We start from the raw sequence: 1153433 nt of genomic DNA, 5'->3' as shown, positions 1-1153433 counted from the left end.
CGGACTTCAAGGTTATGCAGCCAGGGAGTGGAAAATACCAGAAAGGAATATGCCTTCTTGGACTACAATACTCCACCCCAATTTCCAAGTATGCTACAACTTTTTCCTCAGTCTAGACTGGAGATATTTACAGCGAGTGGTTGAAACTTTAATGAAATGCCCTGTTAAAGACAGACTTCATCACGCTTGGCTTGCATGTTCAGCAACAAGCATGCTGTCCTCATGGTGTATGTGGATGATTGCCGAAGCCAGGTTTCTGGCTCAGAGAGAACCTAAACTCTGAGTTTATATATGCTGTTCATAACTGAACATTTTCACTTAACTGGCATTTTCACTTAACGCGAAAGAAGCACAAACTGTCCCCTTTTAGAGAGTTCCGCAATAATTTTTGGCTAACAGTAACCCTCAGTAACAGAATAGCAATGGCTTAAATATTTTGTTTATGGAAAGCAACGTTATAAAATGCCCTTAAAAGTCTGGGTTTCTTTAGTGAGCTCGGAACTACTCAGAAATTCTGCTATCTGGGGACCGAAAAAAAAAAAACAAAACCAAAAATGTATTTTTTCTTACTATGCATCTTCCTGGCTGTCATGCTTCCTGGGGAATTCTTTTCATTGCTTGGTTATGGTTTCTACGGGATTAGTGGGAAAACTCGTCGGCATTGTATAGAAACTCAAAGCTGCCCGCACAGTCTGGTTCTGGTTCAGACTGGCCACCAGAGGGCAGTGTTGTCATTCACTAGACGCGCCCCGCTCCTCCCAAGCGCCGTGGGGATGTCTAACCACTTCGAGTCTCCAGTGCTTAGGGTACGCTCCGTTATTATTTTTTGATTTATAAAGCGCCATTCCTCCGCAGATTCCCCATCCCCCAGCAGCTTCAGAGCAAAGCTCTCAGAAACATTACAGGCAAGGAGAGCAACTCCTGCGGAGTATAAGGTGGTCATAAGGAAGCACGCAGGTGGACATATGGAAAGAAATCTACTGACAGGCTTCGGTGGCAAAGGCCCTGGCCAGGGTGAGGAGGGGTCAGGAGCAGGGCGGCACGTGTCCGCAGAAAGCAGGGAAAGCGGCTCTATCCAGTGGGGAGCATGCATGAATTTGTTCCCATAAAAGATAGAGGGAAGACCAACTTTGGATGTTAGCAATCAAAACATTCCCAGCCAAGACCTGCTGGGCCGAGTCAGCCCTTGTTCTCAGTCCAGCGCTGTGACTGGCTCCGGAAGGGCCAGCGTGGTCTGCGGGGAGCAGAACGTGCTCCTCATAGTTTAGGAAACCAATGCAAATGACCTCCCCAGAGCAGGGCCTGGAGATGTGGGGACAGGCACTGGGAACCGCTGAGTCCTGAGACAGCAGTGCTTGGAGCAGTGCAGAGGTTACAGATGGAGTCTTTTTAAGGACAGTTGAAAGAAATTATAAATGCGGTGTACTGGGACATTGGAAAGAAGGTAAGTCAAGGCGTCTGTTGATGAGATAATAACAAAAATAAAGAAGCTTGGTAAGAATGCCCAACTTTCGGAGTGCAAAGGAAACAAGCAGTGAGCGTGGCAGGTTCCTATTTTGCAGGGGAGCCTTAGGCCCCTCTCCAGTATAGAGAGGGGCTCATTAAGCCTGCAGCCACAGTACCCACTTTATTTTAGGCAATTCTCCCAACAAGCTATCAAAGTAGATACTGTCTTCATCACTTTACACCTGAAGAAACTGAAGGACAGAATGTTTCGGGTTACATGGCCAATGAGACAAGTATAAAAGCTGGACTGAAGCCCCACAGCTCTCAGACACCAGGCCCTTTGCTATACTTCGATGGTTTCCTAAGAAAAAGTGAGTGAATAGGTACCCAGACATTTGAGCATGCGGGTCCACACAGAGCCTCAAGGAGATGTCGGCCTTTACCCCACAGATGTTCTTGCCAGTTCAGAGGAGGAGACGAGTCCAGCGCTTGGAGGCCAGTCTGTGCTTCCCCTCCAAGCTCAGAGTGGATCAGGAGTGTGGGCTGCTGCGGAGAAACAACCCAGAGGGTCTCCCCAGCTCATGCCCCACCTGTTTTGCTCCCTGCCCTCGGGAACAGGGGCATGTCTGAGAAGCTACAGCCCAGAGGGCAGGGAGGAGGCCCTGCGCCAGCACGCGTGCAGAAGCCTGTTGGAACAAGCCTGGGAGGAAGGCCACAGCAGTGTGCACATTTGGTTACAGAAAGGGGGCAAATTCTGGGTAGGAAAAACTCTTCCCTCAACTTGAATGCCATAGGCCAACTTCCTTTAGAGGAACTTAACTCTTTCAGTTTATTGTCATTTTTAAAAACAAGACATCATTCTGCTTTAGAGAGAATATCCCTCTCTGCTACAAAGTTGCAAGCCCACGGAAAAGACTCCAAGAATGTCACCTAAAACAACCGTTCATTGTGGTGGTGAAACGGTAAGCAAAGGATGAAAACAAGGAGAGGGAGACTGAGGCCCTGGGAGGAGGGAAAGGGCAGGATGCAGGGTCTGGAGCCCCCAGGGCAGCCAGGCCAGCGTCTTGGCTCGTCTCACGGAGCAGAGGTGGATCTGGGAGGATTTGCTGATGAAGTTATTGATGAGCCGAGAGCAGATTACTGGCCCTCCTGAGAAATCTAACCTAAAGATGGAAAATGCAGGGAAGCCAGCTGGGGGATTGTCTCCAGTGAATCTGCCAACTTTGAGAGAAAGACAGATAGCCGCGAATGGGAAGTAGGGGAGAAGAAGGAGGAAATGCAGATGAGAGAACGCCTGCCCACCGCCCATCCTGGGAAGGAGGCCGTGGTGCTGCTGGCCCAGGTTCAGGCGGCCCTCAGTAACCTCCACGACCACAGGCAGAGAAGGCACACTGGCCTGTTTTGGTCTTACATGCTTGTGCAATCCATTCAAAAGCTCCGGGACACCAAGTCAAAGTGGAGATGGTTTGAGTCAAGTTGCTTCTGGCCTGGGGCTTCCGTGCCGGGATGTGGTTACACTGGGGGGTCGGTACAGTAGCCGTGGAATCTCAGTTCGGCTGTGACAGCTGAAATCTGAACGGGTGGATGTGACATGAACCTCTGGTTCCAACGGCTGCACCTTCCAGTGTCCCCTCCTCGCCCTCAGCCCTCCCCACAACCAGTGTCTCGGAGGCCGTGGTGGTGAGAGGGGGCACTCTGCACCTGTGCTTTCCCTGGCGCCGACTGTGTTCAGGGAGATGGTCCATCTCCAATAAGTCATAACTTCCGTGAAAGCAACCAACAAGTTGCTTTGGAGTGTTACATGTGTTTATGTGTGTGTGTGCATTTGTTTAACTCATTAAAAACCTTTCATTTTTCTCAGAATCAAACCCCAAGAACACATTAGAAATGCAGGTGCGTGTCCATCTTGTCTGGTGTCTTACCAAGCATAACCTCTGCGGGTGCAGCAGCTGAGAGGAGATCCTCAGTGTGTCAGAACAGAGGGCAGAGGTTCCTACACCTCCCTTGTAAATTAATAAATTAGCTTCCCATTAAGTTATTCCCAGGGCCCTCCCAAACATTTTGTATTTGCAAGTCACACCTTGGTTCCTTAAAACTCTGTGGCAGGATAGCACCCAGCCCCTGACTTTTCACCCCAGACTTGAGGAATCAGAGGGAGAAACTAGCCTTCCCCAGGACAACAGGTTTCATGAAGTCAGGCCTATGTGGCTCAAAGGTTGCCCAGTGGGCATTTGCTGAACGAATGGCACTTGCGTCACTGCAGGTCCACTCAGAGAATAAGAAGAGAGACTTTCACTAGGTTCAAGTTCCTCAGCAACATAAATCAATGTTTTCCTGTGTCAAAATAAACACTTTTTTTTCTGGCTAGAATACACATGTGACTATATACATACATATACCTTTAGTCATGTTACCTGAAGCTCAAGCACACAAGATAACTTGAGGCTACTCCCTGACAGGGGCTGTTTTACCATCACTGAGGTGTGGTCATTTCCTGATTAAACAAGAAAGAGTCCACTGAGAGGAGAAGTTGAAGGATGGTGGGTGGGAAGGGAAGGCCAGAAGGCTTTTAAAAAAAGAAAAGAAAAGATGGATTTCTTTGGAAGAACATGTTGCCTTAAGGTGACACTGAAAAACTGCCCTGTGTAAGAGTCATCTTTCTCAAAATATACAATGGATGTACCCAATTGTGTTTCCTTCTTAAATTTCATTTGACATAGTAATCCTGAGTGCACACATGGAGTAATGCCGTATTTATATGCTACTGATAAATACTCAGCAAAGCATATCCTAATAATTATTTTTACACAATTATTTATTCCCAAACCCATGATATAGCCTCATATTAAAGAACAGTTTAAGAATGAAACATCTATGGCCACATTTCCCCAAACTCTAGAATAAATATATTTAAGAAACATATTTAAGGAGGAGCTCAGGAAATGATATTAGTTCTGATTTTCCTAGTTTTATAATTTATTAAAATATATCCTCATCTACCTTGGATGTGAGCTAGGCACACCCAAATTAGGGGTGATCAAAAACCTTTCCAATGTCTCATTTGATTATAAAAGTGCTAGACTCTAATAAATAGGCCATAAAGAAGATAAAGAAGACAGTGTTACCAAACTTCTAAAAAAGATATCTACTTCTTTTTTCAAACAGAATTTAATGTTGGTGAATTTTAGCGCCATAAGATTATGGCTGGTTTTCTCCAAGATTCACATAAGCATACTTTCCCAGCTTAATCCGATCTCGATATTCTGAGGGCCATGTCACACTACTTTATTTGCATAAACCTAACTTTAATCACTGTAGAACATGTATTTTAAAATAGTAGAGAAGTAGAATGAAATTATACATTTCCTGCAATGTTTTGAGGAAAGGATGAGACACATCCAAAGCAGCTTTCCCTCCTGCTTTTCTCCTTAGTAGAATCTTCTGCCGTCAACCACGTGAAGAAAGTTCCCAGACTACGAACAATTTTTATTGATAATTTAGTTCATCTGATATTTATCTGCAAGTCTCCCTCGAGCTGACTCCCTGACATGGAGGTATGAGCACCACCCACTGCATCCTCAAGCCCCATCGTGGATTTTCCTGAAGCGCACAGTAAATGGCCTTCAAGTTGCAACCTGTGTCTCCTTTCGTTAACACAGGTTCAGGTGTTTGTGCTAATATCTGCCTTCCTAAATTCAATAGTTTTCTTATAACTCAGCCCAGTCTTGTGTACATTTCAAAATGTATATACAAAGTACAAAAGTATCCTATTTCATGCAATTTTAAAGTAGCTAGAGCTTGCTCAGTTATCTTTCAACATGAGAAAACTGGGGCATAAATTCTAAAATGTTTTTGGAAGGGTGGTTGCCTAAAACTGGTCTCCAATGGCTGGCATTAAGTTTGTTCAACCATACTGTTTAAATATTGGTCCCTGCTTGACAGAGGCACAAAACTGGAAGAGCACCCAGACAAGATGCAGGAGAGAAGCACTGTGTACACAGTGACTAGCCCGGTCCTCGTCTGGCCCTATATTTTACTGCAATTGCTCATATGTCAAAATCACTTTGACAGATGGAGTTTTATATATATTTTTAAGGAGACTGAGAGGTATGAATTTCCAGTCATAAAACAAATAAGTCATGGGGATGAAAAGTACACACAAAAAAACTTTACTGTTTTTGAGCCCTCTTCTAGATGATTTGCATATCATGACTTGCCTACTTTAAGCTTCAGATAATCCTAGGAGGCTGCCACCATCACTCCCATTCTGCAGATGTGGAAACTGAGGCCCTCAGCAATTATGTGATTCACTCAAGATCACAGCTGGTGGGGGTAAAGTTGGGATTTGGAGTCAGGTCTCTGACTCAGAACATTGGATACTTCCTTCTTATTTCTATTGTTTTTCTTCCTGAAAATGGTTTTATTGCTTTTGTAAAATAAAGTATGACAAATCACCTGAAATACCATCATCCAAGGATAACGAAGATTATTTTAATGAATGTCCTTCAAGACATTTCTCCTCTGCATTAATTTTAAGACAAGCTTGTCAATAGCCAGGTTATTCCTACTTGAAAATTGGTCACATTTAATTGAGTTGAAGCAGGTGGTTTTTTTGGTCTACGGGTTTGCCTAACTTGGTCGGCCTTGGGTTTCTGTGAGGAAGGTGCCTTCCTGGCTGTAGGGTTCCCGCACCCCCACTCACTGGTGTCTGCTTCTCTGCTTCATTAATGCTTGGTTATAATTTCTGTGCCTATGAGAAGGGCCTCACTGACTCTGCCTAACATGGAATTCCCTGGGCGACAATTTACGGAGCTTTCCCTGCGGGGAATATTACACTTTCTGCCTCTAGGGGGAGGGGTTCCATGGACGCGTCCTTCCTCCATCTGTGAGGCAAGAAAGCTTTGAGAATTTCCTTCTGGTTGGTGGGGAGTTTCCTTCTGATCCTTGGGACTACAACAGAACTACCGCTCAGCCCGGACTCAGGACCAACCAGATTCTCTTCTAAGGACTTTTCATATGCATGACAAATACCACAAGATCATACCATTAGTCCATGTTCTACACAAGGAAATTAAGAAGTTCAGCGAGCTGGTCAAGGACACACAGCTGGTAAGTGTCAGAATTTGAAGCCAGGTCTCTCGGGCTTCAAAGCCTGTATTCTGCATTACTACATTTCATGGCTTCCTTAAATCATATCCCCATCACGTGTGACATGTCTTCTGTGGGAGAAGTCTATAGAAAAGTGCTGATTTGGGATAGGAAGAATTAAGACTGAGCAAGGCTTAATTGATAGCAAGCACATGCACACATGCACACCTTGATTCACCACTCAGTCTACCCCCTGTTTGTGAAATGTGTGTAGATACACAAAGCTGGCTGGTCAGAACTTAAAGTTGAGTGGCTTAACCATATTTGGTATCCAGAACAATCCATTGACGCTGCTTTGTTTTTATTGTGCAAAGTGTTCTAATTACACTATGCTTTTCTGAGTCAGATGAGAGAGGTAATTTCATCTGGCTATGAAATAGTATTTGTGAAATCCCAGTGGAAGAGACTGTAAATTGATTTTAATGCATGTTTACTAATGTCTTTAATAATCCTAAGGAGAACTGACTGAGCCATAGAAATAACAGAATTTTGGTGGCAGGATCTGTAAATGCTGATGCTCAAGGAGGGCAAAAGATTAAATAATGAGACCAATACTTCTGGGGCTTATATTTGTTAGGAATGGGTCATGCTGCAGAAACAAAGAACCCCCAAGGTCTCAGTAACAAGAGAATCTTAGTTCTTGCTTATCAAAGTCCAGGGCAGGCAGCTCTCAGGGTAGCTGTCTTCCAGAGTCAGGCAGGACCCCGGCCTCCATCTTGTAGCTATGCCATCTGGAGTGCATGGCTTCTGAGACTGCCACTTGGGGAAGAGCGGGGCAGAGGGTTGGTGGGGGGCTTTTAAGATCATATTCTGATGGCAAAATTAGAGGTCTTACACCACCCCAAGAAGGACAAGAACTAGTTAGGTGCCACTGTGCAAATCAGATCTAATTTTCACCTTTTTACATGATTTCATTCTTTCTCAAATATATCAACACATTTTTGGATAATAGTTCCAGAATTTTGGGAGAATTGAAATCTCTGGTGGCAAGGACTTGCCTCAGGATTTAGGGCCCACGCTAACCCCGGATGACCTCCTCCTAAGATCCTTACCTCGGTTACACCTGCAAAGACTCTCTTTCCAAATGACGTCACATTCACAGGCCCTGGGTGGATGTATTTCCGGGGACTGCAGTTCAACTCCCTCAACCACTAGCTGGAAAGAACAATGTTAACATCTTGTCACATATGCCTCAGATATTTTTTATGAAAAACAGCACTACAAATAGAGCTGAAGTCTTTGTGCTTTTGTTCCCGTTGCTTCTCTGCTTGTACTGCTTCTCTCATCCTCCCCCTCCTCAGAGACTGCAATGCTGCTTAATTTGATGTGTAGCCATCTAGTCCATGATTCTCTATTTCATTACACATATATTTTCCATAATAAAAGCATAGTATTATTTCATATTTTTTAAATTTGCATAAGTGGCATTCTATTGTATACATTGTTTAGCGTTATTTTGTATATTCAACATTTTGCTTTCAAGAGCTGTTTAAGAGAAAAGGCATAAACTTAATTATTCATTGTAACAAATATCTTGTATATTCCATTATATGAATATGGTGCTTTTTATGTATTGGCTCCAGTAATACTGGGAATTTAAATTGTCTTCAAATATTTTTCTTACAAACTAGTTAATGTTGGCCAGGGTTCTTCAGAGAAACAGAATCAATAGGATGTGTGTGTGTGTGTGTGTGTGTGTGTGTGTGATATGTGTGTATGTAAAGTAATTCTCTCTATATCCACCTATCTCATATACCTATAACTATAGATATAGATATATCTATAGACATAGAGAAATCTCTCTCTTTGTATAATTTATGTATAAAATCAATATATAATACATACAATTGCATACTAATAATAAATTCATAATATGTATTTATTATATATACATATATTGACAGAATTATTTTAAGGAATTGACTCACATGATTATGGAGGCTGGCAGGACCAAAATTTTTCAGGTAGACTGGTAGGCTGGAGACTCAAGGAAGCATTGCAGCTCACTCCCAAGGGCTGGCAGGATTCCCTCTTTCTTGAGGGAGCTCAGTCTCTTTTCTTAAGACCTTCAGCTGATTGGCTGAGGCCTACTTGCATTACAGAGAATAATCAGCTTTACTCAAAATCTACTGATTTAAATGCTAATGCCATTCAAAAAAACCTTCACAGAGACATCTAGTAGAGTGTTTGACCAACATCTGAGCACCGTAGCCTGGCAAAGTTGACACATAGTATTAGCAACCACACAAACCACCCTGTAAATCACATCCTCATACATGTTTCCTGTGGAACTTCCTCCAGGGGACTGTTTTTCAGACCAAGGGTGGTAAACATGAATGGATCTCAAAATAAACGTAGTGGGTACTGACCAACATTTTATATTTGTGAAAAGGATTTGATTCTTTAAATAAAAATTATTATTGTTTTGGGACACAGATGATACATGAGTACAAACTCTTTGTAAAATATTCTAAACAATATAGAAGTTCAAAGAGCAAAAGTCGATATTGCCTCACTTTTAAAATGCAGTGATTCAGAGGGTGTGCAGGGGCACTTTGCTGTCTGGACGTGTACTTCTCCGAGTATGAGAAGCTTGAGCATTTCTTCAATTATTATGGACTAAGTGGATTTCTTCCGGGGATCGCATAGATTAAGCTGGAGTCAGACCCTCCGCCCAGAGCTGAGGCGACTCCTGTCCCCTCCCCTTAGGAGCAGACACACTCAGACACACTCATGACAGCCCTCAGGGCGCTCAGCGGGCTCATTCTTGCAGCCTCAACTTCTGAACGGGGTCATTTCCATTTGGTGCAATCAAACTCAAGTATGAGTCCTCTAGCTTCAAAAGTGCATTTTTAAGAACTCTTTGCACCCACAAATATCTCATAAAACATGCAGCATTTATGTGATCTACTTATAGCTTCCTCTCTGACACTTCTCTGTGGCATCCTTCTGTTCCCTCCATTATCCTCTGACCAATTACCTAAGGTTTTCTCAACCTCAGCACTACTGACATTGATTAATTCTATGTGATGTGGGCTGTCCTGTGCACTGCAGGGCAGTTGGCTGCCTCCTGGGCCTCTGCCCACTAGGTCCTAGAACCTCTCCCTCCCCAGATGCAACAACCAAACTTCTGCGGACTTGCCGAACATTCCCCGGGGGCAAAATTGCCTCCAGTTGAGAACCACTGACTTAGTTAAAACGCTAAAATGAAGTACTGGTAGCAGATACTTTCAGAGAAAATACTCATCCATCCAGGAGGTACTGAAGCAGAAAGGAGAGAGGTATTGGACATCCCCACCCCCACCCCCACCCCCAGTTTATCTGTTCCAGCTTTGTCTGCTTTCTGGCTGCTTTTAAAGTTTAGGTTCCATCCAGGATTTATTTCTCTGCCTGCTATATTTAGGGAAATAATTTCATGAGTAAAAATATTATGATCGAGACAAATTGAGAGCAAATATGGAAAGAATCTGTCTTTTATTTCTATGGCAGGAAATGATAGTAACCTAAAAGGGAGTTTGCTTAAATTTTTTTGTCTCCTTAATTGAATTTTCTCTTTTGCTTTCACAGTGGGGACTAGGCTTCCAGATGTTATTATTACATTTTGCCTTTTGATGTTTAGGGGAGCTTCAGGCAACCAAGATTCACAAGAGGAAGAGTCTTTCCTTATTTACAGGTCAGGTGTATGTCAATCACAGCAATCTAGGACAAAGAACCTGAAAGAAGGAAAAATGTTTTCCAAATCAGGAAAATGCACATCATGAGGTCCATTCACAGGATATTTTTGATCCTTACAGGAAATCTTTCTCAGCCCCTGGAGTTGTAGTTTAGCACATTTTAACAAATTTGATTATTGGCTCTTCTTGCAGTAGATTATGAAAGAGTGGATGTCACAAGCAAGTATACTGAAAGCAGAGAAAAATGATTGCTCACAGCCTGATGGGAGCAAAGAACAACCAAAACAAGAGCAATACGAAATGCTATTTCAAGACCTCAAAACCTTAACACTAGAGGCTGTCTAACATATGGGATAAATAGCCATAAACACTTCATTTGTCCCTGGGAATAATATTACACCACAACATAATGCTGGATGTTTATATGGATGACACTGAGCCAGCAAAGGAAGGTTCATTTGTGTTAAAAAGAATCAGTTCTTATGCATGGTGGTTGCACAATATGAATATATTTAATGCCATTTATATACTGTACATTTACAAATGAACCATACAATTAAAATGATTAGAACAGTAAGTTTTATGTCATGCATATTTTACTACAATAAAAAGATTAGTTGATACGAGGGCTGGGAGGTTTGTAATGTATTTTGGGGAAAAAATTTAACCAAAATGGTTAAGATTGAAAATTAAAATGTGCTACTTAAAAGGATAAACAGAAACTTTTTGATGATTCACTCATGATAGTCTCTCCTTTATCACAAAAAAAAGCTTGATAAGTAAGATGTCAATGGTACTAGTTCAAAAATAGCAAGCAATCACATTGTAGTAGAAAGAAACAGCTGTCATGATAGTTGGGGACTGACTTTTATTTTTAACTCTGACAATGAAATATGACTACAAATTTTGTGGTGTGATAATGGAACTTAAAAAAGAACCTTCTGCATTCTGAAACTGGGCTCATTCTATGGCTTGAGCTCAGTCTTACTTCCCTGATGAGTGTTGGTTTAGGGCTTCCACATGAGCAGCCGGGTTGATGGATGAAGGCATTTACTCTCTGCATTGATAACAGCAAATAGATTCTGGTGGCAGGCACTGAACACATGCAACCTGCAAGGGCCCCTGGGAGTCTCAGCTTTTATTCAGAGATAAGACCATTTAGTGCTAACTGTAGCACTAATAGCAGTGGCATTCAGAGCTCACTTACACATACCCACACTGTTCGTCACGTTCCCAAGACCATGACAAGTCCATGCTAAGGAGCTTGGCCATGTCAAATGAGAAGGCCAGACACTGTCTGCTTCCTGCTGCCTGGTCCTTAAAATATATTTTACTTGACATTTCTGCTTTTCCACATTCAAATGGGAAGAATCCTGAAAGGAGAGGCATAGATGATTGGCCAAGAGGCTGCACTGTCTTTGCACACATAGATGATTTGCACTAATAGCTGATCCTCCCTGTAATGTTTTTAAGGCAGGAGGCTTCACAAATGTGGGAGAAATATATGTTGGGGAGTTTGCATTGCATTTCTGGTGGTTTTTTTTTTGGTTGTTGTTGCATGGTGAGAAGCCTTACATCCTATAAATAAGTCTTACATAGATAATTATTTGATGAGGGCAAGTAGATTTACTCAAAACTCTTCATTTCTTTCACATTCATATTGCAAAGCTCACTTCTCAGTTAGGACAAGAGGAATTACAAGAATAGCTGGAGGCTTTCTCCACCCAATGAATAAACAGAATTAGGACAAGAGTTTGAAAATATCAGCCATCAGTCTCCTTGGGAGCTGTGGGAGGCCAACAGGGATGGAATTCTCTGAGGAAAGAAAGGACTTTTCTGAATCATTTCCTTAGGAGGGAAATAGCCATACCAATTTTAGTTGAAACTTTCTAAGTTATTTCTCAAAATCTTTGGACACTTTTCAAACCAGTTCCAAAAGTTCTTATGAAGTTGAAATGGCTCTGAAATCCCCTGTCCCAGTGCAGAGACTCTGACTGAATGGATAGGGTGTGATGCAGTTTTCTGAGGGCTTGTTTAGATTTCAGGAAGTGAACAAGATAAGCTGAATGGCCTCTTCCTGCTCTGACTCTTAAAAAAAAAAGTCTTGCCCAAAGATCCTTGAAAGAAACCACCGACATTTCCTAACTTCAAAAGAACAGAAAATCTAACAGGGAGAAAAGAAAATCATAATTAGAGTCTCAGGATGTAGCAAAGACATATCAAACATTTCAACTGCAAATTGTGACAAATTTAGCAAAAACACATAGCTCTTGAGGTTGTGTTTTTATTTGCATTTGGTTTTGTTTGTTGAATGAACTGCCCTGTTTAAAAGGATGAAATAGAAACACACCTGTTCAGTCTGAAATGTTTCCCCTTTCCTTCTCCATTTTGCTTCTTTCCTTTGCAATTCACAACCAGGAACAGAAATAGCCTTGGTGGTGAGAGGTGAGCTGGTTTGGAGATTGTTTCAGAGAAGTTCTATGTTGATGAAAATGGAAGGTTCAGAGCTGAAAATTGTTTTCGCCATTTTTTTATTACCCAAAAAGGCAGCACGGCGCCGCCTGCACTGCACTGAGCACTTGAACGTGGGCAGAGTGGCCAGGGGGAAAGACCACCGCGGTTGTCTCCTGGGCAGCTCCAGGTGTGAGTCTTCACCTTGAGAAAACACGAATACCTCATAGTCGCCTTGTCGGAGGGGTCTAATTCTACAGCCCCCTAGAATCTCCACCCTATAGACCTAAGCCTTCTGGTAAGATTAGGGGAGCACACTCCGCCTTTCTGTGCAGAGCAGGAAAGAAGAGGAGGCCTTCACCAGGCTGTGGGGAGGCCCCGGGGACCCCAGGCTCCTCATTAATCAAGCCCCCTTGTGGCCCCTTGAGAGGACAGGTGACACATTCTCACTGTGCCATTCCCTGCCAGGGAAACCTGCTGTTGGGGCACTTGTCACAGGGCTCGAGTACCTCTAGTGGGGGGCATCTACTAAGCTATGAGTGTCATCAAGATGCAGTGCCCCCCATTCACTGCTCCCGCCCAACCCCCCATGGCTGAGAGCACAGAGGGAGTGGGGGAGCAGGAGGAGCGTCTCCACCTGCTGGACTGGGTCACATGGAGCCACCTCGTGCTCCACAAGGTGGCACTAGCCACCATGAGTCCCTGAAGCCTTCACTCTCTTCCAAGAAAGGGCCAGTTTTATTTGGATCCTGAGAATCCCAGAATGAGCATTTCTGGGGAAATAACAATAAAGCCCAATTTCACTGTTACCTTTATCCCACCAAGCTAGCCAACGCACAACATAAAATACACCGTTTATGAAAGGGAAGGCTTAGACTGCTGGAGACGGAGGCAGAGTCGGCCTTGACATCAGTCACAGAGCACTGGGTCCCTTTAACTGCGCACCGCACACGCCACCCTCCGTTCTGACAGTCCGGCTCCCTGGGCACAGGGAGAGGCAGTGCTTGGCTCTGAGCGAGTCCCACCTCCTCTCCTCACCGATGACTGGCCCCCTCTCGCAGCAGGAGGGACGCAGATGTGGGGATCCTCTGGGCCAGTGCTGAGGGCGGGGATCTGGCCCTCTGGACACGCCACCTTTCCCTTTGCCACAGAGAAGCTGCCCCCGACCAACGGCGGAAAGTAGCCGGCGACCCTTGTGAGGGGCATGGATGACGTCCCATGTGGAATCGTAAAAGTCGCAAAGAGACGCAAGGTTTTCAGACATTAGTTTTATTTATTTTTTCCCTTCTGTGGAACTCTATTTAAAAAATTTTTTAATTGAAGTACAGTTGATATACAATATTGTATTAGTGCAGGTGTTCCACATAGTGACTGTACAGTTATGTACATTACCAAATGTGCCTTTGAAATTAAAGTGGCTAAGTGCTATTTCCAGGAGATTAATGAAAAGTCTCTGAGAATTTACAAAGACTCTCAGTCTCTATATGCATAATAGAGGAGAATAAACATAAGAAAGTAGCAAGTGCTTCTTTCCTGTGGGCCCCCGGGTTTTCCTGGGTCTATTCAGGAGCATGCTCCTCCCTCCTGGAAGCAGGACAGGGTGCCTTTCTCTGTCTTGAGGAGGAAAGTAGGCAGGTCCTTTCCCTGGTTCTGCCCTGCCCATCCCCTAAGTTTCTCCTCCACCTCCGCTGCAATTGTCAGACCTGGTATACATTCCCTCCTTCACCACAGGTCTCACACCCTCAGAAATCAACAGTGCCAAGTCACTGCCTGGCATCCGAGAAGTCTAGAGACCATCTTCCATGAAAGGAACATCAGAAAATGGCACCTTCTGGAATTCTCCCTGGACCAGGCTTTAAAGGAACTTGGTCTTTTCTTCCGATTTTCTTCACTGCAGTGAGCTCTCTGATTCAGTCAAGCCTCATTGCCCAGTGAGTCACACAGCCCTCAGCCGTTCAGCCGTGCCAAGCTCCCTGGCCGCCTCCCTGGTGGGGAGTGCACCCAGAGCCCCTCAGCAGAGGAGGGCCAGCAAGTCCTCTAAGTGCTTCTGGTGTGGAGAAGGCTGGAGAGAGGAATGAGCCTGTGAAGGGACAGGGCTTTGTCTTGCCCCAATCTCAAAGTAATTCTCTCACTGCTGAAAACACTGAATTTCTGCTGAAATTCAGAAAGAAATTATTTTGAAGTCACGCCAGTAAAAGCTCTGGAAACGGAGATGGGAGCTTGTGCTGGAAGCCGGGGACATATGCTTCATGCGGATTCTCCATGCCTGTTATTTATTTGCATGATCTGAACTAATTTCTCAGCTGTTATCTACACCACCTACCATCTATGAACTTCCCAGAAATGTCCAGCAGGGGAGGGGGTGGGACGAGCAGGAATGCTCAGACTCTTGGCAGGGACTTTGCAGCCACCAGACTCCTTCCAGCCTGCCATGGCCGACTTAATAATTCACTTAGATGATCTCAAAATACGCAAAAGTTCTGGCAGCAAATGGTCAAAGGAAAATGTCCCAATGTTATTAGAGGACAGAGTTTGTTACATGATCAAATTACAGAGTGAGTTGAATTCTGAAGATGGTTGGAGTGGCTGCTAACACTGATATGGTCTTTAAATTTTGGTATTTTGTTCATCCTGGATTTGTTTTTTTGCATTAATTTTGATATTTAAAAAGTATTGCATTAGGAAACTTAAATGCACTTATTATTATTAATTAATATTTATATTAATTAATATTAATAATTAATATTATTTCACTTAATAATATTATTAAGTGAAAGAAGCCAGTCTGAAATGACTATATACTGCAGGATTCCAACTATGTGACATCCTAGAAAAAGCAATAGTATTCAGTGTTTGCTAGGGGTTAAAGAGAGGGAGGGAGGAATAGATGCAGCACAGAATATATTTAGGGTAGTGAAAGTACTCTGTATGACAGTGTAATGATGGGGCGTGTCATGATACATTTGTTCAAACCCATAGGATTTACAACACTAAGAAATGGATTTTGGGTTATAATAATGTGTCAACGTAGGTTCATCAATTATAACACATGCACCATTCTGGTGCAGATGTTGATAATGGGGAGGTTGTGCAAAATGGGGGAGACAGAGGGTATCTATGTATCTTCCCTCAATTTTATTGTGAACCTAAAACTGTTCTAAAAATAAAGTCTATAAATATATTGTATTAAAGTGTTATTTATCTGGGAAGTTATTGTGTAACAGGTTCTAAGTTACAGTTTTGAAAGATAAAAAGTATTCTGGAGATGGAGGGTGGTGATCATTAACACAACACAGTGAGTTAATGCCATTGAGTTATATATTTAGAAACAGCTAAAAGGTAAAATTTATATTATGTATGTTTCACCACAATCAAAAATTTATTTATGTTAATGACTGGGTTTTTTGGCACCCCCTTAAATTTTTCACCTGTGATGAGTCCCTCCTTCCCCTTCCCCTTGTGCTGCATCTGCTTTCCCAAGCCTGAGACTCTGAGGGCTGCTGGCTGCCCTGGTGGACCGCTAGCTACATCACTGGGAATGACCTGTCTCCATTTTATGTAGTCTCAAACTGTTTTGTTTTTCTTAAGACACAAAACCTCAAATGCCATAATCTTATCATAGAAATATTACTTCCCCTTTAAACATATAAAGGACCCTCCTCTTTTAGACCTGCATAGATAACATTTTCTCACTTGTCTGGCTTGCCTTTTATTTTATGTGCATCAGAGATAGAGAATGAAAGTAAGTGACACAGAAGCAGAAAGACAAACAGATATAAAGTTGGCCATGTGTTTTCTATTGCAGAGCAACAAATTAGCACTCCCTGAATGATTTAAAGCAACAGACATTATCTCACCGTTTCTGTAAATCAGAAGCCCAACATGGTCTGGCTGGGTTCTCTGCTTGGGTAAAAGCTTAAGTCAAGGGTTCTTGTCTAGAGTTTCTGTAGAACAAAATTTGTTTCAAGGCTCATTCTCACAGTTGGCAGAATTTAGTTCTTTGTGGTTGCAAGACTGAGGTCCTCATTTCCTTGCTAGCTGTCAGCTGTGGCTGCTTTCAATTCTTAGAGGTCACCTGCTTTCCTTGCCATGGGGCCCCATCATCCTCAAGTCAGCAATGGTGCATGGGATCCTTCTCATGCTTCAAATACTTGACCCCTTCATTTAGATTTTAAAAAGGTCATGTAATTAGGTAAAGCTCACTGGTTAATCTCACCATTTTAGGGTCATCTGATATGGGGACCTTAATTACATCTGTAAAACCCCTTCACAGCAGTATCCACATTAGTCTTTAATTTGAATGACTGGGAGGAGGCATCTGCATACCCATCAGGGATGGAATCCTAGGGTTCATTTTAGGATTCTGCCTTGAACAATGGCCTTTTAAATGCATTGGGCTTGTAGGAGAATGGCTTCTGGGTCTTCAAGTCCTATGCTCATTCTACACACCTGGATAGCATGTCTTTCACATTTGGCTAACTATGGATGGCTTGGAGTTACAACAGCCATGCCTCCAGGAACTAGGATGAGAAGCCATGCCTCCAGGAACTAGGATGAGAGAAGTGGATTCTTTCTCTGTTCCTGATCATTTAGAACCTGGGCCAAGACCCCAGCATAGATGATGAATGTGATGATTTTTTTGAAGATAATATTACTGGCTGACCTCATTCCCTCCTGTCATACTCAGCCCCCAAACCTTCCTCAGATGGAAATCATTTTGAGAACTTGAATAACCATGCTCTAGAGACAAAACCCTTACTAACTAGTTCTGTACACTACCTCAACTCCCTCATATCCTCAGAAAATATGGTATCTAAGTGACATTTGTGATTATTTTTCTGTGATACAGGTCATAGGTACATATCTTTCTAATAGAAATATCTTCCAAAGAGAAAGAAAAGCATGCAGACTACCAAATTTATGATTTGGGTTGGGATCACTAACTAAAGTTGATTTTTGTTTGCTCCAAGGAAAAAGGCTATATTAATAGTATAGCTATGGTACAACATTGTGCCTATGTCCAGCCATAAAATACTCTAGACAATTGAAAATCATTTGTAGATCATTTGTGTATAAAGTTTACAGTAAATATAAACTTTTTCTTAATTAAATAAAGTTCTTATAGCTCCCTCACTGCTCAGGTATGGAAAAGGGACTCATCCATCTTGGATAAGTAGTTTGTTTTGGATTTAATTGGCTGGTCAAAAAATTGAAAAAGGAAAAGGACAAGTTTCCTTTCCAAAACAGGGTGTGGTCTTGGGCTTCCTCTCCTTTCCACAGTGAGTCTTGCTGTATTGAGTCCACTGGAAAAAAGGCAAGGAGCCACCAGGATGCCAATCTGTGCCAGTCTCACTGGGGGACGAGTGGCTCTGGCTTTGCTGAGTTGCTCCTGGTGTCATGCTGCTCAGTCAGTGTGGCTGGGCCCACTTAGCCACTCACCTTCAAGCCCTTTCCTCATGGTTCTCCGTGTACTCCTGGCCCCTAGAACCCGGAAAAAGTAGGCTTTTTCTGGACTGGGCCTTACTTCAAACTGCCTATCTTATGTCAAAATGCTTGCCAGAATAACTACCAAAGGAGAGATGAAAGATGGCAGCATGAGAGGTGAGACAGAGGCTTCCTCCTAAAACCGCATATAATATGAAAATATAACTAATACAACTAATCCTGAAAGAGAACAGGAAAGAGGACTGTGCCAGACTGCATACACATGGAGAAAAGAATAAACCTCATGGAACAGGGTAACTACCAAAGCTGTGGCCTGGTGGGACCCGAGCCCCTCCCCGACACAAGCTCACCAGTGGGAGGAAGAGAAACAGAACAGGGAGGGAGTGGAGGCCTGGGACTGCTGAACACCTAGTTCTGGAGATCTGCTCTGGGAGCACAAACCTACATTGCATGGTGCTCTTGTGATTACAGGGGTTGGAAAGCTAAGACAGGAAGAATACCTGGAGAGACTGAGATTCCAGCCACTTGTGGAAAGCAGGGATCCATATCTGGCTGCTCTGGGACAAAAGAAATGTGGGCAGTATGAGAGACTTCCTAACAGCAAGAGGGCTGCTAAAGGGGCAAAGACTGCACAGAGCTTTCTGCTCAGGAGAAAGGACAGGTAGACAAAATTGTCCAAATGCACTCTGCCCAGCAGCTTGGGAACTTTCACAATCTTCAGGCACTCCAGCCCCCTGGCTGACTACACAGCACCAAGGCCCACCTCTGTGATAAGCAGCCTGCTGTGCCTTCCTCCTGGCCAGCCCCACCTGGTGCCCAAACCAACAAACCCTACCATGGCATTAGGCCAGCCACCTACTACAAACACAAAGCATAGAGTCTTATACCTGTGTGCTTGGCCCACGGGTTCTGGCAGTGGAGACAGGCATAACAGCCAGAAAGCAGAAAACAGCTCTCTCCTCCCCACAGGTACCAACACCACTCCCCTGTGACCCCTAACATTACTCCAGGGGCTGAGCAGCTCCAAAGAGTAGAACTTCTAGGCACTAGAGGGAGCCACATACAAATATGAAATATCAAAGGAAACTGGTTCAAAGCAAAATTGACCAGAGAAGAGTCAAATGAAATCAACCTCATGAATCTTCCTAAAAGAGATTTCAAAATAAAAATCATTAACATGTTCATGGAGGTACAGAAAAATATTCAAGAACTCAGGAGTTAATTCTGCCCAGAGATCCAATGATTATGGAACATATTATCAGAAATGAAACATACAAAGGAAGGTTTTAAAAGCTGATTAGAAATGGTAGAGGAGATGATAAGTGAAATACAAATTAAAGAAGAGGAATACAAAGAAGCTGAGGCACAGAGAGAAAAAAGGATCTCTAAGAATGAAAGAATATTGAGAGAACTGTGTGACCAATCCAAATGGAACAATATTCACATTATAGGGGTACCAGATGAAGGAGAGAGAAAAAAAAGGATAGAAAGTGTCTTTGAGGAGGTAATTGCTGAAAACTTCCCCAATATGGGGAAGGAGATAGTCTCTCAGGCCATGGAGATGCACAGGTCTCTCAACACAAGGTACCCAAGGAAGACAACATCAAGACATATAATAATTAAAATGGCAAAGATCAAGGATAAGACAGACTATTAAAAGCAGCCAGAGAGAGAAATAAGATCACATACAAAAGAAAGCCCATCAGGCTATCATCAGACTTCTCAGCAGAAACCGTACAGGCCAGAAGGGAGTGGCATGATGTATTTAATGCCATGAAGCAGAAGGGCCTTGAACCAAGAATACTTTATTGGGCAAGATTATCATTTAAATTTGAAGGCGAGATTAAACAATTTCCAGATAAGCAAAAGCTGAGAGAATTTGCCTCCCACAAACCATCTCTACAGTGTGTTTTGGAGGCACTGCTGTAGATGGAAGTGTTCCTAAGGTTTAATAGCTGGCACCAGAGGTAATAAAACCACAGTAAAGAAAGAAGAACAGTTAATTACTAAGCAGATGCAAAATTAAATCAACTACCCCCAAGGCAGTCAAGGGATAGAAAAAGAGTACAGAATATGATACCTAATATGTGAAGAATGGAGAAGGAAGAAAAAAGAGGAGAAAAAAAGAACCTTTAGATTGTGTTTGTTATAGCATACTAAGTGATTTAAGTTAGCCTCTTAGATAGTAAAGAAGTTAACCTTGAACCTTTGGTAACCATGAATCTAAAGCCTGCAATGGCAATATGTACATACCTATTGATAATCACCCTAAATGTAAATGGACTGAATGTACCAGTCAGAAGACATGGAGACACTGAATAGATAAAAAACAAGACCCATCTGTATGCTTCCTACAAGAGACTAATTTCAAACTCAAAGACATACACAGACTGAAAGTGAAGGAATGGAAAAAGATATTTCATGCAACTAATAGAGAGAAAAAATCAAGAGTTGCAGTACTCATATCAGAACAAACAAAGTCACAAGAGACAAAAAGGGACATTACATAATGATAAAGGGGTCAATCCAACAAGAAGATATAACCATTTAAAATATCTATGCACCCAACACAGGAGCACTTACGTATGTGAAACAAATACTTCAGAATTAAAAGAGGGAATATAATGCAATGCATTCATTCTAGGAGGCTTCAACACTCCACTCACTCCAAAGGACATATCAACCAGACTGAAAATAAAGTAAAGAGACAGAGGCACTGAACAACACATTAGAACAGGTGGACTTAATGGACATCTACAGAATTCTACACCCAAACGAGCAGAATACACATTCTTCTCAAGTGCACATGGAACATTTTCAAGAATAGATCATATTCTAGGCCACAAAAATAGCCTTGGTAAATTCAAAAAGATTAAAATTGTACCTACCAGTTTCTCAGATCACAAAGGTATAAAACTAGAAATAAATGAAGCATAAAAAAACCCCCACAAACACAAGGAGGCTTCAGAACATGCTCCTAAATAACCAATGGATCAATGACCAAATAAAAACAGAGGTCAAGAAATATATGGAGACAAATGACAACAATAATTCAACACTGCAAAATCTGTGAGATGCAGCAAAGGAAAGTATATTGCAATACAGGCCTACCTCAGGAAAGAAGAACAATCCTATATGAGCAGTCTAAATTAACAATTAAGAAAACTAGAAAAAGAAGAACAAATGAAGCCCAAAGTCAGTAGAAGGAGTGACATAATATTGATTAGAGCATAAATAAATAAAATCGAGAAGAATAAAACAATAGAAAGAATCAATGAAAGCAGGAGCTGGTTCTTCAAGAAAAAAATCAAAAAGATAAACCCCTAGCCAGACTTATCAAGAAAAAAACAGTCTACACACATAAACAGAATCACAAATGAGAAAGGAAAAATCACTATGGACACCACAAAAATACAAAAAATTATTAGAGAATACCATGAAAAATTATATGCCAACAAACTGGATAACCTAGAAGAAATGGACAACTTTCTAGAAAAATACAACCTTCCAAGGCTGACCCAGAAAGAAACATAAAATCTGAACAGACCAGTTACCAGCAATGAAATTGAATTGGTAATAAAAAAATTACCTGAGAACAGAACTCCTGGACCAGGTGGCTTCACTGCTGAATTTTATCAAACATCTAGAAAAGACATAATACCCATCCTCCTTAAAGTTTTCCAAAAAGTAGAAGAGGAGGGAGTACTTCCAAATTCATTCTATGAGGCCAGCATTACTCTAATACCAAAACCAGGCAAAGGCACCACAAAAAAAGAAAATGACAGATCAATATCCATGATGAATACTGATGAAAAATACTCAAACAAATATTAGCAAACCAAATTTAAAAATATGTTAGAAGTCATCCACCATGATCTAGTATGCAAGGATGGTACAATATTAGAAAATCCATCAACATCATCCACCATACCAACAAAAAGAAGGACAAAAACCACATGATTATCTCCATAGATGCTGAAAAAGCATTCAACAAAATTCAACATCCATTCATGATAAAACCTCTCAATAAAATGGGTATAAAGGGCAAGTACCTCAACATAATAAAGGCCATACACGACAAACCCACAGCCGACATCATACTTGACAGTGAGAAGCTGAAAGCTTTTCCTTTAAGATCAGGAACAAGACAAGGATGCCCACTCTCTCGACTTTTATTCAACATAGTTCTGGAGGTTCTAGCCATGGCAATCAGACAACACAAAGAAATAAAGGGCATCCAGATTGGTAAGGAAGAAGTTAAACTGTCCCTGTTTGCAGATGACATGATGTTGTACATACAAAACCCTAAAGAATACATCCAAAACTACTAGATCTGATATCTGAATTCAGCAAAGTTGCAGGATACAAAGTTAATACACAGAAATCTGTTGTATTCCTATACACTAATGATGAACTAGCAGAGGGAGAAATCAGAAAAACAATTCCATTCACAATTACATCAAAAAGAATAAAATACCTAGGAATAAACCTAACCAAGGAGGTGAAAGACCTATACTCTGAAAACTACAATACACTCATGAGAGAAATTAAAGAAGATACCAATAAATGGATATACATCCCATGCTCATGGATAGGAAGAATTAATATTGTCAAAATGGCCATCCTGCCTAAAGCAATTTACAGATTCAATGCAATTCCTGTCCAAATACCAACAGCGTTCTTCAATGAACTAGAGCAAATCATTCTAAAATTCATATGGAACCACAAAAGACCCCGAATAGCCAAAGCAATCCTGAGAAGGAAGAATAAAGCTGGGGGGATTATGCTCCCCAACTTCAAGCTCTATTACAAAGCCACAGTAATCAAGACAATTTGGTACTGGCACAAGAACAGACCCATAGACCAATGGAACAGACTAGGGAGCCCAGATATAAACCCAACCATATATGGATTAATATATGATAAAATCAAGGTCAATACTGATAGTGATAGGTCATGCTGATAGTGTGTATCCTTGGTATAATGTAATGAGAATGGCACTTCACCTCTGTGGTCCTCCTCCTTCAAACCAAAATCCCAGGCTAATCATGAGAAAAACATCAAACACCTACTGAGTAACATTCCACAAAATGCCTGACCTAAACTCCTCAGAACTGTCAAGGTCATCAAAACAAGGATAGTCTGAGAAACTGTCATAGCCAAGAAGAGCCTAAGGAGACATGGGGACAGAATGTGCTATGGTGTCCTGGATGGGATCCTGGCACAGAAAAAGGACATTAGATAAAAACTAAGAAAATCTGAATAAAGTATGGTTATATATATATAGTCAACAACATTGAATCAATATTGGTTCACTAATCATAACAGATGTATCAGGCTAACGTAAAGTTAGTAATAGGGGAAACTGGTTGTAGGCTATAAAGAAACACTGTTATCTTCATAATTTTTCTAAAACTGTCCTATTAAAAAGGTCTCTTTTTTAAAAAAATTGGGCTGAGCCTCTATGTCAAAATCTAGTTATGAGTTTATTGAGTTGATCAGACATTTTGGTGTCTTGGTTGCATGTAGTTACAAAAACTTTTTCCGTCTCAGAGCTAATACCATATGCACAAATATAACCCAGTCCCAGTCTGCAAGAAAAGGCACAGGTTTGCTCTATAAGCAGAGGAGGAACCTGGTGAATCAATGAAGTCAACATTTTTGCAGCATTTGCAGAGCAAATCTGTGGTTAATTTACTCTCTAAGACCAATGTGCGAACAGACAGTGACCAAAAGCCCTCAAGAAAAGGGTCTTTCAATGGCCCTAGTCATTTCTGTGGGCTCAGGCAGCTTTTCTTGCTATCAAATGACTTCACCTTTTTTTCTTGAATAAAAAAATGGTAGGAAAGCAAGATGAGGAAAGGACAACTTCACCCATGGCCAGCTCTCAGCTTCCAGCTGCCAGGGTGGGTGTTCAGGAATAGAGACAGAGAGAGTCAGCACCCAAGATCCCTGGATTTTTCTTTGTTTCTTTCATTTTTAACTATTAGCCTAAGTATGGTTGACTACTGAAACAAATTCCCTATATTTCCATGTGGTTTTGGAAAGTTAATCAGAGTCATGGTATAATAAGACCTACTTAATTTTTTCATGCTTATGCCCAAATAATATTCAATCTATGTATTTATTTTTTGAATAAGTATTACATTCACATGGTTCAAAGTTCAAAAATTACAAAATGGTGTGCATTAGTTTTCTAGGGTTGCAGTAACAAAGTTCCATAAACTAGGTGGCTTAAAACAGCAGAAATTTATTGTCTTGCAGTTCTGAAGGCTGGTAGTCAAGATCAAGGTGAAGGCGGGGCTGGCGTTGTGAGGGAGAATTTGTTCCAGGCCTTACCCCTAGCTTCTGTGGTTTGTTGGCCGACTTTAGCATTCCTTGGTTTGTAGATGCGTTTTGCTAACTCTGCTGCAGTCTTTACACGGGCCATCTCCCGTGTGTGTGTGTGTGTGTGTGTGTGTGTGTGTGTCTTTTTCTCTTCTAAAATGGACACCAATTATATTGAATTGGGCCACGTGAATCCAGTATGACTTCATCTTAACTTGGTTACAGCTGCAAAGATCATATTTCCAAATAAGGTCACATTCATAGGTACTGGGAATTGACTTCAAAATATCTTTTTGGAGGATACAATTCAACCTCTAATAGGGGGTATGGTGAAAATTCTCCTTTCAACTTAGTTCCTCAGCACACCCAATTCTGGTACAGGCACCTACATTGCTTATATATTCTTCCAGAGATTATTTTATATTATTACAAACAAACAAAATCACAGTGAGTGCTGACACTGGCTATCTCTGCCTTTATTCTTTATCACGATCATGATTGTCGTCATTGTCTATCTCCTATTATTAACAAATGATAATGTATTATAGACACTAGATTTTTTCCACTTGATAATATGTAATGGAGATTGTTTAATATTAATATATATATTCCTCATTTTTTCTAGCTGTAAAATATTCCATTGTAGGGTTATAGTGTAAATTATTTATCCAGTCCCCTATTGATGGAAGTTAAGTTGTTTCTAATCTTTTGCTATTTCAGCCAATGCTACAATGAATAATATTATAGAAATGTTATTTCTCCCCTAGGTTAATATATTTATAGAATGAATTCTTAGAAAAATAATGTAGGATCAAAGAGCATACACATTTATAATTTTAGTACATATTGCCAAATTCCCTATAGAAGTTGAAAAGAGTATATACTTCCATCAGCTTTTTATAAATTAATTTTTCCCTTACTCTCTTGCAACCACAGTGTGTTATCATTTTTCTTCCATCTTTATGTGAATGAAGTACAAATATTTTTCCCATTCATTATCTTATGAAGGCTACTTTACATGGAATTTGGATTTGTTGTCAATTGCCTCTGTTTTGGATCCACTTATGTACTTTATTTTTTAATTAGAATTAACTAGTAATTTGCACTGCTTTGTCTCCGGGAATGGACTTGGGGGACAATGGTGTATTGAGATATGGATGTAAAATATTATTTTGATTTTTTTGGAAATGGATAAGTAGGGTCTTTTTTTCCATTTTATAGAAGCTTTATGAAAGTCCTGTAATCCTATCAATTATAAGTATGGAATGACTACGATAAATTTATTTGCCCTCTATTTTTATTACTCTGACAAGATCTAAAGTTTGTTCACTATATAGGCCTTGGTAAAAACAACAGATTGTTTCTACTTCATGAATATAGTTTTCACAGAGTCTTTTGTTCCAAAAATTAGAAGAGGATCCTGTATTAGGATTTAATAACATTTTAATAAAAAGCATATACTGCCTGGGATTAAGCATGCACCTAGCTGCTGGCTTTTCATTTCATGGGACATTTCTTGGGGTGTCACTGTCATCTGGGTTCTCTAAGTTAATACGTGTCTGGCTGAGCCTTAACGTGTATCAATGGCAAGGGCCCAGTGCTGTCTCGGCCAGGCTGAAGGGATCCCGCTGAACACCAGATTCCCAGCAGGGAGGGAAAGTTAGGCCGGGGATATTTGGTTACATCATGACGCCTCACTTGCCCTTCCTCTCTCTACCTGGAATTCAGGGGCTTCAGAGAGGCCCACACGACTTTGATCTGGGAGCCTTCGTGAGTGGGCAGTCCCCATCCCCTGGGGAAGAGGTTGCAGAGTTTCGGCTGCTAAAAACCTGTGGTTTATCACAACCCTAAGAAATGTCAAATGATTGGGATTATCCCCTCTCTTCTTTCCTGTGTGCCTTCAATTAGCTGAATGAAATCAAACCCGTGGCTTTAGAACCAAAAATAGCTGGAGAAAAGTGACGCAGATTTCACTGAGATGAAAGAGCGGAACCCAGAAGCCTAATTAAAAGCAACTGAGAAACCAGTATTCGATACAGAGTTTACTCACCTGAAAAAATAAACCAAGCCTACAGCAAGGCCTTCGTGGGGGGGTGTGGGAAAGGGGGCTGCGCGGTCCCAGGCGGGTCGCAGGACGGCCTGGCCTGGGAGGACACAGAGCCTCACTATCCTCCCCTCCTGGAGTCAGGGGAAGGTCAGCCAGCAAGCGAAGGCCGAACCACAGAGGACTGCCTAAAAGTGGTCAGTGAACAAGGCGAAGTGCCTCGGGCCCGGTGGCACAGGCCCCACTTACCATCCTGAACATTTGGCTTTTTCTTCTATCCTAAAATATGTGCCATTAGCTAAACATCATTCTCTCCAGATTTTCCCAGCTTCTGTTCCTTCTGCCATCTCCCTCACCCCTCACTACTCCCCACATCACCTTTCTCAAATTCAGAGCATTTCTGTGCATTCAGCATGTGGATTGTTTTTGATGGCAGAGGAATTTAAGGAGTTATTGAAAGAATTAGCCCACCTTTACCAAGAGGAAAGTTCTCTTGGTTTTGAGATAAATCAAGGCCCAAGGTCAGTCAAGAAATAAATGATTCCTTTTTTTGTACATTGCATATTTTAAACCTACAAATCAGCTCCCCTAACAGAATGCTGGCAAATAAAAACGTCTTTGGTGATCCCTCTCAGTGTGATCGCCATCTTGTCCAAGATTTTATCTGGAACTAAGAGAAAGACTTAACCTAATTTCCTTGGCCCCTGACTGTGGGGGGAGATGTACTTCATGCTTTTCCTTTCCAAATTTGATATTCATTACCCTGGGTAGAGTGGGAGGTGGGGAGATTTTGAAAGATGTATGTGGTGTCTCCAAACAAATGCAGTGGTTTTATTACTGCAAATAACCAAAATGACAGCATTGTTTTGGGAACAGCTTGTTCAAGAGGCAGAGGCCAGAGGCTTTTACCTCTGCGGGGTCACAGCCAGCTGTTCTTTACTTCACAGTTTGTCAGATAGGACCTATAACCCTAGTGAGGCTATCAGCACAGTGCAGCACCTACTGTTGCACAGTGCCTAAGAGACCTCACGAAGGGTATCTGGGTAAGGGGTTCTACATGGATGTGGTGGCTGTCATCCCTCAAACACCTCAGGAGCCCCCAATACCTCATTCTTTGCTGGCTATCGCAGAGCGGTTTATGTGAAGTACTGAAGACATGGCTCTTCTCTGTAAAGGGTTTTCTTTTTTTTCACCCTTCTGACAGAGAGAACCCTCTTCTATGCCTCTGTCCTGACCCGATTTCCCATCATGGAACCTCTCTGCCTGAAGCTAAGGGTCGGTATTTAAACATCATCACCCTCTGTCCAGCTCAACATTGAGGCTACTTCATCAAATGATTTTTTGCTTTTGTTGTTTATTCTGGAGACCTCTTGGGCAGAGATTTAATCAATCATATTTCTGAGTACAGCCTGTAAAAGGCTCCTCTCTCGCTGTATTTTTCCCCATTGTCCCTGATTTCTCAGCTGTTCCCCCCTCTTACACCCAGGCCCAATATGTGGTGTTCTATGCAGGTCCCTAAGTAATCACGTATTTCTTTTTATAAAACGCATTGGGTTGTTTTGTACATGAGAGCTATGATGTAAATTGCATTATTTTCATTACTTTCCCCACACCCTGCATGGTATGCTTGCAAGGCTTCTGCTAGCTGCTGTATGTTGATCTCACTGCTTCTGCCTGCTTCACAGAGTGCCGCACAGGCCGCACTGGTCTCTCCCATGACTCATCTGTGCACAGACAGAGAAGATGGAGAAATCAGAACTTTCTGTCCCAATAGAGCAGTTACATAAAATAGCAAATAATATAAGGGCAATCTTTGTCCTTGAATAAACTTAGAACCCTGATGAGAGGTAAGCTAATGCACTTAAGGCCCTCTGCCGCATACCTGCATAGCCCCCTGGGCTTTCCTTTGCGGGCCATGCTGCCCTTATGATGGCTTGGTTATGGGTAATTATGGATGAGCATCTGAGAACTCCCGTGGAAAGGACCATCGCTGCTTGTCACTGCTGTATTCCCAGTGCTGGGAAATAGAAAAAGCTCAGAAAGTATGCAGTGGATGAGTGTAGGAATAAATGTGTAAATTAATAATAATGGTTGTATAACAACTAAAGACATGGGGCTGGGAGTCAGACAAACAGGCTTGCATCCTAGCTGTACTGCTGGACAATGGAGTAAACCTCTCTGAGTCCATTATCTCTTCCAGCAAATATGATATCAGAGCAGTCAGAAGGATTATGTGATGTGATAAAGATATTCTGCACTTAATAGGATCTCAATAAAAGGAGCTATTAGTCAATCTGATTCTGTACAGATCAAGTGTCATGCCAGGGTCACAGGAGCAGGTAGGAGCAGCAGGGTTATAGGCCTACAGGGAATTGCAGGGATTAGAATGACATCCCCCTTACACCCGGTGCAAGGGTACTTAATGCAAATAGCTAAAAGCAGTGAAGGTAAATGCTCTTAATAATTGGCCGCAAAGAGAACTGAGAATTCAACTTAGGATTCTAGGGCTGGCAAATTTAGTGCCATGGGAGGCTAGGCCTCATCTCAGCAACAGCAGTCATTTCCTACCAGACTGAGAAATGCAAAATAGGTGTATAAAGAAACATAAATACCCACCTTGGAAACAGGAGCCTAGAAAAAGAGGCATATTCAGATTCACCAGGTGCTAAATTGTTCAAATCCCCACTTCTTCATTTCTGGTTGTCAGTGGGCTGGTTAGGTTATAAAAGTTACATGAAACTTAGAAGAAGCATGAATAAGAGGGGGAATAAGGGAAAAAACAGAACATGGGGTACATGAGTTTTTACTAGAACAGGAGTCAGCAAGCTATGGCCTGTGGGCCAAATCCAGCCCCCAGCTTGTTTTTGTGAATAAAGTTTTATTGGAATATAGCCAAGCCCATTTATTTGATGCTTGTCTGTGGCTACTTTCAAATGGCAAAGCTGAATAGTTGTGACAGAGACCATCTGGCCCCACAGAGCTTAAAATATTTACTATCCACTCTTTTCAGAAAGCATTTGCATGCCACCTGACCCAGAAGGAGAGGCACAGAATATATGTTCGCTGCAGCTTTGCAATGAATCACCATGTATCTTAGCAGGCCAGGTGGAATAGGGAGGAAATGAAGGGCTAGGGAAGAAAATATAACAGCCAATTTTGTGATCTTTACAAGTCTATACGAGAAGTTCTTTTTTTTTTTCAAACTTTCAATAACTCAGTACATGGGCTCAGATCAGGTAACCCAATCCTGACAAATATTGGCTCCCGAAGTCTCCGTGGAGGCACTCAAGGTTCTCAAAGGCTGACTTTCCATCTCCTGGTAAAAACAAACAAACAAAAGAAACCGATCTTTAAAGAATCTGGGAGCCTCTGTGCACCTCTAAATCACCTATTACTAGCCTCCATTCACAACTTAGTGGCAGGACCTGTAATTTATTAAGGGAAATCCAGAGTATGCACGCGGCTGCAGCACGGTCACGTGAAATCCGACCTTGAGCGCACAGAGCTCCCCTTTCAAACTCTCCAGACCTCTCGGGTACTTTCTGGAAACAGTTAGAGGACACAGTCCAGAGGCCCATGAAACTGAGAAACGAATCCATAAGAAAGTCTGCCCTTACCCAACATGCGGAGCTCACATCAAAAAGGCCTTCTTGTACAGCTGCCCTGTGAGAAAAAGGAAGCAGAAACATTTGTTAAGATGCCAAGAAAGCATACAGACCAACAGAGCAAAGAACTGGAACACAGGATCTGGGCTCCATCCATTTTCTCCATCTCGAGAATGAAAATTTGGGTAACTAAATCTTTCTCAGCTTTATTCTCCTGAATTTTAAAAAAGGGTGATGTGAACACTAACTGGGGTCATCAAAGTATTTAAAGGATTATTTTCAGTCTTTCATGTCACTCTCATTGAGTGTTGTAATTTTTTATTGGGCACCCGAAGTGGGGGTCTTTAGATTTGGACACCCCTCCTGGTAGGGCACCCCCTGTATTTAATGCACTATTTTGGTTCTCTAGAAGCCCCTTTCTGTAGGAACTAGTCATTGATACAGTATGGGCCCTTACACATCCCTCCCACTGACTACCCTCCAGGCCCCTGGACTTACATAAAGCCCCTTCACTCTCTTCTAAGTCAGGTAGTTTTCCTGGCCAACAGACTCCTTGGGCACTTGAAAAGGGGAAGTACGATGATAACCATTTCTAGGCTTATTTCCTGAGGATGAATTTCAGGAAGTGGATTTTGTAGCCAAAGAATTTGTCTTTTACATATGGACTTGCAAGAGTTCTTTATATATAAAAGATACTGGTCATTTATCTGGAATATATATGGCAAATATTTTTCTGCTTTGTTATCTGACATTTAATTTTGCTTATGGGGTATATGGAATTTATTATATATAGTCAGATCTACTGATGATTTATTTTACAAACTCTGCATTTGGTGTTATTTTTAGAAAGGATTTTTCGAACACCAAAATTATAAAATCATCTAAATTTCTTCCAATATTTGTAAAGTTTCATTTTTAACCTTTCATCTCTTTAATCCATGTGGAATTTATTTTAATATTTAGAGTAAGGTAAAAAGCTTGCTTAATTTTTTCTGGATAAGTAAGTAGTTTTCCCAATATGACTACGCACATGAAACACTGCATTTGTCATATTCTCTACAGTCATATACACTTATGCTTGTTTTCAAAATGTGAAAATGTACATCAGCATCTGTGTTCTTAAAGGACATAGTGGATTTGACAGAAGCAAGAACAAGAGATGAAGGTCCTGCCAAAATGGGGGGCATAAGTACTGATGAAAGTCTGGTGTCTCCACACAAAAACTTTTTCTACATGATAGTGGGGGTTGGTAGACACAGAATTCACAATAGTTGTTTGTGGCTGGGTGTGGGTACCCTAACCTTAGATTGCCTTGTCTTTAGGTAAGTATGGTATTTATTTGTGTTTCTAGAAGAACTAGCTCAAAGTATCCTAAAAGAATCATTCTAATAACACTCATGAAATCGAAAATGACAGACCAACTGGTTTTTCATTATTTAGACAAGGAACAGAAAACCAAAGTGACTTTCTCAGAATCAGAAAGCACTGGGAATAGAACTGAGGTCTCCTTACTATTAGCATAGAATTAAATCAGTTTCTGAACCTGACATATAGCTGGCCCTATTGTGGACTTTTTGATTCCCTCTAATTCCCTAATGTGTTGCTCAGAATATTTTGGTTTCGAGTTTATTTTCTTAAACCAGTGAAGGACCTCCTTATGTTTCCATTCACTTTATTTTAACAACATTTTTTTATTTTAATGATTTTATTTTGCTGGAGTCATTTCTGTGCAAAGGAAGTGTGGTGTGGCATTTGGAGGAAGCTATATGCTTGTGACCGATTTTCTTTGACTGGAAGAATGGTCTTAAATAAGAACCTGCTGCTGGCTAATTGTCAGGTGATCAATTCATAGTGCGATGAGGAATCAGAGTGAGGACTGTGGTTCTCACAGGCCCCTAATCCCTGTGTCCCCCGAAACCGCCCACTCAGAAGGTCTGATTGTCTTATTACAGGTTGCATGGGAGCCTGCACTTCTCTGACATAAGTCTTCTCACAATTGCAATAAAACAATTAATTATGTAATTAATGGTTGAATACTTGTCTCCCTGGCTAGAAGATGGTCTCATGAGAACATGACCTATGCGTGAACAATCCGTGCTCCACAAAAATTCCAAGCTGAGGAGGGCCCACTCTTGGTTTGATGCTCTGCTGTTACTGTCTTAAATTGTTAACAAGTTTTAAACAAGTGACCCTGCAAACTATGTAGCCAGTCTGGACCTAAATCTTGTCCGATGATTAATTCCAAGTCCAGGACCTTGCCAATGAGAACCACGCTGCAGCTGTTGTTGACTGTTGCCATTGAGTAAACTCATGAAGATGAACCAGGCATTGCTGATGTTTTCATCGAGAAAGTAGTACAGCAAAGAAAACTGCATGATTCAGTAGTTTAACTAAGGTGGATTGTGGGGAAGCTGAAGTTGACTGCTCCTTCAGGCTGCCTGACGCTTGAGGGGGAGAATTGTGTGCAGGACGGTCAGGGAGTCCTTCTGGGATTGGCACTGTTGGAGACGGAAGGAAGCCAGCCTAGCGGGGGCAGAGGGGAGGCTGGGAAGTGCAGCAGTCACTGAGAAAGGTGCCCCAGCCAACCCCAGGTGTCCCGAGGCTGGAAGACCCTTCAGGATTGTCCCAAGTGGGGGCCTGGCTGCAGGCTCCTTACTTGATGCAGACTGCCCCAGGGAGGAGGCATGGTCCCAACATGGTGCTTCTTTCCTGGTACAGTGGTTCTCAACGGGGGGCAGGTGACCCCCAGAGGACATTTGGCAGCGTTGGGATGGTTTGGGTTTTCATGGCATCAGGGAGGTCATCCAGTGGGTAGAGGCCAGGGATGCTGTTTAAACATCGTATGATGCCCTGAATGGCCCCACAACAAAGGATGCAGCCCCGAATGTCAACGGTGCAAGGTTGAGAAACTCTGGCCCCATGCAAGTCATACAGAGGCTGCCAGCTGGGTGTCTGCAGGCAGCCCTCTCAGCCATGGAAAATGCTCCCTGGGCAGCAGCCTTGCCCGGCTGGGCCTCACTTCTCAGGTTCCAAGAGCAGCCCTTCTATGAGCTGGGAGCCCTTGTGTGCAGGGAACACGCATAAGAGGAAGGTAGCAGGACAAACTGCAGCCCTGGAGGCAGCAGGAGTTGCCCTCCATTCTACACCCCTCACCCTGCATGGCTTCTGCTCGCCTCGGCAGGGCACCCAGGGGCACTGGCTGTCGGTGCCAGCCTCGAGAGGGGCTGTAGGGCTGAAGTCCGTTTCTGGTTCACATCTACACACCATGAACAAATCTCAGCATTGTTGTTCCTTCCTCAGCTGGCCACGAGGGACTCCCTCCCCGAGGAAGGTAGCAGTGTGTTTGAGGGAGAGGCATTGCTGTAACCCGTGGGTGACATGGGGTCTGAGTCACCTCTCATGCAGTTCACCTGTGCCCTCTAGTCTTGCTCAGGACTAATCCCTAACATGCCACTTTCATCTTAGGACATCACCTTGGCTGGGCCCAGCTGACCTTCCGACTTGGTGGGTCTCATAAAGCTCGGCTCATGAAGGGCGGTTCTCACACTGGGGTCACTTGGTGACACTGTTGCGGAACTCTGCCTCCAGCAGAGCTTAGCACCTCGCCAGGAGCTATTTCCCACAGCAAACCTTCCACTTCAGCTGCTTGGCCCTGATCTGAGCCCCCAGGGACTGTCATAACTCTCCTGTTGGGGCTTGCCACCCACTCCACACACCACCCATCCCACAGAGTCAGTCAGGCCAAATGGCAGGGCCACTCCTTGGACTCCCCGTAGAGCTGAATGCCTTTTGTGTCATCTGGGGTAGTGGGTTGAATTGTGTCCTCCCCGAAAGCTGTGTCCAAGTCCTAAGCCCAGGCAACTGTGAATGTGAATGTAGAAAATGGGTCTTTGCTGCTGTAATGAGACCAAGAATCTCCAGATAAGACCATTCTGGATTTAGGGTGAGCCCTACATCCAATGCCTGGTGTCCTCGTGACAGAAAGGGTGACACTGATCTCTGCCATCCCTCCAGGATAGAATACTGTTCCGTATTTACTCACTTCACTAGGGAAAGATCTGTTTCAGAGCCTTCAACTTGACTTTCCACACTCTGGTAGCTCTTACTCCACAGACTGACAAGTCAATGAGAGAGCTGTGCCAATTATCTTTTTTTTAATTTTAATTTTTTAAAATCAAGTTATCATTGATATACACTGTTATGAAGGTTTCACATGAAAAACACTGTGGTTACTACATTTACCCATATTATCAAGTTCCCCCAGTACCTCACTGAAGTCACTGTCCATCAGTGTAGTAAGATGCCACAGAGTCACTACTTGTCTTCTCTGTGCTGTAGCACAGAATAAATAATTATGAATAACAAATAATAATAATAATAATAAAGATGTACCACATTTTTTTATCCCATTCATAATAAATTCATTATGTGTAGAAGTGCAGGCTCCCATAAGAGAATCAGACCTTCTGAGTGGGGGGTTTCGGGGGACACAGGCATTAGGGGCCTGTGAGAACCACAGTCCTCACTCTGATTCCTCATCGCACTATGAATTGCTCACCTGACAATTGCCAGCAGCAGGTTCTTACTTAAGACCATTCTTCCAGTCAAAGAAAATTGGTCACAAGCATATAGCTTCCTCCAAATGCCACACCACACTTCCATTGTATAGAAATGACTCCAGCAAAATAAAATCATGTATTTTTTAATTTCTTTGGTGTACTGTCTTCCCTGTAACACCCCCCCAACATGATGTGTAACAATCCTAATACCCCTCAATCCCCTTCTTCTTCCCTCCTTACCCATCATCCCAGCCTCTCTCCTTTGTTAACCGTTAATCCATTCTTGGAGTCTGTGAATCTGCTGCTGTTTTGTTGCTTTAGTTTTCTTTGCTGTAATATTCCACAAATGAGTGAAATCATTTGGTACTTGTCTTTCTCTGCCTGGTTTATTTCACTGAGCATAATACCCTCTAGCTCCATCCATGTTGTTCCAAATAGTAGGATTTGTTTTCTTCTCATGGTGGAATAGTATTTGATTGTGTGTATGTACTGCCTCTACTTTATCCATTCAGCTACTGATGTACACTTAGGTTGCTACCATATCTTGGCTATTGTAAACAGGGCTGCAATAACCAGGGGTGCATATGTCTTTTTGAATCTGAGATTTTGCTTTCTTTGAGTAAATTCCTATGAGTGGAATTCCTGAGTCTAATGGTATTTCTATATCCAGTTTTTTCAGGAACCTCTATATTGCTCTCCACAATGGTTGGACTAATTTTCATACCCATCAGTGGTGTAGGAGGGTTCCCCTTTCTCTGCATCTTCACCAGCATTTGTTGTTTCTTGTCTTTGCGATGTTGCCCATCCTATCTGGTGTGAAGTGATAACTCATTGTGGTTTTAATTTGCATTTCCCTGATAACTAGCAATGTGGAGCATCTTTTCATGTGTCTGTTGGCCATCTGAATTTCTTTTTTGGAGAAGTGTTTGTTCAGATCTTCTGCCCACTTCTTAATATGGTTATTTGCTTTTTGGCTGTTGAGACATGTGATTTCTTTTTACATTTTGGATGTTAAGCCCTTGTCAGATATGTGATTTAAAAATATGTTCTGCCATACTGTAGGATGCCTTTTTGTTCTACTGATGGTGTCCTTTGCTGTACAGAAGTTTTATGCTTGATGTAGTCCTATTTGTTCATTTTTGCTTTTCTTTCCCTTGCCTGAGGAGATGCATTCAGGAAAAAGTTGCTCATATTTATATTCAAGAGATTTTTAAGTATGTTTTCTTCTAAGAGTTTTATGGTTTCATGACTTACATTCAGGTCTTTGATCCATTTCAAGTTTTCTTTTGTGTATGGAGTGAGACAATAATCCAGTTTCACTCTCTTACATGTAGCTGTCCAGTTTTTCCAACAACAGTTGTTGAAGAGGTTGTCATTTCCCCATTGCATATCCATGGCTCCTTTATCATATATTAATTGAACATGTATGCTTGGGCTTATATCTGAGCTCTCTATTCTGTTCCATTGATCTGTGGGTATATTCTTGTGCCAGACCCAAATTATCTTGATTACTATGGCATTTTTGTAGAGCTTGAAGATGGGGAGCATAACCCCCCTGGCTTTATTCTTCCATTTCAGGATTGCTTTTGATATTCAAGGTCTTTTGTGGTTCCATTTGAATTTTAGAACAGTTTTCTCTAGTTCCTTGAAGAATGCCATTGGTATATTGATAGGTATTGCACTGAATCTGTAGATTGCTTTAGGCATTATGGCCATTGTGACAATATTAGTTCTTCCTACCAAGAGCATGGGATGAGTTTCCATTTATTGGTGTCTTCTTTAATTTCTCTCATGAGTGTCTTGTAGTTTTCAGATTATAGGTCTTTCACTTCCTTGGTTAGGTTTATTCCTAGGTATTTTATGCAATTGTGAATGGAATTGTTTTCCTGATTTCCTCCTCTGCTACTTCATCATTAGTGTATAGGAACACAACAGATTTCTTTGTATTAATTTTGTATCATACAACTTTTCTGAATTCAGATATTAAATATAGGAATTTTTGAGTGGATTCTTTAGGGTTTTTTATGTACAATATCATGTCATCTGCAACCAGAGACAGTTTAATTTCTTCCTTGCCAATCTGAATGTCTTTTATTTCTTTGTGTTGTCTGACTGCTGTGGCTAGGACCTCCAGAACTATGTTGAATAAAAGTGGGGACACTGGGCATCCTTGTCTTGTTCCTGGTCTTAAAGGAAAAGCTTTCAGCTTCTCACTGTTAGGTATGATGTTGGCTGTGGGTTTGTCATGTATGGCCTTTATTATGTTGAGGTACTTGCCCTCTATACCTATTTTTTTTTTTGAGAGGCCATCTCTCATATTTATTGATCAAATGGTTGTTAACAGTTAACAACAATAAAATTCTGTACAGGGGACTCAATGCACAATCATTAATCCACCCCAAGCCTAATTCTCATCAGTCTCTGATCTTCTGAAGCATAACGAACAAGTTCTTACATGGTGAACAAATTCTTACATAGTGATTAAGTTCTTACATGGTGAACGGTACAAGGGCAGTCATCACAGAAACTTTCAGTTTTGATCACACATTATGAACTATAAACAATCAGGTCAGATATGAATATTTGTTTGATTTTTATACTTGATTTATATGTGAATCCCACATTTCTCCCTTATTATTATTAGTATTATGATTATTTTTAATAAAATGCTGAAGTGGTAGGTAGATGCAAGATAAAGGTAGAAAACATAGTTTAGTGCTGTAAGAAAGCAAATGTAGATGATCAGGTGTGTGCCTATAGGCTAAGTATTAATCCAAGCTAGACAAGGGCAACAAAACATCCACAGATGCAGAAGATTTCTCTCAAAACGGGGGTGGGGGGTGAGGTTCTAAGCCTCACCTCTGTTGATCCCCAATTTCTCACCTGATGGCCCCCCTGCAACTGTGCCTGTCTTAGGTTGTTCCTCCCTTGAGGAATCTTACCCGTCTCTGGCTAACCAGTCATCTTCCGGGACCATACAGGGGAATGAAAAGTTGGTAAGTGAGAGAGAAGCCATATTGTTTGAAAAGGTTAGCTTTTTACTTCTTTGCAGATTTATGCCCTGTGGGTTTTATGCCCAGCATTTGTCTTGAGGTGTCTTTACCACTTGGAAGAATTATGATACTCAGTAAATTTGATATGAGGCATGAATTCTATTTAAGGGTTGTAATTAGGGAGGAAGAAGAAAAGCTACAGAAGTAGCAGATGGAAGAAAACATGGGGAGATTGGTTATTTCTTTGACATACCTTCTTGTAGAGTAACTTAAGCATGTATAGGTTTTAAACTACTAATTAACTTGCACACACACATTAACATAATAGGAATACAGTTACATAACCAAAGCAGACCTACAATTACCAGCCTTCTCCAGTGAAACCAAGAAAACCAGTTAGGCACCCTAAGCATTTGTGAAAACTTATCTATGATATGATGGATATTGTCTAACTGAATTTGAATAGTTTGAGAAAAATCAGACAACTTAAAACAACACATTCCTGGGAACTGTTCACATCCCGTATGTTCTTTTAACAGTAGATAGTCTGTAGTCTCAAGATTTTGGAGCACTGCAACTTGCACTTCTCCTAATTCTTGGTTGAGTTCCAACAGTATAGATCCAGTCAAATTTGTTATTTTACTCTATGTACAAGCCAGCTTAGATATCTCCCCCTTCATTCCAATGACAATTCCAGGAACCAGTGGGATGAATGCAGCTACAACCGCAACAGCGCCAGGATCTTTGTTGACGTTTTTTGATGATCATCTTCTGGAATGACTCTTCCAGAGGATGTTGATGTTGGAACATCTTCTTCATATTATATCTTAGTTCATTTTCTGGATAGCCAAATTAGGCTTTGATCCTCTGTATAAACACAAACAGACCCTTTGCCCACACTTTGATATGCCGTTTATACCATTGTGAAGAACTTATTGGAGGTCACCACACAGGAACTGCTTTTTTTTTTTTTTAAGAGAAAGGAATATTATCAGAAAAATGTACTTCCATAGCTGATCATCTGACACCCTTTAAAAGATCAAAATTAAGGATATTTAAAGCATGCATTAATCATTGATTTACAGTTAGTTTTATCCTATCAGGGAGTAATCCCCCTTTCTTTTTTTTTGTTATCATTAATCTACAATTACATGAAGAATATTGTGTTTACTAGGCTCTCCCCTATACCAGGTCCCACTATAAACCCCTTTACAGTCACTGTCCATCAGCATAGCAAAATGCTGCAGAATCACTACTTGTCTTCTCTGTGTTGTACAGCCCTCCCCTTTCTCCCACCTCCACCATTATGCATGCTAATCATAATACCCCCTTCGTCTTCCCACCCCCTTATCCCACCCTACCCACCCATCCTCCCCAGTCCCTTTCCCTTTGGTACCTGTTAGTCCATTCTTGGGGTCTGTGATTCTGCTGCTGTTTTGTTCCTTCAGTTTTTCCTTTGTTCTTATACTCCACAGATGAGTGAAATCATTTGGTATTTCTCTTTCTCAGCTTGGCTTATTTCACTGAGCATGATACCCTCTAGCTCCATCCATGTTATTGCAAATGGTAGGATTTGTTTTCTTCTTATGGTTGAGTAATATTCCATTGTGTATATGTACCACACCTTCTTTATCCATTCATCTACTGATGGACACTTAGGTTGCTTCCAATTCTTGGCTATTGTAAATAGTGCTGCGATAAACATTGGGGTGCATCTGTCTTTTTCAAACTTGAGTGCTGTGTTCTTAGGGTAAATTCCTAGGAGTGGAATTCCTGGGTCAAATGGTAAGTTTATTTTGAGCATTTTGAGGAACCTCTATACTGCTTTCCACAATGGTTGAACTAATTTACATTCCCACCAGCAGTGTAGGAGGGTTCCCCTTTCTCCACAGCCTCGCCAACATTTGTTGTTGTTTGTCTTTTGGATGGCAGCCATCCTTACTGGTGTGGGGTGATACCTCATTGTAGTTTTAATTTGCATTTCTCTGATAATTAGCGATGTGGAACATCTTTTCATGTGTCTGTTGGCCATCTGTATTTCTTTTTTGGAGAACTGTCTGTTCAGTTCCTCTGCCCATTTTTTAAGTGGATTGTTTGTTTTTTGTTTGTTGGGGTGGGTGAGCTCTTTATATATTTTGGACGTCAAGCCTTTGTCGGATCTGTCATTTTCAAATATATTCTCCCCTACTGTAGGGATCCTTTTTGTTCTGTTGATGGTGTCTTTTGATGTACAGAAGCTTTTCAGCTTAATATAGTCCCACTTGTTCATTTTTGCTGTTGTTTTCCTTGCCCGGGAAGATATGTTCAAGAAGAGGTCACTCATGTTTATGTCTAAGAGGTTTTTGCCTGTGTTTTCTTCCAAGAGTTTAATGGTTTCATGGCTTACATTCAGGTCTTTGATCCATTTGGAGTTTACTTTTGTATATGGGGTTAGACTATGGTCCAGTTTCATTCTCCTACATGTAGCTGTCCAGTTTTGCCAGCACCACCTGTTGAAGAGACTGTCATTTCACCACTGTATGGCAATGGATCCTTTATCAAATATTAATTGACCATATATGTTTGGGTTAATGTCTGGAGTCTCTAGTCTGTTCCACTGGTCTGTGGCTCTGTTCTTGTGCCAGTACCAAATTGTCTTGATTACTATGGCTTTGTAGTCCCTCTATACCTATTTTATTGAGATTTTTTATCATGAATGGATGTTGAATTTTGTTGAATGTGTTTTCAGCATCTATGGAGATGATCATGTGGTTTTTATTGTTCTTTTTGTTGATGTGGTATACAATGTTGATGGATTTTTGAATATTGTACCATCCTTGCATCCCTAGAATAAAACCTACTTGATCTTGATAGATGATCTTTTTCATGTGTTTTTGAATTCAATTTGCTAATATTTTATTGCATATTTTTGCATCTATGTTCATCAGGGTTATTGGTCAGTAATTTTCTTTTTCTGAGGTGTTTTTGGGTGGTTTTGATATTAGAATGATGCTGGCCTCATAGAATGAGTTTGGAGGTATTCCCTCCTCTTCTACTTTTTGGAAAACTTAAAGAAGGATGGATATTAGGTCTTTACTAAATGTTTGATAAGATTCAGCAGTGAAGCCATCTGGTCTGGGATTTTTGTTCATAGGTAGTTTTTTGATTACCAGTTCAATTTCATTGCTGGCAATTGGTCTATTCAGATTAACTGTTTCTTCCTGGGTCAGTCTTTGATGATTGTACTTTTCTAGAAAGTTGTCCATTTCTTCTAGGTTATCTGGTTTGCTAGCATATAATTTTTCATAGTATTGTCTAATAATTCTTTGTATTTCTTTGGTATCCATAGTGATTTTCCCTTTCTCATTTTTTATTCTGTTTATGTGTATGGAGTTTCTTTTTTTCTTGATATGTCTTGCTAGGGGTTTATCGATTTTGTTTATTTTTTTGAAGAACGAGCTCCTGCTTCCATTGATTCTTTCTATTGTTTTATTCTTTTCAATTTTATTTATTTATGGTCTTATCTTTATTATGTCCCTCCTTCTACTGACTTTGGGCCTTATTTGTCCTTTTTCTAGTTACTTAATTGTGAGTTTAAACTGTTCGTATGGGATTGTCCTTCTTTCCTGAGGTAGGCCTGTATTGCAATATATTTCCCTTTTATCACGGCCTTTACTGCATCCCACAGATTTTGCGGTGTTGAGTTATTTTTGTCATTTGTCTCCATATATTGCTTGATCACTATTTTAATTTGGTTACTGATCCATTGATTATTTAGGAGCATGTTGTTAAGCCTCCATATGTTTGTGAGCCTTTTTGTTTTCTTTGTACAATTTATTTCTAGTTTTATACCTTTGTGGTCAGAGAAGTTGGTTGGTACAATTTCAATCTTTTCAAATTTACTGAGGTTCTTTTGGTGGCCTAGTATATGATCTATTCTTGAAAATGTTCCATATTCACTTGAGAAGAATATGTATCCTGTTGCTTTTGGGTGTAGAGTTCTGTAGATGTCTGTTAGGTCCATCTATTTAGTGTCTTGTTCAGTGCCTCTGTCTCCTTACTTGTTTTCTGTCTGGTTGATCTGTCCTTTGGAGTGAGTGGTGTGTTGAAGTCTCCTAAAATGAATGCATTGTATTTTATTTGTCCCTTTAATTTTGTTAGTATTTTTTTCACATATGTACATTGTCCTATGTTGGGAGCATAGATATTTATAATGGTTATATCCTCTTGTTGGACTGAGCCCTTTATCATTATGTAATGTTCTTTGTCTCTTGTTCCTTTCTTTGTTTTGAAGTCTATTTTGTCTGATACAAGTACTGTAACTACTGCTTTTTTCTCCCTATTAGTGCATGAAATATAATTTTCCATCCCTTCACTTTAAGTCTGTGTATGTCTTTGGGTTTGAAGTGAGTCTCTCATAGGCAACATATAGACAGGTTTTGTTGATTTTTCCATTCAATGACTTTATGTTTTTTGATTTGTGTGTTTAGACCATTTACATTTAGGGTGATTATTGATAGTATGTATTTATTGCCATTGCAGGCTTTAGATTCATGGTTACCAAAGGTTCAAGGGTAACTTCCTTACTACCTAACAGTCTAACTTAACTCTCTTGGTATGCTATTATAAACATAATCTAAAGGCTCTTTCTTTTTTCCTCCTTTTTCTTCCTATTCCATTCTTTATATATTAGGTATCATATTCTCTACTCTTTGTCTATCCCTTGACTGAGTTTGGGGATAGTTAGTATGAGTTTGCATCTTCTTGGTAATTAATTGGTCTACTTTCATTACTGTGGTTTAATCTCTGCTGGTGACAGCTGTTTAGCCTTATGAACACTTCCATGGATAGCAGTCCCTCCAAAATACACTGTAGAGATGGTTTGTGGGAAGTAAATTCTCTCAGCTTTTGCTTTTCTGGAAATTGTTTAATCCCTCCTTCAAGTTTAAATGATAATTTTTCCAGATAGAGTATTCTTGGTTTGAGGCCCTTCTGCTTCATTGCATTAAATATGTCATGCCACTCCCTCCTGGCCTGTAAGGTTTTATTGAGAAGTCTGATGATAGCCTGATAGGTTTTCCTTTGTATGTGATCTTTTCTCTCTCTCTGGCTGCTTTTAATGATCTGTCCTTATCCTTGATCTTTGCCATTTTAATTATTACATGTCTTCATGTTGTCTTCCTTGGGTCCCTTTTGGTGGTAGATCTGTGCACTTCCATTTCCTGAGAGACTATCTCCTTCCCCAGATTGGTGAAGTTTTCAGCAATTACCTCCTCAAAGGCACTTTCTATCCCTTTTCCTCTCTCCTCTTCTTCTGGTACCCCTATAATGTGGATATTGTTCTGTTTGTATTGATCACAGAGTTCTCTGAACATTCTTTCATTCCTAGAGATCCTTTTCTCTCTGAGCCTCAGCTTCTTTGTATTCCTGTTCTCTAATTTCTATTTCATTTAGGGTCTCCTCTACTTCATTGAATCTGCTTTTAAATCCCTTTATTGTATGTTTCATTTCAGATAATGTATTCTTCAGCATTTGAATCTCATTCTTGAATTCAGCCTTGAGTTCTTGAATATTTTTCTGTAGCTCTCTGAGCATGTTTATGATTTTTATTTTGAAATCTTTTTCAAGAAGATTGGTGAGTTCAGTTTCACTTGGCCCTCTTTCTGGTGTTTGTGCGATTTGGTGTTGAACCAGGTTATTTTGATGTTTCATATTTGTAGGTGGTGCCCTCTAGTGCCCAGAAGCTCTGCTCTCTGGAGCTGCTCAGCCCCTGAAGAGATGGGGGGAGTCTCAGGCTAGAGGCACTTGTCCCTGTCTGGAGGGAAGAGCTCTTTTCTGCTTCCCAGCTGCAGTGTCTGTCTCTACTGCCAGGGCCAGTGGGTCAAGTGTGCAGGGAGAAGCCTGTATGCTTTGCACTTGTAGCTGCCATAGGTGGGGCTGCTCTCTGGCTGGCATGACACAATGGCAGGGGCAGCTGGTTTGTGAGCTGGTGCCGGTCAGGAGGAAGGCACAGCAGGGTGTGTATCATGGTGGGGAGCTTCGTAGCTTCATAGCCAGCCAGGGTATGGAGCATCTGAATCTCCTGAAAGTTACCAACCTGCTGGGCAGAGCGCACCTGGACAGTTTTGTCCACCTGTCCTTTCTCCTGAGCAGTAAGCTCTGAGCAGTCCTTGCCTCTTCAGCAGCCCTCTTGCTGTTAGGAAGTCTCTCAGACTGCCTGCCTTTCTTCTGTCACAGAGCAGCCAGTTGTGGATATGTGTTTTCCCCAAGCAGCTGAATCTTAGTATCTCTAAGTATTCTGCCTGTCTAGCTTTTCAACACCCCTAATCTCCAGAGCACCATGTAATGTAGGTTTGTGCTTTCAAAGCAGATCTCCAGGGCTGCATGTTCATCAATTGTAGGCCTCCACCCCCTCCCTGCTCTGTTTCTCTTCCTCCTGCTGGTGAGCTGGGGTGGGGGAAGGTCTTGGGTCCCTCTGGATCACAGGTTTGGTACTTTACCCTTTTCTTTGAGGTCTGCTGTTTTCCCCAGTTGCAGGCAATCTGCCTCAGCCTTCTTTCCTGTTGCTCTTTCAGGATTAGATGTATTTGCTATATTTTCATATTATATGTGGTTTTGGGAGGAGGTTTTTGTCTCACCTCTCATGGTGCCATCTTTAAGCCTCTGTCCCAATTATCATTTATGTTCATTCTAGTTATACGTTCAGGAATGGAGGAAATTGGGTGGGTCTGTGGACCCAGTGTTCTCTTGTGAGCAGGACCTGGGCCATAACTCCATTTATTATCTGTCTACCATTTATTTTATTCTGATGGGGTGGGGGACAGGTGGCAAATGACATTTCAGATCCCTTGGCATTAATGCAACTTGGATCTTATGTCCAACCATCCTCAAGATATTTGGGTATTCCCATTTCCTCAGCACTTAGTTATCTGAGTAAATGGCCATAGGTCCCTTTAGAGAAGGGTAGGGAATCATTATTATATATTTTTGTCATGTGCTAATAGGCCTTCATCCTGGTGACCTGGCTCTTCTTTGGTTAATGGGCTATGAGTAGGCTCACGCCAGGGAAACTGGGAAAAATGATTTTGACATTTGATTGAGATGTCTGCCCTTAGTTTCCTGCTCATCCATCCATGATGTCTTATGGTTGTATGTGTGAGCAATCCTCTTGATTGCTGCCCTTAATTCTTGCCTTAAGGGTGTCCTATTCTATTACCATCTCCATAGCTCTCTGCAGGACATGCTTCTGGTTGCCTTTCTAATTTTACCACTCATATGACAGTCATCATAACTAAAGGTGAAACACTATTATCTGGCTCCTGTTTTTCTAGGGACTTCACCCTCGTGGTCGTCAGGGAGCCTGTTCTGTGACCACCTTCCCTGGGGTCAGCCCTGGCCTGCAAGGAGAGCTGCCACCAAGTTTCTCAGGGATGATGCATAGTCCTCAGTGCCATAATTCAGAGATTCTTGAAATCCATCCTTAGAACATGATCAGCTGGTGTGCCCTTTGGCCTTGCCTAACATAGCTGCTCAAGCAGGCCCATTTCCTGAGCCTTTAATCCTCTCTTTCACCATGCGAGGTGGCAATTCAGGCTTTTCTACTTCACGTGACATGTACCAATTTTTTTTCAAGCTTCTAACAGCATATTAGCATCATCTCCAAGGCCCTTGGCAAGGTGTTAAACCTTAGGTTCTGGGAAAGTTCCCCCATATCCATAAAGGCTTTGTTATATAACTTTATATTCAGCTCCCTAGCATCCAGCCCCATGTATACTCTCCCAATTTCTGCCAGCTCCCATTGGCTGAGTCTTCAGGTGTAGTCCCTGACCTCCTTTCCCAGGCCAAGCACACCTTCACCAAAGTTATGTTGAGAATCAACCCTACTCAGTGGTCTGGGGTGGGCAGAGGGGGAGTGGGGGCAGATTCAGAGAGGGGCATGTGTTGTCTTATGAGGAACTGGCCTCTACATTTTTTCCAAGGGGCAGGCTCACTAGCTTCTAATGGGGAGACCTGGCTCACTTCTGGTAGCCCAGAGGGTTCAAAGGAATCGGGGGACTCAAGATTTCCAACTGCATCCCCCCACATCCTGCACCTACAACTTAGAGTGCTATTCTTTCCCAAGCAGGTCCTTGGTCCTGTCTTAGCACAGCTGCTTAGGCCGAGGATTCAACTTTCTCTGGTTATTCTTATGTTTTATCCTGAACCTGGTGCTCATCTCTTCTGTTCTTCAGCTTCAGGACATGAGAGTCTCTTTGCCAAGGGGCCCTCTAGCTCTTATCTCCAAACATTAACTGCTGAGCAATCCCTTTCAGTCTTTCCAAAGAATCTACTGCATCTAGCAATAACCTTCAATTGCATTGTCATTATAATTTCCATTTCTTCCATGTTCATCGGACACTTGATACCTTGAACCCTCTAGCACACTTGTGTCTACTACTATGTCATTCCAGTCACATCCTGTGGAAGTCTTGCCTCTGCCACCCTGTTTCAGAGCCATCAGTAGTCTTCCTATGACTGGTGACAGGGCTGTCACTGCCCGTGTCTGAGGGGACATAGCGCTGGAAGCCCACTGGGCATCACTTCTTTTGGGACAAACAGCTGCAGTTAGCTTCCCTGGAATCAGGCTCTAAGATGAAGGTCAGCATACCAGAAGCTGCTTAGGAAATGCTCAGCAGGAGGAACAGCTGTGAGGAGACAGGAGGGAGCAGGACTGGGCAGAGGGGGAAGCTTCAGCCTAGCCCGCAGTGTTGCCCCCGGTACAGTCAGGGGACCAAGCCTGACGCCACCACATCAACCAGTCACTTGAAGGCTGGTCGTTCCCAGGAAGAGCACAGGAAACGGGTGAGATGGCGGCTGGCTTCAGCGAAGACAGTTCCCGGAGGGTGCTTGCAGCTGAGCTTTGTCACCCAGAACCAAAATCTGGATGGTTCCACACAGAATTTACTACTGCTACTTGTGCCAATTTTCCCAAATGTGGTGGAACAGAATAAGATTTATATAATATTCTAGTATTATATAACATTGTCCTTACTTTAATATATGATTAATATAAGTATAATACTAATTAATAGTATATGCTAGATATAATTAATATTAATCTAATATTCTTACATTATTGTGATACATATATCATGACATGTTATATCGCATTAGCTTTTATTAGTATGTATTTAATTATTAAGAACTAGACCACTCCAAGATCTCAAGATCAAGGATGTATTTGAGTTGGAGGTAGAATGACCACAGCTGCGTTTAACCTTGGCAGAGTCAAAAGGCGCATCAGAAATTATTCCCCTAGTTTCCATTAACTTGACGACTGGATTCTGGCAGGAAAACATCTAGTTCTCCTACATTAGGCATAGCTTGTGCCAGGCAATCAATGTGAACACACTTTTGCACATTTTCAGACACCTTTGTTGGCTCCAACATTGGCAGCGCATGGCTGGATTGCAGCAATAAATGTTTGGCAAGCTACCAAGCACATGTTTTCCTCAGACCCAGGAAAGGCAGCGCTTTATGGTCACCAGCCATAATCTGGAGACTGTAATGTTGACACAGTATATAGTCAATTCCCCACATATGCTGGAGTGAAGCAGGTCATCTCAAAGGCATGGCTATTTGACTCCACAAGGCACTGTGTATGTGGAGGGGGACAGATTCTTACTTGAGTTGTTTTAATTTTTGTTTTTTTGCAAGTTAGCCATCTCAATTAGAGTTTGCTTGGATGAATTGTAAATTTAGGCTTTGGTCCCTGGTGCCCTGGCTGAAAGATGGAAAGAGTGGCCCAAAGCTAGTCCCAAACTGATGTTAGATAAAGAGTAGAAACTAGTCCTTCTGACAACCAAGACTTGGCTATTTAATTTCCAGGCTGAGTTCTCCAAGACAAGGGAAAGAGTTTTATTTTAAGCCCACACATGTGCCTAGGTGTCAAGCCTATCTAAGTTTTACAGGCTTGCTGAATGGTAGAACTTTTGAAATGTTTAACATTGGGATACAGGTGAGGATCGTTTAGAGTCGGCAATAGCACCACGTTTCCCCAGGACAGGCTATAGTGCGTTTCTCCCTGATTCGTCCCACAGTGGGACGAAGCAGTGGTCCCTGCCTGTGACTGAGCTCTCACTACTGTGGCAGGAAACATGATTTTTGGAAACTGACATCTTTAAAAGTAAGCATGACCCAGCAGCCGACCTTGGGACAATCATTTTTTTCTTATTTCTTTTGGCTCAATTTCTAATTGGCTCAGTATGACTGGAAATGTGCATAAATAGCACAGACTAGGTTGCAAACACACCCACTTCCCTGTCCCACCAAGTCCCATCTATTCAATACCAAACCAAAACAGAATCTAGCTAAAAAACAAATTCTATGATATTCAGTAACCAATTACTCTACCATTCTTAATTTTGTTTGTTTTGTTATTGTTTGAGCTTTAGTGAAGAACCTCTTCCTTGAATGGCAGATCCTTTTCCTTGGCTTCTCTGGGGGGGGGGTCCAAAATCATTCATCTTTAACTAGTTGTTTTTTCACCCACTGTGGTGCTAATGCAGGGACTATAGTGGAAGGGGCTGTAGGTGTTGATCAACCACGAGGTCTTTGGTTTGTTCACTGTCCTTGGGTTGGAGCGAGAGAGGGCACTCTGTGATAGTGACTAGTGCAGACATTGTGGAAAATTGTGGGGTGACCTTTGTAGTCACGCCCAGATTCTTTACAATGGTGCATTTTGGAGGTAGGAAAACAAATAAGGAAGAAATGACTATATCTGAAGAGATAATATCAGTGTCCTGGGGCTTGATGAAAACAACATTGGGGCAAGCAGGAGCTCTGACTCTCTGAGCAAGTCCCTGTGAGCACCTGTGAGAGGTGAGAGATCTGAGCTCTCCTTCTCATTCTCTTTTAAGGCATCCCATGCTAAAAAAGTCTTTCAGTACCTTGGTATGTTTTTCCCGTTTTTCATTCCCTTTTATTGTTTTCTCCTTCAACTTTACCTTCAGTTCAGTTCTATTTGGTGAGAAACTGTTTGGAATTATGACCCCGAAATGGAGGAGCTCCCTATGTACTTTGTTCTTGGATCAAAGAAAAACATCATGTGGCCACCACCGGGAGCGCTGGTTTGGGGTCCTCCTGCCGGACTCCTTCCTTCTGGTTTCTTCTACTTGCTTCTCACATTTGTCTGAAATCCTGAAACAAGGAGCTTGCATTTCCCTATCAATTGTTCTTCTTCTGCCTATTTTGTAAATTTCCCACAGTCAAACCACATTATGCTATCCTTGCTTGAGGTAGTATCTGATTAAATAACTGTGCCCCTGGAAGAGCGTCTTCCTAACCTCTCTGGGTTGGCAGCCCCTGCCCTTTCACTCAGGGCCCACATCTTTTTCCTCATTAGAGATAATGGGGAGGTCCTCCTTTCTCCCCATGCACAGATGAGTCAGAAGTCTGTCACTGTTTTCACTCAGCTCCCAGTATTTGTCCAGCAGTATCCATCATGTGTGTGTGTGTGGTTGTGGAGGGGTGCCAGCAAGAACAGACATCATAGAAAGATATCATTGTCTTCGCCTTTCAAGAGCTTATGATTTAATGGGGGCAGACAAGGTGGCTACATGAAAACTGACAGGGAAAAGCTGAAATGGAAGAATAAGAAAAAGAAAAAGCACCGTAATGACAACAATGATTTGTTGAATGATTATTTATTGCCAGACACTGTTCTAAGCACCTTGCGTGCAATATCCCATTTAATTCTCTGTGTGACCTTTTAAGTTATATATAATTATTAGTCCCATTTTACAAATATGACAACAACAAAGCCTCTGAAATGTTAAGTAACATGGTCCAAATTGCACAGCTAGCACTTACAGGTGCCTGGGGAGCTGGGCCCTGAGCTAGTGACCACTCTCGTGGCCTTGCTCTGCGGGTGCAGTGGACTCTCAGGGCAGTTACAAGTCAAACAGCACACAAGGCAGAGATTGCAGAGCTGAGCTGTTCTTTGAAAGACACCCAGTCTTCCAAGGGCAAATAAAGGGCATTTTGTGAGGCAGACAGGGGGGATGAGCGAGTGTATTATGAACAGGAATAGCAGGTGCCAAGGAGGGTACGATCGGGAGTCTGGCACAGAAGGTAGGTCAAGATGTGAGCCTCGTGTGGTAAAGGCTCCAAGCCAAAGAGACAGGGGCTCAGGAGGCCCTGGAAGCCACGCGGGCATCATCTTGTCCTGGGCTCGTGCCCTCAGGATGAGGCATTGGGAAAATCCCTGGTGTATTTCAATTTTTCTGTCTAGTTGTCTAGTTTTCTTTTTTGAAATACCTTTTCTTATACAATAATCTTGTTCAGTTTTGTGAGCTATGACTTTGAAATCATGACTCAGAATGGTCAGAAAAAGAGCCATCTGGAGGGGGACGTCTGCCGGCAGAACCAGGGACAGAGCTGACACAGAGAAGGGGAGAATCAAAGGCTTCCCAGGGGCCATGCTCTGGGTGTCTGGAAGTGTGGTTCTACCGACAGAAGTAGGAAGAGGAGCCAGTTTGGGGGAGGATGACCTCAGTTTTGGATCATTTGAATCTGAGGTGACATCAGAAAAGCCAAGTGGAGCTGTCCAGTCAGCAGCCGGGGTAAAGGAAGAGGTCAAGCCTGGGGATGCAGACTTGTTCTTTTCTTTCTTTTCATTTCCAAGAAGTCCCATATTTCCACCCCCACACCTTGTTTTGTTTTTCTGTTGGATATGGCTACCACATTTTTCCAGAGACATTCAGGCCCCGAGAGACTCCCAGCACGCTTGTAGCCCTGCCTGCTCAGCCCTGTTTCCTCCACAAGTTTAAAACTGTCCTGCTAGGAAAATGCTGCTGATCCCTTGCCAGAATGTCTCTCCGTGGCAGCTGCTGGCGGCCTTCATGGTTTGGAAACATGTCTCGGCTGGATGGTCCGTCCGAACACCGCTCTCTGCAGTGGGACCCTGCCTGCTGCTATGTCTGCAGGGATGCACCCTTCCGCCAGCCACGGCTGCCAAAACCTGAGCAGAAATAGACGGTGACCATTACCACTCACAGATGATCTTGCTGACTGGAAATGTGGGTTCTGTCAGGCCCACTGAACTCACTCTAAAAACACGGCCACAATGTCTTGCTGCCCAGTTCTGGCCAGAGGCCGGGCCTCAGTCCCTGAGGTGACGGGAGCAGTGAACACACTGACCAGAATGGAGGCCTTGTCACAAACACATAATCCTTCAACAAACCCGCCAAGGCCTGGAAGGCTCTGAAAGGCTACAGTCCTGCTCTACATTTGCCCTGGGCTCAGAACCGGAGAGCCCATAAATAAGTATGTCCTGTGTTCAGGGCTGCCCACTGTCCTCTGTGGCTGGGTGAAAACCGGGGGTCTTCTTCCAAGAATGGGTTAGGAAAGCATGGAGGGTTTTATGGGGTGAACTGGAGTTGGAGTTTTGGGTAAGCGAGGCCTCTGTGGGTGACACCTGAAGACCTGGACAGGGTGAGGCTGCCTGCAGAACCCTGGTGGCCGTCCTGGTCGCTGGGTTCTCCTCACCACTGTGACACAGTGGAGCAATGAAGCTAGAAGCAGCCCCAGAGGCTGTCTTACATGGTCCTCTCATTTTAAAGGTAGAACTTAGAAGCCCAGAAAGGTTTTAAACTTGTCCAACAAGGAGTAGAACTGAGAACTTTTGCCCCAAGTCTATAGAATCCTTTCACTATTCCCAAATACCTTCAAAATTCTTGTCAAAAGTGTCAGTAAGTAAGGCTGATGATTTGTCAGATGTTTTACTTCCTTTATGGAAACAGAACTTCTGATTTCTTGGTGGCACAGAGGCAATTTCATATTCCCCTTCTCACTGTGCTGAGCCTCCTCCTTGCTGCGTATTTACAAACACTAAGTAGATGCTGTCTTTCTAACCTGGTGTGAAGCAAGACTTCAGGCAGTGTTCCAAAGATTGTCAGCATCCATGTCTATTCAAGGCAGCAGCTGTGGCTCCAGACTGGAAGCAACTCTTCCTTTACACGCACCTCTGGATATTTTCTTCTTCTCTATAAAATGAAAATTTTACATTGGGTGTAATGTTCTCCCCAACTCTCACACCAAATCATTCCCAAAAAATGAAGTGGGCCTTCAGTCTCTATGGCAAGTAATTATTCAGAGCACATTTACATGTAACAACACTCAAAGCTGGCCATGGTGAGGCCCTCAAGCCCTGGTGGACTCTACATGCATTTCCCCTTTCTAGAAATATCTTTTTACCTTCTAAGAATCTATCCCAGGAAGATAATAGAAAGTGCTAATGAGGTATATTTATTTTAATGTTATTTAGTTATAAATGTTAATTAATAACATTAGCAATATTTATTTTATTTATTATAAAATGATCTAGGAAATGCAGAGAATTAGAAACAAATGTCTAAAATGAGCAGTGGTTTAATCTAGCTACAGTGATAACATTATGCAATTAGTAAAAGCTATGTCCTCAGAGAAATTTTTGTAAGAAAAATACTCAGAATATGTTGTATATTAAATATAAGATGTAATAATGAATTTCAGTTGTCTATTTTTAGTAAAAGGATCTATAATTTATATGTGAACTTTATAAAACTGGAAATAAAAGAAAATGCTAACAGTAGACATCAGGCATCACAGACAAAATTTTAAATTTCCCCAATTTCTGAATTTTCTCCAGTGAACATGTATATATTTTATATTCAGAAAAAAATAATAAGATAAAAATGATTCAATAGGTCTCCTGCTTCTGGAAAGATGGAGTAACATATTTTTCCCTATTCTTCTCTCTAAGCACAACCAAAAACCCTGGACATTATAAGACTCCAAAGATGAAGAGAGGGCAAACCAGTTGGGGTCATTAAAAGCAAAGGAATAATGTGGCAGTGACTTCCTTAAGTGCTCTTTTTGGCCCATATTGAAGCTGAAAGAAGACAGCAATCCAGAAACATCAACAGGCACAGAAATTTTTAAAAATCCCAACATAAGATCCTTTCTCTCACCAAAGGATCAGGGAAAGTGTGCCCAGCAAGACAGAAACCATTTAAACAATAACCATCCACTACAGCTAAACACCATAGAAAAACTTTGGCCCTACCCACATTAGCAAAGGCCACATGGAGAGCCCAATCTTCCACCCTGTAATGAGCCCCAGTCTCCCACCAGTGTGGTGACAGATAAGGCTGAATGTGGACGAGGATGTTCATCCATGCCGGAGGTATTGAGTCTCTTCGCCCTTCGCTTGATCTCACAATGTGGACATCATGTGGGGAAACTGGACTCTACTTACACCACCCAGCAATGAGATAGTGTCCTTTTCCCTGTCAGAGAAGTGTCACACACACACACACACACAAATAAATAAATAAAATAGAGGGTTTAAATAAGATCCAGAGTTTCATAACCTAATGCCCAACATGTCCAAGCCTCAATGAAAAATCACTCATCGTATCAAGAAGCAGGAAAACCATAATTCGAATAAAAAAGAAGACAATCAATAGATGCCATCACTGAGCCAACAAAGATATTAGAATGACCTGACAAAGATTTTAAAGTAGCTAGGGTAAAAATGCTTCAACAGCTATTACAAACACATTTGAAACAAATGAAAAAATAAAATCTTAAGAAAGAATAGAAAGTCTAAGAAAAAATACCTAAAAATGTAGCAACTGGAAATTTTAGAACTCCAAATTACAGTAATAAAAAGTTTACAACTCAACGGCAGACTAAAAGCGACAAAGGAAAAATCAGTGAAGTTGAAGATAGAACAGTAGAAATTTCCCAATCTGAAAAACAAAAAGAATATAAACTAAAAAATAGACTAAAAAAAATTAACAGATGCTTATACATCTGGGGGCTAAAATAAAAGATCTAAGAGAAGATAAAGAGAGCAGGGATCAATAACTACTTGAAAAAATAATGGCTAAAAATTCCCCAAATTTGAAAAAATACATAAACTGAGATTCAAGATTCTCTGCAAATGTCTCACTGGGTAAACCCAAAGAAATCAAGACATATATCATGGCCAACTTTTGAAAATTTAAGGCAAAGAAAAAAATCTTGAAAGCAGGAAGAGAAATGACACCTTGTCTATGGAGAAATAATAATAATAATAATAATAAATAACAATAAACCATTCAAATGTCAGCAGATTTTTCATCAGAATCCACAAAGACCAGAAGGAAGTGGCACATTTTTTAAGTGATTAAATAAAAAAGCTCATCAGCCCAGAATTATATGTCAAGCAAAAATGCCCTGCAGGTATGAAGAAGAAATTAAGGTATTCTCAGATGAAGGAAAATGAAAAAAATTTGCCACTGCCAGATCTTCCCTAAGAGAATAGCTAAAGGAACTTCTTTAATAAGTAAGGAACAGGAAAGGAATCTTGAAACATCATGAAGGAAGGAAGAACAAGAGAAAGAGTAAAATATGGGTACATATAAAACACTTTCTTTCTCTTGAGTTTTCTAAACTATGTTTGATGATTAATGTAGTTCTAAATGTATTTAGAAAAAATGTTTAAGACAGTTATAAGTGGGGGAAGGTAAGGGGACATAAAAGGAAGAAAAGTCTCCATAGCTCACTTAAACTGGGGCAAAATATTGATACCCACAAGGAGATACACTCAAAACATAGATAAATTGAAATGGAATTCTAAAAAATGTTCAAGTAACCCTACAAGAAAGCAGGAAAAAAAATGTAAATAGAAAAAACAGAAAAGAAAACGTAAAAACAACAACAAAAATAAATAAGATGGTAGACTTAAGCCCTAACATATCACAAATTACAGTAAATGTAAATGTTCTAAATTTGTCCATTAAAAGATAAAGATTGGAGGATTGAATTTTTTAAATTATTATGCATGTTTTCTAAAAGAAGCTAACTTCAAATATAACAATGGAGGCAGATTGAGAATAAAATGGGAAAATATTTCATGTAAACATTAATCAAAGGAACTTAGGAGTGGTTATATTAATATCAGATAAAGTAGATTTCCAAGAAAATAAAATTACTAGACACAGAGAGGGACATTACATAATGATAAAAAGGTCAATTCACCAAGGAGATATTGCAATTTTAATGTATGCACCAAAAAACAGAGCTGCTAAATATGTGAAGGATAGAAAAAATAGAATGGAATATAAATAGAAAAAATCCACAATTATAGTTGGAGACTTCAACAATACTTCTTTCTACAGTTGATACAACTAGGCAGAAAATCATCAAGGATACAGAAACCTTGCTAACACCATAAACCAAGATCTAATTGACATTTATAGAACACTCTTCCCAACCAAAGCAAAATACACATTTTTCTCAAGCATCCAAAGAAACATACCAAAATATTGTAGATCATAAAACAAAACTCAAAAACAAATTTTAAATTCAGAGCATATTTCTGACCATAATGGAAGCAAACTAGAAATCAATAGCAGAAAGATAACAGAAAAATCTCTAAATATTGGAAACTAAACAATAAGCTTCTAAATAATCCATAGGTAATGGAGGATGTCTCAAGGGAAATTAAAAAATATATTGAGCTCAATGAAAATGAAAGTAAAACATAGCAAAATTTGTGGGACACAGCTAAAGCAGTGCTAATGGAAATTTATATCACTAAATGCTTAAGTTAGAAAAAGTCTCAAATCAATAATATAAGCTCACACCTCAAGAATCTAGGAAAAAAGTACAAAATAAGCAGGTGGGAGAAATAATAAAAAGAATATCAATCAAGAAAATTTTTAAAAGATAGAATGAAACAAAAAGCTGGTTCTTTGAAAAGATTAATGAAGCCCCTACAAAGACCAACAAAGAAAAAAGAAAGAAAACATAAATTATACCAACATTAAAAATGACATGAATTATCACTAGAGATCCTACAGATGTCCAGAGGAAAATGAGATGATACTAAAATACATACAGTTGACAACTTAGATGGAATAGACAAATTGTTGAAAAGCACAAGCTACCACAACTCACCCAGATAGATAATGTCAATAGTCCTACAACTACAAGGAAATTTAATTAAAAATTCTCCAAAGTGAAATCTCTCACCCCACGTGGTCTCATTGGAGAATTTTGTCAAATGTCTATAGAACTAATGCTAATTCTATGTAATCTCTTCCAAAAGGTAGAATAAGAGGGAATACTTCCCCAGTCATTTTGTGCAGCTAGTATTATCCTGATAACAAATTTAGAAAAAGAGTAAATAAAATAAAAATACTGATCAATATCTTTCATGAATATACATGAAAAAAACCCTAACAAAACATTAACAAATAGAATTCATCAAATAAAAACAATTTTATATTATGATCAATAGGGTTTATTCTAGTGATACAAAGTTGATTAAATATTTAAAAATCAATCAATGTAATACACTATGTTAACATGTTGAAGAAATAAAATTATATGATTAAGTCAATCAGTGACAAAAAAGCATTTGACAAAATCCAAAACTCATTCATGATAAAAACTCTCAGAAAAGTAGAAGAAGAACTTCTTCAACTTCATAAAGAGAATGTACAAAAACCATACAGCTAACATTATACCTAGTGGTGAAAGACGGAATGTTTTCCTTCTAAGAGCAACAAGGCAAGAATGTCTTCTCTCTTAGCTCTTAGTCAACACAGCACTGGAAGTCCAAATCAGTGTAATAAGGCCAGAAAATAAAATAAAAGGCATACAGATCATTGGAGAATACACAAGGTTAATAAAATTCCTATCAAAATTCCAGCCAGATTTCTTTCAGATATAGATAGGCTTATTATAAATTTATATGAAAAGGCAAAGCAATTAGAGTAACTCAAAATTATTTCTAAAATAAAAATAAAGTGAAAGGAATAAGTCTTCTTATTTCAAGATTCCTTCTATAGCTATTGTAATCAAGACTTTGTGGTGTTGGGGGGAATAAACACCTAAATCAATGGAATAGAATAGAGACACAGAAATGATACTCATAAATGTCCCAACTTATTTTTGACAAAGGTGTAAAAACAATTAATGGAAGATAGCCTTTTAAAAAATAGTGCTCGAGCAAGTGGCCATAGGCAAAAAGACGAACCTTAACCTAAATCTCACATTTTATACAAAAAAATTAACTCAAAGTAGATGCGTCCAACTTCATCTGATGCAAAGGAACTGTTGTGCTTTGCCCACAGGCAGGTCTCCCTCTGGAAAATAGCATTACCATGTTGGGTGGCTCTCTGCTTCTCCTCTTTATCGCTCTGCTGGCGACTCCAGGGCTGCTGGCAGTTGGGATCTAGTTAAAGTGGAGGCATGAAAGGATGAAGGCGTCCTCTGCTACCGCCACATCACTGCCCACCATTAAAGTTCTTGCGCTTTACCCATCTGAAATATGTTTCCATCACACGGTTTGTTATTTCACCAAATGTCTTCAAAACCACTGCGGAAATGAGGCTATCCTTGCAGAGTGGCAGAAAAAAAAATAGCAAATATGGGCCCAGTGCAGTGGCTTGTCACTCAGAAGGAAGCAGTGGATAAACTCATTTCCTTCTTTCCAATGACGTCAACACTGTGTGATGGTACCTGTGGCCAACTGCAAGAGTGGCCCCCATGAGGACTCCCAAGACCTGTTCTCCCTTGCCTTTAACCTCTTCTGCAGTGATCTGAGAAACCAGATTCATCCACACAAATACATGATAGTCTATTTTAGAGGAGCTGATACCAAAGGTGATTACAAAGCACTCAATTAATGTCTGCCCCAACTACGTCCTCATGAAGAATGCTACCACTTTCTGCACAGAATTTCTCCATGTTAGGCAGCATGTGTTGGTGGGAAAAAATATCCGAGCTTGCCACAACAGCTGCTCATCCTTGTAGCCCACCCATAAGAAGTGAGAGACTTTGAAGCCTCCCTACACCTCCAATTGGGTAAAAAGCATCTGTGATGATTATTGGATGGCCTACTTGTAGGTAGGATTCTTTAATATGCATATACACAGCTGCTTTAGCAATAGGAATAGGGAGGATTCATAAGTGAATACATATGCCATAGACTACTAATTTTTATGCCAATAAAATTACTACAAATATTACTAATGACTGTGGCACTACCAGAAAATGGAAACTAAATTTAATTATAAAGCTAAATTAATTTCATACCTAAAACACAAGAATAGTTATAATGCAAAACTAACTATTCTGATAATGCAATGATAAATCATCATCCAGCCAAACATCCAGTCTTGAATAGTCCATGCAATGCATATAGGCAGAACTGTTTAGCTCTGTAACATTCTAAGTTTAATGAACACCAAATTTAAAAAGCCCTTGCTAATTTACTCAATAACTTCATAGGTTGAAAACTCTTTATTACACACACATCCTTATTTTTATGAAAACAAAAATAGGAAATAACAAGCTGAAACCATCTTTGTTGACCAGATGACCTAGAAAAAAAATGGGCTTAATGTAAAATTATTAAACATTTAGGAAAAAGCATAGGAGAAATTCTTGAAGAAATAGGGCTAGACAAAGTTCTTATACTTGACACTAAAAGCATGATTAATAAAAGAAAAAAATGTTAAACTGGACTTTATCAAAATGAAAACCTTTTTGTATGTGAAAAGGCAAGTTTTAGCCTGGGAGGAAATATCTGAAAACCACATATTTGTCAAAGGACAAGTATCTATAAAGAACTCTCAAACCACAACAGTAACAAAAATAAATAATCCAGTTATAAAGTGGACAAAAGTTATGAACATTTCACTGAAGAGGATATAGATGGCAAATAAGCTCATGAAAAGATGTTCAACATCACGAGCCATTAGAGAAATGCAAATTAAAATCATAATGAAACATTACCATAGGTCTATCAGAATAGCTAAAATAAAACAAATCACTCATACATTGCTGGTGGTAATATAAAAGGTAACATAAATGATACAGACATTTTGGAAGACAGTTTGGCAATTTCTTTAAAAAACTAAACATGCAATTGCCATACAATCCTGCAATTGCACTCCTGGGCATTTATCCCAAAGAAATGAAAACTTGTATTCACACAAAAAACCATTGATGAAATGTTCATACAGCTTTATTTATAATAACCCCCAAACTGGAAACCACCTGAATGTCCTTAAATGGGTGAATGATTAAATAAATTGTGGTGCATCCATACCATGAAAATACTATTCACCAATTTAAAAAAATCAATACATACAATAACCTGAATGAATCTCCAGAGAATTACAATGAGTAACAATTTCAAAATGTTACATACCACATGATTTCATTTACATAAAATTCTTGCAAAGACAAAGATAGAAATTGAGAAGCAGAATAGTGATTGCCAGAGGTCAAGAAGGTGGGGGGAAAGAATTGAATGTGGCTATCCTGGTGGTAATATTACACTATGTAGTTTTGCAAGATGTTACCATTGGGAGAAACTGGGAAAAGGTACATGGGATGTATGTATTATTTTTTACAACTACATGGGAATCTATAGTTATTCCAAAATAAAAAGTTTGATTAACAAACAAAAACAAGTAGGATTTCCAGTTTCAGCTCTGAGATGTAAAGACCTTGGAAGTCATCACTCCCATCAAGAAAAAGCTGAACAAACTGAAAATCAGCTACTTTCTGGTACCCATCAGAGAACTGAGGTTTCAGGGTAAACCACCACCCAAAATTCTGAAGAGATAGAAACATCTTGGGAGAACAAGCCAAGATCTGCTTATTAGAGCAAGAGCTGCTAGAGCTATGAACTAGTAAAAATGCTTATCTAAGTAATTTTGATGAATTACTTGAGGCTGAGTGTTAACCAGCATAAGAGTTGACAACTGCCTGGAGGTCACAGTCTCACATTGGCCACCACACTTTTATGGGCTTTTTTCCAATGATCCCACCAGTTTTTCAGTAAGGATCCAAGAAATATCCCTTCATGGCTCTGGCATGGGGAGAAGAGCAATCACACTGAAATATACCTAGAGCCTTCTCCATAATGCTGGCCTAATCTCTAGAGGAAACGAATATGCCAGAGCCTTAACCCAGGTGGGGAAGGAAATTTCTCCCACTCAAATCTCTTTCAGCTTTCCTCTCCTTAAAGGGGGAGAAACATAGTCAACTGGGGTACAAAGAACAAATGTAATGAATACAGTACAAACAAAGCAAGATAGATATTGATGCAACTATACCAATAATCATTTTAAATGTAAACGGTGTAAATACAGCTATTAAAAGACAGAGATTATATGTTTTGTGACCCAAAATAGAGCAATTTGGCAGTATAGAAACCTGACAAACACAACATTAGTCAGGTGATCAAGGTCAACATCACAGTGATAAACCAGGTTGACAACATGTACCCTGGATATGGTGTGAGGAGAATGACCCTTTGTTCTGTGGTTTTCCTTCCCAAAACACTGGACTCATGCAGTCTAATCAGGAGAAAAATGTCAGTCAGAGCCCAATCAAAAGGACTGCCTTGAAATAATATATAAAATACCTGACCGATATTCTTCAGAACAGTCAAGGTCTTCCAAAAGATGGAAAGTTGAAACACTGTCACCATCAAGAAGAGACTTGGGAGACATTATGACTGAAAGTAATATGGTATCTGTATGGGATCCTGGAACAGAGAAGGGATGTTAGGTAAAAACTAAGGAAATTGGAGTAATCTATGGCTATCAATGAATAATAATATATCAATGATGATTCATTAATTATAATAAATGTACCATACTAATCTGAGCTGTTAATATAGGGGAAACTTGATGTGGGTTATATGGGAACTCTGTCCCATCTTCAGAACTTTTCTGTACATCTACTAATCCATAATAAAAATTTTATTTAAAATAAGGGTTAATAAGCTAGCTTAATACTTGTATATATTAAAGTTCAACAATAAGATAGCTTTTAATGAATAGATGATTGCAAAGTTAATCATAAAGACATATCCTCTTATTCAAGTCAACAAATTATTACCTAGTATCTGTCTTTTTAAAATTTCTACCTTGAACTTGACCCTGAGCTCAGGCACTACTAATACAAGAGTGAATAAGAAATTATGCCTGCCTGCAAGAAATGCAGGTTTCCTTGGCTTTGCACCTATGTTTCTAGAACTTTTGTTGTGCAGGGTTAAAAATGAGGCATGCCTCTCTTCTTTGCAAGGCCATAGGCAGCACTTTGAGCCTAGAGTTTTGTGGGTGTTGTTTTGTTTTGCTTTGTCTTGTTTGTTTTTAATATATTGGTTGGGATTCCAAAAATTTTTAACTGCTGAGGCAGACAGCAGAAACCTAATAATGTCAGGGTATCACATTGGTCTTGGCGGTCAGCTCCCTGATGGACATCAGGCATCACAGAAGGCTGTAGAAATGTTTCCATGGTTTATAAAGAGAATTTTATTAACCTAATGGGATTTTTATGTTTTTATCACTGTTCTGTCTTTTTCCCATGTCTTTGGGACCTCAAGATTCAGTGCAGCAAGCCTGCTTATGCCTACCAAATTTTCACATTGTGTAGTAGAAGAGTTTTAAAACCCTCTCTCGTGTCAGAACTCCTTGGAGTTCAGGGAAGAGGCTTGCATTTATTTCATTCGAATAAGAGTTTGAACAGCCCCTTCAGTTTTTAAGGAAGGGAAGGGACATGCACAACTCTTAGAGTCCATCATGGCATTTCTTCTCAACTCTGCATTTAAAAGGCATGCAAAGGAGTTGGGAATGTGTAGAAACCAAATTTCTGCCTTCTTTACAATTTGTGCCTGTAACATGGCAGGAACAGCCTGAGTAGTTCAAGGTGTCACCAAATGACCATTGTATCTGGACCCTCAAACATATATTTTCATTTTTGGTAAGTCTAAACTCCTATTTGAGGCTTATTTTGTAATATTTGATCCACTGCAATATAATTCGTGTAGAAAAGCATGTCGTTTTAGAAATGCAAGCTGGTACTGAAGCACATCATGCTTCATACAGAAGGAGTGTGTGAGCAGGAGTTCCCACTGGTTACAACTGTACTCTCACCACCACTAGAAGCTTGGAGCAACATGTCCACACCCGCTATAGCCCAGGAAAAGACTCTGGGAAATGTAATTCCATGTACATTTTCAGATTCCTGGCAACAATAATTAATTGGTGTCAAAATGGGAGCAGCAAACACCCTTTGTTTGAAGCTTGTTTCTTCATTCATTTTTCATGTCCCCAAATTAGGCATCACTTATGGGTGGGAAGCACTTTTGCTTTAAAGGATTAGTTAAAAATAAAAAGATCATTTTGCATACTGCAAGGACAAGCAGCCCCCCACCTCCAGCAATCAGTTCATACATTCCATTGCTGTTTGCTGGAATCTCAAGAGATCATGCCAACTGGCAACCACGGCTGAGCATTTTTAACTCACTGGGGAGTGAAGCAAGGAAAACATTTTTGTAAGGCTGCTTAAAAATTATTTGCAAGGGAAACAATTAAAAAAATGTGTGGCCATTTTTCCGATGTTGAAGAAATGCTATATCCAACATCCAGTTCCAGGGAGCCAATTTTCTCCTGCAAGATTTATGAAGCAAATGCTGCCAAGAAGACAGAAATCTAAATAGTAACATGTTTCACTTTAATAGAAGTTTAACTTAATAAGAATAATACCCCAAAATACCCTGACAGTTTCATAGCACTCTAGTCATAGTATCCCACTTTCTCTAGTCATAGTATCCCAACCCTCAGGATGATAAACACGTTCTTGCACATCACCACCAGAAGCTGCCTGCTAACCAGCTGTCAGGATGGCCCTGATTGGGCCTTCAATCTTCCAAAATTATTTCGTAATTCCATTTCTCAACAAGCACACATATGCCCCATCTCTAGGTGGATACTATGGTTTCTGCTTGAAATCCCCACTTCTTGTTTGATAAATCTAAAGTTCACGAATAATCCCCTGTCTATACAGTCTGACAAGCCACAGCTCATTTTCAAAGTCTTAGAGCAATGTGTGGGAAATCTTTATTTTTGTTTATTATTGTTCCTTGGAATAGAGTATCTAAACACAGCAGAGGCCCTGTGTAAAATCACATCATGGGGGGTCTACAAGGACATCAATATTCTGATGTGTTACTGTCTCTGATTTTTCCTCTGTGCTTTTTTTATATATATATTTCTAGCACCAGCATCTGACTCACAGTGTGCACAGATCAGAGTAAAAAGAATGTTGTCACAAAGAGATTCGGCTGCACTTCACAGTTGGGGCTGAGAAAATGTACATATTGAGCTCTGCTTTAAGACTGCATTGATTCATACAAGGACCATATCTACTTCAGGGATGGCCTCTCTGAGGCATGCATGCTGTTCCTCCCTCTACACAAGGTATCAGGGACAACCAATCAATCACAGTATCACTTCCTGTTGAGACCAGATATAACTTCAGCATCCTTCCCAACACAGTGCTCCAGAGAGCGACCACCAATCCATTTAACACTCCCTGTTCTATACATGTTCTAAACAAAACAAAGCAAACTATCCCCCAAACAACTGGCATTTGGGAGAAAGAACTTTGTGTGGTCCATTATTTTAAAAATAAATAACTATTAAGTTCTATGCATCTCTACCATGTCTGTGTGTTCACACTGTCTTTGAGCTGCTAGTGTTTTGTGTATCATCACACAAAAGCATGCTGCCTTTTCTTCTAGGCTGAGTCCCTCGAATTGAGGAATTTCTAGCTCCAAATGGATGATAGGAATATTATGGATGTTGACTGGATGCTCATTGACTAGATTGAAAGCATTTAGATGAGTTCCCCAACCATAATGCGGTGTTTCTGGAAGGGAAGCTAAATGCTTTCAAGAGTCCAGGAAGCACTAATGTCATGGGACAAAACCGGGATGATGGCAAAATGCAAGAATAGGGAGGAGGGCTTCCCAATTCTTACAATTGGAACCAAGAACCAGGGTCTCAAAGTGCAGCTGCTAATTCAAGGTTTACCCAAACTAGGGGAGTGCTTTGGTCAGCAAAACTGGGCAGGAAAATCTCCTGAGAACAAGCTGTCTCACAAGATTTCCGTTACCTGCTGCTTCCAGTCAGGACTGAAAATACCTCCAGGGCAGCCTTTCCAGTGGTGGTTTTGGCACTTCTTCCCCCAGATGGGGCCTGCAAGTGCAGGAGTGCACAGAAATCAAATGTCCTGGGAGGAGAGTTGATTAAATGTTTTCAAACCTCAAAAAAGAAGAAAAAAAACATCAGTTCAGGTAGAGTTCAAGTTTTGGGGTCAAGCTTCAGGGACCCCTGGGACTCTTTTGTAGTGAGGCCATTAATGTGTTCCTTGAAATCGTACCCCGGAGAGCTTATCAAGAGCAACAGTCAGTTCACAGCTCTGCCCTTCTTTGTTTTGTGTGGTCGGTTTGTCACAGAGTGAACCCAGAATCATGCTGTATTCTGTCTGCAAAAGGAAAATGTGAGCCAAGTCACATAAGAATTTTGCATTCATCCAGTCAGATGTCTTCTTTATTTTCCACACTTCCTTCTACTTTCTTCTTGAAATTAGAACTTCAAATGGCTGACCCTTGCACAGCTCTGCTTTTCCTGTGGAGATAGTATCATTTCAAGCTGCTTTTTCACATGAAAACCTTTAAAGACCCTTGAAGACACTACCGCCATCCTCCCAAGATGCTGACAGGCAACGCTGGAAAAAACTGTCCACAGTGTCTTTGAAAACTAAGAAATTCCAAGATTTTTACCTAGTTTTGAGCACTTTCCAGATGTTAACACGGGTGGTTGACTGTAGGGATGGATCGCTATTTTTCTGAGGAGATCAGTCTTCATTTTCACTTGAGTGCAAGAGTAATTCATGAAAGAATCGCTGAGGAGGCTCTAACTGCCCTGTGGGCGCTGCTTCTCCCCCAGGTCCCGCCCCTCCTGTGGTAGTGTGTCTGGGAAGGAGCCACAGGTTCTGATCACTCCTCACAAAAGAAGGCTCACAACTTTCCTGCCTTACATGGTCCATGACAGCAGCTGAGGAAGACCGGCGGGCCCAGGAGGAAGCTGCCCAAGACCGTGGCTGCGTGCTGGCAGGAAGGCCCACACCCATCGGAGCTCCGGCACAAAGCCTGTTCCGTGATGGGGGTCAGGGGGCCCTGAACAAAGACCCTCCCGGGCTTCCTCAAACACTGGAGTATCGCTCACTCACTAACTCATTCGCCAAGCTTATGGAGGGCTCAGTAAGTGTACTTTGTGAAGACAACGGAGAGGGACGTGGACCTCTCCTCCATCATGTAGGGCCCCGGCGTCCAAGTAAGGAAAGTAATGATATAGAGGTTAGGTCCATGTCACAAAATGTGTCTTCATCTTGCCTCACAGGGACTAACTTAACCAAAATGGAAAGCAGATATCAATTCTTCCAAACAGAGTTCCTATCTCCTTTGTCCTGGGAGCTCGGTGAGCCCAAAAACAGACAGAGGGCTCTGTCCGTAGGCCAGAGCTACACAGACTCATAGACTAGGAGGCATGTCTATTTCGTTCTTACAATTTTGAATATATATGTGTATGCACAAACATATATAAATCTTACATATAAAACACCCCCCCATATATATATATTTATATATAAAATCACATATACATGTGTAGATGTATATATACATTTTTACCTGAAGACCAAAAAATATGATTCTAGGAAGAAGGGGAAAGTACTGTATAAAGAATGGGTTTTTAAAATGTTTTGTTTGAGCAAAGTCGTTGCCAGTAAACCATGTGGTGAAGCAGTTAAAGGATGGAACTCGGGTGTTCCTTAACTCCCAGCTCCCTGACCTTCCAACCACAAGGGAGTTCTGCTTTCTGTATTAGAATAATTGACACTGTGTGGTTGCAACCAATTCCTCATTTTAAAAAGAGAGGGACAGTGCAGTGGGCAGAGAGAAGAAATTAGAATTGTAGAAATACTGACATTTATCTTGCCATATATGGCACCACACCAGACCACAATAAGAAAACACCCAAGTCTGTTTCCTTGTGGCTGGTCTATGCAATGTAGCTGCATGTACCATGTGGATCAGCCATGTTATAACATGAGAGGAGATGGGATTATACTCAGAAGAGCCCAGAATCTGTGGAGTAAGGAGACCCATAATGAGAAGCTGAGAAAATTAAGCTCAGGAACAGCCAAGGAGTTGTCAACAAGATTTTCCGTGATATGAGGGCTGTTGTATTTTCAACATCCTCGTGCACATAGGAATCTGAGGCTTGAAAGGAGGGCATATTTTTACAGAGAGGAAACAAGTGAGAGCATAGGTATAACCCCAGAGTCTCCATCAAGTTCCTTAAGTGGCGGCACCATTACCACTTTCTCAGGGCATTCTATTAGAGGGGTCTTTTATGCCCCGTGTCAGTTTGGAAAACTTTACCCTTAATTACTTCAACTGAGGGAACAGAATCACAATTTCACTACAGGGTTGGCACGCATTTTCTGTAAATATTTTCAGCTTTGCAGTCTCTGTCACAACTACTCAACTTTGCCCTTGAGAAAGCAGCTGGAGATAATTTGTAAACAAATGGTTTGTGTGTGTGTGTGTGTGTGTGTGTGTGTGTGTGTGTGCTTCTTGCAATAAAACTTTATAGGTAAAAACAGGCTGTGGCCTGGATTTGGCCATAGTTTGTCCATCCCTACTTTGGATGATTCAACTTCTGCTTACTCATTTGATTTGTAATTTTTAATAAGAAAAGCAACTGTGATGACAAGTTGCAATCACCAAGGAAGCCCATGCCATCCAGATAAAAGAATAGCCATATACAGGAGTATTCTAAGTAGGTCACCATCTGTCCTGCTGAGACTCCAACACATTGCTTCCTCACCCAGCCTGATGACATGAGTGCTATTTTCAAGACTTGACCTCTGAATCAAGGGGCAAAAGTCTAAATGTTTTTCGTCTGAAGCTCTGCTGCCTGATCCAGCAGCCTCAAGGGAAATTTTAATTTTAATGGCTCAGACTCAGATGCCCCCCACCCAGCCTGCAATTGGATACAAAACTTCTTCCTCCCTTAAAGCTATTCAGGTGGGATATAGGACCCTGTATCATACTGAGAACTACCAATCTGAGACTCCTCCAAAGACCCATACCTGCCCTACCGGGACCCAAAATCACTGTCCCCACAAGAAAAGAAGTGACAGGAGGTCAACGAGAGGTCACCCACCCCCATTCTCCCTACATTAGTTCATATGCAGAAACGACCTGATGGCCTCAGTCGCTGTCATTAGGTTAACACGTGCTCATTTAGCCCAACAGGTGAAATTGATTTATGCCAGGGTTCAAGGGCCGGGGCTGCGCGAGCAGAACTCACTTTGTGTGAGAAGACCAGGATTCTTCAGCTTCGAAATTTGTGAGAAATTCAATTTGAGCACGCACCCTTTTCACCTCTGAGGCAAGCCTGAGGCCACCTGAATCAAAACCAGATGGATTCTCAGGCCTAAAGACAACAAATAGCGGTCCGAGGACCACCGGAGCAACGCTGCGAGGCAGCTGCCCCTTCCGCCAGCTCTGCCGCTCAGTGTGAGCGGGGCCTCGGCCCTTTTCCCACCCCAACGCCCAAGAAAGTCGCAGCGTCACTCCGGGTTGTTTGAGCCCCTTCCAGTGCAGCATGGAGCCCCTGCCCCGCTGCCCACCCTCACAGTGCCTCTAGCAGAGGCTGGTTTTTTTGGCGAGGCGTGCAGGTGGCCCCCCCAGTGCTGAGATCTGAGCTCCGTCGGGAGTGTCGGCGGTGACCCGAAGTCTTGGGTGGCCGCCTTCACACCCTCACTTCCCCTGTCAGCTGATACACCTGCCACCCACACACTGGAAGGTTCCGGCCAGCTCCGAGATCCCGGGAGGAGGGCGCGCTGACCTCCTCTGCCCCTCGCCACCCCCAGCGGGGCGCTCTGGAAGGGCCAGGGCACGCCTGGGAATGTCGGGCTCCGCTTTTTCATAAACAGTGACGGAGGTGAGCATTTAAACATGTGGTCTGTGAAACATTAGCTTCCAACTGATAATGGAAATAGGACCTGGTAAACAAATGAAGGCTTGGATGTCTAGAAGTCCCTTCCAAAACTGCCTTTGAAAGGAGAAAAGGGATCAGGGAGTTACTTTTCAGAGACTGGCTTTGTTTGTGGACCCCAGTCACATGGGTGCCCCCAGCGTGGACTTCGTTCTCCATACTCTGTCATAAATTCCTACGCACCCCGCGGAGGCCAGGAGACCCCTAGCTGACACCGCACTTGCCAAGCCTATCTCCACGCCAGGAAAACCAAGCCTGAGAAGTCCCAGGGCTGTGGTGGGTTTGGGGTGTACTCTCTCCTCATCTATTCCCATGGCACTTCCCAGCCTTGACTGGGGTCCCACCTGGACTCCAGGAAGTCATCACGGAATTCCTGCCAACTACAGAGGGCACCTGGGGTGGGTGCAGGCGCTGAGCCGGGTGCAGCCCAAGCCTCCCATGCCGGGTCTGGCCATCTGTGTCTACTTCTTCCAGGAGGAAGGAGGCAAGCGGAAGTGGGGCTCCGTCCTGCTCACATGGCAAGAAGCCAGGTACGGGTGCTGGGGGACATCAAGAACAGGAGAGCGAGGCCTGCACTTGCCCCAGGCAGGGTTCCAGGTGGGTGGTGTCTGATGCCGGGGGCTTCATACAGCTGTAGCTGGAAGGAACTAGAGCCATTTTTCCTCGGAGTCTTGCTGAATCCCCCTCACACAGACCATTTAATCAGTGCAGGCATCAGGCCTGCAACAACTCCAGTGCCCGCGGGATGACTGGGGAGGGAAGCAGGCGGAGCACAAGGGTTCGCCTTCTGGCATGCAGATGGGGATTCTTATTAATCAGCATGCTGGTCTCTCTGTGGCTCACAGTTATTTAGTGCTCACTACATGCCAGGCCCACAGCTAAGCACAGAGTACACTATTTTACCTGCTTTTCTCAGCCACGCACACAGGAATAACTGAGGCTTAAAGAAAGTGACTTGTCTCCAGTGGGGGAGCTGGTCAGTGTGGAGGGTGGCATGGACCCTAGAGACCCTGCTTCCCACAGCTGCCTAGGTGGTGGCAGCAATGCTGTAGGCACCAGTTTGCTGATGGACTTTAGTCTGCAAGGGGTTAATGATCCAGGAGGCTGAGATAGGGGTGGGGGGGCCCAAAGATGCTTATCTAGGAGGGACACAGGTATAGTGACTAAGGAGGACAATAGACTCCCAGAAGTGAGAGCATGAGTGTCAGGGTTCATACATGCACACACCCCTCCCCCCAACCTCCCACCCCCAACCCCCTCACACAGTGCACACCCACACACACATCAACCCTCCCACATCACACACACACACACCACACCCCACGCACTACAAACACCACACACACACCCCCCACTCCCACAAACACACCTTCATGCAGACCCACTGACCACTTTAACAGCTGGAGGGGTGAGTAATGAAGGAGGGGGCACCTGCTGAAACAATGTCTTCTGGCTATTTTCTTCCTCCTTTGACACATCCCACCTTGAGCCAGAGCCTGGGGATGGAGCTGTGGGTCATGTGAGGGTGGAGCAAATGCCCTAAAATGCTTTCTCACAGGACTGGTGGATTTAAAATCAAAAGTAGGATCTTGCTAGTGCTTGCAGGCCCAGGCCCAGGCCCAGGAGGGATGTGTTGTGTGCAGCTTCCAGGGGCTCCCTGCCCTCTGTGGGTCTGCAGGGGTACAAAAGGCATGAGGGGTAGGTGGCGCACATGGTGGGTGCAGGGCTCAGGGTGACCCTGGCTCAGGGTGACCTGCGTCAGCACATGGCTGCCCCAGGGACACCTTTGGGCTCCCGTAACAACGGCCAGTGTGTGAAACCCAGAGTCAGTGTGAGAATCGCACCTCTAGGGGGATGCATTCAAGCTCAGAGCTGGAAGCTTCTCTGTAACTTGGGCTCTTAGGCGGTGGGGTCATGAGGAGCTAAAATGTAGGTGAGAAGAGAAATGAAGGTGAGAAATTGCCAGCTGCTCCTCATGATGGTGCAGAAGAGGCTGAGGCCCAGGCCCAAATCCTGCACATCAGAACCTCCCAGGGGGCCGCAGCTGAGAGCCTCCACCCACGACATGCCATTGTGCCACGGGAGAGCGTGGGATTGATCACCTGGGTCCTATAGTGCCTGGCGGCAGCAAGAGCCACAGGCCAGCCTTAGGGTGAGGGGCCCGTGGAGGAAAATCTGATGCAGGAATCAGAGCAGACCTGTTCAGTATGTGTTTGTGAAATATCCCCCAAACTATATGTATGTATACACACACACACATGTAAATATGTATACACATACATATACCTATAGATTGCTTGGGGGATATTTAATTCTTTGTATTGTAAATATACACATTATAGTGTATAGTATAATTTTATTGCATATATACATGTTACAGTGTATAGTGTGTGTGTGGATATAACATATATGTATAGTTTATTTGTGGGGTTATTTAGTTCCCTTTATTGACCAAAATTAAAATTGGTTTCCCTGTTTATTAGTGGGGGGCATTAGCAGAATTAGGTAAGCACCCCGCCTCAGTTACAGAAGGCACTAGTGATCCTATAGCAAAATGCAAAGACAAAAGGATCACTTAGAGATCAACTATGTTTTACTTTAAAAGAAAGAAAAGGAAGGGAGGGCGGGAGGGAGAAAGAATCCCCTTCCAGAAATTTAAACCGAGACACATCTGGAAAACCACCAACTTCGTGAACATGCGAGCTCCGGCGCTGGCCACATGCCTTCTTTCCCCTAGAAAGCCTCTGAGAAAACTGCCTGGAGTCATGCTTCCAGCGCAGAAGATTCAGACTGTCAGGAACTTGCAGAGAAGCTGGTCCCTGTCTGTCCTGTGAGCTTGCAGTGATCAGGGGGAGGCCAGTCTGTTTCTGACTTGATGGCTAAGAAGCCAAATTTGTCATGACATTATTTGAGACTTGTGTATCAGGTGTTGCTTGGAGAGGTTACATCTGTAGAAAGGGCTCTATATTAACTTTTAAAAAATATCTGTACTTTGCAGCTTTACAGTTGCCAGACTCTGTGGTGGTTGAGTCAGAGATAGAACTGGCAATTTGTAGACATCATCTGTGTTGTCATCACCCATCATGAAGCATTTACATTGCACTTTATATTTGCAGTGGGTTTCATGCTGTATTAATTTTCTCCAAGATACACTATTTAAAAGGATTTTGCTGGGTAAGATTGCAGAAGTAATTTAACAACATGGTCTCATATAAACTATCCACATTCTGAATAACAGCCCATAAAATATGCTTGCTTCTTTGTTACAGATAACAAAATTGAAGTCCAGGAAAATTAAACTTTTCACTGTGTCTGCACATATTATTTTGTGATGTGGACTTTGGGAACTTTGGTACCTGAGTTTGTACTTCTTTATATTCTCATCTGCGGTGACTTCCTCCTCCTTCCCATGCCTGGCAAGCCAGTGTCATTTTTCTTTTCTGCCTTATTATTTCACATTTTTATCAATGTGTAGCATCTTGGTATTCTCTTACGCTACTTTGATCTTTGAAGTGTCATTGATGACAAGAAAATTTTTAATTCTGATGTTATCTCAGAGTTTGAACATGCAGTGTGTAATAAAGAAATAGTAGAGATTCTATCATTTTAATTTTCAAATCTTCTTTTGCTTTTTTCAGTGAAACAATTGTTGCCCAAAATGTGGGTATCGACCGCCTCTAATCCTTTCTGTAAATAGGAGGTACACATGTTTGTGTGTGTGTCTATGTGTTTGTCTACTCAGTTTTTGGACTATTTTTTTATTAAGGTATCATGGATATACAATCGTATGCTCAGGTTTCACATGAGCAACACTGTAGTTACTACATTCCTCCTGTTATCAATTCCCCACCACACATCCCATTACAGTCACTGTCCATCAGTGTAATAAGATGCTATAGAGTCACTACTTTTCTTCTCTGTGCTATACTTCCTTCCCTGTGCCCCCCCCTACATTGTGTGTGCTAATCATAATGCCCCTTTCTCCCCCTTATCCCTCCCTTCCCACCCGTCCTCCCCAGTCCCTTTCCCTTTGGTACCTGTTAGTCCACTCTTGGGTTCTGTGAGTCTGCTGCTGTTTTGTTCCTTCAATTTTTTCTTTGTTCTTACACTCACAGATGAGTGAAATCATTTGGTAAGTGTCTTTCTCCACCTTGCTTATTTCACTGAGGATAATACGCTCTAGCTCCATCCATGTCGTTGCAAATGGTAGAATTTGTTTTCTCCTTATGGCTGAATAATATTCCATTGTGTATATGTACCACCTCTTCTTTATCCATTCATTTACTGATGGACACTTAAGTTACATCCATACCTTGGCTATTGTAAATAGTGCTGCTATAAACATAGGGGTGCATATGTCTTTTTGAATCTGTGATCCTGTTTTCTTAGGGTAAATTCCTAGGAGTGGAATTCCTGGGTCAAATGGCATTTATATTTTGAGTTTTTTGAGGAACCTCCATACTGCTTTCCACAATGGTTGAACTAATTTACATTCCCACCAGCAGTGTAGGAGGCTTCGCCTTTCTCTGCATCCTCGCCAGCATTTCTTGTTGTTTGTCTTTTGGATGTTGGCCATCCTTACTGGTGTGAGGTGATATCTCATTGTGGTTTTAATTTGCATTTCTCTGATGATTAGCAATGTGGAGCATCTTTACATGTCCCTGTTGTCCATCTGAATTTCTTCTTTGGAGAACTGTGTGTTCAGATCCTCTGCCCATTTTTTAATTGGGTTAATTTGCTTTTTGGTTGTTGAGGCACATGAGTTCTTAATATATTTTGTATGTCAACCCCTTATCAAATATGTTATTTATGAATATATTCTCCCATACTGTAGGATGCCTTTTTGTTCTACTGATGGTGTCCTTTGCTGTACAGAAGGTTTTTAGTTTGATATAGTCCAACTTGTTCATTTTTGCTTTTGTTTCCCTTGTGCAGGAGGTATGTTCCTGAAAAAGTTGCTCATGTTTATATTCAAGAGAGTTTTACCTATGTTTTCTTCTAACATGGTTTCATGACTTACATTCAGATCTTTGATCCACTTCGAGTTTACTTTTGTGTATGGAGTTAGACAGCAATTCAGTTTCACTCTCTTGCATGTAGCTGTCCAGTTTTGCCAACACCAGCTGTTGAAGAGGCTGTCATTTCCCCATTGTATGTCCATGACTCCTTTATCATATATTAATAGGCCATATATGTGTGGGTTTATATCTGGACACTCTATTCTGTTCCATTGATCTATGGGTCTGTTCTTGTGCCAGTGCCAAATTGTCTTGATTACTGTGCCTTTGAAGTAGAGCCTTGATGTTGGGGAGCATAATCCCCCCAGCTTTATTCTTCCTTCTCAGTATTGCTTTGGCTATTCATGGTCTTTTATGGTTCCATATGAATTTTAGAGCTATTCCTTCCAGGTTGTTGAAGCATGCGGTTGGTATTTTGATATGGATTGCATTGAATCTGTAGATTGCTTTAGGTAGGGTAGTCATTTTGACAATATTAATTCTTCCTACCTAAAAGCATGGGATGAATTTCCATTTGTTATTGTCCTCTTTAATTTCTCTCAAGTGTCTTGTAGTTTTCAGGGAATAGGTCTTTCACTTCCTTGGTTAGGTTTCTTCCTAGGTATTTTATTCTTTTTGATGCAATTGTGAATGGAATTATTTTTCTGCTTTCTCTTTCTGCTAGTTCATAGTTAGTCTATATGAATGCAACAGATTTCTGTGTATTAATTTTGTATCCTGCAACTTTGCTGAATTCAGTTATTAGTTCTAGTAGTTTTAGGGTGGATTCTTTAGGGTTTTTTATGTACAATATCATGTCATCTGCAAACAGGGACATTTTAAGTTATTCCTTATGAATCTGCCTTTTATTTCTTTGTGTTGTCTGATTGCCATGTCTAGGACCTCTAGTACTGTGCTGTATAAAAGTGGGGAGAGTGGGAATCCTTGTCTTGTTCCCGATCTTAGAGGGAAAACTTTCAGCTTCTCACTGTTAAGTATGATGTTGGCTGTGGGTTTGTCATATATGGCCTTTATTATGTTGAGTTACTTGCCCCCTATACCCATTTGGTTGAGTTTTTATCATGGATGAGTGTTGAATTTTGTCAAGTGATTTTTCAGCATCTGTGGAGATGATCATGTCATTTTTGTCCTTTTTATTGATATTGGGATAATGTTGATGGATTTTTTAATGTTTTTCCACCCTTACATTCCTGGAATAAATCCTACTTGATCATGATGTATGATACTCTTGATGTATTTTTGAATTAAGTTTGCTAATATTTTGTTGAGTATTTTTGCATCTGTGTTCATCAGGGATATTGGTCTGTAGTTTTCTTTTTCTTTGGTGTCTTTGCCTGGTTTTGGTATTAAAGTGATGCCAGCTTCATTTAGAAGTATTCCTTCCTCTTCTATTTTTTGAAAAACTTTAAGGATAATGGGTATTATGTCTTCTCTAAATGCCTAAAAAAATTCAGCAGTGAATCTATCTGGTCCAGGGATTTTGTTCTTGGGTAGTGTTTTGATTACAAATTCAATTTTATTGCTGGTTATTGGTCTGTTCAGATTTTCTGTTTCTTCCTGGGTCAGTCTTGAAAGGTTGTATTTTTCTAGAAAGTTGTCCATTTCTTCTAGGTTATCCAGTTTGTTAGCATATGATTTTTCACAGTATTCTCTTATAATTCTTTGTATTTCCATGGTGTCTGTAGTGATTTTTCCTTTCTCAGTTCTGATTCTGCTTATGTGTGTAGATTCTTTTTTTTCTTGATAAGTCCGGCTAGGGTTTTATGTATTTTGTTTATTTTTTCAAAGACACAGCTCTTGGTTTCATTAGTTTTTTTCTATTGTTTTAGTCTTCTCAATTTTATTTATTTCTTCTCTGATCTTTATTATGTCCCTCCTTCTATTGACTTTGGGTCTCATTTGTTCTTCTTTTTCCAGTTTCAATAATAGTAAATTTAGACTGTTCATTTTGGATTGTTCTTCCTTCTTTAAATATGCCTGAATTGCTATATACTTTCTTCTTAGAACTGCCTTCGCTGTGTCCCACAGAGGTTGGGGTGTTGAGCTGTTGTTTTCATGTGTCTCCATATATTACTTGATCTCTGTTTTAATTTGGTCACTGATCCATTGATTATTTAGGAGCATGTTGTTAAGTGTTCATGTGTTTGTGAGCCTTTCTGTTTTCTTTGTATGATTTATTTCTAGTTTTATACCCATGTGATCTGAGAAGTTGGTTAGTACAATTTCAATCTTTTTGAATTTGCAGAGGCTCTTTTTGTGGCCTAGTATGTGATCTGTTCTGGGAATTATTCCATGTACACTTGAGAAGAATGTGTATTCTGCTGATTTTGGGTGTAGAGTTCTGCTAATGTCTGTTAGGTCCACCTATTCTAATGTGTTGTTCAGTGCCTCTGTCTCCTTACTTATTTTCTGTCAGGTTGATCTGTCCTTTGGAGTGAGTTGGGGTGTTGAAGTCTCCTAGAATGAATGTACTGCATTTAATTTCCCCCTTTAATCCTGTTATAATTTGTTTCACATATGTAGGTGCTCCTTTGTTGTGTACATAGGTATTTATAATGGTTATATCCTTTTGTTTGACTGACCCCTTTATCATTATGTAATGTTCTTCTTTGTCTCTTATTACTTTCTTTGTTTTGAAGTCTATTTTGTTTGATACAAGTACTGCAACTCCTGCCCTTTTCTTCCTATTGTTTGCAGGAAATACCTTTTTCAATCTCGTCATTTTTAGTCTGTATATGTCTTTGGGTTTGAATTGAGTCTCTTGTAACAGCATATAGATGGCACTTAATTTCTTATACATTCTGTAACTCTGTGTCTTTAGTGTGGTGCATTCAGTCCATTTACATTTAGGGTGATTATCTATAGATATGTACTTATTACCATTGCAGGCTTTGGATTCATGGTTACCAAAGGTTCAAGGGCAGCTTCTTTACTATCTAGCAGTCTACTATAATTCACTTATTATGTTATTATAAACACAATCTTTATATATTAGGTATCATATTCTGTACTCTTTTTCTATCCCTTGATTGACTTTGAGGTAGTTGATTTAATTTTGTATTTGCTTAGTAATTAACTGTTCTACTTTCTTTACTGTGGTTTTATTACCTCTGGTGCCAGCTATTAAACCTTAGGAACACTTCCATCTATAGCAGTGCCTCCAAAACACACTGTAGAGATGGTTTGTGGGAGGTAAATTCTCTCAGCTTTTGCTTATCTGGAAATTGTTTAATCTCTCCTTCAAATTTAAATGACAATCTTGCCCAATAAAGTAATCTTGGTTCCAGGCCCTTCTGCTTCATGGCATTTAATACATCATGCCACTCCCTTCTGTCCTGTAAGGTTTCTGCTGAGAAGTCTGATGATAGCCTGATGGGCTTTCTTTTATATGTGATCTTATTTCTCTCTCTGGCTGCTTTTAATACTCTGTCCTTATCCTTGATCTTTGCATTTTAATTATTATATGTCTTGGTGTTGTCTTCCTTGGGTCCCTTGTGTTGGAGATCTGTGCATCTCCATGGCCTGAGAGACTATCTCCTTCCCCAGATTGGTTAAGTTTTCAGAAATTACCTCCTCAAAGACACTTTCTATCCCTTTTCCTCTGTTCTTCTTCTTCTGGTATCCCTATAATATGAATATTGTTCCATTGGTTTGGTCACACATTTCTCAATATTCATTCATTCCTAGAGATCCTTTTTTCTCTCTCTGCCTCAGCTTCTTTGTATTCCTCTTCTCTAATTTCTATTCCATTTACTGTCTCATCTACCTTATCTAATCTCCTTTTAAATCCCTCCATTGTTTGTTTTATTTCAGTAACTGTATTTTTTAAATTGTCTCTCTCCCTCCTGAATCATCCCCTAGCTCTTGAATATTTTTCTGTAGCTCCATTAGCATGCTTATGACTTTTATTTTGAATTCTTTTTCAGGAAGATTGGTGGTTTCAGTCTCACTGAGCCCTCTTTCTGGTGTTTGAGGGATTTTGGATTGAACAAGTTTCTTCTGCCTTTTCATAGTCCTGGATTGATGGGAGTGGTCGCAGGTGAGTGGTGTGGGTGTCAGCTGGGAGGACCTTCCTGCTTCCCAGTCACAGTGCCTGTCTCCGCTGTCTGGACCGGTTAACCCCACGCAGAGCACAGCCTCTGGATTGATCCCTTAAACCGATGTGGGTGGAGCTGCCCTCCTGCTGGCCTAGGCAATGGTGGGGGTTGCTGGTGAGTGGCGTGGGTATTTGCAGAGAGGGCAAAGCCCTTTCATGCTTTCTGGTTGCCATGCCTGTCTCCACTATCTGTGCTGGTTAACCACGCACAGGAAGCAGCCTCTGGATTAATCCCCTAAACTGGCGTGGGTGGGACAGCCCTTGGGATGGTCTAGGGTGATGGTGGGGGTCATTGACAAGTGGCGCTGCTGTTTGTGGGGAGGGCAAAGCCCTTTCGTTCTTCCCCATCACCATGCCTGTCTCCACTCTCTGGGCCCATTATCCACATGCAGGGAGAACCCTCTGCATTAAGCTGTGTAGTTGCTGTAGGCGGGGCTGCCCTTTGACTGGTCTGCAGCAATGGTGGGAACAGCAGGTTTGCATGCATATGCCCGTGGGGAGGAAGGAGCTGCAAGCTGCTTATTGTAGTGAGGGACCTCGGGGCTGCATTGCCAACCAGGGGAATAGGGCACCTGAAGCTCCTGGAAGTTCTCAACCTGCTGGGCTAAATGTGCCCATACGATTTTGTCCACCTGTTCCTTCTCCGAAAACCCTTGCCCCTTTAACAGCCTTCTGACTATTGAGTAGTCTTTTAAAGTGCCTGCTTTTCTTTTGTCGCAAGGCAGCTGGTTGTGGGAACCTGTTCGCAGTCTTGGTCTCTGACTTTTGTTTTCAGCCCCTCTAATCTCCACAGCACCATGCAATGTGGGTCTGTGCTCCTAGGGGTAGATTTCTAGGACTGGCTATTTAGCAATGTTGTGCTTCCACTCCCTCCCCACTCTGATTCTCTTTATGCTGCCATGAGCTGGGGTGGGGGGAGTTCTCAGGTCCTGCCAGGTCATGGCTTTTTACTTTCCCCTTTTCTGTGAAATGTTCACTTCTCCCAGATATAGACTGGCCAGTGTACTCTTATTTCTGGTCACTCTTTTAGGAATAGTTGTATTTGCTGTATTTTCAAAATATATGTGGTTTTGGGGGGAGATTTCTGCCACACTTCTCATGCCACCATCTTTTCTCCTCAGGTTTTGGACTAATTTATTTGTCTTCATCATATCTCTACAAGGAGTGGAGAAAGAGTCATCTCTGTGTTCTGCTAGATGAAACTGAAACCATGACTGATTAATCAGTTACCAGGTTCATGAAGGGTTTTAGGGGAGCTGTGTAGCATCAAGAAGGTGGTGGGGAAGGGAGGTGGGGAGGTGGGAATTATGGGGGCTGTCTAGTAATCAGTGGGCCAGGCAGGTGACCTTGGACAATTTACTGAACATCAAGCCTCTTATATTTACCGGCAAACTGAAATAATAAGTACCATGGTCAAGGTACTATTTTTAAGTTATGCCTATTAAAAGAGATCATGTTGGGAAAATGTTAACTGTCAATTACCATGTACTTGTGAGTATAATTATACATTATTACATATGTACATTTGTATATGTATTATGTCATATACATACAAACATAAGCAATACATTATTATTAAAATTGGGACTGAAGTAATTTCATTTCAGAAAGGGCAGATACATTTGCTAAATTTGATAAAAGCAAACTCTTGCTCTAGACCCCTTGATACACTATAACTGATTTTTAAAATAATTTTGAAACAAGATTATTATTTAAATAAGAACTATTTATAATTTATAACAAACCTCAAATACCTCCAACAAAAGTTGTAAAGAAAAAGCACATTGTATGAACTTGAATAGACTTCAGATTAACACTAGTCCTTCAGAGATGTGTGGGATGAGATCACATGGCTGGAAAATATACTACCTTCTCTTTCAAGGAATAATATACTTTCTTCTCCTTTTTACTTAGCTGCTGGAGTAAATATTGGAAAGATTCCCTCAGCTTTGGAAGTCAGGAACTTTAAGAGCCTCTCAAAAGTAAGCTCAAGAATTCGATGGTCCTGAGCCAAGGCCTCTGGGTCCCTAGGAAGCCCAAGTCATGGTGGAATTATGTCATTCAAAGGCACACTGAAATGATGCCCAGCCACCGATTTTCTCCAGCTTCACCTGAAGTTAAGAGGGTGCTGCTTTCTTTTGAAAACCTTTTCTACTTTCTAGGAAACTACCCCAAGAAAATAATCAGAAATATGAACAAGATTTGCATACAATGATAGATCTGAGTGTTATTTAGAGTACCTAAATAACTAAAAGAATGTTTAAATGTATTTTGAGTTTGTATTTGTGCAGTGCTCGATAAGGTATTTTCTAAGAATGATTATTAATATTGGAAAATACTACCAAGTTAGATAAAAAGGATAAAGTATCCAATCATAAATGCAGTGATTCCAATTTTATAAATGTATATGTGCATTGAAAAAGAAGATTGAAAGAAAACATATCCTAATAATGACGATAGCTATCTCCCAGTGACAAGTATGAGGAAATTCAATTTTCTCTTATATTTTGTTATATTTTATACATTTTCTATAATTACATAATCAGAAAAAAAGTTTATTTTTATCAAGAAAATATTTTCTAAGGATGTGACCTCTTCTGACCCAGCAATAAGTCTTGTAGAATAAGAACTTATTTTTTCAACTTCTGGTTACCTTCAATAAAGTGGCCCTTCCTTTGAGAAAATGATCCAGATACTAGTTGTAACTTCTTCCAGACTATGCCTTGTGTCTATAACTAGCCCAGCAGGGTGATATCATGCCAGATCAAGAGGATGTAACTTCACAAGGGAGGCAAGTAAAGGATTTGAAAGGATAAATTCACTTGTTTGCTGGCTTAAAAAATACTTACATGTTTTCTGCTCTGCCATGAACATTTTTAGGCATTTTACATGCAGGAAGTCAGTATGATAGGCCTGGAAGTTGAGATCTAGGGCCATGAAATGAGGTTTCTTTCCCTTTGGAAATTATGTACAGTTATACATTTCTCAAATATGTCAGCTCTTCTCTAGACAGATTAGCAAAACACTGAGTTATTAAATTTAAAAAGTTTGTAATGAGCATGTTCTCTGTGTCAGATACTGTGCTAAGAACCTAGATGTGGCAAGGAAGTGCTGAATGATCCCCACCTTTTGAGGGAAGGCAGCAATACTTTCCTATCGCTTTGACCACCTGACGTGACCATCACGAGCCCTTGCTTGCTCATGGTGTAGATGTGCTGTGGCAACATGATTTGGCTCTTCCACTGGATGCTTCAAACTTTGCTACTATGATTTTCCACTGTCAGTTATACTTGATATTCAAGTACCTCCCCTTCCTAACTTTGGGTAAACTTTAAATGCACCCTGAAAAATAAAAGCAGCAGCTTTCCCCTTCTTCATTAATCCTGTAGAGCCTATGTGAACAACAGACCATCAGAACCTAGTCTTCTGGCTGTTATAAATAATTACATTTATATTATTCACTTAGTTCATATTATTATTCTGACTATATTACATTAGATTAATCAAGATCACCCAGGAATTATAGTATTTGTCTGAAATGATATGCAAAAATAGTTCACAATTTTGTCTAATACTCCCTCTTACTGACACTCCCTGAGACCCAGTCACTGATTTGGGGGCTTCAGAATTAACTCTTTACAATATTAGAGGTGAGTGACAGTCAATAACAAAAAATCTCTCCCCAACTTACTGCATCTAGAATATTTGTTAGCATTTAGTATGTTAACAAAGCTAACAAACAACATCTCTGGTATGCATTCTTACGACAAACACTACATTTACCAACAAAATCTAAAACATAATTTCTGTGTATGCTAAATGGTTTTTGTGTATGTAGAATCATCATAACAGAGATTGTAACCTTTAATGAGCTCACAGATCCTCTGGGACCACGCTTAGATGCGGGTCCTGCATCTGCAGGGGTCAGGTGGGGCCTGAGAGTCTACATTTCAACGAGACCTCAAGCGATCCTGATGGTGCAGGTCCGTGGACCACACTTGAGCAGCAAGGATCTTTAGATATATTTCATGGAGAGAAGGTGAGCATTGGAGGAAAATTCTGAGCTATCAGAAATAAATCAGAGCAAGCTAATACACTTCAGGAAATTCTTTGAGGTGTGTGTCTTCGGGACATTTCCTTTGGAAGGCCTTATGTGGTGGAGTCACTGTTATGGCCGGAGTCTTGCAGGTGGGAGTTGCAGGGAGGGAGGGAGGACTTGGCAGCCCACAGCCTGCAGGTGAGCTCTGGGAGCAGTGTGTCTTCAGACACATAGGGCTGACTGAGATATGAAGTGTGGAAGTGCTTTGAAAAGTACTAAATAAATGTCAGATGATATTATCATCATTATTTTGCACAATGTGCAGGGTCCTGAGGCACAGTCACTGCACAGGACTGAAAATCTTGCCTGCAGGTCTCCTGAGGTGAAGGCTGGGACCCTGGCATGGGTAGGTAGCTCTTGCTGACTCTCCCTCTTCCTTACTTGTGGAGAAGCTCATTTCTCCATTCACTCCAACCGCTGTCTGTGCTGCTCTTCTCGCTCAGGACCCCGGAGCTCAGCGAGTTGGCCAAAGGAGCCGGAATGAGCTGTTTGACCTCTCTGCATACTCAGATTCTCTCTGCAGCTTGCAACCAACCTTGCCCAAATGTTCTCACTCCCAGTTCATCACGGAACACAGGTACAGAGCAAATTTGCTTATCTCGTCATCAGGCTTAAAAAAAAACCCCAACAATCTGTCTTCCTCTAATTTGTTTTCTATCTGTCTGTCTATCCACCCATGGACATGTGTGTAGATAAATATATATTCTCTATTTATATGAGGTTCAAATTTCTCAGTCCTTGTTGCTACATGTAGTTCATGATGTTTTTTCTTTTATTTTTTCTTTTATTTGTATTGTGGGTTGATCTTGAACAGTCCGCAGTAACTTGGCACTGTGCTTGTTGGCTGACTTTTATGCTGACCTGTCTCTCTGCTTGTGGACCTACTATCCATACAAACAGTGTCTGCTCATGAGTGGGAACTGTTTGATTTTTATTTGTTTGTGTGTTTGGGTCTTTGGTGGATGGAACTAACTTGCTCTTGACAGCAACCTGGTCATAGGCATTCCATGATGATCTGATTTGGTGTTCTGGGGAGAACTGGGCTTCAAAGCTGAAGTTGTGATCAGTGGAGTCTCAGCTAGAACCAAAACGAATGCAGACTCCTTGATCAAGTACTTAATAGCAATTGGCCATAAGAGGTTTATACTTCTGGGTCCTCATTCCTCATTACTATCTCACTCACTCTCCTGTTTAAAATCTTTCCATCATTCTTCACTACCTACTCTTTTGCTGCATAACAAACTATCCCAAAGTTAGTAACTTAAAACAACAATTTTTAATTTTTCTCATGGTTCTGAATTAACTGGATTTTCTTACCTGGTTCTCTCTTGGACTTTTTCATGCAGTCATATGAATTGGACCTCAGAGTGATCACACACATGGGTGGTAACTGATGCTCACTATTGGCTGAGAGCTCAGGTGAAGCCATTAACTAAAGTGTCAACACAGGGCCTTTCTATTCTCTGGGGTCTGGACCTCTGTAGCATGGAGGTGTCAGGATACTAGGCATCTTTCATTGTTGGTCAGGGCTTCCACTGCTATTGATTGACCACCTTCTCTGAGTTATAGTGGAAAACTAGACACAGTATTGGCCCTAATGGTGCTCATAGCCTGTGTGTATGCATGTGCTGGCATGTGTGTCTGAATAGGCAGTTTTGTCCCAGTGTACATGTGTGTTTGGGTGAAATAGTCTAAGTGTGTGTGTGTGTGTGTGTGTGTGTGTGTGTGAACAGGGAGAGTAGTTACCAGGCAGACAGATAAACAGACTTCTTCAAATGATATGTCAGAGAAAAGTAGAGGTGAGCCTAGAGCACCATGGGGACTCATTCCAGGAGGGTCTCTTGACCACATCATGGAGGTTAAAGGAAGACTGCCCCATAGAGGGACACCTCAGCTGAGACTTGGTGGATGAGTAGGATTAGCCAGGCAAAGTGTAGAAGGAGCAAAGGTATTTCAGTAAGAGGAAAAGGTGCATCAAAGGCCCAGAGTGAGACTATTTTGGCCTGTTGGTGTGGGACAGGAGGGCCCAAGAGAGTCGAGGTAGGGGAGGTAAGCAGAGACCAAACCGCACCTCCCACATACAAGCATGAGATAGAAACCCTACCCCATATCTCTACCACCCATCATCTGCTAGAAGAACAATCCCTGCAATATTTCTCTATGGATTTCTCACTGGTAAAACTCGAGAATCCCTAAACTGCCTCCACCCTAGTTCTTCCTGCTCCATGTAACCCTTGAGCAATACACAGAAAGACCTAATTGTGGTGGATGTGGGAGAGAAAAGGAGAAGGCATGGCTTCTCTCTCCACTGAAGCTATAGCTCTTTGTGAACAAGGAGTGCTTCTCCCTCCCACTTAAAAAACATTCATGCACAAACTTCCCCACAAGCATTTTAATAAATGCCACACTCTACTCTCCTGTGTCAATGCAGGAACACTAAGGCCTATTTCCTGCAGCCAGTGGTTTAGATTCCAGATTTAGGCAAGTTGATGTAAAAGGCCTGATGGGCCTTCCCGGATTGTTATCCAAATAAGCAATTTCTCATGGACCTGGAACACAGTGGTGGGGAGACCCAGTGTGATGAGAGAAGTCCAAGATAGCATCAGAAATGACCTAATGGAGGAGAAACTGGGGCAGAGGTGATCAGCATCCCAGCTTTGGCTAAATTTAACATGACAAGCCAAGTAAAAGAAGTTATTATTGAGAAAATGTGGAAGTCCAGCCAAGAGTTTGGGTGATGGAAAATTAACTATAGTTGAGATATAAAAGTTTACAATGTAGGGACTGTAGAATGATTGGACGTCTTTCATATTTTAAGAATGCAGTTCAATTGACCATCTCTTAGCATTATCCTGAAAGCTTATATTTTGATTAAAACCATAAAATGTATCTTAGAGATCCAGGAAAGAGTATGCATACCTTAAACCCAAACATTCTACCAGCTGGATGACTAGATTTCCCATTTTCCTTCTATCTTTAATTTAATTAAAGGGGTTGTGGCCAAACTAAAGTTCTTTTATGTGAACTTTGTGTAAAAAATTCAAAGAAATTAGAGATTTTAAAAGATTGTTTAAGAGTTTACACATGGCATCTTTTTCAAGGAACAAAACTTAGCCATGGGTTTGGGAAAATGACCAATGAGGAGGCTTTGATGTGACCTACCTGGACGGGCTGGGGGTTGACTGGGGACAGGCTCCAGCACAGCCCATGTGCATAGGCCATGTGCTGATCTGGAGGGGAGTGATGGTCAAGGAGGGAGGAGGTCAGCTGAAGACAGGCTCTATTTGAGTCTTGGCTGTGGTCCTCTCCAGTGTCAGTCTGTTCATTTCTACCTTGTCTGCTTCACTTACATTCACTTTCCTGACTCAGCCAGAATCTCAAGTACTCATGTAATTGCACTGGGCTAGATGATGAGAGAGAGTGCTGAAGTTAGGAATTACTAAACGCTAAGATCTGTCACACTGGAGAGCATTGTGTACTGTGAATAAGAAACCCAGAGGAATAAAAAAGTAAGAAAATAATAACTGTGGTTATGAGGTATTTAGCAAATCAAGATTTCCATGATATGCAAATAAAAGTGCTTCTCAAGGAGCATCCTAATAGGAAGGAATCACATGGCCTTAAATCAGTTGAGTTCAGTTCAATGAGCCATTGAGATTCTCTTATAATGGGAATAAAAAGATGAATCACATATGGGCACATTAGTGACAATTCTATCCTATCCTATCTCCAACATAAATGGAATGGGAACATACCTAAAGAAAGAGAAAACGTCCCTGATTACCAGCTCCGGGCCAGGCCCTGTGCTAGACAGAAGCTATAAAGTTTATTCAGACCAACTTCTTATCATTAGCAACTCATAGACTACACGGCTATTGCCTTTTTTTCCTGTTGTTTCATCAAGAACAGAAACTTTCAGGATCAAAGGAGTCATCATTCGGTACAGGAATAAAACTATGAAAGATGCTCAAACTTGGTCTAGCTATTTGGGAAAGCAGATCAGAAGGAGAAGATGAGGCTTCCAGCAAAGGGAAAGGGACAGACAAGAAAGAGGAAAATCTCTGTCATTTCCTTAGCATTGAACTCTACGTTATGACATATATATTCTGTTATAGCATGCGCTCACCTTTTGCAGCTCCTTTATTCCCGTGTATTTGAAATAGAGCTACAAGGTTGAACAAGTAAAACTGCAGGAAATGCAGTTAATTTTCAAGTTAAGATTGAGTTTCAAAAAAGTTATTCATTCTTTATCTGAAATTCAAATTTATCCCAAATTTTATGTGGTGAGCTAGTTAGAAGTTAGCTTTGTATTTATAGAGATTATGTACCGGGTTCTGCTGAGGAGTACTTATTTTTAAGCCCAAGCAAGCTCTGTGCTTGAAGTCGTCTCTGGATATCTGAATTAACTTAATCTTGTGGTTTAAAGCTTGTTTTGTGTCTATCAATATTTGATTTAAGCCAAAAATCTTTGTTTCTTTGAAGGATTTTATTAGTTCTTTTGAGCTTTTACCTAGCTAGCTGTCTCACATTGTTTTTAGATTTTCATTTTGTCTCTGCCAGATTAATAATTCCATTCTTGGTTTTATTTTCTAACAACTACTGGTACACACCATCCATACCAAAGTGCCACACAGGAAATTGGTGAATCTAACCAGATGATGCACTGCAGAGATGACCTATTATTGGCCCAAATTTTTCTGCAAGAAGGGGAAAAGGTGGCAGGAAGAACAATAGCAGAATTTGTCCTGCTGAGTATGTGAACCCAATGAGAGCAGCATTCCTTACACAAGACATTTTGTTCGAAATACATAATATCCTTGGTCAAATTCAGATTAAATTCATTTACTCATTCACAGATATTGAATTGGAAGGCACAATGCCAGACATGGTGGTTAGAGAAAGACTGGCACCAGCCCTTGGGAAGCCAGCAGTCCCAGATGTGCACCCAACACAGCGGTGGCCAGCATTTGTGGCTACCTGAATTTAAATTTAAATTAAGAAAAATCGCATGAGGCATTAGCTATATTTCAAGTGCTCAATAGCCACATGTGGCTAGTGATGACTGTGTTAGCACAATTATAGACCATTTCCAACAGTGCTAAAAGTTCTGTTAGACAGTAAGGGTCTATGGGGAAAACAGATATTGAATGATTAATTTCACAATTTATTATTTATAGTAGTTACAGTTACATAATGTGACATGAAATAGACATTCAAAGAGTTACATGATCACATAATGGGAATCCTCTCTGAGGAAGGGATGTATTGAGGTGAAATGGAAAGAATGGGTAAAAACGAATACACACATAACTAAGAGGTGAAGAGAGATATCCAGGTGAAAGGGCCAGTGCGTGCAAAGTCCTGAGGTGGCAGGAACAAGCAGCATTTAAAGAATAAATAGAAAGCACCAAGGAAGAAGAGGAGAGAGGCACAAGAGGGACTTGGAGAAGCAGGGAGAAACCTGGAGGATCTCAGTGAGGATCTGGGTCTTCATCTGGAAAATCACTAAAGGATCACAAGGTGAAGAATGGTATATTGAGACGCACACTTTAAATCATTGCTCTGGTTGCTGGGCAGCAAAGTAACTACTGAGAAACCAGGTGTGTGCTATTGTAATAATCCAGAGAAGACAGAGTATGGTGTCTGGATAAGTGTATTAGTTTGCTAGAGCTGCATAACAAATACCACAGACTGGGTGACTTAAACAACAGGAATGTGTTGGCTCATTCTGTTCTTGAAGCGGGAAGTCCAAGATCAAGGTGTCAGCAGGGTTGGTTCCTTTGGAGGCCTCTCTCCCTGGTCATTTAATGTCGATGGGTGCAGAAAGGAGCCGACCCTGCATTGCTCAGAAAACTGGGTTATATCCCTTCTAGAAAGCATTTGTCATAAAAAGAACAAAACCACAATTTGCCTTCTAAGAATCAATGCCAAAAAGTAGTCAGAAACTCAGAGAAAGCATTGCTTAAAACACAGAATTAGCTGACAAAGGTGTAATAGTAATTAATTCTTATATAATGTTATGTTATTCAGACTAAAAATTGTCTATATACAGCAATACCCTGATTTTGTGAAGCATGTATACATAGGCCAAGAAAAAAATGATTGGAAAAAGCCCATGAAATGCTAATAATGGCTCCTCTGAGTGCTGTCTTTACTAGTGATTTGCATTTTTTCTTTAAAATATTCTGTTTTCCACATTTTCTGTAATGAGCATGTGTGATTTTTATATTAAAACATTAATTTTTAAAAGGTCACATAATGAATTTATGCTATGTTACAGAAATAATTCCTTTACTTTTTAATCATTAAAAGAAATAATAAAGGAAAAGAGAAAAGTAATAAGGAAGCTATGAAAAAAGAAAATATTTGAAGAATATGTAACAGAGTTCATTAATTGATGATGAATCGTAGAATTTGTAATAGTGAAAAAATGGAAATAGTTTGTATGTCCAGTGAGAGAGTAATCATTATATTAATCATATGAATCCATACATGTTTTTAAATAACTCACAATCTAAGACACAGAATGTGTCCTCAAAAGCCCAAAATATTTGCTATCTGGCCCTTCACCGAAAAAGCTGGCTGACTCTTGCTATAAAATATTATGTACACAGTAAATTAATAAAGAAAAGTTCCTTAGGAATCTCAAAATGTATACATAAAATCATATTCTATGAAATATCACAAAATGAGTGGGCACATAAAAATTAGAAGAGAGCAAAATCTGTTTTGATCACTATGTTCTTATCATTCATCCATTGTCGTATATTTTTGGAACACTATGTGCTAGACCCTGGTTCAGCACATAAAAAACATCCACACACAAAACACACAAAAATCTGTGCCCCGTGGTGCTTACATTCCTTACGTAGAGGGAGGAAGGCAGACTGTAAACAGGAGCTGGTATGCCTGCAGGCGAGCACTTCCTCACCTGAAGATGGCATATGGAGTGGGCAGAGCACAGCTTCTTGAGAAGGTGACGGTCGATTAAAACCTGGAGGGAGGCAGAGGCGTCGGCGGTAGGGACTGTGGGTACAGGAGCATTCCAGGCACAGACCCTGAGGACGGAGTGTGCCTGGAATGCGGAGGGGAGGCAAGAAGTCCATCTCGCTGGACCTGCTGAGTTCAGCCGAATCAGGAGGAGAGAAGTGGGAGAGGTAGTGGGGCGGGGTCAGAGCAGAGAGGGTTTCAAAGACGTGGGCAAGGACTGGGAACAAAGTTCTGAGCAGAGGAGTGGTGTGATGTGAGTTACATCTTGAAAGAGTGGCTATGGCTGCTGTAATGGTCATTGTCTCTCGGAGCAAGGGTGACAGCAGGGACAGCAGGTAGGAAGCTACATGTAGAAGTCCGGAGAAGAGGGCATTGGTGCTGGTTCAGAGAGTGAACAGTGGTCAGATTCTGGACATATACTGAAAGGAACTTAGTAGCAAAATGATTTCTTACAAGAGTGTGTGGGTCAGGAGAGTCAAGAATGACACCCAAGTTTTTGAGGGTTGCCAGTTAACTAGATGGGGCAGCTTCGCTGTGGGGCTCAGCTTCCGATGTACCAAATTCGGCCTATCTACTAGAAATTCAGGCAGCGGGATTAGACACAGGAGTCTGGAGTTAAGGGAGAGAGCTGGGCTGGAGATCCACACCTGGGATTTCCCAGCACGTAGACAGGACCCAGGTCATGGGATGAGACCAAAGGCCAAGCCCCAGATGCTAAAGTGCTGAGAGTCCCAAAGGGTGGGGTGGCCCTGCAAAGGAGACTGAGAAAGCAGCCAGCTAATTCAGCAGGAAGCCAGGAGCACCCTGGAAGTTCAGGACAAGAAGGACATCAGAGGAGTCATCAGCAGGGTCAGAGGAGGAGTCAGGTGTTTGCCGCCCGACTCAGCGTCGCAAACATTGTGCTCCTCATGGGAGCAGGTCCGGCTGAGGGGCGGCAACGCAAGCTCAACAGGAGGAGCTGAAGAGAGAATGACGGGGAAGCGGAAACAAGTGCGGACGGCATTTCTGAAAAGTGTTCTTACAAAAGAGAAAAGAAATATACAACCATAGCTGGCAGAAGTGGAGTCCCGAGAGCCCTTTTACTGTTGTCAGAAGAAATAAGGGCATCTTTGTGAGCTGATCTGTGTGGTCCTTAGAGGAAGAGCATCTGATGCTACAGAAAAAGGGGGCAGGGAGCCGGGGTGCTTCCCTCAAGGAAGGCAGAGGAGATGAACCGGTGCCCAGGGCAGGGCCAGCTAGCTCATCTGCACGCACACTGAGTTTGCCTGCTTGTATTTCTCACTTAATCCTTGCAACAACCTTATGGAGGAGGAACTATTATACTATTTTACAGATGAGGAAATGGTCTTGAAAAGTGTAAGTAATCTAATAAATGGCACAGTCCTCGGGCCCAGGTCTGACTCAATGCCCTTACTTCTTTTTGTTTGAAAGAAAGAATTGTGGTAAACTACATGTAACAATAAATTTACCATTTTAGCTATTTTTATATACAATCCCTTGCACTGAGTACATTCACATTGCTGTGCAACCATCACTACCATCCTTCTCTAGAAATTCTCCGTCTTCCCAAACTGAAACTCTGTACCCATTAGACACTAACTCAGCAATGTAATTCTCTTAAACATACAAGTAACATTTATAAAAATGAACTAGGCTGCCTTTACTAACTCTAGTTACTACATTAAAAAGAAGAGATTAACAATTTTAACATTGTTAAATAAAAGATATTCATTTTAAAAACTTAACAAAAAACTATACTCAAGGAGAACTGCCCTTACATCTTAGTTGCTGAGATAAGGTGAGGGAAATCGCTGCTAGGAAAACTAGTTGTGTCCCATCCAGACATCTGAGGCACCCATGTTCCTTTGTGGGTGTCCCAGGGATCCAAAACGCAAGACTCAGGAGTCCAGACAACCGCCCCCATTTTCAGGACAGTGAGACTCAAGCTGCACCTGCTCCACACAGGCGGTCACCACAGCTTAGGGCCAGGGGGTCAGTCCCACTCTCCCAGCCACAGCTCATCCGTTTAGAGCTTAGAGGGAATACTGGTTCCAGAAGGGCTTCAGCTTTGCCCTAGCCCTGAGCTCATCTCTGTTCCACCTGAAGAAGGCTGAGTCACCTTCCCAAGAGACCAACCAGCCTTCTCTCCTTAGAGCCCAGCAGAACACGTGACTGAGTCTTTGGGGGGGTTCCTGTAAGGGGCTGGGGAAATGAGGAATCCCCCCAGATAACCCTGGGTTAGCAACAGAATACCAGGAGTATGGAAAGCAACAAGATCTGGATGCGTTCTAGCCTAATTACTCTGACCGCAAGGGTACTTAGAACACCACCCGCAACCCTCCAATATTGGTATTACAAAGCTTTGGACTGTGGTTACCATATTTGAAAAGAAAAAAAAAAGCATAAAACAGGAAGAGTACAAATATAACACACAGCTTCCTTCTGATATATAGAACACATTTGGGGACCCAAGGTTTTGAAGTGAAATATAAGAAAACAATAACTGGAGGTGTTTTCCTACATTTCAGAAGAACGTGGTGAGTATGAGAGCTGCCTGTTGACATGCTGCCCTGAACCAGACACTACATAATGGAACTTGGGATCCATACTGGAAGAAACAGGAAAAAAATCTCACTTTGCTTCAAATATCTTGGTAATCACTACTTTCTCTTTGGAAATGCTCACATTTTAAAAACTATTTGATGGTTTTTCAGTAAGGCCAGCATATAAGACATTTAATGTTGTTTATCTCCTGAAATATTTCTACACCAAATGAAGCAGCCAGTAATAGGTTTAATCTGGTAAACACTAACTCTATCAGGCATTATTCTAAGATTTTTACATGTGTTAACTCATTTATCTTAATAACAATTCTATAGAATAAATATTACTATTATCCATTATGCCAGTTATTAAGCTATTAGAAACATGAACTATGAAAAAAATTAAGAACCTTGAAAATATTATGCTAAGTGAAAAAAATCCAGCCACAAAGAGCACATATTGTTTTATTTCATTTATATGAAATATGAAATTTTATAATAGGCAAATCGATAGAGACAGAAAGAAGGTTCCTGATTGCCAGAAATGGGGTGGGTGCTGTGGGATGGGGAGTGTCTGTAGCAGGTACAGCATTTCTTTTTGGGGTGACAAAAATAATTGGGTGGTGGTTGTAAAACTGAATAGACTGAACACTATGAATGTAGACTTTATATGAGTGAATTTAGGATATGTGAATTATATATCAATGACGATGCTTGAAATACATCAGCTATGGTCTATTGTCAGTTACAGGAGAGATGGTAACAGCTATACATATCTTCTCGTACATTTAGATGATGTGTGTATACTGATTTTTCTTCCTCTTGTCCCTCCTGCTGCTTATTATTTTACACAACTTTTCATGTGAAAATCCAGTCTTTGAATGACCCAACCTTAGATGGGATTGTTTCTCAATTTGAGGACTAAGGAGCACATCCTAGAGACGGATAGTGTGTCTGCCTCCCTGACATAGATGCAATGGCTGTTGCTTTTCCTCATTTTTCAGAGACAGTAGGACCATCTTTGTCCCAAGGGTGGTTGCACCTTTCAGAGCTGTTTTGATATTGAAACACAGAGTTGTATGGAAATTCAATTAGCAGGATGTGTGGGTGGTGAGAGAGCAAAGGGTGGACTGTACTTTCGGATCCCGCCGGGGAGCCCCCTCTGTTGTCGGCTCTGTGGTGCTGACTGCAGCTCTGCCAACCACTTCTTGCCTTTCCTGCTCACTCCCAGCCAGCCTGGAAGGAAAGGGCAGGCTAGGGCTTTGCTCCCTGCCACTGGCTTCCTGCTTGCGTGCTGTTCTTTTGAGTGGCAACCCAAACCACATCTTCAATCCAGGAGCTGCGTTTCTTCCTGAAGCAGTGGCCGAAACAAGGCTGAGGTCTATTCAACACTTGCAGAGTCAGCATGATTGCATCCCCTCTGAGCCGCCAGCCCCAGCCAGCTGGGGCCCCAGTGGGGGTGTGGATTCCAGGCCGAGGGACATTCCTCTGAGCTCAGATGTACCAGCACCAGCCAGGCAGCACATCCTCCTCGGAGGTCTGTTTTTGACTGAACAGGGCTTGTTGTGGGTTGAATTGTGTCTCCCCAAACATTCACATGTTGAAGTCTAACCCTCCAGTAACTCAGAATGTGATTTTATGTAGAAATAGGGTCACAGCAGATATAATTAGGTAAGATGAGGTCACAGTAAGGCAGGTTAAACCAATATAACTAATGTCCTTATAAGAAGGGGAAATTTGGACACAGAAATGAACATGTGAGAGCAGAGAACACCAGGAAGGATGGAGCCAGAGATCAGGGTGATGCTTCTACAAGCCATGGGGCCCCAAAGATGGCCAGCCACCCAAGAGGCCAGGGGGGAGCCTGGAGCAGATTCTCTCTCCCAGCCTCAGAAGGAACCAGTCCTGCTGACACCTTGATCTAGGACTTCCATCCTCCAAAGCTGTGAGACCATGTTTCTTTTGCTTAAGTTACACAGTGTGTGATAGTAGTTATGGTGGCCCTAGCTGACTAATACAGGGTGCTTCCTCCAAACTCCTAAATTTCATAATTGCAATCCTTGCCCTTTATTCCCCCAATCCTGGGGATGATAAATGCTTCCTGAAATTATGACTTCCAGGAAACCTTATTGTTCTCGTTTTGTCTTTTGAGTTACATAGTTAACCTTATACCAAGATAAAGATTCTTTATTTGAAATTCTACCTGTTGAAATACTTTGTATACTTCCTACCTCCTGACTGCACTTTGGCTGAATGCCTGCTTTTCCTACACAGAAACCAGAAAAGAGACATTAACCAATTCATCCAAAGTTAAAGACACACCAGTTTGGGAAGTTTTGTTCTTACCTGCAACACAGGACTGCATCTCCACAAACTGAAAATCTGACTCAGTTGGTGACTGTACATGAATAAAACAAGATAATACCCTTTCTTTTCAAAGCTGAAGACTGACTTAATTAATCAACTAAATTCTTGTCTGAAGATGTCTGTAACCTGTCTCAGCTCCTTTAAGAAGCAAAGAAATTCTGTCAGGCTGGTGAGTCTTTGAGTAAGTTTCCCATTGGAAGGATCCCATGTCTGGCAGATCAGGCCAGCTTTAACACTGCCATCATGCTCAGTCCCTGGCTGGGGGTAATCTGGGGGAAATGGGCCTTGACGTGACATGACATGACATGACATGACAGCCATGGTGGGTCCAAAGGGACTGTGGCTGAAGGTTGTTAGTCAGCTATGCCTCCTGCAGCAGAATCTCTTGAAGGAGATCTAACGAATACACCACCATGGCTGCCACACAGATCCTCTTCTGCATGCTTATCTAGGGAGCCATTGCCCCATGGTTCCTGTTGGGCTATTTCTGAAAGGAAATTCAGAAGAGAGAAGCCATTTGGGTGAACTACAAACCCACCACATTAGTCGGTTGCTGGACCCAGACTGATACTCAGCATCCCTTCTCCTGTACCCATCCCAGATTCCTCTCTCTTGGCTATTACACTGGTCATGGGGGCCCTGGGGGCCTTGTTGGCTTGGTGGTGTGGCTCAAATCTTCATTTCTAAGGAGACAGAGTCCTTGGTAACCAGACCCTTTCAGGTCAGGGTTGCTGCACATTTCCATTCCGTTAGCAGTTGGATACCCCGGTGGACCCCCTGAGCACCATATGTGTTCTTCCTGCCCCCATTGTGCAACAGTAGCCCTACCTCCTCTGGCTGGGGACAGCACAATATAAGGGTTGCTGATTTAATAAGTACACTGTGTCCTGAAGCATGGCACCTCATCTATTAGTGTTTTCTCCAAGGCGGTGCTTCTGTTCAGCCTTCCGAGGCTATTCCAGTGCTCTATGAGACCAGCTACTTCTTCAGGGCAAGTCAAGACACAGCCAGTGGATCCCATGGTCATCGGCCTACACCCACACTGCCTTTGCTCTGAGGTGGGTCACCTGGTTAAATATGTACTATATGGGGTCCCATCCTGGTGGATCAGGCATTCTGCAAACACCAGGCTTGTGGTGCTGGCTGAGGCACTGAAGGCAGGAAAGGCAGCCTATGTCTGGAAAAGGCGTCTCTCTGTATCAGACAGACTGCCGGCTCTTCTAGGATGGAGCGGGTCCAATGCAGTAGACTCTGCCACCAAGCAGCTCCTTCATCTCTGTGTCATACTGAAGGCTCAGCATAGGTCTCTATTGCTGACAGGTTGGGGGTTCAGAGGCAGCAGTAGTTAGACCGGCCTTGTTAAGTAAGAATTTAAGTACCTGAGCCAACTGTGGCCATTGTACTGGCTTTAAGGAGGCCAGTGAAGAATGCTGGTCAATCTGAACTGGCTGAGCCATTTGTCTACTTCTGTGTGTATGAATCCTGGTAGTTGTCAGCATGTGCCCTGACGTCCCAGTTCTTCATGCATGCTCCCCAGCAGCGTGCCCCTGCTCCAGACCTGCTTATCTTTGATCTTGCCTTTCTTCTCTGCCCCTGACCAGTCAGGGAAACCACCTGTTACTGCCCAGAAAACTACATGTTGCCACTTCAGGCCACTTTTCCTCCCATCTAAAGAGGATGGACAGGTGCACCACTCACAACTCTGTCCCCTGAGAAGCTTTCCAAGCTTTTCACAGCTTGTCAGGGCCACCCCTGATGTGACTGCAATGCAGCCAGTGTCCATTTTCAGCTTGTTCCTGCAAACCAAGAGGAGCATTCAGAAGGATGCGCAGACTCCTTCTTCCTCCCTCAGCTGGTCACCGGGAATCCCTATCAGCCATATGCATGAGCTGAGGGAGAGATATAGACAGCTGTAGTTGATGACATGAGAGTATGGACTACCTGGTCGTGCGGCTTGCTGGACTCTCTGGTCCTGCTCGGGTTCCATCCCAGATGTACCATCTCCATTTGATGATTGACTTCTTCTGGGCCCATCAAACATTATGACTTGGTGGGTCTGATAAACTCAGCTCGTTATGTGCAGTTGCCCCATGCTCAAATGTTCCATCTCCATCAGAGTCCAATAACTCTCCAGAAACTATTTCTCAAAAGGTATGCAACTTTGCATGGCAGATGAAATTGGCATGGCCCCATTCCAGAACTCCAGAGACAACTTCCTAATTCCTCCCCTGTGGTTTAACACAAATCCACACAGTACCCAGCCCCACAAACACCTCATGTTGTAGGGCCTGCCATATTGTATGGCAGTACTGAAGGGAGCATGACTCACTGCAGAGCTCTTTCCTGCTCCAGGCTTCACTCAAAGTTGGCAGCCTCCCGTGCCATCTGATACATGGGCCAGCACATATCCTAGGTATGCAATGTGGCCTGCAGAACCCAAAGGGGCTCACTACACAAACTACTTCCTTCTTTGTGGTAGGAAAGCAAGATACAGCAGTTTAGCCATTACTTTGGAAGGGATGTCTGAACACCCACTGACCACTGGACCCCTAAAAACTTTACTTAAAAAGCAGCCTCCTGAATTTTTGTATGTTTATCCCCCACCTTTGGAAGCATATGTTTCTTACCAAGGTCTCCAACATACTATCCACCACTTGTTTGTCCTGTACAATCAGTATGATGTCACAAATTTAATGAATCAATGTGACATTTTGTAGGATGTCCACTCATCTGTATTTCTCTGGACTGGTACAGAGGACAAGAAAGCTAACATAATTCTGGGGCAAAATTATAAATGAAGCTGTCTCTCCCACATGAACACACACAAACTGTTTCTTATCATTTTTTCTAACGGAAATAGAAAAGAGCACATTCACCAAATCAACAGAATCTGCCTCCAGCATTTGCAAATGGAACTGATACTTGTTTGAGCTTGGGCAGTCTGCACAGACGCAGAGAAGACAGGAAATGTAACACAAGTTCGCGTAGAAACTGCAGAACCAGGAATGGACATAGAATCTTACTCTAAAACACCGTTCTTTCCAATATGGGAAAATGTGCAAGATTAGCAATTATTTGGTAAGAAAAGCATGCATAGATGCTTGTAGATGATAATGTCCTAACCCCATTCCTCTTTTCACCCTTGGTTTGGGGCCTTTCTTTATATCCTATTGAGGAGATTTCTCCATCAAGACTTCCTGCTCTGACAATTGCCGATCAGTTTTCCCTTTGCCTTTTTAAAAGGAACACCTGCCATGTGTATGTCCACTCACATGTTGCCTTGATAAAAATCATATGAAAATACCGTGAAGTCAAAGGGCAATATGGTTACTTAGAACATGCTTTATTTAAAACTCTGTTTTTTAACATTTTTGAAAATATCTGTTCCTGAAGCTTACTCTCTCAACACAGACAATTTGATCCAATTCCATTCTTTGACTGTTGTTTGATTTTCAATCACAACATAAAAAAGGAGAAAGGTGACAAACTTAGATCAGGTGACTTCTGGGGTCAGATTAGCACCAACCCAGAGGGAGTCTGGCGTCAGGAAGCCTCCACGTTTGCAGGAAGGGTACATAGCCTTTATGTACCTATAGCTTTGATTAAACAGAGGCCATGAGAGATGTTAGAGCTGCCTTAAATTTTCATCCTCCCATTTTTCTATCACAATTTATGGGTAACTTCCTGCCACCCAACTGCCTACTTATTTCCTTCTGCCAAGGAGAAAATTATTAGGTGCTGGCATAGTCAATAGATGGTTATTCGGTTGCACTTGAAAATATTCATTTACTGTAATAGGCTCATTATTTTAGGAATGTAATTGGAACTCAGACTGTTATGACCGCAGGAAATAGAATGTAACAAAGCTATGCAGAAATATTAACTTTGCCCCAAAGCAGGGCAGCCTTTTCCTTGGGGAAAGTAGAGGAATCTATCACTTCACCTTCGTATTCTCTCACAAAATCAGATGGTTGTGTCTTTGGGAATTTTAGAGGACTCTAATAAAAAATCCTTAACTGACCCAAAGGGAAAACTGAAGCCTATCCACTGAAAAAAACAGAATTTACTATCCTAGATAATTTTTGCTGGTGACTACTAAAATTTGAAGTAGCCGGGAACTAAGAAAGACTCTGTATATGTTTAGGTTTGTGTAACAACATGCAACAAGGAAGCTGGTGGACCTATCTGATGACGATATTGCGATAAACATTGAAGGCATTTTAAAGGGTGAAGAAAAATAAAGAGGGAGGGTTGAACATAAAAGCCCAAATTAATGGCTCATGTCAAACGAGGGGATCAGACAAGATGAATCAAGTTCTAGCATTCTATTTCATGATGTCTGTCATGCTTTAAAAAATTGTTAATAAAATGTAGTTTAATATAAATGCACTGTAAACCATCCAAATAGCCAGTGCAGGAATCTGGTTTGATATTAATGGTTTGGACTGGAAACTGTTCAACAAATGAGCTTAACATAATTAGAAATGTTATCCCCTTCAGTGTGAGCAATACTTAGACTAATCTGAGACCTTATTTTTAAGCCTCAGAGTCACTTTATTCCAGAAACCTCATTTGAGTTTCGTTCCCATTTTTGGAGTGAAATTTTATGGCCTCATGTGTGTTAGTAAGAAGGGCATCATTATGTGCACACATACATACATATGAGCCGTGTTTGAAATTTCTAATTTCAGCATCTGAACAAAGAAACTATTTTGTAGTATAATAAGACGTATTTATTAGCATTAAAATGGTGGGCTTATTGTAAATTTTACAACATTAAAAATGCAAGGGATTTTTTAGACCCAAGCTAATTATAGAGCTTAACATTTCTCGGTTGGGTTAAAAACACAGAGCCAAGACCAACAATCCCATAGAAAAAGGGCGAAGGTTAGGAACAGACAACCCACAGTGAAGGAAAAACAATTGTTTTTTAAGTGTATGAGAAGATGTTCACTGTACTTAATATAAGGGAAATGCAAATTAAAACTATACTGAGATGTCATATTTTAATCAATCACATTGGTAGAAATCCAAATGTTGTTGATAATTTCTATTGGTGAGGTGGCAGGACAGTAGACTCTCTCACAGGTTACCAATGGAGTGTAAATTGCTACAGCCCAGTGATGGTTTATTTGGCAATAGCTATCAAAATTATAAATATATATTATTCTTTAACTTTTTAATTCCCTTCTGTAACTTTATCCTAACAGATATACTTAGACGAGTAAAAAATGACATTTATACAAGGCTTTCCATTGCAGCATTGTTTATAAAAACAAAAGACTGGAAACTTCCCAAATTTTCACTGGTAGGAACTATTTAAATGAAGTATGGAAAAGGCAGTTATTGGAGAAAAAAATGAGAAGCTGTCAATATACTGATATAGAAAAATCCCCACATCAGTGAAAGAAGGTGAAAAAGATGAATGTATAGTATGTTCCTTTTGTGTAACAATAAAAGGAAAGATAAGAATATATACTTGTCTCTGCTAGTATTTACATTTAAAAAGTCTGGAAAGATGTACAAGAAACACAAGTTGTATGAGAATGGGACAGATAGCAGACAGAGGTAGGAGGAAGATTTTTACTATTTTGTATCTTCTCATTTCTTTTTTTTTCTTCCAGCTTTATTGAGATATAATTGAGATACAACACTGTGTAAGTTTAAGGGGTAAAATGAAATTATTTGAAATATGCATATATTGTAAAATGATTACCGCTATAATATGGTCAGTAAGCACAACTATGGGGGTCACATAGTTACTTTTTTTTGTTGTGTGTGTGTGATGAGAACTTTTAAAATCTACTCTTAGTATTGTTAAATATGGTCACTGTGCTGTACATTACATCCCCAGAATTTATTCATCTTACAACTGGAAGTCTGTACTTTTCAGAGCCTTCACCCATTTCCTCCACTCCCCACCCTCCACCTCTGGCAACCACCAGTCTGTTTGCGTTTCTATGAGCTTGGATTTTTCAGATGCCACATATAAGTGAGATCATATAGTATCTGTCTTTGTTTGGCTCGGAATAACACATACTGTCCTCGAGATTCATCCATGTGGTCACAAATGGCAAGATTTCCTTCTTTCTTATGGCTGAATAATATTTCACTGTGTATATATACCACATTTCTTTATCATTCATCCATCAATGAACACACGTTGTTTTCATGTTGTGACTATTGTAAATAATGCTCAGTGAACATGGGGGTGCAGATAATCTCTTCAAGATAGTGATTTTGTTTCCTTGGATCATATGGTAATTGTATTTTTTAATTTTTTAAGGAACCTCCATACTGTTTTCCATAGTGGCTGTACCAATTTACACTCCCACCCACAGTGCACAAGGGTTCTCTTTTCTCAATATCCTCACCAGCACTTGCTACCTTTTGTCTTTTTGATAATAGCCATTCTAACAAGTGTGATATGGTATCTCATTGTGGTTTAGATTTGCATTTTCTGATGATTAACAATTTTGAGCATCTTTTCATGTGTCTGATAGTTACTGTAAGTCTTTTTCAGAAAAATGTGCATTTAGGTTCTTTGCTATTTTTAAATTTGATTATTTGTTTTATTGCTATTGAGTTGTATGAGTTCCTTATAAATTTTGGTTATTAACCCCTTATATATTGATCTGCCAGTATTTTCTTCCATTCCATAAGTTGCTTTTCATTTTGTTGATTATTTCTTTAGTTGTGCAGAAACTTTTTAGTTTAATGTAGTCCCACATTTATATTTAATTTTTTCCCCATCTTTTCATTTCTTTGTCTTACTTTTGAAAACTGCATAAATTTGTTATTGACCAAATGGCTACATAATTTTAAAGATAGAGACATTAAGGAATTACCTTGTCAAAAAAATTAAACTCTGCATTTCATTCAGTTTGAGCATATATTACAATGTAATTATAATCACCTATTGGAAAAATCAGCTTGTATTTCATGGTGATTGATTTAAATTTTCTTTTAAAAAATATTCTTTATTCCTTATTTAGACCTAGAGTTAGCAGAAATAGACTTAGCTGTCATAATAGTCACAATAAGAATGACTTCATTATATAATATTTAAGCAACAATCTACACCCTTATTGCAATAGTATTGCAATAGCCTCCTAATGGACTTTACCTTGCCTTCCTTCAGTCCATTCCCCATCCAGCAGCCAGAATTATCCTGCTAAAAGCATGTAAGATCATGTCATTCTTCTGCTCAAAACTCCCCATTAGACTTAATGCTTAGGTTGTTGAAATGTCTGCATTTTCCAAAGTAATCTACGGATTCAATTCAGTCCCTATCAAAATGCCAATGGTGTGTCATTCAAATAGAAAAAAAGTCACCCTAAAATTGATAGAGAATCTCAAGGGATTCCAAATATCCAAATCAATCTTGAAAAAGAACAAATTTGAAGGCATCATAGATCCTAGCTTAGAAACATATTATAAAACTACAGTGATCAAAACAGTGTGGTATTGGCATAAAGACAGTCCCCAAGACCACATAATGGGATATGGATAATCTCTTCAACAAACAGAATTAGGAAAATTGGATATCTGCATAAAAAAGAATGCAGTTAGACCCTTATCTTACACCATATGAAAAATTAACTCAAAATAGATCAAATACCTAGTCATAAGAGCTAAAACTATAAAACTCTTAAAAAAAAAGGGGTTGAGGAAAACTTCAGACATCAAATTTGGCAATGATTTCTTGGATGTGATACCAAAGACACAGGCAGCAAAAGCAAAACAGACAAACAGGACTATATCAAAATTGAAAACTTCCACATGTCAATGGAAACAATAGAGTGGAAAGGAAATCTGTGGAATGGGAGAAATAATTACATATCATATATCTGATAAGAGGCTAATGTTTAAACTGTATAATGAACTCCTGCAACTCAACAACAAAAAAGTAAACAACTCAATTAAAAAATGGGTAAAGGTCTTGAATAGACATTTCTCCAAAGAAGACAGACAAGTGACCAACAAGCATGTAAAAAAAGTGCTCAACATCACTAACCATTAGGGAAATGCAAATCAAAACCCAAAGGAGATAATACTTCACACCCATTAGGATAGTCACTGCTAAAAAACAACAGAAAACAAGTGTTGGTGAGAATGTGGAGAAACTGGAACCCTTGTGTACTCTTTGTAAGAATATAAAATGGTGCAGCTGCTTTAGAAAACAATATGGAGTTTCCTCAAAAAATTAAAAATAGAACTACCATATGATCCAGCGATTCCACTTCTGATTATATATTCATGAACACTGAACACAGGATCTCCAAGAGATATTTGTACATTCTTGTGCACAGCAACATTATTCACAATAGCCAAGAGGTGGAAGCAACCCAAATGTCCATCAACAGATAAATAGATAAACAAAACATGGTATGTACATACAGTGGAATCTTATTCAGCCTCAAAAAAGAGAGAAATTCACACAATATGGACTGATCTTGAGGACATTATGTTAACTAAAATAAGCCAGTCACAAAAAGAAATAAACTGTATGATTCCTCTTATTTAAACTAGTCAAAGTCATAGAGACAGAAATTAAAATATGGTTGCTAGGGACTAGGGGGCGGACAGTAATGGGAAGTTGCTCAATGAGTATTGAGTCAGTTTTGCAAGATGAAAAAGTTCTAGAGATCTGTTGCACAACAATGTGTATATATTTAACACTATTGAACTGTACAGTTATAAATGGTTAAGATGGTAAAAAAAAAGAAAGGATATGATGTCAACATATGATTAGGATATTTGATTTGGGGGGAGAGGAAATGAGATTCTAAACAAACATGACAAAATATCTCAATCATGAAGATATGGCAACATTAAAAAAAAACTATAGTTATTGCCCCTGACAGAAAATTGACTAACCCTCATCTCACCTACTATTTGCCCTGTCATTTATTCTACTGACCTCCTTTCTGCTCCTCAAATTAGCAGACACATTCCCACCTCAGGATGTTTACACTTGCTTCCCTTGCCTGAAATGCTCCCCCCCATAGCTCCTTCTGGTCTTTGCTGAACTCTCACTTTCCCAGTGGGGTCTTTCCTTGATACTCTATTTAATATAAAAACCCTGTTCCCCATAACTATCTTCTTTCCCAGCTTCATTCTTAGTCTAGTGCCAATTACTATCTGATGTCCTATATATTTTTTTGTATTTATTTTGTTTATTGCCCATGAAATAAGCTTCATGATATGTTTCAAGAGAACAGGAATTCATTCATTCACTTATAGTATTCTGTTTACTGCTGACCCTCCCAAACCTACATACATACCTAGTACAAATTAAGAACTCAATAAATATTTGTTGAAATGGTTAATTAACTTGTGAATGAAATAATAACCTTTCAAGGCCACAGCAGAGTACGAGTGGCTCCGAATCCAGTTCAACTGATTCCAGAACCTGCACTTTTATTTTTTTTGTTTTTCTTCTTTCCAATTGCAGTAGACACTTAGGTAGTGGGTTAGGCTCTCTCTTCTAGTTGACAAGTGGCATTACCAGTATTACTTAGGCAAAAATATTTAACAAGTTTTGGAATCATCTATCTTTCTCATTCTGGTTAGGCATTGACAGTTATCAGCAGGAAGAGTTGCAATGTTTTGAGGCAATTCTGACATGAGGAGCTCCTGCTTTGTTCCCATCTACAAATTCTTTGCTGCAACCCCAACAGAAAAAGAACTGATGGGGTTTGCTCTTCCCATGGGTGACCTCTATTGGAACATATTAATTCACTGACCTGTTTTAGAATGTTGCTGGGGATTGATTTTAAGCTTACAGGTTCATAATTTCCAAAGTTCAGCCATTACACTAAAACAAGTAAACAAACAGACCTCTGTTCTCCCTCTTCCTCTGGCACCACTGCCATGACTCTCCACAGTTACAAGAAAATGAATCAAATCACATTTCCAAGTCTTTTCAAAAATATTCCAGATGTTCACCATTCTTAATTTAACAGCTTGCTAAAATTTCTGAAACAAAAATTCCATATGTAATGTCCTATAATAAAATACTAAAACATCTGTAATCCTCAATTACTTGTGTGTGTGTGTGTATGTGTGTTTAAAGGTTATTTTCCTTATAAGTGCATTTGTAACCAAGTAATTGTAAACTCCAAGATACTGATTTTGCTCAAAATCCATGGTGACCCAGCCTGATCTGGGGCAATCCCAAGCTATTCTGGGCTCTTGCTCTAGTATTTACATGATTTGATGAATCCATCTCCATCAAACGGGAAGGCAAAAATAAGACTAATACCAGCCAGTGGCACCTGGCCTTTCCTGGTCACTTTACGCACCGTGTAGGTAAGTGTTCTGAGGCTCTGTTTTGATACATGTTCATCATACAAGAAAATTCAACCGCTGGGTACCAAGCCAAAGATGTGTTAATCTAAGTTATAGGAAAAGTGATAACATATCATTTTTCTTTATTTCCAAATTCCCCCATTTATGCTTTCAAAGAGTGGCCTTGTGCCTCTGTATAACATGTCAGGGCCTAGAAGTTGCTGTGAGCTCAACTGACCTGAAGAGGTCAAGTGACTTGTCAGACTTGGATTTTGTTGCTTTTGCAAAATGCATGTCTAGGAATGAGTGGCACGAAAAGAAAATTATTTTAATAAGTGAAAGACTCGGAAGGGTGAAAAGTTGAACATTTGAAGAGGCGGTGCTTAAAGAGCTCGTGTCTAACACTTGGCTCTTTTCCGCTACTGGTGCTCACACCAAAGATCAGTGGATTCAGTGGCTTTAGTCCAACAGGGGTCCCAGGTTCCAAACAGCTATTAGCGGCAAGAGAGCAGGGGCCAGAGGACATCTTCCTCCGAAAGAACATATTCCTTCAAGGCGTATATGTCGGGAACAGAGAGGCAAAAGGTAGAACGGGTGAGGTTTGAGAGGAAAAGGGCAGAGGCTGAAAGAAGGAAGGAAGGAAATGAGGTTCTGGCTGCAGCTTGACGATCAGCTATGAGTGACACACTTTTTAAATCCTTTTGCTTTATTTTGTTCTGTTTTGTTTTATTGAAGAGGTTCAAGCATTCAGATATAAATTTTTTTCTAAAAGATAATGATACACAGACTGAAGTAGTTTTCTGAGACCTGGTGAAGCACACTTTTTTATAACAGGATTTTAGTCCTATCATCATAAATTCAAAAGAATCAAGGTGTGGTCTCTACTTGGCCTTAGGGGGCCTGTGATTGCAGAACAGATGTGACTAAAAATACGCACTCAAACATATGTGCTTTAAGTGGTAGAATCATAGAGTTCACAAAAAAACACACTTTCAGTGATTGAGTCTGTGATCCCCAATAGCTATGAATGTGCACTACTTGGTACAGTGCTAATGGCCATAGCATAAAACCCACAGGAAATGCAAGAAGAAATATGTAGAAATTTAGTGATAATAGAAGACTCAGTTTATGTTAGATCAAAAAGACACACACACACACTAAAATAGAAGACATAAAGGAGACAATGAGGTAATTGCTATATATAAAACTTTATACCCTAAAATCAGAGAATAACTCTTCAAATGACCTAGTAATAGTCTCAAAAACTAACTCTAGTCAACCAGAAAGAAGACCTCAATATGTGTTTTTAAACTAAAAAGTAAAAATAAAATTTCCTGGTTATAATGCAGTAAAAAACAAATTAGTAATAAAAGTAGAAACTAGAAAACAAACCTACCATCTAGAAATATTTTTAAAACTTTTCTTAATTCTTCAGTCACTGAGAAATCAAAATCAAAATGGCAGAATATTTAGAAAATATGTACTAAAACCTATAGGCACAATTAAAGCAGTCCTCAGAGGAAAAGAGTAGCTTTAGACACTTACAATATTAAAAAGAAAATATGGAAGATGAGAAAATTAGGCATACAGTGTAAGAACTCAGGAGAAAAACAACCAAATGAATTTAAGGGAAGTAGAAAGAATTAAAAGAATTACTACAAAGAAAACTAGAAAAGAATAAATTTAAAAATAGTAATGTCAACAAATCTCAAGTGTTGAGTTTAGTAATACTCATATCAAAAAATATTGGCATGGTGAGGGGAGAACTACAAATAAGACAAATTAGAAATGATAGTGCAAATACAGAGTACATTTTTTCAATTATAAGAGGCCAATTTTAAAACTTCATACAAATAAATGTACATTAATGATCAAAATTGACCTCCAAATCAAATAATCCATTCAAATTGATTGACATAATAGAAATAAATTATTAAAGATCTGCTCCTTAAAATGCACCATGCCTTGACAGTGTGACATTGTAACTCTACTTAATCTGTTTTAGAGCTTTCATATTCTTTTTATTCAAGTAGCACAATATTGATAACAAAGCTTCCCAAATATTATCATACAAAAGAAAACTATAGGCCTATATCATTCCTGAATACAAATGGAGAAAACACATACAAAGTTGGGCAAACAGGGAAAATGGCTATACTGGGCCTGGGTACATTGGGGATCACTGAGAGAGGCAGCATCTGTGGGAATGGGTGGTCCCTTGTCCATCATACTCTGAAGCACCACTGGCACTCTGACAGAGCAAGATGTCACTCCAGAGGAGGGATCCTGCCTCCTGGGATGAAGGGCTTTTATGCCACAATGCTACACAGGCATCAGCCCCTTGCCTGCTGTAAGAGACAAAGATATAATACCAGCATGGTGTGATGGAACCTTGGCTTCATTCCTATCCTACCAACCCAAGGTTCAGGACTAGGGAGGGAAAGCATCAGACACTCTCTGGTGAGAAAAGAATTGGAGGTCAGACCTTGCAGCTAGAGCTATAAGAAGGAGCAAAGTAACAGTAATATTTGTCATATCAGCATCTAGGTTGAGGAAATTCCAGTCCCTATCCTAGTATGATCAGGAGCTGGGATCCCAGCCTTACAGTTTACCAAAATTGATGTTTTATACACTGGACTGTAGCCACTTTCTATGTAGCTTCAAAGAACAGTTCCTTATCTGGAGGCCAAGTTTCCAGATATCTTGAATAGATCAACCCTTATTTCTCAATTAATAACAGAATCCAGAAAAACATTGAAAGAATAATGTGTCACAACTAAGTAGGTTAATCTCAAGAATTCAAGGGTGGTTCAATATTAGAACATCTATTAATATTACTCATAATGTAATTTTTTTTCTTTTGACATTTTTGTCAAAAAAAATACACTCTTGGTTTTGAAAATAATCAAGTATGAGGTGGCAAATTCTTTGCTAAGAAGATTCCTTTTAAATTTAGAAACAAATAATAGATGCCCTTGATCATCATTATTATCTAGAATTGTTCTACAGACACTAGAATTCAATTAGACAACAAGAAGATACAAAGGCATAAAAACTGGAAAATGAAAAATAAAGTCATAATTTGCAGATGATATTGTTATTTTAATAGGAAACCTAACAAAATCAATCTAAAACTATTACAAACAATAATAAAATTCAACAAAATAGCTAAGTAGGAAATTTCTATAATAATTCTATAATTTCTAAATTTCTAAAAGAATTTTTAAAAATGGTGAAAGACTTCATTTGTGAAAGTAATAAGATATACCAAGAACATAATAAGACCAAGTTCTAAATGCTACTGATGGGCGGAAAAAAGACTTAAACAAACAAAAAGACATTTTTCCCAAATTAATCTATAAATTTAACATGATCTCAATAAAAATACCAACAAGATACCTTGATATAAATAAATAAATTTTAAACTTGATGTGAAAAACATAGTCAAGAATTTTATAAGAAGTAGACTATTTGACACTGAAACACATTAATTACAATATGACCCACAGACACACAGATTAGTGAAACAGAACAGAGTATCCAAATATAGAGAAATATAAAGACATATAGTTTAAAAACTGTAGCATTTTTAATCGGAAAAGATGAATCATTCATTAACAGTACAAGTTGACAATCATTTGTTAAATTAATAAAGTTAGACAACTATCTTATACATTAGGCCAAAAGAATTTTCAGATAAGTTAAAGATTTAAACATGAAAAATAGAAACCAAAAATACTAGAAAAAAGCACAGGATAAAAAAAATTTTTTTAATAATCTCAGAGTAAGGATGCTCTTTTTAAGAATCACACAAACTCAGAAACCAAGAAAAAAGATTGATAAGTTTTACAAAGTACAAAATCTTAAATTATGCCCAGGAAGCAAACTTCCATAAACAAAATGAAAATGTTGAAGAACAATTTGGTGGTAAATATTTGCAACTCATAACACAAAGGACTAATCTTCCTAATATATGAAGAGTTCCCATGAAGCAATAAAAAAAAACAGTCAACAGACTAATGTAAAAGTGGACAAAGACTATTAATACAGAAATCACCAAAAATTGAAATATAAATGGCTCTTGAACACACAAAAAGATGCCCACCCAATCTTGCTTTTCAAGGTAAGATAAATGAAAATTAAAACTGCATCAAGATTCAAAATTTCACTTATGAAGATGGCAAAGATAAAAAGTATAGATAACAGGGGGAAAGAGGGATTCTCATATATTGCTGCTGTTAATATCAGTTCATAAAGACAAATCTGGAGGGAAATATGGCTTATCTACCTCATTATCTATAGCTGCCACACAGGCCTGTGAGTTCATTAATCAATGATATATTCAATGCGATGAAACAGAAGGGCCTTGAACCAAGAATACTCTACTCAGAAAAATTATCATTTAAATTTGAAGGAGAGATTAAACAATTCCCAGATAAGCAAAAACTGAGGATATTTACCTCCACAAACCATCTCTACAGAGTATTTTAAAAGGATTGCTCTAGATGGAAGTTTGCCTAAGACGAAAGAGTTGTAACCAGAGAAAATAAAACTACAGCAAAGGAAGTAGACCAACTAAATACTAACCAAATGCAAAATTAAATCAGCTACCCACAAAATCAGTCAAGGGATACACAATGAGTACAGAATATGACACCTAATATAAAGAGTGGAGGAGGAAGAAAAAGAAGGGAGAGAAAAAAGAATCATCAGACTGTGCTTATAGTAGCATAATAAGTGATTGAAGGTAGACTGCTGATGCTACCCTTGAACCTTTGGTAACCAGAAATCCAAAGCCTGCAATGGCAATAAGTACATATCTACCGATAATCACCCTAAATATAAATAGACTGAATGCACCAATAAAAAGACATAGAGTTACAGAATAGATAGAAATTAAGAGCCATCTATATGCTGCCTGTAAGAGACCAACATCAAACCCAAAGATATACACAGACTAAAAGTGAAGGGATTGAAAAATATATTTCATGCAAACAAAGGGGAGAAAAAAGCAGGAGTTATAGTACTTGTATCAGACAAAATAGAGATCAAATCAAACAAAGTAACAAGAGACAAAGAAGGACATTACATAATGATAAAAGTGGCAGTCCAACAAGAGGATATAACCATTATAAATATCTGTGCACCCAACACAGCACCTACATATGTGAAACAAATACTAACAAAATTAAAGGAGGAAATAAAATGCAGTACATTCATTTTAGAAGACTTCACAACACCACTCACTCCAATGGACAGATCAACCTGACAGAAAATAAGTAAGGAGATAAAGGCATTGAACAACACATTAGAATTGATGGACCTAACAGACATATATAGAACACTCCACCCAAAAGCACCAGGATACACATTACTCACAACTACACATGGAACATTTTCCAGAATAGACCACAAACTAGGCCACAAAAAGAGCTGCAGCAAATTAAAAAAGACTGAAATTCTACCAACCAACTTCTCAGATCACAAAGGTATGAACCTAGAAATAAATTGTACAAAGAAAACAGAAAGGGTCACACACATGGAGGCTTAACAACATGCTCCTAAATAATCAATGGATCAGTGACCAAATTAAAACAGAGATCAAGCAATATATGGAGACAAATGACAACAACAGCTCAATGCCCCAAATTATGTGGAACGCAGTGAAGGCAGTTCTAAGAGGAAAGTATATAGCAATCCACACCTATTTAAAGAAGGAAGAACAATCCCAAATGAATAGTTTAAATTCACAATTATTGAAATTGGAAAAAGAGGAACAAATGAGGCCCAAAGTCGGTAGAAGGAGGGATAAAATAAAGATCAGAGAAGAAATAAATAAAATTGAGAAGACTAAAACAATAGAAAAAAAATTAATGAAACCAAGAGCTGGTTCTTTGAAAAAATGAATAAAATGCATAAACCCCTAGCCAGACTTATCAAGAAGAAAAGAATCTACACACATAAACAGAATTAGAAATGAGAAAGGAAAATTCACTATGGACACCACAGAAGTACATAGAATTATAAGAGAATACTGTGAAAAATCAAATGCTAACAAACTGGATAACCTAGAAGAAATGGACAATTTTCTAGAAAAACATAACCTTCCAAGACTGACCCAGGAAAAAGCAGAAAATCTGAACAGACCAAGAACCAACAATAAAATTGAACCAGTAATCAAAAAACTACCCAAGAAAAAAAACCCTCGACCAGATGGATTCACTGCTGAATTTTATCAGACATTTAGAGAGGACATAATACCCATTCTCCTTAAAGTTTTCCAAAAAATAGAAGAAGAAGGACTACTTCCAAACTCATTCTATGAAGCCAGCATCACTCTAATACCAAAACCAGGCAAAGACACCCACAAAAAAAAGAAAACTACAGACCAATATCCCTGATGAACATAGATGCAAAAATACTCAACAAAATATTAGCACACTGAATTCAATAATACATCAAGAGTATCATATATCATGATCAAGTGTGATTCATCCCAGGGATGCAAGGATGGAAAAACTTTTGAAAATTCATCAACATCATCCACTGTATCAATAAAAAGAAGGATAAAAACTGCATGATCATCTCCACAGATGCTGAAAAAGCATTTGACAAAATTCAGCAGCCATTCATGATAAAAACTGTCAACAAAATGGTTATGCAGGGCAAGTACCTCCACATAATAAAGGCCATATATGACAAACCCACAGCCAACATCATACTTAATAGTGAAAAGCTGAAAGCTTTTCCTCTAAGATCAGGAACAAGACAAGGATTCCCACTCTCCCCACTTTTATACAGCACAGTACTAGAGGTCCTAGACACAGCAATCAGACCAAACAAAGAACTAAAAGGCATTCAGATTGGTAAGCAATAACTTAAACTGTCACTGTCTGCAGATGACATGATATTGTACATAAAAAACCCTAAAGAATCCACTCCAAAACTACCAGAACTAATATCTGAATTCAGCAAAGTTGCAGGATACAAAATTAATACACAGAAATCTGTTGCTTTCCTATACACTAACAATGAAGTAGCAGAAAGAGAAATCAGGAAAACAATTCCATTCACAATTGCATCAAAAAGAATAAAATTCCTAGGTATAAACCTAACCAAGGAAGTGAAAGACCTATACCCTGAAAAATACAAGATACTCTTAAGAGAAATTAAAGAGGACACTAGCAAATGGAAACTCATCCCATGCTCTTGGCTAGGAAGAATTAATATTGTCAAAATGGCCATCCTGCCTAAAGCAATCTACAGATTCAGTGCAATCCCTATCAAATTACCAACAGCATTCTTCAATGAACTGGAACAAATAGTTTTAAAATTCATATGGAACCACAAAAGACCCCGAATAGCCAAAGCAATCCTGAAAATGAAGAATAAAGCAGAGGGGATTATACTCCCCAACTTCAAGCTCTACTACAAAGCCACAGTAATCAAGACAATTTGTTGCTAGCACAAGAACAGACCTATAGAGCAATGGAACAGAATAGAGAGCCCAGATATAAACCCACACACATATGGCCTATTAATATATGATAAAGGAGTCATGGACATACAATGGGGAAATGACAGCCTCTTCAATGGATGGTGTTGGCAAAACTGGACAGCTACATGTAAGAGAATGAAACTGGACTAACTCCATACACAAAAATAAACAAAAAATGGATCAAAGACCTGAATGTAAATCATGAAACCATAAAACCCTTAGAAGAAAACATAGGCAAAACTCTCTTGAATATAAACATGAGCAACTTTTTCAGGAACATATCTCCTTGCACAAGGGAAACAAAAGCAAAAATGAACAAGTGAGACTATATCAAGCTGAAAAGCTTCTGTACAGCAAAGGACACCATCAGCAGAACAAAAAGTCATCCTACAGTATGGGAGAATATATTCATAAATGACATATTTGATAAGGGGTTGACATATAAAATATATAAAGAGCTCATGTGCCTCAACAACCAAAAAGCAAATAACCCAATTAAAAAATGGGCAGAGGATCTGAACAGACACTTCTCCAAAGAAGAAATCCAGATGGCCAACAGCATATGAAAAGATGCTCTACATCGCTAATCATTAGAGAAATGCAAATTAAAACCACAATGAGATATCACCTCACACCAGTTAGGATGGACAACATCCAAAAGACAAACAGCAAGAAATGTTTGTGAGGATGGGGAGAAAGGGGAACCCTCCTACAGTGCTGGTGGGAATGTAAATTAGTTCAACCATTGTGGAAAGCAGTATGGAGGTTCCTCAAAATGCTCAAAATAGAAATACCATTTGACCCAGGAATTCCACTACCAGAAATTCACCCTAGAAAAACAGGATCACAGATTCAAAAAGACATATGCACCCCTATGTTTATCGCAGCACTATTTACAATAGCCTAGGTATGGATGCAACCTAAGTGTCCATCAGTAGATGAATAGATAAAGAAGAGGTGATACATATACACAATGGAATATTATTCAGCCATAAGAAGTAAACAAATCCCACCATTTGCAACAACATGGGTGGAGCTAGAGGGTTTTATGCTCAGTGAAATAAGCCAGGTGGAGAAAGACAAGTATCAAATGATTTCACTCATCTGTGGAGTATAAGAACAAAGCAAAAACAGAAGGAACAAAACAGCAGCAGAATCACAGAACCCAAGAATGGACTAACAGTTACCAAAGGGAAAGGGACTGGGGAGGATGGGTGGGAATTGGGGGATAAGTGGTTTAAGGGGCATTATGATTAGCACACATAATGTAGGGGAGGGGGCATGGGAAAGGAAGTGTGTATAGCACCAAAAGACAAATAGTGACTGTATAGCATTTTATCACGCTGATGTGCAGTGACTGTAATGGGGTGTGGGGGGGGACTTGATAAGAGGAGGAGGTAGTAACTACAATGTTGTTCATGTTATCATATATCAATGATTCCATACAAAAAGCTAATTATTCCAAAAAAAGTACTATATTAATATAAGTTTATATTGTTATATTTATATAATGATTTTTTAGTAAGTCATATAATATATATATATTAGTAAACATGTACTATATTTATATTGTAGATTCAGAAGAAATTCTTTAGTTTACCCATTTGTTAAACAAATATTTACTAAGTAACTGCCATAGGCCAAGGCTCTAGTATACATAAATATGAAAGGTTCCAGCCGTCAAAGGGTTAATCCTGTAGTAAGCCCAGAAGTCAGCAAATTGTGGTCCACAGGCCCAGTGCAGCCCACTCTGCCTGTTTATTTATAACCTGTGAGCTAAGAGCCATTTTTACAGTTTTAAATGTTTTTTTAATCAAAAGAAGAATAATATTTCATGTAAAAATTACATGAAATGTAAATTTTAATGTCCATAAATAAAGTTTTATTGGACCACAGCCCCACCATTTGTTTACATATTGACCATGGGAGCTTTGTGCTATAACTGCGGAGTAGAGGAGTTGAGATAGACACTATGTAGCCCCCAGGGTCTAAAGTAGTTATTATCTGGCCCTTTACAGAAAAATGCTGCTCATCCCATCTAGCAGAAGACACATCCATAAACAACTGCAGCAAGTTCCAATCAACTATGTAAATGTGAGGTCAGGGCAAAAAGTTGGAAACAATTACATCTCTCTGTAGACGGAGTGGGGCGGAGCAAGAGGAGCCAGGGAGGCTTCCTGAGGAAGCGTGGCTGACCATTCAGGAGCAACTTGGTACTGTCCACACAATACTATACACACAATAAACAATAAGAAATTGTTTTTCCATTGTTGATGGATTTATACCAAATGTTTGTCCTCCCCGGGGGAACAACACCAAGCACCGGCTAGATCGCTAGATGGATAGATGGCTGGGCATTTCAGAGATACTATATCTGACCATAGTATAATCAGCTCACTTTAGAAATTGAAGCTGCACCAACCTAGAGCCTTATTGCCACTGAAATGGGAAATTTGTGGTTGGAAATGATTCAAAAGTGAAAAATAATAAAGAGAATTGGGTTGAACGCCAGGGCCTGTAAGTGGAAGGGTAACTGAGAAGCCACAGCACCAACTGAGGGACAGAGACAAGAAGCTAAAATAAACAGGGCAGTCAAGAACAATAGGTCACAAAACCAGCATGCCCGCCAGAGAGCAAGATACAAGGGAGCATTTTAGAAAACACATCAGAGAGAGCTTCATGTATGGCAGGCCCATCCTAAAAATCCATTTGCTCTTCCCATATCCCAATGTGAAATGACATGTTGCTCCCTAACAGGAGCAAGAGGGCCGGACCACTGACTTAGTTGAGATGGACTAATTGTTTTGACAAACAAGTTCTTTTATGAGAGTGCTTGACACCGTTTGGGGTGTCCTTCCACATATTAGCCCTGGTGTCTGGCTCTCCTGCACACAGTGACTGATACTGGATCGAAGGGAGCATCCCGAGCTGGAGTCTGGGGACAAGTCCCAAGAAGAACCGAAGGAAAACAAAGCCTCCATGTGCAGGGAGGATTTGCTGTGACCTGGAGGGAGTGTGGGTGGCAGCCCTACACATCTTGCAAGTCCAATAAAACTTGAGCGTTTGGAAGACTCTAGTCATCTCCCAAGCTCCGTGTGGCCAACTGCTCACAACCAGCCTTTCTGCTGTCTGCTTGCCTGTCAGTGAATGAAGTTCCCAACACTGCAGCTGGCCAGCATTGACATGGCCCAGCCACTGGCCCCACACCAATGACCCTGTTTCTGCTAGCCCATCTTTCCAACTCCCACAATAGCAAAGAGCTAAAGGAATAATCTCAGCTTCATTTCTGTTTTCTGGAAGACATGACCACTCTCATCCTCATGATAAAAGTTTATGCATTTCAGGACTTGTGGCACTTTGCTAGGGATTATAAAGAAGTATTGCTCAGACACAGTCCTTATGGAACGGAGATGGCTATCTGGTAGCAGGGAGAACTCTTCTATGGAATTTTACATATTTAAAATGCTTACATCTTATACAGCCTCACAATAAAGCTGTGGGCAGATCATTTTATTCCCACTTTACAGAAGAGACAACTGAGACCTAGAACGGCAAAGTAATTTGTCCAAGGTGCTTTAGTGAATAAGCACCAGAGCCAGTGCAGGACCCAGATCTTAAGGGACTAGGTCCTGAGTATTACATTAGCTGAGGCTGCCTGGAGGTACTCTGTGGTTAAAATCATTGACTGAACCCAAAGCCTACCAAAAGAATTATTATTAGGAGTATTTGCTTATGCCTATCCCAAGAGAGCAAGATTCTTTATTTAAGAGTAAGAACTAGATGGAAAGTGAAAAAATTAAACATAGTGCTCATTTGGGAAGTGCGTATCTGTGTGTGTTTGCATACAGGAGTTGGATTCTCTTTGGGTATGCGTGTGGATTCTCTTCTTGAGTGCGTGTGTGTGTGTGTGTGTGTGTGTCTGTGTGTGTGTGTGTGTGTGTGTGTGTGTGTGTCTGTGTGTGTGTGTGTGTGTGTGTGTGTGTGTGTGTGTGTAAATGCACAGTGCATAAAGCAACCTGACCAAGAAAAATGGGGAAAGGGGAAATGTAAGTTACACTAACCACAGAACTCAGTGCTGCCTTAGGAATTTGGAGCAGGTAGATCAGAGATAACTTTTCAGGGAAGAAGAATCTTGAGGTGCAAAGGAGGGAACCCTCGGAGTGGCACATGGTTCTGCCTCCCACCCATGACAGGAAGACCATCCCTCATCTCATGGCCAGTTTCCATGAGTGTTCACTTCAATCATGATGACTTTTTAGAAGAAGCTGAAGAAATGGTTATTTATAAATGTAGATCTGAAATGAGGGCCCTGTAGGTTATGACCTGAGTTTTATTTACAATTTTCCTGGGACAGTTTTAACCTTACTGGCATTCTTTACATTATTCTACAGAGAATTGTTAATCGTAAAAAACAGCAAATTGTTCATCTCTGAAACACTAGATAGTTTTGTGACTCTGAGAGCATTATGAAATTATAAATGATAAGGAAACTCTTAGCCAAATTTTTTATGACTGTCCAAGAATTATATAGGATGGGAATCTGACCCTTTGAGAGTTAAAAATGTTTCAAAAGACAGAGAAGACTTGATGCAGTAGAGCTGAAGTGCATTAAATCATATTGGTAGTGCAATTATCTCTCAGCAAAGATCCTTGAAGTTCAAGCTGGGGGTCAGCAGGATGGTTGGGGGAAACACGGTCCCCCTTGTTAAAATAAAGCAATTAGTTTAATATATACTGTAGGGAAAGGAGAGAAGGTAAGGGAAATTCCCCTTGTCAAATGTTGAACATTTAGAATACTGCTTAGAGCAAAAGTAATAAGGCGCTCTTCATGAAAAATTTGGCCATATACCATGTCTAAATGCAAACATGTGTGTTCTTTATTTTTTTGATTCATTTAAACTTCTGTTAACTGGGAATATTTTTATGTGCATTCTCAGTTGATCCCTTTCTTACTTGAGCAAAAATGTGTCAGGGGACAGGAATGGTGCCCATGCAAGTATACCATAAAGTACTTAACAGCTCTTCCTAGTATGGTTAAGACCCCACCAAATGGCTAAACAAACTTTAATTTACAATTCACAGGCCGATGCATTCAAAGGGTGTAATATTTTGCTGCTGCTAATTTATATCTCTTAGAGAGACATTAAATTTAAAATGAACCATTTAGAAGTTCCAAAACCCACATTCCTTTTTGTGAAATAAAGATTTTATTTCTAGGAGTTTATATTCTTTGCCATGGAGAGGGAGCAGCATTGATTTGATGATTTTAAAGGTCTTTCCTCCCTGTGAAGGTTTTTTCCAATTTTGCATTGAAAACAGGAGGTTTTTGACCCAACTGGGATCCAGAGCTTGCTTGGTTCTTATTTAAAAACTGAAATAAATAAGCTTCTGCAAAGATGCATATGACGACAACCTGGGTGAGTCTCAAAATATCCCAAGTTTTCCCTTAACCAAAGCCTTACCAAGAGAGTATCTGTTGTATGATGCCAATTACCTAAAGTCCTAAAACAGGAGAAATAATCTATATTTTAAAAAAAAGAACAGTGGTTGTCTCTGTAGAGGGAGGGGGATTGATTGGGAGGGGGCATATGGAAACTTCCTGGGGTGATAGTAATGTTTTATATCTTGATAGGGGTTTGGATTACACATTTATTTGTCAAAATTCAGCAAATTAACAATTAGGAAGTTTTATGTTAAATAATTTTATGTTAATTTTACCCCCAAAGAAAAAACACATTGTAAACAAATATAGAACTGTGGTTAATGATGTAGTTGAGGAGAACTGTACTGATGTCTGCAATTTACTTCAAAATGCATGCAAAAGAATAAAAAAGATTGGTGGATGGAGAGAGAGGTGATAAGCCAAGTGTTAGAAATTGTGAATGGTAGGATCTAGGTAATAGATACACAGTTATTCTCACAAATCCATTTGACTTTTTCATAAAAACATGATATTTTTCATAATAACAAGTTGGCAGAAAGGTAAAAGGAGTTACTAGGAGCAATTAGGCTAGAAACACAGGCATAAATCAAAACCGTCTCAGACAAGCTTGGACATATGATCACCCCATGCACAGGTAATCCTGATGCTTAATTTAAATCCTCCTTGGGTTCACTTTCATGGAACCAAAGCATGTATTTCCTCTAGATTATTTTAGACAGTGTTGAAGTCCTCACAAAGCTCCTTAGAAGTCAAGCAATCACTCTTCCACTGATAAAGAAGCTATAGAATTTGTACAGCAAAGGGTGGATAGGAGAGTCCATTCTAGGACAGAATGGCACATAAGGCTTCTTAAAGAGGAAAGACTCAATGGGTCTGCTCCTTTCAGCCCTTTTTCATTCACTCACCTTTCTTCCTGCCTGGAATACAGTGCCAGAGATATAGCAGCCATTTTGCAACCACAAGGATGAAAAAACCCAAATGCTAAGGATGGCAGAGCAGGAATACAAATAGAGCCTGGGTATTAGCTCTGTTTCAGCTACATTAGGGTTTCTTGTTAGCTGACACAAATAAATTCCTTATTTTTTTAAACATATACAAGTTTTCTGTTATATTCAAAGACATGCTTGACTGATATTCAGAGTATCTTAGATCAGCTCTCAGAAAGCTTTTATTATGATTTACATTAGCTTGAGCAATGAACACATTGTGTTGAGAACTTTGAAGAGGAAGGAAGAAAGGTGAAATGGCACACAACTGAAGTGTCTGGAGAGGGTTGTACAGGCCAGGTGCAGGGGTGGGGCTGGGGGGCTGGAGGGAGGTGGTGGTAAAAGCAAATCAGTATGTCTTCCTTCTAGCCTCAACATTTTTGCACTTAATCTGGTTAAAAAACACAAGACACAGGCTTGAAATGAAGAAAAGCTATCCAAGAGAGGTTGATAGAGCAGCCTGGGAAGGGTTGTAGAAAGAACAGGGGAAATGGTTGCTAAACAGCCTGCCCTAGGTTACATCAGTTATGTGTTTCAGTATGTATGTAAGGACCCCGGGTGATTCTTCTCCCAGCTCTGACTACCTCTCTCCATTTCCAGCAGATGGCTCCACCTTGCAGCCAAAGCCTTATGGGCCTCCAAGTGCAGGGTCTGGAGGTTGCCACCATGAAGTCCTGAGACCATTAACAACAGTGATAGTGGTGGGCAGTGGGTCCCATTCAGACTGCGCCTGGGGATCACCTGCTACTTGCCCACCCCAGGTTCTCAGATCAGGTTTAAATAGTTTAAGAATTTGAGCAGTGAAATCACACTACATAAAAACAGAGGAGATACAGATCTGCACCTTTCTTACATTTTCAGACACAGCTGGCCTCCTGCTCATGGCATAGGCAAAACTTTAAACTGCTAACTTTTTAGAAAGGATGATTTCACTTAGCATTGGTATGCAGGTCACTTTAGATAAGGTCTTCCAACGTCTGACAGTTCAGCATCTCCATGCCATTTTGATCTTGTTAAAATGGAGATCTTCCAGCAAGGCAGCAACACAGATGCAGGCAGCTAAGAATGGGAACACAAGCAGAAAGCTGTCAGGCAGCGGCGCTCCTGCTGTCCACATGGTGAATTTCATGGACACTTGCTTATTACAAAACTTGAAAAATATTGTAAACATCTTAGAAGCCAAAACTTGCCCTCCTTCAACAACTAACACTATGTGAGTGGCCTATGAGTTTATAAATCTGGAAGTCACATTCAATCACCAGAGAGAAGGGAAGTTTACTTTCATGGCCAAACCTGTTTTCTGCTTAAGGCAGGTTTTTGGTTTTTTTTTAATTGCTAGTGAAAATTGCTATGGCACAGATGGAAAATCACCAGGCAAACACTGACTGTTTGACTTTGTGGTGATTATTTTGTTCTCTTTTGTTTTTGAACATAGTGGCATTTTTGAAAAGTAGAAAATTGTATTTTTTAGTATTTTAAGTCCTTATTCTCTCTTGACTACACACAAGGTTTAAAATGGGCTATTTTATTTCAGGGAGTGTAGCTATTTGTAATGGGCACAAGTGAATATGATCACATTTATATCTTTGATTTAACTGGAGCTGTGTTAGCGCCTTGACTCTGTTGTTTGGAGAGGACTGCACTGGGACACTGAGGTGTCTGCACGAGGGACACGTCAAACTCACATGTGAGAGGCTTGGTGCAGTGTGGTACAAATGTCTGGGCATTTGGGATTTTGACATAATCTCCCCCTTAGCACTAGTCCTCAGCACCCAGCGGACAGGTGGTCAGTTGCATACGTCACCCACATAAACTGGGACACTTTGCCCCCATTCCGCACAAGGAATTAAATGCAAAGAGACACTGTCTGACATCCAAGATTTCAATTAGAAAAGCAAATAAAATATATTTCACTGGGGTCTCTTTAAAAAGCAGAAGGGGATTCTATTAATTAAAAACAAACACAACATCCATTCATGGTAAAAACTCTCAACAAAATGGGTATACAAGGCAGGTACCTCCACATAATAAAGGCCATATATGAAAAATCCAAAGCCAACATCATACTGAACAGCGAGAAGCTGAAAGCTTTTCCTCTGAGGTCGGGAAGAAGACAGGGATGCCCACTCTCCCCACTGTTATTCAACATAGTACTGGAGGTCCTAGCCACAGCAATCAGACCAAACAAAGAACTAAAAGGCATTCAGATTGGTAAGCAATAACTTAAACTGTCACTGTCTGCAGATGACATGATATTGTACATAAAAAACCATAAAGAATCCACTCCAAAACTACCAGAACTAATATCTGAATTCAGCAAAGTTGCAGGATACAAAATTAATACACAGAAATCTGTGGCTTTCCTATACACTAACAATGAAGTAGCAGAAAGAGAAATCAGGAAAACAATTCCATTCACAATTGCATCAAAAAGAATAAAATTCCTAGGAATAAACCTAACCAAGGAAGTGAAAGACCTATACCCTGAAAAATACAAGACACTCTTAAGAGAAATTAAAGAGGACACTAGCAAATGGAAACTCATCCCATGCTCTTGGCTGGGAAGAATTAATATTGTTAAAATGGTCATCCTGCCTAAAGCAATCTACAGATTCAGTGCAATCCCTATCAAATTACCAACAGCATTCTTCAATGAACTGGAACAAATAGTTTTAAAATTCATATGGAACCACAAAAGACCCCGAATAGCCAAAGCAACGCTGAGAAGGAAAAATAAAGCAGGAAAGCAGGGGGATCTCACTACCCAACTTCAAGTTCTACTACAAAGCCACAGTAATCAAGACAATTTGGTACTGGCACAAGAACAGACTCATAGACCAGTGGAACAGAATAGAGAGTCCAGATATTAACCCAAACATATACGGTCAAGTAATATATAATAAAGGAGCCATGGACATACAATGGGGAAATGACAGCCTCTTCAACAGATGGTGTTGGCAAAACTGGACAGCTACATGTAAGAGAATGAAACTGGATCATTGTCTAACACCATACACAAAAGTAAACTCAAAATGAATCAAAGACCTAAATGTAAGTCATGAAACCATAAAACTTATAGAAAAAAACATAGGCAAAAATCTCTTGGACATAAACATGAGTGACTTCTTCATGCCCATATCTCTCTGGGCAAGGGAAACAAAAGCAAAAATGAACAAGTCGGACTACATCAAACTAGAAAGCTTCTGTACAGCAAAGGACACCACCAAAAGAACAAAAAGGCATCCTACAGTATGGGAGAATATATTCATAAATGACATATCTGATAAGGGGTTGACATCCAAATTCTATAAAGAGCTCATGAACCTCAACAAACAAAAAGCAAATAATCCAATCAAAAAATGGTCAGCAGAGCTAAACAGACAGTTCTCCAAAGAAGAAATTCAGATGGCCAACAGACACATCAAAGATACTCCATATAGCTAGTCATCAGAGAAATGCAAATTAAAACCACAATGAGATATCACCTCACACCAGTAAGGATCACCACCATCCTAAAGACAAATAACAACAAACATTGGCGAGGATGTGGAGAAAGGGGAACCCTCCTACACTGCTGGTGGGAATGTAAATTAGTTCAACCATTGTGGAAAGCAGTATGGAGGTTCCTCAAAAAACTCAAAATAGAAATACCATTTGACCCAGGAATTCCACTCCTAGGAATTTATCCTAAGAATGCAGCAGCCCAGTTTAAAAAAGACAGGTGCACCCCTATGTTTATTGCAGCACTATTTACCTAGCCAAGAAATGGAAGCAACCTAAGTGTCCATCAGTAGATGAATGGATAAAGAAGAGGTGGTACATATACACAATAGAATATTATTCAGCCATAAGAAGTAAACAAATCCTACCATTTGCAACAACATGGATGGAGCTAGAGGGTATTATACTCAGTGAAATAAGCCAGGTGGAGAAAGACAAGTACCAAATGATTTCACTCATATGTGGAGTAAAGAACAAAGCAAAAACTGAAGGAACAGAACAGCAGCAAAATCACAGAACCCAAGAACGGACTAACTGTTACCAAAGGGAAAGGGACTGGGGAGGATGGGTTGGAAAGGAGGGATAAGGGGGGGTAGAAAGGGGGAATTATGGTTAGCACACATAAAATGGGGGTGGGGGGCACAGGGAAGGAAGTATAGCACAGAGAAGAAAAGTAGTGACGCTATAGCATCTTACTACACTGATGCACAGTGACTGTAATGGGGTGTGTGGGGGGAACTTGGTGATGGGGGAGTCTAGTAAACATAATGTTCCTCATGTAATTGTACATTAATGATACCAAAAAAAAATACAAAATACAAACTCATAAATGCAGAAGACAAACTGATGGTTACTATAGGGGAGGAGCCAGGGGATGGGCAAAATAGGTAAAGGATAAAGAGGGACAGACTTCCAGTTATGAAACAAGTAAGTCATGGGGATAGAAGCACAGCATAAGGAACATAGTCAATAATATTGTAATTTCTTTGTGTGGTGACAGATGGTAACTACACTTCTCATTTGAGCATTTTTTAATGTATATAACTGTTGAATCACTACGTTGTACACTAAAACCAGTATAATATTGTATATCAACTATACTTCAATAAAAAGCAAACATAAAAACACATAAGGCACTCTGCAAGTCTTCTTTCCCAATTGTTCTTTTTCTTTTCCTGTCTCAGTCACTTACCAATTTCTCCTAAGACCACTTTCCTACTTCTCTCCAAGCTCAGAAAGACTCCTTCAAGCCTAAGCTGACACTTGCTTTGCTCCCCACCCATCTCTCCCTTTCTCTTCCCCTGTAACTTTCTGGAAGGTAATCAACCCTTCCTGGATTCTCTACCTTTGCCACTCCCTCATCACTTTAATGCTGCAGGTTAAGACTAAGACAGCAGCCCCTCAGTGGGTGGGAGTTGGGGGGTGTATTGGTGGAGATGACGAGTCCACAGTCACAACGATTCTTTAGCCAAATTTCAACCTCTTTTTCAGGTAACCAGAATAGTGGATCCCAAGATTGGTAGTTCTGAACCCAGTTCCCTCCTCCGGCTCACTCTTCTGAGTCAGTACTACAGAAGACGGCTGTGGGAACGTGAGTGGGAAAACATCTACCACAACTGTCTTCAGCAGTCAAGAACAGAGCATGATGCGATCCCCAAGGCCTGGGCAGAATTGTCTCAGCTCTATTCACAGATGTCTTAACTCTGCTTTTTCTTAAACTTCCCATCAGCTGGATGAAAATAGCCTACTTATAGCCCTATGTGTCACTCAGAAAAGCAAGGGCTTTTCTTGGAAATAACCCACAGCCTGTAGAAAGTCCACAATGGGTTGTATAGGGTCTCCTGTGTGTGTGTGTGTGTGTGTGTGTGTGTGTGTGTTTGCCACTGGAATATATAGGATCCACCCAGTCGGGTTCACTCAGCAAATAACTTGGGTAGTCATTTATTCCTTTTACTGCCTGCCCCATTTTCTCTTGGGCTTGGAACAGTGTAGATGCACAATGCAGATGAAAGAAACAAAACTGAGTCAGACATACCCTTAGAATATCATATTTTCAGTTTCTTCTGACAAGAGACAAATCACTGCTGCATGTGTGGAAGCACCACTGCGATGTGATGAGCATCTGATACAGAGGTTCCCCCCTTTGGGCATTGGCCACAGATCAAGTGCCCTCAGGTGACTCCTTCAGAGTTGGTCTCATCACATGCTGTTGTGCAGCCAGCAGATCTCTGCTCTCCTAATCTCTCTCTCATTAATGATTGGCATTCATTCTGGCAGCTTTTGGCTTGAAACCAAGCACTTTTGACAAGTTCTACAAAGATGAGAATTTAGCCAAGGGCCTCTTTTGTCAATTAAAACATTTCATCCACAATTGCCACAAAGGGCTTTCTAGGGCTCACGAGGTTCCCATTGCTGTCTGGATTTCAAGAATGAAGAGGGAAAATGTTAAACCTTCTGAAGTCATTCCTTCAATCACAGGAAAGGCAAATTCTTACATCTCCCATTTAAACACTTGACCAGAAAGCAGACATACATGCAAGAAAGGCATTTCCCCATTTTCTCCATGAGCAATTATCTAAGGACTTGGAGTTATCTAGACAGCCAAAGCAAATATATCAAACTTACGGCACCACTTTGGGGTACAGATAGTTTAAACTGGCCGTCTAACCAAGCTGCTAATTCAGAATGATTCAAATTCACAGGAAAATTGTTGAAGTTTCTGCTTCAGCTGTTGAAAGCTGGCTTCAAATTTCTTACTATTGTGTTGTACGGAAAAGGCACAGATATGTTTCTGATGCATAATATACTTATTATTATACAGCAATAAGTATGTGACTTCAAGTCAACAGAAGCCTCAATATCCTCTGTGGTTCTGCAGCCTAATTCACAATTAATTGTTTAGCTTAAGACATCAGACTTTGTTCTGATGGTCATTTAAAAAAAAATAATAACTTGTTTTACTCAGGCCATATTTCTCTTCAATGATTTAAGAACTTCAATAAACTATAATCCAAAAACTCTCAGGATGTTCTTCCTGCTCTTCTGGGAAGCAGACACATAGATGAACCCAGGGCTGAGACTGAATTATGTTCTGAAAATCCAAAGGTCAAGAGGTCTGGTCAATCCTCAGAGCCAGAGCAGCTGATTTACAGTATCGCTGAAATCCCTACGGATATGTGACTGCTGCTTGTTTCCACTGCCTTTGTAAATTTTGTGTAATTTAAGAATGTTAGTGCAGATAGGGTATGAAGTGCCAGCAAATACTCACAAATCAAGTAGCTTTACCCAAAACTCAAACTTCTGCTTTCTACACGCCTCTGGATGGAGATTAACTTTCATCTCTAGCAAGTTGGGAAATCTGTAGGCTTCCTAACCTATTGATTTAACTTACTACATTTCTTCACAAAGTTCCAGGTGTGTGATGTGAAACCCTTTAGTGAAAACTACCAGAAATCTTGAAGAAGCTAAGCAATTGAAATGGACATGGTACACTTAGCTGAATTACTTCGGGTTTCAAGATAGTTCAAAGTTCTCCTTAGACTTGATGTTGCCCAAACTTGCAAGAATTTTTCATCTCAGAGAGTTCCCAAGTAAGGCCTAATTGTGCAGAGACAGCCACAAAAATGGGATAAAAGAAAAAGGAATAAAGGGGAAATATCACCTTACTTTCTAAAAAGGAAGAAATTAAGAATATCATATGTAGCATTCACTTCTGTCTGTCCTTTCCTTAAAATGATGAAAAAGGGGAAACTAAGAAGTCTGGTTGAATGTTTTAATTAATTTCTGCAGAATCACATTTTATTAATAATATTACAGTACCTTATGCCAGAGTGACTATTTAGCATCATCGTTTTGGTTTGCACCTCCAAAGATATTCTTAGCACAACCATTTCCCTATTTCTGACCATGTTTAAATAAGAGCGAACAGAAATAATAACAATAGCAACTTAGTTATGCTCAGGGACTGAGCAATCAGGTTTCTTATAGGCATATTGGCCACAAAAAAGCCATTAGCCACGTCCTGCTCAGTTATTTATTTTTTCCACCCAAAAATATAAAAAGCAAAACCAGATACTCTCCCTGACCCCACATGACTATGTGTTAAATTACAGTTGTAAAAAGAGCTTGAAAGGAGAGGTTTGAGGAGCTCTGAGGTCTTCCAACAGGGAGCTTGATGCAGTGGGGATGCAGGAAAGGGCTCCTGGAGGAAGCAGGGTCCATGGGGAAGGAGGAAGGGCGGGAGTTGACCAGGCAAATCTACAAGGGAAAACTGTCCAGGTGGAGAGACCAGACTATGGAGAAGCCTGTCAGCGGGTCAGAGGCTGATTGGGCCTGTCTTGTGGAGCATAAGGACCTGTGGTAGGCTTGACACAGAACCCAAGGGGACCAAGCAGGGGATGAGGCAGCTCTGCAGGGGCAGTGGCCAGGCCATGCCACGTCTCCTTGGGGGCATGGAAAAGCCAGTGATGTGGCTGACATTTCATTGTTCACAAAATCCCTCTGGCTGCAGGGTGCTAACTCAACCCAAATGGGCACAGAGAGAAAAAAAAAAAAGAGCACTGCAGCGGTCCAAAGGAGAGACTCCAGCGGCCAGGCTGGGAGGTGGGGACTGGCATGGGGACGCAGTGGATGTGGGTGAGGAGCAGAAAGAGCCAGGGATGACTCCGGGCTGCTCACTTGCATAAGCGGGATAAGCAGCTGGGCAACCACTAAGCTTCCAAGGCAAAACTCCACTTTGGTTTTGAATGCATCAAAATTGAGCTGCTCTGTGATATTTCGGAGGAGATGTCCAGTGGGCAGTGAAAGACCCAGGCCTGGGTCTCAGAGGGAGGTCCAGGCCAGCGGTGAATAGGATGAGTTACCTAACGTATGAATGATTAAGCATAAGCATGACTGGCATCACTCACCTACCTGTCGATGCAATGCTGGGAGCAAAATTTAAGGTAACAAAAACATCTGGATTCTTCTAACTGCTATCAATCACTCTTAACCCTGTTCTCTCTCCTTCCCTCCCCTCCAGGCTTGACACATCATTATAACTCCTCCAGGCCTTCATCTTGCAGTTGAGATTCTTCTGGGAAATCTATGTGACTGTGGGTTTCACATATTAGAATTATGGTGTTGGTTCCTGGTTGGGACAATCAGCGTTCTTCAGTTCAGCAAAAGTTCCTGTATAGTGATCCTTTCACAGCCTACTGCTAAATGCCCCCAAGAACTTGAGCTACACTCCACTCAGAGACTTTCTCTTCCCTCTTAAGTATCAGCACAGGTCGAACAAGAGAAAAGAATTCAGCAGAATACAGTATGTATTGGAGAACACAAAACCTAGCAATTTTCTTTTTCCAATAAAATGAGTTTTCTAGGCTGTTACCTTACTTTTCCAACTTTTTAAACCATTCTCTGTCTCCCTGGTGGTCAAAAAACTTAAACCTGTGTTAATGTTACATATTTGATGTTGCAAAAATTATTTAGAGTATCTGAGACTCACAGTTTATGTGGAAAGACTTTGGCTTTTTGAAATCTAAGTTTACCAAGCAATGATCTTGATTTTTAAAAATGGTTTTTAAACAAATGAACAAAACTAATTTAACTACTGAGGTTATCTTTTTGACCAATCTGAATTTAAAATACATTATCCTGACCTGCTCAAAAACAATGGTTGTTGCCAAAAGAACTTAAACATCAGAAGATCTGGTTCTAGGGCTTGCTCTCCTCATCCTTCACTTATGACCTCATGTAAATCATTGAGTCTCTTTAGACCTCAGTGCCTTCAGCTGTAAAATGGGAATATTAGTAACCTGACTTCAAAGGATGATTTTTTAATACTACATATCTATATAACTCTCTTAGATCTATCATTTTTTACTATATTAAGGTAAAATATTATTGTTACTAAAACTTCCAAAATAAAGAAAACTTTCCTGTCACTTTCTTAATATCTATTTCCTTGAAATGATCTTTCTAAAATCCTTCCAGAATTAGCAGTTTGTGATTTATCTGTCAACCTGATTGGGCCACTGAGTGCCTAGTAATTTGGTCAGACATTATTTTGGGTGTGTCTGTTCAGGTGTTTCTAGATGAGATTAAATTTGAGTCAGTAGAATAAGGGGAACAGATGGCCTGACCCAGTGTGGGTGGGCCTCATCCAACCCACTGAAGGCCCGAAAAGAACAAAAAATCTGATTAAGAGATGATTCACTCTGGGCCTGACTGTCTTCAAGCTGGGGCATTGGCCTTTTCCTACCTTCAGACTTGGACTTGGACTGGAATTTACACCATCAGTTCTCCTGTCTCTACAGCTTGCTGACGGCAGATCTTGGCTTGTCAGCCTCCATAATGATCTCTCTCATAGACATAGGTAGATAGAATGGAACAGATATATATATATATATAGGTAATAGGTAGATAATGGATGAATGGGTGGATGGATGGATGAATAGATGGATGTCACAGATAGATGATGGAGAGAAAGAGAGACCCGGCTGATTCTGTTTCTCTGGAGAACCCTGACTAAGACACACTCCTTCTGGAAGGAAGTAGTCACAGGGCCTGAACTGCCTTTGCAACACCAGGTGATGAAAGAATGGTCTACGGAATCAAGGAGATGGACTCTTAGACACACTTGTAAGCTGTGCGTCTGTAAGCTTGTTATGTAACTTCCTGGAACCACACTTAACCTTATAAGACCCTGATTTCTTAAGACCGGAGCAGCAGAGCAAGGTGGTTGGCATGTACAGGTCTTCTATTGATGACAGTGCCTCTTTCCTTTCTCCTTTACTTCTCCATGTCTCTTCTCCCCCACAGGAGTGTTCACTCCATAGAAAGAGCTATTTCACAATGCTGGTGGCCCTGGGAGGGCAGCAGCCCAGGGTGGGCACTGCTGATGTGTAAGCATTCTGACTGAACCACAATTTCTACACGCTGTGCTGCTAAACACCCCTGGGGAGTTCAGCAACCCTGAAAGTCTCCTAAGGCAACTCTAGATCATAAAAACATGAAACATTAGTATTAGGTTTCAGAAACTAATTTTTAAATGTCTTTAACTCCCCAGAAACCATCCACCCTTGCCGCACACCGTCCTCCTCCCCAGCAGTGCCAGCAGACCCACAGCAGCTGGAAGCTGCCATCAGGAACCACCCTGCACCCAGGCCCACAGCAGGGCGCAGTGACTGAGTCAAAGTCATGGGCATGGCCTCCGTTCTCCTCTCTGGAAGGCTCTCTCCTTCCTCTTGGAGGTCTTTTTCAGACAGCAGAACAAGGCGCTGCATCCACGAAGTGCCCTCCCCACAAAATTGCTGGCTTACATCCTGGCTTTCTATGGCTCTGACGGAACCTAAATGCATATGACCCAGTTGGTAGATTGGTTATTTTTGGAAGGGCACTGCTCTTTACTTTGGACAAAACTCACCATGGGAGGAGTGAAAATACTTTTCCCTTTGCTCAAAGATAATTTCTTTGGGGCAATTTGGCAATAGCCAGGTTTTTAGATGATTTTTTTAAAGTGCCAGCATTGAACCATAAATGAGAACTGTGTTTGTGTATTCCTGCACTCCCAAGAGGGATTGAGAGTGGGTCAGCTTGGAAGTTGCCAGCCTCACTAGGGATGTTGAACTGTCCTTCTTCACATTGTCACTGTAACAAATACAGAGCTAAAGAGGGCATAGACAGTGCATGCCCTCCTGATAGGGGGTCACTAGTCTGAGCCTGGCTCCTATCTAGCTCGCTTTGATGACTGGCCCTTCCTGGGAGACATGACCCTGAATGACATTCTCCCAGAGGATTGCCCATGAATTTCAGTGTGTCACAATGATCTGCCATCTCAATGTGCCACCTGGTTTTCAATAAAATGAGAGCTGTTGAATGCCTACAGAGTTTCAGTTTGGAAAAATGAAACAGTTCTAGAAATGGTTGCACAACAACTTTAATGTACTTAATGCTACTGAACTGTGCACTTAAAAATGGTTAAAACAATAAATTTTATGTAAAGTGTATTTTACCATATTAACAAAGAAGAAAGCTGCATGATCAGAATTGTCAGATTATGGTTTGTCCTTATGACACTGGTGTGGAGCGTGAAATATTTTAGTATCAGGTAAAATTTCAAATAACCTCCTTTCAGATCCTCATGTCATATCTCTGCCACATTTCACTGCACAGCATTCTGCCTTGAGGTGAAGGTCTTTTCACTGCCGTACATGCACCTGTGAAAATCAGTCTCTCCATGGATTAGTTTCTATCTTGTTCCTACATATAGAAACACTCACACAACTTAAGTGAACACTGAAATAACAAGAATTATCAATGGAGATGAGAGAAATAAGAGGTCAAGGTACAAGTTACCTTGTATTCCTTTGTACATACATGAAGGAATGGAGTTCGTGTCTTCCCGATAAATGTAAGCAGCTCAGCTAAATAATGAATGCTTTGCTCTTGGAGATGGTAGGCATATTGCTCTCAGGTGCTTTAGCACTTGTACGTCATTCAGACTTCTCAGGAGGCTGTTTAAACTTCTTATTTGCTGCTCAAAATCCTCCAGAAACCATTAGCTTATAGTAAATGTAAAGCCACTAAATTCTTTCCTAATGACAGAGGCATTCAAAGTGGCTAGTTTGAAAGACATACAGCTAACTTGACACCAGGGACATTTTATGGAGAAACTAGACCTGGGCACTGCCTTCTCTAAGTGCCCCTCTCAGTCGCCTCAACAGGCGTTGTCTTGGGGCTGCTGGGGAAGAAAGTCACACCAGTGAAAGGTAATGCTTTTCATTTTCCCTTGGCTCCAGAACTTTACTGCATGTCCAGGACTGGCTGTCTTGCTTTTGAATTGTGGCAGCAGAAGACTGTCAATCACTATAGACAACGGCAGTATTATATAACATTTATAAACCACCTTTCATTCCTGACCACTGCACCATTACAGAGAAATTATGTCAGCCACGTTTCCTTTATGTGGCTGGAGAACTTCTTGAAGAAATGGTGGCTTCCTAACAGAACTGCAGGTATCATGAGCACTTATGGAGTGGGTCACACTTTCCAGACAATTTTGTTCATACATTCCCATCTGAATTGCAGAGCAAATAATACTTACTCAAGAGATGAAAACATCAAGGCCCTAGAGGATGAGGATTGCAACCCAAATCTCCATCTCTTAACTCAGTCCTGGCTCAGATACATGCATCTGGGGGCTTTACTAACCTGAAGTCTCTCAGGGACATTTTGAGTTTTCCTGGGTAACCCTTGATTCGTTCTTTTACACAAGAAATCACCTATCAGTTAGGTATTTATGTACAGTGACAGAGAGACACAGAGGAATTCTCTATGATCCAGAAAGAGACACCCACTGCCACCAACTCCCCTAAAGGAGATGTTTCAACAAAGTTCCTTGGTGGTAAAATAATAAGTTACTGCTCTTCAGTGGACACTACATAGGTACTGAGCACTGTCCTAAAGTGCTTCCCTATGTCAACTCATTTCATCCCCATAACCATCCTATGGGATGGCTATTATCAGATGGGTACTACTAGGAAGAGAAAAGAGGGTCACAGGCAGGCAAGGAACTTGGCAGAGCCAGACTGCAAACAGACAACTGGGCTTCAGAGCGTATGTTCTGCCTCAGCACTACTGTACCCATGCTGTATGCAAACAGCTGCTCATAAGCAGTTAAAATTCCCACTCACGTAATTATCAGCTTGTCTTCTATTCATCATCTGCCCCACCTTATCCCCTTCTCCTCATTCTTTTACAGCAAGGAAGCTAGTTGAGTGTCACACACACACACCAGAGCTTCCTGACCCTGGGAGGATGAGGAAAGAACGCTCTGGGTATTTGTATGTGTGCATACCTGTGTGCATATGGGTCTCTACAAGGGGGTAAAAATACAAAGACCTGGTATCCACGTCACTGTGCAGGTTCTTTACTTTATGGCCTAGCTCCATGCTGAGAGGTAAGTGGAGCTGACAGAGCTTTTGGAATGCTTGTTCCTCATCAAAACCGTATCCACTTCTCTCCTTCCTTGGCCTAGCAACATCAACTTATCCGTTCGGTCTCAACTCAAACGTCCTTCTTCTAGATAAGCTTCCAGGCTCCCAAGGCCAGAGTGACAGAATAGCAGACTGCTTATAACACATAAACAGGGGCAAATGCCTGAGAAAGGTAGAGGTATGCAGGGCAGACGGTCCAATGTGAGAAATCAGAGGAGACTAAAACTGGTGCAGCTGCCTCCTGGTGCCCAGCAGGCTCCAGCATGACAAGTGCTATGGTGGGGTGGGTACACGGGTACATATGGACAGAGCGGCCAGCTGCCTAGTACATACATCACCGGTGCGTATGCATCTACAGTGGCAGTAAATGTTAGTGCCTCGGGACCCTGGGTTTCTGTATCCCTTGTGTCAACTTTTGGCCAGAAGAGTGAAGGGTGGGGATTGTGTAATTTAGGAGTCCGCTGGGCTCCCCAGGTCCTCCAGCTCAAATAGAATTGGCTAAGACTCCTTCCCACATCCTGTGGGACACCCAGGGCCCTACCCACGACCCTGCAGACTCCACGGGGTAACATTCCCATGGTCACCTCTCGTTCCAGCTTCTGTCCTGCCAATTCCTTGAGTCACCCACAGTTCAACTTCCATCACTGTCCCTTCCCTTGACCTTATGTCAACCCCCAACCCAGCCTCGGGCCTTTCCTTGACTGCACCAAACTCTACTTACACAAATCAGTGTGTGTGTGTGTGTCGGGGGCAACCAAAATTAAAGAAGATGGGGAGGGGGACGTACAGCTCAGCAAAGCACATAATGTCAGACGAGGAGAGGGGCTTCCCTCCTCTGTTCCTGCTCCGGCCAACTTCTTGTTGGCTGTCCTCCCCCTCCTGTCCCTGGTCTCCCACCTTGGTAGGAGGATACTTTCCCCACTTCTTCATCTCACCCTGTTTGTTGAGGTTGCTCCTGTCCACCCACAGGACCCCTGATCTTGTCTAGTACCAGGAAGTTCTCCAGCTTTTCATTGTTTCCCAGACCTTATTGGCCATGTCCTCCTCTTCTCCATAGACAAGCATACCCCGTTTGGGTATGTTCCTAAGCAAGGGCAGTTCTCTCCAAGAGGGGGATTCTGCAGTCAGTTCCTAAAGGAACAATTTTACCCCAAGCTTTCCCAATAGGAGCTACAATGATCCTCATATCAAGAGGAAGATAAGCAGGGAGAAGGGGTGAAAGTGGGCTGAGATGGGGCTGACAAGTAGCCCACTTGGTAGATGGTGAGACCAGACAGACAAACTGCCTTGCAGCTGCTTCATAAAGTATCATCAACCACTTAATATGTGATGATCATGGCTAAGTGCTGGGCCTAAAACACAAGAAATTACTGGTGGGGAATTATGGGTCACCCCCTTGAGGTGCTCGGCCCAAGGAAAGGCATTCAGGAAGCACCGCCTGACGCCACAAGATCCGTGAGATGCCACCAAGACTCAGAATCTTCATCCAGTCGCTGGGGAGGAGGGGCTGGGAAAGCGTCAGTGCCCTGGGAGCTAACCAAGGCTTCTTCCCGTTGCCCTGGCCTCTTCTGTAGTCACCACAGGGCATGAACACAAAAATGTGCAGAGTTCTCAGGATTCTACCTCTACACTGGCATTTACCCACACTTTCCATCCTTGCCCCATGAGCAATCAGTCCATTTTCTGCCATTCTATTTAACATACTGCACTCTGTGGATTGCCTAACCTACACCCCAAAGCTCCAACTTCTCCTTTGTCGTTTTATTCAGGCATCTGCCCCTCGCACAGGAACTTCATCTCCTGACAGGGTAGATGCTGATTTATCTTACCAATTGTGGTTGCTGCACTTATCCCGGGAGGGATTGGTCAATGAGGGAAGTCTGCATTCTCCTGCACCTGGCCATAGGAAGGAGGGGCAGGCGGGAGGGAGGATCTGGCTTTCCTGTGACATAGTTGAGTTGCTGTTCTGTGAAATAATCAACTTTTGCATTGTTCAAGCCAGTTTGAGTCAAGGCTTTAAGTTATTTATGACTGAAAGTAACTTAGCTAATACACCCAGAACATAAGGACTGTTTCTGCAAAATGTGTATTAGATGACATCAGTGCTCTTAGCAGGAGCAGTGGGTGCATTTGGGGATTGTCACCATTATTGCAGGGAGCATTACAAGTATTGATTGGGAAGGAAGAGGATGTTAGATGTCCTGCCACGTATAGAAAACTGTTTCACAAAACCATTATCTCAGATTCCACAAGATTGGAGAATGTCCTGTTGTATATCTGTAATAACATTATGTATGCCTAGAATCTCACTCCATTCTATATATAAACACAAAATATTTTTACACAGGCTTAATACACAGCTATCATGTAAATCTGGGGAGCTTTTCTTCTTTTATTGTTTGGATCTATAGAGAGATGGGCACACTGTTTTGGAAAATCATCTCACAGGTAGTAGAATTGATCATTGGGTTTGACCCTCGCATTTGTTTGCATTCACACCGTGGCGTTCCTTATGATTCTCTATATAAACCCACCTGTATGACTTCCTCACTGTGTTGCCTGATGCAGAACTACCTGTGCATTTAGTAATGGGTCATTATATTGATTTTTAAAATATGTTTGTAGATGGATTACTTTATCCATGAATTTCTTCCACAGGGCGTTACAGAATGATTTACTTTTAAAGGGAGATGATGGTGGTGATAGTTTCACAGGTATACATAAACAAAACATGAAATTTCATACCCGAAATACGTACCATTTAGTGTATTTCCATTATACTTCCATAAAGTTGGGGAAAAGAGGAGTCTTAGGTCTCAGAGAGTTGAAAGCAACTAGATTAGATAACCTATGAAATCTTTTCCAAATTCTAAAATTTCACAACTGTACTTTACTATTGTGTGAAGACTTTGGGTCACAAATCCTAAACAAGAAACCCACTTCCAGAGACTTACACTACGTGGAGGGCACAGGCTGGCCCCTTTCAGTCTCTCTCTGACTGAAGTATGCCACACAAGATGCTCGGTGCAATTGCCTCATGGGGAGACACATCATGCTGGTGTGTATCTGATGCTATCACACCATTCTCCAATTTTGCCGAAGATAATTTCAGGGAAATCTGAACACGAAAAATCACTTTCAGAGCCTCTGCACTCCACCCTGAAATCTGATCCTAATTACTCATAAACCCTGTTACTCTTTTGTCTAGGTGACTGGTCCCTAGAGTCATGGTAGGCTCAGAGACACTGGGTTTTGAGAGAGAATTGTGAGTTTTTCCTCACAGCTCTGTGTTAAATACTCTTGTGTTGGTAGCTTGCAATTGGCCAAGGAGGGAGTGATTACATGACATAAACAGGGCTTTTCACTCCTGGAAAACAGGCTATCAAACATTCACCAGCACACAAGGGCCCCAAGCATGAGCAGATACCCTCTTCATTTAGATGTGCCCAGACTTTGTATATTGAGGGATACAGGGTAGCCAATTGTTATTCTTAAAATTTCACATAATTGTAGCTTTGTTTTGAACAGTGTTGCCAGGCAGCTGCATCTGGGAAGTCTCTCCCTGCATGCCAGGTGAAACCTCAACCTGGAAGGGGAGGATTCTTGACTCTGAACGAGAAAGAATTCTCCTGCAGCTCAGGTGAGTGTAGGTGAGGAAGGAATTCATTACAGCAAGAGGCAGCGGGGAATGGCAGCTGTCTTACACGTAGCAGAGAGCAGGAAAGCACAGAGGGAAAGAGGAAAAGTTGTCAGCCTAGGGCAGATTCCCTTGCCGACTCTTAAAGCTAGGATCACCTGGCGTCCTGTGTCTGCTTGGATCTGCATGGCGTGGGGACCAGCCCCAACCACCCCAGGATTGAGGGGAGCCACAGAGCGCAGGTTGGAGTGAGGCTGTGTTCTGAGAACTTCCCGAAGAAAGGAGATTTTGAGGCAGCTCCTGTGGCTGCAGTCCGCCCAGGCCACGGGAACTCGCAGGCCCAAATCTGAGCTCTCCGCAGCCCCTCCCTACTTAGCAGGAGCAAAGCAGAGATAGAGTGAAGTCTTGGAAATAGAATTAAATAGAAAAAAGACAAAACACAGTAAGTTGAACAGTGAGAAAAATTTATTTCAAAGTAGACACTTAGAGAAAAAGTGCTGGTGTCCTCAGAGAGGAGGTGCACTGAAAGACTGGGGATTCTGGCTTTTTAAGCCTTTCAAGAAGGGGGAAAGGACAGAAGGGGTGGTTGTTGGACATAGGCTTGACTTGTGGTCTCATATGTCTCTGTCTGGTGAAGGACACTATACCCTCATCCACAGTCAGTCCTCTAGATAATTCTGTAAGATAATCTTAACATACTGGATTTATTGATCTCATCTTCTCCGAGATAGTGGTTACTCCTCAAGCAGTGGAGACATATCAGTTAAGATTGCTTGCCCTGCCTTAAAATTGGTTGGGTTATTGTCTGATTACTAAAGAGTATGTTAGGAATCTTACTTCTCAGCTGTCTGCTTTTTAAAATGGAATCTTAGCCTTAAGATGGGGTCCCTCCTGTTCTTACTATACTGTTTATATCTCAGCATTTTTCATCATAGGCAGGAAAAATTAATCATGATGCTTGTCCCATGTCCCTGCCCTACCCCAATATTACTTACAATCTGCTTCTCTCATATCAGAAAACTGAGGATATGTACTAGAACCTTGACTTTTTCTAGGAGTAGGTAGAGGATCTCTAGATGGTTGGGGAAAAAGTGTGTTGCCGAATGGGTGGGTGGCAAGGAAGTGAAGATAATGCCCAATATGTGTGTGCAAGTGTATGCACATGCCAGTGTGTATGTGTGTGTGTGTGTGAAAACTAGCTAGAAATCAAAGCTAACAAATTTGGCTCCAACTAACAGATCTGACATAAATGGCACGATCGCTGGAGTTCATTAGTGTCTCTTACTGAATGGGGTTTGGCACTGGCTTGTTTTCCATTGGCATGAGGGAGTTAAGAAAGAAACTGCCAACAATTTTTTCAGCCAACCAGATTATAATCAGTAAGCTCCACCTGAATTTAGTGCCTACCCAGCCACTTCAGTTAACACCTGGAATCCTCATCTGAATGGGAAGCAGATGAGAAGATTCAGAGTTGGGGAGAACGAGTTAAGGGGCTGGTACTTGAAATCACAGAGATTCAGATCACAGCCTTGGGAGATGAGGCAAATGCGCATGTCATGAGATTCAGATGCCTGTGCCCTGGGGCAGATCTCAAACTACAAAGACAGACACTATATATCCTACATATTCTCCTAATCCAAGAAGACCTGAGAACTTTCCAGACATCTGGGCCAAGACCTGGGTCCCAGGAGAGTTTTCCCCTGTGGCCACCCTCAGGATCCCGTCTGCCTGTCCCCTTACCTCCATCAGGCACACATTCATTCAACACAAGTATTTCCCGCCGAGCCCAAGATGCCCTCTTGCTCTCTCCCAGCTCCACATTAAAGCCCACCCCCAGAAAAGGAGCGCGTGTCAGCCAGGTCATGTCCTCTCGGGAAGCATGTTCTGGCTCACCGCTGTGCCTTAGGGCCTGTAACGCTGGTGAAGTCCGTCTCCTGGAAGGGGTGGGGTTACGTGCCTGGCTGAGTTCTGCCTCCTCTGCCTAGCTGTGGAGTTGACATTCTGTGAGGAATTTTCTGGTTACTTTGTGGATACAATTGATCGCTCCAGACAAAACCAAGCACTCCTCTGAGTCTGCTTTCTGTGAATTATGAGTTTATTATCTTTTTTCTGAGTGGTTAGGGTTGGAAGCAAGGGCGGGGGAAGAGAATGGCTACTGAGGAGCATGTTTCACTCAAAAGATATTGGATATGTGAAACGGGAAAATCAGGTAGAATTTGGACTATTTATGTTCACAAAAATTTCTTGATAATAGAAAATCAGGAAGAGCCATCTTCAGACATCATGCTTATAGGGTCATTTGATAGTGAGTGAGTCAGGGAAACAGTGGGCGGATCTGCTGTTCAATGCTAAAAAGTCACTTGTGCTTGCAATTAGCCCAAAACAGTGATAGGAGGTAACAACTGGAGGTTCTGAGCAGAAGGATCTGTTTGCCAAATTAAAAGGCTAGGGCTTCTCCATGTATCTCCACTGCCATAAGTACACACCTGTTCAGGTGCCTTTTATAAACTTATATTTTCATCCATACAGTCCTCGAGATTGAAGTTGTTTAATCAAAATTTTAAGGAAAAGTAATTGAGGTAGTACACAATGTTATTTGCCCTGGACCTGAGAGGGAAAGACCATGTTATAATGGAAAAATTATAACCCTCAAACTGGCCATTTATTAGGCAAAAGTGAAATATCAGTAAATTCCAAAAGTAGAAATCATACAACTAAGGTTTTCTGTCACAACATAAACATATAACAAAATTTTTAAGAGGTAAAATCAACAAAATTCTCATGCAAATATAAGATGAACACATCATTAACCACTGAGGGAACCAGTATGATGTTAATTACAATGAGTTCACAATATAACTCAAAACACACATGCAATTAGAAATGTTGAAACAAATTTACAAATAAGTGCAAAACTGGTCAGTTTCCACAGGACAATAATTAATTCATCTCCACTAGGAATGATATATTTGCATTTGAATTGTCAAAAATCATGTGCATTACCAGGCAGCTTCCTCAACTTACAGAGTTCTGAAACAGCTCAGAGACAGTGAAAGTCAGAGATAACTTGGAAAGAAATGCTACAAAAGTCACCCAGTAATCTCTGCCCATTTCAAACTTCTCAAATATTTTTGTGTGTGTGCATATGTAATTCTTAACTGGATTTCTGTATCTGATAGAATCTAGACCTGAGTACCACCTTTCAAATAAGCCCAACCACCATCTCAGAGAGACTTAGGTGTCATCTTACGTAGGCCACAAGCATTATCCAGAGGACATGTCAGCAGGCCACAAACCCACCTTTCCCGACCCCTCCCCTCAAAAAGCTCACCAAAAACCCTGGCCATAAAAAAGCCTCTTGACCTGTTAGAGACCCTTTCCTTTGTTCTGCTGACCAGGACAGAGGGCTCCCTCTCAGGTGGTTCAGCAATAAACCTGCTTGGACTGTTGAGTTCGCACCCCCTCTTTTTTCTTTCATTTGGTGCTGAAATCCGGGAGCAGGAGCCGAGAGCAGGGGTTCTTTTGCAGCCTAGGAAGCAGTGGGCAGTGACAGCTCGTCCTGGGCTAACCCTAGATCCTGAGAGCCTCCTGTGTCTCACCCCACTTCCCTTCCCTCCCTCACCCAACACCCCCTCGTGAACTCCAGTCCAGGGCCCATCTTGCCAGACCTCCATCTACACATCCACCACTGGCCGCAATTCCCAGGAGGGTAAGATTTTGGCCTCTCATCGGCTTTGTCTTGGCACCTAGAGAAAATTGGTCCAGGTCCCCTTTTTTCTCTGTTCTCCAGTTGAGAACACCCTTAGGGGACCTCCTGCACTCTAACTGGGGGGACACTTCCTTTCGGTGTGCAGGAAAATCTGGCTACAGGAGCCTCTGGTTGGGAAACCAATAGCAGGGAGACGTCCTGGCAGCGTGCTTCCCAAACCCTGGCCACCCTTTCTCACCCTCCCACAATGGGCAATTCTCCTTCAAGGACATCGGGAGACACCTCCTCAGCTGTCTCCTACATAATCTTTCCCAATTGGGATTAAGAGGAGATATTAAACCAAAAAAATTGGTCCTTACTTTACTTCCACGTGACCTCAATATAAACTTAATAATGGGTCACACTGGCCAGCTGAGGGCAATTTCTATTCCCAAATGCTCCGAGACCTTAGTGACTTCCTGCAGAGGACTGGCAAACGGTCAGAGGTTCCCTAGGGCCCAGCCTTCGCCGTCCCTACGCAACCTCCCTTTTGTTCTCCACTTGACTCTGACCTCCCACTGAGAAGCCCCCTTTCCGGCCTAGCCTGCAGCCTGCAGGAGAAACATAGCTTAGGGCCAAAACCTCTTTCTCAGCACAGCAGGGTTTTTTTCTCTTCTTTTTTTTTTCTCACAACTGCCTGCCTCAGCCCAGGCAACTTTCCTAACTGGTTTGGTAATCCTCCCAGGTACCTTAACTCCTATTGTCCCTGGACAAGGCTCCCAGATCTCTGGGAGGCTTGCCTTGCCAAAATACTGCCTTTATGCCTTTTGTATACTCTATGCCTTTTGCTGACTCTAAGAACTCAGGTGAGAGCTGAATAAAAACCTTCTAAAGTTCTCCTTGCAGAACAAAAATCCCCTACCCCTACCCCTGACAGCACTGCGCCTTTGCCGCCCTCCTCTCCTGTTGCCCCCACCGTAGTGTCTTCCTCCCCGACGGCCTCAGCAAAATCCAAATCCCTCCCCACGGTTGGCTTCACCTGAACACCCTCCCCCTTTTCCGCCTGTGCATCTGCCTCTTTTCCTCTGAACACCCCTCCTCCTCCTCCTCTCTGATACCCGCCAGCACGTGTGCCTCTTCTAGCCCACCGCCCCTCCAAGTCCCCCGACTCCAGCCTCAAACATGCTCTCGCACTCTCGCTTGCCACCCAGTACCTCCCAAGACTGCTTCTCACCCTATCCTACCCTCTGTGAGGCAGCAGGCATTGAAAGGCCCATTCATGTCCGTGTGTCCTTCTCAATTAATGACCTGAGTGTATTGAACAAAAGATGGGTCCTTCTCAGAAAATCCTGATAAATTCAACTCTGAGCACCTCAGGGAAATTACCCAGGGGGCAGATGAAAACCCAGCCCTCTTTCTGGACCGCCTTTCAGAGGCCGTGATCAAATACACGAACACCAGCCCTAACTCCCCTGAGGGACTTATTCTCCTACACCTCCACTTCATTTCCCAGTCTTACCCAGATATTTGTAAGAAGCTCCAAAAAATTAGAAAATGCACCCCAAACACCCCAGAAAAAGCTTATAGACCTTGCCTTTAAAGTTTTCAACAACTGGGATAAGGAACAAAAAACTCAGAAAGAAAAACAGGCTAAAGCCAAATATCAGATTCTGGCCTCCCTACTTTGCCGTCCCACTGACAAGCCTGCGAAAGGCTCCACTCCCCACCTGTCTATCAACTGCTTTCACTGTGGCAATCAGGGCCACTAGGCAGGAGCTTGCCCTGATCCCAGGCCTCCTACGAAGCCCTGTCCAAACTGCACACAGTGGGGCCAGTGGAGAGGGAATTGCCCTCTAGGGAAGTCAGCCCCTCCCTTGAGTTCCCTCCCCTCTAGGCGACCAGACACATCTACAGAGGACCCGGTGGCCCTGATGGCCTTGTCTTCAGCGACCTCTTGACACGGCCCAGATCCCAAGGCCCCCTCCACAATGACACGAGTGGATCCACAGGTAACAATGGTGGTGGCAGTAAGTCGGGTTTCTTTCCTGGTCAACACAGGAACCAGCCTCTCTGTGCTTCCTGAATACTTGGGACCTTGGCTCCCTTCCTCTATCTTGGCTGTTGGATGAAAGGCTTAATAGAAACACCAGCCCAAACCCCTCCTTTATACTGTTCCTTAGGCTATATTACTTTCCCTCACTCCTTTCTGGTAATCCAATACCCCACTGCCCCACCCTCCTTCTGGGAAGAGATATCCTCCACCTCATCTGGGCAGGGCAGGCGGTCTTGATTGATATGCTCCCAGAGGGCAGCTGTAATCCTGGGAGGGAACCAGAGCAGTAAATTTCTTACGGTGATTTTTTAGAATTATCCAGAGGACTGATAAGATACTTTTCTACCTCCAGACGGTACTGCTAAAAATTAATAGATTTAAAGACAAGTGCTTGTAAAAATCAGGCGTTCCAAAACTTCCAGAAATTCTGATAAAAGTTACTCAGCATTAATGCTGATTTACATTTAACTAAAACAGACTTGTCCTTATGGTTATCAGCTGCCTAAGTTTACCTAAAGTCATTTAAGTTGATGTTATCTGTTAAATATTTCAAAAATAGAGATATGACTTTGTCTAATGTTTGGTGAAGGTTTCGTGAGTAAATCTAGCATGGTTGTTTAGGAACAAGTGAACTAAATAAGTGTAGTAAGTAAACTTCTTAATAATAATTGTGGGTTTTAGTATGTATACCTAAAAACAGCTTAAGAATCTTTGTAGTAACCTGAAACCTTCAAGTTTTACTAAGTAATAAGTCAAATTAATGAATTAAGTCACTCCCAAGTAAGATAAAATAATGAAACATTAATTACTGAATTGACTTTTGGCTTCCATGTTGTGGAAAGGCTAAAAACAGATTTGGGTTTATTAGTAAACAAATTTAGTGCTTATTCAGGGATTGTGCTTGAAAGCATGTTTCTAGAAATTATGAAATATGTTCATAAATTTGCCAATCTAAAGAATGCTAGTGTAACAGTTTACAATAGCTTACTTCTCGGTGTTCACAAAAAATTAAAGTTCCTAGTGGTTTTAAGTTCTAATTAAAACTACTTGAAATAAAAAACATTTCTGCATGATAGAAAAGATGTGTGTTTTGATGAGAAGATGTAAGGAACGGAAATTCATTTCAATGAGGGTAAAAGAAGGTAACTATTCTAAAGTACAGCGTTTATTTAAAAAAGGAGAACTCTGAATGTGAAAAGAAAGTTGTAGGAAGTTTGTGGAATAATTTAATATGGTCACGCTATATGAGATTAACACAAATGAGTCTTGATATGAAATACACAGCAAAATTAGAATTTTGTTTTCTGTCTGTTAAAAGGACAGTTTTCTTGAACTATTAGTCTGCTCTTAATATTGAAAAATTGTGAAGGGTTTTTCTAATTTTTTTATCAAAATGATTTCTCATGCTTAAGGTCTCAGTGAGTTGTCTAAGTACTTAAGAAAATGAGATCTTAATATTAAAAGAGCTAAAAGCTAAGTTTATATGTTACAGAAATACCCAAACATCCTTATGTCAACTGTCTTATAAGCTCTCAACAGATCTTTAACCATTCCCATTTCTAAGTTTTTTGTCATTTATAGTTACTGTTTCACTTCTGAATGAGTAAAGAACTATATTCAAGCAGAGCAAAAGTTAGTTTCATAAAATTAAGTAAATTGAGAAAGATGATTTTAATTTTTATGCAAATGTTACTAATCTCTTAAACAGAAAAACAAGTGTCTGTTTTAACCTTTTTCTCTTAAGCTAGTTTACAAGTTTAGTCAGAATTGAAACATTTATCTTTCTCTCTACCTAATCCCTCTAAAATTTAGAAACTCTCAGTGACTATTTTCATATTTTATGGCAATATTTTTATTTGCATAAGTTCAATAAGAATTTGCTGTCCTTGTGACAAGACCAATTGAAAACAGTGACTATATTACCAAGGCTTTGCCTGGAATGTCATATTTGAGACATGTGCATAGACTCACATATGAAAATACAGCTTTAAAAAACTGAGATTGACTTTATAGAGCCAAGAAAGCCCCTGGGAAGAACTGGCCTGGTACCTTGCTTACAGGGTTCCCAGCAGGCATACTAGGTGAGTAAGGAAGGTCACTTCCTGGCAGGTGCAGGAACCTCAAAATATCTTGGGGACCTCAAAAACAGAGGAATTCACCCAAATCTACAGGTACTGCGGCAAAACCTGATGGCAAGTCTGACTGGGCTTTCTGGCCTCGAGAGGCCTTTAAAAGCTCAATCTGAAATTCCTTATAAAAGTTGCAGCAAAGCACATCTGAAAGAGCCTGTACCATCAATGGCTGTTCTTGCTGCACTTATGTAAATAATCAAGCCAACTGTTTTAAAGCTAAACTTATTTCATATTAATAAAAATTAGGGTAATTTTAGAGAGAAAGAAGAATAGTGTTTCAATAGTATAGCCTTAGCACTATTAGATTCTAATACTGTTCATTGTAAAATAGACTAGATCCTGGATTCTAGTTTCCTCAAATCATCTGGTTGTGACTCCAAATGTTTGCTTTTTCTAGTCATTTCAATGAGAGTTTTACTATTTCTAGTCCTCATACTCAACCATTCATTCTTAATCTCCTTGTCAAGTTTGTTTCCTCCAGAACAAAAAATTCAACTCCAAATGTTGCTCAGAAGAGGATTTCAATCCTCTCTAACGCTGATGAAGATTCACATCAGCAACCCGGCAACTTAGCTGCACCCCCCTTTCATGTGCCCTTGTCCATGGCTGCCTCTGCTCCCACGGCTCCATGGCCCCTCCTCTCCCTGACAGACAGCAAGAAGATGCTAGACCCACAGGAAGGGACAATGGCCCTGCTCAGCAGGAAGCAGTTACAGAAGAGTGACTGACACCCACTTTTCCTTGAAAGATTTCAAGGGTCCACATTCCTTGAGGGGTGAATGAAGTGGGGTGAGAGACATGGGACAAGCATCATGATTAACTTTTCCTGCCTATGATGAAAAATGCTGAGATATAAGCAGTATAGTAAGAACAGGAGAGACTCCATCTTAAGGCTAAGATTCCATTTTAAAAAGCAGAGAGTTGAGAAGCAAGATGCTTAGCATATTTTCTGGTAGTCAGACAATAGCCAACAGCCTCTCTTAAGGCAGGGCAGGCAGTCTGAACTGATACGTCCCCACTGCTTTGGCCAGGCTCTACAAAGGTACCTCCAGTCTCTCAAACTTGCCCCTAGCTGCCTGCTCCAGTATGTCAACGACCTCTTGCTTTGCAGCCCCTCAACAAATGATTCTATATCCCACACTATCTCCCCCCTTAAATTCCTGGAAAAAATGGATACCATGTCTCAGAACACAAAGCTCAACTGGTACAGCAAAAGGTCACTTTCCTTGGTCTTGACCACACCCCTACCACTTGCTTTATACCCACCTTCTGAAAACAAGCTATCAATCTCCCTTTCCCCACTACAAAGCAACATCTTCTTTCCTAGAAAGGCTCCTTAGCTATCTTAGACTCTGGATCCAAAATTTCTCACTCATTGTAAAACCCCTTTATGAGGCCTCCCATGGGGATCCCCAGTAAAGGGTGCCAGAGACAAACTTAATTCCTGCTTCTTTCTAGGCCGTCAAGCAAGCACTCCTCCAGGCACCTGCTTTGACCCTACCTAACCCTAACAAACCTTTCTTTTCTTAACCAGCAAAAAGGGACAAGCATTAAGGCTACTCGCACAATCAGCTGGGGACTCCCTCCAGCCTGTTGCCTATTTGTCCAAACAACTCAACCTTGTGATAATAGGCTGGCCTCTCTGCTTACAGGTCCTGGCAAGGGCTGCACTCCTTATCCCTGAAGCCCAAATATTGCCCTCCACCAGCCCCTATAAGTGCACTCCTCACAAAACCTCTCTGACCTTCTCAGCCACTGGGCATCACCCTTCTCAATCCGGCCCAAGTCCAAGTCATACACTCTTAGCTCTTTAACCCCCAGTTACCTTCTACCTCTTCTGGCCCCATTCACCTCTATCACCCTCTTCTTTTCCTCCCCTGCTTAAGTAACCTATTGCAAAGATTTTTATAGGATTAATTGGCAGCTATCTCCTGGGCACCTACTCGAGAACACCTCCAAATGGCCTTCCTGCTTCAAAATATCAGAAAACCCCCTTCATCACCCCCTCTCAGCAGGAAATAGCCAAGAAAAGAACGGCAACCCATCTTCGTATACCCTTTAGAGCCAGGAATGGTAGAATCCGGACCTGAGTACTGCCTTTTGAATAAGCCCACCCACCACCTCAGAGACACCTAGGTGTCATCCTACCTAGGGCACAAGCATCCTCCAGAGGGCACCTCAGCAAGCAACAAGCCCACCCTGACGCCTCCCCTCAAAGAGCCTGCCAAAGCCCTGGCCTGTTAGAGACCCTTTCCTTTGTCCTGATGGCCAGGACAGAGGGGTGCCTCTCAGGTTCAGCAGGAAACCTGCTTGGACTGTTGAGTTTACATCACCTCTTTTTCTTTCATCGATCCCCTCTTTTTTCTTTCAGTTTCCACAGATGAAAACTACTTATTATTAGAATAAGAAATAACTCAGCAATAAATCTGTCACTAATTTTGGTTTTATTCATGTAAATATAAAGAAATCCTGTCCACATAAATAAGTGGATGGTAAGTGAAGGGTTTGTTGAGGCAATATTACTCAAATCTTTGAATTTCTGAGCCATGTGCCAAAAGCCACATAATGATCAATAATATAATGATCTATCATCTGAAAACTTAATTAGGTTTTCTTTTAAGCTTAGTAAAAGCAAAGAATTAGAAATAATCGGATTTGTTACCATCATTAGAGTCATTTATTTTCTCAGCACAAATATTTTGAAGTGTTCCTCTGTTGTCCCCTAGAGCAATGCCTATTACAAAATAAGAGGTATGCCTTTTATAAAGTGGACCAGGGCAACTGAGAAGGCAGGGGAGGGAAAAGAGAATCCTGTGTCACTCACTCACAATGTTCTATTTCTCTTGACACTTCCTGATGACTGGCACTGAGTAAAATTTTTTAAAGTTAACAACAAAAAATGAATGAATAAATAGATGTCAAATGAAGAATTACCATAAAACTACCAAAGCCTAAACTTCAAGGCCTTTCACTGTATAGGCACTGCCCAAGGGCCTAGGTGGACACCTCGGGAAAGTGTCCACAAAACATGTTTCTGGTGGGCCCTAACAATGTGCTCATATGGTCAGGTGTAATACAATTTGTAAAAGTGAAATATTTTAACAGCAATGAATTAATGTCTTTCTCCATTCTTATTTCCTGTTAGTCACACTTTCCTCTCTGTAGTGTTGGAAGGGCCACTACTCCAGTTAAGGAATTGTTGAATTGAGGATAGAATTAGTTTGGATTATTGGAGATAAATTTAAGTGATTTCCAGGCACTCTTCTGTACTGTTAAGTTACTGTTGATTATTCTGATGTAGGATGGCTTCCAGGAATATCTCCGTTGCAATCTGTGGCTTGAAGAAGCTTGAAGATGCAGGACCAGAGATAAGACTATGTCCTAAAGCACCCTACAGCTGTGAGAGGCTGAGGGAAACAAATTTCAGTATATGTAGATCTAGATCCTAGTTGGTGGAAAATTCCTCAAATTATCATGTAAAATTGTATGTACAGGATCATCAATACCTGTCAAAACAAGGTTCACTATGCTTTCTTTTTTAATGAAAGTGGAATATTTAATAAAATGTGAATGTATTTCTACTCATTTAGAAAGATAAATTATATTAATAAAACAATGAGAAATTATAGAGCCTTAATAGGGATGTATATGAAAGGTACCTTCTATTGAATTAAGAGAAAAATTCACATTACATTAAATAGAATATGAACAAAAGTAAAAAAGATATTCAATGGAATTAGTAAGAATTGCTCCAATATAGAGAAATTAATTTTAACCAAAAAAAATTCGGATCATTCCAAAAAAAACAATCTATCAAAAATGAGAGATAAATTCTGAACGAAGTTCATTAATAGGATTGGATTATATGAATATCTAATCAGCAAAGATGAAAAAATTATCTGAATATGTTGGGAAAACATTTAAATGTCTTCCTGATTTGAGACAATTGTTTTATCAATCATACAACTCACAAGTTGCTATCACTAGCCATTGATGAAACCATGAATTAATGCATACCATCAGTTTCAGTTAATGCATGCCAATTAATTGTGATTAATCACTGTAAAAGAAAACGTGAAATGCCCTGAAATCTTACAGCTCATATATGACAAGAGTTTTCCCAAATTTTGACAAAAATCCTAACCTTTACTGAATATGACCAATAATGAGTCGAAAAGTAAATGAGATTTTTCTAAGTCCTCAATAATAAAAATTAAAATTTAATCAAACATGCTAGAAGAAAGTGTGAATTTTCTTTCTCTTTTCTCTATAGAAAATGTCATCACAAAACTGTTGTCTTTTGAAAAAGTAACCAAAGATGAAGTAACCAAAACAGGTAGGGGAAAACTGTTTCAGAGCTGTGTCAGGCAGTTTATAGGGAATAAATATTATTTTTCTAGATTTTGTGAAGTTTAAGATAAGTTTCAGGTTCTTTAACATCCATAATTTGTTTAGTAAAATTCCCAATCATATCATTTCAAAATTTCTTTTCATATTTTCTCTCCTCTTCTGCTAGTGTTAAATCCTATTTCATATCCTCTGTGTCTTACCAACTCTTTTGTAATTCTCCATTCTTTATCTTACCACACTTTATTCTGAATTTTTTCTGCTGATCTAACTTCCAGTTTATGAAATCTCTCCTCAGTTGTCACTAATCTGCTCTTAAATCCATCCATGTGTTCTTCATTTTGGTTATTGAGTTTTTCAGTTTTGGAATTTGCTTTTGATTTTTGTGGCATAGTCAGTTTTCTGCCAAAATTCTTAAGATTGTCCATTATCTCTTTGCACACAGGCAGGACAATTATATTAAAATAGATTTCTATTAACTTTTCTATCTAATTTCTGTTTTTCTATTTCTATTTTAAATTTTTTCCATTTCTATTGAAACATATAATTCTGCTCGCTGGAGTTTCTGTGGGTCTGCTGCTATTGTCAGGGGTGCAGCTGTTGTTTGTACATGCTGTCTTGTCTCCTAAGAAGCCCGGTTACTTTTTATTTTATACTAGAAACTGTAATCCAAAGTTGTATAAATAATCTGTGGCTCAGATGCTAACAGGATCATGAAGAATCTCTGGGCCAGGACCATAGAGGACTGAGCCCGGCACTTGAGGATCCTTCTTGGAGGCACTTACCTGTGCCCAAAGGAGGAGCTGGGAGGCTGAGTGATGGTATGGACCGCCCCATGGGGCCTGGGCCTGCCAAGGGCTGTGCATGAGTGTGTGTCTACGACAAAGCCTTGGGGCCTCATATCAAAGTGAGTGGAAGATAGCAGTGCACTGAGTTTGTGTTTAGTGGGTTGTATTTACCAAGTTCACCGTCACTTACCTCCAGGGACAGTTAGGTTGTCCTGTCATCCTAATGCAGACATGCCTTCCAGGATCTCACAAAGCCCACCCATCCTGCTGACCCACTGGGCCTGGTGACCCAAATGGACAGGGTCAGAGGTCATCTCACAGTCTAAACATGGTGTCCTACCAAGCCTGACAATGGAAGTACATCAGGAGGGGAGAAAAACAAGGTTTGAAAAATATGGAGTCAGAAGGCAGTCTATGCACAGGCTCACTGACCTTACAGTTCCCATATGAAAGAAAGTTGATACAAGTTTTCCAACGTGGACAACACCACTAAAATTTACATGACAATATCAATAGTGAGTTGCAAAACTGAAAGAAATTTCTCTAAACCATCCATAAGAAACAAATTTTGATTGACTGTGCTGGAGGAAAGAATGAATTATTTCACTAGTCTCTCTATGGAAATAATACTACAAAATTGGTCTCATAAAAAAGGTAGATCAAAGATTGTGCAGCCAAAAATATAATGAAATAAGAATTATAGAGGTGGGTTAGACAGTTAAGTAATAAAGATATTATTTTCCTGGAGTATAGGCTGTTTGCGGTATTTTGTAAGCTTTCAAAATGTCTAAGTTCTTTAATTTGGTTTATTTGATCTTTCTAAAGGATAAAAATTTTATGTTTAATTTTGTATTTATTCCTTTGGAAAGATGGCTCACAAATTATACAAGCTTCAGGCCACTTTTGCTGTGGGTCCACCCAAGTGTATGTGTTATGAAGTCTTCTTCCTGTAGGCGTTTGAAGAGCAATCCTTGGCTCTCACTGTGCTGCTTAAACTCTGTGGATTTTTGCCATCTATAAGAGGAGGAAATAGACTAAAACTTCTAGGATTAATCATAATTAAGTGCAGTGGCCCCGTGATGCTGGGGATTGTAGAGGGAAAAGCTTTAGTGACCCTGTACTCACTGTGTGACCCTGTAAAACTTCATGTCCTCGTTTGACGGATGAAGAAAACATGATGCGGGAGGGGGACAGAAAGCACACATATAACCACGAAGCTCCTGAAAGGAGCAGCGGAGAAAAGCAGGAGGGGCGAGAGCAAAACCACAGCGGCCAGTGTGTCCGCATCCCCAGGCAAGGTCCTGGACGGGAGCCGCAGGGAGAGCGGCCGAGGCCGGCTTGGGCACCTTCAGCCACAGCACCACCAAGGGTGCACAATGGCTCTGAAGGAAACAGAATCGAGAATTTATTTGGACAGAGCTTTTCTTTCCTCAATTCCAGAAGTTTGAAGTTATTTTTACATTGAACTAGATCTGTTAATTATTAAAATTAAACCATCTAGAAGTGACCAGAAGAAAGTTTTTTTAAGTAATGTGATTAGAAAAAATCACAATATTTATCCCAGGTTTTATCCAGGGTAAAGGAGAGGCCAACATAGCTGGTTTGCAGGGACAGTCATGAAAAAGAATAAAATTGTTAAGTGGTTGCCATTAAGTTCCACTCTTTCAACTAATGCTTTAAAGATATTAGATACATAAATGTAAACTATACAGTGCTTTATAAATTTTCATTTGGAGTATGTTTGGGGATTGATATAAAGGTCATCAGATCAATGGTCTCCTTAGATTTCACAGAGGAGCAAAATTTAGAAACATTCTGAGAGATTGATATTGGATTGCCAAATCTTTATTTTGACAAGTAAAAGAAATTTTTTTATCCCACCATCTAAAATCCAAATGTTTCATAAGAGAAAGAAAAGCTTTATACCAAGAAAGTATGATATATTATCAGAATGAAGGATAGTACTTGAAATGTAATAAATTTAACTTTAAGAATATTTATCTCATAATTATATTCCTCAAAGATCAGTAAAGGCTTTGTACAGACCTGGATATAGGAGTTGTGAATTAAATGCTTCCATAGGCATTGTTCTGACTGTGGCATTTCAGAAACCAGGAAAAAACCATCAGTACCTCAATCTTATTTAAACTGACATGAACCACAAACTGAAACATAGATCCTGTCAAATCTCTTTGATTTTCTCATATGATTAATCAAAACATGAAATGATAACATTGCTCTCTTAAGAAGTCCATTCCCAGGATTGCCCATAAATTGGTCCCAAATTTACTGGGTCCAGTGCAGAGGCAGGATCTGAGTCTTCTTGCAAGGGCAGCAGGAGAGCTGTCATCAGCCACCAGTGGAGTTGCCTGGACTGCTGCATGGGGGTGCTGTGGAAGTTTGGTCCTGCACAACCTGGGGCAGGGTGGTGGCTATGAGGGGCCTGCCCTGGCCACCAGGCGGCTTCCAGGGAGGACAGGACCCTTCCCAAGAATTGCTTCCACCAAAAGCAGTCTAGCTTTGAGCCCCAAAGTTGCAGCTCTTAAATATACACTCTTGATTCACAAATAGAGGCCCTTTTGGGAACAGCAGTCAGCCCAGACCCCAACCTGACATAGCCACCCACCGATCCAGACCTGGCACCCCTCTCCTCTGCACTGGCCTCTCAGACAGGTGGGGCAGATTTCTCTTCCACACCCTCTGAGCACAAAGACACTCAGAGTATTCCCTCCCTGACGTTCAGATCTGCTTGTTGAAGAACCTCTGAGCCCCCTCACCTCCTATCATGGAGGACACACATAGGAGGATGGTGGTGAGGTGGTTCCCACTGAGGCCTCTAGCAAAGGCTGGCATAAAGAGAACACAGATTTGATCTCTGACCAGGCTGCCCTCTGCCAAACACCCACTCCCCCATTGCCAGAGAACCGCAGTGGTGACCGTCAGAACTATGAGTGGGCCACGTGGCCCTGAGCCAGTACAGAGCATACGGGGGGGTACAGTTTTCACCGACGGCCAGGGACAAGTAGGCAAAGGGACACAGGCATGAGGACCAGCTTCATCTCTGCTGAGGATACCCTGGAAGAGCCTGAGTCACTGGAGGCACGCAGAAGCCTCTGGATTCTGCAAGAGCCCACCTCCCTCTACCGCATCCCGTACCCCACTCTCCTGCAGAGGACTTACTCCCGAGAGGACACCTGGTAAACTCCTGGCACACTGATCTCAGGGCCCCCTTCCTGGGATGCCAAACTCCAACCCTGGGCCTTTCTCCAGAAGTTCTAGTCCTGCTAGTTAGATTCCCTGAGATCACAAAGACCAACATGAGTAACAAACTGATGACAGTGAGCAGGTATTGCAAAGGAACGTGCAGATATGCAGACGGGGTGAATGGCCTCAGCAGCCGTGAGCCGATGCAGTGCCCTGCTCAAACCTGATACACTGGCAGGGCAACAGTGTGGCACTGCAGACAGCAAGCACATAGCAGACTCGCCATCCCATTGTTCTCCTGGGACTTACGCTCACTCAAGAGAGGGATCTGATGGCACCATCTGCCCTCACTGAGAGCAGTGCGGCTCTGCCCTGCACCACCGAGTGCAGCCCCTTAGTGGTTACATGGAATGTGAGCAGTTGTTGGCTCTGAGGACAGGTTTGGTTCCCATCTCTCACAAGCCTGTCCCCAGAGCCCCAACTCAACCAGCAAAGGCCAGTGGGGGGCACGTTCTCAAAAGGTGGCCATATCCCAGGCACCACTAAGGGCTTCCACACTTCTTTCTCCTCCCATCCAGCAGCCCTGATGGCAGTGGTTTAGGGCAGCGGCTCCCAGTGTGGCCCTTGGACCAGCAGCATTGGCACCCCTGGCAAAGCTCCCCAAGAAATGCGAGTCCCCAGCCCTGCCCAGACCTGCTGAATCAGAAACTTGGGCGGGGCCCAGCAATCAGGCTTCCACAGGCCCCCTGGGGGTCTGCCGCACACTGACGTGGCAGAGACGCTGGTTTACAGCAGAGTAGGTAAGCGTTTCCTGTAAAGGGCCAGATAGTAAATACTTAGGGCTTCGTGGGCCAAGCGGTCCCTCATGGCTCCTTAGCTCTCTGGTGGTTGTGTGAGTGCAGCTGTGGGCAAGCGTGGACGAACGAGCGTGGTGGAGTTCAGGGAAACTGTACTTGTGGACACTGAAAATTGAATTTCATATAATTGTCATGTGCCATTAAATATTCATCTATTGGTTTTGTCAACTACATAAACATTTAGAAATCATCCATAGCCCATTGGTAAAGAGCTTGGCCTGGAATTGGAATCCCGGGTCTCCCCTAACCAGATGGGCAACCTTGGGCAAATCACTTTATCTGGGAGCCTCGGTGTCCTCAAGCGTGAAATGGGGCAACAATGGTATATGTCTCCTCGGCCTGCTGTCACCACTTGATGGCTGACAGGTGTCAAGCACTTAGCACAGCCGTGGGCAGTTGGCAGCATCCGTTTTGTGAGAGGTTAAACCTCGGCACAGTCTTTCCCCCAAGAATGACAGCAGCAGGGCCCCGAGGAGGCCTGCCCTGCAGCTCTTGCTCATAAGGAGAAGAATCCGGAGTCTGGCGGTGGGGGAGCCCAAGCTACGAAAGCAGCCACCTTCAGGCCCCACCTGTTTCCAGGCCGTCACTGCTCTGGTTCTTCCATGGTGTTCTCAGCGTTACAGGATGGCTCCAATTGCACAGCTTAACTAGTCAGCCAGCCCTTTATTTATAGCTTGGCCTGCCATATGCCAAAAACATTTAAAATAATATCAGGGTGGTGCCTATGTCATGCCATGCGAGAGCAGTGCCAGTGGGATAGTGGTAAGAGCAGGAAACGGGCAATTCACTAAAGCCAGCGCACCATCCTTACATGTCCCCACTGAGAGACAGCGAAGCTGCCCAGCCTGAGCAGTGCGAGGGTGGCCTCGCTGGCTGCCCACACAGCCCACACAGACATGGGACCAGGCCGAAGTCCTGGGCAGGTGAGGAGGCCGGGACGCTCTGGGGCTGGGACTCTGGGCCCCGGCGATGCTCTCACTCTGTTCATTGTGTTCCGGGTTGTCCTCCGTCATGGCTTCCACCCAAAGCCTGAGAAGCATCTTTCCTGTGCTCCCGATCTTTCCTGTCCTCTTGTGTCACCAGGGAAGCTGTCCTCTGCTCCAGGCTCAGGCTCAGAAACTGTACTCAGTTATTCAGGTTAATGTTTCTGACTGTCCATGATGTAAGATATCAAAAGACGCTGCTAGGAAAGATGGGAGGCATTTGCATATGAACATTAAGAGACAGAGGAATGGAAGGGTCCTTCCAACTCAGCACTTTCCTGTTTCCCTGGATAGAAAGTCAGAGACTGACAAAAAATGCAAAATCTAAATGCATATATTTTACCTAGCTATCATCTCAGTTATCATAAGAACTCCAACAGGTAATCAATATTCTTCTCATTCATAGATGACCAACTGAGGCTCAGTGAAGCTAAATAACTTTCCCTAGACCCCACGAAAGGGCAGGGCAGGAGCAAAGCTTAGAGACTATTTTGCACATGACTGAGCCAGGGAGAACCAGCCACATGTGATCTGATGAGGGAGAAAGGAGGAAGGTGTTCCCTGCAGAGGACATCCCTGAAATAAGGGAAGCCCCGAAACTCCGCCAGAAACTGACCATATGGGGGGGCGGGGCAGTGTCGCATGCAACTGACACTTTCGTGTGTCTTTTATTTTTTTAACAAAATTAATTTTTCAACCTTTCCATAATAGCACTTTCCTTATCTTTCAGATTTCACCTGTAAAGCTCCGTCACGGCATTTCCTTCCACGTAGACAACTGCTTGGGTTGAAATCGAACCATCTCCGTGTGAGCGCCTTTCGAAGGCCCCCCGCTCCCGGGCTTCAGAGAGAAGCGCTCCAAGCTGACGCAGGCCACCGTGGCGTTTCTACTCCTCTCCTCCTCCAGCCCAGGGCTTTCTCTGCGGTCACTCTGGACTCACTCCGACTCCTACTTGGGCCAAGGTCAAGTTGAGCACTTCCCACTGCCATCTAGACACAGCAGAGAGGAGGCATTTCCAAGGAATATCACCTTGGTTGGGGGCTTCCAAAGGCTAATTCTTACCCTGGAGGATTCTTAAATGAACATTTTAAAAACTGAAGAAGAAACTGAACTGGAAGCAAATGGCAAATGTTTCTTAAAGTCTGGATCCTGAAACAGGCCAGGAGCCACAGAAACATGGCAATCTTACCATTCTGCTTCCCTCAACAGAAGCCAGCAGTGGGGGAGTCCTCTCCGATATTTAACTCAATTAACCTGTTACCCAAATTCTCAGCCATTTTTCTACACTGTATATTCTTTCAAACTGCACACTCTTTGTACTCCCTTGTATCCCTAATTCAGGGGAAACTTCCCTCCCATCTCAGGGAAATTCAGTACTTCTCCTAGCCCAGTCTTCTTCCAGTGGGCCGGATAATATTAATTAATTTTGGTAAGCCTCAAGATCTGAAATTATGAAGAAAGATTTGCTGGGCTCATGCTCTCAACCGCATGAGTGAGGACAAGTGGTGAGCACACCATGTCCCCCATGGTCCTTTCCTGTTTATGAATAGTGTAGGAAGTCCTTCCTCCTAGAGGGAATGAATGACCAGCCTGGCAGGTAGCAGTCCTCTCCTCCACTGACCCCACCATTCACTGTTGACTTAACCCCACCAATTCTCCTCACACAGTTTGCTTCAGTTTGTCCAAAAGGTTGGAAGTAAAATCTTTGCTTCAGTGTTTTCCTCACAGCTCAAGAGGGAGAGAGACAGATGGAAGACACTTGCCCTCTGCACTGCCCCAGGGCCTCAGCTAGGCGTCCCACTGGCTGGCAAAAGGGTGATAGATGGCGCCCCTTCCCACGTGCAGAAGGGAGGCTGCCTTTGCCTGGTTCCATCCGGTTAGCAAAACAGAGGGAGCTGCCAAGACAAACAGCCGAGGTATGAAACTTAACAGCTAGTGATCACCACGGTGTGAAATGGACCCGTGAAATGAGCCATCAAGGATGCTGCTTGGAATAGCTTGAATGTCAAACATTCTTTCCCAGAGGAGAGATGGACAGCGGCACACAGCAGTGTGGGGACAGAGAGCCGGCAGACACACGTATCCCAGGGACTGGGAGGGCGCCTGTTTCAGAAGCCGTGACCTCAGGCATCATGCTCTGAGGTCAGGGGATGATGCCCTTGTCTTACCCATCCCATGCCAACACGCCACCACCGTCCCACCCCCATCAAAAACATAGTGCAGCTACTAATAGGTCATCTCAAAGAGCCCTCCTAGTCCATGATCAGTTTCGTATGGCTTAGGGAAAAGTAACCATAAAATGTTGGTCAGGTGACCGCCCGACTTGCGAGGCAAGTTTGCATTAGTTAGCATCCAGAATGCGGCAGCGACTGACAGACAGACAGAGGATGGTTTATGGTCTTTAATGCCTGTGTTGACACAGAGGATTGGGACAAGATTTATTCTAGGCTCTGGCCATCACCAAACACTGAAAACCAGTCATTACAAGCCAGATGACAACTGGAATGCAGTAATCACTTGAAGGAATATTTATTTGGTTTTTAAGTTTTTGGATGAATTTGGTTTTCAGAAAGTGACGGCCCACTAGGAAGTCAGACTATGCCACTATTACATCCAAACCATTAGGCATTTGCTGGCCAATTATGTAATCCTATATGGAAAACATAACCAGAGAGTCGGATAAGCCAAAGACATGAAGCCTCATTATTACAGGCCTCAGCACCATAATTTCATTTGTGGTTACCCTACACCCTAAATATTATTAATGGGCCAAAAGAATCCAGTACATGTAAAGTCTGGTCAGTATCATTATGTCCCTGGCCCTCCATGACAGTGAATTGATGGAGTGGCAATACACATTAGCATAATTTTCTTCTGACTCATTCTACTGAATTTATAAAGTAGCAAAAATAGGGCAGGATATTTTTATTAAGCCCATTGTCAGCCTAAAGAATTCAATTAAGTTTCTATGAACACATTTTCTTTTTAAACTAAAATCATCCCGAATGTTACCATTTCTGCTTTCCAACAAGATACGCCTTGGAATTAATGATGTTCACCTGTGACATTTTTAACGGTTCTCACATTTTAGGAATAAGTAAAGCAAGTTGGACACAAATGACTGATATGCCACTATTTTGGCATAACACTTCCTGAATAATCTTCAATTCATTCCATCCCACTTAACGATCTTGTTTTCTTTCCTTCCCAGAACTCTAAGCAAGAGTTTTTCACTGATAATTTTTCTCCTCAGGAAAATCCATAATTCTCCAAGGACACCCAAAACAAGAAGCCTGGTCTGAGCCTCATGGTAGCTGTCACATACCACCTCCCACGTCACTCAGCCTGGCCTGTCGGCCGAGGGGACACAGGCCTGATGTCTGTGTGGGCAGTGTCTGTGGTGTGAGTATTCATCGGGCTATTGCTTACGTGGGCACGTTTCTGTCAGACTCCAACAAAACAATTCAGGTTTTAAATGTACCTCATCCATGACCAGTGAAGTGTTAGCTGTCTCTACATTACTAAGTCTAAGATACGCGAAAACAAAGCAGAAGAAGGGCTCTCCACTGTGCACCGCCTTCTGGAGCTCTGGGGCAGCCAAGTTATTTTGGAGTGAAAGCAGCATGTAGGTTTCAGGGAGGAAACAGACCCTGGAATGTCAGTCTCCTGCTGCTTAATTGGCTGTTTCCAGAAAGAGTCTCTCCTGGATTTCCGGAGTCGTGTCTTCACCCACCCTCAGCTAGCTCAACAACTTGTAACTGCAGATTTTAGATTTTGTTACATTTGTGTTTAACAAACTTTAAGACAAGAGGTTTCAAAAAAAAGAGAAAAAAAGTCATATCTTCTTCCAGGGTAATCTTGTGCAAGGGATTCATTCTATATATTAACTTACTGAAGCATCCTTTTTTTGACTACGTCAGTAATCAAAACGTTTTCTAAGATGGTATTCAAAGCTATGTACTAGGCAAACACAAATCCATCCTGTTCTCCAGTCAAAGCCATGGGCTTCCGATGCTGGAAGGCCTGGCTCAGAGCTGCTCTCCGCCCACAGCCTCCACCCCAGTGGCTTGGGGCCTGCCTCAGTGGCTGGCTGGGAGTCCCTGCAGACCCACCCTATATCCCTCCCCATCCTGCTCTCAGCTTCGAGACTGGCCTGTGCAGACCTCCCTGATGGGCCCAGTCCTCTGACCTCCACGTGGGTTTGGTAGTGGAGAGTGAGAGCATTTTACCCTGCAAGCTTCCTGAGGGGTGGCTTCTGACAGACTGTTGTCCCTTGAACTAAGGCTACTGCTCCTCTCAAGGCAGAGCTCTCCTGGGACTCTATGACCCCCAGCCGCCCGGGCCCTTCACGCTGAGGAGAGGAGGTGGTGCTGCTGTTACGTAGTGCACAGTACACGATGGCACAACTGTCTTCCTGAAATGGATGGAGAGGGAAATCTTGAGGAGTCTGCATCCAAAATGGAGTGACACGTGGAAAACAGTCACAAAGTTCCCATGACTACTCACTTAAGGTGCATTAAATGCTACTGACAATCTCACTGTTACTGCTACTTGACATTCCCTGCACCCTCATTTTAGCTTTGTAAATAGTGCCCCCTCATTTAGTCTTTCTCACATTTTTATAATTTGAAGATATTGTATATTTGCTGGGAGACCCTGACTTGATAGGGACCAAAGGGAAGCTGTGGCCAAGCAGAGAATGAAGGCCCCACTGCAGCAGGTGGGAGGGCTGGCGTGACCACAGGAAAGAAAGGGCCGGTGTGCCCTCCAGCACGCTCCCCCGGGGTCCCTGCCCCGGCACCACCCTCCTGGAAAGCGCCTGTCAGACTCTGGCGGTCTGTCTCCTTGCTACATGGCTTTCCGTTTAAGAACACATCATAATGTTTTTATCCATTCTATTCTAGAAGAACATTTCAATTGTTTCTACTTTGGAGGCTATCAAAAGTAGTGCTGCTATAAACAGACCTACAGATGTCTCTTGTTGAACATACTGTGTGCATTTGCGCTTACGGTCTGGGTGCTATGATTTGTATTAGTTTCTCACCACTGTGTCTAACCCGTGTCCCTTCCTAGTTAGCACTGTTCAGGACAGACAGGAAAAAAAGGAAGCTGTGGTTTGGGAAGAGAGAGGGAGATAGACAGAGAGAGACGCTTTGGTGTAGATTTCCACGGACTGAATTTGAGATGCAGGGGCAGAGTCAATACCGACCTTAATCCATCTTGCTCCTCACGTGCACGGATCTGTGTGCCAAAGTCAGGGGTCGGGGTGGGGGGAGGTCCTCCATATCACGTAGACGCAGAAGAAAACTCCTCTTCCTCTGCATTCTCTGTGACAGAAAGGAAAATAAAAGCACAGGCATCTTGTTGAAATGGATGTGAGGGAAGTCCTGAAAAATCTCCATCCAACAAGGAGTACTAAATGGAAAATAATCATAAAGTTCTCATGACTACCAACTGAAGGTGCATTAAATGCTACCAGTAATCTTTCTAACTGGTGTTTTATCTCCATGTTTTTTTATTTTATAGTAGATAACTAAATAAGAGCTATTAATGATGTACCACAGTTTCAACTCTCTGCTTTAGTTTCCCAGGGCTGCCATAACAATGCCCTCAAACCAAGTGGCTTCAAATAACACTACTTTATTCTCTCACGGTTCTGGAGGCTGGAAGCTTGAACTGGTTCCTTCTGGAGGCTCTGAGGGAGAACTGTTCTGTGCCTCCCTCTGGCCTATAGTGTTGCCAGCATTATTGGACCCCTTAGTTCAGAGGTGCTCCACACCAACCACCGCCCCCATCTTCACGTGGCCTTCTGCCTTGTGTGTCTGTTTCCAAGTTTCTCATTTTTATAAGGACACCACTCTATCGGGCCCACTTTCTTCCAGTTTGACTTCATCTTAACCCAATTACTTCCTCAAAGACCCTATTTACAAATAAAGTCACATCCACAGGTTCCAAGTGGACATGAATTTGGGAGGAACCTTTCAACCCAGTAAACCCCCTACATGATTTTCCCCATAATCTTAAGGTGAAGTATGAACTTTCCTCCTACATAGATGTTCAGGAACATAATTCTTTTAATTGTGGAGGGGACCCAGCTGTCTATAATGAGTTTGAGTTGGAACAAGAATGTGAGTTGGGAGTAGAAAAGAGACTCTTGACCCTCCTATGACACACATAGCTCTTTTGTCATAACTTAGGAGACAGGAGGACTGGGAGAGAAGGCTCAGAGGACAGCTTTGGGCAAGGTGGCCAAGGTTTTATGGTATGGTGACTAGCTTATAAACCTGGAGGTGGGGAGTGTCCATCAAAGGGGAAAATACAGCTTACTCCTAAGGAGGCAGAAACAGGTATTCCCTGTATTTTAGGAGCAAATCAGTGCTTGCCAATGGCCTAGGTCCAGACAGCCCAGAGCACCCACTTTCGGGAGAGCAGAGCTGCCGTGAAGAAACACAGACGCATATAGATACAAGTTTCATGAGACTTTTGGCTTTAATCTGTGATGCAAAGTTTATGTCTGTCATGCCGTTCCTCTATAAATTTCTCCTTTTTTGTCAGATTGTGAACAGCACGGCCTCACATGGCAACTGCAAAGCAGCCTATGGATGGGAAGTGGGGAAAGGCCATTCCAGAGGGCGGCAGTCCTGCTGAATAGGACGGCACCAGACCAAAGCAACAGCTGGAAAACCTCTGTGGGGCTGCGGAGGGGCTGGCTAACTGGAGGACTCTGCCCCCACCCACCTCTGACCTCCCCGTCAGCACGACCTAGTGCTCCAGAACGGGCAGAGCCTTGTGATGTTAGAGTAATTCTTCTGCTTGGCCATGATGCAGATGGACTTTAGATTTCAGGGCACTGTTGACTAATAACCAAAAAAGAGAAAATCAGAGAGTCACAATCTATCATGTATATTTTTAGTCCATAGAAATGCAACTCAGGTTGTTCATCCCAAGAGGTATGCATTATCACGTGTGCTCAGAAAGGCCTAAATTCATTCTATAACTTTAGATGTTTTATTTTTAACATTTTGTACATGACTAAAGAAGCTGAAGAAATTCTGAAGTTTTACAGCATAACAGCTATGGCTGATGATAAAATTCACAGCTCAATTCAAGGCAGGGTCTAGAATAAAATGGATCTTTCAAAAGCAGAAGCTAAAAAGTAGTGGTGACATTAGGCATAACATAGGAGTAGAATATGGCTCCACCTTAGAAACTCTTTTTCTGGGGACATTGAGGCAGAGGTAGCCAAACTGCACATGTAGCCGGACTGGATTATGTTGTTTCAAAAACAGCTTTTGCTAAAGGGCTACCCCAAACCATATGAAAAATGATAAGCTCTGCTGGCTTTTGTTCTAACTTTCTAACACACTAATGTCTTCACTTTGGGACTTCTCAGCTGGTGGTGGGCACATGCTGAGCACAGGCTGAAGTTCAGAAAAGAGTCACAGAAACATCTCGGAAGTAGACGTGAGAAAGAAACTAACCAGGAAATTCAAATTGTGCTGAAAACACCAACCATCTGTCACTGATTTTGTAGCGGAGTTGCATTTCCCCCACAGTTAGCTGCTAATGCCAGCACATAAGAGAGAAATGGGGTACCACCTTGAATGATTCCCAGCAAGCCCCGCTCTGAGCATATCTTTGGACATTCCCTTCTTTGCAGGAAGCATTGGCTGTTTCTCTCAATGAATGCCAAATGATGCTGTTGACATAGATGTAGAGGCCATTTCTCTTTCAGCCCTAGCATCACACGCAGCTCACGGGTGTTTACATTGTGAGAGACACATGTGGTCTCCCACGACTGGGGACATCCAGAATCTCACAGTGGCTCGTTCTGGGGTGCACACTCAGGAATGGGTGTAACTGACCAGTGTTTAATACTTTTTCCTTTTTGCTGAACTCATAAAGTTCAATTCATAGATGTGAACTCTAATTTTGATACAACTACTCTGTTTCAGACAGACACTCACTTCTGAGTGGTAATGCAGTAAGGCATACATGGTACCTGCACTCACGTATTTTGGATCTGTGGGTTTCATCAAAAACAAACAGAACCATTTAGGTTATCAGTTTAATAAGCTTCTTAGTGGCAGAAGCATGTCTAGAATTAAAACTAATGAACTTAAATAAATCATTGCTTTGCTGAGACTCTAAATGTATAGGCTATAAACTATAAACTTTTAAAGATATGTTTTATGAAAGATTATGTTAATGCAAGTTGGACACAAGCAAGAACTAAATAAATAAGTGTCATCACTCTAAAATAATGGGACTAATCAGTGTTAGAAAAAGAGGGAGGTAGATATGGATTTTTGTTACTGGATATTGAGCTATAAAATTAACCCAAATGTAATTTATTTTTAACAAATTGTTTTCATACACCAAACAAACAATAATAAATTATGATCAATGGGGAAAGTCTAGCAAAGTTTTCTGGCAAAATAAAATTTAAAAAATCAAAGGCACAGTGATAATTACAGAGTAGTTTATTTTAAAATATTGACATCTTAAAGCCTGATCATTCTGCTTCCAGTACAGCCAGAACAGGAGAGAGGTCTGGGCACTTGGGCTGGGGCTGGCTAGATGCCTGAAGGTTGGTGTTCACTGTACCATTTATCTGAAGAAAAGGAAACGAAATGCATTTCCCCAGGAATAGAACATTTGGGAGTAAATCTGATTTGGCATAGAAAGATTGGTGCAAGGATTCGTCCCTTGTCAGATATACATGGCCAGCTCTTTGTGAGAGCTGTGACCTCATGAGGTCCCTCTAAGATCACCATATCCCACCACGTGTGCACACACACACTTACACCTTCACCCACACACATTCACACACTGTCACTCCCAGGCACATACAAGGCTCTGCCTCCCTCCAGCGTGCAGATGTGGCACTACTGTAATGCAGCTCACACATCCCAAGCATTTATTCCTGCCCATGTATGTGGCGTGTGTGGTTGAGCCATGGGGCAAAGGGAGCTGAAACAAAGGGTGGATTTCTGGCTAACTGCAAAAGCTATGAGAGAGTGGGGACCCGGAGGCAGAGTAACCAAACTGCACACACAGCGCCATGCAGCTCTCTTCCACTTCCGCACTGGGACTTGCTAGAATGTCCCCCAGCTCAAAAGGGTGGGGCGTTTGTGTGTGGGGGTGGAGGGCGGGGAGGGGTGTTAATATGGACAGATGCCTACAAGGGTCTAGGGCAAGACCACCAGCTGTTTTTCCCTTCTGAATCAAGCCAGAATTTGAATTTAGGTCCCCAGAGGGGACAGCTTGCCAAGCCACCCACTGTAATAATAAGGGCCACATCCACTTCAGGCAGGAGTTCTGGGAACAGGAAAAAAAGCTCAGAGAAGACAACTAGCCTTCAGCATTCCCCGAAATCCAAACCAACATGCCCCCAGAACTCCAAAATGTCTCCCCTGAGGGACACTTGTTCACTCGTTTGTTTGCATCCTTTGGTTTCCTACTTTTACCCTAAGCCAGAGAACAGGACAAAAGATACTAAAAGCAAGGGTACATTCTTACCATAGTTCTCATCCATTCAGAACTAAGAAGCAGCAGAAATCTTGTGGGAAAGCCACCTCTCAGGAGATTGCTAACCTGATTTCTCAACTACAGTGGTCTGGAGTTTTTGCCTAAACTTTAGATAAGGTCCTAATTCCTGGTTGCTTGGCCACTCAGATTTCAAATTCTTCTCAGGTTCACATCAATCATTCCAAGAGACAAGCAAAATATTTCACATAACAAAATGTGTTGGTTTGTAACATATCTTTGGTCTGAATTTATAAGACTTCTATGTCTTTGAGGAAAAACATGTATCTCCTGACAAAGGCCTCCCCCTTGCTCTGCCTCTGGGAATCTGAAGCCAGCTCTCGCCAGCAGTGTAGATTCCAACACTGAGCTACTAAGCCAAGTGGGCTCTAAACAAAATGTACGAGGCAACCACAGAAATGAAGACCACTAGGGCAAATAAGATCCAGTGATCAAACAGAGCTAATTTGTATCCATAATATTTGGAAGTCATAGAGTCAGCTTCAATTTGAAAGATACCTTCCAGACCACATTGTTTTTTTTTTCTTACCAAGGGGAATGCCCTTTTCTTTTAATTACTGAGCTTTAAGATTTTTTGCTATAATTTGGGGTTAGCTTGTAATTCTTCAAGAAGAGAAAAAAAATCCAGCCCATAAATCTTCTGTATTCCATCACTTCCAATAACAGGCTTCTGTGGCCCAATTGCATCAATTAACTGTGTTTTTCAGGAGTGGGAAGGCAGGAGAGAAATTGAAGAAACCAAGCTTGGTGTGAGCATGACCTCAAATAGAAGTAGGGTGAATGGACACTCTTTGGCAAAGGGACTTAGCTAAATAAAATGTCCAGGGAAAGTCTCAAAAATAGAACATGTAGTGAGGAAAAAGTAAACTCTTAAGTAGCAAGACTTCACCCTCCAGTTTTAAAAGAGGTTTTGAGCATTCCAATGGTAAATGATAATTAGGACTTCGATAACATTGCTCACATTTTAGAAAATGTATTCTGAGGCTCTGTCTTATTATCAGTGGTGATCCCTGTGATAGGAGGTAGACATGCCTTTGCGCACACCTACATGTGCAGCAGCGCCCGAGGCATCCCTCCAAGTAGTCATTCATCCTCCAACCTGGGCCTGCCATGGTGATACCCTCCAGCCTTGCTCTCCCTGTGCAGTGAAGGAGGGGGTTACAGCCTAAGCCATCCCACTTGACTCTTAGATTGCTTTACACATGCATGCAGTTTCTCAGCACACACCACATGTGAGCCAGTGACATTGTATTAACAATGCCTTCTATTTTAGGTATTCAGATACTTTGACATCATCTGATCTGTTGGACTCACCATACTTGAATGGGTCTTTGTTCCCCCTGGAGGGACTGCCTCTCTCAAGGTTAGCCAGTTCCTCAAGCGAGTAAAGGACTCCCCTGAAAGTGAGCCTTGCATATGCAAAACATCAAATCCAGAGCCCATGCCTGACCACCTCCTCCATGGGACCTCACACTCTGCCTGCTGGCCACCTGCCTGTGACCCGGGCCAGGTACCACACAACTAAGGGCAGCCCCCGCACCCTAGAGCCCACTAAAACTTTTCAACCCAGTCAATCTTGAGCCTGCTTACCCTGCCTTCACTCATTCCTCCTCTCAGAAACCACAATAAAGGATCCTACCCATCCCCTTCTGCCTCCTGAGTGACCCTGGTGCTTCCCTGTGTGGCTCTACGTGGCTTGGTGTGACCCCTCCTCTTGGGAACTGTGAGCAACTATCTTTTCAATGGCCATCATCTCCTGGTCTGTTGGGCTCACCGTGCTTGAACAATAAAAAAACCTATGTTTTAAAACAGGCGTTTCCAGCCAGAGATATCAAAGAACTAGCAATCCTTTCTTAGAAAGAGCAGGTTCATGTTTTAGCAAGCCATTGTGGAAAAAAGTAACAAGGGAAAATAACATTCCTAATTTTCAAAATTAAAGTATTTTTTAGCAGATTGGCAATTTAAAACATATATATTTATTTGCAGGAGCATGTTATGGGAAAATGGGAACTCTCATAGATTGCTGTGGGACTGTTAGTAAGAACAACTTTTCCATAAGACTATTTGGCAAAAGTATTTAAAGCCTTAGTAATGTGCATACCCTTTGACCCAGAAGTTCTATTTTGAGGAATATATCTTAGGGAAGAAAACTAATGATTTAGTAAAATGATTTTCCTAGAAGCATTATCTGTAATTGCAAAAAGTGGCGCAGGGAAAGGGGGAAGGAACCAACTACAAAATATCCAGAAACAGATGACTGGGTAAATAAGTAATGGTACATGCAGAACATGGAGTTGCATTCTGCCATTTAAAATGATGGCAGAGGTTATTATGTGTTAACAGAGAAAAATGTTCACAACATGATTTTAAGTGAAAAAAATTATGGAGTAGCATGTGTACACTGATAAAAAATTTTAGTAATTGTATCTAAATACAGAGTACCCCAATTAAAGATAATGAAGAATTTATCACCATATGTTCTGACAAGTAGAAAAACAGATATGGACAATATTTGCTCTCAATTCCTTAAAATCACAAATTACCTACTGCCAGCACCAATGTGTTATGGAGAAAAATGTCAGGGCACCAGGATCTGCTGAAAGGTCATCGGGGCACTACGGGCAAACATGTCAGAGGGCTGGAAGGGATACTCAAGGCGTAAATAATGGCTGTCTCTGGGTGATAAAATTGTGGGTGCTTTTAAATTCTCTCCATTTTGAGTATTCATGTGTCTAATGTTTCTGCAATGAACGTATCTCTTCTGTGTTAAGACAAAATATGTCTTTAAAACATTTTAAAAATAACTTTTCTTATGGGATGGACAGAAGGGTCAACTCAAAAAATGTATTGACATATCTCACTCAACAGAATAAACTGTCCCATCTTTAGGACTATCAGGATCTTTCAGGTCAGTTTGGTATAATTCAGACCACAAGGACTAACAACCTGATTTTATGAGTGACTGTTATTTTCTAGGCTAAAGAACAGGCATATAGTTGGGCCCATGCACCTGCATTTTAGAAGTAGAGCACCCCAGAGCATGGCAATCATGTAGTTGCTAAACAGTCTAGCCTTTGAAAGCAGCAGAGACCCACAAGCTCAAGGTTTAAAGGAAAACCAAGCCAAAGAAAAAAACAAACAAGCAAACATTATTTCTAAACACAGAAGAGATTATCCTGCATTAAACTGCCATGCAATTCACTTCAACTCAGCAACCTTACAGAGGACCTCGTCTGTGCCAGGCAGGGGCTGGGTGCTGAGGGCTGAGAACTGACTGGGACACACACAGCCTATCTGCCCAATGCAGGGCAATTCAGCATCTTCTCACCTGCTGAGCTGCTCTTTCCAAAGCCACCTGGCAAACTTCCAGATACCAGGTTAGAGGGAGTGATGACAGAGACTCTCTGGAAGTGTGAAGGCAGGGAGGTCCTGACAGCCATGGAGTCAAATTCCAAAGTGGCTGTGTAACGACTCTGAGCTTCAGTTCCATCTCTGCAAAAGGGGGACAATAATAAACGCTTCAGAGAAAGGCTGTGAAAATCACAGCTATAGGGTGGTCAGGTAAGTTCCCCTCTCCCATTTCCTTGAACCATTCCACACCCCACTGATCAAGTGGACAGTGCCTGTTGGAAATCCAATCCTGCTCCTCAGGGGACTCAGCATTTTCCCCATATAACTGAGGATTGTCATTCCAATGAACAATAGTTCCAAGAGCACCTAGTTGAAACCTCAATTGTCTTCATCTGCTCTCCTGAATTTCCTGAGAATGACCCCTGCGATGATTTCATAAAGTAGGATTGCTTGAGCTAGCTGAAAAAAAATTTTGTGACATGATTTTCATATGTCTTCACCTATTTTCTATCACAATTTTCTCATGTACATTTAAGAAATATTTAATTGCTTTGCAAACCTGATTCATGTTGTAGCTCTAAAGAAACAGGCCATTTGTTTAAGTGTCTGTCCAGGAGAAGGAAAGTTGACTTGTTATAGAGTTCAAATTTTCAAACTCCTAAGGTTGCCCATTGAGGTTTCTTCACTAGGTTTGCTGACACTAACCCTGAATGCCAGGTCACTTGTTAGTCCAGGTGGCAGCAGGTGCCAAGATGGGATGAAACATGCAAGGATTTTATAGGGGAAACATCTGTACAAATGGGAAGAGCCAGGTAAGGCTGGGGGCACCATCATACTGTGGTGCAAGGCACGCCCTGAGGAAAGAGGGAGCAGAGGTTGCTGGCAGCATCCTGGACCTCACCACTGTCCGAGGACCACAAGGCCATCAAGGAGTCCTCCAGCCAGTGCTGCCCACTGGCAGAGTCCCAGGTCTCCTGGGAACAGGCATGCCATGGTATCCCTGCTGCTCGCTCCTTGGCTGGGAGCAGCCTGTGGAAGCATGGGCTCAGAGGAAAGGTGGGAGCGTGGATTTCAGAGCCTGCAGCTGGACTCTGGCCCATTGCAGCCCTGGGGATGAATGCCTGTGAGGCACATTCTCGTGGCTACCATATCGACACTAAGGGAAACCCACCATTCTGCAAGTGTTCACATGCCACCCAAGTATCCAGACACCACAAGACTTTAACATTACATGGCACTTCGTACTTTTCAATACATGCTTTTGGCCTCTCCTCCAGTGCTTTCAGCAAATACCACCTGGAACTGACATTATTTGGGCAAGAGTAATCAAGAGAAGAGAAGGCATAGGTCCCCCTGAATTTTCCTGTTCTGCACAGAGAGATGTGCCAGAACCAGGGCAGAGCCGGGCCCGCACTGTGGGTGCAGTGGAGCAACCCCTCCACAGCATGGGTCTCCCTTTCCATGGGTCCATCACAGCAAAGCACTCCTGTCAATGGGAGAAGAAACAGGCTGCTCAGTGCTGGACAGTCTGAGTTTAGGGTGTCAGCTCTTTGTTGTGGGATATCAGACACCTGAAGACTTTGGGGGTCTGTGGGAAATGCAGTCTCCCCTGCAAGGGGTGGCACCCCCAGTCCTGAGGGAAGCAATGTTCGGGGCAGCTCCTCCTTCTGGAAAAGTAGGGATCTCCTAGTACAAGGGATTTTATCAATCAGGCAACACAAAGTCAGCCCCCATGAGCCCTTTCAGAAAAATCTGCTCATTGCACCACAGAGCTTTAGCCAAAGTAACTCTGTTACACAAGTGACAGGTGGCCCTAAAAATAAGTGCAGGGCTAATGTGATGGTTGTTCACAAGTTGGAAATAAGAGTTTCAGCATGTGAGATTACAGGGCAGACTTCCCTAAAAGAGAATTCAGTCAGGGCATGAAGGGGTAGGTATGGTTTGGGCAGGTAGGGTGGTGAACAAGGGCAACTAAGATGTAGATAGGGGCTGAGTCACAGAGGACAGAGAAGAGACTTGGAATGTACATCTCGTCAGAACATAGGTGGCCATCAACACCTAAAATGTCCCATGCTTGGATGGAAGCTAACTGAAATACGGGCAACGATTTCCTCTTAAAAATTTATTGCAAAACAGAAAGTACAATAGTGGTTACTGGGAGATGGGGCAGGAGATAAGATTGAGGCGTTTACAAAGTTTTAGTGAGTAGTAAATAAGCCATAGAGATCCAATGCACAGTATAAGGAATATAGACAATAAAATTGTGCTATAATTCTGTGACATGATAAATATTGCTACATCATCAACTATATCACAGTATACAGATATATCAAAGTAACAACTGTACACCTTAAACTTACACAATGTTATGTGTCAAATGTATTCAATGAAACAATTGCAGAATGGAAATCAGAAATACGTTCCCATCGGGTGGATCATAACCTTGGTGATTTAGACTTTAGATGAGTGCTTGTTGGTGTTTGCTTTGCTTTGCTCATAGATTAGTCTTTTGTCCCATTAGAATTCAACATAATATTTTGGCTTTTTATTATTCTAGCTCTCAAATTTTGCTACTTAGGATAGAAATCCTCACAATGGCATTCTTCCTTCTTCCCAAATGTGTTGTTCTTTGCAGCTCAATTCCAATGTAGGAATTCTGAATGTTTCTCCACATTCGGGGTCCAGGTACTTAGTTTGGAGATACTGCAAGATAAAGAACTTCTGAAGCAAAACATCCTGACAGGGTTCTAAATCCTGACAAGGAATGTCTTCCAAGAGTACTTCTTTGCACTAGGGGAAGAGTCCCTGGAGTCTGAGCTGAGGACGCCTGGCACCCAGCTTCCTCTCCTTGCTCTATTGCTCTGTGGCCACCTTTGTCGTTTGAGCTGTGACGTACTTCCAAATGACCCCGAAATGTTTTTCTCTCCTTTATATTGTTTGTCTTGAGGTAGAGTGGGTGTTAAAGATAAGCCAGCTTTGGAACCAGGTTGGAACCAAGTGTGACTAATCACCAGTCACTCGTGCAGAGAATATTCACACCCCTCCCATGTCCCAGAGCACGTCCCTTCCTCTCATTCTCCACACCTTGAGTCAGGCTCTGCTCACCCCATTCACCACCAAGAAAGTGCCTCCAGTGTATAGTAAATTCAACTTGAGCCAAAACACCTCTTCAAACCCATGATGTGCCACTCCACAGCCAGGGCTAATTGGTATGTGTATCCACACTGGCTGCTGGTTCCCTGCCTGGCTCCTGTTCCCAGGTGAAAACACAGTTCTACTCCAAGCTCTGCAACTATTTCACACTGGAACTTTTTGTAAGTCAGTGGATTCTGGGCATGTATTTCCTTATCCATAACAAAAGGAGGTTGGCAAATATGAGGCATTGCCACCCCTCCCATTTCCATGTCCCTGGAAGACATCATTAATCAATCATGACACTGAGTTCCAATATGAACTCAGAATCCTTGTCAACCCAGGGCTCCAGGCAGCTGCCACCAACCAACTGGTGTTGGGTTTTGGAGTAGAAATTATTTGCCACCCTGGGACTGAGCTTTCTTCCAGATTTAACAGTCTATTACTGCATTAAATGAAGGTAACAGCCATACGGCATTAGGAAAAGTGGGTAAACCAACTGATTCTGATGCAAATCCATCTTTTTTGCAGTTAACATTAAATGAAGGCTGATCTATTTTTTAAACCAGCATATACCTTCATTTGAAATAAAATACCACTGAATTCAATGATGAAACTTGATGCTCTTGGGATAGGACAATACAATTTCCTTGGTATACTTAGAACCCTTTCCCAAATATGAACTGGCTTTCTTAAAAATCATTTCATAGTTCAGATTACTGATATTCACTTATATCATTTAAATCATTTTCTTCTTCCCAACTGTACATTTGATAAAACTTAGAGCTATCAGATAAGGACAAATGACCAATGATAAATCTTTCCTCAGCAAAATGATTTAAGTAGATCTAGTAGCCCATGCACATATAAGAAAGGAGAATGAAATCCTAGATGTCAGAAACTATCAGACCTAATGATAGGAGCTTCAGGTTGAGGATCTCAGAACCTTAGGAAGAAAATGTCCTAATAGTGCTTCTGGTATGCCACAGTCTTTGTCAGTTTACAAAGCCCTCTATAAGCCTGTGAGCTCCTGGAGCACAAAGAGCCTTTTTTATTCATCTCTAAATCCCCAAAGCCTGGAACATCAACCAGACAATTTTGGATAAACAGTTTTTGAGAAAATATTCCCAGTGCTCCCCCTTCAAAAGGCAGACTTGAAACATATGGGGGTTTTAGGAGGCAACCTGTGCTCCGTCTGCACACATACCCATTGCTATTGGTGGTAGAAAGGTCCCAAGAACCCTTTCTTTTTGGAACACTGTTCCTGGAAAAGTGAGCAAGAATATTGCTTCCAGGTTTGACTACAGTTTCTATCAGGCTGATCCGGTTTGCAGCCGGTCCAGCAGGCACTCAATGCCCACAGGTGACAAGGGATCTTTTTTGAAGAATCACTAGCAGATGCTAGGACCATCCCAACCTTTGGCCTTCAGGCAAAACACGTAATCTTGAAATGACAGAACCCCCAAGAACGTTCATTAGGACATCTGGGCTCCTTATCAGGGATTTATCAAGCTTCCAGAGCTGATCCAAGCCCTGTTTTAATAAAAATTGCCTTCCCACGAACAATTTATGCCAAGGATTTTTCCTTTTCTTCTCTTCCTTCTCCTCTTTCTCTTTCTCTCCCTCCTTCTCTGGCTTTTATCACTGCAACAGTTAACTCTGAGACAGTGAACAAGCCTCATGTTTCCAGGCCTGCTATAGCCGCTGTTATTATCAGACATCTGAACTTGGGTCAACCACTCTATATCAAAGTGAAACAAGTGCAGTGGACGCCCATCATCGCAGCCTGAACTGGGGAATCACATGAGGTTGAATTACCTGCTGCTTTTGCAACTGGGTCCTTGGCCAAGACAACATAACCTTTCAGTCCTAATTTGTATAAATAAGAAAGATATTCATATGGATTACTGATTTTTAAACTGGTAATATCATACCCGTCATGTATTTCAATTAACTAATAATTATTCCTCCACACTTGTGCCTTGAGATGACCTAATCTAAGAAGTTATGATCACAAAATTAAAATAAATAATGATATTCCTAAGGAGTACTGCCCATCGGTACAAAACAACACCTTTGTTCATAGCCTTGGGGAAAAATAATCTTCTTTGAACAATCAAAATGATATTACCATAACATTACCATAAACTACTTCTTTATTTCTCTGCTATGCCCTGATTTAGTTGGTATGTTTTCTTTGTGATTCCTTCATTTACGTGAGTAAATTAACTGACAGTGGCAGCCAATGAGACAAAAACAGGGTGTGTGGTTGCAGGCTAAGTAGGGACCACAGGACCTCAGGACTGGAAATCTCTAGGGTTTGAATATGGAAACTCAAGAGCCCCAGTAGTCTGGAAGACACCAAAGATGCCAGGGTTGGAAAGAGATGTCTTGCCAATAGGTTTCAGCCCCGGGCAAACTCGCTATGGATTCAGTGTGACCAAAGAAAATGACAGCAAAATGTTCTTGGGGGTGAAAGGATCATACCCAACTTTATTTCCATAGTGGCAGGTCAGTCACTAAAATCCCATATACTCAGAGAGAGTCTGCATACAGCAAGCCGGTCTCTGCCTCTGGGCCCCTCTGCCTGTACGGCTGTCCTCTGGGCCTCTCTGTCTGCACAGCCATCCTCTGAACCTCTCTGTCTGCACGGCCATCCTCTGAACCTCTCTGTCTGCACGGCCATCCTCTGAACCTCTCTGTCTACATAGCTGTCCTCTGGGCCTCTCTGCCTGCACAGTCGTCCTGCACAGCCATTCTCTGAGCCTCTGTCCTTGGCGCTGCCACCACTCCAGCCTCTGCTCTGCTCTCCTGCAGCCTTGCAGCCATGCCACCATGTCATGCCCAGAGCACTGGGTGGAGCTTTTATACAGTCAGTAGCAATGTATTGCCCACATGTGTATAGTGAGCTAACTAGCCAGGGCCAGGTGAGAATCCTGGGCCCAGGAACTTCCTTCATTTTATCCACACTCCACCCCTCCAGGATTCTCTCCTCTCAACCTATGTGCCATCAGTCCTCTGCAATGGTCCCTGTGCAAGGAAGCTGGAACAGTGTACTCAAACTCCAGAACAATATGATACAATATAAAAATAACAGAAATTATAAATTATAATAACCCTCAAGCCTGAGGAGATCCATTGCCACTAAGTGGTCATCCTGGCTGTATTCAAACCAGTTCTATTCAAATGAGTTAACCAAAAGAACCATGGGTGGGCTTTACAATACCCTTTTTCTCCAGTCTCTCCAGCAGAAAGTTTTGCAGACACACAGGCCGGACCTGTGGCTCTGTCTCTGACCTCTGCCTCTTTGGTCTTAATGGCTGGAACTGCCGCTCTGGTTTCAGCTGTTGCCATAGCTCTAGTAAGATCATATTTGACTCCCATCTAATTTCCTTCCATCTGCTCCTGCCTGTATTAAGTCAACCACCATCTGGGTCCTCGTAACCTTCATGAGGCCCTTTAAATTCTTCTTGTGAGTAGCAGACCTTATTTCTTTCCATGTTCTCATTGCTTCATCATCTCCTAAGTCTGCTACTGTACTTGTCACCTCACTTATGGGCTGCCCTAAGTGAGGGAAAAGAGTGGTCACTAGAGATACAAAGAGGGATGTGGGAGCTGTTTGAAGCACAATATTTCTTATCCCAGTGGTGAAAGTCTCTTCATCTGGGCCATTATTCTCTGGGCTACAGATGGCATTTCTTATGCCTAGCTCTCGTAGCACCTGTTGGAGCTCAGCATATGTCTGCCATCTAACAGGAGAGGATGGCAGATCACCCGGATTGGGGCACACAGCATGAAGTGCAGCCATAAGCCAGTCAAGGAGGGAGTGATTCCCTGGGGTCTGATGTGCACTTTGTAACCGCTGCCACCTCAGACCACATACCCACTGGGGGACCATCCACTGTCTCCCCATTCACAGGGGCAGCCCGCTGAAGTAGGCCTCCCATAAGGGCAGCCTGTCTTTTTCCTTGGTCAACAATGAATCATGCCAACTATGTCAGTTGTCTTGCCAATGAGTTTCAGCTCCCGGAAAGTTCACTATGGATTCAATGTGACCAAAGAAAATGACAGCAAAACATTCTTGTGGTGAAATGGTTATACCCAACTTTATTTCCATGATGGCAGGTCAGTCACTAAAATCCCATTCACTCAGAGCGAGTCTGCATGCAGCAAGCTGGTCTCTGCCTCTGGGCTCCTCTGCCCACATGGTCATCCTCTGGGCCTCTTTGTCTACATAGCCACCCTCTGGGCCCCTCTGTCTGCACAGCCATCCTCTGGGCCTCTGTCCTCATTGCTGCCACCACTCCAGCCTTTGCTCTCCTCTCCTGCAGCTTTGCAGCTGTGCCGCTGTGTTGCCCAGAGCACTGAGCAGAGCTCTTTATATAAAGTCAATAGTAATGTATTGCCCACCCATGTATAGTGAGCTAGCCACCCAGGGCCAGGTGAGAATCCTGGGTATAGGAACTTTCATTTTATCCACAGAGAAGTTAAAACCCAAGTTTTGAAAATCCTACTGATCCAGTAAATAAAAATGCCCACTGAGTTTAAAAGATAGGAAGAAGAGGGGTACTCCCTGGACAACAGATCTTATAAAGGCTCCCATGTGATAAAGACAAATGGTGATGTAATCCACTCCAAGCCTGTAATAGATTCAGGAGCCATGTAATTGACATGGGGATGCATGGGAATGGATTAGCAGATAGACATAGGTATATTTTAGTTTTGTTTTACATTGTATTTGAAATATTATGAAGTATAGTTTTAATACCTTGAAGAAATGTTAAAAATCATAGGGTTTGGAATCTTTTTCATTTCTAATTTCTGAGTGAGTGCCAATCATCCTTGATTTAAAGAAGGATTTGGTATGCTCCTCAGCTACAACCATGTGACCAGACCGGATTTCCCTCATTTAAAAATTGAGCATCTGTTGTCCTCATGAGATGACATACTCTGTCAGCAGGTCCTCTGGGTGCCCAAAGTTCTCAGACTTGGCAGCCATCAACCCCCACACCCTACAGCAGGCAGAGAAGCTACACCTTGGGTGTCTACAGACTAGAGTGTGCAATGGAATCTGTGTTTACACAGCTGCAAATTTAGCATCTCATTGTCCACATGCAGCAGAACAGTACTGGGCCCTCCGTTTGAAGATGACTTGCTTTAGAAATAAGACACTTGAATTGCATCAGTACATGTAAGTTTGTGGCTCTCTACGAGCTTCCTGTTACTTTCTTCGGTGCATCATTATCGATGCACGCACGAGCTGTCATATACATTTAGTCAGCCACCTTGAAGTCTTTGCTATTTCCCCCACCAGTCCCCAATACTCTAAGGGCAAGGTCTGAACAGGCACAAGCCATACACTTCTCAGTCAGCCTGCTGTAACCACATGGTAGCATGGTGAGACATTTAAAGGACTTTGTTTCTGGTTTATTTAAATCCAGGGCAGCTATACCTCAGGGTATGAACTTCCAGACATCTTTATGAAAAGCATTGGCTGATTCGTCTACCTATTTAACAGAGAAATCAGTTAATCATTGTGATGCAGCTAACAAAACTCTATAGGACAAACAACGCAGTTTCTTTGACAAATACATGCCTAGAGGAAAGAGTGGGGTGGGAAAAATCTACAGATTAAAAGAAATATGTTGACCAAATATAATGTGCAAACTTTCTTTAGACCTATGAATCTCACAAACCAATAGAAGAAAAATTAAAAGGCATTAATGAGACAATTAGAAATGTGGGCAATGGCTGGACAACATTGGATGATAAGGAATCACTGTTAATAGTGTTAACATGTGATAATTGATTTATATATTCATGAATATGAGTTCTTATCTTTTAGAGATATAATCTGGAACCTGTATGAATGCAATTATATAAGGCCTGGTATTTGCTTCAAAATGGTTTGGGCAGAGGGGAGTGGGTGGGAGCAAAACTGAAATAAGACTAGCCATGCTTTGATAATTATTGAAGCTGGGTGATGGGTACCAAGAGGTTTTCTTTTGCATGTGCTTAGAATTTTCCATAATAAAAGTTTTAAAAAGGAAAAACTTTGGCCAAGATTCCCTGGCACAGTGCTGGGGGAATGAATATTTTCTTGCCATCCTCTGGACTGATCTAGCTGGGTGCGGCTGATGAAGAGGGCTGGTGGCAGGTGTGGGCACAAACCAGGCTGAGAAAAAGGGCTCAGGGAGTTGGAGTGGCCCTGACCCTGCTAATGAAATTTGACTACTCCCTGCAGAACGCCAAGTTCAGTCTTAGACTCAGATGGAAAACATGAACGGCCTCCTTTGCAATGACCCCAGCTTTGAGGTTCCTGTCGTTTTATTGCAAGACTAGGTTCCCACACCCTGACTTAATTCAAAACACATCTCTTCCCCATTATGAACAAGGGGAGAGATGAAGGATTGAAAAGCAGCATTTCTTGGTGATCACATGGGTGGTGTTTTTGCCCTGGAATGTGGGCAGCCCGACACATGTGATGCTGAAAGCAGATGCGACTAAGCAGGCTTCGGACTTTGCCCAGGAGTGAGGGGATGACTGGAATATTTACTTTGAAAAGCAGCCTCCGTAAATGGGAAGTGATTAATTCACCATGAGGTATTTTATATTCTGCAGGGTGATACCCGCAGGAGAGAAAGGGCCTCTTTGAGCAAACCAGAGAGAGAACATCTCCTGTGGCTCCTTCCCCTTCCACACTCTCTTGACTGTGTACTTTCGGGGAGCAAAGAAGCAGCCCAGGAACAGAGGAAGACAGAAGGAAGAAAATCCCTTTGCCTGCTTGAAAAGGCTCTAATCATCAAAGGACATTATCAAAAAAGTGAAAAGACAACCTACAGAATGGGAGAAAATACTTGGAAGTCACACCTTGATAAGGGTTTAATATCCAGAATATATAAAGAACACCTACAACTTAACAAAAAAAAAGACAAATAATTCAACTTAAAAATGGGTGAGGGACCTGCCTGGACACTTCCCCAAAGAAATATACAAATGGCCAGAAGGCACATGAAAGGAGCTGGACATCATAAGTCATCAGGCAAACACAAATCAAACCACAATGCGACACCATTTCACATCCACTGGGATGGCTTTAATAATAATTTTTTTAATGGAAAAAAAGTACTGTCAAGGATGTGGAGAAATTAGAACTCTTTAGTATTGCTGGTGGGAATGTGAAACAGTTTCAGAAAAGAAAAAGCTAAACATAAGTTATGATATGGCCCAGCAATTCCGTTCCTAGGAATATACCCAAAGGAATTGAAAGCAGGGACTCAAATGGATTTGCACACCCATGTTCATAACACCGTTATTCACAACAGCCAAAAGGTGGAAAGAATTCAAGTGTCCATCAACAGATGAAGGATAAGCACAATGCAGTGTATACATGCAATGGGATATGATTCAGCCGTAAAAGGGACTGACACAGGCTACAACATGGATGAACCCCTAGGACTTGTGCTAAATGAAGTAAGCCAAACATAAAATGGCGAACATCGTATGATGCCACTTATGTGAAAAATCTCACATAGGCAAATGCATAGGTACAGAAAGCAACTGGGAGGTTGCCAGTGGCCAGGGGAAGGGGGAATGTGAGTTATTGCTTAGCAACCAGCTGAGTTTCTGTCTTTAAGCAGAGTTTTTGTTTGGGGTCATGAGAAAGGTTTGGAAACAGATTTGGGGATGGCCACACAGCATTGTGAAGGTCTTTAACACTACTGTATTGTACACTTAAAAATTATTAAGAAGACAAATTTTATGTTATATATATTTGACCACAATTTTTAAAAATTAATGTCCTGTGCCAAAAACCATGGAATTGTATGCTTCAAATGGGTGAATTGTATGTTATGCAAATTATACCTCAATAAAATTGCAAAACAATAAACACATACACACACCAAAAATAAGTTGCAACTACTCCCCGTGCTTGATGTCCACCAAAGATATGGTTGCTCAAGGAGACAAAGCCATCAGTGCCCAGTGTGAAGTGACATGGCCTCAGGGGTGCTGTCTCCCCCCAGAGCTGTGCAGACACCTCCGCCTCTGCTCCCCTCCAACCAGTGCTGCAGCCATGCCCCCCTTGGCCCCCTTGAGCTGGCCTTGTGCTCCTACCCTCAGGATGGTTGGGAGCTTTTCAGCCAGTCAGCCTGTGCCCCATCCTGCTGGTGCTGACAGAGCCTGACGACAGGTGTCACCTGGTGTCTTCACACCTTCCAGCATCTACAGGGAAAGGGCTCTTCCAGCTTCCTCTCTGTCCTTCTGCTAAGGACAGAGACCAGCATGTACAAAACCCAGTTTGTGACCCTCTCAGTGAACCTGGACAGCTAAGCCAGTCACCTGTCCTTAAAGGAGTTTCAGCAGATACACCACCAAAAAGTGATTTTGGAGAAGGGCAAGGCCCTGACCCTCCTTGGGCAGTGCAGCTTAGTGGGGGGACAGCCAGAAGTCCTCCCGTGAGAGACTGCCTCCTTGCCCTGAGCCAAAGCAAGGTCCCGCCACAGCCTAGACTCCAGTGCCACCTCCCGCCTCTGCTCCCCTCCAACCAGTGCTGCAGCCATGCCCCCCTTGGCCCCCTTGAGCTGGCCTTGTGCTCCTACCCTCAGGACGGTTGGGAGCTTTTCAGCCTGAAATTGCTCTCTGCCTCCTTCTCCCCTGGCTAGCTCCTACTTTGGGTCCAGGCCTCAGTCCACCGTTGCCTCATGTTTGAACCCCGTCAAGACTCTCCAAGTCTGAGTCAGTCAGCCTTCCTCTGTGCTCCCAACCTGTGACACAGAAATGGGATTGCCCTTGTTTGTCTCTCTGAACTAGGAAATACTTTAGGACAGGGGCGGCGTGTTCACCTGTGCATCTCTATTGCTGGGCGCAGGAGCTGAAACATAATAAAATCTCATGTGTTTGTTGAATGAATGAATGAATGGCATGGCCACAGCACTGGACAACCCAGGGGACACCACCCACATTGAGGAAGGGGAGGGTGTAGTTGTATTTCCATTGACTATGTTAGTGGGTCCTGGAGCCGGGCAGTCAGGAAGGTTTGAGTGGCCACCATTCCACACACCTGTGGATTTAACATTTCCCCAGAATCACAGCTCTCTCAAGACAGTACAAAAATGTGTTTTCCTCCAATTTTCAGCAAGGAAAGTCACTTGTCCAGACCCCCGAAAATGATTGTTCCTAAGTACCTGCTGGGCAGCGCTGGTTGTGCCTGCTCCCGCACCCTACACTGGTGGTTCCTCCCGGGAGTCTAGGGAGGGATCCCCCCTTCACCCTGGGTGTGCTGGGGGTCAGCGGAGTGGGCCGCAGTGGGAGGGAGAGACTTGTGATTCTTTTTTCCTCTGTTGTCACACAAGACTCTTCAAAAATCACCTACTTTGTGCTTTCAGTCAAAAACCACAAGAATAAACTGTATTTTCTAATTTTCTGTTTTCTGAATATTACATTTTGATGTGGAAAGCTCTATTGGTTGCTGTGTTCCTATTTTCCTCTGAAATATCTAGATGCCATCTCAATAGTCTATGAAGTATGTGCTAAAGATTCCCCCAAATCAAGAAAGCCCAACAATAATGGATTGTCAACACTAATTCCTACTGCATATTTCTATTCAAACTGTTTGGCCCTAAAAATTTCCGAGTGCATCTCAGGGTCTTAGGCTAACTCCAGTTTGTGCCCCTTCGTGCTAATATGGAAACTACAACCAACTGAACATTTATTGTTTTCTTTTTAGTAAATGAGTATGTGTCGGAGATTTTTTTACTGCATAATAAAAGCAGCATAAAATGAACTTGCTCCAGTGCTTCCTCACTCTTTAAAACCACCCTGCCTCCCCCTGCTCGCACTGGTCTTTCGTTGGCATCCTGCCCAGACCTTAACTAGGTTATCAGCCCGGGGATGGCAGGCGGCCTCAAGCCTCGGAGCTTTCGCCAAGCCTGGGTGTCCTGCTGTCTGCCCACTCGGGGGTCACCACAGGACAGGCGAGACTGTGATCCGTTTGCACCCCCAAGGGGGCTTGGCCTCTGTGGATATTGCTTTTATAGACTCTGGTTGTTTCTGACCTTATGTTTTTTATTACATTCCTTTGCAATTCCAGCAGCTGTTTTTGTCAAGAGTCTTAATAAAGTTTGAACTGCTAAATGAACTTTATGGAAATTGGTCACAGAAGAAGTTTATGCGGCACCTTTTAGAAAACCAGAGGCTAAAGGGCCCCACAGCTCCCGTTCTCAGTAACAGTAGTGACAAAATAAACCCAACAGTGTGGATGAAGAAGGATGATACATTTGACCCTGGAACAACAGAGGTTTGAACTGTGTGGGTCCACTTATACACAGATTTTTTTTTTTCAACAAATATATTGGAAAAATTTTTGGAGATTTGTGACAGTTTGGAAAAACATTTTCTTTTGTCTGGCTTACTTTATTGTAAGAATATGGTATGTAATATGTATAAAATACAAATTAAGTGTTAACCAACTGTTTACATTATATCGGTAAGGCTTCAGGTCAACAGTAGGCTATTCATAGTTAAGTTTTTGGGGGAGTCAAAAGTTATATGTGGATTTTTGACTGTGTGGAGGCCAGCATGCCTAACCCCCAACTTGTTCAAGGGTCAACTATAATTTCTAACTAAATTTCCAGGCTAGATTTCTGAGACACTGCCCTCTACACACAATTAGTTTCTTTAGCTCTAACATAATTTATTAAAAACATTTGGCTACATAGCCCAAATTATGAAGATGCTTTAAGGACCGTTACCTTTTAAGAGAGTCAACTCAAGTTTGCTTTTTGTTTTTTTGGATTTTTTTTTTTCATGTTCTTCAATTTCACAAACCTAAGACTCAAAGAATTAAACTTAGAGACATAGTAGTGTTCTTTGGTCTTTGAAAGAACAATAAAATACTGAAACATCGTTCTATTTTGTGAAGCAAATTAATTTTGCCATGAAGTTACCTTGATTCAGGAAGTATTTGAGCCAGAAAAGAACTCTAAATGTGTTCTAGACTTACCCTGAGTATAATGGTTTACCCTCCATTTTACATACCAGTGTTATGGAAGAATAATTCACCAAGAGACCAGAACTAATCATTCATCTGTTTGGGGTATGACTTCATACATTTCCATGAAAAAAGCCACAACCAAGTGTCTCCGTTGCCTTGGCCAGGTACCTGAGTACTAACCTCCAGATTTTTCTACAACAATCAGTCCTTCACTTAAGATCTCTGAAAATTACTTTTGCCACCAAAATCGAGAATTTCAGAAAAAGAATAAGCTATTAGCAATGCTACAGCAAACTGAAATAAAATGTTTGTATGTAGATAAAGCAGTGACTTTAGACAAGAGTCACAAAGTCTAAGACACAGATTGAAGTAGATGATATTGAAAGGGCCTCCCCCTCTAAGCCTGGGACTTTTTGGGTGAGATGAGATTTCTAGGCTGAGATGAGAGATGGGCCATGTGGTGCTCACATTGACTGAGGGCCTGCTAACAGGACACTTTCCCTATAAAATAAACACACTCCCACTGTGCCCAGTGGACGGTGACAAGGGGCACTTGACACCAAGGTGCTGGATTCATCCCTCAGCTCCAAATCAAGCTGACATTCACAAATTCTGTGGATACAGGGGCAGCACACAATCCAGCTCTTCCGCAGTCTTTTGAGAACTGCATCTTATTTTAATTTTCTTTTGCCTGTCAAAATCTATTACAATGCAAAGGAGAAGGAAATATCACAGTAAAGGGCCATACATGCTTTGCAACAATACCATAGTGCAATACTCACTTTAGATGATACAGAGTTAGGTTCTTACTTACCACGTAGAGTCAGCACACTTCTTTATATCTTGCTGTTTAAAAAAAAAGGTCCAATTCCAATCACTTACTTGCGTTCTGCTACCCTAATGCCTGTGCTTCAAACAGCAGCAGAACCAGCCTGTAACTAGGATGACCTTTAACTGGCCTGGTCGTCCACAAAAGCACACATTTCCCCTTAATGAACAGTGGAGGGCGCTGTTGTATTTGATGTGTTTTCACATACTGAGGAAATTTTTCCTTTCCAAGGGAGAAGGGCTCTTTCCCATAGTAATATGAAAATGATGTACGATAATGAAAACAATAACTACATCAACGTATTTTCCCCAGAAGCTGGAGATTTTTTTTCAGAGTGTGAATGTGGGGCTCTTCATTATAAGATACTAAGATAAATGAATGGACTTTAGAAAAAAACAGATACTGAAAAGTATTTTCAAGATGAACTTGGGCTTCCCACATCTTGTAATTCGATGATTTTGACTACCGTATATTAGGAGTTTCACTACATGTCATTGTTCAGCAGTATAAAGATAATATAACAGCAATAAAATATAGTGAACAGCAAGATTAACATCTGGCCACAATCGGACTGGTGTCATAGAATAGACCCCCTGACAGAGTTTTTCACTGGGCACGAGCCTGGCAAGAATGATAGAAAGGCCCACGTTTAAAGTGAGTTGTGACAGCTGAATATTATTTTCCACCACTGACCTTAAGATCTGTGCTAGGCCCTTCTCCGTTTCCCTCCCTGAAGCCTGAACTCCAAAGACCCAATTACATACTTGCCTTCTTCTTTCCCACAGTAAACTTCTGCTTATACATGACAATATTTTTTGTATAGCTTCTCACTAAGCAGATACTGCTCCGTGTCACATATGTAACTCAATAAGTCCATTTAAGAGGCAGAAGCATGCTCACAACATGCTCTAAAGACTCTAGGAACCCTGGCTTTTAGTTCAAGCACATTTTCATGACTCCCTAGGAAGGTTGTCAGATAAAATATAGACACTCAATTAAGTGTGAATTTCATATAAACAGCAAATCATTTTTTTAGTTTAAGTATGGTACATGCAATATTTGGGGATATGAAAACACTAAAAATATTATTTGTTGTTTATCTGAAATTCAAATATAACTGTGCTTCCCTGTGATTTTATTTGCTGAATCTGGCAACCCTTACCCTTTAACAACCAGGGGCACCTAAATTGAGAATGACTACAATAGCGTCTCGGTGGAACTTCAAATTTAAAATTCGATTTGTCTATGTTGCATGAAAATATAAAGAAAAGTCTATGAATTTACAAACGTTTGAAAACATGCCAGCTCTACAGCTTTTGGAGAAGACAGGAGGCAGGTTTCCTTTCCTAACCTAGTCTGCTGCCAAAAGCCAGATGGAGATAATTTGGTTGATTTAATATTCTGTTTGATGGAAAACTCAGCATAGGGAATAGTGCTTTTGTGAAGCCAGACTGACAGCTAACAACAGGATTCAGCCTAAGACACACTAAAAGAGAATTAAAGACTTAACTGCTCTTCTGCCAAACCCAGGTAAAACCTAAGCATCAGAACGACTGTCCCACTCCAGGGTAACCCTTGGCCTGGCGTCTGTGATTCATTGACTTTTCTCCTATCTTGGTCATCTGAGCAGATATCTAGTTGTAGCTGCTTCCTGGTTTTCTTCCAGGAACAAAACTAAGCAGGTGTGTGGCATACTGAGCAAATAGGGGTGCCTACATTAGAAAAGGGTAATGAGCAAGGCTGTCCCCAGCAGCCAACTAGTCAGCTTCTAGGGACGCTCCACAAGGCTTTCAGATAATGGAAGCAAACAAAAGCCGGTCTAAAAACGTGTTACACTCCCTAGGCTGCTGGTTATCCCTACTCCTTAGAAACCCCAACTTACCGCCAAGAGGAAGCAGCCCTGGGACTGAGCTGGGAAAAGCCGAGGGAGGCTGCGATCCCTCAGTAGTGCCTGGGGAAGAGTAAACTGAAGAGATCCAAAGCCACTATGCAACGAGGATTGTGGAGTTCCCTGAAATATCACCAGTCAGTAACCCTGTTAATTAAGCAAAATTAAGTGTATCTGTGCTCACTGCAGTAAAACTGCACCGCCTTGACAGATCTTAGCAGCGTCTCAGATGGGGAAGGCAGAGAGGAGATTTTGCAGGGCTCTGGGTCCTGGACGCAAACTCTTTAAGGGCAGTCTTCAAGGAGAGGAACTCAATTGCCAGGCACTGGGCACACTGAGGACGTACTGGCTTAAGACGGGTGGGCACGGCGACATGAGAGCCTTGCAGTGGGTTTGGTGAGTAACGCACCCTAACAGGCAGGCTGTTTGCCAGGTGAGCAGACTGTTTTCTCCAATCATTCTATGGGAGTAATTTCTTAAAGTAAACAGTGAAATTAGTTTTTGATTTGCAGACTTATCTTTCCTGGGTAAGATTCCCTGGAACAAACAAGTGAATCACATTGACAGGGGCAGTCTCAATCCCACCTTCCCATGGCAACCTTCCATTTCAGTGGAGCCTGATACACAATTACTACATGATGAGCACCTACTGTATGCAAGTACATTTTTGTATATGAAGGTAGGTGTTGGTATCATTACTGACAAGGTTGCAAGTCCAAAAGGCATTAAGTAATTTGCAAAATCCCTTTGGATCAATTATCTGAAAGAAAAAGAAAAGCAATACTTATGTGACATAAACAGAAACTGAGGCACGTTTAAAGATTTTGGCCAAAGTAGGCAGCCCTCTGGACTGACTCTTGGATTCTCTTGAAAAATATGTCATTTGATTCCTGCGACCTCTTGGCTTTATCTTTTCCTCCTTTCTGATGCTCCTTCAGATTAAGGAAATCACAGTCCCTGCCTGAAAGAACCTCACAGTCCGATTTATTTTAACAAGCTGACTCAGCGCCCCCCTGTAAAGCGAGCGCCCTGGCTCCGTCAAACCCAGCTTTGCCTCGGGGCGCTGGCGCTCCCCAGGCGGGCTTCCTGCGAGGCCCGAGAAAGGAGCCCGCGGCTCTCCTAGGGCGTTACATGCGCTGAGCGCCGTGGCACCTTTTCTTTCCCAGTATAATTATAAAAAGTATTGGCCTCAATGAGGATAACATCAAGTTCCACATTTTCAAAGTGGGACATGAAATTGTATCTCAGTGACTTCCTTGACCCAAAAGAAAAATGCAAAGCTGCCCGTACTTGGTTTATCTTCCTGTTAATCATGACGGAGGAGCGGACTTAAAACATTGAGAAGAATAATGCCATTTTTCAACCTTTTCTTCAGAATGTTAGATGTCTCTTAGAGTATTTGTTTAAATCATCAACTCCACTGACCTTGCTCTCTATGTTTATTATGCTTTGAGCGAAATAACATTGTAGGAGTTCCTATTTTTGAAATTCCATGCTACTATAAAATATACACTGTATCACTATTTTACAAATCCGTTTATGACTTTGAAATCATAAATAGGTTAGCTTTCAAACCTCTTTCTGAGAAAAATAAGAAAATTCTTTTTCATTTACCTTGGAAAAAGCTAGTTTCTTTGTTTTAAATATACAGCTCAAATTCATGTTTTCTTTTTAATAGAATTCTCTGTTTTCCTTATGCCTCGCCTGGACAATTTCTCTTTCAAAAACAGAACTGCTTTTGGACAAATGCTGATACCACAGATTAAAAGGGGATATAATAATCTAAACATGAAAGGGAAGATTTTCCTTAGCCCTTAACCACAATAGCATTAATAAAACCAAGAAGCTTTAATAATAGATTTTACCATGATATTTTTATAATAATAAAGATGACAACCTCATTTTTAACTGATCACAAATTATATATCTATTATGGTGCTAGGCCAGATAGTGCTGAAAATAAAAGGGCAAGGTTTTGCCAATCTTTTTTTTAAAAGGTCATATTGATTTCATTCATTTTAGTGGGAGTAAACTTAATTTACTTAGCGAATATACCAGTGTAAACATAGGTGCAGTTACATATGTAAACTATTAGCAATGGCAAAGCTAGTTCACATAAAAAGTCGTATTTTGCCCATTAACATTGGCAAATAATTAGGATAGCTGATCTACCTATTATTTCCACCCTGTCTGGCCACAGGAACGCTTTACGACTAAATGGAGTCATAGAGTTCGAAATTATGATTAATGTTACAAATAGCAAGTTATCCAAAAAGCAACCACTTTCTGTTTTCTTTCTTTTTCTTGAACTTTTTTTCATTATCACCCTCTAAAGAGCCTTCTTAGACATTTTTTCCTAATCAGTCCTCCATGCAATTTTTAATCCAATGGACATAGTGTATATGGACGGTGCAGATATATTTGTGAATTACACATAAAACAGGGAGATTTTTCAGCCCCCACCTCCACAAGAACCAACTGTCATTCCTTTGGAGGCAATATGACCCCTGCTGGTTTTAAGAATTTTAAAGTGTAGAGAAAGAGAAGCTACTCCCAAATTCCCAGCTGGAAAAAGGTGTGTTCTACTTTTCTTGAAGCAGAGCCCCAAAAATGGGCCTAAATTAGAGTAAGTCCAAAATCATTTTCTGGGCTTGGGTAATGAAAGAGAAGTCTTCAGTGCAAAACTGACTTTTTTTTCCCCTGAAGAAAGTACTTTTTTATCTAATAACAGTGAGTCTATATTTTCCTGGCTGATACTCAGTCCTATACATGACTGTAAACACCAGTTCACCCATTTGTTCATTTTCATTCATTAATTTGCCTGCTGACTTCTTTGCCCAACAAGCTCTACCTTAGGAGTCAGATATTCAAAGACACATAATACTCGACTCAAATTAATTCATCCCACTGATGAGATCACAAATTTTAGAAGTACTAAAAAATAAATTGACATATTCTGAAATACCTAGAATGTCTAAAGAAAAAAGTATATTACTACTGTAGAAAAGAGACAATATTAAGAGATAATGATTATGAATCACAGCCCAATAGACAATTCCATTATTTTGACTAAGTATGCAGAAAGCCAACCAAAAACCTAATTTTGGCAGTCCACAGTGTGTGAATAAATCTGCCTTAAGACCAATTTGCCAAAGTTTAAATTATAATTTTAAAGTGCTCATAAAAAGAATGGAGAAATGGTGCCTTGTGGTGGTCAGCTTCTGCTTTGAATTTAGTTATTTCATCCATTTTATGTTTACATATTGGTTTCCAAACAGGCATAGGCACATTTTTAATTTTTCAAACCAGTCACCAACTCTATCCATTTCTCTCTCCAGCCAGCCTTAAACCTGAGACACGACTTGCTTTAAGAGTTCTCTTTAATATCCATGATGTAGTGGGAGTCCTGGCAGCTTTGGCAAGCATACAGTTCACTGAAAAGCAACTTTGCACTAGCACACCATTTATTTCTGAAATGCTGGCAAAATTGAAAGAGGCTCTAACTCCACAAGGGGCAACATTTTTCTTCAGGAAAATTGTCAACACAGGTAAAACAGCTGTGTGCAAATGAAGAGAAATTATCTATTGAGTCAAACGCCTGTAGTTCAGGGTTGATATTCATTGACATAAACATATACTAAAGTAATAAAAAAAGTAGTATTTCCCCACTGAGGTCCAGGGACACTGATGATAGCATATCTGTGACCTATTGTTCATCTGAGAATGAAAGGAGAAAATCACTATTTGGCTTTTCTCAGTCCTGTTAACCAGCGTGTGGGACTCCAGGAATTAAACAGTGGGAGGAAGGTCAACACAGATGCAGATTTGAGGCCACCACAAAGGGAACTGCTGTCTAACATTATCCCAGAGGTCTGCCTTACCAAGCTTACAAGATTCTCCATTTTCCCATGATTTAATAGCTGCAATGAGTATGGATATTGTGAGAGATAGTTTTGAGAGTGTAAGTGTACATATTGTTAAGTCTGGGAAAAAGCAATGGGAGAAGGGAGAAGCCTGTTTTAGCTAAATAAGAAAGAAAGTATGGCAATCCAAAATGTTTACTAGTAAGTCCAGATTTTAAACTTGGCTACTGTCTGTGAAAAAAGAAAATAACAAGGGTTTGCTTTGTGCCAAGAGATGAGTTACAGAGGAGGGGTTACAGAAAGAAAACAAAGAAAAGGTTAAAGGCCTAGAATTTGAGGGCATGTAAAAGTATAAGTGGCAATATAGCAGGGGAGAGATTAAACTGTAGTCAGAAGAGTAAGAACAACTTGGGATAAATTGTTTGTTTAGATCAACATTTCCCAAAGTACATTCCCTGGGCCGCAAGTTAACTATGTTTACAAATGCATGTTAATCTCTCACTTGGTGTTTTACAATGCCTATTTCTATATTTAATTCTCTAAGAAGTCCTACAATCTGTAGTATTTTACTGTTCATTGAAATAGACTGTTCATGAGATGTCAGTTGCATCATCAGCTGGCTTGTACCAGCTCATGAGAGCTGATTGGCAAATTTTCAGGAACTTGCAAATGGGTTTTTAAAAAGAGCCATTGTTTTTTTTAAAATGATATATACTCATAACTAAATTATCTTAAAAACAAAGATAATAAGCCCATACAGTGGGTTTTTTATTTCAGTTATTCTATTTCTCAGTTCTGTCTTTCCATTTGCTTCAAGTGTGTTCATAATTGCTTTTTGGAACATACATTTTAATAATAGTTTTTCTAGTATCTTTGTCATATAATTCCAACATCTGTATCATCTCATTAAATCTGTTGACTGCCTTTTGCCATGGACGTTGAGATTTTTCTTTCCATGCCAAGTAATTTTGGGTTGTATCCTAGACATTTTGCCATTATGTTATGAGTCTCTGGGTCTTGTTTAAGTACATGGAAAATGTTGACGTTTTTATTTTAGTAGACAATCAACTTGGGTAGGTTCAGGCTGCAAGTTCCAACCCATAATCTTTGATCTGTGGTTTCAAGGTCCATTCGATTTTCAAAGCCTTTGCAGTATTATTTGGGTCTGTCCTATACATGGGCTACACAGTGACTAAAATGGGACCTAGAGGGTCTGTTAATTCAGTTCTCAAAATCTTTTATATGCTGATTAGTATCAGATTCATTTGTGTGCAACCAGAGCATGATCCCAGGATTTTATAAACAACTTAATGAGATTGCTTTCCCACACTCCTCTCTCTCTGTACTCTTGACAGTACTTCCCAGTTTCCTGGGGCCACCCGTTTGTTCCCCATGTAGAAAGCTGGGACATTAGTAATCTACTCTGCAGAGACTTCCTGGCAGCTACACCCACATACTGACCAAGGCATGTGAGAGCTGCAGGGAAAAGGCGATAATCTGCTGCCAGGTCAGTGGTGACGGAAGTCTGGTCTCCCTCTCCAGTCCACCTTCCACGGCCTGCTCTTCAGGAGCAGGTGCTCGAAGCATTCCATCCGGGGTCTGTAGCTATATTTGGTGGGAGAGACAGGGAAGAGTGAACATCCTATATCTGATCAGCGACCTCTGGTAGCTTCTTCCAACCCACTTGCATTCTGGCCTCTGAGAGAAGCTTCCATCTAGTCCCTTGGGGAGAGATAGTCCTGTTTTCTCCTATGATTTCATTTAATGCATGATTTCTAGACTAATTTTCATCTCATTCACTTGCTTCTGGATTTTCCCAAATTTGTTAATAGGTTTCTTAGTGTGGTACCTATAACATGGTACCTATATCACCTCCCTCACTCTGGGAACTGTAAATGTATTCATGCAGTTTAAAGTGTTGGCTTTTTAAATAACTGCATTTCATTATTGACTCACACTACATTTTCTGGAATCCCAGGCCCTTTGCATATCCATAATGTCAGATCTTTTCTTACCCTGAAAAGACATTGTTCCTTTTCACCCAAATGCAGGAAGTTAGAACTGTAAATATTGTGTTTTACCTTACTGAATCTCGTTTGTCATTCTTGCCCACTAAAGCAATTTGGAATTCTGATACTATTATATCTACCTATTGTTTTATCAGTCATCCATCCTAGCTTTATACAGAGAGGATAAAAGTGAGTTTCATTATGCTCTGAGGAGCCTGGTAAAGTAGATGGACTTTCAGAAGTTAAAGTCCATCCATCTCTGCATTCTGACTTCAGTTGGCAATACCCTCTCCCTAACACATCCCCCGTTAGCTTTTTCTGAATATATCTAGTCCCCAACTGTGGGCAGAGTTCAAATTCTTTCCCTGGATTTCCTCTGTCCCATGTCAAATAGGAGCTATATCTACACACCTGTTCCAATGTGCTAAGTGTTTAAGTAGCTTCCTTAGAATGGAACGGATGGTTCCGTCCAGTGGCTGAGAGCTCTGGCCTGCCTCCTCTAGAGGATCTGAATTTGAGGGTAGCTAGTTCTCAAATTCATGTGATGTCGGGAAGTTGAACTGGTACTGAGGAAAGGAAGAAAAGAGAAGTGATGAGAAGAATAGTGAAGGGGAAGGGAGAGGAGAGCAGGAGGCGACCCTGCACCGGAGGGAGGAATCTTCCAGTCGAACAGTCCAGCCATGTCTGTGCCGGCCTGTGCTCTTGGTGGGGCCCACCTCTCTTCCAAATGCACTGACAGAAGTTAGGATGAGAATGCACAACCCACAGTGAGATAAACATTATTTTATCAGGTTGAGACATCTTCAGAAAGAGCTCCCATCATCAGAGAGAGTGAACCGAGCAAAATGCTGTCCTTTCCAGAATAAACATTTGGGGTCTAGAGGAGAGAAACATGAACCAACAAACTGAAGCCCAGTAAAAGAAAAAAGTGAATCCAGAAGAGAATTGAGGATAATAGTTTTTGATGGAGAATTTCAAGCATATTCTAAAACAGATAGTGTAATAAACCTTCATGTGCCCGCATTCAGCTTCAATGGTGATAAGCACAGCACCAGGTGGGTTTCACCAATGGTCCCTTCATCTCCTCACCCCACTGGACTGTTTTACAGAAAACTGCAAACCTCATACAATTTCCTTCATAATACTTCAATATGTGGAGAGAAGATATTAAGCTGGGATAAATTCTGCACAAGAGAAGGTGCCTGTAAACTCCAAGGGAAAGTAAAATTTAAAAAAACAAACAGAAGTAAAGCCACTAAAGAAAAATTTGAAAAGCCAAGTAGGAAAGAGAAAAAGGAATTCATTCCTAGGAATTACCTTAGATTTTGATACTGTTTTACTCTTTAAATAAGACATAAGATTCCATTACTGCTCCTTTTTTCTAATCAAACACTACAGTAGAAATCAGACAGTTAATAGAGAAAAAAGATTGATATGGAAGAAAAGAATCTATCCACCCCATACAGTCAGACATGAAAGAAACATATTTGAGCTGCATTGGTCCATGGTGACAACACTTTTTAAAATACATGGGCCATGACCATATTTTTAAAGTTTATATTTATTTTGCTTCGTTCCACGAGATGTAAACTGGGATATTCAGTTATAAAGCAGCATTTTATTGCTTCTGGGTAATTCCCCAAGAGAGGAAAATAAAGTTTCTTTCCCCTAAAAAAGTGATAAATGTTGAATGAAACATCTAGACCTTTCCCCTTAATGATTAGGCATGAGTTTTTAGAATACTTTTATAAGCATCTGTTTTTTTCCTCCTGACTTTAGCTGATGAATCGAGTCTAGGTACCAGTGTGGAAAAAGGAGAATACTTGTGGTTCTAAAAACAAGATTTACTCTTCAGTACAGGGAATTGTCCTCTCAAATAGACTTGTCATTAGGAAGGATCATGGATTTCTGGGGAAAAAAAATGTCCACTTGGTAACTACAGATAATGCTTCAGAATGTCACGTTTAGCTCAGGTTGTTAGTTACACAAAAAGAAAGGTATGACTATTTTATATTTCACACGTGCAGAGACACATCTACATGCACACTCTGTGAAGGATTTTTCAGACATCAAGTAGTTTTTAACCCAACTGGTTCCAGAGAAGTATGGAACAAACCAGAAACAAATGTATGAAATGCTTCTTAGAATAAACAAAGCTTTCCAAGCAAGAGAGGAAAAAACGTGACAAGGCTCATTAAAGATTTCACCAAAGGTTAAACCCTTCTTAATGAGTTCTAGACCCAGTGGCCCCTGAGTAGGCGGTTCCGCACCCCCGATCACACTCATCTGCTGTCCTGCCACCTTCACAGAGTACAGGTGCTGGAAACGATCATTGGGCGGCCCTCCATTGCAAGTGTGCGCTCCATGCAGAGCTCACCCTTTTCTCCTCCTTTCCCCCCTTTTATTTCCTGTTGTGGTGTTATTTGCTGCCTTGTTTTTATACCTCTGGTTTCCATTAAGTGAAAGTCAGGAGTAGAAGACTGTAAATCTCTTCACGTCGGGCCTGTCCTCATCCCCTACCTAAGGACCCCTCCTGCCAAAGCCACTATTTGGGCCTGGGGGATGGCTGACCAGGAAGAGGAGGGGAAGGAGACTTTTGAGCCTTTTGCCCTGGGCCCGTTAACCCGAATATACTTTCTCTTTCTCGGATTTGTTTTCTCAGCTGGTGGCACATGCTCTGCTCCAGCACCACCAGGTCTAGTGGAAAACAGCTTCCTCCAAAATCTAACGGTCCGTTTTAAAGAAGTGGTCTGGAGCTGAGAAGAAGGGAGCTCAGTTATAGCTCTGTGCCCAGCTTGCTCTGTTTTTCTTAGTACATGGAAATATGAGCTGTGTAAACAGTTCATATTTCACATTCCACCTGTAGCAAAACCAGCCAAAGCAGACAAGGGAGGCTGTTTGGACCTTTCTCCGCCTCAATTATTAGAGTCTTCCCACTGCTGTCTTTATCCCCCATCACCCTGTTTTTCACCAAACACACTCACACATACTCACCACTGTCCAGATCTCAAGGAAAAATATGTCTTTTTCCCAAAATATTTCATCCTTACAATGTGTTACTCACTGGGGCCTCCACCCACAGGCCCTAGCTCTATGTAACAATTGGAATGCTTGTTTCCCATCAGCATTTCAAGAGAGAGTTTTATTCATCCTTTTTCTCTCTAAACAAATGTCAGTGAAAGTTGGATTCAGGAACCTCGCTAGCAGCGTTCAGCTGGGCACCAGAGAGGTGAGCCTCCTGAGAAGGAACCGCCTCTACTCCCTGCGTGTCCACAGCTGGCTGTTTTCCTTTAATCTCAGCATGAAAATGGCCCAAGGGCTTTGGTTGGCAGAGAACCCCCTGCCTGTCACACTCACCCAGGTCTCCTTCATTGACAGGAGGGAGATGAGTAGGGAAGAGGAAGAAATAAGTGACTAGAGACAACACACACCAGTTGCAAAGCCCCTCATCGTGAAAGGGGCAGATGAGCCAGGTGCACCCTGGCCTCAAGGCCTCCATGCTGCAGCCGGTACCTACTCGGCCTGCAGGGATGTCTAGTGGCGAGGTCCAGCCTGCCCCAGGAGCCCACAGCCCTGGCTCAGTTTACGCCCAGAGGAAAGGCAGTGGGCATCAGCAAAGCTAATTCTAAGCCATGTGGCCTCTTTCTGGTTGGAACTGAGGAGGAGGGAGAACCTTCTTTGTGCCTTATTGTGAAACATCACAAGGAAATAAAGAAGAAGAGAAGAGAGGAAGGAGGCAGACAGGGAGAGATGAGGGAGAAAGGACAGGAAGTCTTCCGTGGGAACAGTGAGGCTGGCATCACATGTGGCCGGAACACCAGCTTCTAATTTCAAGTTGTCAAGATTCATCTCCCAGAAAAGTTAGAGCCGAAAAGAATGTGTAATCTTCTTGAAAGAGACCCCACAGTATCTCCAGATGTTTTGGTTTATTGTGTGGGGAGGGGACAAGGCCTAGGTTGAGAGAAGCAAATCTGTTCATTCCCTGAAAGGAGGAAGGTCACCAAGTGGGAACAGTTTATTCGCCTTTGGAAGTATTACATTTCAGCAGAAGGAGCCAGGAATAAGATATCATTTGTTAACTTTGCTAATCCATTAAGTATACGTTGGACAACTAAGCTATTATTTGGAGCTTTGCTATGTGTCCTCTAACAAGGAAACAATGTCCTGCTGAGTTTAGGTGTGGTGTACGCTAAGACTACAGAAAACTTTCAGCAGCATTATATGAAGTTGATTTTTATTTTAGGGAACAGCACATATTGAGTCAGTAGAAGAGAGAGAAACCATGGCCTTCCCTCCCCTTGTTAGGAAATGCATTACTAGTAAATTACTGGATAGTTTCAATGGTTTATGGTGATTTATCAAATCAACTCCAGAATATAGGACTTGTATTTTTGTGTGTGTTTGGTGGGTTTTTTCCTAAATTAAGTACCCCACAATAGTAGAAACATTTCAAGTTAAAAGCAGTGTTTGTGTCACAGTTCTCAATCTACTGACGGAAAGTGGGGGCCTGGGGGGTGGTCAGCGGACACCCAAGGACACAAGTTAATTTGGTGACAGAGCTAGAACTGGACATATGGACAATATTCAATAAACAATATTTGATAAGACCAGGCACCAACCGGTGAGGACATGGAGGAGCATGGAGCCCGTGTTCCGTCCTGGTGCATGCAGACCTGGCCACCAGGCCACTCCAGCACTTTGTCCACTCTGCGACTCATCTTGGCTTCAGATTTTCTCCAAATCCCTTGAATCTATTGTCTGAGCAACGTTTGAGAGGTAAGGGGCCAGGCGTGGGAGCCAGGGTCCTGTGCCAGGTTGTGTGGAACAAGAAAGATGCATGAGATACAGTTCCTGGAAACCTGACCCCTCAATAGCATCGTTCTGCATGACTTACAGGTGATTCAGAGACTGGCTACAGCTGGCTGGTTGCATCATCCTTCCTCATTCCCATGACATAGGGCAGGGCACAGCAGGTGAAGACAGAGGGTGAATTGAAAATACAGGTTAAAGGCTCCCTTTCTTTGGTTCCTGTTCCCCTGACAATGACCTATCCTAGGAAGTGTGTGGCTGACAGGAGAGACAAGCTGACAGATGGAGTGAATCAGACACGAAACCACAATCAAGAAAGGAGGGCTGGTGCAGAGGATCACAGACCTGCTGCCAACTTAAAGCCCTGCCCCAAGCCTGTGGTGTCACTATCTCCCCCTTGCTTACAATGGACAAGTATTATTTTTGTCTCTTCTGGTAAAACAGAAAAGCCTCTGTTTCCCTGTAGTGTGGTCAGGGGAGGAGGAACCCTACCCCATGCTCAACCTTTTGATGAGTGGCTCAACTCCCAACCCCAGAAGGTGGACCGCAGGAGCATTCCAGCTCCGTGGCCTCAGTGATTGGCTCAGGAGAGAGTTCATGCACCATGTCAAGCCAAAGAGACTCTACCTGGGAAGTTGGCTGGAGGGATATGGGAAGAAACATTCTTTCCTGCTAGAATTGCCAAGCATAGCGGTAATGGAATGCCGGAGCTTTCAGCCGCCCACCTGAGAGCAAAACTACCAGGTATGGAAGCAGGTCCGAGAGCCAACTCCAGATGACACCATGGAGCCACCTGGACTCAGTTATGCCCAAGACCAAATCCAATGCTTTTGCTTAAGTCAGTAGATATGGTTTCGTCCCTTAGGACTCACAACACCGTATTCACAACACAGAATTCACACAAGGCAACAGGAAGGACAGGACACTGTGAAGCAACTGCAAGCCCTGTCAAAAAAGTAAAGAATATTAGGTCTAATTGTGTTCCCCTACCCATTAGCCCAGGGCTTCTCGGAAGTAAAACCCACAATAGTGGTGACCACCCTTCTGTTCACTGCCTTGAACTGAGAGTGAGCCCGGACATGCAAAGTACCACGGAGACGCAGAGCCATCTAACTGAGCCTGGGGAAGACAAGACTGCTCTCAGACCACTGCCTGTGTGAGGGAAAATGAAAGGAGAGGAGAGAGAGAATGAAAAGCCCTGTCTCAGGAATGTTACTTCTTGAGCTGTCTGCAGTCCTTCTGAGTGGTCGTGTCATATACCATTCTTAAGGTAAGGATGGAAATGAAGGTTGGAGATACCAAAGTGGGAGTCAACAACTTGGATAGTGAAAACCATGTGCACGGATGAATGAGGTGGCCAGAGATGAGGACGGAAAGAGAAAGATGTCCATGCACAGACCTTGCAGTGTGACATTTAAAAGGCAAGTTGGGGGAGAGGACAAGGAAGGACAAGAAACAGAAAGGCCAAGAGGGAGAAGGGAAATCAGTAGGAAATGTCACCAAAGCTAAGTGCAAGAATGTTCCCCAGATAAAGGCAATTGGCAAACCAAACGCCCCATAGAAGAGCTGTGAAGTGTTACCTGGATCTGGTGATCTGGGGAGCAGTGTCACGGCGTGACAGTGACATAACCCACACCAGACATCCTTGAGTGGTCCCTCTCCTGAAATGCCCCTCAGCCTCTTTCCAAGAGAACTGGTGGGTCTCTATCTTCTCTTCCTTCTGGTGCCTCCACATGTGTCTTTTTGCCAATTCTCTCCTTTTTGTACCTCAGAGGCAGCACTTAGCACAATGCATGGAAATGACTCCTTTTTATGTTTTTCTCTCTTCCTAGACTATTAGCTCCTGAGGCTACACACTCTGTACTGTTCCTCTTTTTCTCTTCAGCTGTTTAATTGGGTCATGATTTCCATGTAACAAAACGCACACATCCTAGGTATACAGCTCAACCAGTTCTACAAATGCATCCTCCTGTGTAGCCAGATCAAGATACACTTTTCTAGAATCGCAGACACTTATATCTCTGCTATAACCTCTGTCACCATAGATTAGTTTTGCCTGTTTCGAACTTAATACAAGTGGAATCATACAGTACATACTCTCTGGGAATGTCTGCCTTCACTCACCCAGCTTGTCCCATGTCACCATAATCTGTCCCTTTACATCGCTGTATATTGATGAATGTACTGCAATGTGTGTGCCTACTCTTCTGTCACTGGACACTTGAATTGTTTCCGGATTGCTGTTAAGAACAATGCGCCTATGGACACTCTTACACATACCTTTTGTTGGACACAGTACTCATTTTTGAAGATATATGCCCAGGAGAGGAAGTCCTGGGTCTGTCCTTGATCTTTTACTGTCGCATTTAGCCCCTCTTTCTGTATATCAGGCCAGGCCAATGGAGTAGATACCTAATAAGTACAAACTGCTCTTGAAATCATAAAAAATTTTTCAATGAGTCTCTTGTGAGAAGTTAAATTTAATGCCATTCGCAGTGGTCTTTGTAGTATAATCTAGCAACCGATATTTTTAGGTCAATTTGCCAAGTACTGTATCAAAATCTAAAGAGCTGGACAAAAGGTCAGTTAGCAGATGACATAGGTCCCTCTCTTTAAAGAACTCACCATAAAAATGCAAATTAAGAAAAAACTATACTATTTCAATAAATAAGCAGCCTTTGAAATGAATAAGACAGAATATGAAGAATTGGTTTCAAGGAGGACACCTGAAGATGATCTGCAATTTTGCCCAGTGACGGGATGAGACCCACTCTACTCTAAGCTAGAAGGAAGACCAGGTCAATGCAACTGTTTTTGCAAAAGAAATATGTTCAGGCAGGAACGGGCCCTCAGCAGGGACCTCAGCAAACACCCCAGGAATCATGACAAGAAAGGAAACCCACCAGTCAAGGTACCAAATCCGTGGGGGTTTTGTGAGTGCCTGCTTCAGTTTTTACCGGTTAGAAGTAAATACTATGCGGAAGCCAAGGAGGTATGAGAAATGGGCTTCCATCCCAGGAAGAACAATGCCTGGGCCATGACAGGGTTGGGGATTGCCTGCCACCTCTCTTTCTGCCTAGTTGCCTTGCTGAGCAGAATCTGACCACAAGTTTGGCCAGAGTTTTCGTGAAAAGAAGTGAAGTCTTACCTTAAAGAAAGGGTGAAGGAACTGCAAGCTAATGTGGCTTCTGGTTTGGACCCAGGCTGTCATGTTCATTCCATCTCACTGCACCCTCCCGGGCCTGCCTAACCCACTGCCCTAAGGCAGGACTCAAGCGCCAGCATGAAGTCAATAGAATTTATTGGCTTTTTTCTAGGTTGCCTCCCTTCCCCTTGGAAGTCGTTGCAAGGAGAAATGACCTCCTGCCCATCCAGCTTAAACGAGCAATAGAAAATGATTAAATAAATAATTTAGGAGAGGGGGATGACGAGGGTGAATTCAAGGCCACTAATCCTCTGTGGCCACCATGCACTGATAAGTGATACAGCACAAGCTGAAGAGGAATGGACACAAAGAGGCTTATTCAGGCCTCTCTGACTGGTTCTGCCCCAAAAAGGCCAATGTGTCTCTCTCCACATCCTATTCCCCTCATTCAATTGTCAGGGTAAACATAATGATACATTAATGTGCTCTGTGGTCTCATATACTAATAGAAAACAGCTTGAAAAAATAGTTTATGGGACACAATGATATTGTTTTCACCTGTGGCATGGGAATTTCTGGAGCTGGCAATATTGGGTCAGAGAAGGGGGTGGGGGTCTGCTCACCCATGTTGGAGATGTCAACTTCTGTGATCCCTGCCCTTGGAAAGCTCAGAAGTTCTAGGGTTTATTTCCAAAGGGCACAGGGCCATTGTGTTCAGAACTCCAGGGACACAGTTTATATTAGGTATCACCAGAGAAGAGAATGGGGATAAACATTGTCACTGTGATTGTATTTCCATATTGAACACTGGCCACATGTCCTGAAATATCCAGGATACCAGTGAATTTTAAATGAGATATTTCATTGTCTTAATTTGTTCAGAAGTGTAAGGGTCACAGGTTTTATGTATGGGGGCTTGAATGCGCGCACACACACACACACACACACACAATATAAGCAGAGGGGAGAGAAGTACCTCCATGCTCAAGAAACATCACCTATAGAAAAGTCACCATGAACACATCTCTTTTGCTAGTGCCACCCTCCCTTCTCTATGTACTGGGGGTTCTAATGGTCAATACACTGTGGTTTAGCTCTTGGATGGCAATTCTTAGAAAATGGTATAGATCTAACTAAATAGAAGTTCCCCGAAGGCAAGCACACAATAATTATAAAGTGGATGATTAATAAGTAACTTATTTGACTTGACAGTGCCCCCTTTTCTTTTTATTATCCTCAGTTGGATCTGCTGAAGGTCTATTTTCTGCAGAATTAGCCTATTCTTAAAGAAAACACAGTTCTAAAAGGTATGAAAACTTTCATCTCTGACCACCATTGTCTCGTTCTGCTCAACCTTCCTCTCCAAGTGCAATACCCTTCCCTCTCACTCGTGCACCCGATCCGCTCGCTAGCCTCTTCCCAGCCCATGTTCAGGTGAGGCCCTCCACACTTACTCAGTTTAAATTCAGTAGTGATTACTTCTCTGCATATGTCCTCAACTCCTTTGCTTCTTTCTGGTTTGGCCATACTTCCTTCACAAAAACACAATCACACTTAAGTCCAACTCTCAAGAAACAGTCCTATTTTACTGACTTCATATTCTTACTATCCCATCCAGCAATCATGCTCCTTGGCATTTATCCAAGAGAGCTTTATTCATAAATGCCAAAACCTGAAAGCAACCAAGATGTTCTTCAGCAGGTAAATGGATAAACTGTGGTGAATCCAAAGAATAGAATATTATTCAGTACTAAAACAAAACGAGGTATGAAATCACAAAAGGACATGGAGGAAACTGAAGTACATATTACTAAGTGAAAGAAGCCAATCTGGAAAGGCTGCATGCTCTATTTTCCATCTATATAACATTCTGGAAAAGGTGAAACTATAGAGATTGTAAAAAGATCAGTGTTGCCAGGGGTTAGACAAAAGAGGGGTGAAGAGGCAGAGCACAGAGGATTTTTAAGGCCCCCAAACTACTCTGTATGATACTACAATGCTGGATACATGCCATTACACATGTGTCCAAACCTACAGAATGTACAACACGAAGGGTGAACAGGAATGTGAACTCTGAACTCCAGGTGGTCATGATGTGACAAGATAGGATTACCAGCTAACAGATGTGCCACTGTCAGGTGGATGTGGATAATGGTGGAGGCCATGCATGTTTTGGGGTAAGGGGTGTATGGGAACTCTCTGTACCTTCCTCTCAATTTTGCCATGAATCAAAAACTGCTCTTAAAAAATGTAAGGTCTTTGAAAGTTTCTGTGATGACTGCCCTTGTACTGTTCACCATGTAAGAACTTATTTACTATGTAAGAATTTGTTCACCATGTAAGAACTTGTTCATTATGCTTCAGAAGACCGGAGACTGACGAGAATTAGGCTTGGGGTGGATTAATGATTGTGCATTCAGTCCCCTATACAGAATTTTATTGTTGTTAACAACCACTTGATCAATAAATATGAGAGATGCCCTCTCAAAAAAAAAAAAAAAAAGAGTCTAACTTAAATCTGCAAAAAATTAAAAAAAAAAAAATCTAAGGTCTTTAAATATAATTATAGGTTGCTGAGGACAGCCAGAACCAAGGAGTCAGATACTTGGGAGCAAGGATGAGGCATCTGCCTTTGAGGAAACTCTCCACGTAATTTACATCCATGCCACAAATCCATGAGGACTATGTGCTAAAGCTCCTAGACTTTAAAATAGTAATTTTCAAATTTTTTAGTTTTTGAACCCTTTCTTCAAATATCAGCCTGCAAGTTCCTGATAGATCAACCAAGTAAACCCAAAAACCTGATTTAAGAAGCAAAGTAAGGTCCTTGGAAATGTGTCTCCTTGCAGTGGCCTGTGAAGGGGCAGGGATGGCCTCCCCAAGGCTTCAAAAGAAAGAGAAGGCCTCTGGTATAAGGTGTAACTCAAGGCCTATTTCTTTCAGAGAATTTTTATTAACATTCACCTTTTCTAACTCAACCTATCACTTCTCCTCATTAAACCAGATTCCATGAACGTTCAAGATGATTCTACCTGGAAGACGCTGAGGTATAAAACTCCCCTCTGTAAACACCCTTCCTCCCTTCACAGCCCCCACTCTCACTTCCATTCAGCCTGAGCAGGACTTCAGCACCCCCTGACCTCCTTCCTGGGGCCACTACCTTCCAACCATTCTGGCTATACTGTCAGCAGCCTCCTCCACTTCTGATCACATCGCCCTGCTTCAGTGGCTAATTCCAGCCCCAACTCATCCTGATTATCTCCTGTATTCATCCTTCTTCTTCAGTCTTCCAGGCACTGCTAAGGAAAATGGCACATCTATGACTGCTCCATTGCGAATTCCTGTTTTTCAGTCTTGACGGAGCCATGGGGTACACAGTAGTCCACTCCCTCATACTTGGTTGGTCCCCTTCCATTCCTCTCTCCCATGAAAGCCATGCCCAACTCCACCAACTTCCCTCCAAGTGACAGCTCCTTTGCACTTCTTCATAGACAGCATTCCTTTCTGAGCTGATAGGGGAACAGATGTGATCTGTCATGTCCCCTCCAGTCCCTCCACCCTTGTACCAACTTTGTTAGTCTTTACAGTTGCTGTTTCAGAAGAGATATCTTCTCCTCTGACTGAGATCATCCCTTCCCATGCCCCTCATTCTATCTCCTCCCTTCTCCTCTGGAATGGCCCTCTGTTGTACCTTCTAACTCTTTCTTTCTGCTATTCCTACCCTTCAGCCTGAAACAGGTACAAAAAGAAAATGCATACATAAAATGCCCTTTTGACTCTGTGCTCCCTCAAGTCACTTATTGTCTCATCTCTCTCCCAGATGCCTCCAAACTTTATGAAAATATGCTAAATGGCTATCACTACATCCTCACCTCTTGTTTATTCCTTCAGCAAATGTAAACTAACTTTGGCCCCTTCCCCTTTCAGGAAAATGTTTTCTCAAAAGTGAGAAATCTTACTTCCTCACTTAATCCTGACCTAAGCCCAGTGCCTCTCACATAGTGAATTCAATGAACATTTGTTGGGAAAGCCATCTCCAGTGATTTCCTAATTTCCAAATAAGGCTGACTTTTGTCACTAAGCCCTGTAGACAATCAACTATTCTCTCCCTGCCACTAGCATTTATTCTCCATGAATCAGCTCAAGAGGTCTTTGAAGGTGTGTATCAGACTTGGTGGACAGTCTTTAAGGTGACCTCCATAACCTCCCAATATTCATGTCCACGTTCAGCCCCCCTGAGTGTGGGTGGAATCTGTGACTTGCTTCCAACCAGTAGAAAATGGCAAAGATGCTGCGATAATATGATGACATTTGTCATGTAATGCTGTCTTGCCAATGGACTCATTCTATAGAGAACAATAGACCAATGGAACAAAATAGAAAGCCCAGAAATAAACCCACATATTTATGGCCAATTAATATACAATAAAGGAACCATGGATATACAATGGGAAATGACAGCTTCTTCAACAACTGTTGTTGGCAAAACTGGACAGCTACATGCAAGAGAATGAAACTGGATTGTTGCCTAACTCCATACACAAAAGCAAACTTGAAATGAATCGAAGACCTGAATGTAAGCCATGAAACCGCAAAACTCATAGAAGAAAACATAAGAAAAAGTCTCTTGAACATAAACATGAGCAACATTTTTCTGAACACATCTCCTCAGGCAAGGAAAACAAAAGTGAAAATGAACAAATAAGACTACTAAAGCTAAAAAGTTTCTGTACAGCAAAGGACACAATCAGTAGAACAAAAAGGCATCCTACAGTATGGGAGAATATATTCATAAATGACATATCCAATAAGGGGTTAACATCCAAAATAAATAAAGAGCTCACATGCCTCAACACCCAGAAAGCAAATAACCCAATTAAAAAATGGGCAGAGGATCTGAACAGACACTTCAAAAAAGAAATTCAGATGGCCAACAGGGACATGAAAAGATGCTCCACATCACTAATTATCAGGGAAATGCAAACTAAAACCACAGTGAGATATCACCTCACACCAGTTAAGATAGCCAACATCCAAAAGACAAGCAACAACAAATGCTGGAAAGGATGTGGAGAAACGGGAACCCTCCTACACTGCTGGTGGGAATGTAAATTAGTTCAACCATTGTGGAAAGCAGTATGGAGGTTCCTCAAAAAACTAAAAATAGAAATACCATTTGACCCAGGAATTCCGCTCCTAGGAATTTACCCTAATAATACAGGTCCCAGATTCAAAAAGACATATGCACCCCTATGTTTATCGCAGCACCATTTACAATAGCCAAGAAATGGAAGCAACCTAAGTGTCCATCAGTAGATGAATGAAGAAGATGTGGTACATATACATGATAGAATATTATTCAACCATAAGAAGAAAACAAATCCTATTATTTCCAACAACATGGATGGAGCTAGAGGGTATTATGCTCAGTGAAATAGGCCAGGTGGAGAAAGATGAGTACCAAATGATTTCACTCATATGTGGAGTATAACAATAAAGCAAAAGTGAAGGAACAAAATAGTAGCAGATTCATAGACTCCAAGAAGGGACTAGTGGTTACCAAAGGGAAAGGGGTCAGGGAGGGTCAGCAGGGAAGTGGAGAGAAGGGGATTAAGGGCCATTATGATTAGCACACAATGTAGGTGGGTCACGGGGAAGGCAGTGTAGCATGGAGAAGACAAGTAGTGACTCTATAGCATCTTACAACACTGATGGACAGTGACTGCAATGGGGCATGGGTGGGAACTTGATAATATGGGTGAATATTGTAACTATAATGTTGCTTATGTGAAACCTTCATAAGATTGTATATCAATGATATCTTAAAGAAAAAAACAGGCAAAGGGCTTGAATAGACATTTCTTGAAAGAAGATATACAAGAGGTCAATAAGCACATGAAAAGGTGCTATATACCACTAGTCATTAGAGAAATGCAAATCATCTCACACTCATTAGGATGGCTACCCTGACAGTTTATTCTGTGTCCACTTGACTAGGCCCTGGGCGTGCCCTCAAACATTCTGGGTTGTGTCTGCCAAGGTGTTTCTGGTTAAGATTAAATCTGAATCATAGATTGAGTCAAACAGATTGCCCTCCCAATGTGAGTGGGCCTCCTCCAATTGATTGAAGGCATGAGTGAATTAAAAGCCTCACCCTCCTGGAAATAAGAAGGAATTACTCCTGCCTGAGTGCCATCAAGATGGGATATCGATGTTTTTCCTGCCTTTAGACTCAGTCTGAATCATCAGCTCTGCCTGGGTCCCAAGCCTTGCTCACATTTGGACTAGAATATACCATTCGCTCTCCTGAATCTCCAGCTTGCCAACTGCAGATCTTGGGACTTGACAGCCTTCATACTGCATGAGACAATTACTTATAAATAAATATAAATATATATAAACACAAACATAAGCATAAATAATGTGTGTGCTTATACTCATACACACATCCTATTGGTTCTACTTCTTTGGAGAAAGGAGAACACCGACTAACACAGCTACGATCAAAAACAGAACAAAAAGTAACAAGAGTTGATGAGGATGTGGAGAAATTGGAACCCTGTACACTCTTAGTAAGACGTTAAAATGGTATAGCTGCTATGGAAAACACTCCCTCAAAAAATAAAAAATTGAATTACTACACAATCCAGCAATTCTGCTTTTGGTTATATAACCAAAAGAATGAAAGCAGGATCTCAAAAAGATACTTGTCCACTCATGTTCATTAGCAGCATTATTCACAATAACTAAAAGGTGCAAGCATCCCAAGCAAGCATCCATAGAAAGATGAATGGATAAACAAAATGTGGTATGTACACACAATGGGCTATCATTCAGCTCTAAATAGGAAGGAGTTTTGACACAGGCTACAATATGGATGAACCTTGAGGACATTATGCTCAGTCACAAAAAGGCAAATATTGTATGATTCTACTTACATGAGGTACCTAGTCAAAAACATAGAAATAGACAGTAGAATGGAGGCTTCCGAGGGCTGGGTGGAGGGGGAATGGGGTGTTAGTATTTAATGAGAACAGAGTTTCAGTCATGCAAGATGAGAAGAGTTCTGGAGATGGATGGTGATGATGGTTGTACAATATGAATATTCTTAACAGAACTGAACTGTACACTTGAAGTGGTTAAGATGGTAAGTTTTATGTTGTGAATAGTTTACCACAATTTAAAATAGATAAATAAATAAAAGTATGCATGGGTAGAAGATCCATTCAAAGTACAAAATATACCAATGGATTTTAATATATATATATTATGGTATTAAATATACATAATATTGTATTAAAAGTTCAGTGATATAGTTTCAAATTCTACATTACAAGTAACTCTAAAAAATTATCATTTAACTGTTATGAAAACTCAAAGAAAAATATTTATAATTATCCAAAAGGCTATTAAAAGAATTCTTCTTTTGCAACTACATATCCATGTAATAAGTGTAATGTGATTTTCTTCATATGTTTCATCAAAACAACAGATTGCAACAGGTTGAATGCAAAGCAATAAGGGCCCAACTGTCATCTTTTAAGCCAGAAAGGAGATAGACTTGCAAAAATGTAAAACAATGCCACTCTATTCACTAATTTTTCAGTTTGGGAAAATATAGCCATTTTCATAAAATTATGTTTTTTCCATGAACATAGAATAGGTTTCCCATTTTATTTTTATGTAATTCAATAAATGAATTTAATTTCTCAGTTAATTTCTAATGTGGCAAATATCTGTAGACATACTGCCCATAAACATAAGCTCTCTGGGGTCCTTCATAACTTTTTTGAGTGAAAAGACCAAAAACTTTGAGAACTACTGATCTAGACTAATGAAATACAGAGGCTACGGGTATTTAACCTTTCTGTTCTCATTCCTCTGCGCTGGAAAGATGACAGCTTTGATTAGCAGCTAGGATTTAGACAATCACATTCTGGGGGTCAGAAGCTGCAGTCAGTGTCAACGTGCTGAGAACAACACGTGAGTGGGGGGTGCTCCCCCAGCGGCTCTCCGGGACCCTCGGAGCCTCTGGTGCCTGCCAGCACCCCTTTGCTGTGGCCGCACCACTCCAGCCTCTGCGTCCCTCTTCACACGGTTGTCACCTCTTCTGTGTCCTCTTGCGTCTGTTTGAAATCCCCCATGCCTCTCCGTTAGAGGGACACATGGGATTAGACAGCGTTTTTTAACTTTATTTAGGTAGTGATCCCATCATAACCATATTTGTTTACTCTTTTAGGAAGTCCAAACAAATAAAGTTAAAAAAAAAAAAACATTTGCTTTGTTCACAGTGTGCTTTGTGGTTGCTTGCCTAGTCTTTCCTTAGTCCACAATAAAGGGGTACGAGTGAGGATATAGGTTCTGGAGCCCAGCTGCCAAGGTGGCAATCTCGGCTCCGTCGTTTCTAAGTGCCCCGCTTTCAGGAAAGCTAGTAGTTGTTTTGTGCTTCTGCTCAGTTCTGGGAAAAAGGGGGTGATGATAACAATGCCTGCCACTGGGAAGATTAAATGATCCGTACTTGTGAAGCACTTACAATAGTTCCCAGAACATAGGAAGCATTATATTATCATCATCATCATCATCATCATCATTATTATTATTATTATTATTATTATTATATGGAGGAGGCTAACAGGAAGTAATTGGGTATGGCTTAGGAATTAGATCATTGGTCTTGGGACCACAACCTCTGACATGATTGATACTGAAGAAGTATCTTGTCTGGTTGAACAGGCCACCAGACACCGGGACCTGGATACCCAACAAGGCACCACTTTGCATTTCCACACTATGTTCTTTCCAGAGGTTTCCCAGAGATGCAGCCGCCCCCCTGCACTCCGGAGGTCGCACACAGCAGAGGGAGCCTCTCTCAGTGCTCTCCGAAGTCAGCAGTCGTCGTGAGCTGTTTTTCTCCAGCTTTAAGCTTAGCCTCTTTCTGAAAATGAACAGTATATATTTGCGGAGGAAAAATAGACAGCATGTTTTCTGTGAATAGCTACATCATTTTTAATCCACTTCCTGTTTCCATCGTTTGGAGTATTCTTAAAGTTTTCCATTTGATCCTTTTTTGGGACGGACTGCTTGTTTGGAAAAAATGGAGGGCCACAGCTAAATAAAATGGAGTGGCGGGGACCTGAGGCTATAAACAGCACCATGGCCACTGCCTGTGCCCGGGTCAGGCCCCTGGCGCCGAGGCCTCGGGCGCATCCAGAGCCGCGCATGCAGCCGACGGGGGCAGGCCCGCGGGGCTGGCAGCACTCAGCCTGCGCGATTTCTGCCTGGCCTGGAACTCATTTTCAGGCTTTCCTTGTGCGCGAAGAGCAAAGGCAGTTGCCCAGAAAACGAGGTGGAAAATGAGGGTTCTGGCAGACCACTCCACAGCTCCGTGGTTTCTGCCCCGCAGGAATCCGGAAAGGGAAAGCCGTGCAAACGCTGTCTCCAGGTCTAAAGAGAACCCACCCGCAGAAATCAGGCCCTAAATAACAGGGGTGGGGAAACGATAGGCCAAAGGGTGACATTCTGGACGACGGGGGCGGGGGCTGAGTTCGGACAGCAAACAGCAGGGCGCGTGTCACAGGGACTTGCTGATGGCACCGTGACTTTCTGTGCCTGGAATAAATGATTCAGTGCATTTCCCAGAATGATTTTTTTCAAGCTGGCTCCTCTGCTGGATGGAGGACCCAACCAGTCTGTTTATGACAGGCTAATTTCAGGGTCGAGGGAAGCCACCGCTCCAGAGCCAGCCCAGTGCCAAGATAGGGCGTAGGGCACCCTCCTCCTCCAAGCCCTTCGCCCTCGACTCTCACTGCGGCTGGACTCCGCGAAGGAAAGCCCCTGCTTTTATGGAAAGCCCTGTGTGACATCATGGGGCACTACATGGTTCCTTCCTCTATTGCTTACTTTTAATCTGTCTGACCTTTAAGGATAAAAAAATACGTCTAGACTTGGCTAACAACCCTGTCACTGCAGAACAAGGGCTGGAGGGCCCGAGCTAAATTAGGCACTGCACTTGCTCATCGCCCTGGGTTTTCCTTTTACAAAACATCCCCGTGGTCGCACTGACCGCACAGCAACTGGGTGAGTTCCCCTTAGATTCACGGGGTTGGAGCCAGAATGGAACCAGAGGGATACAGGAGCATTCGTTCTGGCCAGCTCTCCGGGAAGACCCCAGTTCCCAAAAACCTCCCTCAGGGTGAAGAATTAGCAAGAGGGCTTTAGAGAGAACCTTCAAGCGAGATAAGAAACAGACATTTGGCACGTGGGCAGGTACTGGACAAGCGAGTACAGTAAATGCACACAAAAACTCTTCATTTTAAGATTTTATTCAAATGAATATTATAAAAAATCATAGCAAAGTATTTAGCCCCATTAAGTAACTGGACCATTTATCATAGTAAAGGAAAATGAATTGGGGGTTAACATACTTCTAAGCATTTCATTCAAGGGAGAAAGATGAGGGAAAACACATAATATATCTTAGGAACAGTAATGTCCTGTTATTGTTAAAAACTGCTGGGACCTCATTAGAGCCTATGAAAACATCATCTGTAAGTACTGAAAGGCAATAAATCTTTAATAGCCAAAAAGGAAAGTGGATAAAGAGAGGGAAAGGCAAGAGAGAAGAAAAGGAGGGAGAAGAGAAAGAGGAAAACAAAACACAGAAGAAAATTACCATCTATCTGTCGGTTTTCTCACCAAGTGATGAGCCAGCAATTTCCATGCTTGCCTGCCAATTGGCTCCCCAGAATGACTGTGTGAAGTCTTAATACAACTTGTTAAGGCAAGAGACTATATTAAGTATTTTAAAATAATTATCAACAATTAATAAAATCTATTTAGGATAGATTTTTTTTTCCCTTTTAGTTTTCATATTGTAAAGTCTCAGTGATCTTGGTTCCTTCCTTTGTCATGGAAATTCCTTTTCATAAACATCCTGAGCCTAAAGTTGAGCCAATTCTAAATAATTAAGCAGAAATTACATAGTAAAGTTTCAAGTTACTTGTTGACTATCTAAATGTTGTCCTTATAGCCAGTTATTGGCAGACAACCAAGGAGCCAAAGAAGATTCCATGCCAAATGCCTTTTTGATATTACAGACACTGTACAGTTCATTTATTCTTTTATGGAATTGAAAAATGGTCACAGATAATAAGAAATAATTCCCTTTTTGCAAAAAGAAAAGAATTACAGCTTTGGTTGTGAGCTGTGTGAAAAGTATAAACAGGCAGACCCTGTAATCTTATCGACAAAATATTATCAACAGAGAAAAGAATCTATAAATAGCATACTATACTCTGTAGTCAGTAAATAATAGTCATTTCTCTATAAAAGAGATTAGTTGGCTCTTCAACTGGCCTGTTTGTTTGATGCTGAAAATTCTTCAACATCTGATCAATATTTACATGTGAAGAGGAAAATATTTTCAACATTGTACTTTTCTACTGTCCACTGATTATTATTAAACACATAACACTCCTGTTTTACATGTTCTCATAAACTTAACTGTTAAATAAAAGGTTTAAATTATTAAATAACTACTAAACATAAAGTTATAAATTTAACAAAATTGGCTTCTCTGAATATTTAAACAAATGACTTATGTCAAAAATTAATCAGACTCTTAAGCAGATAAAAAGGGACACATGATTACAATGGATACAAAATGGATCTGTGCACTTCACACCCAAATCAGTGTACTAAAGATTTAATTCCATGTATTTAAATTTGCTTCCTTATTTTTATTCTTATTTGTATTCTAATTTCTTTATAGAGTAGAAATTTCACTCATTTAGCCAAGGTTAGGTTTCTTTCTTAAACTAGCTGTGATTAGAGACATAAGCTTTGAGATCAAAGACAAGATTTAGGCAGCTTCCAAGGAACGGTAGCCAAGTCACTTACCCAGGTCTCTTGTCACAGTTTGTGCTTGATACATTACAGAGATATTCTCACAATTGTTGTCTTTGGAAATTTTGGTGTGTTTTGATTTTTTGTGACCTGAGTCATTTTATTATTAATATCAAAATGATGCTTATTTGACATGCCTTATCTTTATTGTACATCTTATACAAGTTCATTTTTTAACTCTTATTCTAAGTAAGACCTAGCCTGGTTTACTTGAGTCTGTTTGGGTCATTGAGACTTTGTACATTTCTTCCTCATCAAGGATTAAAATCCATGATATTGACATAGAGATACCAGCAAAAGCCCATTATCTGCTCTTCATCTACCTTTGTGTATAGGAGGCTGGGAAGGCACAGTTCCAATAGCATCCTTCCCACCTATAAGGCTCCAGACCCCCTTGTTTCCTCCATATTCCTTTTACTTGTAGATTTGATTAAATAAGTGTAACATGGAAATAAGTAAGCAGAACATTTCTCAAAAAATTGAGGAACCCAGAAAAATGAACTTTTTTAAACAGAGTTCCTTTTAAACTTGACTTTGAGTGAATTTGTTTAAATGAAAGATGAGTACATATGATTATTATTGTGAGGCTTTGTTATTACCATCTTATTATTTCAGCACAGTGGTTCTCTAAGAATGGTCCCAAGACTAACAGCACCACCTGGGAACTTGGGAGAAATTAAAATTCTCTGGCTCAAATTCAAAGTCCCAGACCAACTGAATAACAGACTGTATGATCAGTGTCCAGCAAACTGTTCCCACCTGTGCCCTATGTGATTCTGATGAATGCAAAAATTTGCTATAGCAGCGCCATAGGGCACTTTCTTTAGCTTTTTGCATTTCATCTGTAGTCAACATATAGAAGGTTATAGTGACATGTTTACTGAATTTTAAGATTACTAATCTTTGAGGGTGAAATCATCAGGAATGATTACTTATTGGAACAGTTTTGTCATGCTTGGAAATAACTCATTTTAAGAAGTGTTATGTGTATGTATTAGAGATGAAGACTGAAAAACATGCTGAATCAAGTCACAGGACTGAGATGTAATTGAGAAAAACAAATGCCTGATGAATTAAAACTTAAATCAAGAAAAATGAGTCTCAAAATAGGGAAATTGTGTAGGGAGAGAGAAAAAGGGGGAATGCGAAATAATAGAAAAGATTAAGCATTCTGGACACTAGAAAGGTTCAGTCTGTCCTGCACGGGGACCATTCAGGTGTCCCCTTCTTGCCCTACTCCAGGCTGGTTATGGTGATGGAAGAAATCATGCAACAATGAGGACAAGCTCCACTATAAATTCTTGATGTCCAGCCTTGGTTGGGCCAAGAGCGGGTTCTACTGTCCTCCTACTTGTCCTCAACCAGACGACTAAAACAAGCCATCATCCCATCACCTGGCCCTTCCTTCTCAAATACAACCCTGCTCCGATTTAAGGAGAAAATAAGTCAGCAGATCATAAATGACTCAAATTTCTCCAATAAAGATACAGATTTAACCTATAAGCACACCATCCTTTTTTTCTTCCTTCCTTTTAAAATTAAAAGATGACCCTCTTCTTTGTCTAAGTTTAACGCCTCACCTGCACTTTAAATCTCACCCCTGCTGTGTCCTCAGGCGTATCCCTCATGATTATCCCTCTCTCCATTTCCTCAATACCTCCTTCTCTATAGGTTCATTCTCAGCAACATGTAAATGCACTCAAATCCCTCTTACCTAAGGAAAAAAAGAACATTAACCTCATATTTCCCCCAGCTGCTTATATCACTCCAACTACTTGGCATTCTAGTGTGACTCTCTATGTTAAAAGAGCAGATTCACCAGGTTCTACAAGGAAACACCTTTATTCTCTCCCTGTTCATGCCAACCTATTCTGTGGAGTTTGTTCTTATCCTCACCAGGATGGAAATATTGGGCAAATGCCATAGCTCATCTGCTCACATTGAACAGAATAAAAAGAATAGCAACTGGGTTTCATTTGTTCTGACGTAATGAACAAAATGATGAATTTGGTTAAAGCTCCTCCCCTCTCCCAGCTTTGTCCAAGAGGACTTGGAGTGAGGGATCTCTTTTCTCTGTTTCTAAGCTCAATGCTCCTGCTTCTGCTCCCTCCTCATCAATCTTCTCTGGCTCCTCCAGGAGTGAGATGAGGGGAAAGAAGAAAGGCAGGACCAGAGAAGGTCTTATTTGAGGGCAGTGCCTTCATCTTCTCATAATCCTCTGGTCTTTGGTGACATGCAGAACTATTTTCTCAGTGTGCATTTGTGAACTCTTCAGAGACCTTCCTCGTAACTGTGGATCCCTCATAAACAGCGCCCTCCTTCTTAGATTTGACCACTTACCGCCTCGCCTTGTTTCTGATGATCCAGTCAACACATGCTCTCTCTGTTGGGGTCCCACTGGCCCTACTGGCAGCCCTTTTATATCAGTCCACTGAAGCATGACTCCAGACATTTATTCCCATCAGCATGGCAGGCCACAAAACCCTAAATGACTCAGCACCCCACTTCAGAAAAGGTCTGGGTAAATATGCAACAAGAAAAAACAATTTAATGAGTCAGCTTGCTGGCAATAAAGTAAGGAGTCTATCTTACTTTGAAATTTGGAACCGTGAGTTTCCAGTTTCAAAGTGAAACACCGAGCCTGGAACCATGGAAAGTAAGCAAGATCTAAACCAGCCTTCACCCTCAAACTGTGTACCAGACTCTATTGACCTTCCATTTCCATTGGAGAGCTACATAGAGGCATGAGAAACAGGAACTTAAGCCTTCAGCCCACCCAAGCTGGGGAAATACTGCATAAAGGTGGGGCCTATACTGGCTACAGCTGGAGTATAAGGGTAAATGGGAAACAAACCCAGCACAGAAAGGGAAAATAAGAAACATGCCTATTTTGAGAACTCCTATCTACAAACCCCACTCACACAGATAAGCAGGTAATACATAGTATATTTCTGTTTTTGTTTTTGTTTTAATAGATTAACTTAAACTGGCCCCAAATTGGTCATGACCCCCAGACAACTGATAGAAGAAATCTCATACATTCTCAGGAGGAACCCAACTTGAACACAATTACCAAAGAATGCCAACGGATAGTTTCAAGAAATATAAGCATAGAAGGAAACAAAGTACTGTGAGTAAGGAGCAGTGGAACACACACATGTACACTGTAGACTAAGTTTGGTAAATGCAGCCGCCAGACCAGAACTTGGGATACAAAATGTTTATTACGATCAGCAGCTATGAAAGGGAGGGAGAGAAATCAATATTAAGCAGAAGGAGAAGTTGAAATCATCAGAAACAAGCTCTGACAAAACTTGTCCTTCAGAGTTGTCCTACCCTAGACCAAAATGGCCAGGCTTTGATACCTTTACTCAGTCTCCAGATACAGACTACTTTAAGTAGGGAGGGCATGGCCACAGGTAAAGTAGATCTCTGCAGATGGAGGCTGCCTGCTGACCTCATTTCTCCCCATAGCTGGGCACCAACTCTTTTCTCAAAGAAGAATCTAGATGGCATATATCATGTTAGATAAATAAATGATTGATAGATATACAGATAGAGGAAAGATAGATAGATGAAAGATGTCAAAAGAGGTCAGGTAAAGATTTTAAATATGGAAATTATCAAACAGAATATGATAGGTATTTTAATGTTTTATAAACATTTTATGAACTTAGCATTTTTAAATGACCAAACACATTTGTAAAGACAATCAAATTTGTAAAGCAACACTTCTAGAAATAAAAATTACTAAGTTTAAACTTTTAAGTTTCAAAACTTATTAGACATATTGTCTTGCCAGTGGGTTTCAACCACCGGAAAGTTTGCTATGGATTCAGTGTGACCAAAGAAATGACAGTAGAACATTTCTTTGGGGTGACAGGGTTTATTACCCAGCTGTTCTCCCGGCGGTAGGCCAAGCACTAGTGTCTCTGCCTGCACCCAGAGTACTGGGCCAGCTCTCTATATAGCACAGTAATAGCTTATTGCCTAAAGGTGTGGAAGTGGTAGCCTAGCAACAGGCCAGTTATATCATCAAGTGGTTTAAGTTCAGTGAGGATCCTGGCCACAGGAACCCCAACTTCCCCACACTCCACCCCTCCAGGATTCTCACCTTACAATCTACACACTCTCAATCTTCCACAATGGTCCCTGTGTGAGAAAACTGGAGCCCTGTAACCAGATTTCACAACAGCAACAGAGGCTAATGACAGCTTAGAGATAATAAAAATTAAGATACAACAAGATTTTAATGCAGGTAACAAAAATTATAATAATCCTCAAGCCAGAGGAGATTCCTAATAACAAAATTTATAACAATCCTCAAGCCAGAGGAAGTTCCCAATCCACAAAGACTTCAGGGGTGATAAGACACATGTTTTAATGACATCAACATAGGCAAATCTTGTCCTTCAGGTAGGATGCATGCAAGAGAGTGGTCCTGTGATAGGACTGTAACAGGAAGGGGGTCCCATCCAGGTCTAGGATACCATACTTTTACTCCTTTCCCTGTGGGGGTTCCAGAAGAGTCTATATATAGTGCCACTGGAGCTGCATGCACTGGCCACAGTGCTAAAACAAAACTCCCTGGTAAGATGCTCCTACCTTCTGGCCATTCAGAATATACTACTGTGACCTTTGGGGGCTACTCTGCTGTTATTCCAGGAATATACAGGAGGCCAGATTCCAGACCTTGTCCCCAGGGTGCCAGGAGAGCCAGCCATCGTTGGTTCATGTGTCGAAAGGTCCAAGGCCACATCCACTCAATGGAGTCTCTGGGGTTCAGTGCAGTTGGTGTTGGCAGCAAGATGTTATTCTGGTGGCTGAACCTCGGCTTCAGTGATTCTTTCTTGGTTTGTACTTGCAGTTGTATAGGGGAGACAGCCATATGTGTTAACATGTCTACGGGGCTCAGGGCTCCCGTTCAGGGTCTCTCATTCAAATGCCGTAGCACGGTCTGTAGGCGGACTGACCATCCCTGCAGACTACTGGTATCTGACTTTAGTCCAGATTTTAACAAGCCATTGTGCCTCTCTATCATGCCTGCCATGGAAGGATTGTATGGCACAGGAAACTTCCATTTGATTCCCAGCTGTTGCACCCATTCTTGCAGTGTATGTCCAGTAAAATGGATGCCATGATCACTCTCAATTACCTATGGTCGGCCATAGGCAGCAAAGAGACACTCCAGGCCTCTTTTGGAAATCTGCTGGTCTGCACAACATGTAGGAGAAGATGCCAGAAGACCAGTAGCTGTGTTTGCACAAGTCATGGCATACCGATATCCTTCTGACACAGGTAGAGGCCCAATATAGTCTATCTGCCACCTGACGAGGGATATTGGCCCCTTAGCTATTATCCCATGTTGCTGTGGAACTGGGTGTAAGTCCCTTTTAGAGCATACGACACACTCCTGCCAGGCTCTACTAACTTCTTGAAAGGTCAAAGGCAAGCCCTGCTACAGCCCACATTGTGTTTTGCCCCACATGCACCAAATGCTGATGCAACCATTGGGCTACATCAGAGGCAGGCTTTCCTTCTAACGAATGCATGTGGGCCAATTTCTCTGCTTCATCATTTCCTGGAGATGCCAGTTGCAAATGAGCTGTCACATGGTATACTGTAATTATTTTAGTCTGACCACAGGCCCATAAGTGTTGCCACAATTCTTGCCTGCAAAGGGATCAGTGGCCAACCAGCCAGTTGGCATGGTACCAGGTTGGTAGTCACAGGGTCAAGCCCCAATAGACAGCCCAGCTGTCAGTGCAGACAACTATAGGGGAGGGCTCCTCGCTGACCACAAGCCACACGGCCCACAGCTCTGCCCACTGGCTGCTCTTCCCCTCACCATCTACCATCCATATTGTCTCAGTCTTAAGATGGAAAGCTATGGCCCTCCATTTTGGGGGCTGCCCACAGCTGGAGCTGTCTGTGTACCATGCATCTTTGGGTATAGGGGCTCTTCCCTCCCAATAGAGGCTCTCTGCTACTGATGGTTCAAAAGCAAGTTCTTCCTACTTTTCACTAGGATATGTCACTGGCCCCAACAAGCATTGGAGTTCTTCACTCAAGGGGCTACTTGGAAAGGCACTACACTGCTGTAGGTAAGCACCCCACTTGGCCAATGTGGGTGTTTGTGCCACACCAACTCCTTGGCTTTTGGGTCCAGTCTCGTACCCACCCCAAGATGGGATAGGTGGTTATTACCTTTACTGGGGCCATACCAGTGATGGGTTCTGTAGCCAGCAAGGCGTGATACATGGCAGCCAGTTGTTTTTCTATCGAAGTGTATCATACCTCAGCCCCTTTCCAGAGTTGTAACCAAAATCCAATAGGTTGGCGAGTTCATTCAAGATGCTGCCAGAGACCCCAGCCATAACCATCTTCAGTCACATGACCATCCAACTCACAGGGCCTTGATGGGCCTACAGCCCATTTTGCTGTAGTAAAGGTAGATGCACATGTCTCATCCCAGTCCCACCTGAGGCCCTTTTGTACAAACCAGTAGAAGGGCTTCAAAATTTGTGTCAAGTGCAGGATAAACACTCTCCAGTAGCCTAGAAGACCCCAAAACTCCTGTAGCAATGCTACAGTTGCAGGGGTAGGAAAGGCCTGGACTTTATCTATAACTGCTTCTGGTATAATGACCAGACGACCCCCAAGAATTTAACAGACAAACCAGGTCCCTGAACCTTGGTGCTGTTCACAGCCCATCCTTTCTCCTGTAAATGTTGCAGCAGTCTAGGTGCTGCACCTTCTAGATCTGAAAGAGAATCAGATGTGAGCATGACATCATCAATATAATGGTACAGCCGCACCGTTGGTGGTTTCTCCCATGTAGCCAAGTCCTGGGCTACAAGTCCATGACAGATGGTGGGGCTGTGTAGGTATCCCTGTGGGAGGTTGGTGAGAGTCCATTGCCATCCTTCCCACATGAAGGAAAACTGTTCCTGACTTTCCTGCTCAATGTCAATAGAAAAGAAGGCATTAGCAAGATCTGCCACATAATGGTATGTTCCTACTTCCTGGCTGAGGGTATCCATCAGGCCTGCAATAGAGGGGACAGCAACATGCATAGGTTCTCTGTAATCCACAGTCATATGTCAGGAGTCATCTGCCTTTTTTTACTGGCCATACCAGGGAATTGAAAGGACTGTGGGTGGGTTTTATAATATCTGCCTTTTCCAGCTCCTGGGGAGGTTTTCCCATCTCTTTATGCCCTCCAGGCAGTTTGTATTGTTTGATATTAGTCGCCTGCCGAGGCACACGCAAAGCTATGAGCGTGTGCTTAGCATGTCCCCGCAGAACTGCCTTTACCACATGTACTCTCAGTCTGAACTCGCCTGCAGTGGTCTGCAACCACAGACCCTGCAGGATATCAATCCCCAAAATATACTCAAGAATAGGAGATATATACACAGTACTCTTTTGTAGCTAGATGCCCTATTCCCAAAGGGATTTGCACCTGTTTCACCCTGATAGCCTTCCCCACATATCCATCTATGATAGTGGGGGTCCCGGGGAACCGCTCAGGGTTACCATGAATCAGTAAAAATTCAGCCCCTGTGTCCACCAGGGCCAGGACACGTTGTATGTTCACTGGGGACCAATGGATATTTATTTCAACATGTGGCCTCTAGTCACCCCCTGGTCCCTCAGGGCAGATACCTTGTCCTTCCCCTCAGTCAAACCATGTTCCCCAATCATCTTCCTCTGTGGGCTCAAGTGAGGTTGGCTCACTCTCCAGCAGGAAGTCTTGCAAACACACAGGCGGGACTCGTGGCTCTGTCTCTGACCTCTGCCTCTTTGGTCTTAATGGCTGGAACTGCTGCTCTGATTTCAGCCATTGCCATAGCTCCAGTAAGATCCTGTTTGACTTCCCATCTAATTTCCTTCCATCTGCTCCTGCCCGTATTAAATCAACCCACATCTGGGTCCTTGTAACCTTCATGGGGCCCTTTAAATTCTTCTTGTGAGTAGCAGACCTTATTTCTTTCCATGTTCTCATTGCTTCAGCATCTTCTAAGTCTGCTACTGTACATGTCACCTCGCTTACGGGCTGCCCTAAGTGAGGGGAAAGAGTGGTCACTAGAGATACAAAGAGGGATGTGGGAGCCGTTTGAAGCACAATATTTCTCATTCCAGTAGTGAAAGTCTCTTCATCTGGGCCATTATTCTCTGGGCTACAGATGGCATTTCTTATGCCTAGCTCTCGTAGCACCTGTTGGAGCTCAGCATATGTCTGCCATATAACAGGAGAGGATGGCAGATCACCCTGACTGGGCCACACAGCACCAAGTGCAGCCATAAGCCAATCATGGAGGGAGTGCTTCCCTGGGGTCTGATGTGCATTTTGCAATCGCTGCCTCAAGGCAGGCTGCACTGTCAGGGAAGCCACCTTTTCCATCTCTGATCCCGACAGAACAATTCCATCCACCCTTAAGTCCCACAGGTGCAGGAGCCAAGCTGATATTGACTCCGAGGGTTTCTGCCTAAACTGAGAGCCCAAATCCACCAGCTCAGCCTGAGTACAGGGGCGGGCCATAGAGTGCTCCACGACCTGGGGAGGGGCTGCTCCTCTCCTTGGGCAACTCTTGGCTGCTGGGTCTTTATTGTCTTTACAACCACTGGATGGGATTTCTATAGAGGAAGGATCAGTGCCTCCGGCATCACCCCTTCATCCTTCCCCAGCTCCTCCATTTCTGGGGCTGATGGCGCCTTTCTCTCCCCTCCCTGAGTGCCGCCTCTGCTACAACCTTTACCTTTTCTACTGTGCATCGCAGCAATGCTAGCTGAGTCTTCAGCAGCTCTCTTACCTGCACCTCAATGCTTCGCAGCGGCATTCTCGTGCCACCTCCACCTGTGCTTCCCTCAGGAGTTTGTCTTTTTCCTTATGGCCTTTTCTTCCTTCAGAGCACCTGGCCGTGCTGCCATCTAGTTCTGTAAGGAATCTTTTACCTCTTCAATGACACCTTGCTGCTGGCATTCTCGTGCTGCTTCCTCTTGCATCAATGCCATTTCCTTCTTCAGGGAATCCACAGAAGTTTGCAGCTCATGTTCTTATGCCACCATTTCTTGGGGCTTTTTCAGGAGCATGTCCTTCCCTTCTGCAGACTTTTTTAATACTGTGAGAAGCAGCCAACCCACAGTCCCCACTGCCTCAGGGGCACTCTGTCTCTCAAAAAACCTACTTACTATACCAAGGACCACCCCTACTGCCTCAGGTATCACCTCCACTTGCCTCCAGTCCTGGAGTGGGGCCTGGAAGAGAATAAGATTGAGTTTGGGGCAGAGAAGGATTATAGTTCAGTTTTGTGTATGTTAATTTTGAGATACTCATTTTGCCTCCAAGTAGACACATGAAGGTGCATTTGATATGTAGATTTGGATGCAGGATCCCCGGAGCCAGCTCATATATGCTCTGTATCTCTTCCCAACTCAGAATTCAAAGATATGCAAGAGCTTGATATTGGTCATGGTGAGAATATTTATATCATGGAAATGGGCAAATGCTACAATTCAGGATGTTTTATCCCCCTGTGGAGAACTAGTTGTTAAACATTACTAGCACAGCACTCTTTGAAGCACAGAGAAGTCTGGTATAGAGATATAAAGTTTGGGAGTCCTTAGAAGGTAGCTAAAGGTTCTCAGCTGTGCTTCATTAAGCAGCAGCTCATTACTTGCACAGAGCTGAAAGTCTTAGCAGGTGATATGCTCATGCCAACACCATAAAACTGTCTGTTGTTGACACATGAATGGCCACCAGACTCTTCATACAGGTTGGGGATAATTTTATAAGAAAAGGAGTAAAAAAGAAATGTTTGTCAAAGAAACTCAATTCTCCTGTTTCTGGCCTTTGGAAGTATAGCAAGGAATGTGAAAATAGTGTTACAGGTTTGTATGCATGTTCCATTTACTGCCTTTGGAGCTATTGGTACTTGCTTCCTTAGGAGCCTTTGGGGCCAGGTGCCAGCCCTGTGTACACAACAACACCAGGTGGCAGGCCTTGTGCACACCTAGCCCAACCTGACCTTATATCCAGGCATAAGCAAGCAGACATGAGTAAAGAGCCCTGCCAACAGCCATGTTTCCATCCACAGGACCATGCAATTCCAGGGAGCATATGGAAGCAGAGCTTAAGAAAACACAGCGGCTAAGGTGTCTGACAACTAGAGCAAGACATGTGGCTACTGCTTCTCAAAGACGGTCTCCCAGGGGCTGCAAAGCAGCAGTCGTGCATGGTTCTGGGAGCGTCAGCCCTGCCCCATAAGAGTTCTTGGTACACTTCCAGAGATAACAGCTAAAATGATGGTGACGGTAGCACCTTCCTCTGGTCTAGGACTTTGTGGTTTTCTAAGCATTTTCACATACAATTTCTCTTTTTTTTTAATAATAACTCTATGGAGTTGAAAGCACAATCTCACTATATTAAGTAACTAAGATTCAGAAAGTGTGACTTTCCAGCCCCTTTGAATTAACATGGACCACCCAACAAGACTGTGCTAGGACTGGGGAAAATTCACTCCAAGTATTCCCCTTTTATCTGCTATCCAGTCTCTTGTCGTTGGCATCCCTAGTTTCTCGACCTTCTTTCCTTCCCCTACTTGTGTCTGATTTGAATTCCAGGTAATGGTATATATATATATATATTTGTACATTCAGTGGAATATAAAATTCTCTATATAATTGTGTCTATTAGTAACAGTACATATTTTGTCTTCTGAAACATTTAAACAGACTGCTTTTCCAAGTTGTATCTACCATATATGTGTTAACACGGACACATAAAAAGTGTTTTTAAAAATAGCTTTCTTCTGATTATAAAAGTAATATAGGTGTTCATATTATAAAATTCAGGAAATCAGGAATAAATAATCTCCACAATTGATTTTCAAAACATAAATATTTAGTGTAATGGAAACTTCATTAGGATAAGATACAGCCTACCAAGATGATGATTATCTTGAAAGTACATTCATTCACATATATAGTGGTATTTACATATATAATGAATATTCATGTGTGTATGTGCTCATATGTGTACATTTTCAATATCTTGTCCTAGAGATTCCCCTCAAATGAGCACTTTAGATGGAGTCCTAAAGTCAGCTGTGGAATTGTGAAACACATACTACAGTAGCCAACCCCTAGCAGGCCCCTGGTATTTGTCCTCTGTGTGTTCCCCTGCTATACTGAGCAGGGCTGACCTGTAAAACGAATAGGATATTCAAGAAATGGCAATTTGTGATTCCTGAGGCTAGACAAGGAAAGACATTGTGGCTTCTTCCTTGCTCTCTTTTGGATCACACACTCTGAGGGCACTTAAGCAGTGTTACAGATAAGACCATGCGGAGGGGTCCCAGGCCTCCTGCCAATGGCTAGGCAGCCACAAGATCCTCCAGCTCCAAGCAGACCTTCAGATCACATAGCCCAGCTGACATCTGGGCCATCACTTCATGAGAGACCCTGAGCCGGAACCAGCCAGCTAAGATACCCCTGAACTCCTGGTTCACAGAAACTATGAATTAATAACCCTTTATTGATGGTCTAAGCCAGCACATTTTGGGGTAACTTATTATGCAGCAGCAGATAAGTACTACAATGACCTTAAACCAGGCAACCTAAATTAAATCTAGGCTCTACCACTTACTAGGTAAGTGGCCTTGGGAAACTCCATCTCTTATTTACAAATTTTTTTTTTTTTTAATTATTATTTTTTATTGAAGGGTAGTTGACACACAGTATTACATTACATGAGTTTCAAGTGTACAACACAGTGGTAGAACATTTATATACATAATTCTAGGTTCCAGCTATCACCCTACCAGGCTGTTACAATATCTTGACTATATTCCTTATGCTATACCTTACATCCCGGTTACTAATTTATTTTACCATTGGAAGTCTGTCCTTTTTTTTTTTTTTTTTTGTGAGGGCATCTCTCATATTTATTGATCAAATGGTTGTTAACGACAATAAAATTCTGTATAGGGGAGTCAATGCTCAATGCACAATCATTATTCCACCCCAAGCCTAATTTTTGTCAGTCTCCAATCTTCTGAGGCATAACAAACAAGTTTTTACATGTAGAACAAATTCTTACATAATGAATAAGTTACATAGTGAACAGTACAAGGGCAGTCATCACAGAAACTTTCGGTTTTGCTCATGCATTATGAACTATAAACAGTCAGTTCAAATATGAATACTCATTTGGTTTTTATACTTGATTTATATGTGGATACCACATTTCTCTCTTTATTATTATTATTTTTAATAAAATGCTGAAGTGGTAGGTAGATACAAGATAAAGGTAGAAAACATAGTTTAGTGTTGTAAGAGAGCACATGTAGATGATCAGGTGTGTGCCTGTAGACTATGTGTTAATCCAAGCTAGACCAGGGCAATAAAACATCCACGTATGCAGAAGATTTCTCTCAGAACGGGGGGGTGAGGTTCTAAGCCTCACCTCTGTTGATCCCCAATTTCTCACCTGATGGCCCCCCTGCGACTGTGCCTGTCTTAGGTTGTTCCTCCCTTGAGGAATCTTACCCGTCTCTGGCTAACCAGTCATCTTCCGGGGCCATACAGGGAAATGTGAAGTTGGTAAGTGAGAGAGAAGCCTTATTGTTTGAAAAAGTTAGCTTTTTACTTCTTTGCATGTTTATGCCCTGTGGCTTCTATGCCCAGCATTTGTCTTGAGGTATCTTTACCACTTGGAAGAATTATGATACTCGGTAAATTTGATATGAGGCACGAATTCTATTTAAGGGTTGTAATTAGGAAGGAAGAAGAAAAGCTATAGAAGTAGCAGGCGGAAGAAAACTTGGGAAGATTGATTATTTCTTTGATATATCTTCTTGTAGAGTAACTTCAGCATGTATAGGTTTTAAGCTACTACTTAAATTGCACACACACATTAACATAATAGGAGTATAGTTACATAACCAAAGCATATCTGTAATTACCAGCCATCTGCAGTGAAACCAAGAAAACCAGTTAGGCACCTTAGGCATTTGTGAAAACTTATCTATGATATGGTGGATATTGTCCAACTGAACTTGAACAGTCTGAGAGAAATCAGACAAATTAAAACAACCCATTCCTGGGGACTGTTCACATGCCATATGTTCTTTTAACAATAAATAGTTTGTAGTTGTAAGACTTTGGAGCGCTACAATTTGCACTTCTCCAAATTCTTGGTTGAGTTCCAACAGTATAGATCCAGTCCAATTTTGTTGTTTTACTATATGCACAGGCCAGCTTAGATATCTCCTTCCTCATTCCCATGGCAGGTCCAGGAACTGGTGGGATGAGTGCATCTACAGCTGTAGCAGTGCGTGGATCTTTGTTGGGGTTTTTTGATGATCATCTTCTGGCATGAGTCTTCCAGAGGGTGCAGATGTTGGAAGTTCTTTTTCATATCGTATCTTAGTTCATTTTCGGGGTAGCCCAATTAGGCTTTGATCCTCTGTATAAACACAAACAGACCCTTTGCCTACACTTTTATATGCCCTTTATACCCTTGTGTAGAACTCGTTGGAGGTTACCACACAGGAACTGCCCTTTTTTTTTTTTTTTTTTTTTGCTATCACTAATCTACACTTACATGACGAATATTATGTTTACTAGGCTCTCCCCTATACCAGGTCTCCCCTATAAACCCCTTTACAGTCACTGTCCATCAGCATAGCTAAATGTTGTAGAATCACTACTTGCCTTCTCTGTGTTGTACAGCCCTCCCTTTTCTCCTACCCCCCCATGAATGTTAATCTTAATACCCCCCTACTTCTCCCCCCCTTATCCCTCCCTACCCACCCATCCTCCCCAGTCCCTTTCCCTTTGGTACCTGTTAGTCCATTCTTGAGTTCTGTGATTCTGCTGCTGTTTTGTTCCTTCAGTTTTTCCTTTGTTCTTATATTCCACAGATAAGTGAAATCATTTGGTATTTCTCTTTCTCCGCTTGGCTTGTTTCACTGAGCATAATACCCTCCAGCTCCATCCATGTTGCTGCAAATGATTGGATTTGCCCTTTTCTTATAGCTGAGTAGTATTCCATTGTGTATATGTACCACACCTTCTTTATCCATTCATCTATTGATGGACATTTAGGTTGCTTCCAATTCTTGGCTATTGTAAATAGTGCTGCAATAAACATAGGGGTGCATCTGTCTTTCTCAAACTTGATTGCTGCATTCTTAGGGTAAATTCCTAGGAGTGGAATTCCTGGGTCAAATGGTAAGTCTGTTTTGAGCATTTTGATGTACCTCCATACTGCTTTCCACAATGGTTGAACTAACTTACATTCCCACCAGCAGTGTAGGAGGGTTCCCCTTTCTCCACAGCCTCGCCAACATTTGTTGTTGTTTGTCTTTTGGATGGCAGCCATCCTTACTGGTGTGAGGTGATACCTCATTGTAGTTTTAATTTGCATTTCTCTGATAATTAGCGATGTGGAGCATCTTTTCATGTGTCTGTTGGCCATCTGTATTTCTTTTTTGGAGAACTGTCTGTTCAGTTCCTCTGCCCATTTTTTAATTGGGTTATTTGTTTTTTGTTTGTTGAGGCGTGAGAGCTCCTTATATATTCTGGACGTCAAGCCTTTATCGGATGTGTCATTTTCAAATATATTCTCCCATACTGTAGGGATCCTTCTTGTTCTATTGATGGTGTCTTTTGCTGTACAGAAGCTTTTCAGCTTAATATAGTCCCACTTACTCATTTTTGCTGTTGTTTTCCTTGCCCGGGGAGATATGTTCAAGAAGAGGTCACTCATGTTTATGTCTAAGAGGTTTTCGCCTATGTTTTCTTCCAAGAGTTTAATGGTTTCATGGCTTACATTCAGGTCTTTGATCCATTTTGAGTTTACTTTTGTATATGGGGTTAGACAATGGTCCAGTTTCATTCTCCTACATGTAGCTGTCCAGTTTTGCCAGCACCACCTGTTGAAGAGACTGTCATTTCGCCATTGTATGTCCATGGCTCCTTTATCAAATATTAATTGACCATATATGTCTGGGTTAATGTCTGGATTCTCTAGTCTGTTCCATTGGTCTGTGGCTCTGCTCTTGTGCCAGTACCAAATTGTCTTGATTACTATGGCTTTATAGTAGAGCTTGAAATTGGGGAGTGAGATCCCCCCTACTTTATTCTTCTTTCTCAGGATTGCTTTGGCTATTCGGGGTCTTTGGTGTTTCCATATGAATTTTTGAATTATTTGTTCCAGTTCATTGAAGAATGTTGCTGGTAGTTTCATAGGGATTGCATCAAATCTGTATATTGCTTTGGGCAGGATGGCCATTTTAACGATATTAATTCTTCCTAGCCACGAGCATGGGATGAGTTTCCATCTGTTAGTGTCCCCTTTAATTTCTCTTAAGAGTGACTTGTAGTTTTCAGAGTATAAGTCTTTCACTTCTTTGGTTAGGTTTATTCCTAGGTATTTTATTTTTTTTGATGCAATTGTGAATGGAGTTGTTTTCCTGATTTCTCTTTCTGTTGGTTCATTGTTAGTATATAGGAAAGCCACAGATTTCTGTGTGTTGATTTTGTATCCTGCAACTTTGCTGTATTCCGATATCAGTTCTAGTAGTTTTGGGGTGGAGTCTTTAGGGTTTTTTATGTACAGTATCATGTCATCTGCAAATAGTGACAGTTTAACTTCTTCTTTACCAATCTGGATTCCTTGTATTTCTTTATTTTGTCTGATTGCCGTGGCTAGGACCTCCAGTACTATGTTAAATAACAGTGGAGAGAGTGGGCATCCCTGTCTAGTTCCCGATCTCAGAGGAAATGCTTTCAGCTTCTCGCTGTTCAATATAATGTTGGCTGTGGGTTTATCATAGATGGCCTTTATTATGTTGAGGTACTTGCCCTCTATTCCCATTTTGCTGAGAGTTTTTAACATGAATGGATGTTGAACTTTGTCAAATGCTTTTTCAGCATCTATGGAGATGATCATGTGGTTTTTGTCTTTCTTTTTGTTGATGTGGTGGATGATGTTGATGGACTTTCGAATGTTGTACCATCCTTGCATCCCTGGAATGAATCCCACTTGGTCATGGTGTATGATCCTTTTGATGTATTTTTGAATTCGGTTTGCTAATATTTTGTTGAGTATTTTTGCATCTACGTTCATCAGGGATATTGGTCTGTAGTTTTCTTTTTTGGTGGGGTCTTTGCCTGGTTTTGGTATTAGGGTGATGTTAGCTTCATAGAATGAGTTTGGGAGTATCCCCTCCTCCTCTATTTTTTGGAAAACTTTAAGGAGAATGGGTATTATGTCTTCCCTATATGTCTGATAAAATTCCGAGGTAAATCCATCTGGCCCGTGGGTTTTGTTCTTTGGTAGTTTTTTGATTACCTCTTCAATTTCGTTGCTGGTAATTGGTCTGTTTAGATTTTCTGTTTCTTCCTGGGTCAATCTTGGAAGGTTATATTTTTCTAGGAAGTTGTCCATTTCTCCTAGGTTTCCCAGCTTGTTAGCATATAGGTTTTCATAGTATTCTCCAATAATTCTTTGCATTTCCGTGGGGTCCGTCGTGATTTTTCCTTTCTCGTTTCTGATACTGTTGATTTGTGTTGACTCTCTTTTCTTCTTAATAAGTCTGGCTAGAGGCTTATCTATTTTGTTTATTTTCTCGAAGAACCAGCTCTTGGTTTCATTGATTTTTGCTATTGTTTTATTCTTCTCAATTTTATTTATTTCTTCTCTGATCTTTATTATGTCCCTCCTTCTGCTGACCTTAGGCCTCATCTGTTCTTCTTTTTCCAATTTCGATAATTGTGACATTAGACCATTCATTTGGGATTGCTCTTCCTTTTTTAAATATGCTTGGATTGCTATATACTTTCCTCTTAAGACTGCTTTTGCTGTGTCCCACAGAAGTTGGGGCTTAGTGTTGTTGTTGTCATTTGTTTCCATATATTGCTGGATCTCCATTTTGATTTGGTCATTGATCCATTGATTATTTAGGAGCGTGTTGTTAAGCCTCCATGTGTTCGTGAGCCTCTTTGCTTTCTTTGTACAGTTTATTTCTAGTTTTATGCCTTTGTGGTCTGAAAAGTTGGTTGGTAGGATTTCAATCTTTTGGAATTTTCTGAGGCTCTTTTTGTGGCCTAGTATGTGGTCTATTCTGGAGAATGTTCCATGTGCACTTGAGAAGAATGTATATCCCGCTGCTTTTGGATGTAGAGTTCTATAGATGTCTATTAGGTCCATCTGCTCTACTGTGTTGTTCAGTGCTTCCGTGTCCTTACTTATTTTCTGCCCAGTGGATCTATCCTTTGGGGTGAGTGGTGTGTTGAAGTCTCCTAGAATGAATGCATTGCAGTCTATATCCCCCTTTAGTTCTGTTAGTATTTGTTTCACATATGCTGGTGCTCCTGTGTTGGGTGCATATATATTTAGAATGGTTATATCCTCTTGTTTGACTGAGCCCTTTATCATTATGTAGTGTCCTTCTTTATCTCTTGTTACTTTCTTTGTTTTGAAGTCTATTTTGTCTGATATTAGTACTGCAACCCCTGCTTTCTTCTCACTGTTGTTTGCTTGAAATATGTTTTTCCATCCCTTGACTTTTAGTCTGTACATGTCTTTGGGTTTGAGGTGAGTTTCTTGTAAGCAGCATATAGATGGGTCTTGCTTTTTTATCCATTCTGTTACTCTGTGTCTTTTGATTGGTGCATTCAACCCATTAACATTTAGGGTGACTATTGAAAGATATGTACTTATTGCCATTGCAGGCTTTAAATTCGTGGTTACCAAAGGTTCAAGGTTAGCCTCTTTAGTATCTTACTGCCTAACTTGGCTCGCTTATTGAGCTGTTATATACACTGTCTGGAGATTCTTTTCTTCTCTCCCTTCTTGTTCCTCCTCCTCGATTCTTCATATGTTGGGTGTTTTGTGCTGTGCTCTTTCTAGGAGTGCTCCCATCTAGAGCAGTCCCTGTAAGATGTTCTGTAGAGGTGGTTTGTGGAAAGCAAATTCCCTCAGCTTTTGTTTGTCTGGGAATTGTTTAATCCCACCGTCATATTTGAATGATAGTCGTGCTGGATACAGTATCCTTGGTTCAAGGCCCTTCTGTTTCATTGTATTAAATATATCATGCCATTCTCTTCTGGCCTGTAGGGTTTCTGTTGAGAAATCTGACGTTAGCCTGATGGGTTTCCCTTTATAGGTGACCTTTTTCTCTCTAGCTGCCTTTAACACTCTTTCCTTGTCCTTGATCTTTGCCATTTTAATTATTATGTGTCTTGGTGTTGCCCTTCTTGGATCCTTTCTGTTGGGGGTTCTGTGTATTTCCGTGGTCTGTTTGATTACTTCCTCCCCCAGTGTGGGGAAGTTTTCAGCAATTATTTCTTCTAAGATACTTTCCATCTCTTTGCCTCTCTCTTCTTCTTCTGGGACCCCTATAATACGGATATTGCTCCTTTTAGATTGGTCACACAGTTCTCTTAATATTGTTTCATTCCTGGAGATCCTTTTGTCTCTCTCTATGTCAGCTTCTATGCGTTCCTGTTCTCTGATTTCAATTCCATCAATGGCCTCTTGCATTCTATCCATTCTGCTTATAAACCCTTCCAGAGTTTGTTTCATTTCTGCGATCTCCTTTCTGGCATCTGTGATCTCTTTCCGGACTTCATCCCATTTTTCTTGCGTGTTTCTCTGCATCTCTGTCAGCATGTTTATGATTCTTATTTTGAATTCTTTGTCAGGAAGACTGGTTAGGTCTGTCTCCTTCTCTGGTGTTGTCTCTGTGATCTTTGTCTGCCTGTAGCTTTGCCTTTTCATGGTGATAGGAATAGTCTGCAGAACTGGGACGAGTGACGGCTGGAAGGACTTCCCTTCTTGTTGGTTTGTGGCCCTCCTCTCCTGGGAGAACAGCGGCCTCTAGTGGCTTGTGCTGCGCAGCTGCGCGCAGACAGGGCTTCTGCTTCCTGCCCGGCTGCTATGGAGTTAATCTCCGCTGTTGCTGTGGGCGTGGCCTGGCTCGGGCAGCTGCTCCAAAATGGTGGAGTCGCGTTGGAGCAGGAGCTGCTGGGAGGCTATTTATCTCCGTAAGGGGCCTCCCTGCTCCCTGCAGCCCAGGGGTTAGGGTGCCCAGAGATCCCGGATTCCCTACCTCTGGATTAAGTGGCCCGCCCTGCCCCTTTAAGACTTTCAAAAAGCACCCGCCAAAACAAAACAACGACCACAAAAAAAAACAAGAAAAAAAAAAATTTTTTTTAATAAAAAAAAAAAAATTTTTAATTAAAAAAAAAAAGGTGGTCGTTCGTTTTTCTTTATTCTCCGGTGCCAGCCTCAGGCCTCTGCTCACCGGTCTTTCTGCCCTGTTTCCCTAATATTGGGGTCCCTGTCCCTTTAAGACTTCCAAAAAGCGCTCGCCAAAACAAAGCAGCAAAAAAGCAAAAAAAAAAATGGTCGTGCGCTTTTCTTATGTCCTCTGTCGCCCAGCCTCCAGTGCCTTCTCACTGTTCTTGCTGCCCTGTTTTCCCAGTATCGAGGGCCCTGCACTCTGTCCCGGATGGCGGGGGCTGGGTGCTCGGCAGCCCTGTGCTCCGTCTCCCTCCTGCTCTGCCTGCTCTTCTCCCGCCGGGAGCTGGGGGGAGGGGCGCTCGGCTCCCGCGGGGCCGGGGCTTGTATCTCACCCCCTTCGCATGGCGCTGGGTTCTCTCAGGTGCGGATGTGGTCTGGATATTGTCCTGTGTCCTCTGGTCTTTATTCTAGGAAGGGTTGTCTTTGTTATATTTTCATAGATATATGTTGTTTTGGGAGGAGATTTCCGCTGCTCTACTCACGCCGCCATCTTCCGCCCCACCCACAAATTTTTTAAAATCGAAATAATAGTAGCAACCTCAGAGCATTGCTTTGAAGAGTAAATGTGATCACACAACACTGAAGCACTTGGAATCAAGTCAGCATTCTTGGGTGACTGATTCATTCCAGTTTTCCCAGAACTTTCTCAGTTTTTGCACTGAAAGATAGCTGGCCACACCATTCACTGAAAATTGGTTAAGGGTGAAAGGTGTCAGTGGTGTACAGTTAAGAAAGTATAGAAGCATCAGGAGACTAGGCCACCCCTTCCTTCTTCACAAGGAAAGAGAGACCCGGGCTATAAGACTGCATCACCATGTCTGAGACCTGGCTTCCCAGACCGTGGTGACAAAATCGGGCTGCATTTCTTAGAGGGTCTGCCACTGAGCCTGGAACTGACTCATCTGCAGGGAGCTCTGCTGTCTCCATCACTCTGGCCTTACCAGGGAGACCAGGGTGCTCCCTACCACCCTTCCCAAAGGATGGGAAAGGGCCTGATCCACACCATCAGCATGACTCATCAACATGCTCCAGACATGGCTGAAGTTGGGGTCCTGAAAGGGAAACAGCTCCACTGATGCTAGATGGGGACCAGGAGGCCCAGGGCTCATACCTGACCTCAGAGGTCCTCACCAGGCAGGGCCCCTGGCTAGCCCCAGTTGGCCTCCACAGGAGCCCCAAGCAGCTCCCAGGCTCCTCAGGGTCCACCACCCTGGAGGGCTCACCTTCCTGTGCTCTGCCTGGAGTTCGTGCCTGGAGCCCTCCTTGCACTGCTCCCTTTTCACCCACCTGACCCATAAACGACCAGCTCCCTCTCATGCACAGGTCCATGCCGAGGCTCTGCTCCTTCTTGGAAAGTTCCTCCAATTCCCTGGGAGCTTCGTGTGGCCCTCCGAACTTAACCCTGATGTACTGCATTCCACATGATACCTTGGTTTGTGTATTCCTGTCTTTCCCTGCACCCCCCCCCACTCCTGCCCCATCGCAATCTGCTTGAGCCCAAGGACTGTATCTTGCTCACCCTTCACTCCTCCATGCCCACCACAATGCCTGGCACATAATAGATGCTCAATAAATAATTGTGATTAAATATATGAATAAGTGCCTCTTATTCCACTTGGCTTAATATTCTGAAGACTAGCATCTGAAAAGCAAGAGTAAAATGCTCTTCTAGCTCCATAGGAGCCACAGTTTGCTCTAGCTAATAGCCCAGTGAAGGGGCAGGAAGCAAAGGCTAGAGGGCTGAGTGCTTGTACAGGATGCCCAGAGGCCAACACGATTGACAGGCTTTACAACCAGGGATGCCTGTCCTCAGGCGAGGCCAGGTCCAGTGATAACTCTTCAAGAATGTCCTGTTCTCTGTCTACACTGATCATAAGAATTCAAAAATAAAAGTTAAGAGTCTTTAATGAGTTTTCTTTCTTTTCAAAACAAAATGACACAGACCTGGACTGGACCATTTGACAAACTGCAGCACTTTGTGGATTCCCTGCAATTGGGAGCCTCTGCCCTCAGCTACTGAATTACCCAGCCCTCCACATGCAGACACAACCAAGGGAAGCCAGGTGGTCTGGGTGACACGCAGAAGAAGGGTTAGCAGGCAGATCCTGAAGTAGCTGGCCTTCTGGACAAAGTCGGACAGTGTGAGGTCGGTGACGTGAGTGAGCACGTATGCTGCCATAGGGCCTGTGGCTTCCTGCCAGAGGCTCCTACTTCATGCACTGGAGAAAGAAGAATGCCTTCCAGAAATCCCGGTCACCTCAACATCTGGTTTAGTGCTCTCTCCAGCAGCCTGACTAGAGTGGCTTGCTGCTTTCAAAATCCAGTGAAAGTAAATAGAGAAGAAGGATGTTTTGACAAACAGACTTTATTCCATCTGGTAAATGAAAGAAAAAGAAAGAAAAGTCCAGGCAAAGCCTTGTAAAGAGAATCAGTAGTGGACAGCCTGTAGTACATTTGAGGTTAGCAAAAAAACATTGAAATTCAGGCCGTAAGACAGCTTGTCTGCTAGGATGCTAAGCATGGAAGGGAGTGGCTGCATCTCATGAGCTTGTTTTATTAGGAACTGGCTATTAACGTGGCTGCGATTTGGAAGCCAAGCCTTATGCTGCATGTGGTTCTCCAGGAACAAGGAGTTATCAAAGCATATCAAGTGTCAGGTGGTGCGGCTGCCGCCACCCAGGTAGTGAGGAAGGGCAGTTGAAAGGACAGCGCTATCATGCCTGCTTTACAAATTAGATTAAGCAATTTAATCAAGTTCACACAACTAAATAAATTTCAGAGCCTTGGTCTGAACCCGCAGCCCCAAGTTCACGCTGTTCCCATTAATCTAGAGTGTACGTACCGCCTCCAGGCTGGGACCACTGCACTGCCACCTTCGGACCACTTTCAATGCATGGGCACCCAGTTACTTTGTTCTCTAGTTCAGTGGAGATTTCAGTGGATCCATAGCCAATCATAGCAGTTATTGATCAGAGCATTCCTGGCAAGCATGAGTCTCTAGGCTAAGCACCTAGATTCACTTTTGCAACCCTGCCTTCTATATTGGGACTTAGTATATTTTCCACAAGATGGAGTATCAAGGTAACTGCATAAAACTCACACTCACTTATGCTTTCTTCTTTTTTTTTTTCAAATTTGAAAATCCAAATTCCCCATCTGCTCCTAGCCTTGTCTGGAATTAACCAGACAGATTGATATCCTTACATTACAGAGTGGGTGCCGAGTTAAGGAAGTGAATTGAATTTACAGCAGTTACCATTTTTTGCCAAGAAACTCATCCAACTGGGGTTGGAAAACCAGTCCTCAAATGTCAGGTATTAATTGGACCCTTGGCCAAAGCAATCATTCTATCAGCCAATTAAGGTCCTTGGAGCAAAAGCCTACTGTCATCCAGAGCCAACACAGATGGCTTACGCCCTAGTCGCACACCATTTCTTTCCCTCTGCAGCCAAACCTGTGGCTTTGCCCCTTTGTCTCCAGTGACTTAGGCTTCCCTTCCTTAGTCTGCTGGCAAAATCAGGGGGCTTTTAAAGCTCTCCAGGACCTAGCTATCCATGAGTATTAAAAAAAAAAAGCCACAGCTAGTTATTGAAACTTATGGAAAGTTTGTGAATTTTCAGTGAGGGCCCTGGAGCAGTTTGTGTTCTTCTGGAAGAGACAAAGTGACATGGGGTAACCAGAGTAGCAGAAATTCTGGGGTCCAACGCAGATGGGTTGAAATAGCGTAGCAGGCATGCCAGCTTCCAATCCAGAAAGGAATACATGTTCAGGACCTGTGCTCATATTGTTGTTACTGTTCATAACATCGATATTTACTAGTAATAAACATGTTGCTGGTGGTGCTCAGCCCACACATAAGAGGCAGAAGTCTATTTTTATAAATGACCAGAGAAAAATGTTAAACCAAGGCAACTGCAACACAATTTTGGCCAAAGAGAGCATGTTCGTTTGCAAAGTTCCAATCACTGGGGAAAAAGTGAAGGCTTTTTATTGATTGAATTATCTGGAAAATTACTTCAGGCTCCCAGAGCCTCAGTTAAGGCTGCCTATAGCATGCAATCCATATGGCAGCCCACAAATTCAATAATAACCAGTCTATAATAGACTGAACTGGTCAGAAGGTAGGGGAGCATTTCCCAGCTGGCAGTCACCATCTCACAGGGGTTGCTGGAGTAAGAAGTTGCCATTTGGCAGAGTGATGGTTTCGGGGGGCTGTGTTAGTGTGGTCTCACTGACTGGAACAAGGTCAGCCGTGATACTCAAAGATATAGGAAGATTTCAGTTCAAACTTTCTGATGTTGTTTCTGATAGTTTTCCAAGATTAAAGATAGTTGGCCTTGTCCAAGAAAAATGTAGTGGCTTCTATAATAACAACCCATGGAGTAGCCTTAGAATCCTTTATTTCCAAGCCAAACATGAAGACTGTTATGAAAAAAGTCAATCCTGTCCCTTCACCTATGCTCCGACGTCCTGTCCCTTCATTGAATATCCTTGTCATATTCATGTTTCTGGATATTGTTGTCTTCCCCACATCTGCCCTGACCACTAAACCAATAATGATGATACAAGCGTCATCTAACATGGTTTTATTGAGTTTCCTCAATAGAAGTGAAATTAGTAGGCACAAGGGGACTGGGTTAGAAGGGCAAATTGGGAAAATACACCTCTACCGATAAGGGCTTAGTGCAAAGCAATTCGTTTGCCATTAGGAAAAAATCATGTGCCAAAGACTTTGAAAATCTTAACAGAAAAGATGAAAAATTCTCTTCAAGGCAAAGAAACCCATTGAAACAGACCCCAACTATAAAATGAATGTAGATTGTGGATAAGCAAAGCAGGTAGCTGGGCTGAGGTGCTCCAGCTCCTCCTGGCCATGTGCCATCCTCTTCATGGGTGCCCAGTTCTGCTGCCAGACCAGGATCTTTCCAACACCTGCTTTGCCCCAGTGGCACTCTCCGTTGAACTCTGCAGCCCTGCCGTGTCTGCTGCACCCCACTGCTACAGTAGTCTTTGTGGCATTTGTGGTCTAACACCCCAATACCCAGGGCAGGATGGACAGGCTTTTGCTCCAGAGGATGCCAATTCAGAGGGCCTAAAACTCACAGCAACCTGAAAAGACTGCACTTTTAAAATGTATTGCATTTGCAAGTTGAAATCTCATGAATTCCTTCAATAGCATAGAAATAAGCATTAATAAAAATACGTAATGAAATAATAAAAGCAGGATGTTGCTCAGTTGTACCCATTGCTATCAACATCCATGAGTGAGGTGTTGGAAATACAATATCAATCAGAGGACCTGCTTAGTGCTACCTGTCCTGAGCACCAAAAGGTCAAGTTAGATCTCTTAAATCCCTCTTGTTAAAAGCACTGGTCTGGGTCCCAGGTGCCAGGATGGTGAAGGAGGCAAAGCAGGGTGATTATCATCCCCATAGCTACCATAAGAGCTTTGTATGAGTTCACTCATTTTATCCCATCAACAACCCTATAGAATAAATATTCTTCTGTGCATCTTTTACAGCTGAGTATTCCAAGGCTCAAAGAGACCTAGGGTAACTCGCCCCTTTACAGAGTTACTATGTTGCAGGATTTGGGATCAAAGCCAGAGCCAGAGCTGTTTGGCATATAGTCCTTGGCACATATTACAAAGACCCATCTTAACCTCTATATCAGTGTACCTTAAATTTGAATGTGCCTTCCAGTCACCTGGGGAATCTTGTCAAAGTGCAGATTCTGATTCTATAGGCCTGGGTGAGCCTAGGATTCTGCATTGCTAATAAGCTCCCCGGGGATTCAGATGCGGTGGGACTTGGACACCACTGTGAGGAGTGAATCTCATATAACACTCCCTCCGCTGCGGCTATAGGAGGCACCCACAGTGAAGGGGGGAGGTGCAGGAGACGGAGGAGCAGGAAGGGGACTGGAAAGAAGCTTTCTTTCTGCAAAGTGTTGCCCTGCCCCCTAATCTATATACGTCAGGAAATCCACAAATGCAGTAATTTGCTTCCATGAAATCTCTTAACTAGGAACTAAATTCAGTCTCCATGTAACTATCTCATATACCTTTTCCAGAACACGTGGGCACCCAACAGATTGACCCCTCTTTGCATTTTAAGAAATCAGGCTTCAGGAAAGAACTGGTCAAATTCCTTCCCCTCAGTCACAGCTGAGTAAGCCTGAGCATTTGCAAGCCTCCTGCCATATGCACTGTGGGAAAGTGAAGGCTGTTTGCCTTCATCCCAAAGTCAGCCAAGGTCATGTAAGACTGGCCTCCCACCTGGAAGTGATGCCCACTGCTCAGTGGCACTGCCTTCCTAGGGAGCTCTTTGGGAACCTTCGTGGGAGATGAGTTTTATTTTCAGAGGCTGATTCTACAGAGTGAGGTTGGGATGTGGAGGGACACTTCCGAGACATCTGCTGGCATCTGGAACCAGCCCCACACACGAGACTCAGATGCAGGGCAATGTCCCTGGGCCTGCCCAGAGCAGCATCGGCCCTCCCAACTCCCTCCGTGGTGTGTGGCTCCCTCTCTCCCTTGTAGGTGTCTTCTCTCTTCCCCAGTCCAGAGAGCAACATCAGGAAGTGCCTGGTGCAGACCTGTGCCCTCATTCTCGGTATGAGCTCATCCTTCCTAGAGAAAACATGCAGGGCTGCGGCCGCTCCTAAAGGTGTGGTGAGAACAAGAAACATGATGTGTTTTCATCCCAACTTCCTTAAGCCTGTGGCTGGAAATTTCAGCGAGTGATTCTTTCATGAATTTATCATCCAATGAATGTGATCCATTCTTCTGACTAACATTCACTGAGCACCTACTATGGACCAGGCTTGGTGCTAGACTCCAAGTTGAGTGCAACACAGTCCCTGGGCTTGAAGAACTTAGAGTCTAAAGGGGAAACAGACATGCAAATCAATAATGCTGATACATAGCATGCTCCTGAATTATTTCCAGTCCTGTGTGCAGGGCTGGGGTTCCAGATGTAGAGAGAGCAAGAGGGGAGAGACTTCCATTTATTGAGCACTTACTATGTGCCAGCTCCTTTACAACATTCCTTTGGTGCTTCCCAATCTTTTTTCACATCTGAAAAATGAGAACAGCCCTGTGACACATTCAGGGAAACAGGCAGCTGCTCTTAGGTGGTGGCTGCAGGCTGGGCTCCAGCCCCCTGTAGGCTGCAGGGACCTCCATCTCTGTACCACCTAACCCATCCTCAGGTGTGCCACTCTGCCCTATGCATTCCGTTGCACCATGGAAACCCACAACTTACAAATGGGATAATCAGGCTGTGTGAGTGTCACAGCTCATAAGAGGTGAGAGAGTGATTCGGATCCAGGCCTGTCGTGTTCTAAAGCCTTGGGATTTTCCCTTTGGTATCACACTGCCTCTGCTATGCCTAGGGGAAACACTTCACTGGGGAGTGGGCCCAGGAAAGACGAATGAACAGTTCTTTGGGAGAAAAGGGTAGGGGGGAGATTTCCAAAAATAGGAACCAGCAGTGCAAACACACAGGGACATGAAATAAGTCTGTCCACCTCCCAAGTTAAGAACCATGTAATAGTACCATTGATATGGGACAAGAGTAAATGGAAACTATTCTAACACAGTTCTTTAATAATCATTTGCCTCCTCATCTTTTAAATAGAAAAGACCGTTTGCTCAGGCAGGTCTGTTGTCTCACTGATTGGGGCAGGAGGTGGAGGGAAGAATGTCAGAAGCAGAAAGCAGGCAGATTCTGGCAACCAGGAAAGGTGAGGTGGGGAGGAGAGCTGAGCTAGCCTTGGGGGCAGGGGACAGGGAGCACAGGCACAGTCGGAGTCGGGAGGGACAGACTGGGTGCCATGCCTGAGAAACAGGGTGAAGCATCCAGGAGACATGAGAGCAAAGAGGGAAAGGAGACCCTGTGACGTCTTGCAGAGCGTTGGACGATGGAGAGACCCTCAGCTGAGGCCCAGCATATCCAGCGATCTTAGAATACACATGTGTTTCCCTGAGCTATGTCAACACGTCAAGAACAGCCTCAGAGCCAACTCTGTACGTTTGGATTGTACGTTTGATCCACAAAGATGCTCCAGAGACCCTACTCTGTCTAACCGCTGTGCTGAGCAGTGAGCTCACAGGGACTCAGAGCAGACAGACCAGTGGCCAGAGATCTCAGACAGGGTCTAGGCCTTCAGATGGAAGGACCAGCACATGGAATCATTCACGACTTCTTCCTTTACTTACAACCCCCACCCAGTCCATCAAAGGTTTGTTGGGTTGTTTCTGCCTGTTGGCTATTACGAATAATGCTGCTAAAAATACTCAGCACATATTTTTTTTTCAGCCGCATGTTTTCATTTCTATTGGGTGTATACCCAAAAGTGGGTCACACAGTACCCCAGTGATTAAGTTCTGCACAATCTATATCTTATTTACTAATCTTAATTATACTCTCTCTTCTTCCTTTGCCTCTCCTAGAATATATGTTGCATGAAGGCAGCAATTTTTGTCTGTTTTGTTCATGGCTATATCTTCAGTGCTTAAAAATAGGTGCTCAGTAAATATTTCTGGAATAAATGTGCAGAGGCCCTAGGGTAGAGCATCCTTTTGCATTCAAGAAACCACAAAGATGTGAGTATGACATGACTGTAGATAAAAGAGGCTGAAAGGCTGATGCTGAGGTTTGAGAAGAAACAGATGTGAACAACTGGCAGGACTTGCCAGGGAACAGGGACTTCATTCTGAGAACAAAAGGAAAGGTGTTAATTGGGCAATGACTAGGTTGCTGTGGACAATTTTTATTGCAAATTACAGAATTCTAGCTCAAATTAGCCTAAGCAAAATAGGGATTGTGATGGTCCTCATGACTTTAAGTCCAAGGTGAGGAGCTGGCCTCACTGGGGGATGCAGGGACGAAGACCGGCACGCCCCCACCCAACCCATCTCTTGGATTCTTTTCCTGAAGTAGCTATTCTTGGTCCAGCTCTCCACTGGTCCTGGGAAATTGGCAGTGGAAGTCCCAGGCCTTTATCAGCCTTTCAGACAGTGTGCCAGAGGCTTGAGGCCTTTTTGAGACAAGCTGCAGGGAAACTACCAGCCTGCAGGGGTGAGTCCAAGTAACTGAGGGGCCCCAGAATTGCATGAAATGGGTGTGTGCACATGTGTGTGCTCATATGTGGGTGTGTGTTTTTGCATACAAATGTGTGTGCATATGTGTGCTCACATAAGGGGTATTTGTGCACATGTGTGCATGTGTATGTGTGCATGTGTGTGTTGGTGGAGGAAAGAATGGAAAAGTCAGGGAGGAATTGGGAGGGTGATTTAGAGTAACTGGCCAACCAGCCCCGAAGCAACACAATGCAGTAAAGGTGGAGGGTCGGCTCGGTGAGGGGGACACCATGCAGTAAAGGTGAAGGGTCGGGTCAATGAGGGGTGGTGTCAACGGGAGTGGGAAGCACCTGGGGTTGATGAGATGGGACACTCCTGGGTTGCTTGCTGGGGGAACTTTCTGTCCCCATGTCATCAACTGAAATAATGGACAATGGGATGGCAGCAGATTTAGTAGGATGGCTATGGTTTCTTAGTTTTGTTACTCTCTTAACACACATTCATTCAGACTTATTTCTGTGTGTGTGTGTGGTGACCAATGCATTCTTCTTCTCCTTTTTTTTATTTTTTTTAATTTTGATATCATTAATGTACAATTACTTGAACATTATAGTTACTAGACCTCCCCCATTATCAAGCCCCCCCCAAAATACCCCATTACAGTCACTGTCCATCAGTGTAGTAAGATGCTATAGAACCATTACTTGTCTTCTCTGTATATACTGCCTTCCCTGTGCCCCCCCCTACATTGTGTGTGCTAATCATAATGCCCCATTTTCCCCCTTATCCCTCCCTTCCCACCCATCCTCCCCAGTCTCTCTCCCTTTGGTAACTGTTAGTCCATTCTTGGGTTCTATGATTGTGCTGCTGTTTTGTTCCTTCAGTTTTTGCTTTGTTCTTATACTCCACATATGAGTGAAATCATTTGGTACTTGTCTTTCTCTGCCTGGCTTATTTCACTGAGCATAATACCCTCTAGTTCCATCCATGTTGTTGCAAATGGTAGAATCAGTTTTCTTCCTATGGCTGAATAATATTCCATTGTGTATATGTACCACCTCTTCTTCATCCATTCATCTACTGATGGACACTTAGGTTGCTTCCATTTCTTGGCTATTGTAAATAGTGCAGCGATAAACATAGGGGTGCATCTGTCTTTTTCAAACTGGAGTGCTGCATTCTTAGGGTAAATTCCTAGGACTGGAATTCCTGGGTCAAATGGTATTTCTATTTTGAGTTTTTTGAGGAACCTCCATACTGCTTTCCACAATGGTTGAACTAGTTTACATTCCCAACAGCTGTGTAGGAGGGTTCCCCTTTCTCCACATCCTCGCCAACATTTGTTGTTGTTTGTCTTTTGGATGGTGCCCATCCTAACTGGAGTGAGGTGATATCTCACTGTGGTTTTAATTTGCATTTCTCTGATGACTAGCGATGCGGAGGATCTTTTCATGTGCCTGTTGGCCATCTGAATTTCTTCTTTGGAGAAATGTCTGTTCAGCTCCTCTGCCCATTTTTTAACTGGCTTATTTGCTTTTTGTTTGTTGAGGTGCGTGAGCTCTTTGTATAATTTAGATGTCAACCCCTTATCAGATCTGTCATTTATGAATATATTCTCCCATATGGTAGAATGTCCTTTTGTTCTACTGATGGTGTCCTTTGCTGTACAGAAGCTTTTTAGTTTGATATAGTCCAACTTGTTCATTTTTGCTTTTGTTTCCCTTGCCCAGGGAGATATGTTTATAAATAAGTTGCTCATGTTTATGTCCAAGAGATTTTTGCCTATATTTTTTTCTAAGAGTTTTATGGTTTCATGACTTACATTCAGGTCTTTGATCCATTTTGAATTTACTTTTGTGTATGGGGTTAGACAGTGATCCAGTTTCATTCTCTTACATGTAGCTGTCCAGTTTTGCCAGCACCATCTGTTGAAGAGACTGTCATTTCCCCATTGTATGTCCATGGCTCCTTTATCATATATTAATTGACCATATATGTTTGGGTTAATGTCTGGAGTCTCTAATCTGTTCCACTGGTCTGTGGCTCTGTTCTTGTGCCAGTACCAAATTGTCTTCATCACTGTGGCTTTGTAGTAGAGCTTGAACTTGGGGAGTGAGATCCCCCCCCCCCCACTTTATTCTTCTTTCTCAGGATTGCTTTGGCTATTCGGGGTCTTTGGTGTTTCCATATGAATTTTTGAACTAATTGTTCCAGTTCATTGAAGAATGTTGCTGGTAATTTGATAGGGATTGCATCAAATCTGTATACTGCCTTGGGCAGGATGGCCATTTTGACTATATTAATTCTTCCTAGCCAACAGCATGGGATGAGTTTCCATTTGCTAGTGTCCTCTTTAATTTCTCTTAAGAGTGTCTTATAGTTTTCAGGGTATAGATCTTTCACTTCCTTGGTTAGGTTTATTCCTAAGTATTTTATTCTTTTTGATGCAATTGTGAATGGAATTGTTTTCCTGATTTCTCTTTCTCCTAGTTCATCATTAGTGTATAGGAATGCAACAGATTTCTGTGTTAATTTTTTAATCATTCAGGCTTATTTTTAATTTAAGTCAAAAGGATATTTCTGAAAACTGTGATCAATAAAAGGCACTGCCAATGGAACTGTTTTAAGGAATCAAAGATTTATAGTTTTCCTTTTCTTCAAGTCTTAAGAGCTAACACAGACAACATTATAGAACACCCTGAGATGCATAGAATGAAGTTTATTTTTAACATACATGTGTGTACGTTAACATATATGCATATATGTGTAATAAAATGGAGTACAGGAATCAAATATTGCCTCAAATTAAGAGTTGTTAGAATTTAGGTTTTTTTCACTTGATAGGTAAAGTATTTTTAGAGTTCATGAGATAATTAAATTTATATAATTAAGGAAATAAGAATGGATTGGCAAAAAACAAGAATATGGTGAGAGGCTAAGTACTGAGGATATTAAGACATGGTTGATGAGAGATGAGAGATAGATGACTGATGACAGCTAAGTAGATAGAGGATGGATAGATAGTTTCCTGTAGCTACCATAACAAGTCATCATAACCTGGGTGGCTTAAAATAACAGACATACATTCTCTCATTGTTCTAGAGGCCAAAAGTCCAAAATCTAAGTTCCAACAGGGTCCTGCTCCCCACAGAGGCTGTGGGAGTGAACCTTCCTTCTCTGTGGTTCCTGGGATTCCTTGGACTGTGGCTGCATCACTCCCAGCTCTGCCTCCATGCCCAAATGGCCTCCTCCTCTTCCGTCTGTCTCTCCTCTGCATGTCTCTTGTAAGAACACTTTTCACTGGATTTAGGACTTATCCAGAGAATTCAGGAGGATCTTCACATCTCAAGATCCTTAACTTAATTGCATCTGCAAAGACTCTTTATTCAAATAATATCACATTCACAGGTTCTGGGGATTAAGATTAGGACATATCTTTTTGAGGGGTCACCATTTTAGCACACTACAGGTAACTAGACAATAGATAGGGCTTCCATTTATATATTACATTGTATTACATTCCACCCAGAATGCAATCTTATTTGGTCTTTTCTCTTCATTGCATAACTATTGCAATTTAAGTGACTGTGAGTCACCAGCATTAGTTTTACCATATCATTTTGGGTCACAAGCTCACAAAAAAACTGCATTTTTAAAAAGATGATTATCAAACCAGATGCTAGAAGTTCTCATGAGACACTCTATAATTCAAACCACAGGCTCCTGGGGCTATGTTTTAAGAAGGTCAGTCCTATAATAAAAACACTGTGTGCACTTCCCTTTGGCCTTCCACAGCCTTAGTGGCACAAAAGCCCATCACCTGAGACAGGCAAGGTTCTAGAACCTGATGGTGGATGTAGAGCAAGAACTTGGTTGAAATCTTTCCGTATGATGTCCACAGCCCAAGACCGTGGATTTCCAGGCATACAGCCTGTCATATAAGGCATGTCTATGGAAAAGAGATTTTTTTAAAAAGAGTATCTCATTTCTTTAATCTTCCATTCCTCCTTGCTGTTAGAACTCAAAAAAAAAAATGTAATTTCTTTAGGCCAGTGGAAGAGAATGACTGGGGTTTATTTCTGTTTCTTTTCCAAAATGCAAACAAGCACAAGAAAACTTTTGATTTTCTTTGAATCCCAGATTGAACCCCAGGTCAGGTGGAAGTTTGTTGCACGGCCGTCAACGAAAGCATATTCAATAGTGACCCGACTGGCAGGAGGCAGCGTGAGTAGCAGGGGGACATGGAAAAGGCACTGGGAAGATTCAGGGAAAGGAAAGAAGTTTTTAACAGGAAAATATTTAAATACACAGGAGTTAGGCATAATACATTTTTTTTTCATTGTAACTGATCAAATGTTTCTCTTCATTTCAATGAAATGAAATTTCTGGGACTCAGCTTGTAAGATAGCTAATAGTATTTTTATTGCCATAATCTAGCCATCTTTCCATCAATAAAAACCAATAAATTATCATTATTATTTCTTTAAGTATTACTCTAAGCCCTTGTGTAGCATCCCTTTAGCACCCTTAGGGTAACACTTACAGTTACAAATGCAAACCCTCGGTGGCTGTTCTCATTCCGGAGCCCGCCTAACATCTGGTTTACTTCACCTTTGGTAGGAAGATCTTCTGTTCCATTTTACTTTTTCACTTTATGCAAATAATTTTTGGTTTTCAAATGTATTCCTGGCTACGTACATATATACATCTGTGTATATACCCTGTTATTAAATTTTCAGCTCCTATTATTAAAATGGCATTTATAGCCTATTCAATGACCTAGATACAAAAGAAAAATCAGCTCTTAAGAAGCACGATGCCCAAATGCAGAATAAACTCTAAAGCTTAGAATTAATTGCTTTTATTACTCAACAAAAATAAAAAGTATAATGTAAATGGTAAACTTTGCAGAGAACAGATGGAAAATAATTGCCCTCTTGATAGAAGTTACCTTAATTGTGAAATAATTCCCGAGCCAGGATGTCATCATTTAAATTTGCTTTTCTGCCCCTTGGGCAATATTTTACTATTCTGTGTCTAACTAATAAAGTTTACCTCAGTTGTTTATTTAGTTATTGCTGTCAGTTGCCAAGATGATAAAGTACATAAACTCTATTATTTAATCACAAGTAATGTGTGTGTTTTATAGGTATTTATGGTACATTTCTTGTGCATTTTATAGGTTCTTTAACCAATAGTAAGTCTCAAAACATCTAAGACAGCTTCTGGCCTGAGGGCACCATTTCCCAGATGTTATATTAAACATTAGTCACCACTTAGTTTTTAAGATTTTTAAATTAATGCATGTTATGACTCTACATTTAATTAGTACCCCATCATCCAGTCCGGCACCTACTGGGTGCCAGGTGCTATGTCAGGTCTGGGGGATAAATAAAATCTCACCAGTGAAGGAGGGCTCGGTGTTTCCTGATCCTGTACATGGTGTAGCTTATCAGACACTGAAACCTTGCAAAGGAGGCCATGAGGATATAGCTGCCAGCTTTTACTTTCATAATAATTTTAAACAGAACCTCTTTATTGGGGAGTTCACAAGTCAATTGCCAAAATGGAACTAAACTAAACTGAAAAAAATAATATTTGAAGAACCTCATTGATGACAGTGCAATCGAGGGATCAGAATCAGATGATGTCTGCAACAGACCAGTAGTAAGAGGTGGAGACACCAGCAGCCTAACTTGCATGACACGCACACACAGCCAGGCGTCTTGGTCTGGCTCTCAGAGTTTCTATGCAGAACGACATAAACTTCCTTAGTGCCAGTAAGATGCAGATGAGATCTAGTTACATGAAGTACAGTTGGTTCTCCTTATGTGTCGTATACTGAATCAGCCAATCCTGAACCCACGCTTCCAGGGGAAATGCAGGGAAGGGATCCTTCAAACCTCTGGTCACAATGTTTCTGTCAACCAATCAACACATAACCTTGTTTTACGGTGTTTCTATTTAAAGACACCTTTTTAAATATATACTGTTGATAGGCTAACATTGAGCTCATGGCCAATAGCACTATGACTCATGCCTGAATGAAGTTCATCTAACAAACATTATTTTCTCTTTGTGAACCATCACAGCCTTCTTGCTCATTGGAGCACTAGACAGCACTTCAGAACTCTGCTTGGGGGCCCTTTTAAGTAACAAAATCACCAGCAAAAAGCACAAAAATGCAAAAATTGGAGCACTAATTAGGCTGTAAGAAGGACTCTTATTTACAGTGTGAGTTTTACCAAGGATGCAGAGACCTATCTTGCTCAACCTCTCCTGAGATCATGTGTATTAGGCAACTCAAACTTTTTGCTGTTCTTTGCATGCCCATGTATGTCCACAAAAACCCTGTAAGTGTCCATTTGGGGTTATGAATTAGTTTTAGAAAGTGGGTGAATTCACAAATACAGAATAGCAAATAACAAGGATCGAGTGCACATGAGACTGTCAATACATTTTTAAACCTTTCATCCTGAAAGGGTTCAAACATTCACTAGAGAGAAAGTAATTTTTTTCTTTCAGAATATCTTTTTTCAAAATTGCCTCTATGACCTACATATTTCAGAAGATGAAATTGGTGCTTGCGCTTTTTGGAAAATAGGAACATTAGCACATAGCCTACATGGCTGATCAGCCAAAGACCTGGTATTTGCACGGTTGAGTTCTTTGAGAATCAGTCATGAACAGAAACCATACTGTATATATCATAAGGAACAAACAAGAGTGATAATGAAGGAGAACTGGTTGTTTTATAAATACAGGTAAAAAGTATGCCTTTGATTTGTTAAAAAAAAAAAGGATTAGTGGACGCAAAGAGAATTTACTCATCAAGGATATGTAAATTGTATTTCATGTCAACTAGAGCCCTTCACGAGCATCAAGGTGAGAGTGCCCAGCAGCTGACAATGAAGCAGCAACTCTCCGTGTGTGAAAAGCATTTTGGTGGACTGCAGGCAGCCTGATGTACTGGGAAAACTGATCCAACAAAGTCTGCCCAAGAAAGTGTCCTGGTTGGAAATACCAGATCAGAACCCAAGTACGCACTAGATGGGTGTGAAACTGCTCTGAGAAATTGTATAATTTTAAACAGAAACCTCTTTACCCAGGAGTTCACAATGCCAACTGCCAAAACTAGAAGAAAATTATAATGATGATGATAAAAAACCAAACTGGTAAGAAAGAAAGAAAAATATCCCTTTGAGTAAAGAAGTTAGGATTCTTTTAAGCACCACATTCATCTATTTTTTTTTATTTCTTCTCGTAAAATGTCACAGCATAGTAAGCACTCCTACCATAAAATCTCAAAGATAATTCTTCAGGACTTTTGTTATTGATGTGAGACCTATCTGCCACATCCATGTGAATTTCAGACCCTGAGCACAAACCTCAGCAGACTTTCAGAGACTAACATATTCTTAACCAAAGACGGTTTGGGCTACTGTTCCCTCTTCTGTTCATGCCATTCTCCATAGCAGGAAAATGTATCATGTATCATATCATTCACCCCAAACCAATTTTTCCAAGTTTCATGGTCATAATCTCCCTATTCAGGAAACAGAACAGTCTTGCAAAGTTTGGTGACTCTAATTCAGACTTGGGCAGCTGGTCACTTCCTAGGCAAAGCTGTCTTGACAACCACTTCTTGGTTTCCCAACATTTCAATCTATGTAATGAGATGTTGCTGCTCTGTCTTATGAGTAGATGTTTGAGTGGGATGCAAAAGAGAAAAGTTTATAAATATCTTCAATTATCTACCCTTGACTAGTCAGGAAACACAGATATAATTTATGGGGGGAGGGAAACAAAATTTAGAAAGCCAGTAACCAAATAAGAAACTAGTCACATGTGAAAATACATCTCTCTTTTAGAGCACCAGGTGGGGGAGGGGTGGAGAGAATGCTAGGAGGAACTAGGCCAGGATCAAATTAGGGTGGCTGCTTTGTCCGTCAGCCCAGTGAGGCTCACTTCCTGGACCATTCAATCTATCTTCATTTTTCTGGCAGTTGACATTTGCCTGCAACAAGGCATCTCAAAACAACATGACCCAAGAATGTCTTTTACTTACATTATGATATTCAACACAGCCCTTATTTCTTAATTTGTGTAAGTAAAGACATCTTAAACCTCTCATTTTAGCATAAAGCAATAGTCTGTGCTCAGATCAAAGAAAGTGACTCTTAGGTTTTTTATGCCTGGTTAATTTCAATAAAATGTACTCCTTCAGAGAATTAGTACTTTTATTTCTACAAGAAAGAGCAATAGAGAAGAGCAGGCAGTGAGCCTATGACTTCAGGAGGGAGTCGGCTGTCAAATTTAAGATAACCCCTTCTGAAAGCATCCATGATAACTAGGTAGTGACTACTTTACTCATCCAATTGGTTAATCCCTTATTGACTTTTTTATCCTGGTTTTGGAAATGGCAGTGTCCAAAGAATGCATTCCTTATTCAGAAAATGTTAATACCAACTTCTGCTTTAATCTGGAGACATTTTTTTTCTACCAAAATTAAACATACATATCTATTTGTGTATAATTACTCTATAGTGTCAATGCTGAAAATATTCAGTGAAATTTGGAGTTCTTTAACCCAAAGAGAAATATTGCCATGATATTCCCAACCCCAAGCCAACTCTTTTGCATTCCACATTCATTTCCTAATTCAAAGACAATACGTACATCACACATTAATCATACATCTGAGAGGTCCAGTCACCACGTTTAGACTGTGTATGTATGTGTGTGTGTGTTACAACCCTAGTTACTCCAGCAGCTGTGTTCTTATTGATTCCTTAACACAACTCAACCATTAACATATGTAGACATATATGCTTGTGTAGGATATGTATATCTCCATGTGTTTTTGCATGTAAACAAAATCTGGGCTTTATCTATTTGATTTGCTTGTTCTGAAGGTTCACTGGTCACAAGCTGAGTTCCATTGCTCAGTCTTTCCACTGACTAAAGCTATTGGGAAAGCCATCCATTCTGTCTCTGTGTTTGGAGAAGGGAACAAAATACTATAATTTGCGTTCAACAGAGCGTGGCCAGAACATATGTACACTACCCAGAGTGCAGGGAGGGCACTCGGCCAGGAGAAGCACATGCACAGAGCCAGGGGGCTCTTCCTACTTGTGGAGCACTTCCCCCCCACTCCCTTGGACAACAGTTATCTTTTCCTTGATGGAGCCTGCCTGTTTACGCCCACACAGATAATTAAGAAGCAGGGGAAGGCAGATTCACTCGGTCCCTCCTTCATTTGTTCCTTTATTTGAGTAGCATTCTTGAGGGCCCACTATGGGCCAGACACAGTAGGCTCTAGTGACACCAGAGTGAACAAAATAGACATGGACCCTGCCTTCAGGACTCCCACAGGTCAATAGGGGAGATAGACATTAAATTTAATTACAACCTTTAATTAGCAAACTACTCCTGTAATAAGCACAGCACACTAGGAGAACAGCATAGTAGGCATCCTGTGGCTCATTCCTGTGCTGAATCCCAATGCCCTCCTGGCACTTGAGGTGTAAAATATTCTATGGTAAGTTGCTGCAATACTGGAGTAATCACTGAGAAACTCAGCAGGGCTGGGGACTGCTTTTAACTGTAGTGTTTTCTCCAGTATCTAAGAGGTAGGTATAAACTCCAGTGTTGTTTAGGATTCTGCCCTTGGACTAATGCGGTCAGTAATCGTGTTTTACGTATCTACCATGAGTTAGACTTTCAGAGCACTTCCATGCCCTGAGTCAGAGACTTCACATTCTTTTTACTTTTTGGAACACAGCAGGACATTAAATAACTAATTAATTTTCCATTTGATCTTCACAACCATCCTGTGAGATGGATAGGACTTCTTTTTTTTATAGATTATCTTATTTATATTTATTTATTTATATTATTTAATTACTTTTAGATTATTGTATAGATAAGGAAATGGAAGTTTCTCATCTAGGAAGTTAAGACACGGGGTCTTCCTACATTAGTAGTCACCTCACTACTTGACTTGTATGTGAACAAAATAGACACAGACCCTGCCTTTGGGACTCCCACAGGTCAATAGGATTTTAGTAGATTGACTACGTGTCTGCATAACTTGACCACAGGGTAACAATCATTTATTCTTCTTCCCTTGTTTTTAATGAGGTTGAGCAAGCAAAAAAGTTAGAATAAACAAGGTACATAGGAAACATTTAAATCCAAATTTATTTATTTATTTATTTATTTAATTGAAGTACTTAATTGTATTTAATTGAAGTGGAGTTGATATACAATAATATATTGGTTTCAAGTATACAACACAGTGGTTCAACAGTTACCGCATTACTTAATCCTCACCCCAACTAGTGCAGTTAACTGTCTGTCAACACAGGAAGATGTTGTAGAATCATTGGCTATATTCTCCATGCTTCACTTCTACTTCCAGATTTCACATAATTCTTAAGGGTCTTAAGATTTTTTTTTTTTGAGAGGGCACCTCTCATATTTATTGATCAAATGGTTGTTAGCAACAATAAAATTCTGTATAGGGGAGTCAATGCTCAATGCACAATCATTAATCCACCCCAAGCCTAATTCTTGTCAGTCTCCAATCTTCTGAAGCATAACGAACAAGTTCTTACATGGAGAACAAGTTCTTACATAGTGGATAAGTTCTTACATGGTGAACAGTGCAAGGGCAGTCATCACAGAAGCTTTTGGTTTTGATCACGCATTATGAACTATAAACAATCAGGTCAAATATGAATATTCGTTTGATTTTTATACTTGATTTATATGTGGAGCCCACATTTCTCCCTTTATTATTATTATTATTATTATTTTTTTTAATAAAATGCTGAAGTGGTAGGTCGATGCAAGATAAAGGTAGAAAACATAGTTTAGTGTTGTAAGAGAGCACATGTAGATGATCAGGTGTGTGCCTGTAGACTATGTGTTAATCCAAGCTAGACAAGGGCAATAAAACATCCATGTATGCAGAAGATTTCTCTCAGAACAGGGGGGGTGAGGTTCTAAGCCTCACCTCTGTTGATCCCCAATTTCTCACCTGATGGCCCCCCTGCGACTGTGCCTGTCTTAGGTTGTTCCTCCCTTGAGGAATCTTACCCGTCTCTGGCTAACCAGTCATCTTCCGGGGCCATACAGGGAAATGTAAAGTTGGTAAGTGAGAGAGAAGCCTTATTGTTTGAAAAGGTTAGCTTTTTACTTCTTTGCATATTTATGCCCTGTGGCTTCTATGCCTAGCATTTGTCTTGAGGTATCTTTACCACTTGGAAGAATTATGATACTCGGTAAATTTGATATGAGGCACGAATTCTATTTAAGGGTTGTAATTAGGAAGGAAGAAGAAAAGCTATAGAAGTAGCAGGCGGCAGAAAACATGGGAAGATTGATTATTTCTTTGACATATCTTCTTGTAGAGTAACTTCAGCATGGATAGGTTTTAAACTACTAATTAAATTGCACACACACATTAACATAATAGGAATACAGTTACATAACCAAAGCAGATCTATAATTACCAGCCATCTCCAGTGAAACCAAGAAAACCATTAAGGCACCTTAGGCATTTGTGAAAACTTATCTATGATATGATGGATACTGTCCGACTGTACTTGAACAGTCTGAGAGAATTCAGACAAATTAAAACAACCCATTCCTGGGAACCATTCATATCCCATATGTTCTTTTAACATTAGATAGTCTGTAGTTGTAAGATTTTGGAGCGCTACAACTTGCACTTCTCCTAATTCTTGGTTGAGTTCCGACAGTATAGATCCAGTCAAATTTGTTGTTTTACTGTATGCACAGGCCAGCTTAGATATCTCCTTCCTCATTCCCATGGCAAGTCCAGGAACCGGTGGGATGAATGCAGCTACACCTGTAGCAGCACCTGGATCTTTGTTGAGGTTTTATGATCATCTTCTGGCATGAGTCTTCCAGAGAGTGCTGATGTTGGAAGTTCTTCATATCGTATCTTAGTTCATTTTCTGGATAGCCAAGTTAGGCTTTGATCCTCTGTATAAACACAAACAGACCCTTTGCCTACACTTTGATATGCCCTTTATACCATTGTGTAGAACTCATTGGAGGTCACCACACAGGAACTGCTTTTTTTTTTTTTAAGAGAAAGGAATATTATCAGAAAAAAGTACCTCCATAGCCAATCATCTGACACCCTTTAAGTGATCAAAATTAAGGATATTTAAAGCATGCATTAATCATTGATTTACAGTTAGTTTTATCCTATCAGGGAGTAATCCCCCTTTTCTTTCTTTCTTTTTTTTTTTTTTGTTATCATTAATCTACACTTACATCAAGAATATTATGTTTACTAGGCTCTCCCCTATACCAGGTCCCTCCCACAAACCCCTTTACAGTCACTGTCCATCAGCATAGCAAAATGTTGTAGAATCACTACTTGCCTTCTCTGTGTTGTACAGCCCTCCCCTTTCTCCCACCCCCACCATTATGCATGCTAATCTTAATACCCCCCTTCTTCTTCTCCCCCCTTATCCTATACAAATTTATTTTTTACATCACCTGACAGGGTGGGTATGGGGATTCATATTTTGCTCCCTCCATGGATATACCTTCTTTGTATCTATAACATAAGTGAGGTCACATTAATCCATTTTTCCCCACAATTCATAACAATTTCGTTAGGAGCTAGTTGCACGAAGCAGCTTTCTGTTTCACTACAGGAAGTGCTGTGCGGTTGGGAATAGAGACCCCATGAACGTTTCCTGCCTTGCTTCCTAAATTCCATCCCAAATGTGTGTCCTGAGGCAGAAAGTTAGATTGAGATGAAATGCAGTTACGTCAAATAACTCAGCCAAATCAAGGTGAATACAGTGATGTATGTCAATACACACGGAGTAAAATGGGCCTGGATGCTTTGTACCCATTAGGCTGTATTTATGCATACATGGTACATCAAAAGGCAACGTTTGGCATTTACAAAATGTAGTAGAAAAAGCTGTAAGTTGCCTACACACAAATTGTGTGATTTTCCAGTGCTTCTTTAACATACATGGGTACTTTCCAAATGGTTCTCATTGCAAATAACTTCATGATAAGCCACTTGTCAAATGAATTCACCACCTGGCCTACTTCAGAGAGTGGCTGGGGAAGTGAAACTATATATTTATATTTACCATTTGTTTTTAGTTATCATCATCATCATCATCATCATCATCATCATCATCAATTTGTTATAACAGGAAATGATACTTTTAGCATTGATCATTTACAATGTTTTATGTGAAACTTTGTATGTCTTACTGATACCAACCCTTTTTGGGTTGACAAAGATTCATAGCTTATTAAATTGCTGGTTAGTTTGCACATGTTTACAAAAATCCCCTAAGATCCAGAAATGCCCTTATATATAAAGATTTCATTAGTTTGCCCACTTTTGAGCCCCTCCACGCAGTCAGTAACTTTATTAAAGCATGTCTTCCCCGGATCTCCGAGCATATGACTGGCTGATAAACATTGCGAGAAGGGATGGACAATCTCACAGGACTGTCTGGTGTGCCTACCACTGTGAAGGAAAACACGGGAGACACTAGTTGCCTCAAAGACATTAAGAGCCCCCAGGATTATATGCATGTAAAAGGTCTTTCCATGAGGGCACTGTCTAAAATGAACCCTCAGGGACAACTTCAATACAGGATTAACAAGGCCAGCTATGTCAACAATGTATCTGAGGTGGAGTCTGGGAAGCCCTGGGCATGCTGACCTCCTCTGAGAACCAGTAAAAGCTCAGAGAAGTCCCACAGTAAGAAGATGATGAACAGCCCTGAGGCCTGGCCCCCCTTGACTGTGGGGCCTTCCCTTTCCTCCTGTCTCTCCCTTTTCTTCCCCTCCCTCTTTTGTCTTCCCCTCCCTCCCTCCTTTTCTCCCTCCTGGTTCTTTTCCTCCTACCCACCCTCTTTCCCCTTTCCTTGTTTTCATTCATTCTGTTTCAGAGCCCCTCACGAGACTAGTTGAGGAACACCCTTTATAGAAGAATCCTAGTCTCACAGAATGACTTGCTACACAAAGAGTATAGGGCCTTCCATCAAATGCACAAAGGCCTAGCATTTCTCAGCAAGAACACCATGCAGGTGACTGCTTTCTCCTCTGCAGAACAGGGGAGTACTTACCTCACAGGGGTGTCAGGAGTCACTGAGTTGGTACGTGCACGATGCTTAGAGCAGTAGTGACGCTACCATTCCTGTGGCAAATAGTCAGTAAAAATGAGCTATTGTTACTGTGTTATTATTAATTATTAGTTCCTGAGGTTAACCATAATTCTAGGCCTCAGTGAGCCTTCTTTGAAACATCACAGCTATATGTTCAGGACATTCTTCTTGTTGGCAAACATTTTGAGTTGACAAATGACCTGGCTGCTCCCAGGGCTTGCTATTTTTAAGTTTTTCAGAGGACCTCTCTTACAGTGACAAGGTGGGTGGGCAGCTGTTTGCAATTACAGCCATATATGTGGTCCACAGGTGAGCGGGGCTGGGGAATCTGGCTTTTTGTAAAATGTTCTCCAGTAACTTGCTACCACGTTGCTCTTGGCAGTCAAACGCACCCAATGGAAATGTGCTGCAAAAATGGGCAGAGCCAGGGCTCCCTGAAAAACAGAAAAGTGACTCATGCTCATAAACTGCGGTTACTGTGGTAACTCCTCAAACACACTGCCCTGCCTGGGCTGCGGGGGAGGAGCCACCAGAGGGCAGGTCAATGACCTATTCACTGGCCTGTTGTTGAGAACGCTTATTTTCTCACTTGGGCTTCCTCAGTCTTTATTGGTGTAGCCAGAAGACAAGCTGATGCTGAAAAGAAAGGCCTTCTCAGCTGGGTGGAGAAGAAAATCTCCTTTCTGGACTGCTGCAAACCTTGAAACATAAGCCTGTGTCCAGCTGCACAACAGCAGCCCCCAGAGTGTGTATGGACTAGGGCACAGGGTGCACTGTTTGCTTGGTTTTAAAATGCTGTGTATTGAAACCAAGCACATAAAAAAAAATTCCTGGCACATATGCCCCTTTTCATCCTTGTAAAAACTCTCAAGCTTTAGAATATAGAAGAAGCAGTTTGGGAAAACTCTTTATTTGCAAAGAGCCTCCTACTCATTAACCCATGTCCATTCTTGCTGCCTCACGGCCCACCGCTCTGCAGCTTCTCACCCGACTCTTACGGTGTCTCTCTGGATTCTCCCCATGCAGCTGTGGGTATACTCAGTGTGTGTACACGGACGTACTGCATGTGTGCATGCACGCATGTGTACATGTGATGTGTGCATGTGTTAGGTCTGTTGTGCATGTGCATGGTGTGTGTGTGCATGAGGTGTGGACAGGATGTTTGTGGTGTGTGTGCATGTGTGTGAATGTGTTTCCGTGTGTGTGTGGTATATATGTTGGGTGTGTTCATTGTGTGTGAGGTATGTATGTGTGTTGGGTGGGCAGGTAAGTCTCCTGTGTGGATGTGTGTGTGTGTGTGTGCGTGTGTGTGTAACACGGGACAGGAAGGATTTCTATCCAAACTCAAAACAACAGTAACGCATATTTTGCCATCCCTGTGGTCTATCAGGGCAAACAGTTTATACTCATACATAACATGGGAGCAAGACACCCACATGCCCTGTGGGCTCAAACAGGAGAAGAATAAAGCACACAGGTTAACTAAAAGTTGCCATCTGGCTTCTGTGCATGCTCTGTGATGCTGCTGTGTAGGTGACTGTCAGACAGTAAAACAGTCCGTCTCTGGTTTTCTACTTTGTTCTACTTTGTCCATGTTTATTGACTTAGAACAAAGGTGGAAGAAACAAAGGGAGAAGTGAGGAAAAGTGGGAAAGGAAGGGAGACCAAATGAAATGGTGAAAAAGAGATTTTAGACAGAAAACTGGGAGTATGCTAAGGAGACGCTTGTTGGTGGACACTGCCCACCAGAGCCGAGGAGGTGGGAAGTGAGAACACCATCTGCGTATGCCTGCAGATGAGCCAGGTAGAGGCTCCAGCACTGCCGGGACCCTCACTGCACACTCTCTACTTGACTGGCCCTAGTTTGCATGTTCAGAGCTGGCTTTGTATATCCACTGCCTTGAGAAATGCGTCAAAGTTTCTCCACATGCACACGTTTACATGATCATTGCATGCTCTTGTGCTTAATAAGAATAGCATGCACCTCATGTGAGGAAGCCCCAGGTGTTCTGGAACAGTTTTATCTCTTTCAGGTAGAGCTCTGGGAACAGGCACACAACTGGAGGATGTCATCCATTGGACATTGCACCCAAATTCACAACCATCTCTCAATCCCAATCTTCCTTGAAATGAAACCAAATCACATTATTATTGCTATTACAAAACAGTTGACTGGCATAACTGAGAGTAGCAGCAGTGCGAGGGCTTTTGCAATTCTGCGAGTTTCCCCCACCAAATGCTGTACTAAATAACCTTCCAAACTCCACTTCCATCTGTCCAGGGACTTTAAGCATGTTGGGTAGATTCATTCACAGGATGTTATGGCTAGAAGGGACTTTAGTGATCTGGTGCAAACACCTCATTTTCAGATGAAAGGTTGAGGCCCACATGTATAAAATGACTTGCCTGGGAGTCTTAGCAGGTTTGCAGAGAACTGGACTGGGTACTGAAAGCATGCTCTCTGCACCCTGCTTCTGCATGTACCCATCAAGAACCTGCAGGCACCCGTGACAGAGAGCAAGCTGGCTCAGGGCAGTTTTACAGAGGGGTAAGAGGGCCTTCACCACAGACTTCATTTAAAGAGGTGCCTTTAAGTGAACCTGTTTGCAAATACCCAGCACCTTCTGCTGCCAGCTACAGGAAAGAAGTTACGCGGGGTTTGTCATCATGAGTAAGGATGCACACAGATGTTACATAGGGCCTGCCCAACAGATCTCACGCATTACACATTTCCTCTAAAATAAACTCTGCAGAATAAGATACCTTTTTCACTTCCATATGAGAGTGTCTGTATTTAATTGACCGGAATGAGGAAAGGGGAGAAAGTATCATTAAGAATCATTCTTGAACTTAAAATTAGGCATTTTTAAACTTCTATGAAATATGTGTGTACACATTTGTCTTGCTCCTAGGAAGAAATATGAGAATAAAGTTTCCTTCTTTGGGGGAAGGAGAAATAAGCAAATATATTACAAGCTCAGAGCATAAGAGATTTTGGCAAATACTGATCTCTCTGCTTTATTACTTTTGAGATTATGTGGAAACTAGGTGGGTGGGCTTATCACTTCCTCCTGTGCTGGCTGAAAACAAATGGTGTAGAATTGAATGTCAATCCACCTCAAGCAATGAGCTATCACAGAGACGATGGCCAGATACTTTAACACGGACCTTAGGCCAAAAAGGCAGAGTTTACAGATATCTCAGTGATATGTGATCAACACATCTGTAGATAGCTTCATTTCTTCATTCCTCAAAAGTTTCCAATAACGTGCCTGGGCACAGGCTTTATATTCCGCCTGCAATTGTCCTCTTGTCTTCTTGGCTTATCTAACTCCTACATGTATGTCAGGTCCCAACTCAAATTCAATTTCTTTCAAGATGCTTTTCCTGCCCCTGATTGAACCTATGCTCCACCCCACCCCCATTGCAGAATCCCATGGGGCTTGGCTGCATCTCCCCACACCTGCAGAACTCTCTGCCCTGCTAGGCCAGAAGTTACCTGAGGGTAGGAAGCGTGTCTGCTCTGTTCACAACTGTCTCCCAGTGCCCAGCACAATGCTTAAAACAGAGAAAACTCTCATGGAAATATACCCTCTGTAATTTCAGAGGCTGTATTCAAAATAACACTTTTCAAGAAGGAAAGCACCTTCTTTTTCTCAAGTACTGCTTTCTTGACCACTTTCCTCCACTGAACTAGTTTTAAATAGAAACTCAGGAGCATGGAAGATATGGCAAATTAGCTGTCATTTGCATAGGTCAAGAATTTAATTTAAAATTTCCACAAAATAGTTGATTCTTGGGAGTTTAGGAACACCTTGAATTCCAACTCTGGCAATAAATAAACTCTTAAATTCTAGCTCCACACAACTTTGAGTCAAGAAGTGCATCTGATTCATTTTAGGGTTCCTAGTAGGTTTGCAATGAAATTTTGTTATTAATGTCCATTTTTCTTACAGACCGAGAAAACACCTTTACAGAATATTAATGTACAAATTAAGTAAATTGCAAATGAGTTTGCCTTAGCTGATGAATTGTTCCCTCTAATTTTATATCAGTGCTGAACACCTAGCATCTGGTGGTGTGATATGGTCTAAGTTATTCTAGAAACAATAATCTGTAAACACATACTGAATTATTTGAATGCCTGCCCTCCATAACTGAGTACCGCCTCTTGATATAACACCCACTTCTCCATTGGGCTTCATGAGGGCATTAGTGTCAAAAATATTACCTTAATTTCAATGAGCTAATAAAATAAGGCATACTTTTTCTGTAAAGGGCCAGATAGAAAATATTTCAGGCTTTGTAGGCCATTCCATTTTTGTTGCATTTACTCAGCTTGGTCAATGTAGTGTGAAAGCAGCCATGGACCTTAGATAAATACGTCAAAGTGGCTGGGTTCCAATAAAATGCTATTTACAAAAACAGGTTGCAGGCTGGGTTTGGCCCATGGGCCATAGTTTGCACACCCCTCGTCTTAATGATACGAGGATGCAAGGGAGGTCCAGGCAACAGCGGAGTGTTCTAGGAAAACTTCCTAGTGGTTTGAATAGAGAAAAGTGATGGGAGAAGGGAATCATTTTGCAGAAGATGAATAAATGGTCAGACCAAATTAAAAACAGAAAAAAACTAAAGCTTCCTCCTCAATCACATATTCTTATCAAAAGCAGTGATTTGGCATAGAATCCCTTGTAGCATTGATTAATGTATAAATCATTAAAATATAAATAATGTTTATAAAATTCTACAATGTACTTATAGAATTATAAGGAATTTATAGATAGTTTTATGACTGTACATACTTAAGTATTAAAACAAAGATAATTTATTTAAACACTGGGGGACTCTCTGAGAGGTTTTTATTTTTTCTTTAAAAGAGGTTTTTTTCTGGACATTTCTCAACGCTGAGAACCACTGGCCTAGATGAAGTTTATACTCTACTGACCCTCTGCAACATTCAAGAAAGCTCACGAACCAAACGCCCCGTGAAGTCAAAGACCAGACTTGAAATAGAGAGCTCATTCAGATATGCCATTTGTGTGGCCCCAACAGCTTCACAGAAGGAAAGGTGTCTTGATCAGATACCTGACTTTTTTGGGCCGGGTTGGATTGGTTTCATTAGGTCTCAGCATTTCAGTGTTTCAATCAACGGGGAAGTAAGAAAACATTCGGGCCTTGGGGGCTTTTTGGAGAGAAAGTGTTACAAAGTTTACAGTACATCTGTGCGTGCACACACACACACTCACGCACATGCACCCGTGCCACGAGCAAACATGAGTTTGTGGGGATGCTGGCACATGCCTGAAGTCTGCCTGTTCAAGGCCTCTGCTTTCCCCAGTTCTCAGTGTTTCATTGTTGAGTATGATGCTTGCTGCTGTGGGGCTTTTGTAAAATATTCTCTATCAGATGAGGGAAGTTTCTTTCTATTCCTAGTTTGCCGAGGGTTTTCATCACAAAGGAGTGTTGAACTTTGTCTGGCTTTTTTCCTTCATCTATCAAGGTGGCCATCTGATGTGCACTTTTTCCTAGTAATCTGATGACTCACATTGATTGAATCTCAAATGTTAAACCACTCTGAATTCCTGGCATAAGCCACACTCAAACATGATGTATTATCCTTACTATACATCACTGATTCAGCTTGCTAATATTTTGTTAGGGAATTTAGCATCTTGTAATTTTCCTCTTGTAATGCCTCTTTCAGGTTTTGATGTTCAAGGTAGACTGACCCTACAAAAAGATAAAGTGTTAGCTTTTTCCTATGTTCTAGAAATTTTGTATAACATCATTATTGTTTCATCCTTAACTTTTTGTAAGAATTGGCCAGTGAAACCACCTGGGTCTAATTTTATAAAGGATCCTAGAAGTCCTTACCTCACTTTTTCATAATAGGACAAAAGTCTATATAGATATGAGATTATAAACTGGAGCCGGCCTACCCCTCCTGCCCACCTCCCTCACTGCACCTCCCAACACCCACTACTCATCCCTCACTCTCATCCTGTCCCTGGGATGCGCAGGATTGCAGGACCCCATCCTACACACTGCTGCTGTTCATCCTCAGCATATCTTAGCTGCATGGTAAGTACCAATGTAGACTGTTGACACACTTCCATCTCAGCCTCGTACTCCAGGGATCCTAATCTTGTAAGACTAAGAGTTCCCAGGCCCTGAGTCAGCAAGTAACAAACAACCCCAGGATCTCACTCCGTCAGAGCATTTCCCTTGCTCACAGTATATGACCATTTCAGGGCACCCGGCTGTGCTCTCAAGGCCCTGGGGACCCAGGCTGATGGAGCAGCTGCCACCTGGAGCATGGCTACCATGGCACAATGGGGAAGGGGCATGGAGAACTGTGCTGGCCGCTAAAGTTTCTACCCCAAAGTGGCAGGTGTCACTTCCACTTGCATTCTGGTAAACGAGACAGGACACACTCAAACAGCCCGACACGGCAGGGCTATATTGTGAACAACAGCACCCCAATCAGATTTAGAGCAACAACTCCCGCTTTCTTTCCTGCCTCTGCACCATCCCCCGAGCCCCTTACTAGCCCCAGACACGTTGCCTGGTCTCCCTAGGCCTCAGTTGCTTCTCACCTCCTAAGGGAATAAATAAGCCCCCCATAGAGGGCTCATATAAGGTGTACCACACCTGCCACATAGCAAGCACTCAGCAATGTTAAGTTATTAATGTTATTTCTCATTGCGTGAAATAATTCCTCATGGGTTTGGGGAAGGTAGAAAAGGAAAGTACGAAGAAGCTGATTACAAACCACAATTTGTTCTAAAGGTTTGGGGGTTTAGGTGAAATAAGAACACTACCCACCACCGGCCCACACGTGGACATGTGTACACAGGCAGACACACACGGTACAGAGCCGGGTCCCACCACGTGCTCCTTCAGGTGGCACTGGCCTCCGAATCCTCAGTCCAGCTGCAACAACTGGGCGGGCCCAGCACTGTCACAAGCTGCTCATCACGTGGCACGGGGGCATCTGAGTGGTGTGAGGCAATCCTACCCTGGTGGGAAAGCACAGCTTGCTTTTCCTTTAGCTGTATGTCACTGACCATGCACAGAAAATACCCACAATGCACTTCACTGAGCCCCTCATTCTACGCCCTGCTCCTAATCAGTAGAGTCGTGGAGAGGGTATCACACACACACACACACACACACACACACACACACACACACACACACACGGCAGCAGCCCTGCCTGAGTTAACCCCGCCATGCCCTGCTGGGCCGTGGCTGCGGAGGCTGTGGAGGTGGGAAACAAGAATATTCTCTGCCTCAGACAGGTGACTGCAGTTGGGTTTCCTTCTCCCTGTGAAGGATGTGCTGTGAGGACGCAAGGCCAGCAGCTGCTCTGTCTTTTACATCAGGGACTCTTGCCACAACTCTCTTGACATTTTGACCATTTTGACTAGATAACTCTTTGTGGAGGGGCCTGTCCTGAGCACTGAAGGGTGTTGAGCCGCATCTCTAGCTAGACACGCCCTCCACCTGCTAGACATGCCCTCAGTTGTGCTAACCCAGACACCGCTTCCAGTAGAGTTTTCTGTCGTTGCAGCAGACAGAAACCTGTCACAGCATGTGTGAATGATATCCTTTGATCATCTCTTAGAATAGTTTAAAGTGGAATAGTATAAATTCAAACCCCATCAGTGAACCTCAGGTTTGCTTATTTTTCAAGCATTTATTTTAAATAAATCTAAAGCTCTCATTTATTAGGTTCCAAAGGTAGGAAAATGTTCTAGTTTGAAAGACCACCTTTAAAATACTTACCTAGCTTAAATATCAAGTATGGTTAGAAAAAGAGACACCAAGTTAGAAAGATTATTCTAAAAGCATGTTTCTAATTGGGTCACAGATTTCAAGGAATTAGTCAATCCATACAGAAGGAAGAGCATGATTGAGACATGAGCAAAGTCACTATGTTCTCTGCTTTCTTAGCAAAGGAATTAGGTCATTTGCAGAAAAAGACCAAGGAATAAGCACCATTCCCAGCTACCAGGGGGAATACTGTTTCTTTTCTTTCTACTCATCATGGACCATTGGTGATCAGATGCAGGTGCCTCCCAAGGAGGGATGGGAACTGGGACAAAAGCCATCCCTTTCTGCCAAAGGCAGTACCCAAAGAAGAGCCCAGCTGAGGGCCATCAAGAAGAGCTCGCTGCTCTGGGTCCGAGGGGAGAATCCAAGCGGCGTGGATCCACAGATCTGAGTGGCTGGTCCATAAAGGACAGCGTCCTCTCTAAGGCTCAAATGAATGTTTAACACTGACTGTCAATCTTCCATCACTAGAGTACTGGCTTCAGAAGAGCATGGACCTTGTCTTTCTTATTTATCTTCGCATCCCTGGTACCCAGAACAGAGCTCTGAACCTGGTAAGGGCTCAATAAATGTGTGTTGGTCAATTAGCACTGAGCTCAATAAATGTGCGTCGGTCAATTAGGCAGGTATCACTTCATCAAAACTGGTCTGTTCAGTACAGGAAGTCAGTTTCAGTGCCATTCCGGGGCTATCAGTTGGTAATCTGTATGAAAATTTCCACTACTAACTGGTGCAGATTCATTATTTCTTATGAGTGTTATGAAATTTTACAAATTTAGGTATGAAGTCCATTTCAAATGGCATCAAGCCAGCCACCCACTTGCAGAGGCATCTCAGCACTGGTGCCAGCTACTTCTGAGAGTAAGCCTGGACGGGACACGGACCGCCATCCCGGGTGATGGAATCAAACTGCAAAGAACTCCAGGTCCCCTCTCCGCCAAGGACAAGGGGCCTCTTGGCACCTCTCACACGCGTCCCAGCCGGCCAGCTCAGGGAAGCACCAACTGAGATGGCGGGGTTCCTTTTGGAGAGGGAGTGGGGAGAATTTTGGACAGCTCTTTGGAAAGCTGTAAAATAAAGTGCAGTTCAGACCACATGGAGTTTGATCAAATGAGCCTCATCTCAAATGTCAAGATTCAGCTGAGGACCTAAAACTTCATGTTAGGGGCCAGCATTTGCTTTCATATGCATCCATGTGTTATTTTTGTACTTGGAAAGAGAACCCAGTTGCCAAGATAAGAGTGTGGTGTGTGTGTGTGCACTGGCACACAGAACATTCCACAGCACATTTATTCCTCAGAAACACTAGTCAATTCCTTTTCACTTTTATTGTTTTTCATAGTTCAAGTATATTTCCTCCACAGAATTATGGTCCTTAACAATTAGAAACCAAGATTTAGGAGTGGTCACTGCTTAATTTCATTGCAATTTGAAAGATTATTATTTTTAAATGAGCCACTTTTTTTAATTTCCAAAGAGGAAAAGTCATCAACAGCTTGTTCACTGGCTGACAGGAGACAAGCAATGTTCTTCGTTTAAACGTATACTGTGGTGGTTGCCAGATTTTTTTACTTTTTAACTTAATTCAAAGAGTGTACAGAGGAAAACTGAATTTCTCTCCCTCCGTCCTCATTTTAGAGGTTTCCTTTTAGAGATGCCCTTGTGCATTCACTGCTACCAGCTTTTTTACTTTCCCTCTTTTTATATGGAAAGTTTACACTGTTCTGCACCTTGCATTTCATTTCCCAACGTACCAGGAATGTCACTCCATATCAGCACAATTTCTTCTTTTTTTATAGCTATAAAGTATTAGCATTTACATCATTTCCAGTTGTTGACTAATGAATAACTTTGTAATATGTTGTTTAACATGTGTAAGTAGAGCTGCATAAAAAGTCCTTGAAAGAGAATTGCTGGGTGAAAGTGTTTACAGTTTTGACAGATAAGAACAGATTCCCAGGCATAGATATAAATGACTTACATTCCTTCCAGCAACATATGCAACTTCCTGGGCTTTTTTACTTTTCTCCAACAAAGTATATCAATTTTTAAAAATCTTTGTCCTTCTGCTAGGTGGAAAATGGTATTTCTGGGGCAAGTAGATGGAAGGGTAGGATGAAATAAAACTACTTGTAAGTTGATAAATTTTGAAGCTGGGGGATGGGTACAGGCAGCAAAAGTTCATTCACTGTTCTGGCTACTATGTATAGTTTTGAACCTTAAGCTCCATAATAAAGAGCTTGGTAAAAGAGACGTTGATTTGTATTTACCTTTCTAAGACATGTCTGTTTATGTCCTTTTCTACTAAACTGTTGAAACTCTTTCTATTGATTTATAAGTATTCCAAATATTAGCAAATTTAGCCCTTTACTTGTGAAATAGTTCCTAAATGCTGTTCTTGCTTTCACCTTTAACTTTGGAACTTTCAGAATTTTTAATATATTTGAATTTAACAATCTATGCTTTATGACTTCTATTCATAACTAGAAAGACTTTTCCCATTCCAAGATTATTTATAAAATATTTCCATGTTCTCTTACAGTGTTTTCATTGCTTTATTTGTGTTACATGTAAAGCTTTAGTAAGCCTAGAATTTGTACAGAGCTAATATACAAGACAAGGATCCAGTTTTACTCAGATGTTCATCCCATTGTCCTAACAATATTCATTATGTGATCCATTCATTCTTAGTGGATTTCATCATGGGTCAAAGTTCATTTTTCCACCATTTGTTTGGTATAGCTAAAACCCATGATTTTTATCTCTTATCTAATTGCATTGGCTACTACCACCAGAACAATACAAAATAATAATAAAAACAATAATAAATAATAAAGCATGCTTTTAGTTTGAAATAGGCATCTTTTAAGGAAGTAGACAAGTCTTGCTTACTTCAGACTGAAGTATTCAGCTATTGCCAATTTCATCTCCAAAAACTCAAGAGGCTTAACCACATAAAGATGACTTTGTTTCAGTCACTCAGATCACAGCCCACCATGGATCATGGGACAGTGCGAGGCTTCTGCTCTTTCCAGTCATTCAGGGACCCAGGCTCCTTCCTTCTCCAGGTGCTACCGTCTCCCAGAGACTCAAAGGCCTCACTGGATTCTCTGCAACTGGATGGCATAAAAGTGGAGAGGACATGCAGGGAATTACATGGGATATGTTCTATGGGCCAGGCCTCAGAACAGCTGATTTGACTTCTGTCCACATTTCATCATAAAGAATTCCTACCTACAAGAGAAGCTGAACAACAGTGTCTTTGTGCCCAACTCTACACGGAAGGAAAGGAAACAGTTTGGTAAATGCTGTGTCTATTATTACTATTAGTTACTGTCTATCTATATGCATCATTACCCATATATGTATTACTTGTATAAATATAGTTTACTCTATCAGTCAGGAATGGCTAGATTATGCTGCAGTAACAGACAACCTAAATGTTTCAGTTTAGTTCTTAATAAAGAGCCATGTACCTCTTGCAGGTCAGAAGACTGGCTCTGCTCATCTCCATTGCTCAGGAGCCCAGACTGATGGAGAAACCAGGTGAAACATGTTTCCATGAGAGCTGGGAAAGGTGTAAAAGGAGCTAGAAAATCAAGCACCACATTCTGTTGATCAAAGCAAGTCATGTGACTGTGACTAACTGCCAGGACAATGAAATGCAGTTAATTCTCCCATGTGCTTGGATGTAGAGGCAAACCAGGTATAAGTGAATCGTGAAGTACGTGCCCCGTCAGTGTGCATGAAACTGTAAGTAAGGGCTCCAAAGCCTACCTCACATCTAGTCAAAATTGTTTTCTGCTACAGATATGTACTAATATAGTTGGAAAACACTGAGGAAACACTGAAATGCAAGGAAACAATGAAGTACTTAAGACATTGCTAAAAGCTCGGCTGGCTTGGCCTGTACATACCATTAGCCACTAAACAGAGCCTGTCTAGAAAGAATGTACTTGCATTCGTTTTTTGTAAAATAGATTAATCAATGGATTTGACTAAACTATTCCACAAGTTTCCATTCTCCTACTGTGGCTTAAGATTTTAGTTCAATTGGAATCTACTGAATATCATAGAGATGCCCAAACTAAACTCTGTTATCAAAGGTCAAGATTTGTGGAAATCAAATACAAAAAAATCTCTTAAGCAGTGACATTTTCAATAGTCTTTTCTTTTAAATTTTAGAAACAAATTACCCCTCTTTTCCTTATGGACTATCAAGTATAAAGAATTACAAGAAAGAATTTACTTTCCAGGGAAATAAATCAGTCAGGAAACGGGAAGTAAATTCCTGCTAAGTGCAACAGCTCTTTGAATATAGGCAATTAGCTCTTCCATTTCCAAACATTATTCAGGTTTCCAACAAGAACTTTATCGGTTATTGGATGGATCAAAATAGGTCAGCTTGAAACCTGAACTAAAAATGTAATTTGGGGTGGATGATTTTCCAAGGTTTGTCAAAAAGTAAGCATAGTGGGCATATTATAGACTAATTATTACTTGTCCACTAATATCCTTCCCCCATGTTTTGTTTCTTCTGGAGGGACATTTGGAATGACAATGTTTGATGAAAGATTTGGGGTAAGCTATAAAAAAGGGGGTGGGGAGAGCTATAGGGGATTCCCCTTAATGTCTAGGACCATGTTTGCTCCCCTCTGGCTCTTTCTGGCCTCCACAAGGTACACCTGTGCCTGCAGTCTGCATTGTCTCCTTATTTGCCCCTTCTGCTAACATTTACTGAGAACCACTATGTCCCAGATTTGTGCCAAGTTGTGGAGATACAATGCAGGGTAAAAGTTGGGCTCGACTTTTGAGAAAGTCATAATCCAGTAAAATGCTTGGAATACTGTAAGCACTGCATTTACCTACTTTTCCAGATTCAATCAGAACTACCTCAAGCCTCCACCTACAGATGCCAGGATCATAAACATGCACTTTCTTGTCCTCTCCTGAATCATCTAGGGATCCTGATGGATCCACCAGTCTTCTTCCAAGTAAGGGAAAGCCCTGATATCATCCAGCCCACTGCTTCCACAGCTCATCTGTTCCTCACTGACTCCCACACCTGCACCTCTTGAGTGAGGGTCCCTCCTTTGGCGGCCTTGCTGTCCCATGCTGCAGCCAGTGGCACCCTCCGAGAGAGATGCTCTGCAGCTCTCTACATGCCCTCTGTGCCAAACCTGTGCAGGTTCCCACCACCCACGCTCCCAGGGCTGTGGCTATAGGTACTCAGTCCTTGCAGGCTCCCTTCATGCATTCTTATGCAAGATCTCACTTCCCAGAGGACCACAGCTCCAGACCCTTTGTGGAGTTCCTAATGACTGGAGGATTTCCCCAAGGGCAACGACTGCTTTCCTTTTCAGTCCTGAAACAACATTGTCTTGCTTTTTTCTCCTTTTCAGGCACTGTTGTTGTGACAAACCTCTATCTTTGGAATACCTGGCAAGCAAGAGGACCTCTTTCCAGAGATTCCGGCAGTTCATTCTGTGGTCTTGAATCAGGGCCATGGTTTGCAATTGTGAAAGCAGCACATGGCACAACCTCAAAAGTGGCATTCCTGGGTCAGAGGACAGATGCACATTTAATTTCACAAAGAAACTGATGGTTTTCCAGAATGACTGAACCAGTTTGCATTCCCATTAGCAACGCCCTGTCTCCCCACATCCTTGTCAGCACTTGAGTCATCCGTCCCTCTAATTCTTGCCAATCTGATGTGTCTGAAGAGGTTTCTTTCCACTACTCTTATTTCTGGAGTTGGACTATTGTGACACTGGGCTCCTGTCATGTATAGCCTGTCTTGGTCATGAACCTATGCCTTAGTGAGTAATTTGGAAATGTGCTTAATCCATATGTTTTATTTCTATTTTTAAAGATAACAAAGAGTAGATAGCCAATCCCCACTCCCCACCCCAATATTAGTTCTTCCAAAGCACTCGACATGTACCAATCTCATCTCCTTCATCCCCCCAGTGCTTTCCCACCCACACTCCCTACTTCTGGCTAATGTACATCGCCATGACTGGGGTCATGGGTGATGTAAGTATCAGTTACTGAAGTTCTAGAAATGGATGGTGGTGACAGTTGCACAATAATGTGAATGTACTTAATGCTACTGAACTGTACAAACTTAAAAATTATTAAAATCATGATATCTTATGTTACATATATTTTACCACAATTTTTAAAACTCAGTCTGGTTGCTCTGTGGAAGAGGCTAGGAAGGCAGGGAAACAGAAAGACCAGTGAGGAGGCGACTGTAATAGCCTAGGCAAGAGACTATGGAATGGTGATGGTGCAGACAGGGATGGGCCGATTTGGGATATCCCAGCACTTCCCATTTGACATCATTTGTTTGTTCCCCCAAATCAGATGTTCTGTGCAAAAACATTAAGAACCTATTTTCCACTCTTTGTAATTGGAAAAAAGTTACAATGCACTGCATGGCAGCCCATAGCTCCAACCAATACCCTAAAACATAACCACAGTGTGTGAAGGGTCTCCATATAAGTGATACATACTGTGAGGGTATAAAACACTTAAGCTTCATTTTCTGACTTCCAAATAACTCATGTGACTGTTACATGTCACATGTTAATTTTGTTTGTAGGTAGTAGCATGTACAGCTTGTATTCCATAACATAAACATTTGGTTTACACTGGGCCAAGGCAAATAACACACAGCAATGAATTAATTTGCTTCAAAAAATGCAGACAAAAATTTACAATAAAAAAATGCTATTTCCTGTAATGAGCTGTTAGTCACCATGTTCACGGGATCCCGGGCATAGGGTGTAGACATCTTTGGCAGGTGCCATTTTCTGCCTATAGTGCTGCCCATGCCACGAAGAACAGAAAGAACTCATGTTCTTCTTGATGACACTGAGCTATTGGACCTGAGCTCACTCAGCTCTGGGTTTCCTACTATAAGAATTAATAAATCTCCAAGTTGTTTAAGTAAAAAAAAAAACTTTTTTTAGCACTTATATTAGTTTACTTTGTGATTTCCTAGCTGATATTAGCAACATCCTCATGCTGTATGATTTTATCCCTCTGATACTTCTCAACTAAATTCAGCCTTGGGAACACCAAAGTAGCAGACTAAAAATTCAGGTGAGTTACAGCAAAGATCCCACAAAAATAAGTGAAAAAACTCTTGTCTATGAATAATCTACCAAATTATGATCACTATTTGCAGCATTTAAAATTGGTCTTTATTATTACAGCATATTTTTTGAGAAAGAAGGAATATTTGTACATATTTAAAAAGTTGAGGGAAAAATGCAGCCAGTCATACACAGGCTAATCCATATTAATTTAATACAAAAATAGAATGTGCCAGCTTTTTCTAAATTTGCTTTTTCTAAATATGCATCTAGACTCGATGTCTCAGGAGTCCTTATTAATAAAACATTATGTTGCTTCTGAACAGAAAAGAGCCCTGGGGAATGGTACTGAAAAGAAGAAAAAGGCAAGGAAACTGCAGTCTGGCCTGCTTAAAGGGGATTAAAAATACCCACAAGAAAAATGAGAATTAGCAAAAAAGTACAACAGCACCTTTTTAAAATCTCTCCTCTTTTCTCTTTCCACATACTGTTTAACACAGCTGTTGCCATAATAGGCTTTCAATAAACACAGCAGGGACAGGATGAATGAATGAATGAGTGAACGAACGTCTAGGAGGCTCTTCATTTAGGACAATTTCTATGGAGGTAGAAAGGAGAAGAGGTGGTATTACTCAAAAACATAATAGTTTTCAGTAACATACCTCCTCTTCCGCAGTCAGCAGCCGCCACCATGTTCCCTACCCTCAACAGCCCTCATTGTTGCAAGGAGCGCTGAAGCCGATTTGTGAACTGGGCGTTTAATGTAAGAGTCTACTTTTGAAATAACATGGACTCTTTTGTGTCTGTATGTTGTATACTTTATGTATCAACACACAATATTAAGTAAAAATATTTATAGACTCAAAAGATCATTTTAAAATATGGTGGAAGCAAATGGTAGGATCTGTTTTTTTCTTATGGCTGAGTAATATTCCACTGTGTATATGTACCACATCTTCTTTATCCACTCATCTGCTGATGGACATTTAGGTTGCTTTCATATCTTGGCTATTGTAAATAGTGCTGTGATAAACATAGGGGTGCATCTGTCTTTTTCAAACTGGAGTGCTGCATTCTTAGGGTAAATTCCTGGAAGTGGAATTCCTGGGTCAAATGGGTGGGAAGGGAGGGACAAGGGTGAGGAAAAAGAAAGGGGGCATTACGATAGTGGGGGGGGGCACGGGGAGGGCTGTGCAACACAGAGCAGACAAGTAGTGATTTTACAGCATCTTACTATGCTGATGGACAGTGACTGTGAAGGGGTATGTGGGGGGGACTTGGTGAAGGGGGGAGCCTAGTAAACATAATGTTCTTCATGTAATTGTAGATTAATGATACCAAAATAAAAAAATTAAAAATATATATATATATATGGTGGAAGCAAACTAGACTGATTAATATGTGTGAACAACAATCCAAACAAGAAAGTTTGGTTAGTGCTACATAAGTTCACTCATTCAGTCAGGAAGTGAAGTCCAAAACACCCATTGTTTCTTCAAACTTACATCCTAGTCCCGACTCAGAAACACACTGATACTTCAGACAACTTGACTTGGCCATTTTAAGACCTCTGTGTCCCTGACAAAAGAGGGCTGGACCAGGTGGTTTTTACGGTATCTCTCAGTTCAAAAACTTGACACTAACATTTTAGTGAGTAGTAGTTTGAACTAATGTGTAAAGAAGTACAAGTGCCAAGCACTCCAACTAGACTTTAACCACTAAGTAAGAAACCCTGGGCTAGTCTCCAAGAATCTTAAAACTTAAAGAGTCCAAGGAGACAGAATTGCTGAAAATAAGTTGTGTTGCCTTACGGATACAAACTAAAATGTTTTGAGCCAAAATATTTTGTATGCTCATTCACACATACTTTTGGTTATCTACATCCTACTTCCAATATTACAAAAGTTATTTTAAAGTCAAACCTATGATTAATAGATTTTGGGCTTGGGGGTTTTGTTTTTGTTTTGTTTTGTTTTGCTTTTTAACTTACAATTATAAAACCCTGCCTGGGAATAAAGACTTGCCTGTCTTTGGGCCTTTATACTCTCTTCAAGTTACAAACGTTGAAAAATTTAGTGTGGTGTTATTATAGCTGATACATGTTTTCATGGAAATTTCCCTAAATCAACCATCCCCTTCCCATTTTTAAGGCATTTGGTCCATTATAGCTGCACAAATGTTACTTACACCTATATCTTATATCTCTTCCATGCAGCTCCTATTGTTTGCCAGTACCATATTCAAAAACTAATACAAAGATAATGCCAAATGCAGCCATATTACAGAGATAGTAGCAAAAACATTTAGTTAGATTAATTTCCAAAATCAAGTGTGTGGCTTCCAATACATTTGTTTATTGGGAAGTAAATTTTTGCAGTAAAAGGGTAATACAGATATAAACATCAGTACTATTGTGATTAAATGAATGTAACTCCATTAAAATTACAGTGTTCTGGATCAACGAAGAGTATGCAAATTAGGAACCAAAGACCCTCACTTTAACAAGTCATTTTAAACTTCCCATCCACGCAACGTTTCGTGAATACAACATGAGAAACGAAAAGTTGATACATATTTCATCCCTTTTTCCTTAATCTGTCTCCACTATGGATTTATTTTGTAGAGGAAAAGACAAAAAATCTGAAGTCAGAGGTATTTACAAAACGAATTAATGGCACCACAAAGATTTGTAACTCCCCTAACTTTCAGAAGTATATTGGAAATGCTCTCTCGCTATATGTGACCCCAATACATACCCACTCATAAAAAAAAGCACTGTCACACAAAACATCACATTTCCATGGAAGCCACTGGCAAAGAGAAGGAAAGACACTGAATTTTGAAATAATGGAGCTTGACACCATGATTTATTTTTATCGCAGTTTCTGCAGTGTTAACACAGATAGCTTCCTCAACTAGGACAGCAGGTGGCAGCATTGACTGTATACCAGAACAGCCTGAACCTGGCTGGAACTTGCCATTGTTTCAAAAGAGTAATTCCCAAGATATACAAATGAGTTCATCTTATCTGTGTTTTGAAACTTTCAAAGATATTATTCCAACCTATCAGAGACTACTATGAACTCCCTTTGTAAAGCCTGATGAGCCATCTGTTTCTCTTGGCTTGGTGTACAGCATTCAAGTGATGGGGACGTCCTTCATTTCCAAGTCAAGCTAACCAGTGGACAGACATTATCTGCTTTACAGTCAGAAAAGCACCCTGTTTACCTTGCCCGGGAGAGAGCTTGGAACTACATGGGAATTTTCCTATTAACACACAAAGCAACCTATGCACGAGAGAAAAACAAGTTTATTTTTGGAGTTAGAAACATTAAAATTGTCTGGTCTGTTCTCAAATTAATTACTATGCCCAAAAGTTTCCCAGCTTTAATCACTGAAGTCAGGATGTTGTGACAAACTTCTCTTAGTAGTATTTTTTGTTGTATTTTTATTTGATATCACGTAATCTGTGGTTTATTCTTATTTGCTTACTAAGTAGAACAATCAGGACTTTGAATCACATGAACAAGGTAAAAGGAAATTGGTCAGATGTCAAAGACACATTTATAAACATAGGTACTTGTGCATCAGCTGAATAAAGTCCTTTGATTCTTTTTGATCAGCACAGGTCTGGGGTTGACTCTACGCAATCCTTTCCGTGGGTATTGCTGAAATGTGAGACGAGCTGCTTATCCATTTCAAGTTGAACAAAGTTTGACAAACTTCTTTAAGGGCCAGAAAGTAAATATTTTAAGCTTTCAGGGCCAAAAGGCAAAATTGATGATATTATTCAGATACTTATACAACCATTTTAAAATGTAAAATCCTTTTATAACTCAAGAACGGAACAATACCCAGAGGCAGTCCCAATTTGCCTGCAGGCTGTAGTTCTCCAGCTAGTTTCTAGATAATAAAGTCTATCATGGGCTGAATGTATATTCTTCCAGCAAAGTCCATAAAGACTCAAAGTTAAGACTCTAGCCCTGCATATTATGTTAAATTTTTTCTATTTAAAATTTTTTCCTGCTTTAAGTTCTAAAGTTGAACTTGATACTAATCTGTAATATTTTTAAAGTACATTATTACCATTAGGAAATAAACATCCTGGTCCTGAGATCAGAAAATTTTTTTGTCCGAAAGACACTGGTGAATATGCTGCCCAACTGGCTGAGAAAGGTGAGGAAAGCAAGCTAGGACCAGGGGCGCTAGAGAGGAAAGAGCCAGAACCACCACAAATAAATGACCATAGTAATGCTGTGCTCACATACAAACCACAGCATATGCTTCTCAGCAACAGCTTTAGTCGGAATGTCTTCCAAAACTCGAAATTAATAAATTTTAATTTAAATTGTTTAAAATGTTTCAGTTCAAAATTTATAATTTTTAAAAATTGTTAGTGCTGTAGGCTTTTAAAGAAAAAAAGTTCCTTCTTGGTGACATTGATGGTACAGTGAGCTTTCCAAAGCCAGGAGAGAGGAGCGTTAGGAGGTATGTCTCCATGGACATTTGAGGGACTAGTGAACTCATCTGTAGAACTAACCTAGAATGAAATGTGAGTTTAGGGTTCACAATTTCTTTTTCTTCCCTCTCACCAGGATGATAGGTGATCTACTTTTGCAAAGTAGATTAGCTGGTAGGAGAGGAATTATATAAAATAACACACTCACACAATAGTTGTTTTATCCTTTGCAAAGTAGATTAGCTGGTAGGAGAGGAATTATATAAAATAACACTCACACAATAGTTATTTTATCTTGACTTTACAGTGCGGTCAGAAATATGCTCATAGGCCTGCTTTTTAGAAACAAAGAACAGTAACTGGAATCACTGCGCCTGTGTGCGGGACCCTGACTTAGAGCTAGGAGGGACCTTCCATGTTATCCAATCCAACCCTTCTTTATACAGTGAGGCCAGAGAACTGGTGTGGCTTATCCCAAGTCACACAGCAAGGAACTGGCTGGGCTTATGTATAGTCTGCTCAAGACAAACGTGATAGCTCTAAGGGTAGAGCTAAGAACAAGTGCCATGGCAGAGAGAGACTGCGAGCTCTCTGGTGTCTTTTCTTAGAAGTATACTAATATACTGAATATATTCCACCCTTATGATCTCATTTACCCTTCATGGCCTCCAGAAAGGCCTTGTCTCTAACTACAGTCACCCTAGGGGTTGGGCCTTCAAAACACAAACTTGGAGGGACATAAACAGTCAGTCCTGTGACAGACAGTTCCCCTGTGAGGGAAGGACTCCTGTGGGAGGATGAAGGCCAGAATTGGGCAGCCGTGGTCAGGCACAGATCAGAGCAACCATGTTGAGAAAGGCGGTTCAACAAACATGCATCAACTCTTTGCTATACAACAGGACCATGCCAGCACCAGGAATCAAAGATGGATAAGCTACATGCTCTGCCCTCAAGAAGATTTCTGCTAAGGGAGTAATCAGACAGCAAACAGATATGTTCTATGTAGTACAATAGATCATCAGACTAATACAAGCCCAGGGTGCAGTGGGAGCCCAAGAGAGGGCCCTTTACACTTCAGGGCTCACAGGTGAACCCTCAAAGATGAGACGGGCAAAGAGGGAGAAATGGCCTTTCAGGGAGAGAGGAGACATGCTGTGTGGAGGTCCTCGCTTGCACATGGAAATGGGAGTTAGGAAAAGGAGGCTGCCCGAAGGCAGGTGGGTAGGAAGGTAGGGGCCCTGGTGAGCTCGCTGCAGGTGGCATTCCACAGGCTCTCTGGGGGCATGGGTGAGTTACCTCCTGCGGCAGCTGCGTGGAGGGTAAGCTTGTAGAGGCAGGAGCAGAGGTGGGAAGACCCGTGTAGGGGGCAGCCGCAACTGGTCAAAGGACGAGGTCCTCTTTTGAACTAAAACAGTGGTCTGAGGGGTAAGGGAACAGATTTGAAAATATTTAGGCTACAAAAAGGGTAAGACTTGGTGACTGATGGATCAGGGGGAACCTGGAGGAGACTTGGAGGATGGCGTGATCTTCCCGCAGAGCAGGAGTAGCAGAAGTGGGGTGTGGGGGGCGTAGGGGGTGCTGTGGACTACAGGCTGCCCTTCCAGGAGAGAGGACGACTGGAGAGCACAGCACCAGCACTGAGAGAAGAAATGAAGTTTCTCTATCCACGCTGACTTATATGCTATGAGCAATGAGAGCAAATGGTACCCTCATTGCAACAGGGATGGAGGAGGCAAGAGCCCTGGGAAGATGTCCATGGTTCCAAAAGGTTTAAACTGGAGCCCCACAGCACCAGGAACCTAACACCCTGAGGCCACTACCACCTGCCCATATTTTGTTTGGCCTGCACAGTATTGGTTTGTTGTTTCAATGAATCAGTTGCCAACATTTACAAATCAACCTTTCTTAAGTAACACCTGGATCCCTGTCTTTTGGTGACGATGGAAGGAGGCACAGCACTGGACCTGCCTTCTCTGCTGGCAATGAAGAGCTGGGGTGGGGAATCAGTACCAGGCCCCCAGACCAGGCAGGTGCACTGCCTTACCTGAGGGTCCCCAGTAAGTGTTAGAGTGGCCATCCTGTCCCATAGCATCACGAAGACTGAAGAGAAACCAACCTTGCTGTCATCAACCCTGGTGAGATTGTTCCCCTAATTATCATAATGGAAATATAATTCTTTCTCTCAAAATGCAAGGTTAGGGCATTTTCTCAACTCACTACTGGGCTCCCCAAGTAGCCCAAGCCTATATAGCCTGTGAATCTTATCTGGAATGTGCATAAAATATAACAGAAGGGGCAAAGTTATAGTCAGAGCAGACACAACTGCTCCTCCAGGACCTCAAGAAATAGTCCCTCTATAAATGGTATGCATTTAATATCACATTTCCATTTGCAGAGTAAATTTCTCTATTAAATTTGCAGGAGTGGTGTCATGGGGCAGAAAGGACCATTTTTGGTCAAGGGACAGAGGGTTATAGTTATGGTCTGGGAGATGGGGAAAACTGGTCTCTTTATTGGGAGGAAGAGGTTGACAAAAGGTGGGGCAGGGTTTAATGTACAAAGAGTATCTACCAGCAACTGATGAGGATGACCATCCATAGCTTCGGATAATTCATCTTGAGTGTTTAAGGGTATGACAGCTTACTGGGCCCTTTTTCCTTCCTTGGACCACACACACTGACATGAACTGAGCAATTTTCTGTGTGTGTGTGTGTGTGTGATGGAACAATCTTTTTCCAGTCTAGGAGGTCTACAAGCATCCTGGTCAGTAGATGGTTGGTTGGGGAACTGGACCAACCAATTGTTTGATATGCTGGGCTGCAACTTAGCCATGGATTCTGCCTCATTTTTGTTCTAAACCCCCTTTCAATATGTTCTCCTAGATGTTGTAGTCCAGGTCCAGGGGCTAGTGCCCAATCCAAGTTCTGTTTTCAAAATGCATCTCCAGTTTCAGGCTCCATTCCACTGACAAAGTGAGTTGAAAACATTGCTGTTCCATCAGTATCTTCCTTATCTCCTGAATGTTGTCCAAAGGTATTTCTAATCTACTCTGAATGTCCTGTAGTTTCATCCTTTTTGCTTTTTGTTGTTTTTTTTAATGGAGTATAGCTGACATAAACATTATATTTGTTTTAGGTGTCCAACATAATGATTTGACATTTGTATACATTGCAAAATGATCACTTTAATAAGTCTAGTTAATATCCACCATCATATATAGTTACAAAGAATTTTTCTCTTGTGATAACAACTTTTAAGACCTACTCTATCAGCAACTTTCAACTATGCAACACAGTCTTAGTAAATAAAGTTGTCATGCGGCACATGATATCCCCATGAGTTAATTATTTATAACTACAAGTTTGTACATTGAATCCACAGCATCAAACCTCTGACACCTCCACTTCTGGCAACCACCAAACTGTTCTCTGTGTCTATGATCCTCTTTGTTTTTCCTCTGTTTTTTGTAGTTTTTTTTGGATTCCACATATAAGTGATATCATACAGTATTGTCTTTCTCTATCTGACTTATTTCATTTAGCATAATGCCCTCAAGGCCTATCTACGATGTTGCAAATAGAAAATTTTCATTCCTTTTTATGGCTAAGTAGTATTCCTGTGTGTGTGTGTGTGTGTGTGTGTGTGTGTGTGTGTGTGTGTGTGTGACATCTTCTCTATCCATTCATCTGTTGACACTTAGACTGTTTCCATAACTTGGCTATCATAATTAATGTTGCAATGAAAGTGGGGGTGCATAAAACTTCTCAGGTTTGTGTTTTTGTTTCTTGGGATATATCCCAAAGTGGAATTGCTGCATCATCTGGCAATTCTAGTTTTAATTTTTTAAGTAATCTTCAAGTGTTTTCCATAATGGTTGCACCAATTTATATTCCCACCAACAGCGTCCAAGTGTCGCCTTTTCTCCATATGCTCAACAACAGTTGTTTCTTCTTTTTTTGGTATTAGCCATTCTAACAGGTGTAAGTAGTATCTCGTTGTTTCTATTTTCATTTCCCTGATGATTAATTATGCTTATGTTGAGCATTTGTTTATGTTTATTGACCATCTCTATGTCTTCTTTGGACAAATGTCTAGTCATATTTTCTGTCCATTTTGTTTAATTGGATCATTTGGAGTTTTTGTTTTGTTTTGTTGCTATTTCGTTGTATGAGTTCTTTATATTTTGGGTACTAACCCATTAACAGATACATGATTACAAGTATTTTCTTCCATTCAGTAAGTAGCCTTTTCATTTTGTTGATGGTCTCCTTTCCTCTGAAGAAGATTTTAGTCTGACATCCTTTGTGTGTGTCATCAAGGAGCTTACCAGCTATGTTTTCTGCTGGCAGTTTAATGGTTTCGGGTCTCATATTCAAGTCTTTACTCCATTTTGATTTAATTTTTGTTTGGAGTGAGATAGTTGTCCAGCTTCATTCTTTTGCATGTAGCTACCCAGTTTTCCCACCACTGTTCATTAAAGAGACTTTCCTTTCCCCATTGAATAGTCTTGGCTCTTCTGTTGTAAATTAATTGACCAGATATGCATGGGTTTATTTCTGGGTTTTCTATTTTGTTCCATTGATCTATGTGTCTGTTTCTATGCCAGTATCATAGTAGTTTGTTTACTATAGCTTTTAAATATAGTTTGAAATCAGGCAGTGCAATGCTGCCTGCTTTGTTATTCTTTCTCAAGACTGATTTGGCTATTTGCAGTTCCATACAAATAATAGGATTGTTTGTTCTAGCTCTGTGAAAAATGACATTGGAATTTTGATAGGGACTGCATTGGATCTGCAGATTGTTTTGGATAGGGTGGAATTTTAACAATATTAATCCCTCCAGCCCATGAGCATGGAATATTTTCCCATTTATTTGTGTCTTCTTCAATTTCTTTCATAAGTATCTTGTAGTTTTCAATATGTAGGTCTTTCACTTTCTTGGTTAAATTTATTCCTAGGTATTTTATTCTTTTTAATGCAATTATAAATAAGATTGTTTTCTTAATTTATCTTTCTGATAGGTCATTATTAGTTTACAGTAATGCAATAACAGATTTCTACATATTGATTTTGTATCCTGCAACTTTACTGAATTCATTTAGTTCTCACATTTTTTTGGTGGAGTCCTTAGGGTTTTCTATACATAGTATCATGTCATCTGCAAATTGTGACAATTTTACTTCTTCCAATTGAAATGCCTCCTATTTCTTTTTCTAGCCCAATTGCTCTGGCTAGGACTACTAATACTGTGTTGAATAGAAATGGTTAGAGTGGGCATCCTTGTCTTGTCCTAATCATAGAGGAAAACCTTTTAACTTTCCACCTTTGAGTATGTTAGTTGTGGGTTTGTCATATATGTCCTTTATTGCATTGAGTATGTCCCTAAACACCCACTTTTTGAGCATTTTTATCATAATGAATGTTGAATTTTGTCAAATGCTTTTTCTGCATCAATTGAGACAGTCATATGGTTGCTATCTCTCATTTTGTGGATGTGGTGTGTCACTGATTGATTCGTGGATGCTGAACCATTCTTTCATTCCTGGAATAAATCCCACTTGATCACATATATGATCCTTTTAATATGTTGTTGAATTCCATTTACTAATATTTTGATAAGAATTTTTACATTTATTTTCATCAATGATATTGGCCTATAATTTTCTTTTCTTATAGTGTCTTTATCTGGTTTTGTTACCAGGATAATGCATACCTCATAAAATGAGTTTGGAGGCATTCCCTCTTCTGTTTTGGAAGAGTGTGAGAAGAGTGTGAGTATTAGTGCTTTATCATATATTTGGTAGAATTTACCAGTGAAGCCATCTAGTCCTGGACTTTTATTTGTTGGAAGATTTTTGATAATTGATTCAATCTCCTTACTTGTGATAGATCTCTTCATATATTCTGTTTCTTCATGATTCAGTCTTGATAGATTGTATGTTTCTTGGAATTTATTCATTTATTCTAGGTTGCCCAATTTGTTGGTATATAATTGCTCATAGTAGCCTCTTATGATCCTTTGTATTTCTGTGATGTCAATTATAACATCTCTCATTTCTAATGTTATTCATTTGCATCTTCTCTCTTTTTTTCTTGGTGAGTCTATCTAAAGGTTCATCAATTTTGTTTATCTTTTCAAAGAACCACTTTACCTTCATTTGATCTTTTCTACTTTTCACTTTTTATTTCATTTTCCTCCACTCTGATCTTTGTATTTCCTTCCATCTACTAACTTTGGGCTTTGAATATTTTTCTTTTTATAGATCCTTGAGGTGTAAAGCTAGGTTATTTGAGATTTTTCTTGTTTCATGATTTAGGTATTTATCACTAAGAATTTCTCTCTTGGAATTGCTTTTGCTGCATTCCATAAATTTTTTTTTTTTTTTAATAATTATTTTTTATTGAAGGGTAGTTGACACACAGTATTACATTAAATGAGTTTCAAGTGTACAACACAGTGGTAGAACATTTATATACATAATTCTAGGTTCCAGCTATCACCCTACCAGGCTGTTACAATATCTTGACTATATTCCTTATGCTATACCTTACATCCCGGTTACTAATTTATTTTACCATTGGAAGTCTGTCTATTTTTTTTTTTTTTTTTTTTTTTTTTTTGTGAGGGCATCTCTCATATTTATTGATCAAATGGTTGTTAACGACAATAAAATTCTGTATAGGGGAGTCAATGCTCAATGCACAATCATTATTCCACCCCAAGCCTAATTTTTGTCAGTCTCCAATCTTCTGAGGCATAACAAACAAGTTTTTACATGTAGAACAAATTCTTACATAATGAATAAGTTACATAGTGAACAGTACAAGGGCAGTCATCACAGAAACTTTCGGTTTTGCTCATGCATTATGAACTATAAACAGTCAGTTCAAATATGAATACTCATTTGGTTTTTATACTTGATTTATATGTGGATACCACATTTCTCTCTTTATTATTATTATTTTTAATAAAATGCTGAAGTGGTAGGTAGATACAAGATAAAGGTAGAAAACATAGTTTAGTGTTGTAAGAGAGCACATGTAGATGATCAGGTGTGTGCCTGTAGACTATGTGTTAATCCAAGCTAGACCAGGGCAATAAAACATCCACGTATGCAGAAGATTTCTCTCATAACGGGGGGGTGAGGTTCTAAGCCTCACCTCTGTTGATCCCCAATTTCTCACCTGATGGCCCCCCTGCGACTGTGCCTGTCTTAGGTTGTTCCTCCCTTGAGGAATCTTACCCGTCTCTGGCTAACCAGTCATCTTCCGGGGCCATACAGGGAAATGTGAAGTTGGTAAGTGAGAGAGAAGCCTTATTGTTTGAAAAAGTTAGCTTTTTACTTCTTTGCATATTTATGCCCTGTGGCTTCTATGCCCAGCATTTGTCTTGAGGTATCTTTACCACTTGGAAGAATTATGATACTCGGTAAATTTGATATGAGGCACGAATTCTATTTAAGGGTTGTAATTAGGAAGGAAGAAGAAAAGCTATAGAAGTAGCAGGCGGAAGAAAACATGGGAAGATTGATTATTTCTTTGATATATCTTCTTGTAGAGTAACTTCAGCATGTATAGGTTTTAAGCTACTACTTAAATTGCACACACACATTAACATAATAGGAGTATAGTTACATAACCAAAGCATATCTGTAATTACCAGCCATCTGCAGTGAAACCAAGAAAACCAGTTAGGCACCTTAGGCATTTGTGAAAACTTATCTATGATATGGTGGATATTGTCCAAATGAACTTGAACAGTCTGAGAGAAATCAGACAAATTAAAACAACCCATTCCTGGGGACTGTTCACATGCCATATGTTCTTTTAACAATAAATAGTTTGTAGTTGTAAGACTTTGGAGTGCTACAATTTGCACTTCTCCAAATTCTTGGTTGAGTTCCAACAGTATAGATCCAGTCCAATTTTGTTGTTTTACTGTATGCACAGGCCAGCTTAGATATCTCCTTCCTCATTCCCATGGCAGGTCCAGGAACTGGTGGGATGAGTGCATCTACAGCTGTAGCAGTGCGTGGATCTTTGTTGGGGTTTTTTGATGATCATCTTCTGGCATGAGTCTTCCAGAGGGTGCAGATGTTGGAAGTTCTTTTTCATATCGTATCTTAGTTCATTTTCGGGGTAGCCCAATTAGGCTTTGATCCTCTGTATAAACACAAACAGACCCTTTGCCTACACTTTTATATGCCCTTTATACCCTTGTGTAGAACTTGGAGGTTACCACACAGGAACTGCCCTTTTTTTTTTTGCTATCACTAATCTACACTTACATGACGAATATTATGTTTACTAGGCTCTCCCCTATACCAGGTCTCCCCTATAAACCCCTTTACAGTCACTGTCCATCAGCATAGCAAAATGTTGTAGAATCACTACTTGCCTTCTCTGTGTTGTACAGCCCTCCCTTTTCTCCTACCCCCCCATGCATGTTAATCTTAATACCCCCCTACTTCTCCCCCCCTTATCCCTCCCTACCCACCCATCCTCCCCAGTCCCTTTCCCTTTGGTACCTGTTAGTCCATTCTTGAGTTCTGTGATTCTGCTGCTGTTTTGTTCCTTCAGTTTTTCCTTTGTTCTTATATTCCACAGATAAGTGAAATCATTTGGTATTTCTCTTTCTCCGCTTGGCTTGTTTCACTGAGCATAATACCCTCCAGCTCCATCCATGTTGCTGCAAATGATTGGATTTGCCCTTTTCTTATAGCTGAGTAGTATTCCATTGTGTATATGTACCACATCTTCTTTATCCATTCATCTATTGATGGACATTTAGGTTGCTTCCAATTCTTGGCTATTGTAAATAGTGCTGCAATAAACATAGGGGTGTATCTGTCTTTCTCAAACTTGATTGCTGCATTCTTAGGGTAAATTCCTAGGAGTGGAATTCCTGGGTCAAATGGTAAGTCTGTTTTGAGCATTTTGATGTACCTCCATACTGCTTTCCACAATGGTTGAACTAACTTACATTCCCACCAGCAGTGTAGGAGGGTTCCCCTTTCTCCACAGCCTCGCCAACATTTGTTGTTGTTTGTCTTTTGGATGGCAGCCATCCTTACTGGTGTGAGGTGATACCTCATTGTAGTTTTAATTTGCATTTCTCTGATAATTAGCGATGTGGAGCATCTTTTCATGTGTCTGTTGGCCATCTGTATTTCTTTTTTGGAGAACTGTCTGTTCAGTTCCTCTGCCCATTTTTTAATTGGGTTATTTGTTTTTTGTTTGTTGAGGCGTGAGAGCTCCTTATATATTCTGGACGTCAAGCCTTTATCGGATGTGTCATTTTCAAATATATTCTCCGATACTGTAGGGATCCTTCTTGTTCTATTGATGGTGTCTTTTGCTGTACAGAAGCTTTTCAGCTTAATATAGTCCCACTTACTCATTTTTGCTGTTGTTTTCCTTGCCCGGGGAGATATGTTCAAGAAGAGGTCACTCATGTTTATGTCTAAGAGGTTTTCGCCTATGTTTTCTTCCAAGAGTTTAATGGTTTCATGGCTTACATTCAGGTCTTTGATCCATTTTGAGTTTACTTTTGTATATGGGGTTAGACAATAGTCCAGTTTCATTCTCCTACATGTAGCTGTCCAGTTTTGCCAGCACCACCTGTTGAAGAGACTGTCATTTCGCCATTGTATGTCCATGACTCCTTTATCAAATATTAATTGACCATATATGTCTGGGTTAATGTCTGGATTCTCTAGTCTGTTCCATTGGTCTGTGGCTCTGCTCTTGTGCCAGTACCAAATTGTCTTGATTACTATGGCTTTATAGTAGAGCTTGAAGTTGGGGAGTGAGATCCCCCCTACGTTATTCTTCTTTCTCAGGATTGCTTTGGCTATTCGGGGTCTTTGGTGTTTCCATATGAATTTTTGAATTATTTGTTCCAGTTCATTGAAGAATGTTACTGGTAGTTTCATAGGGATTGCATCAAATCTGTCTATTGCTTTGGGCAGGATGGCCATTTTGACGATATTAATTCTTCCTAGCCACGAGCATGGGATGAGTTTCCATCTGTTAGTGTCCCCTTTAATTTCTCTTAAGAGTGACTTGTAGTTTTCAGAGTATAAGTCTTTCACTTCTTTGGTTAGGTTTATTCCTAGGTATTTTATTTTTTTTGATGCAATTGTGAATGGAGTTGTTTTCCTGATTTCTCTCTCTGTTGGTTCATTGTTAGTATATAGGAAAGCCACAGATTTCTGTGTGTTGATTTTGTATCCTGCAACTTTGCTGTATTCCGATATCAGTTCTAGTAGTTTTGGGGTGGAGTCTTTAGGGTTTTTTATGTACAGTATCATGTCATCTGCAAATAGTGACAGTTTAACTTCTTCTTTACCAATCTGGATTCCTTGTATTTCTTTATTTTGTCTGATTGCCGTGGCTAGGACCTCCAGTACTATGTTAAATAACAGTGGAGAGAGTGGGCATCCCTGTCTAGTTCCCGATCTCAGAGGAAATGCTTTCAGCTTCTCGCTGTTCAATATAATGTTGGCTGTGGGTTTATCATAGATGGCCTTTATTATGTTGAGGTACTTGCCCTCTATTCCCATTTTGCTGAGAGTTTTTAACATGAATGGATGTTGAACTTTGTCAAATGCTTTTTCAGCATCTATGGAGATGATCATGTGGTTTTTGTCTTTCTTTTTGTTGATGTGGTGGATGATGTTGATGGACTTTCGAATGTTGTACCATCCTTGCATCCCTGGGATGAATCCCACTTGGTCATGGTGTATGATCCTTTTGATGTATTTTTGAATTCGGTTTGCTAATATTTTGTTGAGTATTTTTGCATCTACGTTCATCAGGGATATTGGTCTGTAGTTTTCTTTTTTGGTGGGGTCTTTGCCTGGTTTTGGTATTAGGGTGATGTTAGCTTCATAGAATGAGTTTGGGAGTATCCCCTCCTCCTCTATTTTTTGGAAAACTTTAAGGAGAATGGGTATTATGTCTTCCCTGTATGTCTGATAAAATTCCGAGGTAAATCCATCTGGCCCGGGGGTTTTGTTCTTTGGTAGTTTTTTGATTACCTCTTCAATTTCGTTGCTGGTAATTGGTCTGTTTAGATTTTCTGTTTCTTCCTGGGTCAATCTTGGAAGGTTATATTTTTCTAGGAAGTTGTCCATTTCTCCTAGGTTTCCCAGCTTGTTAGCATATAGGTTTTCATAGTATTCTCCAATAATTCTTTGCATTTCCGTGGGGTCCGTCGTGATTTTTCCTTTCTCGTTTCTGATACTGTTGATTTGTGTTGACTCTCTTTTCTTCTTAATAAGTCTGGCTAGAGGCTTATCTATTTTGTTTATTTTCTTGAAGAACCAGCTCTTGGTTTCATTGATTTTTGCTATTGTTTTATTCTTCTCAATTTTATTTATTTCTTCTCTGATCTTTATTATGTCCCTCCTTCTGCTGACCTTAGGCCTCATCTGTTCTTCTTTTTCCAATTTCGATAATTGTGACATTAGACCATTCATTTGGGATTGCTCTTCCTTTTTTAAATATGCTTGGATTGCTATATACTTTCCTCTTAAGACTGCTTTTGCTGTGTCCCACAGAAGTTGGGGCTTAGTGTTGTTGTTGTCATTTGTTTCCATATATTGCTGGATCTCCATTTTGATTTGGTCATTGATCCATTGATTATTTAGGAGCGTGTTGTTAAGCCTCCATGTGTTCGTGAGCCTCTTTGCTTTCTTTGTACAGTTTATTTCTAGTTTTATGCCTTTGTGGTCTGAAAAGTTGGTTGGTAGGATTTCAATCTTTTGGAATTTTCTGAGGCTCTTTTTGTGGCCTAGTATGTGGTCTATTCTGGAGAATGTTCCATGTGCACTTGAGAAGAATGTATATCCCGCTGCTTTTGGATGTAGAGTTCTATAGATGTCTATTAGGTCCATCTGCTCTACTGTGTTGTTCAGTGCTTCCGTGTCCTTACTTATTTTCTGCCCAGTGGATCTATCCTTTGGGGTGAGTGGTGTGTTGAAGTCTCCTAGAATGAATGCATTGCAGTCTATATCCCCCTTTAGTTCTGTTAGTATTTGTTTCACATATGCTGGTGCTCCTGTGTTGGGTGCATATATATTTAGAATGGTTATATCCTCTTGTTTGACTGAGCCCTTTATCATTATGTAGTGTCCTTCTTTATCTCTTGTTACTTTCTTTGTTTTGAAGTCTATTTTGTCTGATATTAGTACTGCAACCCCTGCTTTCTTCTCACTGTTGTTTGCTTGAAATATGTTTTTCCATCCCTTGACTTTTAGTCTGTACATGTCTTTGGGTTTGAGGTGAGTTTCTTGTAAGCAGCATATAGATGGGTCTTGCTTTTTTATCCATTCTGTTACTCTGTGTCTTTTGATTGGTGCATTCAACCCATTAACATTTAGGGTGACTATTGAAAGATATGTACTTATTGCCATTGCAGGCTTTAAATTCGTGGTTACCAAAGGTTCAAGGTTAGCCTCTTTAGTATCTTACTGCCTAACTTAGCTCGCTTATTGAGCTGTTATATACACTGTCTGGAGATTCTTTTCTTCTCTCCCTCTTGTTCCTCCTCCTCGATTCTTCATATGTTGGGTGTTTTGTGCTGTGCTCTTTCTAGGAGTGCTCCCATCTAGAGCAGTCCCTGTAAGATGTTCTGTAGAGGTGGTTTGTGGAAAGCAAATTCCCTCAGCTTTTGTTTGTCTGGGAATTGTTTAATCCCACCGTCATATTTGAATGATAGTCGTGCTGGATACAGTATCCTTGGTTCAAGGCCCTTCTGTTTCATTGTATTAAATATATCATGCCATTCTCTTCTGGCCTGTAGGGTTTCTGTTGAGAAATCTGACGTTAGCCTGATGGGTTTCCCTTTATAGGTGACCTTTTTCTCTCTAGCTGCCTTTAACACTCTTTCCTTGTCCTTGATCTTTGCCATTTTAATTATTATGTGTCTTGGTGTTGTCCTTCTTGGATCCTTTCTGTTGGGGGTTCTGTGTATTTCCGTGGTCTGTTCGATTACTTCCTCCCCCAGTGTGGGGAAGTTTTCAGCAATTATTTCTTCTAAGATACTTTCCATCTCTTTGCCTCTCTCTTCTTCTTCTGGGACCCCTATAATACGGATATTGCTCCTTTTAGATTGGTCACACAGTTCTCTTAATATTGTTTCATTCCTGGAGATCCTTTTGTCTCTCTCTATGTCAGCTTCTATGCGTTCCTGTTCTCTGATTTCAATTCCATCAATGGCCTCTTGCATTCTATCCATTCTGCTTATAAACCCTTCCAGAGTTTGTTTCATTTCTGCGATCTCCTTTCTGGCATCTGTGATCTCTTTCCGGACTTCATCCCATTTTTCTTGCGTATTTCTCTGCATCTCTGTCAGCATGTTTATGATTCTTATTTTGAATTCTTTTTCAGGGAGACTGGTTAGGTCTGTCTCCTTCTCTGGTGTTGTCTCTGTGATCTTTGTCTGCCTGTAGCTTTGCCTTTTCATGGTGATAGGAATAGTCTGCAGAACTGGGACGAGTGACGGCTGGAAGGACTTCCTTTCTTGTTGGTTTGTGGCCCTCCTCTCCTGGGAGAACAGCGGCCTCTAGTGGCTTGTGCTGCGCAGCTGCGCGCAGACAGGGCTTCTGCTTCCTGCCCGGCTGCTATGGAGTTAATCTCCGCTGTTGCTGTGGGCGTGGCCTGGCTCGGGCAGCTGCTCCAAAATGGTGGAGTCGCGTTGGAGCAGGAGCTGCTGGGAGGCTATTTATCTCCGTAAGGGGCCTCCCTGCTCCCTGCGGCCCAGGGGTTAGGGTGCCCAGAGATCCCGGATTCCCTACCTCTGGATTAAGTGGCCCGCCCTGCCCCTTTAAGACTTCCAAAAAGCACCCGCCAAAACAAAACAACGACCACAAAAAAAAAACAAGAAAAAAAATTTTTTTAATTAAAAAAAAAAAAATTTTTTTAATTAAAAAAAAAAGGTGGTCGTTTGTTTTTCTTTATTCTCCGGTGCCAGCCTCAGGCCTCTGCTCACCGGTCTTTCTGCCCTGTTTCCCTAATATTGGGGTCCCTGTCCCTTTAAGACTTCCAAAAAGCGCTCGCCAAAACAAAGCAGCAAAAAAGCAAAAAAAAAAAAAAATGGTCGCACGCTTTTCTTATGTCCTCTGTCGCCCAGCCTCCAGTGCCTGCTCACTGTTCTTGCTGCCCTGTTTTCCCAGTATCGAGGGCCCTGCACTCTGGCCCGGATGGCTGGGGCTGGGTGTTCGGCAGTCCTGGGCTCCGTCTCCCTCCCGCTCTGCCTGCTCTTCTCCCGCCGGGAGCTGGGGGGAGGGGCGCTCGGCTCCCGCACGGCCGGGGCTTGTATCTTACCCCCTTCGCGAGGCGCTGGGTTCTCTCAGGTGTGGATGTGGTCTGGATATTGTCCTGTGTCCTCTGGTCTTTATTCTAGGAAGGGTTGTCTTTGTTATATTTTCATAGATATATGTTGTTTTGGGAGGAGATTTCCGCTGCTCTACTCACGCCGCCATCTTCCGCCCCACCCATTCCATAAATTTTAATATGTAATATTGTCATGTTTGTTTGTCTCAAGCTATTTTTTTAAAATTTCTCTTTACATTTCTTCTTTGACCCACTGGTTGTTCAGTAGCATGTTTCTTAATCTCCACATATGTGTAAGTTCATCTTTTTTGTTTGTTTTTATTAAATTGTGGCCCAATAGATATCTACTAAAAATATTCTGGGTATAACTTTTTGGACTTAACTTCATCTTTGGTCTTTTCTTAATCCCATTTTATGAGGAAAGAGGGATCCTGTAGGTCCTTTTCCAGGTACATCCAATCAGCTCTTCTCCAGAATTAAATATCTGAGATTCTGAACAATATGTGTAAAAGTTGATATAGCTCAGGTAATCCTAGGTCACATGCCCCCAAAAGATCTCTAAATTCTTATGTTAATATTTGCTTGTCTTGTTTGAATTTAGGGAAATCACTCATTATAGTTCTTAATTCTTAGTAGCTCAGGTACAAGGTTTTCTCCAGTTGTCTGCATACCTGATTCATGGGAAGGATTGATATAAAGAGGCAACTGCATTCTTGGGACTTCGGAGGGTTGTTTGTAAAAGGTAGGAAGTCTGAACAAGAGGAAGATGAGAGAGGAGTTGATAAAGGCACAGAAGAAATTGAATTAGAAGGATAATGTGGGAGATGGGTTGCTGGATATCAAAGTGGTTCTAGTTTGCTTTTGCTTAACTTTACTGAACTGCTAATTAGCTCTGGTCAAAGAACCTTTTAATGAAACCGTTTTTGATTTGGAATTTTGTTTGGAGACCTCTGCACACCGATCAAAAAATGCTGCCAATTAAGCTTGAGAAATATTCCCTTTCTTTTTCTCAAATGAACAATTATTGCAAATCAAATGTTCCCAGAATGGTCACTGAAGGTCCAAATCATCCTTGGTGAAGGTATGCCATTTAGAAATACAGGTACAAGAATTAGAGTTGTAAAGATAGTACATGTAAGAAGCAGGAGTTTTTCCATGTATAGGAGAGGATTTTAACTTACATGACCCATGAGAGCTGGCAACAGTTGGTATGAGTGTAATACTTCTGCATCCTGTATCTCAAGCCTCCTGCCAGAAAGTTAGCCACCTCCAAGTGAAGACCCCACAATCTATGCCCGTGGAAGGCAGGAAAACCACACCACAGAACACTCTCTGGATCAAAGCTAGTTCTTAGAACACAAAATCAAGACAGAGGAAAACCTCATACAGTTTTATTATTAACCTATAGCAAAATTTGTCTAAGTGGATGCTGGTCTGATAAAAACTAAATGCTCTGGTCTGTGAAGTCAGCTAAAACCACAGTTTTATAGTGTCTGTGCCTGTGTTCTACACCATAACTCTCCTTATGACAACACTACAGCACAAAACTGTAACACAAAAGACAGGAAAAAGAGATGAAAAAGAGTGGCCTGACACCACCAAAAATACCAATAAAATGGGAACCAATAACACAACTTGGGTACCAAAATGAGAATAAACAGCCAAGGAACTAAACTCCAAGGGAGTGAAGTTTAGACCCAGTGTTGCCTTACCACAACTGCACCTCTGGCGATTCCACATATGGCCAAAGACTGGGATCCATGGCAACAGGCAGTGCAGACCATATCTCAGTGGGATCTCCACTACAACTGTGGAAATAAAAAAGACCAACAAAATGAGAAAAGAAAAGCCTATTTATTCAGTTTCCTATAGCAAGTGATCAGCCACTATCACTTATGTTTAGTAGACTCAAGGCAGGCAGAGGAATGGATAAGGTTTATAGTGGAATAAAGGGAAGCTTCAGGTGTGCCCTGATTGGAGGTTGTTGGCATGCAGAAGCTGCAGGTGGGCTAACTAGAAGCAGGGCATCCCAGTTGGTTAGGGATGCATATTTGTGTCCTAAGTTGGAATCACGGGCAAAATGTAGGGAAGCTATCTGTTATTAATTAAGTCCTGGCCATGTTCAGCCAATTGTTACAGAGGGTATTGTTTGACTTTTTAGACTGGCTGCTGGAGATCATGGTTTGACTTCCTGGACTGGTTATTGCAGATATGAGCTGTCTTCTTGGACTAGTTACTGCAGGTTATGGGTCAGAGCTCTGTGTTTATATAGACAATGGTCTGGCCATTATTCATTGGTATGTTCAGTATCTGAACGCAAAACCTTCAACCCAACAAATTCATGCCTAGAAATTTGTTTTACATGAATAAAATGAGCTACGTACAAGGTTATGCATGGCAACACTGTTTTGATAGAAAAAAGAAAAGATTAAAAACAACCAAACTGTCTATCATCACAGCACAAAATAAATAAGTGAGGGTGCACCCGTATCATGGAATGCTCAGAAAGTATCCCCTTATTTGTGTTCCCAAAGCCTATTATACATGCTTTGATTATAACACTCATATGGTATCTATTTATATGTCAGACTTCTCTATTATATTCTTAAGAAATCAAAGAAAAATTTCATTTTATTAATATTTGTGTCTTCTCAATAAATATTTGTCAGTTGAGAGTGAAATACAAGGTATCTATTCCTTTTCAACCAGAAGATAGGCAGTCAAAACAAGCAGTTTAGAGTTTTAATTTCACTAATAAAAAAACACAGTTCTGTAAACTAAAGCATTGTTTTTGAAAAACAAGTTTATTCTACCATGAATTTGGATGTTAGGACACATTTACAGAAAGAAACATGGCTGTTTAATTCAAATTAATTAAAGTTCTTGGGACATTACCTAAAAAAAGTTTCATCAGACTTTCTCTGAAAAGCCAGATAGCAAATATTTTAAGCTTTGAGGGCCATATTGTACCTGTTACCTATTTGTTGTTTGGTTTCATTTGCTTTTAACAACCTTTGAAAAATAAAACCTTCCTTATTTCTAAGGCAGTATAAAAACAAGTCACAAGCTAGATATGGAGTTCACAGATCCCCTATCTAAAAGCCAAAGTTTACTGACTTTTTTTCTATTCTTAAGAGAGGACTTTGGAGAAGTATCTAAGTACAGGTATCTAACTATCATTGGAAGGGTATAAGACGCACTTCTTAAAGCAAAGAAACAATACAATAAAAGATACTGAAGTGAATCCTGAAATTTTAGAATCAGAGTCACCTGGAAGACTTGCTAAAACCCAGACTGCTGTGAGGCCCGCCCCCCCAGCGATGCTAATGTTTCCTGTCCAGGACAACATTTTGAGAACCACTGCTATAGAGATGGAAATACTAAATGAAAGCTTCCAAGACCTCAATTTTGTGCAATATTTCCTTTGCTGTGTCACTAAGATTATTCTCATGACTTCAAACAATGCTCCTAGGCATTAATTCCCCTCTTAACTACATATCAGGCACAATTTCCCAATCTCACCCAACTCTGAGCATAAAAGGAAGAGAATTTTGACAAACAGGTAGCATCCCTTGAGGAGCAGCTCTGGAACAAGAGCACAGCAACAATCTGGAACATAATCCCCTCTGCACTGAGAACTTTCTGTACCCCTCTCTGAGGTAGGCCCTGTTATTGAAGGCTGCTGACCTGCCATGAACCAGAATGGAATATAGGGACAGCCTGTGTAACCTGTGTGACTAGTTCAGCCAATCTTTAAGTATCCTAGGCACCTAGGTCGTTTGAGTTTTTATCTTTTTTTTTCTATTCATGCATTTATTTTATTCTGTTCAGACTGTACAACTGTTAAAAATTTTACAAAAAGTATAAAAGCCATTATCTAATGCAAGTTCAGAGCTAAATTACAGAAAAGGAAAACAGTATAGTAAGTTACAAGAGAGTTGGGTGTCCTGTACAAGTCACATAGCCTGTCATGTGATGTGTGTGAAACTGTAAATATTGCCACAGGAGAATCTGTTGCCTTTGCAGTGACCACACAGTACCTGTCGATGAGGCCTCCTTAGTTCAGTATGTCTTTTCTTTTGAGGAAATGAGCAATGATTCTACTCGACAAGGGTTAAAACTTACTTGCAACAGAGTGGCCAGAAATAAACCTTATTTGTTCCAGAACGTAGCACAGGTAAACACTCTTCCATCTGGTCTGACCGTTTTTACAGTAAAGATAGTCACGTCTGGAAGCTGGCCTTCATGAGTGGGTGGATGGCACGACTCTGGGCCTGCTTGCTCTTCTTGCCCGAGGACTCAGGACATCCTGCACTTGATACGTCATGCTGCTGACTTCCTCCTGCCTTTGTCTTCTGATTTGGTGTTGGTGGCAGCCGCTGCTGGTTGGCCTCCTCAGAGTCTGACGGTGCCTTCCTCTCCTTGTCTTCTCCATCCTTTTTCAGCCTGATCAAGCCCCTCCGGCTGACAACTGGTGATAGACTTCCCAGGCCAGCAGGGGTGCCCTGTGGCTTGTGCTGCCCCAGGGGGAGCAGCTATGCAAGAGCCCAGCAAGCACTGTACAGGTCTGTCCACCATGGGCTCAGCTGCACGTCCACCGCCTTAGTGCTGGCCTTGCACTCTCGGACTGGGGTTCACCTAGGAGAGAGTGGCTTGCCCTTTTGTAAGGGTCAGTGCAATACTGGAGGCATTCACAGGTACCAGCAGCCCTGGTCTGGCAAGAAAAGTGAGAGGGCCAGTGTTTTGCCTCTAGTCGGGTTGTTTGTACTCAGAGTCCAGGCTGGGCCAAAGGAAAGATATTCTCATAGCCCTGGTCCAAGCCACAGGGAATATGGACAAAGTGCTCTATCGCTCACCCACTGCCCAGGCACAGTTGGTAAAGTTTGTTGTGTCTTTGTTTTGCCTTCCACCTTCATCTGTCCCTCCCTCCTTCTGATCAAGTTCGTTCTCCGTGCATTTTTTGGTGGATTTTGATGTTGGTGTCAACATTGATGATGATGTTAGCTTACCTGAAAGCTGTGCAAATGCATGTATGTATTTCCCCTCGGGTCAAAAGTGAGATTATTTGTTGAGTTAATATATATCAGACACTTTGAAGAATATGTGACACATAAGTTGTGCTATACATGCCCCCAAGTTCCAGAATTTGCTACTATTATTCACAGCACCCAGCATAGGGTTGGGCTTTTAGCAAGAGCTCAATAAATGTATTTTAAATGAATGAATAAACAGACTGTATGGCTCTTGGTTATGAGAATCCCTCCCCCCAAAGATTTTGTAGTTTACCCATTGTCACTGAAAACACTAATAACTTGGGAAAATTAGATCTCACATGGATGACTTTGGAAGAATCTTCCCCACTCCCTCAAGGCCTGAACCCTATCTGTTGATCCTAAAATACTCACCCAAGGAGGTTTATCAGAGCAACAGTCTTCTGAAAAGAAAGGCAGGAAAACAGCTTTTAAAGGAAAGGATATTCTTTTAGGGTTTCCCTAAAGGCATAGATATGGGAAGCCAGTGGAGTTCTGTGTTACTGTTCTTACTTCCCTAGACTTTGGGTAGTAGTTGCAGTTTAAATAGCTTGGAGGAGAGAAGGGTGGGAGTTGGTGGAAAAAAGAAGCAAGTAATTTTTTAAAAAGCATATTGACTAATACCCAAACTAGGCAAAGACCCCACCAAAAAAGAAAATTATAGACCAATATCCCTGATGAACACAGTCACAAAAATACTCAACAAAATATTAGCAAACCCAATTTAAAAATACATCAATAGGATCATACACCATGACCAAGTGGGATTCATCCCAGGGATGCAAGGATGGTACAACATTCAAAAATCAACATCATCCACCACATAAACAAAAAGAAGGACAAAAACCACATATTCATCACCATAGATGCTGAAAAAGCATTCAACAAAATTCAACATCCATTCATGATAAAAACTCTCAGCAAAATGGGTATAGAGGGCAAGTACCTCAACATAATAAAGGCCATCTATGATAAACCCACAGCCAACATCATACTGAACAGCGAGAAGCTGAAAGCATTTCCTCTAAGATCGGGAAGAAGACAGAGATGCCCACTGTCCCCACTGTTATTCAACATAGTATTGGAGGTCCGAGCCACAGCAATTAGACAAAACAAAGAAATACAAGGAATCCAGATTGGTAATGAAGAAGTCAAACTGTCACTGTTTGCAGATGACATGATATTGTACATAAAAAACCCTAAACACTCCACTCCAAAACTACTAGAACTGATATCAGAATACAGCAAAGTTGCAGGATACAAAATTAATACATAGAAATCTGAGGCTTTCCTATACACTAACAATGAACTAATAGAAAGAGAAACCAGGAAAACAATTCCATTCACAATTGCATCAAAAAGAATAAAATACCTAGGAACAAACCTAACCAAGGAAGTGAAAGACCTATACCCTGAAAACTACAAGACATTCTTAAAAGAAATTAAAGAGGGCACTAACAAATGGAAACTCATTCCATGCTCTTGGCTAAGAATAATTAATATTGTCAAAATGACCATTCTGCCCAAAGCAATCTACAGATTTAATGCAATCCCATCAAATTACCAACAGCATTCTTCAACGAACTGGAACAAATAGTTCTAAAGTTCATATGGAACCACAAAAGACCCCAAATAGCCAAAGCAATCCTGAGAAGGAAGAATACAGTGGGAAGGATCTTGCTCCCCAACTTCAAGCTCTACTACAAAGCCACAGTAATCAAGACAATTTGGTACTGGCACAAGAACAGAGCCACAGACCAGTGGAACAGAATAGTCTCCAAATATTAACCCAAACATATATGGTCAATTAATATATGATAAAGGAGCCATGGACATACAATGGGGAAATGACAGTCTCTTCAATAGCTGGTGTTGGCAAAACTGGACAGTTACATGTAAGAGAATGAAACTGGATCACTGTCTAACCCCATACACAAAAGTAAATTCAAAATGGATCAAAGACCTGAACATAAGCCATGAAACCATAAAACTCTTAGAAAAAAATATAAGCAAAAATCTCTTGGACATAAACATGAGTGACTCATGAACATATCTCCCTGGGCAAGGGAAACAAAAGCAAAAATGAACAAGTGGGACTATATCAAGCAGAAAAGCTTCCGTACAGCAAAGGACACCACCAATAGAACAAAAAGACATCCTACAGTATGGGAGAATATATTCATAAATGACAGATCTGATAAAGGGTTGACATCCAAATTATATAAAGAGCTCATGAACCATAACAAACAAAAAGTGAACAATGCAATTAAAAAATGGGCAGAGGAGTTGAACAGAGAGTTCTCCAAAGAAGTAATTCAGATGGCCAACAGACACATGAAAACATGCTCCACATCGCTAGTCATCAGAGAAATGCAAATTAAAACCACAATGAGATATCACCTCACACCAATAAGGATCACCACCATCCAAAAGACGAACAGCAACAAATGTTGGCGAGGTTGTGGAGAAAGGGGAACCCTCCTACACTGTTGGTGGGAATGAAAATTAGTTCAACCATTGTGGAAAGCAGTATGGAGGTTCCTCAAAAAGCTCAAAATAGAAATACCATTTGACCCAGAATCCCACTTCTAGGAATTTACCCTAAGAATGCAGCAGCCCAGCTTGAAAAAGACAGATGCATCCCTATGTTTATCACAGCACTATTTACAATAGCCAAGAAATGGAAGCAACCTAAGTGTCCATCAGTAGATGAATGGATAAAGAAGATGTGGTTCATATACACAATGGAATATTATTCAGCCCATAAGAAGAAAACAAATCCTACCATTTGCAAAAACATGGATGGAGCTACAGGGTATTATGCTCAGTGAAATAAGCCAGGCAGAGAAAGACAAGTACCAAATGATTTCACTCATTTGTGGAGCATAAGAAGCAAAAACTGAAGGAACAAAACAGCAGCAGACTCACAGAACCCAAGAATGGACTAATAGTTACCAAAGGGAAAGGGACTGGGGAGGATGGGGGGAAAGGGAAGGATAAGGGGAATAAGGGGCATTACGATTAGCACACATGACATGGAGGGGTGGGCATGGGGAAGGAAGACAAGTAGTGACTCTATAGAATCTTACTATGCTGATGGACAATGACTGTAATGGGGTGTGTGGTGGGGACTTAATAATGGGGGGAATCTAGTAACTGCAATGTTGCTCCTGTGATTTTATATTAATGATACCAAAATTTTTTTTTAATGGAGGAGCCACCATCACTTAAAGGGAGGAGAAAAGAAGATTAGGAAATGGGTATACCACTATATATGATGAGACATACCACCAGAGAATGCCACTCATCAGCCATGTGAAAATTCTTACAGTTGCAAATAGGAAAGTCTTTCTTGTTTCCTAATACCTACACCCAAAATGAATGAAAGGAATGAGGCTGACCAACAGAAAAAGAAACTTTGAAAACACTGGGAACCAATATTAAAATAAGCAAAGGCTCATTTTAAGTGATTTAAAATAAAAAATAATTTTAAAGTATAATTTTTTTAAGTATATGGTAATTAAAAAATATGTGTTCAAGAGCCCTGGAAGAATGACAAAAGTAAGCATAGATATAATTCTTACTCTCAAAAAGCTGAGGCATATTTTGCTTCTTCAGGTATCCAAATACACCAGTGAGTGTGTCTGTGGTGGGCACATTGAATCAGAAATAGGCTCTTTTTCACACCAGCACTGTAAGAGAGCATTGTAGCCTGTGTTCCCTCTCCAGATACCTGGGCAATGATCCAATCCAAAGGTTGGCTCCACCTAGAATAGGTACCATTCTTTAAAGGATTGATTAAGACAAATTGAAACTAAATATGTTAGTGAACTATAAATTCAAACAAATAATATATTTGGAGAATATACAAACAATATGCAATATACTAGTAGTTTTTTAGGAACTCATTTTTTTTGTAAAGTATTAGTAAAACTCTGCCTGCAAGAATAGCCAAGCAATAGATTTAATAGATTCATTTCTTCTGATATGATAAATTCCATAGTACTTACTGATCTATTCATTGATTCATCAAACTTGACGAATTTAGCTTCATTTTCCTTCTCTCTTCCTTTTGGGATTCCACTTACATAGCATCTTAGTTTTGTACCAGAAATCCTTGAGATTATTCATTATTTTTTCATTTCCTTTTTCTCTATGTTATTCAGGTTGGAAATTTCTTGTGATCTGTCTTTAAGATGGAATTTCTATTTGTTTCTTATTTATAGTTTCTATTTCCCTTCTGAGATTTCCTACCTTCATTTATTATGACCATATTTCCTTCACATAATTGAGTGCAGTTAATATAGGCTTTAAAATATTTGCCTATTGATTCTAATAATTTGGTCATCTTGGCTGTCAGTCTCCAGTAACTGTCTATAGCTTGAAAGTAGGTAGCATTTTACTGTTTCTCAACCTGCTTGGTAATTTTGGATTGTACCTTAAATGTTGTGCATGTTGTGGAGATTCTGGGTTTTATTATATTCTTCCTGAAGTTTGTTTATTTATTTGTTTGTTTTAGTGGGCAATTAATATCACTGCATTCAAATTGAGAACCCAGTCTTTTGGAAAGAAGCTTGGGTGACCAAGTATCTCAATTTGTCTGGAACCAAACAGGGTTCCTCGGACATGGTACTTACCATTCAAAACCAGGAAAGTCCTGGACAAACTGGGAAAAATTCATCACTTTTATAGCAACTCAAATCTCGGCTCATTTCTTAGTTTAGAGTTGCAGTATACAAGATACAGAAAACAGTTACATTTCTAATCACTAATAATTAAGCATATGAAAAAGAAAAATACTTAAATTCACAATAACATCAAAAACAATAAAATCCCTAAGGAATAAATTTAACCAAGGAAGTGAAGATCTGTACAGTGAAAACTGGAAGACTTTGTTGAAAGAAATCAAAGAAGACACAGACAAATGGAAAGACATCTTGTGTTCACAGATCACAAAAATTAATATTGTTAAAATATCCAGACTTACTCAAACACATCTATAGGTTCAATGCAATTATTGTCAAAATTCCAATGGCATGCTTCACAAAATTAGAAAAAAATCTTAAAATTTATATTGAACCACACCAGACCCTAAATAGCCAAGGCAATCTTACAAAGAACAAAGCCAGAGGTATCACACTTCCTGATTCTAAACAATGCTACAGAACTAAAAGGAAAAGAAGAAAAGAGAAAGAAAGGAAGGAAGGAAGGAAGGAAGGAAGGAAGGAAGGAAGGAAGGAAGGAAGGAAGGAAGGAAGGAAGGAAAGAAGGACAGACAGAAAGAAAGATGAAAGAAAGAAAGAAAGAAAGAGAAAGAAAGAAAAAGGAAAGAAGGAAAGAAAGAAGAAAGAAGAAAAAAAGAAAGAAAAAAGGAAAGAAAGAAAGAAAGAAGAAAGAAGAAAGAAAAAGAAGCAGTATGATATTGACACATAAGGACAGACCAAGGAACAGAATAGAGAGCTACAGAATGGGAGAAATTTTTGCAAACTCCCAGATAAGGGGTTAATATCCAAAACATATAAAGAATTCATAAAACTCAATAAGAAAAATTAAACAATCCATTTAAAAACTGGGCAGAGGAACTGAATAAACATTTTTCCAAAGACAACATACAAATGGCTGAAAGGCACATGAAAAGTTGTTCTACATCACTATTCACCAGGGAAATGCAAATCGAAACCACAATTAGATATTATGTCACACCTCTTAGAGTGGATATCATTAAGAAGATAAGAGATAACAAGTATTAGTGAGGATGTAGAGGAAAGGGTACCCTTGTACACTGTTGGTAGAAATGTAAATTGATGCAGCCACTGTGGAAAACAATATGGAGGTTCCTCAAAACACTTAAAATAGGTCTATCACCAATTGAACAATTCTACTTCCAGGTACATACCCAAGGGAAATTAAAACAAGATATTGGAGAGCTATATGGACTCCCATGTTTATTAAATCATGATTCACAATAGTGAATAAAGACATGTAAGTGCCCATTGATGGATGAATAGATAAAGATGTGGTGTATATATACATACACACAAAATGGAATATTATTCAGCTGTGAGAAATAAGGACTTCCTGCCATTTTCAACAACATGGACTGAGCTTGAGGACATTATGCTAAGATAAGTCAGAAAGAGAAAATCAAATACTGCATGATATCACTTATTTGTGGACTCTAAGAAAGTCAAACGAATAAAAACAGAATAAAACAGTCATAGCAGGGGATGGGGATTGGAGAATAGGACAGACGTCATTTAAGAGTACAAACTTGCAATAAGTAGTAAATAAGCCCTAAAGTTCTAATGCACAGTATAGTAAATATAGATGAGAATATTGTATTATAATCATCAAACTCACTAAGAGACTAGAACTTAATTATTCCAACAACTAAAAAGAAATAATTATGTAACATGATAGAGGTACTAATTATCACTACACTGGCAATCATATTTAATATGTACATGTATCACATTAACACATACACCTTAAATTTAGTCATAGGTCAAATATACTTCACCTAAAAAATTAGATATACAATATTAAAATAGTAATAAGTAGCAATAAAAAATGTCCATTACAGATGAATGTATAAACAAAGTGTGTATATACCCACAGAATACTATTTGGACTTAAACAGGTGTAAGTCCGGGGAGAGGAAATCTCAGGGCAAAATACTCTAAAACAAAAATCAATCAAAGGGAGTAATAAAGTTTAAAACCCATTTATTGCTTACAAACTGCAGTCCGTGGCCATCTCTTTCTTCCTCCAGCTGAAGTAAATCAGCACTCCCCCTCATCTCTCAGGTTCAGATAAGCCTTCCATTGTCCAGGTAATTATTTACTGATATAGAGATGAACTTCTCTCCACCCCTGAGGAATACCTATTGATATGCAGGTGCATTAAAGCCATACAACTCTCCACCCCTGAGGAACACCTATTGATATGCAGGTGCACTAAAGCCATACTTCTCTCAACCCCTGAGGATGCACTAAAGCCAGGCGAGATATTCTGGGAATATTACAATTTACCCACAACTGGAAAGACACATGCTGCACTATGGATGAACCTGGAAAATAGTAAGTGAAATAAATCAGGTGAAAAGAACAAATATTGTGTGATTCCACTTACAGGATATACCTAGAAATAGGCAGATTCAATAGAGCAACATCTAGTCAATGTTTCTTCTCTCTCTTGTCTTTTTTGGGAAAATTTTTTATCATTCCATTTCCTTTCTTCATAATTTACATGTATTATTGTCCATATTAATTCTATCTTGTTTTTTCAATCCCACTAGATGCCATTATTTGTTTATTGCTTATTTAGACTTATCAGATATTTACTACTGTCTTTAATCTTTAGTCTTTCTTGCATATCAGATCTTCCATTAGGATTACAGTTGGCATTTGAACATGAGGGTTAGGGGTACTGACCTTCAACTGAGTCAAAAATCTGCATACAACTTTTAACTCCCCAAAACCTAACTACTAATAGCCGACTGTGATTAGAATCCTTACTGATAATATAAGTAGTTAATTAACACATATTTTGAATATATTATATGCTGTATTCTTATAATAAAGTAAGCTAGATAAGAGAAAATCATTTTTCAAATTGCCACAATTCTCCAAAAAATTTTCCAATATATTTACTGTAAAAAAATCCACGTTATAGGTGGACCCACACAATGCAAACCCATCTTGTTTGAGGATCAATTGTATTTCCTTTTGCTTGAAATATATAATCATTAAGATTTCCTTTAGTGAGCCTACTGAGAGTGAATTCTGTTTTCACTTAGAAAATGCCTTTCTTCAAGCTCATTATTGGAAAGGTAATTTTTGTTGTTTACGGAATACAAGATTGGCAATATTTTCTTTCAGCACATTGTCTTCTGATTTACATTGTGGCTGTTTAGAAGTCTCCTTTCAGACTTCAGTTAGCATTTTCTAGGTAGTTGCTTTTAAGATTTTCTCTTTGTCTTTCATTTTTATTAGGATTTGTTGTTTTATTGTGATATTTATTTGAAGCTAGATGAGGATTTCTCTTTACTTAGTGGGCTTTGCCAATTTGTAAGTTAGTGGTCTTCCATTAGTTCTAGAAAATTCTCAGCCATCATCTCAAATATTAAGTCTCTCATTCTCTCTTTGCTTCTTTGGAACTGCAATTAGACACCTTAGAGCTCATTTTCTAACCTTTCTTTTATATTTTGCACTTTTTTGTTTCTTTATGCTGGATAATTTATTCTGACCTATCTTTCAGTTTTCTCTGGCATAGAACTGAATCTGCTGTTAAACATACCTGTTTTTATACACAGCAAGTACAACTCCTTTCAGGTTCCTGGACCCAATTCCAATGTGTGTGTAGTAGGGGGAGGGAGTGGGGATAGGGTCTTCCTACACACAACACCAAGCAATTTCGAACACTAGCAGGGTGCCCAAGAACTCAACTCAGTTCTGATGCTATCTGCCCAGAGACAGCATCAAATTCCCCAGGTTAAGGGCTCCATCCTACAAAACTGCCCTTCACCTCCCAACTCCAGACACTAGTCACAAGCCCCAGGCAGTTACCTTTGGTTCTGACCAACCAGCTACAGATTGGAAGTTCCAATGACCTCTGCCTTAGGTTTGACCAGTTTGCTAGAGCAGCTCACAGAACTCAGGAAAACACTTACTGTTTACCGGTTTACCATAAAGGATACAAGTTAACAGCCAGATGAAGAGATACATAGGGCAAGGTTCCAAATAAAGGAGCTTCTATCATCTTGGAACTTGGGGCTTGGCTTGGTGGGAAACTTTCTGGTTCCCCAAGTGTGGAAGCTTGGTCTGACAGAGAAGCAGGATCCAAGAGAGAGAGAGATGCTCTTTTAATGGGTTTTTGTGAGGTCTTCATTGCATCGTTGTAATTGCCTAAATTACTGGCCATTAGCTGATTCAACCTCCAGCCCCCACCCTTGGGTGGGGTCCAAAAGTCTCTCATTAACATGACAAGACACCCATTTCACTTTTAAATCTCTAAAGTGTTTTCACAACTCTGGATCAAGACCACATATACCTGGCGAATATATATTTGGTCATCTGAATGACCAAATATGTATTTCTTTTAACTCATTATATCACAATATCCAACACATTTTTAAAGTTCAGTTTTTATGCTTTCCTTTTCTTATTCTATTTGGTGTTTTTTTAGATTCACCAGGTCAGTTTTTATAGGGTTCTATTCCCAGCATATATATTATTCTTTATACATAGTGAACATGATTGTTTCATAACCTATGATCATTTCACCACTTAAAGTCTTTGCAAATTTGTTTCTGCAAACTTATGTTTCTGCCCATGAGACAATATACCATTGCCAAGTTGCTTATGTATGTGTGTGTGTGGTAGTTACTGTCCATGAAAAATTACTTGTAGACATTTTTTTTTTTGAGGTCTAAGGTAAAGATATCTCTACCCAGTGCCAAGTACCCAGTGGCTCTAGCCCACATTTCTTTCTTTCTTTTTTTTTCACTTTTTAAACAATGTTATTGAAATATTGATATAAAATAACAACTGAATACTTTATGTATACAGTGATGTAATACCAGGGGAAAAAATTTTCCCAGCCCAGGGAAAATTACCTTTGAAACCGAAATCAGTCAAAGGGAGAAATAAAGTCAGAGAAACCCATTTATTGCTTACAAACAGCCATCCACTGCTGCTTACCCCTTGTTTCTCATGACCCAGCCGCAAAAAAAAAAGACCCCACCCAACCTCTCTGGTCCAGACATGCCCTCACTCCCCCATATAATCAACCTATTGATATGGAGGTGCACTACTTCTCTCCACCCCTTGGAAACACCTGTTGATATGGAGATGCACTAAGGCCAGGCAAGAGATTCTGGAGATAATGCCATTTACCCACAAGTGACTTTTGACAAACATTTACAACTGTCACCACCAACTAATATCAAGATACATAACACTTTTTCTCGCAGAAATTTCCCTGTGTCCCTTTGTAGTACATCTTTCCCACTATCATCCCCACAGAACTAGCAATCTCCTCATTGTATGCTAGTTTAGCCTGTTCTAGAATTCATAAATAGAATATAAATAATCCAGAGTATGTACTTTCCTGTGTCTGCCTACCCAGAGCATGATGCTGTGGAAATCCATCCATGTTGTATCAGTAATTTGTTCTTTTCATTTCTGCGTATTAATTCATGATATAAATACATCACAATTTATTTAACCATCCCCCAGCTCATGAAAATTTGAAATATTTTCAGGTTTTGATCACTGTGAATAAGGCTGTTATGAACAATTACATACAAATATTTTTGTAGACATTTTTCCCACCTTGGGGGTAGAATGGCTGGGTGAAGTAGTAAATATAGGAGTAACTTTATAAAAAAAACTACCAAGTGTCTTTCAAAATGATTGTATCAAGATAACCTTTAAATAAACTCAGGGCTTATAAAATGTTGGCCATGCAGGAGACATAAATGTTGCAAATCTGTGAGAGGTGTTAAGCATTACTCTTTCTGGAATATGTTTCCCTACCTGGTAAACAACCTCTGTTCCAGCTTCTGGACAACTTTTCTTGTAGGTGCCTGATAAGAGTTCATTCCTGATGTACTTTACCCTATGGTCTAGCCTTTTATATCCCATCTTACTGTGGGATTGATCTCCCTTTCTTAGGCTGACCCTGGGGCCCTTAGGTGATCTGTCACCTGAAAGCAGAAAAAATCAAAGATGGGGTTTACCAACATCAGCAGATGCCCCCAGGACCCAAGCAGCTGCTGCGCTTGCTTGCCTTCCTGGGCTCCCACTTCCCCTTAGATCTTAGATCTTAGATAGCCAATGTGAGAAACACACTCACTGGTCCAAAGTCAGTAAGTGGACACAGAGACAAAGAGGACAGCGGAGCGAGGCTTTAATGACAGTCTTGCAAGATCCGGTGTCTGGTGGGCAGGCACACCTGGGGAGTTTGGGGCCAATAATTTATCTCCTAGTACGTGAGTCCCACCCCTGGTTCCTCATTGGCTGAGTACTACAGGGTTTACAGTCTTCCCCGGACGTCGCCTAAGCCAGTTATATCTTTCTTTTACATTTGTCTTAATCTTATTGGTAGGTTTAAAAAACTCAAACAGGTATCGCCAGGCCCTTATCAATTCCCCACCCCCACTCTCAGCCCGGGCAGCTTCCCCCACGTGGCCCTTTGTTCATACCTCACTGTTAAAATGTTTAAACATCCTGGTGGGAATAAACCACATTTAGGTTTTATACTCTTTCCTAACAGCCAAGTCCTACATATTGGCAGCTTTTTGATGATTTTAAGAAAAATGTCTTTTGTATTTTATCCAAAATTTTAAGTGATTTTCAGAAGGAGGGTTGGTTCCAATAACTTCATCCACACCAACAACTTGCTCTTTCGTTTTATCTCCTCTCTTATATCAGAAGACAGATCTGTTTTACAGTCTGCTGATGTTTCTAAATTGTTTGAATTTTTATAGTGGGCAAGTGTTCCACTTATAATCATCAAAATAATAAATATATTTTCAGTGTGAAAACAACCTCATAGTAGTCATCAAACTTTTCTGAAAATGGGCTTTCCCTTTTCCTGTGGCTCATCCTAGAAAACTATGAGAAGTACTTTCCCACTTTCCTTTAAAAGAGTAAGCTAATTTCTGTATCCCAAAACTGGAGGTGGGGTAAGTGCAGGGGTGGGCTACTCAGGGTAGCATGCATAAAAACAGACTAGTTGTAATGGGCTACATTGTGGCCCCCAAAAGATATGTTAAAGTCCTAATTCTTCATAACTCAGAATGTGACCTTATTTGAAAATAGCATACTTGCAGATATAATTAACTAAGATGAGGTCACACTGGGGTAGGGTGGGCCCTTAATGCAGTATTACTTGTGTCCTTATAAGAATAAAAAACAGAAAGCTTTACAGGAGAGCACCATGTGAAGAGGGAGGTAGAGACCGGAGAGGCCACCTATGAGCCAAGTGACACCAGGGACTGCTGGCACCTGCCAGAAGGTGGGGCAAAGGCCCAGACCAGACTGCCCCTCAGAGCCCTCAGGAGGAACCAGGTCAACTGACGTTTCGATCTTGGACTTCTAACATCCAGAGCTGTAAGAGAATAAATCTCTGCTGTTTTTCCTCTACCCTCTTAAATTCAGAGCCTAGGGTCTGTGAGTCAAACTGACAAAAACAGATGAATAGGAGAAAAAGGTTTATGCTATATGCGTATGGGGGCCTCACCAAAATGAAGTGAAAATCCCAAAGAAGAGGTAGACTCAGAGGCTTACGTACTATTTTAACAAAGGGTGATACATCTGTGCAGAAGTTAGAAGACAAAAGAAAAGGATTTGAGGCTTTTAGGGGCCGTAAATTTGGGGAGGTACATATATGGGAGAAACTAATGGAAGACAGAGGTTATTAGGTGAGGTTTGTCAATGCAGAAGTGTCCTGATGCGGTGTCCACCTCCTGTGATGAACATTGTTCTTCACTAGTTGGTATGAGGTGGGGGTATCCCTTCACAAGGGAAATGTGTCCCCTTCTTTTAGGCAGACACGGAGAAGGCAGAGAACTTTTCTTGTCTCTGTTTTTTCTCAATTGTTTTTGGCTCAAAATAATTCTTATGCCAAAATGGCATATTATGGGGTGGCATATTCGGATCCCCTTCAGTGTCTTCCCCAAGATAATAGCCACCTGGGTTAAAAAAAACTAGAAGTTTCTTTCTCCCTCAAACAGTCCTGGGCTGGGCTAACAGCTCCATCACCATCAGGGAACCAGGCTCCTTTCCACCTTCCTGCTTTGCCGTCCTCAGTATGTGGCTGTCACCTCATCATTCACACTTGCTACTCCAGACATGTCTACATCCTGGCCAGCAGGGAGTAGGAACGGCTGAAGAATGGCACGCCCCCTCCTTGTTATTACAGTAACTAGCTAAATGATTTTCTGCACTAGGTACAAAGTTCTAAGAATTCATCATTTATTTCCATAGAGTCTAGAGGCCTATCTTGAGGAGGACAAATTTTCCTGTACCCTTCAAGTTCAAATTGACATGAGACAGATTCATAAGAGAAAATCAAATACAATTTTATATATACAGGAACCCCACATACATGAACAGTTCCAAGACAGAAGGGTCACATGAGGAGGTCTATGTGCCACCCTGAGCTGAGGAATGGGATGGGGGCCAGGGGCTGCAAAGGGCGGAGGGCAACTCACAGAGGATAGGAGAGCAGATGTTTGGTGATGAGGTGCTTGCCTGCCATGCAGATGGATCACTCAGATAAAATTTATCTCTGGTAATACCCTTTTTTGGGAAAGAGTCCAATTTAGACTTTTCTAGGCAGGTAAGGGAGGGGCAAAGGTTGAGAATCACAGGATCTCAACTACCTTCAGTTCAGACTAGTCCACAACCCAAAGTGGCACACTTTGGGGAGCCCTGTTCTAAACCCCTGCACCTGATACACTGTTCCCTCTTGCAAAGTGGGAGGTCTGTCACATTTCCACCTCATGGCTAATATTTTCTGGTACTAATAAAAGAATTTCAAATTTTTTTCCAATCAGCATTGCCAGTATGCAAGCAGAAACACACCCTGGTATTCAAATAAAGAGATTTCTGGTATGGAAAATGGCAAGCCCTTCGCATAAAACTTCAAAACCAATCTAAAATTGGTCATAAGAACTCCTAAAAAGCACTTAGATTATTAAAAATGGAGTGTAAATATTAACACTGAATTTTCAAAGACAAAAGCTATATATTTTTGCATAGTGTCAGTAATCTGTTTCAATGGTACCATCTTGAGACTGAAATAATACAGGGCTGATGCTTGTATGTATACTCATGTGCGCTTTTTTCCTCGATTCCCATCATCTTTAATTTTCTTGTTCCTGGAAAAGGCATACTCAGCCCTGAGGTGGCTTTTTTTTTTTTTTTGGTAAAAGATCTTTCCAAAGGTCTCTGGTTCAATGGCACTCAATAAATCTTTTAAAATAGTAAAACTGAAAGCAACATATTTTAAATGCCCCAGGACAATATCTTATCTCACAAACATTAGGATTAAAACTCAGGGAAGAGAACTTTTTGTAAAGCATTGACAGTGCTCAAGGCAGCATATTTCCCAACAGTTTGGAGGAGATCTCTTAGAGATCACTCCCTGGTGAGTAAAGCCAAAACCTTCTAGACAGGCTGACGATTAAATTATTGTAGATCACCTGGTCCCTGGTCCCATAGTGCTTCTCCTCCATCACCTACTCGATGATGGGAAGGCTACAAGGAATCATAAAGAAAGAAACAAAAGACATTCCAGTGCCTTCTGGTGATGCATACCTTATAACTCCCAGCAAAAAATGAGATAGCCAGCTATTAAAAGTTCTTACCTGAATATCATGAGTATAATAAATGTATGTTTATAAAGAATGGAATATTGTACCTACTTGTGGAGAATATATCCTGTTTTACTTTTTAGAGAGACATTAAATAAAATCATCTTCCTTCCTCAATATCTTAAATGTATAGGTTCTAAGGTATGACTAAATCATACTTACTTTACTATGGTGGGTACCAATTGGTATAAAGATTATTTTAACGTGAAAGCATTTGAGATACAGAATATGCAGAAAGAAGTCTTACCTGAACTTCCCATATCTGGCTAAAGAAGAAAGCTCCAGAAAAATACAGATGCCATTAATTCTCCTTTGAGGGACTTTCCTGTAAATCACTCCCATGGCGACAGCCTGACCATTTCCACAATCATCAAAAAGCCCAATAGAAGCTTCCCTACTTTCCCATGGAAGCCCTAAACTCACCCTTATTAAGTTGGTGTATAAACCTTTATTCTGACTAGTTAGTAAGTTACTCATTACTGAGCAACTCCCAAATGCACATGTACATAAAACTTTGTCTTTTCTCTTATTAATCCTCTTATTGTCTGTTAATTCAAGGGCCCCAACCATTCTAATCTAAGATGGTAGAAGACAAGATTTTCTCCCAACACTATGCAAATCTTTAAGATTACTCTGCTTACAAAGATATAGATGAGAATGGGAACAAAAAAAAAATGTAGACTTGAAAGTATAAAATCAATTTGTTCATATTAAAACAGAATAAGTTACATATCTAGCTAATAGCTTGGTTCTGATGTAGAAAATCTTTTTCCATTTTCTCCTGTGCTCAAACTCCCGTACCACCCTAGTCCTGAGGTTTGCTCTAGGGTGATCATAAAGTGGGATCAGTGTTTGGGTAAATTCATTGAATATGTTTATTTATTCAGCATATAATGAGCACCTGCTTTGTACTAGGTCTTAAGATATGCAACTGGAAATCCAGAGGGGAAAACATAGTTTCTGTCTTTAAGGATTGCATGAGGGGGAAAGAGCTAGGGGATATTAGCAATGAAAGAGCATCAGAATTCAGAAGTGTTAACCTTACAGTACATGTGAGCCCATAAGAGGCACATAACTTGGAGCTTCTTAGAGGAAGTGATAAACTAGCAGGAGGAGAGTAAGGAGGATAAGCAACATAAAATAATATCAACAAAAGTAAGAAAATGGAGAAAGATAATTTTAGGAAATGGCAAGTATTTCACAGGGCTAGAGTTTAGGGAATTAAAACCAGACACAAAGACTTCATATCTCAGTGAGCATCAGCTTACAAAGGGTTCACCTCTTGATGAGCAGTAGCTTTCAGGTAGCATCAGCCCTCAGCGAGCATCTGCCCTCTGGTAGGCTCCCTGTGAAGACCAGGTATCAGGGAGCATCTGCTTTCTGTGACGTTAGCTGTCTTGAGACTTAGCAGCTCTTTTGACTGTCAGCAGCTCATAAGACTCAATAGAGGCAGATTACAAGAAAGGAAAGTTTATTATTTGCAGCAAGTAAAGAGAACACAGGGGATAGCTCCCAAATCAGTGTCTCCCTGAGCAAAGCACAGGGCAGCTCTTTCACAGGCACAAAGAACTCAATACAATTCTGGTTGGTCCATAAATTATGCCAATGAGTTGAAAACCCCGTACAATTCTGATTGGTGTTCAGAAGAGAGGTAGCAATTGCCAAAACTCTCACTCCTTGGCAACAAGAAGGCACCTCCAGGTGCAGTCAGGGGAGCTCTTGCAGTTGCAAATAGCAACAGTTAATGCCATCTGAGGTCTGCTTCTCCTAGAACATCCTGTTCTGCAAAACAACTCGGCAGAGAATGTTAACTTTCCCTCCAAGTTCCCTATTAGCCCTATTTCTGCCTAGGTATCTGGCCACAGACTGAGAAGCGGAGGAAAGGAGGTGCACTGGTTCTGTCCACTAGGGTGAGCCCCAGCCTTTTCATGCTCTGCTAAGAAGCTGGAGTTTTACCTTAAAGGCAAAAGGGAGCTGTGAACGGCTTTTAAGCAAAAGAATAAAAACGGTTCTGCAATGTTATGAAGGACTGAAGGGAGGTGAGACCAAAAGAGAGACCATATAGGAAGCCTGACATTAAATACTTCAGGAGAAATTGCATGAGCAAAAGAGTAAAAAGTCTCATTAATATATTAACTGACCTGATTAGTTATAGTGTAAGAAATACCCACAAAGGCCATTCACCTATACCCCACACATTGCACAGAGCTCAACCATCACCATCTACAGCTTTTCTACACAGGTGGTGTTGCCACACAGCCGCGTCTGGGGAGGTCTCAACCAGATGGGGGAGGGCTCTTGACTCTGACCCATCAGGTGGAACAAGTGCCCCCAGAAAGGAATTCATTAAAGCGAGAGTAGAAGTGAATGTCAGCAACCACGCAGGCAGTAGAGAGCAAAGAAGAACAGAGGGAGAAAAGGAAAGTTCATTGAACTCCTTCTTGGCATAGGGCTAATCCCTCACCGACTCCTAAAGCCAGAGTCACCTAGTGTCCAGTGTCCACTTGATCTGCACAGCATGGGAATTACCTCCCTACCACTCCCAAATCTTGGGGAGCCATGGAGCACTGGATGGAGTGAGGTTATGTTCTGAGAACTTCCACTTCTCTACTGGTCTGAAATAAAACAGGGAGAGAGAAAAAGGATTGCATTCAAGACTAGAAAGCTGCATGAAAAAGAAAAGTGACAATGGCACTTTTCACCAGAGGTGGAGATTGGCGAGTTCTTTTTATCATGGCAGAGTTCAGAGACAGCACAATAGGCTTGTGCAGCAAGAAAGTTTGGTGCAGGCAACCTCGGAGAGGAGGCATGCTTAAGCGGTAAGGGTTTGGTGTTTTATAGGGCCTTTTGGGTAGGGGTCAGCATAAGGCACTGTAAGTCCGGGCAGAGGAAATCCCGGGGCAAAATAGATCTAAAAACCAAAATCAGTCAAAGGGAGAAATAAAGTTTAAAACCCATTTATTGTTTACAAACTGCAGTCCAGTGCCTTTTCTCTCCCCTGCTCCAGAAGAAGCAAGCAAGCAAGCCCCTCACCTTAACCTCTCAGGTTCAGACGCACCCTCGGTTGCCCAGGTAATTGCCCATTGACATGGAGATGAACTTTTCTCCACCCCTGAGGATATGCAAATGCACCAAAGCCAGGAGAGATATTCTGGAATTGTTACAATTTTAGCCACAGGCATGATGTATACAGGTGATTAGTAATTCCTTTGAAGTTTTGCCTGGAGAATAGGGTTATTTAAGTGACTGTATTGATCTGGATCTCAGCATTCTTTACCCATGTAGGTTCATTTACACTCTGGAGATCTGTCTCTCATCCTGGCTACAATTTGTTTAATTGGTAAGGGTGACTGGAGGAAGAGGAAGAACATCATGTAGATTAAGTTAAAGAATAAACTGGGCCTTTTTGTTGACCTAAGTAGATTTTACAATGGCGTGATTCTTGTCCCATATCTCTGCTTTTATCTCAGTGGGACACACAGAGAAAGGTGTGGAAGGAAGTTTACAATCAGGGTCACAGACTTTGGTGCCCGGATGTGGACTTTTGCTAGTATTCTGGCATCTCCACAGAATTGCTCCCCCTGCAGGGATGTGATGGGCTGGTAAGAAAGGCAGCTTCTATAGAACAGTCATTAAGATAAACAAAAGGAGAGATCCTAGGTGCAAGAAGGGGACAGGGAGCATGCTTCATAAGTGGGCATATTGGGGGAGGAAAGGAGCCATCACTGGTGTGGAGCAGCCATACTAGCAAGGCTGACCTTAGTCCTGGTGGGTGGCTCCCCTTCACAGGGTCACCTCCACAGGACTCAGGCAGTGGTGCCTGCATCATTCAGCCTTCTGACCAGCACTTCCCTGCTGAACTCTCCCGTCCCTCACCCCTCTGCTCTTCCCACACAAGGCGAAATGCATTACCATAGGAGTGGAAACTCACATTAGGGGAGGGCAACCAAGAGAGCTTGAGTTTGGCAGTATGAGCTTCCTGGAGAAAAGTTAAGGAAGTAGAAAAGGCTGAATTGGGTGTAAGAACTGGGTTGGGAAAATAAAGGAGGAGGTGACCCATATTAATAGATTCAGCTGGGATTTTAAATAATTATTTTTAAGCTAGCCCCTAAATTCCTCTCTAGAGGCCTCTCCTTTGTTTTGGGGAAACACTTCAATGGAGTTTGATGACAGATCAGTCCCAAGGCATGATGGGAAAGGCAGGGGGTTAAGACACACAGATTGCTAAACTATGAGAGTTGAGGAATTAGGAACAAAGAAGTCTAATAATTAGTACTCATTTGTAATCATCTTCCTTAACTCTACCCCTTCCCCCAGGAAAAACCTGGGGTAAAAGTCTGCTCTACACACCACTAATAATCTGCGGACAGTTCAAAAAATGCCCAAAACAGCTGTATTCCATGTTAGTTGGGAAGAAGGATGGAAACAGAAAGATAAGGTAAATGGAGAGTTTGCCAGAGGATCAGAAGACAAAGGGCAAGGACCAAGAGAATTCCCAGAAGTATGGGAATCCCAGCAATCCCATTCCCACATACCACATGATAGGCATCCCGTCCAGGTCTAGTACACCACACCTTTACTCCTCTCCCCATGGGGGACACTCAGGGGTATATATACAGCACTACTGGAGCTGCATGCACTGGCCACAGTGCTAAAACACAACTCCCCTGTAAGATGCTCCTACCTTCTGGCCACTCAGGATATACTACTGTGACCTTTGGCGACCACTCTGCTGTTACTCTAGGAACACACAGGAGGCTAGTTTCCAGGCCTTGTCCCCAAGGTGCCAGGAAAGCCAGCCATCATTGGTCCATGTGTCAAAACATCCAAGTCCACGTCCCCTCAATGGAGTCTCCAGGGTTTAGTGCTGTTGGTGCTGGCAGCAAGATATTATTCTGGTGGCCAAACCTTGCTGTCAATGATTCTTCCTTGATTTGTACTTGCAGTTGTATAGGGGAGGCAGCAATATGAGTTAGCATGTCTACAGGGCTCCCTTTTGGAGTTTCTTGTTCAAATGCCATGGCACTGTCCATAAGTGGACTGACCATCCCCACAGACTATTGGTGTCTGACTTCAGTTCAGATTTTAACAAATGACTGTACCTCTCTATCATGCCTGCTATGGTAGGATTGTATGGCACATGAAACTTCCGATCGATTCCCAACTGTTGCACCCATTCTTGTAGTGTATATCCAGTAAAGTGGGTGCCTTGATCATTCTCAATTATCTGTGGTCGGCCATAGGCTGCAAAGAGATGCTCCAGGCCTCTTTTGGTCATCTGTTGGTCTGTACAATGTGTAGAAAAAGCAACCAAAAGTCCAATAGCTGTTTCCACACAAGTCATGGCATATTTGAACCCTTATGACATGGCAGAGGCCCAGTATAGTCTATCTGCCACCTGATGAAGGCTATTGGCACTAAGCTATTGTCCCACGTTGCTGTGTAACTCGGTGTAAGTCCCTTTTAGAGCATACGACACACTCCTGCCAGGCTCTATTAACTTCTTCAAAGGTCAAAGGCAAGCCCCACCAACAGGCTACAGCCCATATTGTTTTTTGCTCTGCATGCAGCAAACACTGATGTAGCTATTGGGCCACATCAGAGGCTGGCTTTCCTTCTAGTCAATGCACCTGGGCCAGTGTGTCTGCTTCATCATTTCCTGGGGATGCCAGTGGCAAATGACCTGTCACATGATATACTGTAACTGTTTTAGTCTGACCACAGGCCCATAAGTATTACCACAGTTCTTGCCCCCAAAGAGGTCAGTGAACAATCAGCCAGTTTGCATGGTACAAGGTTGGTAGCCACAGGGTCAAACCCCGATATGGCCAAGATGTCAGTGCAGACAACTATCAACGAGGGCTCCTGGATGATCATAAGCCACACTGCCTGCAACTCTGCCCATTGACTGCTCTTCCCATCTCCATCTTCCATCTATATTGTCTCAGTCTTATGATGGAAAGCTGCAGCCCTCCACTTGGGGGCTGCCCACAGCTGGAGCCGTCTGTGTACCATGCACCTTCAGGTATAGGGGCTCTATCCTCCCAATAAGGACTCTCTGCTACTAATGGTTCAAAAGCAAGTTCTTCCTGCTTTTCACTAGTATATGTTACTGGCCCCAACAAGCACTGGACTTCTTCACTCAAGGGGCTACTAGAGAGAGCACTATGCTGCTGTAGGTAAGCACCCCACTTGGCCAATGTGGGCATTTGTGCCACACCAACTCTTTGGCTTTTGGGTCCAGTCACGTACCCACCCCAAGATGGGATAGGTGGTTATTACCTTTATCGGGGCCATTCCAGTGATGGATTCTGTAGCCAGCAAGGTGTGATAGATGGCAGCCAGTTGTTTTTCTATCAAAGTGTATCGTACCTCAGCCCCTTTCCAGAGTTGTAACCGAAATTCAATAGGTTGGTGAGTTCATTCAAGCTGCTGCCAGAGACTCCAGCCATAACCATCTTCAGTGACATGAACATCCAGCTCACAGGGCCTTGATGGGTCTATCACACTCTAGGCCTGCACGGCCTTGACTGCCCATTTTGCCTTAGTAAAGGCAGATGTACATGTCTCATCCCAGCCCCACCTGACACCCTTTCATACCAACCAGTATAAGGGCTTCAGAATTTGTGCCAAGTGTGGGATAAACAATCTCCAGTATCCAAGAAGACCCAAAAACTCCTGTAACAATGCTACAATTGTAGGGGTAGAAAAGGGCTGGACATTATCTATGACTGTTTCTGGTATAACTTTAGTCTTACCCAACCAGACAACCCCCAAGAATTTGACTGACAAACCAGGTCCCTGAACCTTGCTACTGTTCACAGCCCATCCTTTCTCCTATAGATGCTGCAACAGTCTAGGGGCTGCACCTTCTAGAGCTGAAGTAGAATCAGACATGAGCATGGTATCATCAATATAATGGTACAGCACCACCATCAGCAGTTTCTCCCATGTTGCCAAGGCCTGGCCTACAAGTCCATGACAGATGATGGGGCTGTGGAGGTATCCCTGTGGAAGGACAGTGAAAATCCACTGCCATCCTTCCCATGTGAAGGCAAACTGTTCCTGACTTTCCTGCTCAATGTCAGTGGAAAAGAAGGCATTAGCAAGATCTATCACATAATGGTATGCTCCTAGTTCATGACTGAGGCTATCCATCAGGCCTGCAATAGAGGGGACAGCAGCATGCATAGGGGGATGACTTTTTCCAATTCTCTGTAACCCACGGTCATATGCCAGGAGCCATCTGGCTTTATTACTAGCCACACTGGGGAATTAAAAGGAATATGGGTGGGATTTATAACACCCAGCTTTTCCAGTTACTGGAGGGTTTCTCCAATTTCTTTATGCCCTCCAGGAAGTTTATATTGTTTAGTATTAGTCATTCACCAAGGCACAGGCAAAGCTATGGGTGGGTGTTAACATGTCCCCTCAGAACTGCCTTCACTACATGTATTCTCAGTCTGACCTCATGAACTCACTTGCAGTAGTCTGCAACCAGAGGCCCTACAGGATATCTATCCCCAAAATATATTTGGGGATGGAAGAGATATACACAGCATACTCCTTTGGGGGTAAATGCCCTATTCCTAAAGGGATTTGGATTTGTATCACTCTGATAGCCTTATCCCTGTATCCATCTATAATAGTGGGGGTCCCAGGAAACTACTCAGGGTTGCCATAAATCAGTGAACATTCAGCCCCTGTATCCACCAGAGTCAGGACACATTGTATGTTCATTGGGGATCAATGGATAGCTATTTCAACATTTGGCCTCCTGTCCCCCTCAGTCCCTCAGGGCAAGTACCTCGACCTTCCCCTCAATCAAACCATGTTCCTCAATCATCTTCCTTTGTGGGTTCAAGTGAGGTTGGCTCACTTTTCAGTAGGAAGTCTTGCAAACACACAGGCCAGACTTGTGGCTCTGTCTCAGGCCTCTGCCCGTTTGGCCTTAATGGCTGGAACTGCTGCTCTGGTTTCAGTTGTTTCAACAGTTCCAGTAAGATTCTATTTGACTTCCCATCTAATTTCCTTCTGTCTGCTCCTGCCCATATTAAATCAACCCACATCTGGTTCCTCATAACCTTCATTCATGGGGCCCTTTAAATTCTTCCTTTGCGTAGCAGACCTTATTTCTTTCCATGCTCTTGTTGCTTCAGCCTCTCCTAAGTCTGCTACTGTACAGGTAACCTCACTTACGGGCTGCCCTAAGTAAGGGGCAAGAATGGCCACTAGAGGCCCAAAGAGGAATGTGAGAGCCATTTGAAGAAAAACATTTCTCATCCCTGCAATAAAAGGCTTCTCATCTGGACCATAATTCTCTGGACTATAAATGGCATTTTTCATGCCTAGTTCCCATAACACCTGTTGGAGCTCAGCATATGTCTGCCATCTAGCAGGGAAGGATGGTAAATCACAGAACAAACTACAGCCATAAGCCAATTGAGGAGGGAGTGATTTCCTTGGTCTGATGTGCATTTCGTAATCACTGCCTCAAGGCAGGATGAACTGTCAGAGAAGCCAGCTTTCCCATCTCTGATCCTGACAGAACAATTCCATTTACCCCTAAATCCCATGGACACAGGAGCCAAGCTGATATTGACTCCAGGGGCTTCTGCCTAAACCGGGAGCCCAAATCCACCAGCTCAGCCTGAGTATAGGGGCGGACCATAGAGTGCTCCACGACCTGGGGAGGGGGCTGCTCCTCTCCTTGGGGAACACTCAGTTGCTGTGTCTTTATTTTCTTTACAACCACTTGGTGTGCTTTCAATAAAGGAGGGTGGGGGGTGCTGGGGTCCCTCCCCAGTTCCTCCTTTTCTGGAGCTGATGGCACCTTTCTCTCCACTCTCCCAAGTGCCTCCTCTGCTACATCCTTTAGCTTTTCTGCAGTGCCTTGCAGCAATGCTAGCTCAGTCTTCAATAGCTTTCTCACCTTCACCTCAATACCTCTCAGCTGACATTCTTGTGCTGCCTCTCATGTGCTTCCCTCAGGAGTATGTCTTTCCCTTCCATGGCCTTTGCCTCCTTCAGAGCACATGGCAGTGCTGCTGTCTCATTCTGTAAGGAATCGTCTACCTCCTTCAGTGGATCTTGCAGCTCATATTCTCATACTGCCTCTTCTTGTGCTTTTTGCAGGTGTCTGTCCTTTTCCTTTATGGCATTTACCTCTCCCACAGTAAATGTGATACCATTTCAGTCACCAACATGTTTTTTACGTCCTCAACAGCACCTCACAGCCAGTGTTCTCATGTGACCTCGTCTAGTATAAATGCCATTTCATTCTTCAATGAATCCACAGCAGTTTACAGCTTGCATTCTCATGCTGCCATTTCATGTGTCTCTTTCAGGAACATGTTCTCATCTGTAGACTTTTTTAATACTGTAGACGCAGCCAACCCACAGTTCCTGCTGCCTCACAGGCACTCTGTTTCTCAAAGGACCTACTTACTATACAAAGGGCCACCCCTACTGCCTCAGGTGTCACCTCCCCCTGCCTCCAGTCCTGGGCTGGGGCCCAGCCCTCTAGGAGGCAAGCCACCTCAGACCACATACCACTTGGAGGACAATCAACTGTCTCCCTGTTCATAGGGGCAGCCCACCAAAGCACCCCTCCCATAAGGGCAGCCTGTTCTTTTCCCTGGTCAACAATGAATCCTGCCGATGTTGCCAATGGGTTTTAGCCCCAGGCAAGTTCACTATGGATTCAGTGAGACCGAGCAATGCCAACAGAATGTTCTTGGGGTAAAACGGTTTATTACCTAGCTTGTTCTCCTGGCCATAGGTCGAGCACTAGAATTATGTCTGCATACAGCAGTCTGCAGGTCTGGAATCCTCCTTTATTTCTGCCTCTGCCCACACCACTGGGCAGAGCTCTTTATACGTGACTCAGTCAATAATAGCTATTGCCTACAGGTGTGGAACCAGTAGCCTAGCAGCAGGCGAGTTACATGATCAAGTAGTTTAGGTTCAGGTCAGGATCCTGGCCATAGGCACCATCACTTTATCCACATTAGGTAATACAAACTTTACTTAACACTTCATGAAGCAAATGGTCTACTTTCTGAGAACTTCAAAATGGAGCAGAAGGCAATTGCTTTTATAGGATAAAGCATCAGACACAAAGAAGAGACAAACAGGAACTGCAATGGCTGGGGCTTCATAGTCAACAAAGTCCAGAGTTGGCATGACATTTGGGTTTAGATGCCTGGATAAACTGTGTTTCTGGTTGTCTTGCCTATGGGTTTCAGCCCCAGACAAGTTCACTATGGATTCAATAACACTGGGGAAAAAAATGACTGTGGAACATTCTTGGGGTGAAAGGGTTTTTTCCCAACTTTATTCCTATGGTGGCAGGTCAATCACTAGAATCCAGTCCACTCAGAGCGAGTCTGCATGCAGCAAGCTGGTCTCTGCCTCTGGGCCTCTCTACCCCAAAAGCTGTCTCAGTCTCTGTCCTTGGCGCTGCCACCACTCCAGCCTCTGCTCTGCTTTCCTGCAGCCTTTCAGCTGTGCCACTGTGTCACCATGTCACCCAGAGCACTGGGCGGAGCTCTTTATATAGAGTCAATAACAACATATTGCCCACACCTGTGTAGTGAGCGGGCCACAGGAACCTTCACTTTATCCACAACAGGTGAAACCATTCTGTCTGGTGGGTTTTTTGTGGGCTATTTAAATTATAGATTAAGTTTTTAGAATATATATATGAGTTTTTCTTTCTCTTTGTGTTCATTTTGATAAGTTAGGTTTTCTTGGGCTTTCTGAATTTCACCAAAATTTTAAATAGCATATAATTATTCATTATATCCTTATTATCTTTTCAATATCTGTAGAATTTATGGGATGTCCCATTTTTCCCCCCTTATCTTGGCAATTTGTGTCATTACCTTCTATTAATGATGGCATGCTATAGGCTCTATCGATTTTATTATTCTTTTCAAATAATACATTTTTTGTTTTGTTTCTCTATTGACCATTTGTTTTTGTTTTTATATTTATTTATTTCAATCCTTTTAATTCTGTATATATTTTAATCCTCATAAGACATTTAAATTGTTGCTTTAGATGGCCAATGTTTATTTATAGTTACCCTTGTATTATCCTTTTTCATTTTCTTTAATTACTGTGCTGTGTTTCCATGCTTCTATATATAGGACCATTTTTCTTCTTTCTGCAGAATTCCCTTTATTATTTATTTTCATGCATGTCTGCTAGTGATGAATATTTTAACTTTTATTGTTTGGAAATGTCTTTACTCTGCATTCATTTCGAAGAATATTTTTGTTTGACATGGAGTTGTAGACTGGCAAATATTTTCTTTCAGCACTTTCAAAATGCTATTCCACAAGTCTTCCAAGCTTTCACCATTTCAGTTAAGAAGTTAGTTTTGTCTTTGCTGCTCTTACAGTATAGTTGTCTTTTTAATTTAGTTGCTATATAGATTTTCATTTGATCTTTGGCAGTTTAACTATAATGTAGTTAGGTGTTGAACTTTAAAATTCATCCTTCTTTGGGTTTGTAGGCTTTTATCTGAGGTTTCTTTGCTGTCCTTCACTAGTTTCAGGTAATTTTCAGACATTATATATTAAAACATTGTTTCTGACCCATCCTTGTACTTTTTTTTTTTTGGATAATTCAATTTCAAGAACACATATTACATTCTGTTCTGTTTTTCTCTTCTGTGCCTTCCCTTCTTACTCACTATGCTTCTGTCTGCATATTTTATATTGATCTTTCTTCTAGTTCACTAATCTTTTGGTATTATATAGGAATTTTCTGTTAAACCCATTTATTGAGTTCTTAATTGCAGTTATTGTATTTTTCAGTTCTAATATTTGTATATTTGCTTCTTTTTTATTAATTCAAATTCCTTGGTCAAATTCTCAATTTTTTTCTAGTATCTTGACATATTAATCTTAACTCCCTATTACAATAATTCCAATATGTGGATTTTCTTGAAAGTGTTTTAATTGTCCTATTTTTCTCTTATTTTTCAATTATAAGGTATGCTGTGTCCAGTAATTTTGTATTGAATGTTGGGCATTGTGTATGAACATTTTTAGACATTATAGATGTTATCTTCATTTAAAGAAGATTTACTCTTTACTTTGCTGGCAGATGAAGTGGGCAATGACTACTCTGTTCCAATTAGAAGTTGAGGGGATGATAGCCTCAGCCTACAGCCAGTTGAACCCTCACTGTTTAATCAGAGCCTATAGGTGTCCAATTGAGGACCTGTGGGGGCTGAACTCTAATACTTCTCTTCTCAGAACTGAGTGATTACCAATACATTTGTTCTATTTTCAGATATTTTTATTTGGCCTCTAGTCTCTTTCCCAGTGCAACCTGAGAATATAGCAAATGTCTTGAGAGAAATCTAACAGTGTGTGGGTATCAGTTGCTTGCCTCTCTTTTCTCACAAAAATCTGGCCTCTAAGTCTCTAAATTTATCTTTCTAGTATGAAACCATTGAAAAGCTCTGCTGGCATTTCTTCTCATAATAGTAATCATCCCTTCAGTCCTTTTGCCTGAATTCTTGGACTCTTGCTCTACACTCAAACTCAGCAAATGTCCCAAGGGACAAAGTGGCTGCATACCATCAGCTCAGTTCTCTGCATGGCTCTTCCTGCTCCAGGATTTTGTACTCTCAATTTCTATTTGCCTTAGCATCACTTTGATGCTTTCAAACATATTTCTAAACATGTATTTATCTGGCTTTCCTAGCTGTTCTTAGAGGGAAGCTATTCCTGTTCTGTCATACCTGGAAGCTGGTTATCTTTCTAAAACATGAGTTTTATTATATTTGCCTCAGTTTGAGTTCCTTATTGCCTGCAGAATAAATTCCAACTCTCTACTAGGTCAGACAGGTTCCTTTTCAGCATCTGTGCTTGTGTGTCTTTCTAGACTCATCTCCTCTCTTCCCTATAAATCAGTCAAATTAACTTGCTTATTAATGTTCAAGTTCATCATGCTATTCCACCTTTTTAAGTCTTTTCACATGCTATATCTCTTGCTAGAAAATTCCTTTCCCTTTTTAACTCCTCCCATATTACTACTGAGCATTAAGGCTTGTCTTAAATGCCACTTCCTCTATGAAGACTGTCAGTACTCCAAGACAAAGTTAAATGTTCCTTCCATTATATACTTAAGTTAATGCTTCCATTTTAACACTTTGTTATAACATCTGTTAATATAGCTTTGTTTTCCAATAGGCTGAGATACTTGAAGACAAGAGTGTGACATTATGATTGCTTATACCATCTATGCCCAGCATAGAGCTTGGCATATAGTAAGCTCAGGTTTAGGAGACCTTGTTTTATATTTTTTCACTAAGAGCCCTTGTCTTTTTAATACTTGCCATCCTAACCACTTCATTTTTCCTCCTGTCTTTTACAACCAAACTTTTGCCTCAAATGGTCTACAATTCTTTATTAATTACTTCTATTTCCTCACCATCCACTATTTCCTATTCTACTGAAATTTACCACTCATCCTCACCATTTTACAGAAACAGTTCTTGAAACCCCCAATAATTTTCTTCTCAATGCATACTTTGTTTTAAAATAATTTGTATACAAAACACACAAGTGGCCAACAGAAAATGCATGGAAAGATGCTCAACATGACTAATCATCAGGGAAATGCAAATCAAAACCAACATAAGATATCATCTCACATCTGTTAGAAAGGCTATTTTCAAAAAGACAAGAAACAAATGTTGCCAAGGATGTGGAGAAAAAGGAACCCTTGTACACTATTGGTAGAAATGTAAACTGGTGCAGCCACCATGGAAAATAATATGGAGTTTGCTCAGAAGTTTAAAAAAGCACTACCATATGACCCAGTAGTTCCACTGATGGGTATTTATCTGAAGGAAATGAAGTCACTAACTTGAAAAGATATCTGCACACCCATGTTAATTACAGCATTATTGACAATAGCCAAGACATGGAAAAACCTAAGTGTCCATTGATGGATGACTGGATAAATAAAATATGATATATGTACATATCACAATGAAATATTATTTATCCATAAAAGATAAGTAAATCCTGCCATTTGTGACAATGTGGATGGAATTTGAGGGCATTATGCTAAATGAAATAAGTCAGACAGAGAAAGACAAATATTGTATAATCTCAATAGGTAGACTCTAAAAAAGTCAAACTCAGATATAGAGTACAAACTGATGATTGGTAGAGGCAGGGGTTGGGGGGTGGGCAAAATGGGTGAAGGGGGCCAAAAGATATAAACTTCTATCTCTAAGTAAGTCATGGGGATTTAACATATAGCATGATGACTATAATTAGCAGTACTGTACTGTATATTTGAAAGTTGCTAAGAGAATAAATCTCAAAAGTTCTCACACAAGAAAAAACATCTGTATCACTTAGTGATGGATCTTAACTAAACTTATTGTGATAACCATCTCACAATATTTACATATATCAAATCATATATTATAGACCTAAAACAAATACAATGTAATGTTTCCATTATATCTCAATTAAAATTATTGATTAATTTGAAAAATCATTTGTATATAATTTATTTCTCTGATAGACTGTTAAAAATTGATAGCAGAAATTTTGTGGCTATTTATATCAGTAGGTCTTATACTTAGTAAGTCAAACAACAAATGAAAGCCATCTTCAAAGGTTTTACTTCTATGTCTCCTCTGTATCAGCAGAGAATGCTGATCATCACGTTCTTTAAATCTCTTCCCTCAGCTTACAACAATATAGCATTCCAGCACTATTTTACCTCCATTTCTTCTATACAATAGATTGTGTGGGAATGAAATAGAATTTAAAGGGTAAATGATCAAAATATGATTGGATGTGACCAGCTACATAATGAATAATGCCACTACAGTTTTTGTCATGTGATAGCAAAAGGATTGCACCATTGCCTAATCACAAAGGTTGGCAGCTAGCCTGTATGGTCACAGGAAGTTTCACCCTTTCTGATGTCCACAGTCTTGAGCAGGGGCTGAGGACACAAGTACTTCAAGTTACCAAGTGAAGATCCCTGGTGTCCATTTGGGAGTCATAACAGATGGAGCCGAAATTATTGGGAAATGTGGTTAGAGAAGAAAAAATAAACAGCAACAAGGAAAAGAATGAGGGGAAGCCACACTACTTAATACATTTTAAAAAGGAACCCTTTTATTAATTTATTAAAAGGTTGACCAGGCACAAATCTGAACTGTACACTGGTCACAATGATCAGATGTAAGTCAGGGAGGAGCAGGAAGAACAGCTGAATCTCATGGTAGGTGGGCATGAAGTTTCCCACCAGGGCTCCTAGCCGTGCCCGCACCAGATTGGACTCTAGCACAGGCACCCGCACCATGTAAATTTCTCTAGCTCCTCTTTTTCCTCCCAGTCCAGCAGTGAGTGGGCACTCCCCAAAGTTCTCAATTTTTCTCTCACCTTTCATTCACATCTCCTGAGTTTCACTTGACTACCTGCTTTCAGTTATCTCTCTGCAGGTGTCTCTGTTGAGCTGGCTTCTAAGTGTCTTGGAGTCTATAAAGTGACCAAATCTGTATTTCTAGCATTATCCTTTGTACCAAGTGCCACCAATTTCTAACTTCTTTTTCTGTTTCTAAAAGTTTCTATTACCAACTTAAATATTCTTCTTTCATCTCAGATAAACATGTAGTAAAGTTGAACGAATCTTGTAGCAAACAACCACATACCCACCACTAGGTTCTACCCTGAACCTGTTACTACATTTGTTTTATTATGTATCTTCCCACTCATCAATCCATTTTACTCTTTGATACATTTCAAAGCAGATTACAGAGATCAGTATAATTTTCTCTAAATACTTCAGTATGCATGTATCTATTTGTTGACAGTTTTTCTTCTGGAAAAAAAGTTTACATATGATGTAATGTACAAATCTTACTCATATATTCACTGATTTTTACAAACAAATATACCCTTTTAACCCTAACCCCTATCAAAATACAGAATATTACTGTTGCCCCAAAAAGTTTCCTCATGCCTCTTAACAATCATTCTCCACTTTTCCTCCCAAAACCAAGTATTTTGATTTTCTTTTACCATAAATGAGTTTTGTCCAGCCTTATTCAAATATACCAACATACATTAATAAGAAGTCTTCTAATTAGTTTCCCTGCCTCAACTAGAATTACCATTCACCACTCATCCAGAAACTAAAATAATCTCCTAAGCCATCACCTTGTCACATCTCCACACCACCCACCTATTTCATGAACTAACCCCCATTGCCTGTGAAGCGCAAGCGGCCAACATAAAGCCTTCTCCAATGTGGCTCCAGCTTATTTTGAGTTTCCTTTCCACCATTCCTGATAGAAAGCTTTTGAACCTCTCTCAAGGCATTATACAGTGCCGGGGGTGTATGTAGCTCGTTGTGGAAAGTTAGACCCAAAGCATCTCAGAGACCACGACAACATCCCAAGTATCTTTATATCTCACAATATGTAAGAACACTTCCTTGCACATAATTGGCAGTCAATAGATATTCATGGAATAACCGGATGGCAAATTTGAAAAAGGTAATGAATGAATTGAAAGAAAAGAATGTCTTTAACTGTCTGACACTCTCCCGGCATTAACTTTGATTAGTTATATTCACTGGGTCCATCGCATAAGAATGTGGTGAGGGAGGCAGGCAAAAATTCCCCAAGGAACCCTGTAAGATTTAAAGATGAGAGAAAAAGAGGCAGTCAGTGGGCAAGAAGGGGAATCCTTTGAAAATATTTGATTAGGATTCTAAAGTGTAATCTCATGCCACTAATGTGGAGATTGAAATTTTTACTTTTCTAAGTTACTTCTTGTGTTGTCAACTCAAGACTGATTTTCTAGTTTCAATTGTAGAGCTTAGAGCAGTGGATCTCAATGTTGGCTGCCTATTAGATGCACCAGGGGAGCTTTTAAAGTCTCTCGATGCCCAGACTCCACCCTCAGGCATCCTGATTCCATTTGTCTGGGGTTCAGCCCAGGCACTGGGATGTTTTTAAAGCTCCCCAGGTGATTCTAATGTGTAGTCATCACTGCTAGAAAAATGGTTCCTTATACAGAAACAGCCTCACAGCCCATGATAAACACACAAGCAAATTGACTCCACCTCCCCTCCTTCCAGAGACCTAGTGGGAAAAAAAAGGGGGAAATTCCTTACCAAAGAGGAGAACTCGGGTATTAGTTTTTACCACTCCTGGCAGAGTAGAGCATATGTGTGCTCTGAGGAAGAGGCTTGGGTTTTTCTAACAATTACAGGCTCTCCGAAAGCTGGGATCTTACTCTTTTTAAGACTGAGAAAGAAGAGCAAGTCAGCAGCTGCACAGCAGGAATCACATCAACAGTAAGATTCATGAAACCCCTATTACTTCATACTGTCTCAGGAAGAGGCTGTGAGGTTAGGTAGCTCAGTCACATCCAAAGTGACTAGATGGGCAGGGGTTGGGGATTTGCAGGCAAAAATAACCATCAAACATTTGAAAAATACATAACCGGAAGACACCCGCATATTGCATTTCCAACAATATGCAGAGCTAGGACGTTCCTTATGGAAGGATTGGGAGCAGAATGCGTCAGTCAAGTTTCTGTCTGACAACCAAGAACATCAGTGCTCCTCAACCCTTTCACTTCATGGCAGTAATGGGAAGGAGTGGTGGTGTCCATTTACTGGGTAAGCTGAAGAGGATGAGGAGAAGGCATCTGTGTTGGACTTAGTGAAAATATCATTGTATTTTCTTTGTATTATATGATTAAAAGAAAAATAAATTTCCAAATAAAATCTGATTAAAATTTTTAATGAAAAAATTGAATGTTTCTTTAGTGTAATTCATTTTTCCTTTGAATGACAGTGGGCTTTTTATACCCTCCATTTGTGTCATTGGTTCCTGCAAGGCTTATCCCCCTCATTTCTCTCAGCCCTATCTCCCATTGGCAACCACTCTATTATGCTTAATGTGTACTTTTTTGTGGGTATGTGTTCTTATAAAAAGTGCTTTGTGGCTTTGTATGATGAATTTATGTAAATGATGTCATATTGTATATCACATTTTATTCCTTTAGTTTTCAGCGAGCACTGTTTTTTTAAACCCTATCCATATTGTGCTGTGTATTTTTAATCCATTGCTTCTAATTGCTGTGCAGTGCTCCACGGAGCACATGTAACCGTTCACCTACCCACTCTCCCAGTGATGGATGCACAGGTTGCTTTCAACACTGTGTGACCACAGAGGAGTATTACTTCTGCGTTTGAGGGAAATCCCTTTCTGTCTTCAAATCTAACATCTCTTCTTCTTCAGTCTATAGTCAAATCAATTGTTAAAATACAAATGTTAAATCATAATGTAGTGAGTTTCCAATAGAGTTAAACTTTTTTATATCAAGTATTCCAAAATAGTAATGAATCTTTTCCTCAAGCCTACTCTCTGTTATACTTGTCCCTCTATTATTTTCAATGATTCCATTTGAGGATTCAAATTGTAACACCACCAAGCATCTCCTGCGAACCTCATTTTACCTCATTTTTTGCAGGTTGAAAGTTTCTTTGATTCTTTAAATTTTATCAGTACATGATAATATATATTGTCACACAGCCCTTACAGTTTTCCTTTAATCTTCTTTTGCATTTAATGCCTGATACCTATTCTTCTATTCTCACCTGTGAGAGGTCAGACATCTTGCAACTGGGAGTCTGCCATTAGGAAGGTAAGAGATAGTTGGTTTCTTCTCTCCCTTTGCAGGTTGGCTTCTCCCCTCCTCCCCCTTCTTGCTAAGTGTAGTTTCTGACCCTACTCTGAGATGAGGAGAGAAGAAAGGAAAGGAAGGGCAGGAAAATTTTGCCTCAAAGTTGTATTGCTCTCTGGTAAATGTTAAGAGGTAGAGTTTACTCATCTGCAGTTCCCTTGTGGTGCATGATCCTCCTTCTGAAAATTAAGATCTTGCTTCAGCTTCTTAAGCGTCTGGTGGTTCACTTCCAGACTCCTTGTTGAGGGCCTTTTGTCCCTCCAAGGCAGCCTTTGGGTGACCTGCATCAGCTGGCCTGCTTCCCTCTTGCACAAGACCTACACCTGCTGTGTGGCACGAGCTTTGCCCTTGAACTCCTGACCAAGTCTGGGAGTGCAGGCCCATCCCAATGCAACAGAAATCTCTCTGTAACTTCCTTCCCCAAGGAGCAGCTGACCAGCTGAGCTCCCATCTCTCACATCGTGCAGACAAGGGCAGAGGCCAGTCCTCTATGTCTCCCACATCACAAAGGAACACACATCCCTGGTTCCAGTGAAAACCTTTTCTGGGCTTTAGGATAGTTTAGACAATCTCATCACCTTGGAAGTAAGATTTCTACTTGGAGAGAGGGTAACACTCACAAAATATCAGCAATCCCCTCCAAAAATACCCCTCAAATTCTCCCTTCTGCCTCCACTCTTAGTCCCTTTGTGCTCTTGATACGGGTGAGGGACTGAGAAGTTATTTAATAGCTTCTTCCCCTCCTTTCTGCCTGTCTTACATGGCTGACTGCCTCATTGTCCTTTCTGGCACTTAGTGTCCAGAGTCTTAGCTGAAAGTGCTCCAGGGACATTGTTTCACATATATTATGCCAACTCTGCTGAAGCAAGCTGGCAACTTTTGAGGAAAATGACAGAGGCAACAGGAACACAAAAACATAGGTAACATTTAAGACTTGTGGTCCAGCTTGTCAGTGACCTGCTGTTACACAGCCCTCACCTGAGATCCAGCTCACAATGGTATACCTACTCTCCTTGATGTTGACATTAAAAATTAGGTAAACCCCAGCTTCTCAGTAGCCATGTGTAGCTCTTCTATTGTAAACTTAATCCTTTTGGATGCAAATGATATATTTTTGCCAGTTTGCAAGAAGAAAAGAAGGGCCAAGGCAGGAGTTCACTGGTGCACCAGCTCAGGGGCTCCAGTGGAACTGAAGTGTACAAAGCAGACATCTGGCACCACAGGAAATGCCAAAGCAGAACAGCGGGCAAAGGCAAAATCCAAACAGCAGCCAGGAGGTCCTAAACCTTGGGAAGAACACTGCCAGATTATTGGGAAATAATTAATTGCTAGATTTGGGAGACACTGAAGTTGGCATATGAAGCAAAGCAGAAAATTTGCAAAATAACATTTTTATTTGCGTGAATTATCTGGACATTAAAAATAATATAAGCAAGTTATCTTGGTATATTTTCACATGTTTTGATCAGTTTCTCACCTGAGTCTCACATAGTTTCATTTTCTGTACCATTCTCTAATACTGGTCAATGGTATTTCTGTAAAGAATTTCATTTATTATTATCATTATTGCTATTATTATTATTGTTCTTTCACAAAATTGCTTGCAGTCTTCTTCAAATTGGTGTTTATGGCTAATACCTTTGAGAGTTTTTGACTCTTTCAATGGACTTTCTGTGTAGATCACCTTATTTCAAATTGAGAAAGTGCCTCTCCTCAGGGTGTAAGTTACCTGGTAGGCGCCACAGCAGCAGCTAGCTTGGTAACGCCCTTTATTGGTTGCCTTCCACTCTTTGTCTCACTCCCCTACTGGTGTTCCCTGCACCTCCCCAATAAACTGCTTGCATTCAAATACTGCCTCAGTATCTGCCTAAGCGAGCCTTCTAATCAAAACAGAGTATTGGCACTGTCACAATAATTGGGGAACAGTGGGTAGCTATGCTAAATGTCTTGTGATGCTTGAGACAGCACAACCTAACAATGAATGGTCTCTTCCAAAATATCAGCAACACAGCCTGGGTCCTTACAGGAAAATAAGACCCGTCACTGTCTATTTTCACCTTTCCTCTCCAGTCTCATTTCCAACTTGTCTTATTAGGTTCAAGCCTTTGTTTTATTTTTGGATGTCATTTTTGTTTGTTTTTAGATCCTAATTTCGTCATTCCAGATTACACTCAGAATGGCAAATGGGATAAAGAAAGAATCATTTATATCTATCTGGTATAATTCCTAGAATTGCTCCTGAGAATGGTCCTGCAGCACTGTTGTGCCCAAAGTTGCGAATCCCAGAAGATCATCAAGGAGCCAATACCGATGCAAAAGCAAAGACCTTTTATTCGAGCTAGCTCGAGTTCAGTCTCTCATCTGCACCAACGCAGTGGCAAGATGCCAGAGAAAGAGAGCAAGTTTCAAAAGTACAAAGGTTTTATTGGGGATCTAGAGGTGGTTGGTGGGGTGAGAGGTGTGGCCTTGGCCAATTGGCTGGGTCTAGGGGTAGTTGGTGGGGTGAGAGGTCGTGGCTCTGGTCAATTGGCAGGGTCTAAGGGTGATTGGTGGGCTTCTTGCTGACTGGTGAGGAGAGAGCTCAAGTTCTGATTGGCTAAGGTAGGATCTGGGTCCCGATTGTCTGGAGTAGGATCTGGGTCCTGATTGGCTGAGGTAGGATCTTTGAAATGGCAGCATTTATGCTAAGGGGAGGTCTAAAAATAAAATTAACTCCTGGGGGAAAAAACTAAGCCCCCTTCAGCATCACCTTGGTGATCTACATGGGACCTCTGAAAGAATCTGAACAACTAGAGATCCTTAATGAGGCTATTGGGTCTGGCAATGTCTCTCAGCCAGACTTCCATAGTTGCTGTACAGTGGAACACAGTTAATCTACATCACGGATCTTCAAGTGGCAGCATAGTAGGTCCATTATGATTGTGGAGTTACAGCTAATTGCTGGTTCACTAAATGATTTCTTTTTGTTAAAGTCCAAGAAAAACAAAAGGGACCTAAATTTAAACTTTTAACAACTTACTTATTCAACTTCACTCAGAAAATATTTATAAGCACCTACTGCACAGGCATTGTGTTAAAGCTGTGTTAGCTGCTGAAGTGAGCAACCAGAGGAAGTGTACAAAAGGAATCACTAAACTAAATTATGTTATTCTTCACTAATGCTTAGTTTCATTTCACTTAATTTCATTATTGGAAGGTTAGGTAACAATGGTTCCCTTGGCTTTGTTTCATCCTATCAAATTTTATGATCTTTGAATATCTCGTACATCAGAATGCCAGGAATTTTCCCTTCTTGGTTTATGATAAGCATGGAGTGAGAATTAGAGAGATAGAGGGCACCTGAGTCTCACCTAGTTCCATTTTCTGTTTCCTGTTAACCCACCAGGACAGAGTTGTCCCACCTCTCATCAAAGATCCATAATGGTTTATATTCTATTTCCTTTAGTAAGTCACTCCAGCAGCTAACCCAGCATTAACAACTAGTTATCACATTGCCCGGTGTGCAGTAGGCACTTAACAAATATTTTCTGAGTAAAGGTTGAATAAATAAGATGTTCAAAGTTTAAATTTAGGTCCTTTGGTCTTTCTTGGATTTCAGCAAAAAGAAAACTGCTCACCATTTTTCTCACAGCCCTTTATTGGACTTGAACACTAAAGAAGTCCTTTCTTTTGACAAAATGACTTTTTAGAACTTTAAATAGAAGCACTTTTTGTTTCTAAGTTTTTATGGTAAGTCTAGTTAGTACTCTTTGTATTGTATGTAGAGGAATTCTGAATTCAATATGGTGAGCAGGCTTCCACAAATAGTGTGAGGCAGAAGGAAGGAGAACATTCCTGACCTTGAATGTCATAATCTAAATGGATTAATTTTTAAGCTGCCCCCATAAAGTAGAGCTAATAGTTAGAAGAAAAGCATTGTCTGTTTCTCATCAAGATTTAATTCAGCAAGCATTTATTGAATATCTTTCCAATGTGTTCTGGGTGTGTTCAAAGAAGTAAAATGCATAGTCTGCTTTTGAGGAGCTGGTAAATTTGGAGGAACTCTACTTTCTCCGTAGTTTCTTAATTCATTAAGAACTCTATTTTGATTTAGTATGATCCAAAGAGGTCTTTGCAGGAAACACTATTTCTAGTGCTTATAAGCCTTAGAGCTTTGAATCAAGAGGCAGAGGAAGGGAGGTGTGAAATTTTTTAACTGAGCAAGAGTTTCCATTCACTTTAAATTCTCTCTTACCATTTTATTATTTAATTTTCCCCCTTTTTTCTAAATACTAGCAAAGGTTTATGCTGGATGCCAACAAAGTTCCTATAAACTTTGCATATAAATGGAATTCCTAGCATAGCAAAGAGGAATGTATGCTATTGTGAGTAAACGCTTTATAATGTTTTCCTTTTACTTATTCTCATTGCCCTTTATGCTCCATGAATTAGCCCTTTATGTGAATTTTTTTCAGAGATTGTAAAAAAGACAGGCAACAGCTTTTTACAAGTTGCAATAACCATTCTTAGCGCGTTGAAAGGTTCTAGGACCCAATTCCGATGTGTGTGTCGGGCAGGGGGTTGCCACACACACCGCTAAGCTGCTTTTGGGCACCGACAGGGTGTCCTACAAGTCAACTGAATTTTGACATTGTCTACCTGGAGATAGTATCAGATCCCCCACTTTAAGGACTCGGTCCCACAATGTGTTCCCTGCCCCACACCTCCGCTTCAGATGTGGAGTCTGGATCGTCACCCATGCTTCTGCCTCACCTGCTATAGATTGGAGATGCCGGTGATCCATACCTTGGGTTCAATCAACTTGCTGGAGAACTCAGAAACACATGCTGTTTACTAGATTGCCTATTTATTATAAAAGGATTTTGTTAGAAAAGCATAAAACCTAAATATGATTTATTCCCACCAGGGGATTTAAACAGTTAAACAATAAGGTATTGACAAAAAGCCCACATGGCAAAGTACATGCCAGGGAGTTGCTCAGGCTGGGAAGGGGAAAGAAATTGAGAAGGAATGGGCTGCGCATATTTGGGGCAAAAGAAGTTTAGAACCAGCCAATAAAATTAAGACAAAGGTAAAGAAAGCCTAATATGGCTATAACTTGCTTAGGCAATATCCAGGAAAGAATGTGAACCTGTAGTGCTTAACCAAAGAGGAACCAGGGGAGGGACTCGTGTGCTAGGGAATAAATTGCTTGCTCCAACTGCTCTGGGTGTGCCTGCTTGTAAGACACTCGATCTTGCAAGACTGCCATTGAAGCCTTGCTCCACTAATCTCTTTATCTCCATGTCCGCTTATTGAGATGGGACCAGTGAGAGTGTTCTCACAGATTTAGCTCGGGAGCAGCCTCATGGAAGAAATGCACAGGGCAAAGTATAAGGAAGTACATGGAGCTCCCACGTTCTCTCCAGATGCCACTCTTACCAAATTTCCATATGCCCACCAACCTGGAAGCTCTCCAAACTACCCTTTTGGATTTTATGAAGGTTTCATTCCATAGGCATGGTAGACTAAATTATTGGCCATTGGCAACTGATTCAATCTCCAGACCCTCTCCCCTCCCTGAAGTCAGGGTGTGGAACTGAAAGTTCCAGTCCTTTAACTGCCAGGTCGCTTCTCCCAGCAACTATCCTTTGGTGCTTTCCTAGAGTCCACACACGAACATAAATCCAGTTATGGTGCAAAGAGATTTGTTAGGAATAACAAGACACCCATTTCACCTTTATGGCTCTGAAGCAATTTCAGGAACTGAGGACAAGAAACCAAATATTATGACAAAGATGCTCCCATTGCTCTTATTCCTCAGGAAATTTCAAGGATTTGGGGATCTGTGAGCCAGAAACCATGAATAAAGACCAAATAATATGAGAAATATATTTTGGTCATCTGAATGCCCAAATATGTATCATAAATCACAATATTGCACACATTTAACCAGAAACACAAAATTAAAACATTCTAAACTGTCCATTTTTCATATTTTAGATCAGATTTATCATTAGCTAATGTATGCACCCAACAATATTGTTTATTTTATTTATTTATCTATTTATTTATTTTTACCATTTTTTATTAAGGTATCATTGATATACACTTTTATGAAGGTTTCACATGAAAAACATTGTGGTTACTACATTCACCCACATTATCAAGTCCCCCACATGCCCCATTGAAATCGCTGTCCATCAGTGTAACAGGATGCCACAGAGTCACTACTTGTCTTCCCTGTGCTCTACTGTCTTCCCTGTGACTCCCAACACACACCATGTGTGTCAATCATAATACCCCTCAATCCGCTTCTCGCTCCCTCCCCACCCACACTCCCCCATCCCTCCCCTTTGGTAACCGCTAGTCCCTTCTTGGGGTCTGTGAGTCTGCTGCTATTTTGTTCCTTCAGTTTTGCTTCATTGCTATACTCCACAAATGAGGGAAATCATTTGGTACTAGTCTTTCTTAGCCTGGCTTATTTCACTGAGCAAATACTCTCTAGCTCCATCCATACTGTTGCAATGATAGGATTTATTTTTTTCTCATGGCTGAATAGTACTCCCTTGTGTATATGTACCATATCTTCTTTATCCATTCATCTACTGATGGACATTTAGGTTGCTTCCATTTCTTGACTATTGTAAAAGTGCTGCAATAAATGTAGGGGTGCATGTAATTTTTTGAATATGAGATCTTCCTTTCTTTGGGTAAATTCCTAGGAGTGGAATTACTGGGTCAAATGGTATTTCTATTTTTAGTGTTTTGAGGAACCTTCATAATGCTTTCCACAATGGTTGAACAAATTTACATTCCCACCAGCAGTGTAGGAGGGTTCCCCTTTCTCCACATCCTCACCAGCATTTGCTGTTTGTAGTCTTTACAATGTTGGTCATCCTAACTGGTGTGAGGCAATATCTCACTGTGGTTTTAATCTGCATTTCCCTGATAATTATCAAAGTGGAGCATCTTTTCACATGCCTGTTGGCCATGTGAATTTCTTCTTTGGAGAAGTACCTGTTCATATCCTCTGTCCATTTTTTATTCATGTTATTTGCATTTTGGGCATTGAGGTGTTTGAATTATTTATATATTTTGGATGCTAACCCCTTGTCTGATATGTCATTTACAAACATATTATCCCATACTATAGGATGCCTTTTTGTTGTACTGATGATGTCCTTTGCTGTACAGAAGCTTTTTAGTTTGATGTAGTTCCCTTTATTCATTTTTTCTTTTGTTTCCCTTGCCCGGTCAGGAAAAAGTTATTCATGTTTCTATTCAAGAGATTTTTGCCTATGTTTTCTTCTAAGAGTTTTATGGTTTCATGACATATTCAGGTATTTGATCCATTTTGAGTTTACTATTTGTATGGAGTTAGACAATAATCCAGGTTCATTCTCTCCCATGTAGCTGTCTAGTTTTTCCAATGCCAGCTGTTGAAGAGGCTGTCATTTCCCCATTGTATATCCATGGCTCTTTTATCATATATTAATTGACCATATATGCTTGGGTTACAATCTGGACTCTCTATTCTGTTCTGCTGGTCTATTGGTCTGTTCTTGTGCCAGTACCTTGTGCCAAATTGTCCTGATTACTGTGGCTTTGTAGTAGAGCTTGAATTTGGGGAGCATAATCTGCTGTGCTTTATTTTTCCTTCTCAGGATTGCTTTGGCTATTCAGGGTCTTTTATGGTTCCATATGAATTTTAGAATGATTTTCTCTAGTTCATTGAAGAATGCCATTGGTATATTGATAGGGATTGCCCTGAATCTGTAGTTGGCTTTAACAGGATGGACTGTGTGACAATATTAATTCTTCCTATTCATGAGCACAGGATGTGTTTCCATTTATTGGTATCTCCTTTAATTTCTCTGATGAGTGTCTTTATTTTTTTTTGATGCAATCGTGAATGGAATAGTTTTCCTGATTTTTCTTTCTGCTAGTTCATTGTTAGTATATAGAAATGCAACATATTTCTGTGTATTGATTTTATATCCTTCAACTTTGCTGAATTCAGTTATTAGTTCTTGTAGTTTTCAGGTGTATTCTTTAGGGTTTTTCATATACAATATCATGTCATCTGCAAACAATGACAGTTTAACTTCTTCCCTGCCAGTCTGGATGCCTTTTATTTCTTTGTGTTGTCTGATTGCCATGACTAGGACCTCCAGTACTACGTTGAATAAAAGTGGAGACAGTAGGCATCCTTGACCTGATCTTAAAGGAAGACTTTGAGCTTCTCACAGTTAAGTATGATGTTGGCTATCGATTTGTCATATATGGCCTTTATTATGTTGAGGTACTTGCTCTCTATATCCATTATTTTGAGAGTTTTTATCATGAATGGTTGTTGAATTTTGTTGAATGCTTTTTTGGCATCTATGGAGATGATCGTGTGGTTTTTGTCCTTCTTTTTATTGATGTAGTGGATGATGTTGATGGATTTCCAAATATTGTACCATCCTTGCATTCCTGGAACAAATCCTACTTGATCATGATGGATGATCTTTCTTATGTATTTTTTATTTGGTTTGCTAATATTTTGTTGAGTATTTTTGCATCTATGTTCATTAGGGATATTGGTCTGTAATTTTCTTTTTTTTATGGTGTCTTTGCCTGGTTTTGATATTCAAGTGATGCTGGCCTCATAGGATGAGTTTGGAATTATTCCCTCTTTTTCTACTCTTTGGAAAACTTTAAGGAGGATGGGTATTAGGTCTTCACTAAATGTTTGATAAAATTCAGCAGTGAAGCCATCTTGTCCAGGAATTTTGTTCTAGGTAGTATTTTTACTACCAGTTCAATTTTCTTGCTGGTAATTGGTCTGTTCAGATGTTCTGTTTCTTCCTGAATGAGACTTAGAAGGTTGTATTTTTCTAGAAAATTGTCCATTTCTTCTAGGTTATCCATTTTGTTAGCATATAATTTTTCATAGTGTTCTCTAATAATTCTTTGTATTTCTATGGCATCCATAGTGATTTTTTCTTTCTCATTTCTGATTTTGTTTATGTGTATAAACTCTCCTTTTTTGTTGATAACTCTGGCTAGGGGTTTATCTATTTTGTTTGTTTTCTCAATGAATCAGCTCCTGTTTTCATTGATTCTATTGTTTTATTCTTTTCAATTTTATTTATTTATGTTCTAATCTTTATTATGTCCTTCCTTCTACTTACTTTGTGCCTCATTTGTTTTTCTTTTCCTAGTTTTGTTAATTGTGAGTTTAGACTGTTCATATGGGATTGTTCTTCTTTCCTGAGGTAACCCTATACTGTAATATACTTCCCTCTTAGCACAGCCTTTACTACAGCCCACAGATTTTGCAGTGTTGAGTTATTGTTGTCATTTGTCTCCATATATTGCTGGATCTATTTTTATTTGGTCATTGATCTATTGATTATTTAGGAGAATATTGTGAAGCCTCCATGTATTTGTGGGCTTTTTTGTTTTCTTTGTGTAACTTATTTCTAGTTTCATACCTTTCTGGTCTGAGAAGATGGTTGCTACATCCTCAATCATTTTTAATTTACTGAGACTCTTTTAGTGGCCTAGTATATGATCTATTCTTGAAAATGTTCCATGTGCACTTGAGAAGAATGTGTATCCTGTTGCTTTTGGGTGTAGTGTTCTGTAAATGCCTGGTAGGTCCATCTGTTTTAATGTGTTGTTCAGTACCTCTGTCTCTTTACTTATTTTTCTGTCTGGTTGATCTGTCCTTTGGAGTGAGTGGTATGTTGAAGTCTCCTAGATTAAATGCATTGCATTCTATTTCCCCCTTTACTTTTGTTAGTATTTGTTTCACATATATAAGTGCTCCTGTATTGGGTACATAGATATTTATAATGGTTGTACTCTTGTCGGACTGACCCCTTTATCATTATGTAATGTTCTTCTTTGTCTCTTGTTACTTTCTTTGTTTTGAAGTCTATTTTGTCTGATACAAGTACTGCAACTACTGCTTTTCTCTTCCAACTATTTGCATGATATGTCTTTTTCCACCCCCTCACTTTTAGTCTGTGTATATCTTATGGTTTGAGGTGAGTCTTTTGCAGGAAGCATATAGATGGGTCTTGTTTTTTTATCTATTCAGTGATTCTATGTCTTTTGATTGGTACATTCAGACCACTTACATTTAGGGTGATTATTGATAGGTATGTATGTATTGCCATTGCAGGCTTTAGATTCGTGGTTACCAAAGGTTCAAGGGGAACTTCCTTACTATCTAACAATCTAAGTTAACTCACTTTGTATGCTATTATGTACACAATCTGAAGGTTCTATTTTTCCTGTTTTTCTTACTCCTCCATTTTTCATATATTAGGTATCATATTCTGTACTCTTTGACTATCTCTCGACTGACTTTGGGGGTAATTGATTTGATTTTGCATCTGTTTAGTAATTAATCGGTCTACTTTCTTTACTGTGGTTTTATTGCCTCTGGTGACAGCTATTAAACCTTAGGAACACTTCTGTCTATAGCAGTCCCTCCAAAATACACTGTAGAGACTGTTTGTGGGAGGTAAATTTTCTCAGCTTTTGCTTTTCTGGAAATTGTTTAATCCTTCCTTCAAATTTAAATGATAATCTTACCGGATAGAGTATTCCTGGTTTGAGGCCCTTCTGCTTCATTGCATTAAATATATCATGCCACTCCCTTCTGACCTGTAAGGTTTCTGTTGAGAAGTCTGATGATAGCCTGATGGGTTTTCGTTTGTATGTGATCTTTTTCTTCTCTCTGGCTGCTTTTAATAGTCTGTCCTTATCCTTGATCTTTGCCATTTTATTTTATATATATCTTGGTGTTGTCTTCTTTGGGTCCATTGTGTTGGGAGATCTGTGCACCTCCATGGCCTGAGAGACTATCTCCTTTCCCATATTGGTGAAGTTTCAGCAATTACCTCCTCAGAGACACTTCCTATCCCTTTTTCTCTCTTTTTCTTCTTCTGGTACCCCATCATGTAAATATTGTTCCATTTTGTTTGGTCACACATTTCTGTCAATATTATTTCATTCCTAGAGATCCTTTTTTCTCTTTGTGCCTCAGCTTCTTTGTATTGCCTTTCTCTTATTTCTTTTTCATTTACCATCTTCTTTGCTTCATCGAATCTGCTTTTAAATCCCTCCATTGTATGTTTCATTTCAGATACTGTATTCTCAGCATTTGTGTCTCATTCTTAAATTCCTCCCTGAGTTCTTGAATATTTTTCTGTAGCTCCATGAGCATGTTTATTATTTTTTAATTTGAAATTTCTTTCAGGAAAATTGATGAGTTGAGTTTCACTTGGCCTCTTTCTGGTGTTTGTGGGTTTTTGGTTTGAACCAGCTTCCTCTGACATTTCATATTTGTATGTGACATCCTCTATTGCATGGAAGGTCTAGTCTCTGGAGCTGCTCAGCCCCTTGAGCAATGGTCAGGGTAGCAGACAAGCAACATTCATGCCTGTTGGGAGGAGAGAGCTCCTTATTGCTTCTCGGCTGCAGGGCCTGCTTCCACTACTAGGGCCAGTGGGCTGAAGGGTTAGAGAAGCCTCTATGCTTTGCACTTGTAGCTGCTATAGGTGGGGCTGCTCTCTGGCTGGCCTGGTGCAATGGTGGGTCAGACTGTTTGCAAGCTGATTCTAGCCAGTAGGAAGGAGCAGCAGGCTGTGTATCGCGTTTTGGAGCCTTGTAGCTGCATAGCCAGCCAGGGGGATGGAGCACCTGAAGCTCCTGAAAATTCCCAGCCTGCTGGGCAGAGTGAGCCAGGACAATTTTGTCCACCTGTCCTTTCTCCTGAGCAGCATGTTCTGTACAATCCTTGCCCCTTTAGCAGCCTTCTCACTTTTAGGAAGTTTCTCAAACTGCCCACCTTTTTTTTGTCCCAAAGAAGCTGATTGTGGATATGTGTTTTCCAGAAGCACCTGGAATCTCAGTCTTTCCAAGTATTCTCCCTGTTTTCACTTTCCAACCAAGCTAGTCTCCAGAACACCATGTAATGTAGGTTCGTGCTCCCAGAGCAGATCTCCAGGGCTGGTATTCAGGAGTCCCAGGCCTCCATCCCCTCCCCGCTCTGTTTCTCTTCCTCTCTCTGGTGAGCTGGGGTGGGAGAAGGCTTGGGTCCCTCTGGATCATGGCTTTGGTAGTTTACCCTTTTCCCTGAGGTCTGCTGTTTTCCCCAGTTGTAGGCAGTCTGCTGCACTCTTCTTTCCTGTTGCTCTTTCAGGATTAGATGTATTTGCTATATTTTCATATTATATGTGGTTTTGGGAGGAGGTTTCTGTCTCACCTCTCATGCTGCCATCTTTTCAATATTGTTTATTTTAAGTACTGTTGCTTAAATAAGTGGGCTTTCCCCCATAGATAAATTTTATGGATTTTCTTGGGATTTATTTATAAGATCTATAATAAATACTAAAGGAAACTTTCACATTTGTGGGTTAGGATATCAACAAACAGTAGTAATGTTTGGTGCAGGTTATGCCTTGTTTGATTTAAATTCACAGTAATTATAACTGAAAGAGAAACTAGGCTTAATCAGGAGGTAGACTATACCTTTTAATAATGGTAGATTTCAGATTTTAGAAAGAACCAAAAGCAGTAATTTTCTTGAGCTCCGTAAGACCTTAGCTCCTTGAGGGTGAGTTTGTCTCCATGTGCTCAGAAAATAGAAAGTGAGGAGTGAAGGGAGAGAGGGAGAATTTCCTCTTCATATAATTGTGAAGCAATTGAGGACAAGGAACTTCCCTGAGACAACAGAACCAGCCACGGACATGACCTCAAATATTCTACATTTTCATGGAATGCATTTGGTTTCCAAAGTTGCTTCCTACTAGACTATGTTATTTTCTGATAGTATTTCTTCTTAGGTAATTTTATTGTCTCACATTTCTGCCTTTGTCCAAGGGATGGACAGAACTTTGGTCTGAGTCTCACTCTTCTTCCTTCTTCCTTTGGAAACTGTTTGAAGGAAACTTCTGACTTGTACCTCTACCTCTTTCTTCGCTCCATGCCAAGGGAGTGATTAATCTGATTGTATTTGGTGATGAGTCACCAGGTTACTGTGCTTGAAAGCAGGAACCAGGCTCCCTCCTCACTCTGTGTTCAAGCTCTGCAGGATCTCATCTGCTTCCAGCTCTATTGTGATAAACACACTGGCAAGCAAAGCCCCCCACTTGATGAAGGCAGTAGGGGCACCCACCTTCATTTCCTGGTTCTAGCTTTGCCTCTGGGTGGATAAGTCAGACAAGCATCCATTCTAGGGTAGGCGTCTCCAAATAAAGAAGGAGGAAGTAGGAAACCCCTTAAGCTTCAGATCTGAGCCAAATTCTCTAACAGTTTCCTAGAAGGGAGTTTCACTGTGCCCCAAGCCAAACGTGTGCCCCTGTTTTAGCTGTTACCTGTGATTGAGTGTTTGGTCAGCAGCAAATGCTATAAGAAATGGACATGACTAAAAGGAGGCTATTCCAACAAGGAGAGTTTTCACTATGGCAGAAGAGTTGTTTATTGTTGTTTTTAACTTTGTAGTATGGAGAATTTCATCATCCACAAAAGCAGAAAAAAATTTTAACAAATTTCCAGGTACTCATCCACAAGCCCCAACACCATTAATTTATAGCCAACACTTCTCCAGCTGTACCTCTAAGAATATTTTTAAGCTGTTAAATATCTTCCTTCTCCTAAATAATGAGTATTTCCTGTATAGCTCTTGCTTTCTTAGGCCACATAGTCAGGTGGTTGGCGGTTAAAGCTTTGAGTTAACAATAACAACAACAAAACAATAAAAGAGTGAGTGTGATTCTTCTTCCCTTGGCTCTCATCCAACAACACAAAGGGATTGATGTCTTCCCACCCCTTTGCTTTCTCTGGGAGTATTTTGGTTCATCCACACATTATTTTTGGCATCCCCCATATTTTTCTTACCATTGGTCAGAGATGTTCTTCTGCCATTTAGAAACCTTAAGAGACAATAGCCATCTATGCTGCTGCTGCAATCAGCATAGACCTTTTATTTAAAGACTTAATTTTTTAGACTCACAACAAAATTGAAAGGAAATTGTAGAGATTTCCCATCAACCTCCTGCCCCAACACTTACACAGTTTACCTCATTATCAACACCCCCCAGCAGACTGGGACACTTGTTCTAATTGATGAACCTACATGATACATCACAATTGCTCCAAGTTTATAGTTTACATTAGGGTTCACTCTTGGGATTGTACTTTCTATGGGTTTGGACAAATTCACAGTGATGTGTTTCCACCATTATAGTATCATACCAACTAGTTTCCCTTCCCTAAAAATCCTCTGTGCTCTCTGCCTATTCATCCCCCTCCCCTTAACAAATCCTGGCAACCACTGATCTTTTTACTGCCACTACAGTTTTACCTTTACCAGAATGTTATATAGTTGGCATCATACAGGGTGCAGTAGTTTCAGATTGGTTAGTAATATTTAGTAATATTTATTACTCCATGTCTTTAACAAGGTTCAACCATGCTTTTTCATGGCTTAATAGCTCATTATTTCTTTTTAACAGTGAATAATATTCCATTGTCTGGATATATCAGTTTATTTGTCCATTCACCTACTAAAAGATATATTGGTTGCTTCCAAGTTTTGGCAATTATGAGTAAAGCTGCTATGTACAGGTCTTTGTGTGGACCTCATTTAGATAAAAAACAAACAGTATGACTGTTGGATTGTATGGTAAGAATATATATTGTTTTGTAAGATAGAACCAAACTGTCTTCCAAAGTGACTGTATTATTTTGCATTCCCATCAGCAATTAACGAGAGTTCCAGTTGCTGCACATCCTCATCAGCATTTGGTGTTCTCAAGGTTCTGAATATGGGCCATTCTAACAGGTGTGTAGTGATAGCTCATTGTTTTAATTTGCATTTCTCTAACATGGTTTTCAGCATGCATTTTCATATGCTTATTTGCCATTTGTATATCCTCTTTGGTGAGGCACCTGCTAAGGTCATTGCCTGTTTTTTAATTGATTTGTTTTGCTTTCTTAATGTTGAAGTTTAAGAATTATTTGTATATTTTGAATAACAGTACTTAATCAGATATAGCTTTTGAAAATATTTTCTTCCAGTCTGTGGCTTATCTTCTCATTTTCTTAACACTTTCCAAGAAGTTTTCAATATTAGTGAGTGAAGAAATAGAAATTATTAAGAAATGATATTTTATAATAAATGTTGCTTATAATATATATTATAGACTTAATTATTTCATTTATGGATATGCCTTTATTGTTGTATGTAAAACATCATCTTCACACCCAAGATCATCTAGGTTTCTCCGATGTTACCTTCAAAGTTTTACATTTTACATTTAGGTCCATGATTCAGTTTGAGTTAATTTGGGGGATTTTTTTTTTGCAAGATGAAAAGTTATGGATAAACCTTGTTAAACACATGGAGTAATAAATATTACCAAGTTAAAAAACCCAATCTGAAATGGTTGCATCCTGTATGATCACAATTATGTAATATTCTGGAAAGACAAAACTGTGTGACAGTAAAATGATCAGTGGTTGCCACAGTTTGTTGGAGGGAGAGGGATGAATAGGCAGAGCACAGAGGATTTTTAGGGCTGGGAAACTAGTTGGAATGATACTACAATGGTGGATGCATGGGGACATCCAGCTGTTATTTGATGAAAAGACAGTCTTTTCTCCATCGAATTGTCTTTGCTTCTTTGTCAATGATCAGTTGACTCTATTTAGGTTAGTCTATTTCTGGACTCTATTCTGCTGCTTTGATCTATTTGTCTGTTTTTTTTTTGGCTAATACAACACTGTCTTTATTATGGTAGCTTTATAGTAAGTCTTGAAGTGGATGGTTTTAGTGTTTTTCTCCTTCAATATTGTGCTGGCTATTTTAGATATATTGCCTCTCTGTATAAGCTCTAGAATTGATTTGTTAATATCAATAAAATAAATTGCTGAAATTTTGATTGGGATTGCATTCCATCTATAGTTCATGATGGGAAGAAGTGACATCTTGACAATGTAGAGTCTTCCTAGCCATGATCATAGAATATCTCTCCATTTATTTAGTTCTTGTTTCACTTCTTTCATCAATTTTGTACTTTTTCTTACATAGTTCTTTTACACATTCGGTTAGACTTATGCCTAATATACATGGTAGAGAGTTTTTAATTCCACATTTCACTTGTTCATTGCTGGTATATAGGAAAGTGATTGATTTCTGTATATTAACCTTATATCCTGCAACCTTGCTATAATCACTTACTAGTGCCAGGAAATTCTTTGTGTATCAATTCTTTTGAGTTTTCTGCATAATCATTCATGTCATCTGTGAACAAGGACAGTTCCTTTTTCTTCTTTCCCAATCTGTATGTCTTTTATTTCTTTTTCTTGTCTTATTACATTAGCTCAGCTTATTGCAAATGATTTTTCTGCATCTATTTATATGATCATGTGATTTTTTTCCCAGTCTGCTTAGGTAATGGATTCCTTTAAATTATTTTTGAGTGTTGAACCAACCTTGCATACCTGAGATAAGTCCCATTTGGTCATAATATATAATTCTTTTTATACACTGTTGAATTTTGTTTCCAAGTATTTTGTTGAAGACTGTATGTATGTTCATGAGAGATATTGGTTTGTTGTTCTTTTTTTCTTGTAATGTCTTTGTCTAGTTTTGGTATAAGCATAACACTGGCCTCATAGAATGAGTTAGGAAGTAGTCCCTCTGCTTTTTTCCTCTGAAACACGTTGTAGAAAATTAGTATAATTTCTTTTTTAAATATTTGGTAGAATTCACAAGTGAACCCATCTGAGATTGCTGCTATCTGTTTTGGAAGGTTATTAGTTATTGATTAAATTTATTTAGTAACTATAGGGCTATTCAGATATCTTCGTGTGTGAATTTTGGCAGATTTTGACTTTGAAGGAAGTAATTCATTTCATCTAGGTTATCATATTTGTGGGCATAGAGTTTTTCATAGTATTCCTTTATTATCCTTTTAATACCCATGGGATCTGTAGTGATGTCCCCACTTTCATTTCTGATATTAGTAATTAGTGTCCTTTCTCTTTTTTTCTTAGTTAGCCTGGGGACAAATTTATCAATTTTATTGATCTTTTCAGAGAACCGGCTTTTGGTTCTTTGTTTTTTCCCTGTTGATTTCCTATTTTCAATTTTATTCATTTCTGCTCTAATTCTTATTATTTGCTTTCTTCTGCTTACTTTGGATTTAAGTTCTTATTTTATCTCTTCTTTTCTAGTATATGGATTCAATGCTATCAACTACCCTGTAAGCACTGCTTTCACTGCTTTCCACAAATTTTAGTAAGTTGTGCTTTCATCTTCATTTTGTTGAAAATATTTTAAAAATATTCTCTTGAGATTTCTTCTTTGACCCATGTATTATTTAGAAGTGTATTGTTTAATCGCTACATATTTTGGAATTTTCCAGTTATCTTTTTGTTATTGATTCCTTGTTTAATCCTATTGTGAACTGAGAGTAGACATTCTATCATTTCTATCCTCTTATACTCCTTAAAGTACCTTTTATGGCCCAGAATACAGTCTATCTTTGTGAATGCTCCATGTGAGCTTGAAAAGAAAGTGTATTCCATTATTGTTGAATGAAGTAGTCTATAGACATCAAAAATATTGAGTTGATTGATAGTGTTGTTGAGTTCAGCTATGTCCTTATGGATTTTCTGCCTGCTGAATCTGTCCATTTCTGATAGAGGGCACTAGCCTACTTTTTGTCATTATTATTGCTGCAATTGATGTTGCTGTTGCCAATCTCACTGTGGCCACCATTGTTCTTATGAATGTGCTTCATGTGTTATTCTGACCTCAGTATGAGGTATATTTTTTTGGCTGCCCTAGATTGGTATTGTGCTTCAAATGTCTACTATAAGCTTCATCTTTGAACTTTGGAGACAGCTGCTAAGGAGATGCTTAAGTGGGTTGACAGATGTCACACTTAGAAGTGTTCCTCCCACAAATGATGAACCACTGCCAGAAGAAGTAGGGTATATCTCTACTTTTTCCTTTTTCACACTTCATTCACCTGGGCACTCCCTCAGAGGTAAGAGTATTGATTACCTTTGTCTCTCCTAAGTGTCTTATTTCTGGTGTCCTAGATCAGCTGAGACCTATGATTCTAAAGCAAATAAGTGGTATTTTATTCTTGAGGCAGATATTGGATCCTTCTTATGCAGCCCCTGATGTTCAGCCTCCTTATCAAAATTATAGGAGTGAATGAGGTCCTCCAAATAAGTACCCCATGCCTCCTAAGACTTGGAAGGGTAGATCCCAAATGGTGACTGTATGTGAGGCTGAAATTACCTCCAAAAACAGAGGTGCAATATCCCTATCTGAGATGGATTTCTTTCTTTCAATTTTGGGGATCTGACTCTTGTACCACTCTTTTCCCACCTCCACCTTGGCCTATCACTGCTCTCCTTCCACCTTCACCCTCCTCCCATATTCCACCCATCCTCATCCCACCTTCACTTTCCTTCCACCTCCATCTTCCTCCTACCTTTACCCTCCTCCCTTAACCATCTTGAGATTCTTTACCCCCTGCTCATTGGGCCTAGGTAAAGTTACATCTGACAATATGAGTGATATTTAAAAGGAGGAAGGACAGGACTTTGTCATTTTTCTGTAGGCTCCATTCCTGTCCTGCCTTAGGGAAAAGAAGTTGGCTTGCAGAATGAAGAGCTAGGTAAGTATGTGACTATTTCCTACCACCAGGGTTTTCACCAAGCCTTCTCTCATGTGTGGTTTTGTTCACCATTAGGTTGGTATATAGTGAGTGTTCAATAACTATCTTGACTGATTGATGGGTCCCATAAATTCTAGTTTCCATTCAGTTTTCAGCAAGACAGGTTATTTCCTGGACACTCCTAGGATGGTTTTATCTAGGTTCTACCCACATACCTACAGGTGTGAGAGCCAGGCCCTAGTGGCAGATAAGGACTCTGTGCTTTGTATTATCTAATGTACTGATCTCATGCATGAGTGGGGGCTCTGACTTTTCATCTATGTAAGGATTTATAGAATCCCAAGCCCACCCATTTGAAGAACATCATGTTTTTCTACCACCTTGTGACTCCTCAAGAAACAAGGTGCCTAATCATTAGTGAGTAGTCTGCTTTTTCCTTTGTTCTGCTGGAATATAGCCAGCTTCTTATAAAAGTGATAAAATGGCAGATATATGTATCCTATGGGCTTCTTTACATGACTGGCATGCTTCCATTACTGAAGCTCTTAATCATAAACCTGCCTTAATACAGTAAATATTTGTCTACACTAGCATCCAAGACCTAATGGAGCTATTAGGGCCCAATTCAGATAATGTAGACTCCCTCTTTCATATCCCTTGACATTTACTCCTCCTATGTTTATACACACACACACACTCACACACACATATATACATGAAATATATACTTTCAAATACAGATGATTATGTAAAGAAGAACAGATTATAGTGAAATCCTACAGTGTGAAGAAAAAACCAAGATAAATATAGAAATCAATGGTTTCTTGGTTTCCTATTTTCTAGCAATCACCAATTAGGAATTATGGGTAAAAACTCTTACACACAGAAATATAAATTATAAAACCTTGGAATGAATCTAATGAAGAAAGTATTTAAACTATGTGACAATAACTATAAAACTTTAAAGTCCAAAATGAAAGGCTGGGAAACAATTCTAGAAAGATACAAATATTTTATATTAATCTTTAAATTTAATGTTATTCCCCCCCAAAAAAGTTGGTGGAAATGATATGACAAGATGATTCTGATATTTTTCAGGAAGATAAAATATATAGGAATAGAAAATAATTTTTGAAAATGAAGAGTAATATAGAAGAAAGTATAAAAAATATAAAGTATTCACTAAAATGAATATATTAAAAGAGTTTGGCTTTAAAAAAGGAATAATTAAATCAATAAAACAAATGAGATTCTCATATAGGATTCATGTATTCATTGCAATTTAAGATACAACAAAGGAAAAATAGATTCATTGCTAGATGGCTTTGAGATAATTGGCTGTTCAAGAAAAATGTATTTGTTACATTTTTTTGGTATCATTAATCTACAATTACATGAAGAACATTATGTTTACTAGACTCCTCCCTTCACCAAGTTCCCCTCACATACCTCATTGCAGTTACTGTCCATAAACATAATAAGATGTTGTAGGATCACTACTTGCCTTCTCTGTGTTGTACAGCCTTCCCCATGCAACCCCCCACATTATGCATGCTAATCATAGGGACCCCTTTCTCTTTTTTCCCCCTTATCCCTCCCTTCCCTCCCATCTTCCCCAGTCCCTTTCCCTTTGGTAACAGTTACTCCATTCTTGGGTTCTGTGAGTCTTCTGGTGTTTTGCTCTTTCAGTTTTTTATTTGTTCTTATACTCCACAGATGAGTGAAATCATTTGATACTTGTCTTTCTCCTCCTGGCTTATTTCACTGAGCATAATACCCTCTAGCTCCATCCATGTTGTTGCAAATTGTAGGATTTGTTTTCCTCTTATGGCTGAATAATATTCCATTGTGTATATGTACCACATCTTCTTTATTCATTCATCTACTGATGGACACTTAGGTTGCTTCCATTTCTTGACTACTGTGGATAGTGCTGCAATAAACATAGGGGTACATATGTCTTTTTCAAACTGGACTGCTGCATTCTTATGGCACATTCCTAGGAGTGGAATTCCTGGGTCAAATGGTATTTCTGTTTTAAGTCCTTTGAGGAACCTCCATGCTGCTTTCCACAATGGTTTAACTAGTTTACATTCCCACCAGCAGTGTAGGAGGGTTCCCATTTCTCCACAACCTCACCAACATTTGTTGTTGTTTGTCTTTTGGATGGTGGCGATCCTTACTGGTGTGAGGTGGTATCTCATTGTGGTTTTAATTTGCATTTCTCTGATGACTAGCGATGTGAAGCATCTTTTCATGTGTCTATTGGCCATCTGAATTTCTTTTTTGAAGTGTCTATTCAGCTCCTCTGCCAATTTTTTAATTGGATTATTTGCTTTTTGTTGAGGTGCGTGAGCTCTTTATATATTTTGGATGTCAATCCTTTATCAGATCTGTCATTTTTGAATATATTCTCCCATACTGTAGGATGCCTTTTTGTTCTACTGGTGGTGTCCTTTGCTGTACAGAAGCTTTTCAGTTTGATGTAGTCCCACTTGTTCATTTGTGCTTTTGTTTCCCTTGCCCAGGGAGATATGTTCATGTAGAAGTCGCTCATGTTTATGTCCAAGATATTTTTGCCTATGTTTTTTTCTAAGAGTTTTATGGTTTCATGACTTACATTCAGGTCTTTGATCCATTTAGAATATACTATTGTGCATGGGGTTTGACAATGATCCAGTTTCATTCTCCTACATGTAGCTGTCCAGTTTTGCCAGCACCATCTGTTGAAGAGACTGTCATTTCCCCATTGTATGTCCATGGCTTCTTTATCAAATATTAATTAGCCATGTATGTTTGGATTAATGTCTGGAGTCTCTATTCTGTTCCACTGGTCTGTGGCTATGTTCTTGTGCCAGTACCAGATTGTGTTGATTACTGTGGCTTTGTAGTAGAGCTTGAAGATGGGAAGCGAGATCCCCCCTGCTTTATTCTTCCTTCTCAGGATTGCTATGACTATTTGGGGACTTTTGTGGTTCCATATGAATTTTAAAACTATTTGTTCCAGTTCATTGAAGAATGCTGTTGGTATTTTGATAGGCATTGCATTGAATCTGTAGATTGCTTTAGGCAGGATGGCCATTTTGACAATATTAATTCTTCCTAACCAAGAGCAGAGGACAAGTTTCCATTTGTTAGTGTCCTCTTTAATTTCTCTTATTAGTGCCTTGTTGTTTTCAAGCTATAAGTCTTTCACTTTCTCATTTAGGTTTATTCCTAGGTATTTTATTCTTTTTTGATGGAATTGTGAATGGAATTGTTTTCCTGATTTCTCTTTCTGCTAGTTCATAGTTAATGTATAGGAAAGCCACAGATTTCTGTGTCCTAATTTTGTATCCCGCAACTCTGCTGAATTCTGATATTACTTCTAGTAGTTTCGGAGTGGAATCTTTAAAGTTTTTTATGTACAATATCATGTCATCTGCCAATAGTGACAGTTTGACTTCCTCTTTACCAATCTGGATGCCTTGTCTTTCTTTGTTTTGTCTGATTGGCATGGCTAGGACCTCCAGTACTATGTTGAATAACAGTGGGGAGAGTGTGCATCCCTGTCTTGTTCCCAATCTTAGAGGAAACCTTTCAGCTTCTCACTGTTAATTATGATATTGGCTGTGGGTTTGTCATATATGGCCTTATTATGTTGAGGTACTTGCCTTCTATACCCATTTTGTTGAGATTTTTTATCATGAATAGATGTTGAATTTTGTCGAATGCTTTTTCAGCATCTATGGAGATGATCATGTGGTTTTCGTCCTTCTTTTTGTTGATGTGGTGGATGATTTTGATGGATTTTTGAATGTTGTACCATCCTTGCATCTCTGAGATAAATCCCTCTTGATCATGGTGTATGCTCCTCTTGATGTATTTTTGAATTTGGTTTGGTAATGTTTTGTTGAGTATTGAGTATTTTTGCATCTGTGTTCATCAGGGATATTGGTCTGTAATTTTTTTTGTGTGTGTGGTGTCTTTGCTTGGTTTTGGTATTAGAATGATGCTGGCTTCATAGAATGAGTTTGGAAGTAGTCCTTCTTTTATTTTCTGGAAAACTTTTAGGAGAATAAGTATTCTCTCTTCTCTGTATGTCCGATAAAATTCAGTGGTGAGTCCATGTGGACCGGGGGTTTTGTTGTTGCGTGGATTTTTGACTACCGATTCAATTTCGTTGTTGGTAATTGGTCTGTTTAGATTTTCTGTTTCTTCCTTAGCCAGTATTGGAAGGTTGTATTTTTCTAGGAAGTTGTCCATTTCTTCTAGTTTTTCCAGCTTGTTAGCATACAGATTCTCATAGTATTCTCTAATAATTCTTTGTATTTCTGTGGTGTTCATTGTGATTTTTCCTTTCTCATTTCTGATTCTGTTGATGTGTGTAGATTCTATTTTTCTCTTTATAAGCCTGGCTAGAGGCTTATCTATTTTGTTTATTTTCTCAAAGGACCAGCTCTTGGTTTCATTGATTTTTTTCTATTGTTTTATTTTTCTCAATTTTATTTATTTCTTCTCTGATGTTTACTATGTCCCTCCTTCTGCTGAGTTTGGGCCTCATTTTTTCTTCTTTTTCCAGTTTCAGTAATTGTGACTTTAGACTATTAATTTGGGATTGTTCTTCCTTTTTTAAATAGGCCTGGATTATTATATACTTTCCTCTTAGAACTGCCTTTGCTGCATCCCACAGAAGTTTGGGCTTTGTGCTGTTGTTTTCATTTATCTCCATATATTGCTTGATCTCTGTTTCAATTTGGTCATTGATCCATTGATTATTTAGGAGCATGTTGTTAAGCTTCCATGTGTTTGTGAGCCTTTTTGTTTTCTTTGTAAAATTTATTTCTAGTTTTATACCTTTCTGGTCTGAGATGTTGACTGGTGAAATTTTAATCTTTTTGAATTTACTGAGGCTCTTTTTGTGGCCTAGTATGTGGTCTATTCTGGAAAATGTTCCATGTATACTCAAGAAGAATGTGTATCCTGCTGCTTTTGGGTGTAGAGTTCTGTAGATGTCTATTAGGTCCATCTGTTCTAATGTGTTGTTCAGTGCCTCTGTGTCCTTATTTTCTGTCTGGTTGATCTGTCCTTTGGAGTGAGTGGTGTGTTGAAGTCTCCTAAAATGAATGCATTGCATTGTATTTTCTCCTTTAATTCTGTTACTATTTGTTTCACATATGTTGGTGCTCCTGTATTGGGTGCATATATATTTGTAATGGTTATATCTTCTTGTTGGACTGACATTATGTAATGTCCTTCTTTATCTCTTTTTACTTTCTTTGTTTTGAAGTCTATTTTGTCTGTTACAAGTACTGCAACACCTGCTTTTTTCTCCCTATTGTTTGCGTGAAATATCTTTTTCCATCCCTTCACTTTTAGTCTGTGTATGTCTTTGGGTTTGAGGTGAGTCTCTTGTAATCACCACATGGATGGATCTTGCTTTTTATTCATTCTATTACTCTGTGTCTTTTGACTAATGCATTCAGTCCATTTACATTTATGGTGTTTATTGAAAGATGTGTGCTTATTGCCTTTGCAGGCTTTAGATTCATGGTTACCAAAGGTTCAAGGGTAGCTTCTTTACTGTCTTACTGTCTAACTTATCTTGCTTATTAAGCTATTATAAACACAGTCTGATGATTATTAATTTCTCTCCCTTCTTATTCCTCCTCCTCCATTCTTTATATGTTAGGTGTTTTGTACTGCCCTCTTTTGTATTTCCTTTGACTGCTTTCATGAGTATTTGATTTTATTTTTTGTCTTTAGTTAATATTTGGTTGGTCTGCTTTCTTTGTTGTGATTTTTTCTCTGTTGACATCTATTTAGCCTTAGGAATGCTTCCATCTAGAGCAGTCCCTTTAAAATATCGTGTTGCAGTGGTTTGTGGGAAGCAAATTCCCTTAACTTTTGCTTGTCTGGGAATTATTTAATCCCTCCTTCATATTTAAATGATAATCGTGCTCGATACAGTATTCTTGGTTTAAGGCCCTTCTCTTTTATTACATTAAATATATCATTCCATTCTCTTCTGGTCTGTAAGGTTTCTGTTGAGAAGTCTGATGATAGCCTGATGGGTTTTCCTTTGTAGGTGACCTTTTTTCTCTCTTTGGCTGCCTTTAATACTCTTTCATTGTCCTTGATCTTTGCCACTTTAATTATTATATATCTTGGTGTTGTCCTCCTTGGGTCCCTTGTGTTGGGAGTTCTGTGGGATTCCATGGTCTAAGAGACTATTTCCTCCCCCAGTTTGGGGATATTTTCACCAATTATTTCTTCAAATACACTTTCTATCCCTTTTTCTCTCTCTTCTACTGGTACCCCTATAATGCGAATATCGTTCTGTTTGGATTGGTCACACAGTTCTCTTAGTTTTCTTTCAATCCTGGAGATCCTTTTATCTCTCTCTGCCTCAGCTTCTCCCTATTGCTGTTCTCTGATTTCTATTACATTATTGACCTCTTGTACCTCATCCAGTCTGCTCTTAAGTCCTTCCAGAGATTATTTTATTTCTGTAATCTCCCTCTGAACTTGATCCTTTAGCTCTTGCAAATTTCTCCGCATGTCCATCAGCATGGTTACGATCTTTATTTTGAATTCTTTTTCAGGTAGATTGGTTAAATCTATCTCCCCAGGCCCTGTCTCGGGGATTGTCTGGTAATTTTGGACTGGACCAAATTCTTGTGCCTTTTCATGGCGAGAGAGGTAGTTGTACGCAGGTAGTGCATGTGTCAACTGGGATATCAAAGTCCTTTCCTGCTTGCTGGTTGCCTTGCCCTTCTCCGCTGCCTGTGTCAGTTACCCGCACACCTGGAGCAGCCTCCAGAATAATCCCTTAAGCTGCCATGTGCAGGTCGCTGTCAGGGTTACACAGAGCCCCGCGGGGAGTGGCTGGTGCACCAGGTGTGGTCTCCTGCAAGAACGGCGCCCCTTTGCACCTTGTCCCGATTTCCGCTGCCTGTGCCCAGTAGCTGCATGCTGGTGGTGGCCTCTGGCTCTGAGTGGTTGCTGTGGGCGTGGCTGCTCCCCGGCTGCTCTGTCGGGGCCACCCTGGCTGGGGGAACAACTGGCAGGCTACTTATCACCATGAGCACCTTCAGGGCTGCGTTGCTACCCAGAGGGTTGGGGTGCCTGAAGTTCTTCAGGGTTCCCAGCCTGCTGGGCTGAGTGTGCTGAGACAATTCCATCCAGCTTTGAGGCCCCTGTCCCTTTAAGACTTTCAAGAAGAACTAGCTTTTCTTTTGTCCCAGGGTAGCCACCTGTGGGGTCCCAGTAGCAGATTTTACTTTTCCGTTTCTCTAATTCAGCACACCGTGCAATGTGAGTCTGCTCTCCCAGTGAGGAATACTAGGGCTGGTTATTTAGCAGTCCTGCGCTTCCACTCCTTCCCCATTCCCACTCCTCTCCTCCTGCTGGGAAGTTGAGGTAGGGGGAGCACTCGGATCCTGCCAGGCTTGTATCTCACCCCCTTTGTGAGGTGCTGACATCTCACAGATGGATGTAGCCTGGCTGTTGTACTGTATCCACTGGTCTCTCTTTTAGGAATAGTTGTATTTGTTGTACTTTCAGAAATACATATGGTTTTGGGAGGAGATTTTCACTGCCCTACTCCCGCTGCCATCTTGGTTCCTCTATTTTATTACATTTTACATAAAAATACAAATACATATAAAAACTGGGGAAGAGAACAGTTGTATAATCTTGCTGTGGGGAATATCTTTCTAAGTTACTAGAAACAAAGGGAAATGAAAAGCAACTTAATGGGAGTAAATACTTACAGCAGGTAGAATAACAGTGTTAAATCCATCATTAATAAAAAGCTATAAGAAATATGTAAAGGTAAAGAACCGAACAGAAAATGGTCAAAATGTATGACAAGGTGACTTAGTGAAAAATAAATAAAAATGGTAAAATAACCACTTGAAGAGATGCTCAACTTCACTAATAATATAAAATATGCCAATTAAAAAAAGATACAATTTATACTATCAGGTTTTGAAAAATTTGAGGTTAAATATTCAGTTTGGGGGACAGGTGGACAATTAGGTGCTTTTATGTACTCTGAGTGGAAATGCCAACTATGATTACCTTTGTTGAAGGCAATCTGACAGCCTCTATTGAAACATACCCTCTGGCCCAGTATCTGGCATATGGTAGGCATGTGATAATTATTTGTTGACTTAATGCAGGATTACTTTTATGATTGGAAAGACTTTGTCGTCAGACAAACTTAAATTTTATTCCTGATCCTGCCATTTATTTACTAAGTAAATTTGAAGCAATTTATTTAACTTCCTTATGCTTGAATTTTCTTTTCTAGAAAGTGGAGATACTTCTTAGCTTTTAGAGTTGTAAGAAATGAATGAAACAATAAATGCAGTGTTTCATCTAATGAGTTCTGGAAGACTATTTTCTCCCACATGATTTCTCCAGCCACCCAAGAGAATTCTGCTTCTTCAGAAAACTTTTACCTCATCATCCAATTGCCTCTGTATTTAAATCCAGCTTTCCCAAATCTATCACTAGTTTCTTTTTTTCTGTGCTGCCAACAGTTCATTAGAATCTTCCATTTAAGAATATCTACTATTACATCAGTCCTTTAATGGATTCACCATCATTGTCTTTTGTGGGTTGAAGTGTATCCTCCAAAAGATGCATTCAAGTCCTAACCCTAGGTCCCTGTGAATGTTACCTTACTTGAAATAGGGTCTTTGTAGATATGATCATGTTAAGATGAGGTCAAACTGGAAAAGGGTGGGCTCTTAATCCAATATTACTTGTGTCCTTATATAACGAAGGAAATTTGGACACAGAGATGTACAGGATGACACCAGGTGATAGTGGAGGCAGAACACACCTCCAAGCCAAGGAACCTCAAAGAATATGGCAACAACAAGGAGCTGGATGGAGGCAAAGAAAGACAAGGTAAAATCCTCCCCTGGAGCCTTCAGAGGAGGTGTGACCCTGGTGACTCCTGAATTTCAGCCTTCTGGCCACCAGAACTGTGAGAGAATAAATTGTTTTAAGCCAATGAATTTGTGGTACTTTATTAAGGCAGCCCTAACAAATACACTGCCCTACAAAAGTTTATTTATTTTAATTCTGGGCTTCATAATAATCAGAGGAACAGATGGAGGAAATACCAGGTTTTTGATAATTATGGATAAGTTTTAATCTTGGTTTTTTAGGCTTAAAAAGGGGGAGAACATTTGAAGGTTAGATATTTTAAAAAGTTTCTGAGGGAGCAAAACAACAAACTTGTTTTTTCAGGCCACCTGGCCTTAGGAAGGATAATTAAAGGGATAGAAAACTAAACATGCAATTACCATACAGCCCAGCAATTGTACTCTTGGGCAAAATAAAAACTATATTCACACAAAACCCTATACACATATGTTCATAGCCGCTTTATTTGTAGCAGCTCCAAACTGGAAAGAGCTTAGATATTTTCAGTGGGTGAATGCTAAACAACCTGTGGTCCATCTATACCAGGGAATACTACTCAATAATAAAAAGGAACCAACTGTGGATAGACAAAACTGGGATGGATCACCAGGAAATGTAAGCTGAGTGAAAACAGCCACTGCCCAAAGATTGCAAGCTGTATGATTCTATTTATAATATTTTTTGAAGTGACAAAACCTAGAAGTGGAGGACAGACTAATATTTCCAGGGGTTAGGGTTGAGGATGTGAAAGGGCAACATGAGGATCCTTGCGTTGTCAGAACCTTTGTTGGTACTTTGCCTGTGGTGGTAGATGAACAAACCTACATGTGTGATAAAATAGCATAGAACTAAACACACATACATCTTACTCAGCAGAAATCTGAGTAAGACAGGTAAGCTGTATCAATGTCAGTATCTGCTTGTGATATTGTACTATAGTTTTTGAGGATGTGACTGTGGGAGAAATTGTGTAAAGGGTACATGGGATGTCATTGTATTATTTCTTACAAGAACATTTGACTCTAAAATGAAGTCCTAACTCCCTAAACCTCAGAACGTGAGTATATTTGGAGATGGGGTCTTTGAAGAGGTAATTACATTAACATGGGGTCACTTGGGGTGAGCCCTAATCCAATATGACTGGTGTGCTTATAACAAGAGGAAATTTGGACACAGACATATATAGAGGGAGAATGCCATATGGATATCAAAAATGGCCTCTATAAACCAAAAAGTGAGGCCACAGAAAAAACCACTCCTGCCGACAACTTGATCTTGGCCTTCCAAACTATGAGGAAAGAAATTCCTATTGTTTAAGCCAGTCAGTCTGTGGTACTTTATTTGATTGAGGCAGCGCCAGCAAATCAATACAATGCCCTACCACACTTTTCACCAAAACTGTCTAAAAAAACATCCTTCACTTCTCAACCTTCCACTGTGTCTCTGAACTACCCTGTTTCCCTAATACTGTATTTATTTTATTAACAGATCCTAAAACTAAATATTATCAGTTTTATTTCTATGGGTCTCCTACTGCCATATTTCTCAGGACAGGCAAATGTGTTCAGTTGTGTGACAGGTGGTCTCACAACTGCAGGATAAACTTGGCATGTCCTGATTATCCGTTTTTTTCAGTCATTTTGGGGAAAATGTTAATTTATCCACAAATTAATTCAAAGCATGTTTGTATTAAAACAAAGATGTTTTAAAGATAATCTAATACATTTCAAAGACATTTCTTGCTTATAGTGAATTCCCCTAAATGAAAGTGTTTACTTTCCTGTGAGTTAGGGCCCCTTCCTGGATTCCAACCAATTGCTTATGTACACACACCTGCTAACCTTCCAGTATCTGAGTCGCCTCTGCTCCTTCCTGGCCACTGTGCAGCTGCCATACAGAGGCCAAATCCAATAGACATCCAGCTAGGACCCCACCTTGCATTTGAATCACTTTCTGAAATTGGCCACGTCCAGGTTTATTGACCCGTGTAGTGTTTTCAACATTTCCTTATGTTGCACGTAGGTGGGGGCCAGCTTTGAGTCAAGTTCCTTGGAATCGCGTGCTTGGTTCCACGCTTCAAGGAAATTCAAGGAGACAGCAGGCTTAGAGGTGAGTTCAGTCATTCCCCATTTCTGTAACCCCATTCGGGACCTTGTAACGCTGGGACTGTTAAATATAAAGAATATAAAACCAGACTCCTCAAAATGCATTGCTCCAGGTTTCCAGTAATTATTTATCACAGCCGATGACTCAGGCCCCAAAACGCCTAGATTTGGAATTCAGGGCTTTCTCTTAACGGAAAGATCAGCCCATAGTTGCTCCCAGCATCGTTGGGTACTTAGGATTCCGGGGAGGTTCGGCGGGGCGGAGGAGTGGACATCGGGGCTCCGTGGGAGCAGCACGGTGAAGTCCGGCCGCCGCCGGCCCGTCCCCTCCACTCCGCCTGGCCGAAGGAAGAGCCGGGCGCCAAACCCCGCTGCCGCTCTCCGGCCTGAAGCTCTGCTTCAGCCTCGTCGGGAGGCGGCCGGCCCCGCCCCCGACGCCCAGTCCGCTCGCCCGCCCGCGCGGGCTTCGGCGGAGGGGCGGGGCCTGCCGCCGGCGGCGCGGGAGCGTCGCGAGCTTGACGCGGCTGACGCGGCGCCAGTCAGGCCGCAGCCCAGCGGATGGCCGCGGGCCCGCCTGGGCCCGCCCCCTGCCCTCCCCTCCGGGTCTCCGAACGCCCTGTCAGATCGTGGCTGCCAGCCGCGCGGTTCGCTCCTTCCTGCAGCGGGGCAAGGCGGCTCGCGCGCGGCACACCCCCACGTCCTCCGGCGCCGCTGCCTAGGCTCTTTCGCCTCCGCTCTAACCGCGGGGACATGGCACACGCACCGCTTCTTTGCCCCAGCGCCCGGGGCTCCGGGGACGGCAGGACGGGCAAGCCCAGGAAAGTGGCGCTCATCACTGGCATCACGGGCCAGGTGAGTGCGGAGGCGGGGGCCCGGCCGGGCCTGCCGCCGCCGGGGCACATGTGCGTCTCACCCTGTGCTCCGGGCTGCCTGCGTTTCCAGGAACTGCTTCTGGGCGTCCCGGAAGGTGTCGTCTCTTCTGGAGGTCGGACAGCAGCTGTGGCTTGGGAGCTGGGCTGGGGGCGAGATTTTGGTCTTCTCCTGGGGCGCGTGCTCTGACCAGGGGTGAGCCTTACACCTGAGCGAGACTCTTCTGACCTCACCTGTCCGACAGGCGCCCGGGGCGCTGGTTTCGCCAAGCCTTCTCGGGTGCACTTGCAGTGGAGTTTTGTGCAGATACTGTGCCGGGAGGGAAAAGCACCGGTTGTCTGTGAATATGAGTGAGGAGTCATCTGACTTATCTCGACCCTTCTTACCTGCTAATGCTTGGGAAGACGGGGAGCGAGTTCCTTGCTGTTTTGGTTCCCCTTCACCAGATTTCCAGATAGAGAAATACAAGAAGGTGCTGTGGAGTCCCAGACGAGGAAATGTTTTTTATTTTTTGTTTAAAAAGCACATCTCACAAAAACTTTCTTTTTAATCTCACGAACTTCTGAGATTCATGATCACACATTCTGAAGTGTATCTGAGACTGGTTCAAAAGTGAGGCGAGGGTTCTATTTCCAAAGAAATGAGTTCCTTGAGTGAGGTAATCAGGAGGAGCTGTTCTGAGCATTGGCGTCCCATGTGCAGGCTGAGCATGGCTAGTTCGTGATAGTCATCTCAAAGAGGTCTTGAACAGGTGGGATCTAACCATTGTGACTTACTCAGGACTGCTGTTGTAGATTCAGCAGTGATGAAATAATTTTGCCTCTGTATTTTTGTAGAAAAAATGTTATATGTGTGTACCCCCTTGAGATCTGGTAGTAATGGGTAATAGTACTCTGAAATAAAGATAATAATAGATAATACATACTGTACTGACTTTCAGTTATTTGACTAATATTAACTCATTTAGTTTTCACAACTACTCTTTGAGTGGGTGCTTACATTATCCCCACTTTACAGGTGTGGAAACAGGCATGGGTGTTTGATTTGCCTGAAGTCAGACAACCAGGAAATGTCCAGTTGGGATTCAAACTCTACCCTTGACGTTCTCTAGCATTAGAAACGAAGTTGAAATTGTCTAGACATAGAGTCAAAGAGTATTAGACAGTTTTAACTACTGGGTACCTGATTAATTTCTGGTTATTCATGCATCTTACCTAACTGAAAGTAAATACAATAACAGTTTGAAAACTGGTAGGAGGGGCTGATAGGACAAGGATCTGAAGTTGAGAAAGAGAACCCTTAAATTCAGGCAGGGGCCTACATATTGTCTTTCCTCTATGTTGAGGACTCTTCTGCAGACTGTTCCCCTCTTTCCAATTTCTTAGATTGGATCTGAAGCTCAAATGTTTAATAAGCTTGCATGAACTCTCAAAGGTAGAATTTTGTGTGTGTGTGTGATCAACAAGTTAGTCAAGAGGTTACGGTAATTCTACTGGTATGGCGTATACTAATTTAAGTGACCAGCAGCATGAATCAATGCAGTTAGAATTGGAACCTTATTTAGGTCTTTGAGTACAGTTACCTGATTGGTACTTTAAGCACAGTTATCTGAGTGGCGAGGAAGGTACAGAAGTAGCCCCCACTCCAATTTATCCCATAGGCTGCCAAAGGGGAGTCTTCCTTAAGTACATGTTCATCATGCTACTCCCTGACCAGAGGTTTTTGGCTCCCCACTTAATTTCCAGCTTTGAACACCTGCTTGAGTTTCAGGCTCCTTTTAAACTCTGTATCCATATTTCCAACTTCCTCCAAACCTCTGCACTGTCCCATTACTTGTTGGGTGGTGTTTTGGCTTCAGGAGCCCCTGGCACAGTGCTGAGCTCTGTAACTGTCACATAAATTCTTGCTGATGGAATTTACTGCTCTGCTATACTTTGCATATATCTTCTGTGACAGTGACTCCCAACCAGGGTATCAAGGATCTTTGGAGGATTGTGAAATTAATACAAGGGTTCTGAAAAGCCACACATACCTTATTGTCCATTTTCTTAATAATATTGGGTAAAAGCTTACTGAGATACTCTCTCTGCTAAACATTTTCTATATCCCTACCGAAGAGGCAGGTACAGTTTTTATCCCCAGTTTACACCTGACTAAGGTTAAATATATATCCAAAAGCATATACCTAATGAGTGTCAGAGGTGAGACATGAACCCAGGAGTTGCATAACCATTTTATTATGCTGCCTGTTTGGTAAGCCATACACATTAAATTACAGCTCTGTGTGGTATATATATGTGTGTGTGTGTGAAAGAGAGAGGGACAGAGACAGAGACAGAATGATAGGGAGAGGGAGATTGTTTTATTCTCAGATTCGAGAGGTGAGGTAGAGACTACTGTTCTGGCCCTTAAGGCTATCATGGCAGTTGCACCAAAATGGGCTCTTAAATGAATTGTTCCAAATTCCTCTTTGAGAATGAATGTATGTGCAGGGTTTATTGGCAGGCTTTACATTTCAGTTTTTTCGCTTCTATCCTTGACATAGTAGTTGTGATCCTTTTCCATGGTTTTTACCTTATTACTTCACCTTAACAGAAATCAGGCTCTGGTTTTGCATTGCTCTCTAGGTCCCCTGCCAACTCTCCCCAAAACTCACCTTCATTGTCTAATGATGCTTGCTGTTTTTCCCTAACCCATGGAAATGTTCTTGCTGTTCATTGAGTACTATCAGCTTGTACCTCATTGGAGTCATTATTTTGTGACTCAATGCCCTCACAAATCTCATTCCTTTTAACTCAACTAAAAGCTTCCGGTGCTCTTACTAATCCTGCCAAATATAGCCATTCCAAGAACTTCCCTTATGGTTACATATGTGCAATCCTTGTTAACTATATAGGTAAGTTACTAATTTTAGTTTTTTGGTTTGTACACTGCTTTAATATGGAGACCTCATTTTCAGCCTGTGCTTTAAATAATGTTGACTTTTCCTATAAACAGAACACATCTTTACAGTGTGTCTGTCATGTACAAGGCTTGTTTTGATGCTACTGGGAATATAAAAATATGTAAGGTGCACTTTTTCCGCTAAGATCTCATATTAAGTTCTTTAAGGTACAATGTACATGAAAAAATAGTGCACATGATAAAAGCTAGTATTGTACAAGTGTGTTAGGGGTCAAATGTGTGGTTCATCCAAACAGGACTCTAGGAGAAGACACTGAATGCTAGAAACAGTGGGTACTGTGATGGGGTAAACAGGAATAGAGAGAGGGGAGACTTTGGAGGGATAGGACAAAAAAAGAGTGATAACGGATGAATGTTGATTTATTAAATTATTTACACCCCTTGTTCTTTTCCAAAAAGATTCTGAGGTGGCTTCAAAAAAATGTATCATGGGACCATGATAAGAACAATGAAAAAATACAGGAGTCTGCAGTGAAGACAATAGAAAGATGGAGGTAGTGGACCAAACCTAGAGCTGAGGATAGCTGCTGTCAAGCAGGCATAAGATTCAGAGCCTGGAGCTTGCTGACAGTCAAGACAAAGTGGATAGTGAGTGAAGCTTTTATTAAGCTACTAAACTCTTAGAGGAATAACTTGTAAACAACAGACTGAGAACAACATGATGCATGATAAGCTCAATAGTTTTTGAAAGAAGATAGAGTCACCTTCCTAGGACACCCTTTTTTATTAGTCCTTAGTAATGGGGAAAAAACACTTTTTGGTAGGTAGAGACTTTACAGAATTCAATGTTGTTTGTGGATTTTTTTTCCCTTTTGAATATCTGTTATTTCAAGCTGGTCTCTGCCGGGAGAGCAGGCAAACTGAACTGTAGATTACTTTGTTAGGTGTGTTTGATAGTAAGGTGGATATTGGTATTTTAACTATGGAAGAATTTGACATGGTGAGGTCCTTCCCATCTGCAAGTAGGCCTGTATTTTCCTTAGAAGATGGCTTATTTAGAGCTCATCAAAACAGTTAAGCAAGTAGGAGTTCAAGGTTCCAGAGTTCTGCACCATGACACATGGAAGACAAAGCATTTATCTTTGGACAGTTGAATAAGTTAGTCATGGTCAAGAGGAGTTCACTTGTCTATGGTTGGAAGACAGTATACTTTTCGTTAAATCTTGCATAGATGAAAGAGGTGGACCCTTTGAGTTATCAAGGTCAGATTATTTAAGCCATATTATTTGTTTTAGAATCTTATTTTTAGGGCCTTAGTTTTTATTTTCATTAATTTTATTAGTTTATTTTAGCATATTCTAGTGCCATAAAACAGCCCTGGCCTTTAAAGAGAACAGATATAAAATGAATAACCTGATTCCCTAGACTCAGGTGACTCTACAGGCTACATCCTTTTCATTTAAGAATTACTTTAGAATGTTAGAAAATGGTAATTGACAATTGGCAGGAAGTACCATTCTTTCCACAGTTTTCTTTAACCCCTTTAAATAATACTTGAGTTGAATTGTAATAGATGACAGGGACCTCATCATTTGGTTTTACTTTCTAATCCACATTCACTTTCCCACGGATTTCTGCATTTCAGTGTAAGTATCAGAATCATTACTTATGTAGATGAAAATTTAGTGAAATGTGATGAGGTCTATTAAAACAAGCCCATTTGATTGGTAATGATTACATGGAATCCTAGAGCGAAGGCTCTAGCCAGTTGAAGGGAGAGGCCCATGATTGATGAGTGATGTCTGCCTGGGAGAGGGATGGGAGTGATGGCATGTGTCCTATGTCTTTATGGGAACTGTGACTCCTGGAGGATAGGACAAAAGTGTCTTAATCACTTATCCCTATATCTAACATAACTGGTACATGCTAGGTACTCAAAATATATGGTAATTAAATTAATCTTTAGTTACTGGTGTTTATTGTCTTGCAGAAAACTTGTCTGGAAATTGTAGAAGTCTGTAGAAATGGGAGAGTAAAATCTTAGGATGCATTCCTTGTTGGCTGGGTAGAAGCAAGATATTTTCAGGGTGTTGGGTACAATTAGATACTATATACCTGATAGACAAGTTGTAGTTTAGGAGGTGAAATGATTTATTATAATATCAGATTTTAAAGGACAGGGAAAAAATACTAGTGAGAATATTTGGTATCTTGATCTAGGTAATGGTTGCATGAATGTATACACATGTCAAAATTCACTGAGCTGCAAACTAAGACTTGTACATTTATTATATGTATTTAGTAAAAGAAAAAAAAGACATGACATATACACATTTTTGGGGAAGAAATAACATGTATAGTGTTGTGTGATGGATTTCCTACCATTTTTATACTCATCTTACCTCCTAAATTCAAAAAATATTCCCTTGGCATACATGTTGGGATTTTAGAGCTGGAGTTAAATTACCACCATTACGTAGAAGAGGAAAGAAGACTGAGATAGTGTAATTTCCCTGGGTTACACAGCAAGGTAGTGCTAGAGTTAGGATTCGAGCCTCAGACTCTTATCTTTCCATTGTCTTAGGACTGATCAATACCGTCATCCACTAACAGCAAGAAATAGAGACTGCTTTGAGCCAGAAAAATTGTAATATAAGATTATATGTAGTGTAAAATGTATATTATAGTGTCTGTAAAGTTGCATAATAATAAATGTACATCTGAGTAATCAAGTCTATTTCAATATTTAAGCTAAAGATAACTTTATGTTAATTTTATATAATGTTTAACATTTTATTATAACAATATTTTTGGTTTCAAAAATTGAGAGGCTTAGGGTAACTAAATAGGAGTCTTCAGTATTTGATCTATGAGGGAAGATTACATGATTATATATACTAAAGATAGGGGTCAATTTTAGACAGCACATTCTTTAGAGAACTTAGACATTCATTTTTCATTCAAGGCTCTATGTTGTCCTGAGCTAGTAGTTTGCCTTCAGCACCTCCACATTTATTGAGCCCTATGTTCCCTACTCATGATATAGGAAAACCCAGAACTGCACATCTTTATATTTGGCTTGACGACTCCAAGGCCAAAATTGAGGGTGAGTTGTATTATTGACTTGATTTCTCAAATGAACTAAAAGTACTCTTAATTGCCCTTGTGATCCTGAATGACTTTCTTTGAAGTTTGGTGTTCTCAACTTGCCTCTTCTCTGAAGTGGCCTTTCCTGAATTTTGTTACTAAACCAGAATTATTTGGCTGTGTGTCCATGTAAAGAATAGGGCTTAAGGAATGAGACAAAATGTTTGCCTTTAATCAGGATTCTGGATACTTGGTAGATAATTACTTGGGGGTAGGGTACAGAAAAGCTTTACTGACATGGATAGAATGACTACTGAGTGCCAGGCAATGTGCCAAGCACTTTACATAAGTTATCTTAGTTAACCCCTGGTGGTATGTATTTTTACTGTTCACTTAAATCAGATGAGGAAAGTCAGCTTTGGAAAACTTGATACTTACCTGAGAACCCTTACTGCACTAGTTTGCTTTCACAGGACCTTTGCTCTTGTGTCAAGTCAAACTAGTTTTGTTGGCCAGTTTGTTGACAAACTGTAGAAGTTCATTACTCTCAAGAAAAAAGTTGTTTTTAAAGGCTACTGTATATTTTGATTAGTGCTCTATTAGTTTGTGGTCCTAGTAGAAGTCTAGAATAAGGGTGGGGAAAGGAGGTGGAGAGCTTGTGCTCTCTGAGGGCTATTGAAGATTCCTGGTGGCTCCTTTCCCCAGTGCTCTTATCTGTTCTTTGAGGGTTTTTACGGTGAGATTTTAAGAGCAAAGGGTCCTTCCTTTCCCATAAACCTCTGCTTCTTGTGGTGGAGGGTCAAGAGCCAGTAGCCACTTCATGGGATCCTCAAAAGCATGTAGGGTGCAGCTTGGCTGATGGGTTGTCTGGATGAAAATTGACTGGAGAGCTAGCCCATGAGCCCTGATGGGCACATAGCAGTCCAAGTTTTCAGTGTGGTGGAGAGAGACAGGTGAGAAGCTGAGGTGCTTGATTGAGTGGCTGCTACAAATTATTCTCAAGGACCCTTCTACCAGCACTTGGGTGTGAGAGTTACAGCACCCAGTTAGCTTGCTGTGTCCTGAGATACATCGCTTCCTTTCTCTAATCCCACTTTCCTCTCTGTGGAGCGGAGTTTGTCCTTACTGTCAAGGTCCAAATCAGGTTTTTCCTAGGAAACTCAGAAGTCCTATATTCTAGATTCTTGTACCCATTTAAGAACAAAGAAGCCTGCTCTAAGCCTGAAAATCTCTTGGCCTGCAAAATGCTTTTAACGAATACTTTTGACTTGATTTTTCTTCTGATGGGGCTGGTTTAATCTGAAGAGATGCTCTCTTGGCTTGAGAATAGCCTCCCCTCTTCCCTCTTCCAATACACTTTGCATTTGGTCAGCTAGCAATTCTTTATTTCATACCTGTCTTAAATTTCCAGGTGGCACTTGTTTTTTTTTTCACACTTAATTAATTTTCTCTCCAAAAGGCTATTACATTTTAGTGCGAATTATCCTCTACTTAGTAACAGAGGTACTAGCAATCATAATTAATTCATTTAGTAAAAGTTTGAGTGCCAAATATGTGTCAAGCACTGGGGATACAACAGTGAACAAAACAGACAAAAATAACTATCCTTATGACATTGGTGTTCCAGTAACATCATGTTCTGGTCACATCATATTTCCAGATAATAATGATGGTGGTGATGATAATTACAGTAGATGACAATAATTATCATGTATTAGAAATTTACTTTGTGCCAGGCCTTGTCCAAGGGGCTTTACATTTAACCTATTGAAGCAACAGAGCACTCCTATGAGGCAGTTTTTTTATTATCCCCAAGGAACACAAAGGTTAAGTATACTGCCCAAAGGTCACTTGAGTTTTTGCAAAGTCAGATTTGAAATGTAAACCTCAATTTTATTTTCTATTAAGTTTGTAATTAGGACCAACAAATAAATTCTAAGGGGACATAAAAAAATTGTACATCAAATTTGAAAACCAAAGCTTAGTCAAGAGTTTTTTGAAGTTGTGAAAAGGTGGATTTTAGTAGTAAAATAAGCCCATATGAATCACTACTTTAGATGCCCCTCACTTTATTTGCTGTGTCCTTTGGGTCATATCTTAAGTTAATTCTTTGGAGGTTGATAACTGATCTTGTAAATGAATTTATCATTAAGTGTGTAAACTAAGAAGAAACTCACACATGATTTGTATTTTACTAGAATTTGTAAGGGTAAAGTGAAAAAACTAAGCTGTTTGCCCTTATAGGTTATGGCAAATGAAGAGCTTTTTGGTGAGGAAGGATTTTTAAATTCTTGTTGTTTACATTTTAGATAGAAGTATTAGTATTTAGATAGAAACATAAGTATTTTGAGCTGAGTGTTTAATAGTTGAAGTTTTATTCATTCAGTAAATATTGACTGAGATTTATTTTATGCAGAGCAAGGTGCTGGAGATATAGCCACCAGCAAGATGGGCATGGTTTTCTCTTCAGAGAGCTGATAGTCTAGTGGGGGACAAGCAGTTTGACAGGTAATTTTACAGCCTGTTAAGTGCTATGAAACAAATTTCTGGTTTCTGGTTGTAAATACTCTTGTATTAAAATGGTTAATTGTGAGGCCTTTTTGTAGGAGCTGCGTAAAGTCCACCTATACGCCACTTGTTCTTCTTTTTGGCATAGTACTCTTTTGCATAGTCTTGTATTCAACAAAGGAAGATGTTACTATTTGCATCCTCATTTTTTAATCTTAAAAGGTGTTATTTCCAGCCTTTAATATTTATTCCAGTTGGAGACCTTGCCAATTATTTGATCAGATATATGTATGTAATCACAATGGAATCATAGTCTAAGTGAAGAAGCATTTGATCAACATAATTTGTGAGGCAGGTGAAATTTTTCCTTTTGGCTGATCAAATTTGAATTTAAAAGCATACTCCCAATGTAGTTGCTAATGAAGTGAGTGCCAACCAGGGAAATGATTTTTGTTGTAGGGTTTGATAACTAATTTTTGAGCCAGTATTATAGCCAGTGACAGAGAGTATAAAATCCAATAACTTTGTTTTGTATTAGAATATTGGATATAAGACTATTTGAACCAGTTTATATTTTTAAATGTTTTGTTACAGTAGTCTCCCCAGCATTTAAAATATAGAGCATAAGACATGACACCTAGACTTGGAAACTTAAAGAAGATAAGGTAGGAAGCGAATGTGCATGAACCCAGAAATAATGATGTGCATGTGGCTTTTTTTTTTCAGGGTCCCTTTTTATAAAATTAAAGTATCACTGATATACAATCTTAGGAAGGTTTCACATGAACATTATAGTTTCAATATTCACCCATATTATCAAGTCCTCACCACCCCATTGCAGTCACTGTCTATCAGCGTAGTAAGATGCTATAGAGTCCTTACTTGTCTTCTCTGTGCTACACTGCCTTCCCTGTGCCTGTGGCTTTTAATGGTAAGAGGTCAGTGGAAAAGAAATGGCTGTGTAGATTGTAACAAGAAAAAAATGAGGTCAGTGGTGATTAGTATATTTGGGAAAGCACATGGGCTTGGCCTCAAAAGATGGTCAGATTTAGAGAGGGGAAGTGAAATATATGAGAAAAAGCATGTAGTGTATTTGAGGTGGGGGAAGGTGACTGACCTCACTGGAGAGGGTGGTGTATGGATGGAGTCCTGGGAAATAATATATTGAAAGCCCAGAAGTCCAGATCAGAGAAGGCCTGGAAAAGCAGATAGAGGTGCTTGGATTTAGTGAAATAAGCAATGGTTCGGTAGAGACCCTGTGGTATGACAAAAAGAACTCAGCCTTGGGTGTGAAACCTGGGCTCAAATCCTACTTTAAAACAAAGTACATTCAAGGTGGAGCCAAGATGGTGGCGTGAGGAGAGCAGCAGATCTCCTCCCAAAACCACATATATTATTGAAAATACAACAAATACAACTCTCCCTAAAAGAGAGACCAGAAGACACAGGACAACAGCCAGACTACATCCACACCTGCGAGAATCCAGTGCCTAGTGAAGGGGGTAAGATACAAGCCGCCCGGCGGGACCTGAGCGCTCCTCACTCCAGCTCCCAGCGGGAGGAGAGGAGTCAGAGCAGGAGGGAGACGGAGCCCAGGACTGCTGAACACCCAGCCCCAGCCATCCGGACCAGAGCGCAGACACAGTGCATGCGCGGGGCCCTGGATACTAGGGAAACAGGGCAGTAAGACCTGTGAGCGGGTCCCCGCAGCCAGCGCCCCTGGGACAAAGAAAAGCGAGTGCTTTTTGAAAGTCTTAAAGGAACAGGGACCCCACAGCTGGACGGAAGTGCCCTGGGACACTTAGTCTAGCAGCTGGGAATCCTGGGGAACTCTGGGTACCCTAACCCCCTGTGCAGCAGGGAAGCTCGGAGGCCCCTCATGGAGATAAACAGCCTCCCGGCTGTTTCCCCTCCGATGTGGCTCTGTCATATTGGAGCAGCAGCCTGAGGCAGGCCACGCCCACAGCAACTGCAGAGTTAAACTCCATAGCGGCCGGGCAGGCCCCGTCTGTGCGCTGCTGCCCAGCAGAAGGCACTAGAGGTTGCTGTTCCCTCCGGAGAGGAGGGCCACAAACCAACAAGAAGGAATGTTCTCCCAGTCATCACTCGTCCCAGCTCTGCAAACTATCTCTATCGCCATGAAAAGGCAGAATCTGAGACAGACAAAAATCACAGAGTCAACACCTGAGAAGGAGACAGACCTAACGAGTCTTCCTGAAAAAGAATTCAAAATAAAAATCATAAACATGCTGAGATAGAGATGCAGAGAAATACACAAGAGCTAAGAGATGACGTCCAGAGGGAGATTATAGATGCCAGGAAGGAGATTACAGAAGTGAAACAATCTCTAGAAGCATTTATAAGCAGAATGGATAGGATGCAAGAGGCCATTGATGGAATAGAAACCAGAGAACAGGAACGCATAGAAGCTGACATAGAGAGATAAAAGGATCTACAGGAATGAAACAATATTAAGAGAACTGTGTGACCAATCCAAAAGGAACAATATCTGCATTATAGGGGTACCAGAAGAAGAAGAGAGAGAAAAAGGGATAGAAAGTGTCTTTGAAGAAATAATTGCTGAAAACTTCCCCAAACTGGCGGAGGAAATAGTTGCTTAGACTACGGAAGTACACAGAACTCCCAGCAGAAAGGACCCAAAGAGGACAACACCAAGACACATAATAATTAAAATGGCAAAGATCAAGGACAAGGACAGAGTTTTAAAGGCAGCGAGAGAGAGAAAACAGGTCACCTACAAAGGAAAACCCATCAAGCTATCATCAGACTTCTCAACAGAAACCTTACAGGCCAGAAGAGAATGGCATGATATATTTAATGCAATGAAACAGAAGGGCCTTGAACCAAGGATACAGTGTCCAGCACGATTATCATTTAAATATGAAGGAGGGATTAAACAATCCCAGACAAGCAAAAGCTGAGGGAATTTGCTTCCCACAAACCACCTCTACAGGTCATCTTACAGGGACTGCTCTAGATGGAAGCACTCCTAAAAAGAGCACAGAACAAAACACCCAACATATGAAGAATAGAGGAGGAGGAATAAAAAGGGGGAGAAATAATCATCAGGCTGCATTTATAATAGCTCAATAAGTGAGTTAAGTTAGACAGTAAGGTAGTAAAGAAGCTAACCGTGAATCTTTGGTAACCATGAATCTAAAGCCTGCAATGGCAATAAGTACATATCTTTCAATAGTTACCCTAAATGTAAATGGACTGAATGCACCAATCAAAAGACACAGAGTAATAGAATGGATAAAAATGCAAGACCCATCTATATGCTGCTTACAAGAGACTCACCTCAAACCCAAAGACATGCACAGATTAAAAGTCAAGGGATGGAAAAAGATATTTCATGCAAACAATAGGGAGAAAAAAGCAGGTGTTGCAATACTAGTATCAGATAAAATAGACTTCAAAACAAAGGAAGTAACAAGAGATAAAGAAGGACACTACATAATGATAAAGGGCTCAGTCCAACAAGAGGATATAGCCATTATAAACTTATATGCACCCAATACAGGAGCACCTATATATGTGAAACAAATACAGAATTAAAGGAGAAAAAAGAATGCAATACATTCATTTTGGGAGACTTTAACACACCACTCACTCCAAAGGACAGATCCACCAGACAGAAAATAAGTAAGGACACAGAGGCACTGAACAACATACTAGAACAGATGGACATAACAGATATCTACAGAACTCTACACCCAAAAGCAGCAGGATACACATTCTTCTCCAGTGCACAAGGAATATTCTCCAGAATATACCACATACTAGGCCACAAAAAGAGCCTCAGTAAATTCAAAAAGACTGAAATTCTACCAACCAACTTTGAAATGGATCAAAGACCTGAATGTAAGTCATGAAACCATAAAACTCTCAGAAGAAAACATAGGCAACAATCTCATGGACATAAACATGAGTGACTTCTTCATGAACATATCTCCCTGGGCAAAGGAAACAAAAGCAAAAATGAACAAGTGGGACTATAGCAACCTGAAAAGCTTCTGTACAGCAAAGGACACCATCAATAGAACAAAAAGTTATCCTACAGTATGGTAGAATATATTCATAAATGACAGATCCGATAAAGGGCTGACATCCAAAATATATAGAGCTCACACACCTCAACAAACGAAAAGCAACTAATCCAATTAAAAAATGGGCAGAGGAGCTGCAAAGATAGTTCTCTAAAGAAGAAATTTAGATGGCTAACAGACACATAAAAAGATGCTTCACATTGCTTGTCATCAGAGAAATGCAAATTAAAACCACAATGAGATATCACCTCACACCAGTAAGGATCGGCATCATCGAAGAGACATTCAACAACAAACATTGGCGAGGTTGTGGAGAAAGGGGAACCCTTCTGTGCTGCTGGTGGGAATGTAAATTAGTTCAACCATTGTGGAAAGCAGTATGGAGGTTCCTCAAAATGCTCAAAATAGAAATACCATTTGACCCAGGAATTCCACTTCTAGGAATTTACTCTAAGAATACAGCACTCCAGTTTGAAAAAGGCAGATGCACCCTTATGTTTATCGCTGCACTATTTACAATAGCCAAGATATGGAAGCAACCTAAATGTCCATCAGTAGATGAATGGATAAAGAAGATGTGGTACATATACACAATGGAATATTACTCAGCCATAAGAAAAAAACAGATCCTACCATTTGCAACAACATGGATGGAGCTACAGGGTATTATGCTCAGTGAAATAAGCTAGGTGGAGAAAGACAAGTACAAAATGATTTCACTCATATGTGGAGTATAAGAACAAAGGAAAAACTGAAGGAACAAAACAGCAGCAGAATCACAGAACCCAAGAATGGACTAATAGTTACCAAAGGGAAAGGAACTGGGGAGGATGTGTGGGAAGGGAGGGACAAGGGTGGGGAAAAAGAAAGGGGGCATTACGATTAGCATATAGTCTGTGGGGGGCACAGGGAGGGGTGTACAACACAGAGAAGACAAGTAGTGATTTTATAGCATCTTACTACGCTGATGAACAGTGACTGTGAAGGGGTATGTGGGGGGGACTTGGTGAAGAGGGGAGCCTAGTAAACATAATGTTCTTCATGTAATTGTAGATTAATGATACCAAAATAAAAAAAAAAAACAAAAAAACAAAGTACATTCAAAAATGTCTGCCACTCAACTATCTGAGTGTCCCTAAATTACTTAATAAACTTGAATCTCAATTTCCTCATCTTTAAATTGCAGTTAATTAGACCCACATCACAAACTGATGTGGCAATTAGATGATCATAATAATGCCTAGCATAGTACCTAACACATACTGTTTATGAAATGATAGTGCTTAATATTTATAATGTGTAATAAATTCTCAAGATGGGGAGTAATGAGAGGATAGAGAAGTGTTTTGAGAATGCCATTTGGTGTAGATACACAGAATAAGTTTGAGTAGTAAAACAATGCAGGCAAGAGGAGCTGCCAGGAGCCTCTTGTATTTATAAGAATATAGAAGCAAACAATGTTGGTTGTGAAGGAAAGGGAATCAGAGACAACAGGTCTGTAATCAGTTAGGTATAGGGAATATAGGGAATGTAAGAAAGGGAAGAGTTGAAGATCTTAAGGTGATTTTAATTTTGGAGACTGGCTAGATGGAATTACCATGGCCAGAAATGCAATCACTGGAAGACCAGTTGTTTGGGGAAGATAGTAAATTCAGTTTGTTCCTCTTGAGTCTGAGATGAGAGCATGACATTCAAGTTCAAATAACCTGTTAGCCTCCTATAGCACTACCTAAGCTGTGGAGTGGGCAAGCCTGCTCTGTGGTACCCTTCACCAAGCCTCTTGCCCCTCACCAGAATTTTCTGTGGATCCCACTTATCTGGCATCAAAACTAACATTTTTCCCTTTAGTTCCATGATTAAAGTTAATGAGGTTATCCCAGTATAATTCTCCCTCCCTCTCGCTTGATTTTTATTTACTAATTATTTAAATTTTCCTAATGCCACGCCCTTGTTTAAGAACCCTCCAATTTTCAGCTTGTCCCTTCTTTCTTCTTTGAGGAATTTTGAGAATCCAACATTACCAGACACACTGGAAGCACAGTGGTCAGTTCCAGTAACCATTTTCATAGGTACTCTGTACATTGGAAATGACTGTTTGAAGCGTACTTGGGAGGGAACCCTGTGGGACAGCAAGCCCAGTATTGGTAATGTTCTTGGCAGTGGGGCACCTGTGTGCCATACCTAGTTAAGCAGTTAAGCAGTTTTCCTGTAAAACTTTGTGACTTGCCATAAGTAGTGATTCAATTGTTTATATAAATGCACTTATTGAAACAACTGCTTTTCAGGTTGTTTTTTGGTTCTGAGTTACATAGAACTAAATTACACAGAATTGAGGGTAGATGATTTTATGTGCAGTGACTTTGCTGAAGGGTGTTTGCCTTACCTTTTTCAGACTGTTAATCCTGTACCTTTAAAGAATTTTACTACATGTGAATTTTAAGGGATCTTTCTCTGAGTTTAACATTAAATTTCTTTTAATGTCAAAAGTGAAAAATAATAAAGATATTTACTAAGTATTTATAGAAAGTAGTTATATTCAGTAATTACATTTCAAATTGTACTGTCAGAGTTTGGTCATAAATGCTTGAACAATAGGTTTGATTATAATGTTGAAATGAATTGCTTAGTCACAAAAAACAAACAGGTTCCCTAATGTAGAGTGAAAATGCCTCTAATATGCATCTCTACCAGTCTTTAAAAAAAATTTGTAACAAGATTTCCTGTGTCTATTTTTATAGTTTTTCACAAAAGTAGTTGTTTTTTTAGTATTCCTTTTTTCAAACTAAATTTTTACATTTGTTCTTTAAAAATGATAAATTGGAATTTAAAAAAGTTTTTTATTAAGGTATGATTGATATAGACTCTTATGAAGGTTTCACATGAAAAAACAATGTGGTTACTACATTTACCCATATTAACAAGTCCCCACCCATACCCCAATGCAGTCACTGTCCATCAGTGCAGCAAGATGCCACAGATCCACTATGTGCCTTCTCTGTGATACACTGTTCTCGCTGTGATCCCCCACACCATGTGTACTAAACATAATACCCCTCAGTCCCCTTCTCCCTCCCTCTCTCCCCACCAGCCCTCCCACACCCCTCCCCTTTGGTAACCACTAGTCCCTTCTTGGAGTCTTGGAGTCTGCTGCTATTTTGTTCCTTCAGTTTTGCTTCATTGTTCTACTCCACAAATAAGGGAAATCATTTGGCATTTGTCTTTCTCCGCCTGGCTTATTTCACTGAGCATGTCCTCCAACTCCATCCACGTTGTTGCAAATGGTAGGATTTGTTTCTTTCTTATGGCCGAATAGTCTTCCATTGTGTATATGTACCACATCTTCTTCATCCATTCATCTACTGATGGACACTTAGGTTGCTTCCATATCTTGGCTATTGTAAAAAGTGCTGCGATAAATATAGGGGTGCATCTGTCCTTTTGAATCGGAGAACTTGTATTCTTTTGGTAAATTCCAAGGAGTGGGATTCCTGGGTCAAATGGTATTTCTATTTTTAGGTTTTTGAGGAACCTCCATATTGCTTTTCACAACAGTTGAACTAGCTTACGTTCCCACCAGCAGTGTAAGAGAGTTCCCCTTTCTCTGCATCCTCACCAGCATTTGTTGTTCTTAGTCTTTTTGATGCTGGCCATTCTTACTGGTGTGAGGTGATATCTCATTGTGGTTTTAATTTGCATTTCCCAGATGATTAGTGATGTGGATCATCTTTTCATGTGTCTATTGGTCATCTGAATTTCTTCTTTGGAGAAATGTCTCTTCATATCCTCTGCCCATTTGTTAATTGGGTTATTTGCTTTTTGGGTGTTGAGGCATGTAAGTTCTTTATATGTTTTGGATGTTAACCCCTTGTCAGATATGTCATTTACAAATGTATTCTCCCATAATGTAGGATGCCTTTTTGTTCTGTTGATGGTGTCCTTTGCCATACAGAAACTTTTTAGTTTGATGTAGTCCCATGAGTTCATTTTTGCTTTTGTTTTCCTTGCTCGAGGAGATGGGTTCAGGAAGAAGTTGCTCATGCTTATATTCAGGAGATGTTTGCCTATGTTTTCATCTAAGAGTTTTATGGTTTCATGACTTACAATCAGATCTTTGTTCCGTTTTGAGTTTACTTTGGTGTATGGGTTTAGACAATAATCCAGTTTCATTCTCTTACATGTAGCTGTCCAGTTTTGCCAACACAAGCTGTTGAAGAGGCTGTCATTTCCCCATTGTATGTCCATGGCTCCTTTATCATATATTAACTGACCATATGTGCTTAGGTTTATACTGGGCTCTCTAGTTTGTTCTATTGGTCTGTGGGTCTGCTCTTATGCCAGTACCAAATTGTCTTGATTACTGTGGCTTTGTAGTAGAGCTTGAAGACAGGGAGCATAATTCCCTGCACTTTAATTCTTCCTTCTCAGAATGGCTTTGGCTATTCGAGGTCTTTTGTGGTTCCATATGAATTTTAGAATGATTTTCTCTAGTTTGTTGAAGAATGCTGTTGTTATTTTGATAGGAATTGCATTGAATCTATACATTGCTTTAGGCAAGATGGCCATTTTGACAATATTAATTCTTTGTATCCATGAGCACAGGATGTGTTTCCATTTATTGCTATCTTCTTTAACCTCTCTTAAGAGTCTTGTAGTTTTCAGGGTATAGGTCTTTCACTTCCTTGGTTAGGTTTATTCCTAGGTATTGTATTCTTTTTGATGCATTTGTGAATGGAATTGTTTTCCTGATTTCTCTCTCTGCTAGTTCATTGTTAGTGTATAGGAATGCCACAGATTTCTGTGTATTAATTTTGTATCCCGCAACTTTGCTGAATTCAGGTATTAGATGTAGTAGTTTTGAAGTGGAATTTTTATGGTTTTTTATGTACAATATCACATCATCTGCAAACAGGGACAGCTTTACTTCTACCTTGCCAATATGGATGCCTTTTATTTCTTTGTGTTGTCTGATTGCTGTGGCTAGGACCTCCAGTACTATGTTGAATAGAAGTGGGGAGAGTGGGCATCCTTGTCTTGTTCCCGATCTTAAAATAAAAGCTTTCAGCTTTTCACTATTAAGTATGATGTTGGCTATGGGTTTGTCATATATGACCTTTATTATGTCGAGGTACTTGCCCTCTATACCCATTTTGTTGAGAGTTTTTATCATGAATGGATGTTGAATTTTGTTGAATGGTTTTTCAGCATCTATGGAGATGATCATGTGGTTTTTGTCTTTCTTTTTTTTGATGTGGTGGATGATGTTGATGGATTTTCAAATGTTGTACCATCCTTGCATACCTGAAATAAATCCTACTAGATTGTGATGGTTCATCTTTTTGATATATTTTTGAATTCGGTTCGCTAATATTTTGTTGAGTATTTTTGCATCTATGTTCATCAGGGATATTGGTCTGTAATTTTCTTTTTTTGTGGTATCTTTGCCTGATTTTGGTATTAGAGTGATACTGGCCTTATAGAATGAGTTGAGAAGTATTCACTCTTCTTCTACTCTTTGGAAAACTTTAAGGAGGATGGGTATTAGGTCTTCACTAAATGTTTGATAAAATTCAGCAGTGAAGCCATCTGGTCCAGGAGTTTTGTTCTTAGGTAGTTTTTTTTTTTAGATAATTATTTTTTATTGAAGGGTAGTTGACGCACAGTATTACATTACATTAGTTTCAGGTGTACAACACAGTGATAAAACAGTTATATACATAATTCTAGGTTCCAGCTATCACCCTACCAAGCTGTTACAATATCTTGACTATATTCCTTATGCTATACATTACATCCTGGTTACTTATTTATTTTACCATTGGAAGTCTGTCCTTTTTTTTTTTTTTTTTTTTGTGAGGGCATCTCTCATATTTATTGATCAAATGGTTGTTAACAACAATAAAATTCTGTATAGGGGAGTCAGTGCTCAATGCACAATCATTAATCCACCCCAAGCCTAATTTTCGTCAGTCTCCAATCTTCTGAGGCATAACAAACAAGTTCTTACATGGAGAACAAATTCTTACATAATGAATAAGTTACATAGTGAACATTACAAGGGCAGTCATCACAGAAACTTTCGGTTTTACTCATGCATTATGAACTATAAACAGTCAGTTCAAACATGAATACTCATTTGGTTTTTGTACTTGATTTATATGTGGATACTACATTTCTCTATTTATTATTATTATTTTTAATAAAATGCTGAAGTGGTAGGTAGATACAAGATAAAGGTAGAAAACATAGTTTAGTGTTGTAAGAGAGCAAATGTAGATGATCAGGTGTGTGCCTGTAGACTATGTGTTAATCCAAGCTAGACAAGGGCAATAAAACATCCACGTATGCAGAAGATTTCTCTCATAACGGGGGGGTGAGGTTCTAAGCCTCACCTCTGTTGATCCCCAATTTCTCACCTAATGACCCCCCTGCGACTGTGCCTGTCTTAGGTTGTTCCTCCCTTGAGGAATCTTACCCGTCTCTGGCTAACCAGTCATCTTCCGGGGCCATACAGGGAAATGTAAAGTTGGTAAGTAAGAGAGAAGCCTTATTGTTTGAAATGGTTAGCTTTTTATTTCTTTGCATATCTATGCCCTGTAGCTTCTATGCCCAGCATTTGTCTTGAGGTATCTTTACCACTTGGAAGAATTATGATACTCGGTAAATTTGATATGAGGCACGAATTCTATTTAAGGGTTGTAATTAGGAAGGAAGAAGAAAAGCTATAGAAGTAGCAGGCGGAAGAAAACATGAGAAGATTGATTATTTCTTTGACATATCTTCTTGTAGAGTAACTTCAGCATGTATAGGTTTTAAGCTACTACTTAAATTGCGCACACACATTAACATAATAGGAGTATAGTTACATAACCAAAGCATATCTGTAATTACCAGCCATCTCCAGTGAAAGCAAGAAAACCAGTTAGGCACCTTGGGCATTTGTGAAAACTTATCTATGATATGGTGGATGTTGTCCAACTGAACTTGAACAGTCTGAGAGAAATCAGACAAATTAAAACAACCCATTCCTGGGGAATGTTCACGTCCCTTATGTTCTTTTAACAGTAAATAGTCTGTAGTTCTAAGATTTTGGAGCACTACAATTTGCAGTTCTCCTAATTCTTGATTGAGTTCCAACAGTATAGATCCAGTCAAATTTGTTGTTTTACTGTATGCACAGGCCAGCTTAGATATCTCCTTCCTCATTCCCATGGCAAGTCCAGGAGCTGGTGGGATGAGTGCATCTACAGCTGTAGCAGTGCATGGATCTTTGTTGGGGTTTTTTGATGATCATCTTCTGGCATGAGTCTTCCAGAGAGTGCTGATGTTGGAAGTTCTTTTTCATATCGTATCTTAGTTCATTTTTGGGGTAGCCCAATTAGGCTTTGATCTTCTGTATAAACACAAACAGACCCTTTGCCTACACTTTTATATATGCCCTTTATACCCTTGTGTAGAACTCATTAGAGGTTACCACACAGGAACTGCCCTTTTTTTTTTTGTTTTGTTTTTGGAATCACTAATCTACACTTACTTGACGAATATTATGTTTACTAGGCTCTCCCCTATACCAGGTCTCCCCAATAAACCCCTTTACAGTCACTGTCCATCAGCATAGCAAAATGTTGTAGAATCACTACTTGCCTTCTCTGTGTTGTACAGCCCTCCCTTTTCTCCTACCCCCCCATGCATGCTAATCTTAATACCCCCCTACTTCTCCCCCCACCTTATCCCTCCCTACCCACCCATCCTCCCCAGTCCCTTTCCCTTTGGTACCTGTTAGTCCATTCTTGAGTTCTGTGATTCTGGTGCTGTTTTGTTCCTTCAGTTTTTCCTTTGTTCTTATATTCCACAGATAAATGAAATCATTTGGTATTTCTCTTTCTCCGCTTGGCTTGTTTCACTGAGCATAATACCCTCCAGCTCCATCCATGTTGCTGCAAATGGTTGGATTTGCCCTTTTCTTATGGCTGAGTAGTATTCCATTGTGTATATGTACCACATCTTCTTTATCCATTCATCTATCGATGGACATTTAGGTTGCTTCCAATTCTTGGCTATTGTAAATAGTGCTGCGATAAACATAGGGGTGCACTGATCTTTCTCATACTTGATTGCTGCATTCTTAGGGTAAATTCCTAGGAGTGCAATTCCTGGGTCAAATGGTAAGTCTGTTTTGAGCATTTTGATGTACCTCCATACTGCTTTCCACAATGGTTGAACTAACTTACATTCCCACCAGCAGTGTAGGAGGGTTCCCCTTTCTCCACAGCCTTGCCAACATTTGTTGTTGTTTGTCTTTTGGATGGCAGCCATCCTTACTGGTGTGAGGTGATACCTCCTTGTAGTTTTAATTTACATTTCTCTCATAATTAGCGATGTGGAGCATCTTTTCATGTGTCTGTTGGCCATCTGTATTTCTTTTTTGGAGAACTGTCTGTTCAGTTCCTCTGCCCATTTTTTAATTGGGTTGTTTGTTTTTTGTTTGTTGAGGCGTGTGAGCTCTTTATATATTCTGGACGTCAAGCCTTTATCGGATGTGTCATTTTCAAATATATTCTCCCATACTGCAGGGATCCTTTTTTTTCTATTGATGGTGTCTTTTGCTGTGCAGAAGCTTTTCAGCTTAACATAGTCCCACTTACTCATTTTTGCTGTTGTTTCCCTTGCCCGGGGAGATAGGTTCAAGAAGAGGTCACTCATGTTAATGTCTAAGAGGTTTTTGCCTATGTTTTCTTCCAAGAGTTTAATGGTTTCATGGCTTACATTCAGGTCTTTGATCCATTTTGAGTTTACTTTTGTATATGGGGTTAGACAATGGTCCAGTTTCATTCTCCTGCATGTAGCTGTCCAGTTTTGCCAGCACCATCTGTTGAAGAGACTGTCATTTCCCCATTGTATGTCCATGGCTCCTTTATCAAATATTAATTGACCATATATGTCTGGGCTAATGTCTGGATTCTCTAGTCTGTTCCATTGGTCTGTGGCTCTGCTCTTGTGCCAGTACCAAATTGTCTTGATTACTATGGCTTTATAGTAGAGCTTGAAGTTGGGGAGTGAGATCCCCCCTACTTTATTCTTCTTTCTCATGATTGCTTTGGCTATTCGGGGTCTTTGGTGTTTCCATATGAACTTTTGAATTATTTGTTCCAGTTCATTGAAGAATGTTGCTGGTAGTTTCATAGGGATTGCATCAAATCTGTATATTGCTTTGGGCAGGATGGCCATTTTGACGATATTAATTCTTCCTAGCCACGAGCATGGGATGAGTTTCCATCTGTTAGTGTCCCCTTTAATTTCTCTTAAGAGTGACTTGTAGTTTTCAGAGTATAAGTCTTTCACTTCTTTGGTTAGGTTTATTCCTAGGTATTTTATTTTTTTTGATGCAATTGTGAATGGAGTTGTTTTCCTGATTTCTCTTTCTGTTGGTTCATTGTTAGTATATAGGAAAGCCACAGATTTCTGTGTGTTGATTTTGTATCCTGCAACTTTGCTGTATTCCGATATCATTTCTAGTAGTTTTGGGGTGGAATCTTTAGGGTTTTTTATGTACAGTATCATGTCATCTGCAAATAGTGACAGTTTAACTTCTTCTTTACGAATCTGGATTCCTTGTATTTCTTTGTTTTGTCTGATTGCCGTGGCTAGTACCTCCAGTATTACGTTAAATAACAGTGGAGAGAGTGGGCATCCCTGTCTAGTTCCCGATCTCAGAGGAAATGCTTTCAGCTTCTCGCTATTCAATATAATGTTGGCTGTGGATTTATCATAGATGGCCTTTATTATGTTGAGGTACTTGCCCTCTATTCCCATTTTGCTGAGAGTTTTTATCATGAATGGATGTTGAACTTTGTCAAATGCTTTTTCAGCATCTATGGAGATGATCATGTGGTTTTTGTCTTTCTTTTTGTTGATGTGGTGGATGATGTTGATGGACTTTCAAATGTTGTAACATCCTTGCATCCCTTGGGTGAATCCCACTTGGTCATGGTGTATGATCCTTTTGATGTATTTTTGAATTTGGTTTGCTAATATTTTGTTGAGTATTTTTGCATCTACGTTCATCAGGGATATTGGTCTGTAGTTTTCTTTTTTGGTGGTGTCTTTGCCTGGTTTTGGTATTAGGTTGATGTTAGCTTCATAGAATGAGTTTGGGAGTATCCCCTCCTCCTCTATTTTTTGGAAAACTTTAAGGAGAATGGGTATTATGTCTTCCCTGTATGTCTGATAAAATTCCGTGGTAAATCCATCTTGCCCGGGGGTTTTGTTCTTTGGTAGTTTTTTGATTACCGCTTCAATTTCGTTGCTGGTAATTGGTCTGTTTAGATTTTCTGTTTCTTTCTGGGTCAGTCTTGGAAGGTTGTATTTTTCTAGGAAGTTGTCCATTTCTCCTAGGTTTCCCAGCTTGTTAGCATATAGGTTTTCATAGTAGTCTCTAATAATTCTTTGCATTTCCGTGGGGTCCGTCGTGATTTTTCCTTTCTCGTTTCTGATACTGTTGATTTGTGTTGACTCTCTTTTCTTCTTAATAAGTCTGGCTAGAGGCTTATCTATTTTGTTTATTTTCTCGAAGAACCAGCTCTTGGTTTCATTGATTTTTGCTATTGTTTTATTCTTCTTAATTTTATTTATTTCTTCTCTGATCTTTATTATGTCCCTATTTCTGCTGACCTTAGGCCTCATCTGTTCTTCTTTTTCCAATTTCGATAATTGTGACATTAGACCATTCATTTGGGATTGCTCTTCCTTTTTTAAATATTCTTGGATTGCTATATACTTTCCTCTTAAGACTGCTTTTGCTGCGACCCACAGAAGTTGGGGCTTAGTGTTGTTGTTGTCATTTGTTTCCATATATTGCTGGATCTCCATTTTGATTTGGTCATTGATCCATTGATTATTTAGGAGCGTGTTGTTAAGCCTCCATGTGTTTGTGAGCCTCTTTGCTTTCTTTGTACAGTTTATTTCTAGTTTTATGCCTTTGTGGTCTGAAAAGTTGGTTGGTAGGATTTCAATCTTTTGGAATTTTCTGAGGCTCTTTTTGTGGCCTAGTATGTGGTCTATTCTGGAGAATGTTCCATGTGCACTTGAGAAGAATGTATATCCTGTTGCTTTTGGATGTAGAGTTCTATAGATGTCTATTAGGTCCATCTGCTCTACTGTGTTGTTCAGTGCTTCCGTGTCCTTACTTATTTTCTGCCTGGTGGATCTATCCTTTGGGGTGAGTGGTGTGTTGAAGTCTCCTAGAATGAATGCATTGCAGTCTATATCCCCCTTTAGTTCTGTTAGTGTTTGTTTCACATATGCTGGTGCTCCTGTGTTGGGTGCATATATATTTAGAATGGTTATATCCTGTTGTTTGACTGAGCCCTTTATCATTATATAGTGTCCTTCTTTATCTCTTGTTACTTTCTTTGTTTTGAAGTCTATTTTGTCTGATATTAGTACTGCAACCCCTGCTTTCTTCTCACTGTTGTTTGCTTGAAATATGTTTTTTCATCCCTTGACTTTTAGTCTGTACATGTCTTTGGGTTTGAGGTGAGTTTCTTGTAAGCAGCATATAGATGGATCTTGCTTTTTTATCCATTCTGTTACTCTGTGTCTTTTGATTGGTGCATTCAACCCATTAACATTTAGGGTGACTATTGAAAGATTCGTACTTATTGCCATTGCAGGCTTTAAATTCGTGGTTACCAAAGGTTCAAGGTTAGCCTCTTTAGTATCTTACTGCCTAACTTAGCTCGTTTATTGAGCTATTATATACACTGTCTGGAGATTCTTTTCTTCTCTCCCTTCTTGTTCCTCCTCCTCGATTCTTCATATTTTGGGTGTTTTGTGCTGTGCTCTTTCTAGGAGTGCTCACATCTAGAGCAGTCCCTGTAAGATGTTCTGTAGAGGTGGTTTGTGGGAAGCAAATTCCCTCACCTTTTGTTTGTCTGGGAATTGTTTAATCCCACCGTCATATTTGAATGATAGTCGTGCTGGATACAGTATCCTTGGTTCAAGGCCCTTCTGTTTCATTGTATTAAATATATCATGCCATTCTCTTCTGGCCTGTAGGGTTTCTGTTGAGAAATCTGATGTTAGCCTGATGGGTTTCCCTTTATAGGTGACCTTTTTCTCTCTAGCTGCCTTTAAAACTCTTTCCTTGTCCTTGATCTTTGCCATTTTAATTAGTATGTGTCTTGGTGTTGTCCTTCTTGGATCCTTTCTGTTGGGGGTTCTGTGTATTTCCGTGGTCTGTTCGATTATTTCCTCCCCCAGTTTGGGGAAGTTTTCAGCAATTATTTCTTCTAAGATACTTTCTATCTCTTTTCCTCTCTCTTCTTCTTCTGGGACCCCTATAATACAGATATTGTTCCTTTTGGATTGGTCACACAGTTCTCTTAATATTGTTTCATTCCTGGAGATCCTTTTGTCTCTCTCTATGTCAGTTTCTATGCATTCCTGTTCTCTGATTTCAATTCCATCAATGGCCTCTTGCATTCTATCCATTCTGCTTATAAACCCTTCCAGAGTTTGTTTCATTTCTGTGATCTCCTTTCTGGCATCTGTGATCTCCCTCCGGACCTCATCCCATTTCTCTTGCATATTTCTCTGCATCTCTGTCAGCATGTTTATGATTCTTATTTTGAATTCTTTTTCAGGAAGAGTGGTTAGGTCTGTCTCCTTCTCTGGTGTTGTCTCTGTGATCTTTGTCTGCCTGTAGCTTTGCCTTTTCATGGTGATAGGAGTAGTTTGCAGAGCTGGGACGAGTGACGGCTGGAAGAACTTCCCTTCTTGTTGGTTTGTGGCCCTTCTCTCCTGGGAGAACAGCGACCTCTAGTGGCTTGTGCTGCGCAGCTGCACGCAGACAGGGTTTCTGCTTCCTGCCCGGCTGCTATGGAGTTAATCTCCGCTGTTGCTGTGGGCGTGGCCTGGCTCGGGCAGCTGCTCCAATGTGGTGGAGTCGCCTTGGAGCAGGAGCGGCTGGGAGGCTATTTATCTCCGTAAGGGGCCTCCCTGCTCCCTGCGGCCCAGGGGTTAGGGTGCCCAGAGATCCCCGGATTCCCTACCTCTGGATTAAGTGACCCGCCCTGCCCCTTTAAGACTTCCAAAAAGCACCCGCCAAAACAAAACAACGACCACCAAAAAAAAAAGAAAAAAATTTTTTTTAAATTAAAAAAAAGGTGGTCGCTCATTTTTCTTTATTCTCCGGTGCCAGCTTCAGGCCTCTGCTCACCAGTCTTGCTGCCCTGTTTCCCTAGTATTGGGGTCCCTATCCGTTTAAGACTCCCAAAAAGCGCTTGCCAAAACAAAACAGCAAAAAAGAAAAAAAAAATGGGCACTCGCTTTTCTGGTGTCCTCCTGCGCCAGGCCACCGGTACCCGCTCACTGTTCTTGCTGCCCTCTTTCCCTAGTATTTGGCGTCCCTATCCCTTTAAGACTTCCAAACAGTGCTCACCATATCAAAGCAGCAGAAAAAAAAACAAAACAAACAAACAAAAAAAAATTGGTCGTGCGCTTTTCTTTTGTCCTCCGACGCCTGGCCTCCGGTGCCCGCTAACTGTTCTTGCTGCCCTGTTTCCCTAGCATCCAGGGCCCCTTGGGCATGTACTGTGTCTGCGCTCTGGCCCGGATGGCTGGGGCTGGGTGTTCAGCTGTCCTGGGCTCCGTCTCTCTCCCGCTCTGCCTGCTCTTCTCCCGCCGGGAGCTGGGGGGAGGGGCGCTCGGCTCCCGCGGGGCCGGGGCTTGTATCTTACCCCCTTCGCGAGGCGCTGGGTTCTCTCAGGTGTGGATGTGGTCTGGATATTGTCCTGTGTCCTCTGGTCTTTATTCTAGGAAGGGTTGTCTTTGTTATATTTTCATAGATATATGTCGTTTTGGGAGGAGATTTCCGCTGCTCTACTCACGCCGCCATCTTCCGCCCCTCTCTCTTAGGTAGTTTTTTGATTACCAGTTTGATTTCGTTGCTGGTATTTGGTCTCTTCAGATTTTCTGTTTCTTCCTTGTTTAGCCTTGGAAGGTTGTATTTTTCTAGAAAGTTGTTCATTTCTTCTTGGTTATCCAGTTTGTTAGCATATAATTTTTCATAATATTCTCTAATAATTCTTTGTATTTCTGTGGTGTCATTAGTGATTTTTCCTTTCTCATTTCTGATTCTATTTATGTGTGTAGACTTTCTTTTTTTCTTGATAAGTCTGGCTAGGGGTTTACCTAATTTGTTTATTTTCTTGAAGAACCAGCTCTTGCTTTCATTGATTCTTTCTATTGTTTTATTCTTCTCAATTTTATTTATTTCTGCCCTCATCTTTATTATGTCCCTCCTTCTACTCACTTTTGGCCTCATTTGTTCTTCTTTTCCTAGTTTCGTTAATTGTGAGTTTAGACTGCTTATATGGGATTGTTCTTCTTTCCTGACGTAGGCCTGTATTACAATATACTTTCTTCTTAGCATGGCCTTTGCCGCCTCCCACAGATTTTATGGTGTTGAATTGTTGTCATTTGTCTCCATGTATATTGCTTGATCTCTTTGTGTATTTGGTCATTGATCCATTGGTTATTTAGGAGCATGTTGTGAAGCCTGCATGTGTTTGTGGGATTTTTCATTTTCTTTGCGTAATTTATTTCTAGATTCATACCTTGTGGCCTGAGAAACTGGTTGGTATAATTTCAATCTTTCTGAATTTCCTGAGGCTCTTTTTGTGGCTTAGTATATGATCTATTCTTGAAAATGTTCCATGTGCACTTAAGAAGAATGCCTATTCTGCTGCTTTTGGGTATGGAGTTCTGTAGATATCTGTTAGGTCCATCTGTTCTTATGTGTTGTTCAGTGCCTCTGTGTCCTTACTTATTTTCTGTCTGTTTAATCTGTCCTTCAGAGTGAGTGGAGTGTTGAAGCCTCCTAGAATGAATGCATTGCATTCTGTTTCCCCTTTTAATTCACTTAGTATTTGTTTCACATATGTAGCTGCTCCTGTGTTGGGCCAATAGATATTTGTAATGGTTATATCTTCTTGTTGGATTGACTCCTTTATCATTATGTAATGTGCTTTTTTGTCTCTTGTGACTTTCTTTGTTTTGAAGTCTGTTTTGTCTGATACAATTACTACAACTCCTGCTTTTTTCTCTCTATTAGTTGCATGAAATATCTTTTTCCATCCCTTCACTCTTAGTCTGTGTATGTCTTTGGGTTTAAAGTGAGTCTCTTGTAGGCAGCATATATATGGGTCTTGTTTTTTTATCCATTCAGTGATTTTATGTCTTTTGATTGGTGCATTCATTTCATTTACATTTAGGGTGATTATCGATAGGTATGTACTTATTGACATTGCAGACTTTAGATTTGTGGTTACCAAAGGTTCAAGGTTAACTTCTTTACTTTCTGAGAGTCCAACTTAGCTCATTTAATATGCTATTAGAAACACAATCTAAAGGTTCTTTCCTTTTTCTCCTCCTTTTTCTTCCTCCTCCATTCTTTGTATATTAGGTATCATATTCTGTATCTTTGTCTATCCCTTGATTAACTTTGGGGATAGTTAATTTAATTTTACATTTGCTTATTAATTAGCTGTTCTATTTTCTTTACTGTGGTATTTTTATCTCTGGTGACAGCTTTTAAACCTTAGGAACACTTCCATCTATAGCAGTCCCTCCAAAATAGACTCTAGAGATTGTTTGTGGGAGGTAAATTCTCTCAGCTTTTGCTTATCTGGAAATTGTTTAATCCCTCCTTCAAATTTAAATGATAGTCTTGCTGGATAAAGTAATCTTGGTTCCAGGCTCTTCTGCTTCATTGGATTAAATGCATCATGCCACTCCCTTCTGGCCTGTAAGGTTTCTGCTGAGAAGTCTGATGTTAACCTGATTGGCTTTCCTTTGTATGTGATCTTATTTTTCTCTCCAGGTGCTTTTAATAGTCTCTCCTTATCCTTGATCTTTGCCATTTTAATTATTATGTTTTGGTGTTGTCTTCCTTGGGTCTCTTGTGTTGCGAGATCTGTGGATCTCTATGGTCTGAGAGACTATCTCCTTTCCCAGATTGGGGAAATTTTCAGCAATTACCTCCTCAAAGATGCTTTCTATCCCTTTCTCTCTCTCTTCTTCTGGTACCCCTATAATACAAATATTGTTCCGTTTGGATTGGTCACACAGTTCTCTCAATAGTCTTTCATTCTTAGAGAGCCTTTTTTTGTCTCTGTACCTCAGCTTCTTTGAATTCCTCTTCCCTAGTTTCTACTTCATTTATCGTCTCCTCCACCATGTCCAATCTGCTTTTAATACCCTCCATTGTGCTCTTGAATGCTTGGATCTCCGACACGAATTCATTCCTGGGTTCTTGAATATCTTTCCGTACCTTCATTAGCATGTTAATGATTTTTATTTTGCAGTCCCTTTCAGGAAGAGTCATGAGGTCCATGTCATCTTTCTCAGGAGTTATTTTAATTTTACTATGGACCAGGTTCCTTTGGCATTGCATATTTGTATATGGCGCCCTCTAGTGTCCAGAAGCTCTACTCTCTGGAGCTGCTCAGCCCCTGAAGCAATGTCGGGAGTCGCAGGCGAGTGGTATTGGTTCCTGGGGGTAGGAAATAGCTGTTTCCTGCTTCTTGGCTGCTATGCCTGCCTCCACTGCCTGAACCAGTAGGCCGAGCAAATGGTTATAAGCTTTTGTCCCAGAGCAGCCGGATATGGATCCCTGCTTTCCACAAGTGGCTGGGATCTCAAGTCTCTCCAGGAAATCTGCCTGTCTTAGTTTTCCAACCCTGTAATCACAAGAGTATCAGGAAAGCACCATGAAATGTAGGTTTGTGCTCTCAGAGCAGATCTCTGAAGCTAGGTATTCAGCAGTCCCAGGCCTCCACTCCCTCCTCTCTCTGTTTCTCCTCCTCCTGGCTGTTGAGCTGAGGTGGGAGAAGGGCTTGGTTCCCGCCAGGCCACAGCTTTGTTACATTACCCTGTTCTGTGAGGTCTGCTGTTTTGTCCAGGTGTATGCAGTTTGGTGCAGTGCTCTTTTCTGTTGCTCTCTCAGGATTAGTTGTATTAATTATATTTTCGTATTATATGCAGTTTTAGGAGGACGCCTCTATCTCACCTCTCACACCTCCATCTTTATTCCTGATAAATTGGAATTTTACAGATATGTGTAAGCCATAATATTTTTTTGTTGACCCAATGTTGATAGACGTAAGTGTATTTATCCTAGCTTAAAGTATAATCTCTCAAAATGTAATGTTGATTACAAGAGACCTGCAGGGGTGGCATAAGTTTGTATTGTAGTGAACCAACTCAAGGAGAAATAGAGTGGGAATTAAGAGAGGTCTGAGTTTCATCTTGCTTGCAGGCATGCAGGGGAGTTGCCTGCAGTTCCTGGGTGACTTTAATGTCAAAATAAATTTCTCAGTAACATAAGATACAGCACTCCTGGGTCAGAGACGCAGGACTTGCTCTGTTCAGTAGGCAGGCCGAGCTTCATGTTTACAGCAGTCCTGTTTGCATCAGGTCCTCTTGCTCCCCAAGGCATGTGGGTGCAAAACGGTGGGAGGTTTAGGTGGATGTTGCAAATGCTGTGGGTATGCATCACAGTTCAGGAGAACCCTCAGGTTAGGGAACCCTAATCTTTTATGAGGAGACTGCTAGCAAACCTGCCCAAACTTTGCATGGGAGGCAGGCAGTAACTTTATTATTCTGGATGGCAGAAAAATCTGCCCTCTGTTCCAGACAGAGAGCTGCCATCTCCATGCTAAAAGACTGTCTTCTTTACAAATACCCTTGGAAAGATGTTACTGAATGAAAACTGCCAGTGAATCTGCTTATAAGACATGTAGAAACAGGTGAGACCCATGGAGAATCTCTCCTCAGTACTGTTTACTGTGTTAACTGAAATGCACCAGTTTGAGAACATAGAGTTTTCCTCTATTTTTCACTACATCTCTATGGGTAACTTGAACTTTATTTTGGATCCCCATTTTCATTTATATTTTCAATTGAATAATAAAATGATAAGACCTGAATTTAGGTGCTTATTGTAGAGTGGATGAATGGGCACTGTCTTTGGTGGGGGGTGCATTTTATACTTTATTGTAGGTATGGGAGTGGATAGTATAGTAGGATTGCCTCTGATGAAACATTGAGTAAATCTAATCTGATAGATTAAATGGGGCTTCTTCAGTTGGCCTGAAGAATCTCCATTCATAAGAACTTCTTTTAAGTCCTGGAGAAGAGCCGACATCCAAACTTCTCTTGACTATGAACTCGTCTGGATGATTCTCACTCAATTAACTTAGAACCTTCTCTTCCTCATTGGTCCCTATTTGAGTACATGCCATCACTCCTCTATGATTTATTCACTGAGTGAATGTAAACTTACTTTCATTGATTTTCTTTTGCTTCATTTAAAAATCATACCTAGTTTAAACTCTGTCAGCTTCACTTTGAAATTGCTTCTATCACTTATGAGAATGTATATCTAGTGCCTACCATGTGATAAAAGGCCCTGCCCTCAAGGTAAGAAACCTTAGGTCTTCTCAGGTTTTGTTAAAGTCTTGTTTAGATTTTTACAGATTTTGATGTTATCATCAGAAAACTTTCTAGCAACTTGAATATTTATTAAACTGTCTGAATTTTGTACTCAAAGACTGCTTTATTTTAGGGAAGTGAGTCCCCACGTGACTCTGTTCAACAGGATCAGAAGGCGTTTGGAATGGAGTCCTGTGGTTTACAGTTTCAAACTGCCAATGTGTAACTTTGCTTCACTCCTATACTTGTATATTGATGTGTAGTTTTAAAAGCATTTAAAAAATTGTTTCCACTGTTCTTAATAGTGTCCTATGAGTCAGGCAGGCAGGTATTACCTTCATCTTAGACATGAGATAACCAAGACCAGAGTGAGCAGATGGCTTGCCACTGTTTTGGGGTTAGTGATTGTCACCCATAATATTTGTCCTGTCTTAGGGATCACCAGTCTACTAGCTTTAATTTTAATTCTCTTCTACTTACCATCACCAGGGTTTTACTCTAGGCTGGTATTTTTCTTTACTGTTACATAAACAGACTATGATAGGCAGAATGATGTTCTACCCCTAGATGTTCAGTTCACATATTAACCCCTGAAACCTGTGAATGTTACATCTCATGGCAAAAGGTGAAAGGAAAGGAGCGACACACAGCAGCAATTCACCGGAGAATTCCGCTTTATTGGGGAAAGGTGCTGGGTTATATAGGAAGGGGCATGGGGGTGATTGTGTTTTTACTTCTGTGGGGCTGGTGGCTATTGGCTAGGTGCTGGGAGTGGGAGTGGGGAGAGAGGTGATTGGTCTTTAGGTGGCGCCGTCGGGAACTGAGGACCCGGAAGAGAAGCTGGAAGTTCTCCATCTTACTGGTGGGGGCCCTTCATTCCCCCCTTTCTCCTCTATGGGGTTGTGGACATTGCTTTCTCTCTGACTGCTTCCTGCTGAACGGGGGCGGAGAAGGGAGTGAGGGCTTGAGGACTGGGAGGAAAGGGTTGATAGGACTCCCCACAGTAAGGACGAGTAGATGTGGACTTCCTCAGGTTGGAAATCAATGAAGGTTCCCTGTAACCATAGGTCGAGTACTTGTTGATTCTAATGGTGCCAAGAGGATACGGGTGCCAGAAGCCAGGCGTCTGCGGCCATTGTTTCCAGGAACAGTTTCCAGTGGAGAGAGGGGTCCATCTCAGCGTGTGGTGAGGAGGTCACAAGAGGGTGAGGGATCTTCTGTGGCTAAAAGCTGGTAGTTCCTGAGTAAAAGCTGGTTGAAAATTTGATTAGAGATTTTACCAACTTGGGATTTGATAAACTTTACTATACAAGGCAAGAAGAGACAGGCGAGGAGAATGATTATTATAGGGCCTGCAATGGGCCAAAGCCAGGTAAGGAAGGGGTTTGTTAGTATTGAAGAGAATGGGTTGGAATTGGAAGCAGAGTGGAGGCTGGAGGCAAGGTCGGTGAGTTTGGTAATGTCACTTTCTACAATGCCAGATTCGTTGATGTAATAGCAGCACTCTTCCCGAAGGAAGACGCAGGTGCCGCCCTTTTCAGCAGTAAGCAGATCTAAGGCCCACCGGTTTCGAAGGGTGACCTTAGCTAGCGAAGTGACCTGTCTTTGGAGAGAGGCCAGGGAATCGGCAGTGGATGTCAGGGCTCCCTCAAGTTTGGCGTTGAGATCTCTAATTGCCCACAGAGAGTGACCCAAGGCTCCCCCTGAAAATCCTGCCCCAATGGCTGAGGTGTCTAGGGAAATACCGACCATAATGGGAAGGAAAGCAGCCCTTCTTGTGCTCAAGTGCAAGGGAGGTTGGAGCTCAAGGAATTCTACCATGCTGTAAAGTGTAAGCTGTGGGATTAGGGTGACGAGAATGCAGGGTGTGCTGGAGTTGGGAGGCAGTGAGTTGAAAAGACTGCTATTACACCAAAAGAAGTGTCCCGGTTGCGTAAAAGTCTTATAGAGCTGGAGGTAGGGGTATAGATAGAGAGGCAGTGAAGTGCGCTGGAGGGGGGTGGAGTTGGGCCTACACAGTGGTGGATGGTGAGATTGTTTGCGTATTCTGGTTCCCATAGGGGTATGTCTGCCAGGGGGCGGAGGGGTTGTTCTTCTGCATGGAAGGAGTAGTTGGAAATATTAAGGGGCACAGTGGCCAGCAGTGGGCGCTGTAGTGATGCGCACAAGAAACAATTGGCAGTGTTGAGGGTGTGGTTGAGAAAGATGGTGGTGTCTTGAATGAGCTGTAACCAAGAGTAGGAGAAATTGGAAGAGGGGTGGGGATAGGAAGATGAAAAGGCACCGTCAAATGTTTGAATAATGACTTTTTCAGAATGTCTGATATCTGATGCAATTTGAGAGATCTGGGAATGAGAGGGAACATACTCCCGAGAGATATGAAGGGTTCCTTGGGGGGTCGAGGACCCCCCATAGTAAACTGAGGCTGTGACTCCGGTGGGCTATCGAGAGTCCCAGGGATCTGGGATTGATAAGGAGAATGAGCTATTGGGAAATTTTATGAAACGGTTGGAGGAGTAATACTGTGGGTACCAGGAGTTACCCATGTAGTGAATGGCGCAAGACCAGTAGGGACATCCCCCATAGGTGTCTGGCCATTGCCTGCAATAGGCTTGTTTTTGGTCATAGAGGAAGCAGAGGTAGGGAGAATAAAGGTAGCTGCTAGTGAACAATTCGGTGGAGGGAGGAAAGTGGGGGTATAAAGGCTTGGAGCAGCCTTTCAGAGGGCAGTCTGATGTGGCAATGAGGGCAGTAATTTTTGTTTGATGCTGTGTGTAAGTCTGTCTTACTTTGAATCGCCATACAAATGAGGCTGGGGTGGCGGGGAAGACAATAGGAATGAGGAAAAAAAGCGAGAGAGAGCGAGGGAGCAGTAAAGGAGGAAAAAGTTATGATTCGGGTATGGATGGCAAATGGGGTGAACGGGATTTTGGAGGAAAGAGGACAGTAAGGTCAGGAGTCTGGAAGGAGGGAGGAGGGAGAGTCTGTAAACTTTTGTAGGTTAAGAGATCCTTTAGGTGATGTGGGGACAGAATGGTAAGGGGCGCCCCGAATGTCAGTTTATAAGCTTCCTTCTGCAAGAGCTGTCCAGCGGCTAATGCCCGTAGGCAGGGGGCCCATCCCCGAACTGTGGGGTCTAATTGCTTGGAAAGATAAGCTTGGCAAAGGATGGGCCATAATGTTGGCCTAGGACTCCTAGAGCTTGACTGGACCTCTCATGAATGTATAATGAGAAGGGCTTCGACAAATCAGGAAGATGGAGAGCTGGGGCTTCCACAAGGGCTTGATGGAGCTTAATGAAGGAGTGTTGGGGTGAGGAGGATAATGGTTCTTCAGGGGGGCCTTTGCTGAGGTCGTATAGGGGTCTTGCCAACAGGGAGAAGTTAGGGATCCATGCTCTAAAGTACCCAGCCAGGCCTAGAAAGGAAAGGATTTCTGTCTTGGTTTTGGGAACGGGCAGGTCAGAGAGGAGTCGTTTTCTGTAAAAAATCTTGGGAGGAGGGGTCCTGAGGGATAGAAAAAAAATGTATCCTTGAGATCTAGGACTGAGAAGTGGGAGGCCGAGGCAGGGATCTGCGATAAAAGGGTGTATGGATTTGGAACTAAGGGATGGATAGGGACGACGGCCATGTTGACAAGGCGAAGGTCTTGGACAAGGCGGAAAGATCCATTGGTTTTTTTTAACAGCTAATATGGGGGTATTAAACGGGGAGTGAGTGGGTCTGAGGTAATTTTTGTTTAAAAGGTCTTGAATGATGGGTTGGAGGCCTATGAGGGCTGAAGTGGTTAGGGTGTATTGGGCCTGACAGATATACTGAGAGGGGTCACATAATTTGATAGAGGCAGGAGGACATAGAGCCACGGAGGGGCTTGTAATGTCCCAAACTTTGGGATTTACAGGGTGTATGAGGATGGAACTGGAGCTTTCATTGGGTAGAGGGGGGTCGTAGGCTATGAGGGCCATCAGAAAGGAGTACTGGGGGCTGTGGGAGTGGATATAGTTATGGGAACATGGAGGAAAGAAAGGATGTCCCATCCTAGTAAAGGGATGGGACACTGGGGCATAACCAGGAAGGAGTGGGAGAAAGGTATGGGATTGTCTTGGATTGTGCATAAAAGGGGGGGGGGGCTTAATGGGAAAATCTGTTTACCTCCTACCCTGACTATAGGAGTAATGGCAGGCATGGTAGGGCCCTGGTATTCTCGCAAGACTGAGAAGGTGGCTCCTGTATCTAGGAGGAAGGAGATGGGGTGAACGTCTAATATTAAAGTAACCCTGGGCTCCTGTTTGGTGATGAAATGGTCAGGCGAGAAGCCCCAGAGCCCCGTCAATCTTATTCTGCCAGCCCCACTACGGCGGGCTTAGGATGGGGGTTGTTCGTCCAGCCTCCCCTTCGGGTGGTTGGGCAATCAGACCCCCAGTGGCCCTTTTTATGGCATCTGGGGCATGGGGTGGCAGGAGATCTGGGGGAGGGGCATGCCCTTGACCAATGTCCCTCTTTTCTGCACTTGAAACAAGCTCCTGTGGGGGGCTTGTTTGTAGAGCGGTGCCCAGGTTGTGGTTTTATCAGCTGGGCCAACATTTGGATATTGGCCTGATCAGCCTTTTGTTTATGGCGTTCTTTCTCCTCCTCCCGATTATGGAAGACTTTAAAGGTCACTGTTAGGATCTCAGTCTGTGGGGTAGTGGGGCCCTGTTCTAACTTTTGAGTTTAGCTTTAATGTTGGGGTAGCTTTGAGCTAGGAAGTATGTCATAAGGACATGTCTCCCGTCAGGCGTTTCTGGGTCCAGGCCGGTAACTGTAATAGGGCTTGAGTGAGTCTGTCTAAGAACTCGGAGGGAGTTTCCTCCCTCCTTTGAATTATGTCTTGGAGCTTTTGAAAATTGACTACTTTATGAGCTGCCTTTTTCAGACCTGCTATTAAGCAGCAGGCGAAGATATCTCAAGATTGGAGACCCATGGCGGTGTTACAATCCCAGTGTGGGTCTTGTTCGGGGACAGCGGTGGGGCCAGGGGGATAAGTGGGGTCAGTCCTGTGGGTTTCGGTAGCGTGTGTTTGGTTGAAGTCCCAAACTCGTCTATGCTCTTCAGGAAGGAGGGTATTGGCCAGGAGCATGAAAATGTCATGATGTGTGAGGCTGTATGACTGGAGGGTCCATTGAAACTCCCTGATATATGTCGTGGGATCAGTGGAAAAGGAACGTAGGCGTTTCTCAAGTTGGGCTAAATCTCCTAAGGAGAAAGGGACGTGAACGCGCACGATGCCTTTGGATCCTGCTACCTCCCGGAGGGGGGGCGATAATTTTGGGAGGCCCTCGGGACTGAGTCTGAGGTGGACTGAAGGGTTCTGGCCCAGTCTGTGGGGGAGAAACAGGTGATGGGGGCAAAGACGTGATAATTTTGGGAATCCCTCGGGACTGAGTCTGAGGGGGACTGAAGGGTTCTGGCTCAGTCTGTGGGGGAGAAACAGGTGGTGGAGGCAAAGACGGAGGAGGCTCCTGGGACTTAGTTAGAGGGGGGCTGAAAGGCTCAGGCTCGATCTGCGGGAAGGGGAAGGTGAGGGGTAACGAAGGCAGAGGGGGTGAGGTGGGGGAGGAGATGGTGGTGGAGGAAGGGGGAGGGGCTCTTGTAGGAGGAGGAGGGGGAAGGGAGTGGACGGGAGGCTTCTGCGGGGGAGACGGCTTGCAGGCTGGGAGAACTTGGGGGGATGCGGGGGGAGGAGGCGGAAAGCTTCGGTATAGGGAATCTCCTTCCATTTCTTCAGGCGCTGGCCGTAGTTAAAGGATCGCGAGTGATGTTAGGATCAAGAGCTCCCCCTGCGGGCTGTTGGTTGTGATTGTCTAGGGGGTATGTCGGCCAATCTTGGGAGCAGTATTTGCGGAGAAGTTTTGGTTTTATATCAGGCGTCAGGGAGAGGGTGGCTAGATGCTTGAGCAGGCATTCAAGAGGTGAACTTCCAGGGAGGGATGAGGAGGCTCCCATGGCTAAAGGACAGAGAAGGAGACAAACGGGAAGACGAACGGAGACCCTTGGACTGGGAGCAGACGGCAAGGAGACAAAGGGCGTCCCCAATGATCCCTGGTGGTCTGCGGAAACTCGTATACGAGTCGGAATTTCTTAGGAAGTGTGGGTCGTCACCCAGACTTCTCTAAGAACGCAGAGTGCCGGAGTCACGAGGTACCTAGTACTAGGGATTTTCCGCGGAAGGAATGGAAGGGGGGGAGGGAGCGTTCTCATCCGCAAAAGAGTCACCTCATTTATAGCTGTTGGAGGGGGGCCTGAGGGTCCGCCGCAGCCGTGAAGGCCTGAGGCGGGGAGAGCTCCCTCCTCGTCCCCGAGCGTCAGGGCCTTGCCGGACGATCACGGTCAATGGCGCTGCGATAGCTCGGGCAAGAGTGGCCCGCTCCGGGGGAAAACTTACCCAAAGGCCAGAGAGGAGTGGTGAGTGTGAGGAGCCAGCGCCGGAAAAAGAGGACGAGGGCAAGCTGCTGCTGGTGTCGGGGGAAGATGGGGCCCAGTTGGGGTGTCCTGTCTCCCGGGTTTCGGCACCAATGAAAGGAAGGGAGCCACACACAGCAGCAATTCACCGGAGAATTCCGCTTTATTAGGGAAAGGTGCTGGGTTATATAGGAAGGGGCATGGGGTGATTGAGGTGTCACTTCCACGGGGCTGGTGGCTATTGGCTGGGTGCTGGGATTGGGAGTGGGGAGAGAGGTGATTGGGGTTCAGGTGGCGCCGGCGGGAACCGAGGACCCGGAAGAGAAGCAGGAGGTTCGCCATCTTATGGGTGGGGGCCCTTCAAAAGGGGCTTAACAGATGTGGTTGAATTAGGATCTTGAGATGGGGAGATTATCCTGTGTCTAATAAATGGTGAGGAGGGAGTCGGAAACAGAAAGATGGCATTGTAAGAAAGACTCAACTGGCCATTCATTGCTGGATTTGAAGATGAAGGAAGGGGCGACAAGCCAAGGGATGGGAGCATCCTGTGGAAGCTGGGAAAAGCAAGGGAGCAGATTCCCTCCAGAGCCTTCAGAAAGTAACTGAGCCTTGTTAACACACCTGGATTTTAACTGTGTGGGATCCAGTTCAGACTTCTGACCTACTGAAGTATAAGTAATAAATGTGTGTTGAGCCACCACATTTATGGTAATTGTTAACAGCAGTATTAAAAAACTAATACAGAGATAGTGTGTTTGTCATACTTTTCACTTAGAATTCTCTCCTTTCTTGCTTATTGCTAATACACATTTATCCTCACATTGTACCCTTCCTTCATGTACTAGCCATTCATTATTCATTCCATCATCTTGGAGTTCTTTGCTCATTTTAAATTATCCAACAAATATTTTTGAGTGCCTCCTGTCAGTAATATATTCCTTCCTTTTCTATTACAGAGAATACAAGATTTCCCTGTTTTTAGGGAACTTGATATGATGAGGAGTAGCAATGTATCATTTCAGCAAATATTTATTCAACACAGCTCTACGATAGGTACTTTAATAGCCACTGGTCAGAGAGCTAACACAATTAGTGAGGGTATGTGTGGAATTTATGCCTGTATGTTGTTCTGTCATCACCATCATTATTGTTATATATAAAAAGACTTCTCCTGGCACTTCAGGGAACAAGGTCGTGAAAACCGGAGGACTTGGTGTGGTGCCGCCATTTCTTCCACCTTTGGTCTCTGCACCTTTCACAGAACTTCCAACAGCGCTATGCTGGGACAGAGCATCCGGAGGTTCACAACCTCGTGGTCCCTAGGAGCCACTATGAGGAGGGCCCAGGGAAGAATTTGCCGTTTTTGGTGGAAAACAAGGGGCAGTTACTAATTATGATGACTCTGTACTTTGGGTCTGGATTTGTCGCACCTTTCTTTATAGTAAGACACCAACTGCTTAAGAAATAAGGATATTTTATTTAATTCATGAAGTATATATGCAGGGGAGCATTTTAAGCGGTGCAGTCTCTTTGAAAATGTATCAAACTCTTGAGTTCAAAATACCAGATGTGTCTGTAAATAAACTTATGTCATGAATCAAAAAAAAAAAAGAGACTTCTCCTTTGTTGGAGTTGAGGAAGCAAGTAGGCATGTTGGCAGGAACTGTGGGTGACACCTAGGATATGAGGGCAGTCCCTGGATGACAGCTGGCAAGAAACTAAAGCCTTTGGTCCTAGAGTCACAATAGTTGGATTCTGCTAACAAATGATGTGGCCCCATAGATCCACTCAGACTTTGGGTGAGACCAACACCTGGCTTGTAGCCTTGCAGAGGACCCAGCTAAGTGTGCCAGGCTCTGGACCAATAACAAATGTGAACTAATAAATGTGTGGCATTTTAAGCTGCTGAGTTTGTAGTGATGTTGCTATGCAGCAATAGATAATTAATATAAGGAGAACTCCTCCAGAAATAGCTGTAAGATAGGGTAGACTGTGGTTGAGGAAATAAAGGGAAACCTCATGGAGGAGTTGCTTCTGAACTGTACAAGAGGGCAGGACTTTGAGATGATAGACTTTTCTGGGCAGGTGCATGACTAAATGAGTGGAGAGGAAGGCATAAGACTTGTTTCAGGGATGTTGGTCAGATTAGTTGACTGAAATGTAGAGATCATGTGAAAATAGTAGAGGATAGGCTACTAAGATTGGATGGACCAGATTATGGTAAGCCTTGTAATTTAGACCCTGGGGTTTCAACTTCATTCATTAAGTAGTAAGAAGACATCAAAAGCTTTTGAACAGAGAAGTAGTGTGACAGCAGTTACCATTTTAGGATATTGGGAGAGGAGATGGTCGACAACAGTTTAAAGGGTAGCTAGGGGAAGAAGGACCAGTTATTTCCTTTTTACAGGTGTGAGAAAATAAGAATCTCAAGTACAGTAATAGTTACTCATTCACTCAGGAAATACTGAGCACTGAATATGAGTCCAGCATGCAGTAGCTAGGAAGGAGACAGGAAGAGTGAATGTGAGAACAAAATCAAAAGATTTGGCTACTGATTGGATTGTTGGACTGGGGGACCAGGAGAAGTGTTTCTGTGGTTAGTGCCAATGACCTTCAGTTAGTCATGGACAAGGACTATATTTCACTGCTGAGTTTCTAACACAGTGCCTTGAATGATATCTGCAGTTAATATCTCCTTTATAAAAATCCTGATGAAATATTTACTGCATTAAAAAAGCACTGGGAATGTAGGAGTGCAGTATATCACACTAAAGAGCAAGGCTGGATAAATTGTAGCCCATGGGCCAAGTCCACTTGCTGCCTGTTTTTGTAAACTAGGTTTTATAGAATGCCTGCTTCTTTACTGTCTATGGCTGCTTTCACATAGAGTTGAATAGCCACAACAGAGGCTGCAGCTTGCAAAGCCTAAACTGTTTACTGTCTGGCTCTTTACTGAAAACGTCTGCCAACCTTTGCTGTGCTTGTTTATTTTGTAGAGTGAATTTTTATAGATACAGATGATATCTCCAAAAGGGAGAGTGTGGAGACAGAAGGAATGAGGTTGAGGTGGAGCAAATATTTGTTTCATGATGGGAAGAGGGGGAAATGCTAGTGAGGGAGAGAGAAAACAGAGTCCAGACTAATAGCATTGAATCTGAGGAAGAGCAAAGGTGTTTGTTTTTGGTGGTGAAATACAAGTATCATTAAATTTATCGTTAGTGACATTTAGTATATTCAGTGTTGTGCAACCATCACCGCTCTCTGGTTTCAGAACATTTTTACACTGCAGAAGGAAAATCCTGTACCTGTTAAGTAGTTTCTCCCCATTCCCCTCTTCCTCGAGCCCTGCATTTTGTCTCTGGATTTCTCTCTTCCAGATACTGCATATAAATGGAGCATTCACTATGTCATCTTTTGTGTTTGACTTCTTTGACTTAGCAAAGTGTTTTCAAGGTTCATCCATGTTGTAATATATATCAGAATTTCATTCCTATATGGCTGAAGAATATTCCATTGAGTGGATAGAACATATTTTGTTGTCCACTCAGCTGTTCTAGGACATTTGGATTGTTTTCACCTTTTGTCTTATGTGAATAATGCTGCAGTGGACATTCATATACAAGTATCTCTTTGGACACTTGTTTTCCATTCACTTGGGTATATACACCGGCATGGAGCTGCAGGACTGAATTTTGAATAGGAGGGCTTAGTATTGCAAATGCTTCAGGAGAGGTCAGGAAGAATTAGAACTGAGAAAGGGCTTTTTGTGATTTTGGTAACTGGAAGTCATTTGGCTGCCTTTGAGCTGAGCAGGGGACAGCAGTAAGATTACAGAGTTACCGCAGGACAAGGTGGGGGCTGCAAGGTAGGTTACACTTTGTAAGGTTTAGCTGAGAAGTAGACAGTTTCCTACCTTTCTAGGGCATCCAGGTCAGTAAAGGTTTTTATTTTTCCTGATAGGAAGGAACGACCCCTTTTAAGTCAGAGTGGAGCCAGGGAAGTAGAGTGCGGCTGTGGGAAAGACGATGAAGCAGGGAAGGTCACAGGCTCCGAGAGACCTCAGTAGGATGAGAGCATCCAGGTCTTCCGGGGGTGTTTCTGGTGCAGGGGGTGTCTCTGCCTGCGGCTACACTGCCCTTGGGGAGCCCTTCTGTGACTGATTTGGCGCAGTGGTCCTGGTTGTGAAGCCTCGCAACTTCCTCATATCTACACAGCAGTCTTAATAAATTTCTTTTCTAATTCTCTTGGCTGTGGGATGGTTTGTAGACTTGCCAGCGAGCTATCTCAGTGACTCCAGGGTGGAACATGATAGTATATGACGGTGGGTGAGGGCTTGGCTAGGGAGATTACAACCAGGTTTTGAATTGCCCTGAAGAACACAGAAGTGCATGTGGGTGGACACGGCAGCAAGGTTTTCATGATTTGATTAGGGTGGTGTACAGAAATTTGCTGGCCACAAGTGCTGAGAATTAAAGGAGTGCTATGGTTTGATGTTTCAGAGTGGTGTTGGGAGGTGATGATAAGATGCTCTTGCTGTAGCTCTTTCTGGTTCTAGGGAATAAGATTCCTGAATATCCAAGTAATTCCCAGATTTTTATATTTCATAGTTAAAACTTGAAACTGATATGTGGTCACCAAGATTTATTTTGAAAGAACCTTGAGAATAGCAAGTTCCTACTTACTAATAGTCTTTTAATTAAAAAAAGACATTTTACACATTAAAATGTGAGAAGAATGTACTGTCAGCATAAAGAATAATCACCAAATTATAAATTTTGTCCATTTCTCTCATTTTGTCAAGGAATGGGTTAAAAAATGTGTCATGGAATGGCATTGTCTATTGACTACATTTGGGAGCCACCAATTAATATTTTTATTTTAAAAAATATTCATTTGGTGATTCCCAGAATGCAAATACAAAATTCCTGGCCTATGGTGACTGTCTTGCCAATGGGTTTTAGCCCTGGGCAAGTTCGCTATGGATTCAGTGTGACCAAAGGAATCGACAGCAAAACATTCTTGGGGTGAAAGGGCTTATTACCCGGCTTGTTCTCTGGCGGTAGGTCCAGCACTAGCGTGTCTGCCTCTGCCCAGAGCACTGGGCTGATCTCTCTGTATAGCACAATAATAGCTTATTGCCTAAAGGTGTGGAAGTGGCAGCCCAGCAACAGGCCAGTTACATCATCAGGTGGTTTAAGTTCAGTGAGGATCCTGGCCATAGGAACCCCAACTTCCCCACACTCCACCCCTCCAGGATTCTCGCCTTACAATCTGCACACTTTCAATCTTCTGCAGTGGTCCCTGTGCGAGAAAGCTGGAGCACTGTAACCAGATTCCACAATAGCAACAGAGGATAACAAAAACTTAAGAGATAATAAAAATTAAAATATAGCAAGATTTTGATACAGATATTATAATAATCCTCAAGCCAAAGGAAGTTCCCAATCTACAAAGACTTTAGGGGCAATAAGACACATGTTTTAATGCCACCAACATAGGCAAATCTTGTCCATCAGGTAGGTTGCATGCAAGAGAGTGGTCCTGTGATAGGACTGTAGCAGGAGGGGAGTCCCTTCCAGGTCTAGTATACCACACTTTTACTCCTTTCCCTGTGTGGGTTACTGAAGGGTCTATATATAGTGCCACTGGAGGTCCATGCACTGGCCTTAATGATGAAACAAAACTCCCCGGTAAGATGCTCTTACCTTCTAGCCATTCAGGATATACTACTGTGACCTTTGGCGGCCACTCTGCTGTTATTCCAGGAATACACAGGAGGCCAGCTTCTAGGCCTTGTCCCCAAGGTGCCAGGAGAGCCAGCCATCATTGGTCCATGTTTCGAAAGGTCCAAGGCCACGTCCACTCAGTGGAGTCTCCGGGGTTCAGTGCAGTTGGTGCTGGCAAACCTCGGCTTCAGAGATTCTTCCTTGGTTTGTATTTGCAGTTGTATAGGGGAGGCAGCCATGTGTGTTAACATGTCTACAGGGCTCAAAGCTCCCTTTCGGGATCTCTCATTCAAACGCCACAGTATGGTCCGTAAGCGGACTGACTATCCCCACAGACTATTGGTATCTGACTTTAGTCTGGATTTTAACAGCCATTGTGCCTCTCTATCATGCCTGCTGCAGGAGGATTGTATGGCACATGAAACTTCCACTTGATTCCCAGCTGTCATACCCATTCTTGTCATGTATGTCCAGTAAAATGGGTGCCCTGATCACTCTCAATCACCTGTGGTCAGCCATAAGCAGCAAAGAGATGCTCTAGGCCTCTTTCGGTTGCCTGCTGTTCTGCACAATGGGTAGGAAAAGCAACCAGAAGTCCAGTAGCTGTGTCCACACAAGTCATCGTGTACCGATATCCTTCTGACACAAGTAGAGGCCAAATATAGTCTATCTGCCACCTGATGAGGGGTATAGTCCCCTTAGCTATTGTTCCATGTTGTTGTGGAACTCAGTGTAAGTCTCTTTTGGATCACACAACACACTCCTTCTGGGCTCTACTAACTTCTTCGAAGGTCAAAGGCAAGCCCTACTGACAGGCTACAGCCCACATTGTCTTTTGCCCTGCATGCAACAAATGCTGATGTAGCCATTGGGCTACATCGGAGGCAGTCTTTCCTCCTAACCAACGTATCTGGGCCAATTTATCTGCCTCATCATTTCCTGCGAATGCCAGTGGCAAGTGACCTGTCATATGGTATATTGTAATTATTTTGGTCTGACCACAGGCCCATAAGTCTTGCAATCATTCTTGCCCTCAAAGGGGTTGGTGACCAACCAGCCAGTTGGCATGGTACCAGGTTCGTAGCCACCGGGTCAAACCCCAATAGACAGCCCAGCTGTTAGTGCAGACAACTATAGGGGAGGGCTCCTGGCTGACCACAAACCACACAGCCCCCAACTCTGCCCATTGGCTGCTCTTCCCCTCACCATCTTCCATCCATGTTGTCTCAGTCTTAGGATGGAAAGCTATGGCCCTCCATTTTGGGGGCTTCCCATGGCTGGAGCCGTCTGTATACCATGAACCTTTGGGTATAGGGGGTCTTCCGTCCCAATAGGGACTCTGATACTAATGGTTCAAAAGCAAGTTCTTCCTGCTTTTCACTTGTATATGTTACTGGCCCCAACAAGTGTTGGAGTTCTTCACTCAAAGGGCTACTAGAAAGAGCACTACGCTGCAGTAGGTAAGCACCCCACTTGGCTAGTGTGTGTGTTTGTGCCACACCACTCCTTGGCTTTTGGGTCCAGTCTCATACCCAACCCAAGATGGGATAGGTGGTTATTACCTTTATTGGGGCCATTCCAGTGATGAGTTCTGTAGCCAGCAAGGTGATACACAGCAGCCAGTTGTTTATCTGTCAAAGTGTATCGAACCTCTGCCCCCTTTCCAGAGTTGTGACCAGAATCCAAAGGGTTGGTGAGTTCGTTCAAGCCGCTGCCAGAGACCCCAGCCATAACCATCTTCAGTGACATGAACATCCAGCTCACAGGGCCTTGATGGGTCTATCACACTCAAGGCCTGCATGGCCTTGACTGCCCGTTTTGCTGCAGTAAAGGCAGATGCACATGTCTCATCCCAGTCCCACCTGACGCCCTTTCGTGCCAACTGGTATAAGGGCTTCAGAATTTGTGCCAAGTGCAGTATAAACACTCTCCAGTAGCCTAGAAGACCCAGAAATTCTTGTAGCAATGTTACAGTTGGGGTAGGAAAGGCCTAGACTTTGTCTATAACTGCTTCTGGTATAATTTTGGTCTTACCCGACCAGACGACCCCCAATAATTTAACAGACAAACCAGGTCCCTGAACCTTGGTGCTGTTCACAGCCCATCCTTTCTCCTGTAAATGTTGCAGCAGTCTAGGTGCTGCACCTTCTAGATCTGAAAGAGAATCAGACGTGAGTATGACATCATCAATATAATGGTACAGCCGCACCATTGGTGGTTTCTCCCATGTAGCCAAGTCCTGGGCTACAAGTCCATGACAGATGATGGGGCTGTGTAGGTATTCCTGTGGGAGGTTGGTGAGAGTCCATTGCCGTCCTTCCCACATGAACGAAAACTGTTCCTGACTTTCCTGCTCAATGTCAATAGAAAAGAAGGCATTAGCAACATAAGCCACATAATGGTATGTTCCTAGTTCATGGCTGAGGGTATCCATCAGGCCTGCAATAGAGGGGACAGAAGCATGCATAGAGGGTATGACTTTATTCAGTTCTCTATAATCCACAGTCATATGCTGGGAGCCATCTGGCTTTTTTACAGGCCACACTGGGGAATTGAAGGGACTATGGGTGGGCTTTATAATACCCACCTTTTCCAGCTCCTGGAGAGTTTCTCCAGTCTCTTTATGCCCTCCAGGCAGTTTGTGTTGTTTGGTATTAGTCACCCGCCGAGGCACAGGCAAAGCTATGGGTGGGTGCCTAGCATGGTCCCTCAGAACTGCCTTCACCACACATACTCACAGTCTGACCTCACCTGCAGTGGTCTGCAACCATAGACCCTGCAGGATATCAATCCCCCAAATATACTCAAGAATAGGTGATATATACACAGTATACTCTTTTGGGGGTAGATGCCCTATTCCCAAAGGGATTTGGGCTTTTTTCACCCTGATAGCCTTCCCCCCGTATCCATCTATGATAGTGGGGGTGCCAGGGAACTGCTTAAGGTTACCATGAATCAGTAAAAATTCAGCCCCAGTGTCCACCAGAGCCAGGACACGTTGTATGTTCACTGGGGACCAATGGATAGCTATTTCAACATGTGGCCTCCGGTTCCCCCCTGGTCCCTCAGGGCAGATACCTTGACCTTCCCCTCAGTCAAACCGTGTTCCCCCATCACCTTCCTGTGTGGGCTCAAGTGAGGTTGGCTCGTTCTCCAGCAGGAAGTCTTGCAAACACACAGGCCAGACTCGTGGCTCTGTCTCTGACCTCTGCCTCTTTGGCTGGAACTGCTGCTCTGGTTTCAGCTGTTGCCATAGCTCCAGTGAGATCCTATTTGACTTCCTGTCTAATTTCCTTCCATCTGCTCCTGCCCATATTAAATCAACCCACATCTGGGTCCTCGTAACCTTCATGGGGCCCTGTAAATTCTTCTTGTGAGTAACAGATCTTATTTCTTTCCAGATTCTCGTTGCTTCTGCCTCTCCTAAGTCTGCTACTGTATGTGTCACCTCACTTATGGGCTGCCCTAAGTGAGGGGAAACAATGGCCACTAGAGACCCAAAGAGGGATGTAGGAGCCGTTTGAACTACAGTATTTCTCATCCCAGTAGTGAAAATCTCTTTATCTGAGTTATAATTCTCTGGACTACAGATGGCATTTCTTATGCCTAGCTCTCGTAGCACCTGTTGGAGCTCAGCATACAGCTGCCATCTAACAGGAGAGGATGGCAGATCACCCGGATTGGGGCACACAGCATGAAGTGCAGCCATAAGCCAGTCGAGGAGGGAGTGACTCCCTGGGGTCTGATGTGCATTTTGCAATCGCTGCCTCAAGGCAGGCTGCACTGTCAGGGAAGCCAACTTTTCCATCTCTGATCCTGACAGAACAATCCCATCCACCTCTAAGTCCCACAGACGCAGGAGCCAAGGTGATATTGACTCTGAGGGCTTCTGCCTAAACCGGGAGCCCAAATCCACCAGCTCCGCCTGAGTACAGGGGCGGACCATAGAGTGCTCCATGACCTGGGGAGGGGGCTGCTCCTCTCCCTGGGCAACTTTCAGCTGCTGGATTTTTATTTTCTTTACAACCACTGGGTGTGCTTTCAATACAGGAGGGGCCAGGGCTTCTGGCACCACCCCTTCATCCTTCCGCAGCTCCTCCATTTCTGGGGCTGATGGCACCTTTCTCTCCCCTCCCCCGAGTGCCTCCTCTGCTACAACCTTTACCTTTTCTACTGTGCTGTCTCTTGCAACAATGCCACTTACCTCCTCAGGGCATCCGCAGAAGTCTGCAGCTTGCATTCTCGTGCGGTCTCTGGCAACAATGCCACTTCCCTCCTCAGGGAATCTACTGAAGTTTGCAGCAGCTTGCGTTCTCATGCCACCATTTCTTGGGTCTCCTCTGTAGACCTTTTTAAGACTGTGAGAAGCAGCCAACTCACAGTCCCCGCTGCCTCCCAGGCACTCTGCTTCTCAAAGGATCTGCTTACTATACCAAGGGCCACCCCTACTGCCTCAGGTGTCACCTCCCCCTGCCTCCAGTCCTGGGGTGGGGCCCAGTCCTCTAGGAGGCAAGCCACCTCAGACCACATACCCACTGGGGGACAATCCACTGCCTCCCCATTCACAGGGGCAGCCCGCTGAAGCACCCCTCCCATAAGGGCAGCCTGTCTTTTCCCTTAGTCAACAGTGAATCCTGCCGACTACACCAATTGTCTCACCAATGGGTTTCAGCCCCCGGCAAGTTCGCTATGGATTCAGTGTGTCCAAAGGAATCGACAGCGAAACATTCTTGGGGTGAAAGGGTTTATTACCCGGCTTGTTCTCCGGCGGTAGGTCAAGCACTAGCGTCTCTGCCTCCGCCCAGAGCACTGGGCCGATCTCTCTGTATAGCACAATAATAGCTTATTGCCTAAAGGTGTGGAAGTGGTAGCCTAGCGACAGACCAGTTACATCATGAGGTGGTTTAAGTTCAGTGAGGATCCTGGCCATAGGAACCCCAACCTCCCCACAGTGACCATCTTTTGTTGGACTTCATTGTTGGACATATGGTTTCATGACTGTATGATCGAGAGTGGGGCTGAATATTGGAAACTAGGGCTGTCTGGAAGAATCTGGAGTTACTGTACTTTAAAATACTTTGTCGTTTCTGTACACATTCGATATTGAGAACAATAAGAGGTGCTTGGTAAGCATTAGTTAGTTGTTTGTTTGAGATTTCATTTTTTGCCACTTCCTTTGGCTTCCTAGGCAGACCCCGAAGGCATTTTTTTACCTCACAAATAAGACCAGCAGAAGCTAGTACAGTTCAGGATCCCCACTTAGCCCTTACAGCTCTGTTTTTGCAGCTGTTCCTAGTCTCTGAGTTTACTAGGGAGGTATATGCAAATTAACTGTTGTGTCAGCTTCAGCTCAGGAACCTGAAACTGACATCGAGTTCTGGTTTTGATGTGGTTTTGTGAGATTGGTTTTTAGAGGTATTTTATTTTGGTTTTGACGTGGTTTTGTGAGATTGGTCAGCCCTCTGTGGGAGAAAAAAGTATTGAATGAATTTCTCAAGGGTGATTGGGAAGATTTTCAGGAGTTGTTTGAGGGGAAGTGGTAATACATAATGGGTTTTTTGGAGTCTTTGGCTCATCTCCATTTAGAGATAAACCTTGAAAAGGAGACCATAGAAATTGGAATAAATATTGAACTGCCTCCATTGTTTTTTTCTTTCAGGTTTCTTGTGGACTGCAGCAGTTTTTCATTTCACCCTCTCATCCATTTTGCTATTTTGAGTAATTTACAAAGTCATGAATTACTTTAATTTATATGGTACTTTCTTTCCACTGAGTTGTCTTATAATCTTTACTGCTTTATGTAGATTTTAAACTGTCTTAGCATAATCAAAAGTTTATAGTATTGCCATACTATTATTATGGGAATTTTGATTTAATTGCAAAAAATAAGAGTGTTTTAGAAGAAATTCTTTTATCTAGACCAGGCAAATGATAGGGATCCCAACTAGAAATCTCAGAAGATTCTCTATGTAGGGCACAGTGGATAGTGGAGGGCTTAGGGTTGGGTTCAGGAAACCTGAAATTAGTACTTGGCTCTTTGAATAGTGCAAATCACTAAATGTTCATGGGGTTTGTTTTTTTCTTCTCTTTAAATACACATTTCAGGAAAAAAGATGTATATATGTGTATATATATATACTGTAAGTACAGGGAGAGGAAATCCTGGGGCAAAATACCTCTAAAAACCGAAATCAGTCAAAGATAGAAATAAAGTTTAAAACCTGTTTATTGCTTACAAACTGCAGTCCATTGCCATCTCCCTGGCTCTGGAAGGAAGCAAGCAAACAAGCCCCTCCCCTTAACCTCTCAGGTTTAGACACGCCCTCGGTTGCCCAAGTAATTACCCATTGACATGGAGATGAACTTCTCTTCATCTGTGAGGATATGCAGATGCACCAAAGCCAGGAGAGTTACTCTGAAAATGTTACAATTTTACCCACAGGCCACCCCTCCAGAAATTCTGCCTTACAATCTACCCGTTCCCCTTCTGCCACAATGGTCCTTGGATGAGAAAACTGGAGCATTGTGAACAGACTAATGACATAACAATAGCAACAGCAATAAAATCATGACAATCCTCAAGCCGGAGGATTCAGCCAGGTTCAAAGTCTTATGCAGATTAAACCCATAGCTCGTCCATTCCATAGGCAGGCAGTAGCTGAGGGTTCAGAGCAATCATCATGTGGCAGCTGCAGCCAGGGGGCGCATTCAGGCCACAAGGACTGTAGAAAAAAATAAGCTTAAGGGCGATAAGATACATGTTTTAATGACACCAGCATAAGCAAATCTTGTCCATCAGGTAGTATACATGCAAGAGAGTGGCCCTGTAATAGGACAGTGGCAGGAATGGGATCTCGTCCTGGTCTAGTATACCAGACTTTCACCCCCCTCCCTGTGGGAGTTACAGATGGGTCAATATATAGGGCATGGGAGGTACATGCACTGGCCATAAAAATAAAACTTCCCTACAAGATGCTTTTACCTCCTGGACATTTTGGGTACACTACCGTGACTGTTGGGAACCATTCAGCTGTTATTCCAGGAATATGCAGGAGGCCAGCTTCCAGGCCTTTCCCCCAAGGTGCCAGAGGGGAACAGAAGTCAACAGAACCTGGAAGGAGTGCCTTGTGTGCTCTAAGAGGGACTTAAACACTGAATCCCACAGCAACATGGGCCAATAGTAAGGGGCTAATACTCCTTGTCTGGTGGCAAATAGACTATATTGGGCCTCTCCTCATATCAGAAGGATATCGGTATGCCATGACTTGTGTGGACATGGCTACTGGACTATTGGTTGCTTTTCCTGCATGTCGTGCAGATCAGCAAACTACCAAGAGGGGCCTGGGGCATTTCTTTGTAGCCTATGGCTGGCTGCAGGTGATTCCAGGTGATCAAGGGACTCACTTTACTGGACATGCATTACAAGAATGGGTGCCTGTGTCGAAATGTCCAGGGCCAGGTGCATTCAACAGTGTCTCCGGGGCTTAATGCAGTGGGGGCTGGCAGCAGGGTGTTGCTCTGCTGGCCATATCCTGGCTTCAGTAACTCTTCTTTGGTTTGTATGTACAGTTATATAGGAGAGGCAGCAAGGTGTGTGAGCATATCCACAGGACTCTAAGCTCCTTTATGTAGCTTTTCATTCAAACGCCGCAGCACTGTCCATAGGCAAACTGACCAACCCTGTAGACTATTGGTGTCCGACCTCAGGTCAGATTTCAACAAACTGTTGTACCTCTCTATCATGCCTGCCTCAGTAGGATTATATGGTACATGAAATTTCCACTTTATTCCTAATTGCTGCACCCATTCTTGTAACGCATGTCCAGTAAAGTGGGTGCCTTGATCGCTTTCAATCATCTGCGGCTGGCCATAGGCTGCAAAGAGATGCTCCAGGCTCCTCTTGGTGGTTTGCTGATCTGCACAACATGCAGGAAAAGCAACCAGTAGTCCAATAGCCATGTCCACACAGGTCATGGCATACCGATATCCTTCTGTTATGGGCAGAGGCCCAGTGTAGTCTGCCACCTGACAAAGGGTATTGGCTCCCTTCCTACTGTCCCTTGTTGCTGTGGGACTCCGTGTAAGTCCCTCTTAGAGCACACAAGGCACTCCTTCCAGGCTCTGTTGACTTCTTCAAAGGTCAGTGGCAAGCCCCACCTACAGCCTACAGCCCATATTCTTTTGCCCCGCATGCAACAAATGCTGGTGTAGCCACTGGGCCACATCAGAGGCAGGCTTTCCTTCCAGCCAGCGCACCTGGGCCAGTGTGTCTGCTTCATCATTCCCTGGGGATGCCAAAGGCAAATGACCAGTCACATGATATACAGTAACTGTCTTAGTCTGACCAGAGGCCCATAGGTCTTGCCACAACTCTTGCCCACAAAGGGGCCCATGCCAACCATCCAGTTGGTGTGATACCATGTTGGTAGCCATAGGGTCAAGCCCCGATAGACTGCCCAGCTGTCAGTGCAGGCAACTATGGCAGGAGGCTCCTGGGTGATCACAAGCCATACTGCCCACAGCTCAGCCCACTGACTGCTCTTCTCCTCTCCATCCTCCATCCATATTTTCTCAATCTTAAGATGGAAAGCCACAGCCCTCCACTTTGGAGTCTGCCCACGACTGGAGCCATCGGTGTACCAAGTATCTTTGGGTACAGGGGCTTTTCCCTCCTGAAAGGAGTCTCGGCTATCAATGGCTCAAAAGCAAGTTCTTCCTGCTTTCCACTGGTGTAGGTCACTGGCCCCAGTAAGCACTGGAGTTCTCCACTTAAGGGGCTAGTAGAGAGGGCACTGTGCTGCTGTAAATATGCGTCCTATTTGGCCAGTGTAGGTGTCTCTGCCACACCACTCCAGGGACTTTGGGTCCAGTCTTGCACCCATCCTACGATGGGATAGGTGGTTATTACCTTGGTTGGAGCTGATCTGGTGATAGGCTCCGTAGCCAGCAAGGTGCGGTAAACAGCAGCCAGTTGCTTCTCTATGATGGTGTGTCAGACCTCTGCTCCTTTCCATAGTTGTGACCAGAATCCAATAGGTTGGCATGTCCATTCAAGCTGCTGCCAAAGACCCCCTCCATAACCACCTTCAGTTACATGAACATCTAGCTCACAGGGCCTTGATGAGTCCATTATATTCAAGGCCTATATGGCCTTGACTGCCCTCTTGGCAGCAGTAAAAGCAGCTGCACATGTCTCATCCCAGTCCCACCTGATGCCCTTTCATACCAACCAGTATAAGGGCTTCAGAATTTGTGCCAAGTGTGGGATAAACACTCCAGTAGCCCCAAAGACCCCCAAACTCTTATAATACTGCCACAGTGGTAAGGCTGGGGAAAGCTTCAGCAACAACTTTAGTTTTACCTGACCAGACAACCCCCAAGAATTTCACAGACAAACCAGGTCCCTGAGCCTTGGTGCTGTTCACAGCCCATCCTTTTTCCTGTAGATGTTGCAACAGTCTAGGAACTGCCCCTTCTAAATCTGAAAGATAATCAGACGTGAGCATAATGTCATCAATGTAGTGATACAGCTGCACTGCTTGCAGTTTCTTCCATGTGGCCAAGTCCTGGGCTATAAGTCCATGACAGATGGTGGGACTGTGGAGGTATCCCTGTGGAAGGACAGTGACTGTCCACTGCTGGCCTTCCCAGGTAGAGGCAAACTGTTCCTGGCTTTCCTGTGCTATGTCAATAGAGAAGAAAGCATTAGCAAAGTCTACTACATAATGATACGTTCCCAGTTCATGGTGTCCTGAATGTCTTCTATAGAAGGGACAGCAGCATGCAAAGGGAGTATGACTTTATTCAATTCCCTGTAGTCTACAGTCATACGCCAGGAACTGTCTGGCTTTCTCACTGACCACACTGGGGAGTTAAAAGGACTATGAGTGGGCTTTATGATGCCCACCCTCTCCAACTCCTTATAGTTTCTCCAGTTTCCTTGTGCCCTCCAGGCAATTTATACTGCTTAATATTTGTCACCTGCCAAGGTACAGGCAGAGCTACAGGTGGGTGCTTAGCATGTCCCCTCAGAACTACCTTTACCACACGTACCCTCAGTCTGAACTCACCTGCAGTGGTCTGTAACCACAGGCCCTGCAGGATATCTACCCCCAAAATATACTCAGGGTTCGGAGAAATGTACATGGTATACCCCTTTGAGGGTAAACGCCCTATCCCCAATGGGATTTGGGCTTTCTTCACTCTAATCGCCTTACCGCCATAGCCATCTATTACAGCAGGAGTCCCAGGAAAATGCTCAGGGTTGCCATGAATCAGAGAACACTGAGCTCCTGTGTCCACCAGCGCCAGGACATGTTGTACATTCACAGGGGACCAATGAATTGCTAATTCTGCATGTGGCCTCTGATCCCCACCATGTCCCCCAAGGAGGGGACTTTGAGCCCCCCCCTCAGTTGAACAGTGATGCCCAATCATCCTGTGGGGGTGAGGGCTCGGGCGAAACCTGAGTACTGTCTCCCATGAAGTTTTGCAGGGACACAGGCCGGGCATGAGGCCTTGACTCTGGTTTCTGTGTCCTGGACCTCAGTGACTGGAACTGCTGCTCTGGCTTTAATTGGTGCCACAGTTCTAACAATATTCTATTGGGCTGCCCATCGGGTTTTTCTTTCACTAGCCCGGCCTTTATCAAATCCACCCACATCTGGGTCCCCGAGACCTTCATGGGGCCTTTTGCACCTCTCCTTTCACAGTAGTGGCCTGTACTTCCCTCCGTGCCCTTATTGTTTCAACCTTCCCCAGATCTGCCAAAGTACGAGTAGCCTCCCTTATGCGTTGCCCTAGGTGGGAGGCAAGAGTGGTCACTAGGGACCCTAAGAGAGAGGTGGGAGCTGTGTGCAGCACCGGGTTTCTCATTCCTGTAGTAAACATCTCCTCATCAGGGCCCTGGGCGTCCATATTATAGATTATACTTTTCATACCCAATTCCCACAGTACCGTTGGAGCTCTGCATATGTTTTCCAACTACTGGGAAAATATGGTAAATCACCCTGATTAGGCTAAACTATCCTGATGGCGTCTGTCAGCCATTCCAGGAGTGTCTGATTTCCTGAGGCATGACGGGCATTTTGCAACCACTGCCAGAGGGAAGGGTGAGTCATCAGGGAAGCCATTCAACTCATCTCAGTACCCGACATAACAATGTTCTCCACCCCCACATCCCCGAGAGGTAAAAGCCTTGTAGTCAGAGATTCTGATGGCTTCTGCCTGTACCTAACGCTCATGTCCACCAGCTCATCCTGGGTGTAGGGGTGGAGCGTGGAGTGCTGCACAACTTGGCGAGGGGGCTACCCCTCCCTCTGAGGAACCCATGGTTGTTTCGTTTTTATTTTCTTAATTACAGCTGGGCGGGCCTTTAAAACAGGAGAAGGTGGTACCTCTGGTGGTGGCCCCGCCTCCTCCTCTTCTCCCTTGGGCTCCTCCACCAATGGCTCCTTCCCCACCATTTCTGGGGCTGAAGGCACTACTCTGCCCTTCCCTTCCCCCATGGCCTCCTGCTAAGCGGCTTTTCCTCCTGCCTCCCCCCTGGCCACTAAGGAGTCTCCTAGGACCGTGACCTGTCTTTTCAGTAACTGTCTCCTTTAATACATCCCATAGGTTATCACCCAGCTCCTCCAAGCGATGCTGAAGTGTGTCTCTCTCCCGCCTGAGTTCCTCTCTCTCCTGTGTAACATTTTCCACTATCTTGATGAAAAGGGAACCTACAATGCCAGCCGCTACATGCTCCCTAAGGTCTCCAAGCGGTCTTCCCACTCGCGGAGGGCTAAATCTGCAGCTTCCAGTGTTTCCACCCTTCCCCCATTCTGGGGAGGCCTCACCCCTCTAGGAGGTACTTTACCCTAGACCAGTTCCCCACTAGGGGTTCCCAAATTGGAAGCCCCACAGCTGGGGGGATAATAAATGTGAGTGGCACCATCTGCTGCTGCGTCTACTGGGGCCTCCTCACCATCCACAGAGCAGCCCTCCCAAAGCTGGTACCCGTTATGACAGATTTCAGGGGGGTCAGAGGAATCCTGCCGACTGTGCCAGATGTAAGTCTGGGGAGAGGAAATCCCAGGGCAAAATACCTCTAAAAACCGAAATCAGTCAAAGGGAGAAATAAAGTTAAAAACCTGTTTATTGCTTACAAACTGCAGTCCATTGCCATCTCTCTCCCCTGCTTGGAAGAAGCAAGGAGGCAAGCAAGCAAGCCCCTCCCTTAACCTCTCAGGTTCAGACATGCCCTTGGTTGCCCAGAAAATTGCCCATTGACATGGAGATGAACTTCTCTCTGCCCCTAAGGATGTGCAGATGCCCCAAAGCCAGGCGAGATATTCTGGAAATGTTACAGTTTTACCCACACCTCCCCTCCCCATTACACACAGCCGGAGAGTTTTCCCAGGATCTGTCTCCTTTTGTTGACTGGGGCCTCTTTTACCCCATTCTTCAGATGTAATACTTGGACCCCCACATGATGAAGTTGTCAACAGAGAATGTGGAGCTGATTCTGGAGGGAAAAGAGGGAGCTCTACAGTATTGCCCAGTTGGGACTGAGAAAGCCATTTCATGGAGAAAAATCCTCATGAAGGGTTACTGTTAAGACTACATAACTCAATTTACGTTCAACTGAATGTTCTTCCAATGGAGAAATGGGCTGCAAGCTGATTTTTGGAAGGATTTGTTAAAGCACAGCCTTCTGGTCAATTAGTGCTACCAGTCCAAAGCCCACCAAACAGGTGGAAGCATGGCTGTTGTGCAGTGGGGAAGGGCTGCCTTCTTGACTGCCCTCTGCTACAAGTAAGTGGCTCCTTTCTCTTAAACACTTCCTGTTCAAAAATGAGTTCAGCTCAAGACAGATCATTTACGTTTGGGATGAAAAGGGTTGCAGCAGACTGTGAAGGAGTAGGGAGAGCTTATAATGTAGAAGAAGAAAGGGTAAAAGGCAGAAGGCTTCAGAGTGCTGAGGGTCGTGCATGGCCAGGGGTATTGTTGGCTTCTTAGTGCTGAGCCTCTCGGGTTTGAAGTCATTTCCTGCTGTGAACAGAGATGTTATAAACATTTAATGCTGAGTGACACTTGCATTGACACAGCCTTTCTGCCTAGATTCAAGAAAACCAAGCAAGCTCAGGCAGGTATCTGCTCTTGCTGTTTCTCTAGGAAAGGTTGCTGAAGGTTCATGGTGCCTGTGTTGCTAACAGGGTATGTTTTATCCAGGTTCAGCACCGGCAGGTTTAAGATACTGCTTGCTTTCCTCTTTTGGTGTGCTTCCCTGTGCTGCAGAGAAAACAGGCTTGCATGGTAATTCATGCCTTGGCTTTCCCTGAGGTACGAGAATGTGCAGATTTCTCACCTCACCTGGGAATGCTGCCCAGAACTGAGAAGGTGGCAGCAGTGTGAGAGCCTGTGTTTCAGAGCTGCAGGCGAATTCTGCGACATGTGGCTGTGCCCTGAGGGATCTGACCCTGCTTTTTCTCACTTGCTTGAGTGGCCACTGAGATCCAGCTGCCATTGTGACTCGACCCTTTATTCTGGAATCCTGAGGAAATAGGCCTTGTCCTAGTACCCCATCCTTCAGCTCCAACCTGATTAATCTGTCACCTCACTCACTACATCAATTTGGTATTTCCTGCTGAGGTTTCTTTTCTCTCCCTTTCACTCTCTAGGAATTACTGAAATTCTCACTAGAATTAGCTATTTCTTAATATTTGCAGCTCATTTCAGAAGAATACTTTGTTTTTCTTTTTGTTGTTTTGATGTTCAATTTCAACCCTCCAAAGAAATTCATCTTTTCCAGCTAAAATAGGAAATGTCTGTAAAGCCTAGTTGTTAATGGCACAGAGTTGCTGGTGGCATAATAGAATCCTCTGGGTAGCTTGAAAAAGTCCTGGCTCTTCCCCTATTCAACTTAGTGGGTTTAAGATGGGACTTAGACTTGGCAGTCTTTAAAAATGTTCCAGTGGTTCAAAAGTGAGCTCAAGCAGAGAACCACTCATTTATGGGGATTGTAATAGGTACTTGATGACGAAGTTATTGTTTTCCCTAATATTTTCCCAATTACTGAAAATAATAATACATTTGGTATAGAAAAACTGGAAAATATAGGAGGGTATAACGTATCAGGAAAAAAAAAAAACCCAACATTCATAATTATACCATGCAGAAGTAAGTATGGCAGCATTATTATCTTTTTTCTCTGTTTCGACTAAACTTTGACTAAAATAACTTTACTGCTTTTCAGCCAGTGTTACTGTCCTAGAATGGGATATGGATCTTACAGTGGATCTGGAATCTTCCCTGAAGGGTTATTTAGGTATCAGTAAGTACTGACCAAGTACAGGACTGTAGGGGACTGAAGAGTACACCTTGGGGATCAGGTGAGGAGACCCCATCTTTAAGGTTTCTGAGCAGGTGACCCATGCAACTCTTCCTTGGCCTCTATTACAACAATCACAGAGAGCTGCTTGCATAGTTTAGTTCAAATGCTAGTCTTTTTTATTGGCTTTATATTTTGAGTGAGATGATGTAAATTTAGGGGAATAAATGCAAATAGAATCAATTCATTAATTTTTGACATTTTATATGCAAAAACTTAAAATTCCTGTGATGTTTCTTGAAGATTGGATTCCAGGTATTCATATTGCATTACTGCCCATCCTGCTAGGAGGGTCATGATACTTCTGTTATTGGGAAAATTGCCTGTGGTGTATTTTGCAGTTAACTTTTGTTAATGATTTACTCTGAGAAAGCACCTTATCAACATGATTTATTAATATTTAAATTTAATTATAACATAGTGTGTGAAAATTTAGTTGCACTTTTATTCATATGGACAGTTATCGTATGTAAATCTGTCAGCTGCAACTAGTGATCACAGTCTCACCAGCCTCCTAGCAGCTCTGACATTTTCTCAAAGTTTGTGGACTGCATTTGGGGCCACTACTGTACAGGAGTCTAACGTCACAGGTTTTTATTATCCCTTCTCAAGAACCAGGATTCTGTGCCCAAGGCTATTCTGAGAAAAATCAAATATGCCGGTGGGTGAGTGCCCAGAGCAGGGTGAACACTGGGATGGCTCCTGATCCTCGGTGGGGGGCAATGGCGCCTCCTCACCTGGCTGAAGGCAAGGCTCTGTCTAGATTTCTCAATTAATATTTCTCTCTTGAAAGTTGGTTTTCTGTTATGTAGACCTGCTGAAATGTTGGAAAGCAGGAGTAAAAAAAGCACAGGGTTTTAAGTCTTTCAGAAACTGTCCCTGACATAATTATTTTGTTTTTCTTTCTCTCTCTCTCCTAATTGTTTTCACCCTGGCATTCAATTTATTTTCTTTTTTTTTTTTCAATATTTTTTTTCCTTTTTCTATGCTTCCCCTTTCCCCCACTTTCCCCTCCTTCAGGTTAGGGCTCCAGGAATATAGTGGGCATAGTTTATCATGTTGGGGGCAGAGCCTACATAGCTAGAAGTAAAAATGGCAGGAGAGCTGTAATGGAAGTTCTTACCTTCCTGTGGACCCAGGTGATTGCCTTGTGGGTAGTAATTGTGCTTTAAGAAAGTTTAGAAGATAAACAGTGGAAGCTTATTTAAATAGTTCTGGAAGGAACATTAATGATGTTTGTAGGTCATGGTCCAGATGGAAGCTGGCACTTTTCTGAATCCACCCCTCTCATTTCACCCTTAAAGCATTTTCTTATTCTATTCTGTTAAGGGTTTGCAATCATTCCTTTCTGATCCCTAGTTTAATGTGTAATTACAGGTGCTTTCTACTTCCTTTTTCCTGTGATATTGATCATCAGTGTTGGTCAGTTGCAAACACTCAGATCCGGATGTAAGCTGGAAAATCTAAGGGTTAGCAAATGATTCATCATTCATGCAGACTGGCACAGAATCAACCTGAATGAATTGCAGAAGAGAAGTGTGGTGTAGGAGCAGGGCCTTCACTCAGGAGGAAGTATGAGTTAGAATAAAATCAGTAGGATAAGGGCTCATTGTTAACCTCAGACATCATCTGAAATTGTGCAGATACAACTGTGTTCAGATGGCCTCTTCAACTCTGTTTCATGGCTTTGGGCATAAAAACACTGCCTACCCCACAGGGTAAGGATTGGATGAGATAATGCATGTTAAGGACACAGTGTCTGGTATGTAGTAGATAAGCATTAATTTTTTACTATTAACCATTCTGATCATTACTTTGCCCCAGAATTATTTTTCTAAAGATATGCTGTAATTTTGACAGAAATACTCCACCAACTCTTCTTTTCCTGTCCAAATAAATGTGTTTTTATGAAGGTACTTGATGCTGGTCAGCAAATGCTGCACTCCTGATTTTTTTTATCAGTCATTCTGAGACAATACCAAACTTGTGTACAAAATATTTCTGACTACTGACCCTTTTTGCTCCTGTAACTATAAATTTACATGTAAGTTAGTTGAACTTACTCGGTAGACTTTTAAAAAATAAATGTATTTTTCCTGTAAGAATGGATTATTGAAATCTTTTAATCAAGAAGCAATTGGTTGCAAATTGAAAATAGTTTCCAACTTTTTGGTATATTGCCAGGTTTTCCAACATCACACCCCAACTGAAAACACCCTGTGATCTGAGTCTAATGCCCAGAGGTTACTCTATGGTCTGGTCAGTTATCTGCTTCAGAGATCCTTGCACTGAAAGCTGAATGAGGATGAACCCAGCATCTGTGTTGATAGGGACAGTTTCTAGGGTCCACAGAGGGCTGTCAGGAAAGCTACGCTTCTCATTACTCTGCAACCTTTGTTTAACAGCGAAGTGTCTGTAGTTACTGCATCTACTTTCTTCTCTCTTAAGTACTGTTCAACTCACTGTGTTCCGTTACTTTCCTATCACACCTAAGATCATAAAAGACCTTTCATGGCCAAACCAGTGTATCTTTGGTCCTTGTCTTGTTTTCTCGGCAGCTGCTGTCACTGACCTTCTGCCCTCCACTGGTTTTCTGTCCACCTCGCCATCAGTGCTGCCACCACATCCTTAAGATGCACCCTCCCCCTCCCCCTCCTCCTTCCCTGCCTTTAAAGGTTGGTGCATCTTAAGACCCCATTCCTGGCTGTCTTTTCTGCTCTACCCACTTTTTGTGCAGCTGTGTGGCAGCTACTCTTCTTCCATGAGTCCAGAAGAACTGTCTCCAGCTCAGATTTGTTTCCTTAGTTCCAGACCCTTAACCAAATGCTTCCACATTTCCAAGCATGTATTTCCTAGGCATTTCCTGCTCCATGTGTTAAAGGTGAATTCATCGTCTCACTTCCTCCTGTTCTTTTCTCTATTCCTATCCTAATTCAAAGTAGCTCCACAATCCAGTCAGGGGCCAAGTCAGAAATTCTCTTCCTTCACCCCTCCTGTCTTGACTGGCACATCCTGTTGATTTTACCGCACTAACGTAGCTTGCATAGCTGTTTCCTGTGGTCTTCTTACTGCCTGCGTAGGTCACTTGTCTTCCCTGGGCCAGTACAGCCATCTTCTATCTGGGTTTCAGCTTCTAGTCCCTCCCTTTCCCATTCATTTGCTGCCAGTGAATTCTAGCTGAAATGACCATCTGATTGTGTCACTCCTCAGCTTAAAACCTTCAGTAGCTCTCTCTGGCCCCAAGGGGAAGTATGAACTCCCAGTGTGCAGATCCTTTGTGACCACTACTTTCTTGCCTTCTTGGCAATGCCCTTCTACTCTTTGCGTGCATCTCAATTGCAGCCATTTTGCATGCTGACATATGGGAACTCTCCATATCTGTATTTGTCAGAGTCTCCAGAGAAACAGAACCAACTGGCTGGATAGATAGATAGATAGATAGATAGATATCTTATTTTAAGGAATTGACTTGCTCTGTGATTGTGAGGTCGGATAAATCCAAAATCTTCAGGGCAAGCTGGCAGGCTGGAGATGCAGGGAAGAGCTGATGTGGTACCTTGAGTCTGAAAGCATTGGGGGCAGAATCCCCTCTTCCTCAGGGTAAGTAAGGCCTTTGACTGAGTGGATGGAGTTCATCCACATTATGGAGAGTAATTTGCTTTCCTAACGTCTACCGATTTGAGTGTTGATCACATTTTTAAAAAACAGCTTTATGACAATTTGTAGACTGGTCTTCAATCAAGTATCTGGATACCATAGCCTAGCTAAGCTGACACCTAAAATTAACCATCACAGTATCTTTCTCATCTCTTCACATGTTTATCTCTGTCTAAATTGCCCCCACACCCACACTGTCATGCCCACTGACCACTTGGAACACTGCTAGTATTCATGTACTCAACTCAGCCTGCCCTTCCCTTCCCATGCAGCACAGCATTTCCTCTTTTTGTTCCTGATTGGCTGGTGATGGTTTCTTCTACAGCATTACTCCCTTGCTGTGTGTCTTCATTACTTGCTTGTCTTCTCTAACAGAATAAAAATGCTGCACAGGCTAAACTTCTGTCCTATTCACTGTCTCCACCGCTTAAACTCATGATGTGTGCCTAGTAATTGTATAGTGTGTTACTGAATGAGTGAGTTTGGGCCAAAGGATCTGAGACAGCAGTGATACTAAAGTAGTTTTGAGGAGGAAATTGAGGAGGAAGGTAGGGGTTTCGGAACTGCCTTGAATTTGAGGAATCACCAGTCACAGTCCTGGGGTGAGATCCATGACCCACAGGGGAGCACTGATAGATGCCTAAAGAAATAAAACGATAGATGCCAAAAGAAATAAAGAAATAAAAAAGCTCCTCAGAGTGAGCCTCCGAGGAGCTCCAAAATTCAACACCAGAGCATCCTTCCAGTGAGCACTGGTCTGATGATTTCCTGAGAATTTGTAGCTCTGATGCCATGACTCTGACAGCACTCAGTTACCGAACTTCAGCATATTAGATGTTTCTTGCTAATCAACTCTAGGCAAGTGAGCCCTGCCAGAAACTTTCTTTTGTTTTTCATCATGTTGGAGAATAGTGCAGGTAGAATTGCTGTACACCTTTTATTTGTTATTTAAGAAAGCCTATACCTTATAGCCTTTCAATTTTCATCTTCTCTTTTTTTCTTCTTCTTCATGACCTGGCTGTATCTTAAAGAGCAGCATCAAGTTTTCTGCTTGCCCTCTTAGCAGTGGCTACTGATTTGGTTTCTTTCTTTCTCTTGTACAGAATGACACCTTATGACAGTAATCTTTTGTTTTGATTTTGTTTGGGATTACTATAATGTTGAATAACAATTTCTAATTCTTTTACTCATATTGTAAAATTCACTAAGGTAACTTTCTTAAACTATGTTTTAGATGACACTATTTTTAATAATACTGTATTTAAGGGAGCCTGATGAATACAAGAAGATAAAATGCATTTGAAGTCTAATGGTTTGGTAAATTGTGATGTTAAAGGTGAGAATCAACCCTGCATAAAGCTGGGAGGTTAACTTTATGCCACAATTCTTTTTTCTTTAATTAAGGTATCATTGATACACAATCTTATGAAAGTTTCACAAGAGCACATTGTGGTTTCAACATTCACCCATATTATCAAGTCCCCCTGCCAACCCCATTGCAGCCACTGTCTGTCAGCATAGTAAGATGCTGTAGAGTCATTACTTGTCATCTCTGTGCTGCACTGCCTTCCCCATGACCTACCTTTATTGTGTGTATTAATTATAATGCCGCTTAATCCCCTCTTCCTCCCTCCCCATTCACCCTCACAAGCCCCTTCCCTTTGGTAACCTCTAGTCCCTTCTTGGAGTCTGTGAGTCTGGTGCTGTTCTGTTCCTTTTTGCTTTGTTCTTATACTCCATAAATGAGTGATATCATTTGGTACTTGTCTTTCTCTGCCAGGTTAATTTCACTGAGCATAATACCCTCTAGCTCCATTCATGTTGTTGCAAATGGTAGGATTTGTTTTCTTGTTATGGCTGAATAATATTCCACTGTGTATATGTACCAAATCTTTATCCATTCGTCTACTGATGGACACTTAGGTTGCTTCCATATTTTGGCTATTGTATATAGTGCTGCAATAAACATAGAGGTGCATATGTTTTTTTGACTCAGAGATCTTGTTTTCTTTGGATAGATTCATAGGAGTGGAATTATTGGGTCAAATGATATTTCTAGTTTTAGTTTTAGAGGGATCTCCATATTGCTTTCCACAATGGTTGAACTAATTTACATTCCCACCAACAGTGTAGGAGGGTTCCCCTTTCTCCACATCCTTGCCAGCATTTGTTGTTGCTTGTCTGTTTGATGTTGGCCATCCTAACTGGTGTGAGGTGATATCTCATTGTGGTTTTTATTTGCATTTCCCTGATAATTGACGATGTGGAGCATCTTTTCATGTGCCTGTTGGCCATTTGAATTCTTCTTTGGAGAAGTGTCTGTCTAGATCCTCTGCCCATTTTTTAATTGTGTTATTTGCTTTTGGGGTATTCAGGCATGTAAGTTCTTTACATATTTTGGATGTTAACCCCTTGTCAGATCTGTCATTTATGAATATATTCTCCATACTGTAGGATGCCTTTTTGTTCTGCTGATTGTGCCCTTTGCTGTACAGAAGCATTTTAGTTTGATGTAGCACCATTTGTTAATTTTTCTTTTGTTTCCCTTGCTTGAGGAGATGTGTTCAGGAAAATGTTGCTTGTGTTTATATTCAAGAGACTTTTGCCTATGTTTCTTCTATGAGTTTTATGGTTTCAGGACTTACATTCAGGTCTTTGATCCATTTTGAGTTTACTTTTGTGTATGGAATTACACAATAATCCAGTTTCATTCTCTTACATGTAGCTGTCCAGTTTTGCCAACACCAGTTGCTGAAGAGGCAGTCATTTTCCTATTGTATGTCCATAGCTCCTTTATCATATATGAATTGAACATATATGGTTAGATTTATATCTGGGCTCTCTAGCTGTTCTATTGGTCTATTGTTCTGTTCTTGTGCTAGTACCAAATAGTCTTGATTACTGTGACTTTGTAGTAGAGCTTGAAGTTGGGAAGTGTAATTGCCCCAGGTTTATTCTTCCTTCTCAGGATTTCTTTGGCTATTCGTGGTCTTTTGTGGTTCCATATGAATTTTAGAAGTATTTGCTCTAGTTCATTGAAGAATGCCACTGCTATGTTGATAGGGATTGCATTGAGTCTATAGATAACTTTAGGCAGGATGACCATTTTGATAATATTAATTCTTCCTATCGATGAGCAAAAGATGTATTTCCATTTATTGGTGTCTTCTCTAATTTCTCTCAAGAGTGTATTGTAGTTTTCAGTGTACAGGTCTTTCACCTCCTTGGTTAGGTTTATTCCTAGGTATTTTATTCTTTTAGATGTAATCATAAATGAAATTGTTTTCTTGATCTCTCTTTCTGTTAGTTCATCATTAGTATATAGGATTGCCACAGATTTCTGTTTATTACTTTTGTATCCTGCAACTTTGCTGAATTCAGTTATTAGTTGTGATAGTTTTGGGTGGATTCTTTAGGTTTTTTATGAACAATATCATATCATCTGCAAACAGTGATGGTTTAACTTCTTCCTTACCAGTCTGAATGCCTTTTATTTCTTTTTGTTGTCTAATTGCCATGGCTAGGACCACGAGTACTATGTTGAATAAAAGTGGGTAGAGTGGGCATCCTTGTCTTGTTCCTGATCTTAGAGAAAAAGATTTCAGCTTTTTGCTGTTAAATATGATGTTGGCTATGGGTTTGTCATATATGGCCTTTATTATGTTAAGGTACTTGCCCTCTATACCCATTTTGTTGAGAGTTTTTATCGTGAATGGATGTTGAATTTTGTCAAATGCTTTTTCAGCATCTATTCAGATGATCATGTGATTTTATCCTTTTTGTTGATGTGGTGAATGATGTTAATGATTTTCGAATACCATCCTTGCATCCCTGAGATGAATCCCACTTGATCATGGTGTATGATACTCTTGATGTATTTTTGAATTCAGTTTGCTAATATTTTTTTTCTCTTGAAAATTTTATTAACATTTAATAAGCAGTAAATTATTCAACTTTTCAGCCTTTCTGAAATTTTAGTTTTAAAGATAAAATGTATTTCAAAAGTCCTAGTGTAAACAATCAGACATGAATAAACTTTTACAATGAACTTCTCTAGCAAGTCTCTTTAACACCTTTTTTCTTGGGATGACAATAGTATTATGATGGTATTAAGTACTCTTTTATAGTCAAATGAACTGTTTTCAATATTAATGGTTATTGGCAAATCTTGATTTTTTCACTACTCTGCTAAAGCAAGATAAAACATGATGCTTTAAAATTTTTTTCAATTCCCTATCAACTATTTTTTAGTGAAAAACGACTTGGTACTAAGTGTTCTTATGCTCAAGTTCTAAGAGTAACCTTTAATCTCAACTGAACTTGATATTCCAAGATTTAAAAAAATGTTTAATGATATTTACATAATAAATAAAATTTTAATCACTCAGTTCTTCCTCATCACTGAAATATGTGCTTTTCTTTATCCTCAGGCATCTTGAATCATCTGATGTTGAGGGAGCCCCTGGACTGGGTTTCCATTTATTTTGTTCTTCTTCAGTTTTGGCTTGCTGGAAAGCTATGGCCTGACTGAGGCTGTCAAGAGCAGGATCTTCCCCTTCTTCTTCTACTTCTTCTACTTCTTCAACTTCTTCTTCTCATTTAGGAATTTTCTTCTTCTACTTTTTCTCTTTCTTCTTTGGAGGCTCACGTTCTCCAAGCGTATTTTTAGGACAGGCATAACTTAAGTGACCACTTTCCCCGCATTCGTAACACTTGGATTTGTCGAAGTAGCTGCAGTGCCGGATGAACTCGGCGGCTCTTACGTTGTCAATGGCGGTGCTCGCGTGGATCTCTCTGCCGAATAGCTGTTTGTTGTTTATTGCCTTGGTACAGTTTTGTGCAGAGTCTTTATCCAAAAATAAAATAAATGCAACCCCTTTACTCTTCCTGGTATCTTTATCTTTCATTATAGTAACCTTTACAACTTTGCCATACTTGGAAAATATCTGGTATAAGTCATTGTTGGTCGGTGAAAAGGGCAAGTTGGATACATACACTGTGCTTTTACTTGGGGCCAACCCACCACTCATTCATGCAGGTGTGGCGGCCCGAGGGCGCCGGCATGAGCCGTCGGCTCAGGGGAGGCTCAATCCGGGCTACACCTTGTGCCCCGCGGCTGCTTGGGCATCCCGAGGCCCGAGACGCCGGGGACCAGGAGGCACCGGCAGCCGCATCAGTTCCTGCTAATATTTTTGTTGAGTATTTTTGCATCTATGTTCATCAGGGATATTGGTCTGTAATTTTCTTTTTTTGTGGTTTCTTTGGTTTTGGTATTAGAGTGATGCTGGCCTCATAGAATGAGTTTGGATATATTCCCTCCTCTTATACTTTTTGGAAAACTTTAAGAAGGATGGGTATTAGGTCTTCTCTAAGTGTTTTATAAAATTCAGCAGTGAAGTCATCTGGTACAGGAGTTTTGTTCTTACAAATTCAAGTTCATTGCTGGTATTTGGTCTATTCAGATATCTGTTTCTTATTGGGTCAGTCTTGGAAAGTTGTGTTTTTCTAGAAAGTTGTCCAATTTTTCTAGTTTACAGAATTTGTTTGCATATAAATTTCATAGTATTCTCTAGTAATTCTTTGTATTCTGTGTTGTCCATAATGACTTTTCTTTCTCATTTTTGATTCTTTTTATGTGTGTACACTTTTTTTCTTGCTAAGTCAGGCTAGGGGTTTATCTATTTTGTTGATTTTATTGATGAACCAGCGCCTGGTTTCATTGATTCTTTCTATTGTTTTCTTCTCTATTTTATTTATTTCTGCTCTTTTCTTTATTATGTCTCCCCTTCTACTAACTTCAGACTTCATTTGCTCTTCTTTTTTTATTTACATTAATTGTGAGTTTAGGCTGTTCATTTGGGATTGTTCTTCTTTCTTGAGGTATGCTTGTATTGCAATATACTTTCCTCTTAGAACTGCCTTCACTGCATCCCACAGGTTTTGGGATGTTGAATTGTTATTTTCATTTGTCTCCATATATTACTTCACCTCTGTTTTTACTTAGTCATTCATCCATTGATTATTTAGGAGCATGTTGTTATGCCTCCATGTGTTGTGCATTTTTTTGTTTTCTTTGTATTGTGTTCTGAGAAGCTGGTTGGTACAATTTCAATCTTTTTGAATTTACTGAGGCTCTTTTTGTGGCATAGTATGTGATCTATTCTGGAAAATGTTCCATGTACACTTGAGAAGAATGTGTACCTGCTGCTTTTGAGTGGAGTGTTTTGTAGATGTCCGTTACGTCTATTCAAATGCATTGTTCGGTGCCTCTGTCTTCTTACTTATGTTTTGTCTGGTTGATCTATCTTTTAGAGTGAGTGCTGTCTTGAAGTCTCCTAAAATGAATGCATTGCATTCTACCTCCCCCTTTAATTCTGTTAGTATTTGTTTCACGTATTTAGGAATTTCTATTTTGGGTACATATATGTTTATAATGGTTGTATCCTCTTGTTGGACTGAGCCCTTTATCATTACATGATGTCCTTCCTTGTCACTTGTTACTGTCTTTGTTTTGAAATCTATTTTTTCTTATATAAGTACTACAACTCCTGCTTTTTTCTCTTTATTATTTGCATGAAATATCTTTTTCGATCCCTTTACTTTTACTCTGTATGTGTCTTTGGGTTTGAAGTGAGTCTCTTGTAGGCAGCATATAGATGGGTCTTTTTTTTATATACATTCTGTCACTCTCTGTGTTTTGATTGGTGCATTCAGTCCATTTACATATAGGGAGATTATCAACAGGTATGTACTTATTGACATTGCAGGCTTTAGATTTGTGGTTACCAAAGGTTCAGGGGCAGCTTCCTTACTATCTAACAGTCTGACTTAATTCACTTATTATGCTATTTCTATGAGAATATAAATGTTCTTTTTTTCTCCTTTTTTCCTCCCCTTCTACTTTTTATGTATTAGATGTCATATTCTGAACTTGTTCCATATCCTTGACTAACTTTGTGAATAGTTGATTTAATTTTGCATTTGCTTAGTAATTAATTGGTCTTCTTCCTTTATTGTGGTTTTATTTTCTCTGTTGACAGCTATTTAGCCTTAGTAGCACCTCCATCCAAAGCAGTCCTTTAAAATACACTGTAGAGACAGTTTGTGGGATGTACATTTCCTCCACTTTTGCTTATCTGGAAGTTGTTTAATCCCTGCTTCAAATTTAAATGATAATATTTCCATGTAGAGTATTCTTGATTGGAAGCCCTTCTGTTTCATTGCATTAAATATATCATGCTACTCCCTTATGGCCTGTAAGGTTTCTACTGAGAAGTCTGATGATAGCCTGATGGACTTTCCTTTATACGTGATCTTTTTTCTCTCTCTGGGTGCTTTTAATACTCTCTCCTTGTTCTTAATCTTTGCTATTTTAATTATTATATGCCTTGTTGTTGTCTTCCTAGGGTTCCTTATATTGGGAGATCTCTGCACTTCCATTTCCTTTTCCAGACTGGGATTTTTCAGGAATTATTTCCTCAAAGAGACTTTCTATCCCTTTTTCTCTCTCTTCTTCTTGTACCCCTATAATGCGAATAATGTTCCGTTTGGATTGGACACATAGTTCTCTTACTGTTCGTTCATTCGTAGAGATCTTTTTTCTCTCTCTATGCCTCACCTTCTTTGTTTTCCTGTTCTCTAATTTGTTTCATTTACCATCTCCTTTACCTCATCTAATCTGCCTTTAAATCCCTCTATTGTATGTTTCATTTCAGATAATGTATTTTTCAAAGTTTCTCTTTCTTGAAATCCTCCCTGAGCTGTTGAATATTTTTCTGTGTCTCCATGATCATGTTTATGATTTTTATTTTGATATCTTTTTCAAGAATATTAGTGATTTCAGTTTCACTTAGCCTTCTTTCTGGCATCTGCTGAATTTTTATTTGTACAAATTTTTTTTGTTTCTTTTTTCTAGTAATTCCTATGAAATAATAACTTTGTGTACATGTCACCCTCTAGTGTCCAGAAACTCTACTCTGTGGAGCTGTGGAGCACTTGGAGCAAGAGGCAGGGTTCTCCAGCAAGTGGCACCAGCACCTGCTGGGGAGAAAGAGCTCCTTCCTGCTTTCCATCTGCTGTTTCTGCCCCCACTGCCAGGGTCAGTGTGCTGTGCGCACAAGGAGGAGCCTCTTCGTTATGCCTCTGTAGCTTCCCTAGCCGGGGTCACCCCTGGGCTGGCCTCGTACAATGGTGGGGGCAACAGGTATGCAGACCAGGGTGGGGAGTATGGACCTGTAGGCTGTGTATGGCAGTGTCAGCCACTGAGGCTGTGTTGCCAGCCACGGGGTTGGAGTACCTGAAGCTTCTGGATGTCCCCAACCTGCTGGGCTGAGTGTGCTGGGACAGTTTTGTCCACCTGTTCTTTCTCCTGAGCAGCAAGCTCTGCTGTAATCTTTGCCCCTTTAGAACCCCTCTCTTGCTTTTGGGAAGTCTTTCAAGATGTCCATGTTTTTTTTTGTCCTGGAGTAGCTAGTTGTTAGTACCTGTTCTCCATAAGTGGCTGGAATCTCAGTCTCTCTGGGTAGTTGCCTTTCTTTGCTTTCCAACCCCACTACTATCCAGAACACTATATAATGTGGGTTTGTGCTCCTGGAGCAGATCTCCACAGCTTGGTATTTAGCAGTCCTAGTCTTTTATTCCCTCCCCACTCTGTTTCTCTTCCTCCCGCCAGTGAGGTGGGGTGGAGTGATGGCTTGAGTCCTGCTGGATCACGGCTTTGCTACTTTACCCTATTCTGTGAGGTCTTCTTTTTTCCCTTGATGTAGGCAGTCTGTTCTGCAGTCTCAGGTTGCTCTTTCAGTATGAGTTGTAGTTGCTGTATTTTCATGGGTGCCAGCTTGAGTCCCACCAGATCGCGGCTTTGGTACTTTACCCTTTTCTGTGAGATCTTCTCTTTTCCCTTGATATAGGCAGCCTGTTCTGCAGTCTCGGGTTGCTCTTTCAGGATGAGTTGTATTTGCTACATTTTCATGTTATATGTGGTTTTGGGAGGAGGTTTCTGTCTCACTTCCCATGGTGCCATCTTTCCCCTGCTCATCTGTACATCCTTTCTTAGCAGAAGTACACTTTTGTCTTTAAGCCTTATTATAACCAAAACTCACAGGGAAGTACAATTAATTGCATAATTTATGGTATTTGGAGGAAAAGAAGTTAACTGGGGTGCTTATGAGCAGTATTCATTGTATAGAAGTCAAAGTGGATGTTTTTTGGTTTCCTTGTGTAAGTCAGTGCCCAGAAAGTGTGGTCTTACAGCCTACATGGTCCTTGAGCTAATTTTACTGGTCTGTAACAGTATAAGTACAGAAGATGATAGTAACTTCAGAACCTTTTCTAGAAACTGTACTACCTTTGACATTCACATGTCTGGTCATTTCCATAATAATTCACATCAAGTATTATTTACAAAAGAATCACTTCATAATGGACTAGAAATTTAAAACAATGAGGATGACAGTCTTCACACATCTAGTTGAGAAGCACTGGCTTAGAGGAGCCTGTGTCATGAGATTACAGCTGTCTTTTCATCAAACATACATGCTACTGGCAGTTTCTTTGTGCTCTGCAGTTAAAGCAGTTCTGCAGGGACTCAAGTTTACAGCTGTCTGATAACCTGGCTTTTACTGATATTTTGCTTTATTTGAAATTTTCTTTTTTTTTTGAGTAGGTAATAATCCAGTTAATTTAAGATTCAAAAAAATGCAAATAGACATTCAAGTGAGTCTCCTTTGAATATCTGCCACCCAGCACCCATTTCCTCCTCTTTCCACCTTACATACCCTGTGTCTTAGGTTAGCTGTATTTCAGTGTCAGAGTAGATGTATTCCATATCCTTCAGATAATCTCTTTGAGAATTTTTGACTTTTAGATAAATACAGGGTAACTGTATAGAACCAGAGTCAGTTTTTCTACGTTTTTGATTAGGTGTAGAGCATTTCTTTTGCTTCAAACAAATGTTTGTCTTATATGTAAATGATGAAAAAAGAAAGAAAGCACAGTCTTTTACATTTTCTGACTTACCATTGGGGGTGAGAGTGGTAGACTCTGAAAGTGACCGGATAATAGGGGAAAGCCACAGCATAGAAAGGTTTTTCCCCTCTGCCTTGAGTTTAATTCAAGGACAGTCTCAGGTTCTTAGTGAATCTCTACCATGGTAAGTAGAAAAATTGGGCTCCAGGACCGTCAGGTTTGTATCATAGAATATAGTTGTAAGACTTTTAGTGGATACTATATAATCTTGGCTATGAAATAATCTCAGCAGACACCTATATGTAGAACATTTAATTTTGTGCAATTTAAATTCTTGTTCTTCTTCTGAGATGCATCCCCAAATGTAGCCTGAGTATCAGAAATCATGGACTTATTATATAGGGGAGTCAGACTTGCTTTTAAACAGCATAGTTATTCTAACAACTGTGATGATAGACTAACAGGAAATGTATGCTAACGAAGAATCCACAGAATGTAGAAAGTGAAGTGGAGAGCAGTATGCAGTGACATAAAGAGCAAGGTTTAGATCCCATTTTGGGACCTTGTAACATTGAATAAACTACCCTCCCCGAACCTCAGTTTCTCAATCTATAAAATGGGGATAAGTACACTTAACTGCTGAGTTGTTGGCACACAGTATAGTTCATAGTAAATGATAGGGCATTTATAATCTGAAACACTTAAAATATACACACATTGAAACATATAAAAGATTCAAAATTTCAAATGTACGTGTTTAAGTATATTGAAGAATTATCACATAGATAGTATTAAAACTATTAAAATCTTAATGTTCTGTAGTCTCTGAGGTAGATAAAAAAAGCACCAACTTTTCATTTGAGGATATGAAAGTATGTTCCAAAGTAAATCATTAATTTCTGGCAGAGGCTCTTAATCTAAGAAACAGTGTTTAAGCTCAAATATCTTGTATTTCCTGAACGATCTGACCTACCTGGCTTGGCTTCATCTTGCACTTCCTGTGGGCAAAGATGTTTCCATCCCTTGTTTTTATTCCTTATAACTAAGAGGAGAGGGACCTCATTCTGATTTCAGCTTAGAAACTTGAGATTTTTTTTTGTTGTTTCTTTACTTTTCCTTAACTTACGAATTTCCAGTGGATGGGTTCTGGATATCTGGTATTCAGATGAATTCATTGTAATCCTTTAACTTTCTTTTCCTCTTTTTCCATAAGATTTTCATTCTAACTCTGCAGATCTTTTAAAAAAGGGGTAAGTGAGAAATGGCTTATCAGGGTTGGGGTGGGGTGATGGCATTGCCAGTTCTTGCAAAAGATGGTAAGATAGACACACGCATGGGCCTCATGTAAAGACTGACTTTACAAACCTCTGTTCAGTTCCTTTGGAACCAGAAAGCATTTCTTTTCAGCAGTTTGTCTTTCAGACACAGCTAGAATAATCCCAGAGTCTAAACAAACTTGATTAAAATATTGCTTGGCATTTTATTATCTGGAGTAAAACTAATCTTGTCTTTCCTCTTCTCAAAGAAAGATGTACTGGGCTCTTGTTTTTTTGGTAGGCTTTGGCTCCAGTTAGCACCATTTATTTAGGAGATGTTCTGGGAGCAGCATATGTGCTCAGGCCCTGGTGGGGCTGGGGAGTTCAGAGGAGAGTAAGAATGACCTTGCCCTCCAGGAGCTCACTTATTTAAAAGTTTTAAAGTGCCATGGAATTTCATTTATTAACATCAAAAGTCATTTCATTTATAATCTAACTTCTTTTAGGATTAGTAATAGCCACTAAAACACATTGAGTGCTTATGTGTGCCAAGTCCTGGATGTACTAGAATCTTTGCATGTTTAATCCTCACAAGGGTACTATCACTTTATAAGTTATTTGCAAAATTATTATAAGTATAGTTTGATGTTCACTATTTAAAACAGGGTTGGGAGAATTTTCTTCTTCCTTAACCAAATAAAAGGCTCACTTAAAAGCAAGTTGGTGAAATTATATTTATATAAACCTTCACCTAATATTAAAATACTACATATGATATGCTCTTATATTTTATTATATACTTATTATATTGTTATAAAAACAATACAATCAGGAGCCAAGATGGTGGTGAGTATGGCAGCGGAAATCTCCTCCCAAAACCACATATATTTTTGAAAATACAACAAATACAACTATTCCCAAAAGAGAGGCCAGAAGATAAAGTACAACAGCCAGGCTACATTTACACCTGTGAGAACCCAGCACCTCACGAAGGGGGAAAGATACAAGCTGTGTCTCGGCAGGACCCGAGCGCCCCCCACCCCAGCTCCCCAGTGGGAGGAGAGGAGTCAAAGCGGGGAGGGAGTGGGAGCCCAGGACTGCTAAATACCCAGCCCCAGTCATCCACACTGGGAGCGGAGACACACAGTGCATGGTGTGCTGGACACTAGGGAAACAGAACAGTAAAACCTGCAAGTGGGTCAGTGCAGCTGGTGCCCCTGGGACAAAAGAAAAGCAAGTGCTTTTGAAAGTCTTAAAGGGACAGGGGCATCACAGCTGGATGGAAGCATCCTGGCACACTCATCCAAACAGCTGGGAATCCTGGGGAACTCTGGGCACCCTACCCTCCTGTGCGGCAGTGCAGCTCTGAGGCCCCTCACGGTGGTAAACAGCCTCCCACCAGTTCCCCCTCCGGCACGCCCCACCATAGCTGAGCAGCAGCCTGAGATCGGCCACGCCCACAGCATCTGCACAGAGCCTACACCACAGCTGCCTGGGACAGACTCAGAGATCCTGTCAGCGTGCAGCTGCCCAGCACAAGCTGCTATGGGTCACCGTTCTTGCAGGAGAGGAAGGTGATGAGCAAGAAGGAAGGGTCTTTGTTCTCCCAGCTAACACACGCACCAACTGCCCATGACTACCTCTATTGCTATGAAAAGGCAGAAGAATTTGATCGATACCAGAATCACACAGACATCCCCTAAGAGGGAACCTGGGGAGATAGATTTAACAAGTTTCCTGAAAAAGAATTCAAAATAAAGGTCATAACCATGCTGATGGAGCTGCAGAGAAAAATGCAAGAGCTAATGGATAAAGTTGGAAGGGAGCATACAGAAATAAAACAATCTCTGGAAGGATTTAAGAGCACACTGGATGAGGTGCAAGAGGCCGTTAATGGAATAGAAATCAGAGAACAGGAACACAGAGAATCTGATGCAGAGAGAGATAAAAGGATCTCCAGGAATGAAAGAATATGAAGAGAACTGTGTGAACAATTCAAACGAAACAATATCCACATTATAGGGGTACCAGAAGAAGAAGAGAGAAAAAGAGATAGAAAGTGTATTTGAAGAAATAATTGCTGAAAACTTCCCCAAACTGGGGGAGGAAATAGTCTCTCAGATCATAGAAGCCCACAGAACTCCCAACACAAGGGACCCAAGAAGGACAACACCAAGACACATAATAATTAAAATGGCAAAGATCAAGGACAAGAACAGAGTATTAAAGGCAGCCAGAGAGAGAAAAAAGGTCACCTACAAAGGAAAACCCATCAGGCTATCATCAGACTTCTCAACAGAAACCTTACAGGCCAGTAGAGATTGGCATTATATATTTAATGCAATGAAACAGAAGGGCCTTGAACCAAGGATACTGTATCCAGCAAGATTGTCATTTAAATTTGAAGGAGGGATTAAACAATTCCCAGATAAGCAAAAGTTGAGGGAATTTGCCTCCCACAAACCACCTCTACACAGTATTTCAGAGGGACTGCTCTAGATGGAAGCACTACTAAGGCTAAATAGATGTCATCAGAGAAAATAAAATGATAGCAAAGAAAGCAGACCAACCAAATACTAACTAAAGGCAAAAAGTAAAATCAACTACCCACAAAAGCAGTCAAAGGAAACACAAAAGAACACGAAATAAAACACCTGACATATAAGGTATGGAGGAGGAGGAATAAGAAGGGAGAGAAATAAAGAATCATCAGACATTGTTTATAATAGCTCAATAAGCGAGTTACGTTAGACAGTAAGATACTAAAGTAGCGAACCTTCAAGCTTTGGTAACAATGAATCTAAAGCCTGCAATGGCAATAAGTACATATCTTTCAATAATCACCCTAAATGTAAATGGACTGAATGCACTAATCAAAAGACACAGAGTAATAGAATAGATAAAAAAGCAAGACCCTTTATATGCTGCTTACAAGAGATGCCCCTCAAACCCAAAGACGTGCACAGACTAAAAGTCAAGGGATGGAAAAAAGATATTTCATGCAAACAACAAGGAGAAAAAAGCAGGTGTTGCAGTACTAGTATCAGACAAAATAGACTTCAAAACAAAGAAAGTAACAAGACATAAAGAAGGACATTACATAATGATAAAGGGCTCAGTCCAACAAGAGGATATCACCATTGTAAATATATATACACCCAATACAGGAGCACCAACATATGTGAAACAAATACTAACAGAATTAAAGGAGGAAATACAATGCAATGCATTCATTTTAGGAGACTTCAACACACCACTCACTCCAAAGGACAGATCCACCAGACAAAAAATAAGTAGGGACAGAGAGGCACTGAACAACACACTAGAACACATGTACCTAATAGACATCTATAGAACTCTACACCCAAAAGTAGCAGGATACACATTCTTCTCAAGTGCACATGGAACATTCTCCAGAATAGACCACATACTAGGGCACAAAAAGAGTCTCAGTAAATTCAAAAGATTGAAATTCTACCAACCAACTTCTCAGACCACAAAGGGATAAAACTAGAAATAAATTGTACAAAGAAAGCAAAAAGGCCCACAAATACATGGAGGCTTAACAACATGCTCCTAAATAATCAATGGATCAATGACCAAATTAAAATAGAGATCCAGCAGTATATGGAAACAAATGACAACAACAATACAAAGCCCCAACTTCTGTGGGACACAGCGAAAGCAGTTTTAAGAGGAAAGTATATAGCAATCCAGGCATATTTAAAGAAGGAAGAACAATCCCAAATGAATAGTCTAAAGTCACGATTATTGAAATTGGATAAAGAAGAACAAATGAGGCCTAAAGTCAGCAGAAGGAGGGACATTTTAAAGATCAGAGAAGAAATAAATAAAACTGAGAAGAATAAAACAATAAAAAGAGTCAATGAAACCAAGAGCTGGTTCTTCGAGAAAATAGACAAAATAGATAAGCCTCTAGCCAGACTTATTAAGAGAAAAAGAGAATCAACACACAACAACAGAATCAGAAACGAGAAAGGAAAAATCACGACGTTCCACACAGAAATACAAAGAATTATTAGATAATACTAAAAACCTATATGCTACCAAGCTGGAAAACCTAGAAGAAATGGACCACTTCCTAGAAAAATACACCCTTCTAATACTGACTAAGGAAGAAACAGAAAATGTAAACAGACCAATTACCAGTGACGAAATTGAAGCAGTAATCAAAACACTACCCAAGAGGAAAACCCCTAGTCCAGATGGATTTACTGCTGAATTTTATCAGATATACAGAGAGATATAATACCCATTCTCCTCAAAATCTTACAAAAAATAGAAGAGGAGGGAATTCTTCCAAATTCATTCTATGAAAGCCAGCATCACCCTAATACCAAAACCAGGCAAAGAACCCATCAAAAAAGAAAATTACAGACCAATATCCCTGATGAACATAGATGCAAAAATACTCAACAAAATATTAGCAAACTGAATTAAAAAATACATCAAGAGTATCATGCACCATGATCAAGTGGGATTCATCTCAGGGATGCAAGGATAGTACAACATTCGAAAATCCAACAACATCATCCAACACATAAACAAAAAGAAGGACAAAAATCACATGATCATCTCCATAGATGCTGAAAAAACATTCAACAAATTTCAACATCCATTCATGATAAAAACTTTCAGGAAAATGGATATACAGGGCAAGTACCTCAACATAATAAAGGTCATATATGATAAACCCACAGCCAACATCATACTGAACAGCAAGAAGCTGAAAGCTTTTCCTCTAAGATCGGGAAGAAGACAGGGATGCCCACTCTCCCCACTGGTATTCAATATATTACTGGAAGTCCTAGCCACGGCAATCAGACAAAACAAAGAAATACAAGGAATCCAGATTGATAAAGAGGAAGTCAAACTGTCACTATTTGCAGATGACATGATATTGGACATAAAAAGCTCTAAGACTCCACTCCAAAACTACTAGAACTAATATCAGAATTCAGCAAAGTTGCAGGATACAAAATTAATACACAGATATCTGAGGCTTTCCTATACACTAACAATGAACTAACAGAAAGAGAAATCAGGAAAACAATTCCATTCACAATTGCCTCAATAAGAATAGAATACCTAAGAATAAACCTAACCAAGGAAGTGAAAGACTTATACCCTGAAAACTACAAGACACTCTTAAGAGAAATTAAAGAGGACACTAACAAATGGAAACTCATCCCATGCTCCTGGCTAGAAAGAATTAATATTGTCAAAATGATCATCCTGCCCAATGCAATCTACAGATTCAATGCAATCCCTATCAAATTACCAACAGCATTCTTCGATGAACTGGAACAAATGGTTCAAAAATTCATATGGAACCACCAAAGACCCCAAATAGCCAAATCAATCCTGAGAAGGAAGAATAAAAGTGGGGGTGAATCTAGCTCCCCAACTTCAAGCTCTACTACAAAGCCACAGTAATCAAGACAATTTGGTATGGGCACAAGAACAGAGCCACAGATCAGTGGAACAGAATAGAGACTCCAGACATTAACCCAAACATATATGGTCAATTAATATACGATAAAGGAGCCATGGACATACAATGGGAAAATGACTGCCTCTTCAATAGTTGGTGTTGGCAAAACTGGACAGCTACATGTAAGAGAATGAAACTGGATCATTGTCTAAGCCCGTACACCAAAGTAAATTTGAAATGGATCAAAAACCTGAATGTAAGTCATGAAACCATAAAACTCTTAGAAAAAATCATAGGCAAAAATCTCTTGGACGTAAACATGAGCAATTTCTTCATGAACATATCTCCCCAGGCAAGGGAAACAAAAGCAAAAATGAACAAGTGGGACTATATCAAGCTGAAAAGCTTCTGTACAGCAAAGGACACTACCAATAGAACAAAAAGACATCCTACCGTATGGGAGAATATATTCATAAATGACAGATCCGATAAAGGGTTGACATCCAAAATATATGAAGAGCTCACACAGTTCAACAAACAGTAAGTGCACAATTCAATTAAAAAATGGGCAGAGGAGCTGAAAAGGCAGTTCTCTGAAGAAGAAATTCAGATGGCCAACAGGCACATGAAAAGATGCTCCACATCGCTAATCATCAGAGAAATGCAAATTAAAACCACAGTGAGATATCACCTCACACCAGTAAGGATGGCCACCATCCAAAAGACAAACAACAAAAAATGTTGGCTATGTTGTGGAGAAAGGGGAACCCTCCTATACTGCTGATGGGAATGTAAATTAGTTGAACCATTGTGGAAAGCAGTATGGAGGTTCCTCAGAATGCTCAAAATAGAAATACCATTTGACCCAGGAATTCCACTTCTAGGAATTTACCCTAAGAATGAAGCACTCCAGTTTGAAAAAGACAGATGCACCCCTCTGTTAATCGCAGCACTATTTGCAATAGCCAAGAAATGGAATCAACCTAAGTGTCCATCAGTAGATGAATGGATAAAGAAGATGTGGTACATATACACAATGGAATATTATTCGCCATAAGAAGAAAACAAAATATTATGTCTAGTGCACATGTGCACACTTGCATGCTCACACACTCACATGCTTACTGTCTCACCTGAGGGTTTCAGTCTCAGGCAAGTTCACTGTGGATTTGGTAAGACCTAACAATGACAACGGAATGTTGGGGGCTCATAAAAGCTTTATTCTCGCAGTGGCAGGACAAGTGCTAGAATCCCATCTGCCTCTATCTCTGCCTCCAACTCAGTGTTGCCCCAGCCTCTGTCCTCTGCTCCCAGCCTCTGCCCCCGTCTCTTCTGCTTTCTTGCTGTTTTCTCTAGGCTCTGCTCTTAGCACCAGGGAACCTCTTTTTGATAGCAATGCCAGCAGTAATGGCTTATTGCCAACGAGTATGCAAGCATGCACCTGTACAGTAGGCTAATTATTATCTAATTGCACACACACGATGCGTATCAGGTAAGGATTCTGGCCATGGAACTTCCATTTTCCTTACACTTAACACAGGCACATATAATCTTAAGAGGTTCACAGGTCTCCTGAAGCTGCATGTTCTGATTAAGTTAGAATCTGTTTCATACTAACTTGAGCCTGTAGAGATCATATTTTTCTTAAAATGTTCAAAATAATTTATCAAATCTAGGAATTATGAAATGAAATTGACAGTTATTTTCTTTACAGAATTTATTTTAAAATGTTATCCACATATTTCTGAATCTTAAATACTATAAAATTAGAAATTAAAATTATTTCGTGATATAAGTCCTTTTAAGTAGTATATATATATTGTTCTCTTGAAAACATTTTGATAAACCCAGATCTTTTAAAAGTTTATTAAATTTTGTCTTATCCCCAAAATCATTCAAGGCAGTTTTATTTATGAGTTTGAGCTTTTTATTAAAGAAAATTTCAAATATATACTGAAATACAAATCATAGGATAATGAGCTTCTATATGCCTATCACTGAGATGCTTCAATTGTTAATTGTAGCAAAATTTATTTCATGTGTAACTATATTTTCCCTTGATCTCCTCCTCCCAAGCTTTTTACAGTAAATTCTGGGCATAATATTATTATGGGTGTATTGATTATAGTATGTATCTCTAAATGAGTCTCCTAAAAATAACTAGATTGTCATTATTATATTTAATAAGTTAATAATAAATATAATCAGATGTCTATCAGTATTCAGATTTCTCCAGTTGTCTGATAATTGTTTTTAATAATTTATTTGAGTCAGAGTCCCAGTAAGGTCCATATATTACAACTGGTTTATGTCTCTTAAGTCCTTAAATCTTTTCCCCACTTCTTTCCCTTCCTCTCTCCAATTGCCTGTTCTTTGCCATCCTCTTTTTCCTTGCTCTTCTCTCTTACCCTCTTCTACTCTCCCTCTCTCCTCCTCAGTCTCTGTTTCTGTTTCTATGTCAAAATCAATTTGTTGAAGACACTGGGCCATTTGTTGTGGCTTATTTCCATAGTTTGACATTGGCTGATTTCATTTCTATGGTTTTTCTTTCATCCTTTGTATTTCCTGTAAATTGGTATTTAGGTTTAAAGACTTGATCAGATTTAGTCTTGATTTTTTGAGGAGAGGTGGTGAGGGCAAGAATACTTCATAGTTGGTCTTGTGATGGTCCATTAAAAGGCATAAAATGGCTTGTTTTTCTTGAAAGAGCAGCCACTGATGATCAACAGGATACATTTCAATAGAGGTTGCAAAGTGGTAATAATTAAATTCTGTAATACTCTCTTCTTTGATTAGCTGAAATACTTCTAAAAAGGAAGCTTTTGAGTATTTGGTTCCCTGAGGTATAGGAAAGGCAAAATAAATATCAGTTCTTTTCCTTTATTAGTTTGTAATGAGTTGGTCCATACCATCCTCCAATGGTGACCAATTTTTTTTTTTTGAATTATTATGAACTCATGTAATTAAATATTTTTGATGTGTTTCAGTTCACTGTTTCTTGTTGATGCTCAAATTGCCTGATCTGTGGCCAGGGTAACCTTTTCCTTTGGCCTCTGCTCCCTTTTGATACAACTTTGGTTGTCTTTGCTTGATTGCTTTCTGGTGTGACAAGACAATCCAATCCCTGTACATTTCCTGCTCCAAATCTGGAATCAGTTATTTTTCCAAGGAGCTTGAGGGCAGGTTTATTTTAATTTTGAAAGTCTTCAAATAAAAAATGAACAGTGTATGCTTTGTTTATCATTCTGCTACTGCTAAAGCACTGATTTGTGGCTGAAGCTTCACAGGTTAGGGAGCATTATCTGCTTACCTTCTGTCATGTCATGTAGAGCAGTATCTTGCACATAATAGGAACTTGATGGATATTTGCCAAATTGTTTTATGGAATATTTTATTTGACCAAAACCTATATAAATAGTGTAGTTCTGTCTCTCTCCCCCTGTAGGCTTAAGTCCCAGCCTCTTGCCTCTTTATTCACAGTGATGGTCTAGGTGCCTTCTCTGAGAGCTGAACCTGTCCATCTCCCACATCTAGCGCTTTCTCCTTCATCTCAAGATGCCTTTGTATTGACATTTTATACAGTCTTTAAAGTTATCCTGAACCTTAGCCTGTCACACCATACTCCGTGTCTGAACTAGGGGGTCCCCTCCACAGCCCCTCAATGATTATCCTTCCACGTTCAGGTGTGATGGGATTGCTCACACTCCTGTGAAAACAAACGGAGAGGTGCCCCTTGCATCTGACCCTCCTGTGGCCTCCGTTGGGCATTTTCCCCCTTTCCTAGCATTCATGACTGTCAGTGTCCTGAGGGGCTTCTTCCTAGGGTTTCTCTGTGAATGGCACTTCTCAAGCTGTGGTCACACTGGAGTGCACTTGTTTCCTGGGCCTGCCCTTGTTTCCTTTTGTTTTTAGTCTACATGTGTCCTCTTCCCCCCAGGAATAGAACTATTTTGTGTCTAACTTTTTGACAGAATTAATTTGTATCTTATTTACTCTCTTTTTTCAAAGTGAGTTCACATCAAATATCTCATTTAATTCCTATAACTGCTCTGTCAAGACCTTTGGGTCCATAGTGTTATTTTCATTTTACAAATGAAGAAAGTGGAGGCTCACATTGCTTAAGGGGCCTAAGGTCCCACCATTAGTAAGTGGCAGGTTAATGAGCAGCAGAAATTATAATTAAGAACTACAAAAGTTTTTCATGATGCTTCACTGACTACCATAAATCAAGGGGCTCCTCCTTGCAAAACATTTTGAGGTATTCTTGAGTCAGGATAGTCTAAAATGGCTTTACTGAGTGAAATTTGCTCCCTTATGCTGAGCTTTTGCTTTGCACTATGGTTTTATGATTTCTAATACTGTGAACAGAGATTTGAACAGGGAAAACCTGTACTCCCTTTACTGAGTCGAAAAATATTGGAATATAATATACAGTAGGGAGTAATTTTTACTTCCCTGTCCCTGAAGTTCTTAAGTCACCTGGAGAAGGAATAACCTTAGGGGAGAGAAATTAAGTGAAAAATGACATGAGCATACAGAAGAAATTGCAAGAAAAGGTGATATTTTTCTTTTAAAAATTTTAAGCAGTGATTTCTTAATTTTTTAAATTTTGTGTGAAACTAACTATTCAGAAAATAACTGGTCTTTTTACTTTTCAAGAAGATGACAGTGTACTCTTATGGTCTGAGGCCAGTCCATGTTGGGCTGCACAAGTACAACATTATTTACAGATTATTTCCAAGTAGTAAACTCAGTGTTTCTAATTTAGTTTTTCAAAATGTTACTGTAACTTTGGTGTGCTGGAGAAGGTATGTTTAACTAAAAGAAAAAGAATAAGCAGGCCCTTTCTAATGCAAAAGCTACCAAAGATGTTTTTTGAGCAGTTACAATCTTTATAGCAATTTTATTGTTTCTTATTCCCTTGCCAAATGTGTTTGGGGCTGTGCAATTTCCAGGTTATATGCATGTTTAAATGTAAATTTTAAGTGTAATAAGAAGTGTCTTGTAACTTATGTTGTTATCTAAAAATTGTAATGTTGTTAAAATTTTGTCCCTTTGATTTTCCTTTCTTTTTCTGTCAGGCAAAATTCTTTGAAATGGTAGTCCTGCAGGTGCTCACTGCTGAAGCAATGCTTTGTCTAAGTTTGGGGATATTTTAAATCATTAACATGTTTATGTGCTTGCCTACTTAGGTAATTGAAAAAGACCTTCTTGAACTCTAACTTTCCCAAGTAGAAAGTAACATTTGGACCACTTACGGAGTGAGTTAGTTGAGGTATTGTTATTCTATAATTGAATCCAGATGTTTAAAAAATTTCTTGTCAGAAATAGTATAACTTTTCTTTATCACATCACAAAATATCACGTCTAGTTGGCTTTTTAATCAGCTGAACCACAGAGAAATGTAATACAGGTTCTAAGTGAAAAACAAGTGGGTACTATAACATTCTGCACACAATTCTATATTTGTTTAATTGCATGAACTGTAATTCAAAAGGGAGGGTTAAATTTATCAATTGTTGAAAGTTTAATTAAATTTTAGGTGATTATACTGGGAAAAGTGATAGGAAAGTTGTATTTTTGGAATGCTTATGTGTTATGTCTTTTTTTTTTTTAGGAGAGCCAGGGAGAGGCTTTTCTTTACGCGTTATGTCTTATAACAGTACTTGCAGTTCCTAGTTTGACTTACCCAAAAGATTAGAAGTCATTAACTTTGTGGTCTTATTTTCAAATAGAATAAATATTTTATGGGAATTTAGGAATCTATAGTAATTTTCTGAACTCACTTTCACTAATTCCTGTTTTATGAATCTGTAACAGGTAATTTTAAGAATACTAACATGAAAAAAAAATTTTATTTTTTGTTTTTGTATTATATACCCTTTGGGACTTCCTACAAAAATTGCCTACTGCTTTTTTTGATGGGAGGGGGTTTCATTAAAAAGGTGCATCTTAAAACAAAAACCCCTATTTAAAAAATAAAAATATTTAAAAAATTACTGTTGATTTTATGTAAAACTTAAAATGCAAATTAGAGAATTGTCAGAGAAAAAGCAATTTAAAATGCTATCAGAACACATTGAAAATAATCATATATTATTTGAAAAACATACTTTATTAAATATTTCTGTCATGGAATAAGATCATTTTAATCATTTCTTCAATAAATATTTGTTGAGTCTCTGACATGTTCAGGCCAGTGCTAGGGACTGGATGTAGGAGCCATCAGGGGACTCTGGTCCTAATAATTAAGTACTCATGCAAGGAACATTACTTATGTATCCTAAAATTTTCCTCTCACGTCTGGGATGGTGTGGGGAGGGCAGACATATAATAAAAAAGTAAAAAAAGCTACTTTAGGTAGTCAGTAAATACTTGGAAAGAGATGAACCATATGTAGTATGAGAGGGTGCAAGGTTTTAGAAAAGGTGCAGGCATTACCCTATGCTGTGTCCAGAGATGAAGTGTTACGGAGACTCATCTGCCCCTGTCACTTTTTGTCTGTCTCTTTTCTCTCTTAGGAGTCAGAATACCTTCCCTGGGAAGCCCCAGCTGATTTTCTTTCCTGGGCCCTTGTTCTGTACTGAACCACATGTGCATCTTACTCCCGTTGATCTGCTCATTCCTGTGGCTGAATTGCAGTGGGAGGGATGGATAAGCATATTTGGGATTCTTTTAGAAAACGTGGGAGTTAACAAACACTACAATTTTGTTTAATAATAGGTAAATGTATTGAGCAATTACTCTGTGCCAGGCTGTGTTCTCAGTTCTTTATATGCAATATTTCATTAATCCCTTTATTAATATGGTTAAATTGGGCACAGAAACTGAGGCATATAGAGAGAAATTTGGGCACGGGTGGACCTGGGATATTAACCCCAGCACTCTGGTGCCAGACCATGCATTCTCAAAATGCCGTCTGTGGATAATAGGAAATATATATTTGAAATGTTCATTTACACATTTATTGATTATAATAGAAAGGAATTGAAGATCTGAATTGGTTAGCCTTCCATAGCTAGAAAACTTATTTATATGAAGCTTCTTGTTTCGTTATCATGTGGAACAAATAATTACTGTTTTTTCTTACTAACAATACATATAAAACAATATGTCACCTTTGTATATGTTCAGGCTATCTTGTTTAGGAATATTTTCACATATTTCCACTAGGTTTTGGGGTCCTGGTGCATAAGGAGCATATGTTCTGTCTGTCTTTATGTGGTCACGATGGTAGTGCTGAGCTCTGCCTTTTGCTCAGTGAGCCCTTGTTTTATTGAAACAGATTAAGAATCCATCTTAACCCTCATGTTAAACGTTGTGATAAATCATGTGTTAAACCCCTCCAAATTAGATTTTAAAATTAGTTTTATCTTAGTTTGTCTTTTTTTAGGACCACTTACCTGGTTTCTAGAGGTTTTAATAAACCATGTTTGATAATACTAAATATAATTAAAATTAGCAGTTTTCCTCAAGTTTAGTTCCTTACTCACGTGTGTGTTAAAGATACATTGAATTTCAGGATTTGAAAATGGATTTTGTCTCTTTACTTGGCACTTGTAGACTCTAAGACTACAGGTGCATTAGTGCCTGCCAGCTAGTGAGGAAGTATTAATGGCTATGGACACCAACCTGGTGTGTAGGCACTGCTCCCCCTAGAGGGGAAGAAGTCAGTAATCAGTCCTGGAGTTGAGGACACCAGGAACATCACAATGGAAGGGAACGTTTAGCAGCATCTACCCACCAGTGTATGTTAATTCTGGGTTCAGTGCATCGCCACCAGTGCTCTTATTTTGTTACCTGGGGATATTTAAAATAAAACCAAAACCAAACAAAAACCCTGCCATATGCTTATACTAAATATTGCCATCATTTAAAATAAAGAATATTTTGACAACAAAATAGTTAGGAAGTAATCTCAAGAGTAGAAGATTTGATAAGAAGTCTGGGTATTGAGCTGTGTGCTTATCTGATAATATCTTAATTTCAGTTTTTGCTTAGTAAGGGCCTGAGGAGCACTCAGTTAGGAACCTGTGCTAGAAAGAGCAGGTCCCTCATTAACAGTCAAGGCAGAGATCCAAAGGAAACGGTGACCTTGAAGTGATAGAGGGGATTCTAAAACTGAGCTTGAGGTTTAGTTCATTAAGATACCTGTTCTGGTCAGTGGTTCAGGACTATAGGGTCAGGTTAATGTCTGTGCTAGCAGCAGCCACAGAAGCTGTTGAGAAAGTTAGATCTCTTTCACCCAAGATACCTTTATTTTTCCCTAAGTAAGGATGGTTAATAGTGAGTGTTTGGATGGATGTTGCATGGCTTTCTCAATGTAGTTCACTCTACAGGCCTTAGAATTCAGTTAGTGATAGTTATTTAACAAAATGTATGGATTTTATTTGAAGAAAACAATAAAAAATTTTCTTTCTAAAATTGTGGGTTGTCAAATTACCACATTGTGGACAAGCTATTTATTTTCTTAGGTTTTATTGTACTCCCCATTGGGCATTTCAGTTGTACTGAGCTCTTTCTTCCATGGTCTGGGCTGCCATCAATCTATGGGAAACGTTCTGAATAATCATGTATACTGTTCCCTGTAAACATCCAAGATGTGGACTACAATCCGTACAACCTCTCTGTGGTCCTGTCAAGAAGTGAGAAAAACTGTGTACGTCCTCTGCACAAGACCCTAGGCAGTCCTCCTGTGACTGCAGGGTGTGTGGACTGGGGATCAGAAATAGTAGTTTCCCTTTTCAGCTTCACTGTGGATTTAGTATTTATCCCCACGTGAGTTGCTTAGCCTTTCTTTTTAACAGTTTGTCATCCATAAAACTGGAAGTAGGAATGCTGATTTGCTAGCCACACTGTTCAGGTGATAGATGGATTCTTACTAGTATGGAAAAGGGGATACTTGTCCACGTTTACCAGATCACCTCCCCCAACCCAGGTCTTTCACATGCCTGAAAAAATAACTACTGAGCCAGCAAGTTATCTATCTGTGCGCAACACACACACACACACACACACACACACACACACACACACACACACACAACTTCTTGGTTCTTGAGATGTTCTTTTAGGGAAATGTTCTCAAGGTGTCCCTATCCAGAGGAAGTTACTTGTGTAACTCCCCTTAGTGATTAAGAAAATTGCCTGTGGCAGTGTTAATATTGTAGCCTTCCCAGGATAACCTTCACATGTGATGGCCTTCCATTACAGATGAGAAAGAGGTATCTAATATAGGGACCACTTTTATTTTTACTTAGTGATGGTATGTGAATTGCTATCATGGACAGTATTCATGAAAGCAAATATTTATTGAGCATCTAGTAACAAAATAGTCCTAGGAACAATGCAAATAAGTTGATGGGCAATTTGAATCTGATACAAATTTTGTAAGTTTGATTGCAATTCTAAATTCTGTCATTATAAGCTTATGTTCTCATTGTGACATAGACAACCAGTTACTTGTTTACCATTCTTCTCTTCTTCCTTACAAACACAGTCTCTGTATTATATGGAATCATCTCTGTGCTTAGTTAAAGGATGGCATTTTCCAGCTTCCTTAGCAGTCACTTTGACTCTGAATTCTAGCCAGTGAGTATAAGTGGAAGTGCTTTGTGGGACTTCCAGAAAGGCTGCTTACAGGGAGTGGGAGAAACACCCACTTAGCTACCTCTTTCCTGCTACCTGTTATATGGATATGCTCTCTGGAGCCCAAAAGCAATTTTGGATGAAGTAAGATAATCTTGAGGATAGAAGCCAGAAAGACAGAAGGAGCCTAGAGCCTAGGTCCCTGATTGTTGATGATTAATCAATACCCACACCAGACATGGACTGACTACCACCTCCTTTGTGACATATGCTGGTTTTAACTTAGTATAGCTGTACCTAATCCTTGGTGAGTAACTCATGTTTTCATTGTCATCTCTGATTTAGCAGCATGATTGTGAATGCCATCAAAGAGTCGACTTCTGGGGGTTCACCAGTTTACTTATCCTCCCTTCATGGACCCTGGCTACAGTTATTCCAGATTGCAAGTAAGGAAGTCCTCAGATTAGGGTGTATCAACTTCACTGTTCTTGAACAAATATGCCTAGAAAAACTTTGAATAGAGGTTCTCAAAATATGCTTCCCAGATCAGCAGCAGTGGCATTAACCTGGGAATTTGTTTTGTGAGCTTCTGGCCTTAGCCTTAGACCTTTTGAATAGAAATCTGGAGGGTGGGACCCAACAGTCTGTTTTTTAATGAGGAACTCAGATGTAGGCTCAAACTCGAGAACCACTGCTTTATGATTTTTTGCTTCTTGTCACTCAGCTAAGGAAGGTGGCATATGCCTGAGACTTCTCAGATGATAGTGGGCTGGTTGGGTTTGAGGTTGTTGAAAATGACCATTTGGACTCTGCTCAAGTTGTTTTTCTTAATTTACTATAGAACTGACAAATGAACACTTAAAAAGATGCATGAATTCATGCAAGAAGTAAATCTACTTCTTGAAAGAGTGAAAACTTCTAGTGCTTCCCAGAGGCACCCCTGGAGTTTGCCAGTCTGTGTAGCTCACCTTCAGTAAGAACCTGGAGCCATCCCACAGCTAAGGAAACAGCACTTTGAAAGGGAAATCTGATTTTAGATTTGGATATCTGTGCTTTCTATGTTCTCTGTTCTACCATCAAACTATTTAAAATGAAAAATGGACAAATAGCTTGAAAAAGACTGTCTACCAAAACTGACTCATGATGAAGCAGCACACATATAGGAAATTAGGGAAATTGGTATCATTATCAGAAACTTTCTCTCTCACATATACCTGAAGAAGCCCCCCAGAACAAACAAAAACCCTGAAGGCTTAGAGTGAACAACGAAAAGCAGTCAGCCATGTAAGGATCTGTTGAACAGTCTGCAGGAGGAAAGAACAGCAAGTACAAAAACAACAGTGTGACCACCTCCTTGCTGAGTTCTCTGTGTCCCAGGGTAACAGCATGTAGAACCTTTAAGAACTAGGTATTAGGGTTTTATTCTAATTGAAACTGAAAACAAATTGGAGATATTAACTAGAAGAGTATTACCATCTGATTTGAGGTTTGACAAGCCTGTTCTGACTGCTGCATGGAAGACAGACTGTAGAGGGCAATGGTAGAAGGGACACCAGTTAGCATGCTATCAGAATAGTTTGGACACAAGAAAATTGGGACTTAGACTAGAGAGCATGGTGGGAAGAGGCCAGATTTGGAATATATTTTGGGGGCAGAATGTATGGGACTTGCTACAGGGTTGGACTTGAGGAGATGAACTTTTCAGTGAAGAAGTTTTATATGCAACTGATGGTGATTTAAGCAGAACTCTGAGTTGGTTGCCCTGCCACTTATTAGTGTGATTTTGGCCAAGTTATGCTGTATCTTCAACTTCCTCATTTGCAAAATGGAGATCCATCCGTCTTGGAGATTGCTGGGAGAATTAAATGAGTAAAAGTAATGTTAAAGTATTTAGAACAATTCCTGTCAGGTAGTAAATGTTCAATACATCAATAGTTATTACTGTTTTCCGTTGTAAAACTTTCTATGTAAAAAATGTCAATATTAGAAAAAGCACTTTGTCAAAACATACCTACTGGAGATTGATTTTTGTTATGGAAACAAGTGGTCCTCCTAGCTTTAGGCCTTGCAGTAACTATGCAGGAAATACAGCGGAGAGAGAGCCTCGGACACAAGCACAGGCTAAAGGAGTGTGCTACAGTTAGGCTGCATCGCTCCCTTAGTAGTCTGCTGCATTCTGGCAGTAGAATAATGAGACAGATTATGTGAGGATCCCTGGGTTTCTAAATGGATTAAAAACCATCAATACAGGAATTTTCTCTTCCTGCAGAGGCCAACATACAGGTGACAGGAAAATTACCTCTGTTTTAGGCCAGTCCACACTTTGGTGATTGGAACTGAGTACGTGATGTATGCTTGACACTTAGAGAAATGCTATGAAAGATAAGCCTATCAAACAGACAGCCAAATGTACTAGTTTTGTTACTGCCTGAAACAACTTTCTTTAAGAATACAGTCACCCCAATTAAGGAAGTTCAAAAGTCACATTGTTCAGAGGTACCTCATCTTTGCCTCAAGGAAAATTATACCCTTATCCTCTACTAAGAAAAATGTTAACTGCTGATACATGTTGGTCCACATTAGTTTTATCTTATTAATAATTCTTATTATTACAAAATGCATTTGTTTTCCAAGACGTTATGTGACCATTTAAAGCTTTTCATTTCTTGTATCATTGTGAAGGTGTTTCCTCCATCCCAGCTTTCCTCTTACCTTAAAGGGCCACTGTGGGGAGTTCTATCAAACGTGCCATCCAGGAAGAAAACATGGCAGAATTACTCAGATCAACTTAAACTACTTATGTTTCTTTCGTGTACCAGTTAGACATTATTTTAAAACCATAAAAAAATACATTTTAGAGTTAACCACTTTTTCCAAATCATTACAGAAAACATTGTGAAGATGTTTTTAAAAGTCATTAAAAAAATATTGACATATAAAACAAAAATTGCAGCCTAAATGTCACAACAGTATTCACACAGGGCTTCCACAGTGGACCTACTGTACTATGTCTAAAGGAACTTGGCATTTTGTCTAAGAATAAGTCAATAACAGGAACTCAATCATAAATGCCCTGGTTTCCTGCTAATATAGGACTCTGCTGCTGACTCTCACTGGGCAGGAGCCCACGAGTTTGAATAACAGCTGGCTGCAAAACCTGACAGGGAAGGCAGTATTATTTTTAATTTGGGGAATTGTTTTTCATAAATTTTTTTTCTTACATATTCTTTTCCAATTTTACCATCATTTTTCATTTCAAAATTGAATAAATGTCCTTAAAGTGACAGGAAAGACTACATTGAATCAATAAATGTAACTGCCTTCTAGCCCTCCAGTGGCCCTGAATGACTTCAGTACATAAGCTTCAGCCTTTTATTAATTGGACAAGCCTTCAAAAATGAGGAAAAGTAATTTATGTTGGCAATTTGATTTACAGGCTTCCTATGTACACACATTCCTGTAAAGTTAACAAGTATGAACCATTCAAGACACACCAAGAAAAATTCTTAGAAACCTTTCAAATGAAAATACATCAGAATACTCATGGCAAAAGGGGGTGCAGAGCTTCCATCAAGGCACCTTTGCTGCTTGATTCAGAATGGTTTTCCAGAGAAACTATCAAGTGTACAAGGTTGGGATTGCTTCTCTAGGACTATGGGCATGGTCTGGGTCATGCTCTTTATTTTCTCCTCTGTTCTAACCACTCTATCCACGATGGTCCAGGATCAATGGCACAGCTCATCTTTATTAGAGTAAGAGGAACTGCAGGTCAGCAGCAGTATATTCAGTTGGCATGCACCACAACAAACGTGGCTCCATGTTAAATTCAATAGCTCCTTCTGGGTCTCCCTTCCTTTGCCAGGATGTAGGTCATAAGTCTAGTGTCTGAGCCTGTGGGCTATTGTGACTGTTCCCACCATACCTGGTTTTCATCAGTTAACTCCGTTACCACACTACAATCAGTCTCTCCTCCCAGTCAAAATGCACAAAGAGAACTATGAGGTAGTCAAACAAACATTTGAGTTGAAACCAGACATCGTGATACACCAAAGTCAGAGAAAATTGTATCTGTCAAAGAGAGAGAAACTGAGACTGTGGCAGTAGTCTTACATGACCATCTGAAGTTTAAATTTAAATTACCTAGAGCCAGCTGGGTGAGGCTTGCATTTTGCCATAATGTAATTATTTGTTATAAGGTTATGTTGATTAACAATAAAAATAATGGTTGATATAAACACTTTGGAAAGTACCCCATAATAGATACTGAGTTAAGTGCAAACAAATATTTCTGTTTTCCCCTAAGACCACTCTATAAAGTTTAATAGTTTTAAAAATTACATCTTTTTCATACTCAATACTTAAGTATTTTCTGTGCTAATCTGACATTTTCTCTTGTTACTACGCTGAACATTTTCACAACAGGTTGAGCTGAACATTAAATAACACACAAAAAGTAGCTTAGATAGGTCATGTGCAGCCAAAGACATCTGAGGATTTGATACTTGAGATTAATATTGCTAAATTGTCATACCAAAATTTGGGCCGAGTATCATGGGTGCTTGTTTACAGTTGAAAATGAATTGGCCACCAATTGAGATGATTTATGTTGTTCTTTTTAACATATTAGGTTAAATTATATGAAATTACCAATATTCAACCATTTGCCCCAGAAAAATGAAGGCATCATATGGCTCAAGATAAAGTTTCAGGCTTTCAGGTAGTTGCTATTATGTTCATTCATTTGAGAATTTGCCCATCTCTAATTCAGTGTGCTGTGGTGGGCTATGGCCAGGCCTGAGGATAAGCTGGAAACACACAACACCCAAGTATATAACTATGAATTTCACTGAATCTTTTCAGGCAGCAGACCATTGAGCATTCACATGGTACCTTTCCAGCTTAGAATATAGCAAGCATTAACTTGTGGCTTTTGGGTTTCTCCAAATCTAGGGTTCTCACCCCAAGTAGGCCACACTGGCTGACAAACTCCAGGTGTGCCTCTGAAAGGCTGTTCCCACCCTCACTAGAGTGTACTTATCTCTTGCATGAATCCATGCATCTTTATTTGCTTGGTGTATTTGAAGCCCTCTAATTGAGTTCATACTCCCTTAAGAAATATTGCTAAGTTTTTTTTGTTGTTGTTGTTGGAGTCACCTGCTTATCATTTTGAGATATCCCTCTTTATTCTTGTAAAATTCTTTGTTTTAATGTCTACTTTGTCTGATGTTAATTAGCCACACAGTTTTCCTATGATTAGTATTAGTATTTGTACCTAAAAATGTTTATTATTGAGGGGGTGTGCAAAGTGGTGGCTTGAGTAGGGCAGCAGAAATCTCCTCCCAAAACCATATATATTTTGAAAATACAACTATTCCTAAAATAGAGACCAGAAGATACAGTACAACAGCCAGGCTACATTTACATCTGTGAGAACTCAGCATCTCACAAAAAGGGTAAGATACAAAGCTGCAGCCTGGCAGGACCTGAGCACTCTCCCTACCCCAGCTCACTGGCGGGAGGAAAAGAATGAGTGGGGAGGGAGTGGAAGCACAGGACTGCTAAATAACCAGCCCTAGTAATCTGCACCGGGAATACAGACACACATTGCATGGGGTACTGGATATTAGAGAAATGGAAAAGTAAAATCCAAGATGGAGACTGCAAGTGGGTCCCTACATCTGACTCCTCTGGGACAAAAGAAAAGCAGGCACTTTAAGAGTCTTAAAGGGACAAGGGTTTAACAGGTGGACAAAATCGTCCTGGCACACTCAGCCCAGCTGGCTGGGAATCTTAAGGAACTTCAGGTGACCTAACCCCCTGGGTGGCAATGTAGCTCCGAAGCCCCTCACAGCTATAGGTGGCCTGCCGTTCATTTCCCCCCACCAGCACTGCAAGCAAACCGGCTGACCCACCATTGCTGCGGACCAGCTGGGGAACAGCCCCGCCCACAGCAACCACAGAGAGTCTTCTCTCAGTGCGCAGCTAACCAGGCCAGACCAAGAGGCAGACCCCTGGGCACAGCTTCCCAGCACAAAAAGAGGAAGCCAGCACAAATTCCGGAAGGCTTGAAGGGACACCGTTCTCACAGGAGAACACATGCTACTTGTCTGGGACCCCCAGCAGTGCATTAGGCCATCCCGAGGGCTGCCCCGCCAACAGCAGCTCAGGGGATTAACCCAGAGACTGCTTCCTGTGTGCGGGTAACCGAAACAGGCAGTGGAGAAGGCCAAGGTGACCAGCAAGCAGGAAGGGACTTTGTTCTCCCAGCTGACACACATGCCACTTGCCGGCGATCACTTCTATTGCCATGAAAAGGCAGAAGAAGCAGGTCCAGTCCAAAATCACTCAAATGCCAGAGAGAGGGCCTGACAAGATAGATATAACCAATCTTCCTGAAAAAGAATTCAAAATAAAAGTCATAACCATGCTGATGAAGCTGAAGAGAAATACGCAAGAGCTAAGAGATGAAGTCTGGAGGGAGATAACAGAAATGAAACAAACAATGGAAGAACATAAGAGCAGACTGGATGAAGTGCAAGAGACTGTTAATGGAATAGAAATCAGAGAACAGGAATGCAGAGAAGCTGAGGCAGAGAGAGATAAAAGGATCCCTAGGAATGAAAGAATATTAAGAGAACTGTGTGACCAATCCAGACAGAACAATATTCACATAATAGGAGTACCAGAAGAAGGAGAGAGAAAAAGGGATAGAAAGTGTCTTTGAAGAAATAATTGCTGAAAACTTCCCCAAGCCGGGGAAGGAAATAGTCTCTCAGACCATGGAAGCTCACAGATCTCCCAACACAAGGGACCCAAGGAGGACAACACCAAGACATATAATAATTAAAGTGGCAAAGATCAAAGACAAGGAAAGGGAATATTAAAGGCAGCCAGAGAGAGAAAAAGGTCACATACAAAGGAAAACCCATCAGGCTATTATCAGACTTCTCAACAGAAACCTTACAGGCCAGAAGAGAATGGCATGATATATTTAATGCAATGAAACAGAAGGGCCTTGAATGAAGAATACTGTATCCAGCAAGATTATCATTTAAATATGAAGGAGGGCTTAAACAATTTCCAGATGAGCAAAAGTTGAGGGAATTTGCATCCCACAAACCTCCTCTACAAGGTTTGTTAAAGGGACTGCAGTAGATGGAAGTACTCCTAAGGCTAAAGAGATATCACCAGAGAAAATAAAATCACAGCAAAGAAAGTAGACCAACCAAATACTAACTAAAGGCAAAAAATAAAATCTGCTATCCACAAAAGCAGCCAAGGGAAACACAAAAGAGTACAAAATAAAACACCTAACATATAAAGAGTGGAGGAGAAAGATTAAGAAGGGAGAGAAATTAAGAATCATCATACTGTGTTTATAATAATGTAATAACTGAGTTAAAGTTAGATGGTTAGATAGTAAAGAAGCTACCATTGAGCCTTTGGTAACCACGAATCCAAAGCCTGCAATGGCAATAAGTACATATCTATCGATAATCATTCTAAATGTAAATGGACTGAATGCACCAATCAAAAGACACAGAGAAATAGAATGGATAAAAAGCAAGACCCATTTATATGCTGCTTACAAGAGACTCACCTCAAATCAAATGACATACATAGACTGAAAGTGAAGGGATGGAAAATATATTTCATGCAAACAATAGGGAGAAATAAGCAGGTGTTGCAGTACTTGTATCAGACAAAATGGACTTCAAAACAAAGAAAATCACAAGAGACAAAAAGGGACATTACATAATGATAAAGGGGTCAGTCCAGCAAGAGGATATAACCATTATAAATATCTATGCACCAAACACAGGATCACATACATATGTGAAACGAATACTAACAGAATTGAATTAAAGGGGGAAATAGAGTGCAATGCATTCATTTTAGGAGACTTCAACACACCACTCACTCCAAAGGACAGATCAACCAGACAGAAAATAAGTAAGGACACAGAGGCACTGAACAACACACTAGAACAGATGGACCTAACAGATATCTACAGAGATCTACACCAAAACGCAGCAGGATACACATTCTTCTCAAGTGCACCTAGAACATTTTCCAGAATAAACCACATACTAGGCCACAAAAAGAGCCTCAGTAAATTACAGAAGATTGAAATTCTACCCGCCAGCTTCTCAGATCACAAAGGTATAAAACTAGAAATAAATTGTACAAAGAAAACAAAAAGGCTCACAAACATATGGAGGCTTAACAACATGCTCCAAAATAATCAATGGTTCAAGCAATATATGGAGACAAATGACAACACCACAACAATGCCCCTACTTCTGTGGGATGCAGTGAAGGCAGTTCTAAGAGGAAAGTACATAGTAATTCAGGCATATTTAAAGAAGGAAGAACAATCCCAAATGAATAGTCTAAGGTCACAATTACTGAAATTGGAAAAAGAAGAACAAATGAGGCCCAAAGTCACAGAAGGAGGGACCTAATAAAGATCAGAGAAGAAATAAATAAAATTGAGAAGAATAAAATGATAGATAAAAATCAATGAAACCACGAGATGCTTCTTTGAGGAAATAAAATAGATAAAACCCTAGTGAAACTTATTAAGAGAAAAATCAAATCTACACACATAAACAGAATCAGAAATGAGAATGGAAAAATCACAATGGTCACCACAGAAATACAAAGAATTATTAGAGAATAGTATGAAAATCTATATGCTAACAAGCTGGGTAACCTAGAAGAAATGGACCACTTTCTAGAAAAATACAACCTTCCAAGACTGACCCAGAAAGAAATAGAAAATCTAAACAGACCAATTACTAGGAACGAAATTGAATCAGTAATCAAAAAACTACCCAAGAACAAAACCCCTGGGCCAGATGGATTTACCTCAGAATTTTACCAGACATACAGAGAAGACATAATGCCCATTCTCCTTAAAGATTTCCAAAAAATAGAAGAGGAGGGAATACTCCCAAACTCATTCTATGAAGCCAACATCACCCTAATACCAAAACAAGGCAAAGACCCCACCAAAAACAAAAACTACAGACCAATATCCCTGATGAACGTAGATGCAAAAATACTCAACAAAATATTAGCAAACCGAATTCAAAAATACATCAAGATGATCAGACACCATGATCAAGTGGGATTCATCCCAGGGATGCAAGGATGGTAGAACATTCAAAAGTCCATGAACATCATCCACCACATAAACAAAATTAAGGACAAAAACCACATGATCATCTCCATAGATGCTGAAAAAGCATTCGCCAAAATTCAACATCCATTCTTTATAAAAACTCTCAACAAAATGGGTATAGAGGGCAAGTACCTCAACATAATAAAGGCCATATATGACAGACCCAAAGCCAGCATCATACTTAACAGCAAGAAGGTGAAAGCTTTTCACTTAAGATGGGGAACAAGACAGGGATGCCTACTCTACCATCTTTTATTCAACATAGTACTGGAGGTCCTAGTCATGGCAATCAGACAACACAAAGAAATAAAAGGCATTCAGATTAGTAAGGAAGAAGTCAAACTGTCACTATGCAGATTACATGATATTATACATAAAAAACCTTAAAGAATCCACTCTTAAACTATTAGAACTAATATCTGAATTCAGCAAAGTTGCAGGATACAAAATTAATACACAGAAATCTGTGGTTTTCCTGTACACTAATGATGAAATAGCAGAAAGAGAAATCAGGAAAACAATTCCGTTCACAAATGCATCAAAAGAATAAAATACCTAGGAATAAACCTAACCAAGAAGTGAAAGATATATACTCTGAAAACTACAAGACAGTCTTAAGAGAAATTAAAGAGGACACTAACAAATGGAAAATCATTCCATCCTCTTGGGTAGGAAAAACTAATATTGTCAAAATGGACATGCTGCCTAAAACAATATACAGATTCAATGAATTCCCCATCAAAATACCAACAGCATTCTTCAACAAACTGTCGTAAGTAGTTCTAAAGTTCATATGGAAGCACAAAAGACCCTGAATAGCCAAAGCAATCCTGAGAAGGAAGTATAAAGCAGGGGGCATCTCACTTCCCAACTTCAAGCTCTACTACAAAGCCACAGTAATCAAGGCAATTTGGTACTGGCACAAGAACAGACCCATAGACCAGTGGAACAGAATAGAGAGTCCAGATATTAACCCAAATATATATGGTCAATTAATATATAACAAAGGAGCCATGGATGTATAGTGGGGAAATGGCAGCCTCTCCAACAATTGGTGTTGGCAAAACTGGACAGCTACATGTAAGAGAATGAAACTGGATCACTGCCTAACCCCATACACAAAAGTAAATTCAAAATGGATCAAAGACCTGAATGTAAGTCATGAAACCATAAAACTCTTGGAAAAAAACATAGGCAAAAATCTCTTGGACATAAACATGAGCAACTTCTTCATGAACATATCTCCCTGGGCAAGAGGAACAAAAGCAAAAATGAACAAGTGGGACTATATCAAACTGAAAAGCTTCTGTACAGCAAAGGACACCATCAATTGAACAAAATGGTATCCTACAGTATGGAAGAATATATTCAATAATGACATATCCAATAAAGGGTTGACATCCAAAATATATAAAGAACTCACGCACCTCAACAAACAAAAAACAAATAATCCAATTAAAAAATGGGCAGAGGAGCTGAACGGACACTTCTCCAAAGGAGAAATTCAGATAGCCAACAGGCACATGGAAAGATGCTCCACATCGCTAGTTATCGGAGAAATGCAAATTAAAGCCACTGAGAGATATCAACTCACACCAGTTAGGATGGCCACCATCCAAAAGACAAACAACAACAAATGTTGGCGAGGTTGTGGAGAAAGGGGAACCCTCCTACACTGCTGGTGGGAATGTAAATTGGTTCAACTATTGTGGAAAGCAGTATGGAGGTTCCTCAAAAAACTCAAAATAGAAATACCATTTGACCCAGGAATTCCACTCCTAGGAATTTAGTCTAAGAATGTAGCAGCCCAGTTTTAAAAGACATATGCACCCCTATGTTTATTGCAGCACTATTTACAATAGCCAAGAATGGATGCAACCTAAGTGTCCATCCGTAGATGAATGGATAAAGAAGATGTGGTGCATATACACAATGGAATATTATTCAGCCATAAGAAGAAAACAAATCCTACCATTTGTAACAAGATGGATGGAGCTAGATGGTTTCATGCTCAGTGAAATAAGCTAGGCAGAGAAAGACAAGTATCAAATGATTTCACTCATCTGTGGAGTATAAGAACAAAGAAAAAACTGATGGAACAAAACATCAGCAGAGTCACAGAACCCAAGAATGGACTAACAGTTACCAAAGGGAAACGAACGGGGGGATGAGTGGGAAGGGAGCGATAAGGGTGAAAAAGGGGCATTACAATTAGCACACAGACGGTAGTGCGGGGGTGGGCACGGGTAAGGCAGTACAACACAGAGAAGTGAAGCAGTGATTCTATAGCCTCTTAGTATGCTTTTGGACAGTGAGTGTAATGGCGTATGTGGTGAGGACTTGATAATGGGGGGAGTCTAGTAACTATAATATTGCTCATCTAATTGTACATTATTGATACCAAAATAAAAAAAGTTTGTTATTGAGTTTACTATTACACGAATAGGCTAATCTATTTATTTATAGGTTAGGCTCCTGTAAATCTTAGTTATTTGGAAAAAGGCTTTTGCTTGTGAAAAAGACAAAGTTTTCTAAATCATTAAAATAAGTGCTGTGTGTCCCAACCATTTTGTGCATAGCAAGGACCCTCATTTCTACTGCAGTGATTCCTAACTGATTTCTCTGCTCCCACCCTTGCCTTCTATAATGTTTTCTATGTAGTGATCAGTTATCTTTTTTGAATGAGTCAGGTTATGTCACCCTCTCCCTCCAATCCTCCAGTGGCTTCTCTCACTTAGAAAAATCCAAAGACTGTATTGTGGCCTGCTAAAGCCTTTCAGGAAATAACGCCTGCTACTTCTTAGGCCTGGCTTTTCCCCTGCTGGCCTCAGCCACACTGACCTTGTTCTTTGCATACATCAAGCACACTCCCAGCTCAGGGCCTTTGCTCTTGTTGTTCCCACTACCTGGATCATTCTGGATCCAGTTTACATGATCAATATCCTCCTGCCTCAGATATTCATATGGTTTGCTCTCTTTTTCCCTTCAAGTCTCTGCTAAAATGCAATCTTCTCATGATGTGTTTCTGAATTCTGTTGTAAATATCAGTCCCCACATCCCCACTCCCATACCCTACTTATTTTTCTCTATAGTACTTTTCATCACTTCACATGTATGTTTATTGTTCATCTCCCTTTAGAGTGTAAATTTTTTAAGGTTAAGGATTTTGATTATTTTTCCTGTTGGAATCCCGACTGCCTAGAATACTATCTGACACATAGTGAGTGTGCGATAAACATTTGTTTAATGAATGAATGTATTCTAGAGTTAGGTTTTCAGATGACAACATTCATATGTGTAACATACAATTGCATAATATTTCTAATCTACTTTTGGCTGGAATAACATTTACTGCATGGTTTGGATTTTTTACCTTTTTATTTGGAAATCCTTAATTCTTAGACTTTCACTTTTTCCTTTCTCTTTTTTTGCAAATATTTCCTGTATCTGCTGTGTACTTAGTACTATTTCTAGGTACTGTTGAAAAGTAGTTAACAGGTAGATAACCTGTTAAAGAGTTGCTGTTAAGGAATCGTTTATGCTTGAGTAAAGGAGTCTGAAAGAAATGAAAATAATTCCTTCCAACAAGTGATAAGTACTATGAGAAGAATTTAAAAATAGTAAATTGGGTTTGGGGCTGGATACTGCATCAGATTGTTGGTAGGAGAGCCTTTTGAGTTTTCATAGGCCATGAAAACAGATAGGAGGAGTCACCAGCCTGTAGGAGGTGGTAGGTGAGGGGCAGTGAGTGAAGAGTGTGGAAGGCACAGAGAGAAGGGAGACTGTGAGGGCAGAAAGTATGTAGCAGATGGATTGTGTTGGGTTTTGTAAGCTGTAGTATCAATTTACATTACATTCCAGTTGAAATGGGATGCCAGTGGAATGACATCTGAATTACATTTTGTAAAATCTCTAGCTGCCTGTGAGTTGTTGTGTCGAGGGAGTTAATTCATTTTGGGCTCCTGTTAAGGTTTAATAGAGAGATTTTAGTATGATACTTAATTTTTATTGCCATCTGTGTAGCTAGAATATTTTCATTAAATGGGTCTTAGGAAAATCTCAGTTATTAAATAAACAACATTGTGTATTGTAAACATGAAAGTTAAAAACACAAAGTAATTAGACTAAATATCTGACCATTATGACCAATAAGAAATGAACAATAATGAATTATAAAGTCTTTTATATAATGTAGGAGATTATATTTTCAAGTTGCATTTTTGGGTATTTAATATACTGAAATTGCATTTCAAATGAATAGATTGTTAGAAATTAGAGATTCAGTTTTATGATAAGGATAGTATGTTCTTTCTCTGGGGCAGCAATGGCAAATGTTTGTCTCAAATGAAGTATCAAGTGCATAAATCTTTTTCTGCTTCTTCACATTCTTAACTAAGAGTGGCCTTAGATATAGAGGCTAGAAGCACCCAATAAACTAATGCAATTCTACTAGCTTAGGACCCATGATCTTTGCTGTTTGTGTTTCAGACACCTAGAAGGGCACAATGCTTAGTTTTCTTGAACTTGATGAGGAGTCTGATGTATAGAAGTTACATTTCTAATATTTTCCAGTTTCACCTGGGCAATCATAATTTTCTGAATCTGTAAACTTCCTTATGTCAGAAAAATCAAAATTTCCTTGTTCACTTCTTATCTTCAGCTCTACTTTGTTCAGTTCCCTCATTCTTCATGTTTCTATTCTTTGTTGTTCAGTTCCCTCATTCTTATGATCTTTGGAGTATGATGAAAAATTGATACAACTTTGGATCTTCTAGTCATTGAAGAGTCAGCATGCTTTCATGTAGAAAGAAAAGTAAACAGATGGAAAGCTGTGTCACTGAAGGGGAAACAAAGTACATTAGTTTATAGCAGGGCCCTCAAAGCCTCTCTTAGTATTTTGGGTGTATTTCATTTCTGAGCAAATAATTTTTTCCTGTTATGAGGCAGGTAGTGATGAGACACCTATTAGCAAAACAGCTCCTTCCTCAGGAAATGTATAGTCTCTTAGGAGTTATTTACATGTGTATATGTACACATGCACATGTATATATATATGTATATTATATACACAAATGCAGATTTCTCATCATGGTCTTGAAGATTAGTCCTTTAGCTCCTGGAGCAAGTTCTGCATTCTTTGTTTCTTCTTTTGTCAGCCAGCCCTGGTCTCAGCTTCGGCTGACTGCTTAATTTGGTAAATCCCACACACCTTCCCATCACCTCCATGGGGTAGGAGCCTGTAGGATGATGTGCATTTTCCCTTGTTAAAAGATGGGAACAGGAGTGATGGTACAACCTTTCCTGATGACAAATGACAAAGCTGGGATTTGAACCCAGGTTTACTGACTCTGAAGCTCATTTCCTTCCACTGCTACCCTTGTTGTTAGACTGAAACTTCCATCTACCTTTTGGCCCTGCAGACAGAGGTGAGACTAAGAATGGCTTTTTTAAGGAGTATTTTTCCTTTCTCATCCACTTTGCTGCAGACCTCATAAAAGTGATACCATTGTTTCTCTCATGGTCTTTGTATTTCATGGTAACACCTAGAATAAGAAACTTTTGAAAATTAAAGCCATATTATCATGTTAGAACATTTCAAGGAAAAGGGGCCCTTTGATTTACACTGAGGAAAATGTCCCATGACAATGTCCTGAGCCTGTGTCTGACTTTTTGATGTGTTCACAGTAAAGCTGGAGCTTCTCAAGCTGTGGTGCTCCCCTGTGAAGGCAAATGGTGCAGAACCAGGCAGACCTTTTTAAGAGAATTGTAGTATTTTTATAGCCCGGGCTATTGACATGGTCAGGTTTAGCAACTTAACTGAAGACCACACAGGGAGCTGGAGAAACAGCTGGCAAACAAGCCTAAGCCTCCCAGCCAAATGGTCTTTTCCTAAAACTATCTACCTTCCTCAGGAATCTTGTCTTTTAATAGATGCCTAGCCTCCACCAAGAACCTGGGTGATGAATAGAGCCATCGTTTGCAAGCTTCCTATTCATTCAGTGTTTCCACTGGCAAGTTGTGTGGACTTCAGTCACTGGGATGAGTCAGGAGCATGGAGTACTTTGACATGATGGTGAAGAGCCTCCTATTCTGTGCCTGGTGCACCTCCCAACAAAATCACTAATGGGGTGTTAGGTATAATGTATGTGTGAATTTGCTAATAGCTTTTCTGTAAGGCTGAATTTTATTGGCTCTTCACTGAAGAGATCACTGAAGTTGGAGTGAGAAAGTTGCCTCTCCTAGGAAACTGTGGGACTGCTGCTGGGCATAGAAGTTCCCTCCCTGACCCATCTCCTGGGTAAAAGGCTTAAACTGTCACTGTGTTTTGTGGGGTTTTTTTGCAAGCATCCATTTAGAGTCAAGTTTTATGTAATCTTCACCATCATTATTGTTAGGATTTTCATGACTTGCTAATGCAATCTAGCTGCTAGGCTATTATATTTTAAGATAAAGGTATGCTTTGGACATACTCTTATAAAAATTTGAACACCTTAATCTCTGGGAATTCTTTTGATAGGCATAATATGATATCAAACAGTCATAAAGATTGACATTCTGCACCTTTCCTTTTGTTGACAGAGTGTCTTGCCAATGGGTTTTAGCCCTGGGCAAGTTTGCTATGGATTCAGTGTGACCAAAGAAAATGACAGCAAAACGTTCTTGGGGTGAAAGGGTTATACCCAACTTTATTCTCACAGTGGCAGGTCAGTCACTAAAATCCCACTGACTCAGAGCGAGTCTGCATGCAGCAAGCCAGTCTCTGCCTCTGGGCCCCTCTGTCCACATAGCTGTCCTCTGGGCTTCTCTGCACAGCCATCCTCTGGGCCTCTCTGCACAGTCGTCCACAACAGCCGTCCTCTGGGCCTCTGTCCTCGGTGCTGCCACAACTCCAGCCTCTGCTCTGCTCTCCTGCAGCCCTGCCACCGTGTCGTGCCCAGAGCACTGGGTGGAGCTCTTTATATAGAGTCAACAGTCATGTATTGCTCACAGGTGTGCAGTGAGCTAGTCAGCCAGGACCAGGTGAGAATCCTGGTCACAGGAACTCTCATTTTATCCACACTACACCCCTCCAGGATTCTCTCCTCTCAATCTATGTGCCCTTAGTCCTCTGCAATGGTCCCTGTGCAAGGAAGCTCGAACATTCTTCTCCAGTCTCTCCAACGAAAAGTCTTGCAGAAACACAGTCCGGACTTGTGGCTCTGTCTCTGACCTCTGCCTCTTTAGTGTTAATGGCTGGAACTGCTGCTCTGGTTTCAGTTGTTGCCATAGCTCTAGTAAGATCCTATTTGGCTTCCCATCTAATTTCCTTCCATCTACTCCTGCCCGTATCAAATCAACCCACATCTGGGTCCTCATGACCCTCACGGGGCCTCTCAAATTCCTCCTGTGAGTAACAGGTCTTATTTCTTTCTGGGTTCTCATTGCTTCAGCTACTGTACGTGTCACCTCACATTTTGTAATTGCTGCCTCAAGGTGGGCTGCACTGTCAGGGAAGACAGCTTTCCCATCTCTGATCCTGGCAGAACAATTCCATCCACCCCTAAATCCCACAGCCACCGATTCAGCCTGAGTATAGGGGTGGACCATAGAGTGCTCCATGACCTGGGGAGGGGGCTGCTCCTCTCCTTGGGGAACTCTCAGCTGCTGGGTCTTTATTTTCTTTACAACCACTGGGTGTACTTTCAATACAGGAGGGGCCAGTGCCTCTGGCATCACCCCTTCATCCCTCCCCAGATCCTCCATTTCTGAGGCTGATGGCACCTTTCTCCCCCTCCCCCGAGTGTCTCTTCTGCTACAGTGCCTCGCAACAATGCCAGAAGGTCTCCTACCTTCAGCTCAATGCTGTGCAGCTGACGTTCTCATGCCACATCTGCCTGTGCCTCCTCAGGAGTTTGTCTTTTTCCTTGATGGCCTCTTCCTCCTTCAGAAAACCTGGCAGCGCTGCCGTCTCGTCTCCGATGGCCCCTTGCTGCCAGCACTCTCATGCTGCCTCCTCCCGCATCAATGCCATCTCCTTCCTCAGGGTATCCACAGAAGTTTGCAGCTCGCATTCTTTTTTTTTTTTTTTTAATAATTATTTTTTATTGAAGGGTAGTTGACGCACAGTATTACATTACATTAGTTTCAAGTGTACAACACAGTGGTAGAACATTTATATACATAATTCTAGGTTCCAGCTATCACCCTACCAAGCTGTTACAATATCTTGACTATATTCCTTATGCTATACATTACATCCTGGTTACTTATTTATTTTACCATTGGAAGTCTGTCCTTTTTTTTTTTTTTTTTTTTGTGAGGGCATCTCTCATATTTATTGATCAAATGGTTGTTAACGACAATAAAATTCTGTATAGGGGAGTCAATGCTCAATGCACAATCATTAATCCACCCCAAGCCTAATTTTCGTCAGTCTCCAATCTTCTGAGGCATAACAAACAAGTTCTTACATGTAGAACAAATTCTTACATAATGAATAAGTTACATAGTGAACAGTACAAGGGGAGTCATCACAGAAACTTTCGGTTTTGCTCATGCATTATGAACTCTAAACAGTCAGTTCAAATATGAATACTCATTTGGTTTTTATACTTGATTTATAGGTGGATACCACATTTCTCTCTTTATTATTATTATTTTTAATAAAATGCTGAAGTGGTAGGTAGATACAAGATAAAGGTAGAAAACATAGTTTAGTGTTGTAAGAGAGCAAATGTAGATGATCAGGTGTGTGCCTGTAGACTATGTGTTAATCCAAGCTAGACAAGGGCAATAAAACATCCACGTATGCAGAAGATTTCTCTCAGAACAGGGGGGGTGAGGTTCTAAGCCTCACCTCTGTTGATCCCCAATTTCTCACCTGATGGCCCCCCTGCGACTGTGCCTGTCTTAGGTTGTTCGTCCCTTGAGGAATCTTACCCGTCTCTGGCTAACCAGTCATCTTCCGGGGCCATACAGGGAAATGTGAAGTTGGTAAGTGAGAGGGAAGCCTTATTGTTTGAAAAGGTTAGCTTTTTACTTCTTTGCATATTTATACCCTGTGGCTTCTATGCCCAGCATTTGTCTTGAGGTATCTTTACCACTTGGAGGAGTTATGATACTCGGTAAATTTGATATGAGGCACGAATTCTATTTAAGGGTTGTAATTAGGAAGGAAGAAGAAAAGCTATAGAAGTAGCAGACGGAAGAAAACATGGGAAGATTGATTATTGCTTTGACATATCTTCTTGTAGAGTAACTTCAGCATATATAGGTTTTAAGCTACTACTTAAATTGCGAACACACATTAACATAATAGGAGTATAGTTACATAACCAAAGCATATCTGTAATTACCAGCCATCTCCAGTGAAACCAAGAAAACCAGTTAGGCACCTTAGGCATTTGTGAAAACTTATCTATGATATGGTGGATATTGTCCAACTGAACTCGAACAGTCTGAGAGAAATCAGACAAATTAAAACAACCCATTCCTGGGGACTGTTCACATGCCATATGTTCTTTTAACAGTAAATAGTCTGTAGTTGTAAGAGTTTGGAGCGCTACAATTTGCACTTCTCCAAATTCTTGGTTGAGTTCCAACAGTATAGATCCAGTCAAATTTGTTGTTTTACTGTATGCACAGGCCAGCTTAGATATCTCCTTCATTCCCATGGCAAGTCCAGGAACTGGTGGGATGACTGCATCTACAGCCGTAGCAGTGCGTGGATCTTTGTTGGGGTTTTTTGATGATCATCTTCTGGCATGAGTCTTCCAGAGAGTGCAGATGTTGGAAGTTCTTTTTCATATCGTATCTTAGTTCATTTTCGGGGTAGCCCAATTAGGCTTTGATCCTCTGTATAAACACAAACAGACCCTTTGCCTACACTTTTATATGCCCTTTATACCCTTGTGTAGAACTCGTTGGAGGTTACCACACAGGAACTGCCCTTTTTTTTTTTTTTTTGCTTTGTTTTTGGTATCACTAATCTACACTTACATGACGAATATTATGTTTACTAGCCTCTCCCCTATACCAGGTCTCCCCTATAAACCCCTTTACAGTCACTGTCCATCAGCATAGCAAAATGTTGTAGAATCACTACTTGCCTTCTCTGTGTTGTACAGCCCTCCCTTTTCTCCTACCCCCCCATGTATGTTAATCTTAATACCCCCCTACTTCTCCCCCCCTTATCCCTCCCTACCCACCCATCCTCCCCAGTCCCTTTCCCTTTGGTACCTGTTAGTCCATTCTTGAGTTCTGTGATTCTGCTGCTGTTTTGTTCCTTCAGTTTTTCCTTTGTTCTTATATTCCACAGATAAGTGAAATCATTTGGTATTTCTCTTTCTCCGCTTGGCTTGTTTCACTGAGCATAATACCCTCCAGCTCCATCCATGTTGCTGCAAATGATTGGATTTGCCCTTTTCTTATGGCTGAGTAGTATTCCATTGTGTATATGTACCACATCTTCTTTATCCATTCATCTATTGATGGACATTTAGGTTGCTTCCAATTCTTGGCTATTGTAAATAGTGCTGCAATAAACATAGGGGTGCATCTGTCTTTCTCAAACTGGATTGCTGCATTCTTAGGGTAAATTCCTAGGAGTGCAATTCCTGGGTCAAATGGTAAGTCTGTTTTGAGCATTTTGATATACCTCCATACTGCTTTCCACAATGGTTGAACTAGTTTACATTCCCACCAGCAGTGTAGGAGGGTTCCCCTTTCTCCACAGCCTCGCCAACATTTGTTGTTGTTTGTCTTTTGGATGGCAGCCATCCTTACTGGTGTGAGGTGATACCTCATTGTAGTTTTAATTTGCATTTCTCTGATAATTAGCGATGTGGAGCATCTTTTCATGTGTCTGTTGGCCATCTGTATTTCTTTTTTGGAGAACTGTCTGTTCAGTTCCTCTGCCCATTTTTTAATTGGGTTATTTGTTTTTTGTTTGTTGAGGCGTGTGAGCTCCTTATATATTCTGGACGTCAAGCCTTTATCGGATGTGTCATTTTCAAATATATTCTCCCATACTGTAGGGATCCTTCTTGTTCTATTGATGGTGTCTTTTGCTGTACAGAAGCTTTTCAGCTTAATATAGTCCCACTTACTCATTTTTGCTGTTGTTTTCCTTGCCCGGGGAGATATGTTCAAGAAGAGGTCACTCATGTTTATGTCTAAGAGGTTTTCGCCTATGTTTTCTTCCAAGAGTTTAATGGTTTCATGGCTTACATTCAGGTCTTTGATCCATTTTGAGTTTACTTTTGTATATGGGGTTAGACAATGGTCCAGTTTCATTCTCCTACATGTAGCTGTCCAGTTTTGCCAGCACCACCTGTTGAAGAGACTGTCATTTCGCCATTGTATGTCCATGGCTCCTTTATCAAATATTAATTGACCATATATGTCTGGGTTAATGTCTGGATTCTCTAGTCTGTTCCATTGGTCTGTGGCTCTGCTCTTGTGCCAGTACCAAATTGTCTTGATTACTATGGCTTTATAGTAGAGCTTGAAGTTGGGGAGTGAGATCCCCCCTACTTTATTCTTCTTTCTCAGGATTGCTTTGGCTATTCGGGGTCTTTGGTGTTTCCATATGAATTTTTGAATTATTTGTTCCAGTTCATTGAAGAATGTTGCTGGTAGTTTCATAGGGATTGCATCAAATCTGTATATTGCTTTGGGCAGGATGGCCATTTTAACGATATTAATTCTTCCTAGCCACGAGCATGGGATGAGTTTCCATCTGTTAGTGTCCCCTTTAATTTCTCTTAAGAGTGACTTGTAGTTTTCAGAGTATAAGTCTTTCACTTCTTTGGTTAGGTTTATTCCTAGGTATTTTATTTTTTTTGATGCAATTGTGAATGGAGTTGTTTTCCTGATTTCTCTTTCTGTTGGTTCATTGTTAGTATATAGGAAAGCCACAGATTTCTGTGTGTTGATTTTGTATCCTGCAACTTTGCTGTATTCCGATATCAGTTCTAGTAGTTTTGGGGTGGAGTTTTTAGGGTTTTTTATGTACAGTATCATGTCATCTGCAAATAGTGACAGTTTAACTTCTTCTTTACCAATCTGGATTCCTTGTATTTCTTTATTTTGTCTGATTGCCGTGGCTAGGACCTCCAGTACTATGTTAAATAACAGTGGAGAGAGTGGGCATCCCTGTCTAGTTTCCGATCTCAGAGGAAATGCTTTCAGCTTCTCGCTGTTCAATATAATGTTGGCTGTGGGTTTATCATACATGGCCTTTATTATGTTGAGGTACTTGCCCTCTATTCCCATTTTGCTGAGAGTTTTTAACATGAATGGATGTTGAACTTTGTCAAATGCTTTTTCAGCATCTATGGAGATGATCATGTGGTTTTTGTCTTTCTTTTTGTTGATGTGGTGGATGATGTTGATGGACTTTCGAATGTTGTACCATCCTTGCATCCCTGGGATGAATCCCACTTGGTCATGGTGTATGATCCTTTTGATGTATTTTTGAATTCGGTTTGCTAATATTTTGTTGAGTATTTTTGCGTCTACGTTCATCAGGGATATTGGTCTGTAGTTTTCTTTTTTGGTGGTGTCTTTGCCTGGTTTTGGTATTAGGGTGATGTTAGCTTCATAGAATGAGTTTGGGAGTATCCCCTCCTCCTCTATTTTTTGGAAAACTTTAAGGAGAATGGGTATTATGTCTTCCCTGTATGTCTGATAAAATTCCGAGGTAAATCCATCTGGCCCGGGGGTTTTGTTCTTTGGTAGTTTTTTGATTACCGCTTCAATTTCGTTGCTGGTAATTGGTCTGTTTAGATTTTCTGTTTCTTCCTGGGTCAATCTTGGAAGGTTATATTTTTCTAGGAAGTTGTCCATTTCTCCTAGGTTTCCCAGCTTCTTAGCATATAGGTTTTCATAGTATTCTCTAAGAATTCTTTGTATTTCTGTGGGATCTGTCGTGATTTTTCCTTTCTCGTTTCTGTTACTGTTGATTTGTGTTGACTCTCTTTTCTTCTTAATAAGTCTGGCTAGAGGCTTATCTATTTTGTTTATTTTCTCGAAGAACCAGCTCTTGGTTTCATTGATTTTTGCTATTGTTTTATTCTTCTCAATTTTATTTATTTCTTCTGTGATCTTTATTATGTCCCTCCTTCTGCTGACCTTAGGCCTCATCTGTTCTTCTTTTTCCAATTTTGATAATTGTGACATTAGAGCATTCATTTGGGATTGCTCTTCCTTTTTTAAATATGCTTGGATTGCTATATACTTTCCTCTTAAGACTGCTTTTGCTGTGTCCCACAGAAGTTGGGGCTTAGTGTTGTTGTTGTCATTTGTTTCCATATATTGCTGGATCTCCATTTTGATTTGGTCATTGATCCATTGATTATTTAGGAGCGTGTTGTTAAGCCTCCATGTGTTTGTGAGCCTCTTTGCTTTCTTTGTACAGTTTATTTCTAGTTTTATGCCTTTGTGGTCTGAAAAGTTGGTTGGTAAGATTTCAATCTTTTGGAATTTTCTGAGGCTCTTTTTGTGGCCTAGTATGTGGTCTATTCTGGGGAATGTTCCATGTGCACTTGAGAAGAATGTATATCCTGTTGCTTTTGGATGTAGAGTTCTATAGATGTCTATTAGGTCCATCTGCTCTACTGTGTTGTTCAGTGCTTCCGTGTCCTTACTTATTTTCTGCCCAGTGGATCTTTCCTTTGGGGTGAGTGGTGTGTTGAAGTCTCCTAGAATGAATGCATTGCAGTCTATTTCCCCCTTTAGTTCTGTTAGTGTTTTTTTCACATATGCTGGTACTCCTGTGTTGGGTGCATATATATTTAGAATGGTTATATCCTCTTGTTTGACTGAGCCCTTTATCATTATGTAGTGTCCTTCTTTATCTCTTGTTACTTTCTTTGTTTTGAAGTCTATTTTGTCTGATATTAGTACTGCAACCCCTGCTTTCTTCTCACTGTTGTTTGCTTGAAATATGTTTTTCCATCCCTTGACTTTTAGTCTGTACATGTCTTTGGGTTTGAGGTGAGTTTCTTGTAAGCAGCATATAGATGGGTCTTGCTTTTTTATCCATTCTGTTACTCTGTGTCTTTTGATTGGTGCATTCAACCCATTAACATTTAGGGTGACTATTGAAAGATATGTACTTATTGCCATTGCAGGCTTTAAATTCGTGGTTACCAAAGGTTCAAGGTTAGCCTCTTTAGTATCTTACTGCCTAACTTAGCTCGCTTATTGAGCTATTATATACACTATCTGGAGATTCTTTTCTTCTCTCCCTTCTTGTTCCTCCTCCTCGTTTCTTCATATGTTGGGTGTTTTGTGCTGTGCTCTTTCTAGGAGTGCTCCCATCTAGAGCAGTCCCTGTAAGATGTTCTGTAGAGGTGGTTTGTGGAAAGCAAATTCCCTCAGCTTTTGTTTGTCTGGGAATTGTTTAATCCCACCGTCATATTTGAATGATAGTCGTGCTGGATACAGTATCCTTGGTTCAAGGCCCTTCTGTTTCATTGTATTAAATATATCATGCCATTCTCTTCTGGCCTGTAGGGTTTCTGTTGAGAAATCTGACGTTAGCCTGATGGATTTCCCTTTATAGGTGACCTTTTTCTCTCTGGCTGCCTTTAACACTCTTTCCTTGTCCTTGATCTTTGCCATTTTAATTATTATGTGTCTTGGTGTTGCCCTTCTTGGATCCTTTCTGTTGGGGGTTCTGTGTATTTCCGTGGTCTGTTCGATTACTTCCTCCCTCAGTGTGGGGAAGTTTTCAGCAATTATTTCTTCTAAGATACTTTCCATCTCTTTTCCTCTCTCTTCTTCTTCTGGGACCCCTATAATACGGATATTGTTCCTTTTGGATTGGTCACACAGTTCTCTTAATATTGTTTCATTCCTGGAGATCCTTTTGTCTCTCTCTATGTCAGCTTCTATGCGTTCCTGTTCTCTGATTTCAATTCCATCAATGGCCTCTTGCATTCTATCCATTCTGCTTATAAACCCTTCCAGAGTTTGTTTCATTTCTGCGATCTCCTTTCTGGCATCTGTGATCTCCTTCCGGACTTCATCCCATTTCTCTTGCGTATTTCTCTGCATCTCTGTCAGCATGTTTATGATTCTTATTTTGAATTCTTTTTCAGGAAGACTGGTTAGGTCTGTCTCCTTCTCTGGTGTTGTCTCTGTGATCTTTGTCTGCCTGTAGCTTTGCCTTTTCATGGTGATAGGAATAGTCTGCAGAACTGGGACGAGTGACGGCTGGAAGGACTTCCTTTCTTGTTGGTTTGTGGCCCTCCTCTCCTGGGAGAACAGCGGCCTCTAGTGGCTTGTGCTGCGCAGCTGTGCGCAGACATGGCTTGTGCTTCCTGCCCGGCTGCTATGGAGTTAATCTCCGCTGTTGCTGTGGGCGTGGCCTGGCTCGGGCAGCTGCTCCAAAATGGTGGAGTCGCGTTGGAGCAGGAGCTGCTGGGAGGCTATTTATCTCCGTAAGGGGCCTCCCTGCTCCCTGCAGCCCAGGGGTTAGGGTGCCCAGAGTTCCCGGATTCCCTACCTCTGGATTAAGTGACCTGCCCTGCTCCTTTAAGACTTCCAAGACGCACCCGCCAAAACAAAACGCCCACCAAAAAAAAAAAGAAAAAAAAAATTTTTTTTTAATTAAAAAAAAAAAAAAGTTTTTAATTAAAAAAAGAAAAAAAGGTGGTCATTCGTTTTTCTTTATTCTGCGGTGCCAGCGTCAGGCCTCTGCTCACCGGTCTTTCTGCCCTGTTTCCCTAGTATTGGGGTCCCTATCCCTTTAAGACTTCCAAAAAGCGCTCGCCAAAACAAAACAGCAAAAAAGCAAAAAAAAAAAAAAATGGTCGCGCGCTTTTCTTTTGCCCTCAGTCGCCCAGCCTCCAGTGCCCGCTCACTGTCCTTGCTGCCCTGTTTTCCCAGTATCGAGCGCCCTGCACTCTGGCCCGGATGGCTGGGGCTGGGTGTTCCGCAGTCCTGGGCTCCCTCTCCCTCCTGCTCCGACTCCTCTCCTCTTGCCAGGAGCTGGGGGGAGGGGCGCTCGGCTCCCGCGGGGCCGGGGCTTGTATCTTACCCCCTTCGCGAGGCGCTGGGTTCTCTCAGGTGCAGATGTGGTCTGGATATTGTCCTGTGTCCTCTGGTCTTTATTCTGGGAAGGATTGTCTTTGTTATATTTTCGTAGATATATGTTGTTTTGGGAGGAGATTTCCGCTGCTCTACTCACGCCGCCATCTTCTGCCACCACTCCCGCAGCTCGCATTCTTATGCCACCATTTCTTGGGTCTCCTCTGTAGACCTTTTTAAGACTGTGAGAAGCAGCCAACCCACACTCCCCGCTGCCTCCCAGGCACTCTGCTTCTCAACGGATAGGCTTACTATACCAAGGGCCACCCCTACTGCCTCAGGTGTCACCTCCCCGTGCCTCCAGTCCTGGGGTGGGGCCCAGTCCTCTAGGAGGCAAGCCACCTCAGACCACATACTCATTGGGGGACGATCCACTGTCTCCTCATTTACAGGGGCAGCCCGCTGAAGCACCCCTCCCATAAGGGCAGCCTGTCTTTTTCCTTGGTCAACAATGAACTCTGCCGACTTTCACCAATTGTCTTGCTAATGGATTTCAGCCCTGGGCAAGTTTGCTATAGATTCAGTGTGACCAAAGAAAATGACAGCAAAACGTTCTTGGGGTGAAAGGGTTATACCTAACTTTATTCTCACAGTGGCAGGTCAATCACTAAAATCACGTTCACTCAGAGTGAGTCTGCATGCAGCAAGCCAGTTTCTGCCTCTGGGCCCCTCTGTCCACACAGCTGTCCTCTGGGCTTCTCTGCACAGCCGTCCTGCAAAGTTGTCCCCTGGGCCTCTGTCCTCGGTGCTGCCACCACTCCAGCCTCTGCTCTCCTGCAGCCCTGCCACCTTGTCGTGCCCACAACACTGGGTGGAGCTCTTTATATAGAGTCAACAGTCATGTAATGCCCACAGGTGTGCAGTAAGCTAGTCAAACAGGCCAGGTGAAAATCCTAGCCACAGGAACTCTCACACAGAGTATATTTGTTTTTGAACTTTTCTCTGTGTTTTTAAAATATTTTTTTCTTATTTTAAATTTGGTATTACTAATCTACAGTTACATAAGGAACATTATGTTTACTAGACTCCCCCCTTCACCAAGTCCCCCCCACAATCCCCATTAGAGTCACTGGCCATCAGCATAATAAGATGCTGTAGAATCACTACTTGTCTTCTCTGTGTTGCACAGCCCTCCCTGTGCCTCCCCCCATATTATACATGCTAATCGGAATGCCCCCTTTCTCCCCACTACCTTATCCCTCCCTTCCCACACATCCTCTCCAGTCCCTTTCCCTTTGGTAACTGTTAGTCTTTTCTTGGGTTCTGTGATTCTGCTGCTGTTTTGTTCCTTCAGCTTTTTCTTTGTTCTTATACTCCACATATGAGTGAAATCATTTGGTACTTGTCTGTCTTCTCCTGGCTTATTTCACTGAGCATAATACCCTGTAGCTCCATCCATGTTGTTGCAAATGGTAGTATTTGTTTTCTTCTTATGGCTGAATAATATTCCACTGTGTATATGTACCACATCTTCTTTAACCACTCATCTACTGATGGACACTTAGGTTGCTTCCATTTCTTGGCTATTGTAAATAGTGCAGCGATAAACATAGGGGTGCATCTGTCTTTTTCAAACTGGGCTGCTGCATTCTTATGGTAAATTCCTAGGAGTGGAATTCCTGGGTCAAATGGTATTTCTATTTTGAGCTTTCTGAGGAACCTCCATACTGCTTTCCACAATGGTTGAACTAATTTACATTCCCACCAGCAGTGTAGGAGGGTTTCCCTTTCTCCACATCCTCGCCAACATTTGTTGTTGTTTGTCTTTTGGATGGTGGCGATCCTTACTGGTGTGAGGTGATATCTCATTGTGGTTTTAATTTGCATTTCCCTGATGATTAGCGATGTGGAGCATCTTTCCATGTGCCTGTTGGCCATCTGAATTTCTTCTTTGGAGAACTGCCTTTTCAGCTCCTCTGCCCATTTTTTAATTGGTTTGTTTGCTTTTGTTTGTTGATGTGCATGAGCTCTTTATATATTTTGGATGTCAACCCTTTATCAGATCTGTCATTTATGAATATATTGTCCCATACTGTAGGGTACCTTTTGTTCTACTGATGGTGTGCTTTGCTGTACAGAAGCTTTTCAGCTTAATATAGTCCCACTTGTTCATTTTTGCTTTTATTCCCTTGCCTGGGGAGATATGATCATGAAGAAGTTGCTCATGTTTATGTCCAAGAGATTTTCGCCTATGTTTTTTTCTAAGAGTTTTATGGTTTCATGACTTACATTCAGTTCTGTGATCCATTTCGAATTTACTTTTGTGTATGTGGTTAGACAATGATCCAGTTTCATTTTCTTACATGTAACTGTCCAATTTTGCCAACACCAGCTGTTGAAGAGGCTGTCATTTCCCCATTGTATGTCCATGGCCCCTTTATCATATATTAATTGACCATATATGTTTGGGTTAATGTCTGGAGTCTCTATTCTGTTCCACTGGTCTGTGGCTCTGTTCTTGTGCCAGTACCAAATTGTCTTGTTTATTGTGGCTTTGTAGTAGAGCTTGAAGTTGGGAAGCGAGTCCCCCCCTACTTCATTCTTCCTTCTCACAATTGCTTTGGCTCTTCGGGGTCTTTGGTGGTTCCATATGAATTTTGGAATTATTTGTTCCAGTTCATTGAAGAATGCTGTTGGTAATTTGATAGGGATTGCATCGAATCTGTAGATTGCTTTGGGCAGGATGGCCATTTTGACAATATTAATTCTTCCTAGCCAAGAGCATGGGATGAGTTTCCATTTGTTAGTGTCCTCTTTAAGTTCTCTTAGGAGCGTCTTGTAGTTTTCAGGGTATAGGTCTTTCACTACCCTGGTTAGGTTTATTCCTAGGTATTGTATTCTTTTTGATGCAATTGTGAATGGAATTGTTTTCCTGATTTCTCTTTCTGTTAGTTCATTGTTGGTGTATAGGAAAGCCTCAGATTTCTGTGTATTAATTTTGTATCCTGCAACTTTGCTGAATTCCGATATTAGTTCTAGTAGTTTTGGAGTGGAGTGTTTAGGGTTTTTTATGTACAATATCATGTCATCTGCAAATAGTGACCACTTGACTTCTTCTTTACCAATCTGGATTCCTTGTATTTATTTGTTTTTTCTATTTTCTGTGGCTAGGATCTCCAGTACTATATTGAATAACAGTGGGGAGAGTGGGCATCCCTGTCTTGTTCCCGATCTTAGAGGAAAAGCTTTCAGCTTCTCGCTGTTCAGTATGATGTTGGCTATGTGTTTTTTTCATATATGGCCTTAATTATGTTGAGGTATTTGCCCTTTGTACCCATTTTCTTGAGAGTTTTTACCATGAATGGATGTTGAATTTTGTCAGTTGCATTCTCAGCACCTATGGAGATGATCATGTTGTTTTTTGTCCTTTTTGTTTATGTGGTGGATGATGTCAATAGATTTGCAAATGTACCATCCTTGCATCCCTGAGATGAATCCCACTTGGTCATGGTGTATGATACTCTTGATGTATTTTTGAATTCGATTTGCTACTATTTTGTTGAGTATTTTTACACTATGTTCATCAGGGATATTGGTCTGTAATTTTCTTTTTTGTTGGGGTCTTTGCCTGGCTTTGGTATTAGGATGATGCTGGCTTCATAGAATGAGTTTGGGAGTATTCCGTCCTCTTCTGTTTTTTGGAAAACTTTAAAAAGAATGGGTATTATCTCTCTCTGCATGTCTGATAAAATTCTGCGGTAAATCCATCTGTTCCGGGGGTTTTCCTCTTGGGTAGTTTTTTGATTACCACTTCAATTTCGTCACTGGTAATTGGTCTATTCAGATTTTCTGTTTCTTCCTTGGTCAGTCTTGGAAGGTTGTATTTTTCTAGGAAGTTTTCCATTTCTTCTAGGTTTTCCAGCTAGTTAGCATATAGGTTTTCATTGTATACTGTAATAATTCTATGTATTTCTGTGGGGTCTGTTGTGATTTTTTCTTTCTCGTTTCTGATTCTGTTGATGTGTTGATTCTCTTTTTCTCTTAATATGTCTGGATAGGGGCTACTCTATTTTGTTTATTTTCTCAAAAGACCAGCTCTTGGTTTCATTGACTTTTTTATTGTTTTGTTTTTCTCAATTTTATTTATTTCTTCTCTCATCTTTATTATGTCCATCTTTCTGCTGACCTTAGGCCTCATTCGTCCTTCTTTTTCCAATTTCGATAATTGTGACTTTAGACTATTCATTTGGGATTGTGCTTCCTTCTGTAAATATGCCTGGATTGCTATATACTCCTCTTTGAACTGCTTTCTCTGCGTCCCACAGAAGTTAGGGCTTTGTGTTGTTGTTGTCATTTTTCTCCACATATTGCTTGATCTTTATTTTAATTTGGTCATTGATCCATTAATTATTTAGGAACATGTTGTTAAGCCTCCATGTGTTTGTGAGCCTTTTTGCTTTCTTTGTACAATTTATTTCCAGTTTTATCCCTTTGTGGTCCAAGAAGTTGGTTGGTAGAAATTCCATCTTTTTAAATTTACTGAGGTTCTTTCTGTGGCCTCGTATGTGGTCTATTCTGGACATGTTTCATGTGCACTTGAGAAGAATGTGTATCCTGCTGCTTTTGGGTGTAGAGTTCTGTAGATGTCTATTAGGTCCATCTGTTCTAGTGTGTTGTTCAGTGCTTCTGTGTCCTTACTTATTTTCTGTCAGGTTGATCTGTCCTTTGGAGTGGTGTGTTAAAGTTTCCCTAAATGAATGCATTGCATTCTATTTCCTCCTTTAATTCTGTTAGTATTTGTTTCACATATGTTGGTGGTCCTGTATTTGGTGCATATATATTTATAGTGGTTATATCCTCTTGTTGTACTGACCCCTTTATCATTATGTAATGTCCTTCTTTACCTCTTGTTTCTTTCTTTGTTTTGAAGTCCATTTTGTCTTTTACTAGTACTGCCACTCCTGCTTTTTTCTCTCTGTTGTTTGCATGAAATAGCTTTTTCCGTCCCTTCACTTTTAGTCTGTGTATGTGTCTGGGTTTGAGGTGCGTCTCTTGTAAGCAGAATGTAGATGAGCCTTGCTTTTTTATTCATTCTGTTACTCTGTGTCTTTTGATTGGTGCATTCAGTCCGTTTCCATTTAGGGTGATTATTGAAAGATATGTACTTAATGCCATTGCAGGCTTTAGCTTCATGGTTACCAAAGGTTCCAGGTTAGCTTCATTACTATCTTACTGTGTAACTTAACTCAGTTATTGAGGTATTATAAACACAGTCTGATGATTCTTTACTTCTCTCCCTTCTTATTCCTCCTCCTCCATTCTTTATGTGTTAGGTGTTTTTGTCTGTGCTCTTTTGTGTTTCCTTTGACTGCTTTTATAAGTAGATGATTTTTTTTTTTGCCTTAAGTTAGTATTTGGTTGGTCTGCTTTCTTTGCTGTGATTTTATTTTCTCTGATGATATCTATTTAGCCTTAGGAGTACTTCCATCTAGCGCAGTCCCTCTAAAATACCCTGTAGAGGTAGTTTGTTTGAGGCAAATTCCCTTAACTTTTGCTTGTTTGGGAATTGTTTAATCCCTTCTTCATATTTAAATGATAATCGTGCTGGATACAGTATCCTTGGTTCAAAGTCCTTCTGTTTTATTGCATTCGCTATGTCATGCCATTCTCTTCTGGCGTGTAAGGTTTCTGCTGAGAAGTCTGATGATAGCCTGATGGGTTTTCCTTTTTAGGTTACCTTTTTTCTCTCTCTGGCTGCCTTTAATACTCTGTCCTTGTCCTTGATCTTTGCCATTTTAATTATTATGTGTCTTGGTGTTTTCCTCCTTGTGTCCCTTCTCTTGAGAGTTCTGTGGACTTCCCTGGTCTCAGAGACTATTTCCTCCCCCAGTTTGGGGAAGTTTTCAGCAATTATTTCTTCAAATACACTTTCTATCTCTTTTTCTCTCTTCTTCTTCTGGTACCCCTATAATGTGGATATTGTTTCGTTTGAATTGTTCACACAGTTCTCTTCATATTCTTTCATTCCTGGAGATCCTTTTATCTCTCTCTGCATCAGATTCTCTGTGTTCCTGTTCTCTGATTTCTATCCCATTAATGGCCTCTTGCACCTCATCCAGTCTGCTCTTAAATCCTTCCAGAGATTGTTTTATTTCTGTATTCTCCATCCCAACTTTGTCCGTTAGCTCTTGCATATTTCTCTTCAGCTCCATCAGCATGGTTATGACCTTTATTTTGAAATCTTTTCAGGAAGATTGGTTAAATCTGTCTCCTCAGGCTCGTTTTCGGGGGTTGTCTTTGTTATTCTTGTCTTGATCATATTCTTCTACCTTTTCATGGTGATAGAGGTAGTCGTGGGCAGTTTACTCGTGTCAGCTGGGAGAACAAAGTCCTTTCTTGCTTGCTGGTCGCCTTCCTCTCCTGTGAGAATGGCGACCCCCAGCGGCTTGTGCTGGCAGCCGTGCACTGATGGGGGCTCTGAGTCTAGCCCAGGTGGCTGCTGAGGAGGCTCTGGGTGGTTGCTCTGGGTGCGGCTACTCTCAGGCTGTTCCCCTGCTATGGCTGGAGTGCGCCAGATGGGGAATGGACAGGAGGCTGTTTATTGCCACGAAGAGCCTTAGAGCTGTGCTGCCTCCCAGAGGTTTAGGGCACCCGGAGTTCCCTGGGATCCCCATCTGCTAAGGCGTGTGTCCCGGGATGCTTCTTTTCAGCTGTGATGCCCCTGTCCCTTTAAGACTTTCAAAAAGCACTCGCTTTTCTTTTGTCCCAGGGGCGCCGGCTGTGGGGACCCATTCGCAGATTTTACTGTTCCATTTCCCTAATATCCAGCACACCACGCTCTGTGTGTCAGTGCTCCCTGTGTAGATGGCTAGCGCTGGGTGTTTAGCAGTCTTGGGTTCCCTCTCCCTCCTCACTCCTACTCCTTTCCTCCTGCTGGGGAGTAGGGGTGGGGGGTGCGCTCGGGTCCTGCCTGGCCGCGGCTTGTATCTTACACCCTTCGTGAGGTGCTAAGTTCTCACAGTTGTAGATGTGGCCTGGCTGTTGTCCTGTATCTTCTGGTCTCTCTTTTATATTTTCAAAAATATATATGGTTTAGGGAGATTTCCACTGCCCTACTCGCACCTCCGTCTTGTCTCTTCCTCTGTCTCTTTCTGTGTTTTTTTTTTCGTTTTTTTTTTATTGTCTCTGGGCACCTTTTGTCACCTTTCTGACAGTTAAGACATTGTCCTGTTTGAAGTTAAATTTGCTCTGTTCTGAACTGCCCAAACCCAGGTTAGAGGTAAAATAACCATAGGCAATCCTGTTGTATGATCGATAGTTTGAATTTGTTTTGGTTTCCATACTTAGTGTAGGTGTCAAATACTGCTGAAAAGGCAAAAATAATTAGAGAGACCTGTTATGGTAAACTTTCAGAATTAGGTTCCATGCTTAGCACAGGGAATTTTTTTTAGTGCTTCTGAGTGGAATTGCACCTTGTGACCCTTGGTTACACTGTTACTAAATTTGATAAGTGTAATTCTCTTTGTTTTTGGCTCCAAAAGTAAAATATAATGTAGAATCCAATTGAAGGCTGTGGTGCGTAGCATGAGGTGTTTACCAGTGCAGTGAGGGAAGTAAACCACTAGGTGGCTCAGTTATCTAAAAGTGTAGTAGTGCATCTGCACTTAGCAGTCGTTGATAATTACAACTTAGTTTTGCAGTTGCTTTGCTCTTGAGAGACTATTAATAGTAACCATGGTAAGGATTGATTTTTCTTTCATACAATCTTAGAATGTTAAAGCAGGAAACTGCCTTTTTAAATTGTGTCACTGACTAGCATTTACAAGTTTTTGGACCCAAACAGTATGTATTGCTTAGGTTTATATAAAAGCTTGAGCATTATATCTTTTTAACTACAGTAAGTACCCCCAACTTGTCACCTTAGAATGTTATGATCATTTACTTATCCATTTACTTTGACATATATTTTCCACAGTTACAAATAAAATTAACAGTTATTTAATTTTGCTTTTGAAATTGAAGTTGTCAGCATGGTTTTACTGTCTTATTTTATGCTTCCATTCTTAAGAAAATAAAGAGAAGCACAATACTTAAGAAATCAACACGTAATTTTCATGGACTTACTGTTTTGCAAGATTTAAAGAACTAGTTTTATTCCATGAGAAGGAAGTTGCTCTACAGCTTCCCACTAACATTAGACCAAAAGCATTAAAATAACAAAGAATTTTAGAATGTAAGTGCAATAAAGTTCAAGCAAAATTATGGGACACATGGTTTTTAAGCAGATCAAAACACAGCTTCTTAATTTTGGTTCCTATGCTTTTTATTTTTTAATCATAGATTTCCTGTAATTAGGATTTTTTTTTTCTGAGAAACTTACGGCAAATGGGAAAATAAAACACTTCTTTAAAAAGTTAATGTCCAGTGTTATGTTTATCTAGGTCTTTTGCTATTTACTTCAACATCTTTGGACAAAATCACTAGGTACTATCACTTTTGTTATAGGATAGGGGAAGGGAAATGAAGGTGAAATTCAAAGCAGGTTTTAACTTTCCTTGGACTGATTCTATTTATAACTTTTGCTTGAGAAAAGATTAAATAAATTTTTAAAAACATGTTTTAAAATCACCATGATTTTATTTGCTTTTATTAACTCCATATAAGTATAATTACCTCAGAAAGGAAACCAGAAACTTCATTGGTATTATTAAACATAATTTTTTTTTGCTTCAGTGCAATGAAGGTTGGTAATTCCAAAGATTGCTGCAGGAGTGACTGTGACAGGCAGAATAGTACTTAACTGAACATCTCTCTATGGTAGTGGGTTAGGAGCAGTGTTACTGTGTCTGGAAGTCTTGATATATGTTCAGTTGACTGTACTGATTCTCTCAGTCTACATACAGCTAGCGATGTGGCATACCAGGAGTCTTAAACAATGGGTCTTTGTTAAGGTACCAATTTTTGTCAAGGAAATCAGTGTGCTTTTAAAACTATGACAGTATGTGAACTGTGTAGTGGAAACTATGCATTCTCCTTCCCCCATCATTAGAAAAATAAAATAAAAATGTGTATGTGTGTGTAGCATTCTTTTTAAATGTTAATTTATACTGGTGGCTTGGTATAAAAATGGTATCTTTTTTGTCATAATGCTAAAGGAATTAGAGATGTAAAGCAAGTTGATTGATAAAGCAAGGAATTAAAATTGGTGGAAGATGCTTAAAGTATAACTTAATGTTATAATATTTTTAGATGTAACATTTGTTGGGGTTAAGCAACTATGTATATGTGTGTGTGCTTAAAAAATATTCTGTAAGGAACTGACCTTTAAGAATCATGAAGCATATTTTCCCCAACTTCTTCTTTATAAGGTTTTACAAAATTTTTACATAGTGAATACTTAATGCCATCCACCTGCTTTGAAATAATTTTTAACTTCTTTTACTTCATATGTTGTTTCAGAAGTTACAGTGAATTTAAAGATTGAGCTTCAATATGAAAATAACTTAAGTATGGAATACAAAAGTGTGGTGATCAATAGGTGTCTCCCCTCATGCACACATTGTCTAAAATAGTGAGAAAGCTGAGATTAAGTCAGGAGTTTCTGAGGCATGGGAAATACCTAGCTTGACTTATAGCATGTTAAATTGAAAAAGACAGGTAATATTTATATGCCCCTCTTTTTTTTTTCTTTAAGCACTTTCACTAGGCCTCCACTAATTCAGAGTCAGTGTGGCCATTTCGTGTGTACTTGATGCCTTTACAATCTTAAAATGGAATTTATGGATAACATAACTAATTACGCACATTGTTTTTTTAAAAATCCATATAACATTTTTACTACAATCAGAAAAAAGAAAAGGAAAGTAGTTCTTAAGGAGAATTTTTGCTTCTGCAGATCAATGTGTAGACATTGCTGCATTAGGTGATATAGTCAGGTGGGTATATCTAACATGGACTCTCAGATATGGTGGCTACAAATTCATACTGTGACATCTGTGAGTGGCAGTGGTGACTCCGCAAGCACTAGTAACCATGCTATTGGTGTGATCATTTTTTGAAATGGTCCAATTTTGTGAAATTTGGAAAAAATAGTACTTTTCCTTAACATATACTTTGAAACACATACTTTGTGCTCATGTAAAAAACTAGTTAGGGTCTATGCTCAGATAATTAGAAAATATCCCCACTCAGGAATATCCAGCAGAACTTCTGGAAGTTGTGGACAGTCTTTGGCTGTGCAGCACTGTCCTGGGCATTGCATTACCTCTAGTGTTCCTGGTCCCCACCCACCAAGTGCCAGCAGCATCCCCTAGTGATTGTGTCAACCAGAATGCTTCCATAAATTTCCAAAAGCCACCATAGGGCTTTGGGAATGTGGGTTTTGAGAGCCAATGGAAAAGTCCTAGCATTCAACACCATTGAGAACCTATTTTGTGAGGCAGTGATAGGTGTTGGAGAGTTGAGGGTGAAGGACACGTGTGTGTTCCCTTCTGGAAAGAGGTCAATTTTGTATGTGAGAAAACACACACACTGTGCTGTGTAAGGGAAAGTGAGGTCACCTAGTTACAGTGGGATCCAGGAAAAAAATCACATATGGATCATTTCACAGGTGAGCTGTTTTCCTCCTACCTCTCCTTTCTCTCCTGTTCTGTGGCAGTCCCTTAGGGTCATGGCCAGAAGGACACTGCCTTCAGGAAGCACTGGAGGAGGACGCTTGCTCTGTCCATTACAAGAAGTGAGTCCTGGAGCAATAATACTTTCACTTGTCCAAGCCTTAGCTTTCTCATCTGCAGTGAGAGTAAGTGCAAGTAAAAGGACCTACATAATAACTCCACAAGTTAAATTAGAAAAGTTGTGTAAAGACAGCACAATGTCTTATAGCCTGTACATGATTTTTTAAAAATTATTTTATTTAACAAGAAAGGAAACAGACAATAAATCGGGTTAGGGTTACTCTAGTACTAAGCTATGTTTGCTCTTTTATTGAAAACATTTAAAAAATAAAATTCCCATGGCTTGTAATATCAGGTTTTCATTTCACACTTGCTCCGTTTTTTTCCCTTTCTGGTTATTTTCTTTAGAAATAAAATAGAAAGCATTTTGTGCTTTTAGTAAAAGTTGTAGTGTGAATGTTTTCAGTTGGCTGAGTTGCCTTCTTGAGTTTAATGACCTCACCTCTATCTTGAACCTGAGGAGAAAAGGAGATAGGAGTAGTGGGAGGACTTGGAGTGAGAAAGAGGTCTGGAAATACGTATTAAAGTTACTGAAATCTATAAAAGGTTTACATTTGATTATACAAGTTATCCCATAATCTCATGAGCTCCGTTGTTTAAAAAGAGAACTGCTTGCTATATGCTGTCATCAGTCTGGTAGTCATGGAGTCAGGAGTTATATTGGTCACAAGAAGTTTGAACAGAATTGATCTTTTTGCTGTCATAGTTGGTACTTGTAGACCCAAACCATCAATTCTGTAGTAGAATATCAAAGCTGGTCCCCATAACCAGTGAAGTACAGGCTGAGAAATAATTATTTTCAGATGTGAAAGTATGTTTCCAATCCTCCAGAGAGGTGTACTAGTTTCACGTTCTGCAAATGCCATCAAAGTGAATATGTTCTGGAAGTATATTCAGAACTTTAGAGGCAGGAGGTTATGAACTGCAAAGTGAGCAGAGTGTCACAGAGCAGGGGCTCTCTTTCTTGACTTCCGGGACCTCACCTAGATCTATGTAGGGTTTCTTGGGTGGAGTCTAGGGTCTTTGCTTTGAACAAACCCCCTATCTGATTCTACAATTGTGTAACTTTGGGAATCATCATTATGGATTGGAAAATTACCCCTGCAAAGATAAGATTAGCTTACATTTCTAGCTGTCCATTTGATTTCTCTATTTGGATGTTCCCCTAAATCTTGAGATCAACACAGGCAAAAAGAAACATTTATACTTTTGACCCCTCCCTTCACCCCAACTCCTAGTTCTATTATCAGTTTAATTTGTCTCTCTGTTTTCTGCTCTGTTGTTTCCTTCAGACCAGTTTATCATCATATGTTCTGTCTCTTTGATTTTTCTTTTTATCCTTGTTCTGTCTCAGCACCACTCTTCCTGTCCGTGTTTTCATTAACTGTCACCTGGGATTTTGCAGTCCCACTGATATTACTAGATTCAGGCTTCTCCACTAGTTCATGAAAGTATGAGGTCTATTTTGTTAGAGCATGTGCTGATATTGTGAGTTTACTTGAACGTGTTAGCCTAGCATTCTAGCCCTTCCACAGTATCATTACAGTTTTCTCTTTTCTGTGTATCACAAGTTTGGTGATAATGGGTAATTGGCTATTCTTTCACCCTGCCTTACCTTTCTCATGTACCCACATTGTTGTTTCTGGCAATGATGTCTTCCTGCCTGGGGCCGCGCCCTGTTGCTCTCCCTCTGTTTTGTCAAGACCCAGCTCAAGTGTCAGGTACTTCCTGGTCCTTCCTTTACCACATGTGACCTTGTCCACCTCTATGTTCTCTGAGGAGTGTTACAGTTCATTGATTATTGACTTATCCTCATTATTGGACATTAAGCTCCTGGAGAACCGAGACTTGCTCATCTTGATACCCTTGCAGCCCTTAGTAAAGAGCCCGAACCTTTGTAGATGAGGCAGTAACTATTTGTTGAATTCTTTAGAATTAAAATTTCCTGGATGATAGTACATTGCTACAAATAATAAGAATTGAAACCTCTTACTGCTTTTTCCATCTCAGTAATGAACCCAGTTCATATCAAAATACAGCATTTTTTGTGAACTCAAGGAGGAGGTTGATTATGTGAGTATTATAGAGTAGATTCAGAAATTTCAGTGAGACAGTTGAAGAGACTAAAAGAAATTTCTTGATACTGTTTTTATAGGCAGCTTTAAATTACCTTTGGTTTTGGAAGAAAATTATTAAGTATGGAAAAGCTAAAAGTACTATTTATGTTTGACCATTGATGAGTTTTAGCTAAATTGAACTTCATGTCTAAAGAGAGAATTCTGAGCATTTAGGTAAAATAATCAAACCCATACTCCAGTTGCGTGCAGTGCTGGAGCCCTCATGCACCTCCTTTTTCTCCTCATGTAAATACCCCCTTCATGGAAATGGGCATGTTACCTCTCTGAATGTGGCAAGCTGTCAGCCTGAAGAGCGACCAGCCTGCGTGTATAGATAATTTGTCAGTATTTAATGGGTCTGGATTAAGTGCTGATTGTGTCAATACTAAGCTGAAAACTCTGCCAGGAGCCTGGAGACTTGAATTTTCTGCTCTCCTGGGCCAATCACTTGTGGGTATTGTTTTCTAATGTTCTAGATGCAAGAATTGAATTCAGTGATTCTATTATAAGAGTTTAAATCTGTAATTTTCTGCTCTTTAGTAATTGACTATATTGAAAACATTTAAAAATGACAATCCCTTTGAATAAAGCAATTTCAGCTAGAAAACCATTGCTTGTTTGCTTCTAATATGGATGCCATTTATATTATCTATTACAGTGAAGAGAGGCAGATTAAAGTCACAGCCCAGGGTTTAAATCTTTACATTTTTGCTTACTTGATATGTCATTTTAGGTAAAAGCTCCTTAACTTCATTTTAAATCTCAGTGTTCTCTTCTGAAAAATGGGAGTAGTGATGGTACTGCTCTTTTAGGCTTGTGGGTGGATTAAATGAAATGATGGTAGCAAGCACTTAGCACTATACCTTTCAAGATGGGTGTTTTCTACGTGGAACACTGTGAGGCACTTTGTGCTTCTTCCATTTTGTATTCTACCCGACAGCTTGGTATCCCTCCAAGAAATAGCTTAGGTCTAATTGGATGAGAGTCAAGCTTGTGACTGTGACTAATGGGGCCACAGGTAAATCAAATCCAGAGAACAAGAGTGCTTGTCTGGTTATGAATAAAAGAATGGAACTTGTTTCCCAAGCATGTAGTAGGCTACTAGTCACTGTGACTTCATCCTAGACCAATGGTGGGAGCTGACGCAGACTCCAAAAGCATGTAAATGCCTGTTCTTGGCCTGAGTCAGGAATGCTTTACCAGTGGACCAACTGGAGGTGCCTTCTCTCCTGCCCCAGTTCTGGAAGGACCAGCTGAAACCAACTTATTGATCTGTATCTATTGTAAACTTGATTTGTGAATGAAGAGTATGTCAGGTCTTAAATGATGTCATTGCAAAATAAATAAAGCAGACATGATACGTGATTACCTAAAGAGCAGGAATAATTTTTGTTTTTAATCTGACAATTACCTGGCAAAGATTTTCAAACATTGTTTTTAAACAAAGAGCATCACTAATGTTTAATAGTAGACTTCACTTTTAGTGAAAGTATCAAATTTATCACATATATACCATAATATATAAATACATATACAGGTATTATATATTTATTTGTGAAATGTGACAAATACTCATGTAAAGACTTCTTTTAAAACATTTGCTTTAGAACACCAATGACTAGAAATTACTAGGACATAGCCACTATTCATTTCAGTTGATTAGTCAGATCTTGATAAGTGTATCTGTGTAGGCAACTATATGGTTTTTAGTCCTTGCTTGACAGAATGGATTTTATTTTCTTTGAGTTAGTAAACAAAACTAAACAATGGTCTTCAGTGTGTATTAGAGCAAATGCTTAAAGGCAGCTGGAGGGGACATCAAATATAGAACTGAAGTTCTTTTAGCAAGTTTAATTTATTACATGAAGGCTAGCTAACATATTTCTGTAGAAGTAACTGTAGTGTTTGTTACAGATCTCTCCAGCCAGGTTGTTTCAGATATTCAGATGCTTTAGTGGAAATCTTTAAATGGTGCCTTTGGCCTTATTTTGGTAATCAGCTAAACTGAGTAGTAGACTTAGACCAGGTTCTATTATTTGGTGCTTTTGCTATTTTTAAGAGGTTGGCCCAGTCCTACACTGCAATAACATAAACGAGTGATTTCTGAGTTGCTGCACAACTAATATTCTAATAACATTGTACATTAAAACATTACAGCAGGTGCAGTAAGTTTTCTTAAAGGAGCTTTCATTTTCCTACATTCCTTTCATGTTTTTCTCCATATGGCAGTTGGTTTTTATGTGGTGAAGTTCATTGGTTCCCACTGCCAGTTTGGCTGCAGTAGAACCACCTGGCAGCTTTGATAATGACAGCTTTGGGGTTTGAAACCTAGACACGTTTGATAATCATTGGTAAGAATATAATGCTGTATTTAATAAAGTTTTAACAAATATATATTAATTTATTAATTTTTGACAGATATTTACTAAATATAGCTTTCTGTTTCATATCTGTGATGGAATAATAATAGTAGTTTCGTGAGAGATGGTGAATTGGTTGAACAAGGTGACAGGAATGTGAGCATATATGAGATACCCTAGACACTTCAGGATGCAGCCTCAGATCTTCTAGTTATTTAGATATAGGCCAATGTATTTTGAATGGGGTTTCATTTTTAATCACAAAGTGATGAGGCCTAAGGAAACTGAGTTTTGCCTTTAATAGGTATAACATCATTATGACCCTGGTTCTCTAAAAATGGCCCTAGGGTGGTAGCAGGAATTTTCTTCTTGAGGCACTGATTATATATTAGGAAAATTTTTGATTGTCTTTACCACTAGTCCTGGGAAGTGGGTGAAGGAACTTGCATGTAGGAAGGAATAATGCTACAGGGAGAGACTTAGTACAAATGGCAGTTTGGTTGTGGAAATGAGTTAAAATCACTGTCAGAGTATCATCATTGTTGGCTCCAGACACTAGCTGCAGATGTAGTTTATTCTTCTACCTTGTGGGATCATCAAAGTGGATATATGAATGGGCACATATTTAGAAGTAATTATTTTGTTCAAAATATTTGATGAGGAGAGGATTAAAGATGGTGGCATGAGAGGTGAGACAGAGGCCTCCTAAAACCTCATATAATATGAAAATATAATTAACACAACTAATCCTGAAAGAGCAACAGGAAAGAAGGATGTGCCAGACTGCATAGACCTGGAGAAAAGAATAGACCTCATGGAACAGGGTAATGTACCAAAGCTGTGACCCGGCGGGACCCAAGCCCTTTCCCCACCCCAGCTCACCAGCAGGAGGAAGAGGATTGGAGCGGGGAGGGACTGGAGGGCTGGGACTGCTGAACACCTAGCTCTGGAGAGCTGCTCTGGGAGCATAAACTTACATTGCATTGTGCTCTGGTGATTAGAGGGTTGAAAAGCTAAGACAGGCAGAATACCTGGATTGACTGAGATTCCAGCTGCTTGTGGAAAACAGGGATCCATATCTGGCTGCTCTGGGACAAAAGAAAGGTGGGCAGTCTGAGAGACATCCTGACAGTGAGAGGGCTGCTAAAGGGGGAAGGATTGCACAGAGCTTACTGCTCAGGAGAAAGGACAGGTAGACAAAATTCTCCAGGTGCACTCTGCTCAGCAGGTTGGGAGCTTTCATGATCTTCAGGCACTCCAGCCCCCTGGCTGGCTACAGAGCTCCAAGGCCCCCCTCTGTGATACTCAGCCTATGGCACCTTCCTCTCTTCCTTCCAGCCAGCCCCACCTGGGTCACAAACCAGCAAACCCTACCCTGGCATTAGGCCAGCCAGAGGGAAGCCCCGACTACAGCAGCTACAAACTCAAAGCATAGAGGCTTATACCTGTGTGCTTGCCCCACTGGTTTGGTCAGTGGAGACATGTATAGCAGCTGGGAAGCAGGGAACAGTTCTTTCCTGCCCACATGAACCAACACCGCTACCCTGTGATTCCCGACATTGCTTCTGGGGCTGAACACCTCCAGAGAATTGAGCTTCTGGGTATTAGAGAGCACCACATACAAATATGAAATGTCAAGGAACCTGGTTCAAAGCAAAATTATGATTACACATGAGAGTCACATGAAACCAACCTCATGAATGTTCCTGAAAGAGATTTCAAAATAAAAATCTTTTAAATTCTCATGGAGATACAGAAAAATATTCAAGAACTCAGGAATGAATTCCTGTCTGAGATCCACTCATTATGAACACAGTATCAGAAATGAAGCATACAATGGTAGGTTTTAAAAGCAGATTAGATATGGTGGAGGAGACGATAAATGAAATAGAAATTAGAGAAATGGAATACAAAGAAACTGAGGTGCAGAGAGAAGAAAGGATCTCTAAGAATGAAAGAATATTGAGAGAACTGTGTGAGCAATCCAAATGGAACAATATTCACATTATAGGGGTACCAGAAAAAGAAGAATAGAGAGAGGAAGGGATAGAAAGTGTCTTTGAGGAGGTAGCTGCTGAAAACTTCCCCAGTCTGGGGAAGGAGATAGTCTCTTAGACCATGGAGATCCACAGATCTCCCAACACAAGGGACCCAAGGAAGACAACACCAAGACATATAGTAATTAAAATGGCAAAGATCAAGGAAAAGGACAGACTATTAAAAACATCCAGAGAAAGAAATAAGATCACATACAAAGTATAGCCCATCAGGCTAACATCAAACTTATCAGCAGAAACCTTACAGGCCAAAAGGGAGTGGCATGATGTATTTAATGCAATGAAGCAGAAGGGCCTGGAACCAAGATTACTTTATCCGGCAAAATTGTCATTTAAATTTGAAGGAGGGATTAAACAATTTCCTGATAAGCAAAAGCTGAGAGAATTTATCTCCCACAAACCATCTCTACAGACTATTTTGGAGGGACTGCTATAGATGGAAGTGTTCCTAAGGTTGAATAGCTATCACCAGAGGTAATAAAACCACAGTAAAGAAAGTAGAACAGCTAATTACTAAGCAAATGCAAAATTAAATGAACTATCCTTGAAGTCAATCAAGGGATAAAGAATACAGAATATGATACCTAATATATAAAGAATGGAGGAGGAAGAAAAAGGAGGAGAAAAAGAAAAGAACCTTTAGATTGGGTTGGTAACAGCATATTAAGTGAGTTAAGTTAGACTCTTAGATAGTAAGGAAGTTAACCTTGAACCTTTGGTAACCATGAATCTAAAGCCTGCAATGGCAATAAGTACATACCTTTCGATAATCACCCTAAATGTAAATGGACGGAATGCACCAATCAAAAGACATAGAGTCACTGAATGGATAAAAAAACAAGACCCATCTATATGCTGCCTGCAAGAGACTCACTTTAAACCCAAAGACAATATTCGCATTATAGGGGTAACGGAAGGGTAAAACAGACTAAAGGGTACCACAGACTAAAAGTGAAGGTATGGAAAAAGATATTTCATGCAACTAACAGAGAGAAAACAACAGGAGTTGCAATACTTGTATCAGACAAAATAGACTTCAATACAAAGAAAGTAACAAGAGACAAAGAAGGACATTACATAAGGATAAAGGGGTCAATACAACAAGAAGATATAACCATTATAAATATCTATGCTAGCAAAACACAGGAGCACCCACATATGTGAAACAAATACTAACAGAAGTAGAAGGGGAAATAGAATGCAATGTATTCATTCTAGGAGACTTCAACACTCCACTGACTCTGAAGGACAGATCAACCAGAAAGAAGATAAATAAAGAGACAGAGGCACTGAACCACATGATAGAACAGATGGACCTAACAGACATCTACAGAGCTCTACACCCAAAAGCAGCAGAATACACATTCTTCTCAAGTGCACATGGAACATTTTCAAGAATAGATCATATACTATGCCACAAAAAGAGCCTCAGGAAATTCAAAAATATTGAAATTGTAGCAACCAGTTTCTCAGATCACAAAGCTATGAAACTAGAAATAAATTATGCAAAGAAAATGAAAAATCCCACAAACACATGGAGGCTTCACAACATCCTCCTAAATAACCAATGGATCAATGACCAAATACACACAGAGATCAAGCAATATATGGAGACAAATGACAACAATAATTGAATACCGCAAAATCTGTAGGACGCAGCCAAGGCTGTGCTAAGAGGAATGTATATTGCAATACAGGCCTACCTCAAGAAAGAAAAACAATCCCATGTAAGCAGTCTAAACTCACAATTAATGAAACTAGGAAAAGAACAAATGAGGCCCAAAGTAAGTAGAAGAAGAGACATAATAAAGATCAGAGCAGAAATAAATAAATTGAGAAGAATAAAACAGTAGAAAGAATCAATGAAAGCAAGAGCTGGTTCTTCGCGAAAATAAACAAAATAGATAAACCCCTAGCTGGACTTATCAAGAAAATAAGAGTCTACTCATATAAACAGAGTCAGAAATGAGAGAGGGAAAATCAATACCGACACCACAGAAATACAAAGAAGTATTAGAGAATACTATGAAAAATTATATGCTAACAAAAAGGATAACCTAGATGAAATGCACAACTTTCTAGAAAAATACAACCTTCCAAGGCTGTCCAAGGAAAAAACAGAAAATCTGAACAGACCAATTACCAGCAACGAAATTGAACTGGTAATCAAAAACCTACCTAAGAAAAAAACCTCCTGGACCAGATGGCTTCTCCGCTGAATTTTATCAAACATTTAGTGAAGACCTAATACCCATTATCCTTAAAGTTTTCCAAAAAATAGAAGAGGAGGGAATACTTCCAAAACTCATTCTATGAGGCCAGCATCACTCTAAGGCAAAGACACCATAAAACAAGAAAATTACAGACCAATATCCTTGATGAACATAGATGCAAAAATACTCAACAAAATATTAGCAAACTGAATTCAAAAATACATCATGATCAAGTTGGATTTATGCCATGGATGCAAGGATGGTACAACATTCGAAAATCCATCAACATCATCTACCACGTCAACAAAAAGAAGGACAAAAACCACATGATCATCTCCATAGATGCTGAGGAAGCATTCGACAAAATTCAACATCCATTCATGATAAAAACTCTCAACAAAATGGGTATAGAGGGCAAGTACCTCAACATAATAAAGGCCATATATGACAAACCCATAGTCAACATCATACTTAACAGCGAGGAGCTGAAAGCTTTTTAAGATCAGGAACAAGACAACGATGCCCACTGTCCCCACTCCATTCAACATAGTACTGGAGGTCCTAGCCACGACAATCAGCCAACACAAAGAAATAAAAGGCATCCAGATAGGCAAGGAAGAAGTTAAACTGTCCCTGTTTTCAGACAACATGATATTGTACATAAAAAAACCCTAAAGAATCCACTCCAAAACTCCTAGATCTAATATCTGAATTCAACAAGTTTGCAGCATACAAAATAAATACACAGAAATCTGTGGCATTCCTGTACACTAACAATTAACTAGCAGAGAGAGAAATCAGGAAAACAATTCCATTCACAATTGCATCAAAAAGAATAAAATACCTGAGTAAAGCTAACCAAGGAAGTGAAAAACCTATACTCTGAAAACTACAAGACACTCATGAGAGAAAGTAAAGAAGATATCAATAAATGTAAACACACCCTGTGCTCATGCATAGGAAGAATTAATATTGTCAAAATGGCCATCCTGTGTAAAGTAATCTACAGATTCAATGCAATTCCTATAAAAATACCAACAGCATTCTTCAATAAACTAGAGAAAATCATCCTAAAATTAATATGGAATGACAAAAGACCTCGAATAGCAAATGCAATCCTGACAAGGAAGAATAAAGCAGGGGGAGTTATGCTCCCCAACTTCAAGCTCTACTACAAAGCCACAGTAATCAAGACAATTTGGTACTGGCCCAAGAACAGAACCATAGACCAATGGAGCAGACCAGAGAGCCCTGATAGAAAACCCAACCATATATGGTCAATTAATATACGATAAAGGAGCCATGGGTATACAATGGGGAAATGACGGCCTCTTCAACAAATGGTGTTGGCAAAACTGGACAGCTATATGCAAGACAATGAAACTGGATTATTGTTTAACCCCATCCATGAAAGTAAACTCGAAATGGATTAAAGACTTGAATGTAAGTCATGAAACTATAAAACTCTTAGAAGACAACATAGGCAAACATCCTCTCTACATAAGCATGAGCAACTTCTTCCTGAACCTATCTCCTCGAGAAAGGGAAACAAAAGCAAATATGAACTCATGGGACTATATCAAACTAAAAGTTTTTTGTACGGCAATGGACATCATCAACAAAACAAAAAGGCATCCTACAGTATGGGAGAATATATTTGTAAATGACATATCTGACAAGGGGTTAACATCCAAAATATATAAAGAACTCACATGCCTGAACACCCAAAAAGCAAATAAGCCAGTTAAATAATGGGCAGAGAATATGAAGAGACAGTTCTGCAAAGAAGAAATTCAGATGGCCAACAGACACATGAAAAGATGACTCACATCACTAATCATCAGGGAAATGCAAATTAAAACCACAGTGAGATATAACCTCATACCTGTAAGGATGGCCAGCATCAAAAAGACTAAGAAGAAGAAATGCTGGTGAGGAAGTGGAGAAAGGGGAACCCTCCTACACTGCTGGTAGGAATGTAAGCTCATTCAACCATTGTGGAAAGCAATATGGAGGTTCCTCAAAAAAATAAAAATAGAAATACCAGTTGATCCCAGAATCCCACTCCTTGGAATTTACCCAAAGAATACAACTTCTCAGATTCAAAAAAACCCTGTATTTATCGCAGCACTTTTTACAATAGCCAAGATATGGAAGCAACCTAAGTGTCCATCAGTAGATGAATGGATAAAGAAGAGGTGGTATATATACACAGTGGAATACTATTCAGCCATAAGAAAGAAACAAATCCTACCATTTGCAACAACATGGATGGAGCTGAGGACATTATGCTCAGTGAAACAAGCCAGGCAAAGAAAGACAAATGCCAAGTGATTTCCCTCATTTGTGGAGTATAACAATGAAGCAAAACTGAAGGAACAAAATGGCAGCAGACTTAGAGACTTCAAGAATGAACTAGTGATTACTGAAGGGGAGGAGTGTGGGAAGTTGGGTGGGGAGGGAGGGAGAAGGGGACTGCGGGGTATTATGTTTAGTACACATAGTGTGAGGATCATGGGGAGAACAGTGTAGCACAGAGAAGGCACATAGTGGATTTGTGGCATCTTACTGCAGTGATGGACAGTGACTGCTTTGGGATATGGGTGGGGACTTGATAATATGGGGAAATGTAGTAACCACATTGTTCTTTCATGTGAAACCTTCATAGGAGTGTATATCAATCATACCTTAAAAAAAAAAAAGTACACGCCTTTCCTACCCCTACAACTTTTAGCATTGCTACAGGAGTTTTCGGGTCTTCTGTGCTACTGGAGAGTGTTTATCCTACACTTGGCCCAAATTCTGAAGCCTTATGCCGGTTGGTATGAAAGGGCATCAGGTTGGACTGTGATGAGACATGTGCATCTGCCTTTACTACAGCAAAACGGGCAGTCAAGGCCGTGCAGGTCTTGAGTGTGATAGACCCCTCAAGGCCCTGTGAGCTGGATGTTCATGTGACTGAAGACTATTATAGCTGGGGTTTCTGGCAGCGGCTTGAATGAACTTGTCAACATATTGGATTCTGGTCACAGCTCTGGAAAGGGGCAGAGGTTCAATACACTTTGACAGAAAAACAACTGGCTGCTGTGTATCACCCTGCTGGCTGCAGAACCCATCACTGGAATGGCCCCGATAAAGGTAATAACCACCTATCCCATCTTGGGGTGGGTACGAGATTGAATCCAAAAGCCAAGAAATGGTGTCTGGGACAAACGCCTATACTGGCCAAGTGGGGTGCTTACCTACTGCAGCATAGTGCCCTCTCTAGTAGCCCCTTGAGTGAAGAAATCCAATACTTATTGGGGCTGCTGACATATTCTAGTGAAAAGCAGGAAGAACTTGCTTTTGAACCATTAGTAGCAGAGATTCCCTATCAGGAGGGAAGAGCCCCTATACCTGAAGATGCATGGTACACAGATGGCTCCAGCTGTGGGCAGCCCCCAGTATGGAGGGCTGTAGCTTTCCATCCTAAGACTGAGACAACATGGATGGAAGATGGTGAGGGGAAGAGCAGCCCGTGGGCAGAGTTGCAGGCTGTGTGGCTTGTGATCAGCCAGGAGCCCTCCCCTATAGTTGTCTGCACTGACAGCTGGGCTGTCTATTGTGGCTTGACCCTGTGGCTGCCAACCTGGTACCATGCCAACTGGCTGGTTGTTCACCAACCCTTTTGGCGGCAAGAATGTGACAAGACTTACGGGCCTGTGGTCAGACTAAAATAATTACAGTATTCCATGTGACAGGTCAGTTGCCACTGGCATCCCCAGGAAATGATGAATCAGATAAATTGGGTTGTTTAGAAGGAAAGCCTGCCTCTGATGTAGCCCAATGGTTGCATCAGCATTTTGTGCATGTGGGGCAAAAGACAATGTGGTCTGTAGCAGAGCTTGCGTTTGACCTTTGAAGAAGTTAGTAGAGCCTGACAGGAGTGTGCTGTATGCTCTAAAAGGGACTTTCACTGAGTTCCACAGCAACATGGAATAATAGCTAAGGGGCCAGTACCTCTCATCAGGTGGCAGATAGACTATATTGTGCCTCTACCTGCATCAGAAGGATATTGGTGAACCATGGCTTGTGTGGACACAGCTATTGGACTTCTGGTGGTTTTTCCTTCACATTGTGCAGACCAGCAGACGACCAAAAGAGGCCTTGAGCATCTCTTTGCCACCTGTGTCCGATCACAGGTAATTGAGAGTGATCAGGCCACCCATTTTACTGGACATGCACTGTAAGAATGGGTGTGACAGTTGGGAATCGAATGGAAGTTTCATGTGCCATACAGTCCTCCCACAGCAGGCATGATAGAGAGGCACAGTGGCTTGTTAAAATCCGGACTAAAGTCAGATACCAATTGCATGCGGGGATGGTCAATCCACTTTTGGGCTGTGCTATGGCATTTGAACAAGAAACCCTGAAAGGGAGCCCTGAGCCCTGTAGACATGTTAACACATATTGCTGCCACCTGTATACAACTGCAAACACAAACCAAGGAAGAATCATTGAAGTTGTGGTTCAGCCACCAGAATAATATCTTGCTGCCAGCACCAACTGCACTAAACCCTGGAGACTCCATTGAGTGGACGTGGCCTTGGACATTTTGACACATGGACCAACGATGGCTGCCTCTCTTGGCACCTTGGGAACAAGGCCTAGAAGCTGGCCTCCTGTTTATTCTTGGAATAACAGGAGCGTGGCCCCCAAAAATCACAGTAGTATATCCTGAATGGCCAGAAAGCAGGGGCATCTTACCAGGGAGTTTTGTTTTATCTTTATGGCCAGTGCTTGCACCTCCAGTAGCACTGTATATAGACCCTTCAGTAAGCCCCACAGGGAGAGGAGTAAAAGTGTGGTATCCTAGACCTGGACGGGACCCCCCTCCTACTATCGTCCTATCACAGGACCACTCTCTTGCATGCATCCTACCTGATGGAGAAGATTTGCCTATGTTGATGTCATTAAAGTATGTATCTTATCACCCCCTAAGGTCTTTGTGGGTTGGGAACCTCCTCTGGCTTGAGGATTATTAAAATTTTTGTTCAGAATCTTGTTGTATCTTAATTTTTGTTATTATCTCTAAGTTGTTTATTATCGCTGCTTACATCTTTGTGGATTAGGAACCTCCTCTGGCTTGAGGGTTATTATAATTTATTAGAACTGGATTGAATATGCAGTGGATCTCCTTAGGTTTGAGGGTTATTATAATTAGTTGTAATTTTTTAAATTTATATATTGTCATAGCCTCTGTTGTTACTATGGAATTTGGTTACAATACTCCAGCCTTCTTGCACAGGGACCATTACAGAGGATTGAGGGCACATAGATTGAAAGCAGAGAATCCTGGAGGGGTGGAGTGTGGATAAAATGAAAGTTCCTGTGGCCAGGATTCTCACCTGGCCCTGATTGGCTATCTCACTACACACGTGTGGGCAGTATGTTGCTATTGACTATATAAAGAGCTCTGCCCAGTGCTCTGGGTGACACAGTGGCATGGCTTCAAGGCTGTAGGAGCATAGCAGAGGCTGGAGTGGTGGCAGCACCACGGAAAGAGGCCCAGAAGACAGCTGTGCAGGTAAGGAGGCCCAGAGGACAGCTGTATGGGCAGAGAGGCCCAGAGGATGGGTGTGCGGGCTGAGATCAGCTGGCTGCATGCAGACTCGCTCTGAGTGGGTGGGATTTTAGTGATTTACCTGCCACCCTGGGAATAAAGTTGAGTATAACCCTTTCACCCCAAGAATGTTCCACTGTCATTTCTTTGGTCGCACTGAATCCATAGTGAACTTGCCTGCAGCTGAAACCCACAAGCAGGACACTGTGTTTCTTTGTTTGAATTTAGTGTCTAAATAAGGTCTGTACATTGAAATTGGTTTTCCCTCCATTTCTTTTTGTGTTTGTTTTGTTTCTTTAGGATTTTTTTCTTTGTTAGAAGAATTCAGGTCTATTGTCTGAGAGGGTTTCCTACATCTTTATTTCACTGATTGCAGCCCTGTGGTGTCACCTAACATGTTCTTATATTTCCAGTAGTTTGGTAGTTAAATTTAGAGGTTTGATAAGAATTGTGTTCTTTTTTTCCCCCAAGAACGTTCCAAGGTAGCGTTTTATTCTTCCACCTGAAGGTACATAATGTCTGGTCTTCTCTGTTTTTGTGATATTTTTCACCACTGATGTTCTCTGTCTAAATCTATTAATTCATTTAATGCTGCAAGTGGTGATATTCAGGTTCTGGCACTCCCTCTTGATTAACTAGCTATACCTCTTTTATAAAACAACAGAAAATAACTTACCCATATCATCTGTTTGGTTACCCTAAGTAACAGATTGTATAGGAAAGTTAAAGTAATTGCTTGATTCTTTATTTACCAGTTTTCAAATTAAGGAGGTGATTTCCTAGTGCATTAGTTTGTCAGAGCTGCCATCTCAAATAACACAGATTGGTGACTTAAGCAACTCCTTGATATCAATATGTTGGCAGGGTTGCTTTCATTCTGAGGTGTCTCTCCTTGGCTTGTGGATGGTTGCCTTCTCCTTTTGTCTTCACATGATTGTCTCTTGGTCTTTGTTTTCTATATCTGAATGGCTTCTTATAAGGACAACAGTCATGTTGGATTAGGGCCCACCTGTATGATTTTACTTCATTTACCTCTTTAAAGGCTCCATTTCCAAATAGTCATATTCTGAGGTACCAGGGGTTAGGACTTCAACATTTGAATTTTGGGTGGGGAAAGACAATCCATCCTATAACACCTAGCATACTGAAAAGGTGGAGTTTTTTAAAAAGTACCATGATGATCAGATTTCATGTGTTTAAGTCCATTGCACTTTTCTTCACTGATGCTCAAATTTGGTCTCTTGGGGGTCTATTTTGTTCCAGAGTCCTTCAGATACAAATCCAATATTATTGGATAGTTTTCTTGCATCCTTGTTGGACAAGATGTTCTAGACCTATCTCACTGGTGCAGACTTGCAATCAGATATTTCCTCCAGGAGTCCTATTTTCTTTGAGTGGGATATAGTGATAGATGATTCTAAGTACACTAATCTTTGGAAACCTCATGGCTAGGCTTTTTTATCACCACAATGTGGGAAGCACTATAATATAGTAGTTAAGAGTATGGGTTCTGGAGAATCATATTTCCTAGTTGCAACCTGGATTCATTACTTAAAGCATTACTTGCTTGACCCTGGGTAAGGTACCTAATTTCTCTGTGCCTTAATTTCATCACCCTCATTTCATCATGTACTGTGTAAGTTCCATGAAGTCAAGGACTTTCTTTGTACTTTTCTCAGCTCTATTTTCAGCACTTACAACAGGGCCTCGATATAAAATGCTTATAGCTCTCAAGAACTGTGAAGGGTTTAAGATTTTACCCTACTTATAAACTAACAAATTAGCCTGCCAGTTCCATGGGCACTGGCAGAAGACATAAGACTCTTGGGTCAGAGACACAGTGCTTTATTACTTAAAGCAATAACAGGAACCAAAGAATTACATTTTCTTGTTCCCATATCCTGAGCTCTATTTTTCACAGGGCCATAGGAAGATGGCAGGGCATGAGATCTGTATATGCAATGGGCTATGTTACAGGAGAGGAAACCTGAATCTTTTATGATTCAGTAAGCAAACTTTTTCTGGATGGAGACATTTTATCTTCTAAAGTTATTCACTATACAAACATCCTGGAAAAGATAGTTTGGGACAATAGGACATTGATTGCTTTTGCTTGCAAGATGTGCAGATACGAGACCTATGGAGAATTGTCTTCCAACAAATAGCATTGGTAGGTGTAGTTGATAAATATTGGTCATGATGATGATGATTACCTTATGCTCATTTCCCAATCTGAACATAGGTTTCTTTTTGTTGTCTTATTCTAATCCTTATTTAATCATTGTTTCCCAAAAGATAGTGTTCGTGTATGTAATGAGTGAATATTGGTCATGATATTGGTGATGATCACCTTATACTGATTATCCAACCTGAAGATAAGGTTTCTTCTTGCTGCCTTAATCTAATCCTTATTTAATCATTGTCATCCATCTTTAGTTCCAAGACTCCTGGATGTGTATTTTGTGATTTCTGGCACATTCACCATAATTTTATTTGTTAATTTTGATTGCTTATTAATTTTAGGCTCTTTATTTTTTTTAATGATAGCCCTTCAGTCTGCAGTAATCCTCTCTGTGTTATATATTTGGTCTTTGTAGGGTATCGTTGCTTCTTCCTCTTCTTCCTTCCCCCTCCCTTCTCCCCACTTTTCTTTCTTGAAAGCCTTTACTAGAATTTATCTAATTGATAGATTGTTTTAGAAATGTCATTTTATCTTGCCTAAGGGGCTTCATGTTGAACAAGTTACTTAAATTCTTTCTCCATCTCCTCTTCCTCTTTTTTGGTTGTTCTTAATATCTTTTGAATATGTGTAAGAGCTCCTCACTATGTTTTGTTAAGCTCCTAAGACCCTAGAAGCTTGTATGATAGTCTCATATACTTTACTCCTCTGATTAAAAACACAAACTCCTCACCTCACGTTCGTGGATTCCTGTTTTCCCTTATCAGTGTGTATGTGTAATTTGTAATGCTATCATTTTGAATGATAGGTATTTAATAGTAGTAGTTTTTGTCAGTCCAATATGTATTGCTTTTTAGTTTTAATCTTCCCAAAAAGGCAACTGGACAAATGGGTGAGTCTTTAATGTAATTATGCCTTTTTACTTAGTTTAGAATTTACAATAACAAGGACAAAGAATTTAATGTAATCTGGAAGTAACACGATTTTCTTACAGTTACATTGAGAGAATGGGATCCCTTTTCCATTATACCATTAGACAGCATACTCTAAGCTAGCCCAGTACTCTCCAGGAAGTAGTTGAGAGTTGAGCTTGCCACTGAACACAACTGAGCTTTCTCTGAGTCTGTTTCCCCAGTCTGTATTCGCAGATGAGGTTCTGTTGAAGGAGGAAGGAGGTGTGTGAGTTAAAAATCGCATGTCTTGGCAACCATTTTGTGAAAATAAAGGAAAAAATAAGTTAGTCTCAATGGCCTCTTCAAGTTGCAGTTGTGATCATTAATTTCTCAGTACCTGTGTTTTCCCAGATTTTAAAGCTATGTTGTCCTTTTTTTGGCTTCCTAGGTGTTTTAAACTGTAACATGTACATGTTGAGTGAACCATTTATTGTGAGGACTTTTAAACTGTTTTTATATTAGACTTTGGTTAACTGTTTTTATATAATGGTCACTTCAGGTTTACTCTTCGTTTCTCAAAGTGCCTTTAGTCCTTAATTTTTCCCTGATTTTTGTGAATGTAACACTCCCTATGTTTGAAGTTATCCCAGATACTAAGAAAGTGAATAATTTTTATTTTCCCCCCCCTAGAAAGTTGATTGTGGAATCCAAAATGAAGTTCACACATTCTCTCTGAATCTCAATACTTTTTTGAAATATTCTATGACTTGAAACTTGCAGTATTCACATGATGTATTCTTTTTTTTTATTGAAGGGTAGTTGACACACAGTATTACATTACATTAGTTTCAGGTGTACAACACAGTGATTCAACATTTATATACATGATAATTCTAGGTACCAGCTATCACCATACCAAGTTGTTACAATATTTTGACTATATTCCTTATGCTATACATTACATCCCGGTTACTTATTTATTTTACAATTGGAAGTGTGTACTTTTTTTTGGTTGTTGTTGTTGTTAGGGCATCTCTCATATTTATTGATCAAATGGTTGTTAACAACAATAAAATTCTGTATAGGGGAGTCAATGCTCAATGCACAATCATTAATCCACCCCAAGCCTAATTCTCAACAGTCTCCAATCTTCTAAAGCATAACAAACAAGTTCCTACATGGTGAACAAGTTCTTACATAGTGAATAAGTTACATGGTGAACAGTACAAGGGCAGTCATCACAGAAACTTTTGGTTTTGCTCATGCATTATGAACTATAAACAGTCAGTTCAAATATGAATACACATTTGATTTTTATACTTGATTTATATGTGGATACCACATTTCTCTCTTTATTATTTTTAATAAAATGCTGAAGTGGTAGGTAGATACAACATAAAGGTAGAAAACATAGTTTAGTGTTGTAAGAGAGCAAATGTAGATGATCAGGTGTGTGCCTGTAGACTATGTGTTAATCCAAGCTAGACAAGGGCAATAAAACATCCACATATGCAGAAGATTTCTCTCAGAACAGGGAGGGTGAGGTTCTAAGCCTCACCTCTGTTGATCCCCAATTTCTCACCTGATGACCCCCCTGCGACTGTGCCTGTCTTAGGTTGTTCCTCCCTTGAGGAATCTTACCCGTCTCTGGCTAACCAGTCATCTTCCGGGGCCATACAGTGATGTGTTAAGTTGGTAAGTGAGAGAGAAGCCTTATTGTTTGAAATGGTTAGCTTTTTATTTCTTTGCATATTTATGCCCTGTGGCTTCTATGCCCAGCATTTGTCTTGAGGTGTCTTTACCACTTGGAGGAGTTATGATACTCGGTAAATTTGATATGAGGCACGAATTTTATTTAAGAATTCGTTGTAATTAGGAAGGAAGAAGAAAAGCTATAGAAGTAGCAGGCGGGAGAAAACATGGGAAGATTGATTATTTCTTTGACATATCTTCTTGTAGAGTAACTTCAGCATGTATAGATTTTAAGCTACTACTTAAATTGCGCACACGCATTAACATAATAGGAGTATAGTTACATAACCAAAGCATACCTGTAATTACCAGCCATCTCCAGTGAAACCAAGAAAACCAGTTAGGCACCCTAGGCATTTGTGAAAACTTATCAATGATATGATGGTTATTATCTAACTGAATTTGAATAGTTTGAGAAAAATCAGACAAATTAAAACAACCCATTCCTGGGCACTGTTCACATCCCATATGTTCTTTTAACAGTAAATAGTCTGTAGTTGTAAGATTTTGGAGCGCTACAATTTGCACTTCTCCTAATTCTTGGTTGAGTTCCAACAGTATAGATCCAGTCCAATTTTTGTTTTACTGTATGCACAGGCCAGCTTAGATATCTCCTTCAGTCCCATGGCAAGTCCAGGAACTGGTGGGATGAGTGCATCTACAGCTGTAGCAGCGCGTGGATCTTTGTTGGGGTTTTTTGATGATCATCTTCTGGCATGAGTCTTCCCGAGAGTGCTGATGTTGGAAGTTCTTTTTCATATCGTATCTTAGTTCATTTTCGGGGTAGCCAAATTAGGCTTTGATCCTCTGTATAAACACAAACAGACCCTTTGCCTACACTTTTATATGTCCTTTATATCATTGTGTAGAACTCATTAGAGGTCACCACATAGGAACTGCATTTTTTTTTTAATCATTAATCTACACTTACATGACGAATACTTTGTTTACTAGGCTCTCCCCTATACCAGGTCCCCCCTATATACTCCTTTACAGTCACTGTCCATCAGCGTAGCAACCTGTTGTAGAATCACTACTTGTCTTCTCTGTGTTGTACAGCCCTCCCCTTTCTCCCACCCTGCTATGGATGCTAATCTTAATACCCCCCTACTTCACCCCCCTTATCCCTCCCTACCCACCCATCCTCCCCAGTCCCTTTCCCTTTGGTACCTGTTAGTCCATACTTGAGTTCTGTGATTCTGCTGCTGTTTTGTTCCTTCAGTTTTTCCTTTGTTCTTATATTCCACAGATGAGTGAAATCATTTGGTATTTCTCTTTCTCTGCTTGGCTTGTTTCACTGAGCATAATACCCTCCAGCTCCATCCATGTTGCTGCAAATGGTTGGATTTGCCCTTTTCTTATGGCTGAGTAGTATTCCATTGTGTATATGTACCACATCTTCTTTATCCATTCATCTATTGATGGACATTTAGGTTGCTTCCAATTCTTGGCTATTGTAAATAGTGCTGCGATAAACATAGGGGTGCATCTGTCTTTCTCATACTTGATTGCTGCATTCTTAGGGTAAATTCCTAGGAGCGCAATTCCTGGGTCAAATGGTAAGTCTGTTTTGAGCATTTTGATGTACCTCCATACTGCTTTACACAATGGTTGAACAAGTTTACATTCCCACCAGCAGTGTAGGAGGGTTCCCCTTTCTCCACAGCCTCGCCAACATTTGTTGTTGTTTGTCTTTTGGATGGCAGCCATCCTTACTGGTGTGAGGTGATACCTCATTGTAGTTTTAATTTGCATTTCTCTGATAATTAGCGATGTGGAGCATCTTTTCATGTGTCTGTTGGCCATCTGTATTTCTTTTTTGGAGAACCGTCTGTTCAGTTCCTTTGCCCATTTTTTAATTGGGTTATTTGTTTTTTGTTTGTTGAGGCGTGTGAGCTCTTTATATATTCTGGACGTCAAGCCTTTATCGGATGTGTCATTTTCAAAGATATTCTCCCATACTGTAGGGTTCCTTTTTGTTCTATTGATGGTGTATTTTGCTGTACAGAAGCTTTTCAGCTTAATATAGTCCCACTTGTTCATTTTTGCTGTTGTTTTCCTTGCCCGGGGAGATATGTTCAAAAAGAGGTCACTCATGTTTATGTCTAAGAGGTTTGTGCCTATGTTTTCTTCCAAGAGTTTAATGGTTTCATGACTTACATTCAGGTCTTTGATCCATTTTGAGTTTACTTTTGTATATGGGGTTAGACGATGGTCCAGTTTCATTCTCCTACATGTAGCTGTCCAGTTTTGCCAGCACCATCTGTTGAAGAGACTGTCATTTCGCCATTGTATGTCCATGGCTTCTTTATCAAATATTAATTGACCATATATGTCTGAGTTAATGTCTGGATTGTCTAGTCTGTTCCATTGGTCTGTGGCTCTGTTCTTGTGCCAGTACCAAATTGTCTTGATTACTATGGCTTTATAATAGAGCTTGAAGTTGGGGAGTGAGATCCCACCTACTTTATTCTTCTTTCTCAGGATTGCTTTGGCTATTCGGGGTCTTTGGTGGTTCCATATGAATTTTTGAATTATTTGTTCCAGTTCATTGAAGAATCTTGCTGGTAGTTTCATAGGGATTGCATCAAATCTGTATATTGCTTTGGGCAGGATGGCCATTTTGACGATATTAATTCTTCCTAGCCATGAGCATGGGATGCGTTTCCATCTGTTAGTGTCCCCTTTAATTTCTTTTAAGAGTGACTTGTAGTTTTCAGAATATAAGTCTTTCACTTCTTTGGTTAGGTTTATTCCTAGGTATTTTATTTTTTTTGATGCAATTGTGAATGGAGTTGTTTTCCTGATTTCTCTTTCTGTTGGTTCATTGTTGGTATATAGGAAAGCCACAGATTTCTGTGTGTTGATTTTGTATCCTGCAACTTTGCTGTATTCCGATATCAGTTCTAGTAGTTCTGGGGTGGAGTCTTTAGGGTTTTTTATGTACAGTATCATGTCATCTGCAAATAGTGACAGTTTGACTTCTTCTTTGCCAATCTGGATTCCTTGTATTTTTTTGTTTTGTCTGATTGCCGTGGCTAGGACCTCTAGTAGAATGTTAAATAACAGTGGGGAGAGTGGGCATCCCTGTCTAGTTCCCGATCTCAGCGGAAATGCTTTCAGCTTCTCGCTATTCAATATAATGTTGGCTGTGGGTTTTTCATAGATGGCCTTTATTATGTTGAGGTACTTGCCCTCTATTCCCATTTTGCTGAGAGTTTTTATCATGAATGGATGTTGAACTTTGTCAAATGCTTTTTCAGCATCTATGGAGATGATCATGTGGTTTTTGTCTTTCTTTTTGTTGATGTGGTGGATGATATTGATGGACTTTCGAATGTTGTGCCATCCTTGCATCCCTGGGATGAATCCCACTTGGTCATGGTGTACGATGGTTTTGATGTATTTTTGAATTCGGTTTGCTAAAATTTTGTTGAGTATTTTTGCGTCTACATTCATCAGGGATATTGGTCTGTAGTTTTCTTTTTTGGTGGTGTCTTTGCCTGGTTTTGGTATTAGGGTGATGTTAGCTTCATAGAATGAGTTTGGGAGTATCCCCTCCTCTTCTATTTCTTGGAAAACTTTAAGGAGAATGGGTATTATGTCTTCCCTGTATGTCTGATAAAATTCCGAGGTAAATCCATCTTTCCCGGGGGTTTTGTTCTTTGGTAGTTTTTTGATTACCGCTTCAATTTCATTGCTGGTAATTGGTCTGTTTAGATTTTCTGTTTCTTTTTGGGTCAGTCTTGGAAGGTTGTATTTTTCTAGGAAGTTGTCCATTTCTCCTAGGTTTCCCAGCTTGTTAGCATATAGGTTTTCATAGTAGTCTCTAATAATTCTTTGTATTTCTGCGGGATCTGTTGTGATTTTTCCTTTCTCATTTCTGATACTGTTGATTTGTGTTGACTCTCTTTTCCTCTTAATAAGTCTGGCTAGAGGCTTATCTATTTTGTTTATTTTCTCGAAGAACCAGCTCTTGGTTTCATTGATTTTTGCTATTGTTTTATTCTTCTCAATTTTATTTATTTCTTCTCTGATCTTTATTATGTCCCTCCTTCTGCTGACCTTAGGCCTCATTTGTTCTTCTTTTTCCAATTTTGATAGTTGTGACATTAGACCGTTCATTTGGGATTGCTCTTCCTTTTTTAAATATGCTTGGAGTGCTATATACTTTCCTCTTAAGACTGCTTTTGCTGCGTCCCACAGAAGTTGGGGCTTAGTGTTGTTGTTGTCATTTGTTTCCATATATTGCTGGATCTCCATTTTGATTTGGTCATTGATCCATTGATTATTTAGGAGCGTGTTGTTTAGCCTCCATGTGTTTGTGAGCCTTTTTGCTTTCTTTGAACAGTTTATTTCTAGTTTAATGCCTTTGTGGTCTGAAAAGTTGGTTGGTAGGATTTCAATCTTTTGGAATTTACTGAGGCTCTTTTTGTGTCCTAGTATGTGGTCTATTCTGGAGAATGTTCCATGTGCACTTGAGAAGAACGTGTATCCTGTTGCTTTTGGATGTAGAGTTCTGTAGATGTCTATTAGGTCCATCTGTTCTAGTGTGTTGTTCAGTGCCTCTGTGTCCTTACTTATTTTCTGTCTGGTGGATCTGTCCTTTGGAGTGAGTGGTGTGTTGAAGTCTCCTAGAATGAATGCATTGCATTCTATTTCCTCCTTTAGTTCTGTTAATATTTGTTTCAGGTATGTTGGTGCTCCTGTATTGGGTGCATATATATTTATAATGGTTATATCCTCTTGATGGACTGAGCCCTTTATCATTATGTAATGTCCTTCTTTGTCTTTTGTTACTTTCTTTATTTTGAAGTCTGTTTTGTCTGATACCAGAATTGCAACACCTGCTTTCTTCTCTCTGTTGTTTGCTTGAAATATCTTTTTCCATCCCTTGACTTTAAGTCTGTGCGCGTCTTTGGGTTTGAGGTGAGTCTCTTGTAAGCAGCATATGGATGGATCTTGCTTTTTTATCCATTCTATTACTCTGTGTCTTTTGATTGGTGCATTCAGTCCATTTACATTTAGGGTGATTATTGAAAGGTATGAATTTATTGCCATTTCAGGCTTTAAGTTTGTGGTTACCAAAGGTTTAGGGTTAGCTTCTTTACTATCTTACTGTCTAACTTAACTCGCTTGTTGAGCTATTATAAACACAGTCTGATGATTCTTTATTTCTCTCCCTTCTTATTCCTCCTCCTCCCTTCTTCATATGTTGGGTGTTTTGTTGTGTGCTCTTTTTAGGAGTGCTCCCATCTAGAGCAGTCCCTGTAGGATGCCCTGTAGAGGTGGTTTGTGGGAGGCAAATTCCCTCAGCTTTTGCTTGTCTGGGAATTGTTTAATCCCTCCTTCATATTTAAATGATATTTGTGCTGGATACAGTAGTCTTGGTTCGAGGCCCTTCTGTTTCATTGCATTAAGTATATCATGCCATTCTCTTCTGGCCTGTAGGGTTTCTGTTGAGAAGTCTGATGATAGCCTGATGGGTTTTCCTTTGTAGGTAACCTTTTTTTTCTCTCTGGCTGCCTGTAATACTTTGTCCTTGTCTTTGATCTTTGCCATTTAATTATTATGTGTCTTGGTGTTGCCCTCCTTGGATCCCTTGTCATGGGAGTTCTGTGTACCTCTGTGGTCTGAGAGGCCATTTCTTCCCCTAGTTTGGGGAAATTTTCAGCAATTATTTCTTCAAAGACATTTTCTATCCCCTTTTCTCTCTCTACTTCTTCTGGAATGCCTATGATTCTTATATTAATCCTTTTATATTGATCACTCAGCTCTCTTAAAATTCTTTCATTCCTGGAGATCCTTTTATCTCTCTCTGCATCAGCTTCTCTGCGTTCCTGTTCTCTGTTTTCTAGTCCATTAATGGTCTCTTGCATCTCGTCCATTCTGTTTTGAAGTCCTTCCAGAGCTTGTTTTATTTCTGAATTCTCCTTCCTTAGTTCTTGCATATTTCTCTGCAAGTCCATCAGCATGGTTATGACTTTTGTTTTGAATTCTTTTTCAGGTAGACTGGCTAAATCTATCTCCCCAGATTCCTTCTCAGGGGAAGATGTAGCAGATGCTGAAGCTGTCTGGGTTAGTCTTGTCTGGATCATATTTTTTTGCCTTTTCATGTTGACAGGTGCTATTGACTGTCAGCTGGGAGGGCCAAAATTTTCACTTGCTACTGGCTTTTCTTTACTGGGGCAACTCCGACTCCTAGTGGCTTGTGTTGGGTAATTGCGTGTAGAGTGGGTCTTTGTGTCTTGCCTGGCCGGGAGGGAGAAATTTCCCTTTCTGTGGGCAGAATTTGTCTCAGGCTGCTTCTCTGCTTTCGCAGCGCCCGGTGGGGTGATGGATGGGGGGGCTGCTTGACTGTTTGCCTCCGTGAGGGGTCTCAGAGCTGTTGCCCAGGGGGTTAGTGCACCCGGTTTTCCCTGTAATTTCCAGCTGCTGTACTGTGACCTGGGTTGTTTCCGTCAAGCTGTTAAGTCCCTGTCCCTTTAAGACTTTCAAAAAGCCCCCGCTTTTCTTTGTCACAGGGGCATCAGCTTCAGCACCCGCTCAGACGTCTTACTCCCTGTTCCCCCAGTATACAGGGCCCCCTGGGCATGTACTGTGTCTGCGGTCTGGCCCGGATGGCTGGGGCTGGGTGTTCGGCAGTCCTGGGCTCCGTCTCCCTCCCGCTCTGCCTATTGTTCTCCCGCCGGGAGCTGGGGGGATGGGCGCTCGGGTCCCCGCAGTCCGGGGCTTGTATCTTACCCCTTTCACCAGTCGCTGGGTTCTCACAGGTGTAGCTGCAGTCTGGCCACTGTCCTGCGTCTTCTGGTCTCTCTTTTAGGGCTAGTTGTGTTTGTTGTATTTTCAAAAGTATATATGTTTTTGGGAGGAGATTCCCACTGTCCTACTCACGCTGCCATGTTCCTTCTCTGGCACATGATGTATTCTTTATCCTCTACATTGTGTCTTGTCATATCATATATCCAGTTTGAATTAAAGATATCAATTATTATTTTTGTTATGTTGTTGACTATAGAGACTTAGAAATCCATGAAAATTGAGAGTGAACTTTTTTCCTTTAAATATTCAGAAGTAAACTTTCTTTAGTAATTTTGAACTTGCCTACAATGGTTGTATTAATTTTGTATTTAGAATCAGAGTCCTTATTTGGTATCTACTTTGCCCTATTTTGAGGGTTTATTTAAAAATATGCAGTTGATGTATTCTGGCTAGTATTTGTAGAATGTAAGTGATTCATTCAACTTCAACAAGTACAGCAAATAAAAAAAGCATAGTAGATCTAAATTTGTGATACATGGAATGAAAGGACAGCTAGGGCTTTTTCTACAGAGTCCTTTCTCTGAACAATACACAAATACAGTACACAAGTTGTTTATAATTTATTTGTACTTCACAGGCTAAAAACTGACAGCAGATGAGACATTCAAATTATGTCCAGTGTCATGGCTCCACATTCTGAGGCTGACACTTTGTTGGTAGTGAATTGACCCATTGCTTTCCTCCCATTTCTTCTGCTCGTGAACTTAGGTCTTAAAGTGGTACAAATGAAGCTGTCAGATGTGAAAGTAGTATTGGTTTTAGATACTGTGATGGTAAATAGAACCTTTGTACTCTCCTCACAGTTTGTACAGCCTTAAAGAGCTAAAGAGGGGAAATTGAAAGAATTGGAACAACAGTATTGCTAATACATCTCTCCTCTTGAGGAAGGAAGGAAAAGAGGAGGAGAATGTAGAGAAAATGAAGATGGAAGAGGCATCTGGAAAAGTTCGTACTTGCTTAGTGCAGAGGCATGAAATGATGCCCAGGAAGTAGATTTATGCCTTTCTCTTACTTCTGCCTCAGCACTGGCTAATATTTACCTTATGGGAATGTCCCAGTTGATGGGACATTACAAATGATCCAGTCAAGACTTGTTAGTCATCCAGTCATGTATTTGCTCATTTAGGAACCATTTATTGACTGCTTGCAGTGTGAATCCAGCAATTTTATTAGGCATTGGAGATACAAAGAGAAAAAGAAAAGAATTTTGTCTCAAAGAATTAATAGACTGATGAAGAGGCCAGTGTATAAGCAGCTTAATAGAGTGGGATCTTGCTGAAGTGGAAGTGTATGTGACTTGTGATGGGAGCAAATAGTGAAGAGCAGCTAGGGGAATTCTCAGAGGGGTAATGCTTGGGCTGAGTCATTCCAGGCTGACTAGCTGGGAGTAGGCATTGTAAGTAGAAGATGCGTGTCAGAATATGAAAGAGCATATTTCATGTGGGGAGTGGTAAGGGAGAGGGAATTACAAGAGGTCAGGTGGGAGAGTAAGGGTCTCATGTGTCTTCCTGTAGAGTTACAGTTTTATTTTAGTATGGGGGGACTGTAAAGTTGAAGAGGGGTCCAATGAGGTTTGAATTTTAAGATTATCCTGGTAGATTTTAAAAGGTCATTTTGGTAAATCATATTTTGATGGACACCAAATTAGAGTAGGGATGAAACTATAGATAAAAAAGAAACTACTGTAATTGTTCAGGAATTAGATGAGGCTATAAAGAGAAGATACAGGAAATGGATGTGATACAAATATCGAGGAGACAAAACAGATAGACTTTATTGACTGATTGGAGGGCATAAAAGGGGGCATCTGGAATGACTTTTCTTATTTTGCCTTGAGTGACTAGGTGAGCATTAACTGTGATCAACTGAATGAAATGTTACAAAAATTCCAAGGAAGATAGTCGGAAAAAATGTCCACAGAATTAGGCATCAGGGAAGCCATTGGTTAATTCACTGAAATCGGAAATCTTAATGAATCAGTCACAGTTTAAAAGTGCTTGGGAGAAACAGTGGCCTGAAAAAAGTCATAGGACCACTGGGCAGTTCTGATGATGCAGTTGAGATCTGGTAATCTTTATTTATAGAGGTATTCAAGTTTTCCTCACCTTGTGTCAGCTGCCTTAGATTGGGAAGAGAAGTAAATTAGAGGTTGAAAAACAAAGAGTGGAGTGGTAGGGTTGGGTTTTACCCAGAAGGTGTGATAGGCTGGCAAGGTGTCAGGGTCTTGGAGAAACTGGAAGAACAGTCAGCATTGGCCACGCTGTTACAGATGAAGAAACTGAGATTACTGATTAGTGATTGATCACAGCAGAAAGAGCACTGCTTCTGGAGTGTGAACTTGATTTGAAACTGCCGCTTATTGACCCAGTGACTGGAAAGGTATTTAAAAATCTTTGTCCACATAAATTTCTTATCCTCCTGTTCAAGATGAAGAAACTCATAGCAGCTATTTATGGGAGGTGGTTATTATTAGTACCATGAATAAGGTTCTAGGATATAGAGTCACATCTGCCTTTGAATTTCAGATGAGGGACAGGGTATAATTTACTTGAATGCTCTGAGCCTGTTTCTTTATCTATAAATGAGAATATGAGTTATCTTATGGGCTGTTTTGAAGGTTAAAACTAAAAGAGATAATAATCATTATAGTATGTCCTTAGTAGAGGTCCTGACACAGAGTAACAGTACAGAAACTGGTAGCTAACAACAGAAAGAATCTTATTATTTTTACTGTTATTATTTCACTGGGAACAGTTGGGACTTTCTTTCCTTAAGAATTTGTATGTTACTATATGGTTTTTGGGTAAGCTGTGTAGGAATGGACTTGCTTTTATTTATTCTGCTTGATAATCAATTTACTTTTTCAATCTGAGAACTGTCTGTCTTCAGTTCTGGATAATGTTATGCCGGTGCTTATTTGCATACTTGTTTCCTCTGTTTTCTCACTTCTGTTTCTCAGTACGCTTATTGAATGTTTATTGGGGTCTCTCAGTCTTACATTCACATTTCTTTTATTTTTTTAAAATTTTTTATTAAAGTATGATTGATATACACTCTTATGAAGGTTTCACATGAAAAAACAATGTGGTTACTACTTTTATCCACATTATCAAGTCCCCACCCATACCCCAATGCAGTCACTGTCCATCAGTGCAGCAAGTTGCCAGAGATCCACTATGTGCCTTCTCTGTGCTACACTGTTCTCCCCGTGAACCCCCACACCATGTGTACTAAACATAATACCCCTCAGTCCCCTTCTCCCTCCCTCCCCATCCGCCCTCCCACACCTCTCCCCTTTGGTAACCACTAGTTCACTCTTGGAGTCTCTGAGTCTGCTGCCATTTTGTTCCTTCAGTTTTGCTTCATTGTTTTACTCCACAAATGAGGGAAATCATTTGGCATTTGTCTTTCTCTGCCTGGCTTATTTCACTGAGCATAATATCCTTGGCTCAATCCATGTTGTTGCAAATGGTAGGATTTGTTTCTTTCTTATGGCTGAATAGTATTCCATTGTATATATGTACCACATCTTCTACTGATGGACACTTAGGTTGCTTCCATTTCTTGACTGTTGTAAACAGTGCTATGATGAACATAAGGGTGCATATGTCTTTTTGAATCTGAGAAGTTGTATTCTTTGGGTATATTCCAAGAAGTGGGATTCCGGGGTCAAATAGTATTTCTATTTTTAGTTTTTTGAGGCACCTCCATATTGCTTTCCACAATGGTTGAACTAGCTTACATTTCCCACCAGCAGTGTAGGAGGGTTACCCTTTCTCCGCATCCTCGCCAACATTTGTTGTTCTTAGTTTTTTGATGCTGGCCATCCTTACTGGTGTGAGGTGATATCTCATTGTGGTTTTAATTTCATTTCCCTGATGATTAGTGATGTGGAACATCTTTTCATGTGTCTGTTGGTCATCTGAATTTCTTCTTTGGAGAACCGTTTCTTCATATCCTCTGCCCATTTGTTAATTGGGTTATTTGCTTTTTGGGTGTTGAGGTGTATAAGTTCTTTATATATTTTGGATGTTAACGCCTTGTCAGATATGTCATTTACAAATATATTCTCCCATACTGTAGGATGCCTTTTTGTTTTGTTGATGATGTCCTTTGCCGTACAAAAACTTTTTAGTTTGATGTAGTCCCATGAGTTCATTTTTGCTTTGTTTCCCTTTCTCGAGGAGATGGGTTCAGGAAGAAGTTGATTATGCTTATATTCAGGAGATGTTTGCCTATGTTGTCTTCTAAGAGTTTTATGGTTTCATCACTTACATTCAAGTTTTTAATCCATTTTGAGTTTACTTTTGTGTATGGGGTTAAACAATAATCCAGTATCATTCTCTTGCATGTATCTGTCCAGTTTTGCCAACACCAGCTGTTGAAGAGGCTGTCATTTCCCCCATTGTATGTCCATGGCTCCTTTATCATATATAAATTGACCATATATCGTTGGGTTAATATCAGGGCTCTCTAGCCTGTTCCATTGTTGTATGGGTCTGTTCTTGTGCCAGTACCAAATTGTCTTGATTACTGTGGCTTTGTAGTAGAGCTTGAAGTTGGGGAGTGTAATTCCTCTGCTTTATTCTTCCTTCTTAGGATTGCTTTGGCTATTTGAGGTCTTTTGTGGTTCCTATGAATTTTAGGATGATTTTCTCTAGTTCATTGAAGAATGGTGTTGGTATTTTGATTGGAATTGCATTGAATCTATAGTTTGTTTTAGGCAGGATGGCCATTTTGAAAATATTAATTCTTCCTATCCATGAGCATGGGATATGTTTCCATTTATTGTTATCTTCTCCAATTTCTCTCATGAGTGTCTTGTAGTTTTCAGAGTATAGGTCTTTCACTTCCTTGGTTAGGTGTATTCCTAGGCATTTTATTCTTTTTGATGCAGTTGTGAATGGAATTGTTTTCCTGATTTCTCTTTCTATTAGTTCATTGTTAGTGTATAGGAAAGCCACAGATTTCTGTGTATTAATTTGTATCCTGCAACTTTGCTGAATTCAGATATTAGATCTAGGAGTTTTGGAGTGGATTCTTTAGGGTTTTTTATGTACATCATGTCATCTGCAAACAGGGATAGTTTAACTTCTTCCTTGCCTATCTGGATGCCTTTTATTTCTTTGTGTTGGCTGATTGTCATGGCTAGGACCTCCAGTACCATGTTGAATAGAAGTGGGGAGAGTGGGCATCCCTGTCTTGTTCCCGATCTTAAAGGAAAAGCTTTCAGCTTCTCGCTGTAAAGTATGATGTTGGCTGTGGGTTTGTCATATATGGCCTTTATTATGTTGAGGTACTTGCCCTCTATACCCATGTTGTTGAGAGTTTTTATCGTGAATGGATGTTGAATTTTGTCAAATGCTTTCTCAGCATCTACAGAGATGATCATGTGGTTTTTGTCCTTCTTTTTGTTGATGTGGTGATTATGTTGATGGATTTTCGAATGTTGTACCATCCTTGCATCCCTGGCATAAATCGAACTTGATCATGATGGGTGATCTTTTTGATGTATTTTTTAAATTGGTTTGCTAATATTTTATTGAGTATTTTTTCATCTATGTTCATCAGGGATATTGGTCTGTAATTTCCTTTTTTTGTGGTGTCTTTGCCTGGTTTTGGTATTAGAGTGACGCTGGCCTCATAGAATGAGTTTGGAAGTATTCTCTCCTCTTCTATTTTTTGGAAAACTTTAAGGATAATGGGTTTTAGGTCTTCACTAAATGTTTGATAAAATTCAGCGGAGAAGCCATCTGGTCCAGGAGTTTTGTTCTTAGGTAGGTTTTTGATTACCAGTTCAATTTCGTTGCTGGTAATTGGTCTGTTCAGATTTTCTGTTTTTTCCTTGGTCAGCCTTGGAAGGTTGTATTTTTCTAGAAAGTTGTCCATTTCTTCTAGGTTATCCAGTTTGTTAGAATATAATTTTTCATAATATTCTCTAATAATTCTTTGTATTGCTGTGGAGTCCATAGTGATTTTTCCTTTCTCATTTCTGATTTTGTTTATGTGTGTAGACTGTCTTTTTTACTTGATAAGTCTGGCTAGGGTTTTATCTGTTTTGTTTATTTTCTCGAATAACCAGCTCTTGCTTTCATTGATTCTTTCTATTGTTTTATTCTCAATTTTATATATATCTGCTCTCATCTTTATTATGTCCCTCCTTCTACTGACTTTGGGCCTCATTTGTTCTTCTTTTTCTAGTTTCATTATTATTGAGTTTAGACTGCTTATATGGGATTTTTCCTCTTTCTTGAGGTAGGCCTGTATTGCAATATACATTCCTCTTAGCACAGCCTTGGCTGCGTCCCACAGATTTTGCAGTGTTGAATTATTGTTGTTATTTGTCTCCATACATTGCTTGATCTCTGTTTTTATTTGGTCATTGATCCATTGGTTATTTAGGAGCATGTTGTGAAGCCTCCATGTGTTTGTGGGATTTTTCATTTTCTTTGCATAATTTATTTCTAGTTTCATAGCTTTGTGATCTGAGAAACTGGTTGCTACAATTTCAATATTTTTGAATTTCCTGAAGCTCTTTTTGTGGCCTAGTATATGATCTATTCTTGAAAATGTTCCATGTACATTTGAAAAGAATGTGTATTCTGTTGCTTTTGGGTGTAGAGTTCTGTAGATGTCTGTTAGGTCCATCTGTTCTATTGTGTTGTTTAGTACGTCTGTCTCCTTACTTATCTTCTGTCTGGTTAATCTGTCCTTCATAGTGAGTGGAGTGTTGAAGTCTCCTAGAATGAATGCATTGCCTTCTATTTCCCCTGTCAATTCTGTTAGTCTTTGTTTCCTATTTGTGGGTGCTCCTGTGTTGGGGGCATAGATATTTATAATGGTTATATCTTCTTGTTGGATTGACCCCTTTATCATTATGTAATGTCCTTCATTGTCTCTTGTGATATTCTTTCTTTAAAAGTCTATTTTGTCTGATACAAGTATTGCAACTCTTGCTTTTTTCTCTCTGTTAGTTGCATGAAATATCTTTTTCCATCCCTTCACTTTTAGTCTGTGTATATCTTTGGGTTTAAAGTGAGTCTCTTGCAGGCAGCATATAGATGGGTCTTGTTTTTTTTATCCATTCAGTGACTCTGTGTGTTTTGATTGGTGCATTCAGTCCATTTACATTTAGGGTGATTATCGATAGGTAAGTAGTTATTGCCATTGCAGCCTTCAGATTTTTGGTTACCAAAAGTTCAAGGTTAATTTCCTTACTCTCTAAGAGTCTAATGTAACTCACTTAATATGCTGTTACCAACCCAATCTAAAGGTTCTTTTCTTTTTTTTCTCCTTTTTCTTCCTCCTCCATTCTTTATATATTAGGTATCATATTCTGTATTCTTTGTCTATCCCTTGATTGACTTTGGTTATAGTTGATTTAATTTTGTATTTACTTAGTAATTAGCTGTTCTACTTTCTTCACTGTGGTTTTATTTCCTCTGGTGACAGTTATTAAACCTTAGGAACCCTTCCATCTATAGCAGTCCCTCCAAAATAGACTCTAGAGATGGTTTGTGGGAGGTAAATTCTCTCAGCTTTTGCTTTTCTGTTAATTGTTTAATCCCTCCTTCAAATTTAAATGATAATATTACCGGATAAAGTAATCTTGGTTCCAGGCCCTTCTGCTTCATTGCATTAAATACATCATGCCACTCCCTCTGGCCTGTAAGGTTTCTGCTGAGAAGTCTGATGTTAGCCTGAGGGGCTTTCCTTTGTATGTGATCTTATTTCTCTCTCTGGCTGCTTTTAATAGTCTGTCCTTATCCTTGATCTTTCCCATTTTAATTACTATGTGTCTTGCTGTTGTCTTCCTTGGGTCCCTTGTGTTGGGAGATGTGTGGGACTCCATGGCCTCAGAGACTATCTCCTTCCCTAGACTGGCGAAGTTTTCAGCAACTACCTCCTCAAAGACACTTTCTATCCCTTTTTCTCTCTCTTCTTCTTCTGGTATCCCTCTAATGCGAATATTGTTCCATTTGGATTGGTCACACAGTTCTCTCAATATTTTTTCATTCTTATAGATCCTTTTGTCTCTCCGTGCCTCATCTTCTTTGTATTCCTCTTCTCTAGTTTCTATTTCATTTTTCGTCTCCTCACCCTATCCCACCTACTTTTAATACCCTCCATTGTGCTCTTCAGTGTTTGTATCTCCTTCCTGAATTCATTCCTGAGTTATTGGATATCTTTCTATACCTCCATTCGCATGTTGATGATTTTTATTTTGAACTCCCTTTCTGGAAGAGTTGTAAGGTCCATGTCATTTAAATCTTTCTCTGGAGTTACATTAATTTTACTCTGGACCAGGTTCCTTTGGCGTTTCATGTTTGTATATGGCGCCCTCTAGTGTCCAGAAGCTCTACTCTGGAGCTGCTCAGCCCCTGAAGCAATGTCTGCAATCACAGGGGAGTGGTATTGGTGCCTGGGGGGAGGAAAGAGCTGTTCCCTGCTTCCCGGCTGCTGTGCCTGTCTCCACTGCCTTCACCAGTGGGCCGAGCACACAGGTATAAGCTTTTGTCCCAGAGCAGCTGGATATGGATCCCTGCTTTCTACAAGCAGCTGGAATCTCAGTCTCTCTAGGAATTTTGCCTGTATTAACTTTCCAACCCAGTAGTCATGCGAGTATCATGAAAGCACCGTGAAATGTAGGTTTGCACTCCCAGAGCAGATCTCTGGAGTTAGGTATTCAGCAGTCCCAGGCTTCCACTCCCTCCCTGCTCCATTTCTCTTCCTCCCATCGGTGTGCTCGGGTGGGGGAAGGTCTTGGGTCCCACCTAGCCACAGCTTTGATATGTTACCCTGTTCCGTGAGGTCTGCTCTTTTCTCCAGGTGTATGCAGTCTGGTGCCATCCTCTTTCCTGTTGCTCTCTCAGGATTCATTGCACCAACTATATATTCTAATTGTATCCAGTTTTAGGAGGAAGCCTCTGTTTCTCCTCTCACGCCGCCATCTTTGATCCTCTCCTCCCATTTCTTGTCTTAGGTATATTCTGACTTTCTATTTCTTTATGAATCATTGTGGATGACTTCTTCCAATTTGCTAATAATAATAATTATTATTTTACCTTTGTCAACTGTTTGACCCATCTTTGAGGTTTTAACTTTAATGACTGTATTTTTATTTCTGGAATTCTCATGTTTTTTTTCTGGACTGCCTGTTTTTATTTCATATTGTCCTATTCTTGTATTACAAATTTGATTTTTTTTGTTAAGCATATTTATTTTAAAGCCTCTATTTAATATTGCAGCTTGGGAGTTAGAAAGCATTCTAACAGTTTGGTTGGTTGATTGGCAGAAACATGGGCCAAAAAGTGGGCCATAGTGAGTGAATTAGAAATGGGGGATTTGCCTTGGTTTAATGTAGAGGAAGAGATTTGATCAAACGTTTTTCTAGGTGCATCTCTGAGGAGGTTTCTGCATGAGATTAACATTTGAATATGTATACTGAGTAAAGGAGATTGTGCTCCCTAATGTTGTGGGCCTCCTCCCATCAATGGAAGGCCTGAATAGAATAAAAAGGATGACCCTCCTCCTGCCTGAATTCCTTGAGCTGGGACAGCAGTCTTTTCCTACTTGTGTACTCAAACTGAAGCTGGTCTTGAACCTCAGGCTTTTGGAGTGGAAGTATACCATTGGCTCTTTAGGTTTTCAGCTTTCTGACTGCAGATCTTGGGACTTCTCAGCCTCCGTGATTATGTGAACTAATTCCTTATAATAAATTTCTTTACACACACATACACACACCCTGTGTATGTACAGTTGGTTCTCTTTCACTGGAGAGCTATGACTGATATAGGCTATTTAGTCCTGGGCTTGAGAATTCCATGTTACTTGGCTAGGTTTGATAATGACTTTTTACTGATAATTCTTTTTATACCTGAGGGTCAAGGTAGATGACATGACTTCATATCCTTCCCATGGCAGTTTTTCTAGTCCTTGTCTGATATTAGGATAGTTTCTTATTGTTATCTGGGCTACATACAGACTGTCATTTAGTATTATAAACCTAGCTTCCAAGGCACATGACATCATTTTGATTAGACACCTGAAGAGCTTGCCCAAACTCTCCTGACAACAGTTTAACATCAGCATTGTGGTGCTGGGATCAATGAGAAAATTGGACTTATCTAAATTGATGGACGTTCTCCTCTAATTTTTTATTCCTAGATAGTCATAGAGTATATAGGGTGACAGAGAAGGATAGCTGCAGGCACACAGAATGGTGGGAATGATGTGACATTGCACTGGCCCCAGAACCTGGAGATCTAGATAGAATCTTCCATGTCTTGGGAAGTGGTATGAGTGAGGAGGACATAAGTATCACCTCCATTGTTGCTGTCTCCTCTCTACCCAGGGCCACTTTTTAGATGTCAGTAATTAAATCTGATCATGTATCACCAGGAAGATTTTGTGTGTGTGTGTGTGGTGGAACATGGAAACCTGGTAAATTTTATTCTATCATTTGTACCAGGAATAATTTTACTAGCAATAAATATAACTAGTTTATATGCAACTTAGAATTCTAACCCTTAAGACATGAAATTGGAAAACACAAAAACAAATTTACTCTTTTCTGTTAGCAATCAGTTTCTGCTTGCTCATAGTAGACAAGTGGTTTCAAGGCCCAGAAGTACAAGAAAAAAATTATGGGAATGACCTTTACAAACAGATGTCTATTATTTGATTTTAGCTACAGAAGACCATAGTTTTAATTTGTGCAACACTAGTGTTCCATGGGGGGAGGATTTGAGAACTACTGAACTTGCCTCATCAGTTCCTTTTCACCAGTGTAAAAACTGGCCTCTATACATGGTGCTTACTCAAGATTTCAAGGTCACATAGACCCTTGGTGCTCACAATGTTAAGGTGTGCTTTTCATTCTTGGAAAATGGACTTCTTTTATTTTTTTAAATTTAGCTCTAGAATGTGTATCCTGGCGTCCTTCTGGACCAATTTAGTCTCAAGAAATTTTACGTCTGAAAGCAGTGACCTTATCAGGTATAGACAATTTCCTGTGTTATTAAGATGTGTCTTGGAATATTATTTTTCTTGGTGAATATATTATGGTGTAAAACACACACAAAGAGCCAGCTCTCTGTTTTTCCTGAGTGAATTAGCTGTATCATAGCTTATTTGTGGCAAATCTTGTTTTTAAGTTTACTGACAGCGCCTCCTGTCATTACTGACTTGCTTGGTTAAGGTCTTGACTTTCTTTTTATTCTGACTTTTTAGCAGCCTGAGTCACAGCCAGGAAGTCCTTTGAAACCAAACCTTAGCTCTTATTTGTGTTTCAGGGAGAGTTTGGGAAATGGTAACCTGCTTACAAGGGTGCTTAGGTTTCTCCATTGAGGTCCTTCGTCCTGGAGAAGTTAGTCCTATGGTCGTGGTGGGGAACTGGGGTCTTCCCAACCATGTCTGGGTCAGCACTTCATAGCACAACTCTGTTAAAATGTTGAGAGTGAATTTCTAAATTTCTCAAGTATTCCTCAATGAAAACAAAATCCTCCAAGAAACACTTTGAAGTTCCCTGAGGGTACTATTCTATCCTCTGCCTTGTTCATAAATCTTGTCCCAGTACTATAATGTTCAGGATAGTGGGTACAGTAAGTGCTCTGTGTGTCACTCATGTCATTCATTATTATTTAAATAGCTTGTTTCAGTTAATGAGTGAAGCTATCATACATAGAATTAGAGATTAATTATACTCAAAAATTATCTTAGCATAATACTTTTGACAAAATTTATTCATAATGTTTCAAAGAGCTACAAGGTATGGTGTTTATTCAGGTTGGAAGAATAGCTGCAAATTTAAGGAAATTATATTTACTAGAATATTTGTAATCTGTGTTGGTTTAGTAAATTGAGTTGTCTTTAAAGAATTAATTAAAAAATATGTAAGAGAATTAATAAATTTAGAGGTTGGTGTCAGACTTGGGCTGAGTTCTTTCTATTTGAGGGGATTTTTATCTATTAAATGAGGTAAAAATATACATATTCATCAGGTCTTAGTGAAGATTAAATGAAAAAAGTTGTGTTTGTTACTGCTTGCCCAGTACCCGGACATTCTCCATAAGTGTTAGCTGCTATTATCATTCTTCTGGTGAAGAATCACTATCTAAAATTCAGTCTTCACAGAGTTCCAGATGTATATTACATAAATTTATAATTGCAATTTATAAAGGTAAAAACTGTCATAAAAAATCTTTTGGAAAATGCAGTGCTAGTTTTTAATAGGTAAAGAAGTGTACATTTGTCTTTTAAAATTTATTTGAAAATGTTAATATTTAGATTTAAATAGATCATAGTTGCCTTCTATTAACTCAAAAAGAATTGAATTATATTTGTAGTTAAATAATTTTTTGTTGACTTCTTTGTTCATTTGTACTCCTATGCATGGTGCTAATATGTGACTATAAAACTGCATATTTGTACATATGACTTATAAAGAATTTTTTTCCTAGTTTTTTTTTATCATTAATTTACAATTACATGAGGAACATTATGTTTACTAGATTCCCCCCTTCATCAAGTCCCCCCCACAAACCCCATTACAGTCACTGTCCATCAGTGTAGTAAGATGCTGTAGAATCACTACTTGTCTTCTCTGTGTTGTACAGCCCTCCCCTTGCCTCCCCCCACATTATACATGCTAATCATAATGCCCCCTTTCTCTCCCACACTCCCTTATCCCTCCCTTCCCACCCATCCTCCCCAGTCCCTTTCCCTTTGGTAACTGTTAGTCCATTCTTGGGTTCTGTGATTATGCTGCTATTTCATTCCTTCAGTTTTTTCTTTGTTCTTATACTCCACATACAAGTGAAATCATTTGGTACTTGTCTTTCTCTGCCTGGCTTATTTCACTGAGCATAATATCCTCTAGCTCCATCCATGTTGTTGCAAATGGTAGGATTTTTTTTCTTCTTATGGCTGAATAATATTTCATTGTGTATATGTACCACATCTTCTTTATCCATTCATATACTGATGGACACTTAGGTTGCTTCCATATCTTGGCTATTGTAAACAGTGCAGCGATAAACATAGGGGTGCATCTGTCTTTTTCAAACTGGGCTGCTGCATTCTTAGGGTAAATTCCTAGAAGTGGAATTCCTGGGTCAAATGGTATTTCTATTTTGAGCTTTTTGAGGAACCTCCATACTGCTTTCCACAATGGTTGAACTAATTTACATTCCCACCAGCAGTGTAGGAGGGTTCCCATTTCTCCACAACCTCACCAACATTTGTTGTTGTTTGTCTTTTCGATGGTGACGATCCATAACTGGTGTGAGGTGATATCTCTTTGTGGTTTTAATTTGCATTTCTCTGATGACTAGCAATGTGGAGCATCTTTTCATGTGTCTGTTGGCCATCTGAATTTCTTCTTTGGAAGATTGTTCAGCTCCTCTGCCCATTTTTTAATTGGATTATTTGCTTTTTTTTTGTTGACATGTGTGAGCTCTTTTATATTTTGGATGTCAACCCTTTATTGGATCTGCCATTTATGAATATATTCTCCCATACTGTAGGATGCCTTTTTTGTTCTATTGATGGTGTCCTTTGCTGTACAGAAGCTTTTCAGCTTGATATAGTCCCACTTGTTCATTTTTGCTTTTGTTTCCCTTTCCCGGGGAGATATGATCATGAAGAAATCACTCATGTTTATGTCCAAGAGATATTTGCCTATGTTTTTTTCTAAGAGTTTTATGTTTCATGACTTACATTCAGGTCTTTGTTCCATTTCGAATTTACTTTTGTGTATGGGGTTAGAAAATGATCCAGTTTCATTCTCTTACATGTAGCTGTCCAGTTTTGCCAACACCAACTGTTGAAGAGGCTGTCATTTCCCCACTGTATGTCCATGACTCCTTTATCATATATTAATTGATCATATATGTTTGGGTTAATGTCTGGAGTCTCTATTCTGTTCCACTGGTCTGTGGGTCTGTTTTTGTGCCAGTACCAACTTCTCTTGATTACTGTGGTTTTGTAGTAGAGCTTGAAGTTGGGGAGTGAGATCCCCCCCCACTTTATTCTTCCTTCTCAGGATTGCTTTGGCTTTTTGGGATCTTTGGTGGTTCCATATGAATTTTGGAACAATTTGTTCCAGTTCGTTGAAGAATGCTGTTGGTATTTTGATAGGGATTGCATTGAATCTGTAGGTTGCTTTAGGCAGGATGGCCATTTTGACAATATTAATTTTTCCTATCCAAGAGCATGGAATGAATTTACATTTGTTAGTTTGCTCTTTAATTTCTCTTAAGAGTGTCTTGTAGTTTTCAGGGTACAGGTTTTTCATTTCCTTAGTTAGGTTTATTCCTAGGTATTTTATTCTTTTTGATGCAGTTGTGAATGGAATTGTTTTTCTGATTTTTCTTTCTGCTAGTTCATCATTGGTGTATAGGAAAGCCACAGATTTCTGTGTATTAATATTGTGTCCTGCAACTTTGCTGAATTTTGTATCCTGCAACTTTCCTGAATTTGGAGTGGAGTCTTTAGGGTTTTTTATGTCCAATATCATGTCATCTGCAAATAGTGATAGTTTGACTTCTTCTTTACCAATTTGGATTCCTTGTATTTCTTTGTTTTGTCTAATTGCTGTGGCTAGGACCTCCAGTACTTTATAAAGAATTTTTAAAAATAACTTTTTGACCTATATTTAATATATATCCCCAGAGTTGGGCTTTAAGTTAACAGCTGGTAAAGAAATTTTGGTTGTATTTTGTAAAGTGTCAAAATTCTAAGATGTTGAGGGTAAGTGCAGTTATTTTTTTTTAATCAGCCCACAGGCCTAAATTTGTCATTGCTTACCCAGAGCAAATAATTGATCCTATTTCTGCCCTTTCTCATATTTTCAATGACTTCTTTTCTTGTAGTGTTAACCTTGAAGATTCTTGGTATAAGCAGCTATGTTTGTCACAAACAAGTAAGGCCTTGGGAAGGACCACCTCACTACTTTGGGAAGTATAGGGAATTAATTAACATGGACACAAGGAGAGAAAGATGTACCATTTATGCCAGTTGGAAAAAGGAAAAGCCTTGATGACTGTATCTGGGTGTACTGGTTTGAGTGGTTAGGGGAGAGTAATTGGAAGGGATTTTGCTAAACCCTCATCCCTGCCTTTTCCCCCCTTGCCATGAAGGACAGTCAGGACAGTGATCTTAATGTTAATCAAATGGTTAGCCGGCATCTAATGGAGATTTTTACTAAGGAGTGACCAGTTGTGCTCTGTGACTTACTGATGTGGAAAGTTCCTACTTAAAGTTCCTCTGAACCATGATCACATGGGAAGCACCATTTTATTTTGGCATCCAGATGGTATGTATTTGAGGTTGATTGGAAATTTTGCTTTACACTTCTTCATTTTGCAGGAAAAAAAACCAAACAATTGTCACAGGACATATTTATGCTTTATTTGTGTTCTATTCTCACCATATTCTAGAAAGTGTTTTCTTACTACAAATTAAGGACTATCTCCCAGAGGAGTTATTTGAATATGAACTGAGACAGCTTTTTGGTTTGTATGTTCCCATTATGTATACATATAAGTCTATGTGTGAATGTTTTGTTTGTTTTTTAACATTATGGTATATGAAGGAAAAATAAAATTTGGAACCAGCAAGGTGATGAAAAGGCCACTGTGGGAGCTGAATATGAAAAAATGGTGCTTTCAAGAGGAGGGAGGTATTGATGTGGTTTGGGGGCTGAGGTTTGTTTTTGTTTTAGCTACCATTTTAGAGACAATAGTGAATCAGAACTGTATCAGGCAGGCGGGTTTTAATGCCATTTTGCAAACAGAGATGTCTCTCTTACATACACAGGGAAAGGCTAACATAGACAGTCTATTTGTTCTGCTTCTCATTTTACCCTTGCAGAATGAAGGAATCCTGCTAAACAGTGCCAGCATTCGTTTAAGCTGAAACACATAATTGTATTGGGTAATAAAGGAATTTAAAAATTCCTGTTTTTCCCCCCCTGTGGCTCTCTTTCACAAAACAGGCTAATGGTGAAATACTTTTGCAAGTGTTCCTATTCATCTCCGACTGATGCAAGATGAGTAGTGGCTTGTGGTTTCCTAATTACTGAAGCCCTAATTTCTTTGGCAAGTCTGTCCTCTGTCTGCAGATTTCCTTTGGGAGCAAAAATATTTACTCACGTGACCAAATGAGCACTGGCATCTCTGTTTGAGACAACATCTGTGTGCTGAGATTCACCATAGGATGGGTCATCTTTTGTATTTGGGCTGAGACATACCTAGAATTCTTACCGTTTGCCTGTTTCCAGGCTCAAAGTGAATCTGAGATTGATAGCTCCTATTCTGACACAAAAATTGCCATATCATAATGTTCATAGTCAGAAAGAAAACAATTTAAATTTACTAGAACACTTGAGCAACTGTCTTAGGGGAGATCTCTCTAGAACCTTGGTGCCCAGAGTGTGGTTCACAGTTGAGCAGTATCCCTGAGCTCCTATTAGACATGCAGAGTTCTCTGGCTCCACCCACTACCATGGAATAAGAACTTGCTTTTAACAAGATGTCACACTATTTGAATGTGTAGTAAAGTATCAGAGGCTCTGCCCTGGAATGTATTGAGTCTATAAAGACAATCAGTGCTGTACTGCTGTTACAAATGGAATTGTTACTGGATTTATCACTCATTTCTACACTTCCCACAAAAGCTGAATTACTTTGAAATGCAAAGGAGTCAAAGTTATTATATACATAGGTAGAGAAATATATCTGAATTCATTCTGTGTTTTTTTTTTATTCATTCTTTTTTAAATTTATTTTATTATCACTAATCTACAATTACATGAAGAACATTATGGTTACTAGACTCCCCCCTTCACAAAGTCCTCCCCCACAAACCCCGTTACAGTCACTATCCATCAGCATAGTAAGATGCTGTAGACTCACTGCTTGTCTTCTCTGTGTTGCACATCCCTCCCTATGCACCCCCCACATTATACCTGCTAATCATAAGGCCACCTTTCTTTTTCCCTGCCTTTATCCCTCCCTTCCCACCCCTCCTGCCCAGTCCCTTTCCCTTTGGTAACCGTTAGTCCATTCTTGGGTTCTGTGATTCTGCTGCTGTTTTGTTCCTTCAGTTTTTCTTTGTTCTTATACTCCACATATGAGTGAAATCATTTGGTACTTGTCTTTCTCTGCCTGGCTTATTTCACTGAGCATAGTACCCTCTAGCTCCATCCATGTTGTTGCAAATGGTAGGATCTGTTTTTTTCTTATGGCTGAGTAATATTCCATTGTGTATATGTACCACATCTTCTTTATCCATTCATCTACTGATGGACACTTAGGTTGCTTCCATTTCTTGGCTGTTGTAAATAGTGCTGCGATGAACATAGGTTGTGCATCTGTCTTTCTCAAACTGGGCTGCTGCATTCTTAGGGTAAATTCCTAGAAGTGGAATTCCTGGGTCAAACTGTATTTCTATTTTGGGCTTTTGAGGAACCTCCATACTGCTTTCCACAATGGTTGAACTAATTTACATTCCCACCAGCAGTGTAGGAGGGTTCCCCTTTCTCTGCAACCTCACCAACATTAGTGGTTGTTTGTCTTTTGGATGGTGGTGATCCTTACTGGTGTGAGATGATAACTCAATGTGGTTTTAATTTGCATTTCTCTGATAACAAGTGATGTGGAGAATCTTTTCATGTGTCTGTTGGCCATCTGAATTTCTTCTTTGGAGAACTGTCTGTTCAGCTCCTCTGCCCATTTTTTAATTGGATTATTTGCTTTTTGTTTGTTGAGGTGTGTGACCTCTTTATATATTTTGGATGTCAACCCTTTATCAGATCTGTCATTTATGAATATATTCTCCCATACTGTAGGGTACCTTTTGTTCTACTGATGGTGTGCTTTGCTGTACAGAAGCTTTTCAGCTTGATATAGTCCCACTTGTGCATTTTTGCTTTTGTTTCCCTTGCCTGGGGAGATATGATCATAAAGAAGTCACTCATGTTTATGTCCAAGAGATTTTTGCCTATGTTTTTTTCTAAGAGTTTTATGGTTTCATCACTTATATTCAGGCCTTTGATCCATTTCAAATTTACTTTTGTGTATGGGGTTAGACAGTGATCCAGTTTCATTCTCTTACATGTAGCTGTCCAGTTTTGCCAGCACCATCTGTTGAAGAGGCTGTCATTTCCCCATTGTATGTCCATGGCTCCTTTATCATATATTAATTGACCATATATGTTTGGGTTAATATCTGGGGTCTCTATTCTGTTCCACTGGTCTGTGGCTCTGTTCTTGTGCCAGTACCAAACTGTCTTGATTATTGTGGCTTTGTAGTAGAGTTTGAAGTTAGGGAGCGAGAACCCCCCCATGTTATTCTTGCTTCTCAGGATTTCTTTGGCTATTTGGGGGTCTTTGGTGTTTCCATATGAATTTTAGAACTATTTGTTCCAGTTCATTGAAGAATGCTGTTGATAATTTGATAGGGATTGCATTGAATCTGCAGATTGTTTTGGGCAGGATGGCCATTTTGACGATATTAATTCTTCCTAGCCAAGAGCATGGGATGAGTTTCCATTTGTTAGTATCCGCTTTAATTTCTCTTAAGAGTGTCTTATAGTTTTCAGGGTATAGGTCTTTCACTTCCTTGGTAAGGTTTATTCCGAAGTATTTTATTCTTTTTGATGCAATTGGGAATGGGATTGTTTTCCTTATTTCTCTTTCTATTAGTTCATTGTTAGTGTATAGGAACGCTACAGATTTCTGTGTGTTAATTTTGTATCCTGCAACTTTGCTGTATTCCGATATCAGTTCTAGTAGTTCTGGGGTGGAGTCTTTAGGGTTTTTAATGTACAGTATTATGTCATCTGCAAATAGTGACAGTTTAACTTCTTCTTTACCAATCTGAATTCCTTGTATTTCTTTGTTTTGTCTAATTGCCGTGGCTAAGACCTCCACTACTATGTTGAATAACAGTGGGGAGAGTGGGCATCCCTGTCTTGTTCCTGATCTCAGAGCAAAGGCTTTCAGCTTTTCACTTTTCAGTATGATGTTGGCGGTGGGTTTATCATACATGGCCATTATAATGTTAAGGTACCTGCCCTCTATACCCACTTTGTTGAGAGTTTTTATCATGAATGGATGTTGAATTTTGTCGAATGCTTTTTCAGCATCTATGGAGATGATCTTGTGGTTTTTGTCCTTATTTTTGTTTATGTGGTGGATGATGTTGATGGATTTTTGGATGTTTTACCATCCTTGCATCCCTGGGATGAATCCCACTTGGTCATGGTGTATGATTGTTTGATGTATTCTTGAATTCGGTTTGCTGATATTTTGAGTTTTTTTGCATCTACAGTCATCAGGGATATTGTATTGGTCTGTAATTTTCTTTTTTGGTGGGGTCTTTGCCTGGTTTTGGTATTAGGGTGATGTTGGCTTCATAGAATGAGTTTGGGAGTATTCCCTCCTCTTCTATTTTTTGGTAAACTTTAAGGAGAATGGGTATTATGTCTTCTCTGTATGTCTGATTAAATGCCGAGGTAAGTCCATCTGGACTGGAGTTTCTTTTCTTGGGTAACTTTTTGATTAGCACTTCAATTTCTTTGCTGGTAATTGGTTTGTTTAGAATTTCTGTTTCTTCCTTGATCAGTCTTGGAAGGTTGTATTTTTCTAGGAAGTTGTCCATTTCTTCTAGGTTTTCCAACTTCTTAGCATATAGGTTTTCATAGTAGTCTCTAATAATTATTTGTATTTCTCTTCGGTTCATCGTGATGTTTTCTTTCTCGTTTCTGATTCTGTTGATGTGTGTTGATTCTCTTTTTCTCTTAAAAAGTGTGGCTAGAGGCTTATCTATTTTGTTTATTTTCTCAAAGAACCAGCTCTTGGTTTCATTGATTTTTTTCTATTGTTTTATTCTTCTCAATTTTGTTTCTTTCTTCTCTGATCTTTATTATGTCCCTCCTTCTACTGATTTTAGGCCTCATTTGTTCTTCTTTTTCCATTTTCAATAATTGTGCCTTTAGACTATTCATTTGGGATTGTTCTTCCTTCTTTAAATATGCCTAGATTGCTATATACTTTCCTTTTAAGCCTGCTTTCGCTGCACCCCACAGAAGTTCAGGCTTTGTGTTGTTGTTGTCATTTATTTCCATATACTGCTGGATCTCCATTTTAATTTGGTCATTGATTCATTGACTATTTAGGAGCGTGTTGTTAAGCCTCCATGTGTTTGTGAGCCTTTTTGCTTTGTTTGTACAATTTATTTCTAGTCTTATACCTTTGTGGTCTGAAAAGTTGGCTGGTAGAATTTCAATGTTTTTGAATTTTCTGAGGCTCTTTTTGTGGCCTACTGTTTCGTCTATTCTGGAGAGTGTTCCATGTGCACTTGAGAAGAATGTGTATCCTGTTGCTTTTGGGTGTAGAGTTCTATAGATGTCTATTAGGTCCATCTGTTCTAGTGTGTTGTTCAGTGCCTCAATGTCCTTATTTTCTTTCTGGTGGATCTGTCCTTTGGAGTGAATGGTGTGTTGAAGTCTCCTAAAATGAATGCATTACATTCTATTTCCTCCTTTAGTTCTGTTAGTATTTGTTTCACATATGCTGGTGCTCCTGTGTTGGGTGCATGTATATTTATAATGATTATATCCTCTTATTGGACTGAGCCCTTTATCATTATGTAGTGTCCTTCTTTATCTCTTGTTACTTTCTTTGTTTTGAAGTCTATTTTGTCTGATAGTAATACTGCAACACCTGCTTTTTTCTCCCTATTGTTTGCATGAAATATGTTTTTCCATCCCTTGACTTTTAGTCTGTGCATCTCTTTGGGTTTGAGGTCAGTCTCTTGTAAGCAGCATTTAGATGGGTCTTGTTTTTTTATCCGTTCAGTGACTCTATGTCTTTTGATTGGTGCATTCAGTCCGTTTACATTTAGGGAGATTATCGATAGGTATGTACTTATTGCCATTTCAGGCTTTAGATTTGTGGTTATCAAAGGTTCCAGGTTACTTTCCTTAGTATCTAAGAGTGTAACTTAACTCAGTATACTGTTACAAACACAATCTAAAGGTTCTTTTCTATTTCTCCTCCTTTTTTTTCCTCCTTCTTTCTTTATATATTAGGTATCAAATTCTGTACTTTTTGTCTATCCCTTTATTGACTTTGGGGATAGTTAATTTAATTTTGCATTTGTTTAGTAATTATCTGTTCTACTTTCTTTACTGTGGTTTTATTACCTCTGGTGATAGCTATTCAAACTTAGGAACACTTCCATGTATAGCAGTCCCTCCAAAATAGACTGTAGGGATGGTTTGTGGGATGTAAATTCTCTGAGCTTTTGCTTATCAGGAAATTGTTGAATCCCTTCTTCAAATTTAAATGATAATCTTACCAGATAAAGTAATCTTGATTCCAGGCCCTTCTGCTTCATGGCATTAAATACATCATTCCACTCCCTTCTGGCCTGTTAGGTTTCTGCTGAGAAGTCTGATGTTAGCCTGATGGGCTTTCCTTTGTATGTGATCTCATTTCTGTCTCTGGCTGCTTTTAGCAGTGTGTCCTTATCCTTGATCTTTCCCATTTTAATTACTATGTGTCTTGCTGTTGTCTTCCTTGGGTCCCTTGTGTTGGGAGATCTGTGGATCTCCATGGTCCTAGAGAGTATCTCCTTCCCCAGATTGGGGAAGTTTTCAGCAACTACGTCCTCAAAGACACTTTTTTTTTTTATTTTTTTTATTTAAGGGTAGTTGACAACAGTATTGCATTACATTAGTTTCAGGTGTACAACACAGTGATTCAACATTTATATACATGATAATTCTAAATACATGATAATTCTAGGTACCAGGTATCACCATACCAAATTGTTACAATATTTTGACTATATTCCTTATGCTATACATTACATCCCGGTTACTTATTTATTTTACAATTGGAAGTGTTTTTATATATAAATATATATATATATATATATATATATATATATATATATATATATATTTTTTTTTTGTGAGGGCATCTCTCATATTTATTGATCAAATAGTTGTTAACCACAATAAATTTCTGTATAGGGGGGTCAATACTCAATGCACAATCATTAATCCACCCCAAGCCTAATTTTCGTCAGTCTCCAATCTTCTGATGCATAACGAACAAATTCTTACATGGAGTACAAATTCTTACATAGTGAATAAGTTACATGGTGAACAGTGCAAGGGCAGTCATCACAGAAGCTTTCGGTTTTGTTCATGCATTATGAACTATACACAGTTCAAATATGAATATTCATTTGATTTTTAAACTTGATTTATATATGGATACCACATTTCTCTATTATTATTACTTTTAATAAAATGCTGAAGTGGTAGGTAGATACGAGATAAAGGTAGAAAACAGAGTTTAGTGTTGTAAGAGAGCAAATGTAGATGATCAGGTGTGTGCCTGTAGACTATGTGTTAATCCGAGCTAGACGAGGGCAATAAACATCCATGTATGCTGAAGATTTCTCTCAGAACATGAGGGGGGAGGTTCTAAGCCTCACCTCTGCTGCTCCCCATTTTCTCACCAGATGGCCCCCTGCGACTGTGCCTGTCTTAGGTTGTTCCTCCCTTGAGGAATCTTAACCGTCTCTGGCTAACCAGTCATCTTCCGGGGCCATACAGGGAAATGTTAAGTTGGTAAGTGAGAGAGAAGCCTTATTGTTTGAAAAGGTTAGCTTTTTACTTCTTTGCATATTTATGTCCTGTGGCTTCTATGCCCAGCATTTGTCTTGAGGTGTCTTTAACACTTGGAAGAATTATGATACTTGGTAAATTCGACATGTGGCACGAGTTCTATTTAAAGGTTGTGATTAGGTAGGAAGAAGAAAAGCTATAGAAGTAGCAGGCAGAAGAAAACCTGGGAAGATTGATTATTTCTTTGACATATCTTCTTGTAGAGTAACTTCAGCATGGATAGGTTTTAAACTACTAATTAAATTGTGCACACACATTAACATAATAGGAATATAGTTACCTAACCAAAGCATACCTGTAATTACCAGCCATCTCCAGTGAAACCAAGAAAACCAGTTAGGCACCTTAGGCATTTGTGAAAACTTATCTATGATATGGTGGATATTGTCCGACTGAACTTAAACAGTCTGAGAGAATTCAGATAAACTAGAACAACCCATTCCTGGGGACTGTTCATATCCCATATGTTCTTTTAACGATAAATAGTCTGTGGTTGTAAGATTTTGGAGTGCTACAATTTGCACTTCTCCTAATTCTTGGTTGAGTTCCAACAGTATAGATCCAGTCCAATTTTTGTTTTACTGTATGCACAGGCCAGCTTAGATATCTCCTTCATCATTCCCATGGCAAGTCCAGGAACTGGTGGGATGAGTGCATCTACACCTGTGACAGTGCGTGGATCTTTGTTGGAGTTTTTTTTTTTTTGCTGATCATCTTCTGTCATGAGTCTTCCCGAGAGTGCTGATGTTGGAAGTTCTTTTTCATATCGTATCTTAGTTCATTTTCGGGGTAGCCAAATTAGGCTTTGATCCTCTGTATAAACACAAACAGACCCTTTGCCTACACTTTTATATGCCCTTTATATCATTGTGTAGAACTCATTAGAGGTCACCACATAGGAACTGCTTTTTTTTTTTTTTTTTTAAATCATTAATCTACACTTACATGACGAATACTTTGTTTACTAGGCTCTCCCCTATACCAGGTCCCCCCTATATACTCCTTTACAGTCACTGTCCATCAGCGTAGCAAACTGTTGTAGAATCACTACTTGTCTTCTCTGTGTTGTACAGCCCTCCCCTTTCTCCCACCCCGCTATGGATGCTAATCTTAATACCCCTCTTTTTCTGCCCCCCCTTATCCCTCCCTACCCACCCATCCTCCCCAGTCCCTTTCCCTTTGGTACCTGTTAGTCCATTCTTGAGTTCTGTGATTCTGTTGCTGTTTTGTTCCTTCAGTTTTTCCTTTGTTCTTATATTCCACAGATGAGTGAAATCATTTGGTATTTCTCTTTCTCTGCTTGGCTTGTTTCACTGAGCATAATACCCTCCAGCTCCATCCATGTTGCTGCAAATGGTAGGATTTGCCCTTTTCTTATGGCTGAGTAGTATTCCATTGTGTATATGTACCACATCTTCTTTATCCATTCATCTATCGATGGACATTTAGGTTGCTTCCAATTCTTGGCTATTGTAAATAGTGCTGCGATAAACATAGGGGTGCACTGATCTTTCTCATACTTGATTGCTGCATTCTTAGGGTAAATTCCTAGGAGTGCAATTCCTGGGTCAAATGGTATGTCTGTTTTGAGCATTTTGATGTACCTCCATACTGCTTTCCACAATGGTTGAATAAGTTTACATTCCCACCAGCAGTGTAGGAGGGTTCCCCTTTCTCCACAGCCTCGCCAACATTTGTTGTTGTTTGTCTTTTGGATGGCAGCCATCCTTCCTGGTGTCAGGTGATACCTCATTGTAGTTTTAATTTGCATTTCTCTCATAATTAGCGATGTGGAGCATTTTTTCATGTGTCTGTTGGCCATCTGTATTTCTTTTTTGGAGAACCGTCTGTTCAGTTCCTTTGCCCATTTTTTAATTGGGTCATTTGTTTTTTGTTTGTTGAGGCGTGTGAGCTCTTTATATATTCTGGACGTCAAGCCTTTATCGGATGTGTCATTTTCAAAGATATTCTCCCATACTGTAGGGTTCCTTTTTGTTCTGTTGATGGTGTCTTTTGCTGTACAGAAGCTTTTCAGCTTAATATAGTCCCACTTGTTCATTTTTGCTGTTGTTTTCCTTGCCTGGGGAGATATGTTCAAGAAGAGGTCACTCATGTTTATGTCTAAAAGGTTTGTGCCTATGTTTTCTTCCAAGAGTTTAATGGTTTCATGACTTACATTCAGGTCTTTGATCCATTTTGAGTTTACTTTTGTATATGGGGTTAGACAATGGTCCAGTTTCATTCTCCTACATGTAGCTGTCCAGTTTTGCCAGCACCATCTGTTGAAGAGACTGTCATTTCGCCATTGTATGTCCATGGCTCCTTTATCAAATATTAATTGACCATATATGTCTGGGTTAATGTCTGGATTGTCTAGTCTGTTCCATTGGTCTGTGGCTCTGTTCTTGTGCCAGTACCAAATTGTCTTGATTACTATGGCTTTATAATAGAGCTTGAAGTTGGGGAGTGAGATCCCCCCTACTTTATTCTTCTTTCTCAGGATTGCTTTGGCTATTCGGGTCTTTGGTGTTTCCATATGAATTTTTGAAATATTTGTTCCAGTTCATTGAAGAATGTTGCTGGTAGTTTCATAGGGATTGCATCAAATCTGTATATTGCTTTGGGCAGGATGGCCATTTTGACGATATTAATTCTTCCTAGCCATGAGCATGGGATGCGTTTCCATCTGTTAGTGTCCCCTTTAATTTCTTTTAAGAGTGACTTGTAGTTTTCAGAATATAAGTCTTTCACTTCTTTGGTTAGGTTTATTCCTAGGTATTTTATTTTTTCTGATGCAATTGTGAATGGAGTTGTTTTCCTGATTTCTCTTTCTGTTGGTTCATTGTTGGTATATAGGAAAGCCACAGATTTCTGTGTGTTGATTTTGTATCCTGCAACTTTGCTGTATTCCGATATCAGTTCTAGTAGTTCTGGGGTGGAGTCTTCAGGGTTTTTTATGTACAGTATCATGTCATCTGCAAATAGTGACAGTTTGACTTCTTCTTTGCCAATCTGGATTCCTTGTATTTTTTTGTTTTGTCTGATTGCCGTGGCTAGGACCTCCAGTACTATGTTAAATAACAGTGGGGAGAGTGGGCATCCCTGTCTAGTTCCCGATCTCAGCGGAAATGCTTTCAGCTTCTCGCTATTCAGTATAATGTTGGCTGTGGGTTTTTCATAGATGGCCTTTATTATGTTGAGGTACTTGCCCTCTATTCCCATTTTGCTGAGAGTTTTTATCATGAATGGATGTTGAACTTTGTCAAATGCTTTTTCAGCATCTATGGAGATGATCATGTGGTTTTTGTCTTTCTTTTTGTTGATGTGGTGGATGATATTGATGGACTTTCGAATGTTGTACCATCCTTGCATCCCTGGGATGAATCCCACTTGGTCATGGTGTACGATGGTTTTGATCTATTTTTGAATTCGGTTTGCTAAAATTTTGTTGAGTATTTTTGCGTCTACGTTCATCAGGGATATTGGTCTGTAGTTTTCTTTTTTGGTAGTGTCTTTGCCTGGTTTTGGTATTAGGGTGATGTTAGCTTCATAGAATGAGTTTGGGAGTATCCCCTCCTCTTCTATTTCTTGGAAAACTTTAAGGAGAATGGGTATTATGTCTTCCCTGTATGTCTGATAAAATTCCGAGGTAAATCCATCTTTCCCGGGGGTTTTGTTCTTTGGTAGTTTTTTGATTACCGCTTCAATTTCATTGCTGGTAATTGGTCTGTTTAGATTTTCTGTTTCTTTTTGGGTCAGTCTTGGAAGGTTGTATTTTTCTAGGAAGTTGTCCATTTCTCCTAGGTTTCCCAGCTTGTTAGCATATAGGTTTTCATAGTAGTCTCTAATAATTCTTTGTATTTCTGTGGGGTCCGTCGTGATTTTTCCTTTCTCATTTCTGATACTGTTGATTTGTGTTGACTCTCTTTTCCTCTTAATAAGTCTGGCTAGAGGCTTATCTATTTTGTTTATTTTCTCGAAGAACCAGCTCTTGGTTTCATTGATTTTTGCTATTTTTTTATTCTTCTCAATTTTATTTATTTCTTCTCTGATCTTTATTATGTCCCTCCTTCTGCTGACCTTAGGCCTCATTTGTTCTTCTTTTTCCAATTTCGATAGTTGTGACATTAGACCATTCATTTGGGATTGCTCTTCCTTTTTTAAATATGCTTGGATTGCTATATACTTTCCTCTTAAGACTGCTTTTGCTGTGTCCCACAGAAGTTGGGGCTTAGTGTTGTTGTTGTCATTTGTTTCCATATATTGCTGGATCTCCATTTTGATTTGGTCATTGATCTATTGATTATTTAGGAGCGTGTTGTTTAGCCTCCATGTGTTTGTGAGCCTTTTTGCTTTCTTTGAACAGTTTATTTCTAGTTTAATGCCTTTGTGGTCTGAAAAGTTGGTTGGTAGGGTTTCAATCTTTTGGAATTTACTGTGGCTCTTTTTGTGTCCTAGTATGTGGTCTATTCTGGAGAATGTTCCATGTGCACTTGAGAAGAATGTGTATCCTGTTGCTTTTGGATGTATAGTTCTATAGATGTCTATTAGGTCCATCTGTTCTAGTGTGTTGTTCAGTGCCTCTGTGTCCTTACTTATTTTCTGTCTGGTGGATCTGTCCTTTGGAGTGAGTGGTGTGTTGAAGTCTCCTAGAATGAATGCACTGCATTCTATTTCCTCCTTTAGTTCTATTAATATTTGTTTCAGGTATGTTGGTGCTCCTGTATTGGGTGCATATATATTTATAATGGTTATATCCTCTTGATGGACTGAGCCCTTTATCATTATGTAATGTCCTTCTTTGTCTTTTGTTACTTTCTTTATTTTGAAGTCTGTTTTGTCTGATACCAGAATTGCAACACCTGCTTTCTTCTCTCTGTTGTTTGCTTGAAATATCTTTTTCCATCCCTTGACTTTTAAGTCTGTGGGCGTCTTTGGGTTTGAGGTGAGTCTCTTGTAAGCAGCATATGGATGGATCTTGCTTTTTTATCCATTCTATTACTCTGTGTCTTTTGATTGGTGCATTCAGTCCATTTACATTTAGGGTGATTATTGAAAGGTATGAATTTATTGCCATTGCAGGCTTTAAGTTTGTGATTACCAAAGGTTTAGTGTTAGCTTCTTTACTATCTTACTGTCTAACTTAAGTCACTTGTTGAGCTATTATAAACACAATCTGATGATTCTTTTTTTCTCTCCCTTCTTATTCCTCCTCCTCCCTTCTTCATATGTTGGGTGTTTTGTTGTGTGCTCTTTTTAGGAGTGCTCACATCTAGAGCAGTCCCTGTAGGATGCCCTGTAGAGGTGGTTTGTGGGAGGCAAATTCCCTCAACTTTTGCTTGTCTGGGAATTGTTTAATCCCTCCTTCATATTTAAATGATATTCGTGCTGGATACAGTAGTCTTGGTTCGAGGCCCTTCTGTTTCATTGCATTAAGTATATCATGCCATTCTCTTCTGGCCTGTAGGGTTTCTGTTGAGAAGTCTGATGATAGCCTCATGGGTTTTCCTTTGTAGGTAACCTTTTTTTTCTCTCTGGCTGCCTGTAATACTTTGTCCTTGTCTTTGATCTTTGCCATTTTAATTATTATGTGTCTTGGTGTTGCCCTCCTTGGATCCCTTGTCATGGGAGTTCTGTGTACCTCTGTGGTCTGAGAGGCCATTTCTTCCCCTAGTTTGGGGAAATTTTCAGCAATTATTTCTTCAAAGACATTTTCTATCCCCTTTTCTCTCTCTACTTCTTCTGGAATACCTATGATTCTTATATTGTTCCTTTTCAATTGGTCACTCTGCTCTCTTAAAGTTCTTTCATTCCTGGAGATCCTTTTCTCTCTCTCTGCATCAGCTTCTCTGTGTTCCTGTTCTCTGTTTTCTAGTCCATTAATGGTCTCTTGCGTCTCGTCCATTCTGTTTTGAAGTCCTTCCAGAGCTTGTTTTATTTCTGAATTCTCCTTCCTTAGTTCTTGGATATTTTTCTGCAAGTCCATCAGCATGGTTATGACTTTTGTTTTGAATTCTTTTTCAGGAAGACTGGCTAAATCTATCTCCCCAGATTCCTTCTCAGGGGAAGATGTAGCAGATGCCGAAGCTGTCTGGGTTAGTCTTGTCTGGATCATATTTTTTTGCCTTTTCATGTTGACAGGTGCTATTGACTGTCAGCTGGGAGGGCCAAAATTTTCACTTTCTACTCGCCTTTCTTTACTGGGACAACTGCGACCCCTAGTGGCTTGTGTTGGGTAATTGCGTGTAGACTGGGTCTTTGTGTCTTGCCTGGCCGGAAGGGAGAAATTTCCCTTTCTGTGGGCGGAATTTGTCTCAGGCTGCTTCTCTGCTTTCGCAGCGCCCGGTGGGGTAATGGATGGGGGGGCTGCTTGACTGTTTGCCTCCGTGAGGGGTCTCAGAGCTGTTGCCCAGGGGGTTAGTGCACCCGGTTTTCCCTGTAATTTCCAGCTGCTGTACTGTGACCTGGGTTGTTTCCGTCAAGCTGTTATGTCCCTGTGGTTTTTGTCTTTCTTTTTGTTGATGTGGTGGATGATATTGATGGACTTTCGAATGTTGTGCCATCCTTGCATCCCTGGGATGAATCCCACTTGGTCATGGTGTACGATGGTTTTGATGTATTTTTGAATTCGGTTTGCTAAAATTTTGTTGAGTATTTTTGTGTCTACGTTCATCAGGGATATTGGTCTGTAGTTTTCTTTTTTGGTGGTGTCTTTGCCTGGTTTTGGTATTAGGGTGATGTTAGCTTCATAGAATGAGTTTGGGAGTATCCCCTCCTCTTCTATTTCTTGGAAAACTTTAAGGAGAATGGGTATTATGTCTTCCCTGTATGTCTGATAAAATTCCGAGGTAAATCCATCTGGCCCGGGGGTTTTGTTCTTTGGTAGTTTTTTGATTACCGCTTCAATTTCGTTGCTGGTAATTGGTCTGTTTAGATTTTCTGTTTCTTTTTGGGTCAGTCTTGGAAGGTTGTATTTTTCTAGGAAGTTGTCCATTTCTCCTAGGTTTCCCAGCTTGTTAGCATATAGGTTTTCATAGTAGTCTCTAATAATTCTTTGTATTTCTGCGGGATCTGTTGTGATTTTTCCTTTCTCATTTCTGATACTGTTGATTTGTGTTGACTCTCTTTTCCTCTTAATAAGTCTGGCTAGAGGCTTATCTATTTTGTTTATTTTCTCGAAGAACCAGTTCTTGGTTTCATTGATTTTTGCTATTTTTTTATTCTTCTCAATTTTATTTATTTCTTCTCTGATCTTTATTATGTCCCTCCTTCTGCTGACCTTAGGCCTCATTTGTTCTTCTTTTTCCAATTTTGATAGTTGTGACATTAGACCATTCATTTGGGATTGCTCTTCCTTTTTTAAATATGCTTGGAGTGCTATATACTTTCCTCTTAAGACTGCTTTTGCTGCGTCCCACAGAAGTTGGGGCTTAGTGTTGTTGTTGTCATTTGTTTCCATATATTGCTGGATCTCCATTTTGGTTTGGTCATTGATCCATTGATTATTTAGGAGCGTGTTGTTTAGCCTCCATGTGTTTGTGAGCCTTTTTGCTTTCTTTGAACAGTTTATTTCTAGTTTAATGCCTTTGTGGTCTGAAAAGTTGGTTGGTAGGATTTCAATCTTTTGGAATTTACTGAGGCTCTTTTTGTGTCCTAGTATGTGGTCTATTCTGGAGAATGTTCCATGTGCACTTGAGAAGAACGTGTATCCTGTTGCTTTTGGATGTAGAGTTCTGTAGATGTCTATTAGGTCCATCTGTTCTAGTGTGTTGTTCAGTGCCTCTGTGTCCTTACTTATTTTCTGTCTGGTGGATCTGTCCTTTGGAGTGAGTGGTGTGTTGAAGTCTCCTAGAATGAATGCATTGCATTCTATTTCCTCCTTTAGTTCTGTTAATATTTGTTTCAGGTATTTTGGTGCTCCTGTATTGGGTGCATATATATTTATAATGGTTATATCCTCTTGATGGACTGAGCCCTTTATCATTATGTAATGTCCTTCTTTGTCTTTTGTTACTTTCTTTATTTTGAAGTCTGTTTTGTCTGATACCAGAATTGCAACACCTGCTTTCTTCTCTCTGTTGTTTGCTTGAAATATCTTTTTCCATCCCTTGACTTTAAGTCTGTGCGCGTCTTTGGGTTTGAGGTGAGTCTCTTGTAAGCAGCATATGGATGGATCTTGCTTTTTTATCCATTCTATTACTCTGTGTCTTTTGATTGGTGCATTCGTCCATTTACATTTAGGGTGATTATTGAAAGGTATGAATTTATTGCCATTGCAGGCTTTAAGTTTGTGGTTACCAAAGGTTTAGGGTTAGCTTCTTTACTGTCTTACTGTCTAACTTAACTCGCTTGTTGAGCTATTATAAACACAATCTGATGATTCTTTATTTCTCTCCCTTCTTATTCCTCCTCCTCCCTTCTTCATATGTTGGGTGTTTTGTTGTGTGCTCTTTTTAGGAGTGCTCCTATCTAGAGCAGTCCCTGTAGGATGCCCTGTAGAGGTGGTTTGTGGGAGGCAAATTCCCTCAACTTTTGCTTGTCTGGGAATTGTTTAATCCCTCCTTCATATTTAAATGATATTCGTGCTGGATACAGTAGTCTTGGTTCGAGGCCCTTCTGTTTCATTGCATTAAGTATATCATACCATTCTCTTCTGGCCTGTAGGGTTTCTGTTGAGAAGTCTGATGATAGCCTGATGGGTTTTCCTTTGTAGGTAACCTTTTTTTTCTCTCTGGCTGCTTGTAATACTTTGTCCTTGTCTTTGATCTTTGCCATTTTAATTATTATGTGTCTTGGTGTTGCCCTCCTTGGATCCCTTGTTTTGGGAGTTCTGTGTACCTCTGTGGTCTGAGAGGCCATTTCTTCCCCTAGTTTGGGGAAATTTTCAGCAATTATTTCTTCAAAGACATTTTCTATCCCCTTTTCTCTCTCTACTTCTTCTGGAATGCCTATGATTCTTATATTATTCCTTTTAGATTGATCACTCAGCTCTCTTAAAATTCTTTCATTCCTGGAGATCCTTTTATCTCTCTCTGCATCAGCTTCTCTGCGTTCCTGTTCTCTGTTTTCTAGTCCATTAATGGTCTCTTGCATCTCGTCCATTCTGTTTTGAAGTCCTTCCAGAGCTTGTTTTATTTCTGAATTCTCCTTCCTTAGTTCTTGCATATTTTTCTGCAAGTCCATCAGCATGGTTATGACTTTTGTTTTGAATTCTTTTTCAGGTAGACTGGCTAAATCTATCTCCCCAGATTCCTTCTCAGGGGAAGATGTAGCAGATGCTGAAGCTGTCTGGGTTAGTCTTGTCTGGATCATATTTTTTTGCCTTTTCATGTTGACAGGTGCTATTGACTGTCAGCTGGGAGGGCCAAAATTTTCACTTGCTACTGGCCTTTCTTTACTGGGGCAACTACGACCCCTAGTGGCTTGTGTTGGGTAATTGCGTGTAGAGTGGGTCTTTGTGTCTTGCCTGGCCGGAAGGGAGAAATTTCCCTTTCTGTGGGCGGATTTTGTCTCAGGCTGCTTCTCTGCTTTCGCAGCGCCCGGTGGGGTGATGGATGGGGGGGCTGCTTGACTGTATGCCTCCGTGAGGGGTCTCAGAGCTGTTGCCCAGGGGGTTAGTGCACCCGGTTTTCCCTGTAATTTCCAGCTGCTGTACTGTGACCTGGGTTGTTTCCGTCAAGCTGTTATGTCCCTGTCCCTTTAAGACTTTCAAAAAGTCCCTGCTTTTCTTTGTCACAGGGGCATCAGCTTCGGCACCCGCTCAGAGGTCATACTCCGTGTTCCCCCAGTATCCAGGGCCCCCTGGGCATGTACTGTGTCTGCGCTCTGGCCCGGATGGCTGGGGCTGGGTGTTCGGCAGTCCTGGGCTCCGTCTCCCTCCCGCTCTGCCTATTGTTCTCCCGCCGGGAGCTGGAGGGAGGGGCGCTCGGGTCCCGCCGGGCCGGGGCTTGTATCTCACCCCTTTCACCAGTCGCTGGGTTCTCGCTGGTGTAGCTGCAGTCTGGCCACTGTAATGCGTCTTCTGGTCTCTCTTTTAGGGCCAGTTGTGTTTGTTGTATTTTCAAAAGTATATATGTTTTTGGGAGGAGATTCCCACTGGCCTACTCACGCCGCCATGTTGGCTCCGCCTCTCAAAGACACTTTCTATCTCTTTCTCTCTCTCTTCTTCTTCTGGTATCCCTATAATGCGAATATTGTTCCATTTGGATTGGTCACACAGTTCTCTCAATATTCTTTCATTCTTAGAGAGCCTTTTTTCTCTCTGTACCTCAACTTCTTTTTTTATTCCTCTTCTCTAGTTTTTATTTCATTTATCGTCTCCTCCACCGTGTCCAATCTGCTTTTAATTCCCTCCATTGTGCTCTTCAATGATTGGATCTCTGACCTGAATTCATTTGTGAGTTCTTGGATGTCTTTCCGTACCTCCATTAGAATGTTGATGGTTTTTATTTTGAACTCCCTTTCAGAAAAAGTCACGAGGTCCATATCATTTAAATCTTTCTTGGGAGTTGTATTAACAATTTTACTCTGGATCAGGTTTCTTTGGCATTTCATATTTGTATATGGCACCCTCTGGTGTCCAGAAGCTCTATTCTGGAGCTGCTCAGCCTCTGAAGCAATTTCAGGGTTCTCAGGGGATTGGTTCTGGTGCCTGGGGGTAGGAAAGAGCTGTTCCCTGCTTCCTGGCTGCTGTGACTGTCTCCACTGTCTGAGCCAGTGGTCCTGTCACACAGGTATAAGTTTTTGTCCCAGAGCAGCCGTATATGGATCCCTGCTTTCCTCAAGCAGCCGAAATCTCACTCTCCCCAGGAACTCTGCCTGTATTAACTTTCCAACCCCGTAGTCATGCAAGTCTTATGAAAGCACCATGAGATGTAGGTTTGTGCTCCCAGAGCAGATCTCCAGAGCTAGGTATTCAGCAGGCCCAGGCCTTTCACTCCCTCCCTGCTCCATTTCTGTTCCTCCCGCCGGTGAGCTGGGGTAGGTGGGGGCTCGGGTCCCGGGAGCCACAGCTCCGGTATGTTACCCCGTTCGCTGAGGTCTGCTCTTTTCTCCAGGTGTGTGCAGTCTGATGCGTCCTCTTTCCTGTTGCTCTCTCCGGATTAGTTTTGCCAATTAAATTTTCTAATTGTATCCAGTTTTAGGAGGAAGCCTCTATCTCTCCTCTCATGCTGCCATCTTTAATCCATCCTCATTCTGTGTTCTTTAATAACAATTTGATGGTAGTTTTTGTTCTCTTCTACAGGTTTAGCAGTTTGTATAAAGTTGTGGCATTTAACTCTTATTTAAAAGCTTGAATGCTTTTTGCTTTCTTCCCATTTTAGTAGCACACTGAAGAAAATTATGGGTTGGTGTTTCATGTGTGTAAATAACATAGAAGCATATTCAGAGTAGAAATTAGAAAGCTCTTATGCACAGAGATAAAAATAATTATCTACCCCTAAATATATTTATCCTTTTTTAACAATGATGTTTTCAATCATTCTGTACCTTACCTGACTTTAGGATAAGAAGTAATTACTTTGTTGGTCACACTATGAAATTAAAAAATTTGCTTGATTAAAAAATCCTTAAGTATCAACACAATCTTATTTTACTAGGTACCAAAGACATGTTTTCAGAATGTATTTAAAAAGCCAAAGCCTTTAGTTTATTGTGATAGTCAGTGTTTGATTGGGTTCTTAACTGTAATCAGTTCACACATTATTTCCTCCTGTATTTTTTGAGCATATGCAGTGGAAGAACATGGCCCTTTCTTTTCTAGGACTTATAAATCCTCAGTTTTTCTTAATACAAAATGAAAATAATTTTTTTTGTGAGAGTGTTTTTTTCAAGTTTTCAGTATATACACATAACTGAACACACATATTGTTGAATTACCTTAGAAAGATGTTTTTCAAGGGGTTGATAATTTCTCTGTCCCTAGTATTATCGGCCACTTTTTTGCCTTGAAATTATGACAAACAACTTAAAAATATCCAGGAACCAGTTTTTAAGGCACTGAATAATCTATTTAATTTTCTAATCCTTGGGTCAGCAAGTGGTATCAACTGAAAAGATTTAAAGGAAGAAAACACTATACCATTTACTTACATTTTTAACATTTAGCAACAACTTTTAAATATCCTAACTTTCTTTGTATCTTTGAAAAAAAAAGTAATTCTAGTACTCCTAATAAATGCAAAAAATAATTTTTTTGTGGTTGGTTTATTTATAGCTCAGTTTGATTTTTAAGTAGGTTGGCCTAAAATAGCTTTTCAAATTATGGCCATTAGATTTGGATTCATATACATATACATAAATTTCAACTCACATTTGTAAAATCTTCACAACCTGTTTAAAAAACCCCTTTCAGCAGAAACATTGATTCTTACTCTGCACGGCAAGAAAGAGAACTGACCTGATGGAACTGTTGCTTAAGAGGAAATTGGCCTTATGGCTGTTCTTCTCACACTAAATTTTTCTTAAAGATATGGTTTCCCCAAATGCTCCATTCATAGGGAACTCCTATGAAGATGCTGCCTGAATCTGAAGAATTAAAAACAACTATATTCTTCTTATCTGCTTCTTGGGACACACTAAATCTTCTCTTGTCAGTCAGATATAATTAAGCTGAAATGTTGAGCTTTCATATACTGGTGGTAGGAAATACAATGCTTCCTTTTAAATGGGGGATCTTTTTATAACAGAGCTCCAAAATAAATTTTGGGCATTTGATTACAGGTTTAGGCATGAAAGACATCCACCCAAAAGGGTAATTGCCTTTCAAGTCAGTATATGAATGTACTTCATTTTTGGAAACTTTCCAACTTTCTGATTTCTTTAATTGCCAAATTAAGAGAATAAATCGTCGTCTTTTTGTACTTCCTCATCTCCTTTTGTGTTTTTTTTCAGCTAAATATAATTATTGTGAAATAGTTAAGATAAACTTAGTTATACATTTACCTTTAATTGGTAATAACAAATATCCTTATGATTTAAATCATCTGCATTGTATGATATTGGACATATAAAACCTCATTTAAAGAAGTTAGTTGGTTTGTCTTTTTAAGTTGTCAACATTTATTAAGTACTTGTGCTGGTTTTGTGAAAGGACCTGAGACTGAGCATTCCTCAAGGAATAGCCTCACCTCTGGGGGAAATGTATTTCAAAAACAAAATATTGATTATATATATGATGAGTTGAAAAGAAATCAAGAAGCGTTATGAAAGAATTGATCGAAGTAATCAGCCTCTTTAATATTCGGTTGAGCCATATGAAATAGGTAAAAAACAATAAACTGCTGAATACATTTCATATGATTCAACCTGTCTCAGTACTCTTCTGAAATTGATAGGTGTGGTTTAAGCTAAATTTTCTTCTTTTCTTTGCATTTCCTCAATAAGAGGCTTTTGTTGAACTTGCCTTTAGCCGGATAAAAATTCAACACAGGATTGTGTCTAGCCCAGAAGTTTAATTCCTTAGTGATAACAAGCTTGAAAAATTCAGGTTTTTATGCCCAGAAGTTTAGTTCCTTAGTGATAACAAGCTTGAAAAATTCAGTTTTTTATAGTGGTCATTCCTATAATTGCATTTCAGTATATACATTTATTGATACATTGTAATTATTAATCTAATACTGTAAATTTAGAATTAGGCAAGAGAAATTTTGGGTGGCACCAGGCAATGAGCACCAGAAAGTGAATGGCATAAGTTTAGTTGGAAAATATCTTTTACTGAATTTGAGTTGGTTAAAGAGTTGGTGCATACTTGTGGTCGCTGATTTTCTTTCTTATTCTGTGTGCCAAAATCAGAATTATAGATCCTAACCACTTCCCAGTATCTTAATTTTGATTAGTACTTTCAAACTTTTTTTGTGTATTAGATAATGAAAATTACTAACAGCAATCTGAATAGAAAAAGAAAATGTATTTAATATGCAATTTTGATATTGAATAGAACTTCTCAAATACGGGTAAAAGATTTCCCAAATAGGGTCATTATATGTATTTACAAGCCATTTTTCTTTTTAAGACCAGAAAAATATGGACTAGGCCAACAGCTGGAGAAGAAATACTAAGTATACTTAATGTTTTTTTTCCCTTTTGGGTATAAAATCTATTAAATATCAAATATTTTTATTTAAATCTTCAGTGTAATTGTGACTTGGAGTTATATGTGTCTTTGGGAAGAATAGATAATACATATAAAATCATAAAAGCAGCCTTAATAAATACTTTCTTTTTTACATACTTAAAAAATACTATATTTAATAAAAAGAAAAGTATTTATGGACAAGGCAAAAATCAAGCTGTAAGTCTGGGGAAAGGAAATCCCTGGGCAAGATACCCCTAAAAAACCAAAATCAGTCAAAGGGAGAAATAAAGTTTAAAACCCTGCTTATTGCTCACAATCTGCAGTCTCAGGCCGTCTTCTCCGCTCCTGCAGCAACCATCCCGGCCCTGCCCCTCACCTCTCAGGTACAGATAAGCCCTCTGTTACCCAGTTAATCACCCATTGATATGGAGATGACTTCTCCACCCCTGGGGAAAGATGCAAATGTACTAAAGCCATACTTCTTTCCACCTCTGACTGCCTATTGATATGCAGATATACTAAAGCTAGGCGAGATATTCTGGAAATGTTTCAGTTTTATCCACATAAACTTGATAGAAAGTCTGTCTCATGTTTATCCCCAGTGCTCTATTCTCCCCTCAGAGTAGTTTTTGGTGCATCTTTTCAGAAATATTTTTATGCTATACCAGTTTTAAAATGTGTAAATGTTACATTCTACAAACAGTTCTGGCCTTTGCTGGAATGAACATTCTTGCTCATGACATGTATATAGCTAGGTAAAAAGTATGATATTAATATCTTATTTTGATTTATATTTATTTCTAGAGGAGGTCAGTATCTTTAAATATATATATTTATTGTCCATTTATGTATACATATTCTTTTAGTTGCCTGTTCATAACTATGTCTTTTTTCCTACTGGAATATTTGTGTGTTTGTTCTTCTTCTTAGACATATTCCTTGTATACATAGATATTAGCTCTTTTTGTCATATTGAAGATAACTTTTCCCTCCACTTTCTCCTTTACTTTTTAATTATTTGGTGGTTTAGGGCAACACAGAAATCTTAAATTTACCAGTATTTTTCTGATTTGGATTTTGTGTCCTGCTTAATATATTTCCTGCTTTAATATTATAAATATATTTAAACATGCTTTTTCTAGTATTTTTAAGATTCCATTTTTAGCTTTTGTTTGTTGTACCTGAAATTTATTTTTGTGTAAGGATGAGGTAGAGCTATAGCTTTATTTTTTTTTTATAAAATGATATTTCCCAGTATATTTAGTGATCCATCTTTTCTCCACTCGTTGAAGTTGCTACTTTTACCTTTTACTACATTCCTGAATGTATTTGGTGCTGGATTTAGGTTTTGATTGCATCATTGATGTCACTCAACTTTATTATGTTTTTATGCCACATAATTTTCATGACTAATAGGATTCCATTCCTCCTACTAATCTTTTTCAGGACTTCCAGGTTATTCTTGCATGTTTATTTGACTCTAGCATGTAATTTTTGTCACCTTCTGTCCAAAACCCTATAACTTGGTATTTAATCAAATTTAAGGTTAATTAGGATACAATGGGTATCTTCATGATGTTGAATTTTGTAATCTAAGAGTAAGGGTTGTCTTTTGACATTTTAAAATACCTTCTGTTTATACATCTTTGAAGACTTAGAGTTTTCTATTAATATCTTGTTAATTCATTTTCTAGGTACTCAAATTTTATTGCTAGTACTAATAGGATTTCCTCCTAGCATAATTTTCTTATATGTTTTTACCTTTAAATTGAAAAAGTCTTGATTTTCAGTAACAAGTTTGTAACCACCTAACTTAATAGACTCTTGATTTTTAGTTATGCAATTACAGCACCTGCGAAATGATAATTTTTATCTTCTTTTTCCTCTGATTACATTTACTAGTAGAAGTTAACAATTCTTAGTGTTTTAAGTACTTCCAAATTGACCAATATAGTACTTTATATCCAATTTGATTATAAATAGCCTTTTTAGGGAAGGTACTCTTGAATTTAGTTTCCTTTTTAATAAAGTGACTTTAAATACTATTCTCAAAGAAATAAAGCCAAGTTACAAGGAGATAAAAATATGGATTTTGCTTACAACATTAATATTTTCATATTAAAGAATTGTTTGTTTTTATAGCATTGACCTGTCAGCTTGTGTAGGGCCCTTAAGTATGGTGGACTTTCTCCCAAAAGATGCAAACTTTAATTTGGAAACAGACCACAGAGTTTAGATCAGTGTTTTTTTAAAAACTGTTGGAAGGATCACATGAAATATTTTAAGGAGTACATTTTAAATTAATAGTATATTTATTTTAATTTATCTTAGGAAACAATCATTTACCTCCTTTCTAATGTGTGTTTTCACCATTGATTTTTGCTTAAAATGAGGGTAAAGACAAAGTAAAATGATTTAGAGAAAAAGTAAAAAGCAATACATAAATGTCATAAAGCTCCTGAAGAATGAAAGACATTAAGTCAAATTTGGGAAATCCAGGTGTAGGTTAATGGTACTGTACATACATTTTAAGAGATCAAGAGCAGTTTTCTATGTATTTTGTTAATAGCAATGTTTAAAAGTAATAATACAGGTAATCATATTACTGAAGAATATTGTGAACCAGAAATTATACTGAGCTTTCATACATTATCTCAAATACTGATTATAAGAATTCATTTTCCTACTTTTACAGTCTCAGAGAAATGATATAGTTTACTTGTACAAGATTATATAGTGAGCAAATGGCTGTTCTGCACATTTATTGCAAACTTTATTTACTTAGAAATCACTGACTTATTCATATGTACATGACAAAATTATTTTTGAAAGTTATACTTCCTTTTGGGGATCTTTAATAAAAATAAAGTATTTTTAAGAAAACTTTACCTTATAAATAAAAACATATTTTTATTTATATGTTTATTTGTCATATGAACATATAAGTGGGCTATTTAATTTAATTTTTGAGGAATGGAAAGAGATAACTTAATATTAAGTATCACATAATATTTAAAGAGGTGTTGATACACTTAGAAATATTAGTTAACCATAGCACTTTTAAACTTCCTGAGTGATCAGCCTGTCCTTTGAATATTTTTTAGTTTCAATTATTGTGGATTATTAGTCTGAAATAATTGTTTTTTATAGGTGGAAATTATGTCAGAGACTATTTGAGAATTCAAGTTCTTGTTTTATAGGTGAGAAAACTAAAGCTAACTAAGTGATTTTTCCTAGCACAATATAATACATGGTAAAGCCAGTTGGATGCTGAAATCCATATCCATAGAATTCCATGGAGATAATTTTGTGTTAGTGGGAGAATGATTGTTAATTTGTTTCACCTATGTAGAAAGTTTTGATTTGACTGTGTCTTGCCAATGGGTTTCAGCCCTGGGCAAGTTCGCTATGGATTCAGTGTGACCAAAGATATTGACAGCAAAACGTTCTTGGGGTGAAAGAGTTATACTCAACTTTATTTCCAGGTGGCAAGTCAGTCACTAGAATCCCATTCACTCAGAGCAGATCTGCATGCAGCAAGCCGGTCTCTGCCTCTGGGCCCATCTGTCTGCACAGCCGTCCTCTGGGCCCCTCTGTCCTCACAGCTGTCCTCTGGGCCTCTCTGCACAGTCGTCCTGCACAGCCATCCTCTGGGCCTCTGTCCTCTGCTCTCCTGGCAGCCTTGCAGCCATGCCACCGTGTTGTACCCAGAGCACTGGGTGGAGCTCTTTATATAGAGTCAACAGCCATGTATTGCCCATAGGTGTGCAGTGAGCTAGTCAACCAGGGCCAGGTGAGAATCCTGGCCACAGGAACTCTCATTTATCCACAATTGTCAAACAGTATTAGTTCCTAATACTGTTCTTATTAGGCTATTCCTAAAAGAAAATAATTTGAGAAGTATTTATTCTTTCCTAATAATATGTAATGGTGAAATGGGCATTCTTTTGCCAGAAATAATAAAATATTTACAATCCTTAAGAATCCTGTGCCATGGCAGTGTTTGCCTTGAGCACCTTGTTGTTATTAACAAAAAGTGAATTTCAGGGCTCAATCTACATAGCAAAGTGAGGAGAGGGTCTTTTAAGTGTTGTTTTTTTTCTTCTTCTTTCTGGAATATAAGGAAACTAAGATAATTTCAAAAGAACAAGAAGAAACAAAGAAAAAGAAAACTCCCAAACCCAAAAACCTGGGACTTAGTTAATGCACATGGCTCTGGTTGGGATCTGCCTTGTGTACTCAATCTCCCCACAGCTTGTAAAGTCAGTTAAATATAGTCACAGTTGGGTTCTGTGTAACAGCAAATAGGAAAAGAAGGGAAAGCTAGAGGCGTGTTGGTGAAAAACACTTCAAAGTAATTTATTTTGACGCTTTTTAAAGGCTTCTTTGTAAATGTACTTTTAAATAGTAGTTCTGTTTCCTTGAATCCACGCATAAAATAGACTGGATTCAGGAGAACTGGCGTGGGAATATTTTCAGCTCTGTTACTGCTTGTGTTGGGACAACTGCTCTGCACTGCACAGTTTTTTTAAATGGACCTAAGTTCAGGTGACTGAAAAAGCCACTGTGATACATATCTCACATGATCCTTATGTGCATGTTTATTGCATGTGCCTGTGCTCTGGAGTTTGTGGCAGTAAACAGAGCCCACCTATTGGGTTTCCAATCAAGAGAACACATCAGTGTCCTGGTATTTGGTAGCGTTTTTGTTAATAAGTAAAAAGTTAATACGACTTGTCTTTACATCCATTTTAGTGAAGTCAATTAAACTGATTATCTCTTCAAACCAAACCACTGGTTCTTTAGTGGTTTTTCCTAAATAATAAGAAAATAATTCTTCTTCTTCTCCCTGTTAGTTAATTACTGTATGATAAAGTCTGTAACCTCCATAAACTGTCTGAGGCAATTATGGGCAAGCAAAAGTGCAGTTTTTCTTTTTCTTATCTTTCTGTATTTTATATTGTCACGGTCTTGGTTTCCTCACTGGTGAAGTAATGAGATTTAATGGGTCTCTGAGGCCCTCTGCAAGTCTAACTTTATGATTCATAACTGTTTTGATGGTACTTATATCTGAAATGTTTCATTTAAGGGTTCCAGTGTGATCCACACGAGTGGTTTACTTACTTTTCTACTGTGTTTCCCACACATCTGTGAATGTTGCTTCTATGGACTTACTCAGCTTTGGGCTTTTTCACAAAGCTCAGCTCCATAAACTACCTCTTAGACCAAACTGCAGCACACCAGAGTATGACAACAGGTCTCTGAGAAGCTCTGCTCTCCACTACCAACTTCTTAGATGTGAATACAAACCCAGAGACCAGAGGATGCTTTTAAATCTTGTATTTATACTCTGATGCCCTACTTACAGCTGCGAAGTGCATGTTGAGTCACTGAATAGATCTATTAACTGAAGGTTTTCACACTACAAATCAGAATTTACCACACTCGGCTTAGTCACACCAGCATTTAATTTATTTTGGATCAACCCCTTAGAAAGGAACTTAAGGTTTTACTGCTCTAAAAATGCTTTTGAAACATTATTTACCCTGTTGCTCACTCAACATCTGACAAAAATGTGAAAGTGCTTCCAGGAATAGTAAAAATGTGTTTCAAAACACGACTGAAACAGGGCGCTTAGTTCTATGGTATAGGTGCTCCACTTTGAGAACGTCTAATATACAACAACCTTTAAAGAGGCTTTTACACAGGATTCTTTTAAATAGGGAATACTCCTAACATATTTCAAATGTGAGTCAATATGTAAATATTTTGTTAAGACATCTTGTCAGCAACACATCTATTTCATTATGCATAAAATGTAACTACTTTTAGTTTCTAAGTTGCTGAATTATCTAGTAGGCTCAGGGGAATTTCTCTAAAGTATTTACTAGGCTTGGTTATGTCTATTATTTTTTGAGAATCTTAGAGAAAAGTTATATGGTTTTTAGCCGGATCTGCTTTGTAAGCATCTCATTAAGAACTGAGTATCTGAAAAGTATAAGATTATTGCTGTTCTTACCTGGTAGATGGTGATGGCATGTATGTGGGGGAGGGGACAGGTAATTTGAAGAATGTAGAAGACTTCAGCGTGGCGATCTGGGAATGTTACAGAAGTTTCCAATGTGTTAATTAATTTTAGGGGTTCAAAGTTAAAGCAGTCTCATGCCTAGGTCTTTCCTCCCCCTTTTGGACTATCAGCAAAATATCCTGATACTTTTGGACTAAGTCACTGGAAACTTTAGGTTCAAAATGTCATGCATCTCTTCTGGACTAGCCATTAACATCACGTACCACTGAAATCAGGGACTCTCAGCACAGGTGTGTGAGATTGGTCTTCCAATCTTGGCGGAGTCTGCTCTCTCAGAGGTTTGAGGATTACCATTTTGGTTCTCTCCATAATTTGTTTCACATTTGGTTTCCTTTTGCAATTTGGCCAACTAGTAACTTTTTTTAGGTTTCATCAAAACTGAAAAGTTTTTGAGTATCTTGTTTTTCATTTCATTTCAAAATACTTTCTTTGACTCTAACATTAAAAGACTATAGACATTGTGAATTTAAGAATTAACTGAATAAGCATAATGCAAATGGAATTCTTCTTTTGTCTTTTGGTCTTTCCGTTTGAATTAATGGTATATGAGAGGTATCACTGACTTTCTCTTTTATGTCTTCATACCCTCTACCGAGAATATCTCTCCTTCCTCTTCTCTGCTAATTAAGGTACTTTACATCTTCAAAGATTGGCCCAAAATTCATCTTTGGAAAGGCTCTCTTGACAGAGTCTACCTGATGGTGAACTCTCTTCCTGGACTTGGACTACATTTAGAAATAGAATAACTGCTTATTGTGTGAACAGCAGTGTAGTGAAGGCACTCTGAGGAAAGAAGATGGATGCTTTTTTATACTCTTTCAGGAACCTACCATTTAGTTGAAGAAGTAAGAGAAAAACCATATTAGAATTTTAAATTCTTATTATTTGTAATCCATATTATAAAGATAGGGTTCCCCCTGCCCACTTGGTCAGGAGTGGTTAAAAAGCAGGTCTGAGTGTGCAAGAATGTAAAGCAAGGAAAGAAGTTAATTACAGTAAAATACTTGAAGAAGCCATGAAGCCCGGCTTTTTCTTATGTTATCATAGAATGCTAGCTCTTTAGAGCTATAAGGGCCATTAGAGGTTATGTAATTTAATTAAATTCTAGTGTTATATAAACACAGATTGTCTGCCAGGACATGTCCATTTGAGGATTTTGGTATCACCTGAAACTCAAAATGCCGAAAATTTAGTATCATTTTTTTTTCACCAAACCAGCCCACCCGATATGTACCATTCTTACAGTCAACTTGATTCTTTCCTTTCTTCTGCCCTACAACCTCATTTAGGTACCTAGGCACTGTTTTCTGAACCCTTGAAGTAATTTTCCAATCTGTCTCCTTTCTTTGTTGCTCTTCCAGCTTTCAGGCTGTCCTAATCACTACTGCCAGATCCTAAAGCACTGCTATTTCCACAGAAGTAAAATTTACTGATTTAATAACTATATGCAATGAACAGACTATGACTGGATCTTGGATTAAGAAAAAAGTTATAAAAACATTTTGAGGGCAATTGGGAGACTTGAATATTGACCATTACTAATAGTACAAGGTCACATAGGAGAATTTCCATATCCTTAGAAATGGCATGTCAAAGAACTGTCATTAAGGGTGAAGTGTCACTATAGCTGCAATTTACTTTCAAATGGTTCACCCAACAACAGCATAAAAAGTGAGCATAAATGTAAAACTTGGAGGGAAATAAAACAAATGTGGATAAGTAATGATTGGTAAATCTATGCAAAAGATTAATGAGTGTTCATAGTACTAGTTCATAAACTTTCATGTAGATCTGAAAATTTTCAAGATTAAAGTTTGGGGGAAGATCTTAGTGATAACTCCAAGGACTAAAGGCAGGTTTCAGGTCAAGTGACAGTGTCATAGACTGGTAGTGACCACCCAGCACTCTGTGGAGAGAGAGGGTGTGCCCATAGGGCACAAGGCTGTGTGTGCTCTGGGTGGGTGGAAGGTGGTGTGGTAATTGCATCCTGATCTGATAATTACAGGCCCTTCTTGTTCGTGGAAGCTGAGACACCGGCCGCATCTACATTATCTCCTCTTGTAACTGTTCTTGAGTCCAGTCAAAGTTTGCATGCCTTCAAGTATTCTATTTTCTTTTAGGATATCATCCTATTTGGGCTTCACTTCTGCCCTTTCCAGGTCTCAACAGTTTTCTTTTACTGGATATCTTAATTAAAACCTGTTTGCCAGTATCTTTATTGGATTGTCTTTTCTGATTTGATATTTAGGACTTACTGATATATTCTGGGTACTAAACTTTTCTGTTATATATGTGCCTAGATGATAATTAGTCCTTAATCTTGAGAAATTGAATCCATAAATAAAATGAAGATGTATTCATGTTTCTTGTCATTAGCACCCTAATTGAAAATTGAGAGTTCCTGCCCTGGTGTTAGTGGCTTTTTCAGACTCAGCCTTGCCCTCATCTCTACCTCTGCTGTGCTCCCCACATCCAGGCACTTGTAGCTGAGCCAGCTGGCCTGTATGCCTTTTCATGGGTCAGTTCCTTTTGCTGGAAAGCCTGTTTTCCATTGTTATCCTCCTGCAACTTCCTGCTTCTCCTTTATCACCCGCTTCAAGTGCTGCCTTCTTTGTGGAGCTCTTTCTCACCTTTCAGGTGTGTCACTGAGTGCCCAATGAGGGCTGTATTTTGTCCCTGGTCCTGGTGTCACACTATTGCTGCACTGGGGATGGATGCAGCAGGCACAGGGATTGGAAGGTTGTTTGAAGTCACATTGTTTGCTGTATTGTTCATATTTAATTTTCTGTACATTATGATGCTTCGGCATCTTAAAAACCTTACTGTTTGGAGGAAGACTTCCTCTTCTGAGCCCAGCCAGTAGAGATAGCAGAAGGCCCCAGCTGGGAGTATGCCTTTGACATCAAACTAACCAGTCCAGAGCCTACTACTGTCTAGGTCCTTCTGCCCCAAGAGACAATATTCCTCAGCCTTAATTATCGCAGGGCCAAGTACCAGTCATCTACAGAGAACTATGATAACTTAGAGCCTGCTGAAATTATTCAACCTATCCAAATGTAAGTGGCTTGCCCTGTGTCACTTTCCTAATGAAAGGCCAATAAAGGCTCTGGCCTTGGCCTTTTCTCATTCCTGCTTTCTGCATCCCGACCATTCTGAGGCTTCCCTATATGACCCTGCATGGTGTGCCATTCCTCTTCTGTCTAGGACTTGTAAGTATAATACATTTTTTTTCTGAGCCTCTTCTGGGGCTGCACCTAACTGACCATCAATAAAAGATGACAGAACAAATGGTTTTTCTTTCAGTTTCTTGATATATGATTGACATAAAGCACTGTAAGTTTAAGGTGTATGGCATAATGATTTGACTTACATATATTGTGAAATAACCACTACAGTAAGTTAACATCCATTGTCTCATACAGATAAAAGAAAAAATTTTTCCTTTTTCCTTGTGATAAGAACTCTGAGGAGTTATTCTCTTAACAACTTTCCTATATATCATGCAGCAGTGGTAACTACAGTCATCATGTTTATATTATATCCCTAGTACTTAATTATTTCTTAACTAGAGATTTGTACCTTCATCCAATCTACCTCCCCCGCAATCTCCACCTCTGCTAACCACAAATCTCTTTTTCAATTAACTTTTTTTAAGATTCCATATGTAAGTGAGATCATATAGTATTTGTCTTTCTCTGACTTATATCAGCACAATGCCCTCAGGGTCCATGAATGTTGTTGCAAATGGCAGGATTTCCTCCTTTTTTATGGCTGAATAATATTCTATATATAGCAATTTCTTTATCCATTCATCTGCTGATGGACACAGGCTGTTTCCATGGCATGGCTGTTGTAAATAAGGTTGCTTGAACAAGTGGGCGAAGATGTCTCTTCAACATAGTCAAGACATCTAATTTTGAATTTACATTTCTTTCTAGCTGTGTGATTTGACCTTACCTCACAAGACTCTATGTCCTCATCCTTAAGACTGGGATAACAACCAGGCCCTACCTATAGTTTTATTCTGAAGGCTACTGCTTATGGAATACTTATATCCATTCTGCCCCATAGTAAAAGTGCCTGTTATTTTTATTATTATCGCTGTTACTTTTACAAATATTGATTGACACTTTCATCTACCACATTTTCATTTCTTGATGGGCAAGAATTGTTTCTGTAACCCTATATCTGGAACATCAATAGATACTTGACACATGAATGAATGGGAAAAATACCTATGGCAAGGAAGATTGGAGCCAGGATATGAAATACCCACACTAAAAATGTTTATTTTTATTTGGATAGGCTTTTGAGAATGGTGATAACTAATTGAGAGCTTTGACTACTTTATCAGAAAGTTTACACTTAAATAGGTGGGCTGGTAGTTTCTAAACCATGTTTTAAAGAGCCCAGGTTGCCTGGAGGTGCCGCAAGGTTGACTAAGGGGCTGAAGGTAGGAGGTGTGACACACAGGAGAGTGGGAGGCCAAGTGCATGGGAGGGAGTCTCACTTTTCCAGATCCCTCTATAGCTCCTCCCACCTTGAAACTGGACAGTTGTGTGGTAATCCCTGGTTTGTGTAGGATTTCTACTTCAGTTACATTGGAAAAGAATGTACAGGAGTAGCACCGTCCATTTACCCTGGTGTGCTGAGTATATGATGGCCTAGATACTGGAAGTGGGAAGACCAAGGCTGTCTTCAAATGTGGGGTTAGAAGCAGGTGGCAGCCGCCAACCTGAGAAATACCAGAGGGGAGAGCTCACAAGGTACTGTAGAGAGAGTCAGTAATACTCCTTGACTGGCAGTGTGGGAGATAAGTACCCATTTGTATTTTGTGTTCTAAGACAAGGAGGCCAAACTGATTGAAAATACAGTTTTTGATATATAATTGCAGTCAGGGCATTGGCGTTGTTTGCTGGAGATTAGGACCTGTGAGATTAGAAACCTAAGGACATTGACTTTTACTTTATTGAGCAAATATGTGTTGTATGCCAACGACCTGTCAGACAGTGTTTGGGTTGTGATGAGCAAACTGGTTGTGGTCTTGTCCCTTTGGATCTCATAGTCCAGTGGGGACGGCACATAGCCTATTGTCACTGACTCATAATGAGACATGTGGCAATGGCTATGGAGGAAAGAACTGTGTGCTTTGAGTGTTTCTGATAGAGTAGGGGATCCCAACTCAGGGTAGAGCACCTCAGCAAGGCTTTTCTGAAGAAATGGTGGTTGAGCAGACATCTAGGATTATGGGAGTCCTACTAAGTGGACTCATGAGGAACTGGAATAGTCAGGAGAGCTGAGGAAGAGGGAGCAGCATGTGTGAAGCTCAGGAGGGAGGGATTATGGAGCCCCCGGAAGGTCAGTGTGGCTGGCAGGCAGAGCTATGGGAGGGAGGACTGCATTGGCCTTGAACCTGGCAGTTCCTGACCATCAACTAGAAGCACAGAGTGGAAACACTTTCCTCTGAACTCCCCACGCCCCTGCCTGATCATTTTTTTGCCACTCATTCTTTTGGGTCCTGTGTTAATTACAATAGTCTGTTATAACAAAGTACCACAGACTTCAGTGACTTAAACAACAGACTTTGATGACTAAAACAACAGAGATTTATTGTCTCACTCTCCTGGAAGCTAGACGTCTGAGATCAAAGTGTCAACAGGATTGGTTCCTTCTGAGGGCCATGAGGGAGAATCTGTTCTAGGCCTTTCCCATTGCTTTTGGTGGTTCGTTGGCAATATTTGGTGCCCTGTTTTACCAATGGGTTTTAGGCCATTGGCTGAAACTATGGATTTCGGGAAAGTTCACTATGGATTCAGTGAGACAGAGGAACTACAATGGAAAGTTCTTGGGGTGAAAGGGTTTATTACCCAGCTTGTTCGCCCGGCGACAGGTCAAGCAATAGAATTACGTCTATAATCCCCCTTCGTCTCTGCCTTCATCCAGAGCACTGGGCAGAGCTCTTTATACAGTGACTCAGTCAATAATAGCTCATTGCCTGTGGCTGTGGAAGCAGTAGCCTAGCAGCAGGCCTGCTATATATGTTCAAGTAGTTCAGGTTCAGGTGAGGACCCTGACCATAGGGACCTTCTCTTTATTCATATGCCCCTTGTTTTGTGTAAGCATCACTCCAATATCTGTCTTCATTTTCATCTGATCTCCTCTCTGTGTGAGTCTGTCCACATTTTCTCTTTTCCTAAGGACACCAGTCATGTTGGATTAGGGCCCACCCTAGTCTAGTATGACCTCATCTTAACTAATCACATCTGCAATGACTGTTTTCAATTAAGCTCACGTTCTGAGATGGCAACTGGGACTTTAATATATGAATTTTAAGGGCAACACAATTCGACCTATAACGGGTCCTATTTTTAGTATGATGTTATATATTTTAAAACAGTCCCTTCAAATATGAACATGAACTTTCTCTCCCCTTTGTCTTAAGGCCTAGAGATGAAAACATAAAATTGAAACTGGCTTGTAGTAAACATGCAATAAAATTTAGGTAATAAAGTCTTTGTTCAAGTGCCATAATTTACTTCCACTTTATAAGAAAATACAAGTGTCTATTGTTAGGCATTAACCTGTTAGACAATTGCTGCCAAATGAATAGTATCAGCATGAAACCAGTGGGACCCAAATTTATGCTTTATGAGGGTTGGGGGAGAGAATAAAGGAAAGGGAGACAGGTGGAGACTGCAACCAAAACTAAACCCAGACTTCCTGGCAGGTGATTAGCATTTGCAGAAGATGCCAGGAGGAGACTTGGATACTGTGGTGCACAGTGTGTGGCTGCTTGGCCATGAGTGCAGCTGCTGGCAATTTGTGGTCAGATGTCCAGTAGATGAGAAAGTGACTTCTAGCCTGCCTGTTTCTCCTTCCTATTCATCCTGTGGTTTCCTAAGCTGAGAGACCTATTGTCAATTCAAATTAACAGTTTTTAAGTGGCGTTAATTTTTTTCTCCTGTCTTTTTGTCTACTCAAAATCCATTTTCAACTATAAGTCACTTTTAACAGTTTTATGAAGGCAAAAATTCATCTGGTGGGTTCCCACCTGTAGGCACATAAGACGGCATCCATTCTGGTGGCTAAGTACCTATGCTACACAGGTTATTAAGTATTTTGAATATTCACCCCCAGTTGGATGCACTGTTTTTTTATTAGTTATTTTTCCAGCTATGTATGTAGGTGTGACAAATAGGCCAGTTTGTGCATGGAATCTGAGTTGGAGGAAGCTTATGGATTCCTGGGACAAATTCCTATCCAGTGTGGGTTTTCTTCCGCTCTAGAAGTCTAACAGCTCATTATCCAGTTTCTGAAAGAGCATCCAAATTGACTAAGAGCTTCTTGCTGCAAATGTCCACAGAGGGCTTCATATTGAGCCTGATCCCACTCTCCTTGAGTATTTCATTTTCAGCTTTTATCAAATCCTTCTGTGTTTCCTGAAGGTTTCAGGCCTGGGCAAGTTAACTATGGATTCTGTGAGACCGAGAAATGACAACAGAACATTGTTGGGGTAAAAGGATTTATACCTGGCTTTATTCTCACAGTGGTAGGTCAAACACTAGAATTATGTTTGCATCCAGCAGTCTACAGGTCTGTAATCCACCTTCATCTCTGCTTCCACCCAGAGCACTGGGCAGAGCTCTTTATATAGTGACTCAGTCAATAATAGTGCGTTGCCTACAAGTGTGGAAGCATTATCCTAGCAGTAGGCCAATTATATCATCAAGTAGTTTAAGATCAGGTGAGGATCCTGGCCACAGAACTTCCATTTTCCTCGCACCTTCATAGTATTTTTTTCTGCTTTATTTTAGACCTTTGGTTACTTGAAGGTACTACTGTTTCCTTTTCCTTTGGCTGTTGTTTTCTGGGAATAATGCTTCTTTTATCCTTTTATGCCATTCTCATTTGTCACCCTCTGAAGCCTCTTAAGCTCGTCATTGTCTCTCCTAAGACTTGAAACACTTCCAAGAGGTGGTCTTTTCATCAGCATAAAGTGCAGTGAAACCTACTGTACTGTATAGTGGGATGGTTAGCTCAACTGGTTACAAGTTGTAGTTTCCTGTCTTGCCAATGGGTTTCAGCCCCAGGCAAGTTATCTATGGATGGATTCAATGTAACCAAAGAAATGATAGTAGAACATTCTTGGGGCTAAAGGGTTTATTATCCAGCTTGTTCTCCCAGCAGTGGGTCAAGCACTAGTGTCTCTGCCTCTGCCCAGAGCACTGGGCCGGGCTCTCTATATAGCACAATAATAGCTTATTGCCTGTGGGTGTTGAAGCGGTAGCTAGTAACAGGCCAGTTACATCATCGAGTGGTTTAAGTTCAGTGAGGATCTTGGCCATAGGAACCCCAACTTCCCTGTATTCCCACAGCCACTTATTTGGCCACTTTGAAGTCACTGGAATCTAGTTTCCTAGTGTGCTAGATTTCCTTACCCCAAATGGCTGACTTCTTGCAACATTTCTCAGAAACCTTCAATTTTCTGTATTGTGGTTTGAATACAGTTTGTACATATTTACCTGAATTACATACCTTCCAGAATGTCTTAGGTCACGAATTCCCAGACTTTGTCAGAGGAAAACTAGGCCTGCCAGATGTTAACAGGTGTTCCCTTTCACTGCCAACACTGCACCTCAGAGACATTGGGGATTTTATCATTAAATACAATGGGAAGCACTGCTTCCTAGATTCCCCTGTGGCCGATCACAAGGTCCATTTGCATGCTAAATGTTTTGAGAAGCCCTGTAATGACTGTATTAATTTCCCAGAGCTGCAATAACAAATTGCCACAAACTGATGGGCTTAAAACAACAGACATATCCTCCCGCAGTTCTGGAGACCAGAAATTGAAATCAGGTGTCAGCAGGGCTGTGCTTCCTCCAAAGGCACTAGGGGACAATCTGTTCTTTGCTCTTCTGCTTTCTGGTGGCTGCTGGCATCCCTTGACTTGTGGCTGTATCACTACAATCTCTGTTTCTGTGATCAAAGGCCTCCTCTTCTGTCTCTGTCTTCTCTGGAGTGAAATACTTGTGTGAAATATCTCTGTACCTCCCTTTTACAAGGATACTTCTGACTGGATTTAAGGCCCACCCAGACAATCCAAAATAATCTCTCCATCTCAAGATCCTTAATTTAATCACATCCACACAGGCTGTCCTTTGATATAATGCTCATAGCTCTGAATTACTACGATGTAGCTGTGTTTTGGGGGGACATTATTTAGCCTGCTACAGTAACTCATCTTTTATCCATTCAGGACCATGGAGCACTCTGCTCATTCCTCATACCCACTCCTCCTTGCCCCAAAACATTTTTCCTTTTCATCAGTATTTATCTTAGACTGCAGACTTTCTTCTCTTTCACAATGCTTTGCTATCTGTCCTAGTACCCTACTTTTAATTGCAAAGTAGATTGGTTTATATTTTTAACACACCTTATACCTCTTTTGTCATATCTCATTAAACTCTGTGCCATTGTTGAGCTTTGGGCAGTTTGGGATAGTGGGCAGAGTCTTTGGAGTCAGACTATCTGGGCAACTACTTTAAGAGTTGTGAAAATTATATAAGTTAACAAATCTAAACTGAATGTTTGTTTTTCTGTGTTCTAAATTATAGTGTGTTTATTTGAATATTCTATGTACAGTAGGACTTAGCACATAATTGTTGTAATCAAATTGAAATGTTTATAATTTTTATTAAAATATAGTTGAATTATATTTGTAGTTAAAATAATCATAGACCAAATTTTAAATTTAAAACACTTCTTTTGAATGAGCTGAATTTGAAACGAAGGAAAGGAAAAGCTTATTTATGACCTAGCTAGAGAGAGGTATGAGAACTTATGCAGCAATTGAAGGTTTTCATAATACAAATCAATAATAGTTATTTTACACATTTTTCTAAAATGAATCAATGTGCAGAAGATTTAAATTATTAATAGCATTACATAAACTGCCTATAAAAACTAGAAATAAAATTTGAAGAACACTAAGAGTTGTTTTCTAATTTATGCAAATAGTCCTTTAGATTCAATGTTAATACTTAACATTAGAGTTAGTAAATTAACTTGAACAGGTATGGATTTTAAGCTGATATCCTTTTATTCCAAAGTCAAATCAGTTTTCTTTTTTTAATGCCAACTCGTTTTACCAATGTGTATTTGAATATTAAAGGAAGGTGATTTGTTTGGGTATTGAATTCAAATTTTGTAAGAACATTATTTTTTATTTTTTATTTTTATTTTTTCGGTATCATTAATATACACTTACATGAACAACACTGTGGTTAAAGATTCCCCTCATTATCAAGTTTCCACCACATACCCCATTAGAGTCACTGTCCATCAGCATACTAAGATGCTATAGAGTCACTACTTGTCTTCTCTGTGCTATACTGCCTTACCATGCACCTGCCTACATTATGTGTGCTACTCATAATGCCCCTATCCCCCTTATCCTTCTCTTCCCACCCATCCTCCCCAGTCCCTTTCCCTTTGGTAACTGTTAGTCCATTCTTGGGTTCTGTGAGTCTGCTGCTGTTTTGTTCCTTCAGTTTTGCTTTGTTCTTATACTACACATACTCCACAGAGGAGTGAAATCATTTGATACTTGCCTTTCTCCACCTGGCTTATTTCACTGAGCATAATACCCTGTAGCTACATCCATGTTGTTGCAAATGGTAGGATTTGTTTTCTTCCTTTGGGTGAATAATATTCTGTTGTGTATATGTACCACATCTTCTTTATCCATTCATCTATTGATGGACACTTAGGTTGCTTCCATTTCTTGGCTATTGTAAATAGTGCTGTGATAAATATAGGGGTGCATCTGTCTTTTTGAAACTGGGAAACTGCATTTTTAGGGTAAATTCCTAGGAGTGGAATTCCTGGGTCAAATGGTATTTCTATTTTGAGTTTTTTGAGGAACCTCCATACTGCTTTCCACAATGGTTGAACTAATTTACGTTCCCACCAGCAGTGTAGGAGGGTTCCCCTTTCTCCACATTCTCACCAGCATTTGTTGTTGTTTGTCTTTTGGATGTTGGCCATCCTTACTGGTGTGAGGTGATATCTCATTGTGGTTTTAATTTGCATTTCTCTGATGATTAGCGATGTGGAGCATCTTTTCATGTGCCTGTTGGCCATCTGAATTTCTTTGGAGAAATGTCTGTTCAGATCCTCTGCCTATTTTTTAATTGGGTTATTTGCTTTTTGTTTGTTGAGGTGCGTGAGCTCTTTATATATTTTGGATGTCAAGCCCGTACCGTATGTGTCATTTATGAATATATTCTCCCATACTGTAGGATGCCTTTTTGTTCAACTGATGTTGTCCTTTGCTGTACAGAAGCTTTTAAGTTTGATATAGTCCCACTTGTTCATTTTTACTTTTGTTTCCCTTGCCTGGAAATATACATTCATGAAGAAGTTGCTCATGTTTATGTCCAAGAGATTTTTGCCTATGTTTTTTTTCTAAGAGTTTTATGATTTCATGACTTACATTCAAGTCTTTGATTCCATTTTGAGTTTACTTTTGTGTATGGGGTTAGACAATAATCCAGTTTCATTCTTTTATATGTATGTGTCCAGTTTTGCCAACACCAGTTGTTGAAGAGGCTGTCCTTTCCCCATTGTATATCCATGACTCCATTATCATATATTAACTGACCATATGTGTTTGGGTTAACATCTGGATTCTCTATTCTGTTCCACTGGTCTGTGGGTCTGTTCTTGTGCCAGTACCAAATTGTCTTGATTACTGTGGCTTTGTAGTAGAACTTGAAGTTGGGAAGTGAGATCCCCCCCACTTTATTCTTCCTTCTCAGGATTGATTTGGCTTTTTGGGGTCTTTTATGGTTCCATATGAATTTTAGAACTATTTGCTCTAGTTCATTGAAGAATGCTGTTGGTATTTTGATAGGGATTGCATTGAATCTGTAGGTTGCTTTAGGCAGGATGGCCATTTTGACAATATTAATTTTTCCTATCCAAGAGCATGGAATGAATTTCCTTTTGTTAGTGTGCTCTTTAATTTCTCTTAAGAGTGTCTTGTAGTTTTCAGGGTATAGGTCTTTCACTTCCTTGGTTAGGTTTATTCCTAGGTATTTTATTCTTTTTGATGCAATTGTGAATGGAATTGTTTTCCTGATTTTTCTTTCTGCTAGTTCATCATTGGTGTATAGGAAAGCCACTGATTTCTGTGTATTATTTTGTATCCTGCAATTTTGCTGAATTCAGGTATTAGTTCTGTTATTTTTGGAGTGGATTCTTTAGGGTTTTTTATGTACAATATCATGTCATCTGCAAACAGGAAGAGTTTGACTTCTTCCTTATCAATCTGGAAGCCTTTTATTTCCTTGTGTTTTCTGATTGCCATGGCTAGGACCTCCAGTATTATCTTGAATAGAAGTGGGGACCGTGGGCATCCTTGTCTTGTTCCCGATCTTAAAGGAAAAGCTTTCAGCTTCTTGCTGTTAAGTATGATGTTGGCTGTGGGTTTATCATATATGGCTTTTATTATGTTGATGTACTTGCCCTCTATACCCATTTTGTTGAGAGTTTTATCATGAATGGATGCTGAATTTTGTCAAATGCTATTTCAGCATCTATGGAAGTGATCATGTGGTTTTTGTACTTCTTTTTGTTGATGTGGTGGATGATTTTGATGGATTTTCTAATGTTGTATCATCTTTGCATCCCTGGGATCAATCCCACTTGATCATGGTATATGATCCTCTTGATGTATTTTTGAATTCGGTTTGCTTATATTTTGTTGAGTAGTTTTGCATCTATGTTTTTCAGTGATATTGGTCTGTAGTTTTCTTGTTTTGTGGTGTCTTTGCCTGGTTTTGGTATTAGAGTGATGCTGGTTTCATAGAATGAGTTTGGAAATGTTCCCTCCTCTTCTATTTTTTGGAAAACTTTAAGGAGAAAGTGTATAATGTCTTTTCTAAATGTCCAATAAAATTCATCAGTGAATCCATCTGGACTTGGGGTTTTGTTCTTTGATAGTTTTTTGATTACCAATTCAATTTCATTGCTGATAATTGATCTGTTTTGATTTTCTGTTTCTTCCTGGATCAGTCTTGGAAGGTTGTATTTTTCTAGAAAGTTGTCCATTTCTTCTATGTTATCCAGTTTCTTAGCATGTAGGTTTTCATACTATTCTCTAATAATTGTTTGTATTTTTGTGGTGTCTGTTGTTATCTTTCCTTTCTCATTTCTGATTCTTTTTTTGTATGTATATTCTCTTTTTTTCTTAGTAACTCTGGCTAGGGGTTTATCTATTTTGTTTATATTCTCAAAGAACCTGCTCTTGGTTTCATTGATTTTTTTCTCTTGTATTCTTCTCAATTTTATTTATTTCTTCTCTGATCTTTTATATGTCCCTCCTTCTGCTGACTTTGGGCATCATTTGTTCTTTTTCCATTTTCAATAATTGTGCCTTTAGACTATTCATTTGGGATTGTTCTTCCTTCTTTAAATATGCCTGGATTTCTATATACTGTCTCTTAGAACTGCCTTCGCTGTGTCCCACAGAAGTCGGAGTGTTGTGGGCGGTGTTGTTATTTGTTTCCATATATTGCCTGATCTGTGTTTTAATTTGGTCATTGATCCATTGAATATTTTGGAGCATGTTGTTAAGCCTCCATGTGTTTGTGAGCCTTTTTGTTTTCTTTGTTTTATAACCATTCTTTGTTTTTTTCCATTTATTTCTAGTTTTATACCTTTGTGATTTGAGAAGTTGTTTGGTAGAATTTCAATCTTTTGGAATTTACTGAGGCTCTTTTTGTGGCCTAGTATGTGGTCTATTCTGGAAAATGTTCCATGTGCACTTGAGAATAATGTGTATCCTGTTGTGTTTTGGTGTAGATTTCTGCAGATATCTGTTAGGTCCATATGTTCTAGTGTGTTGTTCAGTGCCTCTGTGTCCTTACTCATTTTCTGGAGTGAGTGGTGTGTTGAAGTCTCCTAAAATGAATGCATTGCACTCTATTTCCCCCTTTAATTCAGTTCTGTTAGTATTTGTTTCACATGTATGTGGTCCTGTGTTGGGTACATGGATATTTATAATAATTACATTCTCTTGTTAGACTGAATCCTTTATTATTATGTAATGTCCTTCTTTGTCTCTTGTGATTTTCTTTGTTTTGAAGTCTATTTTGTCTGATACAAGTAGTGCAATACCTGCTTTTTGTTCCCTATTGTTTGTATGAAATATCTTTTTCTGTCGCTTCACTTTTAGTCTTTGTATGTCTTTGGGTTTAAAGAGAGTTTCTTCTAGGCAGCATATAGTTGGGCTTGCTTTTTTATCCATTCAGTGACCTTTTTTTTTTTTATTGGTGCATTCAGACCATTTTCATTTAGGGTGATTATCTATAGGTATGTACTTCTTGCCATTGCAGACTTTAGATTTGTTGTTTCCAAAGTTTCAAGGTTAACTTCCTTACTATCTAAGAGTCTAACAACTCACTTAGTATGCTATTACAAACACAATCTAAAGGTTCTTTTTTTTCCCTTCTTTTCTTCCTCCTCCATTTTTTATATATTAGGTATCATATTCTGTACTCTTTGACTATACCTTTTTATTACCTCTGGTGACAGCTATTTAACATTAGGAACACTTCCATCTATAGTAGTCCCTCCAAAATACACTGTAGAGATGGTTTGTGGGAGCTAAATTCTCTCAGCTTTTGCTTATCTGAAAATTGTTTTATCCCTCCTTCAAATTTGAATGATAATCTTGCTTGATAAAGTAATCTTGGTTTGAGGCCCTTCTGCTTCACTGCATTAAATATGTTATGCCACTCCCTTCTAGCCTGTAATGTTTCTTCTGAGAATTCTGATGATAGTCTCATGGGCTTTCCTTTGTATGTGATCTTATTTCTCTCTCTTGCTGCTTTTCATAGTCTGTCCTTATCCTTGAACTTTGCCATTTTAATTCTTGTATGTCTTGGTGTTGTCTTCCTTGGGTCCCTGTGTTGGGAGATCTGTGCACCTCCATGACCTGAGAGACTATCTCCTTCTGCAGACTGGGGAAGTTTTCAGCAATTACTTCCTCAAAGACACTTTCTAACTCTTTTTTTTTCTCTCTTATTCTTCTGGTACCCCTATAATATGAATATTGTTCTGTTTGGATTGATCACACAGTTCTCTCAGTATTCTTTCTGTCCTAGAGATCCTTTTCTCTCTCTGTTCCTCAGCTTCTTTGTATTACTCTTCTCTAATTTCTATTTCATTAATTGTCTCCTCCACCATATCTAATCTGCTTTTAATACCTTCCACTGTGTTCTTCAATGATTGGATCTCCACCCTAAATTCATTTCCAAGTTCTTGATTATTTTTCTGTACCTCCCTGAGCATGTTAATGATTTTTATTTTGAAATCTCTTTCAGGAAGATTCATGAGGTCAATTTTATTTGAATCTTTCTCTGGTGTATTCATAATTTTGCTTTGAACCAGGTTCCTTTCAGATTTCATAATTTGTCTGTGGTTCCCTCTTGTGCCCAGAAGCTGTACCCTTTGGAGCTGCTCAGCCCCTTGAGCAATGTCAGAGGTCCCAGGGGAGTGGTGTTAGTGCTTGGGTGGAGGAAAGAGCTATTTCCTGATTCCCAGCTGCTCTGCCTGTCTCCACTGCCAGACCAGTGGGCTGAACACACAGGTGTAAGCTTTTATGCTTTGGGTTGTAGCTTCCATAGGTGGGGCTTTCCTCTAGCTGGCGTAATGCCATGGCAGGGTTTGCTGTGTTGCGAGCCTGAGCTAGGTGCAGGATTGCCTGGAGGAAGACACAGCAGGCTGCATATCATGGTGGGAGGCCTTGGAGTTGCATAGCCAGCCAGAGTGATGAAGAGCCTGAAGACGTTTAAGCTCCCAAGTTGCTGGGCAGAGTGCACAGGGGCAATTTTGTTTACCTGTCCTTTCTCCTGAGCTGTAAGCTCTGTGCAATCCTTGCCCCTTTTGTAGCCCTCTCGCTTTTAGGAAGTCTCTCTGACTGCCCATCCAGATCAGCCAGATATGAATCCCTGTTTTCCACAAGCAGCTGGAATCTCCATCTCTCCAGGTATTCCACCTGTCTTAGTTTTGCAACTGCACCAAATCACCAGAGCACCATGCAATGTAGGTTCATGTTCACAGAGCAGATCTCAAGGGCTAGGTGTTCAGTAGTCCCAGGCTTCCACTCCTTCACCACTCTGTTTCTCTTACTCCCGCTGTGAGCTGGGTTGGGTTAAGGGCTTGGGCACCCCTGAGTCACAGCTTTGGTATGTTACCCTGTTCTGCAAGGTCTGCTCTTTTCTCCAGTTGTATGCAATCTGGTGCAGCCTTCTTTCCTGTTGCTCTTTCAGGATTTGTTGTATTAAATTATATTTCATATTATATGTGGTTTTAGGAGGAGGTCTGTGGCTCACCTCTCATGTCACCATCTTTAATCCACTCAAGTTTTTTAAGACCTGTAAGTATGTGATTTTGATATGTGAATCTAATTTTTCAGTTGTCAATTTTATGAATTTTAAATACAGATCAAGTATCTGTGAAGAAAATTGAGATCTGAAGTGAAATATATAGTAAGTGTTAAATAACAGATGACAAGACTTCAATATAAACAAACAGTAAAAACTCAATAATTTTTCATTAACATATTGATGTAATATTCTGTATATATTGGATTTAATGAACATATTATGAAAGTTAACTTTTACCTATTTTTGCTTTTTAAAAATTAGACTACTACAAACTTCAAAATTACCCATATGGCTCACAATATATTTCAGTTGTCCAGTGCTGGCCTAATGCATCACAGGTGCACAATTAATGAATGTTAGTATTAATATGATTGCCTAATACATCAAAGGTGCACAATGAATGAATGTTGGTATTAATATGATTGCTAATATGTTGATGATGTATCAATTCCTTATTCTTTCACTAGATTATATATTTCTTAGAGATAGGAAGTATAGCTTATCCTTATTTTTATTTACTATATTGTGTTGCATAGTCATTTAGATATTAAAAGATGTTTATCAGTGGATTGATTTCCCATTATCTGCTCTTAACATTCAGAATACAGGCTTACTGTATTTCTGTGTTAGGGCTGAGCTGTCTAGTAATGCAGCTGGACTGTACAGCCTGAAAGGCAGTGTTGCAGGAGAGAGAGTTGCAAGAACTGTGAACGCACAGATTTTTAAATACATGACTTTTTTTCCTCCAAAATGGTTTTTCGTAAGTTCTTTGAATAGCAGAGCCCTAATATACAATATATGGCACAGCCTAACAAATAAATATAGAGAGATTTCTTAGCCTACAAAATTGAGTTTTACCAGCTGACCCTACCCACAGACACCATACTCCAGTGAAATCAACATGGTTTGTAACTGCTGGAGCTCAGTCATTTGCAGTCACTCCTGCAACACTCCATCCTTTAGCTGTCCTCAGGCTCTGAATGTTAGTTGGCTTTATTAGTTTTATGATATATAGCTGGGTAGATGCTTACAAATATCTCCATTTACACTTGTGTACATATGCTTGAGTTTTATCTGTTTTTCAAGAATTTGAAATTATGCAAATCAAGTTCTTATTTTGTGTTCTTTTTTCAGTGATTTACGATGTTTACAGTGGTGTGGTGGGGACCCCATAGTTGCAGAGCAGATCTGAAATGCATCAGGGAGCTGCTAAGTGACACTACTGTCATAGCATGCTCATATTTTAAGAATATTCTTTACTGGATTGTGCCAATTAATTATTTCCCTGAGAGAAACTGGGTTAAGAAGAGCAAGAATATTTGTAAATAATAAATTATCTTGTCATTAACAGTGACATTTTGGTGGCAACCTGTTAAATGAATGTGCAGTAGAATGGGGAAAGGTATAGTCATCAATACACGTATATCCATATGTTATTTCTGACCTTTTTAAGATATTTATTTTTAAGGTCATAAACGTACATTTGTTTTGTCTTCCTCTCTTAGCCAGGGCACAATATAAAAAGAATTGACACAAAGGAAATGTTAATAAATCATGAAAATACAAAAATTTCATAATTTTTCTCTTTTCAATACAAAGTTTTTATTTTTCTTCCAAATTTAAAATTTCTCATTAAGCCTTGAGCACTGAACACAGTATAGTTCTGTTTTAGTTACAGTACATGCAAAAAATTATTTCCTCCATAAGTCACTTAGGTTAGAACTACATAATCTTGTAATTTGAAAAGAAACAGCCTTTAACTGTATGGACTGTCACTTTGAGAGACAATGAGAAGGGGAAAAAGAAAGAGGAACTCTGTTTTCAAAACCATACAATTTTAATATTTATATGTTAATATATAATATATAAGCAAATGAAATATAAATAGATAAATTAATATGTAATGTATAAATATTATATATAAGATAAATATATAACACACATTATATTTGATTTATATGTAAGTGTATGGATATATTTACTACAAAGAGATTATTATTTAAGCATGAGTTTTACCAGTAATTTATTATTTACTTCCTTATAGATCTATACAAATGTATTTGGAGCCATGAGTTATAGAAACCTTCAGTTGGTATATTGTTCTAAACTTGAAAGGAGTTATTCACACCAGCACTGAACTGGCCAGTTAGGCAAATCTTTAAAAGGATTTTAACAAGGATATGCTTCTTATATTTCCTCTGTTTTTTCTGACCTTGATTTCATGCTCAAGTGTGGTGATTTATTTCTCTAGGGCATTGTGCCATCCAGTATCGAAGAGGTCAATATGGTATTATTTCACAGCTTTTCTTTATCTATGCAGTTTTGCCACCCACCCTCTGTTCATGATTCATGCATCTGGTGCTTGCTGATCGCATAGCATTTTGAGTAGCTATACAGGTTACCTGGTTGCTATTCTCATCTTATCCACGTGTGGGTTTGCTGATGTATGTGAAATGTGGAGGTCTGAGCCAATGTTGAAGCATAATCCTATCTAGGCCAGGAAATGCCTGGCTTGCCAGATACTTCTCAGAGCAATAGGGCAGGGTCTAAATCTCTTATTTCCTTCCTGTCCTCTATTCCATAACACCTTTGGTCCAAGTGGATGTTTGACATTCACTAATCTGGGACACTTTGCATTGTTAATAAATTCTGTAGAGATCAAATTTTATGTTAAAACATCTGAAGGCCCATCATTATAGAGTCATTGATCCTGTTAATGGAAAAATGACCATATAAATAATTCAGTAAAAGTATATATACTTTAAATCCTTGCTCTGTTTAAATGAAATCTTGGGCAGATTACCTGTTCTCAAGTCACTTCAGTTTGCTCATTTGTAAAATAGAAATAATAATAATGCCAGCTACATAGGGTTATTGTGAAGATTTAAGTTAACAAATGTAAAGCCTTTAGGGCATGTCTGACATACCCAAGTGATTTATTTATAAGTGCCTACTATTGTTCGTGTGACTGTTATCATCATCATTTGTAGTAGATCATATAGAGATTTTTTTTTTCCTCTGAAGGATAAAAACTTCAGCATGAGTGTTAAGAATGGGAAAGCAAGAGAGAGAAAAGCACAGAGGTTTGAATTAAAGGAGCTTGCTTATAAGACAGGAATGAAAATCAGGGGTATATGGTACTCTTTGAACATACTTTCATTGGTGTGGAGATGAACAGGTTGGCTCACCCTTGATGTTTCTACAAGTTATGTACACCCAGCACACATGTACACTGTTAACAAACATCTTTGGATTTACTTTCAAGGCTTTTAAACACTTGCTGGAGTGGTGTTGGAGTATCTCAGAGAGTGTTGTCCTTCTTATCATGTAATTAAAAATGATTTTTCTGTGGCTTATTAATAACTCTTTCATTTCTACCCATTTATTTTAACTCTTTAATCTCATTTTGCTTACAGCATTTGCCTGATTACACAAATTTATTTTACTCTGTTGAAACTAATGATATTATAAATGCTAGATTGTGCAATACACCCATAGTTCAAAGTCTGGTGTTTGCATTCTTCCTTGCTCATTAAATTAATAGTCTATAATAACCATTTGCAATTTGAAAGGAACATATATTTTAAACCAGGTAATTATGGGAGTTCTGCCACTCAAAATCTGCTAACCTGTTTCAGAATATATTTTGAGTGGCTTTTATTGGAGGTAAAAATTAGTCAGTTTTATAATATGTGTTCTAGATACTTAAAAGAACAAAGAAGCCAATTGGTAAAATATAGCCTACTCGAAAAGTGGGTAAAAATATAAAAGATAAGAATAAATAATTCCCAGAAGAAATAGCATACACGGTTACAAACACTAAAAACTATTTAGTGTTAATACTAAAAACAAAAAACAAAAAAAAAAGACGACAAAAAAAACACATCATTTTTAACTCATCAAATGCAAAAAAAAATGTTTTTTACAATTGAGCTTTTAGGTAATTTCTTCCCTCTATAATGTTTTTCATATGTAAACTTTTTTCTTTTTTTAAAATTTATCTTGGACAGAAGACTTAACATTACAGTCTTTTGAAAATGAGCATGTTTGGTGGTGAAGAATTCTGGGTAATGGTAGATCACTATGTAGGGTGACTGGAGGTGTCTGCTCTCTTTCTCAAATGTTGCACTTAATCTTTCAGCTCATCACGTTTTGCTAGAAAGTCTTAGGCAGCAGAGCAATTGTCACCTCTGGATGTGTATGTACAAGGTCATTATATGCAACTGCTAAGTACCTGCTGAAGGTCTCTCTCCCAGCAGATTGTCCGCCGGAAGGGGTGGCTGCAGAAAGAGTATCTTAGCTGCTGAGCGCAGTCAATTCCTTTTTCATTGATCACATTTCTGGATTACTGTGCTGTCTACCAGGAGGTAAATCAAAGGAAGCGAAAGTCAGTTCTTTGGTGACAGAAGCTTTTATGGAGAAATAGTTGTCAACTTGGAAGACTCCAGGAAATGTTTCAAATACTGTTTTAAATATTGATAGTGCCCTCATTCTGTCTACCAGTTAGTTTCCACACTGATAACTGTTGGCTGTATTCTTGTTCTTCATTCTGGTAATACATTAGTGCGTTTTACTTGATAGATATTAGTCTAGTTTCTTCATTTTAGATCTTTTTGTAGTATTTCTTATTGAAAAATTCTGAGGCCTGGGGGTCTGGATATGTGTGTTTGGTGCAGGTTCTGTTACTTCCTAACTGTGTGACTGTACATTAAATATTTAACATTTTGAATCTTAATTTCCTGATCTGTAAAATGAGAGAGTTGCATTAATTACTCACTATGGCCTTTTGAATTCTGTGAGTGTGACAGAGATTTTGTCCACTGGTTTGTGTTACCAACATAAGCCAGGTCAAAATACTTTTCAAATATATTCTGCCTCTGGATTCTTCACACTGCAGTGATTGATCTTCTCATTGAAAGTTTTCATTCTAATTCAAAACAGCATCTTCTGTTAATCATTGAGTGTTTGTATTTCTCTTATTGGAAATACAGATTCCTTTGATACTGTAATTGCAATTAGCTGAAAAGATGCTTATTACACACTAACTGGAATAAAGAGCTAAAAAGCCTAAAAGGCAGTGCAAATGAGCACTTTCTCTTTTTATAGAAGGGATGCTCTTTCTGATGCTTAAGATCATCTAAACAAGGAAATTCATTTTATTAGTGGCATGATTTCTTCAGCCCAATACTGCATATCTTATTCTGTTCAAAGCAGCTGCCAAATGGTGCTTGGGCAGAAACTTATTCAATGGTTTAGTACGCAGTTCAGAGGAGCCAGGTTCTCAGATTGTGTAAGTGCCCTTTTCATTTGTCCATCTGGGCTATAAGTGCATCCATGTTTGAAGAGACAAGGGAACTGCTAGTCTCTTATCTGCAGGAAGGTAGACTGCCTGGCACTATGTGTTTGGATGCCAGGTGGATATGAGGGTTAATTTCAGTGCTAATTTCAACCTTCTGTGGCCATTAGGAGAAGGAGTAAACTTTCTGCATTTCCTTCAGTTTTTTGTGGATGTGAAATTTTAGGTAATGTTCCATACTATTGTCAAGATTATGAATCAATTGATTTCTGGAATTACTCTTTATTTTTATGGGTGTTTATCTGGAACATTTCTGAGTACTTCATGAAAGGTGAAGAACAGAGATACCCAAGTATAGGGGCTGTAGGCATCAGGCACATCCACATCTGGCCCTTTTGGACCCTGGTCAGTGGCTCTGCCCTTTTGGACCTAAAGCCTAAAACATATGTACACAGCGACTTGAAGTCCACCTCTAAACAGCACCATGCTGCTTCCTGAGTAGTCTGTGTGCCCAAACAAGACTTGGGAATCTTAGGTGCCGAGTCTGGTCTCCCTTCCCTGAGCTCTGGTGTGTTCTAGAATTATGTGACATCTCTGGATTTGGGCCACTTGATTAAAACTAGAAGCTCTCTTTAATCCATGAAACACTCTATAATGGAAAATTACTAAGTCAATTTGGTTTAAAAATGAATCTGTTACGGTCTTTCTTTAGTATGTTGGGTTTTGATGTGTTTTGCTAGATCCCAGGTGGAGGAGGGTGAGGAAGGAGGTTGTTTCTTAGGTCAAAATAATGGGACACTTGGGTTCTAGTCCTGGCTTTGTGTCTCATAGTGATAAGGCCAGCCAGCTAAACCTCCACGTGCTTCAGTACCTCGGATTCCTTCTAAGTTTAGTTCTTGCAAAATTAAGATAGAAAATATTGCTGTGTCTTGAAAAACGTTAAAGCCATAGTGACTTCTTAAAACTGTACAGAATTTAATATGAAATGGATACTCTTAATAACCATGTGCAAAATTTAAAAAAATCAAAGTAGGACATTATCTCTCCAGCTAAAAAGTTTTCTGTGAAAGGATTGAATACAGGTTGGAATTTGTATCTGAATAATTGTGTTCATAGCAAATGAGTTGGAAATTTAGTCCATTAGTTCCTTGGTTTCTGAGGAGTTAAGTGTTGGAATCTATTGTTGGTTGCAGGTTCTCAGTTACCATGACATTTCAGTCATTAGTCTGATTGAAGCATTCTCTAACGGCCCTGTTCTTCTAGAGGAGGCAGTAACAAGCATCTTGTTGGCTTGGCGGACGCCTGTCTGCTTAGATACTGTGTCTCCTGGGGGGCCTGGGGAGAGGATGCTGGGCGGCCAGCTGGGTTCCTCAGGCCAGAGACCAGGGGAAGCCCTGCTCTGCTGCACTTCCCACTCATTGTGCAGCCTGGGCCCTATCACTTGAGAGACCTGGCAAGGAAGCAAGCAGGAAGCGAGTGCCACTGCTGGTTCAGAATGTTCCAGTGTGGTTGGAAAGTTTGAGAAGGGGCCTGGGTGAGAAGAACGAGACCTTACTGACAGGGTTCAGTCTCGATCAGGTCTGTTTCGCATCAGCTTTCTAAACAAGCACAGCACTCCTGGCGACCATGCATCTCTAGCACTTGGTCCTCTGCCGTTTTTTGGTTGTTGTTTAGCATTCTATACATCCATGGTAGAACATAAAATATTTTAACTTTTAATACCAACAATAAACAAAGCAAAACTTCATACTTTCTAGGGCTTTCCAACCTACTGAAAGATGGTAAATGCATTTTCTATTAAGCTGTTTTCTTACAGATTATTTATAAGATTACTCATTATTCTCACATTTTGGATGGTCAGGTAGACAGCCTGGCTTGTCTGTCTGAATTGTTCAGCTCTCTTATCTGATTTAGTTTGCATATTGGGTATATAAAAACCATGCAATTATGATTGTCTGTCATAAGACTGAGAGGAAAAGGAGTATGCCTAACCATTTCTCTTCTTCTCTACATGAGTCTATAACAGAATGTTTATGTCAAGAAGTCAGAAGAAAGTCTGCTGGAGGCTTTAATGAACCACCAGATGTGTCCCTTGTATACCTCGCCTTGTCATCCTGCCTGTATTTGCATGACTTCTGCATTTCTGTAGTAAACACTCTCTTGGCAGCTATGTCATTTTCAAGACCCATAGGGTGTCTTCAATTCTAGCTTTAAGTCAATTAATGATAATAATAAGTCTTGCTTCATTTTTCTTTTCCTGGAATATCTGTAGGAACTTTTGAAGCTCAAAGGGATATTTTAAAGCTATTTCAAACTGAGGGAACCAAAGAAAATCCGAAGATTCCCAAGTCCATTTGTGTACACAGATTTCCAGTAGTTGGAGTCTCCATTTTAATGTTTAGGTCTGAATTGGATGGTGGGGACCCACGTGGTAAGCAGAAGGGAAGTTACAGGATGGATTGCAAAATGTCTACTCAATTCATTTTCTGAACAAGCCTATTGACATTGATAGTACTTCTGGAAAAGTGATCTCTCACCTTGTGGCCTCTTTTTAGTTGAATTAGTTGCACATGAAAGATTTTAGTTTAGATAGATTCCATCTTACCCAGAAATTTTTAAAAGATTTAAAAACTAGTCAAGAATCTCTGTTTAGTCAGAACCTTCATCTTTATGTAGAGATTAACTGCATGATTTAAGATACATAGAAATGAAGTTTGTTATTTTATAAAAAATAAATATGCTCTTTTTATTTAGAGTTTGTATGTGTGTACATGCATGCATACTCAGTGATAATAACACACTGATAATAACAAATCTGATCAAATCCCAACTTAAAACCCTTTTTCAGTGACTTTTCAGAACCCTGGGGTTAGAAGCCAACTCACACCAATAACTGGAAGGCCTCCCCTGCAGAGGTGCTCACCATCCTCCTCTCCGCTACTGCGGTGCCCTTTTCCAGTATCATCGAACTCAGGGTGTTCTCAGACTCTTCCTCACTCTCACTCTTCTCTCCCCAAGTCCCCACAGCTCCCATCTCATCCCTTCCTCAGTGATTCCTTTTTTTACAACTGCCAGAATTAGTCACATTCCTGCTTTATGTTGCTGTTGCACCAAGACCTTCTGCTTTGCCACATGTATTTTGCATACTTCACAGAGCTAGGAAGTTGACAAACCTAAACCAAATCTATCTGTTCCTGAAACTTCATGGTCTCTGTCACCCCATATTGCCTCCTTGGATTTCAGTTTCTTACTGTACAACTGTGACAATGGTGACATTTTATCATGCTTCTGTGTGCTTAGTCAAACTAATATCTATGAAATGCTTAATGAACAGTGAAGCATCATTCTCTTTACCATCATTATCTGTCTCATTTTTATTTTGGTTTCCATGATCCCTAATTTAAGTTCATGTAACCTTGTAATGCTTCGCTCAAAGCTCTTAGTCTTGGCTGCCTTCTATGCTGGCTCTGATGGACCTGACAATTGTCCATTTTCTTTCTCTTCCCAGGACGGTTCATACTTGGCTGAGTTCCTGCTGGAGAAAGGCTACGAGGTGAGTGACTCAGTGAGCAGGAGCGGGCTGGTGGGATCGCTCGGACATGGTGGCCTCCTGCTTCCTCTCCTGCCGTCCTCCTGTGTGTGTTTTCCACTGGAACTCTGATAACAAATCAAAATCCGGGGAAGAATGTGCCACTTGGCTTGTAACCATGCCAGCTCATTGTGCTATTTATCTGCTGGTGAGCACTGGTGGCTTCCCCTGTTCCTTAGCGTTTAACTGTTTTGCACGCTTCCCACATTCTCAGACAAAGCAGCAACCTGTGTATGCTAAAAGCTATAACATTATTAGGGTTAATTTATGATGTAATGTATTACATAAAAAGTCTCACTCATGGTGAAGTCACTTAATTTGGAAATTGCACAGAGCAATAAAAACTAAACTGATCTTTGGCAAGCTTGAATGAAAAACTTACACTTAGAGATTTTTGCCTTCTGGTAGGCAGCCATATATTTTATGGAACTTGGAACCTCTGGGTTTGTTGCTGTCATCATTACCGCTGTTGTGTTTTTTTTTCTCCTTCTTCAAGATTTTCTGCTTTCCTTAAAAGAAACAGAGGTCTTATATATTAAATTTGATGGTGCTCTGTGTTTCTGTCATCTTTCTTAGGAATAGTTTTCAATTATATACATGTCTATAAATTCATGACATACAGAGAATAAAAACCTACAGTGGCCCATATGCTCTGGCCTGATTTAGGGGTGTTTACATTAATAATTTTGGATTCTCTGTTAATTCCAATTGCAGGTGCATTGTTTTAAAAAAATGTGCACTGTGTGCAAATGGAAAAACAGCAGCAAGGAATTTGGTATCTAAAGCCAACAGGATTTGAAGAAAAGGAAACTAATTTTCTTATTGTAACTCATAATCTTTTCTGAGAGTCTTGACTTTTAGACTTTTAAAAGTGATAGCAGATTTGTTTAGCACCTGCATCCTTATCTAATACCTAATTCTACATCTTACAATAATATCAAAATAAAAGAAATTTAGTTATGAAACTATACATGTACACATGTATCCATTTACATAGATTCCTATAATAGTTGAGCAATAAATACATTTCTACAGAGCAGATAATTTTAGAGTAGTTCATATATACCACAGAAGAGTTAGTTTTGGGTAAAGACTGATAGTTGTTCAGGGTAGACTTTCTTAATGCTTTAATAAATCTAAAAGGAAAGGTTTGTCAGAGAGTCATACTTCGTTTCACATGTTGGGACTGACTGAGAATTGTTGGTGGCTAGAGAGGAGTTAATGATGTGGCTGTGTATTGATCATACCAAGAAAAGCTAAGTAATAGTTGATGGGATTCAGGACATGTCATCCCAAAATATGACACCTGAGCATGTTGACTCTTTTAAGCTGAAGTAGTATGAGAAAACAACAGGAATTTCTCCTGTTAATCTGTCTTTATCAGTTTAATGTAGAGGAGGAAGTTTTCCTTGACCCCCTTAGGGTCCTAGATTAGGTCTGAAAATTAAACTGAAAAGCATCATTCAAGTTTATTTAATGTAAGTTTTACATGACATAGGAGCCTTCCTAAGGAAATGAAGATCCAAAGAAACAGTTAAGCTGAATATTTTTGTATTAGGTTTTATAAAGAGTGGACACATTCATGAAGAAATGAGTGTGAGGTCAAGGAGTATGAGTTGAGTGTCAGTTGGGGGAAACCTAATGAGGCCTGTTTGTTCCCATTCTTCTTGGCATCCCCTTGTCCTCAGAGATAAGGATGCTTCTTTCCTCCAGGTAGAGGGGAGGGCACCTCTCACACAGGGTGTTATGACTGCTTCGGATGAAGTCAGTGACCTTCCTACTTCTGCCATTTTCTCATCCTCCTTCAGCTTAAAGTCACGAATATGCCAAGGTGCCATATGTTGAAGTAGCATGTCCTGAGCCCCATCAGAATCATTGTAGTTTTGAAGAGAGAGGTGGTGTGTCAGAAGCAACGTTCAGACTGCCTGGGTGTTGAGGTTTACTTCCAAAGTGGACGTTGGGTCTGAGATTTGAGATGAGGACAGTGGCAATAAGTAGTGTCTATAACTAGTTCAGAGGAAGGGAGCAGGCAAGAGGTATGAACTGTGTGGCCTCTGTGAGAATGTGGTGGACTGCTAACAGGGCTGGGTTAGTCTGGATATGGTGGATGGGAAGCACTCTCAGTCAGCACGATGGTGCTTTCAGTGTTCCTGCAAATAGCTAGGCGAGGACGTGCATGTATACATGCAAAGCTCCATTTCATTGGCTAGTTAAGGAGCCAGCAGACTTTATAAGACAGGGACTCATGTTCCTAAGTGAATTTAGAAATAAGAGACTTAGAAATAAATGTGATGAGAACCCAGGACTGCCAGGTGAGCTACAGATGTTTTGGTTCCTTTGGCACTTGAAATCATAAGACAGATTCGATTTCGATAAAGAAAGACAATAGGAGGCCCATTTGGGAAATCACAGTTAATGGGAGGATTGAGTCATTGGAACAATGATTGGCAACAGAAGAGAGGCTTAGAGTGAGATTGGTAAATTGATAGAAGGAAATACTGTAGACAATGCAGGTGAGGTACAGAGCTACAAAGCACAACCAGAAATGATTTCTCCTACAGGGAAAAATGTGAGTTTTGTAGGAGTAGGGGAGTAAAAAGGTGTTTGTCTGTACTGTATTCAATTTTAATTGACTGCTATCTTCAGTAGTAAGAGATGGATAAAATTGGAGGGTAAGCTATTAAGAGGAATATGATGGTGGCACAGGCTTTATATTTTTGTACTTAGGTCAAAGTAAATGTGAAAGTGATTTTTTTGAAGAGGTTGCATTGGAAAATTTCCAGAATTATCAGCTAGCAATCCCGGGTTACTCAAGACCATGGCAAAATATCAGGGTTAATAAATTGCATGCAGTAGGATAAGAGGGGACACTTGTCCATACCTGAATCCAGAGGGCCAATATTAGCAATTTTGGGTGAATGCAAATTTCCGTATTAACAGATTCTCAGCCTCTAGTGTGCATCAGAAGCACCTAGGCCCTGTTAAGGCACAGACGGCTGTGGTTCAGTGGGCTGCAAATCAGCCCTCCTCACAAGCCCCCAGTTGTTGCCTATGCTGCCCCCCCAGGTACTACAGTTCAACAACCACTGCAACTAAAGGTTCAAATGAGAGAATTTAATCATAAGGTGGAGATGAACAACATTTCTTAAGATACCTTAATTTGTGGGGCCTTGCTTCTCTGTGCTGTCGTATTATTTTGAACCTAGTCTTTGCATAAGGAATATCACTGAGCTCAGAAATAACTGGAAACATATACTTTGGGGTAGCAAAATACAAGCCAGGAGCAAGTAAATAAATGCTGGAAAGGAGCTACAAATTCTATGGATAGGCTCTTACTGAGGCTGAAGTCTTTCTAAAAACGAAAGGGGCAAACTTTGCTTGGCTAGCAGTGGCAGGGTCAACCTCTTATTATGAAGAAGGGAAATGTACATTTTGTGGAAGAGCAGCAGTCAACTGGAGGGAAGCAAGTTGAAGAGCAGAGTAAGGTTGGTGTGGTAGTGATGCTGGGACAGCGCAGGCAAACATACCCTGCAGGTATATGGAGTGAGGGTACTACAGTTACATATGCTCCTGTGTTGTCTCTTTAGTCAAAAAAACAAAGTCAGTGTATTAAAAAAGTATTAAGCAAGTGCTTGGCTAACCTTAAAGCAAAAAATAAACATTTATCTATGACTTGAGAAGGAATATCGTATTTTAATAGACTAGTTATGGATGAATACCTTGCATAACCTCACACATTGGATTCCTAAAGTTGTGAGGCTGGTCGTCTGATGGTCATATATGGCCTTTCTCTTTGTTTTGGACTGTTGGAATATGTGACTTACCCAGAGTCCAGCAACCAAGAGAAAAAAGAGACCTAAACCATATTATTATTATTCATTGTCAAAGTTGTATGATTTATTTTTAGAACATAGACATTTCTCTCTATCCAATGAAATGAAGCTCTACTTACATCTGAGAAATCTGTAATTCAGAAATAACTTTGGTGGTGAACACAATTTTGCTATGTATAGGTATATATGTGAACTTGTTTTTTATTAAACAAAATTTATTAAGTTTGTAGAGCAGTTTAACATTACAATTACGTTACAACTGCAGACCAGGAAATAGAATAAATTCTAAGAATAATGTGTTATTTTTCTCTAAGTTAAAAAATGGATACGTATGCCAAAATCTCAATTTGATGTTTCCTAGATTTTACTTTTTGCCTCCTAAAATGTCAACTGAATTTGTGATGTTCCCTTCTTAAAATATTTTCATGTTTACCAAATTTTCTTTGGCTTACTTCTTTTGGAAAATCATTCTGTTGAGTGCTTTCTCTTTGGCTAAAGCTAACCAGCAGAATTATTAGTTGTGGGTATGTTGTATCCTTTGCAGAAGTCAATTTCTCATGTATGCCATATGAAATGATGATGCGATTTTCTTTCTATTTGAAAGAAACTTATATATGCCTATGATTCTCACCCCTCCCCCCCATATTTGGAATATTTGAGTCATGTCAAGGATTAATTTTGGCTTGAAACAGAAAATGACTGAGTTAAAATATAGAAGTGTATTCAGCTGCAAGTGAAACTATCCAACATTAGAAGGAACACTTCTAAAATAACTGAAGGATTAAAAGTGCCACCAGTAGAACTGGAACTTGGGCAGCTGGTGACATAAGCTGGTGTTAACATGGGCAACACAAAGGGAGCAATCTTGACATTAGAAGAAGGTGAGCCCAGGTCTTGAACAATTTCTCTTATGTATCAGATACAAATAGTCTGTTCTTCAGTATCAAACAGGTATTCATTCTTGTTCCAATTACTTTTTTCCCCTCACACTTATTACGGTTAAGTCAAAGATAAAAATTAAAACAAAAAAATCCTCTTTATTTGAGTTTTCTTCCTGTCTTAAATTTGGCAGTACTTAAGTCTTGTCCCTAACCTCCACTATTTAGCTTTCTCAACTTTTCTACACAGATGTGTAATAGCAACTGCTCTCTGATTATATTTGTGAACCCGGATATCTGTCTATATCTATCTATCTAATAGATAAAAGATGCAAAGCTCTGAGGACACTGAAAAGATGTGGAGGCATCAGAGCCTCTCGGCCTCACACTCTGGGTTCAGGAGACTAGAAGGCCCTTTTACTGAGGTGGCCTCACATGGTCTGTCTTTAGTTTCAAAATGAAGAGAGATTTTTGTCCTCAGTAGGGCTCTCAGTGTGTGTATGTTTGGAAAAGGAGATATTTGAGTATCTACAACTAAGCATTTGCTGTGAAGTCACATGATTTTCTAATCACTTTTGTTGAGATTGGCAGCAAAAGCAGTGGGAAGAGATGGAGGTAGGGTCCTGGTGGGCAGTGCTGGGGAGAAAGTAAGCAGTAGAACTATTTCTAATTTAACAATGATGCTTATAAATAAGAGTTTTTTCCCACAAAGCTAACCATTAACAAAAGAACTTCTGAGTTCCTTGTTAATCATCATCGCACATTTGTAATTTATTCTTATCTTTCCACACTATAAAATGCAGGTCCATGGAATTGTACGGCGATCCAGTTCATTCAATACAGGTCGAATTGAACATCTGTATAAGAACCCCCAGGCTCATATTGAAGGAAGTAAGTCATTTTCTAAAATCTCTTTTTATAGCTTCCTATATTATGATAAGGTATTTTCTAATGTCGTTTTTCTCAAAGCCCATCAAGTTACAATTATTTACTCATGAATTACCTGCATTGAATGCTGTCTGCATGCTTTGAAAACACTTCATTGTTTGCTGCCCCTGAGCCACCATGTCATACTGGTTAGGCTGTTAAAAGGATGTTGGTCAGGTGATGCTGCTTGAGACCAAGAGCAGACATGCCTTTGATCACCCTTCTCCAGGTGTCCCTAACCCCACAAGTAAGAACAAGTCCATAGTCACAGAATATTCCTTTGCTTTTTTTTTAAAAACACATTAAAAAAAATTTTTGGTATCATTAATATACAACTACACGAGCAACACTGTGATTACTAGATTCCCCCCATCATCAAGTCCCCCCACATACCCCATTACAGTTAATGTCTATCAGTGTAGTAAGATGCTATAGAATCACTACTCATCTTCTCTGGGCTATACAGCCTTCCCTGTGCCCCCCCACTACATTATGAGGGCTAATCATAATACCCCTTATTCCCCTTCTCCCTCCATTACCACCGTCCCTCTGTCCCCCCACAAATCCTTTTCCCTTTGGCAACTTTTAGTCCATTCTTGGGTTCTGTGCATCTGCTGCTGTTTTGTTCCTTCAGTTTTTGCTTTGTTCTTATGATCCACATATGAGTGAAATCATTTGGTACTTGAGTTTCTCCACCTGGCTTATTTCACTGAGCATAATACCCTCTAGCTCCATCTATGTTGTTGCAAATGGTAGGATCTGTTTTCTTCTTATGGCTGAGTAATATTCCATTGTGTATATGTACCACATCTTCTTTATCCATTCATCTACTGATGGACACTTAGGTTGCTTCCATATCTTGACTATTGTAAATAGTGCTGCGATAAAAATAGGAGTGCATATGTCTTTTTGAACCTGAGAAACTATATTCTTAGGGTAAATTCCTAGGAGTGGAATTCCTGGGTCAAATGGTATTTCTATTTTGAGTTTTTTGAATAACCTCCATACTGTTTTCCACAATGGTTAAACTTGTTTACATTCCCACCAGCAGTGTAGGAGGGTACCCCTTTCTCCACATCCTCACCAGCATTTGTTGTTCCTATTCTTTTCTGTGTGGGCCATTCTATCTGGTGTTAGGTGATATCTCATTGTGTCTTTAATTTGCATTTCCCTTATAATTAGGGATGTGGAGCATCTTTTCATGTGCCTGTTGGCCATCTGAATTTCTTCTTTGGAGAACCATCTCTTCATATCCTATGCCCATTTTTAATAGGGTTATTTGCTTTTTGGGTGTTGAAGCATATGAGTTCTTTATATATTTTGGATGTTAACCCCTTGTCAGATATGTCATTTACAAATACATTCTCCCATAATGTAGGATGCCTATTTCTTCTGCTGATAGTGTCCTTTGCTGTACAGAAGCTTTTTAACATGATGTACACTCATTTGTTCATTTTTTATTTTGTTTCCCTTGCCTGGGAAGATATGTTCATGAAGAAGGTGCTCATGTTTATGTCCAAGAGATTTTTGCCTATGTTTTTTTCTAAGAGTTTTATGGTTTCATGACTTATATTCAGGTCTTTGATCCATTTTGCATTTACTTTTGTGTAGGGGATTAGACAATAATCCAGTTTCATTTTTGGCATATAGCTGTCAAGTTTTGCCTACACCAGCTGTTGAAGAGACTGTCATTTTCCCATTGTATATCCATGACTCCTTTGTTATATATTAATGGACCATATATGCTTGGGTTTTTGTCTGGGCTCTCTAGTTTGTTCCATTGATGTATGGGTCTGTTTTTGTGTCAGTACCAAATTGTCTTGATTACTGTGGCTTTGTAGTAGAACTTGAAGTCAGGGAGCATAATCCCTTCACTTTATTCTTCCTTCTCAGGATTTCTTTGTCTATTCGGGGTCTTTTGTGGTTCCTTATGAATTTTAGAGCTATTTGTTCTAATTTGTTGAAGAATGCAGTTGGTATTTTGATAGGGGTTGCATTGAATCTATAGATTGCTTTAGGCAGGATGGCCATTTTGATAATATTAATTCTTCCTATCCATGAGCACGGGATGTGTTTCCATTGATTGGTATCCTCTTTAGTTTCTCTCATGAGTGTCTTGTAGTTTTCAGAGTATAGGTCTTTCACTTCCTTGGTTAGGTTTATTCCTAGGTATTTTATTCTTTTTGATGCAATTATGCATGGAATTGTTTTTCTGATTTCTCTTTGTGATAGTTCATCATTAGTGTATAGGAATGTAACAGGTATTAGATCTAGTAGTTTTGAAGTGTATTCTTTAGGTTTTCTATTATTTTAAGACAGACAAACCAATGTTTTTTTTTTTGTTTTTTTGTTTTTTCCACTTAGCTCTTTTTTTTTGATATCATTAATGTACAATTACTTGAGCAACATTATGGTTACTAGACACCCCCCATTATCAAGTCACCCCCACATACCCCATTACAGTCACTGTCCATCAGCATAGTAAGATGCTGTAGAATCATTACTTGTCTTCTCTGTATATACTGCCTTTCCCGTTCCCACCTCCCCCACATTATGTGTGCTAATCATAATGCCCCATTTTCCCCCTTATCCCTCCCTTTCCACCTACCCTCCCCAGTCCCTTTCCCCTTGGTAACTGTTAGTCCATTCTTGGGTTCTATGGGTCTGCTGCTGTTTTTTGTTTGTTCATATATGCAACAGATATGTGAAATCATTTCATACTTGTCTTTCTCCACCTGGCTTATTTCACTGAGCATAATACCCTGTAGCTACATCCATGTTGTAGCAAATGGTAGGATTTGTTTTCTTCTTATGACTGAATAATATTCCATTGTGTATATGTACCACATCTTCTTTATCCATTCATCTACTGATAGACACTTAGGTTGCTTCCATATCTTGACTATTGTAAATAGTGCTGTGATAAAAATAGGGGTGCATATGTCTTTTTGAACCTGAGAAACTATATTTTTAGGGTAAATTCCTAGGAGTGGAATTCCTGGGTCAAATGGTATTTCTATTTTGAGTTTTTTGAGGAACCTCCATACTGCTTTCCACAATGATTAAACTAGTTTACATTCCCACCAGCAGTGTAGGAGGTTTCCCCTTTCTCCACATCCTCACCAACATTTGTTATTGTTTGTCTTTTGGTTGGTGGCCATCCTAACTGGTGTGAGATGGTATCTCATTGTGGTTTTAATTTGCATTTCTCTGATGATTAGCAATGTGGAGCATCTTTTCATGTGCCTGTTGGCCATCTGAATTTCTTCTTTGGAGAAGTGTCTGTTCAGCTCTTCTGCCCATTTTTTAATTGGCTTATTTGCTTTTTGTTTGTTGAGGTGCATGAGCTCTTTATATAATTTGGATGTCAACCCCTTTTCAGATATGTCATTTATGAATATATTCTCCCATACTGTAGGATGTCTTTTTGTTCTACTGATGGTATCCTTTGCTGTACAGAAGCTTTTTAGTTTGAAATAGTCCCACTTGTTCATTTTTGCTTTTGTTTCCCTTGCCTGGGAGATATGTTCATAAAGAAGTTGTTCATGTTTATGTCCAAGAGATTTTTGCCTATATTTTATTCTAAGAGTTTTATGGTTTCATGACTTACATTCAGTTCTTTGATCCATTTTGAGTTTGCTTTTGTGTACAGGGTTAGACGATAATCCAGTTTCATTCTCTTACATGTATGTGTCCTGTTTTGCCAACACCAGCTGTTGAAGAGGCTGTCATTTCCCAATTGTATTTCCATGGCTCCTTTATTGTATATTAATTGACATATTCTTGAGTTTATATCTGGACTCTCTATTCTGTTCCACTGGTCTGTGGGTCTGTTCTTGTGTCAGTACGAAATTGTCTTGATTACCATGGCTTTGTAGTAGAGCTTGAAGCCAGGGAGCATAATTCCCCCTGCTTTATTCTTCCTTCTCAGGATTACTTTGGCTATTTGAGGTCTTTTGTGCTTCCATATGAAGTTTAGAATTATTTACCCTAGTTCATTGAAGTGTGCTGTTGGTATTTTGATAGGGTTGCATTGAATCTGTAGATTGCTTTAGGCAGGATGGCCATTTTTACAATATTAATTCTTCCTAGCCAAGAACATGGATTAATTTCCATTTATTAGTGTCCTCTTTAATTTTTCTTGAGTGTTCTGTAGTTTCCAAGGTATAGGTCTTTTCCTTCTTTGGTTAGGTTTATTCCTAGGTATTTTATTCTTTTTAATGCAATTGTGAATGTAATTGTTTTCCTGATTTACTGCTGGTTCATCGTTAGTGTATAGGAATGCAAGAGATTTCTCTGTATTAATTTTGTATCCCACAACTTTGCTGAATTCAGATATAAGATCTAGTAGTTTTCGAGTGGATTCTTTAGGGATTTTTATGTACAATATTATGTCATCTGCAAACAGGCACAGTTTGACTTCTTCCTTGCCAGTCTAGATGCCTTTTATTTCTTTGTGTTGTCTGATTGCCGTGGCTAGAACCTTCAGAACTATGTTGTGTAAAAGTGGGGAGAGTGGGCATACTTGTCTTGTTCCTGATCTTAAAGGAATAACTTTCAGCTTCTCTCTGTTCAGTATAATGTTGGCTGTGGTTCTGTCATATATGGCCTTTATTATGTTAAGGTACTTGCCCTCTATACCCATTTTGTTGAGAGTTTTTATCATGAATGGATGTTTAGTTTTGTCAAATGCTTTTTCAGTATCTATGGAGATGATCATGTGGTTTTTAATCCTTCTATTTGTTGATGTAGTGGGTAATGTTGATGGATTTTTGAATGTTGTACCATCCTTGCATCCCTGGGATGAATCCCACTTGATTATGATATATGATCTTTTTGATGTATTTTTGAATTTTGCTTGCTAATATTTTGTTGAATATTTTTGCATGTATGTTCATCAGGGATATTGGTCTGTAATTTTCTTATTTTGTTGTGTGTTTGCCTGGTTTTGGTATTAGAGTGATGTTGGCCTCGTAGAATAAGTTTGGGAGTATTCCCCCCTCTTGTACTTTTTGGAAAACTTTAAGCAGGATGAGTATTAGGTCTTCACTAAATGTTTGATAAAATTCAGCAATGAAACCATCTGGACCAGGGGTTTTGTTCTTAGGTAGTTTTTTGATTATACCAGTGCAATTTCTTTGCTGGTTAGTGGTCTATTCAGATTTTCTGTTTCTTTCTGGGTCAGCCTTGGAAGATTGTATTTTTCTAAAATTTTGTCCATTTCTTCTAGGTTATTCAGTTTGTTGCCATACAAATTTTTCATAGTATTCTCTCATAATTCTTTGTATTTCTGTGGTGTCTGTAGTGATTTTTCCTTTCTCATTTCTGATTCTGTTCATGTGTGTAGACCCTTTCTATTTTGATAAGTTTGCTTAGGGTTTTATCTATTTTTTTAATTTTCTCAAAGAACCAGGTTCTGCTTTCATTCTTTCTTTGTATCATTTTATTCTTTTCAATTTTATTCATTTCTGCTTTAGTCTTTATTATGTCCCTCTTTCTTCTGACTTTAGGCCTCATTTGTTCTTCCTTTTCTAGTTTCTTTAATTGTGAGTTAAGACTGTTCATTTGGGATTGTTCTTCTGGTTTGAGGTAGGCCTATATTGCAATAGATTTCCCTCTTAGCATGGCCTTCGCTGGGTCCCATGTATTTTGTGCTGTTGAATCATTGTTGTCATTTGTCTCCATATATTGCTTGATCTCTGTTTTTATTTGGTCATTGATTCATTGATTACTTAGGAGCATGTTATTAACCCTCTATGTGTTTGTGGGCTTTTTTGTTTTCTTTGGGTATTTTATTTCTAGTTTCATACCTTTGTGATCTGGGAAACTTGTTGGTACAATTTCAATCTTTTTGAATTTACTGAGGTTCTTTTTGTGGCCTAGTATATGATCTATTATTGAAAATGTTCAGTGTGCACTTGAGAAGAATGTGTATTGTGTTGCATTTGGATGGAGTGTTCTGTAGATGTCCGTTAAGTCCATCTGTTTTAATATGTTGTTCAGTGCCTCTGTGTCCTTACTTATTTTCTGTCTGGTTGATCTGTCCTTTGGAGTGAGTGGTGTGTTGAAGTCTCCTAAAATGAATTCATTGCAATCTGTTTCTCCCTTTAATTCTGTTAGTATTTGTTTCACATATGTAGGTGCTCCTGTGTTGGGTGCATAGATTTTATAACAGTTACATCCTCTTGATGGACTGACCCCTTTATTATTATGTAATGTCCTTTTTTGTCTCTTGTGACTTTCTTTGTTTTGAAGTCTATTTTGTCTGATAGACGTACTGCAACTCCTGCTTTTTTCTTTGTATTAGTTGCATGAAATCTCTTTTTTCATCCCTTTACTGTAAGTCTGTGTATATCTTTGGGTTTGAAGTGAATCTCTTGTAGGCAGCGTATAGGTAGGTCCTGTTATTTAATCCATTCAGTGACTCTGTGTCTTTTGATTGGTGCATTCAGACCATTTACGTTTATGGTGATTATCGATAGGTATGTACTTATTACCATTGCAGGCTTTAGATTCCTGGTTACCAAAGGTTCAAGGGTAATTCCCTTACTATCTAACAGTCTAATTTAACTCACTTTGTATGCTATTACAAATGCAACCTAAAGGTTCTCTCTCTCTTTTTTTTCCTCCTTTTTCTTCCTCTTCCATTCTTTGTATGTTATGAGTCATATTCTGTACTCTTTGTCTATCCCTTGGGGGACATCTGTTTAGCCTTAGGAATACTTCCTTCTGTAGGAGTCCCTCCAAAAAGCCCTGTAGCCGTGGTTTGTGGGATGTAAATTCTCTCAACTTTTTCTTATCTGAAAATTGTTTAATCCCTCCTTCAAATTTAACTTTGCTGGGTATAGTATTGTTGGTTCAAGGCCCTTTTGCTTCATTGAATTAAATATATCTTGCCATTCCCTTATGGCTTGTAAGGTTTCTGTTGAAAAATCTGATAATAGCCTGTTGGGTTTTCCTTTATATGTGATCTTTTTTCTCTCTCTAGCTGCTTTTAAAAGTCTGTCTTTATCCTTGATCTTTGCTGTTTTAATTATTATATATTTTGATGTTGTCTTCTTTGGGTCCCTTGTGCTGGGAGATCTGTGTACCTCCATGGCCTGAGAGAGTATCTCCTTCCCCAGTTTGGGGAAGTTTTCAGCAATTACCTACTCAGTGACACTTTCTATCCCTTTTTCTCTGTCTTCTTCTTCTGGTACCCCTATAATATGAATATTGTTCCATTTGGATTGGTCACACAGTTCTCTCAATATTCTTTCATTCTTAGAGATTCTTTTTTTCTCTTTGTGCCTCAGTTTCTTTGTATTCCTCTTCTCTAATTTCTATTCCATTTACCGTCTCTTCTACTACATCTAATCTGCTTTTAAATCCCTCCATTGTATGTTTCATTTCAGACATGAAATTTCTTAATGATTGAGTCTCCAACTTAAATTCGTTCCTGTGTTCTTGAATATTTTTCTGTACCTCCATAAGCATGTTTATGATTTTTATTTAGCACTCTCAGGCAGATTGGTGAGTTCAGTTTCATTTGACCCTTTTTCTGGGTTTTGTGAGATTTTGGTCTGAACCATGTTCTTTTGACATTTCATATCTCTGTGTGGTGCCCACTAGTGCCCAGAAGCTCCAGTCCCTGGAGCTGCTCAGCCCCTAGAGTGAGGTTGGGGGTCATAGGGGAGTGGAGCTGGTGCCTGGGTTGAGGAAAGATGTGTTTCCTGATTCCCGTCTGCCCTGCCTCTCTCCAGTGTCAGAGCCAGTGGGCCAAGCACACAGGTGTGAGCCTCTGTGCTTTGTGTCTCTAGCTGTTGTAGGCGGGGCATCCCTTTGGCTTGCCTGATGCCAGCACAGTGACTGCAGGTTTGTCAACCGGTGTTCGCAGGCTAGGAGGAAGGCACAGCAGGCTGCTTGTCACAGTGGGGGGTCTTGGAGCTGAGTAGGCAGCCAGGGGGTTGGGGCACCTGAAGCTCCTCAAAGTTCCCAAGCAGCTGGGCAGAGCATGCCCAGACAATCTTGTCAAGCTCTCCCCTCCACTGTGCAGCAAGCTCCATGCAAATACTGCTCCTTCAGCAGCCCTCTTGCTGCTAGGAAGCCTCTCAGACCACCTTCCTTTCCCTTCTTCCAGAGTGGCCAGGTGTGAATCCTCAACTCCACAAATGGCCAGAATCTGTCTCTCAAGCACTCCACCTGTCTTAGCTCCCCAACATCCAGAGAGAGCACCACACTGTGTAGGTTTTTGCTTCCAAAGCAGACCTGCAGGGCTAGGTGTTCAGCAGTTCCAGCCTTCCTCCCCCTCCCCTGCTCCATTTCTCTTCCTCCTGCCAGTGAGCTGGGGTGGTGGAAGGGCTTCGGTCCCACCTGATTAAGGCTTTCGTACGTTACCCTGTTTTGTGAGGTCTGCTCTGTTCATGAGGTCTGTGTGCAGTCTGGTTAAGCCTTATTTCTTGTTGTTTTAGGGTTAGTTTTATCAATTAACTGCATGTTCATACTACCTGTGGTTTTGGGAGGAGTTCTCCTTCTCACCTCTCATGCTGCCATGTTGAATTCCCCTTCTTTAGGATTTTTTATGTGCAATATCATGTCATCTGTAAACAGGGACAGTTTGACTTCTTCTTTGCCAATCTGTATGCCTTTTATTTCTTTGTGTCATCTGATTGCCATGGCTAGGACCTCCAGTACTATGTTGAATAAGAGTGAAGACAGTGGGCATCCTTGTCTTGTTCCCTATCTTAGAGGAAAAGCTTTCAGCTTCTCGCTGTTAAGTATGATGTTGGCTGTGGGTTTGTCACATATGGCCTTTATTATGTTGAGGTACTTGCCCTCTGTACATTTTGTTGACATTTTTTATCATGAATGGATGTTGAATTTTGTCGAATGCTTTTTCAGTATCTATGGAAATGTTCGTGGTTTTTGTCATTCTTTTTGTTAATGTGGTGGATGATGTTGATGGATTTTCGAATGTTGTACCATGCTTGCATCCCTGGAATGAATCCCACTTGATCATGATATATGATCTTTTTGATGTATTTTTGAAATTGGTTTGCTAATATTTTGTTGAGTATTTTTGCATGTATGTTCATCAGGGATATTGGTCTGTAATTTTCTTTTTTGTTGTGTGTTTGCCTGGTTTTGGTATTAGAGTGATGTTGACCTCGTAGAATGGGTTTGGGAGTATTTCCTCCTCTTGTACTTTTTGGAAAACTTTAAGCAGGATGGGTATTAGGTCTTCACTAAATGTTTAATAATATTCAACAGTGAAACCATCTGGTACAGGGGTTTTCTTCCTAGCTAGTTTTTTTATTACCAATTCAATTTCCTTGCTGTTAAGTGGTCTATTCAGATTTTCTGTTTCTTCCTGGGTCAGCCGTGGAAGGTTGTATTTTTCTAGATACTTGTCTATTTCTTCTAGTTTATCCAGTTTGTTAGCACATACTTTTTCATAGTATTCTCTCATAATTCTTTCTATTTATGTGATGTCTGTAGTGATTTTTCCTTTCTCATTTCTGATTCTGTTTATGTGTGTAGACTCTCTTTTTTTCTGTGTAAGTCTGGCTAGGGTTTTATCTATTTTATTTGTTTTCTCAAAGGACCAGCTCCTGCTTTCATTGCTTCTTTCTGTTGTTTTGTTCTTCTCGATTTTATTTATTTATGCTGTAATCTTTATTATGTCCCTCCTTCTACTGACTTTGGGCCTCATTTGTTCTTCCTTTTCTAGTTTAATTAATTGTGAGTTTAGACTGTTCATTTGGGATTGTTCTTCTTTCCTGAGTTAGGCCTGTATTGCAATATTTTTTCCTCTTAGCATGCATGGCCTTTGCTGCGCCTCACAGATTTTGTGGTGTTGAATTCTTGTTGTCATTTGTCTCCATATATTGCTCGGTCTCTGTTTTTATTTGGTCATCAATCCACTGATTATTTAGGAGAATGTTATTAAGCCTCCATGTGTTTGTGGGCTTTTTCGTATTCTTTGTGTAATTTGTTTCTAGTTTCATACCTTTGTGATCTGAGAAGCTGGTTGGTACAATTTTAATCTTTTTTATTTTTGTTAGGTTTTTTTTGGGTCCTAATATATGATCTGTTCTTGTAAATGTTCTTTGTTCCCTTGAGAAGAATGTGTATCCTGTTGCTTTTGGATGGGGTGTTCTGTAGATGTCCATTAGGTCCATCTATTCTAATTTATTGTTCAGTGCCTCTGTCTCTTTGCTTATTTGTTGTCTGGTATATCTGTCCTTTGGAGTGAGTAGAGTGTTTAAATCTCCTAAAATGAATGCATTGCATTCTATTTCCCCCTTTAATTCAATTCCATTAGTATTTGTTTCACGTATGTATGTGATCCTGTGTTGGGTGCATAGATATTTATAATAGTTAAATCCTCTTGTTGTACTGACCCCTTTACCATTATGTAATGTCTTTTTTTGTCTCTTGTGACTTTCATTATTTTGAAGTCTATATTGTCTGATACAAGTCCTGCAGCAATTGCATTTTGCTCCCTGTTAGTTGCATGAAATATCATTTTTCATCCCTTTACTTTCAGTCTGTATATGTCTTTGGGTTTGAAGTGAGTCTCTTGTAGGCAGCATATTTATGGGTCTTGTTTTTTATTCATTCAGTGGCTCTATGTCTTTTGATTTGTGCATTCAGGCCATTTACATTTACAGTGATTATCAATAGGTATGTACTTATTGCCATTGCAGGCTTTAGATTCGTGGTTACCAAAGGTTCAAGGGTAATTCCCTTGCTATCTTACAGTCTAATTTAACTCACTTAGTATGCTATTACAAAGACAACCTAAAGGTACTTTTTTTTTCCTCCTTTTTCTTCCTCCTCCATTCTTTATATATTACATATCATATTCTGTACTCTTTTTCTATCCCTTGATTGACTTTGGGGGTAGTTGATTTGATTTTGCATCTACATAGTAATTAATTGTTCTACTTTGCTATGGTTTTATTTCCCCTGTTGGCTGCTATTTAGCCTTAGGAATATTTCCATCTACATTAGTCCCTCCAAAATGCACTGCAGAGGTGATTTGTGGGAGTTAAATTCTCTCACCTTTTGCTTATCTGAAAATTGTTTAATCCCTCTTTCAAATTTAGATTACCTTACCATGTATACTATTCTTGGTTCGAGGTCAATATATCATGCCACTCCCTTCTGGCCTGTAAGTTTTCTGTTGAGAAATCTGATGACAGCTTGATGGGTTTTCCTTTGTATGTGACCTTTTTTCTGTCTCTGGCTGCTTTTTCAATTCTGTCTTTATCCTTGATCTTTGCCATTTTAATTATTATATGTCTTGGCGTTGTCTTCCATGGTTCCCTTGTGTTGGTAGATCTGTGCACCTCCATGGCCTGAGAGACTATCTCCTTCCCCAGATTGGGGAAGTTTTCAGCAATTACCTCCTCAGTGACACTTTTTATCCCTTTTTCTTTCTCTTCTTCTTCTGGTACCCCTATAATGCAAATATTGTTTCATTTGGATTGGTCACACAGTTCTCTCAATATTGTTTCATTCAGGATCCTTTTTGCTCTCTGTGCCTCAGCGTCTTTGTATTCCTCTTCTCTTATTTCTATTCTGTTTACTGTCTCTTCTACTACATCTAATCTGCTTTAAAATCCCTCTATTGTATGTTTGATTTCAGATATGGAATTTCTTAATGATTAAATGTCCATCTTAAATTCGTTCCTTCATCCCTGAATATTTTTCTGTACCTCCATGAGCATGTTTATGATTTTTATTTTGAACTCTCTTTCAGGATGATTGGTGAGTTCAGTTTCATTTTGCCCTTTTTCTGGGGTTTGTGAGATTTTGGTCTGTACCAGGTTCCTTCGACATTTCATATTTCTATGTTGCTTCCTCTAGTGCCCAGAAGCTCTAGTCTCTGTAGCTGCTCAGCCCCTGGAGGGAGGCTGGGGGTCACAGAGGAGTGGCGCTGGTGCCTTGTGGGAGGAAAGAGCTCTTTCCTGCTTCCCCGCTGTTGTGCCTGTCTTCAGTGTCCTGTCCAGTGGGTCGAGCCCAGAGGTGTAAGCTTCTGTGCTTTGTATCTCTAGCTGTTGTAGGCGGGGCCTCCTTCTGGCTGACCTGATGCCAGGGCAGTGACTGCTGGTTTGCGAGCAGGTACTGGCAGGCCAGGAGGAGGGCACAGCAGGCTGTGTATCACAGTGGAGGGCCTTGGAGTTGAGTAGCCAGCCAGGGGAATGGAGCGCCTGAAGCTCTTCAAATTTCCCAACCTGCTGGGCAGAGTGCTCCCAAACAACCTTGTCCACCTAGCCTTTCTCCTGCGCAGCAATCTCTGTGCAAACCCCACCCCTCCAGCAGCCCTCTTGCTGCTAGGAAGTCTATCAGACCTCCCGGCTTTCTATTGTCCCAGAGCGGCTGGATGTGGATCCCTGTCCTCCACAAGTGACTGGAATCTCAGTCTCTTAAGCACTCTACCTGTACCAGCTCCCCAACCCCATCAACCTCCAGAGCACCACACAATGTAGGTTTGTGTTCCAAAGCAGATCTCCAGGGCTTGGTTTTCATCAGTCCTAGGCTTCCACCCCCTCTGCACTCCATTTCTCTTCATCTCTCCTATGAGCTGGGGTGGGGTAAGGGCCTGAGTCCTGCCGGATCAAGGCTTTGGTACATTACCATGTTTCGTGAGGTCTGCTCTGTTCTCCAGCTTTATGCAGTCTGGTGCAGCCTTCTTTCCTGTTACTGTTTTAGGATTAGTTGTATTAACTATATTTTCATACTGTATGTGGTTTTGGGAAGAGTTCTCTGTCTCACCTCTCATGCTCCCATCTTGAATCCTCCTCCTTTGCTTTTTATGTTTGGTCTAGTTTAGTCAAACTAAGCAACCTTTGTACCTTTATTTAGTTTTTAAAATAATATGTGAAGATAGGTACCAAAATAGATGGCAGTCAAAAGTATAGTTAATTGCTTTACAGATAGTTACCAGTGTTTGCAGTTTTTTGTTAGTACAGTTGCCTGTCTGCAAGTGCACATTTACATACATAGTCACAGTGCTTTCCCATCTCATCTTCATAGCATATGCTCAGGTTCTGAGTAAGACCATTTTACAGAGGACCAAATGGAGGCATAGAAAGTTTGTGAATTTAAAAGTCCACACACCTTGTAAAAGACAGAGCTGGACTAGTACAGTGTCTTTTTTTTTTTTAACTCCAAGTTCAGCCTGTTTTACTTGTACAGTTTCTCAGCTAGCAGGGATGACCTAGTCAGCTTGTAAACCATAAGCAATTTTGTATTCACATCAGAACTCCAAATAGTTAAAGGTTTTAGTTCCTTATACAAGTGGTGATATCACCTGGAAGTTGAACCTAGTTGTCCTTGGTAAAGGCTTTCTTCCTTAGTATTTAGGTTATTCAGTGCATCTTTGAAAAGTACTATTGCTTTTGTGTAATATGTAGAAATGGTACTACCATTCAATCTAGACACAGATCAATATTATATAAAAATAACAAAAAGATCGAGTTACAAATTGCCCCCATCTGCATGTGTCAAATTCTTATACTAATGATGTCAGTGTAAGATTCTTCTTAGATTTAGGGTTACAATAGGCTAGTTGTCCTTTAATCAATTATGTCACTACATTAAGCATTTAGTGGATATCTTAAGGACTGTTGTTTATGAAGTACTTAAAAATCACTGCATTAAAGTACCTGAACAGAGCTATCTTCACTATAATCAGTGTGTTAGAGATTTCTGTAGAAAATACACAGATTATTGTGAGATTTTGCTTTGTATCTCAGTCTAACACATTTTACAACCAACCACCTGGGAGCCATAGGATATATTAACTGCATAACATCTGCCATGATACTATGGTTTTTAAAAAAAGTCCATCTGAGTTTTTATAAGTCCTTTATAGACATAGGCAAAAAAGGTGAATATTTTTCTGCTATTTAGGTTCTTTGAAGATGACAGTTATACTCTGCTGCTCTCAAACCAGTTCAGTTTCCAGACTTTCAGAATGTACAATTCGATTTTGTTATTTTAAAAAATTGGGCCTATGTTGCTTTCTCCTGTCTAATGGTATATTTTTGTTTAAATATCCTAAAGACATGAAATTGCACTATGGTGATCTCACTGACAGCACCTGCCTTGTGAAGATCATTAATGAAGTAAAGCCTACAGAGATCTACAACCTCGGAGCCCAGAGCCACGTCAAAGTAAGCCATTCTCATTATCATGATTTCTATGGCTGTGTTCTTGGGCTGTCTGTGTATTTTACTTTTGTCTGTTGCTTCTAAACATAATACCACCACTAGTCCTAGTCTTTAAGTATAATCATTGGTACTGGTTTAGGTATCAATGAATCCTAATAGAACTACTAATATCTTTTTGACAAGTGTATTCTCTGTTATTAACAATATAATAAAGTCTTACTGCTAAAGGTAAAATAGCAGTATTTATTTATTTTGGTTTGATCTTATAGTCATGAGCTCTAATTGGATATATTTTCTGCCATTTCAAATCATATTGTGAATGAAGTATTTGTTAAAATGTTGGAAAGTGTAACTCAATACAACTTATATTTTAATATCAATTTTTTGGTAGTGATTATATTACTGGCTGAGCACATAATATTTCTTGAGTCCCAATAATATGTTAAAATTAACTAATTTAACTTTATATTGACCTGAATTAACTTTATATTTACTACTTTATTAGAAGTAATAAAAGTCATTAGAAGAAAAACACTTTTTAGCCTCTTGTCTCCTCAGTATGATAGAGCCAATGTTGATTTCTTTCCCTTTATTTAAATTCTCTAGTAGTCTATTTACCTGTTTTTAACTTTTGTTTCTGGAATAAATTGCAGTAAACCTGAGAGGCCTATCTTCATGGTTCTAGCAATATGCTTAATGCAGTTTTGGGTTGCTGTATATCTAGTGCTCACCTGAGTGAATGAAATCTGAAGCCAGGGATGATATGAGTCCTATTTAGATACTTAGTCAATCAGGATAGTTAATGGAGCTTAGAAATAAAAGCACGTAACTCTAGGTTAAAACAATCCTTGCCAAAAGTCCAGAAAGATCTATTAGCATTTTTTGCTGTTTAATGAATGAATTCAGCAGTCTTATTTCAGAAAGTATTTAAGGTGATTTGCTATTTCTCCATATCTCCACTTTGGGCAGAATGGAAGCTATATGCCGATTTTATGTGTCTGCTATTTTAAGGGAGAAATTGTAAAGTAGTTAAAATGAAACTAGTTGTAAAATATAGTGAGAGAAACATAGTGGTAAGCCCAGTCTTGTAATTAATATCAAATTTAGAAATTGAGTGTAAATCTGTATAATACATTTTCCTCTAAAATGTCAACCTTGAAAAATGGCTACATATCAATAAATAAAGATACTTTATATCTGTCTGTGTTGCTTAGGAGAAAATATTTTCCCTTTCTTAATCTCTGGTGATTCTGTTCGGATCCAAGTTTAAGCTTTAGGCTATGAAACATACTAGGGTCTTTGGTTAGAGCAGAGCTGTTTTGTTTTTTTTTTCTAAATGATTCTAAATGTATTTTCTCATTTTGAAGTGATATCTTATACATACTGTGCCTTGAGAGATTATCACCTCTCTACCCTACAGAGAAACAGTGATTATCTTTATCATTCCAGGAACTTATTTCTAACTGAAGCAATCAGTCCATCTTTCATATTATAATTTATTTTGCTGCTTCTTGGCCTTCCTGACCACCTTTGAGCATATCTTGCAGACAAAACAGCATATTTTGGAATGAATGCTCTGTTACTCAATTTCCTTTAGACCAAGAACTTTTTTTCATGATTGTAAGATAGCTTATCACCTCTAGGAGCTATGAAATGGCATGGTTGAAAAGATACAGGAACTTTTTATAGACTTATTTGTAGAAGGCCTTCCCTCTGTCATTTTAGTGTCAAATAAGTTGGTCTTTCCCATTGTCCCTACAAAAAGTTTTTTTGTTCAAAAAGTCTGTTATACTTTCCTTACTTGAAGTGAATCTGTTAGTGTCTGGTTATCATTCTAAAGTGGTTATACTGTGCATATAAAGGAGACTGGTTGATTCCTTCTAAGTTGCTATTTATATGGTGTATCTATATTATGTTTCACCACCTTCTCTTAAAGTCCAGTAAGTTGGCAGAACAGTGCTTAATTGCACATGAATTTTGGTTTATACAAATTTTTCAGCTTTGCCTTCAGCAAATATTTGCATCCATGTAGAATGAAGTGTAAAACCCACTTTTGTAATGGAGGGTCTCAACTTTTGTAGGGGTAATTTGGCAATTGTCAGAGGCTGGCTCCAGTATCTTTGAGTCTCTAGAGAAGGGAGAGAGAGCACTTCATTCTGAGGTAATCATACACAGTGTCAAGGGGGAGGTTTGTGGGGAAATTTACAGACAGAGTTGGTGGGAACTGGTAGTTGAAATGGAGGTAAGAATATAAGACCAAGAGTGAGAGGTGAAGAAACTTGAGACATGTTTGCAATGTGATGAGCATTCTAGATTAGCTGAGCAAAAAGTTTGTTGAGGATAAATACGAGGTAAGGCTAGGTAGGAAGGTGGGCTGTGTTTGGGCAGCCTCTGCATGTTTTTGAGCAAGGGAAAAATAGATTCACAGATGTGTCTTACAGAGGTAGGGCTTCAGAACAGGTAAGAAGCAGTTGGATAAAGATGGCGGCATTATAAGTGGGAATGAGGAGGATGAAACAGGCAGCTTGGTGGGGCTGACCCCTTTGCCCACAAGAACTGGAGCCCGGGGAGAGGGGAAGCGACGTGTGCCCCAGGGGCCTAGAGAGCCCATGGTATCCATAGTAAAAGCGGGCACTCAGGGGAGTGCTGCTGGGGTTGGGGCAGGGGAAAAGGGAAGTTCCCCTTGGATATATTCTCCTGTTGGTACTTGAAGGACATTCAGTTGAAGCAGCTTATGAAGTAGTTTAAAATATGTTGTGAGATTTGAGAGAGGTTTGGGGTACAGAGATGTCAATTCAGTTCTGGAAGTTCTTGAGATGTCAAAGCAGTAGGTGGGAGAGGAGAAGTTAGCCGACTGAAGACTGACCTGGGTCCATGTGTGTCTTCAGAGTGTGGGAGCAGGAAGAGAAGTCACTCGGAGAGGGAAGTAGCATATGGAGAAGCGAGAGGGCAGAATCATCACAGAAGTCAAAAAATCAGGCCATTTCAGGTAGGAGGGGATGTCAGCAGTGCTAGACCCTTCTAAAAAGCATTTTAGTGATATGATAGAAGAGTTAACCGGAGTGCAGAGGGTTTAGAAGTCGAGGTGTTGTGAGGGAAGTGTAAATTGAATGGATGCTTTTCTAAAAGTTCCTTGGTGTAAGAAAGAGATTAGGATGGATAAGGCTCTCAGCTGCAGCTGCAGGCTTCCAGGCCCTTCTCCAGAATTTCTGATTCACTAGCTCTGCAGTGGGGTCTGAGAACTTCCATTTGTACAATGTGCTCAGGTGACGCTGATCCTGGGTGGGGACTTCACTGTGAGAACCACCCCCCTAATGTTCCAGGTTTCTTGGTTTATCCATATATAGTATGTGCCTTAAATGCATTCTTCTTAGGCCTTCTCCCTTTAATATGTCATCTTTTGAACTTGATATAAAATAGTCCTGTCCTTGCCAGTTATTGACTATGTGAGCTTTTAAAGCCTAAAACTGTACCTAGAATCAGGAATGATGAAAATGGAGAGTCTAAGGGCAATCTGATAATGTTTTTATCAAAATTCTTCACATTCAGAAATCTTTTTCTGAGTAGTGTTGTCTGTGAGAATGAATACTTCTCAGGTACCTTGAGTATTTTAGAGGAATAGTATGAGGACAAGCCACTGTCACATTGTTCTTTGAAAGTCCATATTCTGTGCTGACATTTCTGCTGTGATCTGATGTCAGATTGATTCCTGGTCATGGTAAGACTGAGTATAGGGCAGAGGCTGGCATGATGGCCACTGCTGATGCGAAATGCCAGGTTTCTGGGCTATATTGCTTTGTTCCCTGGCTCCTCCCAAGGCTCTGTGCATTGGGCTTCAGTTGTCTGCCTGTTCTCCCGGCATTAGGATGGAAAATACATATTTTGTTCCTTAGAATTAATTTCTCTGTATTAATAAGCTTGTCGGATTTATTGTATTCACAGACAATAGCTTTTAAACAAAAGTTCTTATAGCAGAATGCTTGCAGTAAGGTCAAGTAGAATACATTTCTTATTATTTTGTTTGGAGCTGTTTTGAGAGAAGGTTCTAATAGCAGCACATTTTGTATTTGATTGTGAGTCCGTGACTTCTAGGCCAGGCATTGTCTGTGTTGGCTTCTCTCTGTGCCGAGTAAAGCTTCTGGCACTCTCACTTCCAGTCAATGCGATGTGGGCTCTGGTATATGCTAAAAGTAAGGAAGATGAAATAATAGGAAGTCAGTCTAGTTTCCTGTAGGAAACCAATGAAGATGAAATTGGTTCTTGGAATCAACCCATAAAAGTCTGGGAAATACTGACTGAAGACATTTTTCTGAATCATAAACAGAAAAATTATGACTCATGAAGTGTAGGTCATGGAGAGGCTGATTTGATCTTATGTGGGAGAAAGTGAGAGATGACTGCCATGTACTAGTTATTAAAATTGTTAAACCTAGCATGGTGACATCATACAAGTAGGAACAAATCATCCAATATATAGTCCTCCCTATTATGATGGGGAAAATATTTTAAGAGCCTGCTTTATTGTTCTTTTTCTAACTGTGTAAATAATAGTTTTGCAATAATTTCTGTCTTAAATGTCTTACCTGTTGAACATTCATTACTGCCATGATTTTGGATTTTCCTATGATTCCTCACAGCTTCTTTACTAATCTTATGTCATTCTTGAAGTCATAGGGCTGGACAGGGTCTTTCTATAGTAAATCTAGTCTAGTGTTACTCTGTTTTGTCTCATAATGTTATGTTGGAATTGCCTATTTTTTTCAAATAAATGAAAATTACATTAATCATGGAATGTTAGAGCTAAAAGGAACTTAAAAAATAATTTAATATGATTTTCATTTTAAGCAAAGTTACTTGCTCAAAGTCTCCCACCTAGTTACTGGTCAATCTAAGACTGGAAGCCAGATTTTGTATTCTGTAATTTATTTTAAAGACCATCCAAGAGAATGATTATTTTTACTAGTATTAATTCTAATGTGAAATAGTTCTTACCTTAAGTACCTTCTCCCTCCACATATCTAAATTTCTTAAGCTTTTTTTCCCCCCTTGTGTCTTTAGTAGAGAAAGAAAAGTCATTTACTTCCCTCTTTTCTCTGTAAGTTATTTGTTTAATCTTGTTTCATAGTAGCTAGGAGGCATAAATGCCTAGAGGGGAAACTTGGGCCTGGCTGAGTGAGTGGGAGCAGGACTTCCTTGTCCAGTTATGTACAACCAGTTAGCAGTCTGAATATGGATGCCCAAAGGGCCCAAGTCTAAAATCGTCCTCATAGTGGGACTTCCAGCCCCGGAAGCTAGGCAAGAAACAGAAGAGAAACATAGCTTGTGTGGTGGCCAGGTACCAAGTTAGAATCGGGAAGAGTTGAGACAGAAGAGCCAACCCAGGGAATGAAGCTGAGAATAAAAACAGGCAGGGGAATTAAACGAGTGGCTCCCAGGAAGGGGACCGAGCAATTTAATTATCCAAGTTAAAAAATTGTCATCTGCAGTAGCTTTTTCCTGGCTGGTCCTGATAATAGAAAAGCTCACTCCCCTATTGATTTCCAGGAAGCCTAAACCTCCTGTGGCTGCTGCAAGGGAGGGGGCTGGTGACTAAGTGCACTGGGAGAACTGCATTATTGTGGGGAAGGGCAGGTGCCCAGGTTGAACATCTGGGTGGCACCTAATTAACCTTGTCAGAGAATGAAATGAAACTGCAGCAGTATGGTCCTTTACTGTGTAATCATAGCAAAGTAGAGGGTGGCCTGTTAAAAACGCAGAGCAAGCAGCAGAGAGGACTGTTCTTCTGTGTCCTTGCTCATTCATTTATTTATTTTGGACCTGGGGATCCTAACAGGGAGGGCGAATAGAGCAGGAAAAGGAAGAGTAGACACGGGGCATAGTTATTGCTGTTAAAAATGGGAAGTGTCAGAACAACCTTAAATGTGGGTGAGGGTCTAGCCACACATCCTACACACTGTGTTAGAGTCCATTAAACCGAGTTGTGTGAGGACAGCTATCTGTCCTCTCTGGTTGCTTCCCTTTTACCAGGCCCTCTGCCAGAAGGATGCAGCAAAACATCGTGATGTGGATAGGAATGCAGGTATCCTCTGCTTTTCGAAAGTTGGTGTTATACCATTTCACTTTTATGAAAGACTGCATTAGTCCCTGTTTGCTAACTGAAAGAAATCTGAAGAGGATTTTCACTTTATGAAAAAAAGTGAGAATAGCATTTATTGTGTATTTGCAGTGAGCTGTTACAGAGGCAGCTCACACTGCAGAGGGGCCAAGCTAAGCTCCTTCCCCAGGAACTGCACTCAGCATCCCAGTGCCAAACCACCAGAGCTTTGAACAGTGTCTGTGGGCATTTGTGCTTCATATCCATTTTTTTTTGGTGCATCCATTAGCAAGATGTGTCCTAAGGTATCAGAAAAGCCTAAGAGAGGTTATTTTTGGGGTCTGGGAATGCTCAGAATTTTTCCCATATAAATTAATGGTAATTGCTTTTCACCCTTACACCATTTCAGTTCACAGAGGTTTCATGGGAACACTCTACTTTGGGATGGTAGAGGAAACCTTTCAGAGAGTGGAGTGGGGGTCCCTTTTGAGTAGCAGGGGGACCTTCTCAGATAGCAGGGGAAACCTTCAGATGACTTTGTCATGGGGCAGAGGGAGGAAGGTTCTCATGAGACACTGTAGCACAGGCAAGAGTGTTCGAATTGGGTACACACCAGCATTCCCAAGATACATTCTAAAATTTTGTTTCCAGGCCTGCCTCAGACTCTTGGCCTTGGTGTTTTCCCTGGTTTCAAATCCTGCCCATGTCACATGCTCATTCTATAACTTTGGCAGAGTGCTCAGCCTTTCTCACACTCAATTTTCTCATCTATAAAATGTAAAATAAACACCTACCTTAGGTTGTGGGTCCTTACATCTGCTTCTATTTGTGGGCCTGTGTACTTTCTTTTGATGCTAATTCTTAGATGTGCACCTACCTCATTTCCTTAACCACTCCCACCCGTTACTCAAAGATCAGCCTCTCGGGAAGGCCCTTCTGACCATGCTATCCACAACAGTAATCCCCCTGGGAATGGTGGCATACTCCATCCTGAGGGAGTAGGGCAGCAAACAAATGTAGTGGGAGCAGGGGAGAGAGGACAGGAAATATAGATTGGCTGCTCTGCTGCCCACCTCCAGTCTAATCCCAGTGTGCACTCTGCTCCTAATTTAGGCAAACATGAAGCAATTTATCCAGAGAAGTGAATGTACTCAGGTAATGCAGTGAGTCACATCCCATTCATTGGTGCTTCTGCCTGCCATGGGGGCCTTTGCCACAGCTGCTGTTTGATACTATGTGTAAGAATGTGTTCCTCCTTCAAATGCCTGTGGTTCCTGCCACTGTAAAGTTCATGTGTTCTCACCTATTATAAAGGGGAAAATGATGTTTTGGATGCTTTATTTTTTTATTAAATGGGCTGTAGAATTCTGAGGTGGTAGAGATATTAGCAATGAGCCTGCTCAAGCCCTTATTTCATAAAGTGCCCCTTGGGTCTTCCATTTGATGAGTGGCAGAGCAACTATCTAGGTTGGAACCCAGATCTAACATGGCTCAGTTTCTTGTCATACTACGAATCTGAGAAGACTGAGAGAGAAGCTGTCACTGAAAAGGAGGGAAAGATAACACAAAACTCTGATTTTGAATTTTTCCTCTCTTGCCATTCCCTCTACTTATTACAGTGAAATAAAGTTTCAGTGCCATAGGTTTGAGTTAATAGCATTGTTTTTTACTTGCTGGAGGGAACTAGTTATAATTAACACCATATGAGAAGTGTTTGCATAGCTGAGAAGATTCCCAAATACAGTAATTTGAGTGTGATGTTAGCATAAATTATACTAAAATAAAATTGGAATACAGAGAAAATAGAAATCCATGGTTCTAACTCATCAGAAATAATCCCTATCTTTTTGGTTAGAATAATTCAATTCAATTGAATATAAAATTTTATATAGAGTGCCTATACTGTGCTAGTGTTTGAATACATTTCCCTAAAAGCTAATAGGAGGCTAATAATATTTGCTGTTTACAGAATCAGAAAAATCAATAGCTTGATAACCAGAATGAATAATTTGTTCCTATTGGTATACTAATTTTTTTAAAGAAATTGCCAAATCAGTTATATAACTATACTGTCAATTAACCTATTTTCTAAGATTTAAAAATAAATATTTCTGTTTTATTACTACAAATTTTTGTTCACATATTAGTATACACAAATTGTATCTCCATGTTGGGGCTGCAAAGATAACTTATTTTGTTTAGTAATCTATAAATTGATATATGCTTATATATTTTATAAGGTTTAATATTCTTATATTTTCATATGTCATCCTTATATGTGCTCAGAACAATATGGAATTAATTGCTTTAGTTTGTTAGCAATTATTAACACTGAAATTATGAGGTTCCTTATAGGCAGACGGCTTTACTTGGTGAAGAGCAGTGTATACAACTTTTGGGAACCTGAACATTAATAAGGTGTTTTCTGCATTTACACTTAATATCATGTGTGCTATAGTGTGTCTGTTTCTGGGAAGATTAGCTCCCTTACCGGTGAAGTGAGTAAAGCTGACAGAGCAAATATGGGTGCTTTTACTCTATGTAGATAGGCAGCTTGGATGATAGAAACCTCCCCAAAGTTACATTTTTGCTTGTTTTTATTCTCCAAGCCTCTGTTTCTTTCTAATCAATTCTCTTGTTTGTCAACTGTGTAGGCACAGTCCCTATGATATTTAATAAATTTGGTAATCACTTAAGTTTGTTACAATGTGAAATTTCAGTACAAAACCTTTTTTCATTTTATAACCTGATGCATGTGCTTACGGAGCATAACCTCCTCTAATGTACATGGGTAATCAGTTTGTATAGTTCTCAGGAAGAAGTTTCGAATTTTTAATCTTACATTCATCAGGGTAGAGCAGGACTGTACATTGCTGGTGGGTCCCTGTGTGTCATCTGGCTCAAGTTCTTCTTGGAAACCTGTTACGGATTTGAACAATTGAATTCAAATCTAAAGCCACTTAAAAAGTCCTTTATAGTCCATTAAGAATTTATATGAGAAAGAACACTATGAAAGTTCTCCTCCCCTGTTCAAACAGATTGTTCTGTTTTATTAGATCTAGGTGGTATTGTAATTTTGATACCAGCTAATAATGTTTGGAATTTTGCTTGTAATTAGTGGACCACACAAAGGTATGTTTGTTGGGTTTTGCACTTTTAGTCCACTTACAATAGTGGTTTGTTTACTAAATAGAATCCAAAGTGTTATTTTAGCTCTGCATCAGTTAAGCTAAAATCAATGCAAATAGCTAAATGTACATGTTTATCTTAAAACCAATTTCTAGGCATACTTACAAATAGTAAACAAATAGTGAAGATACTGTGAGTGAAGCTTTTTGTTTTGCATTTTTCATAATGAATGGAAAACTGTTTTTGGATTCCTTATTAGATTAGAATATGTAATGTGTGTAAATTAAGATAGAGACATAAATAATACCTTGTTAATACCATGATTAGATGTATCTGTCCCTTTCTCCACAAAAATACTTGTATGTAAATTTAAGAGGTTAAACTTAAGTTCTTTCTTTTTTAAACTCCTAATATAGCTTAGTATCAAATAGGATTCCTTCTTTATCGTTTTAGTACAAGTGGAGTTTACAAAATTCTCTTTGTTAAACTTGGATCCTTAATGTTGGTATAGTAAGATAAAATTGAATCTTTTCTATTTCAAAGAAATTTAATGCATAAAATATTTTTTGTTAATTTCTACTGTAAATCATTAATTGGATACTTTACCAGGGCCAGCAGGAAACAAATTATAAGAAAATTGCTTTAATTTAGGTTTCCATTTTTTGAAAAGTGTCTATCACCAAAATTTACCAGGTTTTATTATGTTACTCTTTTCAGTAATATTCACATGTGTAACATTGTTCAGGCATGTTAAAGAAATCATCCACTATGAATTTAAATTTGCTTTATTTACAAGTAATTATGCATAAAGGCTTGGTTTGGATTGTTAAACTATGTTAAGTTTGTCATTAGAATAATTCAGACTGAGAATTCCTTAGAAAGTGCTGAATTTTCAATGATGAACTTGTATATGGCTATATTGTTGATGATTAAAATGAAATGTTTGTCAGATGATACACATTGTGTGGTCGCAGTTATACAGTTAATGTAAATGGAAATTAGTAGAGGGGAGGCAGCCAGTGTGAACTTTTCCTTTTATTTGGTGTATCAGGGTAAAAGCTTTTCCTGAGTCTCCTTTCTACTACCCACCTCCCCATACATTTTATTGGTGCCAGTTTTTTTTTTTTAACAGTAAGAAGTGTTTTAGAAATCAGTAGTATTAACAAAATAAACTTTTAAGGACAGTTCTTTAGGACTATTAACACATATCATTAGTCTTGACTGGAAATATCAATCTTTACCCTCACTGTGTGGATTAATTGTTAAATGGTTTAGTGGAGGAGGTTTTTTAATTTTGTTAGTTTTGCTTAAGGTTCCCATATGGCTCACACGGGGGTGTTTTTCTTATTTATTTTTTTGATACTGGTGTTAGGAGCCAGCATAGTCAGTACTAAAGGGAGGAGGATGAGACATTCTCTAGTATTCTCGTATTTCTCCATTTTACCTGAAAAAGAATCATTTGAGTGTTTGACAGAGATTAGTTGATTATTAGATCACAATATTTGAGTTATTTGTAGTTTAAGAATTTGAGCAAATACTTTTTAACTGGTTGCTTTACATTTATATATTAAATATGAAAGTGTTTTGGCTTAGTGGTTATTTCATTATGTAATTTGGCAAGATAGTTAGATTGCAGTTTTGCAAAAATAAAATCATATATTGTAATCATTTAAGTGACTTAAAACTTCAGCTTTTCTTGTTATATTTTCTTTTTCTATCATAACTCCATAGAAGTTGCCATAATAGCTAAAATCTATCAACAGCAATAATGGAAAAACTATTGGTTTTCGTTTATGTTAAATAATGAATTTTCAGTACTTTCTCAGTTTTAGAAAGGTGTTTCACAGAGAAATAATTAGAAATTCTTGATAAGCTTCTGCATTTCTGTGGGGAAGTAAATTATTCCTGAAGTTTTCCTTGTCATCTGTCTAGATTAGTGACATAGTTTCCTTTGGGAACAGGAAAGAAATTTGATGCATAAAGAGTGTTGTGCTCTTTTATACACATAGATGGCAGCAAAGTGTTACAGACAGCGGAAGTCAACCTTGTAGTTATAATAAAAGATGAGTGACAATATAAACTGACTTCTATCAACGTAGCTGCCTGTGTCCTGTAGTTAACCATAAAATAAGAAAGCCACTATTGATAACACTAGAATATAAGAGAATGAAGAAGCTATGAGAAGCTATAATACACTGAATTTCTGGACAAATCCCAGGTGGGAAAGCTTAATCTTTGAAGGTATGTCATCTACTCCTATAAGATGATAGAAATCAGCCAAGATAATATGCATGTCAAAATAAAGAGACAGGCAAGGGCTGGGGGGCAGTAGGGAAAGAGGGAAGTAAAAGAGAAACCATACACAAGCTGCAGCGGCAAGTAAAGGCCTGCTGCCTGCGGGGACTGTAAAGTTTGGCCTCCTGCTTGTCTCCTTCTTAGTTAAGCAAGTTACAAAGAGGAAATGTCAGTCCACGAATCAGACAAACATTCCATGGGAACATTTGCTCAAATGTCAGCATTTTAGAAAATAGAACTGCAGTCTATTATGGTCTGGTCCCCATGCTGGATTTGCTATTAAAGACAGAAGTACAAATATATTTCTTCAAAATGCATTTGTAATTAACAAGTCATTATATGCCTTAATTACCATTCCTAAATAATGACATACTCACTATAAAATATGACAGTCATCATTATAATTAATATTTAATATGTGTCTGCTTCTCAAGACCTTCTGTGGCTTCCCACAAATTTCCAAGGTAATTTTCAAGTTTTAGAATTGAATTTGGTGAAGTCACAAAAATGAAGTAAAATCGTATATATTAGAAACCTGAGATATGGAAGCGAGTTATAAAAAAGCAATTTGTAACATGTCCTGAACTATTGAATCATGCCAGTATCTCACTAGTGACAAACATAACAAGGGCGCCTTAATACCTCTAAAGTAATGGTAATGTTTTTCAGGGAAACATTTTCCCTACCCTTAGTTTTTTTCTGATCTACTCTCATGCGACTTAGTTCCACAAACTAATCTCTGTGTCACAAAATTGATTCTAAAGGTGTGTATAACAGCTTGCTCAAATGCAACGTCTGGCAAGTCTCTCTTGTGACAGCAACTTATTTCTCACATAATTATTTTTTTAGTAAATTTGATATCTTAACAACCCTTTCCCTCATTTCTGGGTTCAAAAAATAACACTTAATATAATTTATTTCTCATACTTAATAAAGGCTTATTTGAGAGTATATTGCTGTTCACTCTCTAGCTGCTTCTAGCAAACAAGGTTAGGAGGGAATGTGGTTTGCAGGGTGTGCGGTGGTTTCCAGCCCCATTTGCTGTGCACTGTATGGGCCTCAGTGTTGTTTTAATGAAGCATAAAACATATTGCGGCTGCTGCTTGTTATTTATTAATGATAAAATGATTATACTCTGTCACATATCAGTAGAAAAAGAAGATAGAGAAAGAAGATATGTTCTGTTTTTAAAGGTCTATTGTGTTAACTTCTATTTGTATGCTCATATAGGTCTGTTACTTGAATCTTTTTAGTAATATAAAAATGTGGGCTATGTTAACACGAGAATTAAGAAAAAATTGAACTAATCAAAATTGAATTTGATTCTAAACATGGAATTACTTTATAATTTTAATTTAATTTATTAAATGGAATTTTATAAAATGAACTTCCATCATCATTCAATTCTTAAAACCAAAGTGGAAGATGTTCAAATCAGTCACAATTATATATAAATTTCTTTAAAAGTTACTACCAAAATATCAAATATATTTGTTTTAGATTTAGATATAAATAGCTAAATATATATATTTTGTTTTAGGTTGATTTTTGCTATTTGAAAAAGCCTTTAACCAGAATCTATGCTTTTGCAGGTGATGGCATACTTTTTCTTTTATACTTTTTGTCCCTCTTTGGCAGTCATTAGAGTTAGACTAGGTACTTTTTGTTAATGGGATAGTATCATGCAGATTATTTATGTGATCTTATTACTGCTGCAATGTTCATAAAAAGGGCAGTATTGCAACACCACTTCCTCCAACTACTTGGTTTCAAAGAATCATGTCTAAAGTAGGCAATCTAACAGAAGAACATTGTTTTAAAAACACTTTTTAACCAAGATACTGATTTTCTTAATTTTAACATTGGTACATCAATTTCTCTTAATAAAATATTATAAATATTTTACATAAATATTTAAATGTTGAATAATTACAAAATTTTTAAAATTTGCTTGTGGCCTTTTAAATAGATTTTAAAATGAATTTTAAAAACCATGCACTATATAAATAGCTGTTGATTCACTTGTAAACTAAAGAAACGGTTTATGTGAGTTATTAGGGCTCTTTCAACATTTTATTGGTATCTTATAGCCAGTTGTAATTTGTGATGGCTTTACATTTATAAAATGACCAAATCTTGCAAAATCTTAAATGCTTGAAAATTTCTCTATAATATAATAATAACTTATCTAATGCTTGAGTATTTGTTTTTCTTCACTGTGTTAACTTTCTTGTAATTAATTAGGTAGCATTTCAGTTGATCAGCAAAATACTGTGCCCTCTGTTTGGAATTATGTTATCAAAGTATCTGTGACTATAATCCTTAGCTTTTCTTTCTTAGTATGCCAAAATTGAGCTTTCTAAAAAAATCCGTTTAAAAGTATTTAAATATATATGTATATTTTTAAAACTATTTAAATTGATAGATGAGAGACTGTAATCCCAAAACATCTTTTCTCATGTGACCATTGTTTTTCATGAATTATTAATAATCAGTGGAAAAATTAATTTAATATTAATGCCCTAAAATCCAATTTAAGCTCAAAATTTATCCCTTGAAAAATCTTTTTCTTTTTTATAGGTTGCATCTTTATTTTTAGATAGAACATTTAAATTCATGAATATATTGCACGTAGTTTGTATTCTTTTAAGGATGATTTCACATAGATTTGATATATTGTCTCATTTTGTGGGAGGTTCTTTTATATCTCTAGTTTTTTTTCTCTCTGCTTGCTTCTTTCTCTCTGCTTTTCATTTTGAAGATTCCACATATCAAGTTGAACATCTTTTATGATGATGAATCTTGGTGGTGCAACTTTATTGGCATAGGATCCAGAGACTAATCCATAAAGCACAGTTAGAAAAGTTTCCCAAGTATGAAATACTAGCTTGTCATTTTCATGAGTTTTCACTTTTGACAAGCTTCACTGAATTTTCTTTTTTTTTGTATGCTTTCTACTATGCTAATTCTAAAAGAATTTATAGATATGTGAGAAGAGATGCATTTTAACCGACAATGTAAATATCCTGGTTACAGTTACCTGGACAGAGATTTTAAATCACAAAGTAATAAAAATTTGTTTTTTAATTATAATGTAGCATAAATTACATTTTTAGTATTTTCAGTAAAAACTTTTAGTAAAATTCTAACATTTGAACACTTACATTTCTTAAATAAGAAATCCCAATGTCAGCTTATGTGCTCATGGTATATTTAATAGAAACTTGCAGATTAGTTTTATCTTCTTTCATAATAAAATAGTTCATAAAGTTTCATCTCATCTTACTCACTATCTTGCATTCTTAAAGAAAATTACTAAAATCTGAAATCAGTTCTTTGGATAAAAATTACATTTCTATGTGTAAAACAACAATAAAGTTCAGAGATTTAATGCTTGCCTCTACTTTTCAGGGACATTTCATTCTCCCCGCTGTAGTGATCTTAATTCCAGATGTTAGCACATGACATTCGTGTAGTATTCCAACACATTTGAGTTTTTTTTTTTTTTTTAGTATTAGCTTTGAGTCCTCATGCTGTATGTAGTTTCTTGAATTCTCAGCTATATAGATTTTGTTGCTGTCATTTACTTTTTATTTGCAATCTTCCATCTGTATCAGTAAATCTAAGGATAATATGTTTGTTGCGATATATCAAATCCTTTACTGAATAATTTGTAGTTTATTTAAATTATATTGTGACATGAATAGAGCTTCATAAAATTAAATAGTTCATTGCATTTACAGGTATCTTAATGAAACACTACTATAATGATGAAAATACTGATTATTGGAACATTTAAGGCATTAAGAAAACACAACACGTACAATGTGGCCAACATCTGGAGATTCCTAAGTTGTTTATCTCTTAGAAATTTGTACTAAATCTAAAAGATAACTACATGGTTGACTCATGAACTAAGGATTTCACTACATTGACTATTTATTTATTTATTTATTTATTTAACCAAGATTTAATTATGTAATTATATTATGATTTAAGCCTCTTTGACTTAATTCTGTGATATATATGTTGAAGTGTAAAACATTTTAAATCCTGGCATAGGATGATTTTTCTTTATGAGGAGAAACAAAAGGAGTTTTGACATGTCTTTTTAATCATGTAAAACAAAGCTTCTAAGCAAAACATAACTTCTCTGGGCCTCAATTTCCTCATCTGTAAAATGGGGTGTGAGACTTGGTGAAGTAGGGAAGAGCTAGGTTATATGCTCTTCAAGATCTCTTTGAACCCTAAAATTCTATGATTTTATGATTTGTTCTTACAGTGTTGTATTAAGCTTATCAATATAAATTATATGTTTTGTCTAATGTAAACATAAGTGTTAAAAGCTAAGAATGAGAAGTTGAAACAATCTCTTAAAAACCATACTTTTTGAGGAAAATCAACTGATGGATTTCAGATGTTTCCTTGAAATCCTCATTTAAAATGGGCTTATACCCTTTTATAAATTTAATACAGAAAAATGGAAACCCTCAGATGGAAAAAACTTTTATTATACTCCGTTTTGTCAGAAAGTACAGACTAAATTTGAGTGCTCTGTATGCCATTGATCACACTCTTCCCATGAAATATCTTATCTAGAGAAATTAGTATGTGAATATTTTCTGTAAAATAGAAATTTGAATGAACAAAATAAGCTGTTTTTTGAAAAGTACATGCTAATTTTTCATATATGTAAATATATTAATTTTATTTGTATATACATTTCCATAAATTGATTCTGTAGCATATAAATAAATTTAGGTGCCAGTGTTAATTTGTTTCTGCATTTTGCTTTAGTAATGATATCTTTATTTCTTAAACTTTATAGACAGTTGCAGTAGAAACTGTTGTGCTCCAGATTTGTTCATCAGGGTAAAACAAACCTATTTTCATATCCTGAGTATATTGAATCTGGAGTTTGTGATTATGGAAACCAAGCTTCTAAATATTTTAAGTAAGTATCATTAAAGTACAACTTACCATAAATTTGTAGTTAGTGAATTGTTGCTATTTTTAGGGGGGGAAGGGATTTTGTTTGGAGAAGTAGTTAAATTTAAAGTACATAGGTGATTAATTAGTAGGATGATAGAGTTTTGTCACTTGTCGGTATGGGCATCCCAGCTCTAATGTGCTAGACAGGGTTTCTAAGGTGAAATGTAATAGTTAAATGCAGACAATGATTTTAGAAAACAAAAAGTGAAAGTTAAAGAAAATCTTTAAAAGATAATGTAATTTCACTAGTACAACCTCAATTCATCATCTGGCAGAAAAACAATAATTAAAAATTTTAATTCCCAAGGTGTTTGTAGTTTGTTAATTTTTTATTTGAATAAAGAATTGTTATTTATTCCCAGAGTTTATAAAAGTCAGAGAAAAATACTAAATACTAATGAAAATATGTCTTTTCCTCTTAGCTATCATTGTATTTAAATGTTGTATTCCCAAGTGAAAGATTCCAACATTATAACTAGCAGAGATTCAATTATTTTTAAATCATTCAGATTCCTTTTCTATTTAGTGGCATTTCCTGCTTTCAAGGTGGCAAACTTCATTTTAGTGTGCTTTTTCAGTCTTACTGTGAGCCTTATATTAATGCCCAACTAGGGCATTCTTAAAATATTTACTCTGAGTTCTTTATAAGTTTCCTTTTATATATGACTTGTGGAATTCTTAAAAGTTTTGTGCAGGGATTGCTCCAAGTGTAATGCAAGTAATCATCTAAAAATTAGATTTTTTTTCCCACCTTTCTTCTCTGCACTTACCATAAGGACTTAAAAATTTGTTTCTAAATGAAGCTATAAATTACATACAAATTCTAAGATACAAATTCTTATATCTTAAATAAAAGCTTAAAATTTTTCAAATAGATTATTTTCTTTGTAACTAAATTTTCATTATTTGAAGAGCAATTAGAAAACAACTTATGTGTAATTTTCTTGGTATCATCCTAACTTACTTGTTTTTACTAATATAAGGACATATTTAATTAGCTTTGTACTGTGTGTTCTTATGCTGTTGGTAGCTTATTGAAGTTGTTTCTTTAAAGCTGTGGTACGACATTTAGAATTTAGAAAATACCTGGTAATTAATTATAGGCTATAAATAATGGTAGGACTTTATTTATTTGACTTTATTGCTGTTGTTGTTATCACTGTCCTAACCTTCTAGGCTGGTGACTACCTTCTTAGATCTAATTCCTTCATTTTATGTGTTAGACAACTGAATCTCAAAGAAATTAAGCTCCTAGCCTTGGGTTGCCCTGGGGCCGACAGCTAGGTTATGTGGGCCAGAACTGGGACTAAAGTTAGGACTTTCATACTCTTTATGCAGAGCTAAGGCATCTCTACTCATTGCCTCTCACTTGCTTTGTCAAAGTATGACATGGATGGATTGCTTGGAATTCTTTCAAAGCCTTTCCTGTGTAATAATGATGGCAAAGATTTCAAACATTTGTCAGGGGCCACTAATACATGTTGTGACAGCAATTTAAGGGGGGTAAGGGTGGATTTATTACTAATAAAACATTAAAACTCTTACATTTAAAGCCAAACATAATTTACATTCAGTTTCACCCCTCACTGCTCTACCTGTCTATTTTTTATTTAAACTACCACCCTCTTTCTCTTCCCTGCACATTCATCCTCCTAGCCATCCCCCACATCACCACCCACTTCTGGTGGTGGTAGATAGGTGGTAAATGCTTTGAGAAGTTACAGGGCTTTGACTAGAAACATCTGTTTGCTCTCCCTCAAATATAATAGACCAGGCATTATTCCATGGGGTGGTTTATGTGTATACACTTATCCATGATAATAAAATATAAAAAGGCAAAATTCTCAGATTCTGAAAATCCAGTGATCCCTAACAGTCTCTTTTGGACTTCTGAATATTTTTGCAGTTATTTTGTTTGTTTATTGTCTGAAACTTGCTAACTTGTATGATTTAGTTTTCATTTTCCTTTCAAATACTATTCTTTGTATTTTGCACTGATAACATTAAGATGTAACCTGTTAAATAGATTTGCATCAGTTATCAATATATACACATATGTATCTGTCTTTAGTAACTGTCTTGTAGAAAAGACAAAAAATCCTACTCTTTGACTTTTAAATACAGGGATATTTTTAAATAAAAACTTGATTTAATGGTCTCTAGATGCATATACACCCACAATTAAAATGTAAAGTTGATGTTAGCTTTTTGTGGCATGTTTTCATTGTGACTTGATTGGTATTTTAATGAGATAACTACTTTAGAACTGTTATCCATCTGTTTGAATTGGGAACCTCACTGTTTGAGATAGGTCAGATAGGTTTTTACTGTCCCATAGCTAGTGAAAAATTAGTTTTTCCCCTTGCTTTTGATTAATTCTAATTAATCCTAGAATTATTGAGCAGTATGTGAACTTCACAGCTAGAGAACCTATTGAAATATTTTTCAAAACTAACCATACCTGCTCTTAATGATTTTGAATTGCACTTGACGCAGTAACAGCTGTTATCCAACTTGTCATTTTCCTTAAAATGGCAAACCATTGATGTAGTTTCCACTACATCAGTTAAACATTAAGATTTTTATTCCTGAAACATAGTGAATGTTTCCCTTACTGGGTGTGCTTAAACTGTGCTCATTTATAAGTGTGTGGTCTTTTCCTAAAATATAAACAAGTTCTAGTAATAAAAGAAAAATGAATTAAATATGTATTTTTATTTGGAAATCACAAAAGATACTTCATTTCTGTGTACAGATATTATGCTACTTCAAGACACCTGATGTGTAATAAACTTAATTTAGAAAACAAATTAGGATTATCATTTTTCACTGCAAAATGAATATTTACTTCATAAAATAATTCATTTTGTTTTTTTTAAAGTAAATGTTCTCTGTGACTTGGCTATTTAAATCTACCCTTTTCTATAAATTAGAGGACAGTTATGTAATGTCATAGCTATGTCTCTGATAAATAATAGGGTTGAATCCTCTTTATATGGTTACTGGATCTTCCGGTGTTCTTTTCTGTGACATGCCTTTCCCTATTCTTTGTCCACTCAGTTCTACTGTTTTATTGCTGGTTTATAGGAATTCCTATAAACCTTTTACCAATGTTATATATTGCAAATACATTCTTCTACCTTGTCACTTCTATGCTTTGTTTCTGGTGTCCTTCACTGAACATAAATCTTAGATTTTTTGGGGGTTCTAACTGGTTTTTGTTGTTGTGCTTATGTGATTTGTTTGAGAAATCCTCTTTTGGGAAATACACTTTCTCTATTAGGTTCCATAATTGCTGGGACTCTTTCAGCTTCTTTAAAAGTTGCCATCCACAATATTAGGTTATTGTTGAAAGGATTCATATACTAGACTGAGTTAGACCAAATGACCTCCAAGTTTATTCCCAACTCTATAATTCTGATTATATTATATTACAAATTGATTGAAAGTAAAGGGCAGTGTAGTATAAAATATGCACCAAATTTGCCAGAAACGCATTGTATTTCATTGAGTCTAACACCACTGACTTTCAGATGTCATTATTTTATTTTATGTAGCATTAGGAAAAATAAGCTTCTCTAATTAGGCTATGACACAATTCTTTCTTACCACTTAAAATTCTTTTCTACTTACTGTAAAGTTCATTAAATTTATTGAGACAGATTTGTATAGTATCTTACTCTAGTGCACATATAAGAAACAAAATAAAGTGAAATAAATAGGTTACTTTGCAAGAAAAATAGAATTGTAGACATTGCTTCAGTGACAAACACCTCCTTAAGTTAATACCATATTTGTGCCCTGCTGTATATTTTAGTTCCTTTCTATGTACAGTTGCTGTTTGTTCGAGTGCTGAATGGTAGTGTGATTACCAGTAAGGTGTGTATATCTGCAGTGCACTCTATTTACCTGAGGAAACAACAGCAGGACCAGTGATGAGCAGCTGTGCACATGTTCAGGCATTGACAACTGTAACTCGACCATCACTGGGCTTACCACAGTTGAATGATGTCATTGATTATAAGGAGCACCCTGATTTTAGAAATACTAAAATATGAGAAAATGACTTGTGTGATGTGTGATATTCTGCACAATGTTGTAAAGCTGGGTACACGTATTTAGTTCTCTGAGGGAGGCTGCCATCTGTTTAAGTTTCCGAATTACTGGAGGAAGTAATCATTTGTCTTGTTTTTAATGAGAAAATTCCAAATAGAATTGTTTTATTTTCAATGTTGGTAGTGTGATGCCTGTACCAGTATATCACAGCCCTAATAAATCATGGAATATAGCATTTGGAAGGTAGTTACAGGTAGTCTATTCTTATCTTTTATGTAGTGCAGGAATCTTCTGTAGCTTCCCTGACTATATGTGAACTCATAGATACTTTTGTCCGAGTGCTCCTAGGCATGCAGCTGACTGTCTTTGCCAGTAGCTCACTCTGTGTTCAAACTGCTTTCTTGTTAGAAAGATCCCTATATTAAATCTGAATAGGCTTCTTTCTGATCTCTGATCTCTATGCCATTGATTCTAGCTCTCCTGGACCCCTAAACTACACCAAATTGTCTTACCTCTCTTTATATAACTTCACTTAAAATTTTTGAATACAGCCTTTTTCCTCTGAGTGCTCAGTTTACTTTTGTCCCTTGTAGAATGTGGGTTTAGTAAATTCTGTGGCACACTGGGCTACCAGCTTCTCTTTTCATGTAGTCTAAAATCATATTTGTTATATTGGCAATCAGAACATGCTGTTGAGTGACAATTAAACTGCATAAGTTTTTCTCAGATATTTGGCCCATTTGCTGTGTTTCCTTCTGCCCTACTTTTATAGTTGAATATTTGGCCCTAGTGGAGGATTTCAGATTTACCTTTGTTAGGTTGTCATCTTGTAGATCTGAGTTAAAATTTTCTAGTCTCTAGTGATTAGACAAATTAAATGCTTTATTCTGGTGTCCAATGTAGTTGTAGTTATTTCTGGCATCATCATTTTTCTGATGTGCTCAACATGTTTTCTAAGCATGTATCCTGCTTCAGTGACATGTACGTTGAACAGAGTAGACTTGAGCAAGGAGCCTTTGTTGAGTCCAACAGAATCTGCCCTGCAGGTGTATGTTGACTTTGTCTTCAGCATCTTTTTGGAGTGGTCATTTAGCCTTTTTAGAATCTCCCTGTTTCCTCATAAGACCAGCATTTTATTATCCTGTCCATGTGAATATCATAGAGAACTTTACTGAGGCTTAAAGATTGTTGGAAATGATCACAAGATTGTTTCTTGAGAAATCTGTCTTTCACTTTAAGCACTGTTTTCCATTATACCTGATCTTTGAAATTTTTTGCAATGATACTTTGTTTTTAAATTACAAAAGTATTTGCTCTCTTACAACACTAAACTATGTTTTCTACCTTTATGTTGTATCTACCTACCACTTCAGCATTTTATTAAAAATAATAAAGAGAGAAATGTGGTATCCACATATAAATCAAGTATAAAAATCAAATGTGTATTCATATTTGAACTGACTGTTTATAGTTCATAATGCATGAGCAAAACCAAAAGTTTCTGTGATGACTGCCCTTGTACTGTTCACCATGTAACTTATTCACTATGTAAGAATTTGTTCTCCATGTAAGAACTTGTTCGTTATGCTTCAGAAGATTGGAGACTGACGAAAATTAGGCTTGGGGTGGATTAATGATTGTGCATTGAGCATTGACTCCCCTATACAGAATTTTATTGTTGTTAACAACCATTTGATCAATAAATATGAGAGATGCCCTAACAACAACAACCAAAAAAAAGTACACACTTCCAATTGTAAAATAAATAAGTAACCGGGATGTAATGTATAGCATAAGGAATATAGTCAAAATATTGTAACAACTTGGTATGGTGATAGCTGGTAGCTAGAATTATCATGTATATAAATGTTGAATCACTGTGTTGTACACCTGAAACTAATGTAATGTAATACTGTGTGTCAACTACCCTTCAATAAAAAATAATTATCTATAAAAAAAAAAAAAATTACAAAAGTAATGTAACATTAGAGGAAATTTGGAAAAAACTGAGAAAAGTTACCTAAAATCTTAACACTAGAAGCTACATCTTGCTATATTTTTTTCTTTCTAGCCTGTTGACTTACATGGAATCATCATATGCATTCAATTTTGTTTTTTTAAGAATTAAATATTTATAAAATCTTTTTAAAAAAATAAGCTGCATTTCACTACATGTAAGAGAATGAAACTGGATCATTGTCTAACCCCATACACAAAAGTAAATTTGAAGTGGATCAAAGACCTGAATGTAAGTCATGAAACCATAAAACTCTTAGAAAAAAACATAGGCAAAAATTGGATATAAACATGATATAAACATGAGCAACTTCTTTATGAACTTACCTCCCTGGGCAAGGGAAACAAAAGCAAAAATGAACAAGTGGGACTATATCAAGCTGAAAAGCTTCTGTACAGCAAAGGATACCATCAGGAGAACAAAAAGGCATCCTACAGTATGGGAGAATATATTCATAAATGACATATCTGATAAGGGGTTGACATCCAAAATAAATAAAGAGCTCACACACCTCAACAAACAAAAAGCAAATAATCCAATTGAAAAATGGGCAGAGGATCTGAACAGACAGTTCTCCAAAGAAGAAGTTCACATGGCCAACAGACACATGAAAAGATGCTCCACATCACTAATCATCAGAGAAATGCAAATTACAACCACAATGAGATATCACCTCACACCAGTAAGGATCGCCACCATCCAAAAGACAAACAGCAACAAATGTTGGTGAGGATGTGGAAAAAGCGGAACCCTCCTACCCTGCTGGTGGGAATGTAAATTAGCTCAACCATTATGGAAAGCAGTATGGAGGTTCCTCAGAAAGCTCAAAATAGACAAACCATTTGACCCAGGAATTCCACTTCTAGGAATTTACCCTAAGAATGCAGCAGCCCAGTTTGAGAAAGACAGATGCACAACCTATGTTCATCACAGCACTATTTACAACAGCCAAGAAATGGAAGCAACCTAAGTGCCCATCAGTAGATGAATGAATAAAGAAGAGATGGTACATATACACAATGGAATATTATTCAGCCATAAGAAGAAAACAAATCCTACCATTTGCAACAACATGGATGGAGCTACAGGGTATTATGCTCAGTGAAATAAGGCAGGCGGAGAAAGACAACTACCAAATGATTTCACTCATCTGTGGAGTATAAGAACAAAGAAAAAAACTGAAGGAACAAAACAGTAGCAGACTCATAGAACCCAAGAATGGACTAACAGTTACCCAAGGGAAAGGGACTGGGGAGGATGGGTGGGAAGGGAGCGACAAGGGGAATAAAGGGGCTTTACGATTAGCAGACATAATGTAGGGGAGGGCTGTACAATGCAGAGAAGACAAGTAGTGACTCTATAGCATCTTGCTACGCTGATGGACAGTGACTGTAATGGGGTATGTGGTGGGGATTTGATGATGGGGGGAGTCTAGTAACCATAATGTTGCTCATATAATTGTAGATTAATGATACCAAGAAAAAAAAACTGCATTTCAGCAGTTTCATAATGTCAAATGAGTCTTCCAATTTGAAGAGTCGTACAGAATGAATTTTTAACTCTGCATTTATACTGAGCATTATAATTGAAAATCTTTCTCATGTATTTTTATTTGGATCCTTTCCCTATCTATAATAGGTTCTATTATAGTCATTAACTAGTAACTCTAGTTAGGATATTAGGTTGCATCTGTACTGACCATATGAAATGCCTTGGACATTATTTTTTCAAATGAATTCAAAACCCCCCCATTTTTTTTATGTTTGCATCTTCTTCAGGTATTTTTTTTTTTTTTGTCTTCCTTTAAGTGTGAAAGAATGTTTCGTGGCCTTAGAGACCTATTTTTCTTTAAAATAGAGATTTCTGAAAGCCTGACAGGAATAGCATAGGCTAACTGCTCTTGAACTTAATTCTCAGTTCCTTTAATAACATATGGAAAGACTGGTCACTTTGGTGATAGAGTTGGTGGTGAGACTACAGGTTTCTGATTTGATTTACTTTTATAGTTTTGGCATATTTCAATATAGCCCAGGAAATAAGATAGTGAATAATTTTTGTTGTATAAATTTGTATAATCTGATAACTATGGGCTTAATTCACATACCTCTCTGCATTTCCTAACAACCTTTTGGTATCTTCCTTATCCATCAAACATTCTGCTGTATTTCAAATATAGTTTATATTGCCATTAAATTTAAAAGTTGTTCTTTTCTCTGGGATGTTTAAACTGCTTAACTTCTATCTATGTTACGAAGTTCTGGATGAACCTTTCATTTTTCTGTTGGGATAAATGCACTGGATTCTCAGTTTCTCTATTTCATTGTAAGGGTATTCATGTAGTACTTTTTGTTCTATACTCACTAATAGGGATATCAGTGACAGAGTATCTTCTGTGTTCACTGGTAAGAGGCCTTAAACATGTTTCTACATTTCCAGAGCTATAGAATCTCAGTGTCTTAAAAAATCATCTTGTCTGACTCCGCATCTGATGTTTGACTATTGTCTGTGTTTCAAAATACATCTGTTGCCTCTAACATGACAGGCACTAAAACTCTACCAGGCACTATGTATTATGTGGTTGCCAGGAAAATAAAAATGATTATGGTAACCTCTCTCTATCTTCTCTTTGCACACTTTAGGGTAGGTAAAAATTGTAAAAGGAGCACAAAACATGCTGCACGATCTTGGATGAGGGAATGATTAATTCTAAGGATGAGGGAGAGGTTTGGAGGAAAGAGTGGTGTCAGGGAGAATTGCAGAAAGGGGGCTATGTTTGATCTAGAATGATTGAAGCTGTATTTTGCCAGGTGGTCAAAGAAGGGAACTGGTTCGGAGATAATAGTACAAGTTGTGGTATGATTGTGTGAAGGATAGTGCATGGCGTACTCAGTGTGATTAGCAAGTATACCCTAAGAGAGTGGTCTATCTTATTACTACCACTTGTCATGCAGTACATTTCATCTTCAGACAATTCTATTTGAAAATCTCTTTCCCTTTAGCTTGTTTTACAGCCATTGTTTCTAGTTTTCTCCTTAGGTGTTCATGCAAATAAATCCAGTTATTTGCTACATTTCTACACTCTTACTGCGGAAAGGGTTATTTTTCCTATGCAGACACCTTTCCCCTCAACTTTGGCTCTAACCTTCTCTCCTTATGGACACACAACCAGCCGTACTTCCTATAGTTGTTCTTCCCATTTTGTGGATTCAAGGTCCCATAATTATTCTGATTCTTGTCTGCCCAACACATTCCATTTGTCTTTTTCCTTTTTAAGGTATAATGGTTGGAATTAAATACCTTATACTAGGTTGTAGCCTGATGAGTGTGGGAATAAATAAGCCTGACATTTTCTTTGTTCTAGGAACTGAACTTCTGTTCTTCTAGACCATGATTGTGAAAGCCTATTTTGGTGACCATATCCAGCTGTCCCATTGTCCACTCATAGTAAATGTGCTTGAACTGTAGGTATAGCTTATTATCACCTGACATTCATGGACATCCTGATAGTAAAATCAAAAACAAAAACAAAAACAAAAGCTGGGTAGAATTTGAGTACCCCAGCAATGGAAAATGTAAGAACTCAGTTGAATCCTTCTGAAAACGTTTTAATGTGTTTTGATCAGCTGAATTTATTAAATGTATGAGGCAATGAATTATTCAGCTAATGCTATTTTGAATCTCCTTTTGATATGTGTTGGTTCCACCATCCATCCAAACATCTGGTGAGGACTATTTAAGACCACATCGGGTTTTCTATCAGCACACTTTAAAAGTAAGCAATTCCAGCTAAACATTATGAAGTCTTCGATACTATAAACTAAGAAGCAATTTAGTTGGCAACTCAAAAGTGGAATGTAGAATGAAAATGAAATGAGATAAATTCCCCCCAGAGGCAGTCCACATTGTACACCCTAAAGGGATGAATGCTGATATTGTACATAAAGTGTGCTTTTATAAAAGCCTGGATTTCCAAATATTTATCATAGCAGTGTTTTATACTTATATCACATAGTGAATATAGTGTCATTTTTCCTTTCAATTCTCTTAGGCTGGTAGTTTGAACTAATAAGTGATGAGACCTTGAAACTTCAGCTAAATTCTTCTTTGATGCTCTAAAGCATATATTCCACTTCGGTTGTAGAGGAGTTGTTCAAATTATTTCTGCCATTATAAACATAGTAAGAGTTCAAATATTTTAAAATATTTGTTTTAATTTGAACTAGTATCAGTATAAACCAAAATACCATTCCCAAAACTTATGGTTTTCATACTTTTTGATTTTGATATATATATATATATGTATATATATATATATATATCAATATATATATATGTCATATCAATATATATATATATATCAATATATATATATAATCAATATATATATATATCAATATATATATGATATATATATATATATATATAAATATATGAGTTTTTAAAATCTGTTCTCATTTATTCAGGTTGAATATTGCTTTGAAAATTTAAGAGATTTGTTGAATTTGGGATGTACATCATTAGGAGTATTTTCCATGTATGTTGGTTGCTAGCCTAATAAAATAATTTAGTTTTTAGTAGTAAATAACTTTGTTTATAGCTGTCAAATTGAATATGTTAATGTCAGTTTTGTATGTACATATTTTTTTCTAAGTGTAAGAATTTCTTATGCTTGTTTCCTTCTCATTGCCAGCAGATGAACCAGATATTTCCTTAGTTTACCACAATACTTTTTATGTATAGTGACTATTTTGTTCTATATCAAGGGATGTTGTAGGCTTGATTATTTATATCAAATCTTCTACTGAAAACAGCTAAAAAACAGATTAAAAATATCTAAATCTCCTTAAAATAACTGAAGAACAAACAAGATAATGAGTAATTATCAGGCTAATGCTTGGAGAAAGTAAGGAAGGGAAACCACACATTCAGGCTGTTTTAATCCTGAGGACATTTGCCCATTTGGGAAACTGGAACCTTGTTTTGACAGTCCTATGTGATGAGAGAGACGGAAGTCAAAAGCCTTCATAATTAGCTTCAGGATAAATTAGAAATAAACCCTATCTCCACCTCCAGGGGAATTGCTCCAGGGTGCTAAATAAGCAGAGCAGAGTGGAGGAAAACGCCTGAGAGGGTGCATCCAAAGGTGGGAGCTCAAACACGTCATCCAAAATCACACCACCTGTGTAGTCCAGAAAACGGTGGGCTGCCCGGGATCTAGTCTTACGAGTTCATGGATTTGTAGAAACCTTAGGTTCCCAGGAGAAGCTGGCAAAATTCCTCTCTATTGGAAGTTACCGCAAATACGCCCTCACAATGATTTCACAGACAATGAGCAGCACATTGTATAAACTAACCAGGAACTCAAGGGAAAAAGTGATTTCTAATGCTTCCTCTTTTTATACATCTTCTCTTTCTTCTCCTTCACGTGCTGCTACTCTTTTACTTTCTCCTCTTTTCTCTCATTCTGCTGCCTTCTTGCTGTCTACTTCAGTTTTGTAGCAGCTCAGAGTATTTACAGTGAAAATTATCCTCTTCTCTGTAGACTCTTAAAGCATTAGTTTTTCATTCCCTGTGGCACTGCTGTAAGTTCTTCCTTACTATCTCACACAGGGTACTGAGTCTTCTAGTTGACTTTAATTTCATTTTTACCCCCAAATTCAATAGTAAATAGTAATTAAGTCCCTTCTCACAACCCTTCAGTAGTTTCTCTATGAAAACCCCATTACATTTTTCTGTGATCTGGCCACACCTAAACCTTCCTTCCTCATACAAAGACAGGACTCAGGTATTGGGACCTGGGAAAAGGTTGAGAGCCATTTATTCACATGATTCATTCCCAGACTAGCTTACTGTATCACAAACTAACCTGTAAGCTCTTTGAAGAATGAGAAGTCTTTTATTTTGTTTTAATATTGGTACAGACTCTTCATATAGTGATTTACACATAATAGTTGCCCAGTAAATTTCCACTGAGTGAATCGATGACTAGAGAAAACAGACCAAAACTTTGCTCAAAGGAAGTGTAAATTATTAGGCAGGTTAAGGTTGATAGAAGGAATACTACATTCACCAGTGCTTTAATTTATGTTTGCAGAAATTTTCCAATGTATTATCTTATCTCTTTTTATGCCAACATTATGATATAAGCAAGGCAGGTTCCTATTATTGCCATTTTAAAGGCAAGTTAACTTCTAGCCAGCCTTTCTTTCTGCAAGTAAGTCACTTAGGTCACTTCCAGAAGTATTAATTAAACAGTTACCACATTCCCCACATTCTGTTCTTGACTGCATTTTTTCCCCTGATATTGACTGCACTTTATATCTTGGTCCCTGCTACAAGCAGGATACTTGATCTTTTTCTTCCATAGCATTATCATTTGTAAATCATATCACAGCATTTTATTATAACTACTTATTTCTCGTTTTGACCTTCTTTTTAATCATTTGTCTTTTCTCCATGCTGATGTATGAATGTATTATATTGTTCTACAGACAAGTAGAGTAGCTAAACTCTGAATTGATTGTTAAGTCCTTTTCAGTGCTTGTGGGGCAGCAAAAACAAAGACCTTACTTGTGTAAACAAAATATATCAAACGGTATAAACAATAATGCCAGTAAGAATCTTAGGATACAAAACTTGGGTGATGTAGATAATCTACCTTGATTATAGAGACTTAATTCAATCTAAAAGTTTGGCAGACAGAAAAACTTCTTTGATGTCAATAATATTTAAGAACACAGAGTCAAACTGTGTTCTGTCTTGGGATCATTAAAAGTTCAAGACACAGAACTTATTTTCAGTTCCATAGATGAAGTATTCATGGAGCACTGTGGTTGCAAAGTACTCATGGAGCACTGTGGTAGCATTTATTGAGTGCCTACAGTTTCCAGATGTTGAGGATCAGTATAGTAATCTATTCTTAAATTTGAAAAGTGAATATGAAATCACGGGCTCAAATACGAATTCAGCCTCTGGTTTGAGATTCTCTTAGTGAGAAGATTTCCACTAAGGTTAAGTTTGGATAGAATTCATGGATACGGAAAGATTATTTGTTTTACCAATGTTGAACTAGCTTCCTTTCCTATAGGTAATTGCTACTATTTGTAACTTGTTACACTTGCAAGGCCAAATCCTTTAACTAAGGAAATCAATCTACAATTGGGATGATAGAAAGAGGAAAAAGTACCTACATTTTTCATACACAAAAGAGATATAATTTTAATTTCTTTAAAATTGTAAGAGCTGGCTATCAGTTTATTAAATGTTCTTTTATTCAGGATTGAATTATATAGCACTCTTTTTGTTATGCTAATCTGTTCTGACAGAACTTCCAAGGATCTCCCAAACCAATTCGGTCTGGTTGGTGGCATCAGTGTTGTATGAAGAACAATACCAAACGTGCTTGTAGTGGGAATGGAAAAGCCTTTATGAGGCTAAGGCACTCAGATCCTCATAAATTACATCTGTGGTAATAATTCTTTAGTATTTTAGCTCAACATTTCAACAAGTTTTTTTATGTTAATATTTTATTTGGAGCAATATTCTGATTTTCCAAGTGATTTCTCTTATGGAAACTGTTGAGTACATGAAGGACACAGACAAATATTTCAAAGCTTTTTTATTGCTCCAGACAGCAGCAAACACATGGCAACAATAATGTACTAAAAGGAAAACTATTATAGTCAGCCTGAACATTCTCTGTCAAAGCCCTTCTTTCATAATCTTGGCCATAAAGGGCCTGGAAATGCATACTACTACCTCTTCATTGTGTTATTCTCTGCCAGCACATAGCCCAGAAGGGAAATAAAACACATTTAACTGATGTGCACTGACAGAATAAAATCTATCAACAACTTTCTATAAAATGTCTATTATATGAATTGAAAAGTATGTAAATGCTGGGAGACATCCCTCCTCAACTACTGGAAGAGGTTTTGAAGTCCCTAAAGTAGCTACACAACAGCAGCTTTGGGGAAGAATAGCATTAGTCTGGTTACTCCTTATTGGTTAGTTATTCTTTCCTGACCTAAATGGGGACACTACTTTGCCAGTGTGCCTTGAAAGGTCTGCATCTTAGAAAAGTGTCTCTATTATATTAGCATGATGGGAACCCAAAATATGTGGGGCATGATTTTCAGTTGTGTGAAATCAGATGCTTATATGAATTGTGTCTAAAAGAAGTGTTGCTTCTAGTATAAGATTGAAAAGAGGATAGGGAACTCAGGGTTTTCATAGATTTCTGCCAGCAGGTAGGAATGTCAGTTGCTCATACAGAAAGAGTTATTGCCCCACAATGCACAATTGCTGGGTAAACAGTCCTACACAGATAGTTCTAGGCTCTGTTCTTGGAATGTTCTTCTAGGTGTTAACTATGGAAGAAAATAAACATGTTTTTGGGACAATGTGTATTTTCACCTGGGTGGATCAACCAAAGCTTGTTAATAAGTAGGGGAGATTCTGGATTTAAATACAGGTCTGTGATGACAAAAATGTCAAAATTTCATGGTAAATTCTTTTTCTCTTCTGATGAGATTGACATGAGAAAAAGTAAGAGAAGTTAGAAGAGCATATGACTACTAAAAATGTAGGTGCATAGGTACTCACTTGAAAGATGATGTTCTAATTCAAGATGAACTGTTATGATTCATCTTGAATTAAGCACATCATCCTACAATTAGTTACTTGACTTGCAAAGAGTCAAGCAAGCTTGATTGGTTTACTAGGCTAAGAAGCTATAGGTGAAAGAACAAAAGCAGAGAGAAATGAAAATAGTATGACCTGTGTTACAGATACTTGGGGAGATGGTTAGAAGGGAAAGAGGAAAAGGTGGGAATGTGAGAGTGGCTTGGGGTTGTCTTAAAGATTTCTAAGGCAAGAAAAATAATTTTTTGCTTCTTTCAAGGAAGGAAAAATAATTTCAGAAATTTAAGGATCCCATGTCATTGGTAAAACGTTGTAGAGGAGGCAAACTTTTAAAAATGTTGAAGTGTTAATTCTGGATATTGTCCTATGCTTCATCTGCTTTGTCTTATAAAAACTTTAAAAAATGATAGGATGCTAGATTTTGTGCTGACTGCTGAATTTGGTCATGGTTTTATGGGGCTGATTGCAGGCTGGTTCTGGATGTCAGTGTATGAGAAAGTCCGATAAAGGTGACGGCCATGTCTGGTTGAGCAGCCGGGAAAGCTGAATTCACAGATTTTATTCGGATTGTTTTATTATAGCTATTTGCTGTGAAATGAAGGGTCATCGACTAGTCTAAGATCTGGTAGCAATTTTAGAGATTGGAAAATTGAATCTCCATCTGCTGCTTGAACAAATAAGCAGCTTCTCAAATGTACATCCAACCAGTTTGTTCAAAATGGTGTGTTTACAGGGCTGGGTCTTGTTCACTGGTTTATTATACTCTGTGTGATTTTGGAAATCTTTTCCCTCCCTCAAACCTCCCAAACTCAGAAATGCAAGTACCTTTACATTATAGGTAGGAAACACCTAGGATTATATGAAAAGTGCCCACAAAGATGAAGCAAAGGTTATGGTTACATGATCAAGTGAAATTTTTATCATTTAACCTTAAGACTTTAGTCAGGAAAAGTAAATTACATATGTTACCCAAAATATAGCCTATCACAATGTTTTACATATAGAGGGCAGTTGAAAATAATTTGGTTTTCTCTTCCAGAACTGTCCTTCAGATATAATTTTGAATGAGTTACTTATGACTCATTATATCTTGAATATTGTTTATTTTAGTGTTAGCTGTTTCTTTCTGTTCAAGTTGAAATAAGTTCTGTTAATGTGGAACATTGGAATGCCTAACCTCCAATTAACTGGAATGTTTTGGTAAAAATAGACTTCTAATTGAATATATCTGTCAGAATCACTAGCATATGATAAATATACCATAATTTTAAAATTACTTGATGATGCACTTGTCTAATAAACTGTAGTTTAACTTAAAAACACTCAAAATGACACAAAGATTTATGAGAAATATGAGACCTTATTGTAAAATAGAGGCAAAATTAACTTTCTAAGGGCATAGGCATGACCTTGAACTCCTAACTCTGGAATGTGTTGATTCAAAGTAGTTAGAATTAACCAAAGTGTTAGAAGAGACATATGGTTAATACTCTGAAGTGACGTTTCAGTTTGAATATATCTTATTTAATTCTTACTTCCTAAATAGTTAGTTTGGATCTTGTTCTTTTGCCTACTTCATTTAATTTTATAATTCATTAGAATAATTCAAGGTGTTTCTATGTTTTTTGTGTTTTTCTTAGGGCTGTCATAGTTACTTGAAGTTACAGGTTATCTAATAATGCTCGATATGGCTTTTGGACAGTTAGTTTAGATGTTCCTGTTGTCTTGGGGGATCTGGGCTCAATGTAGGCTCCAGCTACATGATGGAAATTAGAGGAGGTATTACTAAGGAAGATAATAGCTCTAAGTTCCTGACATTTGTGATCCATGTGATAGACACCTAGGGAGATGGTTCGAGGGGAAAGAGAAAAAGGTGGGGATGTGGGAGTGGGCCTGGGGTTGTCTTAAAGATTTCTAAGGCAAGAAGAATAATTTTTTGCCTCTTTGAAGGAAGAGAAAATATTTTCAGAAATTTAAGGATCCTGTGACATGTTTATGTGCAATTCTCTGAAAAATTTGTGAATACCTGCATTTTGTGTCTAATAGTACTTTGAAAAAAAGAATTACAGAAAATGGGATTGTGCTTTTTTCTTTTTAAAGAAATCTTTTGAAGAAACTAGGTTTGAGTACTTGCCAGTAACAAGTTGTATAATTGTAGGTAAGTCTTTTAACCATTTTGGGTCTCAATTTTGTTATCAGTGAATTAAGGATATTGGGTTTAAATCAATGTTTTCAAACTTTGTTTTTATACTAAACTCACAATAAGAAATATATTTTATAAAACATCCTAGTACGTGTGTGTGTGTGTGTGTGTGTGTGTCTGTGTGTGGATGTGAGTATTGAAACTGTTACAAAGTAGTATATGTCCTCACAGTATGCAATATATTCATTATTTTACTTTTTAAAAATGCCATTCACTAAACTGATTTCATAACCCACAACCATACCTTCATTTTGGAAGACACGGATTAGATGCTCTCAGCCCTTTCCATTGTAGGATTTAAAATTGAATTTTAGAAATCAAAATTGCAGTTTTTAGTAATCGAAACCAAAAACGCAGTTTGGGTTTTTGGCAGTGATAAACCATAATCTTCATCATAATTTGGAAGGCGGTGGTGGGGAAACAGTGCCCTGTGATTGTGTGAACAGACTGGTGGAAAGGAGCCATGGGGCTGCTCTGGGACCCGCCGCACCAGACTGGGCGCTTGACCGGCCAGCAGCAGGAACTCCTGCCTTCTGCCCTCTTCTGCCGGCTCGCCTCACTGCCTCATTCCTTGGAGCTGAAGTCATCAGAACTCAGGAATCAAGGCTAGAGTAGCGGACTGAGCAGATGAAAATAGATACACGCACCATTTACATTTGTGCTACCTGACTTTCTCTGATGATGAACAGAAAATGTTTGGAGTGCATCAGTGGAAATGGCAAGTGAATGCAAATGGTATTCAAGCAATGGGTCCTTGGAAAGTATGTGTTTTCTATGGCTGAACTTTTGTGTGTATGTCTGTGTGTGTGTAAAATAGGAACACGTATTGTGTCTTTTGATCTTATTTTCTTCACTTTGCATGTTATCACTGTGGATATAATTTTTTTCATAGGTGGGATGAATAGTAGAAATAGCTTTCAATCATGTAGAACAATGAGATGGTTTTCCACTGTGGTTAAAGCTCCTGAAGTTTGTGGCAGTGGTGAGATTGAGCTGGATGTTGAGTTGGTCATTACCACATAATCTGCTCACTTGTTTTTCTGGGAGTCAGACACTTGAGAGCCAAGTGTTTGTGAGTATTTGAGAGCTGGCTTTGTGGATATGTGGATATCAATTTGCTTGGGGGAGGGAAAAGGGAGATCTCAGGAGTGAGCACATCAATTTTGGACTTCCAAGACCTCATGAGAACAGATGGAAATGGGGCTTACTAGTCTACCTGAATTTTTCATGGTGAATAGCCTCTAAAAAAAAAGAAGAGGGCTCCATTTCAAACCTGTACTCTTAAAAGACCTAAGAGAGCTAGTGGGCACATCATGAAGTGTAGAGCGTGGCCCATGCCCCTTGAGACTGTGGTTGGTTTTACCAGTAAAAGGCCTTTGTTAGTGTTTTGGGCTCTTGAGGGCTGCCAAGGTCAGACAAGTGAACTGCAGAACTGGTTGATAAATTCAAATGATTAAGTGAGGGGAGGATGGAAAGATGAAGACAAAGAATCAGGAGCTGGTCTGGGGAGTAAAGAGGGAGTGGTGTTCTTTGTTACAGTCCTTCATAAAGATGGCTGGGCACTCCAGGAAAGGGGACAGGGCCGTTTTGCTGAGCTGTACAGTGAGGGCCCCTAGCCACCCACTGGAGGTCAGCCTTCATCAGTGTGCAAGCTCTGCATTTACGTAGTTCCTGGGGCACATTTCTCCATGCTGCATGTTTGTTTCTTTGCACAAAGCCCTGATTTTACTATGAGCTTTCTTCTTCCTTCAGAAGTTTAAAAAATAGAAAATGGGTTTCTCACTGAGATTTAGACACTCAACATTTACTAATATACCTCATAAACAAAGCTTCAGTAAAAATATTGAAATAATTTTTTGTGATACTAGTATATGCTCCACTGTACAATAGCCCTTATTAAGTAGGGGATATTATCTCAATTTGATAGAAAATTGAGGTTCCTATTGATTAAAGTATTCAGTTGAGCCCTATGATATGGCCATTTTAGAGCCCCCAAATGGTTGAATATCAGCAATATTAGGTAGTTCAACCTAATAACTTACCAAGAGTCAAACACCCAGAAAGTGACATTCTAAGTCAGCTCTGATGACCCACCCATCTTCATTTCTTCCCACTTTTCCTTATTGCTTTCTGTATGGAATTTGGCATATTGTAAAAACTCACTAAATGAATAGAATAAAAGCCAAGAGATGTTGTCCCGTCATGATGCAAAAGCCTGAGAGCATATTCTAGGTCGGCAGCAGAAAATGGAACAGTGAAGATCTAAAGACATATCTTGTCCAGTATTGTTTTGAGTAATTGACTACTGAGGAGTGAGGAGGGATGGGTGATTTCAGCATTCTAAGTATATTTGTTTATTGTAGATGAGCATATTTATAGGATTGGACTCTGAAGCAAAATGCCATTTCTTCAATATTAAATATGTTCTTTTCCCAAGTGTCTTTCTGAGTGACTTCTTCATGTCCTAGATATTGGTGCTCTGCCCTCCCAGTATGCCATGATGATGAAGAGTAACTCGATATGTTTAGGAAAGATGCCTCCCCCAAGCCCAGAGCCATTCCCAAGATGCTCTTCTGCATTCAGCACAGAATTAGCATGTGCAGAAGTTAACATGAGTTGTGGCAGGTGGGAGCTGTATTAATTTTCCCTGTGCACTGACTGTCTAATCTAAACATTCCAATGGTGAAAACAAAACGGATAGTTGATATTTCTAGGGAAGGGTCAGTGAGCTTCAGATGGATAAAAAGAATATATGCAAAAAGTAAACAGTATGTTAATACAGAATATCTGAACCCAAGATAGAGAAAGGTCACATACTCATCTAATTTAAGGGGATAGAAATTCACAGATGTGTTTGTGATTTTTACCAGCAATAGAGATTTTAAATATTGAAATGGCATTTGAAACAGGAAGATAGGGTTCGTATTTACACAGTGAATAACAAAGTGAAAATGCTGTTACTCTAGCAGCTTACAGATACTTCATTGTATTTGCTTCTGCTAAATCCTGATGAAATGATCTTGAAAGAGTGATGCCTGTTGTTTTTGGCTTTTATTGATTTGTTCCATGCAGTGTGAAGGTTCTGCTGCTTGTTCTAAAATAATGAAATTGAGAGAAGATTGATTTTGGATGACTTCCAGTATCTTTCCTTAAACTTCAGTTTGCAGAGAATGGTCACTCAGAAACAAAACCCTAATTCCTACAATCCACTCCCCACTGCTATGAAACCAACATTTACAATTCATCTGCCTAATATCTTAGGGAATTGTAAATTCCAGCCTATTTTGGAGCAATAATACTTCCATATGTGATTAGTTCTATTAAAAAAAGAGATTAGGCCCTTAGCTTTCTGGATATCTTGCTTTTCTTCAAAGTTGTCATGAACAACATCTGTTGGAAACCTGAAGAATTACAATATTGATGTTGGGGATTGAGGAGGCTTTTCTCTCTATTCTTTTCATCATTTTAGGGGACCTAAGTTGTAGAAACTAAATAAGTTGCTTTTTAAATAGTATCAGCTTTGTCCTATGGCATATATTTTCCAGTGTGTAAAGGAAAAATTAAATGTGCAAAGTATCAATGGCCAAACACATATATACCACCACCATCACCCCACCTCCAGTAATACACACAGTCTCCTCCTGGCTGGCATGAACCCTCTGACTCACATGTTGATTTCTCCATTAATGAAGAGTTGTTCTACAAGTTGAAAGAAGACTTTACCATCATTTTTACTCATTTTTTACTTTGGGGACTTAATGGTAGTGTTTGTATTTAGAGACAAACTAAGGCCTAGGTGTGTGGTGTGAACTGCTCAAGATCACTCTCAAGTAAAGAAACATAGGCATAGACAGCTTAATTGGGCCATTCTGAGGTTGGTATCCAATCTTTACCATATCACTTACTGTTTTACTATCTTGGAAATTTAAAATACGGCACTGTAGGTGACTGAATGGGGGTTTGAGGGTTTAGAATTTTGGTTTCTTTTTTTAAAGTAAATTATCCCATATGTCATTGCTTTGCAGCATTTTTAGTCTTCAATTTACTTATTAAGGAGTATGGAATGCTTATTCTTAGTTAGAGAGCTAGCCTCTGGCACATCTTTAATCTCCTATTTTTACTTTTCTTTTCTTTTACTCAGTCATCATTTGTTTAGCTCCTATTATAAATGAGGCAGCTGTATGGGATAAATAAATGTATTTGACATTGCTTTTGTCCTTAAATTCATTATTGGGGCTGATGACCTCAGGGAAAGGAATCATGGAGTGCCCCACCCACGCCTGACACTCCTTGAACTTTTGCTGAGGGAGTAAAAGGGTCCTTAAGATTTCTTGTTAAGTTCATCACCAGGATAAGAAAATACGTAGGGAAAAAAAGACCACTAAGATTTCCTGTGCACTCTCTCTTAGGAATGCCTAATTCACCTGTTGTAGGCAGTTGAATGGAGACTTAGAATTTAAGGTTTGTAATTCTGGTTTTGGCCTAGTTGGCATCTGTGTTGCTGGGATATACTTGCTGGAGAATCATGTTCTTAAGAGCAGCTGTGTATATATCGAAATGGGTGGAGGAGACATTGGGAGGAGATAGTGAGTGACTTAGGCCTCTGCTTGGTGGGAATCTGTTATTCTGGGGCTGCGGGAATCATTTTTGAAGGAAGGGCATGGCTTCTGTGGGTAGGCAAGAGTGAGGAAACATTGCTTAAGAGTAGCTGTGGTTTGTGGCAGTGCATGATGAATGGCAGGAGAGCTGATCAAGCAATCACCAAGCAGTTCTATCTGTCTATGGCACATACTCTCATAGGAAACCTTTTGACAAGTCTGTGTTCAGAAATTGGAAGAAAAATTAGTGGAAGGATAGAGAAGTAATGAGAAAGGCAAAAGGACATGCAGTAAGTGTGGGGTTTTAGAAGCCAAGGTCTAGGGAGTCCTGGGAGTGCAAGAGTGCCTACCAGAACAAGTGAGCAGGGCTGGAATAAAGCCTTCAGATTAGAGAGCTGTTGGTGTGTGCAGAGCCAGCTTTGAGATCATTTGACTCCTGTCATAAGGTTTCTTCTTCCCTTTGTTAATGTATTTTTAAAGATCATTAGTATTAATAATATCTGTAAACACACACACACACACACACACACACACACACACACATAAACATATATTTTTGGCTAGTATATTTAGTACCTTTCCAGCCTCACCTCTTGGTTCTTCCTCTGTAAAATTTCTAGATCTTAAATAAAGGCCATGTATTACTATATTATAAATTTGCCTTTCAAAATATTTTGATAATTATATTTTAATATAATGTGTTTCCTTTGTAATCTTATATATATATATATTTTTGTAGATAATTATTTTTTATTGAAGGGTAGTTGACACACAGTATTACATTACATTAGTTTCAGGTGTACAACACAGTGATTCAACATTTATATACATGATAATTCTAGGTACCAGCTATCACCATACCAAGTTGTTACAATATTTCGACTATATTCCTTATGCTATACATTACATCCCGGTTACTTACTTATTTTACAATTGGAAGTGTGTACTTTTTTTTTTGTGTGTGTGTGTGTGTGTGAGGGCATCTCTCATATTTATTGATCAAATGGTTGTTAACAACAATAAAATTCTGTATAGGGGAGTCAATGCTTAATGCACAATCATCAATCAACCCCAAGCCTAATTTTCGTCAGTCTCCAATCTTCTGAAGCATAACAAACAAGTTCTTACATGGAGAACAAATTCTTACATAGTGAATAAGTTACATGGTGAACAGTACAAGGGCAGTCATCACAGAAGCTTTCGGTTTTGCTAATGCATTATGAACTATAAACAGTCAGTTCAAATATGAATACTCATTTGATTTTTATACTTGATTTATATGTGGATACCACATTTCTCTCTTTATTATTATTATTTTTAATAAAATGCTGAAGTGGTAGGTAGATACAAGATAAAGGTAGAAAACATAGTTTAGTGTTGTAAGAAAGCAAATGTAGATGATCAGGTGTGTGCCTGTAGACTATGTGTTAATCCAAGCTGGACAAGGGCAATAAAACATCCACGGATGCAGAAGATTTCTCTCAGAACAGGGGGGGTGAGATTCTAAGCCTCACCTCTGTTGATCCCCAATTTCTCATCTGATGGCCCCCCTGCGACTGTGCCTGTCTTAGGTTGTTCCTCCCTTGAGGAATCTTACCCGTCTCTGGCTAACCAGTCATCTTCCAGGGCCATACAGGGAAATGTGAAGTTGGTAAGTGAGAGAGAAGCCTTATTGTTTGAAAAGGTTAGCTTTTTACTTCTTTGCAGATTTATGCCCTGTGGCTTCTATGCCCAGCGTTTGTCTTGAGGTATCTTTACCACTTGGAAGAATTATGATACTCGGTAATTTCGATATGAGGCACGAATTCTATTTAAGGGTTGTAATTAGGAAGGAAGAAGAAAAGCTATAGAAGTAGCAGGCGGAAGAAAACATGGGAAGATTGATTATTTCTTTGACATATCTTCTTGTAGAGTAACTTCAGCATGTATAGGTTTTAAACTACTACTTAAATTGCACACACACATTAACATAATAGGAGTATAGTTACATAACCAAAGCAGACCTGTAATTACCAGCCATCTCCAGTGAAACCAAGAAAACCAGTTAGGCACCTTAGGCATTTGTGAAAACTTATGGTGGATATTGACCAACTGAACTTGAACAGTGAGAGAAATCAGACAAATTAAAACAACCCATTCCTGGGGACTGTTCACATCCCATATGTTCTTTTAACAGTAAATAGTCTGTAGTTGTAAGATTTTGGAGCGCTACAATTTGCACTTCTCCTAATTCTTGGTTGAGTTCCAACAGTATAGATCCAGTCAAATTTGTTGTTTTACTGTATGCACAGGTCAGCTTAGATATCTCCTTCCTCATTCCCATGGCAAGTCCAGGAGCTGGTGGGATGAGTGCATCTACAGCTGTAGCAGTGCGTGGATCTTTGTTGGGGTTTTTTGATGATCATCTTCTGGCATGAGTCTTCCCGAGAGTGCTGATGTTGGAAGTTCTTTTTCATATCGTATCTTAGTTGATTTTTGGGGTAGCCAAATTAGGCTTTGATCCTCTGTATAAACACAAACAGGCCCTTTGCCTACACTTTTATATGCCCTTTATACCCTTGTGTAGAACTCATTGGAGGTCACCACACAGGAACTGCTTTTTTTTTTTTTTTTTTTTTTTTTGGTATCACAAATCTACACTTCATGACGAATATTATGTTTACTAGGCTCTTCCCTATACCAGGTCCCCCCTATAAACCCCTTTACAGTCACTGTCCATCAGCATAGCAAAATGCTGTAGAATCACTACTTGCCTTCTCTGTGTTGTACAGCCCTCCCCTTTCTCACACCCCCCCATGCATGCTAATCTTAATACCCCCCTTCTTCTTCCCCCCCCTTATCCCTCCCTCCCCACCCATCCTCCCCAGTCGCTTTCCCTTTGGTAACTGTTAGTCCATTCTTGAGTTCTGTGATTCTGCTGCTGTTTTGTTCCTTCAGTTTTTCCTTTGTAGTTATATTCCACAGATGAGTGAAATCATTTGGTATTTCTCTTTCTCCGCGTGGCTTGTTTCACTGAGCATAATACCCTCCAGCTCCATCCATGTTGCTGCAAATGGTAGGATTTGCCCTTTTCTTATGGCTGAGTAGTATTCCATTGTGTATATGTACCACATCTTCTTTATCCATTCGTCTATCGATGGACATTTAGGTTGCATCCAATTCTTGGCTATTGTAAATAGTGCTGCGATAAACATAGGGGTGCATTGGTCTTTCTCAAACTTGATTGCTGCATTCTTAGGGTAAACTCCTAGGAGTGCAATTCCTGGGTCAAATGGTAAGTCTGTTTTGAGCATTTTGATATACCTCCATACTGTTTTCCACAATGGTTGAACTAGTTTACATTCCCACCAGCAGTGTAGGAGGGTTCCCCTTTCTCCACAGCCTCGCCAACATTTGTTGTTCTTTGTCTTTTGGATGGCAGCCATCCTTACTGGTGTGAGGTGATACCTCATTGTAGTTTTAATTTGCATTTCTCTGATAATTAGCGATGTGGAGCATCTTTTCATGTGTCTGTTGGCCATCTGTATTTCTTTTTTGGAGAACTGTTCAGTTCCTCTGCCCATTTTTTAATTGGGTTATTTGTTTTTTGTTTGTTAAGGCATGTGAGCTCTTTATATATTCTGGATGTCAAGCCTTTATCAGATCTGTCATTTTCAAATATATTCTCCCATACTGTAGGGTTCCTTTTTGTTCTATTGATGGTGTCTTTTGCTGTACAGAAGCTTTTCAGCTTAATATAGTCCCACTTGTTCATTTTTGCTGTTGTTTTCCTTGCCCGGGGAGATATGTTCAAGAAGAGGTCACTCATGTTTATCTCTAAGAGGTTTTTGCCTATGTTTTCTTCCAAGAGTTTAATGGTTTCATGACTTACATTCAGGTCTTTGATCCATTTTGAGTTTACTTTTGTATATGGGGTTAGACAATGGTCCAGTTTCATTCTCCTACATGTAGCTGTCCAGTTTTGCCAGCACCATCTGTTGAAGAGACTGTCATTTCGCCATTGTATGTCCATGGCTCCTTTATCAAATATTAATTGACCATATATGTCTGGGTTAATGTCTGGATTGTCTAGTCTGTTCCATTGGTCTGTGGCTCCGTTCTTGTGCCAGTACCAAATTGTCTTGATTACTATGGCTTTATAGTAGAGCTTGAAGATGGGGAGTGAGATCCCACCTACTTTATTCTTCTTTATCAGGATTGCTTTGGCTATTCGGGGTCTTTGGTGTTTCCATATGAATTTTTGAATTATTTGTTCCAGTTCATTGAAGAATGTTGCTGGTAGTTTCATAGGGATTGCATCAAATCTGTATATTGCTTTGGGCAGGATGGCCATTTTGACGATATTAATTCTTCCTAGCCACGAGCATGGGATGAGTTTCCATCTGTTAGTGTCCCCTTTAATTTCTCTTAATAGTGACTTGTAGTTTTCAGAGTATAAGTCTTTCACTTCTTTGGTTGGGTTTATTCCTAGGTATTTTATTTTTTTTGATGCAATTGTGAATGGAGTTGTTTTCCTGATTTCTCTTTCTGTTGGTTCATTGTTAGTGTATAGGAAAGCCACAGATTTCTGTGTGTTGATTTTGTGTCCTGCAACTTTGCTGTATTCCGATATCAGTTCTAGTAGTTTGGGGGTGGAGTCTTTAGGGTTTTTTATGTACAGTATCATGTCATCTGCAAATAGTGACAGTTTAACTTCTTCTTTACCAATCTGGATTCCTTGTATTTTTTTGTTTTGTCTGATTGCCGTGGCTAGGACCTCCAGTACTATGTTAAATAACAGTGGGGAGAGTGGGCATCCCTGTCTAGTTCCCGATCTCAGAGGAAATGCTTTCAGCTTCTCGCTGTTCAATATAATGTTGGCTGTGGGTTTATCATAGATGGCCTTTATTATGTTGAGGTACTTGCCCTCTATTCCCATTTTGCTGAGAGTTTTTATCATGAATGGATGTTGAACTTTGTCAAATGCTTTTTCAGCATCTATGGAGATGATCATGTGGTTTTTGTCTTTCTTTTTGTTGACGTGGTGGATGATGTTGATGGACTTTCAAATGTTGTACCATCCTTGTATCCCTGGGATGAATCCCACTTGTTCATGGTGTATGATCCTTTTGATGTATTTTTGAATCCGGTTTGCTAATATTTTGTTGAGTATTTTTGCGTCTACGTTCATCAGGGATATTGGTCTGTAGTTTTCTTTTTTGGTGGGGTCTTTGCCTGGTTTTGGTATTAGGGTGATGTTAGCTTCATAGAATGAGTTTGGGAGTATCCCCTCCTCCTCTATTTTTTGGAGAACTTTAAGGAGAATGGGTATTATGTCTTCCCTGTATGTCTGATAAAATTCCGAGGTAAATCCATCTGGCCTGGGGGTTTTGTTCTTTGGTAGTTTTTTGATTACCGCTTCAATTTCGTTGCTGGTAATTGGTCTGTTTAGATTTTCTGTTTCTTTCTGGGTCAGTCTTGGAAGGTTTTATTTTTCTAGGAAGTTGTCCATTTCTCCTAGGTTTCCCAGCTTGTTAGCATATAGGTTTTCATAGTATTCTCTAATAATTCTTTGTATTTCTGTGTGGTCTGACGTGATTTTTCCTTTCTCGTTTCTGATACTGTTGATTTGTGTTGACTCTCTTTTCCTCTTAATAAGTCTGGCTAGAGGCTTATCTATTTTGTTTATTTTCTCGAAGAACCAGCTCTCGGTTTCATTGATTTTTGCTATTGTTTTATTCTTCTCAATTTTATTTATTTCTTCTCTGATCTTTATTATGTCCCTCCTTCTGCTGACCTTAGGCCTCTTTTGTTCTTCTTTTTCCAATTTCGATAATTGTGACATTAGACCATTCATTTGGGATTGCTCTTCCTTTTTTAAATATGCCTGGATTGCTATATACTTTCCTCTTAAGACTGCTTTTGCTGTGTCCCACAGAAGTTGGGGCTTAGTTTTGTTGTTTTCATTTGTTTCCATATATTGCTGGATCTCCATTTTGATTTGGTCATTGATCCATTGATTATTTAGGAGTGTGTTGTTAAGCCTCCATGTGTTTCTGAGCCTTTTTGCTTTCTTTGTACAGTTTATTTCTGGTTTAATGCCTTTGTGGTCTGAAAAGTTGGTTGGTAGTATTTCAATCTTTTGGAATTTACTGAGGCTCTTTTTGTGTCCTAGTATGTGGTCTATTCTGGAGAATGTTCCATGTGCACTTGAGAAGAATGTATATCCTGTTGCTTTTGGATGTAGAGTTCTATAGATGTCTGTTAGGTCCATCTGCTCTACTGTGTTGTTCAGTGCTTCCGTGTCCTTACTTATTTTCTGTCCGGTGGATCTATCCTTTGGGGTGAGTGGTGTGTTGAAGTCTCATAGAATGAATGCATTGCAGTCTATTTCCCCCTTTAGATCTGTTAGTATTTGTTTCACATATGCTGGTATTCCTGTGTTGGGTGCATATATATTTATAATGGTTATGTCCTCTTGTTGGACTGAGCCCTTTATCATTATGTAGTGTCCTTCTTTATCTCTTGTTACTTTCTTTGTTTTGAAGTCTATTTTGTCTGATATTAGTACTGCAACCCCGGCTTTCTTCTCGCTGTTGTTTGCCTGAAATATGTTTTTCCATCCCTTGACTTTTAGTCTGTACATGTCTTTGGGTTTGAGGTGAGTTTCTTGTAAGCAGCATATAGATGGGTCTTGCTTTTTTATCCATTCTATTACTCTGTGTCTTTTGATTGGTGCATTCACTCCATTAACATTTAGAGTGACTATTGAAAGATATGTACTTATTGCCATTGGAGGCTTTAAATTTGTGGTTACCAAAGGTTCAAGGTTAGCCTCTTTAGTATCTTAGTGCCTAACTTAGCTCGCTTATTTAGCTGGTACATAGACTGTCTGGAGATTCTTTTCTTCTTTCCCTTCTTATTCCTCCTCCTCCATTCTTCATATTTTGGGTGTTTTTTTCTGTGCTCTTTCTAGGAGTGCTCCCATCTAGAGTAGTCCGTGTAAGATGTCCTGTGGAGGTGGTTTGTGGGAAGCAAATTCCCTCAGCTTTTGTTTGTCTGGGAATTAATCCTGCCATCATATTTAAATGATAGTCGTGCTGGATACAGTATCCTTGGTTCAAGGCCCCTCTGTTTCATTGCATTAAATATATCATGCCATTCTCTTCTGTCCTGTAGGGTTTCTGTTGAGAAGTCTGATGTTAGCCTGATGGGTTTTCCTTTATAGGTGACCTTTTTCTCTCTAGCTGCCTTAAAAACTCTTTCCTTGTCCTTGATCTTTGCCATTTTAATTATTATATGTCTTGGTGTTGTCCTCCTTGGATCCTTTCTGTTGGGGGTTCTGTGTATTTCCATGGTCTGTTCGATTATTTCCTCCCCCAGTTTGGGGAAGTTTTCAGCAATTATTTCTTCCAAGATACTTTCCATCCCTTTTCCTCTCTCTTCTTCTTCTGGTACCCCTATAATACGGATATTTTTCCTTTTGGATTGATCACACAGTTCTCTTAATATTGTTTCATTCCTGGAGATCTTTTTATGTCTCTCTATGTCAGCTTCTATGCGTTCCTGTTCTCTGGTTTCAATTCCATCAATGGCCTCTTGCATCCTATCCATTCTGCGTATAAACCCTTCCAGAGTTTGTTTCATTTCTGTGATCTCCTTTCTGGCATCTGTGATCTCCCTCCGGACTTCATCCCATATCTCTTGCATATTTCTCTGCATCTCTGTCAGCATGTTTATGATTTTTATTTTGAATTCTTTGTCAGGTAGACTGGTTAGGTCTGTCTCCTTCTCTGGTGTTGTCTCTGTGATCTTTGTCTGCCTGTAGCTTTGCCTTTTCATGGTGATAGGAATAGTCTGCAGAACTGGGACGAGTGACGGCTGGAAGGACTTCCCTTCTTGTTGGTTTGTGGCCCTCCTCTCCTGGGAGAACAGCGGCCTCTAGTGGCTTGTGGTTGGCAGCTGCGCGCAGACACGGTTTCTGCTTCCTGCCCGGCTGCTATGGAGTTAATCTCCGCTGTTGCTGTGGGCGTGGCCTGGCTCGGCAGCTGCTCCAAAGTGGTGGAGTCGCATTGGAGCAGGAGCGGCTGGGAGGCTATTTATCTCCGTAAGGGGCCTCCCTGCTCCCTGCAGCCCAGGGGTTAGGGTGCCCAGAGATCCCGGATTCCCTACCTCTGGATTAAGTGGCCCGCCCTGCCCCTTTAAGACTTCCAAAAAGCACCCGCCAAAACAAAACAACGACCACAAAAAAAAACAAGAAAAAAAAAATGGCCACTCGTTCGTCTTTATTCTCTGGCACCAGCCTCAGGCATCTGCTCACCGGTCTGGCTGCCCTTTTTCCCTAGTATTTGGGTCCCTATCTTTTTAAGACTTCCATAAAGCAATCGCCAAAAGAAAACAGAAAAAATAAAAATAAAAAAATATGGCCACTCACTTTTCTTATGTCCTCCGGCGCCAGACCTCCAGTACCCTCTCACCATTCTTGCTGCCCTATTTCCCTAGTATCCAGGGCCCTGCGCATGCACTGTGTCTGTGCTCTGGCCCAGATGGCGGGGGCTGGGTGTTCGGCAGTCCTGGGCTCCGTCTCCCTCCCGCTCTGCCTGCTCTTCTCCCGCCGGGAGCTGGGAGGGAGGGGTGCTCGGCTCCCGTGGGGCCGGGGCTTGTATCTTACCCCCTTTAGGAGGCACTGGGTTCTCTCAGGTGCGGATGTGGTCTAGATGTTGTCCTGTGTCCTCTGGTCTTTATTCTAGGAAGAGCTGTCTTTGTTATATTTTCATATATATATGAGGTTTTGGGAGGAGATTTTCGCTGCTCTACTCACTCCGCCATCTTGGCTCCACCTAATCTTATATATTTTATATCTTTAAAAATATTATTCAAACACAAAACATCAATAGGCTTTCTAGATTGCCAAAGAAGTCCATGGCACAAAATAGATGTAGGGCGCTTCCCCGGATGCTGTCTGTGTGTCCTGTATTGTTGTGTCTCTAGCACAGTGGCTTCATGTAGGTACTGAATAGGTATCTGATGAACAGCTAAGGAATGCTGTAGGAATAAACACAAAGAACCTTCCTCTCTAACAGGAAAGATGTAATATAACTGATTGGATTTCAACTCTCTTAGTTATAATCATATTCTAATAATGACAATTTGAGCTGGAGTTTCCCAGAATCTCCCTACTAGGCTTTTTATCATTGACAGGCCACATAGGGTAGGGGAAGGAACATGGCTCTCAGGCCAGACTGCCTGGACTCAAGTCATCACTCCATTACATCCTAGATGAGTGTACTTGGGTAAGACACTTAACATTCTGGACTTAAGTTTTCTATAAAATAGGATGATAATAAAAAGGGATATAAAAATCACAGAAGCATTATTATGGTATATGATTGTGCAAAAATAACTAGAAAAAAAGATGCTTGAAGTGTTGAGGATACGTATTAATACTTCTTCTCTACTTTCCATTTTTTCTGTTAAGTCTCTTAGTTTTATAACACTTAAGATACCTATCAGATATAAAAGACTGCCTCTTATTGAATTGGTAGTGATAGAGTTAAAACCATAACTTTATTGGATTAATTTGTTAAGATATGAACTAATTATGAAGAGGTATGCGATGGTAACTTGGGAACAATTGTCTGCCACCTGTTGAAATATAAATGCACTCTCACTTACATAATATCTTTCCTCTTCAGAGAATTTGTAATTGAAATGGACCTTACATATAATCTTCTTCACCTAGTTCAAGCTATATTATCAGTGCACTTTGTTCATCCAATGACTATAACAATTAAAATGTTATATTGTGATTGCTTATAAATTGTTTACTTAAAAAAGAATGTGAGTTTGTTACAGGAAAATTGAATGGATAATTTTTTATATACAATCTTATATTGATTTCAAATACACATCACAGTGGTTCAACAGTTATCCATATTAAATTTTCACTCCCAATAGTGCAGTTACTGTCTCTCAACATAGGAAGATGTTACATAATCATTAACTATATTCTCCATGCTGTACTACTATCCCCAAAATCAATTGATTTTATAATTGAGAATTTTTGTTCCCCTTTATGCCCCTCACCCAGCCCCACCCAACCACTACTAGCCCTCCACCGTAGTAACCACCAGTCACTTCTCAGTGTCTTGAGTCTGCTGCTGTTTTGTTCATTCTGTTTTGTTTTGGTTTCAGATTCTACAAACAAGTGAAATCATATGATATTTGTCTTGCTTCACCTGACTTATTTCACTTAGCATAATACCATTTATGTCCATCCATGTTGTCACAAATGGCAGGATTGCTTTCTTTTTTATGTCTGAATAATATTCCATTGTCTATATGTACCACATCTTCTTTATCCCTTCATCTATTCGTGGACACACAGGTTGCTTCTGTATCTTGGCTATTGTAAGTAATGTGACAATAAACATAGGGGTGCATATATCTTTTTGAATCAGAGATTTTCTTTTCTTCAGGTAAATTCCTAGAAGTGCAGTTACTGGGTCCTATGGTATTTCTATCTTTAGTTTTTTGGTGAACCTCCATACTGTTTTCCACAGTGGCTGCACCAGTTTACGTTCCCACCAAGAGTATAGGGGAATTCTCTCTTTTTCACATCCCCACCAACACTTGTTATTTCTTGTCTTTTGGACAGTGGCCATTCTAACTGGTGTGTGGTGATATCTCATTGTGGCATTGGTTTACATTTCCCTGATGATTAGCAATGTGGATCATGTTTTCATGTGCCTGTTGGCCATCTGTATTTTTTTGGAGAAAAGTCTGTTCAGGTCCTCCACCTATTTTTTAATTGAGTTATTTGTTTTTCTGGTATTGAGATGTATGAGTTTTTTATATATTTGGAATGTTAGCCCCTTATTGGATAAATTGTTTATGAGTATATTCTCCCATACTGTAGATTGCCCTTTTGTTCTGCTGTCGGTGTCCTTTGCTGTACAGAAGCTCTTTAGTTTGATGTAGTTTTACTTGTTCATTTTTTATTTTCTTTCCCTTGCCCAAGGACACAAATCTAGGAAAAAATTGGTCATACTTATATTCAGGAGATTTTTGCCCAGGTTTTTTTCTCAGAGCTTCATGTTTTCATCTCTTAAATTCAGGTCTTTTATCATTTTGAGTTTATTTTTGTGTATGGAGTTAGACAGTAATCCAGTTTCATTCTCTTGCATGTAGCTGTCCAGTTTCCCCAACACCAGTTATTGAAGAGGCTGTCTTTTCCCCATTGTATAATCATGGCTCCTTTGTATATATTCATTGACCATATATGGGTGGGTTTATATCTGGGCTCTGTATTCTGTTCTATTGATATATGGGTCTGTTCTTTTGCCAGTACCATATTGTTTTGATTACTGTAGCTTCATAGTATAGCTTGAGGTCAGGGAGCATAATCCCCCAACCTTTCTTCTTCTTTTTCAGTATTGCTTTGGCTATTTGGGGTCTTTTGTGGTTCCATATGAATTTTAGGAATATTTGTTCTAGTTCATTGAAAAATGCTTTCGGTATTTTGATAGGGATTGCATTGAATCTGTAAATTGCTTTGGGCAGGATGGATGTTTTGACAGTACTCCTATCCATGAGCATGGGATAAATTTCCATTTATTGGTGTCTTCTTTAAATTCTCTAATGAGTATCTGATAGTTTCAGAGTATAGGTCTCTCACCTCCTTGGTTAGGTTTATTTCTATGTATTTTATTCTTCTTGATGCAGTTGTAAATGGAATTGTTTTCCTGATTTCTCTTTCTGCCAGTTCATTGTTACGTATAAGAATGCAACATATTTCTGCATATTGATATTGTATCCTGCAACTCTGCTGAATCCAGTTATTACTACTGATATTTTTTTTTAATTTCATACTTGCACAGTAATTGGTTACTACTCTACTGTAGGTTCATTTTCAATGATGAATAGTATTTAGGCTTAACAACATGTCCATTTGCAGAAATCCCTTTAGCATACCGTGTTAGGCCCATTTAGTGGCAATGAATTCTTGTAACTTTCATTTATCTGGAAAACTTTCCATCTCTCCTTCAAATTGAATGAGAACCTTGCTGGGTAGTGTATTCTTGGTTATAAGTTCTTCTCTTGCAATATATTAAATATTTCATTGTTCATCTCTCCCTGCTTCTGACCTGCTCTGAGTTTCAAGGGTCCCTGTTCAGTCACCACTTGTCAGTCCCTCCCTGCCTCTGACCCATAGATAAGGGGGGAGACATGATGAGATATCGAAGATCTGAAAGGACCAGCCAGGGGACTCAAGGCATTACAGCGCAAGAGTGGTGCTGAGAGGGCACCCCTCATATTTATTAGAAGTAACTAGATTAAGAAAATAATTAACACTTGGCTTGACTATTTGCATAAGCACAGCAAGAAGAGCAATTGATTACATAGGATCTTTTAAATGTGCTTTGCTGGAACTTTTAGTAAGGAATTTCAGATTGGACTTTTAAAGGCTTCTTGAGGCCAGAAAGCCAAGCCAGATTTGCCATCAGGTTTTGCTGGCAGTACCTGTGGATTTGGGTGAATTCCTCTCTTCTTGAGGTCCCCAAGACATCTTGAGGTTCCTGCACCTGCCAGGAAGTGACATTCCTTACTCACCTGGTAAGGCTGCTGGGAACCTTGTAAGCAAGGTACCAGGCCAGTTCTTCGAAGGGGCTTTGTTGGCTTTATAAAGTCAACCTTAGTTCCTTAAAGCTGTTCATATCTGAGATTATACACTTGTCTCTCAGGTATGACATTCCAGTCAAAGCCTTGGTAACGTAACCAGTGTTTTTAATTGGTCCTGTTATAAGGAAAGCACATTCTTACTGAACTTCTGCAAATAAACATACTGCCATAAAATATAAAAATACTGAAAGCTTTTAAATTCTGGAGGGGTCAGGTAGAGAGAAAGAAAAATGTTTCACTTCTGCTTATAAAGGTATTGTCATTTACTAAACTGTTGTCAGTCAGCTTAAGAGAAAAAGCTTAAAACACTTTATCAGCAATATTTGAAACAAAAAGCCACAAAATCATTTCCCTTAGTTTACTTAATCTTACATAACCAATACTTGTTCTGCTGAAATCTAGTTCTTTACTAGTTTAGGAGTATAAAATAGTGACTATAAATGACAAAAGACTTACAAATGACAATGGTTAAAGATCTGATGAGAGCTTATTGTAAGACAGTGAAAATTTGGATATTTCTGTAACATAAAACATTCAGTAACAAAGTTTAACATCATTCCCTTTGACAGTGCTTTCCAGGTAAATATATATCAGATAAATAAGCCAAATTAGCCAAATATTTTCCCCGATGAGGAAAAAAAATTCCTCTGACATGTTCCAGGGGCCCTCTGGAAAATATCAGAGTTAACTAGAGCTAAAAGCACCTTTTTGAATTTGATTTTGGAAAGTTGTCAGAAGAAAGTTTCTTTGGCACTTGCTTAAATAAGATTATAGGTTGCTGTGAAGCAATACTTAGCCATTTAACTAGAATGACAACAAAATACTTCAAAGGCAGATACAGAAGTTTACACAGTTGTTAGCAAAGTTTAACTTTTAGTCCTTTAATATTAAGATCTCATTTTCTTAAATACTCAATTCATTGAGACTTTAAATATAAGAAACTACTTTGATAAAACAATTAGAAAACTTTTTGCAATTTTTCAACATTAAGAGGAGACTAACAGTTTAAGAAAACTTTGTCCTTTAACCAAAAACCAAAATTCTAATTTGCTGTGTACCTGATATTGAGACTCATTTGCTTTAATTTTATATAGCATGACCATATTAATTCTTCTACAAAGTTTCTATAATTTTTTTTTTACATTTACAGTTCTTCCTTTTTAAATAAACAGCTGTATTTTAGAACAGTTACTTTCTTTTATGCTCAACAAAACGAATTTCCATTCCTTATACTTTCTCTTATTAAAACACATTTTTTCTAGCAAGCAGAGATGTTTTCTTTATTACTTTAAGTAGTTTTATTTAGAACTATGTCTGCTTAACTTAGGAAAACTTTAAGGTTTTAGGTTACTACAAAGATTCTCAGGCTGTTTGTAGGTATACACACTGTAACACACTGTAATATATTAACACACTATTATTAAGATGTTTACTTGCTACACTTATTTAGTTTACTCATTCTTAATACTTATGCTTACAAAATTTTTACCAATCGACAAATTCAAGCCTCTAAGCATTTTTTCTTGAAAGATTTAACAGATAACATCAACTTTATGTCTTTAGGTAAACAGAGGCAGCTGATAACCATAAGGACATGTCTGTTTTAGTTCAATTTAAATTAGCATTAATGCTTAATTTCTTCTATTTGAATTTTCTGGAAGTTTCAGAATGCCTAATTTTCACAAGTGCTTGTCTTTAAATCAATTTTTATTAATACCATCGGAGGTTAGAAAAAAATATTTTTCATTTACACACTTAGACACACAAACATACAGACTGAGAAGTAATGACTACAGTTAGCAATACTTTTCAAAAAAGAACATATACACAGACAGGTAAAATGATACAAAGATTTGAGTTACTAATATTCAATTGCCTTCTCTCTTTTTAGCTTACTTGTTTAAACATATCTCAATTTTCAAGAATACACTCTAAGGATGAGTAGTTTACATAACTGGGTTAAGGTTTAGTTGGCCTCAGACTAAAAAGGCTGATAAAGGCTGTGTACTGATAGTGACTGTGTATGTCTAGGGGGCTGGAAATGGAATGCAAGTAAAATTCTACCACCAGTTATTTAAAATCAGGCTGTATTGCAGAAGATAAATTTCTTCCATTTCAGGGAGTGTAGTTTAAAAGACTCCCAATTTTTGAAGATAATAATGAACCCAATAAGAATAGATTTCCACCAAAATAATTTAGAAAACTAGTTATATATTGTAGTCTACGGGATTTTGACCATTTCCCTTCTTTGCATCAAAATATAATTAGCTGCATAATCTTATTATATTGTATACTTCTCTCAGAGGTCAAATCTTTCTAATCAGAGACTTAAGACTGGTAGCTGACGCTAATCATCTTTTACGTGGCTAACGGGTACTCAGACACATTTTATGAGATAAAGAGTACAGCATTTAGTCAGGAATAAGAGCAGTCTCTTACCTTGCAGTGGTGGGCATCAGATTCCGTGAAACTGATGAAGTTAGAAGAAAGTTAGGAACGCCCCCTGCCTCACTCAGAGGCCAGGGCGGCCTGAAAAAGCGGGCTGGAACTCAGAGAGACAGAGAGAGAGACACTCCTCATGGATACCCAGTCGGGCTGTCGGGGTCTGATTCCAGACGCGCAGACCTTTGAGAAGCGGCTGAAGCCTCAGCCCAGGCCCTCGCAGGTGCCCACGGCCTTCCTTAGTCCCTCCCATCCAAGGAGATGCCTCTGAAAGGGAATCCTGGCCTCCACTCAGGTGACTTTCCCAACTCCCAAGAGAGACGGGGGATCCACTGAGGGAGACACAGGGGAACCTGTTGCCCAAGACTTTGAGATTGGCAGCTGAGCTAGTCTCATTTAAGTGGCTGACGAGTGCCCGATGCTGTGTGCCATAGACGGCTTCCTTGTATAAGGGCAGTGAAAGAAAAGGCAGGTGCAGATGCTGATATTCACCTCCCAAGTTATCTTGGATGAACCCCCAAAGATGGTGCGGGGGTTCTTGTTTGCAGAGCTGATAAATGAACTTAGCAAGCAGTCAAGGTAGGAGAGCTAAGGGGAGGCTTTTATTTAGAGATACAGTGAGAGGACAGACAGCTCCTGGCTCACACCAGGAGGAGGCAAGAGAGCCCTGTGCACATAATTTTGACAAATTGTAGGGCTGTTTAACATTCCTTGAGGAAGTACTTTCTATTGGAATCTTTCTGAAGGAGCTTGTAAATTTAAAGTGGGTACAGTAAAAGCAAACTTTTCTTTATCTGCAACGGCTAAAGGAATTGTAAAAAAAATTACAATCTTTAAGATCAATGATAACCATGTCCTAGTCTTTTGGAATCATAGCTGGAGAAGGGGGGCCTTCTTGTAAAGGACCCATAGGTTTAAGGACTGCATTAATTTGTCTTAAGTCATGTAAGAGTCTCCATTTTCCAGACTCTATTTTATAACAAATATAGGGGAATTCCACAGGCTTGTGAAAAATTCTAATTTATCTAACTGAAGCTGTTCTTGAACTAATGTGTGAAATCAGCTTGTCTGAGGGTTCCTTGTGGCAGCAAACAGAAACAATGTTTTTTAATATATTTGTGAAGTTGAGCAAAGTCTTTTTTAGAAGTTTTCACTCCTGAGATTTTTAGGAGGGCACGGAGTAATTTTAAGTAATCCTCCAGTTTATCTGCTTTAGTTTCATGTTGGCCCATTATAGTGTCCCTGATGTCTCAACCCTGTCCCTACGTATGCTTTCCCAAGAGTCTTACTGAATCGATGATCTTCGGAGCTTCCCCGCTCTGAGTTTCAAGGGTCCCTGTTCGGGTGCCACTTGTCGGTCCCTCCCTGCCTTTGACCCACAGATAAGGGGGGAGACATGATGAGATATCGAAGATCTGAAAGGACCAGCCAGGGGACTCAAGGCGTAACAGTGCAAGAGTGGTGCTGAGAGGGCACCCCTAATATTTATTGATCAAATAATTGTACACAACAATGATCTAAGTGGTGACTTAATACATAATGTATAACTAACCATAACTTGCTGTTTGACAGCCTCTGGTCTCATGGAGCGTAACGCTCTCAAAAACCTTTGGGACAATGTAAAAGCAGTCACATCGTGGACACAAGATTCTACTTAAGATAACTTGTTTTTGCACATACATTGAGTTACAGAAAACCCAGCTATTACTTGTTTTTGCACATACATCAAGAGTTACAGAAAACCCAGTTAAAACAGTTAAATCATAAATCATAGTTGATTATTGCATTCCAGGCCCACATTTCATGCCACTTCCTTCTGGCCTATAAAGTGTCTACTGAGAAATATGCTGATAGTGTTATAGAATTTCCCTTTAGGTAACTATCTCTGTCTAGCTTCTTTGAAGATTCTCTATCTATCTTTAATCTTTTCCATTTTAATTACTATGTGTCTTGTTTTCTTCCTGGGGTTTCTTTTGTTAGGGGCTTTCTGTGCTTCCACAACTTGAGTGTCTGTTTCCTTCCCCTGACTGGGGAAGCTTTAAGCAATTATTTCTTTAAAAAGACTTTCTACCCCTTTGTCTCTCTCTTCTCCTCCTGTGACCCCAATTAGGCAAATATTGTTTCATTTGGAGTTGTCTTAGCATCTTCTCTCTTAGTATCTTCTCATTTTTAGAAATTATTTTATTTCTCTGTTCCTGAGGTTGTTTGTTTTCCTGTTCTCTATTTTCCATCTCCTTGATTCTTTCTTCTACCTCCAGCAGCCTACTATTCATTCCTTCCACTCTGTTTTTCATGTCCATTATTGTATTCTTTCCTCCAGCTCTGAATGGCTCTTTCTCAAATTATCTGTCTCTTTGTTGAAGTTTTCACCGAGATCATCAATTCTTTTCCCCAAGTCTGTAAGCATATTTATGACCATTACTTTGAAGTCTTTATCAAGAAGATTGGTAATCTCCATTTCATTTAGCCTTCTTTCTGGTGTCATATCTTGTTCTTTTGTTTGGAAGATATTCTTCTGTCTCCCCATTTTGTCTGTGTTTCTCTGTTTCTTCCTGTGTATTAGATAGATAAGCTACACCTCCTGGTCTAAAAAGTAATGGCTTTATGAAGAAGGCATCCTGTGGTACCCAGAAGCTCAAAACCCTTTGTTCACAAGTTCCTGGTTTTCTTTTGGGGTGGAGCCACAGTTAATGGGCTATGGGCAGGACACACATCTGCCTGTCTGCAAGCATTGGCTGATTTCTGTTAGCAGAAGCTGACAGTTTGCCTCTGTGTGCCCTTTGTGTCCTGTGAGGCCCTTCTGTGGGGATTTCTTGTGGGTGGGGCCACCTTCTGCCTGATGGTCAGCAGTAGTGGCTGCCACTGGGCTAGGTGGGGTGCATAGGACAGGTACAAAGGCGAATGCTGCTGTGGGGCTGAGCCACCACTGCAGGAGGGAGCTGGAGTGTTTAGAGCTGGCTCCATAGGCACCCCACCATTTGAACTGAGGGAGAGCAGGTTAAGCTGGGAAATTCTCCCTCCATCTTTCCATCAGCAAAGTCTTACTGCTGGCTGGGCTGAGTGGGCCAGGTGGGGCAGGTGCACAGGGACGAGCTGCCTCAGGGCAGAGTTGCCGGTAAGGGAGATACAGCATGTGGTCCTGGCTCCCACGAGCACCTGACCAGTTGGGCTGAGGTAGGGCTGGGGAAGCATCGTCCATCTGCCCTTTCTCCTCCAGAGAGAGCTTCCTCCAACCCCCACCCCTGTATAACACTTTATTTTGCTGCTAAATCTTTCAAACTGCCACCTCTGTGTTTGGTCTCTGCAGGACTGAAGGAGTGTGCCTGTCCTCCATAAGCAACTAAAGTCTCAGCTTTCCAGACTGCTCCAACTCTCCTTGGTATCCAGCCCTATTAGTTTCCAAAGCCCACTGCAATGTAGACTCCTGTTCTAAGAGTGAATCTCTAGGGCCAGGTGTGCTGGATTCCTGATCACTTATCCCCTCCCTGCTCCATTCCTCTCCCTCCCAATGGTGGACTGGGATTGAGAAGGGCTTGGGTCTAGATCGGTCATGGCTCTGCCCCTTTACCCTTCTGAACACGGGCTTCTCTTCTTCACCAGGTGTACGTGGTCTGTTCTGCAGTCTTCAGGACATCTTCATGGTTAGTTGTATTTGCTGTAGTTACTTCCTTGGTATGTAGGTGGGAGATTTCTGACTTGTTTACCTAGTCCACTATCTGTTCTTTTCTTTTTTTCTAGCCCTTGTTTATGAGACTACAATTCAGAGCTACATTTGAAAATATGTTATTAACAGCATTATTTTCTTTAAGTTGAGGCAGATTGAAAATCATATCATTACAATAATATTGTTAAATATTTCATTGTTTTATTTAAGGAGTTTATTATCATTCCCTTTCTTAAGTGATGCCCTAGAAAATTATTCGTTCACTTACAAAACCTTACCAATGGACTACTGTACAAATACCATGAGAAATAACATTTCATCTTGAATACTTTTTAAGTTTACCAATGCCAAATATTTAATAAATAATTCTGATAAAATAAAGCTCAGAGGTATTGATCTGAAAATGTGCAGAGTAAAAAAATAGGATTTTTTTTTTTAATGGAGATAGAACTATGTCTTTAGCACTGGTATTAGACTCTGACTTTTGGATTTTTTAAATTCATAAAATAAGCTTTATAGTTGAAATGACAATAAGTAATGCAACCCCATTTTCAAAATAAAAGAGCAAAAGAATATATGCATAAATATAAGCCTGTCTCATTGTATCACTAGATTATAATCTCAATTTTCTAAATTATTCTCTCTAATCAATAAACCGTGAAAGTGATTTTATTGACCTAAACACCCTCATTTTACAGATGAAGAATTAACTGAGGTCACACAACCAGCCCCCTGAGCAAGGGTGACGCTTGGGTACCCTACCTCACACATCCCAACACGCTCTGCCCTCTGTTCCTCAGCTGTTCATCACAACTGCCTCACTTTGCTCACACTCCGTGACAGCTAGGTACGAGGCCTCCACGATTTTCATTTATTCCTAATTAGCCAACAGGAAACAGATCTTAAATATTCTTAATTTTATTTTCAGTTGTTAAACACAGGTGAAAAATTAACAGCAAGACAAAATGAAGCTAGTTTCTACGTTCTGCTATTATATATAATATCTTTATCCATTCACTTAAAAAATATTGACACCTACTATGGGCCACCACCCTTCTAGCTTCCATTCTGTATAATCCATTCTAGAAGTTGTTACAGAGACAAAATCTCTGCCTTTCTGGATTTTATAGTTTAGTGAGGGAAGAAAGACATGAACAAAATAAGTATGTCAATTATATCAAGTATGTTTCATAATGATAATTGCTATAGAGAAAAACAAAAGCAGAGGAAGGAGCAAGATTTCGGTAGATAGCACGTAAATCAGGGAAAAGGAAACCTCACTTAGAAGATGACATCTGAGGGAGACCCCAAGGGAGGAAGCAGGCAGTGAAGGCAGTGGAAGCAGAAGGAAGAGCAGGAGGAGCAGGCTGGCCTGTCCAGCAACAGCAAGAAGGCCAGTATGGCTGGCACTGGGGGAAGAAGGAAGAGGTAGGAAATGAGGGTGGAACCAGGCCCTGTAGAATCTTGTACTTCTGTGTATATGCTGCTTTCTGCACATACACACACCATGCTAGCTTACATATTTCATCCCTAAATCTCACAACTCTGAGTATAGAAGCCATCAAATTAGAAATAATTATAGCATTTTGAAAACAAAGGAAAATATTTTCCCATGGATTATTTGTATGTTCAAGAAAAAAATATTGTTCGAGTGTAGTATGTTGTTACCCTGGAGAGTGAAATGTTATATGTATCAGTATTACAGTTCTTAAGTGATTACCAGCCCACATGATGAAACTCTCTCTGTTGGGTTGCTCATTACAATCCCAAATACAAGAGACAGAAGGACAGAGAAAGAAATATGTGTTGATTTAAATTCTACTTCATATTCTTTATCTTCTCAGTGTATTAAAAGCTTTCAATGCTTCCATAGCTATGAATTCTTACTTTAACACCTGTAGCCCTAAGCCAGTGCAAGGTGGTAGGCTTGGTTTATTTCCTAGTGCTAAGAATTTGGCAGCTGAATAAAACTGAAAACTAAACGTTAATCATTCACTCAGTATTTTCTTGAGCACAATTAAGCCTAGATCAGCACAAGAAACCAGAGTATGCATTCTGCCAACAATATTCCCTGCAGCTGGCCCAGAGGCATTTTTACAACTGCAGTCACCTTAAGAACAGGATAGTGAGGAAGTGTCTAAGGAGCCCAAAAGAATCATGAGCTTCATGCACTAATGGGCAGAAGCATGAGGGGGACACCCCAAGATCCTGAGCCATTGTGTGCAACAGTCACTCTTCTGGGTCATTCTGCTTACAATAAATATTATTTATATATGAGGAAGTCTCATAGAATTATAAAAGTAGCTCCAGTTTTAATAAAAATCATAAAATATGTTGTGTGTTGTTTTGCATTGTTGGACTAGAGCTTTTGCTGCTTATGGTAAAAATTAGGAAGGAGGATTCCATGTGCTTAGGGATAATTGGGACTGATATGAGTATTCACAAAGATCATAAAAACTGTAATGCCATATTATCAGTTTGCACCAAAATAAGAAAAAATATTTTCTTGCTTTAGTAAACATATATACAAACCATATTCAAAAACTGCATGTCTGGTACAATTTTAAGGCTAATCATTGTTCATTCATCTAAAAACTAAAAACTAAATTACAAAAATAACAGCTGTCTTTCTTACGGGTACATATCATCAAGTTTTAAGTTGCAATGCTTTGATTTCATCTTAAAAACAAGTTAGTAGCATTAATCTAAAAACCTATATTGAAAGTGGGTCATAATGGAGGACTGACTGGCAACAAACTCTTGTAACTCCCAACACTGGCTCTGTGATATGGAGCAAATTAACCAATTTTTCTGACCCTTAGTTCACTTACCTATAAAATGAAGTCATTAGTAGTTCCATCTCACTTGTAGGGATTAGAGATGTCACACACAAAGCCTATAGCTCTCAATAAATTAGTTATTATTACTATCAGTTTGCTTTAGATTTGCTTTTTTTTGGTCAGACCCTAAAAACACAGCATTTGCCCAATAAGCCATGAACACAAGCTGTTACAAGCACGGGTCCAAAGTTTCAGGAGTTAGAGATTTTGTCTGATTCACTGCTCTAACTCCCCCATGCATACAACACAGTTCCTGAAATTTAAAAGGTATCCAAAATCAGAAAGCACAAATATTCACAACCGTAAACACAATAGTTGTTTCTCATAATGGGAAACTATGTAAAAGCAAAGCAAACTAAAACAAAGAAATGCTACATATAATTATAATTCTATTACTACTAATAGAAAAAAAATAGTAAATTCTAATATATACAGTATTTAAGAAAATGTTAACACTGTTGCTAAAACCTTTATAAGGCTATTCTTGCAGGCATGTTCCAAATTCAGTAAAGGAGGTTGATGCCACAACGGCTGTCGGAAACATGCAAGTCAAAACCAATCCAAAGGGAACAAAGCACCTGTGGAACCCAATGTTTCAGCAGCCCTAAATAATATCCCACCTGTCGTTATGTTGAACATTTTGGCCCACTTCCATAACAAGACAAAAGTCACTTTTGTTGCATGTCAAATCTGCTGAGAGAACAAGTTGGCAGAAGCAATTTGAAGGTTAGAAGTACTCTGAGCAGTTATAAAGCACAGCAATAAATAAAACTCATTAATGCTCCTAACATTACTAGTCAAAAATGGTCATGAATTAACAGATGTTACTAGTATAGCTACATGCCCAGGTGATAGACAAATTGAGTTATATAAATATGTGACCTACAAATAAAGATTATCAAGAATGAATAATTAATTACAGACCATGTGGAAAAGATAGTTCACAAATTTAAAATATCAACAAACGGCACCTATTGAAATGGTTTTCAAAATACAAAGAGTAGACCTCATATTTTCCATCAACTGAAAAGTAGACCTTGTCATAAATTGTTTCCATACAACTAATTGATATTAAGAGGTAATTCAAATTTAGGGAATGACATTAGTATTCTACATTTTTAAAAATCTTTGAGTCTTTCCATATATTTAGTTGCTTTTCCACAATTGCCTGTCTTTGTTCAACTTAGTTTATAGACATTTATACCTGGCCACTTCTTTTGGTCTTCATTTTCCAATGGGACTCATATATACATGTAAGCATCTGTGTGCTTTTCTCCTCTTAATCTGTCTTATGTGAATTTAATTTTCAGACCAAGCCAGAAATCATAAGAGGGTAAAGATTTGACACCTTTGTAGTACAAGGCTCATAATAAATAGATGACAGGAAAGCAAACCGAATCAAAATAGAAGGGTGAACACATGAAAAATCCAGGCTCTTGAAGAGAGGATGTTTGTGATGTATTTTTTTATTTTAGTATCATTAATCTACAATTACATGAGGAACATTATGTTTACTAGGCTCCCCCCTTCACCAAGTCCGCCCCACAAACCCCATTATAGTCACTGTCTACCAGCGCAGTAAGATTCTGTAGAGTCACTACTTGTTCTCTCTGTGCTGCGCAGCCCTCCCCGCGCCCCCCGCCACATTATACATGCTAATCGCAATGCCTCCTTTCTTTCCCCCACCCGTATCCCTCCCCTCCCACCTACCCCACCCCCAGCCCCTCTACCCTGGCAACTGCTAGTCCATTCTTGGGTTCCGCGACTCCGCCGCTGTTCTGTTCCTTCAGTGTTTTCTCTGTTCTTATACTCCACATATGAGCGAAATCGCCTGGTACTTGCCTTTCTCCACCTGGCCCACTTCAGTGAGCATAATACCCTCTAGTTCCATCCATGCTGCCGCAAATGAATGGTAGGATCTGCCTTCTTCCCATGGCTGAACAATAAATATTCCACTGTGTATATGTACCACATGTTCCCCATCCATTCATCCACTGATGGACACACAGGCTGCTTCCATTTCTTGGCTATTGTAAATAATGCTGTGATAAACATAGGGTGCATCTGTCTTTTTCAAACTGGGCTGCTGCATTCTTAGGGTAAATTCCTAGGAGTGGAGTTCCTGGGTCAAATGGTATTTCTATTTTGAGCTTTTTGAGGAACCTCCATACTGCTTTCCACAATGGTTGAACTAATTTACATTCCCACCAGCAGTGTAGGTGGGTTCCCTTTCTCCACAACCTCGCCAACATTTGTTGTTGTTTGTCTTTTGGATGGTGGCGATCCTTACTGGTGTGAGGTGATATCTCTTTGTGGTTTTAATTTGCATTTCTCTGATGACTAGCGATGTGGAGCATCTTTCCATGTGCCTGTTGGCCATCTGAATTTCTTCTTTGGAGAACTGTCTGTTCAGCTCCTCTGCCCAATTTTTAATTGGTTTGTTTGCTTTTGTTTTTTGATGTGCATGAGCTCTTTATATATTTTGGATGTCAACCCTTTATCGGATCTGTCATTTATGAATATATTCTCCCATACTGTAGGATGCCTTTTTTGTTCTACTGATGGTGTCCTTTGCTGTACAGGAGCTTTTAGTTTGATACAGACCCACTTGTTCATTTTTGCTTTTGTTTCCCTTGCCTGGGGAGATATGTTCATGAAGAAGTTGCTTATGTTTATGTCCAAGAGATTTTTGCCTACGTTTTTTTCTAAGAGTTTTATGGTTTCATGACTTACATTCAGGTCTTTCATCCATTTCAAATTTACTTTTGTGTATGGGGTTAGACAGTAATCCAGTTTCATTCTCTTACATGTAGCTGTCCAGTTTTGCTAACACCAACTGATGAATAGGCTGTCATTTCCCCATTGTATGTCCATGGCTCCTTTATTGTATATTAATTGACCATGTATGTTTGGGTTAATGTCTGGAGTCTCTATTCTGTTCCACTGGTCTGTGGGTCTGTTCTTGTGTCAGTACCAAATTGTCTTGATTACTGTGGCTTTGTAGTAGAGCTTGAAGTTGGGGAGCAAGATGCCCCCAATTTATTTTTCCTTCTCAGGATTGCTTTGGCTATAAGGGGTCTTAGGTGGTTCCATATGAATTTTGGAACTATTTGTTCCAGTTCGTTGAAGAATGCTGTAATGCTGTTGGTATTTTGATAGGGATTGCATTGAATCTGTAGACTGCTTTGGGCAGGATGGCCATTTTGACAATATTAATTCTTCCTAGCCAAGAGCATGGGATGAATTTCCATTTGTTAGTGTCCTCTTTAATTTCTCTTAAGAGTGTCTTGTAGTTTTCAGGGTATAGGTTTTTCACTTCCTTTGTTAGGTTTATTCCTAGGTATTTTATTCTTTTTGATGCAATTGTGAATGGGTTTTCCTGATTTCTCTTTCTGTTAATTCATCATTAGTGTATAGGAAAGCAACAGACTTCTGTGTATTAATTTTGTATCCTGCAACTTTGCTGAATTCAGATATTAGTTATACCACTTTTGGAATGGAATCTTTAGGGTTTTTTATGTACAATATCATGTCATCTGCAAATAAGACAGTTTGACTTCCTCTTCACTAATATGGATGCCTTGTATTTCTTTGTTTTGTCTGATTGCCATGGCTAGGACCTCCAGTACTATATTGAATAACAGTGGGGAGAGTGGGCATCCCTGTCTTGTTCCTAATCTTACAGGAAAAGCTTTCAGCTTCTCGCTGTTCAGTATGATGTTGACTGTGGGTCTATCATATATGACCTTTATTATGTTGAGGTACTTGCCCTATATACCCATTTTTTTCACTGTTTTTATCATGAATGGATTTTGAATCTTCTCAAATACTTTTTTAGCATCTATGGAGATTATCATATGATTTTTGTCCTTCTTTTTCTTAATGTGGTGGATAATGTTGATGGATTTTCGAATGTTGTACCATGCTTGCATCTCTGAGATGAATCCCACTTGGTCATGGTGTATGATCCTCTTGATGTATTTTTGAATTTGGTTTGCTAATGTTTTGTTGAGTATTTTTGCAGGTATGTTCATCAGGAATATTGGTCTATAGTTTTCTTTTTTTGGTGGGGTCTTTGCCTGGTTTTGGTATTAGGGTAATGCTGTTTTATAGAATGAGTTTGGGAATATTCCTTCCTCTTCTATTGTTAGAAAACTTTAAGGAGAATGGGTATTATGTCTTCTTTGTATGTCTGATAAAATTCTGCGGTAAATCCATCTGGCCTGGGGGTTTTGCTCTTGGGTGGTTTTTTGATTACCACTTTAATTTCATTGCTCGTAATTGGTCTGTTTAGATTTTCTCTTTCTTCCTTGGTCAGTCTTGGAAGGTTGTATTTTTCTAGGAAGTTTTCCATTTCTTCTAGGTTTTCCAGCTTGTTAGTGCATAGGTTTTCATAGTATTCTCTAATAATTCTTTGTATTTCTCTGGGGCTGTCGTGATTTTCCTTTCTCGTTTCTGATTCTGTTGATGTGTGTTGATTCTCTTTTTCTCTTAATAAGTCTGGGTAGAGGCTTATCTATTTTGTTTATTTTCTCAAAGAACCAGCTCTTCGTTTCATTGATTTTTTCCTATCATTTTATTCTTCTCAATTTTATTTATTCTGTGATCTTTATTATGTCCCTCCTTCTGTTGACTTTAGGCCTCATTTTTTCTTCTTTTTCCAATTTCGATAATCGTGACTTTAGACTATTCATTTGGGATTGTTCTTCCTACTTTAAGTATGCCTGGATTGCTATATACTTTCCTCTAAAAACTGCTTTTGCTGCGTCCCACACAAGTTGGGGCTTTGTGTTGTTATTGTCATTTGTTTCCATATATTGCTTGATCTCTATTTTAATTTGGTCATTGATCCACTGATTATTTAGGAGGATGTTGTTAAGCCTCCATGTGTTTGTGAGCCTTTTTGCTTTCATTGTACAATTTATTTCTAGTTTTATACCTTTGTGGTCTGGGAAGTTGGTTAGTAGAATTTCAATCTTTTTTAATTTACTGAGGTTGTTTTTGTCGCCTAGTATGTGGTCCATTTTGGAGAATGTTCCATGTGCACTTGAGAAGAATGTGTATCCTGTTGCTTTTGGGTGTACAGTTTGTGTATGTCTATTAGGTCCATCTGTTCTAGTGTGCTGTTCAGTGCCTCTGTGTCCTTACTTATTTTCTGTCTGGTGGATCTGTCCTTTGGAGTGAGTGGTTTGTTGAAGTCTCCTAAAATGAATACATTGCATTCTGTTTCCTCCTTTAATTCTGTTAGTATTTGTTTCACATATGTTGGTGCTCCTGTATTGGGTTCATATATATTTATAGTGGTTATATCCTCTTGTTGGACTGACCCCTTTTATCATTATGTAATGTCCTTCTTTATCTCTTGTTACTTTCTTTGTTTTGAAGTCTATTTTGTCTGATACTAGTACTGCAACACGTGCTTTTTTCTCCCTATTATCTGCATGAAATATCTTTTTCCATTCCTTGACTTTCAGTCTGTGCATGTCTTTGGGTTTGAGGTGAGTCTCTTGTAAGCAGCATATAGGGTCTTGCTTTTTTATCCATTCTATGACTCTGTGTATTTTGATTGGTGCATTCTGTCCATTTACATTTAGGCTGATTAATGAGAGATATGTACTTATTGCCATTGTAGGCTTTAGATTTGTGGTTACCAAAGGTTCAAGGTTAGCTTCTTTACTATCTTACTGTCTAATTTCACTCACTTATTGAGCTATTATAAACACAGTCTAATGATTCTTTATTTCTCTCTCTTCTTATTCCTCCTCTTCCATTCTTTATATGCTAGGTGTTTTATTTTGTGCTCTTTTGTGTTTCCTTTGACTGCTTTTTTGTGTAGTTAATTTTGTTTTTTGCCTTTAGTTTGTATTTGGTTGGTCTGCTTTCTTTGCTGTGATTTTATTTTCTCTGGTGATGTCTATTTAGCCTTAGGAGTACTTCCATCTAGAGCAGTCCCTCTAAAATACCCTGTAGAGGTGGTTTGTGGGAGGCAAATTCCCTCAACTATTGCTTTTTTGGGAATTGTTTAATCCCTCCTTCATATTTAAATGATAATCGTGCTGGATACAGTATTCTTGGTTCAAGGCCCTTGAGACAATTTTAAATGGTTTCAGGATTAAAACAAGAAAGAGAAAACATAACATTTGTTATTCAATATTATATAAATTTCCATACTTAGAAAGGGAGAGACATGATTTTCTCGCAGTTAAGCAATTATATTAATTATATGATTAAATATATCATGCCATTCTCTTCTGGCCTGTAAGCTTTCTGTTGAGATGTCTGATGATATAGCCTGATTGGTTTTCCTTTGTAAGTGACCTTTTTTCTTTCTCTTGCTGCCTTAAATACTCTGTCCTTGTCCTTGAACTTTGCCATTTTGATTATTATATGTCTTGGTGTTGTCCTCCTTGGGTCCCTTCTGTTGGGAGTTCTGTGTGCTTCCGTGGTCTGAGCTACTATTTTCCTCCCCCAGTTGGTAAGTTTTCAGCAACTATTTCTTCAACGACACTTCCTATCCCTTTTTCTCTCTCATCTTCTTCTGGTACCCCTATAATGCGGATATTGTTCCACTTCGATTGGTCACACAGTTCTCTTAATATTCTTTCATTCCTGGAGATCCTTTTATCTCTCTCTCTGTCAGCTTTTCTGCATTCCTGTTCTCTGATTTCTGTTCCATTAACAGCCTCTTGCCCCTCTTCCATTCTGCTTTTAAGTCATACCAGAGATTCTTTTATTTCTGTATTCTCCCTTCCAACTTTATCCGTTAGCTCTTGCATTTTTCTCTGCAGCTCCATTTGCATGGTTATGACCTTTATTTTGAATTCTTCCTTAAATGTATCTCCCCAGGTTCCCTCTCAGGGGACGTCTGGGTTATTCTTGTCTGTATCAAATTCTAATGCCTTTTCATGGTGATAGAGGTCATCTTAGGCAGTTGGCGCGTGTGTCAGCTGGGAGAACAAAGTCCCTTCCTGCTTGCCTTTTGCCTTCCGTTCCTGTGAGAATGGCGACCCCTAGCGGCTTGTGCATGGCAGCTGTGCACCGATGGGGGCTCTGAGTCTTGCCTGGGCAGCTGCGGAGGAGGCTCTGCGTGGCTGCTGTGGGCGTAGCCGGTCTCAGGCTGCTGCTCCACTATGGCAGGGCCCCGACGGAGCGGGGAACCGGCTGGAGGCTGTATATTGACGTGAGGGGCCTCAGAGCTGCACTGCTGCCCAGGGGATTAGGGCGCCTGCAGATCCCTGGGATCCCAGCTGCTGGACTGACTGTGCCGGGATGCTTCTGTCCAGCCGTGAGGCTCCTGTCCCATTAAGACTTTCAAAAAGCACTCGCTTTTCTTTTGTCCCTGGTGTGCCGGCTGTGGGAACCCACTTGCAGGTTTTACTGTTCCGTTTCCATAGTATCCAGCACACCACTCACTGTGTGTCTGTGCTCCGGTGCCAATGACTGGGGCTGGGTATTTAGCCTTCCTGGGCTCCCCCTCCCTCCCTGGTCTGACTCCTCTCCTCCCGTCGGGGAGCTGGGGTGGGGGACGTGCTTGGGTCCCACCCAGCCGCAGCTTGTATCCTACCCCCTTCGTGAGGCACTGGGTTCTCGCAGGTGTGGATGTAATCTGGCTGTTGTATTTTATCTTCTGGTCTCTCTTTTAGGAATAGTTGTATTTGTTGTATTTTGAAAAATATATATGGTTTTGGGAGGAGATTTCCGCTGCCCTGCTCATACCTCCATCTTGACTCCTCCTCCTAATGTTTGTGATTTTTTTCTCTCTGGGTTTCAGAGTAGTCAGGGTAACTTACCAGGCAATGAGACAATTTTAAATGGTTTCAGGATTAAAACAAGAAAGAGAAAATATAACATTTGTTATTCAATATTATATAAATTTCCATACTTAGAAAGGGAGAGACATGATTTTCTAGCAGTTAAGCAATTAATGTGTTAAAGACCAAAGAAATTTGGACTTTTCAGGTAGTGTATAAATTTTAAAAGCTGAGAAGACATCAAGCCGTACAAGTGGAGGAATACTTTCTGGATTAGGGGGAAATTTGGATTGCTGTGTCCTCAGAACTCATTCTGCATTATCAGTAATACATGAATATGACAAGGAGTAGGAGAAGCATGCTGGGGTAAGGAGATTCTGGGACCCTGACAGAGATGGATGAATGAGTGGGGTATGTCTACGTATGGGAGGAAGAAAGATTTATGTTAAAACAATTTTATTTTCTTACTCCAGAATTAATTACATGCATAGTGTCCCAGGCACACCTAAATTTAGTATATGTAAAAATTCTCTAAAAGTAAGAAATACATAACATTATCAAAGACTGCACGCAAATCAGAAAGCCTTTAACTGGAAATATTCTATTATATTGCAGATAAAAATAATTCCTCAAGACTTACCAAAAATGTACCATATGCTAGGCACTGAAGGGATCTGTGGAGATAAAAATTTATCTACTCAAATAAGAGTGGAAGGAAGGAACAGACAGGAACTATACAAACAACCAGAAAACAGTTAATAAAATGGCAGTAAGTACATACCTATCAATAATTACTTTAAATGGATGGAATGGACCAATCAAAATACAAAGAGTTACAGAATGGATAACAAACAAGACTAATCTATATCTTGCCTACAAGAAATTCATTTGATACCCAAAGAAATAAACACTGAAAGTGAAGAGATGGAAAGGATATTTTCTGCAAATAATAGGGAGAAAAAACCAGGAGTAGCAATACTTATATCAGACAAAGTAGACTTCAAAACAAGGAAAGTCACAAGAGAAAAGAAGGACATTGTGTAATAATAAAGAGATCAGTGCGGCAAGAGTATATAAACATTATAAATATGTATGCACCCAACACAGGAGCACCTAAATATGTAAAACAAATACTAACAGAATTAAAGGGGGAAATAGATTACAACTCATTCATTTTAGAGGACTTTAACACACCACTGACATCAATAGGTAGATCAACCAGAGAGAAAATAAATAAGGAAACACAGACACTGAATAATACATTCAGTCAGATGGACTTGAAAGATATCTATAGACCACTCCACCCAAAAGCAGCAGGACACACATTTTTCTCAAGTGTACATGGAAAATTTTCCTGAATAGACCACATACTAGTCCACAAAAAGAGCCTCAGTAAATTTAAAAAGGTTAAAATTGTATCAAGCAACTTCTCAGACAACAATGGTATGAAACTAGAAATCAAGTACACAAAGAAAACAAAAAAGCTTATAAACACATGGAAGCTAAACAACATGCTTCTAAATAATCAATGGATCAATGAACAAATTAAAACAAAGAACTCATACATCTCAGCATCATAAAATACAAATAACCCAATTAAAAAATAGGTTGAGGATCTGAACAGACATTTCTCCAAAGAAGAAATACAGATGGCCAATAGGCACATGAAAAAATGCTCCACATCGCTAATTATCAGGGAAATGTAAAGCAGCGCCACAATGAGATATCACCTCACACCAGTTAGGAAGACCACTGTCCAAAATAGAAGAAATAACAAGTGTTAGTAAGAATGTGGAGAAAAGGGAACCCATGTTCTCTGTTGGTGGGAATATAAATTGGTGCTCTCACTGTAGAAAGCAGTATGGAGGTTCATCACAATACTAAAAATGGAAATACCATATGATCCAGTAACTGCACTTACAGGAATTTATCCAAAGAAAACAAAATCTCTGATTTGAAAAGATATGTGCATCCCTATATTTATTGCTGCAGTTTTTGCAATGGCCAAGATATGGAAGCAGCCAAAATGTCCATCAACAGATGAATGGATAAAGAAGAGGTGGTACATATACACAATGAAATATTATTCAGCCATAAAAAAAGAAAAATCCTGTCATTTGTGACAACATGGATGGACTTACAGGGTATTATGCTAAGTGAAATAAGCCAGGCGGAGGAAGACAAATACCATGTGATTTCACTCATATGTGAAATCTAAAAACAAACAAAACAAAATGAACAAACCAGTAGAAGACTCATAGAAACTGAGAAGTGACTGTGGTTACCATGGAGGAGGGGTTGGAGCAGTTGGGTGGGGTGGGTGAGAGGAATAAAGAGGCACAAAATCTCAATCATAATATAAGTTGGTCATGGGGACAGAAGTGTGGTGTGGAGAATATAGTCAGTGGTTCTGTAACATCTTTCTCTGTTGGCAGACAGTTGGGGTGAAGATTTAATAATGTATGTAACTGTTGAATCACTGGGTTGTATAATTGAAACCAACATACTATTATATATCAACTATACTTCAATGAGAAAAATAAATAACAGAAAAGAAATTCTGACATGAGAACATTTTTGATGGTCATCATTGCCAGCAGTTTGAGCTGAAATTAAAAACTTTAAAAATTACCTTAAAATATGTGACTATTTCTAGACTCATGAAAGAATGGGTCAAGGGTTGGGAGATGCAGATCTGCACACATGATTCATAAAATAGTGTTATGAATACCAGATTTTTTTCTTTTGAGGCTGTTGATCTCTTCACGGGCTTGCCTCTATTCCACATAACCTCTCCCCCCTCCAAATCTCTTTCCAGTGACACGGAATATGGTGATTGGAGATATTTTTGAACATCTTTGATATGAAACTCACTACCTTTCAAGATACCCCTTCTTTCTTCAGACAGCTTTATTTTAATGCTCCTCTCATGCTCATAATAAATCTGCCTCCCTTGAGCCTTTTCCTCAAGGAATAAGAAAACAAATCTATCTTCTATTTGACATTTTTCCAGATATGATCATAATTACTATGGTGTATCATTATTCCAATTTAATTGCTACTAGATTTTTTTACAGCTTTCCCTAGGCATGACTCCTGAGCCTGCCAATACCTCCTGGTTTCTCCCATGAAATCTGCTCCAGCCTGAAGAGGGTGGAGTGGCCCTTCTCCCTCATTTTGGAAACTGCTTCTGTCTAGATATAGCTCTGATGACATTTACTTCTTTGGGTACTCAGTGTCATATTGTTGACATGGTGAGGTTCAGTTAATTAAAATCTGTTTTGTTTTTGTTTCTGTTTTTGGTTTGGTGTTTTAGTCTTTTAATATTCATTGTCATTTAATGTGCTGGACAGAGACCTGAGCACCAGTGCTTTGATAACTTTTTTAGGGATATTATTCCTCCGATATTATTAACCCCTCTTTCCAGTTTTTTATTGTTGATAGATCTTTTTCTAGCTTTTTGTCATTGTTCTGAAGCATGAGGGCTTCATATAAAGATTGACTAGGATCAGGCTGAAAATAACACTACCACTGGGGCATGGAGGTGTACCCTAGTAAACTCCTAGACTAGCATTGCCCAAGATTGTTCCTAGCATGACTATTTTTTTAAATTTTGGTATTGTTAATTGACAATTACATGAGCAACATTATGGTTACTAGACTTCCCCTATTACCATGTCCCCACTGCATACCCCATTACAGTCACTGTCCATTAGCGTAGTAAGATGCTATAGAATCACTATTTGCCTTCTCGGTGTTATCCTGCCTTCCCTGTGTCCCCATCCCCCTACATTATGTGTGCTAATCCTAATGCGACTTTTTCCCCATTATCCCTCCCTTCCCACCCATCCTCCCCAGTTAATTTCCCTTTGGTAACTCTTAGTCCATTCTTGGGTTCTGTGAGTCTCTTGCTGCTTTTTTCCTTCAGTTTTTTCTTTGTTCTTATACTCCATAGATGAGTGAAATCATTTGTTACTTGTCTTTCTCTACCTGCTTATTTCACTGAGCATAATACCCTCTAGCTCCATCCATGTTGTTGCAAATGGTAGGATTTGTTGTCTTCTTATGGCTCAATAATATTCCATTGTGTGTGTATGTACCACATGTTCTTCATCCATTCATCTACTGTTGGACACTTAGGTTGCTTCCATTTCTTGGCTATTGTAAATAGTGCTGTAATAAACATAGGGGTGCATCTGTCTTTTTCAAACTGGGTTCCTGCATTCTTAGGGTAAATTCCTAGGAGTAGGATTCCAAGGTAAAATAGTATTTTTATTTTTAGTTTTTTGAGGAACCTCTATACTGTTTTCCACAATGGTTAAACTAATTTACATTCCCACCAGCAGTGTAGGAGGGTTCCCCTTTCTCCACATCATCGCCAACATTTGTTATTTGTCTTTTGGATGTTGGCGATCCTAACTGGTGTGAACTGATATCTCATTGTGGTTTTAATTTGCAGTTTTCTGTTGATTAGCAATGTGGAACATCTTTTCATGTGCCTGTTGGCCATCTGAATTTCTTCTTTAGAGAAGTGTCTGTTCAGCTCCTCTGCACATTTTTTAATTGGCTTATTTGCTTTTTGTTTGTTGAGGTGTGTGAGCTCTTTATATAATTTGGATGTCAACCCTTTAGCGGATCTGTCATTTATGAATATATTCTCCCATACTGTAGGATGCCTTTTTTGTTCTACTGATGGTTTCCTTTGCTGTACAGGAGCTTTTAGTTTGATACAGACCCACTTGTTCATTTTTGCTTTTGTTTCCCTTGCCTGGGGAGATATGTTCATGAAGAAGTTGCTTATGTTTATGTCCAAAAGGTTTTTGCCTATGTTTTTTTCTAAGAGTTTTATGGTTTCATGACTTACATTCAGTTCTTTGATCCATTTAGAATTTACTTTGGTGTGTGGGTTTGGACAATAATCCAGTTTCATTCTCTTACATGTAGCCATCCAGTTTTGCCAACACCAGCTGTTGAAAAGGCTGTCATTTCCCGATTGTATATCCATGGCTCCTTTATCATATATTAACTGACCATATATGGTTAGGTTTATGTCTGGGCTCTCTAGTTTGTTCCATTGGTCTATGGGTCTGTTCTTGTGCCAGTACCAAATTGTCCTGATTACTGTGGCTTTGTAGTAGAGCTTGAAGTCAGGGAGCGTAATTCCCCCTGCTTTATTCTTCCTTCTCAGGATTGCTTTGGCTATTTGGGGTCTTTGTGCTTATATGAATTTTAGAACTATTTGCCCTAGTTCGTTGAAGAATGGTGTTGATATTTTGATAGGGATTGCATTGAATCTGTAGATTGCTTTAGTCAGGATGGCCATTTTGACAATGTTAATTCTTCCTATCCAAGAGCATGGGATATGTTTCCATTTATTGGGATCTTCTTTAATTTCTCTGATGAGTGTCTTGTAGTTCTCAGAGTACATGTCTTTCACTTCCTTGGTTAGGTTTATTCCCAGGTATTTTATTCTTCTTGATGCAATTGTGAATGGAATTGTTTTCCTGATTTCTCTTTGTGCTAGTTTAGTGTATAGGAATGCAACCAATTTCTGTGTATTACGTCTAGGAGTTCTGGAGTGGATTCTTTATGGTTTTTTACGTACAATATTATATCATCTGCAAATAGGGACATTTAGACATCTTCCTTGCCAATCTGGATGCCTTTTATTTCTTTGTGTTGTCTGATGGCTGTGGCCAGGACCTCCAGAACTATGTTGAATAAAAGTAGGGAGCGTGGGCATCCTTGTCTTGTTCCTGATCTTGAAGGAAAAGCTTTCAGCTTCTTGCTGTTCAGTATGATGTTGGCTGTGGGTTTGTCATATATGGCCTTTATTATGTTGAGGTACTTGCCCTCTATACATATTTTGTTGAGAGTTTTAATCATGAACAGATGTTGCATTTTGTTGAATGGTTTTTTCAGTGTCTATGGAGATGATCATGTGGTTTTTGTCCTTCTTTTTGTTGATGTGGTGGATGATGTTGATGGATTTTCGAAGGTTGTACCATTCTTACATCCCTGGAATGAATCCCACTTAATCATGATGGATGATCTTTTTGATGTATTTTTGAATTCAGTTTGCTAATACTTTGTTGAGTATTTTCGCATCTATGTTCATCAGGGATATTGGTCTGTAATTTTCTTTTCTTGTGGTATCTTTGCCTGGTTTTGGTGTTAGAGTGATGCTGGCCTCATACAATGAGTTTGGGAGTACTTTTTGAAAAACTTTAAGCAGAATGGATATTAGGTCTTCACTAAATGATAAAATTCAGCAGTGAAACTATCTGGTCCAGAAATTTTCTTCGTAGCTGGTTTTTTGAGTACCAATTCAATTTCCTTGCTGGTAATTGGTGTATTCAGACTTTCTGTTTCTTCTTGGGTCAACCTTAGAAGGTTGTATTTTTCTAGAAAGTTGTCCATTTCTTCTCAGTTTTCCAGTTTGTTAGCATAAAATTTTACATAGTATTTTCTCATAATTCATTCTAATTCTGTGGTGTCCGTAGTGATTTTTCCTTTCTCATTTCTGATTCTGTTTATGTGAGTAGACTCTCTTTTTTTCTTTATAAGTCTGGCTAGGGGTTTATCTATTTTGTTTATTTTCTTGAAGAACCAGCTCTTGCTTTCATTGATTCTTTCTATAATTTTATTCTTCTCAATTTTATTTATTTATGCTTTAATCTTTATTATGTCCCTCCTTCTATTTGAGCCTCATTTGTTCTTCTTTTTCTAGCTTCATTAATTGTGAGTTTTAAATGTCCATTTGGGATTGTTCTTCTTTCCTGAGGTAGGCCTGTATTGCAATATACTTCCCCCTTAGCACAGTCTTTGCTGCATCCCACAAATTTTGCTGTGTTGAATTATTGTTGTCATTTGTCTCCATATATTTCTCAGTCTCTGTTTTTATTTGGTCATTGATCCATTGATTATTTAGGAGCATGTTATTACGGCTCCATGTGTTCATGGTTTTTTTCATTTTCTTTGTTAATATATTTCTAGTTTCATGCCTTTGTGATCTGAGAAGCTTCTTGGTAGAACTTCAATCTTTTTGAATTTACTGAGGTTCCTTTAGTGGCCTAGTATATGATCTATTCTTGAAAATGTTCCATGTGCACTTAAGAAGAATATGTATCCCGTTGCTTTTGGATGGAGTTTTCTGTAGATGGCCATAAAGTTCTTCTGTTCTTATACATTGTTCAGTGCCTCTGTCTCTTTATTTTTTTTTTCTGTTGTTTTTTTTCTCCTAAAATGAATGCATTACATTCTATTTCCCCCTTCAATTCTGTTAGTATTTGTTTCACATATGTAGGTGATCCTGTGTTGGGTACATGGATATTTATAATAGTTATATCCTCTTGTTGGACTGACCCCTTTATCATTATGTAATGTCCTTTTTTATCTCTTGTTACTGTCTTTGTTTTGAAGTCTATTTTGTCTGGTATAAATACTGCAACTCCTGCTTTTTTCTTTGTTTTAGTTGCATGAAATATCTTTTTCCGTCCCTTTTCTTTCAGTCTTTGTATGTCTTTGGGTTTGAAGTGAGTCTCTTGTAGGCAGCGTATAGATGGGTCTTGTTTTTTATCCATTCTGTGACTCTATGTCTTTTGATTTGTACATTCAAACCATTTACATTTAGCATTATCGATAGGTATGTAGTTCTTGCCATTGCAGGCTTTAGATTCGTGGTTACCAAAGGTTCAAGGGCAATTCCCTTAGTATCCAGCAGTCTAATTTAACTCACCTCATAGACTATTATAAACATAACATACAGTTTCTTTTCTTTTTTCTCCCCCTTTTTCTTCCTCCTCCATTCTTTATATGTTAGCTGTCACATTCTGTACTCTTTGTCTAACCCTTGGGTGACATCTCTTTAGCCTTAAGAATACTTCCATCCATAGCAGTTCATCCAAAATGCACTGTAGAGGTGGTTTTTGGTAAGTAAATTCTCTCAGCTTTTGTTTATCTGAAAATTGTTTAATCCCTCCTTCAGATTTAAATGGTAACCTTGCCAGGTAGAATATTCTTGTTTTGAGGCCCTTCTGCTTCATTGCATTAAATATATCATGCCACTCCCTTCTGGCCTGTAAGTTTTCTGTTGAAAAATCTGATGATAGCCTGATGTGTTTCTATGTGATCTTTTCTCTCTCTCTAGCTGCTTTTAAAAGTCTGTCTTTATCTTTGATCTTTGCCATTTTAATTATTGTATGTCTTGATATTGTCTTTCTTGGGTCCCTTGTGTTGAGAGATCTTTGTACCTCCATGGCTTGAGAGACTGTCTCCTTCCCCAGATTGGAAAAGTTTTCAGCAATTACCTCCTCAATGACACTTTCTATCCCTTTTTCTCTCTCTTCTTCTTCTGGTACCCCTATAATGCGAATATTTTTCCATTTAGATTGGTCACACAGTTCTCTCAATATTCTTTCATACTTAGAGATTCCTTTTTCTCTCTGTGCCTCAGTTTCTTTGTATTCCTTTTCTCTTATTTCTATTCCATTTACCGTCTCATCTACTACATCTAATCTGCTTTTAAATCCCTTCATTGTATGTTTCATTTCAGTTATGAAATTTGTTAATGATTGAATCTCATCTTAAATTCATTCCTGAGTTCTTGAATATTTTTCTATACCTCCATGAACATGTTTATGATTTTTATTTTGAACTCTCTTTCATTAAGATTGGTGAGTTCAGTTTCATTTTGCCCTTTTTCTGGGGTTTGTGGGATTTTAGTCTGAACCAGGTTCCTTTAACGTTTCATATTTCTATGTGGTGCCCTCTAGTGCCCAGACGCTTAGTCTCTGAAGCTGCTCAGACCCTAGAGTGAGGTTGGGGGTCATACGGGACAGTGCTGGTTCCTGGGGGAAGGAAAGACCTGTTTCCTGATTCCTGTCTGCAGTGCCTCTCCCCAGTATCAAAGCCAGTAGGCCTAGCACCTAGGTGTAAGCCTCTGTGCTTTGCATCTCTAGCTGTTGTAGGCGGGGCCTCTCTCTGCCTGTCCTGATGCCAGTGCAGTTACTGCCAGTTTGCAAGCTGGTGGCGGTAGCCAGGAGAAAGGCTCAGCAGGCTGCATTTCACAGTGGGGGGCAGCCTCAGAGGTGAGTAACCAGCCAGGGGGGTGGTGTGCCTGAAGCTCCTCAAAGTTCCCAAGTTGCTTGGCAGATCACACCCAGACAACCTTGTCCACCTATCCCTTCTCTCGCGCAGCAAGCTCCCTGCAAACTCTGCCCCTTCAGCAGCCCTTTCACTGCTTATTGTTAGAGATATACCTGCAAAAGGAAGTGGGGACATAACTAAAGTATATTTTTGAAATATATAGTAAAGTAAATGAGTATAAAATACTGACATAAGCCTCCCTCATCCCATAGCAGCCAGGTGTGGATCTCCGTCCTCCACAAATGTCTGGAATCTCAGTCTCTCAAGCACTCTGCCTGTCCTAGCTCCCCAACCTCCCCAACCTCCAGAGCACCATACAGTGTAGGTTTGTGTTCCAAAGCCAACTTCCAGAGCTGGGTGTTCAGCATTTCTAGGCTTCCACCCCCTCCCTGAGCTGGGGTGGGGGAAGGGCTTGGGTCCTGCTGGATCAAGGCTTTGGTACATTACCATATTTCATGAGGTCTGCTCTGTTCTCCAGGTGTATGCAGTTTGGTGCAGCCTTCTTTCCTGTTGCTGTTTTAGGGTTAGTTGTATTAACCATATTTTCATACTATATGTGGTTTTGGTAGGAGTTCTCTGTCTCACCTCTCATGCCACCATCTTGAATCCTAGTCCTATGATGACTATTTACATTTAAATTTAATGAATTAAAGTTAATGAAATTTAAAATTTACTTTTCCAGCTGCACTAGCCGTTGTGACTATTGGTCAGCAATCATACTAAATATTTCTATTACCACATACCATTCTCCTGGGTGGTGTTTCTATACTCTGATATCGGTCTATTAGTTAACAACCATGAAACATAAGAAAAAAATACCATGAATTAGTTTTCCACATTTCTCCACCCTGATGCCTTTAATTTTACTATAGCAGATTGTGTTAAAGTCACACATTTATTTGAGGTGATCTGGCAGCTTTTAATGAACAGATGTAATGTAATTTGTGTTTTGAAAGATGAATATGACTGATAATAGGTGTTAGTGAAATTGTTAACTTTGTGGGAAAACTTGTTAATAAATATAGACATTATTAATACAACATTATTGGGGATTTACGTTTGTGATGTTTTATTGTTAGAGATATACCTGCAAAAGGAAGTGGGGGCATAACTAAAGTATATTTTTGAAATATATAGTAAAGTAAATGAGTATAAAATACTGACATAAGTATGAAGCATAAACTGGAGGAAAATAATGTTCATTTCTACACTTACTCATTTAGCTCTTACTTGTTTTGGAATGTCCTCCAGAAAGATACCTGGAGGGCCTCTCGCCTGGAGGGGCTCATTAATCAATGTAGGAGACACAAACCGAAGCAGGTCATTGCAATTTTCTTTGTGCTATTATTGAGAAAGGGATGCTATCCTGGGAAAGCATTACTCAGTGGTAATCACAGCATTTGTAGCTTGGAAAGACATGGATGTAGTTTCCTCCAAAGGCACTTTGTTTCATTTCTTTGTCCATGTGAGGCACTACTGCTTCTTCATCATCTCAACATGTAGTAAATGTTCTGTGATAATGTTGCATTTATGCAGAAACAGAGATTCATATTCTCAGCAGTCCCAAATGCATGTGGAGTAAATTTTTAATTTTACAGATAAAATAAGGTTAAATTAAGATCATATTAATATCCAAATACTTTTGGTTCGTATATAGTCAGTGTTGTATTACCTGTTTTTAAGAGTAATGGAAAGTGTGTTGATAGAAAAATTAAATAACAAAAAATAATGTGGGTTGGTCCTCAAGTCTGGCTATGCAACAGAGTCACTTTTGGAGTATTAAAAAAAGTGCAGATCCCTGTATTCCAACCCTGGAGATTCTGACTCAAGTCAGTCTGGGCTTATTTCTTGGCAACTCTGGCTTTTTAAGCACCTGAAGTGATTCCAGTGCTTCAACCGGGCTTGAAGACTCTGGGCTCTTGTGTGGGATTTTGTGATAATTGACACCACATTGTGTCTTCTTGCGACATGGAATGGACTTCCTTTTCACCAGTTAGAGCCTGATGTTCTACCTGTGCAGATCTGAGCCCTGTCATATCGTTGAACATTTAAGGTCAGTAAAATGACAGAACCCACGAGAACTGGCAGCATTAATATACAGTGGCTGACAGCAAGATTTCTGAAGTCAGGTTGCCTATCTTTGAATCTTGCCTTACCATTTACCACCTCTGTGACTTTGGGCAAGCCTTAGTTTCATCTGAAAAATGGGGATAATAGAACAACTTTTTGTTGTCATCCTTTTTTTTTTTTTTTTTTTGGATGTATCTTATCAGACTTTGGGAGATTTAAACAAGTTAATCTACGTCCTTATTTCACTGACTAAGATTTTTATGTTATCATCTTTGAAATAAAGAGGGTGACATTCACATAATAAAATGTTCTTAACTTGGGAATATTCTTTCTATGTGTTATATAAAATGAGTGTATCTTATAATTGATGATTTCTTAGATTCATTTCCTTTACAAAATGCAGATGAAGCACTAATTTTTACTTTGTTTTAATAGTGAAATACCTTGGTCTCTTCTTTAAACTTAATTGTGATTATCATAATTTCAAACAATTATTGGACATTTTCTGTGTGCCAGGGATGGTGCTATGCATTTAATCTAATAACAGAGTAATAATAACAGGTTTATTAGATGGTGATTTTGAGGCATCCAAAAAGTCACAAAAAGAATCAAAAACATATTTTATGACAAAGTCCAGCCTGTTAACCATTAGCCCCTGTTCTGTATTGGCTCTTCTTGTATTTAATCTACAGGTCTGTATGTAATTCTCAGAGCTGGTTAGTACTTTTTAAGTAATGTGGAAAGAAACATATGAACTGAGGGAGATCCAACCTAATCCCACTCTTTCAACAACTAAGTCGTACATGCAAACCTGACTACCTGTGAGGTAGGGAAATGAGATGGTTGAGAAATAGAGAATATAATTTGACATCTTTGAGGCAAGAATTCTGGACAGTGCAAATAGGAAAGTCATCACAACCAGACATGACAGCATGTGGGAAAACTGAGAGTCATGTAAAAACAGTGAGCCAAATGACAATTAGCTATCTATCTTTTAATCATTGGTTTTCAGTAGTTAATTGACATGGCCAGGTGTGGTTTTCTTTGTGTTTTTCCTGCTTGGTGTTTGCTGAACTTTTATGAATCTGTAAATGAATGACCTTTACCTGACTGAGGAAATTTATTTCTTCTGCCCCACTCTTTTTCTTTCCTTCTTTATGGGAGTCCAATGACAGGGATGCTCAACATTGTTCTACAGGTCCTTAAGGTCTTTTCATTTTGTTCAGTATTTTTTTCACTCCATTTCTCAGATTCCATAGTTTCTTTTGCTTTGTCTTCAACTTAACCCACTCTTTCCTTGGCACTACCAATTGCTAAGCCCATTTGCTGCTTAACAAAGCCTATTTCATTTCAATATGATGTTCTTTAGTTCTAGACTTCTTTTTTAATTTTTTATTAATGGGTTCTATTCTTCTAAAATTCCATTCATTATGCTGAGATTTCTTTTCATTAATCATGAGTGAATTTTCATATATGTCTTTGATCAAAGTTACCCTACCTTCTTGAAAATTCTTGTTTGCTAATGTCAACTAACATCTGGCACCATCTTAGGGTTAGTCTGTTGATTTTCTTATCTTTTGAAAATGGGTCAGGTTTCCCTTTCTGGATTGTTAGAATCCTCTTATTTTGTGTTTTTGCAGAAAGTTAATTTGGATAACTCAAACTGTAAACCCTGTCTTTAGGCAGTAGTTCAAATCACAGTTCATTTCTTTTTGTCTAATCTTGGTTTACAGGTCAACCAGAGATTTGGGCTGAGTTTATACATAGAATTGTGCATTGTCTTTTCTGTCTTCATCTTTACTGGGATTCCCCACCTCTACCAACCTCCTTTCCAGTAGCTGTGATTGCCCTAAACCCTGCCTTTTGGTTCTTCAAGACAGAAAGATAGTGGGTTTTCTGTGGAAGGTTTTTCTGCCTTTACATGATACAAATGGGTGCTTGCCCTCAGGCTAAAATTCTTGAAAAATAAGAAATCCATTTAGAGCCATTCTGTATCTTTATTTCAATTGTTACTCCCCGCCAGAATCTCCCTGCTTTTGAAGGCCCCTTAAGCAGTTGGTTTTTGTTTCTGTTTTGTTTTGTTGATGTTGTCCGTGGTTTATAGTTACTATCTGTGTGAGTGGTTGAAAATATAGGTATTCTTTTTCTTCATTTGGAATAGGGTTCTTCTGGGTGTATTACTTTTTTATATGCAAATGTTTCTTGTAATGGAGGCATGTACAAAGGTTATATGTGTGTTGAAAGAACAATGAAATTTCTGCTTCTCAACACAGTAGAATGGAGATTTACAGCTCATTTCATTTTTATTGAGAACTAAATGTACTCTTTTGACTCTTTGGTGGCTTTCATGAGTATAATTATTCTGAATTATGAATAAGCATATTTGAAGTGTTTCTTGTAGAAACTAAAATTTTTTTTAGTATATGGAAACATTTGATTTGCTAATAAATAAAAATATACTAGCTTTAACAAATCAAATATAAAAGCTTTGATTATTTAAGTAATTAACATGGAGGAGGAACATATATATTATATATGATATTAATAATATATATAAAATATATGATATATGATTTTTTCAATAATATTAATATTACATATTATTGAAAAAGTGTACTGTGACTAATTCGCCTTGATAATTGCCCAGCTATTTACTTGACTTACATAATGGTAACCTAATTATCAGTGTATATTCCTAAATAGAAATATTTTATTTTGAGTTATTTTGTGATTATAGTTACAAAATCAGTAATTTTTTACTTGATCATTTTGAATCTGAAAAATATGTTTAATGTCTTCTCCAAAAATGTGCTGTGAAATATTAGTCTGTTGAGTAAGTATGTTATTTGGTTAGACATGTGTGCCTTGTTCTGTAATTTTTTCAAATTTGAACTATTAGGATGTATCCAAATATTTGATAGGGAAACTATAACAAGTTAATAGGTATAAGTGAGAATGTGGAAAATTGTCATAAAAGTTAATTTAAATTTGTTTTTATACCAGGTAAGTTGTTGAAAACTCGTAAGAGCCCTCTTACTAAATGCCTCATGCTAGCCTGTTGTGTGTGTTCCTGGGAATTAATTATAAATCATTTTTATATATTATTTCTTAATTCTTTGTATTTCCACATTACTATGACTAGACATGGAATTTTAATTTTAGAAAGAACCCCTATTAGACTATTTGTTTTTAGGGATTATATAATATTAAGGTATTTCTATGATAATGTTTAAAAAATTTAATTTCTTAATATTTTGAGCTATCATGAAATATATATATATATTAACATTTTGGGGAAAAGTGAAAAGTATATTTTCTTGCAAATTATTCAATTTGGAAATTATTCAGCAATCTCTTCTCATTTAAAAGTAAGAATAAAATATCAAGAAGTACTGTAACAGGATGCATCAGCTGCAAGGAGCAGAAAACCCAACTGAAAGTCCCTTAGAGAATGAGAAGTTCATAAACTTGTATAACGTGAAGTCTGGGCAAAGGACCGGATCAGTGGTGCCAACATGGATAGAGGCTCCTTCCATTTTTTTTTTGCCTGACAACCTTATCATATTAGCTTGGTTCTGGGCTAATCCCTTCATTATCACAAAATGGTTGCTATAGCTCCAGACATCCAGGTTTTCTTCCATGAATGTATTATTTGAGGGAAAACCTTTTCCTGGTATTTCCGCATGTCTCCATAGTCAGAGAAATAGAATGATCGTCACTGGCTTGCATCAATCATGATTTACCTTCTGGGGTTAGATCATGTGTTTCCTGACTATATAGTATAGTGAATACTAGAACAAAATTAGGATTCTGGCTGCCAGTAAGGAAGGGGGTGTAAGATGGAGACTGTTGTTCTTATAAACAGATTTTGGGTATACCAAAGATTTTTCATTTCCTCGAAAGAGCCATGTCTTGTTTCTAGGACCTTCTCATTGCTGTTTTTTCCCTATATCTAACAGATTCCTTCTCATCCTTTAACTCCCAGCTTAGATATAACTTCTTCTGGTGAAGTCTTTCTAATTATGAGAAAAAAAGGGAGACTTCAAGACAGAAAGCACTGCTATAAATATATTACCTTTATAGTGATTAAGATTCAGTTCCCAGGAAAAAAGAATAATTCTAAATTTGTCTGCATTTAGCAACCTAACATCAAACTATAAAAAGCAGAAATAGACAGGACTAAAAATGGACATTGTAACCATAGTAGGAGTTTTTAGTCCACTTTCCTTATAACTGCTAGAAGCACATAAAAATATATATATATATATAAATATGGAAGAATTGAACATGATTAACTCACTAGAGCTGAGTAATATATTATCTGGCTTGGTTTATTCTTAGGTCAAATTATATAGTATCAGTCTTATACATGCTCTTTCAGGGAATATAAAAAGAGGGAATACTCCCCAACTCAATTTATGAAGCAGTATAACTTTTATAATATAAGTCAACAAACATATTGAAAGAAAGGAGTATTACAGACCAGTCTCACTTTTGAACTTTCATACAAATATTCGTAAACAAATTAGCTGCAAACCAGTGCTGTCAATGTATAAGGATCATCATTAGCCAACTGAGTTTATTCCAGGAATGCACATATTTAACATTTTAAAACAATCAGTGTATTTCATCACATTATTTAAATAAAGGAGAAAAAATTATGTATTACCAGAAGCAGAGAACTATTTGATAATTATGGAATTTTTAAAATCTGCTGTGGGGTGTATATTAGTTCCCTACTGCTGCTGTAAAGAATTACCATAAATTCAGTGGCATAAAACAACACAAATTTATTATCTTATAGTTCTGGAAGTTAGAAGTCTAAAATGGTTCAGCAGAGCTATGTTCTTCTGGAGGGTTTAGGGGAGAATTTCTTGCCTTCTAGCTTTTAGAGACTGCCTCTATTCCTTGGCTTGTGGTCCCATCACTCCAGTCTCTGCTTCTGTTATCATATCTCTTTTTCTGAGTCTGACTTTTCTGCAAAGGGCCCTCATGATTGTAACTGGGCCCACTTGGATAATCCAGGATACTCTAACCATTTCAAGATCCTTCACTTAATCACATTTGCAAAAACCCTTTTATTTTAAGGTATAACATATTCACAAGTTCCTAATCCTAGGACATGGACATCTTTGTGGATAGGGGCATTAGTCTGCCTAGCACAGTGTAGCTAAACATCTGTACAAAGAACACTATACTTAATTATGAAAATCCTTCTGACAAGAAGTAAGACAAAACTACCCATGTACACCATGTCCATTTGACATCGTAATGGAGGCCATATCCTATGCAATTAAGCAAATAAGTAAAAAACAAGTTAAAATACAAATTTGGATAGGTAGAAATCTTCCTTTTTATTTGCAGATGAATATGATTTTGGTCAAAGGAAAACCCAAAGAATCTATAGGTAAATTATTGGAATTAATAAGTAATTTTAGTGATTGACTTAGTTAGCTCAGCCTCTCATAACAAAATACCATAGTCTGCAGGGCTTAAACACCAGAAATTTATTTTCTAAAAGTTCTGAAGATATGAAATCCAAGGTCAAAGTGCCAGTTTGGTCTGTTTCTGGTGAGAGCTCTCTTCCTGGCTTGTAGATGGTGGAGGGAGGGAAAGAGAGAGCAAACTTCATGGTATCTCTTCTTATAAGGACACTAATCCCAACTCAAGGATGCCACTCTCATGACCTCATCTAACCCTAATTAATTCCCAAAGGCATCATCTCTAAATACCATTGCATGGGAGGTTAAGGGTTCAACATAAGAACTTTTGGACAAGCCATTCAGTCCATAACATTCTGTCCCTGATACCCCCAAATTCATGTCCTCACATGCAAAATACATTTATTCCATCCCAAGAGCTCCAAGAGTCTTAACTTATTTCAGCATTAAATCTGAAGTCCTTAGCCTCACCTAAATCAGGTATGAACAAGAATGGAGACACAATTTATCCTGTGGCCAAATTCCTTTCCAGCTGTGAACCTGTGAAACAAGTTAAGCTATGTGCTTCCAAAATACAATGGTAAGACCTGTATAGTATAGACGTAGACATTTGATTCCAAAAGGGAGAAATCAGAAGAATGAAAGAGTTGATGAGGTCCCAAGCAAGTCCAAAACCAATGATGCAAAGTTCCATTAGATTTTAAGGCATAGAATAATTATCTTTAATTCAGTGCTCTGCCCTCCAGGTCCACTGGGGTGGCACCCCCACAGCTCTCGGAAGGGTCTTGCCCTCACAGTTCTGCTGGACTACCCTTATGGTTCTATCCCTGTGGCCCTCCAGAGTGGTCCTGCCCCCAAAGCTTTGTTAAAACCAAGTTGGTCATACTGATGCTCTCTGAATCTCCTTTGGTGTCATTTTTCCCACTTCTGGAAGAATAGTGGACATCCACAGCTAAATGGCACTATTGTCCTGTCTTGTTAAATCCAAGAAGTCCTACAGTCTGCCTTTATTTTGTCCTGTCTCCATCCCCTTCAGTTCCAGCTGGCAGTTTCCCTGCTCCTACAATCCCATAAGCTCTTTATCAAGTGCTAATAGTCCAGCTCTTCAGAACATACTTTCTGAGTACGTGCAATATGGATAGGCTGAGAGTTTTTCAAATCTGCAAGTACTGGTTCCTTTTTGCTTGGTAATTTCTTCTTCAATTCATCTCTCTCTTCTTGCATTTTATTATAAGTACTCAGGAGGACTCATGTTGCTCCTTCAACACTTGGCTTAGAAATCCACTCAGCTAAATCACTTTCATTACTAGCAAATTCTGTTTCCCAAAAAACACGAGACCTTTCATCCAAGTTCTTTGCTACTTTATAACAACGATCATCTTTCCTCCAGTTTCAATAACATGATCCTCATTTCCATCTGAGATCTTACCAGATTAACTCTAAATGTCCATATATCTAACGTTCACTGGAAAACGCTTTCAGCCCCTACCCCATTACTCAATTAAAAGCCACTTCCGCATTTTTAGGTATTTGGTAGAGCAGCATTCCGCTCTCAGTACCAAAATCTGTCTTACTCAGCTCATACTGTTAGAAGAAATAGTTTGGGTGACTCAAACAAGAGGAATTTATTTTCTTTACTTTTGGAGGCTGGAAAGTTTAAGGTCAGGGCAGATTTGTTTCCTAGTGAGGGCTCTTGCAGGCAGCTGCTTTCTTGCTGTGTTCTTCTATCGCAAGAAGAGAGAAAAAGCAAGCTCTGTAGTGTCTCTTCTTGTAAGGGCGCTAAACTCATCATGAGGACCGCACATAAGGGCCCCTCATAATCTCGTCTAACTCTAATTATCTTTTAAAGGCTCCACCTCCACATAACATCATATTGGGGTTAGGGCTTTAAGACATGAATTTTAGGGGGTTGTTTCTGGATACAAAGTCAATGCAGTGAATAAAATCGATTGTTATTTCTATACAACAGCAAGAAACAGAAAACAATATTAAAAATATATTGTTTACAATAGCAGAAGAATACCAAATGAATTTAAAAATATGCAGTATCACAACAGGTAAAAAAAATCATTGAGAGGAAATTACAAAAGGCCTAAACAAAAGGAGGGAGATAATACTGTAGTTCCTACCATAGGTAGTAAGGTGACAGTACCATAAAATGTATAATTCATCTCCCCTAATTCATCTATAGATTTATAAGCAACTCCAGCAGGTGTTTATATCATTCTTAAAAGAAAACATGGCATGGTAGAAGAAATTGCTCAGTTGGTTATTAAGATTCAAGTTATGTTTATTGAAACACCCAGGCACTGCCTGAGTGTAACAAATAGACCAGTGGAACAGAATATTAAGGAGTTTGTGTAGTTCTATGGGGAAAGACTCATCTTTTCACTAAATGGTGTTATGTTAATTGCCTGGTCATATGGGAGAATACCTTATACTGTATACAACAACTGTTGTAGATCTGAATGTAAAAGGCAAAATAAGTCATCTTCTAGAACTTCATATAATGGAATATTTTCATACATTCAGGATTGGGAAAGCTTTCTTATATAGCACATAGAAGGCTTGCCAGATAAATTGTTTGGTCTTTGCCTGTTGAATTAGTTCTTGACTGTTGAACATCAGAGAATATCAGTGAGAATGTGCAAACATGAAGAATGGCCATTGACCTCTTGGATACTAGTTTTAAGAGTTCTGGTACCTTACAATTTTAGTATTGTTATTCAGTGTAAACACAATGGTGTAAGCATTTAGGAAACACTGAAAATAGCTTTATCAAAAAGTGTCTGGAATGTAAGCCCAGTTATTAAACTTTGATACCCAGTTTCCTAAACTAGATGTAGGTTGCCATATGGAATGTTCTTTATAGGGTGACAATGCATTTTTAAAATACTCAATAATCTTGTTTAAGTGACTTTCTTCTAAAACATTATGTGAATGACTTGGATATAATTCAGTTCTTTAAAAATCCTGCCAGGCAACTTGCTATTTTAGAGGAACTTCATGCTAAATTTGCCTTAAAAAGGGCAAAGATCTCTTTGGGACCACAGTACTTATGCCCTCTTCCCCATTCCTCCCATTCATTGTTTTGTAGTTATGTTGGTAGCTTGATTTTACAAGGATACTGCAAGAGTTTCATGCTCAAATTTTAATACAACTCAAACTGTGCAAAGTCATCTAAAGAAAATTGCCAGAGATTTGTGTTCTTGTAGATTATATCAAATGTCCATTTACAATAAGACTATAATCTAGCATGTGAATTGGGTATTGGTTTTAATATATATTCAGTCTGCTTCTGAGTGTTTACTGTCTGGAATTTATCCAAGTATTACTAAAAACTGAAATCTGTGTTCAGTGTAGTCAGTTTCCAGTAATTCCTTCTATATGAGTAAGCATTCTTGTATGTTACATACACTCATGGGTATACACAAGTAGAAAAATATTTTTGCCTAAATGTAAAACTGATTCTTCAAACCACCATTTACTGTAAGGAAAATGATGGATTTTTTTGGATACTTTCAGTATTGTAATCATTGCACATATTTTTACCATTCTCCCGCAACTAGTATGAAAAACCTGTCAGAAAATGAGCAGCCTAGTGCTACTGTATTCAGCTACTTTTAAATGTAATATGATTAAAGATATGGAAATATTAGTCGAATTTCAGCAAAATATAAATTATATAAATTACTAAAATTGATTCAAGAAAATCTAAGTAGGCTACTACAGAAGATTTAGTAACAATGATATATATATGTAAATACGTAAATATGTGGATGACTTGTATGTAATTCAGTATATATACATACTTTATATATAAATATGTGTAAATAATTTTAAATATATAAATATATAAAATGTTTATATTAAATACATATTTATGTTATAATTTATAATAAAATATATATTTATTAAATATATAAAACATATATATTATTTTAGTGTTGTTACTCAGTATAAATATATATATATATATCCCCCAAAGACACTTTTTCTAGTAGTTTCTAGAAGCATTTGATGAATAGATGATTCTGTGCCATTTAACTTTTGGGGAGCACCAAAAATGGAGAGCTGTCAGAGTTTTCCATCTGTTCTACTTAACAATCATTACCTTGATTTAGTAAACAGTTTATTTAACAGTAAGGATAACTTTACTTTCCAATTCTTAACTGAATTACAAAACTGGCAAAACCCTGCAAATACAGAAAGAAAATAATCGTAGGCTAAAAAAGTCTCAAATACCAAAAAAATTTACATGAAATTATTAACAGACTTTTAGCCATGAAACACTTGAAGTCGATCTCATTAAAAATGGAATTTCTTGTATTTATTTTGATAATGTACACATAAAAACAGATTTTTTTTAAATTTCAAAGGTAAGAGTCTAAGCTGTCATTGTCCTGTAGAAATATGTGAGTAGTGTATGTAATTTTGAATTTTCTGGTACCAGCATTAAAAAACAAAAAGAAACAGGAAAATTAATTTTATAGTATATTCTATTTAATCCAGGATATTCAAAATATTGCTTAACATATGGTAATGGCTAGTGGCTTCTGTTTGGTGCAGTGCTACGTACACTACTTACTCTGTTCGTGTTCTGCTCCCTGTGGCTCCCAGTGCTTTAGCTTTGGTTTTCTGTAGTCCCACCTGACTTATCCAGGTGTTGAGACTGTTAAGATAAAAATAGGGAGAAGAACTTGAAGATTATATGACTTATACTCACATATTTCTGTAAGATTTCTTGAATTCTCAAAGATTTCTAGGAACCCTGTTAAGTCACAGAACAAAGTATTTTGGGACATCAGACAATAAGGTCTGACTTGTAAAACCTGGTAAGCTAGCTATAGAGGAAGACAACTGTCCCTGTGGGTGAACTTCTCTCTGCCCCTGTGGACTAAGGTATTGAGCAAAAGTGGTGAATGTGTTCTGGCTGCAACATCCCCTTTGTCTTCAGGTCACTCTTTTGACCCATGGACTAGATCAAACCCCAGACAACTCCAAAAATTCTGTCCTAGCTAAAATGCTAAATGTATTAATACTTTAGTGAGCCAAGGGAACTTTGATTTAGCTAAGTCAAGGGTAATTATGATCTAAATGTTTTTTTTGTTTTGTATGTGTTTGTGTGTGTGTGTGTGTGAGAGAGAGAAAGAGAGAATGTTACCATCATTTGTTTAGTGTTTTAATGTAAGAAAAAGAGTACAAGTGAAAAGTTAATCATCAGCAGGCTTTTTAACCACTGGCTCTTTCAAAGTTACTAAATTCCCCATGTTTATGAGTTGTTTTGGAAATGATGAAGGAGTGGGATCTCACAGGCCAGCACTTCTCACAGTAGGTTCTAAAGACCACCTACTTCAGAATCATCTGGGATTCATATTCAAAATTCAAGTTCCTATATTCTAAGCTGGAATTTTTCACTTAGAATTTCAGTTGACAAGCCCCATAAATACATTGAGGAATAAATTTTCCATGGAATTCTTATGCTGTAAACTTCAGAGAAGAGATGTATATCCTGTAAAAGTAACTGGCTACAGTGTTGGGAATGGACTGGTGGGGAGGGCAAGTATTCAGAGTAAGGTGGGTAGGAGTCATTTTGAGAAATAGGAGGTGTACCAGGGAGGGTTGATAATGGGTGAGCTGTTGGGCATTAAGAGGAAGAAAGGCGTCCAAGATGGAGCCCTGTCCATTGTGGATAATTACTAACAGTTTAACTTTTTCCTTACTGTTGAATAAAGTGTTTACTAATCAAGGTAATGATTGTTAAAGTAGAACAGATGCTAGCACTCATAAATGTAAGCGCATGTGGCATTCAAACAAGTTTTTTTTGATTTTCCTTTTATTACTTATAAAATTCTAAGTCATTCTGTCATGACTTCTGTTATCACATATTATGATATATGTTATCTCATATTATGTCCTTCAGAAAAGGCTCACACTAGTTGATCTTTTGAATTTTCTGGTACTCACATTTAAAAGCAAAAAGAAACAGGAAAATTAATTTTAATAGTATATTTTATATATATTGGGTGTTTTACTCAAATTTTTGAGTGATATCTCTTCCATTAAAGTAATTTGGTTGGGTGGGCTAGAACATTATAGTTTTGCTCTTGTGTGCAATATATACCAATGTACCATGTGGACAGACGACCACATTTACAGGGGCATTGTCACCTCTGCTTTTGGACAAATTTTTAAAGGTATTCTTTACTTTCCTTGTCTTCATTCCACACTCTGGTTGTAGCATACTTTCTACTGGAAACTTTTCTAATAGTTTGCAAATCTGTATTATTTTTGCAAAGTCATATTAAGATGCAAAATTGATGTTTAAAAAATTCTATTGAGCAATATGTTCAACAGACACCCCTGAGCTCTACTTGCATTCCTGGCCCCCACGTTTCCCTACTTGTATCTCCCCTTCAGGCCCAAGGATAGGAAGGTGAGGATCAGGGATGGGATCAACTGTCCATAGCACATGTTAGTTGAATAATGTTTTAAAAGTTGAAAGTTCAGTGGTTTGTTTTCTTTCAGTTCGGTCAAAATGGCCTTCATGTCAAAATGACTCTGTAAAAATGTCCCAGACAAAGTAGCTTAATTAAATGATCTGAGATAAATGTCATGGGTGCTGCTATTGTTACTTGTACTTGTGGTCCTTTATATAATGCAAAATCTTATTCTGTTTTTTTTTTTTTTTTTTTTAATAATTATTTTTTATTGAAGGGTAGTTGACACACAGTATTACATTACATGAGTTTCAAGTGTACAACACAGTGGTAGAACATTTATATACATAATTCTAGGTTCCAGCTATCACCCTACCAGGCTGTTACAATATCTTGACTATATTCCTTATGCTATACCTTACATCCCGGTTACTAATTTATTTTACCATTGGAAGTCTGTCCTTTTTTTTTTTTTTTTGTGAGGGCATCTCTCATATTTATTGATCAAATGGTTGTTAACGACAATAAAATTCTGTATAGGGGAGTCAATGCTCAATGCACAATCATTATTCCACCCCAAGCCTAATTTTTGTCAGTCTCCAATCTTCTGAGGCATAACAAACAAGTTTTTACATGTAGAACAAATTCTTACATAATGAATAAGTTACATAGTGAACAGTACAAGGGCAGTCATCACAGAAACTTTCGGTTTTGCTCATGCATTATGAACTATAAACAGTCAGTTCAAATATGAATACTCATTTGGTTTTTATACTTGATTTATATGTGGATACCACATTTCTCTCTTTATTATTATTATTTTTAATAGAATGCTGAAGTGGTAGGTAGATACAAGATAAAGGTAGAAAACATAGTTTAGTGTTGTAAGAGAGCACATGTAGATGATCAGGTGTGTGCCTGTAGACTATGTGTTAATCCAAGCTAGACCAGGGCAATAAAACATCCACGTATGCAGAAGATTTCTCTCAGAACGGGGGGGTGAGGTTCTAAGCCTCACCTCTGTTGATCCCCAATTTCTCACCTGATGGCCCCCCTGCGACTGTGCCTGTCTTAGGTTGTTCCTCCCTTGAGGAATCTTACCCGTCTCTGGCTAACCAGTCATCTTCCGGGGCCATACAGGGAAATGTGAAGTTGGTAAGTGAGAGAGAAGCCTTATTGTTTGAAAAAGTTAGCTTTTTACTTCTTTGCATATTTATGCCCTGTGGCTTCTATGCCCAGCATTTGTCTTGAGGTATCTTTACCACTTGGAAGAATTATGATACTCGGTAAATTTGATATGAGGCACGAATTCTATTTAAGGGTTGTAATTAGGAAGGAAGAAGAAAAGCTATAGAAGTAGCAGGCGGAAGAAAACTTGGGAAGATTGATTATTTCTTTGATATATCTTCTTGTAGAGTAACTTCAGCATGTATAGGTTTTAAGCTACTACTTAAATTGCACACACACATTAACATAATAGGAGTATAGTTACATAACCAAAGCATATCTGTAATTACCAGCCATCTGCAGTGAAACCAAGAAAACCAGTTAGGCACCTTAGGCATTTGTGAAAACTTATCTATGATATGGTGGATATTGTCCAAATGAACTTGAACAGTCTGAGAGAAATCAGACAGATTAAAACAACCCATTCCTGGGGACTGTTCACATGCCATATGTTCTTTTAACAATAAATAGTTTGTAGTTGTAAGACTTTGGAGCGCTACAATTTGCACTTCTCCAAATTCTTGGTTGAGTTCCAACAGTATAGATCCAGTCCAATTTTGTTGTTTTACTATATGCACAGGCCAGCTTAGATATCTCCTTCCTCATTCCCATGGCAGGTCCAGGAACTGGTGGGATGAGTGCATCTACAGCTGTAGCAGTGCGTGGATCTTTGTTGGGGTTTTTTGATGATCATCTTCTGGCATGAGTCTTCCAGAGGGTGCAGATGTTGGAAGTTCTTTTTCATATCGTATCTTAGTTCATTTTCGGGGTAGCCCAATTAGGCTTTGATCCTCTGTATAAACACAAACAGACACTTTGCCTACACTTTTATATGCCCTTTATACCCTTGTGTAGAACTCGTTGGAGGTTACCACACAGGAACTGCCCTTTTTTTTTTTTTTTTTTTTGCTATCACTAATCTACACTTACATGACGAATATTATGTTTACTAGGCTCTCCCCTATACCAGGTCTCCCCTATAAACCCCTTTACAGTCACTGTCCATCAGCATAGCTAAATGTTGTAGAATCACTACTTGCCTTCTCTGTGTTGTACAGCCCTCCCTTTTCTCCTACCCCCCCATGCATGTTAATCTTAATACCCCCCTACTTCTCCCCCCCTTATCCCTCCCTACCCACCCATCCTCCCCAGTCCCTTTCCCTTTGGTACCTGTTAGTCCATTCTTGAGTTCTGTGATTCTGCTGCTGTTTTGTTCCTTCAGTTTTTCCTTTGTTCTTATATTCCACAGATAAGTGAAATCATTTGGTATTTCTCTTTCTCCGCTTGGCTTGTTTCACTGAGCATAATACCCTCCAGCTCCATCCATGTTGCTGCAAATGATTGGATTTGCCCTTTTCTTATAGCTGAGTAGTATTCCATTGTGTATATGTACCACATCTTCTTTATCCATTCATCTATTGATGGACATTTAGGTTGCTTCCAATTCTTGGCTATTGTAAATAGTGCTGCAATAAACATAGGGGTGCATCTGTCTTTCTCAAACTTGATTGCTGCATTCTTAGGGTAAATTCCTAGGAGTGGAATTCCTGGGTCAAATGGTAAGTCTGTTTTGAGCATTTTGATGTACCTCCATATTGCTTTCCACAATGGTTGAACTAACTTACATTCCCACCAGCAGTGTAGGAGGGTTCCCCTTTCTCCACAGCCTCGCCAACATTTGTTGTTGTTTGTCTTTTGGATGGCAGCCATCCTTACTGGTGTGAGGTGATACCTCATTGTAGTTTTAATTTGCATTTCTCTGATAATTAGCGATGTGGAGCATCTTTTCATGTGTCTGTTGGCCATCTGTGTTTCTTTTTTGGAGAACTGTCTGTTCAGTTCCTCTGCCCATTTTTTAATTGGGTTATTTGTTTTTTGTTTGTTGAGGCGTGAGAGCTCCTTATATATTCTGGACGTCAAGCCTTTATCGGATGTGTCATTTTCAAATATATTCTCCCATACTGTAGGGATCCTTCTTGTTCTATTGATGGTGTCTTTTGCTGTACAGAAGCTTTTCAGCTTAACATAGTCCCACTTACTCATTTTTGCTGTTGTTTTCCTTGCCCGGGGAGATATGTTCAAGAAGAGGTCACTCATGTTTATGTCTAAGAGGTTTTCGCCTATGTTTTCTTCCAAGAGTTTAATGGTTTCATGGCTTACATTCAGGTCTTTGATCCATTTTGAGTTTACTTTTGTATATGGGGTTAGACAATGGTCCAGTTTCATTCTCCTACATGTAGCTGTCCAGTTTTGCCAGCACCACCTGTTGAAGAGACTGTCATTTCGCCATTGTATGTCCATGGCTCCTTTATCAAATATTAATTGACCATATATGTCTGGGTTAATGTCTGGATTCTCTAGTCTGTTCCATTGGTCTGTGGCTCTGTTCTTGTGCCAGTACCAAATTGTCTTGATTACTATGGCTTTATAGTAGAGCTTGAAATTGGGGAGTGAGATCCCCCCTACTTTATTCTTCTTTCTCAGGATTGCTTTGGCTATTCGGGGTCTTTGGTGTTTCCATATGAATTTTTGAATTATTTGTTCCAGTTCATTGAAGAATGTTGCTGGTAGTTTCATAGGGATTGCATCAAATCTGTATATTGCTTTGGGCAGGATGGCCATTTTAACGATATTAATTCTTCCTAGCCACGAGCATGGGATGAGTTTCCATCTGTTAGTGTCCCCTTTAATTTCTCTTAAGAGTGACTTGTAGTTTTCAGAGTATAAGTCTTTCACTTCTTTGGTTAGGTTTATTCCTAGGTATTTTATTTTTTTTGATGCAATTGTGAATGGAGTTGTTTTCCTGATTTCTCTTTCTGTTGGTTCATTGTTAGTATATAGGAAAGCCACAGATTTCTGTGTGTTGATTTTGTATCCTGCAACTTTGCTGTATTCCGATATCAGTTCTAGTAGTTTTGGGGTGGAGTCTTTAGGGTTTTTTATGTACAGTATCATGTCATCTGCAAATAGTGACAGTTTAACTTCTTCTTTACCAATCTGGATTCCTTGTATTTCTTTATTTTGTCTGATTGCCGTGGCTAGGACCTCCAGTACTATGTTAAATAACAGTGGAGAGAGTGGGCATCCCTGTCTAGTTCCCGATCTCAGAGGAAATGCTTTCAGCTTCTCGCTGTTCAATATAATGTTGGCTGTGGGTTTATCATAGATGGCCTTTATTATGTTGAGGTACTTGCCCTCTATTCCCATTTTGCTGAGAGTTTTTAACATGAATGGATGTTGAACTTTGTCAAATGCTTTTTCAGCATCTATGGAGATGATCATGTGGTTTTTGTCTTTCTTTTTGTTGATGTGGTGGATGATGTTGATGGACTTTCGAATGTTGTACCATCCTTGCATCCCTGGAATGAATCCCACTTGGTCATGGTGTATGATCCTTTTGATGTATTTTTGAATTCGGTTTGCTAATATTTTGTTGAGTATTTTTGCATCTACGTTCATCAGGGATATTGGTCTGTAGTTTTCTTTTTTGGTGGGGTCTTTGCCTGGTTTTGGTATTAGGGTGATGTTAGCTTCATAGAATGAGTTTGGGAGTATCCCCTCCTCCTCTATTTTTTGGAAAACTTTAAGGAGAATGGGTATTATGTCTTCCCTGTATGTCTGATAAAATTCCGAGGTAAATCCATCTGGCCCGGGGGTTTTGTTCTTTGGTAGTTTTTTGATTACCTCTTCAATTTCGTTGCTGGTAATTGGTCTGTTTAGATTTTCTGTTTCTTCCTGGGTCAATCTTGGAAGGTTATATTTTTCTAGGAAGTTGTCCATTTCTCCTAGGTTTCCCAGCTTGTTAGCATATAGGTTTTCATAGTATTCTCCAATAATTCTTTGCATTTCCGTGGGGTCCGTCGTGATTTTTCCTTTCTCGTTTCTGATACTGTTGATTTGTGTTGACTCTCTTTTCTTCTTAATAAGTCTGGCTAGAGGCTTATCTATTTTGTTTATTTTCTCGAAGAACCAGCTCTTGGTTTCATTGATTTTTGCTATTGTTTTATTCTTCTCAATTTTATTTATTTCTTCTCTGATCTTTATTATGTCCCTCCTTCTGCTGACCTTAGGCCTCATCTGTTCTTCTTTTTCCAATTTCGATAATTGTGACATTAGACCATTCATTTGGGATTGCTCTTCCTTTTTTAAATATGCTTGGATTGCTATATACTTTCCTCTTAAGACTGCTTTTGCTGTGTCCCACAGAAGTTGGGGCTTAGTGTTGTTGTTGTCATTTGTTTCCATATATTGCTGGATCTCCATTTTGATTTGGTCATTGATCCATTGATTATTTAGGAGCGTGTTGTTAAGCCTCCATGTGTTCGTGAGCCTCTTTGCTTTCTTTGTACAGTTTATTTCTAGTTTTATGCCTTTGTGGTCTGAAAAGTTGGTTGGTAGGATTTCAATCTTTTGGAATTTTCTGAGGCTCTTTTTGTGGCCTAATATGTGGTCTATTCTGGAGAATGTTCCATGTGCACTTGAGAAGAATGTATATCCTGTTGCTTTTGGATGTAGAGTTCTATAGATGTCTATTAGGTCCATCTGCTCTACTGTGTTGTTCAGTGCTTCCGTGTCCTTACTTATTTTCTGCCCGGTGGATCTATCCTTTGGGGTGAGTGGTGTGTTGAAGTCTCCTAGAATGAATGCATTGCAGTCTATATCCCCCTTTAGTTCTGTTAGTATTTGTTTCACATATGCTGGTGCTCCTGTGTTGGGTGCATATATATTTAGAATGGTTATATCCTCTTGTTTGACTGAGCCCTTTATCATTATGTAGTGTCCTTCTTTATCTCTTGTTACTTTCTTTGTTTTGAAGTCTATTTTGTCTGATATTAGTACTGCAACCCCTGCTTTCTTCTCACTGTTGTTTGCTTGAAATATGTTTTTCCATCCCTTGACTTTTAGTCTGTACATGTCTTTGGGTTTGAGGTGAGTTTCTTGTAAGCAGCATATAGATGGGTCTTGCTTTTTTATCCATTCTGTTACTCTGTGTCTTTTGATTGGTGCATTCAACCCATTAACATTTAGGGTGACTATTGAAAGATATGTACTTATTGCCATTGCAGGCTTTAAATTCGTGGTTACCAAAGGTTCAAGGTTAGCCTCTTTAGTATCTTACTGCCTAACTTAGCTCGCTTATTGAGCTGTTATATACACTGTCTGGAGATTCTTTTCTTCTCTCCCTTCTTGTTCCTCCTCCTCGATTCTTCATATGTTGGGTGTTTTGTGCTGTGCTCTTTCTAGGAGTGCTCCCATCTAGAGCAGTCCCTGTAAGATGTTCTGTAGAGGTGGTTTGTGGAAAGCAAATTCCCTCAGCTTTTGTTTGTCTGGGAATTGTTTAATCCCACCGTCATATTTGAATGATAGTCGTGCTGGATACAGTATCCTTGGTTCAAGGCCCTTCTGTTTCATTGTATTAAATATATCATGCCATTCTCTTCTGGCCTGTAGGGTTTCTGTTGAGAAATCTGACGTTAGCCTGATGGGTTTCCCTTTATAGGTGACCTTTTTCTCTCTAGCTGCCTTTAACACTCTTTCCTTGTCCTTGATCTTTGCCATTTTAATTATTATGTGTCTTGGTGTTGCCCTTCTTGGATCCTTTCTGTTGGGGGTTCTGTGTATTTCCGTGGTCTGTTTGATTACTTCCTCCCCCAGTGTGGGGAAGTTTTCAGCAATTATTTCTTCTAAGATACTTTCCATCTCTTTGCCTCTCTCTTCTTCTTCTGGGACCCCTATAATACGGATATTGCTCCTTTTAGATTGGTCACACAGTTCTCTTAATATTGTTTCATTCCTGGAGATCCTTTTGTCTCTCTCTATGTCAGCTTCTATGCGTTCCTGTTCTCTGATTTCAATTCCATCAATGGCCTCTTGCATTCTATCCATTCTGCTTATAAACCCTTCCAGAGTTTGTTTCATTTCTGCGATCTCCTTTCTGGCATCTGTGATCTCTTTCCGGACTTCATCCCATTTTTCTTGCGTGTTTCTCTGCATCTCTGTCAGCATGTTTATGATTCTTATTTTGAATTCTTTGTCAGGAAGACTGGTTAGGTCTGTCTCCTTCTCTGGTGTTGTCTCTGTGATCTTTGTCTGCCTGTAGCTTTGCCTTTTCATGGTGATAGGAATAGTCTGCAGAACTGGGACGAGTGACGGCTGGAAGGACTTCCTTTCTTGTTGGTTTGTGGCCCTCCTCTCCTGGGAGAACAGCGCCCTCTAGTGGCTTGTGCTGCGCAGCTGCGCGCAGACAGGGTTTCTGCTTCCTGCCCGGCTGCTATGGAGTTAATCTCCGCTGTTGCTGTGGGCGTGGCCTGGCTCGGGCAGCTACTCCAAAATGGTGGAGTCGCGTTGGAGCAGGAGCTGCTGGGAGGCTATTTATCTCCGTAAGGGGCCTCCCTGCTCCCTGCAGCCCAGGGGTTAGGGTGCCCAGAGATCCCGGATTCCCTACCTCTGGATTAAGTGGCCCGCCCTGCCCCTTTAAGACTTCCAAAAAGCACCCGCCAAAACAAAACAACGACCACAAAAAAAAACAAGAAAAAAAAATTTTTTTAATAAAAAAAAAAAAAAAATTTTTTTAATTAAAAAAAAAAAAGGGTGGTCGTTCGTTTTTCTTTATTCTCCGGTGCCAGCCTCAGGCCTCTGCTCACCGGTCTTTCTGCCCTGTTTCCCTAATATTGGGGTCCCTGTCCCTTTAAGACTTCCAAAAAGCGCTCGCCAAAACAAAGCAGCAAAAAAGCAAAAAAAAAAATGGTCGCGCGCTTTTCTTATGTCCTCTGTCGCCCAGCCTCCAGTGCCTGCTCACTGTTCTTGCTGCCCTGTTTTCCCAGTATCGAGGGCCCTGCACTCTGTCCCGGATGGCGGGGGCTGGGTGTTCGGCAGTCCTGGGCTCCGTCTCCCTCCCGCTCTGCCCGCTCTTCTCCCGCCGGGAGCCGGGGGGAGGGGCGCTCGGCTCCCGCGGGGCCGGGGCTTGTATCTTACCCCCTTCGCGAGGCGCTGGGTTCTCTCAGGTCCGGATGTGGTCTGGATATTGTCCTGTGTCCTCTGGTCTTTATTCTAGGAAGGGTTGTCTTTGTTATATTTTCATAGATATATGTTGTTTTGGGAGGAGATTTCCGCTGCTCTACTCACGCCGCCATCTTCCTGTAATGGGTATTCTGTTGTTTTTAATATTTATCATTCATTACTTTTTTTGTTTATTGTAGCACTCTTTGAGACATTTATTTCTCTAATTTTTTTCACCTTTTATAGCAGGATTTGCAATTATTAGAAATTCTGTTTAAATAGGCAGATGTGTATATGTACACTTTTGTATATATGTATATGTGCATTTGTGCATAGTGCAATATCCTTTCTAGAATTTGTCAACTTTCCACCTAAGATCAGTCGTAATTCTGCAAATAAAGGTGCTGTCACCTTTGATTATGTCTCATGGAGTCCTCTACAGCTCTTACAAGCTGATATATTTTACTTTAAAATTAATGTGCCTCTCTGGTAGTAATGAATACAAAAATAGTACTATTAATGTGTTTGTTATAAAGAGAGATACTTTATGATAGCAGGTAAGTCAAGTAGATCACATAACTGTTTCCTAATACATGTTCCTAATAGCAGTTTCTATTTTTCACATACTCATTTTTTCTTTAAATAGTGTGCTTAAAAAATTATGTTTACTTAACTAGAACTTCAGCCAAATGGGTGATATACACATGACTTGATACTAATTAGCCTTGATGAATGTTCACACTGGATGAGCATCACTATTTAGCCTTTGACGTTATCCGCCCTGTGGCCATGGTGGCCAGACCCAGCCATCATCCATATTTTTTTGTCTCCTTCAATGTGGAGAGAGATAGATGTGGTCTAGTGTGTCCTCCTACAATCAGTAAGGAACCATTTGACTCAGATAAAGTATGTGAACAGAATTGAAGGCCTCCAGTCTACAAATTTAAATGAGGGATGAGTTCTTGCAGGAAAGTATTCATTAAGGTTAGTGTAGGATCACGTCTGCCATGCCCTTTGCATTTAATTAGCTACTCTATGACCAGAGTTGCTTAGTAGCCGAAACTCCAAATTAATCACATTTTTTACTTCAATCTTCATTTTGTTCATAAAAGTTGGAGAAAAATTTCTGTCCCTGTGTTACTGAGCAATCATTGATACAATGACCATATTTCTGTGGGAACGTTTTTCTTTAATGCTGAGCTTCTAGTAGGAGTTTAATTAGGAAGAATACTTTTCAGAAAAAAGCTATATGAAGAGGTGTTTCCTGTAGGGTTTTTGTTTTGGCCTTTGTTTCCCCATATGAACAGGATATTGCTTTGACATATCAAAGACTTGGTCTTGCTGCAAGCTGGAAGAATGCTGAAGTATACCAGCGCAGTGGAAGTTGGCGGCCATGAGTGAGTATAAGGACAGGGGAGCACCAAGCGTCTGCCGAACAAGCCTGCATTCATTCCTCAGAGTGGCTGTTCTGGCCGTCTTTCCAGGTTTTGCCAGGGTAGCTTGCTTATCAAAGCACTTTATCAGCGGGGAAGGGATGTGGGTTAACCACTTCACTTAGCTTCAGCTTCCCAGCTCACGGTCTGTCAGCAAACAGCTGCTTTTCAGCATGTACGCCCTGTGCCGCGCAGCTGATGCAGGATGGGGACAAAACCAGCATTGTGTCAGGAGATGGGGGTGGGACGGGGGCTGATGTGTAATGAAAGTGGCTGAGCCTGACTTTGGTCTTTAATTTATAAGGGGTTCTTTGGTGAGCCAGGTTTTTACCCCCTCTTTACCTCAAAGTTCAAGGTTAACTTTAAAAAGTATGGTTTACCAAGGCAGGTAAACTATGGATACATTGTGGCACAGAGTGGTTGAAACATTTATTTTTATAGGCCACTATTGCACTGTTTACGGTGGCTTTTTCTTGCCACTCTTTTCCCTCTTTGTTTCCCCTGCTCTCTTGTCTTCTTTACTTGTTATGTTTGTCTTCATTTCAAGCCATTTTAGAGATGATAATGTGCAAGTGAGCAACTGTTAGAACTCAGTGGTAAGCGCAAATTAGCTTTAGAATTTATAAACACTAGGGAGCAGCAGAACCAAATCCCAAGACAATCAGATTCTCCTATTGCTGGTAATCCACACGCTCTGTACATCACATCTTAATTTGTAGAAATTTCTTAAAAATGTACTTGAACAGTGGTACTGTCACAGATGTCAATTCTCTTGCTCTGGGCACAAGGTAGGATCCAACCTCTCTGCCCACTTGATCTGTGACTCTCCTAAAGCCATTTTCCTTTACTTTTCCCACCCCCACCGTTATTATGAAAGCCCGTGTGGGGATGCAGGCCCTTTGTCCTTGGGGTCTGAGAGGAGCCGAACTCCTGTGGTGTGCTGATTCAGAGGGGCTTGCAGTATGAAGGAGTGTTTTTCAGGGGGAATGTTTTATTTGAAGGCATTTAACACAGCATAACAGAGCTTTCTGACTGACTGTACAGAGTAGGAATGTAATCTGGTTTGTCTACCATTTGTAATATTCGCTGGGTTTTTTATCTCTTGCCTACCTTCTTTTCTTTTTCCAAAAAAACAGTGCTTAGAAGGTGTGTACTGCAAGGGAGTGCGAGAGGCATAATCAATTAACGTAGGAGCTCCAAGCTTATAAAGTGTTGGTGACCAGTTTGAAAGTGGTCGAGATGCCATTAAGTGATCTGTGGCCACTTCAATTCGGGTGAACACTGCTTACCTTGTGACTTACCTTGTGAGTTTCACAGGCTATATTAACACACCAAAGGCTCTGAAGTCTTCCCATGAAGCATCTTTTTTTTTTAACAGTTTATTTTTCCTATAGAATACTCTTCATGAGGATAACTGCTTACCCTCTGTAGATCCTATATTTATTTCTTGACATTTAAAGGAAGAGAATTATCATTAATCAGTACATATATGATTGTATTGTTTAAAACTCCCTTGGCATTCTGCCTGGAGCCCTGCTTTTTGGAATAGACAAATCCTATGATGGATAATGCCAGGAATATCTTTATGCCTAGTATGGACAGCTGAGGCCTAGAACAGTAGAAACAAGGGATCCCTGAAACAGAGCTTCCTGTGTTGGATGTAACCTTGATTTCTAAGTACCAATAGCTAACCAACCTGATGTTCAGCAATAATGTGGCACTGCAGAGCAATGATTTGGTTTCCAGTTATCAAATGTATTTAAAAAATCACAAGCAAGTTTATTCCCAAAATGTGCATTTATGAAAGACAACTTCATAATCTGTTACACTGATATGTTTAGATCTTTATTCAACCATAACCTAATTTATCTACACCTTGTTATGTTAAATACTTTATACAGAAGAGTAATAAATCCTCCTTAAGAGGGCTTTATTTCACCATTTAATTAAGTCTCCCTGATTTCCTTCAATGACTTTAAAAGGGAGTTAAGGGTTGAGTTGATTTTCATTAGGCACACAAACACTTACATTAAATTAAAGTGGGGTGAGATGAGAGCCCTGCCCTGCAACTCTTACTGGCACAGTAACTGAGGGCCAAGACACTCCTAGGCCACAAGGAAGGTTACTCTTGGAGAGGGGATGTCCGAATACTCTTTTGCTCTACCCTGTGGTGTTTGTATTTCCTAAAGAACTTGATTATGGGTAGTTATATTGATATAACTGACAAACTGGAGCTTTTAATTAGTGCGAAGTCCTCTGTAAGTATGATGGGGGTACAGAGGTGAATAAGATATTTTAGTGTAATTATAAGGTAGAAATTAATAAAATATAAAATAGAAAGTGTTTAGGGGCCGTTTGAGGTACAGATGTGGGAAGTAAGAATAGTGGGTTAATCTTTGGTAAATAAAGGAAGACATTTTCGAGGCAGTGACTGGTTGGGTTGCCCTTGAGGAATGGAAACACTTTGAACTTTGGAAGGTGAGGAGAAGGGTATCCACACAAACCCAACAGACCACTCAAAAGAATCAGTGAAAGAAGGGTTGGCCTCTAGGGGAGAACAGTTGATCGGACCTCTCTGCGCTTTCACAGTGAGGCCTGCCCTCCACAGTGAATAACCTGCATGAGGCCAGCTGAGACTAGGCAGTGTTTTACATACGAATTTTGGAGAGATGTGACACTATATACATAAAGAATTTTATTCTGCTGCAAGTTACAAAATCCTAGAAAACAGCTTAAATAAAATTTTTTCTCTCCTGTAGTAGGAAGTTCGTAGAAGGTACGCTCCAGATAGTGTAGCCATTCCACACTGCTCTCAGGAGTGGCAGCTTCTTCTGTTTACCCCTGAACCATCCTTAACCTGGACTTTCTTCCTGACGTCTCAGGGTGGTTGCTTCACCTTGGGCATTATGCCCACATTCCAGGCAGGAAGAAGGATTGGTTAGATTCTCATATTTCCCTCTACATTTGGTCTGTTTTAATACTACATGTCCTGTAGCTTCTGGAAAACTGCATTGTATACATGTGAGAATACAAGAATGAAAATGACAACATCTTAGTATTTTATGATAATAATTTTGTCTTTGAAGTCTCCCTTGAAGTGTCTTGGGTACCCTAAAAGTTCCCAGAACACACTTTCAGAACTATTGTTTTAGATAAATGACTAGAAAACTATGGCCTGTGGGCCAAATTCAGCCCTGAGATATGGTTGTTGCATTTTTTTATAAGCAGCTGTATTGAGATAAAATTCACATACCATACAATTCAACAATTTAAAGTGTAAAATTCAATGGTGTTTAGTATATTCACAGTTGTGTAACCATCATTACAGTCAGTCAGTTTTAGAACATTATCACCACCCCAAAAAGATACTTCATACTTGATAGCTATCGCTCTGCATTTTTCTTCTAATGCCCCAAACCCTGGCAACTACTAATATACTCTCAGTCACTGTAGATTTGCTTGTTTTGGACATTTCATATAAATGGATCATACAATATGCAGTCTTTTGTAACTGGCAGTTACTACATTTTTAAAAGATTGTATGAGAAAAAGCACAAAACACATACAACAGAGATTGTATACAGACTGCAAAGCTAAAAATGTTTACTGCCTGACCCTTAAGAGAAAAACCTGCTAACCCATTATGGAAGATCAATGTACATTTTTTATCAAGAGCGTATTTTTGAACATATACCCACTATATACACACATACATGCATTTCATACATACATATATTTATAAATTATATGCCTTTGATTGTGTACAAATAAATTTATGTATTAGAAATCATTCAACTCAAAAGTGATGAAAGAGAAAAATATAACTTTTAATATTTTTCCTGTGGGATATATATATATATATATATATATATGTTTGTGTGTGTGTGTATATATATATATATATATATATGTATATCAAGGGGTACACATTTTGCTTAGGATCAGTGATCCCAAAATATGCTCTATTAGAAACATGTTGGCATTTATCAAAAACATTATCCAGGCCTCCACTTCAGAGCTACTAAAGCAACTCTTTGAGCTTGAACCCCCAAATCTGCATTTTAATAAGTACCTCTAGTGATTATGATGTGTAGCCTTGTTTAGGCACCACTGTTCTCTGTCTTTAGGATCTAAGGTACCGTGTACAGGCATATTGCAGGGCAAATGGTACAATAAAAGACAATGGCATTGAACATCTTGACAATTTAACCCCCTAAGAAATTAATTTCCAGAAACCTTCTTATATCATGAGAACATTCTTTTAAGAAATAAATTTTTTCTTATGAATCAAACATTGCCACTTTTTCCTTGGGAAGTTCTCTAAAGAAGGTTTAAGAAAAGAGAAGAACATCTGGTTCAGTGATAAAATGAAGAATCATTCCATGCTTGACCAGTGTCAGTGTACATCATTTACAGAAAGTCTGTAAAGTTTCGTTGGGCCTTGGACAAAATGGTGGAGACCACTTCACCCCCCAGCCTCCCATAAACAATGTGATAATTTTTGAGGGAAATAAATATTGCTCTAGTTTATCAATTAAGGAGCTGTATAATGTGATCCTTTGGGAACTTCTCTCTGAGTTTTTACTATTAACTGTGTGCTTGGGTTTATGATTTCTTTTAGCAGTTATTATTCATTAATGAATCATTGATTCAGTGATCATGCAATTATTACTCCATCGGTCATATGGTTTGACTCATATTACAGATGAAGAAAATACCAGTTTAAAATAATCTAGGAATGGAAACAACTTGAATTGCAGAGACTTACTTCTTTCTTTTCTTGCATGATTATTCAACTAATTGCAAGATTTAATGTGTTCTTTCCTTTGAATAAGTACCAGTAACTTAGTTTAACCATATATTATATGGATTTTACTTATTTCACTTTCATTTTTATGACTTAATTTAGAATTTTTAAAAATGAAATTTGAAAATCCCAAATTGGTGTTAAAATTTTTATGCTCACTTCTAGGTGTCGGTGAGTTTTATAGCAAATCAATATGTGAAACTGTTTTGTGTCTGTCAAGATGGTTATATTCCAAAGGCTGGCAACGTTTTTACTGTGACCTGGGAAGACATTTCAACGAGCAGTGAATGAGCAGTTTTGCAATGATGAGTGGACATCCTATTATTAATTATGTTGTTGGTTAAATTAGACTCTTGTGAGCCACTTTTCTCTTATTTGCCAGATATATGTATTTTTATGCAAACAGGGATCTTTGTTTTGTCTCTCATGTTTGCTGACCACCTAAACTAATATCTATCACTCAATAAATATTTAATAAATGATGGATTCCAGAACTTATTTTGAAAAGGATTTAAGGAAACTTAAGGAGTGTAATGATATATACAATATGCCAAGAGAAAGTAAATATAATATTGGTAAGGAAGAAAGTGAGACAATGGGAAAGTATAGGTAGCAAAGTAAGATAGTAACAAGAATGAGATTAGTATACAGAGTACATAAATGAAATTCTATAGACTTTCCAGAGACGGATTATAGACTTGGCTCTGAGATTTCCAGCTGTATAGGATTCTGTATCAGAAGGATAAAAGGCAAATTACATTTACTGTCTTTTAAGGCATCCTTGGCCTGGGCCGCTCTCCTTTCAAATGCTTGACACTGATTACGAAAGAATTGAGGACTAGCAGTGCAAACTATCACCACCACCAGAAAAGCAGTTCACCGTCTGTATCTTCCAGATGATGAATTGGACACAGCAAATCCAGAGTGAAGAAGAATTGAATATTATCTTCTGCTGGGATTTTATTCTACCCTTTGATCACTGAAAGATCCCAACATCTGTGCTTGTTCTTTCTGGGTCCTTGTGTGTACACATTTTCAATAATAAGTTCTTATTATAAAATTATGTATTTTCAGTATAGTTGAAGAGTTTAGAAGAAATTAGGCAATGCTAAAAAGGGTAATAAAGTTTTCATAAAGCATTTTACTAAAATGTTAATTATATTTTCAAAGCCTTAAAACCAAAGAGGCCAGGAAGTGATGTCCATGGACCTAATATTTTCTAAATACATGACTAGTTTCTTTTGCATTTAAAAATCAGAGGAGAACATTAGAGCACTTAGGTTTAAAGATGTCCGACCAGTCTTGTCCCATGCTCATTCTGCCCTCGGCTACCTGACTTCTATACCAGCTCAGTTTAGCACACCAGGAATGCTGTAACCCCAGTTTGCACCACTTGGCTTTGTTCTTATTCAAGGGACTCAAATGTCCTGTTCTCAGTGAGACCATCCCTGGTCACCCTATCTAAAACTGTACCCCACTCCCCCAACACACTACCTCCTTACACTTAATTTTTTTCATAAGCACTTACCACTACCTTATGCATTTTATTTAATTATCCTGTTGGGTCTCTCTTCTCCTATGTTCAAGATAACTGTGAGGACATGCATCTTTGTCTGACTCATTACTAAATCTTCAGGGCCTAGAATACAAGGAACATAGGCAAGGTTGGCTTATTTGTTGAATGAAAGAATTTTTGTCTTCTTTTGAGAAATAGGTCAGCATTGAGGCGGGTTGCATTCCTCTGTGGAGACTGACAAGTGGGCGAAGTGGCAGAAAGGGAAAAGAGCTCTCTAGTTCATTGCTTCTCAGGGAGCTTGCTGGAAATGCAGAATCCCGGGCATCTCCCCAGAACTACTGCATCAGAATATGCACTTAAAACAAGGTGATTCCTTTATGCATATTAAAGTGTGAGAAGTATTGGATGAGTTTACCATTGCCTGCACCTGGCATGCTTTGCTTGTTTACATTATATGCTTGCCCCTGCAGGCATTTGAATTTGTGATCCTGACATAGAAAGTAATATGATCTTTTTTATATGTGAGAGAGTTGATGCGGTAATAATTAATTTTGTTTATAATAAAGGAATTGGAGAAAAGTCTTGTTATTGTATTGGTATTGAGTCACAAGGATACTCATGTTCTAGGCTTTTCACATTTTAGTGAAACATGGACTGTTTATCACTGTTTCCAAGCAGTGTGTTTTGACCTGCAGTATATCCGCATTTTAGTGAAGCACTTCACAACACTTTTACTCTGTGTAATGCACACTACCTTCTTTGAAGCCAGTATGTATTTTGGCAAGTGTACTTTTAAAAAATATCTATTACTTTCCCCATCAGAAAGTAATGGTTCCAAGGGAACTGTTACAGTGAGTCTTATAAATTCTTCTCTGCACATGTGTCATTGATCCTTGGAGAGAATGAGAGCCTTTGGTAATTATTCAGTCAAGTCTGTTGTACAAACTATGCTTACTGCAGACTCTTGAGGAAACTTTGGATGAGAAAGCATTTGATATATGGAGCAAGGTCCGTGTAAATGAGAAACTGGGGCAACATTCGAAGTTGGGTGTCTTCTCTTCATCTCTCCCTGCAAATTCTCTGATGCTGAAATAAGAACAGCAAAATATCCTGCAGGTACTTCATAAGCATCAAATTGAAGTCTGTCTCAGTCTTCGTTTTCTCAGCTCTTTCACCTGATAGACCTGACACAGGTATTCCTATGTACCATCCCCATGAATACTTCAAGAAAATGTGGGTATGTATTTATTCTTGTTCACTTTCTAATTTGAAATAATCATTTTTAAAAGTCCAGACTAAAAGCACAGACTCTTGTGGAGGAGATGGACAGTAACCAACAATAATGGGGAACTCTGGCCTAGTGGGCAGCATGCACTGTGGGACTGATCTGGAGGTTGTCATGGCCCATGTGCATATGCCATTGCCCACCTCCTTCAACCTGTCCTCCAATCCAGACTGTCCTTATGGTGCTTGTTATCTCATGGGGAGAAACAGCTCAGCAGTTAGATAAAATGCATGCAAACTGTTTTATAGTGGAGGTTGACCAGGAACAGATTAAATTCCTGAAGGGATCTGAAGCATGGAAAATAGTATTTCATGCTCCTTCCTCCATACTCCAATATGTAATTGAAAATGACACAAAATTTAAATTCATGTTTATGTTAAAGCAGTTTCTTTGAAACACTTTGATGTCAAAATTCTAGATATCTTTATTGCAGATAAACCTTTTCTCTTTTGGGGTGACAACATCCAGGAGACCCCAAACATATACTTACTCAGTCTATTATGTGATCCAGCAGGGGGTCAGCCCCAGTTCCTGCCAGGACACAATTCAAGAATATTTTATAAGAGAAACTATGCTTGACACAAGTCTTGTAGAATGAGCAAGTATTTCTGGTCTCATAAAATTTGCCACTTGCAAATTGTATGGAGATGTTAAGCTGGATTGTAGGTGCAGTTTGTAACGTGGTCTTGTCATCATAGAGATGATTTTTGGAAATCATAAATACCTTGGACAACATGAAGTGAGTTTTTGCTATATAGGTAATATATCTGCTTTTGCATACCTCTTAGTTGAGATGCCAAGAAAGAGCAAAACGCCCCAAGGATTATCAGTCAGTGGTGAGAAGGAATATGAGGGGATCAGAGGAAGGGCAAGTTGACAAACTGGACAGTCGTCAGCTGAGTGATTAAGCATTGTAATTAATTCTATTGCAGTTGAAAAATATCTGATTGGGGTGTGCATGTGTGTGTGAGAGAGGGACACAGAGATAGATGGAAGAAGCCAAAAGGTGATAGCCAACATGAAATTTAGTATTTGTTAGGATATTGATTGGATTTATTTTCTATTTTAAAGGAGATCAAACATTTAAAAAATGCTTTACATTTCTTAAACATATACAATAAAAGTTTTTTTTTAAGTTACGATAAAGGTTTTAAGAAATTTCCACCTTCTCATTCCCTTTGGCTAAAAAAAAAAAACAAAAAAAACCGCATAGCAAAGCCATCTATCTTGTGTAATTATCCTTATAAACCTTTAAAGCATTCTTCTCTCCCAAAGCATTATTGGCGTTGATCCTGGCATACACGCATCAAATCATACCAGTAATTATAGCTCTTAACTGGAATATAGCTGTATTTACTAGCCTCTATTATGAACACATAAATCATTTAATAAAATGGTGAGTGGACACATTTACTTGTCATTTTGTTTATGTTAGACATTCTCTGCAGGTATTCTACATGAAAGTTAGAACAGTCTGAGGCCTTTTTGTAGACTGTGCTTATCATTAATAGAAAGCAGCATGTGTGCATCCTGCAAGCCCATTTCCTTATTTAAAGTGGGCATCCTTCCTTTACTGAGATGTGCTTCCTCTTGTATTACAGGACTGAAGACCAAACCTTTGTAAACCCTTAAAGGCACATCCCTTCCAAATGACCTTTTGTCCTGAGCAACTAAGATGTATTGTTTAGTCCACTTAGAATTACATGGGGTGTCCTAGGAATTTTTGTTTCTGTTAATTACATTTGGAAATGTGTCATTCTTTCCTATTATAAAGCATAAATGAAAGTCCAGTCAAATTGATTTTAGAGTTCTGGTAGATGAGATAATTGCAAAGGGTAAATTATTTAGGATTTAAAAATATGTGTACCTTTTCTCCCTTCAGAGAAACTTGAAACATGTTTAACTTCAATCATGTTATCTTCTTGTGTGTGCTTCTTCGCACTTACAAGGGTATTTTATATCCATGTCATAGACTAAGCAGACTTAAGCTCACTAATTTTACTAACCAGAATGAGACTCTAGAATGAAGGTGTTCTTTTTTACATTTAAAGATATTTGTCCAAGGAAGCTAAAATAGAGATGTACAACAGAACTTACTAAAATATGTAAGATTGTTTTACAAGTTAGACCTCTTTAGGCCCTTTTATAGTAGCTATCTTAAAGGGTGTTTTTTTGCCAAGAATTCTTTGTTTTTCCTTAAATATTCAAAAGTTTTTAAACCTTTGTTTAGAGCACTGCAGACACTAGAATTTAAGTCTAAAAACATAGAAGAGGCCTCTGCAGTGATAGTAAGTTTATTAAATATATCATGTAGAAAGTCAATTTGACTATGCAGATAATTTCCTGAAAGTTTTTCACTTTTCATTTATAAATATATTTTTAAGAAAAGGAACTTTTCATAAACTTTATGAGATATAAATTTATCACTTCTTATTAAGGCTGTTATGACATGCCATTTACCTTATTTTCCAATGACTATCATGTACTCACTCCACTGTCCTCTGATTTCCTTACATTTGTTTCTGTAAGAATCCTTTGTCTTTTATTTGCCATTCTGACATCAGTTAATTCTGTTGTTCTTACTAATATGCCAAGTATGCATATCAGTTTATCATTATGTTAGTCATTTATATTATTTCAGACTACTAACACTTCTCTCCTGGACTTCCGTTTTCTTTCTAGAAAGCATTTCTAGAATTTCTAGCACTTCTAAGAATGCTCCCCACTCCTTTATTTCTGCCTATCTTACATATCCAAATAAAAATAATCTTTCATAGTCTCCCACTTGAAGAACATCACCAAAGGCCCCTTGTGAGCATGCTAGAAATCATAGGAAGAGAGGAAAGGCTAAGCCTGGTTATCCAGCTTCTTATCTGTTCATTGGGCTGCCTGTTTCCCTACCTACACCTCCACTCGCTCTCCTAGCAGTCGAACTGACCCAGATAAACTAGCGCAACGTTTGCTACTCCTGCCTCTGCCTTGCCCAAGGGTCCATGTTCTCCTCCCAGATGCTGCTCTTCCTCTCTGTAAACTCAGTCAAAATGCTTCAACTTCAAAAGGATAAAAAAGCCATGAAGCCATTTTAGACTAAATTCTCTTGTACTATATTCTCTAGTTTCAGCTTCTAGTTTTCCGTGATATTTTTACTTATGTGCATGTTAATATGTTATGGATAAAACTGCAGCATTTCCAGAATCTCTCACCTTGCCTTAGTCATCTCCATATCAATAGGTGTTTCCAAGGAGTGCAGGGGTGGAGAGAAGTACTGTCTCCATATCAATTGATAATGACATGGGAGCAAGGGCCTATGGGGACCAGTGAGGGTGGGTGGGGTTCTCTTTTTTGCAGCCTGATCTCAAGAGACAGGGGCGAGTGAAAGTGGATGACTGCTTGTAAGCAATAAGTGAATTTTCCCATTTTATTTCTCCCTTTGACTGATTTTGGTTCAAAGGTATTTTGCCCCGGGCTGGGAAAATATTTACCCCCCCGCTCCAGTTACATATGTATTCCATAGTTTCTGGGGGTCTTATTACTATTATTTTTGGTCATTTTTCTTTGACTTTATTATTATCTTCTTATATGATCCTTATTATTCATTGGAAAATTTTATGGACTCTTCCTATTTCTTGATAACATCTCAGAATTAGTACAGAACTCTTCTAGAGGGAATATAAGATAATCAAGATACAAATTCCTTTTGTAAAGTAGCTTATTTAGACTTGATTAATATGCACTAGCATTCCATTTAATCAGGTAGTGAGATAGTTGTTGATGGCCTCATCCACTAACACTAGGTTCTGTGAAGTTCACTTTGAAATATATCTACAGGCATCATCAAAACTAGTCCTTGTGAAGAATTGCTAGGAAATACTGAGTGGTCATGAGCAGTTTATGAATTATTAATGCTAAAACCAAATGTTTTGCTGATAACATATACAGATCAGAGAAAGGACAAAACTAACTTTCACAACAAGCTTCGGTACCTGTTGCCAGTGATGTAGAAAATAAAAATGACTGCTCAGATGCTGGTGGTTTTGAATAGCATATTTTCATTTGCCAACAAAAATGGTCTATGTGTTAATGTTAAACCTTCTTTTTATGTTTCATGTGTGAATTTTAAATGTCTTTTTGAGTGACTGTGAGTTTGAAAAGTCCTTATTATCCTTATTTTCCACTTCATTAAACCCATGATGCAGGCTGAAGATGTTTGTCTTAGGAATGGACAAGTGATGCCACTAATCAGCAAAGAAGCAGATGGAGCCCAGTGAGTGCAGAGAGAAAGTGTGTGCTTGGGAACCAGGTTGGAACTGAGAGAACCTGGGAGGTTTCTATATCCCAGGATAAAGAGAGCCACATGGCCAGGAAGTCCAGGGGGTCTGTGGACCAGTTGGTGGCCCTTTGACCTCCCTTTGCCTTTTCAGCACTGTTTTTGTTTGGCAGTTAAGTGGTGCTAATTGAACTAAAGTAATTGTTCTGAGGGTTCACCCTTTTGCATTAAAAATAATAAAACTTGAACATTTGAGAAAAATGTGCTAAGCAATCTTAAAATTAATTTTAAAAGCTATTTTTTCAATTTCAAAAACTCAAAAGGCATGTAGCAGTTTAATAAATCTTTTTTTTAAAGAAAGCATCTTAGAGTAAAGGAGACCTAATAATCTAACGTGATTAGTGAAATCTTCTTTACAGAGCTGATTATTCATTCAAGCAAGTGTTATTTTCTATGTGGTTTTTTTTTTAGTTAAGAACGAACTTGCCTATTTTTTCATTTTTCATTTTCCAAATACTGACTTCAATTGAAACATGTTCAGATTGCTGGAGAACATCTTGACCTGGTAACTGGCTGCATGGAGTGTATCATTCATTTATAGATCCAAGGGGTAAGGTACAAGATTGAAAGTACTTCCTTCTGAGCCAGCATTAGTCATTTATGCAATATGTTAGTTGGGATTTGCTTGGCTAATAACAGCATATGTAAAGTTAAGTAAATGCTTGATTTGAAAGTTTTTCAAATACAAAAAGAAATAAATCCTCATTTGTATGTTAGTGTGCACTAATAGTTGGAGATTTTTAGTTCTTCCAGTATCTTTTTATGTCAGAGCTAAATTTATGGGTTTGGCAATATATCAATATGTAATAGAAACAAATGAGATTTCAAAATCAAAACAAAAAATCACTTTTAATATCTTCTGCTTCCTTGGGGGTACTTTTCTGTTTACCTTCTGCCATTTAATGTTAAGTTCATTTATTTTAGTCTTTTTTTTTCTAAATGATTACATTGAAGATTGTAATATTCCCACAAGGTATTAGTCTTTCACTATCACTGTGGATTTATCTGTTTTTCCTTGTTTATGGTCATCACATTTTTTTGAGGGATGGGTTTTACCAGTATGTACTATACCTTATGTGTACTTGTTTGTACTGTTGTATGTACTATTGTATTGTATGTACTATATACCTTGTATTTACTATTCTTGTTAATACCAGGATTTAAAGCAAAAAAGGATTAATATTGTTGAATCAGTTTTCTTTTTGTAGATAGTTGCCTAGTTCTTTTTTCTGTTCCTTATAGTTTCAGCCATTCAATGTCCTTTCGCTTTCATTATATATTTATGAAAAATAATTAGGCATATCCTTTTTGTACTTCAATCTTATTGTTTACCATTTTTACAGAGGATTTAATGTGTTTTCATTTATTGTTATTACCAATATATAGATACTTATTTCTATCTTGTTAGTGTGTGTTTTCTACTTTTTCCTCTGCTTCTCTTTCTTGGTTAGTTCAATTGAATTTTTTATTTCTTTTTCCTTAGCTACTGGTTCAGAAGTTATACTTTACAGTTTTATTTTCCAAGTGGAAAATTTTGTTATGCTTAATTTTAACATATATTTATAAAGTCTAAAACTAATTAATAGTTCTCACTGCGCACACAGTGCACTTTAACTGATCATCTGCCTCCCACGCCCCAATATATTGCCGTCTACTAATTTAATTTTACTGTTTGTCTTTCAAATTAATCCTTGTTATTATCCTTGTTTTTCAAAAGCTTGTACTTCTTTAGATTTATCCATGTTTACCAGTCGGTGTAATCACCCTTACTTCCTCCATCATCCTGCTGCTTTTCAAGTTTAATTTTCTCACTAAAGTAGGTCCTATAATAGTATTTGCAGTGAGGGTGTGTAAGTCATAAACTCTTTACCTTTGTCTAAAAATATCTTAATTTTGCCTGCATTCTTGAATGGTAGTTTGGCTAGTTTTTGAATAGATTTACCTATTGTTCAACCCATCATTGATACCTTTGTTTATTCTTTTACTAACTACATGGGATTTCTGTTCAGTGCTGTCTTCAAATCTACCTTTTCTTTATGGCTTTTCTTTTTTATGTCTTGGAATATTTCAAATATGCTTAGTTTAGGAGGCTTTCATATTCTCTTATTTTTCATTTTTGGAGTGCAAATTCTTCTGGGTCTTGGTCCTCTGCTTTCTGTGAAATGTCTGTGTGACTTGGGCTGTCCCTGAAAAAAGAAACTGGGTCCCTGAAAAGGGAGGTTTCACCTTTGTATCTGTCAGTGTTCTGCAGATTTCACCAGTTTCAACCAAACTTTTATGTTTGAGTTCTTAATGTCATAGCACAGAACAATCTGTTTATCTAATAAATACGTATTATTAAGAGACAGAAGTCCTATCCTTTTGTAGTTTGTAACCACCCTAATTAATGGCACATTTAAAAGATATGTGTGTGTATATGTAAAGATGACAGGAGAAATGTTCTAAAGCCTAAATAAAATGAGTTTAACTTGACAATGTTAAGTACATATTAGGTAGTTGTCACTATTTTAAATGTTAGTATAATTTACATGTGAGTTTGAGTATAATTTGCAATATAATTTAAAATGAAATTCAAGTAATCTATTTGAAAAATGCCTGAAACATATCTGGGAGCACAATTTGACAATCATTCACCTAGATTCTAGGACTTACACCAGTATTGCCTGACATGGTTTGCTAAGTAGGCCCAGAATTGGTATATTCAGGGAAATAAATTATGGAAATCAATTTAAATAATTTTTTAAAACCTTGTAATTATGTATTAGCATACAGTACTTAAAAGACAAATGCCTGGATAGTTTCTCTATTCCTCAGAAGGCAAGGTGGTTAGAGTTTTGGGGGTTCTCTTAGTTATAAAGCTTCAAATTATTTGCCTGGGATGCTTTCTGATTGACTGATTTCCAAATTATTTACATATAAAATAAAATCTTATCCTTTCTTGGAAAGTTGCTTTCATATATAGTCAAATATGCAATGAAATTCAAACATATATATTTCAGTCTAAAGTGTTTTTGTGCATCAGAACCTAAGATACGTACTCAGTAACAGATATTGCACACCTGAGAAGCTCAGTTTTATATTGTGTTAAATGTGGTGTTTTTCATTTTGTAATCTGCATAATTACTAGCAGGTTTAATGAGTGATCTCAATTTTTCTTTGCCTTTTTAAAACTTAAATTTTGTAAATGATTGAAGCTCTGTGTTAAGTAATATTTAACACCACTATACTTCTTTATATCTGATTAATCTCACAAATATTAAAGAATGCCAAAGAAATGCCACAGAATTATCACTTGGCTTTCAGAAATTAGCTGCTGTCAGGTAAGGGCTACTCTTTCTGTGTCATACATGCACACATTTATGCTGGGTACCTTGAAGGTTTGCCCTTCATACTCTGGCTGATCTATTTGCTTTACAGTTTCCTTCAATACCCCCATAACATTGTAAAACACATTTTAGCTCCACATTGGTTTCTTTAGACTCTATTCCCTTTTCTTTGGGCCTCGCATCTTCCTGTTTTGGGTATAGCTTATATGTGTTGTCTGGGCCACCTTGCCATACTCTGTTGCCTTGCTGCTAGGCTTAAGGAGCCTGTGAGGCCGTAAAATAGATTTGAGACTCAGGTTTCAATGAAAAGCATTCTCTCATCCTTGAGTCCGGTTTTTCGCATCCTTTGGCTTAATAGGATTACACAAAGGCCATTTGATGATGAGCCTGCTGTGTTAGTAATTTAATGATGTTGAGAAAGAGACAGTTGGCCAAGTCTTAATGAGACTTTGCCATTTCACAGCCTCTAAATCAAGATGATACCGCTGAGGAAGTCTGGCCCCTTGCCACCCTACCAGCTGGTTGGTATATATGCATTGTTGGTATCACCTTCCAACCTGACTGGAGCTTGAGAGTACAGGTTCTTGTTTGTGTAATGTGGAGAGCTGTGTGCCTGGATGCATAGGACAGGAACTTGGAACATTGTCATTAGTGAATGTAACTGCTATGTGGTACCCTCCACGATGCTGCTACCTTCCATATCTCATATCTAGGACTTGAGTGTTAGGAATTTAAGTTATGATAACATCTGGAGACTAAGAGAGTCATAAATAGGTTACTTATTAGTTTTTGGCTCTTTTTCTCTTTACACCTTTAATTCTTTATCTACTGATTCTAGACTGGGTTCTTGAGTTTTTGGAATCAGCCTATAAATACTGATCTAACATTTCTTGGTTGTTAGGAAAAAAGGCACCGTGTTCTCTTGGTGTGCTAACTTAATATTCCAATGATCTTAAAACCACTACAGCTAGCATCCCAGCTGTTGATCAACACTGTTATTTTTTCAGATATCAGCAAGCAACATTTTGTTTTGGCTGTATTCCTAAATTTTAGGTTTAGTAGATAAAGAGGATCAGCATTTGGCTTCTTGGAGTGGCTGGTTATAAATAGACCGGAAAATAGCAACAAGCTGGGCTGCTACTTCACTAATGGCCCTTTTCAAATAATACTTAAAAGAAAATGATTCATCAAATAGAATCACTAAAAGCAGAAACCTGCCAATTTGTAGAATTTGACTCCTCCTAATCAGAGTAAGGCAACAGGATGTTGAGTTCCTGCTCTGCACCTGATTAAAGCCAAATGCGCAGGGAACAGCTGGGTGAAGGAGGAAGCGCAAGATCATCTCAGCTGGGGGTGGAAGAGCTAAAGCAATTTAGAGGAAAAATGGTTTTTTAAAAACCTTCCACATTTGTTTTATTTTTCCAGATATGTTTAGTAGATAAGCACATATTCTGTCTCTGGCTTTACACTCTTTTAAGTAGCATTCCATCTATGATTTAAGGAAATCAAAGCTATGTATGGTTTAAGCAAAATTTCTTTCTATGCAAGTAGGTCGGTTATTTTCAAGTAATTCTGTCATCCTGATTTTGCAAATTTTCTTTCTAGGCATTTATTGTAGCTATTAAAACAGTCACTCTTCTTCACTTAATTAGATATTACTGATTTCCTCCATGGAATTTCTATCTTATTGTTTTTCCCAATAAGAGGCTCTTTGATGATTTTGAATTTGAATTTATTATATTATTTTCTCATGATTATTAAAGCATTGCACATTTATTATTTATAGTTATTTTAATATTTTTACAGAATTATACTAAAACTCTGGTTCTCTAAAAATTAATTTCAAAGAAGTTGGAAGCATTCTTCCTACCCTAATTTAAATAGTAGAACTGAGAAAGTATTAAAACTTAAGACTATTTTTATATTATTTTAGTTTCTAAATCTTACTATTCAGTATATATTGTTTATCCCTAAATTATAACCTGTAGACATGCAGAGTTGATAAATATAAATAATGTCTATAAAGCCTGACAAATCATTTTATGTATGCTTATATTATTCCCAAGGGTAATTTCTCAAAATACTATTTTATTGGGGTAAGTATCATGAAGGTATGCAGCATCAGTCCAATAAACTCCTAAGACTCGTAGCAGTTTTCTAGAATTTTGCCAGTGTAAGATTTTAGATAAAACATGTAATTTAAAATACCAAGAACCGGATAAAGACATCACAAGAAAACACATAGCAATATCTCGCTTGAATAGATGTAGAAATCTCGAACAAAATACTCACAGATTGAATTCAGCAACATATAAAAAGGATTATACACCATGACCAAGTGGGATTTATTGCAGGACTGCAAAGTTGGTTTAATATACCCATTTGATTGCTATGCAGCATATCAGTAGAATAAAGGACAAAAAACATAATCATCTCAAAAGGAAAACAGGAAACTCGATGTTTGAAAAAAAATACTACTCACTTTCCTGATAACAGTCAACAAAACTAGGAATAGAAGTTAACCTGAAAAAGGGCATCTACAAAAAACTCACAGCTAACATCATATTTACGGGATACTTTCCTCTAAGATGAGAAATAAGAGAAGATTGTGGGCTCTCTCCGTTTCTATTCAACATTACACTGAAGGTTCTAGCCAGAGTATTACACAAGAAAAATAAATAAAAGGTATCCAGATAAGAAAAGAAGAAGTAAAGCTATTAGCAGATGATAGGATCTTACACTACAGAGAGAGAATCCTAAGAAATACGATAAAAAATTATTAGTGCTAATGAATGAGTTCAGTGAAGATTCAGCATACAAGATCAATATGTAGAAATCATTTATATTTCTATACAGTGTCAGCACATAAAAACATGATTAACCATCAGAGAAACACAAACCAAAACCACAGTGAAATGACGTTTTACACCCACTAGGGTACCTATTATCAAAAAGACAGATAATATTAAATGTTGGTGAGAATGTAGAGAAATTTGAATCCTTATACACTGCTAGTGGCAATATACTTTTTATTTTGGTGGCAATTCTACATTTTATTTTGGTGGGGTAGAATATTTAAGTTTCCTCTTAGTGTATTTCAGTTACATAACAGTGTTAACAACTGTAGTCACCATATTATACATTAAATCCTCAGACCTTAATTCATCTTATAGCTGAAACCTAATACCCTTTTACTAACTCCTTCCCATTTCCCTTAGTCCCCAGCCCATTGCAGTCACTTTTCTACTTCTATTTCTGCAAGTTTGACCTTTTATTTAGATTCCACATGGTAGAGTGGTACCATGCATTATTTGTCTTTCTGTATTTGACTTATCTCACTTAGCATAATGCCCTCAAGGTCTATGCATGTTGTTGCAAATGGCAGTATTTCATTCTTTCTCATAGCTAAATAATATTCCATTCTATGATGTGTGTACGTGTGTGTGTGTGTGTGTGTGTGTGTGTGTGTGTGTCTATATCACACCTGCTTTATCCATTCATCTGTTGAGACACTTAGGTTTTTCCATACCTTGCCTCTTATGAATGGTAGAGTGAACATGGGACTAAGATATATCTTTGAGATCCTGTTTTCTTTTCCTTTGGATGTGTATACCTAAAAATGGGATTGCTGAATTATATGGTAGTTCTATTTTACGTTTTTGAGGAACTTCGATACTGTTTTCATAGTGGGTGGACCAAATTATATTCCCACAACAGTATACAGTGTTGCTTTTTCTCACTAACCCTTGTTCTCTCTTGTCTCTTTGATATAGCCATGCTAACAGATATGACGTGATATCTTATTGTGGTTTTGATTTGCATTTCCCTGATGATTTGTGAAGTTGAGTACCTTTTATGTACATGTTGGCCATTTGTCCATTTGTATGTCTTTGGAAAAATGTCCAATTCAGTTCTGCCCATTTTTTAATTGTTTTTTTTTTTTGCCATTGAATTTTATGAGTTCTTTATGTATTTTGAATATTAATCCCTTACCAAATATGTGATTTGCAGAAATTTTTTCCCATCCTGTAAGGTGTGCTTCTGTTTTGTTAATGGTTTCCTTTGCCTTGCAGAAACTGTTTAATTTAGTGTAGTCCCACTTGTTTATTTATTTATTTATTTATTTATTTGGTATCATTAATCTACAATTACATGAGGACTATTATGTTTACTAGACATCCCCCATCACCAAGTCCCCCTGACATACCCCATTCACAGTCACAGTCCATTAGTGTAGTAAGATGCTGTAGAATCACTACTTGTGTTGCACAGTCCTACCTGTGCCCCTCCTCTACATTATACATGCTAATCGTAATGCCCTGTTTCTTTTTCCCCCGCCTTATCCCTCCCTTCCCACCCATCCTCCCCAGTCCCTTTCCCTTTGGTAACTGTGAGTCAGTTCTTGGGTTCTGTGATACAACTGCTGTTTTGTTCCTTCAGCTTTTTCATTGTTCTTATACTCCACATATGAGTGAAATCATTTTTGGTATATGTCTTTCTCTGCCTTGCTTAATTCACTGAGCTTAATACCCTCTAGCTCCATCCATGTTGTGGCAAATGGTAGGATTTGTCTTCTTATGGCTGAATAATATTCCATAGTGTATATGTACCACATCTTCTTTATCCATTCATCTACTGATGGGCACTTAGGTTGCTTCCATTTCTTGGCTATTGTAAACAGTGCAGCGATAAACATAGGGGTGCATCTGTCTTTTTGAAAGTGGGCTGCTGCATTCTTAGGGTAAATTCCTTGAAGTGGAATTCCTGGGTCAAATGGTATTTCTATTTTTAGCTTTTTGAGGAACCTCCATACTGCTTTCCACAATGGTTGAACTAATTTACATTCCCACCAGCAGTGTAGGTGGGTTCCCGTTTCTCCACAACCTCACCAACATTTGTTGTTGTTTGTCTTTCGGATGGTGGCCATCCTTACTGGTGTGAGGTGATATCTCATTGTGGTTTTAATTTGCATTTCTCTGATGACTAGTGATGTGGAGCATCTTTTCATATGTCTGCTGGCCATCTGAAATTCTTCTGTGGAGAAGTGTCTGTTCAACTACTCTGCCCATTTTTTAATTGGATTATTTGCTTTTTGTTTGTTGAGGTGCCAAAGCTCTTTATATATTTTGGATGTCAACCCTTTATCGGATCTGTCATTTATGAATATATTCTCCCATACTGTGGGGTACCTTTCTGTTCTAATGATGGCATCCTTTGATGTACAGAGGCTTTTCAGCTTGATATAGTCCCACTTGTTCATTTATGCTTTTCTTTCCCTTGCCCGGGGAGATGTGTTCATGAAGAAGTCACTCATGTTTATGTCCATGAGATTTTTGCCTATGTTTTCTTCTAAGAGGTTTATGGTTTCATGACTTACATTCAGGTCTTTGATCCATTTGGAGTTTACTTTTTTGTGTGGGGTTAGACAGTGATCCAGTTTCATTCTCTTAAATGTAGCTGTCCAGTTTTGCCAGCACCATCTGTTGAAGAGACTGTCATTTCCCCATTGTATGTCCATGGCTTCTTTATCAAATATTAATTAGCCATGTATGTTTGGATTAATGTCTGGAGTCTCTATTCTGTTCCACTGGTCTGTGGCTGTGTTCTTGTGCCAGTACCAGATTGTGTTGATTACTATGGCTTTGTAGTAGAGCTTGAAGTTGGGGAGCGAGATCCCCCTCACTTTATTCTTCCTACTCAGGATTGCGTTGGCTATTCGGGGTCTTTGACGGTTCCATATGAATTTTTGAACTATTTGTTCCAGTTCATTGAAGAATGTTGTTGGTAATTTGATAGGGATTGCATCAAATCTGTATATTGCTTTGGGCAGGATGGCCATTTTGACAATATTATTTCTTCCTAGCCACGAACATGGGATGAGTTTCCATTTGTTAGTGACCTCTTTAATTTCTCTTTAAGAGTGTCTTGTAGTTTTCAGGGTATGGTTCTTTCACTTCCTTGGTTAGGTTTATTCCTAGGTATTTTATTCTTTTTGATGCTATTGTGAATGGAATTGTTTTCCTGATTTCTCTTTCTGCTAGTTCATTGTTAGTGTATAGGAAAGCCACAGATTTCTGTGTGTTAATTTTGTATCCTGCAACTTTGCTGAATTCCGATATTAGTTCTAGTAGTTTTGCAGTGGAGTCTTTAGGGTTTTTTATGTACAATATCATGTCATCTGCATATAGTGAGAGTTTGACTTCTTCTCTACCAATCTGGATTCCTTGTATTTCTTTGTTTTGTCTAATTGCCATGGCTAGGACCTCCAGTACCACGTCGCATAACAGTGTGGAGAGTGGGCTTCCCTGTCTTGTTCCCGATCTCAGAGGAAAAGCTTTCAGCTTCTCACTGTTCAGTATGATGTTAGCTGTGGGTTTATCATATAGGACCTTTATTATGTTGAGGTACTTGCCCTCTATGCCCATTTTGTTGAGAGTTTTTATCATGAATGGATGTTGAATTTTGTCGAATTCTTTTTTAGCATCTATGGAGATGATCATGTGGTTTTTGTCCTTTTTGTTGATGTGGTGGATGATGTTGATCAATTTTCGAATATTGTTCCATCCTTGCATCCCTGGGATGAATCCCACTTGGTCATGGTGTATGATCCTCTTGATGTATTTTTGAATTCGGTTTACTAATATTTTGTTGAGTACTTTTGCATCTGTGTTCATCAGGGATATTGGTCTGTAGTTTTCTTTTTTGGCGGGGTCTTTGCCTGGTTTTGGTATTAGGGTGATGTTGGCTTCATAGAATGAGTTTGGGAGTATTCCCTCCTCTTCTATTTTTTGGAAAACTTTAAGGAGAATGGGTGTTTTGTCTTCTCTGTATGTTTGTTAAAATTCCGAGGTAAATCCATCTGGCCCGGGGGTTTTGTTCTTTGGTAATTTTTTGATTACCGATTCAATTTCATTGCTGGTAATTGGTCTGTTTAGATTTTCTGTTTCTTTCTGGGTCAGTCTTGGAAGGTTGTATTTTTCTAAGAAGTTGTCCATTTCTCCTAGGTTTTCCAGCTTGTTAGCATATAGGTTTTCATAGTATTCTCTAATAATTCTTTGTATTTCTCTGGGGTCTGTCGCGATTTTTCCTCTCGTTTCTGATTCTGTTGATGTGTGTTAACTCTCTTTTTCTCTTCATAAGTCTGGCTAGAGGCTTATCTATTTTGTTTATTTTCTCGAAGAACCAGCTCTTGGTTTCATTGATTTTTGCTATTGTTTTATTCTTCTCAATTTTATTTATTTCTTCTCTGATCTTTATTATGTCCCTCCTTCTGCTGACCTTAGGCCTCATTTTTTCTTCTTTTTCCAATTTCGATATTTGTCACATTAGACTATTCATTTGGGATTGTTCTTCCTTCTTTAAATATGCCTGGATTGCTATATACTTTCCTCTTAAGACTGCTTTTGCTGCGTCCCACAGAAGTTGGGGCTTTGTCTTATTGTTGTCATTTGTTTCCATATATTGCTGGATCTCCATTTTATTTTGGTCATTGATCCATTGATTATTTAGGAGCATGTTGTTAAGCCTCCATGTGTTTGTGAGCCTTTTTGCTTTCTTTGTACAATTTATTTCTAGTTTTATACCTTTGTTGTCTGAAAAGTTGGCTGGTAGTAGTTCAGTCTTTTGGAATTTACTGAGGTTCTTTTTGTGGCCTTTTATGTGGTCTATTCTGGAGAATGTTCCATGTGCACTTGAGAAGAATGTGTATCCTATTGCTTTTGGATATATAGTTCTATAGATGTCTATTAGGTCCATGTATTCTAGCATGTTGTTCAGTGTCTCTGTGTCCTTACTTATTTTCTGTCTGGTGGATCTGTCCTTTGGGGTGAGTAGTGTGTTGAAGTCTCCCAAAATGAATGCATTGCATTCTATTTCCACCTTTAATTCTGTTAGTGTTTGTTTCACATATATTGGTGCTCCTGTATTGGGTGCATATATATTTATAATGGTTATATCCTCTTGTTGGGCTGAGCCCTTTATCATTATGTAATGTCCTTCTTTATCTCTTGTTACTTTCTTTATTTTGAAGTCTATTTTGTCTGATACTAGTATTGCAACACCTGCTTTTTTCTCTCTGTTGTTTGCATGAAATATCTTTCTCCAACCCTTGACTTTTAATCTGTGCATGTCTTTGGGTTTGAGGTGAGTCTCTTGTAAGCAGCATATAGATGGGTCTTGCTTTTTTATCCATTCTATTACTCTGTGTCTTTTGATTGGTTCGTTCAGTCCATTTACATTTAGGGTGATTATTGAAAGATATGTAGTTATTGCCATTGCAGGCTTTAGATTTGTGGTTACCAAAGGTTCAAGGTTAGCTTGTTTACTACCTTCTTGTCTGACCTCACTTGCTTATTGAGCTGTTATAACCACAGTCTGATTATTATTTCTTTCCCTTCTTTTTCCTCCTCCTCCATTCTTCATATGTTAGGTGTTTTGTTCTGTGCTCTTTTTAGGCGTGCTCCCATCTAGAGCAGTCCCTCTAAGATACCCTGTAGAGGTGGTTTGTGGGAGGCAAATTCCCTCAACTTTTGCTTGTGTGGGAATTGTTTATTCCCTCCTTCATATTTAAATGTTACTCGTCCTGGATACAGTATCCTTGGTTCAAGGTTCTTCTGTTTCATTGCATTAAATATATCATGCCATTCTCTTCTGGCCTGTAAGGTTTCTGTTGAGAAGTCTGATGATAGCCTGATGGGTTTTCCTTTGTATGTGACCTTTTTACTCTCTCTGGCTGCCTTTAATACTCTGTCCCTGTCCTTGATCTTTGCCATTTTAAGTATTATATGTCTTGGTGTTGACCTCTTTGGATCCCATCTCTCGGGATTTCTGTGTGCCTGCATAGTCTGTGCAATTATTTCCTCCCCCAGTTTGGGGAAGTTTGAAGCAATCATTTCTTCAAAGACACTTGCTATCCCTTTTTCTCTCTCTTCTTCCTCTGGTACCCCTATAATGTGGATATTGTTCCTTGTGGATTGGTCACACAGTTCTCTTAATATAGTTTCATTCCTGGAGATCCTTTTATCTCTCTCTATGTCAGCTTCTATGCATTCCTGTTCTCTGGTTTCTATTCCATCAATGGCCACTTGCATCTTATCCATTCTGCTTCTAAATCCTTCCAGAGTTTGTTTCACTTCTGTAATCTCCCTCCGGACATCTGTGATCTCCCTCCAGACGTCTATAATTTCCCTCTGGACTTCATCCCTTAGCTCTTGCATATTTCTCTGCAGCTCTGTCAGCATGTTCATGATTTTTATTTTGAATTCTTTTTCAGGGAGATTGGTTAGGTCTGCCTCTGCAGATCTTTTCTCAAGTGTAAGTATCTTGGTCTTGACCAGATTTTTTTGCCTTTTCCTGGTGATTGCAGTGGCTGTAGGCAGGTTGCAGGTGTGTCAGCTGGGAGAAGAAAGTCCTTTCCTGCTTGCTGGATGCCTTGCCCTTCTCTGCTGCCTGTGACAGCTACCTGCACTCCTTGAGCAGCCACAGGGTTAATTTCCTAAGCTGCTGTGGGCGGGGTGTCCGTCAGAGCAGCGCAGAGCCCTGCGGGGAGTGGCAGGCACGCCAGGTGCACTCCTCCATGCTAGCGGTGACCCTGCCAGGCAGCTGTGTAGCAGCAGCAGCCTTTGGATCTGGCCCGGGTGGCTGTGCGTTGGGCTGGGTTTCCGGTCAGCTGTTGGGAGTGCGCCTGCTCCCTGTCCCTCCGCTGCTGGTGTGCGCGGTGCTTTTCCGCGCAGGCTTCTACCGTGCTCTAGCTTCACTGCCACCGGTGCACGCAAGCCACTCCCGGGCTGTTCGGTCGTGCCACTGCGGGCTAGCCCTTCGGCACACAGATCTGCTCTCTGTTCCTTCTACCACTTCCACCCCCGATGCGCGCTCCCACTCTCCTGCTACTGAGCCCGTGTTTCGGTGTCCGCGCCAGTTGGAGGAACTACTGGCAGGCTGCCTAGTCCTGTGAGGGGCTTCAGAGCTGCACTGCCTCCGTTTAGGGCGCCTAAGTTTCCCCGGTACTCCCAGCTGCCAGCACAACTTCATCCAGCTATTGGGTCCCTGTCTCTTTAAGACTTCTAGAAAGCACTCGCTTTTCTTTTGTCTCAGGGGTACCGGTTGTGGGGACCTGCCCCCAGGTTTTGCTTTTCCGTTTCTCTAAGATCCAGCACTCCGTGCACCTTGTGTCTGTGTTCCGGTTGTGGATTTCTAGAGCTGGTTGTTTAGCAGTCCTGGGCTTTCACTCCCTCCCTGTTCTGACTCCTTTCTTCCCACCGGGTTTTGGGATGGGGGAACGTTCGGGTCCCACCTGGCCGCGGCTTGTATCTTACCCCCTTTGTGTGATGCTGAGTTCTCGCAGATTTAGATGTATCCTGACTATTGTACTGCATCCACTGGTGTCTCTTTTAGGAATAGTTGTAGTTATTGTATTTTCATAAATATATATGTTTTGTGGAGGAGATTTCCTCTGAACTACTCGCGCCGCCATCTTCCCGTGATCCCCCAGTTTCATTCTCTTACCTGTAACTGTCTAGTTTTGCCAACACCAGCTGTTGAAGGGGCTGTCATTTTCCCATTGTATGTCCATGGCTCCTTTATCATATATTAATTGACCGGATATGTTTTGGTTAATATCTGGACTCTCTATTCTGTTCCACTGGTCTATGGGTCCGTTCTTGTGCCAGTACCAAATTGTCTTGATTACTGTGGCTTTGTAGTAGAGCTTGAGGTTGGGAAGCGAGATCCCCCCTGCGTTACTCTTCCTTCTCAGGATTGCTTTGGCTATTCAGGGTCTTTGGTGGTTCCATATGAATTTTAAAACTATTTGTTCCAGTTCATTGAAGAATGTTGTTGGTATTTTGATAGACATTGCATTGAATCTGTAGAATGCTTTTGGCAGGATGGCCATTTTGACAATATTAATGCTTCCTAGCCAAGAGCATGGAATGAGTTTCCATTTGTTAGTGTCCTCTTTAATTTCTCTTAAGAGTGTCTTGTAGTTTTCAGGGTATAGGTCTTTCACTTCCTTGGTTAGGTTTATTCCTAGGTATTTTATTCTTTTTGATGCAATTGTGAATGGAATTGTTTTCCTTATTTCTCTTTCTGTTAATTTGTTGTTAGTGTATAGGAAAGCAACAGACTTCTGTGTATTAATTTTGTATCCTGCAACATTACTGAATTCCGATATTAGTTCTAGTAGTTCTGGAGTGGAGTCTCTAGGGTTTTTTTATGTACAATATCATGTCATCTGCAAATAGTGACAGTTTGACTTCTTCCTTACCAATCTGGATTCCTTGTCTTTCTTTGTTTTGTCTGATGGCTAGGACCTCCAGTACTATGTGGAATAACAGTGGGGAGAGTGGGCATCCCTGTATTGTTCCCGATCTCAGAGGAAAAGCTTTCAGGTTCTCGCTGTTCATTATGATGTTGGCTGTGGGTTTATCATATATGGCCTTTATTATGTTGAGGTACTTGCCCTCTATACACATTTTTTTAGAGTTTTTATCATGAATGGATATTGAATTTTGTTGAATGCTTTTTCAGTGTCTATTGAGATTATCATGTCATTTTTGTTCTTCTTTTCATTGATATGGTAGATGTTGTTTCAGGGTGTATTTTTGAAAAGAAATTTCATGTGAACTGTATTCAAAAAGCAGAATATCGTGGATCAGTCCTACTTCTACAAATTTACTGTGACTCTTGGAAAACATTTTCAAAAAAAGCATGTTCTTGTCTTCCTAGGTAACTGTAATGAGAGGTACAAACATTTAATTTTACAGAGCACTCTAAAGTTGCTCCAGTGATACTGTTCGAGTTTGATGATATGAAAAATAATACATGTTCTTACTTGGACATATTTTGTCCAATTATTAAACATTCAATGTGAGTAAATGTGAATCTGGTGTTTAAAGGTCTTAGGAATAAACTTTTGTAAGACTATATTAAATCTCTTTAGGGGAAGAAAAGACATTTCCTCATGAGGATTAGCAATTTATTAAGGAACAGTATTTTAGCAGGAATCCTAGAATGTACATAGTGTAAAACAAAGAACTAGATGATGTAGGAAAAACCAGAAGGATTTTCCCCATGCATGCACACATAGACAGACAGACACACACACACACACACACACACACACACGTGTGGACAGTACACCAGTGGTTTTCCACAAAAGGGATTTGGTCAGAGCAAAAATAATAGTGGTACCTTAAAAAGTCAAAATACTTTTGGGAATTAATGGAAAAAAATTTTGTCACTCGGAGTTATTTACTATTTAATAAATATCTTCTCCAATTAAAACTCATTATTGAAATGTTCTATAACATATAAGTTAAGGCAATAGCAATACAAAACAAGTATAAATATTCTGTAGGCCCCATTCCTGCAGGCCATGAATTTGGTTTAAACTAGATTTGTTGCATGAACTGGGTTTCCTTTGTTTTGTCATTACTTCCATCCTGTTAAACACCATATGACAATGCTCATTCTTGCTGACCCTGTTAGTAAGATTTATCTTCACAATGTGTATCAGCTGAATAAAATGACAGATACGATGAGAAATGTTTCCTCTCATTAGGCTGTTCTTCTTGATTGTGCAAATGCTATTGAAATTATGTAGGTAGAAGGCCTCAAAAGCTGCATCAAAAGTTGTAACTACTATTTAACCTTGACACCATCAGTGAAGTTCTGACAAGGACTCCATCTGTCTCTAACCTCCTGAAGGATTTTTTCATATTATCTCTGTAACATCTCCAAGTAAATGCCATACTAGGTGCAAAATAAAGTTTGCTGAATTATTTAGGAATTTATCTACTGGTTGAGAGATGTCAACTCCAAAGTAAAAATAATTTTCTTTTGGATCTACTTTCAGATTTGAAAAACACCGGATTCACATTTACTCACATTGAATGTTTAATAAGTGAACCATAAAAATATATTCAATATAATGCTACTTTATAGTTTTGACAATCTCCACAAAATACCTTTTGAAATTGAAGGTAAAAGATACTTGCTTGTAGAAAACACCATACATTGTTACTTGAGTTTTCCATAATTTCCTAAGAGGTACCTGCCCAATACACAATAAGATAAAATGATGGGGAAGTCTTGAAAATGTTCCCCTCTCAGATCTTCTGAGGAGATGATAATGGACTCACACCCAGAGCTGCATCCCTGAATTTCTACTTCGTTGGTAGCCATATTAGTCTGCTTAAGCTGACTTAACACAGTACGATGGACTGGGTGGCTTATAAACAACGGAAATAGATTTTTTTACAGTTCCAGAGGCTGGAAGTCCAAGATTAAGGTGCCAGCATGGTTGGCTTCTGATGAGGCCTCTCTACTGGGCTTGCAGATGTCAACTTCACATGGTCCCTTCCTCTCTGTTCTGGCACAGGCATTTTCTTCAATAAACCTCTTGCATTTCTGGTTCCATCTTAGCATCTACTTCTGAGAAGACCTGAGGTCACACAGCTATTATCAGGTGGAGCCAGGATGCTTATCAGGTAGTATAACTCTAGAGCCTGGGTTTCTACCCTGTTCCGTGAGGTCTGCTCTGTTCTCCAGGTATATGCATCTGGTGCAGCCTTCTTCCCTGTTGCTCTTTTAGGATTAGTTGTATTAACTATATTTTCATATTATATGTGGTTTGGGGAGGAGTTCTGTGTCTCATCTCTTATGTCGCCATCTTGAATCTCCTAATTGATTGTCTTTTTAAAGAATAGAGAAGTTAGAATTCCTTCTGGTTATTAGAGCCAGAAATATACCTGAACCCTTCATACTTGTGAGTTAGTTGTCCTTATCTTGAAATATGAAAGGTAGAAAAATAACTTTTCTCATGTAGTTATTTCAAGAGATAAAACTTCCTATACTCAGTGATAGAGATCCTTCTTTCTAGTTTGCTGTCTGTGTGATGTCATTTATTTGGTTATGGGCGAGTAATTACTCTAAGATGAAATGACTCGTGATTTTCTTCTGCTGCAGGGCCGGATTAATATATCCATTTACCTCCACCTCATCTCCTAATACAATGAAAACTCCTCCAACATAGTTCTTAAAATTATTCAGAACATTTTAAAACTCACTGAGATGACGCAGTCTGGTTTTCTATATCTTATTCATCCTTGGAGTCTGATGATGACCTCATTGGGTTAAATGGTGATGCTCTGCATTTATAGACATCTGTGAGTTGTCTAGAGATGCCAGTTTCTATAGTAGAGATGATTTTAAAGTCACCAAGAACAACAGAATCCAAGTATTTTTATATTTCTATGAAAAATTAACAGTGAGTTGTGGAAAATCAGACAGATGTTGTGGGGGGGAAATGTCATCTATCATCTAATTTTGTGTGTACCCAGCCTCCGGATTTTAGATAATTAATGAGATTTCTTAGCTGTCAGCACAGTGAGCTAGAGAAGCACTGTTTAAAATTAATGATACAGACACAATTGAAAGGTTTCCTGGGCTCAGATCTAATGTATTTTTGGAACAGATCCCCCTGAGTTTTTAAAAGCATGTTTGTGTGGCATTGTGGAAAGTTCCCAGGGCTTCAAATTGGGAGTTTTGGGTTCTACTCTGGCTTTGCCAGCAATTGCTTATAGGACCTAAAATCTCTGAAGAGTAGATTTAAGATACTAGTTCCTAAATGTTAGTGTACGTCTAAGATAATGTCAGGTCACACCCCTCATGTTTCTGGTTTCATAGGGTGATACATATCTCCACTTAAATAACGCCCTTTTTCTTTTGAGAATTGGGCTAGCCTCTTTTTATCTATGATTTAATTTAATGTCTTTCACTGAGGAAATAAAGAGTGTAGAGTCCTCAGGATGTGGGAATGTACATATAGGGACTTTGATTTGTGAGCAAAAGGGCCAAAATGTGTTCCCAAATGTGACTGGTTAGTCAAAAAGTGGAACTAAATGCAAACTTAACCATTTTTCTCATTTATAAAATTAGAATAATAATGCACATTTCATTAGATTATTGTAAAGATTAAATGAAATACTGGATATAAAGTAATGATAGTAATAACAGTTAGCACTTTGATCTTGTTTCCTGATTCTGTTTTTACAAACTCAGTTACCAGCCTAGCAACTTGCTTTTCATATAGTAATTTGTGAAGAAGATGAGATTGAAAGCAAAAGCCAAAGCAAAAAAACAAAAAAATGAGTGGCTTATTTGGGTATCTTACAACCTAAGATGAACCCCATGAAGGGGCTTGATACGAGTTCCCAGAAACATATGCCCAGACCAGTTTAGGAGCCAAAAGAACTCTAGACAACATCCAAAGAGGAGTAGGAAACATTGGTTGGTGTACGATTTACTCAAGATCTAAAGTATTTTGGTCTTTTTTCTAAATTGAGCCATTTTATGCCATCCTGGCCTATAAATATGGCTTGAAGAAAACGCAACCTGAGTTCCTTAATTTTTAGTCCAATATCTATAAGATGTGCTTCTCTTTTTGTCCAGCAGTATAGAATATTAGCATTTCACTCACTTATTTACAAGCTCAGTAGGGAACTGGAAGTTATTCAGCTGTTGTCACAAGCAAATGAGCTGAGCAGTATTTGAGGCAGCCATGGGACATATTGCTAATTCCATTCACTAGACCAGCGTATTACAAAGTACATTCCACAACAGTACCACCGCAGTCAGTGAAGGAAAAAAATAACATAAGTAAGCATGAGAAGTATTGGTTTAAATAATTATAAAACAAACTGTTCTAACCAAGAATCAATATAAGAAACAATCTTAATAAGAATATTTTGTATTCATTAAAAATGATGTTGAAAATAGTTTTATATTGTAATTTAGTGCCAAGAAAATATTTTTTTGCCTTATGAAGAACTGATAATCAAACAATGAGAAAGGATGATATGGTTTCTAATCTAGACATTTTTTTTTTTTCTAAAGCATTTTACATGTAGAGTATGAATTACAAATTTATGTTTTTGGAAAAGTTCTTTGGAAGTAAATAGAGAAGAATTTATAATTTTTTTAATATTCTGAAATTAAGTAAAACAAGGTCATAGTATATTTTCCTTATAATACCTGATAGTGAGCGTTTGAATTTTTATATTTAATTTACAGATGAACCTGAAAAGATTTGTGTAGCCAAATATCCGAGACATGAGAAAATATTCATTGGCATAGCTGAATGAACAGCTTTGCTGAAAATCCTAACATTATTTGAACATCCTCCCTACAAAATGTAAACTTATATTATCTACTTAACTTTGAAGAAAGATGGCTTTAAACTTCAGATGACAAGAAATGAAAAAGTTAGGCCCTTTTATGAAAAAGCCAAGTAAATCTGAGAACATAGTAAGGAAGCAGAGTACCAAGATCACATTCAAGAGAATGTGAACAAAAAAACTAAAAGTAGCAAGAGGAGATTAATTAACTTAAAAGGTAAGCTTCTCATAGGATTTTTCATTATAGATAACTGGGATACAATGTTCCCCAGAGGTGCATATGCTCAGAACTGTGAAGAATGTCATCTTTTTAATTAGGGGAAAGCTTATCATGCATTATAATGGTGTTATTTGCTTTTGGTCTGGTGTTCCTTTAGTGAGCAGCACACTCTGTATTCCCCACAAAAAAAAAAAAAAGTAGAAAGAAAAAGAAACCTCTTGAGGGTGTGGTTTCATGGGATAATTGCATGCTTGAGAAAATTTGAGACACTTTAACTCATACTGCATTTCATACCTCAAAGCTATTGAAGGATGAGAATTTTGCACAATTAGTGTACCCAATAAAAATTTGCTTGGAAAAAAAAATTTGCTTGAATCAGTCCAAGTTTTTTTAAGGTAATTTATTTTTCATTATATTTTAAGAGTACAGAGACTCTTCCATATGAAACTTTCTTTTATCTTCTGTTATTTTTCTGTTCGCCTAGGAAGCAGTATAAGACAGGAAATAATATAACAGCAGATTGGTACTTTCCTCTTACATAAAACTAACACTAAGCATATTGCTCAAAACACCTCTACATTTGATGGCAAAATATTTGCAGTATGCCCTGGAAATGGCTTTCTTAACCTCTTTGAACACTCTGATTGAGAACTTTGCACTTCAGATTCATGTAAACTAATACGTAAGTCAATGTGATGTAATTTCGTGCTGATTGGTTTAGTTGGGGAGAAAGTTAAATACCTTGCTAACTTTTTGGTTACGGAATGGAAAAGGTAGTGGAAAATTATTGGTGGCAGACACAGTAGAATGATGTTAAAAAGTATTTTTCACTTAATATAGAGAGTATACATAAGACAATAAAAAATACTATATAAGATATTCTTTTTTAGGTTTACCTATTAATAGAATTTTTATGTGCAATTGTTAAAGAAATGTAATTCTGTGAGTAGAGATTTAGAACCCATTTTTTCTTCTTCATCCCTGAAGCCAATGGATTTGATGATTTCTACATATCTTTCAGTGCAACTGGGTGAATGGTGGTGAGAGAAGTTCAGGAAAGAGCTATTTTAACAGCAGCTGGTCATGCTTGCCTGGTGCTCAGGAGATGGTTAAATTAGAGAGGGGCATTTGGAGGTTATTCATGTAGTAAGTGGTAACTGAATGTGATTAAAGTCTTACAGAGTGAGTTCTGTGAGAAAAAAGATGTCCTTTAGGGATACCAAGAGTTAAGGGTGTCCTGGTCAATAAGAGCCTGGTTAGGAATGATGAGAGAAGTAGAAGGAGAATTAGAAATTGGTGGTGCTCAGAAACCAAGGGAGGGAGTGTGTTTCAAGAAGCATGGTATAGTCTCATTGAATGAAATGCATTCAAAGGGATACCATGTGTTGAGGATCCTGCTGAGTTTGTAAGCCATAAATTGGAAATGTGTGCCATTTGGTATTATCTCTGTGGTTTTCTCTGTGAGATTGAACACACTGGGTTTAGGGATGGAAAAGACAAATGGTTAGGTTTTAATTGGATTAATAAGGTGGGGTATAGGTACAGATAGATTGAACAAAGTGATAGGCTGAGAAATTTAGGCTTTCCTCAGTTTATCCCACATTTCTGATTGATAATAAGCCAACATAAAGTAAACTTGATTAAACCCATCAAAGTGCCAATTGATTTAGGATGTTAACTCCTGTCTCTGGCCACTCCAAGCCACATAAATTGTCTCTTCTCTTTCCTTGAAGAGTTGAATCAGAGGGCAATGTTTTCTGTAGGGTAAATGCCCCTGGTGGACTGCCTCTGACTAGAATTTTCTTGCCTCTTGCTTGGACCATGCAGTTGAACTCCCTGAGTCCTAGTGATACTTAACATCTTACACAAGGCCTCGTGTTTTGAGGTGATTTAAAATCTTATTAATCAAGGCCTCATTGAGTCTGGATTTGAGCAATTCCAGACACAAGCCTTACTGAAACTCACCGTAACAGTCTCTGAAAGAAAGTTCCATCAAGCAAACTAATAGTGCAAACAAGATTTTAGCAAGAATGTTCAAACTACTTAAAACAGAACTTTGTTTATAAGTACCAGTAAGTACTCCTTGAGTACTTTAGAAGCTCTCACTTATAAACTATCTATACATCATTGTAGATTACCCTTATCTAATTATTAAATCTATGGATTGATACTGTGTAATATTTTATGAGTAATTCCAGTTGCTCTATTTTATGGATGGTTTTTAGCAGCTAATGTCAAACATTAGCTCAAATAATTTTCTAAAGAGCAATAGAAACCCATTTAAAACTTGCTTAAAATTAGGGTCTACCTTTGTATTCCTTGCTGTTTTCTTCCACAGCCCTTATTTCCATCAGTTCTATACCCTCCCCACACAATTTTAAGAAATGTCAGTGGATGAAGTGTTAAGGATTTCATTTCCTGTTCCCTGATGGAAAAGTACCAGAAGTCTAGAACTTTGGTATCAGCCATGAGGCCCACTGACATTTCAGAAATCTTCAGTCAGTTACAATATTGGACCAATCCCAGAAGGTGGAGTCTTTATGTCAGGTCCCTGTCTAGCAAGCAGTACACCGGCTGTCAGAGTTCCCTGGTATGGTATCAATTTTCACTTGAATTGGCTTAAGATGAGAAAAACTTTAATTTTTTTAATTAGTTAATATTGCAGTAAATTACTAAGTGATTATAAAATTCAATAAATGGTTAAATTCTCTTCTTCAGTTTTGAGGTTTTTGAAGTTGTAACTGGTAGTTATTTTATGTGAGGGATAGTTAATAGTGGCTTCTTGATGGCCTCCATAGCTCCTAGCTCCTGATTTCCACGGAGTGCTACACCTAGAAAATGTGCTTTGGAAATTTTGCTGCTTTAAATCTACATCTACCCTTTTAGAAAATTTGTGTGGTATGAGTAAAAAATACTTTCTAAATTGCTGGTCTCATGGAAGAGTTTTGCCTTATAGATTTTGGCAATGGACATTCTCTAAAAAGGGTTAATAAATAATTTTAAATGTTAAGATATATACCCTGATTAATTTTATTTCAGTGACCTCTGAATGCTTTGTACTCTTTCAAAAAGAAGGACCTTTTTGTCACAAGTTGAATTGTAGCCATATAAGATTTAATTATGTAGTATATAGGTAGAGTATTAATGTCACCATATCATTGGGTCTTAATTTAACATGTGGTAGATGTCTAAATGTCAAAATATAAATACCTGCATTGGATCTGTACCAGAAATTCAGGGCAAAATAATCTTCTTAGGCAAACATAGCCTTGGAAAAGGGTCATAATAAACAGGATTTTAGTACAATAACAGTGTGAAATAATGGGCTCTGGCCCTAACCTAGGCCCTGTTTTCCCTTACTTTTGAAAGGTGTTGTTTTAGTCCTGAGATGATTTCATGCCTCGCTATTGCAAGGCAGGTTTCAAAATTCAAGAGCTTGCTAAATTCTGTTCTATTCCAATTTGGCCCTTCTGAGATTGTAAGGTAAATATTTTATGATCAAGGAAAACATTAAGTCCTATGTAGTGCCTCATTCTTAGTCTTACTCTAAGAAGTGCCCTTGAAATTTGTAACTGCTGCCATTTGGAAATTTTTGCTTTAATTTTTGTCACAGATTCTTTTTGGGGAGCAGGTGGGATATAAACAACAAGTGCTTTCTAAATTTATGGCTTAATGGTCGGAGTGCTTACTGGTTTTTCAGGTTGGCAGTGCTCCAACTCTTTGGATTTTTAAGTAAATTATTTTATTTATGTTTTCCCAATTTGCAGACTCTAAATAATGTGTGTTCTTTCCAAATCTCAGAAGGCTGTAAGGAATATTAATAAGATAACATTTAAACCTCTTAAAAATAAGATAACATAAAACATTTAAAGTGTGGTCCTGATGCCATGTAGATGGTATCATCGTATTCATTATCATCACCTATAACATTCTGATATTCCTTTATAACTACGTTAACTTAGGAAGCATGTGCTTTATTATCAAACAATGTTATAAAAGATGGTCTTGTATTAGCCATGATTCTACATATTCAGACAGGGACTCTTCATATAAATGCATTCTTTTTTGTTTTGACTGTTAGTTGGAAAGTAACTAATATAAGAGACTTAAATGTTGAAGAAGGTTCTAGGCCATGCCGTTCTATTTCATAATTACTTCCAAGTACATCAGAAACAAACCTCAGAGACTTCTTACTCCAAAACCGTACAAGAGTTTTGTAAACACTGTAACAGAAACACAAATACTACTTTTCCAAACTACACTCTTCAAAATTCCAACTTTCCAAAATAACATATACACTAAGAGCTTTCCACAATAAAGTAAGGCTAACAGATTTTTATGACATTATTTTAAAGTATCTAATTTGTGAAGATAAGAATATTGAGTTTGGGTTCCTTTTTAGGTGCAATGCTTTGAAGGTGCTAGGAACTCAAAAAGTAGCTGTTGAGTTTAGTTGTATGCTGTAATGTAGTTAGAGTGCAGTATTTGTGATTTCTGTTACAGTGTTTAAAAAACTCTTGTATGGACTCTGGGGTCAGAAGTCTCCGATGTTTGTTTCTGATGTACTTTGAAATTATTATGAACTAGAACCTATGGTCTAGAATATCTTCAATAGACCCTTTAGTTTATTTCTTATCTATAAATTCTATTTCCTTGATTTTTATGTCTATCCTTTTGCCAACTCAGTGTTTTCTTGATTACTGTTGCTTATAAGTGTAGTTAGAATTTACAGAGTGTGAGTCCTCCAACTTTGTTCCTTTCAAGATTGTTTCAGGTTTTCTGGATACTTTGAAATTCTATATGAATTTTAGATCCCACTTGTCAATTTCAAATACCTAAATGTAAGAGTTAAAACTATAAAACTCTTAGAAGAAAACATTGGAGTAACTCTTCATAACCTCAGATTTGTAAATGGATTTTTAGACATGACATCAAAAGCACAAGTCACAAAAGAAGAAAATAAGTGCACTTCATCAAAATTAAGAACTTTTGTGTTTCTTAGAATATTATCAAGAAAGTGAAAGACAGTCCACAGAATGGGAGAAAATATTTGTAAATCATATATCTGATAAGGAATGTGTATCTAGAGTATATAAAAACTCCTACAACTCAACAATAAAAAAATACCCAATTAAAAAATGGACAAAGGATCTGAATAGACTTCCAAAAAGATATACAAATGGCCAATAAACATATGAAAAAATTCTTGACATCATTTGAGTCATCAGGGAAATGCAATGAGATACCACTTTACATCCATTAGGATGCCTAGAATCAGAAAGTAACAAAATGACAAGCTCAGAAATTGGAAAATTGGAATCCTTGTACACTACTGGTGGGAATACAAAATGGAGCAGCCACTGTGAAAAATAGTTTGTGGTCCCTCAAGTGATTAAACATAGAGTTACCATATAATCTAGCAATTCCATTCTTAAGTGTTTACCCAAGAGAAATTATAATATATGGCCATGCAAAATCTTGTACAAGACTGTTTATAGAAGCATTATTTATAGTAGGCAAAAGGTAGAAAGAACCCAAATATCTACCAACTGGTGAATAGATAAACAAAATGCAACATATCTATACAATGGAATATTATTTCCCCATTAAAAGGAATGAAGAACTAATATACACTATATCACAGAACCTTGAAAATGTTATACTAAGTGAAAGAAGCAAATCACAAAATACTGTGTTTACATGAAATGTCCCAAATAGGGAATATTAAGTAGATTAATAGTTGCTTAAGGTGTGGGGGAATGGTTTGAGGGAGGTCACTGCTAATGAGTATGGGGTTTCTTTTGAGATTGCTAAAATGTTCTAAAATTAACTGTGGTAATAGTTGCACATATCTGTGAATATACTAAAATCCATAAGTCATACACTTTGTGGAATTGGGAATCAATTTGTGAATAGTGTGTCAAGTTGTGAATATGTAAATTATATTTCAATAAAGCTGATAGTTTTTACAAAAGCAAGGGTGAACAACTATGTAACTTTTGGCTACAGATCAGAATATCTATGTTAAGTGTATTATAAAAGTAATGTCATCTAACAAAATTGGTGGGAGATTTCCTTAATTTTTATAGTGTATTAGCCTTGGACTTTAAGTCCGTAAGTGATCTGGCTCTTGGCTAACGTTAACCTCATTTCCTGTCAGATTCTTTCTTGTTCACTTCCTGCACATTAACTTCTTTGTTGTTCCTGGAATTCTCTAAAGCTTGTGCACTTCTATATCCTCCACATACAACATTCTTCCCCCAGGTATTTGTATGGCCGGTTTTCTCACTACATTTAGATTTCTGTTCAAATAATATCTCATCAAAGAGGTTTTCTCCACCCACCATATCTTCCTGTTGCCTTTACTTCTCTTACTGTACTTTGAGAGTCAGTATTGTATAGTAGAAAGCACAGCCTCAGAGCCAGACTGTCTGCATTTAATTCCTGGCTCTGCCATTCATTAACTGTGTCATGATTTTGGGCAAGCAGCTCAACATCTTTGTGCCCCAGTCTCCTTATATGTAAAATTAAGGCTATAACTCTATCTGCTTCATAGAGTTGTCATGAGGATTAAATGACTTAATATAAGCAAAGCTTTTAGAACAATGCCTGGCACATTGTCAGTATTCTATAAGTGTTGTTACTATCACTACCTGACATAATATAAATTTGTTTTTTTCCACCCTCCCCCACCTGAATATAAACTTCATGAGGGCAGGGACTTTGCATGTTTTGTTCACTACAGTAGTCCCCATGCCTAGAGTAATGACTGGAATATACTAGACTCACAATAAGACCTGTTGAACAAATGAAAGTTTGATCATATCTTTGAATTTTTATTGAATTCATATTCTTAGTATGAAATACTTGTTAAAGAACACATTATTTTGATATTTGTTAAAATGGTATGGGTAGACTATATTCAAGACTATTGCAACAGGGGTATTGCAGTTGAGGAGATAGATCAGGCTCAACTCCACATATAAGAAGGACAAGTGGGATTTATAGCCAAGGAGACTGAGGGGTCACTGGATGGAAAATTACTAAGAAGAAATATCAAGGGAGAGGTATTCTTGCTAAACCAACTTAAAAGGATTATTGCTAAAGGCAGATCAAGGGTTGAGGGATTCTTGCTAAACTGACTTAGCAAGATTTTTACTAAACCTGGACCACACAGACCAAAGGCAGGACCAAGGCTGAGGCCTAGTTAAAAAGCTGGCTCAGGAAAGTCTGACTAAAGGCTGGCCCAGGAGAGTCTTACTGACTTTTTTTAAACCACTCTTTGTGTTATGTTGTCCTTTATCTTTTGTTTCTGTGGTCTGTTATTCACTCACTCACTGCTACCTGATTATTGGGAGGCTATGTGAGTTTTGTTTATTTTGTTCATACTTTAAGACATCTGGGGAACCAGCTTTGCCTCACAATTTTTACCTAGATGTTCTCCAAAACTCTATAAAAAGAAAGATTTTTAATATGATGGAGAAGATGCAAGATTATTGTTTTTTTAATTAATGTATTATTGATATATATGCTTATGAAGGTTTCACATGAAAAACAATGTGGTTACTACATTCACCCATGTTATCAAGTCTCCCCCCATACCCCATTGCAGTCACTGTCCATCAGTGCAGTAAGATGCCACAGAGTCACTATTTGCTTTCTCTGTGCTACACTGTCTTCCCCGTGCCTCCACACACACCATGTGTACCAATCATAATACCCGTCAATCTGCTTCTCCCTCCCTCCCCACCCACCTTACCCCACCCCTCCCTTTGGTAACCGCTACTCCCTTCCTGGAGTCTGTGAGTCTGCTGCTGTTTTGTTCCTTCAGTTTTGCTTCATGGTAAATACTCCACAAATGAGGGAAATCATTTCGTACTTGTCCTTCTCCACGTGGCTTATTTCACTGAGCGTAATATCCTCCAGCTCCATCCATGTTGTTGCAAAGAGTAGGATTTGTTTCTTTCTTATGGCTGAATAGTATTCCATTGTGTATATGTACCACCTCTTCTTTATCCATTCATCTACTGATGGACACTTAGGTTACTTACATATCTTGGCTATTGTAAATAATGCTGCAATAAAGATAGGGGTCCATATGTCTTTTTGAAACTGATAACTTGTATTCTTTGGGTAAATTCCAAGGAGTGGGATTCCTGGGCCAAATGGTATTTCTATTTTTAGTTTTTTGGGGAACCTCCATATTGCTTTCCACAATGGTTGAACTAGCTTACATTCCCGTCAGCAGTGTAGGAGGGTTCCCCTTTCTCTACATCCTTGCCAGCATTTGTTGTTCTCAGTCTTTTCAATGCTGGCCATCCTTACTGGTGTGAGGTGATATCTCATTGTGGTTTTAATTTCTATTTGTCTGATAATTAGTGATGTGGAGCATCTTTTCTTGTGCCTGTTGGCCATCTGAATTTCTTCTTTGGAGAACTGTCTGTTCATATCCTCTGCCCATTTTTTAATCAGGTTGTCTGTTTTTGGTTGTTAAGGTGTGTGAGTTCTTTATATATTTTGATGTTAACCCCTTATCGGATATGTCATTTACAAATATGTTCTCCCATACTGTAGGATGCCTTTTTGTTCTGTTGATGGTGTCCTTTGCTGTACAAAAGCTTTTTAACTTGATGTAGTACAAGGTGTTCATTTTTACTTTTGTTTCCCTTGTCTGAGGAGATGCATTCAGGAAAAAGTTGCTCATATTTATATTCAGGAGATTTTTGCCTATGTTATCTTCTAAGAGTTTTATGGTTTCATGACTTACATTAAGGTCTTTAATACATTTTGAGTTTACTTTCGTGTATGGAGTTAGACAATAATCCAGTTTTTCATTCCCTTGCATGTAGCTGTCCAGTTTTGCCAACACCAGTTGTTGAAGAGGTTGTTATTTTCCCATTGTATATCCATGGCTCCTTTATCATATATTAACTGACCATATATGCTTGGGTTTATTTCTGGGCTCTCTAGTCCATTCCATTCGTCTATGGTTCTGTTCTTGTGCCAGTACCAAATTGACCTGATTATGGTGGGCTTATAGTAGAGCTTGAAGTCAGGGAGCATAATGACCCCAGATTAATTCTACCTTCTCCAGATTGCTTTGGCTATTCGGGGTATTTTGTGGTTCCATATGAAGTTTAGAACTATTTTCTCTAGTTCATTGAAGAATGCTGTTGGTATTTTGATAGGGATTGCATTGAATCTGTAGATTGCTTTAGGCAGGATGGCCATTTTTACAATATTAATTCTTCCTATCCATGACATCAGAATATTATTTCCATTTATTGGTGTTTTCTTTAATTTCTCTCATGAGTGTAATGTTGTTTTCAGAGTATAGATCTTTCACTTCCTTGGTTAGGTTTACTCCTAGGTATTTTATTATTTTTTATGCAATTGTGAATGGAATTGTTCTCTGCTTTCTCTTTGTGATAGTTCATTAGTGTATAGTAATGCAACACATTTCTGTTATTGTGTATTAATTTTGTATCATGCAACTTGATGAATTCAGATATTAGATCTAGTAGTTTTGGAGTGGATTCTTTAGGATTTTTTATATACCATATCATGTCATCTACACATAATGACACTTTGACTTCTTCTTTACCAATCTGGAAGGCTTTTATTTCTTTGTGTTGTCTGATTGCCATGGCTAGGACCTCCAGAACAGTGTTGAATAAAAGTGGAGAGAATGGACATCCTTGTCTTGTTCCCAATCTTAAAAGAAAGACTTTCAGCTTCTCGCTGTTAAGTATGATGTTGGCTGTGGGTTTGTCATATATGGCCTTTATTATGTTGAGGTACTTGCCCTCTATACCCATTTTATTGAGAGTTTTTATCATGAATGGATGTTGAATTTTGTCGAATGTTTTTTCAGCATCTATTGATGATCATGTGTTGTTCTTTTTGTTGATATGGTGGATGATGTTGATGGATTTTCAAATGTTGTACCTTCCTTGCATCCCTGGAATAAATCCTATTTGATCATGATAGATGATCTTTTTGATGTATTTTTGAATTCAGTTTGCTAATATTTTCTTGAGTATTTTTACTTCTAAGTCCATCAGGGATATTGGTCAGTAGTTTTCTTTTTTTGTGGTGTCTTTGTCTGGTTTTGGTATTAGAGAGACAGTGTCTTCAAAGAATGAGTCTGGAAGTATTCCCCCTCTTCTACTTTTTGGGTAACTTTACGGTGGATAGGTATTAGGTCTTCATTAAATGTTTGATAAAATTTAGTGGTGAAGCCATCTGGTTCAGGAGTTTTATTCTTAGGTACTGTTTGATTACCACTTCAATTTTGTTGCTGGTAATTGATCTGTCCAGATTTTCTGTTTCTTTCTGGGTCAGCCTTGCAAGGTTGTATTTTTGTAAAAATTGTCAATTTCTTCCAGGTTATCTCATTTGTTAACATAATTTTTCATGGTATTTTCTAATAATTCTTTGTATTTCTGTGGTGTCTATATTGATTTTTCCTTTCTCATTTCTGATTCTGTTTATGTGTGTGGTGTGGACTCTCTTTTTTTCTTGATAATTCTAGCTAAGGGTTAATCTATATTCTTTATTTCCTTGAAGAACCAGGTTCTGCTTTCATTGATTCTTTCTATTTTATTCTTCTCGATTTTATTTATTTATGCTCTAATCTTCATTATATCCCTCCTTCTGCTGACTTTGGGCCTCATTTGTTCTTCTTTTCCTAGTTTCATTAATTGTGAGTTTAGACTGTTCATATGAGATTGTTCCTCTTTCCTGAGGTAGGCCTGTGTTTCTATAGACTTCCCTCTTAGCATGGACTTTTCTGTGTCCCACAGATTTTGTGGTGTTGAATTATTGTTGTAATCTCTCTCCATATATTGCTTGATCTCTGTTTTTATTTGTTCATTGATCCATTGGTTATTTAGGAGCATGTTTGAAGCCTCCATATGTTTGTGGGATTTTTTGTTTTCTTTGCATAATTTATTTCTAGTTTCATACCTTTGTGGTCTGAGAAACTGGTTGGTACAATTTCAGTCTTTTTGAATTTACTGAGGCTCTTTTTGTGACCTAATATATGATCTATTCTTGAAAATGTTCCATGTGTACTTGAGAAGAATGTGTATTCTGCTGCTTCTGTGTGTAGAGTTCTGTAAATGTCTGTTAGGTCCATCTGTTCTAATGTGTTGTTCAGTGCCTCTGTGTTCTAACTTATTTTCTGTCTGGTTGATCTGTCCTTTGGAGTGAGTGGAGTGTTGAAGTCTCCTAGAATGAATGCATTGCATTCTATTTCCCCTTTTTATTCTGTTAGTACTTGTTTCACACATGTATGTGGTCTTGTGCTGAGGTGCATAGATATTTATAATGATTATATCCTCTTGTTGGACTGTCCTTCCTTGTGTCTTGTGACTTGGTTTGTTTTGAAGTCTATTTTGTCTCACACAAGCACTGTAACTCCTGCTTTTTTCCCCCTCTTATTTGCATGAAATATCTTTTTCCATCCCTTCACTGTCAGTCTGTGTATGTCTTTGGGTTTCAAGTGAGTCTCTTGTAGGCAGCATATAGACAGATCTTGCTTTTTTATCCTTTCAATGACTCTATGTCTTTTGATCGGTGCATTCAGACCATTTACGTTTAGGGTGATTATCAAAAGGTGTGTACTTATTGCCATTGCTGCTTTGGATTCATGGTTACCAAAAGTTCAAGGGTATCTTCCTTACTTTGTAGAAGTCTAACTTAACTCACTTGGTATGCTATTACAATCACAATATAAAGGTTCTTTTTTTTTTCTCCAACTTATTCTTCCTCCTCCTTTCTTTATATATTAGGTATCGTATTCTGTACTCTCTGTCCATCCCTTGATTGACTTTTGGGGTAGTTGATTTAATTTTGCATTTGCTTAGTAATTAATTGTTCTACTTTCTTTACAGTGATTTTATTACCTCTGGTGACAGGTATTTAGCCTTAGGAGCACTTCCATCTATAGCAATCCCTCCAAAGTTCACTGTAGAGATGATTTGTGTGAGCTAAATTCTATCAGCTTTTGCTTATCTGGAAATTGTTTAATCCCTCCTTCAAATTTAAATGATAACCTTGCCGGGTAGAGTATTTTTGGTTCAAGGCCCTTCTGCTTCATTGCATTAAATATATCATGCCACTCCCTTCTGGCCTGAAAGGTTTCTGTTCAGAAGTCTGATGTTAGCCTGATGGGTTTTCCTTTGTAGGTGACCTTTTTTCTCTCTCTGCCTGATTTTAATAGTCTGTCCTTATCCTTGATCTTTGCCATTTTAATTACTCTATGTCTTGGTGTTGTCTTCCTTGGGTCCCTTGTGTTGGGAGATCTGTGGATCTCCATGGCCTCAGAGACTATCTCCTTCCCCAGATAGGGGAAGTTTTCAGCAATTACTTCCTCAAAGGCACTTTCTGTCCCTTTCTTTGTCTCTTCTTCTTCTGGTACCCCTATAATATGAATATTGTTCCATTTAGATTGGTCACACAGTTCTCTCAATATTCTTTCATTCTTAGAGATTCTTTTTTCTCTCTGTGCCTCTCGTTCTCTGTTACCCTCTTCTCTAATTTCTATTTCATTTTTCCTCTCCTCCACCATATCTAATCTGCTATTAAAACCCAACGTTGTATTCCATAATGATCGTATCTCCATCCTAAATTCATTCCTGATTTCTTGAATATTTTTCTGTACCTCCATGATCATGTTTATGATTTTTATTTTGAAATCTCTTTCAGGAAGATTGATGAGTTCAGTTTCATTTGATTCTTTTTCCTGCGTTTGTGGGATTTTGGTTTGAATCAGGTTCCTTTGACGTTTCATATTTGTATGTCCACCCTCTAGTGCCCAGGAGTTCTACTCTCTGGAGCTGCTCAGTTGTTGGAGTGTTGTCAGGGGTCTGAAGGGACTGGCGCTGGTAACTGGGGGGAGGAAAGAGCTGTTTCCTGCTTCCCGGCTGCTATGCCTGTCTCCATTGCCAGAACCAGTGGGCTGAACACACAGGTGTAAGCCTGTATGCTTTGTGTTAGTAGTTGCAACAGGCTGGTCTTCCCTATGGCTGGCCTGATGCCAGGGCAGGGGCTCCCGGATTGCAAGCCAGGTGAGGGCTGGCCAGTAGGAATGTGCAGTATCAGGGTTGGGGGCCTTGGTGTTGTGTAGTCAGTCAGTGTGATCAGTAGGATGGAGTGCCTGAAGCTCCTGAACGTTCCCAATCTGTTGGGCGGGGTGAGTGTGGACAGTTTTGTCTACCTGCCCTTTCTCATGAGCAGTAGTCTCCATCCAATTCTTGCCCCTTTAGCTACCCTCTCACTGTTAGGAATTCCTTCAGACTGCCCACCTTTCTTTTGTCCCAGAGCAGCCAGATATGGATCCCTGCTTTTCACAAGTGGCTAGAATCTTGGTCTCTCCAGGTATTCTGCCTGTCCTAGCTTTCCAATCCCACTAATCACCAGTGCACCTTGCAATGTAGGTTTGTGCTCCCAGAGCAGATCTCCAGGGCTAGGTGTTCAGCAGTCTCAGGCCTCTACTCCCTTCCCATTACATTTCTCTTCCTCCTGCCCATGAGTTGGGGTGCGGGAAGGGCTTGGGTTCCACTGGATCATGGCTTTGGTATGCTACCCTGTTCCATGAGGTCTTTTCTTTTCTCCAGGTGTATGCAGTCTGCCACAGCCCTCTTTCCTGTTGCTCTTTCAGGATTAGTTGTGTTAATTATATTTTCGTATTATATGTAGTTTTAGGAGGAGCCCTCTGTCTCATCTCTCATGCTGCCATCTTTAATCTATATGAAAGATGCAAGATTCTTAGCAGAGAAGATATGTATGAAGGAATATTTGAAAATCAGTGAGGAAACTAGTGTTTAATGACTACATCTCAGCTTCCTAGTCCTTAAGGTAATTTTAATTTGAGCATAGTTGGGATCAACATGGGAACTTGTTTGGAGTGATCAAGAAATGTATTCTTTTCTGTTTCTGGTATTTTCTGCATAAACCAAACATGTATTTTTCATCAAATATTACATTGAATGTCAACTACTAATCAAGTATTATCTAAAATCTACACTGTGTATAGTTCACTGTTGTCATTTTCTGAATTATACACACCATATGCTGGAGTGGGGCATGACTTAAGTTTAAATTCTGGTACATCAGCTTATTAGTGATATAATCTTGGGCACATCCTTAAATTCTCTAACCCTCAGGATCCTCTGATCAAATGGTACCATGGACTTCACAGAGCTGTGCCAATTCAGTGATAGGATGCTGTGGTATCCAACCAGGTACCTGATACTTAACTGCTGTGCTGTAAATGTTAGCATCTTATAATTGTATCTCTATTGTAGTTGTGCTAGGATTTGGACTGTAGTTCTTAATGAAGCTTTAATATGATAGCTATGAGTTTTTAATAAAATACTTAAAACGAGACTTAAAAGGAGAAGCTGCTTTAAGGATGAAAAACATTTTGAAAGGCTGTCTATTCTGGTGTATCAGCTAATAAAAGGGGTCCATAGGAATTATAGTGGGAATATATAGAGGTTGCGGTGAGAAGTAAGGCCAAAATGATAAATTAGAGACCAACTGTGGAGGGAGTGTCTTTTCAGAGTAACTTCCAGTGCGTCCAGCCAGCCCTAGGAAGTCTCTGAGGGTTTTTGAGTGACTGAAGACATTAACCAAGCAGAGAAGGCAATTTTGAAGGCCTGTGGTTAATCTCAGGGCACACAGGAAACAGAACACTGAGAGAAAAGAAAACGTAAGAGGAAGGAAATTTAAATATTTACAAATAAGTTTCTCTGCTCATAAAATATACATGCCAAAAATATTAAATTATTAATCCATATCCAAAAGTGTTCAGTTTCTGTGCATACATACAAACAGGACAGCTGGTTTTCCCTTCCTAGGAATATGTCTTTTAACTAAAATTTTGTGACTTTGTGGTTGCCTTGAGGTCATTTAGGACAAATGACATCATATATCTTTGTTACTAGATCAGCATTGATTTCTTTTTTCTTTTTCTTCTGATTTTTTAAAGTTTAGTTAATATACAGTATTATATTGGATTGAAATGTACAACACAATGATCCAATAGTTACCCACAATATTGAATCCTTTCCCCAACTTGTGTAGTTACTGTCTGTCAATAGAGAAAGATGTTACAGAACCACTGATTATATTCTCCATACTACACTTCTATTCCCATGACCAATGTACATTGTAGTTGAGATTTTGTGCCTCTTTATTCTTCTCACCCACCCACCCAGCCACTCCAACCCCTCCTCTGTGATAAACACAGTCACCTCTCAGTGTCTTTGAGTCTACTGCTGTTTTGTTCATTTTGTTTTGTTTTTAGATTTCACATATGAGTGAAATCGCATGGTCTTTCTACACCTGGCTCATTTTACTTAGCATAATACCCCCTAAGTCTGCCTATGTTGTCACAAATGGCAGGATTCATTTCTTTTTATGGCTGAATAATATTTCATTGTGTATGTATATGTATCACATCTTCTTTATCCATTCATCTATTGATGAACATTTTGATTGCTTCCATATCTTGGCCATTGTAAAAACATGCAGCAATAAATAAAGGGATGCACATATCTTTTCAAATCAGAGATTTTGTTTTCTTTGGATAACTTCCTGTAAGTGCAGTTACTGGCTCCTATGGTATTTCTATTTTTACTTTTTTGATGAACCTCCATACTGCTTTCCACAGTAGCTGTACCAATTTGCAATCCCACAAAGAGTATAGAGGGGTTCCCTTTTCTCCACATCCTCATCAACACTTGTTATTTCTTGTATTTTGGATAGTGGCCATCCTAAGTGGTGTGAGGTGATATCTCCTTGTGGTTTTGATTTGCATTTCCCTGATGATTTAGCAATGTGCAACATCTTTTCATGTGCCTGTTGGCCATTTATATTTCTTCTTTGGAGAGATGTCTGTTCAGGTCCTCTACCCATTTTTTAATTGGGTTATTTGTTTTTCTGGTATTGAGGTATATGAGTTTTTTGTATATTTTGGATGTTAACCTCCTTATTGGATAGATTATTTACAATATATTTTCCAGTTCTGCCTTTATGTTTGAATGATGGTGTTCTTTCCTGTATAGAAGCTTTTTAGTTTGATATTGTCCTACTTGTTTATTTTTCATTTTGTTTCCCTTGCCCAAGGAAATGTGTCCAGGAGAAAATTGCTCATACTTATATTCAAGATATTTTTACCTAAGTTTTATTGTAAGAGTTTTATGTTTTCATGTCTTACATTTAGGTCTTTAATCCATTTTGAGTTTACTTTTGTAATGGAGTTAGACAGCAATCCAGTTTCATTCTCTTTCAGTGTAATGGAGTTAGACAGCAGTCCAGTTTTCCCAACATCATTTATTGAAGAAATAAATCTTTTTCCCAATGTATAGTCATGGCTGTTTTATCATATATTCACTGGCCATATATGTATGGGTTTATATCTGGGATTTCTATTTTTTTCCATTGATCTATAGATCTGCTCTTGTGTTACTATCATACTGTTGTTATTAATGTAGTTTGTTAGTGTAGCTTGAAGTCAAGGAGTGTAATAACCCCTCTTATGTTATTTTTTTCTCAAGATTGCTTTGGCTGTTTGGGGTCTTTTGTGGTTCCATATGAATTTTAGGATTCTTTGCTCTAGTTCATTGAAAAATGTCCTAGGAAATATTTAAACTGCTGTTCTGATAACCAAGGCTTTTTCATTGGTCTCAACCAACCGTTCATGCCCCTTGCCTCTCGTGTCATCCTGAGTAGTCCTGATTTGCCAATGGCACCCTGTGTCTTCGTCCTGCGCTCTCCCATAACCACCTATCCCTGCTTGATTTTCACTTCCATATGTAGGTGGAACATACACAGGACAGAATGTCTGAGAAGAAAAGCCTGAACCTGCCTTCTCTAGCTCTCTCCTTCCTCTCTTGGTCCCCAACTCCCTTCGTTTTTAAATATTTGACTACTTAATCATTCAAATTCTAAGATTTATATAACATTCTTCCAAATAAAATTGTATTGTCTTATTCTGCCTGAATTTTGAATTATTTTTGCTTTATAAATTTGAAAAGTATTATGTTGTTTTCTGTTCAAAATGTTATCTTTTTATAGCCTACTTTTTTAACTGCATAAAATATCTTTTTCCTGACTAGCTATTTTCTGGAATTATACTTCATTTTATGTTATATATTACTGCTTTTACTTTATTTTTTATTAGCATTTGCTTATCCCTTTGTTTTCATGCTTTCTGATTTATGTATTTGTATGTAATTTGAAAATAACATCTAATAAACTTTTTTAATAGTCAAAGAATTTTTGAGTCTTAATATAAGAATTCAAGGCATTCACATCTATTTTGGTTCTTGATCTATCTGCCCTAATTCCTGTCATTGTATTTTATGTTTTCTAGAACTTGTTATGCTTTTTATTTTTTTGCTTCTGTTTCTCATGTCTCTTATTTATGTAATTTTCTTTAAGCTGTGTTCTACCTCCAGTTGTTTTGAAGTTCTGCATTCCAACTATATTTTGTTGGTTGTCTTTCATAAGAATATTTGAAACATGAATTCCAAAAATTTAATAATATATACACCCAGTGCATCCTTACCAAGAATAAAAGGAAATCGTGCGCAGACACTTATTTACTCTCTCGTACTTGATTCTTGGGTTTTTAGAAACAATCTATGTTTTAATATCTAGATCAGGTTTTTCATATTACATCTTTTCTACTTTAATATCTTCCTGAACATTTGCAGGTAGTTCCAAAATTGCATTATTAGATTTGGCTTGGGCTAATTACAATTTTTATAATCTTTATTGTTTGCTACTCATTGCTTTATTTATTTATTTATTTATTTTCTGAAGTGCTTCTTCAAGTAATATTTTGTCTGAAAAGAATGCATTAATGGTATACTTTCCAAGTCCATAGATTCTTAAACATTGTTTTCTTTTATCTTCACATTTAATGTTTTATCTTGTTTCAACTCTGGGGTCAGAATCCTTCCCCTCAGGTTTGTGCTATTATTGCTCTACTGCTTTTAACACTGAGAATTGTCTTTCCCCTCCCTTTCCTCCCTTCTCCCTTGTTCAGACCCTTCCCTCCTCTCCCTTCTCTGGCCTCCCCTCCCTGCCCTTCCAGTTTTTCCCTTCCCTTCCCTTCTTTACAAAGTCTTACTAGGGTGCTCGTAGTGGTTTCTCTTCCTGTTTGTATTCGGAATCCCTGCCAGGCGTTCGGGTGCATGTCCTGAAAGGGCGCTGGTCCCGCAGTCAGGAGGCCCTTTGTCCAGGAACATTTCCCACCTGGCTGGTCGTTCCTTCTCTTCCGTCCATTCAGTCTCACAGCTGTGGGTTTCTCCTGGGTGTGCCTCTTACGTTTCTCACTTGTTCTCTCATCACTTCTCCTCTACATTCTGGAAGATCATTGAATTCGTGTTCCAAATCATGAATTTGGTTTTCTTCAGTGTTCAGTTTGGTTACCTAAGTCTCCAATGGATATCTTACCTAGACAATCAGGTTTTTAATTCCTTGGACCTTTTTATTGGTCCTTCATGTTTCTTTCCTTCTCGCGGCAGTCTGCCTCCTCTGAGGTGGCGCACCTGTGGTTTTCCCTGAGGACACCGACAGAGGGCTGCTCCTCTGTTTTCTCAGCTTGCTCTGCCTTGCTGCTCTTTGGTGTCCCGCGATTCAGGGAACAAGCAAGAAGTCACATCCCCTTCTAGGAAGACACCGCAGGATGTTGAGTCGGGCATTTTCTTACCCTGCACAACTGGTGACTGGTGCCCAAAGCAAAGATCCTTGCTAGAGCCACAAAGTCCACATTCTTAAGAGAACCATCAACCTCTGGGACTTCATTCCTTTTTGGGGGTTTAAGTAACAGCATCAGAACTAGCTTTGCTCTCTGCCAGCACTTTTTCCTCATAACCTCCTCCCTCTATCCATGAAAGCAGACTGAGTGGGAAGGGGGGAGAAAATCATCAGACATGAATTGTCAGCCTACAGGAAAGAGCTGTGGCTGTTTTCCTCTCTCACCAAGCTAAGAGGGGATGAGCATCACAATAACTCTTGTGAAATTTGGTAGTCCTCCACCAGCAGGACCGGCAGCTCATCCCTTTGTTAGAATTCTGTTTAGGCAGTATAGCGAGGAAGCTGTTGGTTGTCCCCAGTTTCTGTTCTCTCCGTGTTAGTAATATAATTTTACATTTTTATCTCACTCCTTGTCCTTCTATGATAACTACATTTCCAGCTCCCCTTATAGCTAGGTGTAGTCATGTGGCTACATTCTAAGAAATTGCTTTCAAGTAAAAATGACATGTACTATAACCTTTAAAATATATACACAAATACACACACACACACACACACACATATATTTATTTATTTATGAATCTGTAAATGGGAAGGGAAAGAATACCCTTGATGGGAAGGTAGATGTGATGGGACAAATTCTGGCAGCCATTTTTGAACATGTTTGGAAGCCTTATGATGTGAATAGTGGAGCAACAGAAAGAACTGGCCCTTTATGTCTCCCAGTAGTCTTATGTAAGTGAAAGAAAAATTCTCATCTCATATAAGCTTTTCTTTTCTGGCTTTTCTATCTCTCTCATAGAAGCCCAATCTGAGTGATAGAGGCAGTCTTCCTGAGCAGAGAAGAGAATTGGAGAGAAACATCAGGACAGAAACAAAAATAGATAACAATGGAATAGTCACCCTCTTGCTGATCTGAAAGACTGGACCCCCAGTGTGGAAGCCCCAGAAATGGGAGACTGCGGGGTGTACTGTTGGAATGGACAAAGGCTGCCTCAAAGCCGATTTCTCCCTTAGTGGTACAGCTCCCTACTTCCCCTTAACAAATTCCTTGAGCATATTATACCTGAATAAACATGTGCCCACTTGCCACCCACTGACCCTGCTGGTTGTCAGGCAAAAAAGCAGAGGTCACCTGCAAGCAGGAAGCTGACTCCAAGCAGTGCAACAGACTGGGAAGAGGTGTCCCATCACCAGGTGCTGCTCCCCTGTCTGGTCAAAGGTGCTGGGCTGCGAGGAGGGGCCCTGGGCAGAGCATGCCCTTCTCAAGCCAGGTGCCCTGACCCGTAGATTGGCCTGTATTGGAAAGGCAGTGAGGAAGTTTGAGCAGTGATACCTCATGATAATCTGTTAGTCTGTGGTGTGCTCACACGTAGTTGAGAGTTCTGCTTAGGGGGGAGGAATATTTGAAGTCATACAGTCTGGGGCAGTGCTGTGGGAATAATGAAATAATCTATGTCTATATTTCTCCAAGTACAGAATCTTTAGTAAACCAGTTATGTAACTACCAGTAGAAATACTGGTGGGGATGGGAATGGTTTTTTTTTTTTTTTCGGTCCTCCCCAAGGTGAGACAGCAATGGAATGCTTTGGCCAGCCCTAACTGGGTTCTGATAGAATCCCTTAGTCTGCTGGTTTGTTCTGCATTCTGCTCCCTTTCCCTGCCCCTGTTGGTAAGATCTGAGGATGGGGTAGGAGCAGGTAGGGCTGCCTTTACTAGTCTAAACTACCCAGGAGGGAAGTCTAACCAAAGGCATGTGGAGGTAGGGTGCAGTGGGGGGCTCCCACATTCTCTCCACATCATTGTGGTTCTGTGTCCTCTATTGTGAGCATATACCCTGTCCCTTCAACCCCTCAAAAAGTCCATAGTTTATTGTCCTCTCCCTGAGAAGCCTAGGAGCATCACGTTGGTGGCACCTCAGTTGTGATAGCCCCAAAATTTCCTGTCTGTGTTGTGTAGCCAGACTGCTGCTTTTTGGGGCTTAGATGCTTTTCAGGCTTATGGGGTGACTTATAAGGCATCTGCCTTTGTCATGTTGCTAGTTACTCAGCACTGATTATTTTTGCCTGATCAATCTGATCATATATGCCTTATGGTGTTGAAAAATTATGTATTTTTCTTTCCCTTAATGTGTCCTTTTCTGTGTTCTAGGACTGCCATTGATGTTTCTTGATTTTAGGTTGCTTTGGTGATTTCAATATGATTTCTTCTTTAAAGTAGTTCTTTTGTCCCTTTGAGCACTCTTTGCTCTCTGTGTCTTTTCCCCAAATCTGCTCAGTAAAGACCTGTCATCTCTCATAGCTCAGCCTAAGTGCCACCCCTCCTTGAAGGCCCAGACTCTTCAGGGCCTATTGACTCACTCCCTTCCTCTTCTATGCTATTATCACTATCATAGTTTTGATTGTGCATTAAATAGGTTTTAATATATTTATTTCTTTACATATATGTGTCCCTGATATATTGTGGGTTCCTTAATGATAGAGTTCATGCTTGATTCATCTTTCTATTCCCAAACTCTACAGAGTGCATGGCCTTAGTAATGTACCATCCATGTTTGTTGAAGAGGTATTTATAGTTTGCCTCCTTGATGCTTTGTGAAAATTATAAGTTACAAGTTCTGGAATGTAGCATATCGTTTCCCTCATGGTAAAAACTAGAACAGTAATATTTACTTTCACAAGTGATGTAAAATATCATAAAGAGTTTAGTGTTCTACTTTCACATGCTAACGTGTTTTTTTTGCTATCATTAATCTACAATTACATGAAGAACACTATGTTTACCAGGCTCCCCCCTCACCAAGTCCCCCACACAAACCCCACTACAGTCATTGTCCATCAGTGTAGCAAGATGCTGTATAATCACTACCTGTCTTCTCTGTTGTACAGCCCTCCCCGTGCCCCCCACAACACTATACATGCTAATCGCAATGCCCCCTTTCTTTTTCCCCACCCTTATCCCTCCCTTCCCACCCATCCTCCCCAGTCCCTTTCCCTTTGGTAACCGTTAGTCCATTCTTGGGTTCTGTGATTCTGCTGCTGTTTCGTTCCTTCAGTTTTTTCTTTGTTCTTATACTCCACAGATGAGTGAAATCATTTGGTACTTGTCTTTCTCTGCCTGGCTTATTTCACTGAGCATAATATCCTCCAGCTCCATCCATGTTGTTGCAAATGGTAGGATTTGTTTCTTTCTTATGGCTGAATAATACTCCACTGTGTATATGTACCACATCTTCTTTATCCATTCATCTACTGATGGGCACTTAGGTTGCTTCCATTTCTTGGCTATTGTACATAGTGCTGCGAAAAACATAGGGGTGCATCTGTCTTTTTCAAACTGGGCTGCTGCAATCTTAGGGTGAATTCCTAGAAGTGGGATTCCTGGGTCAAATGGTATTTCAATTTTGAGCTTTTTGAGGAACCTCCATACTGCTTTCCACAATGGTTGAACTAATTTACATTCCCACCAGCAGTGTAGGAGGGTTCCCTTTTCTCCACAACCTCGCCAACATTTGTTGTTGTTTGGCTTTTGGATGGTAGCCATTCTTACTGGTGTGATGTGATATCTCATTATGGTTTTAATTTGCATTTCTCTGATGACTAGCGATGTGGAAGCATGGCCCTGCTGATTTCTTGATTTCAGATTTCTGTATTTCAGAACTGTAAGACAATAAGTGTCTTTTGTTTAAACCACCCAGTCTGTGGTACCTACAGTAGACCTGGGAAAACATTGCACAAAGTGAGCACTCTCCCACTCTCCATCCTTTCTCCTCCTACCCTTTTCCCTACACTCCCACCACCATGGTCTCTGCATCTCTCCCCTAGTTTCAGAGTATACCCCAAGACACATTCCAGCCTAGAACTCCAGATTCACACTGAATACCTGCTGGACACTACCTGGATGTTCTGCAAGCACCTTAGTCTCAACCTGTCTAAAATCTTATCCATCCAAACTGTCAAACCTCCCCTCCTGCCTTTACTGTCCGTAATCTCCAACTCACATGAAAAGCATCATTGATACAACTAACTCTCTCCTTCTAAAGCCTAAAATGGAATCTCTTTATCTCTTTTTTGCTCCCATTGCCAGTTTCCCATGCCAGGCACACAACCATTCATCCACACTGGCCTCCACAGAAGTTCCTACTTATGGGCTCTGCATTCTGTATTCCTGTTGCCTGAAATACTTCTCTCTAGATATCTGCATGGTTAAACTCACTGCTTCTTTATTTAGTATTACTGTCTGTCTTACCTTGTGAATGTCTACCTCACTAGGGTTACTTACACTGTTCCCTGACAGGTCCCAAACACTAGAACATCGCCTAGCACAGAAAAGGTGCTCAATAATTGTCTGCTAAGTGAATTAATTTATAGGAGACTAACATGCTACTTAGGGGCTTATAGACACGGTTTCTGTCCCACCCAAAAGATCCCACACAATGTACACGAAAACGATTGGGGAGAAGTTGGGATTTGTCAGGAGATGTGTTGCAGTATTAGTAAGAATATAGATTAATTAGTTGACCACTGGGGTCCAGCTAGATTTCCAAAAGGAAAGGGAGACAGCATGTAAGCAAAAGGTCAAATCATGGGGAATTCTCTTCGCCTCAGAATGTGGCTTACAGAGGTCACAGTGGGAGGCCAAAAGAGGACCGGCTCAGCAGGCTGGTAGGTGGCCATAAGAGTGGCTGACAGTTCTTGAGCACCTACTGGAGAATCTTCACAGTTGTCTTTATAGTAGGTAATATATTATATCCAAGATGAGGAAACTGAGGCATAAACAGGTTCAGCAACATGCCCATAACTGCATTACTGTTAAGAAGTAGAATGGGGACTCAAACCCAGGCAGCCTGGCCCCAAGGGAGCATCCTACATTCTAAGCCATCACCTCTGATTTGCCCCAGACCATGGAAGGCAGGGCCAGCCTGGACATGGGCAGAGAGGACAGCTGACCAGAAATGTGTCGCATGGCAGAGGTTATAAGTGTGCAGATGAAACGAGGAGAGGGGAGGTGCGAAGGCAGTGTGCAGTCTGCCCCAGTGGGATTGCCGGTGCAGTGAGAAGCCTCAGCCCCATGGTGGGAGTCCTCTCTGGCACAGCTCTGGTCATGGAACTTCTGAAGCAACAATAAAAACAGGTGTTGGTACAAGTTTTATACAGCCTGATTTAAGAAATGGTAAAATGTAGGGGGAAGATACTATTACTGGAGATGGGTCCTTGGTCTCCTTATGAGAAAGAATTCAAGATTGGATGCAGAAAAGTAGTTTAGCATTAAGAGTTTATTTGGAGATTTAGAGTTGAAAGAAAGGAGTACACACTTGGGAGTAGGGGCATGGGCAGACCCAGAGCGGAGCGCTCAGGAAACAATAGAAAGCCTTTTTTTATAGGAAGGAAGGTGAATATTCACTACGTGAGATTAGGTTTAAAAGGGAACAGGCAGAGTCTTTCTGGAGTTCAGGCTTGCTCCACTCATGTCAGGCAGATAGATTTTTCACTCTGTTTGGTTTCCATCGGAACATCATGGCATGGAGAGGTGTGATTTTTACTATGCTAATGACAAAGGGGTGTGATTTTCGCCATGTTAATGGGTTTGGGGGTCAAGCTTGGGTGACTTTCTTCTTCATGTTAGAACTAGCTGGTTTTGGCCAATCTGTTATCTATATGCTCCCTCCACCTCCCACGAGAACAGCTTATATGGAATTTGTAGAATATAAGTAAGCATCTAACTGAATGTAAACACTGGCCAAAGTCCCTCGCCGCTGCTCACATCTGGCTGTCTATCTACTATAACAATACTCTTAAAGTTGAGGATATGTCAGAAATACACTTTTCTTTGTTCTGGTTTTACCAAGATGGTGGAAAAATTGACCCCCATTTCTTCAGGTTTGTGGGTGTAAGTAAGGTTTGTTCATCTGTGCATTCCATGGCTCCACTGGACTAGTATCCGAGGACCCCCTTTGACCTCTCGTCTGTCAGGCAGGGTCCCAACACCTAACAGGTAAGGTTGGGCAGGTGGAATGGAGTCACATAATGGAAAACCTTGAAATCAAGAGTGAATACAATTCACCTTGAAATCTGTATGACAATTATAGTAGCTTCTAGACAAAAACAGTGATTTAGCAACAATTTGTGGATAGGTTAATTTTGAATTGAAAAGGGAAAAATTTGAAGTTAAGAGAAAACTTAGGAGATATTTGCATAAATTAGCCCTGAGGTGATGGATTTTAGAATGGCAGCAATCAAAGGGGAAAGGCCCTTCCTGAAAACCCCAATGGTGTACTTAACTCACTAGTTACTTGTCATTTAATATTCTGTTCAGTTAAGTAAGGTGTATGTGGAAAAAATGGCACCTTTTCATTTTAATTGTACATTACATAAAGGAATCTCAAAGACCCCTACAAACCGTTCAGCTCTGACATGGATTCATAGGACAGAAGAATGCAATTCTACCTTTTACAGCAGGAAAAAACACCATCAAGGGTGCTACACAAGGCGCAACTCCAGTGCAGAGCCAATATTCAGCTCCTTTTCTAGAATCCTTTTTATAATATTAAATGTGTTTACATTCATTTATTCTTACATTAGTGTACAGTTTTGTAAACAGCCCCATTTATGACCTAGAACAACTTACAGGGATTGCTGTTGTCAGAGGAAGACAGAGCAGCCAGCAAGGTTCACACTGACACAAAGGCCCACTTCCTCTACTTAGTGGAAAGCGCTGTAAGTGGATTCCAAACACCCATTTCCCTGCTGATGCAGAAGCACAGATGCGTAGAGATTATAACCATTGCATTTCTGCTATGCAGGAAAACCCACGTTCCATATTTCTGAACTCAAGTGTCTTGAAGCTATAGCCTTTTGCACATACTTCATTTATATGCATGTACACCATGCCTGGAACTCTACATTCAAGGTCTTTTTATCTTGTAAGAATTCATGATTCTTTTTAAAGGGTAAAATATTTTTAAAACATTCAGCATCTTAAAACTTTTTAAAGAAGTTAATTTATATATAATAGGAAAATAAAGAATATTACCAAGGGAGAAAATTTGCAAGTAATAAGAAAAAACAGTTTACAGATAACAATTTTAAACAGTATATTGATGTCTCTTTGGCATTTTCTACCACTTTGGGTTTTAAGAATAAACTAATAATGAGTACAGAATAAAAGTATATATACAATGTATGCAGAATTTTAATTCCTATCTGGTGTGTTTTTATCTTAAAAACAGATAGGAAATGACTTTAACTCTACACGTTAGGTTTTTAAAGTTTCAAGGTTTTGCCATTTCAAGCAACATAAATATGAAAAGGTTAGCCTCAACTATAATGAAATGTTTTGGATTGGCATTTTGCCTCTAACTTAGAAAGTAAAGCTTGTTTTGTTTTCCTGAGTAATCTTACCCCCTCCATTTCCAGTTTAATGGTGAGGGAAGCAGGTTTGGGTGCCTGGGTTTATTGCCTTACAACATGCTATGGATCCTTCCATTCTGGCTTATTTTCCTTCTGTTCTTTAAAACTTAATCATTCCTTCTTTAACTTTCTTTTTATGCATCGAGAACAGCCTTCTTCTTTTCTTCTCATTCAGTAAGCATTTGCTGTGCCTGTCACCACAGGCCACACCAAGAGGCTCTGGGCCTGGGGTGGGCCTGAGCCCATGCGTGGCCTCTTGTCCGTGGGGACAGCGCATGGCAGCAGGCCAGCATCTAGTGGGCAGGTGGGAGAACCCATGGCTGCTGGCTTTGCATGTGCTGGATCGCGGTGCGGCCTGGAGCCAAAGCGTGCATGGATGGAAGGGACACAAGGGTTCTGGAGTCTCTGGGGTCAGCAACTAGCCTGTACAGTCATAGTTTTGGTATATGAAGAACGGTTGAAGTACGGTATTTCTGCTGTTTCAAATGGTAGCGGAGCATTTTAGAAATACAAAGAATTGAACAATACCTATATTGCTAATCTTTGGTTGCCCAGATAAGCAATTTACTTCCTCACAAGTACCTTACTGCTGAAATAAGTGCTTCCTAGTGTTAGAGGACTCAGGGAAGTGACAGTGTCACTCCTCTCCTGCATGTGCATTCCAAGGTTAAAGAGCAGCCCTTCTCCGTCACACAGAGCACAGCCACCTTTCCTCTCCCTCTGGAAAAGCTAGTGCCTGTGGCCGCCGTTTCCCTGCTTTCCTCCCAGGGTGTTGTGGCTGGGCCCTGGGGAGCAGTTCATCCAAGGCCCATGGAGATTCCGGTGCGCAGAGCATGGGTTTACAAAGACTGGGCACAAAACTGTATATGAAAGCACAGTTCTGTGGGAATCTCAGCACTCACTTCTCGTCCCCGTGTAAGCCCTTGGTCTCCCTCTTTTTCCCTAACCTCGACCACAAATCAGCCTGGCCATTCTGGTATCAGGTGCCACTGTTCCCTAGCGATTTGTGCAGGTGACCCCTCTTCCGCCTTCACTGCCTGTTCACCCATTCTCTGCCCCCCTGTCTCCTCATCCCAAGAGAATTAGAATTCCTAAAAAGTATTGAATTAACCACTAGCTTATAACCTGTAGGATTTTCCTAAGATTCCGTACCCCCTGGACCTTCCACTATGCCAATTCTGTCATATGGTATAAAATCATAAGCTTTCCCCATTCCTAGTCTCAAGAACATTGTTTTAAGAAAATTCTGAGGTCTGTGCCCCTCTATGCCCTGAATTGTCCTTGACCCTTAGGAAGTCCTCCATAACCTGGGAGGACCACTCTTTGCTCACTGCCCACACACCTGGCATCACCTTCCTGTAGTCCAGACTTCTCTTATCAAGCAGAGCTTGCCTGGCTCTACCTGGCAGCTTCCTGAAGGGTTCTGTGTCTTCTCATTTGTATTATTTTTTTCCTCTCTATGCCATTTATCTACATCCTATCCCTCCTTCAAAGCTACATAAAAGACATTTAAGGTATTCAAAAGTCTATTCCTCATTTTTTATTGGTCTTGTTTTATTTTGTTTGTAAACACGGACCACTTCATTGAATGACTACAGTCATTCTACTATGATGACACATTCGTGTAGTATAAGATGATTCTTTGTTGTTAAATACATAGGACATGGCATTGTTGCAGATGCATGCATACTCCTAAAATCCACATGAGGGGGTGCTATAGCAGTAAAGAACATGATTTCAGGCTGAGATGGATGGGGAGCCCAGATTGGAGCACACTGTGGGCCATGGGCCTGAAGCCCCCACAGAGGGAGTGGCTTTGGTCCCAAAGGGATAGAGGGATAGAGACCTAAACTGTGTGTGTGTGTGTGTCTGTGTGTCTGTGTCTGTGTAAGGGGGTGTTGAGTTGAAGAATCTAGATGGGAAATAGTTGCAGTGAGGATGTATTACTGCATTCTCTCCTTTTAAAAACGGGATATATTTTAAAGATGCATTCTGAATCAAATCAGCTTATGTAGAAACTGCATTTTTAATAGTGCGTCTGTGGGGAATATATTATTCTGAACTATGAAAACCCATCCTAAAAATATACTATTATAGGGAAGCTGATTGTAAATCATAGCTCCTGTTTTTATTTATTTTTTATTTTATTTTATTTTTTTAATATTGCCAACCTCATGTATTTAATGTGAGATTTAGAGTAAATCATAAAGCACTTAGTAAGTACCTACTACATAATGATTATTATTACCATTCTTATTCCATTATAAACTTTTTTGCTGGAGGCCCATCTCTGATGCAGACATTGAAAAACACACCCTTTTAGAACAAAATAATTGCTGCTGAGAGCTTAAAATTTACATCAGGTGAGATTATTTAAAATGAGCAAACAAGAGCACCATTTGAACAGTCATTTCATAGAAATATGATTTGTTAGGTTTCTCATCAATTAACATAACTGTAGAAATACTAATTAAGTTTCAACTCAAGAATTGCATTAACCATCTTCCTCTGACTGAGGAATAACAAAACTAATGGGGAAATAAAATGATATCCATGCTTTCTCATCTACACTTTATGCCACAGCATTTGATTTTGTTTGGATTGTGAAAAAAATGTATTGTCCACCTTAAAACTAATGTGCGGGGCCTTTGTTATAGAGAAGCACGAATCAGCACCAGATGTTATCTCCATTTGTGTAAAAAAACACATTTTTTTTTTTGAGAGGGCATCTCTCATATTTATTGATCAAATGGTTGTTAACAACAATAGAATTCTATATAGGGGAGTCAATGCTCAATGCACAATCATTAATCCACCCCAAGCCTAATTCTCATCAGTCTCCAATCTTCTGAAGCATAATGAACAAGTTCTTACATGGTGAACAAATTCTTACATAGTGAATAAGTTTTTACATGGTGAACAGTACAAGGGCAGTCGTCACAGAAACTTTCGGTTTTGATCACGCATTATGAACTATAAACAATCAGGTCAAACATGAATATTCGTTTCATTTTTATACTTGATTTATATGTGGATCCCACATTTCTCCCTTTATTATTATTATTATTATTATTTTTAATAAAATGCTGAAGTGGTAGGTAGATGTAAGATAAAGGTAGAAAACTTAGTTTAGTGTTGTAAGAGACCAAATGTAGATGATCAGTTGTGTGCCTGTAGACTATGTGTTAATCCAAGCTAGACAAGGGCAATAAAACATCTACGGATACAGAAGATTTCTCTCAAAACAGGGGAGTGAGGTTCTAAGCCTCACCTCTGTTGATCCCCAATTTCTCACCTGATGGCCCCCCTGCGACTGTGCCTGCCTTAGGTTTTTCCTCCCTTGAGGAATCTTACCTGTCTCTGGCTAACCAGTCATCTTCCGGGGCCATACAGGGAAATGTAAAGTTGGCAAGTGAGAGAGAAGCCTTATTGTTTGAAAAGGTTAGCTTTTTACTTCTTTGCAGATTTATGCCCTGTGGGTTTTATGCCCAGCATTTGTCTTGAGGTGTCTTTACCACTTGGAGGAATTATGATACTCGGTAAATTCGATATGGGGCATGAATTCTATTTAAGGGTTATAATTAGGAAGGAAGAAGAAGAAAAGCTATAGAAGTAGCAGAAGGAAGAAAACATGGGAAGACTGATTATTTCTTTGACATATCTTCTTGTAGAGTAACTTAAGCATGTATAGGTTTTAAACTAATTAAATTGCGCACACACATTCACATAATAGGAATACAGTTACATAACCAAAGCAGATCTATAATTACCAGCCATCTCCAGTGAAGCCAAGAAAACCAGTTAGGCACCCTAGGCATTTGTGAAAATTTGTCTATGATATGATGGATATTGTCCAACTGTACTTGAACAGTCTGAGAGAAATCAGACAAATTAAAACAGCCCATTCCTGGGAACTGTTCATATCCCATATGTTGTTTTAACAGTAAATAGTCTGTAGTTGTAAGATTTTGGAGTGCTGCAACTTGCACTTCTCCTAATTCTTGGTTGAGTTTCAACAGTGTAGATTCAGTCAAATTTGTTGTTTTACTGTATGCACAGGCCAGCTTAGATATTTCCTTCTTCATTCCAATGGCAAGTCCAGGAACCGGTGATGTGAATGCAGCTACAACTGCAGCACCGTCTGGATCTTTGTTGAAGTTTTTTGATGATCATCTTCTGGTATGACTCTTCCAGAGAGTGCTGATGTTGGAAGTTCTTCTTCATATCGTATCTTAGTTCATTTTCTGGGTAGCCAAATTAGGCTTTGATCCTCTGTATAAACACAAACAGACCCATTGCCCACACTTTGATATGCCCTTTATACCATTGTGTAGAACTCATTGGAGGTCACCACACAGGAGCTGCTTTTTTTGTTGTTGTTGTTATCTTTAATCTACACTTATATGAAGAATATTATGTTTACTAGGCTCTCCCCTATACCAGGTCCCCGCTATAAACCCCTTTACAGTCACTGTCCATCAGCATAGCTAAATGTTGTAGAATCACTACTTGTCTTGTCTGTGTTGTACAGCCCTCCCCTTTCTCCCACCCCCCCATGCATGCTGATCTTAATACCCCCTTTCTTCCTCCACCACCCTTATCCCTCCCTACACACCCATCCTCCCCAGTCCCTTTCCCTTTGGTACCTGTTAGTCCATTCTTGGCTTCTCTGATTCCGCTGCTGTTTTGTTCCTTCAGTTTTTCCTTTTTTCTTATACTCCACAGATCAGTGAAATCATTTGGTATTTTTCTTTCACCGCTTGGCTTATTTCACTGAACATAATACCCTCCAGCTCCATCCATGTTGCTGCAAATGGTAGGATTTGCCCTCTTCTTATGGCTGAGTAGTATTCCATTGTGTATATGTACCACATCTTCTTTATCCATTCATCTACCGATGGACATTTAGGTTGCTTCCAATTCTTGGCTATTGTAAATAGTGCTGCGATAAACATAGGGGTGCATCTGTCTTTCTCAAACTTGATTGCTGCATTCTTAGGGTAAATTCCTAGGAGTGGAATTCCTGGGTCAAATTTTAAGTCGGTTTTGAGCATTTTGATGAACCTCCATACTGCTTTCCACAATGATTGAACTAATTTGCATTCCCACCAGCAGTGTAGGAAGGTTCCCCTTTCTTCACAGCCTCGCCAACATTTGTTGTTGTTTGTCTTTTGGATGGTGCCCATCCTTACTGGTGTGAGGTGATACCTCATTGTAGTTTTAATTTGCACTTCTCTGATAATTAGTGATGTGGAGCATCTTTTCATGTGTCTGTTGGCCATCTGTATTTCTTTTTTGGAGAACTGTCTGTTCAGTTCCTCTGCCCATTTTTTAATTGGATTATTTGATTTTTGTTTGTTGAGGCGTGTGAACTCTTTATATATTTTGGACGTCAAGCCTTTATCAGATCTGTCATTTTCAAATATATTCTCCCATACTGTAGGGTTCCTTTTTGTTCTATTGATGGTGTATTTTGCTGTACAGAAGCTTTTCAGCTTAATATAGTCCCGCTTGTTCATTTTTGCTGTTGTTTTCCTTGCCTGGGGAGATATGTTCAAGAAGAGGTCACTCATGTTTATGTCTAAGAGGTTTTTGCCTATGTTTTCTTCCAAGAGTTTAATGGTTTCATGACTTACGTTCAGGTCTTTGATCCATTTTGAATTTACTTTTGTAAAATGGGTTAGACAATGGTCCAGTTTCATTCTCCAACATGTAGCTGTCCAGTTTTGCCAGCACCATCTTTTGAAGAGACTGTCATTTCGCCATTGTATTTCCATGGCTCCTTTATCAAATATTAATTGACCATATATGTTTGGGTTAATGTCTGGAGTCTCTAGATTGTTCCACTGGTCTGTGGCTCTTTTCTTGTGCCAGTACCAAATTGTCTTGATTACTATGGCTTTATAGTAGAGCTTGAAATTGGGGAGTGAGATCCCCCTTACTTTATTCTTCTTCCTCAGGATTGCTTTGGCTATTCGGGGTCTTTGGTGTTTCCATATGAATTTTTGAATTATTTGTTCCAGTTCATTGAAGAATGTTGCTGGTAATTTGATAGGGATTGCATCAAATCTGTATATTGCTTTGGGCAGGATGGCCATTTTGACGATATTAATTTTCCTAGCCACGAGCAGGGGATGACTTTCCATTTGTTAGTGTCCCCTTTAATTTCTCTTAAGAGTGACTTGTAGTTTTCAGAGTATAGGTCATTCACTTCTTTGGTTAGATTTATTCCTAGGTATTTTATTCTTTTTGATGCAATTGTGAATGGAATTGTTTTCCTGATTTCTCTTTCTATTGGCTCATTGTTAGTGTATAGGAAAGCTACAGATTTCTGTGTGTTAATTTTGTATCCTGCAACTTTGCTGTATTCCAATATCAGTTCTAGTAGTTTTGGGGTGGAGTCTTTAGGTTTTTTTATGTACAATATCATGTCATCTGCAAATAGTGACAGTTTAACTTCTTCTTTAGCAATCTGGATTCCTTGTATTTCTTTGTTTTGTCTGATTTCCATGGCTAGGTCCTCCAGTACTATGTTAAATAGCAGTGAGGAGAGTGGGCATCCCTGTCTAGTTCCCAATCTCAGAGGAAAAGCTTTCAGCTTCTCACTGTTCAGTATAATGTTGGCTGTGGGTTTATGATATATGGCCTTTATTATGTTGAGGTACTTGCCCTCTATTCCCGCTTTGCTGAGAGTTTTTATCATGAATGGATGTTGAATTTTGTCAAATGCTTTCACAGCATCTATGGAGATGATCATGTAGTTTTTGTCTTTCTTTTTGTTGTTGTGGTGGATGATGGATTTTCGAATGTTGTACCATCCTTGCATCACTGGGATGCAATCCCACTTGGTCATGGTGTATGATCCTTTTGATAACTTTTGAATTTGGTTTGCTAATATTTTATTAAGTATTTTTGCATCTACATTCATCAGGGATATTGGTCTGTTATTTTCTTTTTTGGTGGGGTCTTTGCCTGGTTTTGATATTAGGGTGATTTTGGCTCCATAGAATGAGTTTGGGAGTATTCCCTCCTCTTCTATTTTTTGGAAAACTTTAAGGAGAATGGGTATTATGTCTTCTCTGTGTGTCTGATAAAATTCCGAGGTAAATCCGTCCGGCCCGGGTGTTTTGTTCTTGGGTAGTTTTTTGATTACCATTTCAATTTCTTTGCTTGTAATTGGTTTGTTTAACTTTTGTGTTTCTTCCTTGGTCAGTCTTGGAAGGTTGTATTTTTCTAGGAAGTTGTCCATTTCTTCTAGGTTTTCCAGCTTGTTGGCATATAGATTTTCATAGTAGTCTTTAATAATTCTTTGTATTTCTGTGGAGTCTGTCGTGATTTTTCTGTTCTCATTTCTGATTCTGTTGATGTGTGTTGATTCTTTTTTTCTCTTAATAAGTTTGGCTAGAGGCTTATCTATTTTGTTTATTTTCTCAAAGAACCAGCTCTTGGTTTCATTGATTTTTGCTATTGTTTTATTCTTCTCAATTTTGTTTATTTCTTCTCTGATCTTTATTATGTCCCTCCTTCTGCTGACTTTAGGCCTCATTTGTTCTTCTTTTTCCAATTTCGATAATTGTGATGTTAGACTATTCATTTGGGATTGTTCTTGCTTCTTCAAGTGTGCCTGGATCGCTATATACTTTCCTCTTGAGACTGCTTTCGCTGCGTCCCATAGAAGTTTGGGCTTTGTGTTATTGTTGTCATTTGTTTCTATATATTCCTTGATCTCTATTTTAATTTGTTCATTGATCCATTGATTATTTAGGAGCATGTTGTTAAGCCTCCATGTGTTTGTGAGCCTTTTTGTTTTCTTTCTAGAATTTATTTCTAGTTTTATACCGTTGTGGTCTGAAAAATTGGTTGGTAGAATTTCAATATTTTGGATTTTGCTGAGGCTCTTTTTGTGGGATAATATGTGGTCTATTCTGGAGAATGTTCCATGTGCACTTCAGAGGAATGTATATCCTGTTGCTTTTGGATGTAGATTTCTATATATGTCTATTAGGTCTGTCTGCTCTACTGTATTGTTCAATGCTTCCATGTCCTTACTTATTTTCTTCCCAGTGGATCTATCCTTTGTGGTGAGTGGTGTGTTGAAGTCTCCTAGAATGAATGCATTGCAGTCTATTTCCCCATTTAGTTCTGTTAGTATTTTTTTCACATATTCTGGTGCTCCTGTGTTGGGTGCATATATATTTAGAATGGTTATATCCTCTTGTTGGACTGAGCCCTTTATCATTATGTAGTGTCCTTCTTTATCGCTTGTTACTTTCTTTGTATTGAAGGCTATTTTGTCTGATATTAGTACTGCAACCCCTGCTTTCTTCTCGCTGTTGTTTGCCTGAAATATGTTTTTCCATCCCTTGACTTTTAGTCTGTACATGTCTTTGGGTTTGAGCTGAGTTTCTTGTAAGCAGCATGTAGATGGGTCTTGCTTTTTTATCCATTCTATTACTCTGTGTCTTTTGATTGGTGCATTCATCCCATTTACATTTAGGGTGACTATTCAAAGATATGTACTTATTGCCATTGCAGGCTTTAAATTCATGGTTACCAAAGGTTCAAGATTAGCCTCTTTAGTATCTTACTGCCTAACTTGGCTCGCTTATTGAGCTGTTATATACACTGTCTGGAGATTCTTTTCTTCTCTGCCTTCTTATTCCTCCTCCTCAGTTCTTCATTTGTTGGGTGTTTTGTTCTGTGCTCTTTCTAGGAGTGCTCCTATCTAGAGCAGTCCCTGTAAGATGTCCTGTAGAGGTGGTTTGTGGGAAGCAAATTCCCTCAGCTTTTGTTTGTCTGGGAATTGTTTGATCCCACCATCATATTTAAATGATAGTCGTGCTGGATACAGTATTCTTGGTTCAAGGCTCTTCTGTTTCATTGCATTAAATATATCATGCCATTCTCTTCTGGCCTGTAGGGTTTCTGTCGAGAAGTCTGATGTTTGCCCGATTGGTTTTCCTTTATAGGTGACCTTTTTCTCTCTAGCTGCCTTTAAAACTCTTTCCTTGTCCTTGATCTTTGCCATTTTAAATTTTATGTGTCTTGTTTTTTTCCTCCTTGGATCCTTTCTGTTTGGGGTTCTGTGTATTTCCATGGTCGGTTCGATTATTTCCTCCCCCAGTTTGGGGAAGTTTTCAGCAATTATTTCTTCGAAGATACTTTCCATCCCTTTTCCTCTCTCTTCTTCTTCTGGAACCCCTATAATACGGATATTGTTCCTTTTGGATTGGTCACACAGTTCTCTTAATATTGTTTCATTCCTGGAGATCATTTTATCTCTCTCTATGTCAGCTTCTATGCGTTCCTGTTCTCTGATTTCAATTCCATCAATGGCCTCTTGTATTCTATCCATTCTGTTTATAAACCCTTCCAGAGTTTGTTTCATTTCTGCAATCTCCTTTCTGGCATCTGTGATCTCCCTCCGGACTTCATCCCATTTTTCTTGCGTATTTCTCTGCATCTCTGTCAGCATGTTTATGATTTTTATTTTGAATTCTTTGTCAGGAAGACTGGTTAGCTCTGTCTCCTTCTCTGGTGTCTCTGTGATCTTGGTTCGCCTGTAATTTTGTCTTTTCATGGTGATAGGAATAGTCTGCAGAGCTGGGACGAGTGACGGCTGGAAGGACTTCCTTTCTTGTTGGTTTGTGGCCCTCCTCTCCTGGGAGAACAGCGACCTCTAGTGGCTTGTGCTGCGCATCTGCGCGCAGACAGGGCTTCTGCTTCCTGCCCGGCCGCTATGGAGTTAATCTCCGCTGTTGCTGTGGGCGTGGCCTGGCTGGGGCAGCTACTCCAAAATGGTGGAGTCGCGTTGGAGCAGGAGCTGCTGGGAGGCTATTTATCTCCGTAAGGGGCCTCCCTGCTCCCTGCATCCCAGGAGATTAGGGTGCCCAGAGATCCCCGGATTCCCTGCCTCTGGACTAAGTGTCCCGCCCTGACCCTTTAAAACTTCCAAAAAGCACCCGCCAAAACAAAACGACTACAATAATAAATACATAAATAAAAATAAAAAAATAAAAAATGGCTGCTCCTTTTTCTTTATTCTCTGGCGCCAGCCTCAGGCAGCCGCTCACCAGTCTTGCTGCCCTATTTCCCTAATATTGGCATCCCTATCCCTTTTAGACTTCCGAAAAGTGCTCGCCAAAACAACATCAATAAAAAAAAAATAAAAAAATGGCCGCTCGCTTTTTTTTTTTTCTCAGGTGCCCGCCTCTGATACCCGCTCGCCGGTCTTGCTGCCCTGTTTCCCTAGTATTGGGGTCCCTGTCCCTTTAAGACTTCCAAAAACCACTCACCTCAACAGAACAACAATAACAAAAAAAAAATGGCTGCTCACTTTTCTTATGTCCTCTGTCTCCCAGCCTCCAGTGCCTGCTCACTGTTCTTGCTGCCCTGTTTTCCCAGTATCGAGGGCCCTGCACTCTGGCCCGGATGGCTGGGGCTGGGTGTTCGGCAGTCCTGGGCTCCGTCTCCCTCCCGCTCTGCCTGCTCTTCTCCCGCCGGGAGCTGGGGGGAGGGGCGCTCGGCTCCCGCGGGGCCGGGGCTTGTATCTTACCCCCTTCGCGAGGCGCTGGGTTCTCTCAGGTGCGGATGTGGTCTGGATATTGTCCTGTGTCCTCTGGTCTTTATTCTAGGAAGAGTTGTCTTTGTTATAATTTCATAGATATATGTGGTTTTGGGAGGAGATTTCTGCTCCTCTACTCACGCCGCCATCTTGGCTCCACCTGCCTACCATGTTTTTAGAAATCAAGCTTTATCTTGGCATTAAATTGTACAGAAGAATTAGGTCACCAATTCTATGTGTCTACCTTGTGGTTATAGAAAATATTATATATTGTAGAAAATATTAATGTAAACAATGCATATGAGTGTGCATGTGTACGTAGTGAGTTGGTTGTGTGCTGTATATTATTTTATTTTCCCTGGTGTTAATCCTACCTCCCCTACTTACTGTCTGTGACCTAGGCAAGCTCCTTACTAATTCTAAACTTCATTTTCTCTGGAAGCAGAATAGATACAATAGCAGTCCCTGACTCACAGACTTGTCGTAACGCTGAAGTGACAGCTTGCTATTGAGGCACTTGGCCCAGTGCCTGGCCCAGGGCAGATTTCAGACACTTACTGTTACTATGACTTCTACTACAATTATTACTACCTCTGTGGCTGCTGTATTTTTACCATTGTTTTCTTCTTTTGCTCATTGAGGTCTCACCTTATTTAAAAGTTCATCCTCAAATCCCCCATCTCATTCCTTGTTTTGTTTTTTGCCATACCTCTATCACCATCAAATTTACATAGGTTTTTCTTGTTTGTATTTTGTTGTCTTATCCTCTCACCAGAGAGTAAGCTCTACAAAGGCAGGGATTTTTGCATGTGTGGTTCACTACTGTATCCATGGTGCTTAGAACAGTGCCAGGGCCTCATGAGTTGCTCTATAAATACTTGAGTGAAAATAAGAATATTTAAAAGTGATCAAATGATAGTTTTGCAAATGCTATGACTCACTGATTCTGAAACAAAATGTGAAAGTAAAATAAAATGAGAGAAACTTCCATTTCAAAAGACACCACAAATTTAGAAGGGTTTTAAATTTTGAGTGTATTTTAAATGTATAAATAGCAAAAAGTAGTTGAGAAAAGGTTTTAAAAATTATTTTCCCACATTTAGTTTCAGTCTCCTTTTTTCCTTGACACAAATAAGGAAAAATGAATGGGCTGTCTTTTTGCATCTTCATGTTAGTGTTCTCTGGTGATTTCTCATGTCCCTTTTTACCCCTTAACTTCTGAGTAGCAGTTAAGCTTCTAGCACAGCTGGATTTGGCTTGTGTAAGGAAACCCACAGAGCATTGCCATGTCATTCACCATGGATGGTACAACATTGTTTCAAACGGCAAAGGTATTTCTGGCTCAACTGATGGTTTACTATGCTTTGACCCTGAAATAGAAAGTGGTGCTTAAAATAACTCCTTTGAAAAAATGTATTAATATTGCTTCATTGCTTATTCACCATACTTTTTACATTTCTTCACTATCCAGCCCCCTGACCCTCAAATTCTGTGTAGTTTAAATCTAAAAAAGTTTTAAATAGTAGTTTGGAGATTATCCTGAAAGATAAATTGTTTTTAACAAATATCCCTGATCATTAAATTAATAGTAGTGAAAGCAGAGATAAGTTAATGTAATGGCAAGATTAGAGTTTTGTGACAGGGTGTAGAGTCATTGTGATTCTCATGGTCTTATGAGATCATTCCTTTACTCCTCATTTTGTTTTCATATTGTGGTATTGATTTATATAAAATCTGCCTTCATATAGAAGTTTGAGGATAAACTATGAATAAAACTGATTATGTAGCACCTCATTCTTAGGAATTTCAGGTAACTTTCTTTGTTACTTAGTTCTTAATATATTTTCTGCTCTCTTTAAGGTAATTAAGACTAGTTTTCATAGGGAAAACTGAAACAGAAATAGAGCTTTTCACAAGTGAAAGTTCTGGGTCACTGAGGATGGTAAGTTTGGAGATGTCGTGGCAGTGTCAATGTCTGGCGTTGACAGAGGTACAGGGTATTGGTGTTACCTGTCCAAATTGCACTTGTACTTCCCTGGGCAATGAGTCTCAAAAGCAACAGTAACAACTTCAGGAAGGTAAAGCAGGTAGCAACTCTCATTTTACTTCAGAGAACTTCCAGGGAAGGTCATTTTCTCAGACAATTTTAAGAACACAAAGAAGGTCATTTACACATATCCTGTGATTTAAGACCTTGTCTTAAGTGTAATAAATCTTAAAGAAAGGGATGTTATTTTGGGTAAAAGAAGCGCTGAAACTTGAAATATTGGCACTCACTAGTTTTCCAGATCATCCATTTTTCAAACCATCATAAATATGCCAGTGTACCAAGCTAAGCTTTGTGCATCACGAAGTCATAGAGGAACTAAGAGGTTCTACTTACCATAAAAATGTACCATTTCCCAAATATGTGTGCAAATTCCATCTTCCTCCAGTGTGGGTTTCAAGACTAGTAAATTTCTGCCACATTCCAGTTCTCAAAGATCCCAATTTCCTAGTCCAACTCTTCCTTGTTTCATTACCAATCATCCTCCCCTCAGCCTCCCTCTTTTCACTAAACTTGTATGTTTTCTGACTGCATTCCTGACACTGTGCTGGATACTGAGGGTTGAAGAAAGACACAGGTCTTCACAAAATGTACTCATTCTTTTGTCATCTGTTCTCACTGTGATGTTTCTAGGTGTATTTTCTAAAGACTTGTGCCTTTCTTTAATCAACATGTTTTGGGTTTTGCTGACTTTTATTGAGTCTTTTTCAAAAATTATTTCCTGTTTATAGCTGATGTTATTTTTTTCTTCTTCTCTTTGAGATGTATTTTAAAGTCAGTGTTAAAGAGATATTAAAAATGTAACATTCTGGAAATGACTTTAAAATATTATTTTTATTTCTTCTGGAGTAAATTCTTCCTTTAATTGTAGTTCTTATTGGTTCTCTTTTTAACGTTACTATTCAAATTTTACAAATTTGGTTTGCAGGCCCAAAGTAAACAAAAGTCTCCCCTTCCTTTGTATCCTTATCTCTATTTTTAATGGTTTTGTGCCACCACCCAGCCTCTGGACAATTTAGTCCAGAACCAGTTCTGTACCGGTGGCTTAGAGATCCTATCCAGCTGTGATGTTAGGTCTATTCAGTGACAGGTGTCCTGCATCTTGGAGTAGACCCGCCCAAGAAGCGTTGTCTGCTGCCATGTGGCTTCTCTTTGTAGACACTTGGCTTTGTATTTCAGACTTTCAGAAATAGGATTTTTCATCTTCCTTTTATGGATTGGGAAATTCTTCCCCAGTCCTGGGATTAAGTAGCAAGCCTGGCTCAAGAGGCCCTCCTAACTAGGTACTTTTAGTCCTATCTACCCGTTACCCACAAGAGCTTAACTTCTGCCGCTGCCTGATTCTACCCTTGATCCAACAGCTGTACAGCTTTAACCTCTCTGCTTCATGGTCAGTAGCTTCTGTTTTGAGTCAGGACTATACAGCTATGTATTTTTAATTTTCTTCTCTTAAATTTCATCATTGCTGTGCTTAGACTAGCATGGATACAGAGTTGTGGCCTTAAAGTATGGCCACATATTGTACCATGTTAACTTGAATTGTTTAAGCTAAGGTGTTTGAATTTCATCTGAACGCTATGGGAGCCATTACATTTTTAGAAGAATGTGACTTGATTAAGTTTTACATTTTAGAAAGATAATTCTGGTAGCATGATTGAAAGCAGAACTGTTTGGAGAATATTGCCTAAATGTTAAAGGGTCATGAGAGACCCAAGGTGTGAAGCTGATTTATTGGTTATTGACAAAATGAGGACTAGAGACCTAGTATTTTAATTGTCAACAATAACTTGCTTTGTCAATTTCTTATTTCTCTTTTACCAGTCACACACACACAAGCATCTTTTCCCCACCCAAAGGAATTACTGTCATAACAAGTTAGTCTTTTTCTGCCTCTGAGAACTCTCAAGTTTTCACTCTTTGTTTTTTGTTTGTTTTAGCTAAACTCCACCTTAACTGCTGATTATTTTCCCCTTTACTTTGGAATCAGTTTCCTTTTGCATTCACTTCCTCTGTTGGTCTGAAGTGTGGTAGGTACAGTCATTCTCTTTACCCTCCTGTGTTCCATGTACCTGTCTCACATCTGATCACAGATCTCAAGGAAATTGACGGTGACCTACACTGCAGTAAGTATCAACATGGGCAATATTCAAAAGAGAATAAGGCATAGATCCTGTTCAGTGTGAACTTCGTTTTCCTTTAAAATCTAAATTTTGTACTGCACAGCAGTTTGAATGTAGAAAAAAACTTAAAAACAGCATTTATTTTTTTCTCATTTTGGAAATATGTGACTAGTAACTTCTTATATCCCTTTTTTGTTATAGAAAGATAATACTTTAAAAATAATGTTTTATACCTCTTAACAAATACTAAGAGCATTAGTAATAGCAGTACTATTAATATTAATGTTTTCCTCTTAGAGAATAATATATGTTGCTAAATTGCCTTAATTTTATTTTAGCATTAGGTTTGTTAATATCCTTTTGTTATGGAAATAGTTCCTCATTAGAACTAACACATGAAATTTAGAAAAGAGCATATACAGAGGAAGGAACAATTTTGAAACCACTGTCTTTTCTGAGAATCTCTGACATATTTGATGATACTGAAATACTCTGCTCTTATTTATTCATTACCTTAAAAAATTCACTAAATGCCTATGACATGCCAGACCATGGGCTAGGCATACAGTGGAAAACAGGATGGAGAGTCTCTGTTACTAATTTTGCCTCTGAAATTCTTGGGTGCTTTTATGCGTAATCTTCTTTTCAATAGAATGAGCTGCTCCAAACAAAGTAGATTAAGCAAATTTTTCTTCAACTCTCATTCAGTTGAAGTAAAACTTTCACTTTGTTAATTTAGCACTTAATCAGACTTAAATGAAGGGTGTACCTCATTCAAGTGTTCTGGACTCCCTAATGAGCCAGTTTATGAACTTTCTATTCATATCGTTTATTATTTTACAAAGCCTTAGTTAGTCATTGTACTCACTTCCTGGCTTAGAGTTTACAAACCAAACTTTATACTTTTTTAAAAAACCCTCTCTTCATGCCGCTGCCTGATTCTACCCTTGATCCAACAGCTGTACAGCTTTAACCTCTCTGCTTCATGGTCAGTAGCTTCTGTTTTGAGTCGGGACTATACAGCTATGTATTTTTAATTTTCTTCTCTTAAATTTCATCATTGCTGTGCTTAGACTAGCATGGATACAGTTTCCTCTGTTCAGCTCCTCTGTTTCTTTGAACCTTTTCCTTCTCTGGGTATTCTTTGAGTTTCAGGGGACTTCGTTAAAGTACAGTTACCAGGACTTAACAGCCTTCCAAGGGTGCAAGAATCACAGTGTTTTACATTTTCTTGGCCTTTTAGTGTCAACCGAAAGCCTGATGTCTTCAGGAAATATTTAAAACTCTGAGGATGTGGGTCTAATCATTCTTTTCCCTCCTGTCTTAAAAGCATTATCTGATTCTGAAATTGGTCCAGTTTGCAGTGTCTTGACATTTTTCAAGCCCTTTAGACAACTCCATGAGATCTCGCAGTTTGAGATTTCTAATGTGACTTTCCACTTTTCTTGAAAAACAATGGAAATTTTGTAAATTTTCATAGTGTATCTCTTTTCTAAGATTGTTTTCAAAGCATTGAGTAAGGACAGTCCCTAAACTAGCCACTGACACGGTCTGCTTTTTGTATTTTACTCTTCCAGCTTGTATGTTTTTATTCCCACTTTTAGTGTTCTGTCTGGAAGTTCCTGATTGTGGTGGGGTGAGAGGGTTCTGAAGATGGAGCAAAGAGCCCATCGTTAGTGCTTCAAGATTCTCCCAGTGGCACAGTTATTGTTATTACTTTGCTAAACACAATTTGTTTTGGTATTTGCTGAAGACTTTGGCAATCTAGATGATTTCTATCCACAGGTTTCCCTCTTACTCTCCCTTGCCCATGTGCTTATATACCCCTTAAGTAATTTTGCAGAAGTAATGAGGAAATATCAACTCTCATAAAGCCATAGTCATAGTGTGACTATTTTATAACTGGAATTTTGTCTCTCTTTATCCCCTTCACCTATTTTACCCATTTCCTCCATCTCTTCTCTTACGGCAACCACCAATTTGTTCTCTGTATTTATGACTCTGTCTCTGAGTTTTCATTTGTTTTAATTTTTAGATTCCACATATAAGTGAAATCATGGTATTTGTCTTTCTCTGTCCTATTTCACTTAGCAAAATACTCTCTAGGTACACCTATATTGTTGCAGTGGCAAGATTCATTCATTTTTATGGCTGAAGAATATTTCATTGTGTATATACTGTTGACCCTTAAACAGTGTAGGGGCTAGGGGTGCCAACCCACCATGTAGTTGAAAATTTGCATATAATTTTTCACTACCCCGAAATTTAACTACTAATTGCCTTTTGTTGACTAGAAGCCTTACTAATAGCATAAACAACTAACATATCTTGTATATATATTATACATTGTATTATTACAACAAACTTTGCTAGATAAAAGATTTTTTAATTGACACAAATCTCCAAAATATTTTTCAATATATTTATTGAAAAATATTTATGAATAAGTGGACCCATGTAGTTCAAACCCATGTTGTTCAAGGGTCAACTGTTTACCACAGTTTCTTTATCCATTCATCCATCAATGGACACTTAGGTTGTTTCCCTATCTTGACTATTGTTAATAATTATACATTGAACATTGACGTGCATATAACTTTTCAAATTAGTATTTTTGTTTTATTTGGATAAATACACAGAAGTGAAATTTCTGGATCATATGGTAATTGTATTTTTAATATTTTGAGGAACCTCCCTGCTAATAATTGTTCTAGTTCTGTGAAAAATGCCGTTGGAATTTTGATAACAGATTACATTAAATCTTTAGATTTCATTGGGTAGTATGGACATTTTAACAATAATTCTTCCAATTCATGAGCACAAAATATCTTTTCACTTATTTTTGTTGTCCTCAATTTCTTTCATTAATGGGTTGTAGTTTTCAGTATATAGGTCTTTCACCTCCTTGTTGAAATTTATTCCTAGGTATTTTATTCTTCTGATGCAATTATAGGATTATTTTCTTAATTTCTCTTTCTGATAGTATATTAGCTTATAGAAATGCAACAGATTTTTGTATATTAATTTTGTATCCTGGAACTTTACTGAATTTGTTTTTTAACAGTTTTTTGGTGGAGTCTTCAGGGTTTTCTATACATATATATTATTATGTCATTTGCAAGTAGTGACAATTTTACTACTTCTTTTCCAATTTGGATGCCTTTTATTTCTTTTTCTTGCCTAAATGCTCTGGCTAGGACTCCCAATATTATGTTAAATAACTGGTGAGAGTGGACATTCTTGTCTTATTCCTGACCTTAGAGGAAAACTGTCAGCTTTTCACTGTTGAGTATGATGTTAGCTGGGGATTGTCACATATGGCCTTTATCATGTTGAGGTACATTACCTATGTACCCACTTTGTTGAATTTTTATCATAATGTAGATTGAATTTTGTCAAATGCTTTTTCTGCATCTATTGAGATAATCATATGATCCTTATCCTTCATTCTATTAATGTGGTGTATCACATTGATCCATGGGTGTTAAACCTAGCCTAACTCCCACTTGATCATGGCATATGATCATTTTAATGATCATTAAAATTCAGTTTGCTAATTTGGTTTTGGTAATAATTTGTTGAGGATTTTACATCTATGTTCATAACAGATATTGTCCTGGTTTTATGTTTGTTTGTTTGGGTTTTTTTTGTTGTTGTTGTTTGTTTGTTTGTTTTTCAATGTTCTTGTCTGGTTTCGGTGTAAAGATAATGCTAATCTCATAAAACGTGTTTGGAAGAGTTTCCTCTGTTCTGTTATTTCTTGGAAGAGTCTGACAAGTATTGGTATTAATTCTTCTTTGAATGTCTGGTGAATTCACCATGAAGCCATCTGGTCTCCTAGATTTTGTTTGTTGAGAGATTTTTGATTAGTGACTCAATCTCCTGGCTCAAAAATCAGTCATTGTATTTTTCTACAACTTTATTCATTTCTTCTAGTTGACCAGTTTGGTGGTCTTTAATTGCTCATAGTAATTTCTTGTGATCGTTTGTATTTCTGTAGTATCAATTGTAACATCTCTTTCACTTCTAATTTTGTTTATTTAAGTGTTTGCCCTTTTTTTCTTAATTTAGCTAAAGTTTTATGAATTTTGCTTATCTTTTCAAAGAAACAGCTCTTAGTTTCATTGATCATTTCTTTGTCTTATTAGTCTCTATTTCATTTATTTTTGCTCTGATCTGTTATTTCCTTCCTTCTGCTAACTTTGGGCTTCATTTGTTCTTTTTCTAGTTTCTTGAGGTGCACAATCAAGTTGTTTATTTGAGACTTATGTTTCTTGAGGTAAATACTTATCACTAACTGCCTTCTTTGAACAGCTTTCGCTGTATCCCAGCCATTTTGATGTGCTACATTTCCATTTTTGCTTGTCTGAAGGTATTTTTTTATTTCTCTTCTGATTTCTTCTTTAACTCATTGGTTTTTCCATAGCTTGTTGATTAATCTCCACATATTTGTGTATTTTTCAGTTTTTTTCATATGATCAGTTTTCTAGTTTCATATTATTGTTGCTGGAGAAGATATGATTTCAATCATCTTAAATTCACTAAGACTTTTTTTTTTGCCTAACATGTGATGTATCTTGGAGTGGGCTTTTCTTCTTTAAGCACATTCTAAAATATTGAAAGTCTGTCTTTACGACTCTATTTAAAACATTCTAAACCTTTCTTATGCCTTGGACTCCTTCAGCAGTCTGTGTTCTTAAAAGTATAGAGCAGTCAGAATAGTGTTCTTAAAAGTATAAAGCAAATGGGATTACAAAGCAAACTGATTATATTCATGTGTTAATATTACAATATTTAAAAGCCAGGATTGTGATAAGTAATCCTTTAAGAACTTTGCAGCAATTACATAGTATAAGAATGTCTACTGTCTCCTTTGTGAAGTCTCACATAGTGCTGTTACTACTGAGGACTGCTACTTATATACAAAATTGAAGGAAATTCTAAATTTCAAATAGAATTTAGTGAAAATAAAGATGTATATTTTTCTCATTCAAATTCATGTGCCTCCTTGAATTTTATGCATGGACCCTTGGTTAAGTATCCCAGTGTAATTAGTTTCTTAGTATAAGCTTACTTGTTATTTCTGCTTATCTGTAAAGAATCTCTGCAAGTTTTGCTCTAGAAAAATTAGTTACTTGTGGTGCCATTTATCATAGAAGTTGTGACAGTTTTTCTGTATTTATCACCAACTGATATATCTCTGTAAAATGGACAGGATAAAGATATCTGATGTGGCTGATTTGTAATAATTGGAGTCACAAAGTCTTTTTAAATCAAAATTTTCCACAAAACCAGGATACTTAATTTTGTTTGTTTGTTTGTTTTGAGTTGTAACCTATCTTAACTGATAAAAGTTTTAAGGACTAGTATTAGAGATTCTTAGAGAGTAAAGAAAATGGCACAGAATTGTAACCAATGAGTTATCACTGAAGTAGGGATGCTAGGGGGTAACCAACATTTCAGAAATAAAGATTTTCAAACTGAAGGAACGTCCTTGGGACAGTGGGTATTTCTTTTGGCATCAGTAAATGGGAAGAGGTAGAAGATTTGGTAAAGCACTACAGTGCAGTTGACCTTCCAGGGCAGGATTTGTGCTCTTAGAGACAGCAAAAACTTTCATAAAGCTCTAAGAGTAGAGCTCCTTTTCTACTCTGTTGAGTAGCATTTCAATTTGCCTTTGTGTATAAAAATGTAGACTCATGAAAAAAATCAATACTAGTCATTCATCAAATATTCAACAAGTATTTTCATGTCCTTCTGTTTACTAAGCAAAAAGGATGACAGATGTAAAACCCTGGTCCTCCACAGAGTGCAAAGTGGACAGATAAAAGCATTGTGCCATGGCAGCGACTCTCATCAGAGTCACTTGGGAGTACGATACATTAGGGATTGTTACCTTGTTCTGTATAATGGAAGTTCTGATTCCCTATGGGAGTCCTTAAGTCTACTTTGAATGTTTCAAAAAACTTAATGGAAACTACATATTAACTTACATTGAGTGTGCAACGACAAAGGTGTCACATCTATTTTGTCTGGCAAGAATTCATCATTTTAGTGGTACAATAACCTTGTGATTATTTGGTGTTCCAAATTGTAATTATAAATGCTTTTGAACAAAGATATAATTGCAATAGAATAAGGAAAGATCATATAAAATCAGTTTTACAAATGGATGGAATGAAAGTTTCTGAGTTGGACCTTGACTGAAGGGGGCAAACAGAGCTGAGACTGGGAGTGCAATATGCAGCGAGAAGGCCCCGTTGAAATGGTGTCACTCCTCTGTTCCAGAACCTTGTTGGCTCCCTAGTGCCCGCTAAACAAACTGCAGACTGACACATAAAGCCTACTCCAGAATGGCTTCTCTTGGTATTTACAAAATTAATTCCTTCTGTTTCCTTTCCTTTTCTCCATCTTAACTGGAGACCCCTTCCTTTTCCCAACATGGCCAGTGCATTTGTCTCTTCTTTGGCTCATGCCAACCATCCATCAGAATGTGTCACACACCCCTTCTCCACTCTCTCACTCGGCTCTCCTCCCTGAGCCTTTCTTTCATGTATGCTTGTCATTATCCCTCAAGTCTCTCCCTAACTTTGTGACACACACATGCTTTTTCACCATCTCATGCATGCTTCTCTTTATCACCATTAAATACATGTTGTAGCCTCTTCATGCTTCCTTCTGGTCTATACCCGTAAGGCAGGCATGGAGGATAGGGGTCTGTTTCCCTCCACCATTGAGTTTCCTCTTATGAGGACCTGTTACCCTGCTGTTCATGGAAGGTGCTCCTCACACAGAGATGCACCTAGACCCCCTCAAGGAGGCTCTTCCTGCCCACTGAGCTGCAATTCTGGATCCATACTTGCTTTATTTTATCATGACTGTGTTAAGACAGATTTGCTTCTTTTCCCAGCCACTAAGTCAGTGTCAGCTCTGCGGCACTTCTGCTAACTGGAGAAGACTGATTCACAGTGGAGAGCAATGTTTTATTATTGCTCTTGCTGATTAATAACTTTTCTTGGAGAGTCAAAGTCTTGAGGGGCAGGCAATAATGCGGCTGCTTGTGTGGTCTTAGGCATTTCCAGCTTACTGGTATCATAAGCCTCCTGTGTCTCTGGGAGGTCAAATGTGAGAGGAAGTATTCTTCTGGCCTCTGGTTATCTGTTCCCACATATAGTTCTTCTGCAGCAACAATCTCTTTTTCTGAGGCAACATGTGTATTCAGGAATTTCACTGAGATTTTAGAAGTGGAAATTGTTTCATGTGTGAAGTTCACTCCACTATTAATTTTATAATAAGGTTACTGAGAACTTACATACACAGACTTCAGATTTCATGCCATCTTATTTATTCAAGTAATATTTCTTGAGAACCTTGTATGTGACAAGCACTCTCCTAAGTGGTAGGAAGCATGAGGAGAAAAAGAAAAGCAAACAAATCTGCCATCAGGGAGTGTCCTGGCTCGCTAAACAAATGAACACATGAGCACTTGAGTCAAATGAGCTGAACCCTCTGAAGAGAGGCATGCCGGGAGGGAATGGAGCAATCGGAACCATGTGCTTTAGATGGCAAGGTCTGGGAAGGCCTCTTGGGGGAAGAAATGAAGGAGTGAGCCATGCAAATACCTGGGGCAAAATGTTCTGAGCAAATGTTCAGGGCCTGAGGTAGGGCTTGCTGGAACATTGGGGGGCCAGTGCAGCTGGTGTGGAGGCAGTGAGGGGTGAGGCTGCAGAGGCCGTGTCACAGGCGACTAGAACCATAAGGGCCTGGAGAGACAAACAGCGCATATTACAAATAATTTGCCTGTCTTTAAATTCTTCAAATATTTTTCTTTTTGGTTCAACTGAAAAACCTAAAAGAACTTAGGCCTTTTTCATCAATTTTCGATGAAATTCTCTTCTGCTGTTTTTGAAATTCCTTACTTAACTTGTTGTTCAAATAAGTTTTTCCAATTCATTTATACTTTAGAAGATAATAGTTCTCTTAACATTCGTAGGGTAGTTAAATATTTCATTTCATTTATTATAAATAAGAATTCAAATGGCTTTTCATTTGTAAATTTCATGTGCATTTTGACATATGTGCTATTCTCTGGAATTTAGTGGTGAGCAGAAATAGTCAAGGCCCATGCCCCTATGTATCTTAGAGTCTAGTGGCAAGTGTATGTGTGTGTTGGGGGTGGGGGGAGGGTGTTTATTCACCTCAACTTTTGCTTTTAGTAGCTTTCAGAATTTTTTTAATGTGCACTGTGTCTTTAATCACCATTTTGAGATAAAAGTACAGTATGTAAAGAGAAAGTACAAGGGAGAACCTGAAGTAGTTCAGATAAACTATAGGCACAGAACATCTTTTTGTGACTAGAGCCATCTCCCTTGCTCTAGACTCCAAATTTAAATGCAAAGCCAAAGTTTGGGGTAGGGTTGTTCCCTGAGGGTTCTCATTATGAGAAAGAACTAGTCCTTGGACATCAGCATAAGAGATTCAGGTTAAAGGCAAAAATGAGTTTGAGCTCCCTGAGTGAGGCAGTGGACCTTACCTATCTCAGGGAACATATGAGCTTTTAAGTTTAGAGGCTGGAGTATTAATTTGCTAAGCTTCCTTAGTAAAGAATCATATGTGACATTTCTGACCTCAAGTATTCAATTTTGGTGATCATTTTTAGTAGACAAAAATGGGAGCGCTCTAGTCCCCACCATATGACAGACACTGTGCTAAATGGACACAGTTCAATTTCTCTTGTAATAATCTAATGTAAATGACATTTTCATTGTCACTGTTATCAACACATTTTCCTCATTCTACTTGGTTAGGATGCCTTCCTCTATTTCAATTTTCATATGGTTATAAAATGGAAATGTATTAATAATAACTTTGAAGAGGTAAAAGGGCTTTAAGACAGTGGAATTATCATTATTATTTACTTCTTTTTGATGTGAAACCTAGCACAGTAAGCCCAGGCCTGCCATGGTAATCATCTGATACAATTAAAACCCTTCTAAAATTCACATTCCAATCTGTAGGTTGTGCAAAATTGCAGTGCAAGTTTTCAGTTTCTGTATCTGGGTCCCACGCAGACCTTCAGGAGACCAGTCCTAATTTTCTTTTTGTTTCAAGAAAGGACATGATTTACTACTCATATAAATGAGGTTAATTCTGAGATATCTGTTTATGTCTGAATGTCGATAAGAGCAAGCTTTATATGTGAACTTAAATTTACTGTTTTCCTTTGATTTTAAATCTTTCTCTGAGTCTTTAAGGCTTCACTACTCTCCTCTGAGACTGTCCTGACTGTGCCTTACTGATGAATAGACCCCACTACAAGGTGCTTGGATATTTCAGTAACCTGTAACTCCTATACTCACTTCATTAATTATGGTCTGAGATGGCTCTCCTTTACTCTGAATTCTGCATCTTTATATAAACGGTTAAACATTTGTCATAGTTGTTATACTAAAGCCTTTAGATTTATATACTTTTATCTATCTTTCTCTTTGAAATTGTATCTATTGTAGTACTATAAATTATCAACCTTTTCTATCATTATGATAGCCCTCATCCTACTAGTTTTTGTATTGTTATTTTGATGTTTGTATACTTGCCAGTTAAATTCCTCATTACTCTACATGCTATCTTCATTCATTCAACATTCATTCATGTCCTTCTGTTTACTAAGCAATAAGGATGACAGATATAAAGCCCTGGTCCTCCACAGAGTGCAAGCATACTTTCCAAGCAATGTTTCAAGCATGGGGGATATTATAGAGAACAAGATAAAATCCCTGCCCTCAGGGCGCTCACATTTTAATGGATAAATAATAAATAAATAAATAAACATAAAATATTACAACAAAGATGAAATAAAGTTACATGAAGGCATGAATAAAGATAGAGATAAGCACTGGGTTTTTTTTTTAGATAGAGAGGAAGGAGCAAGATGGTGAAGGAAGAGCACGTGCACACAGAAGGGACACAAGCTAAGCACTCCAGCCCAGTGTTTAGCTGAGCTTGAAATGTAGGATAATTGGTGAGAGAAAACTGTGGTAGGTGAAGAGGTGAAGAAGTTCCTGGAGGTCACGTGTAAGAGGGACTACGTCCTTGAACCAGTTAGCAGCTACTTACTGCACTGGTTCCAGTGAAGAGTGGTGGCAGCTTAAATAGGGTGCTCGAGATGGAACCGTGAGAAAAGCTGGGTTTCTATGCACTGTGAAGGACTGGGGTCAGCCATGACTCCTAGGTTTTTGTTTTGAGCCATAGGTAAATAGGTGCCTTTTATGGAGAGGAAGGGGCCAAGGGAAGAACTTTGGCAAGAACATCAAGAATTTTATTTGGGCCCAGCTCAATGTGAGGTGATATTAAGCATGTCAAGAAGACAGAAAGAAGTGCGGCTACTCGTTAGGGCAAGGCAGGCACAAAGACAGGCAGGCCTGTGGGGTCACGTGCTATTTGAGATGGTGATTGGAGGCCCTGGACTCAGGGAGATGCCTGCAGAGTGCGTGGGGAGGAGAAATGGCCAACACTCGGCTTCTTGGTTGGAGTAGCACGGCAGGGTGGCACTGAAGCCTGGAGAGTTGCTGCAAATCAAGTGGGAAGAGAACTAAAAAAAAGTGGTGTTTCAGAAGCCAAGTGAAAGAGGTGTTTCTAGAAGAGGAAGTAGGGAGGTATTTTTTAGGCTTGGTTTTTTTTTTTTTTATCAGTTTATTTTTTTGTTTTTATTAGGTGAAATGAGTTTCTACTGTTAACTGAGTCTTTGTACCTCTGAAGATGCAGATCTGTTCATGACTGGAAACATACTCCATATTCACCCTGTGGTACTGAGAAAATACAGAAAAAAATAATAATAAAATTTTTAAAAATCTACTCAATCTTGGTTCCTACATATAACTGCAATTTTATTTAGTTAGGAGTCAGAAATATTTTTCTGTAAAAGGCCAGATAGAAATAGTTTCATTTTTGTGGAAAATATCTTCTGTGTCACAACTACTGAACTGTTCTGTTACAGTGTGAAAGCAATCATAGAAAACACTTAAATGAATGAATGTGGCTGTGTTCCTATAAACCTTTATTATGAAAACAGGCATAGGGACAGATTTGGCTGTATGTAACTTTCCTGTCCCTTGATGTTTTGGTGTATTTCATAGTCATACTTGTAACCGTTAGGATTTTTATCAAACTAGTAGTCCTTTCTTAAAAGAGAAGTCAGTTAATTTGTTACTCTATATTATGAAACACTGTGAATAATTAGATTTTATTGGCTAATCTTATTCCCCAGCATTTTGATTATCAAACATGTGCTTCATTCTTGATGGAGTTACTTAAAACCTTCACATATGCAACTGTACTCCCCTCACCCCATTCCCTTGCCTCTTTTACTTTCTTCGGCCTCACGGCTGTTGGTTCTTTTCCATGATTTATGTCCTCTGAATACGGACCTATTAATTGCCTAGACTGGATTTCCTAACATAAGTAAAAGCTTTTCTGTTGTTCATAGTCTCATATCTTATGTTCCAATGATTGAGGTGCTTACATGAGGACTTTGGGTTCACTGTGGATATTTAACATTTGCCACACATATGTGGCTCTACCACTTGCTTCAGCCTCTGTGCCTCAATTTTATTGCTTACTTATTCTTAGGATTAAATACTATATATACATATATGCAAAATTCTTAGAATAATGTCTTTTCCATACTGAGTACTCAGTGCTAGCTTTTCTTTCATGTAGCTATTTAGATAATATGTATATAAATTAAAAAATAGACAAAGAAGAGAAAAAAAATTCAGACTTGACTGATCCCATCAAAAAGACTGCAAAGAATACTGGATATGAATTTGTACATAAAAAATATTTGAATACTGACTTGACAGGTACTTAGTAAGAATCTTAAAGGTCATCTAGTTTGGGGTTTCTTGATCTAAGATCCATGATTTCCTAGAAATTGTATAGGTAACACTGTATATGTGTGTACATGTGTGTGCACATGCACACACACATAAACATATGTGCATTTCTGTTTCCTGTCAGAGTGTTTGAGGCTTTCATAAAATCCTCACACAGTCTGAGTCTCAGAAAAGCTGAGCTCTACTTTCATAGTGAGCACCCTGTCAAGAGAAGAAACCTGCTTTCAGTCTCAGCTCTGCTGCTCCTGACTTTTAGTGTGACTTATATCAAGTCATCATCTCTAACCTCAGGCCTATGTTTTTTTTTTCTCCTAAAATTGTTGCAAATATAAATATAGTTGTTGCACAATACTTTGAGAAAGCTATAGCCAGGGAGAGCAGTTGAGTGGTCTGCTAAAGAGAGAAAAGATACTACCAGGTAGTTCCAGAACCCTGACACTCCGTCTTCTGAGACTTGCTCAGAGAACTGTTCTCTCAATATGGAGCACAGCTTTTCCTAACACCAAAACGACCAGTACTAAGACCAATCAATGGAGAAAGAACAGCCTTTTCAACAAATGGTTCCAGGACAACTTGACATCCATATGGAAACAATGAATTCAGACCTCTAACCCAAACCATACATAAAAATTAAGTGAAGCTGGATTGAAGACCTAAATGTAAGAAGTAAACATACATCTAACCCTGAAATAGATGACTTTAAGATTCTTACTAACTACCTATCTTAAAGTATAGGAGTAAATTTTCATGCTCGTAGGTTAAGCAAAGAATTCTAAGATAATGACACCAAAAGAAGAAACAACAAAAGAAAATCTAGATGAATTAGTCCTTAACAGGACACCATTAAATGAAAAATACATATACACCTTAACTTACACAATGTTGTTTCAGTTACAGCTCAGTAAAGCTGGAACATTTTACAGCTCAGTAAAGCTGTAAAAAGGTAAAAGACAGCTTCATAATGGGAGAAAATTGCAAGTCATATATCTGATAAGAGATTTTTATCCAGAATATATAAAGAACCTTTACAACTCTCTCTCTCTCTCTCTCTCTCTCTCTCTCTCTCTATATATATATATATATATATATATATATATATATATATATATAATCATCAGGCAAATGAATATTAAAGGTACAATGAGGAAATGTGTATACAATCACAAAAGACTCCTAACAAAGGAAATCTTGAGAAAGAGAAACAAACCTGAAGGCATCACATGTCCTGCTTTCAAACTATATTACAAAACTATAGTAATCAAAACAGTATGGTATTGGCATAACCTAATCAGTGGAACAGAATGGAAAGCCCAAAAATAAACCCACATAGATGGTCAATTACTTTATGATGAAGAAGGCAAGAATATACAATGGGGAAAAGACAGTCTCTTCAAAATATGTTGTTGGGAAAACTTGACAGCCACATGCAAAAGAATTAAACTGAACCACTATCTTATACCATACACAAAAATTAACTCAAATGGATTAAAGACTGGAACTTAAAACCTGAAAGTGTAAAAACTCCTAGAAGAAAACATAGGCAATAAGCTCCCTGACATCATTCTTGTTGATTTTTTGGATTTAGCAACAAAAGCAAAAATCAACAAACAGGACTACATCAAATTGAAAAGCCTCACAACAAAGGAAACTATAAACAAAATGAAAAGGCAACCTACAGAATGGGAGAAAATATTTGCAAATCATATATCTGATATAGAGTAAATATCCGAAAACTCATACAACTCAGTAGCAAAAAGACAACTGATTTAAAAATGGTCAGAGGAACTCAATAGACATTTTTTCAAAGAAGACATACAGATGGCCAACAGATACATGAAAAGATGCTCTACATCACTAATCCTCAGAGAAATGCAAATCAAATCTGCAGTAAGATATAACCTCCCAATTGTTAGAATGGCTATTATCAAAACAACTAGAAATAACAGGTGTTGGTGAGGATGAGGAAGAAAGGGAATCCTTGTGTATTATTGGTGGGACTATAAATTGGTAAAACTACAGTGGAAAAAAGCATGGAGTTTCTTCAAAAATTAAAAATAGAACTATTATATGATCTAGCAATTTCTAAGGAAACAAAAACACTCAAAAAGATATCTCCACCCCTATGTTCATTGCAGCATTATTTACAAAAGTCAAGATAATGGAAACAACCTAAGTGTCAAACTAGGTGAATGGGTATAGCAATGTCACACACACACACACACACACACACACACACACACACACACACACACATATACATACCATGAAATATTATTCAGGCATAAAAAAGAAGGAAGTTCTACCATTTGTGACAACATGTATGGACCTTGATGGTATTATGCTAAGTGAAATAAGTCAGGCAAAGATAGATACCATATGATATTTCCTATGTGTGGAATCTGAAAGAAAAAAGGAGAAAAAAAAACAACCCTCCAAACTCACAGATACAGAGAACAGTTTGGTAGTTGCTAGAGGCAGAGGGTAGGGAGTGGTGGGCAGTGGGTGAAATGGATAAAGGTGGTCAACTTCTAGTTATTAAATAAGTAAGTCATGGGATGTAATGTGCAGTATGGTGACTATAGTTAATTATACTGTATTGTATATTTGAAAGTTACTAAGAGAGTAGATCTTGAAAGCTCTCATTACAAGAGAAAATTTTGTGGCTGTATAGTGATGGATGTTAACTAGACTTACTGTAGTCATTTCACAATATATACATATATTGAGTCATCTTTTATAGCTGAAACTAATACAATGTTATATGCCAATTATATCTCAATAATAAAAAATCACAATGAGCTACCACTTCACACCCACTAAGATGTCTGTAAACAAAAAGCAGCCTACAACAAGTGTGGGGTAATGTGTGGAGCAGTTGGAGCCCTCATTCATTGCTGGTGAAAATGTGAAATACTACAGCCACTTTGGAAAACAGTCTGATAGTTCCTCAAAGTGTTCAGTTCTGGAAACACAGTGTTAGAAAATGACTGTACTCCTAGGAACATGTCCAAGAGAAATGAAAGTGCGATATGTGAAAGAAGCCAGTCACAAAAGACTACATATTATGATTCCATTGATAAAAATGTATAGAATAGTTAAGTGCATAAAGACAGAAAGTAGATTCATTGCTGTTGAGGCGGGCTGGGAAGATGGGAAGTGATTGCAAATGAGAACAGAGTTTATTTGGAGGTGACAAAAATGTTCTTTAATTAGATGGTGGTGATGATTGCCCAATGCTGTGAATATACTAAAACACTTGAGTCATGAACTTTAAAAGGGTAAATTTTATGGTATGTAAATTTTTTCACAGTTAACTTCTTAAAAAGAATAAAATAGCCTCAAATTGTGCTTTCTTGGATTTGAAAGATTATGGATGAAACATACTTTTTCCTGTTTATCTCATGGCTGCCATGTGAGCTTTACTGACAGGTCTGGATGATAGGCGTTTAGTGGTCTGAGTCAGGTCCCTGATGAGCAGTCCTCTGAGTTCGTTAAATCCCTTGTGCATAGACAAACCTGCAGCTTCTGCTCAGGGACACTCAGGGCTGGGCAGTAATGAGGCAGTAACCTCACGCCCCTGAGAGAGGGGTTTACCAGATGAACGTTGATATAATTCAGGGAATCACCTTTCCATTGTGCCCTGCTATTTTTGGCCTGTAAATAAACCAGTAAGAAAGGTTTTCAGCCTTATTATTTTAAGAGGTTGGAATATTAGGTTAATTTGTTTATTGTGCTTAAATAATTTAAGCAAAAAGCATGTCAGTCACATTTATTTTTAAAGAATGCATTTAAAAACTGCAAAACACTGAGTTACTCCTTAACACCATCTATTAGAACTCATTCCACTCAACATACATTGGCATCTTGCTGTATTCAGGGTGTCACATATTTAAAGGTTATGTACACTGTAATAAACTAAGAAGTCATTGTTCCATCTTAAAAATAGAAAATAAGTCAATTATTTTAAAAACCAACTGTGTTTGAATCAGAAATGAGAAAGGAAAAATCACTATGGACACCATGGAAAAACAAAGAATTCTTAGAGAATACTATGAAAAATTATATGCTAACAAACTGGATAACCTAGAAGAAATGGGAAACTTTCTAGAAAAATACAACATTCCAAGACTGATCAAGGAAGAAACAGAAAATCTGAACAGACCCATTACCAGCAATGAAATTGAACTGGTCATCCAAAAACTACCTAAGAACAAAACCCATGGACCAGATGGCTTCACCACTGAATTTTATCAAACATTTAGTGAAGACTTAATACCCATCCTCCTTAGTTTTCCAAAAAGTAGAAGAGGAAGGAATACTCCCAAACTCATTCTATGAGGTCAGCATCACAATAATACCAAAACCAGGCAAAGACACCACAAAAAAAGAATATTACAGACCAATATCCCTCATGAACATAGATGCAAAAATACTCAACAAAATATTAGCAAACCAAATTCAAAAATACATCAGAAAGATCATCCATTATGATAAAATGGGATTTATTGCACAGATGCAAGGTTAGTACAATATTTGAAAATTCATCATCATACACATCAACAAAAAGGACAAAATCACATGATCATCTCAATAGATGCGGAAAAAGCATTTGACAAAATATAACATCCATTCATGATAAAAACTCTCAACAAAATGGGTATAGAGGGCAAGTACCTCAACATAATAAGGGCCATATATGACAAACCCACAGCCAACATCATACCTAACAACAAAAAGCTGAAAGCTTTTCCTATAAGATCAAGAACAAGACAAGGATGCCCACTCTCCCCACTTTTATTCAACCTAGTACTGGAGGTCCTAGCCATGGCAATTAGACAACACAAAGAAATAAAAGAAATTCAGATTGTAAGGGAGACATTAGACTGTCACTGTTTACAGATAACATGATATTGTACATAAAAAATCCTAAAGAATCTACCCCAAAACTGCTAGAACTAATAACTGAATTCAGCAAAGTTGCATGATACAAAATTAATAAACAGAAATCAGTTGCATTCCTATATACTAATGATGAACTAGCAGAAAGAGAAATCAGGAAAACAATTCCATATATGATTGCATCTAAAAGAATAAAATACCTAGGAATAAACCTAACCAAGAAGGTGAAAGACCTATACTTTGAAAACTACAAGACACTCATGAGAGAAATTAAAGAAGATACCAGTAAATGAAAATACATCCCATGCTCATGGATAGGAAGAATTAATATTGTCCAAAATGGCCATCCTGCCTAAAGCAATCTACAGATTCAATGTAATCCCTATCAAAATACCAACAGCATTCTTCAACTAGAACAAATAATTCTAAAATTTATATGGAACCACAAAAGACCCTGATTGCCAAACCAATCCTGAGAAGGAAGAACAAAGCTGGAAGGATTGCACTCCCAAACTTCAAACTCTACTACAAAGCCACAGTATTAAGACAATTTGGTACTGGCACAAGAACAGACACATAGATCAGCAGAACAGACTAGAGAGCCCAGATGTAAACCCACACATATATGGCCAATTAATATATAATAAAGGATCCATAGATATACAATGGGGAAATGACAGTCTTTTCAACAACTGCTGTTGGCAAAACTGGACAGCTACATGTAAGAGAATGAAACTGGATTATTGTCTAACTCCATACATAAAAGTAAACTCGAAATGGATCAAAGCCCTGAATGTAATTCATGAAACCATAAAACTCTTAGAAGAAAACAAAGGCAAAAATCTCCTGAATATAAACATGATCAACTTTTTCCTGAACACATCTCCTTGGGTAAGGGAAACAAAATCAAAACTGAACAAGTGGGATTGCATCTATCTAAAAAGCTTCTGTGTGGCAAAGGACATCATCAGCCAAACAAAAAAGCATCCTACAGTATGGAAGAACATATTTGTAAATGACATCTGACAAGGGTTAACATACAAAATATATAAAGAACTCACACACCTCAACAACAAAAAGCAAATAACCCAATTAAAATATAGGCAGAAGATCTGAACAGACACTTCTCGAAAGAAGAAATTCAGATGGCCAATGGACACATGAAAAGATGCTCCACATCGTTAATTATCAGGGAAGTGAAAATTAAAACCACAAAGAGATATCGCCTCACACCAGTTAGTATGGCCAACATCAAAAAGACAAGGAACAACAAATGTTGGTGAGGATGCAGAGAAAGGGGAACCCTCCTACACTGCTGGTGGGAATGTAAATTAGTCCAACTGTTATGGAAAGCAGTATGGATGTTCCTCAAAAAACTAAAAATAGAAATACCATTTGACCCAGGAATTCCACGCCTAGGGTTCTGAGGTGCAGGGATTTGCACTTTGAGAAACACTGCTCTACAGACATCAGTCTAGAATTAGGAGGTGATATGTATGGTTAAAGTGTTCTTCATTTAAACATAGATAATTAATATGTATTTCTTAAGGTGTTTTCCAGCCATTTGATGTTAGAGATAGATGACATCCACACTCTTGTTTTGCTATTAAAAAATATTTTATCACAAACATGACATTTCTAACTGTGTGAAATTATAAAACATTACTGTCACTCCTGTCGAATCTTTGTTGGTATTACCTATTAATGCAGCACTGTTCTTTTCCTGCTGTTTTACAGATTTCTTTTGACCTGGCTGAATATACTGCAGATGTTGATGGAGTTGGCACTTTACGGCTCCTGGATGCAGTTAAGACCTGTGGCCTTATCAACTCTCTAAAGTTCTACCAAGCCTCAACAAGTGAACTGTATGGGAAAGTGCAAGAGATACCCCAGAAGGAGACCACTCCTTTCTATCCTCGGTCACCATATGGTGAGAAAGCATGCATGCAGCCTTGCATATGGGCTTCACTTTCTGTGGGCTTGGGGTATGTGTATGTTTCCGCTTTAATTCTGTACATGTTTCTCAGCTGAAGTCATTTGGGTGTGAGATTAGCATTAAGGTAGTCTAAAGTGACCAGACTTGTTGAGAAGCTTACCTTTATACATTGCTAATTCCAAGTATTTGCTGCCATTGCCTCAGGGTGAAATTACTACCTCACTTCACCAATCCACATTCATTCAATCCTTCCACACAGATTACTTTGAAAGGAAAATTAGACCCAACATGAATCTTTCTACTGAACTGTGTGAGATTGTGTGAGATGATAAGATTTCATGTTCTTTATTTCCCTCACGAGGTCCCTCTCAGCTCAAACTCTTCAAACAAATAAAAAAGGTCTATTACATATTACAAATTTGTAAAAAAATATTCATGAAAGACTTCAGTAATAAAGTTTTTAAGCAGCTAGAATATTAAGATTTGGTATTTTTCACTTTCTAATTCTTTAAAACTAAGAAATGGGAATAAGACCTAACAAAGGTTAATTTGATATATTATATACATTATAACTGAATCAATTAGATTGTGAAAGAAAGAACTGTAGGTATAGAAAAAATTCTTAAATATTTCCTCATGTAAAAGGAAATTCAAAGTATTTAGTTATTAACTGGCAAAGGAATGTTTGGCTTTTGATTCATATTTTTTCTATCTTGATATATTACGTATTCTAATTTTTGCAAGTTATTACTTGTTTAAGGTGAGTGACAGTCACTGTCTTTTATACTAATAAATATGTTTTCTTTGCTTTTAAAAAATTATTCCAACAGGGGCAGCAAAACTCTATGCCTATTGGATTGTGGTGAACTTCCGTGAAGCATATAATCTCTTTGCAGTGAATGGCATTCTCTTCAATCATGAGAGTCCTAGAAGAGGTTAGTAAATATATTAATTGAGAAGAGAATTTCAGACTTCATCCACAATAAAAAGTTGTTATATTCTGAACATTGGGAGAAATTTCACATCTATTTTTAACTATTGTGAATGTTAGAAGTGGTAAATGAAGAAATGTAAATTCATCCTTAGTTGCTTACTAAATTTTGGGTGTTTTTTTTTTAATGTGGGAAACCAAACACTGCTCCAATATTAGCATTTTCATTGAGAGGTCTTATTAAACATGTTTGCAACCTAAGTATTAGGAAGTTTCCATGTGACTGCGAAGGAATGACCAGTAAACTAATGCTTATTTCTGCAGGTCAAGCTTATTTGCATAGACTCAACTTATAGAATCTATGTAAGTTTTTACTTGGAGTTAGCTGGATATTCAGTGCTCTTTGTTTACATTCCATGTATAATAGACATTCAGAAATTATTATATTTTAAAATAAGTTTGAAATCAGTTCTTATATTTTGAATCATTAGCAGTTTTTTTCAGACAACCATATTTATTTACATTAAATAGCTGTTGAGACTCTTAGCAACATTGCTTGCTCTCCTATTCCAAATATTAGGTTTTAAATAAGAATGTCTACTTTTATTTCTGATTTATTGATGCATGAGAAAATCTTTACAAAGCATGGTACTCTTTACAAAGTAAAAATTATATGTATAATCTAACTTTAAGATGTTTTATTAAATTTCACTGTCATTTAGACTTTTAGCTCGAGAATAAATGAGTCCAGTGTTATAAGTTGTTTCATGCCCAACAAATAGTAATGCTTATAACTTTTACAGTGAAATTTTATGGACCCTATAGCCACATAATTAAACCAACAAGTCATGAAGAAAGATTAAAGTGGCAGATTTAGAAAGGTATCTTTAGCATCAATACATTTTTATAGTTGCATAAGTTAAAAATTCCCATGATGGGCTGTTAAAGCATTAAGAACACAGTTCACCATCTCTGTTGCCCAAAAGGAAAACAACAAGCAGCCAGAAACATTTCTTTAATTAACTTTGTGGTTCTGGTGTCCTTAATAAAGGGAAAAGGAAAAGGAAGATCTTAGCTATCCTTGCCTCCAGCACTTGATATACAGGAACTCAAGGAATCTGCTCAGCACATGACAATCTGTCCCTGCCTCTTTTGTTGCAAACATATTTATACACATTGTTTGGGTTTCTGTGCTTTTCCCTTCTCAACTTTTCCACCTGCAAAGAGATAAATAAAAGTCAATTGGTTTGGATCAGATTAGGATAGGGAGCAGCATTCTGTTGTAGAATGGAAAGATAAATTTAAGTATTTATTCAAAAGAGCTCTATTTGCATATCTCATAATGAGAAATAATTTTTGTCTTTGTCCATGTGAATCACTTTCTTTTTTAAAAAATTTGTTTTAAAATGAAGACTTCCTTTGAATTTAAAGGAAAAGTAAACTGTAGAGGAGGGAATAAGGAGAAAAGTCAGTCCCCTCCTTCTTACTGATTCCCAGCCCTGCCCTCAGGCCCACTATTAACACTCCTTCAGAAATGTTCCAAGTATCACTATCTTAAACATACAAAAAAACAGTGCTATTTTATATATAATGTTCTGCATCTAGGGCTTTGTTAATTATTTATTAAAAACTTGACCTTGTGTACACTTTATTTTTACATATCTGCAAGTAAGTGATACCTCATTTTTTCATTTATTATCAAATAATGAAAAGTTATAGAGGTGTATGTGAAAATGATGTAATACTTAATTTGGTAAGAAATCTAATACTTAATACTTACTGCATTTCTTGAAACTTTAAAATTAATTTTCATATTAAGTTTATCTGATAATAATATTGTTGTTTTGTCACAATTAGTATTTTTCCAAGGAAATTCTTTGCCAGACTGAGAATTCCCTAGTAGTAGAACTGCATTGAATTCTTAAAACTTAAGCATCTAAAACAGTGCCTATCCGCTAATAAGCATTCAATAAAATTTTTAAATGAATGAATGAATATCTCATTTCAGTAAAATTTTACCAACTTGAGAGATAGGTTGAATTAGAGAACAATAGGAATTTGTAGGATAGTTTTATTTAAATACATGTTCTACTGATACAATGCATATAGTAATAAAAGGTAACAAACTATATTGAAGTAAAGACTTAGTCTGATATACTTTAATAAATACATAAAATCCATTTTAAATTAATCTTAGTTGTAAACCTATAATCGCTGTAGTACTTTGAGTTTAAGTAAGGTTTCTTAATATTGAGCATCAGTCCTCTTTTGCTGTTATCACCAGGAGCAATATTCCTTCTATAGATAGTACATTGGTAAACTTCAATCTAGCCTACAATATATAGTTTTAAGTGCCCAATGAATAGAGCCCAAAATGATGCAGCTTTTTTAGGGACATGTACTTTTTCTCTAATGAAAAATAATTGACAAGGCCCCTTTTGGCTGTAGGAATAACATACCATGAGAATTTCTGACTTTAAAGTATGGAAGAAGTATTTTTTAATATAAAGATATTATAGACCAGAACTTGGTAAACTGTGGCTCTTGGGCCAAACACAGCCCACCAGACTATTTTTGTAAATAAAGTTTTATTGGAACACAGCCATACCCATTTGTTTACATATTGTCTATGGTGCTTTCACAGCTGAGTCCTGTAGCCTGCAAAAATTGACTGAACCTGTAAGAAAACATTTGCTTGCCTAGCTGTAGAATAATTAGATACTCAACATCAAGAAACCTCCCATTAGGTTTAATATGGGTTTCTCCCAAGATAGCAAGATAGTCTAATGGAAAGGTTTCCAATAAACATTAAAGTCAAAGGGAGTCAATAGTTAACCCATCTGTAAACAGAATTCCTCAAGTGCTTTGGTCAGTTGGGATTCTGTTGTGCTTTACTGAACTACTGAGGTGTGGAACCAAATAAACTAGTTCTTGATCCAAGTCCTCCTGCACATAAACCCTGCTCCCAAGTTGGACACTTTTTCATTATGTTTTTGACTATATTATGTCTTTTCTCCATTCCAATCCTTTGTGGTTTCCTAAGTATGCTTGTTTTGTTACAGGAAGACTATACACCCTAAATATAGTTGAGATCACCTGTGGTTGGCACCTAATTAACAGGTGGAAATGATTGGTGCAGAGATAAAAGCCAGTGATCCAAGGATTTGTCTCCTTTAGTGAGCCATCTAGTCATTCAGTTAAGGCAGGATGATTGATATGCTCCTGCTTTACGCTTGCTTTTTATAAAATGGAGGTACTTTAGTAATATTTACTACAAATTAGTAATGAATACTACTGAAAATTCTATAACTGTGCATCCACCAAGACCCAAAAAAATGTATGGATTATCATATGTTCTGTGGATAACTACTACTGTGTATTCACAGACATTAACAAGGTGCTTTTATTCATAAGTACTCAACTTTTTAAAATAAAAGTGTGCTTTTTTAAACTAAAAGAGTAATTGCACAAAGCTATTCATATATCTGAAAATGTTTTTCCTCTACTGTTTCTCTAAACTTGTAGTTTATCTGATTGTTTCACTTACTTATCTCTATCTATATGTACATAAACTGTTCTGTTGCCACAAATGTGGCTATGGTGACACATTTCTGTTGGAAATACAGATTTATATGTTCTTTATTTAGGAGTTTAAAGCTGTTTATTGTCTAGAACTATGAAATTTCTAGTGAGGAAAATGTTATGTGCTTTTGTTGCTAAGTTCTTTGAAAGGCTAACTAGTTATTAAGGCTCTGATGGTATAAAGCTGTTAAATATAAATTAAACTGTGGAAAAAATGCATATATTACTTTAAAGCAAGCTTGTGAATAAGGATATTCAAATATATTCTTTATCATGAATAAAATCCACTCCTAAATTTAAGATTATTCTACAAACCAGAACATTAAAAGCAAGCCTATTAGGAAGGCTAAGAGTAATATTTCTAGTTACTTATTTTTTATTACTTTAGAAGATAAAGTAACAGGAATACCTGTTTTTCATCACCTGGATAATTAGACCATTTTGCTAAATATGTTTTATACTTATATCAGCAGACTACTTTCACTTGTCACAAATACAAATTTGTTGGCCTTTAAAAAAATTATAAATGCAACATTAAGTTAATGTAAATAAAATAATATATTGCAAATAAACATTTTATATGATCATTAAGAGGGAACAAAAAAGAGAGATGTGACCTTCTCATTTCAGAAGATAAAAAAATCAAATGATCAAATTAAACTTAACTAGGTTTCCTGGCTTTGAGGACTGTAGCCATTGTGACAAAAGGTGAAGTGCACATATTGAGTGTTCTTTTTTTTAATGTGACTTTTACATTTTCAGTACGAGTGAAGAATTGGTCTCTTAAGTTCTTATAGCTAAGGAATGGTGTAAGTTTCTGAGAGACTTCTGAGACTCTGTATGCTTGAGGAGAAAGCTCAAACCACGAGGGTGCTCTCTGAAATTTCTCTGTTCTCTGGTGTCAGCAGGTGGGGCTCAGTGTTTCCCAGGTCATAGCAGTGGGGTCCATTGAATTTTTTTTTCATTCATTCATTTATTCAACCCACATTTTATTTTTACATTTGCTTTTATTAAGGTATTATTGATATACAATCTTATGAAGGTTTCACATGAAAAAACAATGTGGTTACTACATTTACCCATATTATCGAGTCCCCACCCATACCCATTGCAGTCACTGTCCATCAGTGCAGTAAGATGCCACAGATTCACTGTTTGCCTTCTCTGTGCTACACTGTCTTCCCTGTGACCCCCCACACCATGTGTACTAAACATAATACCCCTCAATCCCCATCTCTCCCCATCCCAACCCGCCCTCCCATACCGCTGCCCTTTGGTAACCGCTAGGCCCTTCTTGGAGTCTGTGAGTCTGCTACTGTTTTGTTCCTTCAGTTTTGCTTCATTGTTACACTCCACAAATGAGGGAAATCATTTCGCACTTGTCTTTCTCCACCTGGCTTATTTCACTGAGCATAATATCCTCCAACTCCATCCATGTTGTTGCAAATAGTAGGATTTCTTTCTTTCTTATGGCTGAATAGTATTCCATTGTGTATATGTACCACCTCTTCTTTATCCATTCATCTACTGATGGACACTTAGGTTGCTTCCATATCATGGCTATTGTAAAAAGTGCTGCTATAAACATAGGGGTGCACCTGTCTTTTTGAATCTGAGAACTTATATTCTTTGGGTAAATTCCAGGGAGTGGAATTCATGGGTCAAATGGTATTTCTATTTTTAGTTTTTTGAGGAACCTCCATATTGCTTTCCATAAAGGTTGAACTAGCTTACATTCCCATCAGCAGTGTAGGAGGGTTCCCTTTTCTCCGCATTCTCGCCAGCATTTGTTGTTCTTTGTCTTTTCGATGCTGGCCATCCCTACTGGTGTGAGGTGATATCTCATTGTGGTTTAAATTTGCACTTCCCTGATAATTAGCGATGTGGAGCATCTTTTCATGTGTTTGTTGGCCATCTGAATTTCTTCTTTGGAGAATTATCTATTCATATCTTCTGCCCATTTTTTAATCAGGTTATTTGCTTTTTGGGTGTTGAGGCATGTGAGTTCTTTATATATTTTGCATGTTATCCGTTTGCCAGATATGTTATTTACAAATATATTCTCCCATACTGTAGGATGCCTTTTTGTTCTGTTGATGGTGTCCTTTGCCGTACAGAAGCTTTTAAGTTGATGTAGTCCCATGTGTTCATTTTTGCTTTTGTTTCCCTTGCTCAAGGAGATGCGTTCAGGAAGAAGTCACTCATGTTTATATTCAGATGATTTTTGCCTGTGTTTCATTTAAGAGTTTTATTGTTTCATGACTTACATTCAGGTCTTTGATCAAGTTTACTTTTGTATATGGGGTTAAATAGTAATCCAGTTTCATTCTCTTGCATGTAGCTGTCCAGTTTTGCCAACACCAGTTGTTGAAGAGGCTGTCATTTCCCCATTGTATGTCCATGGCTCCTTAATCTTATATTAATTGACCATAAATGGTTGGGTTTATATCTGGGCTGTCTAGTCTGTTCCATTGGTCTATTGTTCTGTTCTTGTGCCAGTATCAAATTGTCTTGATTACTATAGCTTTGTAGTAGAGCTTGAACTTGGGGAGTATAATTCCCCCAGTTTTATTCTTCCTTCTCAGGATTGCTTTGACTATTCGGGGTCTTTTGTGGTTCTATATGAATTTTAGAACTATTTGCTCTAGTTTGTTGAAGAATGCTATTGATATTTTTATAGGGATAGCATTGAATCTGTAGATTACTTTAGGCAGGATGGCCATTTTAACAATATTAATTCTTCCTATCTAAGAGAATGGGATGTGTTTCCATTTATTGGTATCTTCTTTAATTTCTCTCATGAGTGTCTTGTAGTTTTCAAAGTATAGGTCTTTCACTTCCTTGGTTAGGTTTATTCCTAAGTATTTTGTTCTTTTTGATGCAGTTGTGAATGGAATTGTTTCTCTGATTTCTCTTTCTGTTAGTTCATCATTAGTGTGTAGGAATGCAACAGGTATCTGTGTATAGATTTTGTATCCTGCAACTTTGCTGAATTCAGATGTAAGATCTAGTAGTTTTGGATTGGATTCTTTAGGGTTCTTTATGTACAATATCATGTCATCTGCAAACAGAGACAGTTTTAATTTCTTCCTTACCAGTCTGGATTCATTGTATTTCTTTGTGTGGTCTAATTGCAATGGCTAGGACCTCCAGTACTATGTTGAATAAAAGTGGGGAGATGGGCATCCTTGTCTTGTATCCAATCTTAATGGAATGGCTTTCAGCTTCTTGCTGTTAAGTATGATGTTGACTGTGGGTTTGTTCTACATGGCCTTTATTATATTGAGGTACTTGCACTCTGTACCCATTTTGTTGAGAGTTTTTATCATGAATGGATGTTGAATTTTGTCAAATGCTTTCTCAGCATCTATGGAGATGATCATGTGGTTTTTGTCCTTTTTGTTGATGTGGTGTATGATGTTGATGGATTTTCTAATATTGTACCATCCTTGCATCCCTGGAATAAATCCTGCTTGATCGTGGTGGATGATCTTTTTGATGTATTTTTGAATTTGGTTTGCTGATATTTTGTTGAGTATTTTTGCATCTATGTTCGTCAGGGATGTGGGTCTGTAATATTCTTTTTTTGTGGTCTCTTTGCCTGGTTTTCGTGTTAGAGTGATGCTGGCCTCATAGAATGATTTGGAAGTATTCCCTCTTCTTCTACTTTTTGGAAGACTTTAAGGAGGATGCATATTAAGTCGTCACTGAGTGTTTGATAAAATTTAGTGGTGAAGCCATCTGTTCCAGGGGTTCTCTTCTTAGCTAGTGTTTTGATTACCAATTCAATTTCCTTACTCATAATTAGTCTATTCATATTTTCTGTTTCTGAGTCAGACTTAAAAGGTTGTATTTTTCTAGCAATTTGTCCATCTCTTCTAGGTTATCCAGTTTGTTAGCATATAATTTTTCATAGTATGTTCTCATAATTCTTTGTATTTCTGTGATGTCCATAGTGATTTTTTCCTTTCTCATTTCTGATTCTGTTTATGTGTGTAGACTCTCTTTTTTTCTTGGTAAATCTGGCTAGAGGTTTGTCTATTTTGTTTATCTTCTCGAAGAACCACCTCTTGCTTTCATTGATTCTTTCTATTGTTTTATTCTTCTTGATTTTATTTATATATGATCTAATCTTTAGTATGTCTCTTCTTCTACTAACTTTGAGCCTCATTTGTTCTTCCTTTCCTAGTTTCGTTAATTGTGAGTTTAGACTGCTCATATGGGATTAGTCTTCTTTCCTGAGGTAGACCTGTATTGCAATATACTTTCCCCTTATCATGGCGTTTGCTGCGTCCCACAGATTTTTCAATTTGAATTATTGTTGTCATTTGTCTCCATATATTGCTTGATCTCTGTGTTTATTTGTTCATTGATCCATTGGTTATTTAGGAGCATGTTGTGAAGCCTCCATATCTGGCTGTGATTTTTCATATTCTTGGCGTAATTTATTTCTAGTTTCTACCTTTGTGGTCTGAGAAACTGGTTGGTACAATTTCCATCTTTTTGAATTTCCTGAGGCTCTTTTTGTGGCCTAGTATATGATCTATTCTTGAAAATGTTCCATGTGCACTTGAAAGGAGTGTGTATTCTGTTGCTTTTGGGTGTAGAGTTCTGTAGATGTCTGTTAGGTCCATCTGCTTTAATGTGTTGTTCAGTGTCTCTGTGTTCTTACTTATTTTCTGTCTGGTTGATCTGTCCTTCAGAGTTAGTGGACTGTTTTGAAGTCTCCTAGAATGAATGCATTGCATTCTATTTCCCCTTTTAATTCTGTTTGTATTTGTTTCACATATGTAGGTGCTCCTGTGTTGGGTGCATAGATATTTATAATGGTAATATTTTCTTGTTGGATTGACCCTTTATCATTATGTAATGTCCTTCTTTGTCTCTTGTGACTTTCTTTGTTTTGAAGTCTAGTTTGTCTGGTACAAGTACTGCAACTCCTGCTTTTTTCTTTGTATTAATTGCATGAAATATCTTTTTCCATCCCATCACTTTTAGTCTGTGTATGTCTTTGGGTTTAAAGTGATTCTCTAGTAGGCAGCATATAGATAGGTCTTGTTTTTTTATCCATTCAGTGACTCTATGTCTTTTGATTGGTGAATTCAGACCATTTACATTTAGGGTGATTATCAGTAGGTATGTACTTATTGCCTTGCAAGTTTTAGATTTGTGGTTACCAAAGGTTCAAGATTAACTTCCTTACTATCTAAGAATCTAACTTAACTCACTTAGTACACTACTACAAACACAATCTAAAGGGGTTTTTTCCTCCTCCTTTTACTTCTTCCTCCATTCTTTATATGTTAGGTATCATATTCTGTACTCTTTTTCTATCCCTTGACTGCCTTTGGGGATATCCAAATTAATTTTATATTTGCTTAGCACTTAACTGTTTTACTTTTTTTAATGTGGTTTTATTACCTGTGGTGACAGCTATTAAACCTTACAAACACTTCCATCTGTAGAAGTCCCTCCAAAATACACTGTAGGACTGTTTGTGGGAGCTAAATTCTATCAGCTTTTGCTTATCTGGAAATTGTTTAATCCCTCCTTCAAATTTAAATGATAATCTTACTGCGTAAAGTGTTCTTGGTTGGAGGCCCTTCTGTTTCATTGCATTAAATATATCATGCCACTCCCTTCTGGCTTGTTAAGTTTTGTTGAGAAATCTGATGATAGCCTGATGGGTTTTCCTTTGTATGTGATCTTTTTTCTCTCTCTAGCTGCTTTTAAAAGTCTCTTCTTATCCTTGATCTTTGCCATTTTAATTACTATATGTCTTGGTGTTGTCTTCCTTGGGTCCCTTGTGTTGGGAGATCTGTGCACCTCCATAGCCTGAGAGACTATCTCCTTTCTCAGATTGGAGAGGTTTTCAGCAATTACCTCCTCAAAGACATTTTCTATCCCTTTTTCTCTCTTCTTCTTCTGGTACCTCTATAATGCAAATGTTGTTCCATTTGGATTGGTCACACATTTCTCTCAATATTCTTTCATTCTTAGAGATACTTTCTTCTCTCTGTGCCTCAGCTTCTTTGTATTACTCTTTTCTAATTTCTGTTTCATTTATCATCTCCTCCATCAGATCTAATCTGCTTTTAAAACCTTCCATTGTGTGTTTCATTTCTGATACTGTGTTCCATAATGACTGGATCTCTGACTGGAATTCATTCCTGAGTTCTTGAATGTTTTTCTTTACCTCCATGAGCATGTTTATGATTTTGATTTTGAAATCTCCTTCAGGAAGATTCATGAGGCTGTTTTCATTTGACTCTTTCTCTGGTGTATGTATGATTTTGCTTTGAACCAGTTTCCTTTGACATTTCATATTTGTATGTGGCTCCTTCTAGTGCCCAGAATCTCTACTCTCTGGAGCTGCTCAGCCCCTGGAGCAATGTCAGGGCTCGCAGGGGAGTGGTGTTGGTTCCTGGGGGGTGGAAAGAGCTGTTTCCTGCTTCCTTACTGCTATGCCTGTCTCCGCTGCCAGAATCAGTGGACCGAGCACACAGGTATCAGCCTGTGTGCTTTGCATTTGTAGCTGCTGTAGGTGTTGTTTCCCTCTGGCTGGCCTAACGCTAGGGCAGGGTTTTCCGGTGTGTGAGCCCAGTGCCGGCTGGCTGGGAGGCAGGCGCAGCAGGCTGCATGTCACAGAGTGGGGCCTTGGAGCTGCATAGCCAGCCATGGGTCTGGAGCCCCTGAAGATCGTGCAATTTCCCAACCTGCTGGGAAGAGTGGCCCTGGACAATTTTGTCTACCTGTCCTTTCTCCTAAGCAGTAAGCTCTGTGCAATTGTTGCCCCTTTAGCAGCCCTTTAGCTCTTAGTAAGTCTCTCAGACTGCCTGCCTTTCTTTTGTCACAGAGCAGCCAGATATGAATCCCTGTTTTCCATAAGCATCTGGAATCTCAGTCTCTCCAAGTATTCTGCCTGTCTTAGCTTTCCAACCCCCTTAATCACCAGAGCACCATGAAATGTAAGTTTGTGCTCCCAGAGCAGATCTCTAGAACTAGGTGTTCAATAGTCCCAGGCCTCCACTCCCTCCCTACTCCATTTTCCTTCCTCCAGTTGGTGAGCTGGGGTGGGGGAAGATATTGGATCCTGTTGGGCCATGGCTTTGGTACGTTACCCTGTTCTGTGAGGTCTGTTCTTTTCTCCAGGTGTATGCTGTCAGTCTGGCACAGCCCTCTTTCCTTTTGCTCTTTCAGGATTAGTTGAATTAATTATATTTTTGTATTATATGCTGTTTTAGGAGGAGGCCTTTGTCTCACCTTTCATGCCGCCATCTATAATCCTCGGTGACTTCTATTCAACCTGGGCCCATTTACTTTTGGCTCTCACTTGGCTGCCTCTGGTTTTGGACAAGAATGTCAATTTAAGAGTTCCATTCTTTTTATGGGGATATTTTTCTTATGTTAACCCATCTTAATGTGCCGTTCACTTGGTCAGTCTGGACGATATAGTGATTACTACTTCCAGAATCATCTGAAGAAGTGAAGTTTGGCTAAATGAACCTACCTTGTTGCCATTAGTTTGCTAGCAATGAATCCCATGCAGTGATTGGCTTCATCCTTGTATAACTTGAGCTGGAGTAAATCATGGTCCATGTTGTCATTGTTATTTCTTTTTCTCCTCCTACACTTTTTCTTCTTACTCTTTTTAAGTGTTTAAGAATGGAACATTTACTCAGCTCTGGATGAAATATTAACTCTTCTCAGTAGGTTTTCTCCTTTTCTTTCTCCTTCCATGTTTGACCCCTAAATGATGCTGTCCTCTGTATACAATGTTTATACTCTACTACCTTTTCTGTAACCATGGAACCTTATAAACAGACTCCATCACTGCCTTCTCTCTCCAGGAGCTCTTTGGCTTCTAACTCTTGTTTTCTCTAGAATTCCAAGAGAGCCTGATAAGTACCACTACAAGGCTAGTGCATGTATGTGCTTATTTTATTTTGTACTTCTGTCTTAATCAAGAATAATTTTTTATTATTTCCCATCTGAGGGAGTTTGGCCATCATCATCAAGCATTATAATAGTGAAAAGTGTTATACCCATGAACTGTTTTTATTGCATTTGACATAGTAATTTAATACTCTAAAGGTATTTTTAGAGATATTTTGACTAACTTGTTTAACTTACATATTTCTTAATGTGTATATGGAGATGCGTGTCTATTTTTCCTGTTTTTTTAAATTTTTTAAATGTGTATTAACAGATTAGATAATATTCTTTCTTTGAAAGAACTTTTAAGGAATAGACAGTTGATATCCACCTATATGTATTCTCACAAAATACTCTTAAGAATTCATGAGATAGAAAGGAATTTAAAGATCAATCATTCCATTTGTTTTACCAAGGAAGAAATTGGAGCAACACGAGATTGAGTTGTCCAAGGTCACAAAACAGATGTCAACACTGAGGCTAGAAATAGTCCTGGAGAAGGGAGAAATAACATAAACTGTGTTCATATTTGCAGAAATAGAATATATATGAATTTTATAATTGGAAGCAGAACAGGCCAATCCCCGTGAGGCAAAGCTGGTATTTGTGCTATGGGATTGAGCAAGTGGAGAAGTTGGAAGTTTATCTCAACTGCTCTTATCTTTTGTAAAGACATTAATTAGATTGGCTAAAGACAGTATTCCTTTCAAATGTTTAGCAGCAAATCATAATAAAATATTGATTTTATAATATTAAAATATAAATGTGATATGAAGCACATAACTTAAGTGTCACCAAGAAGTTGCCAGAGAAGAAATAGAATACAAAATACACAAAAAGTCATGTGGTAATAAGAAGTTATAAAGTACTTTAAATATACCCATAATTAAAAGTTTAAGACTACTGTCAGTGATTGTGTTTAGATATTGAGCCATTTTTAGGTGATACAGTGCATTACTCTAAATATGGGCTTCATAAAAATTACATATGTCAGTCTAAACACAATATTCACTTGATTGAGAGAATCTGACATCTAAGATTCATGAACTTGTGCTTTGAGTTTTTGACTTGAGCTTATATTTTTAGCTGCCAAGTGTTTTGCTTCTTTTTTTCTTTACAGCCCTTTTAGGTATTTTATTTATTTATTTATTTATTTTGGTATCATTAATATACAATCACATGAACAACATTGTGGTTACTAGATTTCCCCCCATGATCAAGTCCCCACCACATACCCCATTACAGTCACTGACCATCAGCATACTAAGATGCTATAGAGTTACTAGTGTTTTGCTTCTTAAAATGTCTAACTATATGTATTAACAAATTAATCCTCAGATTTTTAAAGTATAATGCATATAAAAATTAATGTCTTAAAAAGTCACACTTAATTTTTGGATAATTTTATCCTTCATGTTTTCTAAAGAGTGTTCTTTATTCATTGTTGTAAAGATAAGATTAAAACTCAATAATTGTGGTTCTCTATTGGGGGTGGAGGAATGAGGGTGGGAGAGCGTGACTTTGCCCCCAAGGGGACATGGACAATATTTGGAGATACTTTTGTCACCACAACTGGAGGTTGGATGCTACCAGCATCTGGTGGGTGGAGGCTGGGGGTGCTCCTAAACACCCTACAATGATAGGACAACCCCCACAGCTAAGAGTTATCCATCCCCAAATGTCAGGAGCGCTGAGGGTGAGAAATCCTGCTAGAGTTTCACCCTCAAATGTCACCAAATCCAGATGCGTGTCATCTGTAAGACTCGGCTCTTCTTTTTCCTTACATATATGTTCAATTGTAGCAGTTTCTTCATAGAGCTTTAGCAAACATTTATCTAAATTCAGGAGCAAAGAAAATTCTAATTTAAATTTAAATAGGAAATGATTTAGGCCTTAGATTCTAGTCTACTGCAGGTCAGACCCAAGGCAGGGATCCCAGAGAACAGAGTTGTTACATCAGGGCTCTCCTAATCATTTGGGGCTGAATTCTTGCCCAGTGACTCACAGGTTCTACAGAATATCATCCAGGCGGGTCTATGGCCTTTCGTTTATCTCCAAAATAAATAAGCATTATTTATTTTTTGTTATAAATTATAACAAAAATGAACCTTTCCTTTGGAAATAAGCTGTAGAGTCCATGTTATGGCCAAGAATGAAAATCGATTCAAGATAATCTTTCAATGCATAGGCTTACAGTAACATTATTACTGTAAGAAGTTTACTTTATTTGAGAATTTTCCTTTAAATTATTTGAATTCAAATAATTTTAATGCTGTAGGGGATAGTAGAATGTGTGATATAAATTAAATAACTGGAACTTGTTTTTATTTAATCCTAATAAGCAGGAAGGGCTTCTTTCTGTGTCTGTGTGTAAATGAAATAATCCTTAAAAATTACTAAACTAGTACTTGCCAGTCTGAGTGGCAAATTCAAATCATGATCCTGTAGAAATAGCAAGGAACAGATAAACCAGTATCAAATAGCCCAATATTTTATTTGCATTTCTATCTATTAAAGCTACTTTATGGTTTATTTATTTATTTTTGCCTGTTTTTATTAAGGTATCATTGATATACAATCTTATGAAGGTTCCACATGAGCAACATTGTGGTTACAGCATTCACTCATATTCTCCAGTTTCCCAGCGCAGCCCCATTGCAGTTACTGTCCATTAGCCTAGTAAAATGCTATAGAGTCACTACTTGCCTTGTCTGTGCTGTACTGCCTTCCCCATGAGCCACCTGCAGCATGTGTGCTTTATGTTTTTTTAAAAAGAGCATCATAGCCTTAATTTACTGAAAGAAATTTTAGCTACCCATTGTGAAATCAGGGATGAAGTAATCTGATGTTAGAGTTCAGCAGAGCATTATAGGCTTTACACAATACCTTTTTGTCTGTGTATAAATGGTTAGATTGTTGGCCACTTACCTTGGACCCACCAGATCCTAGGTGGCCTTTCGGGTTTGGTACAGACGTGACATCATCTGATTTACTATTACATCTATAGGCCATGATACTTCACAGCTGACATGTACACTTGGAGATCACGGAGCTGTCTGCTATATACTATTCTCTGTGGAGAGATGAGGTGTAATTGCTTAAACATGAAAGACTTTTGAAGCATGTCTGGTCTAATTGAGGTGGTTATTACCACTAAACAAAGAAAAATCCTTCCCACCTATTGAGGTGAGACTTCTTGGATTGTTAAATTGATTTCTTTAAATGCTTTGTAGTTTCTGTGATATTTATATTTGAAACCAAACTGGAGACTGTCTGGTCTCTCATGGCACAATCCCACAGCATAAGCAGGCTATGTGCACAGTGGTTAAGAGCACGTCAGACCACTCAAAGCCAGACCTGGCTCGAGTCGGCCTGGACACATGACTTAAAGAGACCCATTTCCTCGTCTGTACTGATAATAATATCTACCTAGTTGGTGCATTGTGAGGATCAGCAAGGCAAAATACGTTACGTAGCTGTGTGCCCATTGTAAGGACAAAATAGCAGAGCACATGTGAAAAAGATTAACACGGCCTGGCAGATTTTGAACATTCCTTTCTTTCTTTCTCTTTCCCTCCTTTCTTCTTTCCTCCCCTGTATTTTCAGTGGTGAGTCCAAAAGTAGTTCTTTCCTCTTCCCCTCTGAAGGTTACAGACCCTTCAAGCCAGTCCTATTTGTGGGAATCTGGTGGCTATTGGCCTAAAGCAGGGACAGTGAAAAATGTGAATCCAGTAGAGCCTGCCATGAAGACATGGTTTTGAAGTGAAAACTGAGACTATGTTAATTATGTTTACAGATGAATTATAGCAGTCCCTGGAGACATCCATCGAATCACAGGAAAAACCATTTACAAACTAGATTCTGGCAGTTCAACCAGCCAAGATTTACATTAGGGAAATTAACAACAAAAAAAATGTTGAACATGGAAGGATCATGGCAAACACCTAAGGCCTATGAGAGACATTCGGGAAACCTTTAAGTATTTTTTAAGTGACTTAAGTGTTTTTATTAATAGTCCTGTGAGAGTCTTATGTGAAAAATAAAATATTTTTTTGTCAAAAAAAGTACAAACCAGAAAAAAAAAATGCTTTACCTTTCAGCTATACTAAGAAAAATACAAAAATACAATTATAAATTTAAGTTTTGTTTTGTTTTGTTTTTGAATTTTTTTTGGTATATAATTGATATACAATTACATGAGCAACATTGTGGTTACTAGATACTCCCCATTACCAAGTCCCCACCACATACTACATTACAGTCCCTGTCCATCAATGTAGTAAAATGCTATAGAGTCACTACTTGTCTTCTCTGTGCTCTACTGCCTTCCCCGTGCCCTCCACCCTATATTACGTGTGCTAGTCGCAATGCCACTTATCCCCCTTATCCCTCCCTTCTCACCTACACACCCCCAGTCCCTTTCCCTTTAGCAACTGTGAGTCCCTTCTTGGGTTCTGTGACTCTGCTGCTGTTTTGTTCCTTCAGTTTTGCTTTGTTCTTATGCTCCACAGGTGAGTGAAATCATTTGGTACTTGTCTTTCTCCACCTGACCTATTTCATTGAGCATAATACCCTCTAGCTCCATCCATGTTGTTGCAAATGGTAGGATCTGTTTTCTTCTTATGGCTGAGTAATATTCCATTGTGTATATGTACCACATCTTCTTTATCCACTCATCTGCTGATGGACACTTAGGTTGCTTCCATTTCTTGGCTATTGTAAATAGTACTGTGATAAACATAGGGGTACATATATCTTTTTGAAACTGGGATGCTACATTCTTAGTATAAATTCCTAGGAGTGGGACTCCTGGGTCAAATGGTGTTTCTATTTTTAGTTTTTTGAGGAACCTCCATACTGCTTCCACAATGGTTGAACTAATTTACATTCCCACCAGCAGTGTAGGAGGGTTCCCCTTTCTCCACATTCTTGCCAACATTTGTTGTTTGTCTTTTGGTTGTTGACCATCCTAACTGGTGTGAGGTGATATCTCACTGTGGTTTTAATTTGCATTTCCCTGATAATTAGCAGTGTGGAGCATCTTTTCATGGGCCTGTTGGCCATCTGAATTTCTTTGGAGAAGTGTCTGTTCATATTCTCTGCCCATTTTTTAATAGGGTTATTTGCTTTTTGGATGTTAAGGCATGTGAGTTCTTTATATATTTTGGATGTTAACCCCTTGTCAGATATGTTATTTACAAATATATTCTCCCACACTCTAAGATGCCTTTTTGTACTGCTGATGGTGTCCTTTGCCGTAAGAGAAGCTTTTAAGCTTGATGTAGACCCATTTGTTCATTTTTTATTTGGTTTACCTTGCCCGAAGAGGTGTGTTCAGGAAAAAGTTGCTCATATTTATATTCAAGAGATTTATGCCTATATTTTCTTCTAAGAGTTTTATGGTTTCATGGCTTACATTGAGGTCTTTGGTCCATTTCAAGTTTAGTTTTGAGTATGGATAGACAACAATCCAGTTTCATTCTCTTCGACATAGTGGTCCAGTTTTGCCAACACCAGCTGTTGAAGAGGCTGTCAATTCCCCATTGGATATCTATGGTTCCTTGATCAGATATTAATTGAACATATATGCTTGGATTTATAACTGGGCTCTCTAGTCTGTTCCACTGGTCTGTGGCTCTGTTCTTGTGCCAGTACCAAATTGTCTTGATTACTGTGGCTTTGTAGTAGAGCTTGAAGTCAGGGAGCATAATTCCTCCTGCTTTATTCTTCCTTCTCAGGATTGCTTTGGCTATTCGGGGTCTTCTGTGGTTCCATATGAATTTTAGAACTATTTGCTCTAGTTCATTGAAGAATGCTCTTGATATTTTGATAGAGATTGAATTGAATCTGTAGATTGCTTTAGGCAGGATGGCCATTTTGACAATATTAATTCTTCCTGTCCATGAGCACAGAATGTGTTTCCATTTATTGGTGTCTTCTTTAATTTCTCTCATGAGTGTCTTGTAGTTTTCAGAGTATAGGTATTTCACTTCCTTGGTTAGGTTTATTCCTAGGTATTTTATTTCTTTTGATACAATTGTGAATGGAATTGTTTTCCTGATTTCTCTTTATGTTAGTTCATCGTTAGTGTATAGGAATCAACAGATATCTGTGTATAAATTTTGTATCCTGCAACTTTGCTGAATTCAGATATTAGATCCAGTGGTTTTGAAGTGCATTCCTTAGGGTTTTTTGTGTACAATATCATGTTATCTGCAAGCATGGACAGTTTAACTTCTTCTTGCCAGTCTGGATGCCTTTTATTTCTTTGTGTTGTCTGATTTGCATGGCTAGGACCTCCAGTACTATGTTGAATAAAAGTGGGGAGAGTGGGCATCCTTACTTGTTCCTGATCTTAATGGAAAAGCTTTCAGCTTCTCGCTGATAAGTATAATGTTGTCTGTGGGTTTGTCATATATGGCCTTTATTATGTTGAGGTACTTGCCCTCTATACCCATTTTGTTGCGAGTTTTTATCATGAATTGATGTTGAATTTTGTGTAATGTTTTTTCAGCATCTATTGAGATGATCATGTGGTTTTGTTCTTCTTTTTGCTGATGTGGTAGATGATGCTGATGGATTTTTGAATGTTGTAACATCCTTGCATCCCTGGAATAAATCCTACTTGATCATGATGGATGATCTTTTTGATGTATTTTTGAATTCTGTTTGCTAATACTTTGTTGAGTATTTTTGCATCTATGTTCATGATGGATATTGGTCTGTAATTTTCTTTTTCTGTGGTGTCTTTGCCTGGTTTTGGTGTTAGAATGATGCTGGCCTCATAGAGTGAGTTTGAGAGTATTCCCTCCTCTTCTATTTTTGGAAAACTTTAAGGAGGATGGGTATTAAGTATTCACTAAATGTTTGATAAAATTCAGTAGTGAAACCATCTGGTCCAGATTTTGTTCTTAGGTAGGTTTTTTATTACAAATTCAATTTCCTTGCTCATAATTTATCTATTTAGATTTTCTGTTTCTTACTGGGTTTGTCTTGGAAGGTTGTATTTTTCTAGAAAGTTGTCCATTTCTTCTAGGTTATCCAGTTTGTTAGCATTTAATTTTGCACAGTAGTCTCTCATAATTCTTTGTATTTCTGTGGTGTCCCTAGAGATTTTTCTTTTCTCATTTCTGATTCTGTTTATGTGTGTAGATTCTCTTTTTTTCTTAATAAGTCTGCCTAGGGGTTTATCTATTTTGTTTATTTCTCGAAGAACCATCTCCTGCTTTCATTGATTCTTCCTGTTGTTTTATTTTTCTCAATTTTGTTTACTTCTGCTCTAATCTTTATTATGTCCCTCCTTCTACTGACTTTGGGCCTCTTTTGTTCTTCTTTTTCTAGTTTCATTAATTGTGAGTTTAGACTGTCCTTTGGGATTGTCCTTCTTTCCTGAGGCAAGCCTATATTGCAATATACTCCCCTCATAGCATGGCCTTTGCTGCATCCTACAGATTTTGCGGTATTGAATTATTGTCATCAATTGTCTCCATATGTTACTTGATCTCTGTTTCTATTTGGTCGTTGATCCATTGATTATTTAGGAGCATGTTATTTAACCTCCATGTGCTTGTGCACTTTTTGTTTTCTTTGTGTAATTTATTTCTAGTTTCATACCTTTGTGATCTGAGAAGCTGGTTGGTAGAATTTCAATCTTTTTTAATTTACTGAGGCTCTTTTTGTGGCCTAGTATATGACCTATTCTTGAAAATGTTTCCATGTGCACTTGAGAAGAATGTGTATTCTGCTGCTTTTGGGTGTAGATTTCTGTAGATATCCATTGAGTGCATCTGTTCTAGTGTGTTGTTCAGTGCCTCTGTCTCCTTACTTATTTTCTGTCTTGTTGATCTGTCCTTTGGAATGAGTGGAGTGTTGAAGTCCCCTAAAATGAATGCATAGCATCCTATTTCTCCCTTTAATTCTGTTAGTATTTGTTTCAGATGTAGGTGATCCTGTGTTCAGTGCATAGATATTTATAACAGTTATATCCTCTTGTTGGACTGACCCTTTATCATTATGTAATGTCCTTTGTCTCTTGTGACTCTTTCTTTTGAAGTCTATTTTGTCTGATACAAGTACTGCAGCTCCGTTTTTTTCTCCCTATTAGTTTCATGAAATATCTTTTTCCATCCCTTTCTTTCAGTTTGTGTATGGCTTTGGGTTTGAAGTGAGTCTCTTGTATGTAGCTTATAGATTGGTCTTATTTTTTTATCCATTCCGTGACTCTATGTCTTTTGATTGGTGTATTCAGACCATTTACATTTAGGGTGATTATCAATAGGTATGTACTTATTGCCATCGCAAGCTTTAGATTTGTGGTTACCAAAGGTTCAAGGGTAATTCCCTTAGTATGTAGCAGTCAAATTTATCTCACTTTCTATGCTGTTACAAACACAACCTAAAGGTTTTTCTTTTTTTCCTCCTTTTCTTCCTCCTCCATTCTTTATGTATTAGGTATCATAATCTGTACTCTCTGTCTATTCCTTGGTTGACTTTTGGGGTAGTTGATTTAATTTTGCATTTGCTTAGTAATTAATTGTTCTACTTTCTTTACTGTGATTTCACTACCTATGGTGACAGCTATTTAGCCTTAGGAATACTTCCATCTATATCATTCCCTCCAAAATGCACTGTAGGGGTGGTTTGTGAGAGATAAATTCTCTCAGCTTTTGCTTATCTGAAAATTGTTTAATCCCTCCTTCAAATTTTATTGATAACCTTCCTGGATAGAGTATTCTTCATTTGAGCCCCTACTGTTTCATTGCATTAAATATATCATGCCACTCCCTCTGGCGTGTATGGTTTTTGTTGAGAAATCTGATGACAGCCTGATGTGTTTTCCTTTGTATGTGATCTTTTTTCTCTCTCTAGGTGCTTTTAAAAGTCTGTCTTTATCTTTGATCTTTGCCATTTTAATTACTATATGTTTTGGTGTTGTCTTCCTTGGGTCTCATGTGTTGGGAGATCTGTGCACCTCCATAGCCTGAGAGACTACTCCTTCTCCAGATTGGGGAAGTTTTCAGCAAATACCTCCTCAGTGACACATTCTATCCCTTTTTCTCTGTCTTCTTCTTTAGGTACCCCTATAATGTGAATATTTTTCCGTTTGGATTGGTCACACATTTCTCTCAATATTCTTTCATTCTTAAAGAACCTTTTTCTCTGTTTGCCTCTGCTTCTTTGTATTCCTCTTCTCTAATTTTTATTCCATTTTCCACCTCTTCTACTACATCTAATCTGCTCTTAAATCCCTCCATTGTATGTTGCATTTCAGATAGGGAATTTCTTAATGATTGAATCTCCATCCTAGATTCATCCCTGAGTTCTTGAATATTTTTCTGTACCTCCATGAGTGTGTTTATTATTTTTATTTTGAACTCTCAGTAAGGTTGGTGAGTTCAGTTTCATTTGACCCTTTTCCTGGATTTTGTGAGATTTTGGTCTGAACTACGTTCTTTTGACATTTCATATTTCTATGTGGAGCCCTCTTGTGCCCAGAAGCTCCAGTCTCTGGAGCTGCTAAGCCCCTGGAGTGAGGTTGGGGGTCACTGGGGAGCTGTACTGGGAGCCTTGGGGAAGGAAAGAGCTGTTTCCTGTCTTGAGGGAGGAAAGAGCTGTTTCCTGCCTGTCTCCACTATCAGAGACAGTGGGTCAAGCACACATGTGTATGCCTCCGTGCTTTGCCTCTGTAGCTGTCATAGGTGGGGCCTCTCTCTGTCTGGCCTCATGCCAGGGTAATGACTGCCAGTTTGAATTCCAGGGCTGGCAGGCCAGGAGGAAGGCACACCATGCTGGGTATCACAATGGGTGGCCTCAGAGCTGAATAGCCAGCCAAGGGGATGGAGCACCTGATGCTCCTGAAAGTTCCCAACCTGCTGGCCAGGGCATGCCCATACAACCTTGTCCACCTATCCCTTCTCCTGCACAGTAAGCTCTGTGCAACCCCACCCCTTCAGCAGCCCTCTCGCTGCTAGGAAGTGTCTCAGACTGCCCGCCTTTCCTTTGTCCCAGAGCGGCCAGATGTGGATGGATCCCTTTCCTCCATAAATGGTTGGAATCTCAGTCTCTCAAGTATTCCACCTGTCTTATCTTTCCAACCCCGCTAATCTCCAGAGCACCATGCATAGTAAGTTTGTGCTCCTAAAGCAGATCTCTGGGGCTGGGTGTTCAGCAGTCAGTCCTGGGCTTCCACCCCCTCCCTGCTCCGTTTCTCTTTCTCCTGCCAGTGAGCTGGGGTGGGGGAGGGGCTTGGGTCCCGCATGATCAAGGCTTTGGTACGTTACCCTATTTCGTGAGGTCTGCTCTATTCTCCAGGTGTATGCAGTCTGGTGCAGCCTTCTTTCCTGTTGCTCTTTTAGGTTTAGTTGTATTAACTATATTTTCGTATTATATGTGGTTCTGGGAGGAGTTCTCTGTCTCAACTCTCATGCCACCATCTTGAATCCTGTAAATTTAAGTTTCATAAATGATAAGATTAATTGCAAATTTTTTCAAAATGGCATTTTTTACCCAAAAATTTAGTTTGAAGCAAAGCTTTCTTGTTTACTATTTATTGTGGAATTTTGTTTCCCCTTTAATTGGATCAGGTAAGGATACAGAAGTATTCAACTGCTTAGATTCAATCCAGGTTTTTCCACTTGCTAAATGAGTGTCTTTTGGCAAGTTCCTCAGTCCGGGCTTGAACTTAGTTTTCTCATCTGTAAAAACGGATGGGTAATAGTTTCACTTAAGATTGCTCTGAGCATTAAGGAAAATAATATAAGTAAAATTAAAGTTATTACCACATTGTTATTGTTGTTATTATTTTTATTACCATCGCTACTGCTGATACTCCATCTGGAAGGGGGCCAATATGTGCCACTTCACAGTTTCATATGTGCTATTAATAAAAAGGAATAATATGGGGCAATCAATAAAGGGACAGACAATTTGTCTTTCCTGAGCAAGTTAAAAGATTAAGCTTTTAGAATTTGGTAACTGGTAATTAAGGTAGATAAGATATGAGAAAGTAATTCACAGAACACTGAACATGAAGTATTGGTAAGAATAAGTTTCTGCACTTCCATGATTTGTGGGATGTTTAATTGCCAGAATTCATTTGAAGACTAAAACTCTGAGCCAAAAAGATAGTTAGAAATCAAAAAAGATCTTCTACATAGAGAATTTAAAGCTCATATTGCTCTCCTATGCTCACCATTTGCAGGAGAAAACTCATTCTACAAGAAAACATTGGTTACAAAAAAGATAAAGGAGATGAGAAGAGAGCCACAGCACTCTAGGCCCAGAGTAAACACTGTGGGAGGTGCAGTGGAGGAGCCAGAGCCCTGCTTAAAAACCAGCCGAAAATGACTCAGTGATTACATACAGTGGTTGGCCTATACATAAGCCAATGCCCCACTTAGTGATGAACCGGAAACAAACTAGCAGGGCAGGCCCACCAGCAAGAGGCACAGTAAGGAACATCTGCGTGGAACAGAAAGTTCTTTAGTTAAGTTCATTGTATGCTGAGGGTAAGGGAGTATTGGCCATTCTTGCCAGAACAGCTGCATATCCTTTATAGTTTGTTGGACACTTGCAAATACGCTCATAGCAAGTATGGTCTAAGCTTATACCAAACTAAGATGAAGAGTGGGATTGACAACCCCTTGAAGTTAAGACACATACCAGAGTATGACAAAGGAGAGATGGTGCAAATGAGGGCAGCATAGGCTTTTGTTTTTATTCATTCATTCATTTATAAATAAAGAAACTTGTAAGACTAGGGATCTAGAGATACAAGAAATACTCCTTTGGATATCAGATGACAAGCTGAGACCATCAGTTAGGAAGGGGCATCTTGCCTACCTCCATGGGGAGCTGTGTTCCCCTGTGGAAGAAAGCTCAGGGCCTGTGCGGCTCTGACTCAGAGGATCAGAGGGCAAGTAGTTGTTTTAAAGGGTACTGGTGACTGCAGCTTCTCCTTATAGAAGTTTAATGCCAAGAGGATGATAACTTCAGACAGCTGGTTTTGAGAATATTTAACATTTCCCAGGGTGTCCTAGATTTGCTGGGAGTCAGGAGGTTGGGGTGATGAGTCAGCAAAAGTTACACCCTAATGCTGCTCTGATCTCCTTTGTAGCTACAGTCTGATGGAATCCTGAGGTGTCGTTTCCTCAATACATTTAATAAACTGTGCTTGGGTCTTAGTAGGGCTTGGGCTCAGCTGCTCCCAAGAAGTCCTTTACTATCTATCTTACTCAGTCCTAGCTTAATGAGCACTTCCAAGTATTGTTATACACACTTTCCTGGTCTGGACAGACCCTAATGATGGGTAGAGTAAAAATTTCCAGAGTGAGCAAACCTTAACCTTAAAGAAGGCTTGTTTCTCTATTCCAGAATAGGCATATCATTACAATCAAACTTTTTAAATGTCTAGTAAATTTAAAATTTTTTAAAAGGCACTAAGGCAGGATGTACATGAGGATAAGTAGCCCATAATGGGATGCAATTAAGGAAGTGAAAATACAGTCTGATCACAAAGAAACACTTCCTGGCCATGGGAAAGGTACGTATGCAGCATAATTTTGTCAATGAAGTAGGGGAAACCCCATTACCCACAAGATGTTAAAGAACGCTGGGTTGAATAGACAGGAAACGTCTCAAACCCAGCCCAGGTGCCTCTTATAGACCTAACGATGAATTTATACAAAAGGAGCAAAACCTATTTTTAAGAGGAAGGAGTTTCTCAGAGGAGTGCTGATTAATTTTATTGGAGGAAGACAAAATGAATATTGTGAAGAACCTTAGTAGTAATGTGGGCAGTAGTACATGTGGGCAGCCATAGGACTCTGCACACCCTCAGGAATTTGTGACAGACATTTAATCTGAAGTGCTAGATGTTTAGGAATGTTTCCTATACCTGAAAACAAAGGGAAATATTGCTAATAGGAAGCAAATGTAAGGCAAGAAAGTGAAAATTAAAAAAAAACTGAATATAATCTTCTACAACCAGCACTATAATGGGCTAATATACCATAAAGAAAAAAATGACATGTATACCTCTCTCTAACAAATGAACAGAACTTGATAGACACAGCTGAATACCGCTATGTTAATAAAGGTCAAATGGTTATGAAAATGAAATTGATTTTCTAGAATAAATTTGGGGTGGGGGCTGCAGGTACTGAATGTTCCCCGTGAGTTATGCCACAGGATCTGGGTGGCATCTCCATCAGGAGGAAAGGTTGCTGGGAGTGGTTACCTTTTGCTTTGAAGCCTTACATCGTTGGCGTTCACACATTGTTGTCCTACCACAAACTCCCTCTTTCCTCAGCTCACCCTGGGGCCACTGTCCCCAAAACCTGTGACAGTAGCTTTTTGTTTTTAGCATATTCCCTTTTCCCTCAACTGGATTCTGAGCACTTTAAGGCTGGACTGTTAAGTACAAATCATTCTGGAGAAGTTTAGCGTGCTCAGCTTGCATTTGTGAAAGTTTTAATTTAGGGGACTATTAGTAATACTAATAATGATAATGGTAACAAAGAAGGTAGCATTTAGCTCTTACCATATGCAAGGTACTCTGTCACTGATTTCTTTTAATCCTCATTGAAAAAGCAGGTGTGGATATATCCATTCTATGGGTGAAGAGACACTGGCTACAGTGACTAAATTACCTTCCCATTCATAGTAAGGGAAGGTTACCGCATTTGAACCCAGGCAGCTTGACACTAGAATCCCTGTGATTATTCATCACGTTCTGCAGCCCCAAGGCAGCCTGTCTTCAGCCACACTTCATTCCCCAAATGAGTTTTATTTACAGCAGCTCCCTTTTTTGACCCTCAGGTTTTTCTCAAGAACTTTATTCCCATTTGACATTTTGTTGTTTCTTGTTTACTTTCCTTTTTTTTCTTTTTATAGTTTTGCTATAAAAAAATGAAATAATGGAGCAAAGTATGAAAGCAAATCCTTTCACCTAAATTTTGACATTAGTTATTTTTTCTAGAATTTTTTATAGTTGACATAGAAACAGGGGTAATATATGACCATTTATCTTGTAACTCAGTCTATTATCTATCAAAAACTGTGTTTCATGCTAGTTAGTGTCTAGAGACTAGGGAATACTATAGCAATGATACTGCTGAATGATAACTAACCACATTTTAAAGAATTCTTTATATTGTTTATATACTTGTATATAATTGTTAAATCTCCTTTGCTGATATGACAATATTTTGTTCTTACAAGCTGATTTGAATATTGAGTTTTGCAGGCACAGACTTTCCTTTTGTGCCAATCAAATAAGGTCTTCAGGAGCATCATGTGGAGACTCTAAAATTCAAGACAAGACTGCTTGGATCAAAAAAAAAAATTCAGTAACAGTTTATCTTCTTGCATATTATGGCCCATCTCAAGCATGTCTTAAATAAAACATCTTATCTAACACTATTAGTCTGGGTTCTCCAGAGAAACAGCACCAACAGGAGATATCTGTACATGTATGTGATGTGGTATAAGGGGCTGGTTGATGATTCGGGAGGCCGAGAAGTCCCATGGTCTAATGTCACCAAGGTGGAGATCTGAGTATCTTTCCAGTCTGAGTCCAAAGGTGTGAGAACCAGGGAACTCATGGTGTGAGTCCAAGTCTAAGGGCAGGAGAACACCAATGTCCCAGCTCAGCAATTAGGCAGAAGGAGAGGGATTCTTCCCTCTACCTCTGTTCTGTTCAGGCCTCCAAGGGAGTAAATGCGACCCACTCACATTAAAGAGGGCAATATGCTTTACTCAGTCTACTGATTCAGTCAAATGCTAATCTACTGTTTAGCCAAATATCTGGGCACTCCGAGGCCTGGTCAAGTTAGCACATAAAAGTAACCATCCTACTGACTGAATGTTTGTCTTCTTTTCTTTAACATTACCTAAATTTCCAGGATATGGAACTCAGGCTTCCCTCCCTATGGTATTGTAGACCTGGTTTTCATCACTGCTCTGCATGCCTCTGAGCGACACTGCTGCGGCCCTGTTTGCTCATCAGGCATCCCGGGCCTCCAGCTGAGAACCCAAGTAGATGAGGGATGTCAGGAAGGCATAGATGGGAGGCAAGGAGAGAGACTGTGTAACAAATGAGAAAGTCACGTTGTCCCTTCCTTGTTTTCTTCCGTCCTATAATATTATGCACATATTCCACATCAACAATTAAGGCACCGTTAACTGACTAGCATCCAGCACTTAGAGGTCATCCTTTATCTCTAATAATTCTTGCCATGGAGTCTGACCCTTCTTGAAAAATATTTCAATAAACTGAAGTCCAAACCAGGTATTAGCAGCAGTTACAGAGGAGGCAATGTTAATTTGCTTTCCTTGAGTGAAAAAAAATACCATTTGTGCTCATTTGTTTGTAGGCCACTGCTTCCCTGTGATGGAAGAGAACAGCAGAAACTGTATCGTGAGAGCCGAGTGGAAGGGATTTTCATTTTGCAGACATTTGTCCCCATTATCTATCAGATGAGGAATGTGAATCAAAGGCCTTTTGAAGATTTTCTTTCTTTGCTTTCTTCACACTGGAGTGACCATAAGCCTGTATTATATTTTTAAAATTACTTTTGATGTGAAGTAACCCTGCTTTACTTCCCAAATGTCACTACAGTTCCAAGTCAAGATCGAAGCTAAAGAAAAAACTTAATTCAAACTATTTCAGTATGAGCATTGCCATCCTGTGAAATAATTGTCAATTCTGTAATGCAGCCCAAACATAATACAGAATGATGTGGGATAAATCACTTTTTTAATGTAGTAAATAGTTTCTATAAAAAGGAATTGATTTCAAAAGATGCTATACATATCTCTGTAATATATCCAAGCATTTGTCATTCTTATATAAATTGAATATATTCTCCCATGACAGAAAGTTTGATCCTTCTGCATTATATTCCTCGTCTCTCGCTGCCCTCTCCCACTCCCACCTCTTACTATGGAGGTAAAAGTAGTACACAGAGGTCCTGACAGTCATGGAAGCTGAGAAGAAATGCTGAACAAAGTGTGTCAGAGGAGAGAGAGGCTACTTTGTATGACCAGATAATTTCTTCGTCATTTACTGATATCCAGTATTACCTTTATGCTTACTTGAGTTCATGTTTTGTAGAACAAACATTCCAGTTTAAGAGTTTAATCATTCCTGAGAATCTTGAATTGTGACAAAAGAAATAAAAGAACTAAATTCATTATGTGCTAAATTTACCAAGGAAAGATATCTTAGTTCTTAATCTGTTGAATACCCCTACTTCCTTCATCCTCTATTCAAGAAATGTTATTGAACACCTGTCATGTGATAGGCACTACTATTCTAGACACTGGAGAGAGAAATGGAGAATGGGTGTGACTGGAGAGAGCTGTGAGATGGGAAAGGGGCAGGAGGAGAAGCTGGAAGGTGGCAGGTGACAGCTCACACAGGAATACTGTTGCCACTGGGGAATCTACAAACTAGGCAGCCACCACATGAGAGTGTCCAGCAAGTAGAGTCAGGAGAACTTGAGCCGCTGACTGGAGGATGTGGATGAGGAAGGAGTCAGGGAACTCTGGGGAGCTGGAAGACGGTGAGCCCATCCGTCCAGCAGTGGCATCCAAAAAAGTCATGTCAGCTGAGGTACAGGTTCTGTCTCCTGAGGTGACCAGGAGGAGGCCTGACTGGGAACTTGGAGGCACATAGAACATAAACCAGGAGCAGGAGCTTAGCTTGAATTGGAGAGCATGAGAGTTGCTGTGTCCTCCCCAGCATTGTGAGGCCAGGCGTGGGAGGAAAAGGGAGTTGGGGGTACAGAGCATGTGAAGTGAGGCAGCTAGGAGAGCAAAGGAATTAAGGGCTTTAGTAAGGAAGTGGTCAAAGTGATGGATCATAATATGAAGGGGTGAAGACAGGGACGGAGTGATGAGGAGGCTGGGAGCTGCCATGTGCTTGGAGAGCAAGTGTGGCACAGCAGCGAGTGTGGGCCTGGTGGATGTGGAGGAGAAGCTGCAGTGGAGCGGAGTGTTGCTCTCAGATCTTTGTCTGCAGTTTGTTCTACCCACCCTCCCTCCCATGCCCACAGACGAGCTGCCTGCAGAGCCCAGCATCTACCTGCTCCTGTCTGTAGTCACTTCAAAGGTATGCCACCAGCAGTTTTCCACCTCTGTCCTGCATGAGTCTCTCCTTCATTACTGGATCTTTCCCTTCAGCTGGAAAGATGCTGTTTCTCCCACTTTGAAGTAAAATCTTCTCACTCTCACCTCCTTCTCTCCTTGATAGCGAAAGTCCTCTAAGGAGCTGTCTGTGCTGTCTCTAAGGGCTCTCCTCCATTCTCTTGTGAGCCCTGCCACCCATCGGGCTTTAGTCCCATTCCTCTGAAGCCCCAGTCAGGGCGGCCAGTCACCTTGAGGCTGCCATTCCCAGGGCTCCTTCTGCCAGCCCTTGGTCCTCCCTGACTGTGTCGGTGGCAGCAATCTGCAGCCCCTGGGCCCTGCTGCCCAGCCTTCTGGACTCTTCCATGCTCTCTTCTCCCATCAGCTTCACGGCTGCTTCCTCCTCATCTGTTTGACCTCTAAATGCTGTGGTGTCAGTGTACTTAGTTCTTGCATCGTTTCTGTTTTCTTGCTCATTTCCCCCTCTTCGTGGTCTCAGCCAATCTCAGGACTTGAAATACCATAGACACATCAATGGTTCCCAAATGTGTGCTTTCCCTAGACCCTCCTTGGGAGGCCAGACTCATATATTCATTTAGACTTTCAGTGAAGACTCACCTTGTCTCACGTTTTAAATGTTTCATGTTCATTAGTTCCCTGATAGTTTGGTCAGTGGATCTAATGAATAGACTTAATAAAGTAGCACAGTGTATCTGTGAGTGTGGTTAGTGTTTATATAAATTTGTTTTAATTTTGTGGCGTTTTGTCTTTTGTCGAGTTGGTTTGTTTGACTAATGCCATGGTTCTCAATGAGGGGCAGTCTGTCTTCCCAGGGGACATTTGGTGATGTTTGGATACATTTCTGGTTGGGAGGGGGTGTTTCTGGCTTCTAGTGGGTAGAAGCCAAGGATGCTGCTAAGCACTCTTGAACCCCAACAGCGCCCAACATAAAGGAATTATCCAATCCCAAATATTAATATTGCCTAGCTAAGAAACCCTGAAATGAAGATATATGAATTTGAATTACCTAACTCTCAGTACAAAAGGCATTGAACATTTGATGAAATAGCGTGGTAGTTTGAACTTTTCACTTTAAACGCATATTTACAGATAGTTACCAAAAGGTGGTAGCTATCCCCAGCAAATGCTCATTGTGAATGGTCCTCTTATAAGCCTGAGATTTCTTTAAGCATGCCTGTTGGACTTTGAGTACCTGCAGTTAAATAGTGTTGCTCTTGGCAGGACTTGGTGAGCAAATGAGGTATGAGCTCTCTGATCTCCGTCGTCTGCTCAGTCAGCCGTGACCTTCCCAGCGTCTCTTCTTTCTACACCCTGTCTGCGTGAGCCATGGCCCAGGCAGTTCTCAGCAGGGTGGCCAGAGATGAACACAGGGGGGAAATGCCAGGCCTCAAGGCGGAGGTTCATGTGGGGTTCAGGATAAATTGGAATGATTTCTGTTTTTCAATGAATATTGTCCAAACTATCTTGTACTTTATCTAACTCCAAAAAATCTGTGAATCAAAGGTTTTTGGATGAAGTACTGGGCAATGGAGTAGAACTTTTATCAGAGAAATTGTAGTTGCTTCAAACACTATTTGTGTACTGACAGGGATAGATTTTTACATATATTTATATGTATGTGCTCACACACACATAATTGGGAATACATGTGCACATTCAAACAATAAATATTACCACACACTCAGAACTACTTCGCTTCTTAGCAGTTAGAATAAGTTGCAGGGCCATGATGAAATATACTTGAAAAAGAAGCAGTTTTGTTTTTAATCAACAGAAGAACTGACCCTAGTGGAACTTACTGTGTCTCCCTCACCACTTCTTCCCTTCATTACACTTGATCATCTAAGCTGTCCAATGTTGCAATTTGTATGGGAAAAAAAGAAGAAAATTCTATTGGGGTAATACATTATGATAAAGATTGTGATATAACAGATGATCTAATCAGCTAATTTCTATGGGTGTCACTATTCATGTCTTAAAGTTCAATGCTGAATATTTGAAGTATATGTTTTATAAACTTTGTCAGTTCTCCTATTCCTTCAACTTTTTAGTTAGTAGATATTTTGACTAGGAAAATGCTATATTGGTGTACTTTGTAGTAATATAGTAGGAAGTTTAACTTAACAAAGAATATGTATACATATGCCCACACACACAGACATACATTGATGTAAGGATGAGACATAGAAACAAAGCCAGGAAATTAGGAATTTGGCTTTAGTTATTTATCTGAGCCTGCCTCCTGTGTGTGGACCCTGGAATGATCTCATGGCAGGTCTTGATCTGGAAGTGAGGCCCAGTGTAAAGGGGAAGGACCACAAAGACAAGAGTATCTTCTGGTTCAGAATTTCTTTAGGAAAAAAAGTGTTGTTTGCCTGGTATATTAAAAATCATTACAAATAATTGTATTTGAGCCAGAGAAATAGTGTGAGCAAAAGAATTAGACCAATTACAGATTTATATGTATATTTTTAAATATGTACATTTATTTTACAGATATACTCCATAGAAAAGAAAAGATAAAAATCAAATTTTTCCAAATATCTACAATGAAAATAAAAATGACATGTTCTCTGTAGCACACTGCATCCAGATAGGCAGAACAAATAAGTTGCTTTATTTCTCTAAATCTGTTTTTACCTTCCTAGCAAATCTCTCCCACTAGTTGGTGGGGACCACTGGGGACACCAAAGTGGTAACCAATCCTGTTCCCTTAGTGCAATGTGGTGACTTTAATCAGCCTTTACAGAATTCTCAGACCCTTTTTAATTAGAAGGCTCAGTTTCTGTCCTGAGACAGCAGCAGAGTGGATGGTCAAAATTGTATTAACCTGGGGACTGGGGAAAGGGATGACAGGTCATAGGCATTAGTATCTCCTGTCTTCCATCAGAAGCAAACACAGACCCTCTCAGGAGGAAACCATCATTCACAGACACGTCCTTCCAGTAGATCAAGATTACTGAACGTCAGCTCTTAGTGTCACTAAAAGCACAAGGAAACGAGCCACCATCAAAGTCAGCAGAAAAAAAAAAAGAAATTGGTCCCCCAAGAAATTTAAATATTGGCATTATCAATTCAGGATATAAAATTGCTAAGACATGTTTAAGTAAATAAAATGATAAATCATAAATAAAAAGGCAATAACAGAATATAAAAATGCCCAAGCAGGTTTGAAAAAGTACCAAAGAGAAGTTTAGATATAAAAAAAATTTTTTGAAATAAGGAATTAAGTTAAGTGGCTGACTTACCTATTAGACTGCTGAAGGAAAATTATATGAATCTAAGGAGGTTACCCAGAACATTGAAGAGCAAAGAGATGAAAATTATAAGCAAGGGAAATTAAAACATTGGAAGGTAAAATGAGGTCTGACATTCTTTCCCAGAAGGAAATAGAAAGAAAAAAAAATAGGAAAAAGAAAATAGACTGAAGAAAGGCAATATCTGAAGAGATGGTGAGAAATTTCCAGATCTGATATAAGAAACACAGATACAGAAGTACCATATACACCAAGCAGACAACTTCAGAATACCAAAGACAAAAAGAGCATCTTTAAACTAATGGGAGGGAAAAAGGAAGGTCTACAAGGGAATGATGGCTGTAATGGCCATTTGCTTATCAAGAACAAGAAATGGGAACCAGAGACAGAGGAATGATACCTTCAGCATGCTAAGAAGAAATAATTTTCAATCTGGAACCATGTAATTAGCACCACTACCTTTCAAATGTGAGTCAGACAATTTTGCTGTATTCAAGGCACTTCTAAAAAATACGTTTTAAGAAGAAAGGAAATTATGTCAGAAGAAAGATTCAAGGAGAAATGATGAGAAAAGAAATTGGTAAATACAGCAATATATGCAGCATTTCCAGTCTAAAGTTATCAATAGATGTGTATCCTCTGAACCAAATAGACCCAGGGAGCTCAGGCCCATGTGGGACCTCAGCGCAGCACTGCTGGTACAAACCACTCCCTTGCCTGGTGGCCAGGGAGTGGCACTAGCCCCAGACCTGGCTCTTCCTAGTGTCTGCTGCTGCTAGAATTCATGGGTTTGTCTTTGCTTAGGCTTCTGGTGAGAGTCTGCCTCCTTGGCATTGTGGACTGTAGATCCACTGCCTCACCTTACATTAGGTCCCTGGCCTAGGTGGTCTCATCTGCAGGCCTTAACTACAGAGCATCCTCCCCTCACACTCAGGCTCCTCCGGGTGCATGGTGGGCCTGCAGGCTCTCAGGCCACAGCTCATGCCCTGTGGGAGGGCCTTGCATCATTGCTAGTGTATCTTGACACAGCTGCCCCAGGACGGTCTGGGTGGCATCCTAAAGAGATGACTTCAGACTCTCCACTATGAAATAGAGTAAGGGTGCCTCCTCTCAATTTCTTCAACCTATGTTACTTTTTATCTCACTCATCCCAGAACGCCTAGACTGAAACACCAAACACTCGCCTCTCCCACCTCTGCTCAGGTCCTCTCCCAGCCTAGAGAGGGAGCACTGGGACCCGCTCCTTCCATGCTGGCTTGTCCTTCTCACAAGGACCACAGGCTACATGCCTGCCCATCAGCACCTGTGCGAGAAACTTAGGGCTGAGACCACACTTGGTTTTTGATACACAAAAATTATTTAGAAAATTACTTCAAATTTACGGTCTTGGTATAGAATCCTATGATAGGGGTGAATATTAACTGTTTCTTTTTGACTATCTGATGTAGCTTTTCAGTCTTTCCCCAGCCTTGGGCTAACTGGGGGGAAGGTCATGTAAAGAGAATTTTTTTTAAGAAAAGGCCTTATTCTTTAAAAAAAAAACTTATCACAGTAAAAATAATATATCTAAGACAGTAAACATTTATAACTACTAGAAGCACTTCACATTGATCCAGTATTCTACAGCCTTTGAACTGCAGTATCTCATTTGAACCTTAGTGTTTTATTATTCTATTTCATAGATAAGGTAACTGAGAATTTAAAATACTTATTAAAGATAATAGCATAGATGAAGGAACGGAATAAGTAACTTACATCATGTATAGCCCTAGTTCCGATATTCTACCCCAGAGACCCTGCTCTTCACCTCAGTTTGGATACTGAAGCGGCAGCCTGTGTCCGGATCCTGAGGTGGTGTTCAGGCCCTGTTCCCAGCTAGGGCCCCTCAGCACTCACCCATCACTGGTGCTCTGGAGCTTTCCCTTCACCTTAGTGCTTCTTGGAGACTCAGCTTGAATTTAAGTAAATAATAATACTGTTTTATCCCAAGTGTCTTGTTTTTGGTGTGTGTGAAACTGGAAGTTTTTTTGAGAAAGTGGTGGCAGTTTTTCTTGTTTGCTATATTGCCGACAGAAATTCTGTTCTACTCATTCTATTGAGACTAGTAACACAGTCTCAACCTTAGAACTGATATTTGAACTAAAACCCCTCTAAATTGATCTTTCTTATGAACATACATTTATGTGGGTATTCTACTTTTCCTAGGTTAATGAGTTTACATTGAAAAGGTTAAGAAATGTTTATTAGTGCTTTCAGTGTGTGTGCCTGCATGCCTGCCTTTGACTCTTTATTTAGATCTGTTCTTAATCTTGGACTTTTCAGAATCAGAGAACTGCACTGTGGGTTAAAAGAAAAGCACCAGGCAGGCAGGCAAGCAAGACAAGCTCTGGTCAGGCATGGCCACTTGTCCCGACATGGGGAGTCGCTCAGTCTCTCTTTGCCTCACTTTCTTCCTCTCACATTTGGGATGCTTGGACACAGTAACCTCTAAGGTCTCAGCCCTAATGTATACTGATTTTATATAATTTGCTTTTAAAAACAGAGTTTTGTGTGATAAGGAGTAAAAATGAAGAGAACAAATTTTTTAAGATATCATTTTAAGCCTCTCCTAAGAATTAACTAGTGAAACAGATGGTAACAGTAATAATGTTTAAAATTAATCTGAAAATGAAAGTAAGAAAACAATTTCATTTACAATAACATCAAAAAGAATAAAGTAACCAGGAGAAAAATTAACAAAGAAATGCAAAACTTATTGTCTGGAAACTTCAAAACATTGCTGAAAGAATTTTAAGAGTCATAAATAAATGCAGAGACATCCTGTGCTCATGAATAAGAAGATAGAATATTGTTAAGCTGGTCCCCATATTGATCTGCATGTTCAACACAAACCCTATTAAAATCCCAGTTGACTTTTTTGCAGAAATTAACAAGCTGATCCTAAAATTCATACAGAAATTCAAAAGACTCAGAATAGCTAAAGCAATCTTAAAAAAGAGCAGAGTTGGAAGACTCACACTTCCTAATTTTAAAACTTGCCTTAAAGCTACAATAATTAAGAGTGTATGGTAGTATCATGAGGATAGGTATATAGATCAGTGGAATCAAATTAAAAGTTAGAAATAAACCCGCACATCTATTGCTAATGGATTTTTGACAAAAGGTGCTGAAACAATTCCAAGGGGGAAACAGAATAACCTTTCCTACAGTCTTAGGACAGCTGTATATTCACATGTAAATAGATGAAGTTGGACCCTTTCATTATACCATAAACAAAAAATAATTGAAAATGAATCAAAGACCTAAATGTAAGAACAAAAAACATAAAATGCATTTTAAAAAATGGGAGAAAATATTCATGACCTTGCGCTAGGCAAAGCCCTGTTTAGTTGACACCAAAAGCTCATATTATAAAAAAATAAAGACAAATTGGTTTTCATCAAAACTAAAAAAATGGGCATCAAAAGGCATCATCAAAAATGTGAAAAGAACCTACAGAATGAGAGAAAATATTTGTAAATTGTATATCTGCTAAAGGTCTTAGATCAAGAATATATAAAGAACTCTTACAACTCAATAATAAAAAGTAACAAAATTTTTAAATGGGCCAAAGCTCTGAATAGACATTTCTACAAAGAAGATATAGAAGTGGTGAATAAGCACATGAAAATATAGATTATTTTGGCTCAATATCATTAGCCATCAGATAAATACAATGAGATACACAATGAGATAATACTCAGTACCCACTAGGATGACTGTCATCAAAAAGATAAACTGTAACAAGTGTTGGGGAGGATCTGGAGAAATGAGAACCCTAGTTCACTGCTGATGGGCATGTAAAATGGTACAGCCACTTTGGAGAACAGTCTGGCAATTCCTCAGTAGGTTAAACATAGAGTTGCCCTGTGACCCAGTGATTCCACCTCTAGGTATATACTTAAGAGAAATTCAAATATAATGCCTACACAAAAAAACTTCTGTATAAATGTTCATAGCAACATTATTCACAATAGTCAAAAAATGGAAACAACTCAGATGTCCATCTACTGATGAGTGAATAACTAAACAGTGGTATATCCATGTAATAGAATACTACTAGGCCATGAAGAAGGAATGAAATAATGATTCATGCTGTAACACAGATAGACCTTGAAAATGTTACGCTGAGAAATCAGTCACAGAAGACCATACATATTATATAATTCTGTTTATAAGAAGTGTTCAGACTAGGCAAATCTATAGTGACAAAAAGTGGATTAGTGGTTTTCAGGGCTAGGCACTTGGGGAAAAATGAGTAATGACTTTAAAGGGTACACGATTTCTTTTTGGTGTGATGGGTGTTCTAGGATAGATTGTGGCGGTGGCTGCCATCTCTGTGAATACACTAAAGTTGGATTGTACACCTTGAATCATACGGTATGTGAGTTATTTCTCAAGGAAATGATTATAAATAACATGAAAAGTTAAATTTTAGGCTCTAGAAATTTCAAATAAATTTGACTAGTTACCCAAGGTATCTTTTAGATGGAGATAAGAAAGGCTTCCACACCTCCTAGCATGTCATTTTGTCCTGGGAACATAAAAGCCAGGGCTTTATAGTTACAGAGACACTGATTTGGATCCTGTTTTAGAACAGCCAGTTGTATAGCTTCTTTGTATTTTGGCTTCCTCATTTACAAAATGGGAATGATAGTTCTTAACTCATGAGTTGCTCTGAAAATTAAATGAGTTTCTGCAGATTGCTTAGCACACTGCCAAAGCGATAGCCATCATCTGAGGGTTATGGTTGTGGTCATTGCAGGGTTGTAGTAAGAGTTTAAAGAGAAACGCTTGCTGAAAGGCATCTTCCCTGTCTTCTCATGTGCTTTTCCTTCTGTCTGGAGCACTGTCTCTGTCTCACAACTTAAGGAATTCCTTTGTGACCTCACTAGGAGACTCAGTTCAGGTTTCTTTTTCTGGTGGGTGTTTTCTGACTACATGCAGCCTCAGAGTTACTGGCCCTGACTGTTTCCATCCTTGCAAACCTGTCACCTCACTTCTGGCAGCACTGATTTATTTGTCTGTCTTACCCTCACTCTACTACTTGAGAGTAAGGGCTGCTGTTCCAGTCCTGCATCCCCGGCTCAATGTGTGCTGCTTGGCACGGCTCCGTTAATACTGGGTATAAGAATAAACAGTGAGACTTGGGCCTAAGCAGGCTGTTTGGACAAAGTCATGTGCTTCCACTGGACTCTCAAGCATTCATTTACTGGTATGCAGAATAATCTGAACTATGTTGTGTTGGAAACTTCCTTCAGTGGTTGGCATCACTAGCTTATACTTTAGGATGTATACTGTAGATGATAGTATAGTCCTGGCATTAAAATAGAAGGATAAACATTAATAATAAATATTTAATTTTTACTACTTATTTTTTAATTTAACACTTGATTATAAATGTAAAGTTATTTGTTATAAGTCAATAGAAAATAAAAGATTGCTAATTGGTAATAAACTGAGAAGGATTGCATCTAATAAAATTTCTTCATTTGAAAGACTCTTCTTTGAAGGAACTCTGTGTGTTTTATAAACCGCCATAGGAAGCTGAACTTTGGATTTCTTACTATAGTCATGAAATGAAATTTGGATTTCCATGGAAGTCCCATTGTCATTTTTAATGACGGCCTGGCATAAATGTGTATACTGAATTTGTGTAGTAAGTGACTCTAGCATATGCTTGAACTTGCACTGGGCCATAATCTTCCCAAAATTTAATTTAAAGAAACTATTTAGAAAAATTCTCCATAATCCTGTGCCAGTTTCCCTAGAAGCCAGATCTTTCATCACAACATTCACCTCCCTGTTTCATCTGTAAAAGAACAAAGCTAAAGTTATTGAAATGTGATAAATTATAATAGTAATCTGTCTAAACTGGATGAAGCCTTATTGACTACCTCATATGTGTGTTATTACATTGAGAATTCGGCATTACCTGGTGTTTTGTGATAACCTTACCTAGATACAGAGGCATGGATAAAATTATTTCAAAGGGGCTTTTAATTTTATCCTTCCTTGTGATCTTTTAAAAGTAGATAGAGGCTTTCATTAAAGACAAGAGAACATTAAAATAATTCCACTTCTTTCTTTAATTTATGGCACCTTTTATCTGATAATTTCAAAATATTTATGTGGAATTCAGGAGTTTATTCCTGTAGATAACACTTAAATAAAATTGGAAGGTGGCATTGCAGTAAGTATGGTACAGAGAAACTTTTGAATTGGAACTGTGTCATGGTTTGGATGGCTTTTACAGGTTTCAAAAGAAGAGTAATCACCACTTATTGGCAAACCAAATGCATTTCTTGTTTGTTACCCTAACCAGTTGTACCCTGTGATTTCGGTCACTCTCCTTTCCCTTTCCTCATGAGCCCAAAAGTAGCCTTATTAAAAAGAATGTACGATGTTTATGTTCTTAAAAAAAATCAGGGTGGTTGTAGATGTCTGTCTTCCATTCTGGCATTTCCTTTTATACAACCTTTTTGAATTTTCTGTTTAAAAACTGGCATTCCAATAGCTTTTCTTTGGCCTAATGCCTGGGTCACATATTGCAGCAGCAAATTAGGAATGTTAAGATGTCCCCCAAAGAAAAATGTTTGTTATGAAAGTAAAGTTGATGTGACACTTAGAATTAGAGCTTCTTAACTTGTCTAAATGACAAGGAATAATCTTATGGTCTTTTCTTTCTTTTCTTTTCTTCTTATTTTAAAGGGGGGAAAAAAGAATGAAAGAAATGCCCAGAGGCTGAGATTGGGTTTGGTTCACCAAACTGTTAAATGTCAAATGTACTCTACTGATAATACATCTTTTTATCTCTCTTTAGGAGCTAATTTTGTTACTCGAAAAATTAGCCGGTCGGTAGCTAAGATTTACCTCGGACAACTGGAATGTTTCAGTTTGGGAAATCTGGATGCCAAACGAGATTGGGGCCATGCCAAGGACTATGTAGAGGTAGGAACTGACTCATAATGGTCTTAAAAACACCTGTATTGGTTGATTTTTTAAATACTATGCCTTCAGTGGAAAAGAATGACGTAGTAGTGGTAACATAAAAATTCCTGCTAATGCAGATACGTTTAAGCCCATACTACTTTCAGTTTAAGATTGGGTGGCTCAGCGTGCCTGTAGATTGCACTGAATGTGATTTGGAGGAGGAAACCTTTCACAGTCCTTTTAATTACTGAAGATGAAGGTGTTCATCAGTGGTTTGGATGATGGGTGAAAAAATGGTTGAACGGTGGTCTTTAGTTTCCAAAGCTGCTTTTTCCTCCCCACTATTTTGCACCTTCTCGCTCTTCCTTGCCCAGTATACACATGACTAACTGTGAAAGACTCTTTGCTGTAAAAGCCCTAGTTCTCAGATCTTCAAGAAATACTAAGTTCACTTTGTATGAATGTAAGACCTTCCGATTTACATTATCCTACTAAATTGCTCAAAGAGTGATATCCTTATGCATCTTTTGATTTCTGCTGTTCAAGAGTCTAGTTATTACCCTACATGCTCCTTCACGTGTGACTTTGCATACCAATGGACTTTGTCCATTAAATAAAGGGAGAGAGGGAGAGATGTTAACAATGGTGCTACTGCAAAATAATGGATATCGTTAAAGAAAAATAAAAGTTTTCATTCTTGGGATTCATATGCACATTAAGTTTTAGTTTGCGTTACATGTGATTTTTCTTTGAACAAATGGTTACGTTTTAATCTGACCCTGATTAGTATGCTTTTAAATATCCACAGTGGTTCTCTGGCCAGACATGACTGAGCATGTTAGTGACGTCGTCTTTTTCCCTGGAGTCAGCTTGTCCTTGTTTAGGTGCTTACAGATTTCCTGTGCTCAGGAGACTATTTCTGTCCTTAATGATTCCTCTCTGGGAAACCGGATCTGGCTTCCTTGTTCATTGATGTGATACAAAAAGAAACTTGAACATTTACAAAAGAAAGCAAACAAGTAGTTCACTTGCTAACACAGAGGTTAGCTTTGGCAGTGTTGTTATTTTTGTGTCTAACAATTAAAAATGTGGACTTGAACACCTAATACTGATTTGTATTATGGACAAAAAAAATAATTCTGATTTTAAAGTTTGTACAGCAATATATAGGTCATTTAAATATGTTCTTTTAAGCTGTAATTTCAATGAAGCATTTTATAACAATAGTCCTTAGGTATATTTTAAGACATCGCATTTAGAAATACAAGAAGCCACACTTCAGAAATTACAAGAAAGTGGAAGAAAGATGTTAGCAGGAATGCTGAAATTTGCTTTTGTCTAACCTACATGGCCATACCTACTTAAAACTATGAGGCAAGTTTTGTAAAAATAAATACATTATTTTTTCAAATCTATGGTTTTGGTGTATAGCCTTCAGCTATCTGCATATACTTAGAGCTACACAGAAGGCTATATAAGTATCCCTCTTTATGCAAACTCTTGTTCTCCAAATTTGGGACCAAATAGTTCAAATTTCATTCTACTATAAAATAGAGTATTTTCGCACCAGGGTGAAAAAGAAATTTGAATTAGAACTTAGATTCTGATAGTGAGAGAAACAACTATCTCAAAATGTTAATAATGCCTATTACTGATTATGTTTTTTTCTTCTTTATTTTTCACACCTTTGAAGTGAATATGTATAAACTTTTTCAATCAAGAGAAAAATCATTTATATTTTAAAAATAGGCAAAAGAAATCCAACAGAAATGCATGAGATGGTTAAATAAATATGTAAGTAATGAGAAAATCTTTTGTGAGCTCAATGTATCTGGAAGGATGCTGCTATTAGCCCACACCCAGGGCCAAAGCCAGCAGTGCTCCTGTGTGTAGTGCAAACCTTGAAACAAAGGGTCCATGTTTGTATTCATTTAAAATGAAAGTATTTTTAAAACATTTTGGCTCAAGGGTTTCAAAATGGTCTTCCGAAATGATGTCGTTTTGAAGACTCCTTGACAAGATGGTGTCTGTACAGCATGCAGAAGCCAAAATAGTCACACAAGAGTAAGATGTTCTGGCCTTGTGGTAATAATACAAAATTTTCAGATTTTACAGAGACAAACATTTGTTGGCATTCAAGGTCTGATTTGTTTCCACAATTTTACAAATGGGTTTTGCATCTTAAGGATTCCCCTGCTGTTCTCACATAACACATGTCAAACAGTGTAAATTACTTGATTTTTTTAAAATGTGCCATTATTCAGAATTCATCATTTGCTATCTCCATTTTAAGAGCTACTACCATCACTTGCACTTCTAAGTGTATTAAAACAAGGTTACTTCAAAGACTTATGGCTGAAAGTAGATGCTGCCAAAATCAAAATTAACAAGCATAAGAATAAAAGAAAAGAGGAGCATTGTTTGTGTAAAACACATCTGCATCCTGGCACTAGCTTTAGAATAAAGAAGCCTTGGGAAGTACAGTTTGAACAAGCCGTAATAGCATCTCATTTATGCATGTTTGTTACATAATCTTTCTTATTTATACACAGATATATTGTATTGGTAAATCTTTAGATTAAGGAATTTATACTTTTTCTTATGGGTGAATTTCCCCGAAGAAGAATAGAGAGCATCTGACGAATAGGTGTGGGTGTGTCAGTGATTTGCTACTCAGCCTTAGACAAGGTTTGATATCTCAATTTACCCATCTGTGAAAAGGACATAATAACAACCCTGTAAAAAAATTAGCATTAATGTGCTGTATATACATGATTAGAATCTACCTCTGTCTTGTAAACACCTTTGCAACAATTTATACAGAGCCATTTCCTGTTGCTGATTCAGGTTCATTAACATCCATTTATAGTCTTGCTTCCTAGATCAAAATGATTTAAAAATTATTTGAATGGGAGAAAGGAATTTCCAACTTCAGAACATAAAAAGTAAATTATATTAACTATACTTCAGAATAAACAAGTTATATGCAGTTATATCTCTTCTAATATTTTATTATAAACATTTTTAAACATGCAGAATTGTTGAAGGAATTTTACCACAAACAGCCATATACCCACCACCCAGATTCTATAATCAACATCTACAATGATTATTGTGTTCTGAGAAAAAATATTACTATTTAAAAATTGCTGTAGTGCTAATGGCTCAGAGCTATTAAATACTCAATTTATAAAAACTCAGGTTATTAAAATTTACATTTCTTATGGGATATAACTGGCAGTTAAAATGAAATATTTTCATATTCTTAAATAATCATGTGACACCACCATTCCCTGTTTTCATGTCTCCCCACTCCATGTACATTGAAGCCACTCCTCATATTCATGAAAACACACTGGGGGCTGTACTACATTCAAGCAAATTCAAGTAGTAAACTTGTACCAGTAGTGCCTGAACACTGCAAAGGAGAGAACCTCTAGCTTCTCAGGGTGGTGTTCTTTCATGTCTTCTACCAAGCACTTAGAATTCTTATAGTTATAGTTGCTACAAATGATAGTCTTTTAAGCTTTGTCCAAAGCCATATTAGCCTGCAAAATGCTGTAATTCACAATGGTAAGCAGATCTCTCAAAACTTACAATAAGTGAATATGCATTGCAGCCTGCTAAGATTAATAAGGTGTTTCCCAAACTTATTTAACCTTGCGACCCTTTTAATGAAAAATAAGTATTTACATGTAGCAGTGCAGAGTTGGGAAAGGGTACCATATGTCTAAATAATGATAGCAGTTTGATTAACAAGGTCCCATGCTGTGATCCCATCTTGATAAAACTATCTGGAAGCCAGCTACAGCCAGAAAATATTGAGAGACAAGCTAATTGATAAGGGCTGGGTTGGGAGTATCTGTAAGCTTTTTCACAGACAGTCCCCTTACTCTGGGGATGTATAGTTACTCAAATGACCTAAGTCTGAGCTCTTTCTAGAACTCAGCAAAAAGCCACTTAGAAAATATAATGAGGTTTTACTGCCAGCAGCTAACAATGCAGGTGCTCCTGAAGAGTTCTCGTGGTCCAGAGGCAATCCAGGGACATCCATATTTTTAGGGGAGAATTTTAGTATCCTATTCCCCCCTACACATGTCTTCCTTCTTCCTTTCCTCCTTTCCTCCTCTTCCTCCTCTTCTTCTTTTTTTGTTTCTTTTGGTAGGGAGCTCAGACTAATAACAAAAAGCTACTTTTAAGTAATATTAATAATTGCCAAATGTTGAGCACTTATTATGTGCCAGAAACTTTACTGAGGACTTTATATACATTATCTTATGTAGTACATACAACAATCCTGAAGTTAGAGAGTGTGTCCTCATTTATGGATGGAAGGACTGAGAGTCAGAGAGGTCAGAGGACATATTCACCCAAAGCTGTGGCCAGGAGAGTGAATGAAGCCAGAACTGTAGCCCAGACTTGGTGCCTAAGCCATGCTCAGAACAACTAATTTACATTGAAGTGAGGGGCACAGGGACATTAGCACTGGGATCAGGGTAACTTTGCATTTCCCACAAAAAGAAAATTAAGCTTCTCTCCCTTCTTTCTTCCTGCCACTTACACAAGGGGAAGAGAAATATTTCGAAGAGTCTAGCAGAGACAGCTGTCAGATCTTGCTGAATTCATTCTATTGATCATATTAGGCAAAGATGCAAAGAGTGGGAAATGGATAGTTAGGTATCCATCTTTCTTCGTCCTTCTAAATGAGTTAACCTTCATTACAGTTACAGTTTATAGTTCTCAGCTTATAACAGAGATGGGGAGCCTCTGGCAGAGGGCAAGTAGACTATTTAAAGAGCTGAGAGGAACTGACCACTGGTTCTCAATCCTTGCTTCCTCATCTATCAGTCTGTGACTAACATTCTGCATCCTGTGTTAATTCACACAAATCTGGAAGGAAAGGATGCCATTTAAGCTTTCTTGAGATTTTGCTGAAGGGAAAGCTTGCTTGTGGCAACACCATCATCAACAAACTGTTTTTTCTTTTTTCTTTTCAAGAGAGTAGCATGGTTTCTTGCTGTGTTCGAGTTCTCTGCAGTGTCCATGGTACCAGTATCTGCTCATTAGGAAGGCTTCAATGAACAGAAATACAGTCATCGTTGCCTTCTTTCCTCTGACCTAGTCTTGATTGGTTGCAGATGACATCACAGGGAGGCCATGCCCCCAAATCTCAGAAACTGTAGGCACTGTTTAAATGGTTTTAATGAATGAAGACTACGTCATCCAGGATAGATTATTCATCAGGTTTTCAGCCACAGGTAATGTAGCAACATGGAGGGGTGAATTTTTAGATCCTATTTTCCACTGTATTTTTAAAATATAAAATTGAGCATCTAACATTACGTTAGAAAAGTAGTTCTTGACAAATGTGTGTTGAGAGAGAATGAAAATGAGTATCGACTGGACTTGCATATTCAGTGGACAGAGTGCCTCTGCAAGTGGGTTAGGAAACTCTGAAAATGCCACTTCCGTTCTCCTGGGTGGCGGTTCACCGCATTAAGGCAGAAGCTCCTGCTCCACCCTTCAGTCACTCCCCGGAGGCTACGAGTCATCACATCACTGTGGATCACAAAGGAACTGCTTGTACCTAAAAAAGGTCATGGTTCTATTCCTGAGAATGAAAGTCCTAGGCAAACCGTGTGAAAAGCTTCTGTTTACTCTTTGGTTATGGTACTCAGTCACTCGCACTTCACATGTACCATGAGACCCCTAAGCCTCGTCCTCCCCGGGGGCCTGCCTGTCCTGCTGCTGTTACCTTCCTCGCTGGCTGCCCTCCTCACCTTCTCCTCTGCCTTCTTCTTCAGTGGTGTCTCCCACTTGGCATCTCCTTCTGCCCACTAATAAAAGCAGGCTGTTTAATTTTAATAGCAAGATTGTTCATGAGATACAGATGTAACTGCCTCTTATAAAATATGACATCACCTGAATTTAGTGATGATTACGCCTGTAGAAGGGATGCACCTTTAATATTAAATGCTCCGTTTATCCACTGAGGCACTCTGGAAAGGGCAAAAAGTATTTGCAGCAAGGTAGTATTTTACGTCATGCATTCCATGCTCACTAACACCCAGAAATCAATCTTTCTCTCTCACACACACCAAAAGTCAAATCCTCATTCCTCTTTCATCCTAAAGTACTGTTTACTACCTATGTATAGGTGCTTCATTAGCAAAAAGTTATTTACCAGGATGACACATTTTGTCCTGACAGAGCCCTAGCCCTGAGCTCCTTTTCTGCAGCCTCCTCAGAATCCTTGGGTGCCCTCTGTTGCTGTTTCAGGAGCCTCAGCTCCAGGGTCCCAGGCGAGGCCTCAGGAGACCCTTTAATACAAACCAGTTAATTTTGCCTTTGCACCCAAAGCCACGAAGCAAAAACCTTTCCAATACAATGTTCTCTAAAGCAGAGACACACATTTTATTTCCTGCTCCTGCCCAGTCCCTACCAGAAAAGGTCTCTTCTGCTTAGTCTCAGCCATGGAATCATAGCAGTGAAGTCTCAAAGCTTCTCCTGTCCTTTCTTTTCAGGTAAAAATGCTTGTTCCCCTTTGTGCATGTTGGGTCATTGCCTTTGTAAGATCTTTTATTTCTTTTTCTGCCTATTGACGTGAGTAAAGCTGGGATAGCTGACGACTTTGTAGAGCAACTAGATCTAAACTCAGGGGAGATCTCTGTGGTGGATTCCTTGATCTGGCCGTTGACTGTCTGCTGGCCAGGCAGCGACTGTGAGCCCAAGGGGCAGGTGCCTTCTGGTAAAGGCAATGCTTTGGCGTAGATACTGTGCAGGAATGAAATGCTTGACTCTGACTTATTAGTTGAATAGCTTTAAAATAGGTCATTGACTTTGTTACATGTTCTTTAACTCTATGCCTCACTGTAGTTAAAGCATATTCAAAGCTACCTTCCTCTTGGGGCCAAATTTCCAAAGAGTTTTCCCACATTACCTTTTAGAGTTGTTCCAGAAACTGTGGAATGTGTCTGCATGCAAGCTAAATATCCCCCAAATGGATGAATTTGGAATACCGTTAAGTGAATATTTTCATTTTAGAAAAGAAATAGACAGGCTTGGGCTTCCACTAAACCTAATTAGTTCACAAATGCAGTTTTACAGAAGCAGAATTATCTAAAGGCAAAACTGAGAAATTGTCTTTTCATTGTTGATTTAAACCTCACATGGAAATTATTTGTGAAGTTCCTAAAAAGAGAGATGAAAGTACTCCTCAGCATAGCTTCCTCTCAGAGTTATATAAAATATTTAAGATCACTTTTGCTATTATTTTCTTATATTATGAAGAGAATTGTTGGGGTTAAGTCATTACCGTTCATTACTTCCTGCAGAATCTAAGTAGATTGAGATCTCTTAGAAAAAACCACTTATCTGCAAACATACGATATCACGTGGTTAGTTATCTTGTGTCAGTCTCTCTCAAGGAGACACCTTGAAGACAGAAATTCTTGATCATACTTGTACCTCCCAACATGCCTGGCACAGAACATATGCAATAAAAACTTGAATTGAATGGAATAAGATTTATAAAAATTAATATGTATATATGAAATGCATTTTTTATTTATGTATAGTTGCATACAATATTATATTGGTTTCAGGAGTACAACATAGTGATTCAACATTTATATACATGACGAAATGCTCCCCACAATAAGTATAGTTCCCATAAAATACCAAGTTATCACCATAGTGCTGACTATATTACATATGCTGCACTTCCATGACTAATTTATTTTACAACTGGAAGTTTGTCCCTCTTTATCCCCGTTACCTTTTTCACCCATCCCCCCACCGACCTCTGGCAGCCACCAGATTGTTCTCTGTATTTATGAGTCTCTTTGTTTTATTTTTTAGTTTCCACATATAAGTAAAATCATATGGTATTGATGAAATGTGTTTTATTCCTTTATTAAAAGTTTTCAATACTTAGCATAAGACATTTCCCACCAAACATAATCATACCACATTTAGATTTTAGTTGTGATAGATTTACATGATTTGTAGGAAAATGTTTTCAAGCAATTTTCTCTCTTGTTGTATACAGACCATAAAGGAAAACTGAATAGTGCCCATTTGTTCTCATACGATAAGTTTCCCAAATAACTATGGATTCAGCTATTATTAGACTTTATTTCTATTTGTGAAAGAAGGGTATCTGAACCACTGGAAAAAAATAGAACAATACACTGACCGATTTACAAAACAAATTTTAAAATCACAAAAATAGCATTAGTTTACAAAATTAAGTGCCCCTCAGTGTAACTGATAACAGAAACCTCTTTATCTGTGTGATTGTCACTATATTTCCTCTCAGTTTTCAAGAGTCTCATTTGATAGAGGATTCTTCTAGATACAGCAAATTTTAGTCACAGATGCTATTGTTTTGGAAAACTTTCTTCCATTCCTTCTCCCCTTCTCCTCTGCCTGTCTGGCCTCCCAGTCCATAACCCCTTCCCCCGAACACACACACACCTACACACAAGTTAGGAGCAGGTTTCTCATACTAGACTTTGTTTCTAAATACAATCAAAAGTTTAAGAGTCTTACATAGAGTTACCTGGTAGTAGCTGTAGAAAAATCTACACATACTGTACTAGGAGAAAGGAGCAACATCTGTAGCATCATTTGGGGGCGCTCTAGCGTGTCATTTCATTTTCTCCTCCCACTGCACATTACCCGCAGGTTCAGAGCACACACCCTGGTTCCCAGGTCATCCTCCAGCTCCTTACTCATGGAGTGGAGCGGAGCTCTACCCAGCGGCCATGCTGTGTGGGTTGCCTGGGTGGGGCAGGGGGAGGCAGCTTGCATTCCAGGAAGGTGACTGTGGCCCTTGCCTCCTGGCGGGTCTGTAACCACAGCCCACAGCACAGATACTCCTCCCAAGTGTGGCACCACACCTCCTCCACCTCCCCAGTGCACAGGCCAACAGCAGAGGCTGGGGCTCTGTGGTTTCATAAGTCTTTTTTTTTTTCTTAGAGTGTCCTTTAGGTCCAGAATTACTTGCTGATTTTCACTGGATCTTAAATTTCAAGTTTGGAAGCAAAATACAAAGAGCTTTCACTGCCCATTTTTAAAACCCCTGAAGGTTATCCTCTTGTATTTGTGTAGAGCTTTATCATTTACATCTTTGGATTTATTTCTCCCAACAAATCTCAGACCATGATTAGGAAAGCAGGAATCATTTGCATTTCCCTCTCCCTGAGAAATGAGAAAGCTGGACTTAAAAGTTGCAGCCTTAAGTCCTGGCCTTGTATAGAACAGTGGGTTCCAGCTAACTACTTGGTGAGATGCAGCACAGTATTTCTGGGTTGATTCTTGGTATACTTGATCATTGTGAGATTTGAAAGCCATTTTTTCCCACTGACTTCAAATGTTTACCATCTAACAAATGTGTAGGCCCCTCACTAGGAATACAAATAAACTTGCATTTTCATCACTGGCCCACCAGGATCTCTACTCATCCTGTGAGACAAAGCACAAGTATGAGAAATAAGTTAGGAAGCAACTGTAAAAGATTTGGAGAGCCAAGAGTTAAAAGGCCAGTTCACAAATTCTAAACAGGAGACTTCCTCTGCAGTAAGTATTAATTTAATAGTTGTACAATCATATAATTTGAAGAAGATATCAACTTTGTACAGGAAATACAGGTTTAACAGAACTCATTTCATTTGATCCTTATCTTCAAAAAAAAATGAAGTTTGAAGAAATGGCAAAGGAGGTGTAAATTCCATTGCCTCTTGTCAGTTGCAGCTGAAAGAAAGCTTCATTGTAGTTAACTCTCCGCCGCAGCCTTCGGGGAAACCAAAGCGTCGCTGATTGGCTGAGCCAAATGAGTCATCTATTAAAACTATCCCTAATGAATTACCGGTTTGCTTGTTTAATTGCGCATGATAAAGGGCTCTGGGATGTTAGAAGTCTAGCGGGGCTCAAAGAAATTAGGGTGGCTTGGTTAAGCATTTCAGCAGGCTCTTTCCTAACTCGGGGTACGCTGACATTCTCTCCCTCTTTCTCACTTTCTTTTTTCTTTCTCTCACTCTCTCCTTCCTTCACTCCTTCCCTCTATCCCTGCCCCTGTTTTCTCTTCCTCCCCCTGCCCTCCACTCCCTCTCTCTCTCAGGGGGGTAGGCAATGGGATGACAGTTTCGAAAACTCTTACTTAGAGGTCCTCCGCAGGGCTGGCAGTCATGAGTGTCAGCCGTCTGGCTCTGCACAGTGAAGGCCCTCGTAGAGCAGGGCCAACTGCTCAGGGCACACCCGCCCCTTGCAGCACGACATCGCGAATAGGTGGCCCCTGGGCTTCTCTTTCTCCTCTGTGTTTTCCACATAGGATGGAATAGCAAAAACATCACAATAATAAAGGGCTAAATTACATGACGACCATGATTATCACATGAGTTTGTATTAAAAATATTTAATGACAGTTTTTGCATCAGCAAGAATTTTAAGAGCTTCAGGAGCAACTCACTTTCCATCTTTGTAATGTGTTTGAGAGATCTAGATAATGAAAAATCCTTATCTCCCAGGATTGCCCTTATTTTTGAACTGCTCTAATTTTTAGTTGTTGTTTTAAAGAAAATGCCTTTTCTAAACCTGAAATACCATTAATTAAAATATATTTTTGGCCTTTATTTCCAAGTTTAAGACCTTCCTGAGTACTGAAATATATGAACTACTTGATACTTTCCCAGCTTACTTTCAAGGTCTAGTAAGCAGTTGCTGTTGCCTTTTTCACCCCAGCAGCAAAAGCTAAGACTTGCAGAGATAAAACAGTTTAGTTTGTCTCAGATCTGGCCTCCCATACTGCACGTCTATCCATTGGCCCTACTGAGAGCCTGCTCTGTGTCATGCACTTGGGTGTCCTCTACCTTCCAAATGCCACTGGAATCATCTTCCAGTAACACACATACTGTTTTCTATTTCTCCTTAAAAACCAGTGTCTCCACCACAGAACAAAGGTCAGTGATTAGAGTGTGAAATGCAAAGCCCTTGCTAGTATCCCTCAATCTCTTTTCCAGCTTTGTCTTGTCCTGCTCTGTGCCTTGCTCCCACTGGGTCTTTGGACTGAACCCTCCCCCAGCCACTTAGCCAGAAGAACTGACCATTTACCTAGTAGTCCTATGGCCCTTTACTCATGTCCCTTCCAATCCTGCAAGATCCCAAGTGGGTTGGGCATCCTTCTTGCAGACACGAAACTCCTCATGTCTTCCCACCATGCTGACCCCCTTTTGTAGCCCCTGGTGCCCTTCAGTACCCCAGACAAGGGGTGCTTGGTGCATGTTTACTGAAAGAGTACCTGAGCATGAATAGACCTCAAAACTAGTTGAGCTTATTTGATTCATTTAATTTAAAAGCTGAAGCAACTTTATGTGTCATCCTGTTCCCCCTCCTCTGTCTGGCAGGTGAAGTAGTTCATTATTCAAAGTTATTCACTGACTTGAGATAAAACAGATAGTTCAGAGTCTGATCTTAACTCCAGTCTTTTGTGGTCTTTCCACTGTAACATCTGTCTATTACATGACCAAAATCAAAGTGCTATTGTGATGAGCACTGCCATGGCTGTGGAGACTGGTCATCTAGGTGGCTCATGCATCAGTTAGGAATTACTCTCAGCTCTGAGTTGACAAGAGAACCTGTTAGGGGTTACTCAGCACCAGAAATGAGGAGGTGAGGCCACCATACAGCTCATAGATTCCAGGGCCACATCTCTGACCATTCCTTCTCTCATGACCCCAGGGTGGCAGCAGCCCCAGCTGTCCTGTGGAGCCCCCCTATGGCCCATGTCAGGGAAGAGAAGGTCACAAATCTCTGGGTGACCAGAGCTAGCATTTTGTTAACCAGACCCATGGCCATGGCCATTCTGCTCAGCAAGGGAGATCATGAGACCAAGTGTCCAGTTTTTCAGACTCTCTCTCTGGTTGAAGAAGACACCAGAATGGGTGCTGTAGGAGGCACACGCCTACGTCCAAAGTGTGTTTGTGCAAGAGGAAGGTTCTGCACTGGCCACTGGGAGCAAGGAACAGAAGGGGCCCTGGGCATGAGGATCTTCTTCCTGCCTCATCCCAGAAGTTTGGGTGAGTGCTGTCCCACATTTGGACTTGATGGGATTGTGAACAGCCACATAAATTGAATGCTCAAGAAGCCAGAATATAGACTAGTTACTTTAGACTCCATATTTTAAAGGTCATTTTTTTAAATGTTTTTTACAGTAATTCATAAGTGCTTTAACACAAATCATATGCTATTGGCTTCCAAACTTTTGCAGCAGTGCCTTTTTAAAGTTGCCAGTAGCTCTTCTCCCCATGGAGAAAACCATTCAGATCTACAGTATAGATCTACTGTGTTATTTTTTCTTCCTTTTTCCCCCACTACATCCATTTACTCATATAGATGGGAACATAATGCAAAACTATACTTGTCTTATTTACATAAGTCTCCCTGTTAGCTTTCCGTTTTACCATATCTGCATTTTTGTGTTTGACCTATTAGTGCTTTCTTAGTTTTATAAAGAAAAAAAGTGCTTCCCTCAGCAGAACCATCTGGCTTCGTTTCCTGTTCCTCGGCACTATATGTGTATTCTAGCAAGGCCAGCCCTGCGGTTTTCTGAATGCTGCTGTTACACTGGTGGTCTTAGAATTCAACTGGAGTGATGGAAAATGTACACTATAGGCTTCTTTCAAGTCTAAGGTTTCCAAGGTGAAAAAAAATGTGCATATTATTGTCATTTTGACATAGCATTTCTTTCTGTAACTATAATGCAGTCTTGTAAAAAGAATTACACCACTCTATTCTTTGAGGAAGAAAACATTTCTAAAATATCTTTTAGATAGAATTACGTTTGATAAATTTTACTGCATAATAAATTTAAGGGCTTAATGCCTAGCATTTAGGAAGGACTTAAAAAAAAAGAATCACCTCTCCAAAATTCTTTAATTAGGTCGCTTCTTTTTGGTGATTAGGAATGAAAAATACTAAAACAATAGTACTATGAAATCTCTGATTCTTCCACGAGGTTTAAATACTGTAACCTAACACTTACTATTTTATGCTACCAAATTGCATGCCAGTAAACTGAGGTGACTGAAAATATAATTAAGACATACTTACAACATACAAGTTTGTCTTTGTCTGACTTATTTCACTAAATTTAATATCCTCAAAGTCCATCCATGGTGTCACAAATGGCAAGATTTCCTTCTTTTTTATGGAGAAATAAAATATATATTTTGTACACATGCATACACACATACATATCTATACATACACATATATAATAACTGGTTTTCTTAAAGGGCCAAATAACATTGTCAATAAAGGATCAAATTAATAATGAACAATTACAGTAAGTAAATTTTCTAATTGAAGGGCTCTCTCAGGTCCTGTTTTGAAAGGTGATTTGTCATGCTGCTTCGTCCCTGCAGTGCACTCAGAGAGCCACGAGGCACTGGGTATAGTTCCACGGCAGTACGCAGAGAAAGAGGTGAAATTCTATGTTTTTATAACATTCCACAAATTTTGAAAAATTTTCAAACAAATGTACATTTCACGAAATACTTTTTAACGTAACACCATTATTTTTAGACCAAAACAAAAGGTTTTTTTAAATCATAGGTTTTTATTTGTTTATGGACCTGCCTGCCTTCCTCACCTCCTCTGTCCCTCCCCTCCTTTTCTCTGTGCATATCACACGGCAGTCCGGCTGCCCGAGCTACGGAGGGAGGGAGACACCCGTGGTATTTTTTTCCCCCTCTGTTCTGTAAGGTATCATGTTCATCAACCAGTAGGAATTACATTTGATAAATTTTATTGCATAATAAATTTAAGGGCTTAATGCCTAGCATTTAGCAAGGACTCAAAAAAAAAAAGAATCACCTCTCCAAAATTCTTTAATTAGGTCACTTCTTTTTGGTGATTAGGAATGATAAATACTAAAACAATAGTACTATGAAATCTCTGATTCTTCCACGAGGTTTAAATACTGTAACCTAACACTTACTATTTTTTATGAAAGGTTTAGAGACATTGAAAGAAACTCTGCATCAGGGGATTCAGTTATTTGTGTTGTTTTCCCCTGTAAATTGGTCTATGATCCCTCCACAGCCTTGCTTAGCCTGAATGCTGCTTTGAAGGTGTGCAAAGTTGAAGGGAATGCTCATATTTAATTTTAAGAGGAAAAGAAAAAGTTAGAAATTGGGGCTAATAAAAGTTAATGAGGAACACTTAAATCCTTTAATGGTTCAATTTATGTTGCAAGTCAAAATGGCTAATGCTATTATTATATGCATGTGGCAACATCCTTTCTCTGCTATAATTCTTTTCCCTTGAAAATGAGCCAGTGCAACCTGGAGGGCATGTCATACTCTCACAATTTCTGTTCATTCTTTTACAAACTCCATATTTTTTTAATGGGGGAAAGAACAAGCACAAGTAAATTAAAATATAAAGGTCTGGGTTTTTGTTGTTATTTTGTCATTTTTCCCTTAATTAACAATTTACTGAACAAAACATAGTTATCAGCAGAGTGACCATTTCCAACTGTCTCTTTGTGTTTAAAAAATTATTTTGGGATGGGAAACATTCCCCAAACCCAGAGGGTATACTTAATATGCCAGTTTTCATTTGAGAAGAATTACTTTTCAGTTGTAGGTGTTTTGGGATGTAGCCTGACTCAACATCCAATATTAATGGTCCAAAAATAGAACAGCTGAACTTTCTGACTGGTCTTCTTTGGGAGACATTAGCATGTCCCCAGAGACAGTTTTCCTAGCTCTGATTACTCCAATCAGTATGTAGGCAAAGCTTATTACTTTCAGAAACGTTACTCCTGGATGGCCCTGTCTATTACCGAGACCAAATATATGGTATGCACTGATGTTTTCTTTGTGTTAGAAATGAACTAGACCCTCTCTGTGTCCCTGCCTGCAAAGTCCAAAGTATGGGAACACATCTCATCAGACTACCTTGAGAGAGGTGCTTCAGTCATTGGGATGAATAATTAAGCCAGACCGTGTCTTCATGCCGAAGTCCGCACAGCAGTCACTGATGTTGTAGAACAATTCGAAATAGCAGTTAATGTAGTGAACTTCTTCATAATAAAAATAATCAATTGCCCTTTCTCCAGGTTATTTTATTGAAACTACAATGCCAATTTTCTATAGCAGTTTTTTAAAGTTAACACCCAACTCATCCAGAGAAATACTTCAATCATCTATTTCGTAGAGGGCCTTAACCTCATGAACAGTTTTTATTATAATAAAATATATGGTTGTAAAGCTTATCTCTAAGTGGACCATGAAATTTTGCATGTTTGTTGTATCTACTGTTTCCTTGGCCTGAAGGTTTTTTGTGGGGAGGGTGATTTGACTGTATGGCCTGACACCACAGGGCCATGTGCTAAGATGAAGACCATTCCTCTTAACTCTGTTTTGGGTCCTCAGCCTTACTGCTCCTTCCCAGCTATGGAGTTTGAAGCAAATCTCTTTACCACTCTGAATATTAATTTTCTTATCTTTATCGTAAGGGAGCTAGAGTCCTACATAGTATAAGATTCATAATCTGAGAATATTATTCCAGTGTAACAAAAACATTTTCCATAAAAGTCTTATCTACTATCTAGTATAAAATTGATATTGCTATAATTAAGCAGAATATGCTTTTATGTATTGACATTGTGAAATCCCTACATGAAACAATTATACAGCTCAATGTCACCTTTTAAAATTTTTGTCAGTTATTAATTTAAAATTTTCTAGTAGCCACATTTAAAAAGAAACAGATAAAATTAATTTTAATGCTATATTTTACTTAACCCAGTGTATCCAAAATATCATTTAAACGTGTATAAAATGTAAAACATTATCAAGACATTTTATATTCTTTTTTCTGTACTAAGTCTTTACAATCCAATATGTATTTTACACTTTACAGCATATCTCAACTTAGATTAGTTACATTCAGGTCACATTTCCTATTAGCCACTGCACTGGGTGATACTACACTGGAACACTACACTGGGATTCTGTATAGTTGTAGATTTAGAGTTTGCTTTCTTATACACAGATCTGCATGTCCTGAAATGAACATTCTTACATGTAGTTATAGAATCCTCAGGAAGGGAATTTATGAGAAAAGAAAACTTGGATGCTTATATGATGCTGGTTTTTTTTTTTTAGATAAGCAATTTGTCGTATTTATCTGTAGTGGTCATATGACTTGACGGCGGCTCTCCTCTTGTTCTACTGAGTAGCTGATGAGGACCACAGCCAGGCAGTCCCTGCCCACTTAAAGAAACAAGCAAGATTCTTTTTCCAGTCTTTTTCTAGAGTGAGAGTTTTCAGGGAGGTTTTGAAGGTCTATAGCCAGCACCATGCACAGATGCACAACTTCAGCCTTCTGAAATAACACTTTACTTTTGGGGTGACATGGGAGCCCCATTTAAAAGGAAAGCAGTTCAAGCCTCAAAGCAAGATCCTTTTGCAATCCAGAGAATCCCAGAATGTTCTGAGTAAAGGACCTTAGAAAGCATGTAGTTGTGGACATAGCATTAACCATATGAACAGCGTCTGTGTCTTTGGGTATGTATTTGACTTAGACTAAACAGATTCACTGTAACTCTGTTCTTTCAGACAGGTAATTCAGAGATAGGCAGAATCTCAATTTCCAAGTGTAATTCTGGACTAACTTGATTTGCTTAAATACTTTAACTTCAGATTAAGAATCCACTTAATTTTGGAGGACATTTTAGCTGCACCTCTCTGTGTGGTTTTTCCAACTGAATTTTGAAGACTGCCAAACTTCACTAAAACCCAAGTTTTTATTTAAAAAGAACTTCATCAAATCTCATGGTGTGCTTTTTTTATTCTTAGGGGCAGCAATGCAAATAAATTAAACATTTATAACTTTACTGGTATGACTAATATCCTAATTTTCAGGTGAATCTTTGTCATCTTTTCCATTTGTGTAGCATCTTTTTTTCCAAGTATTCCAAACCATTTTTCTGAACAAGTTAGTAGTTTTCTTAATTACAGAGATGTGGCTGTTTTAACTCTCCTGGGGCATTTTAAAAATGCCTTGCCTTTAGGGTCAACCAGGAGTGAGGGGCAAGCCTGCGATTTTTAACCCAAGACTTACTTCTTCATTCTTAGATTTCTGCTCTCATCTAGTTATTAAAAAATATGAAAAACAGGATACTACAGATTATTGCAATAAATGTCCAACCGTGTGTAGCAAACAGCCATGGCAAAGTCCAAATTTCTCCATCTCTCCTTTGTAGTCTTTGAGCTGGGAACAAGCAATCTGTGCTTTAGATTGCCAAGTGTCTACGTAAGGATCAAAACACTGATCAGAAGAAATAAATCAAGAGGAAAGAAAGTGATTTATTTTCCACGACCTCCCTGCTTCTTCCTGGGTGATGACATTAAAATAATAGCAGTCTTTACTGAAGTTTATGTCATGACCCAAATTATATGTATCTCAAGGAAAATTTTTGATTCCAAAAAATAATTTTTTACCAAAAGAAATTTAAACAGAACCAGTCAGTGCTTGAACACTACTTTGTAAAGAAAAACTTTAGGTGGATATTTTGAGTGAAAGATATAAAAAAAGGAATGTACAGCAAATGGTATAGGTCACTTATTAATCACTTATTAATGTAATGCATAGGCATGCAACATAGTATTTATAACCCCACATTAATTAAAAATTTTTCTTACTTGTAAAAATGTACCTTTCATGCAGGCAAACTGGCTCACAAGGGAGAAGGCTTTCATGCTAGTTCTATGACAGATTTGCTTTTATGCTGGTGAATAAATCACTGATGTTTACTTTATGGAATTATTGGACTATTCATGTGAGAAAATAAATATACTATGTCTTATAAGAAAAGGCTTCACCGATTTCAGTTTAAAGACCCTCTTCAAGGTAGAACATCCCCAGGAGAGTTCACATCACTCTCCTTATTTCACCACTGTACTGGCCCAAAGTTAAGTATCCAGCCCTTGATTTCTTAAACAAAACTTCCTTATAAATACTGTTAGAAAGTTATCTCTATTCATAGGTCATAATATATTGCTTTGTGCCAAGTTAGTTTGTTTAAATTCTTCTGAAGTTCCTCTTTGGCAGTTGGTACACAGGACCATGTGGCCTGGGTCTGCAAGAACTCATCCAGGGGTTTATCATCTTTTCCCTCTCTGCCATATAGGCTTTAAAGTATCTGAGCATTTAACATCGGTGCAGATGCACATGTGCACCCAATCACGTGTGGCCACTTTTCCCTAGAAGCCGGCAAAGGAGAGAAACCTCATATGCGAAAACAGGAATGATGTTAGGGTGAGCTTGCAGGTACAAACATATGGACATATCAGCCTCAACCTTCCTCTTCTACTCATAAATTGACAAAAAGTAAAGTTAAAAATGTTGGATCCTGACAGTACATAACCAACAGCTTTTCGGTGTGTCTAGCACTTTGCCTCTGTAGTCAGGCAGAGGGCACGTGCCACCCGACTCCTGCCTTCCTGCAGCATCTGGGGCTGCTGGGCACTGGCAGCCCCCTACAGCAGGCTCTGCCCCTCCCTGCTGTCTCCAGTGTCATTGGGAAGACCATTGACTAGTGAGAAGGGCCTTGCACAGTGGGCTTTAGGAAGCCCTGACCCACAGGGAACCAGGAATGTTGTTTCAGACCCTTAAGCCCTACTGGTTCCCTGTGGTTTGGAAGCAGCTTCTAAAGAGCCTCCCCACTTCCCAGCACAGATGCTTCTGGAGCTGCAGGACCCTGGTGTGCAGACCCAGTGCTCCTACATTTAATAGGTCTTGCGAAGGGACAGCATTTCTTTTTTTTTTTTATGGTATCGTTGTTATACACTCTTATAAAGGTTTCACATGAAAAAACAATGTGGTTACTACATTTACCCATATTATCAAGTCCCCACCCATACCCCAATGCAGTCATTGTCCATCAGTGTAGTAAGATACCACAGAGTCACTGTTTGCCTTCTCTGTGCTACACTGTCTTCCCCGTGACCCCTCACACCATGTGTACTAAACATAATACCCCTCAGTCCCCTTCTCCCTCCCTCCCAACCCGCCTTCCACACCCCTCCCCTTTCGTAACTGCTAGTCCCTTCTTGGAGTCTGTGAGTCCGCTACTGTTTTGTTCCTTCAGTTTTGCTTCGTTATTATACTCCACAAGTGAGGGAAATCATTTGGCACTTGTCTTTCTCCACCTGGCTTATTTCACTGAACATAATATCCTCCAGCTCCATCCATGTTGTTGCAAATAGTAGGATTTGTTTTGTTCTTATGGCTGAAGAATACTCCACTGTGTATATGTACCACCTCTTCTTTATCCATTCATCTACTGATGGACACTTGGGTTGCCTCCATATCTTGGCTATTGTAAATAATGCTGCTATAAACATAGGGGTGCATATGCCTTTTTGAATCTGAGAACTTGTATTCTTTGGGTAAATTCCAAGGAGTGGGATTCCCGGGTCAAATGGTATTTCTATTTTTTAGTTTTTTGATGAACCTCCATATTGCTTTCCACAATGGTTGAACTAGCTTACATTTCCATCCATCAGCAGTGTAGGAGGGTTCCCCTTTCTCTGCATCCTTGCCAGCATTTGTTGTTCTTAGTCTTTTCGATGCTGGTCATCCTTACTGGTGTGAGGTGATACCTCATTGTGGTTTTGATTTGCATTTCCCTGAGGGACAGCATTTCTTACCAGGTGCTCCACAACCTCCTGACTTTAAAACCTCTTTGAGAAACTAAAGTGCCATGGAGATGTTTGATTTCCAAAATCAGTGAATATATACATTTAGATAACTTTGATTAGGTTTAAAAAAAAGCCACAAAAATTGGAATATGCTGGCTTCAATAACAAAGCAATGGCATTTCATTGTATCATTGTTCACTTCAACTCGGATTATTTAATGTAAAGTGCTTAGTGTTTCAGTGTGGCTGAAATGGTACCTGAGGCTCTCGGAGGCTCTGTGTATTCCAAAGTGCTTGCTTGGAGCTCACCTCCTGAATCCTGGCACTTCACCCCTCCAAAGTTGGCAGCTGACCCTTAGCAAGAATGGGAACCAAGCACCCACTTGATGGTTCCTCTGTAATATGCATGTGGCCATAAGGCCAGTTCAGAAATCCCATAGCACTTCTGTAAGGCTTCTGACGTGCTACTTACATGCAATGCTGTTATAAGCCGAAACCTCAAGTCTAGTTTCAGAGCTAATGGTCATATTGATCTTTGTCAGAAGCGTCACTCATTTGGTAGTTTTAGGTAAAAATTATTGTATCTTTAGGAACAGCCTTTATATGAGGCTCTGTGAAGAAATAGTCAGTGAATACTTTCTATTTCCATGTGCCTGTGGACAGTGGCACACACTGTCATCCACCTGGACATTCCTTCTCAGACACTCCACATATGTTCATAGACACCCTTTAGGGTCATTCTTACCCAGCAACACCCTCAGATGTATACTGGGACTATAGCGGGTACCCAGGTGCACACCTATACATTTTCTTCCTCTCTCCCTGTCTCTTGTAGTGCTACACCTGTGTCTTCAGCACCAGTAGCACCCTGTGTCTAATGTAGTAAGAGCTTTACAAGCATTTCCTCTGCTATTTACCCCAGCCCTGCAGAGTAAGTGCATTTTATCTCCATTTTGGCAGTGAAGCAAAGGAGGCTTGGCTTGGCTAAGTAACTTGCCCAGAGCACATGTGGGATATATACGTGTTGCCCATGCTTATGTACTTTCTGTTTCCTTGGGCCATCCTGCCTCTGCTTCTTATGCCTCTACCCCCTTTCTTTTACTTCCCATCTTCTTCCTTTGGTAACACATTTTTCCTGTATCCCTTTTGGGAACTTAACTTTGCCTGTAATGATTTTTGACACTTCTCCTTTGCCACTAATGTGTTCCTTGTAACCCTAGGCCGGGACCGTGAGCTCAGGCTGTCTCTCTCCAGGGAGGGAGGGGAACTTTGTCAGCCGTCAAATATCCTGTGATAGAAGCTCCTGCTGTATGCTAGGCACTGTGCTAGGCCAAAGGAAGGTGGAGTGTGGAGAAGCGTTAGCCGGACTTTCATCCGTGCGTGCTTATTTGGAACTTGGTTGGGGAGGGTCCCCATTCTGACACAGCTGTGCTAAAGGAGATGGCAGTGAGCACAGCACATCACCAAGGCCTTAGCCAGGAAGAGGTAGTGCTGATGCCTTCCCTTGACAGAAACAAATTCATTAGTTAAGTTTACTAACTCCTGTATCTGTGTTTAATCAAATAACTGTGACTTATTTTGACTTACTCTGTTTGCCTGAAAAAAATAAGTATGGGAAATCTACCCTTACTTACTCAGCCAGATGATGTTTGGTGCTGCTGAGCAGGGATTAAGTCCTGGAGGATTTCCCCTGAGCTAGGAAGGAGGGGCTTGGCTGGGCCACAGCTCCCTGCATGCAAATGAGAGCCCTGATTAACACTAATGCCCCCTGGGACTTGTCATTTTCCCGGAGATAAGACCTGAACTTCCTGCCCTGCTGCAATCAGCCAGCTGTTTCAGCAACCATTTTCTCTCTTCTGTGGTTGCCTTTATTTTGTTTTGTACAATTTTCGGTTATTTAAATCTTAGATTTCTTTTAAAAATGGCTTTCTCAGAGGTCATTCTCTCCTGAACCGTTTGTCTTGCAGCTCTCGGAAGTCTGGAGGTCCTGTCCTGACATCACGTGTTCCACATTCAACAGCGCTTTTCTGTTCCGAGCTTGCCCTCTTCCCCAAAGCTGAAATAAATCAAAGTTGGTTGAGACTCAGTCGCAATAAATCAAGACCTGTCCAGAACTGGAGCCTGCCCAGTCAAAATGTCATAGCTTGGCTTTCACTGAGGATTAATTAAAGGCCTGATATAAAGCCCAGATGTGCTTCAGGAGAGTAGCAAGCTGCCTGGTGGCAGCGTCTCCCCAGGTTTCTGCCCACCCAAGAGTATGCTGGAGGAGGCCGGGAAAGGCACCCAAGGTTGTGAGGGCACAGAGGGGGAGGGAGGCACCCATCAGCGCAGCGGAGTGGACTTTATCTAGTTTGAAGGAAATAGAACAAGCTCTACAAGGAGGAAAAGATTTCTGTGTCAGGCTATGTATATACAGTATTTAAATGGAAGGAAAATATAATAGCTCAGAAGTTGTATTTTAATTAAAGAGACAAGAGAAAATGAACCAAGTAATGAAACTTTCACTGAAAAAAAATGAAATTAATGCCTGGTTCACTGAACTTTAAAAGTTTTTAGAGCAAAGAAGCTGTGCAGTTAAAACACTTTTTAGTTGTTTTTATTCACAGAGTGCTGAATTAGCCAAGGACAGCTTTTGGAGTAGGGCGTACTCCCAGTCTTCCTTTAGTTCTGCATGAGCCCCACATAACCGTCCAAAAGAGGGCACTTGGTGAAATTCCCACTGAGCACATCTACGTGCAAGTGAATGTGCAGTGCAAACTAATATCCGTATGTACACAAAAAACACTATACAACTTAACAACAAAAGTCATATATAGTGGCCATACTTTTGTAGGACTTTAAACTTCATGATTACCACTGTAGAAATCTGATTGTAAAGTTGGAAGAAAAAAAAAAGACATTATCAAAGATTAAAAATACATCAACAATCTTTATCTGGGGTAATATGTTTACTGAATATCTGACAGTCAGCTACTTAGAAACTTCATTGAAAAAACAAGTGAAACTCCTGATTGCTATACAATCTATAAGAGATAATTGATGCTAATAATTGGAATACTTTGATAGGCAAAAATGAGGCTCTTTGTGAGTAGGAGAGCTTGCTATTTGATATAGCGTATCTTTATATTAACATTAAACTTTTATTAATGGGAAGTTTAGCTTTTCCCAGAATGATAGATTTCTTCATAGTATTATATTGATGTTTACATTTGGACATGAAAGTTTTTATTTTTATGAAGTTAACAATGAAATAGTATATGTATACATAATGGGAATATTATTCAGCCATAAAAAGAAAACAAATCCTACCATTTGCAACAACGTGGATGGAGCTAGAGGTATTATTCTCAGTGAAATAAGCCAGACAGAGAAACACAAATATCAAATGATTTCCCTCATTTGTGGAGTGTAACAGCAAAGCAAAACTGAAGGAACAAAACAGCAGCAGACTCACAGACTTCAAGAAGGGACTATAGCTGTTACCAAAGGTGCTGGGGAGAGTGGGTGGGGAGGGAGGTAGAAGGGGATTAAGGGGCATTGTAATTAGCACTCATAATATAGGTATGTCACAGGGAAGGCAGTATAGCACGAAGAAGACCAGGAATGACTCTGTACCATCTTACTATGCTGATGGACAGTGATCGCAATTTGATAATAGGGGTGAATGTTGAAACCATGATGTGGCTCACGTGAAACATTCATAAGATTGTTTATCAATGCTACCTTAATTAAAAAAAAAGAAATAGTGTATGCATTAAACAGATTTCATAGAAACATTGTAATTTCACCTGAAATGATCTTAATGTTTTTATACCTATTATTTAGCTTGGGTATTTAAATACATAACCATATCCAGTTGTAAGGATTTTTTTTTTTAATCTAAACTTTAACAGCCACATTGTAAGTGACCATATGTAGCTTCTTGGCGTTTTTTATCCTATAATCTGATTATTTTCTGGCAGAAGAAGCAATTTAAATAGACTTTTTAAACATACTTTTACACTTTCTCAGAAGTAACAATTTCAGCTGTTGTCCAGATGACCAGGCTACATATTTCTGTTGAGGTCACTGAGGACTGCTAGATCATTTTGGGTTGTTAAGGATCTAGAAGCATGATATTTGGTTTTCTAAGGCCTTCCTCCAGGACTCTTTACTTATTTTAGTCAATTATCTAGAAAAGGTACTTTATTGCAAACTTCCCTTTAGTCCAGATAATAGATACTTTCAGAAGGATTGCCATTTCATGCTTTATTGCTTAATCCACAAGTAACTTTTATATTTACCATTTTTTTAATTCCACTTTTAAATTTTACTAACATTGGGCAAGGTTGGAGGACCCAGGTCAGTGCGTCTCTAGAGTAAATACTGAGTTGGAAGAGTCAGGATATTTAGAGAAATAAACCTTCCCACTGCCCATTTTAAATACTCTCAGATACTCAACTCTCAGTATACAGACTTTAATTACATGCTTCTAAAACTTCACTTGGCAATTGGTATATGACATAAGGTGATATTTTAAAGGAACTTCCCTCTGGATTTTTAAATCCCTTGGGCTATTCTTCTGTATTTCAGTTGGGAGTATTTTTCACCTTTAAATAAAATTGTACCCTTTTATCTTTGGGCTGCAGGCTTTCCAGCACCCACAATAGGCCTTCTTCTGTCTAGCCTCTTAGTTCATGCAGCCTCCATAGCAGTGATTTATCACTTTGTTGTTTGTGTGTCTGTCTACCCAGACAGATTACGATTTCCTTGAGGGCAAGAATGGTGCGTCTCATTTGGTTTCGTCAGTGTCTAATTCAGAAACACATAGGATGAGCTCAATAAATGCTGGTGACTGAATAGACAGGAGACTGGCCTGACTAGTGAGGGACAATTAGATACGTGTTACTGCATTATTCCAGAGGCCATAGCACATTTCTCTGGCAGTCCTTCGAAATTACCATCTGAAACTATTCCAACCCCTAGAAGAAGAGCAACAGAACTCTCCTAGTATGCAAATATTTGGGGAAAATGCATTAACTCTTTCTAGTTGGGTAACTTTTAGTTTCTGGAAACAGTGGTATATGATCCTTGACTTATCTGGAAGAGTTACTATGATTCCCTAAAGTATGTGGCCTGGCTTCTAGAATAATCTTTTCATTATGTTTTTTTCTTTCTGTGTTTTCAATCACATTGAGGTGAAAAGCTGACTTAACAGACCTAATGTAGTTTTGATAAGTGTGAGCATGTGCACTGTTATAACACCACCTGTGCTGGCAAGAACATCTTATTAGCAAGCCCATGTATTAACACACTATTAAAATTCAGAAAAGACTGACTTCAAGAGCTTGCTTTGGTCAAAAATCAAAATTGTGTTCCACTGTTGAGGCGGGAAATGTACCTTAATTAACATAGATCATCTGCAGCCAGGAGTACAGGGACAAGGGGTGACTCCAAGCCTTCTTGCCCTCTGGGGCAGGGCCTGGGAGCAGAAGGCTCCAAGAGCCTGCCACTGACCCCTCAACCCATCAGGGTACCAGCCGGGGTCGCCTCTGAGTGTCTGAGTGCACTCTGCTGCCGGCTCCCTGCCTCTCTCCAGTTTTGATTGTTGCTGAGACACACATTTCTTGCTAGTTAAATGTATGGGAAAATGGCCTAGGAAGGAAAGAAAAAAAGGTTATGGCATCACTAACTTGCTCTCTAGTATAAAAGTTTGTTAGTTTAGCATTTTGGCATAAATTAGTTGTCTGAAACACTCTTTAAGTGATAGCATCCAGAAACACTTTTTTGAAGTTTTAGGGCAGCCTACATTTTCAACATATAACATTTATACCATTTTAGACTAGAAGGTACACTTAGAAATTGTCTACTCTAATTAGATGTAGAAATCTAAATAAGCCAATGATTTATCTGGTGTTGCACAGTCAGGACTAAAAGAAAAAAGACCTATGAGCCTTGTTTATTACTGTTTTTTCTTTCCACTATTGTCTCATATTGTCTTATTATTTTAAAGATTAATAGAACTTGGCCATAAAACTTCTTGACTCATTTCTGAAAATACATCCTGTCATGTGTTTATGATACATGTACGTTTTAATTTGTATACTTCAAAATAAATTACCTTAAAAACATCATGGTCTATGAAATCTGACATCATACTTACCAGCATGGGTTCTTTGTGAACATATTTTTAATGGTAATAAATGCTTAGCTCTTCAAGTCGAGGGGGTAGTTATAAAAAGGCAAGTTTGATTGCTGCTCCATGTTACAAGCTAAAGTATCAAACGTTCTTTTTCTTCATGCTTTGCTGGCAGTGTTTGTTGTGGACTCTGAATTATAAAAGCATTAGATGGTTATATTTCGGTGGTTATCTACTGTATCTGCTCAGGAACCGCCTCCACTTGGGTGGTCATCCATTCCGAGGCAGACCCCAGGGAGGTCACCCCACAGCTGCACTCATTCCCCTGAGCCCAGTGCGAGCCCCAGCTTTTGAGGGCTTCCACGCAACTCCTTTGGCACAGATGGGGCCCTCTGTTCCCCAAAGCTCTGCTCCCTTGGAAGGGACAGTTCATGTAGAAAATAAAGTGACTTACGCCTTAAATGTTAATTAAAAATGTGTGGGTGGCTGCGTGGGCTCTGCAGAGGCTAATATTGGGTGTGCTGTCACAGGTGAGCGTTTTGGCCCAGCTTCTTTGCTGTCAGATCCCAGCAGAGCTGTCCTCCACAAAGACAAGGCCATGTTTATGACACAGTCCAAGCTAGGGTCCTGCACAAGTCTTAGGAGATTGCTTTTTGGCTTTGACATTTAATATTTTTTATAATAAACTTACTAAAACTTCTTTGTTCCATCGTTTCCTGGCATGGCCCAAGGGTCTTCTCTCTCTTGGATCCATGCAGCCTTAGGACTGGGCTTTCTTAGTGAAGGTCTTCTGTCTTTAATGGAGGCTACTCTTTAGAAATCTCTAGATCCTTTACCCCCCTTTGTTATGTTGAGAACTGTAATCACTACTCCCTTTACCCCCTCTCCACAGAGCCATTATGCATGGAAACAGTGGTTTTAAATTTCCTCCTATTGATTAAGTTATATATTGTTAATTATTCCAGCTCATCAGTATTGGATCAAAGCATTTAGAAAAAAAGTAACACTGGTACCATTTTAATCTGGCACTGTTAAATATTCACAACAGATGTCTTATCAGCTCTGTAGACAGGGTGGATGGATAGAGAAAGAAGGAAGAAAGCAAGGGGAAAGGAGGGAGAAAGGCAGCTCTCCTCCTCATTCTACCCGCCCATTGGCACTTCTGCTCTTCTGAACAAGAGAGAAGCCTTTATAAAGAATGTGATAGTTCATGAAGCTTATTATCGCAGACCTTTTTTTTTTCACTGCACTTACCACAATTGTAATTCACTCATTGTTTGTGTAATCTGTGGTGATCTTTTTCCTCCACTACGTGGTCAGCTCCGCTAGGGAAGGGCCTAATGTTGCCTATTCACTCCTAAATCCTCATACACTGGCCCACTTCCTGGCCATTGTAGGCTGTCCACAAGTGTTTATTAACTGGGTGGATGATGAGACTGGCTTCTCACAGCACCCCAACCTTATGTGTGATGCCCCTAGGAAGCTATTCTGATCCCCAGTCTAAGAACCTGTCTGCAAGCTCCCATTGCATCTTGTTCTTCATTTTGAAATCCACAGAATGCTTGCAGTTAGTTGTTCAGAGATGGTCTTCCACACCAGACCGTCAGGCTCAGGAGGGCTCACTCAGCCTGTGTGTCATTCTTCATCTCTGAGTCCCTAGTACCTAGCATAACACTGAGCACAGGTGGACCCTTAGACTGTGTTTGTTGAATGAATGAACAAGGAAACCTCCTCCAGACTACTGTTCTCACCCTCTTGGTAGAAAGGGAGTCGGGCTATCGCAAATGCATGGGCTGGCTGAGGCTTGAATGGGTTGAATGTGATAGAGCCCTCACTGTCTGGTCTCCTGGCCATGTGTCTTGTGTTTTTCCATTGCACCACCCTGACCCATTAGTGTGAAATCCACGTCGTGACTGCCCTCTGAAGAAGAGAGTTTCCATCCCTGAGCGACACAGCATCCTCCTAATGAGGGATCTGAAAATGAAGCTTAGCAGGAAGGGCTGCTGCCTTCCACATGTCCTTCAGGGACAGACAAGCCTGAAGTTGCCTAATTGGGCTGATGTGCTGTTCCAAATTGTTTCCACGAGACTGAGGGACATCTCACTTAGAACGTCCAGGTCACCTAGGTTCCCTTCAGAAATTCCCAAACGAAATATTTGAGAAGCTGTGGGGCAGGTACTTCTTTTCTCTCTAAGGTGAAGCCGTGGTGCATAGACATGATATTCAGGCATACATACCCACGCCCCCAAATCCATCTATCTTAAAAAGAGATTGCTTTCCCAGAGCTCCTGAAGGGGTCATGCTCCCTGGCTGTAATAGTAGCCATAGAGACTGAGCTAGTTGGTTTCGAAGTATCTTGTCATTCTAATCTTTAAAAACACAAATAATTTAATTCAAAAGATTTATCCTCTTTAGTGAGTTTATCATAGACAGAAGCAAAAGCAAAGGCCGTGAGGAACTCCTCATGGGGCAGGTTTTGTGGATCTGCTGTCCTGAGCAGAAAAGGAGGCAGCAGGGTGCACCGTGTCCTGGGTGGGCAGGGGTGGCCTTGGCAGGAATCAGATGCCCTCAGGCTTGGAGGCGCTGCTTTTTAGTGAAGAGCTGCCTCAAAGGCGCTCAGGACTGGACAGACGGAGAGCGCTGGTCCTGAGAACAAAGCGTTGGTGCCAGGGCCCCATCTTGCTCTGGGTGCCGTGCCCTCACCCCTCATCCAGTAGTGTTTTTCCATAAGGAAGCTCCAGATCGTCATATGGCAGCACTATCTGTTCACATAATGAGTCAAAATGTCAAAAAATCTTTCTTTTTAGGTTATGTTAATTAGCAGAATAGACTTAGAACTGTGTCCTTGGGTGGTTGGGGGGAGAAAAAAATTTTGACAACTTGATTTATAAATATGAGTACTTCTAAATTTAGGGAGTAGAAATTCATTGTACAAAAGGGCTCCCCACAGGATTCTTTGAAGTTGTGAGATCCCCCAGTACAGTAAAAATATAAAGCAATGCCTTTTTAATTTATACACATTTTTGAAAGCATGCATCCTTTGTCTCTCTTTGTGCCTCATATGATGTGTCAGACTTCCATGAAATTTCAAGAGCCCCATTGTGATGTAAAAACATCTAGTTGCCTACGAAAAGAAAACATCATGCCATAGGAATTGCTTACCAAACACATCGTGCAATACCATAGTTGGCAGAAAGCATCCAACTTCAGTAGTTAGGGACTCACTGCCCTGAACAGACTCCTGTGTACCTGTGGTCAAGCCTTCTGTGAGCCTGTAACTCATCTGCACTTTTCACCACACTAAAACCATATGCTGCCCTGGCTTCATAAAGCGGCGGATGGTCATGGGCCCTGCTTCTGGAGTAAGACAAATGCTCTTTTCTTCTCCGCCTGTGCTCGTGGTTTAAAGCTGTAGCTGAAGCCCAGCTGTGCTCCTGAACCTTTGTCTCCTGAAGTTGTACAAACTACTAGCAATCTGCTTTCTCTTTCGTTTTTTGTAATGTTTGCCATTTTTGTCCTGCAGCAAAAACCCAGCTGAATTTTCACTCTAAAAAAATGATATGACTGGGAAGGCAGCTTCATCATAGCAAACTTACAAAACTTTGCAATGAATTTCTAAAAACTAAGGTTTCTTTAACATTCTTCAGAAGATATCATAAAGATGCAAAATTGGGACCATGAAGGAGGTTTTATTTGGCATTTATGGCAAATTTTGTGCTGTCTTTATATGTTCAGATCATATGCTAATCAGTGTAGGTTTGTTTATATGTACTTCTTTTAGATGAGTCATTTTAATAAATGAAAATAATTAAAAATTACAATTCCATGCATATACACTCACTTCCTTTATGAAAAGTAATTTAGTCAATAACAGGTACATTTTACATGATTCAGACAGCTGAAATTAGAAATTAGTTTTTCCTAAGACTTTCATTTTTAATATTAGTATTTAGTTACACTTTCTTTTTTAAAAAACAACTTGAGTACATTTTCTTCATCGTGTTCTGAATATGCTACAGTTACCATTTGAGCCTATTATGCTGTGTTTTTAGGCATTTTAATCATACCTGTAAAACCTGAAACTTTTAATACAGGTAAGGTTGCCTGACATCAAGCACATTAAAGTCATAAACCATTTTAAGCCAAATATATTATATAAAACGCATACAATTTTTGTGAAAATTCCAAACATGAAGCATTCAAGTCAAAGAGAAAGACTTCTTTACTAAATCACCTTTCTTCTATCCATTGTGTTTTCAAAAAGTAAACTGCTTGTCAACTCTTGCAATTTTTCCATTGATTCCTTATAATACCTTTTTAATGTATACTGCATTTGGCATAAATGTTTTCTCTAGAGTCAAAAAAAATCCAAGCTCAATTTAAAAATTAAACTATGAAAACAATTTCTTAGTTTCTTTTTGAGTTTTGGTGTTTGAATTCATACAAGAAAGCTTTCAAATTTTAAACATGTAGTAGTAATACATGGCCATTAAGTTATGAAAGGAGGAATGAGGAAATGTACTTGCATTTTCCTGCCAGATTATTTTCATGAATATTTTTAGTGCAATAGTGTGTAAAAGAACATGACTAAAATTGACCTGAAAAAAATTTTTTTTTGGTATCATTAATCTACAATTACATGAGCAACATTATGTTTACTAGACTCCCCCCATCATCAAGCCCCCCCAACATACCCCATTACAGTCACTGTCCATCAGCATAGTAAGATGCTGTAGAATCATTGTTTGTCTTCTCTGTGTTATACAGCCCTCCCCATGCCCCCCACTACATTATGTCTACTAATAGTAATGCCCCCTTTTTCTCCCCTTATCCCTCCCTTCCCACCCATCCTCCCCAGTCCCTTTCCCTTTGGTAACTTTTAGTCCATTCTTGGGTTCTGTGAGTCTGCTGCTGTTTTGTTCCTTCAGTTTTTTTCTTTGTTCTTAATACTTCACAGATGAGTGAAATCATTTGGTACTTGTCTTTCTCTGCCTGGCTTATTTCACTGAGCATAATACCCTGTAGCTCCATCCATGTCATTGCAAATGGTAGGATTTGTTTTCTTCTTATGGCTGAATAATATTCCATTGTGTATATGTACCACATCTTCTTTATCCATTCATCTACTGATGGACACTTAGGTTGCTTCCATTTCTTGGCTATTGTAAATAGTGCTGCGATAAACATAGGGGTGCATCTGTCTTTTTCAAACTGCACTGCTGCATTCTTAGGGTAAATTCCTAGGAGTGGAATTCCTCGGTCAAATGGTATTTCTATTTTGAGTTTTTTGAGGAACCTCCATACTGCTTTCCACAATGGTTGAACTAATTTACGACCTGAAAATTTTATTCAATATATATAGTATCATCTGTTCTGTGAACAAAATTGTCTAGTGACTTTGATACAATGTTGTTTTAACACATTGTAATTGTGTACCTTTGGGAGTTTGTAATACTAGTCTTAAATATGGATTTAAAAAAATGTTCTCTGGAGTTTTGGTCACATGTTTCTTTTTGAAATGGCCCACTTAAGAACAGTTTTTTCCCTTTTCAAATATTTATGTTTTCTGAATTCTCTGATAAGCCAAAAAAAGGTTTTAGAGCACAGCTTCTTCTCCATGTAGTCTGCAGCTGGAGCCTGGACTGGCTTCTGCCTTCTCCATAATCCAAGGAGCTCTCACTCTAAGATTTTGGGGTCCCACTTACTTTCACAGGGTACATGTTCAGATGGATCTTGAATCCATTGCACATGTATGATTTGTAACCAAATAATCTAGGATTTTCTATGTAAAATTATGAGCTCAGACCCCTGGGGTATATCAGAATTGGAAGGTGGGCTCAAGTGGGCTCCCTTGGTGAAATTGGGATTTTAGATCTCTGGTGATGGGTCTGAAACTGCTTGATGCAAACCCTCCTATTCAAGGCATTGGCTCCCTGGTCTGTATACTGAAGCCCACACTCTGTGGCCTGGTCATCGAGGCCTGGCATGGCCTGCCCTAACTTTACTTTCTGGCCTTTTCAATTGTGTTCTCAGCTGGGCTTGTTCAGGAAAATATTCAGATCCCAGGGACAGAAGGGGTTTTCCTCTTCCAAACTTGTGTGGTGAGTTCCAGTACCACTTTCTACTTTGTAGTGTTCATTCTGCCTATGTGCTTTATCTCCCCTACTAGGCTTTGTTTTAAAAGCAAGAGTCATGTGCGTTATAGTCCCTGCTGGGTTTCGTATACAGATGAAACTCAGTAAAGTTTGGTGAGTGAATGTATGTGTTCTCTTGTAACCTTAATGAATCAACTAGTGGTGGTAAGTGATCAGAACTGTGCTGAGGTGTGTATGAAATGACAGGCAGTCCCTACATAATAGGGTTGCCACATTTAGCAAATAGAACTATAGGATCCAGTTGTTTAATTTCAGATGAACAGCAAATACATTTTACTGTGTGTCCCAAATAATGCATGAGAATATCTATACTAAGAAATTACTCATTGTTTACATGAAATTAAAAATTAACTGGGCATCTGCATTTATTTGGTACTCCTACTTGGTGGCCTTGGTTAACGTGGCACCAGGGCTACTTCTGCTCTCCAAATATGTCACCCCTCCATCTGGTCATAGACTTCAGATAAAGGACGTTTCCTTACAGTGCACATCATGATGGCCGAAGTCACACCCAAACCTTTTTGTTCACAAATAACACCTTAACAGAAATGAGCTGGGACGTGGTACCTCCTCCCACCAGCCATGTTATAATGGGCACAGTGTCAGTTGCATGGAGAGCCTGGTGGAGGAGGTTCCCAGCCTCTCAGTACAGGGGCACTTTCTAGGGGAAAAGTTGCTCAGTCAGCAGAGGCACAGGGATGAAGAGCGGTGAGCACCGGAGGGGAGGTGCAGCTTACCCATGGGCAGCCTGGTCCGGCCTGGAGATTCCCTCAAGGCAGCTGAATTGAGACCTTTCTGGCATAACCCAGTATTTTGAGGCCTCTGGGTGTAGTTCATTTGAGGAGGTAGAAAAGCTGATGATGAACAAGGTAAAGTGAGAAACAAAGATGTGTGGGTCATTTCAGTGGGAGGGGAATTAGAGCCTAAAATCACTTCAGTGATTCTGGCAAATTCAGTTTCCTTGAGCCTGTGTCTCCTGCTTTTCTGATTACTCACTCTCTTCACCACCACTTTGCTCTGAGAGCAGTCTCCAGCGCTCCATGCCACTTCACAAACCCCCAGCCCTTCCCAACTACAGTCCTGGTTAATGTCACCACTCGAATCCAAAATGCCACATCTGTGAACACTTCCCAAGGCTTACCTTACTTCTTTGCACGTGACCCGTTTCTACCATACATTCTTCTCATTCTTTTCTTCTCTTGCTGCTCCCCCTTCCTCTCCATCCCCTTTTCCAGAATTCCATCTTCTGCCCCTTTTCTATGTCAACCTTACTCCAAGCACTGGGGGCACTGTAGTGATATAAGCCAACAGGCTGCCGCTTTCCATGAGCTTATACTTTAATGAAAGAGGTTCAAGCTCAAAGGCTAGGTACTACCTCGGCTTTGGAGGAAGTCACACACAGCAGTGGCAGAGTGGCTGGGACAGGGTGGTCAGTGAAAGCGGCAAAGTCCTCTCTGAAGAGCTGCCACCTAAGCTGACAGTTGGATGATGAAACAGAGTCAGAAAGCAAAACACCAGATCAAGTACTTTGCACGGAGATGACAGCAAGTGTGGAAGCTCTGAAACAGGCCCCAGTTTACTAATTTGAGGAACAGAAAACAAGCCAAAGTTCCTGAGACAAAGCAAATGAGGAGGAGAGTGCTATACGCCATGCGAGGACACAGCAAGAAGATGACTGGAAGCCAAGAAGAGGGATCTCACCAGAAACCAACCTTGCTGACACCTTGATCTTGTACTTCTGGCCCCCAGAATCATAGGAAAATAAATGTCTGTTGTTTAAGCCATCTAGCCTGTAGAACTTTGTGGTGGCAGCACTAGCCAAATTAATATGGCCTTCTTGTCTTATCCACTGTCCTTTTACAGGGCTCAGCAGCCTATGGCTCCAAACAGCACTGTGTGCTGAGACCTTCCGTCCATCTCACTAGTTCAGAACTCTGTCCACCCACCATCCTGCTCCTCCTGAATCTGCCACCTTTGTTCATGTGACCACCTTGTGCATAGGTGTCCTCATCAAAAATGGAGGCCATCCTAGAGCTCTTCCCCCTTCCCCTTGCCCCATCCACAGTGAGGCTTAGAGCCCTGTTTGTTCCACTTTCAAAGACACCAGTCAAATCTCTGTCTCCAGAGTCATCCCTATGTGCCACCTGTTACTTGGACGTTCATTATCTTTACCTAAAAAAGGTTTCCTAACCTATCTGTCTGCAGTTTAGGTACCCACTTTGATAGCAAAAAGTTATACCACCATACAAAGTAAAATCTAGATCATATTATTCCCCTGTTCAAGGTCCTCACAATAAGATCTGATGTGGTACGAATACACGTAGAATAGAAGCATCATCACAGTCTGCTCTGCCCCTTACCTCGCGACACCTCTACTGTGCAGCAGCTCTGAACAAATCGCAGCCTGTACCGGTCCACACAGTTCTATGTTTTGTCATCTCCTATGCTTTTTTACATGCTGCTCCCAATTGAAGAAATTTCCTCCACCTTCAACCCACCTGTCCAGTCTAATTTTCACTAGACTTGAAGCTATCTAATAGAAGGCCCTTGTCTTTCTATCTTTCTATCCTCACTAATCATTTTTCAGTAGTTGCCTCATGAATTTGTTGAGTAAATAAATAGAGAATGTGTCCTAAAGGCTTTAAGCACAGTGGTTCTCAAACACGTGATTTTTGTTCCCCAGGAGATATTTGACAATGTCTGGAAACATTTTGATTATCACATCTGGAGGGTCAAGGCCAGGGATGCTGCTAACCATCCCAGCATACGTAGCACCAGCAAGGAGTTCTCCAGCCCAAAGTGTCCTAAGGGCCATGGTTGAGAAACTCTGCCTTAGCTTCTGTCCTGTAGGGAGCCAAGCTCCCTGATCCCCCAGCTTAGCTTGTGCCTTTGTTGTGGCTCTTAGGAGATTCCTCTGATCATGGCTTTGCTTTTCCATCCTCTCCCCAAACCATGCTCCCCGAGGCCAGAATTTAGTGCTTTCAGTGCTTGCCCTGTGGCTCAGTAAGTGATAGTTGAGTAGAATGAATGAAGAAATAAATGAATGGTAGGAGATGCTAATTTAGATTTTGTCTTTATGTTTTAAACATATATTATCTGTGCCTGTCTGTGTCTGGTGGTTATGACTGGAAATGCAAAGTAGGGTGAGGTGGAACATAAATGGAGAACTGTATGAGATCCTGGTTGCCAGGACCCTGGTGTCAGACAGAATCCAGGTAATTGGTGTGCATGTGCATTTTGTTTCTCATTTCTGCTCTGTAGAAATGTACATAGGAGAGGCAAAAGGGGCAATTATTCAGTGCACTGCTGCCCAATAGATTCTGCAGTAGTAGCATTGTGCTTTATATGCCTCATGTGAGAGGGATTTCCCCTGGGCAAGTTCAGTCTGGATTCAGTGAGAATGAATACTAACAATGGAATTTTAGGGGTAAAAGTGTTTATACCAAACTTTATTCTCATGGTGGCAGGTTAAGTGCTGAAATCACATCTGACTCTTGGGCATTCTCAATCCATCTCCATCTCTGCCTCCAGGCAGAGCACTGGGCAGAGCTCTTTGTATAGTAACACCAACAATAATGGCACATTGCCAAGGAGTGTGTAAGCATTAGCCTATGCAGTAGGCCAGTTACATCATTAAGTAGTTTATGATCAGGTGAGGATCCTGGCCATAGGAACTCTTTCATTTTCTCTACACTGCACCCCTCCAGGACTCTTGCCTTACAATCTGTGTGCCCTCAATCTTCTGCAATGATCCCTGTGTGAGAAAGCTGGAGCTTTGTAACCAGATTCCACAACAGCAACAGAAGATAACAGCAGCATACAGATAACAATGAGAATTATGATACAGATAACAACAAAAAATATAATAATAATAGTCATCCTCAAGCCTGAGGAGATCATTTGCCACCAAGTGGTCATTCCAGCCGTCTTCAAACCAGTCCCAGTTCATGATCTGCACTTTTGACAGGAGGCCAGTAATGGTATTGATAGGGAACTCTGTGCACACCCAGCGAGTAGCAGTTTTTTCTAGTATGTGTGCCCAATCCACAAAGACATTAGAGGAGATTAACCTTAAGGGCAATAAGACACATGTTTTAATGACACTAACATAAACAAATCTTGTCCATCAGGTAGGATGCATGCAAGAAAGTGGTCCTCTAACAGGACCATGGCAGGAAGGGGGTATGACTTTATTCACTTCTCTCTAATCCACAGTTGTATGCCAGAAGTCACCCAGCTTTTTTACTGGTCACACCGGGGAATTTGAAGTGCTATGGGTGGCTTTATAATACCTACCTTCTCCAGTTCCTGGAAGGTTTCTCCAATTTCTTTATGCCTTCCAGGTAATTTGTATTGCTTGGCAGTAGTCACCTGCCAAGGCACAGGCAAAGCTACAGGTGTGGGTTAGAATGTCCCCTCAGAACTGCCTTCACCACATGTATCCTCAGTCTGAATTCATCTGCACTGGCCTGCAGCCATAGGTCTGCAGGATATCTATCCCCAAAATATATTTGGGGATGGAAAAGATATACACAGTATACTCCTTTGGGGGTAGACACCCTATTCCTAATGGGATTTGGGCTTGTTTTATTCGGATAGCCTTAACCCTGTTTCCATCTGTAACAGCAGGAGTTCTGGGAAACTGCTTAGGGTTGCCATAAATCAGTTGAGTATTCTCCTGTGTCTGCCAGAGCCAGGGCATATATATACATTGGGGACCAATGAATTGATATTTCAATATGTGACCTCTAGTCTCCCTCTGGTTCCCCAAGGTGGTTGCCCTGAGCCTCCCCTCAATCAAACCATATTGACCAGTTGTCTTCCTGTGTGGGCTCAGGTGAGGTCAGTTCACTTTCCAGCAGGAATTCTTGTAGGCGCACAGGCCAGGCTTGTGGCTCTGTCTCTGGCCTTCACTTCTTGGTCCTCAGTAGCCAGAACTGCCGCTCTGGCTTCACCTGTTGCCACGGCTCCAGTAAGACTCTATCTGACTTGCCATCCAGTTTCTATCTGTCTGCCCCTACCCCTATTAAATCAGCCCATATCTGGGTCCTTGTGACCTTCACAGGACCCTTTAGACCCTTCCTCTCAGTAGCAGCCTGTACTCCCTTCCGTGCCTGCATCACTTCCTCCTCCCCCAAAGCTGCCACAGTATGGGTAACCACATTTATGAGCTGCCCTAAGTGAGGGGCAAGAATGGTCACTAAGGACCCAAAGAAGGACAAGGGAGCTATTTGTAGCAATGTATCCCTCATACCTGCTGTAAACAGCTCCTTGTCCAGGTGATAATTTACTGGATTACAAATGACATTTTTCATGCCTAACTCCTGTAACACTTGTTAGAGCTCGGTATATGTCTGCCATCTAGTAGGGGAAGATAGTAAGTCACCCTGATTAGGCCATAACAGTGTGAAGTGCAGCCATTACCCACTCAAGAAGTGAATGATTCCCTGGGGTCTGGTGTGCATTCTGTAGTCACTGATACAAAGCACGATGACTTGTCAGGGAAGCCAGCTTTCCCACCTCTGATCCAGACAGAATGATCTCATCTGCCCCTTTATCCCAAAGGTTCAGGAATCAGGCTGATATGAACTCTGAGGGTTTTTGCCATAAAAGGGAGCCCAAATCCACCAGCTCCACTTGTGTATAGGGTGGGAGCATGACATGGGGAGGGGGCTGCATCTCTCCTGGAGTAACCCATGGTTGCTGTGTCTTTATTTTCTTGACTACAACTGGGTGGGATTTCAGTAGAGGAGGGGTTGGTGCTTCTGGCACCACCTCTCCCTCCTTGTTCTCCCCCAGCTCCTCCAGCATTTCCGGGGCTGACGGAAACTCTTTCATTCCACAGAGCACCTCCCTTGCTACATTCTTTACCTTTTCCACAGTGTCTCACAGCAACACTATCTCAGTCTTCACAAGCACTCTTACTTTCTCCTCATTATCTCGCAGCTGGCCTTCTCATGCTGCCTCTTCTTGTGCTTTTTTTTTTTTTTTTTTGAGAGGGCATCTCTCATATTTATTGATCAAATGGTTGTTAACAACAATAGAATTCTGTATAGGGGAGTCAATGCTCAATGCACAATCATTAATCCACCCCAAGCCTAATTTTTGTCAGTCTCCAATCTTCTGAAGCATAACAAACAAGTTCTTACATGGTGAAAAATTCTTACATAGTGAGTAAGTTACATGGTGAACAGTACAAGGGCAGTCATCACAGAAACTTTCGGTTTTGATCACGCATTATGAATTATAAACAATCAGGTCAAATATGAATATTCGTTTGATTTTTATACTTGATTTATATGTGGATCCCACATTTCTCCCTGTATTATTATTATTATTTTTTTAAATAAAATGCTGAAGTGGTAGGTAGATACAAGATAAAGGTAGAAAACATAGTTTAGTGTTGTAAGAGAGTAAATGTAGATGATTAGGTGTGTGCCTGTAGACTATGTGTTAATCCAAGCTAGACAAGGGCAATAAAACATCCACGGATGCAGAAGATTTCTCTCAAAACAGGGGGGGTGAGGTTCTAAGCCTCACCTCTGTTGATCCCCAGTTTCTCACCTGATGCCCCCCCTGCGACTGTGCCTGTCTTAGGTTGTTCCTCCCTTGAGGAATCTTACCCGTCTCTGGCTAACCAGTCATCTTCCGGGGCCATACAGGGAAATGTAAAGTTGGTAAGTGAGAGAGAAGCCATATTGTTTGAAAAGGTTAGCTTTTTACTTCTTTGCAGATTTATGTCCTGTGGGTTTTATGCCCAGCATTTGTCTTGAGGTATCTTTACCACTTGGAAGAATTATGATACTCGGTAAATTCGATATGAGGCACGAATTCTATTTAAGGGTTGTAATTAGGTTCTTGTGCTTTTTGCAGGAGTACATCCTTCTCCTTCATGGCCTTTGCCTCTTCAACAGCATCTTACAGCACTTCTTTTTCCTCTTTCAAAGAATCTTTTACCTCCTCCGCAGCATCTCACAGCTCACATTCTTGCACTGCCTGTTCTCCTGCTTCTCACAAGGTTATGTCCTTCTCCTTTGTGGCATTTATCTCTCCCACAGTGTTTCACAGCAATGCCATCTCAGTCTTCAACAAATATTTTACTTCTTCCACAGCACTTTGCAGCCTGAGTTCTTGTGCTGTCTCTTCTTGTATTACCATTACATCCTTTACTACCTCCATAGCACATCGCAGCAATGCCATCTCAATCATCCATGAATTTTTTTATTCCTTTATGACGTTTACCTTCTCTGTGCTTCTCACAGGAGCGTGTTCTTCTCCTTTATAATCCTTCTTAACACTGTGAGGAATAGCTAACCCATGGTTCCTACTGCCTTGCAGACACTCTATTTCTTTAAGGAATTCCCTATTTTGCAAGAGTGCCTCCTCTACTGTCTCAAGCATCACCTCCACCTCCCACCAATCCTGGGGAGGGGCCCAATCCCCTAGGAGGTAAGCCATCTTGGACCACATGCCCACTGGGGGATACCTGCATGTCTCCCCATCCACAGGAGCAACTTGCTGAAGTACTCCTCCCATAAGGGCAGCTTCTTCTGTTTTATTCAGTCTGCAGCAAATCCTGCCAGCTATGCCAGTTGTCCCACCTGAGGGGGATTGGCCCCAGGCAAGTTCACTCTAGATTCAGTGAGACCAAATAACAGCAATGAAACATTAGGAGTAAAAGGTTTTAGACCAAACTTTATTCTCATGGTGGCAAGTCAAATGCAGGAATCACATCTGCCTCTGGGGTGTTCACAGTCCATCTCCATCTCTTCCTCCAGGCGTATTACTGGGCAGATCTCTCTATATACTAACACTGACAGTAATGGCGCATTGTCAATGGGTGTGTAAGCATTAGCCTACACAGGTGAGGATCCTGGCCATAAGAACTGTCATTTTCCTACACCATCCAATACAATAGCCACTAGCTCTTGAGCATTTGGAGTGTGGCTAGTGCAACTAAGGAGCTTGATTTTCAATTTTATTCATTTTAATGAAAGCAAACTTAAGTGGTCACGTGTGTCCCATGGTTACTGTAAGGACCACTGCAGACCTGACATCTTAGGCTGTCCCATCACACTTGGTGGTCTTGGGAATGTTTTGTTAACCTTATCATGACTCATCTTGTGCAGGGAACAATGATAACACAAAGTTCTGAAAAATAAGAAACAATGCAGCAGGAAAATTTCTAAAGACCCTAATGTTCTGGGTCATGTCTTCATTTTGTGGCAGACGGAAGTCAGGCTTAGCTGAGCAGGAGTCTTGAAGATGACAAGGAAGCCAAGCACCACTCTCAGACACTCTCAAACTCACAGTCCGTGGAATAAAATTACTCCTAGTGCCAAACCTGCTGTGGGAATGTGCTATAAGGACTCCTAGAACCTCTGACCTTTGACCTTTGAGCAGGTTCAGAATGTGCCACTTTCAAGTGGGAATGAGTATAAATTAATTCTAGAAGAGATTAAATTTGTTAATAAATTATAGAACCAGGTGGCAGAAAAGAATGTCTTTTGTTTGGAATTCACTTTGAAGGGGTGTATTTTTTTTAATAAGTTTTTAAATTATTAATAAGTAAGTCAAATCCCATAGCCCAACCAGCAAATATACTCTGAATGCCTATTGCTATGACCTCAATATCAGGAGGTACTAGGAGCATATTCAAGAGGACTGTGTGACATAACCGTCAAAAGCTTTGGAGCTCAGAATCTTTTGCAGTAAAAACTTTATTTTTAAAAATATGATTTTTTCATTCCTATTCTATTTTTTCTAATGATTTGGCAAGATAGGCAACTAGTAGTATTTGTTTTCTATTTCTTTACTAGATACTTTATTGTGGAAATAAAGTAATAAGTGTGACATCTTACTTTCTACATAATAAAAGAAAAGAGATTTAGGTGAAAATGAGAGAAATGTGTGTTTTCACTTTGAAACTGTAAAGAAAGCCCTAAGCAGCATTGAAGATATTTACTCTCTTTATCCTTCCTAGTCTAGTAATGTTTCAATATTTTTTAATGTTTTAATATTAATATTAGATGGTCATTTAAGGAAAGAAAAATTTCCTGCAACCAGATGATTTTAATAAAACAATATTGCTGTCTGTAAAACCGTTTTGCTTGTAACTACACCATCATACTTCCAGTGGAATTCCCCATGGCTTTTCTCAGATTGGCAGTAAGATCAGATTAGAAGTGTGAGTAAAATATTATTTCAATCAATTAAAGCATTAGGCTCATAAATCGATCAATAATTTTTCAAGAACATGATAGGTCATGATTTCATTTCATTGAAGAAAATGTGATAGCTAAGATGAAAAGACATGTTTATTTTTGTGTCACGTATTCTGTGATTAGTTAATTAAATATTTTCATCAGTTAGGGTGACCTCTTGTCACTCAGCTGCATATTAACTTTCACAACTGTGCCTCCCATCCTCCTGATTGTGGTCCAGAGAAACCCGATTCTCCTCCACACCTTCAGGCTCTGTCTTACCTCACTCTGGAGCGCCTTCCTTCCAGGGGGCTCCCTTTGGAGATGAGAGTCACCGAGCTTCCGTGGTCTAAGGCCCAAGGTCTCAAACATAAAACGGTTCATGGCAGGTCACATATTTTCCAGTATATTTTTTAAAGGTTTGGTTGAGCTAATTTAATTTCTTATATTCATTAATTCCTCTCCTTCCATCTCCACCCCCTCTGAATAAATGGCCCTTCACATGAATCCAATTTAGCTTCAATGCACCTTATTCACGCTGCCTTTTATTGCAAGCCACATTCCAGCCAGCTGTAAGACTGCCCGGCTGCCTCAGGTTTCCCGATTTAACTCTGGAAATGACTTCAACATGGCAAAATCTTTTCACTGGCCAATTTGGAAAACAGGATTCAGTTTGTGAAGAAAGTAACCAAAATGGCAACTGAAAGTGAAAAAGAGGCTGAAGAAGTTTGGGACGGGAAATAACCAGAGAAGGAATGAGGCCCCTTTGTACTTCTCCCGGTGCTCCTTCCTGCTTCCTTCTTCCCTAACGGGCCTGTTTGGTTTTCTTAAACTGAGGTCGGATGGGGAGGCGGTGGGTGGGGGAGCTGAAGCTGCAGACCAGGGTTGGGCCTCGCACTTCTGTCGCTCTCCTTGGGGCTTCTCTTCTTGGCTTGGGTGTAATTGTAGCACTGGTATAAACAAGGGGCTAGTGTGGGACTCTCTCCCAGCAGCTGGAGGGCAATGGGCAGCGGTGGCCAGGAGGAGGGTTAGAGCCCCGGCAAAGTCACACGGTCTCATCTGGGAGCAGCCATGGGAAGGGGAAACAGTGTGCAGCTGTGAGTGAGAATGCATGTCTAATCAAAGTAGGCTGAGGCATCCAATGTTCACATTTACATGGCTGGGGGTAAAAAATAGTAACACTTCCCTTTTACAAATACCACTGAACTTGAAGCCATCCTGCTAAATTTGCGTCTGTCTATTAGATCCAAAAGTTATTTTTAAGAAATTTATAGGGGGTGTTAAATGGTTAATTAAAAGTGGATTTATTGTGGGCTTTGGTAAAAGATATGTTATTTAATGTTACTGAGTATGTTATTCAATATGTTATTGAATCTGTAGGCAGACTTTAGATTCCAAAGGCTGATTGATTTCAAAGACAAGGGAGGATGTACTTTCAGATAAAAGTTGTGTGTTTGTCATTGCTTTTCTCTTTGGATATGTATTTTGGCTTTTCCCAAGAGCACAGAAATGTTATATTTAAATATGAATATAACTTAATAATAGGTGCTACTTATATCCCTACTATGTTGACTCTGTTATATGGAATATGTGATATCAAAATAAGCAAGTATATTATTCATAGTTTTTCCTACAGGGAATACTAAATTTTGAGTAATTTCAAAAGCCTAATACTTTCAGAAGGAAACAACTAACCATAATAATTTGTATATTTAGCTATACCATTTAGACATAACTACTAAATATTGATAGTCGATTGAATTTATGGAGTTCTTTGGTTTCACTAATCATTTCAGCATGTAAGTAAGATATTGATATAGTCATATTAAGCTAAAAAAGATTTACCTGTCTGGCTAAATTTGGAGCACAAATATTTTTATTACATTGATAATTTCTTTAAAATAGGTTGGAAGTTTTCCAGTCATCCAAGACTACCCCTAACATTTTTCCGAATTAGCATAATCTATTCTAGATTGTCAGGGATTAGTCTAAGAATATGAGTGGGCCCTTTCTCCAACACAGCCATTCATAGCACCCATTTATTCCATGTCCCATTATGTTGGACTCTTCTGTTTGGACCATCAAATGTATGATAGCTTGGACTTGGAACAGCTCAGTATGCCAGGTTGGATATGGATTTATTTCTCAATTGTCCTCCAACCAACAGTATTGAGCATTTGATTTAGGACAGTATCGCTGGGAATGTAAAAGATATACAGAAATGGAAACCACATGATTTGACAAATGTTTGTGCATGGGAGGCACAGGAAAGAGCCGAAGGTAACTCTACATATCAGACCAGCAGAATAGATGGCAGTGCCATTTAAAATAAAAAAAGAAAGAAAAAAATCAAAAGATGGCTTTGGGAAAGAAGGTAAGGCTTTATTTCTAAAATACTAGCCCGTACTTTGTGACCAGTCTGTTTTCAACAAGGGTACCAAGACAATTGGATGGTGAAAGAACATTATACCATACACAAAAATTAACTGAAAATGGATTACAGACATGCATGTAAGTGCTTAAACTATAACACACTTAGGATAAGACCTGAAAAAAAATCTTCCCAACCTTGAATCAGGCAAAGCCTTCTTAGATGTGATACCTAAAACATAAGCAACAAAAGAAAAAATAGATAAACTGTACCTCATCAAAATGAAAAACTTGTTTGTGTTTCATAAGGCACCACCAAGAAAGTGGAAGAATAACCCATCAAATGGGAGAAATACTTGCAAATCAGGTATATGATAAGGACCAGAATATATAAACTCTTACAACTCAACAATGAGGAGGACAAATAACGTAATTAAAAATAGGCAAAGGATTTGAGTAGATATTTCTCCAATGAAGGTATTCACATGACCATAAGGACATGACAAAATGCATCATAAGTCATTAAGAATATGCATCAAAACCAAAATGAGGTACCACTTCACACCCACTAGAATGGCTATAATCAGAAGACCCATTACAAGTGTTGGTGAGGATGTAGAGAAGTTGTAAAGTGGGAATATAAAATGGCTCAGCCACTTTGTAAGACAGTTTGGCAGTCCCTCAAAATGTTAAATATAGGTATATACCTAACAAAAATGAAAAAAACATATCCACATAAAAACTTACACACAAATATTTGTGGCAGCATTATTCATACCAGCCAAAAAGTAGAAACCCAAGAGTCCGTCAGTTGATGAATGGATAGACAAAATGTGGTTCAGTAGTCACCTATTATCCACACAGGTTATGTTCCAGGACCTCCAGTGGATGCCTGAAACCATAGATAGTACTGAACTCCATATATATTATACTTTTTGCTATAAATACATCCCTGTGATAAACTTTAATTTGTAAATGAGGCAGAGTAAAAGATAAACAACTACACCTAATAATAAAATAGAACAGTTGTAACAATATGCTGTAATAGAAATGTGAATGTGGTCTCCCTCTTGCTTTCATAATATTTTACTGTCCGGCACCCACCCTTTGTCCTGTGTGATGAGATGAAGTGAGGTGAATGTCATAGGCATCCTGACGTAGCATTAGGCCACTATTGGCCTAATGATAATGTGTCAGAAGGAGGGTCATCTGCTTCCAGATCAGCATTGACAGTGGGTAGTGGAAACTGCAGAAAGTGAAACCACAGATGGGAGGGACTACTGCATATACATACAATGGCATAGTATTCAACCATAGAAAGAATGAAGTACTGATGCAAGCAACAGCATGGTAAACCTTGAAAATATTATGCTAAGTAAAAAAACTAACAAGCCCAAAAGACAACATACTGTATGATCCATTCATATGAAATGTCCAAAATAGACAAATCTGTAGAGATGTAAAGTAAATTAGTAGTTGCCTAGGACTGGGGACCAGGGGTGGAGAATGAGGGCAAATGAGTGTGGGATTTCTTTTTGGGGATGATAAATGTTCTAAGCTTAGATTGTGCTGATGATTGTACAACCCTGTGAATATACTGAAATCCATTGAAGTATGCATGAGTGACTTGTATGGTATGTGAATTATGTATCAGTGAAAATTTTTTTTAAAGAAATAAAAATGTTAATCTTAAGAAACCAAGGATACCTACAAGGGTGAATTCCAGTGAATGTTTGGATCTTGGGAGAGGGGTCTGGGCCAAAAGGGAACATTTGAAGCTCTGCATAGAGGACTGGTTGAAACAGAGGAAATGTATCAAGTATCCAGGAGAACGTAGAGTGACAATAGTGAAGTTGTTTGAATGCAGAACCTGGGAGCAGGGTTACTTTTTTCAGGGCCAGGAAGATGAAAAACATCAGATGAAGAATGGTCTGAGAGATAATGAAGAAATAGATGATGTACAGAATAATGGAAGCAGAGAAGAGGCAGATTACAGAAGAGGCAGTTAACAGAAGTAAATGCAGGGAATGCCCAAATATGCCATTGACTTGGTTATTTGGGAGATTGTAATTTTTCAGTTAAGTGCCATGGAGGTGAAAGCCAGATACAAAGTTTTAATGAGTGAGGCATAAGGAAGGTAATACAGACTAGTTTTTCAGGAGTTTAGGTGGAAAAAGAAAGAAGAAATTACTGAGGGTTGAAGGAAGGTTCTGCTGTTGGTAATGGTAATGATATTGTTTAGAAAGGAAAATCTTAAAATTAGAGGCAGATGGAAGGGAACCGGGAAAGAACAATGATTAATAATCAGTGCAGAGCAGAAGAAATGCATAACAAAATAAAACTCTGGATCTAGGCACTATAAACACGCAATGCCCCAACCACCTTAGCCCCTTCTTCCCATTTTGGAGATACTCATAAGCTACTGTGTATATCTTTTTAAAAACTTAATGAAAACTATACCTTCAGCTGTTAATAACTTGTCATTTTGTAAATTATTTCCAAAATCGTGCTCTTTCTAGCACTGTGGATTCTTCTTTATGAGATGCCTCATGGTGTGATGACCTCAGGGTCTTCTGAGCTTTGGCACAATTTTATAAACCTCTCCAAGTATGTGATCTCAGGTTTAAAATCATAATAATGTCTACTTGCAAGGTTTTCGTTAGGATATCAGAAAAGTATCATTGAAAAATATAGCTGCTAAATAATTGGCAAGAAATAAAGCCCCAGAATAGACTATTGTGGTGGTGGGGAGGCAAGTCGCTTACCCTCCCTCTGCCTGTTTTCTCATCCATAAAATGGGTGTGATAGAGGCACCTGTCTCCTGCGGTGGTTAGGAGTAAATGAGAAAGTGCAAGTACGGAGCCTGGCATCTGGTGAGTGCTCAGTAATTTAAAGTGGCAGCAGCTGCTGCTGGGACCACTTCTCAGAGCAAAAATGTAAGAACAAAGAAAGAAGAAAAATGTTCGTCATTTGTTAATGAGAGCCAACCAATAGAATGAGCTCTGTGATTTAATCATTTATTCAAATTAAAGCCTGAAGCTGTATAAAGTTTATCATGTGCTAAAAGAGACAAATCTAATCTTTATTACAATAACCAAACAGTACTACCTCTGACTTGCAAACTTCAATTTTTACCTCAGTCATTGATATTAATAAATGTAATAAACCAAATACAGTTTTTGTTCTTGAGTTTTTAAAAGTGTAATTAAGTAGATAAACTACAATGTAAAGTGGTCATTGTTTGTTCACTGCAAAACTCCTGGGTCAGAGTAAGATGTACTAACAAGTAACCCTGACAGTACATTTTCTCATGTGAGACACTGTTAATAAAGTTGCCCTCAGATTTATAGGCCACTATAAATGAAATGTCTTCATAATATAAAGCCTATGTGTGTTCACAACAACAGGGTCTATAATGTATGTTTACTTTTCTCTCTCTGATATGTGATGAAGTTACTTGATTTATTGTGGAATAAAATCTGTGCCATTTCTGGTCATTATCCTTTTTCATTGATATTTTAGTGCTTGTTGCAGTAAAATTCCAACCAAATTACACAACTGAGAAAGAATGATTTGATAGGCCCTAAAAGTATATACCTAATGGATTCCTGACGGAGATTGAACTTGATGGCAGTATGTTAAGTTCTTGAAGTTGGAAATTAATGTTATATTTTTAGGGGACATTCTTGGCATTGCTTTTACCTTTTGGGAGGAGGGGAGAAGGAATATCATAACTTTTCTTCTTTTCTCAGACAAATGACCAAGCAGGAAATTTTTTATAAATTACAAAAACATTCTCTTTGAATAGCGTGCTGTGATTCCTGGGGAAGTCACTCTGGGTCACCCCGTGCTTTGCTTTTCTGCAGACAACAAATCAAAACAGTATGGAAACCACGCACAATCTGATTTGTCAGTGCAGCCCAGGGAGTTCAGATGGCTCCTCTATTTTGGGGTGTAGTAGAACATGAGGAAAGAGTGAAACTGGCCCCTCTGCCTGTAGCTGCATGACGGTTCAGCACCTTGGCTGGCCTGCCAGTGGAGTGGTGTAAACAAAGTCTGTGAGCTTCATTCTTCAGACCAAAGGACACATGCCTTGTAGGGAATGGCAGATGGGGGGTGACTTAGGAGGGTGGGGAGAATGGAAAAATTAGAGTAGAAGCAACCAGCCCACAGATTGGCAAGGTGGATATTTGCCCTTTGACACCTGGGGAGCCTCAAAGGCGAAGGAACAATCATGATATTGCCTCTTTGGTTTCCACTGTGAGCTTTAGAAATGAAAAGCACAAGGGTGTTTTTTACGCTAATGAAAACACTGCTTTGTCCCTTTGCCTCTGTAGTCTCCAGCTAGTGTCAGCTTGGATATATCCCACCATTTCTCCTACTCTTCCTTGGTATGAGAAAATGACATAAAGTTCAGATTAAACACTTGACTTCTTTACTTGGATTTGCAGACACATTAATTTGATATATGACGAAGATAAACAAGCAGAAAGAGAATGAGTGGGAGAATCCACTTATCCTGAGATAGCTTTTCTTTTTCAACTTCAAAATGAGAAATAATTACATTTATCTCTGTAGCATGGAGATAACTAGGCTGTATATTAATTTCGATGCAGGTTTTTCCAATAAATTACAGAGTTTTGCTCTTTTCCAGAACCAGAAGTCCAATATGACATTTCTGGGTCAAGTGCTTTGGGCCTTTTGACCTTGTTTCTTTATAACAAGGGTTTATCCATTTCAATCCATAAATTATTTGAAACATCCTTTTAACTTTTCAGAGGAAAGGTGCCAGATTGCTTAAATATGCCCTGTTTCGTCAGAGCTCTATGTTCATTTTTCACTTGTTTCAACATAGTTCCTTCCTATAGTTAAATCAGTATTTCAAAATTTAACATTGAGTAGGGGGAGCTTACAGATAAATGATAGAACTCTGTGGCTTGAGTAGATAAATATTGGGCCAATGCCAATAAGTAAATAGCTAAACTTCTATCCAGGCAGGCAATTTAGAAGCGATCAGCTACAAGGTCAAGCAGCTCAGGGCACTGCAGCCTAATGCACTTTTTAATGAGTAAATCATTGCCAAGTGGTGTTCTCATAATTTAACTCCTTTTTAAATATACTGCCAATGAATTATGCCCCCAAAAGTGCAAGTGAGGTACTCTAAGGGCCAGGAGGGGGCTGAGAACATTTACAAATAAGCATGACACTGATGTGAACCGATGGATTATCTGCATTCCACTGTTTCACTTATCACTTAGCGGCTGCGGGCTCCGATGGCAAGCCTGTGGACTGCATTATGTTAGCCTCAAAAAGAAATGCTAATATCTGTGATGTTTTCACATTCCCCACCATATTTGGTAAATTGTACTAGCTTAGCCCCCTAAGGGCTGCCAAGAGTCTTGTTGGCAAAACTGCCACTTTGGTGAAGACATAACTGACTACCAGTCCTATTTGTAGGCTTTTCCTGATTGACGCTGTATCATTTCCTCCCCAGGACTCTGGGATTTGTGCTTCTTATTTAACATGATGATTTGAGTTACATATAACTTGCCCTCCTATATCATGTTTTCCTTTGTTGGCGTGTTTTGATCTTTGGATAATTCTCATAAAGGAAGTTCTCAATTGCAAAAGTTTAATGAATGGTTGTGTTGATCTGTCTTTCCTTAAAAGATATTTGATTGGGTGCTTGGAACCTGTTAGTGAGAAAAGTTAGATTGAAGGGGTAGAAGGAGAATGATTGATTGATTCATGCCCCATGTATAGGGTGACTGTGGTTTTCTTCTTAAACTGCTGCTCTTGTTCTAATTATAATTCCATTATATCAAAGTCTGCTATCTGAAAATTGTATGCTAAATATCACTTAGGTGGCTGTGTTCCACTCATTAGTTCGAAATAAACTACAAGCAGAACTAGGTAAAAAATTTTATAATAACCGAAGAGTATTTATTGTTTATTATTTAAAGTAGTCTTTAAGATGTGTTTAATTTGTTTAACTTTTCTTTTTTATTACTTTTAAAATTCATTTTTCAATAATATATTAAAAATAGACAATTGTGATTAATTCCGTAAATTATATTTGTTAAGAAATAAAGGTCTAATGTATACATTTACTTTTGATGTCACAAATTACATATGTGTAAAAAGTGATCTTATTCTCTTGGTAATGGCTTGTACTACTGCCAGCATAGCTACCATTTTATGAGGTACAATGAATCAGGCTAAATGGCATACACAATTTCATCTAATCCTCAAACAATATGCTTGCTAGGTATTATTAGCTCTGTTTAACAGAAGGGAAAAACTAGAGCTAAGCCCAGAGGTATATAGAACTATAAAGACAGGGAAATTCTGAATTAGATAACCAATGCTTTTTTCTAGTGCATCATATTGCCTTATCTTTCTAATTCCATTCTTGGACATTAACAGATAAGGAATTCAAGAGCGCAACAGCAAAAGAATTTTAAGATTGTACCTGTAGTCATGTTAGTGCTTATTAAATAATCAGTAACAAAAATTGTGTATGGATTCTCTTGATTACAGACTCTCTAAGAATAGGTCACACCAGATTTTGTTAATGATTTTATTTAAGATTGAATTTTAGAGTTTTTATCCCATTGTAAGTTCATGTATAGGGTTTCTTCATTCATTATTTCTCTCTTCTTTTGAAGTGATCCAAAGTCATGATCATTCTAATTGCAAAATACAGAATTTTTTAGACAATTTGTCTTCCTGTCCTAAGAGCATCCAAATTAAAATTCTTATTGCACTTTCATTTCATTTCATTCATATTTGAGTGTATGAGCATTTGCTCATGTGCATTCACATATGTATATGCTCATACAGCTCAACTAAATGGGGGATGATTCTAATTATAACCAATATTTATGTTTCTAAGTAATATTGTGTCTCCATTTTAAAAAGCCAATTATTAACTAGATCTTTGGTCAACCTCACTAAGCCTGCTCTGCATGAATTTTCCCTCCAGTTCTGAGGGACCAAGCGCTATAAAGAATTCTCAAACCCCAGCTGTCTGGTAAATATGCTTAATTTAGATGGCATAAACTGTATGTTCCAGTTTGAAAATTCCACTGTTTTTAGGCCAGTGCCTTCTTTTGTTGATTTAGAAAAGAAGTTCTAAAAATAAAACACCATAAATAAACCTACATATATGTGTGTTCAAAAATCATCATTCTGATTATCTTTTGTGGAAGGTTCCTTGACATAGGACTTTATCTGGGAAAGACTATTAACTTTTTCTGTATCTATAAGACTTGGAGTCACACTGTGCTCTCTCTCTCTCTCTCTCTCTGTTTGTGGTTCTCTAAAGTTATGTCAGCTTCCTTCTACTTGTAATTCTTGCCAGATCTCTTTCTGACTGTTGGTCGGCTTGCCAGACCTTGAGTGATGTCTTTTGCTTCATCCCGCTGCGCATCTTGCAGGAAAGCAGATGCTCTTGATCATTTGAGTAATCCGAGTCCTGTTATTTCCAGTAAACTCAGTAGGACTTCTGGGATGAGAGCTGGCGCAGTCCTGCTGAAACCCTGAGAGAGAGATGAGGACTCTCCTGAAAAACAGAACAGGCATTTTGGGGGAGATACATTTGTCTCATTTGTGTGGCTCTTACTTTAATCACATCTGTGCAATTTTAAGTAGGACACATTATTTCTTCAGATTCTCCTCTTCTGACTATATCACTATTGCCCTTAAAAGGCCACATGACAGAGACTTATGATGATGTTCTTTAAGAATTTATTCAAAATCACTTTATTCAAACCTTTATTTGGCCTTCCTTTTTCCTAAAAGGAAAGTCATCTTAATTGCCAGTCTCAGTTGTATAACTCCAGGGGGAAAATATTTTTCCAGCCCAGGGAAAATGCCTTTGAACCAAAATCAGTCAAAGGGAGAAGTAAAGTGGGAGAAACCCATTTATTGCTTAAAAGCAGTCATCCACTTCTGCTCACCGTGTCTCTCGTGACCTGGCTGCAAAAAGGGATCCCACCCAACCTCTCCTGTCCAGATATGCCCTGCTCCCCCTTGTAATTACCTATTGATATGGAGATGGACTACTTCTCTCCATCCCTTGGAAACACCTGTTGATTTGGAGATGCATTAAGGCCAAGGAAGAGGTTATGGAAATACTGCAGTTTTACCCACAGTTGTTTGTTTTTTTCTTTAAATCACTTAATAATTTTTAAAAGTTTTTGGTCTTCTAAATTTGATTCTCAAGAAAAGGGCCTACCTACAAATAGGTTAAAATGTAGTGTAGAACATGTAGCACCTCTTTTTTTGTTCCATCTTCTTTTTCATTCCTTCCATGTTCTGAATGTACACCCCAAGTTCATTGTCTGTATCACTGGTTGCAGTTCTGAAGGGAAAGGCTACTTTTCCAATGTTTTTGGTCTGTCTGACTTCTCTATGCCCCCCTTTTCCTCCTGCCTGTTTTTTATTTAATAGATAGATGTCTTCTTTACTGAGAATAGAAGAACATCCATTTCTGAAATTTCTTTTTTCCATCTAGGAAATACACTTCAGGAATCATTTTACCTTTGGTTCAGTATAAACTTTTAAAGTTAACAGAATATTCTTTTTTTTTGTTTGTTTCTTCATCCTTGATTTCTCCTATCATATTTCATCAAAATTCATACCCTTCTTTCTGGTTTAAATTTTCTACTAAGTCCCTATCACTGTCTAGTAGAGATACATATTTACTTACTTATGTCAGTGTTGGCCAGAATACAGAGACCTTGTCGTGGGTAGGCAGCGACTGAGATTTCCAGGTGGATATGGGTTCTTGTTTCTAATGCCAGAAGTCATCTTTTTCTCTGATGATTGTCTAAGTATATGAGGGGATTTGGTTAGAATTGGGGAAATATGGACCCAACCATATTGCCTTCTACCTTTGCTTTAAAAGAGTAAGTATATACTTTGTGGTTATCCTTGCAGCAATAACCAACTCTAGCAGCTGTTTGGACATTATCCAAATGGCTACGATCCAAAGCAGTGCTTGGTGAAGCCGGGGTACTAAGCAGTCTTGTGTAAGACAAGAGTAGTAAGCCCCATCTTAGCCCAATTAAGTTTTTTAAATTGTCTTGCTATGGTACAATATTTTATAAATTTTCCTTCCCTTCCTTTTCATTTTCATGCTCTGCCTTACTAAATACAAACTGTATTTAAGAAAACACATTATCACGTTGTTCTTCACTTTCCTACATGTAAACTCAAATGTGTGTTGAATAATTAAACTCTCCTCAAGGAGCTCTCCACAGCTCAGATATGGAATGAGGTTATAAGTCCTTGAAGCATATAAATAGTGCCTTCCCAGACCATTTAAATACAAAACCAGTGTCAACAATGCTGACACCTAGACAGACTGCCTGCCAATACCTATAGCTGCGTCCATCTCTTTGAACACTCTGTGTCTCATGCACAGTATTTAGATCAGAACTCATTATGTGAAAACAGTGTTTAGAAGATACCTTAGAAATACAGCACATTTCCAGACTATCCAATGGAAGTCATCTGTCCTGTGCTTGACCTGGCAAGTTAGTGGATTAGTCTGTCAGAATGTTCATGATTAAGTACTAGGTTTCCTGCTACTTAAAAAAAGAGAAGTAAAATTGAGAGAAAATCTATAGGGAAAGGAACTTCTCTATATTATCTCAATATTAAAAGCTTGGGTAACATGCTGAACAATAGGAATGAATTTCTTTCTTCAAGAAATATTTAGTTTACTTAACATAAAAATGCCTTTATTGGCACATACTTCTGAAGTCACTTGAAGTTTACTCACGCAGACAGCTTTTTTCCTTTGATATCCAGACCGTCCAAGGTATGTGCGTCAAGGGTTTCTGAGAATTCTGAGAGACAAGTAGTCCTTCTCACTTACATGTAAAAATTTTTCTGTTTTGTACCCAATACCAGTTTAAATAAAAATGGTTAATTCTTTTCTTTTCCACATCTATAACTAAATTTTAGAAACAACCCTTGAATTATTTTTTTCACTTTTTCTTCATTCACGACTTTTTATAATAATTTATTTGGCAAGCACTTATTTGATACCAACTATTTATTGAGAATTCATTGTTTTTCAGTGGGGATGGATGACAGGATGAATACAACACACCGCCAGACCTCACAGGGTCAGCTGTGTAACAGAGAAACACACTCCCTGAAATCAATTACAGTAAGTGATAGGGAGTGTGAGGATAGCTCCAGGCCCAGCGATATTTAGAAAAAGTTAGGGCTGTCTCAAAGCCTACTTGCTATCATGTGCTCTCTTGGGTACATAATTATTGGGAAAATATTCACCCTGTTAGTCTCTCAAATTTTATTCTTAAGTGCTCTTTTCCATATACCTGTAATCATTTACCTGGCTCTCCACTGGATTCTGCAGAAAGTATACTGGTTTCATTTATACTTCAACTCATCTTCCTAGGGATCAAACAGTATCTCTTAAAAGCATTAATGTGAACATTGGCATTTTCATCTCACACTTCTCAGACTTTTGTAAATGTACCTGCTTTCTTCACACAGATTCCTTTGTGGCCATTAGAAATGTTAGACCTCGGCCCCAGGACTAGATGTCATACATCTCCATCAGTACACCCTGGAGCACAGCCACAGATCCAAAACTCCCCAGTAGTTGATGGTTACATTTTTGAGGGTTAACACATCATGTCGTCCTTTAGAACACCGATGGTCATAAAAGTGGAAGGACGTCCCTGAGGAATAAACTAAGGAGGGTTGTTTTACATCGCTAACTGAAGGACTTTTTAAAGAGATGATAATTCTGCATACAGTGAGCTGTTAGAGCTACTGGGACAGGACGTGGCCAGGCACATGATCAGGTGAGGTGGAGAGTGCCAGTAGGTGTGGCTGACCTCTAAATCATGAATGTTTGCTTCAAAGCAATGCATTTTGCTTTTCCATTTTATAGCTTATATAATTTTGCTTCCCTAAAGGAAGCATCTCTCAAAAAATGTGAAATTCTTCTAAACCCCACATCCTGGGATGTACGTGGTAAAGATCTGTCATACCAGGTGGCCAATAAGACAGTGTACCTACCAGCTGTTTTAGTCTCTAAAGCTCTCTCAGTATGTTACAAGCGATCTGTATTGGATATGTCTTAATTGCATTTTCCCTGTCCAGATGTGCTTTCATTCAGAGTATCCAGGGTTTAACAAGGATAATGCGTAGCTTGACAAAAGGAAGTATGCCTTCCGTCCTCACCCTTTGTTAGGGTCCTCAGCTCTTTTGGTCAGTAGTTCTGCTAAACATCTGGGAATATGCTGCAAACTGAGACCACCACTCTTCTGTGGGTCTGCTGGTGAGAGGTAAGCAAGTTATGAATGAATGCGATTCCTTGGACATGATGGTCAGTTCTCTGAGAAGAAAGGAAAACTCAGACTGCTGCCCATCAACATGTTAGAACCCAGGGCAGCAGGCACCCTCTCGGAGACTCCAAGGACCGTGGCTCTGGCACAGAGTTGTAGCAGAAAGGCGTATTACTCTGGCGTTTTAGCTGAACCTCTTCCCTGAGGTATATTTCCTACTTTGGTTTTTCTTACTTTCTCCTGGTTTGTCCACTGTCGGAAAAGGTAAGATGATCAGAGAACCTCTGTACATATGAGCATTAGTTACCTTATTTTGTAAATCAAAAAGGAAGGGAGCAGTTTGCATGGTACATTCTAAGTAAAAGTTTGTTGAACAAACAGAAATATCAGTATTAATACCTCACATTTATATTGTCTGTCAGTTTTCAGAAAGCTGTCCCCTAAGTGACCAAATTTAATCAGTACTATTTTCCCCATGTTAGGTGAGATAAGATCACCGAAGTTCAGGAATTGTCCAGAAGCCAGGCATGAACCTGGGTCTTACGTGCCCAGCCGCCTCTACTCCCTGCCAGCCTCACACCAGGGCTTCCCAACAACCTGGGTAGAGGTTTGTGTCTTTAAAAAATTGTCACATTTATTTTCAGAAGTCTGTGTTTTATGTCATGAGGATTGCATCCTTTGGTCAAGGACTATATAAATCAACAAATGATCTTTTATGTTTTACTTCACAAACCTCCTTTCGTCATCACCTTCAGCTCCTAAGCATAACCGAAAACACAGTTATATCTTAGCCTTCCCAACAGTGAATTATCTTATATTTTTAATGAAGATATAATAGAAAACTGCATAAAGTTATTTTGCCTACATATTTTAAAACATGAGATTAACAGTGTGTTATTCTTATTTTGAGCAAATTTTACTGTCAAGTTTACTTTGGCATAATATGGCAAATAGAAATTGTGAAGATATTTGGCAAAACTACAAGGAAAAAAGCCATTTAGAACATCCTGGGATACAGTATGGTGACTTTAAGAACAGTAGTAAAGATCCTATATTCTGAAAATTTCTTAAGATTTCTAGTATATGTAACTCTGGTCTTTAAAGGTGCAGAGACAGTAATAGAGGGCCATGGGCTTTATTTTGTGTATGTGTGTGTGTTTTGTTAATTAAATGACAAAAATCTTTTCATGATCTATCTTGTATTTATATACATTTTTTAATATAGCATTCAGAGATTATGTTGTTACATACCCTTCCACTCTGTGTGTGTATATTTATGTCTATGTATGTAAATAGAAAGAAGACTGGAAATATAGTTTGGTTAGATAAAAGGTTTTCAAATATTCTCTATTACTAAAATTGAATCATCAACATCAAAATTAATACTCTTTTAATTAGTTCAAATTCATTAACTTGAAAGAGTTTTTTGAATAAACTCTTTTGGAGATTCTTCCCTATTTTACACTTTTATATTATTTTATTTTGAATTATATGTGCCCAAGAATAGGTAATCGCAAATAACAGGCAGTCCCATATTGTCTAAAGAGAAGAAACAAAAAATGTTCTAGCCAACTGAATATTTAAACAGAAATGTGGACAAAATGGTCAAATGACTATAAGGGCTTAATTCACTAAATTAAGTATAATACATATTACAATAACATTAGAACACTCAGAAATACTGGGGCTCTTTTCTACTCATATTTTATAAAGCAGTCTTTTCAGTGTCCTCGCGTGTACCTCTGACACCTCTGTGAGCTGTCTGCTCTCCAGAGCACATCATGCCCGTGCAGGACTCGAGCCCACCACTGCGCTGCTGCAGGGAAGCCTGTCCTCGGTGCGAGGCCTCCGCACACAGCCTGGGGACATCTGCTATTTCATCATCACATGGATGGATGGTCAGTTTCCCCTTCCCCAAACATACTGCTTTTTAGAGCGATTGCTAAAGTATCATTGACATCCAACTCTTATTATGAGGTCCTACTCACAATAATTACAGCTAATTTTTTTGCCTCTTTTTTAAAACAGATTCTTTCACATGACCCCCTTGAAGCATAGAAACTAGAATTAATTGATGTTAAATGAACATGTCTTCCCTCTTGCTCTGCCACCCAACACAGTACTTAGTTGTTCAAAATAATCTAATTGAGAGACTGCCCCATAATATGCATGACTTTGTTAGGACTTGAATATAAGGTGATTCCCTTTTTGCTGAGGGGTGTTGGCAAAGAAATTTGAAAGTTTAAATGATAAAGAACATGTCCACTGTCCACTGTTCTTTCTATTTCCACATTACCCTTTGAATTTCACATTTCTTCTACTAAGGTTTTTCTATATAATCAAAGTCACAAACCTGAAATTCTGTCAGGTCAAAGTCAAAGACTAGAGTCCAGAACAGAGTGACTGCGAGCCCAGGAGGCCAGTGGTTGTGCTTCCCTGTGGGGGGCACCTTGCTGTGCCCCTAAGAGACAGTGGTCTCCCTTCCTCCTGTTGGGCTGTTCCCTCCTGCAGGCCATAATGACAGCATGGCTCTAGGACAGCAGTACAGCTGTGGGAATATGAAAACACCGTCCATTGACTGTTCCATATGAATGGAGTGGGTGTGTGCAATGACAAGATTTAATGAGTCCTGGTGGTTGCTGGTACTTTGGGAGAGGTTGACTCTTGCCTTTTCTTAGTAAACCATGGCCCCTCCAAACCAGGCAGGGTGTTGTGTTTTCCTGCTGTCACCAGCTTTTCTTATCGATTAAGCTTGTCTTTCACCAATCTGATCTTACTGAGGTACTTGAAACCACAGATAAAGAGGTAGGACGTTTATTACTTAAAAATAAGGACCCTGCTTTGGAGTTCGGGCTGCTCAGCCTTTTACACAGTCATACGGTCAGCCTCTCATCCTTTTCAGTCACGCTCCCTCAGCACTCATCTGTTCTGTGCTGCCTGAATATTAAGTGTGTCAGAGATATTTCATTTCTAAGTGTCTAAACTTGTTGTGTGCCCTGTTTCCAAGGAAAAAATGGCCCCAGTGTCAGCGTCCCTCTGGGACGCTGTTGCTCAAAATTCCATCCCATTATTGAACGTTTGGGTTGTGGCCCTGTGCTCTCCTTCCAAAGGTGGGGCAGGACAGCTGGCCGAGGAATTAAGGATGTGGATGTGGATCCAGCCCAAGTGAGAACTGTCTCCAGGAAAAGTGGTGGAAGGAGGTCAGAATGCAAAACACCCTCTGTCATGCACAGCGTTGCAATAAATAGTAATCATCCTTAGGACTTCCCTTTTTATCTTCAAAGCATCTCACTAATAATTAGTTCATTAGTTTCTCAACACCCCTAGAAGGTAGGTTTTTATCAGCTTTACTTTTCCTATAAATAAACAGGCTGAGTTTGGAATAAGTGAAGCGACTTGCCTAAAGTCACTGGGACTGTCCCTCACTATCCAAGTGTCTCTGTCTTTCCTCTACTATGAAATAATTCACCCAGGCCATAAAAGTATGGGGATTTCAGCAGTTCCCAGAAACCTGTGTGATGCAAAAGCTAATGTCACTGGTTGCTGCTGAAAACACTGAAGCCTGACTTTGCAGCACCATGGCTGCTTACAACTGCAAAGTGCAGGCTGAAAACACGTAAACAGCTGTTGGGGGCTCAGCGGCAGGCAGAGACGCTGAGTGTAACAGAATAGGCTGCCAAATTCTTGGCTGCCATATGTGCTGTGTAATACTTGTCATCTCAAGTGAGTCATTAAAAGGTTTCCCCTTAATGGGGCTTTGAAGTGCTGGGACAGCTTGAGCGCATCTATAAATTGCCACAAACAGCCCTCTGACTGAGTTAGCTAATTGCTTGCTCTTTGACTTATTAGGATCAACTGAGTTCAATAATTTGTCACATGTGTGGCTCGTAATAAATAATGTGACTAGCCAGTTTGTGAGCTGTTATGGTGATATATTGTATCCCTCTTGGATGCTGTCACATGTAGCTAGCAAATGGGCTGTCTTATCTAGAGGACTATCATATCCCTGCAAAAAGAGTAAGTTCTAACAGACAATTGGGGGAAAAATTTTTTTTTAAGTCTAGCTCTGAACAAATGTGTTCCTTTCTTCTTCAACCTTTCCATAAAACAATCATCATTTTTCTTGGTTATTAGTCATATGTATCACACGTCATACAAGTCATAGGCAAAAGAATATAAATAGTAAATATTGAATTATTATCATTAATATCCACTGATAAAATATTATCTTTTCTCTTTGTGAAAAATAAGATATCCCAGCTAACATACTGGTGGCATCCTTAGTCAACTCAGCCCTGTGTTGAGGCCAGCACTTTTGCTGTGGTTAAGCACTGAGCTGGGCACTCTGGGCTATGCCCAAGCATTGCTGTCAATGATAGAAGACAGAGGGCAATAAGTGGAAGAGATAGGGTAGGGAGCAAAGGGAGAGATTAATTTGTGAAAGGGTATCTGGAAAGATAATTGTCCAATCATAGTGCAGGGAGTATGCTTTGCTAACTGGCAATTAGAATTAAGTACTTCATTTGCCCACTAAATAATCTGGTGCCAAAAGATACTCACTGCTCATGCAGAATGATGATGTTGCCAGCACATCTGGGCTGGCTGCCTTTGATATCAACATCACATATTTGTAACCATTCAGAAGGAAAAGAAAAAGGTCAAGTGGTTTGTGTTTGTTAATCTTAGTCCAGACTATGTTCTTGGAGAAAGTATTATATGAATAATAAGAAAAGAATTGAGCTGTTTTGTAACTGTTTTCTAAAAATCCTTACAAGAATACATCACAATTGGCTTTATTATTAGCAACAGCAGCTTACAATAGCAATTTTACTGTATTTAGCATGGAACAAATCTAACTGAAATGAGGGTAGTTTTGCTTTTCTTTTGTAAAATTGGTAGATCAGTACCTGACGACTTCATACAGAAGTGTATCTGTAACAAAGAAGGAGAGGAAAAACCCAGCTTACCAAAAGTTTCTTTTAGCTTTCATTTAATAGAATGGTCATTTATAATGTATTTATTTGTCTGTGCTCCCAAAATCACTCACATGAAATAATGATAGCCTAACACTTTTATGGCAATTTTAAAAATCAAAGTATTGCATTCTCTGTGCGTGTTACTTCAAAATTAATGTTCTTCTTCTGTTTTCTCTAATAACCTATTCTTTTTCTCTCTTTGAATATATTTACTTAGGGTTTTAATATATCTCCTATGCTTGCACATTATCGCTGAGACAACAGGCAATAAAAATGCCAGAAAGTCTCAAACAGTGAGGCCAAGAGGCCACAACAGGCCCCAGCTGGAGGGTTTCCCGCCCATTCTTTCCTTTCCCTCCACCCCTTCCTGGCCAGTCCCTTCTTAGCCCAGGGTACTTGGTAACTCTCCTGGGTGTTCGCAGTGTAATTAGATAATGGCTTAAGTGTCGGGGGCAGAAGGATAAGGATCCCGGGGGCTGCGTTCAGTTTGGAGAGGATAGGTATTTGCTTTCCCATGACCCACACCTGGATTTGGTTCGTATATAAAACAGGAAATATCTGTTCCCTACCTTGATGGTTACTTACCCAGCATATGGCACAGGTGACATCATGAGCTCCCTGGGCCCTAGTCCTGTTTATTTTTGCTTACATAAGTTAATTAGTTGGTGAAATTTATCATGTCTGCCTTCTTTGAGAAATAATATAAAGAAAAATAAAATTATTAATATGGCTTAATTTAACTACTAGTGTGTGTTTTTCACCTTTTTTTAATATTATTCCTAAATGGCTTCTTACACTTCATAGGCATGTCTTGGGTGTAACGAAAATAATGATTCTATTAAAGGGAATATGTGTAAGAAAGAGTGTATTTAAAGATATTTATCTCAAGGTAACAGCACTGGAGTATATTTCCTCTTCTTAAGAGACAAAATGTACTGTGAGATTGTCCACACACAGCCAATCTGAGTCTTCCTGTATACAAGCAAAGAGTCACAGTGATGATTTAGCTTAGATTGTTTTGCAACTGTGCTATGTATACATGTGTGTATGTGTGTGCGGGAGAGAGATTGTTGACTGATCTGCACAAGCATATATTCTGCCTCTAAGAGTTGAGTGCATAATCATTGCTTAAAGTACAAGCTGGGCAAAATGCCTATCCTAAGCTATTCTCAGTCATGCACAGTGGACGGTATGTACTGGCTTTCTTACTCATTGTCCATTGACATAGCAGCGTCTACAAAGTCACTCCTATATCCACATCTGCCATACCATCACAGGGTTGTCACCTGGTGCTGAGGAGTAAGGAGGGACTGAAATGACCAGCATTGATGTCACTGCTCATTACTGGGGGAAAAAAAAAAAACACTTTAGTGTGGCAACTGAAGTAAACCTTTCAACTCAGGTGCTAACAGTGGCATTTTGGCAGAAGCACAGCAGTGTGTGGCTGCTTGTCATGGTTCTGTTCTCCCCTCTGCCCAGAAAAGCAGGCACCAGGTGTGAACTGCTTCTCCTCACCTCGAAGAGAGAAAGCATCACTTCCTGCAGGGGTAGCCAGTGGCAGACAGACATGACCCATGGCAGAATGGCCTCCTCCAGGGCACACGGTCCAAACAGCTGCCTCCCCTGTGCCAGAATTTGAAGAAACTTACTGAGAAATCAGTCTGCCTGTAACACACCAGGAGGAAGAATGGGGCAGAAGTGAAGGGAGGACACCTCCTGCCCTTAGCAGGTGTCCTCCGGTGTATGAAAGGGGAAAAAACCCACTTAGCATTCCAGGATACTGTCTCTTGTCTGCAAACATTGGATTCTGTGATTTCTTTTTCTGCAGATTTTTAGGTTTTTTATTATTTTTTTAACATTCAAATTCATTTGCTGCCTATAAGCATTTCTATCTACTTTTCTCCCCACTGACAAGCAGGGGTAAGATGGTCCCAGGTTTTTTAGTGTTCATAACCAGGTCAGAAATATTACTGCATGAACATCTAAAAGCTGTGACTCAAAGAGATCACCAATTCAGGATAACCACATACCTGCCATTCACCAAAGAGTAAGATCTTGACAGCCCTCACCAAGCTTCAAAGAGAGTCAAAAAATCAATGCTGTGAGAAGAATGCAACCATGCCAACCTCTGCTTTCCTTTCTGCACCCTGTATCTGCCTCATAGTTCATCAGAGAGAAACATACCTGAGCCATGTATGCATCATCTCTCCCCACCTGAATGGGCGGCCCTGGTTATGATTTCTGTATGCCTTTGCCTTTTATTTAGGGGTACTATTTAGAAAAAAAAACAGAGGACAAAAACCAAAGAAACACTTTAGCATCTAGGAAGACACCTTTGAAAACACTACCTATTTTGTTACTCGGTGTCCTTGTGTGAGAATTCATGTACCTTGTGCCATAGGAAAGCCTTCCTGAAGACCCAGTGCTTCCCTCCTGTTGGAACAGTATGAATCGTATAACCCAGCAGGTCTCCCTTCTTGCCTCAGTTTCCTCGTCTGCTTGTAGACTAAAGAAGCTTGATGTCCACACATTTCCTCCACTGTCACCACCTGACTTCAAGTCCCTATTTTCATATTATTATTTCAATTGTAGGCTCTCACATTAGAAGATGTCTTAAATCAGTTTTAGAAAGAAAGTGGATATAAATTCTAATTAATTTAAAATGGATATTTTAAACTTAAAATATATACAGAGTACTGTTTTTTTTCATTTTTATTGAGATATAACTGACATAGAGAACTTACAAGTTTAAGATGAGCAACATAATGACTTAACTCACATATATTGTGAAATGATCAGCACAGTGAGTTTAATTACCAACATACAGATACCTAAAGGAAAGAGAAAACATTTTTTTCCTTGTGATGAGAACTTTTAGAATCTGTTCTCCTAGCAACTTGCAATATATCATACAGCAATGTTACCTACAGTCATGTTGTACATTATAACCCCAGCAATTCCTTACCTTATAACTAGAAGTTTATACCTTTGTACTCCTGATTTCAAGTAACATACAAATATTGCTTTATAAGATTCTGGGTTCCATAGCTACTTTACCTGAACATTAAGTATCTGAATATGCAATCATATTGTAATATGCTCTGTACATTCTACAGCTAGTAAATATTTATGTGTAATCTTTTGTAGCAGAACATACAAGAAAGAGCCTTAAACTTGATTCAGAGATTTAGGAATGAGTCCCCAACTCTGTCACTTTTGACACCTTTAAGATAAGTTTAATCATCTGTAAAGTTCTTTAACTCAAAGAGTTTTAAAAATTATTAAATGAAGTAAGGAATGTAAGAATGCCTGCCTATCCTCTGCAAAGTAGTTTTCTCGGTTTCTTTCTATCCATCCTTTTTGTTTACTGGGTTGGAGGCAATCTTGTGATGAAGTGTACTCAGCTTAGGAAATTCAGAAGTTTAACTCAAATCACCGCTGTTTCCTCTGGGTCATCTGTATATTCACCCCATTTTCACTTCACCAATACAGAAAAATATTTCCCAGGTTCCCTGATTACATATTTGGAGTGGACTGGTGAATAAATCTGTGGTTGCATAACAGCTACTGAGAGACAAAGTTAACACTTAGGACGCTGCCTTCCTAAAACTGTCTCCCTGGGGAGAAAACACAGACCATAGGTGTGCAGGCACACCTATAATTAACGGGCTAATTTGTGATAGTATGTTTCTCCCACTGCCAGACATTCTGCCTTCTGTGTTATCTGTGTTCCTGAATGGGTGTTTTCTTCGTTATTTCACCTCTCAGCCAGTTGTAACTTTTACTCTGATTTTTTTCTCAGAACTTTGGTTTACTGAAGTATTTTTATTAAACATCTTAAAGTCATACTTATTAATAATTCAAAATTACTCAGGCAATAGAGGGAAATTGCCTCTTATATCTTTAACCTCTAGGATATGCATCAATTTGTTTCTAAGGACCTTCGTGGTGGTGACCTTGTTCAGTGCTTAGGGAAGGCTTCAGGCTGGGTGGGTGTGTAAGTTGGTGGGTGTTGGATGACCAGAGCTGTGGTGGTCTGAGTACACAGTGTTGTAGAACTAAGATGAATAGATTTTAGGTTTGCCAGAATTACTTCTATCTCTATTTGTCCACACGCTCTATCAAATCTGTCACACATAACCTCATTGTTACCTTTTAAAACTACTGTCTAATTGCTTGTATTACCCTATAATACTATAAATAAAAGATGTCTGCTTTAGTGTTTCAGAGGAATGAAACAAAGTTTTCAGGAAAAACCCTTTTTTCTTTATAGAAAATATGTAAAGATTATTTTATAGGACTGATTTAACTACTTTTTAAAGTAAGACTTGACTTTCCTAACATGCCCTTTAAGGAAAAACAGTATTTGAATACTTAAACTTTAAAAATAATGTGGTCACCAAAGGGGAGGGGTGGGGGAGGTTGGTTTGGGAGGGAGGGAGAAGGGGATTGTGGGGTATCATGATTGGTGTATATGGTGTGTGTAGGGTCACGGGGAAGACAGTGTAGCTCAGAGAAGAAAAAATAGGGACTCTGTGGCATCTTACTGCACTGATGGACAGTGCAATGGGGTACGGGGAGGGACTCGATAATGGGGTGAATGTAATAACCACATTGTTTTTCTTGTGAAACCTTCATAAGAGTGTATATCAATGATACCTTAATTTTTTTTAAGTAAAAATATATATATAATAATTTACAGCTATTTTGAGGTGAAAGTAATTTTTCCATCTATTAAAAAATTAAATTATCAGAAGGAACACATAGAATCTCTATAAAATTGTCAGTAAATCAGGAAATGTGGCTGAATTTGTCAGAAGCCTACTTTTGCATAAGCTGAAAGACAACACTGATGCTTTGCTAACATTTTTTGGTATTAATTACCGATCAATGTGTTATAAACTAAGAAATACATTTGTGTTATTCAGTAAGTGTGGTATGCTGGATGTTTTTCTTCCTGCCCAGCTCGTTAGCGAACATTCCTAACCATGCAACACACGCTGCCCAGAGGAACACAGGGGCATACACTGGGCCCTGGGGCAGGTACAGCCCCACAGGGGCAGCGGCCTCTGTCCACTCAGCAGGCTTCTCACTGTTTCTGGAGGAAGATGCGGTCGTGTGGCCCAGAGCTCTCCATCAAACAGCTAATGAATAAGGCCTGTATATTATAGTTAGTAATTTTAAAAAGAAAACCGAAATGTTTTCTTTGTCATGGTCTCAGCAGGTTTTAATTGTTGAACTTTAGTAAACAAGTCAAAGTGACCCACTGAGCTGACTACTGGTCAGGAGTAAACCGAGGCCTGCTTGTTAACAAATGGCAGCGGAATCAGCTCACTAACTACCTGCTTTCTGTACGGCCCTCAGTAGCTCCAAGCACTTAACATTTGTAAGCCTTTTTCCCGCTCTGTAATGTAAACTCTGTGAAGCTCAGACTTTGTAAATCATATACCCTTCACTCAGTAAGCTCGTTACAATACAATCGTTGTTCTCTGCAGCATTGCAGATTCATATATGTATATGCACACATGCACTGTCTAATATTTATCTGGTCTGGAATAAGCATTAATCTTTAATTACTATATAAACATTTTAAACAGGTGTGGAATAACTGTACTCTCAAAAATGCAGTGTTTATCTCTTCACTGCCTGATGGCCTTGGCCCCATGGCCTGATGGCTCCCCTTCCCTGTGCTCAAGGTGGAAATGGAGCGGCAGTGGCTAAGGGCAGAGAAATGCCCCAAATCCCACATGAATCAAAAATCCCCAGTTATAAATTATGCACCACCATAACATCCTTTACCACAGTTTGTGAGCCAGGAATTGAGTTGGAGGTAGTTTATAGCAAAAAAATGTGTTTTTTTTCTGTGCGGGTGGGGGTGGTGGTGAGGGGGCTAGGGGTTGTGTATATATCCATGCATTTTTCTTCTTCCTGTGAATTGCACACTCTCAGCCGCCTTTTCTTAGGGCTGCGCATGGAGCCTGTGGTGTGAGGAGATATAAAGCAGCATTTTTCTAACTGCCTTGGAAAACAATGAGGGCTCTGTTACCAAGAGCCCGAGCCTCTACAGGCTGCCTCGCTGGTTGGAGGGACTGGTGGAGCCCGGGTTCAAAGCCATTGGCCTCCAAGTGCTTTAATTTCAGCATTATTTTTGCTTCTCTAGCCTCTGCTTTTTTTTAGTTAAACGTTGTGAGGCCTCCTTGTTTAGTAGGGAACTGAGCAGCGACTTTTTATAATTAGATTAAACTTAATCAAATGAAGACTTGAATATTTTTTAATGTCATTTAATCTCTTCCTCCTCTTCCCCCATGGATTTTATCACCCTAGCTTAATTTGTTGTAAAATTTCACCTCATTTTTGCCTCATTCCATGTTTTCCTGTTTGAAAGAATACAGGACAACAGGTATTTTCCGTCATTTTTGTTCTTCCTTGAAATAAACACCAAACTCAATTGTGTACCAGACATTATACCAAATAGTTGTAGTCTTTCTACTGCCAAGATAGAGAAGTAAAAAATGAGATATGAAATAAAAAGTTCTATAATCAAGGGCAAAACAGGAAGAAAAGGTTATAAAAAAACTCTTAATTAAGAAATATTTCTTACAGAAATCAGTTTATGTCTGTGGTAGGTAGACGGGTCGAGTTAGGATATTTTGGTGGCATTACCATGATCATACTATGAAGGGGGAGGTATAGGCCAGTGGACCTGGTGAACATGGATGATGGAGTTTCTATGTGCCAGCAATAAAAATGTAATCATTCTTTCTTGTCCAGTCAAAATTTGTATCTTCTATATTGCAAATGAAATTTGAAAACGAGGCAAAGGAAATGTGAGTTCAAAATATTTCTTAGATCCAGCATTGTTGTAAGTTCTAGACAGCATCCAAAATTTGACTTTATTTAGAATCTTTCTATGCTCTTGGTCTGGAGGGAGCAGGCAACAGAGAGAAGCATCAGGGGTTTGCCGCTTCGCTTCGAGTTTGACAAGTGTACTTTCTACTCCAATGAACGCAAGATCAAGTTTCCAATTTGTTTGGCTGAAGGCAAGGGGGTGGTGTACTGATAGGTCTGTTTCTGATTTTTAAGTGGTGTTAAAAAGGTCAAGGTTCACATTTTTTCCATTTTATCCTGAGTTCATCACCAGCAAATCCACCTTTGCCACAATCAGTACACACTAAATGAATGAAGACCAGGAATGGCAATCACAGATTTGTTTCCACCCCTCGGTCTGTGTTAACATCCACTATATAAAAAAAGTTCATGTAATTACAGATTGACCTATTGCTTCATAGTTTTTACTAGTAGTCTGATAATTAAAATGTTCAGTTAACATTTCTTATAGTAAAAGTAAGTAATTTACTCTTTCTAATTTTTAAAAATAAGAGTTGAATGCTGTTTTATTAATTTATCAGTTTTCCTTTGTCATGGTTCTTTAAATTTCCACTTCTCTTTTTAAAGCTATATTACAAAGTACATTATGCAAAAATACATGGTATTGCAATTCCTTATTTTTTTCTAATACGGAAATTAACAATAGCTTCTCAAATCCCTGCTTTAAAAGCTTTATCAAAGTATCATTCCTATGTAGCAATACCAATACATAATAAAAAGAAGTTTACATAAATAACTCTTTGATATCTACATGTTTTATCTTCTTGATATAGGTTTTCAACTGACAGTAAACCATAAAGCACATTTCTTATTAAAAAAAAGTGACTTAAAATCTTTATAAAGAAAATGTTATGACCTTGCCCCTCTTAGATAATTTAATTTTATCAATTGAAAATGACTTTTTTTCCTTCTGATTTATTGGCTAATTTGTTTGAAATTGGTTAATGAGTTTTTAAAGATTCACACTAGAAAGTATGTTATGAAACTTGTTTTTTCATTTTATGATAACTTTAAAGGTTAGTGATTTGTGATCTTGCTAAAATGCAGATATGAAGGAATGTATGTTTTCTAAGATGTTTGTATTTTATCAACAAATATATGCTTTACAACAATGGGATAAAGTGATGTATAGGTTATCAAACTACTACAGTGTTTACATATATATTAAGATATTCTTATTGTATGAGCTGAAGCAAATGTAAACATGTCTAGATTTTTTAGGAGGTGACATATCTTTAAAGTACTAATAATAAAATAGCCCATTTTCTAGCTGTTTTAAGTGTTTTTTTAAAAAAACCTACCCAGATACTTGATGTAAATTTAGAGGTGTTGAATAAAATTATGAGGTTTTCCCTCCTTCCTTTATTTATATTGGAAAACACACACACGCACACACACATACACACACACACACACACACACACACACACTTAGAATGTTTTCTTGTGTTTAGAAGTACATATAAGGAATTAATATGTGGACAAATTTCATAGTACTTCAGAGTTTTACAGCCAAGCCTTGATGGGTGCTGTTCCAGTTCACCCTCCCTACTCACAAAAATGTACTAAAATAAATAGGAAAATATACCCTCTGAGGTAAAATCCTGAAACTTTTTTTGTTTTTTGCTAGAATTTTTTCTAAGCTAGTTTTACGCAGTATGCTAAAGGAAACTAATGGTTATGTATGATTATAATCCCTCATAAGAGCTCACTGACATACTCAGTTCCCTGTTGAGGTCTCTGCCATTTCTATGGTTTCACACTAATAAAGGTCATTGAAACAACAGGTAACAGAAACTTTTTTAATTTACTGACTAAAATCAGATTCCCTAAAAGTTTTTTCTTCCTGGTCTGCAGAGTAAAGGTACAAGCATTATTTCTTACATGCTAAAAAAATAGAATATTGTAACTATTTTAGCTTCTAAGGAGATATTGCTCACAATAAATTACCTGTAACTTCTCTAATTTTAGGCAAGTTTTCTCAGTGTTTTGTGTAAGTTGTTTACGCAGGTTTTATATTTTCAAGACAGAATGATGCTTGGAAAGACTTATTCTTCACAATGTTATAAACATTGTATGCATAAAAATTGCATCTCTTCCCCAATAGATTTTATATTATGCCCATTATTTTAGCCTAAAGAAAGCTATTTTCCACTGGTACAAAATAATAAATCCTCAATGTTTTATCTAGGAAAATATTATGCGAATAAAATATTAGATGTTTTCAAGTTCATTTTATGTTGTTGTCAATCCAAGATCTTTTTGGGTGCAGCTGGGAAAGATTGTTTGGCGGAGGCTAATCAGCACAAGCTGTAGCAGGTTTTGGAAATGACAGAGATCACAGACTCTTCTATGAAAGATGTGAACATTTGTTAATGTTGTTCTAGGTAATACAAAGAACTTTTTTGCATACACATTTGGTCCATTCAGCAGCCTCCTTTCGATGGTGTGTGTGCGCCGCGCCTGGACGCCGGGGATGCTCCCCCGGGAGCTGTGGTCGTGCCAGTGGGACTCTGCTTTGTCCTACTGTCTCCTGTTCACGGTGTGTTTATGTAAAGGCAGGACCACCATTTTAGTTTGAAATATTAAACAAAATAACTTTTATTTCTATTTCAATACCAATGGATCACCCACAGCCTCTAAAATAAATAAATGAACTAAACTCATCAAACAAAACATTATTTTTATCCATCTGGTTTATGAAGAATGAGAAGTCCTGGTATCGAAATATCTGCTCTTTCTTCACTATCATCTCCCTCCCTGTTCAAGTTATCATCTGTAAATCCCAGTTAATTTTAAAGTGGAACTAAAAAACTTAGATTTTGAAGCTGATCTAATGTTCTCTCTGAAGCTCTTTTATATTTTAAGGTTGTGTAATTTCTCCATTCTGTGTTCCTAAACTTATTCAATAATACCTGCTTTTCAGTTTGAATTTTAACAAAAATAATTTTCAGTAAAATAGACAAAATGTATTTTGTCCTTGTAATCTAGATGAACTTTTTCAGAAGAAAAGTCAAAGAGTGTGTTTATAAGCCCCTTGACTCACTTTGATCGGGGCTGAAATGCATCTGTCCAGATTCTCTCACGTGGGCTCCCACAGGAGAGGACCATGCCAGCAGTCGGGGGCTAACGTGGTGACAGACCACTCACAGCCAGTTAGCCGATTTCCCTGTGACCTGTGCGTACCTCTTGTTTTTTTCACTCTTTTAGAGGAGAAATTGCAGAGATGGCCATTCGTCACTGACATTCTGCTTCATGCCGTGGAATCAGAAGAATTGGACCAGCCTGTTTTATGCCAGCAGTCCCACCCTACAGGCTGCTCTTTTCACAGAAAGTAGGCTCTCCGGATGCCCCTCTAAAATGCAGGACCCAAGATGCTTACTGTTCTGGCTGTGTGGTACAATTAACCCGCCCCACTGTCCCCCAGGTGCTTTGAGCTGGAGAGGCCCTTCCTGGCTTCTGCTCCCTGAGAAGCCCACATCTCTGTGACGGGGATGACCCCATTGCCTGGGATAAAATTCTGAGCTTTCTTGGCATCTATTTTTTTAGTTTATTCAGCATTTCAGTTCCCAGACTTTCTGAATGATACAAGGCTGACTTGCAGGCCACCAGAGAGAGGTGGACAGAGAGTGACACTTTTGGTGACTGAGGTCAAGGAATCAACATCATTTCGTCGGTAGTTTTAAATATTGGTTAGAAACTGCTTCAGTATATGCTTTGGTCTAAAGTAGAAACTTGAAAGCTGTGTTTTCACATTGAAAGGCTGTTACTTAATAGAGGCAATAAAAATAATCTAATTATTCCAGAGGTCAAAATAATATTTTATAAGAAAGATTTTCTCCTTGATGTAAGACATACTTTTAACAACCAGAGTTGTTAATAATGACAAGGTTAACTCAGGTGCAGGGAAAATAGTGGCCTCAAGCTAATCTAGTTCTGGAACCTTTGGAGTCTCAGTCCTATTTGTTCATTATGCAAACTGTTGTTGTTGTTTTATTGAAATATGTTGCATCATTTTTTCCCATTTTTATAAGTATGTGTTCTCCTAAATGGAACATTAACTCAACATATGAATGATGAGCCCAGCATTTCAGAGATGTCAGTCTGGCTCTGTACTTCTCACACTGAGGATGCCTTCACCTTGAGTACATGTTACCCTGCAGGTGATTCCTAAAAGTTTACTCCAATGAGCCAACTCTAAACCAGACATCTTATTTAATTCAATAGTACATTAACTGGAAGGCAAAGAAAAGACAGATCTTGTTTCTGTAAACTACACTTCTAAATGAGAGGCTTGATGTTTCATTGCTGTGATGGTGGGCTCTGGTCCCAGATGCAATAAATGCTCTTGTGCTGCTAATTGACCAGCAGCTACTAGAGCAGGACGAGAAAAGGCACCTTGCCTAGGTGGTGTACTCGTAGAGAAGCAGAAACAAGCAGATTCTTACCGCCTTCCCATCAGTGTTTGGTTGCTGTGTAATTCAGCAAGTTGGAGACTTACTTAACCTTCTAAAAGTACTGTTGGATATTACCTTCCTAATCAAGTTCCTAAAAACCCAAACCTGTGGACCAGTACTTCCCTTTCACAGCTGACAACATACGATCTTAGACCTTTCTGGTCCTTTTTTGGGGCAAAATATATATATATATTAGTGAAAAATATCAACTGTTTTTTTTAAGTCAAGTTTATTGAAGTGTAACTGACATACAGTTAAGTTCACTCTTTTTGATGGACAGTTCTAAAGATTTTGTAGGTGGTCATGTAACCACCACCATAATCAAAAGACAGACCAGCCCATCACCCCCAAACCTCCTGTGTTCCTCTTTGTAGTCAGTGTCCTTCTGTCTCCCTGCTCCTCAGCCCTTGTAATCATTGATATGTTTTCTGTCCCATAATTTCTCCTTTACAGAATGCCACATCAGTACAATTATATAGCAGGTAGCCTTTGCAGTGAGGTTTCTTTCCCTTAGCATGTGCGTTTGAGAGTCACTCTTTAGCTGTGTATATCAGTAGCAGAGTTCATTGTATGGATCAACTATTTTTTAACTGAAAAAAATTACAGAACCTCATTGTAACATGTTAATTATATAGCAAACTTTTATGCATTCCCAATATTTTTACATATATATGGTTAAAGTCTGAGATCAATGATTGGTTTTGTATTCATATAGTCCTTTTTTAAACACATTACTCTGTAGGTGTTTTTGTTTTATTTAACTGTTATTGGTTTGATTAGTCTCTCTTCCTCACTAGAATATAAGGTCCAGAAAACTAGTGGGGAACAGAACAATCTGGTCAATATAGGTTCATCCATGTTATAAGTTTGTAGTCCAATCATATTAAACTAAGATTTTCTAATCTCCTAAAATTTACACTTGAGTAGTATTTTCTTAAAATAGGGATTTAATGTATTTGTAGGCATTTAATAATAAAGCACAATGTTCATTCTTTGGATACAATCAAGTGCTATGATTCACAATTCAAAAGTGACTATTATGAAGGCTGTGGAAATCATCTGGGCTATCCCCTGATTTCGCAGTAGGGAATCTCAGAGGGTGCTGGGGCCACTCTGCCATCCACTTGGTAGGAGGGCACGGCTGGTGGACTCCAACCACTCTCCATCTCTCCTTCTGAGGTTTGTGGTCTTTTGACAAACCATTCAGAAACAAGGGCTTTAGGATCATTTTTCCTTATTGAAAAAGTAAAAACAAAAAAGGCAGATTTGAAGTTCAGTATCATGATGAAGCATAGCTTGTTAAGGCAATTAGACTCTTCATTGCACTTTTCAGTGGCACTTTTCAGTACAACTTTGCAATTTTACACCAAACTGAATTATTTTGTTTCATCTGACATACTACATTCTAGCCTAATATGATCTTCTGCCTAAGAAAGTTTTTGTTTTATTTGTTCTCTGTCATGAGACAAATCTTGGTAAATTGTGTGTAGATGGCCTTTCTATGATCAGGGGCATTTTAAGAAAGCAGTTCTATCAACAGAGCTGTAACAGCACAAGGATTCCTAGTTGGCATTCTGTTTCCTGGTAAGGCATCAATATCTACTGTGGATCTCCCAGGTGAGAGCTGTGTATAGATGTCAAAGAAAATCATATAACAGAATGCCAGTCAATCACAGCCAGGGCCTAAACTGCCAGTTTTTTTTATAGGTCTGAGTAAAAAGTTCATAAAGTAGGCCAGAATGTGTCTCCTCAGACCTGAGAATCTGAACCACATTGCTCCTAATTTCATCTCAGTGCTATGTTAAAAAAAAAAAGGCACTGAAATGTGGCTGACATTTCTTCCTTCAGTGTAGCCTGCCAACACTTGTAAATGATCTATAACCATTAAAATTCTCTTTTAAAAAGTTGAATAGATTTTTAACCTCCCATGTAGACAGTAAGAAAAAAAAAATAAAAATCATCATCTTTGTTGAGTTCACATAAGCTCAATTGATAATCCTTAATGTTAATGATGCCAGGAAGATTCTACAGAAATGTTAAAACTGTCTCTTTAAACTTGCAAATGAGAATAATTATGGGAGTTCAGAAAGCACTAAGTCTGGGTGTCAGAAATGAACATTTGAATTTACTCTTCTCTTTCTCCATTACATTTCTTTGCTTGTTTTTACCCCACTCGGTGATATATAATGCCGTCCGCAGCAAAAATGACAACCAAAGAAAGTAATTGGAATAAGTAAAATCTAAACCAAATTCTAGTGTGAAGTAGTAGAAAAAAATGAAATGGAAATCTAGTGACAAGCAAAGCATTGTTATTGAAAGGTTTTGGAAAAAAGCCTCTTTCACGTTGCTGGCCCAGTTAGGAAGTTTGGTCCCTGGTACAAAGCCATACAGCTGCACACAATATGAAGGAAGGTTAACAGCATATTTGGTACGTTTATAACTTCCCTGGGGCATTTTAACAGTAAAAATAGTGATTGTTAACCTGGTCCATCTGAACTTAAATATGAGCTTACTTTGCAAGAAATGAGGGGTAACGTCTAAGCACTTCTCTCTAGGTTTCATTACTGTTTGAAGAGTTTACATTATGGCTCCTTTTTGTCTGTTTTTATATGTTTTATTCAACATGCTGAGATATTTGGAGTCATAGACTAATTAGATCTGATTCCCAACTCTCAGCTCTATAACTTTACTCTTATGTACTGTGACATTATATAGATGTTCATAAATATAATACACACTTTACTCTTCTAAAGTGTGGCATTGATCTTCATAAATATACACTTTACTCTTATGGTGTGACATATATTCAGAAATACAACAAACAATGCCACATAGGTGGATGTGGCAGTATTTATCTTAAAATGGGCCTAGCAAGTTTTCCAAGATGATTACAAATGGCTGCCTCAGTGTACTTTGCTTATAATCACAAAAATGCAATTCTTAACAATGACACTTTCTAGACTGTCAAAATGGTTGTAGCCGTATTTATGACTTAATAAATGAAAACAAGAAGTCCTATTATAAAATATAATAAATAATTCAAATGTAATGTATTATATTCCCAGTAATGCAAAAAAAGTAGAGACATCCATCTTGTCCAGGCTGTGGGACATTTGCATTCTTCTTGTCAGTTCGTAGACTCACAAACAGGAGGCCAATATATGTAATCCTAAGAGGCCATTCGTGGTAAAAAGAAGTTTAGAAACACTTCTAAATAAGACCATACTGTGACCCTTAGCGAGAGCCAAACTGCACTTTCCAAAGCATGAAGAGCTGAAGATAATGGAACACATCCCTCCTCCAGATCCAGCCTACACACTCCACAGAGTCTGCCGTCTCCAGGTGTACCCAGGCCCTATTTATTGTTCATGGGCATTGGAAGCTATCGCTCGAGTAATCCCGTGCTTCCCATTATGATGGCTGCAGCTACATTCAGCACAGGGTTCTGTCAAGTGATGTCTTGAAATGCAGAAGCCACAAGACCCAGTTACATTCATTGTAGTGATGTATGTTTTTCTCAATACCATTTAAGACCTTTTCATGCTTCATGACTTGGTAATGAAGTCGCTACTTTCTAAGACAAAGCCTTGGGCACATCTCAAGAGGATAGATAGATTCTAATTCTGAGCACTGGCGCTACTGTGTGTGCACAGTGTGTTCATTCCCTCTGGAAAGTACAGTGAACTCTGGAGAGAGTCAGAAATTAATAAGCACGTGGTACAACTACATGCTTTCTGGGACTGAATCGTTTGCTAAATTTCTTAGACTCTGAGTACAGTTAAAACTCATGAGTAGTTTTTAATATATTTTTGCTCTGTCCATTGCATTAAAGAATCAATGTCCCTCACCTCCAAGATAGACATAAGGAATGAGTCTGTCCCCTTAAACGTGGCTCTGTTGGGAGTGAAGTGGTTGGTCACAAGGGTGAGATATATAGGAGCATCAGAACTCCTGAGAAACAAGGAGCTTTTCTAAATTAAGCTCTTAAGCTAGCTGTGGGATCCTGGGTGGAGCCCCCTACTTGTTGAACCCTGTTGAAAATAAGAGGCTATAGTCTATTGCATTTTGTCCAAATGAGCTACAGCTGTCATACTCTGGGCAGCATGCCAGGGTCACAGTCTTGAGCAAAGCTGGGGCATCCCCATCATAAAGTGAGCAGCGTCAACTGCAGCTGCAGACTATTAAAATGCAAATTGTGCAAATAGGTTAGCTCTCAGCCATTTGAAGAGCTAATGCCTACATCAGTGGCAAAGTTTGACACTCCATGTGGTAGCTAATAATGTTTTTAGAGCCAGGAGGAGTTTTCTGACTTATGGAATTAAAGGGAGAGAGTGTAGGTGCTGAGTTGTAAGTAGGAGTAGATACTGGCAACCTCAAGCAGGTAGGTTAGAGTTCAGCTTTCTGTGACATAGCAGCATGCCCAGGAGAATTACAAAGAAGATTTTCATTGTCAGCAACTTTGTTCACCAGAATCAGGAGATAAAAATAGTTAGGTATTTTAAACACACATATACCACCATTATCACTATCACCAGCAACAACTAACGTATTTGATTCTCACTAACTATACTCTGAAATACAAGACTTACACCCTGAGGCAGTCTGTGTACTTCCAGGGAGGCTTAGATTTCCCAAAAATATGCAAGTATTCATTTTTCAGCCATCCAGAATCCTGGAGGATGTTGAAACTATTGAGAGGTTTTGGAGTTGAGAGATGGAATACACGTGCCCACTTAGTGTATATGAATGTCTGTTTATAAATGCAATCTCACAATGCCAAAATCGCCCCACATTGTACACACATGAATGCATACACTCAAATGCAGGAGTAGGTGTGCATGTGTCACAGTAGTAATGACAATAGTCATAGTAGAGAGAAAGAGAAGCATAAATGATACAATGCCTAAAATTGGTTGGAAAAGAAAATTTTAATTCCATTTTAAATGTTTCAAATTCTGGAAGGGTGAGTTTGTATATATTTTTTTTCCTGAAAAATACTGTTTCCCTGCCGCTCTGCTGGCTGGCCTCCTGATATCAGACCATATTTTAGCTCACAGAAAAAATGCTTTCATTGTTTGGTCCAGCTGGATATTTTGATTAAAATATTATCCTTCAGGTTTTTTACCCTGATCTTTGACATCATTTGCTACTCCCTTGTGACAGCTGCCAGGATGACAGATAAAGGAGATGATACACTACCCTGACAGTGGCATTTCTGGGGAGTGGTATCAGCCACCTCTGAACTCATGAATTCTAGATTCCACAATGGTCCATCTCTAAAGTAAGACTATTGTCTGTTCAGTGCTAACTGTCAAGTGTGCTCACCCTCAAGCTTCTTGATTTGTACTCTTTCTTTAATTAAAGTAGGCTTCCCCCCAATGGTAGGAATAAGAAGGAAAGGAGTTGAAATTTGAATTACCAAAATGTTACTTGATTGATGGTTTTAGCAAATGGATGGCAACTGGAGAAGATACTGAACTAACAGCTAAAAGCGGCCTGGGGATTTCCTCTGAATGCATTTGGCCCGTGCCTTCCTTATGACAGATCACTGGGGCACACAGCTCCGAGTGTCTTTCCTGACACAAGGTGGTGGGGTTGTGTGATTGATTAGTAGACAGAAAAAATATGGGAATTAGCTAGATATTTGTCATAGGTAAACAAAGTGAATAAGGGGTTTTTAAACGCCAAGTGAGTACCTACTATGACCTCAGTACTTCTGGTGTTTGTAGACAGCTACATGCTCTGGCCCAGCAGCACTTCCTTTCCTTTCTAAGGAAAATATTTTTAAAAAGCACCCAGCCTACACAAAGTCAATTCTCATCTTCCTTTTCTTTATTTTTTTCTAATTATCTCTGCAATTTAGAGAAAGTCATCCCCCAGCAAAAAGTATGATAATAAAGTAAATAGTCCAGCATATTATTCTGAGATTTTAAAGTGTTATCCTCTCCTGTAAACTTGAAAAGAAAATGCACAGATGAACATTTCAGGACATTGGAGATAAGGTTGTCTGTGAATGAGGCCTTCCTTCCTGTTGGACCCCGAGTTTCCCAGGATTGGGGGAACCAGTGTGTGGACAGTGTGTTCTATGCTGAATGAGGGTTGCCCTGCAGTGGTGTTCTCAGGAATAACTTCCAGAATAGACTTCTGCGACCTTGCCACTGCTGACATTTTGAGCCATATAACTCAGTCTTTTCTGTTTAGCAGCATCCTTGGCTCCGACCCTCTAATAGCACACACACACCCCTAACGTTGACAACCACAAGTGTCTCCAGACGTTGCCAAATGTCCCTTGGGAGATAAAATCTCCCTCAATTGAGAACCACTGTTACACAAAGAGAGACGAGAGCTAAATAGTGCTGCAGGATGACATTAACAGAAGATGTTGGCAGTTTGTCATGAGATGTGTTGTGTTTGGTAAAAATCAACAATAAAAATTGAGTTTTTAAAACAGAAATCCCAATTCAGTACATGGTATTTTTTGCCCTTCATTTCAGTAAAATCAAGCCACCAAGGTACACCTCAATGACAGTGGCCTCATACACACACACACACACACACACACACACACACACACACATACACATTCATCTTCCTCTAAGTTCTCCCGTCACATTTCTGTATATGAGAAATTGGTGTATATTAAAAATAATACTTTTGAACAAGCATGTATTCCAGTTTTAAAGAATAAAATCATTCCTGCTACCAAATTTTACCTGGGTGGGAACTTTTACAACTGAGATATTAATCCTTGCAAAGACTTTTATAATGGAAATGCTGACACAACCTTAGCTGCCCTGCTTCCAATGGCATCATTATATTATTCCACTCTTGACCATGTCTGTGTTCTGAAAACAGTGGCAGCATTATCTGCCTCTGAACAGCGTTAAAGGACTGAGAAGGGGAAGGATTTGGCACTGATACCAGAGTGGGGGAAATAATTTGAAATAAGAAATACACCTTACATGCATGACTCATTCATTCAACTCAGGGGTTTTCTAAAATGAATAACTAGGTTTGATTCACATAGGATTTATATGTTTCACCTCCCATGGTAACTCAAACTGATGATAATGCCTTCTGGTTCACATCTTCCAGACTCTTAACTGAATCTTGAACTGCTAAAATGATTGTCCAATTATGAGTGTCCTCTTTAGTAAACTAATCACTTCACTGTAGTTTAATATTAACTTAATATTTTAGTTTCCTTATAGGCTTTGTAGCACTAAACATGGTAGATATAGGCATCTTAAGGTATTTTTTTTGTCTTGCCGCATATACATGGTCATCAAAGTGCATACACATGCACACGCACACACACGTGCACCCTGTTTCCTCCTTGGGTGATCTTGAGGCAACCTTTTACAGAAAGACACAATGCTTTAAGCCTGTTGTTGGCAATATTGCATGTCTCAGATACTTTGCAGAAGTGTGCTACGTGCATTTGGTGAGGAGGAAAGAAAAGAAAGGGAAGGAATTCCAGCAAGGCCCACCTGCATTTTCCCTTCCTCTCAACAAAGACAAATGAGAGTATTCTCTAATTAATGACCAGACTTCAAGACTGATAGCCACTTCCAATCCTTCCACAATCCCCAGGAACAGAAAAAATAGTTGAGGGTACTTAATAATGAAAATCAAGAGAAAACAAGTGAGAATGAGGAAGATAAAATGCAAAATTATCAAAGCATGAGTTATGAAGAGAAACATTTTTTTTTAAATAGCAATGAGAAACTTTTATTATATAGCCTCTAGAGACAGTAAGATTTTTATTTCTTTTTAAAAGTGGACTTTAATATTCATTCAATATTTACATCTTAAAACAGCACCCAATTTAGTGAAAAAGACATTTAATAGCACACTAGAAGCAGAAACTGCTTAACTACTAATCATTTTTGTGGTCATTATCTATAAACACTAAAGAAACAACTACAAATACGAGATTTTAGACAGGAGTCTGTTAAAGTTAAATATATAATAATCTCAAACTTGGATAGCAAATACAGATTTTTCTCTTAGTTGAGGCCTATCAACCTCAGTGACATTTCTAGATGAAGCATAAAGTTACTACTGGGCATTTTTAAAGGATTGGTCCAGTTGTGTTTTCTCTAATTTTAATGCCTCTTCTTCATTTATAGTATGGTCAGCAGCATCATTCAGTGGACTGTCTAGAATGTCCATGTTAAGTCCATCCGAGGACTCCTCCTCTTCGTCCTCACCTGGATTAACCTCTTCAACTGTCTGTGCCCTGGGGGTGTCCTCTAACAAGTCATTTTGTAGGGATAGACTATTACTCAGTAGCTTTGCCTGACGTCTTTCCAAAGCCAGTTGTTTATTTCTTTCAATTCTTTGACATTGTTCTTCTGTTAGGCTTCTACTACTTGACTCAGAAGCAAACTTCTCACTTTCAGATGAATTTGTCAAAAAGGGTTCTAATTTGGTAGCAGTTACATCATGGCCACTATTTTCCCCTTCTTCATCATTATTGCTAATAAAATCTTCATGTAAAATAGGGAGATCAAGTCAAATTCGTTTTAAACAGGTCTGAACTTCCTTTTTATTTCCCAGGTATTCAACTCTGTCAATAAAATCCTCAAATTGCAGTTTAGGGAATAGCCTATGTGCCCAGTGCTCCATGTGTCTGATTAGTGTCTTCAAGTCCTCAGCCTCTTGACCTTTACCTTTGAATTTAACGTTGTCAAACACATGCCTTAATGCTGGAAGCCCTCTTTCTGAAATTAATCTCTGAGCATCCAGCTTGGGTATATTCCTTTTAACTGTTCTCTTTGGAGGTACAGGAACAGGTGCTTCTCTCCCTGACTCGTAAGGTTCAGCTCCTTCACCATCGTCTATCCCTCGAGTAGCTGGAGGTGGGAAAGGAGGAAAAATTTCATCTTCTATATGCTCATAATCTGGTAGGTCAACCAAGCCACTCTCCTGGGGTTCCAGCATCTTTTCCTCTCAGGTACACAGCAGCCGCACCTGAAGAGAAACATTTTAACGTAAGGGAAAAGTTTGTGGAAAATGGTGAAATGCTGCTTTTTAAACCAGTTTTTTGTAGAGCACAGCAGGGTCTGGAATAGAAAGGCTACTCAAGTTTTTCCACATGCACCTTGACTTTCATTTTTGAGTTCACTTATTAAGCAAAAAACATTTGTCATTATAGAAAATGTACTTGAAAAGTTTTGATCAAAAGGAAGCACTAGTAAATTGAATGTAGGGTTTCAGTTTAAGTTCTTGACCCACACACTACACATCTGTGTCCCTACCTTCATTCGGGAGCTGTGGTGACCACTGAGAGAGCACAGGACAGCCCTCTGACTTCCTAACAGCAGCTGCTCCTTCCGCATGTGACTTTGCACTCCAGTTGCCTCCAAAATTGTGATGGGGGAGTGACAGTTACAGAAGAGACGTATTTCAGAATGTCCACCATGGCTGTATCAGAAGAGAATATACTGTGCTGTCTAGAAACATACATTCCATGGCTCCCTCCCCTCCCTGCAGAGGCTGTGTGTGATGTGGTGTCGGCTGAGCTGCGCAGCCTCTCTCGCGTCTGTGTTGATAAGGGCCGGAGACAGTGGCACCACCTGCTGCAGGAACAGCACCCGTGATGACAGAGCATGTGCGCACATGGACGCTGAAGCGTCTGCAGAGCAGCCTGCCATTCTTCTTCCTCATTTGAAGGTGTTAATCTCCTCAAATAAAAGGTACATGTTCTAAGTAAGAAACAGAAGAGGCACTTGGGAAAGGGAGACACGTATGTTACAGAAATGATGGAACATAGTCACCTCCGATGGTCATTAAAAACATTGCATGTTCTGTGGATAGGTCTCCACTCAAGCTTCTCTTTTTTTAATTATTACTTCTTAAAACATGGTGCTTAGTGGTTAACACCAGGCTGGGTCCGGACAGCACCCTATCATTTAAACATTGGTGGTCACTTCCTTGTTAGCTGGCCTGTATATTTATAGCCCTACAAACACATTCCCCTTATTAAATACCTATGTTACGTCATTCAGTGTGGGCTCTACTATACGAAGTGTGTTGTTTCAAACAATTAGATGCAGCACAGGTAAGAAAAGAATTCTTGCTCTGAAGCTCCTAACTTTAATAAACTATGCTATTTCCAGTAAGCCCCTTTAATATGATAAGTACAGTAGTAGATTATTGTTCACCAAATGCACTTAAATATTTAAATGTTTAAATGACATCAGCAAACACCTCGAACTTATTTCCTGTTGCAATAAAATATATTTTCTCAGTCTTAAAATTCTCCACATTACAAATAATTTAAAGGTTAGAAGACAGCCTTAATTACAACTAATCATTCAGCCTTTCCCATAATTGTTTGGAACAAATATGTTTTCTAAATATCTTAGGCTGTCTTACGCTCCATTCCTCTTCTGTTTAAATCTAATGTGTAAGGAGTGTTTGATTGATGGACATCCCCTCCCACAACCCCTCCTGTAAATCTCTCAAAGTCCTTAACCTTGTACAGCCTGCTTGATAGAGCATTTGCTATTGTTTATAGTCTGTTATCCCTGGGATTGGCTTTCCATGTAATAAAGTACTAAAATTCTCATAGAGTAGGATCAACTTGGGTGTTCTGCGGTTTGCATGGTGGTTGTCATGCCTGAGTCCCACAGCAGAGAAGGGAATTAGAGGGAGCATCATAAAGAACAAAAGTTAGTGGGTCGCCAGCCGAGTAAAGCCCTCCCTGTGAACAGGTTTGGGTAATAGCAATATTTCTAAAAAGAAGGGCAGTGACACTTAAGTGAGGTTGGTCTTAGGAAGCAGTTGCAGGTCTGGATCCAATAATGTATCATTGACTGCGTCTGGAATAGATTGCCTGGATAAATTAAGTGAACTCTTACCCTGCTGGGAGCTTTTTTGCTGTGTGCTCTGTGCTTATTAGCCTCCTAGCCCCTGGTTTGACCCTGTTCCCTTCTTAAATTAATGCATCTCCAATTCCCTAATCTAGACTTTTTTTTTAATCTCATGTTTCTTTGTTTCCACCCAATTTGAGGAAATAGCTGAGGAGTTTTCAACTGTTTACCCAGAGGCAAAATTAACAGGTGCATTCAGGGTTAGTGTAAGATTCATCACACACTGAGGGCCTGGACCGATTCCAGTTCTGATAAACAAGACAGCATTGTAAATTAACTGAAAACTGACAAAGATAAAAAGCATTATTTAGAGGCCTAGATAAAAGTTTTACTGTGTACACACAGAAGAGCCTTCCTGCAACATGTATTTTGACACTTGTGTCCATAGTAATTAGTTTCTAATGAACAGAAATTTGGTGATAGAAACTGAAGCTGAACCAAAAAGGGCCCCATTTTAACACAGTCTGGGAATGTATTTACATCTGATAGCAGCTTGGCATAGGGAAGAAACTATTCAGAAGTTTGCCATCTGCTTGCTGCCAGTTTATGCCTTTATTTGGACGTACTCTATTTGGAGCAGAAGGCCCATGAGCCTGCATGTGCATAAATGAGGAGAATTAGGAAGAAAAGGTACCAGGAAAAATAGGATGTCTCCAGTAGTCTGTGGTGGAGCCCAAGGATCTTCACAGGGAAACAAACGGTATTCTACACATGGCAAATGACTTCAGGTACAAAAGCTCTTTAAGGCTTAACTTCCTTATTGTGAAAAATGAACTTCATATTTTGCAAAGAACACCCACTTTTTCTGAGCAATTCTGGCTCCACGAAAAGGGTTTGAAATGTTCTTTGTCAGATACAGAAGGGATTGCAAAACTGTCCTAACACTGATGGCATTGCTGTCTTATATAATATGTTGGAGTGCTGTGATCTGAGGTGCTGGCTCTCTGCACATAATAGTGTAATTCTTATCGCACACTCTTTTCCAAATAAGGAGGTCATAACAAAGATTTAAGAAAATCAAATTCAGGGAAAAGCTACAGCCCAGCAATTCTAGGACTTGGGCTTGCACTGACTAAATTATCTTGCTCTGTCTAATCTGAGAACATTTACTGGGTATTCACAAGTTATTCACAAATAAGAAGGCTTCATGTTTTTGTGCTTATTAACAAGTCAGCAAACTAGTGCATCTACAGAGTAAAAGAAATAGCATTATTTGCTTTGTTACCCTGTATTACCTGCTTTAAGAAAGAACACCATATACATCAAGTCACTGTACTTCCTGTTCACCTGTATTGTTTTTCATTAGCATGTGTGGCTTGTGGAGGCATGAATAGGAAACCATTTGATCTGCCTTCTTTCAGTGGTCATCTTCCTTTATAAACACCCATCCCCAGATTTTTTTCCTGAAATGTAGCATTTTTTCATATGGACTTTATTAGCATCTAGCACAGGCCTTCAGTGCCAGCACAAGTGCCTTATTTGTAATAGGTGCTCACCAAGTATTTGCTTAACAATGAATTTAATCGAGTGACTAAATCACAGGAAGAGACATACGTAGAACCTGCACTTACAAGTCTAGGCCAGTGGTCTCAGTCAGTGGTGACTGCTTCCCCGAGGGGACACTTGGCAATGTCTGGAGGTAGTTTTGATTGCTATAACTGGGGAGCGTCCTACCAGTAGCTAGTGGGTAGAGGCCAGGGATGTGCTACGTATCCTGTAGTGCACGGATGGCCCCATAACCAAGAGCTGTCCAGCCTGAAGCATCCATAACGCTGATGCTGCAAAACTCTGCTCTAGTAGAAGAGAAACTGTGTACACCTTTCCCCACCTGCCAACCCTCTTCCCTATGCACACCCTCCCTGGGTGATTCCTCCACTCCTGGGGTTTCAACAGCCATGCACACTCTAGTTCCAAATTTTTGTCTCCAGTCCAGACCCCTCCCTGCACCCAGCCCTGTACAGCCTGCCCACTCAACATCCCCATCTGAGAATCTCAAAGGCTATCTCCAGCACACAGTATCCAAAATGGAATTCACCATCTCCCCTCCAAACATTTGCTTGCAGCACTCAGCTAGGCATATAGTTGGCATTCAAAGAAGAAAATACTTTGTGAAGTCAAATTACATTAAGTGACCCATGGCAGAAAGCAAATATCAGAGAGGGTACCAATGGCTGTTCAGAGTACAGATGAAACACTTCTGGCTTTAAGGGCAATGAGGAACTGGAAGTGGGGGCCATGGACATTTTATGGGGAAGGTGTCATTTCAGCTGACATGGAAAGAGCCCTCTTTAGACATCTGGTATCTCGGGATGGGGAGGAGACAGATGGAAAAGGTACAGAGGCTGGAAGGTAGAGGTGTTCCTGGAAATACGTGACAGGGTGCTGTGCTTCCTCGAGCATGGCAGCCTGAGGGAGGCGGTGGTGATGGGATGGAGGGCACGGGGTGCCTGATCATAGAGAATTTAAACACAAAGCCAAGAACTCCACACATCCCTCAGTAGGCCGTGGGGGGCCTGGGAGATTGGAAATAAATGAGAGGTGAGGCAGATTTCAGGAAAATTAAGCTTATCACAGGGCTTGGACCACCCACTGCTTTTTCACCTTGCCTCCTTCAAGTCTTAGTTTCTGCGTCACTTCCTAGGAGAGTGTTACCCAATTCCCAAGGCTTGGCTGAGTACCCTCACTATATAGTCCCTTAGTATCTTATACTTCTCTTCCATAAATTCTGTCATGCTGTTTCCTCATCCGACAGTGCTTATCTTCCCTTAAACTGTAAACCCTCAAGTCAGGGGCCACATCTATCTTGGTCTACTCAGACCAGCACAAGGCAGAATTTCAGCTCTGGTGCACAGAGATGTTACCTAAGCAAATAACGTAGAATTTACCAACTGATTGATGTTTGGGCAAAGCAGAAGGATGTATCAGGATGAACCCAGGGTTTTAAGCCCTCCTCCTAACAGGGTGCATGTTGTGCATTACTAGAAATAGGAAACAAATGGGTTGACACATGTCCAGCAGAAAAGAAGCTGAATCCCATATTGCAAACACTGCAATTGACATGCTGGTTAGTGTTAGCATGGAGGGATTTAGCAGGCATTGGAAATGTGGATGAGAACTAGAGCTGCAGATTTAGATGTGCAAGTCAATTGCAGTAATGATATTTAAAAACCCAACAAACTGAATAGGCTTTTGCTATTTGGATCTTTTGAACATTGCCCAGAATGGAATTGCATCACTGCCACATCATCTTTCTTGCTTCCTAGATTTCTTCAGGAATGTGTACCTTCTCTCCCAGTAAAAGGTACACAATAGTGCTTCTTAAATATATCCAAAGAGTCTGGAATGATGTCAGCTGCTTTTTTTTCCCCTGGAGTCTTTTCCATTATAATTATTTTGCCAGAGTTTTTGGCTTTTCGGATCAGTAGAGTCAAACTGTTAAATTTGCTACATGCTAAAAGATGTGGGTTGCAAATGTTCTAAATTTTCATAAATAACTGCTCAGATGCTCTCCCAGGGCTTTGCCACATGGCACCTGTGATCTTGCTTCTGACTACATCCCCAGCTTCCGCTCACTCCCTTCACCCTGTGCTCTGCATTGCCCAGACCTTGTTTACAGAATGCAGGTTGTGCTCTTTACAGTCCAGTTCAGGAAATAGAGGTTTGTGATCTAGGATTTCAGAAGATGTAGAGCATACTCTCTGTGCTTGCCTTCCTTTCTCATAGTTTTCCCATCTCCCCTACTCTTTGTGGAGGGAAACTTACTCATTATCTCTTATAAACTATTGTTCCCTTTAGCCCAGGGTTGGAGTAGTTTTATTTTTTATTGGTTTGGGGAATTTTAGAGATAAACAGACATCAGAAGTCATGGTGTCTAACCCCCTTCACCCACTCACCTCATATCACCAGGAGGCCACAGGGTGAGTGGCTTTGCCAGGGGCTCACACCACAGGTGGGTGCACAGCTGCCTCACCATGGCGTCATCAACGAATATTGCTGTGAGGACATGGACAGATACCCTGTGACCAAACTAAATTTATAAAGAGCCATCTGAGCAGGTCTCAGTTATGTTGGATATCCGTTCAGTATTTATAAGCAATGAAGTGGCTGGCTAATGAACAAGATTATAGGCCACCATATTTTTCTCCTTTAATCTATGTGCATTTTCTGTGAGAGCTCTGTTTATATGTATATGTGTGTTGTGCATACATGTGTATACATCTGTGTTCATTGGTAAATGTTGCAAAGAGAACTAGATATATATTTCTTCCACTAAAAGCATACAGTATTTGAGTATGGGATGATAAACTGTGAATATGAAAACCATCATGCTTTCTGCCATTAAATCAGTCTGTGACCTTATATAAGCCATCTATTTTATTTTTAATGTATAGTATAGAAATCATTAGCAAGTCAGATGATGACATTGACAAATTACCTCAATCTCAGATGTGAAATGCCATATGATGTAAAAAAATTTGTCTTGCCATTATTTCAAATGTTTATACTTATCCTCAGTAACAAAAGCCACATTTCATAATCAGTTTGGACATGAGCAAAATATCAAGCATACATGATTTAAATGCTTTGATCTTTAGCAGCATTTACTTTAGTGAGTACTACAGTAAAACCTAAAGGTTTCTTCAGAGGCCAAATTTCCATTTCTTTTAAAGAAAACCACTTAATTTAGTCATTATCTGTTCTCACTGAGAAATACTACCTTCAGATTACAAATGCAATGCTCTGTTATTAATTTCTTCTAGTTAAATGAAGTTACCTGAGAGAAATTAACCTATCTGTTTTTAAAAAGTATGTATTTGGACTTGGGCCAAGTTATTTTGAAATGCAGGTAGTAATGCTACTAAATGTTGCACGGTAGATGCAGTACAGGCAGCTTGTACGTTCCTTGTCTTTGCCATAATTGTCAACCAAACTATTTAAACAACACAAAAAGACACAATGAAAATCAGATTGTTGTCAGATCCCTCCAAAATAAAAGGTATAGAATGTTACATTGCTTAATACAGGGTTTTGAAAGATTTCCTCTGATCATAAAAACTTTATGTCAGTGATTTTAGGAAAACTAAAGGTAAAAAGTATGCAAAGATTTTTTTAAGTTTCAAAATTCATGTTAAATGCAAAGGGTATGGTAGGACAAGAATTTTAAGTTTAATCCTGAAATAGGTAAAAACTATCTGAGGTAGATTTGCTGTAATATTAACTATTTTTAAAAATTAAAGTAGAACTCTCAACACTTGGCCTAAGTACATGTATCCACTCAGTACTCAGCACAGGTTCACCCTAGTCTTGTGATTTAAGGGAAATTCATTCTGCTTGGAGTGTTTGTTGCTGAGGTTGAGCTTCTCTTTATGTAGACAGTGTACCACACTTGGAAAAATAAAAGTTTTAGAGACAAATGTGCATTCAAACCCCTGTTCTGCCACTTACCCAGCTGTGGACCTTGGGAAGTTGTGGACCAGGAGAGCAGGATTATGGTGAGAAGTAAATCTGGTGGCATGTATGAAGTCACTACTATGGTGCCCAAATACTCAGTACATAATAGTTGTTGCTATTGTAATAATCTGTATCCTTGTAATAAAAGTAAAACCTGTGAGCAAGGTGAGAGAAGGCGCTGAGAGGGAGAGCCAGAGCAGGGAGCTGGCGCCAGAGCTCAGCCGCGTCGGCTCCAGGCTGGCGGATGCGCTGGGGCTCATCCCGCTGCCCCTCCGTCTGGAGGCCCCGTGGGGTGGGGCATGGCAGTCAGTGGCTGCACTGTGCTCCGCAGAGCAAGCTCTAACTACAGGTCCCTGCTTTGGAGAGCAGCTGTAGGGCCCTGGTCATGTGATTTTGGTACCTTCCCACCTTAACTGCACATTGATGTTGGCTCTTTTTTAACAAAGGGCTCTATAGAATCCCAGAAGGCTTTGGTAGAGGTCTCTTTCTGACCTACATGTCATGGCTTGTTTTGTACATGAGTGGATCTGCCTGCCTGAAACCACACTTCCTGCCACTCTGAGGGCCACCCACTGGTGCAGCCAGTGGTGCTGGCACCTTGGCATGGGCGGCCTGATCTGGACTGGCCTTTATACCCACCTCCAGGCAGGCAGAGCCCAGCCATGCAGGAGAACTAGGTATTTTCTTATTGGAAATAGTGTGAACCTCTGTATTTCAGCACAGCCTTTGAAGGCAAGGAACATTAAGCAGCTTATCTCCTCTTCCCACCCCTTGCCCCCAAATTAGGATATTTTCACCTTCAAGTAATAGAAAATTTTAAATTGGCCTTAACTGTAAGGAAATATATTGCCACACATGACCTGATATCCAGAGGAGGCCTGGGCTTTACTATTGGCTGACTCAGAGTCATTCAGGACCAGGCTGTCCCCTTTCTCGTATCCACAGAGTAGACTTCATCCCCAGGCTTTTCCCTGAAATGGTTGTAGGCCAGTGGCCAATGGCAGTCAGGGCCACATTCTTCTCCATCTGGAAAAACAGAAGTGATGTCCCATGGCTTTCCCAGAAGTTCCCAGCAGAACTCTCTCATTTCACTGGGCAGCGTTGGGTCACATGCCACCCCCAGGCCCCTTGCTGGTCTAGTGAGTGAGATGGCTCTGATTATCTTACACTGGAGGCCAGGGAGAGCCTTCCTGAGGCACAAGGGTACCCAAAGTGTATTGGATTCTGTTAGGAAGGGAGGAGGCAGAATGTCACTTGGGCCACCCAACAAAGCGACCACAGAAGACTTCCTGGAGGAGCAGCCCTTTGTGCTGAGTTTTGAGGAATAAGTAGAGTTAGAAGGTAAAGAAGAGATTTTAAGTAGATGGAACAGCATGTACAGGAAATTCCAAAGTATGAAAAAAATAACATGGTCTTTTGGAGGGAACCATGGGAGTAAAGAAATACGAGCCTGAGGAAGAGGTCTTGGTATGTCATGCCCGAGCCCGAGCGCCATTCTGATGGCGGGAGCATCCGGACCAGATATGAGGCAAGTTCTGATTAAGGCAATGGCAGGGAAAATGGCGAGGCAGTGACCTTTAGAGAAGTACTTCAAGGTAGGGCTGCAGGGCCTCCCTGCCAGTGGGATGTTGCAGGAGTGTGGAGAAAGGAGTCAGTGATGGGCCTGAGCCAGTTCTAGGTCCCCTGGCCTCTGTACCCACATGGCAGCATCATGTCTCGTAGTCTCTCTCACACAGAGATTTCTAGGGCAGTGACATTAGAGCAAAAATAGGGACCTGTATGCAAAAGAGTAACTTTCACCTGTTTTCTTCCCCATTCTGATTAACAGCTTCCCCCTTCCCAATTTTTGGAAATATTTTACATGACAATTTCTACATGTTTGAGGATACAAAAAAAGTACCTTTTTAAAAAAGATTTGGTGATTGCTGATTAACTGTGACACTGATCTTTAAAAAGAATCAATCATTTCAAAAACCTCAGTATTTGGTTATCAGCTACTTCTGGGTTTGTTGGGTTCCGATAAGTTTCATTTTGTATTTAGAGTTTGGTAGGAAATGTACTATTTTCCAGTATAATGTTTCTTACAAATGACTGAAATGTGCTTAGTCAACCTCCTCCCTGCAAAAGGTTCACCTTTGAACTAAGACCAAACTGAAAACAAGGAACGCCTTGGAATGTTTTGGGAAGTTCTAAAAACAAGGGGTTATATGAGAGGGGCCGTTTTATTTTTAGTACTTTCATACTCCCTAAAGATAAACGTCCAAAACTTATTGGCCTTATTCTTTTATTACTTAGGGTCTTTTTACATCACTAAAACATTAGTTAACAAAACTTGAAAAATAATTCCAGAGAACTTAAGCTGTATAGCTCGTTCAGTCTCTGATACCTAAATTCTGTATTAAATTTTGTGTACTTGGGGAACCATGAAAGAAGTTTGGCTCATAAACTTGAACCTGCACGATTTACTTTGAATTTGTTTTATGCACACAGTGTGACTTAATTATGCAGCAGTCCACCCGCACGAAGTGAGTGGCTGCCAGATCGGGTAACACCAAACCGCCACTGAGGCATTTTACCAACCTGCTCACTGCTCACTGAGATGATGCTGAACAGGGCACATGATGGATGTTCCACAGGTCTTGTTCAAGTCCAGCTGATTCTCCCGCCTGTTTCGGCTCCTTTCAGCAAACATGCTTCGGGATCAGCTGGACATCAGAACTGAGTCCCACTCAGGGTTCTCCTGGAAGTGCAGCTGACCCGGACTTCGATTTCTTTAAGTAGCCAAAAACTACCACCTGGCCCTAATTTAGACTCAGCTTATGGGCTCCCCACTAGCAGCAAATACTTCTCGCTGGATGGGGCTTGAATGGGGAGGAGATTGGTCCAGGCTGTGTTTTCTGCCTTTGACTCTCACTTCCAGTGACAGCCTTCTCTCTACTTGCACAAACCTGTCTGACATCTCTGGCTGGCACATTTGCCTCTGGAAAGCTCTTGTTGTGACTAACCTCTGTAATACCCATTCAAAAACAGCTACTGAGAACCTACTACGTGCCAAGCACATGGGATGTTCTGGAAGTGTGTCTAGGGCAGGTAGAGCATGTGAGCAGTGTCATTCCTGAAGTGACAGCCTGGCAGCACCTTCCAGGTGTGAGTTCTTGAAATATCTCAATAGAACAACATCCATTTTATCTTTTAACATTTAGTATTGCTTAATCATGGCTTTTTCTTTCCCAATCTTTAGGATAAATATGCACTTCTAAAATTCCTACATCTGAAGAGTACTTGTTTTGTATATTAGATGCTGTGAGAGTTTTAATGGAGGGTAAGAAAAACGCAGGTGCTGTCTCACAGTGCTGCTATCCAGGTATCTGCTCCCCAGGAAACTTAGGAGGAGTTAAAAAAATACACTTGCCAAATCACACCTCAATAAAGTTGACTTCATACAAACAAATGAATGAAAACTTTTCCCAAAATATACCTTTCATGACTGTGAGATGAAATTGGTTCTAAAACATGCCCACAAAGGCCCAGGGTTCACTAGAGCCAAGAGGGTACCTGGCAGCCCCACAGCCCTGCTCCTGCTTGTCACACTCGTCAGCATGACTAGTGACTGGTAGCCCACCCCTCTCCTTCATAGGTAGGTTCTAAGGACAAGTGCTTTCAGCTAAAGTGCTCACTGTGGAGCAAGCAACATGATTTTATTTCGTTTCAGGGTAAAAATCACAGCATCAGTTGGAACCGCACCTCTCACTTGGAATTGACTAGAGTGGTCAACATGATGGATCTGAGATATACTTGAAGGGATAATTGTACACAACCAGTTTAAAAGCTGGTAAATATTTAAGGGTCAGAGGTTAAATGTCAAAGCCACAGTGCTTGGGCTCAGCTCCATAAAGTATCAAGAATGACTGCTAATTAAATCCAGGGTATATTTCACCAAAGGGAAATAAATTTGACAGCTAACAACCAATACTGGATTACCACCTTACAGAGGTTAGGGATCATGCTAGTAATTGTAGATGGTTTACAGTTCTTAACCCAATAGTAATAGGGAGGAGGATTACTTACAGTTACAGATTAGCCCACTAGTCAAAAATAAGTATTACCAAAAGGCATATATGTCTGGGTCCCTGGGCTCACTTTTTTGTTTAAAAATAAATGCCCTGTGGCTTTTGTAGAGCAAATCTTGAAAACAAATGTAGGCAAAAAGACATGCCCCCTTTTTTTTTTTGGAGCTGGAATTTTTTTCTATGACTAATAATTACTAACCAGTGTAATAACCAACTATGAAATTAGATGAATTTGATTTCCAAATCAGTACAGCAAACTGAAAGCAGAAAAATGTCAGCTAAAGGTATAATAGCCTCCCTCCTAGCCACATACTTGTTATTCTTAGATGATGTGATACTTTCCTTAAATGCAGCATTCTTAGATGGGCATATAATCTGGACGCTACTTTAGATGCCCCACCTCAGGACAAAGCTGTTTACTTTAAGATGAGATATACCTTGTGAGCACTAAGCAAACAGAGTAATTGTAATATTTTAATAGCTATGTTTACATGCAGATCTTGAGATTATTTCTGCATTAAGTGATTTATAGGGCTATATTAAGTAAATCACACTTGGACTGTTGCTCTAAAGGATGAGTCACAACATACTGCCACTTCCCCTTCCTCCTTGCAAAAGAGAGCTCAGAGGGAAAGAGACAGAAAAGGAATTCCTCCAGTCTCCTACTAATCTTAATGCTAATCAAGTAATCACCCCATTTAAGTCAGCATTGCAGCTATTTTCAATATTGATTTCCACTGATAGGCCTGTTTAATGTAAAACTGTCTAACCCTAGATTTCACAGAGATAAACTTATGTAGGGGAATAAAAAGAAAAATCCTAGCAAAATCCATTATAGAAAACCTCGTCACCCCTAATACTCCACCTTCTGCAGGCTGAACTAATTATTGCCTAATCTTTACTTGAGGTATTGGTTAAATCAATTAAGTTGTTAGGAGTAATTTCAATAACACTAGTGTTTGAGAGAACTACAGAGCAAACATGATTTGCCTCAATTAGACTTTTAAATTCAGAGCCCTATCTAAGGCTGGAGCCGAGTACTCTATTTTGAATCTCTCTGTATTCACTTAGTTGTAAGGGAAATTTTTTAATATGTCTGCCTCTAAGTAATTAGTTTGCAAATTTGTAATGTGAGATGTTGTAGGAGCTGAGTTTGGGAAGGAAAGCAAAGCCTCCTCCCTTTTCATTTTATTAGCTTTTCCTGTGTCTGGAGACTTCCTGCAAGGATGGAACATTCCTTTAAGTTCAGCTTGTGGGAGGTTTCCACAATAGTATAAATGCCTCCAGACAGGTACCTGCCACTGGCCTTCATATAGCTTTTGCCCTTAAAAAACAAAAACGCAATGCTTTTCTTTCTCAAGCCTCTCAGAGCTCTCCGTGGGCCGGGGAGCCGCATGGGACCTCCTGAACTGTGTCTCTCCAGTGCTGTCTCCTCCTCTCTGGGAGGCCTGGGTCTCCAGTGGCTGCCCCCATGCACTCTTCCTCTTGGAGCAGTAGATGCTGAGCTGGAGATCCTGTCCAGACCTGTGGGAAAGTGCACAGAGCATCAGCTATTCATATGTTCCTTTCCCACTAACTGGGAAAGGAATTCCTGACAGGAAGGTTTCATTCCTGAAAGAACATCGCTCCTCCGTTTTAACTCTTTGGCTCCTATGACACTAAATCCACTGAGAGCAGTATTCACATTTCAGATATTGATGTTCTTTCTTTAGAGTCATAATTGCTTTGTTCCCACAGAGAATTTTCCTAGTAACTTCCTTTACCAGACGAAGGCTAATCATTATGCATTCCTGCCCATAGAGAGTTCCAGCTTTAGCAATGGGATCTGTCACACTTTGAGCAATGCCATGAAGAATCATGTATGCAAATAATATATTAGGAAGCTAAAAGGCCTCATTTTGGAATTTGAGTCCTCAATAAAATGTAATTTGTTTAGGTTTTTCCATTCAAGATTGCATTTGTCTAGTTTTATGGTAACTTACTCTGTGCTATGAAGAAATGACTATGTCCCCTGCATTGGAAAAGAACTCTCTCTCCACCTACCCCTTGCCCTTTGTTAAGTGCAGGAAAATCACCACAGTGTCTACATACACTTGTACTAAACATTTAACAATCTATTCTTTCCCAGGTTTATCTTATCATCAAAACATGTGGTGAGCCCAAAATAGGTTAAGTGTCTTTTCCCCAAGGTGCAATATTTCTACACTTTTTAATGCAATTTATATTGTATTTTTAAAGTCTTAAAAAGCCACATTTGAACATTCTGATTATTAAACCTTGTATGAACATAGTTGCGAGAGTTAGCGGAAATTGAACGAATGAAATGTAAAGGCTTCCACTTCCTGTATCTGAATTTTTAGCCTTTTCACAAACTTTCTCTATTGTAAACTTAAAACAAAGTCTTATCAGCAAGTAACATAGAGTAGCAGCTGGATATCATTAAATCCCTCTGTCTGAGCTATTCTTCTTCATTACCTTTTTCCTGACAAGCTCTTACTCTGAACAGAAAATGTAACTTTGTGATAAAGATTTATGTAATTCAGGTGTCCTCCATTCTGAATGAAAGGTTGGCTGCAGAAGAAAGGGATTTGCAAGAGTCTACAGAGTTTTATAAGAAAAGAGAAAACTCGACAAAATTCAGTGAAGAAACACATGTTAATATAGCCAGTTAATCAACCACTTTAATCCAGTCTCCCTTTTCTAGGTTATTTGCATATTAAGAATGTTCTTCTGCAAACTGACATAGGCAGATTTTATATTAGTAATGAAAGAGCATTAACTATTTTATCATACACAGCAGCACTCTCCAAATGCTTTCAGATTCAGTGAAACATTAAAATATCTTCCCTTAGCAACATAATAGAAAATGCTGACAGACACCTAACCATAAACACAAATTAAAACAATGAAGATGCCTTCCTGAGGTTAGTGCAATAGCCCAACAGTTATTAAGTTGGTGGCGATGTGGTAATGTACACAGACCAATCTGTGAGCATTTAATTTGGTCCCTACTGACTTTTGTATGTCAAAATCTGAGTTCAGGTTTACGTATTTTTCTCTCATTGGTAGAACAGAACCACTGGGGAAAGAGTCTTGTGTCTGTCAGAGATAAGGCACTATGAATCAAAAAATGTATTAAAATACAGCAAGTGGAAAAGTTCCTGATGAACCCTCTAGATCATTAAGTTGGTAGCCTCTTCTTTCCTTGATATAATAGGGTTTTTTTAATCATAATACTTAATTGATACCACTAAGAATTTTTGTAATCAAAAAGCATCTGCTACATTCAATTTTAGTCATGGTTCCTCATAATCAACTGCTCAGTTGCTATCTGTGCCCTACATTTGCTATATGAATTAGAAATACAAAAAGCCTAAGAACTTAAAAAATAGTGAATCACCAAACCTAAAAGGACATGAATCTAATTTAGCCTATTTAGTGATTTGAATATGAATATTACACAGGTGATTATCATTATTTCATAGTGACATGTCTCCTTTTATTTCACTTTTGTTTTGCATTATTTTCTGTAAAAGCAAGATAAAAATTCCCAAAATTTAACATAACGACTCCCCCCAAAGAATGGAGCATTAATCTCAATTAGGAATTCCACTGGCCCAAGAACCAAGAATGTAGACTCTGTGCTGTGCTTGGAACCTCCCGCAGCAATACCGCTTCTCCCTCTCCCAGGTATTTGTCCTTGTGTGCTTGTCACCTGGCTGGCTCCTCCTGTCCCTCAACTAGTTTAGACAGTTGTGTTCCATGCCCCTCTAACTCATGCCTGTGTCACCTATCATTTCATCTCGTTTTAGCACTTAACACTTGGTTGTAATTCTCTCTCAATCCAAAGGAACTTTCATCCTTGATGTATAAAGGTCATCTATCTTCCAGGGGTCAGGAACAGCTTGAGGGCCCATCATCTCTTGGGGCATTTATATGTGTAATCTCATCCACTCCTGAGTATGCCTATGAAGTAGGAGGAAAATTCCCTTCAAACCACAAAGAAATGAGGCCTGGGGAACTGGAAAGGAACTTGCCCAAGATCATATAAGTGGTACAGTCTACATTTAAATAAAATATTTCTGACTAAAATACCTGCTATCTTAAGACAATTTTAAAACTTCTTTTTTTTAACTAACTTACTTAGGAATATCTGAACTCATGCACCTATTGTTTTGACACACTGCTTTGGATCCTTTTTGATTCTGTATGGTTTGTCTCATTAATGATGTTATAAGCCCCTGATGGCATTGATGATTTTTAAAAATTACCTCCCCAACCCCTACCTCCATTTCATACCTAGGGAGTACCAAGAACTAGATATACAATGGTAGACAATAAATATAAAAATTAAAAATAGGATTTTTAAAAATCCTATTTATTAAATTAATTAAATAGGATTTAAAAAAATAAAAATAAAAATAGTATTATTTACAGTAAATAATAGACTTCAACTTTGCATCAAACTCAAGGACCAAAAATTGAAACCGAGTGATCAGATATACTTACTTAGAGCCATAGAACAGAATCAAGAGAAGATTTAAAAGTTCAAAAACACATCTCTCAATTTTTCTTTCCTTCCTCCCTCCCTCCCTCCCTCCCTTCCTTCCTTCCTGCCCTTTCTCTCTTTCTTTTCTTTCTTTTTTCTTTTGGAAATGGCAGGGAAAGCCTATGTCCATCAATAGAGAACTAAATAGAACATATTTAAACAATTTGTGCTAAATCTATTATATGGTTTGCTTCCAACTGTAGACAAGAACAATGACGTGGAACAGAAATATCTCTAAGATATGTTAAGATAAAAAGGCGAGATCAGAATAGCATGTATAGTCTAGTATCAAAAAAATGGGTGAGGGGTTGCCTGGTTGGGGGCAGCAGGAAGGCTGGGCAGGGGTTGCTCAGGGACTAAGTGGAGACAGTTCAGTAGGCTTTGTTAATTTTTGAGATTTTAACCATATGAATGCAATATCTGATTTAAAAAATGAGTTATTCTGGAATTATTGCATATGATATAGCTTAATTAGAAATTGCCTTTCAGTCCATTCTCTGTAAGAACAGAGTAGTAATCTTGTCTTCAAGTTAGAAGCATGTTGAAGACCAAATGCAGGTGCTTGAACCAAATCTCACGAAAGCACTGTAAATAATAAAGGTCTTTGTTGTATTTTATTATTTAATGAAAGAGGGAGTTACCAACTCTCCACACAGATGTCATGCACTAGGAAAAGATGGATCCCAAATGGGGCCAGTGGACAGAAGATGTATCCCGCTGCCCCTGACCCCGGTAACCCCTGGGGGCCCCGGGACCTCAGGGCAACTGCTCAGGGAAATGCAGCACTGTAGGTCTGGATCTGCTCTGCCAGATGGAAATTAGTATCGTAAAATGGCTCAACATTTTTTTCAACGAGAACATTTAAATGCAATCTCTTTTAGATTTAAATGTTTTTTAACTAACCTTCAGTGGACCCTTAATGAAAGCTTGTAAAATGTCTTTCATTTTCCTGCTACTTGATGAAATTAATATCAGCTGTTCTAATTTCAAAGCATGCCAGACATCTTAGTCTGCATATCAGTAGCTTTTCCCTTTTTAGTTTTAACTTCTCAGTTTAAAAATATTAGCCCTCAGTTTCTATAAATTTTAGCTAAAACCTAAGCTCTGCCTTCATGATTCAATTATGTTTGTGTATACAAGTCTTCATTATTAAATGAGCATGGAATTGTTCATTGTGATTTTAAGGAGAGCATATTCCCATTTAGACATTGACTAGAAATAGAGAAAAGCTAACCAACTACCTCTTAATTTACTTTGTTTATTTAATGAGCAACTTGGGTTCGTGTTGATTTCTGTCTCCATAAATTACTCTTGAATAATGAAGATTTTTCAACCCACTGCCCTCCCATCTAAAAATTGTTTTTTGAACAACCTTGATTATAGTTTTCTACTTTGCTGGGAAAACTAGGTCATCCAGAATATGTGTGGGGTGTGAAGTTTTGTTTTCTGCACAAAGACTTGTCATGAGTCTAAACTCTCTCAAGTAATTTACCATTTAATTACATTGTGTTATGTTCCCTCAGGAAGGGGAGGATAAGGGAAAAGAAGAAAACTCAAAAAAAAGTTTTTAGTATGTGTACTGCATTCAGGGTTTAGATTTCACCTTATAAAGTTTTTATTACAGTATCCTCCTCTCATTGTGCTGTGAAACAGTGAATCACGGGTTTGTCTCTGAGGACAAATGCTGCTCCCATGTTTTATCCTGACACCTCTGAGATGAGCTTTCCGTGTGAAGCGTTGGGAGGACATTTGATGCTCAGTGTTATTCTGGGGCCTCCTCTACCCTGGGAGTCACTGACACATGGAGTCCGGGCAGTGAACCCAGCGGGAGCTCACGTGGGATGATTCCCCTGCCAGTTAATGTGCTGAGGGTCCCTGCCACCCTTTGCTCCCCTCCAGTGTGTTGGCTTTAAGGAAGGAGGCTTTCCTATGCTCCATGCCAGCTGATCTGGGCAGAGGTCCAGTGGCGCCAACAATTCCCCGTCCTTTGTATGAGTGATCAGAGGTCAACCCCAAGAAACTGACAGTGGTTTTCACTCAGTGCTACTAATGATCTTCAGTAGCCGAAGACTTCCTTCCTGATGTGGCCTGAACGTTTTGCTGGGTGAATGTGTGATTTGGAAAGGGGCCACAGAGACAACAGCCTGATAAAGTTCATTGTCAGCATTACACACCCCCTGTCAACGTTTTCACTTCAGCTCGTTGGATCTGCATTAGATGAAGCCCAGCTCAAAGGAAAGGAGTGAAAAGTGAACTTGTGTGTTAAAGGATTTCTGCAAATGTGCTTTCTAAAATTGAAGGCTCACTTGTTAGTTCTTTTTCTTCCTGAATATTTATAGTCAAGCTATAATTCTTGTGGTCAACTATTTTTTTTTATTTTGGTATCATTAATCTACAATTACATGAAGAACATTATGTTTACTAGGCTCCCCCCTTCACCAAGTCCCCGCCACAAACCCCGTTACAGTCACTGTCCATCAGCATAGTAAGATGCTGCAGAATCCCTACTTGTCTTCTCTGTGTTGCACAGCCCTCCCCGTGCCCCACACACACATTACACATGCTAATCATAATGCCCCCTTTCTTTTTCCCCACCCTTATCCCTCCCTTCCCACCCATCCTCCCCAGTCCCTTTCCCTTTGGTAACTGTTAATCCTTTCTTGGGTTCTGTGATTCTGCTGCTATTTTGTTCCTTCAGTTTTTCTTTGTTCTTATACTCCACATATGAGTGAAATCATTTGGTACTTGTCTTTCTCTGCCTGGCTTATTTCACTGAGCATAATACCCTCCAGCTCCATCCATGTTGCTGCAAATGATAGGATTTGTCTTCTTCTTATGTCTGAATAGTATTCCATTGTGTATATGTACCACATCTTCCTTATCCATTCATCTACTGGTGGACACTTAGGTTGCTTCCATGTCTTGGCTATTGTAAATAGTGCTGCAATAAACATAGGGGTGCATGTGTCTTTTTCAAACTGGGCTGCTGTATTCTTAGGGTAAATTCCTAGAAGTGGAATTCCTGGGTCAAATGGTATTTCTATTTTGAGCTTTCTGAGGAACCTCCATGCTGCTTTCCACAATGACTGAACTAACTTACATTCCCACCAGCAGTAGAGGAGGGTTCCCCTTTCTCCACAACCTCGCCAACATTTGTTGTTGTTTGTCTTTTGGATAGTGGCCATCCTTACTGGTGTGAGGTGATATCTCATTGTGGTTTTAATTTGCATTTCTCTGATGATTAGCAATGTTGGCCATCTGGATTTCTTCTTTAGAGAACTGTCTATTCAGCTCCTCTGCCCATTTTTTCAATTGGATTATTTGCTTTTTGTTTGTGGTCAACTATTTTTAAGACCAGAGAGCCTATGGCTCTCTCTTACCTATCTTTTCCTTTCCCAATTTTCTGCTTTTTCATCCTGAATGTCCAGTGAGTCCTGGCAGCCAGGTTATTCCTTGTGTTATCTGCATGATAGGCAATAGTGTTAACATGTCCTCAGGACAAAGAAGCCATCCATTCAACCCAAGGGTCACAGTGCTGGAAATAAAAATTAACCTCTAAGGAATTTTTCTGTTCTGCACCCTGTCTTCACTTAGCTCTAGCACAACCTGTAATTTTCACAGACTTAATGACATTCCTAGAGTTATTTTCAAAACCACTTTCTGGTTATTCTAGGATAGATCACCTATGACCATAAAGAAGCTCTTCCTTAGAATTATTTATTTACAAAAACTCTCATGCACAGAGAAAGAAGCGGTAAGAGAAGTCACCAAAATTGACCCGTGGCCCTTGCACCTGCTGTGTAAAGACCCTGTAGTCAGTGGTTAATATGGACTTGAAAAAGGTTTCCACACATCCTACACCTCATTTTTAAATATTCTAGTTTACCCTGGCAAATACCTCCAGAAGTGAACTTCATCTCCCGAAACAAATAATCCTTACAGGTGCTTGAAGAGCTGTGAGGATTTCACCCAACACCTAACAAGGATAGGAATGTCATTGTTCAGATGAATCCTCAGAAAGTTGGAATAGAAGACTTGCCTGTCCCCTGAGTGGCATGGGCATTCTACAGTGTTTGCTTTTATTTTATTAAATCGCATTTCCCCTAAAAACTGCTTCCAGGATACACAGTTCTCATCAATGCATGCTCTTCCCCAGTCCCTTTGCTTAAAACTTTATAACTGTATCTAAAATACTGAAATGAAAGTAATACTGGCATCTGTCTAGTGTCGTGCAGTTTGTAAAGACTTTCCCCCACCCTCATGAAGCAGAAATTATTATCATGAATTATTGTTTAATAAAGAAGCTGCTAAGTAGTGCTGGTAAGTGGCCAAGCCAGAGTCAAAGCCTTCTTGCTTATATTGCCTGTGCAAATGGCAGAAGAGACACAGTCACTGATTTCTCCTTTGGTTTCAGAATTGGAAGGCTTTGGCCTAATGTCAAGGAGGCCAGTGTGTCCAGGGAAATGATTTAGGGGGAAGAAAGCCATCTGACGACTTCTAATCCTATAATGGAGGCAATGCCTTTGTAGCCAATCAGGAAACAATTTACAAAAAGTCATGACAGAACAACTCTGCTGGCTTATTCTGATTTGGAAGCATTAAAACTGTATTTATGTTAGCAAAGTAAAGCAAACACAATCACCATGTTTATGTCTGTAGAACTGCTTTTGAAGAATAATTTTAAAAATTGTAGTATTTTGGCAAATAATTTTCTAGATACGAGTGAAAGAAGCTCTGTTTTCTGTAATGACTAGGTAAATTTTCACATACCAGAATAAAAACTGACATATTCCCAAGGAGGCCCTAATAGTCATCTCTATTTGTTATCTTTGAGATGCCTTGGTATAGTGCAAGAGACTCAATATTTTATCAATATCAAACATCATTAATATGTTATTGATAATGATTATCAAGTATAGGTTTCTGAACAGGTGCCAGGTATAGTTTATCATTCAGTTGTCTTCTAGGTAAAAATAACTATATCAAAGTGTATTTTTTGTTGACTTTTTGTTAAACTAGAGAAGAGTTTACCTTTGTTAGAGTAGAAAAATACTTATTTCTTAAGCTTTTCTTCTGTCTCTGTTCTTTTGTTCATTCCTAAACATGCGTTGAGCCCCTGTGGTGCTGGGCTGTATGGAGTACAAAGCCGAATAAACACCTTCCTTCATGTCAAGATGTTCAGAGCCTAGAATACTGGTTCTCAATCAGGGGCAATGTCTGGAGATATTTTTGGTCGTCACAACTGGGGCTATGCTGTTGACACCTCATGGGTCGGAGCTGCTAAGCGTCCTGTAGTGCACGGGACAGACTCCTGTGATGAAGTCACCTGCCACGAACTGTCAACAGTGCCGAAGCTGAAAAACTCTCTGCTAGGATGCTTCTGTTCCATAAATGAAAATGTTCTCTGCGCTGACCCATATGGTAGCCACTAGCCACATGTGGATTTTGAACACTTGAAATGTGACTCGTGTGACTAAAGAACTGAATTTTTAATTTTATTTAATTTTCATTCATTTCAATTTAAATTAAAAAGCTACTTGTAGCTACTGGCTACCGTATAAGACAGTGTAAGTCTTAAGAGAAGAGACTAATAAGTTAACTGGTGATTACCGCGCCGTGTCAGATAACTCTTAAAACCAAGGCCCCTGACAGGTGTGATGGAAACACAGAAAAAAGAAATCTGAGTTAGGCCAAAATAAGAGTTGTTTTCCAGGAACATAGCACACAGGAGATGGTTTTTGAAGAATTAAAAAGTACCATGCATGCCCACATGTAAAGTGACTTGAATACAAGATGATTCTCCCATCTACTTTTTTTTTTTTTTTTATTGAAGGGTAGTTGATGCACAGTATTACATTACATTAGTTTCAGGTGTACAACACAGTGATTCAACATTTATATATATGATAATTCTAGGTACCAGCTATCACCATACCAAGTTGTTACAATATTTTGACTATATTCCTTATGCTATACACTCTCCCATCTACTTAATGAGGAGGTTCAATGAAAAAAAAAAGTTAGGGTGATAGCACGAGTAGATAACTTTGTAGAGGGAAATAACCCTCTTATAATTAATTGTTTTAACTTAGTTATACAAACATTTTAAATCATGTATATGCATATATGTGTGTATACATATTTAGAAACATACATACAATTTTTTTTCCAGTCTCATATTTTCCGAAATAATTCTTTGTCAGCTCTTCAGCTGCATCCCTGGTATAGTCATCAGTAGAGCCTCTTGGTTGTCTACAGATTTTCTTAGAATAAATTGTCTCACTTCCATCCAAGCTGTTAAAGATACAGCACTTTTAAAGTCCATGTATTCAGCACTTTAAAAATCTGTCCTTGGAAAATTTAATCTATATTACAGGTACCTTCTTTTATAACATTGGGTTAGCTTTTTTTTTCGTTTTACCCTTTATGTATATATTCTTTAAGTGCTCTAAGTACCTTTGTTTTCTTTTATGCCAATCCTTGTAAGACTTTTTAATATCCAACATTTGCAATTGTGAGCCTTTATGTTCAAAAGTATAAACTACATCTGCTTTTAAATTTGCCTACTTTGTTACAAGCTCTTTTAGCTGACCTCTGTAATGGCATTCAGGAGCAAAACTGAGTGAGGCCTTTTCAAGCTATTGAATCTTCCTTAAAGAATACTTTGGTGTTTCAAAAAAGCAATTTTTGAATTGAGAGAAGGCCCCATAATGTGAGACGTATAATTCCACTTCAAGAAGGTGGAATGAACACATGCATTTATTTTAATCACTGCCTTAGGCCCCATTTAAAAGATAGTAAAAGGATAAAATATTTATATATTCATACCATCAAAAAAGAAGAGCAGATGAGGGATTTTACCTAATTTCTGAACACAGAGCAGCTCAAAGAATGTTAATGAACTAAGCAGAATAGAAGAAATTATAGTTTAAAATAGTATTTCTCGAACTTTAACCTGCATGTGAATCACTCTGAGCTGTTCTTCATTGGGTCTCAGGTAGGGCTGAGATTCTGCATTTCTGACGAGGTTTGCAGGTGACACCGATGCGGCTGATCTGAGGACCACACATTGAGGATCAAGGGGCTGGAAGAGATGGGCAGAGAGTCTACTGTCAGCAAACCCAGAAAAACTTTACATTAGGAGTTGACACATATCACAGAAGGCAAAGGGCACTTATAGATCTGAAATTAAGGGGACATGCCCACTTTTATTCTGTAAAATCAGAACATCTTTCTCTATAGTATCTGAACAAACTCCCCTGGGTGGAACCAGCAGAGCTGAGGCAGTTTAGATTCCTCGGCTTCATAATTCTGGTCTTTGGAGAATCCTCAATATAATAACTAACGCCCTACTCACCCTAAAATAAAGCTCACCCATTCAGCCCAGCTTCACATACAGACCTTTGGCTTTCACTTTCCCTCATTTCTACTTAGTATCCACAGAGAAATTCACAAAGACACTACCTCCACCAAACAAGACTGAAATGCTATAAAAAAAGCAACAATCAGAGGACAAGAGAAAGTGGTTGAATATTAAAAATACAAGTGCTAAAATAATGTTTTCAATAGAAAAGTGGGTAGGTAAAATAAAACTATGCCAGGACATAATGAAAGGACATAAAGAAATAGAAAATACAGAGAGAAAAAGGAAAGGCATAAGGGACAATCCTGGGAAATCCAGTTTCTGACTAAAATCATAGGATAAAAATTGCCAGAAATCTGAGAGAGCTCTGAGCTTTAGGTTGAGAGAACCTGTGAATGGCTGCTCAAGAAGAATGATAAAGGCCCCCACACTCAGTTCCCATTTTGAAGTTCCAAAGTGGTAAAGATAAAGATAAGATCTAAATAAACTTTTAGAAAAATAAGTACAGGCTACCCACAATCAAACAAGAATCAGACTCACATTGAAAATTCCTGTCAGTAGCTATGGATTCTAAAAAGGAATGGAGCAAGACCTTCGAAATTCTGAGGAAGAAATTATTTTTAATCAAGTTTTCTTCATCTAGCCATAATGTCAGTCAAGTAGGAAGGCTGATGTCAATTTGAGATATCCCTCTTCTATACCTATAACTCCAACAAATTGAGCAAGAACCAAAAAAGAGTGTGATAACAGTAAACAATAGAACTAACACAGGCATTTAGTGAAAAAATTATCCCTGGTCTTGTAGCTGTGATTTAAGCCTCTTAATGACCAATGCAGACTGGAATAGACTGAGTTCCAAGAAGAATGTCTTCAAATTGACTGGTGTGAACACCAAGCAATAGATAAAATGAGTAAGACAGTGAAGGATATAAGGTTTGCAGTGAAGTTTTATCACTTCCTGAATAAAACCTGTTGGAGAAACAGAAAGCTTAGTTAGTCATGGTTCAAATATGTAGCCAACTAAAAGAGAATTCACTTTTTAAATTCTTTAGTTTAGAAAATTTTACATCTATAAAATTAGGCAGTGTGGCATAGTGAACTGTCAAGTACTCATCACCCAGCTTTAGCAATTTATTAATATATGGTTAAAACATCTACCTACTTCTTTCACTCTGTATTATTTTTAAGCAAACCCCAGGCCTGAATGAAGCTCCACTTGACTTTAATGCTAGCAATATTCTTGTCTTGAGAGGCATGGCCCTCATGTGCCTCCCAGGAATCCTAGGGAAAGAAGTATAATGAGGACACATTACCTGGCTTTGTAGAGAGCACTATTTACATGGCTACTGTAATGTGAAATTGTTTCTTGGTTTCTGTTGTTTAGAGTCAACCTATGATAAAGCATGGACTACTCAATCATGAAAGTAGAACAGAATACAAATATTCCTAACTTGATAGTGAGAAATTGGAAGAGGGAAGTAGACAAGGATTATATAATATCCTTTTTTGTATATTCTGAAGCCACTAGTGATATTCATTGGAAAAGGTCCCCGTCTCTCCTTCCCAGAGACCTTGGCATTTGGTACTCATCAGAAGAGAAAAAAAAGCTCTGTTGTTTGTGCCGTTAAATTGGTTCCACTAAAATGTTTTTAATTTAATACAAATCTCTGAGTTATGTACAGCTATTCTAATTATACTTGTATGCCTAGTCAATCATATTGACCCCATTATTCACTTGGTTTTTTAGATTATCTAAGTCCTATATAGAATTCTAAATGCACTTTCATGAAGAGCACATCTTGTACAGGCATACCAAGGTTAAGTGACATCTACTTCCTCCTGTACTCAAGAAATCATATCCAGGGCAGAGATGATCCTGAATATGCTCAGATTTGGTTTTTTTTAAACATTTGCAAATTTATTTGGTAATAATGATAAAAGATTTCTTGTGAGTCATCTAAGAAGTAATTGCATCCAAGTAGAGGCACATAACTCCTTGGCTGAAAATACTCTTCTGAGGTGCACTCCATTATTACATAGTTGTGCCAAGGGCTGGAACCAGGGCAGAGGTAAATGAATACCTCATGTTCTTTTAAGATATACATTCAAGATTATTAGTAGTGACACATGGAGATTCCTGAGCCACTACCATGTGATCCACATAATTAAAAATTGCACCATTACTAATTTAGAACACTAGAATATTTTCTGTTGCAATACTACTTTTTGTAGTATTGAGCAGAAAAGGGCAAGGTTTATATATCACCCTCTTTTTATATATATAAAAAGAATGGAGGAACATGAGCAAAGATAATTATAGACATCAGAAATGTAGGTTCAAGTAGAACATTATCAATTCACATGAAATGTATTTTCTCATCAATCACTCAAATTCTTTATGGAACCTTAGAGTTTACTAAGCACGTTACTTATATTAGATCCCTTGGTCCTTATTCTGCCTCTGTAAAGTAGTCATGGTACATGGTAACCCTAATTATAAATAAGGAAACTTAGTTCCCAAAAGCTATATTGTCTAACCTTGGGCTATATGGTCAGTAAATGACAGAGCTAGCACCAAATCCTTATATTTTCTCTTCTTGTTTCCTTTTGTATATTTTCTATAGTTATTTTCTTTATGGTTACCAGGGGGATTACATTTAACATCCTAAAGTATAGCAATCTAATTTGAATTTATACCAATTTAACTTCAACATAGTTCTATCACTGTCCTTTTCTGTTACTGATGTCACGGATTACATCTTTATACATTGTGTGCCCAGCAATGTAGATTAATAATTGTTTTTTTATATACTTTCTTTTTAAATAATGCATAAAATTGAGTTACAAAGCAACATTATAATAATACTAGCTTTTATACTGGTTATTAATTTATCCTAACTGGATATTTGTGTCTTCATATGACTTTAAATTACTGCCTAGCTTCCTTTCATTTCAACCTGAAGGACTCCCTTTAGCATTTCTTCTAAGACAGGTCTAGGGGTAATGAACTTGCTTACCTTTCGTTTATCTAGGAATGTCTTCATTTCTCTCTCATTTTTGAAGGACAGTTTTACTGGACATAGAATTCTTGGTTGACAGTGTTTTTCTCTCAGCTCTTTGAATGTATTAATCTGTGGTCTTTCTGGCCTCCAAGATTTCTGATGAGAAATTAGCTGGTAATCTTTTTATCATATTATACCCCTCTATCTAATGAGGTTCTTCTCTCTTGCTGCCTTCAAGAATCTCTCTTTGTCTTTTGATAGTTTGATTACATGTTTTAATGTTAATCTCCTTGAGGTTTTCCTACTTGTTCATTGAGCTTCTTAGATTTGTTGAGTCATGTCTTTTATCAAATTTGGGAAGTTTTCAGCCATTATTTCTTCAAATATTTTTTCTGGCCCTTTTCTTCTCTCTGCTTATTCTGTGACTCCCATAATGTATATGTTGGTGCACTTGGTGGAATCCCATGGTTTCCTTAGGCTTTACTCAATTTTCTTAATTGTTTTTTAATTTCTGTTCTTCAGACTGGGTAATTATACATCTTAATTCAAGTTCACTGACTTCCACACACTCAAATCTCATTTTGAACTCCTCTATTGTATTTTTTATTGTTATTTACTTTTCAGCTCCAGAATTTCTTAATAATTCATTTTTTTTTGAAATAAAGTTTATGTACATTATATTAAGTTCAGGAATACAAAAGAGTGATCTGACAGTTACATACATTACAAAGTGCTCACCACCTCACAATGATAAGTAATCTCTTTATAATTTTCATCTCTATTAATATTCTCATATTGTTCCTATGTTGTTTTCCTTTATCCTTGACTTCTTTAGCACTCTGAGCATCTTTTTTTTACAGTTGTTTAGTCTAGTAAATCCAAAGTCTGGGCCTCCTCATGTATGTTTTCTGTCAGTTTCTCTATGTTTCCATGCGTGGACCATGCCTTCTCATTTCCTGGATTCCTTCTCATTTAGTTGTTGCAGAAAATGAGGCATCTGAATCTTACAATATGTTAACTCTGGAAATCAGATTTTCTTCCATCCCAGGGTTTACTGGGTTTGTTTTGGTTGTAGGGTGTGTCTCTGCAAGGAGTCATCCTAAAGTGAAAACACTGAAATCTTTTCAGGACTTTTCTGAGCTTGCATCTTTCCCTGGGCAAGCATGGTGGCTTTCTAAATTCCCTGTACATGTGGTTGTTTTTGAATATCAAAAAAAAGTACAATTCCTTTAAATCCCCTAGTAGCCATTTCAGCCCAGTGGGTGGTGGATAGAGGTTGCGATAATGACAACGAATCCTTATCTTTAAATAAAACTAACTTGTAAGATTGCTAAAGTCAGAGATTCTGCCTTAGGACTCTTTTCCAAACATAACTGTGTTTTCAGTAGATATTTGTCAAATTATAATAAACAACAGCTCTAGAAATACTTCATTTTATACATAGTAGGTTTCTAATGTGAAACAATTTCAGAGAGCAATTTGAAGTTTATACAGGGCCTTAGATCATTCTTGATAAGACCTCAGAATTGAAAAAGTAATCAAATATGTATATTTTAACTGGCCTCATTAATTTGTAGTTCCTAATTATACCTTTACAATATCTGTAGAAAGGATTTCCTTAATGTATTAACAGTTTAAGCAAAGTGAAAATGATGCCTACCTACAACTGTTAAGCATTTAACATAATTTTAGGAGCCTTTATTTGCATGAAAGCTATTTGCTAATATAAATGTCATAGGATCTCTACTTAGAAATATTCCATGAACCTGTTACTACAGATACTCAAACTAGCTCTTCAAATTAGACTGGCTTTATTTATTATACTTAGCTTAATTAAGCCAACTTTCATTTGTCTACTACTTTATAAATCTAAAGTTTTGTAATAAATTTGATCTAGTACATTTTTTAAAAGTTAAGAAAATTTGTGTTTTCTGAAATGTTTAGCTTTTCTGTATCTCCTATGAACATGTTCTCACAAGAGTCAACTATTCTGAAGGACACTTTACAAATTAAACTTTATCAAGTATATTCTGAGCTGATGCTTTGATACATGTGAAGACCTCAGGCATTGTGTCCCATGTGCAACTTTGAAATGGTGACTGACTCCCACAAGGAAATTAATTTATTTGCAAGTAAAGAATTTTGATGTTTAAAAAATTTTTTTAAATCCCTTCTTTCTCCTCCACCTCTGTAATTTCTGGCCCAAGAAAAAGTGACTTCAGAAAATAAGCAAATATTTAGTAAGTGCCTACTTTGTGTAAGCCACTGTACTCAAGACGATTTAAATCTAATAATTCATGCCCCAACATCTAAAATCATATTTAGGTGGTGAGAAAAAAAACAAATGTACAGTGCTGGAATCCAAGACAGAGGACAGAGGAGAGCAAAATCAATACTTGGGAGTAAGGATGATAAAATAATGCTACAAAATATTGAGCACTGAAAATGTACCAGGCATTTAACATGCATGATTCCATTTAATCCTCACATCCTGGCTGTGAAATATTATCTGTGCTTTAGAATGAGGTTCTGAGTGGAACGAGCTAGTTCAAGAAAGCTTCCTGGGTAGTCCACGTCGGAGCTGGGATTTGGGCCCGGTGTGACGCCTACACCCTTATCACTGCAAACACTATGCCCTAGTGAAAGCATCATGGGGGAGACACACAGCAGCAAGGTTGCCAGGCATTTTGAAAGGCAAGGAGTTGGTAGTAACTTTCTTGAACAGAGGGATTAGCAGGATTTATGTCACAAAGACTTAAAAAAAAGTGTGGATGTGTTTAGAGGCTCTGAATAGTTAACTGTGGAAAGTGTATAGAAACAAGACTGTGGAGGGGAATGAGAAGGGTGCCTCCAAGGCATGGAGGCCTGGCCTGGGTCCTTCTGGCCCCGTGCACAGCCTCAGGAGGCTTCCTTTGTGCTGCCTGGACCTGTGTTGCATTTACACGGACCGTGACTTGGGTTCTAGCCCTGGGGTCGTGTAGCAGTGACATCCTGGACTGGCGAGCAGGAGGCAAGTCATCACCCAGTTCAAGGGCCATGGACCAGTGGGGCTCTAGGGGAAACAGAGGAAAGCGCTGCAGATACTCCTCTGGACTTCGAGCTAACGAAGTTGGTGGGTGAGTAGGAAAGGGGGAAGTCTCTGGGCGGTGGAATGGGGTATATCAGAAGCAAATAGGGGCATAGGAGGAGTGACTTTCTCAGGACGTGGCAGGTAATGAGATGGGCTTACCTTTGAAGTATTGGTGATACTGGATTATTAGAATTAACCATGTTGGTGTGGGAAAGGGGGTTTTCCATTTTTTTGTATTGTCTGGTTTTTAAGTCATGATCAACTTTCAATGAAAATTCAGATTTTCAACAAAAATACACATATTTATTCATATATTCTAACAAAATTTTGGGAGTCTAACAGACCCTCTAAAGTTTGTCTTTCTGTACCTAGATAAAAGATCCTTATGTAGAGACATAGATATTAGTGGATTAATTTACTGATAAACAGTATGTAAAAGGAAAAGGAAGGAAGATAAGGTCACCACTTTAGGAAATGCCTAAATTCAGATGCTAGGAAGAGGAGGTGGGAGGGACTCATCAGGGATTTGTTTGGCAAGGGGGGCACTTGGCGAGTACAGTGTCTTAGAAACCAGAGAATGTCTGCAAAAAAGCAGCAGTCAGCCTGTTTCAGATGATACAGTTAGGAAGGCACAATCCGAAACACTTGATACTTGGTGAATACGCAGTTATAGTTGTTTAATGTTATTATTCCCGTAGAGAAAGGGCTGAGAAAAGGGCTGATGTTAAACTGAAGAGTGGGTGGTGAGCAATTAGAGATAATATAGAATTTTATTAATTTGATGCCAATACATATAATGGGTATTTTTTCCAGTTATTTCTGACCCAAGAAAAAATAAACGTTTAGTAGGTATCTATTGTTCTGTGTTAAGTTCTAGAAGGCATTTAAATATAAAAATTAGGTAATCTTCTGTATATTTTGCAAACAAGTAAATTTTATGTGTAAATAAGTTTGACCAAATCTTTGCCATTCTTGTAGTATGCATACCAAATCTTTTTAATGAACTCTATTTCAAAAGTATGAAAAATCACCTAAATTGAAAAGATGTTTAGAAAAAGGGAAATCCTGTGGTATAAAAGACCAGATACACAGTACTTTTGCTTTGCTGTAATAGGTTGAGGTATTTTTCTATCACATTATGTATTCTGGGGAAAATCTGTTTATTTCTTCCCTCAAACTTCTCTGTATCAGGGAAATATTTATAGTAAAACAAAAAAAAAGAAAATCCCTATTACATTAAAGATCGTCTTTAAAATTATTATAGATCATTTTAAAAGTTAACAATATCTGAGTGTGTAGAATATTTCAGAGATGTTTTACTGAAGTAAACATAGGTTGTTGTCATCTCACTTAGCGCTCCTTGACGCTCCTGGGCGGCTAGTCGCCGCCCGCTGCCCCCCAGCAGCAGCTCAGCCTGATGGAGCCTCCCAGCTGGACAGGGACCAGGAAGCTTCTTATATAAAAAGCAAATCTCTGAGAGTGTAAATAAATCTCAACCATGCTTCTGTTTTTGGTTTATTTGTGCACTTATCAACAAGTCTTAAACATAATAGATAATTCTATTTCTCCTTTTTTCCTCTCTCCCTCTTAATCTGTTAATGTTAATCTATCTGAACAGTAACTATTAAGTAATTTTCTAAGTAATTTTGCATATCTAAAAGCACATTGATATTTTTCTTGAATTGTCTCACGCCTGCACATTTTGTTTCTATCAGTTCTTTCTGCTCTTTGAATTTGTTGATTACTGTTTTGGAGTTTTTATATGAAATTTCCCCCCTTTTTAGTCTTAAGGAACTCACTTCCTATGAAAATAATCAGAGCACTGTCAGGACTACCAGGAATATCTGACCTTAAACTTACCCCAATACTTCTCAGAATGATGAGTTTCTTAATGTGTTTGGGCTTTGCCAAACCATCACATACTTTAAAATATAGCTATGGTTTTGAATTTACAAATTTTAAATAATTTTATAACATTAATATTTTTTAAATGGCAAAATATGAATTGGGTAAGGATGTTCACTTTTTCCATGTGTCCTCAGCTCAGGTAATGCATTGCACCATTTCATTATGTAGAATGCAGTGAACAAGAAGCCGCTTGTCATAGCCGTCTGTTTCCTGGTAGTTTACACACCAGAAACTGAAATCTGAGAATGGCACTTGAAGGAAAACAAAGAGCTTTACAGTGTTTTTTTTCTTTTCAGGAAAACACACAGAAGCTAATTTTAGCTTCTTGATCAAATTGACCCAGCCTTTAACCCTGGCAAACGTTACACAACACACTTCCAATAGACAATAGTTTGCATACCAGCATCTCACTGGAAGCAGATGTGCACGCAGAACGGTCCTTTCTTCTCCCAAGACTGAGCCACTGTAGTGAGAGCTGGAGTGTGGTCCTTCTTATTGGGGTAAAAACTGGGTCTTTTTTCAAATGTCAGACTGCATACTTTCCTGACTTCTTAAAAATTTATTATGTCACAGTTAAGTTTTGACTGGAGTTTGAAAATATCATTCACTAGAGAAACATCTCTTGGCTTCAGCATGATTTTTATCCGGAAGAAAAAAAAAAGAAATTAATTGTTAGCAGCTGCACTGTTCATGAGTGATAGTTACACAGTTTATATATTAAAACATTTGGAATGCGAACAACTACCTCTTTTACTTTCTCACCAAGTCTCCTATAGTTTATATAAATTGTGTTTTATTACCAACGAAATGTCAGCTGCCCTCTCTTCCCCTCACTGCCTGGCCTTGCCAGGCGCTCTCCTTGATGCTCCTGGCCCACTGGCCACCACCCGCTGCCCCCCAGCAGTGGCTCAGCCTGATGGAGCCTCCCAGCTAGACAGGGACCACTTTAGGAGCAGTTAGCATAGGCTCTTCTGGGAACCTCTGGGGAGATGCACTAACTTGTGAAATGCTAAAGAGTTTTCCCATTTTTGCCGGGAGACAAGAAACATGTCTGTGTTTCCTGAGCAATGAACAAAAATGTTTCCTGTCTCGTTTGCTGTAATAATTGCCTCTCTGAAGACATCCACTTTAGGACAGCTATAATTGGGTGTAATATATATGTAACATATATAGAGAGTCCATGTATGTAAGACACAATAAAGTAACATTCTTTCGGTACTTTCCATAACTGTGTAAGTTCCTGTTTGGAACATATTGCCTCTGTGACATTGTTGAAGTCACAAAGCAAGTTAATGACAATAGGGTCTGAGCTAGAACCCCAGGTTGAGCCACATTCCCAGCTGAGGTCTTTACCTGCATGTGAAGAATGACCTAATGACCAGCTGCAGAGTATTCTTAGGCTTATAGGCAGAGAAATCCTAATTGATAGTTTGTAACTGTGAAATATGAATTGCAAGGAATGCATGATTTATTTAAAAAGTTGCAGATCTTATATTTTATTATATATATTACAGTGCTTATCAAAACTTTCTAAATTAAGTGAACTTATACTTCAATGAATAAGTAATTTATCCCCTCCTTTAAAACATTCTTCTCTCTTAAAAGTAGTCATGAACACCTTCAGGTGAATTGTTTACATTATCCCTTCAGGTGAATTGTTTACATTAAAATATAAACAATTCTGGATTATAGTACATCCTCATGGAATTACTTGAAGTAAATAGATATTGGACTGCTATAACAATAATCGCAAATTAAATACATTAAATGCAAAAATCATTCTAATTTTTTTTAGTGTTTGTAAGCAATCCTTGGTCAGATATCTACACCAAAATATTATTTCGTATATTTGCAAGTCACTAACCAATAGCCACATTTGAATTTTGTGAAGGGAATTTAAACTATTTTCCTGGAATTTTGTTTGACTGCCAAAGGGGGAAAATTCTCATTGGATTTTGATTGTGAAATCCAATACTTTTTATGTGTATGTTTTTATTACCAAGGGATTCTTTATCCACACATGATTCTTTACCCATACTTTTTTCATAATAAACTTCATCCCTCTTCTTTCTGTAATGCATGAATAGCAGATAACTACCTTAAGTTATTTTCCCCACTTGTAATTTATGCTAAATGTTTTTAAGCTTGTAAGTTTCATTTATTTCACTAATGCTGAGTCAAAGATATGTAGCTTATAAACTATATCAACAGATTAGGAAATACACAATTTCATTAAATAATGGTTATATTTTCAGAGGGTCCTTTTATTGATACCAGGCAGAAACATTTGTGTGATATTTGTATTTATTGTTTTACACATTGCCAAAATAAACACTCAAAATTGTAACAGTAGTTTCTGCTTAGAATGAAGATTCCTAATTTGTACCATTTCCTTTCATGATTTCATTATCACAATGGAGTGAAAAGATCAATATTACTCCTAAAAGCTTCTACTTGCCATGCTCTTATCTCATGAAAAACCTATTCCAAATCACAAGATTTTGAAGTGCATATAATGAAATATCTTTCAAGGAACAGACCTCTTCCATGAGACTTTCCTGATGTGACGAATGACAGCCAATACTTTTCACAAGAAATAATGAGATCCATTGAATAGATCTATCCTGAGGTTTTTAGAATAAGCACCTACAAAAGTACTAGGACTTTACCTGCATTTAACTTTTTATATCGCTCAGTAGACCCATTTGAGTGGGGTTCTCCCCCATTTAAGGCAAAGGGTGAGGTGACTTACCCAAGACCAAGAGCTAAATAATGCATCTGGGTTTTAAACCCAAACTCCCCACTTAAATCCAAAATGCAAAATGCACTCATTTTTATCATCTAGTGTATATATATATATATATACATGTCTTATGTACATGATACATGTGTTACATACATGACACAAATGTGTATATCCGTACTCACACATGTGTGTTTATACTAGTTTCCCCTACCACCACCAACCCAGACAGAATTTCTTTCCCTCTTGGGAGAAAACGTTTTAGTAAGAAACATAACTTTCAGTCATTACAACAAACTATCCTTGATATTCTAATTTTTTAAATTTATTAGCTTTGCTTTCTCTTGGCTATTAACATTTCATCTACCCAGTTAAGTTTGCCAGAAATGTAACTGATCCAGGAGATATGTTCATTTTTGGTAATATTGATATCCCTTGTCATATTTATACCATAAGCATAAATTAAGATGCATTCAGATGATGAATTTATGTTCTCCAACCTTCTGTAGTTTCAATTGTTTTCTTTTGGGCTAGTGATTATGAGATATATTTTAAGACCAACTCTCTATTTCAAAACACTAAATAACAAATTAGCTTTCTACAGCATTATAATTATTCTTTCTTTTGTAGTTCTTTTTGAACATAAATGATGAAAAATTACTCCATTTTATTTTAATCTCCTTTAGCATATCCCAGGCATCATTTGCCGTTTTTCCTGCTAATGGGCTTTTACCTCCTTCCTGAGGTGCAGCTCCTTTCATGTCTTGAGAGTTAGGGTAAGTGACATGCAGTTTTTGAGCTCCCCAGGAAGCTAAGAGGTGCTCCTCATCCAACTTGATCAGGAGCTGTTTGGCCTCACAAGGACAGAAGCAATTAAATTGTTTGTTCTGCTACAGAGTAAATGGCCTACTGAGAACTTGTTTGTATTTTTATATGTTTTTATAGTTAATGTTTTCAGTGACCCATGTTATAAAGTAAACCATAACTACTTCTGTAAGCATGTTACAGTAGTAAAGCAAAATTGTATATTCCTAGATATTTATATCACTTCACTCAAAACCTTGGAGCGAAACTTAAAAGAAAAAAAGATTTCTTCCCAAACATTTCAGTTAGAAACTCAGTTTCAGACCCTTGGCACTCTTATGTATAGGCTTTCTTACACAATTGTTGAATAACATGTTATTATACGTGGGGGAAGAATAGTTCTTTTGTTGGCTGCATTACATTTTGTGGTGAAATTGGAGAAAACAAATCATTAAGGAAGTCTATTTTGGTTCAAGACATTACACACTTATGACGAGTCTGTTTTTTAACCGTGCCAAGTTAAAAGAAAATGCAGACCCATTTGTATTGGAACAGGAAGGCATGTTCTAGATTGCAATCTATCGTAGCATCATGTGTGTGTATAATATATATATATATATATATATATATATATTATACATATGAAGGAGAGCAATGTATTAAATATATGACATGTATAGTCATGCTGCTATTCTTAAGTATGGTCACTGCTAGTTCACTAATGACTAGTTTTCTAGATACTGCTTTAGAAGAAAGAAAAATATGCTTTCTTGATGAAACATTAAACTCTGATAACTCCACCCAGACCTGCTTCTTTCTGGCAGTTTCTGTGTTCTTCCAAAACTATCACCACCCCTCCATTGGAGCTCCCATCAAAGCCTCATCCTATGATCAAAAGAAAAAGAGAAAAACTTCCACACCTTTAAAAAAAATGCTAGTGTTTATTTGTTGTGATTAGCATGAGCAGAGAAAAAGGTATGAAAAGAAAAATGCCACACTTAGAACACTGATGACTTGGTTAAATTCAACTGTTTGGAAAAGGTGGAGAAAGCCTGTTAACTCTATACATTTATGTGTTCTTTTGATTTGTTACATTGAGAATGTATTACTTTTATATCAGAATTATAAAAAAGTAGAAAACAGCAAGATATTTTATTACACTAACAGCAGTCTGACATATTATCTCTCTTGATGATATCTGCATTTTAGGTGAGGGTGCTGTATTATACCTGAAAAAAAGGTAACAGTGATAATTTTGTGGAATCACCATAATAGTCATCATGAACTCTTGAGCTCTGAAATGAAAAAAAAATTAGGATGCATTCATAGCTCAATTATTAGTTGATATGATTTAAGATAGCTCAATAAGCTCTTTGAACCTCATTTTCCTCATCTATAAGAAAGTCATAAAAATGTAATTTCCATTAAGATGGTGCAAAGATGAATGGAGATAAATAGTTGCTAGCCAGAGCAGATCTTCCAGAAATAACACCTAGAACATTGTCAAGCACATAGTGGGCTCTCATATATATTGAATGAATAAATGAATAAATATAAAATGAATGATTCTCCACCCATTCTTTCTCCCCTCTCCTAGTCATAGCACCAGGCAATGTCAGATCGAGGCCCGGAGTGCAAGCCTCCCCGTCAGCTCAGCACCCACACCTTGTGGGGCAGTGCGTACTCTCACCGTTACACTTCTCATGACAAATAGCTGGGATTATTAGCAAGCAGAGTCTGTTACAGCTAGGAAGTGTATGATTGTCATGGACAGAGCCTCCTTTCTTCCAGCTGAAGTTCTTTCTTTTCCTCTTTATTTTGCGATATTCTGGCAGCCTGAGTTTTCTTGTGGAAGAATTCTGCAGGAGTAAGAACGAGGCTGGACATCAGTATGAGGTGTAAAATAGGCAGGGGGCCATCAAAAACAGCGGAACTAATTAAATCGTCAGTTATCTGTAGAACATGTCTTGGCTTTTTAGCTACTCGTGTTCTTTTCATTTAAAAAAAGACGAAAAAGAAAGGAATGGAAAGGCTCATTCCTTGCCTTGTGTGGATGAGAAGGGGTTTGTTTTTAAATCTCACCTGAACAACTTTACTGATTCTTTTTAATAAAAGGTGTTTGAAAGCATGTGGGCCATCACAAAGAAGAGGAGACAAAAATTCAGAGTACTTTTCTATTAGTTTTCCAAGAAGTGAATTATTCCATGGCCTTATTCACCAAGTGGAGTGAATTTGCCTGTCAAACCCAAAGTCTACATTTTCAGGTATGATCAACAATATTAGGACGACAAGTAGCATTCATTTAGAATTTAATAGCCAAAAAAAAGTCACAGACATTTTCTATCCAAAAATACTATTTTTTTCCAAAAATAAAGAAGTTATCTAATGTTTATTTTGTGAAAGTATCATATATTCCATACATGTTTGCATATGATAACTAGTTGGATTAAAAATGTTATTTATAAGGCTTACTCTAAACTTGCCTCATCCTTAAGGTGAATTGCTGCATTTTTTAATTAAATCAATTGCTTTTTTATTGCAGGCAATACATGTATTGGAAAAAAAATTGTCTTAAATAATCTAAAGTATTCCAACATACAGAAAAACCTCAGCTTTCTATTTGAAAGTGAATTAGTTGGAGGATTTGACCCCCAGAAGAATTTATCTCATCTTAAAGAGGGGTATTTCAGAACTTGATCACGTATGTTGTCTTAGAATTTATGGTGTTTTAACTGAATGCCTGCTCTTGCCTCCAAATGTGATCTGTCTTTTCACATTTGATTTAAAATCATAAACCTTTCTTTTTCTTAACACAAGTGACTACAAAACTGTTCATCCTATCATTTTTTATTAGAAACTGAAATATCAGGAAATTTTACAAAATCGTAAGGTAAATGCCAGTACTTGATTTGGTTTTGTATAAAGTTTAGAGTCTGATTATAAAGCCAAATTGTTTAATATCAGTGAGCTTTGAATACACACAGCCCTTTTCTAGATAAAAACATAAGATGGCTTCAAATTAAATCTGCTCACCTTCCACTTGAGACTTCTTTAAAACTGTAGACATTAAGTGACTCTTTCATATTATTAAGTCTTGCATTATTTAAGGGTAGATACTACCCCACATGTTTAGATTGCTCCTTCAGCTCACAGAGCACATCAGCAAACTCACAGAAAACAGCTTGGGTGGTCCTGGAATGTTCCAAAGGCAGCTGTGCTTTTTGTTTTCTCTAGGTACCCTTATCTTTGGTAACAATATTAAAAACATGTAAGACTTCATAATGTTCTGATGGTCTTTCTGGTCTCAAAATGTACACTGTTTTTAGAAAGAAAAGAACAAGCCATTCTAGCCACTGTTTGAAAGTGGGATGCTTTTTCTTTTCATGAAAAAAGTTCCTGTCTCTGCTCCATGCAGTCCTACGAGTGAGGGGAAGGCTACCCTCCCCAGGCGTGGGGTAAGCTATATACCTTCTGGCAGCCAAAGTAGATCTAATCAGATTCTTACACTAGAACTGATATTCTGAACTGAGTTAAAGTTATATGGCCAATATTAGTTTTTCTTATCGATAGGTGAGAATCTGCTGAAATGGAAACAAAAACGATGCTGAGCCTCAGGATGCCGTAGCGCACCAAGCTTAATTTTGAAGGACAGTGCAGCCTCCAAAATGCCAGATTTTCACAATTTGCTCATGTGAGAGAATTACGTTTTATACTTCAGTTTCTACATCTCTTTATGTGAAACCAAATATGAGTATTTATATTAAACAATGCATGAATTTTCCCTGTGATTTTTTTCCCTAATATTCCAGCTTCCAATTATAAAACGTGGGATGAACAATTCTGTATTGAGTTGACTTGTGCTAAGAGAAATTTAAAGTGAGTTTTTGTTTTAAATCATACATGAAGAGCATGAGTTAGCAGAGACTTCATCACTAAAGGAAAAGCCAGTGAATTGCTGCTTCTCTCTTACTTGGAGATCGTAAGTCTCGTGGGGATGTCATAATCCTTGGAAAGATGCTCTTATTAAAACCTCTAGAGTTCTCTGTTTTCTCAGCCATATGTTATTAGCTATTGAGAACTAATTACTCCCCAGGCACCTCTTTAGGGATTTTGTGATTCTCTCTGTCTTCTGGGACATCATGTAAAGTTTACAGATGAAAAAGGAAGAATTCCTTCTTTTTCTCAAGTCAGATAAAGATAGGATGACTTAGGAATAGTCACTCCTAAAATAAGTCCACTTCGGCTGTTGAGCCCTGGGTTTCCCTCTGAACTTTCATCTAAAGAGCCTTTTTAACGATCTCTTTATTTATGGATGATTTATTAGTTTTGATTCTTTCCTAAGATTCTTGAAAACATACACTGATCCTTAATATCTCATTTTAGAAGCACATAGCCACAGAGAATTATCAAGAGATAAAGCAAGGAAAGCTCCAGCAAAAGTTCTACTCCCAATGTACATTCTTTTCATACTTGCATCTGAAAAGCTTCCATCAAACTAGAACTTTTTTTTGTTTCCAAAAATGGATGAGAAACAGGAGTCTGCCTCCTTACAGTGAATCTGAGAATTCACACCAATACCCCAAACCTGACTCACCCACATTAGAGCTGCAGGGGCCCTAGGTCCCTGATGTGTAGCTTCTGGGTGGGGACTGGGAATCTAGCTGTCGTCTTCCTCCTATTTAATGCCTCTGACCTGCTCTTCCTTCTTTCTCTTCTCTTATGGCTTCTCTCCATCTTCCCCTTGCTCCCCTCTGCTCCTTCTCTCTCTTCTCATCCCCTCCTCTCCCCTGTCCCTTCCTTCCTTTTCTCCCTCATAGCCTCCTCTGAATTTCCTGTAAGGTTCTGCAGCTGCTAACACTGAGAACCTCTGGTTTTGTCCACTTTTCTCAATTCAGCATTAGCTACAGAAAGTCACAAGTCCTCAGTAAGTAGTCAGCTGGTCCCAGTTTATTGACTCAGCTCTCCCTTTCCATGTGCTCTTTACGTGAGGCACCGGGAGTGTGGGGGGCTCCCTTAGCACCCTGCATCTCCAGTCCTGTGCACCTTTGCTCTTCCCAGCTGCCTCACTGGGTAACACAGCCTCTCTCTGGTCTGTGAACTCTTCGTTCCTCTAGGTCCTCAACTAACGTTTGCCTCCATGAGTTTGCGTCACTTTCCTTCCATCTCCCTCTTCTCTTTTCATAATTAATCCTGATCTATTCTTAGGACTGCAGAATTCTTTCACGAGCCCTCTTCTTTGTCACTAGTTCTGTAATTTACACATTTGGTTGGCGGGGTCCTGTTACTCAGGCTACAGATCTGTCCTAGGTCATCTCCTTTGAGTGATTTATAACCTCCATAAAATGCCATGTAGAGGCACTTTTTTACATTTTTGAGTAATGGCAAGAAAGAATTGCCCTGGGAATCAAAAATCCAATGAGTCATAGATTGTTTTGTTATTTATGACCAGAGAGTGGTCATTGACAATATTTGGCAATTTTACAGCTATGAACCTAGGCTATTGTGCCTTAGAATGTAATTTATTAAGCAAATAAAATTCTTACTGGTAATGGGTCCTGTTAAATCTGGGGAACCATGTGAGCTCCAGGCCAGTACAGCTGTGGAAGTTTCATAGTAGCCACATACATCTCAGATGTCTGGACACTAATATTTTACACTTACTTCATGGTTTTATTTATTCAGTTGCCTTTATATTCTTGATTGGATTCTGACCAACCAGTTTTGTTTAAGAAGTCATCTGCTTTGAATAGAGGGGGAGGAGCCTGGAAAAAATAAAATGAATTTATGTGGAAAAAGCATAAATGCTTCTTTCATTAGATATAACATTTAGTAAGTTCAGGCTGCAAAGAATCACCAGATGTGTTCATGAAAAATACTGATGTACAATCATCTTTGAAAAAAAAAGACAAGGACCTGAAACTTAAGTATACCGGAAGGAGAGATACAGATATAGACACAGAGGCAGGTAGACATATATATGTATGTGTATAGATAAACAAACACACACATGTACACAGAGACAGAGCACACACTGGATAAACAAATGTAAGTCAGCAAGGTTAGCATTTACTTTTTGGAATTATTCATTTCTATTAGAAGCATTTTGTAATGCTGGCTTCAGTTTAATTCCAGTCATCCTTACCAATTTAATATGTTTGGAGAAAAGGTTGATCTTGAAATTCTTAACAAAGTAAGTTGATCTTTTACTAAATAGCAACATTAGGTAGTACTTATTTGTCATTGTTGTTTTTTAAGCTGGAAGTGCGCCTCCTTTGGTATAATTATTATGTACATGTATATATGACAACACGTAGGATTACCAAAGTTCAGTTATATGCTTAACAGAATAAAATGCTCTCAAGAAGTTGGATCTATAGCCAAACTCCAATACTGATCAACAAGAGAATTTCTAGAAATGTTCCTTCCATTTAAAAGTTCTTGATGCTACATCTGCCTATCCATTCTACAAGTAATTAATTAAACCTCACCATGGTCTTGCCTCATAGCTCTGTATAGAATACAAATAGGCTATAAGACTTAATTTTAAGTATGTATAGTAGAAGTGGCACTGATGAAAATAAGATTAGAAGGAAGTGAAACCAATTATGTGACCTTCAGGGCTGCCCTTTAATTTAGCCACGCCTTGTCTAGGCTCTCACTGCCATTTCCCACCGTGTTACAATTTCCCATTTACTTATCTGCCTCCCTGATTAAGCGGAAAGCTCCTTGCCATTTGTTTTATCAACTGTGTGTGCACAATTCCTAGCACAGGGTCAGGGGGCAGGAACAAGCTTGAATGAATGCAGAAGTGCCCTCCCTCCTGGTTGTTTGGATCTTGCCTCTCAGGACTGATGATGGTGCTCAACTGGAAAATTATTGGGCTCTTGGCTTATCTTTCTTAATTTGTAGGAGTTATTTAAATAATTTAGAAATAAAGTCTTCTGTCAGTTATGGATCATGTGATTATTTTACCCCAGCCTGTGGGTTTGCCTTTTCACTTCCTTAGTGATTTCTTTGGTTGAGCAGTTTCTAATTATCATCAAGTCCAGTTGGTCATTTTTTTCCTTGTATGGTCAGTGCTCTTTGTGTCTTCCTTAAGAAATCTTTAGCTCCATGGTCATGAAGATAGTCTATGTTTATTCAAGAAGCTTTATAGTTTAGCTTTCATATTTAGGTCTATGATCATCCTAAAATTAATTTTGTGTATGATGTGAGGTAGGGGTGGAGATTCTTTTCTATATCATAGGATATCTAGTTGCTTTAGTACTTTATTGAAAACCACTTCCTTTCCCCCCACTGAATTACTTTGGTGTGCTTCTGCTAAAATTTTTTTATTCTTTCATCCATAAATTCTTCCAGTGAATTTAACTGAGTTCATAATATTACCAAAATAGGGGTAAAAAACAGACATGGTTCCTTCACCCTTTGGTTTGGATGGAAGCAGGAAGGGGATTGTATAGGAGAGGAAAATCTGTCATTGTTAAGTACAAGGTCCCTGTCAATAAATCTCTCTTCTTTGAATTTTAAAAATAAACATTGTGACTGAAACTAAACAATTACAATACTGAAAATGCTTCTCCAAATCACACAAACTGCCTCTGCTCCACCGACCCTCACCCACATTGAGATTCCCTGGTCTAAATGAAGAACAGATATGCAGATTATATTCATACTATCCTAACTAAATATATCAATAAGTGACAAGGCTTGAGGAATCAAACAATGAGATTTCCTTTCTCCGGAACCAGACAGATATGTAGAGGCTAAACAGTAGCTATCAACTCTAAGAGAGAACCATTAGCTGATTTTTCAATTTGAATGGCATTTATGGTTCTATTTTTGAAAGAGAACTATTATTTAAATAAAATATTTTGCTTCAATTATAGGTTTCAGTGTGTGAAATATCAACAAAGTCTCTTTCCCATTTTAAAATGTAAGAGTCCTAAATTCGAATCTAGGCAAATCCAGATCATTTATATGTCACTGACAAATACTAATGGCTATAAAAACACAAGGCTTCATTCAGTACCAAAAAATAAAATGGAAAGAGTTGGAAATAGTGTTTGCAAAGCCCTCATTTATTAAGGAACAAATGGGCCTACCAGACTCTGGTCTCAGTTAAGATTGTGTGTGCAGTGTCTTTTCACAATGGATGGAGCACCCATGCCCAAATTCAGAGACTTTTTCTAATGCAAATTATATTGACAACCCTAATCCAAAGAAATCTGCTTCTTAAATCCAAAACTGAAGTCTCAATTTACAAGAACAGAGTTCTAAATTTATAGAACTTTTATTGGTATTTGATACTTTAAGTAGCCTATGCTAAGCAAATACTAGGGCTTATTCTATAAGTGCATACAACTTTCTTGAGAGCTCCCAAAGTTGATTTTTGAATGGCTAAATGCTTATTCAAAAGAAAGGGACTAATTTGAACTTGGAGCAGAGTTGGCTGTCTAGATACATTTTACATACAGACCACACTATGAATAACACACTTTCATGTAAGTTGAAGCTGTGTGATAGAGTGGCCCCAGACTGGCAACCATCTAAATACACGACTCCAGACTTTCTCGAACTATTTTTGCCTCAGAATCACATCCCTCCTTTACACTCTTAAAAACCATGGAGGATCTCAAACTACTTTTGCTATGTGACTTATTTATATGAACATTACCATCTTAGAAAATAAAATGGTGCTATTTAGGACATATTTATTAATTTTTAAAAAAAGATAACATGGTAATAAAAATAACATTTTATAAAAAATGACTGTTTTCTTAAACAAAAAAAATCAGTAAGAAGAGTGACATTGTTTCACATTTTTGAAACTCTCATTAATGTCTGAATTAATAGAGGACAATTGGATTCTCTTACCTTCTTCAGTAGTCTACTGTAATATCACAGTCAGGTAGCCTCTAGAGAACTCCTGTACAGTCAGAGACTGAGAATTCCAAAAGCATAATGTCTTCATCAGTATTACTAGAAAAATAGTTTTGCCCTCAAGACCAAATTTAAGGGTCGCAGGGTCCTCCAGAAGTCCCCAGACCGTACGTCAAGAACTGTGGCCCTTTGCTTTTGGAAAGCTTATGCAACGGCATTAGAGCAGCAGAGCAGAGTACCACATAGCCTTATAAAATGGCATGTTTATGGATCCTTTCAGTACATAGGAATGTGTTTTTAATAAAATATTCTCCCCCTACTTAGAAAACAAACAGTGCGTCTTATAATATTTAAATGATCATGGAACACCACAGGAAAAATAAAGCATACATTTCAGAACACTTCTATATCAGTGCTTAATAAAATCAGCTTAATATTGAATCATCTCAAAGAGCTAAAGTAATGAGTTACTTTATGAAAATCTAATGTTAGAGCTATAAGTTCTATTTGACAGAAGAGTTCCAAAAATGAGATAAACCAGGAAGGAAAGTTGACACTCTACTGTAGACAGTAAGATGTCTGTCCTGATTTCTCTTTGAAATAGAAAGCCAACCAACTTCTTTAGAAGATTGGCTATCAGATACTCGGAGAACAATGCTTTTTCCTCAAACAAAAGCTTTAATTTTGTTAAAGCACTTGGAATAATATTCCACTGAGATCCTAGAGTTCTATGCCTTATACACCTTGGCAGTGCACGTGACTTCAACCTAGAAAATATTAAGAGCAGTATATTTCAGCTGCCAATGAAAGTCAACATGTGATGTTAAAGAATGTTAGAAAAACAAAGTACAATAGACATATTTCTGCCACTTAAAAACATCTGTTGATAAGAATTAGAAGTGAATTCTAGAAAAGTTTTAGAATTCTCTGTTTATTGGCTTTTTCTGCAAAGTTTAATATATTATGAATTTCTATAATTTCAAATGAAAGTGTATACAATTCATAATAAATGAAAGATAAATGTATTCTCTGGTGGCAGGAGAACTAGTCTGCATAGCATGATCACCTGGGAGGACCAGCAGGCACTGAAGTTCCAATTCACTGGCAGAGCTGGTGTAAAGCAGCACTTTTTTTTTTGGCTTAAGCAGTACACATTTACTTCTCATAGTTCTGGAGGCTGGATGTCCAACCCAAGGTGCCAGCAGATGTCGTGTCTTATTCCTGGTTCCAGGCAGCCGTCTTCTCACATGGCAGGAGGGGACAGGTTGCTTTCTGGGATCTCTTTTTTTTTTTTTTTTGAGAGGGCATCTCTCATATTTATTGATCAAATGGTTGTTAACAACAATGAAATTCTGTATAGGGGACTCAATGCTCAATGCACAATCATTAATCCACCCCAAGCCTAATTCTCATCAGTCTCCAATCTTCTGAAGCATAACAAACAAGTTCTTACATGGAGAACAAGTTCTTACATGGTGAACAGTGCAAGGGCAGTCATATCACAGAAACTTTCAGTTTTGATCACGCATCATGAACTATAAACAATCAAGTCAGATATGATTATTCGTTTGATTTTTACACTTGATTTATATGTGAATCCCACATTATTCCCTTATTATTATTATTATTATTATTTTAATAAAATGCTGAAGTGGTAGGTAGATGCAAGATAAAGGTAGAAAACATAGTTTAGTGCTGTAAGAGGGCAAATGTAGATGATCAGGTGTGTGCCTGTAGACTATGTGTTAATCCAAGCTAGACAAGGGCAATAAACATCCATGTAATCAGAAGATTTCTCTCAGAACAGGGGGGGTGAGGTTCTAAGCCTCACCTCTGTTGATCCCCAATTTCTCACCTGATGACCCCCCTGCGACTGTGCCTGTCTTAGGTTGTTCCTCCCTTGAGGAATCTTACCCGTCTCTGGCTAACCAGTCATCTTCCGGGGCCATACAGGGAAATGTAAAGTTGGTAAGTGAGAGAGAAGCCTTATTGTTTGAAAAGGTTAGCTTTTTATTTCTTTGCATATTTATGCCCTGTGGCTTCTATGCCCAGCGTTTGTCTTGAGGTATCTTTACCACTTGGAAGAATTATGATACTCGGTAATTTCGATATGAGGCACGAATTCTATTTAAGGGTTGTAATTAGGAAGGAAGAAGAAAAGCTATAGAAGTAGCAGGCGGAAGAAAACATGGGAAGATTGATTATTTCTTTGACATATCTTCTTGTAGAGTAACTTCAGCATGTATAGGTTTTAAACTACTAATTAAATTGCGCACACACATTAACATAATAGGAATACAGCTACATAACCAAAGCAGACCTGTAATTACCAGCCATCTCCAGTGAAACCAAGAAAACCAGTTAGGCACCCTAGGCGTTTGTGAAAACTTATCAATGATATGATGGATATTGTCTAACTGAATTTGAATAGTTTGAGAAAAATCAGACAAATTAAAACAACACATTCCTTGGAACTGTTCCCATCCTATATGTTCTTTTAACAGTAGATAGTCTATAGTCGCAAGATTTTAGAGCGCTGCAACTTGCACTTCTCCTTTTCTTGGTTGAGTTCAGACTAAAGCAGCACTTTTTACACAAAATCCCAGAGGTAATGAAGAAAAAGCAGAGGGACAGCAGCAGTGTAGGTGACAGAGGCCAAGGTAAGCAGACCAGCCTCTAAGATGGCTGAGGGGGTCCCAGGGGCGTTAGGCCAGGGGCCTTCCCCAGTGGAGTGAACACCAGCCCCATGGGCAGCCTTGGCCCAGGGAGCCCTGATTTGAAACTGAAGGGAAGGGAGTGGGTTAAAAGGCTTCCATTTGAACCACGTTAGTGTTCACTGGTTCTTAGTGTTTCTGCTTCTTCAGAAAAAATGAATTTCTTAGTCAAACTGACCATAAAACATTTAAAGAATGAAGACCAGTAAAGGAACGCCTGGCAAAGTAATGGGTACGGTTATACCTGGAACTCGAGGTGGGCCCTGTTCTTGCCATCTGTTTTGTTCTCAGCAGTCAAGTTATGCCTTTCCTTTTATTGAAACTCTAGGATTGTAGTGACTCTTTCAAAATATATACTAAAAATCAGATACTAAATTGCACCTGCGAGCTTAAAGCAGCAGAAATCATTTCATGACCTTATTCACCCTTTCAATTGCAACAAACTCCTTACTATATATTTCCTGTACCTCAGAAGTTCATTTTTTTACTTCTGAATCTCTCCTCCACTCTCTCTCCCTCTCATTTCCCCTCGACGTAACCAAATACTTTCAGCAACTGGAGGCCCAAACAATCTTGTTAACTTAAAAGTTTTCCTTCAGATTTATTGACCCAGCAGAGTTAAACTGGGCAAGTGTTGATCAACACCTCTCAGGTATTTCTTTAATTATTGGACTGGCATCTCTAGGGCCTCATAAAAACCTGCAATGTGAGTTAGTAATGAAGTAACTATTATATTTATGTATTTATTTATTTATTTATTTTTATTTATTTGGAGGGGGAGGGAACTTGGGAGTTTTCTAAGGAGAGCCTCTACCTTTTGCCCTAAATTGTAGCTGTAGTCTTGATAATACTGTGGTTGAACAATAAGGTCTCCAGGGCTGCTCGTTGAAAGAGATTAAACTGTAATTAAACTACAGTACAAGTAAAGAGGGACGGAAAGAAGGAAAAAAAACTGTGGTTTTCATAAAGCAGAAAAGAAATACATTGAGTAGTGTTTACAGCCCAAAGACGTTTTTTGCCTTCTCAACTACAAAACAGTCTTATTTTTAGCCAGCCAAGGTTTTGCAAGATGCCATATCAATCCCACAGTTCTGTTCTTTGAAATAATTGCACCAAGCTGGTCCCAAATCAGCAGTAACTAACTGAAAAGCAGGGGGGGAAACATTTCTCAAATATACAGTGCCGATGAAATTTGCCATAACACTATGAATTATGTCGGCTGCCTGCATGAAGTTCCACATAATGGGAAAAAAGAATTTAACTAGATCTTAATTGAACATACAGCTACAAATATCCTTTTGTTTAAGCTCAAAAATGGATTTTTTTAGACCTCCTTATCAGTGCAGCTATTAAATATTGTGGCTCTCTAGCTATCAGTCTCCGATCAGCACAGTTAGTGCATTTTACCTTCCAAGGAAGTGCACTTTGAGCCAGCTGGAGCACAAGAAATGTAGGAGCTGGAGAAAGTCGTAATTGAAACAGGCGACTGCTTCAGTACAGACAGGAAATAAAAGGAAGACTGGCCCTCCAACAGATTAAATTAGATGTTTCAAATTCAGACAGTATCAGGAAAAAGAAGACTTATGTTAAGGGGGAAAAAGGTAACAGTAAGTTCATTCAGCTGAGCCCCCCTCCTCCCCTCGTAACACATGTTTTTGCTGGAATCTCACTGCGCCGCCCCGTAGGGTAGAACTGCCCAGGCCTCTCTCCCTGCCAGACACCAGAGTAGCAGGTCCCTGTGCTAATGTCACACTATCCTCTCCCTCCTGCCCTCCCTCTCCCTTTCAGAGGCCTTTGGTATTCTATTTCCATAAATTAGGCGTGAAATTATGTTGGGCTGAGGATACATGATTTCAGCTGTTTTATAGTTGGAAAGGAAAATCTTTTAGACCTAAAGCAAAAACATTTTTTTAAATATACTTCCTGCCTATTAGTTTGAGATATGCCTATTACAGAAAATGCTTGCTTTGTAGAAACTTTCTTTTTTCCTTTTAGTCTCACAGAATTCTGTCTGTCTTGTGCTTCAGTTCAAGTAGCATTTATGGAGTGCCAACTGTATACAAGACAGTCAGCTAACCTGTTCCTCCAGTATTTATACAGTCACTAAGACTCTATCAATGTCTGTATTATTCAAATTCTCAAATGAAGACATATACCTTTGTTAAAATATTTTAGGAAATAGGTTTTAGTTTACATTGGAACAATTGGCTGAAACCATTGCAGAAATTTTTCTTCATTTATGTGGTACTGCATCTCAATTTTTCTATTTAAGCAAATATGGGCTTTTGTTTAACACAATTTGCTTAAATATCTAAATCCAAAGTTTGTTATTAGCAATGTCTGAAAGATTGTTTTTTGAGTTCAGTGCCTACTTCAGCATTAGAATACCCAATTCATTTGTACGTGGAGTAGGTGTAGCATTAGAAGAGGTGCTTTCTCTGAGATAGATATAAACACCTGAAAAATTCAACAAGCTAAAAATACTATAGTTCTCCATACTTGTGAAAGCTGGTGAAGTTAAACATTACTATAGCAAGTGGATAGAATTCCAGACTTAAAGATTGCAAATGCCTTTGTTCTTCCTACTCTGTGACTCTGTGTGTTTGTAAACCATAGTCTCAGCCCAGGGCTGCCTTCTGGATCCAGGCTTCATTTGCTCAGGTGTTGTCACTGTTTCAGCTTCTTGGAATAAGTCTTGGGAAAATTCTCGTGCAAATACCTGCTTCATTTGCCCTGCCTCTCCAGCGGGAGTGAGGTGGGGTGGGGAATGCATCATGTGAGTGGGTTTTGCATGGCAAATGCTGTGGGTTGCTTTCACTCCAGCTGGACAGCTTTATATGGCTGTAAACCTTTACTGCTGTATTAAGGTTCTACTCAGAGTGTGTGAATCTCTGATATCCACAGTCCAACAAAACCATTACTAATTACTTATCTACTGAATAACTACCAGGATTGGCAACTTGAACAACAGCAACAATAACCTATGTACTTAGAAGTCTCCAAGGGGACATTCTCTTTCATATAAGTAGCATGGCTTGCATTTTAAAACTCAAAGGAACAAACTAGAAATGTATTACTTGTGTCCCCCATCAAGGCCACTGTGCTTAGCTTCCTCGATGAAAGCCTGTCTCTCCCTTTCTGACAGGTTATTTCAATGTAGGTCTTGAGGAATGGGGAAATTGTACAGAGAACTCTGGTATCTGAGCCTAGACCAGGTTCTGCTGATCACCAGGTCTCACAGTCAGAACTGAGGGTTCCATGGAGTGTCTGGAAGGAGACTGCATTCTCAGTGCACACCTTTTCAGGAGCAGGGATGAAGTGGTGAATGCAGCCTGCTGCCAAAATCTGTCACCTCCCAGTCCTAACCCAGGACATACCCTTTTGGGAATTACCCATCCCAAGCTCCCTTCTGCAGATATGTGCCCCTCAACATCTTCTGGTGTGATTGCTCTTGGAGGTCCAAGCCCAGGTATGTGCGTTCAGATGCAAAATTGCATGCAGCTATTACAGCTGTGTGGCATGGCTGTGTCTGCTTGCCCAGGTCCTGAAGAGATGACAGTTACTGTGCAGTGCTGTCAAGAAGGGAACATTGGTGGGAACCATAAGCACACGTGCTAACCCTTTACAGATGTCATCTCCTCTTGGTCTTACAGTGGCCCTTTAGAAACACACTGGTGTTGTTATCCACTTTCTATGAATGAGTAGACCAGTAAACAGCTTAAGGACTTTACCAATATCAATACAACTGGTATGTGGAGTTGCTAGGATTCATGCCCAGAGTTCTCAGAACCAGAAGCCTCTTTATTTCCGTATATCACATTATTTAAACTAGACCTTATTTACTTAGAAAACCTAGTCAGGAGACCTTGCTGTTCAGAAGGAATGGTTTCCAGAAGTCAGCTACCATATGGACGTCATCAACCAGCCCTGGTTAAGACAGGAGGGAGAGAGGACCAGGCAGCCTAGGGAAAAGGGGTGAAGGCTACCCTGAGCAGGTGAACACTGCCTATTCTGCTGCACTCCCCACCTCCTGCCTTTCTCTGCAGCAAAGCTCTGAATCATTGAGACCATCTCAGCTAGATGCGTTTTTAATTACTAAAGACAAATTGACACTAAGGTGTGAGTGGCTACTAGCTTAACCTTTAGAGAGCTTGCTAATCCAAATACATCTCTAACTGATATAAATGCATGGGAGGTGTTTGAGGTCATGGGTGGGTTTTTCTTGTCTGTTCAAAGAGAGAGTCCCCAAACTAGTGTATCTGGGAATAAAGTCCATGGGGTTTGTTTACTATAACTCTGAGATAAGCAGTTGTATGTCAGTGATAATATGTAGCATTGAATGAATAGCATATGCATATTTTTAAGAATTATCTTCCTCAAAGTCACTCTCCAATTTCAATTCTTCCTCCCTCCCCAGCCCCTTAGCCAGCTTCTCTTGACTTTTCTCCTTTGGGTTCCTTCTCCTTTCTATGGTAGGGTCATAAGACATCTGTATAGCCTAGAATATGACCAAGTAGGGAAGAGAACCAGAGTTCTATTTTCTTGCCTTCCTTAGCCTACTTTGACAATAATGAAGACCTTCAGACTTACAAATATAAATAAAAATATATATGGATCATAGTTTTTCTATTTAAAAAATATGCCCATCAGAAGTATACCACTTGAAAATGAAAAATAGACCAAAGGTACTTAATGTCAGTGCATCCGGGCTGAGAGTCACGTGTCATGTAACTTTGTTAAAATGCCCCACCTTGCTAAAGCTTTGGGCCTTTTCAGTAAATACAGTCTGATCCAGTACATCAAGTCACTCACATTTATCATGGGGGATTAAATCCTGAGAAATTTCACCTTCTAAAGGGAACCTATTTTTTTATTATCTGAACATTTAGGGTAAGAAGGAGGGGGCAGCTGACTCTTGTGCCAGTGGAAAACTCCTTAGCAGAGAGGGGGTGAGAAGCCCACCCTCCTCTCCTGCCATCCCTCTATGCCATCCCATCCATTCTCCTTTTTCAACTCCAGCTCACAGATCCACGTCCCTTCCCTCACTCATCTTTGAACTAAAAAAATATCCTGGGCATTCTTAGGGATAAAGTTTTGAAAGGTCATCTTTAAAAATGATTAGTGATGATTAAAAATGCCTCTCAACTGGTTCATGAAGTACTGATTGGGCCCAGAACACCATACATGAGGCAGAAGTAAAATTGGGGGTTTCTAAGTTATTTGTGTCCAGCATTCTGCATTACCAAATTCATATGGCTACTTCCCATTAATAAGAAGCATGTTTTGAAGCAAGCAAAATGCAGGTTGCCACCGATGTGTCATAGCCTGCAGTTCACACCCCCTCTGCAGGTGTCAACAAAGCTGTCTCTTACTCTCCAAGGTATCTGGAGCCAAAACCAGAAAGTGGAACTTGATTGCAAGGAAGGTATTAGCCAAACATAACTTCATAGTGCCTGGTTCTGTTTGACATTTAGGGGACATTCACTTGGAGGACTCCCAAACACATCATAAGTATCCAAGAAGAGGAATGCTTTCTCTTGAAGATTCGGTGGGTTGCTGGCTGCAGGAAGAATTATAAAGCCCTTCTGATCAAAAAGAGACTCCCACCTTTCACATGCTCTTCACTCACATTCCAGTTTCCAGAAGGCCTGGTGCTCTTCCAGAGCCTCCCACACAAAGGGTTTGCACAAGACTCAGTGGTTCTACAGGTTCTGCTCTTACCTGAGAGAACTAAGTACAGGAAAGTTTACTCAATATATTCTTAAAAATCTGGTTTCTCTTAAAATTACCTATTGCAGTCACTTATTTGAAATTCATAACAGAGTGGCACAGAGTTGCATTTTTCAGTAATAGCTTTTAAATCCTTAAAACTTTTATCTTAAGGTGTGTGTATGTTGCTGTGTAATTAGAAATAAACTCTTAAATCAGAATTTGGGCAAGATTGGCCTCCTTCAATATACACAGTTAATGAAATTTCTAGAATTATGAAATGAGTGCTTTTCTGCAGCTAGTGCAAGCAGAGATCGAAACCAAAACTGAAAACTTTGTATCCTTTGACTACTTAGTTGAAAGAATTGCAGGAGGGCATTTTCCACGAGTATGTTTGAGTATATTTAAAATCAGGAAATAACTATGTGACATTCCTAGCATTAATACCCAAAATGAGTCAGAGTTAAAGTTGAAACAGAAAATTTGAGTGCCCTGCCTGTCATCAAAGAACTAAGTATTTTGACATGTTACCAAGCCTATCTCGGTATAGGCAAAGGAAGCAGTGTTCACTAGGCCGCCCAAGTGCACAACTTTCCTTTGTTTTCTGTGTGCATGAGGCTTCATCAGGCATGATTCCAGAACATCAACTTGGGAGCCAGATATCCTGGGTTCAGACACTGGTTCCACTGCTTTCTAGCTGGGAAACCCTGGGCCAGTCTCTTCAATTCTGTGTATTTCAGTTTCAACATCTGTAAAATGAACATGATGATAATAGTCCTTACCTCAAAGGAATCCACTCTGGGAGTAAACACAGCATATATAAAATGCGCGACACTGTGAATATGCTGAAATGTTCACACCTGTGATGATGGTGATGGCAGTGGTGGTGTTGACTTGCACCTGCCCACATGTTTGAATCCCACAAATCAGAACATCACAGAATACTTCCTGAGGAGGGCTTTCAATCTCATGGAAAATTGGAATTGATAGAAGTAGGCTAATATTCATTTCCTAAACTAAAGAGGGAAGGGAGGGAATTCTTTTTGCTGGGTACACCTGTACTCATATCATAAAATACAAGTTATCCTTCAGCACAGCTAGTGATCATTCATTTGATGTGGGTATGCGGCAATATTCTTCCTACTCTCTTGAACCATTTGAATAAACATTTCTCAATCAGAACTTTCCTTGACTTGTTTTCCTCAGGGTTCTTTTCCCATTAACTAATAATATCAAGTGAGTAAAGATCACTCACTACACTTTGAGGAATGAGATCTTCAGTAAGTGCTAAGGAGGGGAAAATCTTATTCTCTGCTTCCTAAAACAAAGTGATCATTTGAATGCAAAACACAGCAAATCAGTATTTTGTGTTTACCTTTGAATTGAAATGAGGAGATAAATCAGTGAATTTTTATGTTGCTGATGGGACATGTATACATAGCAGTTCAGTATTCCAAATTGACATAAAATTTGAGTCTTCTGATTTGAGAAGTTAGCATCCTGAGGAAATTTTCCAAAACAACATCAAATTTGAAATCCCAAATGTGGCTTGATCATTCAGAGCACTTGGTGAACTTAAATAGATTTAGAACTTCCCAGACCGCTCACCAACTTACCTAATTGCAGGAATGAGGCCTGAGAATTTGTATTTTTTAAAAACACCCTAAGTGATTTAAAATGCACATGGTAAGAGTGTAGTTTATAACCTTAAACAGTTTTGCTTTCTCTTCCTATTTTTTGGAGCACTACCTTAATGAAAAATAACAAATTAGATATTTTTTTTCCCTATGTATTTACCTACATGAGATAAAGTGGCCAGGGATACCAGTTTTCCATAGCCTCAAGGAGACAATTTGAGGTTGGGTGGACTTTAGGAACCATCAAGCAGACATCTCTTTCCCTAAAGCCCTGGCTGCTTTCACTCTGTGGAGCCCTCCTGGGGCCTGCGATGATTAATAGGGAAGCGTGCACACACCCGTGCTTATATTCAGAGAGGAACACATTCTGACTAGGTCACAGCTTTCTCTTCGGCTACAGGTATCCTGCTAATTTGCAAAGAAGGGAACCAGCCCTGGCCAGGCCCTATCTTCCACCCCTGGTTCCACTGGCTACTGGAAACAGGGTCACTGTGAATGCAGATAATGTACTTATGACAAACTATCAACACCCATATGAGTGCTTCTTTATGGTCATTTTGCAGATGTCTCTTGCATACCTTTAAGTCAAAAAGCTGAGTGTAATAAAGTGTGAATGACTATTAATGTGAATGATCTACTTACAGCATAAGAACATCTATTTACATGTTCTTTATATTGTTCCTTCTACTCTTGAAGCATTTCATGTGGTCTTCATGTTTAGACAGAATTGATCTTCAAATTTTATTGGAACTCAACACGTAGTTCCTACTAATTTGTCACTGAATGATTATTTTTAAATCTGCAAACTTTCTCTCAGCTTTTAGTTGTTCTTCAATAGGGAAATATAGTACCTAGGTCCTCTTTCTAATAACTGATTTAAAAGATATTTAAATGGAGAAATACACTGGAATATCCAGAAGGAAAATCAGTAGATTCCACAGAGATAGGTAAGCAGTTAGGATAATATCATATGTACTTGTGTAATTTTAATGTCTTGTGGGTTTTAAGTATAACTGAGAGTTCATTTAAAAAAAAAAGTTGCTACCTCAAAGTTTCTGGTAGCATATAGAAATCTTTATATAAAAATACATTCATTTAGACCATTTAGGATTTTCTTAACACCTTAATACATTTAGCTGGGAATGGGACATTTCTATTTTCTTCACAAACATTTCAAATGATTTTTATATCCTTAGGGTAAGAATGATACATGTGTCCTGTATAGTACACATATGAAGGTCCTTCCTTTAACTAAATACATATGGCTTTTAATCAATCTATAAAATGATTTGGATACTATTATTAATATTCAGAGTTGGTAGGAAACTTGGAAAGTGATATTTAATCATTCCTTCATCCCAAGACAATAGTATTAGCCCTACTCTTTTATGAAGTCAAACAGGCCAAACTCTCCCAAGCAAGTGTATTTCTAGTAACTTACCTTAGACATAGAACCATCATAGTTGGCCACTCCATGGTTTTAACCAAAGCACAGAGGTCTCCACAAATTGCCACAGTTTCCTTTCCCTGTGATTTTTGCTTATATACATGTGTCTGTGTTTATTCAAATGTTTATACCACCTCCACAGTTTATATGGTATAGCTTTCCAAGATTTTTTCAATGAGCTGGTTTCTTAGGAAATATCTTAGATTGAGAAATCTATAGAGTAGACATATGTATAAAGAAATAGGATTTGCAAGGGGATTATTTAATTGTGAGACTCTCCATGGGCTTATTGTAAAAGAAGAAAACTCATTAGTTGTTAGTTATGGCATTGAAAAAGTGGCATATAAATTCATTTCAAAAGGTAGGGATAAACTTCTCATATAGATGTAATGACATATTTTGTTGTTTTTTTGTTATTTTGTTTCATTTTCCTTCTCTTTAAAACATGCCTTCATGGGATAATTATTCACTTCCCCATCTGTTGTTAGAAGCATTCGTCTCCAGCTCCTGTCCATTTAAAGCTAAGCTGCTCCCATGTAAGCGTGCCAAGGCCTTGCCATCATTTCACTTCCTGCCATCCTTGGGGATTCCTTGGCCTTCCAGATGCAGGCATATATATTACTCTTCAATTTTTTGGCCCCAAACTGTCAACCATTCTGTTCTTTTAAGTCTCGAGCATTGGGAGTAGCTCTGAGACTTGAGGCAGAGAACATGTATACAGGAATACTAAGAAAAAGAAAGGACCAGAATTCCAGGTGACCATGTAATTTTAGAGCAGGAGGGGAAAGGACAGTAACTCTCCCTGAGAGCAATTTTAACTTCCTTTGGCATTTTAAAGTGGGAAGATTAGCTGCCTTCACAGTATACTGTATCTATCACGTCTTCATGTGAGGCCCCCCCAGCCTTCACCTGAGGTGGTTCAGAAGCATCAAGGTTTCCTGGAGTTGACTGCATTCACTTAACCCAAGGGCAGACTCATTAAGTTCATTGGCATCTTAAGGGTATACATAAGGTTTTCATTTCTTGAACGAAATGAAAAGAAGTCATTTGTAGTTTTCCATGCTGGTTCAGACCTACTTTAAAAGAACATAGGAATTTATCAGTTTAGGTGCATTTCTTGTAACTGTTCTGAAAGGAGTTGGAACTCTAAGGCTTACCTTAGCCCATATTTGTACCTCTAGAGCAGACTCATAGATGCCTACAGCCATTCTGGAGTGAGAAGTGCATCACAAATGCAGTCATTTCATCATGAGTTCTGAGACCATTATAGAACATGAAACATCTGGGAATTTACAATGACCTAGGAAAATGCCACACTGTATGCCCAGAGGAATTCTCAAGAAGTTATTTGTTGAGACTAGAGGCGATCACTCTTTAGAGTGAGTATAGATAAAGAGGGTCAAGGAACTAAGCCCTGGAACATACCCACATGAAGATTAAACATACAAGAACTAGAGGATATATTGCAAAGTGGAAGCATCTGATAAGGACTTCATAATGAGAGAAAAGAACAAATACAAGGAAGGAAATGATCAAATGACTGTTTGAAGAAAATTTCTCAGAACTAAAGAGTGTGAATCCTAAAATTGCAAAAGCTGCCTGAATGCCCAGCTCAGTGAAGGAACAAAGACCATTACTGTGAAAATTCAACATTGGGGTTAAAGAGAAGATCCTAAAACTCCCAGTAGTATTTGTTGTATTATGTATATGTATATGTATTTGTTGTATATGTATAATAGTAGTTGTTGAACAAAGTTTTATTCTTAGGTTTAAAAAGAAGTTTCATAAAAATGATCAAGAGTAAAGTCAGGAGTAAAAATGGTATTGTGTGTTTGTTCCAACATTGGAATAAAAACCCAATGAAGCAAACTTTGGAATTGATTCTAAATTTTGGAAATGATTTTTAATCTGAAATTCTAGTCAAAAGATTACAGATATTTTCAAACATGCATATCAGTTCTTACGAAACTACGTTCCATGTCCTTTTCTGAGAAATCTTCTGGAGGATGTATTCCACCAGAAAAGGGAGCAAATCAGGGAGAAAAAAAAAAAAAAAGGTGAAGGCATAGGATTCATGAGGTAAGAGGATCCAACACAACGAGAGGAGAAGGGAATTCTCAGGAGGACAGCAAAGGAAGTTCCAGGAAAACAACAGCAGCAGGTGTAGAGCAAATAATCAGTAACTGAAGAAAACTTCAGGATGTGTATCTCCAGGAGAAAAATTTAAAGGGTCCAGTAAGCATTCTGACAGGTTTTAGGGAATGGACAATTAGATTGAGATGTGTTTTATAGAACTGAAGGGTGTGAGAAAACCAATATATACAAGGAAACTAATAAAATGAAAAAGAAATAGTTATTAAGTTTGTCAGAGAGAGAAGGATTTCTAAGAAAGACATTGAAATCATGATCCTCAAGTTGATTCAGGAAGAATATTTATTTAGAAAGTAATAATGGCTAGTATGAATGTAGATTTAACCTAAAATTAAGAAGTAATTATAGATGGGAAAAAAAAGTATGTAAATTTACTAAAAATTCCCTACTGCCATAAATAGAAAGTCAATGCTTAATACCTAAAATGGATTAATCAAGAGGTAACAGAGTAGACACATCATTTGACAAACTGTTCAGAGTGTTCAAGGAGCTCTGGAGAGAATGGCCAATTGGCAGGAGCAGGGAACAAGGGAACTCTGTTTTTTATCAGTCTTTTAAAATTATTTAATTTTTGTATTATTTACATGTAATATTTTGATTAGCTTATAATTAATTTAAAAACATAATTTGTATGTTATATAGAATATTACAGTTAAAAAAAGATTTCATCTATACTAAATATATCAAAATGTATACTATATTCTAAGAACAAGAAATAATGTGTTTTTTATTGAGATATATTTGGCTTATAACATTATATTAGTTTCAAGTGGACAACATAATGTTTCAATACTTGTATATATTGCAAAATGATGACCATACATCTAGTTAACATCTAGCACCATATATAGTTACAATTTTTTTTTTTCTTTTGATGAGAACTTTTAAGGTCTCTCTCTTAGCAACATTCAAATAGGCAATACAGTATTAATAATTATAGTTAGTATAGTAAGATGTTAATTTCATTTATCTAGAAAAAAAGAGGGATCACTGTGTATTAATTTCATTGTTGTTGTTACAAATTACCACAAACTTAGTGAATTAGAATACTACTGTGGATTAAATCATTTCCTCCAAAATTCATGTGTTGAATCCCTAACCCTCATAATGACATTTGGAGATGGTGCCTTGGGAGATAATCAGACTTCAATAAGGTAATGAGGGTGGGGCCGTCATGATGGGATTAGTGCCCTTCAGACTAAATGAATAGACACCAAAGCTCTCTCTCCACCACATGAAGACACATTGAAAAGGCTGCCACCTACAAGCGGAGGAGAGAGCTCTCACCAGGAACTGAACATGTTAGCATCCTGATTGCAGACTTCTAGCCTCCAGAATAGAACAAAAATAACTGTCTGTTGTTTAAGCCACTGAGTCTATGGTATTTTGTTGTTAGCCCAAGCAGACTAACACAAACACAAACGTATTGTCTTACAGTTCTGCAGACCAGGAGTCTGAATAGGTCCTACAGGCTAAATCAAGTTATCAGCAGAGCTATGTTCCTTTTGGAGGCTCATGGGAAGAATCTGCACCTTGCCTTTTCCAGCATCTAGAGGCTGCCTGCATCCCTTGGCTTGTGGCCCCTTCCTCCTTTTTTGCAGCACACCCTCACATCACCTTCTCTGCCTTCTCTGATTCTCCTGCCTCCCTACGAGGACCTTGTGGTTACACTGAACTCACCCAGATAACCAGGATAATCTTCCCTACTCAAGATCCTTAATATCTGCAAAACACTTTTACCATGTAAAGTAACATGTTCACAAGTTAGGGGATCAAAGCAGGGTGTCTTTGGGGAACAGTTATTTAACCCATCATAAGAGATAAAGGGAGCCAGCAGCTGTGAGAAAACAGAACGTTTTTACACTTAATCCCCAAGTATCGGATTGTTGGTGAACTGAAATTTGGTTAAAATCATGTGTTCCTTGTTATATTCAGATATAGATGAAAATTCAAATTCAATTTCAGCTATAATTGTTAAAAACCTTGATATTTTGGAAAATTTGGAAATATCATAGATAATTTGCCTTGGCAAATCATCAAATCATCTCCATTAAAACAGGTAAGTCAATGGCAACTAATAGTTTAGATGCTTGAGTCAAACAACTGAGCTTAAAACCCAACTCCACCACTTTCGGTATGAGTTTAGGCAAGTGACTCAACCTCTCTAATCTCAGGTTCCTCACTGTAAAACAAAGAAAATAGTTAACATCTACGTCATGAGTTTTTGTAAGACTGTGCCTAGCATATTGAAGCTATTCAGTAAATGTGAGCATTTATTTATTATTATTGATTATTAGTTTATCTTCTTAACAAAAGTGGCTTGTACAAAGAACCCCAGCCCTGAAAGTTCATCCCTGAGCTGTCATTACTGGAGTGACACTATTTATGACACTATTATATCTCAGTGTCTCAGTGACACAATGAGTCAGAAGGATTAATAAGATTGTTGACAGAAAGTGAGGTTTCCAGGGTGACCTTGGAAATGGGAGAAGTATTTCATGAAAATAGTAAGAACTTCAGTAGGAATAAAGGCAACGTCATGTATTTAAAAACAACAAGTGTGTCTTTATGGATACAATTTGAGGAAAATAATGAAATACACCAGAATGAATCACAAATAATTTTAATTATAGCAGCTAATAAATGTGTGATATTTTTAAACAGGAGTGAGATTATATGTCATTCTTTTTTTGAGCTATAATAGTATTTAGCTATGTTACTAGCAGCAAGGTACAGTAGGAAAATTTTGTCGTCGAGCTCTAACTTGTATAATAAAGAATTTGACTGGCCTTTGTCCCTCATTTCTGGAGGGGAGACTCTAAATCCTTGGAATTCCCTGAATGACAGGAGCATCTTCGTTACTCATGGTGGGGCCCCTTGGCCCATGCTTGAGTTTATGCTAATGAGGTGACTCATGGTGGGCCCTCGGATAGCCTCAGGATGGCGCTGACCATTCTGTAAAGACCAGCCACGTGATTAGACAGTGGGAGCTTTGAGGCTATGTGAGGTCAGCCTGACCTCCTAGCCTCTGGGAGATGGGGCTGGAGATTGAGTTCAGCCACTTATATGTAACAAAACCCCAGTATGAACTCTGCACACCAAGGCTCAGTGGAGCTTCCTGATTGGTGACCATATAGATGTGCTGGGAGGGTTTCCTGTCATGAGGACATAGAGCTTTGAGTTTGGAACCCTCCAGACCATCTCCTACATGGCCCTTCATCTGGCTAGTCCTGATTTGTGTCCTTTACATGTATGTACCACCTTCCTGAGTTCTGTGAGTCACTGTAATTAATGAGTTATTTAACCTGAAGGGGGTTATGGGAACCCCCTGACCTCAGAGCCAGTTGGTCAGAAGTACAGTGACCTGGGGACCCCCAAACTTGTGGATGGCATCAGAAGTGAGGGCAGTTTCATGGGAGGCTGTGCCCTTTAACCTGTGGAGCATAATTCCAGGTAGTTAGTGTCAGGATTTCACTGCATCATTGCACTGACAAAGAGGGAGATGAAAGAAAATCCAGAAATCTAAGACAGTTTATTAAAATCAAACATACCATTTTTAAAAGAGTTAACTTACTTGACCTAAAATATAGAATGCTGAGTTGCATCAACAGCATTTGAACCACATTGAGCTTTGATACTTCTTAACTAGGTAGACTGACGTTTGCCCTAAATGAAGGGTTTGTAGAATTCTGACAGCTCTTACTCTCCTCCTTGAAGCACCGATCTCCTCACCTGCAGCCCGTAGGGCTCCTCCCTGTTGCTGGTCATGTGTCAGAAACAGCCTCTTTTTCTCCCCCTGCCATTTCCATCAAAGCTTCTCAGGTGTTCCTGCCAGGAGCCCCAGTCACCCGCTGCTGTGAGTGAACTGACCCAGGCCTCTTATTAGGAAAGCCCCCTAATGAGTCTATGTGCTGCCATCCCCATCCTGCTTTTTAATTTTGGAGACGTGGACGAATCCAGTGGAGTACTCGGTGTGAGTAAGGCTTTTTTCCCTGTGTGATTTCTGTCTGGATAGCACTGAGCCTGCCCCTCATTCCTGCACCCCCGGCTCTGAAGTCTGGATTGCCCCCCTGACTGTGGCCTTGGTCGTAGTCTCCTGGTCGCTGCCTCATGACTCACGGTTTCCTCTCCGTGCCTGCTTTTGGCTGGCTTGCCAAGCCTTTCCTCACTGCCGTTCTAACCTCTGGGTATTAATATTCCAACTTGACATCTGGGCGACAGAGACTTAGAGAGGGTAAGTAACCTGCCAGGGTTGCTTGGTAAGCATGTGATAGGGCTGGGCTCCCAGCCCTTCTGCCTCAGGGCTGTGTCCTCTCCGTTCTCCCACGCCGCCTCCCTACCAGCTGAGCCTCTGGAAGCCGGGTCAGAGCCTAGGTTTCAGGCTTGTATACACTCCACATTCAAAATGGTGCATCAGCCACTGAAACCTTGGCATTGAGAAGTTTATGAAAGTATGCAAGTCCTACAAAAAATATTCCAAACAAAATTTACCTCTTTCTCTATCCACTCATTATAGGCAGCTTATGAAATTTATTTAGGCTTTATTTCTACTTAAGAGTCTAAATTCTTTCTTTGGAAAGAATTCAGGAAAATGTCTTCACACCGTCTCTACATTAAAAATGTTCCAAGTATCCAAGGCTTGCTCTCCTTCATTTTTCATGTATTTAAGTCTAGAGACTTAATGTAGTAAATTTGTTGCAAAAAAAAAAGAGTCAAATCAATTAATATTTAAATTTTTAAAAAAACCATAAATCCAAAGAAGCATCTCAAGATCTGTTTTTTCCTTTACTGTAAGTGAAATTCCCGCTAGTGGCAGCCAGGACTGAACACCGGTAGAGAATGGGGCCTCTTGTCTGCCGAGATGGACTTATCACATGGTCAGCAGCTGGGATTTATGTGGAGGCTCATTAAATAACACAGCAGTGGCAGGTACGCCCTGCTGGAGTACGCTGGAGGTACGGTACCTGAATTTTTCCAATCCTGGCCAGTCTTTTATACTTTGTTTTATGTCTCTCTCATTTTTCTGACTGTTCTTGACATTTTCTGACCTCACAGTACTTTTATTATTTTTTTTATTGCTGCTATAACAATGATAACTTAAGGGCCTGATTTATATGATGGCAACTTAGCCAAGGGAGAGATTAAGGCATACCCAAAAAACATGCAGTAAATGTTCAAGTCTATTAGCTTTTCATTTTTATTAAGTGGGAAACTTTTGTTTTGTTTTGACACACAAGAGTTTGGAGAGTTACGAAGGATTATATTTGCTGGGGGGCATATTGCTGCAGGTCCACGAGCAGATGGGGTAATAGAAGGCATCTCAGTGTATCTAGAGCTGATACATCATAATGTGACATTCAGCTGACTCAATTTCTTTTTCTTTTTGAGGACTCAGTAGTGATTCTTTCTTTCTTTGCGAAGTAACTAGTTTGCAGAATGATAAAGATGCCACAAATAATTGACCAATTCCTTAATTGTAATAATTTCAATATGCCACTGCCTCAGTTAGGAGATGCCAGACCTCCTGCACCTGCAACAAAAACCAGTCTCCCATGAGGGTGGGTAGCACTGCTCTGAGTGACTGGCCCAAAGGTTGTCAGCCTCTGCGTGCTCAGTGGGTGGACACAGGACTGCTCAGGCCCTGCCCCTGGCAGTGCTGAGTAATTGGACACTCACCGGCAGGCAGGGGCTAGGACTCAGCTTCCTGGCTGAAACCATGAGCCTGGAATGCTGAGGTCACCCCTGCCCATGGAGCCACGGCCTTTCTCTAGACTCTGCTGTTCTTGCACGGGCAGCATGATGGCGCCTCTCTCTCGAACCTTTGCATTCCACTTCCCAGACCCCATTCCACTTCTTAACCCTAACTGCTGCCTCCAGAAGACTGCACTTCCTCTGCTCCTCCCCCTCAGCTGAGACTCTATGCCAACTAGATGCCAGTTGTTGAGGTGCTTCCATTTCAGTCTTTCCAAACCATAGTGACCAACCTCATTGATGGCTGTGATTTAAGGAATTTTGATGAACTGAATTGAACATTGCTATTAATTCATTATTTTACCATTTCTGTGGAGTTATCAAAATAACATCATTCTGTATGAGATAGTGTGACCTTGAACCTCACTAGACAGACTTTCTAAGACCTTCACATCTCCAAAGTCTCAGACAGCATTCTAACATCAAGCTGAAATTGCACACTTGCTACCTGGTGTGCTGTCAAAAGATACTTCTCCTAGCGATCCAGCCATCATCCTATGAGAAGGCCCAAGTTAGCCCACAAAGAGAGGCCTGCATGGAATGGGACTGGGCTCATGGCCAATAGCCAACATTGACCTCCAGACAGAGGAGTGATCCGTCTTTCAAATGACTCCAACCATTTGCATCCCTTCTTTGGCATTTTCCAGCTCAGGCCCCGGGCAACAACTCCATCCAAATTGCTGACCCAAGGAGTTCATGAACATAATGTTTTTTCTTAGGCCACTAGGTTTTGGGGAAATTTATTACTCAGCCTTAGTGACCATAACATTCACTAGAGAACTAGTTAAGACAAACCAGCCTCACACAGTAGAGTTCAGATTCATACGCTGGCATGCTTCCATGCTTATCCTGTCACGGCCCTGTGGTTGCCCACCAGTCCCAGCAGCGCCGGCCTGTGTTCCCACCCCCACCCCCACTGCTAACCCTGAGCCAAGTGAACACCAACCCAGGCTGTGCTCTATACCCTCTTTCATAAAGCCAGTCAGTCTCGGAACGTTAAGGACATACACTTAACAACGAGCATGTGGTTTGCACTGGTTGTGAGAAGAAAAGTGGAGAAATGGAAAAGTGAAGCTTTCTACAGGTCTGTGTTCCTCCTTTGGCTGTGGCTGGGAAGCAGCTGCTCAGTCTGAAACATCCCCTGATGCCCCCGTGCATCTGGGGCGGGGGGCGTCCAGTGCCTGTTTCAAAGCAGAACGTCATGCCCCTTCTGGACCTTCTTCTCCCTCTCATTTCCTGTTCTCTGGCGGAAAGTAAGGGTCTCTGAGTCCCTGGGGAAGGGGAAGATCACAAAATGGAAGGACTTTGGTCCCTGAATTAATACGTGAAGACTGTGTCTACCCAACTGAATCAAGGAGAACAAAGATAGGGAATTCTGTCGTGTTCATGACTTTGCCACCCAATATTTGAGCTAGTAGCCACACGTGACTGCTGAGCACCTGAGGTGAGGCTAGTCTGAACTAAGATTATTGTAAATGTAAACTAGATCCTGGATTTCAGAGTACAAAAAACGAATGTGAAGAATCAGTAATTTTTATGAATTACATGTTGAAATGATAATATTTTGGATGTATTACATTAAGTAACATATTAAAATTCATTTTGCCTATTTTTTTATTTTTTTACTGTGGTGACCAAAAATTTTTTAATTACCTTTGTGAATCACAATGTATTTCTGGTGGGCAGGGCTGTATTAAGATATTAAGATTTTAGGAGTTCCCTGTTATGGCAGCACGCATTAACTGAGCTAATGCAGTGATGCTATTCAAAAGTGTTTCCCAGACCAGTCACAGGTCCTGTGCTGTACAGTAAATAGCATGTCATTTTCTTAGGAACTGATTTCTCCAGGATGAGAGAAATAAGTTATCCACATTGTTACAACTTAAAAGTGAGCATTTTTTAATATAGTTTTTCTGTGCTATCATTCAGGAATAAGAAATTTCTACAAAATATCATCATAGCATTCAGTTGCCAAAATCATGGTTAAATTACTCTCTTTAAGGAAATGAGGACTGATGATACAACCTATAACAACTGCATATAATCTTTTGACTTTCATCTGATAAAACTGTTTCTTCTCATACTTGTTAGGGTTTTTCTAAGCCACCATCTATGTTGCTCTGTTTGTGTTTTTTTAATACTTTGTGCTGAAGATTTTTTGAGAATACGAATAAAAACATGTTTTTAATCCTGTTTCTCAATTATAAGATATCTGGATTTGTTATAGCCGAAGAACTTCATGAATTAGTCTCCTAACCCTGCTAACATAAATCTCCGCTAGAAAATAGTGAGTCAGCTTCTTAGGCCTTCGAGGTATTACTGCAGATTTATCCAGCACATTTTAATTTTGATCCTTGCCTTATTAGACTGAAAAGCCATCCTTTATGCTTTTTCAGAGAAAAATTTATGCTGTAACAGAGATTATTTCTATATCAAAACTACCCTGGAAAACTCTTTTTCTTTCTGCATGCTTTCTGAATAGTAATGTTTAAAAAATAGAGTTGCATAATTTTAAATCGTGTTGGTATGTTGCAGTGATTCATTGTTCAGATCTGCTAGGGCCTATCTGTGATGGACCAGAGAATGAAATCAGTGTCTTAAAGGTGAGGCAAAGAAAGCTGGGCTGCTGTGTGGTTCCGTCACATCCAGAGGAAGCACAAATACCGTTCCACAGAAGCATTGACAAGTTTATTATTTTCTGCTATCTCTAGAAGAGGTGAAAGGAAACAGGTGAAAGGCACCAGACATAGGACACAAAACAGGGGGTCCTAATGTTCCTCTCAGCCGTCCGCCCAGATGCCTCCAGTTCCCACCCCCTCTCTGCTCCAAGCTTCTACCTCAGTCAGACTCTCCTGTGTCTCCTGTCTCTCCTCTGCAGCTAATATTCCTTCCAACGCCGGATAGACCTGGGACCAAATACTGCGCATCGTCAGGCAGGGCAAGGGAAAGGAGGTTTACAAACGAACTTTCCTGGTCTTTGTAGCGTATCATTATGTGAAGAAATGTAAATAAAAATGGGCAATCATAAATAGCCTCCTTGCAATATACAAAACATAACTTTTGTTACAGTAGATTTAAATTCTTAATGTTTTATCAGTGCCAGGGCCCTAATTGAAGTTGAGAGGTTTTCACGTTCTCGTTTTTCTGAGACCAGCCCATCTAGCCTGACCACCGACCCAGTTATCTCAAGTCCAGCACTGGCCACAGACCCAGGGGGAAAGAGCAGGACTTTATAAGTCACCCAGACTAACCTTAACAAGTCACATCTTTTCTGTCACTAAAAACTGCAGAGCCTTCTGTCCTTCTAGTGTGCATGTTATCAGATAGTTGAACTAATGTTTCACATTTCTCTCTTTCATTGCCCTTCTGTAGTAATTCAGTTGCTACCTCCTGAGATGGCAAAGTTGCTTTTATTTCAGCGGCGTCATCATCACCTGCATGAAACATCACAGTTCTTCTTTAGGAAAAAGGAAAAGTTAACTTTGTACAAAACTTTATGTATTTTATTATTTTAATTCACAACTTTATTCAGATTTTGTATTGCAAAGAGTAAGATAACCATGCCCCTCCTTTTGGATTCTTTCACACATGTGGATCCTGACTTACATGTTTAATGTTCATTTGAAATTTATTAAGTCAGGCCCCTAGGATACAGGGGTGAGATAAGCACCTGCTGCCCTCAAGACATGTACAGCTTTGTGGGGAACATACAAGTAAACCATTAAAATACCCAGGGTCCAGTAAGCCTCTGCACCTCACATGCCAGCACCCCGTGCAGCTTCGGGAGCAAGACTCCCCAGAAGAAGACGGGCCGGGGGTTCTGAGCTGGTGTGCTGCAGGTGGAGTGGCCGCTCAGGGACTTCCCGGTCAAGCCAGTCTCTTAACCTCACTGATCCTTGGTTTTTTGACAGGGAAATAATAGTGCCTCCTTTTGAATGTTTCTGTGGAAGTCAGATGAGTTAAAATCCAGGTGTGAATAGTGCCTAGCACATTATAGGCATTTAGTGAAATTATTTTGTAAATATTTTATTTCGTTTTGATCTACATTATCACTTAACTCTTACTTGTTCCTTCCTAGTAATTCCCAATGTGTCTCTTTGCCAAGATTGAGTAGAAATTAGTAAACTGTAAGGATCAGACATTTAGCCTTGAGGCATTTCTATTCAATCTCTTGAAATAGAGCATTCATCTGGGCGACACAGAATTTATATTTGATGATGGTGCCCTTTGTTCTAAATTCAGGTTCTTATTGGTCCTAACAAAGTTGGTCTTAAGGCTTGAACTTAAAAGATATTATTAGAAAATTAAGGTTTTGAAGTATGTTGTGGCTTCTGGTGAAATAAAAAATTACCTAGTTGTCCTTACTCAAGGTAACTAAGAAAACAAATGTTCACAAAGCTTGAATTGAGGATTGTTGTGTTTGGTTATTTGTATCTAGAAACAGTGAGTCTTAGAACATACCTAGTTTTGGGGGTGTTGGTTTGGGTGCTGTTTTTCCTTCTGGCTTTTTAAATGCATGTAACTAGGTCTTTTGCTAGAAATTTCTTTTGGGCTAAGTTGGAGTGAGGAAATAAATGAGAAAATTGGACCAAATTCTGTGAGTCTGGACTAAACCATGCCAAATTCACTTTCCCCCCATGCAGTTTCAATAGAATTCCATTGAATTAATTTTACTCATAATAAAATAAGTTGTATTTCAAGCCTGCCTCCAGACTCTCAGATCCTTTTGATCCAAGCACAACAGCCTGTTGCTGTGCAGTCTGTTGAACTTGGCAGCCAGGGGTGAGGATAGGGATTTGTGTTTGAAATTAAACCATTCCACCCGAGCTCATCAGTATTTTAGGACACCTGGGATTCTCTAAAAATCAACTCTTGCCAAAAAACAACAAAGGTGGTTTGAGGATTATGCTACTCCTAAATTATTATTCCTACAATACTATAATATTGTAAAAGGCTCCACAACCATTAAGAATATTGGAACCTGGTGACTCATCTTCCAGCACTAAGTTGCAGGAAAGGAAGTAATGACCAGTAGGGCTCATTCCAGAGGGTATTCACAGTAGGACGTCATTCTCCAAACTGACGGTGCATTTGTGTTCAAGCCCATGAGGAAGAGCCGCCACCATATCTCACATGAGGTGACCCAGCTGGGAATGAGGGTGACGGGACAGCAGAGGGAACCAGGCCCAAGGGCTTGTTCCCCACCCATGGGAACTCAAACCCACCTGAGGCTGATCCGGGCCAAGACCAATTTGGAGCAAGGCCGTCAAGGCAGCAATCAGGAGGCACCAAAGAATCAGCCTGGGGAGCAGAGGGGTGGGAGCCCCACCAAGGCTCGGAGTAGCGCAGTATCAGAATCCACAGAGAGGATGAGCAGTGGGGGCCAGAGTCTGGGCTGCAGGTTGGGTAACAGGCCACAACCCCAGCAGCAGGAGTAGAGCAGGACCAGGGCTTCTGTCTTCCTCCGGGACCTGAGGAAGGAGCAGGAGGGGAGGGGTCCGTTGTGAGGTCCTGCCTCGGCTCCCTTAGACCCAAGGCCACCTTCTCGCTGTTGCTTAGCAAAGAGCTTCTTTTAACCAACAGCTGTCCTGTGCTTTTCTGATTTAATGTTCATCAACTTCCCACTGGGGCAGTGCTTATGAACTTGGTGATCTTATAGCACAGATCAGTTTTTGTCCAATGGCAACAGCTGCAGAGAAACACTTCCTGCAAGTGATTTGTCAAACTCGGATTGTATGTGTAGTGTGATATGAAAGAAAAAGGTAAAGAAAAATCTGGTTTTGGTTTTTAAAATTTAAAGTTTAGTTCCTTGCTATGATGGTTTTAAATTTACACATAAAAAAAAAGAGATGTGAAGAAATGAGACTACATCATGATGTCTGTACCAATTCAGATCTCTCCACAGACTTTGTGCTTGTAAATCTCAGGGTGCAATTTAGTCTCTCTGATTAAGACAAGTATAGTAATGCAAAACAAGACAGCAAGGTCCTTCTCTGAGTCTGTCTTCCCATCGGGCACTCCAGCTACTGTAGTGAGATGTGGCTTGAGGAAGTGACCCTGAGATGTTACTGTGCTCATCCTCACAAAATAGAAAACGGGTGGAGCAGTGAGAGGCAACCAGCTGCTGGGCCCGGCATCCAGCATCCCTCACTCACACCACGCAGGCAGCTAGGGTGGCCCCTGCCAGGCCCGCTGGCCCCATGAGCTGGGGAGCAGGCAGGGAAAGGGGAGAGTTTATATCTGATGGCTGCGGGCTCCTAGGGCTGCAGAGGGGCTGAATATTCCAGGGGCTTTGAGACAGGGGGGCACAGACCACCTTTCTGTCTCTCCCCTCCCACTGGCCAGTGGAGACGATCCCCAGGGAGACTCCGGGCTGCCTTTGCCGCTGTATGAGCTCTTCAGATAATAAAAGTTTTTGCCTCTTATGGAATATGTCCTATGTGTCTCCCAGTCAGCTAAATCCTGTAATTTAGTCTGAATGAGAACCTCTGTGCCTCTACACATATAATCTTCATTTTACAGATGAGGAAACTGGGGCTCAGAGAAATAAGGGATTTGCCCAAAGACACATGTTTACAAAAGATTTGAAATAATTATTTAGAAAACAAAACTTTCGTTCATATATCCTCAGTGCAGTTACTAAAGCGTGTCTTCATATCTGTCAACAATAAGCTGCATCTGAAGGGCGTGCATTAAATAGGCACTCTTTGATCCAGAGTCCATTGCCGGCTCTGGCCAAGGAGCGGTTATTGTGTGTGGCCTGAGGGGCCTGCTGGGCAGGACATGTTTTTGGAAGACTAAACTCAAAACCAGACTCAGTCAGGGAGATGTGCCTCTGACCAGCTGGTGCAGTAATGCCCTGTTGGTGCCTGTCCACTAGTACGTACCTGATACCACAGTTCCAGGGCCGGCTCCCTTTCAGTATTCTGAGCAGTTAAAGACAGACACTTATTTAGTTCGTTTGTGACCCTCCATAAATTTAAGAACTTGAATTTAATTGGAAACATTTTTATTTTATCTCTGTCAGTAAGAGGGACAGATTAGCACATGGTATTGCCTTATGCTTGCCCACCGCTTATGTACTGCTCTCCAGTGTGGCGGGGGGCAGGGGGAGCAACAAAAGAACATTTTCAGGACATTTCCTGTCAGAGGACATTCCTATTTACACAGACATGTACTCATCAAGAAAAAGACGGATGTCTCCACAGGGGTCAGATGCACTGACTCTCACTGGAAAATTGTGGGCTGGGTCAAAAACCTTCCTTCCACAGTCATAATCTCCAGAAGCTTCTCAAATCATGGTTCTTTGGTCACTTTTGAAGAGGATTTGGAGGAAGAAGGCTCCTAAGGCTGTTAACTCACCAGACATGTGACCTTGGACCTCAGTGAATTCATTTGGAGCAAAGGGAGTACTTCTAGCTCCAGAAGCATTGGTCAGGAGGCCACACCGTTAGGCGTGTGTCAGAAGGGACAGAACTGGGCCTGGGGTCAGATGAGAGGCCTGCCTTTGAAGTTTCCCATCAGTGGATCTTGGCTCTGGGACAGAAAGGCTCCCAGCACTGACCACAAGAGAGAACTGCCACCCAGCCCCGCACCCAGAGGCAGCATGTGGATGGGTGACCTACCTCTGGCCCAACTTGTAAAACAGAGCAGAGATTTTCTTCCTTGAGACCCTGGTCCAGGGAGCAGCCTGGGAGGCCACACCAGCCCCTGCGAGGTGACAAGGCAGGCCCTTTGAAGGGCCAGGCACAGCAGGAAGAAACCAAACCGGGAGTGCATTGGGGGTGTTGGGGTTGGAAAAACATTTTCAGTCATATTTCTGCCTTAAAGGAAAAAAAAAAAGAAAGAAAGTCCAAGGGCCAGGTTCTGCCTGTGGAGCTGGTACAGCCTGGGCCCGCACTGGGCAGGCTGCTGCTGTCGACGCGCTTTGAGGTCTGAAATGCAGACGTCAGCAAGCTTTTTCCTGGCTGGCAGGAAGGGAAAGTTCCCTCCAGTGACAGACAAAAATAATGGATTTGGGGCAAGTCTAGGCCTTCAGAGGTTATAGTGAAAATTAATGGAGGGCCACGTTAACTAATGTTACTCTAATCCTGCAGTTTGGGGCATTGGGCTAAATTTCTGTTTTACGAGATGTTTTACAAACTAACCTATTTTACATGTTGGAACACTCCAAGCTGGAGTAAGTTCCAGGTCAGGACGCTTGCCTCTGCTCTGGAATTCCAAAGCTCCTCTGCCGCTCCTCGGTGCGTGCCTGCTGCTCCACTCCTCTGCTGTCTCCACTGAGCCTTTCACGTCAGCTCATTTATCTTTCAGGTGTTATAATCATTGACTTCAATCAGTATTCCATTACCCTAAGCAGGCAATTATCTACATTGTCACTTTTGCTTTTGCTCTTTCGACCTGGGGGTCACAGAGGCCCGAGTGTAACTAAATCCAGCAAAATTATTCCCTTACCTGTCATATAAATAGTCATCCCAGCAAAATGAGACCCAAGGGGGCTTTTGGAGAGGTGTTGAGAAGGCCAGTCTAACTCGATCCTTTATTCAGTTCTTTAAGGAATGCAGTACTGTTTTGGCACTCTATCAAAATAAAACAAAGTTCCATTTTTCAGCTTCTTTTTTTAAAACATGCACCCCTGAGCTTACAAATGCTTCTTTGTGGCCTTCTTTATTGAAATTTCCACTCGGCTCTTCCATCTGTTAGCTGTGTTTACCACTATTTCTAGGGAAAGAATTCAGCATTTCACCTTTATTTGGAGTGTAAGGTCATAAAACTGCCTGGATTATTTCAGCTACATTTATACCAAACTTAATATTGCTTCTTTAACAGGTTTAAAGCTTTTAATTCCCTGGTTCATTATTCACAGTGAGCAGCCTAAAGAGAACAGTTGTTTTAAAGTGAGGAAGGCATTTTATACCTCTTTGCTATCCCTTCTCCATCCCCCAAAGAGAATGTGTTTCATAAATGTGAATTTCATCCAAAGAACATCTAATTAGACTCCCCTTCTATCTTCTACACATGGCTGCTGACTCTACATTATTGCATTTCAGGGACAGAGACTTGCTAAACATTGCCCTTTTTCCTAGAAGTATTAATGTTACTACGATCTTAGAAAACTCTTATAAGACCTGCTGTCGAACCAAGATCTCCCAGATGGAGTTGGTTGTGTGTGTGTGTGTGTGTGTATGTGTGTGTATGTGTATGTGTGTGTATACATGCATATATGTATGTGTACATTTGTGGTGTGTTTTTAAATTAATCAAAACAAGGTGATTCCTTCCTTCAGGAGTAAATTTGGAGCTATATCAAAAAGACATAAGGAAATAATATAAAAATGCAAGAATTATCTAGAATTATCTAACAGGAATACCAGAGATTTATATGGAAACCTACGTATGTTAGCATAATTTGTTTATAGAAAGGCAGCAGCTACCCCATGACTTTCCAAACTCAAAGGGAAGAGAGAAATGACACTGCTTTCTCATGACTGGTAAAGAAAAGTCAGTATCTTCTTGATCATTATGTGTAGTGAACTCCAGATTTTGAGTGGCTTTCAGTGGTGCTGAAAACTAACAGAGGTGCTGAGTCTTTAAGTCCAGGCCGTTTACATCCCTGGCTGCCCGTGTGATTCCAGGGTGTTAGCCATGCGTTCACCTACACTTACACAGCAAGGAAGGTGACCAATCATACATGATACTGTTGTAGAATGCTGGCCATAAGCCCCACACACCTCCTACCTCACCTTTCTTATTTCTTAAAAACAAACTTTTTTTTTTACCTAAAGACAAAAAAGAACATATGTTTTAGAAAATTTGAAGAAAAAAATATCCCTCACTTAGAAGAAATCATCTATCTCTCATTTTTTTTAATTATAGGATAATTTCTCTGTATCCTCGAGAAAAATATTTTCAATTATAAGCAACACAGTTTCTAGAGAAACGAAAAAATGGGCCAGTCACTTTCATCTCATTTCACAGCAACAAGGAAAATATTTGACAAGGTGCTGCTTCCTTCCATCCCTGGATTTCTAGAGAAGGGCATCAGGCCAGTGAGTGTATTTCTCCATATACACAGGCCTCAAAAAAGTGATGTGTTTTGGCTCTGCTAAACGTAAGATCAAGGAAGCTCCAAAATATCATTAGTCCAAGTCCGTTGTGCCAGTGTGGATGCCATTCTTACAGATAGCTTTGATCTGTACACTTGTTAATGATAATTTTCTAGCAGGTGGCAGTGGAACTTTGTATTGTAACAATCAACATATTAATACAATTTTTCCATAGAATAAAAGGAAAGGGCACCTTTTCTAATGCACACAACAGAGGCCTTTAAGCTGTCAGCCATGCTATTAAGTGGTAGGGGTTGTCTTAATTAACATTTACAGAGTCTAGGTCCTGAAAACATTTCCAAAGACTATGAATAGGCAGGAGGCTGCTGCGTGACTGAAGAAGATGGAAGCACAAAGATGAGATTCACTGTGCCCACCTTCAGCTGGTGCATTAGCTTGCTAGCAGAATTCTCCAACTCTTCTCTCAAAGGCTTAGTATTTCCAAAAAACCTCTTTCCTGGGCTCCTGTGTCATTTTATTTATTTTAAAGCATTGTATTGGGTGCACCGAATTTTAATCAAGTAGTTATCTCTTAATGGACTCGTCCTTTGGAAGAAGCCAAAAACAAGAGGCCATCAGTTGACCCCAACTTGGAAATTCCCAGTATTGAACCCTGCCCCAGGAATGAGCAGGCATTTGCCTGGCCCAGAGAAGTTCCTCCTTGGTCAGTCCTGGCTACTCTACCTTCAGCTTTCCGAAACTTAGTTCTCCTTCCTTAATCTAAGATCATCTACAGTCCTCTGATGCCCTAAAATTTTATATATGTGATTAAATCAGAGTGGCTGGTAGCGATAGCTGCAATAATTAAATATGAACATTTGCTTCTTGTAATAAATACAAAGGAAAACTTTGGAAGCTGTTCCTTTTTTAATTTGGGTCAAGTAATTTCTACTCTGATATGAGTTACTGTGCTTTTCTAAAGTATGACTTGCTGCACATATGTTTTCAATGTGAGCCATAGCTTGAAACATCTTTCCTACATTTTTGGTGAGACAGAAGGACAGAAAGTGTGTGTTTATGCCTGTGTTTGTCTGTGTCTGCACATTTACACACAGTCATCATTCGGAGATGCTGATAGGCCCTAATCCACTTTAATAGCCTAGTGAGAGATTACATCATGTTTTGTTTTAAAAAATATGAAAACTATCTGCAGCTGTGAAGGAATGACCCTCATAATTCATCTGCAAGCCTGCCTTTCTTACTTGTGGGATCTTCTCCACATCTCATACCAACTCATTACTTTGTACATCCTCCATGTGTGCAGAAAAACCACATGATAGATGCTGTACAAGGACGTTATTTCCACAAGAGGGGAGGTTCAACCCTATGGCTCAGGAGTGATGAGGCACCAGTGAATTAAGAAGACAGTATATCACTCCACACTAGATAATATGGTGTCCTTTATTCTGCAGCTAGATTTATACTAACAGTGCAGCCATGAGAAGGGATGCGGGAAGTAGAGGTCCTGAGTTTCCGATGCATTTATTTATGAGGTCTTGCTGCTGACATACTCAGTGCTCATTGGGAATTTTACAAGAAACAATAGCCATGGTGTTCTCCTGTCAAGATTTCTTTCAGTTAATGTTTATATGTCATTCTAATGTTAACTTTGAATACTTGTGGTCTTTCTGTCCTCTAAATAAAGCTACTTTTCAAAAATTCAATCTAGTTTCTATTTTTCAAAAATGTATCATGGGTAGTGATTTGAACTTTTGACCCAAAAATAAATATTTGAGCTTTAAGATACTCCTAAAGTGTTAATGGATTTAATATTTCTTAAAAACAAACTGTACCTTTCATGTTAAAATCCCTTCTATCCTTTCCAAGAAAACAAAAGTCTTGATTTTTTGGCATAAGATGTGACCACGTCAGTAGAGTTACTTCCTCACATTTTCTTGAGAGGAACTGAACATGTAGAACTCCTATGTTAGACATTATTAACTGAGAACTGGGCCAGTCTACCTAATAGCCATCCGGACTGCTTACCACCAGTTTTAGTCCACAGCTGCCAGTTTCAGAGTGAACCATGTGTTTGTCTTGCCCAAGCACACCATGTAAACTCAGATTTTCCTCTGATGTCACACACACCTCTCCAAGTGCAGCCCTCTATCTTCATTTGTACAATTCTGCATATTGTGGTCCTCAGGCACCCAGAATTGATTTAGTGCAAATAAGTGTTTGTGAAATGATTTAGTGCAAATAAGTATTTCATACTCAGTGTTTGACACTGTTGAGCATTTAACAGTCTGAGCAATGGCTAGGGCTTTCACCATCATTTCGTTAAAAGAATCAAGTTGTATTGGAGGAATTATTACTTCAGTAGATACAAACACTTTCCAGGGATATCATAACTATTTAGGAAGAACTTGGTTAGCCCAAATAACTTACATGGTTCCCTCAAATAGTCCATTTATCTTGAAGTTAAATAATGGACTCTCTGAGCTTTCTAACTGCCCTGAGTGCATGGAAAGTATAGAGTTCATGTTCTATTTTTTCCCTGGAGCTCCCCCTACATGTTTTCATTATCCAGTGAGATAGCCTAAATCCTCCTTGCCATGTGCTTTAACCTACTGTTTGAGCCAAATGTTGCAACTAGGAATTGGTAAGCACTGTCATTCACAGACCAAAAAGAATGCGATTTTTCAGTATTAGTCCCAGCTAGAGGTGATCAAATGCTTCCTTGTGTGATCCTTTTACCTTATATTTTCTCCTGAAACATATATCCCAGCTTAAATATGAGGAATATCAAGCAGAAACAGAGGTAATATTTTTCATTAAAACCCTCCATCCGGAAATTAGTGCTACTGATAAGCTGCCCCCTGCAGAAAAATTAGAAGAAAATAAAGAATATGTGTGTCTATTTGCATTTCAGGTTTTATCTTTGGTAGTATAATAGACCTCTACCAATCCTTCGCCCATCAGACTTTCCCCACAGTCAGGAGCCCATTTTCAAAGTTCTTATAAACCAGTCCCTGGTGATGTATGCTCCCTCTGCTCTGTTCAGTCTAGACACTCTAGTACAGGATAGCAGATGAGGCTGCACCCCAATTCAGTCTCTGTCCTCTGAACCTTCACTCAAGCTTTTCTCATTTGAAGAGCTAAATACAATTTGTAATATGTTTAACTGCCTTTGAGAGTGTAGTTCCAGTACTCATCCACTGAAATCCCTTGAAGACCCCTTCTGTATTTGCAAGGTGCTTTTTCTTATTGGCACGCATATTCAAAGTACCAGCTCAGATGCCTTGTTTTTTCACTGGAGACAGAATGAAAGAACTCAGGAAATTATGTACATCACAATTTCTCTATATATCCTGCAAGTGCTTCCCAATTATAAAGAACATATTTCTCTTTTTCCTTAGCATACTCCTCCCCTGACCCACCCTTAGGGGTAAAAAAAAGAGCATTGGTTTTTGATTGTGGTCTTCAACTCATTGTCTCCTTCTGCTTTGTTTTTCTTGTAGCAATAACTGAAAATAGCATGAGATCGTGGAGATTAAGAAAGGGCAAGTATACTTGGGCACATGGTTGTGCTGTTTGCACAAATATCATTCTTCCAGTCCCTATAAATGCAACCTTCACCAAGACCGCAGGTTTCTGCTTGCAGGGCTGTTCTTTCTATTGCTCTTGGAAGTCAGCAAAAACCTCTTTGCCTCATCTCCATTTTCTTTCCTATACTCTTAAGTTTCTCCGGAGATGATTAGCTCCTTATTATATGTCCGCACTTCCCAGACAGCTCTTCTCTTTTTCTTTTTCTTGAATATTTACTATTTTAATAGAACTGGGATCAAATACCATACTGTGCCAATAGATGATGGTAACAAAGTACACTGTCTTGGCTGGACATATCATATGTTATAAACTGTCAGTTCTTATTTGGACCCCTTCTTATTTCTACCACTGTGTACTTTAGCAAATGAAGTAATCTCTTTCCTCCATTGTTTTCTCCTGGGTAAAAGAAAATCACTAATACTTGCTTATTTAACTCAAAATTTGTTGTGAAGATCAAATGACATGTTGTGAGGGTGTTATATACAACATGTAGCACTATATAACTGTAGGGTATTTGTGCCTAATTTACTCAGAGTGAATGGCATCATTAGTATGGATTAATGTTAGCTACCACTTGATTGATCTACTATTATGTACCAACCATGAATATCAACCCTTTATACTCATTTTTTCATTTATCTTTTTAAAGCCTGCAAAAGAGGCATTGTTACCCTTATATAGTTGAAGTCACTTGTCCAGCATCCTAGACAGTAAGTGATAGAGCTGGGATTCTAACCAGGGTCTGTCTGATGCCCCAGCTTCCTCTTAGTTTCTCTCTGCATCCTAAGTTAGGAGGAAGAGAAGACAAAGGAAGCCACCATCAAAGCTGGCCTGAGTGGGATACAGTTGAAACTGAATATGGTTTGTTGAACTGTCTTGCAGCTGCCATGTTCCAGATTAATCATATTTTCAGCAGTAGTTATCTTAGCTCCAAAAGATACAATGTTTGAGTGCCAGAGGAGGGGCAAACATTTTGGCATATAAGGTATAGGAAATAAGTGAGTTTCAAAAGTGACTGTGTCTTATCAAATTTTATTTATTATATTAATTTTCTTTACTTCATTTATGTGTCTTGTGAACCAAATAAAGAATGCATTAAGTAAATCAGAGCCAAATGCTACAGTGCTACACATCCTAGCAAATGCCTCTTCATTTAGTACCTTGGCAGTTTTATTTTTTTAAGGATCATCGTTTTAGAAAATCTTTTCAAAACAGTTGATTGGATACTTTCGACTAAATGACCTTCTGCCTTCATTGGGAAGACAACTGTGGGTGCTTCTGATTAATTCTCCCTCTTGCTTTCACTTCTCTGGTAAAAATTTTTGCTTTACTACTCAATGGTTGGCTCTCAGAACAGGAAGGCAAGTTTGACTTCATAAAACCAACAACATTTGCACAGTGGTTTACCATTTACAAAGAGAGCCCTGTGCATTCCCATGCTGGGGGCCACTGTCATAGGAGTCCAGGTCACAGATGAGGAAACTGCCATCCCAGGAACACTCAGAGCAGACGTGTTGACAGTGTCTATGGTTTCTTCCCATTTCTGCTTCATGGTTGACTTCTCCACTGCAAGGACTATATCCTAAATTTCTTTGTGTTCCACACAGCTGTTAGTATGGCCCCTTAAACTTCAGTAAATGTATACTAGATGGAAGCATGAGTGAAAGATCAGTGGGAACCGTTGTTTTAGCTCTGTCCATCAAAATTTTCTAACCGAGAGTCCAAAGATAGCCCTCTAGAGGATGTCTGTGATCTCCTGAAATCTTAGGCAAAAAAATGTGCCCATTTGAGGGCTCACAAATATGTATGTTTTTCAGTGAGGAAGGTGTACTCCTTAATTTTCATTTTCATCAGAAGGAGTCCATGCCCAAATAAAGTTAATAATCACTGCTCTAAAAAAATTAAACAGCCGTAAAATATTTGAAGATTTTATTTAGCATTCATAACAAAAGAGAAATCATTAGAAAGTTAGATTTAACCTCTGTTATCTAAAGGATATCAAATTTCATGTCTGAGCTAATCAATTTTGATTTCTTAGAGCTTAAACGTCATGTGGCTGAAGTTTGGGCTGCAGTCTTCTTATTGGCTACTTAACAGGACAGCTCTATGGCCATGGATTTCACTGGGTCCCACCAGCCATCTTGAAAATGCCCATGAAGGGTTAAAAAAAGGGCATGGAATTACAGTATGCCGGTCAATTTCATCACTGTGTCTTATCAAATTTTATTTATTATATTAATTTTCTTTACTTCATTTATGTGTCTTGTGAACCAAATAAAGAATGCATTAAGTAAATCAGAGCCAAATGCTACAGTGCTACACATCCTAGCAAATGCCTCTTCATTTAGTATAACAATAAATTCCCTGTATTGTTTATATGTGTATTGCTTCACTGTGAACAAAGCTTGTGTTTCATCTGAGCAGTAGCTCACCACAGGCCAAATGCAATTTTTTTTTTTTCTCCCAGGTTTGATAGTTTCTTAGCCCAACTTCTGACATTCAGGAATTTTCTTTACTCACAAGTTACATTGCATACCTTCTACTACACTGGATACTTCTTGAGAGAAGGGTCCATTTCCTCTTTATCACCATAACTATTATTAATATACAATGCCATTGTATAATGTGTTCAGTTAGTGTCAGTCATTGTGAGGCTTTAGTGAAGTAGTTGGGGCATATTACACAGAATCACCAAGTCAAAATAGAGGGCTTTTTCAGGAGCTAATTACATCAGTAGATAATGTAAAGGGTAATATACAAGCAAATAATTTCTACCATGGGTCCTTTGCTGTTTATAGTGGAATGTAGTATAATCAGACAAAGTAAGCCATTATCCCTCATGAGAGCATGTTATTCTGTACCTTTTATATCTAACAATAATCAAATATCACAAGGACTCCAAAGTGGAAGATATCGGAAAGTGCCCAAAAATGTTGAAAAGAGCACAGCATAACATTTAATCTGCAAAATGTCAACAGATGAATAATAGTTTATAATAGTCATGAAGTGCCAACTTGCACAAATTATGAATATTTGAAAGAAACAAAAGATTTTTTAAAGCAAAGCAAAACATAATATACATTTTGGTGTAGTAGCAAACAAAAAACTTAAAGAATTAGTAAACATAGTACTTCCTTGGTTGAAGCAGAAGAGCTCTAAGCTATGCATCAAGTTTGAATTTTTTAAATATTGGTCATATTTTATAGACAGGCTACATTGATACCTCTTCTAGAGCTATTTTTCCAATTAAAATTTTTAGAAGAAAACGATGAAATGGACATCTTTGCACTTTTTGAACATATCTTATTAATTATACTGCCATTCTAAATATTTACAATATGTTCTTTCAAATATTTGTAGATATAGTAGAAAGCATGTCTCTATGACATTATGTGCCTTACGAAATTGACATTAGATATTCCCATGTTTACACACATACATATGGTTAATGACTCATGTTACCTATTAAAGTTTCCTGTTTCCTGATTTAAAAGATATTTAAAGGCTGAAGTACTACAATGTTTATTTTTGACTTCGGGATCTTACTGCTTCATATAGTAACACATAAACAGGCTAAATACTTATTTTAACACCACCAGACCCACTTTTTACCTTCATATGAAACTAAGGTTTGGTCAGCTGAGGTCAAGTTGGACACTTGGCGTCACTGGCATTGCAGTCGGTGAACTCTGTCACAGAGAGGAGAGCGGAGCATAAACACTGAGCATTTCTACAACAGCTTAGAGCTGGATTAACTTGGATCACCTAGTCTTTTGCTTTTAATGAAATTCTCTCCCTTGTATTTTCATGTTTGGAAGAGAGTCCAGAGTTATCTCATGCTGATTTAGTCAGGCAGTGCCCTCCGGGGATGTGACAGGCTTCCCTGACCTCTCCAGAGAGAGATTCAGTGACGGGATGAGGAGAATTAAACATTCCTGAGAAATTGGAAAGCAGCAACCCCCAGAGAGTTTGCAGAGAAACTAGCTCCAGACTCAGCTGCCAGACACTCAGGTCACCTTTTCAGCACTTGCTTGACGTCTCTCTCAGTCCCATCTGGCTTGCCTCAGAGGTCAGGCCAGGGACTGGGAGAGGTGGCAGCCCGAAGACTTCAAGGGAGGTCTTGCAGCAGGACTTTCTGTCTTTGTCATTTGTTCTTATCTGTAGTACATTCAAAAGGGTGGACGGGGTGCAGAATGGAAGTAGTGTGACATTTTGCATGGCTGTCTTTTTCTTGTTTCTTCACCCAAAATTTACTTTAGATGAGCTGGCATTTCAGTTACCCAAATAATGAGTTACCTGAGTTTGGATGAATGAACTTTAAGGCTTGTTGTTCTTTTTATTATATAGGACCTCTGTGAGTAATTATTTTGTAATTTTATTGGGTATGTTTTCTCTTGTTCATTTAATGAGATGGGGGTGAGAGGGAGTTAGAAAATATGTTTCCTATTTTAAAATTATATTTTCTTTGTGGTTTACATTTCCTATATGAAGAATCTCAAAAAAGTAGAGAAAAAAGAGTATTAAATATGGTACCTATATTGTAAACCAACTAAGAAGGTGCACTTTATATCCATTTTATTTTCTAGTGAATTGGATAAAGTTATGTGTCCTACAGTGATGGTGTGAAGTTTGGAGATCCTTGCTCTATTTTACACTCAAGTCAGATTCCTGAAGAAAAAAATTACTCTTACTGGGGTACTTTTTTAGGCCAAATTGCTAAATGGGCAGGCCTTGACATACCAGATCTGGCCAGTTGGTATGCTTTGTTTAGTCCAAACAATGTTTTAAAATTATTTTTTAGCTAATAGTTAAAATTTGAGGGTTTAAAAAAAAAATACAACTCACTTTTTAGCATTTCAGGATTGTACTTTCTCTTATGTAACTAAAGATCTGGCAGGACTGGTTCCATCTCCCTGTGTGGGACCTGTCTGCTGGAGTGAAATACTCCTTGCCCCTTCTAGAAGGGGAGATGTACTCCACAGGCCACCACAGCTGAGCCCTGCCTGGGACCCTGAAGGCAAAGGAGTTGTGAACCCTGTCTAACCCTGTCTTAGATCCTCTTTCCAGGGCCATGTTAAAAAAGAGAAATCACTTTTCAAAGTAAAGTACTTTGTTCACTAGAAAGGTATTTCCTGATTTTTATGTACAAGCAGATATTGTAAATATTAAACACATCTCTCTTCATTGGCTTACAGTATGATTCTCATTCTCAAAATGCTTTTATCTCCTACATGGTGACCTAGAAAAGAGGGCTGCCTGGAAGAAAGTAGGTGTGGGTGCTAATACTGGGCCTGTCTCTGGCCATCTGGAAGAGCTCTTAGGACCCCAGTTCCCTTATGTCTGAAACCCAAACGAACCTGCCAAATCCCAAAAGCTTTGCAATCTTTGCTACTGTTTAATTTCCAGTGATTCAATATACATTAGCTTTGGTTTCCTAACTTCTCAATTCTCTGTTAAAAAACAAAAACAATTCATCAAAGAATCTGACATGTTGATGCATTGAGAGTATGGTGTTTGACAACACATGCAGAGAGTCCCTGTGTAAAGATAAGCTCATTCAAATAACCACCTTCCCATTTCATCTCTATAGTTTTCAGAAAGTGCAACCAGTCTGTGCAACAGTCTGACCATCATTACAGAGGGCATTGCACTTGACATCTGAAGTAGAGTCATTAATAAGGGGCTTTGGAAATGTCAAAGGACCAAGGTTAAAGGCTTCAAAATTGTCAGCCTTGGCATTAAGGCTGCAAAGTGGGAAAGGGAGGACAGTCCTACGCAGAGTCTTGGAATGTCTACCGGAGCCCTCTCGCTTTCTTGCTGTTTCCTAACCCAGTGTGTGATGAAAGAGTTAAAGGGCTCCAGGCCTTACCCCACCACCAGGGAGTGTCTTGGGCTCTGAAGAGAATCTGGCACAGGATATGTTTTCATGGAACTGCTTATCAAAACTGAGCTTCTGCTGTTTCATTTAGTTGGGGTGGATTGGGTGGAAAACTGGCACAGGGATCAGGAAATCTGCCTCCTGTTCCTCCTCCTGCCGCCGCCTGACCCTTCTGCAGCTCACTCCCCCAGCGTGTCTCAGTTTCTCCATCTGTAAAATAAGATGATGAAATTACGGTTCTTCATAGAAATATTAGGGAAATCCTCCTGATTATTTTCATGGAAATTATGGCAGTTGAGTATTTTCAAGGGGGCTCTGCCTGCATCCATTCTTCGGTTCGCTCATTTTCCAGCGCCTTCGCATCAGCTGGGAGGGTTTTCAGACCACAGCCTTCTTGCTGCCTATCAGTGGGTTATCCCACCTACCCCTCATGTTAATCCATCCCCCTGCTCTGGGAAGAGAGACAGTGGAGGTGGGAGCGCTTATGTCAAAATAAGCAATAGTTTGGAAACACTTAGACCAAGCTAACTAGGAAAATGGTGTTGAATAAAAGATGGCGTTAGACTTATTATTATGCTTCAGATAGAATCCAGTTCCAAAAGCACGATCTCCAGTTAACTGATTTGTTTTAAAAGGTTTGTTTTCTTTTTAAGATTTTATTCATTTATATCTCCCAATCACTCCTCAATTCAAGCTCTACTTACAGTTTTTTCTTCTTCATTGAGACAGCTTTCATGTTGGAAATAGCTTCTATCAACAACTACTTACTATTTAGGAACACTATTAAACAAAGGAACACCATCTAACAATAATGAATGAAGCTAAGTACTCAGAATAAAAGCCTTAAATCTCAGAAATACCTACCTATTCACCACAAATTTATTTCCCCAAAATAGCAGAAACCCACATATAAGACAAATATCTAGATTACCAGGATTTTTATGCTTTTTCAAAACTTGAATATAACTGACCTATTTTGGGCAAGGAATCAGAAATTCTTAAGGATGGAAATGTTGAAATCCCAGATTCCATTCTAAAACACATTTTTTAAAAATAATTATTAGTGCTCTGAAAATATGCTGTGTTTTCATGGTATGATGAAAGTCCATGGAATCATCACATCGTATCTCAGGGATCATTACAGAGCACTGATCTCTTAAGCATTAACCCAGGAATTTTTTTCTCCAATAATGTTAACGTTTATAATAGCAATAACATTTAGTAGATCAGAGTGCTTTCAATAGATTATCTAATGGGGTACCTAAAACCCTGTAATCTGTGTAAAAAAATCAAGGGCAAAATAAGTGACTTATGTAAAGTGACAAGCCTAGAGTCTTAGTACTTCTGTCTGATTTCTTTTTACTCTATAACCCTGAGACTCTCCTTTATGACTGCCTACTTTCATGTAAAAACACTTCATTTGGAAAGAGGAATGAACATATCAGTCCTTCGTCTTTGCCCCTGCAACTCTATCAGCTCTTGCACGCTGCCCTCCCGTTTTCCTTTTGAGTATGTTTTCACATTCAGTCTGACACCACAGGCCCAGGTTTCACTAATCAATCGTCTCCCATCTTTTATAAAATACCCAAATGATCACAGAAAGGATTCTAAGCTACCAGCACTATTTACTTCTTCAACAAGATCATATTTTTTAAATAACACTTTTTTTTTTCCTTCACTCTTAGCCTCTATCTTCAGCAGCCCTATAAGGAATTGAACTATGATTCCTGGCTCTGACTCCTGACAAAGACTCAAGCCTGCAGGAGCTCCTGTGGGAGAATGGATGTCCCAGCTAGAGGAGGCTGGACTTTCCTAGGTGGCGCTGTCTCCTCCAAGGGAGTAGAACATCTATGCCCCTCAGCAGGGCACTGTTCACTCTGAGGAGTAACTGTCCAACACTTGTCCTGTTTATCAGTGGTCCTAGCAAAGTTTTAAACTAATCACTGATTTGGAGACAAGATGAGTTGTACAAACTCAGAAACTAGTCCTCACTGCTTTGTAGCTCATCATGCCTCCATGATGGCTGGGATGTCCCTTGTTCCCTCTGGAGCAAGCCGTTGGTCCGTTTCACTGCTAGAAACTCGGGGCTTGATTTTCATCTCACCCCTGTTTGTTCTGGAGTCAGGCGCACACAGGCAATCTCTGTGAAAGAAAAAAGAAAGGCAGGAACAATTGTGTAACTGTCCTAACAGCCAAGTGTGTGCATTCTCTCACTGACCCAGCTCTTTAATGTCTGCGGACACCTAAGCAGATACAGAGGATCACACACTGGGGCTAGAGGATTTATCACTTGGCAGCCAGTGTTCTCGTGGGGAGACACTGGGATTTTATCTCTGTGCCCTTGGAGAATGGATTTATTGAATGTTTCTCTTTAAAGACTTACTTCACATCAGTCCTTCGTCTTTACATTCTTCCGTCTTTAAATAGCCCTCTTGCATAGCCCTCTCACTGGACTCTGAATTAGCTCTTTTTCATTTTTGCTAAGCAGGCTCATTCTAGAGGATGCCTCTGAATGATGGAGCTGGCCTAATGGGGAAGCTCCTTAGTTTATGGTCATGTCTCTGAGTGACCCAGTGGCCCACATCAATCAGCTTCTTAGAATGTGTTCTACAGCTCTGACAGCACAAGTCACCCACTCCCACTTCAGTTTTTCCCTCTATGATTTTAGAAAGAATTTAGGAAAAAGGGGAACTGAAAATTCAGTATAGATTGAGCAGAAAATACAATTATCACACAGGCTCATTTTCTAGAGCAGTTAAAGTATACTGACTAGTCTACCTGCATAAATACTAGTACTTTAAAATTAGAGGCTCTTAAACTAATTTATGATCATTGGAGCAAATGTTCCATAGCTCTTCTTTAATCAATAGCAGTGATTTATAAACAAAATTGTCAACATTACTTAGTATCTCACAGTGAACAAAAATTTTAAGGGAACACATTTAAAATTTAGTTTTGAAACGTTATCAGTCTGAGATTTTCTACATCCCCTTTTGCTCTTATTAAGTGCAGTGCAATGAAAACACTACCATGTGCTTTAAAAAATGAACAGGTATATGAATGCAGTGCCTTTAGTACACTTCAATTTGGAGACCCAGAACATTACACCTCCTCCTAGGAAGGTTCAAATCATGAAGTTAACATCTGTCTTTTGTAAACACCGCTCTCAAAGTGCTCTCTTTCTCTGAAAGCTGGAGGCCGAAAGAATGAAGCACAGATCCTCTCCAGGCCAAGAGGTGCGTCACAAGCCCTTGGTGATCAATAAGAACATTGTGGTGGTTATTTCATAGCTGATTAACTTACATATCTACAAGCCAACACTTGACTTGAAAGGCTGGTCTGGTTTCTCGCGATGCAAGCATGGCCTTTACTAGCCCGTCCTGGCACTGAGTTCTGGGAGTGCCCTTTCCTGACCACAACCAGGGTACAGCCCTCGGTTTCATAGTGAGTAACATATCAGCTGGAGCCCTCGCTTCTGTGAAAGGGCATCTTGTCTTTTTGGGCAGTACCGTGATGGCAAGATAATTACTGTTAGCGAGAGAAAAGTAGTATTGAAAACCACACCAGATCTCTGGTTGCAGACGAATCTTCAACTTTGAAGGGACAGAAGATATGGTGGCTTTATTTTTCTTAATAACTGGGATAAATGCAAACAATTTCAGGCAATTGAGCATTTAATGATGAGACGATGCAGAAAGACATAACTTAATAAAAATTGTCCATATGTTTCTCAGTTCATTATTGAAACACACTGTGTTTCTTGGCTTTTCTGTAATTGGTTTATATGGTATTGCATTTTAATTCATGTCAGGATCTTAGAATTTCCTCTTAAAGTGATTGTATTCCTCCCTGCAAACTTTCTGTTTCATTTTTAGGGAAATGGAATCCTTGTGTCCTATAGTTGAAGAATAGTTTTGTTGTGTCCAACGTTGCTTTTAATTTCACCAATTGTGGGGTAAATAAACCATTGTGTACTTAGGAAAAAATTGGCAGAAAAGCAGAGTGTGTTAAAGACTCTTGCTTTTCATTGCAAGTGAGATTTCCCAACTGGAGCTTCTCTGTTTTATTTTGCCTCTGGCTAACATCTAAAGATCAGGAATAAAGCTCTATGCAAATACTTTCATGTATTTAAAGAACAATATTTTGACACTCATTGACACAAGCAAAAAAATACAACACTAAATTAGTGTTCAGGAAAACAATGAAACCTTTGTTCATTCATATGAAATGAATGTGAAAAATGTTAGGTTGTATTAACAGAAAAGATTGCTCCTCAGCTCTTGACCTTTAGTGTTTTCTAGACAACATTATTTATGGTATTGTGCAGTAATAGACAATTTTTCATTGTTAATAATGGATCTTGAGCATTCATTGATACTTGTCACGCTGCTAAAAATTTTATTCACCAAAAAATAAATGTTTATTCTCCAGACACTAGAAATTCTCATTAAGCTTCTCTAATGATTTTCATTGTAAGATTTTTCAGACATTTTAGAATTTTCAAATACTTGATAAATTAAATATTTTGAAAATGTTTGATAATTCAGTTTATCAAAGGCATGTTTATCCAGCTTCCATCTAGAATTATGAAGACTCCCAAACAAATGTCATCACCATAAATGTACCTTTAAAATTATTGCACTTTAAGGGATACTCTCATTCTTGTTTTTGTTTTTTAATTTGCAGAACAAAAAGCAGCTTTTTGTTTGATTTTCAGTAGTGTGTAGGTGCCCTTGTTGAATACTGGTGGGGACATTGTCTCTAAATTATTATTATTATTTCAGAGGGTATCATTAATATAAAATCACATGGGCAAATTAAAGGAACAAAACATCAACAGACTCACAGAACGCAAGAATGGACTAACAGTTACCAAAGGGGAAGGGACTGGGGAGGACGGGTGGGAAAGAAGGGATAAGGGGCAAAAAAGGGGCATTACAATTAGCACACATAATGTAGCAGGGGGGCACGGGGAGGGCTGTACAACACAGAGAAGACAAGTAGTGATTTATAGCATCTTACTTCGCTGATGAATAGTGACTGCAATGGCGTTTGTGGGGGAGACTTGATGATGGGGGGAGTCTAGTAAACATAATATTGCTCATGTAATTGTAGACTAATGATACCAAAATATAAATAAATAAATATCACATGGGCAACATTGTAATTAGTAGATTCCCCCATTATCAAGTCATCATCACATACCCCATTACAGTCACTGTCCATCAGTGTAGTAAGATGCTATAGAGTCACTACTTTTCTTCTCTGTGCTTTACTGCCGTCCCCGTGCCCACCCCCAACATTATGTGTGCTAATCATAATGCACCTTATTCCCCTTCTCCCTCCCTTCCCACTCACCCTCCCCACTCACTTTACTTTTGGCAACTGTTAAGTCCATTTGTGGATTCTATGAATCTGCTGCTGTTTTGTTCCTTCAGTTTTTGCTTTGTTCTTATGCCCACAGATGAGAGAAATCACTTAGTACTTGCCTTTCTCTGCCTGGCTTATTTCACTGAGCATAATACCCTCTAGCTCCATCCATGTTGCAAATGGTAGGATTTGTTTTCTTCTTATGGCTAAATAATATTCCATTGTGTATATGTACCACATCTTCTTTATCCATTCATCTACTGATGGACACTTTGGTTGCTTCCATATCTTGACCATTGTAAATAGTGCTGTGATAAACATAGAGGTGCATATGTCTTTTTGAAACTAAGATCCTACATTCTCAGGGTAAATTCTTAAGAGTGGAATTGCTGGGTCAAATGGTATTTCTATTTTTAGTTTTTTAAGGAACATCCATACTACTTTCCACAATTGTTGAACTAATTTACATTCCCACCAGCAGGGTGGGACGGTTCCCCTTTCTCCACATCCTCGCCCGCATTTTTTGTTCCTAGTCTTTTCTGTGTTGGCCATCCTAACTGGTGTGAGGTGATATCTCATTGTGGTTTTGATTTGCATATCCCTGATAATTAGTGATGTGGAGCATCTTTTCATGTGTCCATTGGCCATCTGAATTTCTTCTTTGGAGAAGTGTCTGTTCATATCCTCCACCCATTTTTGAATAGGGTCATTTCCTTTTTGGGTGGTGAGGCTTGTGAGTTCTTTATATATTTTGGGTGTTAACCCTTTGTCAGGTATGTCATTTACAAATATATTCTCCCATACTATAGGATGCCTTTTTGTTCTAGGGATGGTCTCCTTTCCTGTACAGAAGCTTTTTTAGCATGATGTAGTTTCATTTGTTCATTTTTTATTTTCTTTCCCTTGCCCAAGGAGATGCATTCAGGAAACAGTTCCTTATGTTTATATTCAAGAGATTTTTGCCTATGTTGTCTTCTAAGAGTTTTATGGTTTCATGACTTACTTTCAGGTCTTTGATCCTTTTTGAGTTTACTTTTGTTTATGGGGTTAGACAGTGATCCAATTTCATTCTCTTACATGTAGTAGCTGTCCAGTTTTGCCAACACCAGCTGTTGAAGAGAATGTCATTTCCCCATTGAATTTCCATGGCTCCTTTATCATATATTAACTGATCATATATACTTGGTTTTATATCTGGGCTCTCTGGTCTGTTCCATTGGTCTATGAGTCTGTTCTAGTGCCACTAACAAATTCTGATTACTGTGGCTTTCTGGTAGAGCTCAATGTCTGGGAGCATAATCCCCCAAGCTTTATTATTCCTTCTCAGGATTGCTTTGGCTATTTGGGGTCTTTTGTGGTTCCATATGAAATTTCGAACTGTTTGCTCTAGTTTGTTGAAGAATGTTGTTAGTATTTTGATAGGGATTGCACTGAATCTGTAGATTGCTTTAGGCATGATGGCCATTTTGAAAATATTAATTCATCCTATCCATGAACACAGGATGTGTTTCCATTTACTGGTATCTTCTTTAATTTCTCTGATGAGTGTCTTGTAGTTTTCAGAGTATAAGTCTTTCACTTCCTTGGTTAGGTTTATTCCTAGGTATTTTATTCTTTTTGATGCAATTATGAATGGAATTGTGTTCCTGATTTCTCTTTCTGATATTTCATTGTTAGTGTATAGGAATGCAACCGATTTCTGTGTATTAATTTTGTATCCTGAAACTTTGCTGAATTCAGATACTAGATCTAGTAGTTCTGGAGTGGATTCTTTAGGGTTTCTATGTACAATATCACTGTCATCTGCAAACAGGGACAGTTTAACTTCTTCCTTGCAAATCTGGATGCCTTTTATTTCTTTGTGTTGTCTGATTGCCATGGCTAGGACCTCCAGAACTATGTTGAATAAAAGTGGTGAGAGTGGGCATCCTTATCTTGTTCCCAATCTTACAGAAAAAGCTTTCAACTCTTCACTGTTAAGTATAATGTTGGCTGTGGGTTTGTCATATATGGCCTTTATTATGTTGAGGTACTTGCCCCCTATACCCATTTTGTTGAGAGTTTTTATCATGAATGGATGTTGAATTTTGTCGAATGCTTTTTCAGCATCTATGGAGAAGATTATGTGGTTTTTGTCCTTCTTTTTGTTGATGTGGTGGATGATGTTGATGGATTTTCAAATGTTGTACTGTTCTTGCATCCCTGGAATGAATCCCACTTGATAATGACTGATGATCTTTTTGATACATTTTTGAGTTCGGTTTGCTATATTTTGTTGAGTATTTTTGCATCTATTTTCATCAGGGATATTGGTCTGTAATTTTCTTTTTTTGTGGTGTCTTTGCCTGGTTTGGGTATTAGAGTGATGCTGGCCTCATAGAATGAGTTTGGGATTATTCCCTCATCTTTTACTTTTTGGAAATCTTTAAGGAGGATGGGTATTAGGTCTTCACTAAATGTTTGATAAAAATCTACAGTGAAACCATCTGGTCCAGGAGTTTTGTTCTTAGGTAGTTCTTTGATCACCAATTCACTTGCCTTGCTGGTATTTGGTCTATTCAGATTTTCTGTTTCTTCCTGGGTCAGCCTTGGAAAGTTGTATTTTTCTAGAAACTTGTCCATGTCTTCTAGATTGTCCACTTTGTTAGCATATAATTTTTCATAGTATTCTCTAATAATTCTTTGTATTTCTGTGGTGTCCATAGTGATTTTTCCCTTCTCATTTATGATTCTGTTTATGTGAGTAGACTCTCTTTTTTTCTTGATAAGTCTGGCTAGGGGTTTATCTATTTTATTTTCTCAAAGAACCACCTCTTGCTTTCATTGATTCTTTGTATTGTTTTATTCTTTTCAATTTTATTTATTTATGCTCTAATCGTTATTATATCCATCCTTCTACTGACTTTGGGCCTCATTTGTTCTTTTTCTAGTTTCGTTAATTGTGAGTTTAGACTGTTCATTTGGGAATGTTCTTCTCTGCTGAGGTAGGCCTGTATTGCAATATACATCGCCCATAGCATGGCCTTTGCTGCATCCCACAGATTTTTCTGGTGTTCAGTTATTGTTGTCATTTGTCTCCACTAATTGCTTGATCTCTGTTTTTATTTGGTCATTGATCCATTGATTATTTAGGACCATGTTATTAAGCCTCCATGTGTTTGTGGGCTTTTTCATTTTCTTTGTGTAATTTATTTCTAGTTTCATACCTTTGTGATCTGAGAAGCTGATTGGTACAATTTCAGTCTTTTTGAATTTTGCTGAGGCTCTTTTTCTAGCCTATTATATGATCTGTTTTTGAAAATGTTCCATGTGTACTTGAGAAGAATGTGTATCCTGTTGCTTTTTGGATGGAGTGTTCTGTAGATGTCTGTTAGATCCATCTGTTCTAATACATTGTTCTGTACCTCTGTCTCCTTACTTATTTTCTGTCTGGTTGATCTGTCCTTTGGAGTGAGTGATATGTTGAAGTCTCCTAAAATGAATGCATTGCATTCTATTTCCCCCTTGAATTCTGATAGTATTTGTTCCACATATGTACGTGATCCTGTGTTGGGTGCATAGATATTTATAATAGTTATATCCTCTTGTTAGACTGGCCCCTTTTTCATTATGTAATGTCCTTCCCTGTCTCTTGTTACTTTCTTTGTTTTGAAGTCTATTTTGTCTGATACAAGTGCTGCAACTCCTACTTTTTTCTCTGTATTAGTTACATGAAGTATCTTTTTCCATCCCTTTACTTTGAGTCTGTGTATGTCTTTAGGTTTGAAGTGAGTCTCTTGTAGAAAACATGTTGGCGGGTCTTGTTTTTTTATCCATTCAGTGACTCTATGTCTTTTAATTGGTGCATTCAGACCATTTACATATAGGGTGATTATCGATAGGTATGTACTTATTGCCATTGCAGGCTTTAGATTCATGGTTACCACATTTTCAGCGGTAATTCCCTTACTATCTAACAGTCTAATTTATCTTACTTCATATGGTATTACAAACAACCTAAAGGTTCTTTGGTTTTTTTCTCCTCCTTTTTCTTCCTCCTTCAATCTTTATATATTAGGTATCATATTCTGTACTCTTTGTCTATGCTTTGATTGACTTTGGGAGTAGTTGATTTGATTTTGCATTTGCTTAGTAATTAACTGTTCTACTTTCTTTACTATGGTTTTATTTTGCCTAGTGACAGCTATTTAACCTTAGGAATACTTCCATCTATAGCAGTTCCTCCAAAATGCACTGTAGAGGTGGTTTATCAGAGGTAAACTCACTCAGCTTTTGCTTATCTGAAAATTGTTTAATACGTGCTTCAAATTTAAATGATAACCTTGCTGCATAGAGTATTCTTGGTTTGAGGCTCTTCTGTTTCGTTGAATTAAATATATCATGCCACTCCCTTCTGGCCTGTAAGGTTTTTGTTGAGAAATCTGATCATAGCCTGATGGGTTTTCCTTTGTATGTGATCTTTTTCTCTCTCTAGCTTCTTTTAAAAGTGTGTCCTTATCCTTAATCTTTGCCATTTTAATTATTATGTGTCTTGGTGTTGTCTTCCTTGGGTCCCTTGTGTTAGGAGATGTGTGCACCTCAATGGCCTGAGAGACTATCTCCTTCGCCAGATTGGGGAAGTTTTCAGCAATTACCTCCTCAAAGACACTTTATATCCCTTTTCCTCTCTGTTCTCCTTCTGGTACCCCTATAATGCAAATGCTGTTCTGTTTGGATTGATCACACAGTTCTCTCAATATTCTTTCATTCTTAGAGATCCTTTTTTCTCTCTCTGCCTCATCTTCTTTGTATTCCTCTTCTCTAATTTTTCTTGCATTTACCATCTCTTCTACTACATCTAATCTGCTTTTAAATCCCTCCATTGTATGTTGCATTTCAAATATGGAATTTCTTAATGATTGAATCTCCATCCTAAATTCATCCCTGAGTTCTTGAATATTTTTCTGTACCTCCCTGAGCATGTTTATGATTTTCATTTTGAACTCTCTTTCAGGAAGATTGGTGAGTCCAGTTTTATTTGGCCCTTTTTCTGGTGTTTGTAAGATTTTGGTCTGAACCAGGTTCCTTCGACATTTCATATTTCTATGTGGTGCCCTCTAGTGCCCTGAAGCTCTAGTCTCTGGAGCTGCTCAGCCCCTGGAGTGAGGTTGGGGGTCACAGGGGAGCAGTGCTGGTGCCCTGTTTCGTGAGGTCTGCTCTGTTCTACAGGTGTATGCAGTCTGGTGCAGCCTTCTTTCATGTTACTCTTTTAGGATTAGTTGTATTAACTATATTTTCATATTACATGTAGTTTGGGAGGAATTCTCTGTCTCACCTCTCACCCCGCCATGTTGAATCGCTCTCTCTAAATTATTTTTTTTACATGTATTGAAGTTTCTTTCCTCCTGTAGCACTAGGTTCCAATATTACTGTTACAATAAATGTTTTCTTAAATATAATGCTTCCCTTTTTATCTCTTTCAGTCAAGGACATTACAAAGTCAGCATCTAGGAAATAATTATGATAACAAAAACATTATGCTCATGGGTAATACCAAGTCTAGAGCAATTCGGCCTTCCAGAAGAACAAAGCTTAGATACTATTTATATTGGGATATTTTTATATGTAGCAACCAAAAATTAAAGGCAGAATGATTAAATCTAAATTTATTCAAGCATAATTTTGAAAGTACTGAGTGGGAGAGTGACTTTTCAATTGAAATCCTGTTTTTTATGAATGAAGATGTTGTGCAGAAACACATTTGAAATAAGTGTAAATGAACAAGTTGAATGGAACGCTGCTTCCCAAAAGTTACATAGATGGCACATGTGTCCTAGCCTATGGCCTTCAGAGGAGCTGAAGAACATTTGGCCACCAGTGCTCCCTGGGATTAAAAAGCAGACCAATTAGAATTCTCTGAGGTTCTCCTGCTCCTCTGGTGTACAGTAATTGTCTCCGCTTTTGTGCTCCCATCCCTCCTTTCCTACTAGCACCAGTCCCCTCAGCCTTGTGTTAATTTGGTTGGGTTGGGCACATAGCCATCTCCCCTTAGAGTCTGTGGTCCCAGATGGTGCCTTGTCCCCTTTGCAACTGCCTTTTCAGCACTGAGTCCAGAGCTTGATACATGGTTAGTCCCATATGCTCATAGACAGAGCAAAGTTCTGGAGGTCTTGTTTGGTCTCTAGCTATGTTCACCTGAGCTCATCAGCACAAGGAGCAGAAACCAACTGAAAAAAATTCTAGTGAAAAGGGATATATCATAAGGAGCATGAGGATACTTCACAGGAACTGGGAAGTGAAGTCTGTTTTCCTGTGTGCCTGTGCATCCCCCTCACCCCTTCCAGCCTTGTAGCCTCTCTTTTCTCAATTCTAAACCCAAATAGGTCTCCTCCATGCTGAGTTCTGCAAAGCTACTTCTCCTGCAGGGCCCACTTTGGCTTTACCAGGGCCGGCTAACCCTCTGTGGCAGTTACACATTCCCAGTGCTCAGTGCTGACCTACTCATTCAGTCTCTGGGTCTTTTGCTACAGACTTCTTTGAGATGCTGATTGACCCAGAGTATGTCAGGTCTACATCGTGATAAGGCAGTTGGGAAAGAGGGAAGGCACAGGGAGAGATCACCTGGCTTAAGTATAGCTGCCTTGATTCACTTCTTCAGCAAATGCTTTGGGTAGGGATAGTCTTGCTTAAGAGGAAGGTTCCAGAAAGCTTCCACATCTGACATCTTCTCGATACCACCTGGAGTTTATGTCTCAGAAGTTCTTTCTTAACTCAGATTTTGGACTTTTAAAACCCATTTCCTATGATACTGAGAGTTCATTATCCAGGCACATCATCCACCTTGTTTACCCCTACCTGGCATACTCTTATACTCTAGCATAGTGCTTGGCACCTAGGAGGCATTCCATAAATATTTATTGACTGACTGGTGAGGTTCCCAGGTTAGCCCACTGAAGTCCATGCAGCTATTCCTAACAACCATTTTTATAGCATGGTTTCTCCAGGAAAATGTATTCCAAGTCACAGCCATTGGGAAAATACATGCTAGTGTAATGCAATAAAAAGAACACTAAGAGGGGAATCAAGGATCTAGTCCTGGCTCTGGCTCTACATAGGTCACATAATTTCTCTGGTCTCAGTTGCTTCATCTTTGAAATAAGTTGAATTGAATGAGAATTCAATTCTGAGGCTCCTTTCAGCTATAAAATTCTATGGCTCTGACTAACAGAAGCAGGATTAAATTCATTCCAGCCTCTCAATCTTCCCTCCCCATGCCATATGGGTTGCAAAAGTTTGGTCATGGAGATGAGATAGATCCTCCCCGGCACCAATAACCCTCTCAAGCTATGTAATCTTAGTGGTTATCATTGTCATCATCTCTATAAATAATAGTCCTCAAGCACTTACTGTATCTCAGGCACTGGTCCAGCCTCTTTACATACATTAACTAATTTAATCCTAAAACAACCAGATGAGGCCGGTACTTTTATTGCTCTTATATATCTGAGGCCCCGGAAGATTAAGGAACTTGTCAGAAGTTGCCCAGCAAGTCCTGGAACTGGGGTTTAAAACACAGGCGGCCTGATTACAAGCCTGAGCTCCAGCCATAAGAGGCAGCGGTTCATAGTGTGGTCCCAAAGCAGCAGCATCTTCCATACCCTGGAACTTGTCCGAAGGCCTATTGAATCAGAAATTCTGGGGCCAAAGGAGGCAGCACCTGTGCTTTAACCTCCCAGCTAATTCTGACACACACTAAAATTTGAGAGTTCCTGCCTCCTCTCTTCAGCACTGCACCCAAGTACCCATAAGTGGTTCTCTAGTTATTTATTCCCCCAGTATCCCAACTGGGGAGGCAGTGGTGTGGTATCACTGCCCATTTGTACATAAAGGAGGCAAGCATGCAAATGTCAGACGATCGTAAATTAGGAGCCGGTTATACTACTTTTCAAGCTCTCTCTCCTCATTGACATCACTGATGAAGTCACTACAGGAAACCGGGAGGCAGAGACAGTTACACAGGAGGGAGGAGAGAGGGATTATTCTTCCGTCTGTGGCACAAAGGCGAGAAGGCTTCCCCCGTGAGCCCAGCAGCATGTTCAGGCAGGCTGAGTGAACAGGATCAGGGCAGCACACCACGGCAGCTCGGCCCCCCCTCCTTCATGAGGCCGGCTCCCGGCCTGCAGTGCCCCATGCGGTGTCCCTGGCCACGGGTGGTTACTGAGCACTTGAAGTGTGCCCAGTCCGAACTGAGGTATGCTGTAAGTGGACTTTGAAGATTTAGGACATAGAAAAATAATGTAAAATAATCTTGCAATATTTTATATTGAAATGAAAAAGTATAATATATATTGGATTAAATACAAATTAGCTTCACCTTTTTACTTTTCTAATGTGGATAATAGAAAATCTTAAATTATATTATATTCCCACTGGGTAGCACTGTTTTAGATTAAACTTGTTAAGTCCTATCTATGTCTACCTTAATACATGTAATCTGGTGTGCATAATGGGTTTTGTTTATTGGTAACAATGACTGTTAATAATGGAACTGGGAGACCTATGGCAAGGCTAGGATCTGTTACTCAAGAGAGCTAGAATGAGTCCAGAAGTTGGATTCCAAAGGTCAGAGTCAGATGGAGAGCAGAAGCAGGTGACCAGGTAGGTTTGAGGGGTAAGGTCATTGGAAAGTCAGAGCTGGCTTCCCAAGAACGTGTGTAGGCAGCACAGCCAGGAGCCAGGAGCAGAGAGATGGACAATCAGGTGGTCATGAGTGTAAGGTGACTTCCTGATGCATACCTGGAGCTTTTATATTGTTCCTGCTGAGGCAGGAACTAATTCTAGAATGGCTTGTCTGGGTATGCACGTGGGAGCAAGTAATTGAAAACACCTGGCTGAGGTAGGTGGCTGGGCATGCTCCAGGAACAACCACTCTTGAAAGTATGTTGTGACAGTGATGATGTTAGGGCCAGGTTAGAGCATTTGTTAAATTACAGTGACCTGAAAGTGAGTTTCCATATTCCAGGTGTTAGTCTGTGAATTATTGTTGTCCAACATATAAACCTCACTATCACTACACAGTGTTAAAGATATAGAGAGATATAGATATAATAGATATATAGATATAGATATGTATATATGTCAAAAGACAGAACTTGTATAGAAACTATAATTTGAAGCAATAATGCTTATATTAAAAGCAAATGTAGCCACTTCATTACCATATTGAAATAATCAGCTTATATTACAGTCATCACAAGACACCCCCTTGTAGTAGATTTTTTCTAGAGGTGACAGTAATCATCCTTCCTACCCCACACGCCCTTTTGCAGTGTGACTTTACCACTCTTCTCATAAAGAGGGAGATCTTGTCCCCTTTGGGCTGACCCTATAGCCAGTAGTATGTAGAGAAAGTGACACTGGATCATTTCCAGCCAAGGCCTTATGTCACCTTGCAGCTTCTGCTTTATAAAGAAGCTTGAGCTAGACTAGTGAATAGTGAAAGACTGTGGGGGTGGTGGGAGCACATGGAGGAGAACTGAGGTGCATCCGGGACCCAGAAGGAAGGAGGCCATCTGGGTGCTGCAGCCCCAGTCAAATCACCTTGGCCAGCACCACATGGAGCAGAGATGAGCCCACCTCCCAGCTCTCCTGAATTCCTCACTCTCAGGATCCTGAGCAATAAAATGGTTTAAATCACTAAGTTTTAGGATGGCTTATTCAGCAGCATTAGACAAGTGAAACAAACTTTATTTGTATGTGCATTTGTCATTAAAATTCTTTCATATATTATTTACATGGTTACATAACTTTGGGATATATGTAATTGCTAAAAATCATTCTTTATGCACTCAGAATATATTATGCTGAGCACATATACATAATACAGGCTGTAGATTTTGCTCAAATTAATTTCCAGTTGTAATGGGCTACAAAATGGTATTCATAGGAATGGAGAACATCTCTGTAGACACCAACTTTATCCTGTAATGGCAGAAAGCTGCTGCTGAAGGAGAAAGCCTACTTTACTGTCTGTGGCACAGCCACCTTGCTGTGGGGCAGGGCACTTGGTGACCTGGGGGGGAGGCAGAGGGGAGCAGTGATCGCCAAACAGCACCACAGTGATTTATGGGCCATTCTGTGAACCCCACTAACCAACCAACCAGTGAAACATGAGGGCAGCCATTTCCTGGGGCAGAGAATTACGATGCTTTGATGAGAGAGTTTTGGGAGACGTTTAAAATGAAGCCACAGGCTGCCCTCAGTGCACTTTCCTGCTCCTTCTCATGTGATTCTCCTGCAAACATCCTTTTTCAAATAAAAATAAGCCTTATTCAAGTAGTACTAAAAGTTGGAAAGGCAACTCCTCCTGAGGTGGGAGTAGGGCAAAAAAAAAGAGCAAAACAAATGAGTAACATGTATTGTGAGGAGTATCATTCAAAGAAAAATATGGAGCTGGAGATCAGATCATTGTTCTCCATAGATTCAGAGAAATTATTAACATATCTTTGTTCAATTTACTAAAAACAGAAGTGGACAGATTACAGTCCATGGACCAGTTGCCTGTTTTTGTAAATAATGTTTTATTCAAACACAGCCATATCCTCTTGTTTCTGTATTGTCTATGACTGTTTTTGTGCCACAGCAGAAGAACTGAGTAGTTGTGTTAGATACCATATGCCCATAAGCCTACATTATTTCCTATTTGGCCCTTTAAGAAAAAGTTTGCTGACCCCTGGCTAAGGAAAATAAATGAAAGAGTTAAGCTGGAAGTAATCAGGAAAGTTATGAAAGAAAACGAAAATCATTCCAGAGACTGAAGCCACATTAGCAATGAAATTTAAAATAGATGTTACTGAAAATAATTAGGTGAACAGTAGGAGGAAATCATATACAATAATATGAAAATGAACAAGCCTAAAAGTTATTAGATAGGATATACTAGACATAGAAGACAGAAGAAAAGAAATACAACACATGCATAATTGGCATGCCTGGAACAGAAATAGAACAAATAGAAGAGATCAAGTATACTCAAAAATTAATAGAACAAATAAATACATAACTTGAACCTGCATATTAGAAGAACAGATGGTGTCTCAGAAAAACTAATTCTGAATGATTAACACAAGACTAAATGCTTTTAGTTTTTATATTGTTTCCAGGGATGAGAAAAACTAACCCCAGCATTGGAATTTGTAAACTGGTATGCCTGACTGGAATAAAAGGATAAAGGGCAAGACAAATTTTGACATAGCCTCTCTATTAGTGCATGTGATGACAATGTACATTGATATGTTAATGGCAAAAATAAGAAGCAGGACCTTTATAGCATCCTAAATTGTGTTCTATGATTTTTGGTGTTTTTATTAATTTATTATCTAAAGATTTTTCTTTCCTGTTCAGTACTTCTGCATCTTTAAAATTTCTGAAGCAGCTAATCAAGAATCCATAAAACACAGTATTTTTACCCTTGAAGAAAATAGACTGAGAGGGCCTTAAATCCAGCCTTTGGTTTTATGCTATATGATTTCGTTGATTTAGTTTTATTAGTCATTTGGTACCAATTTCCTAACTATGTCACAGTAGGGGCACTCTTCCAGGCTAACTTCAGATCTACCTGTGGGGGTCCCACAAAGCATAAGGCCTGTCTTAGCACAGGACTACTTGGAAGTCCTGACCCTAACTGTAAATAACAGGCTCTCACCATGAAAACAGTTACTGGACAAAATTTAAAGGCAAAAACATATGTGAATGGGTCCACACTTGGCATCCTTTATTAGAAATTTTAATTTTCATTTGTTCCAATTCCCAGGATTTCTTTTAGAATTATTTCATAGACATTTTCTCCTGAAACATATATAGTTCTGCTTTTAGATTAGTTTTATGACAGTAGCTCATAAAGCACAAAATCACAGGGCTGAAAAAGCAGCAGTCAAATAAACATAGTTAAACATAACCTTGATTAACAAATCTTGTTATTCATGGATGACAGCTCAGTTAATAAGTGTTTGTGGCTTGGATACTGAACTGAAGGTTAATGGCGAGGTGGAAGCAGTTGTAGAATCCAGATTTTTAAGACAAACACACATCACACCCCAAAAGGCATGCATGGAATCAGGTGTAGTTAGTCAGCTGTGCTGATGCACTTCGGCTGTTCTCCTTCACTGGTCCAGCTGTGAACACAGCTACCAAATCAAGGAAGGAGGAATGACCCTTCCTGTCCACTTCCACATTCATGCTTTGAATGACCAAAGAGTAGATTGTGGGAGAGGAATATTTTCATTTGAATTTTTTTTCATTATAAAGTTTTATTTTGACTTCTCTAAATCAGATTTGTAGAACAGATAGGTTAATTCTAGAGTTACAAGAGAGGTATGTCCAAACCAAACCTTACTAAAATTTGTAACCGTCTATACTTAGCCTTAAAATGTCGATGGTATGGAGTCAAATTTCCCCTCAACTTCATGTGCCTTAAAAGCAAAACAAATGTGAATCATGACTTGAAAATGGCATTGTTCGTTTTCCACTAAGGGATGTTTGTATGTTGAAGAATCTGAAGCCTTGGTATATTCCTTAACTGATTGTCTTTTCTCTCTGTGGGATGGATTAAAAAGCAGGAGATTTTTTCATTTGCCCTGGTGATCAGGTCACGGCTGAAAGGAAGTAAGTATCTGAGGAAGTGGATAAATCAGTCATACCCTTAAGGGCACTGAAAGAATGTGGGAAGACTATCATCTTTTTTCTTCTTTATTCCTTGAGAGACAGAGAAAGATGATTGACATCTAAAACATGTAACCTCAAAATCGCTTCTGTAGTCAGAAGCCAAAACTGGGTGGCCATTTGATCACAGATTGTGGCCTGACTGTGTCATGGGTCATGTGTTCAGCATGTGAACAGGAAGGTGAGAAGTGCTGAACTTTTGCCTCAGTGGTGCCATCCATCAGAGACTAAATGGACCAGATCAACGTGTGCAGCTGTATAAGGAGGTAGATGGCTGAGTACCTCTCACACAGGGTCCTTTGTGTCCTGGACATGATCCAGCATTATGATGGCATGCCCTGGGCCTCGGCTTTGTGGCAAATTACTAACCCATTATCACACCAGAGCACAGGATCATTTATCTTCTAATCCAGAGTGTCACCTGTTCTTCATTTACCAGTCAATAACCATTAATTATGGTCAGTGGAAATTTAAACAAAGCCCTTTCCCTCTGTTCAAACCGGTAAACTATTCAATAATAACAAATAAATCTGGAGTTGTATATCCTTTCCCTTCCCATTCCCAGACTGGAGTCTGGTACAATATGAACTTTAAAGGAAATGCCTAGAAATTGATAGGTCAAAGGCCGCAGATAGTCTGATGGAAAAGAAAAGAGCAGATTCTTGGCACTCGCTGCAGTGAAAGTGAGAGGCTCCAACTGATTCCCAGATTCCTGTCAGGGAACCAAACAGGCACCAGGGAGCTTGCGCCCAGTGTTCAAAGTGATCCACCGTTAACTGGTAATCATATTTTCTCCTTTTATTTATAGCAAGCCCTTGCTTTCTTTCACATAACTCCAATTTTTTTTTTCAAAACCAATTCTAGCACAACATAGTGCTTCAAAAGAAATAAAATAAGCTGAGCAGTCCTGAAAGGCCTATTTTAAATGTTGTTTTTAGAATAGAAATTTGAGTAAAACACATTTAAGTATATATACTAATCCCTCAGAAAAACATTGCAATAGAAATTCTAGCCAGAAGCATAATTTAATTTTTCCTAAAAATCTTGAAAGTATTGTGAAGAAAACCACAAAGTGTGTGCGTGTGTATGCGTGCATGTGTGTGTGTGTGCACGTGCTCACGCAAGTGTGCCCGTTCTCAGGGGAGGTGGGAAGTCAGCTTAGTTGGGGAAGGGTGGCCAAAGGGCAGGCCCCGGGAAGCCAACCGTACCGTGTGCCATTGGTGACACGGAAACACAGTGAGATAAAGGAATTCATTCCAAGGACTTGACGTGAGGCCCTTGCATGGGATCTTGGAGAGGTCGGAGTTCCCAGACAGGAGGGAAGAGGGCATTCTAGGCTACAGGAAGTTCATGTGAAAGACATAAAGAGGGGCCCCCTGCCAGGCTGCTGCTAGTGCCCAAGGCCAAAGGCATCTCTCTGAGCTGATGAACAATAAAGGGTGCTGAGCCCTGGGCTTGGCCTGAGCAGGGCTGCATTTCAGACCCCTCTCCTCCTCTCAGCCTAGTGCCTTTGACAGCATGCAGTGGCCCTGGTCAATAAAACAGTAATTTAGTATGAATATTAATGTAATTAGTATAAATTTTTTAAGTGTTATGACTAAATTCATCACTATGACTTCTTCATGCAAAATGTAACTGCCGATTGCTCGTTAATGTGAACAAAGCTCTCTAAGCTAAGACAGTTTCATCAGTTACTTTTTAGTACATCACTGACCTTAGTCAATTGCATTGTCCCATCCAGTGGCCACATTTGCAAGGCTTGTAAACTGCCCAAAGTCTCACCTCCCACAGAACAAAACTAAGATTTAATACAGTCTTTTAGTAAACCCCAAATACCAAGAAATAACTTCAGGTAAAAGATAAATATTTACTTTGTATTTTATAGAAGGTTGCCACAAATTTAAGTGAATAAAAAGGAGTTATACTTTTTTGGTTTCATTTTCTAAGAAAAAATAAGCTGCCCCCTTGATTCCAGCTGTTTTTCAGCTTAGCCAGTAGCAGCTGGGGAGACATCAACCAAAATAGTTTTCTTTAAATATTAGAACAAGGGTTCAGTGCATATGACATTGGGGACTGTGTTGTAACGAAGACCCTATTATTTTTACCTATTTTATTTTGAAAAGTGACTGGGAGTGATGAAAAAAAGCATCAGCTTTTTTTTCTTGCTTATATTTTCCTTAGACATGTTGTTGTCAGAAACCAGCTACACTTAATTTTTTAAAAATCTGTGTCTTCTATGTAAACAAAATTTTAAAGTTAATGTGCAGTTCCAAGCTGTGGAACTATTGGACTGTTAATAAAACACGGTTAATAAAAGTTATTATAAGTCAGTGGATCCGGGCGGTGACAGTTGCCACCATTTTGTGTCTTCAACACGCAGCTGCACTGTTACCCAACTAAACTTTGCATTCCTGTTGAAAACGTTTACCTGTGTGACCACCCATTGACGGCCTCACCTTGCCTTACTGCCTGATGAGATCCTTCACTGCGGTGCAAATGCTTGCGTTGCCACTCAGCAACTTCTTAAAAGTGGAAGCACTGTTCATTACAGGATTGTTTTTCTCTGAATGAGTCTTGATTACTTTGCTTTTTGATGTTGTCATGTTGATAAATTTTCAAATGTTTTGTTAAGAGATTTGGTTCTACTTTTGAGGATGAACATCTACCTTTCAATGATTTTTCCTTACCTTCCATACATGATCTGAAGGAACATTAGTCAATGCTTTTTAAACTCTTCTTTTCTTAAATATACTATTAAAAAGTTATTCATTGCAGATACTCTTCAACATCTTGTTCCTCTAAATTGTAGTCCAAGGACCTGCTGCATGAGTCAGTTGGAGTGTTAAAGATCAAGATGCCTAAAAGATGTTCTCCAGTTTCCTAAGTCCAAATGTCTGTGACTGGCCCAGGCACCTGTACTGAGAGGTTCCCCAGATTGAGAGCCATTACTGTAGTGGTTAGAATTTCATATTAAATTTATGGTCATTTCTAGCTACTCTTGTTAGAGTATTTGAATAAGAAGGCTGTAAGACTGAGGTGGCTATTAATGCCTTGGTAGCCTGCATAAGTGAACCAAAACCTAAGGCACAGTGAATGCGCTTGAGTCCAAGAAAGTGAAATTTAGAAACAACCAGTCACAGCTAATTCTGACTTCCCAAATAATCCAACTGCATAAGCTGTAGCCAATCAAATAATTTCTTTGCTTTAGTGTCTACTCCATAGAATCTTGCCCCTGGCTCCTGTTGGTAGAGCCTCCTAACCACCTTTGGTTTAACATTGCCCTGTTCAAATCTGTATGTGCTCAAAGAAACCTGAAAAATTTGATGTGCCTCAGTTTACCTTTTAACAATGTCCATTCCAATTACGTGCATTTGATAACATTGTGTTACCCTAGTGGCATCTGGTTGTGACTTTACCTTAGAATTGCCTCTCTCTCTTCCTAGGCCATGTGGCTGATGTTGCAGAATGATGAGCCAGAGGATTTTGTCATCGCTACTGGGGAGGTCCATAGTGTTCGGGAATTTGTAGAGAAGTCCTTTTTGCACATTGGAAAAACCATTGTGTAAGTATAACTGTGGGTTGTTTTCTGGTCATTCATCAGATATTTGCTGGCAGTGTACATATGTGCTTGCTATTCTGTCTCAGTTTTGTCTTTTTCCCTTTTACTCTCTTGTAAAGCAATCTAGAGAGTTTCAGTACAGAATAGGGACTTTGTTCTTCACAGAATTCCACCCCGTTATGTCCTATGTATAAGGTTTGTCACCATCTAAACTCAGTCTTTTAAAAATTTCTATTTTTTTTATTTTATATATATATTGTTTAAGTTTTAATTTTTTTAAATCATGGTTTATACATATTCAGTATGATTTTACTGCAGCAAATTCTACTTTTATCAGGTAAAAGTGATAACATTATACAATCTTTTCAATACTTCCACTTCATGTTTTAAAATTTTGAAACCATAAAAAACAGAAGAGTTTCAGATAGTATAGTCTTCTCTGAGCCTTTGAGAGTAGGTTGCCAACCTGATGCTCCATCACCCTGGACTTTTGTGTATATCTCCTACAAACAGTGATACTCCCCAATATAAATGCAATACAACCATCAAAATCAGGAAATACACATTGATAAATTACTACTGTCTAATCCTCAGATCTCATTTGAGTTTTCAGTTGGGCCAATGCTATACTTTATGCCAGAATCATTTACTTAATACATTACATGAATTTTGAAGTAGATTTTTATTGCAGTATCTGAAAGATTTGTGAGAAATCATTATAGATTGAAGAGTCTTCTTTTCTTGGCTATATTTTTTTATTGTGGCAAAATACATATAACATAAAACTGATCATTTTAATAATTTCTAAGTATATAGTTTCAGTGGCATTAAATACATTCACAATGTTATGCAACCATCACCACCATCCATCTCCAGGAGACATCTTCCCAAAGTGAAGCTCTGTCCCCATTAAACATTAACTCCCCATACCCCTTCCCCAGGCCCTGGAAACACCCATTCTACTTTCTATCTCTATGAATTTGACTACTCTAGGTAACCTGTATAAGTAGAATCATCCAATATTTGTCCTTTTATGACTGGCTTATTTCACTGAGCATAATGTCCTCAAGGTTCATCCATGCTTTGGCATGTGTCAAAATTTCCTTCCTTTTTAAGGCTGAATAATACTCCATTGTATGTAAACAGCACAATTTGTTTCTCTGTTTACTGTGAATGAACTCTTGGGCTGCTTCCAACTTTGGGTTTTGGGGAATAATGCTGCCATGAACATTCATATACAAATATCTGTTTCAGTTCCTGCTTTCAGTTCTTTGGGGTATATACTTAGGAGTAGAATCCCTGGGTCATATGGCAATTGTATGTTTAACTTTTTGAGAAACTATCAAACTATTTTCGAGGTTCATTTTTAATGTATAAGAAAGTATTTCTACTTCTAGCTGTGATGGAGTAACAGAAATCAGATTAAACCTTCTATCTTAAAAAGCTAGGAAAATAAATAAAAATATACAAAACAACTGTTTAGACATTAGACAACAGGCAGTGCAGGACTGTGATCCCTGGAAGAAAAGATGTAAATGAGGTAAGCCCTGCAGTTATCCTGTCCTTCTTCCTGGAGGCACAGTCCTGACCATGTGCATAGAAGAGGAACTCCAGTACAGAAGAGCTGTTTTGCTGAGTTAAGGAGGTAGAGATCAGAATTCAGAGAGCCTGGGGCAACTTGATGTTGTGGGACAGAGTTCTTGAAAGCTGGGATCCACAAAGAAAAAGTTCCAAAAATCTGCATAAAGATCCCAGTCAGTACTGAATAATAAGTTGTAAGTACGTAAGAAGAAGTTCCATAAGCTTGGACAAAGAACATGGACAAAGAACTATCTAGAAATTGAATGTTTGTTAGAGCTTACTCAAGTCTGAGAGGCATTTCAGTTTCAACCAGCCATAATGGAGGACACTGTTTATCACTCAGAGAATGCAAAAGTCTATGCCTCAGTAATGGGCCTAGTCCCTAAAGTAATGGCTACTGTAGACTCAAAGTTTAAATAAAAACTTCAGAGAGATCAAACTGAACACAAACCTTCTGCCATAATAGAGTCCAATGTTCCTCAAAAGAAAACAGTAAAATCTAGATGCAGCAACATAAAATTCTTAGTGTTCAGCATTCAATCAAAAATTAGTAGGAGTGTTAAGAAGCAGGAAAATGTAACCTACACCAAATCAATCAATACAGACAGACTGAAGAGTAGTAAAGATGATGGCATGAGCATACCAGGATGTCAAAATACCTATTATAATTATGTTCAAGTATTTTAAGAAAAACATGAATATAGTGAGGAGAGGAAAGATATATTTTTTTCAAAATCCAGATGGAACTTCTAGAGATGAAAAACTAAGTATCTGAAATGAAAAATTCACTGTTGGCATTAAGAGCAGAGTAGATACTGTAGAAGAAACGACTAGTGAACTTAAAGACATAATAACAGAAATGATCCAAGATGAAGTACAGAAAAAATTGCTGGAGGAAAAAATAAAAGAAGAGATTCTCAGTGATTAGTGGAACAAAATCTAACAATCAGATATATCTGTAATTGGAGTCCCAGGGAAAGTGCGGAAGGGGCCAGCAAAATAATTAAATAGTGGCCAAAATTTTCTCGAATTGGATGAAAACAGTGAATCACAGATCCTCAAGAAGCTTAATAAATACCAAGTAGGAGAAACCCAAAGAAAATCTCACAAGGATATATCATAATCAAATTACTGAAAATAAATGCTAAGAGAAAATTTAAAGCAGCCAAAGAAAATAGAGAATTTTTTACAAAGAAACAAATGTAAGAAAGCTTTGTTATCAGAAACTGTGCAAAGCAGAAGACAATGGAGCAGTATTTTTAAACTGCTGAAAGAAACCTGCAACCTAGAATTCTATACCCAGGACAACTATTGAAAAAATGAAGGTGAATAAGGACTTGTTTCAGACAAAGGCAGATGGTTTATTGCCAGCAAAAATTTAGACAGAGGAAAGTGTTACTCCTTAGAAGCTTGGATCTGTGTGGAAGAACCAAGAGCAAGACAAATAGTAAATATGTGGGAAAATACAAAAGGTTTTTACCCTCATTTTAAAATTTCTTTTAAAGGTAATTGACTGTTGAAAGTAAAAATAATGGCAATGTATTGTGAGGTTTCTGATATATATATAAATCAGTTGTATGACTACAGTACTAGAAGGATGGTGTAGGATAGAAGCATTTCATCATTTTATTTTTTGTAAGATTTTTACATTAGATGTGAACTGGTATAAAATTACTTGAAGATAGACTGCAATAAGTTAAAGTATGTACTTTAAAGTGTAAACTCTAAAGAAACTACTGAAACAAAACAAACTGAAAGATAACAATAAGCTAATAGTACAGTTAAAATGAAATCCTAAAAAGTAATCTTAAAGAAAGCAGGAAAGAGAGAGTGGGAACAAATAACAGATAAGACAAATATAAAACAAATACTAACTATACTGATAATTATACCCATTGTAGATACTCTAAATACTCTAAAAGGGAAATACTGTTCAACTTGATAAAGAAGCAGTGTGATATCTACAAGAGACACACCTTAAATATAAACACATAAATAAAAGCAAAAAGATTTTTAAAAACATACAAACAGTGATCATAAGGAAGCTGGAGTGGCTGTATGTATGTCAGACAAACGAACTCATTTAAGAAGTATAAAGAGTCATTTCATAATTTTAAGGGGATTGATTCATCATGAAGACAAAACAAGTTTAAATGTTTATGTTCCAAGTCAGTTACTTCAAATACTCACAGAACTGAGGAAAACAGACAAACTAAGTAGGATTTATCCTAGGAATGCAAAGTTAGTTTAACATTTGAAAATCAGTGTAATTCACCATATTAAGAGGACAGAGAGAGAAACCATATTATTTTTTTCAAAAAAATGCGGAAAAGCATTTCACTAAATTCAACAACTATTTATTAATTTAAAAATAAATAAATAAAACTCTCAATTGAAGGAAATTTCCTCAAGCTGATAAGTGGTCTCTGAGAAAAACCCACAATTCAGTATACTTAACATTGACAGACTGAATGCATTTCTCCGAAAAATCAGGATCAAGGCAAGGATGTATGCCTTGAGCATTCCTTTTCAGCATTGTCTTAGAGATCCTAGGCAAAAGTAAAACAAGAAAAAGAAATGTAAGGAAGAAGTGTATCTGTCTTTATTCACAGATAGCATGATGAAGTACATAAATTACCTAAATAATCTAACAAAATTGCTACTTAAACAAATATATTTACAATGTCACAAGGTACAAAGTCTATACATAAAAATCAATTTTATTTCCATATACTACCAAGGAACAATTGGAAATCTAAATTTTTTAAGAAGCATTATACTGCTTATATTAGAAACAGAAAAACATGAAATACCTATAGATGAATTTCATAAAATATGTGAAAGATTTATGCATTATAATCTAAAAACCATTGATGGAAGAAAACCACTAAGTAAATGGAGAGATGAACCACGTTGTTGGATTAGAGGATTGAATGTTTGTAAATGCTGGTTCTCTTCAAATTAATATATCGATTCAGTTCAATCCCAGTCAAAATCACAGGCTCTTTTCTGGTAGAAATTCACAAGCTGATTCTAAAATTTATATGGAAATGCAAAGGACCTAAAATCATTTTGAAAAAGAAGGTATAAACTGGAGAACATTTACTCCCTGATTTTAAGACTTTTTTTAACGCTTAATCTGCATGATATTGTCACAAGGATAGACTTATAGATCAATGGGGCAGAATATAAAGCTGAGAAATAAACTCACACTTGTATGACCTATTGAATTTCTATAAAGATGTCAAGGTAATTAACTGGGAAAATACAGTCTGTCAACAAATGGTGCTGGGATTATAAGTAGCCATATTGGGGGAAAAAAAGTAAAACTCAATCTACAAATCACACCACACACACAAATTTATTGAAACAGATCATAGATCTAAATGTAAGAGCCAAAACTAAAAACTGTTAGACGAAAACATAGGAGAAAAACTTTGCAACCTTGGAGTAGGCAAAGATTTCTTAGGTTATTTTTCTATTGTTGAGTTATTATAATATAAGGTTTTTTTATGTTTTACAAATATATTATTTCAGTCCATGACTTGCCTTTTCAGTTTCTTAACAATACCTTTCAAACAGCAAAAATTTTACATTTTCATGTAGTTCGATTCATCATTCTTAATGGCTTTTTGTTTTGTATGTGTGTTTGCATTCAGTGTTTATATCGATTTAGGGTAAAGGCAAGGATTTCTTAGGACACCAAAACAAGAACCATAAAAGAAAAAAATGACAAAATAATTATCACAATAAAAACCTCTGCTCTTTTACCACTAAGAAAATGAAAAGGCAAACCATAGTCTGATAGAAAATAAGTGTAATACTAAAGGACTTGTATCTAGAACATGTAAAGATCTCCCATAACTCAAAGACAAGACAAATAACTGAATTAAAAAATGGACCAAATATCTGAATAGATACTACACACAAGAAAATATACAAATGACTGCTTAGCACATGAAAAGATAATCAACATTTTAAGTCATCTAGAAAAAACACATTAAAACAATATAATACCACTACACTCCCCTTAGAATTGCCAAAATGAAAGAGATTGATGATGCCAAGTATTAACAAGTATGTTGCAACAAGTAGAACTTTCACATATTACTGTGAAAGTATAAATGGTACAATCACCTTGAAAAATACTTTGGCCTTTTTATAAAATCAAATTGATATTTACCATATGATGAGCAATTATGCTAGACACTTTCCAAAGAAGAATGAAAACATATGTCCATATGGAGACTTATGTATGAATGTACATACAGCTTTATTCCTAATAAAGAATTACCTCCCCAATGTCCAATCAACCAGTGAGTGTATAAATAAATGTGATATATCTATAAATGAAATACTATTCAATCATGAAAAAGCATAAACTACTGATATACCCAACAAGGTGAATGGATCTTAAAATCATTATCCTTAATGAAAGAAATCAACCATAAAAAAAAATACATACTGTATAATTCTACTTATATGATATTCTAGGAAATGTGATTTGTACTGATAGAAAGCCAAGCAGAGGTTGCCTGGACATGATCGAGGCTGAGGGTGTGGTGGTAACTGGGGAAAAGGACAGGAAATCTTTTTGGGTGGTAGAAATGTTTTATATCTTGATTGTGGTGGTGATACTGAATGCATGCATTTTTTAAAAATTCATCAAACTATACACTTGTTACACATTTTATTTATAAATTATACCTCAATATAATAGATTTTTAATAAAAGGAATAGAAAACAAGGAACTGAAGTAGCTATCACGAAGGAATGTTCAAGTGAATTTAATTATCTATATGACTTAAAAATAGTGCATAAGAGGAATTTGGATAACGTGAAATATGATTATGACAGTGTTAAGTGAAAAAAAGCAGTATACACATTTTCATCTCTTGTATGATCCAAACTCCCTAAAAATATGCCTACAAAACATTAGAAGAAAACACACCAAAATTTGGCATTAGGAAAACAGACCAAAAAATTAGGGCAGTTTCCACACGGTAGAATTATGGGTGACTTTTAGTATTCTGTGTACATTTCTCTATATCCAGATTTTCTATAATGAATGTATATGCTTTTTGTAGTATATGCTTTTATATAATGAATTTATATGCTTTCACACAATTTTTTAAAAATTAGGGATAGTCTTATAAATGAATCCCCAACCAAAACCCTGTTGGAAAGTGTATGAACCTTGACCATTCTCCCATCTTGGCCACATATTCTGTTTTTAGTCACCACGCCATCCCTCTGACCTACAGTCCCATGAAGTAAATCCCTGTTTTTTGACCTAGCACAGTCTTTCACAAACAAGGATGCTATTCCAGAAGATGTCAAAAAAATCAGCCCATGTCTAGTTCACTTAGAAATATTGATTATCACCCTTCTTGGAGAATCACCAGAAAAGAAACTGTTTAACTTTATTTAACCTAGCACTTTCCAAGCTTAATTTTTAAATTTATATTAAATACCCCCCACACACAGCAGAGTTCTGCAGATCCCCACTGAGGAATGTTCTCCTGTCATTCAAAACTGAGCAATATATCTGGCATGTCTGACTCCTTCCCTGTCTAACCAAGGGAGTACTTATTGATAGTTTGTCCCTCAGTAGAGGCCCAGTTTTAAATGACAGACTAAACCACAAATCAAGCTTTTAGTGGTATATTAAAAATTGCCTGAGAGTGGTATATGAAATTTTAGGGACATCAACAACTTTTTCCAAATTCCCCCAGAAAAGAGAGATGGATGTAAGATGCTGATTAGTCTAGATGACCTGAAGGCCTGGCTTTGTCCTTTAACAAGTCTTCTCCGCGACAGCCTATCACAGCACTGCAGCTCTTACACCTGTGTGCCAGGGCCTGTCTCAGGGCTCTCCGTGTCGAATCTTTGAGTTGTGGGAACAGAATGTTTACAGTGCATATTCTTCATAGTTTGTCTGAAAATATAAAATTCCTTCTCAGGGCCAGATAATAAAATCATGATGGCTTAATGAATGCTGTCTGCAAGTTATGTTCTATTGTTTGTTTGTTTTTTCAATTTCCTTCCTCTGGATCTTCTCTGGGCCCCATGCATCTGCATACCGATCTCAGCTGGGTGAAGAGCAGGGAAACCGCAGGCAACTCCACGTGCTTAGGGCCAAGACTGCTCCCTGGGTTTCAGAGTCCTGGGGCCGCTGGGAGCTTCTGGCGGGGCTAGCAAGTCCTTCTCGGGAACAGTGTCTGCGCAGTCAGAACCAAGCAAAGAAAACACACTGAGATCTGAACAAAGTGTAGAAGGCCAAGGATAGTATTGTACCTCAGTAACTCCTAGTTTTATTACATTTTGGGGAAACATGCTTTGCTAGACCTTCAGGAGTGCACCTATTTCTTCCAAGGATGCCTTTTTAAATTTATCTCATGACCTGATTGATACATTGCTAGGACCTTATCTGCACGGTATAGCATGATACTGTGTGCCGTAAAAGTACAGTCCCAGTGTCACAGTCACTGGGTTTGAATCCCAACTCTGCAAACTTCCTGGGGGAGTTATTTATCCTCACTGTTCTCCATTTTCTCAACTGTAAAATGGGGATAAGAGGAGTACCCACTTCACAGGGAGGGGGGTAGATCACATGGACTAATATATGTGGTTCCCGGAAGACAGTGCCTGATAATCCTAAACTCTATACAAGTGTTTTCTTTTAATAAAATGGGAATTGATTGAAAATGACATTTGTCAATGATGAATACTTGGGACAAAAAAATATGGAAACAGTAAGATTGGGCAACTGATTCTATATTTGGAGACAAGAAAAAGTAAAGAAAGTCATACTAAGGTTTCATGTTCGTGTGATCAGGAGGACCTTAGCAAAGACACTTAGCAGAGAGGCAATCATGGGAAGGAGAACAAGATTGTTCAAATTTAGTTAGGTAGGGGTCGGACAGCACCATGTCTTCAACCCTGGCCCCTTCTGAGAAGCAATTGGCCATTTATCAGAATGAAACCTTCTTTTGCTCAATCTATTTCCTGTATAGCAGTGGTTCTCAAACTTTAATGATCTGTGAATCACCTGGGCATCTTGTTAAAGTGAAGATTTAAAACCAGGAGGTCTGAGTAGGAGCTGAGATTCTGAATTTCTAACAAGATACCAAGTAATAGCAGTGCTGCTGGTCCATGGGCCACACTTTGAATCGGAAAGCCTGAGAGAATGATAAACCCTCCAGTTTGAAATGAACGTGATAATCACCAAGACCAGTCCTGTGTAACTGTCCCTCCTGTTTTCAGTCACCTTCCCTGGAAAACTAGACCTTAGGCTCCTTAGGGGCAGAGTCTGGTTCCCTTCTATGCCTTTCATTCTACACAGTGGAGTGTCTGACATTTGGTAAATATATTGATGCTTTAATGAATCAATAATGGAAAAAGAATTTTTGAAAATTGGGGATTTAATTTTAGTGTTTTTTGGAGGGGGCATAATTGCTTAAAAGTGAAAAGACCTAACAATTCCAGGGTTTCTGGTGAGAACAGGTCAGTGAGCACCTGCTGCTGGTATAGTTCCTTGTCTTCCTTTGTCTTTCTATCCCTCACATCTCCAGTATTCGAAAGATAATTTAAATGCTAATTGAATTTAACTGCAACTGGTTTGAACTTAATAAACTGAGTAAAAAAGAGTTCTCTGGAGTTTCCATTTTTGCCATTAATAAATTCAAGAATGTTCTAAGATGAAATGAAGAGATCTAAACAGCAAGTCATATCTACCTTCCTCCTTCCATATGATTTCAAAGAGATAGTCCAGAAGGTGACTGGGATCCCCACAGTCTAAAGCCATAGTTTCTGGAAAGTGCTTCTGGTCCTACCATGACTACGTGAATGTCTAATACAAGATGCGGTACCGTGCTTTGGGAATACGAGTCAGCCTTAGAACCTTAGCGACACTGCTTTACCCAGTAATCATCAAATACCCATGCCCATCACTTCTTGATGAGGCAAGTTCTTCCAAGTGAACTAACAAGTTAGTTTATAAAGTAGTTGTTTACTTCAAAATTACAATAGTAATCTGTAAAAAATAACCTTGAAAATTGGAGAAGGTGCAACAGCTTATTTTTTTGGAAATGTAACATGCTTTCCTATACCAGTTTACATTTTAAAACATTTGAAATTGCTGAAATCCCAAGAATAAATGAAAGGCCATAAACCCATGACCAGTGTCTTTGTAATAGTCTTAAGGTAATTTTGCTTCTGAATTTTAATATGTAGAGAAATTTTTAAAATTAGAATTAATGTATATAAATTACTTTTTGTTCACCTACATTTTCTTCCTTCCTTAGCTAGCTGACTTAGAAGTTTGCTTTCCATAAAAATGTTTTGCCAGAAACTAATTATATTAATTAGAGAAGATAAAGAGAAGGAAAGCAAAAATGTGGTCTTTTTTATTGTAACTACAGTACTGCAAGTTGAAAATTTGAGTAAAAGTAAAAAGCAGATGGATATAAAATAATCTTCACAGTTCAGTTTAGCCATCTAGGTTATCTTTATACCTTCAGCTTAATTTTTTGCAGAAGATATTTCATGTTTTAAGAGAATTGTCCATATTCATTTGTGGACATAAAAATATATCATGGATTGGTTGTATTGGGATTGAGCTTTTTTTTAACATCTTTTAATATAGAATTCATGTTGCTGTTGAACAACCCTCCAAAGTTTTTATTAAAATGTGCTTTTGAAGAAATTAACACTCTCCACTGTACAATGGAAGCAACTTAACATCTTATTCCCCCAAAACTTACACTTTTTGTTTGTATTTCTTAGGAATCCAGCATGACTGGATTTATTTTTAGGAGTGTTTTGTTAAGCTCTAAAAGTTTTGAAGGTATAAGTTCTTGTTTTTATTAGTCTATGAAGTATTCACTATAATCCAAGAAATCCTTGAGCACCATGAAAGTATATTAGGAAGGAGAGAAAAATGAATGAGCACTCTTAGCAGTCGGAACTCAGAGTGGCCTCAGGGCCATGGTGTCCAGGCCTGGAGCTCCATCAGAGTGCTCCCTGCGCTTGGCCCCACTGCTCCCGGGACAGTACCCTCATTCCTCAGCAGGCCCTGTGGCAGAGGACATTGCTGGTAGCACTTCTGGGGAAACAGATTGGCAGAGTCAAGAGGAATAGAACCTTCTGATTGCTATCCACTTAGAAAAACCCTAAGGAAGGACTCTGGCTGGCCCCTGGGGTCCTGTGATCATCTCTGGACAACTCACTGAAACCAGAGTAGGGGGCAGCCTCCTAGGCCTTGTCCATTTGTCAGGAAGAGAGAATTCTGGGCTCAGCAGTCCCACAGAAGTCCATGGCTTGAATGGGAGAGAATCAGGGTCCTCCCCCAAGAGAATGATGTCATTTCTAGAAAGAAGGCAAAAAGTGGTGCCAAGCAGACAAAAACAACATGGTCTTCGTAGCATTCAATGATCATTTCATGTGAGTCCAGAAGTGTGCTATTAGCTGCACACCTGTTCATTTTAACCCCGGAGCTGGGTGTGCTGTTTCACTGAGAAGGAAACTGAAGCACGGTAAGGTACAATCCCGAGGCCTCCCAGCAAATGCGTGGTACAGCCATATTCTAAACTGAGTATTTTATGACTCCTTTATATTGCGCTTCTTGTTTATATCCTTTAAAAAAAACCTTTGTGATGTGATGGTTGTATGTGAACAGCAGCGTCACACCATAAGCAAACAACTTACAAAACCAGACCTAAGCCTGCATGCCTCTGGGAATACGAAGCCTCAGCCAGAATGCAGAAGGAGCAAAAGAAGTAAACCTTGACTTTTGAGAGTTCGTGAGCCCAAGTTCTGATGAAAAAAGCAAGATTTGAAGGATCCTTCAAGGATAATTTTTACTCTATGCAATTTTGGTCATGAGAAGCAAATTCCCTCTTAATCTGTGGTCACTCCTATTTCCTTGAGCCTCCTGTCCTTCGGGTCTGCAGCTGGAAGAGAATGGGGTGGACCTGGCCTCCATCTCACTTGCCAGCATGTGCTCAGTTCTCACAACACCTGGCCCGTGGCAGGTGCTCCAGAACACCTACTGAATCAAGCCCAAATGGATATCCAAAAGCAGTGGGTCCAGAAAGTCTTTCCAAGGTTGCCCATTGTCACCTTAACTGCCCCAAGTTAGGTCAGTAGGAATGCCTTCAGCACAAGTCATTCTCCAGTGGTGGTAACAGCTACTGGGAAACCACCATGCCTCCTACCCCAGGAAGCTACTAAGAGCTACTAAGGGCATGGAGATAGAGAGGACGGATTGACCCAAGAAAGACAGAATCAACAGGATCTGGTGAAAAACTGGGCACACTGGGTGAAAAAGAGCTTGATTAGTGGCATCATCAATGAGGATAGAAAACTCTGTCCTCTCATTATTTTTCCATGTTGTGCTCTGTGTGCTTCAAGGAAGGTTGTAGTTATTTCTCTAAACTTCTGGACTTTCTCTTTAGCTCATATTACAAGACTTTCATATCAGACACACCAGTCATATCTGCAACATTCTCACTAGCTGTTTTAAGATCTGTGACAACATTTCTGTTACTGTTTTTGAAAATACCTGTTGCAATATTCAGTGAAAAGGCTTGAAAAGTGTCTTGCCATCTATATGTTTAGAATTGGCACAAATATTTGCTTTGAAGCCTTTGACAATGTTTGAGTGATTTTTATTTTGAATTTATTAGAAAATAGTATATTCCTTTGAGGTTGGGTCAATAGAAGATACTTGGGGGGCAGATGAGTACGAGTGATCCTGAGCAAATTCATGGTAATGTTTGGCATTTAAATTCCCATTTGGTAATTTGTATTGAGAAGGCACCCTTATGGCAACAAATGCTTTCTTCCAAGGTCACTGGGTGTTTGTTTATTTGGAGAGGTTGCATTGTTGGGGTTGTTTTTCGCATTATGTTTTGCTTTTCACTTTCCCATCCACTACTAAGTAATGTGAAAAGAAAGCTCTTTTCTCTTACAATTGGAGTGATGGTAGCATAAACTAAACAGGCAAATTACTTGTCTTTGCTAATTTTCTGTCATGAATCTTGTTAAATTTTGAGAAGAGAGTTGTAAGAATAGCCTGCAACCATGTGAGAACTACCATCTGTTGCTGAGGGGAAAAAAAGCTGTTTCAGTCAATAGAAGTAATTATCATAGTTTGTGGTACGGTATCTACAGTTTAAGTAAAAACAAGGGCAACAACAAGTATACATTTATGAAGAAACTCATTTCTGAAGTCCACCTGGTGGGATAAACACACTGTTTAGCGCTCCTGCTTCTCCCTTAAATGGGGCTGTTTCCTGGGAGCGGGATTGCTGGCCTCTGGTGCTGAGGACCAGCATGAGGAGGCCGGCAGAGGGCGGCTCTGGGTGTGGACCAGAAGCCTTGTAGCTGGTGCATCTGCTGTAAGGCTTTCCTCAAAAGTTTGCTGAGCCTATGACTGTGTTAGATTGTGCACTTTTCCAATCAGACATTTTTGATGAACAGATTTTTCCCATGACATCCTTCTAAGGGTTCAATTTGGAGGGAAAGTCAGGAGAAAAATCACTGTGGCTTTGCGTTCTTTCATCTGGGAAGATTTCCTCTCTTAAAATGTGCATTCGCGCACTAAGTGTCCCTTCCCGGGATGCAGCACTGCCGCATCTGTGTTCAGACCAGCACCTTCTGAGCCCCATAACAGCACTACCTCCCAGCTTAACCGCTTGCTACATCTTTGTTTGTTGGTCATACTGTCCAGCCAAGTTGAATTAAATCGGTGAGACTGGGTGTTACATCACTTAGAATCTGTCATTAGACCTAGAAAAATCTATCTCCATGAAAAAGCCTGCCTAGAAAGTCTGTTCCTGAACGTTGGTGCTCTGAGGGCTTTCTGGAGACGCTCTAAGTAGACCCAGGCCTTCAAAAGTATCCACACAATACTTAGTCATAGTAAAGAGACTGGGTCTGTTCATAGAAGCTTCAGCTTACGCTGGACAGAGAGGCCAGCCCCTGTGCTTCCTCCTTGCATTCTTCTTTGTCTTTCTTCTCTCCCCACTCTCTCTAGAAATCTAAGCACTACTATCATTTTATATTTATAAACTTTCAAGTTAGTTGGGTTTTTAACCCATTAAAAAATATACAACAGCCTAAAGTGACGTGAACCTTTATTGAAGCATCAGGTTTTTCAGTTACTGGTATGTATAGATCTAATCTGAGCCCTGACAGCACATTGTCTTGGAGGCTGAGGCAACCCTCATTCCATTTCATATACAATTGATGCAACTCACTGGAGTAGGAGGTCAATCTAAACTCTTTAGGAATTAATTAGACCCTCAGAATAACTGCTGCCTCTGTCAGTTACCTAATCAAGCAGCCAGCATAGTGCCTAAGACACAGTAGACCTCTCAGTACATGTACTCCCTACCCACTTGATTTTTCTCTCAAAGCCAAACTCATCTAAGAAAAACAAAAGACATTTCCTTCACCTTGAAAAGTGTAGGCTCTAATGAGTGACAATAAGAATACATTATGTACAAATATACACAAATAGATGATGGATTGTACAAATTTGTAGTATCAGTAGTGAAGTCATAGCAACCACGATCACCATTGGACTGATGTCTGCAGATAGATTTAAATGGGCCCTTGGCCAAAATGGAAGATATGGATGGTAGTTAGGAAGAGGGAAAGCATTGTTAAGTGGGTGGAATGGCATAAGCAAAGGCATAGAGGCAGGAGCTAGCAGATTTTATGTGGGCAACAGGCAAGCTGATAAACTGGGTTGGACCAGCCTGACCACATTGGGGCATATCAAGAGATGCCCACACCTGCTGTGCCCTCTGCCCCTCTCCCCCTCCCACTCATTCTCTGTGTTTTAGCTTAGACTTCCTCCCTGTGGCCAACACCCTACCCTCAACCACGTCTTGCTAGGTGCCCTCCTGGGCCTTCTAATAGCACTCTGTCTACCTCCTACTATCATTCACTCTTCATTGTGGTGGCCACTGGACATCCAAAACCTTAACAAAGGCTATGTCTAGCTGACTTACTTCTGTATCCTTAGCACCTGGCCAAGCTTAATGCCTAGGACTCAGTGAAGGTTTGGGGGAGGTAGGAGGGAGGGAGATGGATTGATTTGCCTGGGCAAATAGAGAAGACACAGATGGCAGAAGGCCCTGAGCTGTGGCTGAGGCTCTCATGCAGAGTTTAGCACTAGACTTTAAATTGCCACCTTCCCACTGTTGTCCCTAAGTAAGGCCTCCATCCATTTTGCTTACTCCTGTAAAGCTGGAGAAACTGCACCTACATTCTTGGGGTAGATAGGACACCCCAGCCAAGTTAAATAAATCTAAAGCAGGTTGACAGAGCACACTCAGTAACCCATTTAGAGATAGCACAGAAACACTGAGGCCCTCTGAAAAGCCAACTGTATGTTTGAACTTTCTTTCCCTGCCATTTTTACAGCTGAGGAGAGCCATCTCTGCTCTGTTTTTTTAATTTGCGGTCTTGAGCTGTCTCAGACACAACCACAGAAGATGAAGATGTTTGCCATTGAATTAATCATACCAACCTGATTAAAGCATAAGAAAAGACAGTTTGAAAGCGGAGCCTCTGTATTTAATAGTTTTTAGGTGGTACTGATAAAAAGAAGAAAGCAAGGGAATATTGGCCAATGGACAACTCTTACAATAATGGTTGGAGGGGCCTCTCCATAAAAATGGCAGCGTCCTTTTAAAAAAGCACCACACCCATCCTGCTCATTCCAGCCGAGTGAGGTAGCGGCTGGGTCTGAGCCCTTCTGCAACCGGCCTCCCCTAAATTGTTCAGCCCCCTGAACTCCTTTCTCCCCACGTATAAACTGGACAGCACAGAATAAAGGTAGCCATTACTCTAACAAGCAACGTGAGCAGCCGTCTACATGAGCAGCTGTCTAATGAATTTAAAGTTCACATTTTTTACTGTTGATTATTAACTACCATGGAACAGCTGGAACACCCTTATTTAATAACAAATATCATTATTAATATAAATCAAATGGAAGAAAACTGAGCATGGATGGAGACAAGGGAGTCTCCATGTCAGTAGTGATGCAAAGGGCCTGCGCACTGGAGTTCTCATCTGCCCACTGCGCGGCCTTACTCTGGCTCTGTCTTTTAGAAATGAGAGTGGTTTTATGATGAAAACAGTGACCCCCTGCACATAGAAAGTATGCCCTGTACTCCTCTCCTGTTTCTATCTCCAGCCTGGGGGCAGCGCCTCCTTCTGGCCTTGGTTTCGGCCCTCTTGCCTTCCCGAGCACTTGCTGGTGTCTCTCCCTTCTGCCTTCTCCCCTCCTCTCCGCTCTTCCTCCTCATCCAGCGTCCTCACTTCCTCAATCTTTAGAAAATGCACCCTGTACGCTCAGCCGACAGTGCCTCCCTCCCTTCTCCCTGCTCTGCCCCAAGGTACCAGTCACTTTTCTCCCTGCCCCCCTTTCCTACCTCCACCAGTCTGCCTGCACCCGTCCCCCGTCAAACATCTCCTTCTGATGTCCCCAGGGGCCTGCCCGGTTTAACCTGACGGGCCTGTTTCAGTTCTCAAGTCCCCAACATCCCCCAGCGCCTGGCGTTGTGGACGCCCCTCCCCTCCCCCCTTGGCACACATGCCTCTCCCGCAGGCTCCTAGGTGAGCACGCCACGCCTTGCCTGCCTCTTCCAGGGGCACCCCCTCAGCCTTTGCTGACTTGGTCTTCCCGCCCGTGGGCGGCCCCCTCTGTGGAAGAGACAGGGGCTGCAGCTCCAAAAACGTCAGCTTCTCCAGCTTCCCAGAGGCAGAGTGGGAGACCTGGGGAAGCGGAGGGTTAAGGGAGAGGGGGTGCAGGAGCCAGGGCAGAGGCCTGGCCAGTGGGGTCGTGTGGAGGGAGCTACTGGGAAGGGCCTCGCTGTTCGCTGTTCGGAAGGCTCCTGTTTGTAATGGGTTTCTCCTTCAGTGTTTGCTGTTTTTCTTCTAGTGCTCCAGCACATAATCCAAACTCTAATCATTCCACAGGAGCTGTCACAAAGCCCAGCTCTCTCTCCCCCACGCCCACCCCCACGCGCCCCTCCAGTGCAAGCTGGCGTGAGCTGCCATTCCAGCCTGCTGTTACCCTTGCAGCTGGACACATGTGCTCTTCTGCTCTGGTGAATTGTCTTGATTCACCTCGAGATACATATTCACTCTGCTCCTGGGAATCCCATTGTATCTATTATACTTTCGTGGTGGATTATTTTGGCACTTACCTCCATGTTCTAAATAACATGTTTGTATTGCTTACTACTGATTTTTTTCCCTCTTGGGCGTTACCTATTGGAACCCTGTTATTCAAAACAAGGGTTTTGTTCTCTTTTCCTCCCCCTTGCCCCATCCCTTCACTCTTCTTAATCCTCTGTTGCTATATTTTACTTTTGGTTAGCTTAATATTCAGTGATGATCATGACTGATCGATGGTATTCATTCTAGTAAACTACAATTACTTTGTCTTTTCTGTACAATTGTCATTTGTTTACCATAGAGCCAATAATTGTCATCTTTCTCCATTTGCTTCTTTTCTATATATTGATCACCGACTTGATCCCGGACTCAGGAGCTGTCTAAATCACCCCTGAACGCATTCAGGCCCCTGGGTTGTCCTAATCAGCCATGCCTTCCCGCAGCAGGCCCCCTGGAACTTCCAACCTGGTCCCGTCTGGACTGATGGCGGGTTGGCATTCCATGATCTGCCTTCGTGTTTTTCTGGAGGATTCTCTTAGCCACTCTCCTGAGTCAGATCCCCTATTTCCTGTCATCTTTTAAAAAACTTTTTGGTTTGGTGAACCAAAATCTTTTAAGTTTTGTGAGAATGGTGCATGGAAAGCAAATATTTTTCAAACAAGTTTATCTGAAGGTGTCTTTATTCTGTCCTCAAAATTAGTAAGACAGCTAATGACGCATCTCCAAGTTGGAAATAATTTTCCTTCAGAATTTTTAAGGCTGTGCTCCACTGCCTTTCAGTTTAAGCATTTCCTGTGGGAAGCTGAGAGCCTCTCAGACGGCGGTCCCTGCGCCCTCCCTACAAGGCTGCGGGATCTTCTCCTGGCCCAGCATTCTGACATTTCCATGTGGTCCCCTCCATTGTTGGGGGCATGCTTTTGTGCCCTTTCAGTCTGGAAATGCATGTTCTCTAATCACTTTTTTAAATTTGTTTTAAGGTAAGTATTTGCTCTGCTCTGTTTTTCCTACTCTCTTTCTGGAAATCCTATTATACTGACCTCTTGAGGCCATCTTCTGATTTTCTTATCTTCTTTCTTCTGGTTTTTCATACCTACATCGTTTTGCTCTACTTTCTGGGAGAGTTCCTCAATTTTATCTTCAAAATCTTCTCTTGAATTTCCAATTTCTGAAATTTTTTCTATTTCTAAAATCTATTTTTGAAGTTTTCCTTTGTTGGACAGTATCTTGTTTCTGTTTCTTCGATACCCTTCCTTTTCCCTCTGAAGATGTTAACGGTGGTGTATGTGAGCCTTTATTTGTTTTGTTTTTAGTTATCTTCCCCACTAGTTCTTTTACTAGTTCATTGCTGTTTTTTTTATTTTTTTGTTGCTGTTTCTGTCTTTCGTATATGTCTGTCTGGTAACCTTGGGTTTCTGTCCATGTTTAAAAGTGGGGCCCTAAAAAACTAATTGGGAATCTTTGAGGACACAGTTAGAGCTTGTTGACTGTCACTGTAGGGTGACCTGACAGGGTGAGCTATTTAGAGAGTCTCTGATGCCCAGGGGAGGTCCCCAGTCTCCTCCCTAGACTGCCTGGGGCTGGCTGGGGAGTCTCACCATTCAGCATACAGACTTCACTTAATTCTTCCTTGTTCTCAGCTTGGTGACCTCACCCTTCTCTAGACCTGGGACCTTCAGTCCTGGGACCTTCTTCTCCAAGGAAGGTGAGACAGCTACCAAGTGATGTGGAATCCAGGAGGGGATCTGGCATCAGACTGCTGCTCAAAGAGAGCTGTCATCAGCCCTCACTTCCTGACATGTCGGGGCTTCTGCAAGCGAAAATTAGATTGGGTTCTTTCTCAGCTTCCCCACTGCTGACTTAGGAGGCTGTTTTTCTAGGGCTTCTGCTAAGCCCCTTAACGCTCATCCATCTGACTTCCCAGCATCTAGAATTTGGTTTCTCTTGTCTCTTTCCTGTTCTTTTAGCCCTTGTGAGTTTATTCCTTTATTGATTAGGATCTGAGGAATGAGCAAAAATGTGTGCAAACTGTCACCTTTATCCAGAGCCTAATATTTCTTCTAGGGCTACTTGTCATTTACTAAATTTCAGCCTCTGGCAAACTCCTATTTCCATGTTTGTATCCTAATAAAATAATGGTTCTTAAAATAACTCCTGAACACTTCTGTGATATTCAGGGAGTGCATCGTCCTCTCCACTACTTTAGATCTGCCTCCTTAACTTGACTTAATACAGTTGGCTTTGCATTTGTTGTTCCTTAAAGGAATTCCTAATTGAGTAGATTTTAATAGCATCTCATCCTGCCTTATTGTGCTTGAGTCTATTACCCTTCAGTGCTTTCCATTGCTATTTAATGCTTTTTAGGAGCTAACAATTTATTTTTTAAATTGAATTATAAAGGATCTCCGCTTGGTGAGCTGTTGATCTTAGTGGGCAGCAATTCTGCTAATTAACTGAATCTTCTACGCCCTGTCAAGCCACCTTCAGTTCATTAACATTGCAGCTCTGCTTTGAGTCATAGCATTACTTGTTAGGACAAGTTAGCTGTTACCTTTTACTTGTTAATACAAGTGTTTTGTGTATTGTTGTAACTGAATGTTTTTTGGCCTTTGGCGGAAACTTTTGCTTACTGCCCTCATGCAGACCTAGTGCAAATTAGAAAGTGGTTTTTGAGCCATTTCCTGGTTACAGTTGATTGTTCGGTGTAATTATAATAATCGGAGTGGCAATGCCATGCCCTTTAAGACGGTTTGGACTGTAGACAGCATTTGCAAGATCGCAGCCCAGGAGGCAGTATGCAGAGGCAAAGACAGCCAGAGCGCTGGGAGCTCAGACCCACAGGGGCCTGGGTGGCACAAACTCAAGTCTAATCTGTGGATCCCTTCCTTCAATCTTTCCCCATTTCATCAACTGTGACAGATCCCAAATGTTAGTACATGACTGCAAGACAATCAGAGAGAATCAGTAGTAGACAGGAGAATGTAAGCTGGTCCTGCAACACGACCTGCTCATGTGAACAGGAGCTAAATGCTTCCCTTTAGCTGAGGATGAGGATATCGCATTAACTCATTCCTGAAGCATGAATGAGCAACCTATGGCCTACAAGCCAAACCCCAACTGAGGCCCATTCTTTACTGTCTTCTAATGATGTTGTTACAGTTTCAAATGGTAGTTTTTTAAATAAAGATGATGATAATGAAGAAGAGAAAGAAGAGGAGGAAGAAAAATGGAAGAATATATAACAGAGAACATATGTGATCAGTAACTCCGAAAATATTTACTTTCCAGCTCTTTACAGCAGCAGTTGCCAGCCCTGGTCTAGGAACACCTCAGGCTGTACTCATTCCTCTCCTCTCCCACATGCTCCCTCCTCAATCAAGAAAAGCTCTCCAAGTCTCTCCTAAAGTTTTATCAGCCTAAATATATGTGTGTGTCTTCATGTGTGGTTTCAAAAAGTTTAATTATAAATAGGTAAATCTAAAATACCAGTTCTCAAGTTGGTGACATCTGAGTGGATTCACCAATAAGAAGGACAGTGTTGCATATACGTATGTGTGTACCTAAGTCAGCATGACCGTCACAGATTGCATAGCTAGCTACAATTGGAAAAAAACAGCAATATTATGAACAGTATTTTTATTAGCCCTTTGGGCTTAGTTGGAGACACTGTCAGGAAGGTATATGCTGAATTTGTTTCTCTTTTTTGAGTATAAAATGTGAACAAAAAAATAATTAAAACGTGCTTATGAGATACAGATATCCTTTACTTACTGAAAGCCTAATCAAAGAAAAGTTTCCACCTAAACAATTAACTTTAGAATCAGGCAATTTTTAAATCACAACTTTACCAATTATTCTCCCTTACTGTGCATATCAGCCAATATTTGGTTTTCATCCATAAGAGATGTACAAGGTTCATCATCACTTTACATTTTCTCATTGCACAGAATTTTTCATCTGCATGCTCTAAAGCATCCATATACCATTTCCAGGTGAATTTTCTAAAAACTTAGCTCTCATCCTACCAGTTATACAGTTTTATATTCAACATACCACACCATAATTCTGTGTTGTGGACACCTTTCATATTTGTCTTGAATCCATTGACAAACCCAGCATACTTATTAACTGATTATTCCCCCAGCAATGAAATATTATTCCTATGCTATCAAAAAGTAGATTGAAGATAGAACATTCAGATGGATCAGAAATAAAGCTTATGAGACCAGTTTATGTCTGTGATACCCAACCTACATCCAAAATATAACCATGATCAACATTTAGTATTCATCTTCAGGAGCACTTGGGGGTCACATAGTCAAGTTACTAATAGAAAGCTCTATTCTGTCCTTTGATCCCCACTGTGACTCTGCTCCACACAGAATTGTCCTGTTGTCATAGGGTTTGTCTCCAACTGATAAAGCAAACTAGTTCTGAAGATAAACATTGAAGTCAAACATTACTTTATGATTTCTTTGCTGAAAAATTTCATTTATAAAAATAATTCAAAGTATATAGTATTTTCTGTTGTTTGAATATTATGTTGCAGAAATCCAGAGGTTAACATTAAGCCTTATTTAATTTCATTTCTTAGAGAATGAACACAGCAAATGGTGTTCCAGAAAGTAGCTGACCTGCATTAGGGTATGATACTTATTCCACACTGGACCGCACTGAGTTTAAAATAAGTAGATCTGAAACTACAAAACTAAAAAGACAAGGAAGGAAGGGAAAGATAGAAGAAATTAATGAGTGCACAGTTATTAATTTATTGTACAACCCAGAAGAAAGGGACAAATTTCTAGAAGCATACAATCTCCCAAGACTGACCCAGGAAGAAACAGAAAATCTGAACAGACTGATTACCAGTACATATGCACAATGGAATATTATTCAGCCATAAGAAAAAATGAAATCTTGCCATTTGTAATAACATGGATGGACCTAGAAGGTTATTATTCTAAGTGAAATAAGCCAGGCAGAGAAAGACAAATACCATATGATTTCAGTTATATGTGGAATCTAAAAAGACAAAACAAATGAACAAGACAGAAATTAACTCATAGACGCTGAGAAGTGACTGGTGGTCACCATGGCGGAGGATTCCCCAACTCCTCTCTCTCCTATTTCACCCACCCAGTTTCGTTTCAGGGTGGGTGAAATAGGTGAAGGGGTTAAAGAGTAACAAAATCTCAATCATAATATAAATTAGTCATGGAGATGAAAGTACTTGGCATAGAGAATATAGCATCTTTCTATGTTGATAGATAGGAACTACGCTAGTTGGGGTGAACATATAATAATGTAGATAACTGTTAAATCACTGTGTTGTATACTTGAAACCAATATAATTTGTATATCAATTGTACTTCAATAAAATGAATAATAATTAAGTTTATCAAAAGTAATCTTAAAGAAGTGCAAAATCTTTGAAGTTCCTGGAAGTTGCCCAGTTGCTTTTTCTGGCTGGCTAATCAGTTCATTTCTGAAGTCTCACTTCTGAAGTCATCATAATTTTCTTAAAAAAAACTACCCTTTGAAAACAGATCTGGAAAGGCTTTAAAAGTCACTGTTGGCCTGATAACATGGTTAAATGTCCGCCAGAGTTCCTGCAGTTAATGAGCTTATTCACTCCTGCAGGGCGGAGGCTGAACAGTGCTGAGTGACTACAGTATGGCCAAATGCTCTCAAGCAATTAGAGGCCAATTACGTGTTTATCTTCTTTACAGGTGGGAAGGAAAGAATGAAAATGAAGTGGGCAGATGTAAGGAGACCGGCAAAGTTCATGTGACTGTGGACCTCAAATACTACCGGCCAACTGAAGTGGTAAGGACTCCCTGGCTTCCCAGAGCATGGCCACATTTGGCTGGCTGATACAAAAATACTGTCACTGCATACCCACAGCTGACCTTCAGAGCTCCCCATTGGGCTCTCTGGCATCCTTCAGTGGGCATTTCCCAAACAGAGTACAGTGAACTGCATTTGAGCTGTTACTCTCACCATAATCCATTGCTTCATAAAGGGAACAAGGATAAAACACATCCAAGGAAATAGCTGATTTCATAAATGGAGACTCATATCAAAGGCAGATCTCATCATGTTAGTCTCCTGATTTGATGGCTGGTCCCTGATACCTGTAGGAAGTCTTATTTACAAGGCCTTTCGTGACCTGCAAGATCATGAGATCTGAGGGCTCCCTGCCTCCCCAGTGCATGTGTGCACACACAAACCTAAGCTACAAACAGTCTCCCTGTACATTTTTTAAGACTCAGCTCAAGTACTATCCTGCTTATGAATCCTTTTCTGGCCAATATACCACTGTGACTGAAATGTTTACTCCTTCTTTTGTATCTACATTATATGCTTCACATAATTATGTTACAATACCTATTATTATTTATTATACTTCTTTGTTTACATGTCTTTCTCTTTTTACCAAACTGTGAACTTTTGAAGGTAAGGTTTTTTTCTAAATGTCTTAGGCTATAACAATGTATGTGCTTAATAAATATTGATGGATGGATAGGTGGAGAAATGGATAAATGGATACATTTCTAAATACAGAAGTTCCTGAAATAAGAAATGTCCTACAGGTTATTACATAATATCTTCCTGTCTTAAAGTTATAAAAGCTTCTAGCTTGATGTTGTCACTTTAAAGGTGCTCCACCCCAACTTATGGTAATGAAACTCCATGTTAAATGTATCTAAAGATAGTAGGAAGCAGCATCTTCAGAAATACTCAAACTTGATTGTTACCTAATGAAATGTACATTAGCTTTAAAAAATAGAATCCCTTTGAAACTCTTTTACGTGTATTTTGAGCCAAATTCCTATGTGTTATACAACCTTTCAGAGATAAGGAAAACCCCAGTGAAGAGAGATTGAAAGTGAATATGTCATCAGTAACCTCCCTTTAAAATGTTTTGTAACACACACAAAAAAAATTTCATTTCATACACTTTTACACACAGTAGGAAATAAAAAGGAAAGGAAGTAACCAGGGCTTGGAGACTAGCGCCGTCCAGTCAACGCATTGTCCTGACACAGGGTGTGGCCAGGTCTTTGACACACAAGTGAACAATGTTCTCTGTGCTGATGGCGAGTGGGTGTGCCAAGGAGAGGATGTGCTCTGTCTCCGGGGGACGGAGATACCAGCACAATCCTGCTGACCCAGCAAGTAATGCCTGTCTGGTGAGCCCCTGGCCACACTGGCATTTGTTTTCTTGTCCTAAAGAAGCACCACAGGGTGTCATTTTTCCAGTACATTGCACAGATCACATAAATGGGCAAATTTGTTTCTGTGCTCACTAACAAAAATTGTCATCTCTGAATGGAAGGTGTACTGAATCAACAGAAACCTCAGTCCTCATTACAACTTAAACATGGCTCTTTCTCTCTCCAACACCAAAATAGTTTCAAAAGCTAGGAAGTCATTAAGAATGGCCTGTCTGTCATTCTTACTCAGGCAAGGTGTGGAATTGATAAGGACACAGAACAAAAGAATTTGCTGAACAGGAAAAGAACTAGACTAACGAGATGGTTCTTAAAGCCCGTGTCGACCCCCTTCCTGCCTCAACTCGGCCTCACTCATTTCTTTTGTTCACTCAAATGTCATCCTCATACCTGTTCTGCAGTTCCATTTACGTGCAAGTTGTTTGAACATAGAGTGGCGTCTTATTTCATATACCTGCTTAATTTTCCACTGATCTAGCTCTTGCCCTGGGTTCCCTTTACTGCTTAATTTTTGATTTTTTACTGCATTTCACCTTTTAAGCCTCTAGGCTGTGTTCATTTTGTTCATTCCACTTCCACTTTGTATTCTGTTAAGCAAGATTTTCTTGTTTGGGGAGGCTAAACTTTTAACCTCATTCCTCAAAACAACACATTTTCCCTAAACTTGGATCAATCTGACAGCCTTGTTAAACTGCCCAGGGCTGATAGGATTCTTCTAGTTGCAAGGTGACCAGAACTGGAGGCTGACTTGTAAATGAACTCTCACTCGGGTGGAAACACATCCAGAGAGTCCGGCAGCCCCTGCGGAACAGCAGCCTCCCTGGGTTTCTGACGAGCAGTGGAGGGTGGACGTGGGGTAATCCTCCCATGGAACCTGTGCCCTTCTCATCTCAGTGTCTGTGTCCGTCTGGCAAGGGCCAGATTCTTCTTTTCATTCTTCCTCAGATTCTATAAAAGTTTGTTCTCCTGATCAGCTTTAATCATGTGCACATAGGGCACTCTGAAGCCCAAAGCATGAATTAGATCTTCTTAGAGTCAAATGGTTCCAGAATGACTGACAGAAAAAAAAAAAAATTCCACAAAGAAAATTTGAAGAAAAAGTGATTAGGACGTATCGAGTCTCAGTACACCAATATAGTAAATCAGGACTACAGGGGAATAAATAGAGCTATATACTGTTTTTGAATAAGATTCAGACTAGTCTTACAAAAGGCTCTTGACTCAGCACAGGCCAGCACCAACCCAAAAGGGGCCACCAATGGTCCCACACAGAGCACTTCCACATGTGCCAGTAATTTTTGTTCTCATTGGTTTAGCCACCATAAAACCTTAAGTCTTGCTTCTACACCAGTGTGAAAAGTCTTTAAAGTGTTTGTTCTGAGCTAAGACTGTGGGAAAGTTAGAGCTGAATGGAGTCACATACTTTTTGTTCTCTACTATAATTCTGTTTTTTCTTCAAATGTTTTGTTTTGCTACTACGGTAAGCTTGATCCTAGAAATTAGATGTGAAATTTCACATTGCCCCTGAATTCCAGTATTTGGTGATGGCGACATTAATACTTGAGTTTTGTACCTCTAAAAATTCCTTTCTTGTATATAGTTTTCTATATGTGCATGTTTCATTTTATTGTGTTTCATTCAACAGAAGAAGTAGTATTGTGCTTAGCTATGGGCCCTAGGGCCAGACTGCCTGAGTTCAAAAGCTACCAATTACTAGCTGTGTGACCTTAGTGAAATTACTTAACTTTTCAGTGCCTCTGTTTCTTTGTCTTTGAAAATGGGATCAACAAGAACTTCTTTCAAAGAATTGTTGGAGAATTAACAATCAACTGTACAAAATGCTTATTAGAACAGTGTCTGGCACCCAGTAAAATACCCAATATTGATGCTGTTATTATATTTATTTACTCATTCATTCATCAAATATTTACCAAACACTGTATTAGACCCTGGGAATACAGCACAAACAAGACAGACACGTTCTGCACCTTATGGAGATTGTAGATACAGAGATAACATAGATCAGTTACTTATAATGTAGTACCTTTTGAAAAGTAGAATGACATCATTGGTGAATTATAAAGATAGACCAGTTAAAAAGTAGATAGATAACAAGGTTTATAATCAAGGCTTGTAGTAAACATTAATATGTACTTTGATTTTTAAAATTCTTGCCTTATCTTAATTTTCATCCTTTCTGATCCTCTTTCTGGAGATTCAGTAGCTACTTAGTGGTATGGAAATATGAAAAAATTGCTATTGACCTATTACTTAATTTAAAATAACCACAGAGATGATCTCTCCTTGTCTCCTTGACTGAAAATTCTTAAACTTGGAAAATTCACAGAGCTTGAATTAGTGAAGTATTCGTCCTAAAGTGCCAAAATTTTAACCACACCAAATGGTCAATCCACTTAAACAAAGAAAAAAATGAGATTTTTTATTCATAACATCTCACATTTTTCTTGCCATTGTATCTCTAGTGCCCTCAACTGTGATAGGTTTTTATTTACTTACTTTGTTTATTCCTTTTCTTTCTAGATATTAGATAAAATCATGAGTTAAAATCTAGAATTGAGAAAGCAATTTACTTCAAAGTCCAACAAGCTAGTTAAAACAACACCTTCCTTCAGTAAAAACTTGTAGCCTGTTTCTGATCAAATTACCATATGCTTGTCGATTTGTCCCCTCCGCAAACTTTTCCTAATATTTTTCAGCAAATGATGTTAAGGTAAATGGCCCATAATTGCTTCCTCTATCTCATAGTCCTGTTTAGAATAACGCTGTGTAACACTTTCCAGACCTCAGGACTCTGATCTGTCATCAGAAGCCGTGTGCACTTCCCAGGGGGAGCTTCCCTCAGCTCCATCTCTGCTCACTGGGGGTCTTGAAACTGCCCTGTTTTTCTCCCATAGCTGTTCTCACCACCCTCTCACACTTCCCCTCCCATAGCAGGAAATTAGATCCTCCCTGCTGCAACCCTGCATCTTCTCCAGCTCTGTTAGAGGCCAGTTGATCTCTCCTTGTCTTGATCCTGCTGACCTCACAGGCTCTAATCCTACCCCTCCACCCCTGCTCTCCTTTGTTTCTTGTTTTGACTAGTGGGAGCCAGCTAAGAGGATGCGGAGAGCAAATGAAGGGCTTGTCTCTTCCTTTCTGCATTCCTGGACCTGCAAAAGGAGAGGCCCAACGGCTTGTTCTGGAAGATCCCTTCCAGTTTTCATACCCTAGCCTTCTGTGCTTTTATGACTGTTAGACCACGGAGGTGTGGAATGCCGTCACTAATGCCTCATCATAATGCTTCCTCTTTGTAATTATTCTCTGAACTTCTTGCTGCTTGTATTTTATAAATAGTTTATATCTCTAAATCACTGTTTATATATTTTAAGCCTCCCTCTTAGGCTCCTCATACTAATCTTTATATCCTTCCTTAATCACAGTGGCCTTTCCTGCCCTTTTCCTTCCTTGGACTTAACCAAGAGAGCTTTAAGTTCATTCTCTTCAGTTGATTTCCAAATATTCCATTGTATGTTTTCCATACTTCATAGGATCCCATATAAACCCCCCAGGGGCATGTAGCATTCCTCCTAAAGCCTGTGTTCTTTTCCTTGGTTACTGTCCCTATCAAGAGCATTTCATATGTAATGAAATAGTAATTGTGCACTGACTATAATGCTCCCAACTTCCTCCTATTTTTCCTTGAACTTTCTCATGATTAGATCCAGATTGGAATGATGCCATTAAAGATTCAAAAAATATTTGTGAATATCCATAACTGAATACTTTCTCTTATTTAAAAATAGTTTTGAATTTGTTCTAAAACTCTCTGGTGTCCTAAATGTAGATAGTTTCATTTCTTGTACCAATAGGAAATTCCTATAAATCGGCATTTTTGTTCCAAAAAAGCTGTCCTAGATAATTACACTTAATGTGCTTGGCCTGCCAGTAAGTACCTAGTTCCATTCAGTTGCTTTTCAGAGTAGGCACTGTCCTTGATAGCAAAATCCAGTTTGTACCTTCTGTAACGTTGTGATTTGCGAACTTCCTAGATAAGTCAGATGTGTGCTGCTTCATGAAAACATAGGGTAAGAATATCTAAACTATGAAATAGATAGGTATCTGGGTTATCAAAAAATTCTCTAACTTTTAGGATTCATTATAGGAGTCATTTAAATACTACACTCTCATGTACATTTAAAGTGAAATTCTTATTTACCTTTAGCTTCTCAGAAATATATCAGCATATATTAAATAAAATATCCTTATGTTGATTTAGGTCTCAGAGATTCAATTCAAAAAGAATGTTTATTGAATTCCTACCATGGAAGTAGTCCTAGTAGCACTGTGAGAAATAGAAAGATGGTTGAGATGAGGTTCTTTTCTGACAGAAACACTCATTCAAATGAGGGAAGCAGCTATTTTAACAGTCAGGGCCCCGTGTAACAGCGCAGTGACTGAGCCAGAGCAGCAGAGGCAAGAACGGTAGTGACAGGCGCCAGGGCACTGCAGAGATGGACACCTCAGGCTTAGGGACCAGACCGGACAGTGACATATGGAAAACAGGCAGGAACTGAGGGTGCCCCTGCAGTAGAGGCTGGGCGGTGAAGAGGACAGGGAGCTAAGGACGCCATACCCCACCAGAGATCTGGAAAGAGGACTCAGTTTGCAGAGGATGGTGCTGAGAAGTTCCTCCCTTCCCGGGGCCGCGGGGACACCCCTACAGCAGTATCAAGCAGGAGCTAGAGCTGGCAGCCTGGTGTAGAGGAAAGAGGTCAAGCTTGGGGCTAGGTGTGCAAGAGGTAAGAGTTGAAGCCCTGAAATGAGCCCCCCAAAAGAGAGCATGGGACATGCAAGGGAAAGAGAAGAGCATGAACAGGGTGCTCATCACCACACCAGGCAGGTGTGAATTCCACAAGGTAAGTCTCAGAAACACTTCTACAAAAAGTGAGTTAAGAATTCACAAAATTCACAAATTAAGCATTTGTATCCAGGATCCCAGACTCAAGTGTCTCCCACCCTACATAATTATCTACTGCCTTCAGTGCTCCTTAAAGATTTACAGGGCTGATACCAAAGAGTTTACATTAACTGACAGATGATGACTACGTCTCAGTCCAGACAAAACTGAATTTCAGATGTAAGCAGTGACCTAATTTCAAACTGATATGTACTGGAAGTCAGGTTGCAAAGCATTTTAGAATATTTCCCAGATGAAAGGGTTTATATAAGATACTTGGTGCTGCATATTATCATTTTTATTATTGTCAACATCATTAATTATCATCGACATCATCATACACTCCTGCAAAGTCATTAGTTATCAAGAGACATCTGAAAAGATACTTTGAACTCTTACACCCCTGATTTTCTATTATTTAAATATTTATTCTGTTTAGTACCTATACAACTTCATGCAGAAAAGGTTATCTTCTACATAGCTCTGGCTTCTTGATCCAGTGGTAGAAAAGAGAATCATGGTGAAAGACAGAGAGTTGAGTCAGTGATCCTCTCTTGTGATTCTGCCTAGACTGTATGTGCCTAGAGGTTATAACAGGCACTGAGATCCAGCAAGTTCTATGGCTACCTTAGAACTTAAGTATCTCTAACAGGCTAGCATGCAGCCACCAAAGAGAAGACAGTAGGCCTCCTTCATGTTTATAGTGTTCATGTTCCCCTGCTGACCAACCCCCTTACTCCTCTCTCAGAAGTCTTCCCACAAAAACCTATCTCTGTACTTGCTTCTTAAAGCCAGCTCAGTGTCACTTTTATAGTCTAAAATCTATGTTGGTTTCCTACTGCTGTAACAAATTATAACAAACTTAGTCGCTTAAAACTACACGGATTTATCATCTTACAATTCTAGAAGTCAGAAGTCTGAATTGACTTTCACTGGGCTAAAGTTGAGGTGTCGAAAGAGTGGGTTCCTTGGAGGCTTAAAGGTTCTTGTAGTATCGGGTACTCTATTAGCAGAGAATACAGAATTAATCACTCAGAACCATGGCTGGATCACAGTGTTTTTTATTGTTTCGAAAGCACATTATTAATCACTTTGAGAAGAGAGAAGAAATGGGGGGCTTTAGTTAATTGTCAGTTTACCCTTTCCAATGCGCACACTCAAAAGCAGTACTGACATGCACTTGAACAACTGTAAATGAGGACAGACCACACTTCAGTCTGAGGGAACCCTCAGCCAAGGGATGACAACAGGCTTCCAGAGAAAGAGAGCTTTACAGGAGGGTTTTAGAAATATTTGTGGCTTAAGAGAGAGCGAGAGCATTCCAGGTTGGGGCAGGAAGTGTCCTGGGAATGAACCAGTGGCACCTGCAGAAGGACACTGTCATGTGAAAAGGGCTGGCCCAGAAGGAGAACAATGAGAAATGAGGCTCATTGCCATGGTCCTTCCCAGCCCTTCCTTTACCCTGCAGCACATCCCCTGTCCATGCCCCGCACCTCCAGCCTGTCTGTGCAGCAACTCAGGCACTCCTTCCCCATTATTTTCTTGCTTTTTCTTCCTGTATTTTTACCTTCTCTTTTCTTACCTTCTCTTTACTTGCTGCCCTGAGTCTTAAAACCTGTGTCTTGATAGGTGTCCTCTGACCCCTGACTGGTTTAAATCCTGGAAGAGTGTCCCCTCATTTGTCCTATTAAGTTAGTTAAACAAGTTCTGAGTTTGGGACTAATTCTTAAGCAGTTTGCGGCTGTTTTAGTGATTAAAACGCAAAGTCAGGAATCGGATGGGCCTTACTTTCATTAGAGATCTTTTTTATCTCATAAGCATGGGTCCTTAACACTCATTCCAGGAAAATCAATGTAAATGTATTTTTTTAACATATTCTTCAACTTCATAATGAAATATTTCCCTATTTTTTAGGGATTTTGTTGAGAATGAAATCAATTCTATGCAGAAATAGTATTAGAAGGACACTCCATTTTAAATTCAAGTTGTTTCTATTATTTTGGGGAAATAGGTCAGGAGAGAAAATGTGTCTGATGTGATCATTTAAAACCACTGTTGAACTTATGGGAATATGTCAGGTTTCCTCTAGGACAAGTTAAGATGTTATAGAGAAATATTAATTTCTGAATTAGTTTTGGAAGATTATAATAAATTCCCTTACTGAAATTCTAAAATTTAAAAGAAAGTGTAGTGAAAATTTGATTATGTCCTGCTTGCTTGCATTATAAATTTAAAAGGTAAGTCTCAACACTTTTTAATCTTAACGCTTAGACATTTATAAATCTTCTTAAAGCTCCTAACCTCTCCTTACTTCAGCTTTTCCAACTGTAACATAACCATGAGTATTTTCCCACTAGTCTCCATGGGCATATTGAACAAACTGATGAATTATTAGTTTCAAGGCCCTGCACAATGTCAGCCCATTGGCTAAGCCTTCTCCTAGTCCCTCAGGCAAAGTTAGCACTTAACCTCTTTTGAAGCACATGTCCCATTGCACTGTGATGTGTCATTTCCACTTGAGACCTTGGGTGCAGGAATGACATATGACGGCCTGGGATAGTAGGGGATAAACTAGTGACTTGCATGTAGGCCACATCAAAGAATCATTCTCATGCTTTCCAGCCAGCTCTGGTATAAACAAAATGACTCAAACCAATGTAATAATCTGTAATTAAATTCTAAACAGTAAAAAAGTATAAAAATATGTTTTCCTCTTTTTCTTTCTATTTGAGATTCTAGGTCAAAATGACTCTGAGCTCATTCACAGCTTACATCTCTATATACAACCTTTAAACAAAATTTGTATTCCATTAATATCCCTTTTCACTATTCTGTCATTTTCTGCCCCTTTCTTATCGTCTCATGTACTGGTGTTCCCTTCCTTTTTTTCTTCATCTTTTTCTCTTTCTCCTAGGTTCCAGCTGTTCCCTGACTCTCCTCCCTGCAACTTCCTTTGTAGTCTCTTCCAAACATCTCAGACATGCTCAACACACCAACGTTGTTTCCTGATGCCTCTTTATAGGAAAAGCTGGTAGTGGCTACATTACAAACCTACTGTAGAGCGTGCTGCCCGCGGCATCCGCATGGCCGCCCTTGGCACACTATTGTGCCCTCCCCATTTGAAAAACCTCACATTGTTTTTGAGGTCTTAGGAGGACTGCACCAATAACATCACACGTGCCAAAGACACCCGTGGGTGCTTCTGTCTGAGGAAGGTACACCTGCTGTATGGAGGTTCTTTCAACTTTGAGCTACTAATAAGAAATACCCTGCTGGCAGCTACCATCTTTCTCTGATCTACTCTTCAGGCCGTATTTGTGAAGCAAAGTGGCAGACAGCATAAGAGACACTCAGTGGTTCCATTGGCTTTGTCACATATGTTGCTCTGCTATCACATCTCTAAAATGTTCTGACTAGAAAAGTTAGGGGTATAGATAAATGAATAGCTATGATGACTGATACTTTTACTGTGGAACCCAAGTCTGTCAGAAACCTAATGACATGCTATCACTTCCTTTCCTCATTTGGAATCCTCGGGTTTTTCTTATGTTTCTTTTTTTTTAAGTGCAGACTAAAATGAATAAATATATGATTGTGTGAGATAAGTAATAGTCACTTGAACAATTTTAAATTTCTGAGACAAGCACTGGGCTTGCAGAGAAGATTTTCCTAGTAAGGCTTGCAGCATCTTCCTTTCTCACCTGTTTTGGTGAAAAAGTCAGTCAAGTGCCCTGGAATAGGCTTTGGCTATAGTTTCTAAAATAGGTACCTAAAGTATAGTGTTCTTTAATGTTACGTTTCCCGAATGAAGAAAGGTAACATAGTTGAGTCTGGCTCTCTCACCAAAAGTGGTAAATTAAAGGGAGAATGTGAAGAAATGAGAAGTCTAATGTATCCATGGATCAGACGAATAAGAAAAAGGAAAGAGATAGAGTGTGGATCAGAACAGTTGCTAACTTTCCTTTGAGGTCCTTGTCTTGTTTGCTGCCAAACTGAGATGAGAGAGGAGCCGTTTTCCACAGTTTGGCACATCTGTAAAATGCAGTGTGGGGTGGGGACAAGAAAGTCCACAATCTAAAGTCTGTTTTTCTGTTGCTGATGTGAAATATTCTCCTCATGAATCAGCAAGCACCTCCCACTTGCCCTAAGGTGGGATGGGTGTTGATCCCAGTGCATTGTCTCCTCTGCTGGGAGGGAGGGCAGTGGGAGGCCGCACAGCCCGAGGGAGGGACCGCTGCACGAACACCGCCCAGTGCCAGGTCCCGGGCAGCAGGTGCCTGGGTGGCACTCGCTCGGGCCCAGACCTGGAGTGTGGTGTTGAGCGACCATTAGAGCTGAGCCCAGACAGGAACGGAAAGGAGCACACGTGCCACAGTCCCACAGTAAAAGCAGGACATCTCATCCCATAAGGATCACGGTGGCAAAAGGGAATGGTTTTCAACATGGGTTTCCTTAACATTTATGAAAAGGCTAGCACTTAACCTCCTGCCTGGCATTTGGGTTTGTCTGGCAAAAAACAAAACAAAGTTAGTTGCTTATCCATTTAGAGCATTCCCTGTTGTTGTCTTTCTTCTGGTTTATCAGCCTCACATCAGTGACTTGGTTCTATGTAGTCCTGTGTTTCCAGTTTAATTCCTTTGGGATAAACATAGAAACACTGGTCACTGATTTCTAACTTTCTACAGCAGAAACAATTTTACACCTCTGCTCCCTTGTTCCCATATGTCCACGTCCATTCGTCATTCTCCTGATTAAGCTCGCTCTCTCCTCAGCTCCCCCCAGCTCATAGTGTTTACATTGTTCTCCGACCAACCACTACTGAAATCCAACCTAACAACCCATTGCCTACTAGCAATACTCTCCTTTCCTCCTCTGCATTTTTCATGATGTTGTTCTTTTTTTTCCTTAATAATTCAACCTCTTTCCTTCTTCCTTCCTTCATCTTGGTGATTTTTTCTTATGCTTTGTGATCTGCATCACAGACTTCAAAGCAAAGTGTGTAGTTGTTTTTAAACATGAGTTAGGGATAAGTCATCATTTCCTCTGTATCTTCTACGTGTGGATGACATTTTCTGCCCCAGCTATCACTTACAGACAATAGGTTAGGAGTGTGCTTTTGGCTGTTATTGCTATTTACATAAGTCATTGGCAATATATTAGTTTATTCATGCAAAGGAAACAACAGGAAAAACACTTCGGTCGGATAATTAGGAGTTAAGATAGAACACTACATTGCAAGTCGCATATTCAGCTGTCTACATCTTCAACTGCATACACCATCTCAGTTTTCCTGTCTTCTAAATGAAGGATGATTGTGCTAAACTGCACAAAAGTACAAGGAGGTTAAATTAATGTTTGTGCAACATGTCGATTAGTATAAATTGATGTGATTATTATCAAAGAAAACTGAGACAAGGAGTCTGGATTAATCTGACTAAATTAATCAACACCCTTTGTATCTGCTGCAAAGCCCCAGCCTCTGATCTCATGAGGTTTTCTCTCTCCATCCTTGAGTCTGTGTCTAGGTGTTGGAGAGGATTAGATAGTAGGTCATGGTCATGGAATTGTAAAAAGAGGAAACATGTCAGGTATTAGCAAAAGCCCAGGGGAGGAATTGGACCAGGTTTGCCAGGACATGTTCTGCAGTGACTCCAGCAAAGCCTTCCCCCAGACACCTGCTGCTGGCACGTCATGTCAGCACTGGGTGTTCATGGTGGCATTTTTATGCCGTATTCACAGTCCTTCCACCCAGCTCATCCCATGGGACCAACAGGGGCTTTGCTCCATTCTACACAGAATCTGAAGATGGCTTTCTGCAAGTTTCCAAAATCCCTTAAGGGGTGACCAGGGGTGCATAGGTGTCCAGGAGTCTGAGAGGTGAAGACAGACTGACAGCACAGAGATAAACATGATGGATCATAAAATCGTACCTAGATTTCATGTATGAAAATTTCAGAGGAATACCCCAAATATACAGGCCATGGGTGCAACAGGTTCAGTGCCAACAGTGGCAAAGGGGTTTTCCATTAATTTCCCACTGATGTCTTGTTTTCATGGAAAATGTCAGGGCTGTTATGGGTGTAGGCATTTCCCCTGTGTTCTTAGAGAAGTGCCAGGCAATAAGCAGAATTGTGGGCATATTTTGTTAAGGGTGGCCACCCTAGTCCATGCATGGTGCATTATAATCCTACACAAAGCTGTTGAAAGTACATTCTTGCAGGGCTTTTTCTCCAACCAGTCTGGCGGACTTGCTGCAGGGACCCGTGACAGTCGGCCTTGAGCCAGGCGGGTGCCCACGTGGGGGCAGCTGCATCCTTAGTCTGCAGTCGGTGTGATGGGGAACAGCTCGGTTGTTCCAGATCTTTTGGTTTCATTAACTTCTCTGAGAATCAGATGAGAGCTGATTCTTTCCAAGGGAAAAATGTGCAGAATACATATTTTGTGTAATTATAGGGATTTATTCCTTTCCAGTCATCCATGCTGAGAAAATCAAAGCTGCAGGGCAAAGTCTAACCACTTTCTTCTCTAGCCCTGGGTTCAGCTTGGCTTGAGTGTCCTTTCATAAGCTATTTTATTTCCTCAGTGTTCATTTTGATTGATTAAAGCTCATATTTGTATAATCCGATAGTGTATAGTCACCCCCTTCACAGATCTGTAGTTAAGGCCTCCACAAACTCTCGTAGGTACTTTGGAAAAGCATGGTGCCTTCCCCTGTGCAGGAGAACGTGACGACCTTCTGCCCCTCAAGGGAAGATGCTCTTATAACGCACACATTAAGTTTGACATTCAAAAGATCATTTACAGATCAAAGTTAAATTGATAGCAGAAATGTAGAAGTCAAGGCCCTGTGCCCAGATAGCCTCGGTTTCCCTAACCCCGTCTGCAGGAAGCTCCAGGCCACAGTGGGCCACAGGCAAGGAGAACTTCCAGGTTTACTTGGCCGAGTCTATGCAGACACGTGTTTGGATGCTTTGTGGTGATTCCCCAACCACCGCCCATCTTGCACTGCCCCTACATAGTTCCCGGATGGGCTGAAACTCTGTCGAATCTGACACCTGGCCTGTTTATTCCATACTGGGTACAGAGCACATGGCCACTGAGTGCTCGATGATTGAATGAATGCTGCAGATACACGTGGAAAATAAAATCAGGACTCAGCTAGGCTGTTTTAGGCATCTGATCAATTCGTTTGATTGATTTTCTTTACTAAGTTGTTGACTATATCTGCTGTGTTCTCAGCCATAATGTGGTTAAGCTTCTCAGGAACATGCATATGTACAAATGTTTTTCCTCGTCTGTTGGAGAGTGGAAATGTAAAACAGTATTTAGATACAAAGTTGACTTGACAGGCCCAGTGGAGGTAAACAGCCTGACTTCTGCAGAAATGGTGTTGACAAGTAGTGATTCTTGGGAAGCCTCCAGCTACAGCCTGGACTCATACTTCAGGGATTTAGGCAATATAAAAATAGTTTTTAAAGATCTGAAATCATTTACATTAAGTGAGCTTGGACACGTTGGGGTTTTATGTTACTATTTTATATACATATGTAATTTTTATTGACTATTTCCAGAAATAATTCTGTAGTTAAGCCAAAAGCATTGCTTGAGGTGCACACTCTTCATTCTTGGGTGCCCTGCCCCAGCTGGGCTGGGCCAGTTTACAACTGAAAGACCATTTTCATGGAGAGAAGAGACATTTTGCTTCCCTAAAACCTTCAAATTCTGGTTTTGAAATACAAATCTCAGTCCCAGCTCTACACCCCAGTTACAGTGTGTATTCCTAATAAACTCCTCTTTTTCCCTTCATTCTCTGATATAAGTGGTATCTCAAAGCTGTGTAAGGGCATCTCAGAGAATCATGCCTTTGCCTTAGGAAACAGAGTGGAGTCCAGGCCCTGCCCACATCCCTTGTTTATTTCTGTCTGCTCCTGTGAAAATCAGCTAATGACACCACGTGCTTCCCCTGGGCCTGGGGGGACAGCCAGCAAATCACCTTGCTGAGGTGCTGTCTTCTCTTGTCACTTAGAAGGTGGGAGGTGTCTGTGCTGCCTTGCAGCTCCAAGTTCTCAGTGCAGAGCCTCATTATCAGGTCCTGCAGCTGCCCAGGAGCATTATCTTCTCCATTGTCATCTCAGATGGGGAAACTGGGCACCAGGACGCTGACTGCCCTGCCTGAGGTCGTGCTGTGTGGTAGTGGCCCAGCCGGTTTCCCGGCCGGGGTTCCCGTTAAGCCTCCCTCCCTTCCTCCAGGGTCACGGGTTCCAGGTCACCTGAAAACCTTGCCCTCTGCCCCTTGGCCTTCAGGGACACATGCTCTCAATCTCTTCCAGCCCCAGTCCCCACAGCTGCAGCACTAAAAGGGCTGCTGGCACTTTGATGCTGTGAAGGTCTCTCCAGCCTGTACTCAGCGCAACTCCTCTTTGTTGCAGTGGGTGTGTTTGCACCTACTTAATGGCCTGAAACTATAAAGCCAGCAGGCAGAGCGCAGTGATGTATTCAAAGGACATAAACCTGTCCTGTCTGCCTGCAGAGCAGCAGCACTGCGAGCCGTTCCCAGGCCATCAGGGTTATTCAGGTGGCCACTCTCCCCGAGCAGTTCTGAAGAACTGTCTACGAGTAGGAGGGGTCCTGGCCCAGCTGGAATGCACCACCCAGTCACCTGACAACAGCTCTTTGTCCTTGTAGTGTGTAACTGGCACAAAATTTACTTACTACGTAAAAAAGTCCTTTTGAGGCATGCTTCTGGTTTACATTTAAAGGAAAAATCAAAGCTGTGAGATACAGCATGTGACTGCCAGTGGCTTTTTGCTTTTTCAAGGAACAATACTCTTGCCCTGTGGCCCAGAATGGTAGCAAGGCCCAAAAGGCCCACTTGGCAGTCACTTTCCTTTCTTTAACGCGCCCATGGAACTCTTAGAGTATTACGTATTAATTTAAAATAGTATTCTAACAAAGAACTAATTTATAATAGGCATAGTTTGAGGAAAAACCAAACCCACTTTTACCAAGATCTAAACCACTTTATCAACAACTTATCTGCTGTAATTGGACTTTCTCCCCAATACCTTCTTCATACCTAACCTCTATTGTTGTTAGTATACTTCATCGCACAACTGCTCATTTATCCCTGAGCAGTTCCGATTTGAACCCACCCCATGTGGCCTGTTTGTTCTTTCCACTGTCACTGTATGGACAACACCCCCAGAAGGGTTCTGACTGTAGGCCCACTCCTGAGACCCCAACTTCCCTACCCCTGTGCCTTTTGTTTCTCTGAACATGCCTCCTAGCTTGCTGGGAATGCTGCCTCTCAAAGGAGTGACATTTCCAGTGTCTGTAGAATTACAGGCTTCTAGTCATTTCCCTTTCTACCTATGAGATACATAAAGATGCCACATTTTGCTTCACGCACTTTCTGTGGGAGGTGAGCAAATGGCTCACACTTTATGCCCTCCAAGCCTTTGGAGGGTACCAATGGGCACCTTTCCCATGTGGTACTTCTGGCTATTTCTTCTCTATGCCATTAAAATTAGATAAGCAATGTACTTGTTAATTCTTATTTCATCTACTTATACCTTCCCTTATTCCAGAAAATGTTTAAAAATGTGATTACTGTGTGAGTAGTAAGGACACAACCTACTCAGTGCAGTAGTAACAGAGTTGGTACTTGAAACATTTTTCTCCTGTAAAGCAGATTTTAAATGCTGTTAGGGCCCCAGCCCTGCCCAACAGAAGCCTATTTTCCCAATAATGTGTCTAAAATACTAATAAAAAATATTTTAACTATACCTAGTTACTGTATATAAAATTGTGTTTCTATGAACAGGCACATTCTGAATTGCACATATGGGTGCTAATAACACGTGTCTTTCAGGAATAGTGGGGCCAGCGGGGAAAGGAGACCAGGCAGAGGTTCTCTGTGGCCACCCTGTGCGAGGGCTGCCCTGGGAAGGCGAGGGCCACTTTCATCAATGCGTTGCTCCTGGACAGGGAAAGAGCTCTGGAACAGAGACTGAAAAAGTTGTCCTCTCAATTACGTGACTGTTCAATCTCTCCTTAAAGCCTTTTCTCCCCCCTCTATGAAACCTAAAAGTATTTTTAAGCAACAGAGAGTTAGATAGGAGATAGATGGAAAGATAGGTATTTTTTAAAATCACCATCTTTTCAGCCCATGTTTTGACCTCAAAAACCAAGTCATAAAGTCACATAAAAAGTATGGTTAGCAGAGACGCGGTTCTGGTGGGCACAATGGAGATGTAATTTTAATTCCTTCTATTCCCAACCACTAAAATATTGAAATTTTGGGTAAACAACATTTGAGAGGTACTGAAACTTGAGATTCATTTAACTGCTAAAATACAACTCTGTTATTCACAAACCACCAATTATAAATGTTTCCATGCCCTGTTCAGTTGTCAGCAAGAAAATTCAGAAAGTTATAAACTAGGAACTAATAACAGATGCCAGATGCTTCTTTGCCTTCCCTAAGATATTAGCATGAGAGTTTGGCTTTAAAATAATTTCCTTAAGGTTTCGAGATCTGCTGGACATCATGATATCCAATCATAAGTGATACGTCATGGTGACATAATGCAGTGAAGCTATTAAAAATTGCCTTCATTCAGACCATGGAATAACTCAGGAAAGTGTTTGAGTTAAAATGTTGAGTGAAAAAAGCAGTATTAAGAAAGGTAAAAACAGTGTGATAACAACCATATAAGAAAACTTACACACAGGTAAGAAAAAGTTGGAAGGAAGTAATCAGTCAGCCACATTCTTTAGATATCTCTACGTTCCAGGCCTCATCCCAGTATAAATGTTAACACTGTGTTTTGGTGATGGACCTACAAAAGGGGCTTTTCCCCTAATTTTCTACGTTTTCCAGATGTTCACTGATGAAAATATATTACGTAAAATGAAAGGAAAAAAAAAAAGAAACACATTAGTCACAACTCAGAGTTGTTCTCATCAGTTAAAATACAGAAAAGCATGAGGAAAGAGACAAGTATTTTTCACAGAATCCGAGGTTAAAGAAGGCAGAAAAACATGGGTGTTTCTGCGCACTTCACCTTTCCTTTATGGTCTCTCACCTCGGATCGGTGCCGAAGCCCTGGATTCTGTCTCATGAACGTCACCTGAGTACAACACCCCCTCCGGTGTGGCCGCCCTTGGCTCCCACTCATATTCCTGCCCCCGGCCCCTCCTCAGGATCATCAGCCATGAAACTGCCAGACTATTCTTTCTGGAGCATGACCTGACGGTGTCCTCTCAGCTGAAAGCCCTCCGGATGTACCCGTTGCCAGTGAGGTCCTTCCTGCCTCCCCGCCCACTCCTCTATCCCTGTCTGGCTCCATGCCCTGCCCCTGCCAGGACGCTGATGTGAGTGTTGTCCCCTCCACCCAGGCCGGTTCTCAAGCCCTCCTTGAACCAACTTGGTGCTCAGGCTTACCAACCCTTCTCCTGGGAAGCTGCCTCAACTCCCCAAGGTTAAACAAGGCATTCCATCTTCCTTCTCCTGTAACACATGCACCTCACCTCTGCTGGCTCTTAGCCTGCACAGGCCACCGTCCCTTACCCAGGATTTCAAACTCCAGAGCCCTGGAAAAATCAAACTTTTCCTCATAAGCCATCTGGCAGCAAAATCTGGTCTGCTGATACAAGACTATTTCGAGTCTATCTTTATATCACTTAATGTGAATGTTCATAATTTTACCCTTTTTTTGCTGAAGAAATTTTAATTTTGCTGCAGAAGCGTGAATATGTTTGATGATAGGGTGCTGCCCAGATATTTCTGGGTGAGTTAGGAAAGATGGGATTAGCAACTTTTCCATCCATCTTTTGAGAGTGGAAAAAAAGGCTGTGGCCAAGACAAGCCTCAGCAGGGACTGTCCCCGACAGGCTAGAGCAGAGGGCCACCTGTGTGTGCTGCCTCAGTCACATTGTCCTTTGAGAGGCCACAAAATCTCAATTCCAAATTCTCCCCAAAGGTTCCCGTAAGGGATTGTGCACCGGTGTTCTAATTGCTGGTTTCTGTGTCTCCTTCCGCCACAGTATTTTAAGCTCTTTAAGTATAGGGCCAGTGTTTTTTTTTTTTTCTTTTCATTTGTATCCCAGGGCCTTGCCAGACACATAGTAAGCTATGGATACTGATTGGTCGAATGGAATTTAAATATTCATCCCTTTGCCTTTCAGTGGTATTTAATAAATAAAATGGAGCTATTGATGGCAAAAACTTCTGCATGGACTTTGCCCGGTATTTTAACCTTGAATATTGTTGTTAAATGCTTCAATGCCAGAGCTATTTAATAATCCAGTTTAAAGATACTTTTTAGGTAGAACAAATGTGTAATCAGAGTCCCTCAAACCGTAGAAGAACTCTCAGAGCCAGATGGCCCTCTTAGTAACTCACAAAGCAAGCTCCCCACAGTCGGGAACTGTTGTATTTATTTACTTTCTATTTGCTTAATTTTCTCACACATGGAAATGATAACAATAAATGCTATTAGTTCTAGCATTTATGGGCACGTATTATGTACAGGGCACAATGCTAAGCATGCCTTATTCATTTTCTCATTGAATCTTTTCAATAGTATCATGAGGCAGGTATTTTATTTCCCCACTCACCTGACCAGGCCCTTTTCCTTTTAGAGGTATTCGTTTGAGTTCCGGAGTTTGTTTCTCACTGATCTTGCTGCCTCAAACCTCTTCCTTCAACCGTCTTGAATAGACCTGCCTCTGCACCGACCTTCCTTCCTCACGGGCCAGCCTCACCCACTCACCCGCAGTGGTTCCTGATCACCCGCCCCTCGGTGCGCACCGCCCTTCCCGACCAGCAGAGCTCTCCCGAATCTGATTGTCCTGTTAATACCCTTGGTGTCTTTATTGTCCAGAGGGTCCCCTCACCCCCAGCCAATGCTCTCTGCTGGAATCTTCTGTGCCTTTGCTCACGCCAGTCCTACCCCCTGGAATGTTCATTCACCTTTTGACAGAACAGCTTACAGTTTAATCCTTGTAGTCAACTTTGTGTCTTAGGCTGATTGTATCATCAGTGTTAATCTTGTCCCCTTAGCAAAAATGTTAACTTGTTAAGAGTGAAGAACCATGTCTTGTCTTGCTGTTGTATCTTCTATGGTGCCTGTCACTGTGACAACAGATCATTGATGAATACTGTGACTGATGGAGACTTAGAAAGCCAGGGAGCACCAACCCTCAGAAATACATTTCTCACATGGGAGGACCACATTTTTAAACTCGTTTTTATAAGGAATCTCTCTCAAAGGTGGAAGAAATGGAAAAAAGAAATTCGGCACTTCAAGTCCTAACCCTGGGTCTAAAAATCAAACTGGAGAGCAGACACACCTGCCAGCACCACACCTGAGAGCAGCCTCGGCACCTCAAAGCAGTGGGCAGCTTTTCTTTATACCAAAGTTTTTAATGGACTTCTACCCAGTACAGAAAATGTCATATGCAAAAGCCACTTAAAAAAAATATTTTTTGAATGAAAGTTCCTAAATACTTGAGCTGCAGACTTCTTTTTGGTATGATGAGACATGTTTGGATATGTTGCATTATCACTTTAGGGTGGGACTGGAGACAGAAAGGTGAACTCAGGTAGCAACTGCCTGCGTAAGGAATATTTACAAAGCATCAATTAAGACATCTGCTCTCCCTGAAGAAGAGAGAGGGATGGGTGCAGGCAGGGAGGGAAGGAGGGAGAGAAGAAAGACGGTACCTGCTCACAGTTGTCCCCACCATGCCCTGCGTGTCCTCCAGCTCTGTCATTTATGAGGAGTTATCACAGAAGGAACTCACTACATATGCATTATCTTCGTTGTGCTTAGGAAAGGTTCCAGCTTCTCAAGCAATATGTACTGCTGCCGCTGTAGCTTGGGACACACATTTTGCTGAACACTTCAGTTTGTCTGCTTATGTGGGCTCCAGTCTGAGTGCACTCGGAGATCCTCCGTCAATAGTGATCTGGAACACAAAACCAGCAGTCATAAGTCGACAAAACTGATCATTTCTCTCCTTAGCATGGATGGGGGCGGAGTTGTACAGAGAGGAAATTATCTTTCATAGGGAAGTGACTTCCCCAGCATCATCAAGGCCGGTGGGATGTGTGATTATCTGCACTTCAGGATTCTTGGGCTGTAAAACCCTAAGTGCTTATGGCTTTAAAGCATCAGCCAGGATACTGCAGAAACTCACCCCTGACAGCTCTTAAGGCTGGCCATCCCTGGGATTCACCACAGACGGATGCCATCCTGATTGACTGCACTTGGGGGACCAGGAGAGGGACAGAGAAGAACGCGTAGGTGCTCGTCTTCATTGCAGCTTCCCTCAGAAGCAGTTGTCATCTCACCTGAGGAACAATACAAGTTCAATACTGTCGAGCGCTACTCTTTTCAGTGCTGCTCCTGTCTCCACCCTCCCAGTTGCTCCCCCTCGCACAGTGAAATTATAAACCATGCCCAGGATCCATGTTGTAAAGAGAGGGGCAGCTCATTAACCTCTCTTGTAGGCAAGGGGTATTTTTAATCACACTTTTGGGTGAAAGATTGGAAGGCACTGTCATGTTTTGGTCCTAGCTCTGCTACCAGAGACGTGTGTTTTTCTAGCTTTGCTCTGCTTCAGTCTCTTCCTCTCTCTGATCAAGGAGCCTGACCAGGAGTCCCTGCTGCTCTAAATGTCTTTAATTCTGTCAAAGATTCTCCAGCAGTGCCTGCATTAAGCTATAGCTTTACAAAATGTTGGGCCCAGGCTGCCCTCGTTAAAACATGCAATTGTGTCAGGTATTGCTGAGAACACATCTCTGGCCCCACTGCACAGTGGCACCTTCCTTCAGAATCTGTCTGGGCGGAAGGGTGGGGGCTCCAGTTGCAAGTCCAGGGGTGCCCCAGAGAGCTATGTATCATTTAAAAAGAACCTCTCACACCCCTTTCTCAACAATCTTGGATGTCTGACATTTCATAATATCATGTCCCCTTACAAAAGGCAAATTCCAACTTTTAGCCATTTTGGAAGAACCATTCTTCTTGAATGAGAACATGTTTTACTCCAAATAAAATTATTTTTTATAACCATCATCAATAAGCAAAAAGGAATTTACTTTAAACTTACAGAAATGGGAGAAATATTTATAGAGGTGTAGAAAGGAAGAAATTTACTTATGAATTTGTTACTTAAAATTAGTATTTATATGTAATTTGAAAGTGCTAAGACTTCTGCTGCAGTGACATTAGCTTTGATGGCCTAATATAAGAATATAAAATGGAATAAATCATTTTTTTAATTTTGTCATCACAAAGAACACAAGAGAATAAGATATTATTAATTTCTCATAAATTTGAGTATATATCCTTTAAATTGCACAGATTTTACTTTAAGTTCAAAAATTGCCACATTTAGGAAATATAGTTGCTCTGCCAATAAGTGGGAGAGACTGTCAAAGTAGACGTCGGTCTTAGGCCTGACCTGATGCCCGTCAGCAGGGAGGGAAAGAGTGCCTTGTAGAGAAGCAGAGGTGGAAAGACAGGACTTTTGTCATGTTTGTTTCATTTTTCTCTGGGAAGAAAACACCTGAAACATTCACAATGAATGAAGAGCTACCTGTGTTTTTGAATATAAATACAATTTATGTGAAGAATTAAGGTCGGTTGGCTAATTATAACCCAAAACATAGCAAAAATAGTTCATGCGTTTAGACAGACTGATGTATTCCACTATAAGGGGTGGAGGGAGGGAGAAAGGAAGGAGAAAAACCTGGGTTAGCAAAGAAATAGCTGTAACTGTGGGGAGGGGCAGCTCTCATCACGGCACTGCTGCTTCCCAACCGCAGACGTCACTGTCCCCCTTCCCCAAGCGCCCTCCTTTTAAAGCATCGAGGTCAGTTCCCTGGGCAATGTATCAGAAAGTCTGCCCAGGATTCTGTGCTTTACTGTTCTGATTTATGAATAGGATAAGTTACAGCTGACCCCTCTCCTTGACTCCTGCTGCTATTTGTCAATTATCCTTTAAAGTACAGTAATGGTCTCTGATTTCAAGAGCAGGACTGGGATGGGTGTTTGCATGTAGGGCACATATGTGCCTGCAGTCAGGTGGTAAACAGTGACTCCTGAGGGATGCTGCCCACAGGTGGAAAGGGGCCCTGGGCAAGTTTTGCACCAGAACTTCTGTCTTCTATGTAAGACATTCATCAGACAAAAGAACTCAGGTCTGCAAAACACCAAAAGTACATCCTGTTGTCTATGATGTTGCCAACTTTCTCCTTAAATCAGTGCCCCTGATACCCAGTTTTTAATTCATCCCTTTTTAGCCATCTGTAAGAACTTAAAATGTGACATAGAATCCTTCCTGGGCAGCTTCTGACTCTGTTCAGAGTCACTAGGAGCCCAAAGACTATAGACATGCTTTCTTCTTTTCCCCAAGCAGGGAATTAATAATTTGCAGAAACGAATCATTTGGAGTGCATGAGACTCATGCCAGGCTCACCTTCCCCTGCTGCTGTCGGGTGTGCAGGGGGCTCCGTTTGATCTGAGCACCCCATTTTCATTTTTCTTCTGATGACTTTTGTGACTATATGAAAAGTGAAATCAAAGGATTGCTGATTTTTTTCCAGCAATTATAATAAAATTCAGAATAAAAATACAACCTTTCAAAGAGTACTTGAAAATAAAAGTAAAACGTTTTGTTAAATAATGAAAAAAATCTCATTCTCAGATAAAGTAGTAGGAGCATAAAGATTTTCTCTTAAAGAAATATTCCCTTTCCTGCACTTTTATATGGTGTAAAATTTCTGCCACTTCATGGCAGGGACTTTGCAGGTGTAATCAGGTAAAGGGTCTCGAGATGGGGGGATGACCCTGGATTGTCTGGTGGGCGCATGTGACAGCAAGGTGCGTGTAAGGGAGGCGGGAGGGGCAGAGCCAAAGGGGGGCCGTTAGGACAGGAGAGGTCAGAGTGATGAAAGGAAGGGGCTGCGAGCCGGGGAGGGTGGGGGGCCTCCTGAAGCTGGAAAAGGCAATAATTCACTGTAGAGCCTCAGAGGAATCAGCCCTGCCCACACCCAGAACTGTAAGATGATAAGCTCCAAACCTGTAGGATGTGTGAGGCAGCCCTAGGAAGCCCCTCGGACTTCCCTGGCCCCTCCACTTGCCTCCCTTGTTGAGCCTGTTCTGAAAGCCCTCCAGCAACCCCAGGCCAGTCTCCTGTGTGTCCCTCCTCAGACCCTGGCCTCTGGATTCTTCCCCCTTCTCCTATTCTCCTTATTTTTCTTTCCATTCTCAGAACCTAGGCCTTCAGGCTCACTTTTCCAGCCTGGTATCTAATCTTCCTTCTCTGTCCTGTTTCTTCCCTGACTAGTCCCTTAGAGGATGAGCAGCACAGAATGCTACTCTTCCATGACACCTTCAGCAACTTCTCCTAATGCAGTCAGAACGTGCACTTTTTCCTACTACACTGAGATTTACAGCACAGATAGAGCCTATAGAGCACAGGCGATTAACATTTTTTCAAAGTCTAACTCTAAACTTCCCTCTAGGTTTTTTTTTAAATAATATTTTTAACCCAGTATATCCAAAGTACTATCATTTCAACATGTAACCAATAATAAAACAACTATTAGTAAGATATTTTACATTTTTATTCATATTGAGTCTTTAAAATCCAGTGTATATTTACACTTACTAGCACATCTCAGTTTAAACTACCACATTTCAAATGCTCAACAGCTAGTGGCTGCCGAATTGGGCTGTGCTGTTTCAGCTAATTCATATACAGCCCAGTACCTAGTTCATACTTAGCATTCAACAAATACTGGCAAAATTATTTATTTTAAAACATCAAAAGTTGGGGAGACAAACATTTGTACTACATGCTTGCATATACAGCTGTAAACTCCCCTTTAGTTTTGCATAAACATGGAGATTGAGAGTTGTTACCACTTCATGGAGGTAAGCCCATTGGGAATATGTGCCCATGAATCCCAGTGGCACTGTCTATGCAGAATACTGCTGGAATTTCCATTTGGCCAGGTGACAAGAAAGCATTCATAGTCTTAAGAAGTAATTTAGCTGCTCCTTCCTGAGGAAATATACACCCCCACCACAAAAAAAGGAAACCAGGCCCCAGTCTGCCACAGAGGCAGCCCCTCCCCCAGAACTCTCCCCTGCGTCCTCAGGTTGAGCACACATGACGGAGGAGGCCTGGTGGGCACTCGCATCGCGACGTCTCAGTGCCAGGCACCATGGTGCCAATTGCTCTTCCACTTGAACCCCAGCTTGGTCAACTTGACTTAAAGCAGCAGTCCTGAGTCAGCCAATCTCCTGACCATCTCATTTCCTTAGTCAGGAGATCAGTGATTCCGTGTGTTTTTCTAATAAGCAAAGTCCCCAGAGATAAAAGAAGCCACCACAAAATACTCAACTCTTTCTGGAAACAGAAGAAAGACTCTGCTGAACGTGTTTGCAGGGAGGAGGGTGTTCCTGATACAGACGCGTGTGTGTGTTTTTACCACACAGGGGCAGAGGGCCATTCTGGGAAACCGAGTTTGCGTTTAAAAGAGCTCAGTTCTAACTTCATAGGTGTTGCCCACCCATCCCAGGCCTCATCTCCAGGAATATTTCACATGTCTGTCATATATAAATACTGCAGTGTATGTATATGTGCATATATACACAAAGCTAAAGTATACATTAACCAAGATAAACTGTGTTTGCCATAGCTTTCATCTCCCCAGGAGGCTGTTATTACTGGAGCCAGGCCCTGGAGCACCAGCTGAGGAGAGGAGACTAGACTCTGGCGTGCAGGCCTTGGGAGGAGTCTCTCTTTGTCTACCGTTTTCTTTGGAGAACGCATGCATAAATAGCCTTCACATGTGGCCACCAATGATGTAATATGTATAACTTGTCCCTAAAGGTGCTTTTCTTGTCAGTGTGTCACTCACTGGAGATACTTTACACTTGATAATCTCCAAGTAATACCCGATTACTATGGAACAAGGAGCAGGAAGTGCTTTCATAGTATTTCCCAGTTCAATCTGAATAATCAAGAGTGAAAGTAAATGGTAATGTGCAAAGGAAAAAATTTTCTCTCATGAGCGTTCATTGTTTCCATTTTACTTGGCATCCAGTCTAACTTCTCCTTATGGTCCAGACCAATGGTTACAACCTGGTTTCTAGGCTTTATCCCCAAAGTTTCTGACTCATTAGGCCTGGCATGGTGCCCCCAGATCTGGTTTGCTAGCATGTTCACAGGTGACGCTGACACTGCTGGTCTGGGAACCATATTTAGAACAGGGGGTTGCAGCAAGCCATGGTTTTGCATTGTTTTCTGTTTAAGAATAGCTCATAAGTCAGTTCTAGGTTCTCTGTTATATGACTAATTCAGCCTTTGCGGGTCATAAGGTGACCAGTCATCCCAGTTTGCACGGGTCTGAGGAGCTTCTTAGGATTTGGACTCCTAGTGCTGCAACTGGGCAAGTTCTGGACAAGCTGGGAGGAGTGGGCCACCTCCACTACTGATCCGGCTTCCCTAATGCCTCCTCAGTTTTGGGACACGTGCAGCAAGGCCCGTTTCAGAGGGCCCTCCTCCTGCTGAAAGGCTGTGAATGCGCCTGGGTTTCACAGGAAAGGCAGTATAGAAGTAATGACACCTAGGCCTGGATCCTTCCTGCCCTCAGAGCACAGCACAGGTCTTTAGAAATGCTGATTAAGCCTCCAGAGGAGTGTATAGGAATCACAGCCACTTTAAATGGTGGATGTGCCACAACATCACCGTTAAGGTCTGGAGTAACGTGTGTCATTGGGTGCCTATTATGTGACAGACATAGGGCTATGCATTTTCTCTGCACTAGTTTTATTTGTCTCACTGAAGCCCCACCAGGTATTAGTCATTATTTCCATCTTTCAAAGGTAGATGCTTCAAGGGACCATCGTTTACGCCAAAGGCACATAGCTTGCAAGAGGCCGAGCCCAGGTTAAACACTTGTTCTTCTATCCCATGATCCTAAAGAACATAAAATCTGAGTCTTTTTTATAGTAATCACTATTCTTCCAACCACTCTTATTCTTTCACTTGATGGGAGATAAACCCATTCTGAAGTCAAGGGCAATGGATTTAGCATCAAGATGCCTGGACTTTTCTGCCCTGTTCTTCCCACTGCTGGCTGGGTGACTGGATCCAGTTACCTTTGTAACTCACCCCGGAGGATAACGCCTGGGCTGCCTCTCCCTTAGCCTGCTGGTAACCTGTCAAAGCACTAAACAAATGTGCATGTGTTTACTAACACTTCGGTTATTTCAAAAAATCTAGCTCATCAATTTGAGGAATGTTAACTTAAGTGAAAAAGGAACACAGCAAATTAAAGATGCCCTCTTTAGCAAGGAACAGAAGAAAATCTCAGGGGAGAAAATGTTTCTTGAGATGGTTTTACAAGGATTGGCACCTTGTGTGAGCCATTCCCAACTAGCCAATCAGGGGAATGAGCCTGGCAGGGTGAAGGGTCAGGAGGGGAGGAGGTGGGCAGACTGCTCTCTTTGCGAAACATACTTTGGCTAGACGCAGATTACAGGTGTGCAGCAGCAGGCGAGGCCTGAGTTAGCACTTCCTCAGTGTTAAAGAGTCTCAGTACGTTTCATCACAGTTACTTTCTTTTTACTTAAAACATTAGAAACTCTAGAGTGCTGAAACAAGATCGTGGAATAGTATCATCCTTTTGTGAATGTGTTGGTTCTGCCTCTCCTGCTTTTCTTCTCTTCTCTCTGGGTGCACCGTCATCTTAGTTGATGCACAGGGGTTCAGACATATCCTCTCATTTCCTCCAGCATTGTCTTTCTTATCAAAACTTCAACTAAAATAAAAAGTCTGTGATTGTTTTTCATTCAGGCTTAGCTTGCTTATGGAGCCGTGGGCTTCCAGTGTGTGCTCCCAGGGTTCCAGGTACTGAGTCTGAGCCAGGAGAGGAGCATATGGGACTAAGAGGAGGAGTGCCAGAGTCCCAGGCCAAGGGGCCAGCTCCCTAGCACCAGCACCTACAGGGAGATGCGCACGCCTGCTGCACACAGCTTTGGGTGCTGTCAGGAGATGCTTCCGGACCCCGGGTGTCATGGCCAAAGGTGTCGATATTGACTTCAGGGAAGGACGGACACATTAGACATGGTCTGCGACCGCATGGGAGAGTCCTCCGCAACTCCTGGTGTCTAGCATTTAGAAAATCCACCCTGTGTGCTGCACTGCCACCCCTTCCTCTCCTGAAATAGGAAACATAATTGAGCCATTCATATTAAAAATATTACATTGAGGGTCCATGGTTATAGCAGTCTCTGCATTAACATACCCATAATTGTGTAGAGAATATTACTGATATGAGTTCTCCAAGGGAGATAAATTTCATTCTGCTATCTCAAAGCCATTCATTGGTTCAGCGTTTTTACAGAAGGCTCAGAAATCCATTTACTTCTAAGATTAATCACTGCAGAGATTTCTGACCCTTATCAAAAATGAGGACCCCAAACAAAAGCCTAATTTCTCAGTATTCTCCACACTGCGTTTCGGCGCTGGTGACCACATGGAGAGTACCTGTCTTTGAACACTCCATTGTGGGCCACAGTATCCTTCCCAGTAAATGACCAGTCACTCTTTTTCATCTTCAGAAAAGTTTGTCTTTTTTTAAATTTGTTCATAGAAAGAAGTATAATTCTGTTCTCTGTTACTAACACAAGAAAGGGGCAGAATTAACAAGAAAACAAATAGAAGTTCTACTTGGAGTGAAACTTTCCTCATATAGCATTATAAAGAGGCAGTCCTTAATCTAAGGCCTTTAGATAATTGTTCCCACTAAGCAGAGTCTTTAACGTACTCAAACTAAGTATGAATCTATAAAAGCAAGAGATATTTTGAACAGAGGTATGGTCTAACTTAAAAATTGGTTTATTACCACAGCAAATAATCTTTAAGCTTTTTCTAAGTTTATTTAACATTCATGGCATAATTGTTCCTTCACTAGGTTATGGGTGCTTAAGAAATTTCATTCGGCCAACATTCATGATCCTGTTTCCACCTCTCACCATCTGCCACAGCAGCTCTAACTCCCAGGATGCCACACATACATGTGAGCAGACACAGGACTAACATGACATGAGTAGCATGTATAATAAGATTGATCTTTTTTAAAAAACAAGCACACAAGAAACAGCAAAAGCCAAGCACCACCACTTACTAGTTGTGTGACCTCAGACATGATACTGACTTCTCTGAACCTCGGTTTCTACTTCTATAAAATGCCGACTGGAGTGCCTACCTTTTAGTGTTGTTGAGTCAAATGCAATAATGGCACATATACGTTACCAGTAAATGATACTGTACCATTTGATTTTAACATGCAATTTTTTCATTTTAACAGCTCTAAAATTGAGATCCATGTGACTGTATACATATATATATATATATATTATGTCCCCCAAAGAACAGCAAATCTGAGTCTTCAAATTTTACTTAGAGTTTTTGTTAAATTTTAAGAGTCCTAAAATTGATGGTTTTTAAAACATTATGTCATAGTTTAAATGAGCAGATTGTTCTTTCTCAGGGACAGGTGAAATGGTGCCTTTTGTAGTCAGTAGCATCTTAGAATCAGTGAAACAGAGTAATTGTTATCATTATGCTTTTTCAGGTCAGCAGGGAAGGTACTATACGCATTCCTGTTTTAGTAATGCTCTCCTTGTTCCAATACATTTTCGGTGGCCTGAGATGGTTTCTTCAGTACATTCAGAAGTGCAGTGAGTAAGAACACAGCCTCTGGAATCAGACAAACTTGGTTTCAGCTCCCATCCCTGTCACTTACTAGCTATGTCACTTGGGAAAGCTGCTGCCTCTCCAAGCCTCAGTTTCCTCACATTTAAAATGGGAATGATAGTGTTTACTTTATAAAGTTATCTTAAAAATTAAGATGAGATGATGTGTACAAAACACAGCATTCTTGGGGGGTGCATAGTACATGCTCAGTTGATTATAAAGTGGAAAATAAACTGCTAACCATACTTGCTTGTGAAAGAGCTTTTATTCTTTGCAATTTTATTTTATTTTTTTCTGAAGTAGGCAGAAGTCATCCAAAATCAATCCTTGTCAAGTTGATGACCATGTCAAGTGATAACAAAAACTAAGCATGGAGGGATGGACAGTGACTGTAATGGGGTATGTGGTGGGGACTTGATGATGGGGGGAGTCTAGTAACCATAATGTCGCTCATGTAACTGTAGATTAATGATACCAAAAAAAAAGACTAAGCATGGAGGACATCCACTTCCAGCCAAGATGGAGTAACAGGGACCAGATTTATCCTCTGTCCAGAACAAGAAAAGACAAAAAAATACACTCTATGGAAAAGTGATTTTCAGTGCACCTAATATCAGGCAGCAGAAGACAGTGATTCCTGAGAATTGGGAAACAAATAAGATGACCCCAGCTTTAAGGCCCCAGCTCACTGCTTTAAGAGGGTTTCCAAGACAGCATGGAGACCAGAGTCAGCCAGAGCCTGGCAGACTCCCTAGGCTGGGAGAACAGAGGTGAAAGCTGAGCCTGGCAAGAGGGTGCAGGACAGAGCACCAAGGAGGAGAAAGCTGCACCAGTTGCTCCAGGGATCGGTACATTTCCCCTGGGATATTTAGGAAGGTACTGACCAGCACATGCATATGAGGAAACTAAGTCTGGGGAAGAACCACCCAGAAGGATTAGAGCGAACAGTATCAAGTATTCACATAGGTCTGGAAACATTGCCTTGGGAACCAACCAGACTGGAAAAGTTCAAAATCCACAGACATTGGTTAGAGTGTGCAGGGGATTTTGCCTCTATACTTATCAGCCTTAGATTGGGCACTGCTCCAGATCTGCCTAACAAATCTCAAAAGGAATACCCAAAAGGGCCATAATACTGTTTCTAAGTAAGTTAACTGTATCCCAGAACACAATTCAAGGCATCCAATCAAAAATTACCATGTTTATAAAGAAACAGGAAAATGTGTCCCAAAGTAAGGAGAAAAAGAATCAATCAAAACCAACCTAGACCTGACACAGGTGTTTAAATTAGTGGCAGGAACATTAAACCAATTTTTAGAATCCTGGTCCATATGGTTAAAAGTTTAGGTTAGAAGGAAGGTACAAAGAAGATACCCAGATTGAACTTGTCAAGATGAAATTTATAGTGCAACGTGCAAATGATATTGAATAGTATATTAGACATTAAAAAATAAAAGATTAGTGACCTCAAAGAGATCACAATAAAGAATGATCTAAAAAGAATGTCTAAAAAGAAACACAGGAGAAAAGAATTTTTAAAAAAATAGAGTATCAATTCCTTAAGACAACTTCAAGTGCCCTAATGCACATGTAGTAAGAGTCCCTGAAAAGGGGAGAACAGGAGATATCAGAAGAGAGAATGGCTAAAATTTTTCCAAATTTCATGACGGCTATAAACACACAGATCCAAGAAGCTCAACAAAACAACACAAGAAACAGGAACAAAACTGCCCTTAGTTCCTTCATAATCAAATTGCACAAAACCAGTGACAAAGAGAAATGTTAAATGACACATGACACAAAAAGGAACAAAGATAAGGATGACAGCTCTTCATTGTATGTTAACTATGAACCTTAATAAAGCTATTAATGCAAAACAAATTAAAAATACCATACCATATAAAACTGGTTCTCTGGCCTGTAGATTAATTGTTAAGGCCAAAGAGACACTCCAGAAATATTTTGAACCATGACTAGTATAAGTTAAGTTAGACTTCCAAGAGGATTTCTTTACAACAGTGTTCAGCTCATTTGTATATGTACGTATGCAACAGTTTCATTTTGTTTAACAAAAGCACTCTTACTACTTGGTCATATTTTGTATATTGCTCCAAGTATTTATTCTGCTTTCTGTAAGGTTAAAAGCCAATTTGAATATTTATTTAAGATTAGGCCAGGTAGGGTCCACTTGACTTAAGGAAATCATGGCTCTTCTTTAACTTTATTACAATTTTTCAGAAGGCATTTATGAAATCCTCAACTGAATGATACTATAGTGTAAATCCTGTTTTCCAGTAGGTCACAGTCTAAGATGGCCCTCAGATCAGTCTTGCAGACAGTGGAAAGACAACGCGGACAAAAGCCCTGGGAATGTGAAGTAGTTACAGAACATAAGAGAAAAGGAAAGAGATTTGTGTGACAGTGAGTGAGGGACCCACACCGGAGTTACAAGTTTACTGGCGCAGTTGGGGTTACTAGAAACATGTTTACTCCAAATATCCAGTATCCATATCAGAAGATACAAATGTGTCTAATGCAAAGATGTGGGTGTAGTTTTTTAAATTATACCTCTATTCAGTTCTACACTAGTTGTGACTCAGGAGGAGTGTCTCTAGTTTGCTACATTGCTACATGACATTAGTCATAAGACAGTTCATTCAGAGAATAAAAAGTTACTTTATAATAGTTAGTGAAAGCTTTTTAAGTACTCACTGCAGAGTAGTTTGAAAGACGTACACTTCACTGAAGTAATTTTATGGGCTCTCTTGGCTCATGTCTGGAGTCGCTGGGTGTGGGACAAAATCAAACCAAGAGGAAGAGGGAAGTGCAAAAGGAATCCTTCCGTCATGGTATCCAACCCAGTGTGAAATATGGGATCCCACACAAACCATTCCTCCTTTATCTCTTCACTGGTTGAGAATATATGCCTGACACAATTTACAGCTCAGCTTGATAAAAAGACCAAATAGTTGTCTGTCTGTGTAATAGGCTATTCATGCTGATGAGGCACAAAAGATATAGTTTCAGAACATGATTTTGCAATGTAGCCTTTAGAACAAGACCATTTTATAATAAAGTAATCTTTACAGGAATGACCATACAAATACACATTGTTTAATATTGGTCTTAGGTGATTGCCACTACAAATTAAACTATTTTAAAGTCCTATCATTTATTTCCCTTCCAAAGCTTATGTGTGTATAAGAAGAAATGACTTTTTTTAAATAGACTCATGTTCCTTAAATAGATACCAAAAGTTGGAAAAAAAACACTACCCCCAAAATCTCAAAAGTGCTAGTTGGCTATGTTTACAGAATTGCTGCTTTATTTGATACTGATGTCCCTAATGAACACTGTTACAGCACTATCTTACAAATCAACTAAACTACATAGGAATACAAAGTACCCTGACAAAGTCTCCCATTTTGGTTAATATTCAAGATTGAGATGTTCTAAGAGCTGTGGTAGATTTGTGAGTCAGCGACTAAAGATGTGTGTGAAGACCATGGACAGGTTTCAAAAAATAATCCCAGAGGAGATTTAAAGTGGAAACACACACATAGTATTAGAAGGTAGAGGGACCTGGAATTGCTTGATTACTGGAAGCATATCCAAGTGGGAGAAAGAAAAAGAGCTTTGGAGTCAGACCTCCATTCCATTGAGACTTCCCACCTGAGTGACCTCAGCAAGCTGCTGAATTTCTCTAAGCTTTTTTGTCCATCTCTATAGTGGGGATGATAGCCACCTTTCACATAAACTGGTTGAAATGATATGCCTGTTGCATAGTAGGTATTCAACAAAGGTAGTGGTTATTTTTGCGGAATCCCATACCTGAGTCGACTTTGGTTCCTCTCTTTCTTTTATTCTGCAAGTCTTAGCAACCAGTCTGCTCTGTCCACTCTCTTTTGGGAATAGATGTCCAGCATCCAGCCACACTGACCTCAGACTAAGCCTCTATGCTGTCTGTCATGGATGCTTCCAGAAGCTTCCTCCCAGCCCCCAGCCACCCGCTCATTCTCAGGACAACAGCCAAGATGACACTAACAGGGGTTGGAGCCAAGATGGCAGTGTGAGTAGGACAGCAGAAATCTCCTCCCAAAACCATATATATTTTTTGAAAATACAACAAAGACAACTACGCCTAAAATAGAGACCAGAGGATACAGTACAACAGCCAGGTTACATCTACATCTGTGAGAACTCAGCATCTCACGAAGGGGGTCAGATGCAAGCCGCAGCCCAGTGGGACCCGAGCGCTCTCCCCACCCCAGCTCCCGGCGGGAGGAGAGGAGTCGGAGCAGGGAGGGAGAGGGAGCCCAGGACTGCTACATAACCAGCCCTAGTGATCCGCACCAGAGCGCAGACACACAGTGCATGGTGCTCTGCATATTAGGGAAACAGAAAAGTAAAATCTACGAGCAGGTCCCCGCAGCCGGCCCCCCTGGGACAAAAGAAAAGCAAGTGCTTTTGAAAGTCTTAAAGGGACGGGGCCTCAAGCTGCATGGAGTCATCCCGGTGCACTCAGCCCAGCAGGCTGGGAATTCTGAGGAGCTTCGGGGGACCCAGCCCCCTGAGAGGCAGTGAAGCTCTGAAGCTCCCAATGGCAAGAAACAGCCTGCCGTTCATGCAACCCTGCCACAGGGGCCGAGCAGCCTGAGAGTGGCCGCGCCCACAGCAGTTGCCCAGAGCCTCCTCCCAGCGCGCAGCCACCCGGGCCAGACCCAGGGGTGCCACCAGCACGCAGCTGCCCAGCACAGGCAGAGGAAGCCAGAGCAGGGCGGGAAGGGGTGCTGTTCTCGCATGAGAGCACACCTGGGGCACCTGCCACTCCTCACAGGGCTCTGGGCTACCCCAAGGGCTGCTCGTGGTGTGCGGGGAACGAACACATGCAGCAGAGGGGCAGGGCGACCAGCAAGCAGGAAGAGACTTTGTTATCCCAGCTGACACATTCGCCATCTGCCTACGACTACCTCTTTCGCCATGAAAAGGCTGAAGAATTTGGCCCTGTCCAGAATTACCCATTCAACCCTGAGACAGAGCCTGGGGAGACAGATATAACCAATATTCCTGAAAAAGAATTCAAAATAAAGATCATAACCATGCTGATGGACCTACAGAGAAACATGCAAGAGCTAAAGGATCAAGTTAGGAGGGAGAATACAGAAATAAAACAATCTCTGCAAGGACTTAAGAGCAGACTAGATGAGGTGCAAGAGACCTTTAATGGAATAGAAATCAGAGAACAGAAATACAGAGAAGCTGAGGCAGAGAGAGATCAAAGGATCTCGAGGAATGAAAGAATATTAAGAGAACTGTGTGACCAATCCAAACACAACACTATCCACATTATAGGAGTACCAGAAGAAAAAGAGAGAGAAAAACGGAGAGAAAGTATCCTTGAAGAAATAATTGCTGAAAACTTCCCCAAACTGGGGGAAGAATTAGTTGCTCAGACTACGGAAGTACACAAAACTCCCAACAGAAAGGACCCAAGGAGGACAACACCAAGACACATAATAATTAAAATGGCAAAGATCAAGTACAAGGACAGAGTATTAAAGGCAGCCAGAGAGAGAAAAAAGGTCACCTACAAAGGAAAACCCATCAGGCTCTCTTCAGACTTCTCAACAGAAACCTTACAGGCCAGAAGAGAATAGCATGATATATTTAATGCAATGAAACAGAAGGGCCTTGAACCAACAATACTGTATCCAGCATGATTATCATTTAAATATGAAGGAGGGATTAAACAATTCCCAGACAAGCAAAAGTTAAGGGAATTTGCCTCCCACAGACCACCTCTACAGGGTATTTTAGAGGGACTGCTCTAGATGGAAGCACTCCTAAGGCTAAACAGATGTCACCAGAGAAAATAAAATCACACCAAAGAAAGCAAACCAACCAAATACTAACTAAAAGCAAAAAAATAAAATCAACTATTCACAAAAGCAGTCAAAGGAAACACAAAAGAGTACAGAATAAAACACCTAACATATAAAGAATGGAGGAGGAGGAATAACAAGGAAGAGAAATAAAGAATCATCAAACTGTGTTTATAATAGCTTAATATGAAAGTTAAGTTAGATGGTTAGATAGTAAAGAAGCTACCCTTGAACCTTTGGTAACCACAAATCTAAAGCCTGCAATGGCAATAAGTACATATCTTTCAATAATCACCCTAAATGTAAATGGACTGAATGTACCAATCAAAAGACGCAGAGTAATAGAATGGATTAAAAAAGCAAGACCCATCTGTATGCTGCTTAAAAGAGACTCACCTCAAACCCAAAGACATACACAGACCAAAAAAAGTCAAGGGATGGAAAAAGATATTTCATGCAAACAATAGGGAGAAAAAAGACAGTGTTGCAGTACTTGTATCGATAAAATAGACTTCAAAACAAAGAAAGTCACAAGAGATAAAGAAGGGCATTACATAATGATAAAGGGGTCAGTCCAACAAGAGAATATAACTATTATAAATATATGTGCACCCAACACAGGAGCACCAACATATGTGAAACAAATACTAACAGAGTTAAAGGAGGAAATAGAATGCAATGCGTTCATTCTAGGAGACTTCAACTCACCACACACTCCAAAGGACAGATCCACCAGACAGAAAATAAGTAAGGACACAGAGGCACTGAACAACACACTAAAACAGATGGACCTAACAGACATCGACAGAACTCTACACCCAAAAGCAGCAAGATATACATTCTTCTCAAGTGCACATGGAACATTCTCCAGAATAGACCACATACTAGGCCACAAAAAGAGCCTCAGTAAATTCAAAAAGATTGAAATTCTACCAACCAACTTCACAGACCACAAAGGTATAAAACTGGAAATAAATTGTACAAAGAAAACAAAAAGGCTCACAAACACATGGAGGCTTGACAACACGCTCCTAAATAATCAATGGATCAATGACCAAATCAAAATAGAGATCAAGCAATATATGGAAACAAATGACAGCAACAACACAAAGCCCCAACTACTGTGGGACGCAGCGAAAGGAGTTTTAAGAGGAAAGTACATAGCAATCCAGACATATTTAAAGAAGGAAGAACAATCCTAAATGAATAGTCTAAAGACACAATTACCAAAATTGGAAAAAGAAGAACAAATGAGGCCTAAAGTCAGCAGAAGGAAGGACATAATAAAGATCAAGGAAGAAATAAACAAAATTGAGAAAAATAAAACAATAGAAAAAAATCACTGAAACCAAGAGCTGGTTCTTTGAGAAAACAAACAAAATAGATAGGCTCCTAGCCAGACTTATTAAGAGAAAAAGAGAATTTACACACATCAACAGAATCAGAAACAAGAAAGGAAAAATCATGACAGATCCCACAGAAATACAAAGAATTATTAGAGAATACTACAAAAAACTATATGCTAACAAGCTGGAAAACCTAGAAGAAACGGACAACTTCCTAGAAAAATACAACCTTCCAAGACTCACCAAGGAAGAAACAGAAAATCTAAACAGATCAATTACCAGCAATGAAATTGAAGCAGTAATCAAAAAACTACCCAAGAACAAAACCCCTGGGCGAGATGCATTTACCTAAGAATTTTATCAGACATACAGAGAAGATATAATACCCATTCTCCTTAAAGTTTTCCAAAAAAATAGAAGAGGAGGGAATACTTCCAGACTCATTCTATGAAGCCAGCATCACCCTAATACTAAAACCAGGCAAAGACCCCATCAAAAAAGAAAATTACAGACCAATATCCCTGATGAATGTCGATGCAAAAATACTCAACAAAATATTAGCAAACCAAATTCAAAAATACATCAAGCAGATCGTACACCATGACCAAGTGGGATTCATCTCAGGAATGCAAGGATGGTACAACATTCGAAAATCCATCAACATCATCCACCACAGAAACAAAAATAAGGACAAAAAGCACATGATCATCTCAATAGATGCTGAAAAAGCATTCGACAAAATTCAACATCCATTCAGGATAAAAACTCCCAACAAAATGGGTATAGAGGGCAAGTACCTCAACATAATAAAGGCCATATATGAAAAACCCACAGCCAACATCATACTGAACAGCGAGAAGCTGAAAGCTTTTCCTGTAAGACTGGGAACAAGACAAGGATGCCCACTCTCCCCACTGTTATTCAACATAGTACTGGAGGTCCTAGCCACGGCAATTAGACAAAACAAAGAAATACAAGGAATCCAGATTGTTAAAGAAAAAGTCAAACTGTCACTATTTGCAGATGACATGATATTGTACATAAAAAAAACCCATACACAAAAGTAAATTTGAAATGAATCAAAGACCTGTATGTAAGTCATGAAACCATAAAACTCTTAGAAAAAAACATAGGCAAAAGTCTCTTGGACATAAACATGAGCAACTTCTTCATGAATATATCTCCCCAGGCAAGGGAAACAAAAGTAAAAATGAACAAGTGGGACTAAATCAAGCTGAAAAGCTTCTGTACAGCAAAGGACACCACCAATAGAACAAACAGGTACCCTACAGTATGGGAGAATATATTCATAAATGACAGATCCGATAAAGGGTTGACATCCAAAATATATAAAGAGCTCACCCACCTCAACAAACAAAAAGCAAATAATCCAATTAAAAAATGGTCAGAGGAGCTAAACAGACAGTTCTCCAAGAAGAAATTCAGATGGCCAACAGACACATGAAAAGATGCTCCACGTCCCTAGTCATCAGAGAAATGCAAATTGAAACCACAATGAGATATCACCTCACACCAGTAAGGATCACCACCATCCAAAAGACAAACAACAACAAATGTTGGCAAGGATATGGAGAAAGAGGAACCTTCCTACGCTGCTGGTGGGAATGTAAATTAGTACAACCATTGTGGAAAACAGTATGGAGGTTCCTCAAAAAGCTCAAAATAGAAATACCATTTGACCCAGGAATTCCACTCCTAGGAATTTACCCTAAGAATGCCGCAGCCCAGTTGAAAAAGACATATGCACCCCTATGTTTATCGCAGCACTATTTACTATAGCCAAGAAATGGAAGCAACCTAAGTGTCCATCAGTAGATGAGTGGATAAAGAAGAGGTGGTACATATACACAATGGAATATTATTCAGCCCTAAGAAGAAAACAAATCCTACCATTTGCAACAACATGCATGGAGCTAGAGGGTATTATGCTCAGTGAAATAAGCCAGGTGGAGAAAGACAAGTCCCAAATGATTTCACTCATATGTGGAGTATAAGAACAAAGGAAAACTGAAGGAACAAAACAGCAGCAGAATCACAGAACCCAAGAATGGACTAATAGTTACCAAAGGGAAAGGGACTGGGGACGATGGGTGGGGAGGGAGGGATAAGGGGGGGGAAAAAGAAAGGGGGCCTTACGATTAGCATGTATAGTGCGTGGGGGACACAGGGAGGGCTGCGCAACACAGAGAAGACAAGTAGTGATTTTACCGCATCTTACTATGCAGATGGACAGTGACTGTGAAGGGGTATGTGGGGGGGACTTGGTGAAGGGGGGAGCCTAGTAAACATAATGTCCTTCATGTAATTGTAGATTAATGTTACCAAAATAATATTAATTAAAAAAAAAAGAAAGAAAGAAGCCAGTCGGAGAAAGACAAGTACCAAATGATTTCACTCCTCTGTGGAGCATAAGAACAAAGAAAAAAACTGAAGGAACAAAACAGCAGCAGACTCACAGAACCCAAGAATGGACTAACAGTTACCAAAGGGAAAGGGACTGGGGAGGATGGGTGGGAAGGGAGGGATAAGGCGGTTGGGGGAGAAAGGGGGGCCTTACGATTAGCTTGTATAATGTGGGGGGCACCGGGAGGGCTGTGCAACACAGAGAAGACAAGTAGTGATTCTGTATCATCTTACTACGCTGATGGACAGTGAGTGTAATGGGGTTTGTGGGGGGGACTTGGTGACGGGGGAGTCTAGTAAACATAGTGTTCCTCATGTTATTGTAGATTAAGTATACCAAAATAAAAAAAAAATTAAAGATGACACTAACAATGAAGTGAGGTCCTGTTACTCCTCCGTTTTGCATCTCACACAGAATGAAATCCTGAGGCCTTCAGCCTACAAAGCCCCCCAGGACCTGCCTCTCCTCCAGCTCACTGGCTTCCCACCGACCCCTCACCCCACTCACCTCTCCTCAGCCACACTGACCATTCAGGCCTCACCCCAGGGAAGCAGACCTGCTCCTCTTCCCCTCGCCTTCAGACTCTCTTTCAATGTCATTCTACCAGGGGAGCTTCTCTGAAACAACAGCCCCCATCGCATAGATGAGATGGAAAAGTTCTGAGGGTAATTCAGAACCCTGTAGCCTGAATCCAGGGCCTGACCTTGACACCACTTACTGCCTGTCTGACCTTGGGCAAGACCTACACCTGGAACAGACCCCTTTCATCCCTGTAGAATGGAAGCCTGGCTCCCAGCTCTGAAGTGAGGTGTTCAAGACTGTGCATCGTGTGTGCTGCCCAGCTGCTCACATCCTCTCGTCTTCCCTGATGGTGAACCTCAGGAAATGCATGGGAGTTGAGGCATGAGCTGTCTGATTTTCTGTTATGGGAGAAGTTCTGTCTGTGAGGAGGTTGGTAAACAGGGGAGGTTACTGATGTACGTAAAGGCTTTACAAATAGCCCTTTTCTTCTTGTCTTGGAAAATGTCATAGTTGTGATTTTGCTTAAAGCTGGGGATGGACTAAAACCCTATAAAGTTCCAATTCTACCTGTGCTTCCAAACATGTTTATCTTCCTTTACTTAAAGTAAATATTATTGGGTATGGAGGAAGTGAAGTTTTGCAATAATATTTCAACAGATGGCGCTGGTGGGAGCTATTATCTGACTATAAAAAATAAATTTCAGATTTACTAATTTAAATAATCTCACTTTTAAAAGATTTTTATTGTGTCCTGGGATGACACATTAATTTGTTTAGTCTTCTGTCTTACCAGTACCTCAGAGACTGGTTTTCACCATTGTGCACAGTGAAGCCAGCCCTGAAACCAGAGCAGCTCGGTCCCCCGCACTCCTATGTCGTGCACTTTAACCAGCATCATAGAAATATGACAAAATGCCTTACTTAGAGGAAAAGAGACCATTTGCACATAAGAGCAGTCCATTTTGGCTTATTACGTAAATAAAAACCAATCGGGAATCTATTTATCTAGATGCCTTAAACAGATACAAATACTGTCTTCAATGACTACATGTATAAAGAAAAGAAAAATACTCTGATTAATCAGTGGGCATAGAGAAAGATGCGTGCCTGCTAGGGTCTGAGGAGAAAATGTTTTGCAGAAAGCTGTATCTAAAATGTTAGAGGTGCTGTTTACACTCATCTGTCGACTTCTTCCACCCTGACCAATGACCAATATTTCCATCTGTCTTCAAGCAAGATCATTTCAATTACGCAGCCATGCACTTGCTTCTGGGTGTGGTTTCCCTGATTGCATACTTCAGTGCAGATTACAAATATTTGGCAGGATTCCTCCTTCTGTGGGAACCAGACAAGTCATAACACCAACTGAACGCTCTACACTGTTCTGCAAGAAAGAACCGCGTCATCTCGGGTTTCAGAGTGCAGAGCATGAGAAACCTGCTTTGGTTTTTCTCGCCACTTAGCCATGTGCCTCCAGCCAGGAAAGGGTTTGCAATCAGAGTAAAAGGCTCCTCCTATTCTATTGCCACCTCCAGACAGGATCCACAGTCATCAAGAACCAGCCCACAAGTCCCCAACATGGAGGGACGCTTAGTCTCAGATGACTGTCCTCCGCCGTACGACACGATCACCCAAAATGGGAAGGAGAAATTAGAATTCAGGTGTATGCCACAAAGGAAGGCAATGCGATATTTCAGCACTTACTGATAAGATTAAAAAGGTTGCCACAAATTGTTAGCTTTTACAAACATGAAAACATTATTAATTAGAAAAGGCAAGAAATGTTGAGTGAAACAGCCGTAATCTTTCTTTCAGCCTAAGCCTGAAGTCCCCATTTCTGTGCCCCTCCAGTTGCTTTTCACCTTCTTCAGCCGATCCTTCCTGTGGCACATCCCTGCCGGCGTCCTGCCCAGCCTTGCTTGGGCTCTGTGGTGACATCCCAACCGCGGTGAGGGAGAGGGCAGCCCAGCAAGGAAGGCCTCACCACCCTCAGGCCTCAGGAGCCTGTCGGCATATGTCTGGAAAGTGAGCATCAGCAATCTGTCAGCATAATGGGAAACGGGGGATAGATCATTAAAAGGCCTCTGAATTACCTTTTCAGAATAAACAGATTTTTTTACTTTATTGCTAAAGTCACTTAGCAAACAAAGAACTGTACTATTTGTATAGTTGAAAACAAAAGAGTAATAACAACACTTGGCACTCCTGTGACACTTTTGATCCAAATATCCCCAAAGTGCTTTACAAACACTAAGTGTCACTACTTTTTTGTTGTTGTTTTTGAGGTAGGTAAGTAGTAAAACAAGGGGCAGTTTTGTGTCACTAGTACCTGAATAGGAAAAGTAACATGTAAGCCTACAATCAACGTGGCTTCAGTGACAGGCAACATTTACAGAGAGGCACAGGGTTGTAATTCTAAGTGACATCTAAACAGGAAGAAGATAAACAATTTACTCAGTCTATTTACTTGGTACCGGGGATCGTGCTTGGCTCTTCCCTCCCCCACCAGCTTTAATGAGGTATAATTTATTTAAAATAAAAGTCACTCACTTTCAGTGTACAATTAGATGAGTTTGGGCAATATATACAACTGTGTAACTCTCACCATCATCACAGCCAAAATATAGACTGTTCCCTCCCCCCAGAAAGTTCTCTCTTGCCCTTTGTAGTCAGTCCTTCCCCCAACTTTTTTGGTCATGATAGTTTTTCCTTTTCTAGAATGTCATATAAAGGGAATCAGTCATGTGGAATCTTTGTGTTTGACCTCTTCTACCCAACAAAATGGCTATGAGATTCACCCAGGTTCTTATGTATGTCATAGTTCATTCCTTTTTACTGCTGAGTAGCACCCCATTGTGTGGTTATATGCAGTTTACCCAGTGAGCAGCTGAAGTCATTGGGTTGTTTTCTTTCAGGATGCGATGAATGTTGCTGCTATGAACATTCACACACACAAGGTGTGTGTGGACATATGTTTTTATTTCTCTTGGGTAAATATTTGTGAATGGGATTGCTGGTTCATATGGGAGGTATATTTTTAACTTTACAAGACACTGCCAAACTGTTTTCCAAAATTGCTCTGCCCTTTTCCTTTACAACAGCAATGTCTGAGAGTTCCAGTTGCTCCACGTCCTGGTATTTATGAATTATTTCAGTTCATCTCACAGCAACACTATGACATTAGGTATTATTGCTATTATCCCATTTTGCAAATGAGGAAACTGAGGCCTAAGGAGATCAAGTGACTGTGTAAGGTGCAGAGCTGATAGATGCAGATCCAGTCTATCTACTGACACCCAAAACCTATTTTCTTTCTATTATAAATTTACTATACCTAAAGTTAGAAAAACTTCTGCTAACAATCTAGAGAATATTAAAGACAGAGAAGATATGAGCCATTACATATCAAAAGCCCACAACCTACTACTACATCTCATGAGTTGTAAATACAAAGTTGAACACCTGCAAAGGGGTTTTTCATTAACTGAAAAACAAATGTAGGGAAAACACAAGTGAGATGAAAGCAGCTTTCATATTTAAAGCTGTTATTCCCTAAAATCAGCATATTATGTCATTTCTATATGACACCCCCCGCCCACCTCCCTGAAACTCATGGGGTAAATATCTGTATCCCTTTTGGTGAAGTTGGGAGACAAGCCTGCCCTGGGTCCAAGGCTCCTGGGCCTCCGACATCAGCCTCTCAACCTGAGTTTCTTGGGTTAAAAGCCCTGTGACAAGGCTTAAAGCTGATATTCTAAGACGTTTAAAACTAGTGCCATCCAGTGGGGTAAAATGTACCTTATAGGAACCAATTCCAACCAGAAAGGAAATTGATGAGACCAACACAGTATGGTTTCTATTCGTTTGCTACACATGTGTTTTCATTCCCTCCTCTACATGCCCACCCAGAGGTCTCAACTGGGAACCTCTAGGACCAACTGGGCTTTGTTTAATTGAATTAAAATCTCAGAAGATTTCACGATTCCTCCTTCTAAAAACTCAAAACTTTCAACACTGGGTGTGCATTCCCTTGCCAACATTACCTGCCTGGCCACCTGGCCCAGTGGGCACGTTGTGACCCTGGTCCACACAATTGGCAGAGGCAGCAGAGTGGCTGGAGGGCAAAAACCTGTCCCTGCCATTGGAGAGTGGTTGTCTGTAAACCTAACCAAATGCTAACAGGTCACCTACCCTTGGGCATCAATTTGGTAACGGAAGAGGACTGAGGAGGGGAGCCCAAGGGGAACTTGTTTGGGCTCTAAAACAATGCTGGCCTTTTCCATTCTGAAACTGTGCTAAGATTTTCTTTGGACATAGACTCCTTATTTCTCTTTTCTTTGTATCTGTCTTAGAATAAGTTATAGAATAAAACTAATAAATCCCATCAAATTACTCACAATTGTATCTGGGAAGGTAAAATGTAGGTGTTTAGGAAATATCAAAGTTTTGGAAGAAAAGAGCATTTCATAAACCCAGAACATACCAAATACAGAAGGCTGGAAGGCTTGTAAGTGAGGGGTCCATAGTTTGGAGCCAGGTCTTCTGAGTCTAAATCCCATAATCTTTCCATTAAAAGGGAAATTTCCAAGTGAATATGCTGAATTGTTCTTTGAAAATAGGATACACAGCATTCTCTTTATTCAACTTCCAGCACTTTATTACAGTGTTCAAGAAGATCAAGGGAGCTGGTGGGGTTTGATTGGTCCCCTCCGCAGGCCCCTGAGAGCACCTTTGTTGAAAGCCCTCTGTCAGACAGGCAGCCCCTGCCAGCCCCCCAGTCTGCCACCTCTTTCTCTTCACTCAGAGCCACACCCTTTGTCCTGAGGAAGTCATTTCTCACAACTTCAGAATCTGAACACAGAGCTACTTTTCCTGTACCATTTAGGGACCCTGCATGCTAGAACACAGCCGACTGACTTACCGAACAACATGACAGAATTTGCAGTGTGATGTCATGCACATCAGTCCAACGAAGGTTTTGTCACATTCAGATGAGTACTGGCATGTCAGGTGGCAGGACACTGCCAAGCAGCAGATGTGCAGACACACTCCTTTCCCTGAACTGACATACACTCTGTGCCCAATACCTCTCTGGGGAGTGTGTGTCCACACATGTGAGTGTACGTGGTATGTGTGTCTCTGCATGTGTGCATGTATATGTGTGGTTTCTTTCTTTTTAGCTTCCGTCCTAAAGAGGCAGCAGTAAGTGTGAACCATCAGACAGAACAGACCGAGAGTCTCTCTTCCATTTGTGTGACTTTTCTTTAGAAACATCATCCAGTGTGATTTGTCATGAAAAGCAGCCTTTTAGGTGACTTACATAAGTTTCAGAAATGACAAGCACTCTGGGGCCGTTCTCTTGGATAACACCTCCATGACCTGTTCTATAGTTTGCCTGATAGGGAATTCTCTGAGCAAAAGTAATTATAGAGGAAACTGTTCTGTGATTCTGACAGCTCAGATGTTGCACTAGAATATATGTCATTGATAACCCTTTGTTTTTATAATTCCCTTGACATGATGTCCTTAGAGGACCTTATCAATGGAACATTACACGTTCTGATTCAGCAACCAAGGGAGGAAGACCGGAAGATAGGTGCCCTTCTTGATGTAAGAAATGGACCCACAGTAAATTATCAGAGCTAAACTCTAACCTGAGCCTTAGGTTGTATGTACTTTGAAAGACAGAAGGTTTAAGAAGAGAAACAGCAGGCAATCCCCTATCACAGGCAAGAAGATTCTGATATTTGGAATTGAGACCACAAACATTTCCATCCTGGCTGGGTCACATACCTGTGTATTCACATCCTCCCTGTCCTGTTCAGTAAACTGACTGCCCAGAGCCACGTCTTATCACTTTGGAGGATGCTTGAAGTCCGGTTGGTGAAGAGCCCACATGTTAGGAATTTGTGTAAGCCACAGAGAAATGCTTCATGAGTGAAGATCATCTGAGGCTTGGAGACAATGATAATGGTCTATTGAAGAGTTAGATGTAAATAGATTCTCTTAGGCAGTAGAATCTCCTCTCTGTGACCAACTGAAAATATAATCTACAAAGTGAATATGATTTAAGTTTACCACACCTAAACTAATGTGTAAAATCACAGACTAGTTGAAATTAATGATCAATTTGGCAGGTCTTTGTGCCTATGTTTTATCCATGCTACAACATCCAAGAACAATATACTCCATTGTTAATCTTTTATTTTGTTTTCTTTCCTTTTTTTTTCTTGTCTCCAGGAGACCAATTAATTGTTCAAAGGTAATATATAGAGGAGATTTCAGGAGCATTTACTTTGGCACAGTCTCTACCCCTTTGTGGTCTGGCTAACAGTAAAGCTAAAATTTGTTTTGTAATGATGGTTCCAGTTGGACTGGAATTCCTTTGAAGTTCCTGCAGTTTGCTATTGTGAGAGCTCAAGATATTATTTGACTACAATAAAACACTCTCTATACATTATCAAAATATGGTGCACATTGAACTGTAGCAACTTGTAGCGGCCAAGCTTCTCCTTGGAGGTGTTCTGCATGAGTGGAGTTTATAGCACATGAAGATGAGCCTTTCTTTACATGCATTTAGTGTTCAGTCATTATTCCATGGGCCATTCATTGACTTTAAACTCCCCACCAGGCTGACATCAGCAAGTATGGGGAGCACTCATTTAGACAATGTACTACTTTGCTATCAGTCATATTCCAGGTATTAGTATAAGCTGCAGCAAGTGCTTGTTTTATACAAGTAATGAAATTCTCATAGTGTTTAGTGACATTGCTGACTGAGCTGTATTCCATTGCTTTTATAAATGAAATATTTAAAGTGATTTTTATGATAAGTTTAAATAATCAAAAGAAATGCCTAAAAGTATATTTTAGCATAGAGAAATCCCTCCTTATAGGATTTATAAATATGTCATTGGGAAAAATAAATATAAAATCTATTTTAATTTTTTACTTCTAACTGAGTCTTAAGTTAAAATGTTCTACCTATCTGGTTTTTGCCAGTGTCTCTGCTTTACTTGTTACCTTTCCATGTTTGGTATGAATTGCATTTAGTTGAGAAGGAAAACAAAGTAGAAGCCCATTGAACTCATTTCTAGTTTCTACTCCAACATGTAAGGAGTAGTGAAGGTACCATTCCTGTCCTCACATCAAGAAGACTGAGAAAACTGAAAATCAACAAGATCCATTTGAGAACTGAGGTCACAGGGCAAAACCCTTCCCCCAGTTTAGAGAGGAGAGGAGAGGTAAATAGAGAATCAGAGCTTATCAGGAACAGGAACTTCCACTGAGCCAGCAACAGGTAGGGACACATAAAGGGCAATTGACCAGTTGCTGGAGGTTGAGTGTGGAGAGATCAAAACTTTTGGGGGCCCAGCACTGGAGACTGCACATTTTTATGAGTTTTACCACCAGGAGCCGTACTGATTCTCAGGGCAAAGATCAAAGAAAAACCACCTTATACTTTTGTCATGGGGAGGGAAAAGCAATGGTTTTGAAATACATCCAGCACTCTCTGTTCTCCTTAATAGAAACTTTTACCAGAGCCTGACTGATGTGGAAGAGGCAAATACCCAACTCCAGCTCCCTCTAGCCCTTTTGTCTCACTTAAGATGGGAAGGAGGAAAACTGAGAAGCACTTAGGAAGGTCACGGCCCAGGGACACACACCTAGAAGAAGAATGAGAACTAATGGGATTTTATAATGTTTCCCCTTTCCCCACACTTTAATACCACATCAACAGCCTCCTGTATGATAATGGGGTTTACAACTGAAAGTACTTCAGGGTCCCAACTCCATTTAAGGAGGAATCTTTAGGGAAACCAAAGACAAAAGAGAAAATAAAAACAAGAACACTGGAGGAAATTTTAGCCTCTGACACAGCAAAAACAAGCAATAAACACAGCCTGTCTCCTATCCAGATAAACACAAAACCTTGTACAAAAGACCTATTTGTCTTTGTTCCTTTTATTCAATATGTCAAGTCTAGCTTTCAACTACAAGACATGCTGCAAGGCAACAAATACTCTGAAGACACAAAGCAAGCATCAGAAACAGACTTAGATATAGAAGAGATTTTGGAATTATCAAACATTAAATTAAAATATCTATGATTAATATACTAAGTGACCTAATGGAAAAAGTGGACAGTATGCAAGAACAGATGAATAATGTAAGCAGACAGAGGGAAACTCTAAGAAAGAATCAAAGGGATATGCTAGAAATCAAAAATAATGTAATATAAATGAAGAATACCTTTGATGGGTTCCTTGATAGACTGGACATGGCCAAGGAAAGAATCAGGGATCTTAAAGATATGTCAATAGAAACTTCTAAAACTGAAAAACAAAGATAAAAAAGAATGAAATAAAAACTGGAACAGAATATACAAGAACTGTGAGACAGTTACAAAAGGTATACGTACACATAATGAGATAGCAGAGTGAAGAAAGGAAGGAAGAGAAGAGATATTTGAAGTAAAATGGCTGGGATTTTTCCAAAAATCAATGATAGACACCAAAACACAAATTCAGGAAGCTCAGAGAACTCCAAGCAAGATAAATTTTTTTTTAATTTACATGTATGTTATATTCAAACCACAGAAAATAAAACACAAAAAAACACAAAAATCTTGAAAGAAGCCAGCAGGAAAAGCATCTTATCCATAGAGGAACAAGAGTAAGAATTATATCAGACTTTTCTTCAGAAACCATGCAAGCAATAAGAGAGTAAAATGAAATATTTATAAAGTGTTGAAAAAAGCCCCACCAACCTAGAATTCTGTATCTAGTGAAATTATCCATCAAAAATTAAGGAGAAATACCTTCTCAAATGAATAGAAATTAAGGAAATTTGTTGCCAGTAGATTTAGCCTGAAAAAAAAGAAGTTAAAACAAGTTCTTCATAAAGAAGGAAAATAATGTAGAGTATTTTTGTGGATATTGACAAACTGATTCTAACATTTATGTGGAAAGGCAAAACATCCAGAAAAGCCAACACAATACTGAAGAAGAACAAAGTCAGAGAACCGACATTACCCGACTTCAAGACTTACCATAAAGCTGTCATGATCAAGACAGCGTGATATTGGTGAAAGAATACACAAATAGATCATTGGAACAGAATAGAAAGCCAAGAAGCAGACCCACACAAATACAGTCAACTAGTCTTTGACAAAGGAGCAAAAGCATTTCAATGGAAAAAAGATAGTCTTTTCAACAAGTAGTGCTGAGACAACTGGAACCTACAGGCAAAACAAAGAATCTAGACACAGGCCTTGTACCCTTCACAAAAATTAACTCAAAATGGATTATAATCCTAAATGTAAAATGCAAAACTAAAAAACTTCTAGAAGATAAAGGAGAAAATCTAGATGATCTAGAGACCTTGGGCTTTTTAATTACAACACAAAAAGCACAATCCATGAAAGAAAAATTAGTAAGTCAAACATAACTAAAATTAAAAATTTCTGCACTGTGAAAGGCACTGTTAAGAAACAAAAAAACAAGCCACAGACTTGGAGAAAAATCTTTACAAAGCACATATCTGATAAAGGACTAGTACCCAAAAGATACAAAAACCTCTTAAGATTCAACAATAAGAAAATGAACAACCCAATTAAAAAATGGGCAAATGTTCTAGACACCTCACCAGAGAAGATATACAGAAGGCAACATCATATGTCATTAGGGAATTGCAAATTAAAATAATAATGAGATAACTCTGCATGTCTACTAGAATAGTGAAAATCGTTTGCTAGCAAGGATGTAGAGCAACAGAAACTCCCATTCATTTCTGGTGGGAATACAAGATGGTACAATCACACTGGAGAAATGTTTGCACTTTCTTAAACAGCTAAACATAGTCTCACATATGATCCAGCAATTATACTGCTTGGCATTTAAATTAAATTTAAATTTAATTTAATTTAATTAAAAACTTACATTCACATAAAAGCTACATATGACTGTTTATAGCAACTTTATTCATAACTACCAAAAACTGGAAGCAAGCAAGAAGATATCCTTCAGTGGGTGAATAGATAAGTTATGGCACATCCATTAAGTGAGTATTATTCAGTGATAAAAATAAATGAGCTATCAAGCCACAGAAAGACTCGGAGGAACCTTATATGCATATTACCAAGTGAGAGAAGCCAATCTGAAAAAGCTGCATACTTTGGGATTCCCACTGTGTAACATTCTGGACCAGGCAAAACTATGGAAATAGTGAAAAGATCAGCAGCTGCCAAGGATTTAAGGAGAAAGAGGGATGGTTAACAGGTGGAGCACAGAGGTTTGTTTAAGGCAGCAAATTATTCTGTATAATAATGAGAGGGTGGATACATGACATTATACATTTTTCAGAACCCAGAGATTTGTACAATACAAAGAGTGAACCCTAATTCAGACTTTGGAGTTCAGTTTATGCATCAGTGTTGGTTCATCACTTGTAACAAATACACCACTCTAATGCAACATATTGATAATAGGGGGAATTTTTCAAGGGATGGGGAGGAGGCTTCGTATGGGACCTCTCTGTACTTTCTCTGTAATTTTTCTATAAAGCTAAACTGCCCTTTAGAAAAAGGTGCTTTGACAACCTAACTGAAGAGATATAATGAAAAACTCGGGGACTTAATCATGTCAAAAAAGTGGTCAAAGGGGAGTAGTGTTATGGTGACTCCCTGATCACTTGGCCCAGTAATTTCTGGGACCCAAGCACCCTGCAGATCTTTGCAGGCATCAGTCTGCTGAACGTGAGTAGACCGGACCACCAGAGATTAGAAACAGAATAGAGTCAGCATTAATGATTGCCTGAAACTGGAGAGATTCTCTGAAATCCCAAACCTCATTTGTTTTCACCAAAGTTCAAGCCACAGTGGGCCTCCTTGATCCTCTGCCAGCTGCTATTGGCTGATCGATGGTTTGTTTCATGCTGTGTTTAAAAATATGGAATTAGGAATTGGGTGGTATGTTCCGAATCCCCTTTGAAATGTCTGGCTGGGCGTGGTGGGGAGTGCAGAGCCAGCCATCAGTTCTTTCCTGACAAGCCCAGAACAGACACTGAGAAACACCTCCCTTCAGCCTGGGAGGGTGGCTTCTGTCCAGAAGAAGCAAGGGAGAATCCCATGTGAGACAGTCACACAGACTGTAAAGAAGTTAACCGCTGCGCTTCACCGCTGGCTCAGTGTCTGCATCCTCCTGGGGCCCTTTCCACCTTCTGGAAGGTACCCAGTCTGGTGGCAAAGTAGTTCTCCTCTCTGCACACCATGTGAAGCCTCTGAAGCCTCTCATCCTTGGGACGCTCTTCATCAGTCTCAGAATTCTCTCTCAGCATAGAGTTTTGCTTATAAGGGACCAGGCATTGTGAAATGGCTCTTTTTACGCTAATCTTAAAAATTTTTTAAACTTACAATGACAGAGCATGTTAGACATAAAACTAGAAATTTCAGAGACTTTCGTTTCTAAGAATTATCACTCTACTGCAAGAATTACAAAACTCTAGGTCTCTTTATATTTATGCATGTCTGCACACATCCATAGAGGCCAGCTAATTCGTTGCTCATGGAATGCTTTCTGTCACACCACCCTACCTTCTTTCCTCATGTGCCTCACCCTGTCACCCTGTCTTCCATTCCATTTCTATCTTGGACACCCACCATCCCCAGACCCCCAGTTCTCTCCCATCCTCCATCCCATGTACTCATTTCATTCATCATGACATGGGCACCAGACCACCTTTATCATTTCAGAAAAAAATATAGTAATTGGCTTCAAATTTGCCAGTACCTCTCAAATTAACCCTCGTCTGTCATCCCTGAAGCCAGACCAGAATGTGATTTTACTGGGTGACTACTAGGCATTGCCTAATCCAGGCCAAAACACTCTTTTGTAGAAATGCAGTTGGGTTTGTGATGTTGCCTGTATTTACTTTATCTTAACCTATTTAGGAATGCACAAAGTGCTTGCCTTAGTCATCAGAATGATGTCATTCAGTCAGGTTCTCTCTTTATTGACTTAGTGCTTTACTTTCATATACAGTTGAGACTAAAAGCCTAGAAAATAATCATGCTCTTTATCAGGAGCAGCATTCCGTGGTGCTATGAGCTTTAGGCCTGATCCCAACTGCCAGCCAGCCATTCTGTACCTTGTCACTGGTGCTTCATAGGAGAGCAGCCTAGCAGGGAAGCTGTCTTCAGTCGCTTGCTAACTCTCAACAGGATACAGAGTGAGAGGCTGCCTTTTAAACACATGCACCAACATGAATGTGTTGAAAACTCATAAACAAGAGTGATAAGCCTGCCCCAAGTCTCCGACAGGCTGGCATCTTTGTAGGTCACAGGTTGTTCAGGAAGGGAAAACTCAGTCCACTGATTGACACCTTGGAACACCTATAGGTGTGAGGGCTTCACAGGTTGCCATAGTTTGCAGGACACGGCCTTCAGATCTTCACCCCTAGTCTGTAGACTCAAGCCTTCTAAGGCACCCACGGCTGCTGGGAGGTGAGCAACACAGAATGAGTTTCATTATCTAGTTCTGAAAAGCCCCGCAGCTACGTGGTGACACTGAAACTCTGAGCAAAAGTCCTCTCGAATGAGCAAGGAAAGATGAGCAGCTTGCAAGAGGTGTGGTTCATTGAATTCAGCCGCAGAGCAAGAGTTTTCATGTTTTCAGAATGAAGATGCATTTTTTTAAGACTTACTAGGTACTTACCTCAGGCCATGGTTTGACCTGCACATGACTTCAGCTTTTGGAACCATGGAATGCAGAACGAAAACCAAAAATACAGCTGAAGATAAAAGACACTGGGAGATGCTTATCTCTCTAGTACTACTGAACGTTACCTTAGGAGGATTATGTTTAGAAAATATAAGTCTAATTTTCCTCAGTTTAAATACCTTTTAAATTAAAAAAACTTAGAAAATATTGTAGCTTTTCATATTAATGTACCTTTTCTCTGTCTTATCCCAGTCTGGATAAAGCAATCCCATTTAAATATCTGAGAAGCTCATTAAGAAAAACTAAACTACCCATCATGCTACCTCAGAAATTGACCGATTCTACACTACAACATGTGTTCCACTGAGTGGGAAAAGCTTGTCTAAAGTCTCCCAGCATACGCTCCTCTCGCTTTTAAGTTTAGGTGGAAAAATCAAAGGAACAGAAGCCCTCCCTACTGAAATCAGTTTTGCAAATCAAAGCGAGGAAAGGGTACCCTTCTTGCCCCTGGTCCTCATCACAAACATTTAACACCCACCCGCTTCCACACCGCTGCCCTGTGGCCCCACAATCCCAGAAGGCCACCCCGGGTAACTTGATGTGGCTTCCTCTTTCTCATCCCAGGTCAGGTGGCACTGACACAGTGCCATGTCTTTGATCCTTCCTGGAGGCCTGAAGGTCTAAAAGCACTTTTCATGCTTTCTTATCCTTTGTGATGAGGAGACATTCCTTAGAAGCCCCCCAGGCCTTCACTGGGGGCTTCTGTGGTCCTTGCAGTCACCCAGCCATCACTGGACAGGTCATCAGCTCTTGCTGGCCTACCGCCCCTTCAGAGCCAAGGCTCCCTAAGCTCACTGTGGAGTGCTGGGGAATGTGATGACATCACTCTTCAACACCCCCATTTAAAGAGAGAAACACACAGTGCATTATGTAACAGGGAAGGTGTTACTCATGAAGAGCATTTTTCTTTCTAAACAAACATTTCATACATTTGCTGAATCCTAAAGCTGGGAAGAACATTAACAATCAGAGAATCTGAGTTCAGTCCCAGAGAGGACATGTGTCTTGAAAGCATAGAATCAGAACTGTGAGCCTGGAAGAATGGAGATGCCATCTCCCCTGAAGCACCCAGTTTTTCAGATGAGCAGGCTAGGCCCAAAGAGGCCCATGAATTGCTGGAAACCAACTGTAATGGCAGCAAGCCTAGACTCCAACCTTTCCAGGGTTTACTGCACTGCTTTCTCCCTTTATCCCATGAAACAAATGTCTTTTCTGTTTCCTCCTTCTGAAGAGAAAAACATATAATAACTATCTTAATCAAGCTAGCAAGACATTTGACAAAGCTCTTAGAACTCAGTATTAGATTTTAAAGTTATGAGAGTCTGTCCTTCATTAGTTGATGTCTTCACAGTATCGATTTGAGTCCCCTTCAAATGTCCCCTTCCAATCTGTGACGTTTCACTAAGTCAAGTGTAGGTGAGGCTCAGTATGAGCATATTTGCTTGTGGTCATTCACTGGCCTTGTCCTGAACCGATAGGCAGATACTTGTCTGATTAGGCAAAGGCCAGAGGATGTGGTGCTTCTAGCAACCTTATTTCTATGCTGATGGTATTTCTTTCCCTTAATGGAAAATGTATCTGGGTTCCTTTTTTCCCCTGTGTCTCTTAAAATACTTACATGTTTTGCCTATTCTTTAAAATTTTTATAATTTATAATTCAAAGGTGTTTTTATCTTACTGATAAGAACTTTTTCAAGTTAATTTCTATTAGAGTTTATAAGTCTTATAATCATACTTTGTTTACCAATGTACTATGTCAGCATCTTAACAGAAAGTGGTCCTCATCATCCCAGTTTGGAAGCTAAGCCACAAAGTGACTGAATACTGTTTATACAAAGGAAGAGAAAAACAATGAAACAAACACTTCAGGGTTAGTCTTCTCTTTTGAAATAGCTTACATTGAAATATATTTCTTTACTAATTACAAATATATTCTTACATTTTATAGAACATCTATGTTTCATTCATTTGAAATATTAATAAATAAATAAACAAATAATGTCATGGTCACTACCTCCATTCATCCTGGTCATGTATACAGTCTGTTCATTACCAGAAAGTCAGATGCACATAGTAGATTTGGTAAAATTATGACAGCATTACCTAGGATGCTTGAATGGGGAGAGTGTTCCAATCTTAATTAGAAAGAAACTTAACCAGGACAATAAATATGTTTGATTTCTCTTAAAATGTCCAAGTTTCTGGTAAATGGGACACATTCTTTTTCATTTTTTGGCCACCTTAGAGTAAACCTTTAAGAAAGAAGAAAAAATAAACTAATAAAAATATGTCACTTAAAACAGTACAAAAGTGTTTCAAACCAACTCTCTTACCCATTCCTACACTGCCATTATACCAATCAGTCTTCAGAAAGGACTGTCACCATCAATTTTTCATTTTTAAAGATTTTAATTCTTTCAGCATGTTCATAGGGTTTTATAAAGCCCCAGATACCCAGCAAATCCCCTTGGTGTTGTAAGACAAGATTGCTGTTAAAAAATGTTTAGGCTTAGTCAGCTTTCTCTCACTGCTGACTCCACGAGGGGCTCTGGGAAATGGTGTTTATACTAAGCTTAAATTGATAGGGCAAGTTTAATGCAGTCAGGTCAAAGGTACAACTGCTTAGCTGGTCTCATCAACCACTCAAGTTTCAGCATCAGTTTATAAAGAAAGGTCTGAAATGATAACATCTGGCTGCTTGAGCGTGACTGCATTTTACCTACCGTGATTGAATGGAATTTAATGGTGGGGAGGAGAAAACCAAGGGCAATTTCATTCTTGAATTCTGGTTCCAGATAGATAAGGCAAAGTGACCCACTTTGATCCATCTGGGTCTGGCCCTCCAGCAGCTTGTGGAGCAGCCTTGCTTCTTCCATCTTCACTCCCAACTGCCCCCTGTAGGACAGCCGTCCTTGCTGAGTCAATGGCAGGGGCCCCATGCGGGCACAGCTGTGACCAGACCCATGTTAGTCTGTGCTGATGGCCCACTCTTCGGTGTTGCTCATCTATCTGGGCTCTGACTTGTTGCTCTGAAAGGACTCCAAGGGTACTTGTGCTAAGAAGAGAACACAGCGTCCTTCACCCCGAGGGCACTCCATAAATAGTTGCCAACCAGCCAGGAGAGGTGATTACACAGAGTACTAGTCAGAAGGTGCGCAGTCAAGTTCACATTGCCAAAGAAAAAAGATGCACTTAGTTCCTCATCTCTGCCATCATTCGTTAGCTACTTTATGCCAGGGTTACAAGGTCACTGTGACCTTGGAGCCAAAAATGTAAATGTGTCATAAAGCAGCAACAGCCATTACAGGAGATTTCTACTACACAAGTCCTCCAACAGGGACCAATTTAAACTTACCCCACTGTTCCAAGGGTCCTGTGCATACTGTGGATACTCAGTGAAGTCCATGAATGATCACAACACCGTAAGATTAAAGGCTGACTGAGGAAGTATAAATTCATATTGCATAAGGTCTTTCGAAGTCTTTGACTTTACCTTTGTATTATTAAGTGTCTGCATAGATTTTTAATTTGTAAAAACTTCTTTTTATTATAAACAAGTAGGTACACAAAAACTTAAGTATATGATGGCAGAAATTCACCTCCCTAGTACATATAAGGCTTAGAGAGTGGGAAAAAGGGGCAGTTCTCTGATGCATAGCATTTACCATATTTGAAATAATATGTGAAATAATATTCTTGGTTTTGGTGCATCTTCAGGACCAATAGGAGAGGAATCCTAGCCTACCAGATCCACAGCATAAAATAAAGAGGATTAGGAGGAGACACACACTTTGTAGTGCAGGTGAGAGGACACTGGGACAAGATTTGGTTTCCATTTATGGGACTTCGTAGCTATCTGATCATAGGGTGCTCGTGGAGCCTCTGTTTCTTTATCCATAATATGGGGCAAACATGTAATCCACTTTACTACATTTACCCACTGTGGCTTCTGAGAACCAAAGGTGATACACATGAATTTCCTTCTGTAGACCTGTTGTCCTTCCTGAATGAAAGTGTCATTGTCACTCCTCCACTGATGGTCCATTTGGCTGACTCCCATTCTTGTGACCAGAGGTCATGTTTAACTTCTCTGGGTCACTGAAAATAGAAATAACATTCCCAGAAGGAAATATTCTACCTATTACATAACTCAACTTGATATAACAAATCCAAACATACAAACAGGTAAATTAAGGATGGTATTTAGCAAGTAGTCCTCATTTTAGCTCAGTGAGATCCTTTTCAGAGAGCAAGCTTTCTCATTCCCAGACATGATGATATGTACAACAGCTCTGTTCTTTAGGGCTACAGCCATTGTGTGACGTGACGCACACATATATCCTTCTCTCCTTTCTCCATCATCCTGTCACTGACTTCTTCGTTTTGCTCTACTCCACTGTCAACTCATATCATTGACAAAACACATGTTCAGACAAAATGTGAAGCAGGAATATATGGCCACTAAAAGCAGGAAGGGAGGCCCTCTCCTCTGGTCCCAGTAAGAGGAAAACTGGACATGAAAAACAACAGCAAAACTCTGCCCTGTCCATGTCCCCATCAGATACTTATCCCCGTCCTAGAAGGACGGGAAAAAGTAGGGATGAAGTAAGCCTAAGATAAGTCTTACTTTCTTTGCACTAATAAGTTAAAGGTCTACCTCCCTTTTATATTAATATTTCAATAATCATTTTCAAGTACTAAGCTGACCTATTACCTCTCTTAAATGGGATTGAACCTGTTAAAGTAATTGTGATTATATACTTTGTGCTCTTAAAAGTATAAGCCACCTTTGAACATGGTGTAAAAAGGCAAACTACCAACTGCCAATTCCATGAATCACGCTGTGTCCACAGGAGTTATAAATGTGGGAAGCCAACTGTATATGTAAAAGGACATATATATTTACATAGCACATGTATCATGTATAAGCAATTCTAATGAATACTTTTAAAGTGAGACATGTTAATTCTAAAGTTAGAACTATTTTAACTTCAATTTCAAAATTGTTTGACTGTCCTATACCTTCAAAAGCAATGAGGTACAGCAATCTCTACCCATATGGGCAGTGCCTTTACCACTGTACTAGGATGCTCCAAATGAAATATTATGCCTAAATACTAAATCGTAACCTTTTTCTCCTCATGGTTAGTTCAGACTGCAGCTCATCAGGGAGTAGTTTATGGGAGGTTCAAGCCCTTCAGTACCGGCGGAGTCACACATTAACATTAACTTAGCTAGTATCCATCTGGCTTACAGACAGAAGGGAGACATGTTCAGCTTTATGTGATTGTCTATGTTATAAATATAAAGTTGAGCCAGACATAGTGGAGTGAAAATTCTCAGGAAAAGGGGACACTCATTCACGTAAGATCCATCTAAGTAGAAATGGTTCCTATCCACAGGGGTGTAAATTCCCAGTCTTCCCTCTGTGTGAACAGTGAAGTTGTAAGAATGCATCTTGACATCACTCTTGACAGTACAAGACACCGGTGGGTGAGGCAGGGGTTGTAGGGATGGAGGCTGTGCCCGCAGGACACAGGAATCTCTGTGGCCAGCAGCTGGGCCCAGACTGTTACTGGTTTTGACCAAAGGCTAATACAAGACTCAAGTAGCAAAGAGTAGATTCTTGGTCTGATAAATGAATTATTAAAATCCAAAGTTGATTTTTTTGGAGTAGGAATGGATAACATTTCAGAGTTAATTTGATAAAAAGAGTCACCAAAGTAAAAAACTATACTGTATTACTTTTTATTTTAATTGTAAGCGATATTTAGTCTAATTATTGTAAAGAAACTGTAATAGATAGTACATTCAAGTATTAAGCATTTATCTGACAAACTCTTACTGGGTGCTTCCTGTGTGCCAGGCACTGCTCTCGGCCCTGGGGGTGCGAAGTCTCTACTCCTAGGATGCTTACATCCTAAAGAGAGGCCATAGACCATAAATGAATGAATATGACAGGGGAGATACATGCTATGAAGAAAAATAAAGCAGCGTACACAGTTAATGAGAAAGGCCTCTGTAATGATGAGCCATTGAGCAGAGTCATAAAGGAAGTGGGGGAACAGGCCATGCAGCCCTTCAGAGGAAGGGTGTTCCATGGAGCAAAGGCCCTGTGGCAGCTGCTGTAGCAGCTGAAGGAACTACAGCAGGGCCAGCGTGCCTGATGCAGAGTGAGCAAGGGGTGGAGGAGGTGAGGAGCTTAGGAAAACAGCCAGGGGCCGGACAGCCCATGCCACTGGTGGAGTTCAGGGTCCCAGGGCGCGGGAGCTGTAGGGAGTTCCTGCCCACAGGGGCGGAAGCTCCCAGGTTGTTTAGCTGGAGGAGAGCCACAGTGTGACTTGCATCCCTGAAAGCATCACCTGGCTGCTGGGGAAGGAACTCTGTGGAGGCATGGCTGGAAGCAGGGAAAAAGTAATTTTGTTTTCTATTGTTCTAGAAACCTTGGGGGGGTTCCAATCAAATAGGTCAGAATAAAAGACAGTTTGGGGGGCTTTGGTGCGGGACTCCACAGTTTGGAGGTTCCTAAAAGGAAGCAGGGGTCTGAGCCAGCCCTCAACTGCGCTTCTGCATGTTCCACTGGCTCAATCCCCACCATGTGCCAGTGTCTCTATAGAGACTTCCAGGACATCCCAAGTTGAGTTTCCCCTCTTTCTTTTTCTAGTGCATGTTCCAGAAAAGCTGCAAGATGCTAAGAAAAGCTACAGTCTAGTCTCAATACATATTTGAGCAGTGAGTTCTATGAAAACAAGAAGTTTTACTTTAGGTCTTACATCCCCAAAGGAGATCATAGAAGGAAATGTCATATTTGAAAGGAAAGGGTGAGACCTCTTACAATATCCAGAAGGGGGCGAAGGGTAGGGGAGGAATAGGAAGTTTTTAGTAAAATAAATAAATGCAAACCTGTATCCTCATTCTGACAGTCCCACTGATTTGTAGAAGACTATGAAAGTTTTGCTTCTGAATCCTCATGTAGTCGCCCATTCAGCAAACGTCCATTCGCCCCTGAAGGAGCATGCTGCCCAGCTGCCTGCCCTGAGCATCATGGCTGGAGAGAATCCAGAATGCCATGAGAATCCCTGAATTTACATGTTCATTAAATAACTAAATGGCAGTGTTGGGATGATTTCTTTCCGTTCATTTTTTCTTGAAAGTCAAGGCATTTTCCTTGGCTCTCATGACAATATATATAAGCTAATGTAAACCAGCTAATGTGATGTGTGTGATCCACCTGAATGTTTCTCCTTGGAGAGTCCAACACCTTATCCTGAGTGGATGTCTTGCCAATGGGTTTCAGCCCCGGGCAAGTTCGCTATGGATTCAGTGTGACCAAAGAAAATGACAGCAAAACATTCTTGGGGTGAAAGGGTTATACCCAACTTTATTTCCAGGTGGCAGGTCAGTCACTAAAATCCTGTTCATTCAGAGCGAGTCTGCATGCAGCAAGCCGGTCTCTGCCTCTGGGCCCCTCTGTCCGCACGGCCGTCCTCTGGGCCCCTCTGTCCTGCACAGCCGTCCTCCGGGGCTCTCTGCACAGTCGTCTCGCACAGCCGTCCTCTGGGCCTCTGTCCTCAGTGCTACCACCACTCCAGCCTCTGCTCTGCTCCCCTGCAGCCTTGCAGCCCTGCCACTGTGTCATGCCCAGAGCACTGGGCAGAGCTCTTTATATAGAGTCAGCAGCCATGTATTGCCCACAGTTGTGCAGTGAGCTAGTCAACCAGGGCCAGGTGAGAATCCTGGCCACAGGAACTCTCATTTTATCCACACTCCACCCCTCCAGGATTCTCTCCTCTCAATCTATGTGCCCTTAGTCCTCTGCATCTGCAATGGTCCCTGTGCAAGGAAGCTCGAACATTCTTCTCAAGCCTCTCCAGCAAAAAGTCTTGCAGACACACAGGCTGGACTTGTGGTTCGGTCTCTGACCTCTGCCTCTTTGGTCTTAATGGCTGGAACTGCTGCTCTGGTTTCAGTTGTTGCCATAGCTCCAGTAAGAGCCAGAGATGCACATGGGCCTAGACCTTTGTTCTCCCTCCCCAGCCCTCCCCACTTCCTTAAAACTGTTGTTCAGTCAGCCGCAGCTCCTCACGGGGGAGCCGGCACCCCCACAGCAGGATTCTGTGGTCCCCCATGGATCCTGCAGCAGCGTGTTATGCTCACCTCCACAGCAGCTCCCGGGTCTATACCTTCTCCAACCCCCATTTATTGAAATGCCCAGAGTCCCTCCCTGTCTTGGCTGGTACAGGGCAGTCATCATTATTATCCAAACCCAGTTTGAATTCTAACTCCACCTGAAAATTGACCAAAGGCACCTAAGTTTCCCATTGCTAAAATGAGGACAATAAGGAGGTGGTGCTCACCTGGTTGGGAGGCTGTAAGGAATCATTAAGTGAACTGGCACAGAGGCCATTCCAGAAGGGCTGGCCCTCACCTTGCCCTCTTCCAGGCTGGGAATGCCACATTCCTGCCCGCCTCCCAGCCGCACACTGCCCCGTAGCTGCAGGTACCAGGGCACTCCAGTGTCCACCGTGCCCGGTTGCCTGCTGTGATGGTCTTTTTCTTTTTTTTTGTGGTTCTGTTATCTCCATGTCCCCAGCCTAAGTGGAGATGGCTGTTTTTGGAGACACTGAGCTGACAGGTCTGTCGTGCTCATGTTTCCTCTTGTTCTCCATTTTCTCCTCCCTCACCTGCCCACCCTTTGATTGTGACATCTGACTTTGCCGGCACCCTGGCCTGCCAGAGCTCTGTCCTCCAGCTAGACCTGTCCCTGCACTTCCCAGGTGGCCAGGGAACGCAAAAGCCAGAGCCCGGCCTTCTACTCCATCCCAGCTGGCCAGGCAGCCGAGTAGCTTGCTCTCTCCTAGTCACACTCTTACTGACTGTTCTTGGAGGTGATCAGGAGTGGTGTCCACTCGTGGATAGTGGCACAGGGTCCAGCAGGCAGCCGAGGGCTCGCCTTCTCCAACAGCTCGTCAGCAGGTCTGCCGCAACCGCAGGCCTTCAGACCCATGCACGGTCTGCCCCCGGCGGTGGCGTGAGCCAGCTGACTACACCACTAGCACACCTGGGCGCAGGCTTGGATCGGGTGCTTCTAATTTATGTTCCCAGATCCACTCCGGGCTTGTTGTGTGGCCTCAAGCAAGCCACTTAACCTGTCTGTTCCTTATATGTCAAATGGAGATAATAATACTTAACTACATCACAGGGGTGTACTGTATATTAATTAATTAATATGTGTTTGTAAAATACTTTGAAGATGCAAAGCTGGTTAAGTGTTTAAGTACTCTGATGATAGTTCTTGCTTATTATTAGACCCTTCCCAGGTTTCTGGACCATCGCTTACTGATTACAAATAGGTTCTAATAGCACCTGCTGTGCAATCCACTCAGGGATCTAAGGCACAACCCTTGAGAATTTAGCCCAAATGGATTTATAATTTGAAAAACATGTCAGTGAGGCCTGTGCCTAAACATTGGGCCAGTTACAGGGCTTCCTAGCAATTTTCCAGAAGCCAAGAAGACTGCATCTTGGTATTTGCTGCAAATGGTGCTTGTTGTCTTTCATGGGCACTTCTCAGCTAGAGATTGAGAAATGCTTGCTGGGACTGGCGGTCTCCTCAGGCCAAAGCTCAAGGTCAAAATGGAAGAAAATAGAGGCCATATGGTGTGACCAGCACTGATTTATTTACAAACCGTGGAACTGTTCTGGAAAGAATGAAGGTTCCAAATATACTTGTCTTCCAGGCAGCTCTCTGAAAGATTCCAGGTGCCACACACAAATATTCTTTCCCATCCCCCTTTGGCTATTGCACCTATTTGAAAAAGACCTTATACAGGGTTTAAATTTTAGATTTGCTACCATCTTCTATAATGTCATATTGCCTGTATGTCACAAACCAAATAGTTAGGTTGTATTCAGGTGCTTGGCAGCTAATAATCAGAAGAATCCACTCCCAGCCTTGGTAGAGATGTGGCTGTTACCCAGTCCGTCAAGGAAGGGAATAGAACAGAGTCCAGCCCCACAATTTATAGCTTTGATGACACTTTGTGCCTGACATCTCTAACAAAATTTAGATTTTAGTAATTCCTGTACAGTTTTCTCATTAAAATATATCCTCATTTTCTTCCACTAGATGCACCTCTCATGACCCCCTCACGTTCTTTTCCTGCTGAGCCTTTTGGAGAAATACATGCTATGTCTGCAATAGTTTCAGTTTCAGAAAGCTGAAATGGCTTTCTTAGTATTTTGGGGATAATTTGTGTTGTTTTAATTTCTTTTGGATGTTGAGACAATAAGTCTGAAGACTATGAGCCCCACTCTTCAAGGTTTTTATGAAGAATTAACTCTCAATTAAGATTTTCAATTGAAAATTGAAAGCTGAAGTCTTAGGCTTTACATTAAAAAATTATTCCAGTCCCATTAAGGCTCCTTGAATTCTAAACTGGCATGTGGATTGCTGGCTTTAGTTTGCCCTTCCCATGATTGCCCAGATATGATTAACAAGGGCTTTCCAGACACATTTAAGCAAAGAAGTAAGAGCATGTACATAAAATAGCATGGTATCATTTTCTTCAAGGTGCTACTTAAGTGCCTGCTTTAAGATAACACAAATAGGCCCTTTAGGATGGTGGAGCAATGTGACACATATTTACGGCATGGTACCGTGCAAACTGCTCTCCCAGAATGTCCGTGTCTAAGACATTGATACTTCCTTTCAGGGCGCACCACAGGGCCTGAGTTTAAAGAGGACTCCCTTTGTCTGGTGAACGTATGTTAACTTGTTAGGGGAATAAGGTTTGTTTAGAATGGTTGTAACTGTTTTTAAAAATGTGCATTATAGTTATGATCATCTTTTCTAGCAGCTAGTTTCAATTTCTTGAATAACTAAGTCTTTTTCAAGTGGCTGAGTATTCTTAGAAGCTCTCTAAAGTATACTGTGATAAACTGTTAGAGTGAAAGTGTCCCCTACCTTAAACAGATTTATTATAACTAGAATCTCATATGGACTTGAGGGCAAGTGAAAAAGGAATGCACTTTCACCTTGTGGCCACCTCAGTGACCCAGCCTGCCAATCTATTCCTCTCCATCCAGCCCCTTCCTTTCCTGGTTCTTTGGCACAGCATCTAATCCACCCGCAGGAAGGTGCTCAGGCTGCTTTGCACATCACCCTGATCAGGTGTGCAGGAGGCGACCCCTTGCTGGACAGCCTTGACCCCAGTGACGCATGTCAGTTAAAAAGGCCATCCTCTGGGACCCAATCGGAGTGAAGATGGTCTAGCATGGATGCATGGTGAGGGTTGTACAACTTGGTAAAGATAATTGAATTGGACAATTGAAATAGTTGAATTGCATGATATATAAAATATGCAACAATAAAGTTGTAAAAAAAAAAAGCCTTTACCAAAGGTATTTTGAGGCATGCAGGCTGCCCTGTTCTCACACAGCCCAGCAGTGGGCTTTTCCAGCCTGCCCCGTGGTGCACAAGTCCTCCCGTCCCCCACAGAGGCCAGGCACGGTCTGTTTTGCCCTTGAGGAAGAGTTGGTCACTAGCTCACAAGGTGGCGCATTCCTCTGTCAGGAAGCTGTTATTACATAAGAAAGCTATTTTTTTCCTACTAAACTAAAACCTGCCTCCACGTAACTTCTATATTAATCTACCCCAAACATTCCAGTCCCTCATCCATGTGAGTCTTTCAGGTGCTAGAGGACAACTCTCAGGCCCCCACTAGCCCTGAACAGGTTCTGTTCTCTAAGCAAACCCTAACTGCACCTCACTGTCCTCATTCCATGGACATTTTTGACAGGCTTGGCTGGGGTGACAGTACTGCTTCATCCAGGTGCCTTCAGTGAGGACACTGACCTCCCCACGGCTGGTGTCTCGGGCCCTGGTCTGTAAGAGAAAAGTTGAGCCAGGTAATCTCTCAGAAGCTTGAAACACTCCCGAGTCTATGGTTTTCAGACGCAGAATTATGAATATTTATGTTGATTTTTAAATCTTACTCTTTTATTCTTTAAAAACAACTACTCAAATTACTTTTTTCTTCATGATCGATAGACTTGATATGACTGAGTATATCATGAAGTAGATGATGGCGTTGCATAAAAATGGAGAGGAAGCTTTCCACCTGCCCCGCGATGCGTGGGACCAGTTCCCGCTCCACACAAGAGGATTGTATCTCTGGACTCTGAAGGGGTTGGTGGGGTGCATGGCCCGTGGTCAGCGGGACTGTACGTTCTTCAGTGGAGTACAGTGGGAAGAGTGCACATGAAATGAGATTTCACATGTTGTGACTTCAGCTTTGAATCAGTAAGTTGAAGTGTGTTCATTAGAGAAGTATCTGCTGGATAATAATGGATATTTTCCCCTAAATCCCCATGAAAAGGTGGCATCATGTGCACCTTCAGTATGAAGGATAGCAGTATTTACATAATTCATGATGGACCACACCAGCCGCAGAGAAGACAACCCTCAGAATAAGGTCATTCAGTTTAGAGTTCAGGGGCATGTTTCCTAGATCATCATTTTGATATCTATTTGCAAACACATACCCTTTGCAGTCCCAGCCTCTGAGTTGTTCCATGAGGATGTCCAAGAATGTTGGAGCCCACGGTTGAGTAAAGTAGAACTGGGGAAGCCCAGCTTCCTGAGTCGGGCCAGCGCACCACTGTCCACTGAGCTCACCTCACACTTTTAAAAAGATGGGGGGTGGGATTTTACTTAGAATTATTATGTGCATTTTTGCTGGAGTTCTTTGTTACAAGGATCTTTTTAAGGAGTGAAGAATAAAATTGATGAAAGAGAATTTTGCTTAATTCCTGAGGGAGAGAGAAAGCGAGTGGATGGGAATGAGCAGGCGCAGGGCACCTGGCCCGACTATCACTTGTGGTGGAAACTGTTTATGGAGCTCAAATGGGTGCTGCTCCTGAAGGAATACTAAGGACAGGAAACCTGGTCTTGCTTCACAAACTCAGGCAGTGAAAGAGCTGTGTGAATACTGGTTAATAAATGCCTAGCTCTGTTTTTAACAATGGAGGGTATCGATGTCCTGCTTGAAAGCATTCCTAAGCTAGTCAACGTTGTAAAATAATACGGAAAACTGACATTTTTATTGTGACATGAGTTACCATATAGCGGTTATCTGCTGGCTCATCTGGTTTTTATGATCTGCAACAGAGCTGTCATATCGAGACCTGACCAGCATCTTCAAGCCCAGCCTCTCTCATTTCAGCACCTGCCTAAGTGTATAGGCACCCCTTCCAGCATGCCTAATGAACTCTGTCTGCAGGCCTGTGCCACACAAGCTCGGTTTCTTCTCTGTCTCCCTTCACACATCACTCTTAGCTCTCTGGGAAAACATCCATGAGGCAGAGGATCTGCCAGGCCCACACGCACCTCATCTGGCCTTCATGATCGTCAGGAATTTGGTGGCTTCCTGGTCATACGTCCAAAGGTCAGCCAAGGGAATCAGGCTACCAGGGAGCCAGGCCCCTCCTGTGGCAAAGCAAGCCCTCTGGAGTGTCCCCTTCACACAAGAAGCATGATGTGGCTGGATGAGTCACTGCCATTGATGAACCACTTTACTGGGACCTGTCTGGCTCAAATGGCCACTTCATACAGACTAGAACAGCTCTCATGTGCTCCCTGAGGGAGGAGGCCATTCCTGCTGTGTCCACAGTCATATTGGGACATAGAAACATCAGATACAAGAGTTAATTGAACATCTTTAATCATTCGAGTCTCTTTTTGTGTCATGATGAATGACCCTAAGCTCTAATATATGTGTGTTCCTGGGCAGGGCAGAAGGCCCTGGATGAGATGTGTCCCTCCGCAGGCCCAGTATAGCACAGCCACACCTGTTTCGGCCTTAAGGAAGCCTCCAGCATGGTCCTCTGGGAGTCCAGACTTCAATCTTCCCTTATGCCTTGTGGACATAATTGTAGAGTGTTTCCTAGGGAGGAACCCTTGAAGGAACGCTCAGCCCTTCTCCAGCACAGCCTACTGTACATTACATACCTTCCATCCTTTGCTCAGTAGGGTTTCAATTATATAGAGGAAAAGGGCCTCACTGCAGCCAAGAGCCAAACTCCAATCAGAAAGTGTAAGCATGTTTCCTAACAATCAAACCACCCACCTGACCATGTGTGCTGATCACCCTTTATGAGGCTCTTTGCACATGTTACCTCACGTGGGCCTGAGTTTGTGATTTGTGGTGGTGCATCTGCTGGGGAGCAGGGTAAAATAAAAGAGTAGAGCAAAAACCATTTTTCTAAAATGAATAAATTGCTACCTCCTTGACAAAAAAGAATAAATCTGGGTCTAATTTAGCAACTTAAGTTGTAACTGTGGAATAGTAACCTTCTCTTCAAATTGCACAGATGTGGGGCTCCATTGTTGTTGGACCCTCTGTACCTTAGCATAGGCCTCAAATAGTCAGGACTCCAAATGCAAAACTGAGTGTTTCCAGTCAGTAGTGAGGACATTTCCGAAGCCCAAATACCAGTGACAGAACACTGATTCATGAAGCATTTGTTTTCTTTGTAAGAAAATTTGAATTCATATTACCTAAAACATTGGCCAACTTATGTTGGAAAAGGAATCTTACTAGTTATATAATTAGCTTGCATAAATAAATGAAAAGAAACAAGAGATTCAACCTAATGGATCTGCAGATGTTGTCGCATAGCTGGGGTTATGGAGACAGACATCCCAGGTCCAGGTCCCAGCCCCACCACTTGAGATCTGTCTGAACTTAATCCAGCCCCTTAACTCCTTCATCTGAACCTCCTCACATGTACACTGGGCACTGGGGTGCACCTGACATACAGATGTGAGCCTGAATGAGGGGCTTGTCATTTACCTCAGCCAGAGGCACAGCTCTGTGTTGTGGATTCTGGTGATGAACATGAATGTTCATTTTACTCTTCTTTCTAGTTCTGTGTTAAAAATGTTAAGGGCTTTCAACTTTAAAAAGAAAAAAATAATGTAAATGTTTTAAATTTAAAAGTGGAAAAATTCATAGTTAAAAAAACGTGTGTGTGTGTGTGTGTGTGTGTGTATCAGTTGAGCATTAGATAGTTGAATGAGCAGCTTCAGAAATTTAAGAAAAGAATAATCAGAGTCCATGTATACACCTAAAAATTTTTTTAATTCAGTATATTGAATTCCCATGACGGAACCCTCACTGCACTAAATATAAATGATACAAAAATGAAGACTCAGGTACCATGTGAAGGAGTAGCTCTAGTGGACACTTTTAGAACAATAAAGGAGACTTAGTGATTCAGTATACTGATGGAAAAAATTCATTTATTTTATTTTATTTCATTTTTTCATTTTGACTTGTTTTGTTATGGTTTTTTTTTGTTTCTATTTTGGTATCACTAATCTACAATTACATGAGGAACATTATGTTTACTAGACTCCCCACTTCACCAAGTCCCCCCCACATACACCATTAGTCACTGTCCATCAGCGTAGTAAGATGCTGTAGAATCACTACTTGTCTTCTCTGTGTTGCACAGCCCTCCCCATGCCCCCCACACATTGTGTGTGCTAATCGTAATGCCCCTTTCCCCCCTTGTCCCTCCCTTCCCACCCATCCTTCCCAGTCCCTTTCCCTTTGGTAACTGTTAATCCATTCTTGGGTTCTGTGCTTCTGCTGCTGTTTTGTTCCTTCAGTTTTTCTTTGTTCTTATACTCCACATATGAGTGAAATCATTTGGGACTTGTCTTTCTCCGCCTGGCTTATTTCACTGAGCATAATACCCTCTAGCTCCATCCATGTTGGTGCAAATGGTAGGATTTGTTTTCTTCTTATGACTGAATAATATTGCATTGTGTATATGTACCACATCTTCTTTATCTATTCATCTAATGATGGACACTTAGGTTGCTTCCATTTCTTGGCTATTGTAAATAGTGCTGCAATAAACATAGGGGTGCATCTGTCTTTTACAAACTGGGCTGCTGCGTTCTTAGGGTAAATTCCTAGAAGTGGGATTCCTGGTCAAATGGTATTTCTATTTTGAGCTTTTAAAGGAACCTCCATACTGCTTTCCACAACGATTGAACTAATTTACATTCCCACCAGCAGTGTAGGAGGGTTCCCCTTTCTCCACAACCTCTCCAACATTTGTTGTTGTTTGTCTTTTGGATGTTGGTGATCCTTACTGGTGTGAGGTGATATCTCATTGTGGTTTTAATTTGCATTTCTCTGATGACTAGTGATGTGTAGTATCTTTTCATGTGTCTTTTGGCCATATGAATTTCCTCTTTGGAGAACTGTCTGTTCAGCTCCTCTGCCCATTTATTAATTGGATTTTTTGCTTTTTGTTTGTTGAGGTGTGTGAGCTCTTTATATATTTTGGATGTCAACCCTTTATCGGATCTGTCATTTATGACTATCTATATTCTCCCATACTGTAGGATGCCTTTTTGTTCTATTGATGGTGTCCTTTGCTGTACAGAAGCTTTTCAGCTTGATTTAGTCCCACTTGTTCATTTTTGCTTTTGTTTCCCGCGGGGAGATATATTCATGAAGAAGTTGCTCATGTTTATGTCTAAGAGATTTTTGCCTATGTTTTTTTCTAAGAGTTTTATGGTTTCATGACTTACATTCAGGTCTTTGATCCACTTCGAATTTACTTTTGTGTATGGCGTTAGACAGTGATCCAGTTTCATTCTCTTACATGTAACTGTCCAGTTTTGCCAGCATCAGCTGTTGAAGAGGCTGTCATTTCCCCATTGTATGTCCATGGCTACTTTATCATATATGAATTAGCCATATATGTTTGGGATAATGTCTGGAGACTCTATTCTGTTCCACTGGTCTATGGGTCTGTTCTTGTACCAGTACCAAATTGTCTTGATTACTGTGGCTTTGTAGTAGAGCTTGAAGTTGGGGAGCGATAACCACCCCCACACTTTATTTTTCCTTCTCAGGATTGCTTTGGCTATTTGAGGTCTATGGTGGTTCCATATGAATTTTATAATTATTTGTTCCAGTTTTTTGAAGAATGCTGTTGATAATTTGATAGGGATTGCATTGAATCTGTAGATCACTTTAGGCAGGAATGCCATTTTGACTATATTCTTCCTAGCCAAGAGCATGGGATGAGTTTCCATTTGCTAGTGTCCTCTTTAATTTCTCTTAAGAGTGTCTTGTAGTTTTCGGGGTATAGGTCTTTCACCTTCTTGGTTAGGTTCATTCCTAGGTATTTTATTCTTTTTGATGTAATTATGAATGGAATCATTTTCCTGATTTCTCTTTCTATTAGTTCATTGTTAGTGTACAGGAAAGCCTAAGATTTCTCTGTGTTAATTTTGTGTCTTGCAACTTTGCTGTATTCCAACATTAGTTTAGTAGTTTCGGAGTGGAGTCTTTAGGGTTTTTTATGTACAGTATCATGTCATCTGCAAATAGTGACAGTTTGACTTCTTCTTTACCAATCTGGATTCCTTGTATTTCTTTGTTTTGTCTAATTGCCGTGGCTAGGACTGCCAGTACTATGTTGAATAACAGTGGAGAGAGTGGGCATACATGTCTTGTTCCTGATGTTAGAGGAAAACCTTTCAGCTTCTTGCTGTTAAGTATGATGGTGGCTGCGGGTTTTTCATATATGGCCTTTATTATGTTGAGGTACTTGCCCTCTATACCCATTTTGCTGAGAGTTTTTATCATGAATGGAAGTTGAATTTTGTCGAATGCTTTTTCAGGGTCTATTGAGATGATCATGTGATTTTTGTCCTTCTTTTTGTTTCTGTGGTGGATGATGTTGATGGATTTTCAAATGTTGTACCATCCTTGCATCCCTGAGATGAATCCCACTTGGTCATGGTGTATGATCCGCTTGATGTATTTTTGAATTTGGTTTGCTAATATTTTGTTGAGTATTTTTACATCCATGTTCATCAGGGATATTGACCTGTAATTTTCTTTTTTGGTGGGGTCTTTGCCTGGTTTTGGTATTAAGGTGATGCTGGTTTCATAGAATGAGTCTGGAAGTATTCCCTCCTCTTCTTTTTTTGGAAAACTTTAAGGAGAATGGGTATTATGTCTTCTCTGTATGTCTGATAAAATTCTGTGGTGAATCCATCTGGCCTGGGGTTTTTGCTCTTGGGTAGTTTTTTGATTACTGCTTCAATTTCATTGCTGGTAATTGGTCTGTTTAGATTTTCTATTTCTTCCTTGGTGAGTCTTGGAAGGTTGTATTTTTCTAGGAAGTTCTCCATTTCTTCTAGGTTTTCAGCTTGTTAGCATATAGTTTTTTGTAGTATTCTCTAATAATTCTTTGTATTTCTGTGCAGTCCGTCGTGATTTTTCCTTTCTCATTTCTGATTCTGTTGATGCATGTAGATTCTCTTTTTCTCTTAATAAGTCTGGCTAAGAGCTTATCTATTTTATTAATTTTCTCAAAGAAACAGCTCTTTGTTTCATTGATTTTTTCTATTGTTTTATTTTTCTCAATTTTATTTATTTCTTCTCTGATCTTTATTATGTCCCTTCTGCTGACTTCAGGCCTCATTTGTTCTTCTTTTTCCAATTTCAATAATTGTGACAGTAAACCATTCATCTGGGTTTGTTCTTCCCTCTCTAAATATGCCTGGATTACTATATACTTTCCTCTTAGTACTGCTTTCGCTGTGTCCCAAAGAAGTTGGGGCTTTGTGTTTTTGCTGTCATTTGTTTCCATATATTGCTTGATCTCTATTTTGATTTGGTCATTGATCCATTGATTATTTAGGAGCATGTTGTTAAGCCTCCATGTGTTTGTGAGCCTTTTTATTTTCTTTTTACAATTTATTTCTAGTTATATACCTTTGTGGTCTGAGAAGTTGGTTGGTAGAATTTCAATCTTTTTGAATTTTCTGAGGCTCTTTTTGTGGCCTAGTATGTGGTCTATTTTGGAGAATGTTTCATGTGCACTTGAGAAGAATGTGTATCCTGTTGCTTTTGGGTATAGAGTTCTGTAGATGTCTATTAGGTCCATCTGTTCTACTGTGTTTTTCAGTGCCTCTGTGTCCTTACTTATTTTCTGGCTGGTGGATCTGTCCTTTCGAGTGAGTGACGTGTTGAAGTCTCCTAAAATAAATGCATTCTGTTCTGTTTCCTCTTTTAATTCTGTTACTATTTGTTTCACATATGCTGGTGCTCCTGTATTGGGTGCATATATATTTATAATGGTTATATCCTCTTGTTGGATTGCCCCTTTATCAGTATGTAATGTCCCTCTTTATCTCTTGTAACTTTCTTCATTTTGAAGTCTATTTTGTCTGATACTAGTACTGAAACACCTGCTTTTTTCTCCCTGTTGTTTGCATGAAATATCTTTTTCCATCCCTTGACATTTAGTCTGTGCATGTCTTTGGGTTTGAGGTGAGTTTCTTGTAAGCAGCCTATAGATGGGTCTTGCTTTTTTATCCATTCTGTTACTCTGTGTCTTTTGATTGGTGCATTCAGTCCATTTACATTTAGGGTGATTATTGAAAGATATGTACTTATTGCCATTGCAGGCTTTAGGTTCATGGTTACCAAAGGTTCAAGGTTGGCTTCTTTACTATCTTACTGTCTAATTTAACTTGTTTATTAAGTTATTATAAACACAGTCTGATGATTCTTTATTTCTGTCCCTTCTTATTCCTCCTTCTCCATTCTTTATATGTTAGGTGTTTTATTTTGTGCTCTGTTGTGTTTCCTTTGACTGCTTTTGTGGGTAATTGATTTTATTTTTTGCCTTTAGTTAGTATTTGATTGTTCTACTTTCTTTGCTGTGATTTTATTTTTTCTGGTGACATCTATTTGGCCTTAGGAGTGCTTCCATCTAGAGCAATCCCTCTAATATACCCTGTGGAGGTTATTTATGGAAGACAAATTCCCTCAACTTTTGCTTGTCTGAGAATTGTGTAATCCCTCCTTCATATTTAAGTGATAATCATGCTGGATACAGTATCCTTGGTTCAAGGCCCTTCTCTTTCATTGCATTAAATATATCATGCCATTCTCTTCTGGCCTGTAAGGTTTCTGTTGAGAAGTCTGATGATAACCTGATGGGTTTTCCTTTTTAGGGGACCTTTTTTCTCTCTCTGGCTGCCTTTAAAACTCTGTCCTTGTCCTTTATGTTTGCCATTTTAATTATTATGTGTCTTGGTGTTGTCCTCCTTGGGTCCCTTGTGTTGGGAGTTGTGTGTGCTTCTGTAGTTTGAGCATCTATTTCCTCCCCTAGTTTGGGGAAGTTTTCAGCAATTATTTCTTCAAAGATAGTTTCTATCCCTTTTTCTGCCTCTTCTTCTTCTGGTACCCCATAATGCAAATATTGTTCCATTTGGATTGTTCACACATTTCTCTTAATATTCTTTCATTCCTGGAGATCCTTTTATCTCTCTGTGTCAGCTTGTCTGTGGTCCTGTTCTCTGATTTCTATTCCATTAATGGCCTCTTGCATCTCATCCATTCTGCTTTTAAGTCCTTGCCGAGATTGTTTTATTTCTGTATTCTCCCTCCTTAGCTCTTGCATATTTCTCTGCAACTCCATCAGCATGGTTATGACCTTTATTTTGAATTCTTTTTCAGGAAGATTGGTTAAATCTATCTCCTCAGATTCCCTCTCAGGGGAGGATGTCTGTCTGATTCTGATCTGGATCAAATTCTTCTGCGTTTTCATGGCAACAGAGGTAGTCATGGGCAGTTGGCCCATGTGTCAGCTGGGAGAACAAAGTCCCTTCCCGCTTGCTCCTCGTCTTCCTCTCCTGGGAGAACGGCGACCCCTAGTGGCTTGTTCTGGGCAGCTGCACACAGATGGGGTCTCTTATTCTTGCCCGGCGGTTGTGGAGGAAGCTCTGCCCTGCTGCTGTGCACGTGGCCGGTCTCAGGCTGCTGCTCTGCTATGGCAGGGCCACGCCGGAGGGGGAAAGGACTGGAGGTAGTTTATCACCATGAGGGGCCTCCAAGCTGCGCTGCCTCCCAGGGGTTAGGGCGCCCGGAGTTCCCCGGGTTTCCCAGCTGCTGAGCTGAGTGTGCTGGGATGCTTCCATCCAGCTGTGGGGTCCCTGTCCCTTTAAGACTTCCAAAAAGCACTCGCTTTTCTTTTGTCCCAGGGGCACCAGCTATGGGAACCCCCTTGCAGGTTTTACTGTTCTGTTTCCCTAGTGTCCAGCACCCCACGCACTGTGTGTCTGCGCTCCTGGTGCAGATGACAAGGGCTGGGTGTTTAGCAGTCCTGGGCTCCCTCCCCCTCCCTGGTCTGACTCCTCTCCTCCCGCCGGGGAGCTGGGGGGAGGGGCGCTCGGGTCCCGCCAGGCCGCAGCTTGTATCTTACCCCCTTCGTGAGGCGCTAGGGTGTCACAGATATAGATGTAGCCTGGCTGTTGTCCTGAATCTTCTGGTCTCTCTTTTAGGAATCGTTGTATTTTTTGTATTTTCAAAAATATATATGGTTTTGGGAGGGGATTTCCACTGCCCTACTCATGCTGCCATCTTGGCTCTGTCCCCTATTTTATTTTTTATTGTTGTAAAATATACATAACATAAAATGTTCCATGTTAGCCATTTTCAGGCATACAATTTAGAAGTGTTTATTACATTCACATTGTTGTGAAACCATCGCTACCACCCATCTTGGAACTTTTTCATCTCTCAAAACTGAAACTCAGCACCCATTAAGCAATAATTCCCCACCCTCCCACCTCCCACTTCCACCAGCCTCCTCATTCTGCCCCCCCAAACACTGTTCTGCTTCTTTTCTGTATGAATCTGCATACATCAGGTAAGGGTAGTTATCTAATACTTGTATTTTGTATCTGACTTATTATTGAACATAATGTCCTCAAGATTCATCCACATTGTAGCCTGTGCCAAAATCATATTCCATGGTATGTATAGACCACAGTTTGTTTATCCATTTATCTGCTGATGGACACTTGGATTGCTTTGACCTTTTGGCTATTGTGGATAATGCAGCTTTACACACGGGTGTACAAAAATATTTCTTGCAATTCTTTTTGATAGATACCCAGAAGTAGAACTGCTAAATCATATGTTTATTGTATTTTTAATTTCTTGAGGAACCTTCATAATGGCTTCACCATTTTACATTGTCACCAGTAGTGCACAAGGGTTCCATTTCTCCACACTCTCACCAACACTTGTTTTCTGTTACTGTTTTTTATAGTAGCCATCCTAACGGGTGCAAGGGTAATACCTTGTTGCAGTTTTAATTTCCACTTCTGTAACAAATAATGTTGAGCATCTTTTCATTTGCTTATTGGCTATTTGTGTATTTTCTTTGAAGAAATGTCTATTCAAGTCCCTGCCCAGTTTTTAATTGGGTTGTTCTATCGTTACTGAGTTGTAGAAGTTCTTTGTATATTCTGGATATTAACTTCTTATCAGATATATGAATTGCAAATCTTTTCTCCCATTCTGTAGGTTGCCTTTTCACTCTGTTCATTGTGACCTTTGACACACAGAAATTTTCAGTTGTGATGTAGTCCAGTTTATCTACTTTCACTTTTTTGACTGTGTTTTTGGTGTCATGTCCAAGAAATTATCACTCAATCCAGTGTCTAAAATGTTTCCCCTAACAGTTTTGTAATTTTAGCTCTTAAATTTAAATATTTGATCCACTTTGAGTTGCTTTTTATGTATGGTATAAGATAAAGGTCTACTTTTATTCTTTTGCACATGGATATCCAGCTTTACCACCACCATTTGTTTAAAAGACTGTCCTTTCCCCATTGAATAGTCTTGGTACCCTTGTCAAAAATCATTTTACTATGTATATGAAGGTGTATTTCTAGGATCTCTCTTCTTTTCCATTGGTCTATTCATCAGTCTTTTTGTGAATATCACAGTGCTTTGATCACCATAGCTTAATAATAAGCTTTGAAATCAGAAATTGTAAGACCTCCAGTTTTGTCCTTCTTTTTAAAGATGCTTTTGTCTGTTCCTAGTCCCTTTAGCTTCCATGTGAATTTTATGAAAAATTTCTGAAAGAAATTCCACTGGGATCTTAACAAGGATTGCATTGAATGTGTAGATCACTTTGGGGAGTGTTGTCACCTTAACAATACTAAGTTTTGTAATCTGTGAACTAGATGTCTTTTCATTTATTTGTGTCTTTTGCGCTTGTTTTTGAAGGCTTATTATAAGCACAGCACCATCTTCGATCATCGAAAAAAGAAAAAAAAATTTTTCCAAGAGTACCTTACAGTCCAATTTGAATAAGACAAATTGTACAAATAAATCAAGAGCATAAATGGGAAGTGACACCAGTTGAGTGTATCAGGGTGAGACCATGAGGATCAGAGGAGAACGTGTGAGGCCAGCATGAGGACACCTGGGAGCCATGAGAGGCACAGGCCAAGTTCAGACACAGTAAAGCTAAGGACCCCATAGGCTGGTGATGTGGAGGACTGAAAGTGGGCAGTATTGGGCCACCTAATGAAGGGTGGGAAGAAGGCCAGGGCAGCACCTGTGTATGTGGTGGCCTGTGCACATCCAACAAGCAAAGGAAAGACAAACAACAGAATACAGACAAAAAGAACAATGTAAGCAGTATGTGAGCTCGCTAAAACAAAGTTTAGTTTCTGAAGGACAATATTCCTAGGAAGCTTTCTACCAGTTCTACCAAGCCAATGCTCAGATCTATGTTCCTGAACTCTGTGTTACTATCAGGAAAGGGAACATAAAACAGGAACATTTGGTTCCCAGCGTGGGCAGGGCAGAGGACAGCTAATTAAGCATATGATGTTGAAGTTCATTTTTTTTTGTCCAATGCATGCTTGGAAAAAGAGCATTTGTGCAGGTATGTTTAGGACAGGAAGGAAGAATGAATACTATCGCTGCCAAGTGCCTAGGTCTAGGGGCTTTCATATACAGTATATCGTTATCTCATTTCATATGCACTATGTCATTTAACCCTCCTCACAACTCTGTGAGACAGAGATCATGGCTTCATTTAAACGTAACAAGAAGGATCATCCAAGAAACATTAAAAGACTGAATGGCCACACCCATATAACACTACCTGAGGCTCCTGTCTGCACCCACTTTGAGGTCAGAGTTGGGGGCAGAGTGACAAATCTGGCTCAGCTACATCTGGGGTTCAGATCTCCTGGGCAGGAGATCCAGGTGTGTTCTCACCCCCGGTGACAGGCGCCCACATCTGCTCCTTTACTCTCAGGGCTTGTGCACCCAGCAGAGTTGGAACCTTGGTGACACACGAACCCAAAACCAAGGTTCATGTCCCATCTTAGAAGGGAGTTCTGGGAGAATTTCTTCTTTCCTTCTCTGCCCTTCGCCTGGACAGACTGGAAATGCACATCAAAGAACACGAGTGTGGTAGGGCACATGAGAAAACTGGCTTGGCCTTACCACTTCACTCTGGAGTGTTCCCTTCGATCATCCTGACTTTTTGACCTCGTCATTGAGTGTTTCTAACCTGCATGACAGGTGTGAGCTAAGACATGGTGAGAACAAGCCATGGGGGTGAGTGTGGGCTGCTGCCTACGTGCCACAGCAGGTACAAGGCTGCCAGCCCCAAAGTGGCTCCCTGCCTGATCAGATCTAAGGGGAGTATGCACACTGTGCTGATGGTAAAACCTAGTATGGCCATAAGTATTAAGATAAGGTACTCAAAGGGGAACATGTACCTGTTGAATGCCAAGCCTAGATTCCATCCCTTGAAGGATCCAGGGAGTCCAGTCACCTGCCTTCACTGTTGACCTGGCTCTGTCTCAGGCATGGGAGCCGGTCCTGCCTCCCTTCAAGGGCATGGCATGGTCTCTGGGTATGTTCCTTTTTTGTTCATTTCTTTTCAGTCTAGCAAGACTGTCATAATTCTTTAAAACATTTAATTGGTAGACAGTTAGTTCAGAGAAGTTTTCCCCCTCTGTACTTGTAGTGTATCCTACTTGGTAATTAAAATGAAACAAGAAGAGACTCCTTTGAATATTTCTTGTTCTGCCAATGGACTGTGGCATATTACATGTATTCTTTAATAGGTGCCGCTGTAACAAACCGTCAGATGGGATGCACTGACTGAGTGTGGTAGCACTTAAAGGAGCCTGTTCCCATTTTTAAAGTAAGAAAGAAATGAATGTATAGGCACTAGACGTTTTTTTCCTGGCATGGAGTTGGATCCTTAGAAATGCTGTCAGAAGAGAGGTGTTAGAGCCATGAGCAGAAGCTCATCCCTTCAGCCCTTGCCGGCCTCCCAGCTGCATCAAAAATTCAAACTCTGAGTGCTCCAACTGCTGCTGTTGCTGTTAACACCATAACATGAGCCCCCACAAAATGAGATGAGGAAAGGAAGAGGCTACAGTCTCAGAGCTGGAGAGCCACGAGAGGCCCTCGCCCAAGCCCAGCTCTGCCCCTCTGCAGCTGAAGGCACTGAGGCCCACAGAGGTTGTTCTTTGCCCCAGCCTTTTTATAAGGTGAGATTCAAATTCACTGCCAGGAGACATGCTGGGAAGTTCCATGCTGTTCTTTTTAGTGCTCTCTGAAAGGTGAATTTGGAAAATTCTGTGAAACCAGGAACTGGTCACCCACATAAAAAATCAGGACATGTTAGAACTATTTTCTTAAAGAGCCATTAGGACTATTGTATCTAAGGGATATCTTTGAAGCACAGTAGAAATGTCTTTATTAGAAAAGGAGGCAATAAACTTTTCATCAGAAATAGAGATGGTTTGGAAAGAAAAACTTGGGGTAATTGGCCTTTTGTCTAAGAATAAGTTGGAATGTAACAAAAGGAAGAAATGCCCTTTGGCCTGCACATAACTACGATGTTGTAATTAGGACAAGAACATTTGGGTCTGTTTCATTTGTACCTTGTGTAATGTGCTTTCATGTTATAAGGAATAATAATAGAGGATTTCAGTTCCTCTAGGAATCTTAGTTTATTGGATGCATTACTAGGAAAATTAAAATGTATTATTAAATGTGCTCTAAAAGAAGCTAAATGCACAGTATTACAAACATTTTTAATGTTGTTGGCATAAGTATAATGTGTTAAATTTAGAGAGTGAGAAATTTTCAGATGTTCTGACCTCCCAAATTGACCTCTGAGACAGAGTTTTCTTATCTGTTAAGCCGAGTGAATGACACATACTTGAAATATGGATTGAGGTGAAGAATAGCAACATGTGTAAAGCAGGCTTATTTCCACGTAAAAGCCACTGTTGATTCCCTGAGAATACATTGCAGTGTCAGTCTAAAATGACTAGAGAGGGTCAGTGCCTACCTCCTGTATCTGTGAGACCCAGCAGTACGGCAAGTGGCTTTTAGCCTGAACCTTAGCTTGTGAATAGCACTTTGTAGGAATATTATAAATTAACACTATAAAAAAATATAAAAATTACAATTACATTTGTGTATTTTAAAAGGTTGCTTAAGAAAATAAACTAATGTTCTCTTTATTTCTGACTCTGTATAGTGTTGCTAATAAATTCTAAGAAGAGCTCTAAGAAGAAGACTGTTTTAGATCCTTTATTGGCAAGGTTTCTTCTGGTCTCTGATGGCCAGAAAAAAATTTAACAGGGATCCAGTGACCACAATAGTTTTACCCTTAGACTTCTAAAATGCAGCTATTTTACAAAAATGATCCCACTTAAAATTGTTAATAGTCACAGTTCCATGTTTGGAAACGGTAATTAGCTAGACTACCTGTGAATTACAGTATTACAAAACTTAACAGATCTGACAATTCTCTATGCAAAACAGCTCTGCATTTTTCTTGAGAAAGCAAGAGTCATACTTTTCCTTGCATAGAGGAAAATTTAATAGTATATTCTTAACATGTGTTCAAAACCATTCTTTACCATGCTAAGGAGAAATAAGGAGTTAGCAGATCTGAGTCTTTTTCTGTTTTTCTCATATAAATTTGGTAACATTGTGTTGGTCATTGTGAAATAAAGCCATACCTATGGAGCAGTCCTCAGTAGTGATGTAAGAATAGCCCATAGAGCCTCCTGCAATACTGAGTGCAGCTCCATAGGCAACTGCAACTAGGTAAGCAACTCAGAAAGTATGACATGGAGAGAAAGGTTTCCTTAAGGTCGAGGTGGCTGCCGAAATGTTGCAGGTCTGTCAGAGATGTGACAGTGCAGCCCAAATAACCACACTGCTTCTCTGTCACTTCTAAAGAATAATCGTGGAAAAATCCTGAAAAGAGAAGATACGATGAACCATTGCCCAAAGTACAGAAGCCAGGCATATTCTCATCCAATGAGGGGAAAGAGCTTAAGACGAGGAGTTTGGCCACTCTTGCAATAAATAGATCCTGAGCACTCACTGTAGGCAAAATATGTAGCCAGCTGTGCACAGGGTGGATAATGGATCAGGCAGAGTCCCTCTACCACGGAGAAGATGCTGCCCTTGCAGAACCTCCACAATTCAGACCACGTCAGTGAGTTGAGCATGAGGCTGCCAAAGTCAAAGCAAGACCGAATTACTCAGCATCAGCATGTTCTGGGAGGAGGTGGCATCTAGGCTGGCTCCGGAGGGATGGGCATGGTGTGGGAGGTCAGGATGAAGAGAAGGGCAGTTCCCAAGGCAGGGATGGCTTGTCCTTGCCACCCTGACCTGAGAAGGGTTCCATGATTCTTCAGGACACAGCCCAGAACCCTCTCCCTGCTGTCCCACAGAGAAGTGGGTACATATGTCTCCTCGCTCTTGTCTTGCACTGTCCCCACTAGCCACCCCTGTCCAGGAACTGCAACTACTGGCCTACGTGCTTATCTCCCCACTGTTCTGTGTGGTTTGCAGCTGTAACCAAAGTTTCAGCTGCAGGATGCTTCCAGGCCCTTCAGTCTCCTGGGAAACCCTGTTTTAAATTATTTGAAAAGGCTGCTTGAATTCTTGTCCCTACATGCCAAGGGAGACCCACTGCTCCCGATAGCTCTGCAGACTGCCTGGCTTCGGGGAACTTCCCGCATCTGAACTCCCCATCCTTGCTCAGGGTCTCCTGCATCTTCCATTTCTCACGTCACACAGCAAATATGATGTCCTGTAATTTTAAGAATTTGGTGGAGAGGTTATATCTTACTGAATTAATCAGTTTAAAATCCCATATTGGGGGATTTTATTCATTTGAGTTGGGGAAGGAAAGTGCAGTGATTAAGAACAAGGGTTTAGGAGTAAAGCAGGCCAGAGTTTGAAGCTCATGTGCTCCACTCCCACTCACTACGTGTGTGACCTTAAGCAAGTTACTTACTAAGCCTCAGTTTCCTCATCTGCAAAATAGAGATGATGTCTCGCACCTAAGAATTAGACGGCATAATAGCTGCAGAGCATACGAGCGTGCCAAAGTGGGAACTATAGCAGGAGTGGTGGCGCCAGGCTCGTAGGCACTGTGGGGTACACAGCTATAAAGGGGCTGCACCCACTTGTGGTTGCAGGGTCCCAGGGAACCCTCACCCAGACTGTGGCCCTGAGGCAGTGAGGGACTGTGACAAGACGCCTGGGGCCTGGGGCCAAGCCCTGGCTCTGCACCCCCAGCTGTGAGGTCCGCAGCAGACCTCTCCATCCTGCTGAGCTCTCTCGGGGTCTCCTTCCCGAGGCTGGCAGGGATTGGTCCAGTACCTGGTGGGTCAGAACTTTAGATGATCTCTTATAATGGGTAGAATTTTAAGCAGGAAAGGTGAAAAGGGAGGAAGAAGTGCAGGGTAGTGAGGAAGCAGGAGGAAAGGACAGTCGGGGACAAAACTTCACGCTTCCTGTGGAGCTGAGTTTAGCTGCTCTGTGGGCCCATTTACAGAAACCAAGAGGAGAAGGCAGGAAGGTTGGGAACCAGGCCAAGGGGAGAGTTCGTGCCCAGTGCAGCTGTGAGGCAGCAGTGTGTCAGCTGAGTGGACAGGCCCAGTCACGGCTGCAGGAGCGGGCACCAGGTTCCTGTCAGGCAGGACGGGGGTGTCCTAGGCAGCTTCCTGGGGTTGGCCTCTGCAGGAGGGCAGCACACCTCAGACCGGAGGCTGTAGGCTGAGCATCGGTGCTGTGCGGTGGGTCTGCCAGGCCCAAGCCTGGTCCGCGCGGCTGGAGCAGGTGGCCAGAGGGCGTTCGTGTGGCCCGCTGGGAGCCCTGGGAGCCAGCCAGCTGAAGCGAGGCCAGAGCATGTCCTCCAGGAGTGCTCACCTTTGGGGTGTGCTTCTCTGTTTCCCTCACTGTTTGAAAGGGCTCCACTTGCCTTTTAACCTGGGAGCCACTTGGCAATGGTAGTAATTGAGGCAAGAGAACCTCAAGAAACAGGTGGGACATGGAAGCATCCCGCTTGTGTGTAGACAGTCTGGGCTTCCTTTTAAGGAGACGGCCCTTATCCTTACAGTGTCTGTTGTGTACCCAGACATGGGCTGGGCCACAGGGATATCAGGCTAGGTAGTACATCCCCCCTACCCTCAAACGGCATGTGGTCTGGGGAGGTGGTCCCAGAACACTTTCTGAGGAGCCCACTGACTGTGCTGTTCACAAAGGCTACACCATTTATTGAGAAGCACTGACTTCTCTGCAGAGCTGGAGGTGGATAAAGGCAACAAGATGAGAAAATAGAAGGAAGTACCAAGTCAGCATGCCTGGAGCCTGCCTCCTCGCAGACACTCCTGTGTGCTATGTCCGCTCTGCCAAGGCTGGGCTGGAGGCGGCTAATGCTGAGGAGTCCCCGTAAGTCGCTATTTCAAAAAAGGAAAGATATTAAATGACAGAAAAATAAGCAAAAGCTCAGAGTGAGGAAGGGATCTGTGTGAAGCAGGAAGGTAAGGGGTCCTTCTGTGGGCGTCAGGCCCCATCGCGCCCCTGCTGCCTTCCTGTAGGCCCCTGGGAGCCTGGCTAGGGCCCTGACGGACCTGCACAGCTTTCACATAGGCACTGCAGACAGATCAGGAAGGCAGGTTTCACAAAGTCAAACATTACCCTGTGTAAGGATGAGAAAACATACTCCATTTATAACTCAAGGTTATGGTTGGCATGAAACCCAGGTCTTAACCTAGAGGACAAGGGCAGGTTGGCCTTAACCTTGAGGAAGGCAGTATTTTAAGGTATAAAAGGAGAAATTCCTTTTCTCCTCCACAAAACCAAAAATTACAGGCAGACCAGAATAAGAGATATGGAACTGTTAACTTTGGGGTGCGCTAAAAGCCTGAAACTAGCCAGATTTCATCAGAAATGAAGCTTCCTACTGTCCACCACTATCCGAAGAGCATGACTTCCACGCAGAGAGCGGACAGGGTGGAAGAAAAGGGCGATGCGGGGCGTGGAAGCATCGGCCCGAATCAGCTCATTCTGCCGAGAAACCCCTGACGCAGGTGACGTCAGCACCTTCATCTGGGTTCTGAGGAGCTTTTGAACATTTCACGTCTTGTGGGGGAAAAGGTGTGGCAGCTGTTGAAATCATTTCTATTTCCCCTTTAAAGATGGCAAGCAGAGAGGTGCCAGGAGCCCCCAAGACATGCACATCTTAAACGGAAGGTTAACAGGATTTGAAAACCTTACTTTAAAATGAATGCATCCTTCAGAAAGAAAGGAAAAGGACAGAGAGACTGTTCAGAAAGCTGGGCTGGAGCAGTGGCCGCTGGGGCACGAGCCCCGAGTCCTCAGGACCGAGCTCGGCCGCCAAGGGCGCTGCTCCCCCCAGCCCCATGCCTCCCTGGGTGCTGCCGCTCTCCCACGCCCCTCGGAGAGATGACGGTGGGAGCAGTGTCGAGTCACCTGATGAAGATCAAAGCAGCCCTTCAGGTGTTTCCCTCCTGTGGCAGAAAGAAGGTAAATTTTTCCTGAAAGACCTCTACTCAGTGACCCAGCCAGGTCCTCCCCGCAGCATTCCTGTGTGCCGCCAGTTGGCAGAGTATATTTCCCCCCCCCGTTTATCTTTACGAGTGTGGGGGCAGGGACTCAGGCTATCCCAGAGGAGCCTAGGGTATCAGCCCCTGCTTCGCTCCTCCAGGAACTCGAGGGCACTGCCGGGTGGCTCTGGGACTTGGGTGAGCCCAGGGCTTCCTCAGAGGCCCCAGGGCTTTGGAACTCCTGACAGAGGGTGTCTGTGCTGCTCAGGCCTCCAGCCCTTTCCCAGGATGTCCTAAAAAGAGTCCAGTCCAATCTCCAGCCCTTGGGTGGCCAATAGGTTCCTCAAGGGAACCCCCGCAGCCACCTGCATACATAGGGTCTGGTGAGCACCCAGAGGAAAAAATGCTTCTAGGAAGCCTTTTTTTGACAAAGCTATAAATCATTGCATCCTGGGTTCACTTCCACCTGTGAATGGTCACACCACCCACATGGGCCACTCTGAGCTGCAGGGGGTTCTGGCCAGCCAGCCCCTCACCACCAAGCTGCTCCCTGCCTGGAATGCTTGCTGGGAGTCTGTCAGCTGCTTCACCACGTCAACGAGGACTGTGCTTAAACATCACCCCTGACCCCCATTACTCAGTTTTATTCTCATCGTGGCCCTTACAGCAACCTGCTTTCTTCCAGTCCGGTTTGTGTGCAGCCAGCACCCCTGAAGTGGAACATGAGCTGTGTTTGTCTTGTTGACCATCAGCTTAGCAGCCCCAGGTGGCACTGAGGACACAAAGGCAGAGGAGGTGGAACACACAAGAAGGGTGGGGCAAGTTCAGGGCCGTGAGGACAGGAGGAGCAGCCTGCGGGGAGGCCCTCATGTGACGAGCACTCCCATCATATCCTCTCCGTGGTTTGGGGTGGTGAGCAAATTAAGAAGCCCAGACTCATCCAGCAAACAGGGAGCCCAGAAGTTCTGCCCGAGTCTCTCCGCCTCATTCCCACGTGCTCTTACAGGGGTGTGGTTTCAGGAAGCGTAGAGGAGGAGGGGGAACATTGCAGGCCGAGCAGATGTCAGTGTGGCGACAGGCTGCTGACCACTAGAACCAGAGGTCCCTGCAGGGCGCTGCCAGACAGTGACACTGGACAGTCTCAGAGGGACCCCACTGGCTTCTCTGGGCCCTGGAGGAGCCGAAGTGCTCTACCCCACGGTCACTGAGCCTCCTGAGGAGCTGCTTGCCGCCAGGTGCTGTTCTCCGCACTTAGATTATCTCTAACCTTTATCATCGGTGACCTTTATGAAATGAAACTGGGACCCAGAGAGTAAGCCTTGGAACTGGGATTCAGCTTAGGTCCAACACCAAATCTCATGCTAAATTAGCTGTGACAACTGTGTGCCTAGAGGTGCACCACACCCAGCACCCTGTCCCAGCCCTGTCCCCACAGTTCCTACCCCCAGACCGCCTTTTTCCTTGCTCTTTGCCTCCTTACCCTGCTCACTGCTCATGATGCCACTCAGGGCGGTGTTTCCAAGTCCCCTGGCCCCTGCTGGCCGCAGTCCCCTCCTCAGTCCCACTGTGAGGGTGGCTTCCTCCTAGCGCTTTTTCCCAAAATCCTCCAGTGATTCTATATGCACATCCCTTAAGGATTTGCTCTCCAGACAGGCACTTTTCAGGCCCACCACAAATTTTCCTCCTCTCGGCAAGAGTCAGCCCTCTCCCTGCCCCCACACTCGTCCCACCTCCATTTGCCTGTGCATCTCCGCCGCTGGGCCTTGGGCTTTGTGAGGACCAGAGATACTGGCTTTTGAGTGCATGAGTACCTGAACATTGCCAGGGTTACAGAGGAAATATGATTGGAAGGTTCTTTTCAACAATAAAATGCACACAGCTGTTTTGTGGTAACTGTTCCTTGTCACTACTGCTGTTATACTGATGGCAACAATCAGAGGTCTTCCTCTCTGAGACCTCACTATTCAAGTTCAAGAAGCTCATAGATTTGGATGAAGTTTTTAGACACCCTGTGTTCTACAGACTTGCTCTCCTCGTGTCCATATATTTGGCTCCAAATATCTATAGAGGTCTCCTTCGCTATCCAGACCCTGAAACGGAAAAGCCGTGTGCCCTGAGGAATAGCTATAGTCCTGGGAGTGGCATAAGTAAGACCAAAAAACTCTTTTGAATTCTTTGAGTTGGAAAAGTGTATCCTGAGGAGTCAGATACAGAGCAAAGGCCATTTGGAAGTTCCCCAAACTGAGAGAGTTCCCATATCAGGCATCTCAGTATTGGTTCTAGAAAACAGCAGTTACTGGAAGAATCCCCCCTCTGCCTGGTTTTTGGGAGGAAGTCCATGGGGAATCTCATGGCCCAGTAGTGGCAGGCGTAGGTAGGAAAGTACCCCTTCATGGCACAGGGCCCACCTGTCTGTTTCAGCTGCTCCTAAAGCCTATCACCGTGACCATTCCTGACGGTGCTTGAGGAATCAATAGTTTATGACAAAATGACATCGATGTATCTACCAAACAAAGATACTTTCTCTTCAGCAAGGTTCACCTCCAGCTTAAGAAAACAACAAACTGACTTCTGCTCTGACGTCAAGGCTGCATCAAACTTCTTCAGCGTTTGCTGCTCTGACCTAAAGAGTCATGTGCTTATTTCAGCCTAGCATTTCTTGATACGCCCCCTCTTTATTCTGACTCTTAGGTTTCCGCATCTGTATCTGCTCTAATCTATAATGTACACAAGTAGTCTTTCTGTTTGAGTGTTTCTGGCCCTCTACAGAGTGAAAGCACATTCCTCTTCTGTTACGGCCTTAACAGGGTCTTTTTCTCTAGGGAAGGAATTCATCCACGTCAAGACCAGGTATGCTGGGCCTGCCATGCCTTCTCATCAAATGTCAGCCACTCTGAAGAGTGGAGACCCTGCGAGAGGGCAGCTAGGTAAAGAGGATGACCCCCTGGTCTTCGAAGTCAGACAAACCTGCTCTGAAGGCAGCTCCGTTGAGGGGTGATGCTGGGCAAGATACCCACCAGAGGCTTGCCTTCCTCAGCACCACACAGCATCGTTAGCAGGTTAGACAGGTGTGAGGCACGCGAAGTCTGACACACAGCACATGCAGAGAAGGGGCCTGATAAATTGCCAACTCTAAGGGACCCCAAACTAGTGATTGGACCCAGAGGCTTTACCAACTTCTGAGGTGAATGACAGCCCGACACCCTGCCACATAGGAGTCCTGAAGGGTCAGAGGTGGGGAGCAGGGGAGGCTCACTGGCCCACTGCAGAGGGTACCTCACTTAAGAGCCCTGAGCAGAGGCTTTCTGACCCTGCAGCAGTCCCCAGTAGGCAGGCCATTCAATGATCTGCATCAGTGGGTCATTTGTTCCTCACTTTTACCATTGTTTATGTATCCTTCAGTGCCTCAGTGCCGTGCATGACCCAGGGCTGTCAGGTAACACCGGAGTCCGCTTTCCACTGTGAGGTAACTGAAGTGATCAGTGTTTGGCTGCTAGCATAGAAGCTGCCCAAATGTGTGGGGTGATTTCTGGGCATGGTTTGAGGTGCCAGTTCCCTCAGGAACTCATGCCACACATTACTGCCAACACCATGCTTCTGCCCTCGGTCACTGGCCTCCTGACCGGTGCCCTCTGCATGGAGCCACCTGAGAAGCACACGACCAGCCTACTGGGCAGACGTGCAGTGCGGCCAGGGCTGGAGAGGCCCCACCACCCTCAGCCACCTGACCCAGCCAAGGCTCCCAGCTCCCCCCCACTGCCCCCTTCACTCAGGAGCGAACTCCATGTTCAGCACTGAGGCTGAGCCAGACTGAGGTGTGGCCGGAGCAGAGCATGATAGCTGATGCTGCCACAGCCCCTGGGAGGCAGTGAGTTGTCCTTGGAAAGGTGTTGTAGGGTGGAACCCCTGAGGCATTGATACAGGGCCCCCAGTGCCCGTGCCAGCTCTAGCAGTCCTAGCACGGGTGAGCAGCCTCTCAGAGAAAGGGTCTGAGAGTTCCTGGGTCCCACTGCCCCCTCACTTCCAGATAAGAGGAACCTCAAGTCACAGAACTTGTGTGGCAAGCCCAGGATGAGGCCTCACCTCTCTTCTTAGCTCCCTTCCATGTCATTCCTGATCCCTGTACAGAATCCTAAGAAGAGCAGGCATGGGAGGCCTTCCCAGTTCAAAAATCCAACTTGAAAGGATGGAATAGGGGGTTGGCTAGGGCTACTTGCTGTAGCAGAAGGAGGCCCCTCCTCCAGGGTGATGGTGTCAGCCTAGGCTCCCAGCTCACCCAGCCAGGGGTCCTTTCCCTCCATGGGGCATGCTGAGCACCAGCCTTGCAGTGACTTCTACAGGGCTGTCTGCTCATGGGAATCTTTGATCCTGTAAAGTCTGCACGACACAATTACATATAGTAAAACAAAGTAAAAGTAACTTTGAACTTGTCCAAGTCTTCATTTTTGCCAACCTTCCAACCCAGACTAGCCCTTTGTCAGTCTGTGCCCAATCTTCAGCATACCACTCTTGCCCCAAATTCACGAATCCCAGGACCTTCAGAGTTGGCATCCCTTTGCAAAGTTAGGTCTAGCTTCTATGCCAACAGTCTACTGTAGAATTGACAGCCAGAATTCTAGAATAATCCAAAACTCTAGTCCACCTTTGTCCCTCTTTCCTGTGTTTATTTGTGAAATACATCATGCACATCAAAGAAAATGAGGTTCCTGCTTGGTGGTTTTATCAAATTACTGAGCAAGAAAAACAATGTAGAGATGCAAACAGTGTAGATTCCTTGTGGCACGAGTCATCCCTTTATTTCCTGACATCTTGGAGTGTCTCTGCTCTGTCATCTCTTAGCCCCCTTAAATGTTGAGAATGTGGCCACAGTGACACACCACTGTGGAAATGCTGTACAGGAAGAGTATTAACTGAAAAGTGATGTCCTAGAGGTAGTCCTAGGAAAACACAGAGAAGAGCAAATCGAGACACAGTATGCAAAGCACTGGGCCTGGCATTGCTGTTATGTCAGTGACTTACGTGAAAGGGTGTAAACTTTATATGTCTTAATAATTCCTCATGTGGATAGAGCTATCATTCCCGAAGCATTTTTGCATACACTGAAGTGGGTAGGCGAGCTGCAGAGTGGGCACCAAACTCTGTATTTTATCTGTGGGTGTTAAAGCCACGCTCCGTCACGGGCAGCGCCAGCCAGACTCCCGGCCTTGTCAGTGAAGGCCACTCTGAGCACAAACAGCACCTGCCAAGGGTTACTGTGCAGAGTGTCACACTTGGAGTCCCCACCAAAGCTTTCATCAAAGCCAACCTGATTATTTTCCACCGCATTTTCCTGAAAGGATGTTATGATTTTCTAGATGTTTGGTGGCTGGCGATAAATCAGGCTTTTATGATGTCATGTGAAAGGCCACCTCTCGGACTTCCTCCTGCCACCAGCCGCAGATTAAAAGTGGGATGTGCTGGGAGGGCCTGGTGGACACAGTCTGACTTAACCCTTTCCTTGCTTGTGGCCCGCCAGCCAGGGCCATGGAGGCAGGTGAGCTGCCTCTGCTCACCTCCCTGTCAATGAGCGTAGCTGCAGCCTGTGGAAACCCAGCCGCTTCCTCCAAGTTACACAGACTTCCTCAGCTAAGAGGCTTTGGCATCAAATCAAGATTCAGAACAAGATACTGCATTCCATAGAATGATATAAGAGATAGTAGGTAATTTTACAAAAGTGATCTTTTGAAAGAGTCTCTATTTCATAATCATGAAAATGAGAGGTTTCCTTGAAAAGGAGATGATATCTAATGCCAGCAAGGTCGTGATAAAATGTTACACTCATACTGTGCTGGTAGCATTGTAAGTTCATACAGCGTCTTTGAAAGCAATGAAAAGGTTCTCATTCTAGTGCAAATTCTCAGAGTTCTCTCTGGATCCTTTTCCCTCCCACCCACATCCGCTCCATCCAGTCCTCTTTCTGCTTGGCCTCTAGCCTGGACCACTACCATCTCTCACCACATCTGTGGCCACCATCTCAGCTGGCCTCCTCCCCTCCTCCAGCCCACCTCTGACCTCACACATGCCCACGATGAGGTCCAAAGACATCTGGCAGCACTAGGCCTGTGACAGGGCTGAGAGCCCTCCAGCGGTCCAGACAGGATCCAAATTCCATGCTTTATGTAGTAGGCCAATATAAAGGACTAAAAATTTTGAAGGCAAGTTTTTTTTCTTGGTAATTGTCTAGAACTTTAGACATCACACATACACAGAATTTGGTAAAAAAAAAAAAAAAATGCTTAAAACTCAAGCAAGCTTCGGTGCTGCACACCATGCTCTTGAGAGCCAGTGGAGAAGAGGGAGGCCCCTTGGCCAGCAAGGGGAGCTGCAAGTTAGTTTCACTCCAGACCAGATTCTGCTCATGCAGAAGGAAGTGAAGGGTGGGGCCCCTTCTCAATAGCCCCTAGGAGATGGAATGTGTCCTGGTTTGGCCAAAAGAAGCCAGGCCCTGCCCTGTGGCCCCAGGAGGTCTCTTAGGCCCTGTGTCCAGCGGGCCAGCTGGGCACAGTCCTGACTCTACTGCAGTAGCCTGGACCTAATCCCTTCAAGAGTGGCCAGATGTTTCTAGGTTGGGGTGGCCCAAACACATGAAAGAGTTAGAAATTTTTTAGGAGGGAAAGGTGTTGTGCATCAGACTTGGAACATGCTAGAAAAAAATAACTCATTCACTCTTTTAAAACATATAGCTAGAAGTCAGTCCCATGCTTAGTTTAAAAAATTACACTGGCATCAGAAAATCAGACTTCTGAACTATATCAAGTCAACCAACTTTATAATGTGGCCTATGTCCTACAGATATTCTAAGGGACAATCAGTGCCTAGAGAACAGGATCTTGTGACAACATGGCTTTGCTGGGAAAGGCCAGGAGGCCAGATGTGATCTGACCTATTTTCCTTCTCCAACTTGGTCTTGGACTCAATCCCCTTCTTTCCCTTTGTCCAGCCTCAGTGGCCTTCTCTCTCTGCTCCTCAGACCAAGTGTATTGCTCCCTAAGGCCTTTGTACCTGTGGTGTCCACAAAAGACCCTCCTACCCCAGGTCTTCGTGGATTAGCTTTCCTTGAAACTCAAATCTTAGAACAAATGTCACCTCTTTAGGAAAGCCTTCCCACTCTTTATCAAGCATACTTCCTCGGCAGTCTTCTGCTGAAACTCCCAGCAGCTGAAATGGTCCTGTTCATGTCTCCTGCACTCCTGACCAGCTCTCCCTGCTGGAACATAAGCTCGTGGTCACAGCCTTGTCTTGCCCACAGCGACTTACCCAGTGTCTAAGGCTATAAAAGTTTGGCAACAAACAATCAAGGGCATGTGACATTTGGAGAAAAGCAGAATACAAAATCCTATATACTGTGATTAAATTATTCAAAAATGATGATCTGAAAATAGGAGAAGTTAGGTTGAGATGCAGGGTGAAAGTAAAATAAAAGAATAAAAGGAAAACTATAATAAAACATCTTCAAAAGATTACATTTTCATTCATGATGTTACTACAAGAAACTGAAAGAATAGCTCTCCCCTACATGTTAGTGATATAAGCAATGATAGCTAGCTGTAACGGTGTGCAATGAATTAGAAAATAGTGCTAGCTACTTGCCATGTGTAACCTTGAGTTCTCATACCAACTCTACAAGATAACCAGTGTCTTCACCATTGTGTAGATTTGAAATCTGAGGCTTGTGGCTCACATAGCTACGTAGCTGAGCCTCAAAATGAATCCAGGTCTCTCCAGTGATGGCTGCGTGTTGGTGATGTCTAAGAATCTTTAGTCATTGAGATATGGGTTATGTACAGTGAAATGCAAAGATCTTAACTATCTAGTGTGACACTACGTTCATGTACATCACCCACAAGTTTCTTCTTGCACCTTCCTGTTGGCCCTCTTACCTATAACTACTGATCTGATTTCTGTCACCATCCTTAGATTACCTGTTCTAGAACTGCATACACATTGAGTCATACAATATATATATTCTTCTGTGTCTTTTTCACTCGCACTGGAGTGTATTGATAGTTCCCTGCGATGATGCAGTCTATTATTTAGAGACTTCTTTGCCACTCAAATTAATGTAGCATAAAGTATATTGCTTACGGTACTTTCTAGGGAGGGTTTGACCCACTGAGTATTTTGGTGCTAGGCTAAGAATCAGAAATCCTGGTGCCTAGTCCAAAACCCTACCACTAGATGGCTTTGTCACAGTAATCCGGTTATTTAGTTTAAGTATCTCTCTAGATGCATTCAGGTATAGGTTTCTGTTTTCCCTTAGAAAGATATGGAAGAAAAAAGGATGGATACACAACAACCTGGTAAAATCCTGTGAACACAGTAATAGGAAACCAACTGAATGGATAGACGAGATCATGGAGAACCTAGGGTCATCTTACTCATCCCTTCTCCATGCCTTTCAAAAACCTTACTAACAAATATCATTGTAGTTGTCTTGATTTTTCCACAACTATAAGAGCCCCCAGAGAAGCAATCAAAAAGCACGAATGTGGATGTGGTTAGTTGCATGGTTAGTCCTAGAGTTTCTTAAGAAGTCATCCAGGGAGTGAATGTTTGAATGAAGGTGTGGGTGTGTGCAGAGTGACCCTGTGTGGCACTTCTGTTTGGGTTGGGGAGAACGGTGAAGGAAGGATGGGTCCCTGAAGTGGGGTTTCTTAAATGGAGTGACCTAATGTACTGTGTCAGTTGAGAAAAGCCCCAAAGAAAACAACATCCCATCTCTGTTGCAGAGGCATTCATATTATTCTTTAGTGCCAATTCACTATATTCTTCAGTGCTAATATTCAAAGAGAGGACAGGTCTTTTCTAAGGGTGATGTCTATTTCCTAACAAACTGAAGAAAAATTGCCTTGCCCTGGCACGCTGAGGGGGCTCCTGCACCCGCACCTGCTCCTGGGGTGAGACGCTGCCCTCCCTCCAAGAGCAGACGGAAGGTAAGCGGCTGTGACAGAGCTGGGCTTTATCCCCAGACACTCCGTGCTTTCATCCCTGAGAAAGGGGCCGCCTGAAACAGACACAGGATCTTCTGAGTTGCATTTTGAATGTGATTGTCTGAGGTTTAATTAGCTGATGTGTGTAAAGTGCTTTGAGGGTAGGAAGTACTAAGTGGCAAAGAAAGGCAGCCCGTGTCTCGTGCTCCACAGTGGCACTTGCCAATTATGTCACAACAGCTTTAATGGGTCCACTTAAAGTGCTTTATCTTCTTTCCTCAGGGTCCGTGTCACCTCCTACTAGCATGGGTAACTCTTTACACCCCATATCCAGTTATTAACAGTAACCAATAATTTCCAACGAAGATGGTGCTGGCTTTGAAGCCTGGAATGCTGAGGCCACCGACAATCTTATCTCCCTTTCATTAACTGGCCCTGCATTACAGCTGTGAGTCAGCCCCCCAGATCAGCTGGTTCAAGATCAGCAAAGAAATCAGAATCAAGAGGGCTCCAGTTACAGTACTTAATCTGGTTTCCCCTAAGTTGATATTCCTGTGAGCACCAGGGATCAAGAAATAAAGCTAACAACCCCCCAAAATTAACTCTATGATCACACTTACAGATGGAGAACAGGTATACCTCAGAAATGTGTATGATGCAACAGTACATCCCCTAAATCTATTTGCTTATTTTATTTAATTAAAGCAACCTATTAAAGGCCCACCCATGAGTAGACAGCTCCCCAAAAGCTACTAGGAACAGCTCCTGAGAAATGCTTTCCTCAGCTCAGCCCACTCAGACCAGAGTCTTGTTGCACAGACTGGACGGGCCCCAAGGGCAGCCTGCTCCACTCCCCCCAGGAAAGGCCGCTGGGCTGGCAGCTGGGGACAGGAGCTGGGCCTCGGCGCGGCGCAGTGCAGGGGGCACAGGGACCACAGAGAATGAACCACCGCCCTCAGCTCCGTGAGTCTCCAGCAGGTCTGCCTGAAAGGACCTTCCCCAGAATACTTTTTAACTCTATTTAAAAGGAAATTAATGTGTTTAAGTCCTGTATTTTCTCTACATGATTGTCTGCCTGCCTGTCCTATACAGCCCTTTTTGACTAACTGCATTTCTCTTTTTATGCCACCATATTTTTAAAATACAAATAAAAAAAGCTGTGTCTCTACACAGGCTGCTCTATAAATGCCATTTAAGTGCTTTCTCCCTTTATAAAGTGAGTATTTTGTTTTATCACCTTTATTTACAAGTGGACACATAAAGAAGACAGCATTCCCACTTGCCTTCCAAGGCTTTCCAGGGCAGGTAGACCTTTCCACTGTGTCTGGGACACGCCTCTAGATGTGTCGATGGTCGCTCGTAACAGCCGCTGATTACAATGACAAATTCTATCAACTGAAAATAAGTGGTCCCCAGCCCAGAAAAATGGGGCCAATGAGGAGTCCCAGGGTCCCAGAGACCAGGACAGCACTTCCTGAATCATACTAATTGGGCCCACGTGCCAGGCCACCAGTGGAGGTGGCAGTGGTGACAACGTGAGGCTTTGCCAAGTTTCAGGCCAGGGCACATATGCGCTGCCTCTGCCAATTGCCTCCCAGCGGCCTCCACCCGGTGACTGAGGACAGGGACACAATGCAGGGCCAGCTCGCTCTGTTTTGCAGCCTTTGCCACTTTATCTCCACTGTCAGTGCGCTCGTGGGAGCTGGTGCTGACTGACTCAGGTTCCCTGAGGCCGAGCCCGAGCATTGTCTAGGCTCCCCCAGCTCGCTGTCAGCCCCTGCTGATGTACAGTCCCACCAGGGCCAGCTTCCTGAGCAGACGAGACGCCCGCTGTTTTCTTCTCGTCTCTTATCACCCCTTGTCATTAATGGAGAGGCCTGGCTTCGACTTCAATTTGCGCTGATATACAGCAGTAAAAGGGAAGAGAAATGTTCGTGAGCATTAGGAAGGCCGCCGTGTTTCTTCCTGCCCTGAGATCTGCTCCCTCTTTAGGAAGGTTTAAGCCAAATGATCTATCTGGGAGCACGCAGGGTTTACAGTGCTGCGTGAGAGACATCCTGTGTGGCAGACTCTCTTGGGGAACTTTCAAACTTCATGTTTCCTTTGTTACCATGCTACTGGCTCTCAGTTGCATATCTTGAATCTTAGCTGGGATATTCTGTGCAGCCTTAAATCTTCCATTGTACTGAAGTTTGTTGGGGGTTTTTGTTTTTGTTTTCTTAGCATTTCTGTCATTCTAAAGAGAAGCATTTCCCCAAGAGTAAAGAGCTGTCCTGATCACTCTGTATTAGCATGAAGTTAGATCAAGACCCAGATTTGTGGGCATTCCTTTTATTCCCTTAGAACGTGAGTTATTCCTTAATTTTGCTTTTTTAAGAAAGATGGAAGGAAAGAAATGAATATCGAGTGCCGCTCGCAACTCCACACCTTAAATTCCTGAAAATGTTTAACCAGGGTTTCATCAGTCTTAGGCAGTTGTCCTTATCAACATCCTGTCTATACATCTTCCCCTTATGTATAGCACTCAAGAGCCAATTTCTTTTCAATGTGCACATTAGACACTTAACAACATCCTGTCAAAGGAGCTCACACTCTTAAAATATTTTTCCACGTAAACGGATGTCCTTTGCAAACCTCACAAGTAGACCTGTTGAAGAATCATGGTATGCAACACACAATTTGAAATAAACATTAAAATTTTCCCAGCACAATCTCAATGAAAAAGGGAGAAAAAGAAATGAGACTAAACTTTACAAAGTTGTCCTCTATGATACAATCTTTTTAATAACATTCTCCACAGCGATTTTAGGGGAAGTGGGTGGGTATCAAAGGGATTTAATGTGTTAAATAATGATCAAAATAAAATAAGATTGGAGGAAGGGAAGAAAACTAACCCGTGCAATATAAAAATGTGTTGTTATCTTGATGGAGATGAGAAGGTACCCAGGAGGTTTGAGGAAAAGGAACTGAAGTTTGAGTAGAAGATAATAGCACGGCATGGTCTCCACTTTTCTGGATTTTGTGTTAACTGCTGTGGGCTCAGGAACTGGCTTAATGACTTTTCCAGGATTTGGTCTGGCCCTTTATCAGTTCACTATAACAAGAACATAAGCCAGGAAAGCCTGAAAAACTTACTGCAGCAAAACACGCTCACCTCCCGTGCTGCTGTTTGCAATGCTGGTCCCTGGCGCTGGGCCTTCAGGATTTATGCCTGGACGAAGCAGTTAGAGGACAACTCCTGAAGGTCAAATGAGTCAACGGTAGTCAGGGAGTCTGAGAAAAGTGAAGGGGACCCAGGCATCTGGACATACACTTTTTCTCCTTGCTCATGCTGTTGCTGTAAAATGCTCAGCTAAACCTAATTGAATTTGACAATCATGAATTGCATGTTGAAACTGTATAGCTCACCTAAGGAATAACAATGGAAGCAGTGAAGACACCAGAAGCCAGAGGTTCAGGAAATGTCATATTGACTAGAAATACTTTAAATTTTTCTCAGAGCTTTACTGTCTCTTTTTTAAAGGAAAGTTCCAGACCACCCAGTGCACAAAATCCATTGGGGAAACTGTACCTAAAATCATCACTATAATTCAGCTTTCGCCACTATTGTTATACTATGGCTTTAAGCCTATAAAGAAGGAACTCAACTGTCAAAAAATAATATTGTTCTCTCTCATCCTTAGGATGAGTCTCACCCTAGTGGGGAGGATCGGTGAGATGCAAAAGGCAACTACACTGTGGCGGTCCCTTACCCCCCACCCCCCGCAGCGGAGTCCTGTGGGAAGAGCTCCTATGTCCTCACAAAAGCACGGTTTCCACCATCTGTTTCTGTTCGAGTTAGCGGGGGCCTTACTAAGAGAAGCCTTTCCATGTCCTTGCTATCCTTCCAGAGCCACTAGTGCTCCCACGCCAGACTTTCCCCACACTGCCCTTTAAGTACACCTTGTGCCCCAGACCTTGCAGACTAATCCATTTACCACACCATTCCTCTAAGAGGCAACGCAGGAGAAAGTCAGAACAGCCTCCAGGGGAAGAGATGCATCGAGCAAGAAGAGATGCCCTTGATCTTTCCCTAAAGGCTGCCTGGGCAAAAGCACAGAGCTAGTGTAGCTGTCAGCTCAGTAGCAGCTGGCAGAAAGAGCCGAGTTCTGTTTTGATGGAACCTCATCCTTTTCCTTCACAAGGTCTCTTGGTCTAATTAAATTTCAGGGAGACAGAGCCTTGGCAGAGGGTTAAAGTAAGCTGCTGGAGTGGAATGTAGGAGTTGGGCTCAGAACTAAATTGGGAAGTTTAACTGGGTGCGTCTCTGGTTTCAATGAAATACTTTTACAGTGTATGGTAGCAATGTCTGTTACTAAGCTTTTGAAAAACATTTTTCTTTTTCCCTAATTATAGTTCCCTAGTTGTTTTTATATTATGAGTTACTTGTAGAAAAATACAGGAAACATAATTACAATACAAAACTCCCTTTCCCAAGCCTACTGAGATCATTTGAAGCCAAACAAGGTTTCAGGGTTTTGCTAACTGTAAGTTCAGAGCCATGAATTGCATCCTATGCAATGCTGGTTGATTTACAGCAAGTGTTACTCGGTTGAACAATGACCATGTCTCTTCAGGCTGTGTGGCTGCGATAGGACTGAGAGAGGGCTGTGTTGCTTCACGACACCACATTTCACAGCTCCCGCTGGGAAGAAGGAATGAATATTTGTGTGTGGTTCTTCCAGTAAAACAGAGGTACTGTAGAAGTATATGCACATTATTTAGGGAGAGCAAAGATAAATTGATTAGTTTTTCCACTTATATTTCCAGCTCTGTGCAACACTGTGTCAAACTGCTAGTTATGAATTTTTGTATCCTACTTTTCCTGAATTTGTATATGGACTTTAGGACAAGCAGAAATAACTTGTTTTACTATTATTAACACTCTGGAGAAGAAATCAGTACTTCAATATATTGCAAAATGCAAAGCCTTTGGGAGTTTGATATATTCAAGCCTAATAATATTGATGGATGATTGAGAGTGAGAGTTGTTGAATGTGCTCTGTTAGAGGACAGTTTCCAGCAAACTGTACAGTAGTCCCCCCTTATCCTCAGGGGATATGCTCCAGACCCCAGTGGATGCCAGAAACTAGGGATCATACAAACCCAGTTTATCTACGTTTTTTCCTATATATACATCCCCTTATCGCTATGATAAAGTCTAATTTATAAATGAGGCACAGGAAGAGATAACAAGAAATAATAATAAAATAGAAGAATTATAATAATATGCTGTAATAAAAGTTATGTGTAAGTGGTTTCTCCCTCTCTCAAAATATCATATTGTACTGTACTCACCCTTCTTACGATGATATGAGATGATAAAATGCCTACGTGGTGAGATGCAGCGGGGTGAATGACGTGGGCACCGTGCTTGGGGTTAGGCTAATATTGCCTCCCACCTCAGCTGACCACAGTTCACTATAACCAGGAAAAGGGAACCATGGATAAGAGCTGCTGCACAGACAGAAGTAGCGCCCAGGTGCCCTTCAGCGTGGAAGGCTTAGCAGTGGAGGTTAGCGCCAAGGATCTGGTGCCAAGCAGGTCCTGCCCAGCCCCTGGTGGCCTTTCCCATCATGAATCTGTAGCAATACCCTGTGCCTGCCGCCTTTCAGGGAGTCTGAACAAAGTCGGTGGGCAGGCTTTCAGTTGCAGCTCCTTCATCGGGTACTTTTCCCTTGAAGTAACTGGTTTCAGGTAGTTCTTCAATATTGTGTCTAGCTCAGATTTTTTCTTAATGGTATTTACCATGATTAAAGTTCAGCTATTTTCACACTGCCTTCAGATCCTTCTGTTTTGAGGATTCATATCTTCTGTACTATTTGATGAATACGTCTGTGTATGGAAATGCTACATGTTTATCTTACCCCCAAAAATGGCCTATTTCAAGGTATTTTTCTTATCTTTTTCTTCCTTTCCTCCTGCCTCTCTTCCTTTCTTTTTGTAAACCATCTTGAAATTCTCATTTCAATGTTCTTTTCCATTAGTGTTCAAAGAACTGTAACACGAAATCAGTGAGTAAGGGCTGAGATGTAATATCAAGTTATTCTTTAGATTTCTTTTAGTCGGTTGCCTTTCAAGGAATCTCTTACTTGGTGAGACTCCCCAGGCCGGGGTTTTCAGTGCCGTCCCCACGCTGCTGGCGCAGAAGGCAGGCTCTCCCTGAGCCACTGGTGTCCTTTTTGATATGTTTTATACTTTGATAAGCCCTGTCGGATTCCGGCGGGAAACTCGTGCATCAAGCCTCTTGTACAGGAGCTGGAGGTCCCTCGGAACGCCGGCTTGGTCTGTCCGAGCGGTTAGGAGCCCCGGTCGAGGGAAGGCGAGGGAGCTGAAGGCGCCTGCTCCTCAGAGCAGCGTTTCCAAACGGCTGGTTGCAGCTCATTAGTGGTCTTGAGACCCACTCTCAAAGTAAATGGGTCGAGATCGGCATTTTCTAAGGAATAGGAGGGAATGGAACAGAATAGCATAGAATAGAAAAGACTCTCTGTAGTGCGCCTGAACAGGAAGGGAAAGGATTGCTTTGTGAAACTTCGGTTTCGTTTTACGTGCACGTGCTGGACGCAGTGAGACCTGAGATCTCCCGGGACGTCTGAAGAACCGCGCTCGCCGCGGGCCCAGGGTTGACCAGGCTAGGTCAGCTGGGCACAGGGCGCCCGCGGGGGCTGGCCTGGGGCGCGAGCCCCCACACCGCTGATGCCCCCGCCGCCGGGTTCAGGCGGTAGGCCCGGCGGACCGGAGCCGGGCCCTGCGGGAAGACCTCGGCGGAGGGGCGTGGGGCGGGCAGGAGAGGAGCCGGGCGGGGCGGGGCGGAGGAGAACCCGGCCGTGCGGGGAGGGAGGGGAGCGGGGTGGGGCGGTGCGGGAGGAGCGTCTGCCCGCGGCCCCGCTTGGCTCGCCGAGTTAGGCGCCTACGGGGGTGGGCTTGCAGGGGGGCGGCGGCGGGCTGGGGACGAGTCGTCCTCACGCCCCGCGGACCTGGGCAGCGCGCTGCAAACGCGACTTTCGCAGGATACACGGTTGCAGAGCAGCGGCCGGGAGCCCCGCTGGGACACAGCAGGGGCGGAGCGGGGCGGGGCGCGCCGGAGCCCGCGGGCGACAGCGGCGGGAGGGTCCCGGCCGTCCCCGACCACGTCTGCTCTCTCTCCCGCTGCCCCGCAGGACTTTCTGCAAGGAGACTGCACCAAAGCGAGACAGAAGCTGAACTGGAAACCCCGGGTGGCTTTCGATGTGAGTGACGCCTCGGAGCGGAGCAGCGGGCCGGGCAGGCGGGTCCGGGAGCGGGGCGGGAGTGCCCGGACAGGGGGTGCGAACGCCGCCCTCAGCCACCCCTGTGCTGCGTCCCAGGAGCTGGTGCGGGAGATGGTGGACGCCGACGTGGAGCTCATGAGGAACAACCCCAATGCCTGAGCGCGGCCCCCACCGGCCCGCGTGGAATCGGCGGGCGCGGATCCTGCCGTGCCTGCGACCCTCACCGCCACCGCGCTGTCCCCGCCGGCAGGACCCGGGCGCCGAGGTTTGTAGCAGCCGGGACGCGGAACTCCGGCCTTGGCCCGCTTTCCCTTTGTCGAGGCCTCCTCTGAACAGTTTTATGAAATCAAAAGATATTTTAATCACATGCCCCCTTTACTTGAAATCGTGTCATTCCACAACTGAAATTGTGGGGCTTTCAAATTGTTTTTCTCTTTTCTTATTAAAAATGGCCTTTCTATGAACCAGAATTAACAGAGTCCTTGTCGATGTTTTCTCCAAGTTATAAAAGCCACTATTAGGGGCCAAAACAAAAACACCCAAATTCATGCCTTGGAGTCAAATAGCTTCCTTCAGGCCTGCCTCCTGAGAGAGCCCCTGCAGGTAGACCGCTGCAGTGGAGCCTGGTCTTGCTGGACTGGCCTAAGTGTCTGCCTGGGACGTTTCTTTCCCCCCTCCTGGAGACAGTAAGCCACTCTATCCAGCCAATCTGGAAACCAATTCCTGAAGAAAGGAGGTATTCACACCCTCTCTGGTCTCTGCTCCCTATAATTAGAACCCAAGGTGGAACTTCTACCATCATCCCCAAAGAAGGTTTAGGAATAGAGGGGGGCTAGAAGAAGAGACTTAAAGGTAAGTAAACATTGTTGGAACCTTCCATGCCGAAGCCCCTGGGTTACCCAGAGATCTCTCAGCCCATGCCTTTCCTAGTGGTCTAGAATCTTTCACACAATACCTATTTCCAACCTCTTATCAGCACTAGTTCACTTTTTAAATCTAATTTTTATTTAGCCAGTGAACTTATATTAGGTGCCTAATATATGCCAGACACTGGGCACTTGAACTACATCTGCATTAATTAGAAATTATGATAAAGAAGTTGACAGCTGGGCCTCAGACCACTGGGTCTGGTTTCACTGAGTGCATCAATTAGGGTGCCTGGCTTTGACCCCAGGTATGTGCTCCTGAGCCAGGGACTGTGCATCTATCTGCACAGCTTAAGGCAGGTGGACACACAGTCATAGGGAACCCACAAGCAGCAAGCAAGGTTTTGTATACATGTGTATATACCTGCATGAAATACAGTATTTTTCCCTAGAACAAATTAGGTCAGGACTCTTCTCCCCCTCACTCCCTCTCCAAGGAAAATAAAAACTTCATAGCAAATGGAATTCCAGCCTTTGCACATGCTCACGTGAGTGCGGGTGAACTATTTCTGAATGTCTTCACCAGCAGGTTTATGATCTGGGGGAGAACCTGGGCCCCAGCGGCTGGCGGCAGGAAAGAGGGCCCTTTGTGCGGCTGCCCAAGTAGCTGCAAAGGCATGCTGGCCAGGGGCGGCCTGGGCTTCGACGGAGCAGAACTGGGGCAGCCTGAGCTGGCCCACCCGGTTCTCAGAAGCTGCCCCAGGACAGACCTTCTCCCAATCATGATGCTGCTAATTGGAAACAGATGGTCCCTGGAAGGCTGGGCCTGCAGGACTCGGCGAGCTGGTGGTCACACATACACATACTCAACACATATGTACTCATACGAACTGTCACACACTCAGATACACACATCCAAATACAGCACACCTATAAACATACCACCTCACACAGCCACACGCTCTCACAGTTCTCTCACATTTACTCACAAACACTTCCACACACAATTCACACAGTGTCACACACTTTCACAAATCTCACAAACACATCCACACACATTGTCCTTAGCCTTAACCCTGTGGACAGGCACCCCCTCTCCTCTTATGACCCCTTTAACCCTCCACCTCAACCCACACCCAGGCTTAGAGGCCACTCAAGGGACCTTGGGGCTTGCAGTGGCCCCATTTAATACAGTGTTTTGAGGCTTCTTAGCCCATATCCCAGAGCTACTTCGGACCAGGAAAGATTCTACACAGGGGTTTAATGGGGACTTCAGTGGAGCCATAATGTTGAATTATTCTTCTCAAAATGGCTTAGAGTATCAGCTTTGAAGGACACAAAAGCATTTTTGGCTGCAGCCTTCTCTGTTCCTGCCCCCTCAAGTGTGTGTGGGGGATTGGGGGGAATACTCACTGGGCTTTCTGGTTTGTATGTGTTTAAAAGGAGAAAAAAAGAACAGATTTGCTTGAATGTTTCTGTGCTTTCCTTTTGTGCTGTGAATTTCATTTGGACACCGTTTGAGACTTTTTATTAAAGGGTGTCTTCTATCTTAAACCTCAACTCAATTTCAATGAACTTATCCCCGCAACCCTCCCTCCACCTTTTTCACCCTTCTGCCAGCTTTGGCTATTTCTTTCATGTGTGACAAAATATCTTCCACCTTGAATTTTTTAGTAAACACTAAGAAAGTAAGCTTTCAATACACTCAAATATAATAGCAAAGCAGTCAAATCCCATGTTTCTGCCCCAGATAAGCAGCAAGGTGCATGAATACCTGGGCCACCCAGGGCCTCACTTTCCATTAAACCTTCCTGCCACACTGTCTCTGTAGGCCAAGTTGGCTGTCCTCTGCCTTTATGGAATTAGGAAGGATCTAGGTCCAACAGAATAAATCTGACACTCCCCTGCAGCTGTTGGGGGCAATGGCCACAGTGCAGGCTGAGGTTGGCAGGGAAGGGCTACAGTGCTTCAGGAGATACTGCTCCAAGCTAGACAGCTCCTCAGGAAATTCAACTTTACGTCTAGGTCTGTGCTCCAGTAAACCAGTTCAATTTTTTTCAGGCTTCTCTTCATCTCCTTCAATCGCTTTTACCAACACTGACCACCAGGATGTGATAGAACCCCTGGCCATGGGTTGGTCGTATGCTGGCAAATGAGCCCTTTTTGATGTTATTAAAGCTCAGAGCAGAAGGCAACATTGAACATTTCATTTCAAATAATCTTAAATGCATTGTTGACAAATAACTTCCTGAGCCCCAAGATAAAACCTCCTTGTTTGTACTTGGGCATTCCAACTGGGTATTCTCAGGTCTAAGATCCACTCCACAGGTGTAAATGCACACATCAATGTTTCTCACCACCAGTGCTGCAGCCTTGCATTCATTCGGTGGATGGTATTGTGGACGAGGCTGCAGAGAGCTTCCAACCGGGTTTTACAAAAAGTATCTCTCTGTGTGCGGTCGTGTCTTAAAAATACCTACATGTCCCACATGTCACTGGCGGCACCTCTTCAAAATTTGTAGATTTTAATCACTGGGGGTGCTGTGTCACAAACAGTAGCGGCACGGGGTGACACAAAGCTGCTCTGGGAGCTGGCACACCTCAGTAGTCCGGGTTTTCCCACCATCTACAGTGTTCTTTTCGAACACACAGGGTCTGGGCCACATGTTTTCAAGGAGTCAGAGGGGGTGCTGCTGGTCTTTCCAAAGCAGGCCTCAGGCCAAGGCCGCCCTGTGACATCACAGCTTCGCCCCCTTGACCGTGCACACCACCTCCGGAACACTGATCACCTTCAAGGCTTGTGCCATTAGGATTACTACCCACGACTGGATCTTGAGCCCCTTCACTGTCTCCAGCCTGCGATGCCCAGCTGCGGTGCTTCCTGCCGGCTGCCTTAGGGCGCGCCCTGGTTCCCGCCAGGCCCGTCCCAAGTGCGCTCTGCCCGCAACGACCTTTCCAAGGCCGCGGTTGCAAGCACGACGGCATGGCCCCCGCTCCACCCTCACCCGTTTCCTCGGTGTCTGCTGGGAGGCCAACGACCGGGGCCTGACCCCAGGCTCCGCCGCCTACTCCCCGGCTCCCGCCCTTCCTCCTGGGTCAGGGGTTACACATAGCGGACGCCCCGTTCCCAGCTACCCCTTTGATCTCTCAGTTCGGGAGCTGAGGTGCCAGCCAGTCCGTGTGCGCCGCTGACGTGTAAGACCATTGGCACTGGGGCCACCTTGCTGCTATGCAAAACAGCCCCGACGGCAGATGCGGAGGCATAGGCTGGCCCACACACCCCGCTTGCTAGCTCTGCGCCCTCGGGCGAAGCTCTAAGCCTCTGGACTTCCAAGCGACAGCCAGGACGCCGGGGGCCGGGCTACTGGGACCGGCGACCGCAGGGCACTGCGCGGTGCCACGAGCATGCGCATGCGCCGGCGCCGTCCCTCCCCGGGCCGGGCAGCTAGGCCTCGCGCACGTGTCCGGGCGCCGGCGGCCTCGCGCTCCCCCAACTCAGGAGCATCGATGCGGAGCCCAGACGCGACCGCAGAACCGCCGTGAATGAGGAGCCCTCTGCGTCTCTCCGCAGCCCTGGCCTCGCGACCACGCCAGAGCGCACGGGGAGACGGGCGCTCGGAGAGCAGGTGGGGGAGGCAACCGGACTCGGGACTGGACTGCACCGGCCCACGCCCCCGGCGCTCCAAGGAGAGGCACTGGTGCCTGGCCGGCCTGAGTAAGCTGCTCAGTCCGAGGTCTGGGCAGGACTGGCGGGCCGCGGGCGAGGGAATGTATATTTGGAAGGGGTCAGGACCTCGGCTGGAGTCTGGCTTTTTATGGCGAGGAAGCCGACTGGGAAGGGCCTTCTGGAGAGGCTTTCCTGTTATGCCACTTTCCCCGGCAGCGCCAGGGAGGGGGGAGGCCTTATCCCGGGCGGCACTGGGCCCCAAGCTCCACGGACCCTTTCCTGGAGACTAAGCCGGCGAGTAGACCTGCCCAGGAGCCTGCCCGCAAGTGCAGTGCAGTGTCATGTTATTTCTCGGTCACCAAACACACTGTCATTCATCGTCCTGCACCTCCTGATATTCGGTGGGAGCACAGTGGGACTGGAGTAGCGCTCAGGAAGCCGCCGCAAGGACCCAGGACTGGCGACCCAGGACCTCGGTCCTCCAGCTCTCTCTGGGAGTTTCTATCGCCTAGAACCCCTAGGCTTTGGGAACAGCAGAAGGTCCTCTTCCCGGCCCCGCCCCCGCCCCGGCGACCTCTGACACTTCGGGTCGAGGCTCCGGAGGTACGTCCCACCCCAGGTGAGCCCACACCCCTCTGGCAAGCCGCGAGGCCCATCGTCCATTGTCCGCATGTGTCCTTCGTGGGTGATGATAATAAAGGTCCCGTGGCCTCTGCCGCCTGTGTGCCCGTGCTGCAGAGGAGCCCCAAGACCGAGGCTGACCCGCGCTAAGCCCTGGCGCCTGGAACCCTCACCTGAGGACCGCGGCACTCCCCACCCGGGCCTCCGCAGGCGCAAGGGCTCTCCCGGGGCACAGTCAGGGACGCAGATTTTGCTCAACTTAGAGGAAAAGAGTTTTCATTTTTCCTCCAATAGCGGAATTTTAAGAATCCTTACCATTAACAGACCACTACCTCCCCACCCCCCCGCACAGCCTCTGGGTCCAATGACCTGCTTTTGTATTGAAGGAAAGTCAGAGGCCTGAAGGGTTAATGGTGCTAAAAGTGTTGGTTTTCCTGCTTTTTCCCTGGGGTGGGTAATGGGGGAGTAGGGAGGGTGTCTGTCCTCTCTTTACTCTGACTCTCATCTTTTGATCTAAATCTTCCATAAGGCCCTACAGCAAACCCCTTTCATTCCCCAACCTGGAGTTCTGAGTCTCACTGAAGCCCCTACCTCAGCCGTTTGCACCTCCTCTGTGTCCCTAGGCCCTGACTGGGGTCCCACCACCCAAGTCAATTGAGGTGCCCCAGCACTTGGCCCTGGCTGCCAGCCAGCCCACTGCTCACTCCCTGGGCTCACAAATTGCACTCCTATGCCCACCCAAGTAGCACCAAGCTGCGTTGAGTTAGGGGGCTAGTGAGCAGCCCACCCCAGTCTCATTCAGGAACAGGGACAGGCAAGGGAAGAGGATAGGCAGTTTAGTCCCACTGACCAGTGGACTTGGAGGGACCAGAGGACAGACCAGAGAGAGAAGATCTCAGGGAGAAGGGAGAGAGGTGCCACCTGGAAGAACAAAAGCCTGGGGAAGCGTCCCTGAAGCTGGTGGGTTCCCCTTTCCAGTAGATTCTGGGCAGGCAGCAATGCCAGGCCCTCTCTCAGGGCCACGCAGCCAGAACCTCTCCTCTTGGGCTGTGTCTCCCACGGGAGCTCTGGCTTCTCTCCTGTCTGGAAGACAGACCTGGGCCAATATGCAAGGAAACTCCAGATCCCACTGCATCACCTATAATACACTCAATATGCTGCGTATTTGAAATCAGTGAGGGAAAAATAGTCAAGTAAACAACAACCAAAATAATATAAAAGAGGGTTTCTTTGGAGCCAGGGTAAGATGGGAAAGCAGCAAAACAAGGGTCTAAAGTCAGGTCCTATGCTCTCTAGGCCGTATTTTAGTTTCCAATAAGGTGGACATGGTACATTTTGCTCAATTTTCCACTCCTAATCACATTGAGAGTATCCTGGAAAAGTGGCTTTCATTCTCCTGAATGGATGTGAGAGCTGAAATTCATTTTAAGTACTGCCTCTTTTCCAACTAAACTCATACCTAGAACCTGCCAGTGCTGCTCCCGTGTGGCCCCAGGTCTGTCCCTGGCCTGGGCTCAAGCTTGGGGTCACAGCAGCATGTGACCCATCCCCCAGACAGCTCAGCACCTGGACCTTCAGGCCAAACTGGAGGGGGGACATGCGGTGGTTGAGGGTGAGGAAGCTTCAGGCCCCAAGGCCTCTGTGAAGGCCTGGGAGGAAGAGGGATGGGAGAAAGAAAGTGACAGGGACAAAGGGACAGAGGGAGGGAGACACAGACACACAGAACTTAATAATAATGTTGTTTACACACTCAAGAAGGGACAGATGGAGTAAAGGGGTCTGAGGTAACCAAAGTTCCAGCAATGGATGCAGAGCTCAAATAGTAATGGAAGATCTTCTGTTTAGTGCAGTGAAAATGCCATTAATAAGCACTCTTCACAAGGAAACTCTTAGCCTCGATATATATTGAAATAGAAGCTTTCAGAAAAGTGGGGTTTCTGAAACAGGCATTTAGGGCCTCAGAACTCATCTCAGAGGGTTTCTTTCATGGAGTTGAAGCCTCTGTCTGAATAAATTAGGCTTTGCCTATTGAGAGCCCTGCTGAGCTTGGGCCTTCCTTGACCTCTGCTCTCCCACTCCTCACAACTTGGTGGGGTGAGCCCTTAGACATAGTCTTTTGGTCCTTTCCCCTAGTCTCCCCCAAAGCTCCCTGCTTGGCTGAAGAATGACTGCCCACACAGAATCTGACCTGCCTGGGCAGCTTTATTACATGGCCACCATCAATCTTGCCCTTAACGTGACATTTGTTTATGAACTGGTGGGAAGAGCTAATGGCTTTGTGAACCGGCTCTGAAATGAGTTGAGAGTTGTCCAAAGAGAAGGCCCTGCGACACAAGACAGGATCCAGTGGTAGGAACTGGAGCAAGTGGGGCCTCTCTCCAGGAGTTCCAAAATATGTGCTATAGGGGAGAAAGAAACAGTCACTCCATTCAGCCTTGCTTTGGGTGCCTGAAACAGCCAGGAGACACCCAGGGGTGTCCAGGACCTGGATGCATTGTGGATGCTTCTTGTCCCTCCTGGTCAGCCTGACCAGGCAGCCTGGACCAGCAGAGGGTTCAGGGCCTCTCTGCGGTCTTGCACCATTAAGAACAAAACTAAAGGCCCTCTGCCTTAAAAACCCTCCCTAGGGAATAGGGTAGGAGAGAAGAGTTCTATGTCTCTTCACCTATCAAAGTTTGGGGGAGCCCAATAGGGCTATAAGGCACTCTTGTTTTCTGACCCTTGGTTCTGACCTCTCAGGAAACAGCCAAGAGCTTACAGGCCACCAGCACAATTGAGCCTTATTCCTCTGCAAACATCGATTATTAATGACACAAACTGTGTGGAATGGTAAATTGTAAAATGCATGCTTGTTTGCATGCAGTGTGCCGAAAAAAGGCCTGCTAACCTACATAACCCTGGAAAACAGCACACGTTCCTACCACACATGCAATATACCAAATGCAAGTTTTTATGTGGCATGTAACATAATGGCATTTACTTGCTCATGGTACAAATTGCTAAGAAAATAAATGCACTCACCGCTACATAAAGGACAAAATACTTATATTATCCTAAAGCTTTCCACAGAGGTTAATTTCAAAATTAGCCAGCTCCCTACTGCTGGGCTCTGCCTGGTGTTGTACACTAATAATTTCTAAGCATACTATTTAAAATATCAATAAATTTTTCTTAGAATATATTACAGAAAATTATACTTATTGCTGAAAAAGTACAAATCGAACATGCAAACCACTAAGGAATAAGTAATTTTCCCAGATTAAATAAGGTTGGCAGGAGTTGATTTTTCTTAAATTGGATATGAGAATCCAAAATCAAATGCATTGATAGTAGAAACAGTACTCTATGTGGTTTCAAATATCAGAATAACCGAACTTCTGACCTTCCATTCAAACATAGTTTCTGAACTGTTACGTAGTCACCTCACGTAAAAATAACTGCTTCATCTGTGTATAACACAAACACCTTCCTAGACACATTTCTTCGTGCCTAATTTCAACATTGGAATCGAGGAGTGCAAAAATGACTGCCCGGCAGCTTTCCTCTGGCAAGGGGCAAGCGGTGAAGTACTCGGGAGCCGCGGCCAGTGACGCCCCGTGGGCCTGACAAGCGCGCCCACTGCATCGTGCCGGGTTCCTTCTCCAGCGCAGGGACACGGGTCCCCAGAAGGAAGAGCAAGGGACGCCCGCGGCCCCCTCCGTCTCCAGGCGGCCGGCAGAGCCCCTAGCCGGGAGCCGCAGGTCCTTCACTGGCCGCGCTACCCCAGCACGCGGGCCTCGCGCAGGCCGCGTGCGCTCCCTCGGGCCTCCCTTCCCTGCGCGCGGGCCTGGCTGTCCCGCAGCGCACCCCTCGGCGCCGCGGGGTCCAGCTCTCAGCGCCGAAGCCTGGGGCCGCGTGAGGCTTCGAAGCCAATGCCGGCGGAGACGCCGAGGTCGGCGGCACTTGGGCCACGAACACCACGAAGCTGCCGCTCACCTGCACGCCTCCAGCTCCCGTTAGGCCTCTCGACCCCCCGCGCCGGCCACTCCAACGGATCTGTGGCCTCAGGAAGCGACCTCGCCCGCGGCGCGAGGCCATAGCCCTCCGGGGAGGCCGCCTGGGCGCAGCACCGGCCGGGGCAGGTTTGGCGCACCGGGCTGCGGGCTGGCGCGGGCGCGCTGTCACCGGGAGCAACGGAGCGCCTGTGACCTTTCCACCCCGGCTGAGCTCCTGCACACACGTGTGTCTTCAAAACAAAGGCGGCCGGCGAGCTAGCAAGCGGGGGATGCCGTTCAGAGCCCCGCGAGCGTGAGCCGGCGCCTGCAGCCTTCCCGGCCCTCGCCCGACCCTGCGGCGGGCCCCGGGGCGCTTCTCCCGTCCCAGCAACCCCTGTCCCCTCCACACGCCCCTACTCTGGGCCACTTTCTCAGCGCGGTCTTCCCGGCACCTTCGACCCAACCTGGGATTAACCCATCACCTTAAGCGAGGTGTCCTGGGACTCTTTCCCCCCCAAACAACTGATTGGTGGTGGGGGCGGCGGCGGCCAGGAGAGCGAGGTCCCGGGGAGGGGAGGGGGCAAGCGTGCGGAGAGGAAGGAGCTGCAAAACACAAACAGAAGCCGCCCGGCCGCGGCGGTAATTACAGCTAATTAGCTGAAGAGCCTTCCCGTTCTGGCGCGGCGTCCCCAGGCCGGCGTCAGACCCGGCGGGTCGCAGAGAAGCGCCCCAGTTCGGAAGCCCGGGGTGGGCCACAGGGCGACCCTCGCCATCAACACACTGCACACAGTTGAATCAGGCAAATCGAGAAAAGCACCGTCTCCCCCTACCCTAGCTGCCCAGCCTCGGGATCGGCCACCCGTCCGAGGGGACACAAACGTTGGTCACCTGCTGCCGCTTTCCTCCGGGGCCTGGACAACCGAGCTCCAGCCACCGGACCCTTTGTCCGCGCATCCCGGCCCCACACTCGGCTCCCCAGAGTGGACCAAGGCACAGAATCTAGGAGACTTGTCAGTGGAGTCACCCTTCCCCACGACCCAAAGGGGGCAACCCGAGGAGGCTCGAGGCACCCCAGGAGGGAGGGTTGAGTCGCCGAGCGGAGGCTTAAACGCAGCAGGAAGGAAAGTCCCAGCCGGCCTGACCCAAAAAGACACCCGCCCTGCGCTGCTGCGATCTTCCCTAGCTCTTGGGTTTCCACTCTGAGGTTGGAGACCAAGAAAATCAGAGGCCATGTAAAGCAGTTTTTGACTGAAAAGAGAGTGTATTTATTTGCAGCAATCCTTTAACAATGATCAAATTTTGACAAGCAACAGCAATTACTGCTAAGTGTTGCCTCTAGATAGGAGCGGCAGATAGCAGGAAACTGTATTATCTCGAAAACAAACTGAAAGGCCCTGAATGTCTGTAATCAAATCGCCATCTTCCCAAAGTCTGATTGACAGCGCAGATCACCCTAAGATAATGAATTTATTACATTTCCTGGGTTATTTACAAAGGGGGAGGGCCAATCTGGATTGCCCCCTAAGTTTAACTGTAAATTACCAAGAAAAATTGAATTGAACAGAAACCACCCTGGACTAAAATGTTCTGCTCTTCTCTCCTTCTTTCTTGTTACTGCTTTAAATCTTTTTCAAAAAAAGTATCATTCTACAAACATATCTTCTAAAATAGTTTTTCAAAGATTAAATATCCTTTTCAACCCACAGTGTATTTTCAAAAAAATCAATCCTTCTATGTAACACATGAAGGTTTGTAAATGGAGATGAGTTATATACAAACACATAAAAACTGGTTTATTTTTCGTCTTACAAAGGAGTGAGATCAATAGAGAAAAATATCCAGTATTTGGCTCATAGGGATGTATAATACACATGGCAATTTTTTGTGTGATACACAAGCCAAATATTCATCTGTGTATATCTGGAGGCATATTCACATCTCTCTACATACAGGTATCACTGTGGTAAGACGGCTGCTGATTCACGGCCTTAAATTTTCTTATTCATGTTCTGTCATTCCTGAGAAAATGTATATGTGTATATGCCAACTCAGCTGTGTTTAGGAAAATATCTTTTTACTAGCCACCGAGCAAGCTGACTATATAGTACACTTTGCAGAAGATGCTTCAGGGGGAAAAAATCTAAACAAAAGAGACTTTTATGTGAAATTTGACAAGGAATAGTCAGAAATTTCTCCACTTTTCAGGTATTTAGGAGAATAGGTAATTTCTAGTGTTTTAACCTCTGAAATCTTTTTTTTCTTAGAATAATTAAGGCTGTATTAAAGTATCCAGACATAGGTCTCATTCAAACTGAATGGTAATTTATTAATAAACAAACAATGAATATGTTCAACAAAAAGAAAGATGATAGGATAAGATTAATACAGTTTCCCTTTTTATAATGAAAAAAAGCACAACTTAAAGTTTCAGGCAATTTAACGTCAGGTTTTGGAAACACTTTCTGGCGTTTGGTCCACAACATCCAACTACAAATTAAAAATAAATTACTATATTGCAATTTACATTTTAAAACAAGTCCATGAATAAAAAGAAACCGATTTTCATATATGGGAACTTTCCCCCTCCTTTCAATGTAGGATAAAAATATCTTACAGGTGAGAGGTTAAGAAAGGAGAGGGGAGAGAAAAGGAGGAGGAAAGTGTGATCTCTGAAAAGCAAGAAGAAACTTACGTGTTATCTGGAGTAACACTGTCCTTTAATAAACCATGATTTTGCTGTCTCTGTACAAATCAGTTTACGGTTTTGTTTATTTAGATAAGGCACAGTGGAGGTGGCTCTGCATTAATCTTTTAAGAGAGTAGTTTTCTTTGTGCTGGTGAGTTGAACTTTTGGAGGGATTCTGTTCGCTGGTTTGGTGAATGTTTTCGAGGTGTTTTATACTGAATTTTTTTTGGTTTCGATTTTGAATTGAGGGTTCTCCTGGCGGTTCCTGCCTCGGGGTTCGATTCAGTCTGGCTTTGAGGGGCGGGAGTGTCAAAACTTGCTGCAGTCATAGACGAAAGCCCCGGACGTGCGGTACAGAGACTGACTGGAAGGGAAGGCCATTTGACAGCTGCTATTCCCGTTCACCGGAGAGTTGTTCAAGCCGATCCTCTGCGACTCGAACATCTCCCGCACCGAGTGGAAGTTCTGCTGCTGGCCAGGGTAGCCCGCCGCCGCCGCCGCCGCCGCGGTCGCCAAGTGGCCCAGGTCTCCGCCCGTCTGGTTCAGGTACCACGAGGTGAGGCGGCCCTGGTGGGCTGCAGGGTGGTGGGCGGCCTCCTGGCCGCCGCCGCCGTGACTCAGGGACGACGAGCTGCTGCTGGTGACTGGGGGCAGAGAGTAGTCGGGCAGGGGGTCGTCCACGGCGGGGCCGCCCGCGCCCCCCGGTGTGCCCTGCAAGTGGCCGCCGCGCTCCCCGGCGGCGTACAGGCTCATGGCCTGCAGGTTGCAGTGGTAGGTCCCGGCGCCAGCCGCGCCGCCGCCGCCGCCGCCCCCGCCCGAGCTGCCGGCGCTGGAGCTCTGGCTGCAGGGGGAGCTGTAGAGGGAGCTCTGGCCGGGAGAGTAGGCGCCGAGAGCCAGCGGGGGGACGATGCCCGCGCGCGGGGCCCCGGCCGCAGGGGCCAGGAGACCGGAGCCCAGCTCCGCGGCCGCGCCCTGCGGCGACCCTCGCAGCGACGTCATGATGTTGTCCACGCTGAAGCCCTGGCTGTGGTGCGGCGGCGGCGCGGGCTGCGCGGGCGGCGCCGGGGGCGCTGACTCCGCGCCGTCCAGGCTGAGCGGCCGCGCGGACTGCAGGCTGCCCGGGGGGCTGCTCCCGCTCGACAGGCTGCTGCTGCTGTCGGGGCTCTCGATCTTGGGCACGGCGGCGGCGCTGCCGCTGCCCAGGGCGGCGGCCGGGGACAGGGGCTGGGACGGCGAGGGGCACGTACCGTTCTCGGTCTTGATGTCCTGGATGCGCACGGGCGGCGGTTGCGGTCCGGGCGCGGCGCTGTCGGCCTGCTCTGGCGGCGCGGGCGGGGGCTGGCGGCCCGGCGGTGGCGGCGGCGGCTCCTTGAGGTGCAGCCGGTCCTTCTCCTCCTTGTCCTTCACGGCGTCCTTCTTTTTGAAGCGCCGCCGCCGCCGCAGGAAGCTGCCGTTCTCGAACATGTTGTACGAGTCCGGGTCCAGGGTCCAGTAGCTGCCCTTGCCCGGCTTCTTGTCGTCGCGGGGCACCTTGACGAAGCACTCGTTGAGCGACAGGTTGTGGCGGATGCTGTTCTGCCAGCCCTGCTTATTGTCCCGGTAGAAGGGGAAGCGGTCCATGATGAACTGGTAGATGCCGTTGAGGGTGATCTTCTTGTCCGGGGCGTTCTGGATGGCCATGGTGATGAGCGCGATGTAGCTGTACGGCGGCTTCACCATGTCCTTGGGCTGCGGCTGCGGCGTGTAGGGCCCGTAGGCGCGGGCCATGCCGCCGGGGTACTGCTCGGCGTGCGCCGGGTGCGAGTACACGCTCATCGGGGCCGGCATGGCGGTGTAGCCGCCCCCGGCCGCCGCCGCCGCCGCGCGGTAGTAGCTCTGCTCGCCGCCGAGGTAGGGCACCACTCCCAGGGAGTTGGGGCTGGACACGGAGTAGCGCGCCTGCATGGCCCCCTGCTCGCCGCCGCCGCCCCGCGCCGCCCGCCGCCCCCCACCCTCCCGCAGGCCGGCCGCGCTGCCGGCCGCCCAGTCCGAGTCCGGGCCCACCCGCTGCTGCCGGGCCGCCGCCTCCCGAGCCGCCGGCCGCGCGTGGCCTCTCTCTGCGCTCGCTCGGGCTCCTGGGGCTCCCGCGGCCGCTTCGGAGCCCGGCCGGCCGCGCAGGAGGTCGGTGCTAGGAGAGAGGGCCGGACGAGGACGCGGCAGGCGGCCGTGGAGGAGCCCGCGGAGCAACTTCCAGGCGAGAAAGGCGAAAACGAGCGAGAACTACAAAACAAGAAGGCGTCCCTCTCAACACACTGCCCGAGCCTTCCCGGAGACTGCCCGGGCCGCCGGCGACGGCGGCCAGACGACCGGGGGCGGGGGGCAGCGCGGCGGTCGTCTGCCCGGGCCCCGCGTCACCTTTTTTTCAGTCTCTGCGTGCCGGCCGCTTAAGGAAGCATTGGGAAAACTTCTGAACTTTTGAGCATCCGTCACCCAGGCGAGGACTTTTTTACGCAGTTACTTTTTTTCCGGGCAGCCGAGCCCCGCCCCGCCACGGCGGAAGCAGCCAATCAGAGGCGAGAACCGCCTCTGAATGAGCAGAAGGCCGAGCCCCGCCGGCCCGCGCCCAGCTGCCGGAGGACCGCCGGGCTGACCACACGCGCGCCGGCCCGGCCCGCCCGCGCCCCTTCCCGCGCCCTGCCGCGCCCGGCCTGTGCCCACAGTGGGTTCGCGCTCCGCGCCCCGCCTCTGGCCTCGTCGCCCCCCGCCTGCACTGTCCCCCACCCCGGCCCCCCGTACGGACGTCCATTGTTCCCGCAGATGTCCCGGGGCCTCCGGGGCCCCACGCAGATCGTTCCCCCGTCCACAGCTCGCAGATGCCACCGAGTCCTCAAGCCCCAACTCGCGCTGGCTCTCTCGCATTCATTGGCCAGTCTGGCCGGCTCCAGCGCCAGCATTTCCCGGGCCTTTCCCACTCACTTTTCTCTCTTCGCTCTCGATCGCCGGTCTCACTCGGCTCACAGCCCCCAGTTTTCCTTAGGGACGTTCTCCTGTCCTGAGCTGCATCACAAAGGGCGCGGATGTAAAGGCTCAGCCGCAGCCGTGATGCTCTGTTCCCAGTGGAGAAGAAGTTGTCGCCCCCATCCCATGGTCCCCGTGGCTCCTCCCTAGTAGAAATAAGGGAGGGGGTTCTGGGGCCCTGCGGGGAGCTTCGGGCGGTGGTTTGGCCAGGTAGGCTGCGCCCGCCCCACCTCGGGCAGCCCTGTTCCTAGCCCCCACCTCCCAGGGCCATTGGCGTTCCGAGGGTGCTTGAGGCACGAGCAGCTGGAGATGGGTGGCTTTCCCGCGCTCCCCTTGGGGGAGCGGGCGGGGTCCCTCCAGTTCGCCGCGCCCCGCCCCCTCTTGTCCAGTCCGGCACGTTATAGCTCAGAGGAGGGGTCAGGCTGCGGGCGCAGTGACATTGGCAGGTGTGATGACAAGAAGCAAATAAACACGTCCAAGAGCTTAACGCGTCCGCGTCCAATCTCCGTCTCCACACGAGCGGGGCTGCTGGCTCACAGAGATAACGGCTGCGTCTGGGGGGATGTTCAGAATAGCACCTGCAGGGCGGCTCAGGGAGTATCTTTGAACATATGCCTGAGATTTGCAGCATCTGAGTGGCTGGAATGGGATTGGAATAAGAGGAATGAGAGGAAGAAACGAAGGAGCAGGACCCGGGTGGGCCTCCCTCCGCCTGCAGTGCAATTCTGCCCTAGGGCAACTCTGTGAAAGACCTCACCCCACCCCAGGCTGAGCACTAGATCCTCACCAGAAGCTTGGGGGCTATTGGAGAATTTAGGGAGCTGGGAAGAAGAGCAGCGTGACGCGTATAACACCCCCCACTCACTCAGTTTCCGACAATCTTTAACTGAAAGGATGTGTGGAATCTTGATTTCCTCACTCAGCACAATAGTCTAGTTGTGACTTTAGTTACTGGATGTTAAAGGCGCGCACTTGGGTAGCAGGCACAGCTCTGGGTCATTTGAACGTTTGAAAACCATGGTGTTTCAGAGCGGACATTTACGTGGAGAGAAGGGAGGACCTGCCCCTTCTGGACCCAGCCTGGGGGGCCGCCCGGAAGTTCCCACTCCTGAGGCAGCTGTCTCTTGGCCTGCTGTGTGCAGCGCTTGGGTCACTTCAAACTCCTTTTCCAGAGTGTTCTAAAGGCCGAGTTATGGATTGGAAGAAACACTTGATTCATCAGCAGGGGGCTGAGTACTTGGTGGTTCCTAACCATTTGCAGGGGGAAGGAGGGGGAGAAACCCCATCACCTGAAAAATGAATTCGTGCCGAGCCCGCAGCCCTGTACCCTGACTTAATCAATCCCTTTGGCCAAGGCTTCAGCCTGGAGGCCAGTGAAGTTAAGTGGTCTCCTTAAACACCTCAGCATTTGGCGAATTAGGACTTTAAACTGTGATTCCACTCCTTGCGGTGCGCGGAAACATCGCAGCGAGAGCGACTCGTTTGTTTTCCGAAGGTGAGAGACGCCAGCGGGCCCCAGGTCTTGCAACAGACATTGTGCTCCGCGGTCTCTCCCCAGCTCTGCGTCCCCTGCCCTCCCCTCCTCCGGCCCTCGGTCAGCCCAGAGGAGTGTTTAGCTTGTTATGTAAATTGTGAACCCCACACAGCTGTGGTCTCTGGGCTCCCTGCTTTGGGTACAAAAGTTGCCGTTTTGAAATTAGTATCTGGCATGCGGAAAAAAAATGGAGGGGTGCAGTTTTATAAAGATCAACTTTCCACTGGTTTAGCTCTGGATATTCGCCAGGAAAAGATATTTGCATTTGTGTTTTATAAGCTTACAAGGAAGCAAACCTCCAGTAAACGGCTTGATTGTATTTCAAGTGCTTTACTTATTTTGTTATTAGTGGTATTACTTGAACATTAAGGAGCAGAAATGAAGTATTTGGGGGAATGTGTTAAAGTTTTTAAAGGTTAATGTTTTTGATACCCCTTTTTGCTGCTCTACGGGGTAGTTCAATCAACTGTCTCCCTCACAACCCTTGACTCCGTTGGCAGAAATGCCCCCGCAGGAAACCTTCAGCTTCTTTGCTGACACCTCGGGTACTTGCAGCCTGAAGGGCCCGCAGGCGACAGCGGTGATGGATGTTTGGTGGAACTGTCCTCGGCCCGCCCCGCGCCCCCACCTCCGTCTCCATCCCCTCACTGACCCACCGGGTGGGGTCTCAATTCCCAAGCCCCACCGAAGCTCTGAGGAGGGGGCGTGACGTCACAGCGAACTTTAAAACAAGGCCTCCCGGCCCCTACTGTAAAGAACACGGCGAAGAGAGAGGTGGTGAGCACTCCAGGAAATGCCCGGATTCGGGAACGCGGTGACACCGCAGGAATGTTGTGTGTGGTAGCGGTGGGGGGTGGGAGTGGGAGCGGTAGGATGTCCCAACGCAGTTCACCGGGAGCCAGAAGGAGCTCTTTTTCTTTTCTTTTCTTTTCTTCAAGTCTAGTAGAGGGAATAAAGGTCGGGGCGGGGTCCCCGGGTTCAGGAAATAACTTCCGAGGGGCGTGTCCAGGGTGTACAGATCGTCCTCCCCCCCCGCCGAGACCCTTTAGGAACTTTCCAGCGTCCCCCTCAGCCCTGGCATGGCCGAATCGCCCCCATGGCGAGTTCATACCCCCTCCCTGCCTGCTGTCCCGGCTTATCCGCGCCCTCGGCTCTGCGTTTTGTCCTGGAAGCCGCCCGTCGAGGGCTAGCTTCGCCATCGCGCGCCGGATCCGGGACCCGGCTGGGCCCAGGAGCTGCGGGAAACAGAAAGGCAGACGTAGATGAGGGAAGGCTTCTGCTCTAGACGGTGCGGCAAATGCGGCGAGTTTGAAAACGCAGGAGGGAGACTGCACGTTCGCAGCCTCCTACCATCTGCCACTTCTCTGTGGGGGGACACAGAGGAAGAGTAAGGCAATTAATTATCCCCACACTGCGGCTTAAAAAGTACTCACTAGCCTGAAATCACAAACAATTGGGGCAAAACCAGTTTGGGGGCCGTCTTTGAGCTATTTAGGTAAATGTCATAGTCCTCCATATGGCCTCGTTTGCCAAGACCAGAAGCCCAGGTGTAGGGGAGGATATCCTGGTGGCAGTAACCGTTATTCGTTGTCAAACTGTTGGCCGGGCAAGTAGCAGTTGTCGTTTCAGCAGTGAGGACGCGCGGACCGAATGTCTCTGTGGCCGAGTCAATCTCAGTGGATCGACTTTCTTCTTCGCAGTTGGGGGGTTTCTTAGTTGGGGGTTTTCTGTTAGTGCGGTGCCTCTAATTCAAGCTTTCCTTAGCAGAAAAACAAGTCCTACAATAAAAGAATAGAGCAATTGTTTTTCGATTATGTTTTAAAGACCAAGTGATCCCCATTGTCTGTCTACGTGATTGAACTGATTGCATAGTTGTCTTCCTAGGGGCTGCCCTCCACGCGAAGTTTGTATGATGAGATAATTTAATGCCGTATCCCGAGTCCCAAGACTGGTCGTCCCACTAATCACTCCCACGGTAGAAAGCGTGCCAACACATGCTCGTGGTTACGTATCGGGTCGGTCCACCTGTCGCCCCTCTGCAGGAAAGCCCCAATCTCCCAGAGAGTTTCTGGGGCTCAGAGCTGAGCTGAGTAGCAAGAAAGGGCCACACGACATGCGGGTAGCGAGCGAATCTTTATAATTTTGGTGCCTGGCTACGAAAAACTCAGTTATTCCTTTGTTCGGGCAGAGGTAGATGGAGAGCCGAACTGCTACCTTTCATTAACAATCCAGGGTAAGAATAAACTTTGCAGAGGGGCGATGATCGTGAAGGACTAGTGTGTGTGCGCGCTCGCGCGCCTCGCTTTCCTCGCATCCAGGCCCCCAGCTGACTCAGGCGCCCGCCGCAAGCCGGGCCCTGGAATGGTGGAGGCCCGGCCACTTCACAGCTTCACCACTTCGACTCATTCGGGCGCGCGCTGCGCAGAGCCGGGCGGTCCTCAGGCCCCACGGGCTGCTAGCTCAGCGCAGACACTGCGGGGTACGGGCGGGCGATGGACGTTCGAGGACCGCGGGGGCGACGACGCCTTCCAGGGGCTGGAGCGGAAGGCGAGCTCTTCTGCATAGACGCGCCTCAGTTACTGCTGTTGAAAGAAAGGCTTTGATCAGCGGACAGACCCACACAGACAGTTGGGAACTGCAGGCTGGGGGAGGTTGGCTGCACCTTGATGGCCTGTGTCCTGCGGGCGGCCCGCGCTTCACGGGTCTCCAGTCCCGCACCGCGGCGGACCCACGAGCCTGGGCTGCCACCAGCCCTTTTCCTCCCGCCAGAGAGCGTCTTAGCGGAGCCTTAACCTCGACGCCCCCGGCCGCTTCGCTTGCCCAACGGACCTGAGCTCTGGGACTTTCCCCACACACCCGTCACCCATGCCAGGGTGCCCGACGGCGCGCGCGCACGTCTGGGCCTGGCACTCAGATCGCAAGAGGAGCAGCCGCGGCCCCAGGCCCCAGCTGGCTGTTTGCACCTCTCAAGGCAGGGACAAGGCCGGCCCCGGCTGGGTGCAACAGGCGTCCCTGGAGGGCGGCTGTTCCCGCGGGCGCCTGCGGATGGAAGGGGTCGCCGGGAGGCCGGGCGCTCGCCACAGCCTTCCCGCCTCTTCCCCACGAGCGCAGAACAGAGAAGGAAGGGAGGTGTGGGAAGTCCCGAGGTTTCTCGGCAGCCCAGAGCTGGGGCTCTCTAGCTTGGGGTGCAGGTCCCGGCCAGTCCCGAGCTTCCGGGGCCCCGGGCCGCCCGCTGCCCTGGGCTACTGTGCCTGGTCCTGAGCGTGCTCGGAGCGCCCCCTGCGGTCCGCGGCTTGTCTCCTCTGCTCAGCTGCGGCGGCAGGAGGCCCCGCGGCCCGCTCAGTCCCTTCCCTTCTGTAGCCTTCCCTGGGCGAGGCGCTTCTGAGGAAGAGGTCCCTGGGGAAGGCCACGCTGCTGGAGTGGGACACAGATGGGCCTGACCCCTGCTTTCTCATCCTGAAACCTACCCAGGGTCCAGGAGAGAACTGACTTACTGATCTTGAAGTTCCATGGGGAACAATCTCAAGACTCCCAAGCACAGGCCAGGGATGTTTCTAAGTGCCTGGTGCCCAAGGTTACCTGGTACTGGGGCTTGGAGTCACTGGGTACATTCCTTCTATGTGGCTCCTTTTAATTGATGTGCACGTTACAGAAAAAGCAAGGCCACTTCATCAAGTGAATTACATCCTGGGAGATGCCAAGGAATGTATTTACTGGCCGCCAGGTTTGCCAATAAAAGTTGCAGATGAAGGCTGCTGGTTTCCAGGAAAATGTACTTCTGTTTTTTAACCACGCCTTAGTCTTAATTACAATAACCCGAACCTCCAAAGAACTTGTTTAGAGAACAGAACCAGTGGCAGTGATGGTGGCTGCTGGTGTGGTCTCACGCCCCCACACACATTTACACACCCAAGAGGCAATGTGACAACACACACCATGCACACGGCAGCTTTACCCACGAAGAGACTTGCCAATATTTACATACACGGTAGACACAGACACGAGGCTAGACGTTGGCATGCAGAGAGGTATGCATTTGGATTAGTGCTATTTAGTTTGGAAGTGAAGATATAAGAAAAGATAAACTATAGCAAATAAAGAGGCAAATTTCCCATAATATTAAATAGAAATAAAGGTATGACTGGACAGGAAGCCCTTGTTCCATACAGTTTGCTACGGTTGTCCTAGTCATTTTTTAAGGCTACTAGTTGACTAGGGTTAAACTATAAATCAAGGGCAACAGACAGACAAACCCAGAATTAACTTTCCTGAGGTCCCCTTTGCTTGGAGTCACAAAGAGCACACTTGGACTTAGAAAATCTCTTTACTCACCAAATGGGACAGCTCTTTGTTCTCTCCAAAGCTTAACTCCTCCTCCTGACACTTGGTTTGGGGTAGTGTGAATAATAATGAAGGGTGACTTTGTTTGGTATGACATTTCTCTAGTCTTAACCACAGACCTTTAAACAACAATAAGTTTCATGAAGCATTTATTACGCTGTCATTTTGCTAAGTGCTTCAAGTAATCTTTTCATTTCATCCTCACAGGGAGCTGGTGTGGACAGTGTCAGCTGCATCTTACACAGAAGGAAAGTGAGGTTTAAAGAGAAGCAGCCATTCGCCCAAGATTGCACAGTCCTCACAGTCTTAATTTGCTGTGCCTCATTGGATGTAAGATGCCATTTATGATCAGGTATGTCATTTAGGTGCCACTAAGAGAAGAAAGAAATAAACTATTAAACATCATCCGTGGTAAGTCTCACCTCTATTTCATGTTCAAAATGTGCATTTCAGATCAAGGTACATTGACTAATCCATCTAATCAACAAATATATGGAGGCTTTCTTTGTCTTCTTCAGCAATATTCTGGCTGAGGAATGTGTAAACAGCATACCCTTTGCTGGACGTCTTTGTGGAGATGAATACTAATAACTACATCCATGCCTGAATCTCTTGTATGTGTATACGTTTACTTGGCTTGCATGGGGCACACACATGTTCTGGAGATGCTTCTTAAAATGGAAGAGGCTGGGCTTCCACGCAGGACTAGTGAAGTCCAGTCCAGCCTTCCCCAGGCGGCCACCTTACCCAGAGGGTCACCTTAAGGCCACCAAGGCCCTGGTTTCTAATGCAGTGGCGGCCTTGGGCCTTGGGGAACTGCAGGGGTAGGGTGGGGATGGGAGCCAGGAATATGTGAGGGGTGGGGGTAGAGCCTTTTCCACATTCCAGGGAAGGGTATCTCCCCTGCCCACCTCGGACTTGGTCTTGGCCCAGAAGATTGATCCAAAGTCCAATAATATGGAAAGAGGGTCAACGAGAGGCACGGGGCACAGATCCAGAGGAGACTTAAGACCTCAGCCAGCCCGGGGGCGGGGAAGAGGCCCGGCGGGGGGAGGGCGGGCGTGGAGGCGCTGTTCCTCAGAGGCAGGGGGCTCCGCTCCTCCGGGAAACAGGGCAACAGCCAGTCCTGAGCCCCTCAGGGCGCTCAAGGGCCCCTCTGTACCAGGATTGTCTGTGACTTCGCAGGAAGAGCCAGGCATGCCATGCCCCTGGTGCTCCCCTCAGCTGGTAGCCGCAGCCACAGTGGGCACCGTGGCCAGACTCCCCCGGGAGTGCCCACCCCTGCTGGCTGGGGCGACAGTCTGGGCCTGTCCTGCTTCTCTTCAAGGCCAGCCAGCCTGGGCGCCTGGTCTCCCCGGGTGCGTCCCCCCAGGAGCGGAGGAAGGCCTTTTTAAAGGTCGGGCCTTTGTGTTCACACAGGCGTGCACACGTAATGCCGAACCAGGGCCTGTGTTTAGTCTATCTCGCTGACGTCCTTCCTGAACAGATGGGAAGAGGAAACGATTCTCTTGGCCGTTTCTGCCTTCACCGGACCCCGGGCCATCCATCATTTTCTCACCTAGCTCTCGGGCCGGTGAGGTCCGCGCCGACTGCGGCAGAAAGTCCCCACCGCCGCCGGCACGGGCAAGGCCGCCCCGCCCGCGCACTCCCTGCTTCCTTTAACACAAAGGCGCACACTATTGGGTCTCCCTGTGATGAAACAGCCTCCAGATTAGATAAGGTTAAATTACACTTTTATAAGGTGCCAGTATAGTGCTAGGAGACATTCTCCTTTTATTTGTGAGTATGCGCTTATAATAATAGTTTGTTTTTATACTTATCTCTCTTTTAAAGTAGACAACATATATACACACACCCTGACTTTTTAGGGAGAGGACCACTCACTGTCCAAAGGGGGGAGTACTAGTTACTTGCCAAGAAAGAGCACATTGCTGAAAGTTGCTGAGGTCTGGGAACAGGCCCAGTGAGCTAGGCAGAGCTGTTTTGCTTTTGTGTGTGGTAATTACACACGGTGCCCGCTGCCATCTGAAGAAACACCCCATAGTAGTTTTCATTGTTTGCCTTTATGAATATTTGCTATCAAAGATTATTTGTTAGCTTGTATTTGTTTTACTAAGGAACATGTCCAAAGGCAAGCCGACGTGTCACTGGGAAAATGTTCTGGCAGGAGTTGGACAGGGGTTTTACATAATAGGAAAACAAGTGGGCCCCACCCTCCTCACATCAAGGCAAACACAGTCACATATTTTGTTTAATATCAGTCACATTGTCTACTGTCTGCTGAAAGTAGGTTAGTTTTCTAGCAAACATTACTGCCATCGATGTCAACTGTGTTTTTTTCTGGAATGGGCTCAGACTTACTCAGGTCATGATGCTATGTCTGTTTTAATTCCTCTTTGGGTACTTTAAAAGAGAGGGTTAATGCATTGCAATAACACTTCCTTTTCATTTAAAATGAATTTTGAAAAATCTGTTTCATATTTCTCCTTAGTTGGGCAAATTTTGAATTTCCCTTGATGATGCACTAAATGGAGTAAAATATAAACAAGGTTTTCTTACTCTTATTCTTTTTCTTGCTGGTTTGTACATCAGCTTTCCTGATGATATCTGTATAGCTTTGCTGATTTCAAGGGGATTCAATTATCAGATGGCATTGACAGTCTGTTGTAAATCTCATAAAAGGAGAGATGTACTTTATTTTCTGGCTGTGCCAAACATTTTCAAGTAAGTATTTAGAACTCAGAAAGCATCTCCTAGCAGATCAGATACATATTAAACACAGGTCAAGTGCCAGATTCAAAGTTCTTGGCAGTGTCCCTTTAAAAACAAATTTCTCTGATATGCCTAGATCTGTTTTTCCAATATTAGCATAACTTTCACTTTTATCCACCAAATACAGTGTCTACATTTGGTGGAAAAAGAAAATGATAGATGTGTAATTTGTTCTTTCTCTTAGGAAACATTTGAATAGTTCACTCAATGTATGTCTTGATTGATTCAATTTACACTCCCCCTGTGCCACATTTCTGGCCATTTAATATTATATTTAAAATTTGAAGTTAGCTTGGTGAGAGGTGCAGGGGTAGAATAGGAAAGTGAGGTCAGAAAAGAGATCAAACTGAAAACCAAATTTTGAAGGAAAGGTTTAATGGGTCTTGTATGATGCTACTTTCTCTCAGAACGCATGGCAACTGTGTTTATGAATTGTCTCCTATTTTGAAAGGTTTATGAAGATCAGCCAGGGCCAAGAGTATATAGGGGTGCTGCAGGGATGCCCCACCTTGTCCTTTTGGTTGGTGATTCAGTCTGAGACCTCTCACCGCAGCCCCTGAGGTGGTGCCTGGGGACATAGGGTGGCTCTCTATCTGTGGGCTGGATTTTTTTCTTTTGGGCGAGAGGGGGTAGGGTTATTTTTGTTCAAGCATGCTTCCTCTTTTTTCTTTTTTTTAAAGTTACATGAACACTCTAATGCTTCAGTGCAAATTGCTGCTACGTCATCCATTTTTCTCCACTGAAAAGACTGTGCCCCTGGTGAGAGGAAGGAAAAAGAGTGTGGGGTGGGGGGCGGTGAAAGAATAGAGAGCCCAGGAGGAGTGCCGGTCCGATCCCACCCTGCCCCTCTCCTGCAGCAGGCAGGCAGGCAGTCCCTGCTTGGAAGCCCTCTGAGATCAGTGGTTCAGCATTGGATGCCCCTAGAATTGAGGGTCTCAAGAAGTTGAGCCTTTTGTCAGGAGCAGGAGAGAGTCAGAGAAGAAGGAGATCTCTCCACCTAGCTTCCCTGTCCAACACGGGCCAGAGTAAATGTTTATGCCTGACAGAAGGTGGTCTTTTTCCTAAGGTTTAGGACCCTTCTGGAGGCCTTCTTGTTGCAGCCACCAAAGAGAGGGAAGGGCAAGTGTGAAAGGCAGGCAGGCTCAGGGAGAAGCCAGCATGCACCTGCTGGCCTGCCTGCCCCTTTCCTGGAGGCTGGGTCTGTCTGGGAGCAGCAAAAGCAGAAGGAGGGGGCATTAGAACATTCTGCTTGCTGGCCTGGTGCTGGCCCTCCAGCCCTCAGCTCAAGTGTGGGTGTTCTCTGTGAATATTTTCCATCTCTATGCAGAGTTATATGTCTGCCTGGTCCAATTTCTGCCCACATTCGGTATACACCATGAAAGGCCATTTTTCTTTTTGAAGCAGATCCAAAATAATACACATGATGAAGTGCAGGCAGGATGCCTGTGGAAAAACATAACTTCTCCCAATTATTTCAATGGAACGAAATGGTTGGGCGCTGCAAGCAAAATCTGACAGAGAAATGAAACCTTGCCGCGTTTCAGGTCAGGGCATTAGCCACAGCAGGGAGGCAAGGGGCACCGGCTGGCCGAGGGCCCACAGCACTAGGCTGTACACTGAGAGGCCAGGCCTTGCCAGGCAGGCACAGGACGCTGAGCATGAGGTGCTTAGTTGGCCTCCATTTATCTGGTTTTCCAAGGGGAGAATAATGTCTATCTCTACTCACTTAAAAGTTAGGAGGATTTTTATGAAATGATCTCAGTGGAGAACCTTTGGAATGCCTTTGAAAAAAAAATCTGTATAAATACAGGAAATTAAAGAATGATGATTATACTAGTAAATGAAAGAGCACACAAGTGCCCCGAAGTTCCAGTTAACAACACTGGAGTTTCATATTTCTCCCCTGACCACCATGCACTGACGGGTGTTGTGTATTCAGGTCTGATTCTGCAGAAGAAAAAAACCACAAATAGAGACTGGCTGACAGCATTGTGGAACCAGTCAGATGGGTTGGGGGCTGGAGGCACAGCCCAAGCCCAGAGCCTGCCTGCACTGCCGGTTCAGCCATCGTTTGTGTGGGGGCCACCTCCCCGAGCTTTAGAAATAGTCGTACAGTGCAAAACAGAGGGGCTGGGAAGTCTAGGGTGTTGCAATAGATACAGAGATTTGCACATGTACATAAATCACACAGTCTGCTCCAGTGTGAGTTGGGTGTTAAACACAAGTGGGTTTTCTAACAGTGCAAACTTTGAAGGAAAATTTCTTTGGAAAAATATTTTTTGAAGCAAACAAGATATCCATTAATAAAAACATCAACTTAACGGGATCATGAA

At 40.2% G+C, this 1153433-nt stretch overlaps 3 protein-coding genes, 1 long non-coding RNA gene and 2 pseudogenes across 5 annotated transcripts; 2 read left to right on the top strand and 4 right to left on the bottom strand.

The window, feature by feature from the left end:
- Positions 1-49347: 49347 nt before the first annotated feature.
- On the bottom strand, positions 49348-293095 carry LOC130681210 (uncharacterized). Its single transcript, XR_008994280.1, has 3 exons — positions 292967-293095; positions 285639-285734; positions 49348-50671 (listed from the first exon to the last, which is right to left on the bottom strand). It is a non-coding gene; the product is annotated as an uncharacterized LOC130681210 (long non-coding RNA).
- A 59199-nt stretch (positions 293096-352294) lies between these two features.
- GMDS (GDP-mannose 4,6-dehydratase) lies at positions 352295-1128112 on the top strand. 2 transcript variants are annotated; one of them, XM_036888688.2, is made up of 11 exons: positions 352307-352653; positions 570258-570302; positions 575853-575940; positions 590032-590141; positions 781383-781575; positions 782412-782516; positions 821297-821424; positions 1005793-1005911; positions 1028417-1028513; positions 1127553-1127621; positions 1127739-1128112. In XM_036888688.2, the coding sequence occupies exons 1-11, from the start codon at positions 352360-352362 to the stop codon at positions 1127799-1127801; spliced, it is 1311 nt and encodes a 436-aa protein (XP_036744583.1). In that variant the 5' UTR covers positions 352307-352359; the 3' UTR covers positions 1127802-1128112. The 2 variants fall into 2 exon arrangements, with proteins under 2 accessions (XP_057349740.1, XP_036744583.1); XM_057493757.1 differs by lacking the exons at positions 1005793-1005911; positions 1028417-1028513; positions 1127553-1127621; positions 1127739-1128112 and adding an exon at positions 843088-843195 and having other exon boundaries at positions 352295-352653.
- Positions 390605-391783, top strand: LOC130681209 (cytochrome c oxidase subunit 7C, mitochondrial-like; annotated as a pseudogene).
- LOC118914143 (zinc finger CCHC-type and RNA-binding motif-containing protein 1-like) lies at positions 417827-418956 on the bottom strand. Its single transcript, XM_036888691.2, is given in 1 exon segment — positions 417827-418956. A coding segment is annotated over 1 exon segment (654 nt). The 3' UTR covers positions 417827-418302.
- On the bottom strand, positions 900340-901590 carry LOC130681208 (TIMELESS-interacting protein-like; annotated as a pseudogene).
- A 10958-nt stretch (positions 1128113-1139070) lies between the features above and the next one.
- Positions 1139071-1141931, bottom strand: FOXC1 (forkhead box C1). Its single transcript, XM_036888744.2, has one exon. It carries the CDS (start codon positions 1141398-1141400, stop codon positions 1139766-1139768), a length of 1635 nt encoding a protein of 544 aa, XP_036744639.2. The 5' UTR covers positions 1141401-1141931; the 3' UTR covers positions 1139071-1139765.
- Positions 1141932-1153433: the final 11502 nt, after the last annotated feature.

The sequence above is a fragment of the Manis pentadactyla genome, chromosome 16 (genome assembly GCF_030020395.1).
Source record: "Manis pentadactyla isolate mManPen7 chromosome 16, mManPen7.hap1, whole genome shotgun sequence".
NCBI lineage: Eukaryota > Metazoa > Chordata > Mammalia > Pholidota > Manidae > Manis > Manis pentadactyla.
Note: the sequence above shows the minus strand (reverse complement) of the source record. Positions and strands in the feature narration are given on the sequence as shown.

Coding starts and splice junctions, on each gene's coding strand:
- GMDS (XM_036888688.2), top strand. CDS start 352,360: ATGGCCGCGGGCCCGCCTGGGCCCGCCCCCTGCCCTCCCCTCCGGGTC. Junction 821,425..1,005,792: donor ATGCCAAGGACTATGTAGAG/GTAGGAACTGAC, acceptor CTCTCTTCCTAG/GCCATGTGGCTGATGTTGCA. Junction 1,005,912..1,028,416: donor CACATTGGAAAAACCATTGT/GTAAGTATAACT, acceptor TCTTCTTTACAG/GTGGGAAGGAAAGAATGAAA.
- FOXC1 (XM_036888744.2), bottom strand. CDS start 1,141,400: ATGCAGGCGCGCTACTCCGTGTCCAGCCCCAACTCCCTGGGAGTGGTG.